Consider the following 1,153,433-nt stretch of genomic DNA (forward strand, 5'->3'; position numbering starts at 1 on the left):
CCACCCAGGCACCCTATAAACTGTGTGCAGAATTTAATTAAATTTTTGTACTATAACATGATAGACGATGAGATGTTAACCTTGGTAAGAATAATAGTTAATTTTATTAAATTATTTTTCAATAAGCCTATATGATTTTTATGACAATAAAGGACATTTTTATTTCAAAGGCATAATTTTTTTCTTATATCTGTTCTTTACCAACTAAAATAGACATTTTATCTTTATGAGAAAACTACTCTTTTTCTCTACCACTCTTATATTTTCTCTGGCTGCCTGTCACATCAATTGTTCAGTAATGCTGTGATCTGATGTTGTCACAATTTGTCTTCATCCTAAGACTTGTGACATCACAAAGTCGAAACTACTCTGAATTGAGGTCATAGTAACCCTAAGGGAGAAGTCCCTATATATCAAATATTTTCTTTTTGACCATTTATGAAAGGAAATAAAGGTGGAGGAAAGGAGGAGAGCAACTAAAAGGAGAAAAATATAAAGCTATCTGTGAAAACTGATGGTATGTTAATTTATTTCATCAGCCAAAATGGCCAGTAGTGTTTGTAGGTGAGATCAGTGTATGCATATGTCCCCATGTAATGTGTATTTGTATCTTAAAGAAAGCACATTTGAAAAACAAGTCCATTTACCTGAAATGGGAAGATCCTTTTGGTCATCAATTTGGGACTGACCTGTAGAAAATATTTGCTTTAGGGACACAGAATGCATTAACCCGTAACTATCAGCTCAAGTGATCCATTAAGACGGGTGAAAGAAAGGTGAAAATTTGTTCATATACTAAGCAAAGAAAGAGTATGTAGTGAAAACAAGGGACATGAGCTCATTCTAAATGCTTCATTGATGTGTTTTCAGCTTTTCTTTCCACATATACATTCTACCTTGAGTATTTGACTTCTCCCATTGCTTCAATTCTTAGCTAAGGCACAGGCTTACCTATTATTTCATTACAAAATGAACCCATTTCAAAACATGCAGTAAGAGGGCGCCTGGGTGGCTCAGTGGGTTAAGCCGCTGCCTTCGGCTCAGGTCATGATCTCAAGGTCCTGGGATCGAGTCCCGCATCGGGCTCTCTGCTCAGCAGGGAGCCTGCTTCCCTCTCTCTCTCTCTCTCTCTGCCTGCCTCTCCATCTACTTGTGATTTCTCTCTGTCAAATAAATAAATAAAATCTTTTAAAAAAAACAAAAACAAAAACAAAAAAAACATGCAGTAAGAATAAAGGAGTTCAAAGGAGAAAGAGATTATGTGTGATGGTAAAATCCAAGAAGGCGTAATGTTGCTGAGTGCTTGGAAATGGGAAGAATTTCCTAGACCTGGTCATAAATGGTGAAGGTATTACAAATGTGTAAGGGATAGATAACATGAAAAATTAAAAAGAAGAAAACACTGAACAAGTTAAAAGAAACCCAGTAAACCCATAGTTTTACTGATGTAAAAAATACATGTTCTGAAATAGAAGATAATACCAGAAAGATAAACTAGGGCTGGATTTATGGAAGTCTTGAATGTCAAGTTGGGAATCTGAGAAAATAAAAACATAAACCATGAATATATTGATATTTTTCTGCTTGCTTTTCTCCATGATTTAATAATGCAATTTGTTTCTGATATCATTCTTACATAAAATGGTGATTATTATATTTTCTGAAGAGTGAAAAAATAAAAACCCAACATTAATCCAATCAAAAAAGTGCTGTCACTTTTAATCTCCTTAATTACACAGGTTGAAAGACATTATGGAAAGATTTGGCAACATTTGGGAAAATGACCACTCATAGTTGAGAGAAATAAGTCCAAATGATACATGATTTTCAGGGAAATTTCCTAAATCTAAAGAATGGACATGGCCCATTCTTCATCCAGGCATGTTGACTATTAATGTCACAATCCATTTGCAATGGAAGTAAACGTTCAGGGATAGAACAGATTGCTAGTGAAAGCTTAATGACCAGAGATCTCAGAAAACTTGGCAACCAAATGCTAAGTATGCTTACTGAGTCTGGAGAAGAAACGCTTTGATTAGTGGTCATCAAAGCACAAAGCAAAGGGTCATCACACCTACTTAGCCATTGCCTCTTTGAAGTAAAATTTAGTGGGTTGCTGACTCCCCACACATCTCTGCAAACAGGTGCCCAACGCCACTTCCCATGCTGATTTGCTCTCCTTTTCCCTCTCTGTGTAAGCATAGTCTGCCAAAGGGAAGGAGACCTTCCAGGATACTGAGGTTAAATCTGGACACACACCTCAAAACCTACACAGCTTAAAGTACCCACTCCAAAAGTACACTGATCCCAAGCCAATCTGTGTTGAAATAGGCCAAAATTGTTCCTACCTTTTGTTTTTAAATCATTGCCATTTTGTTGAGATTCAAGGAATTTTATTTCACTCAATTTAACCTGTAGCCCAAGGAGATGTGGCTAGATAAGTTGTTCCAGATAGGCAACCCATCAGTGGGATAGAAGTAGGAGTAAAATTATCTGTAAGAGAAATGGATTGGTCACATAATATGCTAACAGGACTAGCTGATACTCCTTGTTCCAGATCATTTTCTCCATCAGCTTGAAATTTCATCATTAGAAATTAATTTGAGTCTTCAAGTTTTCCACTCTTTAAGATACACCTACTAAAAGGCACTAGCATCCCAGGTTTTATCAGCAGGCCCCTTCAGGGGAATGGGTTGCTGGATAACTGGTTTGGAGGAGGGAGATAACACTAGGAAAGACAGTTATTAAAGGCACTATTTTCCTCTGCACCATTTTGGGAGAGAATGGGAGGAAGGCACGACTGTTTCTAAATTAATCTTCCATACTTCAGTAGTTCAGACTTCCGACATTCCTTCTATTCTAATAACCTGGCTTCACCTTAGGAGAACCTTATTAAAAGCAACAAGAACACCATAATGGTGGGAAGAAAATCAGGGTATATTTGAAGTACATTTAGGTTGGAGTCATAATTGGAAATTTTTATGTAGTTTTCTTGGAGCAAAGTTAGGGCTGGGAGTACAGGAAGGCAAGAGATGTCATGTGTGATCACTACATGCTTTAGTTCTACTAGAAACATAGGTTTTAATTTTTCTGGGATAAATGCCCAGGAGTTCAATCACTCAGTCCTATGGTAAGTGTAGGTTTAGTTTTTTAAGAAATAGCCATAGGGGGCACCTGGGTGGCTCAGTGGGTTAAAGCCTCTGACTTCGGCTCAGGCTTGGGTCATGATCCCAGGGTCCTTATTTTGATGAAGCCCATTTGATATTTTTACAGATACATAATGCATTACATATTTATATCTAAAAATTCTTCACCAAGCTTTAGATCCCAAATATTTTCTCTATGGTATCTTCTAAAAGTTTTATAATTTTATATATAAAACTGGCAGGCAGAGAGAGAGGAGGAAGCAGGCTCCCCACTGAGCAGAGAGCCCCATGCGGGGCTCAATCCCAGGACCCTGGGCTCATGACCCAAGCCTGAAATTTAATCTTTTTTGAAATTAAAAAATAAATAAATTTAATCCTACCTGAGTGAAATTTTGTATGAGGGATGAGGTGTAGGTTGAGGTTCATTTCTAGTTTACAATCAGTATCCAATTACTCCAATGAAACCATCTGGGCTTCAAGATTTCTGTTCTGGGAGGTTTTAAATTATGAATTCAATTTCCTTAATAGTTACAGAATTATTCAAATAATCTCGTTCGTATTGAATTAACTATAGTTTTCAAGGAATTAATCTATTTCATTGAAGTTGTCAAATTTATGTGCATGGAGTTTTTCACAGTATTCCCTTACCATACTTTTGATGCCTGAAGGATCTGTAGTGATAGCTCTTATTTCATTCCATATTTGTCTTTTCTTTTCTTTTGTCAGTCTTGCTAGAAGTTGTCTCATTGATCTTTTCAAAGAACATTTTTATTTCTTTGATTTTCTCTTTTATTTACTTGTTTTCAACTTAATGTTTTCTGCTTTTTATTTATTATTTCCTTCTTTTGGATTTATTTTGTTCTCCCTTCCCTGCCCCCAAGCCGGTATCTTAATGTGGGAGCTTCGATTACTGATTTAAGACTTCCTCTTTTCTAATGTAAGCATTTAGTGATATAAACTTTTCTCTCAGCCTGGCTTTAGCTGTGTCCTACAAACTGTAATATGTTTTATTTTTATTTTAATTCACTTCAATATGTTTTTAAAATTTCCTTTGATACTTCCCCTTTGATCCATAAATTATTTTTTAATGTGCTATTTAGTTTACAAGTATTTTTAGATTTACCTGTTACTTTCTGTTATTGTTTCTTATTTTGATTCTATTGTGGTCAGAGAATATGCTCCATATGATTTAAATTATTTTAAATTTGTCAAAGTATTTTTATGTCCAGGCTATTGTCCAGTGGGTAGGTTGGGGTACATCCTTACCTCTTAGCAATGGCAGAAGTCTAGGCTCTTCACTTGACCTTTATTAGCAGGGATAGACTGGAGTTTTTTCTGGTTTTGGCTGAAATAAAGTGGGTATTGTCTAGGGACTGTCAATTTTTTGTCTTTCTAGGTCATCTTTTCTTTACTGGTTCTTTGGCTAAAGAGAACAAGTTTCTATTAGGAGTTTGCATTTTTATTGTTTTTTTGTCTGTCTTCATTGACATTTCTGAATTGCTGGCTTCTCTAGCATCTAGTATCTGGAGATATGAAGGAAAAAGAAAGCCCAGGAAACTCACCACCATGTTGTTGCCTGGTTCCTCGGGTGCTTAACTGGTCAGGCTTCTCTTGAACTTTTAGTCTTCATGTCTGTGTTTTATATATAATGGACAGAATTTTCAGTTGTATTTAGTGGGAGGAATAAGAAAAACTATGACTCTCCCTTCTTTATAAAAGTAGATGTCTAATTGTTCTTTGTTAATGTATGAATATATATTTTTAAAGTTTGTTTAAATTTCTAATATAGTAAACACCAATAAGGATAACCCAAATAAGTAAAAATTTTGAGGTCTTTAAAAAATTTTCAACTGGAAAAAGATCCTGACCCCCCAAAATTAGGGAACCATTATTATAAATAAATATGCTATATAAATATGCTATATAAATAAATTGCTACTGAAAAATGTACAGGGTTATAACTACACATAACTCATTGGGGTGAAGGGAGTAGTCTCCATGGAGATAGAGAAGAAAAAGCCAGATCTACTATTTCCCTTCCCAACACCCTGAGAACAATCTGTGATACATAGGGTGATTATATGTCTTGCTTTTCCTGGGAAAGTCTATGTTTACAGCTGTTTTCAAGGCATAATTATCAATATTAGTCCCTTGAATTCTCAAAAGTATCCTGCTTTGCATGATAAATTATATTGTTGCCAGGATTATACAGATTAAGATGTGCCAACATTCCTCTTTACATTCTGCCTTGGAAAAAAAAACTTCTCAAAGCTCAAATTTTCAAATACCTTAGGATACAAAGTATAAATATAATATTTGATTTTTAAACCACGTGTTGATGCTACCATTTCTGCCTGGCAAGCTGAGTCTTGCAATATCTGTTTGCCTTGTTACCACTGCCCAGACAGGACAGTAATCCCTCCTCCCCTCCCCCCACCAAGTCTCTCTCTAAGTGTTGACAGTGTGAAGATTATCTCTTCTACAATTTTAAGTTTGCCTTGAAGCTTGAGCTAAACATGTCCTCTTAGGTTTACATATAGGACAACCCCAGAAAGCACAATATCTAGAAGGACTTCTCAGACCCTGGCATCCGTTCAGCCATATTTTCTCACTGCTACTGCTAGCTCATCTTCTCCATTATGGGAATCAAGAAAAAAAATTTCATCTATGACAGAAATACTAGAAAAAGTTCCAGTGTTTGGATGGCCAACCCTAATGACAGAGCCAATTCATTCTTTATCCACTGATTTCAAAAACATTTATTGGGAACCTACTATGTGCTCTTTTCTTGAGTTATATAATCACAGAGAATGCCATATAAAACAAACTGAAAAGTACTCATCTCTTTCAAAATATTCTTTCAAAAACAGTTTTTAGAAGAAACCAAGCATGTACTTTTCCATCTCAACATATCCTAGAAAATCTTCTAGACACTAATATCCCTATGAACAAACTATATTATTAAAGAACAAAACAAAATTCTCATATACACAACATTAATAATTGGTGTGGCAACCACTTTGAGAAGTTATGTGAGAAGGAAATATTTTCCTATGAAAATATGAATTTGAAAATGGTCTCATTATTGCATCCTCTTATGAAACACTTAGACTTTGAGTTTATTGAATCAATTCCTAGACAGTCTCATAAATACAGGATTTCCCTCTCAGCAAGTTTGAACTCTATAGAGAAAACGGGAGTCTCATTATCTGAATTTAACAAAAGAACAAAGTCATGACGTTTATGTTTATCTGTTTTGAAAGCAAAATCTCTTGGAGACCTAAAACTAGCACAAGCCCTGAAAAACAAATGAATTTTGAATGGTGCTAAGTCTCCCACCTCATATTCCATGCACAGCAGGCCAGTGTTAGGCCTCACTCTGCTACAAGTCAGGGCCAAACAACATGGAGGAGGAGAAGGCCTTCTTACCAATAGAGAATATTGGCACAAGAGAAGAGCAGGGTCTGAGTGACTATACTGATCATACTATCAACAAATATCACCAATATTAGAAATTTATTTGCCAATTTGGGCAAAATAGTAAAAAAATAAAAGGAAGTTTTTCTCTGTCATGGGGTCAACTTAGTTTTCCTCTTCATGAACCAACTTTCTCTTCCTCTGGATGCCTGTGATTTGCTTTACTTCCAGGGAACTTGCTTACAGTTGTCACTCAACTAGAAGTTATTGAGAGTAATATGTGACAAAGAAGCCACCCTCCATCCCTTTAGAGCCCAAGTTTGATACCAGAGCATACTTCTCCACAGAGCCAAGACTTAGCCTCAGAATCCTCCAACAGCACAGTATTTGAGATACTCTCTCTCAGTTGCTCTGGGTTGACACAAGAACCCTATTCTACATCACTGTCCTAAAGTATGAGTTTATGTGTATGATTTAACCACATAAAAATATTCACACTTCTAGACTGTGTCTCATTAACTACTCATAGTCATATGCTCCGTTACTATCTCAATTCCTTTCCCTCATTCACGTCTTCTCTCTCTCTTTCTCTCTCATCCTCTTTCACTGCCTTCTTCCCTCATTCTCTCTTGTCTTACCTCAAGATAGTTCTCCTTTGTTAAAGTCTGTCAGTCTTTCCTCAGCAACTTCAAAACCTACCACCCCCATGGAGGCTTCCTAGCTATTCTGATCAAAGAAATGCAGGAGCCTGTATTTATTATCCACCAGAGCACAAGTTTGCAAATATTTGCCTTTTAATATTATACTCAAATAGGTATATTCTCATGAGCCAAATGGAGATGATAACATATGACCTGGTGGATAAGTACACATAAATGTATTCATAATACCAGTAAAACACATACTATTAACAACAAATGAAACATTCTGAACAAGTACAGTGATATCTCTGAATCATTTAACTGTTTACCAGTACAGTTCCAGAGCAGGAGAAATGGTAGATTATCAAAGTAACCATGAGAGACTATGGACCACAGGAAACAGAGGTTTTCAGAGGGAGGGGGTGGAAGGAGGAGATAACAAGGTGATGGGTATTGAGGACGGCCCGTGTTTTGATGAGCACTAGGGGTTATACATGACTAATTAACCACCAAACACTATATCAAAAATGGACTTCATGGAGCACTGGGTGTGGTGCAAAAATAATGAATACTGTTACGCTGAAAAAATAAAAAATTTAAAAAAAACTAATGTTCTATTACACAGTGGCTAACTGAACATAAATAAATAAATTAATTAATTAATTAATACTAAAAATATATATAAACAAAGTGACAAACACAAAAGTAATAAAAATGACAGAACCTAAAGAAAATGGAGCAATGATAGCACTTATAATATGAACCAAAATTTAAAATACTTACAAAAATATTAAGAAAATATGCAGGGATGGGGAACCTGGATGACTCAGTCAATTGAGCATCCAGCTCTTGATTTCAGCTCAGGTCATGATCTCAGGGGCTTGGTATTGAGCCTCGTGTCAACTTCCACACTGGGTGTGGAGCCTGCTTAAGATTCTCTCTCTCTCTGTCTCCCTCCCTCTCTGTAAAAAATAATAAAGAAAGAAAGAAAGAAAGAAAGAAAGAAAGAAAGAAAGAAAGAAAGAAAGAAAGAAAGAAAGAAAGAAAGAAAGAAAGAAAAGGAAAGGGATAAAGGAAGAAAGAGAGAGAAGGAAAGGAGGGAGGGAGGGAAAGAAAGAGGAAGAGAGAGAAAAAGAAAATAAAGAAAGTATGCAGAGCCTGTAATAAAGATATCTCTAAAATTTTAATGAGGCCATAAAAGAACAGAGAATTAGAAATATTTCTTGTTATTTTTTATTATGTTAAGACATTCCATATTCCTTGATAAGAAATCTGCAATAAAGATATCACATCCTCTAAAATTAGTTTGTGATCTTAACACAATTCTGAACAAACTACCAGAGAGGAATTTTGAGACTGGGTAAGTAATTTGGTGAAATAATTTTCAAGTTAATCTAGAAGAAGAAATTGATGTGATTATGAAAAAAACTGAAAAAGAAGAGTAATACAATGTTTAATATTAAAGATAGATTACTTCCGGAGCCCCTGGGTAGCTCAGTCTGTTAAGCTGGACTCTTGGTTTCAGCTCAAGGCATGATCTCAGAGTCCTAAGACGGAGACCTCCACCCCTCCACCCCCCCGGGCTCCAGGCTCAGTGCCAAGTCTGCTCGAGATTCTCTCTCTCTCTGTTTCCCCTTTTGTCTCTCTGTGTGCACTCTCTCTCTCAAATAAATATATAAATTTTTTAAAAATAGATTATTTTTATTAATGAAAACATTGAGATAATAGTAGTGGGTAATAAAATTAATAATAGTTATTGAGGGACTATTAAGTGACAGACTTTAAACACTTTACAACATTATTTAATTTCCACACAGTTCTCTGTTGAAGACAATGTTGTACCCATCTTACAAATGGCTAGTGACAAATTGAGTCCCAGGCCAGAATTCACATGTGGAGGTAGAAAAGAACAGACTGTTGGACAGGAGCTTAGGCTCTGGCACCAAAGAGGTCTGTATTCCAATGTCTAACGCATCCCTTGCTAGGTGTGGGACTTTGACCTTGTGATTTAACTCTCTGAAGCTTCAATTCCTAATCTGTATTTTTGAGGATAAAAAATAGCCATCCTATACAAGCAATATATGACCATAAATCTACTTCACAGAGTCCCTGTCACATAGTTGATGCTCAATTAATGCAAGCTTAAAAATTCAAAAAAAAAACTATGGTGGGACAGGTATTAAAATTCAGTAATAATAACACATAGTGAGCAATTACAATGTTCTGGGCAGTTTTTTTTTTTTTCCACATAAAAATTCAAACATAACCCCCATTTTAGAGATCATGAAACAGGGACAGAGAGAGATTAAATAATTTTTGCCTGGCAAACAGCCAAGCTGAGGCAGCCCTGTGATTAAGCACCAATGGTGCTTCTAGCCACCATAATCAACAGCACTTCCTCACATGAAATCCCACTGAGAGGGGTCATAGAGGAAGTAGGATGCAGTGGGAGAGCCAGAACACAGGCTCTGGTTAGGAGTTCATTCCATAGCCTAGGTTTGAGTCGAAAAGACATGGGCAAAAGCAGAAACTACAGAATTAAAAAGGTGAGAACTAGTGTGGCACCTTTATTTAGGGGGGAAAAAGTATCAGGATTGTAAAAAGCAACCAGTTATAGATGAGAGAAGCGTCCAATTTCCAAGTTTGAAAAATGGGAGAAAGATGTTGTTTTTGGTCAAGACAGTTGGGCACAGAAGAAAAAACAGCCTTAAAAGAACTTTGTCCAAATTGGCCAAACAGTATACACTACAAAAAAAAAAAAAAAAAATCAATAGCAATATTTTATTTAACATTTACTATGGGTCATGGGCAATTTAACAGCCATGAAATTCCCGCAGTTGATGTGTGTTAAATAAAGGCAAGTTTCACATGAAGACGATATAATCAGTATAGACAGTGAAGCAATGTATTTTGGAGATCTTTTGGTTTCATTTATCCAAGCCAAAGTCTTTTTTTTCCACTGCTTGCATGCAGACACGTTTTGCAAGTCTTTGGGAAAATTAGGGGAAAACCAAATATAATTGCTTAAAATTTTAAAGGGCCAGTTCTTAACAAATTACCACTCAGAGTTTTATCAAATTTAGGCTATTTAAGAAACTTTAAGTGCTCAAAGATCTAGGTTTTTTTTTTTAATTGATTAACATGCCATATAAAATGTCTAGAAATAATGTGGCATGACAGCTTTCCCAGGTATATTATATTAACTAGAAAGATTCCTATGTAAGTATCATTATGAAAGTCACTCTTAAAATCCCAAATGACCCTTTTCCCAATCCTTCTCACCTCTTCTTCTACTCCTATGTGAACATCTGAGAGTGAAAAAGATATCTCCTCCTTCTCACAGAATCTCATGCTCAAGGTAGAATGTTGTCACCAGCTTCCTGGCCTGAGAGAGTTCCAACTCTAACTTTGCCAAAGAGAAGAGGCCATGATTTATAAAGGCCTTCCACTGCCAGCTGGTGCTAAAAAAAAATTAAAATTAAAAATAAAAAAAATCATGTCACAGCAGAAGACAACATAAATTCTCATCAGGTTGTTTTCCATAAACATTACCATCATGAACAAGGCAGTGTTCTACCCAGCCTCAGACTACCCTGAGAGTTCTTGAATTCTGTTCCCCAACAAAGTTGTCTTTAAGAGACAACACCATGGGAAAATTTCATAGTATGGGAAAAAATGACCTATGGTACTCAGCTTCTGAGCCCTGGTTTATCTAATTCAGTTATTTAAACTCTCTGAGATTCAATTACCTCATCTATGAAGTAGAGAACTAGGTGAAGAGGCTCTAAAAACTAAACATAATGGGGGCTCAGTCCGTTAAGCATCTGACCCTTAGTTTTGGCTCAAGTCATTATCTCAGAGGCGTGGAATCAAGCCCTACGTCAGACTTTGTGCTCAGTGTGTGGAATCTTTCTCCTCCGCCTGCTCATGCACACACACTCTCTCTCTCTAAAATAAATGACTAAATAAAATAGTTTTTAAAATAAAATAAATAATAAAAACTAAGTACAATGGTAACATTTACTTAACTGCTCTTCCACCTCAATGTGGATTAAAACATTTTAGATGAGAGAAGGGCCCAGAAAGCAAGCCCTGCCTGTACTCTTTACGACAGACCCTGGACCTCATGACTCTCTCACTAAGAGTGACCCTACCCTGGTGAAGGTTATAATACACAATAGGTCACACTGTTGCTGCTGCTATTTTTCTGGAATACTTCAATATTCTGAACTCTTTCATCCTTTCTTCTGTTTCTTTCTATTTCTGTCTCTCCCCTTCTCTAAATGTGTCCTCAACAACCAACTTGAGCAATCACAATGTCAGCCACTAGGGACAGGGACTAAGGGCAGAACTAGCCCACATGGGACCTAGGATCTAAGGATCTAAGACCAGTTGGTTCCTCCAAGCACAGCATAAAGATCATCATACCATAACAGAGCTAATGTTCAAGGACGCAAATTTGAGAGGAATTCTCACCAAAATTCATAGACTCATAAGTGCACAGAGAGTAGAAAGGATTTTTAGACTTCAGTTATTTTAACCTGAAGTAAACATATTGGACTCCCTGATAGATGGTTCCCCAGTTTCTCTTTCAGCACTTTCAGTGACATGGCACTCACTCTTCATAGGACAAGCCATTCCACATCATCGACACCATATAATACATGACACATGATGTCCCTTTTCTCCAAGAAATACACGAAAACCCTTTTTAACCTGGCCAGCATACCCCTGGGAGGATATTTTGTAATGTTTCCCCAAGTGGTTATTTTGGGAGGTCATTTAATAATCTTGATAATTAAGAACACATAGTTTGAACTGATTAATATCTTGTATTGGCACAATAAATATTTCAAGCACAGCAAATATCTTGGGAAAAGACTTTCTTTGTAGTTATGTAACAGTTCAGGTTTAATGTTTGTTGTTTGAAGAAAGAGGAGACAGACAGGATTTAAATGCTTTGTTTTCATTGTACTGATTGGAAAAGAGTATGTTTAAATTCTGTATATATGGTGGGCTCCTTGGAAAAGATGGAAAGTTGGATATACTTATCTACTTTTGGTCTTTTCCAAAGCCTCATTTAAATGGCAATAAAAGATTTTTTAATGCATAAATCCACAAAGATGAGGAGAAATGGGAGAGGGAAAAAAATAAAATATTAGAAAATGCAAAGTAGATGGATTGGTATCAAATGACTTAGGCAATCCAAGAAAATTAAATCTTAGTATAGAACTGAGAAAAGCCATGTCCAACTTAATTTTCCCTGAGTTCCCTAAAGAGAGGAACTGCTCACAGTTTTGAAAGTGTAAATAAAAGGGGCAGCATAATAAGGAGAGTTGATAGTCAATTTGAGGAACAGATATCCAGATTTTGTCCCAAATTGCCCAGAGCTGGGGACAGGCCAAACGTCAGAAGTTTATTCTCGAGAAAGGATAAGGACTCTACATGAGAAACATCAGGTACATTTGTCATCAAAGGTATCATTTTTCAAAGAGAGGATTAAGTGAACCCCATCAAACAAGCCTTCGAGAGATCTAGAGATCCACCCAATAAACAAATGGGTTTCTCTAATCTTAGTCAACCCTGTGAGCCTGAAAATGGTTCAGAGACATATCCTGGAGTGGTGAATTTAGGGATAAAGAATCAGTCAAGATGAGTCATCCCCACGGATCCAAGGTGATCCCAACACAGGAAGGAGAAGAAGGGAATCCTCCCAGGGACAGTGCAAAAATTGGGCCGAGGGGCCAGCAGTCTAAAAAAGAGCACAAAGAATGTTCTGGAAAAAACTCCACCAAGAATAGAAATTGGTAGGACACCTTGTATTTAATTTCAGGTTGCATTGTGCTAAATACATAAAAAACTAAACAAATAAAAAACTTGAGAAGGAATAAAAAGTTCTCCAGCGGGGGGAAAAGAGGTTACCATAAAATATAATGTAGAAAATTGTGCCTTGCTCCCTCACCTCAGATGGTTCCTAAAATTATGCATATATTATGGAACACACAGAGGATATCAAACCCAAGTTCAGTGTGAATATTATATTCATGTCCTAAAAGGCAAGTACTGTTAAACTGACTAAAATAAAACAAAATTAGTTTAACAGGCAGGTGAATGGGAAGACAGAGGAAGTAAATGGATAAAAATTGCAGGGGAAGGAAATAAAACAAAATCCGCAACTTCAATGGTAAAAATCCAGGTGACAATTTCCTAAACTAAAACACTGAGAAGTAATAAAAGCAAATTATTTAGAGATACAAAGGTAAATGCAAAAAAAAAAAAAAAGTGAAAATATTTGAAAGATATTGCCTCTGAAGAGGATAAAATGGGATGAGAGCAAAATGGGGGTATTGATTTTCGTATCAATGGATACTCTAAGGACCAATGTGACGATTTATTTATTTATTTATTTATTTATTTATTTATTTGACAGAGAGAGAGAGACAGCAAGAGAGAGGGAACACAAGCAGGGGGAGTGGGAGAGGAAGAATCCTGCAGAGCAGGGAGCCCGATGCAGGGCTTGATCCCAGGACCCTGGGATCATGATCTGAGCTGAAGGCAGACACTTAACAACTAAGCCACCCAGGCGCCCCATGACTTTTTAAACTACACAAATGTATGAACTGTATAAATGAGATACTAAAACAAGAAAAATTAAAGGGCTCTCTACAAAACTCTAGGGCATCTGTTAACAGCTAGAAGAACCAAAAAGGAAAGTACTTTTCCCAGACCAAAACTCAGAATTGATTCAACAACACCTTGCATTTTGGTGTAGCTGGCAGAGCCCATACTCACCAGGCTCAAAAGAGACAACACAACATCTGTGATCCAAACACTGAACCCATGTTTTACCTCCTTCCTAACAGCTTGGTCAAATATCTAGAGGCTGTAAATGCACCGGGCTATGGATTGAACTTGATTTGCCTGTTCTTTTAGCACATGCAAGCAGAAACCATGATTTAATGCAAAGAAGAAGTGTAGTTCAATATTTTGCTTTGGAAATCCCTAAAATAGGACAAAGTCTAAAGTTATGTCAGATTCAGGTTAAATGGTTCTGACAGGGGGGATTAAATTAAGGCTACTTATATCCACCTAAATAAGTAGCCACAGAGTCTGACCAGCTGTCAATCTGTTTTCAAAATGTCATGGGCTTCCCTTTGTCTCTCTCAGTCTCTCCAACACAGACACAACACACACACACATACACACACACACAGAGCTGAGACTGACATTGACTACAGGTTTTTTTTTTTTCCTGAATATAACTTAGTTGGCTCTGTCTGATCCCACTGACGCTAATCAAAAGGAAATCCTACCTATGAAGGCAGAATGGACATTCCCCCCAAAAAATTAAGACTAGAACTACCGTATGACCCAGCAATCCCACTTGCGGACAATTATCCAAAGGAAACAAAAGCACTATCTGGAAGAGACACTTGCATCCATACTCACTGCACTGCAGCATTATTCACCATAGCCAAGATATGGAAGCAACCTAAGAAGTATAGCAAAGCTTGTTTCTAGGCCTTTTTAATGTTGTTTCCTGCTTCTCGAGTTCTACTTCGGGGCTCCCAATCAGATAACTTGAAGGAGGCTAATCTTTTCCTGGAGGCATTTTTACCTGACTGAGAACAGATATTAAATAGTCCCCAGGATTCCATTTCTTACTAAATTACCATAAGCCGAAGTCACTGATGGTGCAAATGCCCATGCAATCACCTCTGTATGCGAGATCATTTACTCACCTCTGTCAACACTGGCTCACTAAGGTTCAAGGTGAACGGAGAAGGAATCAAGACTCCAGACTTCTGCCAAATGTCCCATGTGTCCTTCAGCATTAGGTGTGATCATGAGAGTGTAGCTATGGTTCTAAGACCATCATATTTTTACCCTCTAGTGTCTCCCACAAGTATACAGAATTTGTTTATTCTGGTCTTTGAATGGGTTATTATTTTTAAATAAAGTCTGAAGATTTATTTTAATGTTTGCCTCTCTATTTTTAGTTTCTTTCCAGACTATAGGACTTTCAGCCATTAACGTGGGTTTAAAAGTCTCCCAACCAAGCATAGTCCACCATTGATCACTCCATTTAATACCATGTTTTTTAAAAGATTTTATTTATTTATTTGACACAGAGAGTGAGAGATCACCAGTAGGCAGAGCAGCAGGCAGAGAGAGAAATGGGGAAGCAGGCTCCCTGCTGAGCAGAGATTCCCAACACGGGGCTTGATCCCAGGACTCTGAGATCATGACCTGAGCCGAAGGCAGAGGCTTAACCCACTGAGCCACTCAGGCCCCCCCAATATCATTTTTAAATTTAGATTTGAAATATATTATAAAATAAGAATACACATACACAACTTAACAAGCTTAATGATTGGGAACTGCTCTCTTAAATCTGATAGAACTCATTTCATATCCTTGTCCTTCACCTTCTAGCTCTATGACCTAAGTTAAACTTTAGCTTTCTCATTTAGAATCAAGTTGAGATGAAATTAAAGACAGTATCTGAACAAGGTGCTTGGGTGCTTCAGTCGGTTAGGCATCCAACTTTCAGTTTCAGCTCAAGTCTTGATCTCAGAGTCGTGAGATTGAGCCCATCCTCAGGCTCTGTGCTAGGTGTGGGAGTCCGCTTGAGATTCTCTCTTTCCCTCTTCCTCTGCCCCTCCCCACTCATGTTCACACTCTCTCACTGTCCCTCTGAAAACTAAAAACAAAAAAGACAGTATCTGGAACAGCAAACACTCAAGAGATATTAGCTATTATAATTACATTATTAGTAGTAGTAGTATTTCCATGTAGTTCCACTCAGAGATAATTTATTTTTGAAATGATACCACATTTCTCAACAGGTTTCACATTGTTTATCCACCCTTCTGAATAATTTTATAAAGCTTATGAAAATCAGATTAATGTTTTTTGTTATACATTAGTATTGAGTACAGGCATTTTTTTTTCCCAGAGAGATCCTGATATATATTTTCTTAAATAAATAAATATCTCCTATCTCAATTTGTTTCTTTTTAGCAAGAAAAAATTAGCATGCCCAAATAGAGAAATAAAAAGTAAGTATTAGAAAGTTGGTAAATGTGGTAGCTTTTATTATTTTTCATTTATTCACGGCTTTCTCCATAAAAGGAGTTTGTGTTTCTGCCTCATGACCACCAGACTTAGTATTTTACTTACTTTGGCAAAAGAAATGTGAAAGGAATAAAAGCTACCATTAAGCAAAAACTTTAAGAGCTATCAGGTGACTTCGTCATCACTTTTTTCCCACCTCCTCAAAATTAGTCTGGAATTTCCCCCTTAATTCCATAAGTCTAAAGGAAATATTTGTGGAGCATAAGGGCAGTTAACCCATAAGTGATAACAGCAGAGATACAGACAATTCAAAGTACTCTGGATACATGTGAGAAATAAATCTTTGTTGCATCAGGCCACTGATGCTTAGGGATCGTTTGTTACAACAGCATAACCGAGAAGAAGCTGACCAATACAGAAAGTCTAGAGTAAGGTATGCCACAGTAGGAAAGCTAAAATAGAGGGCATTAATGTAAGGGATGAATGAAAAAAAAAAAAAAAACCTTACTAATTGTTGGGAAAATGAAGAAAAAATATGAGGCAGTGATAAACTGTTACCTGTAATAACTTGGAAGATAATAAATCTAATGTCATGTGGCTTTAAGGAAAGATATTGAGAAACAGAATGCTACCAGATTTACTAAATTGCTTTTAGTTGCTTTTGATAAGTTACTACTGAAAAAAATGAAATCAGAAACAACTGGAACTGTTGGCAAGCAGAGTTGCGATATGAAACTGTTTTCCTCTCCCACTAGCCTAAGACAATTTTGAGATATACTTGAAAAAACAAAGTCCAATGAAGACCCAACTTCATGGCAATGTCCAGTCCAATGGTGGGAAAACATCTCTATGTGTGGAACCTCTCAAATCATTAAGGTAGTGTTTATTAAGATACTTCAGGTGATGAAATGGCTCAGAAAGAAGAGATGAAAGCCATGAATCTCTCATGGAAACATAATAAGTTTGATTTACCTTGAAGCAGATCTAGGAAAGTATAAAGATAGGTTTCAAAAAGAATTTTGGGGGCGCCTGGGTGGCTCAGCGGGTTAAAGCCTCTGCCTTCGGCCCAGGTCATGATCCCAGGACCCTGGGATCGAGCCCCACATCGGGCTCTCTGCTCAGTGCAGAGCCTGCTTCTCTCTCTCTTTCTCTGCCTGCCTCTCTGCCTACTTGTGTGCTCTGTCAAATAAATAAATAAAATCTTTAAAAAAAAAAGAATTTTGTGTGCGGCTTCCTGGAGTCAAATAAATTAAAATAATTGAAATTCCAAAAGAGCCAACTATCTCGATGAAAAGAAATTGACCATTTGAGGCTTCAACTGAGCTTTGCCACTTCCACCTCCTGTAAACAAAAGTAGAAAAATAAATCTGTGAAGACCCCAAGTAAGGCATTTCCCCAATGCCTCACTCAGATTGTGCAACAGCATGTGGAAAAGAAAGACCAGAGAAAAGGAGGAACCGTCCAATAAGTGAAGCCAGAGTCAACAAGAACAATGGACTGAGGAGCTAATTCCAAGGCGCGGAATTTGGATCTAAAACAATGAGGTTTTTAAAATACTCTTTCACAGGAGGCCCTCTGATTGTCTACCTAGAGAGTATTATATTAAGTGAAATATGTCAGGCAGGGAAAGACAAATACCATATGGTTTCAGTTATACATGGAATCTAAAAAACAAATGATTGTCTACTCAGTAGGATTTCAGAATTGCTATGAATCAGTGACTCCTCTGTATCTCCCATGTGTTCCCTTTCCAAATGAAGAGCCCTGCCTGCCTTTAGATGTAGCCCACAAATGTGGGACCAGATAATTTTTTGTTTATGTGATACAGATTACCACAATATTCTAGACTGGGCCATTTGCTAGTATTGGATGCAAGTTTGGTGGGTATACCTTACAGACAAGATCAGTGCTTTGTAAGTAAGGCTGAGGAAAAAACTATTTGAGATAATGAAAGAGAATTGAAACAGTTCATTATTGTTGTCACTTATTTACTGTCCCTGCTAAAAGAGTATTTCACTCCCCTACCCAAATGGTATGAGGCTTAACAAATTCATTTGTTTAGACCAATGGAATTGTCACTGATGTATGTCATGTTCAAGCAGATGCTTTTAGAGTAATTATGTGGTTCTGTTGTTATTGCTATTATTTGGTTTACTCTCTCTCTCTCTCGTATGGAAACAGCATGTCTAAGATACTGACAGTCCCATAGCCTGGATCAAATAATGAAGAGAACATGTAGAATGCAGAACATGATTATAGCCATCACAAAGTGAACAGTAATAAAATTACAGTTAACCCCACAAAGACGATGTAACATGAGTAAGAAAGGAAACTTCATTGTTTTAAGACACTGAGATTTGGGGGTTATTTTTATCACAGCCTAACCTAACAAAAATTGATTAATAATATATAGCTGAAGTACTGCATTTAATAAGATATGCATAGATGCTTCCAAGACTGAAAAAGAACATTACCTAACAATGATCTATTCTAGTATATGTAGATATGTCTTGCTTATGAATTACTAATATACAATAATATTTCATTTGTGGATTGCTAATACATACTAATATAATAATACATAATAATATTATGTATTTTGAACAGCCTCCCTATATTTTGTCATTTTCCACATTATGAATCCTGCTCCTCTGGAGTAGAATTCAGGAAACATCCTTTCAATGCAAATGTAAACATATGACTTAATCCTTCCAATCTGATACAACCACATAAAACTTGAATTGGAATGAAGCAATGATCTATGGAAGCTTCACTCGGGGAAACTGACCTTTAGCAAATTTGGGACAGAAACATTTACTTATTTAGAAATGACACTCATTTGCCCTGAGTATAAGGAACTGGACAACAGTGACTGTGGAAAGATTCTGCCACGCTGCTATACATCATGCCTGGTTTCCTAGCTTGGGAGTTCATGTCTCTTTGTCTTCTAAATGGTCATTAATAAATTATTTCAAAATTTAAACTAGCAAAGGGCACCTGAGTGACTCAGTCGGTTAAGCATCTGACTCTTAATTTCAGTTCAGGTCATGATCTCCCGGTCCTGGGATCAAGCCCTGGGTCTGGCTCTGTGCTCAGCGGGAAGTCTGTTGAGAATTCTCTCTCCCTCTCCTTCTGCCTCTCCCCCTGTTTCTGTTCTCTCTCTCTCCGTCTCTCTTTCTCTCCAAAATAAATAAGTAAATCTTTTTTTTTTTTTAATTAAACTAGGAAGAGATAGTTCTGTGTGCAAGTAGGTTTCCAAACACATACATAAACAGAAATACTGCACTTTGATATACTTTGTACAAGTGGGAAACTGTTCATATTCCCAGTATAAACCAACTTCCCTGGAACACAACATCCTCCACTACATTCATAGGTGGAATTCAAGAGGAATTTCATTACAGACATGGGTAGTCTAAATTTCTTCTCATGCCTCCTGCGCCACAGCTACAGGAGACTTCTGGAAAGTATCCCATGTGTCATCTTATACCTGCACACCTTTGTCCAACTCATCAGAAATACCTTCCACCTGGCCAATGCTTCCCATGTTCCAATGTGCAGAAAACTGGAAAGAATAAAAAAGAAACTCTATCATTTTCCCAAGAAACTAAATACTGCATGTGTAGAGAGATTTTTCTGATGCCTGTGGGGAATGTATCCCCCTCAAAGCACTGTGTACCTTTCTTAGAGCATTTACTTTTATTTGCTTGTATCATTTAATTTCTTTGCAGGTCTCCACATACACATTACATTAGAAGCTCTTACAGGATCATGAGTGAGTCATTTCTGTAAATCCAAAGCAGTAGTACTATCTTTGTCTTCTATAAGTACTCCAAGAAGGGTACAGATAGAAGAAAACAAAACAATTCTGTAAGAGTAGAACAGATGATACAAAACAGGAGAGGCATTTCCTCAAAGTTTAAAGTTATCTTCCGAGGCCATAATAGCAGCAACAAGTTTTGTTCCAACATGGCAGTAGAGTCTATAGAAAGTGATGAGTTAAAAATGCTTTCAGGAAAGATCAGATCACTATGCTACCTTTAGAGGAGAGAAGACTCCATTCTGATGTGCATATTTAGACTCTAGATCACTGAATGGCCTGGAATGTTTGGAAACAGGAAAGGAACAAATTGAGCTTCTTCCTTAAATGTGATTCCATCAGTGCTTGTTTCAGATTGAACTACTGATATCATCTTAAATGCCTGAGCAAGAATACCCTCAGGCCAGCTTTTATTTCAACAGCAACAAAAAGCTGTTGGAATGGATTCTAGTTGCTCAGTGAATCTGGACCATGTGAGCACAGCCGTATGATTCCAGATGGCATAAAGTGGGTTACACTCTGATTCTGTACTCGACATCTTTGTAACAGAACTCCCCTGCCCCTCTCAAATAAAATCAATTTGTTTGAAACCAAAAATACAGGCATAAATTATTTGATTTTTTTTTAAGATTTTATTTATTTATTTGACAGAGAGAAATCACAAGTAGATGGAGAGGCAGGCAGAGAGAGAGAGGGAGGGAAGCAGGCTCCCTGCCAAGCAGAGAGTCCCACGCGGGACTCGATCCCAGGACCCCGAGACCACGACCCGAGCCGAAGGCAGCGGCCCAACCCACCAAGCCACCCAGGCGCCCCTATTTATTTGATTTAAAATTACTAATCCCAGTATTAGCAAAAGGTGTTTTGCTAATACAACAACTTTGATTAGCAAAAGGTGTAGAACATAATAGGTGCCCAATAAAAACTTACTGAGTTGTACTGAATTGCAAATGAGTTAATGCATTTCTCCTTCCTCCCACCCCAGCACAAAAGAAAAAAAAAACAAACTAACCTGCTGCTCTGGTTATTTTATAAATGTAATCATCTTGAACTGTTTCCTTATATCCCAAGTTAAACGCTATGTTTTTACGATGCCAAAATATTTATTTTGCCAATGGGTCCATCATCTGGTTTGACTCAAAGTATTAACTAAATTGACTATATTTTACTGACATAAAGGCAGGGTCCATGTTTCCTTTCTTGACTTTCTCTTTCTTTTTTTATTTCTTCAAATTTGGCTTCCTAGTCAGATGAGGATATATATCCTTAATGTATTTTGAACTATTCCTTTCCAAATCAATAAGCTTACAAGTTCTTGACTTCTTTAGTGCTGAAATAGAAGGATTAAACCCCCTTTAATTCAAACTGAAATCTGTCTAGAACCAAGAACAAACTGGAGAAGGCTTCCGAGTCTTATAATGCAAGCTATTATTCTTTGTACTATAATGAAATGCAGTGGAGAAGCAGCAATGAGTTCTTGGATACCCTCAAGGGGGGGGGGAAGGAGTATTAATTGGTGTTTCTCAATCTGAAATAAAGTAATGTTCTTTGGGGGACAATATTTTTTTTTTGTGAACTTCATTTGTAATTCATTAGCTTGACCAAATCAAAATGCAACATAAGGGAACACTCAAATAATAAGGTTATATGCTTTTGGAAAATAAAAGGAGATATTGAAAGAGCTGTGATTAATACAGTAAGTGATTGAGAAGGAAGCAATTTAATGAAATAGCTGTTCTGGGCTTTTTTTCCTTCCTTCTTTCTTTTTTTTTTTTTTTTTTTTGTTTTTGCCTATTCTGGATGTAAATATGAAAGTGTATATTCCTGCAAAAAAGAGTAATTTTGCTTTCCCTAAAGTAAAAAAAAACCTTTCTATGTTTACAGTTACACAAAAATAACAAGTAGCAATTCATGTGCTATTACTCAGTCTCAGATCATGAACAAGATTAATTGTCATGAAAATATTCATCCTTTTGTAGTATTATGGAAAACAGACCCAGATATAACGGAAATGGAAAAAAAGCTCCAATTGCTCTTCATAAATATTTATGAATATTAATTTTCCAGTCTGCATAAAATAGGATTCTACTTTAGCTGACCATCAACTGAGTAATATTGTGCCTATTTATCTGACAAAAAAAAAAAAAAGTCATTCATTGAACATAACAACCAGCAGGTTGAGAAAAATTGGGTTCATTATGCTGAAATCCTCATTTCTCTGCTAAAAACTTCATTGCATTTTTATTGATTTTTCTAAGCAACACTGCAATTAGAAAAGGTACCTATTACTATACCTACACTATATAGGTACACACCGAATTTTTTTTAAGATTATATTTATTTAGAAAGAGAAAGAAATCAGGGGAGGGTCACAGAGAAAGGGAGAGAGAGTTTCAAGCTGACTCTACACTGAGCAGAGAGCCCCGTTTGGGGTTCTATCCCATGACCCTGAGATCATGACCTGAGCAGGAATCAAGAGTCAGAGGCTTGAAGACTAAGCCATCCAGGCCCCCCTCACATTGAATACTTTTTTTTTAAAGATTTTATTTTATTTATTTGACAGAGAGAGAAAGATCGCAAGTAGGCAGAGCAGCAGGCAGAGAGAGGGGGGAAGCAGGCTCCCCACTGAGCAGAGAGCCTGATGCATGGCTCAATCCCAGGACCCTGAGATCATGACCTCAGCTGAAGGCAGAGGCTTAACCCACTGAGCCACCCAGGCATCCCCTGAATACTTTTTTTTAAATGAATCTGTTGGAAACTTATCACTAAACCATAAGTCAAAGGCCAATTTTGACTATTTTTTACAAAATAACTTCGGTCCCAAATCTCTTTTTGGTATATAAACGCCTTTTTTAATTAGTACATCAAATTATAAGATCTTCTATTATTCAAAGTAATGACAAATGGGAACAGCATTTCTAGATGCCTGCAAAAACTCTGATGTTTTATCATAAAAAGTAACTGATTTGTATTGGTAGGAAGGTCACAGGCACTACTTATCGTGATTTGTTGCCAGCATTTATACTGAGGAGTAAAGCAAAATTTCATTTATATCAGTGAAAATAAAGATGTAATATTTTCCTCCATCAGGTTCATAGATACTCCTGATTTCTATCCATCTTAAGAACCCCCGTGTGGGGGCACAATTCTAGACATACTCAGGACACCCCTGGAAAGATTTAAAGAAGCAAGAGCTCGCTCAGGAATGCCCTTTGCCCATGTTCAGGACTCACTGAGGAGATACCTGAAAACAAGTTGATCAGTGCAGGTTCTCATTTTCCTGACAGCAAGCAGCTTCTGGATCGTATCAGATTTCCAGCTAACTGAACACATGAAGGTGAATTCATTTCACCATCTTCCACGGCCACTCCCGGGCTTGGCCCAGAGCACACTGGAGAAGACGACATGCAGCTGGCTATCAATCAGGGTCACATCCTGGCCACCAAAATCATGGCGACAGGGTAGCCTGCTGAATGCAAAACTTGTGTAGCACTATTCAGAGGGACTAGGAGGAGCCGGGTCTGCGTATACTCATGAACGTCATGGAGCCGGTTACACCGGCAGCCCCACCGCACACTGCTGAGTTTGCAGACAGCCCTCTAATTGCTGGATGATCTCCTTGGCAGTGGACAGCTGGGTGATGTCCTCTTGGATCTGTAACACACCTGGTCACGGAACCATAGCCTGAAGGTCCGCAGCCTTCAGGAATTCCTCATCGAGTGGTAGCAGCATGAAGGCCCTGTGGACAGGCGAGCCATTCTCCTTGGCCAGGCAGGAAGTAGACAACCTGCTTGTCCGATGTCCATCACACCTCACAAGCTGTTTGCCCAGGGACATGGCAATGGTAAGCTTAGATGTTGGAGTGAGGAGAAGGGAGATGAAGGAGGCTGGTCCGTGAGCTGCCTGAGCCTCAGTGAGAGCCCAGACTGGCCAGCAGTCACCAGGCTTCAGTTTGTGGTCTTAGTCAATCCGAATGCCTGTCACACATGCCCGAGGACTCCCAAGCACAGGGAGCCCGTCATCATGGACCCGAAGGCTCAGGCACAGCGCAGACCCTGCCTGAACGTAAAACTGTGCTTTTTTGTTGAAACTGGAGAGGAGAGGAGTGAGAGGAAGGAAATTAACTTTTGTCAAATTCTTCGTGTTTGCTAGATATTGAACTTGGTGTTTCACGTATATTCCAAAATTATAAATAAGGAAACTGAGAAGAGGGTACCAATATATCAAATTCTTTAGAAGCAGCATAACGAAATAATATCATTAAAGTTTCAGTGGAGACACCAAGATAAGCAGATACAGCGTTCCAACATGCCAGACCAAAATAAAACTTTCAGTCTTCGTGTTATAGACTGTTTTTCAAACCAAACTGAGATACAGAAGGTTGAATGAGTGGAGAGAGAGAGAGAGAGAAGACTTAAACAGACTTCTGCCAGCTCTGAGTCATGTCACCTTTGGCCTGGCAAGAGAACCCTCACCAGGTCTCCTTGTAGAGCCTCAGATGAGTCTGGTAAGCATGGCGGGCAAGATCTGACTCTTGCCAGAAAGCTGAGGGGGAGGATAGTGGGTGAGCAAGCACATGGCCAACTAAGCTTTAGTCAGGTGCATCTGGAAAGAAACTGCACTTCCCTTTGCGAGGTGCTGCAGAAGTGTGCATGCTTCCCATAGACCAGTTTTGTGGTCGGGAGGGAGAGAAAACTAGCCTAGAGCCTGTTTTTAACTTATGCCCAAGAGTCTTCTAGAAGGAATATTGGGTTTCCAAAAGCGAAGTACGTATGCAGAGGTCCCCTGAAGACCCAAGGACCATGAGGAAGTAACCAAAGAATGGGCGCTGCCCTCAGAATGGAGGAGTTGCTGCTAGAAATCTTCAGGAGGAATGGCACGTTAGAGCCCACAAAAGCAGAGAGACAGGAAGTGAGCTCCACACACCTGCATGGCCAGAGAGGGGACAAATTTATTTTCTTGATTCACACAAATCAAGAATCCACTCTGTTTCGTTATCCCCCTCCTCCTTTCCTATATTCCTTATTTAGATGGGCAAGGGTAGTAGCTAGTTAGCTGAGTCAAGGTTGAAAAGAGCGTATGACCACACCCTTACTCCCAAAACGAGTTGCCAGACGCAAGAACGGTCCTCCTAGGAGAACAAAAAATTAAGATTAAATGAATTTCCATATTTTTATATTCTTCTGTGCTTAAGACCCCTATTTAGAAATTGAATTGAGTCTTTAATTTGAGGTAATATCAGGATATTCTAGATGATTTGCAAGATGTGAATTTTCTTTTCCCTCTCTAGATTCAGAAGCAGAGTTATGACTTCTTCCTTGTATCTCACATTGCTGGTGCTGTGTGGATTGCCTGATGTCACAGCAGTAAATACCAGGATGTTGCAGAGATACCCCCAAACCAGGGGCCACCTGAATAAGCTTTCATACAGCTTGGCTCCCCCCAACTGCCAATTATTTGGCATAATGTGGAAAGATGTGGAAAGGCTGAGAAACAAAACCAGCACCTAGGGGAAGAAGGGAGTTTATACAAGGTTAGATGGTAGGATAAAAAACGACACTGTTCCTTGAGAAACACGTCAAGGAAAGAAAAATGCATGTCTTCACCAGCCACAAAGTGCCCAGCACATAAATGACCCACACTGGAGTCAGACCTAGGATGCCGCTCAGCTGACAGGAAAGAAGAAACTGTGGGAAGTCCACCTGCGTGGAAAATGTTTTGGCAGCAAAATCACTCAGGTATTGACATACTTGGAAAAAGAAATACTGTGGTCCTATTCTGTTACTTTAGTAAAAACTATTACTGTGGTATTTCTCCCAACCAGCAGGCTAGAGGTACGCCAAGGGGTAACTTGAGAGAGTGTTATGTGCCTGATACATGGTAAATATTCCCTATTTTATTGAATGAATGAATAAATGAATGAATGGAAATCTAAATCTATGGATGATCATAATGATATTACTTTTCATTGCAATATAAATATAGCCTCTGCATTTCCATTTGACTGTTGGTTGTTGTTCTGTTGTTGCTTTATTGTTTCTGTTCTTGTGTTTCATGGCTTAAAGGACAAGAGAACATACTGGACATGGCCTTACAATTCTCAGACTTAAAACAAAAGAAGCCAGTCCAATGCCAGCTACAGCCTGGGAAATAAGGAAACAGCTGAACACGGGAAAAGTGAACTGCCAGAATCCTAATCCAACTCTCTTCACAAACAATAAATAGTGGGAGAACCAGACTAAAGTAAGGCATGGGAGTTAGGTGAATACCCCTCTCAGATTCCAGTTTGAGGGGAGCCAATGAGCGCAGCATCCCAGCAGCAAAGTTCTGGAAATGCATCAGAGGCCTCCTGCACGCTGCTCCCAGCCTCCTTTGACTGCAGGGCTCCCATAGAAGGCCCGTTACTGGGAGTCACAGGACTGTGGGCCAGTGACTTTCTAAGACTTCCCATTAGCCTTGCGGAATGTTCTTAGCATTGTTGTCTTAAGCTCTTCCTCCCAACCAAACTTGCTTCCTTCAAAGGGTCAGATCAGACAATCTCTCAGCTGATTGAGAAATCCGACACTCTGGCACCTTCTCACAGTTCTCTTCCCTCTGCCCCATGGGTTCTGGAAAGTCTGACCTGACCTAGCAACTACCGAGCGTTAGAGCACTAGGAGAGTGCTTATGCCCAGGCTACCGCCCAGCGGGGCAGCAAAAGCTTGTTCTCTGCAAGAATGAAACCGAGGGGTGCAAAGTATTTCTGGAGAAAACTCCACATGTTCTTCCTGTCAAAATCAGACTTTTTAAATATTAGTTCAAATTTCTCTTAAAAATCGCATGCAAGTCAAACAAGACATCCACCACTGAGATTTCGCCACAGCTGGCCAGCTCGTAGCTTCCACTCCATGGCATCGGCTCCCTCACCAGTGTAATTCTTGACTCTGCCTCTCCTAGGATTTGCTTTGTTTTGCTTTTTGCTATTCTAATTTCCCTGTCAAAGAGAGAGGATTCTAGCAGTTCAAACAAAGGTAGTTCTTACAAAACCTTGACCTGAGTACGTCTCAGGACTTGGAGAACACTTGAGACATGGAGATGCTTGGAGAGACCAGTTGTCTTTAAGGCAACGGAAACAAATAACCCCCCATTCCTTTCCCTGAATTCAAAGACAGCATAGAGACAGCCCTGCCTCTGTCAGGGGCTGCTTCTGACCTAGCATTTAAAGTGCCTTCGGATGGCCTTTGAAATTTGAGAAGGCTGTATAGTAGCCCTGTTATAAAGTCTGCTTAGCCCAGAAAGCATGTCTTTAATGGCAGTCTAATATCCTTTGGACAGCTACTGTAAGCCTTCTCAGTAAATCACTACTGCTTATGGGCTTAAATTCTATTACGGTCCAGTTAGTCTTCATCAGTATGAGAAAGTCTGATTTATTTGGTTTTCAAATTCAAAGTTTCTGTCTCGTTAGAAGACAAAAATCAGTATTTTATTTGCCCTCTGCAAATGTTAGTAATTGGAGGTCCCTAAATGCACATTCATTTTAGTTGTGCAAAGACAGCTACAGAATAGCATTAAAATGGATTTCTAGACCACATTTGTGGGAAGATTGCAATGACAGACCTGAGTTAGTAAAATTCCCTCTCACTGTCCAAGCTCTGAAGCATCCTCTGGCTTCCCTCGTCTATTATTCAGAGAGAATTCAGCCTTAGGGAATATTAACACAGGCCATGGCATTACAATCAGTAACAAATGAGTTTCACATTATCTGGTTCTTTCCTGCTTTATTCAGCAATGCTGCTGAAAGTTGTTTGCCTGTGCATTTCTAAAGTGCAGAGTGCCATGGACATGATTTGGCAGAACCCTAAAGCTATCTCTTCCTCATTTCTAGCCATTTTGACAAACGCTTTTTCCTCAAAGTAATTCACGCACAACTGCAGACATTTTTTTCTATCTATAGACTTTTAGTCTAGAGTTCAGTTCTACAATACTGTTTCCCTAGCTAAAATTTTAGGTGAAGATTCATATACAGGGAAAACTTAAATTATTCTATCCATAGATTAATCATGAGAGATTTAACTCACTGCCCAGGAGCCTGATTGTTATTATAATCCTACCCATAAGAGTTGAGCCCAAGAAGTAAGAAATTATCTCTATTTTTTCATGTATATAAATAAGTGCATTATACCAAATAATATCTAAGGCCAGGGACAAATCTATACAATTTAGGGGCCCTTGGTAAGAAAACCAAACTCAAAATTATGAAAGATAGAGATGAAGGGAAGTTATATATAAAATGAAACATTTATTTACAATAAGAAATAACAAATCATTAATTTTAGAAGGATGACCAATATCATACACATCACTAAATAGAGGAAAATGAAAAAATAGTTTTATTAATCTGGGTGATGGACTTTGGGGAGGGTGTGTGCTATGCGGAGTGCTGTGAACTGTGTAAGGCTGATGAATCACAGACCTGTATCCCTAAAATCAATAAAAAAATAAATAAATATTAAACAAAATAAAAAATAGTTTTATTAATCACCTACCTGGCACATATCTATAATACTTATTTCCCTACCTATTTTGGCAGCCTAGTCTTGACTGCCTCTTTCTTTGACAACAATTTTATAATACCATTGTTTATGGAGAAAAGAAGCGCAATTCAGTCTTTCTTCTATAAGGGCTAATCAAAATCTATATTGTTTATAGTAAATTGTTTAGAAAATTTTCTTTCAGTTTTAACATGTATTATTAGCAATCTCATGTAAACATTTAATATGTTAACAAGTTTGGGGAAACTTCTATCCAATATTCTTTGCATATGAGCTGTAAGATTCGGAAGGATCTTCCACAGAGCAGCTTCTGCTTCTCTATTTCTGAAAATTTGTATCTTCTACACTAACCACATACTCCCAAGCCAGACACCAAAGACAATTTAAAATGCAACATTATTTCTGGCACCTTTGAGACTTTACCCTGAGTGAGCCAGAAAAATGGTTGGTAGGAATATTCCTGAAAGCCATTTCTATAATCAGATGGCCAGCAATAATTTAACAATGCCTGGAAGAGACCACAAATTACATAAATATAGCCCATTAAACTCAAACTACAGTTAAATATGTCTTACTGTTTTCAAATTTTATAAAAAATATATCACCATGGGAAGGTATTGCTGGGATCCTCCCAGGGTATGGTATAAGTGAGCAGCCCTAAAGCTTATGCTTAAGAACCTTCATGGTAAATCTCTCTCTCTCTCTCTCTCTTTTTTAACTTTATTTTATTTTTTCAGAGTTCCAAGATTCATTGTTTATGCACCACACCCAGTGCTCCACGCAATACATGCCCTCCATAATACTCACGACCAGGCTCGCCCGTCCCCCCACCCCACCCCCCTCCAAAACCCTCAGTTTGTTTCTCAGAGTCCTCAGTCTCTCATGGTTTGTCTCCCCCTCCAACTTCCCTCAACTCCCTTCTCCTCTCCATCTCCCCATGTCCTCCATGTTATTTGTTATGCTCCACAAATAAGTGAAACCATATGATAATTAACTCTCTCTGCTTGACTTATTTCACTGAGCATAATCTCTTCCAGTCCCATCCATGTTGATATAAAAGTTTGGTATCCACCCTTTCTGATGGAGGCATAATACTCCATTTTACATATGGACATCTTCCTTATCCATTCATCTGTTGAAGGGCATCTTGGCTCTTTCCACACTTAGGTGATTGAGGCCATTGCTGCTATGAACATTGGGGTAAATATGGCCCCCATACCCCTTTGGGGTAAATACCCAGTAGTGCAATTGCAGGGTCATAGGGTAGCTCTATTTTTAATTTCTTAAGGAATCTCCACGCTGTTTTCCAAAGTGGTTACACCAACTTGCATTCTCACCAACAATGTAAGAGGGTTCCCCTTTCTCCACATCCTCTCCAACACTTGTTGCTTACTCTCTTGTTGATTTCGGCCATTCTGACTGTCAAAAAATGGGCAGAAGACATGAACAGACACTTCTCCAAGGAAGGCATACAAATGGCTAACAGACACATGAAAAAATGTTCATCATCATTAGCCATCAGGGAGATTAAAATCAAAACCACATTGAAATATCACCTTATATCACCTTTTTAAATGTGTTCAGTAAATCTAAACATAATGATAGATATTTGCCATCATATATTTAAAGATATAAACAAGATCTTTCTTGATAGTTAGGAATTTTATCTCATTTCTTTTTTCCTTGTACCTACTTCCCACTGCATTTCACAAGCACACACACACACACACACACGGTATCCTAGCTTAATATATTTTTATATTTAAAAGGTCACCTTATCAATCTTATCATCTTTGTCATGCTTATCTTATTCTACAACAAAAATACTTACATAAATTTAAAACAAAGATTTTAGGCTTGAAGTATGAAGAAATTTCATCTAGATTCTGTCATAATTATATGTAGTCCATAATTAAACAAAAGAACAAATATATTAAAATCCTGAAACTCAACAAACAAAAAAATTAAGTGTTTTTTAGAAGTCTCTTAAAGAGAGTGTTTCTTTGTAATTAGTTCATGTATCAATGGATGGCTATGACTTGTCACTAAAAGGAGACAGTTTTCAGGATAATGTCTTTTTTCTTACTTCCTTTTTCTTCTTATTTTTCATTTTTATATATACAAATTCTGGGGGAAAAAATTGTTCTTACCACAAGATGAATGGATGCAAGAACTTTTCTATTGCAATATCATCCATTTCTTTGAATCTCCTCCAAGTTATATGCCAAAACCCATGTAGTGATCTATCATCTAAAATTATTTTTAATAGTCTCTCAACTGAAAACTTAGTTATTTCCTCCTTCAATTTGGTTGAAAGCCGAGAATTGGAAAGTACCTGACCTATAAAATGATTTTTTATCCAATTATGGAAGTCATTCACTTTCTTAGTTTCTGGGAAATATACCAAAAAGGTTTTCCTAAGTCTTAATAATGAGTCTTGATTTTTCAAACAGTGGCACCTTGTTTGACCCAGTATCCTCAGAAAGGTTTGTGAATACAAAAATGTTGTTATTTTCATACATTTTGGCAATACACTAATTTTTTATAAAATAATTTTGTCTTATCCTCTGCCTTAAACATATTTTCTCCCAAACCTTGGCACTACAATTGAACCTGTACAGTTTATAGAAACTATCCACTCTATAACCTAAACGGTGGAGCCATCCACATTGTCTAAGCAATGTATTGATCCAAGAGTTATTGCCTATAAAAAAAAACATTTCACTTTAGCTATCAATTCAAACGAATTTATTAATTGTGTTCCTAGGATCATCAGCTAACTTTTAAATTATATTCCTAAAAAAAATACACAAACTATGACAACTTGCAATGGTTTTCCTTTCTAATGACTTTTTTTTTTTTTTGCTTTATGTTCACAAAACTCTCCCTCAAGAACAATCAATATCTGACAATAACCAGGTAGACTAACAAAACTTAGACTATTGACTAATGCCAAGGGACAATGGGGATATAAAAGTCCTTGAGCCTTGCTAATGTAATTTTAAGACTAGTGTAGCCATTCTGAATGTAAGTTAGCCCAGCTTAGTCAAATTACATAGACATTCAGCCCCCCACCCCCGCTGTGACTCAGAATCTCCACTCTTAGATGTATATCCCCAAAACATTGTCATCTAAGTGGGACTGCATATGAGGATGATCACTGTGGCACTGTGGTGGACACAGGAGCTAGGGACTATCAGACCATCCCTGGGAGAATAGGTAAGCATAATGTGGGAAAGGGTCACTGTCCAATAGATGGATCCTAATATCATTGTGCTGGTGAGAAGGAAGGAAAGAAGGAAGGAACGACCTTAGGAAGGTAGGAAGGAAAAGGGAAAGAGAGAGAGAAGAAAGGGAAGGGAAAGAAGAGAAAGAAAGGAAGAAAGGAAGAGAGAGGGGGAAAGAAGAAAAAAGCAGAACAGATATATTTTATAATATTTATGAAAATTTAAAATACTTATACATTAGACAATACATATTTACAGGAACACACAAGAGATGATAGGTGTTAAGTACATTAGAATTACTGTTGCATTACAATTTATTGAATGCTGACAGATTGATATTTGATGTATTTTATAAATATATAAGATATGGTCATCATTAACATTCTGCCTTCAGATACTGCTCCACCTGAAACAGGATCAGCATCCACACTTCAGAATACTCTTTTGTTCTGGGGCGCCTGGGTGGCTCAGTGGGTTAAAGCCTCTGCCTTTGGCTCAGGTCATGATCTCAGGGTCCTGGGATGGAGCCCCGCATCGGGCTCTCTGCTCAGCAGGGAGCCTGCTCCACCCCCCCTGCCTCCCCCCCACCCCGCCTGCCTCTCTGCCTACTTATGATCCCGGTCTGTCAAATAAATAAATAAAATCTTAAAAAAAAAAAAATAGAATACTTTTTTTGTTCTTTCTTGAATCTTTCTGGGTGGGATGGTTGAGGAAGAAATTTCCACGGTAAAATAAATTATGTAAGGGGAAAGAAAAATCAGCCCTTAAAGGAATGAATCTGGTCTTGGAAGAAAAGAGGGGGTTAAATAGAGGAAATCAAATCCTTGATGAATGAAAGGGTGAAGACTAAGGGAGGAGCCAGGGAAATCCCCTTCCTACTTCTCTCTCATCCCCTGATCACCCCAACACAGCTTCTTTTTCTTTCCTTTTATATATTCCCACCCCATGAGGACTTTACCTGGAACCTTTGAGGTAAATACAACCGACTGATAAAGAAAAGCTGTCAAACCTTGTTTTGAACTGAATGTTTACCCCCACCCCAACCCTGCCAATTCACATGTTGACACTCTAACCCCCAGTGTGCCTATATGTGGAGGTGGGAGCCTCTAAGGAAGTAATTAAGGTTAAATGAAGGCATAAGAATGGGGCCTGGATCATATAGGATTAGTGTCCTTAAAGTAGAGACACCAAAAACTACTTCTTCTGCCTCTGCATTTCTCCCCCTCAACCCTCCTCATCCTTGCATACAGACATACACCAAGCAAAGTCCATGTGATGACAGAAGACATTGCCGGAAGAGAGCCAATCATCTGCAGACTGGGAAGAGAGATCTTACTAAAAACTGTATCAGCTGGGACTTGGAGCTTGGACTTCTATAGCTTCCAGAACTGTGAAAAATATACCTCTATTGTTTAAGCCACCAAGTCTGCACTATTTTACTATGACAGCCTAAGCTGACTAATAAAAACCTCTGGTGTATTAATGGAATTGGAAATTAAAACAATAATTACACACTTTGAAAAGTTTTAAATAAGGGAGAGATATGAGTCAGAATGCATTTAAAAGCATAGTTAGATGACAGATAATTTGATTCAAATTTTTAATTCAATATACAACTCTCTAACTGCATCTTATACAAATGATTCAGCATACAGATATTTAAGTATAAAAATCATGGTGTAAGGACAACAAAAAGGTCAGTACTTAGTTGTTTTAAAATAGTCTGTTATGTCAGTAGACTGAAAACATATGGAGCCAGGATGGCAATACTATAAGCCCCAGTGATTTTAAAATAGGATATGTAACTTCTCCATCATGGTGATTTGAAACTGGGGGACAATCCAATCTCAAGCAGTTTATTAGTGCCAATGAAAGACTGAATTCTTCTATTCAAAGGGAAATGGGGTGCCTGGGTGGCTCAGCCAGTTAAGGGTCCAGCTCTTGATCTCATCTCGGGTCTTGACCTCAGGGTCTTGAGTTCAAGCTCCGTGTTGGGGTCCATGCCCAGCTTAAAAAGAAAAAAGGAGAGGGGCAAGTGGCAAAAGGTATGACCAGTTGTTTCACAAAGGGAGATATGTGCAGCAGCAGGCATAAGACAAAACTGCTCAATGCCGTTAGTCATCAGGGAAATCAAAATTAAAGGAAAAAGTAGATACCACAATATACCTACCAGAATGGCCAAGATGAAAGACTGACGACACTGATGTTGGCAAAAATGGGAAGCAACCTAAACCCTCCAACAACAAATGGTGCAGCCACTTTGAAAAAAATACCTGGTGGTTTCTTTAAAAATGGAACATTCACCTCTCCTGGGACTTCTCTTGCGTATTTATCCAAGAGAAGAGAAAGCCTGCATCTATGAAAATCCCAAGTGTCACTCCAAATGGCCAAGAACTGGATTAATAAGAAACTGGATCAATAAATTGCAGGGCAGTCATACAATGGAATGCTACTCAGCACCAGGAAGAAATGAATTACCGATAGAGGCACCAATACAGCTGAATGTCAGAAATGGTGCACTGAGTAAAGGAGCCTGAAACAAGAGTAAACGCTGTATACTTCCATTTATATGAAATTCTAGACTAACCGAATAAAAAAATCTATAATGAAGAAATTCAGAGCAGCAATTGCCTCTTTGGTGGATGAGAGTGAAGCTTGGCTATGAAAGGGTGCAAAGGCGTGTACTGGGTAAGAGGGTGCTGGGTATAGGTTCTTCATGTGTTGGACAAAATTCACTGGCTATTATGCAGATATTTGTGCATTTCACTAAATTTAAATCTTATGTCAGAAAAACAATTATAAACAAATATCTAAATTTAGTAAAGATTGTATGCTGAAGTTGTTAGTGATGACATACACCGATATCTTAAACTTATATTGAAATGCATTTTTTTCCAGCTCCTGTAGCATACATTTATTTGTAAAGTGCTCAGAAAGCAAAATACCCAGAAGCTGTGGGCGGTTGTACCATGGTAAGCAAAACTTAGTGCAGAATTATTTTCTTGGGCTCCATAGCATTTCACTTTTGTGTTATTTAATCTGAATGTAGATGCTCCAACCCTACACTTCTTTTTTTGCATTTTAAAAAATGGTGGAGTGGTAGATGTATAGACGGATGGAGGTGAATAGATAACCTGATAAAACAAAGAGAGCAATAGGTTAAGAAGCAAAAGGAAGGCTCTAGAGCAAATACGACACATTATCAAGCTTGAATGGTGGCACCAGATGGTGTCTCCTGTTATTTTTTCTTTGTTTATTTTTTCTATATGCTTGAATTATTTTATAATTACTAATATATTTGTACAAAACATGTGTTACTTGTGTAGTACACAGAAAATATTTATGCAGACGTGGCATCAGAGAACCTTTGAAACAACTCTGCAGGCTGCAGTTCCCATCCTTGAAAGTCCCAAGGTGATTTTGGAAATTACATTAATTCACTGGAGTCCTACTGTTAATTTTATCCAGGTGAGTTGATAAGGATACATGCTTGAACAAATTGTAAGACCAGAGGGACAAATGTATAAACATACCCATTCTTGGGTAGGCTGTATTTTTATTCCTAATTATTCACTCCCTCCTTTTATCAGGGAGTTACATCTCCCTGCCCCCCCCCCATTATCAAGTGACTTGCTCTGGCCAATGGCATTTGAGTAAATATAATCTAAGCTATGTCCAAGGGAAAACTATGAGAGTGTTATGGGCCAAACTGTATTCTCCAAAAATTCATATATTGAAGCTGTAATGCCCAGTTCCTTAGAATGTGACTGTATTTGAAGACATGGCCTTTAAAGAGGTGATTAAGTTAACATGAGACCCTGAGGGGAGGTTCCAATCCAAACTGACCAGTGTCCTTGTAAGAAAAAAAAGTGTAGACACACAGACAGCAGGAGCATATGCTTACAGGGAAGAGGCCATGTGAGAACATAGTGCGAAGGTGGTCATCTAATAAGCAAGAGAGGTCTCAGGAGAAATCAAACATAACACTTTGACAGTGGACCACAGTCTTCAGACAAAGAAGGATAAGAACCTACATGTCCCACCCCAGAACCTCCACTTCAACCAGGGTCCCAGAACTGCAGGCCAGGTAAAGCCACATCAGCTACCTTGGAGTTACCAACACACACCACGGAAGTAAGGGCTTACGGTTCCAAGACACACACACACATGCACACACACAGTACAGGTGTGTAATACACACTTTCTGGCTGAGTAACCAAAGGTCAAGACTTAAAAGCAGTACTGGACCACAGCCTAGCAATAGCTGAATCCTCATGGAAGGAACCTCTGGAAAACAGAAATAAATCTGAAATTTTATTTAAATTTATCATTGTCATTATTATTACTTATTAAAAATTGCAGTGATGGCCGCATTTGAGGACTTTGACTTTGTAGTGCAGGAACAATGATTTCTCAGCCCTGCCAGCTGCCTGGCTGCACTCATGGTTACTGAATTGCACGTCAACAATAGAAAATAGAAACTTAGTGTTTTAGTTGCCTTGGTAAGAGAGCAATTTGGCTGGTGCTATGGTGCAGAGAGCTGCTGATGGTAAGTTGCCACAAAGTTATTAAGCATTCTTTCCCCTCCATCATAACCAAAATAAAGCCTCTGTAGGCTCAAAACAGTACGGAATTTTCTTCTAAAAGCCTTCTTGTAAAGCCTGTTGTTTTGAAGTTTGAGTGAACAAAATGTGTTTTGGTGTGTGTTTCCTTGAACCCATTTCCTCTACCACTGGCAGATTTTATAATAAGGAATATAGATTTATATTTCAATGGACTGTTAGAATTTCAAGAAATAAAGGATATTTTTCTTCGTGCCCTTACATTTTTTTTTATTATGTTTAGATCAAAGATGTATATGCTAGATGTTTTAGGAATGAGTTTCAGGTCTTTCTGACTCTTAAAATTTTGAGATACCTAAGTTGATATTCATTTTTATTTGAGATGAATTCCCAAATATTCCTTTTCATTAAGAAATTCATACATAAAATGAAGTAAACAAAAATTCACTGAAGTTCTCAATAGATAATTATTTGACATTAAGAACACTAATCCACCTGATAATTGTATAAAGTTTAAGATATAATATAATCTATTATTTGGTTGTGTATTATTTATGTTTTACATATATTTTTATACAAAACTAATGTTTTTCCAAGTTGTGCAGCCAAAATACTCTCAATGTTCATATTAAATGCTAATATTTTATTTTTTAATTATTTTAAAGTTCTTCACTTTTTAAAAGATTGTATTTATTTATTTGACAGAGAGGAAAGCACAAGAAGGGGAAGTAGCAGGCAGAGAAAGAGGGAGAAGCAGGCTCCCAGCAAGTAAGGAGCCTAACATGGGGCTTGATCCCAGGACCCCAGGATCATGACCTGAGCTGAAGTCAGACGCTTAATCAACTGAGCTACCCAGGTGCCATAAAGTTCTTAATTTTTTAACACAAAGTTAACATACTTTAAAACCATCATGATTTATTGACAACATTTTAGTTTTGCAACAATGAATATACACCTATATTTCAGTGGACTTTAAAAATTTCAACAAGTAGAACACCAAAGAATACTTTTTATTACAAGTTTATATTTAGCTTGATAATTTATTATTTGATTGAAACATTATATATTTAGATATTAATGTTGGGAATATTTAGATATTGACAACAATTTCTAACACCATAAGCACTCATACTCCAAAGAAGGCCAACTAGAAGTTTTCCAAACAGGATCCCTGGAACTCTTCCCTTTAGGCTTTCTTTAATGTCTGGGGCCCACTCGGCATGTGCCCAAGTTAGGCCAGGAGTGCTGAGGTGTTAAGACACCCTTCCTACCCCTAAGATACCTTTATCAGCAACTTATGGGACTTGATGGATAAATTCCTCACTTTAACCTCTCAGCTGGAATAACTCTAAGGTAGGATCTACTCTATCCACCAAATTTCTGCAACAGAGTCGGGTCCTAGTTGTCCAGTAATAACAAGTTCAATAACATACCTTTCTTGGTTTCCTTCCTTTCCTGATATCACTTCCCACTCACTTACTAGAGCTTAATGGACTCACCTCTCAAATGAACAACTCACACTCACATCGTTTTCTCAGGGTTGGCTTCTGGGGGAACCAAATCTAAGAGGTACATAGTCATGAAACCACACACTCATCAGGAATACTGGAAAGGACATTGAAGTGGGAACCTTTATAAGCCACTAGCCTCAGGTTCACAAAGACAGACTCTCCCATTTTAGTCTGAAAAATTTCAAACCTGTATCAGTTGTCTATTGCTGTATAACAAATTGCCCCACACTCAGGGATTTGAAATGACAATGATTTATTATTTATCACTATTCTGTCCATTGGTTGTGCTCATTTTATCTGGCTCACTCATGCAGTTAACTTCAGGAGACTCAATGGGCTTGAAAGTCCAAGCTGGTCCCACTCATATACGACAACACTCCCAGTCAGCTGGAGCTACTTGATTTTCCTGTGCGTGGCCTCCCATCAGCCAGGAGACTAGAGTTAGCTTCTTTATGTGTAAGTCCCAAGATAGCATTTTAAAAAGACAAAGACAAAAGCTACAAGGTCTCTAGAAGACCATGCTATAGAGCTAGCAAGTCCCTCTTAGCTAGCAAGACTTCCTCTTATGGCAGAGATTGCACTTGTGTGCTAGAGAATTCACTCTCACAATTAAACTACAGCTATTCATTGGGAAGAGGTAGCAGCTAGGAACATATGCAGACGTCTGGGAGGTGGGGTCATGACTCGCTTAGGAAGACACTATCTTCAATGGTAGTGTTAAAAATTGTTCTTCTCAGGGTGCCTGGGTGTCTCAGTGTGTTAAGCCCCTGCCTTCACCTCAGGTCATGATCTCAGGGTCCTGGGATCAAGCCCCAAATCGGGCTCTCTGTTCAGCAGGGAGCCTGCTTCCCCCTCTGTCTGCCTGCCTCTCTGCCTACTTGTGATCTCTGTCAAATAAATAAATAAAATTTTTAAAAAATTACTTTTCTCCCTTTTTTCTTACCTTTTACATATTTTATTTATTTATTTATTTATTTGAGAAAGAGAGTGAGCAGGAGAAGAGGAAGAAGGAGAGGGAGAGAGAAAATCTCAAGCGGACTCTGCACTGAGCATAGAGCTCAATGTGAGGCTTGACCTCACACCCCTAAGATCATGACTTGAGCTGAAATCAAGAGTTGGACACTTAACTGACTGAGCCACCCAGGTGCCCCTCATCTCACCTTTTAGATACACTCCTCTCTACTGGAATGTTATTTGTATAATTTCACTCTGAAAGACCTTGCTACCTCTTTAAGATAGTAGTTTTTTCCTTTGGCTCATAGCTGAGGGGACTCCATCATATGATAAAGGATCAAATGTGTCACTGGGAAATGTTTATCCACTTTCTGAAGCAAAAATTCCTCCAAGTGTTTTAAAGATGTAAACCTGCCCCTTTTCATGTCTGGCAATGATGCTGATGATGAGAAAAACCTTCCCAGACCAGGATGATCTATCCAAGATCTATTTATTTTTCCATAATCCCTCTGTTTATGTGTTCTCAAATGACTAATGAGGCCAATCTGGAACTAGCAGATTTTGCCACAATTTAGACAGATGGTTTCAGTATATGTGCATAAAGAAAGTGATGTTAGAAATGTGAAAATAAAGATATATTTTGTACTACCCTGAGTTTTTCTAAGAGAACAAAGATAAAATGACCAGGGGGCATGGAAATATTTCAGTGTTATAAACCACACAATGTGATCTTCTTACCTTAGAAGTCTCTGGAATAACTACTGAGAATCACTGCGCTAACATATAGATGATTTTTTTTTTTTTTTTTTAGTCCAAACACTCGGGAAAGTCTAAACATATGCTCTAGTCATTGCTTTAGAAAGCTTGTATAAGCAATATTAAGTGAACTGTTACTGATAAAAATGTGACCTCACCAAACCTGAGCCCTTCCTAGAACTGAAGCAAAACCAAATATTTCTGGGTAATTTGAAATATAAACAGAGCTGACCATTTTTCAGGTCTTTACATAGATGACACATTTCTGAATCTTCTACTCTAATCCAGTTATCCAAATTGTAGTATGGTCCCGCTTACGTGAGAAGACCTAGAAGTCTTGGTACATTTCCAATTTATTGCATAGATCCTAGTAGTATGAAGACATATTCATTCATTCACATATCCTCAAGTAATATTCACTGAACACTTACTTTGGGTTCAGACAAGATCATTGATGCTGCAAAATTCTGACATGAGTGTACCCATAAGCCCAGTCTTCAGGAAACAAGATTTCATAGATGTGTGAACAAATTGTTGTAACACCATATGGTAAATTTATATAGCTCCTCAGAGAATACGTGCATTGTTTCTGCTAATAATGCCTGCAGTGATAACAACAAAGAAGTAGAATGGAGGAAGCAGAAGGAGGAAGAACCCAAGTATAAAAGGTTGTCCTGTGACATATTACCCAGAAACGTGTGCCACAGCAGCATCATTGATGGTAAGTTGCTAAGCAATTAAGCTTGTCTGTGGTGGTGGCAGAGACCAGCGTTGTGTGTGGATCTTAGATGCAGGAGTAGAATATCTACATATGTGACAAGGCCCTTCGATGCAGGACAGAAGTAAGAGTAGAAAGCAAATGAGGATGTGCAATGGGTCATGGGCTGGTTACCTATTCCCTGCTGCAGAAAAACTCCAAATGAATTTCAGGATGCTAAATTTTAACTTGGATATCCAGGCCATCAGGAAGATATTTTTGTAAAGGTAGGAGGATAGGAAAAGCATTATTCCCTATTTTGTTAGCTCCATCTGTAATTTTTAAATGGCATGAGGACTAAGAACCTTTAGTCCCACCTACATACTGTGTACGTTTGGGAGCTGAGTTATCAAAGAGCCACAGGCTTCTGCAGGCCATGCTTCTGGTTTCTTTGGTGGTGATACCCCTTCCTAAGCTTTACAGGCATTTGACCTATTTGTTTCCAGTTAGTTCTTAGAGGTAAGCACAGCCAAATTTTCCTTCCTGTCCCTCTTTCTCTTCATTTCATTGTACCTACCTTAAGATAATTTGAAACATTGGGTTTAAAGGGCTAGATAATGCTGTTTATTTGATCTTCGGCACTAGGTTGTCTCCTGATTTCTGAATAACATATAATAGAAGGAGGTGTTAATGGCCTATGTCCTCACTCTTATAAAAATGGTCCATCAGCACTGCCCCTCATAACTAGCCCGATAATCACCTCTTTTAGAATTTTTCTAAATGTAGCAAAAAGAAGCCAGAATACAGTAACAGTGTAACTTTTTTTTTTTTTTTCAAATAAGTTTGGCTAGACAGAGACCTCTGTTGACATAAGACTTGCCTTCCAAGGTGTTACAGAGGATTTTTAACCAATGTTTTCTTAAAGCACATAGGGAAAAAGCACCAGTTTTCCAGCCTACAACATATGTGCTCTACCCCTCCAGATCAAATGCTAAGCTGAAGGCATAGATAGGTTTTGCAAATCTGTAACAACAGCGGCCCAGTTCTAAGTATCAGTTTCTATATTAATTATAGAAAACAAACTCAATTGCATGAGACACAAAACACAGGGCATAAGCAACACTCAAGTTCATTTCTTTCTCTGGGGTTTGAAGGGCAGCTTTGGCATTTTCACCGTGTAACTTTCAATTCTAAGTCTAAAAGCGACTATTCCAAGTGACAGAAAGTAGGAAAGGGCAAAACAGCACAGATGTAGTCCTCTTAAGGATAAATCACAGAAACAGCACATACACTTTCTGTTTCCATCCAGTGGGGCAGGACTTATTTACACGGCCATATCAGGCTGCTACGACAGCTGGAAAATTCAGTCCCTATATGGGGAGCCGTGTAGACTGAGAAAATGGGGCATTCTATTACCCAAGAAGAGGGGATGTGTAGTGATGAATAATCAGCAGCGTCTACTACAACGACCCACAGTCCAGAATTGAAGCCAGAAGAGGAAGAGGGGATACAGCATTCGCAGAGAAAAGCAGTACAGATGATGAAGTAGGGACCTTATCGTGAGCTGGATTTAAGTCTGACGCCCTCAAGCTGTCCGTTCCACGGAAGAGTTCCCACTGTGACAACTTCTCCCTTTTGTTTGCTAAGAGGACGTTTCTCCACATTACACATACAGAAACCCATCTGCCCCTTGGAGGTTTCAATGATTAGTCTCGTTTTCCACGGTTTTGTTAGACACATTCACCACCAAGAAGGAGGCTTTCCTGTTAATGTATACTAGGACCTCAGAGGAGTGCAGAGAAGGGGGAATAATGAACATAATCTGGAAATGTTTCTTTCTTTTTTTTTTTTTTTTTCTGTAAAAAAAGGTAGGACTTCCGTGGCTGCAAAAGAAATAAAGAAAGGCAGATGAAGGGGGTCAGGCCTCTGTAAGGGCTGATCAGAGGAGTTGCCCCTGTTACTCAGACTTTGCAGGTCTGCAGAACCTCGGGGGATGACTGGGAACCAGGTGGCTTAGAAGGGCCAATGTACATAAATAAGATTCCCAGGTTGAACTTCAACCTACAACTAGCTCCTGAACCTCTCTGTTCCTCAGTTTTCTCATCTCTGAAATATAGACATTTACCACGTTTGGGTTATTTTGAAGATTTCAATGAGCAGGTTTAAAAAGTGTGAAAGCTCTGTGCTCTACAGTGAATGTTTAATAAATATTACCTAAAAACGTGTATCGTGGTGTTCTTATCTAAATCCTAATAGATGGAGGGGATCAAAGGTAGTTTACCCATAGTAGTATTTCTCCCTACCTCTAACACTATGCCTGGAACACAGCAATCATTCAAAAAGTGAATGAATGAGTAAATGAAAACATCTTGAAACCCATTCAAGTAACCACCCTACACAAGGTTTCCCTGGCATCTCGAGTTTCTTAGTGGTTCTTAAATAGTGGCTCAAAAATGAAGAAGTTATGTTAGAAATATAAGCCAGTGTACATAATTCTATCTGAACAAAGAAAGTCAAAACTGCTTATTAATTTACAGTGAAACCTTCACATCAGCCTGAGAAAACCAAATGTTCAGCAGCACTGAAATCTTCTAGAGCACACACACAAAAAGAATCCGTGAGTTTCTTTGGGAAAATGGAGCCATCTACAGGCCAAATCAATTTACTATCAAACAAACTCATTCCTTGACTTTGTAATCATAGAACAGGAAAGGTTTTCCTTTAATTTCTTATTACACTTCATTTTACTTCTTGTTACTCTCGCTCTTCTGCTTCTAAATATATAGCTGGAGTTTTGAAGCATATTCAGAATATGACTAGTCTTTACTAGCTCCAGTACAACCCTGGGCCACCCCACCATCACTTTTCCTAGATCAGTGCAATCATCTAATTAGTCCCCTGTTTCTACCTTTGACCCATTACAGTCCATGAACAACAGAGTCAGAGGAATCCTTTCAAAGTAAAGCCCCCAAGCATCTGTCCATTAAATTTAAAGTGAATGAAGGACCATCATAAATCACACGATTCTAAGTATCAAATGGTGATAAAGCGCTAATAAAGACATGGTGCCTTTTTGCAAAGAAAACAGAAAAGCTTCCAGAAAAATTATTAAATCCTCTATAAGAAACATAAGAGCAGAATGACTGACGAGGAATGAGACAACTAAATGATAGAGCATCAAAGCTGGTACTTGAAGGACCAGTAAACTGCTATCTTACTTCTGGTCTTTCCAATCAAATAAAAATAATTTAGGAATAATACAAGAGTTGCTACTTATTAAGGACTGACTCCTTACAAGACACATTGCTGAGTACTCAGATGCATGACCTCACGTCATCCTTGCAATCACCCAAATCATTAGGCATGTTACCCCATTTTGCCCAGTTTCAGGCAGAAACTGAGAGTTACAGAAGTTAAGTAATACTAATACGCTTAATGATACATCTAGTCAACAGTGGGTCTGAGAACTGAATCCAGCCTGTTAAGGGAGACTGTGATCTTAAGGACTAGGCAACACTCCCTCTGTGAAAGGCAGAGACAGAGATCCTGGTGACAAAGCTACAGCAAGGGCAAGAGGTTCTCAGTATCTGTTCCACAGGCCTTCCGCCGGCACGGTCCTGGAGCTTTAAGATGGCTGTGACTATTTAAGTAACGACCCTGCCAGTTCCTGCCTCAACTTAAATTTTTTTTTTTTATAAATATTTTATTTATTTATTTGACAGAGAGATCACAAGTCGGCGGAGAGTCAGGCAGAGAGAGAGAGAGAGAGAAGCAGGCTCCCGCTGAGCAAAGAGCCCGATGCGGGGCTCAATCCCAGGACACTGAGATCATGACCTGAGCCGAAGGCAGCGGCTTAATCCACTGAGCCACCCAGGCGCCCCTCAACTTAAATTTTTGACATTGCAAACACACATATGCACACAGAGATGTAACCACTGCACGAGACTATGACACCGAGAGCTCAGAACCACAGCAGGAGTCCCATATGGGCAGGCACTATGTCTTGTCACCATTCTGTCCCCAGTGTGCCCGTGGGAGGTGTACAGTGGATGCTGAATAAGCGAACAGATGAACTGAGACTCTAACTGCATCTTAAGTATCCAGTTAACAGTTGAAGGTAAAAGTACCATCAGAGGACAGATTGCACAACAGACGGTACCAGCTGCCTGAGAGTTGACTGATTTTATTGTAAAGGATTTGAGCCTTCAATAGGCAATTGAGTGAGGATTTGGAATTAGCTAAATTAGGTTATAGTTCAGGTGAGTCTTGTTCATTTTAAATCTGATTTTATAACTGTAGCTATCACCGACTTCGGTCAGGGACTTGCATGACACATATATGCTTTGCTGGTAATCATTTGAGTAAGGCTTTTTTTTTTTTTAACTGATAAAGCCAGTGGCCACCACACCAGGGGGCTGGCAGAGTGACAGCAGCAGTTCCAAAGGTTATGGTGAAGAGAACAAAGGTCCTGAAATGAGAGGAAATGGGGCGTCTCAGAGTTCATGAACACCAGCCCACAGGATTAGAGTCCCATCAGGATTCATTCCGTTTCAAGTAATAGCAATCCTGCTCGAACTGGCTGAAACAATGATTGCCTCCTGTAATTGATATGTTCAAGAGATGGGGCCAACTTGGGAACCACCAGGCCCAGTGCCTCAAAAAAATGTCATCAAGACATTGCTGGTCTGTCCAGCTCCTGCTTCAGCATTTCTCTGCACTTGGCTGCATTCTCAGATAGATTCCTAATCAAGCCAGCAAAAAGAGGTTTCCAGGAGCTTCAAACTTACATCGATTCACTTAGCAAGGCTGCTGAGTAAAGAGGCCTCTTTTCCAACCAGTTTAGCTGATAAGTCCTTGGATTCCCCCTGACTGGCCTCACTTGTGTCCCTTGCCCATCCTTGAATCAATCACTGTGGCCAAGACCATGATTCGTCAATATCTAAGGCTGGAGTCCAAGGATGGGGTCATCTCTGCCCAAATGATGTAGACCTAGAGTGGAAAAGAACTGATTCTCGAAGTCAAACCTGAGGTTTCTTTTATTAGAACAAGGGATGCTGGGGGGAGGGCAGAGGGGAAGCAATAGACACGAGGCTATGAATACCAGCTGCTGAACATAGGCAAAAGCGTGTTGAACATGACCCGACTAACTGACCCTGAATTGGCTTGGAATGGAGGATGGGAGATAAAAAGGGGACACTGCATCCTGTTAAACCACAAAGCAAATAGCAGGCATTGCATTAGGGAGGAAGTTTGAGTCAGTTGCAACTTAGTGACAATGCTTCAAAAGGCCATCATTCCTTCATTAATGTGCATGCAAGAAGGAATGAAAGAATAAACAAATGCAGAGCAACTCCTTAAGGTAGGCATTATTCATCCCATTTAACAATTAAAGAAAATGAGGTGCAGAGGTTGAATATCTTTGTTAAGTTCTCATAAGTCAGCAACCAAGAATTTTAGTGGGGGGCTCACCTCTAAGTCACCATTCCTATGTGCTCCAAAAATGGGGGGTATTAAAATAGAGACTTATTATTGTGGGGTTTTTTTTTTTCTTTTGGGGGGTGCTGGGGGAAAAGGGCAGAGGGAGAGGGAGAGAGAGAATCCAATACAGGGCTCAATCTCACAACACTGAGATCATGACCTAAGCCAAAATCAAGAGTCAGACACTTAAATGACTGAACCACCAGGTGCCCCAACTGTGACTAATTCTTAATCCTAAAATTCAAAACAGTGGCAGGGACTTTCATAATAAAAATATAACTTCAATCTGGACTCTTTTACCAGCCAAGCATTCTTAGACAAACTAGCTCATTTCTCTTAGCCTCTGTTTTCTCATCTGTAAAATAATGATAATAACCCTCTTTATTGTGGAGATTAAATGAGATAACCTATGTAAAAGCACCTAGATAATGTTGGTACAATTAAATAAATAAGTTATATAATACTGATTAAATCAATGTGATATTCTTTTTAAAAATAAAACAGAAACATGGTCCACCCATGCTTTAAAATAAAACAAAAGAACACCAAAAACAGCAAGAAACACCTTAGTTTGGCTTCCACTCCATCACCAGTCGAAATGATCCTCCATGTTGTTATTCAAGTTAATATAATTACATACAAGGCAAGGAAGAGGCTTTCCTTAAGCATATAATGCATAGAAATATGGCCCCAGCTAACTCATTGGATCCTGAAAGCAATTTGGATTGAGTTTTACACCATCTGCAACCTCTCAGACTTCAGAAGCTTTGAATCAGCACTGTGCCACCTTGCCACAGATTGGACACATATAAAAAAGAAAAAGAAAAATCAAGCCATAACCTTGGACTCCATCCAGGGTCTTGTCCTGAGGTAAAAGCTTTAGAAAATGTCTCTCTTCTGTGAAATAAAGGAGTAATCATATCCTTGCCCATGTCAGACCTTGACACTCTTTTCACTTTTTCCTGTTCTGGTGTCAACTCCCTGACCCCAAGTCACGAACTGTCTAGCCTCTGTGATGGCTTCACAGATAAGCCTCACTCCTTCAGTTCAGTGGCTCTCCTCACCTCCCTCCTCCTCCTATCCCCCTGAGCAGCCTGGCTGTCCCGCACGTGTCTACTGCCCAGGACACACAACAGGACAAATAGACACTACAAAGGGAAATACTGATAAATTGAATGTAGTAAAATTAACTATTTCTGTTCATCCGGGCACCTGGGTGGCTCAGTGGGTTAGAGCCTCTGCCTTCAGCTCAGGTCATGATCCCAGGGTCCTGGGATCAAGCCCCGCATCGGGCTCTCTGCTCAGCAGGGAGGTTTCCTCCTCTCTCTCTGTCTGTCTCTCTGCCCACTTGCGATCTCTGTCAATCAAATAAATAAATAAAATCTTAAAAAAAAGAGAGAACTATTTCTGTTCATCAAAAGATATCAGTAAGAGAGTGAAAATGCTGGAGAATATACCTGCAACATAGAAATCTGACAAAGAACTTATTTCGGAATTTTTAAAAATACCTTTGTTACGTTGATAAGAAAGGACAACCCAATTTTTAAAAAAAATAGGTAAAAGACTTCAGTAGGTATATCACACGAGAGGAAATCTAAAAGGCAATAAGCACATGGAAAGGTGTTCAACATTACAAGACATTAAAGAGTTGCTGATTCCAACCAAAGTGGAAACATTTTACATATCCATAAAACTGGTGAAAATTTAAAAATGACCACAGAACGGATCAGTGTGAGTGTGCCAAAAACTGGAACTTTCATCTCTTGCTGGTGGGAGTGAAAATTGGTACAACTACTTTAGAAACTATTTGACACTATTTACTAAACCTGGGTATATATCCTATGACCCAGTGATTCTTTCTCTCCAAGTATTTTCCCAAAAGAAATGCACAGTGTTCATCTATCAGAGGATAGATAGATAGATGATAGATAGATAGATAGATAATAGATAGATAGATAGATAGATAGATAGATAAAAGATAGATAGATATTCAAAGCAGGATTACTGTGATAGCCAAAAGCAAGAAACAACATAAAAGTCCATGAAGAGTAGAAAAGAAAATTGTGGTGGCATAGCCCTATAACAGAACATCAAACAGTAAAACAAAACCAACTCCTGTTCCACACGTGGCATGAATGAATGTCAAAAACATAATGTTGAGCAAAAATACATGATCTAAGATCTCTTTTACGTAAAATTCAAAAGGGGGAAAAAACTAATGTAGAGTAATAGAAGCTAGTACAATGGTTACTTTTGGTGGCGTAAGGGGCTGACTGGGAGAGGCAGGAGTGGGGATAGCATGATGTTCTCAATTTTCTCTATTTTCATCTGGAGGAACACTGGTGTTACACAAGTGTATTCACTTCATGAAAGTTTATTGAGTTGTACCTTGAGATCTGTTCACTTTACCAAATGGAGGCTGTACATCCATAAAAAGTATACTAAGAAATGTACATCCTCTTGTTGCCTCTGATTAAGGCTCATGAGTTCCTTTCAACCAATTCTGTGACTTTAAAATAAGCTTATAAATATGATTGGAATTTACACGTCTACACAGAACATTTCCATACTCACAAAACCACTTAAAAAATATGTCTATTTTATTGTGGGCAATTAAGCTTTTACTAAGCAATGGTTTGTGCGAACCATCACATACAGAAATGGGAAACAAGGGGCCAAGAGTCAACGTATGAGCGAACATGTACGGATTACTTACTACACAATAAGCAGTGTGTTAAGGACTTTGGGTGTAGTATTTTATTTCATCCTCACAATAAACGTTTGAAGTAAGTGCTGTTAGTATCCCTACTTTACAGGTTAAGGAAGCTGAGATGCAGAAAAGTTGAGCATCTTGTCTATGTCCACACAGCTAATGAGTGTCTAGAATGAGGATCTAAACCTCAACAGGTCAATTTACCTTGTCAGCTCTGTGGACACGAACTTCCTCTGACGTCCTCCTCCTCCCTGGGAGGCAACAAGACAGAGGAAGTGGGAGTTGCAATCTCTCTTCCCTCTCTCCCAAGGAAGAACTTCACAGTTAGGGGCTAGGTAGCAAACAGTATAGACAGTTCGTTTCCAGACCTCCATTTTGGCCAGAAGCACATATTCTGTGATGGGGAGGTAGCCCTGTGAGAGAGGCATCTCTCCATGTTGGAGTGGAAAATGAACACACAGGATTTGGTGCCTCACCGCTCTCCCTCTAGTATGCCCTCCAACAAATCTGTTTCTTTATCTATGAAATGAAGGTGAGCAATCTTCTTCATAAAGCTGTTGAGTGAAGGAAAATGTCAGATGCGTTAAACTATTGCAATTAGGGGAGGTTTTCTTTCTGTTCTTGTCTTGTCTTTTCTTTTCTTTCTTTCTTTCTGTCTGTCTTTGGTTGTTTTTTCACTGTTATTGGTTTGCTGCTTGTGTTGTTTGTTTTGCTGCAGTGGGGCACAACCTCTGTTGTCTCACACACTCTCCTTTCCTTTCAAACGCTCACAAGTCCTGGGATGCACTGTAGAGAAGTGATTCACCTAAGAGATCCCACAAATTTTTTTTTTTAAGATTTTATTTATGTATTTGACAGACAGAGATCACAAGTAGGCAGAGAGGCAGGCAAGGAGAGAGAGAGAGAGAGAGAGGAAGAAGCAGGCTCCCTGTTGAGCAGGGGCTCGACCCCAGGACCCCGAGATCATGTCCTGAGCCGAAGGCAGAGGCTTTAACCCACTGAGCCACCCAGGCGCCCTGAAGATCCCACAATTTTTAAGTTAACCTTCATATCCTATCCACTCTACAAACTGCCTTAAATTCCCTTCCTCATTCCTTTTTGTGTGACCTAGTTTGGACAGTTTGGAGGAACATTCAAACTTGATTTCTCTCCTTTTACACTTAGAACCTATGCTCAGGTGCTGCATTTCTGCTCCCTTTTCTTCTGGGTCTTATCCTGATCTTTTTTTGTAATGGAGGATCTCATAAATCTAGCGACCACTTGCACATCACCTTCTTTGTGACATGTCTGCGTCTTCAGTCATCTTTGCCCAAAACCTTGTTATTCTTTTCCTTTATTTTTTGCGCAGTTTGCTGCCATCATGCACCCAGTTCCCACATTTACACCCCAGAATCATCTGTGGTTTCTCACCTTCAACCCATAAAATCATTCTTACAAGATAGATGCTAAGTTCAGCCTACCATCTCAAAACTTTCTTGCTCCTGGCGGTTTTGGACATCTGGATCTTTTCATCCTTTCATTGTATATGACATTGTATATGACACTGTATATGTCACACTGTATATGAAATTGTATATGAGATCACATGTATATGACAGGCATATGACATGCATATGTCATTGTATATGACATCCTTTCATTGTATATGACATCTCACCTGGTCCCTCTGATTCTGCCTCTCCCCTCTCCTTGCTTAGAGATCTCTTGTCTACATCCTTATAAGCTCGAAACTCCTGAGGTGGCAAGGAAGGCCTGGCCGTCTCCATGCTCCCCTCTCCAAGTGCACCGAGCACTCTTGTCTTCTCACACCCTGTCTTCCTGCCATCCTGACATTACCACCATCCCTTTCATGACCTTTTGTGCAAGCAGCCTGGTGTCCTCCTCCCAACCCTACCCCTTCTGGGAATCTAGCAATCTCTTACACACACTTTAAAATGCTACCAAATATAATTTCCTCTGCAAAAGCTTTTCTTCCCCATTGCCAACAGCTCAGTTGGTTCATTTCTACTCTCAGTCCCCAAGATACTTAATATATTGAATTACAATATCAGTTTTTTAATTCCTGCCATTCCTTGGGAGCAAATATGGTGTCATATGTATCTTTATATCCCCAGTGTTTAGTACTGGGCTATATCGCTGTTGGGGCTAGAAAAGGTATCAGAGAGGAAAGCCTAAGCAGCATGAATGAATGAATGAAGTTTTTTACAAATTCAAGCTGAAACATCCAACTTGAGATCCTTAGAACATACAAATGTAAAAGCTGCACTGGAGAATGAGAAGCGGATTTGTAGAAAAAGCACTCAGTTAAGAATCCATATACCTGGGATATTAGTCCATCTATGCCATCTATGCCATTCACCAGCCACGGGGCTAGAAAGTTGTAATTATACCCTCACGACTCTTAGACTCGATGATGACTGACAACCTTTCCAACCTGAAGACACTAAAACTAACAATGACCAAAGTCTTTCTTTGCACTTGTCAGAGTTAATTCACATGCTACTGAAGGTCTGTCATACACAAATCTCTCTCCTGAGGCCAGGAGAACAGAGCCACAGCATTTCTAAGCAACAGCTTTAGGGACACATGAGAAAGGAACATTGACTCAGAAGCAAAATAGAAAGGACACCCTCTGGATGTGAGAAAAACCACAGGAAGTAAAAGGAAATGCTTCTTTTTACAGGAAGATTGGAGCCAACCCCCCAAAACAAAACAAAATACAAACAGGGCAGAGCAAACTGAAAGTCCATTCCAATGCAAAGCCAGATGGTGCAAAGATCTTGCTGAGTTAGATGCAGAAGCTCCACATGCAAAAGAGAAAGGAATTTTAAGTTTGCACACGTGGTTTTGTTAATGGCCAATTACCAATATTTGTAATTAGCCTTGGTTGTCCTTTCTGGCCCGAGTTAGAACATTTCTTGGTTTCAGGAATAGGAATTCTGTAATTATATTTTGGAATGGGGGGTGGCGTTGAAAGAATGCATAACGGAAGGCTGATGAGGATGGTTTCTGTGCGATCAGCATTAGGGAGAGCCGGGGACAGTGAAAGTCAAGGCTTACCGGAACTCTGGAACAACTACTATTATGGCCTCCCCAAGACCAGAATGTTAACCAGGAACACAAATTTCACCTAGAAACATCTCCAGGAGTCAGGTAAACTGCTTGTATCTTTGGCAGCCCAAGTTTGCTAACCCACACCCTACTGTCCACTGTTAGCATGATTCAATTATATCCTTTGCCTCTTAGGCTGTGTGACTTTCAACTTCTACAAACTCACATGTTGTCTCCTTAAGTCTCTTAATTAGGTATTTTCCAAAGGGAGGATCGGAACACGGCTCCAGTCTTGACATTCTCTCCTTGGAGCACTTACACAATACCACTGAGTAGGCTGCTAGCCAGCCTGTGGCCGGATCCTACTTGAGTCTCCACCCTGGTTCCAACAGCTTTGGCTAGAATAGAATGGTCAACTGAATCAACGTTGATATTTACAAAAGAAACCCCTTGTTTCTTTTTAGGTGAGATAGGCACTCTTGTGCCCAGGACACAACTGAGGCCCACTTGGAGAGCAGAGAACAGCTTTCCTTGTTTTAAACTGGAAGAAGCTACCAGCAACTCCAGACACCGCTGAGCATATATGTTCAGTGTCCAGCAAACTCTCAAATGACCCAGTGACGTATACCAACAGAAAGCCACTTTTCGATGTGTTTTCTGCATCAGTCAGCTACGCTGGTTAAACTTCCATATCAGCTGGCTAAGTCGTGCTATACTAACAATGTTCCCCGAAATCTTAGAGGCTTACAGAGGGTGATTTCTCTCTCACGTGTGTCCCTCGTGGAATGGCTCTGCTTCTGCCCCATGTTGTTTTCTCCTCGGGAACCAAACTGACAAAGCAGCCTCTATCTGGATTACACATTCCGTTTTATCCAACGTAGTCCTAGCCATGTTTGTTGTCCCTGAGAAATTATTAATAGCCTATCTTTTCACTCTCACCTGTATACCCTCTCACTTTCAAATATTCCTGGTTTGGACAATAAATTACATGTCATCTTTCTTATCAAGGTTATTGATGATTTCCTGGCAAAGGAAAAAGAGACGTGGCAAAAAACACAAACTGGCTCTTCAAAGTTTCTGGTCAAAAATGATTCAAGTCACTTCTGCCACATTCCATCGGCTAAAATCTACTCCTGAGTTCAGTGTGGTGAGAACATACAAGTGCCCCCAAGGAGAGGCAGCAAATATTTTGAACAAAACACAACCTACCAAAGTGAATGATGGGAAACATGAAGGCAAAATGAAATAAACAGTTTGCCCAACGCATGTGTGTGGAAGGGGCAAAAGGTAGAGTTAGAGTCACTGCACTTTAGGGCTTCTGCGATTTTATCAATTTTCTAGGCTTGTCCAATGACCTTATTTTATAAGATGAAAAAAAAAAAAAAACCTGAAACCCAGAAAGGGAAGTAACTTGCCCAAGTTCCCAGAATTCTGTAGACCAATCCATGGCCTGCTAATGTGAGAGTATAGGCATCTGATTGAAGGAAAAGTAGTTGGTAATAATACAAACCACATAGGTCTAAATCTAAAGCAATCCCAAGCCAGTGACTTACAGAGGTAAAATTGGCATGGTCCAAACACAGTAACTGAGAGTGCCCAACAACACAAGAACCTTTGTAAGAACTCAAAAATAATTCAAGCCTCTTTCATAAGGGAATTTCAGAGAATGTTCCCACCTTATATTGAAACATTTTTGAGTGTTACCTCCTTCTTGTCATTAGGTGACCTGACTCCCTTCCAGGGCCCAGCTTCATGGAGATCAGTAGTTCTCAACGTTGGCTGCAACCCCCATGCCCGGTCTCCACCTCTCCCCAAAGATTCTGATTCAGTTGTTGGGAGAAGAGGTGCTGATAAGTAGCACTATTTAGAAGCTCCCAGGTTATTCTGATTTATATCCAGGACTGAGAGTCACTAATATAGGAGAGGGGTTTTTTTGTTTGTTTGTTTGTTTTTCAATATTCCACGGACCAGAGTAATAGATTTTTAGTCTAATAAAACACTCCAGTAAGGAGATTCATATACTGTTTGATATGGACTGAATGTTTGTATCCTCCCCAAATCCATATGTTGAATGCCTAACTCCCAATGCGGTGGTCTTTATAGGCAGAGCCTTTGGGCAGTTTTTAGGGTTAGGTAAGGTCATGAAGGTGGAGTCTGCATGACAGAATTAGTGCCCTTTTAAGAGGAGACAACAGAGAGCTTTCTCTCTCTCTCTCTCTCTCTCTCTCTCTCTCTCCATATTCACACAAAGGAGGTCATGTGAGCAAAGAATAAGATGGTGACAGCCTGCACTCCAGAAGAAGCCTCAGCATGAAACTCCTCTTGCTGACACCTTGACCTTGGATTTCCAGCCTCCAGAACTGTGAGAAATAAATGTCTTTGGTTTAAGGCACCCTTTCTATGGTATTTTGCTAGGGCAGCCCAAACTGATCATTTTTCAAAACTCCCCCAGTTCTCTTTTTCACTGCTAGAACTTACACACACACACACACACACACACTCGTGTGTTTCATTTGTTTGCCTGAAATACATTTTTAAATGCAAGATAACATTGATCATCCAAACCACTATGTGAGAAGATATGCTATTTGTTCCAAAGAGTCACTGGTACTTTTAGTTTGAAGACTTAGTGTTTCTTTAAGGAATATAAGGCTAACAGTTAGAAAGCCTTTGGTCTACAGCTGGTTCCACCACATAACTGGCCATTGGATATTGGCTGGATCACCTCTCTACATATCGCTTTCCCATGATAAAATGAGAGAATCAAAACAAATGCTTTTTGTAATGTCCTTATTCTGGGGCAGGAGTCATACAACCATCCATAAGGCAGAAGTCCACACGCACTTTATACAATGTATCAAGCTTTTCCAAAAACGGCATGGCTCAGGACTCTCTTCTTCTCCCCAGCCCCAAATTGGTTAATTGGTCCAGGGCAGGTGAGGCCATTGTATAGATCTTTCTTAAATCTCTCCAGAAGATTCTAATGAGCAGCCAGGATTGAAAACTAAGAGCTACTTGCAAATGTTGACCATGAGAATATGGACTCAGGTGAAGTCATTGGCTCAAGGTCACTTAGCTTTCAAGTGGTGAAGCCAGAACACAAACTCTGGTTGTCTAGCTGAAAAACTCCTTCCACTGCAGGTGATACAGAGCTCCTGGCACATAATCAGCTGTTTGATACTATTTCTAAAACTTCGGTTGCTCCTATTTGGAAGTGAACTTAGCTGACACATCAGCCACACTCACCTCTCGGCTACTGTGGGGGTCAGGACAGAAACTGGTTTCACTGTGGAGCTGGGGTCAGGATATTTTTCCATCTGTGCCCAGGAGGATACACGGGTCTTCCATATCTGAGGTTAAAAGAATAAGATGCATAGAGAGTAACTGTGAATTATAAATAGGAATGTTTATAGATCTTTCTGGTTTGCGTTTCCACATAGAACTATTTTCTGGTGCACTACATTGGCATTCTGATTAATGTTACATTCTTGGCTTGTTCTTCAGTTGCAGCAACACACAGATTTCTGTCTACATGTACTATTAACTGTCATCTGAGCTTCCCACGCAATGCAGTTGATAATTACACATTCTGGAAGCCGAGTGTCACAACCAATTAACTTGACAGGCTCCACTGATTTGGATAGAAATAGAGGCTGTACAAATCTGTTTTGTGGTGTCTCAGTATAAATAGAGAAGTGATTAAGTGAAAGGATGACAATAAAATAATACTGGCACATAAGGGACGGGTAGAAAGATTTTGAATGTTGGAACCAAAGAGACCGAAGTTCAAACCTCCATCTTGCCATTTCCTAGTTGAATGGCCTCACACCAGCTACTTAGATCTGCTTTTATTTTTAATTACATATTTGCCCCAAAGGTGCGTTTAAAAATGTGTGTGTTTCTTAAGAAAAATAATAAATATCTTTATGTTCAACAACCCAGGTGAAGAAGTAGAAATGACCAGCCCTCAATGCCCCTGGAACTTTCCTTGTTCTCATACCCTCTTTCTGCCCAGTGGTAACTCTGAGACTCTCTTCATCATCCTCTTCCTTTCTTCTATAATTTCCTCACCTGTATATGTATCTCTAAATAATTTGTATTCTGCCAACCTATTCTGAATTTTAGAATCATATATGTCTCTTCTGTGGCTTCCTCTATTTATTGCACATTGTGTCTAGGACTTGTTCACACTAATGTATGTAGCTAGACATCATTTCATTCCACTATTACTCAGCATTCAACTAAGTGAATATAAAACAATGTATGCAACCACCCTACTGGCAATGGCCATTTCAGATCCTTGGTATTATAAGCAATCTTAAAAGAAGGATTTCTGTACAATTTCTCCCAATTACCATTGTCAATTTTTTAGAGCAGGAGTTGACAAACTACAGCCCAAGAGCCAAATCCAGCTTGTCATCAGTTTTTTGCAAATAAAGTTTTATTGGAAAGTAGCCACATCCACTCACTTGCTTTTGCTTATGGCTGCTTTCCCACTACTACACACAAAATTCCATTTGCTCTCCTGATTGGCTCCTTTCCCCAGTCCTCAACACAAAAATCCTATATCCCTCCACTCAGAAAGGTCTAATTTTCTCTTCTTTTTTTCTTTTTTAAAAAGTCATAGTCTTTATAGTCCCTTAAGGAATCAGTCTAAATTACTAGCAACTGCTTTTACAAAATAACTTCCATTTCTCGAAAGCAAGAACATTAAATTTCAAACACTCTGAATGGTAAAGGGAAATCATTGTGTTCATCCTGGGGATAGTAATTTAGGCATGACTAAGGGGACAAGGGTAAAGAATGCTGTTTGGAAATAAAAGTATTGTTGCTTTTATAGATTTCTACCTCCTACTTCCTATACTTCATGCTTGTTCTCACTAGGCCAATCATTCCTAGAAATAATACCATTCCCTCTCCCTGTAGCAATTTGGTCTAGAAACCACCAAAAGATGATTCCTTAGGAAACCAGATGTGTGGGCTAGTCTGGCCAAATGTGTGGCTAGTACAAGAAGAACGCCAAGAATCTCCCATCGTGTGAGCTTTGGGAAAGAAATTTGCTGCCTCCCATCTTTAAAAGAGATTCCAATCCCATGCCTCAGAGCATCACTGGGAAGTTCTGGAGGTAGCTTCATCTTGAAGCCTGTTATTTGCCTCTGGTAGAAATATGTTACTCCCCAGTAAGTAGTAAGTGTGGTTTGTGGAAAATCTTTAGAACTTAATGCTATAGAAACAAGACCTTGGGAAATCTTAGATTCCTTGATACCCAGACTTCTAAGAGAGGTTCAATGCCCAGTTCCTGCTTTGACACATTTTAATTAAGTCACTTTGTTACTCATTTCCATTATCTTTTTTAACAAGTACTTTAAAATAAGCAACAGCTAGGTGAAAGACACTTAGTACTGGTATAGGTAAAGATGAATCTGAAATAACCCTTGTCCTTAAGGATAGCATGACCTGCAATATTTGCAGAACTTGGTACAAAATTAAAATGCAGGGTTACTTGTTTGAAAATTCTTAAAATTTTCAAGACGGTGATAGGTGATGGCATAGCAGTCAACCAAGTATGAAGTCCTTCTAAAAGTGGGTTACTGTGTAGTTCATGTCCATGAAGCAGCCCTCATAATCTGATAGATGAGCTAGGTTCACAAAAGTAGATACATGATAAAGCAAGAAAGAATGGCAATAATGTTAAATATCTATACAAGTAATATGGTATAGTCATGTATTTCTAAAAGCGAATCAGAATAGGCAACCCACAGTATGAAATATTTAAAGTGGACCTTTAGAGGTAGAGAGTATGACTAAATGCATTCTTGACTGGGAAACATGAAAAGAAAATTCTTTTGATGTGATAATGTTCACTTTGACAGAATAGAAACCACAAGGGTTGGAATGGAGAGTGCTATAGGTGATGTGCTGGTGGGGAACATACAAAGGGCACTTAAGGTCACTTACTAGGGTGTACTGAGACCTTGAATTCTTTAAATTTGGACTTTATCTTGAATTGTATATACTGAAACTTCCAAGATTTTTAAGAAGGAGAATGACGTGATCAGTTCTAGATTCCAGAAAGAAAAAATAACTCTGATTGTATTGTAGCAAATGGATCACAGAAGATAGGGACTAGAGACGGAAAACTATTAGGAAATAGTTAATAACGCCCAGAGTGATCAAATGATACTCTGTGTTGTAGATGAAAAGGAGACAGATGGAAGACACACTGCAGTGCCCTTCCTCCTTTGAAAAAAGAAAAGGGGGGACCTCCAAGGAAGATGGCAGAGTAGGAGGATTCTAAGCTCACCCCATCCTATGGATATAATTAGATATACCCACATCAATGTATATAACCCAGAAAATGATCCAAAGCCTGGCAGAAGAGATTCTTCATGGCCAAATGTAGAGAAGAGGGTAGGAAGGGCAGAGACATGATGGGGAATGAAAAAGACCCACGGTCCTCAGGAGGGAGAGACGCCATAGGCATGGAGAGGACCAGGTACCCAGGCACCCAGGCATGGGGGACCCATGTGGGTAAGATGAATCCCCATTACATCTGGCTTTGAAAACCAGAGAGGCCTAACAACTAGTGGGGCTTAATACCTGGAACTTTAAAAAAGAATCAGCAGCTCTGCTCTGGGAGAAACAGGAGGACGGAGTCCCTCCCTTAAATAGCACAACAAACAGCCAAACAGCCCTGCTGAGATATAGCATAGAAGCAGCAGTTTAAAAAGTGCCTGGGGTATAAGGGAAGATTTATTTACTAATGTTAGAGCATATGCTGGAGAGGCAGAGATCTTTGGGAGACTTCTCTAAGAACAAAAGAGCTGGCAGACGCCATTTCCCTTCCCCATCCCCAGCCTAGATACACAGATATTTGTGTCTGTGGAAACAGCACAGTGCCAACACTCTCCATCTATTGCTAATAGTGTGCCCTGCCCCACCACCAAGCACTCTTCTGTGAATATGACTCCTCCATCCCAGCCTGGCCTGGCACGAGTTTTCTGAGTGGCTCCATGTCCACTCCCACAGCAAATCACTGTGGACCTTGCTGGCACCATGAGCCCTCCCCCCCCCATGCATTCTCTTGCAAACCTAACCCTTCCAACGTGCCCTTGGCTGGGGTCCATCCAGAGCAGTGTTACAAGCCTGGTCGCATGCAAGCAGCCCCAACAGGGACCAGCACCACTCGAAAGTGACTTCTGCCCTCAGAGGGGGAAAGATAACCACACACACCAGTCCAACTGTGGCCCAGCAGTGGGCTAGGGGCAGACATCAGGTCTGACTGCAGGCTCCAGCCACCAATGAAAGCTTGTCAAGGGACAACACAGGGTAAGTGCCCTGTAGTTTGGTGCTACTGCATCTCTGGCAAATCCCTCATCTGACTCAACTCAAGCCCAAAGTGGCTCCAGACTAGCCCACTAATAACACAGGAGCCAAACCCACAATGGGCAAAGAGACCCTCTACAGACAACTAGACTGAAGGCAAATGTGGTTCAGCCACAACAGTAGGGCTCACTCAACATACATAGGAGAAACCCCTGAAGCGCCAGGTTCTGGCAAACAGGGGACATCACACTGTAGGGCACTACAGGATGTCTTTTTCATAAGGCACTACTTCAAGAGCAGGAGATGCAGTTGACTTCTTTAACATAGAAACAACACAAATAAATGAGGAGACAGAGGAATATGTCTCAAATGAAAGAAAAGGACAAATCACAGCAAGAGAGCTAAATGAAACAGAGATAAGTAATATGCCTGTAGGAGAACTCAACACCCAACAAACAAATAATCCAATCAAGAAATGGGCAGAAGACATGAACAGACATTTCTCCAAAGACATAGAAACGGCCAACAAACACATGAAGAAATGCTCAACATCACTCCATATCAGGGAAATACAAATCAAAACCAGAGTGAGATACCACCTCACAGCAGTCAGATTGCTAAATTAACAAATCAGGAAATGACAGATGTTGGCAAGGAAGTGGAGAAAGGGGAACCCTCCTACAAGGAATGGAAGGTTGTGCAGACACTCTAGAAACAGTATGGAGGTTCCTCAAGAAGTTGAAAATAGAGCTACCTCAACTAGCAATTGCACTACTGGGTTTTTACTCCAAAGATACAAGTGTAGTGATCCAAAGGAGCACCTACACCCCAATGTTTATAGTAGCAATGTACACAATAGCCAAAAGAGCCCAGATGTCCTCCAAAGGATGAATGGATAAAGAAGATGTGGTTCATATACACAATGAAATACCACTAAACCATCAAAAAAAAAAAAAAAAAAAAGAAAAGAAATCTTGCCATTGCAATGACACGGTAGAAAGAGGGCATCATGCTAAGTGAAATAAGTCAATCAGAGAAAGACAATTATCATATGATCTCACAGATATGTGGAATTTACAAACAAAACAGAGGATCATAGGAGAAGATAGGGTAAAATAAAATAAGATGAAATCAGAGAAGGAGACAAACCATAAGAGACTCTTAATCTCAGGAAACAAACCGAGGGTTGCTGGAGGGAGGGGCATGAGGGTATACAATATATGGATAATGGATGTTAAGGAGGGCACATGACATAATGGCCACTGGGTATTATATAAGACTGATGAATCACTGACCTCCACCTCTGTAACCAGTAATACATTATATGTTAATTAATTAAATTCAAATTTTAAAAATCTTGCTTCCAAAAAAAATAATAAATAAAGTAATGGTCAAAAAGATATGCATTGGACTTGAGAAATTAATGAAGCACATCAATGGGACCCTCAACAAAGAGACAGAAAACATTAAAAAAAGAACCAATCAGAGATAAAGAAATCAATAGCTGAAATTAAAACTCCACTAGATGGAATAAACAGTAGACTAGAGGGAGCAGAAGAGCAACCTGGAGAATGGAGCAATGGAAGGCAATCATACTGAACAGAAGAGAGAAAAAAAAAAAAAAAACAATAAAAAATGAAAGTAGACTTAGGGAAATCAGCAACAACATCAAGCATAACAGCATTCACCTCTTAGGGATCCCAAGAAGAGAAAAGAGAGAAAGAGCGAAGGAAATTTATTTGAAGAAATCATAGCCCAAAACTTCTCAAATCTGGGAATGAAACAGAAATCCAGATGCAGGAGGCACAGAGTCACCAACAAAATCAAACCAAGGAGGTTCATCAAAAAACAGGAGAGTACATATTTCTTTAATGTATACATTGAACATTCTTTTTTTTTAAGATTTTATTTATTTATTTGACAGACAGAGATCACAAGTAGGCAGAGAGACAGACAGAGAGAGAAGGGGAAGCAGGCTCCCCACTGAGCAGAGAGCCCGATGTGGGGCTCGATCCCAGGACTCGGGATCATGACCTGAGCTGAAGGCAGAGGCTTTAACCCACTGAGCCACCCAGGTGCCCCAACACATTGAACATTCTTAAGAATAGATTTCATATTAGGCCATAAAACAAGTCTCAACAAATTCAAGAAGACTGGATTCATATCACGTGTCTTTTCTAACTACAATTCTATGAAACTAGAAATCAACTATAAGAAAAAATCTAGAAAGAATACATGAAGGTTAAATAACATGTTACTAAACAATGAATGGGTCGACAAAGAAATCAAAGAGGAAATTTTTTAAAAACTACATAGAGACAAAGGAAAATAAAAACACAACAGTCCCAAATCTTTGAAATGCAGCACAAACTATCAAAGGGGGCATTTATACAGGCCTACATCAAGAAGCAGAAAAAATCTCAAATAAACAACATAACCTTGTCTTACAGTAGCTAGAAAAAGAACAAACAAAACCCCAAACCAGCAAAAGGAAGGAAATAATAAAGACTAGACTAGAAATACATAAGACAGAAATTAAAAAGATAATAGAAGAGGTCAATGAAATTAGGGGCTGGTTCTTCAGTATGATCAAAAAATGGATAAATCTTCAGCTATACTCATTAAAAGAGAGAGAGAGAGAGAGGACTCAAAATCAGAAATGAAAGAGGGGAAATAATAACTAATGCCACAGAAATACAAAGGATTATAAGGGGAAATTATGAAAAATTATATGCCAACAAACTGGACAACATAGAAGAAATGGACAAAATCTTAGAAACACATATACTCCCAAACCCAAAAATTTCTTCTTCAATAAGAAATACAAAATTTAAACAGACTGATTACCAGCAATGAAATTGAATCAATAATCAAAAAACTCCCAACAAACCAATGTCTAGGACCAGATAGCTTCACAACTGAATTCTATCAAATATTTAAAGAAGAATTAATACCAATTCCTCTCAAACTAATATAAAAAAGTGAAGGAAAGGAATGCTTCCAAATTCATTCTACAAGGCCACCACTAACCTGATACCAAGATCAGATAAAGACACTACAAAAACGACAACTGCAGGTCAATATCTCCGATGATGCAAAATCCTTAATAAATATAAGCAAACCAAATCCAACAACACATTTAAAAAATCATTCACCGTAACCAAGTGGAATTTATTCCTAAGATGCAAAGGTGGTTCAATATTTGCAAATCAATGTAATACATCATATCAATAAGAGAAAAGATAAAAACCATATGATCATTTAAGTAGAAGCAGAAAAAGCATTTGACAAAGTACAACATCCATTCATGATAAAAACCCTCAACAAAGTAGGTTTAGAGGGAACACACTTCAAAATAACAAAGGCCATATATGAAAAAAAGAAGAAAAAACACAGCTAGCATTTGCATACTCAATACTCATACTCAATGGGGACAAACTGAGAGCCTTTCCCCTAAGATTTCCCCTAAGATTAGGAACAAGACAAAATGTCTACATCACTTTTATTTAACCATGAACTAGAAATCCTAGCCACAGCAATCAGACAAGAAAAAGAAATATAAAATGAACCCAAGGGGCGCCTGGGTGGCTCAGTGGGTTAAGCCTCTGCCTTCGGCTCAGGTCACGATCTCAGGTCCTGGGATCGAGCCCCGCATCGGGCTCTCTGCTCAGTGGGGAGCCTGCTTCCTCCTCTCTCTCTGCCTGCCTCTCTGCCTACCTGTGATCTCTGTCTGTCAAATAAATAAAATCTTTAAAAAATAAAAAAAAAATAAAATGAACCCAAATTGCTAAGAAAGAAGTAAAACTTCCACTATTTACAGATGACATGATACTATATATAGAAAACCCTAAAGACCAACAAAAAACTACTAGAACTGATAAATGCATTCAGTAAGGTCACAGGATACAAAATCAATATACAGAAATCCATTGTATTTCTATACACTAATAATGAAGTAACAGAAAGGGAAATTAAGAAAACAATTCCATTTATAATTGCACCAAAAATGAATAAAATACCTGGGAATAAACTTAGCCAAGGTGATGAAAGACCTGTACTCTGAAAACCATAAAATATTTATAAAAGAAATTGAAGTTAACACCAATGGAAAGACATTCCATGCTCACGGACTGGAAGAACAAGTATTGTTAAAATGTCCATACTACCTGAAGCATTCTACAGATTTAATGCAATCCCTATCAAAATACCAACAGCATTTTTCACAAAACTAGAATAAATAATATTAAAATCTGTATGGAACTACAAAAGACCCCAAATAGCCAAAGAAATCTTGAAAAAGAAGAACAAAACTGGAGGTATCACAATTCCAGATATCAAGATAAACTACAAAGCTATAGTAATCTAAACAGTATGGTACTGGCAAAAGAACAGACATATAGGTCAATGAAACAGAATGGAGAGCCCAGAAATAAACCTACAATCATATAGTCAATTAATTTTCAACAAAGGAGGAAAGAATATGCAATTGGAAAAAGACAGTCTCTTCAGTCTTTTCAACAAATGGTGTTGGAAAAATTGGACAACTGCATGAAAAAGAGTAAAACTGGACCACATTCTTTCACTCTACACAACATAAACTAAAAATGGATTAAGGACCTAAATGTAACACCTGAAACCATAAAAATCCTAGACAAGAGCACAGGCCATAGTGCTCATAGAGCAAGAGAAACAAAAGCAAAAGCAAAAAGAGGCAAGAGAAACAAAAGCAAAAATAAACTACTGGGTCTCCATCAAAATGAGAAACTTCTGCACAGCAAAGGAAACCATCAACAAAATTAAAAGCCAATGGGAGAATGGGAGAATATATCTTCCCAATGACATATCCAATAAAGGGCTAGTATCCAAAATATATAAAGAATTTACACAATCCAACATGCAAACACCCAATTAATCCAATTACAAAATGGACAGAAGACATGAACTGACATTTCTCCAAAGTCATGCAAGTTAGCCAAAGACACACATGAAAAGATGCTCAACATCACTAGTCATCAGGGAAATGCAAATCAAAACCTCAATAATATCACCTCACACCTTTCAGAATGGCTAAAATAAAAAATACAAGGAACAACTTATACACCGTTGGTGGGAATGCAAACTGGTGTGGTCACTGTAGAAAACAGCATGGAGGTTCCTCAAAAAGTTAAAAATTGAATTACCCCATGACCTAGTAACTACACTACTGGGTATTTACCCAAAGAATATGAAAATACTAATTCAAAAAGATATATGCACCCTTGGGTTTATCACAGTATTATTTAGAATAGCCAAATTAAAAAAGCAACCCAAGTGTCTATCATAAAATGATAAAGAAGATTATGTGTGTGTATATATATATATATACACACACACACATACATATATATATACACATATATGTGTGTATATATATACACACACACACATACAATGGATTATTACTCAGCTGCAAAGAATGAAATCTTGCTATTTGCAGTAAAGTGGGTAGATCTAGAGGTTATCATGCTAAGTGAAATAAGTCAGAGAAAGACAAATACCATATGATTTCATTCATAAGAAGAATTAAGAAACAAAACAAATGACCAAAGAATAAGAGAGACAAGCCAAAAAACAGACTGTTAACTATAGAGAACAAAGTTACCAGAGGGGAAGTGGGTTGGGGGATGGGTAAAATAGGCAAAGGGGAATAAGAGTATACTTACCATGATGAGCACTGAGTAATGGAAAGAATTGTTGAATTACTAAATTCTACACTTGAAACTAATAACACCGTATATTAACTATACTGAAATTAGAATAGAATAAAATAAGAGAACTGCTGGGAATTTATGGGATTTTTTCCCTTAAACTACTGAGGTATGATTGACGTGTAAGGAACTGTGCATATTTATGTATTTGAGTTGGTGAGTTTGGGGATAAATCTACAGCCATAAAACCAGCGCCATCATCAAGAACATACACATATACATCACATCCCAAAATTCCCTCCTGCCCCTCTTTAACATTATTAGTGTGTGTGTGTGTGTGTGTGTGTGTGTGTGTGTGTGTGGTAAGAATACTTAATAGAACATTTACCCTCTTAGGAAATTTTCAGTAGACAATACAGTATTGTTAGTTACCGGCACTATGCTCTATAGGAGGTCTCCAGGATTTACTTACCTTGCATAACTGAAATTTAATACCCTTTGACCATTATTTCCCCATTACCCCTCCCCCTCAGCCCCCGGCAACAACCATTCAACTCTGCTTCTATGAGGTTGACTATTTTAGACTCCACACCTAAGTGAGGGGTAGATGGGTTATAAATATTCATGCAGCACTCCTGGAGAACTCAATGCCAAGCTTAGGAAGATTGTTTTTGGCCTCGTCAAGCATGAACAAGTACAGACCCCCACTAACACATTCTAGGCAGGGGAGCTGTCAGCAAGGTAAAGTCATGGATGTCATGGCAGGAATGGAAGGACCTACCTCGAGCTGCCCATGTCACTGTATGTTTGTTCCAGTCGGACTGCTGGGCTATTGAGGTGTAGATGGGTCTGAAACACATAATCCTTGCCAAGAGCCAGGCAAGCTCAGGTAAGCTCAGCCAGAAAATCTTTATACATATTTTCCATAAAATACTCAGAAAAGCATCCATTTTTAATTGATAGATGGGTAGGAACCAGAAAAAACAATTTAAAAATGCTCAAGTAGTGGGTGATGGGCATGTAGGCGGGCACTTGACAGAATGAGCACTGAGTGTTATACGCAACTGATGAATCATTAAATTCCACCCCTGAAACTAAGAATACACTATATGTTAACTAAATTGAATTTAAGTAAAAAAAAAAAAAAAAAAGCCTGTGTAGGATCTGTTTAAATACCCAAAGCATGGGGTGCCTAGGTGGCTCAGTTGGTTAAGCATCTGCCTTCCACTCAATCATGATCCCAGGGTCCTGGGATGAAGCCCCGTCTCGGGCTCCTTGCGCAGTGGAGAGCCTGTTTTTCCTTCTGTCTCTGCTGTGCCCCCTGCTTGTTTCTCTCTCTCTCTCTCTCTCTCTCTCTCTGTCAAATAAATAAATAAAATATACTTTTAAAAATACCCAAAGCATCACTTTGTGAGAAATTTAACAAAGTGTAAGTTTTCTGATTCAAAAATAGATGACAAAATCGAAAATATTTGTTTCTGGCCATAATTCAAATCGAAAGAGCTGTAGTGTATTAGAGTAGAATGGTTGTACAGAAAAAGCTTTGTTCGATTCATGGTTTTTGCAGCTCACTATTGATCTGATCTGAGACAAGTAATTTAGCTTCTCTTGTTTCTCATCTTAAAAGTGAATATATTATTTGCTTTGCAAATTTCTCAAGATTATTGCATAGGGTAGGAGATCAGCAATCACTGAAGGCTTCCAAAGCACTCTAGAAATCTAAGATCTTATGAGCTGTCCTACAGACCTTAGTGGTCTGGAATTTTTGACTCCAAAGTTTTAATTTACTTCCTTTTAGCAAATATACCTCCAAGAAAAAGTGGACTAGAAACCACTTAAGACTCTGTGTGTGTTTTGCTGTTGCTGGTGTTTTTGGACAAACATGTAACAAGTATTAGCAGACATCATAAGAGACTGCATAATACAAGGAGTAAATAGGAAGGTCTGCCAGAGCCTTCAGTATGTAACTGAGAAAATACATTTCATGTATGTTGTCTTCTGAACATATGGGAAATGTTAAAATAAGTGAACCCAACAAATACTTGTAAATCACATTTGTTTCTCTCGCTTCCTCACCCCCCCCAACAAAAAACACTCATAAATCATCCATTTTATGTATAAGCACAGTTGTTACCTCCTACTTGGCTGCTTTTGACTGTATAAACTGGCCATGTTAAGTCCAACTGTTCCTGGCATAAAGAACTCAGCTGGCTCTTGCTCCAATATGTCTCAGGTTCACTAAGTTTATACGTCTCCATCTCTCACTAGAAAGAAAAGGCCTTGAGGGCAGGGTCTGACTTCTTGGTTGTATCCTTAGCTCCTAGTCCAGTGCCTGACATACAACCGGTGCTCAAACAACGGTGAAGGAATGGACAAGGAGTGAGGAGTTTCTGGAACAATATGCATAGCCAGGTTTTTTTCCATACGACTCCCAAATTTGCAGGGGTAGATTTTTCCTCTGCTCTAAGTAGTTCTCCAAAGATAATACTAAGGCTTCCTTTTGTGTTTTTTAATAACACAACTCCACCTAATGCACTATTTCAATCTTTGCGTGGTTGTAATGAGTATTAAGTGGGTTTACCACCTGTGAAAAGTTTAGTGTTTACATGATATGTCCTCAATAAGCTAAAAATTACATTATTTGTTTATGAGAGGAAGAACAGTAACTCGGAAGCTAGATTACCTAGAATCATATTCCAGCTCTGCTACTATTGTTATGTGATCCCAGGCATATAATTCACCTCTCAGTACCTCATTGCATCAGCTCTACGATGGGAAAATAATACTGCTCACTTTCATAACACTGCAGTGAGACTCACATGCGATCGTATGTTTGAAGGTAATGCACGAAGATGGAATCCATATATGGTGATGGGAACATAGTAAGTACTCAATAAATATGATGATGGGAACATAGTAAGTACTCAATAAATGCTAGAAAAAGAAAAAAAAAAAAAACAAGAAACATTTGGTAATCTCCTGCTACATACAAGAAAGTCATCTAGCTGCTACGGCAGAAGAAGAGCAAGACCCAATCCCAACTCTAATGGAGTTGAGATTCTAGGCAGAAAGGATCTCAGAATAATTGAAAACAGGGATAATTAGAATTCCCCTCTACTTTGGACCAGCATAGAATTGGGAGAAAAGAGATTTTTACAGGAACCACGTAAGTAGAATGTTAAATGCCTCCAAATACTTCACTTCTTGGATGTAAGTTAGATATAAATAATAGCAAGAATAATAACAACCACCACCTGATTATGCTGCAAATTATATATTTGATCGTGTTTAATCCTTATAATGAAATGGCAAAGTAAGAATGGTTACCCTCATTTTACAGATTGAAGTTCAGAGAAGACAAAAAATTGCCCAAGGTCACATATCAGGTGTATCCCATAGCCGCACAAACTGCGCCTCCGTCCTTCCCCTGGCCTTAAGCCAGAACTTGGCAGCTACATCAATAAGCTTGTGGGGGGCATATTCTCTCATTATGAACCCGTCCTGAACAGGCGGCTGGCCTGCTGGCTGGGGTTGTCGTAGCTGTGCTCTTGCTTTCCTTCACAGTCGAGGTCACACGGCTTGGGGCATTTCCTCCCCATCTCACTGTCAATCACAACATCCTCCTCTGAGGCTTTCCTCACTTTCCCAGGGACCCACTTTCCAGCTTCAGGCTTTGTCCCAAGTGCACAGACCTTAATCTGTGCCAGTGCACCCTCCTAGCTTTGCAAAACTGGTGCACTAAGTTCTCCCACTTACCGCCAGCCCTCCCACCTTGTCAGCCAGCTCTGAAGCCAGCAGAGTCATGGACACCTGCGCATCTTTCTCTAACCTCAGCTCTTCTTCCCACTTTCTAACTGGAGACAGCCTCGAGTCCCACATGGGCATCGGGCTGAACTGCCCACGGTGGAGGCCAGCCCACTATGCAGCCTGGTTTCCAGTTGCTGAGCCTGCTCTGCGAAGTTCCTCCAACAAGCACATCAGACCAGCCACGTTTACCCATTTGTAGTCTGGGACTCAGATCTGGTCCACAAGTGCCGAAAACATGGGTCACCTATCCTCACAGATTTCCTGCAGGTGCCTCTCCCCCAGGACCTATTTCTCTGTCTCCTGACTGGCTCCCCAGTCTTAGCAATTTCCCAGAGCAAATTTGAAGCCGCCCCCTCACCCTTACCCTGGAGGACAAGCGGAGACCCCAGATTGGTGAATGGCGGTTAATAAGCAAAGGAACTTACATCTGATGTTTGTCTTGGGGAGCCACAAGGCCACTCGATCTCCACACCCAGCTGCCAGAATCCTAAATATTTATATAGAGGCCTTAATGGGGTTCAGTCACATACACCGGCCAGAGAGTCTCAAGTACACCTCACTCTTTCCAGGCTGAATTCTTGAAAGGGCTCAGCCCAGGGGAATGGGGGGTGGATTATACGTTACAAGGATGAGAGGGGGTGAGAAGCCTCCAGGTACCCCAGGACCAGCTTGCAGGTTAAAAGGTTATGTCCTCTCCATAACCTCCCACACCACCAAATCTAACTGCTCTAACAGATAGACCCAAAACTGTGTAATGGCCCAGACACAGCAGAACCACTGCTTGCTTCTTGCGGGATGCCTGGGGGGCTCAGCGGGTTAAGCCTCAGACTCTTGAGTTCCGCTTAGATCATGATCTCAGTGATCTCAGAGGTTGTGAGATTGAGCCCCACGTCAGTTTCCACGCTCAGCAGGAGCCTGCTGGAAGATTCTTTGCATCTGCTCCTGCCCCCCTCACCAAATAAATAAATAAATCTTTAAAAAAAAAAAAAAGTTTATCTCTTGCTATGCAACAATATGGATTGGTAAATAGAAAGCAGAGACCCAAGTGGCCAGATGCTCCGTCAACATGGATATTTTAACAAAAGAGGGAGGAGGAGACCAACCATAAGAGACTCTTAATCTCAGGAAACAAACTGAGGGCTCCTGGATGGAGGGGGTGAGAGGGAAGTGGTGGCTGGGTGATGGACATCGGGGAGGGTATGCGCTACGGTGAGTGCTGTCAATTGTGGAAGACTGATGATTCACAGGCTTGTACTCCTGAAACAAATAATACTGTATAAATTAATAAAATTAAAAAATAAAAAATAAGTGTTAAAAAAAAAAAAAAAAACAGGGAGGAGAAAGAGAATGGAGGCCAGGACACAGGAAGATGCGTGGGCCAGGTGTGGGAGTGGTGTGTGCCCTGTCTGCTAAGTTTCCATAGTTCTAGAATTCAGTCACATGGCCTCCCTTAACTCCAGGGAGAAATGGCAAATGTAGATCTGGCTCGGCAGCCGCCTCCTAGCTATACAACGAGGAGCACATATGTATATCTTCAGCATTTTCGAGACTGAAAAGTACATACCAGATCCATGATTTCTACCCAGGTCTCCCTGCCTCCAAAGTCCAAGCTTTTAAACTGATAATTACAAGAGCCACCTAGGGGCTCCCTATTGCCCCTAAGTGCTGCACAAGTCCCAAACCATTTCATGCTCAAAACAACTCTATGGAGTGAGTTCTGTTATCTGATAGTTTTAAAAAAAAAAAAACCTGATCCAGAATTAAAGAGCTCCCTCCTGACAACTGGGGTGACAGAGTATGTGTTGGATGAGAGCCTGCAGCTTCTCAGTCTCTGGCCTGGACAATTTCCCGGTGCCCTTCCAGCTCCCCAGACAGCCCCTTAAAGCCAAGTTCTGAGATCACCTCTCAGAATGTCTTCCCCCCGTTACCCCAGGAGCAGAATTGAGCTGTCTTCCTCACGATGCCACCAAGAGTCCCAAGATGTCCTGCGGGCTGTGATTTTGGCCTGGGTGATGCCCTCATTGGATTATCCCACTTTCCAGATAATCCTTGCTGTGGGTTATCCGGAACTCCACAATAAAACACTCCACTACGAGAAAAAGGCTTTGGCTTTTGACACAAAGATTGAATGTACTTGTAAGCTCTTGGAACATAACATTTCTCCCAAAAACTTTACCATAAAATGGTGACATTTGTCAAGACTAAAAAGCTATAATTCTATTCATAGTCTACTTTGAAGTAGAACACTAAAATTGCATTTACTGGACATAGATTTAGAAACCTCTATTTTCAAAGTAACCACAGACCAATTTTTTATGTCAGAGTCTTATATCAGAGGAAAGTTCCCAATGGTTCTCCTTCTGAAGGGATTTCACAGCATTGTGCTTACGAGCTCAGGATTCGGAACCAGTTGCGTGTGTTTAAACCCCAGCTCTGTCACCTAGTCTAGCTGTGCAACTCAGTAGTTCCCAATCTATAAAATGGGGGCAAATCCAATGTCTATTTTATTATTATTTTTTTAACCGACAGTGTTTTCTTAATTTCCGGCATACAATCTAGTGATTCAACAATTCTATACATCGCCTAATACTCACCCCAGCCCTAGTGCTCACACGGACCTCACCACAGAACCTACTCTTCTGAATGAAGAGGGAAGGTCTGAGTGTGTCAGACGTGACTCAGTGTGACACCTGGCCCACGTGAGGGCTCACCACATTCTGGAAGGTGATAACGGCATTTTATTCTCTTCATTTTAGAACCCTCACCGTGACCAAGCCAAACTCTGCTCCTGACACCCAGGCCCGTCATTCAATACAGTAGTGAAGGTCAAAATGTGGCTGGAGTCTGCCTCTCGTCCAGTCTCAGAGGGCACGCCATAGGTCTGGAACGTGCATTCCCTCCGCGATGCTAATTTGCACCTCCACAACTAAAAGGATGAGATGAGGGGTCTGGGTGGTTCAGTTGGTTAATCATCTGACTTCAGCTCAGGTCATGGTCCCAGGGTCCTGGGATCGAGCCCCACATCGGGCTCTCTGCTCAGCAGAGAACCTGCTTCTCCCTCTGTGCGCTCACTTGCTCGCTCGCTCTCTCTCTCTCTTTCTCTCATACATAAATAAAATCTTAAAATAAAAGCGTGAGATGGGCTTTAAAAGTGCAGTTACCAAAAAGCTAGCTTCAGAGCCTGATAGACACATATTAAGGGTCTCATTCTGTGTGGGCTTGGGAAGGTAGGTCACTGAACTTCTCCAATCCTCAGCTTTCATATTTTTAAATGGCTTTGTAATAATCCATCTCTATAGGCTTACTATAAAGATTAAGTGCGATGTGACAGACACCGTGCAAACCACTTGATAAACATACTGGGACTTCAATGAATACAGAAATCCCTTAAGGCTTGCAATGGATTCTCACTTTTTCTTGAAATAAAAACACAGCAAACGTAAATGTAAAATGGCACAGTAACTATGGAAGTTTCTTAACAAATTAAATGTAGCATTACTATGTGATCCAGAAATTCTATTCCTAGATACACACTCCCCACAATGAAAACATACATCCATGCAAAACAGTGTATGCAAATGTTTATAGCAAGTGGAGTCGTAATATCCAAAATGTGAAAACAACCCAAACGTCCATCACCTGAAGAAGGGGTAAACAGTATCAACTACTATTCAGCAATAAAAAGAAATTAAGTACTAATACTGGTGTGGGGGTTTCTTTTTTGGGGTGATGAAAATATTCCGGGATGATGACTCCACAGCTATATGATGATGACGGCGTAACTATATAAAGACACTAAATACCACTGATTGACATACTTAAACCAGGTGAGGTGTATGGTATTTAAGTTATACCTCGATAAAGCTATTTACAAAGAATATATGTAATGGTAACTATATATATACTCTAGGTCCTTAGCTGGAATGCCCAACATCGCTTTGTGTGTTATAAACATTCCAAGTGTAGCTATCGAATGAAGAGCAAAATACAGAAGCCTGACCTTACCTCTGAAATGTTCTGCTATTGCTTGAGTCCTCACTTGCTACCCAACCAGAAATCAGGTTGAATCGAGGGCCAAAGCAAGCCTAAAGAAACTCAAAATGGAAAACTCTGTTCCTGCAATGAGGTATTGGTGTAGGAACTAGACCCCATGTTCGGTGGTTGTTTGGTCTAAAAGAGTGATATCTCACCTACAAATACATTCTCTTTCATACACAGTTTAGAGAACAGAACTATGTTTTAACAAGGCCACCAGGCTAAAAGATTTTACTTCCTCGGTCACACCCTTCTTTGAATGTATTTTCCCCCGACATTTACAAGTTTGTCAGGAAAGTGGCCTAATTTATTCATTCATTTAATTAGCATTTGGAGATCAGTAACTCTGTGCCAAGAACTAATCCAAGTTGCCATTAGATAATGCTCAAATGACTGATCTATTTGGGTATCATCAAACAGAAGCATTTCATTTCTTCAAGATGTCCCAGGTATTCTTATGGAAGTCAAATGGGAATATAGATTTAATGAAATGAAGGTTTGGTTAGCCATTCAGAAAAAGCAAAAAGGATACTTTAGACTCCTAAGATCTTTAAGCAAAGAATGGTGATGCATTACTGTCCACTAGAAAACCATTTCTTATTCCTCTGGTCCTTTGTCTTCTACACACACGAAAGTAGTATTGATCCAAACAGAACATTGAAAAGAATTATTTTCCAATGAATAACCCGATTCCAACTCGGATTCCAGCTACAGTTTCCAAGACAACAAAAAGGGAGAAGTGGCCCAGGAGACAGCATGATCCACTGAGGCACCAAGCCTGAGTCCGCCAGCCTCCTCTGTGCACGAAGCTTTACCTTGGCTGTTCCCTTCGGCTTTCAACTGGCTTCAATTACCTCTAGATTTAGCTTCAGCAAACAACAAAGTATTCAAAACTCAATTTTCCATTCTTCAAAGTGCATTACTAGAAAAAGTGAAATGCAAGGCAACAAAGAACATTTAATCATTAGGATCTTGCCCCTTGCTGCGGTGAAACCACACGGCTTGGCCCCCTTCCAAGGCTAGAATTAATGAATGAGCAAGATTCTCAGGGAAAGCCTTTAACTACAGCCTGCTTAGCCCACAGAGCCCGCCCCGTTATTGCTCTTGGCATGTCTGCCTGTGTTTCTAATGGACCACCTTCCCTCAGGACCGTGCAGAGAGAGAAAGGTACAGCCTTATGAATTCATGTTTCCATTTCTTGTCTTTAGGAACAGACTTAAGGAGATTTAATTATGCTCAAGCAGAAAAGTCTTGAGTCCTCGACAAAGCAATTGCGTTCCTCCTTTGTCATTTCTCAGCTGTGGTGAATCGGGCATCCGCTTGTGGGCTTGTGGGTCCTGGGCTCCAGTATCTTAACACCAAATCTTCCCTAAGGTTGGACCTCATGGGCCCTCGGGGCTTAGCTTCATAAATCTCTTGACTTACCATCCTCCTCCTTCAAGAGGGGGTGTTGTGGAGTCGGGGTCAAGGGCAATGCTGGCTACATCCTAGGGGCTGGGACTCTGGTAGTTTTGACTACTTCCCTCTGTCAGGGCTCCCCTAACACTGGACCGGGAAACAGGCCTGACACGGCTTTGTGACACTTGCTGTGTGTAGGACCCCCAATAGTCACGTCCCTGTTTTTATATGAATGTTACTCCAATTTCCTTTTTGGGAGTTCCCCCTGTACTGCCAGCGAATCACCCTACGCATCTCTAGCCAACGGGCAAGCACATGACAGAAGCTGGGGTCATAGACGTCCTCCCCCTACAACTCGAATCGTCAATGACAAAAAAATGACAAAATGATCAAATGTATCACATATATCACAATGATAAAAAACAAACCCAAACTGAGCACACTTACATTTTTTTCTCAGGGAAAGGAGTGTTTAGGGGAAACTACTGAATCAGTGCCTGCTCTTCCCCCGCCGCTGCCTCCGTAGCATGCAGACAGCTGTGCAGGCTTGCACTACAGCCTCCCTCCTGTTCCTTGAGCAACACCATGTCCTTCCAGTAAATTCCCTCTTTGCACAAGTTAACCAGAATCCGTTTCTGTTACTTGAAACTAAGCAGCTACATAATAGGTCGGATTTTTCTCAAGAATATAACTAAGAACCTGGTCTCTAAAGATGGTCTATGCTTCCAGTCCTTCAAGGAAATCTTTAAAAATGTACCTTGTGCTCATGTAGCACCTTACAGTCTTAAAGCACTTTCTCTCTGTTGGTCTCTCTATGTCTCTCTCTGTCTCTCCCTCTCTCTGTCTGTCCCTCTTCCTCCCTCTCTCTCTGTTTCCCTCACTCTCTTTCTCTTGACACACATATGGGTGTGCACATATATAAGTACATGTTCACACACACACACACACACACACACACACACACATATACACAGAGAGAGAGAGACAGGCAAACAGGGAAACAGAGAGAGAAACAGAGGCTCATTCTCAATTGAAACTAAAAAAACCTTTGTGACAAAAGTAGATACTGTTTATAGAAATTATAACTGAAACATACATGAAACATAAAGTGAGTTGCTAAGAAAACCAGTGGGGTGTAATGTCCTCAGATTATCAGGGTCCAACACAGAATGCTCTCAAGCAAATGATACACAAGGATACTACTAAGTGCCTTAGCGCTTACAAATGAGGCAGTATAGATGCCTTATCTCTGTTCATCCTTTCCATGGCCCTCCTAAGACACTGTTAGGATACGTTATGCGGGAGGTGCACGGGGGTGGGGGGTGGAGGGAGTTTGACCATAAAGTCTGTGTCCTTCACCCTACGTCATACGGATTCTCAGCAATGGAGCAATGGCGGGGCGGGGAGGGGGGAGGGGGGCAGAGGGGAAACCATTAATGGATTTAAATCAGAATAAATTTTCAGTAAATGTTACTTGGTAATTGGTTTAACTGTGAGGGGAGCAGACCCCTACTACTGAACGTAAATCAATATTAATTCAGTGTAGATGAAAGAGTTTAACGTTTAAAAATAACCAATAAACCAAACAGAATAAAATATAGGCAAGATTATTCTGCTCACGGAATGAGGAAAGCCCTTCTACGCCGAAAAAAACAAAGGAAGCACCTTAAAAGAAATTATTGATACGTTTGACTGGATACCAATTAAAAACATCTGGGGCACAGAAACTACTATAAATTGAACTCAAAGACAAAGAGGAAAAGTATCTCCAAAATACATTATGCAAGGTGAATAGTCTAGTATATGCATATTTCTCCTAAAACAAAATTAAACAAACACTTCAATTTTTTAAAATACGCAACAGTCACAGACAGGTCAGAGAAGAGGCAATATGTATAGACAGGAAACAAAAACATCTAATAAAAAAATCGAGGTTCTCTAATGATAAGTATAAACTGAGGGAATTATAAGCTTCTTTTTCTTACTCACTATATCGATAAACAAGTCTGAAGTAGTATCCATACTATTACAGCGGGGTAAGCAGTGAGGGCCCAGAGACAGTGTAGAGAACACTTTGGGACTTTGCACCAAATGTCTTAAGTGATGTCTATACAATGTATCTCAATGGGGAAGTATTTTAAAATACATTTGTATCATACAATATGATATAGTTATTGGGTGACAGTTATTATTATTAGTTATTGGGTTTTGTCTTCTTTTACAAAGTTTTTACAGTGAATATCTACAGGAAAATGTGTACACATATGTACATGCACATTGCTACATATATATATGTATTATATATATATATATATATATATACACACACACACACAAACACATATAAATAAAATTTTTAAAATTTATGCACATTTAAGTTTATATGTATTTACATACGTGTGTATATGTGTGTGTGTTCACTGAGAAGTTCAAACTCAGTGGGGCAAAATCCAAAACCATTCTTCCATTCTATTCTCCCACTACTCTGAAATCTGCCCCCCACCCCCCATTTTGACACCCTGAGCATATTCTACAATTTCTGGGCACTTTCGGTTATTTGAAAACTGGGTCTTTTCGTTTTATTTATTTTTGTTGAAGACTTTATTTTTTTATTTGTTTGTTTGAGAGAGAGAATGAGCATGGGGGGAGGGGCAGAGGGAGAGAAACCCAAGCGGGCTTGGTGCTGAGCACAAAGTCGGAAGCAGAGCTGGATCCCAGGATCCTGATGTCATGACCTAAGCCGAAATCAAGAGTCAGATGTTTAACCTACTGAACCACCCAGGTGCCTCGGTCCTTCTGTTTTAAAACAGAATTTCTTCTCTGATTCGGTGCTCTCCCTTGACCCAGCGCTAGGCAGCGTCCCAGCTCAGGGGGAGGGGGTCACGGTCTGCACCTTCTCTAAGTGGGAGTGAGGATGGAGCGTTTTGGCTGGGCTTCTGGGCCACTTACCTGATCTCCCTCTTCAGACCTAACTCTTTTTCTTTGAGGTGCAAGGATGATAGATAGATAGATAGACAGACAGACAGACAGACAGATAAGGGAGGGAGGGAAAGAACCAGGACTAGCAGGTCCAAGTCTCCCTTTGTTGGCTGCCCCTGCTTTTCTGGTAGAGCCCTGTGTGGAGTGCACGGCAGAACCCCCTTCCCCTGGCGCGCCCTAATTTGCAGGGTCTCGCTGGGCATCCACTTCTTCCACACCCCCTGCCTGCCCACTGCGATGGTTCTCCAAAGCCCTTTGCCGCTGGGGCTTCTACCAGAGCAACTAAGCGACTCTGGAAAGAAGCCTCCAGTGCTTACCCATCACGGGAGCTGAGCAAGGGAGTCAGAACAAGGAGAATGACACCAAAGGCCTCTTAACCCACCAGCTTCTCTTAATTCCTGTCCCATGAGCTTTCCACCCCCACTTCTCTGCATCTCGTTCCCTCCAGCCATTCTCTAGCCTGCAGCCAGAGGACTCCTTCTACAGCTTACATCCTAGTGCTTCAAAATTTGTCCAGGATTTCCCACACCCTTAGGACGAACTCCAAACCTCTTAAGAGAGGATATGAGGTTGGCATCTGGCCTGTCCTTACCATGGACCAACATCTCCCTCTCCTCTCTCCCATCCTGGCCTTGCTGAATGTTCACCCCGCTCCAGGGGGCCCCACTCCTTGTATCTGGTCTTCGCGGGCGCATCTCCTCGCTCTGGCACACTCTCCACGATCCCAGGGCTGCCACACTGGCCTCCATCCCTCACCTAATCAACACCTGCTCATTCTTTGTATTTCACTTTAAGCCTCACTCCCTCAGGGAGGCCACCAGTCCGAGACAAGAAAAGGTCCCCAGGTACTTTCATGGCCTGTCACATAACCCACTGCATAGCTTACAATCCCTAATTTTTTTTAAAAGATTTTATTTATTTATTTGACAGACAGAGATCACAAGTAGGCAGAGAGGCAGGCAGAGAAAGGAGGAAGCAGGCTCCCTACTGAGCAGAGACCCCGATGCGGGGCTCGATCCAGGACCCTGAGATCATGACCTGAGCAGAAGGCAGAGAGGTTTAATCCACTGAGCCACCCAGGCACCCCTACAATCCCTAATTTAATTTCTGTGCTTTCACTGAGAGCTGGAATTGTATCTGCCATGTTGACAGGAGTTTATACTCCCGGACCCTGCACCTAGTCCCGTGCCCCGTAATAAACACTTCAGTGTAAGTGAACTCACAAACTCAGACTCCGGGCTGCTTAAGGGCATCTGCCGGGTTCTCTGTAGGACCACAAGCTGAGTAATCAAAACCAGGTGAGTAAGAGGAGTATTTTCCAAACAGTGGGCCCAGCCGAAGGAAAGAGCAGGGCAGGAGCAGCATCTGAGGACAGGAACACAGTGGGGGGCACTTGCGACTAGGGCATAAAGGATGGGGGGGGGGGGGCTCAGTGGAGATCTACTCAGACGAAAGGCTATATGGAGAAGGAGGCCAGAGCAGAAGCTGCCACTGACAGGAGCCGCTGGCTCAGGAGGGAGGCAGGGAGGAAGCAGCCCCCAACTCTCCCTCATGCCCACCCATCCCCGCCAGTGTCGCCCACTGCAAGCCACGCAAAGCCACAGGGCGCGGCACAGCGGTGCTGCAGCCCATCTATGCCAGGCTTCCAGGGCACCGTGCAGGGTGGAAGAGAGCAGACCTGGAGGGGAGGCGGCCCCAGCAGGGGAAAGTCTCAGCTCGGCCCTGCATTTCTTTGCATCGCGCTCAGTGCCCAGAATACAGACCGTGGGCCCTGAACACCAATGCAAACGGAAAGAAAGGCAAGAAAGGGAAAGAAACAGTACTGAAATGAATGGCTTTGAAGGGAATGGACCAAACTACCAAGACCAAACTACCAAGTACTTTCCATGTCAAGGGTTGTCTCATCTGCAGGCTATAATCATGGATGTTGCATTCCGGAATTCCAACGTGCTCACTCTAAGCCTCCGGATTTGGCCAAGTTTGCAACGCGCCACATCCCAGGTTGTAAGCAATTCTGACGTATCCTGCAGCTCACTGTTGCATAACCTTTTATATGGCTGGATGTTTTATCTTTAATTACAGCCCCCCCGCCAAGTTTGGAAAGCATAATAATTTGAGCAAAGAAATATTGTTTCTATTTGGGGTTTCAAACCCTAAGAGGTAATAAAGCGTTAAAGGCTCATATACTGGTACTTTTTTTTTTAAGTGCCACTTTTACATGGGCTTTCTGACGTTTTGCAGCAGCATCTGCGCGGGCCACCAGGTGCTGGCATTGGCTTGCGCACAGCGGCGCCTCGTGAACACACAGCTGGCCGTGGGCGTGGGGCAGCTCCATAGGGCCCAGGGCCATCTGCATAGCAGCGGACCCTGAGGCAGGGGGCAGGCCCTCTAGCATCCATTAGAAGGGCAGTTAACAGAGTCCTGGAACTGCAAGAGTCACTCAGGCCAGGTCAGGCTGACTCTAAAACCACCTGGCCCCAAATCAGTCATTTTCGTGGAAAAAATTGCCAAACTTTTCATTTTAAGTAACAACCAGATGATTAGATTGTCCCCTGCTTACCCAGCCATGTTATTTTAGCTTAGGCCCAATCTTAAAAAATAAATTACCATTTAAACCCAGTAATGAAACTTAAACACAATGCAAACAGTTGGACTACGGGGTCCTTTATGCCTCGGTATTTCGAAAGGTACCTAAACTATCGGCTATCGGAGAACTACCTCTTGTCAGACTTATGGTGTAAAAATGAAAATCATAATAATGATCTCACCCAGTTCAAGTATTCTGTGTAATTAAATCATGTTATAATGGGATTATAGTGGCAATAAGGGGATTACAGTGGCTATATATAGGCTAAAAAAATCACCTACCTTGATGTCAAGTTTCTCTAAAGCTGTACCAATAGGACACAGAAAACCTCACCCCACCTCACAGAGAATTAATGTTTGATCAGACAAAAAATAGCAGAGTGATCTGATCAGCTATATAATAGAAAATTTAAAAAAAAAAAAAAAAGGTACATCATTCACTAAAACCTAGCTGGTCTTCTCTTTGCACAGAAGGGTAGAAAGAGAGATGAAAACAGAAAGCAAAAATCCCAAGAAACAGGCTAAAGCGGAGATAAGAACAATCAAAAAGACAAACCAAGAAAAAACACAGGATCTCAGAAATAAACTGGAGAACTGCAAGAATCTATCTTCTATGGGGTAGGATCGCCATCTTGTGGACAAAACAGATAGTGCAGCTAAGGGTTTCTGACGTCTTGTTCCTTTTCCTCAACCACTCAGTAATTGCAAACCCTAGCATCACTTTCTCGGTACATTTGCAAAGAACCAAGTGAAATTAAACAGAGGGAAAGGCCAATGTGTGGACTGATGTTCCCTAATTCTTCTTAGGAGAAACAATGGCTCAGGGAATACTCTAAACATTAAGTATTAAAAAGATGCATACTCACAAGAAATTTCAAAACCTAAAAATAATGAAGTTTGTAAACAAAGTTTTGTTAATATCAAGTTTTCCATAACTTATTTCTTTTTTGTTCACCTCAAGTAATTCATTTATTCGTTCAACAATGAATATTTATTGAGCCTATACTATGCGCCTCCTATATCACTTCGAGTGCAGGGAATACAGCAGTGAACAAAAGCGGTAATAGTATTTCCACTTTGCAGATGAGAAAGCTGAAGACCAAAAAAGTTAATTGCTCACTCACGCTCCCTCACAGAGCAAGCAGTGAGCCAGAATTCGGACCCACCGACTCTTACTGCAGACTCTGCTTTTAGCCAGACCTTGAAACCAGCCCTCAACAAGCAGCATCTATAAGGCAAGTGATCGAAGCCAAAATTTGAGCTCCAGCTTCTCATTTCTTTCTGCTCCTTGTAACTCGCATTCGGAATCACTGGATTTAATCACACTATAATTCAAATTTGACAGCTATGCCCAAACTGCTGCTCTCCTCTGACACCGGAATAATTGGTCAGTGAAAAATCAGATTTCAAATCATGGAGTCCAATTGTTTTTCACTTTAGGGAAAATAGCAACCCGTCCAGGAGCTGTGAAATCGATTTGGTCAATTACAACCAGATTCTTTTAAAAAATGGAATGAATCAGGGGTGCCCGGATGGCTCAGTGGGTTAAGACTCTGCCTTTGGCTCTGGTCATGATCTCAGGGTCCTTGATCTAGCCCTGCATTGGGCTCTCTGCTCAGCAGGGAGCCTGCTTCCTCCTCTCTCTCTGCCTGCCTCTCTGCCTACTTGTGATCTCTGTCAAATAAATAAATAAAATCTTTTTTTAAAAATGGAAGACATCACCTATAGATACAGATAGCAAGGACAGGTATTATTAAGTAAACCTTTGTTTCAGGTGTGTGTGTGCGAGAGCACACCCCCCTTCCCTGGGCCCCCACACGCAACAGTGCCCATACATATGGAAGACAGATGTAAGTACACAGCCCTCTCTATATTGTGATGTAAAATACACTTCTTACAGTGGGTCTCAGTCTAAATATCTCGAAAAACACTCATCTAGGTGATGCTCATTAATTCCCTCAAAAACATGATGGGTCGTACAATAATAGTCTTCGCTTTCCAGTCTACTCTGTTGAAATCAGATATGTACATTGGAACATACATCACAAAGATGGAGTTTTCATTCTTTATTCAGACATGTTGCTGTCACAGGCAGACCAATCAAGTCTTTACTGGTATGTTATCAGCAAACCTGCAACAAGAGTGAAATTTTTACTCTTCGGTGTAATTATCTCTCCAAAGACCTGTCAGATTTTTGTGTCTCTCATTGAGAAGACAAGTCATCTTAGCATCAAAAACATTCTGCCTCATTTTGCTAATTAAGCAATTTGTGTCACACACTGGGGAAAAAAAAAAAAACAAAAAACAAAAAACAAAAAACAAAAAACAAATTATAGGCCTTAAAGAGACAGGCTGGGTTTTCAACCAGTAGGTGAGTTTATAGACCATATGTTCAGCTGTCCTCAGGCAGTTTTCAAAGTTGGAAATGTCAGGCATTTATATGGTTTATTTGTAAAGCACTAACAATAATTGGAACATTATGGTCTGATTATTTGCTAAAGTAATTTATTCAAGCAATTCAAGTGGGTGAAATTTAAGGGTGCAAAAAATATCATGTGACACCAAATAAAATTTTATTACTGTTTTTGCACTTACATAATTTAGAAACACCTATTAAAAATAAAAAATAAATAGCTTCCTCCCTTACAACAAAATTTAATCTTAGCTCATGCTTTTAGAGACACAACACAGGGCAAAAGATGGTTTTGATAACCTTAGAATTTTCTGCCCGAATTATGATTTGGAGCCAAAAACATCAATACTCCAGAATAATCAAGAGTCGAAAACATCAATCAGTTCTGGTCATGTGGCAATCTGGGTCAAAAACCAAACACTAGCAAAGCTTAAATGTGTCTATTTCGGTTCCATGTTGGCCTTTGTTGGTATCCTCCTATCAGTGTCGGGAAATTTCTGGAACAAAAGAACAGAGAATTTCAGAGATCCTTCTCCACTCAGCCCTTCCATGTCACTGCTATCTTTAATCCACCATTACCATGTCTCCGATGTATAGAACCTTCTGTGGATAAAGCAGTGAGGACCCCAAGGCTCGTCACCAGCCCCATCAGTCTCTTGCTCTCTGTGTCTCTATAGTTCTATTCACAAACCCCAAGAAATTGACTGCCAAGAGAAGACTTACCCCTTTTATGGCTCTGATATCCCTGATAATTTCTCATCTCAATACTTTGCCCTCCTATCCTGAGAAAAAAGGCTGAGATTGTGCCAGACCCCCACCCCCATGCGGCTTCTGTGATGGGTATCTACCCAGCTTCCCTGCAGAGCCCAGACAGCCCTTCAGAATCCTCCTCAGCATGCAGCAGGAATCACCACTACCAGCTCAACAGAGTGCACATGAGAGTAAACATATTTGCCCCTCTGATCATTAAACATGAAAGTGTCTAAAATCAACATTTTGGGATAAACTTTATCTCGAACTGTCCCTCGCAGTTGAAAGAGGAACAAAAATCAATGTCAGACAAGGCATTTGGTTTTAAGATTTGGATGAGAGGGTCCTAACATATTGCATAAAAAAGGAACAGATAGTTTCTCTGGAATAAAGTGGACTTGATTAATAGGACCAAAAATGGGAAATCTAGTCAGTCCCCATTTCAAAGGTTTTGCCCCATTGATCAACTGAAAATTAAAACTTCTGTCAAATCGATAGATATGAATTTTTAGATCTGAACAAAATTGGCACTTAAGCTATGACAACATCTTCTTTTCCCCTGAGGGTATATATAGTCTAAGCCACATCTCAAAGGGGAACCAAAGGGCTTCAAAAGGATTTGACTTTAAAGAATTTTAGGGGCACCTGGATGGCTCAGTGGTTTAAGCCTCTGCCTTCAGCTCAGGTCATGATCCCAGGGTCCTGGGATTGAGCCCCACATTGGGCTCTCTGCTCAGCAGGGAGCCTGCTTCCCCCTCTCTCTCTGCCTGCCTCTCTGCCTACTTGTGATCTCTCTCTGTCTATCAAATAAATAAATAAAAATATTTAAAGAATTTTAGCTAGGAGGAAATAGGAACTTTTCAACTGTGACAAGATAATATATGTAAAAGACTAATTTACATTTTATATTTGGCTACACTATGGCCCTTACGCCTCTCTGTACTCAAAAAGGAGACAAGCTTTCATGTTTTATTGCATGTAAAGTAGTCAAGATGCCCACAAAAGGTATAGCATCCCATCTGAGGAAAATATCTTCTCTACCCCAACATCAGCTTTACACTGAGAGAAAACAGTACTTGAGTTTCTTTCAGAGGAGACAGGTTTAATTTAGATGTACATTGGGTGAATTGGGTTGGGGGGAGCAACTGGATCCCTCCTCCCAAATCCTAAATGCAGGAAACTGATAGGAGCCTCTAATAAAACCAACATGCCTGAGTTAACTAACAGCTCTCCACTCACATGCTGTGCGTTTGTAAGTCAATGCACTGAACCTGAGTTTTAGAGCCTCCATTTTAAAATGGAAAAAGTCATTTTGAGGATGAGAAATAATGAACATTGAGTCCCAGCACACAATAGGTGCTCATGTAATGACCACTTTGTCAAATAGTATTAGGTTTTTTTTTTTTCTGTTGCCGGAACAAAAAGTGTTTTGTTAGGTCTGTTGCACTGAACAACTCCTGGGGGCGCCACTGACATCCTGATCAAGGCGACTGGCATCCCATGGAGTCACTGAGCTTCACCTTCATTTCTGCACAGGATATTCTACTGTCTGGCACACAGAACTATCATTTTCTCAGAAAAGAAAAATAAGCTTCCAAACCAGACATCAAGAATTAAGAAGATGTGGGTGGTTTTCCCCAGGATAAAAGATGGAGAAAGCAGCTTGGGGATTGATTCTATAGGTGGCAGAACCCTCTCCTCTGACACTCCTAGTTCCAAAATGACAAGCCCTCTTCTAGAGCAACTCCAAGATGTTAGAGCATGGACCAGGAAAAAACTCAGCTGGCATTTATCAAAAAGTAATCACCCTCAGGAGACCTCATGAGCCTAGATAGGACTAACCTCAAAGTGTCCTTGCCAAGTCTTCTGCGCTGAGAAGAGCCTCTAGAATATTTTCCTAAGCTTGGAGTGGGAAAAAACCTCCCAAATCCTAATATTTTGTTTCCTGCTGGCCAGGCAGGGCCACAAAAGTGGGATTGCCTGAATTGATCATATTAGATTTGGATAAATAAACAAAAGTGGCATTTCTTAACCCTGAGTGTTGAGGGGTAAGAATTATACCATTATGTGAGGTCCAGAAATCAAATCTGAGTTCCTGAATTCTTCCCACATAGCCAAGGACTCTAGATTCTAGCGCAGTAGCTGGCATATTGAAGGTCCCAATAAACATTTGCTGACTGAATAAATGAATGAATCAGCAAGTCCCAATCTGGAGGGAACAGATTGTATTATGTCTGTCTCCTAAAGAATTCAAATCTATCCACAAGTTATTCTGAGCTCCTCTGTTTACCATTGCTCAAATTTGATATGTCAGAGACATGATAGTCTATAGTTCCATAACTTTGGATACGTGTTCTGCGTACTTTAGCAAAATGGCCTTTTGCTACTCTCTGCCAATGCCCTGGAATTGTCCTCTGTCTCCTATTGCAAAATGTACGGGTATTTGCAAACCCTACACTATGGACAAAAAATAACAACCTCCAGGTGTAATCCAGGAGCTTCTTTCCCTTTAAGGCCAACAAAAATACTACTCTCTGACTAGCTCCTTCTTGTAAAATGAAATACTTCCTTCCTACCCCCACTTTCCCACCACCCCAAAAGCCTAGATTTTCATGGCTCTGTTATTGGAATGTATTAGATCCTTTGCAGATGTACCACCAAGATGATTTTTATTTCTGAATCCAGCACCTGTACTGGCCTCATTTTATATTCTGTAATTACTTGCTCCAATTCTAACCATCACGGCCTTTCTGTTCTTAACTTTCTCTTAACTTTGTTTTCCTTAATCTTTTTTTATCACTTAACCTTTTTTGATGTTAACAACCTTATCTTAATGCAAAGTATCTGTGGTTCATTTGCTTCCGCCAATACTATTCTATGAAAAAGAGGCCCCTGTATTTCAATCTGGGTCTTAAAAAAGATCCTGAAAGAAACAAAGCACAAAACAAAAGCCTGTCATTGTCCAGCAGTAATTATGGTCTTTTAATAAAAAAGGCAAAACCACACTCCTTGGGGATATGACAGAGGAATTTCTGTGATGAGACTTAAGCTATTCATGTGGGTTTGTAAAGCTAGTTCTAAATAGTTAAAGCCAGGCCTCAATACATACACAGAAATTAAGTCAAGATCATCAGAAAATGTCAGGATAATGCCTCTATGCTTGTTATTTGTCATATTCTGCAGTAAGAGTTTATGGCCCTGGTAAGAAGTCTGCATAGTCAGTTCATCTGGTTACATTTACAGATATTGAGTGTTAATGACACATCTGACCCAAATTTATTCTCAGAAGAAAACAACGTGGCCTTAGCAACCTGGGTTATGTTTCAAAAACAAGCCATTTAGACCTAAATTAGATCAAGGTAATAGTGGTTCAATCCAGCATATGAGAATTCTCCTTTGGTTCAGGAGATTATCCCATCGGAAAATTCTGAAACGCTTCTCAGAAGAGTTTTAACAGATAACAGTGAACAGGAAATGGAGCCACACCAATGAGCAAAAATAAAATCCACAAAGAGCTGTGGGAACAAGTGATAGTCAGGGTTGAAATGACTCCTCCACCTCCTCCTAGGAATAGCATTAATTGGACACTAAATATGCACCCCCCAGATTCTGCATGTATTATTAATCCTATAAGCATTGTTATTACTCCCATTTTACAGTTGAAAAAAAGAGGCAAAGAATTACTCTCCCAGCAGGGACCCAGAAAGTGGCAGTCTCATAATACCCTCTAGTTCCATCCACGTCATCACAAATGGCAAGATTTCATTTCTTTTGATGGCTGCATAGTATTCCAGTGTGTGTGTGTGTGTGTGTGTATACCACATCTTCTTTATCCATTCATCTGTTGATGGACATCTAAATTCTTTCCATAGTTTGGCTATTGTGGACATTGCTGCTATAAACATTCAGGTGCACATGCCCCTTCAGATCACTATGTTTGTATCTTTAGGGTAAATACCCAGTAGTGCAATTGCTGGGTCATAGGGTAGCTCTATTTTCAACTTTTTGAGGAACCTCCATGCTGTTTTCCAGAGTGGTTGCATCAGCTTGCATTCCCACCAACAGTATAGGAGGGTTCCTCTTTCTCCGCATCCTTGCCAGCATCTGTCATTTCCTGATTTGTTAATTTTAGCCATTTTGACTGGTGTGAGGTGGTATCTCATTGTGGTTTTGATTTATATCTCCCTGATGCTGAGCGATGTGGAGAACTTTTTCATGTGTCTGTTGGCCATCTGGATGTCTTCTTTGCAGAAATGGTCTGTTCATGTCCTCTGCCCATTTCTTGATTGGATTATTTGTTCTTTGGGTGTTGAGTTTGCTAAGCTCTTTATAGATTTTGGATACTAGCCCTTTATCTGATATGTCATTTGCAAATATCTTCTCCCATTCTGTCAGTTGTCTTTTGGTTTTGTTTACTATTTCCTTTGCTGTGCAAAAGCTTTTGATCTTGATGAAATCCCAATAGTTCATTTTTGCCCTTGCTTCCCTTGCCTTTGGTGTTGTTCCTAGGAAGATGTTGCTGCAGCTGAGGTCGAAGAGGTTGCTGCCTGTGTTCTCCTCAAGGATTTGGATGGATTCCTTTTTCACATTGAGGTCCTTCATCCATTTTGAGTCTATTTTCGTGTGTGCTGTAAGGAAATGGTCCAGTTTCATTTTTTGCATGTGGCTGTCCAACTTTCCCAACACCATTTGTTGAAGAGACTGTCTTTATTCCATTGGACATTCTTTCCTGCTTTGTAAAAGATTAGTTGACCATAGAGTTGAGGGTCTATTTCTGGGCTCTCTACTCTGTTCCATTGATCTATGTATCTGTTTTTGTGCCAGTACCATACTGTCTTGATGATGACAGCTTTGTAATAAAGTTTGAAGTCTGGAATTGTGATGCCACCAACTTTGGCTTTCTTTTTCAATATTCCTCTGGCTATTCAAGGTCTTTTCTGGATCCATATAAATTTTAGAATTATTTGTTCCATTTCTGTGAAAAAAATGGATGGGATTTTGATAGGGATAGCATTAAATGTGTAGATTGCTTTAGGTAGCATAGACATTTTCACAATATTTGTTCTTCCAATCTATGAGCGTGGAACATTTTTCCCTTTCTTTGTGTCTTCCTCAATTTCTTTCATGAGTACTTTATAGTTTTCTGAGTATAGATTCTTAGCCTCTTTGGTTAGGTTTATTCCTAGGTAGCTTATGGTTTGGGGTGCAACTAAATGGGATTGACTCCTTAATTTCTCTTTCTTCTGTCTTGTTGTTGGTGTAAAGAAATGCAACTGATTTCTGTGCATTGATTTTATATCCTGACACTTTACTTTATTCCTGTACAAGTTCTAGCAGATATGGAGTACAGTTTTTTTGGGTTTTCCACATATAGTATCATATCATCTGCAAAAAGTGATAGTTTGACCTCTTCTTTGCCGACTTGGATGCCTTTAATTTTTTTTGTTGTTGTTGTCTGATTGCTGAGGCTGGGAGGCTGCCATTTTCATTCTCATGCTCCAAAGCTGTATGGAAAGCCTTCTGGAAACAAAACCCATGAAGAGCAAACCCGAACAGATTACTGAGCCTGCCCCCTGGCAAGGGCAGTGCAATTCCACCTGGGGCAAAGATGTTAGAGAATTACTGAAATAGGCCCGTCCCCCAGAAGATCAGCAAGAACATGCAGCCAAGAACAAGTTTACTGATCAATGAGATATACAAAACTCCAGCACTAGGGGAATACAGCACAAAGAATTCAAGGCTTTTTTCACATGGTTCTTTAGTTTTTCAAAGTTAATTTTTAAAATTTTATTTTTTCTTTTTCTATTTTTTAAAATTTTCTTCTTCTGCCTTTCAACCAACATTTATCAATTCCTTTTTTAAAATATTTTTAAATTTTCATTTTTATAGTCCTAGTCTATCCTTTCATTGTATTTAACCTTATTTTTTGTACGTATATATAAGTTTCTCTTTCTTTAAAATTTGGGATACAGTTTCTTCTAACAGACCAAAATATACCCTAAATCTAGTGTATGGCTTTGTTCTAGTTCCCTGCCGGATCACATTCTCTTGGGGGTTTATTTATTTATTTATTCTTTTTTTTTCCAATCAACTTCTTATCAATTCCTTTTTTTTTTTTAAGATTTTATTTATTTATCCAACAGGCAGAGATCACAAGTAGACAGAGAGGCAGGCAGAGAGAGAGACGAAGGGAAGCAGGCTCCCAGCCAAGCAGAGAGCCAGATGCGGGGCTCAATCCCAGGACCCTGAGATCATGACCTGAGCTTAAGGCAGCGGCTTAACCCACTGAGCCACCCAGGCGCCCCTTATCAATTCCTTTTTTAAAATCTTGCTTAATTTTCTTTATACTCATATTCCATCCCTTCCATATTTATCCTTATTTTTATACATTTCTCTTTCTTTAAAATTTTGGAAGGCAGTTTCTTCTAACAAACCAAAATATACCCAAAATCTAGTGTGTGGCTCTGTTTTATTCACCAACCTGATCATATTATTTTTTTGTTTTCCTTTCTTTCCCCAGTTTTGGGTCTCTTCTGATTTGTTTACTGTATATTTTTCCGGGTCATTGTTACCCTTTTAGCATTTTGTTCTCTCATGCATCTATTCTTCACCGGACAAAATGACAAAATGACAAATTCACCTCAAAAAAAGAACAATAGGCAATACTGACTCCCAGGCCCCTAATTAGTAAGACAGACATTAGTAAGATATCAGAACTAGAATTCAGAATGATGATTATAAAGATACTAGCTGGGCTTGAAAATGCATAGAAGATACTAGAGAATCCCTTTCTGGAGAAAATAAAAGAACTAAGATCTAACCAAGTCAAAATCAAAAAGCTTATTAATGAGGAGCAGTAAAAAATGGAGGCTCTAACTGCTAAGATAAATGAGGCAGAAGAGAGAATTAGTGATATAGAAGACAAAGTTATGGAGAATAAAGAAGCTGAGAAAAACAGAGATAAACAACGACTGGATCACGAAGGTAAAATTCAAGCGAAAAGTGATACTATAAGGTGAAACAATATTAGAATAATTGGGATCCCAGAAGAAAAAAGAGAGAGGGGGCAGAAGGCATATTGGAGTAAATTATAGCAGAGAACTTCCCTAATTTGGGCAAGGAAACAGGCACCAAAACCCAAGAGGCACAGAGAATCCCCCTCAAAATCAATAAAAATAGATCAACACCCCAACATCTTAAAACTTACGAGTCTCAGACACTTCTCCAATGAAGACATACAAATGGCTATCAGACACATGAAAAAAATGTTCATCATAACTAGCCATCAGGGAGATTCAAATTAAAACCACATTGAGAGGGGCACCTGGGTGGCTCAGTGGCTTTAACCTCTGCCTTCGGCTCAGGTCATGATCTCAGGGTCCTGGGATCGAGCCCTGCATCAGGCTCTCTGCTCAGCGGGGAGCCTGCTTCCTCCTCTCTCTCTCTCTCTCTCTGCCTGCCTCTCTGCCTACTTGTAATCTCTGTCAAATAAATAAATAAAATCTTTAAAAAAAAAACACACATTGAGATACTACCTTACACCACTTAGAATAGCCAAAATTAGCAAGACAGGAAACAACATGTGTTGGAGGGGATGTGGAGAAAGGGGAACCCTCTTATACTGTTGGTGGGAATGCAAGTTGGTACAGCCACTTTGGATAACAGTATGGAGATTCCTCAAAAAAATTGAAAATAGAGCTTCCCTATGACCCTGCCATTGCACTACTGGGTATTTACCCCAAAGATACAGATGTAGTGAAAAGAAGGGCCATCTGTACCCCAATGTTTATAGCAGCAATGGCCACAGTCGCCAAACTGTGGAAAGAACCAAGATGCCCTTCAACGGACGAATGGATAAGAAAGATGTGGCCCATATACACTATGGAGTATTATGCCTCCATCAGAAAGGATGAATACCCAACTTTTGTAGCAACATGGATGGGACTGGAAGAGATTATGCTGAGTGAAATAAGTCAAGCAGAGAGAGTCAATTATCAAATGGTTTCACTTATTTGTGGAGCATAACAAATAGCATGGAGGACAAGGGGAGTTAGAGAGGAGAAGGGAGTTGAGGGAAATTGGAAGGGGAGGTGAACCATGAGAGATTATGGACTCTGAAAAACAATCTGAGGGTTTTGAAGGGTCGGGGGGTGGGAGGTTGGAGGAACCAGGTGGTGGGTATTAGAGAGGGCACGGATTGCATGGTGCACTGGGTGTGGTGCAAAAACAATGAATACTGTTACACTGAATAGACTAAATAAATAAATAAATAAATAAAACAAAACTTACAAGTCTCAGAGACAAAGAGAAGATCCTGAAAGCAGCTCAGAACAAGAGGTCTATAACCCACAAAGGCAGAAACATTAGATTGGCAGCAGGTCTATCCACAGAGACCTGGCAGGCCAGAAAGGACTGGCATGATATATTCAGAGCACTAAATGAGAAAAATATGCAGCCAAGAATACTATATTCAGTTGGGCTGTCACTGAAAATAGAAGGATAAAAAGCTTCTAGGAAAAACAAAAACTAAAAGAATCTACAAACACTAAACAAGCCCTACAGGAAATATTGAAAGGGTTCCTCTAAGCAAAGAGAGTCTAAAAGTACCATGGGCAGCTGGTCGGTTAGCTCAGTTGGTTAGAGCGTGGTGCTAATAAAAGTACCATGGACCAGAAAGGAACAGAGACAATATACGGTAAAGTCACCTTACAGGGAGGACAATGGCACTAAATTCGTATCTTTCAAATAGTTACCCTGAATGTAAAGGGGCAAAATGACCCAATCAAAAGATACAGAGTATCAGAATGAATTTAAAAAAAAAAAAAAAAAAGACCTATCAATATGCTGTCTACAAGAGACTCATTTTGGACCCAAAGACATCTCCAGATTTAAAGTGAGGGGGTAGAAAACAATTTACCATGCTAATTGACATAAAAAGAGAGCTGGGGTGGCACTCCTTCTATCAGACAAATTAGATTTTAAGCCAAAGACTATAATAAGAGATAAGGAAAGATACTGTATCATACTTATCAAGGGTCTATTCAACAAGACAGTCTAACAATTTTAAATATCTATACACCTAACAAGGGAGCAACCAATTATATAAGCCAATTAAAAACAAAATCAAAGAAACACATTGACAATAATATCATTATAGTAGGGGACTTTAACACCCTCTCACTGAAATGGACAGATCATCAAAGCAAAAGATCAACAAGGAAATAAAGGCTTTCAGGGACACACTGAACCAGATAGACTTTACAGATATATTTAGAACATTCTATCCCTAAGCAACAGAATACACATTCTTCTCTAGTGCACATGGAACATTCTCCAGAATAGATCACATCCTGGGTCACAAATCAGGTCTCAACCAGTACCAAAAGATCAGAATCATTACCTGCATATTTTCAGACCACAATGCTCTGAAACTAGAACTCAATCACAAGAGGGAATGTGGAAAGAATTCAAATACATGGAGGCTAGAGAGCATCCTACTAAAGAATGAATGGGTCAACCAGGAAATTAAAGAAGAATTGAAGAAATTCATGGAAACAAAATGAAATGAAAATGAAAACACAACTGTTCAAAATCTTTTGGATGCAGCAAAGGCAGTCCTGAGGGGAAAGTATATAGCAATACAAGCCTTTCTCAAGAAACAAGAAAGGTCTCAAATACACAAACTAACCCTACACCTAAAGGAGCTAGAGAAAGAACAGCAAAGAAAGCCTAAACCCAGCAGGAGAAGAGAAATAATAAGGAGAAATAATAAAGATCAGAGAAGAAATCAATGAAATAGAAACCAAAAGAACAGTAAAACAGATGAATAAAACTAGGAGCTGGTTCTTTGAAAGAATTAATAAGGTTGATAAACCCCTGGCCAGACTTCCAGACTTACCAAAGAGAGAGAGAGAGAAATGACCCAAATAAATAAAATCATGAATGAAAGGGAGAGATCACACCAACATCAAAGAAATACAATTATAAGAACATATCATGAGCAACTATTTGCCAGCAAAGTATACAATCTGAAAGAAATGGATGCATTCCTAGAGATGTAAAAAATACCAAAACTGAACCAGAAAGAAAGAGAAAACCTGAGCAGACCTATAACCAGTCAGGAAATTGAAGCAGTAATCAGGATTCTCCCAACAAACAAGAGCCCAGGGCCAGATGGCTTCCCAGGGGAGTTTCTACCAAACATTTAAAGAATTAATAGCTATTCTCCTGAAACTGTTCCAAAAAATAGAATTCAAAAGAAAACTTCCAAACCCATTTTATGAGACCAGCATTACCTTGATCCCAAAACCAAAGACCCCACCAAAACGGTGAATTACAGACCAACATCCCTGATGAACACAGATGAAAAAATTCTCACTAAAATAGTAGCCAGTAGGATCCAACAGTACATTAAAAGGATTATTCACCACAACCAAGTGGGATTTATTCCTGGGCTGCAAGGTTGGTTCAATATCCACAAGGTTGGTTTAATCTCAGGAAATAAACTGAGGGTTGCTGGCATGGAGGGGGTGGGAGGGATGATGTGGCTGAGTGATGAACATTGAGTATGGTATGGGCTATGGTGAGTGCTGTGAATTGTGTAAGACTGATGAATCACAGACCTGTATCCCTGAAACAAATAATACCTTATATGTTAATAAAATAAATAAGGAGGCTATCCTAAGAAAGAAAGAAAAAAAGAGGGCAAAGAAAGGCTAAGTATCTTTGCCCAAGGTTACCTAAGATGGTTGTGAAAGAGACAAGAGACATGCTACACACATGCCATACAAATTTATTTCTGGGTTAGTTGCATAATAGAAAGTTGACTCACTCTTAGCTCTGGTCAGGGCAGAGAACTGGCCATTTCGGATGTTTATACTACAGGGAGAAAGAATCCCAACACCCATGAAGGAGCCTATATTCAGAATCAGACAGGGGGAGTACTAGTGGTACTAACACTGTCTCTGATTTGTCAGCTATGTAACCCGGGCATCACTTACCATCTTTTAGACTAAGTTCTCATTTGTACAATGGAGATAATCGCTTCCAGTTTTCAGTTCCACATGTAAGGATATTGAAAGTCACCACTCTAGGGACGCCTGGGTGGCTCAGTTGGTTAAGCAGCTGCCTTCAGCTCAGGTCATGATCCCAGGGTCCTGGGATCGAGTCCCACATTGGGCTCCTTGCTCGGCAGGGAGCCTGCTTCTCCCTCTGCCTCTGCCTGCCTCTCTGTCTGCCTGTGCTCGCTCACTCTCTCTCCCTCTGTCTCTGACAAAAAAATAAAATCTTAAAAAAAAAAAGAAAGAAAGAAAGAAAAAAAGTCACCACTCCAGCCTAACAAATAAAAAGTTTAAACAGGCTGAAAAATTAACAACTCTCCTTGGATCTGTAGGAGAGGGGAGGACACCAGGCAAACCGCTGCCCCCAGTTTGGAGAAACAGGTGAGTGCAGGCAGTTACAGCACTGATTCACAAGCAGAAACCACTGGGACCCAGTGCTGCTAGGAGACTTGAGAACTGTGGTTGATGAATTGCTGGAAACTCAGATGAGACAATTCTGAGAATTAAAAACTCCAGGAGGACCCAGACACAGGGAGCTCGCCTCCCCAAGGACTTTGTGAAATTTACCTCCTCAAGCTCAATCAGGTTCTCGTGGAAAATGTCAGAGAAAAACCCCCTCAGCTTCTGGCAGTGGGATGGGGAAAGGAACCATTTGAAATGCCCCAGAGTTCCCAGTCATTCTGAACAAAGCCTGCCCTCATGGGAAACTAGTTAAATGGAGCCCCAATACCAGGACATTTCAGAGCCTCACTGAACCAACCAAATGACATTTCCAACTCCTATGGCTCTAGCCATCTTCTCTTACCAAAGGGGTTGAGGGAGAAAAAGCTGAGAAATGCTTGAGACATAGGCTCACCAACGTAGAGGCAATAAAACCAGCCCATCGTGAGCACCCACTCACAGTGAAAGTTTGATGAATACAGAGTTGGATTACTTTTCTTCTTTTATTGTTCAGAGCACCAGATAGGACACAAAAGACGTGCTTAGCACATCCAAACATACAATTCACATGTTGATTATGGTTGCCACAGCAACATATCTTTTTTTTTTTTTTTTACTTTTAATTGGCTCAATTTGTACTTTTTCTTTTTGCCAAACGATTGCCCATTCCCAAAACAGCTTGAAATAAGTTTCTACTAAACACACGTATGTACAAAATTCACTACAACGTTTCTAATTGAGCACTATAAAACATCTAGGTAAAACAGATAATCATAACCAACTCTTCACAGATTCCCACATATTAAAACTTGCTAGAATCAGGCTTACTTGGTAGACTCTAGCAAATTAACTTTTGAATTTTGCTTTCCTGAATTGCTTGTCAGTATATCTCAAAAGATTTTATTTATTTATTAATTTACTTATTTATTTGAGAGAGGAGGGGTTGGGGCAGAGAGGGAGGAAGAGAATCTTTTTTTTTTTTTTCTTTATTTATTTGACAGAGAGAGACAATAGCAAGAGAGGGAACACAAACAGGGGGAGTGAGAGAGAGAGAAGCAGGCTTCCCATTGAGCAGGGAGCCTGACGTGGGGCTGGATCCCAGCACTGTTGAATCACGACCTGAGCCAAAGGCAGATGTTTAACCCACTGAGCCACCCAGGTCCCCCAAAAGAATCTTAAGCAGGCTCCACACCCAGCATGGAGACAGATGTGGGGCTTGATCTCAGACCCTGAGATCATGACCTGAACTAAAATCAAAAGTCAGACACTTAACTGACTGAGCCACCCAGGCCCCCTCAAGAGATTTTTTAAAAAATCTTCATGTTTATAAAATAGAATCTTTCAGTGGAGAATGCTTCCACCAGTAATAAATAAATAAATAAATTATAAATTATAAATCCAATTGAGGCAACACGGTACAATTTATGCATACATGTATACACTACATGTATAATATTTAATGTATTTAATATAGCTATATTATGTATTTTAGACATGTGCCTACAAATATATAATTTACACAGACACATATAATCACACATCCAGCACTTGCTCTTACAAAGATATTACTTAATAAAGCAAACCTTCAACTTCTACAGTGATACAGAAATCCTAATTCTTCAAGGTTTGGAGTAAACCATCAGCTTCAAATGCTAAACCAAAAAATTTCTACTACGCAAATTCTGTTAGCAAGATTTGGAGGAGGAGGATGTGGGAGAATGCTTTAACTACTCTAAGACAACAAATATTTTCAGATATATTAGGATCTATTTGAACATAAGATGTCTTCTTTTGCACATACAGAGTAGAAGTAGTGAGTAAGGTGTTCAGCAAAATCACATAAAAAAGTCATTAGTGGTTCTAATGCATTCATAAGTATGGGGCAAACACCACATATAAATAACAAAATACTTTGGAGAAAATGATGGTAAGATAGAATAGGTTGGTTTTTGTTTATATTTGCATGTACATCCCAGCACTTTTTTCCTTGCTAACCAGTGCATCTGGGCCAGTTACTCCTTTTTTTTCTCATAGGAGAATCAAGGGGCTGTAAACTCATTTTTATACAAGCCAAAGAAAATAATTAGGAATTGGAACTCTCCCCTGTCCAAATCATATAATACATTCCAAAAGCAATTATCAAAGATCCAGATATTGTCTGCTATTTTCAATTAAATGCCCCATTACTTTCTTCTGCTGTCAAGGATTACTGAAAGTAGTTTCACACTAATTTAGAACAGTTCACAATATTTAATACCTGAGGAATGTAATTCATTTACATTTTTGCAGATGGACCGACTTACATGATTAATGATGCTGCTGTTTGCAGTCTTGCTCAAGATCCCCCTAAAAGGGACAGATTACCAGCTGAAGAAGGTATCTCTGCTCTACACCAACATCAGTATTCGGCTCAGTGAGAACATTCTTTGAGTTTCTTTCAGAAGAAGGGATAGGTTTAATTTATTTATTTATTTTGTTTTTTTTTAAATTTAAAGAATATATGTTGTGGTTAGTTGTTGTTTTTGTTTTGGGGGAGGAAGGCAATCAGATTTCCACAACTAATGATGCTAAATACAGGAAACTGACATGATCCCCTGGCAGAATTAGCATACTTGAGTTAAACAACAGCTCTACAACGTCCATATTGTGTTGTGTGTTCCTGACCAATGTATTTAGACTGGTTTTAATGCCTTCGTACTAAAATGAAATAAAAGTTGTTTTGAGGATTAGAGATATGGTACACAAAGTCCCGAGCACATAGTGGGTGCTCATGAAATGGTTATTGGCTGATTCACATAGGCTCTTCGATTTGGGGGTGAAAATATGTAGGATAATAGAGAAGAAAGCTTTTGTCCTCCACCACACTCTTTAGAATTGCTCAGAACACCTTTGATACTTGGGATTCCCAGAGCTGAATAGTGCTGAATGGAAAAAGAATATATTACAAGGTCTTTTTCCAAACATTACCACAATCATATGTACACAAACTCATAGTCACAGAATTTGCTTCTTTAAATTCCAAGATGGCACACATACCCTGCCCTTTCCCCTAGTAAAGCACCATATAACCAAAATAATGTTCCGGCTCTCAGCCTTAAATGTAGTGAGGAAGTAGCTCAGTATAAGAGTAAAGGAACATGGATACATAATTATTTAAATATTTTTATCAATACCCATAACCATAGCTCTGTCTATTACCAACCAAGACTGCAATGTCGGTAGCTAATCCCAAACTTTTAATAATGCCAAAGTCCCACCAAAATCTGCTTAATTACTACCTCCTTGTTTGCAGATGTTTTTAGGGAGATGACTATGAGACTTTCCCTAACCAGTGAGTAGAAAAGGCAAAGATCATTTTAGGTGGTTATTCCTAATTCTACAGCTGACTTCCTCAAAGAAGTACATTTAGTGTCATGTCCCCTCATCAACAGAGCACCCACCACTGACCACTTTGCCACTGGCCAGAGTTTGGGTGTCAGCTCTGCATCAACTATGCAGTAACATCATTAGAGGACCTACCCAGAGGGCCCTGAGACCACTGATCAGCCACTGTGTCTTACCCGTTGTGGATAGTACCCCATGGGTAGCATCACAAGGACAGTTTTAAAATAAAAGTAATAACTCTCTCCACAATAGCACTGTTTCCAGCAAAGGCACATGGTGTGGACTGGAGGGAATGTTCACGCACCAAATCTAAGATCTAATTACTTAGCAGCTAGGTAAGAGCTAAGGAGATAGAGGCCACACTGTTGAAGAGACACCATCTATGGGTTCCCAAAGGAATACACCACACGTCAGTCAACAATTTCTTAGAGTAACCACAACTATATTCCCTTTTATACCTAAAAAATATCCAAAGTTCCTAGACTAGTTCCTAGAATAGTACCTCATACCATACTAATTATTTAATAAATACTAATAATTAATTAATTTTAATTAATAATAAATACTAATTATTTAATAAATATTTGCTATGATTATTAAAATGGAGGGCAGAAAAAACAAGTTTATTAAGTTTTATTATTAAGGTTGCTTCCAGATAGGAAAATTAAATTACATGTCTGAGTCAATTTATAGAATAATTCCACTATTTCAACATTAGACCTAAAATATTCTTCAAATAAAAAAATGCTATGTAGCTACTTAAAAATGAACCACAAGGAAAGTATGCAAAATTCGTAATTTATTTTTGGAGCACAGAATTGGTTATTCCTCATTAACCATGGTAATAAATAGTCTTTGATCTAATTACTGCTGCTCTGCTTATTTGCAACTCAGGCTTCTCAGAAGTCTCTCGCTCCTTCCAGGAAATCCTCATTCCTAGCTAATGGGCAAATTAATGAAATGAGGCGCATCAAAGAGCTCTGAAAATAAAAGTACTATTCGGAAGAAAGCTATCTATATTCTGCATCGCCCACATCCCCAAATGACCAGTCATTGCCACTCTACACATCACACTCTCACTTCATCTACAAGTGTGGGGCGGGTGGGGAAAGAAACTTTTCAAAGTTCAGAGTTCACAGAATAATGCAACAAACACCCACTGCTCACCACCTTGAATAGTATTATTGTCAGTATGTTCACATTTTTTTAAACAGAGAAAATATAATACTACAGATATTGCTGAAATCTCCCCTGTCCACCGTCACAAGTCCAACCCCTTTCCTTTCTCTCTGCCCCAGTACCTATTTTTCCCAACCATTTCTTTGTAATTTTACATGTATGCACAGATGCATATATAAGTTATATATGTTTTATATATATAAACTTTATATATATAAACTTTATATATATAAACTTTCTATTTTTCACAGATATATATATATATATACAGATATACAGATACAGATATATATATATATATACAGATACAGATCTGTGTGTATATATATATATACACACACACAGAGATATATAGATATATCTATATATCTATCCATATCTGTATCTATATATATATATCTATATATATATCTATATATATACAGATATATATATACATATACAGATATAGATACAGATACAGATCTGTGTGTGTGTATATATATATACACACAGAGATATATAGATATATCTATATATCTATCCATATCTGTATCTGTATATATATACAGATACAGATATAGATACAGATACAGATCTGTGTGTGTATATATATATATACACACAGAGATATATAGATATATCTATATATCTATCCATATCTGTATCTATCTATATATATATCTATATATATATCTATATATATCTATATATATATCTATCCATATCTGTATATATATATATATATACAGAGTATCTGTATTGGCTGGGTTCCAGGAAGAAAACAGAGGCATACCCAATTGGGTGATTTGAGGAGAATTTAGTGAAGGTATTACTTACAAGGTCATGGACAGGGTTTAACAGGCATCATGCAAAATCCCAGGGCCAGCAAAAGCCAGAAACGATTACCACCTACGGCCTGAGGATGTGAGTGCAGCTATGTGAAGGGGAAGCTTTGACTTGAGCAGAGGAATGCAACTAATCTGAGTAAAATGGTGAGAGGGAGCTGAGGGATGCAGTGCTCTAAAATCACCCTGCTCTTGACATTCTCCCTGTCCTGCTAATGTCCCCCGCTGTCCAGCAACCAGAAGATTGGGGGGGTGGGCCCATTCAGGACTCATCAAGGTCTCGGTGCATTCACAGCACAAGGTGGGGAAGGACAAGGAATGGGGTGAACTCAAGGTAGGAGTGGGGTGAGTTCTTTTTATTTATTTATTTTTTTTTTTTTTTAAATTTTGGGGGGGTGTGAGTTCTTTTCAGTAACTAAAGGAAGTTTCCTCTTTTAACTGGTTGGCTGGGAATTTTTTTTTTTCATGATGAATGAAGGTTGAATTTTGTCACTGAATCTTTTCAGATCATCACGTAGATTTAATCTGCCATTTGCTAAATTACAACAGGAGATTCATACAGCCCAAGCCATCCTTGAATTCCTCAAATAAATCCTGCTTTGTCACAATACATTTTTAAATACTATCACATCCAATTATTAATATTTTACTTAGGTATTTGGCATCTCTATAAATTCGATTGGCTTAAACCTTCCTTTTTCAATTGCCCTTGTCCCATATTTGCATCAAATTTACCAAAGCTTTATAAAAGGTGCTGAGTAAAATTTACTTAAGGTAAGAGTCCTCTGCAATTAAAATGATGTTGGAACGCACATCTAGTACCATGGGAGCTGATGACTTTGAGATTGTTCGCTGCAAATTTTACTTAACTGGATGTTTCAGACCTTTCATTAATTTTTAGCAATTTGCTTGTATCTTTTCAGAAAGATATCTCTTTTAATCTAAGCTTTAAAAGTCATTTTTATGACATTGTTTATAGTTGCAGATTTTTAAAATCTCTAGTGTAACATCCTTTTTCATTTCTCCTTTAACGTGCTGTCCAGAGGATTTGGTGTGTAATGACCTAAAGGTCATTATGTTTTAATGCTTTTAGTAATTTTCACTTTTATTTCAAATTTTTAACCATTTATTTAGAAACACATATTCTTAATATCCAAAATTAAAAGGCTTGGAGACTTCCTTTTGATTTTGGGGTTCTAATGTTTTAAATCTAGATGATACTAATTCTTTGGAATTTATGGAACCTGTTTTATAACTTGCTCTGTGACAAATTTTTGTGAATATTTCACATGTGCTGAAAAGTATTAGATTGAGTATATTAATAGTTTTGTTCAGCTCTATCTTTTTAATTATTGGTCTGCATTATCTATAAGCTTTTGAGAGAAATGTGTTAAAATCACCCACTATGACTGTGATTTATCAATTTGTCCTTGATATTATATTGAACTTTTAGCTTCATTATTTCAAGGCTACATTGTTAAATGCACAGATATTCTTGAGTAATGTATCATCTTCGTAAATTAGCTTTTATCTATATAAAATATTTTGTCTTTGTCTAGTTCACTGTTTGAAATATATTTTATCTGATATTAATAATGTTAGATCTTTTTCATTCTTTTTCATTCTTTTTCCTGATTTCTCAGGTACATCTTTCCTCATAACTTTTTTTTTTAACTAAACACAGTGAGTTTTTGTGATTTGGGTATATCTTTTCTAAAGAGCACCTTATTGGACATTTTTCCTCTAAGCCAACTATCTTTTAACAAGTCAGCTTAATTTTGCTTTATAACTTAGAGGATTGCAATTATGTTAGTGGTTATCTGTAATCTTTTAACATATATGCAAACTTACCTTTACATTTTAGTTATAATTTTTTAGCTTTACTCAGTATTTGTAGCTTTAATCAGTACCTTTATCCTTACCCAGAAATTGACCAGAATCTAAAAACTTAACTTTTCTCTGAAATCTCCCTCTCCATCATCTTTGTTACTCTGTAGAATTTGTAGTTCCACATTGTTTTTAAATATAAAAACTTAGTAATTACTGGGGCGTCTAGGTGGCTCAGTGGGTTGAGTGTCTGATTCTTGGTTTTGGCTCAGGTCATGATCTCACGGGTTGTGGGATCAAGCCCCTTGTCAGGCTCTGCACCCAGCAAGGAGTCTACTTGGGGATCCTCTCCCTCTAACCCTCTCATGCTCTCTCTTTCCCTCAGATAAATAAATAAAATCTAAAAAACAAAATAGTAATTTCTATTTTTTTACAGTAAAAAACAAATTGTTTATAATTACTTCACAAATTCCATTTTTTTCCTTCTAAATTATTTTGTTATTTTGCTAAGTTATTTTACAAGTCCCCCCATTTCAACTAGATGTGCTTGCTTTATTAAAACGCTGTTTATTTGTTCATTTCTTTATTCCACAAACCATAACTGAGTGACAGCCATGACCAAGTGTGGTGTTGGAAGCTGGATGTAGGAAGATGCAGAATTTAACCAGCGGTCAGAACTCATAGAAACAGAGGGTAGAATGATGGTTGTCAAAGCCTGGGGAGTAGGGAGGGATGAAGAGATGCTGGTCACAGGGTATAAACTCCCAGCCATACGATTAAAAAGTTGTAGGGATTTAATGCACAGCATGGTGACTATAGTTATCAATAATATATTATGTACTTGGAACTTATTAAGAGAGTGGATCTTGAATATCATCACCACAAAAAAAAAATTGTATGAGGGATGGAGGGGTTAACTAACTTTATTGTGATAATCATTGTGTAATAAATACAAGCATCAAATCATTACTTTGTATACCTTCAATTTATACATGCCAAGACTATCTCAATTAAGCTAAAACAAAAAGAGGGGCTTACTTCCTGACAAATGACTTTGGGCATGTATTCACTCACATCCATCACAATTATCTCAAAAGAGTATCAGTCATAATCACGGTAATAATTCTAAAGAACAATGTTAGTATAGGGGGTAAGACTTTTTCCCTCCAAACCTGAGCTCATGGCAGCCTCCGTGGCTGACCCTCAGATCCCATCCACACCCTCTAATTGTATCTAGGGTTTTTCTCCCTACATGTTTTCCTGCAAGGAACAAGACAGTGGTTATTATACACTTTTAATCTCCTATAAATCAGGTTGCTCCAACAAGTATCTTCAAGAATAGAAAGACCACTATGATAGAGAAGTCCTGATGGCCACAATAATAATCATAATTAAGTGCTCATCTCAAGAGTAAGAATGAATGATTGGTTGGTCTACTGGAAAAGTTCTGATGGTGGAATGGAAGGGGCAGAGAAGAAACAAAAGAATAATAGTGTAGGAGCTGATAACCAGAAAGGTGAGCCCAGATTACTTATGTGCAGAGTTTTAAGGAACTGGGGGGGAGTAGTCATCATTTAGAATGGACGAACAAAATTTGGTCAGGATGGGCTGGAAGAGTAAGCCCATAAGTAGGATATGTGAGAATCATCAAGGAGTAACTTTCCTCCTAGCTCTGCTTCAATAAGATGTATTTCTCTAATTCCTTTTTCTTAATAATTTTTTGCTTTTTTAATACTCCACCTTTCTTTTTTGGAAAATACCAGCTATCCCCCTTTCCTAGTCATCCAAGGCTATTATGTCAAGAAGTAAGATCTGTGATGAGCATAGCATAATGTATAGACTCGTCAAATCACTACGGTCTACATCCGAAACTATATGACATTGTGTGTCAACTATAATTTGGAAAAAAGAAAGGAAGGAAGGAAGGAAGGAAGGAAGGAAGGAAGGAAGGAAGGAAGGAAGGAAGGAGATCTGAAACTAATCCTAAAATATCAGGAAAGGTGCCAGGGACCTAACTCCCTGGGGGACATATACAAGATCTGTGGTCTCCAACTGACACTTTCTCCTAAAGTTTATCTATCAAAGTTCAGGGAAGTGCCAACCAATTTGGGTAAGTGGCAGTATTGCCTCTTAACAATAAAACCAATTGTCTCTGGAAGCCTCTTCAGGTAAAATATATTCTATTTAAACAAATCTGTTCAGTTACAGATTCAGTCTAGTATCTATGGTCATTAGCAAGTACTAAATGCCCCCCCACACACACACACACCCTAACTTAACATGTTGTATTGCTTTAGTCAGCTGACCAAGAGTTCTCAAAGAGGGCCAGAACTGATAAAGGAGAAAATTAAATGTTTGCAGCAAATAAGGGGGAAAGAAAAAAAAAAAGCATATGCTAGTCTCCCAGCATTCTCCGCAACAGCAAATCACCCCATCTTCACTTGTCCTGTGCTACCAGAAGACACCATTAGATGGCAGCAGTGGCAAATTAACTGAGCGGCCCAGGCGGGGGTGAGGGGGTGGGGGGGTGGTTTTTGTTTCTTTTTTCTTTCCTTTCCTTTCTTCTTTCCTCCTTCCTTCCTTCCTCCAGCCATCCCTCCGTCCCTTCCTTTCTCTCTCTTTTCCTTCCTTCTTTCTTTCCTCTCTCTTTCTCTTTCTTTTTAAGGAAGTAAAGCAGTTTGTTTGGTGGAAGGTGAATAAATACCCTAAAACAGTCCTTCAATAGGCTTAAGATTTTTCATTTGCCTCCATGTTTCCCCATCTGATAGCCAGCCTGGAAAAGAACACCTCTGGGTATTCAGTATGGGAGGATTCCAAAGAACAACAAAACAATATCCCCAGAAGAACAGAACGCTGCAGAACTGCCCACTGCCGTAGCACTGGCCTTCGACTACTCAAATGATATCGGAGGAATCAAATGAAAACATTTCACCGAAATAAAACTTTGACAGGACTAGCTTCACAAACAGGACTTAAGTTTGCTGCCCTTCCGTGGAGTCAAGGACGATGTCACAACGGGAGGAGGGAGGCATTTTCAAAAAGTAAAACTTGACCTGAATAAATCAAGGTCCCCTGGAGAAGAGAAACAGCTAGGGGAAGGGGAAAAAAAGAAAAAAGAAAAAAGATTTCTCTGCAAGAGTGTAATTGGTAACTGCTACTTCACTTCTGCTGAGCTGGGCTGAGTTCTCTTAGCCAACATCCTGCTCTAACTGACTGATCACAACTATCCCTCTGAGAAAAAAAGGAGCACGCACAGAAAGCCTTGTAGAAGCAATTGAGCAATCCAGCTAAGCAACCCACTGCATGACCCCAGCTCCCACCGTCTTTGAAGGAAGTAAGCGATCCTCAGGTTGTTTCTGGCCTTGGGGAAAGCTCTCCAAGCACTGCATGTGCTAAGCACTTGAATTACAGCATCTCATCTCTTATCTGCAAGGAGCAGGTTATCATCCTCATTCCACAGAAAAGAAACTGACACTCAGAGACATTAAATCGTACGTGCAGGGCTCCACCAATCCTAAGGAGTAAAGGACTGCAGGCTCCAAGACCAAGACTCCTCCTCCGGGGTGGCAGACCAGGTCAAGGAAGAAGAGGCTCGGGACCACAGGCTGAGGGCTCTGAATTCAGCCCAGACCCTGGCCCCTGACCTCTCATGGTGGTTCCCCAGATCTTTTAGCTGATAGAACAGATCAAAAAAGTGGGAGGTGGAGAAATGTGGGTCCAACTCAATGCCAAACTCAGACCACGAGTCTGCAACAGCACCCCACCTCCACCCACAGCGAATGGGCTGCTGCTGTGTGTGTTTTCAGTGGAGAAATCGGGTCCTACTACCTTGTCCCTTGTGGCAGTGAAACCGTCTGCTGCTGTTTTGTTTCGAGCATCACAGGGCTACTCCCACTGTGAAGTTTCTCACTAGTTTTCACTTAACGGTTTGGCACTGATGATGGCTACTGAGACTTGCATTTCATTAGAGTTAGCAGAAAGGACATTTCTTTCCCAGCTTTATGAGATATATTGACGTACAACATTGTGTACACTTAAGGTGTAAGACATGTTAATTTGATACATTTGTATATTGTGAAATGATTACCACCAAGAATGGAGTTTGTGGGATTTTTAGATTTTGTTGTTGTTTGTCTTGTTTTGTTTAGAGAGAGGGAGCACATATATATGTATGTGCATGAGTGGGTGGGGAGGGACAGAGGTAGAGGAAGACAGAAAATCTCAAGCAGATTCCACGTCCAATATAGGGCTCAATCCCATGACCCTGAGATTGTGACCTGAGCTGGAACCAAGAGTTGGAGCCTTAACTAACTGAGCCATCCAGGCATCCCAAAATGGAGATTTTTAAATCTTAATCATTCTTCTCGTTATTTATTGCTAGAATTCCTCACTAAAGAATTTTCCCTCAACAATTGTTTGATTACCCGAAACAAATAAACAAACAAAAAAGGCAGGATAAATGCTAAATTCTTTCCTTTCACCTATTTTCAAAATACCGATCTGGTGCCCACCCAACCTCCCTCCAAATGAACTTGTGGATTTTATATATTTCATGTATTTCACTATGTTGCTGTCATTATTTGCTTTTATATTCTTCCCAAACTTGGCCAGTGGGAGGTCCTTCAAGTTGGCTCATATAATCTTGTTTTGGGACATAACAATAGGTTTCAAGCTCATCTCAGACATTTCTTGCCCCAGATCAAGAATTGGCCTTTTCTCTAAGAAATGCTGGTTCCTTCACAATGGAAATGTTTCTTAGATATTATAATCTGGGTATCTGGAGTGATAATTAAAAGTGAGTCGGCCATGCTTATACACTTTTTCAGTGGACAGGACTAAGAAATTTGTAGTTTTTATTCTGTTTTTATTTTTTTAAGATTTTATTTATTTATTCGAGAGAGAGAAAGAGAGAGGTCACAGGTAGGCAGAGAGGCAGGCAGAGAGAAAGGAGGAAGCAGGCTCCCCACTGAGCAGAGAGCCCAAAGTGGGCTTCAATCCCAGGACCCTGGGATCATGACCTGAGCTGAAGGCAGAGGCTTAACCCACTGAGCCACCCAGGCACCCAAATTTGCAGTTTTTAGCAAAAGAAAAATGAATCCTAATTCAATTTCTAACTCAAAGCAAAGATTTCAGAATTTTTACTTCAATATTTTATTTTAAGTGTACCTTTTCTCACTCTGAAAATTTTGTCTCCTCAAGATATTAAATTAATGCCTTGGTTGCTTTACTGTATTCTTATACAGGATAGTATTCAAAATAGTAATGTAAATATCACCACTAATGACTAGCCAAAAGAATTCAGTCTAAGAAGTCTTTATACTTCTCTTTGTCCTTAAGATATATCCCTAGGGATGTACAATTTATTTATTTATTTATTTATTTTTAAAAATTTTATTTATTTATTTGACAGAGAGAAATCACAAGTAGATGGAGAGACAGGCAGAGAGAGAGAGAGAGAGGGAAGCAGGCTCCCTGCCGAGCAGAGAGCCCAATGCGGGACTCGATCCCAGGACCCTGAGATCATGACCTGAGCCGAAGGCAGCGGCTTAACCCACTGAGCCACCCAGGCGCCCCAATTTATTTATTTTTTTAAAGATTTTATTTATTTATTTGACAGAAATCACAAGTAGGCAGAGAGGCAGGCAGAGAAAGAGAGAGGAGAGAGAGCCCCATGCAGGACTCGATCCCAGGACCCTGAGATCATGACCCGAGCCGAAGGCAGCGGCTTAACCCACTGAGCCACCCAGGCGCCCCGGGATGTACAATTTAAATATATGTTTTAAAGTCATTTGAAATAATTCTCAAGATGGTTATACCACAGAATTGCTATAAATTAGGGTTTTTTTCAGTTTATTTAAGTTTTTTAGGATTTTTAATAAGTTGGTATGTTTTTTTGATTTAACTTTGTATTTTTATGTGAAACATTTACATCATCCCAAAGTCAAAAAATGCAATAAGGTCTATAAGGAAGCAATCCTCTTCACATCTCTGATTTCTCTGCACCTGCCACCCCATTTTTTATTAACGTTCAGTTCATCCTGCTTTCGAAATTCTAAATAAATATGAATTTATTCCTTCTCCTCCTTTCTTAACTGGAGCATAAAGTAAACACGATGCTGCATTTTGTTTTTGTGACTTAACAAAACCTTGCTGCTAGCTGTCCCTCATGTCTTCCTTACTACTCTCCACAGCCAGAGATTATGGCATCGTACGAATGCTCCAAAGGTTATTTAACTCGTCTCTCTTTTTTTCTCTTTTTTTTTTTTAATGTTTAATTGTAATATTTTTTTTTATTTTTTATTTTTTATAAACATATATTTTTATCCCCAGGGGTACAGGTCTGTGAATCGCCAGGTTTACACACTTCACAGAACTCGTCTCCTTTTGATAGACATTACGGTTGTTTCTGGCCTTTTGCTAATAAGTGCTCTACGTTCGTCTTATTCAGCCCTCCCCAAAGTCCAGTCAGTTCGCCTTACTCTTACTTTATAGGAGAGAATCGGCTGCATAAGCAGTTAAGGACTTGACCAAAGTTACAGAGCTAGGGAAGGCTCCAAGAGACAGGATTCTCCTACGGCCCATAATTTCTCTTCTTTGCACAAGTGTGTATGGTTCGTGCTACAGTGTAAATATCTGCTAACACCTTTATTTTAGAGTAGGGGGAGAGAGCGGGAAGCACATGCTTTGGGGTAGGTTGTAGAGGAAAATTTAGCCTGAAGTTCAAGGCTGGGATTTCAGGTCGCGGCCAGCCTGTGGGAAGAGTATCCGAGGAACAGCTGGCCTTTCTGGCATTGTCCCCAGTCAGAGGAATGCCAGACATCCACAAGCAGGTGGGTCTATTTTTGGCAAAAGGACCTTCTCAGGGCCTGCTAAAAATCACATCGTGTCCCCTTCTATCAGAGTGCACTTTGCTTCCAGGGTAAATCCACTTAAGACTCCCTTTGAAAGATACAGAACAATCCATTCTTGACCCTTCCCTCACCAGCGGCTCCCCACTTGTTCCAGACCAGTGAAAATTTACACATACGAAACCAAACAGAGCGAGCACAGTTCTAAGTGAAATTTATTTTATGGTCTTTAAAGGGAAAACATTAAGCTGAGATTTGAAGGAAACCTTAGGACTCCGGCCAGAATCTTTCCTTAATTTTCCCTTTTTCCATCAGTCTTTTTTTTTTTTTTTTTTTTTTTTTTAAGAGCAAGAATCAATTCTGAGGGATAATTAGTCCACACCATTAGATTATTTTAAAATGAGTTTCTCAAGGCAGGGCCTTGTCCCAGAATACTTTCAGCCCAAATTCCTCCCACATTCTCCTCCCCAAAATAATCGTGTTTAGGATAAAGACCAAAAACACTGTAAGAGAGGAGGATCATCCGCTTTTCAATTTCAAGACACAAATCATATTCACTGCGGAGTTCTTACCAAGGCAGAGCAGGCAGCCACTACATTTTATAGATATTTTCCAAAAGAGTTTAAACAAAGGAGCTTTCTTTTCTGCCTCACTAGTTGGAATATGCTGTGCCCTGAGTAGTCCTGTTAATAAAGGTTGTATTGTGCCACTGCTAAGCTTCTGAAACCAAACAGCTCAAGCAAATTAGCCACAATATTATCGCCCTATGGACCGAGCAGCAGTGGTTAACCATGTGGGTCTGATCTCATTGTGAAGCTGACCAGCTTCCCAGTTAGCCTGGCTTAGGACACTAGGAGCTCAGGTGTGTGGTCCCACTCAAATAGAACCAGCACTTCTTAACTCCCGTCTCCATCTTGTCAAGACAGCAATGTTGACACGTGAGTCAATGCCTGAAGGTTCACTTATTCAGCATATATGAATTTACTTTCTTCAGTGTGATAAGGATGGGAAGATGTTTGTGAGCAAGACACACACACTCCTCACTGTCTGAGAGCCACAGGGAGAAACATGAATACAGAAAAACAATTCTGCAAAAGTTAAGTGTTGTGTTATGACCTTGGGTATATTTTTGAGCTCTTTGTGCCTGTATGTATCCACTTGTAAAGGGGGATAACGAAAGGAACTAAGTCGTGAGGTTACTAGAAAAGGTGAAACACCTGGAATGTGCTCCATAAATATTAGATATAATTAATTATTGTCACTCCCCTGATTCTAAAGCTAGATTCTCTCCTTATCCTTCCCAAAGTGTATCTTCCAATGTTTCATTTAATTAACCCAACAAACCTGTAATACTGATATTACCCACTTTGAAAAAGTTGAGGCTACAGAGTTGAGTGGGCTGATCCAAGTCATACTTTTCACATAAAGGAGAGATGGGGTCCACGTCAATTCACATCAACTCAACCCCCAAATTCCTCATTTGCTTTACCTACACCTTAGGTCATTTCCTTGTTAAGAGTCAAAGCCATTGGGCCGTGAAAACACAGAGGAGGAAGCATTAATTCCATCGGGAGGCATGTGGAGAGGTTTCCTGCAGAAAGAAATTGGAGCACACACTCTCCTGCTAAACCTTCCATGAATCCCCATTGCTACAATAAAGCATGCTTACCAAAGCCAGAAATTCCTTTGCCTGTTGGCCGGCATATGTAAGTCTCCAGCAAGTCCTGCAAATTATAACTACGAATTTTATTCCTGCACCTGCATTTTTTCCTATATATCTACTGCGACCACACGAAATCAAGGTACCATCATCTTGTATATGATTTCTCCACTGATCTCCCTGCCCTTCTTCCTGCCAACCTATCATCATTCCCTGCACAGCAGCAACAGGAACCTTAAAATGCCAGCCAGACCATGGCACTCCCTTCCCTTAAAGCCCTTCGATAATGATCCATTGCATTTAGAATGAAATCTACATTCCTTACCAGAGCTCTAGGTACGCACGACCTGGTGCCTGCCTGTCTTTCGCACTCCACTTCATCAAGTCACTTCGTGCTACTCATTATTCTGCAGCGATCAATGCCACCTTAATTTTACCTGACTGAAAATACTTCTATCCGACCTCAAGTCTTTGTATTTGCTGTTTTCTCTGTCCAAAATGCCATTGTCTTTCCCTCCTGACTGGTTCCGTTTTAATGTCCAGATCTCAATATCACCTCCTCAGGGAGATTTCCCTAAACACTCCATCTAAAATAGGGCCCCATCACAGCCCTTCCTGTCTCTACAGTTATTCTCTATTACTGCACACGGGCTGATTCTGTTAAGAAACTAATCAACTCCGTAATTTTTAAATTATGTATTTATGGACTGACTGGATACCTATTGGACTACAAAGCTCCAAGAAGATTGGGAATCTTGTCTATACTGTTCTATATGATACCCTGGTCTTATAGTAGAAGTTCACAGCATATTTATTAAAAGGACAGAAGGGAGGAAGGAGAGGAAGAAAGATTCGCCATATTTTTTTTTTTCAGAAGCATAAGGCATGAGCAGGTAAATGTATAAGGAACATAGGGAGACAATTCATGGCAGAAGGAACAGCTTGAATCTATCTTAAGACAGAAGAGTTCAAGATTTGTTTTAAAAAGTATATTAAAAGAAATATAAATTTTTTTTAAAAAAGTATATTAATGGGGGTGCCTGGGTGGCTCAGGGGGTTGGGCCTCTGCCTTCGGCTTGGGTCCTATATCAGGGTCCTGGGATTGGGTCCCGCAGCAGGCTCTCTGCTCGGCAAGGAGCCTACTTCCCCCCATCTCTCTGTCTCCCCACCTCTCTGCCTACTTGTGATCTCTCTCTCTCTGTCAGGTAAGTAAATAAAGTCTTTTTTAAAAAAGTATATTAATGTGCTCAGAAAGAAGTTCTACAGGGAAATTAGGATCACCAGCCAGTTTACAAATACCTATAAAATATGTATGGCATCAAAAAATACTGTACTAGAAATTCCACTTATATATGGCCATATAATAGATTACCCAAAACAGTGGCTTACAGCAATCACAATCATTTATATTCTTCACAAATCTGAGCCTCTTGAGCATGGCTCAGCAGGAATAGCCCATCTCTAGTCTATGTGACACTGGTTTGGGAGACTCAACTAAGGACTGTACATTTCCAAGATGGTTCACTCACATATTACTCGTTAGCATTGGCTGTTGCCTACGAGCTCAGCTCCAGCTGTGATCTGGGGCTCTTCCTTCCAAATGCCTTCAGGTAGGCATTTCTACAGACTGCTGGGTTTTCCCTCCCTGCGCAGTGGCTGGACTCCCAAGAGCAAGGTCTGAAGAGAGAGCAGCAGAAGAGCATGGCATTTTTATGATTTATCTTTGGAAGTAACATAGGATCCCTTCAACTCTACTCTACCTTTTGAGTCACAAAGTTCCATCCAGGTTCAAAGGGAGGATACCTAGAAACTGGGTAAGTGGCAAGGTTTCTAGAAGAGAACTTGAAATAGGAGACACTGTGGCAGCCATCTTTGTGAAATACAATTTACCACACAGGGATATAGCAGTATTCTGTAGTTACTGGACCTGCCCTCTGCCATAATACTCTTATGACCTAGTCATGGAAGTTACACACCATCCCTTCTGTTCTATTCATTGAGCCCATACTCAAGGGGAGGGAATGAAGCTCCGCCTCTTAAAGAAAGATATAGTGAGGAATTTGTGAACATATTTTAAAACCACCATAAACCTTACCCATGATGCAACAGAAAGTGAGTCAGGAGGAAGTAATGACCTGGTCAGATGTAGTTTACGTGGATCACCTTGGTGGTGATAGAAAGACAAGACTGAAGGCAGACAGACAAATACAGAGAATCCTGAAATGGCCCAGGGAGGGATCAAACTAGTCTAAGTCGGGGTACTGAGCTGTGACAATAGAAGAAAAGATGGGTTTGAAAAATAGTAAGGAGGCAAATGGTGTTACAAGAAAAAGAAAAGAATTCAAAAATTAGAGGTGAGGTGCTACATGAGACTTGAATGTCTGGAGTGACGGCTGCCAATCAAGACAGAAAATCCATGAGATAAAGCAGATTGAGGAATTAGAGTAAGTACAACACTGGAGGGAAATTTTGAATTTGAACTTCCAAGTTTGGTGGATAGTTGATGTTTTGTTTTGCTTTAGCGCTGAGCATTTATTCTTGCCTTATTTTGATAACAATCTCTTTTTTTTGAGGGGGATTCTGTACTGGCCAACCCTGCGTAAACAGGGCCATACCCAGGGGTGCGCTGATAAACCAGCTCTCCAAAGTAAATAAACAAATAAAGCCCTGAATTGTGGTGTGAATACTCTCACCTCTTTGAATTTAATGCCGCCAACAGTGTAATAACCAGCTCAGATAATTACTAAAGTGTTGTAATCAACTGCCTCCAGCATCCCGGGGCTGATATCCTTGGCTTAGTACTGAATGGCGTGACCCAGACCTAAACCAGTCAGCACACTGAATTCCTTCCGGTCATGGTCTTTGGTTCAGTAATGAACATTTCGGTCAATCAGAGCCAATGAGTTGCAATGGGACTCTGGCATCCTGAGAAAAGTCTTTACTATTCCTAGATACATGCAATTAAAAGATATTGCTGAGGGTTGCTGGGGGGAGGGGGGTTGGGAGAGGAGGGGTGGGGTTATGGACATTGGGGAGGGTATGTGCTATGGTGAGTGCTGTGAAGTGTGTAAACCTGGCGATTCACAGACCTGTACCCCTGGGGATAAAATATATGTTTTATAAAAATTTTAAAAAAATTAAAAAAACAAGATATTGCAACAGCACTATTGCACCATGAGAAGTCATGCAGTCACACACTGGAGCCAACCCTGTACAAAGCAGAACTGAGAAATGGAAGGAAGGCAAATCTAGATGATATTATTTGAGCCATAAATCTAGTTGTAGCTATAATTACCTCCACTTAAAGACTTCAATTAAGTGAACCAATAAATTCTTTTACTTTTTCTTCTATTCTTTCATTTCTTTTTTCTTTTATTTAGTGTAAGTAAATTTTGTTTTGTCTTTCTTCTATGTTCAGTGAATCTCAACTGATAGACTGTGTGACACCCAGATACTTGGTTGTATAAATCTGAAGTTCAGTGGACAAGTTTGGAATTGATAGAATTCAGTGAACATTTACTCTACGAGAACGATAAAGCTCGCCAAGGGAGAAAACCATCCTGATAACCATAATTTTCTTAAAATTTTATAGAAGCAAGAGATATGTGAGCAACAGTATCAATAATATAATCCAACTCCTTCATTTCAAAATTATGAAAACAGCGACTCAGCAGGAAGTCTACTTCTCCCTCTGCCTGCTTTCCCCCCTTCTTGTGCACATTCTCTCTCTGGCAAATTAATAGATAAAATATTTTTTAAATTATGAAAATTGTGTTTCTAAATTTTCAATACTTTGTCCAAGGTTACTTCATAACAGCCAGAATTAAAACCCTGATTCCCTGACTCTTATCTATCCCTTTTCCAAATAATTGCAAATTCTGTGTTAGTGAGATCTACTTTAACTGAACAAATATATATTATTTTTATATTATAAATAAGGAAATGTATAACATTTGCAAGTTTAATGGATAGCACTTTACTATTTCAAAGCACCTTGTATAATTTAATCGTCTTTCCAACTCTGTAGAGTATGTAGGACAAATATTTTAGAGATTAAAAAAAGTCAGTTTGGGGGCGCCTGGGTGGCACAGTGGGTTAAGCCTCTGCCTTCATCTCAGGTCATGATCTCAGGGTCCTGGGATCAAGCCCCACATTGGGCTCTCTGCTCAGCAGGGAGCCTGCCTCCCCCTCTCTCTCTGCCTGCCTCTCTGTCTACTTGTGATCTCGCTCTCTTTGTCAAATAAATAAATAAAATACATTTTTAAAAAAAGTTGGAGTGTTGGAATGATTTCTTCAAGGTCAAATAGCCAGTGAAGGGTAAAACCAATACTAGACTATAGGACAGGTGATTCCTCCCTCCAGTGCTCTTACTTCTGCTTTTCTAACATAACATGTTTCATTGCAAATACCTAAAGTATAAATTAGTAAAATTGCCCAGGATTTGAGATGACTTCTCATAAACTTCAGAAAAATACATTCTACAATGTTTACTCTTTGCACTAATCTATAAGTCTTCAGGCACCAAACTGACCCAATTGGCTTAGTAGTCAAGCAGTTAGCATAGAAGTTTCCCTAGGAGCTGTATGAATTTCCAGGGCTATGATAACAAATACCACAGACCTGTTGCCTTGCAACAGTGGAAATTTATTCTCTCACAGTTCTGGAGGGCAGAAGTCTACAACAAGGGTCATATTCCCTACAAAGTCTCCAAGGGAAAATCTGTTCCATGCCTCTTCCATGGCTGCTGGTTGCTTCCTTGGCTTGCGGTCACATCACATTACCTTTGTCTCCACCTTCATACTCATCTTCTGTCCTCTGTTGGTCTCTCATAAGAACACTTTGCATTGGATTTGGGCCGACCCATAGATTCCAAGATGATCTCCTCATCGCAAATTCCTTAACTTAATCACATCTGTGAAGACACTTTTCCAAGTAAGGTAACATTCACAGGTTCTGGGGATTAGGGCATGGATATGTCTTTTGGGAGGGTCACCATTCATCCCAATAAGAGAAGCAAAGGAAAAGAACTGTTATTTATTATTTTTTTTAGAAGAGTAATTTATCCCAAGGTCAGAAGCTTTACAAGTGGAACAAATCAAAGATCTGCACCACCACTGATAACAGAGCATTCTTTTCCAAAGCTGGTCGTGAACTCATTTACCAATTTTGAAAAGATCCGAGTGGTCTACAGTACATTCTCTGAAAAGATGCCCTGCCGTCATCTTTATCAGTGAGCTGTAGGTGAGGGGCTTGAGGGTGAAAATGTATTCAACAACTAGCGACTTGCCTACATGCTTGGGCATGTGCTTTATTTATACGACACCCTCTGCCAGAGTCAGCCTCATGCCAAGAGGCAAACTTGAAAAGCCACTGTTGAAACAAGAGCTCCTGTTTATTTCTGACCAACATAGCAAGTTCTCCACATCGCTCACTCTTGTGGAGAATCTGCCACTAGACCAGCCGTGCCTCTCCTGTTGTCCTTCAAACAAAGATTGGTATGAGTTCATTACCAACTCCAGAGCAATGTCTGTGATGTGTCACAAACCACAGAACTCACTGGTATTGACTGTATAAGATAGTTTTCCAGAGACTAGTGGCACCTCTACAGTATGCTTATTCTCCCATGGGAAAGATACCCTCTTGTCCATGCTCTTGGAAGGAAAAAAGGAAAAGAAAAAGAACACTTAATGAGCATGATGGATATGTTCAGTAAGCCCCCAGATCTACTCCCCATCCTTCTCCACTCTGATCCACAGCTTACCTCCTGTGACCTTAGTGGACTCTCTTCCTAAATGGCTTCCAGTTGGGTTTGGCCAACAGAGGGCCCTGGAGAAAGTGGAGGGAGAAAAAAAGGGAGGGAGGGAAGCTGCACTATTCATTTCCCAAACCCCCACCCCCGACCATCATCATCACCACTACGGTGGTGGTTAAGAACAGGCCACATCTCTCTATAGGTCTCAGCACCTCTTCGATAGCTCGCTCACGGCCTTCAACTTCTCCAGGTCCCAGGAAACACTGTCAGCTCAGACCTTCAGGCTTGAAGGTGGTAGCCCCAGAGTATTGCACTATCTTTTTTGTGGTTTTCTTACACCTCATGTATACATTTTAAAATATATATATATTTCTATCACACTTCCCTCAAATTTTCCTAATTTGAATGGACCATCTGTCTCCTAAAGGGACTCAGACAAATGAAGACCAATCCTTTCAAGATCTTCACTAGATGCTCCTTTATTTCAGTGATCACAATAGTCCTCCAGGGTAGGTTGTCATAACCACATATGATTAGATGAGGAAACCAAAGCTTATAAAGGTGACAGGACTTGCCTGAGGAGGCATAGCTAGCAAGTGAGGAATAAAGGTTTTAAATTTTAATTGTCCAACTTTAAAGCCGTGGATTTTCATCATTTTTCTTATCAACACTAAAGAAATGTCTTAAAAGATGCTTGGATAAACAGGGAGATCTCAGGCACAAAGATGCTGGAATGGATTAAATGTTCTATTCAAAGTTAAACTACAGAGCCACTGGGGTGCTAGGGTGGCTCAGTGGGTTAAATCCTCTGCCTTTAGCTCAGGTCATAATCCCAGGGTCCTGGGATTGAGCCCCACATGAGGCTCTCTGCTCAGTGGGGAGCCTGCTTCCCTCTCTCTCTGCCTGCCTCTCTGCCTACTTGTGATCTCTGCCTGTCAAATAAATAAATAAAATCTTTTAAACTATAAAGCCATGTCGAGGCCCCAATTCTCCCTAGTATTGCAGGCAGGAAGAAAAAGAAAAAGAAAAATCTACCCAGCAGCCACAAATAATTGGAATGTAATTTACATCTTTACTATATTCTTCTAGAAGGCCAGGAGTAAATTACATTTATAATACAGAGCTAAATTTCCTAAAAGCCTGTTTTTCCTTCATCATTCTCTCTCTATCTCACGTATGGCAGCTACCCACAAAACCTTTTCCAACCCATCTCCCTCCGAACCCTCAAGATCTCTCTCAAAGGGTTCTCTGTCTTCTAGTTCCCTCATCCTTTCTGGATTTCTTTTTTCCCTCCCTGCCAATAACTCTCTGCCTTTTCCAGTGAAAATTCCTCTTATCTCTTTCAGGCTGTTCCAGACATTCTTTTGGCATTTTTTTTTCAATTAGCACAATTAAAGAACTAGACTCATAAGTACCAAAGAAATACACACATCTTCTGGGCAGATTGGGAGTTTTGTTAATATATTAAAATACTTTATTCTGCCACATAATATAGATTTATTCAGTTTTCAAGGAGTAAAGATTTTGGTACCTCACATGAAATCTATAACAAGGATGAAATATAAATTGTATATACCTCAATCAAGGGAAGGGTAGTGGGAGAGTGTGAAGAGAATATGTAATTCATATCATATCATTTTCATCTCTACAACTTCCTAATCAGCTACATGTAGTATGAATATTTGTTTCAATTCAATTGTTTGGAACTCAAGATTTTATTTGAGAAACATCATTATAGGCTATATCTTTTATCCATTATAAACTGTGTTTGCATATAAAATTATAATTATTAATTAAGAATGACAGGGATTAAAAAGTACGCTTATCATGGGTCATGATTTTGGCTTAGGTCATGATCTCAGGATCATGAGATCAAGCCCTATGTCAGGTTGGAGTCTGCTTAAGATTCTCTCTCTCTCTTTCTCCCCCTCTGCCCCTCCCTTCCATGTGCTCTTTCTCAAAAAACCAAGGACATTTATCATGATGAGCAATGAATAATGGATAGAATTGTTGAATCACTATAGTGAACACCTGAAATGAGTATCATACTGTAAGTTAACTATACTGGAATTAAAGTAAAACTCTTAACAAATAGTAAACCAAAAAAAGAGTGGTATTTATTTCCCTACCAATAAATTTGCCAGATCATCTGTATCCCAGTCTCTAAAAGGTAACCACACAGCCATTCAAACAGCACCCCCCAAATAAGCTCTACCTCCTGGAAGGTGATTATAAGGACCACTGCCCTTCACAGCTTTTTAAAAACACCTTAATTGGTGGAAACTCAGTAAAAGGTAGAATAAATCTGCAGTCAAGCAAGCTATTTGCCGTAGGCTTTGTAAAATAACATTTATGGGTTGAAAGTAGTTCATCTGGAAGTATTCTCTTTGGTAAGGCAAAGTGGAGAGGAAAACGGGGTTGATTAATTCCGGGATTTAAAAGACAGACCCTCACAGAAGCATTAGACAATAAGCCAACTCATCCTGGATCTACCTACAGTTCATAAGGATCACAAGGATCTTCATTTGTGTAGCCCGAAGAAAGGCACCAACCAAAGCTAAGAAGTAAACAGTTTATTCTTTTTCTAGGGCCCTGTAGGGTAGGAAGTAGAGAAAGCAAGAAAACTATCATTGGCTGAACCCCCTGCCCTGTATGAGGCCTACTGAGTAAGTTAATAACTTACCTGAAGTCACAAAAGCAGAAAATAGAAAGGCCAGGATTTGAAGAATGTTTGTATGTTTCTCTGGCCCCTTAGCCTCCACTGTCTTACTAAATTGTAATATCTGTGGGAGCAAATAGCTTGTCAGTCTGTTGTTGAATTCCCAGAGCCTCACCTAAAAGGAGCTCAATGAAAATATGCTGGATGAATGAGCAAATGAATGAGCTCTCTCTGACTTCAAAGCCCAGGGTAATTCTACTCTACTTTACTTGTGGATAGAAAAACAAAACTCAAACAGCAGTTGCCCTTGGGTTCTGAGATGTCTCCTTGGCAGGGTACTGGTGTCAGGATAGAATGTCTTCCTTTACAAAACCAAACCTCCCCCCCATATTAAGTTATCACTGAAGACGACGCGGTGCCATCACATTGGAAATGACGACCCAATTCCCATTAGCAGACAAACACATTACCCTTCACGATGATGTGACCACTTCACTTCGGCCCCCACAGTTAACTTGGGAGCAAACTGGAAACCATCAAGAAAGTTCAGCAGAAACAATTACATGATAATGAAAACTTCCCATGAACGCCTCATGCTGTTTTAGGTTTACTTTGGCTGTGCTTGTGGCCAAAACCCAGTCAATCAACCAATTGTTCACCTTACGCTACACCAAAAGACTGGTTTGTCTGACTTTCTTTCTTTTTTTCTTTCTTTCTTTCTTTCTTTCTTTCTTTCTTTCTTTCTTTCTTTCTTTCTTTCTTTCTTTCTTTCTTTCTTTTTTTTGTGTCACGGAATTGATGAATTGCTTTGGCATCAGGTAGCCAGCTTTTATCTGGGGAAATAATCATCTTCTACTGGGAGAGCTATTCAGTTGTGTGCTAGTGCTTTATCACCAGCCGTGCACAAGTGGTGCTGTTTGCAATTTGATAAATGTGCACAGGGGCTCAGAGGTCCCCAAACACAAGTCTGATATGTAAACACAATCAAATCATGCTATTAACCAAGGGAACAGGTTTTGATTGCTCATTCTTCTCTATCTTTTTCAACTCCTTGGCAAAATTTCCTCATACCTCATTCTGCACAAGCAAAGTGAGGGGCATTTTGCAGCCCTGGGTGGCACTAGAATAAGTGTCAAACGTCTTCCACCTGTTATAAACCGAATTTTTGATCCGAGAAAACCCCACTGAAACGAACAATTTTGTAAGAAACTAGAGCACTCTCGAAGGCTTTCAAGCTCGTTTCAAAATACTGGGGAGTACCTAAGAAATGCAAAGGAGTAACTCATTCTTTCAACTTTTCTCTACCAAAGCCATGGGAATCAGATCTTTGGGTTAGGAAGGACCAGAAATGCCACATGCACTCAAACACATGAGTCCCTTCTCTAGATAACTAAGGACTAAGGTTAATTATTTAAGTGAATTCCTGTCAAATGTTGGACAGTAGACATGATTCCCTCCATTTAAAGATTATTAACGTGAAGCAGAAAAATGAAGCAATTTGCTACATGCCCGAGGCCGGGTAAATGGCCAAAACTGGAACCCAGTTCCACCTCTGAGTCTTAAATACTATACTACCCTTCCTCATCTCTTTAATATTCCTGTCAATCTGGTCTTGTATTCCTTGTTTAATCATGAACTCAGCCCACTGAACCCTCAGATATCTCTATTTGAGTTGTCTGCTCTGTGTAGTGAATTAAATGTTGCCTTTCTACAATTCCTAGCTGCTGATCCTAGATCTGGCCTGGGGCCTTACTAATAAGTGTAATCCCTCTTCCCAGTGACAGGCTTTTGAATATTTAAAGCTGGCAGTCATGTCACCTGAAGCCTCCTTTCTTATGGGTAAATATTCCCAGATCCCTCAGCCATCTCTCATACAACACGGTTTGACTTTCTTGATTGCTTTCTATTGTATGTGTTCCTCTTAAAATGCGACCTGAAAGATTCAGCTGCCATCTGCCGTCACCTAGAAGACCAGAAATCTCACCAGCTTTAATCTATTAATGCAGCAAAGATTAAATTAAAATGTCTATACTCGGCACCAACCAACCCCATATTTTGAAACCTACACCTTGTGGGCACCCAGCCTTGCCTCAAGTGCCTCAACCTTCACATGCAGTGCCAAATCTCTAAACAATGCTCTCTTAAAAATGCTAAGCAAATCTTATGTGAAATTAATCAGAGCACCCAACGCGACTCTATATTATGAAACTTAATCTACTTAAATGTACTGCCTTGCTCCTCAAAGCCTCATGGCCCAAGGCTACCCTATCTCTAAGGAGTTCATAAATCCTTAAGTGCCTGCCACAAACCCAGTCACTCTTCCAGGAAAGTGGTCCCAAGTGGCTTTCCTTGCCAGACCTGTCATTACTGTTAATAAGGTACAGTCACCTATACCCTTGCCGCTGCTGACGAGATCATCCAGGGAGAGGTACTTGAGCTCAAGCAGCTATATGGTCTGGTTACCTCTGCAAATGACAGCAGAAAGGATGTGTTCCTTATCAAATGGTGCTGAAACAACCTTGTATATTTTCTTCAGAAAATCTGTAAGAATGTTAGCCTCCAAGTTCTTATGTGTAAGAAATATGTTGTTTTAATTTCTGAATTTTATTTCCATAGTTAGTTCCCATATTACTGGAGGCTTAATCATAAGCTTTTGATGGGTCCCTCTCCTTTGGAAGGGGTTACCTCTAATTTGGGGGGAGTTTATGGAGTACCAGGCATTGCTGGGGTGAGGGCAACAGGTCTGTGTTATTAACCACACAGACATCTGTGGAACTGTCTCCCTGTTTGGGTCTCCCCTGGTCTCAAGCACTGACTCATTCGCTTTTGGGGTATGTCATCTCCATTCTCCACCAGGCATTCTCCTGGCTAACTTCCTAAGGACTTGGGGTCATTCTGTGTACCTGTGCCACACACAGGAAACTTAACAGAGCTGTTCATATTTCTTTCCTTATTTGTGTGCTCCCCAAAGGATCCGGGATGGCCTGTTCCACACATGCCCAGATGCCCTAGGAATGCCGATAGTTGTGAAATATAAAAATCAAGGAAAGACTCTGATTCTCCTTCTGATGTGCCATCATTTTCTTGAGACAATAAGCTCAGCCCCTCCTTTCTGTTATCTAGATAGCAGAAAAAAATATTGGGGACAAAAAATTTAAATTTAAATTAATTTAAATTTTTTTTTACATTTAAATTCAATTTGCTATGGCAAAAAGCATTAGTCTTCTGCAAATATAAACTAAAGGCACACAAGAAGTTGGGAAGACCACTCAAACTCAATGGTTACCCCAAGTGAGAATACAGGAAGTCTTCTGATTAGTATTACGATCCTCATTTCATAGGTGATCAAACTGAGGCTAAAATTTGCATACTTACTAAATAGCAAAACCAGGATATGAGCTCAATAAATGTGATCCTAGAGCAATACTTTTAACCACTTCTGTGGCAGGAAAAGTCTTCAGGAAGAAAAACCATAATGAGGGGCCACAGTGAACTAATTGTTATAAGAAACAAAAAATGTGTAATGCCATAAAAGTGTATAATGACTGGAGAGGGGAAAATAGTAGGGCTCTGATTTAATCTAAAGCATAAGACTAGATCCTTCTGAAGAAGCGACATTTGAGCTGAGATCTGAAAGGCTGTATAAGAGCTAATTACTCATCAGGAAACAAGAACAGCACAGGCAAAGACCGTGAGGCAACACTGATCACAGCCTCAGGTGCAAGAAGACCAAAATGGCTGGAACAGAGAGAGTATAAGGGAGATCTGTGGATGAAGAGGCTAAAAATGGAAGCAGAAGCCACCTCCGGTAAGTCTTACAAACTACATTATTGATTCTTACTGGAAACAGCCATCCCACCAAGAGTCTCAAGTTCTGAGCACATATCGCCTCTTCAAGCATCATTCAACATAGATGAACTAACATAATTTCAAACTCACAAGGTATGGAAAATGTCTGGCTGAAGTTAGCCTGGGTATCCCTCATTATCCAATCAGTAGGAGGTATGAAGTCACATGGTGGCCAAGTCCACCAGTGTGAGGAAGAAGGTGAGGTCTACTACAAACAAAAGCATGTATCAGACTAGACTCCTGCCTTGACCAGCACCTCTGAAATAATAGTATTCCCAAGCAAATTAGGCTTAGTCAGTGGGTTTTATTGTAAACATAAAACGGGATTTTAAGAAAAACCGGGCATTCATTCAGAAAACATTAGCTCCAGCAAGCCACGCACACAGCAAAAGTTGTGTGATCAGTCTCTCAGCAGGCATCCAATTTGAATGTTCTGCCATTAAGGTTTCTCTAGGAGCTTCAGGCTCTGCTTCTTCTTCTATTATTATGACTTAACTCGCTTTGTGTCTTCTGTTCCAATTCCCCAAGAACAAGGACCTGATTGAGTTGAAGAGAAAACTTCCCACCACCATTGCATTTCCAGGGTTTACCTAAACAGGGCTGCTGTCATTCCAGTGCCATTTCTTCTCCAATTAGCTTAAGAAGCACAGTGCTCAGGTGAAGTACTAAACCTGTGTGTAAGGAGATGATTACAACAAAGAGGCTGGAACCAGTCACCCAGATTTTGGGTTGATTTGTCAAAACTGGCTACCAGCGATTTTTTAAAATTATTTTTATTTTTTATTTCCTTTTCTTTTTCTTTTACTAACTAACTATTTATTTATTTATTTATTTATTTATTTATTTATTTAGTGGGAGTTGGTGCAGAGGGACAAGGGGAGAGAAAATCCTAAGCAGGTTCCATGTCCAGCACAGAGCCTGATTCAGGGCTCAATTTCAGGACCCTGAGATCATGACCCAAGTCCAAGGCAGATGCTTAATCAACTGAGCGACCCAGGTGCTCCCCACTTTTTTAAAATTTATGTTCAACCAATGTTTTAAAATAAGATTTCATGCGAAAACACAGATTTCCAGTTCTCTTGAAAGAATTCTGGGGTATCAGAAAACACTAGCCACCATCAAAGGATACTGAGTAGTGACTGAGCCATGTAAAAGGCCCCTGTGCCCTCCTTTTGAGCGTAGCTGCAGGATCTCCCCACCATCAACTAGCTTCACTCATTCACTTACACACCTAACTCTTGTAGGCATTTGAGTTGGCAAACACGAAAGTGAGTGGTTGCAAGCAGTCTCTTCCCAAAAAGGAGTTTATGGTGAGGCAGGCATTTAAAGAGTCGCTGACTACAGAACTGTCACTATTTCAAGATCAGAAATTATGCCTGGTATAATTCCATTGCTTCTGGTGGCCACTGGAACAAACTTGGAGATAGTCTCTGAACACACTTAGCCAGTGTCCCTGTAAGCTATGGCCTTTCTGCAAGTGATCCTTTATCATGATAGCCTGGCTGGACTTGGCCTGAGCATCTCAAGGAAGGATAAGGATAAAGGAATGACTCCTAGGCATTGGACCAATCCCATTCCAGTTTTTAGGTCATCCTTCTCTGTCCTAATAATGCCTGTTACAAAACACAGTCATAATAGGCTCTCCTTGCCAACCTGCATGCTCCTTCTGGTTATCAGATAACCCAGAGGGGCGCATGCCTCATGCTGGTAAAATGGGCACTTGTATTCCTTAAACTAGCACGTGCATGCTTTGGTCTTGAGATGCTGTAACTTGTGGTAAAAACACATTTTACAGGCCAACTGGTGTTCACATTCCTGCCAACCCTATGACTGTGGGCAAGTCACTTCATCTTTCTCAGCTTCAATTTCTTCAACCACAAAATATAGGTGGTAATATGTGCCTCAGTAAATATCCTGAGGAGTAAATGCAATCTAGGTGTATACTCCTTCTTCACCAGTTGGGCTATAAGCTCAGACCAGCTATTTGAATATTTAAATTAGCCTAATTCCAGCCCTCACCTTGTCATTGCCTCTTCCCAGCTCCCCCTCCTCTGCAGGGCTCTCGCAGTCAAAATATTTAGCACTGGATTTGCAAAGACAAGAGCTGTTCAGTGTTACAGGTGGCTGGATAATTTCAACGCGGCTGCAGCTGTCACTGTTTCAGGGTGAATTCCATCTGGCTTCTTTGGCGAATTCACTACCAAATCCCACTGAGCTGCCACATGCCTCCAACCACCCGCCCCATGAGCCAGGGAGGGGCCCAGCTCAATGCAGCTGCTGTGGTCAGCAGGCATGTGCCATGGGTGCAGAAATAACCTTTGTGAAGACAGGAGGTCTCTCTCCCCTGGAGGTACCTGCTGCTAAGGAAACTTCATCTGTCTATCCCACTTTTTGCATCAGTTCCCACGTTAGTCTCTTAGGTTAGCACCTGCTTTTGCTGATACACACTGTCAGCCACTTTCCCAAAGCACACCTCCAATCTAGCATGGCCAAGTAGGAACTCAACAGCACATTGCGACAGAACCCATTCTCTCTCATGACTTCTTAAGTCCCCCAGGTCCCTGAACCTAGGGGCAAACCTCCCTCTCCTGGGCTCTAGTCCATCTTCTACAACTGGGTGAGTGAGTGCCATCCATGGGAAAACCACAAAAATGGGTAAAGACCCTGGCCTACCAAATGGCCCAGAGTGGATGTTCCTCTTTGCCTCCCCTCTGAGCATGGCCACTCTGGGCCCTGCTTAGTACTACATGTCTTCAACCACCAAATAACCTAGAGATGGGCTAAAACTAGGGCTCTTTGACTGCTCAAGTTCATGTTTCATGGCATTTATTCAGGGGAGGTGCTGCTAGTACTAGATGTCTTCAACCACCAAGTAACCTAGAGATGGGCTAAAACTAGGGCTCTTTGACTGCTCAAGTTCATGTTTCATGGCATTTATTCAGGGGAGGTGCTGCCATGGTGTCCTGCCCTAAGGAAATGATGACTTAGGTGAAGTCAGTACAGCACAGAGGGGGCGAAGGTATAGTGGTGAACAGCATGAGTGCCGGGACAGCTCAACTGAGGCTGAGCCCAATTGTGCCACTGCCTAGACCCTGTGACCTTAGTCCTTAATCTTGCTATGCTTTGGTTCCCTCATCTGTAAAGCGAGACTGTCATGAAAACTATATAAATGAATATACATAAAGCCCTTAGAACAGTACCTAACATCTAAAACGTGCTAAATAAGTTATTATTTTTTTTAATTTGGAGGTATCTTGTCATCCCATTCCTTCAAGCCCTAGCTCCCATACAGCATGGAAATTTCCACTGAGAAGTACTAACACGGCATCTTTGAAAGTTAGAAGGAGAAGCTTCAGATTCTGTATCCAGCTAGGAAGACGTGGCTCCCCAAAGTATATTTAGACACTACTCATTTTTACTTTCCACCAAAGACATAAGTAAGTTGTTTTTCATTTTGATAGCTGTGTATATTTTTAAATTCCTTTGTTGCCTGTTAATAAGAAGGGACTTTTTATGATTGTTGAAGTTGAAGGGGCCCCAAATAGCATCACCTTCTTTCTGATCTAAGGTGAGAATCCACTGAGAGACAATCAGAGAAAAATCAGGTAAATGAAGGAAAAATGGTAGATTTAATACTGATAAAGCTGATGCACAAATGTTAGGTATGCAGCCGCCCTGCATTTCCTCACTCTAAACCCCAGAATTGGATAGACCCTGTTGCAGGAAGCTCTGGTCTATCTCAGACCTCCTCCCTTCAGGACAGGGCTTTTGCTGCTAAGATTATATCATGGATAAAGCAGACAGGAAATTGTGATTTTTTTTTCTGGCAAGCAGTTCCCAAAGACAAGAAAGCTTTGCAATGCCCAGTTTCTCTTCCATAAACACCAATAAAATGTCACCTCTCCATCTCCAAATGGAGGATCTAACAATAGGAGGGGAAAAACAAAACAAAACAAAACACTGATGACCTACCATGTGGAAACATACATGGGAAATAATGTTCCTCCTAAGGATGATATTTATCTATGACTCCAATCATGGGAGTTCAGCCACACCACTGAGATATGCTGAATTTCATGACACTTTCAATGACACAAATACCTTCCAGTTTGCTGCTTGTTTCTGAGGCCATGTCCCCTCTGATTCAGAGGCTTCCCAGTTTCCACAAACCCTCATGAAGACCAGTGTTTCTCAAGGCCCTGTCCTTGGCCCTTTTCTGAAGGAAGGTAGACTTTTTGGTGGCCTTAAAACTGTGAGTGGTTCCAATTAAGCATTTTTACTTCTTGTCCCCAAATTTCTTTCTGCTAGGTGCCAGCCTCAAACAACCTATGTCTTAGTAAGTATCTCATCTTGCTTACCCTCTCTGCTTCTCACCGGGGGCTGTACCTTTATCTCTGAATCTCCAAGCCCTAAGACACTGACACCCAGAAGACATTCAAAAAAGAAAGAGTAGAGAGGGGTGATTGAGAGAAAGGGTGCATTAAGAAAGGAGGAGGGAGGACAAGATGCAGGGATGCAGAGAGGGAAAGAAGAAGGACACTGAAAAAGGAAGCAAAGAAATGTGAAGAACTTCATTGGCAATAGAAGGAGAAACCGTACATATGATACTTAAGCATGGTGCCAGCATGCAATAGCTTTTGCAAACTTGGGACCGTTCCTTGAGCTACCTGAACTTCTAATTTTCTTGTGTGCACAAATGGGATTATTTGGGGGTGCCTGGAGGGCTCAGTTGGTTAAAGCGTCTGTCTTCAGCTCAGGTCATGATCCCAGGGTCCTGGAATGGAGCCCTGCATTAGGCTCCTTGCTCAGCAGGGAGCCTGCTTCTCCCTCTCCCTCTACTTCTCCCCTTCTCATGCTCTCTGTCCCACTGTCTCTCTCAAATAAATAAAATATTTTTTAAAAAAAATAAATAAAATAAAAATGGGATTATTTGGTATATTATTCTGTCAATGTTTGAGAATGAATCAAGCTAACATCTATGTTTACTACCTCCAAGTGTCTATTACATGCAATAAACACTCAATAAATGTTAGTTAAGTGTAGGTGTAAGGTATGAATTAAATCATCAAGGTTTTGCCAACTGGTTAAGATTTTTACAGGCTCCATCAGACTTCACCTCAGTCTTGAAACCCTGAAATTAACTAGGCTACATGAATTAGGTCCACGACAGCTGCCATATTTTACTTAAGGGTTCCTACAAAACCGCATCAAATCTAGGAGCATGGGCTGACTCCGGTCTCTCCTTGAGTGCTGAGGTACCCATACACTCATTGTTAGAACCACAGGGTCAGTTGAAGAGTGGAGCAGTGCAATGCTTATCTGAAATCTTCATAATTATAAAAGGAGACATATATTCTTAAATAGCTTCTGAAAACACAGCAGCACAACAGAGGATGATTGAGTTTGCCTCAAAATAGCTGCCTGAATAGTTTCCCTTTCAGGGTTCAAAAAATAAAATTAACTTCCTGACCTGAATTCCTCATTAAAATTCTTTGCAATTCAATGAGTTCCAGAACCTCTTCCATTACTGTGAGTCTTGGATGCCAAGGCCTGGAATTCGACTTGGAGAGAGAGAAGGATAGAAAGAGGATGGAGCATCCAGGCTCCTGCATTGGCTTCTCCTGGTCTGGAAACTGGCTTGGTGGGGGAGCAAAAGGCCCTCAGTAATGTGTGTCACCTACAAAACAGCCGAGGGTCTGGGTCACCTAGGTGGCTCCATTGGTTAAGTGTCTGATTCCTGATCTCAGCTCAGGCCTTGATCTCTGAGTCTCAAGTTTAAGACCCATGTTGGGCTCCATGCTGGGCGTGGAGCCTCCTTAAAAAAACAAACAAATGAAAATACAGCCAAGGGGTGTAACTCCCAGCAGTCACTTTAAAGAGACTACTGGTTCTTTCAGGACAAGACTGTCTGCCTATTTTGGAATCCTCACTTAGTTCCAAATCCTCATTCCTGACACATCCCAGGTGAAAAGGGTTGTTGTCTGATTAAAGCATGAAAGAAGAATTAAATGAAGGAAAATGTGAGGAAACAAGTGAATGAGTTGCTTACTGAATAAATGAATGATGGGAGAATTGGAGAATTTGATACAATTCCTTTGAAAAGTGCCTAAAGACGTAGAGAAGTGCCTAGACCTTGAGTTTACAAATTCAGGAACTAGATTTATCTGCAGTGATGAGATGATGAGATGCTCAGGGTTTTTACCCACTTAATCTGATCCATAAATCATTGATTAATTAATCAGAGTGTCAAATTGCTAATTTATTATAAGAAATCTTAACTTCTAACTTACAAAAGTGCTTAGCCCAATTTCTGACTCACAGTAGGCACACGACATTATTTATTGACTGTGTATAATATTTAGTCAATTCAACAAATACTTAATGAACACCCACTGTGAGCCAGACGCTGGACTTAGCATGGGGGATACAGTGAGTCTGTATCCAGCCTAATCTATCATATGGTGCCATGAGGCAAGTTTCCCCAATGAGAAAGTCTGTGTGGGAAACTTCTAAAAATGGCAAAGATTGCTTGTTGCCTATGGAATCAGAGAAAATAGAATTTGATGATCTTAATGGATAACTTCACCGAACTCTGATGGGTTGATACTGACATTTTCCTACTCTTTTTGATCAGGTATGTCACTTTAAGAAGAGCTGGCTGGCATCAGGTACCTAGGTCATGAATATATTACTTCACCCTGGATTTCCTTTTTTCCTAGGGTCTTTCTAGCTGCAGACAAAGTGATATACATCATCTCCTTATTTTACTAATCTCTGTATCCCCCAAGGCAATTGCACAGTGCTTGGCATTTACTGGACACCCAGCAGTTTATGAAAAACTACAAAATAGTGGCCATACATCCAAACACAGAGATTCACACATTCATATGTATGGAAGGATTTATAAGGCTAACAGCATGGTTGAAATCTCAACTGTCATTAGACTGGAAGAAAAAAAAATCAGGCATAGATGGGGCGCTTGGGTGGTTCAGTTGGTTGAAAATCCAACTCTTAATTTCAGCTCAGGTCATGATCTTAGGTTCCTGGGATAGAGCCCTGTGTTGGGCTCCACGTTCAGCAGGGAGCTTGCTTGAGGATTTCTCTCCCTCTCAAATAAATCAATCTTAAAAAAAAAAAAAATCAGGCAGAGTTACTGAAGCCAACAGATGCAAAGAGGGACCAGAATGAGTTGTAATTCACAAAAAAATGAAAGAGTAAATAAGACAATATGCAGGTACCTATATGTATATCAATATCAACTTCTACATGTGTATTCCTTTGCTAGGGCTGCTCTAACAACATACTTCAAACTGTGTGACTTACACAACAAAAAGTTATTGTCTCACAGTTCCAGAGGCTAGAAATTGAAAATCAAGGTGTCACCAAGGCTGTTTCCTTCTGAGGGCTGTGTGGGTGGGCAGAACTGTTCCATGCCTCTCCCCAGCTTCTGTTGGCTTGAGGACAATCTTTGGTGCTTCTTGGTTTGCAAAAACATTGCCCAGATCTTTGCCTTCACCTTCACATGGTGTTCTCCCTGTGTATCTCTTTCTAGATTCCAATTTCTACTTTTTATAAGGATGCTAGTAATTTTGGATTAGGACCCCTCTAATGATTTAGTTTTAACTCTGATTAGTTCTGTAGAGACTTATTTTCCAAAATAAGGTCACATTCCAAGGCACTGAGGGTTGGGGACTTCAAGATACCATTTTTCTGGAGGACACAATTCAACCCATAACAATATGTCGATCATTCATGGAAGATCTCTGCATAAGTACTCAAAAAAATATTAACAGTCAGAACCTCCAAGGAACTGGACTATGGAATCAGGGGATTTTTAGTTTTTGCTTTCTACTTTTCAATATTATTTGAAAATTTAGCCATGACCATATAATCTTTTCCTGATTAAAAAAAGTACTACCATGAATGCCTAACTGAGGCTTTCTTTATTCTATGATGGAAACAGGCAACAGAGCATTTAGAAGGAAATATATAGCTGTCCCAGGCATTTTATGTTTGAAGTAAATACTTCAGGATTTGGGTAAGTGGAAGGAAATCTAGATTCTGTTTCCAATACACAGAGTGCTTTGCTAAGCCATATAATCGAGGTCGTGAGGTATGTGGACCTGGAGTAATTTAATCCCATTTTGGACACAATACCCAGTATGTTTTTGGCCTTCAGGCTGGGCAAAGGGCAGTGTCTGTGTGTGACCCATTTTTGAGTCACATTAGCTTATTGGCTACTACCAAACCACATCTCTTCTGTTCTTAAAAAGTGGATTAATGTGGAATTTGCTGTCTCTGCTATGATCCCTTAAAAGGGCTATGATTATAAAGCCAAGTAAGGCCATCTGAGGCAGAGGCTCATTCCTGCTGCATGTACACTTGGCGGTCTTCTCTGAGTGGTTCCCCTGTGCCATGCCTCCAAGGCCACAAGTGTGCATCCCATGGGGCCTGGCCAAGGAACTCCAGTGCTTGCCTTTCATCAGTAATTCAAGGCCAACACCACACAAAACTTATTTCAGCTGTCTCACAGCTCAGCTCTCGCTTCTGCAAAGAGACAAATTGGCTAATGGAAAACTTTGATTTCGGTGTCAGTACGAGACTGTGTTGAAAGAGGAGACTTTTTAATGTAAAAATAGAATCTACTTAATTCATCGGTCAATCATCAACTTTTATTTTCTTTGAGATTTTGCTGAGTAGCTGGCATTGGGGCAGCATTTTAAGTGCAGTGATTAGTAACATAGGCCTCAGAATCAGAGACTTGGTCTGAGTGCTGACTGTCAAATATTTAAGGTTGGGCCACATGATGTTTCCAGCATTCGATCACCTTAAAATATAACCCAAGGCAGTGTTCTCAGACTTGGTCTGAGTGCTGACTGTCAAATATTTAAGGTTGGGCCACATGATGTTTCCAGCATTCGATCACCTTAAAATATAACCCAAGGCAGTGTTCTCTTTAGCATAGCATAGCATACCAGATTATTAGTTTATAAGAAATGGATTCATTGGTATGTTAATAGGAAGAAAATGAATTTCTCATGCAGAATGATAACAGTTTTTCTAAAAGAAAGTTCTGCTTGCCCAGTACCTTTGAACATCCATTCTATAATGTTGACAAGGACCAGACTTTCTATTCTCTTATCCCATCCTCCATATCAAGTGATTTTCATCCCCATGGTGGCAGAAGGTCTGCTGCACATCCAGCCATCGCACTTACTTCCAAGGCAGAAGACTGTAGGAGGGCCAAATGCCTTCTACCTACTGGAAACCCTTCCTCTCAAACTTAAACTTAAGAATCATTTGTCAGAATAGTATTACATCACCACTGCTGGCTAGATTGCAGCTGGGAAAACTGAATACTGAGCCCTCTAGTCTACATCCTAGAGGAAAGCAAGGGAGAGGCATTTGAGAATCAGTGTTGAGTGAGCCAGTCCTTGACTAAGGCAGGGATAAGAGAAACCAACATTAGTTAATGAGCTCTTTAATTATAAGCTATTCTTATTTTCACAGGAAGATGAGCAACTAGGGTTCAGGGAAGTTATGACAAATGACCAAAATACAGAGGTAGAATTCAAGCCTGAATCATTCTGTCTTCAAACTTTTTGCTCTTGAGAAGAACTTTCTTGCTTTGGATAAGAATCTTGCTTTGGGGCGCCTGGGTGGCTCAGTGGGTTAAGCCGCTGCCTTTGGCTCGGGTCGTGATCCCAGGGTCCTGGGATCGAGCCCCGCGTCGGGCTCTCTGCTCAGCGGGGAGCCTGCTTCCTCCTCTCTCTCTCTCTCTGCCTGCCTCTCTGCCTACTTGTGATCTCTCTCTCTGCCAAATAAATAAATAAAATCTTAAAAAAAAAAAAAAGAATCTGGAGTTTTCCTTTAAGGCCTTTCTAATAAGATGTAAAAATAAAGTCATGTCTACAATTGGCACGATATCTCTTTTCCTGGTACTAGGACATAGTGGGATTGACTATTTTGTTGACAATTCGTTGATTATTCAAGGTGGAGGCTTGCAGATCCTATCAGGCCATTGTAGCTACTGCCCTCCCAATACAGTAGGCACAACTATGTCTATTCTGTGGCCAATGACAAGGTGTCCAACTTGATTTAAGTACCAGTAGTTATCTCCAAACTCTTATAATGGATTAAATTGACAAGTTAATATGCCTTTTATATTCATTTTACTTTAGGCTATAATCAGAAGGATGTTTAAACCATTATCTGAAAAAGTAAAAGGATATGTTTCTCAGAACTTCTACAGAAAGGTGATCAATAGGAACTTATAAACAGTGATTGATAAAGAGATTAGTAAGAAGTGGTGTTGGGATTTGAGTTGGCTTCCTGATATTATAAACTGTGAGTCAACTAGGGTATAAAAAATACAGGGAGCAGAATGTTAGATAAAAAGTAAACCACAAGTGCAAGTGTCTGCCTGTCATTCAGGAGACAAGGTCTTCTACTCACTCGAGTGCCTGGTGATTTAGATGGAAGCTTTATCTTCAAAGTATGCTGCCTGGTAGTTAGGACCAGACGTCATGGAATGTGGAGATGCATCAATACAAGATAATACCGACCTTCAGAAGTCTCTGTGTCACAATACAGGGTGAGCCATGGACAAAAGCATAGTACTTGTGTCCTTGAAAATGGAAACTAAACTATGTGGTGTGTAGAATAAGGTGTGCTGCTGCAGTCCTGGAAATGGAAGTAACAGAATCAGAGAACTGGCTTTAGAAATTGGCCCAAAGTAAATGATTCATTCATTTTACACACTTTTATTGATCATCTACTGCGCTAATCACTGTGACCCTACCTGGAATAACTTGATCACAGACAAAGGGAAACAGTGGACTCCTTTAGAATGAGGGTCCCTTTAAATCAGGCACTATCTCACTTGTTGAGGGCAAACCTGTCTTATCACTCTTCCCAGGAACAAGAAGAAAACGAGTCCATTATGACTAAGCATGAAAAACTAGTTCTTACTACAACTTCAAAAAGTTTTGATGTCTTAACAGGCAAGAACATTTTGTTAAATAATCAAACAATTAAGAGATATCTGAGAATTACCCAGGGCTTATCCCAAAATAAGCAAAAAGCTATTAGTTACCTACAGGGTTATCCAATTATTTATTCAACAGGGTCCATAAATTAACCTAATGTGTATGAAATGAACTTTTGGAGGTATCAGTGGCTATGGAGCTTGAGCTGGTGACCGATTTCCCTTAGCACTTTTCTGAACTGAGCATTTAGTTGAACCTCACACCAAATTCATGATTTCCTGTGCCCCAGGACTCATTTCCCTAGTAGCAGATTTTGTATTATATTTAAATAGTCTTCCATACTATATTACATGTTCTCTGAGGACTGAGAGTATTTCTTATTCATACGTGTATACTCAGAAGTTAATACCAAGTCTGGCATATAGTAGATTATCAAGTCTTTTTTTTTTTTAAGATTGTATTTATATATTTGAGGGACAGAGGTAGAGCACATGCATGAATGAGCAGGGGAGAGAGGCAGAAGGAGAGGGAGAAGCAGATTCTCCGCTGAGCAGGAAGCCCAGCATAGGGCTGGATCCCAGGACTCTGGATCATAACCTGAGCCAAAGGCAGATGCTTAACATACTGATAAATGCAGGTGCCCCCTCAATTCATTTGTGAATACATGAATATATGAGGTCATTTCTTTATCAAAGGTAAAATTCATAACTGTTTAGGAAAATGATGTCAGAAACACACAAGTAAGTATTCTTAAATTTAATAAAAAGAAAAAACAGGTGGGTGAATCATTTTATTTGAAACCTTCTGCTCTATTCTTCTTAGAAAAAACAGTGAGATCCCTTCATGTATTTACATGAGAAGGAAAAACAGTGTCTTAGGGTCAATCCATGATGCTATAAGAGAATGCCATACTGGTGACTTAAACCACAGACATTTATTTTTCACAATTCTAGAGGTTGGGAAGTTTAAGATTAAGGTACCAGCAGATCCAGTGTCTGGTGAAGGCACCCTTTTTGGTTTGCAGACAGATTATCTTCCCATGGTGTCCTCACATAGTCAAGAGCAGAGGAAGGGAATGCAAGCTCTCTCAGGTCTTCTTATCAGGACATTAATCCCATTCATGAGGGCTCCATTCTCATAATGTAATTATTTCCCCAAACCCCCACCTCCTAATGCCATCACATTCAAGGTTAGGATTTCAACATATAAATTGTGGGTGGACACAATCAGTCCATAGCAAGTTGTTTTCTAAGGTGAAATCTTGAATGGTATCTTTGTTCCTAAGTACCCTTGGCAGATCGACAACTTACACAATGTATGGGGCCAAGTCCACAAATTGTGTTCCATCCTTTTACTGCCGACTTGTTAGATTTATATGTTAAATTTACATGCATGTTTGATAGGCAGGCACTCTGAGTAGCTAGTAATTTGGTGTTATTTCAAATGAATGTTCAATACTTATGTAGCTGGGCAGGGAGAAACAAATTTTTCTCTAAAGAAAATTTACACTAAAATAGATTCACTTACTAATTCAGATTCACTTACCAAAGCACTGAAATAATTTGGCAAAACTATTTTCTTTTCCCTGCAGTTCTTGTTTCTCTTCCATTTTCTTGTGATACTTAATAAACAAGAAATCTTCTTGGGAGGCATATTTATGTGTGCAAATTTGAGATAATAAAACAAATTCCAGAACACAGCATTCTATCATGCATTATTCATTTTCAGAATTTTAACAGACTTTCAACTATGCCTGGACATGTGAGTCACAACATTCAACAGAGATAGGTGGGTGATAACGAGGAGGCCTTTTCTCTTTTCCACTTGAGGAAGCTCTCTGGTTAGGCAAGAAAATGACTAATTAAGCTTCTCAAGTCCTAAGAGGTAAAAACCCGAGACGCCATAATGGTGATTTATTCTAAGAATGCTTTACCTTCTCTGACCACTAACCCCTGACTGGACACTAAGATGCTGCTTTGGGGGAATACCCCTTTAAATTAAGACCTCAGAAAGATCTAAGGCACCCCCATTTAGTAAAATAATAGGGCTTCAAAGAAATTGAGTAATATTGACCCACAGTAGTCTCAAACAGGAACCTAAAGGAAAGATATCACAAAGCTACCCATAGATGTAGTTTTTGTTGAGCTGAACCCCAGTAAGATTCCCAGAAGATTCACAAAGTTTTAAAGAAAAATGGATTGGCAGAAACAGTACCAGGCTGGGGGAGGCTGGGTGGCTCAGTCATTGAGCACCTGCCTTCGGCTCCAGTCATAGTCCTAGGGTCCTCAGATGGAGCCCCACATTGGGCTCCCTGCTCTGTGGGAGGCATGCTTCTCCCTCTCCCACTCCCCCTGCTTGTTTTCCTTCTCTTGCTGTGTCTCTATCTGTCAAATAAATAAATAAAATCTTAAAAAAAAAAAAAAAGGAAAGCACTAGCACCAAATTAGATCAAAAGGAACAAACACAGACTAAAATGAAAAGATGTCTTTAGAAACCCTGAGAATGCTACAAACTTGTAAACATGAAACACATATTTAGTCCTACTCAAGGAACCACCAACTTGGGCCCTGCTAAACTGCAGAATTACTATGAATTTATGACTCCTATATGCCTCCCATTACTCCTTGTTTGGAACAGGAACATCTACAGCAGTTATCCTATGGGAGTACCATTATTGAATGCTGGGTATGTGGGAGAAGACAAGCTGTCTTTCTTGATAGGTTTTGGGGTTTTTTTAAAGATTTTATTTATTTATTTGGCAGAGAAAGAGAGAGAACACAAGCTGGCAAAGCAGCAGGCAGAGGGACAGGGAGAAGCAGACTCCCTGCTGAGAAAGGGATCCTGATGCAGGGCTCAATCCCAGGACCCTGGGAACCATCACCCAAGCCAAAGGCAGCTTCTCAACTGCCTGACTCTCCCCAGGCAACCCTCTTCACTGGTCTTCAGCTTGAGAGGAACTGTACTCAAAGAATATTTTCTTAAGGAACATCATAAAAGTCACATTAACACCTAGACCACTAGACCATCTAAATGAGAAGGAGACTCTATACTCTAAGTTGATGCTGTAATAAGATGAGACTTTATGAGGCCTCCAAAAAAGTTAAGTATATTTTGTATGAGTGAGGGTTATGAATCACTGGAAACCAGAGAGAAGACTGGTTGTCAGGCTTCAACAAATGATTCTTGTCTTCCTATATTTATGGATTTATAGAATCCTTTCCAAATTGAGTAAGGCTGGTTTATAACCAGCCAATAACCAGTTTTTTCTTAATTCACTCATTCTTTTCATTGCACATGGAGCACACACTGCGCAAAACAGACTGTATGTAAGGCAACAAAACAAGTAGCAATAAACTTTAAAAGATTGCAATAATATGAAGTATCTTTTCAATGACAGTGGAATAAAATTAGGAATGGATAACTGAAGGAAATCTGGAAAATTCACACATATGTGGAAATTCAACAACACATTATTAAGCAACCAAAGAGTCAAAGGAAAAATGAAAGGTAAGTAAGAAAATACTTGGAGATAAAATGAAAACACAACATTCCAAAACTTATGGGATGTGGTGAAAGTAGTGCTCAAAGGGAAATTCATAGCTATAAAGAACTACATGACAAAAGAATAAAGATCTGAAATCAATAACCTAGCCTTCTACCTTAAGAAACTAGGGGGAAAAAAGAGCAAAGTAAAGACAAAGCAAATAGATTTTATTTATTTATTTCACAGAGAGCGATCACAAGTAGGCAGAGAGGCAGGTAGAGAGAGAGAGAGGGAAGCAGGCTCCCCGCTGAGCAGAGAATCCGATGGGGGGCTCGCTTTCAGGACCCGGAGACCATGACCTGAGCTGAAGGCAGAGGCTTAACCCACCGAGCCACCCAGAAGCCCCAAGACAAAGCAAGTAGAAGGAAAGAAGTAATAAAGAGTAAAGTAGAGATAAACAGGGGCACCTCAGTTGGTTAAGCGTCTGCCTTCGGCTCAGGTCATGATCCTGGGGTCCTGGGATCAAGCCCCATGTTGGGCTCCATGCTCAGTGGGAAGTCTGCTTCTCCCTCTCCCCCTGCTCATGCTCTCTCTTGCTCTTTCTCACTCTCTCTCAAATAAACAAAACCTTTTAAAAGGGAGAGATAAAATAGAGAATAAATGAAACCAAAATTTAATTCTTTAAAAAAATCAACGAAATTGATTAACCTTAACCTAGTAATAGAAGAGAACTCCTACAACCTAATAAATGGCATCTGTGAAAAATTCACAGTTATCATACTTAATGTGAGATACTTTACACCTATAATCAGGAACAAAGTAAGGATGTCTACTCTCCCCATTTCTATTAAACATTTCACTGGAAGTTTGAGCCAGGACAAGTGGGGAGGAAAGAAGGAAGAGGAGGGAAGGGGAGGGGAGGGAAGGGAAGGAGAAAGCACCCAAGTTGTAAAGAAAAAAAAAAACTATCTCTAGATGACATGATCTCATAAATAGAAAACCCAGAGACTCCATATAGATGCTATTGGTACACGTAAACAAGTTCAAGAAAGTGGCAAGACACATCAACATACAAAATCAGTTTTGCTTCTACATGTTAGAAAATGAACAATCCAAAAATAGAATTAGGAAAATAATTCTAGCATCAGAATCAATAAAATACTTGGGCATAAATGTAACCATGCAAACTTATACCTTGGAAACAAAAAACATGTTGAAGGAAGTTTAAAAACACCTAAATAAATGGAAAGACATTTCTGTGTCCATGCATTGTAAGACTTCGTATTGTTAAAATATCAGTACTATCAAAAGTGATCTACAGAGTCAACCCATTGATTTCCAAAACCTATTTCCTACCAAAATCCCAACTATCTTTTTGTAGAAATAAACAAGCTGACCTAAAACATATGGTAGTGCAAGGGACCTTGAATAGGCAAAACAATCTTGAATAAAGGAGCAAAGCTGAAAGACTCACATTTCCCAATTTCAAAATTTGCTTCAAAGCTATAGTAGCCAAAATAGTGTGCTACTAGTTTAAGAATAGACATATAGCTCAAAGGAAAAAAATTAAGATTCCAGGGATAAGTCCATACATCTGTGACCAACTAATTTTTTGATAAGGATACCAATCCATTCAATGGGAAAAAGAACAGTCTTTTCAACAAATGATGCTCGGACAAGTGGATAGGCACATGACCCGAGAATGAAGTTGGACCTCTACCATACACCACATATAAAAATTAACCAAAATGGATCAAAGACCTAAGTTTAAGAGCTAAAACTCTTAGAAGCAAACATAAGGTTTAATATTTATGACCTTAGATTAAGCAATGTTTCTTAAATATGATACCAGAAGCATAAGAAACAGAAGGAAAACAGAGGTAAATTTGACTTTAGCACAATTAAAAACTTATGTACATTTAAAGGGCACTTTTAAGAGAGTGAAAAGACACCCACCCAGACAATGAGAGAAAATATTTACAAATGATATATCTAATATACTGATAATCATATATCTGATTAAGAATATTTAAAGAACTCTTACAACTCAACAACAAAAAGACAACCACCCAACTAAAAGTTGGGCAAAGAACCTGAATAGGCATTTCTCCAAATTAGATATACACCTAGCTGCTGAGCATATGAAAATATGCTCAAAATCATTATCATTAGGGAAATACAAAGCAAAATCACAATGAAATTCTACTTCACACCCACTGGAATGGCTAGGAGGAAAAAAAAAACAGAAAATAACAAGTGTTGTGAGAATGTAGTAATATTGCAGCTCTCATACATTGTTGACTGGTCTATAAAATGGTGCAGTTATACAGTTGTAGAAAATGTTTTGGCAGTTCCTCAAAAATAAAACATAGGATCATTGTAGGATACAGCAATTCCTCTCTTTGGGGATATTTGTGGGGATACACACACACACACACACATATATATGTGTATATACATAATACATATACATAATACATACATATACACATATATAATACATATATATATATACACACACATATCTCCAAAAGATACCATATATACCCAAAAGTATTGAAAAGATAAGTTCAAAGACATATGCATGACTATTCATAGCAGTCTTATTCATAATAGTCAAAAAGTGAATCAACCCAAATGTTCATCAACTGATACTGATGTACAGATTAACAAAAAGTGGAATATACAATCAATGGCATATTATTCAGCCATAAAAAATGAAGTATTGGGGCGCCTGGGTGGCTCAATGGGTTAAGCCTCTGCCTTCGGCTCAGGGTCCTGGGATCGAGCCCCGCATCGGGCTCTCTGCTCAGCGGGGAGCCTGCTTCCTCCTCTCTCTCTGCCTGCCTCTCTGCCTGCTTGTGATCTCTCTCTGTCAAATAAATAAATAAAATCTTTTTAAAAAAATGAAGTATTAATACATGCTGCAATAGGATAAACCTTGAAAATATTATGTTTAATGAAAGAAACCAGAAACTAAAGGGTATATATTATATGATTTCATGTATGTGAAATGCCCAGAGTAGGCAAATCCAGAGAGACACCCAGAAAGCACACTATTAGTGTTTGTCAGAAGCTGGGGGTAGGAGGGAATAGGGAGTGACTGTTTAGTGATGACAAGGTTTCCTTATGGGTAACAAAAATGTTCTATATAATTAGATAGTACTGATGGATATACTTAAAGCCACTGAATGGTAGAGGTAAACTTTATGTTATGTAAAATTTACCTTAATTAATTTTTTAAGTTGACAAATACTACAAATATAACAAAACCTCAAAAAAAAAACCATAATATACTATACCTCTATTACACTCTGCTCCCTATAATTTTTGTCTGGGTGTTCTTTGTATAATTATCTCTTCACATAACAATAATTTCATACTATCATTTTCTATGAAGAAGTAAAAGAAACTCAAATGCATTTTTAATGCCGCTACTGAGCTGCACAATTGTTTAATCAAATTACCCTACGCAATGTACAGTAAGTTATGGATGAATATATTTAGGTATGTTTCAAGAGGGATATTTAGACTACTTTGCTGTGATTTTAGCATTTTAAATGCCATTTTTTCTAGGATCGCCAGGCTTCATCAAGACAAGGTATGTCGCATGTGCTAAGACCAATTCAATACACTGGAAGCATAAAAATGCTACCTCCTAGTTTGTAATATTGCTTTATATCTGTGCTGGACAGGAATTATGGTGAGTTCTGTGTTGCCTTCTCATTTAACAAATATATTAGTGGAGGAAAAAAAACCGATGGGGAAGAAAGGAATTATTTAGACCAGTATTCTGCAGGAGCAAAAGCTGAAAAAGAACATCATTAACCTATTCAGTGCCTCTAAAAACAATAGGACTGAAAGATAACAGCAGAGAACACAAACTATCAAGATGTTCCCTAATAGGAAAATAAGTAAATAAAGGATTAATATGTTGGTGCTGCACCTGGGGACTCCAAGAAGTGCTACTGGACTAGAGTGTCTCCTTAGCCAGGGAAACGGTTTCGACTGTGATTAGAGGAGCCTTCACAGAGGAGCTGATACCACAACTTAATTTAGAGGGATTAGCTGGATTTCTCCGCACACAATAAAAGTTAAAGAACACAAGAAATAGAAGACTTTATATGGGCAACACATACAACAAAATGAAACAGATGTCAAAGTCTTGGGGCTGCCACAACTTCAGAAGGATTCACCGGCATCCAATAGAACCATAAGAGATTGAAGTGAAGAAAGAGGCAGAGGCCAGATAAAGCTCATGGCATTTTATTGTTCCAGGAATGTTAGATTCCCAAATTCTTCAGGAAGAGGCATAAATATATATTCACCCTTTATCTAATTATTCCATTTCTGACCACTTATTCCATAAAAATAATCCAAAGAACAGAAAAACATTGTATGCATAAAAATGTTTACTTCAGCTTTAAATGTAAATGCAAAAAAAAATAAATAAATAAAAGCCTTAGGAGAGGTGGAGTGACTTTAAAAGTACTCCAATGTAATTATATGCAACTGTTTAAAAAGTGAGAGATAGAGGACTGAAGAATGTAGGAAATACAGCACAATGCTAAATGGAATAAAGCAGATACAACATACATACTGTGATTGTAAATATGTAAAAATGCCTCTGTCCCAGATACGGTAGGTTTCGCAGAGGACAATGGCCAATTTCACAGGAGGCCAAGCAGTCTCATGAGAAAAGTGGTATCTGTGCCTACTTAATTATGTGTAATTAATAATGCAATTAATAATATGCATAATTACTCACAACACTACCCCTTCCATTCTCAAGAGAGTCCCAGAAAGCACATGAATTGTATGGTCATCCTCCTCATCCAATAAAACTTTACCCTGAGGAAAGAGGATCAGGGTCCATTAGCCTGGACAACAATTACAGCTCATCAGAGCAGGGAGATAGTAATTTTGAACAAAGAGAAGGTAGATTTCTCAAATTCTTTTGGTCCTGCCCCTCACTCCATCCCTCAAACTGGTGAGGCTTTTACACAAAATGAATAAAAAATTAAAGATTATTATGCAGCCATCAGAAAGGATGAATACCCAATTTTTGTATCAACATGGATGGGACTGGAGGAGATGATGCTGAGTGAAATAAGTCAAGCAGAGAGAGTCAATTATCCTATGGCTTCACTTACTTGTGGAGCATTAGGAATAACAAGGAGGACATTAGGAGGACAGGAAAAGTGAAGCGGGGTAAATCGATGGGGGAGACGAAGCATGAGAGACTGGACTCTGAGAAACAAACTGAGAATTTTGGAGGGGAGCGGGGTAGGGAATAGGCGAGCCTGGTGGTGGGTATTAAGGAGGGCACGTATTTCATGGAGCACTGGATGTGATGCATAAACAAGAAATCTTGGAAGACTGAAAAAATAAAATAAAAAATTAATTGGTTAATTAAAGAGCAAAAAGGTCTCTAATAAATTAAGATCACAAGGAAAGTTATGTCATAGCTATAACACAGCATAATACTGGAGCATGGAAGGATATTTCCCTGTTCCTGTGATGAATATTGAAGCCAGGAACAGAATATTGAAGCAAGTCCACCTCACCTATATAAAAAAACTAGCCAAGGGAACATCAGATACCAGGTTAAAACAGAGGTGAAGTCAGGGCAAAAAGAATTGAGATGCAGAGATGCACAAATTTTTGTTTGCACTTTACTTTTCATTCTAATGTATACCTATGGAAAAGGACAAGAAGGTGATTAGTCACCCTAAAAAAGCAGTATAATGAGCACTGTGTATTCTATAAGACATCCTATATGAATCACAGTTCTGTATTGCTGGAACAAATAATAATAGATTATATGTTAATTAATTGAATTTAAATTTTAAAAAAGCAGTTGTTCTAAGTTAAGGGGATTGTAGGTGTCTTTTTCCCTTCGTTTAAAAATCTTTATAGTTATTAATTTGTGACTCCCATAACAATGCTTCTATTAAAAATGTTACTGGTTGTATCAGGGCATAGTCAAAGAAGCAGAACCACTAGGGTACAACACCCCTTCCTCAATGATCTCATCGCCTTTGCTATCTCACTGGAATTCCTCACCCTCCACCATCCCCTAGGTGATGTCTGCACTCTGGCCTCTTTTCAGCAAGAATCCTGTTAGGTGGGTTAAACACAGAATCTGTTTTATCCCTAATGTTTCCTCTTAGTAATTTTTCATCTGCTGACCCCCAGCTAGATATAAATCCCCACATGTCCACGCTGTTTTTAGAATTAAGCCCAATCTTTCTCATGCACTGCGAAATTCATCACAGTGATCCCTAAAGTTATCACCATAACCCCCTTCCTTGAAGACTTTCTTACAGTGACTATTGAGTATTTTTTTTCTCTAACAGAAATTTATCACGAAAAGATGTTGAAACCATAGAAAACCCGGCTTGAATCTAGAAATCAAGAGAACAATGCCCATAATTATGGCACAGAACCAGTTTAGAGAGGAAATTATTATTGCTGCTTCTAAACTCTGCCCACTGTAATCTGCACTGCCAACATCACTGACCCTTGACACTGGGACCCTCCCAGTAGTTCCAATATTCCGCTATTCAGGGATAGTCTTGCTTCCACCAATGCTGCTGAAAAACAACTTCCTTGTGAGTCCTCTTTTTTCAAGTCACCAACTTTCATTGCAAGTGTGCAGAGTGTGCATATGGTCAGAGAAGACTTTAACGCCCACTCGCCTCTTAGCTGCAGAAGAGGCTGGAGAAATGATTATCTAATATCCTTCTGAGTCTCCCAAGTGGGAAATTCACACACACGGTGGATTTCTGAAGCTGGGCAGACTGAAAGAAGGACAATAGCCACTAGACATACCCAGCCAATTGGTCTGAGGATTGTCTCTGGCAGTGAATCTGAAGAGCTCAGAAGAACCTGGCTATCACTAGGGAGCATCTATAGCTTGCCTAGCAGCATGTTAAGTCCTTTGCTGGGTCAAAAGAAGTCGGGGGTCCCTATGTTCCAAGAAATCATATTCAACCCCCAAAATGGACAAAACTTGACCTTCCCATAAGGTCCATCCTTTTATCACTGCCCAGTGTCCAGGGAGAGCAAACTGTGCTTTGTGCTTCCAGAAGACCTCATTACTGTTATTGAAAAGAACATTCTGGTCAGAAATAAACAATGGAATGTTTCCACTTTCTTGTTTGGAAAGCTATTTAGAGAAGAAGGAAGAGAGTGAGCGAGGGTTGGTGGTGATGTGATGGATGACAAAAGCTTCTCTCCATGCTGCAATGGCCCAGAAAAGGCAAGAGTCACACACGTAATGCTCGTTACTGCTAATGGGAGCTGGGTCTGGCATCCAGAGAAGAACATGCCCTTGGAGCTGTACTTCCCTCTGTGGACAAATTGACATTGAGAGAACCTTTGTCATAAATAATCCCTGCCATTCAAAAGAACATTTAGCCCATTTCTGCAGAGGGAAGACAAAAGAGTCACTGAAGTTTCCCAGACTCTGGGAGCTCTCTTCAGGAAGACTAACAAAGGCACAATAGGATTCTGAACTGCAATGATAGATTAAAAAAAAAAAGGAGGTTCTGCATTGCTGAGACTTGTGATGGCTACAGAAGATACATAATGTCAAATATCTAGGTACAAAATTCGGTAACTGTTCCCCCAAACTGTAGTCTCCTGCTTTGTGTAGCATGTTCTTAAAATACATGTAAGTAAAACTAAAATAAATAAATAAAACACTGTTACAGTCCATTCAACCAAGGATCCTGTCCCTGGAAGGGTCTTTAAAAGTATTAGGTGAATGACGATTTGGGCCCACATTATGTAAATAGTAAATAAATGAAAGAAGGAAGATTGATTGATTGCCTGATTGATTAAAAGACTCAACAGCCAGCTTCACTGTCCCTCTGCCTGTCACCTGTCTCCAAGAATCTTTCAGGGAGTTCAGTTTAAATTCTAAAAGAGTTGAAGATCAGTGACCTACACTCTCCTCAAGCCTAAGGATTCCGTTTTGAGGGTATATTGCACGAGACTTCTAAGAGGATATGGAGTTCTTTCAGAAAACCTTATCTAAATGGAGTACAGTTTATCAGAAGCTTCAGCTTAACGATCTGTACCCATCCTTTCAACATTCCTGTGTCCCACGCTCCCCCCGGCTCATTATGCTTTGACCACATTGGGCTTTGCTCTACTCCCTAAATAGATGTAGCTCCTGTCTGCATCGGGGACTTTGAACATCCTTTTTTCCTCCGGCTGTGCTTCATCCCTACCATCGCTCAGCCTTTCAGCCCCTCGCTAACAAGAAGACTGACTCTAGGCTCATCAGAAGCATTACCACCGCTGACAAGGCTCTTGTGATCACTCCATTTGCAGTAGACCTTCTCCCTTAGCTCAGTCCTTTGTTTTCTTCATAGCACTTCTGATCACGTGTATTGATAGGGGTCAGAACATACCGCCCTGAAGCATGCAGTATACGGGTTGTTTGAGCTAAAGATAATCAGAAACAGAAAATACAGGGAAAGTTCTTTACCTCTCCCGTACCTGCCTAAAATGAAGTGTACATTTCCCCTTTTGTAAAGGAAATTTATATTTATAAAGGAAATTTTCATTAGTAAAGGTATTTGTACTCAGAAGAAACCTACTCCCAGAGATGCAATCCCCCCCCCCCCAGGAGACTCTTCTCTTCACAAGGCAATCATTTTTTACCATATATGTCCGTCCTTCCCCTCCCCTAATGTGACCTCCCCAGCCAAGCACCAAACCCCTATTCCTTTCTGTAGCTCAGGATAGTATACAAGTCTCAATCATCTGGCTGCCTTCTTGAGTTTGAGTTTTTGCAAAACTCCTGTGTGTACATGCATAATTAAAATTATTTTTTCCTCTCCTGTTAATCTGTCTTATGTCAATTTAATTCTTAGACCAGCCTTAGAAGCTAGAATGGTAGAAGGAATACTTTTTCTTTCCCATCAATATCTTTATTTTTTTGTATATGTTTTTGCTTTTTCTTTTCTTCACACTATTTAGTTCAAGCTCCATGAAGGTAGGTGCAGGGTCTACCTGGCTCCTTATTTTGTCCTCAGGGATAGTAACTATGACATGATATGAAATAAACAAATGCCGAATAAACAAATATATTCTCACCCCTCTTACTACTGTTGTAAGAAAATGAGAACACAAGAAAACAAGTTTATATTAATGGATACATTTTTCAGGGTATAACCTATAGGCAATAAATATTCATCCTAACTAATTATATCTTTTACATTTATAACCAAACACTAAAAAAAATAGGCCATTTAACAGGAAGGTCTTGAAAGGCAGTACAAGAACTAACATTGACTTATCTCACAGATAGTATAGGATCAATATCAGTTCTTATAATTCCTCCAATAATCCTGGGATAGATATAATTAGAAAAGTAAGTCTTACTATTTAACTGTCCTTCCTCATCTGCAGATGTGAGACAATTAAAAAACAAAAAGAAATAGCATATGTAGATGTACATCAGGAAAAACTGGAATCAGTTTGGTTGTGAATGGTTGGAAGTGGCTTCATAGGAAATGTGGGGTTTAAAAGGAATCTTAAAGAGTGAGGGGCTTTCAGAAGGTAGAAAGAGAAGGAAGGTCCACCCATGCAGATAGCAGAGCATAAAGAAAGTACAAATAATAAAGGAGTCAGCACAGAAAATTGGAAAAAAACAGCAGAGAGGCCACAATGGTGGCCCACATCAAGAGGAAGTTTGAAAGACTGATTCTAACCGCATTCTGGAATTCCTTAAATTCTAGGGTGAGGAGACCAGATTTTATTACGCTTCACATAAAAACAAACTATAAAAGGTTTGGTTATGAAAATGACATTTGTGGAAAATGAATTTCTTCATGAATAGGTGAACTGTCATAAACAGAAGACAGAAAAGGGGGTGATTCTCAACAAAGCTAATGTTCTTATCCAGATGGTTTGTAGTTGAAGTAGGAGTAGTGTAATTCAAATGTATCAATCAGGGTTCATTCAGAAAAACAGAAACCACTCTAAGTACTTTAAACAAAGGGATTTTAAAGCAGAGAACGGGCTACACAGATGATATAAAAGCTGAGAAGTAAAATGGAACGGTGAGACAAATCAGGAATGAACACAGAGCAGCTGTGACCATCCTCAAGATGGGTACAACAACGGGAAGAAGAGTATTACTAGAATCTAAGACCTAGAACTATTTCTCATAAGCTGGAAACAAAGAGAGCCTGCTGGGATGCAGAAACTGTTTATGGGATAACGGAGCCATGGAGCAGCTGTAACTGGTGCTGGAGACGCTGCCCAAAGAAAGAAAGCAAGAGGAAGAAAATGCCATGGCCTCTCCCCTCACCTGTCTCCCCCACTGGCTGACCCTAGACAGAAGACAACTAGCAAGGTATCCTGGAGAATAAAGTTCCCTGCAAGTCAAAGCAGAAAAGGAGGTTAGGGAATAAATCAGAGTTAAAAGGCAAAAGGTCAGCACATCAATTAAAGAAAAGCTGGGATTTTGTGACTAGTGGTTTATAAGGGGGTTAGGAAGAGAATATGCCCAATAATATGCTTCAGTCATGCCAATAAAAGAAAATAATGAAATCAGGAGAAAAGGTTTACAAGGAAGAATATCTATTTTAGTCACAGTCTCAGAGAAACAGAACCAATAGTGTGCTCGCATGCATGTGCTGTGTGCATGTGCACATGAATGTGCGCGTGTGTGTGTGTGTAGACAGAGAGAGAGAGATCATAAGGAATTGGCTCATGTGATTATGCAGACACAGTCCCAAGATCTGCTGGGTAAGGTGACAAGCTGAAGACCCAGGAGAGCCCAGGGGATAGCTCTAGTCCAAAGGCTGGCAGGCTCAAGACCCAGGAAGAGCAAAGTTTCAGTTTGAATTGAATTTGGAACTGATGTCCCAGTTTGAAGTCAATAAAGCAGGAGGAATTCCCTCTTATTCAGGGGGAGGTTCAGCCTTTTTGTTCTACTCAGGCTTTGAGCTGATTAGATGAGGCCCACCCATATTAGGAAGAGCAATCTGCTTTACTAAATCTACCAATTTAAATGTTAATCTCATCCAAAAACACCCTCACAGAAATACTCAGAATTATGTTTGACTAAATACACCCCTTGGTCACCCCAGGGTGACACCCCATGGCCCAGTCAAATTGACACATAAAATTAGCCATCACAGGGACGCCTGGGTGGCTCAGTTGGTTGGACGACTGCCTTCAGCTCAGGTCATGATCCCGGAGTCCAGGGATCGAGTCCCACATCAGGCTCCCAGCTCCATGAGGAATCTGCTTCTCTCCTCGCTCATGCTCTCTCTCACTGTCTCTCTCTCAAATAAATAAATAAAATCTTTAAAAAACAAAAATTAGCCATCACAGCATCTAAGCTGCAACTGAGTTAACAGCAGTTTATGTGAAAATTCCACAAAAAGGTATAGAGCTTAAAGAGCTGGTCAAGACTGGAAAAATAAATATAGGAGTTGTCCAATATACACAGAAAAAACTGACCCATGGACAGGAGCAAGAGAATATGACAGTGAGAATCATAATCTGGAGGCATTATAAGTGTCTCCATCTAGAAGCATTAAACAGTATTAGCTATTTTAATATTACTAAGACAGATGAGAATGTTTAACCAAAACATTATACTTATCAGAGCAGCAAAGCCCTAATGATAATGAAATCTTATTATATTGTTTTTATTTAAACTAAAGCATCTAACTCAATTCCCAACTTTGTATCCTGGATTCTGAGATTTAGTGAGCATGTCTGCACTCATCATGTGCACACCCTTATAGTTTTATAATCATTTATCTACATTGTTTAGAATATTTTTAACATTAACCACAAAATCTCAGTGACTTAAGATTTTAAAAAGTTTATTTCTTCCCATGTCATTCTCTGATACTGCTGGTGGTAATGGGCTCTGCTCCACACAGCCATTCAGGGACCTAGGCTCTTTCCATCTCTCCCGTGGCCTTTGGAATCCTTCACTGGATCCTCAGTATCCAACCAGTAGATGAAGGAAAAGAATAAACATGGTGGACTGTGTGGGAGGTTTTTGGGGAGGCACACAGATGATGTACATAATATGTTCTCACATCTCACTACCAAGTACTCATTCATAGGGCCACACTTTTGTGGGGGAAGCCAGGAGTATAATCTAGATAGGTGTCTGGAAGCTCAAGAAAAGTGGTTTGACAAGCAGCTATGCTCAACCATGCTGATCTAGTCCTTCTTAAACTACTTTTCAGTTTGAAGAATCCTGTACCTTTGAGCTTTTATTCCCATGACTGTATGACCACCCTCCCCTGTAAATACTCCAGCTCAATTACACTTCTCTGATCTGAAACATCAGAACTACACCGGAAGCTATCAGGGATAAAGAAGGAAGAAGTAAAAGGAGAACAGAGAACTTCTGAATTGAAATGACCTGAGGAGAAATGCATCTCACACACCTCATTGCACAAAGGAGGACACTGAATACCAGAGAGGAGAAGTGACTTGCCCAAGGCCACATATCTTAAAATGTAAAACTGGGACTTAACCCAGCTCTCTTAATTTTTCTGCTCAGGATTCATATCAATACACCACTATTTCAATATGTGTATACAAAAATTTGGTAGAAAGATATAGTAACATTTCCACGAGTTTTTAACACTCTGAAGCTATATAATACTGTTGGATGTTTTGCTGATACTTTTGATCCAGGAAGTATATATTTAGATAAGCATTCCTGGAATCCAAATTAAAAATCCAGAGCCCTTCATCGGAACGCTTATTGTTAAAATTATTTTTCACAAAGTACTTACTATGTAAATACTAAGTAGTCTTTGTAGCTTGTTTTTGTTTTTAATTTTCCTACTTGCTGTATTAGAATTCCTTCAATTCCTAACAATGGAAAACAACTCAAATTAGCTCAATTTTTTAAAAAGGAATCTACTGAATCATGTCGATATTGCAGGATTTAGAGACATCCAGTATCATCAAAGCACTGTCAGCCCACCACTCATGTCTACTAATTTTCAATTCTCTTTCTAGGTTGTCCTGATTTCCTTTTCTTGCAGACATTTCCACATGTCGAAAATGATGGCCATTGGCAACACCAGCCCTACAAGTTTTCATTTGACATGCAGAGAGAAGAGAGAGTCTTTCTTTACAGCATCAATAGAAAAGCCTGAGTGGATTCTAACTGGCCTACCCTCAGTCACCTGCCTTTCAGTGAATGGATACCGGTGGGGGTGCAGGGAGAGGGATCAGATATGATGATTGACATCCCACCAGACCTGGAAGGAGTGGTGAAGGATTTCCCCCAGAGACCAGAAAAGGGGCTACGAAACATGCTGAGCAGAGAAAAATATTAACTATCACAGTCCATTCTGCTTGTTGATTAGGAAAAGGATATTAAAGATAGAAAAATAGAATCCATTCCTAATACACAGTTAGACACATGATATATTAAGTAATACTTCTATCCTATCCAAGAGCCATCATGCAAATTCAGGACACTTTCCCTCCTCTCTTTTAAATTAAAAATTCAGAACAATAGATATCACAAGATATAGTCTCTCTGTCAAATACCTCTTTACAGGTACTCAATGACAAATTGAATTTACAGGTATTCAATGACAAATGCCAAATTTGTAGTTAATTTGGTTGCTTATGCAAACACTAATCATTCAGATAGCCTCCCATCTTAAAAAAAAAAAAAAAGTAGAGCTAAATATTCGGTTTAGGAAAGGGCTATGAAATACTTCAGTTCATCTTTTTCATTTTGCAGATTACGGAACTGAATACCAGAGAAGTGAAGTTAGCTGGCTCGGTTATGCAGCTTTTTACTGAATGAATCCTGGGTTAAAACCCAAGTTTCCTTCCAGGTAGTGCAGTACTTTTCCCATTGTACATCACTGTTCAAGTTTTGTATATGTTCCTCACGTTGTAAAAGATACAGAAGCAAACAGACAATTGTCAACTGAAAAGAGAATTTATTGGATCTGTCAATCATTCAAAAATTTTAAAATTTTTATGCAATAAGTTTTAACAGAAATTCTCCTCTACACAGTTCTGTCCTATCTGGAAAAAATGGTGGCTTCTACGAACCAAGGTTCAAACGTGTGCTAAATGCTTACAAAAATAATTACCACATGGCATTAGAGTGACATGCATCATGAGGAATGCTTTTGTTACTTGGTTTCAGTGTTTCGTGTTTTGTTTTGTTTTTTTCTAAAAAGTTTATCTCCTGCTGTGTCTTTACGCAATTATACACAGCATGATTAGATGAAAAAAAAAAAGATTCCCTAAATACCACAAACAGCCAAAATACAGTTCTAATCAATTGATGTTAAATTGTTTCAAAATATATTCTGGGTACTGACACAGGCATTCTTAGTTTCCCTTATTTTAATAGAAATTAGCTTCTGTTTTCCTTAACCAATAAACTTCTGCTCAAGATAAAATATTAAGATCCGGGGTGCCTGGGTGGCTCAGTGGGTTAAAGCCTCTGCCTTCAGCTCAGGTCATGATCCCAGGGTCCTGGGATTGAAACCCACCTCGGGCTGGCTGCTCTGCGGGGAGCCTGCTTCCCTTCCTCTCTCTCTGCCTGCCTCTCTGCCTACTTGTGATCTCTTGCTATTAAATAAATAAATAAATAAATAAAATCTTAAAAAAAAAATTAAGATCCTTAAAACCCTAATCAGAAAATGCAAATTAAAATGAGATACTAAACAAACTGAGGGTTGCTGGGGGGAGGGGGTTTGGGAGAAGGGGGTGGGATTATGGACATTGGGGAGGGTATGTGCTTTGGTGAGTGCTGTGAAGTGTATAAACCTGGTGATTCACAGACCTGTACCCCTGGGGATAAAAATATATGTTTATAAAAAATAAAAAATTAAAAAATAAATAAATAAATAATAAAATGAGATACTACCAGGGTGCCTGAGTAGCTCAGTGGGTTAAGCCTCTGCCTTCGGCTCAGGTCATGGTCTCAGGGTCTTGGGATGGAGCCCTGCATTGCATCAGGCTATCTGCTCAGCAGGGAGCCTGCTTCCCTCTCTCTCTCTTCCTGCCTCTTTGCTTACTTGTGAGCTCTCTCTCTCTGTGCCAAATAAATAAATAAAATCTTTTTTAAGAAATCAGACACTACCTTTTGCCTTCCAGGTTGTAAGGGCTAAGAATGAAAGTGTCTAGGTTAGCAAGAGTGGGAGGAAAGGTTAAGATTAATAACTACCCTTTAAGGTAAGTGTAGGAACTATACTCCTTCTGCAGGCTGAGTGGGCAATATATATTTAGGGCCATTAAGAAATAGCCATGTCTTTTAATCCAGTTATTCAACTTTCAGTAGTTTGCCTTAAGGAAATTATCAAATATATACAAAAATGTTCATCACCATATTGTATAACATGAAAAAAATCAACAAAAATCAAAAAAGAAGGTGTGACTAAATAAATCAGTGATAGCATATATGAGAGAATATTCTGACCTCAATGACTAAAACTAAAAGATTGGCAAATAAATTTTGTCTCTCAGTATGATAAAATACTAGGTTGCTATTTTTTAAGAGGTAGAAATATAATCGAATTCTTGTCAACCTTGTATGACCTATATATATGTGTAGCTGTACACACACACACACACATACACACACATAAGAATAGATAAATACAAATACTTTACAAGTATATGTACTAAAAATATTCATAGATGTTATCTCTGCCTGGAGATAATATCTACTTCAAATTATTGCTGCCAGGATTCAATATAATATATATCTATACAATATATTATGTAATATATATAACACATATATGTGTAATATATAATAATATATAATAAAGTATTATATACACATATGTAATTGACACATATAATTATATATTATTTAGTATTATATTTGATATATTTATTTATAATGTGTATATACATATATATGTATGTATACACATATAAAATCTCCCCATCAGAGGGCCTGGGAAATGGTAGCCCTTCAAAGAATGATAGTTACCTTCTTGCCTTTACAGTGTTTTCCTTATGTGACACCCACCCCACCCTATCCTATGTCTAACTATCCTTTGGTTCCAAGAACACAATAAGGGATAGAAAAGTACATCAGGGAAGGAAATAAATCAGGAAGAGAACTAATAAACCTCTGGAGCTCTTTGCAGTGTCTCTGCACATATCCTGTCAAGCCAAAGCTTTAAGCTGATGTCAGTTTTCAAATGATAACAGGATGACAGGGCTTCACACCCCAGTGTGTGATCTTACAGTCTACCTTACTGATGAATAGAGACTAAGGATAACCTTTTTTTCAGAAAGTGTTCTTACTACTTTTTAAAAGCATAAATCAGGCCCTGGAAAAGATTAGGTTCATTACTTTCAAATAACCACGTGAAGGAACCCATGGCCGCATATCCAAGCCTAATGGATTTTGCCCTCTGAAAGAGGCATAATTTTGGATTCTCCTTCCAGGTCCCTGTTGGGTTTCCATGGGAACAAATGTTTCAGGGTCAACTCTACTCATCTTGGGGTTGGGGAGCTATATGAACAAATAAGAAAGACAAAAATCTGTCTCCTTTGGGAGCTGACTCAGTCTAACTAGGGGCATATATTTGGCCATAATAGAGAAATGGAAGGGTCTGATGTGATAGGAGTTTTTAAGGCCAAAGCAGTGAAAGCTCACCAAAGTATGACATAATTTTTAGCCCTTCAAATTGCTACCTGTTCCCTGACCACCTTTAGTCTGCTTTCCCTTTTGTTCAGAGAAAGGGTAGATGGTATCTTTTCAGGCTATTCAACACAAAGGGAAAAAGGACTCTCATACCCCATCCTACAATCTGACTTCATGGAAATTAAAGTCAAACTGAATGGAACATCGAGGGGCTAGCTACTTCCCTGTGAAATAAATTAAACCCCAAAATACACAATGACCTAAACTACTGGTTAAATTCATTGTTGCAAATGTGTATTCCAGTGGGGACTTCCATTCACTCTTCAAGAAACTGCATTAGAATTCTAGGGCAGCCTCAGAGCATAATGAATGGAGAATGCAGATTCCCAAAGTAACTCTTTTGGCCAAAGTAGCAGATGTTACACACAACCACTGACTCCAGGGAAATATGTAAAACATGATTGGAAATGTTGAACATAGGGAGAGAGGAGGCCAAGTTCAAAACAGGCCAAGTTCCATTATTTCTGGTGAATGCGACTAAAAAGTTTGTCTGAATCAGTGCTAATCACAGGAAATACTTAGTGTTACCATATGCCTGTTCTTTTTATACTGATGCAATATTTATCACTTCTTATCACCATAACATACAACATCTCAGGAAAAAGGTATCTGAATGAGTACAGCTATAGATTTTCTCCTACAATATGAAAAGATCTTTGGGGTCTAAAATCAAGGGTCCTGATAACAGCTTCCCTCTCTAAAACCCCACATTTTGTTAGTGCATATGTCCATCAGTAGTAATAAATAAGATCTTCATAAACTTGAAGTCTCTAAAAATGAGGAAAGCAAACTTCAGTGGCTAGTTTCCATTTTAGGGAAAGGAAAAAAAAAAGAAAGGAAGGGTTTGCTATGTCAAGATGTACCCTGCCTTGTACTTGAACAGCTGGCATGTCTCCTCCCACTCAACAAGGTCCCCATTTCTTGAGGACTAGAACCATGGCACATCTTTACCTAGAGAATAAAGATCTAACTCTCATTCCTCCATGAAGTGGCAATGATCCATCTTCCCAGCACCATCCCCTTTCCTTCCCATGTTCCCTGTATGCCAAGCAACCCCGGTTATTTGACATTTCCAAATGAATTCTGTACTTCTCTGTTAAAATGTACTGACTCAGGCTAATTGTTCCACACAAATGCCCTTGCTCAAACTCTTTCCTTTTATAATATGCCCATTCTTTGGTGTCTTTCGTAGCCAGTATCTTGTCTATGAAATCTCTGGAGGGCCTCCAGAACCTGAATCACTCTTTTCTTCCTCTATGTTCCTACAGCACTGTTGTTTCAATGTTTACTTTTAGAACGTATCCTGTTATGCCTTTATTTAGAGCTAGTGGTGTCATCGCCTCTGTTTAATTAGAAGCTTATTATTTAATAATGTTGTACGTATCAGTGTATACTTCGTGTTGCACAGACACTTAATAAGCATTTTTGAGTAAAATCATCGATACTAGCCATCACAATGACTAATAAGGTCTCAGCAAGCCCAAACTAATTATCCAATAACAAAGTGTTGCTTAAATAATTATTACACAGACACAAAACAGAATACTCTGAAGTCATTTAAAATGAGTCATAAGAGATTTCCAAGTAATCACTTTTTTTCTTTTCTCCTTAGTAGCTTTTTCAAACTACTTACAACCATCCCAAACTCCCAAACTCACCACCTTTCTCTTCAACTCTTTTCAACTCCCATCTCTGACACACAACTCTCCCATAGACATCTCCACGAGGTTGTCCTATGAGCGCCATATCCCAACATTTTCCAGACTGAAGCTGTAAATGTCCTACCCCACTGTACCCAGCATGCTCCTCCTTTGCTTCCTTTCCCAATGGACAGCCTCACCACCATCCAAGTAAGAAATTCAGAAAGAATTCTCTTCTCACTTTCTATATTCATTCAATCATCATAGCATATAGAATCCACATCCTCAGTATTTCTTAAATCCATTAGCATCACTCCATCCCCATAGACAGTACCCTATTTCAGGCCACCACCATCTCTTGTCAGGGTTCCTGAAACTGTCTCGTAACCAGTTTTCCTGCCACAGTTATGCCATATCTGTTCCCTATATAACAAGCACAATAGCGTTTATAAAGTGTACGTCACACTCGTCCTGAAAAACCCTTTCAGTGCCATCCCAATGCCTTCAGAATAAGCTAAAAAACCCTTATTATGGTGTCTGGGTTCCATATTAGGGTGATACCTACTTACCTGTATGAGTTTCATCTTTCAAATATTCCCTTTCTTTCCTTTCCATGTTCCTGACATCCTGAAAATCTCTGAGTCTGTTAAGTGATCCATTCTGTCCCACACTGTGTGGCCGTTGGTTATGGAGTTCACTTTGCCTATAACATTCTCCTTTCTTCCGAGACCACCTACTATACCTGTTAACTGCACCTGGCTAACTCCTACTCACATTTCAAAACTAAGATTAGATATTGCTCCTTTCAGGTATCCTCAGGCCTACAAGTCCAGTTTGGGGGGGTTTCTTTTTTACTCCCAAAACATCTAGAAACTCTATCATAATACCCAACCCAAGGCATTCTGTTACATGTCTACATACTGCATTACAAAATTCTTGGGAACAGATATTGTGTCTGCGTCCACCATTCATCGAATCAACAAGTAGTATTGTAGTACTGGCTCTAGAATTACGATCAATAAAAAGCAAAACCAGGTTATGTGAGTTCCTTCGGGTCTCTAAGAGCCTATTGAGGGAAACAGATATTGATCAAGTGGTCATACACAAAACCGAACTCTGGTAAATACTACAAAGGAAAATTAGGTTTGATGAAGCCCTATCATGAAGAGATTGACCTAGTCAGGATGCCCCAGGCAAAGAAGACCTTCTTGCTTCTGGAGGATATAATGACTGAGGGGAGATCTGAGACTAAGAGGTAATTAATGGACAGGGAGGAAATGTTCCATTTTAGGGAACAGCATGTGTCAAGGCCCCAGGGTCAGATTCAAGGAACTGAAAAAGAGTCAGTGTGATTGGAGCACTAAGAGAAAAAATTCAGATTAGTTAAGGCTGGAAAGTAAAAGTCTAAATGTTCAGATTTGCATACTAGCCCTATAGTCATGGAAGGATTCCGCACAGAGATGATGTGATCAGACTTTTGATCTGAGAGATCAGTCTGACTGAAGAACAGAGGATGGACTGGATGGACCCAGGAATAGATGTCAGTATGCCTGTTAGGATTCTGACTATGATCATAACCTCAATGGCAGATAATGGAGGCAGGGATTACATTGGTGGTGTTGGACAAAGAAAGAAAGGGAATACTTGAGATATATTTGGGAGGTAAAATTAGTAGACTTGGTATGTATTAGATGTGGAAGTTAGGAAGAATAAATTCCCTAGAGTGGTATCTGGTACAGAGTAGCATTGTAGGAAGTATCTATCCAATAAATACTTTTAAAAATATACACATATGAACCTAAGTACAAATTCCAGTTCTTTCACTTACTGGATAACTTTATCAATTCAACTTTTATGTGACTAAATTTCTTCATCTATTAAATGGGGACAAAAATAGTAAAAAAAACTCTTAGGGTATTTTCACCAGATAAAAATGTGAAAATTCACATTAAGCACTTAGCCCAATCCTTGTTATTTAGCAAACACTCAATATATGTGAGTTTTTAAAATATGTATATAACTTCTTTATATTATTATTACATAAACATGGATAAAAATATATTAAGGATGTAGATCAGATTTTTTAAGAGGATTATTATTATTCATATTGTATATGAAGAAAGTAAAGAAGGAACCAAAAAGACAAAAACTATACCAGAAAAACAATAGATACAATATGAACATATTTATGAATTATAAAATTATGTGTCTTTTTAAATTTTTTTAAAGTTATGTGTCTTATGTATATATTTTAAACAAATGTTGAATGTTTTCAATAAAAAAAATGTCTTATTAATAAGACTATCTTCTTTACATATGCATATTTTAAAATCTTCTCTGTAACATACATGTTGCTTATAATAAGAAAAAAATAATTTGAAATTCCATTTTATATTTCACCTTCTGCAAGTATAAAGAGCCTTGAAGTATCCATTTTTTTATGCAGTGACTTTGAAATTTTATTCTCTTACAGCCTAATCTAGCCATTGGTATCATCTAGTACTCAGAGTTAATTTCCCTAGATTTGAGGACACTAAATTTTCCCCTAATCTTGCCTGTATTTCTGTTTTAAACATTGAAGAGCCGAAATGCAAAAGAACTTCAACTATGTGCGTATCTAACTATAGTGAAAGGAATATAATATTACTGAAGACAATGGCAGAGAAAATTAACCAAATAAAGCAGATCTTTGTATTTAAACAGTGTGAACTCACAGCCAATGACAGATAATGGCCCCCCAAAACTGATGTAATTAAATAAGAAAAAATAGTCTGTAATAATTACCCCTACTTGTTAATCAAAATTCCCCCCAAACACAGTGGAAGCTTGCTTTAATAATGCATTTTGCAATCAAATGGACAAGCAGAGGAAGGACAAAATTAGGAAACTTATAATATTGAATTTTCATGTTATTTCCCCAAGCAAAGAAATCCTAGGTTTATAAACACATATCTAAAGATTATGAGTGCAAGCAAGCAATCTGATTAAAGGAACTATTTGGAAGAAAGAAAGCTGAAGGATATAACCTAAACTAAATGAAGGTCAAGACAGAATAGAATAAAATCATCAGAGTTTTGAGTTCAAAGATTTTTTTAATAACAATCACATTCGAGGTACTGTACTAAGTACATTGCAAATGATATCTCACTCAATTTGTCCGATCAACCCACTGAATCACTTCATGAGGAATCCAGACACAGAGAAAGGATGACACGTGAATGAATCCAGGTCCTTGAACTTTCTCTTGTTCCCACAGTGGGAGGGTTGAAGAAGAGGAACAAAACTTCAGATTTCACTTGAGAAAATCTCTGAGTATAAAGGGAGAGTTCTAAAATAGCATTTGGAAGTATCCTCATCCCTTAAGACCAGATGATTTTTGTATGACTTTGTTAAAAGAAGAAATTTGGATGGTACTTCTAACATGATAAATCTTGAACTCTGACTTACATTTGAGTGTGTTGGTTTTATCAGTAAAAGAGCAGACAGGCTCAAAGAGTTTAACTGAAAAGATTTTACAGAAGAGTCTATTTCCATAGTTGAGGGAGAGTTAAAAGGAAACCAAGAAACTGTAGTAAGGAACCCAGGGCTAATAATACCTCAGTCTTGAGTGGTGTCCTAAAGAGCAGCCTGTCAAGAGCAGGTAATGGATCTATGGGAATGGAACATAGCAACATATTAGGGATACCTTCACTGCCAATGTTTAGAGGGCTGGAGACATCATCTGAAAGAGAGTGAAATGGAACACATTTCAAGAAGAATACAACATTTAAAGCAGAAATACCAAGGGTATCCTCCTGGGTTTTGGCAGATACTGGTATGGTAACAATGATTTTTATCATGGAAAGATAGTACCTATTATTAACTCCAAATAGAGTGAGATGCACATATCATCTATCTGTGTTTGAAATAATTGTGAAAAAAGATCCCAGAGACTGGGTCGTCTGAAGATATTAAAAGGAACAGAAGCAAAACCCAAGAGATATTAAATTGAGACCGTTCCTGAACTGAAATATCCACAATTTCTCATTTTAGGAATGAGTAAAAGCTTGAGAGAAGCAATGCAGAGGCAAAGCTAAGTACACATTTATAAGCAATGATTATTTAGGATGAAACATAAGAGGGCTGGCCACCAGTCCAATAACCTTCCCATTAAGCCATTCTGTCATTACTTCCTCATGTCAGTTTAATACGGGTTAGGTTTAACATAATATTATCTAGAATTGTTCTGATGGTTTCCACGCAGAAATATTATAATAAATAAGAACGTGGTCCATAAACCGCAGCCCTGTTCCCTTTACCCTTTTCTACCAGAAAAGGAGACTACTACGAAACATACAAAGCAAAAAGATATACCTAAAAAGTCAATGGTGGAAATATGATAAAATCATGTAAAATGATTTTAGGCAAGAAAAGAGGTAAAAAGCAACAGAGAATGGATGGGACAAAGTGAAAACAAATAGTAACACAGTAGATTTAAATCCAACTATCTCAATAATCACAAGAAATATAAATACTGTCCCTCTCAAAAAAAGATCATCAGATTGTATTTTTTAAAAAAGCATCATCCAACTTTATGTTGTATATAAGAAAACTTCTTTAAAAATAAACATAGGTAGAAAGAATAAAAGGATGTAGAAAGATATGTCACACAAACACTAATCAGCTGGACTATATTTATATTTCAAAGCAAGGAATAGTATCAGTATTATAAAGGAGCATTATCTAATGATAAATGAGCCAATCTATCAAGAGGGCACAACAATTTTAAATGTGTATGCCCCAGTAACAGTTTCAATGTACTTGAAAGACAAACTATTAGAAAGAATAAATAGACAAATCCACTATTTGGATCGCTAATTATAGCTAGAGATTTTATTACCTCTTTCAATGTTTGATAGAACAAGTATATAGAATATCAAAAGGAGGTAGAAGATTTAACAATATATTGTATATTAGTCTTAACTGTAATGTATTCAACACTCCAACCAACAAAAGCATACTAGTAAACATAGAAGTGTTTTTTTTTTTAAAGATTGTATTTATTAATTTGACAGAGAGAAATCACAAGTAGACGGAGAGGCAGTCAGAGAGAGAGAGGGGGGGGGGAAGCAGGCTCCCTGCCAAGCAGAGAGCCCGATGTGGGACTCGACCCACCCAGGCGCCCCAGAAGTGTTTACAGAAGTAAACACACAAGTAAACACAGAACATTGACCAATATGGGCCATATATGATGGACCTGAAAAAAAGATATGTAACTACTGAAGTCATAAAAATTACATACTCCAAGTACAACAAATTAAACTGAAAATCAATAATTGATAACTGGAAAATTCCCAAATATTTGGAAATCAAACATTACACTTCTAAACAACCAAGGAGTCAAGGAAGAAGTCAAAAGGAAAATTAGAAAGTATTTAGAACTGAATGAGAGGGGCTACTGGTGGCTTAGTGGGTTAAAGCCTCTGCCTTCGGCTCAGGTCATGCTCTTGGGGTCCTGAAATGGAGCCCTGCATCAGGCTCTCTGCTCAGTGGGGAGCCTGCTTCCCTCTCACTCTCTGCCTCCCTCTCTGCCTACTTATGATCTCTGTCTGTCAAATAAATAAATAAACTCTTTTAAAAAAAAAGAACTGAGTGAGAATAAAAATATAGCATATCAAAATATGTGCATGCTGTTAAGATAGTGCTGGTGGGGGTGGGGAATTTATACCTCAAATTCTGAAAGAGAAAGAAAGAAGGTGGCCTCAAATCAATGATCCAAGCTTCCACATTAATAAACAAGAAAAAAAAAAGAACAAATTAATCCTAAATTTAGCAGAACAGAAAATAATAAAGGAAATTTTAAAATCAATGAAACAGAAAATGTAAAAACAACAGAGACCATCAATGAACTCAAAACCAGATCAACGAAATTAATAATCCTCTAGCCAGATTGATCAAGAAAAAGGACACAATTTGCCAAAATCAATAATAAAAATAAGGATACCACTAAAGATCCTACAGGTACTAAGAATAGTAATAAGTGAATATTGTGAACATCTTTATGTTAATAAATAGCATAAAAACAAATAACAACTTAGAGGAAACAGAAATTACATAAAACACACATACTACTTAAAAGGAAATAGATAATCTAAACATCCTATATTTAAGAAATTGAATTTTTCATTAAAAACCTTCTCATACAAAATACCCAGCCCCAAATGGCTTCACTGGAAATTCCTACCACATATTTAAAGAGGAAATAATGCCAGTTCTACACAAATCCTTCCAAGAAAGGAAGGAAACATTTCCCAACTAGTTCTATGAGGCCAGAATCGCCATGAGGCTAAAATCAAAGACGTTACAAGAAAACCAAACCAATAGCCCTTAAGAATACTGATGCAAACATTCTTTAAAAAAATTTTAACAAATTGAACTCATCAATACATGAAAAAGATAATACATTCTGACCAAACATTTATTCCAGGAATGTAAAGATGATTTAACATTTGAAAATCAATGTAATCCATCAATAGAGGAAAGGAAAACATATCATCCTTATACATGCAAAAAAAATCATTTAACAAAATTTCAACGCTTATTCATGATTTAAAAAAAAATAAACTCTTAGAAACCTTAGAGGAAAAATTCTATACATAATAAAAAGTATTCATAAAAAAAATCTACAACTAACATCATCCTTCATGCTTTACCCTTAAGGATTGGAACAAGGCAAAAATACCTCCCCTCACGTCATCTATTTAACCTTGTACTGGTGGTGCTAGTTGATGCAGTAAAGCAAGAAAGAAAAACAAAATGCCAGCAGATTGGAAAGGAAGAAGTAAAATTTCCTTATTTGCAGGACACATAATTGTCTATACAAAATATCCCCCCCAAAAATATTAAGTGAGTTTTGGAGATGTGGATAACAAGATCAACACAGAAAATCAGTTGTATATCTTATATCTTATTATAATTGAAAATTTTATAATAGGCCATTTACAAAACCACAAAAATATGAAAAAATAGAAATCAATTTAAGAAAAACTATGCAAGACTTGTAAGCTAAAGTGACAAAATACTGCTGAGAGAAATTAAAGATCTAAATAAATGGAGAGAAACACCATAGGCTAATTAAGATGTCAGTTCTTTGGGCACCTGGGTGGCTCAGTGGGTTAAGCCTCTGCCTTCACCTCAGGTCATGATCCCAGGGTCCTGGGATGGAGCCCCGCATCGGGCTCTCTGCTCAGCAGGGAGCCTGCTTCCCTTCCTCTCTCTCCGCCTGCCTCTCTGCCTACTTGTGATCTCTGTCTGTCAAATAAATAAATAAAATCTTTAAGATGTCGGTTCTCCCCAATCTATAAATTCAATGCAATCGCATTCAAAATTCCAGTAGTCACTTCTGTGAAAACTAGAAAGCCTATTCTAAAATGCATATGAAATGACAAAGGAACTAGTATGGCCCAAAATATTGACAAAAAACAAAGTCAGAGGATTTACACAACCTGACTTTAAAGTTTACATCCAAGGTACAATAATCAAAGGAGTGGGGTATTGGTGTAAAGACAGATGTATAGATCAATAGCATAGAATAGAGGCCCCAGAAGTAAAACAATGCATCTGTCTGGTCAATCCATTTTAAGAAAGATACTAATGTAATTCAATGGGGGAAGATAATATAGTCAAGAAAGAATGTTTCAACAATTGAATATCCAAATGCAAAAAGAAAAAACAAGTATGAACCTCAACCCTTGCATCATACCACATGTAAAAATTAGTTCAAATGAATCATAGACTTAAATATAAGAGCTAAAAGTATCAAGTTTTAAGAAAAACAAAAATCTTAGCAATTCTAAGTTCAGCAAAAATTAAACAGATTTAATAAATAGGTCCCACAAAGCACGGGATACAAGAGAAAAAAATTGACAAATTTGACTTCATTGAAATTTAAGTTTTTGCTCTTTAAAAGACACTGGTAACAATAAAGAATACTTACAATAACGAGAAGACAAATATCACCAAAAATATCTATAGGGACAAAAGATTATAGTTTACCAAAATAAAGTATACAAATGGCAGACGAGCCTGTGAAAATATGCTTATCTTTCATCATCGCAGAAATACAAACTAAAACCGCAATGAGATATCCTTACACACTCCACAGAAGAGCTAGAATTAAAACGAGGGTCAATACCAATTACGGACAGGTACATGGTTGTCCTACACTGTTCCTGGGAATGCACACTGGGAAAGAGCAACCATTTCTTTAAAAGTTATGCGTATCCTTCCCACAACCTCAGACTGAAGAAATACCAGAACATTAGTTTACCTTTTACTCAAAAAGCGGATTTGTTCCTAACAAACCCCAATTGGAAAGAATCTAAGCTTTCATCCACATCTGAACAACCCCACAAACGGTGACTGTAGTATCCTCCACTTTTTAGAAATGTGCATCATCATGCTTTGCCCTTCTGAAACGCCTGCATTCTAACCTGATCTCGCGAATGGAGAGAAATCCGGGGCGGATGGTCACTTTTACGACAAAAGGCGAAAAGCAAAAATCACCGTCCGCATGGGTTTTGCGGCAGCCGTTATCAGAGGCCGCCGCACGCCCGTAGCCCCGGACGCTCACAGGTCTGGTGACCTTCGGTGCTTTATCTCGATGTATTTTGTGCCCGTGTTAGCAAGATGTGTCCGAACGGGTCACAGAAGTCTGAGAGGCGATTTCTTTGGGTCTGAGAATGCTTAAAATTTTGTCCATATCAATTAATCATAATTGCGTCTTTGCTTTTATGCCATTTTGGCTTTCGAAGTTCTCATGGAAATGCTGTACTTTTGGCGGTGTGGAAACCTGTGTACATGCGTAATAAAACACAACGCAGCAATAAGAAGGAATGAACTGATAAAAAGCCAATGATATGAATAAATCTTGAGAATATTTTGCTAAAAGCAACCAGGCCCCCAAAAAACAAAAAAATATACCACATACTGTATAATTTCATTCATGTAAAATTCTAGAAAATCCACAATTATAGTAAAAAAATAAATCTACAAAGAATCAGGAAGAAGAGACTGACTTCATTTTTTTTTTTTTATAGGTTTATCTATTTTAGAAAGAGCAGAAGAGCGTGAGCAGGAGGGGCAGAGGGAGAGGGGGCGAGAATCGCGAGCCGACTCCGTGCCGAGCACGCAGCCCCACGCCGGCCTCCATCTCACCACCCTGAGGTCACCACCTGAGACGAAACCAAGAGTTGGATGCTCAGCTGCCTGTGTCGCTCAGACGCCCCAGAGGAGGTTGACTTTAGAGGTATGTAACGGGACTTTTTAGTGGGATGAAAATATCCTGATTACCATAAAGGTTACACAACTGTATATAATTTCCAAAACTCAGAAAGTGTTACACCGAAATTAGTGAATTTTATTGGGTGTGACTTACACTTCAATCATGTTGACCTTTTAAAAGTGCAGAAAAAAGCCTGCAGCTGTAGCGATTTGTCCATGGAAATTTTTTGTTGAAATGTAATCGGCAGTGGATTGTCTTAACTTTGAAAAGGTAATCCTTTGCTGTTCAAAAAGTTACATGCAATGACACATGATACGATAATGAAACTGTACTTAAAATACAGATTATTCTAAGGAGTCAAGGGACGGACACCAGGTGTCATTGAGGATATAGGGCAACTCTAACTCTCATACACTGCCATGGGAATTGTACCCAACCGGCACAACAGCTTTGGAAAATTCTTTTAAGCTGTCTATTAGCCTTGAAGATAAACACATCTCATGACCCAATGGCTTTTCATGTATGTTTGTATGTAATAAAAATAAGCTCTTCAGGGCCACTGGGTGCCTCAGTCAGTGGAGCTTCTGACTCTTGATTTTGGCTCAGAATAGGAACTCAGGGTCCTGAGCTCAAGTCCTTCTTCGGGCTCCCTGCTCAGTGGGGAGTCTGCTTGAGGATGCTCTCTCTTTCCCTATCTCTCTGCTCCTCACACCATCTCTCTCTAAAATAAATAAATCAGGGCGCCTGGGTGGCTCAGTGGGTTAAGCCGCTGCCTTCGGCTCAGGTCATGATCTCAGGGTCCTGGGATCGAGTCCCACATCGGGCTCTCTGCTCAGCAGGGAGCCTGCTTCCCTCTCTCTCTCTCTGCCTGCCTCTCCATCTACTTGTGATTTCTCTCTGTCAAATAAATAAATAAAATCTTTAAAAAAAATAAATAAATAAAATAAATAAATCAATCTTAAAAAAAAAAAGCTCTTCCATCAAATAAAATATATAATAATTTCATAGATGCTTTATCCATAACACCCCCAAATAAGAAATCCATGAAATGTCTAAAACCAAAATATAGAGAAATAAATTCTACTATACTCACAAAAATGGAGTAAATTCAGCAATAAAATATGGGTGGAATATTCAGCAACAAAACAATGAATGACTGCTATCCACAACAATATAGATAAATATCATAAACAATGTTAAGTAAACAAACAAACAAAAGCGAGACCCCAGTTCCATTCAAAGTAAGTTAAGAATAGGCAAAATGAATCTAAGTTGGCAGAAGTCAGGATGGTGCTGACTTTGGTGGAAAATATTATCTAGAAGGGGGCATGAGGGAGACTTGGAGTGCTGAAAATATTCTTTCTTGATGTGGGTGCTGGTGATATGGCCATATACACATCTAAAAGTTCTTTGAAGTTGGTTTAAAATAGAGCTTCCCTATGACCCTGCAATTGCACTACTGGGTATTTACCCCAGAGATTCAGATGTCGTGAAAAGAAGGGCCATCTGTACCCCAATGTTCATAGCAGCAATGGCCACAGTCGCCAAACTGTGGAAAGAACCAAGATGCCCTTCAATGGACGAATGGATAAGGAAGATGTTGGTCCATATACACTATGGAGTATTATGCCTCCATTGGGAAGGATGAATACCCAATTTTTATATCAACATGGACGGGACTGGAAGAGATTATGCTGAGTGAAATAAGTCAAGCAGAGAGAGTCAATTATATGGTTTCACTTATTTGTGGAGCATAACAAATAACATGGAGGACATGGGGAGATGGAGAGGAGAAGGGAGTTGAGGGAAATTGGAAGGGGAGATGAACCATGAGAGACTATGGACTCTGAAAAACAATCTGAGGGTTTTGAAGGGGCGGGGGGTGGGAGGTTGGGGGAACCAGGTGGTGGGTATTATGGAGGGCACCGATTGCATGGAGCACTGGGTGTGGTGCATAAACAATAAATTCTATTACACTGAAAAGAAATTAAATTTTAAAAAATTTTTAAAAAAGAAAAAAAGTTCTTTGAAGTGCACACTTAAAATTGGGGCACTTTTTGTGTGAATTATAATTTAAAAGATTTTGAAATTTTAAATCATGTTTTAAAAATTTATGAGAAAGAGAAAAAAAATCATAGTCTTAGACCGATAAATACTACTCTTGTTCTGTGGTTAAGACCTGAAGGGAGAATGCTTTTGGAACATTCTTTTTGTAAGGATCCCTCTGGAGGGTATTAGGGAATTCCCAGCAGCAGATCAGGTGAGCCTGCAAGCCATAAGAGAAAAAAGCTCATATTTTATGAAATTAAAATGTCAAAACTTTGCTTCTTTCTCCATTGGTTATTTCTTTTTAGTTTCCTATAAGGGTTGACAGTGGACATCTGTCATCTTGTCCTGACTGGGAATCAGCAGATTATCTTTTAAGGCCCCTCTACTTCTGAGTAGTGGTGTATGTGGAGGGGTCAGTTACCCTCCCTGTGATTTCAAATTATCGATTGATAAGAATAATGTTACTGGCAATAATGAGAACAGCTCCTGTCTAATAGCTCCTGAAAACATGTGCTGGTCACAGCGCTGGCATCTTTGTACACAGTTCCTCCAAGGTAGATAGGCAATAGAAGAGTATATTCTCTGGAATCAGATTCCCTGAGGTAAAAACCTGGTTCTGCTTCTTTTCAAATGTATAAACTTGGACCCTGGCCTCTTCATCTGTAAAATGGGAATAAAAAAAAAATACCTTGCTCCCAAGATTGTTGCTAGGATTAAACAGATTCATATTAAAATATCGAGAATATACCCAGCACATACAAAGGGCTATAAATGTATTTGCTAAATAAAATGACAAAAATAACTTCAAAGATGCGAAAAGTGCAAGCTCACGGTGCTAACAACGTGCCCCAAGGGTGACGCAGTGAGAGTTACACCGTAGGGGCAGACAGTGAGATCCTGCACTGTATTTTGGGCTTTTTTTTTTCCTTTTAGAAGAGTAAAAGGGGCACCTGGGTTTCTCTGTTGGTTAAACCTCTGACTCTTGATTTTGCCTCAGGTGATGTCAGGGTTGGGAGATCCAGCCCCGTGTTGGCTGCATACTGAGCATGGAGTCTGTTTAAGATTCTCTTTCCCTCTCCTTCCGCCTCTCCCCTACCCCTGTATACACACACCTCCTCTCTCTCAAGATCTTTCTCTCTCTCTCAAAAATAAAATCAACAATGGAGTCAGACTTTTTATTACCATCATGCCCTGGTAATTCAAAATAATGTCAGAGATAAAATATTTTCTCGCTGTTCCTGAACCCCAGGAACTTTGGACATCCCAGCATTGAGGTTTAGAAAAAGCCTTGAGTGACACAACTACAGATTCACAAGCTGCAATTCAAACCCATATCCACCAAATTTCAAAGTCTGTACAACCTGAACCTGTTCTAAGGGCCATTTTTGTTCTTCAGATACATTTTTTGGGAACCCTACCTGCTGTGTATAATATTTTACATCATCTTCTTTGAGACATTTTTTACTCAGGAAATAAATAGTATCTCCCACGTTCTGGGTTCTGTTCTAGCCACTGGGCATATAGCAGTGAATAAGACAGTGTCCTCTGTCTCTTAGAACTGATATTCTAGTAGGGTGATAGAGAAAAGAAACAAAGGCATTGTTTTCAGATGACAATAAGTAAATGAGGAAATAAACCAGGCTGATAGACCCAAGATGTGCTGCCCAACACAGTAACCCTTAGTCACATGTGCCTATTGAGTATTTAAAATGTGATTAGCATAAATTGAATTGTGATCTGTGTGTAAAACACATATAGATTTCAAAGACTAGTACTAAAGAAAAAGGGTGAAATATCTAATTTATGTATTTATGCATGTTGATAAAACCAAGACTCTTTCATGTGTAAAACAACATATATCCTATGTCCAGTATTCTTTAATATTTTCTATACTGCAGATTTGCCTATGATGAATTTTCTCAGATTGTGTTCATCCGAAAAAGTCTTTATTTCTATTTAATTTTATTATTTTTAAAATATTTTATTTATTTATTTGTCAGAGAGAGAAAGAGCAAGGAAACACAAGCAGGGGGAACAGCAGGCAGAGGGAGAAGCAGACTCCCCGCCGAGCAGGGAGCCAGATGCGGAACTCGATCCCAGGACCCCGGGGATCAAGACCTGAGCCAAAGGCAGACATCAACTGACTGAGCCATCCAAACATCCCTTATTTTATTTTTTTAAGGATTTTATTTTTAAGTAGTTCTATACTCAAAGTGGGGCTCAAACTTAAAACCCTGAGATCAAGAGTAGCATGCCCTACCAACTAACCCACCCAAGCATCCCTCTTTTATTTTTTTAAAGTTATTTTCACTGAATAGAGAATTCAGATGGCTTTTGTTCATGGAGCCTTTTAGTCTTCTGGCCTACATTGTTTCTGATTAGAAATCCCCAGATTTGTATCTTATGTTCGGAATGGAATATGTATTTCTTTTCCCTGGCCGCTTGTAAGGTTTACTTTTTATCATGGGTTTTCAAAACTTTCATTATAATGTGAGACTTTTTCTTGCTGCACCTGCTTGGTGTTCCATTGAGCATCTTTAACGTGTGGATCGATACTTTTCTTCAAACTAGCCAATGTTTTTTCAAATAATTTTCTCTTTTTTTCCCTCCCCGTTTTTTTTTTGTTGTTGTTGTTGTTTTTTAATATTTTATTTGTTTGGCAGAGAGTTAGAGAGCACAAGTAAGCAGAGCGTCAGGGAGAGGGGGAGAGAGAGAAGCAGGCTCTCTGCTGAGCAGGGAGCTCGATGTGGGGCTTGATCTCAGGACCCTGGAATCATGACCCAAGCTGAAGGCAGCTGCTTAACCAACTGAGCCACCTTGGTGCCCCTCCCTCTCTCGTTTTAATGAAACTTTAAGTACACATATGTTGATAATTCATATTTTTTCCTGGCTACTAAGGCTCTGTTCATTTGGTCTTTTTTCCCTGATTTGGTCTTTTTTTCCCTGATCCCATAGTTTCCATAGTTGATCCCATAGTTTCCACTTTCAAATTCAGTGCTTTTTTCTTTTCTTCTTTTTGTCTAATCAGTTGTTAATCCTCCTGGTGAGATTTTCCATTTCAGGTATTGTTTCATTTCTAGAAATTTCATTTTTTAAAATCCTTCATTCCTCTCCTCATTAGGCTTATTAAAATCCGTGAAGGTATTTATATTAGCTATTTTAAGATCCGTGTCTACTAATGCCCTTACCTTTGTCATTGTTAATATTCTTCATAGTGAGTGACTGATGCTTCTCCTTGCATTCAGTTGTATTTTTTTCTACTTCTTCATACGTCCTGTATTTTTTTTTTAAAGATTCCAGTTACTTACTTGAGAGATAGTGAGATAGAGCACGAGAGGGGAGAGGGTCAGAGGGAGAAGCAGACTCCCCGCCGAGCAGGGAACCTGATGCAGTACTCGATCCTGGGACTCCAGGATCATGACCCGAGCTAAAGGCAGTCACTTAACCAACTGAGCCACCCAGGCACCCCTGTCCTGTATTTTTTTCTTTTATTAATTCCTGGGTGTTGTGTATTTTGACGATGTTGAGTGCTGGATTTTTTTTTTTAAATATACATTCCTTTAAAAGATATTGGACATTATTTGGGCAGGCACTTCTATTATTTGTTACTCAACCTGAGCTTTTAAAAGTTTTCTTAGAAGCTTTTTCTAAGGCAGGTTTTGAGGGGCCTTGACTGTAGAGCTAGTTTATTTTCTCTCGTAAGACATGACCCTCCCCTGTTGCCACTGAACTCCTCAGGGTTTCAACAAGGACTCTTTACTCTGGTTGACCCAGACTCAGACATGTCGCAGCCCTGCTGTGTTCCAGGAACTCCTCAGTTTACAGTCGGGTGGTTATTCTTTGCCCAGCCAGCCTCGTGGGCTCTCACCGGTTACATCTGCGGCTTAGTAGTCAACACCATCCTCAAGGGGACCTTTATGCAGATTTTGGAGCTCTTTCTCTAGGCGGTTCCCTCCTCCCTGGAACTCTGACCCTCAAATTCCAGACACCTAACTCTTCCAAAATTCCAACCTCTGTCTCCTGCCTTCACTTCCATCTGAAAAGTGCCTCCAGACAGAAAGCCCAGATGTTCAGAAAGTCCACGATGCTTCCCTTCTCTCCTGAATCACAGTCCTGCACTGCCTCTGGTCTAATGTGCAGGAACAGGTATCCCATCAGCTTCAAGTTTTCTCATCATTGGCTGTGAGAAGGTGTGCCCATCACGGTGACTCCATCACAGCCAGAGGCAGAAGTAAGCCTGCATAAAATCTGACAGTTTATAAAAATAAAAATGTTGTACTTCTAAATTTTTAATGAAAATTAAATTAATTAAAATTAAATTTTAAAATTTAAATTACATTTTTAATTTTTAAATAATTTTTAAAATTTAAATTTAATTTTTAAATTAAACAATTCTTAAATGTTTTATTTTCAAAAAAGTAAATTAATTCCAAGAGTGTCTCATCATAACACATACTTAACATAGTGTCTCATCAACCTAGCTTTCAAACTAGTTTGCAACTTGGAACGACCAGAGTTCCTGCTTTAAACAGTCTGGGATGTTACTGGATGATTCTACTCCGCAGTCAAGCTTGAGAACCACTGATTTAGTATACTGAAGTAGTCAGTGACTGACACCACACTGGAGGGGTGGATGTAGTGTATTTGGGGGTACAGGAGTGTTAGGGTGCATACAGGACTGAGTATACTTGTATAGATGGAGTTTGCCCTCTCCTGAGCTTTCTAGATCAGTAGCTCTCAAAGACAGTTGTTGGAGAAACCCTGATCAAGATAAATGCCTGCCAAAGGATATTTTTGCAGATCAGGATGTGCCTAGCCAGGCCTAAGAAAAGAGTAGAGAATGCTGTTCAGGTGGTAAGGGCCATGAGGAAGTAGCTTTTTATAAATGTGTAAGGGCCTACAGTTCATGGATCAACCTTTTGATCATCTGTTCAATAATGAGAATCAGAGTGGCTACACCAGAATCAGATCAGAGAAGACACATATCTGGAGTGCCAGGGCTCATGCCCCACTCCTCTGTTCTACAGTTGCTTAATTTTTTCAGACCAAAGCCACCACGTAAAGGAATATTGATGGTTAATCTATCTCTGTTGAATCAGAGATTGAACTGAAAAACTTCACACCCTAAACTGAATTTTCTTCTCTGAATATACCCAGAAAGAATGAACATATGGAGGAAATACACATCCATCAGTATCCAGTATCTCCTCTGTGTCAGCTAAATAACAGCCCCAGTCATCTTAGGGGATAGGATAGCCTCATTATAAAGAAGAAACCAAGGAAAGCTTTAGAACCTTCTCTCTCATAATTTTACTCAGTGAGCACAGAGGAAAAATACAACTGATTAAAGTCTGTCTGCCTAAGGCCAGCCTGGTGTCTCTTCGCTCCTCCTGGATGGAACTGCTAGGTCTCCACTGAGCACACAGCATCAGAACTACTTCCAGCTAAGGACCATTCCAGGTCTAATGTCCTATGGTTCTGTTGTTACAGCATCTTGCCCAGTTAGGCAGCCAATTAATGTTTATATAATATGACGTTTTCTTGGGTGCCTGAGTGGCTCAATCAGTTAAGCATCTGCCTTCAGCTCAGGTCATGATTCCAGGGTCCTGGGATCACATGCCACGTCTGGCTCCTTGCTCAGCGGGGAGCCTGCTTCTCCCTTGCATGCTGCTTCCCCTGCTTGTGCGCTCGAGCACGCTTTCTCTCTCTCTCTCTCTGACAAATAAATAAAAATCTTTTAAAAAAAGAATATGACTTATTTTTTCTTCATCTCACAGAGGAATCCCTCCCAGCTAAAGAAAGTCCCTTAATTTTACCCATGAAAACACATACAGGCTGGCATTATGCAAAGCATATAGGCATTGGACAGAGCTGGCTTCAGATCCCAGAGCCAACTATTTCTAGCTACGCGAGTGTGGGCATATTACATAAAAATCTCAAAAATTTATTTATCCCATTTATGAAAGGAGAATGAAAACATAGTGTCTGGGTCACTCAAGGTAACAGGACACTGATGACATCCCAAATTTGGTCATTGAATTTTGTAATTTAATACAAGGACTATTCACAGTGGTGTTGGCAGGGTTTAGGAGAACCCACAGTGTGGAGCAATTATGACACTGAGCCTGAAGTGGGGACAGAGTTACCAGACCTAGCTGTATGGAGAAGAGAGCTTAACCGAAGCTGAATGTTCTGGAAGAGGGATGCAGCCAACCCAGAATGAGACCCAGAGAAGTAAATACCTGACCTCAGTCTGCTCTCACCTAACCAAACCCAACAGGAAGCTAGAGGACAAAGGAGCAGGGTAGGGAAGAGTAGAGAGTAGAACTTGGAGTGGGGGCACATTATTAGTACAGTACCCACGTAACGTACCCTGAGGATTAAATAGCCAGACTGAAGTGGATTACTGTGTGGCAGCTCTTTTTTCTTTCCCCTGGTGCTTAGCTCCTTTCTCTTCGGTCAGGTCTCCTGTCACTCTTCTTCTCCTCTGAATCTCCTCCTCCCCCTTCCCTGCCCGGGTCTAATTCTTCCCAGAGGCCTGGCTCCAACCCTGACCACCCAGCCTTTACTACCTCCATCTGTTCTTGACATACTTGCCATTCTTGAAGAATTGTAGTGTCGTATTCTTCTACCTGGAGGGCTGTCTGTCCCTGGCCAAAACCCCTTTCCCCCTACCCTGAAAACATCCACAAGTGAAGGAAATGGGGAAAGGGATGAATTCAGGCCTCATAGGATAAATACCACCCTTATTAAAACTTGTATTCTAGGGGCGCCTAGACAAATACCACAATGTTGTCAAAAAACATTTAGGTCTTTATTCCTTGCCTGTTGTGAATGGCAATCAATCAATAAGAGGTCAGTAACAACTAAGAAAGAAAATGGGAGCGAGAGAGAGGGAGGGAGGGAGGGAAGGAAGAAAGGGGGAAAGAAAAAAAAGAAAGGAAGAAGCAAAATGAAAGAAAAAGGAGGGGTGAAGGAAAGTAGGTCTGGCACATGATGTTCACTCATAGGTGAATAGGTACTTGAGGTTTAAAGATAAATATGGGTCACTGTTAGCTAAAAGTCTTTGGAAAGCAATGAAAAAGTGTTTGGATTACCTCCTTTTTTTCACTCAGGTCCCCTCATCTCTCCTTTTAAGCAAGGCTAAGGGTGGATCCAAGACTCCTAGTCAGAGGAGTCTCTAGGAAGCTTGGCTATGTACCAGCGTAATCCAAGGGTTTGTCTTTCTGTTGCTAGGCCTGATTTATCCCACTAATATGTGTTGAGTCACGTCCTATCAGTGTAAGTTCTGTGATCATATTCGAACCTCATGAGATAATATTATGCCATAGGAGATAATATTATTCCCAGTTTTACTGATGAGAAAATTAAGGCTCAGAGAGGTTAAATAATTTTTTGAAAGTCACATAACTAGAAATAATGGAACCAAGATTCCAAAAATATCTACCTTTCAGATATTCTAATTTTGATATCGCAGCCATAACAGAATAAATTAACTAGCTTCCCAGAGAACCTCTAGTCTTGGGGCCCAGAAATTACCCTTAGGGTGTAAGCCAGGTATCCAAGACTTTTCAGTTTGTTTTGGCCCAGATGCCAAACAAGGTGACTCAGAGAGTTGTGACTGGGGCAGAATTTACAAAAATGTATTTACAACCGATCAGATCCCAAGGATGAGAGTCTGATGTAATGGAAAGGAGTTTAAACACCTGGTGTTTAGACCCAGCTGTATCAATGTTAGATGCTGGTACAGTTATCTACTTACCATATTTGTTAGGAAGCTCACATGACGTAAAGTAGAAAAAAATCCTAAGAACAATATAATTAATTCCTTTATTTAAAAAAAGAAGAAGAAAAGAAATGTGACAGAAATTTAAAGAAGGTGCTGTTTAACCTTTCCTAAAAACATTTGGTGGAAGCAGTATTTTAGACCATTGATTACAATGAGAGTTTTCGTCCATCCTTGGTTTTCATTTGTTCTGGCCTTTATTTTCTGTCACTCATTAACATGAATCATTAAGGTCTACTTCAAGGTCTTGCACAAACTTATATATTCAGTATGATCAGAACTATGTTAAAAAGATAAATGATTCATTTAAAAAAAGAAACACGAAGGGAATACACTCAAATGCTAGGATTATCGCTGAATGATGAGATTTTTTGTCTTTTCATGAGAGCATTCTTTTCATAATGAACACATATTATTTCCTGAGTGAAAAAAATAATACCCGCTCATTTTGAGTCCTGTTAGTTCTCACTCAAATATGTATTTTTAAACAAGCAACAATGAAGTAATCGAACAAATAAAGAGTGTCTCAAAAAGTTCTTATCCATAAATACAATCTACTTAGAAATACATCAGAAATGAAAGGAAAAAATTATTCTGCCAAATGTACTCATGTACAAATGTAATTTTTATGACTATGACTTTATTTCTGGGGTGGTACTGATCTTTGAATGAGAAGTCAGAGGCTTCTCCATAGGATACTTCAGTGTTGTAAAAGGTCTCAAATTATTATCTACCCAGCATTGTGGCCACAGAACAGAATAATCTATAATCAGCACACGCTATGAGCTACTCAGAAGAAACACCTGACTATCTACCGTAGCTGGGGTTTTCTTTCGGGTGGGTGTTCATTGAACTGGGCATGAAGTTAGAAGAGTGGATGTTGTAAAGTTCCATGTATATATTCTATTTCCTTGGAATACAGGAAAGTTTCCACAGTCCAGTCATGAGGACCAAGTTCAAGGTGTATCCCCCGCCCACACATACACACACACTGTTGCTTTAAATACTCAATATCAGCTGATGCCCAGTCTTACTGAAGGCTGGCTGAAGGCTGAGGTTCTTCCCCACTCCTTCATCAACTTCAAATATTTGTTCAGCTGCTACAGTTGAAGCCATTTTTCCAGGAGAAAAAAATAAGACAGAAATATTTGTGTTTAAACCTAATTGTCGGATGTTCTGGATGCTGCAATGGCCTACGTGAAATAAACCCAAAATATGAGTAGGCAGAGGTGACTGGGAACATGTTCTGGTGATGCCACCATGTTTGTAGACAGTTCACCACCCAACTGGAAATTTATTTATATGTCATCATTACCTTATGAGACATGAAAAGTTTTCATAATCACTTGTCATTTTTTGCTGTTTGACAATCAGTTTATTACTTTCCTTCTGACTCTGTTGTGTTTTTCCTGATAGACTATCTTTACTCAGCTACTGTTTTGAACAAAGCACTGTCATCTGTTGTGGTAAAAGGAAGTATTAAAGCAAATCTGTTGGCACTTTTATCTTTGCTTCAACCTCCTAAGGGAATGTGAAGCATGTGTGATTCCTCTTTTAGAACGTTTGCTTTACATGTCATTGCTATAGTGTACTTCTGTCATTTTTTAATCATGACAATGATATAAAATTTTTTAAATACTTCTCATAATTTTCTCATGTAATACCTATAAGATTATTGCTGGTTATGTTCTATGATGTAGATATATTATAGATACCCAAACCAGGTCTACATTTTTTATTCATTCTACAAACATGTCAAGTACTGGTGAGTTAAATCCCTAGAGGGTGAGTTTTGACAAATGAAAGACAGGAGACGGGAAAGAACCTTGTCAGTTCCAGTTCAAGATAGTGACACAGGAAGATCCTGAACTCATCTCTTCTTACAGACACACTGAATCTATGGCTATGTATAGGATAATTTCCTCTGAGAAGTAAAACAATTAAAACTCCTTTATATCAGGCAAATGAAAGAGAAACCACATTGAAGTGGGTAGATAGACACGAGGGAAAAAGGGAAAAGGAAAAGAAAAAGGAGAAACAACAACAAAAAGATGGCACTTGTTTCCTTTTTTTCCTTTTTTGGCAAGTGCCATCCTTGTACTCCCCAATTGCCCAGCTTCAGCCAGTGGGCACCATCTTTGCACTTTCCCTCCTCCATGCTCCAAAGCACCTCTATCTTCCAGAGGGGAACTTACACACACCAGGGTTGATGCCCTGGTATTTACACATGGTGACCTTGTTTTTGTAGCTACCACCCGGGAAACACCCCTTGATCACCTGGCTTAGGAGGCCAGGAGGGCTTGCACTCCTGGGTCCCATGGGGCTGTAACATTTGGAGACACAGTTCTGGGTAGACTACCACTCAGGGCACTGGGAATATAATGCCTATGAATAAATTTAACCAAGGAGGTGAAAGATCTATACACTATAAATTATAAGACATTGGTAAAAGAAATTGAAGAAGATATAAATAAGTAGAAAGATATTCTGTGCTCATGGATTGGAAGAATTAATATTGTTAAAATGTCCATAGTGCCCAAAAGAATTGAAGAATATTATATTTATATTTATAATGTATATTTATAACTTATAAATAATTATAAATTTATAATTTATGATTTATATTATAAGACATTGACAAAATAAATTGGAGATGTAAATAAGTAGAAAGATATTCTGTGCTCATGGATTGGAAGAATTAATATTATTAAAATGTCCATAGTGCCCAAAACGATCTACAGATTCAATGCAGTCCCTAGCAAAATTCCAGTGGCTTTTTTTTTTTTAACTAAACTAGAACAAACAATTCTAAAATTCGTATGGATTCACAAAAGACCCCAAATAGCCAAAGCAATCTTGAAAAAGAACAAAGCTGAAGGCATCACATGCCCTGATTTCAAACTATATTACAAGTCTATAGTAATAAGTCTATAGAAATCAAAACAGTATATATATTAACACAAAAACAGACACATAAATCAATGGAACAGATAGAGAGCCCCGAAGTAATCTCATGCATATATGGTCAATTAGTTTATGACAAAGAAGCCAAGAATATATGAGGGGAAATTGTAATCTCTTTAATGAATTGTTCTGGGAAAATTGGGCAGTAACGTGCAAAAGAATGAAACTAGAACATATCTTATCCCATACCCCCAAATTAACTCAAAATGGCTTAAAGACTTGAATGTAAGATGTGAAACCATTAAAAACTCCTAGAAGAAAATATAGTAAACTCCCTGATATTGATCCTAGCAAGAGTTTTTTTAGTTTGACACAAAAAGAACAAAGGCTATGAAAGCAAAAGCGAACAAGCAGGACTATATCAAACTGAAAAGCTTCTTCATATCAAAAGAAATCATCAACAAAATGAAAAGGACTAAATGAGAGAAGATACTTGCAAATCGTATTATCTGATAAGGGGTTAAAATCTAAAATATAAAGAAGCCATACAACTCAATAGCAATAAACAATCTGATTGAAAAATGGGCAGAAGGTCTGAATAGGCATGTTTCCAAAGAAATACAGAATACAGATCAACAGGTACATGGAAAAGTACTCAGCCTCACTAATTAATCACCAGAGAAATGTAAGTCAAAACCACAATGAAGTATCACCTCATATCTTTTAGAATGACTGTTATCCAAAAGACAAGAAATAACAGGCATCGGCAAGGTTGTGGAGAAAAGGGAGTCCTTGTGAACTATTGGTGGCAATGTAAATTTATGCTGCCACTGTGGAAAACATTATGAAGATTCCTCAAAAAAATTAAAAATAGAACTGCCGTATGATTCAGCATTTCTACTTTTGGGTTTTTATCTGAAGAAAAATGAAAACACTAACTTGAAAAGATATATGCATCCCATGTTCATTGCAGCATTATTTACAAGGAAAAAAACCTAAATGTCCATTGATGGATGAATGGATAAGGAAATTGTGTGTGTGGGCGCGCGCGCGCGCGTGTGTGTGTGTGTGTGTGTGTGTGTGTGTGAGAGAGGGAGAGAGAGAGAGAGAGAGAAACGGAATATTAAACCACAAAAACAGGATGAAATCTTGCCATTTGACAGCATGGGTGGACCTTGAAAGCATTATGCTAAGTGAAATAAATTAGAGTGAAAGAAATACCTTATAATCTCTCATATATGAATTCTGGAAAAAAAGGGGGGGAAAGCTCATAGATACAAAAATGGACTGGTATTTACTGAAAGCAGGGGAAGGCAGTTGGGCAAAATGGGCAAAGGGACTCAAAAGGTACAAACTTCCAGTTATAAAATAAATAAGTTATGGGGATGTAATGTACAGCCTGGAGACTATAGTTAATGCATTGAATTTTGAAAGTTGCTTAAGAGTATCTTAAATATTTTCATCATGGGAAAAAAAGTCTTTCACTATGTATGGTAATTAATATTAACTAGACTTATTGTGATCATTTCACAGTGTATAAAAATATTAAATCATTATGTTGTACACCTGAAACTAATGTATGAAATTAAGCCTCAATTTAAAAAAAGAAGGAAGTCATCTCCTCTATTTTTGTTTTGTTTTGTTTTGTTTTAAATTTTATTTATTTGACAGAGAGATCACAAGTAGAGAGGCAGGCAGAGAGAGAGAGAGAGAAGCAGGCTCCCTGCTGAGCAGAGAGCCCGATGCGGGGCTCGATCCCAGGACCCTGGGATCATGACCTGAGCCGAAGGCAGAGGCTTTAACCCACTGCCTCTAAATTCATTCCACAAACCCATCGTGAGCATCTAATATATTTTAGGTATTGTACCTGCTTAATGATATTATATGGGTTTTGCATGTAGGCCTGATATTCCTGTTTCTTTTTATGGTGAAAGTTTTTTTTTCTCCTTTATCCTGGAAGCTACTTAAAAACTGGAGTCAATGGGAATAAAATAAATGGGCTTGCATGCAAAATATCTTTCCAAAACAGCCATTTCTTTTAGTGATAGCAAGTCTTGGAAAGCTTGCTGAAAGCTATATGACTCTTTTAGAATACACAGGAGCTCATCTTCCCACAATGATAGTATCAGGTGAAGAAGAAATCTTAGAGATCAAGATGATTACGAGGGCCAGGACATTTTTAAAAACTAAGAACCAATGCAGAGATGACAAATTTCCAGTTTTTTGTTTCCAAGGAGAGCATTCAAAAGTAAACTCAAACTATTACTACACAATTTCATAGTATAAAGAATGTTTTAATACCATAGGAAGGAAATGATCTCATAATTCTAGAATTCTGTTATCAATTTAACATTATAAAAAACTCATTAAATATTATTTTCTCATTTAACTTTCACTCTGTTTGCCCTAATACTGGACCTTTCAGTAAGATCTAAATTGTGAGCTTTGGCATAGACTCTGTTTTCTAAGAAAATTCTGCTTATTCTGTGCTATTCTTTTATCCTCATTTTAGAGATTAAGACAAATGAGACTCAAGCAGGTTTGTCCAAGGTTACATAGCCAGTAAACTGCATCCCTGGGATTCAACTCCAGCTGGCCCAATATGTCTGATTATTCTGCAATTTTTCATTGTCCCAGTTTATTTGTTCTGACAATATAGAATCATTTAACTTAAAACAATGGCTTATAAATATTTCTTTGGTAATTGTGAATTTTGTGAGAGACATGTGCTTAACACAGTATCTTGTGTTAAAATAAAGTCAAATATGTTAAGATTAAAAATAAGAAAATTCATGCCAGGTACCTAACCTGTATTTAGTTTCTCCTTCTAACTTAGTAAAAGGTCAGGAAATATTTGGTTTGGAATACCTTCATATTTTTCTTCTTCCTTTTCAACTAAGGGTACCTATATGACACAGTCGCAACTGAGGAAATATTTAATTGGAAACACTAGGAAAGGATTCTGGGAAAGCTCTTTAATAGGAAAGTCACTCCGCTAAAATGCGTTCCTTGCCCTTCACCTTTTTCCTTCATTCTACGTAGACTGTTAAGTTTGATGTTGGAAAAAAGAGCATTTGTCTTTCCTTTTTATTTTCTTTTAAGATTTTATTTATTTATTTGACAGAGACAGAGGGCACAAGTAGGCAGAGGGAGAGAGAGAGGCAGGCTCCCCACCAAGCAGGGAGCCTGACACAGGACTCAATCCCAGGACCCCAGGACCATGACCCAAGCCGAAGGCAGCCGCTCAACCAACTGAGCCACCCTGTCGTCCCTCTTTTTTATTTCTTAAAGATTTTTATTTATTTGACAGAGCGCACGCAAGCGAGCTTGAGAAGGGGGGAGCAGCAGAGGGAGAGGGAGAAGCAGACTCTCCACTGATCAGGGAGCCCAATGTGGGGCTCAGTTGCAGGACCCTGGGATCATGACCTGAGCCAAAGAAGACACTTAACTGACTGAACCACCCAGGGGATTCAAGGAACATTCCATCTGGTGATGCCAAACAACATTTTGCAAATGAAGACCACATGCTGGGAAATCCCTAACTGATCGATGATATGGACATGCCTTTTAAAAAATAATAAAAGGATTGAAAATGTGGGTGCACATTAAGGAATTATGAGGGTATCAAGTAAAGAATCTGGATGAATAAATGTAGGCACTGGGAATTGTCAACAGATGTAAATAAGACACCTTATAAGGTGGAAAAACAGATCAAGGGAGAAAGAAAAGAAAATTGTGCATTTGAGTAAAGAAAATTGAGTAAAGAAAAGATCAAGAGATGGACCCAGTAGTAGGTGTTAAAAGCTGAAAACACACAACCTCAGCCATCGATGTCTAGACTGAATTAACATTGGGCTTCTGAGTCCACAGACTGAGGAGGCTCCCACCCAACCTAAAGCTAAGGAGACAGCATGACCTCAACTGATCATATCCTTCAATTGGATACAATACTCCCTCTGCTCACACAGTGATGTAAAGTTAAGTTTGAACCAAATCTGATTTAAGCTGACATGAAATGCAAAGACCGGGTCCGAAGTTACCAACGAAGGTACCAGAATGGGTGGGATCAAGACCTGGCAGGTCCTTCAGGCTTTCTTCAGTAACTCAAGCTTTAGTTGATTCTTCACTCATTTATTCAGCAAACGTACACTGGTGCCTGGTATGTTCCAGGCATTGCTGGCAAAAGATGGAGATCCCTAAATACTGTCAAAGCATGATTTTCAAAAAGCTAAAATATGACTCACATGATCAGGGTATTTAGCCAATTTAATATAGAAGATCAATTTCTTAATTTACATAGAATGATTAGATTATTTGACTAATTTAAGGGGAAATGAGCAAAAGCATGCACCATTATCAAAGAGCATATGAAGAGCTGAGAATTTGCAGAGATTAAAGAAAGAATATTCAAGCAAAATTGCTAGGTTAGATAAAAAATGAATAAACTGTCCTCTGCAGTTAAATTTTCTACTAGACAGAAATATGCATCGCTATTTGACAGAAATCTTCAAGTTAAAATGTAACATCACAGAGTCAGGGCCCTGATCCCTACAAAGAAATAGAATTATCAAACTACAGGCATTTTCTCCTTATTATCGAATAGTCCCTGGGTAGGTCCAGAATGACACTGAAAGGACAGCGAAAGGACATGCAGTCCTCTTTGCCTTGTTTCTAAGTATCTAATTTTGAAAACAAAAAGCAGATTCTTAGAGCTGGTCTTACAATGATACTTCCCAACTTCAGGAAAGGAAAAAAGTGGGACAAAAAAAGAATGAAGTTCTCAGTATAAATATACATCTGGAACTTGCATAGGAAATTTCATTTCACTCAGCTGAACAAAGTGATTATTATTAAGCAAACTTTAAAAATGAAAAAATGGAGACTGAAAGCATTGAGGTCACATAATAAGAGAAGCCACTAGTCTCAAATCCATACATGTCTGTTGAAACAGCCAAGTTCTGTCCAACAGGCCACAGGGCCACTCATGAAATTCACCAGTTTGTGGAGCCAGTCACTCATTGGTTAATCAGACAGAATTTATTGACCTTCTCCCACACGCTCAGCGATGAACTAAATAGATAGGTTCTATATTCGTTCAGTCTGTCTTACACAGCTTACATTCTAAGGGGCCCCCTATCTTCATTTTAGCCAACTGTCCCCTCAAGAATTAACCACTAACATGTTTATAAAAAACTAGGGGGACAGTAGTATAAAGTGCTTCCTTTTTCTTTTTAGAAGCATGTTCCTCTTTCTGGCCTCATAGCGCATAGACGCCTGCCCTTTTTATCCACCAGCCTCTGCCTCTTGCTTCCTCAACTTCCCCTTCCCAGGCCATTTCATTCTTGAGCTCAGAGCTGCAGAGCTGTCCTTCTAAGTCAGACACCTCACACACTCGATTCAAAGGTTTCAGATGCCTAAATGACTAGCAGCTGCCCTGGGGAAACTTGAGCCAGGAGCACTTTCAAGCAGCCGCTCCACCAATGTCCCTTTCCTCCGGTGACGGGTGCACGCTGGGCCAGGGCCGAGCAGAAAGTAGGCCCACACTAGAGCTTGGCTTTCCCTTAGGACACATGTCTCGGGAAGCTGTCACAAATGTCACAGCTACGTGTCCAATGTGAGCATAACTCAGGCGGCTCTCTGGTGGTCACCACCACCCCCCCCCCCCGGTACAACAGAGCCCAAAGGCCGGCTCCACAGTGGTCCAGGTATGAAAGGGATCCCCTTGGCGTTTAGCAAGGGTGCAAAACAGCATGAGTGTGTACCTTTATAGCTCATGCAGACTTTCCTTACTTCTTAGAAACTAGTAAAATGCATTTCCTGTCTCTGAGCTACAGTGATGTAATTTCTCAATGCTTAAGCAATAGGCCATGAAACTTTGGACCTGTAAGGATGATAGATAGATGAAGAAACAAAGAAAGAAAGAAAAAGAGGGAAAGAAGGAAGAATGGTAACTACAGAGGCGATGGGTGTATTAATTAGCTTGATTGTATTGATTATTTCATCATGTTGTACACCTTAAATATTTACAATTGTTGTTTGTCAGTTATACCTCCCACCTTCACCCTCAATCAGCCATTCCAAGGTTTAAGGACATCCACTGCAAAACTGCTTTTCTCCTGGGGCATAATTGAAATCTCTAAAACCACAGCTTCAGAGTTCCTCCATCCTCTTGTTCTGTGTTTGTGGAGATGGCATGAGACTGGTCAGTTCAGTGTCCACCGAAGTATAACTCACCGCAAACCTTTAAGCACAGACTTCTCTTCTGTAAATATCCTCAATCCCCAAGTGTCTAGAATTACATGGCTGTTCTAAGCAAGCCATGAAGTTGGACAAGAATCTGTCTCAGTGTGTTTGTTCCCTGTGGGTCTAAACAGGAAGCTCTATCTATGGGAAAAGGCCTGACAGGGCCAGGTCCACCATATATATATATACACACACACACACGTATATGTATATGTATAATATATACATATTACAAAATGTAGAAATATATATTTTATACAAAGTATGTATTTATATAAATATATGACATTTATGTATGTATATTTATATAAATATATATTTATATATTTTAAGCTTTTATTCATTTTTTGACAGAGAGAGAATGAGCACAAGCAGGGAAAGTGGCAGGCAGAGGGAAAGGGAGAAACAGGCTCACCTTGGAGCAGAGAACCCCAGTGTGGGACTCAACCCCAGGACCCTGGGATCATGACCTGAGCCAAAGGCAGACACTTAACTGACTGAGCCACCCAGGCGCCACTCAACATATTTTTTTTTTAATAAAAGTTTTTTTTTAAGATTTTATTTATTTATTTGAGATCACAAGTAGGTGGAGAGGCAGGCAGAGAGAGAGATGAGGAATCAGGCTCCCTACTGTGTAGAGAGCCCGATTCGGGGCTTCATCCCAGGACCCTGAGATCATGACCTGAGCTGAAGGCAGAGGCTTTAACCCACTGAGCCACACAGGCACCTCTCAACATGTTTTAAAGTACAAAACAAGCTAACTTTGCTCTTTCTTCTTTCTTTGAAAAGTATACCTTTGTAATGCCAAAATTGAAAAATATTTCTAATGCTCTCTATTTTAAAATGACTGGAAGTCAATATTACATCAGAAGTAAATGAATTTAATTCAGGTGGGGGTATTCTGTTGCTGAACTGCCAGTGTTAGAAGGAGTACTAAAGCAAAGCCATACTTTGTAAATTATTATTTTTTTCCTAAAAATATTTTCTTGCCTTATTTCAGCACATCACTAATTACATTGCTAAGGATTTTTCACATAATTTGGGTTCTACTGACAGCAAAGCCACGTTAGACATACTTTCTTGAGGAGCATTGTAGTTCTTAGATTTTTTTTTTTTCATTAACTTCAGTTTACAGAAATTTTTCTCTTCTGGGGCAATAGCAATTGGAATTGTTAACGAATTCTTTCAGCAATAGCTAGATTCAGAAATTATAATTTTATATACTATGTTAAGACATTTTAATGTGGTAACATATAATAAATTATCATTACAAAAATGTAAAATATCTTAATTTTATCACATAAGGTACAATTACGTTGTAATTTTATCATCTATTTATGCAATAGTCAAATTCATAAGATCTGTGCTTCATATAGCTATTCTAGTGAATCTCATGTATTATCTAAATTTAATTTAGTTGCTTTAACAGTGTTTAGTCATTATTCTCAGCAGCCCATGTCTGAAAGTAGTTATGACATTAGTCCTGATATGTGTTTCATCAAGATGTCTCATCTCTCCTTTGACTTGATTCAGAAAACATTGCATATAATTTTGGAATTGTTCCCAGTGTCATTACTATAAGCATTGTAGAGATCATTCTCCTAGTAATAAATTCCAATTATGTACCTTACAAGGCACAAAAAATGTTTCTGTGTTTTGGCCAACATTCTACTTTGCACACTTTTCCCCTTACCCACCAAGTTTGTGCCATTATCCTACACCTTTCCTTGGTGATCTTTTAATTACTTAAATTAGCCAAATATGGTTTTTCTTTGTTAAGTTGAATTAAATATTTTTAGAAAAATAAAACTCCAGTACCAATCTAATTGCCAATGTAAACAATCCATATCATGATCCATGTTTGCTAAATCTAGACCAGGGCTATCCACCAGAATTTTCTGCCATGTTGGAGATGTTCTTATTCAAGCTATTCAATATGAACGACCGTGCTGTACGTGTGGCTAAGGAGCGCTTGAAATATGATGAGCGCAACCAGCAACCTACACTTTTGATTGTGTTTAATTTCAGCTTATTTGAATGTAAATAGTCACATGAGACTACCAAATTGGATAGCATAGATCTTGCCTCTTTGTCCCTACTTTGTCCTTCTTTTATTATGCGAAATCTATTGACTTCTTGCTACTGGAGAGGAAGGCTTTATTAATTAATTTATCTTTCTCTTACTTAAGAGATCTGCCACTCAAATTATTCCCATGCTGTGATATAGTACCCATCTCTTCTATATTGCCCAACCCAGGACAGAAATGTGGAGTATTGTTTTGCTGGGGCCTGAACTGGTTTTCTACACATGAGACCTTCTAAAATGAAGGCCTTGGTCAAAGGCTCCTCTTCCCCAAATCTAGGGTTAGGGTTGATATAAAGGAGGATCCTGAGGGGAAAAGAAGATGAGGAGAAGATGAAGGACAGGTGGGCACAGAGACTGGCTTATCTTGTCCCCACCCCTTACTTTCTCAACTCTGGATTCCCAGTCGTGGAAATAAATAGTAGCTGGCAGCTTCCGGACCACAGCTTTCTTTCCATGAAAATGTTCTCTATTCTGAAGAAGGAGGCTAGGAGTTTGCATAAGCAATACTCAATAAGGAATAATTGATTAGATGAATGAACAAAGCCTACATCCATGCCACCACCCTCCACACTAGAGGGTTTTGCAATCAGCCACTCTTTGCAGTCCAACAACTGGACACATTTAGCTGTGGTCCTGAAACTCTTGGGATTCAAAGACCATGCTCCCTCTGGAAGCACTGAGGAAAGATCTCTTCCAGGCCTCTCTCCTGGCTTTTGGAAGTTCCTTGGCTTGTGGCAACATAGCTCCAGTCTTCATGTAGCATTCTCCCTATGTATGTGTATGTCTTTGTCCAAATTTCCCCTTTTTATGGGGATACCGGTCATGCTGAGTTATGGAGCCCACTCTACTCCACTATGAATTTATCTTAACTAATTACAACTGCAGTAACTCTATTTCCAAATAAAGTCGTGCTCTGAATGTGAATATGAATCTGGGAGGGACACAATTCAACCCACAACATACACTCCAGATTCATCTATTTTTAAACATATTGCTATGTTACATTCACCTAGTACCTTCTCCTTTTCCAAAAAATTCATATATTTTGCGGATAGATCATGTGTCATTTTCATTTTATAGATATGAGGTAAGAAGAGTATAAAATAGGAAAGTGACACTCCTAAATTCACACAGTTGTTTCCAACACTAGTTTCCAAGTGTCCTGATTTCCAGGCCAGTGATTTAATGCTAAGATTAGATTATATTGCCTCTTCTCCATACATAATTTATTTTTTTTAAGCCACCATTATTGCTATTGCTGTAGTTCCCAACCACACTGAATGTTCAAAACACTTTCAGCCTGGCCTGTCTTTTGTCCCCATAAAAATTTCAATGTCATCTTTTGTTTCCCTGTTTGGTCTGAAGAACAAGATAAAAATTTTCAGAGATTGACTCTAGGTCCTGAGTCTTCATGGAGGCAGATCAGGTGGTTTGTGACACTAAACCATAAGGCAAGCCTTGGTTTCTCAGAGTCACTGGAGTATCTCTGGGAATCTGGCTGATGGAATCTCTGCATTTCCCTAGGGGCAGATCACATAGAAGGTAGAAAAGTCCAAAATTTGAAGTGAGGCAGGACCTGGCTAAAGTTTACCATGACCATGTAGTAGCTGTAACTACTTACTCAGACTTATTATAATTTCAGTGATGTAATGGAACCCATCAAAATCCATGCAGGAGCATTTTATAAATCATAAAGCACTATACAAATGTTAGCTTTTCATGTAATAGTAAGTATATTCCACTCTTCTTCCACTGAGCATTTGAGCTAATTGTTCTGCCCTAACACCAACTCAACCATCTAGGCGCTCAGAACACTCCCCTGTGTTTCGGAGCATCCTGCCCCTGGAAAGTGTGTTGTCTACTTGGGGTGGGTCGGGGAAGGACTAAGTAAATCTGAGGCGCAGTTGGATACCATTTCTGCTGATGGCCAGCACATGATGAGGCTGTGGATGGGGACACCTGTTTAGAGTAGATGGTCTGGGAAAAGGATTGAACCACATGCTGCTTCCTGGCTCTAGTTCCAGATGTTCCATACTCGGGACTGGCTTTGGAACTCTGTCTTATCTGCAGAGTCCTTCCCTTCTCTCTTCCCTCCATACCAGGCAGTCTTCACCTAGTCTGAAGTAGGGAACGTTTCAGTATGAGCGGGGGAAGTTTGAGGGGATCAAATATCCTTCCAGTTCTTTTCGAAATTTTCAAAGCAGGAAATCAAGGGTTTGACTGCTAATTCTCTCTATTGACCTTCCTCATGCTAACAGATAATATATATTTAGATACCTGGTGATAGGAAGGGCTTCAGGCCTTAGAAGGAAAGAAAGACTATGTGAGGGCGCCTGGGTGGCTCAGTGGGTTAAAGCCGCTGCCTTCGGCTCAGGTCATGGTCTCAGAATCCTGGGATGGAGTCCCACATCGGGCTTTCTGCTCAGCAGGGAGCCTGCTTCCCTCTCTCTCTCTCTGCCTGCCTCTCCCTCTACTTGTGATCTCTGTCAAATAAATAAATAAAATCTTAAAAAAAAAAAGACTTTGTGAAACATATATATACATATCAACTCTAAACATATATTATTATTAAAAACTGGTCAATACATAATTCACAGTGGAGACTTCTCTGCCCCATTAGAAGGCAGACCAACTCACAGTGAGATTCACTCCATGAAGGTCATTTAATGTAAATCTAGTCAAAGAGGCTTTCACCGGAGACAGGAACCCAGATACCATCTTTCTTTGCTAATGTTAGCTATGAGATCTGGGGCTGGTCTCTGAATGCCTGCAGGTCAACTGATAATAGTTCCTAAAGACACTGGGTCCCAATCTTGTGAACCTATAGATGTTACCTTATACGGTAAAAGGATCATTGCAAGTGTGATCAAGCTAAAGATCCCAAGATGAAGAGGTTATCCTGGATTATCTGAGTGGGCCCTAAATTGGATCACAACTGTCTTTATAAGAGATATGCAGAGGAAGATTTCAGATACACTGAAGGGAGAAAGTGACAGAACAGAGATTTGAAGATGCTACACTGCTGGGCTTGGAGATGGAAGAAGGCCTCGTCATTAGCCCATGAATGGAAGGAGTGCCCACAGACACCAGAAACTGGAGAAAAGCAAGGAGAATAATTCTCCCCTAGAGCCTCCAGAGGGAGCACATTTCTGCCAGCACCTTGATTTTGACTCAGTGATACTGATTTCAGACTTCTGGCCTCCAGAACTCCAAGAGAATAAATTCCTACTGTTTTAAACCATGAAGTTTGTGGCATTTTGTTACAGCAGCCATAGGAAACTGATACAATAGATCTGAGTCCAAGTTTCTCCTGTGTTGAATGGGTTTGGCATGCAAAATAGGTCAGGGGTTCTCAACTCTGGCTAGATAGCAGATCAGCAGGAGAGCTTTTAAGTGATTCTAATGTGGCCTTAGCTCCAGAGATGCTGTTTAATGGTTTGGGGGGAGACCTTGGTATCAGTACTTCTAAAAGCCCTGGGTTGGGGACACCTGTGTGGCTCAGTTGGTTAAGCATTGGACTCTTGATTTTGGTTCAGGTCATGATCTCAGGGTTATGAGATCAAGCCCCAAATCAGGCTCTGCACTGAGCATGCTTAAGATTCTGTATCTCCCTTTCCCTTTGCCCTTCCCCACCCAACTCTCTCTCTCTTAAAAAAACAAAAACAAACAAAAAAACACAGTTGTTGTAAGGTACAAGGTATGGAAGGTATGGAGCCACTGTGCTAGATGGCTCTTCGCAAAATTAACATGCTTTGGTTCTGTCTTTGGACGTTAACACGGTGAACTACAGTATTTGCACGTGGAATAAGAAATCCCTAGGGAAGACCAGGGGAAAGAAAGCCTTCAGGAGAAACCAGGACAAGAACTGATTGGTATGAAAGAGTCAGAGGGGCATCACAGCAAATTCTAGCATGTCCCTTTAATGTTCAACAGCCTTGCTCTTTTGAGAAGGGTGAATGAAATCCCCACTAACAGTGAAGACACACTGGTGAAGTAGGTGACTTTCAGAAAAGCTACATCAAATGGGAAGCCAGTTTACTTTTGTGCTCCATCAGAATAAAAATCAAAGGACCAGCAGGAATTCAAAGGACTCCCTTTCTTAATGATTCATTCATCCGTTTATGAAATATTTATTGGAGTGCTTTCTTGTGTGCCATTCAACATTCAGTCATTCAACAAATACTACAGGGAGCATAGTGTGTATCAAGGACTGTTCTAGGAATTTGAAATCCAGATAAAATCCATAAAGATCCTATTCTTGATGAGGTACTGGGTGGGGCAGGAGGGGGAGCGGGGAGGGACATGCTGTGATGAAAAATAAATCAGGGATGAGGAACAGGAAATGGGGTGGGAAGTAGTCCTCATGGTTGAACAGAGAAAGGCTCACAGAAGATGTATATGAGGAAAGCCCTGAAGTGGGTGAACTTCCCCAGCAAAGGGAGTGACAAGAACTGACAACCATTGTTTTCAATAAATATAGAAAATTGTCTCTCCTCGGAGCTTGATTACTTGATTTAAAAATCAGTGTATTCTCTTCTGCTTTGCCGTATTTCACAATTATTTGGAAATGGAAAATATGAGACTATGTAACTCTAAGGAAAGCTCAAGGTTGGGGGTCCTACGTTGGTGAAGAATTGGTTCTGCCAGTAAGTCCCTTCTCTACCCTTCTTAGCAATAAAGAAGGCAAAGAGAAGCTTTTCAGGCAAATATCCCAAAAGCAAAAGTCGAGCCACTGTGGGTCTTCAGTCTCCAAAGGGCAAATTCTCTTGACAAGAAGCCCAAGGGAAGGAAGAACAGTAACCAGGGTGGCAGAAGCTTCTAAGCCCCATGCTGATTTTCGGCAGCGCTGTGATGTGATTTCCCTTTTATCATTTTTGGACCAGTCCCCCTTTCCAATTAGGGATCACAGCTGCTAAGAATAAAGTGGTGTCTGTTTAACTGGCAGAAGGCACAATGGCCCACTCAAGCCATCAATGAGAGTCATTGTTCAGGAAATATCACCACTGAGATTTTTTAAAATGCTAATGTAATTAATTTCTCTTTCAGTACTGATTGTCACCCGTTCTTTTCTTTTTTCTTTCTTTCTTTCTTTTTTTTTTTTTTTTTTTTTAAAGCAGGCAGGCTTGTGTCTTTTTTAATTGTAGTGGATCGAAAACATTTCTTCTGAAACTACAGATTCGGAATTTTTAAACTTCCAGGAATCTTTGCTATTAAGTGTTTAACCAACTTATTTATAGAGAACGCAGCACAGAAAGGCTGAGGAACGTGGTGAAAGCAACTTTGCTACTTAATAAGTCTTGGAACTAGGACTGAGGAAGCAGCCTCTTTACTATTTACCCCCCAAACTGCACAGACAGAAATAATTTTGTTGGAATGATCTCCAGTGCGCCATTAAATCTTCTTTGCCATAAATAAGTGCTGAGTATCTTCTCCCAGCAGTCTTTTCTTAGGGCTCAAACGTGCAGTCCAGTCAAATTTCACATGGTCTTCTTGTTGGATCGGTGCTACCTCTTCCACTGGGGAAAGAATGTCCTTGTGCACCAGACGGCCTCAGGGAATCGAAGGAATGTGTTGCTCTTTCAGATTCAGGCGTGTTTCCTAACAGCATGTTCTGTGGCTTATGTGGACTTTGGATATCAAGGGTTTGTTGCCTTTGAGAGATCGATTAGTGTTTCTTGTGGGTAAGTCATTCTTTCCAGATAGGGGAGGATGCTTCGGTCCTCCAAATGCTGAAGACTTTGCACTCAATGAGCCTCATTTTGAGAAGGGAATCCCTCAGCGGGTAAGTGGCCAACTCTTGACTTTGGCTCAGGTCATGATCTCATGGTCCCGGGATTGAGCTCTGCACTCTTCATGGAGTTTGCTTGAGGCTTCTCTCTCCTTCGCCCTCTGGCCCTTCCTGCTCTCTCTCTCTTTCTCTGGAATAAATAAATCAATCTTTAAAAAAGAGGAGAGGGGGGGGCGCCTGGGTGGCTCAGTGGGTTAAGCCGCTGCCTTCGGCTCAGGTCATGATCTCAGGGTCCTGGGATGGAGTCCCACATCGGGCTCTCTGCTCAGCAGGGAGCCTGCTTCCCTCTCTCTCTCTCTCTCTGCCTGCCTCTCCATCTGCTTGTGATTTCTCTCTGTAAAATAAATAAATAAAATCTTTAAAAAAAAAAAAAAGAGGAGAGGGGAATCTCTCTAATATTCTGGGAAATGCAAGTGTAATTCGCTTTACATTAACACTAAGAAAGCTTTATGTTATCTGCTTATCCATAATTCTGCTGTCTCTGGCAAAAAAAGGCCCCTGATTTAGACATGCAGGTGTAGAACAATAAAAATAGCAATGAACTTAGAGTTCAGAGAACGTTTGCTTCAGGTACTTCATTCCATCATTTGTTCAGCGAAAATGTTATTATTAAGACCTATGGAGAGCCAAGCTCTATACTGGCTATTAAAGAAAAAATATATTCATGACACTTGTTAAAGATGGAAGGCAGATTTCATTCAAACGGAGGCTGTGGAGACAGATCTGGGGACAACTGTAAGGAGATCTAGCAGTGGGAGAGAGAGACTGGACTCAATTCGGAATACAACCTAGGAAAGTGGGACTTTACAGCCAAGGAGAAGTGTAGGAAGTCAGTGGATAGAAAATTACTAAATGGGGGAGACGGGCACCTGGGTGGCTCAGTCAGTTAAATATCTGACTTCAGCTCAGGTCATGATCTCAGGGTCCTGGGGTGGAGTTCCTTGTTGGGCTCCCTGCTTGGTGGGGAGCCTGCTTCTCCCTCTCCCTCTGCCTGACACCTCCCTGTTTGTGTTCTCTCTTCCTCTCTCTCTCTGTCAGATAAGTAAATAGAATCTTTAAAATAAAAAAAAAGAAAGGAAGGAAGGAAGGAAAGGACTAAGAGGAGACATCAGGAGTTGGGGAAGAGGAAGGATTCTTGCTAAACCAACCTAACGTGAAGGCAGGGCAGGATGATCAGATATCATCTGAGGGAAGATGAGGAACCACATTACATACCGAGGGTGATCAGGTATTGAGGATGGGAGATTCTGACTAAACGCACCTGGCAGGATACTTGCTAAAATCAGACAGTACAGAAACAGACATGGAAATCCAGAAGTTGAGGCCTAGTTGGAAAAGAATTCAGGAGTACCTGAGTAGAGTTTGCTTAAGAAGAGAATCTTTGTTAGAGGCAATGAAGGATATTGTTGATCTTAGACAGGTTTCCTGCTCTACCATGATTTGCACTGTGACCTTTGAAAACTCCATGTTATGTCTCTCAGCCTGGGTTTTCTCATCTTTAAAACAGGACATTTTAATACTTGTCTTGAGATCTTCATGAACACAGAACATCAATAACATATAAACTGTGAATCGTGTTTCACATGCACTGAAGATTTTAAATAAAGCTCTTTGGGGGATGCTAGTTGATAATAGTAATATGCCAGGCACAGTATTTTTAGGGTAATTTAACCATTTCAACGTCCTGCCAGGTAGGTAACATTACTTCCTTAACAACCAGAGTAACTGAGACTCAGTGAGGTAAAGTGTTTGTCCAAGTTCCCAAGACCAGGGGAGAGAGCATCTGGGATTCAAACACTCTGATGTGGAAGGCTCTGCAGTGAAGGCCATGCATATGTGACTTGTACAAAACACACCTGCCTTCAACTGAGCAAGAAAAAAAAACATAAATGGCTGTAAAACCTGTAGAGTAAACTAACCAAACCGGTTTGTAAAATTTCATACACTTACGATGATGTATATCCCCTGTCCCCAGCAATAGAAATTGCCTCCTAGAGCCAAACATCTTATCTTTTGATACAAATTCCAGAACCATCAAAAACTGTAATTGAAATCATATCTCCAGGTCAATCAGTCTACAAATTTGACAGCTTAATCAAGAGATGTGTGGTCTCCACTGTCAAAAAAGTGCGTGTGTATGTGTGTGTTTGTGTGTAGCTCCAAGCAATTTCAATATGATAAACTCAGATGAATAAAGTTTACCTTGCCTCCTACAGAGATTTTCAGGAACTGGCTGGCCTTTGCAGGCTGGACACTTTTTTTTTTTTTTTTTTAAATCACAAGTGAAAAGTCAAAACCCAAACAGAACAAAAAAACCCAGAAAACTGGTAACAAAAATTTCTACCTCAATAGCTCTTCTTTAGACGGTTAAACACCCAAGAAGAATGATCAGGAAACAAAGCCGTCCATGAGTTTGCCCTCATCTTTCCTTAAGGTGTCACCAGTGGTGCTACTTGTAAAAGCAGACAAATAAACCTACAGGTAGCCTTGACTGAAGTCAGGGAGACATTTACTCCCATTGTTGTGGGGCAAATTTGCAGCCAGGAGAGTAAACCAAATCCTAGCCTGTGGCAGCCTTGAAGTGTTCGTTCCAGGATGTCTTAGGTAGAAGAGGTCATCAGAGAAATCATGTCATCAAATGTGATTATTGGGCAACTTCAGCTTCCTCGGGGAGCCTGAAATACATCCATCAGGGTGGGAACACACCAAATGCAAAGAAAAAACAGCCATAAAGACCAAAGTTGTGAGTCAAGGCCAAAGAGCAAATACCATCCAGAACCAATGTTAACATCACTATCTCTCAACTCTGAAGAGGACTTTTATTTAATTCATTAAAATAATTCAATTTTTTAAAAAATCCTATTTTTTAGCTGTTTTTCCCCTGTGCTTTGTGTAGTCCATCAGCCAGACCACAGAGAGTGTTCACTTTGGCACAAATCCTCACTTAGCCCGTTTACATGCCACATGTGTGTTCTATTTATCATGCCAAATAGTTGGAGAGAAATGTGTTCATTGCTGTGTTCTGAAATGTCTAAAGGCATCTGTATTGCTTTTCACTCATTGCAAACCCCATACATTTTCTCTCTTTCTGTTTAGCCTATAAAAATTTCTGTAAAGTAACTGAAAAGGCTACCATCACTCCCATTTTACAGATGAGAACACGACGACTCCAAGTGGCTAAGTGACATGCCTTGTAAGGACTAAGAGATTCAATGTCCTGCTGTAGGAAGAACATAGACTCTGGAGCTGAGAAGACCCATCACTGCCCTTACACCTGCTTTTCTTTCCTCTCTTCCTTTATCCATCCCTCCCTTCTCTCCTTTCTCCACCTAGCCCATAGCTATTGAACTCCCTAAAGAGAATTTGCTACAGGTGTTGATTGATTGCTGGGACTCTCACACGGCCGAGCACCACAACCTGCTCTCCCTGGGCCACAATAACATCGTGTGCTGCATCCTGCATTTGCCCACCAACCCCGGCTCCATGACGTGCAGCGACGACTTCCGAGCACCATTTTGGTACTGGAGATCCACCACGGACTAACCCGCCTCCAGGATCTAGGGTTCTTGTCTCGAGGACTGTGCCCCTTCTGCCCCCGCGCCCCATCAGCAGCTCCGGTCTTAAGTCACTGCACCACCTGGAAGGTGTGCCGCCATCTCTCCATTCTTCTTGGATTTGTACAAAAGAATCTTTTTTTACCTTGATGTAGAATCATGGTGGGGAATGTTGGAAACGCAGATCTGTGCAGTGGTTCTGCATTCACTGATTATTACAGTGTGATTTTCATCGGTTTTGTAAATACAGGACTTGCCATTTCTCTTGAGTCTCTTGATCATTTGAAGAAGGATAGAGTATTAAAGTGCTTTCTAGATCTCAAAAAAAAAAAAAATGAATGAAAAAAAAAATGAATCAGCAAAAGCAATAATGAATCCAAAAGCAATAATGCCAAACTTGATCTGTGCCAACCTTGAAGTTTTAGCTCCATCACATCTTCCAAAAGTTGACCTCACCTTACACATCTTAGCTGTTATAGCTATTTTAACTGGCTAATATGGATAAATGTGGACACTGTTCAATGCACATAATTTCACCACAACTATGTTGTGATTACAGAAGTATTCTTTTGTCTCCAAGTATCCTTGAGAACAGTGATTCAAGACTACAAAGTTTGAAGTAATAAACTGAGCAGACTTCCATGTTGGAGAACGACTCATTGGAGACTTAAGGAATGAAATGGAGGTTTCACTCTCATCTCCAGCAAACCCCCCCCTCCCCATTCTTTAAACACCCTCATGATGTAGCTATGTTTTGTGTTTAGCAGTAATGTAGTCATTACCATTGTTCTTTATCACATGACCTTGGGCAAGCTTCTGACCCCTCTGTCTTTCATTCCTGCAGGGAAGATACTTATCAATGACTTTATTGTATAGTCTGAATGAGCCTGTTGGGAGGCAATCAGCATTTTTTTGATTAATATCAATAGCAAGGAGATGGAGACAGAAAGAAGAGAAGAGAAATGAGAAACATTAGCATGGGAAACTACAAAATTCTACTTGTAAGTCCATTAATGGATTTCCACATTTAGTTCCTCCTTGGAGGGAGAAAAATTAGCCTTTCCCAGAGTATGTGTAAAGGCATGATACTGAGCAGGCTTTACCACAAAGAAAGGGGAGGAGGGGAAGAGGGTGGGAAGTCTTAGAGTCAATAACTGGGCTAAATAACAGTTGAAGTTTTCTATATTTATAAACTTTAATATGTAAATGAGAATTGTAAGACAAATTGAGTACAGAATATGTCAGAGTTACCAAACTGATATGATTGTGGAAACATTTTCTCACAGTCTATGTCACAGAATTTCTGTGAAACACACTTTGCTCAGTTATAACTGTAAGAAAAAAAGAACTAAAAAAAGAGAGATAAGAACTTCAGATAACATATAGTTGAATTACTCATATTTGCACAGTAATTTAGTTTATCAATACCTAACTGACATAATCTCAGTGTATGATATTTGATCTCACTGCCCTCTCCAATTTCTTCTAATGCTATATGACCCAATGAAATCAGCTCACGACCCCCATGAGCGATAGCAGAGTTCTTCCTCTGTCTCCCTCCAATTTCTCCCATTCTTTTTACCCCTATGTTCTCTCCTTTTTCTCCGAATACTGAGTACAGGGCCAAGGGGAAAGAGACCTCCTTCCTGGATCCCAAGTTTAGTACTTTCTTTTCTGTAAGATCCTAAAGAGAAGGGGAGTTCCAGGAGTCCAGCTAGTTAATAGCCCAACTCATATTAGTTGGTGATGTTGGAGAGGCACCATGCTCCAGACACCTGGAAATATGGGGGGGGGATAACCACAAAACATGACTGTCTATGCAGAAAGGTAAACTCAGATGAGATTCAAATTCCAGCTTCATTGCTGCTATTGGACAAGAAAAGGAGAGGAAGGAAGAGTTGTTCTCTGGCCCTTTACATTCTAGACATTGCTGGTCTTTGGACAGAGAAGGTAAAAATAATTATCTGGTAACCTCTGCATCATTTTTACTGGCATGGCATCTATCTATAAGAGACAGTTGGTATCTTTGTGTGTGTGTCTGCTTTTTAATCTCTTTCTTTTGGAGAATCGTGCCTTCTCCCTACTTGGGGCCCATACGGTGTAGAAAGGAGGATTCCTTCCCTCTGATCCAATAGAGAGAATGCCTGCCGAACAACTCCTTTCTGTGGTCAAAGGGATGGATTGAGGGATGGGCATATGATGTCAGCAGGTCAATTAGTGTTAACCCTCAGGACTTTTGCAGAAACTCTCAGGAAAGAGGAGTTCTTTGTTCTCTGGATCCCTAGCTATGAGGATGATGTAAGCCTAGAAATTCTGGTGACTTTGTTAACCACCACATTAGAGTAGTTTCATACGAATGACTCCAAAACTGAAGAAAGCAGGGTCAAAACACAGAAAGAACAAGGCAATTTACTGATGGCTTTATTTTAACCACTGGATCAGCCCTCCTGAAGCTAGAAACACTTGTGAAGTTGTGGTTTTATGAGCCAATAAATCCTTTTATCTAGAGAAGTTAGATATGAAATTGCAACTTAATGGATTTTGATTAACGCACTTTAGAATTCTAAACCTCTGTAAATTGAAGAATATATCATTTTAGCATTTTGCCAAAGATGACTGGAAGGAGAAAACAAAATGTTTGCCTTCTATAGTTTAATATATAGTGATATTTTAATGATTTTACTATATTTTATTTTATTTTAAAAATGTTAATGGGGGGCACCTGGGTGGCTCAGTGGATTAAGCCTCTGCCTTCGGCTCAGGTTATGATCTCAGGGTCCTGGGATTGAGCCCCGCATCAGACTCTCTGCTCAGCAGGGAGCCTGCTTCCCTCTCTCTGCCTTCTTCTCTGCCTGCTTGTGATATCTCTCTCTCTGTCAAATAAATAAATAAAATCTTTAAAAAAAAATGTTAATGAAATCACTAACATGGGAAAATAATTTCACTGTCATTATAGAAATTGTCCCCTTCCTCTAATTTTTAAGAAAGTATTGGCATAAAAATTTTCATTATAATTTCTTTTTAAAAACTCTGTCATGTATACTTATTCCCAATTCCCTTGATCCCAGTTATGCATATTTATGTATTTGTGTATTCTCTCTCTCTCTCTCTCTCTCTGTCTCTCGCTCTCTCTCTCTCTCTTTTAATCAGTTGGTTCCTAGGTTTGTCTTTGTTATTATTCTTTACACTGAGTCCATTTGGGGCTTATTGATCCTCTCTATTTTTTGTTTTGTTTTCTTTTCTACTTCATTTATTTCTTCTTTTAAATTTATTATTTCTTTCCCTCTACTTGTTTGTGTTTAAATTGCTGGAATTTTTTCCCCCTAATATTTCCTTGTAGTACTATTTTAGATTCTTGATATGTAAGAAGTTTATTAATTCATTTTAAATATTTTCTGAAATCCATACATATGACTGCTTTTTAATCAGTGGTAATGTGGAAATTTTTTTTTAATTTGTTTTGCTTTCCAATCACATCTGGTAATTTTTTAAATTTTTAAAAAATATTTTATTTACTTATTTGAGAAAGAGTAAGAAAGAAAGAGCAAGCACAGGAGCATGAGTTGGGGGAGGGACAGAGGGAGAAGGCGAATCAGGCTCCAGGCTGAGCCCAGAGCCCAGCTCAGACTCAATCTCAGGACTCTAGTTTCATAATCTGAGTGGAAGGCAGATGCTTAACGTACTGAGCCCCCCAAGCACTCCTAGTAATTTTTTAGTTTTGTTTTTGCTTTCTAATTATACTGTGGTTACAGGAAGGAATTAGTATATTACTAGTGAAACTCTGGTTTTTCACCTAGATGTGCTTTGGAGGTAAATACATGGCTGGTTTTGGCAGATAAATCAATATATTTTTGCAAAAAAATGTGTATTTGCTAATTGCTAAATACAGAGTTTGATATAAGTCCATTAGGTTAACCTTATTAGCTGTGTGTTTTTAATTATTCCGTATTTCTCCCCACTTTTATTTTGCCTTGATTTATTCATTCATGGATTCATTTACTCAACAAATGTTTATTTAATTTTACTGCTATCTTGGGTAATGCCACGCACTACATTAGAATCTTAAGATATAGTGAAAACATCAATAAAAAATCAAAGTTCCTGACATCATGAAGTTTCATTTCCAATGGGGGGAAGTAAGATATTTAACATCTTGATATTTTAGGGGGAAGGGAGGGTAAGAATGAAGTATATAGAATTTAGATATTGATAAGAATCATGGGAAAAAAATAAAGAACAAGGATAAGAATGGGTGGGATAAGGAAGGAGGCTGGATATTAAGTAGGATTGACAAGAAAGGGCTTACTGAAAGAAGCACACTTGAATAAAGACTTAGGAAAGTGAGGATGTGAGCTATGCAAATATCTGAAGTAAGAAAAATTAGCAAGTACAGAGGTCCTAAAATGGGAGATTCTTGGTATGATCAATGAGCACTCGGGAGCCAGTGAAGCTACAGTGGAATACGTAAGGGAGAAAATAAGGGATGATGAGTTCAGCAGGAAAGGCGCACTGGGTTGGACGTGGGAGGGAGATTATGTGATGACTTTGAATTATTTTCAGGTCTTTGGCTTTTATGCTAAGTGAGATAGAAAGTGAGATAGGAAGTATTTTGTTTTATTTTTGAGATGGAAAATTATTGGAGAGATGCAGAGTGATAAATATTAATATTATCATAACCTGGTCACTTGGATGCCTTTCTTATTTTTTGGAGATAAGGAGGGCGGGTATAGAGAGAGCAAAGAACAGAACCAGGGACAATAGCTGGAAGGTAATTGAAATGTACATGCAAAAACTTACTGTTGCCATGGTCAGGAAGGTAACAGTGGAGGTCGTAAGATGAAGTATTTTGAGTATGGCTTGAAGACATAGCTAGCAAGACTTGCTAACAGATTAGACTTGGAGTATGAAAGGAAGAAAAAATGATTCTTAGGGAAGTTAATCTTTTCCCTCCCTGCGTCACACCAAAGAGACTTTGAAAATTTTCACTTTGCCATGCCTTTTCTTTTTATATGTTTATTTTCCAAGATTTTACTTCTTTCTTGCTATATACCCTCCAAGTGAATCATTATCTTTATTGTTTTGTATATAGCCACTGCCATTTAGATTTGACTACAGTATTATCTGTTGGGTTTTTGGCTCATCTACTTCTTGTATTACACTCCTTCCTTCTGTCCTTCTATGCTACTTCCTTTTATCTGAAGTTTATTGTCAGCTATCAATTTATTGCTTATCAGATCCAACTTCCCCCCTCAATATTAGCTTTGTGATAATGGAAGAAACTTCTTTAAGCATTTCTTTAGAGTTGAATGTGATTTTAACCTTTTCTGTAGAAGGCAAGGAGGGATATTACAGTAGGAATGATTTCTACTGTTTCTGATGCACCATCAATCAGTGACATGACTATGAGGACATTTAGTGGTGTCCTCATAATTCTTTACCCAGAATATGTGGACCCTTGGCAATCTTGTAGCTGCAACCTGGTCTGTGATGACTTTTCATGGTCCTCTCAATAGGGACCCTGAATTCTGCCTACACTGGCATCCCAGCTCCCTCTGTATAACCTCCCCCACCCAGAGGTGTGTCCCTTATGACACTGTGGCCTCTGCACCAGGCTCCACTCATTCTGGCTTCCTGAAGCCCTCTGCTTTCTCCTGCTCTGGAAGGCTCTTCTCTTGAAATCTTCTCAATATTAACGGCCCTCTCTACAAGAATGCTTCAGACCTCTTGCCTACACCAGCATCACCGTCTGCCCTGCAAATCTGCATGCCTGGCCACCCCCTGGAGCATGCAGTGGTTTGTCTCTGCACTCTGGAGTGTTTAGAGGGTACTTGGTCATTTTCACTCTAGCTACTTCTAAGAGAATCTCTTTGTCTATGGTGTTCTGTAGTTTAACAGAGATGTCTCTAACACCTTTCCACCCTATCAGGTTCTTGAACTTCCAGAAACAAGAATCAATTAATCTAATCTAGAATATTTTCACCCATTTTCTCTTTAAACATTACTTCTTCCTAATTATCCCTACCTTTTTCTACTGTACTCTTATTAAACATATGTTAGGTCTCTTCATTCTAACTTGCATCTCTTTAACTTCTCTTTCCTAGTACCTATTTACTCCTCCATGTTGGTAATTTCCTTAGATATACTTTCTACTTTCCCTAATTCTCTCTTCCAATGTATCTAATCTGGAATTTAATCCACCCATTGAGTTCCTAAATACATAACTGTAGTTTACATTTCCAGAACTTCTATTTGATTCATTTTCAATTTTTCCTGTTCTTTTTTCATAGTTTCTTATTCTTTTATCTTTTATTAAAGTCCTTTCATAGTTCTGTGATCATTTTAAATGCACATATGTTGCAGTTTCTATACATCAATTCTATCACTTAAATTTCCCGCTATTTGTTGTGTCTGCTAATTCTCATGGTGAATTTTTTCCTCAATTGCTTTATAATTTTTCATTGTCTATTTTTCTTCAAGAAGGATTTCTCTGTAAAAATCCTGTGTCATAGTTGAGAGTACATTCTTCAGAAGAAAAATTTGACTTTCTGAAAAATGTCAGAATCATTTTTATGTTAATTTTTCAGCATGGAATTTTCAAGCCATGCAGACAGTAACAAGTACAATCTCTTATCCAAGTGAGAAAATGTCCATGGTTAAATTTATCCAAAGAAACTGTTCCCACTCAAATTCCAAGATGACCAACAAGGTTCCTTGTTATCTCATTGTGCCAATGGGTCATTTTTGTCTAGTCTACCCTTTCTCTAGAATGATAGCCCTCGAAGAGTTAGGCCTAATACAGCAGCCTCACTTACAATCCTTTGTCTCATGAGGGCTCACTTTCTTTTGTCCTAGTGTACACACCTAATACCCTAGGTTACTAAAACTGACAACCTCTCACTTAGGATGTCCACAGTCCAAAGTTATCAACCCACTTTCTAATAGTTCTCTTGGTATCCTGTGTCTTCTCTTACTTTAATCTAAGCCATTTATACCTTCAAAAGAATGTTGTCTGTATCTAAACTGGTATTTTGAGGTGTTTTTATTAGAAGAGTTTCAGGTTATCAATTCTACCATGCTTCCTGATATAAAGGTACAACTGTTATTTTAAAATATGTTTCCCATAGTAAAATGTAGGTTGTCCTCATTCTGACACAAGCAGTTGTAAAAAAAAAAAAAAAAAAAAAAAAGCTCTAATACAGCCAGAATTACAACTGGCAAAAGAGAAATGTAATTTTCCTATTGATCATTCTTTGTTTCCCAAAGTGCTAAAAGTTTAAGGATAGAGAACATGTTTTTGTTGGAGTCTTCTGAGTCATATTAATTAGTCAATGTTTTCAAAGTGCTTTTTGAGATGAAACCATTATTCATGAGCAAACCCAAGATTTTTGTTATCATAATGATGACTCCTTTTAAAGATGCTAATTGGCCCACCTGCCATGAAAGAACAATTTCACCTTTGCATTAATGACTGAACACAACATACCTAGGTATCCTACTTATGAATTCATAAGTGAAGACTTCATAGGCAAAATATGTATGATTATACTGTTACCAGAGCAATGAAAATTCACTGCAATGAAAATGAACATTTTGGCAATGCTGTACACCTCCTGAAAATAGAATGTTGCTTGTATGAGAGCCGCAAGAGAAAACCATTATTCTCATTGTTTCCATATCATTGTTTATATATATATATATATATATATATATATATATATATATATTTATTTCCATATTTGTAAGAAGACTATACCTTATTGAAGTAGTCCATTCTCAACACCTGTTTTATGAATATTGTTTAATGCTATTTCTATTCTATTTCAATAGAGGAGCTAGAACTATTAAATAGTATTTTCAGCATTTAAATAAAAATAACAGTAACGAATTACTAAATAGTAACATGAAGAAGCTTTCTCTCAAATTCTTTTCTAACATGCAAAGAGAGAATGTTATGCTCTATATAATGTTATCCAAATATTCTTTAGCATTTTTTTTCAAAATTATATTTTTAGCCACACTGTGTTTCATTGGCTATCAAATGTTTGATATGGCATTTGAACTGACTTAATTTTTTCCCAAGGGCTAAAATGATTTTTTTAAACCTTCTCTACAGAAACAAAACTATTTGGAAGGCAACATTAATAGCCCTCTCATCTGAGAAAAGTGAGAGGGCTATAAAAATCTAGCATACAGAGCCAAGTACACTGCAGCTCTTGTAAACCTTAAATCTAAAAATAAACTTTTTCATGACACTTGTTTGAAAAAAGAGTTGTTCTAAGAGAATATTCTAGAAATAAATTTAATCCAAATGTCTCATTTAAAAAAATTAGTTTTGAAGCCTTTGTTCCATAATAAAAAAAAAACAGCCTGGTATATGAGCAATTCACCAGTTGTCAAGTAGGCATTTGGGGATCGTAAGTTAACTCTTTCTTGGACCCAGGTGCCCTGGAATGGAATGATGTACTCATTTACTAAAATGGCACCCCATGTTCAGAAGAGTTAAGGGAACACCTAAATCACTGCCAACAACCAGATTCCATCTCGAGATAATCTATCTGGTTCATATATAAAGTAAATCCAACTGAAATTTTTGAAAATCTGATGATATATAATGTTGAGAATCTAGCTCTTAAACAGAAATCTTTTTTCTTAATTTCAAAAATTGATCAGACTGGCTTATGAGTTTCCATCCTACAGAAGCTACACTGGCTAAATAAGGAGTTTTAAATAGCTGGGCAAAGAAATTCTCAACCATCAAAGAAGTTAATTAGAGACATTTTGGGGAGCTGCAAATATGTCTGTAATTGAAGATTTGGATGTGTTTCGTGTTGGGTGTTGGGTACATAGGGGGTGAATATACATAGCTTCTGCAGTCAATAATTCCAAGCCAAGAGAGAAAGCAGATATCCACTTCTGCCCGTGATAAATAATGTAATAAATAGAATGACAAAACATGCTCCAAAGTGCCTTCATGGCAGAAAGGGGTGATCACTGCTACTTGGGAAGCTCAGAGAGGTCTTCCACAGGAGGCATTTGTACTAAGACTGAAAGCTAAGGAGGAATTTTGTAGGTAGGCAAGGGGGACAAGAGGCATCCCAGCAGAATTTTGAAATACGATGGTTGATTTGGAGAATTATTAATTTCAGTATGATTGGCACATTAAATAAACCCAGGAAAACAGTAGGAATTAAGGTTCCAAAGACACACACTTACGTATATTTATATTTTAGTATTTCAGCCATTTTTAAGAAAGTGCCCAAGGATCAGATTATGTTAAGGAGGATATACTGGCAATAAATTACTACAAATTTAGTGGCTAAAACAACACCCATTTATTATCTCACAGTTTGCCTGGGTCAGGAGTCTAGGCATGGCTTAGCGGGGTCTTCTGCTCAAGGTCTACAAGGATACAGTCAAGATGTCTATTAGCTATATTCTCACCTGGGGCTTATGTGAGGAAAAATTCACTTCCAAGCTCTTTCAGAGTGTTGGAAGAAATCATTTCCCTGTGGTTGTAAGAGAGCCTTCTCTTTGCTGGCATAGCTAGAAGTCACCCTCACATCCTAGAGACTGCCCACAGTATGCAGCTTTCTCCTTCAGTGGTGTATAATATGGTAGTGTGCTTTTTTTCAAGGTCAGTAAGAGAGTGTCTCTCTCCAGCCTGTTGAAACAAAGTCTTGCATAATGTAGTCTAATCAAGGGAGTGATAACCCATCACCACTCCCATGTTCTTGGTTGCATGGAACCCATTAGTTCTTCCTGCAATCAAGGGGAGGGGATGAATTCTAGAAGAGTGACTAATTGAGGGGTGTATCTGACTCAGGGGGCTTGAAAGAATCTTTCATTGGAATCGAATAGAAACTGGGTATGCAATTATTATTGATTATTATTTTCAATTCCTAATTTTGCAATGACTTATATTATAAAATTGGAGGTAAATTCCTTTGGGAAATTACTGGCCCTAAAATATAACATGACACATAGAAACATAGCAGATATTCTCAAATCAAAATAAAGATTTGATGAACTAACAGTGCTCAAAATAGTTCAGAAAAATTCACACACTAGAAATAGTATCAATTCTGTGTTTGACATAAGAAATGTCTAAAGGAAATATTTAAAGTAAAGCAAAAAGGGGATAATGTCACATTAGATTCTATTATCACAACCCCTCTCATGGTCCGCAGTAGAGAATCCAGCAGTTTGTAGAAATTATTTGGCTTCTGGAAGTGATCAGGAGTAGTTGAGGTATGAAATAAAGCAAGAGAGGTAGCAATTCCAAAAGCAACAAGTGATTATGTAGTGACTTTACTGAAACTAGAGAGAAGAAAAATGTAAAAATTCCATTTATTCACTCAGCAAATATTGACACTTCTAACATGCCAGGCACTGTGGAAGGCACTGAGGACATGATGCCAATCAGGGCAGACTTAGTCCATGTCTTCAAGGAGTTCATGACCTTGTAAAGTTACAAGTATAAAGTGAGCTCCTCTAGCCTTGCTCTGTCCTTATGGTAGCCACTGGCCACATGTGGTTATCGAGTACTTAAAATGTGGCTAGTCAGAATTGAGAGATAGTATAAGATATTCACTAGAATTCACAAATTTGCTACCAAAAATATATAGACTATTGTGTCAGTAATTTGTATGTTGAATAGATTAGAATAATATTTTTTTAAAGATTTTATTTATTCACCTGACACACAGAGAGAGATCACAAGTAGGCAGAGAGGCAAGCAGAGAGAGAGAGAGGGAGAATTAGGCTCCCTGCTGAGCAGAAAGCCCAATGGGGGACTCTATCCCAGGATTCTGAGATCACAACCTGAGCCAAAGGCAGAGGCTCAACCCACTGAGCCACCCAGGCACCCCTAGAATAATATTTTTTGATGCGTTGAGTTAAATAAATATATAGATATAGAATATATTCAAATTAATTTTATCTGTTTCTTTTCATGGGGCTCACATTTGTGACTTGCATTATATTTTTTATGTCTTTTTATTGGACAGTCCTCTAGACTATGTGCTTCTTATTTCTATACCCTTTTATTCATACCCCTCAGAAGGAAGCAGAAAGGAAACAGACCACCTGGAACTCTATAGGAACTCTATAATACAGTAAAGGATAGTTGTCAAACTATTTCTCTCTAAACGCTGGCGTTCTTAGAACTAGACAGTGGTAACCCACCAGATAAAATACAATAATGGCTTCTTCTCAGTTTTTGGGATTGGAGGAAGTCAAATGAAATAATTTTCTTTTTTGCTCATCCATTTTTCCAAAACCTTTGTTACTAGTTATTGCTTTTGTGCTGTAAAATAAATAAATAAGAAGTTAGTATGATCAATGGAAAAACTGGAAACAGCCCCCATCTACCAAATACTGAGAGCTTCCCTAGAAAACAGTTTTCCTGGTCCCTCTGTGACTTACTTCCAGACTTTTTTCCATTTCAGTCCAGTTTGTGCTTTGTTTCTGACGTTTAATCTCGTGTCTTGTTTTGGATCCTCTTCTGCCCTTCGGACAGAAGTCAATATTTGGTTTTGCTAGCTTTAATGTTTGATGCTATAGATGTTGGTTCTGTTTTCCTCTTCTGGCCTTGGGCAGGGGGAATCATATCCCAGTTTTGGCCTCTTAGCCTTCCCAGATAATTCTAAATTATACTCACAGAAACATAAGGTGTTGGAATAAGGAGACATTATTGCTTTTAGCTCTTTGCCTTAGGCAGTATGAATCATTCCTAAGCATCTAAGAAAAGAGCGTCTTCTCCCATAATTCACTTGATACCACAGATGACATTGTCATACTCCCTACAAGGAGAGAGAAAATTTTCTCCCCAGAAATCCTTGGTGGTTAAGAGCTTTGGGAAGTTACTGAGAATCTAACAAGTTACCTTTTCTTCAGATTACTTGTCAGGAGAGTGGGATGCTGAGAGATAACATTTACGTGATACAGAATGCATAAATTGAGACCTATAAGAAATAGAACTTCTCTTGTTTTCTTTAATTCAACTTAATTCTGATTCCCCTCCTCATCCTACCAGGCTGGCAGAATATCTCATCTCAGGCATTATTGGGGTCCCCTCTCTGTCCCAGGTTTGCACCAGAATATGGGATATATAAGTAATATCTAAAATACACACACACGTAGAGGGAGAGACAGAGACAGAGGGAGAAGTGGAGGGAGAGAGAGAGAGAGAGAAGAGGTATTTTAATCTCCACTCTATATGAGGACCACTGATATCTCAGAGTCCAACCAAGCCCATAGTAGCTCCCCGGCCTCTGATGGCTGTTGACTTCTGTGTCCCTAATGGGGTCTGAAAACTCATAAAGCTGAAAACTTTCCCAATATAGGTCCCACCCTCCTTAGGCATTCATCATAGTTTTAACTTCTAAATTCGTGTCTCCTTTTCAGGGGCAGTCACAGAGCAGTATACAGTATACAGATCCCTATTGGTCTGGGGACACAAAAACCCCTCCCCCTTTCCCCCTTCAGGAGAATCTCCATTTCCTTGACTTCAAAAGCCTTCACCCTCTCATCTCTTCCTCTGGGATATGATCTTTTTAAAATACCTACAGGATTTATATAAGAGACAGAGAGTTACTGACTTCAAATTGCTTTTACCAAGGCGCTCTGGCTCCTACCTGACATTGTGAAACCACAGTTTTAGACAATGGCTTCTTTGTTTTTTCATATGTCTCTAGTAACTGGTGTAGTACTTGGTTCAATAAGCATGGATTATATAAGCGAATTAATGAAAGAATGCATGAAGAGTATTCAGTAAGATTTTTTTTTGAAAGATTTCATTTATTTGTCAGAGAGAGAAAGAAAGCATAAGCAGGGGAAGCAGCAGGGAAAGGAAGAGGGAGAAGCAGGCTCCCCGATGAGCAAGGATCCCGATGTGGGACTTGATCCCAGGACGCTGGGATCATGACCTGAGCTGAAGGTAGCCACTTAACCAACTGAGCCACCCAGGTGTCCCTGTGGACCTATTTTCATTTCACTTCTTACAAGGAGCTTTGATGGCAAGATTGCCAAGTCCCCATATAGGAAGAGCCTACACATTACTTCTAGATCAACAGTCCTTGCAATGTCAGCTTTGACTTAAAGACCAATAAGTACAAGGATGGAACAAAGCATAGGGGAGCCTCTAGGACTCTATTATCTTCAGGTTCCCAGAGCTCTTTTTTTTTTTGCACTTCACCCACTAAAAGATGAACTTTATCCATTATCATCCTTTTCTCCTTTGATCTTCCTCAGTATGAGAAATGTTTCCTCTCTTTTTGAAAACAAGTGCCTCCAACTAGGCTTGGGATGGGTAGCATGTGACTGCCTAATTGGCACCATTGGTTTACACATGGCAAGGATGACAGAGTTCTAGAGCAATTGAAGACAGTGAGATAGCATAGAGCACCATCACATGTGAGACATCCATTTGGCTCTTACATCAGAGTAGCCACTTGAGAAGGGGCAACATTATTTATACTACACAGATAGGAAGCTGCACTAGAGTCATGCTCCTGGCTTCCTTCCCCACCCTCTTACTCCTCTCCATGTGAGAAGTGAGTTCTCTAACTGAGGAGTCTGGGGGAAGAGAGGAGACAACCCCATTCCATCACAGCTATTGGGACAGCTCTGCTTTTGTGAGGGGTAAGAGGGTGTCTTGCACCCACTGACCCTGTGAATGAGTAGGAGGTAGGTCTGCCTTATCTTTGCACTCAATGTTAGGAAGTAACATCCACCAACCCAACTGTGGGGCCCCACAAAACTCCCAACACTGCTATGTTCTGTTTACTGTGATAGCCATTATGAATATACCAATAAGTCATGGTCCCTTTACTCAAAAAACTCATGGATCATAGTGGGGAGAGGCACATACAAAGTGTCAGTTAGCTGAAAGTAAGGAAGCTTGTGCAGGTGCCTGTTGGAAACCATTATAGTCTGTCTGCCCTGCTCTGGCTCTGAGGTATTTGGCAGAACTTTGCTTCTTATTCTTTCAGCCCATTTTGGTTTTTCCTCACTATTCTCTGGTACATTCCTCTGAGTTGAGAAGTTCATTTCTTTTTTTTTTTTAATTTTATTTATTTATTGGATGGACAGAGATCACAAGTAGGCAGAGAGGCAGGCAGGAAGTAGGGGGAAGCAGGCTCCCTGCTGAGTGGAGAGTCCAATGCGGGGCTCAATCCCAGGACCCTGGGATCATGACCTGAGCTGAAGGCAGAGGCTTTAACCCACTGAGCCGCCCAGGCACCCCGAGAACTTCATTTCTTTATAAGTCCAGATGGGGAGGCAGATAATAAGCAGAGTGGCAACTTCAAAAAAATGACCTGTCAGTTTTTACTACAAGGAGATGTTGGGTGAGCCTGAGAACATCCCTTCTGTTTTCCAAAGATGGGGAATTAAAGGCTCTCATACACCACAATATGGAAGCCTTCTTGTAGGAAAGGTCCAAGTGATGTAAAATTGTCAAAGTTGAAGTCTGATTCTTAAAAATTAGGAAGGGATAGAACCTACTTTCTGAACACTTCCATCCTTTCTTAGAGTTGTTTTGCCCGCTCAGTATCTGCTTACCTACCTGCATTCTGAGGTGCCCAGGACCCTCAGAATGTCCCTTGGTCAGCTACTCAGATCAGTCATAAGTAGAATGGCTTTTAGTGTTTTGAAACTGTTGGATGAGAACTCTTCGAGACACTCAAGAATGGATCGTTTTGGCACAACTGCTACTTGCCTCCCTAATATCCATTGTCCTTTTCTTCCTTAGTAATGGAACCCCAGATCGTTACCCAGATACATGACTGTGAAGAAATAAAGATTAATTTTCATAGCTTCTTTATAGCCAGCTATGAGCAAATGGCTGTATTCTGAACAACAGTATTTACAGGAAATTGACCTTCAGCAGCTTTCATGAAGCACACATAGGTCTCTGGTATGAACCACTGCTGTCTCTTTTTTTAATCCCTTTGTCCTTGAAATAAGGATGCTATGGCTGAAGCTCCAATAGCCACTTTGAGCAGGGGCTTGAAGGCCACATATAAGGAAGGGTGGGTGAAGAGCTGAAAGAAGGATTCCTGGCCCCCAGTTTCCTACAGCCCCCAAAGCAGTTCTGGATGACCACTGGATTTTTGTATATGGGGGAAAAATAAATATATTTTATTTAAATAATCACTTTATTGGATTCCTATCATTCGTAGGAACTGTAACTCTTCTGATAACTGAGGAGTTTGGGGGAAGAGAGGAGACGACCCCATTCCATCACAGCTATTGACAGCTCTGCTTTTGTGAGGGGTAACTCTAACTCTAACTGATACAATAATCAAGCTAGCCAAACTCCTGTGGGTAGCAGTATTGTCTCTCTGGCTTTTTGAGGCAGTCCAACTCATATATCGACATGAACCAAGTGGCTGGGAAAGGTGATCGGGGGCACCTCCACCACTGTTATGGCAATTTCCTGGCTCCTAGTTGTCAGTTTCAGATCAGCCCTCAGCTCAGCTTTGAATTTGGATGTCTTCCATTTTACCTAGAGACACAGGGTAGGAGAGAGGCCAAGAGCAGAAACTCAAGACTTCTCTTGCCCATACCTGCCCAACCACTTATCCCCTGCTTGTCCTGGAGTAAGTTAACCTCTTTATGCCTCAGTTCCTCATCACTAAAATGGTGGCATGAGTAGAAACTACTTCATAGGATTATCATACTGCTGAAGTGAGATAGTGGATGTGATGTGCTGAAGACAGTGTCTGGCACGAAGGAGTGCTAAGTCTGCGTTTGTTTCTATTATTATTATCACTAGGGTGTTTGATGCTTTTTGGACTTTGAAGACACTTTGTCTTCCTGGTATAGAGTTATTGCTTTTCATTTTATTTATAACTTCATTTAAAAATGTGTCCAAATTTGCCCATCTCATCCCTTCTCCCATCTACTTAGAATAAGGGCATTTGGAGCCAAGACACTGAGGCCCAGATGCCAACTGAATGGCTGGTGTCAGAAATCAGAGGGAATTGAATTATACAGGTGTCCCTGTGTGAGGTGGCTCAGGCACAGAAAGCCAGAGTCCTTGAAGAAAAGGCAAGATTCAAATACTAAAAGAACATAAACAAAAGATATCCTATTTTTGTTTTTTTTTATTTTTATTTTTTTAAAGATTTTATTTTTATTTATTTGACAGACAGAGATCACAAGTAGGCAGAGAGGCAGGCAGAGAGAGAGGAGGAAGCAGGCTCCCCGCTGTGCAGAGAGCCCAATGCAGGGCTCCATCCTAGGACCCTGAGATTATGACCTGAGCCAAAGGCAGAGGCTTTAACCCACTGAGCCACCCAGGCACCCCAAGATATCCTATTTTTAAAAGAAAACAAATAAAACATATGATAAATTTCTAAAAAGCTTCTCAGCCTCACTTGCAATATAAATTAAGATAATAAAGAATTATTTCTCATCTGTCAGGTTGATAAAGATTTGATAATGCCCAATCTTAATGACGGTGTAGGAACATTGTGAATTCAGGTTCTGTCTCCCCATGTGATCTTTAAGCACACAGAGACATGCGTAGGGAGAAGGAGAGATGTATACAGATACACAGATCCTTTTGTTGTTTTATTTGAAAAATTAAAAAAAAAAGCTCATCCTGTGTCTCCTATTTTATTATTTGTTGTTTTTAAATATGATTAAGTTATGATATCATTGACATACATTTTATTAGTTTTAGGTGTATAGCATAATGACTTGATATTTGTATATATTGTGAAAGGGTCACCACACTAAGTTTAGTTAACATCTTTTACCTCACCCGGATGCAGTTTTTCTTCATGTGTTGAGAACTTTCAAGATCTACTCTCTCAGCAACTTTCAAATATCCAATGCAATATTAACTGTAATGTCCCTGTGGTGTACGTTACATCCCCAGGTCTTATTTATCTTATAGCTGGAAGTCTGTACCTTTTGATTAGATATTATTTTGACCTCTTTACAAATATTTGTCTAGCATTCCCAATTCACGGACACCTCAAATGTTTCCGGTTTTGTCCAATTGTAAAAAATGCTGCCCAGGGGCACCTGGGTGGCTCAGTAGTTTAAAGCCTCTGACTTTGGCTCAGGTCATGATCTCAGGGTCCTGGGATGGAGCCCCGCATCGGGCTCTCTGCTTGGCAGGGAGCCTGCTTCCCCCTTTCTTTCTCTCTGCCTGCCCCCCTGCCTACTTATGATCTCTGTCAAATAAATAAATAAAATCTTTAAAAGTGCTGCCGTGAACGTCCTTGCATGGTAACTTTGTGCACTGGTGTGAGGATAGATGTCAGAAAAATTCCCAGAAACAGAACTGTTGAGTCAAAGTGTACGTGCATCATAGTGCCGGGAAGCTCCCCAAAGTGTATTTTATTGCCATTTCTTCAAGGACTCTGGCTTTCTGTGCTTGAGCCACCTCACAAAGGGACCCCTGCTGTAATTCAGTCTTCTTCTGAGTTCTGACACCAGCCACTCAGTTGGCCTTCAGGCATGAGTGTACTGGCTTCAAATGCTCTTGTTCTAAGTGAATGAGGAGGGGGTCCCATGCGTAGATTGGGACACTCATCCAGGAGAGTTAGGCGACAGAATGAAAAACTGTAGCTCTACTTTTTCTAAGTCATGACTCCTCCATGAGGAAGAGGGAACGGGTTATATAAGTCCTAGGCATCTCCAACCTGGTGTGAGTCTCCACCCAGCTCCAAAGTCCCCAACAGTACAGTGTGGCCTCATGAGAAACCATTACTCTGTAGTGAGGACTATTCAGAAAGACGGACAAGTTCTCCCATCCTGCTATCATCCTATGCCAGAATTCCCAGAATTGAATCCCTACGGGAATGCTGAGAGGAACAGGGTTCTCCAGGCAGTAAGGATTCCCCAGCCTGGGGCCATTTAGAGCCCATGAAGTTAACCCTGGCCAATACATTTCCCAGAGCTCTTGGCATTCCCTCACAGCAGAAAAAATATTAGAGAAAGTAGAGTTCAGAAAACTGTGTTCCAACTTTTCAAATAATGCCTATCAAGTAAAATACATTTGTGGTACAAACTTTGAAGCCCTTTTTCAAGAACTTGTGCAGAGCCCTGTGTTGGGAAATAGGTGTATGTATGTAACAGCCTTCAGAGGCCTCTTAAACTCCTTCACCATCCCCTGAGAAAAGGCATGGTTCAATCCATCCTTTCTTACTTAGGGGAGCCTCTCTTCTCCCACGGATGTTGCAAAATCTTGCTTTTGATCCACTCCAGGGAGTACCTGAACTCAGGAAGCGAGGGCACTTGGCAAAAGCAGCAAATTCCCCTTCAGAACAAAGAGGCGCAGTGATAAACGCGGCTCTAAGAACACACTGTGCTAACCTACAGCTCTCTCGCCAGGTAAGCCACCTGAGCTCTGAGAGGGACTGCATCACACGGCTTAACCAGTCACCCAGCCATGATTCCTGCTTCTCCAATCAACCTGTGCCCTCCGCACCACCACCACCGGGTCTGCGCCCGCCCATGCCCACCTTGTCTTTTAAGTTCGAACTCAACGCTCACTTCTCTGGCCCTGCCCTTCTCTGAGGATGCCCACCTTCCACATTCTCCTGGGCACTGATGTGTTTAATCCCCACCACAGTGGGTTCCTGTGTGTCTTCAGAGAGTCAGAATGACACAGTGGAACTTTCCAGGACTTTGACATCTGGCAGACGTGTGCTTGAATTCCAGCTCTGGCAGTAGCCAGCTATGACCTTGGGCAAGTTGCTTAATAGTTTCCTTCACTGTCAGATGGATAATCACAGTTGCCTTGGAGAGTTGTTTCAAGGATTAAATCAGATAATACATGTAAAGTACTTAGCTCTGTTCTTGACTCACGCTGTCAGACCTATTATTCTTAGTGTTACCTCTACTCCCATTTCTAATGTCACATAATGACTTTTTAAAAATTCAGATTGTCCATCCCTTGAAACAGAAACCCAAGTCCTGTGCTTTTTAATCCAATAAAAGCATCTAACACAGGCTATTTATGGATTCGTCGATAATTGTTTCTGAAATTATTGGAGTATTTAGATAATTTTGAGGTCAAAGGTGAGAGGGGTATATGACTCAGGTTTAAAAGTTGATGGCCTCAAAAAAATAAATTAAAAATTTAAAAAGGGAGATGATGGCCTCCACAGAGTTATCACAGTATTGTATAGAGACTGAAGAAAAATGGTCAAGCTTAATTGAGAAAACCTGAGTTGTAGTAACCTTTGTCAGGTCTCACAACAGCGCTCAGCTTTTCTGTCCTTGGCAGAAACAATGCTTAACAGTAGGTGACCCATGGGGCACCTGGGTGGCTCAGTGGGTTAAGCCTCTCCCCTCTGCTCAGGTCATGATCTCAGTGTTCCAGAATCAAGGCTCTCTGCTTAGCAGGGGGTCTGCTCCCCCCTCCCTCTCTGCCTGCCTCTCTACCTACTTGTGATCTCTCTCTCTGTCAAATAAATAAGTAAAAATATTAAAAAGAAAAAATGCCTGTTCACCTCTCCAGGCATTTTGAGGATCTTTTGCCATGATGTTTATGAAAACATTGTCAAACAGTAATATAATATAAAAATGAAAGACCTGAGAATGGTTAAGTAAATTAGATTTATTACGATTACCTAGGAAAGGAAGAAAGAGGGAGACTGTTTCTCCTGGAAACTGCCAGACCGCTGAGCATTGTTACAGTCTGTAGCCTTGAAATGTGTGTCTCCCCGGATGACGAGAGGTCAGGCTGTGCTTCCCAAGGCTGCTGAGGACCGGATCAGCTTGCTCCTTCCTTAAACTCTGCCCCTGCACCTGCATTAAGCCTCTGACATGGCTAAAGCTAATTTCTAAAATATTAGGGGCATTTAATGGGATTAAAGTCCAGAAATGTTCTCTGGGTTAACTACATTTACCAAGAATAGAAAGTGCACGGAATTCTGGAACTTGTACAGGTTCAAATAAACCCAAACTTCACCTCTACACAAGTCCCATTTTAATACCCCATGGTTCATGTTGTTTGGGTTTCCCTTCATTTGCTTTGACTGCAAGTGTTTTCAAGTGTTTGCTTCTTGACAACTGAGAGTTTGAAAAGAGGTGAAAGATTACTATCAGACAGCTCTTCAGTGCCTTTTGTTGTTGTTGTTGTAAGAACCTAATATAAAATCAGCTGGTCTGGTATTGAACCACAGAGTAGAAAAAACATCTGCCACCTTATTTCTGCCAATAGTTTGGGCAAGGGTATAGGTCGAAGGAGCAGAACATGAAGCAGAAGGAATATAAGAATAATACCAACACTAAGAATAATAGGCAGCTTGCTCGCTGCTAAAAAACCTACCTTGGGAGCTTTACATATAGTGTATGAGTGGGGATTGGTAGACCTTGGAGTGCAGAGATTTGATTCTGTGAGAATGGGAGATTGTATCAGAGTACTGAGGATAGAATTGTCCTATGCAAACTTCCCAGAGACAGATAGAGGAGTCCAAACACTCATTTCAGTTCCTTTCATAGGGAGATACAAAGGCATGATCTAAAGATCAAACCTGGACTGTGTATGTCTTTGGTTTGCTTGTCTTTTTCTCATTTGTGGGGCCAAATTACATGCAACACAATTGTAGCCAAATTTTTTCCAGCTTAATGGAGATAAAATTGACATACAACATTGTGTACATTGTTGTACACAATGTAGAACATTGTGTTGTATATACACAATATACACAATATATATGTATACTGTGAAATGATTAAGTGACTTTAAGGTTACTTAACATACCCATCACTTACATAGTTACCTTTTTTTACTTTGTGGTGAGAAATTTTAAGACCTACTGCCTTAGCAACTTTCAGGTACATGGTAGCAGATTGGTAACTGTAGTCGCCATGCTGTACAGTACATCACCAGAACTCAGTCATCTTGTAACTGGAAGTTTGTACCCTTTCACAGGCTGTACCCTTTTACATTTTTTTTTTGACCACTTTCACCCATTTTCCTCACTGCCCCCCTACACCAGGGTACTCTCTGTTCCTATGAGTTCATTCTTTAGATCTCACATATAGGAGAGATCATATGGTACATGTCTCTCTCTGTCTGGCATATTTTACTTATCATAATGCTGTCAGGTTTCATCTGTGTTGTCACAAATGACATGACTTCCTTTTTTATGGCCGAATAATATTCTACTGCATTTACCTATACCCCCATATTCTTTATCCTTTCATCCCCTGGCATTTAGGTTGTTTACATTTGGCTATTGGAAATAATCCTACAATGAACATGGGAGCACAGTTTATCTTTTCAAGATAGTGATCTTATTTTCCTCCAGATACACACCCAGAGGCAGGATTGCTGGGTCCTATGTTATTCTATTGTTAATTTTTTGAAGAGCCTCCAGGCTGTATTCCATACTGGCTGTACCAACTTACATTCCCACCAACAGGGCACAGGGGGTTCCTTTTCTCCATATCCTCACCAGCCTTTGTTAGCTCCTGTCTTCTTAATAGTAGCCATTCTAATTGGTTGAGCCAAATTTTAAGAAACAATTAAAAGTAGATTTCTTGATTGTCTTGGGAACTCAGAAGACCTGGAGCCTCTGCTTTCCTGGATGGCAGCAATCCCCAGCTTTTGCTGAGTAGTGGTGCCCTTTCCAAGAAGTGGGGGCCCTCTAGGTTTGTCCATCTCTTATCCCTGATTATTACCCAACAGTGGGACCATTTATCACAGCACTTGCATGGTTTTTCTTGCAGTACAGAAATATCTCTTCTATACTTCTGTCTCTATCAAAATTTGGAAAATGGTATAGAAATTTAGAAGGCGGAGTATTTCAAAACAATTGAAAGGGGCCATACTTCCTTTTGCAGGTGAAGAAGAACATAAACAAGAATAAACAATAATGTAACATAGTTATGTAATATATATAATATGTGTAAAATAATGCATGTATTATTTATACTGTCACAAACCTCTCCATCCCTAACGTAAAATTGCAATGCCTGGTGGTGGGTATTAAGGAGGGCATGTATTGCATGGAGCACTGGGTGCGGTGCATAAACAGTGAGTGCTGGAGCAGTGAAAAAATAAATAAATAAAATCAAATAAAGTAAAAAGAAAAAAAATGCAATAACTTTGGCCTTGAAAGAATTTTAGATCTCATTGGTTACACTGGAGTTTTTGTGATAGAATCTAAGCTCACTCTAAGTAGATTCTATTGGGAAAAACAAGAGGACACCCTTGCTCTGATTGTAATTCAAAGCTGCTTTCACTTGGGGCAGTGATGTTGTTGACACCAAAAGGAACAACCAGTTTTTTAACCTTTCGGAAAGCCTGTGGGACAGAGTTGAAAATACAGCAATATTAAGGATGCCAAAGACACTCTCTGGAAGAGAGTTTGATCCTCTCGAGGGCTTCCCTTTAGAAAGATTTAAAGGCCTTCACTCAGAGGACCACAGGTATAAAATCAGAGCTTCAGTCAACAGAAGCCCAAAATGTGGCGAAGAGGGCACGGTAACCCAGCAGAAAGGGGACACGATGCGGAGTTTGTCGAACTTTAGTCTGAATTCCTATCCTTCCACCCCAAACCAATAGAACCTTGCGTGGGTTTCTACAGAGTTGATGTGAATAGTACATAAGAAAACATCAACTGCCTTTTGTAAGTGCTTTCAAATGCTGGTTCTGATTCTCTTCTGTGTCTCCTAGATATAGGATAATGGCAGCTCTCCCGGACTGTTTCCCAGACCAGTGTCCCTTCATCGGAGTTCCAGCTTTCCTTGCTGTTAACGTGGCTTCAGAACTTTTCTCAGCATTTTAATGCACTAGAGCAGGAGGCATTCCCTTTCTGTAAAGGGCCAGCTTAGACATATCTTTATATTTGTGACTATCTCTACTGTCAAAGGGCTCAAGGGTCAGAGGGCTCTACATTTTCTGTCACTATTACTCAACTCTGCCTGCCTCTGAGGGTGAAAGCAGCCAGAGACAGTATGTGCACAGACGGGCATGGCTGTGTTCCAGCGAAACTTAACTTACAAAAACAAGCAGCTGGACCAGACGCCATAGTTTGCCAACCCTTGTCCTTGACTGTGAATCTTTGCATCCCTACACAATTCTTGCTGTCCGAATGCATAGTTTGAAATTTTCAGTGTGTTTTAGGAATAAGGGAGGGAGGCAAAGTGGAAGGGACAGAAGAAATAGCAAGAGACCTCAAAGTGAATTTCTATATACCTAAAAAATGGGTTATCCATCTATATCTGTTGGGTTCTTGGGAAGACTGCAACAGTGGAAGTATGTGAAAGTGCCTGGGTCAGAATCAGGGAAAACCAGCTCCTTTTGCTTTACCTAGCATTCAAGATTATCCGTGATTACTAAATATTTATTGAGTACCCGCTATTTATTCAAGTTTGACTGCTCTAGAACCACCGAATCCTAGAAGGGAGATTTGGTTTTGGCTTTGCCTCCAAGGATGTGTGTGACCTTATGGAGTCTTTGGCTTTAGATTTCCACATCTGTAAAATGACATATATCTCCTCAGCCTTTCTAAGAATGCTACCATATTTGCATGAGAAATCCTTTGGAAAAAAATGTGTATTTCCAGACCCTACATAAGATATCAGAATCCTTTTGGATGAGGCTTAGGTTTCTGCATTGTTATCCCCAACTCTATTTTGGAAAGGAAAAAAAAAGGCAAAACAAAACAGTATTAAACCTACAAAAAAGTTGGAAGAATCATACAATGAACCCCCACTTACCTCTTACTAGATACTTATTGTTGTTTTTGCCATATTTGCTTCATAGCTCTTTCCTTTGCTCTTGTTCCCTTTTTCTGTCTCTGTATTTGGAAGTCAGTTGATAGTTTGCCACATTTTCTTGGTAATTCCTCTCTTTCCCCATTTGAAAGTGAGTTACAGACATCACTTGACACCTAAACACATCAATGCATATCTTCTAAGAATGAAAACTTTCTGTAATGATAAGGCATAATGCCCTTATCACATTCAAGGAATTTAATTAACATTGATGCAATTATATTATCAAATAGTCTATATTTAAATGTCTTTGATTGCCACCAAAAAAAAAAAAGTCTCTATATTTTTTCTTTGATGATATAGTCCAAGGTCCTTCATTTTATTTTGTTTTCATGTCTCTTTAGCTTCCTTTCATTTAGAAAATTCCCTCATGTTTTTGTTTTCCATAACTTGACATTTTAAGAAATCCAGGCCACTCATTTTGTACAATGCAGCCCCCACCCCCCTTTCTGGTTCTGCCTGTTTTCCCCTATCTAGATATTTACATGATAAATTGGATCAAGCCTCTATGTGGTACTTTGTATAACTTTAGCGGAATATATTCTAAACACAAAATGAATTGCAAAGAGATTTTGAACTTACTAGGTAGGTTTGTTGTTGGTATTGGAATAGTGATAGTAACTCTGAAAATTTCTTTCTGTATTGCAGGACACAGCAAGATGAATGAGTACATTGACAGTGCTGGAAACCAGATTCTCATGTATCAGAAGACAAAAATATGGAATAAGAATAAGTAAGGAAGTACCTTATGGTCTTGGATTCGAACTGAGGATAAGTACAAACTCAATCTACCTGCCACCATAGTAGAGATAGGCACCTCTAGTCTCCAGATCTTGGTTTTTAAATTATATTTCATACTGAAGGGAACCAGAGCTCCTTAAGGAATGGCTGATCCCAGGGCTAGGCAGATAAAATACAAGTTGATAGTTTGTTATGCCAGAAAACAAAAAGGAAAAAAAAATGTATGCCTAAAGACAATGGGACAATATCAAAAGTTCATAGGAGGCAGCTTGACGAGGCTTGTGCTAGCCAAATTTGGCATATCTCAGCAGAAAACAGAATAATAACAGTAATGGAATATAGCACATTAGATAAGAATCCATCAGAGTGAAATTAAAAAGCAATAGCAATAAAAAAGACTGTATATAGAAGAAAGATCCTCATTTCAGACCAATGTCTGCTAATAAATGCAGAAGGAATTATTGTATTCAATATCTGCTTTTTTAACATGCTCCCCAGGTGGTTCTTATTCCCTCTCAAGTTTGGGAACAACTGCTAGATGTTTCCTTGAAGCTCTTTAATTCTACAACAGCTTTAAAATTTTAAGCATAGCTCCTGCCTTGGAAAAACTAGTATTTAAGAGAAATGTAGGAAAAATAGAAATTCTAGTCAGCCTGTCGACAGTTTGTTTCCTGTAAAATACTCCTGAAAGTATTTTTCCCCACTCTTTTTTTTTTTTTTTTTTGGATTTTATTTATTTATTTGACAGACAGAGATCACAAGTAGGCAGAGAGGCAGGTAGGAGAGAGAGAGGAAGGGAAGCAGGCTCCCTGCTGAGCAGAGAGCCCCATGCAGGGCTCAATCCCAGGACCCTGAGACCATGACCTGAGCCGAAGGCAGAGGCTTAACCACTGAGCCACCCAGGCACCCCTTTCCCCACTCTTTAATATGCCAGTCGTCCAGGCTACTCCTGACTCCTGCCATTCTATTCTAACACGGTCCCCTGCAGTACAAAATACTGACCCCATGGAAACGGGAAAGGAGGCATCTGCCTGGGATTGTCTCCAGACTTTGCCTTTTGCTTGTTCTAGTTTTCTTTGTCCCTTCACCAGTGAGACAAGAGCTTGCAGGCATCAAGGCATCCTTGGACTTTAGTCCAATGGACCCTCAATGTAAATTCAGTATCTTGTGATGCCTCAGAGGGCTTTAATTTCCATTCCAGAAGTAGGGCACTAACCCTTTGATTTTGAATGTGTCTTCTGCATCTGGGCTTCCAAATTTTGTAATTAATTGGAGCTATTTATTTTATAGTTCTAGTATAATCAGGCAGAGAAGCAATTCAAAAGTGAGCATATAGTTATGAATTTCTCTGCCCATAATCAATCTTTTCCTTGGCTCCCCACATCCAAATCAATGGCCAGACCCTAGTAATGCTGCTTTCAACATTTTTTAAGCATCATCCTTTGACCTTCCTTTTCTTGCTTTCATTACCAAAGAGCCACTGTTGTTTTCTCCTTAAAGTTTCTCCTTTGATCACATTAGACTCTAGCCTAAGCAAATGCCACCAAAATACACTTATCCAGGCCTTTGACTTGAGCGCCTTTAGGACGCTACGTGTTGCTTGCTCTACCTTTCTCCCAAACTCAACACATCTGACAGGAATCCATACCACCTCTTGACCTGCTCTGCCACCCCCTTCCTGGCTACCTAAGCTAATACTTAGTATATTATAACAATTCAAGTGTGAGTTTGGAATCAGACAGAACAATTAGAACGAGGCTTAAATCCCAACTTGTAAGCAGGGTGACCTTTTTGAGCTCAACATTCTCATCTGTAATATGGGGATAACATGATATATGTCCAGCGGTTGGTGTCTACAATCAACGACATGTTTTGTGTGTACAGGGCCTGACATGGTGTAAAGATTTAACAAAAAGTAATTATTTCATTGGCTTCTCCTCCTCCTCCTCTTTCTAGTTCTCTATATGGTAATTAATCACAGTCTGTTCAGTATTTCTTTAAACTATCTCTTTCACTTCCACACAAATCCAGCTCGTTATCTCTGCTTAGGTTACTGAACAATCTTCCCAGGTTGTTCTCCTGTCTTCAGTAGCCACGGAGACTTGTGTTCCTTATGTGCACAAGGAATCTTGTTAAGGCACTTCAGTCTCTCCAACTAACCCATTCCTCACTCTGTCAACAGATTAATCTTCCCCAGGATCTATTTTTATTGCAACTCTCCCTTGATTAGGAAGAATCAGTGGCTTCCCAGGACCTTTGATAAATTCCACATGTGGGGTAAACAGGCTCCAACTTCTCTGTAGTAGAGAACTATAATTTGGTCTGGCCCAGTCCTCTTTCTTGCCTTATTCTAGTAAATATATGCCTTTATTTTGGTGAATTGCTTATCATCCCCATTCCAGCCATGGGGCTACCTTGGGAGCCATCAATCATGGTACCTATCTTCAGCTACCAGACTAGATATGTGATCCAAGATGAACCCATCTTTGTCCCTTTGGATACTTTTCTATTTGAGATGAGGGGAAGAGACCTTTCCTACTTGGAAGCTGAGCTGGGTACGCTAAACCTTGGCACTCCCATTGGCCATGGTTTGGCCTTGTGCAATCTGAAAGAATGAAGTACGTTGGTATCAGTTCCAGCTGTACTCAAGGCTAGCCTTTCTCTTGCCCTTAGCAAATTGGCTATGTGAGCTCATGCATTTCCCATTTGGTGTTTAGTGTCGGTTGAGATTCTATCACTTGGAGCCAAGCATTCTGACTAATAATACTATCTTTTCACCAGATCTCTGTTTTCCCTCTTTCTCAAACCCATTCTAAGCTGATCAGCCCACTGCTCAGTGAAGATAATCTTGTTCATGCTTTTCTTCCTGCCTTTCATCAAGCTGTTCCCCCCTGTTAGGAATACTTGTTTGCTCTTATCTCATTCTCCAAGGTCTATGCTTCTCTAAGATTCAACTCAAAACCTTTGCCTTTCCTGGAGCTCAGCTTGTCATTCTTGAGCGCTAGGGAGTGTTTCCTTAGCTTAACATCTAAGCTTCAGATTCCAAACCCTAGAAGTCATCTGGTATTTAGTTACCAATTGGGTCATTCATCCTTGTTATTTCCTACCTTTCAACCAAATTAGAATAAAAATTCCAACTTCAACTGAGGTCTAGAAGTGAAGGAACTTGTTCCAAATCACAAACCCTATTTAAGGCAGAATATATTGAGGTTTCCTTAAAAATACTCATGTCTGGGGGCACCTGGGTGGCTCAGTGGGTTAAGCCTCTGCCTTCTGCTCAGATCATGATCCCAGGGTCCTGGGATGGAGCCCACATCAGGCTCTCTCCTCCACAGGGAGCCTGCTTCCTCCTCTCTCTCTCTCTGCCTGCCTCTCTGCCTGCTTGTGATCTCTGTCAAATAAATAAGTAAAATCTTTAAAAAAAAAAAAGTACTCATGTCTGACTGATGATATTGGAGGAATGAATTCTAAAAGGAAAAACAGGAACCAGGAGCTTAAGTTATCAAAAAATGTCTAGATTGCTAGGGGATTGAGGGGAAAGACAACATAACATAAAGAAAGTGCTAGAGTTTATTAAAGGATGGGAAACGGAAGCCCGTAAACATTCTGTGATCTGGAGGTATTACTAGGTATCAAAAATGTCGGTGTAAAGTTTGCGAGCCTTCCAGAGCAGTCAGTGAAGGTGAGGGTCTTGATAGAGAAGACAGTGGGTGGGAGATACAGTATTGGGGAAGTAGCCCAAGTTTCAGTTACGGCTGCAGCTAGAACAGAAGGAATGGGTGAGAAATCAGTCCGGGATCAAGGAGGATCTGTGCATAGCCATGCTGACGACTCCGAGTTCAGAGCAATGAGTTAGGGAGACGATCGAGGAGAACACTGCTGTAGAAGCAGGGAATGAATTGGGTGATGAGCAAAAAAGGGCTGTCAGCTTGTGAGGTAGAGCATGAGAGAAGTTTCTCATGAGGTCAAGGGCAAATACAGAAGGATGACTCCATAAAGGGAGTGGAGACATCATGGGGAAAAGTGAGTTTCCCTCATTGATAGACTTCTGATTCCAACAGTTCTGAAAGTAATTTAATAACCAGCCTCTTTTGGAGTCTAAGGAGCAGTTTAGCAAGATCTGAAATAGTTATTTGAACTTTCCTGTCTATTTCATTTCCTACTATTTGAAAAATGTGTATGGAAGAAACTTTGATTTCTTATTCCTCTTGACCCTTGGAACAGGACATGATTTATGCCTACTTGGGCCAACTTGTGGCCTAATTAGGATGTGGAGGGTTCTCTTGCCTACCGGGATTTCAGAGAGCCATTTTGTTCAACGTGTCTTTAATATAAGATCTGACTTACTGCTCACAGTTTTAAAAAGGATCAAATGTATGACCCCTTAGGAAAAATAGCTTAAATTTATATCCTAGGTCTTGAAAGACGGGGGTAAGGTCTGTTTCCCCGGTGGGTTGTTTCGGAAGGGCAGTGAAGGGAGTGGAACTCAGGAGGAGAAGCTGGAAGATAAACATCGAAGTACTTTCAGCGCTGCCCGGGGCTAGCCCTGCTCCTCCTTGAAATGTCCCAGGTGCAGCACTGACCTCCGTGTGAGCAATCCCAGAACTCTCACCCGATCCCCGGCCAGCTGACATCCTGGGTGGCGGTCTATCTAGTTTACCGGGGACCCACCCAGAAAAGCCGGGCACACACAGTAGAGGGTATTCACCAACCTTCTTCAAGTTGATGATAGACCTGTTGGCCAACTGGGGCGTACCAGAGAAGAAGGAACCTGCTCGGTCTTCTTTCTGTTCGGTGCCATCCCCGAGCCTCGGTGCTTCACCTTGGAAGTGAGACTCTCTAAGCCAGCGTTTTGATACAGCTGCTTCCACTGATTTCACCCCCAGCTCTGCGGCCGGCTCCTTCTCCCCGTGTACTCCGTGTTCATGACTGTCTTCCTGTCTGAATTGTCTCTGCAACCCGAGTGGGCCTCTGGCTGCCTCCTTGTACTCCACAAGCCTTTCGCCAATAGTACTGGCATCTCTAGCATCCCTCTTGCAAACTCACCCCGTCTCATTTTTTCACTCTTTCTCTCTCACTCTAGTTCCCCTCTCTTATCTCCCCCCCTCCCCTGCCAGATATGAAGAAGCCCTCTGTCTCCTCTTCTTTACTGTTCACCTTGGGTGCACTGTCCATCCTGCATATTGGACAAATCTCCCTAAAGATGTGCTACCTGCTTTTTAGGAAACATGGCCAAAAACACAGTGATGACATTTTCCAAACCCAAATGTTGGGTCATGTGTTCAACCCCCCATAGAAGTTTACTCAGGAGGTAACAGTAAGCAACATTTGAAATCAAGACTGACACTGACAATCCAAAGTGTTTCGCGGCTAAAGCTCAAAGAGGACGAGGAGGAAGGTCGGTTTTGCAGTCCTCCAAGGCCCTACCTTGTGATCTGGTCCACCTCCCTCTCTGAACTTGCCCCTACCTCTCTCTTCCTCCCACAGACTGCCCCAGCCACCCTGAGCTCCTTCCTGTCCCATGAACCAGACAAGCTGGGTTCTATCTCAGGTGCATTGTACTGGCACAGCCTTCTTCCTGGGATCTTTCCCCCCGGATCTTTGCAAGACTGCCCTCTTCTTGCCATCCACGTCTCTCTCCAAAGTCACCCCCTCCCAAAGGCTTTCCATAACAGCGCCACTCCCAGTCTCCTCATGGTCTCTTGCCCTGATTACTCTTGACTCTTAACACACTGCTCTATTTTCTCTCCAGCGTTTACTTCTGCAAGAAAAATATCTTACAAGTTTGTAGTCTTTCTCTACATCCACTCTACCACCCACTACGATGTAAGCTCCATAGGGCGCACCTTTGCCAGTTTCTCTGCTCCCAGATGACAACATGTAGAGCACAGCCTGGGATTTGGTAGGTTCACAGCCAAACTCTGTGGGACGAATGGATGCACATACACTGTTCCTTGTCCCTAGGCCCTTGGTGCTGGGGGGCTGAGGATCCCGTGATGTGCTCTGCAAATCTACGTTCACACACACCCTGGAGCAAAATGCACATCCCACCGGGAAAGGGGCCCACAGAGGAGCCTCCCAGTTCTGGCTGGTGGGAAATGAAAATCAAAAGTTTAGGACAGAAGGCGGAAACAGAGCAGGAGACAGAGCTAAGCAAAAGAAATCTGGTTTAAGGAAAAGGGGGTCAGGGAGCTTTAGGTATAATTTTGGGAATATGGAGTTGGACTAGCAGTCACGAGAGCCCAGTGGCTGCCTTGCCCCAAACCCACTCTGTGGCCTTGATTCCGTCTTTGCTACACTCTGAGGTTCAGATGCCTTATAAAAGGAGGAAGGTGGAAACCTTTTCAGTACTTTCCAGTGATTGTTCTTAAAAAAAAAAAAAAAAAGGAGTTGTAGGAAGGTATCATCTGTCTCACAGCAAATATTAAGGAGATTTTCTGGGCCCTAGTCTCAAGTTCTGCGAAGAACTAAGAAATTGAGGAAAAGGTTTACCCTAGAGAATCCGAGTTGCCTATCAGAGGCCAGAGATGCAAAGGTATTTGAGGAATGAGATAGGACTTCTAGGCCTGTAAGACCACAACAGTTACCAGCTTCAATTTATGAACATGTCTATGGTAAAATTTTTTTTTTAAAGATTTTATTTATTTATTCGACAGAGAGAGATCACAGGTAGATAGAGAGGCAGGCAGAGAGAGAGAGGGAAGCAGGCTCCCTGCTGAGCAGAGAGCCCGATGCGGGACTCGATCCCAGGACCCTGAGATCATGAACTGAGCCGAAGGCAGCGGCTTAACCCACTGAGCCACCCAGGCGCCCCTATGGTAAAATTTTTAAGAAAGGATCAATGAGGGAAAGGCAGAGTGGTGGCTAACCTTGGAAAGAGGGAGAGGCTGGAGGCAGGGGCAGGTGCTACCTTTCTACAGTCAGGACAGCTAGGTGCTCCCTCCCAGAGAGGCAAGCCCAGCCTCCTTGCAGGATACACCCTGCAGCTAACACGCCTGGAGTTTTCAGGAGATGGTAGGACCATGGTTCAGGGGCCAGACTCTTCATATCTGGCTTCAGATCCTGATTGCCACTGACCAGCGATAGGCCCCGGCCAGTTATTAAACCTGTATCTCAACTTGTTCACCCATAAAATGGGAATGATGATAGGGATAAGGACCCCCAAGAATCCCTGGGAGGAATAAATTCGTATGTGCAAAGTGTGCAGAATAGGTGCTGTTTGGATAATTCCACTGACAAAGCCACTTCCAGGTACCATGTGCACCTCAGGCCTAATGATATTCAAGGTTTGTCTCTCCTTTTGATACCACTTTCAACAAGCTGCCTCCTCCTTCCCATGCAGGTTAGCTTACACAGGAAAAAATGTGTTGATCACAGAGATTCTGAGAAAGTACCATTCCAGAGCCTGTGGTATCTTACGGCAAATCAATAAGTCACTTCGAGTTGTGTCTGGGCTTCCCACATTGCTTGAGCAGAGGTAAGACCATGATGGAAATGGAGGGTATCAGTTTGGGTTTCTCAATCATCACAGTGGGGTTCTGGTGCCTAGCTCCTCCTTAATGTTTTGGGTTATTGCATAGACACTCAGGCTCTGATTTCCCTAAAGAGTGATAGGAGTGAATCCTCGGCCTCTAAAGCAGAGGGCAATCCCAACGGGTTTTCCCACCCCACAGTGGTATACCCTATAGGCTCCCTGTCTGATCCTATGGTTGCTGGCCCTGCAGCCATGGGTACTTTTACAGGAAAGAACACAGATCTTGTAGAAGACTGGTGGATTAAACTGTAGGAAAGGAGGGGGCTGCAAACAGAAGCATTAGTCCAACGGTCTCCACTCATCTGCCTTCAGTGACTTCTTAAGAGAAGTTCAAATGTTTTCATGTCATCTGGGGACCCTGCCTAGGACTCCAGCTACCTTTTAGGGATTCATCTGACTTTTAAAGAATTGTCAGTTACAAGTGTGGGTTGGGGGCGCCTGGGCGGCTCAGTGGGTTAAAGCCTCTGCTTTTGGCTCAGGTCATGATCCCAAGGTCCTGGGATCAAGCCCGGATCAGGCTCTCTGCTCAGCAGGGAGCCTGCTTCCTCCTCTCTCTCTGCCTGTCCCTCTGCCTTCTTATGATCTCTGTCTGTCAAATAAATAAATAAAATCTTAAAAAAAAATGTTTGGGTCATTCTGGAAGGGTTAGAGAATGCTGGGTAATGTCGGTGGTGATACATGTCAGTGGGAATGTGTTGGGGAAGATTTCTTTCCTCTGGACACCTTGCTGGGTGGGGTTTGCTTTAGAAATGAGCAGATTTGAGAGTTTTGTTTTGATTTTGGACAGAAGAGAGAAAGGTGTAAAGAAATGGGGGATTCAAGAGAGACTTAAAACTCTTGTTTTTAGGGAGTGGGCAAGGCCATGACACCTAACTATGGTGGGGGAGAACCTAAGACTTTGAAGAACCAGGAGGACTCTGGGAGGTTCGGCTGTGCCACGGGTTATGTTGGCATTTCCGGATTGGCTTAGTCAGGTAACCAACAATTATCATCTTGTTCTTCTGGAAAAAAATGCAGCCTGAGCTCCAAATAAGTAGCCAGTGAAGGAACTTTTCGGTTATAATCCATTGGCACTGAGTTCTTAAATGGTGAACTTCCTATATTGGATCTTGGGGAAAAAAAGAGAAAGTCCCAGGAAACGTTTGGTATGGCACTGGTGGGGGAAAAGATAGGACAGAACCACTGAGCATATTCGGTGTTAAAGCTGGGAAGGCAGTTCCTGGGGCCTGGGACAGTCAGTGACCTGCTGAAAAGCCCTACCAGCACGGACCTGTCCAGAGATGCGGCAGAAAGATGTCCTGCGTTTAAAGAGAGGAAGTTTCCGGTGGGCACTCGGGTTATGCTGACGTTAAACGCTGGGTTCTCAGGACAACCCGGGGCCTCGGTCTGAGTCTACCTGGCAGTCCTCCCGCGAAGGACAGACAGGTAAGAACTCAGCAGGAGAAGCCAAGCCTCGGGTGGGGGAAGTCAGCGTGAGGAGAGGGATACAGACAGAGCTGGGGGATTAGGTCTGAGGGACAATCCAGCGGGGTTGGGGGAGAGTGAAAGGGAAGGGGTAGGGGCGTCGAGGGAGGGGACCCAGGCAGGAGGAGCGGTCCCAGCAAGGGAGCGGTGTGGGCGCCGGCGGAGAAGGAAGGCTCGAGAGGAGAGGGCCGCGCTGGGGAGGGCAGCGGGCGCGAGGAAGCCGTCCCTGCCGCGCCGTGGGCTCCCGGGAGCGCGGCGGCGGGGGTCTGAGCCGGCGAGCGGCGAGGCAGCGGGAGCGCCGGGGCTGCGGCGGCTGGAACAGGTGAGCGGCCGCCGGGCCGCGGGCCCCGCCCCGCCCCGCCCCGCCCCGCGGGCGCGCCTCCTCCTCCCCGCCCTCCCCGCGCCGAGCTGCGGCGCGGCTCCCCTCGGTTTGGGCTTTTGCAACTGGCGCCGAGCTTGCCTTTTTTTTTTTTTTTTTTTTTTTTCCCCTCTCCCCTCCCCTGAGTCTGTCTGTCCTTCTTTTAGGTCGCTCCACCCCTCAGGCGAGGGGGAACGGGCCGGGCTGCGTCTGCCAACTCGCGCCGAGCGCGCGTGCGAACTCCCGGAGCTGCGTCCCGCGCCCGGCCTCCTCCCTGCGGGGCGCGCGCTCCCCGCTCCCCGGGCCCGCGGCCTCCCCCGCAGCCCTTCCCCACTTTTCCCCCCTTTGGCAATCACATGGCATTTTAAGAATGCCGGAAAGATGGCGGTAGCGGCGGCGGCGGCGGCGGCGGCGGGGCCGAGCGGCGGGGGAGGCGGCCGGGCGCAGCGGAGCGGGCTGCTGGAAGTTTTGGTGCGGGATCGCTGGCACAAAGTTCTGGTGAACTTGAGCGAGGACGCCCTGGTTCTGAGCTGCGAGGAGGGCGCCGCGGCGTACAACGGCATCGGCACCGCCACCAATGGCTCATTCTGCAGGGGCGCCGGCGGCGCGCAGCCCCCGGACTCGCCCGCCGGGGTCCGCACCGCCTTCACCGACCTGCCGGAGCAGGTGCCCGAGTCCATCTCCAACCAGAAGCGCGGCGTGAAGGTGCTGAAGCAGGAGCTGGGCGGGCTGGGCATCAGCATCAAGGGGGGCAAGGAGAACAAGATGCCCATCCTCATCAGCAAGATCTTCAAGGGGCTGGCGGCGGACCAGACCCAAGCCCTGTACGTGGGCGACGCCATCCTGTCCGTGAACGGGGCCGACCTGCGGGACGCCACCCACGACGAGGCGGTGCAGGCGCTCAAGCGCGCGGGCAAGGAGGTGCTGCTGGAAGGTAAGGGGTTAACGCCGCGCGGGCCGCGCACACACCCCCTCACCCTCCCACCGCACCCTCACGCTTACCCAGGTGCCGGCACCACCCCGGGGCCCTGCGTGGGGGGCGGTGGCGGGGAGTTGGGACAACTTTAACCCACCTGGGGGGCCACTTGTCCCTACCCTAGAGTCGCTGCGGGCTTGGACCCAGCACGGGTGTGTGCAGAGGCTCGGCGAGCTGGGCTTCTTGAGCTACGTGGCAGGCGCAGGGTCAGATGCTTAGGGCACCGTGCGTCATTTTTACCCGCGGATAATCCGAGGGTAGCGTACGGACCGGAACGTGGCACTGGTGAGGAAGGGCAGCCGTCCGCGCTGCGGTGAGGGCTCCCTGAAAAACCGCAACTCTCTTAGTTTTCCGCTTGGGCACCATGTTCTCAGAAGCCTGGGCAATCCATTTAAGAAGGTTCAGTCCTAAAGAAGTCAGAAGTGGCCCTGTTTGAACGCTAAAAGCCCATTATCCTTCTGGACTTGCCTCCTCTCGGATTGGAACCCGGGGTTATGCTGGCGAGTTGTGCCCTGAGCTGGGAAGTATTTTGCAGCTTTACGCAGAAGTTCCCTTTCGGTGCCAGGTGTTTGGCCGGTCAGTCTGGATTCCAGGCTGCTCTGGGTGGAGGGTTGCTGAGGCAGTTTTTCTGCCTGCCTTTTCCCGGGATTTTTCCCTAGTGGGGTGGAAACAGTTTCGCATTTGTAAACAGTTTACCCTGAGTGTGAGGCTTCTAAGAATGGACTTTGAGATCCTGTGTGCATACCCTCCTAATTTTTCAAGTGGAGAGAACAAGTAGCCCTGGTTTTGTATCCTTTTGCGGTTATGTGCAGAAAGGCAGTAGGGTATTAAGTGGATAATCACTCTCGTTTCCCACCTCATCTGTATTTCTTACTTGATATCTGCCTCCCTGGCCCATAACTTAATTTGTACAAACCTCAGTCAGTACAAATATCATGTTAATTATTTTTGTCTATTTATTCAGCTTCCCCTCACTGTAGGTGGAGATGTCTGGGGTCTTTTATTTAGTTACAGTTCATTTCCCCTGAGTTGATTTGCGTCCTGAGTGAACAAATCAATGAACCCATAGCCTTGGAAACAAGAGTGTTTCAACTCAGATCTTGTAAACTGGTAGTTGATTTAAATCCTAAATTAAGGACTTAGGTCAATTTCCTGCTTACCAGATGTGGTGCTGGTGTGTGAAACTGAGAAAGTTCAAAGTTGGGAAACCAGCTTTGTTACATGTGACAGCTGATGCAACACATGGTGTCTGCCTCCTGCTGGGAATACAGAGGGCACCCCCCCACCCCCCAACACACACACACCTTTATTTACCTAGAGGATTTGTGATGTCTTCATATTTAATTGCTACCCTGGATCCAGAAACTGGAAGGCTATTTGCTTTGGCTTGATGATTAACATAAGTAAACAGAAAAAAAGTTTTCATGACTTAAGTGTGTGTTGGTTTGTGTGACAGGGGCAGGTGGGATCTGGGGCAAGTGTAGTTTGGAGTGTAAACCGCTGGGCCACCTGCTTAGCTTGCAGTGTTTACTATAAACTATCAGGGGACCAGGAGACAAAAAACAGGTCCGTTCTGTTTCAAGGCACTGCCCTTCATTATGTCTTTTCTTTTCCTTGCTTTCAATTTAATGAATAATGACTTAGCAAAGAGATAAAAAATACCTCTCCAAAAGAGGAAGGTAAGGTGATGCCCTGCAGTTGAAAATAAAGAAAAAGAATCAGTTATGTGACTTTACAGATGCAGCAACTGAAGAGTGAGTGTTGTAAAAGCCTCTAATGTGACATTCTTGCAACAGGTCATGCTGTGTTGCAGACAGGACCTCTGGGGGAAGGCCTGTGAGTCTCCTAGACCTGAACCACCTGGGCTTGGGGCAGCAGTCTTATCCCTTACCCCAGCCTGTGTTTTCAGAGATCGACTGCAATCTAGAGAAGCAAACAGAGGCCCCCCTTGAAACAGTGTCTCTTGTTCTGAGTTCCAGTGTTGGTTCTAAATGCAGTAGGAGAGATCATAGACCATGAAAGCCAGTATCACACATCTCTTTTGTAGCTTAATACATGGATTCCCAACTGAAGGGGCATATCAGAACCACCTGAAGGGCTTTTTAAAATCACATACCTTCTTGCCTGTATTCTGAAGTGCAATCTCAATGGCTGAATTTCTACATAGGAGTGGCTTTGCAGATGTAATCAGCTGGGACAGGAGGCTTAGGGAGATGTTTTAAAGATATGTTTATATGGAAAAATGCAGTTTTTTAACTTAGACTGGTCTTGTTTTGTTTTTTGTTTTGTTGTTGTTGTTTTTGTTCTGGAGCGGATTTGGTGGGTTTTTTGGTTTTGGTTTTTATGGGGGGGGGGGCAGCGGGCAGCCAACACACCCCATTCCATGACATGCGCCCTCTAGTGGAGAATCAGCACCACTGCTCATGGAACACCGTGAAATGAAAAGCTGAGGAGCAAGTTTCAAAGCCTGCCTTCTAGTTCCAGTCTCTCACAGAGTTATCTGAACCGCGTTGAGCCTTAGTGTCTCCTGAAAAATGGCAGTAAGAAAACTCGGCTGGACATTCCTGCTTTTCAGGGCTGCTCTATGGAAGAGAATCTGAGAGTAAAAGAAAAAAAAAAAAACATGCATCAAATGGCTGCTATGATTAGTTATAATTACATGAAACGAAGCTGAAATTGTCCCTCCCAAGGGATAGTCCATTCCTCATACTGTGCTAGGGTTTATAGTTCTTATTTTTAGTATACTTTTTATTATTATTATTATTATTATTACGTAACTGTAATGTTAGGAGACCATTCCTCTGTGGGAAGGGAATCATGGCAACAACTAACATTTCTTGAGCATTTCTATGTGCCAGGCTTTACTTGCATTTGTTCCTTACACTTTTTGTAACTCTGTGAGGCCAGTACTGTTGTTCCTTTTACGGATGAGGAAACAAGATTATAGACAGTGGGTTATTTGCTTAAAGTAACACAGGGAGGAGGCTTCCAGGTCTATCAGACTTCAAAGCTCATCCTTGTAACTTCTGGGTGAAACTGATACTCGGAGCTTCTCCTTCAACTATGTACTTAACTCAGTTGAAGATTCTTCAGTTCTTGCGCTCAGGATGTTCTTCCCCATTTCTCAAATATGCTGAAATGCTCGAGACAGCCTTGAGCAGGAGAAGCAATTGTGTGGGCTGCGCAAAAGGGAGGAACAGGGAAGAGGATTGAGTCTAAAAACCTTAAGGCACCGAGTGCCTGGCTCCCTAAAAAAGGGAGCTGCTGCCACATTGGGGCTATTTTGCAAAGAGGCAGGGTCTCTGTCATTTGAACACCTGGCCTGCAAGGAGATTACATTGTAATTCAAGCTGAAAATAAAGTGTGAATATACTGTGCTAGTGAAGTCAGTGTTTCACCAGATAGTCATCAGAGTTAAGACCAGATGTCTTCACCTTATGAACTCACTTCCCGTTTGCGGGAGTAGGGGCAGGGATCCTGCATTCAGCCATGGAGATATGGAACCCCATACCATCAGGGGACACGGTGTACACAGACACGGAGTGAATGGCCCCCTGTGAAGTGGAGCCGGGCACAGCTGCAGAAATATCCTGGTAGTTCTGAGTCAGGGGTGGGATGAGGTTTTTTTTGCCCTTAGATTGATAGCGAAATAGTAATTTGGAATCTTTCAACATTTTTGTAACTGAAACTACAATAAGGTTAGTTTCTCCATAACTTTGTCCAGATTGAAAAGTGCAGAATGTTCTGGAAGACTCATAGTGGGATAGGGAAGGTGGGAGTGGGTGGTGAAAAGAATCTTATCTGGCTCCAGAAGGTATCCTAGGGAGCTGGACCAGAAGAAGTAGAAATTCAATGGAGAAGGTCAGAGACTCTTGTTGACAGGAACCCTGTCCATCAAAGCTCCTCCCCCAGCACTGCTCCCAGGAATGCCTGGCTGCTGAGATCATCTAAAATGTCACTTGCACAGTCAGTTCCTTAGTAGTAGAAGTAGGGACGGCAGGGCAGGGAGATGTGGCGCGCGGCAGAGGCAGTGGTTTGGTTGGCATGAAATCTCAGGACTGGACAAGAACTTGCATTTTAGAGAATCTTAGTTTACTTAAGATACAGGATCTTTTTTTAAAAGATTTACTTATTTTTTGAGAGAGAGAGCATGAGCTGGAGCCACCCTGGCGCCCCTGGGATGTACGGATTATTAAAGAATATCCAAGAACTGTGGAATTTAGAGTCTTGAAACTCGGGTGCTTACATTTTAACTAGCGGTTACTCTTTTCACAAGATGCTTTTTCTTGTTGGGCCTTGATTTTCTTCATTGGGAAGCTAGGAAGCTAAGTTAAGCCATTGCTAAACCTTATTTCACTTTATATCCTATAAATTCAGACCCAACACCCTTTTGTTTTTTCCCCCAAAGATTTTATTTATTTGACAGTGAGAAAGAGAGGGAGAGAGAGAGCACAAGCAGAGGGAGTGGCAGGCAGAGGGAGAAGGAGAAGCAGGCTCCCCACTCAGACGTGGGGCTTGATCCCAGGACTCTGGGATCATGACCTGAGCCAAAGGCAGAGGCTTTGACCCATGGAGGCACCCAGGCGCCCCGACCCTCCACTCTCCTGATGAGCCAGTATTCTATAAGAACGCTGATTCTGGGGGCACCTGGGTGGTGCGGTCAGTTAAGCCTTCACCTCTTGGTTTTCAGCTCAGTTGTGATCTCAGGGTCATGACCTTGAGCCCTGTGTCAGGCTTTGTGCTCCGCAAGGAGCCTGCTTCAGATTCTCTCTCCCTCTCCCTCTGCCCTACCCGCTCTTGCACGCATGCGTGCTCTCTTTCTCTCTCTCAAATAAATAAATAGATCTTTAAGAAAAGGAACGCTGATTTGGCTTTGCCCCTCTATATAGTAGTCCTCGTTATACGGGGTTTTGCTCTTCCGCGGTTTCAGTTTCCCGAGGTTCACCACAGCCTGGAAAGCAGACAATCCCCACTCGGAGAAATTCTCAGAAGGTCACCGCAGCCTAATGCTCTGTCACAGTGCCTGCGTCACTCCCCCGGCTTCACCTCCTCACCTAGGCCTCTTAGCATCTGCCCTCATCATGGGAAGGGCCAGTACAGGACAGTAAGATATTTTGAGAGACAGGCCACAGTCACAGAACTTTTATGACAATATATTGTTGTAATTGTGCTATTTTATTGGTTATTGTCGGTGCTAACTAACTTATTATTACTGCCTGTTTCATAAATTAAACCTTACCATAGTTATGTTTGCATAGGAAAAAACCATAGTATATATAGGGGTCAGTAGTACTGTCTGTGGTTTTAGGCAGGCATCCCCTGGGGATATCGGACCATATCCTCTGCAGGACCCTGTGGTGCCTACCGTTTTCCAGACTCTTTACATATGTAATAAAAGCTAACATTTATATATTCCTTGCATCACAGGAGATGCTTTTCTAAACGCTTTACGTGGACTAAATCATTGGATTCTCACAGTCACCAAAACTATTTCCAGATGAGAAGACTGAGGCACAGATCACCAAAGTCACTTGCCAAAAAAACACAGAGAATAAGTTCCAATGCTGAAATTCAAACACAGATTTATCGCTTTGAAGCCTCACGAACAGCCTTATGTGAGAAGCAGGTTAGGGACGCATATCCCTGGTTTGTTGATTAGAGTGAAGCTCCAAGAGGTCCCATGATTTGTCCAATTCAGGTCTTCTTGCTTTCTTGTCTACTGTATTTGTTTTCTATTGCTGCTCTAACAAATTACCCAAAACCTTAGTAAATTAAAACACAAATTTATTATTTTACAGTTTTTTAGAGTCAGAAGTGTGATGCAGATCTCACTGAGCTAACTTTGAGGTGTTTATAGTGCTGTATTCCTTTCTGGAGCCCCTAAGAGAGAATCTGTCACCTTGCTTTTTCCACAAGCTTCTAGAGACCACTCAGGTCCTTTGGCTCCTGACTTCCTTACATTTTTAGCCTGTGGTGGCAGCTTGAGTCTTTCCCACATCAAAATACTCTAGCCAGCATGCCTGGGTGGCTCAGTTGGTTAAACATCTGCCTTCAGCTCAGGTCACAATCTCCAGGTCCTGGGATTGAGTCCCATATTGGGGCTTCCTGCCCAGCAAGGAGTCTGCTTCTCTCTCTCTCTCTCCACCCCCTGCCCCTCCCCACCACTCGTTCTCTCTCTCTCTCAAATATATAAATAAAATCTTAAAAAAAGATACCACTTCAAACTTTATTCTGCCTCCTTGCATTGTTAAGGACTTGTTTGTGATGACTTCAGTCATACATAGATAGTCCAGGATAATTTCCCTTCTTAAAATCTATTTTAGGGTGTCTGGGTGGCTCAGTGGGTTAAGCCTCTGCCTTCAGTTCAGGTCATGATCTCAGGGTCCTGGGATCGAGCCCTGCATCGGGCTCTCTGCTCAACGGGGAGCCTGCTTCTTCCTCTCTCTCTGCCTGCCTCTCTGCCTACTTGTGATTGCTCTCTGTCAAATAAATAGATAAAATCTTAAAAAAATATATATATTTTAAACTATAACTTACCTGATTAGCAACCTGAATTCACTTTGCAACCCTCCTTCCTCTTTGCCAGGCAAGGTAACCTATGGTTGGGATCTGGAGACTAGGAGGTGTGCATGTTGGGGGTGGCGGAAGGGGGCATTTTTCTGCATATTGCATCTGGTTTGCTGAAATGGTAATGGTACAGAGTTCCCAGGTAGCTCTTCAGGAATGTCCTCCACCATGGTAAACCGTCCTGTCCTGTCACGTGGCAGAGGAGTTCCTCATTCATTCATTCATTCATTCATTTGCCTAACAGGTAACTTACTGAGTGTCCTCTGTGTGCCATATACCACTAGAGCTTGTGCATGACGGACAATATCACAGTGACCAATGCAGATAAGTCCCACACAGGCAGCTGCAGGATGCAGGGGAAAGTGCTACATCACAGGCGTTATGGGATGCAGTGGGAGCCTCGGAAGGGCATCCGGCCCATTCTTGGACAGGACTGTGGAAGGCAAAGGTCTCAAGGCAGCCCGACAGAGAGCTTGGCTCTCAGCTGTAGCTCCGTGTGGGTAGAGGTGGGGGGAGTGTGGCCTTCTGGCCTTGCTAAAGGGCGAGAATGGAAAAAAAAGACCGGAGAACTGAGCAGGAACTGTGGCTTCTAGGCCTTGTTACAGAGTTAGATTTCCTTCTCTGGGTGAAGTGTGCGAGGCAGGGAAATGTCATGCTGAGTTTCACATTTCAAGAAGTGCAAGGTAGGCGAGGATCTCTTGAGGTGACCCAGCCTCACGGGCCCACAGCAGCCCGGGGTTCAGACGCTCGACCCTGACTTGTGCTTAGGAAGGAGCCCCCTCCGCCACGGGGCTTAGGTTTGTAAAAGTGGCTTCCAGCACATTGTGATTTTGTCACCAGGTCAACCCTCTGTGGATGATTGGGCTGGGGGAATGAGCCCCCCTTTTTGTAGAGGAGGAAAATGGAAGTCAGAGATGAGGGGACTGGTCCAAGGTTACCTTGTGAATGGGGGAGCTGGACATCGGATTCTCTCACACCCGCCAGGCTCTAACTACTGCACGAGACATCTTGTCAAGACGTTGTACAGTGGACGAAAGGAAGTCTGACAGGTGTAAGGCATGGCCTCTTGATTTTGGGGAGTTGATGGTTACTGAGGAGCTGGGGCATTTGAGGCTGACGGTGAATTTCTTGAGATTCATCATAGAAAGGGTGTGATTTTTTTTTACCCCAGCCTGTGTGGCATAGTACGCGGCAATGTATTAGGCTGATGGGAAAATGTCTTGGGAAGGAAAAGAATAGAAGGACAGAAGGGAGGAAGAAGGGGAAGAGAGTCAGTGGGGGCGTAAGGGAGGGAAAAGAGGAAGGAATGACAGCAAGATCCTGTTCTTGGGCCGGCTCTTGGTGCTTTTCCTTGCAGTTTCTTTCTCACGGCAGTAAAATGCTGTGGTTTAGAGGATGGGCCTTGGATTTGCTCAAAGAGGGAAAGTACTTTGGGGACCTGCTGACCTTTTCTGATGACGCCCGTCCTCCAGCCCTCGAGCCGTTGGACTGTGGTAAGGATCCACTTTTAGCGTCGATAATGAAAACTCGATCCGGGGCTGTAGCGAAGAATACAGAAGCCACTTTATAGCCAGGGACGCGCTTACTTAACATAGACCGGTCTTGAAAGGCAAAAGAGGAGCCAGACATGATTTTTAAAAGTTATTGGAAAATGTAATTATCCTTTTAATGTTGTATTTATAACCACCTTTCCTCTGCCCCCCTGTGGCTCAGGGACCTACAAGTCTGAATATGTAAGAACACTTTCCACCTAGGGAGATGAAAACTGTCTGCTTAGATATTTTAATTCTTTTTTTTTTTAAAGCTGATGTATCAGCCTGAAAATTCAGACCATATTCTTTATGTGAAGTGGATCAGGACTGTCCTTCAGTTTCATGTTTCTGCCGTGGAGGGAAATGCTTTTCACGTTCCGTGGTGCGTTGTAGCACTCACCCCATGGAGTGTGTTTTAAAAATAACTCACTGCACACAGCTCCACATTTGTGAAAGACATCTAGCCGAAGCTACCGGTGGTCTGTTTGGTGAAGGGAAATTATTCTCCGGCAGCTAGTGGCCTACTAGGAATTCTATTGCAAATGATGCATTTCAAAGCAGTTCATGTTAAAGAAAGGCCAGAATTTCCCCTGCATTTATACCAAATGTTTTATATACCAGACCTCATTACCCACTTCACTGGCTTTGATCTATAATAATCGCTTGCCTTCAGCTCCGGCCTGCAGAGTGCGACTCCAGAGAAAATATGTAACACCACGAAGTAGTGTCCTAACAGACCCATGCAGATGAGGCCCGCTCCCAAAGTGGGACAGACAAGATGGGAAAGTTCACGCTCAGTAGAGATTATGACGGAAATTAAGATGATGACCCATCCCGTGGCTCAGTGCTTTTTAAAACTACTTCCCCTGCCTGTGATTGGAAGCGTCGTTTGTAGCTCATTGATAAATGTGGGAAGCTCCATCTCAGATTTGAGGACCAGTTGCTGAGTGTTACCATAGTTGGTAGATCCTGTTCTTGGGCCGGCTCTTGGTTCTTTTCCTTGCAGTTTCCTTCTCACGGCAGTATAATGCTGTGGTTTAGAGGATGGGCCTTGGATTTGCTCAAACTGGGCTTACATTCTTGTCCTGCTTCTTGCCTAGCTGTGTGAGCTTGAGCGAGTGACCTACTTACAAGCCTCAATTTCTTAATCAGTAGGTTCATTGTTAGGAGGAGAACAATTGTGGATGGAAAGTGGTTAGCTCATTGCCTGGAACATAGTAAGCACTAAATATTTACTAATTAAAATATGTCATGTCGCACGCTTAGCTAAGTACGGTTTGCAGATAGAGGATCCAAGCATAGACGGGAAATGAGGGGGTCAAGCATATGTGATAGAACGTCTTTTAGGGGACACAAAGGAGAGTTTGGGATTTGCCATGTTTGGGAACCAAAGGATGCAACTGATGGCCCCGGGAGAGTTAGTTTGCCTTGTAAAGGTGAATTAGGATCCCGCAAGGGTCTGTTTCATTGATGACATTTAGCAGCATCAGATGTTTTCCATCAGCCAAATCACAGTGTAGGCTGCTGTGGTTTCTGGTGGGCAAATGCAAACTTTGTCTTAAAATGCTGATCTGCAGGAACGTGCAGAAAAGTGTTTTGTAAAGGGAAAGTGGGCAAGTACGGATTTAACCTACACAGCAAAATTCAGAATTCTTTGAAAAATTGTCTAGGACTTATAGGAATGTGGAGATCTTATTAGCCCAAAAAAACCCCAATATTTCCTTTGTTAAAATGTGAAAAGTGAAATATTTTTTCACATTTTTTATATTTTGTTAAAATGTGAAATATTTACATAACTGTTACTAAGCCAGCATTATACTTTGGTTTTTTATTTTTATTTAATACTGTATTTCATGGAATCCAAGAGACAACCCAGTGGAAGACAGATCATTGTTCATGTGCCCTTGAAAAAGAAAAGATAATGTTTAAGATGGGCGTGTCTTAATAGGATATCTGCTTAGAATTAACGTGGTGTCGGGGCTATCCCTTCAGTACAGGGATAAGTGAAAAGTAAATCCATCCCACAGAAAGGGACAACAAAGGAACTCACACATCTCAGATTGGGTTTTGGTAGAAGGAAGGAAAAATATTGTCTACTGAGGTTTTGAATTGCAAGTTGGTTCTAATAAATATTGAGGTCTGAATGTACAGTGTCAGTGTAAGTTAAAAAAAAAGACGTAGGCAGATGATGTAAAGTGGTTTCAGATGCGGAGCGCCCCTAATGAATGATTGGAGTAGTTGTAAATTCTGTCTGCAGGAACTCAGGTTCCATCTGGGCCTCCAGCAGTGTTAAGGCACATTCCTCAAATCAGAAATGATAAAATCTGAAAAAAAGAAAGGACAGTTGGATTGATGACATATGGTGTATAATAATTACACAACTAGTTATTAAAATAATTTTTCTTGTAGTGTTTGAAAGGTGGCGCCTTGTCAGTAGATTGAAGTAAAAATCTGCAGGGGGATGAGATGAAATTCCTCTTCTGAAATCGAACGTTCCAGAGGGAGACAGGTGTGGAGTAATAAATCAACATTTATATAAATTACAACTATTTCTATAATTATAAGTTCTGTAAATACTGTAGCGGAATTTAGGGAGTATCAGAAGCTACTAAGGATACCTGGTGTGCAAAGGAATGGCTTACAGAAGAGGTGACTTGTACAGTGGGGTTACATAAGCAAAGTGAAGCTTAAAATATAGGTAATTACTTGGCTATTTGGGCCCCTGCATTTCAGATGCTTTCATCTGAAAGCTTTTTATCTGCAGTAAAAATCAAGCTTAATGATTTTTCTTTTTTGCTTGCAGTATCCACAAACTATCCTCTGTTCTTTACTTCATGTTTAGAATTTGTCTAAATCAAGATAATGTAATGCTATATAATATATAATATAAATATAATATAGCATTCCTTTGCCCACCCTTGCCCAATACCTTTTTTATTGTCCCCCAGAATGTTAGAATACATGTTTTACTTAATAATTTAGTAATTATTATTAGAATATATTAGCACGGTAGGCACATAATATTTGGAATATTTGAATATATTTCTAATTCTAATATACATATATAAAGTATATTCTAATATTCCAAATATAATATGCCTATGTTCTGCTTCTTCATTTCTCAGTGTCAGCCATTATTGACTAAATCATTCTGTTTTTATAAAATTGTCATCATGTCAACATTGTTTCATTTTCCAGCCACAGGATAGTTTTGATCAAGTTTCTTGCAGTTTCTAGCAGTTTCTTTTTTTTTCCCGTTTGCTTCATTTTCATATACCTAATTTTTTTTTCCCCAAAAGAAGTACTAGATTTATCAAATTTCTAAGAATAACTTCAGACTTTATCAAACTTTATCAAATTTCTAAGAATAACTTCAGACACTCTTACATGGCAAATCACACCCCCATTCTGTTGATTTTCCTGCTCTGTCAACGGACGACTTCGCCCTTGGTCTGGTGCGTGGCCATCTTCCTCAGGCTGTCCTGAGCTTTCTCCTCTGTTTCCATGGAGCCTCTGTCCCCTTCACTTGTGGTTTACTCCCTAGTTTTTGCTGGAGCACATTCACCAGTCGCTTCCTGAGAAAGAATGTGTGGGAGGTAAATAGGTGAAAATATCTTTAATCGGTTCTCTCACTGGACTTACACTCTGGGTGTGAAAAGTCTGAATGAACATTTTCCCTCAGCAGGTTTCAGAGTTTCTGTGAGAAGTCTTTCTGCAGTGAAATGTCTCATTCTCTTTCTTTTACGTGTGGCCTCCTTTTTCTTGCTGGAAATTTTAAATTCTTCTTATCACTGATATTCTGAGTTGCATCTAGTGATTGGCCTTGGTGTGGGGTTTTCATTCATCAATTTTCTAAGCCCTGGATGGACACAGATGAGCTAAAACTATGGCTCCCAAACCGTGTGCCAATATGGCATAGGGTGCCCCAGTGAACTCACCAGGGGGCCATGGAATATTTTGAAATTTGGGGGAAAACAGCAGCATCTTTTGGACACTGGGAAAATCATTAACTGGCGACTCAATAGGAGATTGCTACATTCCTTTTATGATGTCAGTATCTTTGCAAAACTGGTTTTTTGCAGTTGCCGTGATTTCAAAACAAACAAAAACAAGTGCCACACAAAATAAAAAGTAGTGTGGAATAGGAAATGAGGGTGGCAGCATCCGGTAGGATTCCAGCTTTTGGGGAGTTGTATAATGTCCAGCAGGTGCTACATTTTTAGGACACAAAGATGTAGTACATTGTTTGGATTTAACTACTTAAAAACACTGAGTTGGAAAGTATCTCCTCGGGCCCCAGGGTGTCATCAAAAAGGTAACTGTGACATTAAAGGTGCCATTTAATGAGTAGACTGGGACCTGTGGTCTGAATACTCTTGCACTTCATTTCTGGAACATTTTCTTGTTTTATTTCTTTGACGGTTCTCCTCCTCCCTCTTCTTTGCTCTCTGTGCATGGAAATTCTTTTGGTTGGTGTCGGACCCTCTGTATTGATACTGTGCTGAAAAATAAACTGATTTTTGTTGCTGTCTTCTTGCTGTTTCTCCAATTGTCCCTTTCTGTTTATTTTTGTTCTTTTTCGTGGAGAATCACTAGATTTTTATCTGCAACTCTTATATTGATCTTTTTTTTTTTTTTTTCAACATTTCATCTGTCATATCACTGAGTTCCAGGAACATTTTCTTATTCTCATTGCTCATTTTTTTAATAGCACCCTCTTGTTTTGTGGATGCCACGTCTTTGCTGATCTCTCTGAACGTATTAATCGTTTTTTGAAGATTTTTTTCCCACTAGTATTGACTCGGATGTCTCCAAGTTCCTTTCCCTCTGCTTTGCTTTTCAGTGTGTTACGTCTGCATAATCTAATAGTTTCATCTATTTCAAACTATTTTAATAGTTTCAATCTATTTTGAGATTTGCTCCATTTTTGTATTCCCCTAGAGGCAGGAGCTGACTTGAGGATCTCAGGGTAAGATGTTTACTTGGGATGTGATCCCAGGAAGTGCTGGTGGTAGAGTGGGGACAGGAGATAGTCAAGGGAATGAGCCCATCAAGGCCATCATGGCCCCACAGTGGACCACTTGGTCACTCTGGAGCTTAGCGTATTTCCCCCTGAGGTGGGACGAAACAGGTAAAACTTACCCACTCTCCACTCATCCTTTTGTTAAGGGCTATTGCTGGGGGCATACCTCTCCGGTGCTTCTGTTGGGCATCCCCCTGAGGTCACGAGTACTCCCCTGCCCAAAAGATGCCCCCAGGCCGAGAACTGCAGGCACTCCCTGCCAGCAGCCTCCCTGGTGTGGACCAGACTGCAGAGGAGATACGTGCCAGCGGGCTCCAGCGGGACCGTGTGGCCTAATTTAAAAGTGTTCAGAGGAAACCTGGCGGAAGATGGACTGCGCTCAGATCCGGACAGACTTCCATCCCAAATCTCTCATAAAGGCTGCTCTGGGCACGATCAAGATGCCATATACTGCCCTGGGAAACTTTGCGAAGCAGAGCTCTGGCTACCTGTGCCTATCTTTTAATTTCTTTTAATGTGAGGTCAATAGAGAGTTTTGCCTTCCCTGTTAGTTGATCGCAGTTCCTGTAAGTTGATGATGCACAAGTTAGATTAATTGAGTCGAAGGGGAGTGTAGTGCTTCTCAGCTTCGGTCCTGTTGACCTTTTTAGATAAGGACTGGCCGTGAGCAAAGTGGACCAACTAGCTGTGTGACCTTGGCAATAGCCTTACCTGCCTAGAACTCCATTTTCTCATGGAGGACAATAGTACTTTCTTTATAGGACTGATGTGGGAACACAGAACTCAGTACATAAAGAGTTCAAAGTGTGTTGACTGTCTTTAAAGTATGTTTGTTTGTCTTTCCCCACTAGACTGTGTTTCTAAGAGAAGGGATCAATCAGGTCTTTTCTGTCTTAGAACCTCGGAGAACCGAAGAGAATTGGCCCACTTATGGCAATTATGTTGGTCATTAGTGGTGGCCCTAACATGGCAGGATTTGGGGAAAAGCAAGAAACAGCTTTGGCTGGTGAAACTTGCTGACTATAAAATAACATACATGGTATTGGGTCCATAGCTGCTCAAGAGGGTCTTCAGGCCATAGGCCTTTATTATTTTAATTCTCAGTTGAAAGAGGGCCTAAGGTAACAAAGGTGATCCTTCCCCTTAAAACTTGGAAAATAGAATTTTGTAATGGATTTACTAATTTTCAAATATTTTAAAAACTTAAATTTTTTTTATTTTATATGGGCACATTTTATTTTGAGTTATAACTCATATCAGAATCATTATTTCTTATTTTGCCAGAAAATGTACTCTCCACCTCAGTAATAATGAAGTAACAGGAGACCTTGTGTTCCTGGTATGGTATGTGTATCAATCTATATCTATCAGGGAAAAATAATCAATATGATTTTATAACTGCTCCAAGAACTCACTTAAGTTGTGTATTCTTTGAAAAGACCTTGGGGTGCCTGGGTAGCTCAGTGGGTTAAAGCCTCTGCCTTTGGCTCTGGTCATGATCTCAGGGTCCTGGGATCGAGCCCCGCATCGGGCTCTCTGCTCAGTGGGGAGTCTGCTTCCCCCTCTCTCTGCCTGTCTCTCTGCCTACTTGTGATCTCTGCCTGTCAAATTAATAAATAAAATCTTTAAAAAAAAAAAAAAAAGAAAGAAAGAAAAAGCCCATAAAGCCTGGAAGAATGATCTGAAAAAAGAAACCTTTTTTTTTTTTTTTAAAGATGTTATTTATTTATGAAGGAGCAAGCAAGCATGAGCCTGGGAGCGGCAGGCAGAAGGGGAGGGAGAAGCAGACTTCTCCGCAGAGCAGGGAGCCTGACACTTGATCCCAGGACCTGGAGATCATGACCTGGACGAAGGCATATGCTTCACCCACTGAGCTACCAAGGCACCCCAAGAACAAACTATTTAAAGAAGGAATATCAGACACTGATTTGTAAAATTCCATTCTCAGCTAGTTTATTTTTTTAGATGTGTTCATATATGTCTATTTGTGTGTGCATCTAATGTCAAACATGCACGCAAAATACACTTTGGGACAATCAGAAGGTTCCCTGATACAGTTGTAGTGACGGAATGTCCAGCAGGAAACACCTAGAACAGTTTTGCCAGGGGTGTGTTACAGACAGTCAGTGTCACCGTAGAGTGAGGGAGGGGTCCTGAAAGTGGGGACCGTGGGGAATGATTGTGCAGAACCAGGCCAGGGCCTGAACTGGACCCGGAAGAAGTCATTCTTGTCTAGCACTGCCTGCTTGCAGGCTGTGTGGAGACAGGATCCTTGCCATGCCAGCAGCTTTCCTCTGTCCACTTACCAGCCCCTTCCCGCCGGCGTGTGACGGACAGACTCTTGTGGCAGGACTCGGGCTCTGGGAGCCTCCCACTTCCCACACCCTGCCTGTTCGTTTTCGTGTACAGATGTGTTTGGTTGGGTTTTGGCTTCCCTCTCCAGTCTTTCTGACACTTTTGCAGATTTAGCCCCTTCATAGGTTGCCTGTGTTCCTTCCAGATTCATACACTAAAGTGCATCCCCCTCGTACCTCAGAATGTGGCATCTGGAAATAGGGTCAGTGCAGATATGGTTGGTCAGGATGGAGTCACCCTGGAACAGGGTGAGCCCCCAGAAGACTCCTGTCCTTAGAAAGAGGGAAGCTTGGACACAGACCTCACACACAGATAATACCATAGGAACCTGAAGGCAGAGACTGAAGTCAGACATCTAAAGCCAAGAAACTCTAAAGATTGCCAGAAAACCATCAGAAGTTGGAGGCTGCCTGGAACAGACTCGCCACCACAGGAGGAACCAACCCTGCCAACACTTTGACTTCAGAGCTGGGAGAGATTGCTTCTGTGCTATAGGCCGCCCAGTTGGTGGCACTTCGTTAAAGGGGGAAAAAAATTACACCTCCCATAGGAGGCTTTGGAATACAGTTCATAAAAATTCGGCAGGGAGTTTAGGGAGTGAGCAAATAGTAATTGAGACCTAGCACAGTTTTTTCTCTTTGTCAAATGTCTAATGAGACCATCTGTCGTTTACTAAGTGTTCAGAGATTTCTCTGTGAGTCAGTGCTGAGAGGGCTAGGTACTGGCAAAGGTTGTTCGAGGTTGCTGCAAGACATACATATGGCACCACTGAATTTTGCTCTCATGCATGTTAGCTTTGCCATGTTACTGTTACTTTGGAGCAGTTTCTCTATTTTTTGTGTGAGCCAGAACTCGAGATCCATGCTTCTGAGATCATTAATCTAGCTCCCAAAGTCTTCATATGCAGGGTTCCTGGGTGAAACACAGTTATTGGATACAGAGCATTTTTCCAAATATAAATATGTCCCGAATATTGCATGGGACATACATAGGCTCAAAAACATTTGTTGCTTACCTGCAGGTCCCATTTAACCGGGCATCCTATGTTTCTACATGCTAGAACTGGCCTCCTTATTTACATGGCTTTCAAAATCGTGGACTTGCTGCCAACCAGTGACAAAACCGTGAGTCAGCAGAGAGAGACTGATCGGCGGGTGGATCATTGAAAATGGTTTTGTAAAGATGAAAGTAAACCAAGGAGCTGCTCAGAAGGTGTGGCTGTGGCCTTTCTCAGGCCCTTCTCAGAAGAAAAGAGCAGCAGAATGAGGGTGTGGTTCCTTCTCCAAAGACTGTGCCTCATCCCCAATTTTAGAAGGACCAGAGTTAGAAGCAGCCCCTAAGAAATGAGGCCAAAGGGCAAGCAATAAGATGGCCATAAATCCAGAATCAGCATGGACTGAATTACTCATAAAAACTAATATTATTACTAACATGATGTGAAGTAGAAGAATTCTGAGAATTGAAGAGTAGGTATCTTGATGTTGTAGCTACAAAACTAACTGTTAAAAAAAAACTGCTAATAAAAACTAATTCTTATTAACAACCACCCCTTTTATTTTTACCCCGCTTTCTTTCTGGCACCTCGAAGTACATGTTTATATACGTATCTATATGTGTGTGTGTGTATATGTATATATATATGCACACACATATGCTATACTCTATATTGTTTATTGGTTTCTTATTTGTCTCCCCTGTTCACAGCTATATTCCCAGTGCTCAGAGCATTGCATGGAACTCACTGCCACACTCAGTAAATACCAGTTGAATGGATGAACCAACCAATAGCTTTCTTTAACCCACGGCTTTGCCGAGGACCTCCAGTTGGTTTAAAAAAGGGGCTTTACCCTTTGAGCTTTGCCTGAGAAGTTTCTTCCGCTGTGAATTAACTTGGGCTGCGGGGGGGTCTGAGAGCCATGGGGAGAGTTTAGACAGAGCAAGATCCCCTTGTCCAAAATTTCCAGCATTCCATTGGAAGTCAGTGAGTTGTATCCGGCTTTGGGACATTGTATGGTCTAAGGGACTTCTGCAGTCTCTCCAGCTTCTTACTGATTGGTGGAGAAGTTGCCCTTCTCGCATACTAAATCCACCAGCTGTTTGCACTTTTCTTTCTTTCTTTTTTTTTTTTTTTTTTTTAATTTTATTTATTTATTTGACAGACAGAGACCACAAGTAGGCAGAGAGGCAGGCAGAGAGAGAGGAGGAAGCAGGCTCCCTGCTGAGCAGAGAGCCTGATGCGGGACTCGATCCCAGGACCCTGAGATCATGACCTGAGCCGAAGGCAGTGGCTTAACCCACTGAGCCACCCAGGCGCCCCTGTTTGCACTTTTCTTCTAGTTTGATCCACGAAGGGGAAAGGAGACACATGGGAAGAAGATTTCATTTCCTGGATCTTATTGTCACAACTCAACCCAGCTGCAGGATTTTTTTCTTTCTACATCTTAAAAAGTTGTTTGTTTTTTAATCGTGCTTGACCTGTATTAAAAATAAGTTGAGGGATGTATTTATCACCGAGAAAGACACTGTAAACTAGTCACAGTTACAAAGTTCTTTGAGGGGCGCCTTGGTGGTTCATTCGGTTAAGGGTCTGCCTTCAGGTCAGGTCTTCATCTCAGGGTCCTGGGATTGAGTCCCCCCTCCTTCCCTGCTCAGCGGGGAGCCTGCTTCTCCTTCACCTTCTGCCCCTCCCCCTGCTCCTGCTCTTTCCCTCTCTTTCTCTCAAATACATGAAATCTTTTTTAAAACAAAAAAGTTCTTTCATGTGCTTCCGATCCCATGTATGTATGAAGATGGCAAAACAACTCCAGTTTTTTTCGTTGTTCTTCTTTGGCAGTAGCATTACAATTCAGATTAAATCTTTGATTGTTAAGGTGTTCTAGAATCTTGTAAACAGGATTTTTTTAAATCACCTTAGAAAAATCGGTATTTTGGGGCGCCTGGGTGGTTCAGTGGTTTAAAGCCTCTGCCTTTGGCTCAGGTCATGATCCCAGGTTCCTGGGATCAAGCCCCATGTTGGGCTCTCTGCTCAGCGGGGAGCCTGCTTCCTCCTTTCTCTCTCTCTGCCTGACTCTCTGCCTACTTGTGATCTCTGTCTATCAAATAAATAAATAAAATCTTTAAAAAAAAAAAAAAAAGAAAAATCAGTATTTCGTTACCTAAACCAGTGTAGAGTTTGAAGTTAAATAGCTGGTTTGCACAAAAACTTGGACCCTGATTGCCCAAATCTTTGTAATTCTAGTTGTCAGAGACCTAGGACTGGTGGGGGGCAAAAATTTTTAAAAAGGAAGTTTGTGACTCGGATAGATTGTGTGCTGATAGATTACATTTGGGGACAGTGTTTCTTCACGGACAGCCTGTGTCCTCCCTTTTAGACCCCAGCCTGCCTTATCTTTTCAGCAGCATGATTAGAAGTGGTTGCTGCAATTGCTGTGGAAAAATCTACCAGGAGGTTATCATATTTAATGTTTCAGAAAACTTCCTTTGGAAGGCGATAACAGTATTTCTTAATCACGGTGCCGCTGGGCAAGCACAGGTGTGTTGCATACCATTAAATCACTCTGTCCTTAGGACATAGTGTTGTTCTTTGAAAGTATTTGGCTCTCCTTCCCCCTTTTTCCTCCAACCCCCTCTTTATGCCAAAGAAAGCGCATTTCCCAGACTTACTCTCCACACCCAGCAAGGTATTCGTTCAGAAACCCTGAGTGTTTTTTTTTTTTAACTCATTCCCCCCCCCCCCCCCCCCCCGTTGCATCTCCAAGCTCAAACGATGCATGTTTCTTACTGGGTTTGGTCCGCACATGTTGACTGAGGATCTCCAGTGTTCCAAGCATTAGAGCAGATTACAGAAATAGAAGCTTATTAACAAAGCACCCCCCTGCCCCCCCGGTGCTTCTGATCCCTGGGCCAGGAGCCCCCTAGAGAGGCCATGTTCTTCTCTCGGCTTCCATTGGAGTTTGCCTTGCACTGAATCGGGAGAACCACGGTATGAGAGATAGTTCAGACCTAGTAATGAAAAAGGTGGGTTGGAATTGTATTTCAGTCCATTTTGGTTCTGTTCAAGGTATGAGTCATAAAAGGCAAGTGATGGGAAAGCAGAGGGCTTCTCTTTACGAACCAGTTCAGAAACATTTTGTAATACCAGCTTCTATTTCATTGTAACTGCAACATAAAACCCAAGTCTTTGGTCTGCCATCTGAACCTACTACAGGTTTAGCCTCAACCTACTTTTCTAACTTTCCAGGTAAAGGCAATGCTTTAGCTAAATTCTTCTACCTCTTACCTCTTGAAAACCCTGTGCCACATAGGACCTTCGTACTTGGCTAGCCATAGGCAATTAGTAAGTGCTCGGAGGATGAATGAATGAATACGGATGTAGGTGTCTCCTGGGCCATGCTGTATTTTCACATCATTTCTCATTTTGAGCGGAGAGTATTGCAATTCCAAATTCCTGACAGAGAGGAACTCTGTTTGGTGTGACCTGGGTCAGGGAGCTCTCCTTTGCCCAGAGAGCCGTGTCCAGGAAAGGGCACGTGGCCAGGAGCTCACTTAGTGGGGGTTCTAAGCACATTCTCTGAAAAGGGTATCATGAGTATGACTGGCCACCCCTCCGAAGAGCTCACTGGGGCAGAGTTCATTGAGAGATCTTAGGGGTTCGAGTATAGAGAAGGGACATAGGGAACGAGGAGTTTGCTGGTTTTTCTTCTTTGCCTTTGAAGGTGGACAGAAGTCAAAGAAATGGTACAGAACTGGAAAGAGTTACAAAGGAAGTGGTATGGGGCACCTGGGTGGCTCAGTGGGTTAAGCCTCTGTCTTCGGCTCAGGTCGTGATCTCAGGGTCCTGGGATTGAGCCCCACATTGGGCTCTCTGCTCAGTGGGGAGCCTGCTTCCCCCCCCCCCCTCTGCCTGCCTCTCTGCCTACTTGTGACCTCTGTCTGTCAAATAAATAAATAAAAATCTAAAACAAAAATCAAAACAAAACAAAAAAAAACACAAGGAAGTGGTATTTTCAAGGGAACGCCAGGTTTCTGTCAGGGCAAGTAGAAGGAGGAGGAGGAAGTGTCTGAAAAAAGATTTAAGATAAGGAGAAAGAATTTTTTTTATTTTTTTAAGATTTTATTTAAGTATTTGACAGAGAGACAGGGAGGCAGAGAGGCAGGCAGAGAAAGAGTGGGAATCAGGCTCCCCACTGAGCACAGAGCCCAATGTGGGGCTCGATCCCAGGACCCTGAGATCATGACCTGAGCCAAAGGCAGAGGCTTAACCCACTGAGCCACCCAGGTGCCCAAGGAGAAAGAATTTTTTATGACAAAACATAATTCATTTTATTTTATGCTTTCATTACACGTATTGACATACTTTTTGCTCATTATCTCATTTTTGATTACATAGGTGTTTAGTGAGTATTCAGGACCAAGTCTAATATATAATATTGCTTTTCATTTAAACAGTGCCTTCTGATTTTAAACAGTAATATTACAAATTTGAGGAAAGTGACCCACTTTTGGTTAGGATTTGTCAATAATTGTTGAGTGACTCAGTGAAAAGTGAGTGAATGAATGAATGAGTTAGCAAAAACAAACGAAGAGTGAAGAGTAGGTGTATTTGGAAAATGATCGGTTTTATAATTTACTCTAATGAGAAATATTTCCTACTCTCTCTGAGTTTTCTGCCAGCATTTGTTTTCAAAATTAACCTGAAGAGTTCTCCCAAGTTAGATAGGTTTGCAAATGCTCTTTAAGCTAATAAACAGTTGCTTATTTTAGGAGAACTATTGATTAGACAGACTGAATAAAAGGAAAATTTTCCCCTTTTAAGTTTTCTGTGATGTGCCCTTGCTGCAAAGCCCTGTAGTTAGAAGATTTGACTAGGAATCAAAAGGAAACCTGTTGTCTTTGTTTTTCTTTCTGGGTGAAAAGCAAAAGGTAAATATCATGGTGAAATGAAAAAGTAAATTGGATTTTAAATTTTTATGTGTGTCTCCCCAGGTTAAGGCTCTCTGACTTCATTCCGCTCTGTGGTTATAATTGACAAGACCCCCTACAATGTGACATACCCACCTGAGGGTTGACAGAACTAATGTAGTGATAGGATGAATGCTTTTACATTGTTGGGCAGTGACTTCACTGGATAACAGCTGTTACATTTATAACATTCCATGTGTGTGGATAAACATATGCATATTTATTCATAATTTAAATTATTATTACTTCCTTTGATCCCAAAGCATCCTAGAGTATACAGTCACTTAGAGGCCATAATATTATGGTTAGCATTCTCTCTTTTATTTAGTGGAGGTTCAAACCTAGATAATGTAAAATGAATTTCTAACCAGTAAATTTTGTTATCCACTTGAGTTTAACTTTTAATGGGCTATATTCCTAGAAGAAAAAAATCTTTAGAAAACTCTGTAAATGTGTGGGGAAAAGCTTCAAGGATTTGGTTTTCTCCTAGTGTTATGGGTTGAGTTATGTCCCCTCCTCCCCACCAATCATATCTTGAAGTCCTAACCCTCCCCCTTCCCTGTGCTCAAAAGAGGAACTTATTTGAAAACTGAAATTGTTGCAGATGTAATTAGTTAAGAGGTCATACTGGAGTAGGGTGAGCCCATAATAATTACAAAATTCTTATAAGAAGGGAAATTTGGACAGGCAGCCAGCCACAGAAAGAAGACCCTGTGAAGGGTCACAGGGAGAAGTTGGGTGGCTCCCGGCCATTGGGAGAGCCTTAGAACACAGCCCTCAAAGGGAGCCACTTCCGACACCTTGATTTTGGACTTCTGGCCTCTAGGACTGGGAGACGATAAATTTCTGTTGCTTCAGCCACCCAGTTTGTGATACTTCAATAGAACAGCTGTAGCAGGGGCGCCTGGGTGGCTCAGTGGGTTAAGCTGCTGCCTTCGGCTCAGGTCATGATCTCGGGGTCCTGGGATCCGGCCCCACATCGGGCTCTCTGCTCAGTGGGGAGCCTGCTTCCCTCTCTCTCTCTCTCTGCCTGCCTCTCTGCCTACTTGTGATCTCTACCTGTCAAATAAATAAATAAATAAAATCTTTAAAAAAAAAAAAACAGCTGTAGCAGATTGGTAGACTTTGGCTGCTTAGAGGCGATCATACTGGGTGTCAGTGCTCCTCCTTCCCCCATATGCTGACTTCTTGGAAATCAATTCCATATCCCGGCCTCTGGTACTTTCCTTCTTCTCAATATTATTTTATTTATTTATTTAAGAGTTTATTTATTTATTTGAGCAAGAGAGAGCACGAGTAGGGGGAGAGAGATGGGAGAGGGAGAAGCAGACTCCCCACTGAGCAGAATGCAGGGCTCAATCCCAGGACATTGAGATCATGACCTGAGCCAAAGGCAGATGCTTAACCACCTGAGCCACCCAGGCGCCCCTTCTCTGTAACATTTATGATGTCTAATAAGGCTGAACTGTGATAGAATAATTGTCCAGGAGGACCTGTAGTGTAGCCTAAAAACTTCCCGAATAAGAATAAATCTATTTCCTGTTTCGGGAAATTCATCCAAAGGGGGCAGCTTGGAAGTCTGTGGATAAAATACAGACCTACTAGAGTGGCTGGATTCTTGCTTTGGCTGTACTGTTTGTGGCCTTAGGTAGTGTATTTAACTTACCTGGATCTCAGTCTTTCTATTAAAGACTGTTTATTAAAATAAAAGAAAATCTCTATCTTTCCGCTTTGTGGTTGCAAGTCCAAAAATCTATATCACGCAGGATGAAGTAAGCGTACATGCAGTAGTAACATTTCAGTGCTTTTTCTCGCTTTCGTACTATCCAAATAAAAATGTCACTGGTTAAAAAAATTGCAAAGTACAAAATGTCTTATAATGAAAAGCACAGCCTCCTGCCCCAACCTTCCCCACCCTCCCCACCAACCAGCCCACTTCCCAGAGGAAACCGCTTTTAACAGTTTCCATATTTAGCTCTTTTACTGGTTACCACCCTAACTTTAATGATATGCTTATGCTACATTTCCTTGATGATCAGCTCTAGACATTATCTCTTCACTCCCCCAGCACTTACTAGTTTTAAAAGTGAAGAATCACTGATTCAGCAGACATTCCGGATAGCCTGCAGGTCATCGGGCCTCTTTAGGGCTCTTATTCTCTATGGATCTAATTTGAGAAAAGAGCTTTAGCGTCAGTCAAAGGAAACCCAGGGATGAGATGAACTCCACAGGGCATAACACAAGATGACAAGAGTTTGGTTTAATTACTCAAGCTCAAACTGGGCCTGACTTGTTATGATTTTGCTCTTTTATATTTTTCTGTCTGCATATATTTATTTTAAATGAAATAAAATAAGGCACAAACTGAACTTGGAACATCCTATGTTACTTTTATAAAAGGAAAAATATCTATCGTAAAGCTTGGAACAATAGATGTTTAAGAGATAAGATGCTCTTTTTTCAGACTTAAGAGCTGACCAGACTGCTGTGAAATTGTCAGCTGATGTTTTAGGGGGCACTAGCCTGATTTGGTTTGTACCTTACCCCTTCCAGAAAACTGCAGTTGGCTATCCAAAGACAGGGAGCTGAAGAAACCATGACAGTTTCTTGGAAACACAGCATTTCTGTAGTTCAGATTTTTCTGGAAATGCTGTTAAGCAAATGACTTTGACTTATAATTTAGAAAATGCCTTGGTCATCCATGAGGACAAGTCAGATACACTTTAACAGGGTTTTCTCCTGTTCACCACTTGGGGTTCCTTTGAGCCCAGTCAGATTTCTAGCCCTTGATCACATTGGGTGTCTCACCAGCACTGGTGTTCATGGGGTCTTGGTCTCAACTATTACAATTACTGTAGCCACAGATCAGTATTCAGGCATAGCTGGAAAAGATGTTAAAGGATGTGTCTGAAAAAGGGACAAACAAATTTTGTGGGGACTTTTCGTGGGGACTATTTTTTCAGGACTGCCTCTGTCCTGAACTTCACGAAGGCCCACTGGACATTCTTGGGGTGGTGAAAGGAATAGAAAGGCTTGTGTTTCGGTGCTGATTGCTACTTACAGCCCTCTTTCTGGAATCTCTCTCTTGCCTCGTTAACTTCACACTAGCAGCCTTTCCCAGTTCTCCTGTTCTGCCGCTTATCTCTTTTCCCAAGGTCGTCATCCTCCGTAGGTCTCTAATGGGCTTTGGTAAGATTCTGTCTGTTTCTGCTTCTTTTCTACTCAGTGTTTCACCTGTCCTTCTCTGCACACAACATTCAAATCCCTTTTTCTAGCAACTGCCTCTGTCCTGAGCTTCACGAAGGCCCACTGGACATTCTTGCATGAGTGACCCAGAAGTTTCTCAAACATGGTATGCCCCCAGCTCGTCTTTCACTTTCCTGCTCAAACTTACCTCCTCCAAGGCCCGTCAAGTGAGTAACAGACTCACACTTTTCCCACTGATCCAAATCAGGAAACTGAGGCTCGGGCGCTCTCTACCTGCCCATCTCTCGGAGCTCTGTTCATTGCCCCCAGGCAGTGTGCAGATCCTTACCCTTGCCTCTGTGCCCACGGCTCTTGCCCTGGTCGGGTCCTACCATCCTGTTTCTCCACTGTGGCAGTCAGTGTCTTCATGTCTGGGCTATCACTCACCGGCCTTTCTAATCCTTTATTTTCATATTTTGGTTTTGGCCAGAACTATTTTACTCGACAGAAGTTGTGATCATGTCATTGGCAGCTCAGAAATCCTTGGCTGGATCCCTAGTGACATCAGGATATAAATGAAACTGTATAGCCTGACATCTGCCACGTTTTCATCTGTCCCCACTGGGCTTCATTCAGTATAACATGTCCAGGGCTCCATGTGGAGCCTGGCACACAGTAGAGGCCTAGGGAACGCATGAATAATGCATGAAGGCATGATTGGATGAATATATGAATGAATGACTCAGCAGGTGATAGGTATTGAGCTTGGCAAACGTGCGTGGCTCATGCTGCCAGGAAAGCTACTTCCCTCCTTTTCAGATGAGTGAGATTCTGTTCAGTGTGTCATTTTGTGAAGTTCTTCCTGACTGTCTAGTCTCAGCGTCCTCCCAGTGTGCAATTTGGGGACATTTTACTTACGCCACAGTCATAGCAGTTAAGAGATGTCATGGTGATTTATTATTTTTTAATTTATTTTTAAAATATTTTTTTATTTATTTATTTGTCAGGGAGAGAGAGAGCACGAGCAGGGGGAGCAGCAGGCAGAGGGAGAAGCAGGCTCCCTGCTGAGCAAGGCAGCGATGCGGGACTCGATCCCAGGACCCTGGGATCATAACTGAGGGCAAAGACAGACGCGTAACCAGCTGAGCCACCCTGGTGTCCCTGTCCTGGTGATGTATGTGTGTCCTGGCTGCTCATAGAGCCTGGACCCTTCTATGGCAACAAAGACTCAGCCCCTAGCACAAAACCCGACACACACCGGAAATTGTCCACCTTTGAATTCCCACCATGACCACTTTCTTTCAGAGTCTCACTGTATTTCTTCTGAGGTTCTGCAATAGCTTCTTGAGTGTTTTCCCCACCTCCATTCTCTCATCCTGAAATCTACTCTTCACGGCCCTGCTAGGTTCATTTTTTTTTGTCCAGAAAATGGAAAGGTTTGCAGAAATGCTAGAATCCTGATAATAATAGGAGTTGGGACTCTTGATTTGGAGGTTGTTGCCTTCCCAAAAGCACCTGGAATTTTCCCTTTTTGGGGTGACTCTGATCATTCTAGAGTTTCAGGCATGCTCCGTAGCAAGATAAATAGAGTATCATTTTGCAGGGTACAGAAGATCCTTCAGTAAATTTTAGCTGCTTAACCATTTCACAGGATTTGTGCTTGGAGAGTAAATAGAGTTAGTTAGGAGGCAATGTTCCAGGAAGGAGACATATTTAAGCCTAAAATGAACTTAATAACTCTGTATTTTCCCTGCTAATGGGAGTCTTGGAAACCACCTGAGTTATATCAAATAAGTACAGTTATTGCAGTCTGACTAGATTATGTCTGCGTGCGCATAAAGTCTGGATGTGGCCAAAGCAAACGAGTGCACCATGTTCACAGAGCTGTAGTTTGCACAACAGCTAAATAAGTTTCCGACTTGAGAAGGGACAGAGTTCAGGGAAACATCAGTCTCACCAAAGTGTTTCTGCTGCTGCTGCAAAATGCCACTGTTAATTGGAATTGCTTATTACTTCGGTTACTTTCAATAGTGCTTTGGGGAATACCGTTGCCTTCATATTGGGTAAATCTGTCCCTGCCACCAGTGACTGGGCAACCTATGGCATTTTTACAGGCGGCCTGTTACCCAAGACCAGACATCCAGTTTCCCGTATCTGAAGGACACATTTCTCTTGGGATTTTTACCTTCTGATCAAAGCCTGAACCATTTGGGGAGGAAAAAATGTGGTCCTAATAATATTTGCCAGTCACCTGTGGCTTGCGGAGTACTAAATGCTTATTAACTCATTAATCCTCTCCATGAACCCTGGGAGGAAGGTACGTGTCAAGTCATGTTTGCTTCCTTCCAAGGCCTATGAATTTGAAGCACAGATTTGCATGGGCAGTTTGGGCCACCCATGGGCAATCCCAAGAACTGACCCTCCCATTTTGAGGTGTCCGAAATCAACATTGGGCAGCTGATTCTCACCTTTTTTTTTTTTTTTTTTTTTTAAACCTATCTCTCCAAGATGGCTCTCCACTCCATAGCCACCAACTGGGAAAATCTAGCAGGAGACATTGGCTGAAAAATAAAACTTTGAGAGCAATTGCAGCTGTTTGTCTGGGTGGGGACTAGATACTTATAACATCAAAACAATAAGCATGGTCTTGGAGTTCTTAATCCAACATTTTTGTCGGTCTTTGGCTGTCCTATTTATCCATGGGGTAAAGTTTTGCTTCAACATAGGTTTCTTCCTAATCCCCTCAAAAACATTTATGAACAAAACTCTGGCATGTGCTTTCTTGGGGACCTAGTCTCTGGCTTCTGGAGAGTTCTGTCCTTCCTCATTGTAAATCTAAATGGTAGAAATATATCCCAGTTGAAGATTGGTATTGGAGGCTTACAGTGAAGACGGGGATATTGTTTCTACTTCATAGGTAAGAGTCTTAATATATGCCCCCTTAGATCTATAGATTAAAGGGGATTTCTGAGGATCTACCCAGTTACAGGGCCCGACTATAATCAGCATGCTTTTCAGAGAACCATATTGTCATCTTACCATTTTCCTAATGAAGTATGCAGACCCCTAGGACATGCAGACTATTGATTCATCCATGTGTGCATTTTTCATTTAGCAAGTACTTCCTTATTATCCACGTAATTTTAAGTACTTCTTTATGAACCACATGATAGCGATGTGCTCAGCTCCTGACCCGGTTTATGAAAGAAGAGCAGGTGGCCCATTTTGCCTCAGATTCATAAAAGGACTCAAATTGGGACTTCTGATACTGTTCCCAAATGAAGTTTTATTTTGGTTGTAAATAAGAGTCATTTGTGAAATACAAGCATTTGCGGATATGCGAGAATTTTGTTGGTCCCGTTTTGGCTTTTTTTTTTTTTTTAAGATTTTATTTATTTATCAGAGAGAGAGAGAGAGGAAGAGCGAACGAGCACAGGCAGACAGAGAGGCAGGCAGAGGCAGAGGGAGAAGCAGGCTCCCCGCCGAGCAAGGAGCCCAATGCGGGACTCGATCCCAGGACGCTGGGATCATGACCTGAGCCGAAGGCAGCTGCCTAACCAATTGAGCCACCCAGGCGTCCCCGTTTTGGCGTTTCTTAATTTCATAGCATATTGGGAGTTTCAGAAGTGGAAGTGAGCTGGGCCCCAACAGCCTCTGAGAGTTTTCCGAACCTGTGTCTCATTACCCCTAGGAGAGATCGGGCATCCTTCCCTGCCAGAGAGAAAGAAAGTGGCACGCCAGGAGAAAGAGCATTTCCTGGGAGCATCGTGAAACAGGGATGTGGGATGGCTGGAAAGGACTGGAAACAGTTTCTATAGCCTGCAAAGGTGCAGGGCGTCCTAACGCCCCACGGGCAGTTTATGGCAAAATGAGGCTAGAAGGAAGGTTTCCTGATCCAATGTGCTCTGCTCTTTCCGCCACAGAAGTGGATCTCAACAGAAGATACTTCTTGCTTCTGCATCACTCCCTGGGAATGACATTAGTTCCTTTATTTCTTCTCTTTCCTTCCTTCTATTTTTTCTTCCTTCCTTCCTTCTCATCTCCCTTTCTGTCTCTGTCTCTTTTATCGAGTACACTTTATTTTATACTTATAGCTAGGGTCCTCTTGCTACACTACTGCATTGTTCCTACCAACAATAGAGGCTAGCTTACATCAAAAGCAGAAAGTTTGGTTTTAATCAGCACAATATTTATGTTGTGAGCTTTGATCTTGGCTCTCCTGCCCGAGGCCAGAGCAGGACTTCACCACAACAGTGAACTTGGGGCCACGTGTTCTCTCCGGAGCTGGGATCATCAGGGTGCGGTTAGCCTGTTGGGGAATGAATATCCCTTGGACCAAAAGCCTGCAACTGGTTTTTCTCAGTAGATCCCAACTATATGAGGAAGAGCCGGAGGAAAGAACACACCCTCCCCAACCCCCCACCCCCCACCCCCCCCGCACACAAGCCACGCCATCCTCCCAGCAAAACACGCAGGAAACAAACCAGGCGCAAGGGACCATTTACCTGCCCCGTCCTGTTCGTATTAACTCCTTTTCTTTGGGTCTTAGACACATGCAGTATGACAAAAGTTTAACTCCATGACTTTTATCAAGTCTTCCCTGGAATTTTGTAATTATCTTTGGGCTACCTCATGGGAGCCCCACTTGATGTGCCAAAGGCTTTTCAAACTCAGCACGCCAGGACGGCGCGTACCACTTTCCCCCAGAAACCTCTGCCTCCCGAGTTTTTGTAATCTGCCACCAGGCTCTCGAGCTAGAAACTTCGGATTCATCCTACACTCCTTTCTCTCACGCACTGCGTTTTGTCCATTTAACCCCCAAATGTCTGCAAATCCAATTACTGCATTCTAGCCACTCTGAACCCCACATGGCTGCCAGGGAGATCTGTCTAAAATGCAAATCTGATTGTGCTTTCCGTCCTCTGTAAAAAGGTCTGAGAATCCCCCAGGCTCTGAGAATCACGTCCATCATCCATACCCTTGAACATGGGCTAACTGGGTGGTCCTCCACACCCGGGCTCAGCTACTAAGGCTACTGTGTTGTAAACCCCTCTGCAGCTACCCTGAATGTCTCCCTGTGCCCTCATCAGGTGTGCTTATGAGTCCTGTGTCTTTGCTCCCATCAGTCGCACCACCTGGAATATTCTTCTAAAACCAGTCGCATCGGGCACCTGGGTGGCTCAGTGGGTTAAGCCTCTGCCTTCCGCTCAGGTCATGATCTCAGGGTCCTGGGATCGAGTCCCACATTGGGCTGTCTGCTAGGCAGGGAGCCTGCTTCCTCCTCTCTCTCTCTCTGCCTGCCTCTCTGCCTACTTGTGATCTCTCTCTCTCTCTCTGTCAAATAAATAAATAAAATCTTAAAAAAAGAGACAAAATGCGGCCTCAAATTCAGAACATGTGGCTTTAACCCCTCCCCACTGATATCGGTGACCTTGAACAATTACATTTGCTTGAGCAAATAACTCACCTTTCAGTGCCTTCATCTGGATGGTCACAGTACCTGTGATGTAGGGTATTTGGAAATATTAAATGGGATCCGTGTAAAGTCACCATGTTTGGCAGGCAGCAATCATATAGTGGATGTTGGATGCAATCATTTTTTCCTGTGTTTGCCATACTGGATTGTGATTATTTCTTTACGTGGTTCTTTCCCTGTTAACTTGAGGATTCCGGAGGGGACCGGACCGTATCTTATTTATGCTTGTATCCTCAACTACTACCAGGAAGATTTTGGAATAAGCATTCAGAAGTTGTTTCTTCGAGTGGATAAAGCCAGGAGCATCTCATCTGAAGTTTTTCCCATCCCTTTCTGTTCTTCTCTGTCCATTCCCTCCAGGGACCCCTCCAGCCCTGAATGAATGCTAGAGCACATCCATTCTTGCTCTGGACCCCAGAATCCACCAGTGTAGGGCCTCTTCTCTCCTCTTTCCTTTCTGTGGCAGGTGCACAGCAATTTGGGTGTCCCCCAGCCTTCTCATTTCAGTTTAGTGGACTCTAGTGGTATTGGATGCAGGGAGATGTTTATCTGCCTCCTTGGTTATAATACATATTTTAAGAAAGTGTGTCCCTCACCTCATATCTACGCAGTCTAGAGAGTTCTTGACAGCACAAATAGAGGAAAGAGATAAAACGTGTAACATTGTTACCCAGCAGAATTCCTGAGAGTAGCATATTTTGGGAGACCTCTGTTAGTAGGGCAAAATTCTGATATAAAGATGCTTAGAGAACTTGATTACAGCTCTATTTGGTGTTAAGTGTCAAAGAAAAGGGCACAGTTTTGTTTTAAGCATGTTTTCCATTGTTTTCAAGTCAGACCCTTGAGCTGAAAATGAGTCTGGAGTGGGAAGAAGGCTGAAAACAATAAAAGTCTTCTCCTGTCCAAACCGATTGACTAAGAAAAAACATGTAAGCATTTACATAATCTTAGTTGTATTCACTTCTTACCCAAGAAATGTAATCACTTGTGATCTAAGGGAACAGAAATTACTTATACATTTTCCCCTAAATCCTTTTCTTTATAATTGTATGGCAACAAGTTTTCCACGTGCTTTTTCCTGAAAAACAATTGTTTCTCTCCTCTTCAGAAAACAGAAATAATAGAGGCTAGAAGAGAATACCTCCCAGGGTTTCTATAAATTTTAATTCCATAAATTCTGATCTTCTTTTCTCTCTGGATTCTGAGATTCTAATTTTTGACGGGGTCTCGACCTTTCTCTTTTCCCAAAACCTTGTTCACCTCCCCCTGGGACAGAGCAGTTTCCTTTCCTGGGGATATGGGGCTGCTGGCTCCATTCTCTTCCAGCCACAAATCCGGGGTCACTGTCGCTGTTAGATCTGCCCAGCCTCCCCCCAGGATAACTTCTTTCAGCCTTCCATTGAGGGAACAGTCTGGAGAGAGATAGTATACCATGCCTCTTCCTGCTAGAATTCCACCGTGCCTCCATACTTCTCTCTTTCCCATTCCCCAGCCCAGTGAAAACAGAGGCAAATATTGGTACCAGAAATAAACTGCTTGAGAAAATTAAGCATGGTCCATTTAGACTAAATGATTCCATTGTTCAGAGACTGTATTTTAAGAGGAACTTCATACACGCAAATTTTATATGTTCCTATTTAATATTGAAGGCTGAGTTGTTTTAAGGTCTAATGTTTTTCGGTAAGCACTTGACATCCGGCAAAGAATGCCCAGTTCTTAGGCATAGCTCATATCATGAAGGCAGAGATGGGTATAGGGAATGAGGTGAGGAAAGTTTAAGGAAAAGATCCACACAGACCTACCTTTTGGCAGAATGAACGGCCCTTGTTTTTCTGGTCTCTTTGTGTCTGTCCCTCTATGAGGATCAGTGTTTGCTGGGAAGAGACAACCACCTGGCCGTGTGGGACTAACAGGAGAGAGCCTCGCAAGAGTGGTTACTGTCGTGGCAGCAACTGCTCACGGATCAGCGAGAACAGCCACTTGGAGGAGAGAGCGAGCCTTGGGCCAGGGGTGCGTGACTGTTGATGTTCCAGGCCCTGCGCAACAGCAAACCCGCTTTGTGAGTTTGGGTAGGTCACACGATACTAAGAACATCACATGTTAGGACCACCCTGAACGTACGGTAGGTGTTTTTATGTGTGCTGGTGGTTTGTTGTTTTATTATTGGTTGAGCTCACAGTGTGGTGGGCTCAGGCAGACAGACTCCTGAGGCAGCTGCTGGGATCCCCTAGAGCGAGCGTTCCAAGGGACAGGAGGGGGTGGCTGCCAGTCTCTTCCGTCTGGACCCAGAAACTGGCACAGCGGGTCATTTCAGCCGTGCACCAAGTAAGTGAAAGCAGCCCCAGTGTCCATCCACGTGAAGGAGGAAGAGAAGTCAACCCCACCTCTCCACAGGAGAGTCCAAGAAGGCTGCGGGCTGCGTCAGCCGCTCTGGCTCTAGGGTACCGACACATGGCCAGGGGCCTCACGACTGGTGGGGTGTGAACGTGTGCCAGCCGGGTAGCCTCCATCCCAGGTGAGCCGTTGCTGGCTTTGCTGCTCTTTTCTTCGGTGGGTCTCATACACAGGAGCCGCTGGCTGCCTTCCCAGCAGAGGCCCCGGATCATCCGAATGATTGTGTGGCTCTTGGGAAGCTCAGCAAACCCGCTGAGTGCGGCTGCCGTGAAAGGATCCGGGCCCCAGCAAGGTCCCGCTGCTGGGCTGGGCTGGGACCCCCTTCGCTCTGAGGGATTGCAGCGGGACTCTTGCGGGCGGACAGAGGGTAGCGTTTCTCCTTCCGTTCCTCAAGTCCTCATTGCCAAGGTCCCAGGAGTGAGACAGGTGAGTGTCAGAAAGGACAGAAAGGTAAACTGCAGTTACGAGTGGTAAGAATCAGGCCACGGTGCTTAAGAAGCAACAGAGCTTGCTGAACGCCGGGGAACAGACAAGACTTTTAGGGAGGTGTCTTGGAAGGACTCTCTGTGTTTTATCCCACTGAAGGCCCAGAACGACCCTCTGAGGGGCTATGATCCCCATTTCAGGCTGAGGTACAGAGATGGCTAGTGAATTCCCCAAGGTCACACAGTAATAAGCATCAGAGCCTAGGTCTAAACCAAAATAGTCTAGCTCTAGGGCCTGTTAACAGCTCCACTGCTAGAACCTTCTAGTGCCTTTTTTGTTTGTGACTGTTAGCATTTGCAAGGTCTAAAGAGTATATAAGCAAGCCAGGTGCTCCACTGCAACAGGAAGCTGATTGTATTGTTGAGCTACGTAAGCCTGGGGTGCGTCTGAACACTTAATACACATCGCGGACAGCTATGAAGTACCTTGGGGCAGGAGGGGATTTTAGAAGCAGTTGATTCCAGCTTCCCACCCACTGCAGGGGTCCCCAGAGGATCCTTGTTCAGCTTTGTTTGAACTTTAAGGTCAGGCGAATAAAAATACTGATGGTCAGCATAAGAACTGATGCTAATAATTGCTGTAACTATGGAAACAAGCTAGATACAAAGGACGAAAAAGGTTTTTGAAAGCAAGTGAACAACATGTGTGCATGTGCATACACACACACGCACACACACACACACACACGAGTGCACACGCACAAGATAATGACTAGTTTTGGGAACCCAGATTAACTAATTACGGCTGGATAATGGAGGGGAGTGCATTTCTGGTATCCTGTAAAACACGGCCTAACACTTTCTTGTTACTTGTTTTGATTAGATAAATATGATTTTTTTGGTGTGTATTTGTGGAAAAAATCTCTGTGATAACCATTCTTATAACTGAAAATAGGATACTTGTCTTTAAGTGGATTTAGGATAAAAAAACATAGGTTATACAGGAAAAAAATAGCAGAAAAGAAAAAAGCCAGGAAACAAAAGAACACTAACAATAAACCCCAAAGTGTATACATTATGGTAAATACATAGGTTTACATTTTTCTCTTAAAACATAGAATATTGCAGAGTGGATTAAAAAGACAGTAATCTGCATTCATTGCCAATTGAATAAAATTTGTCTAGTCCGTTACTGCACTGTACAGTGTTCTATCAGTTAATACCGTCTTCAGTTACCTTGAAGATGGACTTTATTCACTTTGGTATTGCCAGTGGATAGCTGGTATATGGTTGGTACTCAAATATGTGTGAAATGATTTAATAATAAAATAGACGGTAAGTAGATAACAATGAGAAAAATAGCATTGAATCAAAAAGTACTCTGTACAATGATTTCACATTGATAAATGGCACAATCAATAGTAAAGATATAATAGATTCAAAACTTTATGTGCCAAGGAGCATTGCTGTAAAATATATGGAGCAAAAACCGTTAGGAACACAGAGATGAATGGGCGGGAAGAGGCTAGGCTTTGTAATCAGTCACATCTGGGTTTGAATCCCTGTTCCGCTGCCTATGCTTGAGTCAATGATCTCTCTTTTCTGAACCTCATTTTCATCAGTTACAAAAATAGAAGTAACCTCATTGTTGTGAAGATTAAGTAAGGGAAAGTGGATAAAATACTGGCCCAGAGTAGTCAGCCTTTCTTCCCATCAGGGCCTTTACTTTTTTTTTTTTACTTTTTTTTTTTATTTGACAGAGATCACAAGTAGGCAGAAAGGCAGGCAGAGAGAGAGAGAGAGAGAGAGAGAGAAACAGGCTCCCAGCTGAGCAGAGAGCCCGATGCGGGACTCGATCCCAGGACCCTGAGATTATGACCTGAGCCGAAGGCAGCGCCTTAACCCACTGAGCCACCCAGGTGCCCCAGGTCCTTTACTTTTTGAAAGAGGAAGGAAGGGAAGAAGGAGCAAGGGAGGGAGGGGGAGGGAGGGAGAGAAGGAGAAGGACCGTCATCGTGGATATCGTCACATCGTTGCACTTTGATATCAGCCCATTACAGTTACATTATCAAACTTTTTGATCTTTGCTGGTCTGATCAGTGAAAAAGGAACAGCATGGTAGGTGTGATCTGCATTTCACTTACTTTGAGTGAGGTTGAGTATCACGTTTTAGATTTAAGAGACTTAAATATCTTTTCCTGTTTATATTCTTTGCCCATTTTTTTTTTCCTTTTTGTTTTTGTTGTTAGGCTGATTAACTCTTGTAGGGGTTCTTTATCGTTTAAGGAAATCAGCCTCTCCTTATTTGCAAGTAAGTTTCCCATTTGTTTTGGGACTTTGTTTTTAGTGGGTTTTTTTCATTCAGTAATTAAAAAATTTTTATATAGTCAAGCCACTAATCTTTTTAAATGGCATTCTGGTTTTATGTCATATGTGCAAAGGGCTACCTCAGCTTAAGATAATTTTAGAAGGTCATTTTTCTCCTAGTATTTGTATGGTTCCTATATTTAAGTTTATATCTTGATCCGTCTGTGATTTATTTTGTTAGAGGTATGTTATTTTAAAATGCCCTATAAATTGTATGTGCTAAAAATAAGTTGTGCTCTTTATTAATATCATGCCATTTGGTATCTTAAAAAGGGTGGGACTTTGTAGAAAAATGTTGAGTAGAGACACCTGGGTGGCTCAGTCGATTAAGTGTCTGCCTTCCATTCAGGTCATGATCTCAGGGTCCTGGGATCCAGCCCTGTGTAAGGCTGCCTGCTCAGTGGGGCATCTGCTTATCCCTCTTCCTCTGCACGCCCCCTTTCTCTCTCCTCTGTCTGTCTCTCTAGCTCAAATAAATAAATAAAATCTTTAAAAAAATAATGAAATAAAATAAATGTAGGGAGACCAGGCAATAAGCTACAGATGGCCACCAGGTTGGTTGTGGAAAGGGGGTATGTCAGTTCCCTTAAGACAAAGGCCCTTGAGGGGCACCTGGGTGGCTCAGTGGGTTAAAGCCTCTGACTTTGGCTCAGGTCATGATCCCAGGGTCCTGGGATCGAGCCCCACGTCGTCGGGCTCTCTGCTCTGCAGGAAACCTGCTTTCTCCCCTCTCTCTCTCTCTGCCTGCCTCTCTGCCTACTTGTGATTTCTCTTTCTCTGTCAAATAAATAAAATCTTTAAAAAAAAAAAAAAAAGACAAAGGCCCTTGAAACTGTGAGCTAGCTACAGGGAAGCAGAGTTCAGCTCCTCCAGGAAGAAAGAATATTTTAACAATTACAGAGCCCAACAATAGAATCGGCTTCTTTCATCGATGGTGGAGTAAGTGAAACGGTTTTCTGAGTATTCCGGGAAGCCTGCATTTCTTACTACTATAGTCCTCTCTCTGATTTTTCATAAAGAGCTTTGCATTTTACAATGGGCGTCATTAGCAAGCAGTTCTTGGGAAATAAGTGTGTGTAGGAATGAGAGGTGTAGGGCTTCTCATGTCTAAATATCAAAAGTAATTTCATGGGAATCATGTACGTGTTGGAGGTAGAAGTTTCTAAAATCATTCAGTGTTGTGCTGACAGACCGGTCTTCACTCCCAGCTCTGTGCCTGGCTCTGTCCCTCCATTTCTCCGTAGGCCCATCTGAAAAATAGGGATGTTAATCCTACTTACTAGCAGGGATTGTAGTCAGGCACTCTTGGAAGGTTAAATGCTCAATACCTATTAGCTATTTTTATGTTTATCCTATTTAGGCAAAATTCCATTGCCTGGTTTTTCTGTTTTTGTTTTTCTTTTTCTTCCAGCAAGCATTTATTGAGTACCCACTGTGTACTAAACAATGTGGAGGGGGCACCTGGTTGGCTCAGTGGGTCAAGCAGCTGCCTTCAACTCAGGTCATGATCTCAGGGTCCTGGGATTGAGCCCCACGTTGGGGCTCCCTGCTCAGCAGGAGACTGCTTCTCCCTCTGCCCCTCCCCCCTACTCAGGCTCGCTCTCTATCTCAAATAAATAAATAAAATCTTTAAAAACAACAAATAAACCCAACACTGTATTGGATTCTGGGGCATGAACGAATAAGATTAAACAAGGAAACTGTCCCCAAAGACCACAGCCTTAGCTTGTACAGAGGTAGGGACAAAATGTTAATAAAATCCACTCTTAGATCAACAAGGCCAAAAGTGCTGTACAGTCCAATCTAAACCGAGAAGGAATGGTGCCTATGGTAGAGTCACTTACGTTGGCAGCGAGCCCAGGGCTGACTAGCAACTGGATTGGAAATTCACCCCACCCTCCAAACCCAAACAATCCCCCTTCTTTCATGCAGGTAACACGAGATGACAGCACAGGGATCAGACCCTAATGCACAGCCTTTCATGAACCCCGTCCCTCTTTTCATCCTGATCAGGGGATAAAGGAAGTGGGTTTCCTGGCTGGTCTCATCCTGGTCAGCATTTTGCCTGCTTTGCAGAACCACTATCCTAGTTAAGTGCAATCTGTTGGACCTGCATTGGGTTGAAAACAGCAGGGTCTTTGTCAGTGAAAATAGCTGTGGCGACAGGGAGGACATTTGTAAAAATGCTGGCCTGGCTCACGTTCCCTGCCAGCTGGTGCCACGCTCTTTGATGTGACTCTTGAAATTCCCGATACTCAGCCCTTAAGGTTTAGCCAGGACCTAATGAGTAATGAGATTCAGTTCTCTGGGATCCTGGTACCGGTGGCTTCTAAACATGGGTATTGTCCCACTGAAGCTGGCCAAGACTTCTGAGAAGTTGAGAAAAACAGGTTGTTCTTGAAGAGGTATCGAGATATTTTTGTAAAGAATTTTTTGGGTTCTTTTCCAGTGGTTTTATTTTTATTGGTTACCAGCGGTCCAGGAGTTGAAGGTCATGTGTCTTAGTCCATTCCAGCTACTGTAACAAAATACCACAGACTAGGTTTCTTATAAAGAACAAAAATTTATTTCTTTTTTTTTTTTTTTTTTTGGCCCTGATTCATTATTTAATGGCTGTGCAGGCCTTGGTCTCTTAGTTCTGCTGCTTGCGGGCCCACTGCTCTGGGGTCAGGGTTTTCTGCTCAAAGGCATGAATGTGCAGAAGCTCTTCTGCTAGGCACGTGTTCACCAGCCGGTGTCTCTGAAGCAGTGGCTTCCCCTCGAACTTGGCCGACACCACCGGGACTCGGAAGCTGGACGCGCAACGGTGGGGAGTGTGTCCTCGACTTCCACATGCTCCGCCTCCAGGTCCCGCTGCAGCTTCTCCCGGAGGTATTCGGCGCTGAGTTCCATCGCGGCGGCCCAGAAGGGGCGACAGCCTAGCCGGGAGGGAACCCCAGCTCCGACCCCCCAGAAATTTATTTCTTACAGCTCTGGAGGTTGGAACTCTTAAGATCAGGGTGCCAGCCGATCAGATGAGGGCCCTCTTCTGGGATGCAGACTTCTCATTGGATTCTTAACACAGTGGAGGGAAGGGTGAATGTTCCTTCTGGGGTCTCTTGTTAAGGCCCCCTCATGACCTTAGCACCTCCCAAAGGCCTCTCTCCTGGGGCCATCACCTGTGACATTAGGATCTCAATATGTGAAGTTTCGGGGGTGGGGGGTGGCCACAGTCAGACTATGGCAACATGGATAGCTGGAACCCAGCCTTCATGTGAGACCTGTGTCACAGTCCAGGTTATGCTTTTGATAAAAAGAAACCCTCCCACTAAAAGTGTCTGGTTGCTCCACAGAATGTCCTCTACCTATTCCAAATTACAAGTATAAAGATTGTACAGCAGTATGGAAAACGTCTGTGAAGTGATGCTTTGAAAAGCCTATTCCAGCTGCCTCTACCTTATGATCACTACTATCTGTATGGAGAAGGTCTAGGAGAGATCTCTTCAGTTAAAAATGTACGGTATGTCTAGGTAATGGAACGTGTTCAGAGATTTCTCTTTGCCTTTTAAAATTTTATGTGCTGTAAAAAATAAGGAAAAAATGACTTAAAACAGAAGGACTGTGTTTGGGTAAGTCTGTAGGCCCCTGTTCATTCTCCCTTATGAGCATGGACTAGGCCAGTGTTTGCATGTGGGCCTGAGCGTCCTATTTGCTTCTATAGAGAGTGGCAGGGAATGCCTGGCTTTCCCAGACCATTGCATAGGGGTGGGAGAACTGTGGCCAATTCTGGCCTACCACCTGGGTTTTTTGTTCACCTGCCTGGGAGCTGGGCCGGGTTTACTGATTGCCATAGGAGCTCTCCATGTCAGAAGCTAACATCCTCCGATGTCCTTGTTTTGATCTTCCCTGTTGTCTTGGGCTTCCCTAGAGACTCCTTCGTAAGTAGGATCTGAGCCTTGCATTTCTTTTCAGTTATCCCGTTATTACACAGGAGCCCTGTTGACGGTGGTAAGACATGGGGCGGGGGGAAGCACTCTGTTATCTCGTGATAACAGATAACTCTCAGTGAGTTTTTTGTCATTGCAGATTCAAGAGCCTTTTCATTTCTTTTCCTGTTTAGATGTTTTGCCCATTTTTTCCTGTTGTGTTGATTACCTTTTGTAGGCGTTCTTTATAGTTTCAGGAAATTAGCCTCCCTTAGTTGCAAATATGTTTGCCATTTGTCTTTTGGTTTTGTTTATGAACTTTTTATTTTCCATGCAGAGAGTTAAAAAAAATTAATAAATTTGACTGCATAAAATTCTTCACAAGTGCTTCTCACGAGTTTTTTTTCACACCATGGGTGAGACAGGAAGCCAAAAGGGGCTCAAGTTGGGTATTTCCTTTCTCTCACGTCAGTTAGGCTCTGATAAAACCCCTGTTAGTGGTTTAGGCTCTGGTAAAATAGTTTCCATTGAGGGCAGGTCTTGTTAAGGAGAACAGAACAGTCTGAGTGTATTTCAGAATGGCATCTTCCCCTTCCCTCTGCTTGAAGCCTGAGGAGAATTTCTACCAGTTACAGTGAGAAACTTTATGAGGTTCCTTGAGATAAAACCCAGGCAGTTGTGGGAGCCCCTCAAGGCTTGGCTTCAGAAGTTTTTAATCTCTCAGTATCCATTAATTAATAATTAAAGGATAGTCAGCCAGTTACCTATTAAATCTTCTTACCCAGTGCTGGTTCCAGCAAAGTCCTTGTTCAGGTAAGATGTGATTCTCTGTAACTACCCATCTCTCTAGGTTTGAGGGTATTGATTTGCTCTATGATCTCAGTTCTCTAAGGGACTTGAGAAGAGTTGTTGATTTCCAGTTTTTCAGCTTTGTTCTTGCCATGAGTATGGGAGTGATGACATCTGAGCTCTTCCCATGTCAAATCAGAAACTGAAATTCACCATCTTTTTTTTTTTTTTGTACAGCTGTACTGTGAATGGTTTCTATATCATTAAATGGCTTATAAAAGGAAAAAATATTTTATGACATGTAAAAATTATATCAAATTCGGTTTGGTAAATTTCAATTATATCAAATTCACATTTCGTATCCAGAGGTAAAATTCTACTGAGGCATAGGCACTCTCGTTCATCCGTGTATTGTCTGTGGTAGAATTGAGTAGTTGTGACTGAGACTCTACGGCCAGCAAAGCCCAAAGTATTTACTATCTGACCCTTTCCAGGAAAAGTTTGCTGAGCCCTAGGTTACCCCAGTCTGGTCACAAGTCCTGGGTAAGTTCAAATTCTTTGGTGCTGCGCTTGAGTTGAAAATGAACAGTTACTGAGCCCCTGTGAAGTGCTGGAGAGGATTGTTACATTCAGAGATGAATGAAGACTTAGGCCTGCCCCCAAGGAGCTTACAGGCTTGTGGGGTATACTGGAGGGCCAACCAAAGCAGCATTTAGTGGCCTGGTTCAGAACGAAAACCACTGGCGTTAGTCTCGGACAAGAGAGAGTCAGTAGAGCCCAGCCGATCTGATAAAATGGGAAGTACCAGAGGATGGGCTAAGGGCTGCCTCTTGTAGGAGAAGGTCTCTGTTGCCGTTTCTGACAAGCAGTGATTGTTAACAGTTATGCACACCCAGTGTTGGCTGTGGGCCCCTCAGTATTGTAAGGCCACTTCTGAATATGCACAACTATGTTCAGTGTGATTTTTAATTCTTAAAGTTAACCAGGAAGTAACTCCCATTTGGGAAGGAATTGGGCTCATTTCTGAAAAAAAAAGAGTTCAAAGTGGACCGCCAGTCGAATCTCAGATAATCGCCAACGATCAGGGAGAATCTCCTAAGAATTTATAAGGAGGTAGACATGCGTGAATATTTTTAGGTTGGTCTTGACTCTTGTCGGTAGTGTTTCCACTCGCTCTGTCCTCTGGAGGGGTCATGTAGGAGAGAAGCTCGGCCTCAAACTGTTGAGCACGGGTATGTCCTCTAACACAGGGTGGCTCTGTTGTGATCTCCATAGAGAACAGGAACCTCGTTCTCTAGAACCAAGCTCTAGCATCTGGAGATGCTAGAACTTTCTTGAACTCTTGGCCACAACCTGCTGTAAACTCCTTCTTGTAAACAGCCCTTATTGTTATGAGCAACAGCTGTAAGACATCAGAAACACTTCCTCCTCTTGAGTGGGTTGACGCTGACGAGGAGGGTCTGTGTGGGCCCAAAAGAGTAAGATGGATGTAGGCAGCAAGCAGATACACAATCTCAATGGCCTTATTCGCTAAAGACAACTTCCCTGAGGAGAGTAAGATGGCCACACTAGCGTCTTGAGCTCTCTTTGGAGACCATAGCATTAAGGTTCATGATCAGTTAGTAGCTTTAAGTCTTTCTGGCTATGTCCTGAGACTGAAACCCTGGCACCCTGGGCCCTGGTTTGGCAAGGAAACAAAGGTAAATTCTCTCTCTCTTTTTTTTTAATCAGAGTGATTGTGAAATCTCCCCAGGAGGTCTTATAAGGAGGCCATCGCCAGATGCTATCAGACATTAATGGGGCTGGAGATAATGAAGCCAGTGACCCATGCAGAAGGGACAGAGGCACAAATGAAGAGCATGTTCTTGACCATCTCGCAGCTCTCCTTGAATTTAGACTTAAGAGGACCTCCAAATTAGTATGCTAAGATCTCCTTAATGAGAGTCGTGTCTTACGCCTTCCTTAATTATGTCCAGAGGTGGGGAGCTCGTGCCCTTACCTCAACCCGCACTGGGGTTCACTAATGACTGGGCTAGGGTTCTTATGGTTGCAAGTGACAGAATCCAACTCAAACTGGTTTGAAAGAAAAAAAATCAGCATTTTTTTTTTTTTAAATCTCTTGACAAAACGTGGAAGGGTAGGTTTCAGGGGTGAGTAGAATCTGGGCTTGACTACTACGAATCAGTCAATTTCAATTTCTCCATCCTTCTCCCTGCCTCCCTAACACTCCTCCTTTCCTCTTTCAGTCTGGAATTTTCTCTGCTCATCTTCATTCTGTGAGATTGGTGTTCTCCACTTAGCAGAACACACAAGTAACTTCCCAAGCTCACATACACATCCAGCTCCCAATAAAGGCTTAGGTATTTGTTCTTTCTGTTTCCCTTGTTCCCTGGGCGGCGGGGGGGGGGGGGGGTAGATCTGGCTAACTTCACCTCCCTCTAGTGTCTATGTCTTTGCGGTCCCAGTGGCCAGGAAGGAAGGACACCCCCGTTATGGTTGGCATACAGGAAAGTTTTTCACAGACGAAGGGAAAGAGTGCTAGGCCAAGGAGACTAGAAATGGACATTAGAAACATCTTGGGTGATTGGGATTGCTTTCACGAATGCTGTACTCATTTTGCCTTCTCTTGAAACACAGAATGAATGAGTTCTTTATTCGGCGTGACCTTTCCATTGCTTGAACACGGCTGCCACATCTGGCCACTTGGCCTTTTATGGCAAGCTCCTGGCCCAGGTGTCCTGTGTCTGCATTCCTGTGCACTCTTCCTTTCTGCTCCAGCAGGACCCTCGTGGGCTCCTCCCTGCTTCCTCTCCTTCAGCCTCCTTGATCACCGTGCCCTTGCTCCTCACCCTGCTCCTGTCCCCAGAATTCCCCTTAATCATTGCTCACTCGCCTTTGACAGCTGAGGACCCATTACCCAGTATCATGTAGGAATGCAGTCCTTTCAGTAGAAAACAGGTTTGGGAACCTGATAGATCTGTCTGGATTCCATCTTCCCCACTGAGTAAAAGTGTGACCTTGAGAAATTGAAAGTTAGCATTTTGCAATGTTGTAATAGGATTGTGGACCAATTAAGATCTACCACCTTGTCCCCAGCCCAAAGCCGGACGTATGAGCAAGCACCAATAAACTGTGGCCCTGGTTACTGTCAATTCTGACATCTCCTAGGAAAGGGACATGTAGTTAGAGACCTTATATTCCAACCTGTGCCTTGGAGAAAAAGATGGGATTCCTCCTAGCCTGGGAAGGACAACTTTGAAGATGAGACCTGACTATATAGGCAGGCAAAAATTGGACCTTTGGACTTAAATTTCTTTCTCCTGGAGGCCTTAGACACCTGGTCCACAGGGAATGTAGCTGTTGATTGAGTTTCTCTTCTTTTCTATCTCGGATCCTGAGCTAATTGTCTTGATGAAAGTTAAAGCCCCATTAGCCCAAGCTAGGGAATTGGACAGAACATGATGCCATCTAGATCAGCTACTACGGACCCTAAAGGGTTCCTTCCCAGGCCTTGCTGGAAGGGCCCACTCAGCCTGTTCAATTCAACAGAAGAAAGATGGTTGTCATGTTCCTGCTTCTGCCAAGTATCTTGGCATTTGAGGCTCTCCATATGTTGTCTCTAGCCTACTTCTCCAACTTTAACTCCCTATACCCCCTTATACTCGCCTTCTACCCATTCAGATCATGTTCCCAGACCCTGCCTTTTGAATACAAGACCCCTCTGAAATTTTCCTACATCATTACCCAAGTGGGTTTCCTGCCACAAAATAAATTCTTGCACCTTATGCCCCCATCCCTCCATGAACAGCCATCCACTGAATGAACCCATGTTTGTTCTGTCGTATTACTCTTGTTCTGTTCCAGTATTAGAGATGTGGGTATGAATGACCTCGAGTTCCTGACCTCATGGCGTTTACATTCTAGTGAAAGAAACAGAACACACACACAAATAGATACTTTATGCCAGGTGTGTTAAGTATTGTGTTGAAAACGAAAGCAAAGTAAGAAAATAGAAGATGCCATTGGGGTTGGGGAGAGGGGAGGGAATGACAATTTCAGATAGTCTCATCATGGATTTTAGAGTCTTAAGGATTTGGAGGATTGGGAAGTGGAAGGGCATCTAGTCCAGAATACCTCCTAATTTCAGGATCTCTTTGACAGCATCTCTGAAATACTATGAACCATAGAGGTAATACACTGTTGCTATTAAGAGCACAGGTCTAGGAGTTAGATTAACGTGAGTCTGAATTCTAGCTCAATTGCTTGTTACAACTTCCATCTCAGAGATGCGACTTTTAAATAATATATGTATCATTTTATATATATATATATTATTTTATATATATCATTTTATATATATATCACTTATATAAACATATAGATAATATATAAATCAACATAAACATTAAAATTTAAAATACTTAAAATCGTTTAAAATGATGTATTTAAAATATGTAAAATTATATGCATATATGATATTAATTATATATTTAATATTTATTTAAACTTACTTATAATGCATGTATACATATGTGTTTGTTTGCTTATTGCTAACCCTAGTGTTTCTGGGAGGTTTAACTTAACCAGGTGGTCTGGCCTAAGATCAAATTGGATTTTTCATTACCTTTTTGGCTAATGAACCAAGTAAACCTGCCTTCTGCTAGGCTTGGTTTTTGTTAATTATCTCTTCAAACTTGATGTTCTTTTTTTTTTTTTTTTCTTTTCTTATTTTGCATGTTGTTTTTAATGAGACAGTGTTTTGGGGAGGTTTTATAGGCAAGAGAAAAAGGAGCCTGTCACCAACAACAGGTAGCGGGCTATAATGCTGACCTTCCCTAAAACATTTTAAGGGACATGGCGAGCCGTGTGCTGAGTTGCACCGTTTGTGGCTAACTGCTCTCAGCTAGAACAAGATGAATAAATGCGAATGAGTGGGCAAAGCTACGTGAACATGATGGCTGATGTTTCTTGGGCGCCCATAGTGGGCAGACACTGTACTCAACTAACTCTCATACTCTTAGTATCCACATGTTACAGAAAAAGGGATGGAACAGAAACAAGTTAGTAGCTCAGGATGATCTAACTAAGAGCTGAAAGAACTGCTGGGATGAGAACTTGTTTTTATTTGTAATAAAATATCCCATTGGCATACAAGGGAATAAAGCTGTAATCATGAGCCAAATGCATGAGGGAGAAGGAAAAATGGGGCCAGCTGTGAGACCAGACATTTTCTTCCAGGGCCAATAGTAATAGTGCCAGCTCTGCGGGTAGAGACACAGTCGTGGGGACAGACGTCTTGCATGCAAAACCTAGCTTTTTTTTCTTTTTTTTTTTTATAAATTTATTTATTTTCAGAAAAACAGTATTTTTTCACCACACCCAGTGCTCCATGCAATCCGTGCCCTTCATAATACCCACCACCCAGTACCCCAACCTCCCCACCCCCCCCCGCCACTTCAAACCCCTCAGATTGTTTTTCGGAATCCATAGTCTTTCATGGTTCACCTCCCCTTCCAATTTACCCCAACTCCCTTCTCCTCTCTATCTCCCCATGTCCTCCATGCTATTTGTTATGCTCCACAAATAAGTGAAACCATATGATAACTGACTCTCTCTGCTTGACTTATTTCACTCAGCATAATCTCTTCCAGTCCTGTCCATGTTGCTACAAAAGTTGGGTATTCGTCCTTTCTGATGGAGGCATAATACTCCATAGTGTCAGAAAGGACGAATACCCAAAACCTAGCTTTTAAGACAGACGTTGTATGGCTATCTGAAAAGGTTGAATGAAAAAGAAGCAGAAATAAACATGTATTTGGAGTCATTTGAGGGGCTTCATCCAACCCTCCTGTCCCAAATTACCTCCTCTGCCAGGGTGTCATGTCTGAAATGCTTTTGTTAGAGATAATATCCTCGCATAGTTTTTCCAGGTGTCCTGTTCCTGAGGGCCATACATTTCGTCTTTTCACATCGACTCCCCACTGTTCCCTACCCTGAGATAACTTCAGGTCCTTCCTTGACCTTTTGCTCACACGCTCTCACTCCTTTGTCCTCTCCAGGAGAACATCTCCATTCCTGTGACTCTCTGTCCCTCCCTCTTTTGTTCCGTGAAGCTGCAGTGGGCCCTTATGGGTTTGTCGTTAGATGGAACCCCTTAGCCATTGCTTATGATTCCTCTCCTTAGAAAATACCATTGTAATGTTGAGGGAGCTGGCTGATTCTGTGTGCTTGCAGTTTGAACTGTAGTTTACTGGGTTGGAGGGATGGATGAAGGGCTGCGGGCAGGGTTCTTATAAATTCACCAGACGCCTTTCCTAGTCTTCAATCCCGGCTCCCTCTGCTTATGCATCAAGCTGGTTCTGCTTGTAAAATAGAAACCAGCCCTTCGTTTTCCACCTGACACCTCATGACAGATGGCAATGTCCCTTCTGCTTCTCATCCTTATCTCTCAGCATCCTTCTTCTGTGAACAAATGAGCATCCGTGACCCTTCGTGAGTCCATTCCGTTGAAACAGAAGGCCAGATACACCCTGGTGTATTCAATTATTTTATAATCAATTCTCTCTTCTGCAGCATCTTTCTTCTGAGGGTCAGAGAGCGCTTTACAAACTGTATTGACAACAGAATGGGCTCAGAAGTCAGAGCCCAGTGACTGGCATCTGAGGACCATGATTTAGGAGAGAGGGAACATGAAAAGATGGATTTGACTTTGGTCAAGGAACGATAAGCCCTCTGTGCGTTACCTGCAGAAAGTGACACCGGGAGAAACCAGATCAGCAAATAAATCACGAACGAAAGCGTTTCTGGCAAGCCAGTTGGTGTTGGGGGCAGTTGAGAGCCCAGCAAGTGATCTCTTGCTGGGGACACTTAGCAGATCTCTATGGCTTGATTAACGTTTTGAATGCATTAATTCTCACTATTTGTTCAGTGCCTGCGATGAGCCAGACACAGGGTCTGTGCAGCCCTTGGCATAGGGAGGCTTAGGCTGCTGCTGGCGATAGAGTTGTGAACGGATATCCCACACTGCTTGCCTTCAGGAGGCTTATGAGAAGACCCAGGAAACGTGATAAAGAGGATTAGCAGAGATGCACAGAGGAAGCCGAGTGAAGACGGAATGTCAAGAGCAGAGGTTATAAACTGGTATATGCATAATGGCCCACGCGGTCTAAAAAGGAAATGTCCTTTTAAGTCAAAGTTGAAAAATAATGGAGTGATTGCACAACTGCACCCTGCCACGTGCGTGCCTACACGTGCTGCCACACACACTAACACATACATGCTGTCACACACACAAACACATACGTGCCCTCTGATCTCGAGCTGGTTTGGAAGAGCTCAGATCTGCTAACTTTAGCCCCGGTTCCCATGGTAAAGACTAGTTAAAGCAGAGTAACGTTTTAGACGGGGCTGTCCGTGAGGAGCCGCAGCTTCCCCACCCCCACCCAGTACATAATTTGAACACATTCATTGCTGCGCAGAGTGACCCTCTTTTGCAAATATGCCTCCTGGCCAGTCTAGCATTTAAGCCCGAAGTCGGCGGCCGGGAGGTGCAGGAGGGAATGAAGGAGGAAGGTGTCAGTCCTATTCTGAGAGGTGTCGGAGAGGAAGTGACTGTCGGATGTTGTTAAAAGCTGAAATGTTAATTAGGTGGAGAAGGTGGATGGACTTCCCCAAACGGGATTCGGAAAGGAAAGGCGAGCAAGTGCGTGGGAGCTGTGAGCTTTTGCCTGAAGCGTAGTGTTGGGGAAGGGATGCCAGAGAGAAAGAAAGGTCAGACCACTGGGGGGCTTTGCTGGACAAGCTAAGGAATTGGGACCCATTTGCAGCGTTTCTCTCTCTGCAACCCTCCCTCCCCAAAGACACTAATCCAGTGAACTAAAATTCTAAAAATGAGTTCAAGATAAAGCCACTTAGTTACTCAGGCCAGAATCGTGAGGCTTTACTTGATTCTTCTGTTCCTGCCCCTTCATGAATGTATTTCTCGAGCTCTGCCATTTCCACCTTCTGAATATCCCTCAGTGTCCGCCCCTCGCCATCTCATTCTGCCCGGTTGGCCGCGTTCCTGCCAAGGCTCTGTGCATTCCCAGATGTGCTACTTCTCACCTCAGGGCTGCCTGCTTGCTGTGTCCCTGCCTCCGTCTTAATTTTCCTTTGACAAGCTCTTGCTCACCCTTTCGCTTCCAGCTTAATTGTCACTAACTCAGGGTACCTTGCTCTGACCCGTCCCCATTCTCTACTTTTTTCTTCACAAGACGGGTCTCCCTCTATATGTTCTTAAAACATCCTTATGCTTCTCCACCCAGGAACATGTAACAATGGTACTGCTTGTGTAATTATCTGCTCAGTGGTTCTCACCATCTTTCAACTGTTAGCTCCGAGGGAACAAGGGTTAAGTTGTATCCGGCCTGCCCATTGCATCACCTGCCCCAACCCCAAGCAGGGGTCAGTGGCATTGTCCCTGGGAAGTTATAGTTACAAAATAATTATCAAAAACAATGCTGTGGTATAGTAATGCTTACTGCATTACGGAGGAGTAATGGCAGTGTGGCTATATGAGCAAAGGGACCCTCTTTCTTTCTCTCTCTCTTTTTTTTTTTATTTTAAGATTTTATTTATTTATTTGACAGAGATCACAGGTAGGCAGAGAGGCAGGCAGAGAGGGGGGAGGAAGCAGGCTCCCTGCTGAGCAGAGAGCCCAATGCGGGGCTCCATCCCAGGACCCTGGGATCACGACCTGAGCCGAAGGCAGAGGCTCTAACCCACTGAGCCACCCAGGCATCCCTCTTATTTATTTCTTCATTCAAACAGTATATAATGAGGCTCATTATGTGCCTGGATTTGTTTTAGGAGATAGGGATAGAGGACTCTGTGACTCTGTAGGGTGCATTTTGATGAATACGTGAATGAAAGAGGCAGAAAAGGATGGATGGTTGGATGGATGGAAGGGGGAACGGAGAAGGGGAGGGAGGGAAGGCGGGCGTATTCCCCTCAGTAATGGAATAATTTGTCTCTGGTAGAGAAGGTTGGCCTTGAAAATTCACATGAGATTTCTTAATACTTATTAATAATGAAAATCATCATGTATATGATGACTTATTTGAAAAACCAGAAGTAGAAATTTCTGTTCACATCCTGTGTTTGCTAGAGATTTATAAAGTAAAAACTTAAAAACTTGGAAAGGACCATTTAAGCGCTTCGATACAAAGACTTGGACAATCTGTTCATCCAAGGAGGAAACAGAACCTAGACAAATGAGGAGTTAGGTGAGTCACAAGTAAACACTCAGCAGACAGAGGGATCCAAAGGCCAGTGCAGACCTTGCCCTACTGTTTCAGTCTGACATGAGGGTTGCTGCTGCTGCTTTCAGTGGAAATAGAAAGACAGGAAGTTACTCGGTTCCTAACCTCCCCTAAGTCTGTTTCAGTTTTCTTCTTTGCAAACGTTTATCAACATATTTTCATAAGACTTTCAGAATAACCAAAACACTCTGCCATCAGCCCCAAGAGAGAGCCTCTTCACAGCACACAGACAACCACAAGATACCACCAGAGAAGGAGAATGAAATGTACTTGGCAGAAACATAGAGGGACTGTATAGTAGTTTTTGTAGAGTATATTGATCCAACTCTTGACATGGAAAGATCAATACATTTTAAGTAGTCTTAAAAAAAAAAAAGATTTGGCTTTTCAGTTAGTAGTCTGGTCAACTAATAGCGTACGACGAAAGGAATAATTTAAGACTTGGCCTCCGTTGCAACTAGACTCTGCAACCCTGCATAAAAGAAGGAGCATGCTTATCCTTTCTCTTTTACTTCCTCCCTCTATCGTGGGGAGGTTTGCCATAGCAGTTAATTTATAAAGTTGGGGAAAACAGGTCATTGAAAGAACGAGCTAGAAATAGGCTTTGACCGAGACCTTCTTGACTAATTCCTGGAAGGCTGTTCTCTGAATTTTTTTCAGGCATTTCCCTGATTCAGAGTTTAAAAAAACAGGCAAGCTAGAAGATGATATTATATAACCGGCGTTAGAAATAGCTGTATTTTTTGGGTGCCTGGGTGGCTCAGTTGGTTGGACGACTGCTTTCGGCTTGGGTCATGATCCTGGAGTCCCAGATCGAATCCCACATCAGGCTCCAAGCTCCATGGGGAGTCTGCTTCTCCCTCTGACCTCCTCCCCTCTCATGCTCTCTTTTACTCTCTCTGTCTCAAATAAGTAAATAAAATCTTTAAAACACACACACACACACACACACACACACACACACCATATTTTTATCACTTATATTTCTTTTATTAGTAAAGTAGCTAAACTTTACTGTTTTCCTTTTGGGTGTCAGATAGGATGCTGCCCACTACGTATATAATTACTGACAATTACAAAATCCATACAAGGGTGGGAGCAGTATATCTGTTATTTTCAGGAAAAGAAACTGAGGCCCAGAGAGATGGATGCCAATACCTCACTCAGCGTCCTGCAGCTGCAAAGTGACATGGCCGGGGACCTAAGTGCCCGAGACTGCGTGGCTCTCAACCTGGACTGTGGTCACCACAGCAGGCTCACTGAAACCAGAACACTTGCCCTACGCAGTGACACAAACATAGGTCATCAGCGCCATTCTAGTCTGTAGTTGGGCCCAGAAGTAGTAACCATGTGGCCCTTAGAAGAAATTCTTGTAGTTTAGTTTTCTTGGAATTCTCTGCCTCAAAGTGACACAGCAAATTCAGGAAACTTCCCATGTCTCCCCTTCTCTGGGCAGTTCCAGAGCAGTCCTGTAGCCTCCTGTTGCAGAAATTGGGCTTTTCCCAGACAGCAGATCATTTCACCAATCCCCCTCCCCCTCTCGTCTCCAAGCTCCCCGCATGTGCCAGATGCTTCAGAAAACAAATCCTTTGTGTTGGATTTCCAGACCACAATTCCCAGACCACGGAAGGATGAGGACCAAGTTTTTTTTTGTTGTTTTTTTGTTTTTTTTTTTATTCCGTCATCTTTATTTTTGTGCATATATTTTTAGAACAAGTTAAAAAAGGAGCGGGGAGAAAAACCCACTCCCAAACAAACAACTCCCTGCTGCAAATACAGAGAATTACAGGAGTCCTTACTTTCAGGAGAGTGGGGCAGGATGTCAGCTGTTGCTACAACAGAGCTTATTTGAGTGGACTCAGGGTAACCTACCTAAGAGAATGCCCAGTTGCCCAGGACAAAGGGGAATGCAAGGTTTGGGTGACTTAGAGAAGCCAACAGACATTCTTTCCCAAGAGTTGAATAGTTAAAACTGACAGACAAGTCACTTCAGCATCTCATTCAACAGAAAATGCCTAGTAATGTGTGAAATGTATTTCTTTTTTTTTTTTTTTAAGATTTTATTTATTTATTTGACAGAGAGAAATCACAAGTAGACGGAGAGGCAGGCAGAGAGAGAGGAAGGGAAGCAGGCTCCCTGCTGAGCAGAGAGCCCGACGCGGGACTCAATTCCAGGACCCCGAGATCATGACCTGAGCCGAAGGCAGCGGCTTAACCCACTGAGCCACCCAGGCGCCCGTGAAATGTATTTCTTGTGGGGAAAAAAAAATAGAAGAAAAAGGAAAAAATAATCACTTTTTATCTCTCCACCCAGTGGCAACTATGTTTTCAAAATTGGTGTGTTCTAGATCATTTTGTTTGTATAGGTACATAGGGAGCATGGATATGCTTATATATTTTTAAAACAAAAATAGGGCTGTACTATATATTCTGTATTTTCACCTGCTTTTTTTTAGTTTAAAATACACCATGGACATCTTTATTGGGTTAAAAAAAAGGGGGGAAGAAGAAGTCGGGGGTGGGGAGCAGGGCAGTGGAGAGGGAGAGAAGAGAAAAGAAAAAAGGAAAAAAGTACTTAATTATTCTTCATTGCTTTAGAGTATTACTGGAATGAATATTCAGTAGTTGTTGGCTATAGACATTGCTTTCTGCTTACCTATTACTAAGTATCCACATTGATATACTAAATCTTTATGCAGTACTTACTAATTTTCTTAGGGCAAATTAATAAGAATGGGCTAAAAGCTCTGCACATATTCAAGGTTAAACTGCCCTTAGTCCCTTGTTTTGGTTTCAGGAGACTGAAATATGTCCCAGATTAATCTATGTGTAGCATCCATTCAGAGTTTCTTTTTTCCAGGAAAAACTCTACCAACGTCTAAAAAATAAGTAGTAAGATATTGAAATAAAAGGAAAAAGTTATGCCTATTGAGTCCTCTGCAATTACAGTGATGCATTCTATTTGCTGGTAAACCATGGAATTAATGCCATATCAAACATACGAAGAGTTACTGGAAAGTTTTGTTTTGTATTTGAGTGAATGAGATGATCCTTCTCCAGACGAGTCAGCCTGAAGGCTGGGTAGAAGGATGAAGACAAGTGATAATTCATAATCATCATCTTGTGTAGCCCCAGGAACCCGTATGTCTTCCTAGTTCAGGGAATTGCATTAACATTGATCTTGGCTTAAATGGATCTGTCTGCTTTTAGAGGAAATGAGAAGTACTAGTTAATTCTTCGTGTGAGAGAAGTAAAATGCCCTTCTTCCAAGGCTGATTGAATCAGCTTCTCTTCCTAATAATACTAGAAATAAATGCAGGCAAAGACATGAATTTCCTAAGCACATTAGCTTTTTGTGGGAGGGATTTCCTGATCCAGAATAAAGAAAAAGCCCCATGTTTCTTTCATCGGACACTATGGTATAACAGTATAACAGTACTTTCAAGCCCGGGGCTCCGTGCTCTAGTATGAGACACACACGTTAAGGAGAAGATTTTAGCTATTTCTGTGCCACCTGCCAACATAGTAATGATGACACCCACGAAACCCAGGAAGTCCTGCCCCCCTCAGTGTGCCTCAGTCCCTAACTACTTGCTGTTCCTTTAATGTTGCATTCAGAGACTACAGGAGGATCTTGGTCTATCAGGAGATGGAGAATCACTCCTTCTACCCCTGCTGCAAATCAGGCTCTGTTAGATTTTGACTTCCTTCACTGATGCTCAGGCCTGTCACCATAGAACCGTGTATGACCCTTCACCCAGGATTTCGTTCCTGTGTTCTGGTTACTCTGCCTGCATTTACAGCCATCCGTTAACTAGAGTGATGCTGGCCAGGTAGCAGGAACATTGATCAAGAAGCCAAGGAAAGGGTGTCAAATGTGCTTCCGTAATTACCTCTGTGTTATTTGCAATCTCCAGACTCTGAGTGATAATGAAACACAGTCAGGGGCTCGGTGTCGTTTTAAGATCTGTGTCCTTTGAAGATGAAGCTTCATTGGGATTGCCCTCACATACTCTGTTCCTACAAATCAGAGGTTTCCTTATGCAACTGAATGGAAAGGTCCAGAAAGAAGAATTTCTGATTCCATAGTGCGAGTCACTGTCCCAGAACCCAAAGGTGCCAGGCAAAGCTGCCAACTCCACACCTTCCCTAACACTCATGAGAGAAAAGCAAGTCTGTGAATTGGCATTTTGGGTTATGCTAATGGAACGACCAGAAACCCAGCAGGCAAGTAAGATCACTTTAGACTGTACCTGTCTTCCCCGAACAGCTTGAGTTTTGATAGTTGTCTTAAAGGAAGAATCTTGGCTCTAGTGTCTGGACGCCTGCTTGTAGAACTTTTTGACCTTTTTTTAGGAGTTCTGTTGTTCTAAGGACTTGAGTGTGCACAAGAACGATGTTAGATTTGCACGCAGAGTGCCACGGAGAGAACACTGAGAAATTTCTCCTCCTTCAGGTCTTTGTCTTGAATTTGGGAACCAGATGCCAGCCACCACCATTGGCATGTGGTGAGCTTTCACTCTCATTCAACACAGAGATTCTGTCCTGGGTTATGCCTGCTCCTAAAGGTCCCCAGTATCCTAATCAGTAACTATGGATTGTTCCCTCGGTCTGTTCAGGCTGCTGTAATAAAAACCTATAAATGGGGTGGCTTGTAAACAATAAATATTTATTTACCACAGTACCTGGGGAACCTGAGATCGAAATGCTGGCTCATTCTAATGTCTGGTGAGAGCCCACATCCTGTTTCATACACAGCGGTGTTTTCACTGTGTCCTCACACGGAAAAAGGGACAAAGGAGGTTTTCTGGGCCTTTTAAAATTTTATTGTTTATTTTTTATTTTCTATTTTGTTAATCCTAAAACATTTTCATTCCAGTATAGTTAACACACAGTGTTATATTAATTTCAGGTGTACGATATAGTGATTTTAACAATCCTATATCTCGGGCCCCTTTTATTAGAGCACTGATGTCACTGATGAAGAAGGGACACCCCCCAGGGGCCCCGCCTCCTAACATCATCACCCCGCGGATGAAGAGTTCGACATAGGCATTGAGGGGGACACCAACAGTCCGTCCACAGCGACTGTAAAAGCAGATAGACAAAAGGCTTTTTAGTCCTTTGGTTTTAAACAACTTTAGTTATGGTATTTTTCCGATCATAACACAGAATAGGTATAATGTCGATGGGGGCAGAAAGAACAAAACAGGGCTCCTGGGTGGCTCAGTGGGTTAAGCCGCTGCCTTCCGCTCAGGTCATGATCTCAGGGTCCTGGGATCGAGTCCCGCATCGGGCTCTCTGCTCAGCAGGGAGCCTGCTTCCTCCTCTCTCTGCCTGCCTCTCTGCTTACTTGTAATCTCTCTCTCTGTCAAATAAATAAATAAATAAATCTTAAAAAAAAGAAAGAAAGAACAAAACAGACTATTTGTGATGCAGAATTTTTTGCCAACCGTAGAAGCTGTCTTTAGGATACAGTGTCCTTGCTTCCTCCAAACCACCTTTTCTGTAGGTGTCCTTTTTCCCTAAATGCACTGTTCTATTCACCTTCAGGGAAGGGGTAGCCTCTCCCAGTGACCCTCTGGGGCCCCAGAGAGCTTCCTGAAGATTACGTCACCTCACTTTATATTTCTCTGGAATGTCTTATTTTTGCACACTTGGAAATCTTTATACTTTCTCTCCTTCCAGTCATTATTAAAAATCTGAATTGAGGGGTGCCTGGGTGGCTCCGTCGGTGAAGCATCTGCCTTCGGCTCAGGTCATGATCCCAGGGTTCTAGGATCGAGCCCCACATTGGGCTCTCTGCTCAGTGTGGAGCCTGCTTCTCCCCCTCCTGCTCCTTCTGCTTGCACTCTCACTCTCTCTGTGTCAAATGAATAAATAAATAAGTTCTTTTAAAAAAGTCTTAATTGAGACTTGGCGTAGGTCTGATCTCTGGGGTCACTATTGGTTTTACTTGTCCCCATACCCCCTACCAGACTTGAGTTGACCTGTCTTCCTCCCTCTCTTTTGCAAGAGCCACAGGAGAGCCCTTGCTTCATTTTGAGACATTCGTGCTGTGTTTGGGGCCTTCTGTGATGTTTGCGTGGGGGTCCCCATCAAAAACAAAACCCAAAACCTATCAGTCTAATAATTTCCAGAAAGAGGAAGGAAAACCCATGATTCTAGTCTGTCTGTGATCATTTAAAGCTCATGAATGGAACAGCCTATTGAAATGCCACCCATATGGTTGAAAGAGTTAACAAATGTCCAAAAAGGGGAGAACATCTATCCTAACTATAGGCAGAAGCTCCTACAGCTGGAGCAGGTACTTAGGGGCTGTCTCACCAGTGAATCCCTCTGCCTTCCGTAGGAAAATAAATGGCCTCTGACGAATGTGATCCTTTCAGTTGAAAAACATCCTCTGGGACAGGTGAGCCTGTTACCTCTTTCAGTAATTCTTCTCTTACTCAATAATCCTGCATCGGTGCACTTTTCCTTATAGCCCATGAAAATCCTTTTTATTGCTTTTTTCTTTTTTTTAAGATTTTATTTATTTCTTGGCGAGAGAGACAGAAATAGCAAGAGACAGCATAAGCAGGGAGGAGAGGGGGAAGCAGGCTCCCCGCTGAGCAGGGAGCCCCAGTTGGGGCTCGATCCCAGGACCCTGAGATGATGACCTCCGCGGAAGGCAGCTCCTTAACTGACTGAGCCATCCAGGTGCCCCCTAGAAAATGTTTGTAAAGGCACAGTTTTCTATCTCAAAATGTTTTCCTGAAGCCATTGGCCATAAATTGTCAGGCAGTGTTTTGCTTGAGTGGCAAAGGGCTTGCTTTTCTTCTTTTTTCCTTTCGTTTTTAAAAATTTGAACTTAGATTTTGTCCTCTTGTTTGCACAGACTTGTCATTTCCTATTGTTGTTTTTTTTCCACTTTATTTTATTTCTTTTCAGTGTTCCAGCATACCTTGTTTATGCACCACACCCAGTAGTCTGTGCCTTCATAATAGCCACCACCAGGCTCACCCAACCTTCCACCGCCCTCCCCTCCAAAACCCTCAGTTTGTTTCTCAGAGCCCACAGTCTCTCATGGTTTGTCTCCCCCGATCCAGGCCATTCATTTGCATAATCTACCCTCCCAGCCCTTGTGGATATTTGGGTTTGTGACTCTTGATTTAAACTCCTACTTTCTCAACAACTTTTTTTTTTTTTTTTTTTTTAATTTTAAAGTAAAAGGCAGTCTTTGTATGTATCTCCTACACATACCCAACTTTAATCCTGACCCTGGGATGGTTTTGGAGAATGAGGAGTTACTATGATGTATTTTTCTCCCATATGGTTAGGTAAAATGTGCCAGTGTTTGCCGATTCCCATGCCGTAAATACTCCCACCGTGGCTGATGCCAGGTCCCAGGACAAAGGCATCGAGTGCTGACTTGGGCAGACGTGCATGTGATCCATTATGCTCCACTATCCCACTAAATACTGCCACATCAGACCTACCATCTCTCTTTGATTGATTTACTCAGATAGGGGCTCATCAGATAAAGAAGATATTTGATTATGGCAGTGGACAGAACAAAATGCCTAGGGACAAAGGGACATACCTTTCTCCAGCAAACTCTAGAAATTATATAAAAGATGAGATTGGCAGTTTTCTTCTATACAGGGCCAAAGAGTAAATATCACAGGCTTTGGAGGTCACATACGCTCTTTAATACACACTCTTCTTTCTTCCTCCTCCCTTTTTTTCTTCTTTTCACTCCTCCTTCTATTTTACAACTTCAAAAACATTAAAAACAAAACAAAAATACTTTTCTCATATTCTCAGCAAGCAGAGCCAAGAGCCAAACTGGCCCATGGGCTTTGGCTTGCAGCCCCCTTGATATAGAAAAGTAAAAATGGGCAAGATGCTCAGATTCATATTTTTAAAAACCAGGATAGGGTAAAATACCATATTATATGGTTACAGTTTTAACCATGTGTATCTAAGTATGAGTGTAGAGGACGTGAATCAAAGTTACCTAGAAATTTTTAATTCAAAGAAATAAAATCACTGAACGGTTGCTATTAAGACTTAGGAAACTTGGGAATAGCATCATGTAAAGATAATGTCTCATTTAAAAGGAAAAGAGCTATAAGAAGTGGACGTGGGTGCACAGAACACCAAGAAGATACGTCCTTGTGTGCAGACTTATGGCCTCACCTAAGGGTGGGGGCAGAAGGCTGAGAGACTATAACTGGGCCTAACGGATTGAGAGCTTGAGCTGTGGATCGAAGTCCTTGCTCTGCCGCTGACTAGCTATGCTGGAACCAGTCTTACAGATCACCTGGGCTTGGGTAGGGCTTCCTAATTCTGAAATTTTTGCCTTCCACACAGAGAGGGGAGTATTGCTATTCCTCCTCTACTTTATTGGCGAGGAAGTGAGGGAGAGGGTCATAAATGCCAAGCAACTTATTCAAAATGGCAAAGTTAATGGAAGAGCTGGCGTGAGTGAAAATGGCGCAGGGCCTCCATTTCCACATCTGTACAGTGGGAGTAATCATTGTAACCGTCTCGTCATGTTGTGGTGAAGATGGAGTCAACAGATTTAATGTGCTGAGAATGTGTCTAGCACATATAAATGCTCTTGTAACTCTTAGTTATTATTATCGTTTGACGGCAAAATCCAGTAAAGGAAATGGATGATACCTCCTTGAGGGGATCACTCTATAGAAGAAAGAGGTGCAGGTGATGGAGAACTTGGATGAACTTGGATGCTTTATTGTGCAAAATACAGAAGCTAGCACGTGTCCCATTCTCACATGACGGTTTCATGCTTGGCACATAGTGAGCATGATCACGGCCATGTTCGCTGTGGACTCCGCCTTGTCTTCGGCCATATCTGTAAGTGGTACATCACTCCCCTTCCCTTCCAGCTCTTCTCATGTCACTAAAATTAAAGAATTTTTTAAAATAGGTGGTGTGTGGGGGGGTGGTGGGGTAAGAATCCAGTATCTCGCCTGTGGCAAACACAGATCATAGAAATTTCTTTTCTTTATAGAAAGGAAGCAGGCAACTGCTTTCCTGTTGAATTTCTTTTAGGCCCATTAGCACATTTCTCCTGGGTCTGGATTGGTTCCTCTGGGAAGATGGGTTCATGCCTGACTGCATCATTTTCCCTCACACCAGCCCCAACTTCCATTAACTGCCATTTTGAATAAGTCACTTGGCATTTATGACCCCCTCCCCCCATTTCTTCACCAATAATAGAGGAGTAATAGCAACACTCCCCTCTCTGTGAGGAAGGCAAAAATTTGAAGAAGAATTGGTTAGCGCTATCCAAGCCCAAGTGATTTGTAAATATTTAATACCTAGTAGCTGAGGTAAATGTCAGGAGAGTGTGGAACTCAGCATTAATCTTTTTGTTCCAGAAGCCCTTGAGGTGTGTTTAATTCCCCAATCCAAACACTGGGGACCCCAAACTCCTCTGACCATTTCTTCTTTTCCTTTTTCCACGACGCCCAAATAATTTCCTATCCAACATCAAATTAACAGTTCATTCTAATTCCTCTGCAAAAGGTAATTTTAGTTCATTAGGAGCCCCGGTGTCCTGTTCTCTAAATGCTTGCACAGATACACTAAGGCTTCCTTGGGAAATTCCCTTTTCCGACAGGAGTTCCCCTTTGTGTTTGAACCCAGACTGAATGCCTTTGTCCCAGAACCACAGCCACTGTTGGAAGTCCTCTCTTCTTAGCTAGCTTACTTCCTTGGATCAGCTGGGACAGTTTCCCCTCCACTTCACAACCCTGCTGGGTCCTGATACCGAATGAGACCCTCCATCTGCTCCCGCCAGCAAGGTTCCCTGATTGAGGCTACAAAGGGTGTAGGTAAATTGGGGAGGGAGAGGGATCATTTTAACAATAATTTCAGTAATGCCTGGAGCTCTCTCCAGATTAACTCTGTTCTTTCTCTTGAAATTACAAGAGCTTTTCAGTAAACACGGCTCTGTTCACAGTTTCATGGGGAAGACTTGCCCCAGTCTGAGGATGGCTTTTGCTTCTGTTGTTCTCTGCTGTGCCCATATCACACCCACCTCGGCTGCCAGACAGAGGAACAATTCTTATGAACAATGATTTGCTTTGCAATTTTAGCTTATTCCTAAATTGCAGAAATGGTTGACGAGTGAAGTCTTCTGGTTACTTTTGACTGGAACAGAATGGAGCCCAGATGTAGGAATTCTTGGAGCTGCCCTGTTTGGTGAAGGAGAACAACCCCCAAGCAACACTAAAAACGTTGTCATTTTTGTTGAAAAAAAAAACAAAAATGAAAAACTGATGCTGAGGTATGCATTCTGTGAAGCTAGATAGCTTATGTTTGCATAGCATTTTGCAATTTACATAGGGCTTTTAGGTACCTGATGTGTTTTTGAGGCTTTTGGTTGATGATTCAGTGACAGCTTTTGAGGACAGAGCTAGGATGAATGGGGAATTGTAGGGGGGAAAGTTTCTGTTACATTTCAGAAGGAAGGAAGAGGTGTATTAAGGAAGGGCAGGAAGGATGAAATCACTTAGCCTCTCCAAGACTTGCTTTCCTTATTAGAAAAAAAATATATTTTTTTAAATCTTATTTATTTTTTTAATTTTTTTAATGAGATAGAGAGAGACAGCTTGAGTAGGCAGGGAGGGACAGAGGAAGAGGGAGAGAGAGAATCCCAAGCAGGCTCCATGCCCACTGCAGAGCCTGATGCAGGGCTTGGTCTCCAGACCCTGATCATGGCCTGAGCCAAAGTCAGGAGTCAGACGTTTAACCAACTGGGCCACCTAGGCACCCTGAAAATTATAATTTTTATCCTATTTTTTGCATAAGATTTTGGATCATCTGCCATAGACTCTGTATGAAAGTGCTACTTCATCCAAAACATCCTTTGCAAGTTTGGGTGAATGTTACAGCCTATATTGGGATGATTCATGACAAGTAGGCCTACCTAAAATTCTTCATTCACTGGCCTACCACGCGGTCAGGTTCCCACTTTGGGGGGTAACACAGTAACTGCTTAGCACTCATCAACACTTCAACCAGATTGGTTTAGCCACTTATGTGTTGTCTTCTAGGGGTAGCTACTAGAGATGAAAAATGGGATTATACTTATTACAGATGACAGAGGTTTGAGAAAATGTCTGAACTGGAGAATCACAAGGAACCAGTGAGGACTGCATTACAAGAGTAGGTGGAGAGCTTGCTGAAGCCACATTCATGAAGATAGACCTTGGCATGGTTGGCCCTGGATTTGCCCACAGCCATAAAAGTGTCAGCAACTCCCTGTTCTCCTAATCGACATCAGAACTCCAGTGTCCTCCAGTCTCTCCGGAGACTGTGCTAGCAGTTAGGTTTTTCTGAGCTTGTTTTCGTTTTGGCTTTCATTTCTTTATCAAAAACTGCTAGTTTAAAAAAAAAAAACTGCTAATTTATAGGAGATGATGTTAGGTTTGGATATAAATTGCTTTTCCTCCTCCCCTTAGAAAGCACCAGTAGGAACATCCATTATACAAATCATGAGATTTGTTTAAACTGAGAACAAATTGACAGCTAACTAACATTTCTTTAGTGCCCCGTAGTCGACAAAGTATTTTTCTCATGTTGTATAATTTATTTAGAGCATTAACTCTGTGCAATAGGTACCCTGAATATTTTTGGAAAAATGAAGGTCATAATACATACTTGTCTCATGAAATTGAGAAGATTAAATGAAACAACATTTGGAAAGAACTTTCCATAGCCCCGTGGTATATAGAAAACACTTACTACTAATGCTTCTATTTTATGGGTGAAGAAACAAATTCAGGGAGATTATGTGATATGTTCAAGGTCACAGGACAAGTTGAAGGTGGACCCATCCCATCACTTAGGTGGCCACTCTTCCATGCTAGTGTGTCAGTGGACAAGCAAACCATTTGACATTTAAGTTTGGATTCCATGTTACAAACTGTTGAGAGAGAGAGAGAGGAGAAAGCAGAAAGAGAGAGAGATGTGGACAGATCGATAGAAGAAGCAGAGAGAGGATGCTGTGGTCTGAATGTTTGTGTGCCCCCAGATTCTTATGTTGAAGTCCTGATGCCTGACAGGAGAGTTTTAGGAGGTGGGGCCTTCGGGAAGTGCTTAGCTCTTGAGGATGGATTCCTCACCGATGGGGTTAGCACTTACGACAGAGACGTCCCACGGCTCCCTAAGCCCCTTCCACCATCTGAGCTGCAGTGAAAACCCTGGGGCCCGGAAGGGAGGCCTCACGGGACCCTGCTGGGGCCCTCACCTCAGACTTCCGCTTCCAGAGCCGTGGGAAATGATTTCCTGTTGCTTACAAGCCACCCAGGTCTGTGGATTTTGTTATAGCAGCCCAAACAGACTAAGACAGAGAGAATTGAAAATGTTAACGCGTCACGACACAGGTGAGAGCTAATGAGTACTTCACCCAGGTGTGATTGAGGAGAAACGCCCAGGTGCACCTGCGCCTTCCGTATGGTAATGCAATCAGAGGGCTTATGGGAATGAAGTGGGTTTAATTTTCCTGCAGCTTCTGGCTTGCAAGGCTTCCATGCTTTCGCCCAGCCACGTCAGCCCTTGCAGGTTAATCGGTGGTTGGTTGGCATGGCAAGCCCTGGGGGGCGCAGGCTGAGGGAGAAGCGCCCTCTTCAAATCCAGCCTGGTTCACGTGAAGGTGTTCATGAGGCCTTTTGGCATATACTTGGCTTCTTGACCTCCCCACGCACATCATGGAAATGTAATTTCCCGCCACAGAAGTTTTGGTCTCAAATGAAAGTAGCCCTTGATAGACTTCTGAGGTAAGCAGATTCATGTTCCTTGGCTCTCAGCTTTCCTTTTCTTTTTTCTTTCCTCTTCTCTTCTCTCCTTTCCTCCCCTCCCTTCTGTCCTCTCCTTTTCTTTTCTTTTTAAGATTCACTTATTTACTTGAGAGAGAGCGCTCTCGAGCAGGAGGGCCAGAGGGAGAGGGGGAAGGAGAGAAGCAGGCTCCGTGCCGAGTGTGGGGCCCTACGTGGGTCTGGACCTCACAACCCCGAAACCATGATCTGAGCCAAAACTCGAGGCAGAAGCTTAACTGAATGAACCACTCAACGCGCCCCTCACAGTTTTTCTTTCTGTCTCCCCTGGAGACATGTCTCACCATGCTTTGAGCTGACGTCTGCCTGCTGCAAAGCCTTATACTTGCCAAAGGTCTCTTCAGAATATCCTGAGTCTTAGCTATTCTGTCTCTCACTCCCCACGATCCATTAGTCTAAGGGGTGCCTTCCAAAGGGCAAGGTTCACAACAACAATGCTTGGGAGAATCATTGAGAACTGACTTTGACTCTGCTTCTCCTTCCTCCTCCCGGCTCTTCTTCCTTCCTGCGAGAATCCCTGCCTGGCGCATGTCTCCCCCGTGTGTGGAGGCGCTAGGGGCTGCCCTAACAATTTGCCACAGACTGGTAAAGCCTCCCGGGAACCCGAGAGTTGCCATCTGCTCGTTTGGTAACTAAAGGAGTATTATGTCCCAAAGATCGCAACATCTTCATCTATAAAGTGGTCTTAACATTGCTGTCAAGCATAGATAGAGGAGGTAGCAGAGAGCCCGGCCCGTAGTAAGCCCTCAGTAAATATTAGCTTTCAGGACTGCTGTGCAAATAAAATTGAGCGCTGGTCTTGAACTTCTCAAGTTATAATCTGCCTGCTTCCTCTTTGTGTGTCTCTGTTATTTTTATTCAACAAAGTATTTATCGAGTATCTGATATGTTCTAAACACTGTGCTAAGGTCTTTACATTCATCGTTGGTACTTAATTCATGATGAGCCTCCAGGTTGATATTATTACTAACAGAACTTTATAATCCTGGGGTGATAGCCTTGAACTAGACAGATACTATACCCTCCTGCAGTACAGTGGGCAAGTCTGGCGTTAACTAGTTTAAACTAGCAATTGCAACAAAGTGATCATGGCAGCTACTCCTCCTTGAAGCATTGCCTACTTCTCCAGAGTGATTACTGGATCCTGAAGTTTAAATAGAGTTTGCCGGACTATTGCTAAGTGCTGGGAGTTGTGAAATTTATCACCAGTTGTGTCCCTTAGGGAGCTTATCAATGAAAGCGTAGAGATGGCAGGGGATCAAAAAGATGGGGTCGTTTGTACGTGGAGCTTAGAGGTAATTATTCCTCATTACCTAGTAAGCAAGAAACTCAGATCCACGCTCCATTCCTTCTGCCCACAGGACCCAAAGAGCTTGGAATTCTGAGCCAGCATCCCTAGGGAAGGCAGGTGACGACAGAGAAAGGTTACTTGGTTGGCTAAGTGGGAGTTTAAGACAGACTCAGTGTCACTGAGCCTGGGCCCTGCAACTCCACGAGCAACGTATTGACCATAGAACCGATTTTTTAAGAAAAAAATGAAACCAACACCTATGCCTGTACCACCAGTGGCCGGCCCTGGGTTTTCTTCCTACCCCTCAATTTAAAGCCACAACCAGATTTTTAACACGGATAGAGTCTGACTTATGCAGAGCAGTCCTTAGGTATGATGATTCATTTCAGGAAAAGGAAGGGAACAGGCCACCAAATGATTCTGGAATCAGTAATCATGTGTGTGTTTTTAACCACTTTGTAAGTACCTCTTAGAGATGATATTTGGCCAACTCATACTTTGCGTACATATAATTTTACTCCCAATCAGGGTCTATTAGGTAAAATTAGTTTTTTCTGTCACTTCCCTCTGATTGATGTCCGTCCCCTGGACCAGCATTCCTGATAATTGCTAACAGCTATGGTTTGAATTGCCCCTTGAAAGCAATGTGTTTTATCCCAATGTACAAACTCCCCAAGTGAAAGCAGATACAGTTGACTTAATGCCCATTATGGAAGCAGTCATGCCCTTTCAATCTGACGGCCTGCAGGTGTCTCAAAGCAGCGTTGTATGCCTTCCCTATTCATAGATTATTTCTTTGTTTCAAAAAGAAAATGATCAGCTCTGAACTGAAGTAAATGATTTGAAATGATTTGGTATAATGATTTGAAAGCAAAAGAAAAACTGGCACGTTCAAGACCCCAGAACCCCCATCCTCATAGTCTCTAGAAAAGTCTCCTTTAAATGTGAGCTCTGCTGGAGATGGCAAACATCATTTTGGATGTTTTTGCCTTTTTTTTTTTTAATCATAAACTGTAATGCTGTCTTTCCCTCAGTGGCTCAAGGTTGCAGAAATGAGTAAACACACAAATTGTCGGAAGCTATTTGATAACCAGAGGGGACTTCAAAAAGTAATCAATTTACCCACAAGTCATATGAGCCCTTGGAAGAAGAGAACACAGCCGCCATATCCTACTGAAAGTGTCAGTAGTAAAGCTCTTTACAGAGGTTTTTGAGCTTTCCAACTTTTAATTTTCATCCCCTCGTGGAGAGATAAGCATCTTGAAAAGAGCCAAATTGCTTCATGCGGCTGTGGGAGGAAATTCCAGTTTTGAATCACTGCTTGCTACTTCTACACCCCCCCCCCCCATTTTCATGAAATAAAATCATCGTACTAGTTGCCTTTGCAGAGATAATACGACATTTGGGAATGCTGAGTGTTTTCAGTTGAAGTTCGTTTCAGGGGGAAGTTAAAAATTTAACAAGTCATGATAATTTCGCAGAGTTAAACCCATGGTATCTTGTAACAGCTGAGGTGCGGAACGACAGAGGGAAAGGTTCTGCTGCAGGCATCTTGCAGTTTTGGCTTCTGTTTCTGGGTTTGGCACTTGCTCTCCGAGTCACTTAGGGCAAGTGTCCCCTCCGTGGGCCCCAGGTTCCTCCCTGGTGACCGGAGCCTGATGTCTGAGTGCTCACTCGGGTCCTTTTCTGCAGTGACACCCTGTGACTCCTGGAAAGGCCAAGTCGCCAGGCTTTTCTGATGCAACACTAAATAGTCAAGAAGTGTCAGAAGTCAGCTCTCGCAAACCTGGCCCATGGGGGTTTCCAAAACCAGCCAACCGAGTTGATGTTTGCTCTGTTGATCCATTCCCATTCTCCTGCCGTTGACCATCTTTCATTCTTTCTGGATCTGGAAGAAAGCAGCTGCTGCCTCATTTTATGGAACTGTGTGGTTCTTCTTCTTCTTTTTCTTCTTCTTCTTCTTCTTTTAAGATTTTATTTACGTTTTTGGCAGAGAAACACAGCAAGAGAGGGAACACGCGCAGGGGGAGTAGGAGAGAGAGAAGCAGGCTTCCTGCCAAGCAGGGAACCCGATGCAGGGCTTGATCCCAGGATCCTGGGATCATGACCTGAGCCGAAGGCAGACGCTTAACAACTGAGCCACCCAGCACCCCTGGAATTGTATGGTTCTTAATAATCATGGTCATGTATTTTCTTTACTCTAACTGGTAGGGAAAAAAAAAAAAAGTTGAGAGAATGAAGCATCCTTTCTCCCACTCTTAAGCAAACTAAAATATACAAGGTATAATTTGACTTAGATTTATAAAACTGCAATTTATTCATTTAAATGAAAGTACCTGTACTTTTTCTTCATAGCTAGATTTATTAAGCCACCCTGTGGCAGGCTAAGCTAAGCCAAGCTCTCTTCAGATATACACTATTTTTTTTTTTTAAAGATTTTATTTATTTATTTAACAGAGAGAAATCACAAGTAGGCAGAGAGGCAGGCAGAGAGAGAGAGAGAGGAGGAAGCAGGCTCCCTGCTGAGCAGAGAGCCCGATGCGGGACTCGATCCCAGGACCCTGAGATCATGACCTGAGCCGAAGGCAGCGGCTTAACCACTGAGCCACCCAGGCACCCCAGATATACACTATTTAAAATCTTTAAGTCGCCATGAAAGATAGATGCCACTATACCCACTTTATAGAAGACGAAACTGAAGGGGAAAGATATTAAGTAACTTGCTCCATTTGTAGTGGAACTGAGATTCCAACTCAACCCAGTGACCTTAACTGCAGGACACTGTACCCAATGATTATGCGTGTGTACATAAAACATACTGAAGAGGCGTGAGTGACGGTAACACTACTGTTCGCAAAACAGTTTGTGGCAGAATGAAACTCATTTTGAGGTTCAGTTTGAGGTGAAGGTCTAGAATTCATTAGAACAGCCCCTGGTGTCTATGGCAGGTTCTCAGCTCAATTGAGCAGATACTGGGATTTACAACAATGGAATTTGTGGTTGGGTCGTCACACTGGGGTTGGTGATAGACTTGCCAGTGCATCCTTGTATGTTGAGATGATCGTTTTTACAGTCTCTGTGTTTGCAACTTGACTTGATGCAACAGTCATTGGCACAGTGGCCATGGGACAGTAGCCATTGTATTCAGGGCTCTGGGACATTACTCCTCACTCTCTGCTTAAAAATATGTGGGTGGAGGGGCATCTGGGTGGCTCAGTGGTTAAGCATCTGCCTTCATCTTGGGTCATGATCTCAGGGTCCTGGGATTGAGCCCCGCATCGGGCTCCATGTTCAGTGAGGCATCTGTTCCTCCCTCTCCCTGCAGCCCTTCCTCCTGCACATGCTCTCTCTCTCTCTCTCTCTCAAATAAAAAAAAAAGTATGTGGGTAGAAATACTGGATCCAACAAATGGAATGTCACATCAGGCATGATTTCCAGTGGCACTGTCATTTTGTGAGGTTGATGCTAAGTTAGGTAGGGCTCCTGCCCTCCTTCAGCTGGCTCCAAAAGTGACAGGACTCTCATTGTGGGCATCTTTGATAAGCATAAGAACATATGGGTAGAATATGGAGTTATTAACAATAACCTAATAATAATTATAGCTCCATAGGGGAACATTTTAAAAATAATCTTAACAATGTAATACTAATTAATAATTAAATAATTAAATTAATAATAATAAATAATAATCCAATAATAATTATAGCTCCATAGGGAAACATTTAAAAAATAATTCTAAGTATTGAACGCATGCTCGAGTACATAATTCAACAAGAATCAAAAGTTTCACCTCCCATTCTCTCTCTCATTTACCCCTCCCAGAAGCAACCACAATTACCAGTCTCTTCCAGAATATTCCAGAACTATTTAAGACATATTCAGAACATTCTGTATGTATGTATTCTTTTTCCACAAAGTAAAACACATTTTACACAGTTCTGTACCTTGGTTGGGAAATAGGATTTTCTTTAAAAAAAAAAAAAAGAAAGAAAAGAAAAGAAAGAAAAAAGCTTCCAGCACATAGGGGTTCATTAATAAATATTTTGTTCAACTAATAATTCACAAAGGTTACAGGCAAGAGAGAGGGAATGGAGAAATGATATTTGCATGATAACACCATCCCACAGTAAGGCTCAAGAAAGATTTGCCCAGGAAGCTGGCTTCTAAGCTATGAGATATAAGGTAGGAGGTGTAGCTAGAAGACCAGAGGGCTTGGAATCACACTCACACAGAATTCGTTAGGTGTTATTCACTCAGTGATCTGAGAATTCTCATAGGAAACCACCCAGCCCAGTGTTAGGCACATGGTGGGTTTTACACAGGAATGATAGAAACTTCCGTTGTGTCATGAACCTTCTCTGCAGCATTTTGTCTGTACTTCAGCGTGAGTCTTGTCATAATATTCTACATATTGTGAGAAGAAAATCTGGCCTTAGATTTCCTTGTCTCTGAAAGCAGCGGCCATGAGTATTACTCACAGGTGGCATGGGAAGCACTTTGCCTCCTGATCGTGTTGAAGGCTCACAGCAACCCTACGAGGTCGTTACGGTTATTACCATTATTTTTCAGGCCGGAAAATGAGCAGAAAAATATTTTTCTCCCAGTGACCCCTCAAGTAAACAGCAGCTAAGGAACTCGGACCCTGATCTGCACGCTTCTAATGCCACTTGCCTGCCCCTTCTCTGGATTAGATGGTTACACTCCCTGTATACAGCCCTTGGACACCAAAGAGGAGAAGTGAACTTTCTACCTCAGCCTAGGTCCCAGCAGACATCCCTGAAGTTCCAGGAAGATTTCTGGAGCTTTTAAGTTATTGCAAATGCAAATAACAAGATGAGACTCACTTTGCCCCCATGTGTCAGAGATCCCGTACTGTTTCTTCCCCTGTTGGTCAGCAGGGGAGGGCATGTACTGAGATGCATTTTCTGATCTCTCCTACTCCCACCTTCCATCCCCCCTGTTCAGGAGAACCCCGGTGCCTCTTCATCTCTTGATCACAGCAGGATCCATACAATTCCTGAGGCTCAACACAAGAAGAGAGAGAGACAGTGTTGACTGAGAATCCTGGCAAACATTATTTAAGCTGAAGAGGGGCACTGCAGATGGACTGCTAGACTATTAGTGCTAGTAATGCCAGGCTGCTTTCTTGTCAGCGTTCCAGTTTCAGATGTTTATGACTGTTTAATTGCCTCCACCATTGCACATTGCCAGGATGTGCCTCTTGGAAACACCACTGGAAGTTCATTGTCAATTACAGCCCGCTACCCGCACTCTTTGCATTTTGGATTTGAATAGCTTTTTTCATTCCGAGGACTGTCACCAATAGTCCAGATAACGGCTCTAATTTTCCCTTTTAGAACTCTGATTTTTTTTTCCCCAATTTGTACCATGAGAAGGAAAAAAAAAAAATCTGGTGGAACTGTTTTCTTTCTGCTGAAGGTGGGATTTTTCCCTTTAATGATATTTAAATAGGAGTCTTTTTCAAAATGTCTACCCTCGTTCTTATATGCTATCTGAAATTTACTCGTAAATTTGTTTAGCCATTTGAATATTTCTGGGAATTGCATATTTGACATCAAGGTTGAAAGAAATTTAATCCACAGAGGGTGATTTTATCAAGAAAATAGCTTTGCTATGAAAATATATGGTTCTTTTCTTTTACAGAGCGACAAAATGAATTCGTATCCAATAAAATTTATAATTTTTATCAATGTCTCTGAGAACATCCAAGAAGCTGGAGAAGAGAGAGCCTAAGAGCTAAAATAATATTCAGGTTGTTAAGGGATACCTAATAATTTTTTTTAATGTAAGTGTTAAAAAATAGATTTTCGAAACTCAATGAGCACAGAGCTTTTAAATCATTTTGCTTATACAGCACCAGTGAGCAGGGAAAACTTTAGCTTTTGTCCAATACATGACAAAAGCAGATGCCCTTACTGAGGTGGGAAAGGAGGTTGTAATTCAGGATAATGAGCCCTGAACTCACACCCTGACCTTCCATGTGGCCATCAATCAGCTTGATTGGATTGGTTTATAACAAGCTACGAACAGTATCTTTTTTTAGGCTTTTGGTACTCGTGGTCTAATTCATTTCAGTGATAATGATAACCCTTAACTTCATAGAGTTTGTGAATGATGTTGAGGAATTTTCCCACAGCAACTTTTAAGAAAGGCTCTGCCGTCTAGCATGATGAAGTAGCTGCCTTAAGGTAAGAAGACAGACATAGGTAGTGTCTTCAGATCGCTTTCAGCCCAATGTCACCGTGATTAATACTGGGTGTTGTAGGACCTACGTGGACATAATATGTGCTCTTTCTCTCTCGTGGCTGCTGCCACCAACAGCTTCCTTCCTTCCATCCTCTTTTAGTTTGGGGTCCCCTGAAAGAGAGTCTGAGATGAGGACTGAGGGGCAGCTCGTTTCCGTGGGAGGCGACCTCCAGAAACTGGAGTAAGGGCAGAGAGATGGATTGGGGCAAGAATGGGAGGTCCTTGGCGAGTGCAATATTGAGATACTGAGCTGGTTACCGCTTTGGGCAGGGAGGGCTCAGTCTCACTGGCGACCCTGTGAGGAAGTGCTCCGAGTGCACCTAGAGTGGCTCCCCCCCACACCGCCCCCACCACCATGGGTTGGTGGGCTGGGACCTAGGCTGAGCGTGACCCACCAACTCCTCCCCCTACCCTTGTTCTGTCCCCCGCCTCCCGCTTCCCTGCCTCACGTTAAATCCTTCACACTTGGCTGAGTGGGTTCTGCAGCTTTGGAGAAAGTTCGGAAGCAGAGGGGATGGGAAGCTTCAAGATGGGAGGCTCTCAGGAAACTGATGGCAGCCAGAGGGGAGAGGGGTGGGGAGTGGGCAGAATGGGTGAAGGGGAGTGGTTTCCAGTTAATGAATAAGTCGCAGGAATGAAAGCCGTGGCATAAGGAATATAATATAGTCAATGATACTGTGATGACGTCCTGTGGTGACAGATGGTGGCTGCACCCCTGACGAGCATAGCGTAACGTGTAAACTTGTGTAGTCACTGTTATACACTCGAAACTAATGTAACGTCGTGTGTCAAGGATCCTTAATAAAAGGACGGGGTCGGGGTGGGGGGCAGGGGGATGTTCTCAGGGTCTGAGGGAATGGCCTGCCACAGCCCGACCTGAAACCAGATGTGAAACCCCAGCAGCAGCTGCCGTGATATGCTGAGTCCTGTCCCTCGCCGCCTGCTCCCCCCCCCCCACCGCCCCACCTGCTTCCCCCCTAGTCAGGCTCCACCTGGTACATTTCCTCCCACCACCCTCGGTGCTCCCAGCCCACCTCTCCCTGCTTCGCCCCGCTGTGCTTTTCTGCCACCCCTGCCTCTCTCCCTGTCTAGCTGATGTCATCCCTGTTTGGGGGCCCCTTTTCTCTTATCTGCTTTCTATTTCGTCAAAACAATGAAAGACCGCATCCCCCCCCAAAAAAGTGGTTTTCAAAGCTCCAATCTCACATTGGGTTAGAGATCCTACGAGATACCGTGAGCTAATTTGCAGCCCTGTGTTTAAAATCCAGTGCTTCCTTGCCATCAAATTATTCAAAACGCTCCTGTATTCCATGTTCCTTAGAAGGGACTCACTCCTGAAAATAGCTGTCAGAGTCAGAAAGCTGGAATAGGGTGTGGGTTGAGGAGTTCAGCTTGTTGGGGAGAGAACTTTATTCTGAGAGTTGCAGGAGACACACACCCCTGCGTGGCAGGTGACACACGACGATGGGACTCTGTGTTCCATAGCAGCAGCAAAGAACGTACGCCAACTAGAACTAGTGAAAGTAGGCAGGGCTGGGCCCGCAGCTGTCATTCCACGCCCACAGCTTGCCAGGGCGTCCAAGAGCTTTGACAGTCGTATTACCCAGGCACGTGTTGTTCACTGTCCCCTGAAACAGGGCACCTTTGCTGGGAACCTAAGCTGAAGGACTGACAGACAGCCAAGGGCCTTCTGCTCTTTGCTGTTTCTCCTGGCGTTCTAGCTTCGGGGGGCCTAAAAGATTTGGCAGAGCCAGAAGTAATCTCTTTCCTTCATGGTGAATGAGCGAGAAGTTCAGCTGCCTCTCCCATTGGACTGAAAGCACCTTGCAGCAGGAGACACATCCTAGGACCTTCACTATGAGCTAGGCATAGTACTCAGGCTATAAAGGTATCTCGTCTTTTTTTTTTTTTTTTTAATATACAGTGTCCTCCTAGGTAGGTATTCCTATCTTCATTTTGTAGTTGAGGAAATTTGAGTGTGAGAATGGTCAAGCGTGAATGGGAATATACAGCTTTTCAGGACAGAATTAGAACTTGGACCCAGTTGTCTCTACGTCTAAGCCAGCACACAGGCCACTGCTCTGTATGTCCCCACTGCGTCTGTCCATGTGTCTCTTCGCCAAGCATCCTACTGGGAGAGAATGAAGGAATAGAGAGAGTACTTAGCAAACCCCGGGCTGATCTCACACATCTATTTGCTTGCTGCATTTGGAAGTACGTGCCAATCACACCTATCTTTCTACATTGAGAAATGTCATGTTTCTTTGCTTTGCTTTATTCTAAAAATAATTCTAATTGGCTTTTTGTATAACATATAACATTGACATACACCCTTTAAGACTTAGTTCTGAGTATATATAATATGTAGCGTACATGCGTGTATCTATGTGCATATATTTATATATAAAATATGCTGTATAGGACTCATTGGAGCCCTCTTTGCTCATTTAACAACACCACATCACCATGAATATACTTCCATATTAAAATTTCATGTCTCTGTTACGGTTGGAACAAATGGTGAGATAACAAAATCAGACCAGAAAGGACTATTTGAAGTTATTACCCACCTTTATCTAAACCAATGGTCTCAAACTAATTTTTAACCATGACTTATTTCTTTTCCAAGTAAGTAGCAGGAATAAAAATTCCCCCAAAGACAGAGCCTTAATAAAAATGGCGGTAGGGTTGTGTTTCTATGAATTTATTTTGTAAGTACAGCTTATGAAGCCAATTAGAGTAATAAGGCTGTTCCAATTAGCCACTCTTTGTAATTGGAAGTTGGGGATGCCAGCTGCAGTTTTCTGTGTATCTCAGCACCTTATGTTGATTGTGTACTGATGGGAAGACCACAGCCACGCAGGTAAGTATTAGGAAGTGGTCCTCATTATGTAACAGAGTCCACAGCAATTAGCCAAAGATGTGCTGCAGAAGCAGCTCGATGTCAGAGCTTCTGCAGAAGTGACTTAGCCGCGTTAAGAGCAGTCTTGACCTTGTGTGCTCCGATGTGTCAGAGTTCCGGGTAAGAAACATTAGAATACACGAGCACTCCTTTTTACTACCGCTTTGCAAATAGTCAAAAGTAAATTCTTATTAAAAAGTGAAATCTTAACCAAATATCCTTGTAACCCCTTAAAGCACGTTTTATAGAAATGAGGGATTCCATGACACCTCAGAGGTTTCTGGAACTTAGCTAAGAAACCACTGATTTAGCTACCTCCAGAAGTCCCAACAAATGTATCAAAGCGGGGAAAACAGGGAGGCTACCCAAGAGCGCCCCAGGAACACACCCAAGTATTTAAATCCTGTCATTAGGGTCAGAAAATCGTTCCTCATGCCTGACTCGAGTCCTTTCACCTCCTGCCCAAGCTTACTGTATAGAAGCTCTTAGAAAATACTTGACGTCCAGTAGACTGAGGTGTCTTGGAGGAGTTTGGTCATGGATCACCCTCCTTCACATCAGGTAACTCTGAGATGTTCTCCTGCTTCCGCCGGGCACTGATTACCCGAGATTAGGCAGCATTATTTTCTGATCAGCCCAACATCCTGCCAGAGCAGTAACGACGTCCGTAAGTCACCTCTGTATGGACGACACTTGATTCACTCAGTGTCTTTTCAGAGGTTGGGTTTGTCAAAGATCCTGGCTGAAGCCCTCACAGCACTCATGTGTGTCCGACTCGCCTTGTCGTAACTCACGCTGGGCTAGCGGTCCTCACCGTGGGTCAGGTGGAGAGGGGAAAGCCAGTAATGTGATCCGGCCACTTGAGTCAGCTGGTTGCTTGGGAAGTTGGTTGCACTCAGCAGGCAGGGCAGGAGGTCCTAGGGAGATCTGATGAATAAAGAAAGACCCAGTTGTCATTACGGGGTCACAGGGTCAGAGAGTCCAAGGGACTTGACATCTGACTGTGTGTTGTCAGGAGGGTAGGGAATCTGTCCTTTCTGGCTCATGTTGGGCTTGTGTTCTGGAGCCTCAGATGGGGGCAAAGTGGGGAGCAGGGGGAGAGGAGACTTGAGAGCGTGGGTGGAGGCAAGGTCTAATATGGCTTAGCCTTGGGCATATGGAGGTTTCCCCCCGCAGCATATGGTACAGCTCGGGCTGTTGTGGACATGGCACGGAAGGAGGTGATCTAAATTATTTCATGAGCTCTTGCTTCTCTTGCTGCCAGTCCCTTTACCCTCGCCCGTGCGGTTACTGTAGGACCCATCACCAGAAGGTGTGGTGGTAGCCCAGACTTCAAAGAGAATTTGCAGCTGTGGTCTAGTCTTGGCAGCGAGTATACAATTTTTATTAAGATATGGATAATTCGAAATCGTTTTCCACACATGAGGATGAGAGCTTTTAGCTCTCTGAGCATTTGCCATGACTCACATAATTGGATTCCTGCATAAAAGAGGAGGGAAAAAAAGGTCAGGCACCTCCCAGCATAGCAAAGGTGAAAGCTAAGAGTAACCCCTGGCCTGCCATATTGCCTTGTCTCCCTTCCCTGTCTCTCTCTCTCCACATCCTCACTTGAGTTTCTTGATATCACCTCCTAAATACGCCACCTGCCCCCAAGTCCTTGTTTCAGGCTCTGCTTTTGGGGGCAGAACTCCAGACTCCAGTGAGTTTGGCACTGAGACCATCTTCTGACACCGGGACATTGCATAGAGCAAAGGCGAGGCAGTGACGTCAGCCCATGGGCCCTCTCAGCCCGAGCAAGCCAGAGAAGGACCTGGCCCACCAGTCATCTGTGTGTCCACAAAGTAGGGGTGTGCCTGGGGTGTGAATTTGTGCAGGGTGCTGTGAGCGAGAGGCACTTGGGGGATGGTCCCTTGGAACCAGCTATGGAAAACTCGGATTATTGTATGGGGGATGGTCACTTGGAACCAGCTGTGGAAAACTCGGATTATTGTATGTTGCTTTTCTGTTGACTCTCTCCAGTGTGACACAGGGCTTTTTGTCACCCTGCTGTTTGTGGAGGCAGAAGAGCATATTCTTCCTTATACAGAATCGACACCTTTCTGCCTGAACGCTCCTAACATCTGGAGTTAGAAATGCAGGGGGCGAAGGTGCTCTATTTTGATTTCTTCCTGGCAATTTTCATTTTCCTTAACTTCCCCGTGGGTTCGAGGCGCTCTGTAGTACCTCCCACCTGCCCTCTAACCCTCTCACGCCCCACCTTCCGAATAACGCTGACTCTTTCTTTCCCTCCCAGAAGTGGGCAGGTGGGGGGTGGGGCAGGACGAGCATTAGGACCAGACCCTAGTATCTTCAAAGCTCTGGGCGTGAGTACAAACGGAGGTTCACGTACTATTTCAGCACTATCAGTCAAACTCCTGAACATGAGAGGAAATCTGTCTGGCCACCTGCAGGGCTGGCTATCTTGAAACCTCAGATCCCTTGGAGTTCTACTCGTGGAAGTAGTGGAGGGGAAAGCTGGTGGGGGCCTAGGGGAGCAGTGGGCCCGGCCTGAAGCTTGCCACAGAGCTCTTGGGCCACATGTATGGACCCCCCCCCCCCAGTCCACACAGGCTCTGTCCACACCTTGCCCCTGCAAGCTAGTGTCCCTTTTGCCCCTCTTGAGCCTGGACAGTGGCATAGGATGGTTCAGTGGGCCTCAAGACAGACGGGGAGGAGAGATGCCTACATGCCCTCAGCCAGCTTGGAAGCATTTGGACAGGAAATTTCAGGGTCCTGAAGGAGGGACACAGGCTCCAAGTGTGTGCATCCCCTTGGCCTGGAGGACTCCGCAGCCCTTGGGGAGGAGTGTGGCCAGAGAAGGACCAGAGCAGAGCCCTCTGGGAGTAGAGCTCAGGGGCGTGGCCTCTCTTGCCTGGTTCAGAGGGCGGGACTGCACCAGGCTGGTGGATAGACACATCAGAACCTCTTGCCTTGTACCTGGAGCCTGTCCTCAGGCACCACGGATGTTCTTCTTTGAAGCACTTGAGGACAGAAGATTCTGTTTCCCATTTCATTTTTGTTTTCTCTAGAATGCACTGAGGAGCTCTCTCTAAAAGCATGGGGATTGAATAAGGAGTTTCTGACCTTGGCCCCGTTTCTGTTTTGAGCAAAACAGTGGACAGTCTGCCTTGACCCTCCTCAGCTTTCTTCCACCCTGCACGTCGTCCTTGGCCCTGGACCATCTGGGCCAGAGGAAGGACCCGTCTGAGGCTGAACCCAACCGTGGAGACCCCCATCCAGCCTCTGCAGCAAAGCTGGGAACTTCCTCGTGTTGGAGAAGGCAAACCTGAGTGCGCTGGAGGCTTAGCATTATCTGCTAGCCGAGAATCTCCGTTAGTAAAACCGAAATCAGAGAGAACTTGTGCTGGCAAAGCTGGAGCCAGAAAAAAAAAAAATGTAGCTGATGAGCAGGGAGTTTTAGTCACATACCCTAGGCCGTTGGAGTCGTCCAAGCAATTCTTTGACTTGGGCTGCCTTTCTGCGAGGGCCCAGTGTCTCAGCTCCCCACTCGCGTGGTTGGGAGAGCAGCCCTAATGGAGAGCGGGCCCGTTTGAGTGGGGTTCAGTGGGTGGCATCTCAGGCTCCAAGATACCAGGTGATATTTCCTATCGTCTAGGCAGAACTGAGAGGAACATTAAACTGCATTTCCATTATCAGTGAGGTCCTTAGTGGCCTGAGGACCAGAATCAGAACATTCTAATCAGTCTGCCTCCTGTTCTGCGCAGCCTCCTACTGGCCCGAGATTAGTTTGCAAGGAAGGCTGAACCCCCTTCCCCAGGGGAAACAGTGCTGGACAGGAAAGTGTAGAGTGTTGATCCAGGGAAAGATTCAATGACATCTTGGAGGTCCTTGTACTGTGAACCAAAGGGTCACTTCTGGGGCTACCAGAGGATTTCTGCAGGGAGGACTGGCTCCCTTGGCTAGAACAGTGAAGTTCATGAAGGTTCCCGAGAGGAGATCAGGAAGGATGTTGCTGTTCAGAGAAGCCCAGCCTGGAGTCCTCTTTGTCTTTCCCTTTATTCCGTCCCCGAAACTACTTCACAGTACTAGCAAAAACTTCGTTTGCAGTGCCAAATGGTGAAATGTTAGGATTTCGGGTTGAAGAGAAGGTCAAGGGCATCTCAACTGAAATGGGATCTTGGGTTCCTCTCCACAGCGCTGCCCGCCCACCTCAAGCCTCATCCAGAAACCTCCAGCGAGAGGGAGCTCTCTCTGCGTGTAGCTGTGGGCATTTCTCCTTGTTAAATTTCTTCTTATCACGTGTTAAGATCCTGAACATCACCTGTCCAGAACCGGGGATCTGTATCTTAACGTTTAGCATCCTCCGCAAGGGAGGAGGGACATCTGTAATTTGCAAAGCATTGACTCTCACAGGATAGGATAGTTTGCCTAGAATGTTGGCTAAGACATCATTTCTTTCTTGTATGAATGTGTGAAGAAAACAACAGTATTATTAGGTGAACAGCTTAAACAGGGATGCAAATTTAAAGTTACTAGTATCTGCAAACACTTTGAAGTGTATTTTGAGTGAAAATAATCAATAATAAGAGAATTCTGCACAGAGTGTATTCTCTATCCCCAGGCAGTCAGTCTATGGCAGACGTGCCTGGGGTGGAAAAATTCATTCCCCGTATTCTCTCGTTCATTTATTCACACATTCATCAAACATTTATTGGGCACCGACGATGAGGTCAGCCCTAAAACAACAGGGATGGAAAACCTGAGTTTTCTCCCCTGCAAAGGAGCCCAGAATCCAGCGGGAGGGATGATTTAAACCATCCCTTGTAACTCCCCAAGAAGAAGATTCCCGGGGTTCTAAGAGGACCAAGGGATTGTGTCTAGATTAAATCAGAAGGAATCTCCCAACATAAAATAGGACCAGCACAGGCTGTTATTAGCTGGTTCTCTTCATCACTTTCTCTAGAAAGCCTAGTTCCTTGATGAGTTTGAGACTAGGCTTTTTGATTAGTCCAGACTCTTGATTAGTTTCTCAAAATATTTCCTGCCACTGCTGTGCTAGCAGGACCCAGGGGTGCTTCCAAGATAGGAGATGGTTGAAGAGGAGAAGACAATGGAGAAGCAGTGCCCCCTCCCTTCCTTGTCATTTCAGCCTCCAGTTATGGGACACTTGGGTCCTGCCAAGTAACTGTCTCAGTGCTTGACATCACATGAAATCTTGCATAGAAATGTAATCAAGTTCCTACCCACATTCTTTGTTTTTCTATATGTTCTAGGCATCTTTTGTTTATTACTCTTTTAAAGGGGACATCCTTAAATCATAAAACCCAAGTCTGTTGTTTTTTTCTTTCTTTCTTAACCACTTTTCTCCCCCAGATCCACAACTCATATGATACAAACTCATTTGCTGATGTTTTCTGGCTCTGTTGAGTAACTGCCAGCCACACATTTTGATGAGAATTGAGACACTGGAGCAGTGGATAAAAATAAAATGTAAACCCCCACTTAACTATAAGCAATTTATCCTTCATTAACAGGATAATGAACCAAACTCTCTGTTTCTCCCAGAGGGACATTGTGAGCTTAATGGGAACCAAACACATGCTTCTACTTTTCCTGCATTTAATCTAAACCTGTTTTGGAGAAGTGAATGGGTTAAGTCATGACTGAATGACCTTGGAGGTAACTTATTAAGGACGGAGCTATGCGTGTATAGGAAAATGAAGAGAACATTCTAAGATAAAGGCTGGATGTCTTCTACAACTTCAGTAGAGTAGTGTATTGAAAGAATTCAGTGGTGATGAGGATTTATGTCTTTGGGGTACATGGAATTTCTCCATTTTGTGCTATTATGTAGCTCATCTTTTCACTGCTGACAGATCAAGAGGTTTAACATTTCAGTTGCTTTCAGCATTCAGCCAATGCAATAAATATCAGGGGTGGTTTGTGCTGAGTGTAAGAACAGATGTTCCTGCAAGAAGCAGGGTTGAAACTTACACCCACAGGCTTACACCTTCTCTCTTGCGGGAGATCTCTCCTACACCTTGCTCTAATTGTGACTTGATATTTTGATAAACTTTGTAGACTTTCATGTTTCCCTGCAGGGGGTCCTTCTTGCCTGAGTTACCCCTGAACAAGGGGTCATTTCCAAAACTTATCTGGCTTCTGAACTTTTTGCTTGAGAGTTTGCGATTGGACTTGGAATATTTCTAACTCACCTTCTGCTAAGGATAGTTTGGGGGAAAATTCCGTTTGGGAATGATACCTGCTTCTCCTTTACAGCATGCTTTTAGTGAAGAATGCCTCTGCCAGAAAGGACTTAAGATATGCATCTCAGTGATTCTGTTTCCTTCTAGAGCGTGGATTTATTTATTGTGGCCAAATCGCCTTCTGTGAAATGCAGTATTGGTTTCATGCTTGTGAGGGCAGGTTCCTGCTCCCTTGTGAACACTGAATGATATAGCTGGGCAGAAGTGACAGCATAAACTTCGCTTCCTGCTGCAGGCTAGTGTTAATGTGTGGCTTTGCTTATGCTGGTCTCTCAAATGTAATCTTCTGACGTAGGTGGACCTCCATCTCTGTGGTGGGCAGAATTGGGAAAGTATGTTATCAGAGTTGTCTCTGCTTGGCAGAAAATTAATTTCTGGTCTGGTAGGCTAAATTCAATCCGCTTTCACCCAAAACGTCAAATATAAGTGTTTCGGCCATCGGTGCCCTTAAATATATAAAGAGTGTGACATGAGAGCCACTAATAATGATAGCCTTTCTCCAAATGTGTTTCAGCCTATGACAGAGTTAGATATTCCTCCCCTTCTGTTCCTGGGTTTCCTCTTTTGAATAATAACTATTTTGGGGGGAAAGCCTTTAATTGGTAATAATATACATTATCTCTTATAATGCTTATATCCTGGTGTTATTATTGGGAATGGACAGTTAATAACACACTACAGCGTGGGTGAATGTCAAAGACATTATGCGCAGTGGAAGAAGCCAGAGAGCTGCAAACAATTACATACAGTACAATTCCGTTATAGAAAATTCTAGAGTAAGCAAATCAGGTTGCCTTTCTGTGGGATGGCTTGAGGGACAGTTGTCTGAAGATGAACATGAGGGAAATTTCTAGACTGACAGAAATGTTCTGTATCTTAATATGCTTTCATCTGAACTCACTGAATGATACACTTAAGACCTGAGCACTTTGCCATATATAAAGTATGCCTAAATTTTAAAAATTACCATTTCTATTGGTATATATAGACGAAGAGGCTGAGCTTAGGAAGATGGAATGTGTTGTCCATCGTCATGCAGTTGAAGGAGAGAGCTGTGCCTCCAGCCAGGGATCCTAACTCTCAAGTCCAAGGTTTTCCAGTCTAGCTCAGTGTCCAAGAGTAATGATACTTATATTACTCCAGTCTTCGGTCAGTGCATTTTCAGATGCTTTTCATCCCGGGAGTAGAGATGGGTTTCTGAAAGCACATGCTGGATGCTAGAAAGAGCCAAGAGAAGACTGGCATCTAAGGTGTGCAGCACGTGTAATGATTAATGGCTAGACCTACATTGATAAAGTGGGTTCAGATTCCCATTCTGCAGCTTACCTGTGTGTGTAATGATTCACCAGCAAGCCTGTCTGGGCGTCAGCTTCTCCCTGTGTGCCGTACGTTGTCGTGAAGGCATAAGTATGGTCATTCATAGATAGTTCATAAGTGTCTGTGAATTACCAATGAATGTTTCCTATTATTCAGTTTTGGTTAAAGGAGAAATAAATGATCCTGTGGCATTAATGGGTTTATCATTATTCTGTGTCTTAACAGTGTGAAACCTTTGTGCTGTACCTTTCCAAGTAGCCACATAATTAACTTTTCATCATATTAGAGAAATGCGTATATAGCTAAGATTTAGTCATTCCAGTGCTTCTCTCCCTACATCTTTGTTTTGGCAGTGGACATTACTGAATAATTTAGAATTGGATGTACTTCATTCACTGTATAAATAATACCATGTATTTCTAAGTTCTGGTAGAAAATTTATTCCAAGTATAATGCATTTATAAACCTACGATTCCATGAACTCTGGGTATGATTCACTGAAATATGTCTTAATGTTTGTAAATGATTGTTGAACTAGAAAGAACTATTTCTGGGAAGTAGTTAGTATAGTATATAGTTTAAGGTGGGTGGGCTTTCTTAAAGCAGAATATCCATTTAAGAAGTATTTGGGGGGGGGGGTGCCTGGGTGGCTCAGAGGGTTAAGCCTCTGCCTTTGGCTCAGGTCCTGATCTCAGGATCCTGGGATCAAGCCCCGCCCTGCTGAGCAGAGAGCCTGCTTCTCTCTCTCTCTCTGCCTACCTCCCTGCCTACTTGTGCTCTCTATCAAATAAATAAATAAATAAAATCTAAAAAAAAAAAAAGTATTTGAAGGCATTACTCAAGAATAGAAGACAAAGGAAGTCTTTTTTTGAACATATATATTTGACCAACAGAATACACTGCTGTAATAGCGTAAGTTCTGCATCTGTCATTTTAAGCATGTAGGACTAGAAGTATTTGATTATTTTATATCAGAACCCTCTTGGACCTTCTCTGGTCACAAATCCTGTATGACTTGTCAGCTTATCCTAAAAGGTAATATATTTTAGATAAGCATTATCTGTTGAACAGAAAAGAAGGAGTGAAAAGTTTAGAGCCTAATAGACAGTAAAGGGCTTATATTTTTCCAGCAGAAATACTTTGGACTCTCTGGTTCAGGCTCTTTGGATCTATCTGCAGCTCTCTCCACGGCAAGTTTGCATGGAGGGAAACCCGGATGGCCAGGTCAATGAACAGTGAGAGCGTTCAGTCTGTAATTCATAGCCAGGATTTCCCATTTCACAATACTAATCTCCTGGGGTTACTGTGTGTATTAAACCAGGTAATATATTTATAGCTTCTTACAAAAAAAAAAAAAAATTGTACCATAAATGGTATCTCCCTTTCTCGTTTCCAACCAAGGCAGACCTTCCAACAACAGACAGAGAGCAAGGACAAAGGGAACTGGCAGGTACCGAACACCCTAGGATCACTGTAGAGATGGCAGCCTTAGTGATATTTTCCTGTTTGAATTAATCTGTATCTCCACCATCTTTCCCTTCTCCCACCTTCTTTGCAGACAGCCAAGGGCCAAGCAAAGGGCAGAGTGAGGCTCAGAGCTCAAAAGGGAAGTAGCCGTTGAACTGGACAGATGACTTAAAGCCTTCCTCCTGTTCTAAAACACTGTCTCTGCTCTGAGATCTAATCTAGGAGCAGAAAAGATGAGGGAGGAGGTTGTGGGTGTTGTGAACAGAAAGGTCAAACTGAACAGGAAGCTTATTGGGTTATTCAAGAACCAGTATCGTTTAGCTACAGGATTACAGGCTTCCAATCAGACCAGTATGGCTCATGTTCTGATGCCTCCGCAAATGGCTACATGGAACATTTCCTGACCTCCCCAAGCCTCAGTATCTGCATCTGTTAAATGGGGCTAGTGACCCATAACTCATATATTTGCTATAAATATTCAACTGGATAGTATTTAGCACACATTCAGAAATGTTCCAAAAGGCAGCTTTACCTGAGTACCAATATGAAGCTCAAAATAATCACCAGAAAATGTTTTAAGGCATATCTGTCAGCCCTTAGAAAAGGATCTAAACCAGAAATCTTATTGTCTTGTGCAACAGACAAACCATCGTTTGTGGTAGAATACTGGAAACCATAGATATTCATTGATAGAGGTCAACACCAGAGTTTTAACAAGCCTGGGGCCGGCAACCTGAAAAATATCTCAGATCAATCTTTTTGATTCATGATTTGGCTTTTATAGACAAGTACTGATATGGTGGTAAGGTTTGCTTATTCTAGGTATTAAATTCAATGGTATATTATAGGCCGAAAGAGTACTTGAAATATATAAAAGTATATAACACCTTTAATACTGCATAATTTGAAAAAATAATGAAAAATGTATATTTACTTTAAATTTCATTTCACTAAGGCAAAGTGTCAAAAATGCCTCCGAGGCAAGGTCTCCCAGATCCCCCAGGCCAAAGCTGTGCTGTCTTCTGGATATATTGATGGATTTGGTTTGCTAATATTTTGTTTAGAATTTTGGACTTCTATTTATGAATGAAGTGAGTTCCTTTCTGGAAAGGAAAGCAAGTGTCCTTTCTGAAAATTTCTTTGTCTAGTTATTAACATTATACTAGCTTCACAGTTTGAAATAGTTTGAGTAAGATTTGAATGATTTGTGTTTGAAAATTTAGTAGAATTCTCTGATAACATCTTGTTCTGGTGTTTTATTTGTGGGAAAAATATTAACCAGGGTTTCCATTCCAAGTGTTACAGGACTAGCCACACTTCTTATTTCTACTTAGGTCAGTTTTAGTAAGTTTTCAAATTTATTATCATAAATCTGTCAAAAGTGTTATCTTGTTATTTTTTTATTTTAATTACTTTAATTTGTTTTAATTTTTCAGTGTTCCATTGTAATTACTTTTTTTTAAATTTATTTTTTATTTTCAGCATAACAGTATTCATTATTTTTTGCACCACACCCAGTGCTCCATGCAATCCGTGCCCTCCTTAATACCCACCACCTGGCTCCCCCAACTTCCCACCCCCCGCCCCTTCAAACCCCTCAGATTGTTTTCCAGAGTCCATAGTCTCTCATGGTTCACCTCCCCTTCCAATTTCCCCCAACTCCCTTCTCCTCTCTTGTTATCTTTTTAATCTCTTTTGTATCTGTTATTTTTCCCTTCTATTTAGAATACTGGTTTTTCTGGGGCATCTGGGGGGCTCATTCAGTTAAGCATCTGAATCTTGATTTTGACTCAGGTTATGAACTCAGGGATGTGAGATCACGTCCTGTGTAGGGCTCAATGTTGGGTGTGGGGCCTGCTTTATTTATTTATTTATTTTTAAGGATTTTATTTATTTATTTGACAGAGGGAGAGAGATCACAAGTAGGCAGAGAGGCAGGCAGAGAGAGAGGAGGAAGCAGGCTCCCTGCCAAGCAGAGAGCCCGATGTGGGGCTCGATCCCAGGACCCTGGGATCATGACCTGAGCTGAAGGCAGAGGCTTAGCCCACTGAGCCACCCAGGCGCCCCTGGGGCCTGCTTTAGATTCTCCTCCCTGTCTCTCTGCTCCTCCCCCCCAAAAAAGAATACTGGTTTTCTGTTACCTTTTTTATTTCATCAAATACTGCAGGGGGTTGTCTGTTTTTTTATTTGTTTGTTTTTCCTACACTACCTCTAGATTCTTCCCTAATTACAGATCTAGAATATTTTGATAATTTGAATTCTGATATGACCATTAGAGAATGTTTATTAGTTTAACCCCTGCCTATCCATAGACTTTGCCAGCTTTCCTAGCAACTCATTACTCCTTAGCTATAGTCATTTAGCCTGTATCTCCATGGCACTGGATCTCTTATATTGTTACAGCTGTGGTTATTAGATTTATTAGATGAAATACTAGATTTAGAACATGAGGGACCCAATTCCAGGGCTTCTGCTTCCCGGAAGTAAGATATTTAAACTCTCTGAAGCTCAGTTTCCCCCCACCTCTTCTATTGTTAAATTTTCCTAGGGGTCTAGTTATTATAAAAAGTCTTATTACCTCTTCTCTGGTGCTCACCAGCATCCCTTCCAGACTTCTTCAAAAACCCAAACAAACAAAAACAAGTCCTTCTATCTTGACTGGTCAGAGTCCATTGAAGTTTCTGGAAGTTCAGAGGAGAAACATGTAAGGTTTTACTCCCCTGGCTCTGACAGGCAGATCCAAGAAGCTTGCTCGTAGGTCTCTCCTCGGCCATCTTGACTGACTTCTTATAGTTCTTGGCAATTCCTCGTGCCAAAGAGTTACAAACAAGGCCAAGCTACATTTGGCCTTTAGGAGAAAATCTAGTACATCAGGTGGGTTCTGTAGGCATCGTTCTGTTGAGCAAGATGTGCATAATACACATAATACACATAATACACATGCTTGACCGAGTGTAGAATTTGGTGGGGAAGGTTGCTAGGCTCTTAGCTCCTGGGGTATAGAGGTCTCAAGCAGATACGTGCATAGGCAGCCTCTTGAAGGACTTTTTGTTCATGCGTGGCTCTGTGGAGGCCCGGCCCGTAAGCAGGCAGTGAGATTGTGCACAGGAAGTGTTTTAAACTGTAACACACTTACAGTGTGTTAGTGGGTGTTCGTTCATAACATCATCTAGTTGGGGAGACCCTGATGTTTCAAAATCCCTTCCTGCAGTCTCCCTTTCTTCCCTACGCCTGTATAATTGCTTTGGGTCCATAGCATAGCTTAGGGTAAAAAACAAACAAACAAACAAAAAAAAACAAGAACAAAAAATTCTCAGACCTGGCCTGAGTCTGCTCTTGGTAATGACATTTTATTTACTTAATGTGGTTTCCTTTGGAAAAGCTTTATGACTCTGGGCCTCTGCCACCGAAAAGTAGCTGCAAATTTACTGAGGCTGAGTTTGAGTTGCAGGATGTTTTCACCAAGCTACACCTGGAATAATAGAGGGTTATTTTCCAGAGATGCCTGTAAAGAGGGAGTAAGAGCAGCGCTTCCTGCCTTTTGACGTAAAGTCCTATTCACATAGGATCCTCTGTATAAGAAAGAGTAAAAACAATATTAGGGCTTGAGTATCAGACATCCTTTCTACCCGTTACTCACTTCCTGTCTTCAGATGTCAGGGGATAGCTGTTAAAATAGTTACTGTATTTTCCCAAGGAGGAGAAATTACGATTATTTGCAGCGGTGAAGAGCCTGCAGCAAACTGTTGAGAGGTCAAGTCTGCAGACATAAGAATCCATGTCTTCTCAGTGCTTGCCACTCTGACGAATACACGTGAGGCTGTTTGTGTGTCTGCTGACTTACATTCAATAGCAATCCCCAGGTTTTTGGTTGGTGTCTTCTCTGATTGGCACGATCATAAAATTCTCAGAAGCAGTAACTTGTAAGTCTAACCAGTTATCCATCTTGCTAAGTCTAGTCCCACTGAGCACAGAGTAGGGGCTTAATTTATCTGCAGCAAATAAATAATGAAATGATACTTTCAAGCATTGATGATTTTGATAGCTTTGATAGAAAAGATATCGGTGTTCCCGCTATGCATTTTCTCATTTAAATCTCAGAAGAGCAACAACGACACAATAGTAATAGTAGTTAAATGTGAGTGTCAGGTATATCTTAAGTATGTCAAGTATGCCAGGAGCTGTCCTAAGAGCTTTGCATACTTTTTTTTTTTTTTTTTTTTAGATTTATTTATTTATTTATTTATTTGAGAGAGAAAGTGAGAGTGTGAGTGGTGAGAGGGACAGAAGGAGTGGAAGAGGGGAAGCAGACTCCAGGCTGAGCAGGGAGCCAGATGCTGGGCTCTATCTCTTGACCAGGAGATGATGACCTGAGCTGAAACCAAGAGTCAGACGCCCAACCAGCTGAGCCACCCAGGCAGCCCTGTATACATTTAAAAAAAATTATTTAATCTTCATTAACAATTCTTTGAGATAGGTCCTGTTATTATCAGGTGAGGAAACTGAGAGACAAGGAGATTGCATACCCTGCTCAAAGAAGCCCAGCTTGGAAATAGAAGAGTTGGGGTTTAAACCGAAATCCTTTGACTCTGGAGCTCATTTATTGAAGTAATGCATTGTATGGCCTCCCTAAGGAAGGCACTGTGTTCTCTTTGTACAGGTGAGGATTCTAAGGCTATATGAACTGTCCTCATGTCAGATAACTAATATGTAGCTAATAAGCACGTAAGAGTAAAGAAATGGATGGCATGATTTTATTGGTATACAACCATGACCTGTCTCACTGTATTGGAGTCTTTTTGGAGTAGACATCTTAATCACCCACATTCCAGAAGGAACATAGAATGTGAGAACTTGAGGGGGGTTTAGAAACAATCTGTCCTTCCACGGAGGAGACATCCTTTCTGAAACATGAAACATATCACCCTCTGGTTTCTGTTTGAATGTCACAAGCAATAGGGAACTCCCTACATCATAGTCTTTCTTACATTGAGCCCAGATTTTACCCTGATAATCTGTATTCACAAACTGTGACTCTACCCTGCAGAGAAGCACAGAGTGAGCTTAGCCCAACCCACCACTTGTTAGGTCCCATCATCTCTTTCTGAGGCTAACTCCTGACAATGGTATCTGACTCTTATGGTGTTTACTATGTCAAGTACCCTGTACATTTTTTAGTTTGAATTAAGTCACTCCGTCCTCACAACAATCCTCTGAGATAGGTGAAAGAATTAACATATGGGGAAACTAAGTAATTTGCTCAAGGCCACAGAGCTCAGCGATAGGAGAGCCAGGAATGGGACCCCAGCAACCAGACTCCAGACCCTGGGAGTCTTATTTAATTTATGTTCTCTTTGCTTCTTGAACCTTTCCACAACCTGGTGATTCTTCTTACCCTCATGTAAACATTATTCATCCTGGGGCACCTAGGTGATGCAGTTGGTTGGGTATCCTACTCTTCGTTTCAGCTCAGGTCTGACCCTGAAGTTGGGAGATCGAGCCCCATGTCCGGCCCTGTGCTCAGTGTGGAGTCTGCTTAGGTTTCTCTCTCCCTCTCCCTCTGCCCCTCCCCACCGAGCCCTCCTTCCTCCCCACGGTGTGCACCCTCTCTCTCTCTCACAAATAAAAATAAATAAATCTTAAACATTGTCCAACCTATTAGGGTTTCAGGTATGGACAAATGAGGGTGATAAAGAGGGGAACCATCCTCTCCTTTTGTGATCACCATATTTCGATCACTGGAGCCTAATGTCCTATTTATTATGGGGGTCATCGTTATGGAAATCCCTGGAACTCTCCTTCACAGTAACTATAATGTAGGTTTTCCTATCCTGCATGCTACAGTGATGCTTATTTTGAATCCACAGTGACAGAATTTCCATCTTATCCCTATTTTGTATATATATAAAATAGGGATATATATATATATATATATATATATATATATATATATTGGCTGGGGGGGCACCTGTATGAAACTCTTAAAATCTTAGTTTTATCTTCTAAGGCTTTGGGTGCCTCTTCCAGCTTTATCTAGGAACCTGAAGTATAAAAGCAACATCTGGCTTATCTTTTTATTTATCAAGTAATCTGGCTTATCTTTTACTTTAAAGAAGGCCAAACACTTATGTATTAATAGTTTATACGACACTCAGGATGCTTTGTGTATTTCTGCAGAGTCGAGCCATGATCAGTGAACCCTCAGTATAGGAGTGAGATTTGGGTTCAATATGAGAAAAGGAATCTATGGAAGACATTTCAGACAAAATGGTGTTTGAAGAGCTTGATTCCTAAAATGTTCATGGTTGGACAAACAGGACTCAGGCAGCAGCATTTGGCTGCATGGGGAGGCAGTGTAGAGAGGGCAAGGGAAGAGCTCGTTCCCTTTCTAGTGATCAGGACTGGACGCTTTGGAGCTGGGATGCATCGGTCCGGGTCCTAGCTTGTCAGTCACTGCTCTGAGACCTTGGGCAAGTCTCTCTAGCCTCCACACCACTCGCCTTTCTTGTAAGGTAGGCATAATAATAAACCTACTTCATAGAATTTTGTTTTTTAAGGTTTTATTTATTTATTTGACAGACAGAGATCACAAGTAGGCAGAGAGAGAGGAGGAAGCAGGCTCCCTCCAGAGCAGAGAGCCTGATGCGGGGCTCGATCCCAGGACCCTGGGATCAGGACCTGAGCCGAAGGCAGAGGCTTTAACCCACTGAGCCACCCAGGTGCCCCCATAGAATTGTTTTTAAATAAGCTAATAGACCTCAGACATTTTAAGTGAGGCCCCATGCATAGTAAGTAGCCAATAATTGCTAGTTATTGCTACTTTTCTAAAGTTCCCAGGGTTGAATCAGGCCCACTGCCTGTTTTGGTAAAGAAAATGTCATTGCCAGGCTGATTTGTTTGCATATAGTCCGTGGCTCTTTGATGCTAGAATGGGATCGTTGTGAGAGACTCGAAGGTCCACAGGCTCCGCCAAATTTTCTTTCTTGATTTTTTCCAGAAAAAGCTTGCCAACCCCCATTCTACAGGATAGAGGATATAGACTTCTGACCTTCATCTGTTGCTTCTTTGTCTTAAAACTTTGGACATGTGACAAATATCCTCTGGCCTCTTCTGCTTAGTTATAAGACTCCTCCCTAAGAACAAATCTGTGAAAAAGATCCTATTAATATTGCCATTCATTTGCTCAACAATTCCACGTTTGACAGCCGGACATTGTGTTCATTGCTTGGATATAGATGTGAATGCCGCGTGTTCTTTTTCTCTAGTGAGCACTTACCATGTGCTCGACACAGTTCGGAGCCCTCTGTCATTTGATCCACCAGCAGCTCTCTGAGGCTGGCACCTCTGTTTATCCCCATTTTACAGATGGACAAATGGAGGAAGGAAATGCAACCTCACAGGTCATTGCCTGCCATAGGTTCAGAGGCACCTATGATTTGAAACTATGTACTGTGACTCCAGACTCTAGAGTTTTTTTTTTTTAAAGATTTATCTATTTATCTATTTGACAGAGAGAGATCACAAGCAGGCAGAGAGGCAGGAAGAGAGGCAGGCAGAGAGAGAGAGGAGGAAGCAGGCTCCCTGCCGAGCAGAGAGCCCGATGCGGGCCTCGATCCCAGGACCCCGAGACCATGACCTGAGCCGAAGGCAGCGGCCTAACCCACTGAGCCACCCAGGCGCCCCTCCAGACTCTAGAGTTTTAACTTCTCCTGTAGAGTAGTCACTCAGCTGGGAGGGCCTCCTGCTTGCACCAGAGAGACTTGTGTATAAATAAAGAACTGTGATGTGTAAGTGCTCAAGTGTGCGTAAGATCATGACCACGGTGCGTTGCGTGGCATAAGCCCTCCCATAACATTTCTGTCCCGACGCTGCTGCTACCAGGAGAGGTCACAGGAGCTTCAGGTCGGCGTATCTGGAGGTCTCGAGGAGGTTTTACCTGAACTGAGGCTTACAGAATGCAAGTTTTCCAGAAAGATGTTTCCCTGCAGAAGAAACCACATGTGCAAAGAGCAGAGGCAGGAGAGAGCCAGCGTGCCATGTTCAGAGAATGAAAGGTAATTTCTTCATGGCTGGTGTGTGAACTGTGGAGACCAAGAGGGAGTCAGTCAGCTGAGATGACAAGACGTGGGCAGGAGCCGGCTTGTGAGGGGCTCTGTGTGGACTGGGGTCTGTCCGGGGTGTGTGTCCTTCAGAGCAGTGCCCTATATTTATCCCCCACATGCATGGACACCTCACCATAGGCAGCTCAAGGGTGGGCACCCAGTCTGTCTTGCTGACTGGGATAATTCCAACACTCAGGTCCCTGTGCGTAGCAGGAGCTCATTAAATGTTGTATTAATGGATAACCAAACCAGTCAGTGTGTTTCTGAGCCGTGTGAGGACTTCTGGGATAGGATAACCCCCTGGGTCTCTGGAGGCATCTCTGGGGGCAATAATTTTGCTTCGTTGAAAAATTAGGGCAGAATACATCGAATCACTGTACTATCTAAAATAGGGTAATTTTGAGATAGATTTTTAATAGGAGGCCAACAATTACTAAGCAAATTCATAACCAGTTTATCTTACTCCTGATGCCACACAACAGTACCATGTTGTACATAAACAATGAATCTTGGAACACTGTGTCAAAAACTAATGATGTATTTTATAGTGACTAACATAACACAATAAAAATAAATAAAAAATAAAACTCGAGGGGCACCTGGGTGGCTCAGTGGGTTAAGCCTCTGCCTTCGGCTCAGGTCATGATCTCAGGGTCCTGGGATCGAGTCCCGCATTGGGCTCTCTGCTCAGCAGGGAGCCTGCTTCCTCCCCTCTCTCTGCCTGCCTGTCTGCCTACTTGTGATCTCTATCTGTCAAATAAATAAATAAAATCTTAAAAAAAATAAAATAAAATAAAACTCGATACCCTCACCCAGAATGTCCTTATGACTTCATCAGTGACTTGGGGTCATCCTTCAAATGTCCCTTAGAATCCTGCCTTGAAGGACCCCTTCCCCCAGTGGAAGGCAAGAGAAATAAATACTGGTAAGTGAGAATGAGAATAATGATCCTTCTAGACAACTCTGCAAACCAAAGGAAAAGTGACTTGAGTACATAATCTCCTCATAGACTTCCTGTCACATGTGTCAGATGGCCATAGAGTTTGGTTAAAAAGTCACAGGATACATCCACCTAAAATCCAAGAATGGGGCCTACATTTTAACAGAGCTATTTATTGGTGAAGACACAAAGAGCAAGGTGAGGTAAGAAAAAACTTAAAAAAAAAATATATTGTCAGAAGAGGCAGCTTCCCAAAGAATTATAGACCGTTGGAAGGGTAGGGACTTCATTTCCCTCTCTTGACGGGTACGGAAAATGCGATCCGGGAGGGCAGTGACTGGCCCAGGGCTGGAGGCTAGTTAGTGGCAGAGCTGAAGCTGTAACTCTGGTCCCCAACTCCCACGGCCAAATTCTCTTGCCAGCTCAAGACTGCCTCCCCTGAGGTTCGCAATCCTGAAGATTTATTCCTTCCTTCACCATTTCTTGGCCTTTTTGGAAATATTGATGATCTCCCTTCCACTCCTTTCTTCTCTGAGATGACCTAGGCTAATGCCTTGAAGGGAACATCTTAACATTTCTGTTAGCAGATCCCCTTGTCACCAACCTGTCCCCAACCTGCAACCTTCACCCACAGTCCCAGTGCCCAGATTTCTTGCCTCCGGCTGGTCCCCTCTCGGCTTCCTTCACATTAGAAAATGCCCATTTTGTGTTCACCTCCCCCAGAGTAATGAAATATTTCTTTCCCTTCCTATAATCTGGAAATCCATTTTTTTGTTTTTTGTTTTGTTTTGTTTTTTGGTTTTTGGGTTTTTTTGTCTGTTGTTGTTTCTGTTGTTATTTTTAAGAAGAAGATTTGCACGTGTCGGAGGGACTCGCTGGCTCTGGAGCAACCAGCCTGGTTGGCAAGCTGATTGGATTTGCCGCAAGCATTTCCTCATTAGTAGCCTGTGTGTTGCCTCTCCTTCCAAATGTCATCTGGCCGCTTCAACAAAGATTTAATTGTGGCAACTTGGGGCCTTCGCAAACGTGGGCTCTGCGGAAGGCTCTTTGGAAAGCCTCACCGCTGCTCGTCCTTGAGATGACAAACCAGAAACATATTGAAAGTGACTTGGTGCATTATTGGTTTGAAGACCACTCCTTCTGGGCTCCGGTCCCCCTCCCGCTTTATTTTTTTGCAAGTGAAGACTGGAATGTTAATTGCTCCACCACAGTTTTTTAATTCATGATGCCCAGAAAGGGCATGGTTTATTAATTAGTTCTGATTATGAGCACCCTGAACTGGGGCCTGGCTGCTTCTTGATCGGTTTCAACAACTCTTTGCCTGAAATTACGGTCTGTAAGCACATGGAGGTGTAATTATGCAAACACTAGCTGTTAAACCCTCTATTATGCATACGTATTACAATATCTTAAAAGGCATTTATTGAAATGCCATAGTTTAATAGTTTAGGCTTACAGAATCAAGCTCTCTTATGTGACAGGCAATAGCCACTTAATTGGATGTTTTCTCCCAGTGCATAAAAATGTTGGCTTAAATACACACACATACACACACATTCAATTAATTAAAAAAAAAAAAAAGTGTGAGAAACAGTAGTACCTCGTCGTTAAAAGCATGAACTGTGGAGCCAGGCCGACTGGCTTTGACTCGTGCTTCTGCCTTTTCTCGCCCTGTAATCTGGGGATATGACTTAACCCTTTCCTGACACTGCATCCTTGGTAAAATGAGGACTCCCATCACGGAATTGTTGTGAAGTTCTAATGAGTTAGTACACAAAAAACACTTAGTAGAGTTTCTGAAATCTAGTCATTGTGCCTTTTAATGGATCTCTCCAATGCATTTATTTGTACGGATGCGGTATAATGTCTAGTTGTGATGGGCTAACAGAATTAGGGGCATCTTTGTGTGGTAGAAACTGTGAGTCCTCCCCCTAATATCTGTTCTCTTCTTCTTCTGCAACAATAGCCTCCCTTCCCCACCAGCGCTTAGCTGGTTTGGCACCAGAGTTAAGAGTAAAATTTCTTTTCCTTCTAGACATGGCCGTGTGGCTAAATTCTGGTCAGTGGTTTGTAAGCAGATAGAGTGTGTCAGCTTCTTAAGGGAGGAAGCGTCGTGTGTCCTACACTTCTTCCTCCTTCCTGCTGATGGGAATTTGGTCAAAATTCCCATTTTGGCTGGAACTCAAGCAGCCATCTTGGGTTATCAGATGGCAGGCTAGAGATGCAGAGCAGGAAGGGGGCAGAGGGCTGAGCTCCTGACAGCTTTAGGGAGCAAAGCTATCCTGGCAGCCCTTTTCTTTTGCTCTAGACTTTTAGTAAAAGAAAAACCTCTCTATCATTTAATACACTGTAATTTGGGATACCTGTTGCAGTCAAATCTACTCTTTGGGTAACATTTTACCCTCCCTGAATTAGACTGTCCTCTCCTTACTTTAATTGCAATGTGAGGAATTATCTCAAGAGTCTGAAGCACAAAGAAAAGAAAAGGTTTCACACATGCTTTGTTTTCTGTTAGAGGCACCGCTTTACCACACCCAGGAGTGATGGAGGGGAGAAGGGACTTAGCCTCAGGCCTCCCTTGGTGATTAGAGAGGGACAGCTCAACAGTAGAATTTTCCTCATAACTGATGACCAAGCTTGTAGCAAGAAGGGATATTCTGACAATTTTATCATCAAAAACCCACCAGAAGCTGTGGGCCCTTGGAGAAATCCAGTGGCAATGTTCTGTTGCTTTCTTTGTTGTACACAAAACCAAGTTCTCTTTTCTATACATGTCAACAAGAAGCAAGATTCCTGAACAAAGGGGCTTTATGCAGGGATGAGTTGATGTTACCTGTTCTTCCTCAAGACTGATGTGAAAATATTTTGGTGATTTCAGCCTATCTTGTTCAGGAATGGTAATGATAATCTCTTTGTTTCCTTGTTGGTTTCCCCCTCCTCTTGAAATTGCAAACTTGTTTTCTGGTGGTACCAGAGACCTCTGGACTCATTTAGGGATTTGGCTGAATCTTCCTCACAAAACTTGTGAGAGGGAGAGGTGATCAATAAAGTTCTCTGAAGAAGCATGGATTCTAAGGAGAGGATTAGCCTACTTGAGGTTGAAAGCAGGATGACCCCTTACTTCTCTTTGTCTTGACTGGGAAGAACACGGGTATTGTTTATCAAAGTTCAGTCAGGTTTCTTGAAGTCCCTCAGGAAAATCTTTAGCCTCTGGCATATTCTCTTAACTTCTGGGGCTCCAGTTAGACATATCGTAGACCTTCTCACTTAATCCTCTACATTTCTATTCAGTGTTATCCATGTTTTTATATTTTCATGCTACCTTCTATAAAATGTCTTCTGATCTACAATTCACTAATTTTTTCATTGATATGTCTACTATTGAAGTTTTAATTCTGGTTTATTTATTATAATTATATAGCAATACTTCTTATTTTGGCTACTACTACTAGATATTCTGTTTGGTTATTTTACCAATCTGTTAGGTCACTTTTTAAAAAATAGTCTCTGAAAGGGACACCTGGGTGGCTCAGTCGGTTGAGCATCTGACTCTTGATTTGGGCTCAGGCCATGATCTTGGGGTCTTGAAATCAAGCCCCATGTCCAGCTCCATGCTCAGCAGGGAGTCTGCTTGAGATTCTTACTTTCCTTCTCCCTTTCTCCCTCCCCCCTACTCTCTCTCTCTCTCTCTCTCACAGATAAATAAATTAGATCTTGTAAAAAAATAGTCTCCAGAAGTTTCTCTCAAACTTTCCTTACACGGTAAACTGATTTGTTGCTTTGTAGTTTCTGTTGGGACTGTCACTGCTCTCCGTTATTTTTACTAATTCTTACTCATACTACCTCGTTTCTATGAGAACAACATTTTCTTAGAATTTATGCTGCTTATTGCCCTTGAAAGTGATTCACAGGGATTCTTTGAAGCCTAGGATGAAACTGTCTTCCTCTAGAAGGGATTTGCATTTGATTTTGCCAGTGTCCTAGACTTGTCTAGCTTGGGACCTCCTTAAACCAGGTATAAGATTAACTTAAGATCTCATGTCACCTACTCACTTCCCTTACCCCTTTTCTAGGCTTATATATATATTTTTTTAAACAGGGACATATATTTTTGATCATCACACATGGGCAGTGTAGTCCTCAGCATATGATGAATGACTGGTGGATTTTAGATGAATGCATAAACCTTTAAATTATCATCCCTACTTTGTTAATGTATTCTGTCCTTATTTTCAGTTGGTCAGTTAAAAGGATTACTATTTTGAATATCCAAAATTACTATTTTGAATTTCCAGTCCTTTCTTCAAGGTGTTGCTGCATCTTCTCTCTCTCCTTCATAAATTCCCCAAGTTCTATGCCATATAGGAAGTGGTTACCTGGTCAGTATTTGCTTCTAGGCTAGGACTTGCCTTACTTCCCATGCTTCTGCCCATAGATGGGTCAAACCATATATTTCTGGGATTCATCATGCTTTCCATGGCTATTTTGAGTATAGCTCCAGGTACCTCTGACAGTAACTCCCCATGGCTCTGTAATTAATGGGTCTACTTCTGCTGTCTTTTCTCTTTAGTACACCTGATCTTACTTTGCCAGAGTTCTCTCTATAGCGAACCTCTGATTCTGTCATCGCCTCACTCATGGACCAAGACCACTATGGATATCACCACTGCCTATGGAATAAAGTCCACACCTGTTAGCTTGTCATTTTTGCCTCCGTTATCGAGGTGTGGTAGCCAGATTTCATTAAAGAATGTGACCTCTGGGGGGCACCTGGGTGGCTCAGTGGATTAAGGCCTCTGCTTTCGGCTCAGGTCATTGATTCCGGGGTCCTGGGATCGAGCCCCGCATCGGGCTCTCTGCTCAGTGGGGAGCCTGCTTCCTCCTCTCTCTCTCTGCCTGCCGCTGCCTACTTGTGATCTCTGTCTTTCAAATAAATAATTAAAAAAAAAAAAAAAAAAGAATGTGACCTCTGGGAAGTCAGACCAGCTCCACCACTTACCAGCCACATAAGTTAAACTTCTGTGCATGATTGTGCTATGTGTAAAATAATGCTAGCCTTGGAAAGGATAATATATGTAAAGTTCCTGGTGTCCATCAGAATAAGAATAGCCTTCCACGACATTTCTTTTTAGCAGAGTCTGAAAGGAATAGCAACTTACTCTTTCATTGCTTGCGGGTATGTGGTTATTCAGAAAGTGAAAGATCCCTTACCCATTTTTTCTCTGGATCTTTGTTGTCTTATAAATACGGTGGTGCTTTGAATAGTCATTTTGAAGCTTAAATGTGGAAAGACATGTTAAGTCCCTGGTTCCATACCTTGTTAGGTATATAAGAAATGTTGGTTCTTTATTCCCCTTCAAACCGAGGCCCAACTTTCCTTTCCTTTTTTTTTTTTTTTTTAAAGATTTCATTTATTTATTTGACAGGCAGAGATCACAAGTAGTCAGAGAGGCAGGCAGAGAGAGAGAGGAGGAAGCAGGCTCCCCACTGAGCAGGGAGCTCGACATGGGGCTTGATCCCAGAACCCTGGGATCATGACCGGAGCTGAAGGCAGTGGCTTTAATCCACTGAGCCACCCAGGCGCCCCCAACTTTCCTTTCTTATGGGATGCAATATGACCTGTAAATCAGAGTACATTATATAAAAGAGGGACTGTTATTCCTATCTCTACTTTTTAAAGTCTTTTCTACCCTTTAAGGCCAAGTTCAAATGACACCTGCTTCATGAAGCATCTCTGCGTTCCCACTTAACCACACTCACGCCTCTTCCATCCGGAAGAATAATAATACAACCAAAGGAGAGCCTTCAAACTGTCTCAGCCGATACTTGAATTTCCTGTATGTAATAAGTATCAGTCTATAATGTACAAAGCTAAGCAGTGTTCTAGCTTCTACTAAAATGTTTTTAGAGAGAAAAAAAATTCAGTGTCTTCAAAACAGGTCTCCAGCTTTGGACAGCTTACATCTGTCCCCCTAAATTTTCTGCATTTGTTCTTAGATATGTTTGTGTTCCTCTTTAAGCATATTGCCCAGGAATAAGCAATATTCTTTAAAAATACACCTGTCCTTTCGGCACCTGGGTGGGTTAAGCCGCTGCCTTCGGCTCAGGTCATGATCTCAGGGTCCTGGGATCGAGTCCCACATTGGGCTCTCTGCTCAGCAGGGAGCCTGCTTCCCTTCCTCTCTCTCTGCCTGCCTCTCCGTCTACTTGTGATTTCTCTCTGTCAAATAAATAAATAAAATCTTTAAAAAAAAATAAATAAAAAAAAATAAAAATAAAATAAAAATACACCTGTCCTTTCTTCTTCTCTAACAGCACCTTGTGCTAACAGGTTTGTGGTAACCTTGGAGCTGTTTTCTCCTAATTGCACTTATATTCACTTATATTAAGTGAATTATATTCACTTATATTAAGACCCTGAAATCTTCTTTTCTTTCTTTTTTTAAAGATTTTTTTTTATTTATTTATCAGAGAGAGAGGGAGAAAGCGAGCACAGGCAGACAGAATGGCAGGCAGAGGCAGAGGGAGAAGCAGGCTCCCTGGCTGAGCAAGGAGCCGGATGTGGGACTCGATCCCAGGACGCTGGGATCATGACCTGAGCCGAAGGCAGCTGCTTAACCAACTGAGCCACCCAGGCATCCCTGAAATCTTCTTTTCAAATGTTTTGGTACTAAATGACATCTCTGTCTTGAATTAGTATGGCTATTTTTGATACCTGTGGTCGAGTTCCCTAATACTTGTCTATATAGTTTGCATCTTGGTGTGTTTGGCTTTATTAAATCACTGTGAACCTAACTGGTCACTCATATGCCTGGATTCAGTTTCTTGTGAGTTCTTCCGGCATACTTTATTCCTGTTATAACACTCAGCTCATTCTGCTTTGGGCTGTCGTTTATGGATTTGTATGAAGTCCCTGTCTTAGGTGGGGTTCCTGAGAAGCAGAACCTCTGTCTGGGGGATCAAGCAGTGACTCTGTAGCTTCCCAAACTTGATGGCTTCTGTTGGGTCAACACCTGTTTTCTGGAACAGGTGGGCAGCTAAGAGTTGTTCTCAGCCAACACAGAGCATCTAAGAAAAACGTGCTCAGGCTGGTGGAAGGGATCAGAGGGGACCCAGCAGCATCCACTAGAGTCACCCATGATTTTGGATTCTTGAGGATGGAAACTACCTATTGCTTATTTTGGTAGGCTCGATAAGCCTGGCCCCATGTCTTGCCCCATAAAGGTGTTAGTTTGTGGACTTGAATCATCAAAGATCTGGAGTAAATATCCTCCAGTGTGTACCCATTCCAGTCCACTGCCATTTGTACTAACAGATAGCAGTAAGGAACTTAGCCACACTCCCCTCTGCAGAGCAGCACAGAACCGAACTGTGTGAGCGACAGGGAGAAGGATATGGAAGTTCATGTTGCACATTCTAAGAATCTAGTTGGCCTCTCAGTACAAAAGCTATCTAAGGACCAAAGGCTTAAATTCAGAAGAGGCAAATAACTTCTTAAGCCCGAGGAAACATATCAAAGAGCAGACTTTCCGTCTGCTCCACTCAGCTCTGAAATTTTTTTTTTTTAATTTTATTGAAGTAATAGGCGCATATTGGCCAAACATAAAAACGGTATAAATGGGTTAATAAGTGAATAGTAAAGTCTATCTTTCCATCAGCTTGGCTTTTATTTCCACTCCCAAGAGCTAACTGCTGTTAACATATTCTTATGTTCCTATCCGGAAATGGTTGTATATATGCTAGCCTATGAATTTATGATTTAGGTACAAAAGATTACAGTATGTGCACTTCTCTCTACCATTTTTAAACTAATAATAGATCTTGTAGGTCTTTCTTCATCAACACATCTAAATCTATCTCATTTGTAAAAATGACTATAGATGTGTTACAATTTATTATTTTTATGATGGACATGTAGGTTGGCCCTAGTTTTCAGCTCTTACAGAAGGTATTTTTGCTCTTTCAAATTCTTTCCATGCAAAATAAGTATCCTTTTATGTGAGGGGTTTTTTGGTTGTTGTTCATTTGTTTGTTTCTTTGCATATATGTTTTCTCAGCACCCTTAACTTGAAAAGCCTGTTCTTAATTCTGAATAGGGGCGTGGTTAGAGAACATGGTGACCAGAACCCCTGCTTCTTTATGGAACAATTACGTGTCTTTAAGCCCTATGCTTTCTCCTCCACTTGTCTTTCAGCCTCTTCACCAGAATGTATCTTAAAGTCAGAAAAGATAAAAGTTGCCATCATTGAAAAAAGCTGAAATTAATTCTCAAGTTCAGGTCATTGTAATAGCAAGTTCTAAATACCACTTTGCGGGGAGCTGGGTGGCTCAGTGGGTTAAGCCTCAGCCTTCGGCTCAGGTCATGATCTCAGGGTCCAGGAATCGAGTCTCGCGTCGGGCTCTCTGCTCGGCGGGGGAGTCTGCTTCCCCCACCTCTCTCTCTCTCTCTCTCTCTCTCTGCCTACTTGTGATCCCTCTCTGTTAAATAAATGAATAAAATCTTTAAAAAATAAATAAATAAATACCACTTTGGTATAGAATTTAAATAACAGAGACATTGTTCTGAGAGGGAAAGAACTTGTGAGTCTTGTTCAGAAATTAAGAGGTTGGGGATCAGGAGCTCGTCTAATGCAGGTTTCAGAAACACAATCAGACTTTCCAGAAATTTCCCCTGACGCGCTTTAAAAGCACCGTTGTTGTCCGTTTCCTTGCAGTGAAATACATGCGAGAAGCCACCCCCTATGTGAAGAAGGGCTCCCCGGTGTCGGAGATCGGCTGGGAAACGCCTCCGCCCGAATCCCCTCGCCTCGGGGCCGGGGCCTCCGACGCCCTGTCGGCCGCCCCGCCCTGCTCCTTCCACAGAGATCGGAAGAACATCCCCCTCAAGATGTGCTTTGTCACCCGGAGTCTGGCCTCTGCTGACCCCGAGAACAGGTAAAGAAGGCCAGGGGTCTCTGGGTCTCAGCCACGGGGCGGCCGCTGAGGGGGTGAGGGCCGTGCTCGTGTTCGCCAAACACTCAGCAGGTCCCAGAGAAAAGCCTGGAAGGGCCCCGCCGAGCTGCCGTGTGTGTTGAAGCGGCGGCCGGCCTCGCTCTCTTCCTGCGTCCTCCGTCCTTCCTGTGATCCTCAGGACTCACCTTGTGCTGAGCTTTGCTTCTGGGAAGAGTTAAGACTTGGAGTCAGGATCCGAAGTTGGTCTTCCCTGGTTGCTAGTGTAGGTGACTTTGGGCCAGTTCGGCAAACCAGTAACCCTGTTTTGTCATCTGTAAAATGGGAATCGTTGAAATAGATACCTCACTGAGCCAGGAATCCACGTGAAGTGCTTAGTGCGGGAAAACCTTCACGAATATAAGGTAATAATATTTATTATATTTATTATTAATATCGGGTAGTAGTAAGCACGTCAGCCCCCCCCAGACCTCGGTGCCCTCAGCTGCGTGCTCAGAAGTTTCCATGAGAGGATCCTTAATGCCGTTTTCCGCTCTAAACCTCTCTTTTGCTCAAGAGAGAAAAAGGAGTGGCTTTGATCCAACCCTGGAGTGATGTTTCTCGAAGTCCGCACATGATTTCTCACACCAGGGGAGAGATGCATCACCTAGTTTGTGGTGATTATAAAAAGTTTAGCGAGACAAGCAAATATTTGGGGTCCCTGTTCCCCTAGATATCTTACTTTAGCTCCTTGGAACAAGAAAACATCTATCTGAGAGGAAAAATAAGAGCTGTGTGGAGGAGAGGGAGCTGCATTGAGCCAGCGAATGGGGAATCTTGGAGCTCTTGGCCTCCGCATTCAAGTGCTAAAAATAGGGACAGCTCCACTGGCCCTTATTTGTAACATGTGTGGGACAGCTGCAACCCACCCGAGCAGGATGTAGTTGGCTCTGTTCTGAGTCGCTGATGGGGAAAAGCCAAAGGGAATAGGGAGAGGAAGTTACCTCCTTGGCTCAGAGCTCAGAGCTTTTTTTTTTGCTCTCTTCCTAATAAGCTCGCTCTAAGGAAGCCGCTAGCCTTTCTGACTCCAGCGGCTGCAGGATCTAGCCTGCTCCTCTCCCATACCAGTTAGGTCTGCCCGGGGATCAGAGCTGCGGTTGCAGGAGAGAGAGGGGAGTGTCAGCCCAAGAGGAGTCAGAGCAGGCAGACTGGAAAGGATTCAGCTGAATTCTGCCATAAGCTCTCTCCAACCTGCTCTCTGTTTTGTCCTGCCCGGTTTCTGCTGATGTCCTGGGCCTGCAGCTGGATGTTCTGTTCAGTCGGGGCCTGATCTTTCCTGGTCTCCAGGCTACCCAATCAGACAAGTCCTTTCTTCCAAGAGTCTGATGTCTAAGGTGTCTAAGATCTGGTGCATTCATAATTTACCGAGTACCTATCTCGTGCTGGGCATTACGCTAATTACTTCAGCCTAGAGGCTGCCAAGTGGCCGCTGACAGGTGTACCCAGCCCACAGATATGGCCTGTCCAGTGTTTTAAAGAAATTGGAATTACTTACCACATCGAATCATTGGGAAATTCCACATGAGAAAGCCAGATTTCTGCTATTCTAGAACCATGGAAAGATCTGGTGAGATTATTTGGCCCATTTTGCTGCAGGCGGGAGCCCAGTAGAGGTTTCTCCTTGTATAGGGGGGCGGACTCTCCTGGTCGCTCCTATTGCTGTACCCTTGGTTGGGGGGCGGGGGCGAATTCTGTTAGCTACCTGCCTGCTTCTTCACATCTCCTGTCTAGTCCTTAAATCTGTGACCCCCTTGGCCCTCTTAATGGCCCTCTGAGTTTCGCTTTGTCCCTATTCTGTAGATAAAAAAACAGAGGCTCAGCTCTTATATAAGTTCCAAACATCCTAGACCTAATATGTGGTTTTCCTGGGTTTCAAATGCAGGCCTGTGTGGGTGAGAGCGTCAGCTTGCCAATACCAGAAAAATGCAGAGACTAGAAAGTGTGGAATATTGTAGAAAAGATTCATGCCTGGGGAGAGAGTTTAAGTCAATGATTTCTAGGCTGTGGACTGTATGCTATAACTAAGGCATTGAATTGTGTTTGAGAGAATATTCTATTTGAAAGAATATTCTGGGAGACATCAGGTCTTGGCTCAAACATTGGAGACTTCCATCTTTAAGCCAGAAGAAGGAATGTATTTTTAAAGTGGTATATCCGTGGTCTTCAAGGCCACCATTGATGGGAGGTATGGAAGGCCCTCTCCTGCCAGGGTGTGAGAACCACAGGGCAGGACTGAAAACGGGAATCCAGCTAAACCAGAGCGTCTGAAGGGGACTTGCGTCCGGACAGACTCAGAACTGTAGATAATGAGACTGACCTCTGACAGTGTACATGTGTATCAAATCACCATGCTGTCCGCTTTAAAGATCTTAACATTTTGTTAATTATACCTCAGTTAAGCCGGGGGCCGGGTGAGAAAAGAGTATGGTTTTAGGTGAGTCTTGACCCTGGTTGAGGAAGAGAAGAAAGGAAAAAGGAAACAAATATTTTATGGAACTCTGGTTACATGCTGAGCCAAGTACAATGTACCAGTCAGGAAGGCAGACTCTGCAAACCCTGACTCGGGGCTGAGCCCAGGACAAACCTAGCACAAAGTGGTTTTAAAAGGCAAAAACCAAAGAGATGGGCAAAGCGTACAAGGTAAATGCAAACTAACAGCGCTGACCAATGGTACCGGTTTTGATCTGGAAACATGATAAGGTAAAATGCAGACTGAAAGCATGAAACAGGACAAAGGATAGGTTGCTGCTAAAGGCCAGGGTGCATGAGGAACATTGACCACTTGTGAATGCGCACCAAATAACCCAGCAGTGGCCTTTGCAGCGGAAACTGTAGAAGACGCGAGATGAAACAGAAATGTACTAATAGCAGGTAATTCAACACATTCTCCGTCCAAGTGGACAGAAGGTCAGTGAAGATACAAAAGACCCAAACAACATAATTAATAAGGGAGATAGGGATACATCACAAACTTTGTGCACTGATAACAAAGAATACATTTTCCTTTCAAATCCCAGATAGACCATTGATGAAATTAACTATAGATTAACTCACCAAAAAATGCAATAAATCTCCTGAGTTGGAATACCGTACACAGCATTCTCTGAGGATAGTGGAATCAAAGGAGAAAATTATTTGCAAAACCAAGGCACAGAAAGCCTTTCTTCTTGGACTTTTAAAAGCTCTTTGTGAAATATCTCTTGGGTCAAAGGAGAGATAGAAACTGAAATTGTAACATTTCTTAAAAGCTGAAAATAATGCATATGTTAACCATGAGAGAAAGAAGGAGAAAGGGAGAGTTGACTCTGCATCAGCTAGATCCACGAAGGAATCGGGGTTCTACCACTTATGTGTGAATTTAAGCAACTATCTCATTCAGTCTAAGTAATGATCCTGGGTTGTAGGTACTCTAATCTCTATTTTATAGACAGCGAAATTTAGTTCAGAAATGAGATCTGAAACAGACGGTAGGTCTAGGGTTCCAACAGGAAGCCTGGGTTCTTAGTCATGATACCTTAGTTCCCTGTGACTTCAGCACGTGGCAGAACGGCTCTCCTGAACCATAGGGACAATGGCCAGAGCTTTATGGGCTCCTGGATGCTAAAACTTGAGCGCTGATGACAAATGCCACAGCATTTTAGCCACAGCTAATTCCCTTGGCTTGTGACACGCAGCTACTTTTGCATTAAAAAACTCCAATGTTCAATTTCCCAAATAGAAACAGCCATAGAACAGCAGGCAGGATTGCTGCTCTTTCTATGGAAAAGGTTACCCAGCAGGCACCGAATCCACAAAAATATGCCACTGCTAGTGGTTGTCAATGATTACAATACTTTTTAAAAAATTCTGCTTCATAAATACCACGTTGTTCATATTCAGCTCTTTGCTCCCCTAGTCCAGGGCTATATCCCCCATTCTGTAGACTCTTTGGACCTATTCCCTACAAGGCGCTTCCTTTCTAACTTGCCTCTTCCCCATCCTTTACCATGTCTCCTTCACTAATCTCAAAACTCCACAGTATTACATAAAAACCTTATAAGGATCTAGATCTTCCCTAAGTGTCCAGTTCCACCCATGTCATCATTTATAGCCCAGTCACCCTTAAATAATTCACTTCCCTGACATTTCCTAGTCACCTTTTAAAATTCAGCACAGGTAAGGCACTGGTCCCACTCTACCTTGTGTGTAGATCTATTGTGGCACCCTTTATAATGACTAGAGATTTTTTTCTTATGTGCCTACCTAGATCTTAAAGTCATTAAGACCCTTGAGGTCTGGAACACCTTTGTTACCATTTTAAAAATCTCAGCTTTCTAGAGCATTGCTTGATACAAAGCAGGCATTCAAAAATACTTGTTAATGATAAATGGCAGATTCACCTGTCCATTTTCAGTATTCTTATCTTCTCAAACTTTAAAAGAAAAAAAAAAAAACTTCCATTAAATAACCTTGAGAATAAAAGAACAAATAAAAATGCATTTCTATTCTGCCAGGCTCAGCAAACTTAAATAAACCAGAAAAACCCATTAGTGAATTCTGTTCAAGTAATAAAACCAGTCTGGACTTTCAAGGCAGCCTAAGCAATGCATTCTCTCCATTCAAGAAATTAAATTGTCACCAAGGTTATCAATACAAGAGATGCTAACAGACCTTAAGAAGTGTATTTTAGGGGACCTGGGTGGCTCAGTTGATTAAGCGACTGCCTTCAGCTCAGGTCATGATCCTGGAGTCCCAGGATCGAGTCCCGCATCCGCTTCCTTGCTCAGTAGGGAGTCTGCTTCTCCCCCTGGCCCTCTCCCCTCTCATGCTCTCTCTCACTCACTCTCTCAAGTAAATAAAGAAAATCTTAAAAAAAAAAAAAAAAAAGCGTATTTTAGACAAGGAAGCTGGAAGCCACTCCTTCTGGGATAAGGAGAGCCTTGCCAAGGTGGCCATTATGGAAAATACTATATTAACGAGACCCCCCCCCAATCTCCTTTGGGCTGTTCCTAAGGGCACGGGACTCCCCAGGTAGATGCCCCCCACCCTTGTGTTCACCCGGTTTGATCCCTAATGGGGATCAGAATTTTGGATTTCATTTTTGCTCATCAAATTAAATCGCTTTTTACTCTTGACTCCCCAGCATTGCTCCCATATCACTTTGTTCTGAGTCTTAGATAATCCTGAGTGCTTTAGTTTCACATTTGTAAAGACATGGTCTTTTGGTGACCACCAGAAAAGAGTAATCATTTTACCATTTTAGCCTTATTTCCTCCTTTTCCCAGTGTTTGGGAGTGCACTATTGTCTCCCTCACCCAACGCTTATGTCGAGTTTTCAACCGTACTCTTTAAACTTGGAATACTATTGAAAAGGCCCCTCTGTTAGTCCATCTGGGAATGAGGAAGATTCACACAGTTCTCCTCTCCATCTCCTCTCCACAGTAAATCCTTGCTTGTGAAAAGGGCTTCTCTTAAGAGGCTCATGCAGTGTGTACTTTCTTCGTTCTTTTTTCTCGGATGGACAGACCATGGAGGACTCATAATGGAAAGTATTGCCAGTGTACCATGATGGCATTGCATTTTGCATTTTTGCAAAGGGAAAATATAAAATCGATTTACAGTGGCGTTATGGTCAGTGGACACAGTTTTAGTGTCTGAAACAGAGGCCCAAATTAACCACCTGCTAATATCAGTGAATAAAGTTCTGGAGTTGAGGTTAGAAGAGAGGAGTTTGAATCCCAGCTCTGTCACTTGGTCCTTTCACTTTAGATAAATTACCAAATCTCTCTGGTTTCTGGCTTCCTTATGTATACAGTATGCTTGCTAAGCTGACCACGTTTAACTGTTGTGACGATTTGGTGCCAGTGTAGACATCCCCCTAATTCCAGGCAGCATAACTGTGCCATGAATGCAACTTTCTTTTTTCTTTCTTTCTTTCTTTCTTTCTTTCTATTTTTTTTTAAGATTTTATTCATTTAACAGAGAGAGATCACAAGTAAGCAGAGAGGCAGGCAGAGAGAGAAAGAGAGAGGAGGAAGCAGGCTCCCCACCTCGCAGAGAGCCCCATGCAGGACTCGATCCCAGGACCCCGAGATCATGACCTGAGCTGAAGGCAGAGGCTTAACCCACTGAGCCACCCAGGCGCCCCATGAATGCAACTTTAAATCAGAATACCTCCGTCCTGGATACAAGGGGAGGAAGAAGGTTTTGTTTTGTTTTCCCCCAGAAGAAAGGAGTTTCCAGGTCACCTCCCCAAACTGTTGAGCAGAGATTATTTTGTAAGACATTCTTTCACAGAGATTTTTATCCTTTTGGGATTTCTGGCTCTGTGCAGGAAACTCGTTCCAGTTGCCCAAGTCATGGGCTCACAGACCCTTAACTGTCATGTATGTATTGAATTCCAAGTCCTCAGCGCCTCCCACTACTGACCCACTACCTGCCATGACCCCACTCCACTCTACTTTCTAAGAATGCCTTACGATCAACTTGAATAATACCCACCACTGTTGTTTTGAGTGCCTTCCCATCCACCTACCCACCTACCCCTTTTTGATTGACATCTGAGGGTTTCCTTTTCTTTTTTTGCAAGCTCGGTAGTACATTAAAACCCAAACAAGCAAACTTTTCTTATTACATCTTACCTAGTATATCCAGGTGTTCACAGCAAAAGGATTTCTGAATTTGTGTGGGCCACCATGGACCTGGAAGCTTCCTCACATGTCTAGGTTAAACTTTTACAATCATGTATAAAACTAAAATCAAACAAACAAAAAAAAACCCATGAATATTATCTTTTGAATGATCTACCACTTTTATTAGAAAGTGCTGACTTCTCTCCACCACCAAGAGCACAGTTTTGGTCATGCTTATTCATCTGTCTGTCTCTGTCTCTTACCTCTGTCCCTCTCTCTGTCTGACTGTCTGTCACCTCTATCTACTACAGCCTTTATTACATATCTATCATCTATCTCTTCTTGCTTCTTACCTAGACAACCACTGAAATAAAATGAAATCTTTTTATTCCTCTAGAAGGGTACACTTAAAAAGAGAGATGACCTTTGTGTTTGATGCAACCGTGCTCACATTCTGCTTTTGAGAAATTCAGGAAGTGAAATACATAGTAATAAGTTCAACAGTTTGCTTAAAGGTGGTTGGGAAGGGGAAGTTCAGAGAGGTAGGGCTGAATTAGTAAAACATCTGAAAAAGGAAATGTCCTAAATAGTTGTGTTCTCTTTTAAGTATCCATAGTTAGGCAAAGTAAGGGGACATGGCTTTAGCATTCACAATAGTCCTAAGAAAATAGAAAAGATACTCCTTTTCAAAAGTTACTTTATTTTATTTTTAAAGATTTTATTTGTTTATTTGTCAGAGAGAGAGAGAGAAAGCACAAGTATGGGGAGCAGCAGGCAGAGGGAGAAGCAGGGTCCCCAATGAGCAAGGAGCCCGATGCAGGACTGGATCCCAAGACCCTGAGATCATGCCCTGAGACAAAGGCAGACACTTAACTGACTGAGTCACCCAGGCGCCCTCAAAAGTTATTTTAAATCACAGTTGAAATGTTATTAAAACAATAAATACAGTTTAAAAAATCAAATAGGTCTAAAAGATTTATTATTAAAAAATAACGGGTGTTTATCATTCTTTTTGAAACCTGTTTGTAAACTAATCACGAGACACATATCTGAGGTCTCAGAGATTTTTTCATATTATGTATTTGGCAATGTCCTGCTCAGTTTTCTTTTTCCCTGCGTCCCCTGTTGCAAAGATGACCTCCTGGATTGATTTTCTAAGTCTGTTTCTTTCTCTCTTACCTCTGTCACTTTTTTTTTTTTTTTTAAACTATATTTTTGGGACCTTTCTCATGAACACAGTGTGTTTAAATTTCAGCTATTATGTTTTAGCTTATTATTCTCTGGGTGTTCCTTTTTAAAGGAATTTTGTTCTTAGGGATACTGTGTTTTCCTCTTACGTGTTGAAGACGGTTCGTTAGCTTTGTTTTCTTTGTGCTCGTTGTCTCTCCTGTTGTTAGTATTTTTTTTTTTTTTTTTTTTTTTTTTTTTGTCTCTGTTTGGATCTTCATCGGACCTGCTGGAGTTTTCCTCAGGTGTTTGGTGATCCTTTGCTATCTGCTCTTTTTTACACTGAGGGATGAAGAAACCTATTGGAACCTCTGTGGAGCGGCGGGGGAGGAATCATCTGTTGGTGGAAATTCTTATACAGTTACTGTTTGGGAAGTCAGCTTTACCAAGAGACCTCTTCCAATTCTGCAGATGTTGGTGTTTGGAACTTTGGTCTGGGTCCATTGAATTACTTTCGAGAATTATCCAGTCTTTGGGTGGGTCCAACCAGGAGAACACCTGGTTGAAAGCTTTCTGAGAGCCCCATCACTCAGCTTGCAGACCTCACATGGGACCTCGTTTCTAGACCTGCATCACCCTTACCTCTCTCTTTCTCTCAGAAGGTTCCAAGCCTCTGCAGGTGTCCAGAGCCAGGAGCTCACACTTCTCTAGAATTCTACAGAGAATACAAGCCCTTTAGATTGTAATGTTCTTGGCTCCTTTTTCACTCTGCAGTTGATCACTGGGCTGTCTGTCCTCAGACACTGTCTGATCCATTGCTATCTGCCCTCTAGACACGTGGTGAGCACTCATTCTCTTGGGCTTAGATATATTTTACTGGGGTCTTTAAAGGGAGTGGCGATGAACACGAATGGCCAAGTCACTGTGTTTCCCTCCCAAAAGAACCCTTGCATGATTTGCATCTTTGTATACAACAGAGTGCACAAAAGGTTCATTTTAATGAGCTTGAAAAACATTTTCCTAGCCTTGTTATTTTTAAGAAAATCTGTTCCCTCCATAGATAAACTTGAGTATTCATCCTAATTATCATATATTTTTAATCAGTGGGAGATAAATTAGTAAGGTTTCCCTGGCAATGGTAAGCTAGTAAAAGGGGGCATTTAACTATTTTTGGGTAGCCTTGAGAAAAGGAGTTGAGGAGAATGCTTACCAACCATGGTTCCGTGATTTCATCGATACCCAATAAGATGAGTTCATTTTAGTTCTTTCCCGTGCCTCAAAGCACCATTCCAGGAAAATCTCAGTTTCCCCTCTTCTAAGAGCATTTCAGGAGGTTGAAGTTGACCATCTGGGAGCTGAGAGACTTTTGCTAATGTTGACTCTCAATATTTAGGTCTTGATCCTTTGCTCTGGATACATTAATTGAACTCCATTTGGTTTACAAAAAGCTGCCCCAGGATTTTCCAGCTGAGATAATGAAGCCTCTGAAAATAGCCCAGTGCTCTAATGCAGGCATCTTCCATTCATCAGGTATCACCTACCGTGGGATGGGTACAAGAGGGTGAGAGGGGGATCCACAGAGCAAGCCCTCCCCTTCTTCCTCAGCTCGCACATGTAATTTTACTTGCCTCAGCGTGGATGGTTTGGGACACAGAGAAGCATAGATACAATTAGACAATATCTACTTAGGCATACATTTCCTGTGTCTGTTGACAGGTGCCTTCTTTGCTCCTAAACAATACTAGGATAGGAATTTTCACATTGCTGCGACATCCAGCCTGGTTGAGATTTCTTTCATTTTCTTAAATTTCAACATTTTGATGGACAGTCTTGACCCTTTGGGGTTTTGGCGAGGTCCTGAGCTGCCGCAGTGGCAGAGTGCTTGCCCTGACTCACCTTACTGTTGGGGGAGGGGGTGGAATGTGTGCAGACAAGCAGGCAGTTACAGAACAGACCCTGAAAGGCGAGGCAGAAGGAAGGAGGTTCTGGAAGCTCCTTCACGGGCACACTACCTAATCCAAAGTTCTGTTTCTGGAGGGGGGTGGCGGGTGCGATTGTCAGAGGAAGTGATGTCTGGTGCCGAGAGTAAATAATAAAATTGGGTATGGCAGACAGAGAGGGTATTCTTGGCAACAGAGATAGTAATAAGTCTAGGCACTGAGGCAAGAAAACGCATAGCGCTGTTTAAGAACTGGAAGTTCCATCTCTTTGGAGCACTCCATGGGAAGAATGTGTCTAGTGTCTGTGGACATGGTCATGATCAGAGCTAAGCCATTCTATGTTAGACGGGAGACTGAGGCTGGGGGAGCAGTCAGAGGGCTACTGCAGAAATGGAGGTGAGACATCATCCCGCCCGGTACTAGAGCAGAGCAGGAGCACTACAGAGAAGTTGGATGAATTAGAGAGATTTTAAGGACCAAAATCTGCAGGAGTTCCTGATAAAATGGAATGCAAGTTGGTACAGCCTCTTTGGAGAACAGTGTGGAGATTCCTCAAGAAATTAAAAATAGAACTTCCCTATGACCCTGCCATTGCATTACTGGGTATTTACCCCAAAGATACAGATGTAGTGAAAAGAAGGGCCATCTGTACCCCAGTGTTTATGGCAGCAATGGCCATGGTCACCAAACTGTGGAAAGAACCAAGATGCCCTTCAACGGACGAATGGATAAGGAAGATGTGGTCCATATACACTATGGAGTATTATGCCTCCATCAGAAAGGACGAATACCCAACTTTTGTAGCAATATGGACGGGACTGGAAGAGATTATGCTGAGTGAAATAAGTCAAGCAGAGAGAGTCAGTTATCCTATGGTTTCACTTATTTGTGGAGCATAACAAATAGCATGGAGGACATGGGGAGATAGAGAGGAGAAGGGAGTTGGGAGAAATTGGAAGGGGAGGTGAACCATGAGAGACTATGGACTCTGAAAAACAATCTGAGGGTTTTGAAGAGGCGGGGGTGAGAGGTCAGGGTACCAGGTGGTGGGTATTAGAGAGGGCACGGATTGCATGGAGCACTGGGTGTGGTGCAAAAATAATGAATACTGTTACGCTGAAAATAAAAAATAAATTTAAAAAAAAATGGGCTTCAAGGCATGAGGCAAAAGAAGTCCAGAAGTAGTTTTGCTCTGTCACCTGTAGACATAGAGCTATGGTCAGTCATCCCTGAGTCCTACTGGTAGGTGCTTACACTGGCGTTCAGTGGAGGGACCAAGGACAGGTGTGTTGTGGTGGAGGGTGGGAGTCGCTAGAAGCACAGGACAAGTTTCAGCCTTTGGAGATACTGCCTTGTTTCAGAGTCAGAGTCTGACTGTCTTTTGATGGTCTTATGTCCCTGCCTGAATTCTCCAGCACGGTGAGAGGAGCAGCGTGCCCTGCATTTCTTCTGTACTTGCCCCCGTTCTTAGAACAGTATGGAGGAGTCCCTCAGTAAATACAGAATGGCAATTGCAGTGATGCTAGGCAGGGTGGCTGCTGTCACTCCTGAAAGGTTAACTGAAGAGTGTTTGGTGAAGGGACCATTTCCAGAAGGGCAGGTTGTATTAGCGGAACCAAGGACACATGGAGACACACCCAGGGCTCAGCCATCATGGGACTCTGCTTCTGCCCTGGGGCCAGAGCAGAGAGAGAAATTCCTGCCACCTGGTGAGGCCTGGAACCCTGAGAGGTGCACCGAGGCCCAGGGAGGGTTCGGTGCATGGCCGTATCCCTAATCTAACCCCCTCCTGCCCTAGCATCTCCTCTTGGTGCTTCTGATTGGCTACGTACAACTGGACACCAGAGTAGACATGTGTAGACATGTGTCTGCCCAGACACATGCTGGGTGGAGCTGTACTTACTGCACTGAGCAAGGCAAAGAAGAGCAGAGAACAAATCTGGAGGAGGCAAAAAACAGAAAAACTAAAATCTCAAGAAGCATATTTACGCGGAGAATGGGTCTAATGTATATGCAACAAATGATAACTAGTTCTGAGAAAAAGGTAGTTTAATCAAACACTTCACTTCCTGACCTTGTTGGATAAAAACATCTCGGACAGCCCCAAATCCATATTTGCAAGGTGCTGCTACCTAAAAGGTGCTATGCTTCTTCTAAGTTTTGGTTAAGATTTTCTTTTTTAAGATTTTATTTATTTGAGAGAGAGAGAGAAAGAGCAAGAGCAAGAGCACAGCAGCAAAGGGGGCAGTGGGAGAGGGAGAAGCAGGCTCTCTGCTGAGCAGGGAGCCCAACCAGGAGATTCCATCCCTGGATCTTAGGATCATGACCTGAGCCAAAGGCAGACGCTTAACCGACTGAGCCACCCACCGCCCGGATCGAGATTTCTTTTAGGCCAGTGATGCTCAGGAAAAAAGCCTGTTGACTTCATTCCAGGCGGGAGCTGAGGATGGGCCCGGCGGCAAGACGTGGTCAGGGCGCCTTAGCCGAGAAATGAATGGCTTTCCCGATGGATGGTCGTCCTCTCCTCGGAAAGCAGACGTGCAGCGGGAGTGTCCCCTTCCTTTAGGACAAAGCTGGGGAATGGGGGTAGGAGTGCTGCAGTCCCTGCACCAAGCCGGCTTTAACAGTGACACTGCCATAGACACACGGAGATGTGAGGAACTGTTGTTTGTGCCGTAACTGTTGATCAGTGGCGTGAAGACTGCAAAATCCCTTTCATGTTAATTTTCTCTCATCTAAAATGCCAGATCATTTACCCTGAAGAGACACACTTGCGGTTGGAATGTGGTGCCTTTCTTCCCCTTAGAATAAAACCCTCTCCTCCACCTCTGTTATGAAACACACAGGAAAGGCCAAATAGTGCAGTTTGTTTTTGTTTCCTGTACTGATAAATATTCAGGCAATCAGAAGATGTTTCCTCATGTTACCTGGAAACAAAACACTAGATCCGGCCGTTAGAATTCTGAGAGCTGGTTTTCTCTGGCAATATTTTTTGTGGGATGTGTTATGCAATCTGGAGATGATTGACTTTCAGGCCAGGCCAGTCTGAGTTTCCTTGCTAGCTCTTCTATAAATTATCTGCATGACTTTGGTCAATTTACGTACCTTCTTTGAATTTTTTAAATATATAAAATTAGGGAGATAGTGTTTCTACGTATGTACCGTTTTAAGGATTAAATAAGGTACGTACCTAATGTCTTAGTCTGAAGTAGGCACTTAGCAAATGGCAGCCTCTTTCCGTTTACCTCTTTTATTCTAGAAATCTCCATTTCTCAAAAGATCACCAAAGGATTCTTTCAGTGGCAGGAAGATGCGTTAAGCATTTTTTTTTTTAGATAGTTTTATTAAGTGCCGGGAAAACCCTGGGTAGAATACTGAGTTGAAAAGTATACGACAGCTGTTGGGACAGATGAACACCACACTGTGACTTTATACGTTTCTCTGTCTGATGCCGCAGCCGTAGGAGCTGGCAGCTTGAAGAAGTGGGTCAGTTTGCAAATAGTATCTTTAATTTCTCCAGGAAAGACGGAGACAGGGTTTGAATCACTAAGCAGGGGTGGAATTTTACCACGGCCACACAGTTTTTTAGAAATATTCCAGTAAGCCTTGATGGCAGAATTCACCAGCCTGCAGCCAGATACACAGAGAAGGAGAGGGACAGATAGAACAGCGTGCGTGTGCACGAGCCAGCGAAGGAATTGGAAGCAACATTTCTCTTGATGCCGTAGTCCTCTCAGAATCCTGTTGACTTCAGTTGCTACGAGGCTTCCAGGCTCCACGAGTCTATTACCATGAGGTATAGTGCCCAGAGTTAGAATAATACTGTCCGTGGGTGACCAGCAATGGAGAACATGGGTTTCAGTCATTTTTTTGTTCCAGTTCTACGATCTTTTCTGCTGTGTTCCATCCATGTTTTCTTTTTAATCCTTCTTAAAATGGGAAGTACACCATTTTGAGACAGATGCTTATAGCTTTTGAGGTCTTGGAAAAGAGAGAAGAGCTAACTAGTAATACCAGTCCTGAGCTAAGTGAACTAACCAAACCATTTATAAACCAGTGTTTGGAGTGGCTGAAAACTAATGAACTGTAGCTCTCTTAGAAGTCTGCGTGTTGCAGTGGAAAGAGCTCATGGCTTTGAAAACTGAAAGACACTAGGTTTAAATCCTGGCTGTTTGTGATCTTGGACACCTAATTTTAACCCTATAAGCCCCAGTGAATCCATCTGTAAATAATAAAATAATGAAAGCATAGTAAGGGCCACTTTTCAGGATTTTTACACAGATTAGATGTGCTCAAGATGAGGGGTGTAGGGGTGCCTGAGTGGCTCAGTCATTAAGTGGCTGCCTTCAGCTCAGGTCATGATCCCAGGGTCCTGGGATCGAGCCCCACATCTGGCTCCCTGCTCAGCAGGAAGCCTGCTTTTCCCTCTCCCATTCCCTTAGCTTGTGTTCCTTCTCTCACTGTCTCTGTCAAATAAATAAATACAATGTATATTTTAAAAAGATGAAGGGTGTATACCATCTTGGATAAGGTTGGTTAAATCAGGGAATATATAAAGCCACTGAATGGAAAGGTGTACTTCCGGGAACGTGAATTACCCTGTGAATTTTGGGAGAACAGAATTTATTACAGAGTTCATTCCCATATATTGTAAAGCTATAATGTGAGATTTAAAACAAATTTATGCCTGCAGTTCTCTGCGCTCAAACCTAGATTCCCTAAAAGTACAGGTTTACTCGTTTCAACATTTAAGAGTTCTCAGAAAGTTGCTGGAGGAGCTCGCAATTTTTATTATATATATAATAATGTGTGGTAAATGGGGTCGCCTGGGTGGCTAAGTGAGTTAGGCCTCTGCCTTTGGCTCAGGTCATGATCTCAGGGTCCTGGGATTGAGCCCCATATCAGGCTCTCTGCTCACCAGGGAGCCTGCTCCCCACCCCCGCCTGCCTCTCTGCCTACTTGTGATCTCTCTCTCTGTGTCAAGTAAATAAATAAAATCTTTAAAAAAAAAAAAAAGTGGTAAATGTCATCCGTCAGGTCGCCGTGAAAGAAACAAGAGACCGTTGTCGGCGACTTACACAGAAATGTATTTAAGGAATTAGTTGCTTGCAAAAAATGGGAAGGCCTTAGACTAGGTCTCCATGAATGACCCCCAAGAGTCTCTAAAACTGATACAATCAGGAAAGTAGAGAACTAGGAGGTTGCCATTGGAACCCTCAAAATGATGCAGGACCAGGGGAGTGATCCAGGAATCAGGGAACTGGGATGAGGGAATTGGCATTTTGGGATTATCTCGTGACACCCAGGATGCTGAGTGAATGGATGCTGGCAGTTCCGGCTAGCTGCCCTTGCTCCTTGCCTTTGACCCTGACATCCTTGCTCACCACCAGTGGCAGTCTGAACTTCCACCTTCCCAGTCTCCTGGGAGTACATAAAAGATATATTGGGCAGAACCTATTATATTTACAAAACCTTCCCTATAAGGGAATCTGGGAACATGGGTTATTTATTTATTTGTTTACTTACTTTAAAATTCTACATTCTAAAGAGGGTGCAATGAGGTTGAGTTAGCCAACTCACAGTACCCGTTACACAGCCTTGGTTACATGGTAGGAGCTCAAGAAAGGCTAATTCTCTTCCTTCCCCCGCCAAGACTCAAAATAAGAGCTTAAAGGAGACTTGGCACCTTGATATGGTTGGAGGAATTGTGGCAAAGATAGTTCCTCTCCTACTGCATCGGTTTTGTTGAGTTTGGGAAATAGGTTGCTGTGGCAGAGAATAGTCCTTTTGTTCCCACAGAGTTTCCCAGTCTTCTTGTAGCTGTGTTGGGCCTTGTGACGAATTCTGGCTAATGAAACATGAGCAGAAATGATGTGTGTGCTTTTGAGGTGAGGCCCTGATGGGCACATGTGCTCTTGGAGCTGCAGCTTTGAAATGGCGGCGTTTCTTTACGCCGGGCTTCCTGAGTGACCTACTGGAGCAGATCCCCACCCCGCTCACGTCAGGGGATGAACATGTTATTTTCATAAACGTTGGTTATGTTAGATGACTGAGATTTCAGCCAGTCTGACACCACAGTGTAAACCTCTTGTGACCAATATGGTCATCATGGAAATGTCCAGACAACTCAGTCAAACTGATATTTACTGGGAGGTAACAGTAATTCTCATGCAGCTGGGTGTCCTTAGTAAATGAAAAATTTCCCCCTCTCTTTCTCACTTTGTATAGTTTTTCCCCCACATTAAATAGTTTTTAATGTAGAGTCTGAAAGCAATCCATATGGCTTCTTTGTTAGTTGACATTATCCAGGTGAGTGAGCATGACCTAGAGGTACCTGATAAAGGACGACTCGGCCTTTTCACACTAAGAACATGTGAAAAGCATGCTGTGTTACTGCGGTTAGAGGTGTTGCTTTGGGAACTGTTATTATCTGTGGATAATGCTCTTTCCCTGTGAGTTTAGAGAATACCTTTGTCCAAAAGGAAGTCTCGCCTCTGTTGGTTTCAGCAAAAGTAGATGCCACTAGAGTATAACCAGATTCTGTCCCAGCTGAAATGCTAGGATTTGTGTGTTTGTTTCTGGCCTTTCTTCTGCCTTTCTAGATTATAACGGCTTACATTTGAAGTATTGGCCAAGACCACCGATTTTTGATAAATGAAGAAAAGACTTGAAAATGCTCTATTCTCTTATTTACCCTCACCTCTACCAGTCTCTTATTTTCAGGCAGATGAGCTTCCCCTGCAATAATTCTCAACCTTTTTTATTTTTTTAAACTCTTTTTTTTTTTTTTAAAGATTTTATTTATTTGAGAGAGAGAGAAAGAGAGCACAAGTTGGGGGAGGGCAGGCTGAAGGAGAAGGAAGCCACTGAGCAGGGAGCTCGATGCAGGACTGGATCCCAGAACCCTGGCATCCTGACCTGAGCCGAAGGCAGACGCTTAACCGACTGAGCCACCCAGGCACCCGCAACCTTCTTTTTAAATTCTTGTCATTGCAGCATGGGTATGAAAATAAAATGGTATATGTTGAATTATTTCATAAGGTATGAAGCTGAAGAATGTAAGAGAAAAATCTGCCTCACTAAAGAAGGCTGCACTTCATCACCCCTTCACTGGGGCCCAGGAGAAACCCAGGGCTTCCTCAACTTGTCACCCTTTATACCTCTTGCCATGTGGTGGTTTTGACATTTATTTGTATCTTGATTTGACTGACCTCTTACTGTCACTAACTCCATGAGTACAATGATCTGGTTTGCCCCTGCTTGACATGCTTTCCCAGCCCAGTCAGTGACTGGCTCAGGACAGGCACTGAATGCATAGTCCCTGGACAAAGGTGTGTGCCAAGGAACGGACCGATGAGCGGGTGAGGGAAGGAGAACTCAAGGAAGACCCAGGAGATAGGGCAGAGCTTCTCAGCTTCCCCACTCTGCATTCCTACGGTCTGCCTGTTACCACTGATGGGGCCAAACAGATGTTTAGAATTTCTGCCGCTGTGATCTCTGTGGAGCCTTGGAAGTTCCCCAAGATACTCTTGGTCCCCAGATGGAAAAATCCTTTACCATGATTGCCTCAGTCACTATATTGGGTTGCAAAAGCCCTAGCGCACCATTTCTGAGAGGAAAACGACCCTACGTAGAGTGGCATGGACCTTGACCTCTGTGAGCTTATTTGTAAGAGTTGCGTGGCGTTCCTACTGTGATGAGCTCCAGAGAGCTTCCCGACTTCTATGTGACCAGTGTTCTGATTGCAGGGGCAGACCTGAAGCCTAGATATGCTTGTGGAGGGGTGCCTGGGTGGCTCAGTTGGTAAAGCGACTGCCTTTGGCTCAGTTCATGGTCCCAGAGTCTAGGGATCGAGCCCGACATCGGGCTTCCTGCTCAGCTGGGAGCTTGCTTCTCCCTCTCCCTCTGTCTGCTGCTCCCCCTGCTTGTGCTCTCTCTCTCTCTCTCTCTCTCTCTCTCTGTCAAATAAATAAATAAAATCTTAAAGAAAGAAAGAAAGGAAAGAAAACAAAGAAAGGGAAATGCTTGTGAACTCAAGCCCAGAGGGGCTGGTGGGGAGGAGGGGGTGGCCTTGGGGGCGGCTTGGGGAAGGTCAGCGTCTGTCCCCTGGGTTTCAGGTGCAGGCCCTGGAGCCAAGCACTCTTAGTGGGTCTAGAGGGCCCCAGCTGCAGGCACTTCTGGGACTCTGGCAGATCTGTGCTGTTCCAGACTGTCCAGCTGTCCCCGCGTTGACCTGTGTAGCCCAAGCAGAGAGGATGGCTCACAGCCATAGGAAATCCACATCCAGCCGGCAGAAGCATTTCCGTCAGCGTCCAACCAGGAAAACAGAGTACTCTGGGCATTTTATTTTATTTTTATTTTTATTTGGCTTTTTTGGGGGGGAGGGGGTGCATTTTCAACAGCAAATGGAATGCAGTGAATTGGTTTTAATGGTCAAAGATGAGCTGAGAAGCCAGCTTGAGTTTTCCCTCCCTCTTGCCCTCTGGTCTCCCCCTTTGTCTGCTGCAGGCAGAAGCCATGTGTCACACAAGCCTCAAGTACGGATCCCCTCGTGATACTAAGCAAAGTCAGGGAAAGTGCAAGGAATGTATTTGAGGGCCGACAGGCCCAGGACAGGCCCAGGAAGGCACCTGATGCATCTCGATATTTCTGGTGGTTAGCACACAGGAAGTGCCCAAGAAATATTACACTGACCAGAATGAATGATCTCGTGGCTCTCATACTCATGAGGTTACATGTGTGTTACCTGACTTAGGTCAGTTTATCTCTTGGAGTGTGTTCTTGAACATAAAGGAGTGGCAGTTGGGTCCCCCATTTTCATCCTAACAAATACACGATTCTGATCTTCCGTGTCTTGCCAGAATTCTGTATCACCTCCAAGAGCTTCTGTTCTTGTTGTACAAGCATTGTCACCCTGACCCCCAAGACAGACTCTGGAAGTTACTCTTGAATGAGCCCTTCATGTCAAATGGCTTTAAAAGGATTTCTTTCTTTGATGGAGAGCCACTTCATGGCTCTGGTCCCAAGTGTGTTGCTTGAGGGCATCACTTTAAAATTGTTAATAATTTATTTATTTGTTCTTTTATTTTTTCAATAGTTAATACATACATCCAGTTTACTATGCACAAAAGGACATTCAGAGAAAAATAACCTTTAATTCCTCTGTCCGTGCCTCCCAAGAAGCAACCACTGTTGCCAGAGTTTCATGTCAGAATGTTAATTTAATACAATTACCCCGAGGCAAATATATTTGTTTCCTAGGCCTGTAATAAGAAATTACTAAAAACTGAAAGTCTTAAAACAACAGAAGTTTACTGTCTCAGAGTTCTGGAGAGATTTAATCTGCTCTTCCCAAAGGATCTAGGGGCTGGTGGGGAGGAGGGGGTGGCCTTGGGGGCGGCTTGCTTCTCACATTTCTAGTGGCTCCCAGCAATCCTTGGCATTCCTCCACTTATAGCTGGTCACAACACTCCAAACTCTGTATGTCTTTTCTAACCTTGCCTTTGTGTGTGTGTATCTCTGTATCGTCTTTTTTTTTTTTTTTCTTTTATTTTTAGAGAAAGAGAGAGAGAGAGAGAGAACATGCAGGCATGAATGGGGAGGGAGGGGCAGAGGGGGAGAGATAATCTTAAGCAGGCTTCGCACCCAGCGTGGAGCCTGACAAGGGGCTCGATCTCATAACCCCTGAGATCATGACATGAGCCAAAATCAATAGTCAGATGCTTAACTGACTGAGCCATCCAGGCACCCTGTATCCTTTTCATAGAAGAATACTAGTCACTGGGTTTAGGGCTACCCTAATCCTTGATGACCTCATTTTAACTAATTACATCTGTAAGGACCCAATTTCAAGTAAGGGGTCACCTTGAGGTTCTAGTAGATAAGAATTTGGGGGGGGCATTTTTAACCCACTACACCAGGTAATGATGCTTTTCAAATTTCCCCAAATTTATATAGTGGCAAGGTTGAGGGTGGGGGCAGTCAGTGATTAAAAATACAGATTCCGGGGCACCTGGGTAGCTCAGTGGGTTAAAGCCTCTGCCTTCAGCTCAGGTTGTGGTCCCAGGGCCCTGGGATCGAGCCCTGCATAGGGCTCTCTGCTTGGCAGGGAACCTGCTTCCTCCTCTCTCTCTGCCTGCCTCTCTGCCTACTTGTGATCTTTGTCTGTCAAATAAATAAATAAAATATTTTAAAAAAATCTTCTAAAAAAAATACAGATTCCTCCTGGGGCTAATAATACATGATATGTTAATTAAAAAATTTTAAAAATTTAAAAAAATATAGATTCCTGGCCCCATCTCAGACCCACAGAATGGGAACCTCCATAGAAAGAGCTTTGAAATCTATAGTTTTAACAGATTTTCTCATTGTGTCTAATCATTAGGTAGCGTATAGAAAATCCTCTTTTTTTTAAAAAGATTTTATTTATTTTACAGAGAGAGATCACAAATAGGCAAAGAGGCAGGCAGAGAGAGAGAGGAGGAAGCAGGCTCCCTGCTGAGCAGAGAGCCCGATGCGGGACTCGATCCCAGGACCCTGATATCATGACCTGAGCCGAAGGCAGCAGCTTAACCCACTCACTGAGCCACCCAGGCGCCCCTAGAAAATCCTCTTTTAAAATAATCAAACAAAAGCAAAAAATCCCAAAGCATAAAACTTGATCCAATAGACGTGATTAACTAGTAAATACTGGTTCAGCCGGTATTTACTAGTTAATAACCTTGGGCATTTTATCTAATCCTTTTGGGGCTCAGTCTTCCTATCTGTAGAATGGCCATAATAATAATGGTAGGTGCATTGTAAGGTTGATAGAAACGGAAAGGTCACAGGTACATGAACTGAAGATGTCGCAGAACTAACTGCTAGGAGGCACTTCTGAGTCTGTGTTCATTGTGCGCTTAGCACTAAAACCTGTCTTGCTTTTGACTTCATAGAGGAATTGTACATAGGACTCCTTTAAAGACCTAGTTTCTCTCGAGGAATCTTAAATTAGATTCTATTCACAAGGCCATAATATATGCACACATACCAGAAAGCACTTATCGACTAGAGCACTGTGTAATTTGATATCATGGTGACCCTTCTTCCTAGAACCATCTACTTACCTCCCTGCCTGCTAACCCCTAACAGATTATTTCTCAAGCTACCAGTCGTTCTCAAATCATCAAGAGGTATTACCTGCTCTGGGCAGTCTTTTCTGGCTCCCTCCCCCCAGACAGATCACTGCTATTGTTAATCTGAGAAACCCCAGCCTTTTGGGGTGGAGGGGGGCCTTGCTGTCTATACTGAGACCAAGCAGTAAAGTGACAGGACTGGGATTTGAGCCCAGCCCTTTCTGACTCCTGAGCTCATGCAGCATAGTATTATGACTGTACCCGCCCCCCCCACCCCTCTCAGTGTTACCCTAACCATTCCGTATGCGGTGAGGGAAGGAAAGCCCTGTTTCCTCCACTGAACTGTGACCCCTCCCAATCATACATTCCAAAGCAAAAAACCTGTTCCATTCGTTGGTGTGTGTTGAAGTCCAGAACAGTGTTTCCCATAGTGCGATGCCAGACCGGAGGCGCTGGCATCAACTGGAAATTTGTTAGAAATACAAATTCTCAGAGGTCTGTGGGTGGGACCCAGTGATCTGTAGTTCGACAAGCCTCGCAGGTGATTCTGATGCACACTGAAGTCTGAGATCCGCTGTAGGATGGACATCCCCTGCTACCTGCTTTCCAGAACACAGCGAGATTCCCAGACGTCTGTGTCCTCTTACAGCCATTGCTGAAACAACTTGAGAGCATGTGTGGCATCACATTCTCATTGCTTGCTTCTCTCTCTGAACTGATTTCTTAGTGCAGGGGTTTGATCTAGTGCATACGTGACTAGCCAGGGCCTGACACACAGTAGGTGCTCAAGGCACATCTGCCAATAGCATGCGAGCCTTCACATGTACCGGGAAGCTAGACCTGTACATTCAGGAACACGATACATTCTTAGGATCTGGAAGGAACCTTCGAGAACAGTTTTTATCAGAGTAAACTGAAGCTCAGTGGAGAGGGTTCCCAGGTTATGACAGTGACTTAGTGGAAAAATGAAACACGAACGAGGTCTCAGTATCTTCCAGCTCCTTGTGACTCAAGCATGCGACAGAGACAACCAGCAGCAAAGCATCACATAAGGACTTGTGAGAAACACTGACTCTCGGGCCCCACTCCAGGCCTGTTGAACCACGATCTGCATTTTAATAATAATCCATCTCATTACCGTTGGAGAGGCACTTTCATTTTGACTTGATCACTGGGCTCTCCCAAAACTAATCTCTCCTCCTTTGGTCAAATGTCCTTTTTTCTGGTTTGTTTTCCAGAGCTGAAATTTAATTTCCTAGTGAATCCACAGGTGTGAGGAATTTATTAAGGAGGGGACGGTGATGGGAAAATTAAATGCACTCAGTGCCTTGAAAATAAAGCTTTAACAAATGATCAGGAAAAGTTCCTTCAGTGCAGATGGGATAACTGATTTTTGGTTTAGAATAGCACCCACCCTGGCTGAGATCCAGGCAAAATGTCAGTTGCTCCAACTCCTGAAAGGTCAACATATTGCTTCGAATGACTTTTATGAAATGCTCATCTCAAAATTGGAAGCACCGTGGAGATGGCTCTATGTAATCCAGCTCCTCGATGTCCTCAACCTTGTACCTTACCCCAGCCTGTTTTGTTCCCTCAGATCCTCGGGGGTGGGGAGGGAGCATTTACTGCTTTATCTCCTCCTGTCTGAAGTAGGGCCAGCTTTCTGTCCTGGTTACGGGAGCAGAACAGTAGCTTGAACTAGAGAAGTCGACAGCTTATCAGCATAAAGCCTTTCCCTCTAGAGTTTCAACTGCTGCCCCTAAGTTTAAGCCTAAGGGCTGCTTAAAATTAGCAAAATCCTGTGACTCGAGTTTCTTATTCCCTCCAGCTGTCTTTTATGCATAATTAGCGATGGTGTTGGCAGGTGCCATTCAGAAAGAGGGAATGCTAAAAGCATGGATAATATACAAGCCCTATAATTGGTTCCTTCCAAAGTTGTCTGCTGTATCTAGAAACTGGGGCCAGGAAGGCAGAGCCCGTTTTGGGTGGGTTCCTCTTTATAAACACAGTAACTACCTAATAAATGCCTTTGAACTGACATGAAGTGAGGACAGTCTAATATGTTCCTTTATACATCAGTGATGGTGAATGCCATGATGCCTTCATTATGAAGACTATCATGCTGAAAAGACTTTATCGTAAAGGCTTATATTGTTGGGCAAGGTACAAGACTTCCACTCTGAGCAAGACAGAGTAACAGAAAGTTGATTTATCCTCCCTCCTACCTGAAACATCCAAACACAGCCGAAATGTGCGCTCGAGACCTTGGATTTCAGGCAGCGGTTCCTGTGAGATGGGAAACAAGACAGTCCCTGAGATTGCCCTAGCTTTCTGCCTTGAGAGTTTTCAGGCAATGGCACAGCGGCAGAGCACCCCAGTGGAGCTTAAAATGCCCCCTAAGTTGGGAAGACAAGGAGGAGAGAGTCCAGAAAGATCAGCACAGCGAGCCCCCACAAGACAGGTGGTGGAGAGGAGAGAGCTGCACAGAGAGGAATCTGGAGATTTAAAGGAATCTGGAGATTTTAAAGAGATTTAAAGAGGATCCCCTCAAGGTGAGCAGAGTACTGATCAGCAGGCATGTGAGCAAACTTCGAGAGACCAAGGGGAAAACTACCCCCAAAGGATTAGAGGTAACATTGCTCAGCACTCACGTAAGGCCAGGAATAATGCCTTTCCTGAGGCAGGACTGGAAGATGTCGGGATTCACAGGAGTAGAGAGTCCAGAATGCACAGAGGGACGGAATTCATTCTAGGTGGAACACCACCCCAGCTCTGCCTAACAAGTCTTGCAAACAACACCTGAAAAGATCAAATGGCTTCCAAGTAACTTAACTGTGTCCTGGAAAAAACAAAAAACAAACAAACAAACAAAAAAACCCACAAAACTCTCAAGAATAATTTTAGGAGTATAAACATAACCAGTGCTCAACAAGGTAAGATTCATAATGTCTGGCATCTACAAAAACATGAACAGGCATGCAATGAAGTAGGAAAAATATGTTTCCTGATGAAGACGAGAACCAGTCCATTGAAATTGACCAAGAAGCGACCCGGATATTAGGATTAGCCAACAAGGACATTAAAACAGTTCACGTAACTGTACTCCATGCCTTCAAAAAGCTAACCAAAGACTTGAAAGATACAAAAAAGATCCAAATCAAACTCCTGGAGATGAAAACTACATTGTATGAAATGAAAAACACATTGGATGACATTAATAACAGAAGAGACCCAGTAACAGAAACTGTCCATAGTGAAACAAAGAAGATAATTTTTTAAAGACATGCACAGAGGGACATCTGGATAGCTTATTCCTTAAGCATCTGCCTACAGCTCAGGTCATGATCTCAGGGTCCCAGGATCAAGTCCCATGTCAAGTTCCCTGCTCAACAAGAAACGTGCTTCTCCCTCTCCCACTCCCCCTGATTGTGTTCCTGCTCTCTGTCTCTCTCTCTGTCAAATAAATAAATAATCTTACAAAAAAATACATAAAGACGTGAACAGAGAATCAGTGAGCTATGGTACAAATTCAAGCAGCCTAATATACCTATGGTTGGCTCCTCAAAGTGGGCAGAGGAAGAAAAACTTTCAAAGAAAAGCTGATAACTGGCTGGTAATTGTCCCAGTTTGATAAAAACTACAAACCCACAAATCCATCGAAGCTCGATAAACTCAATACACAAGAAACATGGAGAAAGTGACACCATGGCACGTTATTATTAAATTGCTCAACACCAGTGATGAAAAGCTTAAAAGCTGCCAAAAAAAAAAAAAAAAAAAAAAAGTCACAGTACATAAAAAGCAGCAAAGAAAGGGCAACTTCTCCAGATGAATGTTTGGGTCCCCGTCCCTAATTCCCTATTGGAACCTAATCCTCAGTGTGATGGTGTTAGGTGGTGGGAACTCAGGGAGGTGTTCAGGTGTGAGGTTGGAGCCCTCATGATGGGGTTACTGCCCTTTTAAAGAGATCCTAGAAACTCCTGCTCCCTTCCACTATGTCTTCTCACCAGACATGGAATCTGCAGGATCCTTGACCTTGGACCTCCCAGTATGCAGAACTGTGAGCAGTAAATTCGTGTTTATAAGCCACCCAGTCCATGGTACCCTGTGATAGCAGCATGAGTCAACCAGGACAGCAGCTTATTTCTCTTTAGAAGCAATGCAAATGAGAAAGTCAAGCAAGATCTTCCCATGTACTGAAAGAAAAAAAAAACTGTCAAGTTAGAATTCTATATCTAGTGAAAATACCTTTCCGAAATTAAGGTGAAATAAAGATTTCTCCTGACATACAAAAAAAAAAAAAAAAAGGAAAAGAACTGGTTACCTGCAGGTGTATGCAACAGTAGCTAAAGAAAGTCTTTCTTTCAGGCAGAAAGAAAATGATGGCAAATAGAAATATGGGCCTACAGAAAAGAACGACTGTCTCTTTAAGAAGACAGCTCTCCCCTCATTGATCTGTGGGGGCATCGCCACAGTCATCAAAACCGCTATGAGCTTTTCGACAGAAATTGGAAAATCGATTAAAAAATTCATATGGAAATGCAAATAGAACATGCATACAGAAATAGCCAAAGAGCTTTGAAGAAAACAAAGTTGGGTGATTCGCACCATATCATTCAAGAGTTTTTATAAAGTTTATAGTCATCAAAAAAGTGGGATAGATAATTGGTTGATGAAATGTAATACAAAGTCTGGGAAAAGACTGCATAGGTGCACAACTGATTTTTCAAGAGAACTACAGAGGCAATTCAGTAGAGGAAGAGTAGTCTTCTTTGTGAGTGGTGTAGCAAAAATGGCGTATTCAGATGCCCCCCCCCCCAAAAAATGAACTTCCAATCCCCGCCTTATACCCTATACAAAAACAAGTTTAAATGTGTCATCAATTTAAATGTAAAGCTTAAAACTATAAAACTTCTGGAAGAAGATGTAAGAGAAAACTTTTGTGGATTTAGATAAGTCAGAGTTCTATATGTCACCTAAATCACAATCCGTAAAGAAATGTTGATAAATTAGATTGTATGAAAATTAAAACGTTCTTTTTTTTTTTTTTAAAGATTTTATTTATTATTTATTTGACAGAGAGAGATCACAAGTAGGCAGAGAGGCAGGCAGAGAGAGAGAGGAGGAAACAGGCTCGCTGCTGAGCAGAGAGCCCAATGCGGGACTCGATCCCAGGACCCTGAGATCATGACCTGAGCCGAAGGCAGCAGCTTAACCCACTGAGCCACCCAGGCACCCTTAAAACTTATTCTTAAGAGAATGAAAACACAAGCCACAACCTGGGAGAAAATATTGTTCACCACATAAGATAGCTGAATAGGAAATAAGCACAAGAAAAGATACACATCATCAGTCATTACAGACATGTAAGGTAAAACCGTAGTGTGATACCGCGACACAGTTTAATTTAGCTAGAATTAAAACCCTGATCATATCAAGTGTTGACAAGGATGTGGAAGAATTAGAACCTCCATCCACTAAATGGGAATGAAAAATTGTACAACCACTTTAAAATAAAAAAGGATTTTACTAGTCATTTGAGAGAGAAAAAGTAAAAGCATGAGGGGGGGTGGTGCAGAGGAAGAGGGAAAGAATGACTCTCAAGCAGACTCTAGCTGAGCCTGGAGCCCACCATGAAGCTGGATCCCACGACCCCAAGACCATGACCTTGGCTGAAATCAAGGGCCGGCCACCTAACTGACTGAGCCTTCCAGACATTTTGCTATAACCACTTTGATACACAGTTGTGTAATTCCTTAAAATGTTAAACACAAACCTACCTACAGTATGAATCAGTGATTCTACTCCTAGCTGTTTACCCAAGAGAAATGAAAGCATGTGTCCATAAAAAAACGCATATGTTCCCAGCACCATTATTTGTAATAACCTAAAACTAGGAGGAACCCACACGTCTATCCAGAAGTGCACAGAGAAATCAACAGGGGTGTATCGTACATTGGTTACTACTTGGTCACAAAAGGGAATGAACTCCTGATACATGCTACAACATTTATGAATCTCAAAATAATTATACTGTGTATGAAAAAGGAATATACACAAAATGATTCTGTTTATTGAAATTCTAGATCATGCAAACTGAGCTGTAAGAGAAACGGAGGGAAGCAGAGTCATCACGGTGGGTGTGCATATGTCTAAACCTATTGCTACTGAAAGTACATTTCATTGTATGTCAGTTAGATCTCAGCAACACTGTTAAAAAAATACAGTGCAGTTATAGAAATAGTTTTCCAGAAAAACTGGTCTATTTGCTATTCTTAAATACCCTTAGCATCTCGTCGCTAGTCATGGGTGGTCCCCACAAACCGGAATGCCCCCGCTTCCTTCCCCATCTGTCAAAATCCTCTTATACGAGAGCCCCATCTCAAATGCCTTTCTCTTCCTGAGCTATTTCCTGATCCTTACTCTCCAACATGCTTCCCTTGGATACTGTGCGTTTCTTTAATGGCACACCTGTTGTGCCCTGTATTATAATTATTTTGGTACCATCCCCCTCACTAGGCTATAAATGGCTTGGGTTCCATCCAACTTATCTTTGTATCCCACGGCCTCCTCCCATGCCTCACAGACTCCTGCATCCATGCCTGGGTATTTTTGAATTCAATATTTGGAGGAAACGTTTTCCCAAAGATACAAAGATAAGATTCAGTATTAATTAATTCAATCTTTGTATTAAGTATATCAAAGTATTCATAAATCAGATGATCATAATAGAATAGAATAGAATAGAATGCTCTTCTTACTCTGCTATAGTTTAACTTTTAATATCTAAAGTGGTCTTTCCTTTGCATTTCTACTGCTGCCACCCCTTTCCCTTCAAAGATGTCCAAGCAAGTCTCCACGCCTCCAGTCTCTGTCCCTTCCAATCCAATCTTCCCAGCGTGATCTCACTAAAATACAGCTTGATCACGTCCCTTGCTTAAATGAAATTCTGTTGGTGTGTCCTCTCTGGACTCACCCATTTCTGTTCCCACTTCCTTGCCTACCTCTCCCCTAAATTTTGTCTGAGCCTTTCAAGTACTGTACACACTTTCCATAATGTACAATGCAGTTTTCCCCTTCTGCCCTTTGCTCAGGCTGCCCCTCTCCCTGGGATACTCCCCTTGGCTACTCCTCCTTTTTGATTTAGCCAACTTATCAACTTTTCAAGGAAGGAAAAATAGAACAAGATAAAAACAGAGAAGGAGGCAAATCATAAGAAACTCCTAACTCTAGAAGACAAACTGAAATTTGTTGGAGGGGTGGTGGGTGGGGGATGGAGTAGCTGGGTGGTGGGCGTTAAGGCGGGTATTTGATGTAACGAGCACTGGGTGTTGTACGCAACTGATGAATCACTCATTTCTGCCCCAAAACTAATAATACACTATATGATATCTAGATTGAATTTAAATAAAAAATGTTCAAACTAATTAAGCTGTAGGATTGTCACTGTTCTAGGGGTTGTATTTGTTTAGAACTCAGCCAACTCCTGTTTGTAGATGAAGAAACTAGGATGCAGAGAGGTTGAGGTCTTCACTCAAGGATGCTCAGCTCATAGGCAGTGCACAGACCAAGGCCAACTAACTCCATTAATGACGTTCTGACCACTGTCCCATGTGGCCGCTCCTGAAGGGTGATCACTGGGTTCTTGTCTGCTAGCACATCCCTTCCACCCCATGGACAATAAGCTCCTTGCAGGCCATGGCTATGTTGTTGGACTCAGTGTCCTTGGCACCTAGCAGACTGCCCGGCCGAGAGTAAGTGTTCAATAAATATTTTTGAATGAGTGATTCAGATGTGATTAAGGTTACCGGAACTTGCCCCACATAAGTATCTGGTTTGTTTTAGGTTTTGGTTTTTTTTTTTTTTTTTTTTGGAGGGGATATATTGAAATCTTGAAATAAATAAATACATAATTAGATCAGTCCAGGCTAATTGATAAGCAGCCCTCGTGCAGATTACCCAGGGGTACAAAGCCAAAAATAGAAAGTTCAATCAGTTGACTTGCACATCTGGAGGGAACACATACTTGGAATGCTATAGGCAGAGGCAGGCATCTGAGCAGCCCAGGAGCTCATCTGTTCCAGGTAGCAACTGCAGAATCAGGGCACTCTCCTCTCCCCTCCATGGCGTGCCCCCCCCTTTCTTCCTCCCCATGCACCTCCATGTCAAGAAGTAGAAGCTTTAAGTAAATTTCCTTCATGGGTAACAACTTCTCTGTTCTACTGTCTTAACACATATTTTCTTTAAGGGGAAAAAAAACTAATAAAATAAAAAAAAATTAAACAAACCTAACCCATAGCTTTGCTCCTTCACAGAGAGATTGACTCTCTTCCCAACTTGTTTGGCACCGTGGCATTTACTGTAAGAATGAAGAAGATTGAATTTCATGTAGCGTGACCTTTTGAAACTTGGGATGATCATTAGCAATATTCTGATTTTCACCCTCTCTTGCAACCAGTACAGAATTGCATGACAATTTAAAACTTGTCTAGATAGTTCAGATACAGATTTTTTTTTAACATAGCAATTTTGTGGGTAGCTGATTTGTTTGTGCTTGTTTAAATCCTTCAAGTAATGAAATGATTATTGCTATCTACAGAAGAGGTGAACATGTCTTTGAGCAAAGACCTCACAGAGAAAATAATTATAAAGCTGTCATTTCTATAAATACTTTGACAGTGAAATATCTACAAAGTATTACAGTGACTGTTTCAAATGCAGAAAGAGGTATTGGCCCCCTATTCAGGACCACCCCTCTGGAAGACTGTAAAGAAATGTAAGGTGGTCTCCAGCGTGTGAGCTCTCTGTGCCCATCCTCTGACCTTAAATAAACATCGTTGTTAGGAATTCTGGATTCCAGGTTCAGTAATTCTACTACCTGCAGGTGTAACCACAGATAAATAAATTACTTCTCCTCCTGGAAATTTTTCACCTTTGAAATTAGTGGTTGGGTTAAATGACCTTTGAATTCTTTCTGGATTGCTAATTCGGTTTTTGATCATTCGTTCGTTCATCCATTTAACTGGCTCATTTTGGTTTCTGCTTCTCTTCCTCTAGTGCTGCCTTGCTAACTAAAATTGCCCGTGGTCCTTTCCACTTTTCTGAACCCCAGTTCCGTGGCTATTCTAGTTCCTTTGGGTGGCGTAGATCCTTTTCAGATCCTTCTCATCTCATCCAGCTTTTCCCTCGTCTTTTCCCTTCTCCTGGGGCCCTCTTCTCTGCTGAGTGGTGGCTACCAAGAATCCTTGTGGAAAGACAGTAACAGCTTCATGGCCTTCCACCAGTGACCTCTTTCTCTGTATAGGGGCACTGGAGAGACAGTGCTTTTGTCCTTCTCCCCTTTTCTTCTCCTCCCCCCTTAAATAGAAAGACTTAGTAGAAATTAAAACAGAACGGATGAGTGATATTTTGGCTTTGGTGAAGTACTATTACTATGTCTAAGCAGCTGTGGACATCACGGTGGTGAATTACTGCTTAGTTTATTAAGAACTGAATGAAAGATTATTCCTAAAACAGATACAAATTATTCTCTCATGGTAGGAATTTTGCATGTTATTTGAAAACTTAAAGTGTGTGCTTGTCCAAGATTGCTAGCCTAGAATCTCAGGAACCACAGAAACCATATCTGTGTTCACTTCCCTTCCCCTCGTGTGCCTCGTTCCACGGCTAGGTGCCAGGCACTCAAAATAATTGATTAACGAATGACAAGCCGTCTTGTAATTTTGTCCAAACATCCCACAGAAATGACTTAAAGGGCATCCACTCCTGTTCTTACCTCTGAGATAGAAGTATTCCTTGTTGCGTTAATTTTGTGTCATCTTTTGACCCTGATTTACACAGTTGCAAGTCTGTCTGCTTTTACATCCAACATGGCAAGGCTGGCAAGATCACAAATCGATTATTTTAGCCCAAGAAAATTACGTATGACAAATTGTCTGATAAACAAGGTAATGTGAAATTAACCAAATGCTTCAGAATTGACTGTTGCACATCATCTGTGGAAACTACCCTCCTGGGACATTAAAACATGTTTGACTTTACTTACTTAACTATAGCAAATAAATCTTGTGATTTAAAACTGAAGCACTTTGTACCATAGAATTAAATTTCATTATTCAAGAGCGAAAGAGTTCACATGTAGTAAGGCGAAAACACAATATAAAGGGAGGTGGTTGTAGAACCTTAACAAGGAGTTAGAAGGGGGGTGGGGGATGCCTGGGTGGCTCAGTGGGTTAAAGCCTCTGCCTTCAGCTCAGGTCTTGATCTCAGAGTCCCGGGATCCACATCGGACTCTCTGCTCAGTGGGGAGCCTGTTTCCCTTTCTCTCTGCCTGCTGCTCTGCCTACTTGTGATCTCCGTCTGTCAAATAAATAAACAAATAAATGAATAAATGAATAAATAAATCTTTAAAAAAGAAGAAGAAGAAGAAGAAGTTAGAAAGGGAGCCACCATCGAGTCTGGCAAACTTTTAGTAATAGAGCCGTCCATTCACTTAGCCCAGGAGAAACTTATGGGTTAAAAAATAAATAAATAAAAATAGAGAAAGAAAGAAAGAAACTTATGGATTACGCCCCTCGTGTGTGTCAGACAACAGGAGGAGATTAACAGAATTCATATCACACCTTCAGAGAATTTATGGTTTGGAGGGAGAGATACAATCTAAAAGGATAAGCCTTGAAAGAGAAACTGTTGGATGATGGAAAGCCACGACTCTCTCCAAGCTTGGGGTAGTGGGGAACTACATGTGAGAGCTACATTTCAAAACACTTTCTGGAAATATCAACTAGACAGCATGAGTGCTGCCAGTCCCCACTCCCATGTCCATGGCAGATGTCAGTATATGATGATGCTCCTTTTTCTTGTTGAGTCTAGAATGAGTCCTCAGGCTCTCTGATATCATCTCAGGGAACTGAAAGCTGGCCTACAAAGTAAACCTTACATCCCATCCTAGACAAGCGCTTACCCTAGTTTCACTGCGAAAACTTGCTAATTTACAGTGTAGCCATCTCTTTTGAAAGGGAGATACCACCAGTATAATTATTGATAAAACTTGGAGACGGGATGGATCCTGGGAGAATCTTGATGACTGGAGACATCAAGAATGATTGGGTCATCTAACCTGGGTTATTGGGAAGATGTTGATTCCGTGGAAATAAAATAAACATAGAAGAGACAGACCCTTGGGGGATAGGTGGTCTATGTTTACATTACAAGTTTGAGGTTATTACAAGATACCTAAGTGAAGATGGAGAAATTTACCCAAACTCGTGTTTTTTGCCCAATCTGGACCATTTTCAGTTTTTAATCTTAGTAACAGACAGACACTGCCCTTCATTCAGCTCAGCTGGAAAACTCCGTGACCAACCTCCCTCTTCCTTATCCCTCAGAGCTGATCCATCATGAAGATTATCAGTTTTATTTTCTATGCACTTTCTAATCCCTGTTCTTTATACCACGTCTACCATGACATATGGCACAAGACGTACCTAACCCTAAAAACCTTTCGTTATTTACTTGCAATTCAAATTTAACTGAGCATTGTATATTTTTATTTACTAACTCCGGCCCCAAATAATCTAATGCGAAGGAAGCAAACATAGATGTTCAGACTGCAAATGCTTTGCTCTGGACCAGGCTCTGGGATGGACTGTTTATGCTGTCAGTGTAGGATATTAAGAATCTAGAGACATATATAAATTTATTTGACCTGCATAGCACATTGTATATTTAAATGGCTTTAAAAAAAAAACCAGTTGAGCAAGGTCAAATCACAGAATATTCTGTGAGGTACAGATGAAGTCAGTAGTGGAAAAACAAAATGTTTCTGTAGTTTGACATTAGCTGACTCGTCTCCTAAAACTTTGATAATGATATCATTCCCCTAGGAAAGTCGAAGTGCTGAAATTCTTCACATATTTTGTAAATTTATGTGTTACCGAAAAACTGAAAGCTACCCAACATGAAAGATACCGTCAGGTTCCCTCCGAGCCTAGCAGAATACTACATCATGCATGACCTGTTTTTGAAATGGAATTTTGTGAAAAATAGCAAAACACCTTTTCTGGCTCCTTTTCTCTTTACTGCTCACACTTGACATATTCCTTAGGTGATCTCAGTAGCCCCCATCATGGCAATGAGATTCTGAAATCTGCATTCTTAGCAGGGGATTGTAGTGTCAGGCAATAGAATCAACTCTGGCTGAGGATATGAGAGTGGTCACCTATTTCTCAAAGAGTTCAGAGAGGCAGGCTAAGCTCAATGCCCATTTGCATTGTGAATTCCGTTCTAGAAGAAATCCCACTGCTGTTGCCATCTAACAACCATGCCACAGTTGGGCAACTGCCTCAGCTTGCACCAGTAACAGCTCGCGACTGGCCAAGATCTGCCGCCGCTGCCAGTTAGAGCTGGATGCCGGCGCCGCCATACTTGCCAAAGATGTCTTCCCTCCACAACCACTTTCTCACGGTGCCTCCTTGCCGTTTTGGGTGAGGGGCTCTGCGCCCCACCGGTAGGAAAGATGGGGAACCCGAATTCTGGCTTCTAGCATGGGGAAGCACAACTCATAATTTTGAAAACTTTCCAAATACACAGGAAGGGTGTCTGAAAGATACTGAGTAGCAACCAAGAGGAGAAATGTTCTCTACTCTTGTAAGCAACAAACCACATTTTGCAAACACCCTGCTCAATGGAGCTGATGATTAAGACTCAGGTTGTGTAGTCACGTGCTAGGGATTCAGTTCCAGCTTTTCCTCTTACTTACAGGAAGATTGAACAAGTTAGCCCTGCTGTGGGGCCATCTTCTCATCTGTAAAGTAGACACACTAATACCATTCATCTCACAGGCTGGTGGAAGGGACAAAATGAGGAAAGTAAATATCCTTTCACTTGGCGGTGATGGAGTTTTCATCCCCACAGGACAGCTTCTCCTCCTCATTATGAATATTGTAAATATAGATCTCTTATCTCTTTCTTTTGAAGTCTTTTTAGTTAACAACCAATTTGAGGATTTAAGAAAAGATTCTAAATTTTTTCTAACTTTTTCTGTAGTGTTTTCTTATTCACCTAAAGATACTTTTCCTAGTGAAAAAGGGATGCCAACATTCCTTTTCTTAAACTTTTTTCCTCTTATCTGTCTGATTATATTGCAAAAAATTTAGAAATGCAGGAAAAGCAGAAAGATGGAGATAAAAAATAGCTCAAAATTCAACTATCTAGAGATAGCCAGTATTCATGGCGTGCCATATATTTGTCTGTGAGGAACTCTTTTGTATCAGCCTTGGGAATCACAGATTCATGGAGCTGGGAGCAACCATAATGACCAGGAACCACGTGGTTTGAATTCCCCTCCATTCCCAACGGTGGCAGCAAGCCCTCAGGCCTTCTCTTCAGAACTACCTTCATCTGTGTTTTCTCCAGCCTCCCATTGGAGGGGAAAGGTCACGTGAAGCCTTTGTTGCCAGGCTGCAGGTTCTACTCATCAATTTTGTGTTGGGAGGCTTCAAATTTTATGTGGCAGCCTCATGTTTCTGAACAGGGGAGCAGAGAATTCTGGGAAATGTTATTTGTCTCAGCGGGAGCCTTTAAAAGAGTAAGAGGGTAAGAAAATTACTCTTTTATTGCGAGGTTTGCCAAATGATCTCTGAGAAGCTGTGATATCATTCACAGGCTGTGCCAAGCTGGATCGAAACTGCTCATCTTGGCAGACATCTCGAGTGAGCGTGTAATTCCTCGGGGTTGGTATGGGCCTTTATCAGAAATAGTTCCATAGGCAGTATTTACATAACTGTGGTGGAGTGTGAGAATAAACACAGCTGTGGCATTGCCCTAAATATTTCTATTCAGCGGAGAATTAAAAGAACTTTATCGCTGAACTACAGATAAATACAATTCATCAAGCATTGGTCAGTTCAACTGGGGAACAAAACAGGAGTCGTAAAAGACTGTCCTGCTGAAAATAGCTCCAATCAACTGTCCTAACTTTATTGCTCCTTGAGGTGCTTCCTCCCTCCTCTTTCCCAGCTCCAGAAATGTAGGACTCATCAGCTTGCAAGGAGGTTGTCTAGATTTTTTTTTCTTTTTTCTTTTTTTTTTTTTAATGCCAGGAGGGGAGTAGAAGACACCCTCATTTACTGAGCAGGGGTTACTATGTCCCTCATTTCAGGAGGGTTTTCTTTGTCATTCTGGTTGTAGAATTGAATGTTGGTGGGGGTAAGAATATTTTTTGGTGTTTTTTGTTTGTTTGTTTTGTTTTGTTTTTGCCAAGGAAAAAACTGTGTAACTCCCACATGCCATTGAAATGGAAGCATGATTGCCGTAGTCCTAAGTGATCTGCATCTTACGAGTTACTTTCAACACCTCCATATTTCACACATTAACGCAGTTCCCATTCAACTATGCGCAAAAAGATGGTTATACCGTGTATGAGTTTTCTAAGACCACCACGACAAAGTGGGCACTGACCGGGAAGCTTAAAGCAACAGAAATGTACTCTCTCTCCGTTTTGGAGGCCGGACATGTGAAATCAAGGAGTTGGCGGGGCTGTTCCCTCCAGAAGCTTTGAGGGAGAAACCACCCCATGCCTCTGTCCTAGCTTCCGGTACTTGCCGATCTTTGGCAGTTGTTGACTGTGGACGCATCACTCCAGGCTCTATGGCCATCTTCACATTGCCTTTCTTCTCTGTGTCTCCATGTCTTTTCTGTCTCTTACAATGACAGGTCCTTGGATTTAGGACCCACTCTAATTCAGTGGGTAGCTGAGTGAGATAAGAATCTCCTCACCATCCTTGCTCTAATTACTTCGCCAAGACTCTGTTTCCGAACCAGTCACATTCTGAGGTTCTGGGCAGTCATGAATTTGGAATGATGCTATTCATCCTGCTATATACATGGTGAGCTTCGTGGGGATAGGGACGCCCAACACATGCTATAAACACCGCGAGTTCTCTTGAAAACTCACGTATAGACACAGCATATCTTTGTGTACATGTATTAAGAAATCACCGCATGTTTCCAGCTCCATTTTGTAACTCAAGAGATTTACTTGGATTTTGTTTCAATGTGCATGCCTTGTGTCTTTATTAATGGTGTAGCTAGGAAAGGACTAACTTGCTCATATGGGCCGACAGTTCGAAAGCATTGTCTTCACTAATATAGTGCCTTTTCCCAGCTACTGAGCCTACAGAAGAGTCTTAAAATGCTGAAAGCATACATGGCACCTGCTAATGTCAGGATTTACAAGTCGCAAAGCGCTTTCACAATTATTATCTCATTTGATGCTCTAGTAACCCCGTGAAGGTTTTATTATTATCACTTCCGTTATTATCGTCATTATCACTTCATCATCATTATCATCATCACCATCCCGCCCCTGTTGTCCAGGGGATAAAGAAACTCAAGCCTCATAGAAATTATGTGACCTATTTGTGGTCAGTGAGTCAGCACTCGTAGTTGTATTTGACAATCCAATTCAAATAGGTTTGTGCAAAAAGGGGACCATAGGAGAAAAGTACAAGGATATGCTGTGTGTCAGGTATGGCTGGATCCAGGCCTCTCAGCTTTGTTTTCCTTTGTGTTGGCTTCATTGTAGGCAGACCCTCTCCTTTTGATGGCAAGATGGCCTTCAGTAGATCCATGATTTTCTCTGACCCCACAGTAGATGTGATAAGGAAAAAACATCTCCTGGGCAGTTACTCCTACAGAAATCCTGGGCCAGATCTCCACAAAGCTAATTAGATCACACCTACAACACTCAAACCATTGAGCCCCCAAACCACTGAGGCTGAGAATGGGGGTAAAGCCTTTTGCCAGAAAGGGGAATGGAAACTGGGTAGACAGAATCACAGATGTGATTGTGTCACTCACAAGTGACAGAGCTTGGATTTGAGACAAGGTTGTTGGAACCTACAGCCCGGTCCTCCTGCTCTTCCTCCTCCTCCTCCTTCTCCTCCTCCTCCATCACCATCCCAATACAGTGAATACACAATGGATACCTGGGACAAAATTCAGAAGACAGAATATGAGAGAGCAAAGTCTCCTTTCTAATCTTGTCTTCTTTTCACCCAATTTCCCTCCTCGTCGAACCCTCCTGGATACATTTCCCAGCCTAGTGTCCACATTTACAAGCATTTATAAATATCAGCTTGACATCAGTGATAGGACACTACTCTCACTGTTCTGTCCCGTGCTTTTTCTTTTTATAAAAGATTTTATTTTATTTATTATTTTTTTTAAGAGAGGTGGGCTGGAGGGAAGAGGGTAGAGAACATCTTAAGCAAACTCCGCCCTCAACACACAGCCCCGTGTGGAGCTCTTGAACTCACAATTCAGAGATCGTGGCTTGAGCTAAAACCAAGAGTTGGTCTGCCTGTCTCACTGAGCCCCCCAGATACCCCTGCCCTGTGTTTTCTTTGCTTCCATTGTCTCATGCATTTGGGGTCCCCCGACTTTAATGACTTCAGCTCCCCAGCCACAGTAGCGTTTCCACCCCTAGGCCTTTTCTAATTTCCCTTTGTTTCCCGTCCGCACGCCTTACCTCCTCTATTTCTACTTCATTTCTTCATCTCTATCTCCTTCCGTACATTTACAGATGGACGAAGTACTTACTGGAGTTGAAATTGCTTTTGAAAAATGGGCTATGTGAAATATATGAAAATGGTTCTTTTATATATGTTATCAGCAAAATATTTCCAGAAGGTAAAACAATTCCCCATCTCCTTTCACCCTCACCGTTGCCAGTTAGTTCAGCCATTGAGAAAACAAAGGGGCCTTGGCAGATGCTTGTAGCTCCAGTGTTGGCCCAAATTCCTATCAGCATCCTGAACGTGGGTCTCATGGGGCTCTTTTAGGTAGAACAGAGGTAAAGGGGATAACAGGGGTTGGATTCTCAAGTTTACCCCAAATCATCCAAGCTCTTGCAGAAGACACTCATGCCTCTCCCCAAAGTTACCCTTCCTTTTCCATCCCAGGATGTTAGGAATAGTCCTTGTTTACTTTTTTTGTTTTTCCTGCATCTGGATTTTCCTTCAAGTCCACACTGGACTTGGGGAAAGAGTTGAACCAAAGCCAATCCTGGAGAACTCTCCCCGCCATGGGGGTGGGGGTTGCTCTCCTTGTGTTGCACGCCTTTGGGAAGACTATCCATTGCAAACCAGAATCGATCAAGACCGGTTGGCATTGTGAAAGCTCGTGTACACGTTATCTCATTTGGTCTCTCCAAAAATCTTAAGAGGCAAGGCTACTGAGCCATTTTACAGATAAGGAAATTGAGGCTTCGGGAGGTTAGTGACTTGTGTGATGCCTCACAAGCCAACAAACTTTAGAGCCAGCCTGACCCCAAACCCCACGTGTTTCACAGCTTCCATCTGGCATGTGTGCTTTAAATTGGTGATAAAGTAGGCTGGTGAAGAAGGAAGGATGACACTGCCTGCCTGGGAATGGAATCTTGGACTTTCTTTCTCTAGCTCTTCATACTCTAAAACGTACACTGACAGGATCACATTTTGGTAAAGGGAGCTTCAGTGACAAATTAGGCCAAAGTGTGTGTATTTGAGACCAGGTCATAAAAAGAAGAGCAACTCCTTCTTGCTTTCCGGGGGAAACCAGCTACTATGCCATGAAGAAATTCAGTGACCTCTGGAAGAGCTCACATTGCGGGGAACTGAGGCCTCCCCACCAACAGCCAAATGAGTGCACCATCTAAGAAGTGGAGCCCCAAGTAAGCCTTCAGATGCCTGAAGCTGCAGCTGACACCCTGCCCGAAAACTCACAAGAGTCCTTGAACCAGAACCACCCAACTGAGCCACTCTCCAATTCACATGCCACAGAAACTGTGAAATAATAAATGTTTTGCAGCCATTGGCCACTAAATTCAGGGGGAGGCTGTTACTCAGCAGTGGATAGCTGATACATTGCCTGCCCAGAAGCCTTCTGGTAACAGTCAGCTATAGGCACAGCTTTAGGGCGCCTGGGTGGCTCAGTGGGTTAAGCCGCTGCCTTCGGCTCAGGTCATGATCTCAGGGTCCTGGGATCGAGGCCCGCATCGGGCTCTCTGCTCAGCAGGGAGCCTGCTTCCTCCTCTCTCTCTGCCTGATTGTGATCTCTCTCTGTCAAATAAATAAATAAAATCTTTAAAAAAAATAAATAAAATAAAATAAAATAAAAATATATAGGCATAGCTTTACAGGGGACTTGAACTTGGGCTCAGAGAGGCCTGCCATGGTCCTTAATCAATATAATTTATGGAACATTTATTTTTTTTATTTTAAAGATTTTATTTATTTATTTGAGAGAGAGAGAGAAAGAACAAACAGAGGGTATGGGCAGAGGGAAAGGGAGAAGCAGACTCCCTGCTGAGCAGGGAGCCCCATCCAGAAGCTCGATCCCAGAGGCCTACGATCATGACCTGAACCGAAAACAGACGCTTAATCAACTGAGCCACCCAGGTGCCCCTAATTTATGGAACACTTAAAGTGAATACTGGAAATACTGGAAATTCCTACTCAGTAGATCTGGAATGGGGTCCAAAGCATCTGTGTTTAGTCAAGTGATTCAAAACAAAAGCAAAAACCTATTCAGGGGTTTCTGAAGAACACTTTTGATTGAGAACTTCTGTCATCTTTTTTCATTTTCCTTTTTTAACTATAAAAAGCCACAGGTCGCTCTATTGTGTCCTCTGAGTTCTTTCTTTGGGGTTGCAAAGATTGGAGGAGCTCAGTGCACCTTTCGGCTACTGGGAACCCTGGCAACCAACCAAGCTCAGGGCTTCTTATGAACTCCTAGAGCAACCTCCCTCAAACTTGAGTTGCATCAAACTTACCTGGAGGGTGATTCCTGGGTCCCACTCCCAGAATTCCTAATTCCGTGCCTTCAGAGTTAGATCCGAGGATTTGCTTTTCTAGTTAAGTTCCCTAGTTGGTGCTGCTGCCGGTGGGCATCACTTTGAGAACCACCACTAAAAGCACAGGACCTGTTTGCCCCGGAAATAGTCCAAGATCCTCCCTGTATTTCAGGCAACAGCAGCCAGGGAAGACTAAAACAAACAGATTTTGGCTGAGATAAAAGTAATCTCTGGTAATAGAAATCCAAATAGGGGCGATTTGGTTGGGGGTGGGGAGGTAATAACTGGGAAGGGGGCATGAAGGGGACTTCTGGGACCCCGCATGTCATGTCCCGTTCCTTGATCTGAGTGGCGGTTCTACAAATGTATTCCCTTTGCAAAAGTACATTTGTGCACTGCGATTTGTACACTTTTCTGTCTGCAGGTTATACTTGAAAAGTTTACTTAAAAATTAGTGATGATAAATGCTGTGAGGGCCTGGGAGAAACAGGTCTCTGTATCATTAGCCTGTACCTTTGTTTGCAAGTCAGCTTTCCTCTGGGGACAGGCTGGCAACCCAACAAAGATGTTCTTTGTTTCCTTTCTTCCTTGCTGGAATATCATTTGTGTCTGTGTATGTGATATCTGGGGAGTGGCGGCTTCCCAAACCATCATTTGTTTAAAAACAAATCCGGATCTTCAAAAGAAAATAGCGTAAATGAAATAGTTGCAGGATTTCAATTTCTAGAATAGCGGATCATGTTAGAATAAATTGAAAAACACACTGAGGGGCACCTGGCTGGTTCAGTCAGTGGAGTCCTGCAACTCTCAATCTTGGAGGTTGTGGGTCTGAGCCCCATGTGGGGGTAGGGAGGACTTACAAATAAAATACTGGGGTGCCTGGGTCAGTGAGGTGTCCAACTCTTGATGTCAGCTCAAGTCTTGATCTCAGTGTCATGAGTTCGAGCCCCACGTTGGGCTCTATGCTGGCCAGGGTGCCTACTTGAAAAAAAAATCATTAAAATAAGGAAAAAAGAGAAAAAGAAAAGCACATGAATGCTTTTTGAGAACCCTGGTTGGTATTTGACTATGTAACTTTACTGAAGAGTGAGATCTGCAAGCAAGAATTACCTCTTGTTTCTTTGAAAAGTGCCCAAAAGGCACGAGATTTTTTTTTCTTCTGAGGACAGATGTCACCTGAAGAAGTCCCCGTTTTATCACACACACACACACACACACACACACGCCAAAAGCCTTAGGAGTCTTTGTGAGGAGCCTCGTTTTGCAAATTTTTGACCAAAAAAAGCGCTAATTTTTGCTAAAACTCCCCCAGAGACATTCTACTTTCTAATTCATTCCTTTTCTACAATTTTAGTTTGTGAGTAAAAAGGTTTACTTGCTCTACAAGTTTGGTTTCGAATGTTAACGAGGCCAGGTTGTGTTGGGACTTCCGATTTTCAGGGGATCTGCAAATTGTTATTTTGAAACTCAGGACACTACTGAGCATGAGACTGAGACTTCAGACAGCTGTGCAAGAAAACGAGTGCCCCCCTATGGGATGTCGTCCCTTTTAAAGGAGAGACACTGTAATACAGTAGCTAAATTCCTGGGATTTGGAGCCTAACCAACCTAGATTTGAATCCTAACATCACTGTGTGGCCTTGGGTAACTTCTCTCTCCCTCCAAACTGTAGTTTTTTCCTTCTATTAAATTGGACTCATAGTAATCAGTCCTAGAGAAATGAGGAGGTCCATAAGTAAATAGTAAACATTCAACGCTTGGTAGCATAATAATTAAGGGACGAAGTAACAAATGGATCATTTTTCTTCAGTTTTGAACTTTCCCAATTCCTCTCTTTCTGGTGCAAACGTCAATGTAAAAATATTTACTTGGATGTATACATGAATGAATAAATGTGGGTTTTTTTCTCTCCCTGCAATACAAATGAGCTGTGTAAAAAGTACAGGCGCGAAGGACAGGTTAATGGTTGCTGGGGATTTGGGGGTGACAGTGGCGAGGCGAGCATTGTAACTGTCAGGAGTGGCTGGAGGGAGGGTTTGTGGGATTGGAATAGTCGTGTGTTCCGAGTGTTGTGATTCACAGGAGACAAAGTGGCACAAAAACACCACACCTACGTTGTACCAATGTCAGTTTCCATATTGTATTCCATAACCTGAGGGAAAAACTGGGAGAAGGTTATAATGGACAGAGGGTTCCATTATACAGTCCATATATACTGTTTTTGCAATATCTTGTTAATCTAGGAGTACTTAAAAAAAATCTATCTAGAACTTCCTTTTACCATAATCACAGTATGCAAATCTCATTTATATCTCAGGTGGTCCCTGTGGACCTCCAGGGTAGGCTTGGTGTTTGACTTTTGCCTGCTTGCTTGCTTTCTTTCTTTCTTTCTTTCTTTCTAAAGATTTTCTTTATTTATTTGACAGAGAGAGAGATCACAAGCAGGCAGAGAGGCAGACAGAGAGAGAGAGAGAAGGAAGCAGGCTCGCTGTTGAGCAGAGAGCCCGATGTGGGACTCGATCCCGGGACCCCGAGATCATGACCTGAGCCGGCTTAACCCACTGAGCCACCCAGGCGCCCTCTTTCTTTCTTCTTCTGCCTTAAAGAGAGCCCTTAGTGTACCTCTCTCCTCCACTATTACCCCTTCCTAGGCCGATTCATTTCTTCATTACACATGCCCAAGGATTAAATGGTAGGAAGTGTGCCACAGACAGGATTCCGAAGGAATGCAAAGTGTGGTCATCTTTCGTTCTTAAATATTGACAGTTACCTCTGAACAGTAGGATGAAGCATGTACTAGCTATTTCCAGTCGCCTTCCTGTGTTAGCAGCAAGCATGTAAGTATATTCTTAAAATCTTGAGGATTGAGAGGCAAAGCAAATTAGTATCAGCTCAAAGTTTGGAAGTCCTGAAATGATACTGTGGATAAGCCAGTCAGCTGAATAACAGGAAAACCAGACATCCTTAATTCAGGTGATCTGGGGGTTGAATAACTGTGTCCCCAGTATCTAGACCAATGCCTTAGCTCTCGGTGGATGTTTGTGGATAAACAAATAAGTGAAGGAATGAATGAATGAATGAGGGGAGCATTAAGATAAACCGGGCAAAGCTGGCAAAGTCCGAAAGCAAGAGGTGAATTTAATTCACCTTTGTGTCCCAGGACTTGGCAAAGCATGACCTACTAGGGAGCATTCTAACCCTTCTCTCTCTGTGTCTCTAGGCAGCTTGAAATCCACTCTCCAGATGCAAAGCACACGGTGATCCTAAGGAGCAAGGACTCCGCCACTGCCCAGGCCTGGTTCAGTGCCATCCATTCCAACGTTAGTGACCTGCTGACCCAAGTGATCGCGGAGGTCAGAGAGCAGCTGGGGAAAACGGGCATTGCTGGGAGCCGAGAGATCAGGCATCTCGGCTGGCTTGCAGATAAGGTAAGGAAAAGGCTCCCTCGGGAGTAGATATTCCTGCCCCCTTGCCCCTACCCCTGGGTACGCCCAGCACTTGTGGCAACCATGCTTTCAGTTGCCTTGTTCCATAGGCTGGATCTCTCATTTGCGTACTGTTTGGACTTTCTGTCCAGCTCCAGCAGGCTTGTGTCGTACATGGCAGTGGGTGGGGCGCTGTGTCCTAATCAGCTTTGATTCCCCCACGTAGAGTCCAGTATGTTGCAGATTGCAGGTGTTAGCAGATTGGTGAATGGGTGAGTGAGGGAGTAGATGCGTAGCTTGACTGTCACACACGTGAAGGTGAGGGAAAATAACTCAAACGTGCAATGGACCTTTTGCCTTGTGAGGTGAGGAAGTGGAAAGGTTGCTTAAAAAGGGGGTTCCTGTGAGTTTTCATGAACCTGCTTATTAATAATGTAGATATGAGAGGGTGCCTGGGTGGCTCAGTGGGTTAAAGCCTCTGCCTTCCGCTCAGGTCATGATCTCAGGGTCCTGGGATTGAGCCCCGCATCGGGCTCTCTGCTCAGCGGGGAGCCTGCTTCCCCCTCTCTGTCTCTGCCTGCCTCTCTGTCTGCTTGTGATCTCTGTCTGTCATATAAATAAATAAAATCTTTTTAAAAAATAATGTAGATATGTTCATTTAAAGTAATAGCAATAATAACAAAGAGCCTTAGCAACTACCAGGTGTGGACTCTTTTGATATGTTATCTTATATTTTATCTGTATTCTAAAGCCAGCAGGCCCTGAAGGTCGTCATCTGTGAGCTCCTGTTTTGTGCAGGGCCAGGTACTAGGCAGGAGTAAAGTATTTAAGGATGAATGAAGATTTAATCTTTCTTCTCACGGAGGACAGTGACTATGGAAAAGGACCTGGGGACATGTTAACACTGTCCCTCTGATTTCTTTTCCCAAGCTACATGATACCTTAAAGACAGTAAAACTCACTTTGCAGCCGTCTGCTGGGAGTTAACCCTTCTCTTCATGTCAAAGCATTCAGCCTTTGCCATTATCTATACCTGACTGCTGTCCCTTGAACTTGACCTGGAGTGCTCAGGAACACTGGGCTTTTGGACCAGTCTGACCTCCCAGTGACTCACATTGTAATAGGCAGTAAATGGGAATGATGATTGTCGGCAATAAACAGCTTTCCTGCGGGGGAACCATGTCATCTGAGAAGGCCCAGTCAAACAGCACTTGAAAATAATACTTTAACACAGCATTAGGCTGTTTTTCCACCATTGTTCTTTGTTTGTACCAGTTCATGCCTGGGTCTCAGCCACAAAGTTCAACACAGAGTGGGTTGTTTGATTTGGTGTTGTCCCATCTCAAACAGAGTTCAAAGGATGAAAGGAACAGTGCAGGTGGTGGTAGCACTGAAAGTGTAATAAACAACGCAGGTAGCCTCTCATGACCTGTGTGCTGGGGTTCTCGATGAAAACAATACAGCAGTTGGGGATGGCATCATTTTATAAGTCAACAGTCTCCAATACTCTCTGCTTTTTACTTCCTCCAATTATGTGGGGGGGGGTCTTTCCATTGAAAATGACAGAAAGCTCAACTCAGCTTGAGCAAAAAAGGGATGTATCGCTTTTGAGAACACATATAGAACAGTACCCAAGGATCAGCTTCAGGCATGGTGGGATCCAGTGATCCAAATAATGTTATTAGGCCTGCTTCTCCATCTTTTTGCACCCTGCCCACTTCATTGGTGTACATGTAGGCAAGCCCTCATCCTTGGCCCGACAGTTCCAGGCCTATGTTTTCCATTACGGCTACTTGTCTACTCGAATAAAAGCCTCTTTGCCCTCATGGTTCCAACAGAAGTCCTGAGATTAAGCCTAATGGAACTGACTTAGATCAGATGTTCACCCTGGGTTGTGCTGAGATCAGTCTCATCCAAACCTTGTGCCCTGAGAAATGAGGAGAGGTGGTTCTCCAGTGGAAAGTTTGGCTGTTGTACAAGGAACAGACTGAATGGATTCTGGGGAAGCCAAAGCAACACAGACATTATCTGCTAGAGGAGGAGAAAAGGATTGGGATGAAAAGGTGAACTCGACTGCTTGGGGCCTGAGTAGATGGGCAGATGTTCTGGCGATCTCAGGGTCCTGGCAGGAAGTGGATGGCAAACTCAAAAGTGATTGGAATGGATTTAATGAAGGAATAACTTGTAAACTGTGGCCAAGGTAAGGAAAACCAGGAAGAGATAGAGAAGCACTCCAGCGCTAACAACAGCAAGAGGCCACAGCCACCCCTTAATCTGAAATGGCAAGAAAAGGAGCCGTTACCTGCAACTAGCTAGACTTGTAGCTATAGAAAAGGGCCACCACTGAGAGCTATGGTCTTTGGGAGGGAAGTACAACCCCTGTGACCCCGCCCACTGATCTCCTGCTGGTGTCTCCCATTGGCTGAGGCTGACCACAGGCCAGAGGCAAGGGAGCCCCTCTGATGCATCTGGATAAGCTGTCTCCAAAGGCATAAGCAGGGGGAAAATGGGTAGAGACTAGACCTGGGGGGGCAAAGGGCGCTGTCGAGCCCACACATCTCTCTACTTCAAAGAGACTGAGATGCTCTCAACTGCTGGAGGTTCTTTTTTTTTTTTTTTTTTTTTTTTTTCCTTTTTTCCCTCCATCTCTTTTTACACAAACTTCATTACTATTTGTGTAGCTGGAAAATAAAATTGTGTCATTAATAATGTTGAAATTTTCCCCAAAGTTTCCATTTTCTCGCTTATAAGTTGTCTGCTTATACCATATTATCAGTAGAGTCATTATTAGGCATTCCCATGGAGCAGGAATAAAGGCTCATAAAAACTCTTTCTGGTTTTAGAATAGTATTGTTCTTCCAATTTCAGGTAATCATTACAGATGTTTCTTCAAATTGTATTATGTGTTGTATTCCTAAGAGCGGTAATGACTTACCATGGACAATTACCAGAAGCAAGAATGTCTTTTATTGCCTTCAGAGCTTCAGAACTTCTGAAAAGATTACCACAGATCAAGTTCTAGGAAAAAATCCAAGCTGGAATCTTTTTTGATTAAATATTTAATACTTAATCCTAGTGTGGAGGCATACAAATGGTTTTCAGCAAAATGTTACAACGAAAGGCAAATCCCTAATACTGTGGCCTTCTTATATTATCACAAATATCAGAGAATTTGCTTGGTATTTGTAAAGCTATAAAGTGTGATCCTATATATATTCAGCTGTAATTTACCTTAAATTGATGTCCTTTGTCTTTTCTTATGCTGTTAATCTTTGATTTTTGTGATTAATAGCAGCAGCTCTGAGCCATGATTTATACATATTAAATTTAATTTCAGATTTTTAGAACTGGCATTTACATGAGCTAAAATAATACAAAACAACAACAACAACTTCCCTTTTAAAATCCTGTCTGTGGGGCACCTGGGTGGCTCAGATGGTTAAGCATCTGCCTTTGGCTCAGGTCATGATCTCAGGGTCCTGGGATTGAGCTCCACATTGGGGTTCCAGGCCAACAGGGAGTGTGTTTCTCCTTACCCCTCTGCCTCTCCCCCTGTTTGTGTGCTCTGTCTCTGTCTCTCTCTCTCTCTTGAATGAATAAATAAAATCTTAAAAATAAATAAATAAGATCCTGCCTATGCCAATCCTAAAATTTCCTCTATAGTACACAGAAGGAAAACTTTGTATTAATGTTATTCTTTCCTCTGAGATGGTCTGAGGACTGGAAGAATGGCTCCCACAAAATGGCTAGTCCTTGAGGCAATGGAGAGAGTTCAGTGGTCTCCAAGAGAGGAGAATGAACATGGAAAAAAGTAGAGGCAATGGATTAATATAGCTTGTAGTGAAGGCATGCTAGAGATTGATCTTAAGGCAGGTGAAGGTTCATCAGACACATGTGATACCTTGGGTGGCATCCAATTATGGAAGATTTTAAAAGCTGGATAGATGATTTGAATTTGATTTGGTGGACAAGAGGGAACCTTCATCTACAGTATCAGAGAGAAGGGACTCAGAGGTAATTGCTAGGGACTGAACATTCCTGTCCTCCCCAAATCCATATATTGAAGCAGTCATCCTCAATGTGATGGTATTTGAAGGTCAGACCTTTGAGAGGTCATGAGGCTTGGATGAGGTCATGAGTGTAGAGTCCCCACGAAGGGACTGGTGCCTTTCTTGGGGATGAAGAGACCAGACCACTCTCTCTCCACCATGTGGGATAGAGCAAGATGGTAGCCTTCCAAAGGCCAGGGAGAGGACCCTCACCAGCACCCTGTTCTTATACTTCCCGCCTCCAGAACTATGAGAAACAAGTGCTTGTTGTTTGAGTCACCCAGTCTATGGTAGTCTGTGATAGCAGCCTGAACTGCGACAGTGACCTGAACTGACCTCTTCTTTGTACAGATGAGAAATCTGGGACCCAGAGAATGGAAAGTGTTTGATCTGAAGTCACACTCTAAATCAAGATACAGGAATAATTAAAGAGTGGAAAATGTGATGATATCATTATTTCTCTAATTTTTAAAAGAATCCACTGCAGCTTATCCATTGCAGTTGATTTTAGTCTTTCCTTGAACTCTCGTAGCCATTCTCTGGACTTCCTACAGTGTCAAGGTCAGCACTGGGCCAACTGCCCTTGGGCTGGGGCCATTTTTTTTTTCTTTCTCCTTCACTTCCTGGCCTTCTGAACTGTGACAGTAACAGTCCAGGCCCTGTGCTGCTTTCCCTGTGTGCACACTCAGCTGTAGATGGGTCAAGTGTACCAGTGTGGTTGCTCCCTTGTTTTTCTTGGTCTTAAACCTCTTACCTCCTTCCAAGCCCTATATCCAAAGGGCCTATCTATACCCAAAGGGCGTATCAATGCTGATCTCTAACTGGAATTGTAAAATATAATACGCCCCAAACACAGTCTTTCAGTCATTGTTCTTTCATGTTTTTGCAGTCATTATTACTGAGGTGTTTCAATGGTCCAGTTTCAAACAAGAGAGAAAGAAGTTAGGCTCTGATTCTTGCTACTTAGATAAACGCTAACCAACAGGGAGATGGCGGAATTGTTGGATTTCCTTTTGTGCTCACTCAGTTCTTCAGGTGTTGCCTTTGCTTTACTTTGTTTTCTTAGTTTGCAAACTATTTCTTATCGGATTAAAAACACAGAAACAGCACAGGGAAACAACAACAAAAAATCCAGTTGGGAGCTCTGAGATGCAAATTCAGTTCTCAGCTTTCCTCATTTCCACTTCAGATTTTTTAAAATGGGAACATTTATATAGCTGTGCCTCCCCAGGGTGTTATTGGAGGAAGGGAAGTTGGTAATTAGTATTTATTGTGTGCCTAGTCTGTCGCCTGCAATGTGTTTAAATAATTCCTATCCTATGAGGCTAGCCTGCAGTAAATTCACTCCTCCAGCAAGTGGCAGGGACAATGTGAACCCTTCTTTCCACTCAAGTCCAGAATTTTCCACTAAGCTGAGCTCCTACAGGGACCCAGGGAACATGTGTCCGTCTACATGAAACCACCGGAATCCAAAGTTAGAGCATCATCACATACCAAAAGCATTGCTTCCTCATAAAGAGACATATCAAAAGAACTCAAATATTTTATGTGTGTTTATGAAAATAAAGGGGGTCTTCATCCATTCAGGCTGCTGAAACAGAGTACGGTAGATCAGGTAGCTTATACACAGAAGTTTGTTTCCCGCAGTTCCAGAGTCTGGAGTCTGGGATCAGGACACCCACAGAACTGAATACTGGTAGAGCCCTCTTTCTGATTTATAGACAGCCCTCTCACTGTTGCCTCACTGGGCAGAGAGAAAGGAATGGTAGCTCTCTTCTTCTTTTAAGGACGCTAATCCTATCATGGATTCCACCCTTCTAATCACCTCCCTTGAAGGCCCCACTGCAAATACCATCACATTAGGGCTTCAACCTGTGAATTTGGAAGGGAAGCTATTCAGTCCATAGCAGGGGACATGCTCATATGAGCACAGTGCAACCCTGACTAAAATCTTTTTTTGCTCCTATCCACTTTCATCCGAATCTTGAACTACTTTCATTCCTTTCACGGTCCTAAAAAAGGAAATCCGAGAGAAAGAGATTATTCTCTGTTCTTCCTGTCACACCTCGCTGGCAGGTCTCAGTCTTTATTGTCCCCACAGTGATCCTCTGCCTTTCTCCACTTTCTTCCTGTTTTGTGCTATAGAAGTCCAATGAACAGGACCGACAAAGACTGCAATGGTCTTTGTTAGGACAGGTTAGGGGAAGACTAAAACACACACACACACACACACACACACACACACACACACAGTTGGCCTTGCTTTCAGTGTTTCCAATATCCATGAATTCAGTTATGTTCCAATTTCAGTATATGTGCTGCTGAAGCAAGCACTATGAATTTGGTTATCATGATTCAAATCAATGCCCACAGTCTCTCAACAACACAGTTCATATTTCAGGTACTGTGGTCTCATAACTGCGAGTAATTTTATAAAGTACAGACCTTGCTGCCAGCTCCTCATTCAGAAAATCATTGCGTGAACAGCCGATGTGTGTTGCCTGGTGACCAATCCCGTGATTCTCTCGCGGTCGGTCAGCGACCGGCCACAAATGTGTGTTCATTCACACAGACTGCAAAGCGGGTCTTGGTGTTTCCTCCTTGTTTCCTGGTGATAAATCTATGACGTTTGCTAAGCATGGATAATAGAAAGGGGGAGCTGTCCAAAAAAGATGAAAGTACGGTCAAGTAGAAAGTGATCCTTGTGGAAGTGAGCTTCTGATCAAATGGGAATAGAATTATGGAAGAACGGGTTGACCCTGGGAGGTTGGGGGCCAGTGCTGTTCCAGAGAATCTTGCTTTGCGTGCAGAAGGCAGTGAAGAAAGGATGAAGATGCCCCAGAAGAAGTGAGAAGCTTCCCAGTGTGGGAGCGCTCCGAGACATTTCGCCTCGCTGAAAGTAGAAAGGATAAAATGTTGCCGGCTGATCCAGACTTAGAAAGGAGTAGGATGGCTTGTCAAGGCCGGGAAAAGACGCTCACTGAGAACCTCACTTGCGTGATGAGGAGAAGGCAACAAGCCCTGTTCACACTGCACTCAAGTTTTCGACAAAGGAATAAAATACATGAATTCTCAATCTTCCTAATGTCTTAAGGGATAGGTTACTAAGTAAATAGGTTTGACTACTTTTTTCATTTCCCTGTATATCTACAGTTGACAGAAAGACCATTTTTAATGTTTCAATAAAAAATTTTAAGTGTCCAGAGAACAATACTAATTTTTCCACGCGACGGAGAGCACTCGGTATGGTTTCAGCTCGCACATTTTTATTGGCCAGCACTGCTGTGCCAAGGCAGAACTGTCTCTCTCTCTCTCTCCACCTATCCATCTGGCCCTATACCTGTTCATCCATCCGTGTCCTCCTCCGTCTCTCTCTCATCCCTCTCTCCATCCCTCCGGCTCTCTGTCTCTCCCTATCCATCCGCCTCTATCTACCCGTCTCCCATCTGTCAACATATGTTCCCTATAGCTCACATCATTCCCTAGACCATCATTAATCTTCAGCTCCAACAATAACAATTTATTCATCCACCCAAATGCCGCATGAATATCACCAGTTTCATCCTGTGACTGCAGGGCCCAGCTCCCTTAGAGGAATCTCAAATGCAAATGTGCCATAGCCTTGGTCAGAGTGAAACAAGCTGCCGGTAATCAAGATCTTGACAGTGTAATTAAGGGAACGATATTTCTGGAGCCTCTAAATATATCAGCTTCACCATCTGCCTAAAAATCACCTACGTAGGAATTTCCCACCACTTCCCAGAGTGAAAATAGTCTCTGACCTGAGGGAACTCCCATCAGATAAGTAGAAATAGAACTATGGTCCAGGCTACCCCTGATTTGCCTCATCCCTAAATCAAGTCTGTTTGTTATGCTAGGAAACAGACTGTTAATGCAATTAAGTGCTAATGGGCCTGTTGTGCTGCTTTTAAAAGGCAAGTCATCCAGTTCCGGAGTGATTCACCTCTGAGATGGATCAAGACTGGGGAAAACCAGCAACAGCCTGGTTATCTTCCTGTTAGTCTTCAAAGCCACCGCACACATGTGAATGCAGATTGCGCCCATCTGCCATTCTCTGAGAAATGGGGGCTCTAAAATGGGGGTGGCTAGGTGGGCGGAGAGGCAGCTCTAATGGAAAGATGGAAATATGCCCACTTTGCTGCGTGACTTCACAGCACAATTTGGTAATGGGAGGCCTTGTGGGGCTGATTCCCACCAATTCATATGAGCCCTTCTTGATCTCTTGGGAGACATGTGTAGACCTCAAGATGGAAAGCTCTGTGCCTGGCTGTATGGCCAGCACACTCTGCTCAACTCTATCTTATTGGTCATCACCGATCACCGTGCCTTTATGAAATAGATCTCTTCCAGAAAACCTTCCTCTCTTCAGTAAAGAAAAAAAGATTTTCCTCTTGATTTCCATTACTTGATTATTCTGATCACCTTCTATTCACCCCCTTGGTGAGGGAGAGAGCCTCACCTTGAACAGCAGGAGACGGCAGATCCCATGACCGCAAACACAGGACAGAGGAGCCTGGCGGCAGCTCATTACTGACAATTACTGAGAGCCTGGGGACAATGCTGCAAGCCTCGCAGGTAGGGCGAGATGCTCTCTGGATCCACTGGGAGTGTGGAATTGGCTTGTTTGAATCATTTTGCGGGCTGTCAGAGAAGTAAAACCCATTAGGGTTAGGACTAGGGTGAGTGCAGGGAATGGAGGTTGGGAGGCATATCCAATGAGAGCAGGAGCCCTGGGAGGCTCCAAGAGATCAAGACAGCACGTACGGCATGTTCAGTGTCTTAGGATTCTTTAGAAGCCAAGTTGGAGCTGGAGGTTCTAGAGGAGGGACTGACAGAGAGGGCACTCAGGAGAAAGCTGTAAGGCAATGGTTAAATCGAGAGAGGTTGAAGAGGAAGCTAAGAAAATGTGCTATCAGCTAGAGTCTAGCGTCATCCCAGTCCCACAGGGGGCTCTGGAACAGGATGGGCAGCCCAGACTACCCACCCCCACCTTACACAGAAGAGTTGGGATTTTATGTCCCCATATGAGTCAGCCACTGGCTGTAGGCTACTTTGCAGGTAAAGAGAGGCCACTCCTGTGGGCCAAGGGCAGGTAGGAAGAGAAGGCTTCTACTGTGGGCAGTCATTATTCACATACCATGAAGTCTGAGGGCTCTAACCTAGAGAAGGGAATTTTGGCAGAGGACCAAGCGATACCTGCTGTAATCCCTGGTGTGTTCACGCAGGGAAAAAACATTCCAGCCCACATACACAAGATCTTCAGGGGGCAAAGAGATACTGATAGCCAGTTCTGGGACACGCAGGGGGCTCTAGCCACCACCTAGAAGTTTCCTTTTCTTTACAACTATAGTCAAATCCTAGTAACTCACCCTGGCGTTTACTCATGACTTTATCCCCCACACCCTGGAAGAATTACTTTCTAATGCTTTGAAATTCCCAGTGTCATTTTCAGAGTCCCTCCACAGCCTTACATTTTTGGCGTGGGCTTTTTATTAGTTCTGATAGGACTAGGTCGCAATATTACAAATGCAATGCAAATAACCACGTTTCATTTTTCAGCCTGAAACTCTATCAAGTTGGTATTTTCAGGTTTTGTAAGCTGAATCAGAGTGATTAAATTTGAAGTCCTTTATTGATTTTAGGTAGAATTAGGAACAGGCATGCAGATGTATCTAGAGTTGTAGAATCTGATTTAAGAACACCCATATTATCATAGGGCCTGAGTCAAAATGAAAATGAGGGTCTTTACGGAGCTTCAGAGGGCAAGAGGGATTCTCAGAATTACTCTTACCCATTGCCCTTTCATAAGGATTCAGGGAAAGACCCTAAACTACTTCTTGATCTGTCTTGGTCATGCAAGTACAATCTGGCAGAGAGAAGAGGCAATTTCTTATTGAGGCTTGTTGCTCCAGAGCCTAGACAGTGTCTGTAGCGTCAGATGCGTGACGTGAGTCAGTGGACTAGTGGCAGTAGCCAGAAACGTATTCTCCGTTGCCAGCCGACCCTGCAATAGAGTCCTCTGAGAAGAAATACAGTCTCACTTTGCCTGTTCAACACGGCTTTGTTGGCAGAGGAGAGGAGCAACCCCAGGCACCTGACCCTCATTTTTGTGTTTTAAAAAATCATCTTTCCACATGAGGATTCTTGGACCATAAACTCGGTATGACTTAGGGCTTCCTTTATTTGAAAATGTCAAGCTTCTCAATTTTGAGTGAGATGCAGGAGTGATGAGTGGTGGTCTTTGAGTGCCTTTAATGTTTTATGAATTTATCATCCTTCCTAATGAGAGCACTAGATTTAAAATCAGAAAAGGGGGCGTCTGGGTGGCTCCGTCATTCAGTGTCTGCCTTCGGCTCAGGTCGTGATCCCTGGGGTCCTGGGATCAAGCCCTGCATCAGGCTCCCTGCTCAGTGGGGAGTCTGTTTCTGCCTCTCCCACTTGCCCTGCTTGTGTTCTGTCTCTCTATCAAATAGAAAAATAAAATATTTTTAAAAAATAAAAATAAAAACGGAAAGGAGGTCTCTGGACTCAGGCGGCTCTGGGCTCTCTTGCCCCCAGTATAGTAGCACAATTCAGGTACATGATTTACTTATTCCATGGGTTCTAAGAATCAGAACTTTAGAGCTATAGGAGGGACAGGAAAAAAAAAAAAAAAACAGAATATGAATTGGCAGTGTCATGTCACTTGACCGTAATCATGTAGCCAGTTTACTCGAAATGTGAGACTAAAATTCGTGTATCTCCGACTCTTAGCCCAGGGCGTGATTGGCTCTACCCAGGACACCCCACCATCCACGTGAAGTGTCCTAGGAACGGTTCAGCATTATGCAAATACAAAATCCTTTGATTGCTGTTTTGCCTTTGGGGATCTAGAGGGCCTGCTGGTCTGGAACTTTGGTGAGAGGAGAGGTCGGGATAGAGATTGGGAGTACCTTGTAGAGAAGATCAAAGGGTTGAAGAGATCTCTGGGGAAATAGAGAAGGAAAGAGTAAAACGTTGGGGAGTATCAGGAAGAGGAGATAGGGGAGTGTAGGTTTCTGGTCATGATGGCCCCTGGGCCAAGGCCTCTCTCTCCCTAATTAGTATGGACACCTTCCTCTTGTCCTGAAAGACTTCTAGAGTAGCACCAGCAATGCCTCTTACTGCACTTGTCTAGGAGACTTTGTTTTGGCTTACGAAACATGTCTGTGTAGCTCATCTACCTCTCCAGTCTCCCTCTCCTACCCCCAGCCTCCCCACTCGTCACTTCTTCTTTGCTCCATGTACAGAGGGACTAAGTCTTGTGGGAACCCTACCCTGGTTTCCTCTCAGATGCAGCATCCCTAGACTCCCCTTTCCCTGGTTAGCCGTCTACCTTAGGGCTGCTTTCTGCTCCTTAGAAGTAATGGGTTTGAAAGGGAGAAATGCAAATGAACCCGATCTTTATCAGAGGCAATGGGGAAAAAAATGTGTCCGGGGACTCTATCCGTGAAGACGGAGCATGAAGGCCTGTCTGTGTTTCACAAAAACTTCAGATGAACATTCTGTTTTGTGCACGCAGATCTCCCAACACAGACACACAGCACAAAGACAGCCCGAAGTCAGTAGTGTCAGCGCTCAGAACACATAAAGTGTCCTTGGTGTGTGTGTGTGTGTGTGTGTGTGAGAGAGAGAGAGAGAGAGAGAGAGAGCACAGTGGGCACTGTAATTGTCTCTGGCTTAGCAGTTGAATTCAGGAACCAAGCATCTTGGCTAAGGTGAATTTAGGGCCTTGAAATGAGGTTGGAGTCAAATGAATCGAGTAAGAGCTGACTGAGTGAATGTGTAGGAGGGGTTGTGATGAAGCAGGATCTCAAAGAGGAGCACAGGGCTTTGGACCGGGACCTCCCTGCATTTTAATCCCTGCTTTGTTACTTACTGGTTGAATGACTTCAGACAAGTTTTGTTTGTTTTGTTTTTTTAAGTCTCTGATCCTTTGTGTCTATAAAAAAGACATTAATACTGGCGCACCTGGGTGGCTCAGTGGGTTAAGCCTCTGCCTTCCGCTCAGGTCATGATCCCAGGGTCCTGGGATCGCTCTCTGCTCCATGGGGAGCCTGCTTCCTCCTCTCTCTCTGCCTGCCTCTCTGCCTACTTGTGATCTCTGTCTGTCAAATGAATAAATAAGATCTTTAAAAAAAAAAAGACATTAATACTTACCTCAAAAGAGAATTTATAGGGTTTAAATGAAATATTTTATGTCGCTGTCTGGCACACAGCAGGCCGTAGATCGAAAGCAGTCTAAGAAAGCAGTCTACGAAGGCTGACCCGCGTATTTTACTGGAAAGGTAGCTCTCTTTCCAAAGCAGCTGTTTTGAAATGGGATGTCTATAGAGGCCTTTAGAAATCCCCAAATCTGTGAATGCTAATAAAATATATGTATATATATTTTCTTTTATTAAATGTGGTAAAAAGGATTTGCTCTGGTTCTTTCACAAAGTACTGACTTCACGGTGAACTCAGAACTACCAAATCAGTGTTCTAGTGTTTCGTTTGTCTTTAACTTCTGTTTTCTGGCAGGAAACCATCACTTTGATAATCAGTACTATCATTTGCCTTTTTAGGCTGTTTTCCAAAAAGAACAGAGTAGAGTGTACACCCATGGTGTGTGTGTGCATATTTTTGTGTGTGTGAGGTTTTTGTTTTGTTTTGTTTTAAGATTTTATTTATTTGGGGCACCTGGGTGGCTCAGTGGGTTAAAGCCTCTGCCTTCAGCTCAGGTCATGATCCCAGGGTCCTGGGATGGAGCCCCGCATTGGGCTCTCTGCTCAGTGGGGAGCCTGCCTCCTCCTCTCTCTCTGCCTGCCTCTCTGTCTACTTCTGAGCTCTGTCAAATAAATAAATATTTTTTTTTAAAGATTTTATTTATTTATTTGAGAGAGAGTCAGTGAGAGAGAGCATGAGAAGAGAGAAGGTTAGAGGGAGAAGTAGACTCTCTGTGGACTGGGATCCTGATGCAGGACTCAATCCCAGGATTTGGGGATCATGACCTGAGCGGAAGGCACTTGCTTCACCAACTGAGCTACCCAGGCACCCAGTGTGTGTGTGTATGTGTGTCTTTAATGACGTCACGTATGAAGAGAACAGCAGAGCCAGACAGGTGTGTGGCGGGAAGTCAGCCTGCACCTTTAGAACTGGTCCCTAGCAAAATTACAAATGACTGCAAGCCAGCAGCATTTGGGGTCACGCATGGTAACAACTGTATTAAATCCGTGAAGGCCAAAGATCTGCTGTCTGTGGTGGACTGAAACCTGAATAAAAATATATACCCAACATTAATGCTGCCAAAATTAGGAAAGGAGAAAGAACAGTATAAATTGTGTTTTCTAGGAGAATCTTGGTGGCAAAAACCAGACTTGAGTTGGTCCTCAAAAAGTGAAAAGATTTGTACTTAGCCTCCTTTTTAATTTCACAGAGAAAGTCCGTAAATAAAGGAGATTATTACATGATGCCTGGGAAAGAGGTCATAAGTCATAAGTACAATTGATTGATTGTGAATCTGTCTCAATTTCCCTGTAAACATAATATGAATTTCATATATATGTGTAATTTTAACTAAGACCCTATTTATTAAGCTTATAGAGGTAATTACATATTTAACCAACTATAAATTATAAAAACACCTTTCTAAAGTTTATATAAACTCAATAAAATAAAGCAATAAATAATAAGTATTATAAAGTTTAAATAACTAAATGTGTAAAAATGAATTTCACGCAAAAGCATACAAAAAGGTATTCATAATCCCTGTTTTTTCTTTTCCCTAGAAGAGATCAGAAGTTGAACAAGTATTTGTTCAAAGTTTAGGTTCTAATACATAAAGTTGTATTTTGTTGTTTTCTCCATTTTATATTTAAGCTTTCTTTTTGAGAGAGAGAGAGAGTGCGTGTGGTGAGGGGGTGGGGAAAGGGCAGAGGGAGAGGGAGAGAATCTTAAGCTCAGAGCCTGACGTGGGGCTCCATCTGCCGACCCTGAAATCACAACCGGAGCTAAAATCAAGAGTCAGACGCTTAACCGACTGAGCCACCCAGATGCCCCTGTATTTAAACTTTCTTGGCAGCAAAAGAGAGCCTTAAAAATAATTGCTAGTTATTCAGGTTTCTAAGAACCTCACCCCGTACCCTTATATTATTTTGAGAAAGCAGACCTTAGAATTATAGAAGCCCAACTTTTTATTTTTTTTTTAAAGGTTTTACTTACTTGAGAGAGGGTGTACAAGCGGAGGTGGGGTGGTGGGATTGGAGGAGGGTGTAGGAGCAGAGGGAGGAGAAGCAGAAGTTGTGGGAATAGAACAGAGAACAAGTGGGCCAAGTTCTCACTGCAGTGGAGCGTGCATTTCGGCAGACGAGATAGAGGACACACAAAAAACAATCCAGATACAAGTGCTAGGAGGGGAATGAGGAATGTGAAGTTAAGGGTCTAGGTGAGTTATTCTAGATAACTGTTTAGAAAGGGCAAGATACCAAGATGTTCTCTGACTCACAGACAAATGAGAACAATAGATGTGGAAACTAAGAATTTTAAATATACCTGCTCTAAATTTCTGTGTTGTAATGGTGCCTAGGAGTGTAAGAACGGTATTAAGTGGAATCTTAACGATGGGGAAAAGAAAGACTTTCTTGGTAGCAGGAATTGCGTGTGCAAAAGGCGCATAATGCATGGCCTCATTTCAGAATGGCCATTAATCTTGGGTGGCTGGAACGCGGAATATATATATTCAGGTGATGCTGCCTTTCTTAGCAACACCCTTAGGCAGTTGTACCTTCACTCCCATGCTGCTGTATTGCATTTTTAGAATTCTTCTTTGGAATTGCCTTTCAAGACCATTTCTTAGTAATGTAAGAAAATCTACTCTACGGTCACGTGGGCATCCCTCCTGGTCACTTTCACCCTGCTTGGCTCAGCTCAGCACCCTCCATTCCTGTAGACAATGGTTCCCGCCTCTCAGACCCAGGTGCCTGAAAATTAGTCTTGCCAAGAGCCTTGGAATATAGTTGGGCAATGGTGTGGTGCCAACTGAGGCCGACCACGAGGGACATCACACCCAAAATGCATGATGAAACCGAATGGCATAAATTCTTAAGGAAAATAATTCAACAACATTTATGAGTGCCTACCACTGGGCCGGGTACTCTGTTCTGCTTTGCTCCTAGTTCTAGTGAGCTTTACTTACTAATTTCATCTTCACCCCATAACACAAATCTGCAAGCTCATGACTCTCCTTCTTTTAAAAAGTTAGAAAGCTGTAGAATATTGCTTCTTATGAGATACAGCCTAGGGCCTTGTGTATTGGTCCCAAATCCATTTAGAAGTGAGCACTTCAGTGTCTCTCCCACACCAGTGTTCTTCCTTGGTAACTCAGAACTGCAGAAGTTATAATAAACAATTGTGTTGATCTGTTTGGGCTGCTCTCTATAATAAAATACCATACCATAGACTCGGAAGCTTATAAATAACAGAAATGTATGTCTCACAGTTCTGGAGGCTGGAAGCCCAAGTTCAGGGTGGCAGCAGGGGCAGATAAGGGCTGTCTTCTAGACTGTCGACTTTTTGTTGTGTCCTAACAGGGGGAGGAGCCCCTGGGTAAAGGACCTCTGTGGAGTCTCTTGAGCACTAATTTCATTCACGTGGGTTCCACCTTCGTGACTTTATCACCTCCCAGAGCCCACCCCTGCCTCCTAATACTGTCACCTTGGGCATTAGCTTTTCAACATATGAATTTGGGGGAGACATAAACATTGAGACCATAGCAACAATGAGATATTTGCCTTAGGGCTTTATGAAGTGATTTCATGTCTATTTCCCTTAGCGCTCCTGAGAACGCCCTGATTCTATGACCCATGACTCCCAGAGAACGCGTGAGCCCATGCCTGTATGCAGGTGTACCCAGGTTAGAGACGTGAACCTCATTCCTCCTGTGCTCTCGTGCAGAAGTCACATTCCCTTTCAGGAGGGACACAGACACCATCCGAGATGTTATGCCTGCCTCGCGGTTGTCATGGTGCAAAGTGCTTATTGGGATTCTGCCAAGATAGGTGTGATCATGGAGAACAGAAGCTCCTCTTTGAATCGTGCTGACAAGAAGGCTGATTCTCGGTGTTGGAGTGATTAGTTTGACCTTTCATTTTTAAGTGGTTTTATGAAAATGTGAGCCCTGCGTGCTCTGTAATTTTAAACATGGAGGGTTTTTTTTTCGTTTGTTTGTTTCTTCTTTTTCAAACCAGGCCTACGAAACTCAAGCTAATCTTAAACACCCATGTGGGTCGGGTAATCATCTCCCCAAATCACCAGCTTCTGGTGGTGTCTACTCGTTTTGCCAGCCTTAACAAAGAGGGAAACTGTTAGTAAAAGCATGAGAGTCCTACCCAAAATGACCTAGCAAATCATTGCTTAGAAACATGACAGGCGTGGAGATCTGAGGAAGCCCTTCTTTCCTAATAGCATTTTCCTGCTCCTACTAAAATTTTTTGTCCTCCAGAAGGGGTGATAAGAAGCGTTGAGAGCAGCAGGATTTATGTGCCAAATGAGGCATGGCAGGGGGTGATTTGGGAGGCCTCACTCTGGGGAGAACAGTTAGTTTTTCCTTTAAGATTTATTTGTTTAAGAGAGAGAGAGTGCATGTGTTCACGTGTGCAAGTTAGCTGGGGGAGGGTCATAGGGAGAGAGAGAATCCTGAAGCAGACTTCCTACTGAGCAGGGATTGGGGAGCTGGATGCAGGGCTCAATTCCAGGACCCCAAGATCATGACCTGAGCCAAAAGTAAGAGTCCACTGCTTTACTGAGCCACCCAGGTGCCCAAGAATGGTTAGTTTTTTATTTGACAGAGATCACAAGTAGGCAGAGAGGCAGGCAGAGAGAAAGGAGGAAGCAGGCTCTCTGCTCATGCGGGGCTCAATCCCAGGACCCTGAGATCATGACCTGAGCCAAAGACAGAGGCTTTAACCCACTGAGCCACCCAGGCACCCCAAGTTTTTTAAAGAGCTATTTATTACTGTCTCCTTAGTAAGAGCTTAAGGAAGAAATTGGTAGGAAGCAAAAAAGAACAGACAAAAGAAAAGAAAGGAACTGGGAAATAAACAGGAAAAACACATGCCATTATCATTTTACCTCCATTGGATTTAAACCAGTTTACATCAGTTAAAGGATAGAAATAACATTTGGATGTAAGAGACGTGCTATAAATCTTTTCACCCTGACCTTGAGGCTGCTTACTTGGATCCCTGATGAATGGTGTTTGATTCCTGGAAATATGATAATGCCACTTGTTTTCTTATTTTGGGTGATAAACCCAGCACATTCCTCATGTGAGCAGAAAGGCACATCGATAACCACGAAGGCCCATGAGTCCTGCGGAGGGATTTTCCCTCCCCTCAGTATGTAATGCCCCACACTTGCCTTTTCCCCCATGGCTGCTCTGAGCCCAGAATACTCAGAGTGTGCTCTAGAACCAGTGCCAACTTGCTGACTTCTGCGTCTGATGAGGCCTCAGTTGAGGCCTGACCCAAGTTCCAACATATTGTTGGAGCGGTCGGGTTGATTCTTGACTCCGATGCTAACGGGCAGCTCCTGAGTTGCACGGCGTCCAGAGGAACCCGGGCTCTGGCAACGCTTACACCAGACGCGCGATGAGATGCGCTTGGGAGGAGGGCAGCGAGACGCCCCGTGCAGGGACATCGTAAGAGACGTGAGCAGTGAGAACAGCGACATTGCCCAATCACCATTTCGTAGCTTAGGGGAGGCCATAAGCAATCAGGAGGTGGAAAAAAACATGCTGTCTTCTAGCTCCTCTTAAATTAAAAAAAAAAAAAAAAAAAAATCCCCCCAACATCAGAGAGGTGCTTTATGAGCTGTGAAATGGGAAGGAAAGTTGAAATGTTTAAAGAGTCAGGTAATAGCTTTTATCATCAAAGGGAAGCTGACTTCCAGCCCTGCTGGTGAGTCATGGTAGATTTCAAAGCCTCGGGCATGGCCATGTGGCACTGACCACAAGGACACCGGTGATATTTCATTGCAATGCTCTGCTGTCCCCGCTGTCCAGCCCCCCTCCCCCCGGAGGTGGCAGGCCAGAGTCAGGGCACAAGAGGGCATGGTACTCTGGCCTGGGAAGCAATTTTTCAAAAGGCAGCTGCACACAAACATTTCTACCGGCACATTCCGTGAGACCTAATCCTGTGTCAGAAAGGAGCTGTGCCTCTCTCATTGCCGGCAGAGTTCCTGGCACGCTGACTGCCTCCGAGTTCAAGACAGATCTCTTGGACTCACTAAGGAGCTATGAAAACGGACTGTAAGAGCCTTGCTACTAAAGATAGCTATTTGACTTCGGGTGAGGTACTACTGCTCTTAAGTTTGTTCCAGATGACTCATTTCACAGATGAGAAAACTGAGGCAAGGAAAAGGTAAAGAGCTTTGCACTTTTACTGCTCAGCTTCCCTTAGGCGCTAAGGTTATATGGGAAGGAAGCATGTCTGCATGTACCCCGGGGAAGCAGTGGACCCCGAGCCCAGGGGCCCAGGTCTGATGCTTGCACTGCATTTGTGAGCTCTTTCTTCTAAGATGAACTCTTGCTAGTCTCTCTGAGCTTCTGCTTCCACCCCTAGAAATGGCGATGGTAGTAATCCATGCGAAGGCACTTTGTAAACTGCAGAGCCCCACGTAAATATAAGTGATGATTGATTTTCCAAGGCACCGTTCCCCAAACTCTGTCATTACAGTTGTTTTTCTTTTTGCTTTTGTTTTGGTCTTTGTTTGAAGGGGTCACGTAAGAGTAACGGAAGGAGTGGAATCCATGACCAAATGACTGTAAAGTGAGGGTGCTTGGGTGGCTCAGTCAGTGGAGCTTCTGACCCTTGGTTTCGGCTCCGGTCATGACGTTGCGGTTGCAGATTCTCTCTCCCTTCCCCTCTGCTCCCCCCAACCCATGCACATTCTCTCTCTCTCTCTCAAATAAATAAATAAATAAATAAATAAATAAATCTTTTTAAAAATTACCTTGAAGCAAATGCTGCGTTTTGCCATTAACATTTTGCCTATATTAAAGGCTCTGAGAAGTCCTGATATAATGAAACCCATTTGAATGTGTTTTTATTTTGTTTTAAGGATTTAGCTATTTATATATTTGAGAGAGAGAGAGAGGGAGCCCGTGAGCCAGGCCGTGGGGCGGGGAGGGTGGGTAGGACGCAGGGCAGGGGGAGGGACAGAGAGACTTTAGCAGACTCTGTGCTGAGCATGGAACCTGACATGGGGCTCGATCTCATGACCTGAGATCATGACCTGAGCTGAAACCAAGAGTCGGCCACTTGACCAGCTGAGCCACCTGGGTGCGTCCATTTGAATATGTTGAATACCATGACTTAAATCAATCTCAACCATTATATAAAGTTTTCCATCTTTACCCACGGAGAGACAGATGTGAAGAATGTCACATACCTATTTTGTGTGACTGTTGATAACTGTTAAATTCATTCATTCACCATCGCTGATTGAGTGTCTGGTGGGCAAGCAGCAGACTGTAGTGTTTCTCTGTGGGCACTGCCCAGAGAGGGAGTTGTGCTAGTTAAATTGCATCTGGGTCCTGCCCCAGACCTCCTGAATCAGAATAACTCCAGGGTCTGAGCCTGGGAATATGCATTTTCCACCAGTCCCTGGCGACCCTGACCTGCGCTGAGGTTTGATAACCACTCCTGTGTGCTGTGCTAAAGAAGAACTTGGTTTCTTGGGGTTTATGAGTGACTAGCTGTGTGACCCCGGGCAAGCTACTTCCATGTTTCTGAACTCCTTTGTAAGAAAAGTGAAAAGGGGTATCACCACTTCATGAAGCTTTTGTGAAGATTCAATGCTATAATGTATGCAAAGTGCTAATCACATCTGTATTCGTCGTTCTGGGCAGCTGTTACCCAAATTAACACAGATCGGGTGGCTTATAAACCACTGAAATGCATTTCTTACAGTTCTGGAGGCTGGCGTCCAAGACCCCGGTGCCAGGTGGGTAGGGCGAAGGCCCTCTTCTGGGCTCTGGACGTCTCCTTGGATCCCCACATGGGGGAAGGGGCTCTCTGGGATCTCTTTCATAAGAGGGCTAATTCCATTCATGAGGCCTCTGCCCTCATGACCTAATCACCTCCCAAAGGCCCCATCTCCAGTACCATCTCTTTGGGGATTAGGACTTCAGCATATGAATTTTGGAGGGACAAAACATTCAGACCATAGCAACATCTGCTGTAGTGAGATCTCATTAATGGTGATAACAGCTGTTGTTGTTGTTGTTGTTGTTAATGTTATTCCTGGGACCACTATACAGGTGGAGACATAAAATAAACATGATCACTGTCCTCCAGTGTTCTGTCCAGCCCTGGAGTGAAATTTTAGCAGTCAACCACAGACACCATGATCTATGTGCTATAGGAGTGAAATCTAATGGAAAGCCAGACATTCACTGTGTAGAGGGGCTCATGGAAGGCTGTACACAGAAGATATTTGAGCTAACCTAGAAGAAGGGGTCATTAGTTAAGAACCAGTCAACCCTGCTAATACATAGAAGAAAAAACCATGAAAAGTCCTTCGAGCCAGGACTCTTGCTAGAAGAGACATCAGAAGGAATGTCACCATGAACTTGGCCTTGCCTTTTTGGTAACTCTGGCAATTGCCTTCCCACTCATCACTTTGTGTCTCAGAGGTCTTCTTTCTCTGATTTAATTTTCTTCACAGATTGTCATAGGGAATACTTTTTCCTTTAAAAAAAAAAAAACAACTCTGCAAATATTCAGAAATAATTTAAAATAATAATTCTAGTTTCTTTGTTGACTCTTCCCCCGACCCTGAGCTTCTGGTGGTGATTTGATAACTTTTGATTCTGTGGCTTCTCTCTTTTTTGCATCTTGGTTCTCTTGCCAATAGGTGGCTAAAAATGACCATGAAGAAAGATCTAATTAATTCCAGGCTGAGTGGTGGATAGGACTAATAACAACTGGCATTAATTTCCTAAGTGTTCTATTTAGCATTAATAAGAAAATTCAGCCAATTTTAGTTGATTGCCTGCTATAGGATCAGTCTTGCTCAAGGGTGTTAGTAGGCTCTAAATGCATAGTCCCTGTCCTTAGGTAGCTGATTAAAGAAGGAAGTGACAAAGTGAGAAGTTTCAGAGTCAAGTAGTGATCCACAGAGAAACTGCAAGGCAAAACATAATCCTATTCAATTCAATAACTGTCAGAGTCTTTCCATGATTAATTATGAAATCAGGTGGGCTAAGTACATTGGTCCAGTGCTATGCAGTATTCCAAAAGAAAAGATTTGTGTGGAAAATACAAATTTAGTAAATTTCCCTTCTGCCCCTCTGAGGGATGCGTATTTTCTCGTGGGGCAGCTGGTCTGTGCCATGTTTCCAGAGCAGATGGAGCCAATTTTTCAAGTATTTTATGCAAAGATTGGAAAACATCAGGCAGAGCAGTGACCCAGCGTTGCTGCAATGTCCATGCACACAGACAGGTAATAGGAGATAAATTGAGACACATCTCTCTTCCCTCCCCCCAAGCAGAAAAGGAGGAAGAATAAATGAGAGGATTGATTTGGTTTGGCTTTAAGCCATTTTGGTGATTTTTTTTAAACTGATTTTTAAAAATTAATGTGTGCCCATTGTGAACACTATTTTCCATTCATTTTTCAGTGTGATTTGGATATTGCAAGAGTGGCTCCCTTGGGGATGGGAGGTAGGATGGGTTAGAACTGCTCACCTTGCAGAACCAGAGTCTTCTGATGGCTCAGGGAATCCTGCCTGGTGGCGGGACTCTGGCTGGTGGTCACTTGATCCCCGTGTAGGTCTTTGGTGAGAGAAATACCCTAGCACAGAGTGGTCTACCCCGTCATTTCCCTCAGTTTAAGGAACACGGAACATGAACCACAGAGGAAGGAAGCAGGCAGTTTGACACTGAGTTCTTCCTATGTTACGATCTTTGCTTTTCCTGTTGTTTTCTTTCTTTTCTTGCCCATGTCTTATTTTTATTTTGTTCTTCCTCTTATTTTTCCTTTCTGCTCATTTTGGTAATCGTATAGTCTTCACCTGTTGTTTTAATAGTTACCCTTTAATTTTTGGTATGTGTATATGATTTAAAATCGAAACAAAATTATTATCTCTAACCCCTTCTCCTCAAATACAAGGATCTTAGGAAGCTTTCACGCCACTCCTGTCTTCCACGTTATTTTGTTCAGGATCTTACTCACCACCTCCTTTTACATTCCCCAGACTGGTCGTCACTCTTGTTACCCAGCAGTGATATTGGCTTGGATTTTATCATAAGTTGACTGGTTTCTTTGTTCCCTGTTGTTCTCCACTCCCACTCCTTCTGTGGGATTCAGTTTCTTTTTCTCCTGAAGCACTTCTTTAGTGCTTGTTTGGCTTTTCAGCAAGAGTACTTGTCTTATTTTATGAGTATGGCTTCTAATGCTTTAAACAGACTTCTGCTACGTGTCTGTCCTTTCTTGTGTTATAGTGCATCGTATTTGTTTCCCTGGGGCCGCCATAACAGAGTAGGACAGCCCGAGTGGCTTAAACAATGGAAACATACTTTCTCACACTTTCGGAGGTTTGAAGTTTGACAATAAGTGTCCGCTGTGTTAGTTTCTTCTGAGACCTCTCTTTGGCTTGTGGGTGGTCATCTTCTCCCTCTGTCCTCACGTGTTCCTCTACCCATGTGTGTCTACCTCCTAACCGAATAGTAGAGTAAGCCCCACTCTAATGACCTCATTTTACCATAACTGCCTCTTTAAAGAACTCTTGTCTCCAAATACAATCACATTCTTAGATACTAGGGGTTAGAACTTCAACATATGGATGTAGGGGCCAACAGAGACACAGTTTAGCCCATACCATAAGGTTGTAGTGGTCTAAGAACCCTCATGTGATGTGTCTGTTGACTCATTCTCATGGAGGATTTTCATCCCATGTGCTTTGAAATTTTGGACTGTGAGCTCATCTCTGCTGGGTGTTTAACCGTGGGAATGTCATATGTGTGGGTGAAAGGTGTGTCCCTATGGAGCAGCTGTATCCAGAAAGATCTAACAGGTGCTGCCAGAGTTTCAGTGGCGCAGGCCAATGTTTATGATAATTACCCTGCTTGGGGTTTCCCCGATCATGTAGGCTATAGAAGTATCAACCCCAGACCCTCATGAATCCTCTAAGCCTGTGGTTCTAAAGCATCAGAGGAGAACTTTTATCCTATTCAAATTATAAGATGCTATGAAGACAGGTTTTTTCCCTTTACACTTTCACTAGCTGTGAAGCCCTTAAAAGGTTCAGATTTATGCAGAGACGTTAATTACAGCCTCTCACCTTGTAAGCATGGCCACCCACAGAGTTGCCCAGTAAATAATCATACGTGATGCTGAAACCTGTTTGGGGTCATAGAGACTACTTACCTCTCTTTCGTTCTATCCCTGCTTGGTCATAGCATCAACTCATTGCTTCACATCACTTCCCTCTTTTTCTCTTGCACCCGAGGCTTTCACATACTCATTCAAATCCGGTTTTATCTAGCATGTTCAGGTGTTTGGAACATAAGGATTTTCAAGACATCTGGTCTTCCATTACCAGAGCGAAAAGTTAGGTGGTGGGGTTTATTGAGATTGGTTTAAACGTATAGATTAATTTAAGGAGGGGGTGACATCTCTATGATAATGAGTAGTCCCTTCCAAGAAGTGGAGATTTGTTTAGATTTTCTTGGTGTCCCTCCACTAGGTTTTTAAAATTTTCTTTGTGTAATTTTGTACTTCTGTTTCTTAGTTATCTTTAGCTATTACACATAGGATCTTCTTTCATTTTGATTCTTACTGACTTTGCATATGTGAGGCTATGATCTCCATATGTTAATCTTATTCCTAGCTAACTTGTTGAATTCTTCTATTGTTTCTCTCAGTTTGCTAATTGCCTCTCTTGGGTTTTTCAGGTATGCAATTATCTCAGCCCTAAAATATGACACTCTTACCACTTGTCCTCCCCATTTTTTATGCCTCTATTTTATTTCTTTTGCTATATTGATAGTACTTTTGTAACAATGTTATGTAATAGTAAGACTAGAGAGCATTTTTTTTTTTAAGATTTTATTTATTTTAGAGAGAGGTGCATGCAAGGGAGGGAGAGAGGGAGAGAGAGAATCTTAAGCAGACTTCCCACAGAGCAGGGAGCCTGACTCGGGCCTCAATCTCACTCTACCCTGAGATCCTGACCTGAGCCAAAACCAAGAGTTGGATGCCACCCTAGTGCCCCAAGAGTAGAAAGCATTCTTATATTTTTCCTAATTTAAACAGGAATGCTGCTATTGGTGTCTTGTTAAGCTTGGCTTTGGCTAACTCACAAATTAAAGTGACTGCCATTTATGTAAGTCTCCAGAATTTAAAAGCACTTTCGTGCACATTGTCATGTTGAATTCTTGCCCCCACCTGGTTTTATAGGACACGGAAAATACTCAGTTTGATCAATTTTTTTTAAAGACGGCTTATTGAAAATTTTCCCTGAGTGGCCAGTGATCTTCAGTTGTCCCAGCAGGTGGGTTTTATCCACTTTTGGTTACCAGGTAGAGTGATAAGACCTACGTACTCACAAACATCCTATTTTATGTTTTCATATTGAAAACCAAAATCTGGTTTTCTTTTCTTCAACTAAAAAGCACCTAGGAAAAATTTCAAAAAAGCAGTGTAATGTTTTGGACTGAAATATATATGTCTCAATATAAACTCTTAGAGTAGTCTCTCTTGCTTTAAAGGGTATTAAAACCCCGGTCTGGTCTGTTTGTCTTTATGCAGTTGGCATTCACGGAGCTGCTTTGTAAGCCTCCTTGAGCTCCTCGGAGGTGCCCAGCAGTGGGGGCTAGTTGGGGAAAAATCCAGAAAAATCCACTGACATTCTACTTGCTAAGCTTCCTGTTGTAGATGGTGGCGGGAGCCTGACCCCCAGGAGAAGAAAGGACTCTGTTTTTCAACATAAAGGCTCATTGGTCTGCCCTGCAGGGCTGCGTCCAGAAGAGGGTGCCTTTCCCAATTCTCTTAGAGAGTTCATAAGGCTGATAATTACAACCCATGGGTTGAACTGACGCCCCCGAAAGCCTAATTCCGTGCAGTCTCTCCTTAGAGCTGTAGCAGGTTTTTTTCTCATCCCAACTTTAAGAAATATGGGAGAATCTTCATAGAAGTTTTTGTAACTCTTTTATAACCCTCTCTGCTTTGCAACACAATGCCGTCTCCCTCGCCATCAACTTAGCATCTGTGAAGCAAGGATCCCTAATGAGCACAGGGTAGGAAAGGAGCTGACCGCACAGCTTCGCATGGCTACGCAACAAGCACTAGCCAAGGCTGTATGTCATGGGTGGTCTTGTGAATGTACATTACTCCTGGCCAAAGTGAAATTTCTGAAGAAGCACCACCAGACGCAGTAAGGGGCCCTGGGAATTACATAGTCCATTAGCTGTGTAGCTGTTTCCTGGGAGTTTGGCAAGCCTTGTGGAAGAATGAGTAAGTAAACTCTCCTTCCAGAGCCAGTCATGAAGAATGAGGAGCACACTGACTCCTGATAGAGGTCCTGTGCCTCTGTCCATTGCGGAGGACTCAGCCCATCTCTTGCTGTTCCTCCACAGTTTGGAGAAAGGGGGCTGCAGAGTCAGCACTGATGAGTCTGATAAATAGAGAGGTGGAAGGAATCATATACATCGTCTGTGCTGTACTCCTCAGATATGAGGAATGTGGGTTCGGGAATGTTCTGTACCATCCCAGGAGCATAAGCTTGTCAGTGGGAAAGTAGAGACAAAAATGCAGTGTGGGTGTGCCTGGGTGGCTCAGTGGGTTAAGCATCTGACTATTGATTTCAGCTCAGGTCATGATGTCAGGGTCATAAGATCGAGCCCCGCATCTGGCTCCACACCGGGCATGGAGCCTGCTTAGGATTCTCTCTCTCTGCCCCTCTCCCCCCACACCCTCTCTCTTCTCTGAAAAAAAAAAAAAAAATTGCAGTATGGACCTCATCTTTGAGATTTCAAGATGTCACTCCTTGTGAGGTTTCAAGCACTTTCACTCCTTCAGTAGAAACTTATGACATACATACTGTGTGCATTCATTGTCTCTGGAATCGCAATAGCTTGAATAAAGAAGCACGTCTTACGAGACGCAAGTGCCTGGTTCTGAATCCTGATTTCTAACTTTCTTACCCAGAAATCATTACTGTTGTTCAGTCTTTAGATCTGATGCTTCTATTTGTGGAATCGTTGGATGTATGAATATACGACACAAAAGTTGTAGGCCTTCATAGGCTAATCAGTGGCCTATGACAAGACCACATGAGAAAAGAAGAGTTGATATTTGGGGAGACAGAAGAATGGGACACTTAGCAGTGGAAGCCTAATGGACAGGTGATGGAGACTCAGGTAGGAGAGCTCCTCCATGAACCCTGAGAAAGCTGTGTCCTACGCCATATGCACAGACCGGCGAAGGGAGAGATGGAGAAGTACTCTGCTGGCTTGCCCCTTTTCAGAAGGCCTGGCTCAGCTTCCCCCATGGTCTTTGGGTTCCATGAAGCCTCTGCATCCTCACCTCCTACTCTCTTTATTGGCCCATATGAGTAATTTTTCCTCTTTCACACAGCGTCTCTACCAAAGCAACCTGCCCCTTGCACACTTGGACATGGACCCTCCAGGGGGGAGCAGGATTCCCTTCCCCAAAGCCCCAGCCTGACCACGCTCTTAGTCCCTCTGGAGAAGGGCAGCAGCCCCTCTTTTTCGTCATTCACACTCAAAACCCACCAGTGGGGAGGTAGGAACTTCACACAAACACGTTCTAATCCTGTTAGAATGAGCTGTTCCTGCAAGTGATTAGTGAATTTTAGGTCTGAACCTGTTGAGGTGATTTCTGCATGAAACTTGAATCCCACAGAACCTCTGGGCACTGGGGCACTCAGCGGATGCCCCTTCTCATCCTTGAGCAGAGAACACTCGAGCACATGGGCAAGGGCCCCCCTCCTTTCAGGTCATGTTCCACAGGGCAGGGCTTCTCAGACTTTCCCTTGCAACAGAATCACCTGGAAAGTTGCTTGAATCACCACCTACATGGCTGGGCCCTACCCCAGCAGTTTCTGGTTCAGGAGGTCTGGGTTGAGGGTCCAAGAATTTACATTTTTAACAAGCTCACAGCCAATGCTAATGATGCCAGTTCTGAATCACACTTTGAGAAACACCGCTTTAGACAGTGCTTTTCAGAAGGCAAGTGATAACTGGAGAATGACCAAGAAAGCATCCAGGGGCTCCTCTGAGGATAACAGAAATATTCTAAAATCAGAATACAGTGGTGGCCATACAATGCTATAATACAGTGAGACTCATTGATCTTTACATTTTAAAACATCGAATGCTAGGGGCACCTGGGTGGCTCAGTGGGTTAAAGCCTCTGCCTTCAGCTCAGGTCATGATCCCAAGTCCTGGGATCGAGCCCCGCATTGGGCTCTCTGCTCAGCGGGGAGCCTACTTCCCCCTCTCTCTCTCTACTTGTCTTTCGGCCCACTTGTGATCTCTGTCAAATAAATAAACAAAATCTTTAAAAAAACAAAAAAAGGGGTAAGTCTGTGGTACATCAATCATGATAATAAAGCTGGTTTTTGAAAGTCATTACTTCGTAGAGTGAATGGCAAACAACATTTTTCTTTCAATTAATTAGAATGAAAGAGAAAATACCCTGTGTTTTACATAATGTATGAGGAACAGAACTGATAGGATACTCACACACACACACACACACACACACACACACACAGAATGAGAGAGACCCAAATCCGCAGGGCAGGCTGGCCGTTCTGGCTTGAGTTATATCTGCATTCTTGAGCCCAAAGGCAGCCGAGACCAAATCTTTCCTCTTCGGGGGATCTCAGAGCCCTTCCCACCTATGGAGGGTAATCTGCTGTACTCAGAATGCACTGATTTAAACAATCACATCTAAAAAAAATGCTTTCACAGCAACACCTAGACTGTTGGATCAAACAGCTGTGCACCAGAGCCTCGCCGGCCTGACGTGGAATATTCACCATCAGACACAATAAAAATACTGTTGGGCAAAATGGTCATTTCCATTTTCACACACACACACACACACACATACACAGAGGCACACATCTGGGTGAACTGGCCAGTGGTATAAAATGTCTTCATCACCGTGAGTCGCTGCTGAAAAAATACCGAAGCCTCTGCTTTAGAACACTTCTTCAGAAAATAGACAAGATGAGCCGGGAACCAAAAGATCGGCTTTTATACTCTTGGTAGAAGCACACTAAATGGAACTCAATGGAATCTTTTTACGCCTTGAGCTTAAAGACTCGGTTGAAAGAAAGTAGTCCCCAGACTCCAGGAGCCCTATCTGGCTATCACCTTTATTACTCTAGACAACCATATGCTTGTGACTGTCTGAGGGCTCGTAGTGCCAAGTCTGGGTTGATTGAACCGAGTGGAAAATGCGTGTAGGCTGGCAGGCACATCTTGTAGACAGATCCAGATGATTAAGCAGAGCTTCCCTGTGCCATTAACATGTGACCAAAGCAGTTCCTTTGGAGGAGGCTGTTGTGCTATGCATTCTTAACCAGTTCTGTGCTGGTGATCCTGAGTTCCCACTGCATCCCCACACAGGGCTTGCTATACGAGTGGTGGATGGGTTGAGACACAGGAAGTGGATGGTGGATGATGTGAGGAACAGGAAGTGGACAATGGGTGGGGTGAGACGCAGGAAGTGGACGACATGGTTCATGATATACATTACTTTTATTTTTTGTTTTGGAGAGGGCTTCACAATGAGGGTCTTTGCTTTTTAGCCTGAGGGAAATGATGAGGTTAGAGATGGGGTCAGGCTCAGCATGACAGAAGGATGTCTGTGAGATATTTTGGGGAACACCCTTCCAATTTACATTTTTTATGGTAATTTCAGATCGTCTCATCCAAGTAAGATGTCTTCAGATATCAGATATTTTCATCCTCATGTGACTTGAGAAATCTAAATCTAACATCCAAGTTCCCCACGCACCCCGCATGCTGCCTCCCCCTTCCCCCCTTGAGACCACCCTAATGATAAGTAGCAGGAGCTGGCCCCATTCTTCGCTGAGATTCAGGATTATTCCCCAGAGTGGGGTGGAAGGACTGGGAGACAGCACCCAGCCTAAATGCTATGACCCTCGTCCTTTGTCTGAGACTCTTGGGCACCAAGCTCTCTCACCTGCTTGAGTGTGGAGAAGTGTTAGCATGCTTTCCCACCCACCTGAACTGTGTGCTTTTTCTTCCAGTTTCAGTCTAACCAAGTCCCTTTTCTCAGTCTGAACCGGACTGGGCCTAGTTATGCTGGGTTCTCATTCTGTCTTCCTCTCTAGTCAGATTTTCCAAGATGGCCCTGCTCTGCGGTGTCTGTTTCTGCCTCCTTCACTCCACAGGCTTGCAGCTGTGGTCCATCCCACTTCCCGAGGACCAACCCCAGTTTTCCCTCCTCTCCTGGCCAGCCCACAACCATAGTGACACAACACTGTGCTGACCAAGACAGTTTGTAGGTGAATTCAATGATGAATTTGTAGATAGAAGAGACAAGTGGAGAATTTCAGCTATCTATTCCTCAGTAATATCTCTACCTATTGATTGCAGTTTGCAGTGGCTTAAAACAATCATTTATTACCTCTCACAGTTCTGTGAGCTGACTGGACTTAGCTGAAAAGTACTTCTCCATTTACTATCAGCTTGGGCAGCAGTGTGTGGAGGCTTGACTGAGTCATCCCATCCAAGATGGCGCTCACACATGTCAGGCAGTTGTCAGCTGGGACCTCGGCTGGGATTGTCGACTGGATCACATGGGTTCTCCATGTACCTTCTCCATATGATCTGGACTCCTTGCAGCATGGCAGCTGGATCCCATGGGGGAAGCAGTCCAAGTGTACAAAAGCAGAAGTTTCCCCCCTCTAGAACCCAGCCTCCAAAGTTAACATAGCATCAAGTCTGCTGCACCCTGATAGGCAAAACTAGTCCCAGAACTAGCCTGCAGAAGGGAACTAGATCCCACTTCTAGATGGGTTTGTCTTTAATCTGTCACGTTTTTAATCTATCATCACATCAATACACGTAGATAGATAAAGAATAGCTGAATTGAAACATTCCAACTACAGTTTTCAGGAAATAATGGTGGTGGTTATGTACTTCTTGTTGTTGTACTGCATTTTCTGATTGTTCTAGCAATAAATGAATTGCGGCTTTTTAACTTTGATAAGTATCATACATACATAAATGTGCATATGTTATCAGTATGGTGAGGCGAATGTTAACAAATTGTGCACGCCCTTGTAACTTGCATCTAGATCAGTAGAGAGAACATTATCTGCATTCCAGAGATCTTCTTCAATAGCTGTTACTTTTTGCTAAGACAAGAAGCATTTAATATTTAAAGAGAAGCGTCTATTATAAGAAAAACAACAGTCCTTACCAATCTTCTATTCTTTACAAGTAAAACACATCTTTGACATTTGCAAAATAACCACAAGCCCTTAATGATTCTTTAAATTATAGATTTCAAGGCTCAATTGGCTAATATCCAATAATTTGCAACAAATGAATAGAAGTGGATTTTCCCAACAGTTGAATGGCTAGTCTGAACATTTAGTGAATTGACCGATGGCCTATATCCTTATCAAAGCTTTTATCGTTGTCAACGGTTATTTAATTCTTCAAACTTGTTTTGAAGTGAGGCATAAATAAAGACAAAATCAGGGTTTTTAGCAAAAGCCTCTAACCAGCAATTAGCTTCAGGAACATAGAAAAAACAAATCCTCATATGCACTCGTGTCATTTCTGTCCATCTTACCATTTCAAGAGGCAGTAAGCTTGATTTTCATGAGATAGAAATGACACATTTCTACAGCTCACCATTATGCAGATGATTTGCATAGAATTTTGATTAACTTTTAATGCACATTTATATTTCGAGATGGGCCCTGATGAAGAATCAAGGTCCAAGATTTGTTCTCATTCTTTAATTCTTGACCTCAATGTCCCTCATGGCATTCACCTTCCCTGGCCATGTCATTCAGAGGCAGTGTCCCTTCTTCCCATCCTGATGGTGTTCCGCAGAGCCCGTGTGATCATCTCAGTAACGGCCTCCAGGTGTATTCAGGTCCTAATCCCTGAAACCTGTGAATGTTATCGTCTATGGAAAAAGGGTCTTTGAATATGTAATTAAGTTAAGGATATTGTGATGAGTAATCCTGGATTATTTTGGTGGGCCCATGTGCAATCACAATCCCTCTTGTCTTTCTGAGAGGTGGGCAGGTCTGTAGGCACCTTGACTTTAGCTCAATGTCAGTACTTTCAGACTTGAACTTGAACTTCAGACCAGAACTGTAAGAGAATGGATTTTTTTAAAAGGATTTTATTTATTTATTTGAAAGGAAGTGACAGAGAGAGCATGAGCCTGGGGTGGGGGATAGACAGAGGGAGAGAGAGAAGCAGGCTCCCCACTGAGGAGGGAGCCTGATGTGGGGCTCCATCCCAGGACCCCAGGATCATGACCTGAGTCAAAGGCAGACGCTTAACTGACTGAGCCACCCAAGTGTCCCCGGATCTCTGTTGTTTTAAGACACCAAGGTGTGGTAACCATAGGAAACCTATACAGTACCTGTCACAATTTGAATTATTTATTGACTTACCGTTTTTAATTTTTATCTCCCTTGCTGGACACTAAGCTCCTAGAGGTAAAGACCTGGTTTGTCTTCCCTGCTGTAGCCCCAGTACCGAGTTAGGAGCTTGGCATAGAGTAAGTGTATGCCAAGTGCTTTTGCAGCTAAGGACAAGTTGGAGAGGGTGCATGGACATTAAGGGATGGGGATGGTAAGAAGGGGGGGAGAGCATTCCAGATGGTTCTGTTGTGAACAAACATGAAAATGTGAGGATGGAGAATTAATGTGGGGTTTGAGGAATCCCAGGAGAAAAAAAGACCAGATAAGCCTGGAAAATCAGAGAGACCCCCGGAAGGAAAACAGGAGGTCAGATTAAGGACTTCGAGGACCATGAGGAGCCGGGAGTAGCAGCAAAGGATGTGGTAAAAGCCGATGGTTTTGGTCCATGTGCAGCTGGCTTATCCGGTGGTCATTTCTAAGCACCAGCAAAGTGGTGCTCTCCAAAAAAGAGAGAGGTTGAGCCCTGGGGAATGAATGAGGAATTTTACAGCTGGAAGGAATCTACCAGGAGACTCTTCCTCCTTCAGCATACAATATATGTTCTATTTTGAAGTGAAGTCTTGATGTTAGTTTGAACTATGTGTAAGTAAGCAGAACCACAACACAACCTTTCTTAGGATTTCAGGCCTCTGCAGATCTCAGGCCTTCAAGACCCCAGAATGGGATCGTCCCTGGTAGGAGGCCGGGTCCCGTTGCTGTGCGTGTGGCACGGGGTACCGCACGGTTCCCAGTCAGCCCAGTCAGCAGAGATCAGCAAATGAGCTCGCTCTGCTTCCTTCTTGGAGGTGCTCCTGCACCCTCACTTTGCATAACTAGCTGCTGACTTAGTCCTCATTAAGGGCTTACCAGTGAAAGTGGTGATCAGTTAGCGAACTCATTCATTAGGATCTTTCTTTGTGGCTCTGTTGTGAAGGATACTCTTTTTTCTTTTCTTTTCTTTTCTTTTTTAAACTGGTACTCCTGAAAACTGCCATTCTGTTAAAAAAAAGCCAATGTAGCAAGAGCACTGACTATTCAGCAGATGTGTGCAAATCACACACACTTAGAAAAATCCTTCACACTACTTGTGGGAGGCAAATCAATGCCCCATCCCACATGGGGTACTACTTTCTGATGGCTGCTGTAACAAATTACCGCAAACGTTAAGGTTTGAAATTCTACACAAATATCACAATCATTTGAGGTTCCTACATCAAGACATGAGCTCTTTAGAAGAGACCCCCCTCCCACACACACACATGTACTTTGTGAGTGACAGAAATCATAAAGACTCATTAAAAACTCAAACAATACAAAATTGGGTAAAATAAACAGTGAAAGGCCCTCCTCCCTTCCTGCGTGATCCTAAGAAGAAACGCCTTGAACAGTTCCATATTTATCCCCTTCTAGACAAGGACTTTTTTTTGTATCTGTGAATTCGGGCAAGCTTTAAAAATAGGCTCCCCAGATGGTTTCCTAGATGAGGTGATTTATGGGATTAGGAAAAACCCCTGTCTGATGTGCCGTCTGTCTCTCCAAATAACTTTCTCATTATGCCATTTTATGGCTGAAATCCCATCATTAACGATTCATTTCTTTGGCTTAGTGGTTTGTCCCTTCTGAAGATGCAAATACTTCGTACAAGACTAACCCTGTAAGCCCTAACAATCCTTGTAAGAAGGAGCGTGTTTAAATGGAGCCGTTCCCTCTCTCTGCCCCCTCATCTTGTCTTTGGTCACGATCGCAGTTCGCAACTTTGGGGGTCCCCTTGCCTTTTTCTTCTTCGTCTTCTTCTTATTATTATTATTTTTTTTAAGATTTTATTTATTTATTTGACAGACGGAGATCACAAGCAGGTAGAGAGGCAGGCAGAGAGAGAGGAGGAAGCAGGCACCCTGCTGAGCAGATCCTGATGTGGGGCTCGATCCCAGGACCCTGGGATCATGACCTGAGCTGAAGGCAGGGGCTTTAACCTACTGAGCCACCCAGGCGCCCCATTGCCTTTTCCTTCTGTCACCACCACTGACTCGAGTCCCGTGAGGACAGGGAGTCCTTGTGCCTTCTTCCCAACCACTTACCGGGCGACAGTGACATAGGCTGTGATCTGTCAGCATTTGATTGGATGAAAAACCTTGGACTACAGGACTCAGGCATGGGTGCTGGAACTCAATGGAAGGCCAGAAAGTGCCATGTGAGCTGGTGAGGCTGCCTCCCAGGTGGCCCCGAGGCCGGTGCCTCCCGCTTGGGACCCAGGGTTTGCTTCCATGCTCCCCGCCCCTCTTCAATTGGTGGCTGTGCTCTTGTTAAATAGTTAGACTGTCACTCCTGGTGTCAGAGCGAAATGTTACTGACCTCACAGTGCTTGCCATTCTCCACCCTACAAATCAAAACCCTCTGGAACTGATTGTTTAAAGTCTGAGAAGGTGGAAAAATCAAAGCAGGAGAGGAGTATCTATTTTGGTTGGATATTGTGTGTTGTTTTATTGAGTGAGTCCCAAAAGCTGATTCTTCCCCCCTTTTTCTTTTTAACAGCTGTATAAACATTCACCCAAAAAAAAAAAAAAAAGAAAGAAAGAAAGAAAAAGAAAACGCCATGGGAACAGGGTGTGGGTGAAGGATCTGTTATTTGCAAAAATACATCTAGAAAGCTGGCAACACCCGTGTCCCCTTTATTCCAAGTGGCATATCAGATTCACTGACCTGGCTAACACTTGCCATTAATGGCAATCAATGCAGGGGGAACGGCAGAATGAAGAATAGCAAAGCTTTGTACATGAGAAACGAGCATAACCTGGCATCAACTGTTCTTCAATAAAAATTAAAACAAAATAGGGGCGCCTGGGTGGCTCAGCCAGTTAAGCTTCTGCCTTCGGCTCAAGTCATGGTCTCAAGGTCCTGGGACCCAGCCCCGCATCGAGCTCTCTGCTCAGCAGGGAGCCTGCTTCCTCCTCTCTCTCTGCCTGTCTCTCTGCCTACTTGTGATCCCTCTCTGTCAAATAAATGAATAAAATCTTAAAAAAAAAAAATAGAACAAAGCAAGAGAATAGCAAAGCATCCAGAGTAGGAGAAAGTGGGCTTGACTCAGTTGCACTCCTACTGTGTAAGCCTCGTAAGTGGCAGCAGTTAGTACCGCGTGTAATTGTATATTTATTGTTTGTTTGATGCTTTATGGAGCATCTGTCCCCCCTTCCAGCCTAGAAGCTCCATCTGGGGAGCTCTGTCTGGTTCTGCTCATCACGACTTGCCCAGTTGCTCGCACAGCACTTGGCATACAGCGTGTGCTCGGGAATCTCTGTCCCGTGACTGAATACGTATCACCTCATTTAGCTGGGATGGCCTGTTCCACTGTGAATGGATTTGTAAAAATTGCTCCACATCTTAGTTTGACATAGGACTCTTCATATTTTTTTTGTCTAGGTAGCTTTTTAGCAAGGCTTTCAGCCTTTTTTTTTCCCACACTTAAAAAAAAAAATCTATGTTTATAGATAACTTCGTTGTTCTCATGCATGGGGTCAACTGTAGATAATTAGTGACTGTTATAATAGAAGTAGTAAGAAGAGATTGTTCCCTAATATCCTCTTAATGAGAAAGTAGTGAAGCTAAACTCAAGTGGTCTGTTGTTTGTGGGTTGTTTTTTTTCTTGTATCGTGTCGTTGTCAACTGGATGATCCCTTCTTCAATTTAATTTAATGAGAATGGATCTTTGCAGCCACTGAAACCAAAATGCTTGCTGATCAAGTAAAGCACTTCTTTAACCTAAGTTACACCTCTTTGCACAAAATGCAAATGACAGAGAACTGAGCTCTTATGGGGGCGGGAGAGAAAGAGCAGATAGAACTGTGCGGGACACTCAGGAGGACAGGGAGGAAAGGACTCCAGAATTCGTTGGAGGTGAGGCTTGTCTCAGGCCAAAGAGGTCCAAAGGAGTGTATTGACAGACTCATAAAACTGAGAGCGGTAGGTAAGCAGCTGCCGTACATCAGGGAGCCATGATGCTGTCATTTGGTTAATGTGTTTTCCACCCAAAACCTACTCCCCACGTTGCGAGTCTAAAGCCAGAGTTGTTCTGAGATACTCCTTCCTGGGAGAGAGTGAGGAGGTCCCAGAGTTGCTGTGCATCTCTGGCCAATCTATCAAGAATGGCATGAATGCCTTTTGAGCCTTTTGATCCTCAGGTCTTAAGATGGCTCGAGGGAAAAAGTGAGTATAATGGAAAAGGTCACCAATTCTCTAAGGCAGAGATGAAGTAGACTAAATCCAACAGTGTGGTAAATGAGAAGCACATCAGACGCTGTAGGAAGAAATAAACGGTTGGAAGCGAAAGATGAAAGGACGGAAAGTGTGTTCTTGAGTTTGAAATGGCTAATTTTCAGGACTTACTGATGATCCAAGAACCCAGGACAGAAGTATGTTTGCGACTCCATGATGCTGAGTGCCAGGCGGCTTAGGGTCTAGGTTTTGTGCGTTACCCTTCCGTACAGAGGCTTCCTTCAGGGAAGTAGGATGCCTTGCAGACAACCCATTCCAGGCAATCAGAAGGCCTGTCGTTAAAACACGTGATTAGCACTGGGTAGCGGGGATCAGACTTGGTTAGGGGTGTGCCGATAGGACAGTGATGTCATTTCCTATCTGATGAGTCCTGCAAGGCCGGCAGAGGAACCATAGTTGATAACGTTTGACCTCATGTACTCCTCCTGTTAACACTCCGTGTAATACTTAATCATGCTTGCTCCTTTTCGTATGATACTTCATTTGATTTTCAGTTATCCTGTGAAGTAGATACTGTTACCTACTTAACTTAGGCCAGTGTGAGGCACAGGTAGAAATTGGAGGGCAGGAGCATGGAGGAGCTGAGGTATTTCTTCCCTCTCTCTGCTTGGAGGACCATCTCCTAGAGCAGCTATGCCTCGTCTCATTCTAGCTTCTTCCTGACAGTCCCTTCTTCCATGGGCCAGCTCCCTGTCATCCCACCATGGTTCTGTTTCCTTTTCTGGTCCTCAAAAGCTCCCCCTCCTGAGCTATTCTCTTGTTACTACCCTTTCTCCGTCCTGTTCGCTGTACCATGGGAAGAGCTTCAAGCCTTGGCTGGCCTAGGGTTGATCCTTCATTCCAGGATCTTGACTTTGACTTTTTGACTTTTCAGCTGTTCCAAAGACTTTGTAACCAGCTCCATAGAATCTGTCCTCTGGACTACCAGACAGTGCTCTGTTTTCTTGACTGGACCCTGAGTAATACATCGTAGACTGATTTTTATTACATTCAAGGTAAATACTACTTTCCAGATGACTTTTGAGTGTCAGGGAGCACAGGTGTTTACCTACGTTTCTGAAGCCAGAGAAAGAGACAGAAAGAGAGATTGATTCAGTTCAAGGAATTGGCTTGTGTGATTGTGGGCGTTGGCGGATCTGAAATCAATAGGGTAGACTGTTGAGAAGGACAGGCTGGACACTGAGAGACTTAGAGGACTTATGGGTGGACCCGAAGCTGTCTTCCACAGGTGAACCTCTTTTTCCTCAAAGAAATTTCAGTTTTGCTGATAAGACTTTCGGACTGATTAGATGGGGTCCTCAGATTATCTAGGATAATCTCCTTTAAAAAAAAAAAAATCTATCATGGGAAATGCTCATGGCCCAGGGCATAGTCCAAGTGGGTGTAGTGTAGGATTTCCCAGGAAGGGAAGCAGGACATGCTGGAGCCCCCGGGTGTGATTCTAGGTGGTTCTGGGTGTGTTGGGGAGAATAAGTTTGGGTCCAGATGGAGGGGCAGGCAGAGTATGCCCCGCGATGTTCTGAGCATCAGAGGGACTTCAGAGGACCGACCATGGAGTATAATATAAACAACTGATTATAGATATAAGTCACATCTACACATACGTTCCCAGCAATACCTTGATTAGTGTTTAATCGAGTAAGTGGATAGCATAACCCAGCCACATTGACACATGAAACTAACCATCTCACTGGAGGAGAGCAAGAAATGGAACAGAGAGCAAACAGACAAACGAGTGATTCACTGTCTGGTTGAAGACATACACACTATTACAAAAACACAATAGAGCACAGGTATGCTTACAGCAGTGATGGCAGTCTCAACCATTTGGTAGAGTCCTAACCCTGTCTGTGAAGTCTACAAGTATCTACCTCCTTAGGTCACTCCCTTTGAGACCAGTGCCCCCTTGTCTAGTAGTCTTGGTAATAGCCAAGGGCTCTTTTGTGGTTTCCTGAACATTCTAGACTCTCCTGCCTTCAATCTAATTTGAGCTTCTTGCCAAAAATTTAGAGTCTCTTGAGTAAGTCATTGGCTTCTTCTTCAAGTTAATCTTTCATTAAGCCAACAATACACACACACACACAAATATACATTGTAGCTCCTCCCATCATCCATGGGATGTGATCCCCCTCCCCTCACTAGATGTCTGAAACTACAGATAGTACCAAACGCTATATAAACTTTGTTTTTTCCTATAAATATCTATATGGTAACATTTAATTTAAAAATTAGGCACGGTAAGAGATTAATAACAACTAAGAACAAAGTAGAACAATTACAACACTGTACTATAACAAAAGTTCCGTGAATGTGGTTTCTTTCTCTCAAAATATCTTATTGCCCCGTACCCCTATCATATGATACTATATCCCTCTTCTTCTGATGCGAGATGATAAAACACCCGTGTGATGAGGTGAAGTGGGCGGAGTGATGGGGACATCACGAAACAGAGTTAGGCTATTGTATGACCTCGTGATGATACTTCAGAAGGAGGACCATCTGCTTCTGGACTGCAGTTGACTCAGGCAACTGGAACCACAAATAAGGAAGAACTACTGTATGAACAAACACACGCAGATCACCTGCTCTACACCCAACATGTCCCGGGTGTCGGGGATATAACAGTAAACAAAATAGTGTCTGTGTTTATGGAGCTTACAGAGTCGTTAGGACTGGCTACATGATTTCTGAGACCTACTGCAAAGTAAAAATGTGGGGCCCCTTGTTCAAAAAAATTAAGAATCTCGGGGCCCCTGGGTGGCTCAGTGGGTTAAGCCTCTGCCTTCATTCAGCTCAGGTCATGATCTCAGGGTCCTGGGATCGAGCCCTGTATTGGGCTCTCTGCTCAGCGGAGAGCCTGCTTCCTCCTCTCTCTCTCTCTCTCTGCATGCCTCTCTGCCTACTTGTGATCTCTGTCTATCAAATAAATAAATAAAATCTTTAAAAAAAGGTATTAAGAATCCCAGGACAGCAATAAAAGGCATTAAACCAAGTGTGAGACCCTTCTAAACACAGGGCGTTTGCCTCTGAAGCTAGCGTAGATTCCAGTGATCTGGCCTTGACCAATTACCCAACAGAAGTAGGTATTTCTGGTCCTCTTCTTCCAGTGGGAGTAAAACGTAGAGGAAAGCTATTCTGTAACTGTGGTCCTCTTCCTCAGGGAGGGATTTTCCTGTTACCACTTGGCCTTCTATAGACCATAGCGAGCGTCTCTTATATGCTAGGCACTGTTAAGTGTTGGGGTCAGGCATCCTTTGTGTGTCCATCAATAATAAACCACAGAATATTGTGTCACAATAAACAATAAAGTAGAGTTGTATAAACTGGGTATGGGATTCGAGATCTCTGAGCAACAGCTTGCCTAATTTTATAACGAGGATGGTAATTGTATACCTCACAGGATTGTTCTAAGGTTAAATGAGATATGCTTATAAAGTAATGCCTGGTGTTTGGTAAATACTAAAAAAAGTATTATTATTATTATTATTATTATTATTATTATTATTATAGCAACTTAACTAGACTAATGTGGTAAGAAACTGTAGAGTCTGTTGCCTAAATACATACTCAGGAACCACCGTGGAGATAGTTTACTGTATGTTTAAATTAAAACTCAAATAAATTCTCACAAAGGAAACTCCTTCTGCCGCAGTGTTGGAATGCTCATTCAGTAAAACAGGGGTGGTACCACAGAAGGAAGTTGGGGCTGAAGGAGAAGAGCTAAATGAAAACATGTAGCTCATTCTAGTAGGAATAAGGCTGAGTCAGGCAGTAGGGCTTCATTTGAGGGGTAGCGCTAGGTCCAGTCTATAAAAATTATTTACGATACCAAGAAAAGCGAAATGGAATGAGCTACGCAGTTGGGGTACATGCAGAAGTCCAGGGTGTTGCCTGAGTGGGAAGCACTGGCTAAGCTCTGCAAGTGTCCCCTGAAAGGAGCTCAAGAGATAGAGAGCCAGCTCCCTGACTCTGCCTCGGCAAGATGTCCTAAGGGATTCCTGCTTCCAGTTGAGCAAGGCATACAGAGGGAGTGAGGGGTGCAGGAGGAGAGGGGAGAGGAGTCAAAATGATGTAGATTAGATCTTGCTACAGGGCTGGCCTCTCAGCCAGCATCACCAATCAGGTGGCTAGCCAGATGCCTTCCCCGCCTTTCTTCTGCCCATCTTCTGCTTCCGCCACCCCACGTGGCCAAAAAAACCAAGGGCTCAGATAGTTTCATGGCGCCCAACCCTGTATGAGGCACGAATTCATGGCTGTGTTATGAGAAAGGTTTAGGGTGGTTCCTAGTCACGTGTCCGGTATAACCAGGGCACAGAATCTCAACTTGTTGAGGTAATGGAGCTGCCAAAAGGGTTCTGATGAGGGGGTTCCACACTGCAGGGGAGCAGGCGTTATTGATGGTGCCTGGTTCCACCATTGGTGCGGTCTTTGTGCTCCAGGTTCAAGAGAGACAACTCTCACCAAAACTATCCCAAGGACCTACTCACTCACCGCAACACTGCCTGGCTTAAAAGGCGAGACCCTGCACCAAGAGTATGTTGAAAGCACAGAACATGTGGGTTTGGGGAAGTTAAGTCATGTTTTGTAAAAAAAACCTTAGTGGTTTTGTAACCCCTCAGATTGCTGCTGTCTTTCCTGTGTCATCTCTTCTCCTCTTCAACAAACATGCCTGCCCCGTAGAACTGGCGACCATTCTCTGGATACATTATTTCTCTTCCGAAGCTTTCCCTACACCACTAACTGTACTCTTGGACCTTCCTCCTCCTCTTCTGTGTCTAGAAGAGTCCCAGCTGTCGCTTCAGAATAGATGACTTCTCTTCCATTCTAACCCTCATCTTATGAGGCAGGACCAGTGTCTTCCTACTTGGAACACACTGAACGTTTCTTCTTCCAGCCCTTCGGGTCTCCTCCTGCTTGTGTTCCTGAGATGATGATCCCCTTAGATGTAAGGGTGAAGTCGTACTCATTGTTTAGTCCCTGAAGCCTGGCCCAGGGCTTGGCTTGTAGTAGAAATTTGGTAAGGACTCCTTACGTAATTGAATGAATGGATGGATAACCATCTATTATTATAAGAGTTACCATAATATTTTGTAGATTTCATATCTTAAAAATACTTGGTCGACTTCAGACTTGCTGTGTAAATACCCTCAAAGACTATAGATTATTAAATCAAAGTAAAGATAGTCCTTTTAAAAGTGTTTATCCCTATTTTGGAAACATGAAAGAAATCTTTAGTACTTTTGCAAGTGACACTAATGGATGATTAATATCACGGAAGCCAAAATTTAGATTTAGAGAAATTCTCCACAGAGCTAGAGCATTGAACTGTCAGAGGACAGCAACTGAACTGTTCCTAAGAGAAAATTTCTGTTACACTTTATAGCGTATTCAAATCATATTAGCCTGTTTGTTTCTTTGTAACACTTGCCTCAGTTACTTTTTTATATTTCTGCTTATTTGCTCTTTCCTGGCTTGTCTGCCTTATACCTCCTTTCGGTGGCAGCGAGGCACTGAGCAGAGGACCCAGCACACCTATATGCTATAGAAATGTTCACTGAGGGACATCTGGGTTGAGCATCTGCCTTCGGTTCAGGTCATGATCCCAGGGTCCTGGAATAGAGTCCCACATCGGGTTCCTTGCTCAGTGGGGAGCCTGCTTCTCCTTCTGCCTGCTGCTCCCCCTGCTTGCTCTGTCTCTCAATAAACAAAGTCTTTTTAAAAAAATGTTTATTGAATCAATGAATGTGTTTGGAAAGCCGGACAGGAAAAAAAAATGACAAAGTGTTCTTTATTCAGAAAACCACGTTTTCTAGTTTAGTTTAGTTTTTTTTTATTTATTTGTTTATTTTATTTATTTGTTTGACAGAGAGAGACACAGAGAGAGAGAGGGAAAACAAGTAGGGGGAGTGGGAGACGGAGAAGCAGGCTTCCCACTGAGCAGGGAGCCCCATGCGGGTCTTGATCTCAGGACTCTGGGATCATGACCTGAGCCAAAGGCAGGTGCTTAATGATTGAGCCACCCAGCCACCCCATTTTTTAGGTTCTTAATAGTGTACTGCATTTACAGTTTGAGCAGGGAGTCTGATGCAGGGCTGATCCCAGGATTATGACCTGAGCTGAAGGCAGATACTTAACGATTGAGCCATCCAGCACCCTGTTTTTTAGATTCTTAACAGTGTACTTCATTTACAGTTTTATAAATCTGAAGTTGGATCTACTATTTAAATAGTATAAAGGTAATTTTGTATGAAACTTGTAATTATAAGTCTTTGGAGAGGTCCAAGATCATCCAGAAAAATGTTTATGCCTTGAACGATCTCCATACTGACATGGTACTACATTCACTGCCTTCTTATGTCTCGTTTGCTGCTGTTGGGCTTCCATAGAATGTTCGAATGCCCTTGGAATTTTCCTTGTGGTTCTTTTACTCCAGAAGGGGACATGTCGGCCACAAATAGGTTGTGTGTTGCAGAAAGGCAATCTGAGGAAGAGAATGCAAGGCTGGAAAGAGGAGGGAGAACACGTCACTCTGTTTTCACAGTTACTTTACTGCTCAGAAATAACATTTATATCATCTCTCGTTGGACGGCTACAAAGAGCATGCCAATGGACTTGAAAGAGGCGTGAGGGATGTGTCTGTGCATATGGTCCAACCCAATGAGTGTCAGGTTGGATATAGAAACAAGCCTACTGGGTGAAGACAGAAGACGTCAGTGTTGGGATTGTTGGATAGGGGGACAGGAAGTATAATTGGGATCTGGGAAATAGAATTTTGTAACTGGACATATTGTCACTTCTAATAATCTTGGAGTCCTTTTACTTAAAAGAAGAAGAAAATAGATACTGGGTAAGCGGCTAGTGGTGAATCCCATTAATGGTATAAGTGAAGTCAACAAAAATCATGAAAATGGTACCTAAATGACTAGGGTTTGGAAAAACTATGCAGGAATCATATGTTCATGGATGTCACATTAGGAAGAAATAGGGAGGGGTTCCTCTTCTAAGAGCCCATGGTCGCTCAGAGGTATACTCGGGCAGATACACCTCTATTCAGATCAGCTGATTTTTTAAAAAAGATTTTATTGACTTATTTGAGAGAGAGAGAGAGCACACGAGAGGAGAGAAGTCAGCTGGAGAAGCAGACTCCCCGCTGAGCAGGGAGTCTGACGTAGGACTCGATCCTGGGACTCCAGTATCATGACCTGAGCCAAAGGCAGTTGCTTAACCAACTGAGCCCCCCAGGCGCCCCACAGGTCAGCTGATTTTAACAACAGGCATTTTCATAGCATCATGGACACTGGCTAAATGGTTAAAAAAATGAAGGACTAAGAGCCGGTATCACAATGAGTTATATGAGCCAGGGAATCCCAAAGCAGGCTGTGTATCACAGTCTCCAGAGAAGTCGCAGAAACAGAGATGTGTAGTTTCAATCCTAGATACCAGCATTCAGCGGATTTGGGGTTCAAGAATTGGTCTTTCCACCAAGTGCCTCAGTGATATAGAGGCAGGGAATCCGAGGGGACTGGTCTTTGGAAAATGAGTTCTATATACATTATAATCATGGTGACCGTAATTAACATTCATTGTAGGTGTTCTCGAAGAGTCGCACACACCAGACTTATCCAGGGCCTTTGCTGTAAGTGCAAGTTCCTGATACTACCTCTAGCACTTCCCCCCGCCCCTTCTGCCTTTTCTTTTTTCAAACCCTAGCACTTTTGAATAATTGGGTCTTGGAAGGTGCAGACATCAGAATGTGTAACTCGCAGCCTCGCTGATTCCATGCAAGTTATCTGTAGACCAGATTTCGAGAAACACTCGTTTTTGAAAACTTGATCTTTGCTGGGCACTGTACTATAAGCCATTTATACACATTATGTGATTCCATCTTCCTAATGGTCTTACGGGAGAGGGACTTTTATTACCCCCATTTTACAGATGAGGAAATTGAAGCGTGGAGGAGATAAGTAACTCATTCAAGATCACACTGCAGATAGCTGAGCTGACTTGCAGACCAGAACTGTCTGACAGCAAGATTTATGGTCTTAATACTACATTGCATCTTTGCTTCCAGGAGGTCAGAGGGGGTGCGGGGGAAAAGAATCTTCCTAGTTGGGGCAGGTTTTATGAAGGCATTTAAACTAAAAGTAGGATAAGTGGACTTTGGAAGTTGTCACTGGGATCTTGGTCATGCGAATGTTGAGCTATCTCTAAGAAATGAATTATTTTTTGCTTCTGTTTGTTTAGTTTTAAAAATCTGCCAACTGGAAGCGAACATGTTGGTATTTCTTTCATACGGTAAATAGTGTTATGGTGGCTGACATTACTGGAGAGCCGTAAGACCACGGCATGACTTCAGAAAATGCTGACATGGTGTTGAGAAGCTAGATACTCCCTACATTTTAATAGTTTTCCTCCTTCAAAGCACCCTTCCTTTCTCCTTTGAAGGAGAAATAAAATTCTCCACAGACACACCCAGTGAGAACAAAACAAGATACTGAAGGAGAGACTTTTTTTTTTTAAGAACTCGCTCCTTTCGGATTTAATGATAATGTCAACTGCCTTTCAAAAGATAACTTTTTACCAAATTACGAATTTCTGCTGCACATCAGCATCCCTGTAAAGGGCATGTTTCCTGGGTGTTAGAGAAGGAAAGGCTGTTAGTCAAAGATAACTTGTTTACCAAACAGGGTCTGTAATTGAAAAGGCCCTTTGGAGTTAATGAAAATATAAAATAGCTTTCCCCAGACTGAGAAGAGTCTAATTTAATTATCTGTGAGGGTCACAGATTAGAAGCAGCTTTTCATCCATTTCTGGAAGCTGAGTCTGGACAGCTCACTCCTTGTGAAAGAAACAGGGAATTGGAGCCCTGGCTGGTTGAAGAAAGCCCATGAGAGACACAGAGGTCACGGACGCCTGGGCTCTTTAAACAGGACTGGATGGTGACGGTTTCCCATTATCTGGGTATGACTTCCGTCCGTCAGAGTTCAGCTGGAGTCTGTTGAACACCCCCTAGATCCCAGGCATTAGGCACGTACCATGGACACCTCGCAAAAATACAGAACCAAGAGCCCATAGGGACAGTCATCCCACCCAAGATGAGAATTTCCGGAGGCAGTGTTTTTAAAAGTTAGAAGGAATGAGTAAGGGGCAGAAATCGGTAGCATGTTAGGGCCAGAGGATTATTTTGGAGAATCCCCAGATCTTGAGGCCGCTGTATAGGAATTTCTCCAATAAACTTCAGTTTTGCAAGATCGCTAACTTACATCTTTCCCGGACCCTTCCCTTGATCCCCTGCACTAGATGGCGACTTTTTTTGGTATCCATTTTCATGTAGAGACAGAGGAGGTACTTCTTCAAGGGAGCCACGAGCTCGGCCACGATGAATAAACACACGCGTGCGCACGCGTACACACACACACACACAGATTTTGAGGATGGAGGCTGCTCTTAGCCAATCTGTCTCAACAGCTTATACACCTGTTATACCTCAGCCTTCAGATAATTCAGATCACACTTGTACTTCAGTGGACTGTTGGGGGCCCTTGAGGAACGCAAGGCACTCGGGGGAACCCTGCCTGTGAGTTCTGCAAATCTGTTTGCCAGGATTGTGCACCTGTGCATTGTGTATTTCTCAAGTAGGTGTCTTTACTTAACAGCAGGTTGGCAGTCCGTGGGCCATGCCTGGCTGCCTTGCAGGGGTATTTTCTCAGTCCCCATATTATTTAGTTATTTTAATTTTTATTAAAGGAACTTTTTTTCATTTAAAAAGAAAAAAACCAATAATGAACCTCCAGGTGCACATTACCCAATTTTTTAAATTTTATTTTTATTTATTTATTTGACAGAGATCACAAGTAGGCAGAGAGGCAGGCGGGGAGTGGGGGGAAGCTGGCTCCCCACTGAGCAGGGAGCCCGATGCGGGGCTCGATCCCAGGACCCTGAGATCATGACCTGAGCCGAAGGCAGAGGCTTAATCCTCTGAGCCACTCAGGTGCCTCACACATAACCCAATTTTTACGGCTGCCTAGAGTCTGTTTATCTTGTTTTCTCCATTTACCCATTTTGGCGGTGGGATGGAGGGAAGAGGACATGCTGGAGATTTTTAAAGAAGTGCCGGGCTTCCTACGACTTCACTTCATATTACTGTTCTTCTAATTTGAATTAGTTGCCAACTGATAAGCAGAATAATGCTTCCCCAGAGATGTTGGCATCCTAATCCTCAAAACCTATAGATACATTGTCTTACATAGGAAGAAGGACTTTGCAGATGTAATTAAGGATCTCAAGATGGTGAAATTATTTCGGGTTGTCCCAGAGGGAGGGGCAGTTTGGTCACATGGGTCCTTCAATGAGGAAGGAGGGAAGGTCAGAGTCAAGGGTAGGTGATGGAAGCAAAGGATGAAAAGGCAGATTGATGTGGAGTCATGCACCAAAGGAATTAGGGAAGCTTCTAGAGGTTGGAAATGACAAGGAAATGGATTATCCCTTAGAGCCTCCAGAAGTAGCAGACCTGCCAACACCTTGATTTTAGGACTTAAAATTTCCACAACTATAAGAGAATAAATACCACTGTTTTTATGGTGATTTCTTAGAGCAGCAATAGGAAACTCATATATGAACTTCTAAAACTAGGGAGAATTCACATTAAAAAATACAAACTCTCTTGAAATGCTTCTTTTGGCAATACTGTGTCTACTGCCTTCCCTGGTAATGAATGATTGGCCAATGCTAAAAAGAATCTCCACCATAAATGGGGTGTGGGTTGTCTTTTTTCTTTCCTTTTATTTTCTTTTCTTTTTTTTTTTTTACATCTGGTTCTCTGTAGTCTCTAAATTTGTGACTCCTTGTCTAGAAGATTCTATGGTTAATACAGCCACTATAACATTGCTGAAAGCATGTACTTTGAATCTGGAATTTTCTCAGCCAGGAGCTAGAAGGGCCAGGAACTGCTTAACTTCCTAGTGATTTAAATATCTAGGAATGTATGGTAGCTACAGATATCCAAATTTCATAGCCTACTGTGCTCTGTTCTGTGTTGCTGAACATAGGATACTTGGTTGATTGAGAACTGCACAGCTCATTAATTTGGACTTAAAACTGGCAGACGTTTGTACCAGAGTGAACACCACCAGCAAAGAATAAGGTGTGCTAAAATAACAAAAACATGCAAATTAAATTTATAGTATAATAGAATATTTCACTGCCTTTAGAAAACAGACATGGTTCATTGACTAGCCATTCAATTGTGCAATGAAGAATAAACATGGGAGACTAATTTTGTCCCAGCTACTCATTATAAATAGAAATATCCCTCAGTGGAAAGACGTATTAAGGGTTATGAGTCATTTACAACTTAGTCTTGAATTACTTTAATCAGATGTGAGACTTGGGGAATAAAGAGCTTTGATTACTCAGAGGAACTTGTGCTGAGCCGACGTCTGGCCGGAGTGGAGCCCCGTGTGCCAGGAGGGGGGAAAGAAGGAAGGAGGAGTGTGTTGCCGAGTTGCACAGAGCTGGACCCCGTGCACCCCAGTCCATGGGAGACACTCCAGCCGAGTTCCCAGCTGGTCTTCTTCCCTCCTGCCTTTTCCTCCCGTCCCCACATCACCCCCCTTTTCCTTTCTTCTGAGAGGCAGCTTTGTGATCTGAAAATATCACAGTTTTGAAGTCAGGAAGACACGTAAGTGGCTTTGTAACTATCATTGCGTAACTTCGGCTAGTGTGGGACCTTGGGACCTCTCTGAGCCACAGTTTCTCCTTCTGTAAAACACAGATAATAATGCACGCCTCCAGGTGTCGAAGGGACTGAGGGAGGGGAAGCTGAGCGCGGCTTGTATTGTTTCCTAAGGCCACCATAAGGAGCTTCAGCAATCAGACGACACCAATGGATTGTCTCGAGGTTCCGGATGCCAGCAACTCACCAGTCGGGCACTGGCAGGCTTCCTTGCTCCTGAGGGCTGTGAGGGAGTATCCGCTCCATGCCTGTCTCCTCCCTGCTGGCCAGCTTTGGCATCCTGGGGCTTGATCACTACTGTCTTCATGTTCACATGACGTTCTCCCCAAGTCCACATTTCCCCTCTTATCAGCACATCAGCCATATTGGTTTAGGGTCTGTTGTCTTCCAGTATGACTTCGTCTTAATGAACTACATCTGCAATGACCATCTTTCCCAAAATGGTCACATTCGGTGGTTTTGGGGGTTCGGGCTTCGACATCTGAATTTGGAGGCGAGAGGGACACCATGTAACCCACAGCACACGGCCGGTTCTTAATACACGTTTACCCCTTTAGTCTAGCCACCCTTAATAAAAGAATTATCTTCCTGCGATGTAGATTTTGAAACCATCAGATTGAAAGGCTCAGAATCCAACATGTCACGTTCTCTCTAAACCTTTCTCTCCTAAGTGCCCCTTCTAACTTACTTCTACTCTTGAGGTGCGAAGATAGAGCAAATCTCAAACAATTCCGACACTGCTCAATTACAGTATTGTATAATTCAGGCAGGGCACAGCGTTGAAATTTACTTTTGGACTTCCCTCAGAAAAGGTTGAGCTGAGCACACAAGTAAACAAGACGAAAGGGAATGTTTACAAGTTTCAAAGAACAAACCCATACGAAGCCGTGTAAGGAATTCATTTTCGTAGCAGCAGCGGTCTCCACTTCGAACAGCTGGTGTTTGGACGTGTCCAAAGGAAGTTGCCAGGTCCTGGGGGGAAACTCGGGTTGTTCCCAGTTGAGCCAAGACACCGAGTGGAGAGGCAAATATATTCTGACTCTAAATGGAATGGTTGGTGAGATAGGCTCCCAGGAGTTGGGGCTCCCTAAGGAGAGAAGGAATTGACAGGTCGGGCAAGTCAAGATTCAAGAAGCTGGGTGAGGGAGGTGAAAACAGCTAATGGCCACGAAGCCAGAGTATCTCTGGAAGGAAGGAGAGAATCAACTGTCTAGTGATAAAAACTAATGTGGGCAGGGGAGAAAAAAAAAAAAAAGGCAGAATTATTCAAAATGGGCATGACAAGGGAACACACAGCAGAATCCAGTTTGGAGCATCCAAGTTCATGGCCAGATTTTCTTCCAGAATGCGGAGTGTTAGGTGGTTCAGAGTAGAATTTAGGTAGTGTGACCACACACCCGTTCTCCTTTCTGGGATTCCCAGCTGAGAGTGAGAGGGAATGATGTACTAATGAGAAACAAGAAAAGAAAACCCCATATTTATTAGTAGCTAAGCAAGTGCCCAATAAACCCTAATTAATACCAAGCTCAGGTAAACGCTGCATCCTGTAGAACATGGCTGAAGTGATGTGTCTTTCCTCCTGTGGCCTCTTTTGAATCTAGGATGCTTGGGTATTGAAGTGAGTGAACGGTGTGGACCAAAAAGAACAATCTGTCCTAGGACCAGTCCAGCATGTGTTCCCGTCATGCAAATATGATGATGTGCAGTGAGTGGGTAGTGACCACAGTCACTCACTTGTGATGAAGATGACAATGCCCGCTGTTAAAAAAAAAAAAAGACCCCATGACAGGTCTAGATCCAAACAATTAGAGTCACAGCCCCTCTTTCCTTAGAGGGGAAGTTAATTAGACTAAGAGAGACAATGGGCAAAAGGAGGGTGGCAGAGAGCTCCTCTCCCCCTTCCTGTGGTTGGATTCTCCGGTAAGGTTGTCTTTCTGCTTTTCAAAAGGCAGAGAAGAGTGTAGGGTAGGAAATCAGACCCAACTTAACAAGACAGCGGCTTGGGTGGCTGGTCTGGTTCTTCCAACTTGTTAGTCCGAAATGATTGTGCGTAGCCTGAGCTGGGAGTGACAGAGATACAGAGTCACCTGAGTAGAGTCCAGCAGTCTTTAGGAAGCAAGAAGAGACCTCGGAATCACTTCCTGGAACATATCTTAGAATACATCCGTCTCATTAGCAGTAAGCAAAATGAGACAGAACAGTGGAAAGGCCAGATTCACGTGGTTGATGTGCTCTGTGCCTCTGTCTCCTCTTTCCATGATGCTGTATGACGAAAGAAGATATAAAACCCAGGCTCTGCACTCATCTCCTTGGATATGTGCCATCTGCCCTTAGGTTGGCTTCATTGTGAAATCCCGGGGACCAAAGCATTACTTTTAACAGAGCCATCAAAGGCTCCTGTTAGCGTACATTAGCATCTGACCTTCTGCGTATTCAGTAGACAAGATAACTTTCAAAAAACATACTCCATGTTGCCAGATGTTCCAAGAGAGAACTGGAAAACTAACTGAAAATGTTGTGGGTTCTTGCTGTTGTCTTAGGATTAATGTCTTGGCTTTACCCGCCCCTTCCCAATTCTTGTCCACTCGGGACCTCAGCATGTGACCTGACTTGGAAATAGGGTCTTTGCTGATCTAATTAGTTGAGTTCATGCTGGAATTGGGGGGGAGGAGGTTCTGAATCCAGTGGCAGGTGTCTTGATGAGAAGCTCACGAGAAGACACAGAAGGTCTATGTGACAATGGAAACAGAGATGGGACTGACACAGCTTCGAGGAACACCAGTGGCGACCAGAAGCTGGGAGAGGCAGGGGAGAATTCTTCCTTCTAGAGCCTTGAGAGGGAGCGTGGTCCTGTCCCCGCCCCCCGGGAGTGACTTATCTACGATCCTGCTGTGCTCATTCGTACATTGACTCTAGTGCAAGTCCTACTTACGAACCCTGAATCTGGGGCTTTACTGCAGACAGCTTACAGAATTGCAGAGCCAGTTTCAGAATTTGGCAGGAGGAAGCATGTTGGAAATCGGGGAGTGCTGCTGTTGGGAACGCTGACATGCAAAAATGATACCCTCCTGAAACGTCCCACAGCCAAACCGTGTTTTCTTTTCCTTATTTGCATTCTGCTTGCTCTAACATTTTTCAGCATTGTCTTGACATCTAGTGAACTGGACGCATTCATCCCATGTGCCCCCCCAATGTCATCCGTCTGTGGATTCAGCCTGTGGTCCAGGTGCCAACAGTTTGGGAGCTGGGCGAGAAGAGAGAAGCAAACCCAGTAGTGAGGCCAGCGGAGCTGAGGCGCCCACAGAGCCCCGTTTCCGAGCCTGCTGGCTGCTCCCGCTCCTGCTCCTGTTCTCTGCCCTCTCTTCCTTCCCACTCGGCTCCGCATCCCGGTGTGGAGGTCCCCCCTGGCTCCCAACCGCTGGGTCCCAGGGATGTTGGGGACCAGCTAGAAGAGGGCTGCAGACCGCGGCCTGTTCGCGTGTTGCCCTGTGTTCCCGTGGCCACTCTGAGACGTGTTCCTCTCCCTTCGGTAAAGGGGAGGGGGTCTCCATCGGCCTCTCGGAGAGCTGGTGCAAGATTAATTATCTCCTGTTTGTAAAGCATTTGGAAGTTGATAACCGCTCATTATTATTACCCTGCTATCTCATCCTTTGTGCTACATTCCTCGCCATCGGAGGTGAAAAGATTTAAATTAAAAAGTTGCCGAGATAGCCGTGAGCTCCCAAACCCAAGCTGCGATTGACCTTCTTTCTCCGTGAACTTTTTTTGATTCTGCCATTAGCTACTCGCCTCGCATCCAGACCTTCCTCCCGGAGCCGGGGAGCTGGAAGCAAGCGTGCACGGGAGCCGTGTGATGGGGATAGTTGAGCACCTCCAGTGTCTGCCATATGGGAGACTTTGTATACACGGTCTCATTTAATCCTCATAATACATGCACAGGAGGCCGTTTCAGGTGTGTTACCCATCGGTGAACAAGTGCTTACAGCAGTTAAGAAATCTCTTCAGATCCTTTAGCTGAGCAGTGACAAAGCCAGATTTCCAAGACGTTGTGGTTTGGCTCCAAAGGCTCGGAGCTGTACCTCCGCCCTGTGCTCAAGTAGAAGGCAGAAAATCGCAGTGTTAGGAAGAGTGGGTTGGCCTGGGTGGGGGGAAAAGAATGCATACATTGGGGTTTTTGCCCTGTAAACAGAGTCCACAGAACAAAGAAGAGATAATAAAGCAAGAGTCTTATAAAGCAGTCCAATCCTGGGAGCGGGGCGTTTTAAACTGAAAAAGACGGTCTGACTTTCAAGTTGGAAGGCTGTCCGCAATAACTTTGTCTTACCCTTTTTTTTTTTTTAAGATTTATTTATTTATTTTGGTGGGGGGGGGTGGGAGGCACATAGAGAGAGGTAGAGAGAGTCTTAAACAGACTCCGCGCTGAGCTTGGTCTGACTCGGGGCTCGATCTCAGGACCCTGAAATCACTTCCTGAGCCAAAACCCAGAGTTGGACACTTAACTGACAGCCCCCTCCCCCAGGCGCCCCTGTCTTACCCCATTCTTTGGCCAAGGAGGACATTAGACCCAGAAAGGCAAGGATTCATGCCCACGTTTATTCAGATCCTTTGTTTGATCACTTACTCCTACTTTGATGTGGTAGTAGAATATCTAGCATTTTCTTCTAAATTAATGTATAGTCGACAACATACAATTCTGTATTAGTTACAGATATGTAGCATAGTGATTGGACAGTTACATATATTACAAAATTATCACCACAGTAAGTGCCATTACTGTCAGTCATCATAGAAAGTTACTACATTATTGACTATTTTCCTAGTGCTGTGCTTTTCATCCCTATGACTTATTTATAACCAAAGTTTTTATCTTTTACTCCCCTTTACCTATTTCCTCATCCTCCCATCCCCCCTCACCTGACAACCACAGGTTTATTGTCTATATTTAAGTCTGCTTCTGTATTTTTTAACATTGTTTTGTATTTTAGATTCCACATATAAGTGAAATCTTACATTATTTGTCTTTCTCCGTCTGACTTATTTCATTTTACATAATACTCTTTAGGTCCAACCAAGTTGTCACAAATGACAAGATCTCATTCTTCTATATGGCTGAGTAATATTCTTCTTGACCCATTCATCTGGCAATGGACGCTTCGATTGCTTCCATATCTTGGCTTTTGTAAATAATGCTGCTATAAATATAGGGGTGTCTATCTTTTAGAATTTGGAATAACTACTATTTTAAAAGGTTTGCTTGCTTACTGTATGCGAGACACTTTTCTAAGCTTTCCATATGTATTATTGATTGTATCATTACAACTTTGTCTAGGCAACTGCAGTAGTATTCTTTTTTTGGAAATAACCACAGAAAAGGTAGGGAGAGGTTTTGGCTCAACAGTCTCTTTAAAAGTGATCTGCAGATTCTAGATATTTTAGGGAAAAGAGGTCAGAAATTTTCCAGCTGTATCCCAGTGGTTGCTAGGAAGCTCGCTCAGAGGTGTGGCTGGCGTGTGGCTGGCGGTAGGACAAAGAAAGACATGAAGTCTCAGATCTCCGCCAGGCTGTAACCTCATATAGAGCCTCTTTCAATTGTTTTATATTTTGCTGTTTGACCAGTGATTTAATCTGATCAGAGCGATCAAAGACTTTTAAATGTTTGAAAGCTGCTGATGTAGATGATGTATGAGACCTGTCTCAAATAGAGGATTTAATGATTCTACCTCCCTTCATTTTTTTAAAATTGAAATAGAATTGACATGTAACATTTTGTAAGTTTGAGAGATAAAATGTGCTGATTTCCTACCTTTATTTCTACTTTCCTCAGTTGTTACCAGTGACTTCTTCCCACTCTCTCAAATTATTCTTATCACTTTTTTTTAAGATTTTATTCATTTATTTGACAGAGAAAGATCACAAGCAGGCAGAGATGGGGGGGACGCAGGCTCCTCGCTGAGCAGAGAGCCCGATGCGGTGCTCGATCCCAGGACCATGAGATCATGACCGGAGCTGAAGACAGAGGCTTTAACCCACTGAGCCACCCAGGCACCCCACCTTCTTCTTGTCATTTTGTAAACAGGCTCTGCCAAAGGGACTGAGGGGACAGCATTCAGCTCACCCCAGTTGTGCTTCAGGGTCATTTCAGAACAGTGTGTTTCCGTGTCTTCTCCTTTGCCTTCTTCATGAGAAGCACGATCGATTCTTAAGATACTGCCGCGGCAGGTGGGTGAGATCGAGATGGAAGTTGTCACCTCTGTTTCAGGAGTCACGTTTTAATAAAATGTAGACACATCCCAGAATGGTTGCATTCATGCTAGAGAATCTTTGGGTGCCTGGAAATTGGGATTTGTCATGGAAGTTGTCACCGAACAATAGCACAAATGCTCCAGCCTGAAAAAGAAAGTGTTCTTGGAAGGCTTTGCAGTGTAAGCTCACAGAGCACAAAAAAATGGTATTAAAACCCCATTTTCAGCATAACATTTTTCTCCTTGCAAAGTCGGTTGTCCTCATGGGCAGATTTCTAGCTTCGAGCATTCACCTAGTATTAAAATGAAAGCTCTCCACACAGAAGCTGTGGAAAATGCTGACTGAGTATTCTCACAGCACAGGTAACAAATCCACGAAGCTCTCTTTAACGACAAAAAATGTTACAGGGCTTTAGAATTACTCATACCTATATATACTATTTGACATGTGGTTGAGCTGGTGATTTCACCATTAGAAAGGTCTGCATTTTACTCTTGGCATTCACTGTTAGGGTTTGTTTTGCAAACTTAAAATTGTTTCTGAAGAATGATACTTAGTTGTGTTCACATTTAAATGATCCCAAAGTTAATGGATCAGATCTGACTAGGTAAGAAAGGCACTTTGGGAGGATCATTTGTATCTTTTTCAGTCCAATTTAATGAACTGGAAAAGAAATTTACTAAGTGTAACAAAGAGACTGGAAAAATTTTATTCCAACCCCCCCCCACCCAGATATTATGCCTTGAGAACATAGCTTGGTTACCTTGTGAGGTCTAGTTACCTGCTGTAACAATTCATTTTGATCTCTTTAAAGATGCTGTGTAACAATTCATTTTTATCTCTTTAAAGATGCTGTTGTTCTGTTGGAAAAAGCACTAGGCTAAAACTAGATTTTTAAAATTATGTATCAAATGCTTAATGGGAAAAATGAATCAGGTTAGTCATTCGCATTCTAGTATAAATAACTTTACAGTGGTTTCTTCTTTCTAGAAAGGGAGGCTTTTTTTTTTTTTAAGATTTTATTTATTTGAGAGAGGGAATGAAAGAAAGCATAAGCAGGGGAGAGGAGCAAAGAGAGAGAGAGAGAGGGGGGCAGACTTGCCACTGAACAGGGAGCCCAACGTGGGGCTTGATCCCAGGACCCCGGGATCATGACCTGAGCTAAAGGCAGGCACTTAACTGACTAAACCACTCAGGTGCCCCTGAAGGGGAGTTTTTATTGAAATTGTTGGAAGGGATGCATGGTCATTGTGTTATGGATTCTTCCTGGAAGAACTTTGGGATGGATGGGAAAAGCATGAGTAGAAATTATATAGCACCAAAGATATTCTTGGTTTTCCTTATATGTTTTTTTCCAAGGAAAGTCTGTACTTTGACATATTGTTGCCATATCCAAAGAATTCCTTTTGATGAGTTTAGAAACCAGTGAGTCAGTTTCCCACCCTCTGGTTCACTGAGGGCCTTACCATCTGCCAGATATTATGCTAAGCATACTATAGACTTACTTTTTTTTTTTTCTTTCTTTCTCTCTCTCTCTTTCTTTCTTTCTTTCTTTCTTTCTTTCTAATTAGGCTTCTCACCCAACTGGGGGCTTGCATTTGCCACCTTGAGATTGAGTCACATGCTCTACTGACTGAGCTAGCCCGGCACCCCCGTGTACCGTCTCATTTAATCTCCCCTCTAGCATTATGAGGTAGACGCTACTAAGAGGTATGCATATTCTGCATGTGAGAAGCATTTTAGACATTTTAACTCAGCCTTCGCCACAATCTTCTCATATGCATACTGTTATTTCCCCGTTTTACAGGTATAGAAACTGAGGTACAAAGAGATGAGCTGACTTGGCCGAGATCCCCCGCTAGTAAATTGGAAAGAGCTATGATTTATGTTCAGGCATTCCGGCTCCAGAAGCAACATTCTAAACCACTGTTGTGTATGATACTATCGTTATCGGTGAAGAAATAGAAGGACAGAGAATAATAAGTCTCCCAGAGTTACCCGGGCAATAAATAATGGAGCAGGGACCCAGATTCAGGCAGCCCATAAAAACCACGGATCCTTCCACAACCCCCCTCTGCCATCCTGCCCATCTTCTCGGCTTTGATCGTTCTGTCTTAAAGCCACTTCAATACAGATGTCACTGTGGCACTTAAGAAAAGTAACGATAAGAATACAAAGAGAAGAAATTAGCTTTATCACTTAGGCAACTTGCTGCCTAGCTTAATTTTGAATAGATTTTGGACTGTGGTTTGTCATGAAAGGGTGGAAGGGTGGAATCTTCACTGAATCGCCAGCGTCAAAGACGACCTTGACCTCATCTGGAGCAGTGATTCTTAATCTTTAATGAGCCACCCCGAGGTCTTGCTAAAATGCAGATTTGATTCAATATGTCTGCAATGGGCCTGAGACTCTGCATTTCTAGCAGGCTCCCATGTGAGTCTCATGCTTCTGCCATAGGATCTGAGCTTCGAGTCACAAGGTTAACACACTGAGTGTGTTCAGACTGATCATAAAGACTTATCACAGGGCTCAGAGTTCACATTGGAAAGAGGGAATTTTCATAGATGAAAAACATGTACAGAGTTTGGGATGATCAATACCGGGGTGGGGTGGGGGTTGACTCATAAGACCGAGCTACCTGACTCCCAGAATGGGAAGGGGCCTTAAAGGTCACCTGCTCCAAACACCCAACTAGACGTTTGAATCCTCTCCTATCCCCACCAGCTCATTTCACCCCCAGAGTTAAGGAGTTTTCTGTGCCAAGTGGAACTAAAAGAATTTTAAGATGCTGCCTGAGTTGCAGAAACAGTGTCAATGAAAGGCTGTGATGTCTCCTACCTCTCCAGACAGACAGACATTTGCCTCCATAATACATTTTCGGAGCCTTTGGATAGTTCTTCAAAAGCTTTCAAACCTCACCGTTTCCTAATAAAAACAATGCACTCTACCAGAGAACCATCTGGGCGTACTTATTCCCCCAAGCATCTGCATCCCACTCTGAAATAATGATTTCAGTGCTGACTGGCAGGTGAGAAACAGTGACAGATGTTCGGCAGCTGGGCTCCTTCTTGCTGTACTGAGGATCCATGCCAGGGCCCTGGAGAAGACATCTTTTCCGGAATCAAGCATGGTTTCTTTTTTTATTTCATGACCTGAACACAAGGCTCCTGTGGTCGGGTCTTCTGACTGGTGTTGGGGGAGTGGGGGCAGGCAGCTTCTCCTCTCCAGTGCCCCCTCCTTTCAGGCTGTGACTTGACAGCGCCCTGCTTTCTGTTCCAGGTGCCCGGGGAGAGCGAGAAGCAGTGGAAGCCAGCCCTGGTGGTGCTGACCGAGAAGGACCTTCTAATCTATGACAGCATGCCGCGGAGGAAGGAAGCCTGGTTCAGCCCAGTTCACACGTACCCTCTTCTTGCCACCAGGTAGCCTTGGCCTTGTGTGTGAGTCTGATGTCTTTTCCGTTTGAAACCCTTCTAGTCAATTACAAGTATATCAGCATGTTACCTTCCCGCTTTCTGTTGCGTTGGGAACGGAGAACTCGTCCAGAATATAACCGCACATTTCTACCCAGATAGGTGAATTACCCTTTATGGCCCAGCGTGGGGTCACACGGGGCCACAGAACAAAATGCTTGTCCATAGTGAAGGAGCGGTGACATCTGGGAGATGGCCTGCGCCTTGTCACCTTCCCCGGTTCCTTTGAGATGAACTATGCCCCTTTGTTCACCGTCTTGAGATTCAGGTAGCATGGTCAAGCAAGGGTCTTCAAACGTGGGGCACAGAGGTTGTCACGCGGGAATGTGCCGGGACTGGGCTTTCTACGGTTTACTCGGCACAAGATCCCACAGCTTCTGGTTGGTGGTGCTGCTGCGTCTGTCTGTTTCATAAGACCTTCAGTGCCTATTTATTGTTCATGAGACATACTGTCTTAATGCACCATGGGCTCACCCTCTTTTTGAAGGTCTATATTCTGAGCACAAAGCACTTCAGATCTGAGTCTTGGTCCAAGCAGTTGACCGCTCCTGGCTCCTGTTGCCGGCTCTTTCCGTATGTGCTTTAGGATAATGGGCATAGCTTTCATTACCCCTCTATCTCTCCTTCTTGACCTAGAAGGCAGGCATGCTAACATGACGCTTATGGCCTCCCCGGTATTGGGCTTGGCGATATAGGGCCCTAAAATGTCTGTGGAATGAATTACTGTGTGGGACAGATTCTAGAAGGAGTTTGGTCCGACAGACAGAGAACATAGCAGATGGAGGTTTGGGGGCATCAGTCCCAAGCAAGAGAGAGAGATAGAAGCAAGGTGGGTTCTCCAGTTCTGAAGGGACTGAGTTGTGCCACACGGGATATAGCCATGGCTTGGGCACAGGGAGCAGAATGAGACCCAGGGGCAGAACATGAGGGGACAGGAGAGTAAAATGGCACTTACTTCCACTTACGGTGATTATGGAGAACAGCTAGGGTGACCCGAAGAAGGCGATTATTGGCCCCAGAGGTGAGTAGAGGAGGAGGCCTTCAAGGAGGCAAGGGTCGGGGACCACACCTAGATCATTCAGATATTAATGAAATGAAATGAAATGAAGCGAAACAGTAATTAAATTTTGAGTATCCTAAGCCTGAAAATCTTTGTCAGGATAGCTACGAAAACACTCTGGATGCTTACAATAAAATCACAACAGTCAGAGTCCAGACATCGTAAAATGTTCCTCTGGAGCTTTGGGCTGTGTCTTGGGGTCCGTTCAAATTCAGCCCAACCACCAGCACTTTCCATAGCCCTCACCTACGGGCACTGATGTGCAGATTCTGAGACATTCTCCCAACTGGAACCAAAGAAAGATCAGACCTTAGTCACTGTCTTCCAGATACTAAGAAGAGAAACTGGCCTCATGCCTTCTAGACTGATTTTCAGGAACAGAAGTCTGAGAAAGGTAAAGTTTCTCTGTAACTCTCAGGCAACTTGAAGATAAAACTTACCCTCAGGCATAGCTTTCTCCTCGAAGTTTCTAGGCATTCTGACACGGAGGCTGCCTTTTTTATTCATGCAGGTTTGCATTCGGGATTTTAAAAATCCAGTGCCTCAGTCCACACTAGCCACATTCCAGGCACTCAGTCGTTGTGGCTGGTGGCTACTCTGTTGGACAACACTGATCTTAGAACATATCCATCCCCACAGAAAGTTCTGATGGACAGCACCACCCTGCAGCCTCAGTTGACTACCTCTGAATTTGTCCTGATTCAGGCGAGTGACTGGACTGACTCACTCCAGCGACCGTATGTCTAGAGCTCAGGCTGCCTGATGGGAGGTCGTCTTGCAGGGTCTTCTGGCCATCCACAGAGCAGACCATCAGTGTCTCCGGGGAGGGGTGCACAGGTGCAGCCAATGGCATCTGAGGAGGTCCGGCTGGGGGCACCGAAAGTAGCTATGACAGGCTCAGGAGCCACGAGCATGCCAGGTCTGTCTGGGCTGTGAGCAAAGCACAGGAGTAGCCTGAAACCCGGAGCCTGCATCCACCGTGGAGATAAAAATGGAAACCCTTTCAGTGCCACCTGGGCTTGTCTAGAACAAAAGGCATCATAAGAAATCGGCGCCTACCGTCTAAATGCAAAGGAGATGCAGCGACGGTAACTGACCTCTCAGTGTACTGTCTCTTTCCCTCATCACCCTGCCTCGCCGCTGAACTGCAGAATAAGACTGTGTTGTTGGCACGTATGAGCCCTGTGGGCAATGGGGAGCTTAGGCTTATCGACATGCCCCTGACCTCCAGCCGTAGCCTGGGAGGCAGAGGACATCCAAGTTGCTATGGCGGCCCTGGTGGTTCCCTCTTATTTCGTCCCTTCGGTTAGTGGCGGACTTGCAGCCTGCAGAAGCTGGAGTCTCCAGCTTTCTTTTCCTCCGGCCCGGAGAGTGCTTCCCCCTGGGCTGCTGGAGATGGGAGGCTGGGCTGAAGCTGTTCGCTTCCGGCAGAGAACTCACTGCCAGAGGAGGTCGAAGTCAAAGGGAAATTCTGGATCCTTCCATTACCACGTTACCCCAGTACTTCCCCTGGCTGCTTCCCAAAACCACATATTTAAGTCCATCGAGTGACTCATTTACTTGCCGTGTTCCATGCGGTCGCACGGGGCAGTGTGTCCTGCACAGATGAGCATTCAGACACGTCACCTGTCTAGTAGCGTGATTTGTCTTTGCGTGCATTTTTCTTCTTTTTTTAAAGGTTTTATTTATTCATTTGACAGAGATTGGCAGAGGGAGAAGCAGGCTCCCTGCTGAGCAAGGAGCCTGATGTGGGCTCAGTCCCAGGACCCCTGGGGTCATGATCCGAGCCGAACAGATGCTTAACTGATTGAGCCACCCAGGCACCCCGAGTGCATTTTTCAAATGACTTTTTAAAATTTCCTTTTAAAACCTTTTGTTAATGTATGATTTATAGGGACAACTGGGTGGCTCAGAGGGTTAAGTATCCAACTTTAGTTCCTGCTCAGGTCATGATCTCAGGGTCGTGGGAACAAGCCCTGCGTCCCGCCCCACATGGAGCCCCCATTGAGTCCCTTATCAGGCTCCCAGCTCAGTGCAGCATCTGCTGGAGATGATCTCCCTCTCCTTCTCCCTACAGGTGAACTCTCTTTCTCTAAAATAAAATCTTTTTTAAAAAAATATGATTTGTAGGGGCGCCTGAGTGGTTCAGTGTTAAGTGTCTGCCTTTGCTCAGGTTCTGATCCCAGGGTCCCGGGTTCGAGCCCCACATCGGGCTTCCTGCTCAGCGGGGAGCCTGCTTCTCCCTCTCCCACTCCCTCTGCTTGGGTTCCTGCTCTCCCTGTGTCTCTGTCTAGTAAAATCTTTTAAAAGGAAATATGATTTGTAAATAGTAATGTACACAAATCTAAAATGTACACTTCAAGTAATTTTTATTTATGGATATAGAGCTATGTTTTCTAAAATTTTATAACAGAGTATCTACTAATTAATCATGCTGAGTGACATTATCAAGAAGGCCGTGGTGAGACTACTTGCAAACAGGCCCAGGTGCTAATCAGCCAGTGGCTGACCTTCATAGAAGGAGGCTACGTACAGGCGTGGTGCTTTACATGGATTCGATTCAATTTTGCAAAACATGACCAATTTAAGAATCACCTGGCTGTTTACTAAAGAGGTCAGTCCTGGGGACCCTGCCCTGGAGATGTGGCTCAGTAGGCGAGGTTCAGGAGCAAGTGTTCTCCGAAAGCATCAGGCAAATGGCCGCGTTTAACCGACCCTCCACCCCTTGCCCTCTCAGGTGTAGGTTTTATTCCTGTTTCACAGATAAGTAAACTGACGAGCTAAGAGGCTAAGTCATAAGCTAGTAAGAGATAGACGTAAGATTCGGAACGCACCTTTTTTTTTTTTTTAAAGATGTTATTTATTGGACACAGAGAAAGCGAGTGAGAGAAAGAGAGCAGGAGGGACAGAGGGAGAAGCACGTTCCCCGCCGAGCGCGGTCACGGTCCCCTAGGGCCCTGGGATCAGGAGCTGAGGGCAGATGCTTAACCCACTGAGCCACCGAGGCGCCCCAAACTGAGCAAACTTTTTTTAACCACTGTTCCCTGCAGCCTCCCCAAAGAGCGCGTTCTTATTCCCTGGAGTTTTAGTGGCTCTTTGAAGTAGCTGAGGAGAGCTATGTAGATCTTTCCTCCACCCTCCTGACAACTGTGTCATGCACAAGGTAGCCACCCAGATCACACGACAGAGTGAGGACAGGGCTGTAGATGCCATCGGAGACCTGGGCTGTGACCAGTTCTCAGCATGGGCACGAGCACCACCTGGGAGCTCGTTAGGGGTGCAGATGTCCCCCCACCCCGGCCGGGGCTCTAGACCAGTGGATTCAGGCACTGGAGGCGGGGCCCAGCCTCACTGCGAGTCGAGGCCCCCCCAGGTGTTTCCGGCCCAGGCTCCATTTCGAGAGCCTCCGGTCGGAAGACCCTGAGCAGGGACGTGGATCTTCCTTCCCTGCGGTCCTGCAGAAGCACCGTCTCGCCCCTCGTAGTGACGACCGCCGATGCACGCGTTCAGAGCCTGTCCTGCATCCAGTGCTCGCCGAGTCATCGGAAGCTCCTCAAATGTGCCGTTTGCTCGCCCTGCTTTTTCACTTGACATAATCCTGTAGGAATTTTCCACTGATATTTTGTACTCTGCCGTAGCTTTCTTTGACACCCTGCCTCGCGTTCCATTGCACGGATGCTTCCGGGTACAGATTCTGGAAACTTCGAGCATGGCTTCAAATCCCAGCTACATACCAGCTGCGGAAACTTGGGCAAATTTTGTAATCTCTTACTGCCCCATGTCCCTCATCTGTGACGGGCATAATATCTGTACCTACCTTGGTAGGGTGTTAGAAGATTACATTAGATAACGTAAAGGCATAAGGTAATGCTTGTTGCGTGCTAAGTGCTAAATAAATTTAGTTATTATTACTCTTGCTTTTAAACCCTTTCTCTATTTTGGGGGGTTAACAGTACAATGGCCACATTTAAAAAACAACTTCATCACACTAAAAACTTGGGAGCAACTGAAATGCACAGATTATCATTGGAGCACTTTGGAAGAAACCTTTTAAAGCCCATCCTAGCAATCAATCAGTCAGTCAGTCAGCAAGCAAGCAAACAGAACGCCTGAAAAAACAGCTCCTTAAAAAGTAAAAACGGCAACTTAACTTGCTGGTGGAGAGGAGAGATCACAGTATTGGGTTTGACAGCCCCGGCTTCACGTTCCAGGCTCGCCCGGTCAAGCCCCAGAGTTTACAGGCTGTGTGACCGTGAGCAAATCCTGTCGCCCCTCGGATCCTGCTTTCTCCCCTGAAAACTAGGATCAGAATCCCTACTGCAGTGATCAGGAAAATGACGGAATTGATGACTGGGTCCGTCAGCTCGGGAGAGCTGAAGCAACTGGTAATTCTTTTCTCACAGTCCCAGAGGCGAAGGAGGCTAAGACCACAGCACCGGCATGGTTGGTTTCCGGAGCGAGCCCTCTTCTCCGGGACGTAGGTGGCTGCCCCCTTGCTGTGTGCTGCTGTGACTTCTTTGCCCTGGAGCTGGGCCACACCCTTACGACCTCATTTAACCTTCATGATCACCTTGTTGGCCCTGTCTTGAAACATAGACGCACCGAGGGTTAGGGCCTCAACCTACGAGCAGACGGGGTGACAGCGGGAAAGGATTCAGTCCACAGCCATGACAGGAGAACCGCCTTATTTAGCATCACGGGGCCCAGCAGTGATGGGCAACCTCCAGTCCCCTTCCCCCCCCCTTAGCAGGGCTGGGCAGCCTCGTTCAGAAGGTCAGACATGGTCTTTCCTCTTGTACAAGAACCGGCAGGGCCAGAGCCAGAAGGAAACAGGGTTCTTCGAAAATCGAGTTATTCCCTCAGACAGTTCATAGTTGATTTGTTTAGTTTGTTTGGGTTTTTTTTTTTGTTTGTTTTGTGTTTTTTTTTTTTTTTTGGTAGTCCCAGGCACATCTAATTTATATTTTTCTGGAAGAGAGAAAATTTGATTGTGTTTCATAAGAGGGGCACTAGCCTTGCTCGTGACGTGTTCTTGGTGTCAACACCTATGTGGAGAAGTTTCCAAGCCGTCACCTCTCCTGCCGGAAAACAGGGATGGCACCTGTGTGCCTCAGTAGCTCAATTATTGGTAACAATGCGCTTGGGAAGTCTTCAAACACTAATTTTAGCTGTTCTCATCCCTCAGTTTTTATGAGTCCTCGGGAAAACATTTTTTTGCTTAGCCAAAGCTGCTTTGATGTTGCTGAACATTTAAAAAAAAAAAAAGGTACTCTTGCCCATATGGAGGAAGCTTCTTGTTTTTGTCACCGTCGTCAGAATTGGCGAGTGAGCTAGGCCTACAGAGAATAAGGATTAAGGTCGCAGTGCTTCTGAAATGCTAGAGGAGATGCAACCAGAAATTCTGCCACACCCGGTCCCGGTGGCCCACGGAGAACTTGCGGGGGTGGGGGGCGGGGGTGGGGATGCTGCTCTGTGCCTGGTTCTCCCACCTGGGGGCCCCGGAGAAGGCTGGGGTCGCTGGGGACCGGAGTGGATGAATGTGCCCTTCTCTGCTCTGACTCCACGGGGAGCCAAAGAGGCTGGCCTTTCCTTTCGCTTAACCACGCTGGGTTATCTTCTTCGGTGCCTCAGGAACTAACCCGTTTCTGAGTGCTAAAAGTAGTTTCTGCCTCAGGCCAGCCTAGAAATTTCAGGAATGCTTTCTTTACACCAGGGGAAGTTGGGCCAGTTGTGTGGGTCAGACATTAAATTACAATCAGCTTGTGGTTTTCACGCTAAACCTGGGAGGCCTCTTCTGTTAGGGAGGGAAGGTGGACAAGTGTACACCATGGGCACTCCCTAGGGTAGCATGCGTGGCCCGTGGGTCCACACTCTGTCACACTGAGAAGTGCAGCGGCCGCCTTCACATCTGCCCATCCCGTTGGCCCCGGGATCCTGGGGTTCACACTAGCTGCCGGCCTCCTGTCTTGCCTCCTATTAATCCAGCAGCTTCTTCGAGTTGGGTGAGTGAGGAGTGGGGGAGACAAGTACAGAGGTGAGTAGGGAGACTGGAACTCCTCACCCCCGCGGCTCTGGAAAGCCAGCTCTGAATGATGCTTGTAACAACACGGCAGGCCTGTTGATGGCTTCTTCCTTGGAGCAGGGATGGCCGGTTCAATTTAAGAAATGTTTAAGAGTCTCCTGTGAGGGGCCAGCATTGTACCAAGTGCCGATGGTAAGGGGATTTAAAAGAGTGCTGAATATGAGAGCTAAAAGCCAAGAGTTATAAAAGTTCATTGTTCAGGTTATCCGCTCGTGGTTTCATTTTCCCAGTAAAAGAGAACAGATTTTAATTGTCATTCTCTTCCATGGAGTTCTTGAAGGTCTTTTTATAATACATATTCAGTATTCATGGCGATGTACGTTGAGGTAATTAAAACATGGATGGGATAAGGGAATATGGAAGAGATAACCAGAAAACTCAAAGAATATATTTAAAAATTAAAGTTCTAAGATCGCAGGATACCTCGGTGGCTCCGTGGGTTAAGCATCTGCTTTTCAGCTCAGGTCATGGTCCCAGGGTCCTGGGATCAAGTCCCGCATCAGGCTCCTTGCTCAGCAGGAAGTCTGCTTCTCCTGCTGCCTCTGTCTGCTGCTCCCCCTGCTTCTTCCTCTCCTTCCACCTGCTGCTCCCCCCCCCAAAAAAAGTTCTAAGATTGCTAAATGATTAAAAAAAAAAGCTATTAACTTAAAATGATAAAAAGACCATGGACGGTCATGATGTGAGATGACCCATCAGATGGTAACCCTTGTTCATTTCTAGACATAGCACGTGTGTGGGTGTGGAGGTGAATTAAATCTGTGGGTGACCTGAAGAGCTCATTATTGTCTCTCACTGTAATTTCCTTTCTGCATATAGTTGACAAGCTGGAGTGTGGCCCCTCTTCCTGGTATCGTGGGCTTTTTAGTGACTCTCCCCTCACCTGCCTAGACACCCTCTTGATTGCTGGGTCCCACTGGGGTGGCCAACGGATAGAAGTATTCAAGAGCACCTGAACCATTTACGAGATCGGACCAGTTGTTTTCCTTTCTTTCTTTCTTTCTTTTTGTGTGTGTGTGTGTGTGTGTGTGTGTGTGTGTGGCTTGCATTGTGACATCTGCCGGGAGATGCTAATTACAGCAATTAAGTAAAATGAGAATGTAATATTGCTTAGCAACCCAGTTACCTAATATGTAATTTCACTAATTTGGCGGAATCTGTGTGCTGCAACTGTTTTTGTTTTAATTAAGGATATTAATAATAATGTTTTTGTATGGAACATTTTATGCAACACTCTCTAACACCCATCCAGAATTAGATTAGTGCATGAGCATCCTTTGTGAGACAGGTTTTTTTTGTTTCTGTTTTTCTCAAAACCAGTCAGGCAGAGGGATATATCTGAAGAGGCAGAAACCGTGTGCAGTCTAGTACCTCAGTTATTGGTAGAGATGCATTTTGCCTGGCCTTCTGTGGGAATGAGAGGATTTCCTACTGCCAAGTTCCCACAAGTCTCAGACAAAGAATTTGACCAGTGAATGGGTTTATCCCACAGCCACACTGAGCCATGTAGAATCCTCCTTGTGAGCCACTTTGGGCCATTGCAGTAATTTAGAAACATTTCACCCTTTTTTTTTTTTTTTAATGTGGGTGAAGGACCCATTTATATTTAAATGTAGGTGGCTTGGATCCAGCTAACCATGAATGTGAAATCTTAAGGACTTGTTTGTTTTTGTTTTTGTTTTTGACAAAATGGTCACCTTCTACTCGAAGACCAAAAAAGAAGAAAAGAAGATAACTCTGACTCCCTAAACAACCAAGTCACTGCTGAAAACACTAGTTGCTAAAGGTAGATTGGAAGGAAGGAATAGGAAATGAATGTTAGGCTAATCCCATAAAACATCACATCCCAGTTACCTTTCTAGATCCCTTTCGCCAGGATTGAATTAATCTGGAAACGAGCATATCGTGGATCAAAATCCAAGTCTTTGGATCCAGCATCAGCTACTGTTTCACGTGGATAGAAGACCCAGGGTGGGAGAGAAGTCAGGGTATCTCATGGCAGCCCTTAATCACAGACTTCGTGGAAAAGAGTCCACCTTGTATTCTGGCTACTCATTTCGCAAATATTTACTGAGTGCTTGCCACGGACCTGGAATTGTTTTGGGTTGTACACGTACAGCACGGAACAATCCAATAAAAATCGCTTCCCTGATCAAGCTAATGGTAACAGTTGCTTCACCTGTGTATTCTGTTCCAGGTGCTGTTCCATGCAGTGTTCACATAACTCATTTCATCCTTAGCAACAACACAATGAGGTAGGCATACAGCTATCCCCAGTTTGCATTCGAGGAATCCAAGGCATGGAGGGTGTAGGTAACTTGCCAAGGTCCCCCCGGTTGGCAGAGAGCCGGGTTGGGCTCTCTGACTCTGCTCTGTCCCCTCACATCCAAGTCTTCATTCTCCTGCCCCACTCATGTTATATGGGCCTTTCAGTGGTTCAGTAACTCATATACCCAGATAATAGGAAATGTAGAGTCTTGCTGGAGTCTGTGGCTTTGGTTTCAACCATGGGAACGTGTGTTTGAATTCTATAACCAGGGAACAAAGCATGTCCTTGGGCTTCTCACGCAGGTTCCGATAAAACTTAGAAACTGGGTGTGAATTGCAACTTGAAAGCCTGTCCCGGGCTGCCTGCCCGTGTCTTCTTCCAACTGAGTAAGAAAGTTATCTTCTCTGGGGAGAGAGCATTTTCTTGGTTGCTGTTGCTTCGTCCCTGCCACAGATAAGAGACAGATGGTCGTATTTTTAAACTACACAAATAGCTTAAAATGTAAAATAATTGAAACATAAATAATAGCTATTTCAGAGTCTCCCTTGAGACTGCAGATCAGAAAAAATCTTTGGGAAGAATCTTGAGAGGAACGTCAAAAGGCTGTTCCCGGCAGAATGGAACAAATTCTGGCAGACACGTTCTTTCCCGATGCCCTGCCTTTCTAAATGGGCACCTGATGACTTTAAAAAATCTTAATGTCCGCCTGACCTTCACCTGCTATCTAGTGTCCAGAATCCAGCTACAGTGATGTGTTCCCCAGTATGGCCTGCAAACGAAGTCCCCATGAAGGGGGCATTTTCGCTGCCCCGTGTTTCATAGCATTTCAGAATAGGTCAGGGTATGTGTGTGTGTGTTTTCCTTTCCAAAATTGAACTCACATTTTTATTTTGTATTTTTAAGATTTTATTTATTTGAGAGAGAACACCCGTGAGCAGAGGCAGAGGCAGACTTCCCTCCCCACTGAGCAGGGAGCCCGGGGCGGGCCTCGAGTCCAGGACCCTGGGATCATGACCTGGGCTGAAGGCAGAGGCTTAACGGGCTGAGCCACCCAGGCGCCCCTGAACTCATTACATATTTAGAACGTTTTTGAAAACTTGTATTCATGGAGTTACTACTCAGCCAACAGAATCAGGGAGAGATGCCGTAAGTCTACTTACTAAAGGCTACTTTAGAGGAATCCATTACTGAATTTGGCCTGGGAATGAGGTCTCAGAATCTACTTTATTCCATGCTCTGAAAATCAGGATATCGTTTTCACTTTTCCAGTCTTGGAACCTCTGACTTGTTCTCCCTGAGTTCCTAAAGATCACTGCCCTGCCCCGGCCCGAGTTTCCCTTCTGCAGCATGTGAGCCCTTACAATTAGTTCCTTGGTGTATATAAGCCTCCCCGCAAGGACTCGAGTTCATCGGAAGCAGCAGGCAGCTCTTTTCCAAGTGCCACTCCATTCTCCGCTTCTGTGTCACTTCACTCAGGCTCCCATCTCAAAAGCATTCTTTTCATTAAAGCAGCAAAGCAAGGATTTTCAAGTCCTATCTTCCCTCAGGCATCTGTCAATATCACTGTTAGCCTGGAGAGGCCAGCTGCGTCTTCCTTATCGTCGCACACCACCGACATCTAAACAGAGCGACTTGAGTCATCCTTACCATCGTCAGGAAACCTTCCCTTGCGTGGAGCCTCCATCTCCCCTCTGCATGACTGTTTCTTTTAAATAGCGGTTTGACTCCCAGTGAAAACAACCTGTCCTTCGCAGTGGACGTGGTGCTTGTGGGTCCTGGTGTTTCTTCATTTGGAACCCAGGTATTGGGTTCTTAAGATCTCAAGGAACTTGGGCAATGTGGCTTCAGCCTCTGTTGATTGGCGGTGCCTGCGAGCCCTGAGTGGTGATGCTCAGGGAACAGTTGGACAATACAGTATCCACTGTTATACAGCTGATTATTATTTAATTGGTTGGATTCGGATGCCAATACAAATTCATCTAGCGAAAGATTTCACGGAACATTTACAAATGTCATCAGGCCACTGTTTTCCTCTATATCTTCCTTGTAGCTGCCACTTCTACTCCCGTGGCAGCCCACATGACTAAAAAGAGGGAAGAGAAAGGATCTTGGTCTTACCTTGTCAGGTGGCCTTGTCTCGTTTCTGCACTGCCATGATTTATAAAACCTCTCTGTTTGGACTTCTCAAGATAGCGTAGCAGTACACGTCCACATCTCTGTGGCTTGTCTCCGGCTTACTACTCTTGACAGAAGCAATTAGTTGGGAGTGATATAAAGAGCAAAGAAATCTATACTTCCAACATCTTGATAGGAATGAAACGACAAATATGTTGACAAATGTAGGGTTCTTTTCTGTCCTTGTGCCAGAATCCACTGCTCTCCGTTGTTGGGATGGGACGGCTTTTACTCCAGGTTCAGCTTCACCTTCTGGAGAAAGACCTCCATAGTAATCAGGTTGCCCCACTGAAGAGGAATAATTCTCCACCCGGCCACCTGACCCTGGTTCGTTTCTTCCACTTGACATCTGCCAGAGGCTGTTTCCGACTTTCTTCCATGTTCTAGGAGTGAGACTCCCAAGAACGGGGACAGAACCTGGAGTGACAAGTCTATGAGAATCAGGGGGAAGAGGGCACTTCTCTTCTTGAACTCCGACTCATCTTTTCTACTCACACCATGGCTAGCCTTGGGTTTGCATAGAGTAGGTGCTTTTACTGTTGGCTAGGACGCCGTAACAAAATACTACAAAGCAGGTGGCACACACAACAGAAATTTATTTTCTCACAATTCTGGAGACTAGAAGTCCAAGATCAAGGTGCTATCAGGGTTGGTTTCTGGTGAGCGTTTCCTTCCTGTCTTATAGACAGCTGCCTTCTTGCTCTGTCCTCACCTGCCCTTTCCACTGTGTGTGTATGGAGGGAGAAAGATCTCTGGCATCTCTTTCTTTTCTCATAAAAAGCCTCCCTCCTACTGGCTGAGGCCCTGCCCCATCCCTGTGCCTTCACTTAACCTTTATTAGCTCATTATAGGCCCTATTTCCAAATATAGTCAACACTCGGGGTCAGGGCTTCAACCTAGGGGGACACAGTTCAGTCCATAGCAGTGCCCCATAAATGCGGGTAGGATATATCAGTGGGCGAATGGCAAAATCTTTATTGATTGAATGAATGAATGACTTTGGGACTTTTTTAGTGGTCATTTGAACAGAAAAGACTTAAACAGAGCAGGAAGCTCTTCTAAGGCCCCTCGGAGCACCCCCAAATCCAAAAGTGCCCTGTAACTTCAACTGGCAGGTCTCAGCATCTCTTCTGTCTCATTTGCTGGAGGCCCGTTGGTACGTGTAAGGGATTAATGAGGTGTAGGTTTCATCCCACGTGGCTCAGTTAGCTTCACGTTGAGATAGGCATTTCCACTGCATGTGTTAAGTCTGAAGAGCTAGACGGGGATCATTTAGATCCACCCTGACATAAGCACGTGCAGGAGAACATAGAAGAGCCCATCTGGTATTCCAAACCCGACTTGACACCAGTGTTAAACAAATGACAGACAAAACACGTATGATGCTCGGTGTTGGAACGTATGTATTTTTCAGCGGAGTGGAAATTTTCAGTGGAATGGAAAGCTTTATAGAAGAAATGAAATCACCTAGTAAATCGCTCAACGTTTTCATGGATTTATTTCCAAGGTTTTTTTTGTACATATTTGAATTGCATACCCAGAGATTTTCCATCGATCTATATACATTTCCCCACACTGGTCATATGTGTTTATAAAATAATTTTCAAGGTCTGTGTAATACTCCACACAGAGGAGTATACCCATACGCATTGTGTGAATATTGGGTGTAGTTCACCTGATATTTTTTAGAGATTTAGTTATTTATTTGAGGGGGGAATAGGGAGGAGCAGAGGGAGAAGGAGAGAGAAGCCCAGGCTGACTCCGTGCTGAGTGTAGAGCCCGACGTAAGGCTTGATCCCAGGACCTTGAGATCCGGACCTGAGTTGAAATCGAGAGTCTGATGCTTATCCAAGTGCGCCACCCAGGTGTGCCTGTAGATCACTCGATTTTAATCTAGAAAAGTATCTTTTTGTTACCAATATGCACATTAGGTAGCGGAAAAGGAAATTTGCTTTCTCCGATTGTTTACAGACAGCGCTGCACGCTTCATTAACTGGTGCTGGTGTATTCAAAGGAACGCGTTATTCAGCATGTCTGTTCTTCAGATACCAAATCAACTTGTCCTTTGACCGAGAGACTAGATAATCCATGCTTGATTAGTGGAAAAATCCATTTCTCCTCTTCTCTTTCATTTTCACTGAATGAAATTTGGTGATGAGACGAATACTACGGCAGCAGTCTTCCTTCCGACGGCTCTTTCCTCATCATTGCTGCCTGTAACACCCCGAGTTTCCCTGTCAAGGACTCCCTGTGCCCTGTACCCAACAGCTGGATACAGGCCTTTCTCATACCTTGTTTCACTGGGTTAATAATTTCATTCCCTATACCCAGATCTGCCAACAGCAAGTTTTCCAATAAATCGCATTTTTCCAGTTATTGGCTTCAATTTTATAGTCTGCCTGGAGGAAAATTAATATTGGTAGGAAATTCACAAACAAGTGACATTCTCCACGAGGACAGTGTATCTTCTTCTCCCTTCACTTGTGCCTCTGTGTTACATTTCTGCTGGCCCTGGGTTGTGGCAGAGCTGACGTCCCCTCGGTGGAAATTTAGGGGTGGAAAGCGAGAACATGCCAGGCTAGAGAAGGCATAAGGGAACTATTGTTTACGGAATGCTTCTTATGATCACTAAACACTGGATGAAGGGCTTAATGTATTTTATGTTATTGAATCCCAAGCGTGGGGGCAGGAATTGCATTTTTAAAAATAAGGATTCTGAAGGTGGAGGCACGAAGGGTAGGGAAGGGGTTATGGGAGTGATACTTAGTACAAACCGTATGCTAGGTCTGTGCCAAACGTGGACAGTTTACAGTATTATTAATACTGTTACTTCATAGAGTTCGCAAATTATTTCAGTTATTTAAGTAATCTGTACACCCCACGTGGGGCTCGATCTCACCACCCTGAGGTCAAGAGCTGCGTGTTCTTCTGACTGAGCCAGCCAGGCGCCCCCAACTGATACAGATTTTAAGATTTTAAAAAAGGAAGAACTAGGTGTATTTCCTGAAGCAACTAAAACGTAAACACCATTGAGTATAAAAGCACTTCTGAGCAACTCAGAAAACACTGTAAACTCTCGGTTTTTTATACCTGTTCTTAATGATTTTTTACCCGGCCCTTAGTCCCTTTAAAACCTATGGCAGGTTTTTGAGAAATGCTTTACTTCTCCTTTAGTCTCTCCTAGATTTTGGAAACCGTGTCAGCACACCGTCCCAGATTTTTCTCTCCATGAGATTCGTGGACCTTCTCTTTTATTATTATTTTGTGTTGAGGTGTAATCGATAAAATTTAAAATACATAAAATAATCATGTCATATACATATATAGTGAAATGATTACTGCAGTCAAGTTAATTAATACACCTAGCACCTTACCTAGTTACTTTTGGGGCATGTATGTGTGGGGAGAGGCTTAAGATCTACTCTCTTAGCAAATTTCAAGTATGTAATACAGTATTATCATTAAGTAGGGTCATCATGCTGTACATTAGATCCTCGGGACTTACTCCTCTTATAACTAAAAGTTTATACCCTTTGACCAACATCTCCCTCATTTCTCCTACCTTCCAGCGGCTGGCAGCCACCATTCTTCTCTGTTTCTGTGAGCCGGACCTTTTTCAGATTCCACGTTTGAATGGTCACCCCCAACATTGTCTTTCTCTGTCTGCCTTATTTTGCTTAGCCATAATGCCCTCAAGGCTCATCCATCCTGTTGCAAATGGCAGGATTTCCTTCCTTTTTAAGGCTGACTACTACATGTCATGTGTGCGCGGGTGAGCATGCTTGGGCACATGTGCCCCTTTTACCCATTTACCCATCAGTGGTCATGTAGGTTGTTTCCGTAACTTTTCTGTATCTTGGATCTTGTGAATAGTGCTGCGGAGAACGTGGTGTTGTAGATATGTCTTTCAGATACTGATTTTGCCTCCTTCAGACATAGTCCCAGAGGTGGCATTGGGGGATCTGGTAGTGCTAATTCTAATTTTGTTTTTGCAGAACCTCCATACTGTTTTCCAATCTGGTTGCACCGATTTCCATGCCCACCGGCAGTGTGCAGGGGGTCCCTTTTCTCCCTATTCTTGCCCACATTCGTTGTCTCTTGGATACTTCTCTATCCTCAATGAATTTTGCAACCAAAAAGCTTTTCAGCGAACCTTTTTCTTCAGGTCAGCATTGCCAAACAACCCTCCCACCATTTTGTGGACAAAAGAAAGCTCCTCGGAGTTATACCACAAGCTTGTTGCTAGAAACTCAACAGCACGCCATGTTTTATTTCACCAGTACATTTGCTTTACAATATTTAAGCTTACGAGAGAAAATAAGCTTTTGGGTTTCCTTTGTGCAGTTCTTAATCTGGAGAGAATAAGCCCTTTGCCTAAGAAAGTACCTCTCCCGTGCACCAAGTGAATAGACGCCTGGAATTCCTCTAACAAATCGTCGTGTTTCTTTCTGTATTAAAAGATAAGGCTGGAAATGCAAATAACCTGGGGAGAGGTAACATTTACTAAATTATACTCGTGCCAGCCTGCAAATTATTGATAGCGGCATTTCTCTCCAAAGGAGGTTGAGATACCAAGGAGCAGGAGAGAGCAGGAGAGACCCAGGGGCCTCAAGGGGACACGTGAGAAGTAGGAGCCGGTGGCTGCTCAGAAGGGTGGCACTTGGAATCTGAGAGTCCTCTTTTCTTCCATCTGGCCTCTCGGAAAATATCTACTGCGCGAGTCACATTTTATGCTGGGCGTGTGTTTTAAAGCCAGCGTGAACATCACGCGGTAAAGATCACCCTCGGAATCCCCTGAAATCTCCCATAAAGCACAGTTCTCTTGCTTCTCTTTCTTTCTTTTTTTTTTTTTTAATAAAGGTTTACTTATTTATTTGACAGACAGAGATTACAAGTAGGCAGAGAGGCAGAGAGAGAGGGGGAAGCAGGCTCCCTGCCGAGCAGAGAGCCCGATGCGGGGCTCGATCCCAGGACCCTGGGATCATGACCTGAGCTGAAGGCAGAGGCTTTAACCCACTGAGCCACCCAGGCGCCCCACTTCTCTCCTTTTCTCAGGAAGCCCAGTATCACTAGCTCTTCTTGGACACAGGATCGCTTCACACAAGGGCACAGATCGCTGCTTCCTCCGGTGAGGCTCCTGCTGGTTTGCTTGTACTTGGACGCTGTGCGCCCATTGGACATGTCCCCAGAAGGACATTGGGCGCAGCCAGATGCTGCGAACCACAAGGAACACAGGGGAAGGCCGTCTGATGCAGGAAACAGTGTCACGCTCGCCCTGGGACATACACATGCCCAGGAATGGAACAGAGGAAGGAACTGACACATTCTTCCAATTGTTCTCTTTTGCGCTTTCTTAATTCTCTTTTTGACAGAGCAAGCATAGTTGAATTTGTCTCGTTAAAAGCATGTCATTCAACAACTCTGCATGTGTCACCAGAAGCAGGCCCCCTGGGCACCTTTAAGTCCCATTCTAGTCCTGGGGACAAGCTGGCTCCGCAGAAGGCAGAAAAACCACGAGGAACACTAGCACGAGACCAGACCCTCTGGGTTTAGGGCGGAAAACCGAGAGCCAATCACCAATCTGGGAGCTTTTTACCAGGTGACAAGTCAGGGGAACACAGTGGTTTTCGGTTTGATGATTTTCTCTCTCTCTCTCTCTTCATCTGTTTCTGTCTCAACAGGCTGGTCCATTCAGGTCCGGGCAAAGGCTCGCCCCAGGCTGGTGTGGATCTGTCCTTCGCGACGCGAACGGGCACCAGGCAGGGGATTGAAACGCACCTGTTCAGGGCCGAGACCAGCAGGGACCTCTCTCACTGGACGAGGACCATCGTGCAGGGCTGCCACAACTCGGCGGAACTGGTCACCGAAGTCACCACAGGTGAGTCCCACCGGCTCTCAGGGCACCAGCGCGCCCCGTTCTCCACCCCTCCTCAGTGTAGTTCCAGGCTTGGCCTTCTGGGCTGTTTGGAATTCTAGAAGTGACCTTAAATGCTTTCAGATTAGGCCACAGTCTTTTCCCATCTCCATTCAAAAAAGAGTTGGTCACCTAGAGAGTCAGAGGTCATTTTCCTACCTATGACCCCCCGGGGGGCTTCCTGCAGGCACCAGCTTTGAGGCACTCAGACCGACTAGCAGGGTTCTTGTTGTTAACAGCGGAGACTGACTCTGAGTCATTTATCACAGAGTAAAATTCTTGGAAATAATAATTCTGCTAGCTCACGGAGTTGATGGGGGAAACTGGGCACCAGTTTCTGAAAAAGAGCAGAAAGCAGAGGCGTGGGTCGGGGTGGGGGTTGGGTTTCAACAGCAAAGAGCAGAGCCTTGAGAAGAGACACCGGTGCCCCTGGTCTGAGTGTTGACGCCGGGGCGGGACAGAAGGAGCGCACAGCGGCCCCGTGCATGCCGAGCTCTGAGAAAGGACTATTTACATGGATTACATGTTTGTAGAAGGAAGACATATATATACGCATATATATGTATACACACACACACATTTTTTTTTTAAAGATTTTGGTTTTTTATTTGACAGCGACATAGTGAGAAAGGCAACACAAGCAGAGGGAGTGGGAGAGGGAGAAGCAGCTTCCCGCTGAGCAGGGAGCCTGATGTGGGGCTCTCTCTGTCCCACAACGTTGGGATCATGACCCAAGCCAAAGGCAGGCTCTTCAGGACTGAGCCACGCAGGCGCCCCAGGAAGACTCCTTCTATACCGTCCTATTTATTGAGTGTTCTCAGGACATGCCAGGCATTTCATATAATGTCTCTTGGTGTTTTCCACACTATGAGAAACAATCCTATTATGGGTCCAGAACTCAATGAGTCGAGGCAAGACCAACATTTAAAAAATTAAATTAAATGGAATGCACATATCAGTGTAAATACTGCTTAGATTTGTGGAACTTTGGATTCAGGAGTGTGTGTGTCCCGCGTCACAAATCATTGCCTTCTCTCATCGAATCCTCCCAATTCCCTTGTCAGTCTGACTTTACCAAATCTGGAAGCAAATCCTTAAGAAAGGTCAAGTAACTTGTCCAGGATCTCACAACTAATAAATGTCAGGACCAACTTGAACACTACATTGTGTCCTTCTAAAGCCCATTCCTCATTGACTCCAGGGCCTACCGAGGCCTGGACGCACTGCTGTAGCGCTGGTCAAAACCCAGCAGTTCTGTTCAGGCAGCTGTGATGAATGATTTTCATGCCACTCTCCAAATCAGATGATTGATAGGTGATTGATAGGTGACAGGCAGATAGATAGAAATGCATCTGTATATAAATATATAGATAATTTAATTTTTTACTGGCCAAAGATAAAATTAGAGACTAGAAACTAATATGAATTTCAGCTAAAGTGAATAAGCTAAGTATATACTGTAAAATCTTGGACATCAGGACACCCGGGTGGCTCAGTCCATTAAGCATCCAACTCTTGGTTTTGGCTCAGGTCATGATCTTGGGGTCATGAAATTGAGCCCCACATTGGGATCCACACTCAGCACAGGGTCTGCTTAAGATTCTCTCTCCCTCTCTCTCGGGTCCTCCCCACCTCTCTAAAATAAATAAATAAATCTTTTTTTTTTTTTTTTTTTTTTTTAAATGGTGTATATTTGCTAAGGTGGAGTCCACATGAACCCGGTGATTTTCAGCAGCCCCCACCATGTACAGTTAACAGTGTCGTTGATGCTGTTGCTCCTGGTCCTGAGATCTAGGATTGTTTCTGGTTCTGAGATTGAAGGCCAACCTCTCTTCCACGTCTCCTGCCGTCACTCATAACAAGGGCGTATGCGACAGAGTAGCTGCTCTCCTCAGCAGCAGTCTTCCAGAAAATCCACCTTTCAGTCTCACCAGCTGCTTCTTACAATACTGTCCCCTTTCCCTCTTCTGTCGTGTTTTCTCCTGTGCTTTCGCTTCTCTTTGTCTCTGGGGAATCAGTACAAGGAAACAGCCATGGTGTGGGATGTAAGCCAGAAAGCCCTGGATTCAAATTCCAGTCCTATCTCTCTCTCTTTCTTTCTTTCTTTCTTTCTTTCTTTCTTTCTTTCTTTCTTTTCTTTCTTTCTTCCTTCCTTCCTTCCTTCCTTCCTTTCTTCCTTCCTTCCTTCCTTCCTTTCTTTCTTTCTTTTTTTTTTTAAGATTTTATTTACTTATTCATGACAAACAGAGAGAGAAAGGCAGAGGGAGAAGTAGGCTCCCCACTGACCGGGGATCCCAATGTGGGGCTTGATCCCAGGACCCTGGGATCATAACCTGAGCCAAAGGCAGACACATACAACCCGAGCCACCCAGGGATGCCTCCTATTTCTTTCTTAATCTCTTACTTACTCTTACTCGAATATCTTGTTTTCTTCATCTGTAAAAAGAAGGAAATAATAGTACCCACCTCACAGAGTTGTTGTCGAGAATGAAGAGAAATAACCCACATGAATCTCCTGGCCCAGTGCTTGACACATAAGCTCTCTCTACGTATTATTATTAACAGTTAGTTGTTACCCTGTCATTATGTCCCCAAACCTGTGCTGTCCAGTATGCTAGCTTTTGGTCCTGTGTGTCTATTTCAATGTAATTAATTAAAACTAAATGAATTCCTTAATCACTTGAGCCCCATTTCCAGGGCTCAGTCACCCCCTGTGCCTACCTAACGGCTCCCATGAAAGGTGGTGCCGATCTAGAACATTTCCGTCATGGCCCAGAGTGCTACTGTACTGCTGTGCTCTAGAGGAACAGATTTCCCGTAAGACATCTTAGGTGCAGCATTTCCAAACAGAAGTAAAGTTCTTTTTGGTTTACACCTAAAACCTCAGATTGCTGTGATTCAGCCATTTGGGGTTGGGGCCTGAGAATTTGTACCTGGTAACATCCCAGGAGGTACGGCTGCTCCTGGGCCGAGGGGCCCTTTGGGAGCAGCACCACCTCAGGGAGCAGTCTCCCCCAGGAGCAACTCCCACTCAGGAGTAGTCGAAAAGACGGGACACGCGTCAGTGTGTGGCGGGGTTTCTCCACATTCCCTCTACGCATGCAAACATGAAAAACCAGATGTTTTGTAGACTGTCTGCTGCAGAAATTCCAACAAAATGGCTGTCTTTTTGTAATTACCCTGAAACTGATTGGTGCCCCCCGCCATTTCCCGTCATTGCTGGAAACCTTTTGAGAGTGTCCCCAAAGCTCTTACTCTTATGCTGCATCTGTACAGCAAGAAAAATTAGAGCTTTGGACCTGAGAGTTGGAAACCCAGAAAACTAGACCTAATGAACTGATATGTGAAAATGCTGGAGAAGTTCCATGCCCCTTGCCACAAATTCAGGAGTGTTCTAGGAAAGAATGGAAAAGGCCAAGTGGATTTGGTTTGGTTTCCATTCCACAGATTTTGCAAAATCTTTCTTTCTCAGTATGCTGAACTCTACTTAGACAGGAAAGCCACGGAGCGGTTGGTGGACCAGCCAAAGGAAACAACAAAGCACTGTGTGCACTGAGCTAGCCCGGTTGTGGGAGAGAAGAAATTCTCCGCCGTGACCGCAGGTGCATCCCTGTTACAGATAGAAAGATGCCTTGTGGGAGTTGAGGAATGGGCCTTGTGTTTTAATCAGAGCTTCAATTAACTTGCTAATGTGTTCGATTCGTCCTGTGTGGATTGAGAACATCTTCAGATAATCAGTTCCATTACAGGAATGCCGTGAACACCAGCTGAGGTCAACTAGAATTGAAAGTAACCACAATCAGTTGATTCTGAATGTCTGAGGGCATAGCTTTAAAGTTCAAATACAGAGGCAGAAAAAAGAAAAACCTGTTGAAAGCTCATTCGCGCACTTATTCTATGGGTAGTAGAAGTAAAGAGGGTCGGAAATAAGGATTCAAGATGGGAAACCATACCTAGACCCATGCCACTGTCTCTGGCCATCCCAGGACGGCAGGGATGGCAGAGGTCTGGGGACTTCTGAGATGAGATTTGTGGAGGGGCTCTGCTCAGAAGGACTCAGAACTCTAGTAGAGAATGTAGTGGATCTTTGGGAAATAGTAACCCTTAGTTACAAATTGAAAGATGCCTGTGGGAAGTCGGAGGAGGGGGTACACTTTTAACCAGAGCTCCGATTAAAGGCCACCTTATTCTGTGAGCAGATAGAGTCCCCTGTCCCTTTCCCCCAAACCTGGAAGGTCCTCCAGCCGTTACAGTTGTCCCCAAAGGTCAACTGTCAAGGTCCCTCTCCACCCCGACTGCCAGAGTCTGAGAAAGATACATGACACAGAGTGGAAAGAACTTGAATTTCGAATTCTAAGCCACCTCAATTGGGCCACATTTCACCTATAATATATTAGCTAAGGTCCTGCTTTAGAAGTTTGTGGTAAGGTGGTAAGGTGAGGTTTATAAAGCTGAGTTGAGCTAAGGATGGGACAGAGCAGTCTTAATGCTCCATTACTCCTCCCATCCTCCCCCAGCCCACCCCCACCCCCCACCCCATCCCTGACTCGGTTCCCCTCCCAGAAAAACGTCTGGTTTCCCTAAAGAGCTTTCAGATGTATATGAAGGTCTCAGCCAATTTACTTGCCTGCTGGGGTCTGTTAAATGCGTTGTTCTGTGAGCGGAGAAATCCAACCTGATACTTAATAACCTTTTCCAGAACTCTTTGATCAAAGGTTTAAACCTTTGCAAGTCTTCCCAAATAGGAACTAGGATTCTGGGGCAGTCCCCCGTCAGCTCAGACACTTCGAGCACTGATATCTTTTCCTAAACGCAATGAGGACCACACATAAAAGCGGACGGCTGTTCTGATCAAGAGGTGTTAGTTTTGTTCCTCGGGATCAGAGGGTCCCCTGTGACCACCCCCTGAGCAGAGACGGGAAGCAGCCTCCTCCGTGGAAGGGGCCCCGTCTGAGAATCGCTCTGCAGTCCAGCTTCCCCAGGACCCACGATCCTCAGATCGCCAGGGGACCTTCTGAAACACTCATTTCTATTTATAAGATGAGATTTGTTGGACTTTTTTATAAAAAATAAGAATGGGATGATTTTTAAGCTGCTCACTCCCGACTTCTTCGGTGGGTCACATTAGTAACAGGATGGAGGAATGTGCACTCCTTTCACCAGGTGGGGGCGTGGCAATGGGAGGCACGTGCCTGCGTGCCTGCGTGCGTGTGTGTGTGTGTGTGTGTGTGTGTGTGTGTGTGATGACGCTGACGACTCAGAGCTGGCTCACCCTCTATCAGATGTCAGGTCTTCCCTGACAAGGCCAGCAGAAGCTAAGTACCCTCGTACGGTCAGAGAAAGGCAAGAGCCCAGATAAAATTCAGTAAATCCCAGCAAAAGGCATTCTTTCAGCTTATTTCCCTTGGTTTCATGGCTCAAGTTAAATGACAGTATGCAAATCAGTCCAAGGAGAATATTTTCGTGAGCAACGATTAATTTTCAACTTGGGGAGAAAAGTGTGGCCGGTCCCGGGACCAAGGAGACGGGCCGGGGTAAGTGCGTAGGAAATTGGATGGACCTGGCTGTGGCTACTGCACTCTCTCCTCTCTCCCCCGCAGCTTGCACCTACAAAAACCAGGAGTGCCGCCTGACCGTACATTATGAGAACGGATTTTCCATTACCACTGAGCCACAGGAGGGTTCCTTTCCCAAGACAATCATCCAGTCTCCCTATGAAAAGCTGAAAATGTCTTCAGACGATGGAATCAGGATGCTGTATCTAGATTTTGGAGGCAAAGATGGAGAGATTGTAAGTGTGTTTCTACAGACAGCCTGAGTTCCTATGTTACTCATTGGGCAGCACATCCGTGAGGGCTTGTGAATGCACCATGGCCTTATTATTTATGTGGCCATTGACTGTTTACGAAGTACTTGCAAGTTCATGTCTTCTTTGATCCTTGAAAAACTATGATGAGATCCAATTATTCCAAAGTTCCTTACTGCGGTCTTGTTTTCCACTAGCATACCACCTAAATATTTGAACCAAGGAATCTTTTAGAAAGTTAGAATTAAATTCTGATCAGATGGGGTCCCACCGGCTTCAAAATGCACCATTCTTTTTTTTTTTTTTTTTTAAAGATTGATTTTTTTTTTTTTTTTTTTGAGAGAGCACACAGAAGGCAGAGGGAGAAGCAGACTCCCCACCGAGCAGGGGCCCCGACGTGGGGCTCGATGACTCCCGGATCATGACCTGAGCTGAAGCCAGATGCTTAACTGACTGAGCCACCCAGGCGCCCCTGCACCATTCACTTTTAAAAAGTATCAAGTCTCTAATCTAGCTGTGGCGTTGTGCTCGTGTCGGGAATATAAGGATGGAAGCTGAGCAGGGCCAGCCCCGGGGCAGGTCTCCGAGGAGCACAGCACATGGAGAACAGAGGTGGACGGTTGGAAACAGGGGCGGAGCAGAAGGAGCAGCGGGGAACAAAGAGAAACTTGGTCAGAGATACCCGCGTGCCGAGAAGGCCAGACGAGGGCCCAGAAGTTTCGGGCTAATGGCAAATAATGCCTAACAAAATTAGCAAATTTGTCAGTTAAAGTAGCTTTTAGAGTTCTATCAATAATATGCAAATAGCCAGGATATTTAAATTCATGATTTCCTGCGATCGATCGTCACTGCCTATTACAATAAAAAAAGTGTATTTCTTCAGTTCCGTGAAGGGTGAGAATTACCTGTTCTTTCCAGCCAGCGCAGCTGTTGACATTCTCAGGAAGACCTAGCATCTCATTTAAGCTGTCAAATGCTGGACTTTTAAGAGGACCTTGATTCTGTAATAACTAGGTTCTCTCTAAGTCCTTCCTAAGTCACTAGGTTAGTCAACAAATATTCATTGACTCCTGTTGATTACAGGGATGGGGAATATATAAAATGCAGGTAAACCTCAATTTCAAAGTAATTTCAGTGAACCTTGTGGCCTTCCACAATCCCTACCTCCGCCTCCAGCCCCTTCAGTGGTTTCTCCAGTGGGACTGGACTGGGACTTCTCTGGAAAGAATTCAGGGGCTGATGGAAGCGTGGAACCGAGACCACACTCGAGAGCATGAGGCCTTCATTTCAAAGTCTGAGCAGGGCTGTTGTGGAAGGGGCGCCTCACAGCAACCCCCCCATCAGAACTTGCTTTCGGAAAACACTTCCCAGCCCATCATCTTCCTTTTAAAATGGATCTGTGGGGGACCTGGGTGGCTCAGTGAGTTAAACCTCTGCCTTCAGGTCAGGTCATGATCTCAGTGAGGGCCCTGGGATGGAGCCTCGCATCGGGCTCTCTGTGCATCAGGGAGGCAGCTTCCTCCTCTCTCTGCCTGCCTCTCTGCCTTTATCTGTCAAATAAATAAAAAAAAAATATTTTAAAAAATAGATCTGCAGGGCTTTACAGGATTTTTGCCTTATTGTTTGTATTTCAGTAAGTTCAGCCTGAAGCAGCAGTTTGGAAAAACACAAGTGATCTAAAAGTCCATTTTACTCGAAATACTTGTAATTCAGTTGCTGCTCTATCCATTGTTCGACCCAGTGCTCTTTCCTGAAGGTGAGGGCTCCCTAGCAAAACAAAAACAAGAACAAAACAACCAAAAAACAAAAGGCTCTTGGCCTTAGCCTTGGCTTGAAAAACCAAGGTTCTTTTTGCCAGTGAAGAAAATCACTTATGTCTAAATTTCTGCCTTTCTGAAGCCTGTAATTACAACCTGACTTGGAAGCTGTAGGCAGGACTGCGCGTTTGCCACCAGTCCATCCCGCTGAGAAGGGCAAGTTCACACACAGCTTCCCCAGGCCTGGTTCTCCAGCCCCAGGAGGCAGGCCCCGCCAGGCCTTCCCTCTCCCTTTCTGGAGAAGGGAGCAGACATGGGCTGCAGGAAATGGAATAAATTGTTCTCTTTCTGTCTCTGTAACTAACTCACCAAATGTCTTGGGCACGTCCTTTTATGTCTTTGGAGCTGGGTCTCAGTCCATAAAATTAGATTCCTTCCAAAAGTTGCGTTCCGTGTTAGTGAATCAGAACACTGTGGTTCTCCCCAACTTTGGCATCACAGAAAGTCTTAGAACTTCTTCAGATCTCAGTTTCCCCTATAAAACGTGCAGATAATGGCCATTAGCTCATAATGGTTTTGTGAGAATTAAATAAGATGATGTAGAGGAAATAGCCTGATTCATGATTAGTACAACCCTAACTTTGCTAGGTGTTATTACACACACAGGTGGCTGTCCCCCAACAGTGTCGTCAGCAGAAGAAGACTGGGGACAACTCCTCTCTCTCATTCTCTCTGATCACAGGTTGGGCCACATGTAGGAACTGCTAAGAAAGGAAAGACTTTAGTGGGGTTTTAATGGACAGACGACACACATGTTACAACAGTCCAAGGGCACAGGACACTGGGGACACAGCCGCTGAGCGGTGTGGCTTCCCCATTCTGAGGGTTCACACGCTATCTCATTGAATACTCTAATTACGCTGTGAATTAGGTAGGACTAGGAAAAATTTTAAGTGACTTGTTCAAGATTACATATCTCAAAAGCTGGTTTTTTTTTTTCCCTAAAATGTTAAAACCGGAACTCAAACTGAATCCTCTGATGTGACATTGAGTCCTGCTTCAAGCTTACCTCTCACTATTGGGATACCAAAAACAAACAGTTTCGATAGTCAAGAAAGGCAACATCAACATTTATGCTATTGGTATATGTAAATTTCACAGAACCTATTTCGGGAACAAAGATGGATATAAAAAACAAGTTCACAGAGTTATTTTTTTAAACCTCACTGGGGGGCGAGGCAAGGATTTAAAAACCATAATTCTGCATCAAGCGTTGATTTAGAATCGCTCACATGCTCTCTTCTTTTGGGATTTCAGCAACTGGACCTTCATTCCTGCCCCAAGCCAATTGTTTTCATCATTCACTCCTTCCTGTCGGCGAAGATCACAAGACTGGGCTTGGTGGCCTGAACCAAGGGGGGATTTGCCTTCGAGAAAAGGAGGGCGGCTGCGCCCCCGGCGGGTGCCATCAGACACCATGAACGGCGCACCAGGTGTGGCATGCCATGGTCGGCTTTGGATCTCCGAGTCCTCTCCACTGCCCCAGACTTCTCTGTCCGCTTCGCCAACAACAGGGGTGGGGGAGGGGAGGGCGAGAAAACACCACAAGGAATATCAGAAGAAAAGTGGCTTTCTAGAACAGTAGAAGGGTAACAAGGTGAGGGCGAATGGGAATAAATACACAACCTGGTTTTGAACTAATGACAGTCAAGGCTATCATGACCACGAGAACTCATCTACCAGTCCTAGGCAACTGGTTCACCCAGCTAAGCAAGAACTCCGTGGATGAAGAATGGACATTTCACCTCTCTGTCCCCAGTGACAGTGATCTTTTGTTTTATTGTGATTTACTGCCTCCTTCCAATTGAGTTGACTTTCGCTTGTAATGAAAGAGCAGTGCTTCAAAGGGAAACCCACCTTTTCAATTTTAAGTATGAAGCGGCTGTAATTTTCTTCCTAATGACTTACCTTTCAGTGACGTGGAATGACCCTGCGGTATTCTCATTAGCGTACGCTGAGTGGGAATTAAATAAAGCCTCAGCTACTGATCTGAGCTGGAAGCTGGTGGAATCTGAGCCGAAGTAGACTGTTTATGTCGCAAAGCTTTGCGGTGCAGAAAGGTGGTGTGCCTGAGAAGTGGTTCAGCGGGGGACTGCACTCAGACCAACACGTGCCGTCTCCGAGCCAAGACGGATAGCTTTACTTAGAGAAAGGAAATTATGGATATTTTTTTAAAAGATTGTCACTTGAGATATATGTGGCATATATATCTCATATATATAACATATTATATATATACATATATATATATAAACAATTCACATGAGGTTAACTAATTATCTCCATTTTGTGGTTTTCAGCAGAAGTACTGAGCAGTTGATTGACCCTTGTTTCTGCCTGTGCTCGCGTGCATGTGTTTTCAGACCAGTCCTAGAGTAGCCTCATAGAATTCTGACAGCTTCCACAGCTCTTAGGAATTGCAGGGAAATAATATAATGACCTGGTATTTTTCTACAAAAATATTTTCAGACAACATAGAGTGTATTGCTGATTTAATGCTTTTATTTTTACCTTTCAATTCAAATTCACTCAAAAGACACCTGTATTATTTGATTTTGGAGTCGCCTTCCTCGAACTTAAAAATTAGCTCTAGAGTTTCTGTAAGCATTTGTAACTCTCCTTTTCCCTTGTACTTTACGTAAACAAATGCTCTGGATTCGATCTGTGTGTTTTTTCAGAATTGTCTTTCAGCAAATACCTATGCAAAGAGCTTTTAAAGTCAAAACTGTTTTAAAGGAATGTAATTTTGCCCACGGAGACACATACGTTTATTGAGTTACAAAGCAGCATCCAAAGTGTGTATCAAGTAATACTAGTTCCAAAGGGCATTGACTGAGTGGTGTTTTGTTGTGTTTTGTTGGGGAAGGGGGGCAGTGAGAATAAGAGGTTTGATGATCAAAAATGTGTTGAATAATAGAGGTAAGAAAGTGAAACAGATATCATGACTGTGGGCCTCCTCATAAACGTCAGTGTATACATTGTGATTCTTCAAGGGGGGACCCCCTGTACCATTCCTACACTTTAAAGCTTACAGAGCTCCTTTCTGACAGCATTTTGGGAAGCAAGTGTTTTAAAACAAACAAACAAACGAACCAGGGGTGCCTGGCTGGCTCAGTCAGTAGAACATATGACTCTTGATCTCGGGGTCTTCCGTTCAAGCCCCATGTTGGGTGTAGAGATTACTTAAATAAAATAAAATACAAAAAACACTTTGGGAAACACAGCTTTAGGTCACTGATTTTTTTTTTTCCGTTTCCCATTTTAAAATGCTCAAGAGTGAAGTCCCACCTGAATATTATAGGGAAGCTTTGATTCGTTTGTGAATTATACTTCACTCTTAAATTACGTATTTTCGAAGTCACTGGAATGTTGTCATACGAGAATTATGCATTGTAAATAACATTAAAATACATATATTAAGGCCAATAGTTCAACAATATGTAATCTGAGGTGCTCAGTACTATAGGAAGTATGAGTTAATTGCTCATAATTAAATTGCAAAGATCCTATTCTATATTTATAGATGAATTAAAATGATCATAATTACAAATATTTCTTCATCACTTGAGTTTTAGACTGATTAATATCTGGGTGGGGGTCAACAAATTACATTCTCTGCATTTATAAAAACTTAATTTAAATATTTATATTTTAGAAAAAAATACATTTGAATAAATAAATGCATTTTCTGAATTAAAATGTACTAGCAAGAAGTAGACGATTTTACTAAGAGAATTATGTATATGAATCCTTGTTTTTTCCTTCAAAGTTAAGTGTGTCATATCAGAGTGGCTATTGTGAATCGATTTCAAATACTCATTTTTCCTTATTTCTGAATTGAAGAAAGTACATAATGATTTTACACTGTAGATTTTAGTCTTGTCTTGATGTGTGTTTGAATGTTGTGAATGACACACAATCAGACGTCTGGATCATGCCTAGGTAGAGTTGGAGAATTTGTTTTTGTCCAATCTGCTCTGTGTTTAATCCGTTTCTTATTGGCATCAATGAATTATTAAATTCACATTTGTCCCTTTAAGGGCCAACCAATAGTAATGACTGATGTTTCAGCTGTACTTGTGGGAAGCCACCCATTTGCTCTTGGTGAGGTTCAGGGAGCTCTGAGCATCCCAGGGATTTAAAGAAGGCCAATAGAAATATAGTTACCAATCTCCTTCCTGACTTGAACTAAGTAGAAGAAAAAAACCATAAACCTCTTAAAAACACCCAGGTAGGGCGTTTAATTAATTCTTTCAATTGATATAATTAAAATGCTAAAAAATGCATTCGCCTGAAATTAATGAGAAGCCTTTCTGGCCTGCCTTTTACAAATACGAGGTATTCCATCTTGAGGGGATTGGAGTGGACAGGGGTGAGGGAGTAATTTTTGAATGTACATTGAGTTAAAAAAAATGTGCCTATGTTTATAGCACCATGGATGTCATGTAAAATTTATATATGAATTAAATAAATATTCACCTCTGAATATGGTGGACCGGCTGGCTGGTGGTTTCATCAAAGCCATAGAGGGAGTGTGAAGACACAACCTGCTCTTCTCTTCCTCCAGGTCTGGCTCCAGAAGGTGCTAATGGGTAAAGAAGGATGCCACTGGAAAATCTGGTTTTTTGGGGGAGGAGGGTTGTGTATAATTTCAGGATGCGTCTGCATCTGGGACTTGGGGATCTTGGCTCTCATTTTAACTAAAAAGTTTCATGGAATTTAAGCTGTACGCCAAGCTCCAAATACTTAAGTTCCCTGTCCTACTACAACTTGGTTTGTGTTTCAGTTGCTTATTATTAATCTTAGTCTATGGCTGAGAAGTCTTTCTACTATTTGAAAATCGAGTAGTAGTGAGATTACATTTAGAACTGTAGAATCTCACTTTTGAAGAGACTTCAGAGGTCATCAAGCTCATTAGTGCCCAAAGTTTATTTATAATTTTAGCAATACTACCCTAGGATCTTAGGGTATATGATTTGCTAGTAACAGTGCAACATAATATATACATATAAAAATGAATGTGCACCAATTAAATTTTTTTAAGAAGTCTGTATCACCCAGAGTCAACCCACATACACTCCTGGTCTAAGCAGTACATTTGGGGGAATGCCGACCTTGTATATGTATCCTTTACGGTTCATTCTGCCTGACATGGGAAGTTCCCAGCTATGGGATGAGAGCTCCTTCTTTCCCAAGGCAGGTCCTTCCACTGCTGGATAGTGAGAGTTGTTGCAAACTTCTTATTAGAGCCAAAATTTAGGTCTGCCTTTCAGTCATGACCCTGTTCTACCCTAGAAAACACTTTAAGTCTGATCTCTTTTCCACATGAATGTCTTATAGGATAAAAAGACATATCAGGGCTGGGGGAAACCAGGGAATAGAAAATGATCTGAAAATGGCTTTAAGTAGGACACCTCAAATTCCTTCTTTTTATCTTTAAAGAACCGATTGGCCAAGATTAAAACTCTCCATACTACTTAGTGGTGGAGAGTAATAGGAAAGCAGGCATTTATAAGGCCGTTAGTAGGTCTACATTTGGCAACTATCTGCAAGGTTATCTGGCAATATCTAGAAAAATTCTAATATACATGTACCTTTTCACTGTAAGAATTTATTCTAGAGGGGTGCCAGGGTGGCTCAGTGGGTTAAGGCCTCTACCTTCGGCTCAGGTCATGATCCCAGGGTCCTGGGACCGAGCCCCGCATCAGGCTCTCTGCTCAGCAGGGAGTCTGCTTCCTCCTCTCTCTCTCTCTCTCTCCTGCCTCTCTGCCTACTTGTGATCTCTGTCTGTCAAATAAATAAACAAAATCTTTAAAAAAAAAAATTTATTCTAGAGATAAAGTGCACAAAGACTAACATGGAAGAATCATCCTGGTGGCATTCGTTGTAAAATAAAGCTAAAAAGGTCAGGAAGATCATTAAAAGCCAAACAAATCCCAGCACTTAGATGCACTAGATTCTGCAGCGTGACAAGGACCCATCTCTTAAGTGCTACTGTGACAAAGTTCCTAAGGGCAACTTCTGCAAAATACAGATAAAAACACAGACGTATGGATACGGATATGGAGTCCATGTGTTGTTTAAAAGGTGATTCTCCGGAAGAACGGCACCTGCCGGGACGTTTTGGGAATCTGTGCTCGTGCTGTCTTCACGATGATGGGGGGCGGGGGAGACACTTGGCCTTCACTGAACAGGAGCCACTGCCAGTAGATGTCCTGCAACAGGAGGACAGTCCCCGCATCCTGGGGGACCGTTTCCCACAAACTGTTTTGTCCTGTGAGTTGTTCGGGTAGGTAAAACCCATGATTTATCTGAGCCTAGACCCTGACTACACCTTACACAGGAAAACGTGTTTTGACCGACACAATACATTCTGAATTTTCTAGGTATGGACCTAGCACGTATATGGAAGGAAGACTGTGGTTTTGGTTCGTTCAGGGCGTTTTATCAAACATTTTATCAGAACGAGTCACCTAGAGCCAGTGTGTACGCGGTGCTCGAGTCATCGACACGGAACACCGGACTCCGTGTACACGCATCTCAGGGACACGGGGTCTGAGTTATTTTACCTTTCAGTGTGGTTGTGCCCCAGCATCTCCATATTGAAGTGCATCGTATTTTATGATTATGACTTTCCTTTCCTAAACTTCTTTACCTTACAGTTAGGGAATATCAATTTTAAACAATCCCGAGCGCACGGAGGCTTACTGCTGGGCACAGCAGATTCCCTCCAGGCCACTGTCTGGCGTCCGAGACGCTCCGCTGCTGGCCCAGCCTGAGGCCCCACCACAGCCGGCTTTGCTTGCCCCGAGGGCTTGTGCCGCTGAGACCCGACCGGCCGCTTGCTCGGAAACGCTGCCCCTCCGAGCCCCGGGTCCGCTGGCTACCGCCACCAGGCAGCCAGCGGAGGAGATGCATCCTCGCATCTCTGGGTTTTGCCATCAATTCCAGACTTGGGTGAAAAGCCACACGCCCTAGGCCCTAAGAACTGTGTCCTGGGCGGCCACGAATGACCTGAGCAGTCTGGCACTGTACAGGATTTCAAGCTTTGGGGGGCCCAACAGGAGCTCATAACAGGAAGGAGCCAAGTGGGAAAAGAATGTTCTTTGTCCTTCTGTGTACTTCCCATGTACTTCACATGGTTTCTGCATACACTGTGTGCCCTTAGACACTCCCTGTGACTGAGAACACGCCCGCCAGGGGACGCCGTGATGGCCACACGACTTTGTGAGTGTACCAAACCCACCAAGTTATCCACTCTACAGGGTGAGTTTCATGATGGCTGTGGGCTTTTTTTTTTTTTTTTTTAAAGATTTTATTTACTTGACAGAGATCACAAGTTGGCAGGGAGGCAGGCAGAGAGAGAGGAGGAAGCAGGCTCCCTGCTAGGCACAGAGCCCGATGTGGGGCTCAATCCCAGGACCCTGAGATCATGACCTGAGCCGAAGGTAGAGGCTTAACCCACGGAGCCACCCAGGTGACCCCCACCGAGATTCTTAAAAGCCCTTCTGCTTTTAAGAAGGGTCTGCTTTGAAATTACTAGCTATAAATATTTCTAAGGTCTTAATCAAGGATTATATAAGCACACCTTAAATTCGATCTTTTTCCTTTGAGAGACTTTCGCTATCAAAGATGCTGGACGTGGAAAACCATTTTATTTTCGGATCCGTAATGCCCTCATCCCTCAGGATTTCCTCTAAATGCTGGAAAGCTGCACAGTTCCTTCTCCGGCTCATCTCTCTTTTCCTGCATCATACCACATTCAGCTGAATGAACAAAGGGTCCACTGACACTTTTTTTTTTTTAACATTCTGTCTAGAAATAACCAGAAGAATCCAGGAGTTCATTAGATGCAACATATTTTCCAGCTCCAGCAGGCAACAGTGTTGCCAAACGTCCCATCTCTGCACAATGCAGCTCAGCCGGAGGGGCCCAGTGGCTCCTCCTTTCCCTCCTTCCGAACTTCTCATCTTAAGGAGTGAGAGCTTTCAGCATCGTTCCCAGCCCCAGGAAATAATGCCCCAGCACAGCTGCTGTCGAAGCCCCGTCTCTGCCCTCTTTTGCGTTTCCCTTGGAAGGTCCCTGTGATGCTCGCCCTGTGTAAAGGCAGAGCAACTGCCTGGCAGGCGGGGCTCCTCATGGGAAGCAGAGCCCCCAAGTTCGCGCAGCTGCCCTCCAGGCCAGCCTGCTCTGCTGGGAGCTCAGCTTGCACGAAGTGCGATCTGCCCGAAGCTCCCCGGCTAAAAAATCTTGCACGGTCAAAAGCTGACCTACGACTCTGGACCTGTTAGGTCTCTCCTTTGTGCTTATCTTCACGTTTATTTGAAGTCTCTTGAACCACTTTTTACTTGGGAATTCAGGCCCTGAGGTAGGCAATGTGGAGATCATGCCGGGAAGGCAACTCAAAGTTTAGGAACCGATTTCTCCGATCAGTTGACAAGACCAACAGAGTTTTCCAAGTCAAAACAACCAGTTCGCTTTGGGGATGTAACTTGAGCTCAACAAAATCTCCAAAACACGGATGGAGTTACTGTGTTTTCTTGGCGAGGATATATCTGGTCTCCCTTGTCTCTCTCCACAGCCTTCACCTCCCGCCCTTCACCACCCAGTCATCTCCTCAGGCTCACAGGCCTCACACAGCCAACAGAGCTGTACCGAGTGCGCGCAGTGCTTTGGAAACTGCATTTGATGACTCTTTCGAGGGCAAAATTGGTTGGGGATCAGCAGTTTCATACAGTTCAACCTGACAGAGAATACGCAAGTTTCATCAAGTAGATTGGATCTACTACTAATCATCTGGGACTATGACTTTGATAGGACAATGGTATTTTAAAAGGAAATAAGGCAGGGTGATTTTACTAAGTATCAGAGAACGCTCTAGTAGCCGTGTTACACAGCATGTACCAATTGCAAGTATGCGGTTTGGTGAGTTTTGATAAATGCATATGTAGTCAAATTAAAAAAGAATTAAAAAATGCAGCACAATAATAAAAGTACTCAATATTTAAAAAAGAAAAATCGTGTGTAGGCAGTGTAGCCACCATCCCACACATGTTATAGAACATCTACACCACCACCAAGTTTCCTGGTGCCAGTTTCCAGTCACCCCAACCTCTGGCCCCAGGAAACTATTTGGACCCTGTATTTCTCTTTTCTAGAATTTCACATATCTGTCATTTTCTTCTCAGTGTATTGTGAGTCATCCATGTGGCTGATGATTTTAGTTTGTCTTATTGTACTGGTAAGTGGTACTTCATTATATACACATTTTATGATTTGTTTATCCGTTCCCTTATTGACATGCCTTTGGGCTGTTTGGCCAACCCATGCCCGGTTTGCCCAAGTGATGATGTACTGTGTGTTGGCTAACTGAACTTAATAAGAATTAAAAAGAAACAATGAATTAAGCCAGGGAGGAGAAGCCAACATGGTGGGGGAGGAGAAAAGCTCAAGTCCGTCTGGGGCCTCCGATATAGCCGGGTAGTTCTCGAATCATCCGGAACACGTGCGGAATCAATGGGAGATCTGAGAAAAGAAATGCTGCGATGCTCCCAGGAGAAAAGGAACTACCTTTTGGAGGGTAGGAGGTGTGGGGACTGGAATCTGATGTGACAGAGCCGAGGATACGGTGGAGGGGAGGCAACCTGCTCAAGGAGGCCACGGGAAGTATTACAAGCAGCGGAGCACAAAGTCGGACCTTCTGGAAGCCTGCTGCAGGGGGATGTCCCGGGCTTAAAGGTGCTTGGATGACGAAGCGGGACGGAAGCCCAGGTGGGCGGCGTTGTCTGAGGACGAGAAGAGTGGGGGTGCCTGAGTGTGGCCGTTTCCACGCACAGGAGCAGGGAGGCCGGCTGAGAAGAGTGAATCGAGGCGCCGGCATTCTGCTCTGTGCAGAATGAGGGGCTCCACAGTCCGGCGCCCGCTGTCCGGGCAGGCGCCCAGCAGGAGGCAGAAGCGCAGCGGGACCGTCACCCCCATCCTCAGAGGAGGAACAGCACAGGTGCGCGCCAGAGGAGTCCACAAACTCTGCGGTTTTGAAACTCAGTGGCAAAACTGTTACAGGCTGGGTGGACACAGAGTCCTGACAGAAACTGGGGAGACAAGAGTGATTGCTTTTCTGTCAGGGCTCACTGAAGAGTGGGGAGTATGAACTTTCAGTCCTGGGGTTAAATGAGTGGGGTGGGGGTGCCATATTCATCCCGCCCATCAGTGCGGAAAGGCTTCGGGGAACAAAACCGCGCCACCTAGTGGAAACGGGAGCCTATTACACTGATCCCCGCTTCCCTACACACCGGCCTTGGGTGCATTTGCAATTGGGCAAGTCCACCAACAGCCCCTCCTTCAGAAAACCAGCCAGGACAGCTGGCTCTCAGCAAGTTTACTGATCATAGAGGGCTGCAAAGCTTCGGCTCCTGGGGAAAACACTAGATAGCATTCTTTGTGCTTTTATTCTTTAGTCTTTCAGTATTGTTTTTTTCAGTACTTTTTTTCAATTCATTTTTATTACTTTTTAAGTTTAAATTTTATGTTGTATACAGATATTTTTATTTTTGTCCCCCTTCATTGTATTACTTTTATGTTATTTTTATTTTATTATATATAAATTATTGTTATTATAGAACTATATACTATAGTATTAATACTTTTTATTAATTTATTAAATATATACTATACATATGTTTCTCTTCCTTTATTAATTTAAGATCTAATTTCTTTTCACAAGCAGATAAAAATACACCCAGGGTGTAGTTTTTGTTTTGTTTCTTCTGTTTTATTTCATTTTTTTCTGCTGTCATTGTTGTTATTTGTGCCTTTTCTCTTTCTTTTTTTTTCTTTTCTGGATGTGATGACAAGACACAGAAACTCACCCCAAAAGAAAGAACAGAAGGTAGGACTCACTGCCAGGGATTTAATCAACATGGATATAAGTTAGATGTCAGAACTAGAATTTAAAACAATGATTATGAAGATACTAGCTGGGCTTAAAAAAGCAGAGGAGACACTAGACAACCCTTTATTATAGAAATAAAAGAACTAAAATCTAGTCAGACCTGAATTAAAAATGCTATTATTGACATGCAATCCCAAGTAAAGGTTATAATAAAATGAGGATGAATGAAGCAGAAGAGCAAAGCAGTGATACAGAAGATAAAATGATGGAAAATAAGGAACTTAAAGAGAGAAAGAAAACTATTAGATCATTAAGGGAGACTGAAAGAACACAGCAATTCCAGAAAGTGATATAATATCCATATAGTAGGGGTCCCAAAAGACAAGGAGCAAGAGAAAGGGGCAGAAGGTTTACTTGAACAAATTATAACTCAGAACTTCCCTAATTTGAGGAAGGAAACAGGTATTCAAGTCGGGAGGCACAGAGAACCCCTCCTTAAAATCAATCAAGATAGGTAAACATCTTGACATATAATAGAGAATCTTTCAAATATAAAAACAAAATCCTGAAAACAGCTTGGGAAAAGAGGTCCTTAACCTACAAGGGTAGGCACATAAGGCTGGCAGCAGACCTGTCCACAGAGACCTGGCAGGCTGGAAAGGACTGGCACGATATATTCAGTGTGCTCAGGGTAAACCAAGAATACTTTATCCAGGAAGGCTGTCATTCAGAACAGAAGGAGAGTGAAGAGTTCATAGGACAAAGAAAAACTAAAGGATTTTGTGAACACTAAACCAGCCCTGCAAGAAATATTAAAATCCTTTGAGTGGAGAGTGAGCCCCAAAGTAACAAAGATAAGAAAGGAACAAGGACATTCTAAAGGAACAGTGACTTTATAGGTAATTCAATGGCACTAAATTTGTACCTATCAATACTTACTCTGAGTGTAAATGGACTAAATGCTGCAAACAAAAGGCACAGTGTATCAGACTGGATAAAATAACAAAACCCATCAATATGCTGCTGGACTAATTTTAGACTTACATCTACAGATTAAAAGTGAGGGGGTGGAGAACAAGTTACCATGCTAATGGACATCAAAAGAAAGCTGGAATAGCCATCCTTATATGTGACAAACTAGATTTTAAACCAAAGACTATAATAAGAGATAAAAGACAAAAATGCAATCTACACATTCAATGCAATACCTATCAAAATAACACCAACATTTTTCACAGAGCTGGAACAAACAATTATAAAATTTGTACGGAACCAGAAGAGAATAGGCAAAGTACAGTTGAAAAAGAAAACTAAAGTTGGAAGCATCGCAGTTCTGAACTTGGAGCTCTATTACAAAGCTGTAATCATCAAGACAGTATGGTACTGGCACAAAAACAGAAACACAGATCGGTGGAACAGACAAGAAAACCCAGAAACTGATCTCAACTCTATGGTCAACTAATCTTCAACAAAGCAGGAAAGAATATCCAATGGAAAAAAGACAATGTCTTCCACAAATGGTGTTGGAAAAATTGGACAGCCACATTCAGAAGAATGAAACTGGATGATTTTCTTACATCATACAGAAAAGTAAACTCAAAATGGATCAAAGTCCTAAATGTTAGACAGGAATCCATCAAAATCCTAGAGAAGAATGCAGGCAGCAACGTGTTTAACCCCAGCTGCAACAACTTCTTGCTAGACACATCTCCAAAGGCAAGCAGAACAAAAACAAAAATGACTATCGGGACTTCATCAGGATAAAAAGCTTTTGCACAGCAAAGGAAACAGTTGACAATACTAAAAGGCAATCTATAGAATGAGAGAAGATATTTGCAAATGACTTATCAGATAGAGGGCTAGTGTCCAAAATCTGTAAAGAACTTACCAAACTCAGCACCCAAAAAACAAACAATCCAATCCAGAAATGGGCAAAAAACATGAACAGACATTTCTCCAAAGAAAACATACAAATGGCCAATAGAAACATGAAAACATGCTCAACATCACTTGACATCAGGGAAATACAAATCAAAACCACAGTGAGATACCACCTCACACTGGTCAGAATGGCTTAAATTAAGATGTCAGAAAACAACAAGTCTTGGCGAGGATGCAGAGAAAGTGGAATCTTCTTACACTGTTGGTGGGAATGCAAACTGGTGCAGCCACTGTGGAAAACAATATGGAGGTCCCTCAAAAAGCTAAAAATAGAGCTACCCTATGATCCAGCAGTTGCACTAAATATATATCCAAAGGATACAGACATAGTGATTTAAAGTGGTACACGCACCCCAAAGTTTATAGCAGTAATGTCCACAATAGCCAAAATATGGGAAGAGCCTAGATGTCCATTGACAGATGAATGGATAAAAAAGATGTATTACCTCTACAATGGAGTATTAATCAGCCATCAAAAAGAATGAAATCTTGCCATTTGCAAGGACTTGGATAGAACTAGAGGGTACTATGCTAAGAGAAATAAGTCAGAGGGAAAAAAAATGGCATCATTTCATTCATATGTGGAAGAAACAAAACAGATGAACAAAGCGAAAGGGAAGGAAAAATAAAATGAGATAAAAATCGAAGGGAGGCAAACCATAAGAGACTCTTAACTATAAGTGTTTGTTTTACTGAGGGTTGCTAGAGGGGAGGAGAGGAGGGATGGGGTAACTGGGTGATGGGCATTAAGGAGGACACTTGATGTAATGAGCACTGGTGTTAGTTATATGCAACTAATGAATTACTAAATTCTACCCCTGAAACTAATAATACAGGGTATTTTTTTTTTTTTTTTTAGATCTTATTTATTTATTTGACAGAGAGAGATTGCAAGTAGGCAGAGAGGCAGGCCAGGGGCGGGGGAGGAAGCAGGCTCCCTGGTGAGCAGAGAGCCCGATGTGGGGCTCAATCCCAGGACCTTGGGATCATGACCTGAGCCGAAGGCAGAGGCCACCCAGGTGCCCCAATACAGGGTATGTTAACTAAATTGAATTTAAATAACAAATTTAAAAATTAAATAACAAAATTTTAAAAAAATCAAGCTGGTGTATTTAGTAATGATTTGCCTTGGGTAAATAGGGGATGGCTGAGTGTTAAGTTGAATTTTATAAGAAAGTCAAATATTTTCAAAACGATTATAGCATTTTCCTTTCCCACCAGCAATACATTAGATTTCCAAATGCTCCACATAGTCACCAAGACATGGTATCATCAGTTTTAAAATTGGATCCATTCTAGTGGGTGTTTAGTGACATCTCATTATGGTTTTAATTTGCCTTCCCCTGATGGCTGATGATACTGCACATCATTTCATGTGTTTATTGCCATTCCTATATCTTCTTTTGTGAAATGTTTTTTCTACTCCTTGCCTATTTAAAAAAAACAAAAACAAAAACTTAGATAATGTAAAACAGTAAAGGTTTTTTATATATTTTAAATAAAATGCTCATCATCACTATTTTCCGTCCTCAAAAAAAGGAAACAGGGACTCTGCTGGTCGGTGTCCAAACTAATTTCTCAGACAGGCAATTTGGAAATATTACCATCAATCTTAAGAGCCACAGATTCCACTCCTAAAAAGTTATACTAAGGAATAATTGGTGATATATTAGAAGATTCATTAGAGTTTTATTTTTAATACGGAAAAAGTGAGCCTGTATGTCCAATAAAGGGGACTGGTTAAACAAATTGTGGTTCCCTGGTATTATGCAATAATTAAAATGATACATGATATAAAATTCATGGTTCATTTTTAAGTGAAAAGCAAGCTATAAATTAATACACATATGTGTATGAGCACACATACACACATATGGTTGACCCCCATAAAAAATAATTATATATATATATATATTTTTAAAATAGCAACAGTGGTGGGGTGCCTGGGTGGCTCAGGTCATGATCTCAGGGTCCTGGGGTCCAGCCCGAGTTGGCTCCCTGCTTAGCAGGGGGTCAGCTTCTCCCTCTGACCCTCCCCCCCCAGCTCATGCTTGCTCTCTCTCTCTCTCAAATAAAGGAATAAAATCTTTAAAAAATATATTAACAGTGGTTACATAAGACAGTGAGGCAATGTTGGAGTTTGTTTTTTACTCTGTTTTATATTTTCTGCATTTCCCTGATTTTGTACCATGGGAAAAGGTCTTATTTTCTGGTAATCTCTACTTAGTCATTCTCACTATATCTTATTTTCACAATTTCTTCCCTTTCTTTGTTTTTAATCCCAAATAAACATTGATAGCTCCAAGAGCAGTGGCTCTGGGGCGGGGGTAAGGGAAGATGGCTACTTGTGTGAATTTTTTTACCAATATTTTCTAAACCAGGAATCGTCCAATTAAGTATGCTGTTGGGTCACATAAGAAAAGCCACTGGCAATATCTCATTTGAAATTCAGTAATTTCAATAAGCCTAAAAACAAAGACATTTACCAAGAAGAAAAGAAATACCATTTTCAATTTATTGGAAATTATTAAATAACAAAGAGTAAAATTTTAAATACATATATAAAAATATTAACTTTAAAAATTAAAATATGGTGAAACTATAAAAGAAGTATACAATTAAAGAACGCATTAACTGAGCATCCTCAAAACTATATAAATATTGGATATTTATGAAATTCTTTAGAGATGCAATATCTATTCTTAAATAAAGTTTAAAATATTTTTATAATTTTCAAACTAACGAAGTAGCAATAGCTCTGTCCAATTTATAAGTGTCCAAAGTGAAAGATTCTGTGTTATTTCTGGCTTGTCTTTTCCAATACCCACTCAATCACCTAGAAGGAGAAAAAATAAGATAATTGTTTACTTTTACTGAAAACACAAGGGACAGAAAAAGATACAGTTAAAACTTTTAAAGTGTGGTAGAAAATTTTAAACAAAGTCACATGTCAAAATCCCAAAACACAATTTATCTTAAAAAACACATTTTATTTTCTAACTGAAGAAAATAAAACTGAAGCTGGATTCCTACTGTAGAGTACCATAACCGCCCTCACCCGACACAATGAAGATTCTGCGCTGTTTTCTCACCTTTTTTTCCGGTTGTTTCCCAAGGGTCACCAGAAAGAAATTAAACCAAACTTTGAAAACAACTATGGATATTGGATTAATTTTTCCAGCACTTTGGATTATTTAACAGTTTTTCTTTCTTAACATCACCTTTAGAAACCCTTTTGTTGGGGCGCCTGGGTGGCTCAGTGGGTTAAAGCCTCTGCCTTTGGCTCAGGTCATGATTTCAGGGTCCTGGGATCAAGCCCCGCATCAGGCTCTCTGCTCAGCGGGGAGCCTGCTTCCCCCTCTCTCTCTGCCTGACTCTCTGCCTACTTGTGATTTCTGTCTGTCAAAATCTTAAAAAAAAAAAGAAACCCTTTTGTTAACTGAGCTGTCTGTTAAGAACTCCTAAATGCTCTGTTTGCATTAGCCTATTATTAAGTATGTAAAAGAGAGTTCTCACACAGCATATGTGACGGCATCGTAGCTGTCCTGAAATAAAACAGCAATTTAATTGAATGGAGTTTCTTAGGGATCAGTTATTTACCTGCACAGCATTGTTGTTTGCTGCTTTCTTCATTTCTTCAAATAGACCCCTTGAAGTCTTAAGATCCTAAAAATAACAAAATAAAGTATTTCACAAGTTGTACGTTAAATTACAGGGAATAAGTCATTATTAAATAAACTTGAGATTATCCTAAATCATTCTACAAGTATCAGTGTGACTCAGGAAATACTACAAAAAAATTGAAGTATTATTATAATTTAGCTTTATCCCCAAATATCAAGATTCTCTAACAACAAAACACACATACATAAATTTCTGTCATTCCTTTTTTTAAAAAATTAATTTATTTATTTGAGAGAGAGAGCACAAGTTGGGGTGGGCAGCGCATGGGTGGCAGAGGCAGAGGGAGAGGAGATCTCAGGACCCCAGGATCTCCATCACCTGAAACAAAGGCAGATGCTGAGCCAACTGAGCCACCCAGGTGCCCCCACATTTCTGTGATTCTAACCTCCTATTCCCAGAAGCACTAACCAAATCGAAGCCCCATCCTCGATTATAAATGTCCACAAATGCTTTGGTACTCAGGAAATGAATATACAGCATTTATACCTACTTTTCAGATAAAATATCTTTTCTCTCTTCTTTTTGGTTATTTTACTCCACAACAAAGAGGGAGTCACATAGGAAAGGAAACTGAAACCTCTGACTTTTAGAAAATATGATTGTATCAAATTAGATTACAAAGTAAATTAAAAAAATCTAATTGTATTTAAAAAAAGCAGTCCTCTGGCTCTCCCTCTAAGTTAGGCTTCCCAGAGGGGAGAAAGCTGCTTTCAGTTTTTTCAGCTGCTTCCCTTATGTACACCTGCATGTTTCTAAATAATACGCTTATGCTGCTGCTTTTGGATTTCGCAATTTTAGATGATGATCGTGGTTAGCCGTTACAAAGGTAATGGATTCCGGTCTCTGAATCCGGCCACCTCGCTCTCCTTCTCAGTAACTGTTACACCAGTTTCGATCACTAAATAGTCCATGTCTGCATGATTAAACCTACGTACATACAGCTCAGTCCTGAGCTAAGTGATGGTATTCTAATTAGCTTATGTTTAATCTAATGATCTAATGATTCGATTAATTCTAATGATCTAATGTTTGTTTAATCTCTATTTAAATAATATTTGCTTCGTTTGACATGTATGTAATTCTGGGTCCCCCTGCCAAATGCTACAATCGCCTGATTAAATGTACAAATAGCAAAGTTGTTTCAAATACTCAAATACACTGGCTAACCTCTTGGTTCAGTTTTTCAAAAAATCTGATTTTTCATTATTATTCTGATTTTTCCCTCTGGTGATCCTTCTCCCACAGCCTGCTCTGATCTGGTCTGACCGCTCCCTGGGTTAGTTCTTTCTGGACTCCATCCCTGTTCGGCAGAACTTCGTTCTCTTGCCCACGCTTCTGAGGGTGTACGAATGACTGCTTTTTTTAGACCTTCCCCATCTGAACTATCTCAGAATCCTCATACCTGATTGAATTTGTGACCAGGTATAACAAAGTAGGTCACCTCATTTCCCTCAGACTGGAAGGAACTTTTCTCCTGTCTTCTAGCATACGACATTACTCAATGTGGAGAAATCCATGGCCATTGTGAGTCTCAGTTCTTCATATGCAAAATTCCCTTCTGCGAAGCTTTTAAGAAGTGTTCTCTCTATTGCAAGAGGTATGGAATCCCACAATGAGGCGGCTTGTTGTAGAACGGCCATTCACTGGGCTGGACAAGCTGTGTGCCACCATGGCTCCTGTGTTCTTTGGTTCTGGAAAACTTGGTTAGATTTTTGATAGTTGGCTCTCCTTTATTCTCTATTTTTAAAACTTCTATTAGTAGCATAGTGGATCTTCTGGATTAGTCCCGCCATTTTCTGATCCTATGTTTCATGTTTTTGTCATATGATTCTAATTTCTGGTAACTTTCTTAATCTCAACTATTCAGCCTCTCTGTGGGATTGATTTTATTGTATTTTTAATTTCAAAGAGCCTCCATCTTCTACAGAGATTCTGGAAACAGCATCCTGTTCTAGCTTTATGGATCCAATTACATTATATTTTCTCTTTCTGAGAAAATTATAGTTTTTTAAAGTCTTTTATAGCATTCTGCCCCTTAAGAGTTCCCTTCATTCCTTTATGTTCTGGTATCTCTTTTTTTGAAAAACTCTCAAAAGTCTGCTAATCCTTGGCAGTCCAATCATACACAAAAATGAGACCTGAATCTTAGTGGAAGCTCTGTCTGGTGGCTTCACGAGGCAGGGTGCTAAGGCGGCCGTCGGCTTTTCCCTTGGGACCTTTACTTCCTTCTTCTCCAGAGGCTCTTTCCGGCAGCGTCACAGAGGTGGGGGAAGAAACGAACGTGCAGTGTACCTCGTAGTGACCTCCGTGGGAGGGCTTGTGGAGGAAGCTGAGGGCTCACTTTGTAGTTTATTCAATTCCCCTATCATCCACCTGACACACCCCTGCTTTCCAGGATACCCGGTATCTTCAAATCCTAAGCACCTCAGAGACTGTCCCTTGAAGAGGTTCGAGTCTCACTGGCGCTCCACGGCACAGGCACTTAGGTTCTAACTTCCTTAACTCTGAGATACCACACTTGTGTGTGCTTTGTCTTGTCCAATCCACAAGGGGCTAAACATTTTTTTTTCTCTTCTTTTCTTTGTTTTTGCACTTTAATACCATCTTTCTTGAGAAATTTTAAAAAGAAGGTGAATTGAATGCATGTGGTCAATCTGCAGTTTTAAGAACCCACACAAAACTGAGATTTGAGTCAAAAACTCTTCACTGGACATAACCTAACATCATCTAAGTTGTACAGAAGCGTCATCTGAGTCGCTGATCTGTCCAGTGTGTTACAACTAGGCGATAATGGACTCAAAATTAGAAATGAGGTATTCTGATACCCATTCCAGTTGCCTTTTTACTATATATTAAAACTACTAATTAAACATGTTTTGAGGGGCACCTGGATGGCTCAGATGGCTGGACATCTGCCTTTGGCTCAGGTCATGATCTCAGGGTCCTGGAACAGACCCTCACATAGGGCTCCAAGCTCAGTGGGGAGCCTGCTTCTGCCTCTGCCCCTGTTTGTGCTCACACTCTCTCTCAAATGAATAAATTTTAAAAATCTTAAAAAAAGAAAAAAAACATGTTTTAAACCTTATTATCAACTTACGTCAAAGACTTGTTAGGGAAATACTGAGGATACATTTTAAATATAGTTTTCTTCATATGAAGACAAAAATGAAACAAGTCTGATATACTTTGGCTCCAATTTTTCTATCTCCACTTAAAAAAATATCTGGGAAAGATTATTAGCTATCAGTATAAAAATAACTCACTAAAAATGACTTTATGTCAACGAGGAACATCAGAACATGACTTCAATTTTACTGTTAGTAGAGAAGACACCATACCTTCAGATAGAACTTGGAGATCTCAAAGAGACGTTGGCTGCATGCCGAGAAACATCCATGGGCCTCAGTAATGCTGTGTTTCTTCAGGGTTTCTGTAACCACCTCTTTCAGTATCTTGGATAGAACATAACATATGACTAATATTTCTTGGAAAAGGTACAAACCTATTATTTCATCTTTAGAGTTCAGTTGTGTGAATTACATCATCATGTAACTATGTGAAAGACAAGTTCACTAGGACAAAACAACTAGGAAAAAAAAAAAGAAATCTGGAACATTTACATGGTCATACATGTCACCAGATATCTATTAGAAAGAAATGATGGCAGTATCTTAAGAGGAATTCAAATCATGAGTTCTGAATCAAAATCTGGGTATAAAAGCTACATGTATTAGGGATAAATATGGGGGTGTATTTATTTTTTATTATGGAAAATTTCAAACATTGAGAAGTAGAGAGAACATTTTATAACAAATCTCTATCTTGGTAGATCAACCAGTTTCAATGAGGATCAATTTGTGGCTAATTTGGTTTCATTTATACCTCTGCCCACTCATCCATTGTCCTTCTTATTCAGGGTTGTTTTAAAGTACATTACACATACCATTTCATTTCACTCATAAAATTTTAGACATATATTTTAAGTGAACCAAATAAAGGAATTTCTTCCCATGTAGAACTAAGAAACAGGAAATAAATCTTTACCCGTGTGTGCTTCTGTGATCTCGATTCCTTCATTTGTCTTGATGTTTTTGGTCCATGCACACTTTTTTGACCTGACCTGGCCTTTGTAGTGACTTTTGGAGTTTCACAGCTTAGAACTGGAACTGATGGACAAGTCACAGGTAATGATGGCTCTGCTCGGGGTTTTCTGGATGTCACCACACGATGATGATGATGAGTACTGCCACTTGTTTGAGAAAGAAGAGAATCTGAACTTTCAGACTTCACAAGTCTATTGTGGAGAAATACATCAAAAACACAGATTAAGTGAATCAACAATGAGGTCCATTTTTCTGTCCTAAACATGACAAGTATATTCACTGAAACATAAACCCAAGAAAAGCAAGCAAAATTTCTTGCTACTACTGCTTTAAAGAAGTAATGTGACATCATACTATAAAGTTGCTCTGTTCTTCAAATGAGTGACTAAAACATACAAAGCAAAGAATAACTAGAATTTCAGCCAATAGGAAAAGCAACAAGCAGTGTCACCGTTGCCTTATAACTTCTCACATAAATCAGCTCTGGCATTCTAGGTGGTGAAATGTGAAAATTTAATAATCATCTGTTAAGTACTAATACTTTTCTATGTAGATAATTTTGACAAAAACACCTTAGCCTATACTTATTGTACCTATGCAATTACGTGGACAAAATAAGTAAGTATTAAATACAAATAAAACTATAAAATTGGCTCTTTCTAAAATGTTTAAATTTCCTTTCACAAGATAGGGTCCGATATCCTTCAATTCTGCTAAACCACAGGCCACAGTGTACTTTCTTTTCTAGAACACATGTCTTTTTATTAGTCACAAGTCACAAATAAGGAAGTTATTGTTATAAAATACAGTATTGGAAATGTTAATGGATTTGCTTTTTAGCTTTATCACATTTAAAAAGTACCATGAATTTGTGAAGTCCCCATAAAAATAATTTAGTTATTCCATATTAGAGAAATAGTTCTATTATTGTAAGAGAATATAGTAGAATTATTATAATAGAATAAAATAGAATATTAAAAAATACTGTCATATTTTCAAATGGTAAAAAAAGATTTAAAAGTCTCATTCTAATAATATCTTATACTTTTTGAAGGATTTACATACAGTAAAAATTTAAAATGCTTTAGATGCTAAAGACCTAACTTTGACCAAGGTTCTAAAGATATATAAATTCAATGGGAATGAGAGTGTTTATGAAAACTTCTGTTCCAGTATATGGACATTTTACTTATTAGGTAGCAAAAAAAGGACCAGGAAAAGTTTCATATAATATTATGCAGTGTTTAAAGCTCTATTTTACAAAAACAATGTTTCAGGGGCCTGGGCAGGCAGAAAGCAGTGCAAGAAGCCAGGAAGAGAAGAGCTAGCAAGAAAGACCCTCTTCAGGGGCGCCTGGGTGGCTCAGTGGGTTAAGCTGCTGCCTTTGGCTCAGGTCATGATCTCAGGATCCTGGGATCGAGTCCTGCATCGGGCTCTCCGCTCAGCGGGGAGCCTGTTTCTCTCTCTCTCTGCCTGCCTCTCTGTCTACTTGTGATCTCTCTGTGTCAAATAAATAAAATATTAAAAAAAAAAAAAAAAAAAGAAAGACCCTCTTCAGTAGGGCAGCTCTGCTACTGAATCTATTGGACCAGATCTCTAGTGTTCCAGGGCTTAACAACCTGACGATCCATCATGCAAATGGATTATATATTAGAACAGAAAGCAAGAAATTGTGTTTTTTTCCCAAATTATTTCTTTTTTAGAACTTACAAGCATAATGATAAGTGCGCAAAAAAAAAAAAACCCAAAATTCCTGATATGAAGGAATTGATCTAAGTTCTATGCAGAAAGCTACTTAAAAACAGGAAAGACTAATTTGAAAAAAAGGGTGGACACTAACATACTTTCTGTCATGAGACCTTTTTTTTTAAGTAGACAGAGAGGCAGGCAGAAAGAAAGGGGGAAGCAGGCTCTCTGCTGAGCAGAAAGCCCGACGCAGGGCTCGATCCCAGGACCCTGGGATCATGACCCGAGCCGAAGGCAGAGGCTTTAACCCACTGAGCCACCCAGGTGCTCCCGTCATGAGACTATTTTTAATGCATTTAATAGTTCACCTTTTTTGTGGATAAAAGCAATTCTGATCTTTTGATCTCCTTTTCAATCGAGAAACTTCAGCTCGGCGCTCGCTTTGTAACGCTTCTCCATCAGGGACACTTCCAGGCTCTGACAAGACGGCAGGGGATGGAAGAGGGCTCAACACAGTGGATACCGGAAAACTCTCTCTGGTGCAGGTGGTTTGGGTTTCATAACGGATAAGACGAGACTGAAGTTCAGAAAATCCCCCATCTCTTTCTAAAGCTTTTCGGTCATCCAAGCAGTATCTAAACAAGAGAAAGACCATTAAAATCACAGGCTCCATGACAGCAATAGCCTTTTCCCTGCCAATGAGGAAACAGCAAAACACCTACTTGAAAACCTCTTAACTTCCTAGTAATTGTTGGAGGGCTGAATGAGTGGCCGACTTTCCTCACAAGTTCAGTTTTTTCCTAGCCTGCTAGATGATATGGCAAAAGATTTAAAAATCTGAAGTATAATCTGATTCCTCTTTGACTATTTCTGGGCAACAGATTAAGTTAATGCTCTGGCTTATTTTCAGAATAATAGAGTTGCTGTTTTAATACTCTTTAAATCTCTGCCAACCTCTGATTCCTCAGCACAGCTAATATGTAACAACGTGAAATGCTGACTTCTGTTAGAAAGGGCAAGTTTATTTTCAACAAAAAGATGAAAAGGGTATAAAGGTATTCTAACTGGCTCAAAAAAGACAGCTCAGAACATCTGGAATTTTTCTTTGAAACTCCCTTCCCCTCTTACTGCTTGATTGACAGATTTTTCTTCAAACACTTTGGCTGTCCCTGTGCATCTGGTTTCTAGCAAAATCCGATCCAAGGAATCAAGGAGATGTTAGCTCAGTAAATGCTTTTGGACTTAAAGAAATCCCGTGTTGTTAAGTACAACACAGAGGCACAGCAGGAACATCACCTATGCGATACGTGACCTTGGACAACTCTTCACTTTCTTCTCTGCTACAGCTGCATCAGGGAAACACAAACAGCTTCACGGATGTCATGGGAGGCGATCAAAATTAAACCCTTCCTCGTTAGCCATCCTCTTGCCTTGTAAAGTTCTAAGATGCTCCCTAAAACCAGAACTTTGGGTCCATAAGCTTTTAGTTCAGTTCCTAATGAGTGTATCATTACCCTAATATCTGATGCCTGCCTGGTCAAAGTGTAGGGACTTTTTCTTTCCCTTGCCACTTTCATATTGATTTCTAAGAGCTGAAATCCCTGGATTTAAATTTGGCTCCACTACTGATGAGCTGTTTACACTTGGCCAAATTACTTAACTTTATCTATGCTTCTGCTGGCCTCTTCTGCAATCTGAGATTTATAGCAGTCATTTCCACGAGCTACCATGAGGATTCCTTGCATGTGCCCTGGGCACCTGTAGGCACTCAGAAGCAGTGCCTAGAACATGGAAGCAAAACAGTCAGAAAATGCATGCTACTGTTGCTAGTGTTACTATTATTAGTGGCAGGTTTATTTGCCACCACACCAAATTTTATAGTATGCACATTATTTAAAAAGCTGTCTAGGTGATTCTAAAGCATAGCTAGGCCTGAAAAATCTCCAATCTAACCCAACAATTTGATTTAACAGGGGAGAACACTGAGATACTAAGTCAGAACGTGCAGCCATGACATAACTCTAACTAGAACCGAGGTCTCTCAGTTCTGTGACATTCTTGCTCTAGTCTGTTTTTTAATAAAACACATGTCATTGAAAACCAGCAGTAATTCTAAGGATTACAGATGAGTTCCATTCCTCTCCTGGGCAACTGATGGAATCGAAAATAAAATCAAGAACCATGAATGTTAGGAAAGGTTCTAGGCAAGAGGCAACGTAATGCCTGATGAGCCTATAGAAAGTTTTTGAGAAAAAAAGATACAGTCTGACTTCAAATGAGTATTTTTTTCTACTCGGATTTTGAATCTAACATGCAGGTATTTTCCTTCCAGTTTTAATATCTCTTGATCACAGCTGTTCATAATGTCACTCCTTCAAATGAATTATGTGTACTGCGCCGGTTGACTTTGCCATTTAAAATGTCTTCAAATGATTACACTATGACCTGGCACTGAAACAAAAAGTACTTGTAAATAATAAAGCAACGGAAACAGAGAGGAACGGTGGATATTTGATATTAGTGAAGTAATAAATGACTACACTTCTGTATTTTCTTGCAAAACAATAACCAAATGCTTTGTGCATCCAAAGAAAGAAAAATATCTTCAAGAAGATGAAGCTATTTTGTTTGCTAACTACATAAGAGGCATGATACTGCCCAGCACACACCAATGTCAATGCAGGCAGGAGAAATTGCCAAATGTCTTGGAACAGATGAAATAAATTTGAAACCAAAAGGATGCTGGTGTGGCCACCCATCATAGTTTCACAGCAGAATTTAATTTCTTGTGAAAGAAAACTGTGCATCTTACAATCAATGGTATCTAATGCTCCAGGATAAAATGAGTGAAAAAACAAAACAAGCTACATGGGATATGTTTTATTTTGCCTTAAGAAAATACTGATTTGTGCTTGAGCAGTTATATATACCTATTTTCCAAATATTCTTTACGTTTGGTATAGGAAGAGCTCAAAGATTCCAATGGCTTACAGCAGCATGAGGAAGACAGAACTCTCCTTCACCTTCATAATTACTTTGACATCACACTCGAATTTTGTTACAAGTGGAGTCATTATCTATGTTGAAAACAAATAGGCCCCCCTCCCTGCCCCCCACATGCCCAAGTCTTCTTGAAAAAAAGCACGTTCCTGGATTCACTGTGCTCGCCTCCTACAACCTCCCTAGTTCGATCTCAATACCCCCAGATTAAGGAACACAAATTCAGAGTAAAGAAAACGGAGTCACTGAAAGACTTATTCGTTTAAAGGGGTAGGTAGTTCCTCTTAGTCATTTTAAAGTCCTCAGATTCTGACTTCAACTATTTCCACATGCAGACAGAAGGGTAATGTTATTGTATGTACCGATGTACATGTATGTTACTGTATGTTCCTTGTTACTGCTGACAGTCCTGCTCTGTATTCATACACCAGCTGGTCTATCCACTCTGTTGACATCCACCTAGGCTGTCTGCAGTTGGGGCTGTTACAGATAAAACTGCTCCTTGGTCCAGTCTTCTGTGGAGTTGTGTTTTCACTTCTCTTGGGAAAATACCTAGTGTTGGAACTGCTGAACCACAGGATCTGAGTATGTTTAGTTTTATAAGAACTTTCCAGATCCTTTTCTGGAGTAGAGATATCATTTCATAGTCCCGCAAGCAATGTACTACAGTTCTAGCTGTTGCGCGTACTTGTCACTATCAGTCTTCAATTTCAGCCATTTTGGTGACTGTACGGAATTTTATGGATGTACTATAATGTATTTAACCAAACCCCTACGGTTAGACATTTCCAATGTTTCTTATTTTAAATAACATTATGGAAAATACCCTTGCATAATACCTTTCAGTGTACACACTTTTTTCCCCATTAAGCTACTTTAATCAATCTGATGTTATGAACATTTGCGTGGGTTTTGGTAAATTACTGGGCAGCCCTCCAGGCAGGTTGTAGCAATTTATACTTCTATGAGCTGGCTTACTCATTCATGTCTCTTCACCACTAACATGACTTCGTAAGTGAAAAGTGTCCTCGCTGTTGTTTCAATTCACATTAAGAACGTGAATTAAAAAGCAGATTTTAAAAAGCAGATAAAAACGTGTCGTGTATATCAGTGATCTGTACTTCCTCTTGGGTAAACAAATGGTTCAAGATTTTGCCAGCTTTTCCATAGGAGCATTTATTTTATTTTTTTTATTGATTTGTAAGCAATCTCTCTTTAAAAATTTTTTTATGTTATTTATTTATTTGTTTGAGAGAGAAAAAGCAAGGGCACGTAGGCAGGGGGAGGAGCAGAGGGCGATCTCGAGTGGACTCCAGTGCTGCGGAGTGGACTCAAGTGGACTATGGAGCTGATGCTGGGCTCAAGTTCATGAACCTGAGACCACGACCTGAGCCGAAATCAAGAGTCAGATGCTTAACTGACTGAGCCCCACAGGTGCCCCAGCATTCTTTAATTACAAAAGAAAATACCTCCGAATTTATGCTTAAAAATACTCTCCTCAGCTCAATCCTTAGTTTAGGGATTTCTTTGGTTTCTATCAATTATTGACATTGTTGTTTCAAAATCAGGACAAATCTATCATTCTTTTCTTGTTTGGTTTCTTCCTGACAATGTATTAAAAAAGTCTTCCCCACCCTTAGAACAGATTTTCCCCTAAATTTCATGATAGTCCTTTCCTTCCACAGCTTTTCACTTTTAATTCTGAATACTCTGCGATTTATTTTGATATTTGGTGTGAACCAAGAATCATTTTAAATTAATTTATTTTTATTTGCATATTTAATCATATTCTCACTGCTATCTACTGAATATTTCATCTTTTGCCCTATGATTTGAAATTTTTCTTCTAGTAGATCAAATTCCTATGTATATTTGCTTTTTTCCTTGGATTTCCTATTTAGTTCTAGTTCTACACTGTAATTATAATAGCTTTAAAATACAATTTTCTGGCTATATGATAAAATTAATCTTATTCTTTAAATAAAAGGAAGGAGGTTTCTTACCAGATAAATTATAGAACTATTTCAGCCAAAGTTTCAAAGTTGTTAAAAATTATATTAAATATTTACATTTATTCCACAAGAACTAATGCCTCTAGAATATGATATGTGCATAGGGAAACAAGGCATGTTTCCCTGAAGTAATCAACGCTGCATTTATGCCCCTGATATAGGTTATTTGCAATTTTTTCCATTCTACATTTCTTGCAAAACTACTTCTAATATTTATGGTTTTATTGCTATTTTCAATAAGATCTTTTCTCGTAGTGTTTAAAATTGGACATGGTAAACTAGGCATGTATTTTATCATTGGTCACTTTTCAAATTTACTACTTCTAACCATCTTTCAGGTCTCAAACAAACAAAAAATAAAAACAAAAAAATACTTCTACGATCTCCTTTTCGATATATATACTCTTTTGAGTTTATAACTCTTCAAAGCTCTCTACCTAGATTTACTTATTTTAACTGACTAGCCAAAACAGTGATTAAAACAGAAACATTCAGCACAATGGGTAAAAAGGAAAAAAGCAGTGATCATAGGTATCTTTTAAACTCTTGCACCTGACTTTAATGGGGAATTTAAATCTGATGCTTGAAAATAAAATAACCAAATATTTTGCCTCTAGTGTCAAACTTACGTACAAACTCTTTAAATGAAATAAATCTTATTTAAACATAGCAAGGAAAGTAAACATTTCTAGAATGACTTGCTGGCTGGCCCTCCACACCTTCCATATTTTCTCAATTGTACCACCGTCTTTCCAATCTGCCCAAGCTGGAAACCCTCAATTCTTGTCATCTCCTTTTTCTCATCTCTAACATCTAACTGGTCTAAGGTTCTTTAGACAGCTATAAGTTTGTATCCTCTTTCCTATTTCCACGGCCTTGATAGCCAAGCATATAATTACATGCTTTAAAAATAAAGGCTTTTTTACTCCTCAAAAAAAAAAAAAAAAAAGATCGATCTCCCTCCCATGTCACTAGTGACCTTTGTGACTTCATGATTTCATCTTATTATAGTACAATACATTTATCACTCCTGTTCAGAAATACAAATCTAGTGACTCGGTGGCCCAGTCGGTTAAGCAGTATCTTTGGTTCAGGTCCCGATCCCAGGGTCTGGGACTGAGCCCAGAGGCAGGCTCCCTGTTTTTCCCTCTGCCCCTCCCCGCTGCTCAATCAAGCTCTCTCTCTCAAATAAAGAAATAAAATCTTTAAAAAATAAAAAATGTAATTTATCTTCCTAGAATCTGTAACTCTGTACTTTGTTTCTCTCCTAGACATTGCCTTTTCTGCCAGGTTTACTCCAATTCATTCTTTGAAACCTAGTTCAGATTTCCTCTTGGAAACACTCTCAGGTAGTTCTTGGCATTTAATTCTTCCAACCACTGGGCAGATATCTGTATTTTAACATATTTATAGTCTACTAAAATTATGTGTTTTCTTTCTCCCCTGTAGAGTATATGCTTCGAACTGGCAGAAATAATTGTCCTTTGTATCTTTAGCTTCTGAGTGAAAGACGGTCAGTATTTTTAAAGTTTACATGAAATGAAGATTAAGTTTATAAGCCAATCAAAATAGGATGTTTCAGGCAAATTATTTTACAAAATGAATCACCAAGGTCTTAAAAATTCATCATAAAATATTTTATCACCATTATTGAATTTCTTGTCCTTGTGAAAATGGTAGATGTGCATGTACATAGCCTCAGAAACTGCTAATTCCTTTATATAAGAGAATTCTCTGAACTTTTATTCAACTGGTCAATAAAAATTCTAGAAAAATTTACAGATAATTAACATAGTGCAAATGGGAACACATTTCATCTAATAGTTTCTGAGTAATTACAATGTAATTAGTGACCAAGGATTATTAATGTAACCAGTAGTATAAATATATATTTATAACATAGGGATGAAAATATTTTTGATTAAAATGTCTGGTAATTAATAATATAATATTTAAATGCTACAAAACTGATCAATCATCAGATACCTTTTTTTTTTAACAACAGAAGATAAACTCTTACTTGTGTACACACTGCTTTGTTCTCTGAGTGATACACTTTTCTTTAGCTTTTTATCTTTATATTTTATTAGAGATACTCTTCACAATAAAAAAAGAAAAGCTTCACCAGCAACATGCAGAAGAATAAAGTGTAAATAAAAACTTACTCAATCCCATGATAATGACACACTGAGGCTTTTTCAAAAGGTAAACCCTGAAGTTTCCGAGGACTAAGTTCCGGTGTCAGAACAAAAGTCTTTTCCCTAAAACAAAAAAGTTTTCATTTGTATTTAGTTTATTTAGTGAAAAATAGAGTTCAAGAAAGCATCTAGAAAACAAAATCTGACTTCCTTCTCTATAAGTGAATCTTACATGGGATAAAAATTATGTAACATCAAGAAAGCATAAGAAAAATCAAACAAGGTTAAGCCTAAGTAGGTTCTGTCTCTTACATTTCCCGTGCACGTCAACTTTCTGAAGTTATGATGTTATTTATTTCACAAGACTATTCGGAGAAATGGCTAAATCAAGAATGAAAAATGATTTGTAGTGGAAATTCAAGAAGCAGCACTATTCCAGAAGAATTTTTTGTTGTTGTTGTTGTTGGTATAGTGAACTAATGTTGTTGCATTTAGTTAGGTTCTTCTTAGGAGGGGGATAATTAAAGTCAATTCAAATCTTTTGGTAACAAAAGTATTTACTTTCTACTGTAACACATGAAGTATCCAGATTTTTCTTCCCCTGGGAATATAGTCCTGTTGACACCTACTTTAAGAGTTAGCAACCTGTTAGATATCAAAGGATATGGAGACTGCTGACTTCGGTTATGCTTTTGAAGTAGGTTCCAATCAGCAGGTATGGGAGAAGTAATCATATGGTGAGCTTACAATATTCATGCTCAACCCCTTCCATACTCAGACCCGCAGGGGTATATCAAAATCTCAGGAAGAAGGTCACTGCAATTAGGTTAAACTCTCCTGCTTATTCTAAGAGGTGCCCACTCCCCGCAACCCTCACCTTTCTCTTCCTGAGTTGAGAGGCACTGTTCCAATTCATCGGATCATGTTTCTGAAGCTCAGAACAGGTTAGATGGAAATGGGAGAAGAATGCAACAGCGCCTCTATGACTATGCAACATAGTCAAGAGAATGCAATACCAGGCGCCTGAATTCAGAAGACTTGGAGACGGTATACGGAAATGCAAGCAGATAGTATAGTTCCATGAGTAAGTACGTCCTCACATTTTTTGCCTTATGGTTTAATAATGAAAACTACCCACTTGCCAATGAAAATTATTGAGGGTACATTTGAAATTATTACATTAAAGTATAAGGCATATACCAAGTATGAACCTTAGAAAATAGAATTTATAATCTAATCCACCCATTTAAAGTGTTCCACAAAAAATAACACTAATTAATTGCAATGACCCCAGTATTTTGATGACTCACTATTCAAGTGAATAATTTCCTAATGTAAAACGATTTAGGTACCTAGCATTTCACTTCCTTCCCTAATCACGGTGTCTTCCATTTCTTATTTCAATACTCTCAGCAACTTTATGTATTTTTCTTTAGATTTACTCATAACCTATTCTTTCTAAAGGAAATGTTTTAGCAAATATGTATTTTGTCGACATTTAGTATTTCTTCGGTATACACACAGGAGTCATGCCTGTGGTTTGTTCAACATTTCAATAGCTCCTTACACAGGTAGACATTTTAATAAGAGCCCACAGGTTCCTGATTCATTGTTAGGAAAGCTCATTCTTCAATTTCAATGTTAATAGAAGATTATTGGGTAATGTTGTCATTCTTTATTAACATGAAGAAACTGTATCAAATTTCTCTAAATAAAATACCTATAAATTACAGAAAAAATAGTATCTCCTCTATAAGTATATCCCCTAATGTTGCATCTAGAAAAATGCTCTCTTCAAAGAGTACAACATATAAAATTCAGTTTTGGCAAATCTGTTCAACTTTGTCAATTCACACTTAATGATCCGGAAGGACAATATCCAATAGCTAACGAGATGAAAAATGTGGATATACTTCTTCACTCTCTTGATTCCCATTAAAAAGAGTATCAATATCTCAAAGCTATGAGGAAAGAAAAATTATACAACTTTTATGTCATTAAGATCATTAAGTCATTAAAACCCATAATTACTAAGATTCTCAAGTTTTCAAAGTTGCTTCTTTTCTCTCTCTCTCGAGTGAACATTCACATGAAGGCAATAAGCTCCAGGATGATTTATGAGATAGAACTAATGTCAAATAAATCGCTTCCCAAGTATACCTTTAAAATCAATATTTGCCAAAACAAGTTTTGTAGAAGTGATTAAAATGATCTATAATTTTTAAGGTTCTCTGGGAGGTCTTCAAAATAATGGATTAACGATTAAGATGGGAGAGTGATCAAAAGATTCAAATCTAACTGGTAATTGACATCACAATTTTACCTGTAATTAAGTCAGCTGTAGTAACATCTGGTATTTATTAACTAGTAACTTAGTTGTCTTGGAATTCAAATTAGCAGTAAACTCTTCACATAGACACTGAGTCCTCAGTAATATTATAGTTTCAAAAGCATTTTTATTATACTTTTCTGTTCTCTTCAGCTGAAGGCTGTGCTTTTTACTAATATTAGGCATGACATGACAATGTCATAACAGGTAATGGCAAAACTCAGAACTAGAGAATAATGTAGAAAAAAGAGTTTAAAAAATTTGCAAGTCAAATTACAATTTTTTCTTCTTTGTATACAAAATAGAAGCTACTGACTTCTATAGGGAATAAACTGAGGTTGCTTTTGCTTTTACTATCCTTGTTTTCCTTATATTCAATAACACCAAATAACAAAACATTGGCTAAGGTAAAATGTGAGGATTAAGTCCAACCGATAATCCCTGGAGCCCAAGGAGCATAGGCATCGATTAACTAAGGAAATGAGATGCAATGTGTTTTAAATGATTTTTAAAAAACTAATTGGTGGGCACCTGGGTGGCTCAGTAGTTTAAGCCTCTGCCTTTGGCTCAGGTCATGATCTCAGGGTCCTGGGATCGAGCCCCGCATGGGGTTCTCTGCTCAGCAGGGAGCCTGCTTCCCCCTCCCCACCGCTTGCTCTGCCTACTTCTGATTTCTCGCTCTGTCAAATAAATAAATAAAATCTTTTTTTTTTTTTAAAGATTTTATTTATTTATTTGACAGAGAGAAATTACAAGTACACTGAGAGGCAGGCAGAGAGAGAGAAGGAAGCAGGCTCCCTGCTGAGCAGGGAGCCCGATGCGGGGCTCGATCCCAGGACCCTGAGATCATGACCCGAGCCGAAGGCAGCAGCCCAAACCACTGAGTCACCCAGGCGCCCCATAAATAAATAAAATCTTTAAAAAAAATTTAATTGGCATGGGGTGCCTGGGTGTCTCAGTGGATTGAGGCCTCTGCCTTCAGCTCAGGTCATGATCTCAGGGTCCTAGGATGGAGCCCCATATCCGTCTCTCTGCTCAGCAGGGAGCCTGCTTCCTTCTTTCTCTGCCTGCCTCTCTGCCAACTTGTGATCCCTATCTGTTAAATAAATAATAAAATCTTTAAAAAAAATTAATTGGCAATTATGTTTTTCACTTACCCCTTTTGGATCTGCAAAGGCTGAAGATCTCCAATTGGTAATCCATCTGAGGTAAAGAATTTTAGTAATTCTTTTGCATCCAATAATGTGATCGAGTCCCGTGGACTCTCTTTGTGACCCAGTAACTGTTCAGATGAACGAGGTAATGAACCAGTTCTGAAAAAATAACGTTATATAGATTGTTAAAAGTAGATCAGAATTCACCATAGTCAGGAAAAGGTGATATGAGCAGAAACCAGAACAAAGAAAACTACAGAACTATATACTGAGGAAGAAAATAAAGTAAAATCTTTGTGAATTATTTAGTATAAAAGTATATTTTTAAAAATCTGTAAGTTAAAGTGAAACTTATAGTTAACCATGTCAATAATGCTACTACTTGACTAAAATAAGCATAATTATTCTTTAAAAAAAATTTTTTTTTAAAGATTTTATTCATTTATTTGACAGAGATCACAAGCAGGCAGAGAGGCAGGCAGAGAGAGAGGGGAAGCAGGCTCCCTGCCGAGCAGAGAGCCCGATGAGGGGCTCGATCCCAAGACCCTGAGATCATGACCTGAGCCGAAGACAGAGGCTTAACACACTGAGCCACCCAGGCGCCCCGCATAATTACATTCTTTATAAATGATGGCATAAGGAGCACCTGGGCGGCTCAGTCCTTAAGCATCTGACTCTTGATTTAGGCTAAGGTCATGATTTCAGAGTCATGGGATCAAAGCCCTGCACTGGGCTTTGGGTTGAGCAGGTAGTCTGCTTGAGATTCTCTCTCTCCCTCTGCCCTTCACCCCTGCTCTCTCTCTAAAATAAACAAATTAGGAGAAGTGAGTTGGGGGAAATCAGAGGAGGAGATAAACCATGAGAAACTGTGGACTCTGAGAAACAAACTGAGAGCGGGGAGTGGGGGGTTGGGTGGGCCTTGTGGTGGGTATTAAGGAGGGCACGTATTCCATGGAGTACTGGATGTGGTGCATAAACAATAAACTTAGGAACACTGAAAAAAAATAAATTAAAAAAAATTTTTAAAAGATAAATAAATGATGGCATGATTATTTAGTAGTGTGAAGTTATCCATTCTATAAAATTTCAATCTAAATGTTTTTGTATGTTCTGAAACCCCATAATCTCAAAAATTTTGATGGTAAAAGTGAACTTGAAAGATTTTCTATGAACTTGAAAGATTACTTGAAGCACAACCATGAAATGAGACAGTAATCAGAAATCTCTCCCAAGGTCTCTCCTAGCCATGATTATAACATCACAAATAAGCACTGAATCATTATTATACCTGAAATATAGACAAGAGTTTATACTTCTCAAACTATTTGTTCTTAATCCTTACAAATTTCCTTGACAAAGATAGAACAGTTCTTATCTCAAAATGAACACCTGAAAACTAGTACTTTCTAAAGTGAAAGTCACCAGATCTAGAAAAGAATCATTATTACTAATTTTCAGAAAAAGATACTACCACACATTAGTTTATATTACAAGCCCAGGACAACAGAGCCATTTAAAATGACAGTCAGAACCAGACTGACTCTGAATTAGGTACTATTTCTACCTACACTCTCACTCTGTAAACCCAAAAAGCTCATGGAAGTTTAAAAACCAGAAAAAGGAAAATACTTGCAGAGAGCGGTAGTGGTTTTATCAAGCACTGAGTCACAGATCATGCTATCGATCTGCCACAAAGCAGAAATAAAATCTTTCAATACCTGCACAAAAAATTAAATTCATGACTTTCTATTACTACAACTACTTCCTGATTACTTAATCACTCCAATTGAGCATATTATTGGTGATTATATAATTAAAATGTTGACATTATGGTTTTAGACTTCTATTTCTGTAAAGATCAATAATGTACCAACAGTGTGTCCTTTTCCCCCTCCTATCCTTTATTTTTATTTATTTATCTAAATTTTATTTATTTTTATTAACATATAATGTATTATTTGCTTCAAGGGTACAGGTCTGTGAATCATTAGTCTTACACAATTCACGGCACTCACCATAGCACATACCCTCCCCAGTGTCCATACCCCAGCCACCCTATCCTTCCTCCCACCCCCACAACCCTCAATTTGTTTCCTGAGATTAAGAGTCTTTTTTTTTTTTTTTGAGATTTTGTTTATTTATTTGACAGACAGAGATCACAGGTAGGCAGAGAGGCAGGCAGAGAGAGAGGGGAAAACAGGCTCCCCACTAAGCAGAGAGCCCGATGTGGGGCTCGATCCCAGGACCCTGAGATCATGACCTGAGCGGAAGGCAGAGGCTTTAACCCACTGAGCCACCCAGGCGCCCCTGAGACTAAGAGTCTCTTATGGTTTGTCTCCCTCCCTGGTCCTATCTTGTTTCATTTTTCCCACCCTAGCCCCACGACCTCCCGCCCTGTCTCTCAAGTTCCTCATATCAGAGAGAGCATATAATTGTCTAGTTCCATTCACATTGTTGCAAATGGCAAGATTTCGTTTCCTTTGATGGGTGCATAGTATTCCATTGTATATATATTTGTGTGTGTGTATACACATACACACACACACACCACATCTTCTTTATCCATTCATCTGTTGATGGACATCTAAATTCTTTCCATAGTTTGGCTATTGGGGACATTGCTGCTTTAAACATTCAGGTGCACGTGCCCCTTAGAATCACTGCATTTGTATCTTTAGGGTAAATACCTAGTAGTGCGATTGCTGGGTCATAGGGTAAATTTATTTTCAACTTTCTGAGGAACCTCCATGCTGTTTTCCAGACTGGCTGCACCAGCTTGCATTCCCACCAACAGTGTAGGAGGGTTCACCTTTCTCCGCATCCTCGCCAGCATCTGTCATTTCCTGACTTGTTAATTTTAGCCATTCTGTCTGGTGTGAGGTGGTATCTCACTGTGGTTTTGATTTGCATTTCCTGTTGCTGAGTGATGTTGAGCACTTTTACATGCGTCTGTTGGCCATCTGGATGTCTTCTCTGCAGAAATATCTGTTTATGTCTTCTGCCCATTTTTTATTGGATTATTTGTTCTTTGGGTAATGAGTTTGATAAATTTTTAGATTTTGGATACTAGCCTTTTATCTGATATGTCATTTGCAAATATCTTCTCCCATTCTGTCAGCTGTCTTTTGGTTTTGTTGACTGTTTCCTTTGGTGTGCAAAAGCTTTTGATCTTGATGAAGTCCCAATAGTTCATTTTTGCCCTTGCTTCCCTTGCCTTTGGAGATGTTATAGGAGGAAGATGCTGAGGCTGAGGAGGAAGAGATTGCTGACTATGTTCTCCTCAAGGATTCTGGTGAATTCCTGACTCACATTGAGGTCTTTCATCCATTTTGAGTCTACTTTTGTGTGTGGTGTAAGGAAATGGTCCAGTTTCATTTTTCTACATGTGGCTGTCCAATTTCCCCACTACCACTTGCTGAAGAGGCTGTCTTTTTTCTATTGGACATTCTTTCCTGCTTTGTTGAAGATTAGTTTACCATAGAGTTGAGGATCCATTTCTGCGCTCTCTATTCTGTTCCACTGATCTGTATGTCTGTTTTTGTACTATACTGTTTAGATGATTACAGCTTTGGAATACAGCTTGACTTTTAAATTGAAAATATAAATCTAATAAAAACAGTCAAACAAGAAAATACACAAATGTTTTCTCTGAACTTCTTACCCTAAGAGGGTAGGAACTACATTATAAGTTTAATTTAATTTCTACACAGCTATTCTCTAATTGTGATTCACAAAGGTTTCTTTCTTTTTTTTTTTTTAAAAGATTTTATTTATTTATTTGACAGAGAGAAATTACAAGTACACTGAGAGGCAGGCAGAGAGAGAGAAGGAAGCAGGCTCCCTGCTGAGCAGAGAGCCCGATGTGGGACTCGATCCCAGGACCCTGAGATCATGACCTGAGCCGAAGGCAGCGGCTTAACCCACTGAGCCACCCAGGCGCCCCTTCACAAAGGTTTCTTAATGAATATTACTCCCAGTCAAATTTTATAGGCCAGATGCATTGGGGGCATGTGTAATTTGCATTTACATAGGACCCTGGACACAAAGATATCAAAGCAATTTCAAAGCACAGTTTGTGACAAATTACACCATCAAGATATGTCTTAGTTTAAAATCAATCAATCAATAAAATAATAGCATGTTATTTTGTCCAGTGTTTGCAAAGTTACAAAGTATTTTTTTCATAAATCATCTCTTTAAGCATTGACAACTTTGAATTAGAACTGGGATTGTTATCCCCATCTTAAGGATGAGGTAACAAAGTCACAGAATAGGTGAGTGTGTCCAAAATCAAATTCTTGCCTTCTGAATTTCACTATGTAAAGATTCCTTAATTCACCAGTGAAGTCTATTTTAACACAATACAAATTCTGAAAATATGCAAAGTAATTTTTGTTCTCAACCAAGAATTCAATGATATCTGCCCATATTGTGACACACTGAGATGTAGTTGAGCATTGACTCTGTAAATATCACTGGAAGACACTAAAAAGAGTTCATTGATGATAATGTATAGACTCATAAACACTGCGTGTAATTTAGTAATATAGGTATGACTTGAGTAGGAGAAAGGAGGTAAGGAGAGTAAAAGGAGATAGATATACCAATGTAGAATGAGGTAAAAAAAGGTGCAATAAAATAAGCTTCATGACAGAGGTAATGATCTAGTCCTTGGGTGCTTAATGAAGGAAGAGAACACTGAGTTTCAACATTTATAAAAGGCTTAAGAGAAACGTGATATTTGGTCTAGACCTTGAATGACAAACAATCTAGTTCAAAATGATGGTGCATTAAACATACACATTAACCTCTCCACTCGAACAAATGGAAATCACAATGAGGAAGTACCAAACACTAAATTCATAGAAAGGTTGAGAAATGTTAGATGAAAAAATGGTGGAAAAAAAAAAAGTGATAAACTAGAGCAAGCATGTAAATTAGAGCTAGAGAAAGAAACAGAACAATGTGGCCTCTGTCGTCTTCTCATCCCACAATGCCACAGGTTAAGACTCAACAGAGAGGCAGAGTGGCAGTGGGCAGAAATCCAGCAATGCATTTTAAGAGCCCTACTAGAACAAATGTTCAAGTACCATGCTACCACACCTCCCCTTATCCCTGCAATTTTACCTCAAGTGAAAAACAGAGAAATTGCTCTCTGAAGATCCAAAACTAGGTGCCTGTACCAGTCTCAGTGCTGATGCCCCCAGCATAAAGTGAATTCAGTATTCATTCAGTACTGAGTGAAGGACCAAGGCTGCCTACCTTCTGATACCCCCAGAGGTGTCCCAACGTGAAGTCTTCTAGGTACGCCCCACCCTGCATCTCCCTCCCCATGACATTCAGATGAGAACAGGCAGGAAACAGGACGACACATATAGAGAGAAAATTAACACCAACTACCTATACAAAGCAGCTTCGTACTAAATTCCAACCTAGTAACAATCAAGGACCATCAGACATGGGAGGAAAGCTACACATAAGAAAAAAAAACACCAGAGGAAAAAACAGAACAGGTCCAGGAATAATGAGATCATCTAAGGAACAGAGAAAACAAGTTAAAAGAAGTTTCCAATTAACATGCTTTTAGTATCTTCGGAATTCTCATCATTAATAAAAGAAGAGATTGCTAATGAAAAAACAGAGTTGAGAACCAAAAAAAACCTTTTAGGAATTTAAAATATAACCTTTAAAAAACTAAAAGATGAAAGCATAGGTCAAGAAAATATGCCAGATGTGGGAGTGCTGACGATACTGACTCCATCTTTGGCCCTCCATCCCATTCATGCAATGACCTCTCTTGGGACTACGTGTTTCGGGTCCCCTGGAGGTTGATGAACGCCCTGACCAGGATTTGGAAAGGCTTGTTCCGACCATCCCTGAAACTGTTTAGGTATCTAGCAGAGACAGCCTAGTTTCTTCCCCTTTCTCCTTTCTGGCACACAGATGGCCCCACCAGATATGCTAAACATTTTGACCTCACTACGATGACCTCTGCTCACCCCCTCACTCTACAAAGTCTGCAGATTATGGTCCAGACTTTGTGGAGAACAGCTGCCCAGGGCTGGACTGTCATCTGCTTGAAACCCCGTCAGTAAGTTACTCTGAATAAAACTGTGTAGAAGGTATGAAAGGGTTTGCTTCGTTTTTACATTTCCGAGTGCCTTCTCAGTTTGGAGGATACCTTACTGTCCCTCTTCCACCTTCTAATACCCAGAACATACAGCAGTAAAGATAGTCTGGAAAGGGATCCACTAAAACGTTAAGAGTGAATATGTACACACAGAAAGTACAAGTAGAGGCTGAGAAGGGGCAGCACGGTCTCAACATCCTACTCTGTAATGCTCTATCTACTTAAAGTATGCATACATTCCTTTAATAAGGGAAATATTATTTCCTACGAAAACTAGAAAGTATGTACATTTCATAAACACAATGTAAGGATTAAGAAAAAAATGCTCATTTAAAAATACTGAGTTATTTAAATGTTACCTCATTTTCTGTTTAGCTTTTTCAAAATTTTCCAAATTTTGAAGAACATGCCTTTCTGGCCATTCTAGAGGGTTGTTTTCCATTAGATTTGAAGAAGTAGGTTCCACTGAACTGGTATCTAAAGGGAAATAAATCTAAGTAAGTACTGGAAATTGTTAACATACTGAATTTTGCTATATGAAAATATATACATATAGATCTATCCATCCATGTGTACATGCACACACGTGTATATAAAGCTGTGTTAGGGAGCGCCTGGGTGGTGGCTTGGTGGGTTAAGTCTCTGTCTTCAGCTCAGGTCATGATCTCAAGGTCCTGGGATGGAGCCTCTGCTCAATGGGGAGCCTGCTTCCCCCCTTCTCTCTCTCTGCCTACTTGTGATCTCCGTCAAATGAATAAATAAAAATCTTAAAAAAAAAAAAAAAAAAAAGGCAAGAACAAAATACTTGATTATAAGAAAAAAAAAAAAAGCTGTGTTGGATAAGCTATGCAATACTTACCCACTGAGCCACCAGGTGCCCCGAAAAGTTCATGTTTTTAAAAGAGATTATTTCATTCTCAAAAGTATAATAATATAATAGATAACATAAGATGTTCTCAGATAAAAGTTACCTTAGGAAGAATTTTCACTTATCCATTTATGTATACTATACATATATTATACATTATATACATACACATCTTCAAGTAAATGACTAACATTAAATGTTATTTCACTAACAGTGTGTTTACTCTTCTAGCTAGTATGCTGCAATGAACTGAGATTGCTAATAACACTACAGTCTGTATCAAAAACAAAGGGACATGGGTGCCTGGGTGGCTCAGTGGGTTAAAGCCTCTGCCTTCCGCTCAGGTCATGGTCCCGGGGTCCTGGGATGGAGCCCTGCATTGTGCTCTCTGCTCAGTGGGGAGTCTGCTTCCTCCTTTCTGCCTGCCTCTCTAACTACTTGTGATCTCTGCCAAATTAATAAATAAAATCTTTAAAAAAAATTTACAAAAAAAAAAGGGACAGTTTCCATTTGCATTATAAATTATGAGTACATCCAAACTATTTCAGCACTGTCAAAATTACTAACTGTACTACTTTGGGGATTCTCAAACCATCTGGTTTTTAATATTGTTTTGAACTACTACATACTATTCTAATAAATTAGCTGAAAATTACTGGACATTAGTGGTCTGACTAACCAACAGTTCTGACAAAAATATCCATTTTATACTTTGAGGTCTTACAAAATGATAATTTGGTAAATGCATTTTTATACAAAAAAAGAAAAAACATAAAACCAAAGCCAACTGCATGTTATTTTCCCTTTATTTTCATTAAACTACTCAACCTTGAACATTTTAAAAATACCTTTAATGACTACGTTGGATTGCCCCCTCCAAACACCATCTAAATATACTACTTCCCATCTCATAATAAGGGCAGTGAAATGCTATTTTATATGGCAATAAAATTTAAGATGAAATAATCTACTTTTTAATGTTGACATGGCTTTCCACTAGAAGTGCAAAGCAAATATCATTAGCAGATCTGAACAGATACATGCTGAGAACTCAAAAGAACACAAGTCAGGTTAAATAAAAGTAGACATTAATTGTTCTAAATATGACAATATAATTAATTATTAATTATTGTTGACTACACAATTTACATAAATATAAATGACATAGACTAAATAGTAAGGAGTACATGGACAAACATTCATATGTACTTTTGGGGTATAATTTAATATAATTCTTACAGTAAAGCAAGACACAATATTTTATTTATGTGGCAGTCAGGACACTAGGACATGTTGATAACCAAAAAGCACAAAAAGGGCCTCTGAGAAACCAAGAATGCTGCTTTTTTTTTTCTTTTTTTAAGTGTTTTACTTTATGGGAGAAACAAAGAAATGAAAGCAATGCAGTAGGGAAATAGGGACTCAAAACCCGACCTACACAAATCAAGGCCAACAAAAAAGAAGTAATACTACAGATGATAATACGTGCACAGCCATCCCAGCCTTACACATATAAATACGAATAAATCACAAAGAAAAGGTTATATTGTAGTCGGCATATTCTGTTTAATAAAGTAAGAATTATAAACATATACTAGAAGATTCTTACTAAAATATCTAAAATAATAAAACCGTGATCTTATAAAATTACCTAGAAAACTCATTTATGCAGTGTGTTTATGTGCCCCCATGGCCTGAGGTAAAGGAGACAGTTGCTGTATTTTGAGTCCAGATATGACACTTGGCATTGTGAAAGTTTTTAGCAACTTTGTGGCAATGAGTATAGAAAATGGTTCAATCAGGACATTTTCTCCCTGCTGATTTTCATGTTACACATGCTAGAGTGCTAAGTTTTTATTTAAAAAAAAGGACAACAATAATCCTGATGATTGCCAATAATTCGTAATGAGCATGATTATTAAATAATGGGATCAGAATATGAAACATGATTGACCTTATTGCTTCTTTTCCTGTATAATTTACATCTAGATGTATTTACTCAAATAAAAGCTACCAAGGATGTTAAAAATCACAGCTTCATTATTAGGAGTCATATTCAAACATATAACCTGTCAAATTTCAGTTCAGGCTCTAAAAAAAACCTTCAGGGTTTCTTTAATTTGTTTAATGTTATTTTGGGAGGAATCAACTCCTCTATGCTAGGTACAGTCTTGGGCTCCAGGGCACTGGAGAAAGCAAGCCGACACACTCTACTCTCAGAGAACATATGGTTCACAGTGAAGACAAACTGTTATTAATAAATAATTACATCTACAGTATATAATTTAAAATAGGAAAAATAATAAAAAGAAAGATACAGAAGATGAGGACCACTGGAAACAATTTAAAATGAGGAAAGTCTGGAAAAGCTTCTTTGAGGAAGTAACATTTAAGTCAAGATCTGAAGAATGACTGTCAGTTAATCAAGTAAAGATTGGGAGAAAAATATTCCAGAAAGAGGACACCACATGTGTAAAGGTCCTGAGGTGGAAAGGAAGGTGACATGCTCAAGGAACGGAAAGACTGTGGCACCAAGGAAGCAGAAATGTGACACTGGAGGAATCCAGAATGAGTATGAGGGTGGACATCATTTAGGAATTTTGTAAGCCGTATTAAGGATGACACATTCTATGTACAATGGAAAGCAATGACAAAGCTCTGAGCAAAGGAGTGATATAATCTGATTTACATTTTAAGATGAGCACCCCAGTAAGCTCAGGGTGTTAATAGTGTTCTAGGACTTGATCTTGTATGAGTAACTGTAAGACACGTGTCCATACTTACAGAAAACCCATGCAATGACTGCAGCCCTTCCTGCCTTGTAACCATTATCTCCTGCACAAATTCTCTGAGTAAGCCAGCTTCTGTCTGGATCTCAGTCTGCCCTTTCTTACCTCCATACTCCACGGGCATGCAGCTTCTACCCCCAAGAAAATCCTATCTTCGCCACTCTACCCCCAAGAAAATCCTATCTTCGCCACTCTACCTAGACCCTGTGCATTGCTCAAGACCTACATCCAAGTCCCTTTGCTCCTGACGAAGTGTTCTGTGACTCTCCTACCCTAGTTCTATTCCTCTCCTCTAAATTCACATTCATTTATTTAAAAACAAATATACAGCATTTCACACCAGGCAACTTTCTCAGCAACTTATAAATAACTCCTTTAATCCTCCTAACAACCTATGTCATCTCTAATTTAAAGATGAAAAAAACCTGAGGCTCGGAGACATTAGAAAACTTGCCCAAAGTCACACAGCAAGTAAGCCGCAGAGCCGCATCCAGCCTTGTTCATCTGGCTTCGGAGCACATGCTGCAACCAAGAAGCTGTGTCTCTCATTTACGGAACACACCCCCCCATTCACAAGGACTCTTACACTGCCTCCAACACCCGTCCGATTACTCCGCACTGTTATGGAACATTCTTACTGGTATGGTATGATGATGATCATGATAATACAAACAGCTAACAGTTCTTTGGCATTTATTATGTTCTTACATACATCAACTCATCCAATCCTCACAATTAGTGAGTGGGAGACATTATTAGCTCATTTTAAACACGAAGAGGCAGAGGCAGGAAGTGGTGGAATAAGTGCCCAATGATGTCCAGCGAACAAGTAACAAAACTCAGACTTGAGCCCTGGCACCTGAGCTCCAGAGCCTGGGCTCTTCAAACGGCAGTGCGTGCTGTATCTGTAATTAGCTTCCGACATACATCATAACCTGCTGAAAGTCAAGGATCCACATTTTTATTTCTTTGTGTACCTCTATGGTGTCAAACAGAGAAAGGCATCTGACAAACATTACTGTTAACTTGACTCTGGTCATTTTCTTATTAACCAATGGAATAAAAATGATTCTCATGGAATAAAAAAAAAAAAATTACCCTGTACATTTAAAATGCAGGGCAATCATCAAATGCTTTCTTGTTAGATCTTGTAAAGCTTCACTGTATTCAAACATATCACAAGAATAGGAACCAGGAAGACAGAGCTGTAAGTTAATAGAGAAATGATTTCCTGTTCCTTCGATGAAGTTTGGGGACTATTCCTGCTACAATGAACAGCAAATAGGGAGCATCTTAATGCAGGTAGTTTTAACTATGGTAAACTTACTGTGTATGTTCTACTGTTCTCATCTTAGGAAAATATAGCTTAGTAGAAATCCAGCTGAGTACAATTACTAAGAGGACTCACCTTCAAATGCTTCTCCCTCTGCTCAAAACAATTATATTAAACATGCTTAATGAAAGAAGTGCCAGAAAGCTTTTAATGTCTAAATGATGAGAAATACGTACGAAAAGAACTAATAATTAAACTAACAAAAAACTTACCATTTAACATATTGGCGGTTTTAATTTTGTCCGTCTTTATTGGAATTGTTTTAGGAATAAAAGCATCAAAATGATCTAAAAAGCGTTCCCTTATGAGTATTAATAGAGTTTTGAGTTCATCAATAGAAACTACTTCAGGCAGGTTGGCCAACTTTCTCCTTTCTGTAAGACAAAGAAAAACCATGCAACTATTACTTTAAAAAACTCTCAAGAAGTGCATCTACTACTCTTACAATAAATATTTTCAAAAGTAAAACAGTTGAATTTCTCCAGCAAATCAACATTCCTATGTAGGCCTGTTTTCATTTTCAGCCCATCTGTAGGTAAAGATAGAATTCCCAGCTACACGAGATAAACAAAAATAGAGTAATCTGTTCACACCATGAAGTGATGAATGGTAAAGGCAAGTTTGCAAGTTTTCAGAATATACCGCAGAGCATTAAGAACATTGGTGTTTATGTGAAAAGTAAAACCTGTAAGACTTTGAGTTAAATGTGGTAGGTTGGCCACTTCCATCTTTTTCTTCTTCTTCCCCAAACCTAAACTCACAGCAAAGGAATTTAAAAAAGGACAACCAAAGCGGAAATAATAAATAATGACAGTTTTGGACATTTTGGAAGGTAAGATGATGGTGGAGGGGTAGCCGAGTTGGTACAGCAGAGGAAAGTCAACTGGGTCCCCGCAGAGGCACTGCTGTGAGGTGTTAGGAAGATGATTGGCGGGACAGGCTGAAACAGGACAGCATGCATGGATGTTTAGGGAAGGGGCAGGGTAAAGACCTTAGAACTAAACGTCTTTATACCACCCTACATCCCTCACAGCTTGGAAACTCTGTTCTCTCTCTCTCTCTCTCTTTTTTTTTTTTTTTTTGGTAGAAGCTGAAAAAGAGTCCCAGCCCATGGAGCATCAGGCACACCGAAAGGCAGCCCTGAAATGGGGGTTAAAACTGGGGGACAAAATGGAAGTGTACATACTGAAAGGTCTGACTCCAAGCCCTGGAGCTGGGAAGCTAGCAGCTATAATATAAATGCTCCACTAGAAAGAGCAAAGGGGTTCCCCTTTTGAAAAACTGAATGCCCCTTGAGAAAAGAGCACGATCCTGATATTGAAGTGGAGGTAGGGACAGGAGCTCACAACCAAGGATGTCTTGTCACTCCACCTGCTGTATGCCACAGATTGCCAGACAGTATATTAGAGCAAGGTATGTAAGGCTTCCCGTCTAAAACAGAACAGACAGAAAGGAATCACCGGACATTTAGGAAACAGTGATTTGGAAAGTCTAGGTGCCTCAGTTGGTTAAGTTTTCTACCTTCAGCTCAGGTCACCATCCCAGGGTATTGGGATCGAGTCCCTTGTCAGCCTCCCTGCTCAGCGGGGACCCTGCTTCTTCTCCCTCTGCCCGTTGCTGCCCCTGCTTGTGCTCTCTCTTTCTCTCTCTCTGTGACAAATAAAATCTTTTTTTTAAAAAAAGGAACATAGTGATTCAAAGGAGCACATGCATCCCAATATTTATGGCAGCAATGTCCGCAATAGCCAAATAATGGGAATGTCCCTCGACAGATGAGTACAGAAAGAAGATATGGGGTGTGTGTGTGTGTATGCGCACGCTCACGTGTCCATCGAAAAGAATGAGATCTCGCCATTTGCAATGATGTGGATAGAACTAGAGGGTATAATGCTAAGTGAAATAAGTCAGTCAGAGAAAGAATAATATCATAGGATTTCACTCATATGTGGAATTTAAGAAACAAAACAGATGAACACAGGGGAAGGGAAGGAAAAATAAGATGAAAATAGAGAGGGAGGCAAACCATAAGAGACGCTGAACTCCAGGAAACAAACTGGAAATTGCTGCAGGGGCGTGGGTGGGGGGAAGGGGTCACCGGGTGATGGGCATGAAGGAGAGCACCTGGTGGAATGGGCACTGGGTGTTGTATGCAACTGATGAATTATCAAATTCTACCCCCGAAATGAATAATACAGTATATGTTAGCTATGCTGAATTTAAATAAAGAATTAAAAACAAAAAAGAAAACGTGCTGAGGAAAGAGGGGACTCTGCGTTTCCACGGTCTTATGTTTACACTAGAAGGACGGACTTGGATCCAGTATATACTTCCAGCTCCCATGGCCCTCCCTCCCTCACCGAGCCAGCCTGGAGAAGAAATAAGGCACGCTCTGATCCTTCTCTCCAACTGTCCTCTGAGCTAGCAAGTCCTCAGGACGCATGCTCTCTATGTGGTAAGAGGCCCTGCTCTCCCAAGGTTGATCTTCATTTGCTTAGTTCTTCATTCAAGGGGAGGAAATTCAATTCTGGGTGTATCAGAAAACTCACCTGGGCATAGATCTAGAAAGTCCTATCCTTCAATACGGCTTTTACCTGTTGCTTATCTACATCAGTGTGTTGCTCAGTTTTATTTCTCAATCGGTTCAACTTTGGGAGAGTAAAGGGGTTTATTTTTGGGGACCCTCAAAAGAGCAAAAGTCCAAGATGAAAAAGAGAGACTAAAGCCAGCAAAAAGGAAAAAGAAGCCCAGCAGAAACAAAAACACTGCAGGGAACAAAAGAAAGCTTGCTCTGATTAATATTCTCATAGAACTAAGACAATCTACTACACCCCATGAAACAAGTACAGGGTTCTTTAATAAAGGAACAGATGATGAACAAGAAAAGACTTCTAAAAATTAAGCACATGAGAGCTCAAATTTTAAACATTCCATAAAGGGGCTTAAAATAAAGCAGAAGATATTGCCTAGAAACTAGAACAAAAAGAAAACAATATGGAAATAGGAAAAAAAATTAAGTATTCTGTCCAGAAAATTAGGTATTCTGTCCAGGTATTTTTTTCTATATAACTAATAAAAGTTCTAGAAAGAAAGAAAAAAATTGAAAAAGAAAGAAAAATTACTAAAGATAAAGGTTTTCAGATTTAAGAATGTGAATCTTCTATTGAAATGGCTCATCATTTATATAGCTTAATAAACTGAGGACAGAGGGAGAGCATGGAGAATACATACACACCATGAATCAGAGTAAAGCTCCCAGGGACAAGGCTTCTGGAGATAAACATTTGAGAAAGGAGTAAAAACAAATATACCAAAAATAAAATACTACAAAGGATAAGAATAGTATTAGGTTTCTCAATAGGAATAGTCACACAGAAGATAATAAAGCAATGTCTTCAAAATTCTGAAGGTAGATGATTTTCAACCTAGGATTCTTTATGACCTATCAGTCAAGTAAAGATATTTTCAGATATGCAAGAGGTTAAAAAAACTTACATTTCACAAAGTTTTAGTCAAAGTGGTTGCTGAAAGATACGCTCCAAGCAAACAAGGGAGTAAACCAAGAAGGACAGGTGGTCTAGAAAAAAGGAGAATCTAAAAGAAGGGAAGAAGAAAGAGAAGTCTCTAAGATGTTCTGTTATCATAACGAAATATTAAACACTCTGGAAAGAAATAGAGAAGTAAAAAGGAACTGCTGTGTTTGAACATACAATGAATTTAATGTTAAGTGTGTAAAAAATGCTGGAGCCTCTAGAAAAACATTTGCCTGTACAGAGGAGTGGGCAAATTGAAAATGATCACCAACCATAAGAAAAACAAAGATAATACAAGAGGTGATCATCGTCATATATTACATGACTCAGTGGTAAGCTTATGTATACGGTGGTAATAATGTTAAAACTAGCCACTGATATAACCAAAATTTATGACTTCACTGTAAAGGGTGGAAAGAGAATGTGAAGATGATAGGAGAAAGCTAAGTGTTTATCTTTCAGAGCTAGGTGCTAAGATAATGTCTGAAACTGGCAAATTAAGAAACAGCAGCATCCACCTACTATTAACAAAACTGGAGGAAATGTTAGGAAAACCAGCTGGAACAGCTGCGGGTCGCTGCCTACCGAGACTAAAAGATGGACAGGAGACAGTAGGCTACTGCTGGTTTCCACATGAAGTTTTTCAGTAGCATTTGCATCTTAAACATAGATCCCTGTATTACTTTTATAAAAATATTACACTTCTAAACACTTCTGGACTAATAACATTTTCTTCTATAATAAAACAGTAAATTGTAAATTCATACAGAAGTCAATTCAACATTATGTGCTGTCTATAAAGCACTATGCTGTGCCCTTGGACAGAGAGGATTAGAACCCATTATTACATGAGGTTGACACATAAATAATGCAAGAGAGTAGGCTGAGAAGGAAGCAGCTGGCCTAGAGGCTCTACTTTGGAACATGGGCTCTCCGAGGACACCTCTGAAAAATCCCACTATAGTAATGTGGATATTGGTAGGGTCGTTCCAGTTGTGATCCAAGATAAGGAACACAAGATTCTTGCACTCAAGAACATTAGTAATGGTAAAGTAAGATTGTAAAATATGCTGCTGTTATTACATCTTCTTAGTGAGAAAATAAAAAGTAATGAAGCTTTTTATTTTCTGTACAATCTGCTGGGAGCCATTCTAAACGAAAAGTTATCAATGGTTTGTTTTCATGTGAAATATACACAATAGGTAATGTGCTTTGGAACTCAGCTCTATATTTTTATTAATGTTAAAAAAAACCTTAAATCATGAACCAGACCCATGCTTATTAAAATAGTCCATTATATTACAACATCGGGCTATCTGGAAAGCGGGGTAAGACTTCCTCCTGGCCTTAATGACCGAAAAAGAAGAGGAAACAGATGAAGTTTAACAGGGTTATGAGCAGAATAATTTACCTAAGCAAAAATTATTCTCCACACTAATGAATGTACACATAAGTGGCAAAGGTTTGAGAGAAAAACATTGGACTAAAGTCTTAAAAATGGATCAGCAAAAGAATGTTATTCCTAAAAAAGCTAGCAATTACTTAGGATTTAGTAAAGAAAAAGACAGTGGAATATCCAAAAGTACCGGAGGCTGATGGTCAATCAGGTTTGTACTAGGTTCTATGAATTTATTTTATTTTTTAAAGTTTTTTTTTTTTAATTTTATTTATTTTTTGAGAGATCACAAGTAGGCAGAGAGGCAGGCAGAGAGAGAGGAAGCAGGCTCCCTGCTGAGCAGAGAGCCTGATGCAGGGCTCGATCCCAGGACCCTGGGATCATGACCTGAGCCGAAGGCAAAGGCTTAACCCACTGAGCCATCCAGGCACCCCAGGTTCTATGTATTTAAAAAAGATGTGGGGAATTCAGAGGTGTGACCGGAATACTGGAGCAAAATGACAACACTGTTGTTGCTTTGGTATTTGTCTGGCATCATGCTGAATGGTCTTTAATTTAAAAACTGTCTAGCATTCTTAAACTTTTTCTTTAAAAATCAGTGAAACAAGACAGTTGATATTTCCAAATATAAAAAAATTGTAAACTACCAAAAAATCAAGTAGAAAAACTTATAAAATTATAAATATCATTCTAATATGATGTTATTAAATATAATCTTAAGAAATAAAATAAAACTACTGGAAGTAATTATTCTAAAAAATTAAATCAGAACAGAAACTTTGATGTTTGTGTTATTTTAAGCAACAAAGTGTCTCAGTAATGTATGTACATTTTCATGCAAACTTTTCCAGTTGCTCTTTCTGATTCAATACTGGTCAGAGAAATAGTGGAGAGATAGTAAGTCTACTCCTTAACTTGTTGATAATTTTGGGGGAAAAAAAATCTTCTTGAACAACTTCTTATTTTATACCAAAGGCCATCATCTTTGTATTGATTCTGAATTGTTTATTTTTTTCCAAAGAAAGCTGTTCCTAGTAGAGTAGTTTTCACCATGTGTAAGTTAATTAACTATACCATTTTCAGCACTTTTATATTTACATTTCACTTCTCTGAAGATCACTGAAATACAGTCAGACATGCTTACATAAGAAACTTTGTTTTGCTGTCATTTTCTTGTCTTTTAAGATACAGGAATTCTTAACAGATGCAACCTTACCCCACATTTTTAATCCAGTATTAACTCTCTGGATAGAGCAGAGCTTGGTTCAGCAAGTACTTCCATCATAAACTGATTAGCTGGGTTACTAATTTTCATCAAGATTACATGCCTTGGATTGCAAACTGGTCATTTCGTGAATAGGCCCAGAGCTGGTTTCTCCAGCAGCGACTAGCTGCAAGCCTTCCCTCAACTTCAGACCCCCACCTGCCTCTGCACCAGGCTCCCGGTGCGGAGCTGTGGCACCCTTAACAGCCGCAATACCTACGGCACAGCTGCTCCGGCTCCTACACGTGGAGCCTTTACTTAGTGCTTGGGTAGAGCTGTCAGTCAGGCCTGCCACAGGAAGGTTAACCCTTCCTACCCAAAGGAGAAACGAGTCAGCTTCCAGAGCAGCCTATTCTTCCACTCTGGCAGGTTTTCTGGTTGGGAGGCTAAGGGAGAGAGGTGACGAGGAAGGACAGAGGAGACGGTGAGGGAACGGAGTTACAAAGCTGCAGCAGGCTTAAGGCAATGGAGCAGGGCCTGCTGACTCTGGCAGGGACAGAGCGAAGTCAAGAGATGAGTAACACTGCAGGCTGATATTTGAAATTAGGGTTTTCCAGCCACAAAATACTATTTCAGTATGTTTCCTTTTTCTTGGTTTTAACATGTACTATTTTTTACTGAAACTGATTTGCCTTTCCAACTATATTTTCCTTGAGCTAGTATCACTAAAACAAAAAAAATCAATGGTTGGAGGAGTTCAAGACTACACAATTACACTGATTTGTGCAACTGAAAAAGTAGGTTAATATAAAGAACAATTGAGACCAAGTATTCTAAAATTATTTTCCACTGAATAAAATAGGCTACTGAATTCCAGATATTTTTAAAATGCTTTTACAAAAACGATAATAGCTTTTATTTTATAATGTATCTACTTAATTCTAATATCACGCTTTTCTATACGCTACTAAAGAGGCCTCACAATTTGACTCAATTTCTTAAAAATTCCCTATCAGTTATCTTAAAATAAGTTCATATTAGGTACTAATGAATGATTATTTATTGAAGATTGTTAAGACTGATACGAACTAAACATTTAATAATAGCTGTAAAACTTAAACTATGACCCTTGGAAAAAGTGTTAATTTCCTGAATAAGGAAAAACCCATAATGTTAACTTCACTCTGCACATATGTGATATTTGTTATTATTAATAGTCATGGTTAAAGTCTAAGAATCAATGCTTAAGTTAGCACATTAATTTCTCTATAGTTGTATTTCCTTGTATTTTTAGTCTTTATCCTCCTGATAACAAAAATATAAAATGAGAAATTTTACAAAAATTCTATATTAATCAGAATTTTAAAACCATAGCTACCTTTTCCAGTACACAGTTAAAAAGCTGGAATACAAAATTTTCCTAAAGAAATATTTTTATGGGGTGCTTAGGTGGTGCAGTCAGTTGAGGGTCTGACACTTGATTTCAGCTCACATTGTGATCTCAGGGTCATGAGCTCGAGCTCGGCGCCAGGCTCCGTACCCAGTAAGGAGTCCGCCTGAGACTTTCTCTCTCTCTCTCTCCTTCTGTCCCTCCCCTTGTTCTTTCTCTCTCCCTAAATAAATAAGTCTTTAAGAAATATACTCTTATAAATGTTATTAGCAATGTATGAATAAATAGGAAGATTCTGAATCTGGTGAAAAAATGTTGCAGACCTTTTCTACTCTGCATCACCTCTATCAAGAATAGTTCTAAAAATGAGGATTATACCTAAAAGACAAAGTAAGAAAAGAATGACAGTAACAATGCATTATGTCTGAACAGGTCAACATTCTTACAGTAAAATGAAATGTACAAATCATTACTTACTCAGACATTCTTTCAAAGCCAAAGCTTGAACATTAGCTAACTGTTTCTCTCTCTGTATAAGTTGTTCACCAGAAAAATGTGGAAGTGACAAGAAGTCAAAAGGAAAGCCTGAGAAATAGAGAAAAGTGTTAAGGATGTTCTATGACAATAATATTCAGTTCCCAGAAAATGTGTTATTACATAATTTTAAAAAATAAAAGTCAGTTACTCATCTCTCTTGCTCATCTCAAAATAATAATTAAGATCAAGAAATTAAGCATACTAAATTATTTTGCATTTTAAACTCTGATGTTCTCCCTCTTCAACTGAAGGAATTTAGGTAACAGAGTAGAATTTCCTCCATCACATTTTCTTTTATGGCTTCAGCTACTGAAACTCCTATACAAAGCAGGGAGTATGGACACTCCCTAATGAACCACACTTACTAGTCACCCATTGTGTCCTTCCACAACGAACCCAGGCTAGCTCTATGAAAGCAATAAGGTACTCCAGTAAAGGTGACAGTGAATGAGTTCAGACTAGGTCAAAAAACCTGGAGGCTTCTTAGAACAATGCTCTAAGAGAAGATAGCAACCAGGTAAGAAATCAGACTATCCCAAGACTATAGTGTTGTAAGGAAGCCCAAGCTGTCTGTGAGAAAATAGACCAGGAGCCAAACAGGTAGGTGAAGAAGCATTCTTACACAACCTCCATTAAGTCTGAAGGAGAATAGAGCCCTAGCTTTTTAAGTGGCTGCACATGTATGGGGACTTCAAAATAGAACCATCCAGCTGAGCCCAGTCAACCCAAAGGACTATGAAAAATAATAATAAATAGTCATTTTTTAAGCTAACTTTGGAGTGGTTTGGCATACACTGATAGATAAGAAAAACTTGGAACTTGGAGAGAAAAAAAAAGGGCAATAAAATGGAACAAGATACTTGAGAGGAAGTAAGTAAAATGAGAGCTAAATTATAGAAAAATATTATATGTTTAAAGTGGAAAATACAGGGATGCCTGGGTGGTCCAGTCAGTTACGCGGCTGCCTTCAGCTCAGGCCATGATCCCAGCGTCCTGGCATCGAGTCCCACATCGGGCTCCTTGCTCGGTGGGGAGCCTGCTTCTCCCTCTGCCTCTGCTGCCACTCTACTTGACTGTGCTATCTCTCCTCTGACAAATAAATAAATAAAATCTTAAAAAAATAAAGTGGAAATACAAACAGGGTGCCTGGGTGGCTCAGTTAAGTATCTGCCTTCAGCTCAGGTCATGATCCCAGAGTCCTCGGATTCAGCTCTTTGTCAGGCTCCCTGCTCGGTGGAGAGTCTGCTTCTCCCTCTGCCCCACCCCCTCAGGCTTCCACACGTGAGCTCTCTCTCTGAAGTAAAAAAAATAAAATCTTTAAAAATAAATAAGTGCAAAATACTAAACATTTCCTTTTTGGAATCAAAAGCTGACCTACTAAATTATACTAAGTATAATGAAAAATGGATGAATTATCTGTACTCTAAACTGTTTGTACATGCTGTAATATGTTCGAAATAAAAGGTAAATTGAAAGTGAAATGGAGTTTGGGAAAAATAAAAGCATTAAAAACCACAGAAGTTAACTGCATATACTAACAAATATAGAAATATTTTCCACCTAAAATTAACACTTACTCAGTTTGGCTTCTACTGTCCTTGCTTTCATCTTTCCATGAATTAAACTCAGTGCAAACGAGCCATTGATCTGATTGGCTGAGTGAATCAATGTGGCTTTACATTTTCTGTTGTCATTACCTTGTAGCAGGAGATAATAGCTAGAACACTCTCCCTTCACTTCAACATCTGGAACTAAGCAAAAACAATGATCTTGTTAAGTATGTGAAAATTCAGCATGCAACAGGGCAGAATCAGTCATTTGACCCATAAGGCATAATGACTTTCTGTTATTTAAAAACAAGCTGTTAAGCAACCATTTTAAGTAGCACTTGTTCATTTAACTCAGAAAACAGAAAGCAGACAATCTTAACAAAATGATATAAAGTGTACACATTTTACCTTAAAATGATGTGTCCTTGTTCATTAACTTTTGATGTTGCCCACTAGAGTTCCATGATATCTTTCTTACATGACCACACTCATAACGTATCAACTACTCTTTTCAACTTCTATCTCTTTAAAAGAGAATAAACTGACCCTGTGAGCACACACACAATTCCACTGATGGAGAAGAAGTATACAGACGCACTCCAGGGTAGCTCTTTGGTCCCTGCAGCGGCCATCCATAATGTATTTTACAGAGGGAATGGAGAGCATTCATTAATCTGGTGTGCCAGTTACATGAAGGTCACTTAAGACAGCTTCTTGTGTATTTTAAAAACAAATCAAGTGAGGGTTATAGCGAAGGTCAAAGAAAAACTGTGAAGCCTTTGAGATTAAAAATAGAAGTAGAGTCCCTTTTTTGTTGAAGATGGTAAATTGGACATAAGCATTCATTTTCACTATCTCTTGAAATTCCACAAAATGAGAATAAAGAGATTTTAAAAATAGCATAAATCTACAAGGACTAATATCTGACAGAAGAGACAACAGAAACTAATTTTGAAAGCAGGAAAGCAAATGAGTAATTGGTACAGACTGCTAAGGAAGCTGAGAAAAACAGTGGAGAAGGCTTAGAAGAAGCAACATAATTTATATTACAACCCCTGACAAGACTCTGGGTTGATGGTCCCAGAAGGCACTGGAAGCAACATGAAGGTGAAACAGGAAAACAGGTTGAAGTGTCTGAGCAGCTTGGCCTCCTGGACAGTCCTTATTCTATTGAGGTACATGATTGTCCTTTTCCTAGTCCAGAAAACAAGTGGTTTATTCACTGCTGAAAGTAAAACAAGCTGTCTCTGGCCTGAGAGATAGTGAACAGAGAGCAGGGTTAGAGTTAATTCTCAGTGGATTAAGCATGTACTTGTATATTGAGTATTGAGACCCTGTACTCTTCTTCACCCATATAACTTCTAGAATTATGCAAGCTAGATAACAGAATTGAGCTTTCTTGGAAATGTGGTCAGTCCTAGAAGAACGACTGAAGAATCCCAACATTGGAGTCAGCTAAGGTGAGTTCACCCTAAAACAAAGATCAGAGTCAACAAGCTACACTCATGCACCCAAATCTTCCCATTAGCTTTCTGGTACTATCCCTTAAATGTGAGCAGGCAGACAAATGTTACAAGATCTCAAGGAAGGTTGCTAGTATGAGAACTAGATGTCAACATGGAAAAAAAAGTGACTTGCAAGGAAATAAAGGATACACAGTAAAAAGAAATCACACACACAAAACCAACCAACCAATCGGATCACTACACTCCTCAGAGAAGATTCTGCATACATTAAAAAAGAACAGGAGACTATAAGAACATTAATAAGAAAGAGCTCATGGAAATTAAAATTAAGAAAACGGGTAGAAGAAAAAGCTAAGTGAATGTACAAAATGTAAAGTAAAAATACGAAGAAATGGAAAATAAAAGAGAAGATAAAGAAAGACACACAAATCAAGAGGAACAGCTACAGAGCACTAACAGAAGTGAGAACATAAACAGAAGGAAGGAAATTTCCAACAAAACAGCTATAAGAACACTTTCCTCCATAAAAAGGCAAGCTTCCAGGCATGCTGAGAGCCCAATACAAGAATAAAAATAGACCCACCAAGGTGCATCATCATGAAAATTCAGAAGACTAAGAATAAGGAGAAGATTCTACAAAATTCCAGAGAAAATATGGGTTTTCTTTAGAGAAAATAAGAATGAGAAGAGCACTAGAATTCTAAACAGTGCTAAAAGCTAGAAGACAACGGGGCAATACCTTCAAAATTTCAGGAAGATTTTAACAAATCTGCTCCACCAAAATAAGGACAATTAGATTAAAGGCACCAACAAAGAAAGGGCAAAAGAAACTTCCATGACGATGAAAAAATAGTCTTTTAAATCCAAAGCTATAGAACAAAGCTAGAGAAACCATTCTGGATTAGACAGGTCACAAAGAGCTGGAAGAGATTTCTTACATATCCATGATTGATAGAATACCTAATGTGCCTGAAGGTACTGAAAGGAGTTTCGCCACTGGGGGAAGGCTTTGTGGCTAGATATAAAAAAAGATTCACTGAATCTAGCTGAAACGGAATACTGTACAGGAAAGGAAAATAAGATACATTACATGGCTCAACTGTGAAGAGTGATTATATAATCATAATAATTGAAAAATTAATATTAATTTAAAATAAAAAATTACTGTGAGAGGGAAATGTCAAGAATTTGAGTGTCTGTAGAGCAAAGGAGCTTAGAGGATTCATACTTCCCTGTTTGAAAACTTCCTATAAAGCTACTGTAACCAAGGCACTGAGGCGCTGGTGTTAACAACAGAACTGAGAATCCAAAAGTAAACAGTCATGATTTTCAACAAAGACACCAAGAAAATATGATGGGAGAAGGAATAGTCTTTTCAACACATGGTCTTGGAACAACCGAACGACCAATATGCAAAAGAATGAAGTTGAACCCTTACCCACCTATCTCACATATTAATTCAAAATGGATCAAAGACATAAATTTAGGAGTTACACTGTAAAGACCTTACAATAAAACAAGGGCATAAATCTTCCTGACCTTGGAAGCAGGCAATGGTTTGTTAAAGAAGAGATCCAAAGCACAGTGAAGGAAAGAAAAAAGAGAGAGAAAACTGAATTTCACCAAAATTAAATCTTTTGGGCTTAAAAGTACACCATCAAGAGAACAAAAAGTCAACCTGCTATGGACTTGGGGTAATAATGATATGTCAGTGAAAGCTTATCAGGTTTAACAAGTGTACCATTAGGGTTGAATGTCGGTAATAGGGGAGGCTGCCTGTGTGTGAGGACGTCGGCTATACGGAAACACTCTGTACTTTCTACTCAGTTTTGTGGAGTATCTAAAACTGTCCTAAATAAATAAAGATTATTAATTTTAAAAAGTATCTATGTGACATGGATAAACATGAGAATTAAATACAAGATGCTGTAGGGAAAAGTCCTTAGATCAATGCCTGACATATGCTAATTATTGAGTAAGCACTACCAATTATTAGCTAAAAAGACCATGTAAATCAAAACCACAAAGAAGTACCATTTCACCTCCCTTGGATGAATGTAACAAAGAACACAGACAATAACAGGTACTGATAAAGATGCAGAAAAAGTGGAACTCTTCATACTGTTGGGAATATAAAAATGATATAGCTACTGTTTGACCGTTCCTCAAAAAAGTTAAACATATAATCAATATATGACTCAAAATTGCCACTCCCAGGTTTTTATCCAAAATTATTTTAAGCATATGTTCACATAAAAACATGTACACAGGGCGTCTGGGTGGCTCAGTGGGTTAAGCCTCTGCCTTTGGCTCATGTCATGATCCCAGGGTCCTGGGATGGAGCCCCACATGGGGCTCTCTGCTCAGCAGGGAGCCTGCTTCCCCCCCCTTCCCTCTGCCTGCCTCTCTGCCTATCTGTGCTCTCTCTCTCTGTCAAATAAATAAATAAAATCTTTAAACAAACAAAAAAACATGTACACAAATATTCACAGCAGCATTATTTACCCGAAAGGGTCAACAGTTAAAGTGTCCTTGAACTGATGTATGAATAAATAATAAGTGATACGTCCAAATGAGGAGTTGTATTCAGCAATAGAAAGAATGAAGTATTGGTGTTGTCATACAACATTATGCTGTGTGAGAGAAGTCGAACATTAAAGATGACTTGTTTATTGTATGATTACATTTAAATAAAATATCCAGAATAGGCAAATCTATACAGAAGGAAGTAGATGGGTGATTGCCTAAAGGTTGGGGGGAGGAACAGGCAATGGGTATAGGGAGGAACTGCTCAAGGGTTTGGAGTCGCCTTCTGGAGACGAGATAATGTCCTAAAATTGACTGTGGTGATGGTTAAACAATCCATCCTATGATTAGGCTAAAAACCATGAAATTGTATAATTTAAATGATTGAACTGTACAGTGTGTGAACTGTATTTTAACATAGCTTTTTGTTTTAATTTATAATAATCTTAGGAATGTAAGGTCTGCTCACAAAAGAAGTTCTTAGCATTTTGGAATTTATATGGGTGTGTGTGTCTGTATGTGTATATAAGTATACATATGTACGCTTCTATGTACATATCTGTATGTACATAGTGTATGTGTATGTACACTATGAAAACTGTACACTAAGAAAACTGTAATTTTATTAGAAAACAATTTATTGCACAGATGAACATACTGTGATTAAAGCTTATTCCCCCAAACAACCATGAAGTAGAAAAATAAATTTATGCAATAGATATTAATACTGTTCATAAACATCAATCATAAAAAAGGAATTTAAATAGAGGTTTTAGGAAGGAAAAACACTGTTGTTACCAGTTGCATTTGAAACTAAGGTTTGCTAAGACTTATAGTGACTTTTTAATTCGTTTACCAACTTGGCACTTAGCCAATTCAAGTTACCAGTGTCCCTTCAATCCATGCCATTCTTTCCACGTTTATTTTAAATCCCAACCCCTCTATTAGCATTTTAATCATGGAAGCCTGTAATTACAGCAATCTTATTTTCCTCAAAAGAAAAATATTTATTTTAAAGAACTCCCCTAACCATAATGACTATGAAGTCATTTAAAAAATGTTCCAGGTTTGGCAGGTGTTAATTGAAGACTTATTAAGTAATTTCTATGTAAATATCACGGAGAGTAATAGATTTACAATTAGCATTGTCACTCAAATTTCATAGTTCTCCCTAATGAAATAACAGTAAGTGATTACAACAGAAAATTTGTTCTCTTTTTCTTTTTTTTTTTTTTTAAAGATTTATTTATTTATTTTAGAAAGAGAGAGAAAGAGCACACACCAGGACGAGGGGCACAGGGAGAGACAGAACCTCAAGCAGACACCCTCCCCCGCTGAGAGTGTGGGGCTCCATCTCATGACCCTGAGATCATGACCAGAGCAGAAATCAAGTCTGAGACACTTAATGAACTTAAGGCACCCAGGGGTCCCTATATATTTTCCTGTTAATTTTTATAACATCAACTTGTAAGAGATTGGCTTGCATGCCCTCTCTTCACCAAAACAAACACCTATTTTGGATCTACTATACAGGTAAAATGAGAGAGGCAGAATACAAGTGCCATTTAATTGTATCAAATTTTACAAATAACATATAAACTATAATGAAGAGATAGATCATTATTAGTTTCATTAGCAATCAAAATTCTAGCAAAATAAAAATAAAGTCATATTTTATACCAGTAAGTTTCTCAGTGGTCCTTAAAATTCTGTAATATCCCCTCTTTTTAAAAGTTTAACAATATAAAATATAAGATAGTATTTATGTAAAGAAGAAATAATATCGATATATTGAAAAATATCTCAGGATGATGAGGGTAGTAAAGTATTCTAGTTAAGTAAATCTTCTGACTTACTGAGAAATATTTTATATATACGTACATCTCAAGAAACAACAAAATAATAAACGTAATTATTTTGATAATCAAGTTAAACATTAAATGGTAAAATAAAATCTAGCCTTCAACGTAAGCATTTTAGGAGGCTACACACTATCAATGATATCATTGTTCAAACAATTCTAGACTCAACTTTTTGAAATGGTCCTTAGGGTCAGCTGGGGAATCAGAAGGGGAAAAAAACCGACAACAATGAGGTAATTATGTTCACGAAGCATTTTCAAAAAATGTATTGCCTTCCTTGATTTCCACTTTATTCATCAGACCAGGCTCTGAGCGATTAGGCATAAGACTTAGCTTCAATGAGACTAGCCAAGAAAATGCCCTGGCTCAACTCTAAAGATAATTTGAAATGGTTTAAGAAATGATAGTATTGTTGAATGGTTGTATGACACCTCCTACTGTGAAGATTCCAAAACTGCAGAAAAATTTATAAATTGCACCATGACTATTTTAAACAAGAAACGTTTGGATCAAAAACAGTATATATTTCCCTTTAGTTACAACACAGTAAAATAGACAATTTGAAAGCTACAATGAATAGAGAAACTTCAGAAGACATTTGAAGATCTTATTATCATGAAGAACAATGATCTCTATTGTTCCACAGATGAATCCTTAAGGTTGGACAGAATAACAAAAAGCTACCGCAGAGTTTACAAAGTGTCTACCATCACTAACTGTGACTGAAACAAGTTTGTGGGATACACTGAGCAAGTATTACTATCCTGATTTTCTAGCCAAGGAATGAAAAGCCTAAAATAGCGATTCTTTTTTTTCTTTTTGGCCTCAGAGCATCTGAAGGTCTTTCTCTTCAGTAACAGTGGCTCTCTAGCCTAGGGTTGAAAAGAGCACATCTAGGGCAGAAGTTCTTAATACTGGATGCACTTGAAACACTTGGGTACTTTTATAAACTACTGAGGGTCTGGTTTCCTCCCCAGAGATGTGTATTTAACTGATCTCCGGTAGAGCCCTGTTTGATGTTCTTCCTTTTTGATTTTCTTTCCTTCCTGCCTTGCCTCCCTGCCTCTCTCCTTCCTCCCTTCTCCCTCAAACATATGCATATGCATATGTCAGAGTATAAATGTGATTAATTTAAGTAAATTGTGTAATTAGACATCCATCACTATAATCCAGTTTTGGAGAATGTCCATTATCTCTCTGCAGTCAATCTCCCCTCCTATTCCTGGCCTCAAGCAACCACTGATCTGCTTTCTGGTCCTTAAGCTTTTTATAGAAATTCCATATAAACTTAACACATATAGGTACACCCAAAACTTTTCATGCAATATGTCGAGCAATATTCTACTGTCTGGACAAAACGAACTATGTTTATCTCTTCACCAGCTGATGGATGTTTGCATAGTTTCCAATTCTTAGCTACTATAAATATGCCTTTTATTAACAGTTTCTTGCAAGTGTTTATCTGAACATATGTTCTCATTTCTCCTGGATAAATACCTAGGATTGGAAATACTGGGTTGCAGAGTGAAGTATAAGTTTAGCTGCCACACTGTTTTCAAGAGTATCGAAGCCATTTTACACCATCCCCAGCAATGTGGGAGATTGCAGTTTCTTCACATCCTCAAGATTTGATAGTCACTATTTTTAATAAAGCCATTCTAGTAAGTGTATTATAGAATCACATTGTGGTTTTAATTTGCACTTCCCGAAAGGCAAATAATGTTGAGCATCTTTCATATGCTTTATTAGTTATTGACATATTTTTAATGAAATACCTATTCAAGTCTCTTACCTACTTATTAATTGGCTTGTCTCCTTATTATTGAGTTGTAAGAATTTTTTTTTTTTTTAATGTATCTGGCTACTGTTGGACATGACTGGAAATGTTTTCTCTAAGTAACCTTTAAAAATTGTTTTTGGAGTTCCTGGCTGCCTCAGTAGGTTAAGCGTTCACTCTTGATTTTAGTTCACATCATGGTCTCAGGGTCCTGGGATGGAGCTCCACATCAGGTCCCACGCTCAGCAGGGAGTCTGCTTGTCCCCTTCTCTCTGCCCCTAACCCTGCTCAAGCATACATGAGCTCTCCCTAAAATAAATAAATTAAAAAAAAAAAAGTAAAATTGAAAAATAAATAAAATTTTTTTCTTAGTGTTTTTCAAAAAGTAGACATTTTTAGTTTTGGTGAATTTATAGATTTTTTTCTTTTTATAGATCCTTTTGGTAGCTGTATTTTTTTACAGAAATTTTCTAGTTCTAGTGTTTACATTTAGTTATATAATCCATTTTCAGTTAATTTTTATACAAAAATCTTATATATATATGTTTTACATACGGATATCGAGTTAGTCTAGCACTGTGTTAAAGAGACTCTCTTTTTCCCACTGGCACCTTTACTTCTATTTTTTCCACTAATACATGCATATTCTTTTTTTTCTTTTTTTTAAGATTTTATTTATTTATTGACAGAGAGAAATCACAAGTAGATGGAGAGGCAGGCAGAGAGAGAGAGAGAGAGGGAAGCAGGCTCCCTGCTGAGCAGAGAGCCCGATGCGGGACTCGATCCCAGGACCCTGAGATCATGACCTGAGCCAAAGGCAGCGGCTTAACCCACTGAGCCACCCAGGCGCCCTACATGCATATTCTTAATTCAATACCATACTGTCTTGAATACTGTGGCTTTATATTTGGGATGTAAATCAAGTACTATAAGTTCCCCAAAGTTGTTCTTCCTTTTCAAAATTGGCCATTCCAGGTCCTTTACAATTCCATATAAATTTAGCAGCAGTTTGTCAATTTCCATGTAAAGTCCTCTTGGGATTTTGCTAAAAATTGAATTAAATCTCCGGGTAAATTTGGAGGGAAGTACCATCTTAATAATACTGAGTTTTCCAAATCACAAACATGGTGTTTCCCCACTTACTTATATGTTCTTTAATTGCTCTCAGTAAGTTTTAGTTTTCAGTGTATAGATATTGCACTTCTTTTGTTAGATGTAGCCCTCATTAACTTCTAGTCTAATTCCTTCCTTCTACTTAAACTTGGAATTAGTCTTCTAGCTTCTTGAGGTTGATGTTTGGATAACTGATTTTAGATCGTATCTTCCATAAGCATTTACAATCCTCTTAGTACTGCCTTAGATGCTCTCCATAATTTGACAAGTTTTGGTTTTCTTTTCTTTTTTTTTTTTTAAAGACTTTATTTATTTATTTGATAGAGATCACAAGTAGGCAGAGAGGCAGGTGGGTGTGGGGTGGGGTGAGGGGAAGCAGGCTCCCTCCTGAGCAGAAGGCCAGATACAGGGCTAGATCTCAGGACCCTGAGATCATGACCTGAGCCGAAGAAAGGCTTAACCCACTTACACATCCATGTGCCCTGATTTTATTTTCAATTAAAAACATTTTCTAATTTCCCCTTTGGTTTCTCTTCTTTGACCTATGGGTTATTTAGGAGTGTGTTATTTAATTTAATTTAATTTCCAATAGTTAAAGTATTCCTCACATTTGTGTTGCTGATTTCTTTTTTTTAAATTTTTAATTTTTTTAAATAAACATATAATATATTTTTATCCCCAGGGGTACAGGTCTGTGAATCGCCAGGTTTACACACTTCACAGCACTCACCATAGCACATATCCTACCCAATGTCCATAACCCCACCCTCCTTTTCCCAACCCCCTTCCCCCCAGCAACCCTCAGTTTGTTTTGTGAGATTAAGAGTCACTTATGGTTTTTCTCCCTCCCAATCCCATCTTGTTTCATTGATTCTTCTCCTACCCCCTTAACCCCCCATGTTGCATCTCCACTTCCTCATATCAGGGAGATCATATGATAGTTGTCTTTTCTAATTTAATTCAACTGTAACTGAAGAACACACTTTTAAATTTATTAGCCTCATTTAATGGCCTACGATATATACAGTCTATTCTCAAGAACGTTTCATATGTGCTTGAAGAGAACGAGGACGCTGCTGAATGGTGTGTTCAATAAAAGTTAGTACAGTAAAGTTGGTTGATAGTGTTCATTACTGAATTCCTACCACCTAGAAGAATGCCCTGAACCCAGCAGGCAAACTATAAATATTTGCTGATTAAAAGATTACTTTGTCTTGGCCACTGAAGTCTCTTTCAAAATCTTTACCTGAGTCCTTTACCTTTTCTCAAGGTGGAATTTATAGATCAGTTACACAGTGTCATTTTAACCTTACTAGTTTCAGCTCAGTATTTTGAAACATTGTTATCACGCTGATTTGAGAATAAAGGTACATGCCTCATCAATTCAAAACATTTCATTAGTCCTTACTAATCTAGTCTCTTTAAAAATATTTTTATTAGGAGAGTTGTCAGTCAACAAAACAGTAACTTTTTTCAAGAGTGCCTTTCAAATATTTCCTTTCATAGGCACCTGGGTGGCTCAGTGAGGAGCCTGCTTCCCCCTCTCTCTCTGCCTGCCTCTCTGCCCACTTGTAATCTCTCTCTGTCGAATAAATAAATAAAACCCTTTAAAAATATATTTCCTTTCTGGGATGCCTGGGTAGCTCAGTTGGTTGGACGAATGCCTTCGGCTCAGGTCATGATCCTGGAGTCTCGGGATCGAGTCCCGCATCGGACTCCCAGCTCCATGGGGAGTCTGCTTCTCTCTCTGACCTCCTCATTCATGCTCTCTCTCTCAAGTAAATAAATAAAATCTTTAAAAAAAAATAAATAAAAATATATTTCCTTTCAAAAGAATTCCAATTTAAACAAAATGAGGCAACAACAGGACTCAAGATTGTAACCATCATGGATGGTTTGCAGATGCATTGAGACTTGGGTGAAAATACTGACTTCACCCTGTGATATTAGAGAAGTTTGTTGATTTCTCTATACTTTAGCTTATTCATTTGTAATGCACAGTTAGGCAAAGAGCAACATCTAAATTTTTGACAATTCTGTAAAACTTCTCTGTGAACATATGGTAAGCCAGGCACTTTTCATTATACAACTGGCTGTTCAGTACACGTTTTAAATATAGAAGTCTTTCTTCAGAGTAATTGGGTTTAGCTCAGTTGCCTTTGTTCACATAGTTCTTTTGCATTTTTCCTAGTATCATAATACTTTCCGAGTATCTCACTGAAAATCACTGTTAAAAATCATGAGAGTCAATTATCATATGGTTTCACTTATTTGTGGAGCATAACAAATAGCATGGAGGACATGGGGAGATAGAGAGGAGAAGGGAGTTGGGGGAAATTGGAAGGGGAGGTGAACCATGAAAGACTATGGACTCTGAAAAACAATCTGAGGGGTTTGAAGAGGCGGGGGTGGGGTGGGAGGTCGGGGTACCAGGTGGTGGGTATTAGAGAGGGCACGGATTGCATGGAGCACTGGGTGTGGTACAAAAACAATGAACACTGTTATGCTGAAAATAAAAAAAGATTTTAAAAAAATCATTCTTTGGCTATGCTTAATTTAGGCATAATTCAAATGGCACATTATTTTTCATTTTAGGTCAAGTCATCTGAAATTGCTGATACTTGACAATTTTTGATATACAAATAAGCAATACCATATGTTTCAAACTATGTACGTATTTTATTTCATCAGAGATGATTTGTTAAACCTAAGGAACTGATAAAAATTGGGGCACAAATTTTGATTCACAATGCATGGATGGAATCCATTCAAAATCTTTTTACTTTTTCAGACAACAGTTATTACTACCTGGAAATATATATTTCATGTTTTACTTAACAACTATTTTGGAGTACCTACTAAGTATCTGGTACTGTTCCAGGCACTGAAAAGAAAGAAATGAATAAAAATTTAAAAATTCCATCTTGTCTCTTCTCACTTTGAGTGAGAGAAAAAGACACTTAGTATATTAGATAGTGATAAGTACTAAAGAGAAAAAATAAAGCTGGGGAAATGGATATAATGTAAAGAGAAGAGTCTATTTGCAATTTTAGATGGGATGGCAAATTAGGTCCTGAATGAGAAAATGTCCGGAGTAAAGGCCTATCAAAACTGAAAGACATAAACATATGGGTTTCTGAAAAAATCTAAAATCTAAACCCAATACCTCCACTGTCATGTAAGCTTCCTAAGCGCATGGACTGTGTCCCATTTACTGCTCATCCAACATGTGTAACGGTGCCTGCTGTACTGCAGACACCTGATAAAAATATCTGTTGAAAAACTGAATAATTAATGCAAAATAGTATTTCTATAAATAAATACGAATGAGTGCTTACACACCCCCTCAAATTGTTTTTACCACAAATGTTAGCATAATAGCCTTTCCACATCTCACTTTTTTCAAGATACTATCTCTTGTGGATTTATAGTTGGTTGCTACTGAATACAATGTTATAATTCAGACTTTTAATGACTTCTTAATATCTATTTTCTATTACAGTTCACATTCCAGGAAAGGATGAGCCATGTCTATCTTGCTCATTATTAATCTCCATATTATTGTATCATGCCTGATACACAGTATCTACTCAATCTCAAAAGAAAAAAATGAAGGAAAGGTATGACTGACTGGAGGAATGAATGAATGAGTAACAAGGTCATGAAGGACTAAAATGAGACAAGAGCTGAAGGAAACATTTTAAAGTTTAGGTTGGAGGACAGGGGACATGCAGGGCCAACAGGACAGCACAGCTGGACACAATGCAGTAAGTTACAGGAAACAATGTTGATTTAAGAGTCTGATCTGAAAGTTGATTATCTTATTTGGAATAGTGAGAGGCTACTGGTAGCGGCACTATGAATGTGATACGAGGTTTTCCTAAGTGAGAGCTATTAAAACTTTATCCTCACTAAAACTTGGCTCCTCTTTAACAAAAGGAGTTCTGTCAATGAGATAAATAAAGAATTTCCCCTACAGAAAGGGCTATGGGTAGAAAAGAACTTAATAATCAACTGTACAATTTGATTGTTTCTACTTCTAAGATTTAAAAAAAAATACTGTAAAGTGTCAGCTTAATCAGCACTTAATGATAAAGCCTAATCAGTAATCAACAACTTGCCTTTGAAGATTATCATGTGATACATGTCTTATTATTCAGAAGTTACCAATATTAAACTCCAAATTTCAAGAGGCGATAATTTAAAGAAATCAAATCAAGCCACACACTAAGGTAGTTTCTTAAAGTTGCAATAAAAATCATGAAAAAAAAAAACAACCCACTTAAGAATAAATTTTAGATCAATAAATTATGTTAGAAAAAGTTACAAAGGCAAAATAAATAATGGGCTCTCCAGAATATACTGGACAGTATATTTAGTTTAGTTAGGAGATCTTAATATTCCTATTAGTTTAGGACATATTAATATTTAGTTTAGTTAGGAGATACTAATATTCAATTCAAGCCTTAAACATGTGTAATATTGAGAAATGGATAAATATTATCCTATGATTTCATGTAAAATAAGTGAAATTGGCTCTGCTGCCACCTAGCAAATCTATTTCTAATTTTGTTTTAGCATCTGCCAAAATCATCACATATACATCTATTCCCTGGGAGGAGTTGAGAACGGTCAAAGCTGCATCTCTTTATGTACTAGCACAATGCAACAAACTATATTAACAATATCTGTTCCTCCAGGAAGCTGTTCTGAATTCCTGAGACTATGTTAGGTCATACATTCTGGAAACACCCTCCACTTCACCTTCACAGTGTCCACTAAACAGATTCATAATGATTTATCAAAGTGCTTTCATCACTTGACTATAAATTTCACAAACAAAAGGGCTGTGCAACTACTTCCTCAAGTGTAAGGACCCAGTTTGACTCCCCTTTATTTCCCACACTGTATCATGCAATAAATGGTATTTGGATGTTGATGTTAATGACTATAGCTATCTAGGGTCTTCAAACCACTATTTATTAAATCATTTCCTAACCTTTCTTCCACTTTTACCTTAAATTCAGGTATTTCTGAAGATCCTAGCCATGGTTCTCTTTTCTAGCCATGCTGTCTGTATGGTTTTGTCCAACCACTCCTAAGGCTTCAACTATTACCTAACGACAGTCATGGCAGGCTTTTACATTGGTGGCTTCTTAGTATTCACACCCTTGTCTAGTCACCTTCCCTTTGAATCTGGGCCATTCTTGTGAGTAGCTCTAAATAAGAAAATACAGCAGAAGTGACACTGGGCCAGTTCTGAGACTAAGCATTAAAAGTTCTGGCAGCTTGATTTTTGTATGTTTTGGAGTCTTAAGACACCATGTAAAAATTCCAGCTAACCTGCTAGAGATCACATGAAGAAACCATGGGGCAAGGGAAAAGGCTCTGAGACTTTCTGGAGAAAGACAGTTGTCTCTGCATGCCAGCTAAACCCAGCTCTTCTGAACAATCCACAAGTTCAGTGCAGCCACATCAGCGACCACTGGTGAGAATGGAAGAACCGCCCAGCTGAACCTGGGTCAAATTGCAAAACTGTGAGCAAATAAAAACATTTGTTCTTTGAAGCCACTTAGTCTTACAAGGCTTTGTTATAAAACAGATAAAATAGCTGGTAAACTCAAAATCTAAATCTCTAGCCCTGACCACCCTCTGGGGATACTGGACCTAATTTCAAACTCTGAATTTAAATTTCCACATAGATATTATCTCCATTTCAAATTCAACATTTGCTAAAATGGATTTCAGTATCTTACCTATATAATACTGTGTAAGCTGCTGATTTTAAATGTGTATTCCTCAGAATTCTATGGCTCTGGACTATTTCTAGAGATTTCTTCTAGAACAACGCAGGTGGACATGTTTTAATTTTAGTTCTTAGTCCTTAGTCCCGTCATATCATGGGTGATGAAAACTAACTCATGGGTGATGAAAACTAACTACAAGCTCAATAATAATTCAAACAAATTATTGTCCAATAAAAACAACACTTACATATAAGCAAAGTATGAAGCAACACTCTTTAGTTATATGACTTTGGGCAAGTAATAATATTTTGAGCTGTAATTACCTCATAAAATACTAAAGTTTGGATATAAATGATCTGATTTTACAACAGAAATTAAGATTTCAGTTGTGTGATGACATTTTGAATGTAATAAATTACTAGAGGCAATACAGTGCTGTACTTAAGAGCATAGGGCCTGGGTTCAAATCCTTGGAAAAGTTAGAGAGTTATTAACTGTTAGAGCCAGGATTTTAACCAAGATTCTGCCAATTAACAGCTCTGTAACTTCTTCAAGCTCCAATTTCCTAGTCTGTTAAATGGATATAAAAATAAGTTTATAGGACTAATAAGAATTAAATGAGCCAATATTTCTAACGTACATAGAACACTGCATAACATGTAATTGTTAAATAATTTCTAATTTCTCTAGAAAACTGTAATCACAAGTATGCTTTTTTATGTACTGACCATATAATAAAACAACCACTTTTTCTTTTTTTAGAAAAAGATTTTGTTTATTTGAGAGAGAAAAAGAGAGAAAGAGAAAGGTTGATCATGGGTGGGGGGAGGGGCAAAGGGAGAAGCAGACTCCCTGCAGAGCAGGAGTCTGACTTAGGACTCTATCCGAGGACCCTGGGATCATGACCTAAGCCAAAGGCAGATACTTAACTTACTGAGCGACCCAGGCACCCCTCACCACTTTATTTTCATCAATTTCATTCTTGAAAGGTCTCTAAGAAACCCATGTTCAATACAATTAGCTATCTACTTAATCAAAACTTCTGCCTTTAGATTACTGATATTTTTTTGACTAAATAAGGTAGCATACACTTTTGATACTAACAGTAGGTTACTGAGATAAAAAAAAATCTTAAAATGATGTGGGTTCTTTTTAATCAGTAGTAATAAATATAATTTTCTCATCAAGAATGTCATCTCCACTTCATAAACAACTTAAAAGTATTTACTACTTACCACTGATTGTCTTGGGCTTTTTAGCTATATATTCTCTCCATTTTCTTGAACTGAGCTGGCTGGGAGGTGGAATAAGTACGTTACTAATAGTACATGGCAATACAAAAAGAGCACCAACCTGGATAAAACAGAATATGTTAAAAAATATATACATATATAAATATATATATTATATATATATATAAATATATATATTATATATATATATAAATATATATCACTAAGTGACTACACACTGAGATTAATTCTTAAATAGTGTCACCTGACAATTTTTCACTTGAATTTCACCTAACATGTACTTTGTAATGCTCTCTCACAAGGCCCCTGGAAAAACAAAAACAATACCTAAACTGTCAAAAAAAAGTAAAAAACTAGACAAAGGTAGACAAACATAGGCTCCCTTTTCCATTAAGTTATAGATCTCTGAAAACCTTGTTATTCACCAATTTTTTTTAAAGATTTTATTTATTTATTTGACAGACGGAGATCACAAGCAGGCAGAGAGAGCGGAGGAAGCAGGCTCCCTGCTGAGCAGAGAGCCCTTTGCAGGGCTAGATCGCAGGACCCTGGGATCATGACCTGAGCTGAAAGCAGAGGCGTAACCCACTGAGCCACCCAGGCACCTCATTATTCACAATTTTGCTTCAAGTTCAGGTTATGGTACATTTCTTTGTATATCTGCAAACCAGTGAGAGCCTGGGAAAGCCATAATCAAAAGATTTTGTCATACTTAGCTATAATTTTATAACCTTTTGTCTGGATAAATTATTGTTCTGGTTTCAAAATTACAATACATCTGTAGGTAATTTCAATGTCTATTCCCAGAAAGCAGAGATTTAATCCTAACAAGGTATAAAATGCAAAGAAACCATGAAAATCATATGCCAGAAAACCTACAGCAGCTTCTGACTGATTTATGAGAAAACTCAGGTTATTCATCTTTGCCTTGCCAGGAATGGGCATACAGATGTTTATTAAATATTTGTTTTCCCAAAGCCAGCATATTATATTTAGGCAAAATCTCAATTTGATTAAGGACTGAATAAAATGAACTACACTCTGAAAGCTACATTTGTCTGTTATTTTAGAACTATAAGCTACAACAATCAGCAAATCCCAATAAATATTTTTTTAAACTCCAGGGAAATTTAAGTAAGATATCTTATAGATCTCAAATCTAATGAAAAATCACTTTTAATCAGCACTTGTAGAAGAATGAGTCTCATGACATATATATGATACTAAGTCAATACTTTAATGTATTAATTTTACTGCTATTTGTTATCTTATGTGTCCTTAGATATACAAATAAGTATATTAGGAGCAAAAAAAAAAGGGAAAATTAAATGTTTATTATATATATATTTAATATTAGTGTTCCTTATCTTCAATAACGAGCTTTGCGCAGTGGCAGTATCGTAGCCAATGAGGTTTATCCGAGGCGCGATTATTGCTAATTGAAAACTTTTCCCTTATCTTCAATAACGAGATGCATTATGGATTATTTTATACCTGTATTAAACAAATTACAGGTTTTTTTTTTTAAAGATTTTATTTATTTATTTGACAGAGAGAGAGATCACAAATAGGCAGAGAGACAGACAGAGAGAGAGATGAGGAGAAGCAGGCTCCCTGCTGAGCAGAGAGCCCTATGCGGGACTCGATCCCAGGCCCCTGGGATCATGACCTGAGCCAAAGGCAGAGGCTTAACCCACTGAGCCATCCAGGCGCCCCAAATTACAGGTTGTTGTCTGATTTTTTTTTTTAAGAGTTTATTCATTTATTTGACAGACAAAGATCACAAGTAGGCAGAGAGGCAGGCAGAGAGATAGAGGGAGGAAGCAGGCTCCCTGCTGAGCAGAGAGCCCGAAGTGGGGCTCCATCCCAGGACCCTGAGATCATGACCTGAGCCAAAGGCAGAGACTTTAACCCACTGAGCCACCCAGGTGCTCCAAGTGTCTGATTTTAACTTGAAAAATTACCTATAAAAGTAATTCCTAAATATTGTATTTTATCTTCAAAATATCTAGAAAATACTTGGAACTTTATACCTTTTAGGAAAATATTTCACATATGCCTGCCTATTATTTGGGCTAGATAAACTTCAAAGACACTAAAATCAGTTATCAACCATCATTTATAACATACTTGACAGTTTATAAAACATACTCCAATTTGGTTTTCACTGTAACTTTCGCAACAGGTAAAACAGGGATTATTACTTATAATTCACAATTTAAAAAGCTATAAGCCAGTGAATGGTAGAACTAGGATTTAAATCTGTTTTCTAAAGTACATTCATTCTTACTTGAGACTTTCTATTCTACCATACTCTTCTCCTTCCCTATTTGAAAACATAGGTGAAATGATTAATGATCAATGATATTCTCATTTCCTAGAATGGAGAGCCCCCCCATTAGGTGAACTAGATGAGGTTACACGGAGAACTATTTAGTTAATTGGGTTAAAATAGGAACAGATTTTTATTAAAATTCTTTGTGGTTTTTCTTTTTCTTTTTCTTTTTAACTATACAACTCTGCAAGATTTCTATGTGCATATTTTTATAGAGATATATGATCTTATTAATCTGCTTAAAGTAAGTCCACCTGATCACTCTACTGCATGCAGTCTGCTTGTTTTCTTCATAGTTCCTTTGTTGCAGGGTGGGGAGTGTGAGGGGTGGGGGAGAGGGAGAGAGAATCGTAAGCAGGCTCCACACGCGGTGCAGACCCCCACAGTGGGCTGGATCTCACGACGCTGAGATCATGACCTGAGCTAAAGCCAAGAGTCACCTGCCTAACTGACTGAGCTACCCAGGCTCCCCTCTTCATAGTTCTTATGATTTTCTCTCCCCCCCCAACATGTAAGTTCTGTGAGGATAGTCTTCATTTGTGCAATCCATCACTGGATCCCTTGTATCTAGTAGCACAGTGTCTAGCACATAATAGGATACATGTTGGAAGAATAAGAAAATATAAATTTTTAAAAATTCACATTCTTTAGAGGATGAAAATACAGGCTAATATTATACTTCATCAAATAAACACTTAGGCACACTATTCAAAAACTTAATTTTATGGAAAAAGAGGCTAAAAGTAAAAACTTTAAGATTTATTTATTTGAGACAGAGAGAGAGAACATGCAAGGGTGGAGAGGGAAACAGAGAGGGGGAAGAAAATATTAAGCAGGCTCCACACCCAGCATGGAACCCATCATGTGGCTTGATCACATGACCCTGAGATCATGACCTGAGCCAAAATCAAGACTCAGACACTTAACCAAGAAAGTCAAAATTTTAAATTATCTATAGTCAAGCATCTTAAGGCCCAAATTGTATTTCTTTTACTGTATCAATTTTCTAAGGGAATTATAACCCAGTATTTGACTATAATGCCATGGGGAAACTGTTAATAATCATTTTCCTCCCTACAGAATTGTTCAAAATAGTTTATTTGTTGTTCAAGCAGTAAGATAATGTTAAGTAAATACTGCCCATGAATATTCTGTACATTAAAAATTGTTTTCATAGAAACACAGTAAACTGGGGTGCTTGGATGACTCAGTGGGTTAAAGCCTCTGCCTTTGACTCAGGTTATGATCCTGGGTCCTGAGATCAAGCCCCGCCTCGGGCACTCTGCTCTGCAGGAGCCTGTTTCCTCCTCTCTCTCTGCCTGCCTCTCTGCCTACTTGTGATCTCTCTCTGTCAAATAAATAAATAAAATCTTAAAACAAACAAACAAACAGTGGGGCGCCTGGGTGGCTCAGTGGGTTAAAGCTTCTGCCTTCGGCTCAGGTCATGATCTCAGGGTCCTGGGATCGAGCCCCACATCGGGCTCTCTGCTCAGCAGGGAGCCTGCTTCCTCCTCTCTCTCTCTGCCTGCCTCTCTGGCTACTTGTGAACTCTGTCAAATGAATAAATAAAATCTTAAAAAAAAACCCACAGTAAACAACCAGAAAGAAAAGCAAACTTTTAGTTTTTTCCATTAAAAACTATACTTGACTTTACAGAGATTACATATATATAATTAAAATTATAGGGGCGCCTGGGTGGCTCAGTGGGTTAAGCTGCTGACATCAGCTCAGTTCATGATCCCAGGGTCCTGGGATTGAGCCCTACATCGGGCTCTCTGCTCAGCAGGGAGCCTGCTTCCCTTCCTCTCTCTCTCTCTGCCTGCCTTTCTGCCTACTTGTGATCTCTGTCAAATAAATAAAAATAAAATCTTTAAAATTATATAATTAAAAATAAAAATTAAATATTATTATATATAATTTTAATTATATATTTAACATATTAAATATATAAATATATTTATATATTTACATATATATTTTATATATTTAATACATTAAATATATAAAATATATAAATATAAATATATAATTTTAATTATATATATGTAATCTAGTAAAGTCAAGTACAGTAGTATATTCAGTCAAGTATATTTATATATATATATAAAATTACTGAAATAGCCACAAATCTCATAAACACCACCAGAATGAAGAAAGAAAAATGGAGTGATGCCTGGGTGGCTCAGTCAGTTAAGCGCCTGCCTTGGGCTTAGGTCGTGTTCCCAGGGTCTGGGATCCAGCCCTGCACGGGGCTCCTTGCTCAGTGGGAAGCCTGCTTCTCCCTCAGCCTGCCGCTCCCCGTGCTCGCGCTCTCTCTCTCTTTCTCTCTGACAAATAAATAAATAAGTTCTTAAAAAAAAAACAAACCTGAAAACTTACAAATGATAATACAGTGAGGCTTTAGAAGTTTTTCTCACTTCCACCCACCTGTCCTACCATAAAAAAGATAATGCAAGCATGAGAATATCTTCTCACATAACTGAAAAAAGATGTTGAAGGAGTAGGTTAACAATAATCTAACATGTCTTCAAATTTTAAAACTAACAAAATTACCAGTCATGAAGCTTATTTTTGAAAATCTCTTCTAAAAACTTAACATCATTTCATGTCTGCAGAGGACTTTGGTGTTATTATGGGAAGTTCAAAGTTACCTTAATATCTATTAGGACCAAAATCCTTTGTTCAATTAAAGAAGCAAAATTATTATGCAAAAACAGATTAACAAACTATAGTCCCTTTTCTCACCCACCCTTAAATGTTAAGTTAAAAACAAAGTGAAAAACCTATACCTTCCCACGCAGAGAAGAAATCTGCTCGAGAAACAACATGGAATTCTGTCTGGTATTGTTTTTTGTCAACCCTCTGAACTAAGGAGTTAAAGAAATTGATAGAATGGTGACCGTGAAACAATACTACTCCCTAAAACCAGTCTGGTAGTCTAATTCACAAGGTGCTTAGATTAATTTACTAAAAATTTTAACTGTAGAAATTCACAATTGCTCCTTTTCTTAAGGAAAAGTATTTTTCTAATGCTGAAAATACACCAAGAAGAAAGTACTTCTATGAAGAGCATCCCTAGAAACTATCAGAAAAAGAGATTTGTAAAAACCATAATTTCTACACAAATTTTAAGAACACTATGCCAGTGTTCCATTTCCAGGCAACAATTTCTTTTTATATAAAATGTTCTGTTCTTAGGTGTATTAAGAAAAATCATTTTTCTTAAAAGAGAGTCTAAAATATGTTGAATATTTGCAGATATATGAGATGGCATTTGTATTTACCGAAGTATATAAGAAGATACAGTGGACTGCTGCTTATCTATGCATCCTGCCAATGGCAAGAGAAACATGTGTACATTTCCGGAGTCTGTAAATTACTCTGTTTTTCTCCACATATTCCTCACATTTCTCTATCCTCCCTACCCTATTAGCAATAAGTAGCAATATCATGCCTATTCTAGAAGCATATAGTACTTGAAGGAGAATTTTTTCCTTTTGAAAGTTGTACAACTTCTCTTAAAGCCATGGCAACAAAAAACATACTGAATGTTATTAAAGTCAGATTTCAAACCCAAGGGAAAAAAAAACCCAGCATGGTCAAATATCTAGATGTGGAGCAAACATTCCAACACTCCACCTGACAAAGAAAATGTAATCTAAAATGAACATGTAAATAAAAGGATACAACTCAAATTCAATATCCGACATATAGCAGGAGGGTAGATCTGATAATTTTATCATCTGCACAAATTCTAAAGCAGGGCCATAATAATGGAAAACCTAGGAAAGAAATAAGATTATGTAAACTTTAAATTCTATAAATAAAATAAAGGCAAACAAATTAGTGATTAGAGTTTAAAACTTTAAAATGGATCTTCAAAAGCAGGTGTTTACAAGTTATGCAAGCCAAAAATTAAATCCTTTATAGCAGGCAAGAATTTTTTCTATTTTAATTCTATCTTTCAGAGTAGAGACATAGACATTTCTCAGTAACTGAAAAGAGTTTTGACAGACGGAAAAATGAGTCCAGAAAGAGACAAGCAAAGGAAGACAAGAGTTCTCAACTTTTTGTGATTATTTTCAGCAAGACAGACAGGTGGCCCAAAGAGGCTAGGATACCGAAGAAACCAGACTTAGAGGATTTACAAGACTGAGAGAAAGAAGATTCTCCAGGATGAACTTAGATTGAGTGGTATGATGAGATTAAAAAAAAATCCTTGAAATAAATGCTGAAGAAGTTAACAGCGCTAGTGAAGCCAAGTGTCCTAATTAACAAAGACAGCTCCACTCAGAGAAATAAAATTGCAGTATTTCTTTGGGCAGAGTCTAAAACTAAGCTCCTAGTGAGCTAGCGAAGGAGGACAAATATTTCAGAAGTGGAGGCTACAATACTTCCCAAGAAGGGCAAAGAATAACAAAACCATCTTGAGGAGACTACCCAAAGTTTTAAACTTGAAGAAAGCGGAGTAATTTCACCATATATAATTATGTGTATATTATGTGTACATAAATACACACACACATATATATATACAGTATATGTATACACACACAGAGAGACAGAGAGAGAGAGAGATGGTACCCTAAGATTCCTGTCAATAGCAGCAACATTTAAATACATTATTCATACTTAAATTGCGTACTACGAAAGAAGAGACATTGAGGTCATCGATCTTACAATCTTTAGAAAAGAATCTAATATTCCTGTGAAAGATGGCCATGGTAGGTTACTTAAAGTAAGCAATTCCAAACAACTATCGGGAAATATGTTCCCATCAGAAATATGCCCTTTTTTGTATTACACTTTCATCAGAAAATATTACCCATCAATCTGACATCCTTGTAACTTCAAGGACTATTGTTTTGCATATTCTTGAATTGAGTCTTTTTTTTTTTTTTTTTTTGTCTTTTTAAAATTTTTTCTAACTGGGTCTTTTAAAGTGAATTTCTAAAGGCTTCTATATAAACATCTCTACTTATGTTATTTTTTCCAATGTAAAAAAAAAAGTCAACTAACTAAACCCTTTTAAATTGTTGTATTTCATATTTATTTACATTTTAAGAATGAATCTATGGAGATATGGGATACAACCTAATACTTATTAAACTGTGAATGAAGGTACTGTGATCCCTTTCCTCAATTAACCTTCATAATAACTTTGTAAGGTACGTATGTTACTGTCTTCATTTCACAAATGAGTTAGTCAATCTCTGCAGGTTACAACGCCTTAGAGGTGACGGAGTCAGATTTCAAACCCAGGTCTACCTAACATCAAAGCCTGTTCTCTTTCCAGAGTATCATATTCCCTCCACACTGAGTCTCAGAAAGTTCCCATAGCAAAGGCCTCATCAAAGGAAGTTTCAGGCCTATAATGATCTAAAGTTAGGATCATTCCATTTTAAAAATAAAATAATAATAGTTTTGCCAACATTCAATGATGATAACATAGTATAATTTAAGTGCTTAATTATAATTATAATAAAAATTACACCAGTGAGCCCATTTAAGCACATATATTAGAAACGGTAATTTCAAGAGTCAAACATATCTTTTAAGAACAAAAATGTGCATGAATGAATGACTGCAAAATGAATTAAATATAGATTACCTTTGGTAAAATATTCTTATCCTTTGATGGTATTACCTTTTTGGCAAGAATGCAAGGATTTAAATTAGATGTACAAAAATTCTTAGGTGTGACTCCCTTTAAACAAAATTCAGGAAAACTAATTTCAAATCCAAACTGAAAAGAAACCAAAAGAACACAGTTATAAATACCATGAATAAACTTGCAAAGACCAATACATCTTATTGCAATGTAAAAATTGAGAAGAAAACCACGAGAAAAAACATTTTTTTAAAATATTTTATTTATTTGACAGAGATCACAAGTAGGCAGAGAGGCTTGCAGAGAGAGAAAGAGGAGGAAGCAGGCCCCCCGCTGAGCAGAGAGCCTGATGAGGGGCTCTATCCCAGGACTCTGAGATCATGACCTGAGCCAAAGGCAGAGGCTTTACCCCACTGAACTACCCAGGTGCCCCAAGAAATAACATTTTCGATTCCTCAACTCAAAATGTGGTTCTTCCATTTATGTACACATCCTTCCTGTTTTAACTTACATATAGATCTTATCATGAAGAGGTCTCCTCGGCTCTATACCAGCCCACAAGAGTATACTAAGCCCATTCTGTGCAACCACAGAGCCAGACAATCTCCTTTACATATACTTGTTCAATATCTGGCTTCCTATCACTTCCTATCACTTCCTATTAACAGCGCTTGTCTGTCTTATTTAAACAAATTCTTAGGAGAGGGCCTAACACATAGTTTGCTTTCAAAATAAGTTGTTGATGAAAAGATCAATTCCTGCAGAAGCAGTATTAGTAGGGGTACTCATAGTAATGGTAACAATGATACTAACATTTAATGAGTGGTTACTTTGTGCTTTACATAATTTAACATTCATAAAAATCTATAAGATAGGAGCTATTATGATACTTATCTTACACATGAAAGCAACTGTGGCACCAAAAGGCTAACTATTACCCAAAGTGTCACACAAAACTAGCAAGAAATAGAGTAGGTATTTGAATGCAGACAATGTAACTCCAGAATCTATGTCTTTAATCATTATAATGCCTCTACCCTAAAAGCTATTCTCCACCAAAACAAGTGATTTCAAGTTCTACATACATCCTGTGGCGATATAAACATTTAATTTCCTATTCATAAGAGTAAAAGAATCACATGAAGAGAACTCTGCCATTATTTTGTATATGCAAACATGTAGTTTCAAAAAATGTATACAAAAACAATTCTAGCTAATTCTATCCTATACACTTCCAGATGGCTATGTGGTTTGTTTACATTAAAACCACTTGTACAGAAGGATTACCTGCAGACTGGTATTTCCTAAGGTAAGGATGAGACAGCATGTAAATCAGCAAGAAGGACCCAATCACATTAAGTCCTATTGTCTTATTAGAAGTTTTATTAAGCCATAGTCAAGGGTGAATTGAAAAGGAAAAAAAATCTAGTAATTAGTGCAATAAATCTTTATAGAAACACAAGACTCAAGTCATATTCCCAAGTCACCCTGAACAAACACTGAGAAACTTTACGATTTTTGGTATTTTTTTTTTTAAAGATTTTACTTGTTTATTTGTCAGAGAGAGACGGAGAGCACAAGCTGGGGAAGCAGCAGGCAAAGGGAGAAGCAGGCTCCTCACTGAATAAGGAGCCCAGTGTGGGACTCGATCCCAGGACTCCAGGATCATGACCTGAGCCAAAGGCATGTGCTTAACCAACTGAGACACCCAGGTGTCCCAAGAAATTTTATTTAGTTTTGCCTATATTCAAAAATATGTAAAATACTAGATGCATGCTTTAACAAGCACACAACTTATAAAAGCCACTAAACATATTCATTCATCATAAAAGATGCCAAAATAGAATTGGAACCTCATAGAAATTTAAGATTAGCGAAGTTAAACTAATCTAATATTTTCATCTTGTTGTTGAGAAATCTAGGATCTTGTGAGGTCAAAAAAAAGTTATTCAAAATCAGAGAGCCGATTAGTAGAAAGTAATGATCACTTAAAGTAGTACTACAACAGGGCATCTGGGTGGTTCACTCAGTTAAGCGTCTGACTCTTGATTTTGGCCCAGGTCATGATCTCAGAGTGGTAAGACTGAGCCTAGTACTGGGCTCTGCACTCAGTGAGGAGTCTGCTTGAGATTTTTCTTTCCCTCTCCCGATGCCTGGGCTGCTGCTCCCTCCCACTCTCTCCCTAATAATAAATAATTAAATCTAAAAAAAAAAAAAAAAAAAAAAGTGGTATTACAGTTAAGAGATGTTCTAAGCAGGTTTCTAGTAGTCTATACATATAATGAAATAAGGCATCTTGGATCAATGACATGAACTCAACTAATGTCAAATTCTGTATTTTTAAAAGAATCTTATATTCTAGAGTTGCAGTGTCCAAAAGATAACCATGGTGACTATATAATTAAAATAAAGTTAAAAATTCTATTTGTTGGTTGAAATAATCACTAATGTAATCACACATAAAGTGCTCAGTAGCACTATAAAGCCAATGACTACTGTATTATTAGCACAGGCAGAACATTCCTATTATCACACAAAATTCTTAGAGCTTTCTAGAACATCTATATGAGGTACATTGTCATTCAAATTCATTTCAAGTATCTGTGCTGTAAATAAAGCTAAAGGGCCTGCTTTACAAACAGTGATAACTGAGAAATCCACTTACCTTTCTTTCCCATATCTGAATCTTTCCCCTCCATAATTCCTTTGAGTCAATAGCATTTTTGAGATCTTCTAAAGATACAACGTTAGCAGAGAGGTATTCTGCAATTTTCTGACAATTTCTACAAATAAAAGATTATGATGGTTAAATACAGGGTTTTATATCTTCCTTTGATTTAACGGTTATAGTTAACTATAATCCTAGCAGGCAAAAATGCAAAGTTTCTATCATGGCTTTTATCTACTAATATTATAAAACATTCCTTAAGTCAGTCTCTGAGGGAGTCACTATTACATGTCTGTTTAATCTCATTATCCTGTTAAGAGGAATTACTCTTGACACTACAGATGAAGGAACAGATTCTCCTATTACTATTTATTAGCTGAAGTGTGCCTGATATATACACATGTACGCAGATACACAGACTTAGTTATCAGCCCTTTATCTTCAAAGGGAGAACGGTGCTCCTACAATTTTTCTCCTACAGCTCTGTATGGAATTGCACAGAAGCACTTACCACAGATGATGATGGCTATTCGCATTCCTAGTTCTCCCTGTATTTCAGTGAACTAGATCAAATCTCGCTTTCTTAACTCATCAGCATCTATTGCTGTGCTTGGCATAAAGTCAGTGCTCAATAAACACTTGTTAAATGAATAAAATCATGAAATTAAGTCCAATTGAATACTTTAAGGATACAATTAGTCCTTACTAAAATAAAAAACATAACAGTACATACTTGTTTCTACATTTCACATAAAACAAACAAGTAACAAATCTTGTGTATCCCTGTATCCAGGGTATTCATCCTGGTGCTCAATGGACAATATGTACCTATTAAAAGGCACACAGTGTGTTTAGATAATTAATGCTCAATAATAGTTATAAAACAGCACTGATGATATTTACTAAAAACTTAAATGTCTCAGGACTATAAAGTACGAAACGAGAAAAATCTAGATTCTTCTCAATAGATAAACCTCTAAGAACAGTATGACATAAAACTATCTTGAAATCTAAGTCTGTTAAAAACAGGATACCATGCTAACTGTAAAAACAGAAACACTGTGAGCAAATACGAACAAAGCAGCTTACGTTTCAGAGTGATTTCCTGCTATGGTAACCTTTGCTGAATACCATTCCTTCAGATGTTTTAGTGCTCCTACAGCAGGCAGACAGTCTTTCAATCTAGGAGGATCTTTTTCAGAAGGCAACAGTACTATATCTGTCATTGCTCGACCTAGAAAGAGAATAAGGCATTTTCATAATTTTTTTAAAAATCATATATGTCTCAAAATAATACTCTAAACACTGAATTTTATGTTTATTTGGAAGACAAAGAAGGATTTTAACTTTAACTTCTGAAATTCTTTAAAACAAAACATATCTTTAGAAGTTCAAAAGTTCTAAATGTTAATCATTTGATTTAAAGGCATGTTATCTTTAATAGCTAGCATATACCAGGAAACAATGGAGTCTATCATAATTACTTGCCAATTATGTGCCAGTGCTTAATTATATATGTTGCTCTTGAGATCACCAATGCTATTGTTGTACTGAACAGAGAAAAAAACCTGGGCAATTTCAGTATATTTTTCTACACTTAATTTACACAAAAGAGAATGAATTAATATAAAATTATAAGGTTCAAATACATTATTTCTTTTTATAGGAAAATAAAACACTCAGAAAACTCAGTTACACTGACAACATCATTAGCTCTTAAGGAAAAAAAGTATAATTGCATGAAACTTCACATTTTATAAAATTATAAATTTGCCAAAGGACCAAGATAATATAAATGAAACAGAAACCAAATAGGAATTTGATAATGGGGGCGCCTGGGTGGCTCAGTGGGTTAAGCCTCTGCCTTCGGCTCAGGTCATGATCTCAGGGTCCTGGAATCGAGTCCCACATCGGGCTCTCTGCTCAGCAGGGAGCCTGCTTCCTCCTCTCTCTCTCCCTGCCTCTCTGCCTACTTGTGATCTCTCTCTGTCAAATAAATAAATAAAATCTTAAAAAAAAAAAAAGAAATTTGATAATGAAAGCATTCTAATTTGCCAAAACAGCAACTATATATTTCAACGCATATTTTTAATTTTACACATTTCATTTAAAAAACTGATGTTTATTTATCTATGTATTCAGTTATCTTCCATACGGGACCTTTACACTAAAATAGGATCTTGAATATAAGAATTAGATGGTGAGCTATCAAGTCCTTCATGGTATCACATATGCTTTACTCATCATCACATACTCTGCTCCTAGTACAATACATTACATATAATAGACACAACAACTATTTGCCTAATAAATGACCTTCAATGACGACAATATTCAAGAAATCTCTTCAAAATTATTTACAGATGCCAAACTGTACTGAGCTTTAGCTGCCAGCTGCGTGACTGACACAAAGAAAGATAAATTTAAAACAGAATACAGTTTTAAGAAAAGTATGGTGCAGTATTTCAAAAAATATGCTTTCCATTATAGTAGAAAAAAAAGACGGGGAGCTCTGTAAAAAAAGATGTTGAGTAGGGACACCTGGGTGGCTCAATCAGTTAAGTGCTGCCTTCGGTTCAGGTCATGATTCCAGGGTCCTGGAATCGAGCCCTGCATCAGGCTCCCTGCTCAACTGGCAGCCTGCTTCTCCCTCTCCACCACTTGTGCCCTCTCTTGCTCTCTCTCTTTCAAACAAATAAACAAAATCATTTTAAAAGATAACTGACTAAAGGGCTTCTTTTATCGTATAACATTCTACTCGATAATGTATATAGTGACCTCACATCTTATAAGAATGTTATCCAAACGATCTAGGTTAAAGAACTTCTTTCTCCTAGAGGTGTTCATAGGACTAGTATTCTATAGAACATACTGTGGAAAACAAGGGTATGTAGAGGAAACATTCCTCAGTAATAACTACATAAGGAAACGATGGGTATTTAATTCTCTAAGTTCTAATTTTTGTTTAAATAAAAACAATTATGAGAACTATAATGTCTCAGTAATATACTTTATTAAAGTAGTGGATTGTGTTTTGTATCAACTTCAATTAAAAAATTATTTTTCAGAGCACGTGGGTGGCTCAGTAGGTTGAGCATCCATGGCTCTTGATTTCAGCTCAGGTCATGATCTCAGGGTCCCAGATGGAGCCCCACATTGGGCTCCACACTGGGTGTGGTGCCTGCTTAAGAGTCTCTCTCTCTCACTCCCTCTAAAAAAATTTTTTTTTTCATTTTGAATTTTGAAATTAGAAGTGAGAACACTAGCATAAAGACTGAATTTATCACTCATTCACAGAAAGTATAAGATAAGATATGAATTATTGAAAACAGTCAGAAAATATTACCAGGAGCAGGAAGTTTATCGGACAGCTGATGCAAATTTTCTGCAGATTCTTCATATAGGCTAAAATAAAAGGGTAAGTTAGAAAAACACATCCTCACATTACATATAATAATAATAGGTAATATTAAATGGACCATGTGCCAGATACTATTAAGTATGTTAAATGCATTATCTTATGTGATCTTCATGACAATCCATGAGACACTACTACTATTATTATCCTTAAACAAATTTGCTTCAGTCGCATAACTAGTAGGTGTAGAAGCTAAGATTTACACACTGAGTCCAAGTTTTTAGCCACACCATCAAAAACAAACAACACTAACAAAACGGGGGTGGGGGAACCTCTAAATTATACCTAGTATATGAAACATAAATCCTAAGTAATAGACCAAACATTTTTCTGAACCCTAAAAGTAAGTATTGCTAAGGGTTTAATAAAGAAGGATACTACTTTTCTCTGAATGGCATAAAATAGCCCCAGTTGGAAAATATGATGATGTCTTCCAATTCCTCAAAATCTTTTCATTTTATCCAAATGATGATTTTTTTTCCTCAAAAATTCATAAACATAAACATAAACATAACATAAAGTTACTTAAATCCTTTGTCTAGAAAACTTAAGGTATCTTCTGATAAAGTATAGTTTTCAAGCTCCCTCTTGTGGAAATAATTATTAGGTCACTTACTAGAAATAATTACTCACCATCTTTTAATAATGGTGGGAAAACCTGGGATGATAAAAACTCTAAGAGGGGAAGGCACCTTAGAAATCACCTGAAAGGATCTCAACACTTCATGAACGAGAAAATAAAGGACCAGAGAAATGGAGTGACCGGCCCACCATCATGTACCTAGAAACCACCTCTAATGACCCCTGGTTCAATACCTTTTGCTCAGTTCTACAAAATCTCCTTTCATTAATCGTACAAACAAATATAATTTGAAAAGAGGAAAACAGAATTTTTAAAGTGTCCAGTAATTTAAAGAAATATTATAATACATGAATCCTGCAAGAAACAGAAGTGGGATTTATAATGAAATATTATAGAAGACTAAAATGAGAGGTACTAATGATGAGTTCAAGATGGGACATTTCATGAAGAAAAAAATAATTACAACTTTTGTCACCTGGACCAACTTGTATATTGTACCACAATTCAAAAGACCTGAAAGTGAACCCAATCATCTATACAATCCTCAGGAACTACGCCTTTTAAAGTGTCTAAATGTTCAAGATATATATAAATTGAAGAAATCATATATTTCAACCTCAAATAGCAAAATGAAAATCACATTTTTAGAGTGAGTTTGAATGCCAGTTTTTAATCTTAAATAAAGTTTCTATTTGAGCTCTTAAAATTTATAATCCCAGGCAGAATTTATCTTTAGGAAAATAACATATTAATGAGAGTATCACTTTTTATGATTCCTGCAATTTTGTAAGCTTAAGAAACTAAACATTTTCAGATGCCCAGTTTTCCAATTTAAATAGTTTTATTCAAATAAAAGACCCAAATTTCCTATCTTCCAAGATAAAGAACTGACAATTTCAATTAACTAAAATTGCCTTCTGATAGCTGCTAAAACATTTAACCTTCACTCTTGTGGCTAAAGTACTGTCTAATGTTAAGCATTTTAAAGATTCTATAGAAAGAAAAAAAAAAGACATTATAGAAAGTAAGATATTGTAAGCATACTCAGCCAAGGATAATGATTCTCTGCTATTACTATCTTCTTCCTCAAAACACTCAGCACTCAGACATTCTTCAATATTTGTTTGAAGCACATTTTCAATTTCATCATTTTCTGTATCAAAATGTATCTCTTCCCAGTCAGAACTGCAAAACTAACACATGAAAAGATTGCATTAAATGATGGGTTCTTGAAATTATTTATATTAACAAGGACATTTGCTAATGGCTATTTTTGCATTTCTGTTACCTGATAAAATCCACATATTGCCTGCACTGCAAAGAACCACCTCTTGGAACCGGGTATGCCACCTACAGAACATGCTTGAAAACAAAACAATGCTTATCAGAAGAAAGGCATACCACAAACAAGCAGATGTTATAGCATATATACTTAGAGAATTATGTAATTTTTGATACATACTATATAGTTAAGATAGGTGTGTGCATAAATGCATTTACAAATACATAACATGGGTCTTTTTAAAATCCCCCAAAATTCAAACAGAACAATCTGCCTGATGAGCAAAAGCATTCATTCACAATGAATACTTTTATTTTGTCAAAATCAAAACCCATACTATTTTATTCATCATTTTAAACACTAAAATTTACCCCCCAAAATACACCCACTCACTTACTATTGAGTCACACAAAAGTGTGTAAGTCGTTTTAGGAAAAACGATTCCCTCTTCAAAGACCATGAAGGTCTGATTCATCCCGGCTAGGGGGAGAGGAGATAAAACTACAACCTAAACGTTGGGAAGATTCTCTTCTTGGAGACCGGAATGTTACATAAGGATATGAAGTTAAGGGTCATCTCCGGGATGCTTGTCCATTTAGAGCCACAAAGAATGTAGAACTATGTAAAGAAACTGGATTCCCAGGAGGGAGGAGAAATGTGGTAACTGAAGCTTAACTCATGGGAGCCAGGTAAGTGCTTATTACCACTTTCTGCTAACAGCCTCAGCAAAAGATTTTACCTCCTACTTCATTAAGAAAATAAAAACCATATTAGGTAATTACTCCCAAACATGCCATCAGCAAACACAGGATACTATTCGCATTCCCACTAGTCTTCTCTCATTTCTTCCTGGGACTACATGAGGAGCACTGCCCTTTCAATTCAAAGTTATCCGTCAGTCTTCCACAGAGATCCCAAACTCTGATTAGATTATCTTTCTTGCACCTTCCACCTCTCCTTTTCTGTAGTTCCTTCCCACTAGCATTTAAGTTTGTACAGATATTCCTCAAGTTATTGAGGAATATCCATTTCTTTACTTCAAGGATAAACTGAAAGTTTTGCCAACACTTGACAGTCCCTATGTCCTCATCACATTTTCTACTGCCCTCTAAATCCATTTCAGTCGGTTTTTGTTTTTGTTTTTTGTCTCCAACATGCCACTGTAACTACACCCCCAAAGGCATGTTACTAAATGTGACAGTTTTTACTGCTGTTGTTACTTGACCTCTCAACTTAAGAGTAAGAAAGGAATCAAGGATGACAAAGTTGTCATCTTTCTCCTTAAAACACTTGGAACCTATCTTTCCAGTTGCTCCTCGTGCCTTTAAAAATCAGTGCTCAGTTCCTTTAAATACTGGGATTCAGTTCAAGATTTTCTGCTCTTTTCACTGTCCTTAAGCAATCCCATTCTTTCTCATGGCTTGAACTGATATCTATACACTGATGATTCCATACTCTTTTTAAATCTCCAGCCTTCTGAATTCTGAACACATGTATCCAACTTTTAAAAAACATTTTTACTTTGACATTTTAAAGTGTTTCCATGTTCTAAACTGGACAGGTCACTAAATGCCACCATCTACAGTATAGCCAAGCCTGGAACCTATTATCACTCTTTTTTTTTAAGATTTTATTTATTTATTTGACAGAGAGAGATGGCAAGTAGGCAGAGAGGCAGGCAGAGAGAGAGGAGGAAACAGGCTCCCTGCTAAGCAGAGAGCCCGATGCGGAGCTCCATCCCAGGACCCTGAGATCATGACCCGAGCCGAAGGCAGCAGCCCAACCCACTGAGCCACCCAGGCACCCCCTACTATCACTCTTGATTGCTTTCTCCCTCTCCCCTTCTCCTAAACCACACCAGTGTAACACTCAGTCAGGTGGATTCTACCTCTTTAATTTCCTTCAGATCTATCCATATTCCTCTACCCTGACTGCCTCTCTCATTTCTCAGCTGGTCTTCTGCAGCAGCCCCCTCATAACTACACTCTTCTCAAATCTGTCTACTCTGCTGTAGCCAGACTATTTCACTAACACAAATGCCACCACGTCTCCTCCTTCCTTAAAGCCTTTAATGTCTAATTATTGTTATGAAAAAGTCCAAACACCCTGACATGATTTACAAAGTCCTCCACCTAGCTATGCTTACCTCTCCAGCCCTAGCTCAATTACAATCATACTGCACTTTCAGTTTCTCAGACTTGCCATATTACTGAAAGCAGTAATGCTCCCAGGGTAAGAAATTCAATGCCAGCAGTTCTTTGCATGGTTCCAATATGCAGATTTCAGTTACCATGGTTTCAATAACTCCTGGTCTCCCAAAACATGGTTCAAACTCCAGTTACCAAGGCTTATTAATTAACCATAATCACATAAAGTAAAACTTCACTGCTAGCTTCTCGGATCGCAAATCACTACATAAATCAAAGATGTGTATCACGATCAGCGACCAATCGCATTGCTACTGTCCAAGTTTGCTGACTGGTCACTGCACATCTGTTATTCATTCAGTTCATATGAATAGAGGACAAATGTGTAATTGTGTTTCCTTGTTTTCTCCCAGTGATAAATCTACGATATTTTACAAAAATTGGTAACAGGAAGAGGAAATGGGCAAAAGGAAAACAAAAAACAAATAAAATCGCAGCAAAAAACCCACAAAAAGTGGTAACGCCAAAAGTGATTTTCAAATCTAATGTAAATAGATTCTAGAAATAGCTGCTGTAATAAAAACATTGTGACACAAAACAAACTGAGGGTTGCTGCGGGGGTAGGGAGAGGGTGGTGGGGTTATGGACATTGGGGAGGGTATGTGCTATGGTGAGTGCTGTGCAATGTGTAAACCTGGCGATTCACAGACCTGTACCCCTGGGGATAAAAACACATTATATGTTTATAAAAAATAAAAAATTAAAACAACAATAACAACAACAACAAAAACCACATTGTGACAAAAAGAACGAAAACGTTTCAGAGAAAATGACGCTGACAAATACCTTTGAATTAAAGGAATGCCACAACATTGAAAGTGCAAAGGATAAAACATCAGAAGCCAATACAAACTCAGGAGTACGGCAATTCACCAAAACATAGAAGAGATGCTCACTCTGTATCCTAAGTTATACGATGACAAGAAAGTGACAAGCACTGTTCAAACTACTCTGGATCAAGTCTTTACAAAAAGAAAAAGAAAAAAGTTTAATTCTCAATGCTTTTAATGCTTCAATTACAGCCTATGAAATAACTATAAGTTTTACCATGGGTTTTTTTCCCTCCATTTCCTTTATATGTATAACCAACAGTGAGAGAGTTTTTAAAGTTTTGACAAAAAAAATGTCATGGAACAATTGTGATTTTTGTCCCGTTGATTTTATATTAGGATTGCTTTGCATGGCTTCAGCGTGCAGTCACTGACATAGGCTCAGATTACTGGGCAAACAAGGACTGCATGGATAAGAAATGTCTATCCACCCAAACAGGAAGTGAAAGTTACCATGAGAATTCCTAGAATGCTCCCAAAGCTCTTTAACATATACTTTCAAGGCACACGTGAAAAATCTTTCTTGCAGTAATAGTACTACTGACGTAAATCATACCAACGAGTATTACGCAATTGGGCAAATGGACTTGGGAAATACAAAAACATTAGAAATAACTTCCCAAGGGTGACAGTTTAAACCCGACAAACTAGAGGTTCTCTAATGAAAGAAGACAGAAAGGAACAGGCAGTCTAGTCACAAGAATTACAACATTATCAAAATGAGCACCCTATCCTAGCATCTCCAGAAGCTTCCTTTAGCTTTTAGGCCTTGGCCTGTTTTGCTTATCTCTTTCTCTGAGTCTTTGCATGACACTCTCAGAGGCCAAGAAGAGGGAGTAAAAGAGAAGATATTGATTAAAAAAAAAAATAAGCTGATGGATTTGTATAATGTCAATAGAAACCACAGGAGAAAAAGTTTTTTTTTTTTTTTTTTTTTTGAGAAAAAGATTTTTACAAAACAAATGGTGGTCAAAAAAGACAAATACTTAGAAAAATTTAAAACAGATAAGAATGGAGATAAGATCATTGTGCTTTTAAGAGAATCAGTAAGAGGTAAGGGTGGAAAAAATGGTAAGAAATGGATGTAAAACATTAATAATGTATGTGTACTTGGGAAAAAATTGCAAATCCTTCTTATAATGCCATTTAACCCTATTTTATATGGATCTAAAGATGGGCAAGAAAATTCTATAAAGGGAACAAAAGTTACGCTGAGAACCTAAAATAAATTTCATACAACTTAATTACATTCAAGCAGCAACGAGAGGGATTTTTTTCAGTTTTCAGTTCAGTTTTTTCAGCCACTATCCCAGTGGCTTATGCACAGTCAACAAATATCTCTTGTACCTTTAAGTGATCAAATTCATTACATTTACTTCCAGTACAAATGCAGAGTCAGAGAAATAAGAGGTTTCTGTTACACTTACCGGGAAAAGTACTATCTTCTGGATTCATTGAAGCTCTAATGCTTCTTTTCAGGAGATGATAAACATTTGCTGCTGTTAAAGCTGAAAAAGCAAAGACATACTAACTCATTAGGCTCGAGAGTTATGCAATCTAGGCATATTCCAATTTCACCATCAGAGACTCTCAAGAATATGTTGTACACATAAAAATTTATGTTGTACATAAAAGAACTACAAACTATCTTAGTTTCAATATAATAAATTAAATGCAAACAGAGAAAACAGGAAAGGTGCCCAGTTTGTACATGCTAGTCAGTTAACAGCAATCCAACCATCTCCCCGAAGAATTTAAAGTGGAGAATAGAAACTGTCACAATACTCTGGACACAACCACAATCATTTTCTCCTCAAAACGCTTGCCCAGTCAAAACAAATAAAATGCAATACGGATTACAGACAGAAACACCAAAAGGGAGTGCAATCTCAAACGGTTACAATTGTTTTTAAATTTACCATTTTTTATTTTTTATTTTTTTTTTTAGCTTAGTTTATGTGTGGGATGTCTCCTCCCATTAGGACGTAAAATCTAGGCGAGTAAGACCCTTTTCCGTCTTGTTCCTTTTTGTATTGCCCGCCTTTGGAACACACAGGAGGCGGAAACGCTACTGAATGCATATATTTCCAACAAGCACACATTCCACTGCTAAGGCGCAGAGAATTGTTCAGTTAAATCTTTCCTGTGCTAAGAACTTCTGAGCGCTGGAAATCTGCATCCACACATCTGTCCCTGTTTTTCCATGAAGATAACGACCTTTGCCAGCCCTTACTGGGCCGATCGCGGAGAGAAACAAATGCCCGGGAGAAGTCGAGATAGGTCCCTCCCCTGCAGAACTGGATCGCCAACTTCAATTTCTTCCCTCCCCGCAAGCCGTTCCCGCTCCTTCTCAGCCCCGCGCTTACCCGGCAGCTTCTCGGTACCCTCCACGGACGCCCCTCCAGGCCCATGCTCCGCCTCCCCACCTGCTGCGGACGGGACTTTTCCTTCCCCCCAGATCACAAGGAGCAGGTACCGATCCATCTCCTCAGAGCTGAACTAGACTGTGTCAAGTCCCGCTTTCCACATCCAAATCGTCGCGCGCTACTGATGTACTTCCGGTTCCCTTCCACTTTAGGTCCGCTGGAAATTGTGCACCTTCCGTCTGTTTGCTGCAGCTTTTCCGGCCGGTGGGTTCTTTCGGGGAGTTATTCTTTCTGTAACCGTATTATTTGCTTCTTTCGTAATGAAACTGCTACCATGGGAAGATTTGAGGAGACCCAGGTAGAGCGGAGAAGCCGACGAAGCCTGGCTGACGTAGGAACTGTCATGCTTGGCTTTATACGTTTCCCGCCGGGCCAGTGACGCTGAGGTCTGGCCTTGATCCCGAGGACAGGACGGTGCTGTTCCTGGGGGAACATGTCCAGTTTTTCTAAGGCTCCACAGGTGAGCTCGAAATCTTGTAGCTTGAAGGAATTCATTACACCGGCAGAAGGAAGACAGTGGCTTAGGTGGACTTAGTGATGCTGTGTCGGTAGGAAAGCTGAGTCTCTGGGCCAGGATGCCTCGGGAGGGCACCGGCGAGGGTCGTGATTGTGGCTGCTGCTCGTCGTGCTCTGGGCGCTGCTTCTCTTTTCAGCCAGGACTTTTCATGTCTCCCCGCTCCCCGTCCCCGGATAGGGTATTCGGAGAGAAGGTCAGAGTCATAGGGTGGATCAGACAGGGGCATTGTGGATCATGGGAGGATTTTTTTGTTCCTGGGTAAAACGAGGATCCGCTGAAAAGAATTGGAGTCAGGGAGTAACGTGATGTCACTTAGGTGTGAAAAGGGGCGCTCTGGCCGCTGAGCTTAGACTGTTCAGAAACGGGGATTGGTGGAAGAATCCGTCTGGAGACCAACTGCAGTAATTGAGGCTAAACGTGATGGTGGCGCAAACCAAACTAGGAACAGTGTAGTGTTGAGAAGCGGTCAGGTTCTGTTTGAAGGTGGAGGCAAAAGGATTTCCTGAAGGATTGAATGTGAGCTGACAGCAAAGGAAGAAACGGGGGTTACCCCAAGGTTTTCTGTTTCGGTGAGGGGAAGGGTGTGCCCTCAGCTGAGATAGGGAATGCATAATATTTGGGGGTACCTGGGTGGCTCAGTCGGTTAAGCATCTGCCTTCAGCTCAAGTCATGATTCTGGGATCCTGGGATCGAACCATGCATTGGGCTCCTTGCTCAGCAGGGAGCCTCCTCCCTCTCTCTCCCTTCTGCTGATAACATAATAACATGATTATCTATGTAAAAAATCAGATGGAATCTAAGAAAAGCTATTAGGTCTGATAAATAAGTTTAGCAGGCTGCTGGTTATAAGACCAACATGCGAAAAATGAAGTGCATGTCTATAGCAACAGTCAATCATATTTAAAAATACAATGCTGTTTACAGTGGCATCAAAATATACGAAACACTTAAGAGATAAACCTGACAAAAGATGTGTGAACAAGATAGAAACTAGAAAAGTGAGAGAGGAGAAAAACAGAAATGGTGAGCAGTTTAGAAGCGGATTTGAAGTTTGTAATAAAACTTAAAGTAAAACCAGTTAGTCTTGTTGTATTTTTTCCAGCATTTTTCAGCAACTTATTATATGCATAGAGAAAACATCTGGTTGAGATCTTTCTGGGTTGGAATTTTCTTAGAATTTGAAGTTACTGGTGAGTACCGCAAAGACAATGGTGTGTGCCTGAGGCAGCTTAAAAATGTCTAAGTAGCTATTTAAAGTTTAAGTTTATTTAGCACCATCCATCTATACTTGTCTACCTATATTCTGTTACTGTATTCTCCCATAGAATTGAACTTCTGAATAGTCTTCAGTTCCCACTTGGTCACTCATCTTTCAATTTAATATATTTCAGTCTCAAAACAGTTTTGAAGACCTTTATAAGCAGTTTCTACTTTCATAAGAGTTTCTCATTACCATTCCAGAAAATGCCGTAGTATAAAGGAAAATATATCTTTGAAATGTTTTAAATAAAGCATCATTGGGAGCACCTGGGTGGCTCAGTCATGAAGTGTCTGCCTTCAACTCTGGTCATGATCCTAGAGTCCTGGGATCAAGCCCCACGTCGGGCTCCCTGATCAGCGGGGAGTTTGTGTCTCCCTCTCGCACTCCCCCTGCTTGTGTTCCCTCTCTTGCTGTCTCTCTGTCAAATAAATAAAATCTTTTAAAAACTTAAATAAATAAATAAATAAAGCATCCACATTGCAGATAGAAAAGCAGTCAGGAAAAATTACTGTGTTTAAACTTCGTAGAACGAAAAAAGAACCTCCTTTTCCAGAAATAGAGATGAAAACAAAACCAAAAAAAAAAAATTTATTAAGCAAAGGATCTTTTTGATCTATTACTGATGTTAACTGTAGAATATTATGTGATAGTATATAATAATAAATTTGATTATTTCCATTTTAATTAGAATTTTCTTTGTTTTCTCTCTGTCTCCCCCCCCCCCCCAGCAATGGGCCACTTTTGCTCGGGTTTGGTATCTTTTAGATGGAAAAATGCAGCCCCCTGGCAAACTAGCTGCTGTGGCATCAATTAAACTTCAAGGATTGCATAAACCTATATACCATCAACTGAGTGAGTATCATTTTAGATCTGTCACTAGTAACCATAATTTTCATCCCAGAATAGAATTTTGAAGAAATCTGCCAGAACTACTTCTGAGGACCTCTTTTTTTGCTACGATCCCTTATTCCATTCTTGCAAAAAAACCTACTGGGGCACTAAAATGAGTTTGGTTTATTCATAAAAAAACCATACAGACCACTTTGCCTGAGACAACCCCATTTCATGCCATTACAATAGCAAATTATCAGTAGCCCTCCTTTCATTCTCAGATATCCTGATTGGGACTATAAATCAGATGTTCACTCTTACATGTTTCTTCATATGGTTATGTGCATTTGAGTAGAGTTTCTGAAAATGAAGAAATAAATTTGCCCTCTCTTCTAAAAACATTTTCCTCTAGAAAGATGGATAGAGCTAACTCGACATGAAAAGTTTACTCTTTTTAATTGATAAATTTGATTTTCTGTAACCTTTTTCCAAAACAAAAGAAAAAAGTTGTGTTGATACTAAAAGACTTTTGCTTATTACATGTAGTTTTGATTGATTTCACTTAACCTGGCAGTTCAGGGACCATCCAGCAAGATCTAGGTGTCAGCTCTTACTGTTCCATCTTTTTTGACCTGTCAACAACATTTTTTGCAGTTAATCATAGTTTTAACTTTTTGAATCATGAAGTTGTAAATAAATCCCTATTTAAATATAGGTAACATTTTTAAAGAAAATCAACAGTTACAATGACGAAGTCAACACGCACATTCTCAACATTTGGGTTATTTCCAATTTTTTTTCCCATTACAAACCATATTACTGTCAGCATTCTTGTACCTTTTCCCCAGTGCATGTGTGGAAGAATTTCTCTGAGGTGTGTCTGCAGGACAGTAGTTATTAGGTTCAAAAGTGTTTGCGGAACTAGTTAGTCTTTATTCTGATGTCCTAGAGAATTTGTATTATCCCTCCTCTTCAGTAACACTTGATGTTTTCATTCTTTTTAAGTTTGACTCCTCTGGTAGATGGGAAATACACTCTTGATGGCTTTGCATTGGTGCTGTGTATCCTTTTCTCTTTATTGGCTTTTTATCATTTCTTCTGTGAAATGTCCGTGTCTTTTGACCATATTTCCACTGAGTTATTGGCCCTTTACATTTTTGTAACTTTTATTGTGGAAGTTTTCACATTTTCAGAAAAGCTCAAAGAATAGTACAGTGATTTTATACCCTCCAGCCAGATTACAGTTATAATTTACCATCTAATGTATATGTTATATTTAATACATAATTTGACATGTAATTTTTTACACAATCATTGGAAAATAAGTTGCAGATGTCATAGTAAATCCCCCTGAATGCTTCAGCTTATGTCTTCTAAGAATAAGAATAGTTCCCTATATAACCAAAAAGCCATTATCACACATAACAAAATAAACATGATTTAATTGTGTATTTAATATCTGGTGCATTTTCAAATTTCTTTAGTAGTTCCAAGAATGCTCTTTATAGCTGTTAATTTTTTTTAGATCAGGATCCAGCCAAGGTTTATGTATTGCCTTCAGTCGTTATGTTCCCGTAGTCTATTTATTTGTTTATTTATTTATTAAGATTTTTATTTATTTATTTGACAGAGAGAGAGAGAGACAGCAAGAGAGGGAACACAAGCAGTGGGAGAGGGAGAAGCAGGGTTCCTGCCAAGCAGGGAGCCCGATGTGGGAGCTTGATCCCAGGATCCTGGAATCATGACTGGTGCGAAAGGCAGGTGCTTAATGACTGAGCCACTAAGGCGCCCCTAGTCTTTTTTATATAGAATAATCTTGTCTGGAGTGCCCAGGTGGCTCAGTGGGTTGAAGCCTCTGCCTTCGGCTCAGGTCATGCATGATCCTGGAGTCTTGGGATGAAGCCCTGCATCATCGAGCTGTCCGCTCAGCGGGGAACCTGCTTCCCTTCCTCTCTCTCTGCCTGTCTCTCTGCCAAATAAATAAATAATCTTTCCAATTTTAGTATATGTGCTGCCGAAGCAAGCACAATAATCTTAAAAAAAAAAAAAAAAAAGAAGAACCCCTGTCTTATTTTCTTCTTGGAGTTAACCTTTTGGGGAGTCCATCCAGTCTAGTTTTCGTGTAAAGAACTTTCTTATTAAACACATTCTTCATTTGTTCTTGGATGCATTCTCTTGCTAGTTCCTCCTTCCCAGTTCCTTTATTCTTTTCAACTTTCTAATTGCCCAGTCTTCTCTCATTAACAATTAGGAGTGTTCTGGAACCTGGTCCTTGGATACCGTCACATTCATTGAGCAATCACATTCAGTTTCGCATCTCTATCTTTAATATCTTTTATTATGCTTATAGCTCCCAATTTATATCTTCATTTTTGACCTTTTTCCTGTATTCGAGACTCATATAACCATATTGCTACTCAGCCAATCTTCTTAGGTGTGTGGTAGACATCTCTAGCATGTTTTGTGTATTTAACTTGGAGATAACTTACTTCCTGGATTTCCCCCACCCATACCAACCTGTTACTTCTAGTTTCCCCATCTTAATTAACAGCTTCTCTAGTCTTTTTCTTACTCTAGTCAAAAGTCTTATCTTCATTTTTGACTGCTCTTTGTTCAACTCCCTGTAAAGTGTTTCTATGTATATATATGTGTGTGTATATATATATGAAAAAATATATGTACCTGAAAGAAATATATATATATCTGAAATTCAGTCACTTCTCGTTAACTCTCTCTTCTACTGTAATTTTAAACCACTGTACTCTCTATTCTGGATTATTCCAAAAGCCTCCTCACTGATCTCCCTGCTTCTGTTCTTGCCCCAGTAGGGTCTTTTCTCCCCAGATCAATTACAATTATCTTTTCCAAATGAGAGTCAGAGCAAAAGCCAAAGTTCTATCAGTGCCTTACGAGGAACTACATGGTGTGGCTCCTGTTATCTCCCTGAGTTTATTTCCTACCTCCCTTGAGTAATCCACTTAAGGCTTACTACTGTTTCATTAATATACCTGCCAACACATTTTTGCCTTAGGGCCTTTTTACATTTTGTTTTCTCTGCTTGCATGGGATGTTCCAGATTTATGGCTTTTCCAGATTTATGCATTGCTCCTTCACATCTTTCAGACTTCTCCTACTTACATCCTGAGAGAGGCCTTACCCAATTCCTCCGTCAGCTCCCCCTTTCACTTACTATACTTTATGTTGCCTTTTAAAAAACATTAGCATTCACGGATCACACATATTACAAAAATGTGCATCATCCACCTCCCTCTACTAGACGAAGTTCTAAAAGGACAGGAACTTTGCCTGAATTTTTCACAGCTAGAAATGCCTAGAATGGTGTTTGACATATAGTTGGACAGCATAAATGTTTTCTGAGTGGATATATGCATTCATGAATACCAGTTTTGAGAATGAAGAAATTACTTTTAATCAGGGCTGTAGCATTTCAGCTAAGTTAGATTTGGGATCTGTGGACCGAGGAGGAAAAGACGTGTAGATGGTTTGATTTGGGTAAGAGCAAGAACATAGGAGCTCCTCCATTTCTCTTACTTGCTGCTCTCATCTTTCTCTTCCCTTAATGAAAATTTCACAGAAAGCCCACAGCCGTGCAGTCTTTAAGTACGGAATTTGAACGTAAGAATTCTGTCTTGGTGATCTTTGCTCTGCAAGCACATAGTACAGTGTCTGGTCCTTCAGAGATGCTTGTCAGAAACATTCTGTGGAATGACACTTTCAAGAAAATGTTTTATGAGCACAGTCAGTTCTCATTATTCACTATAGTTCTGGTCTTTAAAGTCACCATGAGGGGCGCCTGGGTGGCTCAGTGGTTTAAAGCCTCTGCCTTCGGCTCAGGTCATGATCTCAGGGTCCTGGGATTGAGCCTTGCATCGCGCTCTCTGCTCAGCAGGAGCCTGCTTCCTCCTCTCTCTCTCTGCCTGCTTCTCTGCCTACTTGTGATCTCTGTCAAATAAATAAACAAAATCTTTAAAGTCACCATGAATGCTGAATGAGAGTGGACACCGAACCATTGCTTCTAGGGGAGACACAGAGTTAGGTTCCTCTGAGCCTCTGGTTACAACATTTTTTTGTCAGCCAGTCAATACATAGTCTTGTTTGTTTTATGTGTGTTTCTGTTTAAAGACACCTTATTTAATATACATTTTGTTGACCTCACGGCCAACCGCAGAGTAACTCATGACTGAATAATGCTTATCGAACACACATTTTCTTTGTAAGACATACTGGAACCGTCTTGCACTTAGGAACACTACATAGCACTTGAGCATCAGACTTGAGGGATATTTAAAAAGTAAAGGCACTTTAGAAAGCACAAAAATGCCAAAAAGCTAGGATTAAATGGACCATAAAGAGACACTTGTTTATGGTAAAAGAGTCGAAACAAAAGACAGCCAGTGCATTATTTGACCTCAGTTGAAAAGAGTGCATCAAGCCACTCACATTTTTCACTGATGTGCATGTGTCTGCAAATGACTGAGAAAACACTGTAGGCATTAAGATTACAAAGAAATTTGAAGAGAATAGGCAAATTCGTAATGTAGAATCTGTGAATAATGAGGAGCACTTGGACTTCCAAAGTAAAATAGTGACCAGCAGACTTACACATGACTGATTAGAAATTTCTTTACTTTAAAAATCTTTTTTGGCAGACAAGGAAAATGCTATAGTCCTCAAATTACCAAGTCATAGAAATTAATTCCTTAGGCCTTCAGATACTTTGTTTTCCTGCCTCATTTATATGAGAAAACTAAAATCAGAAGAATAAAGTGACTTTCTCACCGCACTAGCTGCTAGATTATAATAGAACTGGGACCAGAACCCAAGTACTTTGTTTCCTCAGGTAGTAATATTACCCATTCCACTTTAGTGTGCTGGTTCTTAGCTGCTTAAACTGTGTTTTCCTGCTGATTTGTTTTTTTTTTTTTTTCTTCTTAACCTTAGCAGTGTTATTAACAAGGTGATATAGGAGATCTCTTAGGTTGTCTTTGTGGAAATACAAACAGTACATAATTTGAGAAAAGTAGAAATAGTAGTAAGTATAGCACTTACCGGTTCACTGAATTAAAGTTCTGCTTTCCAGTAAGCAGGTCATTATTGGAAATGTATTCCTTAGGTACCTAATGAGAACATTCTGCTAGAAAACAGATGAGCTTTTGTGGCTGCCTGTCTGGTTCATCCTTTTCTAGTAAGGGAGAATAGCATTTCTGTGAAATTAAAAATTTACATTTTAAAGACAAAGAGTTATTTTTGTTTCATTATACATTTTAATGCATAACATAATCAGCAAAACTTTATATCCACAAGATGTCACTAAAGTCAAGACTTAAATTGCAAACAATTTTTTTTTTAAGATTTATTTATTTATTTGACACAGAGAGATCACAAGTAGGGAGAGCGGCAGGCAGAGAGAGAGAGAGGAGGAAGCAGGCTCCCTGCTGAGCAGAGAGCCCCATGCGGGGCTTGATCCCAGGACCCTGGGATCGTGACCTGAGCTGAAGGCAGAGGCTTTAACTCACTGAGCCACCCAGGCGACCCCCAAAGAACTTTTAAATAAGGATTTGGTGTTGTAAATGGGGATGAAAAGATAAGCTACAGACTGAAGGAAAATATTTGCCAACCATACAGCCCACAAGAAATAAACATATAATTAGAGAATGAGCAAAGGACATGACCAATTATGTTGGTCATGTTGGCAAATAAACACGAAAAAAATTCAACATTATTAGTTAGGGAAATGCAGATTAAAACCACAATGAGATATCACTGCTCATCTATCAGAACAGCTGAAATGAAAAATAATGACAACAACAGATGCTATTGATGATGCAAAGAAGCTGGATTACTTACACATTGCTGGCAGGAATGTAAAATGGTAGAGCCAGTCTGGAAAAGAACATGACCATTTCTTAGAAAACTAAACACAAGTTTACCATATATCAGTTGCACTTCTGGACCTTTGTCCCAGGGAAGTTAAAACACAAAATCCTGTGCCAATTAATAATACTTCTGTATTACTCTTTATCCCCCTATATTTATCAGCTCCTGGCATACTGTGTATTCTACTTACTTGTTTATTGTCTAGCTCATCCCACTGGAATGTAAGATTTATTATGAACAGGGATTTCGGTTGCATTCATTGCTATATTCCCAACATCAAGAGCGGTACCTGGCATTAGTAAGTGGTAAGTGGATTAATTAATCAGTCAATGGAAAAGGAATATAAAGCAGATTTGGGAGGAGAATCCTACCAAGCTTACATACGTCTCCATCTGAGTCTACCCATGTATGGAATCTGAGTAGCTCAGACAATTTTGAATGGTCCTATTTCAAAGATAAGAACCAGGAGTGTCTCCCATGTAATCTAGGAAAGGAATTTGAATGGGAGCCAAGCATCACAGAACAAGCCCTATTTACATTAAAGTGAACGCCAGGAATTTTTTTTGACACTTATTGTGACTGGTAACTACCATTATATAAGAGTCTACATTAAGAATCCTCAGAAGGAAACTTGTGATGTAGGTGGAGAATAAAATGTGCAAATGATAGGACAAAATAGAGTTAAATCAGTATCGTAAGAGAAATTCAGGCATCTTTGTGGACTCAAAGGACGTTGGCTTTGATGTTAGGAAAGGCTTTATGGAAGGACTGGTATTTATTTTGGAACTTGATATTTATGTGGAGCTTAAATTTTATGGATAAAATTTAGCAAGTGGAAATAAGTCAGGAGAGTATTTCTAGTAGAAGGAGCAAAGAAAAGATAAGACTGTATATACATGTGTGTGTGTGTGTGTGTGTGTTTTGAATAGAAGTAATGGAATAATGCTTCAGGGAATAGCAAGTATAGCAAGTAGTATGGCTTACCTTGTACAAACTTTGGTGTACGAAAGAATTGGTAAGTAAGACTAGAAATTTTGAGGCTATGCTCTAGGTCTCTTTGAATACCTTATCTGAAGAATTGGTACGTGGTGAAGTACAAACGTGATAATGAAGTCTTAGAATATAAGTGAGATTCGGTGGGGTGTGGTCCAGAGCAGATGACCAAGAAAGAATTTTTGAGACCTCTTTTGTACGAAATGGTGGTTTATTAAAGCACGGGAACAGGACCCATGGCAGAAAGAGCTGCTGCCCCAGGGTTGTGAGGGGTGGCAGGTTATGTAGGGTGGGGTAGGGGGAGGTAAGGAAAAGGGAGGTTTCAGTAGTACTTTCATATGCTCACAAGGACCTATAAGAGACTGGATGCCTTGAGGCCTTGTCATCATCAAGGTTTTTTCCTCTAGCTTGGTATTAACATTAAGATAGTTGGGAGATTTCTAAAGAATATCACATATGTCTGGGGCGGGGGAAGGTTGCAGGGTGTCAGCTTTTGCTTTGTCCTCAGCCAGCCTTCTGTTCCCCCATCAGTGACACATAACTTGAAGCTAGGAGGAGTCCAATGAGAAGGATTTCGGAGCTGTCCTCAGAACTTAGTGGAAAGGTGTGCGTGATCAGTTAGTGACTGAGATCACTGCCTCCAAATGCTGTTCCCCCTGCCACCCCTTTGCCATCCTGGTGTAGTAAAGAGGAGAAAATTTGTCTTTGAAGTCACTAGAATTGTATTTGAATCTTAACTTCACCACTTAATTAACCATGCGATAGTAGTGGAGTTGTTCAACCTCTGACTCCATTTGCTTATTAAAAAATAAGCTGCTGGGAGGGAGGAGGTGGATAAAGCCCACTTCGATGATTGTGAGACTTACAGTGCCAGAAAGTGAACATGAGAGGCCTCCACAGGCCCTCGCACGTGGAGGATGTAAAGTTTTTTCCGGCGAGATAAACACAACACCAGGCAAAGTGGGTGCAAGGCAAGATTTATTAAAAACGCTCTCAGGCGAAGTTTCAGGGCTCAGGAGAAGGGGAGCCAGGAAAGTTGCGCTGGGAGGAGGTGGGCACCCTCGGGTGAGGTTCTGCCACTCTGGAAAGCAGAGTGGCGGAAGTCGCGCCCAAGGCAGGGAGGAGGGGGCTTTTAAAGGGTCTTGGGGAAAGCTCAGGGGTCTTTTGGCAAGTTTCCCTTATTTGGATATCCCGCCGCTCATCGGGATCCCATTGGTCCACAGGAGCCCGGGGCAGGGGTCTCAGATTCCTGCTTGGGCCTTTGTTCTCCTGTCCAAGCTCAGGTCTTGTGGCGGGAACTTTCGCCATCTTTGGTAGCCCTTCCTGCCAGCCCAACAGAGGATATAGACTGAATGTTACTTCCTTTCTCCCAGGCAATTTGGAGGAAAAAATGTGAGTTCTGGCTTTGGGGAGAAAACGAGCCAAAATACTGAAGCTATAGGACTGAGAAACACCCCTGATCTGTAACTCCTCATGAGACCTTCAGTTCCCTGACAGGAAGCTTTTGAGTTTCCACTTGGATTGACTTGGTCTGAATTTATTTGGCACCTGATTTTTTAAAGTAATTAATTAATTTTATCTATTTAATTTACCACTGAATATTATAAAAAAGAGTCAAATAACATTACACATCTAAGGCGAGAATTTTTACAACTAAAATCACAATTCCTATTCTAAAAATTACTTACTGAACTCTTTTTAATCTGGAAGAAATTTCTCTTGGAACATATCTTCATCAGGCAACAGGGTTCCAATTGATGAGGGAGCAGGAGGCTGGCTGAGGACAAAGCAAGAGCTGGCGCCCTGCACCCCCCCCTTCATCCGCTCCCCTCCATATGTGTAGCATTTCTCAGGCACCCCTGACTGCCATAAAATGATAAATAGTTAACTTGCTGAGATCGCAATCCTGCAAAACAGGAGTCTCCCTTGGTTTGCAAATGTCCTTGAGATTACAACAAAGAAGTTACCTTATCAATAGCCCAATTTCCAAAGACACAGAACTCAGTTCCTCAAGCCTAATGTCACCCTCCCCTCCATAAAAACCGAAGGAGGCGGAGGTAGAAGGAAAAGTAAATAAAGTTAAATTTCTTCTAAACCTAAATCTCATTAACAAGGATGCTTGATAGCAGGAATGTAACATTCCACCAGACTTCCAATTGTCTTTACTTGATAACAACTAAGCCTTCAATATCCTGATAGTATTCTTTGCCCCAATAGCCCTTCTGAACACCCCTTTGTCCTCACCTACCCAACTCCTGTGTATATAACCAACCACTCCTAACAACCCGGGCCGCAGCCGCATCTCTGCCTGCCCTGTCCCCGTGCTCTAATAAATCACCATTTTGCACCAAAGATGTCTTAAGAATTCTTTCTTTAGTCGTCAGCTCCGAACCTCACCCCACCGAACCTGACTTAGGTTCTAGGACTTCATCACAATTTATATTCATTTGGTGCATTTTATAAAGCATAATTTTTTAGTTAAAACTTTAAAATGAAATCTGTCCATTTAACTGAAATTTAAACAGAAATGATTATGCTGTTCAGGATTTTAGCCTTTAAAGATATTGGCTTTTGTTTTAATATGTAATGCAGTAAAAAACCCAAATATTTAATTGCTGGTTAGTTTTATTTAGAGTCAGAGAAGTGCTTCTAAGAATATATTTAATAGAGATCTGGCATAAGTTATTGAGGGAGATTAACTTTTCCCAGAGTAGATGTTCATACCTTAGAGATGAAAAAACGTGATTTTCATCTGCTCTGTGGTATTCTTTCTAATGTCCTTTGAAAGATCCTTTTTGATCTCTACAAATAAGAGTAGCTTTGTTTGGAGTAGCTTAAGGTGCTTTTTGCATTCTCAAAGCTTAAGTAACATTTTATAAGTAAGTTCAGCTTTTGTTTGTGTAAAAATTTCATTTTTCCTCCACATAAGTGTCACTGAAAGAGCCAGAACAGGTGTTAAATAACACGGTGCATGAGCTTTGGCAGATCACTTAGCTAAGCAGGCCTTAGCTTCTTCAGCTGTAAATGTCTGCTCTAAAACTAAGGTAACTTCAGCATTCTCTGAAAAGGTGTAGATCTCTTCTCACCATCTTTGTTTTTCTCATTCATTCGCCCAGTTGCCTTAGTAGCCCACTTTTAGGAACTTCAAGCAATTCACCAAACACAAAGCTATCTTTTTAGTCCACTCACAGTAAGGTTCCTGTGTCTTTCCTTTAGATTTCTAGATTCCCTTTCACTGTGGTAAAGAAAACCTACTGCTTTATCCTCTTTCCTTTACCTTTGGTCCACATAGACTATGTACTTCTCTCTGAAATTGCAATCAATCAAATTCAGAGCTTTGCATAGATCTGATCATGTAATCCTTAGTTTCCATATATGATATTTATTTATACTTATTTTTTCATTTTTTTTAAATAAATAAGCTTTTAGAATCTTTTTAAAAATTTCCCTGTTAGTGATGAGGGAGCACGAGGCTGGCTGAGGACAAAGCAAAAGCTGGCACCTTGTACACCCCCCCTCCATCCACTTCCCCTCAGTCCTCTGTGTAGCATCCCTCTGGCAGCCCTGACTGCCATAAACAAGCAGGAGTCTCCCTTGGCTTGCAAATGTCCTAAATCTCACTAACAAAGACGATTGAGAGCAGGATTGTGACACCCCACCTAAAAGTCTCCCAACTATCTTAATGCTAATGGCTGGTCTGAAGACAACATTGATCTAGCTGCAAGGGCAAGGCCTCCAGTAGGCCTCTGATATCCCACCGAACCTCACCTAGGTTCTAGAACTTCATCACAAGCAGGGTAGTGGGAGAGGGAGAAGCAGGCTGCCTGCTGAGCAGGGAGCCTGATGACATGGGGCTCAGTCCCAGGACCCTGGATCATGACCTGAGCCGAAGGCAGATGGTTAATGATTGAGCCACCCAGGCACCCCTAAAATAGACATTTTTAAAAAGTTTCTGATTATTTGATCTTATGATATATAGTGACTTCTGTGAAAACCGCATGTTGACTTTTTATTTTATTACTTTTTTAGATGAACAGGCAAATTTAGGGGTATTTTCACTGGAAAATTAATCTAATCCATATATTTTCATTTTCAGGTCATCTGTCTTATCAGATATGCATGTTGTCGTAATTGAGAGTGGCAGTTTAAATGTAGCTAGTTAAAATATAGGTGGAAAAAGCCGTGGGTTAGTAGTTAAGCATAAGATCATAGTACTCTATTGTTCTCTGAATTTGGGAAGAATACTCAATTGTGATGTTTTACATTTGTTTTCAATTTGCCTATTGGTAAAACATACCTTTTTACTTCTATATGCGTATTGTTTTCATTTTGTCGTCTATTTTTAAGGGAAAGTTTGTATTAGATATTTAAAGGTATGTTAATATAAACATTTTAGCAAAGTGTGATTATTAATGGGAAAAGACAATAGGAATAACAATAGTTTGCCTCTCAAAGATGTGTTGTTATTATTGGCATCTTTATTATATTCTCTTTTACCTTCCAGTGTTGAGATTTTCCAAATGTCTGGCCAATTCTTTCTATACTTAGATGTTATGTTAAAGAGGAACAGAACAGCAAAATCCTGTGCAAGGATTTTGGTGTTGCACTGTGACTTGCTTTATATTTTTTAATGTATTGTTTAGATTTTGAAAAGCTTTATAAATAACCAAGATCACTTTTTCTTAAAGTCATGACTTTCATTATAAAATCTTTTTTTCTTTGTTCTTTTTAAATCTAGGTGACTGTGGGGATCATGTGGTCATAATGAACACAAGGCACATTGCATTTTCTGGAAATAAATGGGAACAAAAAGTTTACTCCTCACATACTGGGTAAGATAAAGCCATTGTCTAACAAACATATGAAAAGATGCTCAGCATCACTAACCATCAGGGAAAGGCAAACCAAAACCATAAAGAGATACTACCTTAACACCTGTCAGCATGGCCAAAATCAAAAAGACAAAAAATAATACATGTTGGTGAGGATGTGAAGGAAAAGGAACCTTCGTGAACTATTAGGATTGCAAACTGGTACAGCCACTGTAGAAGACAGTATGGAGATTCCTCAAAAAATTAAAAATAGAACTCTCATATGACCCAGTAGTTCCTTTACTAGGTATTTACCCAAAGAAAATGAAAACACTAATTTGTAAAGACATACGTGTCCCATGTTTATTGCAGCATTATTTATAATAGGCAAGATAGAAAAGCACTCCAAGTGTCCACTGATAGATGAATGGGTAATGATGTACACATGTGCACATGCACTGGAATATTAACTCAGCCACAAAAAAGGATGTGGTCTTGCCATTTGCAACAACATGAGTGTATAATGTTAAGTGAAGAGTCAGACAGAGAAAGACAAATATAATATGATTTCACTTATATGTGGAATCTGAAAAACAAATGAATAAACAAAAAGAATGAGAGCTATAAGTACAAAGAACAGATTAGTGATGGCCAGAGAGGATGAGAATGGAGGGGATGGGCAAAGTGGGTGAAGGGGAATGGGAGATACAGGCTTCCATTTACGGAATGACTATGTCCTGGGGATAAATGGTACAGAACGGGAATGTAGTCCGTGGTATTGTAATAGCATCATATGGTAACAGAGAGTAGCTACACTGGTGGTGAGCCCAGCGTGACATACAGAGCTGTTGAATCACTAAGTTGTACAGCAGAAATTAATGTAATCTTTTTTGTCAACTATACCAAAAAAAAGATAATGCCATTGTCAAGGAAGATAAGCAGCTGAAATATATTACTGTAAAAATACTATTGGTCTTACCAGGGGGTACCTGGCTGGCTCAGTTCAAAGAGCGTATCACTCTTCCCCTCAGGTTATGAGTGTGAGCTCCATATTCAAAGTAGAGATAATTTTTAAAAAATGTTTTTTTAAATAAATAAACCCATCCCTTAAAAATGTAATATAGATCTAATTTAAAGAGTTATTTTCAAAAATTGGCATTTAAGAAAATACTAATTTTGCATATGCTACATTTACTCAAGCAAAAAAACCCACAGAACTGTATCAGAACTAGTTATTTGTTTTTCCTAGAAACTTTGGATGTAACCTCTCTGGTTTAAATTATTCTAATTTTTTAGTCAGTCTTCTTTTTGTTTCCTATAAATCATTCATGTTACTGCTATTTCCTGAACCATCTTCAATATCTGAAAACACTTGAGATGTTTAAGGAGTGATGAACAAAATCCCAAATTTGGAAGATACCTAGAATCCCCACAACGTACCTTTCAAGATCTGGGTCTCCCTGCCAATGTTTGAATAACAGCCATTTCGTGGCTTGTAAGGCAGCCCATTCATTCCACCTTTGAAATGGTTTAAATTTTATTTTATTTATATTTTTAAAGATTTTATTTATTTGTCAGAGAGACAGACACAGAAAGAGAGCAAGCACATAAACAGGGGAGCAGCAGGCAGAAGGAGAAGCAGCACACCACCTCCCCACCACGGATGAGCTGGGCGCCCAGTGTGGGACTTAATCCAGGACCCCCGGATCATGACCTGAGCTGAAGGCGGAGGTTTAACTGACTGAGCCACCCAAGACCCCAAAAATGGTTTAAATTTTAGAAAGATCTTTATGCTATTGAATCACAATCTGTTTTTCTCTAGCTTTCCTACTGGTCTTAGTTCTCCTCTTCGGACAGTATAATATCTATCTCTTCCACAGGGCATTCTTCACATAATTTTGAGGCTAGGATCAGTAAGAGCCCATTGATTTGTCTTTTCCCTTTGGCTAAACATCTGTAGCTCCTTCAGAGTTCTTCATATGGCCTCATTTCAACTATCACCTTTATATCCTGGTCACTCTAGAAAGACTTATTTCTTGTCGGTGTCTTTCTTAACTAAATATACTCACCTGGCTATGTTCTGATGGTTTTCTAGTATAGTGGGATAGTCTGGTATAATACAGTATAATGGATAGTACAATGCAGCCCTTTATTGCAATAGAACTTTTCTTCAAGGCCATATCATTGAGTAATATACTGAGTTCATGATTAGCTGAAATTCCCGAGTCTGTTTTAAACATGCTGCTGTTCAGCCATGTATATTCCATCCTGTGTGGTTTAGTTACATTTTAACACAAATGCAGTACCTTAAGTTAAATTTTATCTCCAGCCTTTTCAAATGTTTTGAGATCTTGAGTGTGTCATGTAATGTGGTAGTTAACTCTCCTGCTTCAGGTCGCATACACGTTGAATTAAGCATTCCTTCCATACTATCACGCAAGATATCCTGGAAAGGGGTGCCTGGGTGGCTCAGTAGGTTAAGTAGCTGACTGTTGATTTCAGCTCAGGTCATGATCTCAGGGTCCTGGGATCCAGCCCGGCATTGGGCTGCATGCTCAGTGTTAAGTCTGTTTGAGATTCTTTCTCTCCTTCTATACCGCTCCCCCACTCATACTGTTTCTCTTTCTCTCGAGATAAATAAATCTTTTAAAAAAAGAAAGAAAGAAATGTTGGCCTTTATTCCTGGTTAAAATTACTTTATTTCCAATTGCACGCTCTTCTTAGACAAGCAGACTTTCATGTCCCCATCTGTTTCCTCTCATCTCTTGCCTCAGTAGGTCTTAAATGCTGGCAATAACTTTTCTGCTTCCATTAGCCATCGTATGCTTTATTATGAAATTGTTATTTAACATAACCAAAATAATTCACATTGAGCTTTAGTAATTTCTACTATTGGGAAATCTCTATAAAATTCTATAAAATTAAAAGATAATGGGGGGAAGGAAATATGAAAAGTCAGAATAACATAATGTGATAAGAGCAGAAAGGGATGTATTGACCAAAATGCTGTAGTAATTACTGTAGCAATAATTTCTGTAGTAATAACTGCAAATGAAAGAAAGTAATAGCACCGCCAAGTAGCAAACAGCTAGTGTCATGCCCTCTGCTGGCAGTGTCCTCTTCAGTCAAGTTCTTTTTTCTAAGGATGAAAACCTAAACTATTGTAAATTATTGGTACCCAGTTACCCCTGCTGCTTCAGAATCCTTCATTTTAGCCAACATATTGCTATTTCTTGCCTCTCTGCCTTTGCATGTGTTATTCTCCTTCATAGGAATGTTTCTCAAGACCTCTCATATTTCTCCTATTAAAACCTGACTCACGTGTCCCCTTTTCTGGAAGGCCTTCCCTATTTCCTCATCCCCCATAGGGTTAGTCACTTTTTGTTTCTGTTTTTCTTTTTTTTAAAGATTTTATTTATTTATTTGGCAGAGAGAGATCACAAGCAGGCAGAGAGGCAGGCAGAGAGAGAGAGGGGAGGAAGCAGGCTTCCTGCTGAGCAGAGAGCCTGACGCGGGGCTCGACCCCAGGACCCTGGGATCATGACCCGAGCCGAAGGCAGCGGCTTAACCCACTGAGCCACCCAGGCGCCCCTGTTTCTGTTTTTCTTGACTCTTCACTTTGTTCCTTCACTTCACTAGAGGTACCACTCTTAATATGCTCATAACACGGTTACATCATGTATTGGAAAGTTAACTCTCTAGTTGTAAAAATGTTAATATATGGTAATTTTAGAAAATGCAGAAAAATGTAAAAGAAGGAACTAAAAATCATTTTCATCCTGTGGACTAAACATTTTAATTCACATACAAGTTTACACCCTTTTTCATTTTATATAAAATTCCCAGAAAGCTTTTTGATAAATATTATTATTAGTCACTATGTAGTAGTACACAGTACAATTTGCATAGAAAATATTGTTCTGTTTTTTTAATTAAAATTTTTAGTTTCATAAAGAGCTGAAAAACATCTTTATCCATTAGGCTTTTTCAATATATAGCGTATTCTAAATAAAAAGAAGAATGTAATGAATTTCAAGATTTAAGGGATGATAATAGATCTTTTAAAAGAATACCTATTTAAAAATACCTTTTAAAAGGTATTTCCAAACATTACTGTAATAGTGCACTAGGAGCGCAAAAGTGTCTGTGGTAAAGAACAGCTGACACAGTACTGTCATTAAAAACTATTTAATAATAAGATTCTGCTACTTTGATGGGCATCTGATTCTTTACGTTGCATTATAATAAGGTGTCAATACTTTCCTTAGCACTTTCTGTGCATATTTAATCTATTAAGAATACTATTCCACCATTAGATAGCATGTAGTTTTTATGAATTTTCTTTATGATGTGCTTTGTTGTATGTTGTGCTTTGTTATTTAACTTTTATATAATTAAATTTCTTTTCCTTTATAGTTTCTTCTGTGTTTTCCAGTCTCAGAAAATCTTTTCTCGTCTAAACATTTCATAAACATTCATTTCTCGTGGTTTTAGAGGTCAGGCAAGATGTGTTATGTGTGCACCTTGAACTTTGACATCTAACTGCTCAGTCATCTAAAATGTATTGGTATGAGTTAGAAATAGAGCCTACTGTTAGATGCCTCAGAAGGCATCTAACTCAGTCATTTTTCCTGTGGACAGGATACTGTTATATTTATTGTATATCCCCAGCACTCCGCACAATAGGCATTTGGTATTTACTGAATTAATTTGAATTGAAAAAAATCTGACTAACATTTAAAACAAAGTTTCTTCTCTTCCTTCAGGCTATCCCTGGAGGAGGAAGTGTAATTACTTTTTCACAGTTAAAAACCAACAGAGTATTTATTATACTCTTCAAGTCATTCATCTGCTCGGAATTTTATGCTCTTCTCCTGAAATAAAATGTAGATGGTATTATGCTTTAGAATTTGGCATCCCAGTGTTCAAAACAGAAAGGTGATCTTTAACATAGAAGGTATAAGTATTTTTTTCCGTGGAGAGAATGAATACAGTAATTGAAGTCTAGACAGATATTTCTTTTTCTGAAACTGAAATTCCTTGAAACAAATGCAAGAGTATCACTTTGAAAATTATCCATCTTTCTCAGCAGACTTCTAAATCTGCTTCTTAAATTTTATTCCTGAAATGTGGTTTTTTCAAATGTTTTCAAGTCTTGTCGAAAGAAACTTATGAAAGGAATTACATTTAGGTAATCTTTAACTTCTTTTGTAGAGTGCACTGAGTTTATGTTTTCCTTTCCCCTTCCTCAGAAATTGTTTAGGCTGTATTTATCCATTCAGCTTAAGGAAACCTTACATCTATATATTGTTTTTGTTTTAAATTCCTTAAGCACTTTCACATTTTCTCATTGGCTCTTGTAAAAATCTTGAGAGGTAGATGGAGCAGATAGTATCATTTTCTTTCTTTTTTTTTTTTTTTAAGATTTTGTTTATTTATTTGGCAGAGAGAGAGAGATCACAAATAGGCAGAGAGACAGGCAGAGAGAGGGGAAGGGAAGCAGGCCCCCAGCCTAGCAGAGAGCCTGATGTGGGGCTCGATCCCAGGACCCTGGGATGATGACATGAGCCGAAGGCAGAGGCCTTAACCTACTGAGCCACCCAGGCACCCCTCATTTTCTTATGTGAATAAACTCTTATATGAAAAGGTAAAATGAGTTAAATAATATACTGGTAGCCACTGGCAAATCTAGATTCTAGACTGGGGTATGGGGCATCCAAGTTACCAAGCTACCACCAGTACTATCCCAAGTGTGTATGTATGTGTGTGAGTGTGTGTGTGTGTGTGTATCCCATATACATATGTGTGTATATGTATATATGCACATATATATATATATATACATACATAGTTATTAACCTCTAATTTATCCATTTTATATATATTTTTATATGAATGCAATGCAATATTTTATTACTTAGGACCAGCATATTACTCTTAGTGATCTTTTACCACCTTTGAATCGGAAACAGGATCATTCCCTGCTCAGAGTATGAATTCCACTTTATTTACTTATTTATTTATTTATTTATTTATAAGATTTTATTTATTTGTTTGAGAGAGAGATGGTGAGAGAGAGCATGAGAGGGGAGAATGTCAGAGGGAGAAGCAGACTTCCCTGGAGCTGTGGCCTGATGTGGGCCTCCATCCCTGGACTCCAGGATCATGACCTGAAGTGAAGGCAGTTGCTTAACCAACTCAGCCACCCAGGCGCCCTGAACTCCACTTTAGAACCAAAGTGGTCTACCACTATTTTCCCCAAACTTGACCCCTAGGTTATATAGACATTCTGACTTGGTAGGAAATGTGAAGCATATTGGTTTACTGCTTTTTCTTTCTTAATTCAAGCATGATAAACTGCCCCATAATGAATGAATGAGTGAGTGAATGAATGAATGAAAACTTTAATTCCCTAGAAAGATAATTATGTCAAGAATTTCCCAAGATATGGAACTTTTCTGAAATAATGATATTTGACCACTTAAAAAGAATAGCACTTCAAATAGCATCGGGTTACTACTTAATTTTTTTTTTTAAGATTTTTATTTATTTATTTATTTGACAGAGATCACAAGTAGGCAGAGAGGCAGGCAGAGAGAGTGGAGGAAGCAGGCTCCCTGCTGAGCAGAGAGCCCAATGCGGGGCTCAGTCTTAGCACCCTGAGACCATGACCTGAGCCGAAGGCAGAGGCTTAACCCACCGAGCCACCCAGGCGCCCCACTACTTAATTTTTTTAAGACACTAATGAACAGCATGTTTTCCTAAAACAAGAATAATTTCATAATAAAAATAGTTTTCATATTATAAAACAGTATTCATTTCAAGAATACTATGTCATAGCCTACTCTCAGTTTTAATGTCTTTGCTTCTTTTCACAGCTATCCAGGTGGATTTAAACAAGTAACAGCTGCTCAGCTACACCAGAAGGATCCAGTAGCAGTAAGTTTATTGTATTTTTTATTGTTTATCATCTGTGGAAAAACTGGTTCAGAAACTATTTTTCCAGTCTTGATTCTCTTCTAATGTAGCTGGCATGCAAGGCTATAAATTCTGCACTTTAACTGTGTCTCACAAGTTTTGCTAAGTATTAACTCATCATTATTACTATTATTCAATTCTATATATTTTTCAAATTCTAATTATTCAATTCTATATATTAAATTATTATTGAATTATTCAATTCTGTTTTCAATTATTCAATTATATATATTATTATTCAATTCTGTATATTTTTTAAGCACTATTTACTATGTTTTACATGTAGCCAAACAGCTTTGTTGCTTTTCTTTTTAATTACTTGATACCAGCCTGATTACCTGGAATATGATATGTTCACTGAAAACATCTTGCAGAGCATTGTTTGTATCTATGTATGCTTATATATTCATTATATCAAATATGCAAAATATGTTCCAGTCAAAAGTCTTAACCTTTTTTGGGACACCTGGGTGGCTCAGTTGGTTAAGCGGCTGCCTTCAGCTCAGGTTGTGATCCCAGCGTCTTGGGATCGAGTCCCACCTCGGGCTTCTTGCTCGGCTGGGAGCCTGCTTCTCCCTCTGCCTCTGCCTGCCACTCTGACTGCCTGTGCACGCGCTCTCTCTCTCTCTCTGACAAATAAATAAATAAAATCTTAAAAACAAAACAAAAAGTCTTCCCTTTTTTTGTTCATTTGATGTATTGGTTACATGAAAGAGTTATGTTACAATCTCAATTGTGGATTTACTTTTCCCCTGTAGTTCTGTCAATTTTTGCTTTATATGTTTTGAAGATTTAGTGTTAGACGAATTTAAGTTTGGAATTATCCTGTTCCTAAGAATTAATTAGCATATATACTGGCCCTTTTTATCTCCAGTAATGCTTTTTAACTCCAGGTATATATATTTTTTATATTAATAAGCTGTATCAGCCTTCTTTTGGTAGTGTTTGCCTGAAATGTCATTTTACTTTACATTTAAATTGAATGAGATTTTGTTTTATTTTTTCCCTCTCTTTCTTTCTTGCCTCCTTTTGGATTAAGTTTATTTATTCTAAGTCTAAGATTAATCAGTATCTTTACTTTCCTCCAGATCAAATCAAGATCCTCAGAAGATTTTCAGCACCTATTCTCCCTCACAGTTATGATTCTTTCTCTATTCAGAAATTCTTAAAACCCTTCCAGTTCAACATTCTTGTTACTGTTTTACACAGTTAACTGATGTTTTATGATTCTCTTTGCTTATAAATCCTTTCACATAACAGCCTTCCTTTGGGATTAATTTCCTTCTTGAAATATTTCTTTTGGCATTCCTATCATAACATTCTCTTAATAGTAAACTCATTTTTGTCTCAAACTATCTTATTTTTGCCTTCTTTCTTGAAAGTTAGTTTTGCTTATTCAATATATGAGATTCTAGCATAACTTTTTTGGTCTCACCTCTTTGAAGCTATTGTTCAAACAGATTTTAGCGTCTGTTACTGCTGTTGACAAGTAACATGTCAATGTAACTATTTCTTTGTATATATTTTGTCTTGTTTCTTTTGGTGTTGGTTTTTCTGTTTCTATTCAAGTCTTGTTATTTATTTTGCTTGAGGACTGGTATCTTCAGTTCTGAAAATTTGTCAGCACTTAGGTCTTTTAAATATTGGTGCCTTTATTCTTTATCTGTTCCTTCCTTTTGGAAATATGATAATATTTACAGTAGTTGTATTATTTCATTGTACATGATTCATTAGTTCTCTTTCATATTTTGTGTCTCCCTGTCTTTGCTGCATTGTCAATAATTTTTTTTTAAGATTTATTTGTCTGTCATAGAGAGATATCACAAGTAGGCAGAGAGGCAGGCAGAGACACGGGGTTGGGGGGGATGGCGAGCAGGCTTCCTGCTGAGCTGAGAGTCCGATGCGGGGCTTGATCCCAAGACCCTGAGATCATGACCTGAGCCGAAGGCAGAGGCTTAACCCACTTAACCCACTTAACCCACCCAATAATTTCTTTATTTCTGTGTTCTAGTTCTCTATCTTTTTGCTTATGTCTCATCTGAGACATACTTTTACTTATGTCTCATCCTTTTATTAAGTCCTAATTTGAATTTTTATTTTTTTCCTTGAAGATTTACTGTTTGTCTTTTTTTCAAGTTTGCTGGTCAGTTTTGATAGTTTTTCTGTTTCTTTGTCATACTTTGGTTCCTTCTTATTTTTTTAAGCAGAGTAAACATAATTCTTAGTGTTTATATCTGATTCTGATATTTGTGGTCTTTGTGGGTCTGTAATACATTGTTTCTGCTCAGGATACTTGATAAGCTCATGTACCTTAAAAGTTCATCCCTGAGAATTCTTTAGGACCTATATCTCCAGAGTAGATTTTGTCATAAATTTACTTGGCAGGGGCTTAGTTAGTTAAGTGCCCAACTCTTTGCTTCTATATCGTGTCATGATCCCGGGGTTGTGAGGTTGAGCCACAGGTTGGGCTTTGCTTCAACCGGAGTGTGCTTGAGAGTCTCCCTCTCACTCTGCCGCTTCCCCTAACCCTTGCACATGTGCACACACTCTCTTTCTCTAAACTAAATAAATAAATCTTTAAAAAAAAAAAAGATTGTCTTAGCTCCTGACAGGTACATGGGGCTTTAATATTTATTAACCTCGTTTTATTCTGTCTTTCTCACTTTCTGAATTCCTTAGAACTTAACACCAACCTAAGGCCTCTTTAAGCTATACTTTATAGACTTCTTGGGTTTTGATCCCCATTTTTTTTTTTTAAGATTATTATTATTATTTTTTTTTTGTCAGAGAGAGAGCGAGCGAGAGCCAGCACAGACAGGCAGACAGAGTGGAAGGCAGAGTCAGAGGGAGAAGCAGGCTCCCTGCGGAGCAAGGAGCCCGATGTGGGACGATCTCAGGACGCTGGGATCATGACCTGAGCCGAAGGCAGCTGCTTAACCAACTGAGCCACCCAGGCGTCCCGTTGATCCCCATTTTTAAAAAAAGGTGAATTTGGGGCCTTGAGGCCTTGTGCAGTCAGGCTCATAGTTCTAATGTTTCCTATCAGTAAAGATTTGATTTTTTAATTTCCCTACTCTGTACCGTGGGTATTGACTTCTGTTGAAAATCTAGGTTTATGAGGAAGTCTTTGATCCTACTTCTGACCAAAAAAGGGGTAGTCCTTTGAAATGCAAGCCCTGCACTAAGCTGATGCCTCTGGGCAAATGCCAGCCTTAGGACTCTTTTGTACTACTTTCTCCTACTTCTGGCCTCCAGTTGCTTCCATGGTTTAGAAAAGATTTTTTAAAACAGTATTATTAATTTCATTAATATTTATTTGTCATTTGAGTTATGTACTAGAAGTTTCTAATCTAAATATTAGCTGTTGATATTACTAAAAACAAAGTCTCCCATTGCCATTTCACAATTTTATTTTTCCTTCCTTAATTCTTCATAACTCAGTCTTTGAACTGTACTCATAGAATAAATAACAGTTTTCCCCATTAGGAACTATTTTAGCTTTATACCTAAATATATTCATAAATGAAAAAGTGTTATGCTGTGAAGACATTATTTTTTATTTCCCTACGATGGTGAATAAAAATAGCTATCTACTGTCAGGATACAGTCATTTGTTTGGTGTAATACTGCCTAAAACTTTCTTGAAGATGAGGGAGAAGGACGTATTTTGTTATAGTAAGTCCTCAGGTAACATTTGGAAGTTCCATATTTTACTGTTTATTTTTATTTCTTATCATTTATAGGTGTTTTACAAAAATATGCTCAGAAGTTGCTCAAGAAATATTTGATGTTCTGTTTCAAAACATGTTTTTAGACTATTACAGGAAATAAAATATCCTGTTATTATGGATTGCATCTAATGGTATTAAAAAGTTATAAGGGCTTCTGTACCGTATGTGCTACATGTGGTGCCATATGTACCATGCTTATATACCGTAAGTGCCACAACATATTGTAGTTTTAATATTTAATAAATATTTTTAAAATTTAAATTTCTGTGTTATTTAGGCATACTCACTATACACTAGGCGGCAGTATAGTTCCAACTTTTTTATAAGGATTTGGCAATAGATAACATTTATAGAAATTGTTTCAAGTTATGTTTTATAAACAAAGATTAAAATGTATTACAAAATGTTTATGAAGGCCTTGAAAATAGTTTAAAGTTAAATCCGCTTGAATTATTACCTCACTTAAACAATGTTAATTTTTTTTTTTTGTATCTTAACTTTGACTTTGTATTTTGAAAAAGAATGGCTTGTTAAGGAAGAGGTCAGTTATTTTACTTCCAAATCAAATATTTAAGTGTTTGTCTGGAGCAGTAGGTCTTCCGCCAGCAGACATAATTTGCTAATCAGTACTTGGTGTATGGGCTTGTAAGAGAATTTGTTTCATAATGCGTGCTTCTCATTTCAGTACGGTCCTAGAATATTGTTTGTAAAATACATTAATTAATACATTTAAATAGTTATTAGTAGGTTATTAAATATTTCAAAGTATTTTTATAAATATACAGGTCCTTATTTGTAAACTAAAATAAATATGTTGATTCAGCATTTCCTTATCCCTCTATCATATATTTTAGTTTCATTAATAGTTTCTTTGTGCTTACATTTTTTTCTTTTTTTTTAAGTTTTTATTTATTTAAATAATCTCTACACCCAATGTAGGGCTTCAATTGACAATTGAGTTACATGTACTTCTGACTTAGCCAACCAGATGCTCCACATCTTTGTCCTTATATTTTTTCCTAACATGGTTCCTTTCTTATCTTCCCCGCACCCCCATAGTTAATGAAGTTATTTTGTGTGAAACAAATGGTACATGCCCTGGTCTACAGATGTGGACGTTCTTTAATATTTATTAACCTCGTTTTATTCTGTCTTTCTCACTTTCTGAATTCCTTAGAACTTAACACTTAAGCCTGTACAGCTATAATTACTTGATTGCATGCACATGTTGTATTCTATTATTTGGAGTGAATATTGTTTGTATGTCTTCCTTTTTTCTCTCCCTGTTGACTTAAAACCTTTCTACACTTTCTAGCTTTCTCTAATTTGACTGTTACATTTGCATTTTTTAATAGGGCAAGTTTAAAAAAAAAACTTATTAATTCGAGTGACTACAACTACAGTTTTTTTTTAAGAACATGAACCCTAAATGCCACATAACCCTGCCATAACAATAAAATTGCTGTTGGGATATTCTGAGGACATAATGACTAGTTTAGCCAGAGAAGATGCTCAGTAGTCTTAACACTGTCAGTTTCTGCTTAAGATTTTTAAAAATTAAAATTTTAAAGATGAAAAGCTAGACCACTGCTGTCCAATAGAAATTTCTGTCATGATGTTCTATGTCACTGTCAAACATGAAAGCCACTAGACACAAATTTCCAATAGAAATTTCTGTCATGATGTTCACTGTCAAACATGAAAGCCACTAGACACATGTGGCAGTTGGCCACTTGAAATGTGGCTTGTGTGACTAACTGAATTTTTTTTTAAAGATTTTATTTATTTATTTGACAGAGAGAGATCACAAGTAGGCAGAGAGAGAGAGGAGGAAACAGGCTCCCTGCTGAGCAGAGAGCCCGATGCTGGACTCGATCCCAGGACCCTGAGATCAGGACCCGAGCCGAAGGCAGTGTCCTAACCCACGAGCCACCCAGGCGCCCCGAATTTTTCATTGCTTTTAATTTTAACAATAGAAATCTCTATTAAGATCTCCAGTGCATAAAGTATTAACAGCACTAAAATGGGAAATATATATGGGATTGCATTTGCTTTTGTATGTAGTTGAAGATTTAAAATTAAAGAAATAAGAAATCTTCTTACAGTGCAACACTGTTCTAACATGTATAGTTTTAATGGGGTTAATGTATGTCAAGTTACATTCTTGGATTATGTGTACAGATGGTAAAAATTGATGCAGCGCTCCAATGTCCCTATCAGTGACTTACTGAAGACCTCGCAGTGTATTTGTATATACTGTATACCAGCAGGCCCCCAGGAGATTATGGGACATAGTGTGACTCTGTGTGACCTTCTCTTGACAACGTTTATATCAAATCACATTCAGACCAGCAAAGACAATAATCTTAAAAAGAGAAAAGTAAATTGCGTAAGATTAGTTTGCCATCTTGGGAATGGGTATGGTAGAGAGAAAGGGACTTTTTGTCTTCTTGAGAAGTTAGAGAGACAAACACATGATGGCCGTGATTGCGTGTACTGTGTCTATTCTGGGAGTAAGACCACCGCCTGGTTTGAATTCCAGCACTGCCAGTTGTTAGGTGAAATTGGGAGGCTCTTTGACCTCACTGAATCTGTTTTCTTGTGTGTGCAATGAGACTCAGCGTCACAAACAAGACAATAAATAGGGTGCAGCTGGCCACTGTGTACACAGTAAGTTTTCAGTGAATGTTAACTGTTACCATTGTTGTAGATTTGCAGCTTAGGGAGTCCGTTTCAGAACTGTCTGGCCATGCTTACTTTATGAATGTGAAACCTCCTGACCTGCCTGGAGGAAACAGGACTTAAGGCCTCCCTGGGTTCTGCTCTCTTCAGTATATGACAGATGGGAGCCATAGGTTCTCGTACAAGCCTAGAGAATTGCTTCTTCTAGCAAACATCACATATATAGATTATTTTTAACATCTTCCTATTGTCCTTATCCTTTAAACATAAATTAAACCAGATAGAGCCTAAAGAAAATAGGAATGCACAAAACAATGACAGTTCCTTTGTTGCTGCCACATATCTACTTAGGTCCTAATTTCTTTCATTTCTTTTGAGTCTTTTTTTTTTTTTTTTTAAGATTTTATTTATTTATTTATTTATTTGTCAGAGAGAGAGCAAGCGAGAGCGAGCATAGGCAGACAGAGTGGAAGGCAGAGTCAGAGGAAGAAGCAGGCTCCCTGCGGAGCAAGGAGCCCGATGTGGGACTCGATCCCAGGATGCTGGGATCATGACCTGAGCCGAAGGCAGCTGCTTAACCAACTGAGCCACCCAGGCGTCCCATCATTTCTTTTGAGTCTTAACCCACTTTGTTTTTGTCACGATCTCTAAATGTGGTTGCCTTCTTATCCCAAGTCAAATTTTTCTTATTGAGTCTTGCATATATCTGTTTTTCAGATCGTGAAACTAGCTATTTATGGCATGCTGCCAAAAAACCTTCACAGAAGAACTCTGATGCAGAGATTGCATCTTTTCCCAGATGAGGTGAGTCAGTGGTTGTTGGTAACGATGCTGCTGCAGGAACATGGCCAGAGCCTTTTTAATTGAGGGTACTAAATGCTAATTTTATCAGCTATTAAAAGCATGAATTTCATTTATATTTTTTGTAACTTGTAGCAAATCTTGTGTGATCATGGATTAATAACTTAGTTTTGGTTGCTAATTATTTTCCTTGATTTAATTTTAGAATACTTGTTCCTAACTCAAAATTTATTCAGCTAAAAACGTACTTGGAAAAAAAATAGTTCTATTTATTACTATTAAACTATTTTAAGTCCTTATGCTTTCTCTTTAGTATAATGTAATGAAACAGAAGAAGTTCTGTAATAAAATAAAATAATTGTCCAGACTCTGGAATCAGACTGTCTGGAGTAGAATTCATGCTCCACCATTTATTGACTTTATGGCCATGGGTGGTTACTTACTATCCCTGTTTTCTCATCTGTAAAATGGAAATAAGGGTACTGACTGGATTACGAGATTGTGGTAAGGGTTAAATGAGATAACATTTGTGGAATGCTTAGAACAGGCCTGACACGGGAAGTGCCCGTTGTTATCATTACCACGGTTGTGATTGTTGTCCTTATAGTTCCTGCTAGAGGAATAACATGGAAACTAATTCCAGGATACCAAGTTGTATCAACTATTTAAGCCACTGAGTGCTCTATTTAGTTAGCTTACTGCATGAGTAAATTATTCATGCTTTTATCAAAATGGTTAATATATTACCTTTGCTTTGCATGAATGAGTAGAATTTTCCAGTATTCACTTTACCTTGTAGATGACAAGTATGGGAGCTATGTCATCATCTAAGAATAACTGTCTTTCATGAAATCACAATTATTAAAACTTGTTTCTGATTGTACTGTCCCATGTTTTAGAGTCCGTAATTTCTGAAAGACACACACACACAAAATGTGTATATATAAGTAGATAATCTTAGTAGTAAGGTAGTCAGGTTTGAATGTAGATGTTTTAAGTATTCATGGTAGTTCAGTTGAACATCAAATTACTTAAATAATTTCAGATGATAAAATTAATGGGCCTTTCCCCCAAAACAGACTGTCAAACATTCAGAAGCTTTATAGCACATTTTGTTGTCCAGGCCATAGGGAAGTAGACACTCATAGATTGCTGGTAGAAGTCCAAAACAGTGCAACCCATAAGGAATCTGAGAATGAGGTAACATTGCATATAATACCAGACATACATAAGGAGAGCCACACTTGATCCAGCAATCTGTTTACTCTGAAGATACACAAGATTAATGTTTCTACATTATTTATAGTAATAAAATAATAGAAATGAGTTTATTCATAGGTAATTGTATAAACAATATTATATCCATTCAGTTGAGTACTATGTAATTATAAAAAAAGAATGCCATATATTCTTGTGAATTGATGTATTCCAAGATACATTAGTAAGTGAAAAAAAGCAAGGTGAGAAAATGCAGATAGCATACTACCTTCTGTATGTGTTATACATATATATGTTTACACATATACACATATATACTATATCTGCTGCTTTTTGCATAAAGAAACTCAGGAAGAAAAAATGAGAAAATGAAATTGGCTACTTACTGAAGCATGGGGACAAAGAGATGGAATGAACTAGAGAAGAGAGAATTAAGATGTTTTGGAGAATGCCTTATAGATTATTTATTTTTTACTTTAACTTTCTTTTCATGGTAAGATTTTTATTCAGGGGGCACCTGGGTGACTTACTTGAGCATCTGACTCTTGATTTCAGCTCAGGTCATGATATTAAAATTATTTTTAACACTTAATAATTTCCCTTTCCTTTCTAGAGAAGGAAAATCTTCTCCTTAGAGAATATCATCTAAAAATGTTGTGAGATCGAGCCCCACCTGCGGTTGCATTCTCAGCTTGGAATCTGCTTGGGATTCTCCTCCTTTCCTCTGCCCTCCCCTGCTCACGCATGCTCTTGTGCTCTCTCTTTCTCTCTCTCTAAAAATAAATTCATAAAATCTTTTTTAAAATAAATAAATAAATATTATATGACAGGACTAGTAGAATTAAACACAACTAGTACCCAGATTTTGTTTTCTAAGTGCTAGTCCTTTTTTTTTTTTTTTTAAGATTTTATTTATTTGACAGAGAGAAATCACAAGTAGGCAGAGAGGCAGGCAGGGGTAGAGCGAGAAAGCAGGCTCCCTGCAGAGCAGAGAGCCCGACGTGGGGCTTGATCCCAGGACCCCGGGACCATGACTCAAGCCGAAGGCTGAGGCCTTAACCCACTGAGCCACCCGGGCGCCCCAAAGTGCTATTCCTTTTTAAAAGGAACCAGGTTCTCATTGGAGGAATGGTTGATTCTAGGTCTGGAGCAGAGAAAGAACAAAGTATGGAGTATACACATGCACTTAATTTATTTCTATATTGTTTATACTGGTAAATAATAAGTAATAGAAAGTAAGGCAGTGCTCAAAAATATCAAGAGAACATGGAAGGAATTTTGAATTGGTGACCACTGACCACATATGGGACAGCGTGAGCCTCAAAATGAATGGTAATAATAATGGATTATGTTGAGTAGAAGGTGAAAATTTGTGAGCCCACGATTATAGTCCAAAAATTATTATTATTGTTTTTTTTTAAGATTTTATTTGTTTATTTAACAGATATCACAAGTAGGCCAGGAGGGAGGCAGAGAGAGAGGAGGAAGCAGGCTCCCCATGGAACAGAGGAGCCTGATGTGGCGCTCAATCCCAGGACCCTGGGATCATGACCTGAGCCAAAGGCAGAGGCTTTAACCCACTGAACCACCAGGTGTCCCCCAAAATTATATTTAACACTTAGTAATTTCCCTTTCCTTTCTAGAGAAGGAAAAGCTTCTCCTTAGAGAATATCATCTAAAAAATGTAGAAATAACACTGAATTAGAAAAGCCACCATTTTATCAGCATATTCTGTAGTCACTGGGTGAAAGATTATTGTAGAACAAGATATTCACACAATTTCAAAACATCGTGTCATAGACACTTTATTTGAAGGGAGAGAAGATACTTTTTTATTTTAAAGATACCTGGTGGACACCAACATAACCAAGAGATCAAACATATCATTGTATGGGACAGACTGACATCACGTGCCTCCCACTATGAATAAAGTACTGAAGACCCAACATTATATATAGCGTTCTGTCAAAAATGTTTAACCTGACTTTAATGGGGAAACAATCCTACAAATCCAAAGAAAAGGGCATTCCACCACATAATTGGCCTGGACTCTTCAAAAGTGTTAATTTCAGGGAATGACAAAGAGCAGGGAAAGGCTTTGTGTTAAGACTGAAGAACTTTGTATGTATGTGAAACAACATAGTAACAGCATCATAACTGCATGTAGCCTGTGATCCTTGACTGGATCTTAGACTGAAAAAAGATACATAAGACAATATTTTACCAGTTTGGAAAACTTGAATATGTACTTATATATCAGATAGAAAGTATTTCATCACTGTTTTCTGAAGCATGAACTTGTAATGTGGTGACAGGAGACAAGCCTTATATTTAGGAGATACACACTGAAATACTTAGGGATGAACTATATACAAATAACTCTCCAGTGGTTCAGCCAAAATGAAAGTTTGTGTGTGTAGGTTTGTATATAGGTGAAAAGGAAAGCAAACATGTCCTATTCTGACGGTGAATTAGGTGAGTTTAGGTGTCTTCACTAAATTCTCACAATTTTTCTGTAGGTTTGAAATTTCTCTAGAAATTGAAAAAATTAATCACCTTGCTCCCTCTTTATTTCACTCATTCTTCTCCTTATTCCCCCCGTTTAGGTTAATCAGTCCCTCCATGCAGCAGGAACGGTGAAATCTCTCACATCTCCATGCGCACATTCAGTTAGCATGTGTGGGTTACTTTCTTGGTGCGCAGATTAAAAGAGACGCTTCCCCTCTTCCTGGTTTAATGTGTAATGCCCAATCAACAACTTTCATTCCTCATTTTGCAGTGTTTTAATCCATTCTTTCAGTAAATTGCTCTACTGGTAGAGAAAATTTGTAAGCTCATTTCAGTCAGAATTCCTTCAGTTCGGCAAACATCTACTAACCCACTACGTTCCACACCCTCTGCTGTGTAAGCAGTTGGCAACTTTTAAAATTGTGAATGATAGAGGGATTTTTTTTAATGGCTCCCCAAAGGAGTGTGAAATATTCATAAACTTTTGTAAATATCAAACTGGCAAATAGACTTCTCCAGGAAGTAAAAAATTAGAGCAACTTAATATTTATATGTCCAGACATCCTCTCCGTGTTCCAGTTCTGTGCAGTTAAACTTAAAGATTTGAATACATCAGGGGAGGGAAGTTAAGTATTTTTAAAATGCTTCTCAGTGAAGAATCACATTGTCAGTAGTATTTATTGTATTTTTTATGTACTGGTAGTGACTCACCCTGTACAAACCATAATTTTAAAAAGCCCACCTAACTTTTTAAAAATATTATTAAAATTTTGCCATATTAGATTTTAGAATACATTTATAATGCCTTAGAGCTCTGATTCTTTAAAGTTAATTGTAAAATTATATTTTGACTTGTAAGACATTGAATAGAAAACAGTGACTGTTTTGGTCCCTTGTCCTTGCCCAGATGTTTGATTCCCAATTATGTATGCTCTTTGCAGAGAATTGTAATTTACTATGTAATCTTTTTTTTTTTAATGTTTAGGAACATACAGTTATGAAAAGAGGGAAATATATCTATTATCCCTGTGGAAATACTCATCAGATGCTTTCCTCTTAACATCCAACCATTATTTCAGTAGAGTTTCCAAAAGTAACTTAACCATCCAGACTCCCAGGACAATTTCCTTTCCCTATTTCTGTATCATGAGCACAATATAAATGTAAATTCTTTTGGTTACTCATGCTCTTCATTTTATCCTTTCCTTTGCTTTAACATCTATTCTTCTTTTGAAATAACTCTCAACTATATGCTTTACTCTTTAGTTGGCTTTTCACTACCCAAATTCAGACTTTTTTGCATTTTACCTTTCCTTTCATTTTTCTGAATATTTGAATATATTAACCAGGGGAAAGTCATTGTGGGCAGAGGGAATGCTGTCAGTAAAGGCACCAGGGTTTCCGAGTGGAACAGAACGTGAGAGGCAAGGAGGCTGATGACTCAGACGCCGTGGACGGCTGTGTGGGAAGAGGTGAAGTCACAGGGGTGGCCTAGGAGTGAGGACACTGGTTTGAGAAGTGACATTTTTAAAATTATAGCCCTGTAGAGGCCATTGTCTTTTCATTTCCTTTTATATTCTGAGCACCTAGCATAGTTTCTGGTTCGTAGAAGGAGTTCTGTTAATGTTTGTTGGCTCAATGACTCAAGGATCCAGCAGGTTTTCATTTTCCAAAGTTTTTTCTGGCAACAACATGGAGTCTGAATTGAAAGGTTGTGTCCCTGGAAGCCACAAACCCAGTACATCCACTCAATCAGATGAAAAATCGTAAGAATCAGCCAAGGCAGTGCCTTCTGCGGTTGAAAGGAAGGGAATAAATTAAACAGTTGAGGAAAAAAAAGATAGAATTTAGTGACTCAGTGGTCCTCAGAATTGAAGATGTTTAATTTATCACGAGAAATAGGTTTGTCAAAATTAAAATATAAGGTACAGTATTATAATAAATTACTTGTATCATTAATATACTTTTCAGGGGTTTTCATGGATTTGTAAAGATTATATTGTTTTCCTCATTCTGTAAATATTCTTTTGTTATTTTTTAATATTTATTAAATATTACTAATGTATTACTAAGGGATATATTTTAAGAAAATTAAACGTAAATTTTATTTAACCTAGGACATACCAGAAGATATTCGTAAGAATTTAGTAGAAGAGCTGCCTCAACCACGACAAGTACCCAGACGTCTAGATGAGTACACACAGGAAGAAATAGAGGCTTTCCCGAGACTGTGGTCTCCGTAAGTCTTTTCTCTTTCCTTTCTCTTTTCTTTTTTTTTTTTTCTTAAAGATTTTATTTATTTATTTGACAGAGAGAAATCATAAGTAGATGGAGAGGCAAGCAGAGAGAGAGAGAGAGAGGGAAGCAGGCTCCCTGCCGAGCAGAGAGCCCGATGCGGGACTCGATCCCAGGACCCTGAGATCATGACCTGAGCCGAAGGCAGCGGTTTAACCCACTGAGCCACCCAGGCGCCCCTATTTTTTCTTTTTTTTAAGCTCAGTTTAGTATCCCGTCTGTTTCCTTAACCAGATGAAAAGATCTTGAAGATGGGAAGAGTGAACTTTTTTTTTTACTCCCTTGGATACTCTTTCCATCTTCTACCTGTGAATAAATTCTAGATTTTGATATTAGAACCAAAAAGTCTCTAAGTCTTAAAACCTTGCTATGTACATGCAAGGGTGTTCATAAGTGCCTATAAATTGTCAGATATTTTGTTTGGGATGACAATACTTGGATTGATTATGGTCTCTTAGAATCATAAATCATATAATTACCTAAAACAGAGTGATTCTCCATTTTCCAGATTGCTTCACTAAACTTGAGAATATCATCTAATGAAAAGTCATCAATTCTGGATAATGAATAGTCTTGATTCAAATAGAAAAACAAAATAACAGACACTTCTTGGTATCCTCTACACAGTTTCCTCTGTCTGAGTTCCGAGAAGCTGCTTCGTGTTGACGTACTACCTCCCATCTAATTGCTTCTAGGTTTCCTTATCTGGCCTACCGGGGTCTTCGTGACCTGGCTCCTCTCTGTCCCTGAAGCTTAAGTTCTTTCCACTTGACTAGTCTAACAATAGCAGCCTTTGAAGATTGTCGACCTTTTTCACACAATTTAATCTTCCTTGTCTTCGTTTTGCATTATTTCGCCTAAAACAACATGTCCCTCCCCCATGCTCTGAAATAACTCTCACTCATTCTTTAGACCTTAGTTCAGATCCCACCACCTTTAAGAAGCCTTGTGTAAACATCAAGACCAGACTAAAGCGCCTAGCCATCTTCTGCCACAGCACCTGCTGTGTAACTCTGTCATTACCATGGTCAGCTCGTGAGGGGCAGGGGCTGCGTCTAGTTCATCACTGCGTCCTCAGTGCGTAGAACAGTACTTCATCTGATGGGTCTCGGGAACATTTACAGAATTTATACAGATCAAAAAGGGAACCACATATCCTTGTTGGATCTACAATAGGCATCTTGTCTTCTAAACGCTACCCTCTGTGCTATAAAGTATACTTACTGTACACTTCCTTTTCATTTACTGCATTTATTCTAATGTAATTAAGTACCTGTGTAATTTTTTTTTTTTAATGTCTTTTTCTAATTAGATTCTATGAGGGAACTCAAGGTTGTCTTATTTACCTGAGCATAACATCTGGCACATTCAGTAGGCATTCAGCAAATAATTATTGAATAAATAAATGAAGAAAGCAGGTTTTCTAGTATCAACTTTTATAAATGACATTAGGAAAGAACCTCTAGAAGATACGAAGTGACAGTGGTAAATACTCCAATTTAATACTAGTCCTTTATGCTAGAATCATTGAAATTGATTGGCTTTATTTATTTATTTATTTATTTATTTATTTATTTTAAAGGTTTTATTTATTTATTTGACAGAGAGAAATCACAAGTAGATGGAGAGGCAGGTAGAGAGAGAGAGAGGGAAACAGGCTCCCTGCTGAGCAGAGAGTCCGATACGGGACTTGATCCCAGGACCCTGAGATCATGACCTGAGCCGAAGGCAGCGGCTTAACCCACTGAGCCACCCAGGCGCCCCGAAATTGATTGGCTTTAAAAACACTTTATTACTTTTGTTTCTGTTCACTGTATCATCTGAATTATCAATTTTCAGTTGACAGTAAATGAGTGATTAACAGACTCTTTATGAAAAATTGAAAAAACCAATTTTATAATATCTGATGATATGCATACCAGCTAGTTATCAGGATATATCCTCATGATAAATACTTTTCTCTAAAATAAAGAAGTACATTTTCTATCGCTTCATAGGTTCTGGTTTTCATTGCTTGACAATGACCAGAACTATACATTTTATGACATGACTTGAGTCTAACAACTAAGTTTAATTAGGGTGATTTTCTCCTTCTTTTGACCTTTATAGATACCTACTTAATAATTTGCCTTCTTTTCAAAACCCAAGAGTCTATTTTAATTCTTTTTATTTAAATTCATTTTTTAATCCAGATTATGTAGTGACTTATTTATTTATTTATATTTATTTATTTTTTAAAGATTTTATCTATTTATTTGATAGAGGTCACAAGTAGGCAGAGAGACGGGGCAGGGGGTGGGAAGCAGGCTCCCCGCTGAGCAGAGAGCCTGATGCGGGGCTCGATCCCTAGACTCTGGGATCATGACCTGAGCCAAAGGCAGAGGCTTAACCCACTGAGCCATCCAGGCGCCCCTATAGTGACTTATTTAGATAAATCAGTAGTTTCTGAAAATAAAAGGTTTTACCGTTTGTTTTCCATGCTATGATCTTTACAGTTCTTCCCACTTTGGCATCTGAGACATGAGACTTCTGTACTTGGATAAATTCTGTACTTTTAGAAAAATAATTTTGATTTAACTTGTTGTTACAGATTTACATAGTCATTTATTGCAGATATATTCAATGTGCCTTTTCCTACTTAAACTACATAGAACTTTTATTTACATTTACAACTGAACCTACGTATATGAACATTTTTCTAGGAAGACAAGCCTTTATAACTTCTTTTAAAGAGATGTACAAATAGAAATTAATCTCTAATTTATGAAAAACATTTACTAGCTTAAATTTACCACCCTGGAATCTTTAATTTACTAAGAATTCACATAATATAGACTTTAAACTCAAGCATTCAATTAAAAATTCACTTGCACTTTGGGGAAGTTAAAAGGTATTAAATGGGGGCTCCTGGGTGGCTCAGGCAGTTTGGTGTGTGCCGTTGGCTCAGGCCATGATCTCAGGGACCTGGGATCAACCTCATATCCAGCTCCCTGCTCAGAGGGGAGTCTGCTTCTGCCTCTCTCTTTATCCCTTACCCTGGTTATGCTATCTTTCTCTCTCTCAAATAAATAAATTTTTTTAAAAAATACATAAAAAGAAAGTATTAAATGTTTGGGGCACTTGGATGGCTCAGTCAATTAACTGTCCAACTCTTGATTTACGCTTAGGTCATGATCTCAGATCATGAGATTTAGTCCCCACAACGGGCTCTGCCCTCAGCAGGGCCTCAGCTTGAGCTTTTCTCTCTCCCTTTGCCCCTCCCCTTGCTATCCATTGAAAAAAATAAATCTTTTTTTTTTTTTAAGTGTTAAATGTTCATTGTAGAAACTATGCATAAGATACAAAATTAAGGGAGTAAATAATCTCACTTTAGTTAACTAATTTTGGTGTGTTAGCTTCCACTCTTTCTTTGTGTTTGTGTATCTATGTCTTCCCCCCCTCCCCATTAAAAAGGAAATGTAGGCACAGAAAGAAAAATAACTTGACTAAGATTGCATGATTGTTAAGTGGTGGGTTAGGGATTCAAGCCTAAGGTCATGATCCTGGGTCATGGTCCTAACCACTCTGCCTGAGTACCTCTTGTAGCATCTTGGTTAAGTATACTTAAGTCATATGTAGTTCTTAGATAGTTTGCTTTATAAAGTTACATCCTAAAAAGTATTTTACGTAGTCTTTGGGTTTTGGTGGTTTACCAGGCTGTATGAAATTCTGGAAGTCCTAAGAATGTCATTCCTGATTTTTTTATAGAAACACCATCATAAATGAATTTATATTCCTAACCAAAGGGGATATGTGGTACCTTTATTTTTTTTTAATCTAGAAATACTAAAGGTGTTATTAATCAGATATGTGACCAAATAGATTATGCATTCGGAGTTGTGTATCTTGAATAAAGAGCACTGATGAAACTGCTCATTTCACGAAGTGATTCCTGGCTCATTTAAAACAAATCAGAAGATAACTAAGTGCCTTTATTATATTAATGGAATTAGGAAGGGCTTTTCTGTAATTATTTTTAAGGAGACTTTTAGAGAAACTTAGAGTAACCTGATGAATTTTTTTAGTAACTACTGTGGAGATGTATTTTCCTGCCCTTTCTTTTCATCCCAGATTTCTCTCTGACAGGAATATGCATTAAGGCACCAGGCTTTCCTTTGGGCTTTATTACAATATGATCTTTCCTTACAGGTAGCCATATAACTTCCCCAGATGATAATGTGGTATATACTTACGTATTACAATTTAGATGGTCAGGGCTGTCTAATAGAATTTCCCTCGTGATGAAAAAACTCTGTATCTGAGCTATCAATACAGTAGCTCCTGGCCACACATGTACTCAAGTACTCAACACTTACACTGTGGCTGGTGTGACTGATAAACTGAAGCAAAAAAATAAATAAATAAATAAATAAAATACTTATATTTTATGTAATTTTAATTAAGTTTCATTAGCCCCATGTGGCTACTGACCCCTTTAGTGAATGTTGCCATTTTAGTTGTTTACCATTTCATAAAGTTCTAGTATTAAATATTACAGACATTAGAGTAAAAATGAAAATACCTAACACACTATACAGGGCTATCCATTGAAAATGGGATTTCTCATTACTGGTAGATTTGCTTTCATGAGAAAAATGTTTGTTTGTTTTTTTTCTCCTTTTGGAGAAGGAGGCTACTTAAAATACACTCTCATTCCACCCAAAATAGCTTGGCCAACAATGTAATCTTCCTTTGGAATGTAGTCTTTGGAATTTAGTCAAGATAGATCTGATGGTGAAATCTGCAGAGACTTGACTGAAACAGATGTACCTGGATTGTACCTAAGTCAGCAGACACAAAACTAGCTTGCTTTGGTTTTTGTTCCCCTAGTAATAAAATTTTAAATGGGTTTATGGTATAGAAATGTACATTTTTAAATTGGAACTATTATTAGCTTTTCGTCAAATGTAAGTTTATTAGCTTTTCTAGTAGAAACTAAAGCTTTTGAGCAATGATCAAAGAGTGATGATAGTCAAAACTAAGCCTTGAACCCTTTAGGTGATTGACAAAGTTTTTTTTAATCTTAATTGAAAGCTCCATTTTTGGGATTTCATTTAAATCATTTACAAAAGTCTCTGAGGCCTAATTTTCGTTTATGCAGATTTTCTTATGCTAGTTGTGTAGCCATTTTTAAAACAATGTTAAACAAGAAGGAAAGAAACTGATATTTATGAGAAAACAACTTTTTTTAATAACTGAAAGTCATTTTCTTCTATGAGAAGTATTGCCCATAAACCTCACTTCTTAAATTAGTTGATATACTTGGTGTATTAGTATTTTTTATAGCTCGTACGTACATATATAGATTGTGTTAGAATAGGTTATGAAGTTATCCGTTGTTTCTTAAAGGTACAAAATAAACGTGTGGTTGCCATGTGCAAGTGATAGTTGGAGGGTGTGCACTTAGAATTTGTTTGTCAAAGAAAAAGCAACAGCACTGTTTTTTCTTCACAATTCATTTCCCTGGGTTGTAGCTTTCAAATGGTCAACTTACTTTAAAGCTGTCAATAATTATTTCCATATTCATTGTAGTTTTGCCAACACATTACAAAACCACAGTAATCATAGAAATTATAATGCTGTCACTGTAATGGAAACTTTTCATTATGTAGGGTAAAAATAAAACTTGGATCATTTTAAACTTTTTTATTTTCATTTTTACAAAATTCTGTAGGAGAGCTTTTCTTAGGACAAATAAGGTATGTGGAAAATTTCATCTTGAGTTGCTTCACATAGTCCACAGAGTGAGTGGTGAAACAATACCAAAAAGAAATACATTTTTGTGTTCCTCACTCATTAAGTCTGTAATGCTTTCTTTTAAGCAAAACCCTCACCTTTGTATAGAAACTAAGTATGGAAAGTTCAGCATCACTAAATCTTGAAAAGAGATGTTTATAAGAAAACCACGTCCCCAGGTTTAACGTCCTCTACAGAGTGTGCTGTTGGAAGTGCGCCTACAAAGAAGAGGGTGGCAGGGCTGGAGGTGGAGAGATAGGAAGACAGTCGTGATTGGCCCTGAATTGTCTCTGCTGAAAGCAGGATTCGGTTTAGCGTGTTTCCTGGGTGATGCCTCCAGCACTATGGAAGGAGCACAGGTGCGGGGGACATTAGCCTTGGAAAAGGACTGTGGTGAGCATCGTGTATAATTTAGTCTGTAGCTCTAGAAGAGAGCAGTGATTTAAATTTATACGTGCCCTCCCATAGGAAACGTATGAATTCGAAAAATCTCCACAGATTTTCAGTTGTATTTAAATTAATACCCAGAAAACAATATTTTTACCTATGCCTCTTTTATAAAAGTGCTTCACATCAGAGGCTATATTTAAAGACCATAAAGAAGGATTTTTACCTTTTCAAAACCCATAAGGAATTGGGATCTGGACATCTTCAAGATTTTCCATAATTTTATGCTAGTCTGGTCATATGGCATTTTCCTACAAGATTTAACTTAATTTGCTGCTCTTCGCAGACAGAAGTTATTTGCCGGACTTGAGGAGCAGGGTTACATTCCAATTTTCCCATTATTTCAACCAGCTCAGCACTGGCAAAAACTGTATACCTCAGTATTTCCAGTGCTGAATTTTGCTCAAATTAGACATTCTAAACTTTACTGTTCTTTTGGATATGAACAGATTAGGACTAAAAAGAATCTCTACTTGAGCAACCAAACCGTTTTTCCAAGCCAATAGAGCTTATGACTTAAAAATGATAATTGAATGTAACAGCAATTCCTCTTTATTTTAGCTGAAAAAAGCAGTAAGTAGATTAAAAAAATTTAACAGTCCTATTAATTTTGGGTTTTGATTGTTTTTTAAAGCACAGTTGGGCTTTTTTCTAATCAGGACGTGGTGCATGGTACAGTGCCTGGAGAAATGAGGATTAAGGCGCCATTATTCTGCCTCACAATTTCCCGTACGGCTGACATCTTCAGTTCAAAGAATTTTAGTTCAAGGAATATGCAATGTCACCAGATTTCCTCTCATTGTTTACTCTAAATAGTTTTACCAGTCCAATGGAAATGACTTAAAACTCAATCAAACTGACCTTTTATTGTTCTTAAGATTACTCTACTGTCTAAATATTCTTGCTTAAATATTTTGTTCGAATATTATTTATGAGTGAAAAGACATAAGACCCAAGGGAGAATAAGATATTTTTGAGATTTATTACACTTAAGTTACACAAAATTTCATGGATTCACAACTGGAATTCAAATTTTTTTTCTTCTGAAAAATAAATTATCTTAATGGGACAAATAATATTAAGTATTTAACTGAAACATCACATAAACTATGTGTTTTATAGCTTTATATTTCATTTTGTTCACAAACCTAATGGATTTCTCTCATCATTTTACAATGAAAACTGAAGTCTCCCTAAAGATTTTTCCTGAAGTCAGAAGATAAATTCTCTTACGGGAATGTCCCCATTTTCAGGATAATTAAAATGTGTTGGCCTCTGTCATTTTTTTGTCAAGAATTTGAATCTCTGAATTCCTGAGAGGTACTTGTTTCATTTTAATGAGTGGCTGTATTTTACCTGTTTCATTTAGTGAGTGGCTGACAACATTTTGAATAGAGATGTCAATGGTAAAGGATTTTCTATAGAAAAGAGAGAATTTTGTGAGAGGTGGTATGATTTTAACATTCAAGTTTCTGAGCAATCACAAGTACCATAGAATACTTGCTCGGACACCCCATATTTAAGTTCTGTTTCCTCATTCAAAAAAGCGATTTTATTTTTCAAGCTATAGTGTTTGAAGGCAGTTTTCTGCTAGTGGCAAGAATTAAGTACAAAATGAATTACTGCTGGAGAACATTTAGTAGCTATCTAATTTTAGCACAGTTTAGAAAATGAATTAAGGAAAGGGCTAATTCTTTGAAGATTGATTAATCTCCCAAATTACACTAAATGTATATATGCAAGCTTGACACTTTTAGCTTTCATCTCAGAAGTCAAAGTGTACATATGTGTGTGTATAACTGTGTGTGACTGTATGTGCATCTCCCTCTATGAGAAGCTGCATGATCTAAAGACAGGACTTTGTCTTGCTCGATGTTGTGTTCCCAGTGCCCACAGCTAGACGTGACACTCCGTAATCTTTGTTGAATGAATAAAGGAGTGGAATCTGATCTTCCTGAAAGAGGAATTGACTTAATTCATTAAGTATGGTAAATTCTTATTTTGGGCTTTGCTTCTTTCTTAAAGCTAGCTTAACAGTTACAGCTAAAATAGACATTTTCCTTAAAATCTGTGCTTTAGTGTAACTCTGATATATTTAATTTTGGATACTTTGTATTACATATATAAAGAAAAGGTTATGGTAATTTTGTTAAAATATAACATTTCTGTCAAGAGAAACATTTCTATAAAAATCAATAGAGATTACCTTTCTATAACAGCATTTGAAATGTCCCTTCAAAGATTTCCTGAGATTATTTTAGAATACTGTTATTTACAAAAACATTAACCTTACATAGGACTATCTTTTATTTTAAAACTTCATGATTTTTTATTTGCACTGAAACAGCAACAAATAATTAAGGCAAAGAAATACAGAATATAAATTTGCTCATCATCCTTCTAGCAAAGGATTAAGCCATTTAACTTCATTAAAGTTTCAAACAACATTTAAGCATCCGTACTATAAAAAGCAATATACTAGATGTTAAGTGTCTTCCTTTTAATAATTATTTAATCTAGTAACTACATTGACTACAATTTAATCTTTGTTTGATGATAGATACCAAAAGGATATCCAGCCTCAGTACCTGTTACCATAATTTAAAATTACTTAACTATTGCATCAGAAAAGCATAAAACTGTCTATTAATAAAGTCCTCTCCTGGGTAAAGAACTACAAAGGATACTGTATAGCAGATGAAATCAGCTCTAGCTAAGGAAGAAGTGTGTTACCTTTTCTTAGGCACAGCATGGTTTTAGAAATTTATTTATTTGCTCCTTCAGCATCTTCAAATAGTCATCCCCTCTGTCTTATGAGTAGCTCTGTGTGCGTGGCCTACGTTCACCTTATAGACTTGCTAAGTCACACTGTGGTCCATGGACCAGCATTGCAGTACGTGGGAGCTTGTTGGAAATGTAGAATCGTGAGCCCCTCTACAGATTAACTGAGCATTTTTACAAGAGCCCAGGTGATGTGTGTGCCCACTGAAGTTGGAGGGGCACTCAGGTAAACAGACCTCCCCTCCCTTTCTTATCTTGGATTTCTTTTAGTGGAAGAAGGTACGCGGTATAAATGCATTGTATGCGTGCCTGGCCTTGCGTGTATGTATGTGTGTGTGCGCGCGTGCATGCGGAAAAATAAAACCGTATTTAGTGTAAAAACCTCACTTTCCCCACAACGGTACCTCCTGAACACCATGTAATATCATTAATTGCCTCCAGTAGGAGTTGATATTTCTGGCTATGCCAACATCTGAATTCCCCTGGCCATGATACTGTCTTCCCTTCCTGGAAGCAGATCAGCCATCCATAAAAGATCCTGATTAGTTTCCATTAAAAAAAGGAAAGGATGAGTTTGTAAAACAAAGCGGCATTGTCAAGGCAGTGACTGTACTGTAATGACAGGTATCTTACCGGTGTCTGCTTTTTGGTGGGCCCAGTGCTAATTGCTGGAAGCTTAAGCTCAGTTACATGGGGACCTGCCTTCAGACGAACCAGCAGCCCACCAGAAGTCAGAATGAAATGGTACATGCAAGTCCTGCAGTCAGAAGGTCTGCACTAGATCCTTTCATCCACTTCCTAGCTGTGTGTCACACTAGTTATCCAGCTTCTCTGGCCTCAGTATTATGAACTATAAAATGGGATTGATAAAAGTATTGATAAAAATATCTTTTTCACAACAGAATAAAATGAGATAATGTATGTGAAGTGGTTAGTACACTTCATGGCTTATTAACCTTCAGCACATCTTCCGTAAGTAACATTTATTTACATAAATAAAGGCAAGTATAATTTGAGAAACACTGTAACAGAAGTATGCATGACATCCTCTGGCAATTTTACAAAGAGGAGCCCGAAGTCAGAAAGGGAGGTCGTGGAGGGCTACCCAGCTGATGTGATTTTTGAGGTGGATTTTGAAGGATTAGTCAAGTCTACCAGGCAGAAAAACGCTCAAGTCCCCATGTCGAGAGGTGTGAAAGTTTTAATCTGGGCGGTAGCAAGTCGTGTAATGGGAACAGGGCGTAAAGGAAAGGGATGTAGCAGGAATAACTCAGAAATGTTAGTTGAGGCCGTGCATGGAGGGTTAGATGCTGGCTTCCAGGGTTTGACTCGTGACAAAGCAGCGGAGGACTCCTGAAGATTTTTTAGGCAGAGCCACTTGATCTGCAGAAGTGGGCCGAAAGCGAAGGAATCTGTGGTAGAGACTCTGACATGTCATTCTCCTAAACCCCACCTCCTAACTGCTGGTGCTTGTCGTGTCCAAATCTTACCCTATTCAAAACCAAGGTCCTTCCCTTCTGGTCTGTCCCTCTGCCTGTATTCCCGATCCTGAAAAAATCAGCACCGTTGCCATTCACAGAGGTCTTCAAGCTGAAGGGAAGAATCCAGATCCATCCCTGAATCCTCATTTTCTAGCAGTTTCTTCCTCCTCCCTCCCCCTGGCCCCTTCGCTCTCCCCGTCCTTTCCCACCCTCCCCACCGACGTGGTACTTTATGCCTCTTCAGTCCTGAGCCAGCCCTTTCTTCCCGCTCAGCGCCGCGACAGCCCCAGCACAGCCCTCTTCTTTATCCTCCTCACTTGCCACCAGAAAATCTTCTGGAAACAGACTGCGGCCTTGTTAGCCCCCTGTAGCTTTCAGGTCACTGCCTACTACATACTCTTTATATCACAGATGACACCCTTCACACACATTTCCAGTTTTATTTGTAAATCCCACTAAAAGGGGTTTTTGTCATCTCATTGTTACTTACTAAATTAACCTTTGGTGTGGAAACAACTAGACTGTGACTAAGCACGTGGAGGGTTCTTGAGTGGAGTCGCGGCGACTTCTTGTCGGGACCTCAGCTTCGAAGATTCCTTTCTGGTGGCCTCATCACCACCCGCTCGTCATAATCACATGAACCAGCTCGACAGCAGAAGTGGTTTCTTGAAATGTGCTGGCGTCTTTGACTGGGAGCTGCTCCCACCGAACTGAGCGACAAGCCAAAGATGAGAAGGATGCATTTCGGAGCCACATTCGCCCTCGGACCACACTGTCGTTTCCCAGACTTTGGATGCAGTTTTTACATTTGGAAAGAGACTTCAGAAACGGTGACAAAATTCTGCAGTTTCTCCTCTAGTCGTTACAGAATGGCTGCTACGGTGAAGCGTATTTGGCTGGTTTCCCAGATCAGAGCTTTGTTCCTCAGAGTTCAATACTAACTTGAAATTGTAATGTCGTTTATTTACTCAGCCACTAGACTGTTGGTCTTCATAGCTGAGCTGTCTGGTATCTTGTGCGTATTCTGTTGAAGAAAACATGCTGTGAGTGGAGAAAGGGACTAGATAAGCTATTTCAGGGCAAACAGTTTATCTACTTTTTAAAGGAATTCAAACTATCATATTTTTACAGCTGTTTCAAAAACATCTAGTTTACTGATTACAAACTTCCTTCTGAAAGTCCCATGTGAGCTCAACACCTACAAACACACCTATGGAAAAGATAAAAGGACACTTTAACATTTTTCACATCTTGTAATTTCCCGTTTTTAAATCATAACAACGGAGAAAAAGTGTTTTTTGTTGTAATTTACTGCTGGAAGTAACTTTCGAGTATGGTTAATCCTATAAATGCATGAATGAGGAAAAGACCAGTTATGTGTATGTAATTAAAATATCAGAGGCCTTGTGTTTATACATTTGTGTATGTATCATAATGAAAACTAAATTTTGCCTGATAAAATAATATAAATAGGGATATTACTCATTCAGAAATTGCCTTGATTGGGTAAATCCATATGCTGATACGGATTTTTAATGATCATAGCAGTCCTTTCCATCAAAAGGTCTTTAAAAAAGTATGTATTTTAAAAAGGAACAGAAATTGAATTCAAGTTTTTAAATACTGCCTTCATGCACAGGCACAAGGCAGCTTATATTTATACTCTCAAAAGAGCTTGGGAATTGTTGCTTCATGATGATTTGACTCTAGTGGTTTTCACCAAAAATCTACTATTTGTAGAGAATGTCTCAACGAACCGTTTACTTTCATTTTAAATTGAAAACTAATCTTCATCAGGCAGGAGAAAATGATTTCACAAAGAAAGACTTGTTGATTTTGTCTTTCAGACCTGAAGATTATCGACTCTAGAAGAGTGACGGTGGCAGGAAAGAGCCATGCGGTGGCGGCAGCTTCTTCCTGAGGAGTCTCTCCGGAGCTCCAGGCGGAGGGAGACAGCCGCTGCGTTTTGACAAGGAACTTGACATGGGAGCTGAAAGCTTATGGAGAAGGCTCGGGAGGGGATACTCCTTAATAGGAAATTGCAACAAAATACATTATTTTATAGAATTATTTTATTAAATAGTCCAATTTGAATTGCTGTAAGGGATGCTAAGAATAAAACTGCTTACTTGTGTAACTGTTCAGTTTTTCATTTAACGAAAACACACGTCCTGGGTAGCAGTGCAGGTAGAGTTGCCGACAAGTGCCCGTCCGTGCGGATTCGCTCAGGTTCCGCCATCGCTGTCTGCCCCGCACCCGGGGGACGCAGCCCCACCTCTGCTCTTCCTTTCAGCGATGACTGTGTCTAACCTCCCACGGTACATTCATCCAGCTCAGAAGCGTAAGGTTTGCGCTGAGGTATTTACAAAGTGCAGTCATCTTTTTTCCATATAGCTTCTTGGTCTCCAGGACGCCAAATAAACTATGGCCTGTCTGCTCCCTGGAAATCTCACTGCCCTGCCTGTGGTGCCTGCAGACTCCTGCACGATGCCCCCGTATCTTCTCCTCTTGGCTCCGGCTCACTTTTGTGCTGGACACTTCGATTGGGCTGCTGAGATAAATAGCCCTCACAGACTCTCTTCTTTAGGAATTAAGATGCCAAACCATTGTATTTGGTCATTTTTGTGGGAGTTTGTTTTTGTTTTTGTTTTTTCTTCCCTTATCGTAGCCAATCAAAAGAGTGAGTTTCACACCACTTTTCCCATTCATTCAGCAAACACATATTTGCCAGGCACAGTGCTAGGTGTTGGGAAAACAGAAATCACGTGTTTCTTCCCCCAGCACCTCTTGCCCCACCACAGAGCATACAGTCTCCTGCAGAGTGGAAAAGGAGCTTTAGAGCGACTTGTCAATAAGTGCACTTGGGCGTCAGAGACGCAGAGGTAAACACGTACAAGCTGAGATGTAAGTATGTGTCGGGGAAAATTCAGTAACTTTTAGAAGAGGAAGTATTGCTAGTAAGCACCTGCAGACGTCCAAACACAGCAGCTTTATGTAAATTCATGTAATCCATACGGCAACCCTATAATGTACACAACGCAGTCCTCCCCGTTTAAAACCAGAGATGCCGAAGTAGCGACAAGTTATGCGACTTGGCCTAGGTCACAAACGTGAACTGCTCAGTGGTCATCAGGATTTGAGCCCAGGCAGTCTGGTTCACGAGCCCATGGACTTAGCCGCTGCCAGCTGAGATCATGAGTGTTTGTTTCGGTCTCACAAAGTCTGTGGTAAAGCCTAACCTGGTACAGGTCGACAGCTCCCATTCGCAGGGAAGTGGCAGTTCTATTTTAAACTTTTGGACCAAAAAAGAAGCCTCCTCCCTTCGTGATGGGGTAAGGGTAGGTGTGAGTCAGTATGAAACAAGCCTCCAGCTCCTGATACAGTAGCTTTAATAGAGAGGAGCTGGTATCACCTGAACACCTGAAACAATGTCTCGTGCATGTTCCTTGGCTGAGAAAGGCTCACTGAGGAAAGCCCTGGTTTCTGACAAAGCCGCAGAGTTTGAAGAGGTGAGAGCAGAGCCATGTGCTCTACAATGACATTGAGCCCAGTCCTCATCACATTCAGTAAGAAGATGGACACTGACCGCCATAAACCTCACTCTCACTTACTATGGGAGAGCCTGTTTGGTGGGGGAGGGGCCACCTGACCCTACGGAACCATCTAGAACTAAACCAAGGCTATGTTGGACTGAGTGGCTCCTCCTTACCATTAGGTGCTAACTCCATTTTGCATGCGGAGAGAATTAGAGCGGGAGGCTTTTGCACTTGGTAAATGGCCTTCCGAAGCCGACTCTAGTAGGCCTTCCACTGCCTGCCCTTTTGCCATTGCCCGAGAGTTTATAAAAGCCTGACCTGTGCATGTACTAAGAGAGCACAGCCACAGCAGCCAAACAAATCACAGCTCGCTGTAGGGGACCCAGTAACCTCAGCCAGGAAGACAAGCCGGCCCACTGGAAACCCATTGGCTCCCACTGAAGTTATGACTGAAATGAATAGAAGAAACAAAAGAGAGCATTAAAAAATAAGAGTTCTTGCAGAAAAAGAAGGAAGCCGTAATTATTTCAAGAGTCCTATGGGAAGGAAAAGAAAGCTGATAGACAAAAATAGATTAGATAGGGCACCTGGGTGGCTCAGTGGGTTAAACCTTGGCCTTTGGCTCTGGTCATGAACTCAGGTTCCTGGGATCGAGCTCCACATTGGGCTCTCTGCTTAGCGGGGAGCCTGCTTCCCTCCCCCCACCTCTCTCTGCCTCTCTGCCTACTTGTGATCTCTCTCTCTCTGTCAAATAACTAAATCTTTAAAATATATATATAGATATAATGGCTATGTGTAATGTGCAAATCGGTGAAGATAAGGAATCAAATGACTAAAACCAAAATTATATTGGTTCATATGCAGTTTTGGACTACTAGCCAACACCAGGTAAACGTGAAAAACACCGCCCAGCTGCGCGTAATGACCTGAGGGAGAATAATACGAAACACCTCCCTCAGTTTGGCCCAAGTGCATTGCCTGCTGTATTTTCTCAGTATAACACAAGGAGGCGTCCTGACCATGAGCAGCAGAGGAAAAGCCTAATGGATTGCAAAGGATTGCAAAGCTCCGAAATCAGACTGTGCCATTGCAGTAGGCAGTCAGCCTTAAGCCAGCACAGCGACAAACATAGGAGACAACACCGAAAACAAAAGAAGAGCGTAATCTAAACTTCCCAAGAGTCACCTGTTTTCCAGGCAACTGAAAACTGAAAAGCGCTCGTTTGCTGTGGGTTGAAGATGACCCCAAATCTGAGGCAGCACGAGAGCACTTTGTGTCATCTCCTCTCATGTGGGGCCACACAAACAGCTTCTTTATGGGAGGCAGAAACTAACAAAATGATAAAAATTGGATTTCTGTTTGAAGCTTATGCAGAGGAACAAAAGCAGGGCCAACAAGCCACAGCCATGTACCTCCGCTATCCCATTCCTTCAAAGAACCTGAATCTTCCTTTTACTTATTTTCCATAGTTCAAAAGTCACAACCCCTCACTATCAACACGTCCACTGAGCAAACTTCATGTCTTGTCAAAACAACATTCTATATTTACTACAATGGTTATTAGAAACTATGTTTAAAATTATGGTAGTTTTCTTGAGACAGTACAAGTTCTGAACTTTCTGCCCCAAACCCTTTTTCCCATAAGCCCTGTTATTTTTGGAGTGCAAAATTCCACCATTCAGGGATTATTTTTTTAGGAACGCATACACCACATTATAGGGCGGACGGCTGTACTTACTGTAATCTCTGGTTTGGCACCTCCTTCTGCCAGGCCGACTTTCGCAGGGTCCTAAGAGGTCACACTCTCCAAGCCCAACAGAAGTGGCCACATGGGAGATACCGTGCTCAAGTCCGGTGCCATCCCCTTGTCAAGTCTGAGCCTGAGTCGGGAGCACCTCCCGTGAGGTGCCTCTCTTATAGGCAGAATGGTGCTCTTACCACAGCCTGCCCTCCCCTCCAGGCGGGGGCCATCTCCGGGATTCGATCAGCCCCTTGCAGGTGGGCTAACATAACACCTTTTAAAGGCATCGGTTCTACAGCAGGCCTTTTAAAAGCACCAGAACGCAATCCTTTTCTTCCCTGTCCTAATTGCTACTCCAAATTTACAAAGTGAATACTTGTTTTACTTGTAAGATTTAATTTAAAGAACTGGGACCCGTGGGACTCATCATGTCCCTTGGTGTAGACAGGTGGGGCCATGTGCTGAGCCAGAGGCGAAGGTTGTGGTCAAAAAGAAATGCTGCCATCTTTAAAAATAATTGCAGGGGCACCTGGGTGCCTCAGTGGGTTAAGCCTCTGCCTTCGGCTCAGGTCATGATCTCAGGGTTCTGGGATCGAGTCCTGCCTCGGGCTCTCTGTTCAGCAGGGAGTCTGCTTCCTCCTCTCTCTCTGCCTGCCTCTCTGCTTACTTGTGATCTCTGTCTGTCAAATAAATAAATAAAATCTTTAAAAAAGAAATGATTTCAAAGCAGCATTTTGTTTTACTTGTAAGGTTTAATTTAAATGAAGGAAGATTTAAAAATGCATACAAACTGCCGTGATCAGATTCCCAGCATAGTTCCTTCCTCTTCCGTCGTGATTTCCCTGCTAGCTGCATTCAGACACCATCCCTATGCTTGTGCCCCATCTTTTTTTTCCTCTCTGCTGCATTTGTTTTCTGACCTCCTGGAGAAGGGGCTTAGTACCACGTGTAGCCAAGAGCAACATTAACTGTCCACGTCCCTCCTGGCTGAAAACTTCCTGGCGGAACAGGTAGCAAGGTCTGAATTTGCAAAGCCTTCGAGTCCCAGGAGGGGTTGTGCTGCCAAGCTCCACAATGCTGAGTTTGAATTGGACAGAACCCTCCTTAAGAAGGTAGGCTCTTTCCAAGACAGACATGAAGGCTACATTTCAACTTAAACAGGCCCTTACAGAGAAATGGTATTTTTCTCTTGGTCCAAAAATCTGAAATAAGAGAGTTGAATAGTTTTGCAGCATCGTGACTGGTTGGGGCTTCACCTTAGAAGAATGGAAATCTGAGACCAGCTACTGGTAAAACAGACGGGGGCCCCACCCGCGCTCCAACATCTAGTGGGCTGGCAGCCAAGAAGTTTTCGGATACATTTTCCACACGAAGACAGCACAAACAGGACCTCAGAAGGAGACATGCATTTGTATCCACGCCATTTGGTCCATGAGAAACCCTTTGATTTCAAACAGATCTTTATTTCAAGGCTTAACTTTGCTTTTACTGCCCTCACTTTCAAGTCCAAAGTTAATACTCGCTGAAGCCTTGCAAACAGAGGTCGCTAGAAGACCCTACTGTTTCAAGTGCGACCCCCGTGCTTTCCGGGCTGCAGCTTCGGGGCTCCGGCCCGTCAGCTTACATTAAACTGCTCAGAATCACACTCTGGAATGAGGGTGCCATCCGACACCTTCCTTCGCAATCACAAAACTAAAAGGGGTCTTGGTATTTGGAGAAAATTGTGAGCATAATGTAAGCAACTGTCTGACTTTTTGGCAAATTCACAAAATCCAAATAAAATATTTTTACAACTTGTGAAGAAAATATGGCCCGTTATTTCATTATTATGCACCGTTTCCAGCACCATGTATATGTAGGGGCAGTAAATCATGGAGAAACGTGCATGTGTGTATCCTCCAGAAAATTGGACCCCGAAGTCTAAACTTTGGAAAGGCCATTCATCAACCTGCTCTCGGGTCTAGATTAACAAAGGATCAGCTGCTGTATTTCATTCAGTCATTCAAACAGTATTTATGTTCCGGAAACTATTCTAGGTGTTTGAAATAGATATGGGAATAAGTTTCCTGCTCTCATGGTGTGCTATTGTGATTTATAACAAGAAATGTATATATTTGGTCTGTTTCTGGCACAGAGCTAAAACTCTTGGAATTTCCTGACTGAGCAGAGTAGTAAAGATGTGTTTTGTTATATTAATAAGATGACTTTGGGCTCCCACCTAAGGATGGGCACTGGTTACCAAGAAAACCAGACACATAAGTAGAAGATTGGACCCGCCAGTCCCACCCTGACCTCCAGGGAAGAGAGAGGGACTGGAGGTTGAGTAAATCACCAATGGCCAGTGAGTTCATTAGGGGTGCCTCTGTAAAAAAGTCTCCGTAAACCCTAAAAGGCCAGGGCTCTGAGAGCTTCCAGATTGGTGAATCAGAATACAGCCACAGGTCGACATGCCGGACCCCAAACCCCATGGGGACAGAAGATCTTCTGTTGGGGACCTGACCCGATGTGTCACTTTATCCAACTGTTGATTAGTATCCTTTTAATACGCTCTCTAATAAGCTGGTGATCTCAAGAGTCAACTAGCTGCCTGAGTTCTGTGAGCCACTTAACAAAGCAATCAAACCCAAGGAGGGAGGTGTGGGAGCCTGCCTGATTTATAGCCAGGCAGGAGGCACAGGTGACAATGCAGATTTGTCATTGGTATGGAGTGGGGGACTGAGTCCTTAGCCTATAGGATCTGTCACCAGGTCAACGGCATCAGAACAGAGTTGAATCTGTAGGACGCGATCAGTGTCCACAGAGAAGTGAGTTCATTACTTGAGGTGTTCAAGAAAAAGCACACGTTGGAATCATTGTCAGTTTCACACTGGCCTCTTGTACCCTAGTGAAGGGATGCGGAGAGCAGACAGGATACATGACCTAGAGAGAGGTTATAGACAAGTCATATTCGTAGGTGGTAAGTATGAGATCTCTCGGCTATCGACAGAGCCCTTTTGCAGAATACCACTCCAAAGCGATCATCAGCTTTTTCTCCTCTCACACATGTGCAAGTCGGCTGGAGTGCAGCCACGGTTTGAGTCCAGGTCTGTTGCACACGTCTCTGGGCATCCTTGAGCCAGTGGCTCCCCGAGGCATGAGGCACGTTCTCATGGTGAAAGGCAGAAACACAAAAAAGCAAGCCTACCATGCAAGCAAATGTCAGACCCCTGCTGGTGCGATGTGCGGGGACATCCAGTGTGTGTCATGCTTGTGTCTCATGCTGGCCGATGTCTTCCAAGGCGAAGTCGAGGGACTGGGAGGTATTTTGTTACGTTGGAGATAGAGGAACTGGGTGGGGAAGTGGATATTTTATATATTTATATTTTATATACAATTTACCCAAAGTGTAAAGGGAAGAAAATGTCGGATTCTGTGGTTTTTAAGACAAAGCCAGCAGGATTTTTGACAGATTGAAAGAGTCGGAAGGAAAGAGGTGATCCACTCTGCCCCTTTAACCAAACCTCTGAGCACTCGCCTGCGGCTTCCCTCACCCCAGAATGCCAAGACGGTGAAATAAGGAGGAAAAGGAAACAAACTTGAGTCTTCTTTTTTTATTTTAAGGTTTTATTTATTTATTTGACAGACAGAGATCACAAGTAGGCAGAGAGGCAGGCAGAGAGAGAGGAGGAAGCAGGTTCCCTGCTGAGCAGAGAGCCCGATGCGGGGCTCGATCCCAGGATCCTGGAATCATGACCTGAAGTGGAGGCAGAGGCCTTAACCCACTGAGCCACTCAGGTGCCCCCAAACTTGAGTCTTCTTAAGGGAGTGGAAAAAAATATATATATGTGGTTTTCTTGACCCTGCTGTTGTACCACACCCTCTCCCATTTCTTTGCTCCTTTTTGCAGCAAGACTCATTCAAAGAGTGGGATATACTTGCTATCCCCGTTTCTTTTAGTCCCTCTTTTTCTCTTCAATTTTCTCAAACTTTTGCCTTTGACGTTCTACCAAAATTCCTTCTTGAAGGTTTCAAATGATCTCCACACTTCCTATTTATCTCAGAATTAAAGCCAACATGTATACCTTGGCCCATAGGCCAAGGTATAAATGTAATCCGGCCCCCAGTGGCCACTCTCATCTTAACTCCTGCAATTCTTCTGCTCCTTCTGCTTGGCCACGCTCACTTCCTCAGTGCTTCTGCAATACTTCAGGCATCTTATTACCGAGAGCCCCTATGCGCTCACCATTCCCACTGCCAGGAAGTCTCTTCCTCCAGATCTACCCCCCGGGCTTACTCCTCTCCGTTCTTCAGGTCTCTGCTCAAATGTCAGTACTCATGAAGTCTACTCTGACCACCTTATTTGACTATAACCCTCTCCCTTCTCACCCTTAGCTCCTTCCATCCTCTTACCTTTACTTTTCCATAACCCATTCTTCCTATGTGTGTGTCATTTACTTCCTTATGAGGTTTATTATTTATTTTCTGTCATTTTCACTAGAATACAAGCTCAAATAAGAGAGCGATTTTTTGTGTGTCACTCTTGCATGCACATTCCATTGTGCGTGAAATATGCCAGGGAGATATCGTTGTTGTGCCATAAACACATTCCTATAATTCAAATGTACATAGTAACTTGGGCAAATCGCACTGGTTCCTGACTTGTCTCCCGGACTCACATTTCTACCCTCACACTACATACCCCTTCTGCTCACCCGTGGCTTAGCCAGACTTGGGGTTCTGCGAGTTCAGACTCAGCCCTGCTGGCAGCATCCTATCTCATGAGTATGCTAGAAACGTCTTTCTGTCTCATAGTACTGTCATGCAAAGACAGTCCCCGACGTTAGGAGTTAATACCCCCCAAACCAAGGCTCAACCCGTGGGACACAGGGAGTCAGAAGAGGAAAGCTTCAGCCTCCTGCCCTCTGGAGACAGTTCTAAAAAGTGGTCTTCCACTCCTCAAAGGACATGAAGGAACAGAATCCCTACAGCCTACTATGGTGACCCTGGCTATATATGTTTATATTGGCTTTCCCTGTTTCCTGTCTCATTTGCCCTGCTCTTCATTGCCTGCTCCTGAGATCATCTCCCAAATAATGTACCTGCCCGAAAACCTTGTTTCATCCCAAAGAACCCGCGCCAACACATACCAATATCCATCCTCACATTGAAGCCAAATAGATACTTCTAACATAGAGGTCCCAAACCAAACTAATTTGGCGAGTCCCTACCACCTGGCCTAAAATCCACACACCTTATAATGCCTATAAGACTCTGTCAGATTTTTGTAAGCCCATCTCTCCATGCTCATCTCCATCTACGTCTGTTGTAGGACTTTGCATTTCAGTCCTTCTTAACCATCGGTAATTGCCAAACAAGCATGTCCTCGCGTCTCTATGCCATGGAATAAACTCTCTTCAACTCTCCTCTACCAATCCTATTTCCACCAATGCTCATACCTCTGTTCTTTCCAGGCATTCTTAAGTATTTCTTCTCCCTTGCTCTTTCTGCCCCATGTAATATATCCACCATAACCATTGTCTTATTGTGCTGTAACTGTTTCGTGCTCCATTGGTGAGTTGAGCTTACGGAAGCAGAGAGTGTCTTTTCTCTTGTGTATCCCAGCATCTAACACAGTGTGTGGCTCATGGAATCCCCCAAAAGAGTGTCTGGCACATAATAAACCCATGGCCTATAATAAATATTTGTGGCATGAGTAACGGCAGCTATATTAGCCACGGTAAGGCTAGCTAATGTAATACACACACACACATTTCTGGGCTGTTGTTACTCTATAAAAGTTTATTTCTTGGTCATGTAACAATGTAATGCAGATGTTCCTAATCAGTCGCTGGCCTTCCGCAAAGTCATTCTGGAACCCAAACACCTTCCATCTTATGACTCCTGCCTCCTAAAGGGCCTTGGAGTCCTCTGCATTCAGGTATCAAATGGAAAAAAAGCAAGTAGACAACATACACACACATCTTAACTCCCTTGACTCAGAAGTCACATATACATTTCATTGGTTGAGAACATGTTATATAGCCACACTGAGGGGGTCTGGGCAATAAAAAATCTACTTTGGGGACGCCTGGGTGGCTCAGTTGGTTAAGCAGCTGCCTTCGGCTCAGGTCATGATCACAGCGTCCTGGGATCGAGTCCCACATTGGGCTCCTTGCTCAGCAGGGAGCCTGCTTCTCCCTCTGCCTCTGCCTGCCATTCTGTCTGCCTGTGCTTGCTCTCCCCCCCCCCCTCTCTGATAAATAAATAAAATCTTTAAAAAAAAAATCTACTTCGTACTCAAGAAGAAGAGAATCAAGTTTTGGCAGAAGCTAGCCAGTGTCTAACACAGAAGCCAATAGGAAATAATTGGTACACTCAATATAACTGTCTCTTTGGTGATACTAGAGTCAGGAAGGTAAGAAATCTTGACTTTAATCAGTTAAGGAAAGAATGTGTGGACAAGAAGTCCAAGATGATATAATCCTTAACAAGTAACAAAGCAGGTGACTGCTTCCAGATACACTTGCCTTTGCTGTAGTTAGGCCTTGCTTTGATAGGAACAAAAATCCAAAAACCAAGTAAATGTCAAGATTCAAAAATGGTGTCCAAGCCATGGTCTTCCTGGTAAGCATAAACGCCATTATTCTGCAAATATGATGATAGAAGCCATCAGCCTATTTCCACACTGCCAGGCTGCTGGGTTCATGGTCCCTTAGATCACTCCCCATCCTTGAACGCTACCTTTACAATTCCTTTGGAAAACACCCAGCTACAGAATGGTAGATATTTCAGGAAAAGAAAAGTAAACCTCCCCAAACCTGTAGAATGTGGACAGAAGGTTCCTGCTCCCTACACAACCCGTTTTTGAGTTGCATCTGTTTTCTTTCCAGCTTTTCTGTTGCTCTCGCAGTCACAAGAGCTGAGGCTCTGTCCTGGTTTGATAAGACACGCTCACACTTGACAATGGAATAGAACCCGTTGGCTGTGCTCCAAGGATATGAGCAGGCAGCCAGTGGACAACGGAGATTTAGTTAGCAAGCCCTCTACCAGGGGTGTCCAAATAGGACAGCTGCAACGTGCGAAAAAAGAACTCGGTTTGTGAAGTCTAACCCTGTCGGCTCCAGACTTGCCAGTTCACAGGTATTGTATGAGCAGGACATGAGAAAGGACAGGTAGAGTAAAAACACGGGCATTTTCTAAGAACTGATTTCTCTTCAATACATCTCGTCGTTAACACATCCAAATAAAAATGATTCCTCACAGTGAAAGCTGAGCTGGTTAATGATTTTGTGACATGGTTTTTAGTGCATAACAGGGATACAATTTCATCAGGATTCACTGATTTGGGCCAGATGACAGGAGAATGAAAAATGGAGATAAATGTCTTCAGTAATTAGACTTTGCTGTTGGGCTCACTTAGTTTTGCTCTGTTACCAACAACATTCATTTTAGATCTGGGAAAAAAAAAAAAAAGGAACGTTTACTTCCCTGGATTTCATTATAAAACTTATTTTAGCTTAAGTTAATGAAGCTGAATTTCACCACATGGATCATAGATCTTTTCTAATCAGTGAGATAAAACGCAATTAAATGAAGAAACAAACAACTAACAAAATATGGAAAGTCATGGCAGCATATGTTTTTTATTACTTAGCAAGATACAGAGAAAAAAATAAATCATACCAACGTTTATGCATTTACAAATGCTACCAAAACAAGAAAATCATCCCACTACTCCTGGTAATGTGTTTAGCCTCCTGCCCCTTTAATTCTGCTTTTAAAATTATCGTTGCTTATGATCTTTCTAAATAGTCTAAAATGACTCATTTTTCATCTATTCCAAGTCATTAGTTATGATGAGGATATTAAGAAGTTTTTATAAAGCAGAATTTTATTTTAAAATCTTTTGTGATTTCCCTGTAAAGTATTAAGCTTCCGAGAGCACATGTTTGTTGCATCCACAGTATTGTCAAAAATCAGCATTTCCGTGAAATTAATACTTTACTTAAAAAACAAAGCTCCCCGGGGCGCCTGGGTGGATCAGTGGGTTAAAGCCTCTCTGCCTTTGGCTCAGGTCATGATCCCAGAGGCCTGGGATCAAGCCCCACATCGGGCTCTCTACTCGGCAGGGAGCCTGCTTCCTCCTCTCTCTGACTGCCTCTCAGCCTACTTGTGATCTCTGTCTGTCAAATACATAAATAAAATCTTAAAAAAAAAAAAAAGCTCCCCCAAATCCTGTACACAGGACATTACTATGGCTAAGTGTCTGGAGTTTATTCACCCCAATCTTTCATTATGGATGGATGAGCAGAATAATCAATAAATAGCATACATACTGTTCAGGAATTTGCTTTTTTCATTTAACAATTCAGTTGAATATCTTGTGTCGGCCACATGTTTGATCAAATTACTCAAATGTAAAATTATTGCAAGTTCATTCCTGTAGTTAATTTTTCTTAGTGACAGAGTAATTCTAAAGAGTCAAGAAGAACCCAGACTTTGTAGCAAAGGAATTCTCTGAACTCGGAGCTTGTCCAGCACAAATGAACCTTTTACGTCAGTGTTTCCAAGGCCACATCAAATCAGAATATGACATTATGATTTTTTTTTTTGAACTAAATATTTTGGTTCACACCTTGGAAACCTCCACTCGGCATCTGAACAGCCCTTCTGTTGGGGACAGCCCAAGGAGATTAAGTCCTGCCCGGCTGCTGTAGTTTAAATTAGTCATCCCAAATCATCCTGCCCTGTTTTGTCCTTCTTAAATCCCTGTTGTCTGCTCATATTGTACTTACTCTGGAAAATGCAAAAAACCCTCAAAAGCCAATGTGCCATGCTGAAGTTATTTTTTTTCCTCAAGTTTCTATCTCATTGAGTGATATCACCCTTCGCACCATCTCCCAAACTTCAGATCTGGAAGCCCTTCTCACCTTCTGCCCGTCACCGTCCCCCCTCATCCCATCAGTCATGGAGTTCTGCTCCTCAGACTTCCTCATCAGTTCTCAGAGCTGGCCCCTCCTCCTATTCCCATTTGCAGGGCTGTGGGGGGCAGGCCCTCTCCATCCCATCGACCGCAACAGGCAGCATGAGATGCACAGGCAAGGGGCCATGCGCTATGGTGGCAACCAGGTAAGAATCCCTTCTTTGCCTTTTTTATGTATGCGTGTAACATTGGACGTGTTACTTACCTTACACGATCCTTTGTAAAAAGGGAATACTTGGAGTAAGTTGTGCAAATCAACTGAATATTGGGTACCTAGAACAGAAGCTAGCAAACGTTAAGTCTTCATTAAATGTCTTTTTCCTTCCTTGTTCTTCCCTGACACCAGTCTGTCACACACACACTCTATCAAAATTTGGCCTCCAAAAAATAAGCACAACCAGATGGTTCGTTTGCTTAGGTGCCCAGTGGTTTCCTACTGCTGTCAGCCAGAGATCCGAACATGTTAGCCTGGGATAGATCTTCCACAATCTGATACAAATGAGCTTACTTGCTTCCAGTTCCAGCAGGAGGCGAGGAAGCTCCTATGACTCCGTATTCATCTTTTCTTCCCCATCACCCCAATCCATGGCTGAACCCATGGCAGATACTAATTCCAAATCGGATGGATGGGTGGATGCACGCTTGTGTGCACAGAGAGAGGGAGGAGTACATGAACCCATGGATGACTAGATTTACAGGAAGACATGGCTTATTTACCTCCTCTTCAGATTCTGAAATACTCACTAGATCTCAATTTGCAAGTCCCTATAGAAGCTGATCATTTGTTCCTAGACATTATTCCTGTCTCCCAGAGAAAACTCTTCTTACTGCAGGCAGGTTATAAATGAAACTGTGCCAGGATGAAATGATCCTACAGACATTTACTGAGCAGCTAGCTGTCAAGTGCTAAGCACACTGTGGGCAGTTGAACTCCTAGAGAATGCACACAAATAGTATGGGGGCACAGAGGTTAAAGAACTAACTAGAAAAGGGGACTTTGATGTCATGGTTGTCAAGGTCGTCCCGATGGTCATGGTGGGTTTCAGGGAAGGCTTCATATTGGAAGAGGAACGTGGGTGAGTTTTGGAGGTGGAGTATAAATATAAATACGTCATTTAAACTGAAGTGGGGCAGGAAAGGGCTTTCCAAGTGGGGGAAAAATAGGCAAGGAGTCAAAGAGAAACAAGAGAGAACATGCACCAGGAGTTTTGCAACTAGTTCATTGTGGCTGTAGTTTGGAGACTACTTGGCTGAAAAATATATTTCAAAAGAGAATAGGAAAAAACCAGGTTGAAGAGTCTGTATAAACAAAAATGAAAGAGGGGGAGAAGGATGGGGAAAAATCTCCAGGAGATCTCGTTCATTCCTGTGGCCTTTAAATGCTACCTACATGTACATGACCCTGAAGTATATGTCTCTGACCCAGATGACTCTCTGAAGCTCCAAATCACCTATTTAGCACTTAACTCTCAGTTTCTCTGCTAAACTGAACTCTTCCATTTCCCTGCCCCAAATCTGTGATTCTCAGGGGGCTGGATGTCTCCATTTCCCAGTCACCTATGCCAGACACCTGGGTTATCCTAGTCACATCTCTCCCCCCCCCCATCTCCATTTCTAACAAGTCCTGTCAATTCCACCACCTTGGTTCAGTCCTCCACAAGCTTTCCTCTGACCACGACAATGGTGTGACTCATGTTGCCTCATCTACTGTGATCTCCTCCAACCAACCCATTGTCCACTGTGCAACCAGAATGATGTCAAAATAGTGTTTCTCAAACTGTAGTTCACTGAGGTGCTTGGTTAAAAAAAAAAAAAATGCAGAGTTTCTAACCCAGACTACTGAAGCACAGTTTTTGGTGATTCCTCAGGGCCCAGGAATCTGAACTTGAATAAGCCCTATCTCCATCCCTTTTTACCATTAAAGTGTAAGAATTACCAATATGTGGAGGCAGAGTAGCCCAGGGATAGAGGGGATACTTTGAGTCAGAGTGTCTACATTTGATTTTCTAGCTGTGTGTTCTCAGGTAGGTAACTTAACTTTTCTGTGCTGCTGTCTCTTCACCAGGACAATCAAGACCACAGTGAACTAGCTCTTTGGTTGCAGTGATGACCAAATGATTAAGACCTAAGGAGTAGCTTTTATTGCTTCTCACCAATATTTTTGGTTCGTGTCTGCTTCCTGGCATGTGGGAAAATTATACTTCACCCCGATGAAGTTCACTGAGTTCATGTGATTTACATAGACCAATAAAATGTGAGTGGAAGTCACGTGTGTCACTTCAGGAGGAAGTTGGGGGAGATGATTCTCCATGGTTTCTCTTCTCTTCTTTCGGCAATCATGGAGGTACATGTTGATATGGAAGTAGCAAAGAAATTGTTGTTACCGTAGCAGTGTAGAACCCAACCTCACTGGTTCGACTTTAAAGCCCTTGGAGTAGGCCCGGCCTAGAGTAACTGCTCAATGGCAGCTTCAGAAGAGAAGTTCAGCAACATGGCTCTTCCTGGTTCTAATGTCTCAAGAGCTTAACACAATATGCATCTATTTCTCGGTTACCAAAGAGAGCAGGGAAACCGTCCTCCAGGTCCTGGCTCATCCTTGTTCCTCACTGTTTCTGTCTGAGACAAGATAAGGCTGGAGACCAAAGTCTCCAAGCCTTAGGCCAAGGTAGGCAGTGTGCCAGTTAGTGATTGAGATTTGAAGTTCCATGAGAAACATGGGTTCAGCAGACGACTGACGTAATCAGGTATATATATATATATATATATTTTTTTTTTTTAAAGATTTTATTTATTTATTTGACAGAGAGAAATCACAAGTAGATGGAGAGGCAGGCAGAGAGAGAGAGAGAGAGAGAGAGAGAGAGAAGCAGGCTCCCTGTTGAGCAGAGTGCCCAACGTGGGACTCGATCCCTGGACCCTGAGATCATGACCTGAGCCAAAGGCAGCGGCTTAACCCACTGAGCCACCCAGGTGCCCCTCAGGTGTATGTTTTAAGTTAGTTAAGGCCTCAAATCTAAATCACTAACTGGCCCGTTGCCCTCATTACTCTGGTGTCAGCCTTATCTTGTTCACTCTCCTGCCACATTACCCTTTTAGCTCATTGAACTTGAAAGCACCTTTCTGATAAAGGGCCTTTGTATGTGAGGAGATCTTGGCTTGGACTCTCCTCCCAAGCCTTTTCTTAGCTTCATGTCTCTGCTTAAACATCAGCCCCTCACAGAGGCCGTCTCTGTCCCCCCAGATGGAAGCAGATGTGCCCTTATCTCCTCTTCATATTCCGCTTCAGCACTTTTCCTGAGTCTTTCCTCCTATCCGACGCAATTTGAGATTCATTTTGCTTCTTGATTCACTCATTTCCCATCTTTCTCTAGCACTAGAAAGGAAGGTCCATGAGGACAAGCCCACATTTCTCTTATTAATGTTTTTATCCTGAGAACAAAAACAGCTCCTAGTACACAGCAAGATTAGTTAGGAGAGGGTGGAGGGGGCAGCGGAGGTAGGAAAGAAAGGGGGAGAGTTGTCCTGCAATTCAGTTGAGGTTTTCCTGAATACAAGATACTACCCTAAAAGGACTATTTCTCAAGTCATTGAGAGCTTCTAATCGAAGTGATGAGAATTCTGAAAAGTAATGTTTTTCTTTATATGAGATAATGTTTTCTTACTTTCAGAAAGAGGATAAACTATAAGTTAAGATAGAAGCATATTCCTGCCAAAATAGGTAAGGCAATAAAAATGCAATTCAAAGTCAGTTTTTCACAAGGCAATTTATTGTAACCACCAAAGTCCTGAATCTGAGTTACACCTTTTATTTTGAACATTTCACTCAAGAGAAATCTGAAATACTGGGTCCAAGGGATGGCACATTCCAAATGAATGGAACCTTCCTCTAGCTAAAATAAACAGATTTAGACCATCCAATAAAATCAAAGCCAAGTGTATCTGCACAACTCAAGAATGATACGAATGGATTAGAACCTCTGCTGGTTTATACTTCACCATTTATTACAGACTTTGAGAGTCCTCTCCGTGGCACGATATTAGACTAGGCGTTTCCAAGAGCCAAGCACACAGAGTATTCTCTCTACTCACCTGTTAAAAGACTAAGAAATCTAACACAAAGGTATGAAATGACTAATGACATAACCTAGTCTTTTACAGAGGAGTTCTCTTAAGTGATTCTGGCTCTAGTCATCCTGATCAACCTTGCGCAAGCTTTCCATCTCATCAGTCCTTCTTCCTACATGTGGAATGATTTGCCATAACTAAAATGGAACAGCTGTTGGTTATCTGCTCATAGTCTTCTTTCATTTCCTGCAAAGGCACCAAAAAAATTCTTTGCCTGAATCCCCAAAGGCACATAAGTAGAACTGACTGTTTGAATCCTTTGGCTGGGAAGGTTTTAAATCAGATCTGTTTAGTGAAGGAAACCAAAGGTCAGAAGACCTTACTGATCCAGGAAGAATCCAACTTTTGGTTATAAGTGACCCCATTTCTACTCTTTAAAATTATCTGTTCCTCGGGAGATGCTCCAGGAAAAGGAGCTACACTAAGTTTACGGCTCTCTTCCATCTTATTTTCAACAGGCAAATAATAGAACTGAAATTTTTCTCAAGTGTCTAGATTTTTCCTCCCTTGTGAGCAAAGGATATATTATAGTTCAGGTGTTAGAGTGTGTTGGGTTCAATCTCATTTCCTTTCTTCCTTTCTAGAGTTTTTCAGACTCTTCTTAATACTAGAAAAAAGATGGCTCTTCAGTCAACTGTTAGTAAGTTATTGGAGAACATTTATTTAGCACCAGTCTTGCATTTTCTTGTGGGTTATAGAGGAGTCATAAAATTCTACCAGTCTGGGGTGCCTGGGTGGCTCAGTCGGTAAAGATACTGCCTTCGGCTGCAGTCATGATCCTGGGGTCCTGAGATTGAGTCCCACTTTGGGCTCCCTGTTCAGTGGGGAGTCTACTTCTCCCTCTCCCTTTGCCCCTCCCCTCTTTCTCTCTCTCTCTTTCTCTCTCTCAAATAAATAAAATAAAATTTTTAAAAAATCTACCACTTTCTTTGGTCCAAATCAACCGCTTCTTCGGTTACGCTTCTTACTACACTCAGAATGAATGAGTGAATGAATGAATGAATGAAAATTTGAATACCCGTCTGAAGGAAACCAACTGTTGTTTTTCTGGTTAAAGCTCAGCTAAGACTGGGGTGCTTGGATGGCTCACATGGTTAAGTGTCTGCCTCTGACTCAGGTGATGATCTCCAGGTCATGTCGCGCCTCCAGCTCAGCGGGGGGGTCTCTTCTCCCTCTCCCTCTCTCTCTGCCTTTCCCTGTGTTTGTGCTCTCTCGGTCTCTGTCTCTCAAGTGAATAAATAAAAAAAATCTTTTAAAAAATAAAATGAAACTCGGCTAAGACTATAGAAGTTTAGGGTGACATTAATGTAGTAAAAAGAACCCACAATGTTGTTTTAAATTTTTATTTGCTTATAAAAGAGAATGGAAATGGGTTTGCAAAAAAAAAAAAGTATCTGCATGTACAAAGTAATCCATGTAGATAAAGAGGGCAAGTCTTGGAATACCGCTGGATGAGTCGTTCATCAAGATTGGATCTCTTCGCATTAGAACTGGTGGAAAGTCACTATTTTACATGTAAAGCCACTGAAAATACTAAATCTATTTTTAAAATCACCAAACTCAGAAAGGCTGTATTCTGATACATATTCTTAGACACCAGTGAAACGAGGTACCGAGTGATCTCAGAGCTGGATAGATCAGTTAATCAAGAGGTAGTTTCTCCAATAATATCCATTTTTCTTTTCAGAAAGGCCACAGGAGATAGGGATAAATGGCATAATCTTTGGATCTCTTTAAATTCTTATTCTGCTAGGGCCCCATTTCCTTTGAATACAATCATAGCTGTCTTGATGCATTTTAGGACTTGAGATCATCTAACACAGAAAAGATTCCAGAGTTCAACTTTTTTTTTTTTTTTTTTTTTGCCAATTTTCCTTTGAGCACTCTTCTCTGGAAAAACAAATAATCTGGCATGCCATTAAAATAACAAGGAGAAATAAATCCTGTGGTGTCATAGATGAAGGGGATTTTTTAAAATATAATTTTTTTTTGCTAATAATACCAATATTAACAACGTCCAAGGAAATTTAGGCTGGTGAGACAAGCCCCCCAAAGGTAGCATACAAACCACATAACAACATTCTTCTTGAATAAGTTTCTCTAAGAGTTCTTGACGTTGGTCTCCAAATTTGTCCTAGGGCGATCAGATGCCTGAGCCCCACAGTTCCATGGCTTCTAGCTCGTCTTGGACAGGAGTGAATTCCGGTTGATCAGGATGGGGAGCTAGAGAGGAAAAGTGGGGTGGGGACTTGATGGGACCCAGGAACCATAAATTGATAGTCTCCCCTCACATGGGTCCATAAGAGACACAGATTTGGTCAATAAATGAGAGAGAAAGCCTGCTTAGGTGGAAAGCACTAGCTCCCATGACCCACCATGCCCCTTGTGCCTTCCCCCGTGAGGTTTCAGATGGTTAGCAAAGGAAGGGGCAGACCCGTTACAGCAATGGTTAGAAAACTAGAATCACGGCCAACTGCTTAAATATAGTATGTGTTTTATTTACAAAAGGAACCCTGAATCTCAGCAGAATTATAACAGAAAAATAAATTTTAAAACGGATCTCGTGTTAGAAACCCATCACCAAGGGGACAGTTGGGAAGGGAGGACATTAGAGGGGGAGGGAGAGGAGGGTGGTGGGGGAGGAACGTGCCCGTCAATCTTGTGTGGGGACAGGAAAGAGGAGAAGGCACATTTAAACAGTTATTACACACAGAAAAGTTGGGGATAAATTCTTGGTACACAGTCATAGACCGACATCCAGAAAGATCCAGAAGGATACAGAGCTGTCAGTTCCTGTCACGACGGACACTTGTGATCTGGTTAAGTTCCAGTATTATCAGTGTATGTGTCGGGAACAGGGAGGGCAAGAGACGTGACAGGGAGCAGGGAGGGAAGCAGGTGAGGCAGGGAAGCAGAGTGCCCATGGTTAGGGGCAGGGGCTGGGGGGGTGGTGGTGGTCAACAGGACAGTTCTGGATCCGTAGCCAATTGCCCAGGCCCAATGGAGTCAGAGTGGAAGAGCTCCACCTCAGTGCTGGTAATCATTGTAAGGGATCAGATCTTAATAAGGGACAGGGAGATTTGAGAGAACAGGGAGGGAAGAGATGAACAGAGAAAAATACATCAGCAAAACTCTTGACCAGTTCCTCTGGAAAATAAGGTTAAATTTCTCCTAACGCAGAATACTTAAATTCTTTGACTAAGAAGTTTATTGCCCCAAAGCGGTCTCTGAACATCTCTCTTGATGCTTCCAAGAGTGACTATGTCAGAAAATGTCCTATTGCACAACTCGCCGACATGCAGGCTGCAGATGTTTTTAGGAAGCATTATCTTTCACAATCTCAGGCCAGGAGTTAGTAATGCGGCAGGGACAGGCATGGTCACTCTTGTTTTTTCTTAACATTACCTTTGGTCACCGAAAATGGTGGGTATGTGGTGGGCAGAATGTCACCCAAAAGAATCTGAGGGGCCCTCCACATTAGGGAGAAGTCCTGGGTTTGAGGCTTTTCCAAAGCATGAGTGAAATAGGACCACACCACAGCAGTAACCCAGAAAGTTCTAATATGTCCCCCAATGATCAAATATGAGGTCGGAGGCCAAGGTAGTGTGGATAGCCATTTGTAAACAAGGAAGATTTAATTGTGGTGTTATTTTCATTTTCCTCTTAAGGTTTTTGCAGGGATAGCCTCGATAGTAACGTGCACTTTATAGAAGAGGTCTCTGGATAATTTAAGGTAGTGAAGCATTCAAGTTTGGCTTCCCTCCCATAACTGGTCTACTGTTCATTGAACTCTCATCATTATAGTTCTAATCAAAGCGAAACATTGCTCAAAGCCCATGAGGGGCTGGCACTTACCTCCTACACCGTAGGCAGAACACGAAGAAGGGTCGCAGTATCCAGGCTGGCCAGAAGGACCCTGTGGTCCTGGCACCCCCAAGTGACCAGGTGGACCCCTGGGTCCAGGAGAGCCAGGGGGCCCAGGGCTTCCTGGCCGACTCTCTCCTGAAGGTCCTAAGAAGCACCCACAAAGGAAAACAGTTGGTCTTTGACCATCATAGATAGTTTTGAGACTACCAAGAAGGAAACGAACCCTTAAGAGAAGCCACCTTACATATCCTGACATTTAGGATAAGATGGCTCTCTCTGCGCATTGAGTTTTTACTTCTCAATTGGATTTGTTGGACAAGCACACCCACGTGTGTATGAACACTCCAATGCACACACAAACACACTCAGTCTCAGCCTCATAATCTGTCCTGCTTTCTGGCCTCAGGTAATTGAATTACATTAGCCTGAGTGGGAAAGAAATTATCCCGCAGGAGAAAAAGGAAAAGTCTGAAATCAGACCTAAAATACTGAACCAAAATTTCTTTAGGCTACCTTATACCGACGGAGCACTTAGATTGAGTGAAAAGAGGAGATTGAAATTTTTGTGATTTTAGGAAGTCTATCAGGCTGGGTGTTTTAAGGCCTTACTTTTAGGCCTAGATTACAATAGTGTTTGAAAAGGCATTCTTCAATAAAAAATGAGATTCTTCAACTTTAGTGGAGATGAACTCTTCAACTCTAGTTCTACTGAAAATGAGGAACGAGTGTCGCCTTATATTTGAAAAGCACTGCAGCTCTACGTAGGTTCAGTCCCATTCAGTCTACGCTCACCAACCATCCTTTCAGCCCCTCACACCAGCTCTAATGATAGGAGCACTTATGCTCAAAGTGACTCTTTTCCATTAGGAATCCCTCCTAGGAAAAATACTTTCCAAAATCATTATTAGGATGGAAAAAAAAAAATTGATAAAATATTCGATTTGATGTGGCTAAAACCAGATTAAAAATGTCCAACAGGACTGGAAACTTACCATTCTAATAACGAGGATGATAACCCAGAGATCACTGTAAAAGCACACAGTAATATACACAAAACTCAAAACTGACATGAAACTCATCCAGTAAGACGGCCATAGTGGCAGAAACTCTGAGTGTTTCTCAAACATCCACATGTTCCTCTGTATTTGAAGCCTCCCATGTGGTTCAACGGAGACAGAGTGGCTGGTCCCAGCCAGTGAAATAGGCCTCACTGTGATGTAGGTCATTGTCCATTGAGGAAGGTGAAGGCCAATGTGTCTCTTTTATCTTTTTCCTGGAAGCTTTTTGCTCTAACATGGGGAAAAGCCACCTTACCCAAATCAAACTTCGGGGGACTATAAAATAAACCCTTATCGTGTCAATCTACTAAGTGTTTGGGATTGATTTGTTACTACAGCATAACCTAGCATGGCCTAACTCATGAAGCCAATAGGGTCCCAGAATATGCTAGAAGCCTTTGAGGCTTCTGTACTGGGAGGATTGTCACTTAACAATTGGCCTTCCAATAAAATGAATAAGAAAAACAGCCATTTCCATCAGATACGAGATGTAACAAGGCCATTTTTCTCATCGGTGATGCATGTGAATATAAAACGTTAGGATTTTCATCTTGCAGTTTCCTGTTAGGTAGGAAGATTTACCTGCTGGTCCCGGGGGACCTCTTGGACCTTGGGATCCTATGCCTGGATTTCCTTTTTCTCCCTTGATGCCAGTTAGACCTGTTAAAAAAAAAAAAAAAAAAAAAAAACGAAAGAAAGAAAGAAAAAAAAGAAAGTCTTTAAAAGAAAATCTAGGCAAAATCTTTCAAAAAAAGACCTCTCTGGTAACGATAATGATAGGAGTTGGTTTGGGGTTACAGTTCTCAGGGGACTTTTAAATTAAATTCTGACACTGTGAATTATGTACAACCACATAAGGAAGACTAGATCTGTAGCCGAACACGCTGTTTGTATTTGAGATACTGTAAGTCTATCCACCTTCCTACTGAAGGGGTCTGGCCCGCCAGGATCTGGCCCGTGTCTTTACACGCACCAGGCCATTGGACATATGCAGTTGGCGCTCCATGGTCACACAATAGAAATCACAAGTGAATGTGGCTAACATTTTCCTTTTGGTCCACCCTGTAATGTATCTGCAAAAGGCATGAATTATAATTAGGCAGCAAAGTTCTGAAGAGCGTGAGTTTCCATTAAAAACTTGGAAGCTTCGGGAAAGCCTGTGTTTGATTTGGCTGATTCAGCCCCATAAAAATCTAAACCTATTCGTGCTTCTTTTCCACTGAGCAGACTCCTTCTTCCAAATCATTTACAGTGCTATTAACAAACTATACGTTTTCATGGGCAAAAAAAGACCCACAAAATAACAAGGAAACATACACTCTGACACCTCATCATCCAAACAGCTATCACAAGACTGCGGGACAGGTGAGAACACGCTCTACTGTGGCCCACCCATCCCAGAGAGAGTTGCATCAGCCAAGGTGGGGGTGGGGGGGTTACCCAGGCTCACAACACAGAAGGTCTCTAGTGTCTGTTTTTCATGTACAACAATGCTTTGAAGTAGCAGAATGGCATTGCATCTGCATGTGATTAGACTCACAAAGGAATTATGTGTGAATTGGCAAAGCCTGGAAGGAAACATAAATAAATGACAATAACCAATTTGAGAAGGCACCCCCTCCACCAGGGATTTAAAATGTTTAAAATTACAAGTAACTTCTCTCTCTTCCTAAAGGCGGTGTGTATTCACGCCAGACAAACCAAGAGACACAACAAACAAGGACACTTTTCACGTCTTGGTTTATAACTTCCAGAAAGCTAGGCGTTCATGTAATATGGGCTTGGGGAATAGTTGGAAAAATAAAATTAAAAAAGACTGGTGAGCAACTGGTCCTTTTTGCTACATGGCACATAGAATGACTATCTGTTGATATGAACGCTGGGGTCCGCTGTGTTCCTTGGGTCCACCTTCTGGGGTCAAGGTCTATGTGGCCCCTTTCAAAAAGTCCTCCTGGGGCACCTGGGTGGCTCAGCGGGTTGAGCCTCTGCCTTTGGCTCGGGTCGTGATCTCAGGGTCCTGGGATAGAGCCCCACATCGGGCTCTCTGCTCAGTGGGGAGCCTACTTCCTCCTCTTTCTCTGCCTGTCTCTCTGCCTGTTTGTGACCTCTCTCTCTGTGTCAAATAAATAAATAAAATCTTAAAAAAAATTAAAAAGTCCTCCTTTTTTGTTAGCGGTCCTCAGTGCTTTTCCACTCCCTGCTAGACCTCCCACACACATGCCTATTGTGTGGCCTCGGTGGTATTTTCTGAGCTCACAAGAGACCTGTATTTTAGGGAGAGAGCCGGGGCACCGAGCACTTGGCCTCCTCTTGTTTTGGGTCTGACTCTTGTCTTAGGAACCCAGAAGGAAGACAGTAATTTCTCAAGAATAAAAATACAATTTCATCTGAGTTTAAAAAGCACCCAACATACTCAGACCAATCAACGTGTAATACTCAACTATTCACCAAGCTGTTCAGACAGAAAAGCACTCTGGGTACACCTACTGGCTATTACCTAATTAGCTACCAGTTTAGCTCTTAGTTTAGTGTCTTAGTAGGTTTAGCTCTTAGTAGGTGTCCTCTCAGTTGCCAATGTACTTCACCATACTTAGCCTCTTCTTCTGTTTGAATGAGAATCACTTTCCCCACAGGGAACCACTAATTTTTAAAGAGTTAGAACACAATGAAATACACAGATGACTAATGGCAGCCTGCTCGTGATTAAGCATGTGGTGACTCAGAGGCCTCCCATGACCTTACGGTACTCAAGGATCAACATTCACAACATGGCTTCAGGATGATTCTCCAAAGTAGGAGCTGCTGTCCATGAGGCTAAAGAGGACATGCAGGAAAGTGTTCTTAGGAATAGCTCTCTGGTGAGAGTTTCTTGATTTAGGGCGCCTGGGTGACTCAGTGGGTTAAGCCTCTGCCTTCGGCTCAGGTCATGATCTCAGGGTCCTGGGATCGAGCCCCACATTGGGCTCCCCACTCAGTGGAGAGCCTGCTTTCCCCCTCTCTCTGCCTGCCTCTCTGCCTACTTGTGATCCTTCTCTCTGTCAAATAAATAAATATTAAAAAAAAAAAAGAGTTTCTTGACTTATCCATTGTTTCTTCATTGAGAAAGCAAAAGATGGGGGAGATTGGGCAGTGGGGATTCTGGTTGCTTCAATTTTCTAGTTATGTGGAGAAAAATGAGTGGCATTTGATATTACCTGTACTACAAATCAAGGTAAGAGAGTAAGAGTCTCACAAAAATATTCCAGCCCCTCAAAATGTCTCGAGAAAATTCTAAGGATATAATTATACTAATAGGGAATTAAAAAAAATAAACATATAGTGAATTTTATCCCCAGGGGTAGAGGTCTGTGAATCACCAGGTTTACACACTTCACAGCACTCACCATAGTACATACCCTCCCCAATGTCCATAACCCCACCCCTCTCTCACAACCTCCCTCCCCCCAGCAACCCTCAGTTTGTTTTGTGAGATTGAGTCACTTATGGTTTGTCTCCCTCCCAATCCCATCTTGTTTCATTTATTCTTTTCCTACCCCCAAACCCCCCATGTTGCATCTCCACTTCTTCATATCAGGAGATCATATGATATTTGTCTTTCTCCGATTGACTTATTTTGCTAAGCATGATACTCTCTAGTTCCATCCACATCATCGCAAATGGCAAGATTTCATTTCTTTTGATGGCTGCATAGTATTCCACTGAGTATTTATACCACATCTTCTTTATCCATTCATCTGTTGATGGACATCTAGGTTCTTTCCATAGTTTGGCTATTGTAGACATAGCTGCTATAAACATTTGGGTGCACGTGCCCCTTTGAATCACTACATTTGTATCTTTAGGGCAAATACCCAGAAGTGCAATTGCTGGGTCATAGGGTAGTTCTATTTTCAATATTTTGAGGAACTTCCATGCTATTTTCCAGAGTGGTTGCACCAGCTTGCATTCCCACCAACAGTGTAGGAGGGTTCCCCTTTCTCCGCATCCTCGCCAGCATCTGTCATTTCCTGACTTGTTAATTTTAGCCACTAATGAGGAATTTTAGATTTCAGTATCCTTGAAATGAAGATCCGTTCCAACTACTGGTAGGCTAATAGATTAATATCTGTCCATGTATTCACTTAGGTTCCGAGCCAAAGGAAACTTCGTGTCCATGACACCTGAGTTTGGTTGTAAATCTTTTTCTTAGAATGAAAAATCATGTTAAAAATCAATAATTAAGGACCTAAGATGAGGGCTGAGATGAAAGGCCAGGCTTAAAGACCTCACCTCTCTAAAACTAGATCTGCATATATTTTTGAGAAGCCTGTAAGCCATGGTTAAAAGGAAAGAAATCAGATGTCCCAAAATGTCCACCCATCTGTGAGATGTTGGCAGGTGATGAATAGATCTGGGCATAGTCCTTCACAGAAAATATGCCATCATCACCCATAATAAGGGCTTCTCTCATCAATCTCTTCGTGAGGGCTGAAGGTGGAGCCCTTTGGTGTTTAGCTGAAGTCCCCAGAGCCAAGTGCCAACGTTCTCTCCACAAAGGCACTGGGACTCCTGAGTGCACAGGATGCCCCTCCTTCTGGAACACCCATTTCACATTGGATGTCTCCATAAATACCTCTCAGTCTTCAAGACCCAGCCCAGTGCTTCTTGCAACCATAATGAGCAGAAGCATACAGGATTCAAGAGGACTGGGATTATTGATCTGCTTCATGGCTGTATCGCTGACACGCCGAGAGTGTCTTCCACATACTATGAAGCCTACAGATACTTACTTATTTACTCACTGAAGGAATGAATGAGTTCTCTGATTCCATATTGTCCGTGCCTCCTCTGGAACCTACCCATTGCCTTGCTTGTCCTCATGTTCGCCTAGCCTAAGACCACGAGCCTCCTGATGGCAAGGATCATGTCTTCTTTACTGTTAGTGTCGGATCCAAGCCAAACCTCACACATGGTAGGTGGCCCAGCAAGTTCTAGAAACCTAACCGAATGACTGCATGTTTACACCAACATGCAGCTGACTGTTAAAAGCAAGCCTGACCTTTGAAGGATTAACAAACAAAATTCTTTACCCCGGAGCTTTGCTTTTTACTTTCACATGCCTGCCTTGTGGGAACACTGCTTTTTCTAACAAGTTCCTTGTGTGGCAGTTTCAGTGCTAGCGTTTCTTAGCGATGAATATAACCGATCACAATTAAATTTCTGCCATTTCTAAAAACTAAGCATAGCTGATATAAATGAAGCTGTAACTTTTCAAAAATATGATTTTAGATAAGATTAAAATACTTTCAGTTTTTTTTTGAGTTATCAAAAATATTTAGGATAATCAGAGAGATTATTATTATCCATCCATTCATCTGTTCTTTCTTTTAAAAACATTTCAATAAATCTATTTTTTTTGCAAGGTTCTCAGAAATATTGAGTGGAAAGTACAAAGATTTCCCATGTACCTTCTGCCCCTACACCTGCTTCGTCAACATCCCCCAACAGAGAGGTACCTCTGTCATATTCATTCTTTTTTTAAGAGTCTCGTTAGAAACCATTTCAGGGCTCCCTGGTTCTCCCTTACCACAAACCTAACACTGACCCTCCAATATTTCCTTTTACTGGTATACAAAGGCAGAGACCTGTTCACTCTAGCTCTTCGTTACATTCCCAGTTCCAGGCATATACTAAGGCACTCAAGAAATACGCGTCAAGCCGATGAATGAATGAATGAAATCCCAAGTTCTATTGCAGACTTTGACAAACCAAGAATGTGGCCAGGGAGTTTATCAGCTAAGTCTAAAAATGACCGCTGTCGATTCCAAAAGCTAGAGGCTTGGGATGCAGGAGCTCATTTTGGCTTCTTAAGAACAAAGGGGGCGGGCACTACTATAAGCCCCGAAGGAGGCTGTGATCCCTGCCCTCACCTAGGAAGGAGCAGGAGCCACGATTTGATCCCAGACAGCTTGGTGCCGAAGCCCAGACGCTGAATCACTGCACTCCCTGCCTTTTCAGTCCAAGTGGGCAGGAGACTTGTCTTGTTCTTTGCAGTCGAAGCTTCCTGAGCTGCGCGCTGGGTCAGTCTGCACATCTGCTCTGGCCCCAGGCTCAGCAATCAGTCCCGTGGTTATCACATTTTCTCAGCTTACTTCCCTCAGTTGGCATTCTTGCCTTCTACTCCAAGCAAGATTCAGGGTTGACGCTAAGCGGCCCTCTCCGGCTCCTGCTGACTACATGCCCAGGATCTGGCTCTCGGTTGTCCATTTTCTCTTTCCTTTGGCTTGCTGGTCTCTGAATAGAGACATTTTACTCATTTCTCTGCCCTCTGACCACACCAAGCCTTCCACACTGAGGTCTCGTGCTGCTCCATTGAGCTCAGTTAGTCTCTCAGCCCAGACATTTCGAGCAACTCCCAGGATTTATGCCCAGGCAGATATGCAAAGGCTGGGCAATGCTTTCATTGTCACTGCACCAAAAAGTCCCAGAAACAGTGAGACAGGGCTTCGGCTATGTTGTTATATCGTCTGTTACCTAGGAAATGTGGACAATGAATGGCAAGCACAGTCTGCTTCCCATTCAGAATATGTCTGAACGCCTACTGGAAGCAATGTACTAGATACGTACCTAGGCACAAGGTGGCCGATTCATTGGACATAATTCACTAAATATTTCATGCAATTTCCAGAATCTGCTATTTTCTACATTTTCGGCCTGTAGCATTAGTACCAGCACATGGGACTCCATGTTTTGGCTAAGGTCTCGGCTAAGGGGACAAAGATTGGAAAATACATGATTTTTTTCACACTTGACCTTGGCCAAAAGGCCAAGAAGCGATTATACGTGATTGTTTTTATTTTTAAAGATTTTATTTATTTATTTGACAGACAGAGATCACAAGTAGGCAGAGAGGCAGGCAGAGAGAGAGAGAGGGAAGCAGGCTCCCTGCTGAGCAGAGAGCCCGATGTGGGACCCGATCCCAGGACCCTGAGATCATAACCTGAGCCGAAGGCAGCGGCCTAACCCACTGAGCCACCCAGGCGCCCCTACGTGATTGTTTTTAATGTAAACAAATTTTGCAAACCATGGCCAAGAGATTTTCTTCTTGTTGCCTTTTTGATAAAATAATGGTCCATCCACTTTGACAGGGTAATTCAGGCCTCAGGAAAAGATAAAGCATTCTACACAGTTCAGGCAAAGAGAAGTTAATCCAGGGACTTGCTTACATGGTTTGTTTACATGGGTGATGGAGGACTGAGAAGCCAATTAAAAATGATGAGGAAACTTATAAAACAGCAAGAGCAAGAAGTCATTCTCATCTTTAAGAGTATGGGGGCAATGGGAAGAAATGGTGGGACTGGAACCCAGAGCCTAGAAACTTCTGGTAGGATCTAGAATCAGAGGGAGAGATTTCTGGTTGAAGCAGGAGCCGTGTAAGAGTTGTCACCACAACCAGAATTGCAGGGGAGCCAGGTGTAGGATGAGAGGAGAAATATCTTGACTTCTACCCTGTTTGAATCCTGTAATCCTCCTTTTTTTTTTTTTTTAAGATTTTATTTATTTATTTGACAGAGAGAGGCAGTGACAGAGGGAACACAAGCAGGACGAGTGGGAGAGGGAGAAGCAGGCTTCCCGCTGAGCAAGGAACACGACGACCATGGGGCTCGATATGAAGACCCTGGGTTCGTGACCTGACCTGAAGGCAGGTGCTTAAGAATTGAGCCACTGAGGTGTCCCTGGAACCCTCTACTCCTTTAAAAAGGCTCCTATTGGCTGAATTTTTCCAGGAGCAGTGGGGGAAGGGAGCCTGGAGAGGCACTGATGCACAGCTAAAGGAGGGAGAAGGGCAAACTGAAAGCAAACTGCCTGGTCCAATCCCAGTATCAGGCTCTGAGCATCAGAGCCAGAAGGACCCCTCCTGCCTGTAGTGAGTCACCTTGTGGCAGGGAAAGGGACAAATGGAGAGTCATCACGCAGTGTGAGAAGAGCTATAACACATAAAAGCACAGAATTGAGGTGTCCGTGGGGAGTCACAGGGGGCTTTCGGATACAGCTGACCCTTGAAGCCAAGTCTTGGAGAGCAGGCATCAGCCACGCGAAGAAGGGCAGATGCAAGTGCACATACAGAGGCCGGCAGATGAAAGAGAACTGAGCGTGCCTGGGGGACTCCAAGCAGTTTGGCGGACTCTGGCCGCAGCAGGTGGGGGAGTAAAATAAGAAGCCAGTCTAGATCCAGTCGGGGCACACGAAGGGGTCTGGATACGGCCCTTCCCCCTCGTGTGCGCAGGACCCCTCCAATACCATCCCCCTAATTTTTTGTTTGTAACTTCACCCTCTTTTTCTCAAAGAGGAACTCCAAAGTGCTGAAGCCTCACACCCCTTAAAACATGGAACTGGCCCTGATGGGTGCTACAAAACAATTCAATTAGTAAAGTGGACTGAGAAATCTGGCAGAGCTCAACTCCACCAATGAACGCTGAGCTAGTCTCCCAGCAAAGCCGAAGGAAAACATGTTGAAGCATTAAATAGGGCTGTCCAGTAGTCAAAGGAACCACTACCAGATCAAGATCAAGACAACAGGATATTTTGGACTTCAGGTTCTTCTATCAGTTAGAGACATGGTAATATTGGCCGGAGGCCCTCTGGTCTTTCGACCACACACATCTAAATTAGATACACTGATATCCGGGCAGTGAGAGCAAGGAAGAAAGTGCAGCAGGGAGAAGGGAGGTGAAAGGGGCATCATGGGGGCTACAGAGGAAGAAGGGAGAAAAGTGAATGAAGGGGGCACCAACCCCATGTAGCCGTCCACAGGTTGGTCCCACCAGCGAGTGCGTTGCAAAAATGAACAGGGATTACAATGGACACCAGGAATCCTGGATTTTTGTCACAGTTTTGCACACTGATGCTATGATCTTACGGGCATAAGAGTAGCAGACCAAATGCTCATCGACCAGTTTCAGCTCCCAAGTTCTGACTGATCCTCCTTCAATATTATTATATTATTTCCAGCATGGGCTGTTAGGAAAATTATTAACAACTGAAAGTTAATAGCAAAATGAGCCAATTTCTGTGGCTTCAAAAATGAACACATCAGGTTTGGCATGAATATTCAACCAGCTAATGATATATAAATGAGAGCTAGGGCTTGTTTTCATTCCTTGCGGAAATGAAAAGTGATATGATGCTCTTGAGTCTTGGAAAAGAAGAGAGCTGTGTCAGGGCCTTGGGATGAGGTCAGTGTCTGCAGAGTTTAAAACAAAAGGCATTAGGACCAGCAGTCCTTCCTAATGAGCAGGAAGAAAGCACTATTAAGATAAATGCATCTTGTATCTAGTTAAACCTACAACCAATGAAAATTTTAAGAGTTAATGAATATATCTTTTCTATGTATGTTTTTCCCTCAGCTATACAAATGCATTTTGGTATACTTGTTTATTGTACTTATTGCCTTAAATCCTTGTTAAAAAAAATTCACTGAAAATGGTTTACTATAGCCAATATAAACAGCTTTAGTTTTATCATCTAAATTAGTATATGTTATATTTCCATTTTACTTGTTTATGTTCAAGGCCAGAAATTTAGAAAATGGCTGAGTACATTCCTATATTTAAAACAAAGTGTCTGTCTCTGTCTGCCTCTATCAATATTTACATATAGATATTGTAAACACACACACACACGCCTCTATCAATATTTACATATAGAAATTGTAAATACACACACACACACACACACACACAGGCATTATAAGCAGGATGTCCCTTGATCTTTTGACCAGACATCTAAATTAGACACACTAAAATGTGAGCACTGAATTGTCCAACGTATTTGCTATTTTATATATATTTCCTACCCAGTCGAAAAATCTTTCCTATTTAAAAATCTCACCCTGTTTTCCTGGCTGAATTTACACAATAATGACTTGAAGAAACGTTGACTTGTCAAGTTGGCAGTAACTGGCTATTAACAGGATGTCTTCGCGTTGATGTCCTATAGCCACATGGACTTCTGTTTTTTTTTTTTTTTTCATGGCTCTAGAGTGAAGGACAAATGGCAGCCAAAAAACTAGCCAAGGAGTAATCAACACCATAAATCACTCATGATTCACGAAATGACTATTGCTCTTCAGGTATTATGAAAAATAAAGGGAAAACCCACATTACGTTTGGTCTCCGGGGAACGTGCAGCCTCACTGCGGAGACAGGATTCACAGAGTGAAATCATCATTAAAAGGCAAGTCAAGAAGGCGAAAGACCCCTCTCCCCTTGCTAAAGGCTTGTTTAAGTAACCTGATGTCCCCACAGCACCCCCTCTCCCCTTGCTGAAGGCTTGATTGTCCCTATAGCCAGATGGCAACACATACCAGGATGTCTATTGTCTATGATCACCCGGTCTGTCAAAAAAAGACAAATGAGAAGTAGAGTGTAACTGGGACTTTCCAGACTGCTGGCCTAAGGAACCATCAGAACGCCCTGACCCCAATGCCCAATCATGCTTGATTCAAAATAATCAATCAGACTCCTGTAACCATGCATCTGCTTCTGTAAGCTCGCTTCCCGCCACCCCAACCCTGCCCTATATAATCTGCTCCCCAACTTAGCCCGGCATGCTCAGCCCACAAAGGCTGATGCGTCCACAGGCGCCTGTGTAACCAATAAACCTCTTGCAATTTGCATCCAGTGGAGGCGTGCTGTTTGATTCTTGGGTGCGGCTCCAGGGTCTTTCAAAGGCACCTTCTACCTGGGCGCACACCGGTCGGACCCCGCTCTTGTTCAGGCTTCTTGGTGGGGCAGGGGTTGGGGGGAAGCAGAGATGAAAGGCCCAGCCCCATTCACGGAACTCACAGTGGGGGCGGGGAGACAAACCAGGACACCAGCAATGACAGCATAATGAGAAACTGCTGCGGTCGACGCCTGCGCCCGGGGAGGGTTTACTCCGTCTGGCTCAGCCGGAGGGGAGCAGGGCAGCAACCACCAACACACGGGGCCGACAAACCGCGGGCGGAACGAGCGGTCTGGCAGCGGCGACTCCGGAGATGCGCTCCGAAGGACGAATGAGCCAGAGCACGAAAGAGGATTCTAGGGCGTGGGAAGGGCAGGTGGAAACCCATGCACTGGGACAAGAGCTGGACACAGTGGGAATCCGCACGTGGGGGGGAGCAGCAAAGGAAAAGCCACGCGTGAAGAACGCGCAGTCGCCCTGCCTCATCGCTCTGCGCCAGACTTGACGCCTGCTCCTGCTTTGCGCCGCGTGTACTTCCTTATTGCGTGGAGTTGGGCGTGGCCAGGGCCACGTGACCTGCTGTGGCCAATGAGATTTTAGAGGCAACAACAGGCACAGAGGCTTGAAATCGGCACCTTGGGTCGCCCTAATTTGTTTCTGCCACCGCCGCGAGGATTACATACTCTAGGAAACTATTAGCCCTTCTAGCCAGGGCCCCCGCAGAGCAGAACTGCCCCTGTTTTCCATAGATCTGTGGTGGAAAAAAAAATATTTATCGTTGTATCCTACTGAGATGTTTGTGGTTTGTTATGCAGCGAAAGCTGACTAATACTGAGAGCACAGAGCGGTTCAATTTGGGTAGAGCAAAAAGTACATACTTGAAGTCAGGCGGAAAATATGAAACGGGACCCTACGAAGATAACTTGCTGAGATAGCATTAACCTTGAGTGGTTATTTCTAGCACGATGGCCCTTTACCCCAGACAGGGACTGAAATCCAGTGCAAGAATCTGATCAGATCTACTACACAGGCCCCCCAATTAAGGGTTTCAAAGTAATTTAAGTTATAGATTAGTATATTAGCTTTCATGGCAAGAAAAGAAGACAAAACGGACTATAGCCCTTGCTGACATCTTGAAACAACCTCGTGGAAGACCCTGAGTCAGAAGCACCCAGCTAGACCACTCCTGAATCCCTGACCCAGAAAACCACGATCGTATAGGTTTTGTTGTTTTAAGTTGCTAAGTTGTAGGGTAACTTGTTATAGAGTAATGAGTCATTAACACATAGAGCTTCTCTTTGCAGCCATGTTGAATGCAAAGACTCAGTTTGTAACAGAGGGGGAAAAAAACCTTACAAAATGGAAGATGATACAACAAAGAAAAAGGAAAAGCATTCCTTTTCAATGCGTTTGGGTTACTATACATTAGGAAAACACAATACATCAAACCTTCAGAGAAAATCTTGTTTCCAATGCACATTCAAATTGGATTTTACCACCTAACTACTGGGTGAGAAAAGAGAAAGCTACTTTTACTTCGGACTCCGGAGTTCATCTCTCAGGAGATGAGATGCAGGGAATGAGGAAAGAAACAAACAAGTCAGCAGATTTTTAACAGCAATGAAAAGACTATGTCTCGTGCAAGCCAATGTCAAAGATAATAGAACATCACAGGGAAGACTTGCAAATATTTAAGTTTCAACCAGCCAATTATTACAAGAGCCCTGCCAACCCTCTATCTTTAATTAAGTTGATCTGTCCCATAAAGATAATTTTTCCAGGAATAAACCAGGATAAAAGAGACATTGAGAAGTGCCACAGACACTTAGCATCTAGGCATTCCTGTCTGGCAACTGCTTTGCTTTTATTCTGCATTCGTGACCAAAGTTTTCAGCCAAATGTATCTTCAGTGCCAACAGCTCTTTTCAACCACAGAAATACCAAATGCAAGAACCCAACTTCTCTCTCCCAGCTTCAAATTGACTTGAGACCCAGCCTTCTCAGCCTTGTTGATTCCCAGGTAAGGGGAATGAACCTTAGGGACTCAAGAGTTAGCTTTTGGGTATATGCAACTTCTTGACTCTGAATGCCCTTTCTGTGTCTCCAAAGGGGGTTATCGCTGACTCCCAGCAGCCGGAGCATGGCTGATTACTTTTCTACCTGTGTTTGCTCTGGTGGGGTGGGAAGGGGGACTTGGTTGTGTTGCATCTCGTCTTCCTTCTCACACCCCCCTTTTCTCATTTCCTGGAACAAAGTCCATCTTCTTCAAATTAATCACAGGACTTAGGACTGATGCAAGAATTGATCCTTAAATCTTGTCTTTCTTTACATTCACTCCTTAGAAATTTGGTCTTCTGTGTCAGGGGAAACTCAAGGGGAATAATTTTCCAACTTCATAAAGTCATTCAAGGATTATATCCTCAGAGAACAATAAAAAATTAATCCAGGCAACAAATAGAGTGGGGCAGCTGTACTTGCATCAAGCTCTTAATCAAAAACATGAAATATTCTTGTGATTAAAGATGACATTCCAATGCTGTTATTATTTTTTTTAAGCCTCAATGCTAATACTGCATCCCAAATATTTGATTCCACAGAGTAGGTATAAAGTGCTAATGAATGTATAGCAAACAATGCATTCCATTGGGAAAATCCTTGGAATTATACCTCCCAGTCGTTTTCACTCAACTTTCTCTAGGCACTAGCATGCATAAAGACATTACTACTGTCTGTGGGTTGGGGGGAGATAGTCAGTAGTATAAGGCTTCTCTGGAGCGAGCCCCAGTAGGGAAAAGAAATATAGTGAAAAACCAAGCGATCTGGTAATCAAGGAGCAGATGTCTGAAAAAGTAGAAGATAATTGTAGTTATTTGCATAATGCTGGTGATGTATTTGCTCTTATGATTTTTACTGTGAACACAACAGACACGAATGCAGAAAGACCCACTGTTGATAAAGCTCAGCTACATCAGCCTGAACTTGTAATGGTTGCACTCTCAGTAATTATTTAATATAAACACATTTTGACTTCTTCATTATGTTTCTAGTATAGTCATGCTGAGAATTTGCATATTGGAATAAACAGTCGAAGTAGAAATTACTTTAGCTTTACTTCTTTACATTACACTAGATGGCAGTCTAGTTGTTTTGTTTTTTAAAATTTTGTGTGAAGGCAGGTTATATGTATTATCTGTGAATTTCATTTCAGAACAGTAAAAGAGATGTAACTTATCTGTGGGAAAGGAGACAATATGTTGACTACTTTTGAGAATCATGGCTTTAGAGTTTCAAGCCCTCTCGCACCTCAGGATCTTTGCATACGTTATTGCTATCTCTGCCTGAAATGTTCTCCTCTGACTCTCTTATTGATCTGCCAAACTCCTAAACTTTCAGGTCTCAGCTAAAATATCACTGACTTGCCAGTGTAAGTCAGAACCCCTTCTTCTACACTTGCATGGCAACATGGTTTTTTTCATGGCACTTACAACTAATGTCACACTAAAGGAAACGATTCATTTAGTTTTTGTTAGTGCATTTAATATCTGGGTCCATACCAGGTACAGGAAACATAGGAAATGTATGTCCTGTTTACCACTATGTCATTAACACCCAGTACGATGCCTGATGTGTAGTAGATGCTCAGTAAGTGCTGGTTAGGGGAATGAATGAAGATACAGAAAGATTAAGTTTTACGATTAAGCAGTCAAGATTACACAGCTAGTAAGTGGCCAAGTTCAGATCCTGACTTCTATAAGATTGATGCCCCAAATGACATCCCAGCCTGCCTCTCAAGTAAGCAGCACTGCAAACAGTGAAGTTAAATCAGTTTCTCTTCTGAAATATCACAAGGAAAACAAGATTGAATTGCCCTATTCCATGTTTCTCCTCTATTTCCCCAATTGTTAGATGTTTTAATATAAGTAGAATTCTGTGGGTGCACCCCAAGCTGCTAGGTCCATGGCCAGCTTCCCTCCAGGTAGTTCCCTTACTTGGGACTCTTCTACAGCCTGGGCACATGCTAAAATTCTAGAAAAACCGTCAAGTGCCAAAATGTATAATCATGGAAAATATTTTTACCACCTTCATATTTATCCAACAAATCACCTCAAAGTTGGTCATTGGCCAGGTCAAGGATGTCCCAAGCCTCTCCCAAACCAGAACACAGCGTGCAGGGAGCTTGCCAATAGTACAACCACATTCCACTGTGATATTCTAGTCAGTTCAGCAGTTGACTTGTTTGTGTGAACTGAGCCGTGAATTGTGGTTAGTAGGAGCCATAAGGAAATGGGGTTCACCAGACCCTGCACAGTTCTGGCCTTTCCTATGGCAGTTCCCCAGTACACTATGAATTCCAAGGTGGCAACAGACAGAGGGGACAAGCACAGCTATTCTGGAATCACGCAGATGTGGACTTGAATTTTGGTCCCTTATGGTCCAGTGGGGTGAACTGAAAAACTAACTGAGCCTCAGTTTCCTCACTTAAAAATAGAGATAGAGTCCCCTGGGTGGCTCTGTCATTTGAGCATCTGACTCTTGGTTTCTGCTCAGGTCATGATCTTGCGGTCCTGGGATCGAGTCCCACATAGGGCTCTGCTCTCAGTGGGGAGTCTGCTTGAGATTCTCTCTCCCTCTGCCTCTGTCCCTCCTCCTATGCTCACCCATGCTCTCTCTCTTTCTCTCAAATAAATAAATAAATAAAAACTTAAAAAGCAAAATGAAGCTAGGGATTCCTGGGTGGCTCAGTGGGTTAAGCATCTGCCTTCAGCTCAGATCATGATCCCAGGGTCCTGGGATAGAACCCTGTGTATCAGGCTCCCTGCTCAGTGGGGGGCCTGCTTTTCCCTCCCCTACTCCCCTACTTGTACTCTGTCTCTCTCTCTCTGACAAATAAATAAAATCTTTTTAAAAATTAGAAAAAATAATAAAAAATGGAGCTAATACTGACCTCTGACAGCATTTACTTTCCACACAGCTCACTTCGCGTTCACTCTCCCAATGTGTACATTTAGTAATGTTCCACATTCCTTCCTTATCCAAACCACGTCTTCTATTTTATCCAAAGGAGAGAGTGTGTATATAGGACTGGACACAATATTGGCAGATACATTTAGTGCCTAATAAGTGAAAGCCATAAATAAATAGTACTATCTCACATCCTGTCAACCCAAGAGACTTACGTGAACCTTGCATTCAGTAAATATTTACTGATTTATTGTACAAAATAAATCATATATAAATTCCAGTAAATTATGGATGTATAATCTGATCATGAAAATCTTCAGTTGGATGGCTCCTGTGATCCAATATTTTTTGGAGAATGATGGAAACTGAAGGAGTTGCAGAAACACTGAAATCAGGAAACTGTCCCAGTTCTTTTCAAGTAAATAAAGAAATTCAGTTTGGCCATCTATAGAACAACCAACTGATTTTTTTTTTTTTTAAGATTTTGTTCATTTATTTGACAGAGAGAGAGATCACAAGTAGGCAGAGAAGCAGGCAGAGAAAGAGAGGAGGAAGCAGACTCCCTGCTGAGCAGAGAGCCTGATGTAGGGCTTGATCCGAGGATCCTGGGATCATGACTTGAGCCGAAGGCAGAGGCTTTAACCCACTGAGTCACCCAGGCACCCCAACCAACTGATTTTTGACTGGGTTAATAATATATGGTTCAAGACACCAATGTGAAATATGAACATTTCAATAAATGGAATAAGAAAATAGGAGAGTCATCATCCAGGAATAATTATACAAAGATCAGAATTAGAAACAGAGTTGTCTTCTGGGGTCTAGCTAGAATCACACAAGGCTGTGATTGCAGAGTGAGTTCCGGTCGGAAACGTCAGGACTCAGTTGTTCCAGTCAGGTCCGGGTACCAAAGAGGAATGCTATAGCTTTTGTGAACTTTGGAAGCCAGGATATAGAGCCATTACCTGAAGGCAATGCCACATTTTGTGGGGACAGACAACTCTAGCCCATGGAAGAAGAGCTTGTCTTTGCTGTGCATGAGCCACGTGGTATATATAAGTGGCAAGAAAAAGCAGGTGAGAAATTGGGCTGCATAACCTCTTGCTTATACTTGTGCAGATGGAACCTCTTTACTTCTGGGTGGTAATAATCAGACAAGTCCAAGTTGGAGTTCAAGCCTTAGATGAACAACGTGAACCGCAGGAGTCCTTCAGTTCCTTACATTCTAAGGATTCTGTAATATCGCGATCTATGTGAGAACATGGCGAAACAGCTATTCCCCACAAACTTATGAAAGATACTTGAAGAGGCACCTGGGTGGCTCAGTGGGTTAAGCCTCTGCCTTCGGCTCAGGTCATGATCCCAGGGTCCTGGGATTGAGTTTTGCATGGGGCTCTCTGCTCCAAGGGGAGTCTGCTTCCTCCTCTCTCTCTCTCTGCCTGCCTCTCTGCCTACTTGTGATCTCTGTCTGTCAAGTAAATGAATAAAATCTAAAAAAAAAACAACTTTAAGTTAAAGGAGACAAAGGTTAATGAGAAGGAGGTAGCTAGTCAGATGTAGGCAGAATGCAGTCTTCTGCTGGGTGAGAATGAAAGTCGAGAACAGTCTTTATGTCACGTTGCTGATGGGGGAAGTATTTGGAATTCCTTTTCTGTTCCCCCAAAATGCATATTCTTTGGCTAGTTCAATGATAATGATTGAGTTAATCAATAGTGTGTTTGAACCAAGGTCATAAAATAAAAGGTTGCCCCTCAGCCTTTTGAACAGAGGCAAACCGGAAACCTTAGTAAGGATGAGTAGAATTGCTTTTTGCCTCAGTTTGACAAGTTTGCATGCATAAGACGGCATCACGGTGCAAAATATATTTCTTACTGTACATCCTGTATATGTATTTTTCAAAAAACTTCTGAAAAATTAGGGGTGTCTGGCTGGCTCAGTCACTGAAGCATGCAACCCTTGATCTCAGGGTTGTGAGTTCAAGCCCCATGGGGGCAGAGAGCTTATTTAAAAATTTTTGAAAAATTCTAATAGGAAAATCAGATAGAGCCCTTCTAATGAAAAATTAGCAAGCCAATGGAGTGGTGCATTTCTTATAGGAAGACTTACGTGGGACACATAGGAAGAAGAAAGTGAGGTTCACTTACACGCTGGGCCAGAGTACTCAACACTATATTTCTTTTTGCCTTGCTTTTGTAGTTTAGCATTTGTCTAAATACACTGCTGAGCAATAATACTTATTTTTACTTATTTATTTTCTATATATTTATAAAATAAATAAATAAATAAATAATGTAAAATAAATGCTTATTTATTTTCTATTTTAAATATAAAATAAGATATATTTTATATTTATATAATATAGTGTCCTTTCAAAATTATATTACATAGAGCAGTGTGATAATCCTATTTTATATAACAACAACAACAACCCCACAATCTCTGGTTTTCATTTCTAGTCCTGATGTTGGCTGATTTCAAGACTCTCTGGACCTCGGTATCTTCATATGCTCCCTTTTACACAAAATGACAAAATGAGGGCTAGGAGAAAAGAAGTCTGAATGTCTTTAGTTTTAAAATTCTATTGTTTTGATTTAGTGAAAAAGTAGATATTTCTGTCTCTCAATACTTTCTGGATATTTGGACCATGAGATCAAACAAACAAACAAAAAAATCATCGTCTTCCTTGCAGCAAAAATCCCAAGTGCAACAGGATTGAAATTCTTTTCTAGGAACGGAAAGTCCCTTGAGCCTTGACCTAGAAACCCCGACCTTAAACACAAACCCATTACCATCCATTGGTGATCATCTAAAAATCACTTTCTCTCATGCCCAAAGGGCTTGTCTCACTTTCTGTCTCACTGTCATCCTCCACGAATTTGCAGGACATGATTCTGCTTTGTCTCCTGCACTCTTTACAAATACATGTATATATAGATCTATGTAGTCAGAGAATTATATAATGGAAATTCCTATTTCAATGGCTGCCTGGGCCACTGTTTGAGAATTCCTGAAAAATTTTCCTCTGGCCTAAGCCTTCAAGTCCTCTTGCAGAGCAGGAAAGACTCAGTCTGGCAAGAACCAGTAGAGGACTTCCAAAAAGAACAAACGCACCTTGTGACTCACGAGAATGACTCAGGCACGGGCTCTGTGCCCCCTGTGTCACAGGTGATCCATCACCGACACCGTCAAAGGATGCCCGGCGGGCGGCCAGGTCTTTTGTGCACTGGGAGGGAACCATGCCCTTCTCTACATCTGCTGATTTCATGTCCTGGCACGGGAGGCACCTTCAGAAAGGGAAACCAGGACTGGACTGCCGTGAGAGTAGCAAGTACTGAGGGAGGACCTACCTACCGTGAGCAATGTGGCTCAGAGCTGCCCCTGCACGTGGCCATGGAGCTGTTCACCTGTCCCAGAGGAGTGCTCAAATAGGTGGGACAGACAATCAGTGCTCAGGGGTCCTGGGGGGTGGAGCTACTGTGTGGTCCGGGGCAATCAACAAAAATGCCACTCCTGAAACAGAAGTGCAGCTGAGCCTTGCACGGAGAGTAAGAACCCCGGAGACAGGGAAAGCAAAAGACGTTTCCAGAGTGGGGAAGGAGGCCCATGAAAGCGCAGAGGCAGGAATGCGTGCGGCCTGTTAGCACCGATCAGGAACGAACTGTGAAATACTAACTTTGGAATCCGCATGTCACATCTCCAAGTGTGACAAAAGAAACATTTCCTACCCAGGTCTCAAAAGTAACAGGATTCATATGGCAAATAGGTAAGAGTTAGCTTTTCCGCAGATCTGCACATTAGAAAATGGTGTCTTAGGGGCGCCTGGGTGGCTCAGTGGATTAAGCCGCTGCCTTCCGCTCAGGTCATGATCTCAGGGTCCTGGGATCGAGCCCCACATCGGGCTCTCTGCTCAGCGGGAGCCTGCTTCTCTCTCTTTCTCTCTCTCAATCTGCCTGCCTCTCTGCCTACTTGTGATCTCTCTGTCAAATAAATAAATAAAAATCTTAAAAAAAAAGAAAAAGAAAATGGTGTCTTAGAAAATACTTGTCGTCCATTGTCTTATTGCCCATCACTTTCTTTGTGGTTCATATGTAATCCCAATTTCCCATATCTCTTTAATCTGTTTCTGGAGTTTCTGGAGTCAATTATAGAACTGGGTGAAGTTCAATCAAAGTCTTATTATTATACTATGCAACACTACTAAGACCTATAGGGGAAAACAAAAAAGGCTAAGTAGGATTTCTATTTTTAAGAAACTTTGGTACGAAAGACAAAACATTGGCCTGTAAGACTATTAAATGAAATATTTGCTTCATATTACATATAAAATATAATATAGGAAGATGAACCATGAACAGTATTTTCATTTGAAGTTTATAGCTGGCATGGTCTACTTAGGTATATGTAAATCGTATGTTTTTTTTTTTTAAAGATTTTATTTATTTATTTGACAGAGATCACAGTAGACAGGCAGGCAGAGAGAGAGAGAGAGGGAAGCAGGCTCCCAGAGAGCCTGATGCGGGACTCGATCCCAGGACCCTGAGATCATGACCTGAGCCAAAGGCAGTGGCTTAATCCACTGAGCCACCCAGGCTCCCCTGTAAATTGTATGTTAATATGACCTATGACTCACCTGAGGACTGCCATCAACTGTTGCCCACTATGGGTACTGCGTTAAAAAAAGCATTAGACCTCAGAAGCGAGGTCTTGGCTTACCATGACATATGCGCAATGCCGTATCTGTCCAGAGGAGGGCATCCTTTTCTAATTCTTCCACCTGGAAGGGGCACCTGTTCTTAATTCCTCCATCTAGAGGGGACACCTTTCATTTGCTCAAAAGTCTCTGAAAGGTGAGTTGGAGGTCCTGATCCTCCTTTTTCATAGGAGTAGATATGGCTCTTGATGAAATACTTTGTAATTTACTCAACTGACTCAGTCTTGGGGATAAATAAATAAGCTGGAGAACGGATGGGGGAGTTGATGAACATTCATTCTTTTGGACGTCATCATTGTATAAGCACCACTGTTCACACCGTGCTTCACCGCACACACCTCAGTGGCGTTCCAATGAGAGAGGTGACTCAGCTTACCTCGTTCTCCTGGGGTCCCTGGCACGCCTGCATTTCCAGGGAAGCCTGGCGTCCCTGGGGGTCCTTGTTCACCAGGGGTTCCGGGTGTCCCTGGTCTACCGGGTTCTCCAGGAGGCCCTTGGATGGTCCGGACTGATGAGGACTGGCTGGGAATCTGGTTGAGGATGGCCGTGTACCTGGCCATATGACCTGAGACACACAGGGCAGAGACATCCTTCAGTGAACTGTGTCACACACAGAAGGGAAAACCGACGGTATTATCTGTCAAGGCGCCGAACCATTCTGTTAGACAACCGCAAGAGGAAAAGCACACCCCTCTGAAATATGTTGATTTCCAACTTAAAAATGATGACATTTTACTTTGGATGATATGAACAGCTGGACTGTTTTCAAGGCGCATCTCAAGCGTCTGGAATGCCACAGCTCACATCAGCATCTCAGTAAACAGCATGGGCAGAAGTCATAAATTTGATCTTCGCCCCCAACATTTATCTGACCCCTAAACCCTCACCCAGCTGCCCCTTTTCTCTAGCAACAGCACCCCCCCCAACTTATTTGTCTTTTTTCCAACTCACAAAGCCTGCTACACCCTCTTGCTCACAAACCCCCAGACAAGTGTTTTGTTTCAATTTGACTCTCCGTTGCCAAGACTTTTTGCAGGAACCTTTCCTTGGGTCCCAGCTGCAGATACTCCCACCAGCTTTACTTTTTAAAAAAATCTGGCTCTCCCTCCTATAATCCCTTAACTCAGTTATGCCTGGATGAACGTATTTTAATAAACAGAAGTACACATTGGTAAAGTGCTTGATACCATAACGCCTCAGTTTTCCGGCAACATCAGGAGCTAAGATTTTCCCACATGAGTGTGTTTTCTAGATGATAACCTATCCCTTTTCAAACCTGCAAATCTAAATAAAGAAGAGTAACCATTTTTAGAAGGATTATTTCTAAAATATATTCAATGCCTTCTTTTTTTTTTTAAGATTTTATTTTATTTATTTAACAGAGAGAAAAATCACAAATAGGCAGAGAGGCAGGCAGAGAGAGAGGGGGAAACAGACTCCCTGCTGAGCAGAGAGCCCGATGCAGGGCTCAATCCCAGGATCCTGAGATCATGACCTGAGCTGAAAGCAGAGGCTTAACCCACTGAGCCACCCAGGCACCCCATTCAATGCCTTCTTAAGCATAGGACCACCACTGAAACTGATTGACTCGGGGGCATCTGTAGGCATGTCCACTATTGTCCGGGTGCAGTTGACATTTCCATATCTGCTTTTCTAGGTTCTTCCCCTGACAAGAGGCCCCCCTTTATCACCTTTCTAGCTCTCATCACTATGGTCTAACACAGCTTCCCACTTCACCTTTCCTAGGGTAATTCTTCTGATCAGCTCTGGACTAAAAACAAGATTAACGGAGCATTGAGGAATTAAATGCTAAACAGTGAATCAAGTTCTGAAGAGAATCCTAAGCAATGGAATAAGGAACCCAAAGGAACCTGAAGCAGCACATGGGAAGGGGGCTAAGGTGCCAGGCATAGTCCCCGGGAAGGTTGGGTCTTGCTCATTATGTTGTGTGCAAACTTTTCTATCTCTTCTCTCCCAGCTGCATCTACAAACAGGGCCTCCCTATTCTACAGGCTCCTGTCAGCTTCCTTGCATCACTCCCTTCTGGCTTCCATTTCCTCGAAGTCATTCACAAGAATCCGAGAACTCCCGAGCAGGGGGAAATGCAATTTTGAACTCTCAATTTTTAGGGCATGTCTTAAATGATCATATAAGATTTTTATTCTACAGTGGAATATGATAGCAACTATTGTGAGATCTCCCACATACTGTGGCCCATCAGTCCCATCTGGATTTAACCCCTGGGCTTCCTTAAAATGATTTCCTGCTCGTTTACACTGTATACTTGAAATGAGAAACCTACAAAATAATCCAAGGTACAGGATAGCTTTGGATGTTTTCAACGTTCAATTTAGCTTTCATGATGTTCAAGTTAGCTTTTATAATTTATAGTGTTTTTAAAGATCTTGTTTTGGCATGAAACTCGAATAGTTTTATTTAAAACTGGTCAATTCCCTGAGATGCACACTTTTAATTTGGGCAATGTAATATAAATGAAATAAAATTGAAACACAGGGAGCATCACTGTTATGTCGGAAGATGACAGCTTTGTACATGGTTTGCACAGCTTATGCCTTGATGAGAGCTCTCCCAAGCCCACATGCACCTTCACTCAGTGTCTTTCCAGAGATGAGATCAGGGTTTATCTACTATGCATGGGGTTTAGGAACCAGCCATTATGCCTTCTTCGACTCTTACGGGACTCCCAGACATTCCTGGGTTAAAAAAACGTAACCGTCCAAAGCTAAGACAGTCACTCGGGTAATGAAGGTGGAGTGGCATGCTTCCAGAGTCTAAGGCTCAACCCAGAGCTAGATGAGGGATGGCAGGGGTTGACTATTTCATCTCTACCTCGCCTTAGATCTTTCTGGAATTGAACAAATTATTGGCAAAGGCCCACACTAGTAACCCTCTGGTTAGATTCCTGAGACAAAATGTCCGTGGGCCTGGGGGAAACCCAAAACGGGTGGGTATGCAAGTGAATGAACACAAACCAGTACTTGAAATACTGTGCTGCTGGCAAGTTCAAGTTGAAAGCGAAGATATGGGGTACTACATCTGAGACAAATGATGCATTATGTATTGCTAACTGAATTTAAATAAATTTAAAAAAAAAGAATGAAGCAAAGGATCTTGGGCTAACCAAAAGAAAAGGATTTTAAAAAGCAGGTATTGGGGGCGCCTGGGTGGCTCAGTGGGTTAAGCCGCTGCCTTCGGCTCAGGTCATGATCTCAGGGTCCTGGGATCGAGCCCCACATCAGGCTCTCTGCTCAGCAGGGAGCCTGCTTCCTCCTCTCTCTCTGCCTGCCTCTCTGCCTGCTTGTGATCTCTCTCTGTCAAATAAATAAATAAAATCTTTAAAAAAAAAAAAAGCAGGTTGACAGAAAACACCATGAATCATCTTTTTGAAAGCAGCTTCTCATTCCTCAGTCTGGTAACTTTCATGCGCTGAGTACTTGAGGAAAAAAAACACTATCCACTTCATGACAAGGAAAAATAAGAGATCTAATCTGGGCTGCTAAGTTAAAACTACATGGGTCAAAGGAAAGCTCTTGGACAGGTGCCGCAGAGGATGTGGGTGTCTGTGACAAGGATGCAGGACTCCAGGGTGATCTGTGCTGATCTCTTACCTGGGTTAGTTACAACCACGTGTAAAGCTTACCTATCTGCACTGAGACCGAGTGTTTGCGGTGTTTTCCAGAGTCACTACCTTCTGGGCAAGGCAGATCCCGGTTTGGACAAGGGAGAGAGAACGACATTGGACACTGTGATGTACTTACTCTGGATGAGCTGTTCGCACACCTGACGCGCCACTGCTCGTACCATAGCTTGAGACTGCAGGTCCCCCTGCGTGAGAAGAAAGCATCCTCTGAGAACTGGCCGCAAGCCCAGCCCCATAGCCGTACTTCTGGCATGCCGCTCTGACTCGACCCCTTGTTCCCCACTCATTGGCTCCCCCAGCATAGGACTGGCCCCCATGGTGCAGGCGAGGAGGAAGCGATTTGACACTCATGGTGCAAGGCTCCTGGGAACCTGCATTAAATGCCAAATCAAGTCTTTCTGGTCCTAGATTCTAAAAAAATTTCATAGTTTTGACACAAATCCATATATGTTCAATACCCCACTAATAGCTCTTCAGAGCTTATAAAATCTAATACTTTCTCAGGCAGTGGCTTAGTTCATATTAGCAACAACTCCAAGGAAAGACGTTAAACCCATCTTATAGATGAACAGTTAAACATGTTGCCCAAGGGTTCACAGAGGTGACTGGATGAGCCCAAAGTCACGGTTGCTTCTACCACAGGCGACAGCACAATTCTATGAACCACTGCACAATTTCTCAAAAGAGAGAGAAGCTCCCGAAAATAAACTGATTTAAGTTCTCCAACCGGTTGCCTTCACTCTGCATCCGCCATCGGCTGCCAATGTCGGCCCATCAGGGAGAACACAAGCCCCATTCTACTACTTGGCATCTGTAGAGAGTTTTTCATGTTCTCAAGCCTTTTTACATCCATGATATAATTTTGTCATCAAATCCACTTCGGAGCTACTGGAGTTTGATTCTCTCCATTTTAACCTTAAGAAAGGGCCCGAGGTCATCTAGCTGAATGGTAGCAGAGAGGCAACTAGAAACCAGCTCTCCTGACTTCTAGCCCATGGGGTGTCTTTCCACCTGACAGTGTGCCCGCAGTCCAGCGGGTTGAGGGGAGAGGGGAGAGAGGAAATGGAATCAGAGCGATGAACAGTCACGATGGTAAGTCATGACAGTAAAGAGCCATCCTGTCACAGGCTTATGCAACGAAAGGTGTGCAGCTGGCGATACCTGGTAAACAGAGCTGGAGGATACTCACTCTTTCTCCTCGCTCTCCCTTGGCTCCAGGGATACCCTGAAAAAAATTAAAATTGTCAAGTTATTTGTAACACTGCCTTCAGCTGGCCGTAATGAGAGTGGATCTTTTCTTATTTTATTAAGATGTTTTTCCTGGCTCTCACGGTTCTGCAGCAAAAATCGATACACAACAGAAATAAGCAAACAGCAAACAGAAGGAGCTCTTTTAAACTTTTTACTCCCCCAGCCTTTGAATTCGTAGACACAGGAATTTTTCATGCAAAACTGAGATCAGGCAGCAATACTGCTTTGTGACGCCATTTCACCGAACAGGTCACTCACACCTTTCCGCCCTAAGCACCACTCCATGAATTGTACTCTACTGATGCTTCATGATTTATTTTACAAGCCTCTTTTGAATAGCTACATTGTTTCCATTTTTAAAAGATTATTTTTTGAAGAAAGTAAATGATCTTCCATCCTAAGGGTTCAGATAAGAGATGAGATTTGTGGAATCCTATACTTCCGCTTTCTGTCCATGTCACAGGACACGGTTCTTCTCCCTGATTCTCCCTGATAACGGGAACTTGTATTAATGCAAACTCTCAGCTGAATTATTATTTTGTTTTGTGGCTTAGCTACTCTTTGACCCGTAAAAAACCATATTATTACCGTAAAATTTTTTACTGAAGAAATAATGGAGATTTCAAGTGTTTCTGTAATGAAATTACACTAATAAGCAAAACATGTGTCTTCAGAGCATTTCATCTTTTTGTTTCAACTCTGAAGCAACATAACAGATTCCCCTGAATAACATTTTTAGAGCCTCTACTAAAAGGGTAGCAAATAGCCTTTACAGATGGAATTTACCCACATTGTCAGACGGTTCCCCGTTGTTACAATAAACTCAACAGCTCCCAACCAACTATCTTCTCCAGAATCTCTACTCAATTAACAGTCACCCAAATTCAAAATTCTGGTTTCACACCATTGGCGTGCAGGTAAATTTGCTTTCTGGAAAAATAAGATGCCCTGACTTGCAGAGTTTGCTGCTATTGGAGGTGTAAATCTATCTTCCGTGGTTGATTTCAAGCTACCCATGTGCTGTCAGTGAAGACAGAGTTGAGAAAGGAAGAGAAGCAGGTGCAAGCAGCTTGAGCCCACCACTGGTTCTGTCTTTCCTCTTCCTTGCATTGTGTGTGTCTATTCCACACACACACACACACACACACACACACACACACACACACACTCTTGGATTGCAATCTCTCATAGCCATTCCTTCTGTTCCATGACCCGATTCCCCACATAACCACGAGTCCTTCCTCAGAGACCACCAGCACTCAACCTAGAAAGCGCAGTGACTACAGAGTGACCACAGCTCTTCCTCTATTTGAATCACCTGATGATTCTTAGACATCCAAGTGACAAAGTTGGTTCTTCAACTCAAAATCTTTTGTTATTTAGCTCCAACCTCCCTATCTTCTACTCCTCAAAATGATACTTTCACACTCCCATAGACCTGATGATCGACTCATAGACCTGATCTACTCAGTGTGTCAAAACATTTGAAATGTGAGAAAAATATTAAAGTATTTATAAACATAAATGTTATAAATTAAGTAGCAACAGTAGGAATATTCTAATCCAGCACTTAGTTCAACTACCAGTGATATGACACTGCATTTTTTAATTCTCCAATGTACTTAGTTACAAGTCAATGGATTTCTCTTCTATGTAGATGGTAAGATCTCTAAAACTGGAAGACATAACTTATATTACTTTGTATTTCTAGAACTACCTAGCCTGTTTCCTGCATAAAAGATTTACTCAAACATTCAACTAAGTCCAATATTAAATTGAAGTAGTCTTTATAAATCTAGGACTGCTGTCTACTTCCTCTGACCTTGAGCTTCCTTTTGTTCTGTTAATAAAGTGAGAAGAAAAATATTAACTGACTTCAACTTGAAGAATAAATCCACCCTTTAGTGTACTATAAGATAATTTTTCAAGATTACAAATGAGATCAATAATCAACAAAGCCGAAGAGAACATTATTGAAAAATACATACACAACATATAATAGTGGAATCTCAATGCTGGGTATATAGGCATTCACTCTAAATCCTTTGAATTTTGTTTGAAATTTTTCACGCTAATATTTTGGGGAAAAAATAAATGAGATAGGATCTCTAAGCCACTTAAACTCTCGGAGCTTCTTTATAAAATCAGGCCATTAAGTTAAATGGTCTCTGGGGTTCCTTACAAGGATAATGTGTTAGCATTTCATAATATTATCATTTTTTGGAATGAGGTAGCACGTGGAACAGACCCTATGAAAAATACAAAGCTGGACTTGCCAGGGGAGAATCTCAAACTCTACAAAGAAAACATATGCTCTCTATAACTATTCTAAGCATGTAAATTCCATAGGCAGTCTATGTCTAGCTCACAAACTCCTATCTCCCCAATTCCTAGGACTGTGTTTGGGCATGTGCTCAAAGATATGTTAACCGAATGAATGAATGAATGGCTGAATTTTACTGCAAGTCTGGATGGCAGCTTCATTTTAACTGCCTTGACTGAAAAAACATTCTCAGGCATTCTAGACCATCAGAAAAGAGTTGATTCTGTTAAAAAGTATCCAAGAGTTGATTCTGCTAGAAAGTACCCAATTTCCCTTATAAAAACTGTTTGCAAAAGTAAGATGTACAAGGCATCCTTCATCACAATTCTTTAGAGATAAAGATGTACTGCTGTTGTCTTCTTCATGTCTTGGCTCTACAAGTGGCCAAATCCCCAAAGATGCAATAATGTCTAACTGGAGAAAAGAGCTACTTATGCTACTATGAAATAAATCTTTAGTGGAAGCAGATTTTCAAGCATTAGATGCAAAACAAAATCCAAATCAGCAACAAAAATAAGTAAATCTTCCACATTTTTAATATATTCAGAAACTATTGGTAAATACTAGCAGTTTAATACTGAAGCTGCTTTTTATCATGTTCCAAGCACTGTTCTCAGTGTATCAACCCATTTAATTCTATCACAGCCTTATCAGATTAATTTATTTATTTAATCCTTATAAGAATACCTATAAAGCAATCTAATTCATTCTTTCTAACAACCCTAGGAGATGTTATTTCCACTTTACACATAAGAAAAATGATTCCCCAAGAGGTGAAATAACTCGTCCATGATCCCACAGTGAGGAAAAGGAAACTCTGGGACCAGAACCCAATCAGCTGGGCTCCAGAGCCCGTGATCTCCCCAGCAAAGTGTGCTTTTAGCAGAGTGAATGGGAACGCCATTCAACAATCCTGCCATCCAAGATCTTCAACTCCATTTCCTAGCTAAACAATAATAAAAAGGCAACCAGGAGTCCCTCCCCACTAACCCTAGCTGCTCAGAACTCAGTGTTAACCTGAGTCATTTCTTAAAAACAACTGATATCAAGTATTTTTTTCCTGAACCAATACACTATTTGACATCTCTATTCCTAGCTATCATTTATTAAATATGCTTCCTTGGAATGTTTAAAACTTAGAAAAAGAAGTTAGAGGGTGAACCCAAGTGATAAGAAAAAGCACACCGTAGCAGCCCCTTCTGGTACATAGAGATGGATGTATTTAATCCGACCTGAAATTCCTCAAACTCAGCCTCATGATGCTGGATTGTTGGTAACTACAGGACACAGCTAGGAAGTCTCAGTGAAAGACCCATTTAGTAGAATATCTGTACAACAAGAAGTTATTTTTTATTCCAATGTCCCTAACATCTTTCCTTTGATTTTTGCAAAGTAAAACAAAAACAAAATAAAAATTCCTGAGCAAGGGCAGGTCCATAACTCCACCAAAGTACACTTTGAGGGAAAACACATATTCCCTGTAGATGTGGGAAAGAAAAATGGCACATTTTCCTACAATTTTAGGAACCCTTGAAATGTAAAGAAATGAAACTACAGTAGCTACATTCATAAAGTCACAGAATTTTAATGCTGAGGGAAGAGGAATGATCTCATCATGGTCCAAGTCCTACATATTAAAGATGTCTGTTAACACAAATCAAAACATCCTAGCTCGGCTCTAAAGGTCTCCCACGTTAGACCATGGAGAGATAATCTTCTAATACTCCCTAGGACATCAGCCTAACTAGAATGCAAACATGCCTTCATTCTTTCTTTCTTTTAACAATGACCTATTAAGAGCCCTCTATGAAATGAAGCTGGAAACTAGGAACAAAAACATGTGAGTACATGAGTATGATGACATTTCTGCCTTTGAGGAAGAGATCATTTCAGTGGAGGGCTGGACGTGGTCTCAGCCTGAGGAGGTGAGTGGCGCCTCACACAGGAAGTACCCAGCTTTAAAGAAAGACTAGCCAGAAACTCAGCACGGTGAGAAAGGAGGAGAAACCAGCTCAGATGAATGGAAGTATGTTCTGAAGCCTAAACAAGTGTGAAATGGTATAGTATGTGTTGGGTCAGCTCTACATAATTTTAGGTGACTCAACTCCAAACAAAGAGATGGTGGGAGGCCAGTCGGAAGGTCAAGATAGGGACCATGATGAAGGGCCATGTCTACCTTGCTTAATATTTGGGACCCATCCTCTGGCTACCGGGATCCAGTGAGGAGACTCAAGGCAGAGAATGACACATCAAAGATGTACTAGAAGGATCACTCAGCACCTGGGGAATGGACGGACCAGGGTGAAAGCAGAGGCAAGGGGAATGGACGGACCAGGGTGAAAGCAGAGGCAAGGGGGCCAGTTAGGGCTGGCCGTGATAAACTCTGTGAGAAAAGAAGAGAGGTCAGAATAAAATTGTGGCAGTGGCCATGATGTAAGAGAAAGAGTTGAAAAATTCTAAAATGTATAAAAGATGGGGTGGTTTGTGTTTACTTTATGTCTTAACCACAACCCCCATCAATGCCCTCTTCCTGTCTTTGTGGGCAGAAATCACACCCACATCTCAAGATCCAAGCCAAATGCTGCCTCATTCGGGCACGATTCTCCCTAGCCCATCAGCTCAGGGTGTAGCTCCCTCTCTGTCTCTCTCTGTCTCTCAGCGGGGCTTTCATAGCAACTTCGTTGTCTTTCCCTCAAGACATTTCTTACATTCTGCCTTTTATTATACCTATTTATCGAAAAAACATTCTCTCTAGATTTTCCATGGATGTGGAAAAACATCTTGGTCATCTTTCATATCCCTAGGAACTCCTCGCCCCCATGTATCTGGGTCCATATCATGGCTACCCAGCACATATTTTTAAATGAATGAATGGGGAAGCCGATGTCCTGAGAGCCTAGATAAATTGCTTAAGGGATGTGGCAGGCACAACTGGGTAAGATCATAGCAGGGCCACCTCCAGAACCCAGGCATCCTGATTTCCAGTGCAGTGCTCTTTAAATACGGGAGGGGACCCCTCTACTTGTGTCGATTTCAAGCTGAACCTATGGCCACTTCTTATACGAGCTTCATCACCATCCCCCGCGCTGGAAGGGAGACCCTGCATTTCAGCCCAGTCTGCAACCTCAGGTAAGAATTATGAGTGCTACAGCCACAGATGCACGTTCCAGCCCGGGCAGCCGGTGGCTGATGGCAGATCGCAGGAAAGCACACGGTCCTGGCACTGCCCTAGGAAACACGTTGCTATTTTCAGTGGGGCCGTCTGTCTCTCTTGGTCTCTTTCCCTCCTGCCTTCCTAGACAGACATCCATGGGAAATCAATCAGGGCCCTACCACCAGGACACTGAGCCTGCTTTACTGGTCACGCCAGACTGGCGGCCAGCAGGCGTCCCGGCTGCTCACGTCCCAGAGTGATCAGGAAAGTCTGGGCTGGACAGTTTGGAGAACAACTGGCTTTGGAGAGGAGACCCAGAGCTCACGACTGGGGCAACACCCCCCCCCCCGCCCTGCCACCCCAGTGCCTTTACACTACATGGCTTCTGTCTCTGATAAAACTGCTAGTGGCACGGGGATCCTCACGCACCAGCAAGCACCCTTTTTCATTGATTTACAATAATTGAAGATATGTTATAAACAAGTACTTTATTTCTGGGACAAAGTTTATGGGCATTTTGGCGTGCCCCATATTTACAGTCTATTTGAGAGCTCCATCCACCAGGTGGTAGGGCAGGGTGGAGTTCTACTTACCTAATGTGTTCACCCTTCGTGCACCCCATTTTCTTCCCCTGAGGACCTCCGACAGCCAACTCTTCTTTCCCATTCCACTGTTCATGGATTTAGGATCAACCCAGCTTGGGGTAAGGGACACAAGTTCTAGGAGGGGTCCGCAAGAGGGCCGGGGATGAAAAGAGTGGCTGATGTACCCGTATGTTAGTTCATTGCCTCGTCCAATGAAAGCAGCTTTCGTTTTCTCTCATTCCACTTTGGGCAGCCTCCAATCTTCTGAAGTCCTAAAATCTCTTATGGCTTTCTGAGAGACAGGTTTTATATGCACAGGTCTCTGACACTGCTTTAAGCCCTGTTGAAATATTCCAGAGCTCTTGTTCCCAGGAGCACATTTTGGGAAGTGGACTGAAGCCTGGTAGCAGAGATGAGGTTTTCAAATCTCCTTTCCAGTAAGAAACAGCCTCAAGCCAAATGCATAGAGAAGTTTGCAGTAAAAGAGTGGTAGAGATAGGGCTGAGAGTGTGTGTACATGTATGCACGCACGTGTGCTTGTGTGTGATTACATGTGTGAGTGTACAGTATGTTTCCATGTGCATGACCATTCTCAGTAACATCACTGTGGGTTTAAAAAAAGAGGTGCGGGGGTGCCTGGATGGCTCAGTCATTAAGCATCTGCCTTCAGCTCAAGTCGTGATCCCAGGGTCCTGGGATCGAGCCCAGTGTTAGGTTCTCTGCTCCACGGGAAGCCTGCTTCTCCCTCTCCCACTCCCCCTGCTTGTGTTCTCTCTCTCGCTCTCTCTTTCTCTGTGTCAAGAAAGAAAGAAAGGAAGGAAATAAATAAATAAAAGAGGTGTGAAGACAAAGCAATAAAATCTTTTCCTGTGACCCATTACCAGCTGGATTTAAAAAGAGGAGCTATGAAAGTGTTTTGAACAAGGACATTGTACTTGGAATGAGTATACCGTTTCGTAAAGTGGCTGCTGAGGAAAACATTCATTTGGGTGTGCAAGTAAGGACGTGCTGGCTCAAATCTGGAGGCATTTTCTATGTTCCTATCTTGAGAAAGGACCCTGAGGATGAGATCTTATTGCTGTGAGTTTTGAAAATAAAAAGTAATATGGCTTTCTGGGTGGTGAGAGGGAGACAGGTGTCCTTCCAAAGGAGAACCAATGTTTCTGTTCTGTTTTGTTCACTGTGGTAGGGAGAAAAAGCATACCCTCCATCCCTCAAGAGTATCTATGCCCTCATCCCCAGAACCTATGAATATATCACCTTATGTGGCAAAGGGACTTTGCAAGTGTGACGTAGGCAAGCGTCTTGAGGTTCTCTAGGGCACTATCGAGGATTACGTGGTGGCCCACATACAATCATATAGGTCCTTAAAGCAAAGAATCTTTCTGGACTGTGTCCAGAAGGAAATGTGATGATGGAAGAATGGCCAGAGAGATGAAACCCCGCTGGCTTTGAAGATGGAAGTTGGCCATGAGCCAAAGAATGTGGGAAGTCTTTGGATGCTGGAGAAGACAAGGAAATAGTTTCTCTCCTAGAAGCTCCAGGAAGGAAGTGCCAACATCTTGATTTTAACCCAGTGAGACTGTGTCAGACTTCTGATCTGCACAACTGTAAGTTAATACATTTTTGTAGTTTTGAGCCTCCAGGATTGCAGTAATGCGCTATATGCAGCCACAGAAATTTCACTCATGGGTGCCTGGGTGACTCAGTTGGTTAAGCAACTGCCTTTGGCTCAGGCCATGATCCTGGAGTCCTGGGATCGAGTCCTGCCTCGGGATCCCAGCTCCACTGGGAGTCTGCTTCGCCCTCTGACCTTCTCCTCTCTCATGCTCTTTCTTATTGTCTCTCTCTCAAATAAATAAAATCTTTTTTTTTTAAGATTTTATTTTTATTTATTTATTTGACAGAGAGAGATCACAAATAGACAGAGAGGCAGGCAGAGAAAGAGGGAAGCAGGCTCCCCGCTGAGCAGAGAGCCCGATGCGGGACTCGATCCCAGGACCCTGAGATCATGACCTGAGCTGAAGGCAGCGGCTTAACCCACTGAGCCACCCAGGTGCCCCAATAAATAAAATCTTAAAAAAAATTTCAGTCATTAACTTCTCCTACTTCATGCTTCAAATTTCACTCTTTTACGAATTTTTTACATGACTGTGGTCATACATACATTTACATGTCTCCAGTTACTTTAAGGTATGGATCCAGGATCAGTATATCACAGATAATGTCAGAATGCTGACTAATACCTACACCTAGAAGAAACAGCTTGAAAGTCGCTGAAGACAACAGATGCTTTGGAGGCCACTTAATGCAGCCTCCTCAACTTACAGATGAGGAAACTGACACAGATGTGCTCATTTCTTTCTCCCCCATCCTCTCTCTACTGCTCCCACTGGTCACACTTGAACACACGGAGAGATGAGAAGCACAAAAATGGGAGGTCTTTAGTTCTATTCACTGCCTTTCTTTCACTTACATTTATTTGTTTATGTGTGAGTTCGTGTTTGATGGGAAATCCTGTCTTTCTTGTAGAACTTAGAAAGAAAAATCTGTTCCCATTCTTACCCATCCTTGAATTTCTCAACTTTGTATTTTTTTTTTTTTTTTAACCAGGAGACAGGCCCAGTTAACACATAGCTGTTGTACCCAATCCTTGTAAAGATGACATTGAATTTACTTAGAAAAATACAGAATAGCAAACAATGAAAAAATATATAAACAGAAGCATAGCTGACTATTCCCTTTTGGGGCCATCTGTCTCTAGCCACAATATATGCATAGCCTGATCTCAATCCTTCCCCTGGGAGCTTCTCTGGTTTCCTTTATGGATGCCACAGAGTCTAGTAAGGAATAAACATGCTGGTAAATTTAAATAAGTTTAAATAAATAACATAAATAATCCAAAGCCAACTGGCTACTGTTGCAATACTCACAGGTGGCCCCAGGGCACCTTGAGGTCCCATGCTTCCTGTGATCCCTGGGACTCCAGGGGCTCCGGGAATGCCCTACGTAGACAGACAGGAAAACGGAGCAAAGGTGAGTACTCACACATTCTCATCGAAGACAGTCAGCTCTCAAGAAGGATTAGCAAATACACACAGTGATGACTTCCCTCCCTCTCAACACCAAGACTTCAGGATCCATGGCTCATTCCTATTCCCAACTATCAAAAAGGCAGGGGAGACAAGTCAAGTGCAGTTCTTTCAAACTCAAGCCTTACCTAAGTTCAATATAAAAGCTAGATCATGCAGGGAATTGTAGGGACCGAGTGGCTTTGATAGAGTGATCAAGCCACATGGAAACCATAGGGAGAGCTCTGCACCAAAGAGGGAGCTGTTACCCTAGAGCAAAGATGGCTGCCCAGGTGAAAAGCTGAGCAAAAGAAAATTTCTCAAAAGAAATGAAATGCTTTAAATCCTAGTAGTTTGTGGAAATACTCACAATTGGCCCTGCTGGTCCTGGAGGGCCAGAGGACCCGTCCTTTCCAGGAAATCCCTGGAGAAAAGAAACACAATGTGTCAACTATGCAGTTGCTTTATTTATGTGGTTTTCAGAGTAAATGTGCCTAATACTATTTAATATTGGCGGGGGAGGGACAAGTCCTGTTGCTTGCTCTGGACTTCCAAGGATTCACTGCTTTTAAACTTCATGAGAATTGTTCCTGGCAACACTTTTGGGTCTGTTGGCTCTGTGAAATTGTCCAGTGTAAGAATTTTAGGTCCAAGACATGCCACTTACAGACTAAACAGGAACTTGTTTCCAGAAAGTGTTTTTTTTTTTTTTTTTTTAATTAAACCAAGCATAACAAAGGAAAAGAAGATGAAGTCTTGGTAATTAATCAGACAAAAAAAGGAAAAGATGAGCTAGTGTCTTTCATGGCCTAGAGTCAGCGAGAGTTTGGGGGCAAGGACTACCTATCAAAGAAACCTACATTACAAATTACTACAAGTTCTGAAACAGCAACTCTTCAGCAAGTGCCTGCAGGAGACTGTTGGGGGGATTTCCTGTTGCAATGACAGAGTTTTGACTGCTGGGTCAGCTTATTCAATGTGTGTCACCGCCAGCTTACAAATGAGTAGACGTTGGCTTCCCATTCCATGCCGCAAGAGTTTAAGGCAGAAAGCAAATTATATTCTTTCTAAAAATATCTTCCTAAATGATTGAATGTGGTGTTTTGTGAAAATATATAAGGAAGGGCTAGAATGGGTTACTCTTAAATGGTTATAGTTCTTAATTGTGGATGCTGGTCTTTGCAAGTAGTTAAAAATATGAAAGAGGTTCTTCAGTCTGAATTTTATAATAGGTTAATAAAATATGGACCAGAACATCATCTTCTACTCCACCGAGAAGTGAACGTTTTATCCTGAGATTTGTCTCTTTTAGGAATAATCTATTTCCATCCCAAACCTATGCATCCAAGTCAAACCAACCCCTTTTTGCTCACTTGGGGAAATTTGAAATTTCTGCCACTCTTCCAGTGACCCCTGTTTTTTCCTCTGTCTTATCCATGAAATTATCTCCTTACAGCTCCTCATCCACATTCACATTATCCCTCCTTACCTCAAGGTGTCAGATAAGAGAGTAAACATGAGGTTGGAAGAAAAGAAATGGTATGTGAATGGGGAGAAAGGAATAAAAAGGGGCATGAAGAGAGGTTGGGCTAAGTGTGTAGGAACAGCACTGGGCAGCAAAGCCCTCTCCAGCATGCTCTCAAACTCCAGTATACTGGCAAGTCTGAAAACCAGAAAAGGCTGATGATTCCAGATCTCACCAATGTTCATGATTTTCCTTTTCTGCCCAGGCACAGTGTGAGGCAAAGTTCCCAGCCTCCTGTTCCAGCAATCATGTTGGAACCACAGGACTGAATTCTGGCCAATGGAAAGGGGCCAGTTCTAGTTCTGGCTTTTGAAAATTTCCTGTGGGTAATCCTTCACTTTCTTCTCCCCTTTTGTAGCAACTTCAGAGCCCATGTGTTGAAGATTAAAGTCTCCCAAGATGGAGAGACCCCATGTTCCCCAATGACCATATAGAGCAGAGACTAGACCTCCCTACGCCTCTCTCTATCCCGTTGACAGTATTCGGTTGTGAACCAACAATAGACTTTATTTTATTTTGCTGCATTAAACCACTGAGGTTTTAGAATTGCTTGTTACAGCAGTTATCCTACATTAATATACAAGCTAGTTGGTTTTTTGGGGGTTGTTGTTTGTTTGTATTTTTTACTACCACTTCTGTTTTTTTCATTTCAGACATTCAGTCAAAAATATTAAGTCAGAGGTTGCCTAGCTGGCTCAGTCAGGAGATTATGTGACTCTTGATCTTGGGGTCATGAGTTCAAGGCCCGTTTTGGGCTTAGAGCTTACTTTAAAAAAAAAAAAAAAAAAAAAAAGCAAAACTAAGTCAGAAGGCTGCAGTAATAGAGGCTGATACAGATTAAGTTACACACACACACACACACACCTTTTTTGGGGATTTACTAACTAAACAGCAAAAATTGATGCTGCAAGAAATTATTTTGCATTTTGTTTAAATACAGTATCTTCGAGAAGAGGCCATAAAAAATCAGAACACGTGAGAGAGGAAGAGGGCTTGAGAACTGCAGTTCAATCTCTTCATGTTATAAGGGAGTAAAGCTGGGGCCCAACGGGGTTAGGGGAACTTACCATTTAAAAGGGTGGGGAGAATTAAACACATTTCTTAAAAAAGGAATTTAAAAATCTGTGATTTCCTCAATAAAGTTCACGTAAGAAAAAAAATGGATTCTGGGCACATAGCCCATAATTTAAGATGTTTTAGAAAGAACATATTTTGGCTTCCTGCCCTAAAACTCTTCCAGCAGGGATGGGAAACCCCCACGCACTCATGCACGACCCCCACACGACACCCAGCCAACACGACACTCAGCCACCAGCACCGCAGCAGGAGGCCCGCCCCAGGACACGGGCGATTGGTTTCACGGAAGGAACACACCGACGCCCCGCCCCCGAGTTGCGCGGAAGGAGATGGTAAAGCGGTGATGCGCCGGAAGTCTCGGCCAGTAAAGCGGTGATGCGCCGGAAGTCTCCGGCAGGCGCTAAAGGACAAGCCTGAGAACCGTTCTGCATTGACCTGATTCCTGCTAAATTGGGCGGAGGGGCCAGTGCTTTAGTGTGCTCCAAAGAGGGTCCTAGACAAGACGTTTGTTCACTTCGTGTTCTTCTACCTACCAGAAGCTATACTTGATTCCTTGTTCCATTCCTACCATTTCCCTAGCACACTGCTGGCACAAAATAGGTCCTAACACAATGTTTAATTTGAAAAGCACTGGGGCTCCTGCAAGAAGGGCTCTGATTATCCTGTTGACTCAATAAGCGTCGGTCTCGGATAGTACTAGTCTGGAAATAAAGCGGGCGGGGAGGAAGTGCCGTGTCATCTGTCCTTGTGCCGGAGCCCTCCATGAGCACAGAGGAAAGGGGTCAGGCGTCCTGCACCCTCGGAAGCTGGCATTTCATTTCGGTGAATAGCCTCAGGGTAGTGTCCTAGAAGCGGACCCGGATGCCATGCCTTTGATTTACAGATGGACTCTTCTTGGGAGAAACCAGCCAGCTAGTGAAGGAGGCAGGGGAGGGCAGGGGAGGAGGCATGAGATTTGGCTTTCCCTGAAGTTGGCCACCAGCTCATCCCATGGGGGGAGCTGCAGTGTGAGTTACAACCCGCAGTGACCCGTCGTCAGGTTTTGTTCACCCATATCAGTTAGTCATGGACTGGAGCCAAGGTGCCATTTCCAAGAGCAGTTCTCTGCGGAAGGGCCAATTCTGAATCCTTAGTATCAGCATCTGTAGCTGCTTAGGGGTGGAATACACTTGTCAGGAAAGGGAGATCTGATGGGGGCGCCAACAGTGTCCACAACAGTGCATTTTACTCTAGCACTTTATTTCATGGATTGTCGTGAACAATCGAGAATTTTTAGACACAACAGTTCAAGAATAAAGGCATTAAGTTGCTAGAGGGGAGGCAGGTAGGGGGGTGGGGCATCAGGGTGACGGGCATTAAGGAGGGCACATGATGGGATGAGCACTGGGTGTTGTATGCGACTGACAAATGATTGAACACTAATGACATTGAAACTAATGACATACGATGTGTTGGCTAATTGAATTTAAATTTAAAAAAAAAGAAGAAAGGCATGCTTAAGATTACCATGAGTTACCCGTTTCCCTGATTGTAAATTAAAATGTTCTTATTCCACATTGTTATAACTAAAAGGATGTTACTCTGAATACCATTTTAGAGACATCATCAAACACAGTTTTTCCGAAGTTTTTTCCTAACCCTAGAAAATAAAAACTTCACATTTTTCATCGTGTAAATAGTTTTACATTTTAATTTTTTGATCACACGAGTAAATTTACCTTTGAAAGATTATTAGTTGTAAACCACACATTTGTCACATTAGAAAAGTATTTGCAAAGCTACTCTGTGCTGTGCATTCTGGTGGGATCTGGATAGCTGATGATGAACGAGACTGTATTTCCAAGGAGCTTACGGTTTTGAGTAAAGCCTATAGCCAACGACTGGTAGAAAATGACAGTGTTATGATGATGGACGAGAGAGTTCCATGGGAACATGTAGGAAGAAGAGCTCATCCTGGCATAGGAAGGGAGAGAGGGCTTCACCAGGGAAATGTTTAAGTCTGGGAGGGCTGGGCTACTGCATGAATCTCCCTGCTCAAGCGTCGCTGTGGTGCCATGTTTTAGCCCATCTTTGCAAGCCAGGCAATGCTTAGCCAGGGCTCGGGTCCCCCTTCTCACCTCTTCATCTCAGGGTGAGGAGCAAGGGCAGCAGTTTTGTTTTGTTTTGTTTTAATATATAAAAGCAATAAACTTGGTGAAAAGAAAAACTCTGTAAAATGTCTGCATGTTACAAGGCAAAATGAATGACAGATTCTAGCTTGATCCAGCTTAATCTTGATCAAAGCTCACTGGAGGAACGGTCTTCAACCCATTTCAGCTCAAAGTGTGTTTGCATTTCCCAGAACATTTCTGTACCTATAAATTTTCCATTTCATATATGCTAGCCAATCTGGAAAGATGTGTGCTTGTGGGTTAAGCACCCTCATAAAAAGTGGAAACCCCAAGCACACAATGAAGAATGAATATCAGGGAATAGAAGTAAGAGATAAGCATAATGTAGACATTCACTTAAGCCGACAAACATATTTTTCAAGAGCCTGAAGTCCGTCACCCACAAAAAGGCATGTTTTAGAACATGAATAACTCCAGACATTTTTCTTTTTCTGAGATTCTCACCTCAACATCTTAATATGCACCCACAACCCACATTAAAAATGAGTTTTGCTCTAAAAACTTGAAGGGATTTTTATAATTTGTTTTTGAAAAGAGGTGGCTATGAGCAAGTTACTAAATTATGGTTGGCTGTGATTTATCATCAAAGGGAAATTAGCCCTAACATTTGCTTTCAAAAATCACTGATATTTGAATGAATACCAAATTTACCTATGGACGAAACTGGCAAAGTATACTGTTTTACAGACATTTAGTTAACCATTCATTAATGTCCATTTTGCTGTTTCCCTTGCCCTGCTTTGGAAAATATATAATATATATACAAATTTCCTGTAGGGTCTTAAAAACTTTACAGTTTCTAAGTTCTGTGCCTCTGGCACTTAGCAGCGGAAACTGACGTGCCCACAAAGAGTGTTGTAATTAAAATTAAAGTCAGAAGCAGAATATTTACGTTTATGTAGCTATCACATGGCACTCAGAACTCGTGACTCAATCATGATACACACCACGCATGCCTTTTCTGAAGCCTGGAATGGTGAGTCACAGATATTAAGCCCAGATACTGGAACATGCCGATTGTTCATGTCCTCTGACCTCCACCGTGCTCTAAGGTAGAGTGGGCTGTCCACACAGCTGGCGTCCGATGAGTTTGCTTAGAGGAAGCAAACCCAAGCAGTGAGGGTCAGAAAAACACTTGAAGAAACTCCTGCTGGATGATCTCCACCCTGTGGCATGGGTCTGGACTGCTGGGAGCACCAGCAGACATCCCAGCAAGGCAGTCAGCCATGAGAAATAAGGCTGCTACTTGCAGCAAAGGATTACGCCCAACCACCAGAGTAAGAGGCCAAGTACCAACAAGCCACAGACTCTGTAAACACTGGCCCAGCCTCGATACCCAAGATCAGTCCTTATGTGTGGCACCATGTTGAGCCACCCTGGGGAATTTTCAGACACACACACAGTATCTGTGTGTGCCTATAAATAGATATACAAACGTGCACATATTTACATATATATGCACAATACACTTAATATGTCCATACATGTATATATTACATATGTAATTTAATGTATATATATAGAGAGAAATACAAACATATTTTTAGTAACCCGAAGTGATGACTTGGGTGAATTAAAGCAGCAGCAAAATGCTGTGCAAGGAATTACTTAGCCATACAATAGGCCTAACCCGCTATACTATCCAGTGATTCTAACTCCCAGCTGATTATGAGAAGCATTAAGCTTTTTATTTTTTTTTAAAGATTTTATTTGAGAAACAGAGGTCACAAGTAGGCAGAAAGGCAGGCAGAGAGAGAAAAGGGGGGGAAGGAGGCACCCTGCTGAGCAGAGAGCCCGATGCAGGACCCAGGACCCTGAGATCATGACCTGAGTCAAAGGCAGAGGCTTAACCCACTGAGCCACCCAGGCACCTGAGAAGCATTAAGCTTTTTAAAACTACAAATTCCAAAGTCACACCTAATACCTTGCATATCTGATTCTCTGAGGTCGAAGCCCAGGAATTGGTGTGCCCCAAAACAAAGCAAAACTTGGAGCGCCTCGATCCCTTACGTTGGGGAACCACTGGCTTGCAAATATTAAGCATCTGGCCTGACCCTGAAGGATGGCCCGAGACCAGAGAACAAGGCAGATTTCATCCATGCCCTAGGCTCCAACAGGAGTGTCTATAAACTGGTTAAAACACATTACAAATTCCCCAAGTAACTGCTCTCAACTGTGCCCAGATGTGTCACCATCCAAATAAGTGTGAAAAGTAATCAAAAGCTATTCCTCTGTGGGAACTATCAACTTCTGCTTCACCAAGTAGTCCAAACTGGTTTCTTCCAGCCCCCAAATTCAAGGCAAGATATCTTCCATCCTGTTTATTAAATATTTCTAATTGAAGACTTTCCTACATGAACAAAATCTCCCAGTGACCTTTATGAAACCAAATTTTGTGGAAAGAAAGAGCTCAGGGTTGGAACCAGAGAAATGGACCATAATCCTGGCTCCAACCCTTGCTAGCTGAATGGCATTGTGCTGCCCCGCCCCCCTTTTTTTAAAGCTCCAGATTCTTCATCTATACAGTGGAGTAACAGGGTTTGGCTTTCGTGGTCCTTCTGAAGATTACAGAACATGCATTGTAAAGCACCTGCACTTAGTCAATAATTAGTAATAATGATTCCTGCCATTTTTATTCAGATAAGCTGTGAAATTCCAATGGTGTATAGTGTCTATCGCTGTGGATGATTTATAAAAACCCATCTAGGCTCACAAGAAGGAAAATCAAATCATCCTCCCCACTAGTTTTGTGATGGCTAAACACTTCCTCTTCTGAATGAGGAAGATACTCAAGGGGGATATTATCTTGAATCTTCGCATTTAACACAATATTTCCTAGATCAGTCTCTCATCGCTGCTCAACATTGGTGACAGGAATTAAATCCAGATAACTGACTGGAGTTTCACTTCTCAAGGATATTTTAAGTCCAACTCACTTTGATAAAACAGGACATTTATTACAAAAACGGCTTTGTATGCATTGAACTCAAACCCACATCTAAAGGAAGCATGTTCCAAGTGTCCTTTCAACGTGGAATCCAAGAAAGTTAAACAAAAGCAACAAACCCTTTGCTTTTTCTTCAGGCTCTTTTTTATAGTTCTTTAAAATCTTCTAAGCTATCTTAATATGTCAAGCACAGGCATTATAAAATAGTATACTGTCCTGACTTATGAGGTTCACATTGAAAACAGTGAATAATTAGATAAGCTAAAATTAAATTTTTATATAGAAATTCTTTCTATGAATTTATTCCCTCAGTAACTCTACGGAGTCAAATATTTTTTCTGCTTCACAGATGAGTAAAGTGAGGCTTGGACATAGTAAGCAACCGGTCCAATGTCATTATGGTAAGGGTTCAAACTCAGGCCTGGTTAACAGCCCAAATCTATCATATTCACCACCGGCCCATCCTGCTTTTCACAACCTCGCAAGTTCAGCAGAATTCATATGCAGAAGAATTTTTTTTTTTTACTATTTCATTTTTTGCAGCTGAGAAAGGAAGGCTGTGGTTATGGCATGGAAATGCAGGGAACAGGAACCTGGGGTAAAGAAAGCTTTCCAAATTCAGTTCATTTGGAATTTAAAAATGAAAACCCTCTGTATTCGGACAATGGAGGAATTACTATCTTCCAGGTGCCATAAAAGCTCTACCTCCTTGTCATTTTTATTTCTTGTCTCTCTGCCGTTTTTATATAACCTTATTAAGCATTGGAAAATAAAAATAATTTTTACAGTTTCTATGTGGAGCGTTTGACAGAAAGCTCATGGTCTTGGATGTCAGCGAACTTCAGAACTGGGAAAGAGGTTGTGTTTTCTATGTTTTCCTCCCTTTTCTGTTCATACCCTCATTTCTTCTGTTTATCATCCCTGCCTTGCCTGTTCTTCCTAGTTTTGCTAAGGACCACCGGATGTCTAGGGTGGAGGCTGAGACCCACCCTTCATCAGAGGAGCTCAAAGATCACAGGAAAGCCCTAGGGTCACAGACACCAAGGAAAGAAGAGGGGGGAAGAAGGGGGAGATGGCAAGACACATAGTGAAAAAGAAAGAGGTGCCCTGAATGTTGTTGGCCAGAATGGTTGGGAATGAAGGTGTCTACACCCAACTGTTGAGTCTTGACTTGAGCTGTTATACACAGTTACCTTCTTAAATTTTTTATTTTTTGAATATACAATTTCTTCTCAGCTTTACTGAGAGACCATTGACATATGGTACCAATGTGCTGATTGGATACATTTATATATTGCAAAATGATCGCCACCATAACCTCCATCACATCACATGGTGACCATTTCTTGTTTGTGGCATGAACATTTGAGACCTCCTCTCTTAGCCATTGTTGCCTTTTAAAATATGGCCCTGCACCATGTTTTGTCACTTGCCAAGGCTTGTTCAGTGAAGAAGTCCAACTTTTGCTGGACGAGCTTATGGCCCCAGGCCCAGCGCCGAGTATGAGTTGTCTCTAAGAGTCAAAGATTCCCCTTGGGAAAAGCCAGAATAAGCCAGGAACATTAGAAAACATGTTCCCTGTTTAAAGAGGAGATGTTTAATCTTTTCCCTTTTATTTTTGCTAAGCTCTCCCTCCTTCCAGGCCAAATTAAGGGGGTAACATTGACGCTAGCTCTAGAAAAGATGTGCTAATCTTTCCCTAAGCTGGGAGTGGAGGAGAGGGTGCTACCTCTGGGCTGGGAGTTCTTACCTGTCAACAAGAGAAGACAGAGATGAAAAAGAATGATGGGTGAGCAGGAAGGAGTAACCCACTGCTCTTCAGCCTGCCTCCCGCTCTCACCTCCGAGATAGTCCAAGGACCGAGAGGTACGTGTTGGAAACCATCAACCAGATTTATTCCAACTGCTCCCTTCTCTGTCTACAGTGGGCTTTCCTCACTCAGGATCAGGGGCCATGAAGGTGAGGCAACAGGAAGTGATTTCAGCTGGTAGTGGGACGAAAGGACAACATAGATCTGCCTTCCTGATTCCCTGGGCGGTCAAGCCTAACTGGACGGTTTTCTGGAAGTGGCTTTTCAGGCATTTCAGTGGGAAGTCTCAGTATCCAGTGCCTGTTCCATACTGCAGTTGTTATTATTTCTTTTATTTTCTTCTTTGCCTTTTAAAATGGCCAAGGCAGAGGAGGAATAATCATGAAGTTTTGTCCCTAGGACTCTAAGCGACACCTGTCTCCCACTGCCAAGACATGGAGACCTGCTGTCCCAGAAGGACCTGGGCTTCCATCAAGGTGCTCTGTGTCCTGGATCTGCTGGGACCCCCATAAATCTTGGCTCGGGACCTCCTACTTTACAATACAGCTCAGTAATTCATTATTTTAGATCTTTCACTTTCCTTAAGCCCCATAGATCAGAGCCACCTAAACAACTCTGTTTTCACCCACTTTTCCTTCTTTCTCTGCTGTGTCTGAAGAAGACCCATTTGTTTTCCCAGGTTAAGAGTCAAGTTCCTGACACCACCATATCCTTCCATGTCCTATAAATAGATGGTCTAGGAATTGCCTCCTTGAGCTATTGAAAGTCTTTCTTCTTCTGGATCCTTCTGCTCTGGAGCATTGGAGAACTCTCTCCAGGCTGAGCGGAGCACACGGCATGTAGTATGTGCTCAATTAAGATAAGTGCTCAACTAATATCTTATTAAATAAGATCTATGCAGCTTCTCCCTCAAGCAGGGCTGCCATGTTGTACAGCTCTAGGGGGCGCCATTATATTTTATTCTGTGTGAATGGCACCCCTTAAAGTTCCACACTGAAATACTATTTTCCTTTTCTAAAACAACTGTCACAGAATTGGCACAATATTTTTTAAACATGAGTCTGCAAAGAACGAGTATCTCCTGAAAGCCAGTAAGTCAATCTGCAACCAAGAATTTTTCAAAATGGGAACTAAACACATTCTGAAAGGTTTTTTTGTCTCCAAACTGGGGGAGAAAGGACAAAAAAATCCGCATACAGATATCTCATCACTTTATTAAAGCTCTAAGACTGTTCGTTCCCTAAAAACATGTTTGAAGAAATAGCAAAATAATTATAAAAAGTCTGTGTTAGTATATAGGTTTTAAAAGGAAAAAAAGAATTTTTCAAAGAGAGAATTCTAAAACCAAATGATTCAAACACCAATCCAATATGTTTGATTTGGGAGTTCTCTGCCAAGACTCATCTCCACGCATAGATAAATCAAGTAAATTCACTGAACCAAATCTTTAGAATTGCCATTTCCAGAGCTTCAGGCATCATGAAAGATTCTAGGTGTGTAACCGAACAGGATCTTAGCCTAAGCCTTTTGCCAAAACATATAAATATTTCTAAATACTCCTTCCACATACACAAGAAACCTACATAAATCTAACTTTACAGTTACATGTACATGATTTACAGACTGAGTAGTTCCATTTAATGGGCAAAGACTAAACTGAGATTTTTAAGCAAATGAAAGTTTGGTAAAAAAAAAAAAAAAAAAAAGAACATGGAAGGAATTTAAGGTCCCATACCTACATTTCTATAGAAAAAACAATCTTCTTATTTTGAGCCATATAGCCACTCTGAGCTAAAGGCAGGTCTTGTTTGAATAGACAAACGAGTCTTCCAGCCACTTGCTATCCCAGTGGGTAAGTTGTAACAAAAATAAGCAGTGCACGCCAAATGTGCTGGCCTTCATTGGATTGGACCTAACTGGTTGCCGCTCCATATAATTTTGTCTTGAGGGAAACTGTAGAGCCTCCCATATCCTGAATCAGTGACAGTTAAAAAAACAAAAACAAAAAAAGATTAACTTGAATTTGTGTTTACCTGTCCAGTTTCACTCCTTGACAGTCTTCCCAAATTTAAATGTGTGCATGTGTGTGTACACAGATATGCACACACACATTCACACACTGCACTTTACTCCCTAGCCACACTGAACTCTGTGCAATATGGGAAATGGCCCACTTTCTCTTCATTTTCATGCCTTTGTAGATTCTGTTCTCTGCTTGCAATAGCTTTCCTATCCTCATTGCTGTCCATATGGATAGGCTAAAAGACATATTAATTGACATATATCAAATAAATGAAGAACACTGTGGATAGTCATAATGCTTAAATTTTAACTCCTGTGATCCTTTATTTCCTTTGGGTTTGTGCCTAGAAAATTGAAAAAAAAAAAAAAACCTGGAAAATCTGCTAAACCAATGCACATAATTCAGTGCAAGTTGCATTCTGGTTATGGGAATGTTCAGAAAAAGGTGTCATTAATTTGGGAAGGTTTGATAAAAGTTCTCAGGTTTTGATGATATTAATGAAGATGAAACTAATGGAAGAGGTCAATGAGGGGAAAGAGACAGAGGATAGGCAGAATGTAGATAGAAGGAATAATAAGGAAAAAAACATCTAGTTTCACTTCCTTATTAGAAAACTACCAGAAATAAGGAATGTCTTGGTAAGAAATCTAATGCGCTAACAACCTTGGGCAGGGCCTTACCCTCTGGCCTGGAGACCCATCGCGTCCTGGTGAACCAATGCCTCCTGGGACACCCTAGGTAGAGCAAGGACCAAAAAAGTTAGAGTCACAGAAATTGGAAATCAATTGCCTTTCTACCCACCTTCCCTGAAATAGATCAAGGGCTCCAAACAATTTAACAGCATAAAGGTGAATTCAGAATCCAGAAATGATTTGTATGAAAGAAATGTCCCCCACCGAGACTTGTCCTCGGGAAATTCTATATGACTCTCAGAGGCAACTAAGGTGAATGAATACAGGCTAACAGTCTTTAATACAGAAAACACTTACTGCTAAAATCACAGCTGACTTTAGAAGCTACAGCTTTCTCCCCAAAACCCCCCACCTTGGTAAGGCTCTAAAGCTAAGAGCATTTGGTGGGGGACAGAGAGAGAAGGAGACGGACAATCTTAAGCAGGCTCCATATGAAGCCTGATGTGGGGCTTGATCCCACAACCCTGAGATCATGACCTGAGCGGAAATCAAGACTTGGACGCTTAACTGACTGAACCACTCAGGTGCCCCAAGCTAAGGTGTTTTTTTGTTTGTTTGTTTTAAAGCAGACTAAAAAGTAAAACTCATACCTGTGGGCCAGGAAGGCCAGTCTCTCCTTTTTCTCCTTTAGCACCCGGCATTCCCTGAATAGCCAAAAGCATTCGGGGTTACATTCAGGTAGGGTAAATTCTTCGTCTCTTCTTTCTCTCCACTGACTGTTATAACATTGTCAACATTAACTTGCTTTCATGCTAACACCCAAACACAGCATGTTTCACTTCCCACATATGCTACCCCCCATATGTAAGCATGCCTACGGAGCTGAACATTTATACAGTGGAACATTTTAAACACAGAACACAGTCCGATATGGGTGAGCCCATACTGTACATCTGTGGAGGAGACACTGATAGCTCAGATTTTTGAGGTTCACATCTATTTACAATTCTGCTTTTGTTTTGGCTAGAAAGATATAGGAACAGAAAAGCAAACACAGAACCTGGCAGGTAGCAAGACCTTACCAAAGACTTAGTAGTAGTAGTACCAATTGAGTCACTGGAATGCTAATGCTTTCTAAACCATAAAAATAACCCAGAACAGGAAATTTCTCAGTGAGGGAGACAGAGTTATATGCCCAGAAAGATGACTAAAAATGTGATTAAAAGACTTGTTTGCTTCTAATATTAATTTTGGTTTATAGAAATTGGTTTTATTCTTGAAATCTTGATCCCTAGAGGAAGATTAATGAAAATCAGTAAGTGGTATTAAATTTGTTTTCCATGATACAAACAGCTTTTACAAATAGAGTTGGCTATATAAAATACACTTTCTATAATCCCAAACTCCAGCTAAATGCCCTGTCCTTTGATGCTCATTGAGATAAAAATCATAAATAAATGGCTTCCATCAATCTATATCCCTGATTACTACATATCCATAGCAAACAACTTGAATTTGTTATTTTCTAGATTTTATTACATCTGCTAAGGACTTGATCCAACAAGAAAAAGGAAAATAATTGTCATAGCCCCATTTCTTTCCTTAGGCAAATTGCTTATAGATATACCTATTCTGTGTGGATGTAACTATTTGTAAAAACCATCAACGCTTGGCTAATGAATGAACTCATGATCTCTCAGTTAATACTTCCATTTCTCAATTCTTTATTTTAGGGGTTGAAAGGGACTGAGGCTCATTATATAAAGGGCACAAAAGACAAAAGTTCACTCTTTAGAACTCATGAAAAAGGGATCCCAATAAAATCCACACAAATGTTTACACACTACTCACAGGCATTCCTTGAATGGACAGACCACTTGGTCCTTGGGGTCCAGGGGGGCCCTGGGGTCCCGGAGGGCCTGTGTCACCTCGAGGGCCCTCTGGTCCCTGGAACACAAGAGAAGAAAATCATTCCAGAGGCAAGTTAGATTCTTGGTACTCAAACGGTATTTCTGCTTAGAGCACTTGTAATTTATTTCCTTACAGAAACGTTCCTGAGACACAAAACGCTGATAGGATAGCAAGACAACATGCCTCAGATGGTACACCTCCCAGACAAGATGTCATCAGTAAACCAAAAGGGTAAACACATAGGGGTTGTTGCAACTTTAATTTTTTTCTTCCATAAATAAGAGGGTTATGCCAACTATGTGAGTAACGAGACCCCCCACACTCCATAACATCCAAAAGATAGAAAGTACTTCAAGACCACCCTCCTGGTCTGTGGCATGGAGGTTCATCCCATCTGGCTGAACTACATTCTCTCCACCTCCATGCCTGTCAGCCACCCATCTCGGGGGCACTCCTGCGTTACTGAAGACTTTGCACCCAGTCCCTGTTTGCTTCCTCCTCTTGATCCCACCATCCCTTCATGCCTCTACCTTGTCTGCCTCATGACCTGCCCTCGGGGCACTATTACTTGATTTTTCTTCTCAGAATCAGGCACTCCTGTTCTATTAGGAACTCTTATTTCCACAGTTTGGACCTTGTGATTTGGCTAAAGCTCTATCACCTCTGTAATCCTAGTTCCAGAAAAACTACCTCCTCAAACTCTTCTCCTTGTCCTTCTCTCATTCTGGGACTCCAGTGAGAACTAGTAAAAGTTAAGATTTCCAACACCTGGATATCATGTTAAATGTGAAGCTGATGAATCCATTACTTGGGACAAGCAATGCAGAAGAAAAAGTGGGGGCAGATAATGAGCATAGTCGGTTACATTTCAAGTTCATGGAGATAACCGTGTGGACACGTCCAACAGTCTGGGGATTGAGAGATGTCTGAGCTGGGATGGATTTTGGAATCGGGGGAGACGTGTGTGTGGGTGAGGTTCTTACGGAGACTGCTGAGACAGTAACAGAAGAAACTGGAAAGATGAGATGAAAACAGGTAGAAAGGGGAGAAAGAGAAGCCTGAGCAGTGTAGGAAAGGCCAAAGGTATGGGGGTGAGAATTTCTAATAGGAAGGTGCCCAACTGTATCAAATGCTGTAGGGACCTCATATAAGATAGGAATGAAACTGTAGCCTGTGGATTTGATAACAAGGAGGTAATCGGTGACCTTAATAAGAGCAATTTTACAGGATTCTTACAGGAAGGGAAGTCATATGCAGGTTAAGTACGATTCCAGTTATATGTAAATAGAATTATATACTGTGAACTTCATTGGTTCATGTTTCTTTCATGGCTCAGAATGGTGTTGAGTTTCATACATTTATTTCATGTCTTCACCGTATGTTCCTTTCAACTCCATTGCATGGCTATGCAGAAAATTGTTCATTCACCTATTAATGACCACTTGAATCATTTCTAATTTTTTGCTATTGTGAATAAAGATGCTACAAACATTTATGTACCAAAACAAAACAAAACTTGGAAGTGAGGATGCAGAAAACAAATGAAAACTATTCTTATAAGAGACATAGTGTAAGAGGAGGAGAGACAGAGGTAGTTAGATTTAAAAAATATGATGGAAGAGACAAACCAGTAATTGATAAATATTAGTTAATAATTATAATCATTTAATCATAAATTAATTAAATATTATTAAGGAACTAAGAGTGGAGCATAAAGGCAGAAGGTATGTGATCTCATTTTATTCTATACAATATGAGCCAAAATGACTTGGAGAGCCCAGCAGCAGGGCAGCTTTAAGATGATTAAGATAATTAATTAAGAAAATTAAGATAATTTAAGATAATTCTTATTATCTGTTTGCTACAGTTAAAATATGGACCCACAAAATGGAAAATAACACAGCATGGGCTTTCCATATGGAAGGTATACTTCATCTGTTCCTACACTATCGCGTTGGTAGACATGTGAGGATCCTTTGTCTAACAAGATATTTTCCCAAAATAAGTTATTAAAAAATATAAAAATATATAATATATAAAATATAATAATAAATATAAATAATATAAATATAAATAAAATAATGAATACATAATAATAAATAAATAATATAAATATAATAATAAATATAAAAAATAAAAATATAAAAAAATAAGTTATTTTCCTAAAATAACTTCATACTTTTGATTCATCAAAATCATTGTGGAGAAGCAACCACCTCAGTAGTGGTCCTGGAAATGGATTATCAGAGGTAAGAGGTCAATGTTGGGATCATCAAACATCTTTGAACTTCTGACAAAGTCTTCATGATCAGAATCATCACTCAGTGAGAATGCTGGAAAAACAATGGGATCCTGCAGGGACCCCAATGGGCGGAGGAAGCCAGAATCTACAGGAGCTCCTGGGCACTGCCCCAAATTGGGACTGAGGAGGACCTCCTATACTGCTGTCTGAGAAGAGGCTTTTAAATCACTGGCCTTCCTTGTAGGACCAGAAGAGAGAGAGCCAGGTAAGAAACATCAAGTCTATGCCTAAGATATGTGTAACAATCTCAGAAAATTAAACCAACAAAAAAGGAGATATCTCATGATTGGAGTTTTGGGTTGGCTAGGGCCTCCTTATCTTCAGTCTTCTTTCATTTACTTCTTTCCCCTCCCCCCATGTTAGCTTCTACCTTGCTTCATTTGTTTCCAGTTTTATAGTAAAAATTTTTTGTTCTCTTCCCCAAGAAAAAATACCATGCAAATTGAGTGAGTGACTATACTGAAGCAGTAAGTCAAGACTACAGGTGGGTGGAGAGGAGATCACGTGGGGCCACAGGTACAAATAAAACGGGGGTCACATCACAGAGGGCCTTGAATGTGAATGCCGCACCTCGGAAGGTGAATTGTATACTCTCTAGACAATAGCAGCTATAGTCATAACTATAGTTTTTAAAAGTATGATATGACACAGCATAACTTTAAAGAAATAAATCTGGGGGCAGATGTAAAGAATCAATCAGAAATTCAAAATCACTGGAGCCAGGAGACCAGTTAGAAGATCTGCCAAAAGCCAGATAGAAGATGGTGAGGCCTGAAATCAATTAGTGGCTGGGCTTCTGCCCATCCCTTAGGGCGCCTTTGTGCAAAATAGGAAAACGTGTGCGTGGACATGGCTTGGCAAGGCTTGGTCATCTCAGCTGGTGCCTTTGTGCAGCACATGGCCCACACCAGCACCCGTGGTGGCCCTGGGCAGTGAGAAAGGAAAACAGAGCTGTGTGTTTGATTATACCTAGTGGAGAGGGAGTAGGACTCTAAAACTTGAGAAATTACCCGGGAGGGAGTGCTGCCTAGTTGTGATTAGATTTTTCTCCTTTACTTTGTTGTAGGTAGAGAAAGAACACTACCTGGGAAACTAAAATACTCAGAACACTGACATTCTATTTTTGACCTGGAAACCAACATTTCTTTTACAAAGTTCTTAAATACTTTTATGAAAAAACAGAAGTCTTTAAGAATAAGGGAAAAGACTTAGACACAACTTTTTGCAAAAACACAAGGGGTTCTAGACTGCAAAGGGTAAACAGTACTGAACTCCAAAATTACATTATTGCTATTTTTGAGAAAGAGATACAGAGAGAACATTACCTTTGGACCCTGTTCACCTCGTTGGCCCTTTGGTCCTCGGAGTCCTGGACCACCCTGGCAAACAGATGTTAAATATTAGCACAAAGACAAGTCTTAAATAGCATGTTTCATCCATTTTCTTCAATAATATGGATTATGTAATTCTTATTTTGAATAAAGGCCAACTCATTGTGTAATGGTATATGTTCATTATGATCCTTTACTGGAAATCTGCCACCTAGACTCACCTCTTCCTGCAGATGATTTCATAGTTTGAGAAAGCTTTCTATGCCAAATCCTTTCAAATTAAAAAAAGCTATGGTCTTTTGAAATTTAGTGTGTAAGACTACCACTATTAATAGATGCAAATAAAATACACTGTTAATCTAAAATTGTGTGTCTTATACCACAACTTTGTGATTACTCTTTTAAATTATAAAAAGAATATAAAAATAGTAACAATTTAATTTTATTTACACCATAAAAGAGGCTAATCAGAGTTACTGGAACTTCAGTTTTTTGCATTCTCTGTAATATTTTTGCTTTATTAATGCACCACCTGCGCAATTACTTAATATCATTTTCTTTATTTAGAAAAAATGTACATACATAATACATATCTATGTATGTGTATATGTATTCTTGGGAACATATTCTTTGTATATATGTGCATAAAAATATATGTGTATACACTGAATATTTTCCAACTGACTATTTAAATCTAATCTTAAAAGCAAATATTTTGGCACTATAGTTAATTGAAAAATGTATTACTTATTAAGAATAGAAGGTAAACTTAAAAGTCACATATTGCATGGAATACTGGGTATTGTACATAAACAATGAATTCTGGTACACTGAAAAGAAATTTAAAAAAATAAAATAAAAAAATACTATAATGTTATAATGTTTCAATTCAGCTAGATTTTGTTTCTATTGAAGTCTGTGAGCCATGGGCTTGTTCTTTGTTAAAAAGATTAAGCAACACCCAAAGAACAAATAATCCAATCAAGAAATGGGCAGAGGACATGAACAGACATTTCTGCAAAGAAGACATCCAGATGGCCAACAGACACATGAAAAAATGATCCACCTTACTCGGCATCAGGGAAATACAAATCAAAACCACAATGAGATACCACCTCACACCAGTCAGAATGGCTACAATTAACAAGTCAGGAAATGACAGATGCTGGCGAGGATGCGGAGAAAGGGGAACCCTCCTACACTGTTGGTGGGAATGCAAGCTCGTGCAACCACTCTGGAAAACAGCATGGAATTTCCTCAAAAAATTGAATATAGAGCTACCCTATGACCCAGCAATTGCACTACTGGGTGTTTACCCTAAAGATACAAACGTAGTGATCTGAAGGGGCATGTGCACCCGAATGTTTATAGCAGCAATGTCCACAATAGCCAAACTATGGAAAGAACCTAGATGTCCATCAACAGATGAATGGATAAAGAAGATGTGGTATATATACACAATGGAATACTATGCAGCAATCAAAAGAAATGAAATCTTGCCATTTGCAATGACGTGGATGGAGCTAGAGGGTATTATGCTTAGCGAAATAAGTCAATCAGAGAAAGACAACTATCATATGATCTCCCTGATATGAGGAAGTGGTGATGCAACATGGGGGGCTTGGGGAGTAGGAAAAGAATAAATGAAACAAGATGGGATTGGGAGGGAGACAAACCATAAGAGACTCTTAATCTCACAAAACAAACTGAGGGTTGCTGGGGGGAGGGGGTTTGGGAGAGGGTGGTGGGGTTATGGACATTGAAGAGGGTATGTGCTATAGTGAGTGCTGCGAAGTGTGTAAACCTGGTGATTCACAGACCTGTACCTCTGGGGCTAAAAATACATTATATGTTTATTAAAAAAAGAAATAAATAACCAAATCCAAAAAAAAAAAAAAAAAGATGAGTAACTATTTGCACCAGACTGAGAATATCTCTTTTACCTGAGCAGAAGGATTAAAAGCTCATTGAAAATGTAATAGGTTGGGGTGCCTGGGTGGCTCATCTGTTAAGCATCTGTCTCTGGCTCAGGTCATGATCCCAGGGTTCTGCGATCGAGCCCCGTATTGGGCTCCCTGCTCAGCAGGAAGCCTGCTTCTCCCTCTTCCAACCCCCCTGCTTGTGGTCCCTCTCTTGCTGCCTCTCTCTCTCTCTGTCAAATAAATAAATAAAATCTTAAAAAAAAAAAGAAAATGGAATAGCTTTCTCAGTGTGTGTTTCCAATTTATTTCCTGCTACATACAGGACCCTGAAAAGCATTTTGTGTACCATCAGCAAAACACTCGCATGAGTGGGAAAAGACTGGATCCGGTGATCTCGAAGTTTTCTTCCAGCTTGTTTTAGACACTTAAATTCATTCCCCTGCCCAATACCTTGTTGCTTATCTTCCAGGCTTTCATTTATTTTTTTTAAGATTTTATTTATTTGAGAGAGAGCACAAACAGGGGAAGGGCAGAGAGAGAGGGAGAAGAAGGCTTCCGGCTAAGTAGGGAGCCCAATGTGGGGCTCGATCCCAGAACCCTGAGATCATGACGTCAGCTGAAGGCAGATGCTTAACCACTGAGCCATCTGGGTGCCCCTCCTCTAGACTTTTAAAATACAATTATAAAACTGCATTTTCTGCATATATGTACCTATAGAAAATATTACCTGTAGTATTATTGTGCTATTATATGATGTATTATAAATTACATATGTGACATCACACTTTTTACATAGTTCTAAGTTTTTTTTAACTTAATATATTTTAGAGATTCTTTTCTATGACATATTATGATTTAACTTATAACAGTATAACAAGAACATTGTTAACTTAATAACAAAGTATTAGATTATACAGTTGTTTGTTTAACCATTATTCATGACTGGAAACAGGGTTTGCTTGCACATTTTTTTTTTTGTTTATTTTTTTAAAAGATTTTTATTTATTTGAGAGAGAGAGAGCGTGCACAAGCAGGAGGAGGAGCAGAGGGAGAAGGAAAGGCAGACAACCCCTGAGCAGGGAGCCCGATGTGGGGCTTGATCCCAGAACCCTTGGATCGTGACCCGAGCCAAACACAGAAGCTTAACCGATTGAGCCACCCAGATGCACTTTTTTTTTCCTTTTACTGTTTAAACACTTCTGTAGTTAACATCCTTACACAGACCTCAAGCACAAACTTCAATATTTAAGTACAAATGTTAATATTTAGGATATCAACAAGTAGAATTATAAATGAAATTTGATGCGTAGGCCAATATATTGTCAAACTCCAAAAAAGCTGTGCCAGTTTACTCATCTACCAAGAGTTTAAGAAGGTTCCTACTTCTCTAAACCTTAGTCACCACTTGATCTTGAAAGGGAGCACAATTTGTCACCTCACAGTGTGCCCCTTTGGCAGAAGAATTATTTCAGCCTGATTATTTAAGAAACTGCAGACACAGGAGAAGCCCTGAAAAGGAAAAACCGAGTAAAAGTTTTATAGGAGACATTTACATTTATGAGGCATGTCCCCGTTTGTAAAGATGTCTCCCTCTCTGTACCAAAGAAAGGGAGAAACTAGAGAAATCTCTAGAAACCTACTTAAGAAAAAGGCAGAGACTGGGAACTGCATAACAGCCTCTTCCTCCTCAAACTGACTCCCTACCCTTGCAATTTTTTTTTTTTTTTTTTGGGTCTTTAGCTTAAGATGATATTTAAAGTGATGGCTTCAGCCACTTTGGGGAGTTACTCAGTTCTCCTGGGTATCTCCAATGTATACAGGAAGTACACGTGTTATTAAACGCCTGATTGTTTCTCTTCTGTTAATCTTTTTATTAAAAGGGTATCTTAGTCAAGAACCCAGAAGGGTAGAGGGAAAATTATTTTTCCTTCCCCACCATGTTGTCAAACTTTACATTTTTACCAAACTAACTGGTGAAAACAGTATTTTACTCTTATTTTAATTTTCATTTCTCTTAACACTATGCTAATGGGCATCACTTATAACTTTTGCCCATTGGCATTTCATCTTGATGCAACTACTAATTTCTATACCTTACTCAGTTTTCTAATGGGTTGCATTTTTTCTTCTCTTTAATGTGTAGAAATTCCTTAAATATTTGGATACCATACCTTTTGCTGCTATGTAGCATGCAAATATTTTTCCTCAGAGTGGCAGACACTCTTGGTTAGCTACCAAACAGTCTTTTCGGACTCCCTTCTCTATTTCATTTTTCCTACTACAAAGGCTGAAAAAGACGGATTTGCTTGCCCCACCTTCTTTGCAACCAGGAATGGGCACATTAACCACTTTGGGCCAATGTCATCAAGAAGCCACAAGCCTTTAGAAAGGAAAGTGGGAGGCTGGGACAAGCCTGGGGGACCATCCACCTCTAAATCTTTTGTGAGCAAACAATAAATACTTAAATGTCCCAATGGTTTACCCTACTGTGCCAGTCAAACTTTCTGTTCCTTGCAGCAAGCTCAGGTCTTCCTAATTAATACACCATTCTGGCACAAACTCTTTACCTTTCCCTGTGCATCTTTAATGGTTGGTGTTTAACTGCAGGTTTTGTTCAAATGTGACAATTTGGCTCGCAACTACGCATGCCACAGGCATCTTGTCTAAAAGCCTGGAACCTTTTATATTTGTAACTTGTTTTGCACCTTATCCTTAATCTTCAACACTGAGCACATGACAAGAATTCAATACAGTTTTGTGGATGTTAACTTCCATCCTTTTTTTTTTTTTTAAATATTTTATTTATTTATTTATCTGACACAGAGAGATCACAAGTAGGCAGAGAGGCAGGCAGAGAGAGAGAGAGAGGAGGAAGCAGGCTACTGGCAGAGCAGAGAGCCCAACGCAGGACTCGATCTCAGGACCTCGAGACCATGACCTGAGCGGAACCAGAGGCCCATCCCACTGAGACACCCAGGTGCCCCAAGTTCCATCCTTTTAATAAGAAAGGGTTAGTTTAGGCAAAGGGAATATGGTTCATTCACCCATGACTTCCTACAGTTCTTTTGTAGCTTTATTGGCACAAAACACCCACGTATAAATTCTTGAATGAGAAAATAATCACAACCATGTTAAATCATTAGTCAGGGTTTACTTCATATTGTTTGGGATACTATTTCTTGAAGAGTTTATTATACTTTAAATATTTGAAAATTTCAATAGCTTTTCCCCTATTTTATATCTTTCTCTCCAAGCCAGAGCTCAACCCTTCTCTTTCACTTCTCTGCTGCTTTTTTCTCATTACAAAATCTGACTCTTAGGCCATATGTAAATATTTTACAACCTGTTCCAGCAGTATTGCAGATGAAAACACTTGAAAACCCCTCCAGCTAATAAAGCTTATTAATGCTGCTTAAAATAAAATAAACATTATTATAATTAAGAACTGAATGCATAAGTACCAGAAATGAAGAAACAAAAGCCAGAGAAGCAAGCATGTGGACAGAGACTGCCTTGGGGGAAGATGGAGAAAATCGTTCAGGATTGCTGCAAAGTCTGTATGTTAGAGTCTATGCAAAGCAAGGAAATGTGAACTCGGTGGGAGCAGAGCGGAAAATGAAATGTTCTTTAAAGCTGAGGAACTTGAAAAGTTTCACTGTGAATTGGGGGAGGGGGGACAATAAAAAATAGCAGGTGGATGACCAAGATGTTGCTTCCAATGCAGCTTTGGGAGGAGTAGGAAATGTCTTTGTTAAGTAACATTACCCAGAAGCTGATTATCCCACAATCCAGGGATCATTGCTCGTCAGAAGCAAACAACGTCTAGGTGGATTTCAGTTGGCTCTCTACCCAGGAGCTTAGCAGAAGTGGCACAGATATTCTTTGAAGGAATATAGCCCCAAACTGGCTCACAATATCCCCCGAGATAAAATTTCACATAATACAAGCTCAAATATATACCCTCCCAAATCACACAATACATATGGAAACAAGATAATGTAATACCAGCAGAAAAGAAAAATGGCAGACTCAGAATCACATACAATGCAGATATTGAGATGATCAGATAAAAAAAAGAAACTTTGTTTAAAATATTGAAAAAAAAAGTTTTGAAGTATTACAAAAGAAGAAAGGGTATAGAAATGCCCAGAAGTTCTGAAAAGGAACCAAATTTAACTTCTAGCTTTGCTCTACATAATCATAAAAATCAGAAATACAATGGATAGGTTAATAGCTTATTAAACATAGCTAAAGGTAGAATACACTAGAAATTAATTTGGAAGAAATCACACGGAAGAAAGCTGGAGAGAAAAGCAGAAATAAAAAAGGTTAAGAAACATTGAAAGTAAAAAAGTATATCAGTTGAATTTTAGAAAAACATAATGGTGATGATAGGAAAGAGGCAATATTTGAGGAGACAGTGACTAAGAAAACTCCAAATTTAACGAGAAACATTGCCATTCAAACTCATGAAGTCGTAAGTTTTCCAAAATGGCAGATCATCTACATTAAAACCATGCCCCAGAGCACACTGTGGCCAAACTTCAGATCACTAAAGACAAAGGCATCTTGAAAATAAGATCTTCCCGCTTATTAGTTTGGAAAGTTGTCTCACTGCTTTAATTAAGGCCAATATTAACCTTATTGTTCTCTTATATTAAAATCCGAACTGATAACTGGTTTGGTGTTATAGAGTATCTTTACCACATACGACAATGTGGAAACTCAATTGCTTCCATTTTATTACTCTGCTGTGTGCTAGGACCCTGCTTATCAAAGTGAACCATTACCACATGTTCCTAGAGTAATATGTTGAGCGAGGCGAGAAGAGATAAGGAAGTAATTTCGTTTTCACTTAAGAACAACATCTAGGTTGGTTGCATATTGCTTTTCTCTCACTGGCCAGATCTTGGTCAGAAGGTGATACCTACTTACAGATGCTAAGAAGTCAAGTCGCCAGCTGAAGGCCATGTGTTTAGCGAAAACTCAGGGGCAACTAATGCCAGGGGTACAATCAACAATCTCTATAACAACCATCAAAACTATCTTTTGATAATACGAAATGAAAATATGATAATATTTTGTGATGAACAAAAATTGAAAATTTTCTATCAATAGTCTCCTTAAAAGAACATCCTCGGGCACCTGGGTGGCACAGTTGGTTAAGTGTCTGAGTCTTGGTTTTGGCTTCAAGGTCACGATCTCAGAGTTGTGAGACAGAGCCCCAAGGAGGGTTCTGCACTCAATGGGGAGTCTGCTTCAGATTCTTTCTCCCCCTCTCTCTGCCCCTCCCTCTGCTTGCTTGCACTCTCTCTCTAGAAAAGAAGGAAGGAAGGAAGCAAGGAAGGAAGGAAGGAAGGAAGGAAAGAAGAAAATAAAGAAAGAAAGGAAGGAAGGAAGGAAGGAAGGAAGGAAGGAAGGAAGGAAGGAAGGAACATTAAAAGGGTGTATTCCAGGAGAAATAAAAATGATACCAGAAGATTTTGTGAGCAAAGGAATAGCAAGTATGGAGGCAAGTCTTAACACATAGTAATTTATACCAAGTACTAATAAAATGTCTAGTTTATGATGTTAAAAAACATACTAAAATACTAGATAGCCAACAGTGCATAAATTATAAAAAGGATGACCGAAGAGAAAAATATTCCAAGAATATCCTATCTATTGAAATATGGGTGAAAATCTTAATTCTTTTTAGACTTTGTCAAGCTAAATATGTTTGTTAAAATCTCTTGGTTGACCATTAAAAGAACAGGTATAGATTTCCAAATTAGTGGAGGGGAGAAGAACAGAATAAAAAACCAAAAAGCCAGAGAGTGTAAATGAGTAGATAAAGCCTCGACCAACCAAGAAAGGCACATATATATCATGTGAGACAAATAGAATGCAAAAATTAAGGTGATAGATATAAGAATATTAGCCCAAAGAGGTTAATTGTCACAAACAATAGAATGAATGGACTAAACTCTAAAAAAAAAAAAATTGCAAAACCAGATTGAAAACAACATCTAGCCATATACTATTTAAACAGAACACATCTCAAACATAAAGACAACAGAAAGGCTGAAAACTAAAAGGATGAAGAAGAGGAGGGGCATTAAGGAGGGCACGTGATGCGATGAGCGCTGGGTGCTACGTGCAACTGATGAATTACTGAGCTCTACCTCTGAAACTAATGATGTACTCTCTGTTGGCTAACTGAATTCAAATAAAAATATATATACGTGTATCAAGAAAATAATCCAAAGACAATGTTGATATGGCAAGTCACTAGCAAGATGAAGGTTTTCGATTTTTTGAACCCTGGAACACCATCTCCAGATATACAACGCAGAATTACAAACCAAATTGGACAGATTGAAATTGAAGTAGAAGATTTTTAATATCTGTCTCAGCAATTGAAAAATAAAGAATTAATGCAGATAAAGAAAATTCTAACAACACAATTTACAGTTTGATTTACTGGATATTTATGTTTAGAATTCTAAACTCCACAATTAGAAAACACATACTCTTCTAAAGCATACATGGAACAGCTGTAAAACTTGGCAAAAGGTCACAAAGCAAATGCCAAAGAATCAATAAATGTCCAAAAATTGGTACCTTGCAGACTATCTTCCATAAAAAAAGTACAATAAAATTAATACAAGAAAAAAAATTAAGATTGCACATACTATCGGAAACTTAAAAAGACACTTCTAAGTGAACCATGGCTAAAAAGAAGGAAAACATAAAAAATGATAGCTCACAGAAATATTAAATTTAACTACACCAGCATTAAAATTTCTAGACAATAAAAACTCCTATAAACAACAACAAGCAAGCCACAGGCCAGGAAATGACATTTGTAAACCATATCATTAAAAAAGGATTTGTGTCCAGAATATATAAAACCACTTAGAAAGTAAAATCAAAAAATCTCTGTACCACAAAATCCTAGAAAAGTTTATAAACAAGTATTTATATAGAAAGGAATCCAAATGACTCAGAGGCAAATGAAAAATTGCTCCATCCTACTAGCACAAAGGGAAATTCTTATTTAAAATAACAATCACAGGGGCGCCTGGGTCGCTCAGTCAGTTGACTCTTGATTTCAGCTGGGGTCATGATTTCTGGGTCTTGAGATCAAGCCCCAAGTTTGGTCCTGTGCTGGGCATGGAGTCTGCTTAAGATTCTCTCTCTCTCCCTCTGCCCCTCCCCCCAACTTATTCTCTCTCTTTTTCTCTCAAGAAAAATAAATGAATGAATAAAATGAAACAACCACCACAGGGTTTTATACCCATCAGATAAGTAAAAGCTCTTAAATCTGGCAAGACCACTATGCTGGTGAGATGCAGGGAAACCAGACCCTTTTCTAGAGTCTGTGGAGAGGATACTTGGACAACTATATAGAAAGGCAATTAGTGGTTTCTTCGTGAGGCTGAAGATACACCCTCCTTATCTTTTAACAAATCTGATCCTCAGTGTAACCATAAGAGCACTCATGTTTGCAGAGACATAAAAGGATGTCCACTATAATAATAGTGTAATCAGGAAGTTCTCCACAGTCATGGGTCAATAATCTCTAGTTTATGTAACGGAATAATGCGCATTACCTCTGATAAAGTTCAAAGACATACCGTTATTTTTTTTTTAATGTTATATTTATTTATTTGAGAGAGAAAGCACATGAACACAGAAGAGACCACAAAGGGCTCAATCTCATAACTCTGAGGTCGTGAGATGAGCTGAAACCAAGAGTCAGGTGCTTAATTGACTGTGCCACCCAGGTGCCCCTCAAAGACATACTTTTGGGTTGAAAAAAAAATCAAGCTATACACAATTGAAAGCAAATCTGTGTTTCCAATTCCAAGATTAAACTAAAGGCAAATCCTTAGATTTGACTGATATTTCATAATGCACAGAACACTTATATGTATATTATCTTATGTATTCCTCAGAAAGACAGAGAGGTGTAAGTTCGTTTACATATGTGGAGAAATGGAGGTTTGCAGCAGTTCAGAGACTTGTCTAGTCTTAAGAGCTAAATTTAATGCTTTTACCATGATTCCACTTTGGCTTCTTTGGGATAGTCTTCTGTTCAAAAAAAAAAAAAGGAGTTGGGTTCTACATCTACACTTGAAAGAATGTTCTACATGCCAAAGGCAAAGGAGAGGCTGCTGGGATACATTTCAGACACATCAGCAAGCAGGTTCTCTTCCTTTATGTCAGTTCAGGAAATGAGGTACAATTCTGAGTGGGGGGGCCAACTTGGAGTGAACCTTCATGCTGCCTGTGTGGTCTACTGCACGCAGTGGGCGGGCCCACCTGCCTTGCGCAGCCAGTGTCCAAGGACTGGTAGGACATCAGAATATTCCTCCTGCAAGGTCTGGATTTCTTTATTTGCTTGTACTTCTTCTCCCTGTTTTCTCTGTCTTTCTGCCTTGGTCCATTTGCCCTTTCCTAACCATAGACCCATAGACCCACTATATCACCTTAAGGAAACACCCATACCCCCAGGTTAGCAGGTCAGATCGAAAATGTCACTTAAACACATTAAATGGAAAGATCCATTGTGGTAAATTCAAAGAGCCAGGTAGTGCAATTATATACATTTTATATTTTACAAATATTTTCTTTCTCTCTCTCCCTCCCTCCTTCCTTGCTGCTCCTTCTCTCTGCCCCCACAGAGCCAATCTCCCTCTCTTCCCATTTTGCAGGAAGTTTCCATCAGTAGTGGAGAACTTCATGATCAGATAGGGTATTTTTCCTGGTGAAATCCTTCCTTCATGTATCAATTTTAACACGTAATAGGCAAAGGGAGGGTACGTAAATCTTACAGGTGCAAGTAGAGAGCCAACGTTTGAAACATTCACACTGAACATAGACCACAGGAGTTTAAAGGGAACATTTTGAAATATGTGACAATTTGAAAGACAGTATAATATACAGGTCAAAGAACATCATATATAGGGGTCATAGAGATCTGGATTTAAAAAGAAGTCGTGTTCTTTAAGCAAGTTTCTTTCTTTCTTTCTTTTTTTTAAGAATTTATTTATTTATTTGACAGAGAGATGGAGACAGCCAGAGAGCAAAAGTGTGTGTGTGGGGGGGGGGGGCACAGATGGAGAGGAAGCAGACTCCCTGCTGAGCAAGGGGCCTGATATGGGGCTTGGATCCCAGGACCTTGGGAACATCACCTGAGCCAAAGGCAGACACTTAACCACTGAGCCACACAGGCGCCCCACTTTAGGCAAGTTTCTTAACATCTCTCTGCTTTGGTTTGCTCATAAGACTAAGTACGTGTTTAGCACAGGGGCAAGCACATATTAGACACACAACAAGTGATAGCTATGAATATTTTTAAATTACATTTAAGTCTGAACGAAGCAAGACTTACTGGTGGGCCTGCTGGCCCCAGAGTCCCCGTATTGACTTCAGAACAGGAGCAGGAATGCGGTAGCTCTGGGCAGGTCTCCTCATCCCTCTGAAGAGAGAAAAGAAAAATAGCACAACTGTTACTTATTTATTTGACAGAGACATGGAGACAGCCAGAGAGCAAAAGTGTGTGTGTGTGTCAGCGGGGAGCAAATGGCTATACAAATGGCTTTATGGGCTCAAAGAAAACACTTCGATTTAGAACACTAAGAAAAAACAAAACAAAACCAAAAACAAAACAAAACAAAAAGCCCCTCAAGTGAACATTGGTGTGGAAAGGCAAAGAATATTCTTGCCCACAAAATATTTTCCTTAAAGAAAAATGAATGAGTGTCTGGTGAATCATTGATAATCATCATCACCAAAGGATGTTGATAAAATTAGTTCAGGGATGGAGGTGAAGAAAGGAAGGCAGAAGCGGGTGTAAAAGAGATTCTGATGACAATTTTATTCAGTTTGAGAAGGCGTACTCTGTGAACTAAAGGTCTTGAAAACCATCTTACTTCTATTTCAAAGGATTAAAAAAAAAAACAAGTTGGAATAGTCAACTGCATCTGAAACACATAAAACAAAATAAAAACAGTGGTTCAACCCATCGTCAAGTCCCTGCAGCAACTTCCCTTACGACTCACGTTCTGTGGTTGAACGTAAGGAAACACCACCGTAGCCACCTAACGCTGTGGGATAAGAGCTCATTTTCCTTCTCTTGCCCAATTTTGTGGCCACATGACATTACAAGACAGATAATGAACATCGGGCTGGACATCTCTGGGTATGTTACTGGGATACAAAGACAGAGCGCCAGCCAAGAGCCATCACAGTTTGTGACCAGCCCATTCGAAGCTCTGGCCAAAAAGGAGTCTGTACCAGGACAAGAAACTGCAGAAGATCATAGGGTCCACTGGTCCTGTTGGGCAGGGGAAAATAAGCTTCTTAAGACTCTGGAGGAAAAGTAAAGCTGAACTGAATAGAGGACGGTTGATAATTAAAGGATCAAGTGGAAAATAATCTCCATCTCTGAAATGTTCACAACAGGAACCAGAAAATGTTGGGCAGGAGGCCCACGTATCCCGTATATACTTTTCTCTGATGTTGGACAATAGTCAAGGCTTTCTTTCAGCTCATTATAGGAAACCCCCCTGCTAACACATCTGGCCTGTTATCTGGATAGCTGGAGTGGAAAAAGTATCCTCAAAGAGCCTCTGAATAAGGCTGACACCAGGTCTCCTGTGACCAGAGGCTCCATAATGGTTTTGTCATGGCTGCCCACTCTCCCTCCATCCATGTCTTCCTACCGTGGAACGGGCACACCTTCAGTGATAGAAATAACAGGAAAAGCCCTCATCAGGCCTGGGTCCTACCCAGGAAAAGTGGGGATCGCATTTTGCTCAACACAGCCTGGGCTTCTGAATGTTTCTGCTTCCAAATTCCAATCCATCTGTGCTTAAGCATAATATCCCAGAGTCTCTCTGATTTAATGCTTCATCAGAGTTTACTTGGAAAGTAATTTTGATGAAGAAAGAGTAAGTTACAGTTCACTCTTCAATAACCTGGTTTTGAACTGCACTGGTCCACTTACACGTGGGCTTTTTTTTTCCCCCAATAAATGCAGTACAGTACTACGAATGTATTTTCTCTTCCATATGATTTTCTTAATAAATCATCTTTCTTTAGCCTTCTTTAGTGTAAGAATATAGTATATAATGCATATGATATGCAAAATAGGTGTTAATCAACTATTATGTTATCAGTAAGGCTTCCTTCCAGTCAATGGTAGATAAGTTTTGGGGAGGCAAAAGTCACACACAGATTTTTGCCTGAGTGGGAGGGGGGCCGGTGCCCGTAACTCCGACGTTGCTCGAGGGTGAACTGTATTTTCTTCTCAAAAAGAGTGACCATGAATTGAATGCCTACAATCGATGGTGTGATCTGGTGTAAGGTTCACAAGGCCAGTCTCTTGGACTTTATTGGACTGCTCCATGCCCATTCTTCAAGTTTACTTATCGAGACATGACTACTCTCCAACCATAACAGCATCATCCATTCAGCCACTGTCCCTAAGAATGCTAAGATATGAATCTGTTTTTATATATATAGGTAAGCCCCCAAAATTATACTTGGTATTAATAATGATAAAAAGTTTGGTTTTCTAGTTACAGCAAATAGATTATACAGATTATGACTACGATTTCAGAACTGTGTGCCAAGATGCCCTAGGGCACCTCAGCAAACTTACAGGGGCACCATGAACATTTTAAAACCTCAAGAGAAAGAGCAATATTTATTGGGCACCCACTGGACTTCACGTCAGCAAGTAGCTCAAGGTCGCTCATAATCTTAACATTAGATACTGAAATATTTTCTTGATGGTGTCATATACTTACAAATCTGGGGTTCTGGCAGTTTCTATGATGGAAAGCAAGTACCATGGAAAAAAGTCAATGTGGGAAAAAAAAGAGAGGTGGCGATGTCCAATCAGATTCCAAGATATGAAAAATTGGGTACTCCAGGTAGAACCATCCTCATCCCATTAGTGAGTAGTTGTGGTTATATAAGAATAAAATAACAATACTGCTTTCTTCTTTCAATTCATGTGTCTTATTTTTTCACAAGGCTACTGAGTTATTAGAGTATAAACACTTAAGATTTTTGGACCTAATGGATTCATATATGGAATTGTTCAGCATTTCTTTTGGCTTGGCGGTACCATGGAAAAAATTATTGCAACACCACACGTTTCCTGAACCAGGAAGTTTGAGAACCTCTGGACCCTCTGTAGACGGCACCCCCTGGAGGTGTGCAGCTCCCTCTACACATGTCAGTGTGCCCTGCTGACGTCAGATATGCCTCTTTCTTAACCTCTTCTGATTTTCATCATCATCACAGTGAGTTAGCTCGTTATGGGTTTTATGAAATAGCATTCAATTTTCAGAGAAAATTACATAAAACTTTAAAACATCTCAATAAAGAACAGACCTACTAATAAAAAGAGAATTCTTACCAGGCCTGGAAGTTCACAGCATTTGTCTCTATCGGCCCATGATGGGGAACAGATAATATCAAACATCTGTAACTGGAACTGTAATTTAAAACAAAATTGTCATTCAATAAAAAATAGATACACTCCATCTATAATTATGATTTCATATCCTGTATCACATAATACAACACTCATACATGTGTAACATAACTTTACAGTACATAAAGGCATTCCAGCAATATCAAATTATTTTTGTTCCTCCTTTGTTCCTCCGACACACAGCGATTCAACATTTTGTCTGTAGTTACTCTGTAGCTAGTCCATCCAGCCTCCAACTTCCCCTTTCACCCCTGCCTAAAGGAGCTTAGCTCCTCTGTTGAAACTTGCCCTGTTCTGCTCTCATGGTCATGACCAGTGTCTCTGCGACCCTACAACACTCCATGTATCTCTTCTCTGGCACGTCTCCCACCATACAGTGTGATTATTTATATTAGCTCCTCCTTAGACTGGGAGCTTTTCAAGGGACAGAGAACTACTTCTTCATCTTTGTATCCCTGTCATATGTGGGCGGTAGTAGGGATTCACGAAGTCTTGTCAAGTTCATTCTGACTCCAATCGCTTATGCACACACTCAACAGATTTTTCTTTACTATATAGTGCAAGCCAGATACTACATCCACCTTTTAGAACATGACAATGAACAAAACCAAAATCCTGCCCTCAAGATCTTACTGGGAACTAGAGCTACCTCATGAGTGCTGTTTACGACATTGTAAGTGTTGTGATAAATTCACAAATAGTACTATCGGACTCTGTGCTGAGTGTATATATTTTTTAAAGATTTTATTTATTTATTTGACAAGACAGAGATCACAAGTAGGCAGAGAGGCAGGCAGAGAGAGAGGAGGAAGTAGGCTCCCCATGGAGCAGAGAGCCCAATGCGGGGCTTGATCCCAGGACCCTGGGATCATGACCTGAGCTGAAGGCAGAGGCTTTAACCCGTTGAGCCACCCAGGCGCCCCTGTATTTTTAGTTAAGCCATTGATCATGCCATCAATATTAGTCTTGTTCTACTCATGTATGTTGGCAAAACTCAACGTACATTTTAAAATACACAGAAACATCACTGTAATATGATTAAGGGCTAACATTAGCTTCATGACCCAGCCATTTCTGACAATATATTTATTCCAATATGATTTTCAAGTATTATGCATGTCACCAATTATTACAAAGCTGGGAGAAGGATGACATTTTTTCATTTTGAATCTAGCACCTTTCTTCAGTGGGTAGTGTTTTCAGCAAGTGCTAGAAACTCTCCAGGTACCTTATTTTCCCCGAAGAAATACAACTCATCCCTGGCAGAGGTCCCGTGGATGAAAATGAAAATGTCCAAGTAGAAAGTACTGCAAAATACTCACAATGCAGGCAGTATCACAGAATAGCCTGCTCTAAATGACAGTAAGGGGAATAAAACCAGGCTTTCTCTTGCAATACATAAGAACTGTGCTTTGTTGCAAATCTCCTTTCCCAAGTGAGTTTTGCAAGATTGATAAAGTAAAGCTTAAGTTTTGAAAGCAGATCTATGAATCAAGGCATTGCAGTTTTTTTGATGGGCTTTTTTTAAAGACAACTATTGGTGTTTGAAGAAATATGTGCATGGCTCGCTGCTCTTTTTTCTCCAGATTAAAGAAAAACTCCCAAAGGGTAGGATCCAAAGGTATGTTGCTCTCTGGAGAGCAACAGTAAAACAAAAATCATGATCATTAAAAAAATCCAGTTTTGCTGAGTGAAATAAGTCAAGCAGAGAGAGTCAATTATCCTATGGTTTCACTTATTTGTGGAGCATAACAAAGAGCATAAAGGACAAGGGGAGATAGAGAGGAGAAGGGAGTTGGGGGAATTGGAAAGGGAGGTGAACCATGAGAGACTATGGACTCTGAAAAACAATCTGAGGGTTTTGAAGGGGCGGGGGTGAGAGGTCGGGGTACCAGGTGGTGGGTATTAGAGAGGGCACGGATTGCATGGAGCAATGGGTGTGGTGCAAAAATAATTAATACTGTTATGTTGAAAATAAAAAATAAATTTTAAAAATCCATTTTTTAAGGTTTTTGGACCAAGAAAAAAATAGGTTTTTCAAATTAAAACAGTTTAAAGGAACACTGATGTTTATGATCAATAGCAACAAAAGTATTTCAAGGACCATGGGGTTAGGAGGCTATGGAGCTAGACCGCCTTGTTAAGCCTCAGATCCTCCACTCACAAGCTAAGTCATTTTGAACAAATTATGTAATGAGCTCAGATCCTAGTTTTCTGTATCTGTAAAATTAGTATAATAATAGCAGCTAGCTCTTTAATAATAGCTATTTATGAGTGTAATAATAGGAGCTATAACAATAAAATGAGTCAATGTACGAAGATATGTATAACAATGCTTAGAATATAGTTATTATAAATAATAGGCATTATTATTTATTTATTTATTTATTAGGTATTATTATTTAAAGATTTTATTTATTTATTTGAGAGAGAGAGAGCAGGCGGAGGAGCAAAGGGAGAGGGACAAGCAGACTCTCTGCTGATGAAGCCCGACACAGGGCTCAATCTCACAATCCGAGATCACAATCTGAACCACATCTAAAGTTGGATGCTTAACCAACTGAGCCCCCCCAGGTACCCCTAAATATTATCTGAATGGAGCAGGTACAGCTCTTCCATTACAGAATTCCTTAAGGTACAGAAGAATATAATACAAAGGCCAGAAGAGTCTAATCTAAATCAAAGCCATGTGTGCTGAGGGCAGAAATAGAACAGTAGTTTGTTTCCACAATGATCCTATCTGTTTAATACTTTGAGAAAAATCTAAGCAAATAAAGACAACAATTGCAGTGGGCATTTGCTGGAAAACTACTATGTGCCAGGCATTGTCTTAAGGCCTTCACCTGTATCATGTCATCTTTAGATCACCACTATGGGGTATTATAACTAATGCCAACCCCATTCCGCAGATCAGGACCTGGAAAGGAATTGCCTAAGAAAAGTAAGCCCACGTTGAAAGTGGAGTTCTGGTTGGAATTTGAACAACACGTTTCATTTTCCGTCTTCCTTCCTTCCTTTCTTTCTTTCTTTCTTTCTTTCTTTCTTTCTTTCTTTCTTTCTTTCTCTCCACATTTCATTTTCTTGTGGTCCATTTTGAAGTGAAAGGATCTTTGGTCTAATGTTCAAAATGCGGATACCCCAGCCTAACAAACTTTACAATGCCATTTGTCTCAGAGCATTTATTAAATGGGGCCCATTATGACTGTATTGGATAAATTCAGTTCAATCTAAGTCATTCATCCATTAAGAAATTCCCCATTTCTGAATAGAGCCCTCAGTGTAAAAGTACTTTATTGAATGGAAAGATGTACGTAAAGGAAAGAACTTCCATTAGCCCCAGTAAGGATCAGGCATTCTTGAATAAACATTCGAATAAACATTCACTACCTAATCACCTATAACCCTATGATGTCTACATACACACCTTTGGCTAAACTTCTGCCCCATTGAACAGAATTTTGGGATCTTTAGGAGTTCATTTTACTTATTCAAGGGGGTAGAATAGCCCACTAAGTGCTGAATGAAGCCAATACTACTGTTTGAGGAATGCTTGTGGGCTGTCTGCTGTCTTTTCTTTTTTTCAAGTTTGATGAAGTCAGCAGTCTTTTGTGTCTGTGTGTGTGAGTACAACAAATTTATTCATAATTGTTTTGCATTCATAATAGCTTAGATTCCTCAGCCTTTATTTCAGGACTTCTTTCCAAGGCTCATTTCTGAGGATTGATTAAAAAAAAAAAAAAACCCTGACTTTTATTCCAAAAGCAACGACATACAAATTTGTAGGGCTATTATGAAAGAAATGGTACAGACATTTCAAAAGATTTTATATTTGAGTGCCTGAAAATGCAAGATGATGTGTTTCAAAATAAACAAGAGTCAGCCCCTTTTACTTCTTGTAATTTCTTTTCTTCTAACTTTTTAAAAACAGAGTCACGCAGCAGAAGCGTGCTGGTCCCATAACTTTATAAAAAAATAGATGTGTGAAAAAGATGGCGAGAGAAAAGGATGAGAGAAAAAGATGAGACAAAAGGAGAGAAAAGATATGTAAGCCCTCACTTTCACCTTATCTGATGCCTTCCAAGGGAATGCTTAGCCAATTACAAAGGCTCGTTTTTCATTATTGGACATTTTGGTCTGGGTGTAACACAAGAGGCAAGTCATGTGAGGTCAAATGTCAGCACAAAAATAAGATTAAAATATTTCTCATCAGTTGAGTTACTGTGATCTGTGAATGGGCATAAAAATGTAGCCTGATTCAACTTTCCCCTCATTACCACATTTTACCCTCTAATTTTTCTCCAGCATAGCATAACTAACTTGTAGTTTGAGGTCAAGCTATACCAAAAATTATACAAATATTTAGAGAGATTTACATGGTGCAGGAACACTGGAGAGAGGATGCTGACCACCTTCTGCTTTATTTTGCTGTTTAATTTTTACTAACTAAATCTCAAAGCTAAGGTTTATCAAGCACTACCCCTTCCCAGCTAGTGAACATGGTGTTTTTATTTGATCTCAATCAATTTATTGAATTTAAGGGAAACCATAATGGCACTAATTCAATGAGGAGATGGAAATTAATAGCTGTTGTATCCATCGGTACAACAATGGTACCCAATGGTATCCACTGGTAGTCATTAAAATGTTTCTGTGGAGCCATACTTTGTGGGGACCGTTTTGATTGCTTTTACTTTCAGGGTCAAAACTGAAATTATGGTGAACCTCTGAACATGTCAGTGAACAGACAGGGCCTAGGCACAGACCAAACTCCCTTCTCTGCTTTACGTTCCTTAATGATCAGCCTGACCAGCGGACGAGAGCTTAGCATAGTAGGCAGGTTTCCCTGTGCAAGTAAGATACAGTCTCTTGTTTTCCTCACTTTTTGAAAGGGGATCGCTCTCCAGCTTCTTCAAGTCTCAGTTTCTGAATCTATAAAGTGGGGGATAATACAAGTATCTCTTCCTGTGGTTATTGGAGGATTGAACAAGATAAATAAATAAATGTTGCTACTATTAAAATTTTAAGGATTAAAATATAGAATTCAGGGACGCCTGAGTGGCTCAGTTGGTTGAGCAGCTGCCTTCGGCTCAGGTCATGATCCCAGCGTCCTGGGATTGAGCCCCACATCGGGCTCCTTGCTCGGCAGGGAGCCTGCTTCTCCCTCTGCCTCTGCCTGCCATTCTGTCTGCCTGTGCTCGCTCTCTCCCCCCCCTCTCTCTGATAAATAAATAAATAAATAAAAATCTTTAAAAAAATATAAAAAAAATATAGAATTCATAGGAAAACATGATCATTTTCTTGTAGTTTAAAAACACTGGTTTCTACAGCATCATTGATTAGTCTACTCTCGATTCCTACATAAAAGCTTAAACCCAATAAGTTATGTTATTAAAAACTCTATAACATAACTTGTAATTGTGTTTCTTTCTGTAACAGAGGACCAGACAAAAGTCAATTGGATAATCATAAAATGATTAGATTTGAAAAGGGGGAAGAAAGATGCTTAGAACATGATCAAACACCAGAAGCTCAAAATATTTCTAGGATTGTCTCTGGCCCCATTATAATTTCATCAGGTATCAGAAAAGGTAGAAGAAACTTCTTAGGAGAAAGAAGAACAGAAAGGAGAAGCACATTCATTAAGTTTCTGCCCTTGTATGTTTTGACGGCTCAATTAAGCCAACTTACTAGTTGAGTCCCACTAAGGACTCTTCACTGTCTATCAAAATCTCACATTACTGAACACAAGTTGTTTTTATTACAAATGTGAGCAATTTGGATATTATAGGTACTGTATCCCCAAATCCATTAATCTCTCCTCCACTCAACTTTGGTTTAAAAAGAATCTATTTTCTTTAAGGATTGTATATTTAGAGTTTTCCCATCATCTGGCATTTTTTTAACCATTGCTGAATTTTCCAAAGAATGTTGACCTGTAAACTCCTCTTATATGGTAATTACTCCTCCTGAAATAATCCAAAACTTGCACAATACATGCTCCCTTTTGCTCAGTATTGGGGTACAGATATAAATCAACATTATGTTACCAGTTAGTAACTTCTAAATTGAAAACTGAAGACCGAAGTGTCTCTCTTGTTTTGCACTCAAACAGTTAATAACCCAAGAGAGCAAGTGAGTTTCCAATCACATTCTTGAGATCTAATCTAATATTATCCATTTCAACGTAATCAAATTCTTCAATAAGTGGGCAGACTAAAAATCCGTTTAGCAATCCTTTGTAGACTTCTAGAGTCTAACAAAAGCCACAACTTTTTTCTTAGTAGGCTTACAAAGAACTCTTTAATTATGGACTTCTATAAATTCCCCTTTGTCTACTACTGGCTGGAAGTTATGACAGAGAATGCTCTGTTTAATTGCTTTTCCTTCATGTCCCAAAGTAAAGATTTATTACCGGTAGACTTAAAGCCTACAGGCACTTTTGCTTTCAGAAGTAAATTCTACAATATTTCATTGGTCATATATTTGGAGTACCATTATTACAAAAAGTATACTTTGAAACATAATTAATATAATTATAAAACTAATTTTAAAATACAAACTATACTTAGGGAAGGTAGCATGTATATAACTAGTCTATTATCAATGCCCTGTACGGAATACAATATCTACAAAACAACATTTTAAGAAAAGACAAGATAAAATTTAAACAGATGACATTCTATTTAATTTCCATCAAGTGTTTCTTGAGAACTTGGCCTGTTCCTCTGAATGTATTAGATACTGTGATGTGGGATAGAAGGAGGCAGTAGTAAATGGAGACCATGACCTGACTTCTAATTTAAGGGATTTATACTCTGGCTAGAGAGGTAAAATGTACTTATGCAGAAGAGTGAGAAAATAATAGATGGCCACAAATAATCAAGTGTTAAGCATTAGAGGTTTAGAACAGGTTAGATGGAGAAGGTAGTACTGACAACCTTTAGTAACACCTGCTCTTCATCAAATGTTACAAAGTGTCCCGGATTTTATGTGCCTTATCTCTAAAATAAATAAATAATAATAATACTAAGTGATTTGTCCCCAGAATCTCAAACACCTAGAATCGTTTCTTTCTGACATTGGAGCCTATTCATTCATCCATCGAAGCCACCATCTATATACATCCATTTATCCCTACAAGATAATATCCCTAGTTTGCTAATTACGGAGCCTTATAAATTCTGGAGTATGCTATCATAAAAGTATCTTCTGTGGAGGAGAAGATGGTGTGTTTCTCACTCAGCATGAAATACAAAACATTAAGAGCTGGCAACTCCTCAATATCATGTAAACATTCTTTTGTGTGTGTGTAGTGAAAAATTTATATTTAAATTTAGCCGCTGGGGTCAGTTTGGTGATCCCAATTTTGTCGGCAACATTCAAAGCATTATAGTCAGGAACCAGTGAAACGTATGCATTCTTCTCTCCACTGGCCTTGATCAAGGTGCTGACCTTGGCCACAACAATGTCATAGAGCTTCTTCACAGCCACTGGTTGGCTTTGACACCTACAATGAAGACAACTGTGTTGTCTTCTATTTTCTTTATGGCTGACTTGGTGGTCAGAGGAAACCTGATAATGGCATAATGGTCATCAATGGTCAAACTTATTTCTTCTAGCAGCGCTCTTTCCAGGATACTTGGGCTGTTTGCTGAAAGGCAGCGCCTTGGGTCCTCAGAAGGTAGGTACATGTGGATCTTTTGTGTGTGTGCTGTGTGTGTGTGTGTGTGTGTGTGGACACCTTTCAATGCCACTTTCTTGGCCTTCAAATCTTTGGCTTTGGCAGGAAAAGGGGCTTCTTTTTTCGTTTTTGGCACCATCCTCTTGAAAGTGTTATAATGTAAACATCCTTAAAAATCCCTTACCATAACTGAAAACAAGACAGCCTTCCATAGCTTTCATACCCTCTCTTTCCAAACATCTAATTCATGGTTCTCCAAAGGTAAGTAGAAATAAAAGCTACATCAGAGCTAAGTGTTAAATTAATTAGCACCTATCTATCAAGGTCTGAAAGCATGAGTGATCCCCTGTGTATAAGTATTTCCTTGTATTTTTACCAAAACCAAAAATGCCACTAAATAATGAAATGTCTCAAAGTACTTCCCTTTCCCACTCTGGGACTGTTTGCCGGTATACAAAGTGAATGGGTCATGCTAGATTAGCGGAATTAGAACTGTGCTCCTTGAAGCTCCCTTAGGGACCTTTGGAGGGTGGGGTAACCTACAACTCCATGTCCTCTCTCCCATTCCATTAGCATGAGTCTGTTTTAATATTTATATTTAGTATTTATTTATTTGACATACTAGAATATTTCATTTGTACAAAGTGATCTCCAGCTTAAAAAGACTCAGAACCATCAAGGTATTCTCTAGTTCCACATAGCTTGTTACTGCTACAGATCTAGAAAGCACAAGACAGTAATAGTGACTCATAATTAACCTGATGATTCTATTACATAGAAATGTTCATTAAAATAGTTGGAATTGCTTACAAGAATAAAATGCCCCCTGGGCTAATTGGTTCTAATTATGGAATGACTCAAATTAGAGAACATTGCTAATTAGCTGTGAACACATGGTGTTAAAACAAAAGCTTGTGTACACTATTCTTTTTTTGTGGGTAATGAGAGAAAAGAATGTGATTCCTTTGCCACTTGGAAGTCTCCTTGTCTTAAATTCTATGTTATATAATGAAAAATGTATTATCTTAGAATGATTTGTTACTTAAATAACTTATGATTAAAGGGTCCACTTCACATTAGCAATAACAAAAATCTAGTTTAAAAATACCCAAACCTAACTCAAATGAGAAACTTACATACTTCCTGGGTATACTATGTATAATGGTCACATATTTTGCATGAATTTATATTTGCTTAGAGTTCGGATTTATTGTTTTGACTCTGTTAGCAGACCTTTTATGCCATAAACAGTTTGATAAGTATTTTACTATTTGCATTTTTAAATGCCTTTAGAAAACAAACTAGTCTAATTCTCAGAGTGTTCTCACTGTAATATATTAGAAGTATACAGCCAAGAACTTTGAATGTATATTTTATTTCACTTAAGGAGGCTGTTATTTATCCAGCCAGCCACCCAGCCATCCATCCAGCCAACCATCCAGCCAGCCAGTGATCTATCCATCCATCCATCCATCCATCCATCCATCCATCCATCCAACCAGCCATCATCCAATCATCCACCCATCTATCTATGCATCCATTCTCTTACCAAATTTGTCCCTTGGAAAACTCTTTTTTTTCTATAATGACAACACAGCTCCACTTATTTATCTACTTACTGGTGCAGAGTTTCCATTTGGTCCCCTTGATCTGACCATTCTCCCCAGGACTTCAACACCATCCGACGTGATATTAGCTGAGGCATTTATTGCCTTCTCAGCCACATGCTTGCAGTCAATGACCACTTGGACCAAAGTCTTGCTGACAACGATGTGTATCTGGGTAAAAGTAAAGATGCTTTAGGAGATAGGAGGTAGAAGGAAATATCAATCACCCTTATGTGATTGCATGACCCGTCATGAAAAAGCAGACAAGAGAAGGAGATCTGTCACTATGCATTTTGCTACAAGAGAGGTTCTACATTTACCGCCACCATGATTGTCCCACAGTCGGGTAGTACACCTATTTTTATTTACTTCAAAATTTCTTTACAATTACTCTGAAAGGACCCACAATCTAGCCTTCATCTAAAGCAGCAACACCCAGAAAGGAGAGGATTGGCACAACTGCTTATGCCTCTTCTGAATGCACATTAAGATGGACACAAACAAATTAAAATAAAAAAAACACTAATGGATTTACCGGCAAAAGTTAGCTGCCAGGTGTTGGCAAGCCGCATTTTGATAATATTTACTTAATTTAAAATGAAAAGAGGAGATCTAGAATCTGAAAGGGAAGGAGGAATGCCTTCTGGTGACTCCAGGACCAAAAGAACTAAAGCTCTTTGGCTTAACATGTGGCGCAGTGTTCTCCATGTGAAATTTCCAGAATCTGCGTGTCTAAGTTAATATATTCAGGAGTCTACATAGTCTCTGTGAGGATTTGTAAAAATGTGCATTATCCCAGAGTTAAGAGTTGAAGGTAAGTATATTCTTAATGAACCACATTATAAGCAAGTTATGTCACGAAATTTCAGTGCTTACATATATGTCTCAATTTATGATGGTGTTTGCCTCATGAACATTTCTTTTATGGAAGCCCTTTTTTAGTGAGCTTAAAAGAGTGGAATTAATAGGCAAATAATGATTTCACAATAAGAGAAAGCAACAAAAAAAAAGTTACAAATACCTACATAGTGAAAGTATGCTAGTTCAAAGAAAAAAAAAGTACTAGCCAGCAGTTAGGGGAGTTACAGCAGCTAGTACTGCACTTGTATTTGTGAGCAGAGGTCAAATATCAGTGAAATGTCATCTTTCATATTAAAATACTGTTATTTTTAACTTAATTTTTTAAAAGATTTATTTTAGAGAGAGAGTGCATGAGCAGGAGGAGTGGCAGAGGAGGAGGGTGTGGTGTAGCAGACTCCCCACCGAGCGGGGAGCCTGACGTGGGGCTGGATCTCAGGACCCTGAGATCATGACCTGAGCTGAAACCAAGAGTCAGACCCTTAACCAACTGAGCCACCCAGGTGTCCCATTAACTTTATGGGTTTTATTCAATCTTTATTTTTGTTTCATAGTTGCATAGGAACTGAAAGCATAAGGATGTATATCAATTTTTACTTAAAGTTTCATTTATGTTAAATCATGATAAAAATAATTTAAGTCAACAGTAGAAGTTCCTAAGAATTCTTTTTTCTGTGAAGAGGACTTAAATCATTATTCAAGTGGAAAAAGGCTGCTGGAGAAAATCTCCCACATTATTTCCTTCCTACTAACATCTCTCTTACAATCATTCAGAGGGATCTAATTTGACTCTTGTATGCTTCTGAAACTTGGAATACTTTTCATGATGACAAAGTACAGGAATTTTCATACTGGGTGTTAGACAACCTCGTATATAAACTTCATGCTTTAAGAACAATTAACCTGTGCGGAGATCATTCAGGTTTTTTTTTTTTTTCTTGTAAATATCTTTTGCTTTACAACAGGAGACATTGAAACCTTTTCAAAAATATTTTGCTTCTTCAATTGCATTTAAGGATATGTTTATATCATTATCAACTTTTTGAAAGGTCTTGGGGCCACACTTCATATCCAAAGTGTAGAAATTAAAGCCAATTGAAAAACGGTAAATCAAATCTGATCTCTATACATTGAATTTGCATCAATATTAGTAGAGCTATTAATGGAGTAGTTTACTACATGATAAACCTTTTCTTTTCGGCTTGTTTGGCTATTTGGTTTTGTCAACAATACTGAAAAGAGTAGAGGAAGGCTTTTTTAAAATCACTTTAAAACACTAGAAGGTTTTTATAAATTTAACACCAGGTTTTTAATGACTCTTACTTTTCAGATCTTTAAGCTTAACATTCACCTAAGACTCATAAATGATTCTTCAGAATGAGAATCACAAGTTTATGTTATGATGGCAATGTGTTTTTTACACTTATGGACTCTCACTTCTCCCTTATAATTTTTCTTGACTACTCTGCAATAGACTCTGCTTAGCCAAGAAAGAATTGTTTCAAGACAAGAGGAAGTTGGTGAGTGAATGACAATATTGCCACAAAGAGATGCTAATGGGACTATTTTGAACCATGAACTAATAAATCTCTGAGTGTATCTAGTGGTTTTAAGACGTTATACTTCTGGTTGTCCAGTCCTATTAAACAACAACAACAAAATTTTTGTATGTAACTTTTCTTGTGCCCCAAAGATTGGGAATCTTGGTGTACAGTTGTTCTTATGCAGGTAGGGTATTCACCCCAGAGTAGCAACCCTATGTGAATTAGATGGACTTGACCATGTTCTATGTCAGGAGACAGAAGCCCAGTTGAAGATTGCTCTGCAACATCCCTTCCTTCACTCGACATGCAGAAGGGAAGGTCAAGAGCAAGGTTTGTGCAGCATGGCCTGCGAATGCTCTATTCTACCTGCAGCCTTGGAGCTTGCTTTACTTAACAGCCCAGAGATCAGTGGGATCATTTGCTTATCACAAAGGAAAGTCTATGTTGGAATGAACCATGACTACTCTAGTGAGGACCAATACTAAGTGTTTCAGAGATATGAAGTCACAAGGAACAGAGTTCTATCACAAATACCAGGTAGAAATAAAAACTACAGTGAGGTTTCACAAAATTCCTCCTTCGAGTTACTTTTAAAATGGTAGTGATGGGTTGTCTGTATATATATATATACACACACATATATGTATATGTATAAATATGTATAAATATATGTATGTGTATTTATACAAATATATAAATTTATACATATAAATATGTATAAATAAATATACATATAAATGTGTATAAATATATCAGCACAAACTGTCTTCTACAAACTTGGTTTATTGTGCTTTCATCTGCACTGGTGACAGGGTAGACCAGCAATCCATTCCGCATCACACATAAGGTAGCAAATTAACAACTGTCCTCCTTGTAATGCAGTATCCTCTACTACACTTTTCCTTAAAGTGTAAACCTGGACCACTTCCATCAACATCTCTTGGGGAACCTGGTAAAAATGCACACTTTGTGGTCACATCTTAGAACTACCAATTTGGAAGAAGCCCACAGAGAATTCTTACTCCCACTGAAATATGAAACCCAAAGCTCTTTGGGATTTATTTAACACTTCTCTGTTGCTTGGCCCACAGCAAATAGAATAAAGAATGAACACCTCTGTTACTTTGCACATAGCAAACAAAATAAGGAATATACATATATAAGAGATTACTCACCTTGTGAAAGCTACCGTGGAAAATTTTCCTAATTTCAGGTCCTTCAAAAGTAACCGTTTGAAAATCCCCACTGTAGTCATAGTTGAAATATGTTAAGGTTTTACCACCATCTAATCAAAGGAAAATAAAAACAGTTTAGAAAGTGTTATAATGGGTAAACAATTTTTATAAACTTCAAGACAGAATAATGCATCCTTTGATGTAAGGCTGTGTTTAGAGCAAAGTGATGATTCAGTAAGGAAATGATCTCTAGTCCTTGGGTTGCTCCAGGCTTTTGGTTGGCCAACTAACTGACTCAACCATGTGGTGATGCTAGTGAAGTAAGGACCCTACGCCTATTCTTCCCCTGTTTCCTTGCTTATACTCCCATCCCCAACACCCTCCCAGGACATCGTTGTCTAAAGCTGGGAGTAGAAGCAGAACAAAAAAGGAGAATAAAGCTAATCATATCTTAAGATCTAGAAACCAAACTCTTTGCTTTATTTACCCCTGGAGCAGCCAACTTTCCAAGACATGCAACTTACACCACCCCCAAAATGATATCCTAATATGACTTTTTTTTAATTAATTTTTTATTTTTTATAAACATATATGTTTATCCCCAGGGGTACAGGTCTGTGAATCACCAGGTTTACACACTTCACAGCACTCACCCAACCACATACCCTCCCCAATGTCCATAATCCCACCCCCTTCTCCCAAACCCCCTCCCCCCAGCAACCCTCAGTTTGTTTTGTGAGATTAAGAGTCACTTATGGTTTTACGAACAAACTAAATCCACAAGCAGACTGAATCTTCCTAATCTTTAGGACAAGAAATTACAAAAAAGAAAAAAAGGAATATTTTTTCACTAATTAAGTCCCAAGTTACAATTTAATTATTCACTGTGATTTCAAAGGGAATAGGCTAGTCCTTTTTTTTTTTTTTTTAAGATTTTATTTATTCATTTTAGAGAGAGAGCATGCACAGGAGAGTGTGAGAGTGTGAGTGGGGCGGGCAGAGGGAGAGACAGAAGCAGACTCCCTGCTGAGCATGGAGCCTGGTGTGGGGCCCCACCCCCTGAGATCCTGACCTAAGCCAAAACCAAGAGTTGGACGCTTAACCCACTGAGCCACTCAGGTGCCCTGGGAATAAACTAGTCTTCCTCATCTTGAGAGATTTCTTTGTTTTCAAGTCCCATGTGAATATGGAGTTAATTATTTATACCCTTTTAATCTACAGCTTTCCCTTAGTTTCAGGATGGATGCAAAATGTTTTCACAATATCATATTTAGTTGTTGATTCATTTCCATGTACTGAAAAGTCCTTTTACAAATACTGGTCGGAGGTAAGCTTAAATACATTCCTTATCCAAATATGTGAGTGAGCATCTAACAATAACCACTGCATTTTGGTTCCTAGCTTGATTGAAATCTTAAACAAAAAAGGTGATAAGAGGTTTAGAATAAGGAATATACGTATATTATATATATATATATATTATATCAAATATAATGGGTAAATATATATATGTTGTGATATTATAATTTATGAGAAATATATATTTGGCTATTCAAATACATATGAAAAACACATATTTGGTGTTGGTCCCTCACAGCTCCTAAAACACTTGATATTTTCTGTGATAAGAGCTATAAAGATGTTTTTTGTTATGTTGATAAGGTAACTTTTAGAAATCCCTTAGGCAAGCTAAGTGCGGAGGACTGGTTGCCAAGGGAACCAACCCTGTGATTAGAGGGCTGGAACTTTCAGTCCCCAGTTCTTTCCCCTACTTCTAGGGAGTGGAGAGTAGCTAGAGATTCAGTTCAGTTGCCAATGACCAATAACTGAATGACTCATGCTTATTTAATAAAGCCTCAATAAAAAAACCAAAAATGGGGTTCAGAGAGCTTTTGGGGTACTGAATACATGGAGATTAGGAAGGGTGGTTTGCCTGGAGAGAGATGGCCCTCTGTGCCTCTTCACATAAGATGCATAAGATGCCTTATGCATCTTTTCTAGGTGGCTCTCCTGAATTACTTCCTTTTATAATAAAGCAGTAATTTAGCAAATGAAATGTTTCCTAAATTTTGTGAGCCATTCTAGCAAATTAATGGAGCCCAAGGAACAGCTTGTAGGAACCTCTGACTGACTGATTTTTTTTTTTGAACCTCAAATTTATAACCAGTCAGTCAGAAACATGGGTAACAGTCAGGCTTGCAACTGGAGTCTAAAGGGTGGTGGGAGGGGGGCACACAGCCTTATGGTACTGAACCCTTAATCTACGGTATCTGATGCTATCTCTGGGTAGACAGTATTAGAATTGAATTGAATTCTCAGTATCCCACTGGTATCTGAGAACTGCCTGGTATTATGTGTAAAATTTTCTGCCCTCCTTACACCCCCCAACATACACACTGGAACTGGGTCAAGGACCCCAAAAGAAAAATATTACATTTATCATATCCATGTGCAAAAAATGATTCTAGTTCCTCCCCTCCCAGTGACCCTCCTGACTCCTCCCACCATCAACTTTGTTCTTCTTGCCATCTTTACTATGTCAGTAATTGTCTCCTTCTGCCTTGCCCAGTGCTGAGTCTCGGAGCCTAGTAGTGGCATGTAGTAGAAACTCAACCAACATGGTCTAAAAGAACGAGTGAATGGATGAATGAAACAACTATTACATAATTTATTGCTAGTATATACTCATGGCTCAAAATAAATGAGCTATTCTACCCTTGAACAATGTGGGGGTTAAGGGCACCAACACCCCAAATACTGAAAATCTACATATAACTTCTAATGCCCCAAATCCTAACTACTAATAACCACATTTATCAACAACAACAACAATCCTTGTAGAAGCGGACTCATGCATGTCACACCCATGTTGTTCAACGGTCTAGTGTACACAAAACAGGCAAGATGCCATGCCCTACATATTACTCATACATATGTGTGGAAACATATAAATGAATATACTTACTATCTAAAATGACTCCAACCAATGGGTCAGAATTTTTATTTAAAATCTCCCAAAGAGCAAATGGCTCCTCTGGAGTGTCAGGAAGAATCCGGAACAGAAAACTCACTGTGTAGTCAGAGGGCAATCCTTCTGGATGCAAATATCTGAAAAATGTAAAGAAAGTAACACTTCATTGCATCCCTTTCAAAAAAGTTTTTGATCTGATTATAAAAGCAAATACACTTTAATTATAAAGATTTGAAAAATGGAAAAAAATAACAGAAGACTATTAAATTTATCCAGAGATGACCACTGTTTTGATGCACTACATTTCCCTCCAGTTTTTAAAGAATGTCTGTAAGTATTTCTCCCATTTATATAATGTTTCCCCTTTTCTTTTCTTAGCACCATTTCCTTAAGTATTTTTAAAAGTATGATATTTAATGTTTGCTCAATCTTTTCTTGTTTGGCTATTGCATAATTTGTCTAACCAGTCACTTCTCAAACATTCAAGTTATTTCAAAAGTTTTGGTATTACAAATAGTGTTTATCTGAAGTCTTTCTATAAAACTTGACATTGTCATTTTCTACTATAGGTTGTAGTTAGTTGCATTTCTGTCTGTGCTTTGTGCTGGGATGGGCCATCTAGATCTATCTTTAAGAGTTAAGAATATATTACTCCTGCTGCTGGGAGTGATGTCTGTAGACAGCTCTCAAATACCAACTCCCATCGGACACTGCTCTGCAGAAGGAAGGGCTCTCCCTAGGTCATGTCAACTTATTTTATGGCACCTGTTTTCAAGGACTGGTCTTTAAGGGTATATGAAGACCAGAGCCTCTCATTCCAATGGAGGCAGCTTCATTTTCAGAGCTCCTGTATGTGGACCACCTAGACTTTCAGTGAGATTGTTTCATGGCTTGACTTTTCTCCTTCGTCTCATCTCGCCTCCTTCTGTTCCAGGAGAGCACACCCACAGCAGCTTCCTCCAACACTCATCTCCACCTCTGAATCTGCCTTGGAGGAACTGAGCCTGTTATACCATCTTATCTCTGTTTAACAATTAAGCGGATCACTTACAAACTTCTAAATTTTCCCCCAAAGCAACAAATATAGCCCTTTTCATACATAGGAGCTCCATAATTGTTAGTAAGTGGATAAATTTGGGACTATGGGAATTCAGCATAAATTTGAAAATGAAATTTTGATTTGCATAGATTAAAAATATTTCATTCATTTTGTTTATTTATGCATTAGTTCATCTACTCATTCAACAAATATTTATTATGTGCCTACTACGTGCCAGACATTGTAATAAATACATCTGCGAATAAAACCAACAATGCTCCTATTCTTGTAGAAGCACTTAAATTCTAGCAGGATGAATTATACAGTGTATCAGAGGGTAAACATGCCATTAAAAAAAGAAAGCAAGAAAAATAGAGCAGTTCAATGGGGACTGGGAATGTTAGAATGTACTATTTTGCAGTGTTAATTGAAGTCATCATCACTGGCTTCAATTAGAAGCTCATTGAGAGGGTTCCACCTGCGCAAAGGTTTATTGGGAAGGTTACATTTGAAGGAAACCTCAGAAAAGACAAAGACATCCAGCTAGTACAAAGACACCAAAGACATACTCCTAGTATGTCTGGAGAATGGACTGAAGGAGATAAGAGGTGAAGTCAAAGAGATGATAGGTGCCAATAATGTAGAGCCTATGGTCCATTCAAGAGTTTTGACTTTTAATGCAAGGGGAATGGGGAATCATTGTCGGATTTTGGAGTGACATCATTAACATGTTCAACGAATCACTCTGACTTCTACTTGGAGAATAGACTCTGGAAAGGCAAAGGTCTGAGCAGGAAGACCCATTAGAAGCCTGGGGCAATGAGCTTGGGAAGAGATGACAGTGCCCCATGGTGGGTGAAAGCCGGGGGGACGGTGAGAAGGCTTAGACAACAGTATTCCTTGGGAAAGTAGATGTGGAACATGACAGCAATAGTCAAATTTTTTTGCCTGAGAAACTAGTTGGATGTAGTTGTCAGTAAGATGGAAAAGGTTGTACATGAAGCTGGTTGGGAAGCAAAGGTCAGCATACTCTTGAACATGCACAGTTTGGAATGCCTCTTTAGATATCCAAGCAAGATGTCTAACACACAATGAGATATGCTAGTCTAGCTATGGGGAAATGGGTCTGGATTAGAAATACAAATTTAGGAGTCATTGGCATGTTTGTAGAAGCGCTTAAATTCTAGCATAGACAATGCTGAACACTACTCAAAAGATCACCAGGGAGTAGGTATAGACAAGGAAACAAGAATGTTAAGGATCCAGGCCTAATCCCTCCAGCATGAAGAAGTGGAGGCAAGAAGAGGAGGCATTTTATTTTCAATGCTGCATTAAGCCAGTAATGTAGGCAGAAGCGTAAAAAGAGTGTGTGCCCCAGAAGCCCAGGGAGGAGAGTGAATCCAGGAGGAGGAAGTGAGCAACTGTGTCAAATGCTGGGGATGGGTGGATTAAGATGAGGGCTGGGAGCCAGTGAATGGGTTTTGCAAGGTGGATGGCGTTGTGCACTGGACCAGCCATTCATTTCGGGGGGGCGGGGGTAAGAGAGGATTTTCCCTTTGGCAATTCTCATTTTTGGCTAGGACTCCATAGAAGGTTTTTCAAATATCCATTTTAATATTCATCCCTAAACTGTGGAAAAAGAAAACCTGCTAAAAGTTCACAGCAGGTGTTGGCTTTATCTAAAAGCACATATATTCTACAGGTCAAAGGCATTTTCAACAATTTTCTAGAAAATGAAGCTTCACCTATAACAGCAAATATTTTACATTATTAATAGAGGTCTACTTATTTCAAATGTTTTCCTCCCAAATGAAGCACAATACAATAATTTGGATAGTACTGTAAGAGGCTAGAATTTAATAACTAATATTTTCAAAGAAGCTAGCAAAGCAACTTGCATAAACATTTTTGGATAGGTGAATTTAATACTCGAATATGATCTCTCCCATTGGTCCGTGCACAGGTGCACACTACATCAACATCTGGACACTGAAAATGTTTCACGTTGGAATGCAAAATAGCAGAGAACATCTTGAGAGATGATCCCTTGAACCAGGGATTTGCTGTAAATGGGTCCAGGAATCCTATGTGTGCTACAAGCTCTATAGCAATTAGATAATGTGGTTTGTACACACATCTGATACTACTCTTCTGCTACAATGGAGTTGCTGTTGTGACTTCTCAAAAACGAAAAATAAGCCGAATTAAAGGCACTAGCATGACAAGATTCAGGGTGTGGGCTCTGGGGCCTGATTGCCAGATGTCAATCCCAGCATTTTCACTAAACAAACCATGTGATCTCACTCAAGTCATTTAACTTTGTGCTTCGGTTTCATTATTTCTAGAACTGAGAGAATAAGTAAATTTAAGGCACAGAGCTGTTTGGAGCTTTGAGTGAATTAAGGTGCATAAGGGCTTAGAACAATGCCTGGTATATGGTAGTGCTGGTAAAGATCAATTATCTTTTTTTTTTTTTTTTTAAAGATTTATTTATTTGACAGAGAGAAATCACAATAGACAGAGAGGCAGCCAGAGAGAGAGAGAGAGGGAAGCAAGCTCCCTGCTGAGCAGAGAGCTCGACGCGGGACCCGATCCCAGGACCCTGAGATCATGACCCGAGCCGAAGGCAGCGGCTCAATCCACTGAGCCACCCAGGCGCCCAGATCAATTATCTTTATATATTTTCTTAGACTACAGTTCAGCCGGCATCATGGGTGAATCTGATGTTTTTAAACAAAGACATCTAATCATTCGCTCTTATCATCATGGAAAATCCTCCCGGGAACTATAACAGTGTATTTCAAGTTGACATCATTTTCGCTTTGAGATACAATAACCAAGGATTGGCTTTACTGTCTTGCAAGGGAAACATACTTGGTTGGCTGGGAAACCAGAGCATCTTTATGAACTCGGTAACACGGATACACATTGAAGGTACCAGGCTCCATGGAAACCCCTTCCACAGATGAAAAATCCTTTTCAACCAAACCAAACATTTCCATCATCTTAAATCCTAAAGTGAGGGAGAGAGAGAGAGAGAGAAACAGACATTTTAGGATTTTAAATTTCAATATTAGTTTTTTAAAGGTAAAAAAAAAAAAAAATCTGGCCCTGTTTTGTAGTTCCCAAACGTATTTGGTTAAAAAAAGTGATAATTGCATACCTGCTATATCAACGCCATCTTTGTACACCAGCGGGCAGGCTAGGAAACAAAACACACAATATAAAACCCTAATTTAGATATTTTCCAAACATATTCTTTCCCCATCCAAAGAACAGGAAGCTAACATAATCTTTGAGGAAGTCAGCTGCGAAGGGAATCCAAACCATATGTGGCTATGGTTTTCTGTTTGGACAGATTCCTAAAGATTGAAATGCTCTCCCTCGGCCTGCTTCCACTGAAAGGGCACAGCTCCCTTCTCCTCTCTTGGGTCTATTAAAATCTACAGCGGTCTCTTAAGAGCATGCATTGGGAGAAGTCGAATTCTAAAAGATTTTATTTATTTATTTGATAGAGATCACAAGTAGGCAGAAAGAGAAGGGGAAGCAGGTTCCCTGCTGAAAAGAGAGCCTGATGTGGAACTCGATCCCAGGACCTTGAGATCATGACCTGAGCCAAACGTAGAGGCTTAACCCACTGAGCCACCCAGGCGCCCCGAGAAGTCACATTCTAATGGATGACCCCAATGAGCAGTGTTGCTACATTTTGAAAACCATTGGCTACAGCTGTTTAGGCAGAGTTGCTTTTAGACCTAGACTCTCCTCTCTTGAGGGAAAGTTTGATCCACCGAAAACCCTAAACGGGGGAGAGTGGAGGCTTATTTCCAAATGTTCAAAACCACAAAACTTAATGTCTGTGTAATAAACAGTCTGCGAGTCCATATTCTTTTCTCAGATCAAGATGGGACTCATTATTTAACTGGTATGAACTATTTCAGCCATTGAGCAACTCGAGTTAAGTACAAATTCCAAAGAACTAACTTGCTGATGCGGTTTCGCAGACAAAAGTAATCAACTCGTCTTCAATTTTCTTAAAGGCGTCAAAGTCATCCACAAAGAAGACGTGCCGTGAGCTGGGCTTGCTGCCGATGCTCACCAGCTCTGAGTAATCTGCATCGGCCACTCCGACCGCGAAGATGCTGTAGCCTGCCGCAGGAGGGGAAGACGGGGCTGATTATTTTAAACCGCACAAAATACAAAATCATGCAATGTGAGCCGCCTCCCGGTGTTTAAAATGTGTTTATGAAGGAGACCTGGTGGGGGGTGGAGAATTCATTTTTCACAGTCCATCAGAACTCTGCACGGGCACATGCCCCATGTAATAATTATTCCATCCTCCCCTAAGCAATTTTCCATTTTAAACAAAACCCAAGGTGGCCAATGTCCCCAATGACTGTTTAAGATGAAATAGTTGTTATCGGAGGAACATCTTTATGCTATATATCTATATATGCTAATAATCATTTAAGGTTTAGGGGATAAAGTGTAATTGAGACAGAGAAACTTTATCTCAGGTCTCAGGGTTTTTTTTTTTTTTTTTTTGACATGTAAAACCTGAAATATTAATAGACTAGCAGGCTGAGGTGGGTCATGGTGCCACGCTTGGCAAATAAATGTTCAATTACTGTTTACCAGGCATGTCTTAAAAAAATATAGTCTTTGTGATAATTCTATGAGAATCTCCATGCTACGGATGAGGAGGCTGAGGAGTTTCTGTGATTGGTTCCCTCCCTGGACCTCCAGGATTGTCCTTTTCACAGTATTGGTCTTAATTATTATAATTTCCTATATAGGGCCTTCTGTATGTAACAAAAATATTGGAGAAAATACCGCCTGGTGGTGGGTAATATGGAGGGCACGTATTGCATGGAGCACTGGGTGTGGTGCATAAATAATGAATTCTGTTACACTGAAAATAAATTTAAAAACTAAAAATTTTTTTTAATTTTTTTTATAAACATATAATATATTTTTATCTCCAGGGGTACAGGTCTGTGAATCACCAGGTTTACACACTTCACAGCACTCACCATAGCACATACCCTCCCCAATGTCCATAACCCCACCCCCCTTCTCCCAACCCCCCTCCCCCAGCAACCCTCAGTTTGGTAAAAAACTAAAAAATTTAATAAAAAAAAGAAAACACAGCCAAATATTAGATTTGTAACTCAGAAATTTTTTTAAAAATCACATTTTCTAGTTAATATTAAGAAAGATTTTGATTAACTATTAAGAAAGACTTAGAAACATTTAAGTCATTCTGATGTGGCCGATACATTTGTATTCAGAAAGCAATGGTAACGTTACTATCCGTGGCTCACCATTTGATGGCATGGGTGTGAAACTTACCATTTGATTGCATCTCCCCAGAGATTTTGTTCACGTCATCTTGTGACCTTCCATCAGTTATAACCACGATGACCTTGGGGATGCCTCTTCTGGTTCCTGATTCTGCAGTGAACAAACTATCTCGGACATGCTTGATTGCTTTTCCTGAAACAGAGGAAGGCAACTGTTCAATTTCATTCCTACTTTGGTTTCACTGGGGAAAGGCAGGCAGAAGTTCTGGGATCAGTGAAACATCTTTTCAAAAAATCTATATTCTTATGCCTCCAAAAAGTCATTTCAGTAATTACTAATGAGGACTTACTTTGAGTCTTTGCTTTTGTTGTTTTTGTTGTTCTCACCTGTTTTTGTATTTCCTCCTTTGTATGAAATACGTTTAATTGCATCAAGAAGGGTCTCTTTGGTATTGTAGGCATTGAGTTTAAATTCTGTTCTGGGGTCGTCAGTGAACTGAACCATCGCAACCTGGGGAGAGACAATGTGTTAGTGTTCACATATGTACAGACTTCCTCCAGCGAGCCCACACAATGGCATGATTAGACCTACAATTTTAATTTCTTTTTTAATCCAAACCACACTTTCCTTGGTTTAAAATTTCACAGAGGTTGCAGAGCAAATCTGACCACACATTAAATAGATCTTTTGTTCTCTAAGTATTTTTCAGGAAGCAGGTTATTTTTAAATAATTTCTCTCAGTCTCATAACAATCTCTTTCCAAAGTATGTAGGCCTTTTGCTACCTTGTTTGACAGGTGGGGGGCAAAAAAAAAAAAGCAGTCCTGTAATTTGACAAAGAGAACGGGAGGGGGATTCTTTTTAAGGACGTCCTCATGAAACAAACCTGTGAACTAATTACTACTGTTTCACTGTTTTACATAGGAGAAGACAGAGGCACTCAAAGTCACGTGCCTTGCACAAAATCCCAAGAGTGACCTTTGGCGGAACCCACAGTTGAAGCCAAGTAAATGCTACTTCAAAATCCGTGTTCTTTTTTTTTTAAGATTTTATCTATCTATTTATTTATTTATTTAGAGAGTGAGTGGAGGGGCAGAGGGAGGGTGAGTGTCTTAAGGAGACTCCCCGCTGAGCACAGAGCCGGTGCAGGGCTCCACCTCAAGACCCTGAGATCATGACTTCAGCCAAAATCAAGAGTCGGACACCTAACTGACTGAGCCACCCAGGCACCTCCAAAATCTATGTTTCAACTACTACACTACAAGCCTTCTTGGCTTCATTTCCTATAGTTTGCTTTTCTTCCAGTGGAATTTGGGGGCCATCTTTGACTTACTGGATTTTTTTGTTTGTTTGTTTGTTTGGTTTTCATGGGCGGGAATAAATACAGCATCTTCAAAGTACTTTCTTTGACTGTGTGAGCCTTCAGCTGCTACCAGCTTTCAAGGGCCATGGCTGCCGATGTCACCATCTCTAGGGAACCACATCTGACCCCTCTATACAAAAAAATTCCTCCTTCCCTGAAATGCCTCAGCACCTACTCTATTTTTTTCTTACGGTTTCCTTCATAACCAAATTTTCTCAGCCATTCCTCCATGATACATTCTGAATCTGTTCCTACCCATGCATCTTTTTGCTACCACCCATGTCCAGGCCTCCAGCTCATCTTGCATTGGACTATGGTCTCTCTGTGTCCACTCTTACCCGGGTTACTCTTCATGCTCCACAAAGCAGTCAGAATGACCTTTTTAAGAAAGCAAATCAGATCTTCTCTCCTTAAAACTTTCCAGTGGCAGGGGCGCCTGGGTGGCTCAGTTGGTCGAGCATCCGACTCTTGGTTTTGACTCAGGTCGTGATCTCAGGGTTGTGGGATGGAGCCCCGCATGCACTCTGTGCTCTGCCAGGAGTCTTCCCCGCCCCCCACTCCTGGCATGCATCCTCTCTCTCTCAAGTAAATACATAAATCTTAAAAAAACACCAAAACTTTCCAGTGGCTTCCCACTGCATTTACGGTAACATCAGCTCCTTCAGTGGTTCATGAAGGTCAAGATGAGCTGGTTTTCTCTTTTCCTTCCAGCTGTTTCCTACTCTCCTCCCTTGCCATGCTCATCCACTGTGTTCTAGCCACAAGTTTTAGCATCTAAAGCCTCAAAACTCATTTTCATCTTGGGTCCTTTGCACTTACCATCTTCCTTTTCTGGAAATTCTACTCTAAGCATTCTCTACATCATTCACATCTCAGTTCAAAGACCACCTTCTCAAAGAGGTCTTTGTTGACCACACAACTTAAAATACCCCCCCCCATTTAAAATAACCTTCAGTGAATTTAAAATCACATAACTGTTTTCATAGCTTGCATCCCTACCTTGTGAATTTATTTGTTGTCTATTTTTCCATCTGTTTCTCATCCTCATCCTCTCCCTGACTTTCAGATTCTGAGCACTCTGAAACTGCAGACATTGTCATAAGCATTATGACAGTATTCTACCTGACCAGGTAGAGTACTTACTGAGAATAAATCCTCAATAAATTTTATTTGACTGAGGATAAATTAGGTTTATATTTTATGTGTTTCTTGATCTATAGGAATTTATGGCTATAACCTTTCTCTTTTAAGATTTTATTGTCCTTGAGGACAGAGAAAATATTGGATTTATTCTTAAACAAGCTACTCTAAAAGAAACATCTACTGGGGTGCCTTGGTGGCTCAGTGGGTTAAAGCCTCTGCCTTCAGCCCAGGTCATGATTTCAGGGTCCTGGGATCAAGCCCCACATCGGACTCTCTGCTCAGCGGGGAGCTTGCTTCCCCCTTCTCTCTCTGCCTGCTGCTCTGCCTGCTTGTGATCTCTCTCCCTCTGTCAAATTAAAAAAAAGAAAAAAAAAAGAAACATCTACTGATGTGGCCATTCTAACCTTTCTTAGTTTGCTAAACACAATAGCTTTTTTTTGGTTTGTTTGTTTGTTTTTTTATTTGTCAGAGAGAGAGAGGGAGAGAGAGCAAGCACAGGCAAACAGAATGGCAGGCAGAGGGAGAAGCAGGCTCCCTGCTGAGCAAGGAGCCCAATATGGGACTCGATCCCAGGACCCTGGGATCATGACCTGAGGCAAAGGCAGCTGCTTAACCAATTGAGCTACCCAGGCGTCCCTGAACTCAATAGCTTTTTAAGGAACAGCATCTTCTCAAACTCTATCAGGCATCAGTAAGCTGCTTCCAAACCCAGACTGGTCTATCCTCCCATTTAGGGTCAGAACTGATCACTGATATATTACCCGTATCAACTGACAAGCAGCCATAACAATAGCTTCAGATAACTTTTTAATGCACAGAATGAATTAGAGATTGTTCAGTTAGCCTTACTTGAGTTCCATCTGCACCGATCTTGTTCAGGGCTCCAACAGTGCTGTACAGAAAGTTAATGATCTTATTGAAATTCTCATCTCCAATACTCCAGGATCCATCCACCATAAATACCAGATCTGCCTTGGCAGCTCTGCATACTGAAGAACAGGAATGACATTTGAATTAGAGATAAGAGGAAAGCATAGTAGTTATTACAACCAACAAAGCATATGATGGTTTCCTTCTGGTAACTACAGTTCTTTCCCAAAGGCAAGGTATATATCACATTCTAAGTTTTTGCTCATTATACTTCCTAACAATCATTTCTTTCCTGTAGCCAAGGGGGAGCTACACTTCATGACTGAGAAGTTTTTACCAAACATATGGAATTAGGGAGGGAAAAAATCCACCAATCTCAGCCCCTCAAAATAGAAAATGAAAAATAGAAAAATGAGGAACCAAAGTGATATAGAATAGAAATAGAAATAGAAAATGAAAAATAGAAAAATGAGGAACCAAAGTGATTTAGAGACATAAGTAGCAAAACACACTCTCTCATACCCACTTATTAGAAGAAAGTCCAAGCTACTACTCTAGGTAGTAGGTACTCTGCTTATTGAGACAGTGATTTCAGAGAAATTCAAATTCAGAAGGAAGGCACAGGACATAAAGGAAGCAGATTAATCTCCTGGCTTCATTCCAGCCTTGCTCTAAAATCTGTCTATGCTTTTCTGCCGCCCATTGGTACTTGTCAAAAAATGTATGCTAATGCTAGCTCGGGGAGACTATTATCAATAGTTATTACTGATACCAAAATAGCAAGCAAAAAATACACCAACAAAAGGCTACTCCACCGAAAGCACTTTTCAGTAGTCCTTTGTTGGTACCCTGTGCTATTTCAGATCATCTATGCCTATCTTCTCCTTTGTAGTGTGGATCTTTGTGGTTGACTGTTTTATGATGAAATACACAATTTACTCTTCAATAATCTGAATCTTTCAATCTTAGGCCAGTTGCACATAAATATTCTATGAGATAATGTGCCTTTTTCTTTTCTCTAGGAAAAAAAAATTTCACTTGGTTTTTGTTTTATTAAGTGCAACTTCATCCCCTTAAAGCTATTTATAATATAGACTAAACCATCTCCAGGTGAGGTAATACTCCAGGGACAATAAAGATCTGGTAAGGTTGTTCTTCTAAGTTCTGAGATTTATAAAATTTTACAAATTTATGGTTTGAATTTGGAGCTGAAAGGGATCACAAGATCTGCTAACTCTAAGCTTATTAGAGAAAATGTGGTCCTCTGTTACTGAAGAAAAATGAAATCAAGATTAGATTTCAACTTTGAAATGAGAGCAAAGTCTATGTGAAAATATACTCAAAAGAAAAGTTTCTGTAATAAATCAAAGAAAAAAATACATCAAAAGGCATGAAGGGATTACTCTGAGATAGAAATTGTGTTCCTAATTTTCTTCCTAATACCCTTTTCTACTTCTTAATGTTTGTTTAATAAACAAAAGCAACAGAAAACCTGAACCTAAAAATCAGAGCATTATCGTATTATCCTTTTACCTTCTTTTGCTGGTGGAATGGTTGGAGGAAAAGTAGGTGGCTGAGTAGGAGGTGACTCTGTAGAGGGAAAAGGAACATGGATTAGCCATCATGTCTGTGGTGAAGAGAGGGAGGTCATGGAGTAATAATTCTTCAGGAAAGTCAATGAGTTTGACCATTGTCTTCTTGGAGAATTTAGGGAAGTTAGTGACTACTATACATTAGCCACGGCCTGTGAAAACTGGCTCCATCTTTCCCCTAAAACTCAGACGGAAAGCTTGAAATGCCCTTTTGCCACAATTCAGTTTACCCAGCAGGAGTCAATGTAATCAAACTGTCAACTACAAAGTGGTTCTGATAGTGATTTAAGGCATGACTTGCCAACCCATTTCAGATTAGTCTCTGGCTGCTTTCACACATACAATAAACTTTGTTTCTATTCTGCCTAAGGACTGACCATCAATCCTTGTTCAATAGCACTTTCCCCCTTCTCACCCTAAATCCCCAGGATGTGGTCCCCAGGGGAATCTGATTTGCCCTCTCTTCTGCTCAGACTCTATTTGGAAAACTTCCAGTTTTAAGGACCAAATAGCAAGACATTGGGAGGCTACCGTGTGTCCAGATCAGTTCAACCTAGTTGATAAGGGTTGAGAAGTTCATGTAATACGCAAAGAGTGATTGGCTAAAGGAACAGGGGGTAGGTACATGAGAGCTGTGACTTTTACAGCAGTTCATGTGGCACAGAGCAAGGAAATTATGGCATCACTAGGTAAGCATCCTAAATGGTACTATATTCTTTTCTTGTTCTTATTTGGCTCTAAAAAGGTAAGAAAAACTGAGAAAACTCTTTTTATTTCCCAGATTAACATGAGGGAAAACTCTCAACCAAGTATAGCCGTTCACTCTGAGACAGGTGAACACCAATTGGCTGGAAAGATCTGAGTTCAGGCAGACTGATTGCTTGGTCAGGAATGTAATAAAGGGGATTCCTTCACTGGCAGAAAGGTTGAGAGATATGAATTTTAATTTTAAGCCTTCTTCCAATTCTCAGAGGCAATAAAATACAATTCTTTGAGTAAAATAATTTGACATTTTAAAAAATCAGGTAACTATATATTACCGATATGGAAAAATGTTTGAGATTAATTAGTATGTGAAATGAAGCAAGTCACAGAACACCATACTATGATCCTATTTGTGAAATGTCGAGAAATCTATCAGATATACATGTATCTGATATATATCAACATATCTCTATATCTCTATATAGATACAGATTAAATAGATAGATAGATTAGGGAGAATTCTGGAAGGAGACAAAGCTGTTACAAATGGGTACTTGTGGAAAGGAATACCAGGGAAAGAGGGAAGTCAACTAAATACTTTTCCCCTTCTGTTCCATTATTATGGATATCTATCACTTTTATTTTTTAAAGGCAATTTTTGAAGATTAAAAAGTATAATAAAAAGTGAGAAATCTTAATACCAAAACTAGAACTGTAAAACTTTCTTGAAAGCACCATAAAATGCTTCTAAAGCCAGATGTATTTATCTTAAAATCTGTGGAAGTAGTGGGTCATCTTTATAATGGGTCCATCTTCTTTATTGTGGGAAACTGAAGCATATCCTAAGTTCTAAGTCCTAGGAACCAAATCAGTGAGAAGCAATGGCAGACAGATCAATGTGTTTGGGCAGAACTTCTGACCAAAGACTCTTTTGGGTAGGAAGAACCACAGTGAACTGGTGACATATGCTTATATCCTCTGTGTGGCATATAGATGGTTCCTGTCGTCAGTGTGCGAGGGGCTGTCCCACAGGAGAGGGAGCAATCTTGATCTGCATTGATTCAGAAGGTTGAACTAGAGCCAGTGGGTTGAAGCTACCAGAAGACAGATATTCCCAACATAAGGGAAGCACATCAAACGGAGCTAACCCAATTAACCCGGGATGGGTAGTTAAGACTTGTGGAGCTAAGGTTAAGGGATGCTGAAGTAGGCTAGAGATCATAAACTCATATATTTTTAAAGGTCAGGCAAGTAACAAAAATGAGCAAAGAACCTGCATAAACATTAAGGAGAAGCAAACTTGAGAGCACATATAATGTGTAAAAGAGACAGCAGTTGCTCTCAGCAGATTGGCACCACAATGTGTGTGTCCTGGGTTGTCAACTCTTTCCGACTTTCAACAGATTCTTTAAAGCCTGGGTAGGGGGAATGTATGGCTCAGAGAAAACCTTTTTCACGGTGATATCGAACCCATGGCCATCAGTTTGTGACTTCTAGGGAGAGAGCCACGGTGATATCAAATACTTGCTCAGTAAGATACAGGTAGAAAAGTTCCTCAACAGGTTGTCCTGGATCTTTACCACCACCACACAGGATAAGAGAGCAAGTAGTTAATTTCTATTGCTGAGCAAAAAGCAGCTCAGAGATGTGGAACTGCTCGAGGCCACGATATTAGAAAGGGTCCCAATCAAGTTGTTTGACTTGAAATCTTGTGCATTACCAGGCCCCTAGTAACTTCAAATGATGTGATCCTCTATCTACAAAACAGAATTCTAATCAGCCATAAAAAGAAACATACAACGGACACATCCCACAACATGATTAACCTCAAAAACACATGCTAAGTGAAAGAGGGCAGATGTATCTTTGGAATGTCCAGAGAAGGTAAATGGATAAGAAAAGAAAGCAAATAGCCTGGGACCGAGGAGTGTAAATGAGTATGAATGAACTCTTTGGGTTGTGATAATGACTATACAACTCTTTAAATGTACTAAAAATCATTGAGTTGTACATTTAAAATAGGTAAATTTTACGATATATAGATTATCCCTCAAAACTACATGCAATATAAAATGTGAAATATTTTAGTGTTAGGAAATAAATCTTCATTTCAGAAAAAAATTGCATGATGCCATTTATTATGCTTTCACTGTCTGTTTTTGAAGGTCACACATTGCTGATGATTTCCTGCTGCCTGTGCCAGACCAACTGAAAGACCTTTACATAGACAGAACTTTCCAAATGTCAGATATATGACAGAGGGGTCACCAGGAAAACCCATCACCCACCACCTATTCAGATACAAATCCTCAGGGACTTCTAAGTTCCAGATACTGAGTCAAGCACACAAGTTTCCCCAGAATTCACTACAATCAAAACCATTTTCCTGTTAGTGGCCTTTACGTCAGGAATCTCTGATTAAAATCCATTCCAAGAAGTTCACACTCTCCTTGGTCTTTCGAACATGTAAAAAGTGCTTTGTTTTAATTTTATACTTTGCCTTTCCCTTCAGTACATCAGATCTGCAGCCAACTTGGAAAAAGTGCAAGAGCCTCTTAAGTAGGGAATAACTCGAGGGTCAGCCATTTGGAACATCTTGGCTCCATTCCCGCCTCATAGCTGTGGTAATATGCCATTGTTTGAATGTCAGGACCCGGTCCTTAAACTTCATTTCACACTCTGCATACCACAAACGTTCCTTATGGATATAGATCACAAAAAAGGTCATTGTTTCAAGCCCTTTGCTATCATATGGCCTTACAGTCCTTTGTGAAACATATGGAGGGTGGAAAAAAACCCATCCAGATGACATCAGTGGGCCATATGCAGTGAATTATGGGACCGGAGAAGAGGAAGAAAACTTGTATTACAGATATCCCTGGGCGGCAAAAGCTAACATTTTTCTAAATGGAATAAAGGTTTTGAACCAAAACAGGAGGCCTAAAATACTATTTGTCTATGGAGACAGGGAGCAGGAGAGGACACACTTGACTTACGTGTTTTTTCCATTATGCTGACACTGGGTCCCTCGATCTCCTGAAGCTTTGTGTAAACACTGATTTTATATTCTGAATCAGGCTGAAGTCCATAGAAGCAATGCCTGGTTGTTCCTCCACCCACAGTGGCTTCTTGCTTTTTTGTGTCTACCATAAAACAAAAGATACAGATGTGAAATTTTTAAAAACAGCTATCGTAGACGATTTGCTTCGAAAATGCTTAATAGGCATGGCCTTCAGGGCAAATTATACTTTTTTAGGTCTGTACCTTTTTCTAAAGAGTTAATACATCCACTGATTTTTTTTTAAATAATGGAAAATCACATTTTCATATGTTCAAAAATGAGAATAAAAGTCTCTTGAGATCAACCCTTTAATGGAAAAGTATTAGTGCATGTAATTGTGTGTGTATGTCATAATTGATCTTTTAGACAGGTGTGGAGGGGAGCATATTTACTTTTTAAAAACTAGAATATTCTTTTATCAACATGATTCTCCAGAACAGCTAGCCAATTACAAACTGACAAAAAGACATGTGCTTTTGGTCCCATACAACTTACTACCACGCAATAAGAAGCCCTTCCTGGCAGTGGCCTAAGAATATAGGTATGGTGCTGGGGCTGGCTAGCTTAGTCAGGAGAACATGAGACTCTTAATCCTAGGGTGGTGAGTTCAAGCCCCACACTGGGTGTGGAGCCTACTTAAAAAAAATAAAAATATAGGTATGGATTTAGGGATTATAAAATTCTAGGTAGTTCTGCCTGTGGATGAAGAGGTATGTTTCCAGGAGCCCAGAAGCTTCATCCAGGGTTCCAGACTATTTTCGGAGCTGCCACAAATGCAGGCAAGAGTTTGAAGTGGCACTGAGATAGCCAGGAAGTCCCCAGAATGCCCAATTTCCGGCATTCATTTCTAAATGTTACTCATGATTTCTTTTAATGGCAATGATGAGTCCTGGGGAGCTCAGAGAAGGCTGGATCCACTCTGAAAATCATTTTCTTTTCTTCTTCTCTCTCTCTCTCTTTTTAAGATTTTATTTATTTATTTGACAGAGAGAGAGTATAAGTGGGGGAGTGGCAGGCAGAGGGAGAAGCAGACTTCCTGCTGAGCAGAGAGCCGGGCGCAGGACTCGATCCCAGGACCCTAGGATCATGACCTCAGCTGAAGGCAGCCGCTTAACCCACTGAGCCACCCAGGCGCCCCTGAAAATCATTTTCTGTTCTTTCACAATCATAACTGAGTAAGTACATTCTGTAGAACTGTTTCCCAACTCCCAGTTCCAAAGTTCTTTTTGTTCTATCCAGAAGGCAATCATATCCAGCATCTCCACAAAGGACCTTCTCTTTCTTGTCTCCATGGCAGAAGCACAAAGAACCGAGTAGACCCAGTTTAACTGCTGGCTACTTTATAGCAAGATGGCTTTGCCTTCCTGGAGAAATTGATGCTGGCTCTTGGGTCTGGAGTCTAGGGTAGCTGGATTCAGGATATTTATCATTTTCTGAGGGCTTACTGTGTGCCAGGTCCTGTGCTGTGCATTTCATGAAACAGCAAAAAGAACGATAATGATAGCCAATATTTAATGAGCATTTATCACGTGCCAGGGACTCGTCTAAAGATTTTATACGTATCGACTCATTTGATCCTTATAATGTATAATTGTCCCCAATCTAAAGACAAGAAACTGAAGGCCAGAAAAGTTAGTCACCTAATCAAGTCCATATGCTAAGTAGCAGAACTGAAACTGAATTCAGAACTCTAAATCACAGTCTCAAAAGACGCGGCTATAATTTCCACTAATACATCATAAAATAGTGGAAGTCACATGTACAGTTTTTTTTAAATAAAGCAGTTTGAGAACTGCGGAGTACATAGGAAATTAAGCAAATGTGATAGCTGGCAGAGATCACAGAAGGGTTCCTGATGATTCAGTGCTTTATCTCGCCACCGGATAAAGCTGCCTTGTTGGGTAGCTTTGATTACGGAGGGATTTCAAAGGATTTTCTTCATTGACATAGAGTGTTTCTTTCTTTCTTTTCCTTTCTTTTCTTTTTTTTAACCACGCGGATAGTTGGTTAAAAGGAAGAATCACTACTACCATGAAAAGAACAATTATTTAAAAAGCTCTAGGGCATCTGGGTGGCTCAGTGGGTTAAGTGATTGCCTTGGGCTCAGGTCATGATCCCAGAGTCGTGATCAAGTCCCACATCGGGCTCCTTGCTCACGGGGAGCCTGCTTCTCCCTCTTCCTCTGCCTGCCTCTCTGCCCACTTGTGATCTCTGTCAAATAAATGAATAAAATCTTTTAAAAAATATATGAATACGTGTACATATCAATAGAAGCATGGAAAGCAACTGAAAAAAATTCACTACCCATTCATGACTTAAAAGAAACTCAGTCGGGTGCCTGGGTGGCTCAGCAGGGAGTCTGCTTCTCCCTTTGACCTCTCCCTTTCATGCTCTTTCTCACACACTCTCTTTCAAATGAATAAATAAAATCTTAAAATTAAAAAAAAGCTCTAGATTGAGATTTATTTCACCCATAGTCTGCATCTGTCTACTTAATGCCTTATAGAGCTTTATTTCTAGGAATTAAAAAGCCTGTGTTAAAAACCACATTGATTGAATACATTAAATATATTATCTGATGGTTAAAAAGAATTCCTTCCAAATGTTTATTGCAGTTTATTAAATATAAACAAAATATAGAAAGCTTAAAAATAGAATAGTACAAAACATAAAAAATGTCAAGTAGTAATTTTTCTGTTTCAAATGTATAACATCTATTAAATTTCAATCTATATTTTAATCATATGTTGGAACAAAACATACATCTATTACAACACACATATATCAGAACAAATAGGACATATGTCATTTAAAATTTGTCTACGGACAAAATCCTCTTTTAAAAATATAAATAAGATTTTTTTAAATGTAAATAAATTAAAGGTACTTGTTAAATGAAATTTAAAATTTATTTTTTTATTTTTATGATTGAGACTACAAAGGAGTTTCAAAAGTTAACTTTGTAATGTAATCTTTAGTAATATATTTGTTTAGAATGCATTAAGGTCTACTTTAGAAATTTTTCTATCATATATACTACCAAATGATGAAATAGTTAAAAAAATGGTTCAGGTGTTTGTGATATTACATCTTACTGTGACAGGAATTGGATAAGTGAAAAATGTTTTTAATCCCTGCACTCTGCCTTGCTCATGTCCAAGTTCAATCTGTGGTTCCTAGGCTCAAGACCCCACACGAATTCCTTCTTTCCAACTTTACCCACAACTTTGGAGCCTCTTGCAAGCTTTTGTGAGTCACCTGTAAAACAAACATTCTATGGCATGGATATTAATGCATCTCCATAAAAACTTCCAGGAACTCTCCAGGAATCAATTCTAGAAAGTGCTTTTCTGTCATCTCTATTTGTCATGGATACTCACGTACTTTATAGACCCTCAACAATAGAATATAAATGAATTTTACTGCTTAACAAACAAACAAAAAATTCAAAACATTGGAGAGCTGGAATAAGCACGTAAAATTATTGGGAGAGAGTATTGCTTTAATTCCCAATAAAAACAAAGAGGGGTTGCATGAATGGGGATGTATCCATGTTGCTTTTGGCATGTGTGACTTAAGTCTAATGGCTTTGCCTTAAAGGAAAACATTTAGACTGATCAAATGATGACTAATTTCCTCAACCTCTTGTGCCCAAGGCAGGGAGTCAATTTATTTTTTTGGAAAGGGGGAAGAAATTCTGTCTTTGTGCCTTCTTTTTTATGAAGCAAGGCTAAATACATTGTCTGGGTTGTTATTCTGCTAGTAATGATGCTACCAGCTTGACTCACCGAATGCCCTATGAGTAGCTACTGAGATCCATAAGCAAAGAATAGCCAGGATCTAGAATACTCTGTTGGAATTTTGTGATATAAATGTTTTCAGTCCCCAGGTCTCTCAAATACCCTGACCCACAATCATAATTTCACTGCTTCAAAAGCTTAATCTTGAGAATATGTTTTGTTTCATATTGTCTTTTGCTTTGGATCTGTTTTCTGATAAGGTAGGTCCTCCAATATTCTGTCATTCTTGTCAGTGATACCACAAAACTGGCATTTCAACCCCCAAAGACAGAAGACAAGTTGAGCATCCTTTGAAACCTTCCTTAAACAGTCTAGAAAGAAATTCACCAAGTTATGGAGATTAGGAAGGGAATAAGGTATTTGGGACCATGTAGAATCTGAATATGTGAAGTGAAAGGGAAATGCTATATCCAACATTGGGTGCCAAGTCAACTCAAAAATAGCTGGAGAAAGAGACAGAATGCCAGAGAACCAATGGAGAACCAATGGAGAACAGAACCAATGGAGGGTCTCACGGGGTTCTAAGCCACCCAAGACCAGCCAAAAGTCTCTGACTTTGGTCTGTCCTACCATTAACCCAAAGCTCACAATTTAATTTGGCAAGTGGATGAATGACTCAAACACAGATTTATTTCAGTCTCTCCTGAAAGGACCTCATCCTTCTGGTAATCTTTCTTTCTTCCTTTTTTTTTTCTTGGCTATAAAAAAAGTCATAATATTTATATGAGTAGAGAACATCTGTTGTTTTTGCCTGTTTTGCATCTATTTCCTCCTTCTTTGAATCTCTTCTTCCCCACTCTTGGTCTTTATGAGTTGAGAAGAACTCAATAACAACCTTCTTCTCCTCCAGATACAGAGATGGGAGACAACTAAGTCTGACCAGTCAGCTTATTTCATGCCCTTGAACTTAGTGACAGATTTAGGGGCGTGTGACCAAAGCCAAGCCAATATGACTCAATTCCTGGACTTTTGTTGGAATAATTGAGAAAGAGAAGCTCTCTTTTCACTCAAGAGACTGGTTAAGCTGTAAGCGGGGAGGGTGTCATTCTGAATCTGATTGGGGCCAACTCGAGAATCTGGCTGAGCACAAGCACAGAGCAGAAGAGAGCAAGACTCAGTCTTGATGGCATTGTTTGAACACTTAGATCCAGATGGGCTTGCTGTTCCAAATTTCCCAGTGTATTAGTGAGTTAATTGACCCTTTGCCTAACTCCCTTTTATCTGCATTGCTACCATTTACAAACAAACCTGAACGATACAGCCTGACTACTTCATTCACAAAAACCTTGGAAATTTGTAGGTATTATCTCAGATAAATGCCCTCAAAAAAGTAATTTTAGAGAAACTCAAGCCCAGAGAAGTTGACCAGCAATTATGGTTAAAACAGGGGTCTCTCCAACTGACTTCATCTCAGAATACAAATGCACATGACTAGACCATGGGGACTATGTTTAAGAGAGAGAGAGAAATAAATGGAGAAATGTACCTGTCAAACAGTAGGAATTTGTAAGAAGCATTCAAAAATAGGTCACTCTGGAACAAAGCTTTTCTCTATCACTTGTAAGAATTGGATTCCATGATTCCATTTCTAGGTCTCCTCTGGAGTGAAAGGACTAACATTTCTGCCCAGGCAGCATATGGAGCCGGGGGGTGGGGGAGGGGTGGGGGGGTGGGGGTGGGGGAGGGGGGGTTGGTTTACAAAGTTAAAACGAAGGGGATTCGGAAACTCCTCTCTCTGAGGAAGTATCTGCATCTGACCAGAAGTCCTCCAAAGCACCAGTCAGGATAAAGCTTGCATTTCTTTGTTAAATAAAGGAACTCAACCTAAAATCAAGCTCAAGAACAGATTCCTGGCTGCCAGAGGCAGGAGTTGGGGGTGGGGAGTATTGTAGGAGAAATTGGTGAAGGAGATCAAAATGTTAAAAAAGAGGAAAAGAAATGCAACCAGTACTTCTCTACTCGAGAGTAGGAAGACTATTCCTTGATCTAAACTATATGTTAAAATATTTAAACCTTCTCCCTACTGCTCTCCCTACCCCCAACACCCCTCTTTGAGGCTGTGAATTCGAAACTGTTGCTGTCCGTTAATTAATATTACTCAGTTAGACAACTGGCTGGATGAGATGTAAGCTAATTGGGCTCATAAATCTCCCAGCTGTAAATGTTGACGAAAAATCAATTGAGCAGCACTTTGTTCATTCTTGTTTAATTGAGGCTATCAAAGCTCAGTTGAAGAGGTTTTTGGCAGCCTGGAAATAACACTGATAGAGTACAAGTTATCTTCACTTGAAGATAAGAAGGAAATGTGGACTCATTTTTTTTCTTTTTCTAACAAAGCTCTTGGCTTCAGAAAGAGCTTTTCGAGGTTTTAGACTACCAGATCAATGTTATCAGATCCATCCGTCATATCCTCTGATAAAAATCCCAGCGCTAGTTTGCAAAATGCTAAAGACATTTAATTTAAAAAAGACTTAGAGAGCTCGCGGATTCCATTGATAGAGGCAGTTTTGATATATCTTTTTGTCAGTCTATGTAAATTTTATGAAAGACAATGAACATCCGTAGGAGCCTAGGTCCCTTCATCTCAACTTCTTAAATGATATAAAAGGTTAAAAAAATTATGGGATAGTTTGGGAGTGTGATTTTTATCCTTAGTATTTTTTTTTAAAGATTTTATTTATTTTATTTGACAGACAGATTACAACTAGGCAGAGAGGCAGGCGGAGAGAGAGAGAGGAGGAAGCAGGCTCCCTGCTGAGCAGAGACCCCCCCCCCCAGATGCGGGGCTTGATCCCAGGACCCCAGGATCATGACCTGAGCCAAAGGCAGAGGCTTCAACCCACTGAGCCACCCAGGCGCCCCTTTAGTATTTTTTTTTAAAGTCTAACAAATACCACGAAATGTCAATCCTTCTATATGAAAATGTGAATTAACTGGTTTTATAAAGATATATGAAACATAGCTCAAGATTTTATAATTGTTTCTCAAACAATTGCATGGTTTTCATGTGCTTTTGCTTAAACATCCCATAAATCATATTAAATACAACCACAAAATCCCCATGACTTGTTCTGACTTTGCCTTACTCACTGTTTATTCCAGAATAAAGCCACTCCTGAATGTTTAGTCATGCCATGCTAAAGGAATCTTTATAGGATCACACACAGGGAATCAAGGAATTAGTGGCTTAGCACATCTCTTGAGACACTGTCTTGGCGGGGGCTGGCAGGAGTCTCTCCTTGTGTTGCTTATGTTCTAGTCTCACATTCTCCCCATATTTCCAAATGCCCTCACCGCTCTTCTAATCTGTGCTTTCCACTCTCTGGATTGGATCCAAAGGGAGATTTCTATACTTTGGATGTAGTCCTACTCAAGACATGGGCTACTGAGCCCAGTCCCCTTCAGACCCCAAAATTAGCTCCTCCCGATTTTTTAAATGAGGAAACCATGATCGTTTGTCTATAAAGAAAGTTTTTTTTTTACCAATTTCATTACTCAATTTGAACGATTAGACGAATCACTTGGGATTCTACAGTGTCTCTAGCTTCCCCCCTAAATAACAAGACACATCTTTTCTACTGATAATACAAATCGGATCAAAGTAATTTTCTTTATTTGATCTCATCTTCTGAACATTATCCAAGCTGATAATGTGGAAACAGGATTAACCGCCCCTAAAAACTCACTTTTTGGGGATCAGGCTCTTGTTGTTGCTCTTGAAACTTATAATTGAAATAAACAGACATTTTTAGTGTTTCAACTTTGAAACTAAGTCCCAAATTACAGATGTACCTGAGAAAGGTAATGCTGGAAAACCTGCCCATGAGGGCATAAATATATCAAACCATCTCCTGAATGAGTTAGTTGTTCACCAACTATCCCCCAAAATAAAGAGTCAGTAAGAAAACGTTAAAAGTAAACTGAGATCCCCATGGAGTAAATACCAAAACAATAGCACCACATAATTCTACTGAGTGTTAGTCCTGGCGGTGTGTCTCTTACTACCAATAGCACCTAACATATTTTTTTTTTAAAGATTTTTATTTATTTATTTATTTGATAGAGAGAGAGAGAGAGACAGGGAACACAAGCAGGGAGAGTGGGAGAGGGAGAAGAAAGCTTCCCACTAAGTGGGGAGTCTTACGCGGGGCTCGATCCCAGGATCCTTGGGATCATGACCTGAGCTGAAGGCAGACACTCAACGCACTGAACCACCCAGGCGCCCAGCAACTAACATTTTTCTGGAGCTTAATATGTGCAAAGCACCGTTGCAAGTGTCTCACGTGGATTAATCTCAGCTTGAGCCTTATAGAATGCCACAAGATCGGTGTGGATATACCCATTAAACATATGAGAAAATGATCACTTAGAGAGGTCAAAGAGTTGGCTTAACTAATCATTCTGGCTCCCTATCCTGCGTCCATAATATAATCTTGTCTCCTCAAGAAGAGGGCCCTGGTCTAATGTTACGTACCTGTTGTCCACAGAGATTTGCACAGAACCGGGTACATGAGGGCCTGACAAAATCAGGCTTGCACTTACCCTGGAGTGACTCTATCACCACCCTATAGGCAGTGGCATGGCGTTGCACCTGCCACCGGGCACACAAGCTGGTCATCTGAATCTGGTCCGCTTGAAGATTGGTCACACCCAAGAACACTGGAATGAAACAAAAGCATGCCTATATCACACTACAGACCATGCCAGAAATGTCCCCAAGTCTGAAGTGAATGTTAATATAATGAAATTCTAATTCAAAGAATCCAAATTCCCATAGCCAGTGGTGGGAAATCCATCAACTCAGTAGATTAGGGCACAAAAGATAACTGGAAAGAGCAGTTGCAAAACATTATGAATAATAAGGTCTGTTTGATATTTGTAAACAAAAAAGGAAATATCTGTTCACGTGGAACAGACCAGATGTGATGGATGGTGAGATTCAGAGTGATTTTTAATCTTCCCTCTTTATTTATTTGTGTTTTAAAATATGCCACAATTAATATATACTTTAAAAAAAACATATAATGTATTATTTGTTTCAGGGGTATAGTCTGTGATTCATCAGTCTTACACAATTCACAGCACTCACCATAGCACATACCCTCCCCCATGTCCATCACCCAGCCACCCCATCCCTCCCACGCTCTCCCCTCCAGTTTGTTTCCTGAGATTAAGAGTCTCTTATAGTTTGTCTCCCTCCCTGGTCCCATCTTGTTTAATTTTTCCCTCCCTTCCCCCATGGCCCCCTGCCCTGCCTCTCTAATTCCTCATATCACTGAGACCATATGATAATTGTCTTTCTCTGATGGACTTATTTTTGCTTAGAGTCTACATGTCCATCAACAGATGAATGGTTAAAGAAGATGTGGTCTCTAGATATATAATGGAACACTATGCAGTCATCAAAAATGAAATCTTGCCATTTGCAATGACATAGATGGAACTAGTTGGTATTATAATACTTTTATAATAAAAAAAATTAAATATCATGTGCACTTATCAACCACTGAAGGAGATGGCTTTAACTTAAATAAAAGGGACAAGAAAATTGACAAAAAGGAAGTCTTACTCAAACAGGAGCAGTTTCATAAGGACTGGCCTTCAAAACATGGTTGAAGGAGATGAACATGTTTTTGAAAATGTAAAAATGAATGATTAGCACATTAAAATTATTAAAAAAATACACAGATTCCTATTCATCACAGAATATTGTGATATATAAAAATGACCCACAGAAAAGTTATCTGGGGGAAGCAATAAAAATAGTGTTTCTCTAATACAAGAAAGCAGCAAATATCTAGTGTTTATCATTTAGACCCAAGCAGAAAAGTAGAAAATGAGTATTTCCTTTCTCTAATGACCTCTGACTTTTGTCCACATCATTATCTCTTATTTTTTCACTCTCTGTTCACTACCTCCTATCATAAAAATAGTTTAAAATTATTTTTCAAGATGGTAAAAATAATCTTGTCTAATCAAAATTACATCTTTACATTGTTCCTTTCTGTTAGATCAGAGAGAGAAAAGCTCTTTTCCCAAGGCCAAATAAATAAGCCCTCCTATTCCATTTTTAAAAAAAAGGAAATCACTGATGATTTATGTCATCACGCTGAATTTCACAAACACCTCAAATTAATTCATTTGCATTGTATGGGCTTTTACTTTGCTTGGGAGAAAGAGAGAAAAGAAGTGAGAAGCCCATCTAATTTTTACTTTAAGGACAGAATATAAAATAATTCAATACTCTCTTTGAAGAAATATTTGGAATACCCAATGTATTTATTGAAGAAGAGAAGAGAGATGAAACAGAAGAAGGAGAGAAGCAGAGAGAAGAGACAGAAAGAGACAAGGCAGAGCAGGGAGAAGAGAGGCCAGTAAAAAATCACAGAGAAAGAAAAGGTGACCCAGAGAGAAAGAGTGATCTAGAAAGGAAAATGAAGATAAGCCAGTGAAGGAAAGAAAGGGGGTGGGAAGATACGCAGGGGATTCTAGCGGCTCCGAGGGTTCCTAATAGAACAACAGGAAAATCCCTTGGAGGTCACACCCCAGTGCCCAGAACGGCATCACCTCACCAGCCAAGGACAAGATCAGAACCATAGGCCAAAGCCAAAATGGATCTGTTGAAGACAGACTATTATTTCTTTTGAGATTTAAATGGATTCTATAATCCAGCCTTGAAGGTCTTACAATAATCCATAAAAAAAGATTCAGGAAGCCTCCTCGCATGTAAAGCCTGGCTCTATCTGACATGTCGGTGGCCGGGGGTCTGCTTCAGTATATGTCCCATTCTTGCATCATTCCATTCATCAGATGAATTACTTGGCGAGGGTTGAGAGTGACTTATGGGCCAAGGGTATAAAGCACAATCATTACAATAATAATAATAATAATAATGGTTATTCATGAGTGTTTGCCGTAGGGCCGACATGTTACCCTTTATTTCTGCAACCCTGCCAATCAGTCTATTATCTTCATTTTAGAGTTGAGAGAACTTGACCTCAGAGAAGTTAAGTCATTTGCCCAAGGCGACAGCTAAAATGTGGCAAACTGAAGGAAGACTTCTCCTTTTGACTCTCCTTCTCAGGTGTGGGGCACATGCATAGCTGAGAGCACTCAGCATGATTTTAACGAGCACACGGCCTCACCGGGGTTATTTCCATTATTTGTGTATTATCTTTAAATGTGTATTAAAAATACCGGTCTTCTGTTTAGGATAATTATGTGAGTTTTGAAAAGTATTTAAGTTAAGAAAAAATGTAAGTCGATTTAGAGAAATATATTAAACAGATGGTGTGGAAGGAAAACAAACATGAGGAATATGGAACATACGTGCCGGAGTTTGGAAAACATTGCCTTATACCATGGGTGTCTGGATGTGGTCTATGCCAGTGAGAAGTCCCAGATGGTGTGCAGACAGCATGAAAACCCTTAAAAGGTACAGAAGAAAGTCCTTTTTGTATCTTTTATGGGTGGCAAGAGTGTGTCTGTGTGTGTAGTGGGTGTAGATACACATATGTGTGTGTGTGTGTGTGTGTGTGTGTGTGTGTTCACTAAGGGGGGAGGGGCAAAGACTGCCCTTTGAAAAGGCAAACCTCCCCCACCCTCCCCTGCCTCTGGCCCAACTTTGACTGGCGTTGGCCATGTCAGGCTAAAGACTGGTTGGAAAATTTCACCTAATATGAAAAATGCCAAGGAGACTTTCCAGAAGGAAATCCTATCTGTCACCATCGAATATATTTAAATGGCAGGTTCTGACATTGGGCTTGCCAACCAGGACGCCGAACTACAGCCCTGAGTGAGGCGCACACCTTTCTTTCCACGAAACACCATCCAGAAAGGGTAATGCTGAGGAAAATAAAAACCAACCGCCAAGTTGAAGCGGGGGTTGAGTTACAGTGAAAGCAAAGCAGCAAAACCACATGCAGGGGCTGAGGCAACAGGACACCAGACTTACGAGTTTTCACCACGCCTGTTAGGGCATCACTGAAGCCTGAGGCCTGGGAAGCAAATATTTTCACATTGTAGTCCATTCCGCTGAGGAGGTTTGTGATAAGAATGGTATTAATGCCAGCTCCCACGAAAGTTTCCAGGGTTGGGCCAGCAACTAAGGGAGAAAGAGTGATTTCAGTTGCACTGGAATATAGAAAAATGGAAATACTCTTGATAGGACTTGTACTGGTTCAGCTGTGTTTCAGTTGCTCAGGATTACACAGAAGACAAGCAGAAGAGCTGGGATTTGAACCTAGCCCCGCCTGGCTCTGAGACTGACACACCATGCTAGGGCTCTTTTTAGGGATCTAGTCCTTTTTCTCAAATGCAATTCTTTCCCTAGAGCTTACTGAGAGGAGCTGGTCCACCTCTCATTCTACCGTGCGCCATTTTGTAAGGCCTTCACAGTGGAGCGATAACATTGCCACAGGCTTCCAGACACTCGGTATACTGAAGAAGTCATTCTCAATTATTCCTTTTCAGACACCCAGCCTTGTCCCCAGCAGGCATGCAAGACACAGTAGCAGCAAATTCTATGGATACTATGCTGTACTTTGCCGCATGGGGGTCCTGCGTAATTGCTACCACTATCAGTCCTACCCCCTCCTCTTAGCATTTTTCAGAACCAACAGATGACACTATTATTCCAAGGCCCTTGACCAGCTGGCTTCTTTGGGTCCTTACATTTTCACCACTTTTTCAGCCCAGTGGAGTCTTTGCTTTAGCACTAAAAACATTCCTTGCTAAGTTCCATACAAACTAATTTACTTCCCGCCTTTCCCCATCTGTGCTCATTCTTTAATAGTCTTGAGTTACTAACAAGTTCCTAAAATACTCCTTACTCTACTTCAGAAGCCCCTTCCAACAATGTATTTCTATATTTCTGTATGTATATGCTATCTCAGTAGTGATTTTCTCATGCACCAAAATCTTAACTCAGCTGACCACATACAAGTCTTCCATATGACTTAGAGCAAGATTTCTCAACCTCAGTGCTATGTACATTTTGGGCTGGATATTCTTAATTCTGGGGTGGTAGGGGCAGGTACTGTGACTCTTAAGATGCTTAATGTTACCTTCCAGATGCCCAGAGCAGCCCTCTACCCTCCCAAGTTGTAGCCACCAAAAATCTCTCTGTTGGGCAGCAAAACTGCATCAGTCAACAACCACTGGCCTAAAACAAAGCAATTTTCCCCAGAGAATCTGATAAATATTTACAAAATGGTCCAAAGCACGGATCTAGCAAGGCTGTTTTATGAATTAAGACATACTTCAGGCCTAGAGAAAAGCAACCAAAAAATTGGTGATGGGTTGCAAAGAATCAGTCTTGAGTTGGCCAACGCGTCCATGATATATTCTTGCTAATTTATTTTCAGTTCATAGAGATGTTTGTCTGGAGAAACTGGAGGAGGGGTATTTTACTTGTATGGGCCTGGATAATAGGACACAATAGAAAAAGCTGAACATATAAGATGACATACTGAGCCTTGTGTGCTCTTTGTGGGCAGAAAGAGTTTTTTCATGGTCCAAAGAATAGTCTTTAAATTTTCTTGCCAAATCAGTAAACATCATTAGAGAAACTCTTTCTTATGAATAATCAGAGTCAAAGGCCCAAGTCCAAAAAATGGACAAGACCCCCCTCATATCTATTTTTAGTTTTCTGTTGAAACTTCACAGAAGTGCTGAAAGTCAGGAGTTAATAGTGTAACAAGTGCCTCGTCTCTCCAGACATATGGACCAAGGCCATGATTGCCTTGGTTTGTGCCATTCTCCTGCTTTCAGGATGGAAAGAAGCGGCAGGTAAGGAGAGAGAGATCCCCTCACCAAGACAACTAAGAGGCTGATGGAAGAGCCTTTTATAGCCACAACCTGAGGGGTCTGCGGCATTTTATAGTTTCCAAATTTTATACATTTTCCAATCAAGTTTCCAAAATAAAGAGACTAAGAAGTTGGTAAGCCAACTTTTCCCTACTAATCCAAGAAGTCAGTCAACTTTCTTTCCTACTAATCCAAGAAGAGGTAGAAGAGGAGTTAGAAATTAGAGATTCTGAATGTTTAGGGTTTACATATCCAATGATCCATAGAAGCTTCCTACTCCCACCTAGTCAAGGTGTCCTTTGACTGGTTCCTTGTATGGGAGGCGCCTAGGTTAGGTACATAACAAGGATGAATTCTGCTCATAAATGAGCCCAGTTATTTTTTAGGTGCAGTCATGACTTCATTGTTCTGATAATATCTACCCTAACACTGACCATACGAGGAAAAAAAATTTTTTTTCAAACAAAGTAAGGCCCTTCCCACTTCTCGAAACTAAAGATAAAAGCAAAGATAGACAGGAAATTAAAACAAAAATGATTTATCTTGAAAACCATTTCAGATGCCTAATCATGGTAACAATATGTATATATTTTTTTACGAAGCATTACTTACCACTAACAGGTTTGTAGACAATCCTATAGCCCTTTACGGGGGAAGATGGGGGATCCCATGTAATACGCAGCCTGTTATACCATTCTTCTGAGACCCGTAAGTTTTGGGGACCAGAGGGCGGCACTGAACAGAGAAAAGGAAAAACTGGTTTCGTGTGGTTTCCATCTTACCAAAAGACACTGGTAATAAAATCCAAGCTAGCGTCCCATCACGTTAAAAATATTTACACCTAAAAATGTATTAACACACAGTGCGATTTTGAGAGTCTGGGGTTGTTCAAAAAATTAAATATATAGAAAGTAAATTCTTGGGGTGAAACACTTCCATGTGAAGATCAGTAGTTCACTGAAGGTCATTCTCATTCCTTTTCTTCAGTTTATTTTGAGTGAAACTGAATTGAATCGTGTTTATTAAACAGTTCTGTCTATATACCACTGTGTTCCACTATCAAAGTATGTTTGTACAGCAGTATCAAGGGTGCACGCCCAGTGGTAATGATGGTAACTCGAGGAAGGAAGATTCTGGTGATTTTTTTTTTTGCTTTCATCTTCATGCTGCCTACATTGTTTGAAACTGTATATTGTTGTTCACCAATTTTTTATCAAACCATTAAGCCATCGATGTGGAGAGCCTTTGTAAACCATCGCGCACGCGGACAGATACCATCGTCATCATTTCTGTTACTGTTGATGGAGTGGAGCTGTGTGGACTATGGCTTAAAATGGGAAGACCATCCACTAACACCTGGAAATAATTTTACTACGTAGATATTGTTACAGGACGTGATATTTCTGCAATGGGATTTAAGTCATAGTTCTATAGTGAAAGTCTTTACAGGGTTTTTATTTGTGTGAGTGAATATATTTGCTCATCATGGAAGTTTTACATCTTATGTTAATTTTTTAAAAGATTTTATTTATTTATTTGACACACGCACAGAGATCACAAGTAGGCAGAGAGGCAGGCAGAGAGAGAGAGGGAAACAGGCTTCCTGCTGAGCAGAGAGCCCGACGCGGGGCTCGATCCCAGAACCCTGAGACCATGACCTGAGTCGAAGGCAGAGTCTTAACCCACTGAACCACCCCTGCGCCCCCATATTATGTTAATTTTTAACATAAGATAGTTAAAAGTAGGCCTTTGAGCCCAGGTGAGCAGTAATTAGACGGAGCCCTTTTGCCTTTTGCCTAGTGCCCCCCTTCTCCCCTTTTCCCCTCCCCTCTCCATGGTGGCAGGGTTTATGGTAACTTTATGGAACATTAGAGTGTTAAAAATAATCCAAAACCGACTCAAAACCAGAGAATTCACTACACTTATTTGAAACCAGCAACTACAGAATTTTAATGACTTGTACACTTCTTTGAAAAACCCCCACTTCAGTGCCCAAGCACAGAATTCAGGCCTTGCCACCATTTTGCACCTAGTCACGTGTAACTGTTCAGTGACTGTGGTAGATTAAAGCTGGGTGCTGGATTTTTAAAGCCCCTTCCTTCAAATCTGGGTGGGTTCTGTGAACACCTCACCCAACAGACTCCAGCAGAAGTGACCCTGGGCCAGGGCCAAACAGAGCCCTTAACTGTCCTGACAGTTTCCACTTTCTACCTCTCAGAACTCTTGCTCTCAGAGTCCTGAGTCATCACGTACGACCTAGGACTCTCCTGCTGGAACCAGCACATGGCAAGGCTTGGAGACCACATGGAGAGAGAGGCCTTCCAAGGGTCCCGACCAACATGCCAGACATGTGGGTAAAGTCGTGTTGGATCCTTTAGACCAACCCAGTCACCAGGTGACCTTAATCCATACCAGATGGAGCAGAATTTCCAGCAAGCCTGAGCTAATTCCCTGACCTACAAAATCATGCACTAGAATAAAATGGTTCCTATTTGAAGCCACTGGGTTCTGGCATAGTTCACGCAAGTACAGACGACCGCACAGCAATGAAGACAGCTAAGACTCTGTAGTGCCTTTAACCAACGGGTTAAAGCGTGCTCCTGGGGTGCACACTCCTCGCTCGACTGTCACGGCCAATTCCCCCAAAACAAACACTGAGTGGAGCTCCCTCTGTGTCACCCAGCACTGCAGGAGCTTTGCATGTCAAGGCCAACAGTACGGATGAGGTCCTGGCCTCCCGTGATGTTGCTCTCCAAGGAAGGGAGACAAATACATGAGTCAATTAGAAAATATCAGGTAATCATTGGCGCCTTATCATGATAAAACAACAACAACAACAACAAAACAGCAACTAAAGAACAGGTTGAGGGCTTGGAGAGTGGGAGTTACTTTGCAGGGACTGGTCAGAAAAGTCCATCAGAAAAGTCTGGGGGGTGATTTTGAGCTGGAGCCAAAATGATGAGAAAAAGTCCCAAAGGCAAACATCTGGGGAAGGATATTCTGTGTGGGAGGAAGAGCTAGTACGTCAGCCCTAAGGCAGGAACAAGCTTAAGATGTCCAGGGAAGAGCAGGAAAGTGGGTACTTTAGAGCTGGGGCACTTGTTAAGGGGTGAGAGGGAGGGAACTGGCGGGGTCCAGGTCTTAGAGCACCTTGCAGGGCCACGGGAAGGCTGCTGGGTTTTATCCCGAGTACCATGGGAGGCCAATGGGAGGCCATCGGGAGGCTTGACACAGAGGTCTGCTATGAGTTAATTTATAATTTGAGAAGCCTCTCGGGCTGCCGGGAGGAGAATGAAGGATCCAAGAGTAGAAGTGCTCATTTTAGCGACAGGAAGTGAGGTGCGGATCAGGGCGGAGTGTCAGAGGAAGATGAGGACCGGCCCGCAGGACACATTTTGGAGAATCAGCAGGACTTGTAAGGAATTAGATGCTGGAGGAGGAACGCATAGTTTTTTAAAGTCTTTGCTTTTACATATGAGAAACTGCAGCCCAGGGCAGCTAGGCTCGCCTCACCCAAATTCATACAGCTTGCCTGGGGGGACAGAGGATTCAAACAGATTTTTTAAGCCTCCCAAGCTCTTTCGGTCTTTCCCCTGCACCACACGGTGGTTTTCAGGGCACATTGTCGGGGCTGGGCATTTTTAATGAGCTAGTCAGCTAGCAGGCACGGGGAGAAGGCTTCACTCACAGGTTTTTCCCGGCGCGGAGACGCTGACACCGTCTCCATCATCGTAGATGGGCGTCACCGTGACTTTGTACTCGGTATTGGGAAGCAGAGATTTGAGAAGGAGATTGTTCTGGCTTCCAGGCACCATAACCTGAAGAGAAAAGCAAAGGACCCCGGTCTTAGTTAAGACGTCTGTTCCTGTTGGTCTACGAATGGAGTAGGACTCTGGGGGCCTGGAAATAATCAGAAGCAAGACAACGTGCTTGAACAGCAATGAGAAAAATAGGCATCCGTGCAAAAGCATTTGTCTGGAATCGCCCTCACAGCAGCCCTCAGCGTATAACCTCGAGAGCAGGTTTAAATTAGAAGCAATTAGGCTCTGAGGAATAGTCTCGCAGCATCTTTTCAGCATTTGTAAAGTATCCAGAAGTGAGAATCATCATGTCTTTGGAAAGCAGGTGTTTGTAGCTTAGGAGGACTCATTCTCTAGCCCAGCCTGCTTATCATTTTTTATTCTACTTCAGTATCCTCTAGAAAATTGAGCCTTCCCTTCTTCACTCTCTCAGACATAATCGAATCCCAGCACTTTAGAAAAGAATGGAAGCTGGCCGAGAACAACAGAACCAGGCATTAAATCCGTGTTTTCCAGAGCAAAACATAGTTCCCAGTAAGACTACAAACTGAGACAGCTTTTTTTTTTTTTTTTTTTTTTTCTGAAAGGAGATGTCTTCCTCAATCTGAAATCACATCACTCTACCTCTCACGGCTACAAAAACTGAAAGGCAGGGGTGGGGTCCACACCGCACAAGCATCGGTGTAACGTGCCACGTGGCTCCTTGGGGCACGTTCTGGTAACCCCCAGCGAGCACACGAACCAGAAAAGCCACATGTTCGCAATGTTAAAACCACAAGACTTTCTGCGTCTGCTTCAGCAGTCAGACGCTGGCACACCTCAGGGCCATTTGGGGGAACTTAATCATGGCTGGAAAAGTGCTAAGTAAGATCTAAGAACGGACCCAAACGTGTTTAAAGGAGTCACAAGACTGGGACAGCCGGAGATGCTTTTTTGATTCCAGGCCTGGGTAAAATGCCAGCAGGAAAAGGGCTGTGCTGTCTACTTCTGGCTGAGGGAAGAGACCTATAAATCATGGACTAAGCCCTAGGAAGCCTCGAGTTGAACCCAGAAGGAGCTGTTGCTAAGATACTCTTAAGCTCTAAAAGCAATTTTCTAAGATATGCTGTTAGAAAGGAAGTCAGAATTAGGTGACTTTATAATGAATTAGCACGATTTTACTCCTTGGATGAAAGGGACATTGAAATATCCTACAGGGGTGTGTTGATGTGGACCCGGAAGGGAGTTTTTTTTTTTTTTCTTTTTTTTTTTTTCTTTTTTTAAAGAGCTCTGCTTTATTCTCGACTGAGTTAGATAAGCCTGGCATTAAGGACAGGTAAAGGAAGAACAGGGGTTGCCCTGACTTGCATTATCCTATCAGTGTAGCTTCCTTTAGGGCACTTCTTTTATTTTTATTTATTTATTTATTTAAAGATCTTTATTTATTTATTCGACAGAGAGATCATAAGTAGGCAGAGAGATAGGCAGAGAGAGAGGGAGGAGGAAGCAGACCCCCCGCTGAGCAGAGAGCCTGATGCGGGGCTCGATCCCAGGACCCTGGGATCATGACCTGAGTTGAAAGCAGAAGCTTAACCCACTGAGCCACCAGGCGCCCCAGGGCACTTCTTTTAAATAACTCCTCTGAAGCACAGAGCTTGGGCATTCGGTCCAAGCTGCCCGTTTAGCAAACCACCCATGCTGCTATTCCTGAAATAAGGTCATCTCTCAAACTGAGAAATGTATGAGCTTGGAACCAATCCCATTTAGACCGTGGAATTCTGAAAAGCAGTAGAGCTGTTTTGGAGAAATCACTGAGTTAGCTAGGAAGTAGCTGATGTGATTTAAAATATTCGGCCTTTACCCAGCAATTATTATGCACCAGGTGCTACCCCAAGAATTTTAATATAGCAATTCACTTACTCTTCACCACAACCCTTTGAGGTAAGAAGTAACCTTACATTAATTTTACAAATGGAGGGAAACTGAGGCCCACACAGCTTTTGAGTAACAAAGCCATCCTGGAATCCTGAATATCTAGCCTGAGCCTTGCTTTAACAAGTACACCCTGCTGCACGTGGCTACACTGTCTGAACATTTTTACCCTAATGATATTCATTTCCAAGAATAAAATGTAAATCTCCTCTTGGAGAATGCAACGTTCCTTCTGCTTGGCCTCTGCTTGTTTGCACAGAGCAGGGGAAAGATGGGCTCTTACTAAAAACAGATGCTGTAGATCACAGCAGATGGTGGTTTTGTTTATAAAACAATTCTATAAAAGTTGCTTTATGGTTAAATGAGATGCAAATCTAACCAGTGAACTTTCACGTTTTAAATTTTCTTTTAGAAATGGAACTTCATGTCTGGCTCCATTATTGCCCAAAGCTGTTCAGAGCAGCCTGGATCCCATCAGGAGAAACAGGGTTCCCTGCGTCTCATTGTGTTCCCAGCTTATAAAACTATGTCTAGACGGTGAGTCAAACACTATCTGTGATAGGGGACTGGGTAACGTTGGCGCTGCTGTTTTAATTCCAATCAACTGAAGACTAATATTTTTATAAAATACAATAACACAACATTTCTGAAAACAAAAAAGATCATGTCCTTGGATGTTGCAGCAATGTCAAATCACTATAAATATTTCTAAAAACTTCATCTTAATATCCAAACTTATCTTGTAGGAGACAGAGCCACACACTGAGTCTACGTGTTCTGGAATATTTCTTGCAAATCAGAATTCAGGTCGTGGTTATGGATGTTGACATCTAGGCTCTAGAAAAGTCTGAAATCCTGATCAGCCTTTTACAAATAAAGACGTGTGTGACCTCCATACACTGAGAACAAGTTCAGGGCAAAGTCATTGCTGATCAAGTAGCTTTACTTTCTCCAAGGTCAAAAGCTTTTTATTGCAAATATTTGGCAGATTCGATTAGGTTTAGAAAATATATGGATACTTCACTTACTCCATTGGAACAGGAAACTGAGTTCTCCTTGTTTTCTATACACTGAAATTTTACTTTGGTTTACGAATGTTACAGACATAACACCATTCTCTCACTTGATCATTTCCTCAAGCAAATCTAATCAGCTTTTACAGTTAAGGAAAATGTGGTAAGATGGTAAGAGGCATTTCTCTTATCTGGACACAAGACCTTTCTCACTTTTATAATGTGCTTTAGCTCTCTGGCTTTGTCTGTCATGCATTATTACTTAAAGATACTCCTTTGGTGTTGGGAGTTCAAGGCCTTTAGACTTTGTTACAGATCTGCAATGGCCTGCACTATTTTTGTTTTATAATCTAAATCTAGATGCATCTACTTTCTGTCTCTAATACAATAATACACTTATGTAGAAGTAACCTTTCCTAAACACTGAGATAGAAATTCTCAATTAATCCTCAGTTGGGTCCCTGAAAAGATGCCTGTAAATTAAATGTGCACAAATCCAATTCAAGTGGGATTTGGTAGAAGAGCTTGATATTAAAGAATTCTACAGTACTTTCTTCAGTTTATCAAAAACACTTCTGCACAGCAAATAATCACCACCAAATTTATCAATATTTTTCATTTTTATGAAGGGTTTGCTTAACTGGGGCACATGTGTATTTCAGACCTTTGATCTTTTTTCCCTTCATGTAGGTGTCCAAGGGTTTCAAAATAAACAGTGTGAAATGAAAGGAACTAGCAAAGGGAATATTATCTAGAGACAACCCAAAGTAAATATTATTATTATTTTACCTTGCATAGCTTACAAGTGCACGCATGAGATTAAATTGTGTGTTTCCAAATTAGCAAGAATAATTTAGCAAGAAGCTTAATATGTTTCTTGGAAAGAGTAGAAACAAGAAACAAAAACCAAAACTCTTACTCTGGGAAGTTTTTATGGGTCTCATTTTTAGGAACTAAATTAAAATACGGGACAATAACAGGGAAAATTAAACATCCAAATTATGTCCCTAGTTACCATTGCTAAGTACAATTTTATTTTGAATTTTTCAATCATGAGTCATTTAAATGTATGATCCGGGTGATTTTTTTTTTTTTTTAAAGATTTTTTTTTTTTAACTAACACTTTTTATTTTATTTTATTTTTTTTGCATGTTTAATTTTTTATTTTTTATAAACATATATTTTTATCCCCAGGGGTACAGGTCTGTGAATCACCAGGTTTACACACTTCACAGCACTCACCAAAGCACATACCCTCCCCAATGTCCATAGTCCCGCCCCCTTCTCCCAAACCCCCTCCCCCCGGGTGAATTTACAACTCAACTTATTTAAGTGTCTTTTAACTTTCTAAAAGTACCCACAGACCAATTTCATGGACTCTCTGATTATTCTCTGTGGATGTGACTATTCCCGAGAATATCACGCTCTGTAACAAGTCCTCCATCAGCCTGAAATTAAGTACTTTCCTGAGACAGATCTGGGCTCAAATGATTGTTTATGGAAGCACATAAATAAAAATAAATTTCCATCAAAGGCTTTATACTTAAGGAAGAGAAACAAAGGATAATAGTGTTATTCTTGAGCAATAATGAATTTGGAGATGTTTTTCCTAGACTGTCTCAAAATAATGCAGCAGGGGCAAGAAATGCAAGTAATGAGGTTAAATAAGGCATAGTCCATGACTAAAAAGAAAAATTTCCTTTAGATACAAACTGGTCTGGTCTGATGGGAAACTCATTTCCTGAACGTTCAGGTTCTTGAATAAAAGGAATGATACAGTGTAAATTAAGAAAACACGGGAAGGCCATGTCTCAACGTATACTCAGGTTTCTAATACAGAAAAACAAATTAAATGAAACAAAGAAAACTCAGCATATAACAATCCCAACCCCCTTAGGGAAACAGTCATATTTAAGGATAAGTTAGAAATGACTATAGAACTGCTGAAAATGAGTTGATGTCAGTGAAAACATAACTATGCATGAATGGGTGCTATCCCATTAGAAACACTTCAACTATATAAAGAAAACCTTTCATGCATGCTTTGCAAAGAAACTTTTAATTCTACTCCCAAGGGCAAAGAAGTTTAGTATATGTGTATATATTAAAAGTTTCTATGTTAGAAGTTTATATATGGGTGTGGTTGATCCTTGAACGACACAGATGTTAGGGTTGGTGAGCCCCTGCACAGCCCAAAATCCATGTATAACTTTTGACTCTCCTAAAACTTAACTACCAATAGCCTTCTGTTGACCAGAAGCCTTACTGATTTGTGTAAATAGTTGATCAACACATATTTTTGTATGTTGTATGTATTACACAGTGTATCCTTACTATAAAGTCAGCTGGAAAAAAATGTTATCAAGAAAATCACAAGAGAAAACACATATACAAGACTGTATTGTATTTACCCAAAAAAAAGCCACATATAAGCGGACCTGTGCAATTCAAACCCATGTTGTTCAAGGGTCAACAGTATATACAGACAGAGACAGGGCACAGTACACTACATATGACCCAACTTTGGTGCTCCATCGAATTGGCAAGGCAGTGGAAGTAGCATGGGAGACAAGGTTCAGAAGCTTTCTCAATTTGAAGCAAGTTGTATGCAGAGCAAGTTTTGGAGCTAGAGGGGTCATTAAGAAACCAGGGGTTAAGTTTGGATGAAGAGAAAACATTAGTTTCGGGAGATGGTAGAGTCACCAAGAAATGAGTTGTCAAGCTTGCACGGGTCTCCGGGGACAGCCTCGTTAGGTCTGTTAGTCAGAGAACTGCGTGGTGTCTAGGCAGATGTGTGTATACAGACCGTTCCTATCACTTCTTCCGCATGGTCCCCTTGAGCAGTCAGGTAGGTCACCCTTAACTGCTGCACGCTGCTGTCTGAAATGTCCCATTTTACCCGCAGGCTAGAAGTGGTTTCGTCATCTACAACCAGGTTTCTGATTCCTGTCCGGAAAACTGGAATAAGCACAACCAAGGATTAAAGAACTCTTAACCCATCATATTCCAAAATGAGCTCTAGAGACCGTGTGTGGACATGGCAACAACTACCACTGATGTATCTCTCTAATGCAGAGCCATAAGAAGAACAACTCAGCTTTAGTGGTTAATGGCGGGGGGAGGGGGAGGTTGGGCATCATGTCTACCGGGAGCAGATAGAAATGAATTTAAGAGATGCTTCCAAGGTGGATCATGGACCCCTCAAAACTATCAGCCCCGTAGGTATGTATGTATATGTAGGTATATATGTATGTATGTATGTATACATAGACATATATTAGTAAGAGAACCTGGGGAGAAGCCCTTGGACAAGGGGAGCCTCCAAGGGAGCATGCCCACGAACACCTCCCACCAGTGCTCTGCTGGAGAAGCAAAAATGAGGGCCCAGATGTGGTCCACCTCAGGGTATGATCCAGTATCCAACATATATCCTATCTACCTGTTCCCTCATTTCTATTTCAGCACTTGTCACTCAAAGCACACATCTCTCATCATGGCTGCCTCTATCCATTCAGCCCATATGGATTTTGTCCTTTCTCTGATATCTGTCCAAACGCCTTCATCCATGCTTTCTGGCATGTGTCAGAGATGCTGACCTCTACTGAGATCTACTGAGTAGAGTAGATCTCCTCTACTGAGATGCTGGCTCCCTCATTTATGCCATCTGACTTCCTTTCGCTCTGTCCATCTTTAGAAGGCTCTTCCTTCTCTGCATTCAACCATTCATTCAGCAAACATTCAGTGAGTGTTCCCTTCATGCCGGATTGTGTTAGGCCTTTGAGATATACGGGATGAACACTTGACAAAAATAGTAAAAGTCACAGAGGAGACAAATGCGTGACATTTAGCAGACAAAATTGGGGGAGGGTACTGGGTATTGGGAATGGGAGTCAATGGCTCACCTTCAGGGCTAGCCAGGAGTTCTAGATGTTAGGAGGAAATGGGAGAGCTTGAAAAACGTGGTGGAATCCAAGGAGAAAAGCAGAAGGATCTTGGATGTTATGATAAAGAGATTTGGGACACTGTGCTAAAGAAGGGCTCGATACAGATTAACTAGAAAATGAATGAATCAGTGAATGGATATGTGATGGAGAGCCACTGAAGGGTTTTAGGGAGGAAGAAAAAAAAGTATAATCAAATTTCTGTTTCATCTAGTTGACTGTGACCACCAGTTGGAAGGTGTCCCATAAAGGGGAGAGGTGGACAAAGTTAAGCTGAAAGAGAAAGTAGCTGAGGTGGGAAGCCCATTAGACCAGTCAGGTCTCAGTTACCCACTGAAATACAAGGACACCATGATGTGAGTAATTCTCAACAGACAGCAGTAGAAGTCACTGCGATCTAGAGAAGGGTAGACTCCTGGGCTGTGCTTTGTGAACATCTTTTGAAAGACTAAATAGGAACCCTAAACAAAGATGGAACAGGTAGAGATGTCACAGTGAGGTCCCAAGACATTTAGGGCTGAGAAGAGGTTGGGAGGTTCTAAAAGGAGTAAAATTTGAATGGGAAGGCACCATTCCTAAATAATAATATGAAATAAATAAAACTGGGATAACATAACTTCTGTTTAAATCAAATATCTTATGGGGAAATGGGGACAAACCATTTGGCCTTACCTGACGTCACAGGTCTGGTGGGGGCTATGGTTGTAGATGGTTCGGTCCAAACACTGTCAACTAAAAAAATATTCATGACTTTAAAATTCTGTAATGATTGTAACTGCAAGTTTGCGTAGAGCCTATTATAGTTTTCAGAGCAAATTTCCTCTATATTGTCTCACTTGCTTCTCCCAACCATCTTGACTCTGATTGCAAGAAAGAAGAAACAAGCTGTCAGTAAGGCAGACGTGCTACCTCTTGGGCTGGTAACGAAACTGAAACCCACAGAAGCGAATGTTTCTAATCACAGATACCAGCCTTCATATGAACATTTGACTTACACATATATCTTTGTGAAACCTCCCGGTTACTGTGAAATGGGGCATAACCATGGTAATTGAAGGAAAATAAACAGTGCTGTAGATCATGCTGGGAAAGGGCTGCCAAACAAGACCACCAAGGAAGAGCATATGCATATCTTCCGTGTCATGTATACGCCGTGGGCAATCGGCACATTGGAGCAATTGTGTGGTTCTCCTCCCAGAGCCCCTCTTCAGGGTCGCTCACTCATCACCAGCTTCTGGAATACTGGCTGCCAGTGGCTCAGAGCTCTGGGAACAGCCTCCGGCTGAGGTCACAGACTCCATCAGGGGATGGCCCGCCTCCAATGACTGGAGATGTAGGGATACAAAGGCTCACCCCCACTGACACAGTTGGGGACAACTGCGGAGGGTCATCCCAGGTCCAGAACACCTCATGGAATTAAACAAAGCCTCAGTTTTCGCTTCTCCCTATGCCTCATCCCACCATCCTTTCTTCCTTACAGATGTATCTCCCAACTACAGTCTTCAATTAACCTTCTGGCTGCAATTTTCTGTCTCAGAGTCTGATTCCAGGGAACCTCATCAAAGAAAATTTAATATGTGGTTAATACCTCATATTTTAAAAATGAAGGGATGAATGAATCAGCAAGTGAATTTTATACAAGATTCTTGGAACCGAGATTGACTTGGGAAATTCCAAAAGCTCTTGGACATGCTTGCCCTTGGCTTATTTGTTCACTCATTTATTCACTTTTAAATTTTTTACCCATCCATCGGCCATTCAACAAGCATTTATTGCACAGTTAAAATACAACAAGCACTATGCTAGGTGCTGGGGGTATAACCGTGAACAAGACAGATATGGCCTCTGCCTTTAGGGTGATAGCTTAGGATTCTCATATGCTTCACGCAGCGGTGTCATTAAAGGTGAGGGCACATGAAGAACTCTGGGGGACATAGAGAAATTAAAGCCTTGTAGGCAGGAATAAGGTGGATGGGCAGGCAACCAAGTAGGCAGGAGGGTATCAGAACGGATGGCGGCCGCTGGTGAAGTCCCCCTCGGCCAGACCGACACTTACGTGTGGTCCCCACAGCTGTCACCACCTCACTCTCGCTCCCATCATCCAATATGGCCAAGAGCGAAACCTCATATTCAGTGCCGGGCTCCAGGCCTCCAATAACATGGGAGTCTTGGTCTTCTTTTAGGAGAACCTGGAAAGCATTCGGTGCTTAGTAACAGGGTTTACTTGAATAGCGGTGAAAGTTAAGAAAAAACTAATAAAAAGGAAAAACAGTTATCCTGATCATAAACAAGAAACAACTAAGCTTAACGAACTCCAGGGCCACCGAATTCCATTTTCAAGTCAAAGTCCTTTCAATTCCCTCAAGAAATAGCTATTCATATTGCAAAAGTACCAGTTGAAATTTTTGAATTCAGTGTCATGTATGAAAGTCAAAGGACCTGAAAATATATTAAATATATAATGGAGGTCCTAGCAAAAAACAAATGCCATTTTAATCTTAGAAAAATCATAGGATTTGACATTTATAAAACTGCATGCCAGGACAAAATAAACGACTTCTGGGATTCTCGATCTCTTTTAAAGTGAAGACCCATGCAAATGTGCAGGGCTATTCTTTTCCAGAAAAAAACGCTCCAGATGACTTTTCAGTGTGTTTCAGACCACTCACTTCTTCGGTCTTGCCGCCGTAGACTGGAATCCACATCAACTTGTGCTGCCCTTCGTCCGCCGAAAGGGGATGCCAGGTCACTCTGAAACTATCTGTCGTCACCTCATCGATTTCCAAGTATTGCTGGGCTGGAACCTCCTCTGTGAGTCAAGGAAGGAGACTTTGTCAGGGAACGGAGAAGGCAAGGAGGCCAAACCCAAGAAGCTGCCAGGGCCGCCAGGAAGAAGGCCCTCTGGGGGATCTCTGGCTTTCAGAAAGCACGTGGAAGCTGAGAAAGCCGTGCCCGTCAGCCCAGTGGGACCTTGAGTTTCTGCTGTCAGCGTTGGTCCGCGGTACAAATCAGGAAGACCAGGTATAAGGTATGTTTTTTAAAGTCTTCCAGTAATTTCCAGAACTCTTAGATTCTCTATTTGGCTCTTTTCATGAGCTATAAAAAGTAAGAGTGTCATATTTATTAGTTTACAAAGATATTATTTGCTCATCATGTGGAGGAAATTAACAAATTGGTGCCTTTGAGGTCTAGGGAATGTCCCTCTTAGTTTTATTTGCTTTTGTGACTAAGTCACCCCCTCCTAATAAGTTAAAGAAGAACTGGACATCTTTTTCATCTTGTACATATGGGTGCCATCGGAAGTGAAAGACGATTCATCAGACTTTCCACGGTTTCCTACTTCAGGGATGTACAACAGAGCCCCAAATCCAACTTAGTGACAGTCTTTGCCAGTCATTGATTCTTATTGCTTGAAATTAGAGATTTTTTTAAAAAAAGAGTTTATTTATTTATTTGACAGACAGAGATCACAAGTAGACAGAGAGGCAGGCAGAGAGAGAGGAGAAAGCAGACCCCCCCGCTGCAGGGAGCCTGATGCGGGGCTCCATCTCAGGACCCTGAGATCATGACCTGAACTGAAGACAGATGCCTAACCGACTGAGCTACACAGGTGCCCTGAAATTAGAGATTCGGACACCGGGAGAATCCCAACAGGAGTTAGCCTGCAGGGTGTTTTGTGGAATTACTGAACTTTTTTCTGTGAACATTGTTTTTCAAAGGAGCCTATTTTGCATCTCTCCAGAATCGCTCCTCCTGTCCTCACTACAGCACTCCATTGCTTTCCCAAGCGCAAGCAACGTTAAGCTCAGAGAGCAAACAATAGAATTGTTGCCATCAAGAGGAAAAAATTTTTGTTTTTATTGACTACAGGGTATATATAGAAAAGGAAAATCACGCAGTCACATCTTGTGTTTTTTATTTGGGCATTTAAAAGACTCCATATTGTTGTATTAATATTTCAGGCCTCATGAATACATTATTGGCTACAGATTGAATGTCTGAGGTGACACAGTATGCAATTGTCATTCTTGCAGGTCAAAAAAAAAAATCTCTGGGTGTCAACAATTCTGGAAGGTCAACTTAATATATGTGCATACGAAAACAGAAGAAAGCTTTGAAATTTTTAGACCCATAGAACAAAAGAAATGGTATAAGAGTAGGGACAGAACAGGATACACATTTACATAGCTGGGACCTTTTGAATTTGGATGAGCTCTCCTCTCTTTCCCTTGCTTTGATAGAAAATAATCAGGCAGTCTCATTCTGGTCACCTAATTGTTCAGTGCTTAATAGAATGTAGGGGGTGCCCCGGTGGCTCAGTCAGTTAAGCATCCAACTCTTGGTTTTGGCTCAGGTCATGAACTCGGGGTCACAAGACAGAACCCTGCTTGGGCTCTGTGCTCACTGGGAAGTCTGCTTAAGATTCTCTCTCTCTCCCTCTTCCCCTGCCCCTCCCTCCCACACGTGCACAGTCTCTGTCTCTCAAATAAATAACTCAATAAAAATAATGATAATACAACATAAAAATCAAAAATCTCCTCAAAATCACAGTTGAGGAAGCTGCTTCAGCTTCTGGTCTCTATGGAGTTACTTGTGGAATCTTCCATACCATAAGAAGGCTTACCTGTGGTAAAAATTCCAGTCAGAGGCTCCGACTGCCCCTCATCATAGATGGAGATAATGGCCACAGTGTACTCTGTGAGCGGCGTCAAGCCCTTCAGAGGGAAGGTAGTAATAGGATCTACTTCAACCTGCAAAACAGAGACATCATACCAGCTACATTCAACACTCTCCAGACACGGGAAACAGAAGGCATTTTATTATTGTCTGTCGTTTACTTGGCCTCGCAGCAGAGCTATAAAGATGTCAAATATATTACTGAATTATAAAACCAGTCAGCTTCTGTATCACACATTTCTAATCTTCACCTTTAAATAGATTACCTTTCCATTAATTCTTGGGACATCTTTGCAACCAATATTATTTCCACATGATTGTGTGGAAAGGAAAGAAACTGCACATGATTGACAATGTTACTAGAAATAAATATAATGTTTCCAGTCTGATCTGCCAGGACAGTCAGTTTTGGGCTTTACTGCCCAGGCCCCCTGACCCATGACTAAGTATCACATGGTAAGTCCTACAAGGGCTGCACAGATGAGCAACAAATTAGGGTAAGAATCGGGGGATAGTCATACCAAAGATCACAGTAAAGATTTGAAATATTCCTTTATCTTCCACAGAGAGATTTACTTGGGAAAAACAGGTTCCAATCTCTTTGGAGTACTAAAGGATGGAGGACTAAGGATAAGGACCCAGGGTATAGGACAGAGTAGAAAAGGAACAGCAAAGAAAGAAGAAAGAAACCATAAAGTAAGAAGAAATGGAAGCAGGATCTAGAACACAGAGCCCTGAGCAAAGCCATCCTTGACAAAGAGAAAAAACAGACATGGCTTTATCATGGAAAGGTTGGGTATTGGGCCCCTGAGCTACATAGCACCGGGGGCATATTCTAGACCAAGTAAATGGTGCTCCATTTAAGCATTGTCTGTACATTGTCTCAATTAACCCTTCCAAACCCCTGATAGGGGAAGCACTTAATAATAAGACACTCTAGCTATAAAGATACCCTGCAAAATTGAAGAAATGAACCTATTTACCTGATAATGGTTCTGCCAAAAAAGATACCACTGAAAATGTTTTCAAGAGATATTTAGAGCACTATCGATAGGATGTGCTATTTAGAATACTATCAATGACTATATTTGATAGCACCTGAAGTTAAGGGGAAGGTGACTAAGCTTACATATGGATTAGCTCACAGCAGTCAACATGAACTTTACCAAAATATAAAATGTGTCACAGCCCTACTTAAAACCTTCCTTGGCTATCTCTACTGCCTTGCAAATCAAAACCAAGCATCCTGCAATGACTTCTTGGTCTTGCACAATCTGGTGCAGTGCTCCTTTTTCCTGCCATACTTTGAATCACCCAGGGGCTCCAGCCACACGGACCTGTCAGGTCTGTGTCTTTCGCACCCCAGGGCCTTTGCATATGCAGTTCATGCTGTTTGGGATTCTTGCTCTTTTCAAAACTAGACCTTTGCCATCTGTCAGGACTGTGCTGAACTTTTACTTCCTGATAGGAGGTTTCTGTTGTCACCTCTCTCAGCAGGGTTACCCCTAACACTGTCCTTGTTTGTTTCGTCCTAGCATCAAACGTAACCTGCGATTATTTTACGTATTTATTTTCTCCCGCATAGAGTGTAAGACCCACCAGGGCAGGACTTTGTTTAAGTTCTTCCACGTGTTGAATCATATTTGGTTTTGAGTGAATACAGGAGGCACCAAAGGTCATTTTTAGGAGCGATAATAAAGGGCTCATCTGAACTCAGAGCCAATCCAGAAACCATACACATCACTAAGAAATCAACTGCAGGTCAAAAGAGAGTGTGAGTCCTGGAGGGAGGAGCTTCTGTCTTCACCCTTGTGGAACCCTGAGCCATGCGGCTAAAGAGGGCCGAGAAACCTCAGCCCTTTCAGCCACCCCGGCTGAGATACAGGACCCAGGAGTGAAGTCATCTAGGAAGTTCGGGCTCCGTCAAGCTCCCACAGGAAGGCAGGAGTCACCTCAGCTGACTCCACAGGGAGCACCAGAGCCAAGTGTCCTTGCTGAGCTCTGCCCACGCTGTGTAACCACGGGTTATTATTTTAAGCCAAGGTGTGGTTTACACAGCAGGATTGAACCGAAAATATCGATTATCTTCTGAATCTGGGCCTGATAATATTATAGGTCATTCTTAGCATTTAACGTTTATTTTGGTTGGGTATTTTCTGCATGCTTTCTGTGTATTAGTTCCGTTAATCAGCCCTCCACAATTAGAGTAGCTAATTATTGTCCTTAATTTGAAGATGGTGAAACTGAGACTCTGAAAATTTAAGGAACTTGCCCAATGGAAAACCAGCTGGTACCCAGTGCATCAACACAAGGATTTTGGACCCAAAATCTTATGCACAGTATGGCTTCATTAAACTCGCAGACAAGACAAATCCATATTTAAAATAGGAGTTTAAGACATGTTCTTCTAAATGATATTTACATATTGCTTCTGCAGTTTAAACTCAATAACAGTTGAGTTTATTGAGCACTTTTGACGTGTCAAGGACTTCACCACATTCATTGTTGTGTTTAGCTCGCTTTCCCTCCCACCAAACCCTCGGTATTTATAATAGCTATCTTACAAACAAGGAATGGGAGGCCCAAAGACCAGACCTAACTTCCTGGACATAAAACTATCAGCTGGAATGAATAGTTATGCCTTGACCTCTGTCTCAAATCTGTGACAATGGAATTTCGTGAGGATATCAAACATACACAAAGCAGATTAAATTCAAACTTTCTTAGGTACACCAAGAGACAAGAAGGGGAAAAGTGTGTATATACACACACATATATATGTATATAAGCATGTATCTTTTCAGCATACATATGTTGAAATATATATAAATATATATGTTGAAAAGATCTATTTTATTAAAGCATTAGTTGACTTTGAACAGACCATATTTTATGCATTACCTACTGATTATTTTATTCCATTGAGTGTAAAGTTCAAGATGTCATCTATTTTCATTAGTTATATTATGTTTTAGACTGAGTTCTGGAACTGATTTTGTTGGTAGTACTTTTAAGATGTAGGAGAAGAACTTGAGAAAATGATAACAAATGGCCATGATCTCATGGTTATATAACTCTTTTTGAAAAATTTTCAAACAGTCTGGCCTAAAAGCTTAATTTCAACCTAATTCTGGGAGGGATAAAGAAAGAGTCCTTGATGAGGAACAAGGGACTGGGCTCCGCTCTGGGCTCTCTCGTTGAGTCATAGCTGTCGGGAACTGGACTTGCGTCTGAGTCTAAAAATGGTCCTTTCATTTATAAAACTCAAAGAGGAGAACTTCAGTTTTCCATCCTGCTTGCACATTTCCCCAAACCCTCTCTCAGCACATGCTCTCTGAGATGGCCCTGTCCTTAGCAGACAAGTCATGTTTTCAGCATGTTTTCTCGAAGGAGGGCGTAAGGGGCTCTCTGTAAACCCTGGTTGAAGGGAAGCACTCAACACATGTTGTCGCCATCATCATCATCACCATCATTATTTGGTTGTCTTTCATTTTTCCTCCTTGGTCTCCAAGCAGTTGGGAGAGAGAGATAATACAGAAAAGACAAAAAGGATAAAGAGGACACGAAGGAGGGAATTGGGAGGAACAGGAAGGAAAGTAGAGAAAAACAAATTGAGTCCAAAACAAAAGCTTATGGTCAATTGCATGTTACATACTAAGTAAATTTTGGTTGGGACATTTTCAAGTTCATTCCAGAATGTTTTGGAAGTTTCCTAAAAACCTAACTGTAGCATGACCTATAAGTAAAAGCTTGATTAATACAAGTTAAAGCAAAATATAGTAGGAATACTCACCCTTAAAATCATACATTCCAAAATTAGGCAAATTAATACCACACTTAAACAAAAGACATTTGTCTAGCAACATTTAGTCTCAATTGCATGGTTAAAAATTAAGAAGAACACACACACACACCCCAGTCAAATTGGAAATGCTACAAAACCACATATTGTTTATGCATTTTACTAAAATAAAATTTTCTCAGATTTTCATTTATAGACCATTTTCTCATGTTTTAAATTCAGTTTTACCAAATACAGTTTTCTAATTTCCCAGCATAATACAAATGAGAAAGAGCAAGTACCAAAGTCATCTCCAAAACTGAAAAACACTACAAAAACCCACATGTGCTTCTTAACAAATAGATTAGTTTGGGATCATTCTTATAACGGCAAATAACCTAAAATACCATAAGAGACCACAACAGTATAACAGTTATCTGAGAAAATTTGGCAAAACTGAATTTAAAACACAAGAAAATAGTATGTTCTTTCTCCTTTTTGTCTTATATGTAAACAATGAATCTTGGAACACTACATCAAAAACTAATGATGTATTGTATGGTGACTAACATAGCACAATAAAAATTTTTAAAAAAGAGAGAGAGAACACAACAGTTATAATTTTTTAAATAGAATGTTAAGTACATTTCTTGTGCTGATCATTTTACAATATATACAAATATCAAATATTAGCAAATGTGCAGTATTGTGCATTCATTATCTAATGTCCCTTGTGAGGCAGTTCTCTGCAAAATACTGCTTGGATTTAATTGTAGGAAACAGTTTGTCTCTGCAAATGAAAATAGTTTCTTCATCTGGTCAGAAAATAGAAGTGATGTAATCCAACATATTTCCCTCTTGGTCTTAACTTCTTGGATCAAGTTGAGGAAAAATAATACTAACTTTGCTATCTATCCTGCTAAAATATATTCCCAAGGAAGGACTTTGTGAAGAAATGACTATTTGTGAAGAATTTATTACTGACTGAGTATAAGATAGTGTATCTTCCTAAGTTCTATTAAGTTCTGTTATTTGGAAATACTTGCCTACACAAAACTTGAATTATTCAGTTTTTTATTTAACTCACCTAAGTCATTTAACTATCTGAAAGATGGGAGATGACTCAAAAGCAGAGGGATGAGGAGGATTACACAGACATTATTTCTAGTTTACAACATCTAGGAAGAGAACTACTTCCCCACCTCCTTGCCCTGGGGCAGACTATCTATTCCAAAGATGGCCGCGTCAACATATATCTCCCATCTCTCCTGCCTCCCACCATAAGTGGGACCTGTGTCCCTCATGTCGAATCCAAGTGGGGACTTGTGCGTGTGGCAGAGGTGGTATTCTGTGACTTTTCTTAGTAACGAAAAGTGACACAGCTCTCTCTTTTAGCTCTCTCTTTCTCTCTGTCTCTTTGGACACATGTCTGGGGACTCCTGAGCCAGCACATAGAAAGTCTAGCTCCCTTAAACCTGCCATGCCTGAGGGATCTTGTGAAGACTTTAGTCAGAGACACAGAGAGCTGCTCTGGCTCCCAGCCTATCCAGTCTTCGCAGACCAGGCACGAGACATCTGAATGAATGTTCAGATGTTGTTGTGATGACATCAGCATCAACCACGATCTGACTATGATTTCATAAGGTACCCCAAGCCAGGAGTATAGATCCAAGTAGTTGACACAGTTTCTGACAGAGACTGTGAGGGAAAATAAGAAATTTGTATTCTTTTAAGCCACTATGGTTTTGGGTTGATAGGTTATGCAGGCATAAAAAGTTAATACACACCCAGCCCCCCAATAAACAAACAAACAAACAAACAAACATTATGATCCTCAGCCTACCTCATTAATTTCAGTGCCATCTGCATTGTTATACATAATTCGATAACCACTGATCTTTCTTGACGTTGGGTCCCAGGCTAACCGAGCACTGTTAGAGCCAACATTGGAGATTCTCAGGTTTCTTGGTGGACTTAAAGGCACTTTGCAGTAAGTGGAAGAGAAAATAATTAAAATGTTAAATCACATACACCTTTAAAAGCCCCCCCCCCGAAAAACACCCCAGCATCTTTGATTCTTAAATAACTTACATATGAAAAATTTTACCCCGATAATAACTTACAACAAAGAAAATTAACAAATTAACAAGGAAAAAAAAAAAACTTTCCACGTATGGAATGAATAGTATTAATAAGGTATACATGCTTAGAAAGAAGTAAGATTTAGGTACATTTTCTGTGTCTTTCTTCTCCAATCAATGCTATTATTGTAGCTTGCTATAAGGGCGAAAGATTTATACGATCTGAAGAGAAACCAGAGTATTATAGCTTGCTATAGATAAGAAAACTAACGGATCAAAAACCAGGGCACCTGAAATTAAATCTTAGCTACTTCATTCAACTGTCGTTTGATGCTGGCAAAGTTACTCTACTGCTCCTCTCCACAGTTTCCCATGTGTAAAGGTGAGTTTGATGGCCTCTGTCCTCTCTGCTTGGGTATCTACTAAGCCTTTCCGACTTGACCTGTCCAGAACTGAACTACTGACTCTGCCTGCCACTTCTTCCAATCTTCTCTCTCAATCTCCCCTTCTGAATAAATTGGAAACTCCATTCTTCCTATTGCTCAGGCCAAAAACTCTTGAGCCATCCAACATTCAGGTTTCTGAACTTATGTCACTTTCCCACTGAACCTGTCCAGGATCACCATCTGGTGATCTAGAATCTTCCACCCAATGCTCCCGAACTGCCGTCTCTGGTTTATTTCTTATATTGTGCTTTTATCGATCTACTGTCTCTCTCCCTCCATATATTGTAATTTCAGAGGATAAGGGGTTAATTCTGTTCCTGGCTTTATTCCCAATATAGCAAGTTCTCAATACATATTTGTTGACTCAATGAGCAGGAGTCCTGCCCTGTGTAAATCTCGCTGGCTTTGTGGGTCTAAGTAAAAATGAACATTTTGCTGTCGCTTAAAAAATGTGTAAAGAGACACTGATATTTCTGCAGATTCTTGACTATCAGTTCCATAGCTCTCTGTACTTCCTCAAGGGCCCTCTCCTGAATTAATAGATTAAAATTCATCAATAATTTTTGAGAGTTTCACGAGCTTTTAGAGGTTTATAGTAAAACCAACTGTTCAGGTTTATCACATGCTCTATGAATCTGAGATGTTCTGGAACTGATTATTATAACTCGGGTATCTCGTTAAACCCTTACATAGACTGTAAGGAGAGCATAATATCCCCGTTATATAGGTCATAAACTGAGGTAACTTGGTCAAGGTCACAGTTAGTAGGAATAGAAGAGCAGTTAGAGTTTAACCCAGGCAATCAGCCAGTTGATTCACAGCCTGTGATTAGTGCTGAGAGAGCCAGCAAAGCAAAAACCTAGAAGACAAACCGTGACAGTCGTCAGCATCGCCACAAACTATGATGCTTCCTCGCCCAATTAGTGAAAAGCAAAAATTAGTGAAAAGACTAATTCTTTTCACTCATTCAATATATATTGACTATTTGGCAATAAAGAGCCTATAGACTTTAGTGACTCTCTTACTATTTGAGGAGCTAGAGAGAACATACAGGAGAGAAAAAGGCCATATAATTGAGTGTGGTGTACAGTTTGCTCCAAATTTGTTGAAGCAGCACGGTACAAGGTCTAGCTTCCTTACAGCATAAAATTCCAGTCCCAGCAACAGGTACCCAGAGACATCATTTTTTTTTAGGACCACTCCCTCCTTTTTTTAATCAACTAGTACAATTCCTGCCACTGAATAAAATACACATTTTCTTAAGTTACAATGAGCTCTTAAGAGGTTTCAACCTAAGCCAGCATTTCCAATTTAGAATCCTAACATTTATTTGGGCTTTTTTTTTTTTCTCTAGCATTTCCTCTGAATGACTGAGCTGCTCACGTGTGGTTTCTTGGCCTGAAACAGGATCGCTGGCCTCTTCTCCAAACATGGCATAAACTGTAACTGTGTACTCCGTATTGGGCAACAACCCACTCAATTCAATATCAGTGTGGGTGTCTCCAATCTTCATCTGAAAAGAACACACGTTATCAGATCATTAGCCAATGGGCACCATGCATGGTACAACTGAGTTTGCTCAGAGTACAACTGAGCAAAGGGGAGACTTCATGGACTAAGACTTTGTCTCCTCACAACCCCTTTATTCAAACGCTTCTGCCCTGATTTTTCATTGTCTGCTGTCATCTGATATTAGGAACAGATGCCACGGAACCACACAAAACTGATTGCACCCATGCGTGCTGTTTCTACGTCTGGACGAGAAGTGATCTCTGCCAGAGTAACAGTGCCACAAATTTAGTCCTCAGGAAAGTGTGGGTGTAACTGAGCCAGAAATGTTGTCTAGAAAGAGTATAAGCTCTAGGCCAGTGAGCTCGGGACAGAGCCAAGTGGGCATCGCTCATCACTGGCTAATTCTAACCAGTGCCTTGGCTGGGTGCCCAGTTTTCACTTCGAGCCTGATTGGGCTGGACCAGTTTTGTTGCCCCATTCAACAAAAGGGCCCATGCCCTTGGACTGCAAGCTCTTTCCAGGAGACAGAAGAGATCAATCCACGTTGACAACCAATATGGCAATTTACTTTTTGATTCCGGGATGACTTTTCTGACCCTTGGAGTCAAAGAAACTAGCCAACATTCTCGCTGTGTGCTGAACACATGACAGCATGGCTTTGTTTTTGTTTGGGAAGGAAGCAAACTATCTCCAGAGCCAGTCTCCAGTCACACAACGGCCAATGCCATTGTCAAATTAGAAATTTTAATTTTGAAGTATTTTCATCTATATAAAATAAATGTAGAGAAAAGAATGTGATTCACCCTGACACATCCATCACTCAAACTTAATAAATATGAAAATGTTGTCATGTTGACTTCCAATCTTATTTTTAAAGGAGCTAATATATTCAAATCAACAGAAGTTCTTTCTCATTCTTTCTGTTCACTATCTCTACACAAATGATGCAGTCTATCTTCCTGATCCAATGTTTTACTTCTCCTACTTCTATCTGTAAATAATATACAGTTCTGTATGTTTAACGTACATGAATGGAATCCTATGACATAATTTTTTGCAACTTTTTTTCTATCAATATTATGTTTCGAGTTTTATCCATGTTGATGTGCAGGGATAAAGATGACATTATTAATTCCTTTTGTATTTTTTGGTATTCTTTTGTATAAATATTTGCTATTTTCCATCCCTCTCCTGATGAACATGTCAATCGTTTGCAATACTGTGTTTTGAATAAATGCTTGCATCCCAAAAAGATATGCAGGAGGTTTCCTTAAAAAATTATATATATCTTCAACTTGATGATATATTTCAAATTATTCCCTAAGGTAGCTGTATCAATCTACATGCCAATTTACATACCAATTTACATGAATGATTCTGTTTCCCATATGCTCACTAATAATGCAGTTATTACTAAACTTTAAAAACTGTTTGCTAATCTACTGGGTGTGAACGAGTATTCCTTTCTTTCTTATTTTTCTCCTTCTTGGTGAAGCTGGTCATTATTTTTAGCATCATTTTTTAAGCCTCCTTTCTGCCAAAATAATTCAGATCAACATTAAATCCCAAATGAACTAAAGCTGTCTAAACCTTAGAAATAAAACACACACACATGTCACAAAAGCTCTGTTCCTGGCCCTCAGATTCACCATAGTTTTGGCCCTAAACAGTTCTGTCACCAGAAGCAATGTTAAAGACAATGTTTAGATAATAGTAAAGATTTGAGTTCTGAACTCCCTCTTGACTACTCTATCTGCCTATTCAAACACTTCTAGGTGTTACAGACATTTCCTTGTCGTTTCTTGAATATCTATGTTGTAGTAATCTCTCCCTATAAATTAAAAACAAAGACTAAAATAAATCATTTGAAAGTTGAAGAATCATCATTTAAAATGGAATAAATGCAAAAAAATTCATACTAACACATTTTTCTACCTTTAAAATTAGTAAAAAAAAAAAAAACTTTCTAAGTCAGTGTAGCTATGGGGAAACAGCCATTCATGAATTGCATACAGCAATATAAATTATAACACATTTCTCTAGAATCATTTGCTAATACTTAGTATAAGCCTTAATAATTTGTATGCCCTCTGAGGAAAAGAAACCCCATTTCTAGGAATTTATCCTAAGAAAATAATCTGACAACCTTGCCAAGTTATATGTTAAGATTGATCACCAAAGCATATTTTACAACACATTATCTAAATGCCCCAAAACAAGAGATTAATTAAACATGACCTGGTACAAAACAACAGCATAATACTATAGCACCTTTTAAACAACCATATAAAATATTATTTAATGGTATGAAAGATCCTTACCATAAACAAAATGAAACAGAAGATGACAAAACCATTCCCATTTGTTGCATTTAAAAAATGCATTAAAAAAGACTTCAATAATATTAACAATAGCTATTTCCAGGTGGGGGGGATGATAAGTGATTTCCCCTTTTACCTAAAGTGAATTTTCTAAGTTTTATACCTTAAAATTTTAGAATAAAAAAAAATCCATTTTCAGGAAGTCCAAGATTCTAGAACTCTAGTGGGCAGCAGGTAGTTACCTCTTTTTCATCCCCAGCCAGACCCTCCGTGAGAGGAGCGTAGAGGATCAGGTATCCCGACGCTCCAGGCACCGCTTGCCATCTTGCCCTCAGACTGTTCTCAGTTACATCGTACAGTTCAAGGTCAGAAACCATAGGTAAGGCAACTGCAAGAGATTTTTTTTTTTTTTTAATTCTCAGCCATTTATCAGTACATCTGTATGTTTCAAAGTATCTAAGTGTTATTATCTACAAAGTACACATAGTTTACTTTTCAGATAATATTCATCCTTAAATATGTTCACACAGTCTTGACAAACCCTTCTAGGAGGGCAAACATAGTGAATGTTTAAAAACAGGATCAACGTCTTCTAGTTTCTTATACCCCGTTGCAGTGATGGGCACATTTCTCTGGAAGCCAGTTAAAACCAAGGAGACTATTCTGACCACTGTTTTATGCCCCTCCCTGAGCATTGTGTCTGCCATAAAGGAGCTGTTTAAAACAGTCACTGTGTCACTTAGTAAATGACAGAATGGATGGCTGGGTGAACAAATGAATATATACCCATCCAGCCAGTCAGAGACAGTGAAAAGACATGAATGAGTCCGTAGTTAAATTAGTTCATAATACACATTCACTAAATAATTGTTTATTAAGCAAATACATGTATTTTGCACCTTTCACCACCAAGGTTGCTCTCTCCTTATCAAAGCAGAGGTCTATAACAACCTTCTCCATATGTAGCACCTGTACACAGGACATATATACAGCATGGACCAGCATAGAGCATCACACACATGGCCTAGGACTCTGAGTCAGGATGCCCTCAGTACCACCTGAACAGAAATCCAGCTTAAGAAAGGTCACCTAAGCATTGTCGTACAAGGTCAGACGTGGGGTAGACTTCAATACATACGTGTGGTTTCGGTTCCCCGTAGGCCTTCACTAGCCGTGTGAGCATATATTGCGAAGACGGCTATCTGATATTCAGTTAAAGACATCAAGCCTTTCAACACCGTGGAAGACACACTTCCATCCACCACCACCTGATTAAAGAACAGTTCGAGGAATGAGACTAGGGAACACCTGATATGTAGAACTGAAACCAAAGAGCAAAATATCTCTAGCAAGAACATGCCATTTGATATTTTATTTGTGCCACATTGTCTTTTCCGCGGTGGCAATCAATTCTCCTTGAATTCCTCTGGGAAGCGATGCACCTTTTACGGAGTATATCCAAAAGTCCCTTATTAAGTCATATCTAATGGAGAGAGTATTTCCCAGGCTAATTGTTATTCCAAGCACCTCCACTTAGAATAGTTGACATGCGATATTTTTCCATGGAGCTTTGGGAAGCATTTAACAGACTTATTAGTCATGAAAAAGATAGAAGAATTGGAAGTACTCTGCCTTCTTTTTTAGTCCAGATGACTTAAATCTTCCTGCTCTACTCCTTGAACACTTAAAAAAAATGAAAAATCTTGCCATAATAAAGAAGAATATTGTGAAACATGTTGAGGTCAACCAAAGGTTAGAACATCAAAATGTTTGTACTTCCAAAAAAAGGGGGGGGGGAGATTTCATCACATATTAACATATTCCCTGTGATTGTCAGTGTCAAAGGTAGGAAAAGGGAACGATCCAATCAATCATCTGACAACAGGCATTCTCTCCTGTGATGGCCAAACCATGAAAAAGGCCAGCCATGGATTCTTTATTATGACTCCTTAACTGCACTAATCTCCACAAATGGCCAGGAAATCCCAAACCTTGGAGGACTATATGACCACATCATTTGGAACACATAGACTTCCTTAAGACAGAAAATACAGACCACTCCCAAAGTTGAAAGAATACATGAATAGCAAAAAAGGGTTCTGGCCACATATTGAACTACTGATTCCTTCTGTTTTAGAACTTATTAATTTTAAAAAGGAAAAACATCGAAATAAGTTGTGTAAGAAATGAACACATGACCCGTTCTGAGGGTTATTGGATTGAGATGGGAGGAGAAAGTATGAATGCCATAACCAGAGAGACGAGAGAACAAAGTAGACACTTGGCCAATGAATTTTCAGTCCAACGAATTTTCAATGTTTATGTGAGAATAATCTCCTTATACATACAATTCTGTCTTGTCCTCACTACTGTGGAAGACTTGAAAGAAGGAAAATAATGGTTTGAAAATACCATCTCATTACCTCCTCTGGTTTTTTGCCCCTGGCAGGATAGTACACGACTCTGTATTTTTCCACATTTCCTGGGGCATGGGTCCAGTTAACCATAAAGCTTCTGGCAGTGACTTCAGAAGTAATCAGCTCTGTAGGCGGCCCAACAGTGGCGAGAGCTGAAGCTAAAGTATAGAAATACGTAAAGTGAACCTCTTTCCCAAAATTACTTCTCATAAAGCCTCAGATACTCCATTGGTCAGAAATGATGATTGGTTTTGTGCTACTTCTAAGATTTCACCTCTAGATAAATTGATTCAATTATTCATTCCTACATTTTTTCATTGAAACATTTAAGTGCCTATTATGTAGCGATCACTATGCCAGGTCCTGAGGATACACACTTAAATAAGGCAGTCCTTGATGCTAAGAAACTTTCTTAAAGACATTGCTATAGAAGAATTAAACAAACAAACAAACAAACAAACGAAACGAAACCAGAAACACAACACTGATTGAGCATGTGCACATCTACAGGTACTGTCCTGAGCTCTTGAGAAATATTATTTTAATTCTCAGTAGTTACTGTTGTTGTCCCATTTTGTAGGTGAGAAAACTAAGGCACAATGAAGTTAAATAACTTGACCAAGTCTTACACTTAGTAAATAGTCTTACACTTAGTAAATATTAGCATTGATATTGATACTTGAGTTTTTAATGTAAGAGCCTATGTTTTTAAGCATCAGGAGATGCAGTCTCTTTATGGAAGACTTCAATTCAAAGAATGGCCAGTATCGAAAAGTCAAAAGAAAAGAAAAGGCAACTAACATATACTGAATGTTCACTATAAGCTAGACACTATGTAAGCACTTTATGTATGTTATTCGCATGAAATTGTAAAAATGTATGTAAAAGATTTAGGAAATGTGAAGTTCAAAGTCCTTGAACTTTAGGATTTCTTATCATCTAGGGACTTATCCAAAGTAGCTTTAATAACCTTATTAATGAGGAAAAAACATAGTTACTGAACACTTAACTATGGCCAGGAACTATATTATATGCTCTATCAACAACCACAGGGAGAGATTTTTTTTTTTTTTTTTTTTGTGGGAAAAATTGGTCTCTAAAGTAGTCTCATTAAGAAGCTCAGAGAGGGGCGCCTGGGTGGCTCAGTGGGTTAAAGCCTCTGCCTTCGGCTCAGGTCATGATCCCAGGGTCCTGGGATCAAGCCCCACATCCGGCTCTCTGCTCAGCAGGGAGCCCGGTTCCTCCTCTCTCTCTGCCTGCCTCTCTGCCTACTTGTGATCTCTGTCAAATAAATAAATAAAATCTTAAAAAAAAAAAAAAAGAAGCTCAGAGAAATGTATTCAAGAAACTACTGCTTGGCTGTCCAACTTAGTCGCAAGAGATCTGGTCCAGAGAAAGAGGAATGATGGCAGAGATGGAGCCAAATAGAATCATTCCACACCCTGGATACAATAACGGCAGGAAATAAAACCAAATTCTCCAGGGAGGATCTGGATATTACTCTCTTCTCAGATCATATCCCTGTAGACCAGATATAACCTGCTGACTAATGATATCATGAGAGACAAAGGTTAAAAAATACATGATGATTGTGCTTCCAGGAAGACAGAATTGATGTGACTTTCCCCTATTATTTCTGCAAATTCTGAAAATTATGTAATAAAACAAGCATAAGAAGACACTGAAAGAAAGAACAAAGTGTATGGGTAAGGAATTGCAGGACTTAAAGAATGATACAGTGATAAGTCCCCTGTTTTCCTTCCACTTCAAATGTCCTAGACATGGAGCTAAAGAATCCAGAATTTATTGACAAGATGACTGGACAGAAAAATTGGCAAGGATGTAGAACTCAACAAAGCCATCAACCAAAGGGATCTAGCCAAATTTACAGAATATTTCATAAGACAATAGCAGAACACACACCCTTTTCAAGCACCCATAGGGCATATAGCAAGATAACCACATCCTGGGCCAGAAAGCAAACCTCAGAAAATCTGAAACAATAAAAGTCACACATAGTGTATTCTCTAATGACAGTGAAATCAAACTTAGAAACCAATCACAGAAAGGTAAGAGAAAAACACCCAAACACTTTGAAATGATAAACAACGACTTCTAAATAATGAAAGGGTCAAAGAAAATAAAAAATATTTTGAAATGAAATGAAAATACAACATATCAAAATTTATAGAGCAAAAAAAAATTTTGTAGAGCATAGCTAAAGCCATGTGGAGAAAGAAAATTATAGCATTTAACTAATTACATTAGAAAAAGAGGAAACATCACAGTTCAGTAATCACAGTTCAGTAATGATCAAGATAATCTCAAAACCAGTAAAGGAAAGAAAATAAGAAAAATAAGGGAAGAAATCAATGAAATTAAAAACAGAGGAGAAACGAAAAAATCAATGTAATCAAGAGCCAGTTCTTTGAAAAAGTTTTGTTTGTTTTGTTTTGTTTTAAAAACAAATCTCTAACAAGACTGAGAAAGAAAAAAAGAGAGAGAAGACAACACTTACCAATATCAGGGGGAAAAAAAACCACAGACTATCACTACAGACCCTACAGACATCAAATGAATAACAAGGGAATCCTATGAATAACTTTCCACACATATATTCTACAAATTCTATGGAGTGAACCAATTCCTTGAAAAGCAGAAAGTCTCCCCCTCAGATGGGGAATAAGGCAAGGATGTCCATTCTCACTACTCTTATTCAACACAGTACAGGAAATTTCAGCCAATGAAAGAAGGCAAGAAAATAAAAAGCACAGAAATCAAAAGCAAAGAAATAAAAGTATTCCTATTTGCAAAGGATATGATTTATTGCCTACATAGTAAAATCCCTGAAGATCTAGAGAAAAAATCCTAGAATTAGCAAATTCAAATAATGTCATAGGACACAAAAGAAATATACAAAAATATAATTGTGTTCATATGTGAACACCAAAATTAAAAAAAAAAAAAAACAAAATTCCTCAAAATAAAATTAAATACAGAGATGTAAACAGAACAAAACCTGTATGGAATTTGTATCCTAAAAGGTACAAAATGCTGATGAAGATTAAAGGATATGTAAACAAATGGAGGAATTTATCATGTACCAGGACTGGAAGAATCCACGCAGTGAGGATGTCAGTTCTTCTATGTTAATATTTGATAATTGAGAATTGAATCAATGCTATTCCTAACAAAATCCCAACAAGATTTTTATGTAAAATAAATATTTCTCTAATATTTATTTGGAAAGGTAAAGAAAGTGAAATAATGGAAGCAGTTTTCAAATAGAAAAAGCAAATGGGAGAATTCAGTCCATCCAATCTCAAGACTTCTTTAGCTACTAGAAATCAAGATTGTAGGATATTGGAAGAGAGTTAGACTCATGGAACCAACAGAACAGAATAGAGAATCCAGACATAAACCCACACAAATCTGCCCAACTGATACCTGACAAAGATACAAAGCCATCCAATGGCAAAAACAGAGCATTTTCAGGAAGTGGTGCTGGAGTAATTGTACGTTGATAGGCGAAAAAACCCAAAAACCTTGATCTAAACTTAAAATCTTTTACAAAAATTTAACCAAGAACATGGACTTAAATGTAAAACATACAATTTTTAGAATAAAAATACAGAAGAAAATTTGTAGCATTTATGGCCAAAGAGACTTAATACCTAAATAACCACAAAATGCAAAATTAATAAATTGGACCTAATCAAAATTTAAAACTTTTGCTCTGCAAAAGACCTTGTTAAGAGGATGAACAGGCACGCTACAGGTTTGGGGAAAATTGTAAAAAAAAAAAAAAAAAAAAACCCACATATCAAAAAGAATTAGTATCTAGCATATAAATGAAGAATTGGCAAAACTTAACAGTTAAAAACTAAACAAACACACACAAACACACATATTCATCTAATTAGAAAATGGGCAAAAGATATGAACAGCCCAAAACCAAATACAGATGTGAAATAAGCATGCAAAAAAGATGTCCAATTTCATTAGCCATCAAGGAAATGCACATTCAAACCACAGTGAGATACCACTACATATCTATCAGAATGCCTAAAATAAAATGTAGTAACAACGGTAAATACTGGTGACAATGCACAGAAACAGAATCACACACATATGTTGCTGGTGGGAAGGCAGACTGCTGCAGCCTCCCTGGAAAACAGTGTGGCAGTTTTGTAACAGTAAGTGAAGCATGCTGCTACAATGTGATACAGTAATCTTGTGTTTGGGGTAATTATCCCAGGGTCATTATCACAGTGACATGAAAACTTACTTTCTTGCAAGAACCTATACATGAACATTCATAACAGATTTTTTTGTAACAGCCAAAAATGAAAACTCAGATGTCTTCCTTTCTTTTTTTAATAATTTTATTTTATTTTAATTCCATTAATTCACATATACTGTATTATTAGTTTCAGAGGAAGAATTTAGGGATTCGTCAGTTGCATGTAATGCCCACTGCTCATTCCATCATGTGCTCTCCTTCATACCCATCACCCAGTTACCCCGTTTCCCTACCTACCTCCCCTCCAGCAGTCCTCGTTGTGTTCCTACAGTTAAGAGTCTCTCATGCTTTGTCTCTGTCTCTGATTTCATTTTATTTTTGTTTTTCCCTCCATTCCCCTAGGTTCATCTGTTTTGTTTCTTAAATTCCACTAATGAGTGAAATCATATGATACAGTGTTTCCCTGTATCCTTCCAATGTGTTCATGGCTAAGTGGACTGTGGTTTGTCCATAGCATGGAATATGGTACAGCAGTAAAAAGGAAAAAAGCTACTAATACATGTAACAAGTAGGATGAATTGCCAGGAAATCATCCTGAATTAAAAAGTCAGTCCTCAAAGATGATATACCACATAATTCCATCCACATCATATTTTCAAAATAGAAACTATGTAGAGAGGGAGCACTGATGAGTGGTTGTCTGGGGTGAGGGAGAGGCTGTGGGGAGAAATAAGTGAATGCGGCCATAAGAGGACAAAAGGCACGATTTCCATGATGGAATTCTGTACTTCGGCTCTCAGTTCCCGCATCTGCCTGGGATATCGTACTGGAGCTTTGCAATATGTCACCATTAAGGGGAACTGGTAAAGCAGACATGATCTTTCTCTACCTTATTCCTTACAACTTTACATGAATGTATAATTACCTCAAACCCCAAAGTGCAGTTAAAAACAAACACCCGTGATGGTCTAAATCTGACACCACGGAGACAACGATCTGGTGGTTCCACTATTCCTTCCTCGGTGGGGCTGCTAGTATATTCCCTTTCTAAGCTGATGATTCACATCTTAGGGGGCCAAAGGGCTCTGTTTAGAAAGTCATCACGAAAAAGGATCAGAATTTTCATGATCCACGACAGACTCTTGGGCAGAGTAATTCCCACATCCCAGAACGACCGCGTTCATTTCCTCGCTTTACCTTTGATCTCTCTGTCCTGTTCTTCCACCCGGGAGCAGACGGTCCTCGTCAGGCTCTCCACGACTGTGTGCATCAGGTCAAACTCGGCCACATTGTACACGTGAGTGCTGTCCGGCTCAGAGGCGATCTCCCGCAGCTCGTTCTCGTCCGCGTTTTTCACCCCTTGCATTGAGGACAACAGGGAGGGTGGTGACACTCGTGCCCCCTTTGAGAAACCAACCTCCGTGAGCCTGCCCTGAGCCCATTATCACCCCCCAGCAATTGAAGCATCTTCTACTTCACATTGTTAGTTGTTTTCTTAAAAACCACCTTCAGCCATCACTTTTAAGTGATTGCATCCTAATTCCGTTCAGTGAATCTTAACAGGAAGATGCATTAATGAAACTAACTTCTGTCTTGCGTGAAGAGGGCAGAAGCAATAGTAATTAATCCAGCATTCTAAACTATCAACCCCTTGGGTTTCAATTGCTAGAAAATAACTTACTTAAATTAAGAGCTACTTTTAGAATAAAAATTATAAATATAAAAGTATTGTTATTACTATATATGGTATTATTTTATAGCATTAAGAGGAAGCTTGGGAAAGATTCTTTAATATATTCAGGTACAAGGGGCTGACTCGTAACACACAATTTGGCTAAATGAAAATAGGGAAGCTCTGTTTCTTCCACAATCTCTGTGGAATTCCATTGCTGTAAGTGGAGCACAATGCTGGGTGTTTGGAAGGCAGCAGGGAACCGAGTGAGACAGAAAGTTCTCAGCTCCCATGCAACTTTCCCAGTCTATCTTAGCCATGGATGCTAACGCTCAGAGTGAACCCACTACACCCCAGGAACTATGGTATATGTGTATGTATGTATATATGTATATGGAGACATTTAATCCCCACAACCAACCCTACGAGTCTGGCACTGCCATCTCCCCCACTGTATCATCAGTAAGGTGCTGAACAGAGAGGTAGATTAACTTGCTCAAGGAAACCCACAGGAAGTGTACAGCTGGGATTCCCACCAGGTAGTCGAGATCCAAAGTCATAGGCTCTTAACTAGTACATGTCACCTCTCAGAAGATTGCAAATTAAAATGAGTAAGTGAAATTATAAACAGAAAAGGAAGGCACAAGGTTGGGTTTTATGGGTGTGGAGGTAGATTTCTCTTCCCCAGGCTTCAGAAACAAGGAGCCTTTCTTTATAAATCCGTCATCGCAATCATCTAAGGGTATTTTTTTTTTTAAAGGTACTGTGGAGGCAGGGAAGGGAGATTACTCAGGGCAACATGAATGACTTCTCAGATGCCTGCCTGTACCATTTGATTTATCTTCCAACCCCAACATATTAAGTGACAAAGTCTGAGTTGTTTCTGAACCATGTGCTTTAGGGGGTTATAAGAATAATAAATACTAATGATTTCCAGGTAATTTCCAGAGAAAAAGTCCAAATTACATCTGTGGGTTCACTTCAAATTTTGTTTAAAAACTCATCCATTTATTATCAACAGGACCACAGAATGGAAACAAAACACATAAATTAATCCCATTAGTCATCTAAAAAGATTTCCTCCGTTGGACAAAAGGATAGTAAAATAAAAAATAAAAATTAGATCAATTTCTCTGATGTTTCTTGCCTGAAGGACTTCAACAAAAGCTTCTAACATGTACAGCTGGATCCGTGTCCACAGGTACAAAAAGCACCAAGTACAAGAAGAGACAATGAACTTAACATCAATAATGCCTTTGATGGCTTTTAGGTAAAACCAATGATTTTGTATTCATATAAGAATATTCTAAGAAAAAATGCCCCCTAACAACAACGACAACAACAAAAACTATATTCTAGGGAAGGTAGCCCGAAATGTCTATTATCTCTTTCTCATCTTTCCAAACTAAATAGTGTGTTGTAAACAGCTTGGAAAAGAGAAGAAAAGGTCATCATGACTGGGAAGGAATTTGTTCTCTAAGGATTTTGCCTTCCTCATCTCCGTGTCCCAGCACCCACCACAACACAGGGCGTAGACCATAGAAGCACAAACTTCTTGAATGGAACCCTCTATAAACCACATTTCCAGGAGAAAATCTAGGAACAGATCAGACGAATTGTTTCCAGTTGGGGGTTTCTGTTTGGTTTTGTTCTGTTTTGTTTCAGTTGGTCTCTACAGTAAAAGATCTTACTGCCAAAGAAACTGTAAACATTTTCATCGAGAGCCAAGTTGCATCATCTAAATTTTTTTGCTGTTGGTTATGCTGAATATGTGCCCCATGTATCCTTTCCACAAGAAGAATACCTTATAAAGAGTTCATCTCAAAGAAATAATACTGCTTATCTAGAACTTTATGCTTTCTAAGTAGCTCCAGGACCTGAATTCCTTGAAAACGATAAACTGGTTTCTCCCTATACTACCAGAGAAGGGACTGCTAAAAGCAATATTAAAGAGGAAGTCCTGGGGCATCTGGGTGGCTCAGTGGGTTAGGCACCCTATCTGGGACTCTTGGTTTCAGCTCAGGTCATGATCTCGGGGTCACGATCTCAGGATTGTGAGGTCAGCCTGGAGTCGGGCTCTGTGCTCAGCAAGGAGTCTGCTTGAGATTCTCTCCCTCTCCCTCTGCTCCTCCTCCCCCCCAAATAAATAAATAAATCTTTACCCAAAAAAGAGAAGAAGTCCTCACTAATTGAAAGATAACAAACATGTACCTAACCTTTGCATGCTACTTTCTGCTTTTCACAACAATTTATGAATGGGGTAATGGGGTCTCACCCAGAGATCCTCATGCTATAGGGCACGTATAACATAGAGGTAGGTGTAAGGTACATGAAAGTTACCATCGCTTCTATCTTACATGTAATGAAGCTGGGCTCAGATCACAGGACTGGTTACGACTAGAATCAGGACTAGAAACTGTCCAGGTCCCCTGAATTTCAATGAAGTGCACTCGGCATTACATATTGTTTTAACTGGTTGGGTGTCTGTGCCCGTAACTGAAGTAGGACCATGAATAGCACATACCTATGGCAAAGAGTTCGACACCAGATTCACGGAGGTTTCTAGATGGTGGGATAATATCATCTTGGGACTTTCCATCTGTGATCAAAATGCCGATTTTGGACACTCCGGTCCTTGATCCTGCTTCTGGTTTAAAGCTATTTTCAAAAATGTAGCTCAAAGCAAGACCTGGGAGAAAATAAGAAAAAAATGAACACAAACTAATCACCTCTAATAAAAAGCCTTCCAGTTCTAAAAAATGTAATCACAACACGAGTGACTTATTGAGCTAAAAGTTTATTAGTTATGAATTTTCATCTTCAGTTTTTGAAATGGCCTTTTTCTTGACAGATCTGATGAAAGCTCAAAAATCCATCAGAATAGAGATAATATGAAAAACTGAACAGTCCATCATTTCAGAAACGAGCATTTATAAAGAACATTAAGTTCCTGGCCAAACGATGTTGACAGATCTGTGTACAAGAAAATGTAAACCTTAATAATTTAGGATGAAGCAGGAATACCTACACAGAAGCAACAACCCCAAATATTACCAAAAATTTGTTTACAATGGCCTAAAGAACCAAAAATTCTCTCTCTTTTTTAGGGATAGTGGAAGCAGATTCAAAATGATCACCAAATTCCTTCCTTTTGATCATGGCACTTTTCATCCAGGAAAAAAAAAAAAAAAAGGCTGCAATATTGTTCTAAGATTTGCGTTTAATGAAGTTTCTTTTTTTGTTGTATTAACAAAAAGATTATGCCTCAAACTGGCAAAGCAATTATCAAGATTCCCATGGTTTTGTTAAAAATCAATGATAGTGTTGTTACTGTTTAAAATGAGCAGCTGCCTTGTACACCTACAGAAAAAAAGATCAGGTACTAAGGTTAAATCCTATGACAACCCATTGTGGCTGGAAAAATTATAATCTAAATATTCTTACAGTCTTTGTTTACCAAAAATACAGTGATCCAAGGATCCATAAATATTTTTATGGTAACTACTGATTGCAGAATAAGGGCAAAGAACATACCTTCCTTGAAAATAAAGAAGTAGAAATTTGTTTTCATTTAAATGGTGGGGTGGCTAGGGGCACCTGGGTGGTTCATTGGTTCACTGTCCAACTCTTAATTTTGGCTCAGGTCATGATCTCAGGGTCCCAGGATCAAGCCCCACATCAGGCTCAATGCTAAGTAAAAAGCTTGCTTAAGATCCCTTCTCTTGGGGCCCCTGGGTGGCTCAGTGGCTTAAAGCCTCTGTCTTTGGCTCAGGTCATGATCCCAAGGTCCTGGGATCGAGCCCCGCATTGGGCTCTCTGCTCAGCAGGGTGCCTGCTTCCCTCTCTCTCTCTGCCTGCCTCTCTGCCCACTTGTGATCTCCCTGTCAAATAAATAAATAAAATCTTAAAAAAAAAAAAATCCCTCCTCTCCCTCTCTCTCTGCCCCTTCCTCCCCTCGAGCTTGCGTGCATGCTCTCTCTCTCTCTCCCTAAAGTAAATAAATAAAATCTTTTTAAAAAATTAAATAATTAGTTTAAAAAATAAGTGAGGGGGTGGCTAGAGGAGAAAACAGGTAAAAAGAGGAGAATGAACTGGCAGAAGCTAAGACCGCCACAGCTAAGACAGTCCCCAAACACTGTCAGCCTCAGCTTCGCTCCATCTCCTCCTGGCCCAGCCAAGCCCTTCTGGGGGACATTCATGTAGCAAAAGGAATGGCGTGTCTGGGTCTTAATTCTTAAGGCTGAGTTTCAGAAAAGAGCCATCTAGGAATTCCAGATTGTAGTTGAGTTTAAAAATACTATGCCAAGTCTTACAAAGTGGCAGAATGAAGAAATGAAATGAATCTTTGGGGAAGATAAGTTGCTAAAAACACGAACTGAATGAAACATACCTGTTAGTGTATTTCCTCCTTTATAGGGTAGATTTCGGACCGCTTCGATGACCTCATCTTTTGTGCTAAAGGCATTCAAGTGCCATTCTATTCTGGGGTCGCCGCTATACTGTGCAAGACCTGGTAAAAAAGATGAGACAGCCCACCCAGAAATGAGGGATGACTCAAAGATCTAGTGAATTATTTGTGAAACCAGAATAATAAAGGGCCTGATCTTTATAACAATTCTTTCTCTGCTTCACTATATATTTTCAAAAAGAATTCTTGGCATCAATTTCAGGAATTAGTTTGGACATATCTTGGGGCAGGAGGAATGTACATATTTTCTAGCCATTTAGAAGTGAGCACCTAATTAGGTACTTAGTACTTAAAAAACAAATCTGATTATATTTGTAGATAAAAGATCTAGATTTACTGGTTCATTTTTATCCTCAAAGGAATGGTTTTGCTTAATGGCTATATAAATGTGAAACTATGAGACTCTATATGATAAAGCCATGGATTTATAACTTCTTTTGATCTTGGCTAGCACTAACTTGGCAAAGATTATTTGTACTATAAAGCTACTTCCAATTTCCAATTTTCTTAGTTCAAAATTCCACTGGATTCCACTGTTTCTTTTAAATAAAAAGAAAACTTCTACCCGAAGAAATTCTTAAACCAGTTGCAACTTTAAAAAAGTTATTATTATTATGAGGCAGAGAAGATTTTGACATTTTTGAAAATTAAAATGTGTTCAATAATTAGCCGAATGACAGCATTATTCAGCGTAAATTAGCAGGAACAGATATTTATTGATCCAAACTTGTGCTCTTAGGAATATCACCATAGCTCCAACCCTGTAATTCTAGAAGCTGCTCTCTAAAGTTTTTTGAAATCTCTTATGAAGCTTATCTACATTGACAGCTGACTTGGGCTAGTAACAGAACATGTACCAATTCGTGTCTTCTCTGAGCCCACGTTGAAGGCTGTCACCAGGTTTTCCAGGAAAAGTCGAACCAGTCTGAAGTTGAATCTGCCAATACTCCACGAACCATCAACCAGGATCACAATATCAGCAATTGCTGGAGTTTCACAGAAAAACTTCACTTCTGCAAAACACAACCCAGAAAAATACCTGTATCACTGCTGGCACTTAAAAAAAAAAAAAAGTGATTCTATTTTATATCTTTCTGATAACTTCGTGCTAATAATACAAGAAAGTCCCTATTCAAGCAACGGTGTTTTTACAATGTTTCCCTTAAATTCATTCTTCCTAGGGAAAAAAAAATGTGGTAACAGCTGGCAGCAGACGGAGTGTTCTGGAAATAGTTAGCAAAACACTGGCAGGTTCACACCGTTCTGGCAACTCAAGCCTTCTGTGTGTTTTAGAGAGTAGTGTCTGCGAAAAATCATCCAGCTCTGGGCTTTGGCCTGTAGATTCTTTCCAGGAAAGGTCTTAGCAACCAGTGTGAGAGAGTCAGCAGAGATGGGACGATGGCCAGAAGGCAGAGAGGCAGCTCTCCTGTTCTGATAAGTTACCCTGGTGGAAGCGATAGAACAGAAATAGGGGCTTCCTGAATCTAAGGCAAAGTCACAGCCATGCATTTAATCTAGGAAAGGTACCCAACGTGATGGGATGAACACTGGGTGTTACATGCAACTGATGAACTACTGAACTCTACCTCCGAATTAATGATGTACCCTAGGGTGGCTAATTGAAAGTGAGTAAAAATTAAAGAAAAGAAAGGTACACAGACCTTGGCTAAAGTAGGAAGGGTTTGTGGAAGAAGAAAATTAGGAAAGGGTTTCCCCATATTCAAATTCTTTTGCATACTGTATCCCTATGACAATAAGACTTTGTCCCTAAAAATCATTTAGTAATTGATTCTTGAAATGGCCCAATTAGGCTGTAGAATAAGGTGCTAGAAAAAGAGGCCCAGAAGCCAGCGTGGTACTACCCTAAGCTTTACCCTTAGAGAAAGTCTTAGCTGGAGTGATCTTGGCAACAAAAGAAGAAGCTGTCTGATGAAGGGTAGGTCTGGGCTTGACTCGGTGTCACCCAGAGCCAAGATACTAAAATATTCTTAATGTATTTCAGAACCTTTAGAATTCTGCAGCATTGTTAGTACCTTTGGTGACAGTGTTTATACTCTAGTTTGTGCTTCCAAACGGGCTACTGAACTCTGCTCAGTGTTCATATTCGGACTACTGATCATGAAGACTGTGTGTGTTTCTTTGGGTCCATGTCCACTTCTTGAAACTGACCAGCTAATTCCTATCTCATTTGTTTCTTAACATTAAAATGATAGTAAAACAATATTTGAAATGCAATGTTGTTATTATAATGGGACCAAAACATGGAAGTGTTTATGAATAAATTGAATCAATTTTTCCCCCAGGGGAAAAATAATCAACCTACTATGTTTGGAGTAGAAAATTCAATAGATGCCCCTGAACCTACCAGGCCACATTACTCTAAAAAAATCTTGTGTTTTTTTTTTTTTTCCTCCCTCAGACATAAATATGCATGGAATACCTAGATCCTTTTACCAGAAGGAAAAAAAATGTACTTGCCAATGAAATAATCAGATACTCATTATGGGAGCTAAAGAGTACTGTTCAATGAATCCAAAGTTTACATATTACATTTTTGGGCACCAAATCTCCCTTCTTTAATAATAAAATACAAAGCCACTACACTGACATATTCTAAAACAGAATGATTGCAAGAAGTCATGGGATAAAAATTAATTTGGTTTTTGGAAATAATCAGGGAAAATTGAAGTCTTTTGAAACTTTAAGAATCTATTTCTCTCAGTGTTTATGGGGGAAAACTTACTGCAAATGGAGAGTCCTTTTCTTTCTTTTCCAAAACTATTGGGGAGATAGTGTTTCACTTTTTAATAAATTGTTTGAGTGCATCGTAGATAAGGTCTTAGAAAAGGAACCATTTCTCCATGCTTATTTTGAAGAGGACTATGAAAACTGATATTTTATGTGAGAGCAAAAATAAATGAGTTCCACCAAAATGCAGCAATTGGGATGACTCTTGGCAACACACCACTCTTTGGTAGGTAGCGATATTTGGTGGGGGGAAATAGGAATCCCAGAAAATTATTAGTAGTACGATATCTTTTTATAAAAGTAAAATAATTAATATAAAAGTACTCCCTTTTTTAGAAATATATATGGGCATTATAGATCTAGAAGGGGGAGTTGGGTGATGAAGATAGAGTCCAAGACCATGGTTGTCTTGGGTGAGAAGAACCAAGGAATTGGCGTGGCAGTAAAACCCTCTGGTGATATGTGGGTTGTGGGCAAAGTCTTAGCTTTTCTGGGAAACAGAGGGGTTTGAGTGATCATTATGCTATTAAAAATGACCGGGGGGGGGGGTGGGAGGTTGGGGTACCAGGTGATGGGTATTATAGAGGGCACGGATTGCATGGAGCACTGGGTGTGGTGAAAAAAATAATGAATACTCTTATGCTGAAAATAAATAACAAATAAATTTTTAAAAAATTTAAAAAATAACAAATTAGATAACTAATCAAAAATAATCCTACTTGGAATGCAGAAAATATTGACTAGAAAAATAATTTCAGTGCTTACATCATACAACTTTAACAACAAACCTTAAAACACGGTACCATTCCCCACATACTTCATTTGAAATTAAGGCCTCTGTGTGCCCTGTCTTCTAACTAAAGCCCAGTATCTGTTATATCAGCAGAAAGATGCAGTTTTTAAGATATTGTTGGATTTCGGAAGTCAAAATATATCATTGGTTTTGCATTTCAAAGCTTGATTTCTCTTCAAGATTAGTGCACACACACTTGGGAACTGTGGAAACAGCATTTTTTCTTTTCTTTTTTTTTTTTTAAAGATTTTATTTATTTATTTGTGAGAGAGAGAGAGTGAGAGCGAGCACAGGCAGACAGAGTGGCAGGCAGAGTCAGAGGGAGAAGCAGGCTCCCTGCGGAGCAAGGAGCCCGATGTGGGACTCGATCCCAGGACGCTGGGATCATGACCTGAGCCGAAGGCAGCTGCTTAACCAACTGAGCCACCCAGGCATCCCGCATTTTTTCTTTTTTAAATGCCCTAAACTCTGATCATTAGCTCTAAGGTCTATACAAACTCAGGGATGCTCAAGGCTATTTCCCACTGTAGCAGGCGCAAATGCAGCATGTCCAGCCCCACGCAGATCTAGCTTAGGCGGAACAAACTGTGTGTATGGTTTGTGCTGGGTATATCCTGCCAAGTGTGTTTGTGCCCAAGGCAGACCAATGTTCAAACACCTGGGACAAGAGGTAGTTTTAAAGTTGCCATGTTCAAATTCAATAATCACACATCTCAAACATGACTCCAGCTGCTCTAGTGAATCTTTTAAAATATATATTCAATTTTCATCAATTTTGAGTGTCTTCTGGGTATCTGGGTAGCTCAATCAGTTAAGAGTCTGCCTTTGGCACAGGTCATGATCTCAGGGTCCTGAGATCGAGTCCCACATTGGACTCTTTGCTCAGTGGGGAGCCTGATTCTCCCTATCCTCCCCGGCTCCTGTCCTCTGTTGCTATCTCTGTCTCTCTCTCAAATAAATAAAAAATATCTTCTAAAAAATAATAATTTTGGAGTATATTCAAATCTTATTGAAAGTGAGAGCCCAGATACAGCACTGATGACAAGTGATACCTCCTTCTACTAGAAAATAGTTACCCTGTGTCTGCAGAGAGGGACCACTCAGAAAAACAACAACAACAACAAAAAAACAAAAAAGCAAAGAAACCTAATGTTTAATCTTAAAATGTGTTAAAGAATCAAGTGGTAGAAAACCAGATACATCTGGGAGCCCAGATAAATGTCATGTAAAATTCTGTAGCCAAATATATTTTTAAATGCATTTTTTTTTTTAGATTTTATTTATTTATTTGACAGACAGAGATCACAAGCAGGCAGAGAGGCAGGCCGAGAGACAGGAGGAAGCAGGCTCCCTGCTGAGCAGAGAGCCCGATGCAGGACTCGATCCCAGGACCCTCAGACCATGACCCGAGCCGAAGGCAGCGGCTTAACCCACTGAGCCACCCAGGTGCCCTTTAAATGCATTTAAAAGGGATAAGTACATGTCCACATTAACCAAGCTATGGGAAGAGCCCAGATGTCCAACCACAGATGAATGGACAAAGAAGACGTGGTCTATGTATACAATGGAATACTACTCAGCCATAAAAAAAAAGAAATCTTGCCATTTGAGATGGTGTGGATGGAACTGGGGAGTATTATGATAAGCAAAAACAAGTTAGGTGGAGAAAAACAAACATCATATAATTTCAATCATACGTGGAATTTAAGAAACAGAACAGATGAACACAGAGGAAGGAAAGGAAAAATTAAACAAGATGAAAACAGAGAAGGAGATAAACCATAAGAGACTGTTAACTACAGGGAACAAGCTGAGGGTTGCTGGAGGGGAGGTGGGGGAGGGATGGGGGTAACTGGGTGATGGCCATGAAGGTGGGTACTTGATGGAATGAGCACTGGGTGTTATACGTCACTGATGAATCACTAAATTCTACCTCTGAAACTAATAATACAGTATATGTTAATCAAATTGAATTTAAATAAAAGACCCCCCACAAAAAAACATGAAATTCCACAGTTTTGCTAGTTATCAAGCTGCAAATCAGCCTAGCGGTCAAATATGACTGTGAGTTCTTAAAATCAAATGATAAACAGTTTATTGATAAAATAAAAACAAATAAATAAATAGATAAATAAATGGGATGTACATATCCTTTCATTGTTAAAACAGTATTCTGTAATTAATTACGGTAAGAAAATAAATCTTTCTGGCCCTCCGTATTGTATTTAACGTTAAAGCCAAGGAGCAGAGAAAATGATTTCTTGAATGGTATTTTAATTCAGCTCTTTGCTTACCTATGGACTTATCTAAAATGCAATTCTGAAAATGCAGGGAGTGTAAGGAAAAAAAAAAAAAAAAAGGAAAAGCTCAGCAGCTGATGGCAAGCAAAGGAAAGCACCCAGCCTGTGGGTTAGGTCACTAGCCTAACACTGAGGTCACAGATGGCATCAGAAGGAGCAGCTCCCGGAAACCAATGACGCCCTATCTGAAAGTTACATCCATCATGGCATTCAGTGTTAAACCCTCCATGCTCATGTATGCTTCAGACCCCACAAGAGCTCTAGGACACAGGTACTATTTTTATTGGTCCCACTTCCAGCCAAAAAGTATGCTGTACATAGATTGAGTGATTTGCCTAAGAGGTCATACACTGAAGAAATGTCAAGGCTGGGGTTTGAGCCCCAGCATCGTATCTTTAAAATCTAAGCTTTTAGGGGTGCCTAGGTAGCTCAGCCATTAAAAGACAGACTCTTGATTTCAGCTCTGGTCATGATCTCATGGTCTCTGGAGATGAAGCCCCACATTGGGCTCTGTGCTCAGCGGGGAGTCTGCTTGAGATACTCCCTCCCTTTGGGCACCTGGGTGGCTCAGTCAGTTAAGCATCTGCCTTTGGCTCAGGTCATGATCTCAGGGTCCTGGGATTGAGCCCAACCTCAGGTTCCCTGGCTGGCAGGGAGTCTGCTTCTCCTTCTCTCTCTCTGACCATCCCCCGGCTCATTCTCACTCCCCCCACCCCAAAATAAATAAATAAAATATTTTTAAAAAATCTCTCTCTCTCTCTCCTTCTGCCCTTCCACTCCATGTTCTCTCTCTCTCAAAAATAAAAAAATAAAAATCTTAAAAAAAATAAAATCTAAGCTTTCAGCCAAAAGGCTGTATAGACTTCTTAAAAAGAGAGAGAGAGAGAGAGAGATTGATTTCATTTATTTATGTTGAAGAGAGACAGCACATGTTGGGGAAGAGGCAGAGGGAGGGGGATTTGAAGCCGACCCCCTGCTGAGCGCGGAGCTCAGGACCCTGAGATCACATCCCTGAGATCACATCCCAAGCTGAGATCTCAGGACCCTGAGATCACATCCCAAGCTGAGATCAAGAATCAGAGGCTTAACTGACCGAGTCACCCACAAGGCCAGTGGGCTCCACAGACGTCTGTAAGGCCCTCTACATCATACGAATTTAGAAAGCAGAGGAAAAAGTCTCCAGTGTGAAGGGGCATCCCCACAGAACTGGCCCCTGCTGTGACCACCACAGCTAGTATGTTTTATTTGCAAGCATTTAATTGTCTGTCTAAAACGTTCCCCCTTCCCAATATAATACACTTAGTACTTAAATAGTCAATGCAAAAAAGAATCTCTTTAACAGCAATTTTATACCAATTTTACTGTGCTATTGACATCCTGAGAGAATTTTGTGTTGAAAACACAAGTTAATTCAAGTACCCCTACCTGTCCACAGAGGCTTTGCTCCAGGCCAGTTCCTCCAGAACCAAGCAGCAGAACTGAACCCTTCCTAACCACCCCTGCCCCAGGGTTCTTAATAAAAGCTTTTCAGTGGGTCACCAAAAAAAAAACAAAAACAAAAACAAACCTCCTCAATCAGTATAAATCAGTCTACTCTAAACTTATTTATTAATTTGATATTATGAGACTAATTTTCTGAATAACATTTACTTATTTATAAATTTATATTTAATATTTTCTGTATACCAAGCACTGTTCTGGGCACTCAGGAACACAGCAAAGTTCTTGCCTCCCTGCTGCTTAAATTCTTAGTAAGAGGAAACACAGTCTAGCAAAACCACGTAAGTTCAGATTTTTTAAAGTGCTTTATAAAAATAAACATAATGATATAAAGAGTAATTGTGTATGGGTGGAGGGAGTGATACTTTGGTGAGAATGACATGAAATTACCAAATCAAAAGTCTTCCTTTTAAACCATATTATTCCTTTTATTCTAATAGCATTCAAATTAACAACCTAATTTGGTTTCTATAGGAATATTCACACCATGTTCATGGGTAAAAGTGTTTGCCAACATAGTTAATGGAAAAAGAAAAGAGAGAATTAACAAAAGCAGACTTTTCCTGTTAGGCAAACTCCTACGCATCCTTCAAAACCCAGGTCAGACTTCACGACTGCATACAGCTTTTCCAATAGTCCTCAGATAGGACTCATTATCCACCATGTGACCAGAGGCAGTAGTTAGGGACTAACTACTGCCTCTGGACATGGTTTGCTGTATTCATAACACTAGACTATTATGATTGTTTTTTCCCATTTTTATCTCCCTGATTTGACTGAAATCAGTAAGAGAAGAGAAATTTGCATCTTTTTTATTTCCTTTGTCTGGCCCAATTTTTGCCACGAAGCACATCAATGAAGTACATTGAACTGTGTTGTTAAAAAGGAATTCCTCTTTTCACATAATTTATCCTCCAGCAAAGCATTAGAAAAATAAACCATGACGGTGCAGTTAAATATAGTCTCTCCCCCCACCGTGGCTCACTACTACACAGGGAAAGTGGATTACAGATATTTAAGGATTGGAGACATTGTATCAGACTTGCCTGTCTTCCTTGCTATTTTTCAAATGCATGAGGCAAAGCTGGAAGAAAGGAAAGCATGTACTATATTTACTCACATTATCTCAGTATGCCCTCAGAAAATCTCACGACGATTTTCACCACAACTGGTTGGATTCATTTAGTGGCTTCAAATCATTTTTTCTATGCCACTAGCAAAATACCTAGCTAGGCCATTAATTACACAAGACATCTGAAGGAAAACTGTGGTCACAGAACAATTTTTCACTTAAGCCTCTCATGAGGTTAAGTGCAGATTTCCAAACCAAAAGAAAAGCTCACTTCCAAGACTGGCTTCGGCTACATCCCTGACTATTTTTTTTAGAGTTGACACTATTTTATCAATGGTTCTAAATAGGGTTTTTCAATACATTGGTACATTCTCATTCTTTCAATGTTCGGGGTGTCGTTATTGCCTCATTTCTTAAAAAAAGAAATTGAGGTTCAGAGAGACAAGAGAATGAATGAATCAGTGTTTACACCATAGTCAGGACTGGATGCTGGGTCTTCGAAAGGTTTGGTCCAACGTGACTTTTTCTTTTTTCTTTTTCTTTAAGATTTTATTTATTTATTTGACAGAGAGAGACAGACAAGAAGGAACACAAGCAGGAAAAGTGGGAGAGGGAGAAGCAGGCTCCCTGCTGAGCAGAGAGCCCGACTCGGGGCTCGATCCAATGACCCTGAGATCATGACCTGAGTTGAAGGCAGACGCTTAACCACTGGGCCACCCAGGCGCCCCCAACGTGACTTTTTCATCAGACCATGCACCACCATCACAGAAAATGTCCTCACATAATGCGACCCCCCTCCCCATTCTGTATGTATGTATGTATGTATGTATGTATGTATTTATTTATTTATTTTGCAGGACTTCTAACTTTGTAGTAGAATGGTTAATTTTATGTATCAACTTGATTGGTCCACAGGGGGCCTGGACTTTTGGTTGAACATCATTCTCGGTGTGTTGGTGGGGGCTGTTTCAGAATGACATTAGCATTTGCATCTACAGACTAAATCCTTTCCTCATCCAATTGACTGAAAACCCGAGCAGAGCAAAAGACTGAGGAAAAGGGACCTGCACCTGCCTAACTGCCTTGAGCTGCAACAGCGGCCCCATCTGAAACATTGCCTGTTCTTGGGCCTCGAGCCCGCCAGTTTTCAGACTAAAACCTCCACCATCAGCTCTCCTGTGCCTCCAGATTGCTGACTGCAGACCTGGGGACTTTTTAGCCTCCAAAATCATGTGAGCCTATTCCTTATAATAATTCTCTTTATATCTGTATCTACATACACATAGACACAGAGAGAGGTAGGTATAGATATGGATAGATACTGATATAGATATTTAATTATCATAGTTACATAGTTACATATACATGTAGTTATTTATTTATTGACTGCAGCAAATAGTTGTCATTGCTTCTTTTTTTTACAGTAATAAAAAGACCTGCCACGTAGTGACTGCTTTCACCAGAAGCTTTGCATGTATCTTTTCCATTCCAGCCCCATATTCATCCTACAAGGTAGGTGTTTTTCTCACTCCACTGAAAAAGAGAGGTTAGAAACTTAGAAAGGTTAAGTAACTTGCCCATCATCACACACTAAGCAGTTGGAAAAGCTGAAGTTCAAATCCAAGACTGACGTCAAAGCCTGAACCACTTTGCTATTGTCCTAAGCAGCTCCCTTCACAGAAGTATTTGCAAGGAAGGAAGAGAGGACTAAGGAAGGAATGAGGAAGGGAGGGGGTTGGAAGAAAGGAACGGGGGAAGGAGGGAGAGAAGGAGCCATTAAAAAGAGGATGAGGTTGCCTGGGCGGCTCAATCAGTTGGGCATCTGCCTTCAGCTCAGGTCATGATCCCAGGACCTGGGATCGAGCCCTCCGTTGGGTTCCCTGCTCAGCAGTGAACCTGCTTCTCCCTCTCCCTCTGCCTGTTGCTTCCCCTGCTTATCCTCCCTCTGTTGAATAAAATCTTTAAAAATAAATAAATAAAATAAAAAGAGCATGAAATCAAAATCATATTCTCTTGCCTTCTAACCAAAAGAACATCTCAGCAGTCACTCGGAGCCCTGCACAGGGCTCCCTCAGAGCCCAGCAGTAACTGACAGTCCCATAAACATCACTTTCATTACATTTTTTCTCTGCTCAAAGGCTATAAAGGACCAAGAGAAGACAATAAGCTGTCTTCAAATGTTTAAAGGACTGTCATACAGAAGATGGGTTAGCAGTGTTCTGTATGTCCACAAGGAAACAAATTTCACCTCAATTCGAGAAAGAATGAATAGTCAAGATTTCCCTAGATCACAGGGAAACAGTGAGATCTTTGTCAATGAGCAGATGGAGGTTAACCATCATGGGCATGACAGAGGCTTCTCAACCACCCTCGCAACTGGCGGAACTCTGTGGCTCTCCAAGCACCTGGCAATTCTACATTTTAAGATAACTTAACCTAAGCTATACATGGTGCTTCTCAAAGCTTTCCATAATATAAGTCCACTCGATCTGTCCCTACTGAGTTCACACTTCATGCCAATAAAACTGCACTCCTTTCTCCCCCAAATGGTCCCATCTCTCAGACTTCTGACTCAATCTTTATCTCCCCTTCTGTCTCCACCATTTCTATCCTTTCTAACCTTTCCTTACCCCTATGCAAAACACCTAAAATAGATTTTACTTCCTTGGAAAAGATATGGTCCTTTAAAAATACTTTTATATAGAGTTTGCTTTAACATTTATTTGTACAATTATCTGGTTAGTTCCTGATTTTTCTAAGTTAATACAGACTCAAGAGAGGCTGTTTCGCCCGAACATCTTTATTTAAGAACAAAACTTGCTCAACGTCACAAGCCCGGGTACTACATGCACATTTATTTTCACGTCTGCATATAGTACTACATGACTTGGGCGTGTGTTCATGTTGGTTCTTAGGGGATTTTCTGAAAAATGCAACCACTCAATCATCTCTGTAATTCCAATTCATCCATAACAAACAGATTCTGACATTTTGCGATTTCTAAGGCTGAGATCCCTATTCAATCTGACAGCAACACTCGGGCCTGCAGGTGTAGACACAAGAGGTTTAATACAAAATTCTTAGATAAGAAGGAAGGTATCAGTCAGACAAACCCAAGCATTCCTACAGCGGACAGACCCTACCAAAGTCTACAGCAGGACTCATAGCTCTAAGATATCTGATTTAAAGAAGAAAAACCCATACATTACAAGTTCTTTTAAAAATGAGGGACTTGAGGGGCACCTGGGTGGCTCAGTCAGTTAAGCGTCTGGCTTCGGCTCGGGTCATGATCTCAGGGTCCTGGGATGGAGCCCCACATTGGACTCCCTGCTCAGCGGGGAACCTGCTTCTCCCTCTGCCTCTGCCCCCTGCCCCCTGCTGTGCGCACCCTCTCTCGCTCATCTCATTCACCACTCTCTATCTCAAACAAATAAATAAAATCTTTTAAAAAAATGAGGACATTTGAAAACTTATTTAAGGAAGAACTATGTTCTCTTCCTACCAGAGAAGTCACAGGCAAGAATGATAAAATCTGCTGGAGGCCCTCAGACAAGGTCTGAAAATCCTTTTAAAATGTCTTAGCAAGCGTGGGGGACAGGCGGACTAAAGGAGCTAGAAGTCTATTGCGAGGAGAATCTCATCTCCTCGCCCTCAGGAAATCTTGTCATTTTACATACACAGGTTATAACGTACTCTGCAGGTGTCAATGATTATTTTCTGACTCACTGATCCTGCCTCTTGTCGCTCTGAATTCCTGAACATATCAACTGTAATGCTTCACATCAAGGAAAAAGCCCCCAGAAATCAGCTTCCTGCTTTTTTATGATAAAAACATTCTTTCCGTTTACACAGTCTTCCTGAATCTTCTCCACAGGATTGTGACCCTCTCTCCTTGGGTCTAAAACAAGCTGCACCCCAATATTCAACAAAGAGCAGTTGATAATGTGAGACACCCTGTTGCATTCTGTATGTTATTTTCTCTTCAAAATGAAGACATTAAGGAAACAGGAAATGGAAAATGGGTTGGAGACTGACAGTCCTTGGGTGCCTGAGATGTCCCAGGGCCTGTCATCCCTGTGCCAGAGGCTCATCCTCACATCCCTGACTTTAGTTACTCTGCTTTTGCTCTGAGAGGTCGGTAGTCCTCCCTTACCCATGGTCCTCCCTTATCCTGCGGTCATCATGGTCTAGAAGCAGATGATTCTCCCTCTGAGGTATCATCAGAAGGTCAAACGGAGCCTAACCCTTCAACACAGTGCCTAGGTCATTCCCCTCACGCCATCATTTTATCTTTCACACCATCACAAGGAGAGAAAGGCGGGTATAAGACTGTAAGGTAATTTTGAGAGGGAAAGAGAGACCACATTGACAGAACTTTTATCACAGAGTAATGTTCGAATGACTCTTTTATTAGTAGTTCTTGTTGTTAATCTCTCACTGTGCCTAATTTACAAATTAAGCTTTATCATAAGTCTGCACAAATAGGGAAAAGGATTGTATCTAGAGCGTTCAGTACCGTACGTGGTTTCAAACACCCACTGGGGGTCTTGGAACGCATCCCCGCAGATAAAGGGGGGACCCCCGTATGCCTAAGGTTGGATGGCTAGGTAGCAAGTGAGGGAAGATTTCACTCCAAGAGATGTTTCACCTCAAAGCCTGGGTGTTGTATTCTAAGCCACAGTGATCTCACAAAGTAATGAGGAAAATAGGGGTGAAAAGAGAAATTCAATATGGGAAGGAAAAAGTATTCTGAGAAAAATGTTTTTATTTATTCTCTTAAACCTTAGGCCGGAAAGCAATTCATATCATCTTCTGAAGTCTTCTTTGAGCATGTTTGCACAGACTCAGGGACCTATGATGTGTCTCAGACCTTATACCTGATAGAGCATTCTTTGCTCGCTCTGTGCTTCTGTGAAATGTTCTGGAATGCTTGGAGGGAAGAAGTGAGGGGCAGAGGGCCGTAATTATATCACAGCTTCTCCGTGAACACAGTTGTAACAGATGACGATTTCTCAACCTTTTTTTTAAAATTAATAAATTTGTTTCTTCGTAAGACACATCAGCAGTTTATTAAGCAAGCTGAACTTGCTGAACTTCTCAACCTTTTCCTAAATTAATAAATAAAATTACTTAACATCATTTTTTTAAAACAGTAGGGTTTTTTTCATGGAAGAGGGGCAGAGAAGGAGAGAGAATCGTAAGCAGGCTCCACACCCAGTGCAGAGCCCGACAGGGGACTTGATCCGACAACCCTGAGATCATGACCTGAACTGAAATCAAGAGTCAGACGCTTCACTGATGGAGCCACCCAGGTGCCCCTAAAAACAGGGTTTTGTTTAATATACCAAAAAGCCGAGGAACACACAAGAGCACACAGCTAGATCTCTGTCATTGAGAAATGGTGTCAATCAGTCCTTCTATTCCTCCTCGTTCTGATTTTGTCTTTTGAAGTCTTATCTTTGAATCTGGCGTTCTATATTTTCTTCAACAAGGGCTCAGGGTGTAACTATCTACTTATGTTCTTCCAACCTCTGTTCTATTAGATCCCTTCTCAAATGTACATATTTTCTTTTTCATAGTCTGTCATAGTCTGTCAATCCCTTCTCTCGCTTTGAATATTTCTACGACTTTAATAATATTGTTTATTTAATCGTCTTTATGTCACCATTCCATAATTGAAATCCATGGGATCCTGAGACCACCCTTTTTGTGTCTTCTGATTCTTACTCATGGTACATGGTTTACTTCTGTGTTTCAAAAGTTTGGATTCCAACCTCTTTCTTGGCATTGCTTTCTCCATGGCCATCTTTAGTAATTGAGTTATAGGTCGTGCCTCAAATTTTGTGTTTGCATCTGCCAGGCACCTTCCTTTTGCCAACTCTGAGCAATTTTTATAGTAGTCTGTTGAATGGGAGGATCCCAGAGCATTTGACAAGTGTGAATTTGAATGCTTGATGTGAACATAGTATAGGCCCATGGTTATCAATTCCCAAGATGTTATCCCTCACTCAGGGCACAGGCATAGACAGAAAGGCTTCCACAAAATCTCCCTGTGCATATTTTAGTCCATCCTGGTGCTGTTGCTGGTACACTGTATCAGCTGTCTAGATAACAGTAATTATAACAATAAAGAGAAAAAGAAAAAGGAGCAAGGGGACAGAGAAGCAGAAGAAGAAGGAAAAGGAGGAGGAGGAGCCTCTATCGAGCATGTCTAAGGGTGAGGCACCCACCTAAACACTTTATTGCATGAATTCTAGCTCGCAACCTAACTCCAACGTCCAGTTTATGAATGAACCCAATCCCTCCCCTCTCTCCTCTAAGAGTCAAGATCTAACCAGCATTAATCTCCAAGCCCCACCCATTCTCCTTTGTTGTCACTGATCTTCTGACTTCTGCCTTCCCAAAATTCAGATCCCCAGCAGTCCCATTCTTGTCGAATTGAACTCCTAGCCCTGAGCTTGGGAGATCTAAGACCCAGAATAACTGGTGGAAAAGGTAGTAAAAATTTCTAAATTATCTCTTAACACTGAGCCAAGAAACCATAAAATTAACAGAAAATAAGCAAATCTATTAAATAATAATAATAATAATAATAATAACACCTACAGAATAATCATGTTTCCTGGCTGCGCTCAGCCACAATGATGATATATAATGAAGACCTGACTCTTCTCCAAAAATAACACCACAGGCACCAAGTCCCTGCCATACTATGTTAGTGGAGTGAGGGTAGGATCCTACGTACTGGGAGCATCAGGGATTCCCAGTGCCCAACGCAGCGCTCAGCACCAAGGGGGTAACCGCCAAACCTCTTCTATGCATTTATTGTTAAATCAATAACGTGAAAGATTGATCTATGGTTATAGTGATTCATGTGAACTCTACACTGCGATATCAGTAGCCAATATGTATGTAGCACTTACTAAGTTCTAGGTCCTTGACACATGTTAACTGATTTAAACCTCATAACCAAATTTTGGGAGCGGTCATGTCTCAGATTTGAAAAGAAGTCAAATGGGCTAGATAGTATGAGGAGCTACATCCACTGAAGGTTTATGTCGGGGAGCACATCTATGCCATCCTTATTGGAAATATCAACACATACCAGCTATTCTCAGAAAAGCAATTAAATCACTTGGTTCATCAAACGATTCTGTTCCATAACACTCAAAAGCAAGGAACAGCAACCTTTTTCTGAAAAGGGCAGGATAGGAAATGTTTTAGTCTTTGCAGGTCACAGGATACCTGTTGCACCGCTCAGCGTGGGTTTTGTGGGAAAGCGACTGCAGACAATGCGTAAACGATCGAACTCAGCAGTGTTCCAATAAAAGTTTATATAAGAAAACAGGACTGTATGTGAGCCATAGTTTACCACTCCTCAAAAGAATAACTTGCACTCATTTCATTTTTTTTTCCCCATGGGAAAAAGACCCTCCCCTGATCTTCTCGTTGTAGAAAACTTTAAAAAAAATCATTATAAAAAAGCAAAGCGGGGGCGCCTTGGTGGCTCAGTGGGTTAAAGCCTCTGCCTTTGGCTCAGGTCACGATCCCAAGGTCCTGGGTTCGAGCCCCGCATTGGGCTCTCTGCTCAGCAGGGAACCTGCTTCCCCCTCTCTCTCTGCCTGCCTCTCTGCCTACTTGTGGTCTCTGTCTGTCAAATAAATAAATAAAATCTTAAAAAAAAAAAAAAGAAAGAAAGAAAGCAAAGTGGGTCAAAGGTCTTAATTGAAAAACCACAAAAAGTGGGGAAAACCTTCTATATGACTTTTCCTATCTGTCTCATAATCTCTTTCAATCAGGTTCTGCATTCTTGTGCAAAACACCACGAATAACTGAAGAAAGATGTTTGGACAACAAAGGAAAAATAGCCGTAAAGGCAGACACGCCAGTATTATGCTCAAAGGCAAATACCACTTATGTTTGTGAGTTTGTCTTGGATTATTGAAGAAACATGTACGGTCAATTGAAAGCAAGTAACTCTTTCACTGCACAGCAATTTCTGTGAAGGATCTTAGCTCTTCCCATGTAAACGAGAACTCCAAACTATGTGAAATATGTCTGATTGTATCGCAACCACTATCAATGTGGACTCTTGGACCAACAACTGTAGACTGTAAACACAATAAGGAGCACCAGAGTTCAGTGTGAAACATGGGACTGACACACTTGTAAGAGGGGATGTGGCGAGTGGTACGTTATGACTGAGGTGGGGAAGGCCTTCTTGTTGCCTGCGGGCCCTGGGGACGTTCTTCTCCAATCGTCCGGGAGCCCGAACTCTTGCCTGGACTGTCACCACTGTTGAGAACTTATTTTTTTTTTAATTTTTTAAAAAAGATTTTATTTATTTATTTGACAGAGAGAGATCACAAGTAGATGGAGAGGTAGGCAGAGAGAGAGAGAGAAGGAAGCAGGCTCCCTGCGGAGCAGAGAGCCTGACCCGGGACTCGATCCCAGGACCCTGAGATCATGACCTGAGCCAAAGGCAGTGGTTTAACCCACTGAGCCACCCAGGTGCCCTGACAACTTACTTTTTAAGACAATCCTCCCCAGTGCCCTCAACATCCTCCCCAGCCCCGCACACACCTCACAGTAGCCCCTGCCAAAAACAGGAAGCCACTTCCTCTTCCACAAAACCCCTGACTGTCTTTGCCCTACCCAGGTCCTGATCACTGCAAGAAACACTTTGAAATAGCCCTTCTATGGAGGGGAAGTCCCCTCCATAATCATGTTTATTTTTTTTTAAAGATGTTATTTATTTGACAGAGAGAGAGCATAAGTAGGGGGAGCGGCAGAGGGAGAGGGAGAAGCAGGTTCCTTGTTGGGCTCCTTGTTGAGCAGGGAGCCCGATGCAGGGCTTCATCCCAGGACCCTGGGATCATGACCTGAGCTGAAGACAGAGGCTTAATGACTGAGCCACCCAGGTGCCCCATAATTGTGTTTAGTGAGTAAAGCAAATGCACCGTTGGTGGAATAAATGGTCCTTCATGTGTTTGTTCACAGTTATCGAAACATGTGTCTAAGAGATTCTTACTTTTTCATTGTCCATTTTCCTGTATTTAATTCACTTCACTGATCTTTTTAAAGTGCAGGAGGAAGGTGAATCAGGGAAAAAAAAGAATTAGGATATTTAGGAATATCAAGCTATAGCTAAATTCTGGGGCCAACTCTAATCCATGAATAGAAGATAGATTTCACCTGGAGTGCCATTCTTTAAGCATTGCATGGTGAAGAATGCTAAGCCAAAACTTGCTGAGAACTGACATGCAAAATGCTCCAGAAAAATATGTACAAATCTGTTTTTTTTTTTTTTTTGAAAGAAACAGTAAAGATAAATTAGAAACTAATGAGTTTGGTCATTTAGAAGGAGTGAGTAAAGCTAGGTAGATGAAACAAGAACAGTGATACTTCTTTTGAGTGTTACCCTTTTGTATAATTGTTTTGCTCTCAGAACCACATTCATGTTTACACATTCATAAGTTAACCCAGCTGTATTGAAAATGAATGACAAAACCACAATGAAGAGGGAAGAAAAGAATTAACCCAAGATCCTTTTGGACACAGACATTTCATTATAGATGCATGCTAAAGGCAAACAATTGAACTCTAATAGATTTATTCTTTTTACCATGTATATAGATTAGAAATTCTAAAGATACTTTTATGATTGAACAATGGAAGCAGATATATTTAAGATATTGGGGGCCACGTTTCCCAACTGTGTTGCAAAAGGGTGATAAATATGGACAGGGGAGGCTAGCATTAATTCTGTGAGATAGGTCTAAGGTAGAGGTAAGAAAAAAATGATGAGACAGATGATAGACAAATAGGGGTGTGTGGGGGGGTACATGTGTACCCTCAGCTAAGAGGACCTAGAAGTAACAAAAATCTAGAGGCAGTGGGCACATCCAGTGGCCACATCTTGGTTTCTAAATACCATACTCCATGAGAAGAACCCAGGACTTCTTGAAGGACTGATGGATTTCAGAGCAGGACAGAAAAAGGCTCCGGAATGTAAGATTTATGCCAGAAAGTAGGAAAAGGTTAAAGAATGATAGGCATAGGGGACAGCTGGACATAGCTCCCACTGAACAAATCTGGATGTATTTGAGCATTGAAATAAATAATGATAGTACTGGATTATAATCCATCCCATAAAATAAGGATCCATGAGTCCATATTGATACAAATAGACAAACAAATGTGGGAGAAGAGAAATATCTCCCTTACAGTAGAAAGCCAGCTAACACATGCAGAGTAAACAATGGAGTCCGGAAAATCACCATTTTCTAAACAGTATAGTAGTAACTGATTGAGACAAGAGTCATCAATGAATATTAAAACAAGTGGGTGAAATTTTAACAGGAAAAACAATATTTTCATAGTCTCAAAATGTCTTCTCACAGTTTATTTATTGCAAGGAGAAATAGACTTCATATTAACCGGGAGTTTACAAGTCAGGAAGTTCAGCTCTAATGGTCATTGAGGACCAAGAAACAAGACATGGAATGACTTCACTGTGGGAGGTTGGAACTGATACTTCTCAGGTAAAGGCAGCACCCTCAAAAGGTTATATGTTCAGTGAAATGATGGAATAGAAAAATATCTGCTTTCCAGCAAAGACTCTGTATTGACCTAAGGTCTGTGTGGAAGAAAACGATCTCTCCTATGAATTTGTAATTATAGAAAAATTCTGAGTGTCCCAAGAGAATTAATAAATATAAATCATTACCACAAAAGGGCACCTCTCTGGAGAGGCCCACTCCTAAACCAAGTTGTGCAGAAGTCCCACAACTGAGCTCACAAACCAATGTGATACATCAAACAAGGAAACAAGCACCATGAATGAAAATCAGTACGACAAAAGAAAAAAAGAAGTTAGTCCCCAAATACTGTAGATAATATAATTATTGGGTTCAAAATATAAAATAAATACAATGGATATATTGTAATAATTAAAAAAAAAAACACTACAATGGAACAAAATACCATAAAAATTACTAGCAAATTTATTAAAGAACTAAATGTAATTTCTAGAAATAAAAGATTTACTCACTGAAAAGGACGTAAAAGCCTCATTGAAAAGGCTAAAAAGCTGATTTGATAAAGGAAAAGAGACAATTAATGTACGAATAGAAAGGTAAAGGAAATTATCCAAAATGTCATTGATAAAATCAGAGAGGTAAAAATATGAAAATGAAGAGACATTGATCACTGGAGAAGAGTTTTTATGAGAAATCTAATTTAAATACAGAGAAAAAGAGGAGAGAAAAAGGAATAGATAACTGAGGGGAAAAAAAATATTTGAAGAGCTAAACATTAAGATTTTTCCAGAACGGGTGAAAGAACTCTTAATTCTGGGAACACAAAGAAATCTGTAAGTAGGCTGTTGTAGTGAAACAACAGAATGCCAAAGAAAAAGGAAAGAAAATTTGAAAGGCATCTGGAGAGAAAAGAGAAATTACCAAAAAATGAACATTTAAACCAACAACAGGCTCATCAAAAATGGGAGCCAGAAGATAGTGACACATCTTCCAAATGGCTGGAGACAAGAGCTCTCAACCGGGTACCCGGCTAATCTTTCAATATCAGGGGGGAGGGAAAGACATTTTTGGTATGAATAAAATTGAATTTATTAACACAGATCCTCCCTAAAAGAAATTGAACATGTAGAGAAAGTCTGACATACAAGACAGAATCCTGAGTAAATAAATTCATAAACATGGGAAAATCTAGACAAACCCAGGCTGTTAAAATAATAATTATTATAAATATATCTTCATGAGGAAAAAAAAAAACAAGCTAAACTTAATGAATCTGCCATGAATTATGTGAAATACAGGAGATGGATAACTGAAGTTAAAGTATTACAAAACATTATGTTGGTTAGGAAATGGTAAACATACGGATTAGCTTTAGACTTTGATTTTATATGCATGTTAAAATAGTAATTATAACCATACAAAAAATACATAAGGAACCTTTTAGTTCGGTAGGGAGAGAAATGCATTTAAAAAAATTGACCAACACTATATAAATAAGACATACAGGAGGGAAAACATAGGGGGAAATGTACAGTAATAGCACAAAATAAGTCACAAATCCAAGCTTTTCAGTAACTTCAAGATCTAAGTAGACTAAAGTCACTAATCAAAAAACAGAGATTGTAAGAGATAATATTACAAATCTAACTGAACACTCTTCACAAGATTACTCACCTTAAACCTTAGGACTCAAGTAGGGAAAAAGTTAAAGGATAGAGAATCAATGTGTTATGTCACTACTAAAGAAAATTAAGCCAGGATTGCTATATTAATATTAAACAAAACTGTCTTTCAGTCAAATATTGAATTACTAAAAATAAAGAGAACCATTGCCAAAAAAAAAGTCCCTGGGAAAATACAACTTTTATTTTACCTGTACCTAGCCCATTATTTAAAGGAAAATTACTAGGGTTATAAAGAGAAATGGACAAAACAGACATTAAAGAAAGAGATTCAAATTTTTCTCACTGCCCACAATTTAAAGATTTTATTTTTTTTATTATTTATTTGACAGACAGAGATCACAAGTAGGCAGAGAAGCAGGCAGAGAGAGAGGAGGAAGCAGGCTCCCTGCTAAGCAGAGAGCCCGATGTGGGGCTCGATCCCAGGACGCTGGGATCATGACCTGAGTGGAAGGCAGAGGCTTTAATCCACTGAGCCACCAAGGCACTCCCTCATTGCCCACAATTTAAACAATAAAATAAGTTTTCACAAATGTTTAAAAACTATTCTAACCACAATGCAATTTGCACAACACCAAAAACACATCAGTATCTTTTTAAAACTCTCCATAAGTTTAGAAATTAAATAACACAATCCTGGGGCACATGGGTGGCTCAGCCACTTGGGCATCCAATTCTTGATTTCAGTTCAGATCATGATCTCAGTGTCGTGGGATTGACCCCACGTCAGGCTCTGCATTCAGTGTGGACTCTGCTTGAGATTCTCTCTCCCTCTCTTTCTACCTCTCTCCCTGCTCATGCACTCTCTAAATAAATAAATAAACATATAAATACTAAAAACATTTAAAACAGAAAATTAAATAATACATTTCTAAGTAACGTATGGATCAAAATAAAAAGTCTGCTAGAAATTAGAAAATAGTATGTCCTACATAATAATAATAATAATAATAAATCTCAAAATATCATGATATAGCTACAGCACTTGGCTAGTTTAGTCTTAAAAGTGGATATAACAAAAAGGAGAATTATTAATAACTAATAAGATAAAAATCCAATTCAGGATTTATAATATAATGTAATATTAAAATGACACTACAGACAAAGGGCTGACATCCAAGATCTATAAAGAATTCCTCAAACTCAACACACACAAAACAGTTAATAATGTCAAAAAATGGGCAGAAGACATGAACAGACATACAAATGGCTAACAGACACATGGAAAACTGTCCATCCTCATTAGCCATCAGGGAGATTCAAATCAAAACCACATTGAGATACTACCTTATACCAGTTAAAATGGCCAAAATTAATAAGACAGTAAACAACATGTATTGGAGATGATGTGGAGAAAGGGAAACCCTCTTACACTGTTGGCAGGAATGCAAGTTTGTGCCATCACTTTGGAAAACAGTGTGGAGATTCCTTAAGAAATTAAAAATTGACCCTGCAATTGCCATACTGGGTATTTACCCCAAAGATAGAGAGGTAGTGAAAAGAAGGGCCCCAATGTTCATAGAAACAATGGCCACAGTCGCCAAACTGTGGAAAGAGGCAAGATGACCTTCAACAGATGAATGGATAAAGAAGATATGGTTATCTACACAATGGAGTATTATGCCTCCATCAGAAAGGATGAACACCCAACTTTTGTATCAACATGGATGGGCCTGGAGGAGATTATGCTGAGTGAAATAAGTCAAGCAGAGAGAGAGTCAATTAGCATATGGTTTCACTTACTTGTGGAGCATAAGGAATAACATGGAGGCCATGGAGAGACGGAGAGGAGAAGTGAGTTGGGGGAAATCGGAGGGGGAGATGAACCATAAGAGATTGTGGACTCTGAGAAACAAATGGAGTGTTTTGAAGGTGTGCGGAATGGATGTTGGATGAGTCTAGTGGTGGGTATTGTGGAGGGCACGTATTGCATGGAGCACTGGGTGAGGTAGGTAAACAACGAATTTTGGAACCCTGAAAAAATTTTAAATTTAATTTTAAAAAATTAAATTTAATTTAAAAAATAAAATACATTATATATAAATATAATAAGGAAAGAATAATAGATACAAAAACACATAAATAAAGACACCTTAGGATCAATGAAATTGAAAATATGCACATACTACAACTGCATAATTCAATTTCTAGTTATATACTCTGGAGAAGTTCTACTGCATGTGCAGAAGGAGACATTAGCAGAAATATTTACAGCAAATTTGTAATAGCAAAATATCAGTAACAGTAAAAGTAGATGGGTTAAATACACTGGAGTACATTTATCCGGTGGGATTCTAGTCTACACAACAAAGAAGATGAGTAAATTGCCTCCATATAATTCAACATTAATAACTCAAAAATACCCCCTAATATTGTGTTATTAAAAAAAAGGCAAGTTGCAAAAAGATACCCATGGTATAATAAAATGTATATAAAATTTAAGATACAAATGCATAATTAAAATGTGGTTTCAGGATTCACATATATGTAATAAAATGATAAAGATACATGTAGGAATGATAAACACTGAATTTGGAATAATAGTAACCTCTAAAGAAGAGGGGAAGGGAATATATAAGGGTATATAAAGAGTTCCAACTAATTTTAATATGTTTATTTTTTAACTGGACAAAGTCATATATTACATTGTTTTTTAAAGATATTATTTATTTATTTGAGAGAGAGAGTGTGAAAGAGAGACAGCATGAGTGGGGGAAGGGTCAGAGGGAAAACAGACTCCCTGCCGAGCAGGGAGCCTAAGGCAGGACTCGATCCTGGGACTCCAGGATCATGACCTGAGCCGAAGGCAGTTGCCTAACCAACTGAGCTACCCAGCCGTCCCTTATCACATTATTTTTATACTTTTTGTATATCTGATACATATTTAACAATAAATTACAACAATATAGTTATATATAAGATCATAAATTATTTGACAATATTTCATGTTTCATAATCTAAGAAAATCACAAAGCCAAGACATCCATAAAAGTTAAGACTAGTGCAACTGTCATGAATTTTTAAAAATTATATTAAAAATTCTCAAAAATCATGAATAAAGTTGCAAGGCAAATAATACACCAAGAGAAGATATATGTAACAATATGACAATATAAGAGGAACAGTTTTAAACCCCAACTGTGTAGAAAACTTCCATGTAATCATAGAAAAAAACAAAAAACACAAACCAAAAGTGGACCAAAAATAGGTAAAAATACCAATGACCGCTGAAGATATGAAAAACAAAAAGACTCAAACTACGGAAAGAACCTAGATGTCCATCAACAGATGAATGGATAAAGAAGATGTGGTGCATAAAAAAAAAAAAAATATATATATATATATATATATATATATATAATATAATATAATATATATAAATAAAAAATAAAAATAAATAAACAAACAAAACGTCTCAACTTTACTAGTAATCAAAGAAATAGGAATTAAAGCTATGAAACATTATTGGGAAAAATTTTTAAGCATTGAGAATTTCAGATGTTGGAAAGAATTTATGTCTTAAAAAGAATACTATGCAGCCATCAAAAGAAATGAAATCTTGCCATTTGCGACAACATGGATGGAACTAGAGCGTATCATGCTTAGCGAAATAAGTCAAGCAGAGAAAGACAACTATCATATGATCTCCCTGATATGAGGAAGTGGTGATGCAACATGGGGGCTTAAGTGGGTAGAAGAAGAATCAATGAAACAAGATGGAATTGGGAGGGAGACAAACCATAAGTGACTCTTAATCTCACAAAACAAACTGAGGGTTGCTGGGGGGAGGGGGTTTGGGAGAAGGGGATGGGATTATGGACATTGGGAGGGTATGTGCTTTGGTGAGTGCTGTGAAGTGTGTAAACCTGGCGATTCACAGACCTGTACCCCTGGGGATAAAAATATATATAGTTTATAAAAAATTAAAAATTAAAAATTAAAAAAAACAAACAAAAACAAAAACAGAAAAAACAAACTACTGAAAAAGGTATCAATTTGATAGACCTGATCAAAAATTTAAAATTTGCACATCCCTTACCCCTGAAATTCCACTTTTATTTTTTAATTTTTTAAAAGATATTATTTATTTGTTTTAGAATGAGACAGAGCAAGCATGAGCAGAAAAAGGAACAGAGGGAAAGGGAGAGCGAATCCCAAGCAGACTCCATACTGAGCACAGAGCCCTGTGCAGGCCTTGATCTCACTACTCTGAGATCACAACCAACCAAAACCAAGAATCAGACCCTCAACTGACTTAGGCACCCAGGCACCCCCCCCACCCCCACTTTCAGAAATGTAGTGAAAACTCTACAGTATCTAAATGCTCATAAGTATGGACAATAGTTAACACATTATCTGGGCCTTAAAAGGAATGAGATAGACCAATAATGACAGCTCACATTATTCACCGGTAGGTAATATTCTAGGTATTTGACATGTGTTGACACAGTTAATCCCTAAGACATGTTTGAAATAAATTCTACAGATGAGGAAACAGAGACATAGAAATTAGTATAACCAATATAAATCACCCAAGTATAAGGCAAAGGCAGGCTTTGAATTCAGGCAGGTAAAACTGCACTGATGCAATCAAACACTAGGCTGTCCTGCCTCCTGTTTGCAGTAACATGGAAAGTTCTCAAAGCAAGAGAAGCAATGCATGGAACAACAAATACATTACAGCAGGCTATGCACACACGCCTGTACATTCACAGAAAAGTGACCAAAGAGTCACATGCCAGAGCATGAAAATAAACACTGGAGCAGGTTGTTGAGTGACAATATTTGTAGCTATTTGCATTTTACATTTTTAATGGCCCATTTAGTTATCTTTGCATTCACTGAATATTTACTTAGACACCTGTTATGTATCAGATATTATTAGCTACTAAGGAGTCAGTAATGACCTGAAACAGACAACAGTCCTGTTCTCTTGGATCATACAGTCAAGGGGAAAGGCAAATATTCCAATTATAAGGAAATATAAAATTATAACTCTGGCAAATGCTGTGAAGGAAAATCAGTTGTTGTATGAGGGCCTGTAAAGGAGGAGATAAGTTAGGGAAGGTTTCCAAGAAAGTGATGATTAAAATGAGCTTTGCAGGAAAAAGAGGAGGTATTTATGCAAAGTGGGTGATGGGGGAGAGTGTCTCCTGCAGACACTGCAGCAGAGAAAGACTAGATCTTTAAAGGCTCTGAAAGAGCCCGCAGGGCTAGAAAGCAGGGAGTTGTTTAATGAAGAAGGAGAGGCAGGGACAGGTAAGTTCCAAGGGTAGGCGGGGCTTGGAGGTCCAAGAGCAGTGGGAAGCTACTGAAGGGGTTCTAAGGTGTGTGTGGGAAGAGCCTAAGGTCAGATTTATTTTGAAAAGATTCCTCCAACTTCTCAGTAGAAAACAAATTGAGATTTTGCTAAATAATCCTTTACGTCGGGCAAAGAAGGGGCAGTTTCTCTGAGTACTGGCAATAGATGAGGAAAGAAATGAACAGATTCAGTCTAGTATCTCAACAGAAAATAAATCCATGAGAACTTGATGAGATACTAAAGATGGAGAGGAAAGGAGAGAAAAGTACTGATAGTTAGTAGATATGAAGAGTGGAGGAGTAGTGGGGGGGCTGAGGGAGATTTCCATATCAGATCTGCACTCTTCTGATGGGGCCAATGGCCAGGTACGCGCATATTGCTTATGGTATTAAAACAACTCAAGCCCCCGAATGAGCAAATCCAAAAAAAAAAAAAAAAAATCTGACCTTCTACTGGTGGAGTTGGTTTGTTCCCATTTCCTTTATCCACAACCTTGACTCTGGGTTTTGGTTCCTTTCTTTTTTCCAAATCTATAACTGGAAGGAAAGGAGAAACGCAACAACATGTCATGTTACCGTGTAAAGAAAATAGTCAATGGATTTTACTAAAACCCTTGAAAGTATTGGGAGTACTAAGTAGAAATGATCTTCATGGCAGAATTCCATTCCCAAAGATTGGAAATGCTATTTTATTTCAGCTTGTTGTGGGAAGGTGTGGAAAACCCTTAAGGAATTGCTTTGGTCCAGTACTCACTATGGGCAGATGTATCAAATAAATTCAACCTTTCATAACTGCTATAAAATCAGCATGATTATCCCCATTTCGTACATGAGGGAAGCAAAGACCAGGAGGCTAAGTAACTAAAACATATTTCATAAAACCAGAATGTACTGGCCCAGGATTCAAGCCATATCTTGTAGTCTCTGAACAAGGACTATGAGTTGGCCCCTGTTCTAGTTGGCCATGAATATTTGGAGTTGGTCTGTCAGCAACAGAACATGGAGAATCCAAAACAATTTCCTTTCAAACTTTAAAAAAAAAAAAAAAGCTTCCCTATTAATATATAATAGTATTTCTTTGTCAGTATCAGTATGAAATATTCAGGGGCCCAGAATTAATGTATCTATACAATCTACTCCCTCATACCTTCACTTTCCACTGCTTAAACTCTACAGCAATTTCCTGCTATTGCTTGGCACCTTAACTTGTTTGCATCAGCTCAGACCACCGCCAATGGCAATGGTTTCTGCACAAATAAAACACCCATGAAAAGGCAGAAGGGATCCTCTGGTGAGATATTTCATTTAATTGTTGCATTCACTTCACAGAAATCAGCAGACTTACTGCAGGGTGGGCTTTGGAGGCGAAGGAATGATTTCCTCTGAACCACCCTTCCTGCCTTCTCTAGGGTGTTAGTCCATTAACCCTGTCTCTATCACCCCTCCTCCTCCTCTTCTTTCTACTTCTTTCCATCCCTTTGCTGAAAGGGTTTGAGACTTGCCAGTTGCCAAGGTCATGTTGCTCTAATTCTATTACTTGTTTCCATAGAAACCATCCTTGGCTTTCTGGAGCCTAGAGGTTAAAGTCCAAGATTAAAAAATAATAATAAGATGGCTTGATCCTGCTATTCCCACTGACCCTCTAACTTTCTACATACATTTTTTTTCCAGATCTCACTCTCTTGACTTCTTTAGAAGCCTTGACCACTTTGGAACACCCCCTTCTCTAAATTCTTCTCTTCATCTGTTTTTACAAAGGCATTATTCTGGATTTTCTTGTATTCCTCCGACCCCTCATTTATATTCTCATTTTTTGGATCCTTTCTCTGTTTCCATTCCTGAATCGTGATCATATACTAAATTTGCCCTGCATCTCGGCACACCCCGCCTATCATTTTGTCACTCCACAATTTTAACGCTCCCACTTCTGTGGGTGATTTCCAAATCTATATCTCCAACCCCACCCACCCATAGGCCATGGCCTCGAATTGCTTACACCCTGTAAAAGAAATCTGCAATTTTAACTCCAGAACAATTGTGCTGCGTGGTCATGGAAGCAGAGATAGATCTGGCAAAGAATAATTCCAGAGGTGGAGACCCAGGGACGCTTCACAGGAAAGGTAACATTTGAGCCAGACTTTGGAAAGACAAGCACGATTTTATAGGCAGAGGTTAGCAAAAGGTCATTCTAATGAGGAAAATGGCAGCCAAAGAGAAAATCTGGGCCATAGACCATTTTGATATATATATAACAGTCACTTTCCATTGTGCCCCAAGATTACATGTATGATGCAACACATGTTACACCAAGCTGTCATCTTCCTCCTGCAGGAGGCAAACTATATTGGAAAACAGAAACACAATAGCATTAATCAGGACAAGAGCAACCATGCCCTACTGTGTGCTGAAGTGAATCAATCCACAGTGTTACAGGCATATATCATTACCCCGACTTGCAGATGAGAAAACTTGAGGCCAGGCTTGATTTGCTCGGCCAAATACACACACCAGATCAGAAATGTCTTTCCCTCTTCAAAATCCAAAAGCACGATTTCTCATGCTTCCCCATGTATCAGAAGATGGACTTATGAGGACTTCAAATCTCTACACTAACTGTAAACCTACATGCACAGCATTTGTCTGGATCATTTTCCTGGATCCAACAATGGAAGTTTCCTGGGGAAGGGGAGCCAGGCTTTAGTTCCATCTCACGTGGAACAAAATGAAAAAGAAAACCAAAGTTATTTTAATATTATTGTTGCAAACTTTTATTTGGGAAGAACAAATCTCTGACAATAATAATTTTATATTGTTTTTAATATTTGATTTATATTTATACTTCTACATTAATCATTTATATAGGATTACCTTTAAGTTATCCAACTTACCAGTTAGACAGTCTCAATAAGATTATTCCAGCAGAACTAAGCAAACTGAAAACAACTGAACTTCTTTTGAAGTGTTCTGAGTAGACAGCTACTGGCAGAACTTTTTCAGGTTACCTGTTTCTCAGGCTGCTCAGTCAACGGACTATCTGGGATAATCCATTGCAACACCTTCCATCTAAAGGAAAATGTCTCCATGTCCTTTCACTGCTTCTCAAAAACTTGAAGAAGAGCTATTTTGCTTACTCATGTCAAAATGTCAGAGGCCAGAAATGGAAGTGCAGTGCCAATAAAGGCAGACAAAGGCTGATTTATATTGGAAATAACATCAAAAGTTTTTCTGGAACTTCCAGATAATATGAATCTCAAAAAAATGTCATGTTTAAAATATCTGCATGTCCTACTGACAGGTGGAATCACCCAATGTCTTTGTTCAGAAGTTTCAAGAGGTAGCAGGTTAACAAAGTTGGTTTCTTTTTTCATTAAAAAAAAAAAATCACAAAATACATGCCATAAAACATTACTTAGAAGAGGAAGGGGAAAAAGGAGAGAGGGCAGAAAATCCAGCTAGAACATTGCTGCACGCACAGTTCTGGATTCGTAGGTAAATGCCACAGCCTTCCAGATCTGTGGAGTAATCTAAGGACAGGATGTGAAAAGCTATTGTTAATCGAAATGATGTCCAGAATTTGCTTCAAAATTAGGGCAGAGTGGTGGGGGGAAGATAATAGATGAAACAAGACTGGCCATGAATGGTTACTTGTTGAAGTGACTGGTGGATACGTAGGGGTTTATTCAATACCCTGCTAATTTTTTTAAATATGTTTAAAACTATCCTTTAATAAATTGGAATTTTTAAAGAGTATATATTAACAATGAAGTAACACCAGGACAGTTAAATTATTAAATTATTAATGAAAGTTAACCAGGACAGTCCTCTTCTGTTTGCTTTCACAATACGCAAATCTTTGTGGTCCACATATGAATGGCCACTCCCAGGAAGAGAGGGTTGCTGGGGTCTCTGCTCACGAGAATATAGGGTCCATGGGTGGGGGGCAATGATTTGTCATGTTCTCAGTACCTAAAATAAGGCCTGACACTTAGTAGCCGTGCAATATATATTGGTTAAGTGGGGAAAAAAAGAATAAATGAATGAATGAATATCTATCTCCCAAAAGACAAAAGAATCACAACCTGTAAGAACAACTTTTAAACTCCGTATAAGGAAAGGCTTTCTAATGACATAGATTGGGCTGGCTCAAAGCTTTCTCCCCTGCTTAGAATATCTTTGTATGTCCTGCTTTTCATTGTCTGCCCAGTTTACTCTTTGAGAACTGGCTCAGATTTGAAGCTATCCGCCATCCATTCTTATTCCTGCCTATCACTGAGACAGAGAGAGCTTCTGCCTTCACAGAGAGCCCTGAATCTCCATCCCTGACCCTTACGGCATTCACAGAGCTTTTTGTCATGAGACCTGGCATATAATAGGTTGATGATAAAAACCAACTAATTTATCAAGATAAAGGGTCAAATGTCTTGTTATAAAGGTTGTTTACATAGAGGCTAGACTGCCACTTGCTAGGAATACTACAGAGCAGGTGTAGGCATCAGTCATTTGGTATGTATTCACTTAGCACCTATGAGTACTGGGTAGACGAGATGTCTGGGTAAGGTTCAGAGGACATCTCGTCTACCCAGTATCTAATAGAGCATGAAAAAAGTAAAATTTAAAGGATTTAAGTGGGCATGCATTAAAACAGGTTAAGGGAGGGGCAGAGGGGTAGTAGTGATAGAAGGAACTCATGGAAGATTTCACCAAATATCTTTCAAGATCTCCTCATCTAAACAATCCAATTTTAACCTATCATAGTATTTACTCCAGACTTTAACTCAGAGCTGGAACAGAGTCCGATGGTAGCACTTTAAGAACTGTACATACGTACTTCTGAATTGACCTTGGGCTGGCTTGCTTTCTTTGTCTTTATTGTATGCAATAATTTGAACTGTGTAATTCTGGTCTGGCATAAGACCTTGAATAATTGCCTTAGTTGCCGTGTTCTGGAGATTCAATTGATTGGTTTTGCCACCTATAACAAAACAGAAAGATAAATCAGGACTAAGAAACAGGTTCACTGGATACATTAAGAAAATTTATTAATCAGCAATCAAGATTTTAAAGGGTGAAAACATTTTAAAAAATACACAATGGTGCATATGCATATACTACTTAATTTTAATATATTGTTCCTTCTCATTCTTAGTTGTGCTCTTTGCATTAGATCATTTCAACAGTTGCCTAAATTAGACAAAACACATTCACAAAAATCTTTCATCATAATGCATTACTGCTTATACACCAGGGAAAGCCACAGTATAGGATTAGGAGAAAATAAGCCCTCAGCATAGATACAGTCTTCAAGGAAAGGGAAAGATAAAGGCAGACTGAACAACATTATCTATGCTGAAATTTTTGCTATGGTCTCTCTAAACTGAATCAAAGCATCCCTAAAGCATTAGCAATTTAATTATCTTAAATCTGAGCATAACTGGCTCAGGATGTTGACAGAACCAATCATTGCCCAGCTACTTAAATGTTAGCGCGGTTCATGAAAAGATTTCAAATCTCCAGTATCTCTCCATCAAATCATAATGACATCTAAGGCTATTGTGGAAATACTGTTGATTAAATACTCAACTTTTATGCCAAATTCCAAATATGCTTTTTCTTTTCTAATTTCTGGCAACAGTTACTAAGTATAAGAGGAAGGAAATTGAAAACTCCCTCGCCGCTAGCAATGACAGCAAAAAGGACCTGAAATCTGCTGAATGAATTAAACATAACACAGATTACAATGTATTTTAATCATATTCCCATAAATTAATGCTGTTGTGTCTGAAATTTGATGCTGCTATCACCTATGCTGCCTGCTACTAGAAGGCAGAACGGAGCCCTTTTCTTGCCAAAACACATTTCTTTAAATGCATTTATGTCCAAGATGTTAAACCTGGTTTCACAAACGTCTATTATTTAAAACCCATCTTCTACAAAGCACACCAAATAAATCTTTCTTAATGCGTGTTTCACTAAAAAAAAAAAAAAAAAGTTTCTTAGAATACTGTGTATTAGACTCCCTCTCTGAGGGGCTTAGGTGTATTATTTTACTAACAGCTTTGAGAATTCTGCAAGTTAAAAAATCTTTAAACTCTTTAGAATAGGACTTCTTCAGTTTCTTTGACTATTAAACCATTTGGTTGTATCATAGTTATTAGCATCTTACAGATTACCATGGAACACACTTTGGGAAAGACTGGTATAAACTGTATTAGGAACATGTCTTGAAGGGCTAAAATGTCTACCTTTTGTGTCTGGATGCATTTATTACTCTTTTTATTTACTCTATTTATTTTATGTTTGACCAAGTAGGTAACAGAGTGTCAACACTGTCTTATTAGCTTGGGTCACTGCAGTAAGGGCACCGAGGCACTGTAAAAATGGAACCTGTATTCATGAAGGAATAATTTGCTTTCACTCTCAATTTTTATTATGTCTCTGGAAGTGTTTAAGTAAGAGCTGGAGGTTTGCCTTGTGAGTGTGGTATAGCAGAGGTGATTGAAGGATCTGGCTGAGATTTGGTTCAGAGGCTACACAAGTCACTCCTAAGACTCCCTGATTCCTTAATGCCAACTATATGTGTACTGAACAGTTTAGTATTATCAGTAACTAATACTAAAGGGAAAGTTAAGACACCAATTACCTGGAAGAAAAAGAATAAACTTTCAAGATCAGACATGGGGAATTCTCAGAGGTACCACAAATTAGAAACTTGTATTTTGACCTTTAAGTCATAATAATGTTCAAGAATCTTTTTTTTTCCTTTTTCAAGATTTTATTTAAATTCAAGTTCGTTAACACTAAGGGTAATGTTGGTTACAGGAGTAGAATTTAGTGATTCATTGCTTACATATAACACCCAGTGTTCATCACAACAAGTGCCTCCTTGATGCCTATCGCCCATTTAACCCATTCCCCCCCACTTCCCCTCTAGCAACCCTTAATTTGTTCTCTGCAGTTAAGGGTCTCTTATGGCTGGCTTCCCTCTGTTTTTATCTTACTTTTCTCTTCCCTTCCCCTATGTTCATCTATTTTTTTTTAATTCCATATACGTGTGAAATCATATGGTATTTGTCTTCTCTGATTGACTTATTTTGCTTAGCATAATACACTCTAGTTCCATCCACATTGCTGCAAATGCCAATATTTCACTCCTTTTGATAGCTAATTTTCCATATTACATATGTATATGTATATATGTACATATGTGTGTGCGTATGTGTAAATATGCCACATATTCTTTATCCATTCATCAGTTGATGGACATTTGGGCTTCCTTTCTATAATTTTGCTATTGTTGATGGTACTACTATAAACATTTGGGTGCATGTGCCCCTTTGAATCAGTATTTTTGTATCCTTTGGATAAACACCTCGTAGTGCAATTGATGGGTCACAGGGTATTTCTGTTTTTAACTTTTTGAGGAACCTCCATATTGTTTTCTGAGTGTCTGCACCAGTCTGCATTCTCACCAACAGTATAAAAAGGTTTCCCTTTCTCTGCATCTTTGCCAACATATGCTATTTCCTGACTTGTTAATTTCAGCCATTCTGATGGGTGTGAGGCGTTATCTCATTGTGGTTTTGATTTGTATTTCCCTGATGTGGAGCAATGTTGAGCATTTTTTCACATATTTGTTGGTCATTTGTATATCTTCTATGGAGAAGTGTCTGTTCATGTATTCTGCCCATTTTTTGACTTGATTATTTGTTTTTTGTGTGTTGAGTTTGAGAAGTTCTTTATAGATCTTGAATACCGGCCCTTTATCTGTAGTGTCATTTGCAGATATCTTCTCCCATTCCATGGGTTGCCTCTTTGTTTTGTTGACTTTTTCTTTTGCCGTGCAGAAGGTTTTTACCTTGATGCAATCCCAAAAGTTCATTTTTGCTTTTGTTTTCCTTGCTTTTGGAGATGTGTCTTCAAAGAAGTTGCTGTGGCTGATGTCGAAGAAGTTACTGCCTATGTTCTCCTCTAGGATTTTGATAAATTCCTGCCTTACATTGAGAGTTTATCTTTGTGTATGGTGTAAGACAATGGTCGGGTTTCATTCTTCTGTTTATGGGTGTCCAATTTTCCCAGCACCATTTATTGAAGAGACTGTCTTTTTTTCCATTGGATATTTTTTCCTGCTTTGTTGAAGATTAGTTGACCATAGAGTTGAGGGTCCACATCTGGGCTCTCTATTCTGTTCCACTGGTCTATGTGTCTGTTTTGTGCCAATGCCATGGTGTCTCAGTGATGACATTTTTGTAATATAGCTGGATATCAAGCAAGGTGATATCGCTAGCTTTGTTTTTCTTTTTCAACATTTCTTTAGTGATTCAGGGTCTTTTCCAGTTTCATATAAATTTATGATTGTTTGTTCCAGCTCTTTGAAAAATGCCACTGGTATTTTGATCAGGATAGTGTTGGGAGATTTTAAATTACTGATTCATTTTCTTTGCTGGTTATGGGTCTATTGAAATTTTCCATTTCTTCCTGTTTCAGTTTTGGTGGTTTATATGTTTCTAGGAATTTATCTATTTTTTCCAGATTGTCCAATTTGTTGGCATACAGTTGCTCATAATATTCTCCAATTGTTTGTATTTCTGTGGTGTTGGTTGTAATCTTGCCTCTTTCATTCATGATTTTATTTATTTGGGTCCCTTCTCTTCTTTTTAATAAGTCTGGCTCAGTGTTTATCATTATTGTTAATTTTTCTAAAGATCTAGCTACTTGTGTTGATCTATTATACTGGGTTTTGTAAATTTCTATATCATTGATTTCTGCTCTAATCTTTATTATTTCTCTTCTTCTTCTGGTTTTAAGATTTATTTGCTGTTCTTTTTCCAGCTCCTTTAGATATAAAGTTAGGTTGTATATTTGAGACTTTTCTTGAGGAAGGCCTGTATTGCTATATACTGCCCTCTTACAACTGCCTTTGCTGCATCCCAAAGGTTTTGGACTGTAGTGTTTTCATTTTCATTTGCTACCATGATCTTTTTTTAAAATTTCATCTTTAATTTCCTGGTTAACCCACTCATTCTGTAGTAGGATGTTCCTTAACCTCCATTTGTGATCTTTTCAAATTTTTTCTTATGGTTGACTTCAAGTTTAATAGCATTGTGGTATGAAAATAGGCTCGGTATGATCTCCATCTTTTTGTACTTGCTGAGGTCCAATTTGTGAGCCCATATCTGATTTGTTCTGGAGTATGTTCCATGTGTACTTAAAAAGAATGAATATCTGTCACTTTAGGATGAAATGCTCTGAATATACCTGCTAAGTCCATCTGCTCCAGAGTTTCATTCAATGCTATTATTTACTTGTTGATCTTCTGCTTAGATGATCTGTCCATTGCTATGAGTGGGGTATTAAAGTGGCCTACTATTATTGCATTATTATCAATGAGTTTCTTTAAGTTTGTTTTAATTGACTTACATATTTGGCTGCTCCCAAGTTGGGGGCATAAATATTTGCAATTGTTAGATCTTCTTATAGGATTGACCTCTTTATTATAATACAGCAACCTTCTTCATCTCTTATTACAGTCTTCAAATTAAAATCCAGTTTGCCTAATATAAAGATGCCTACTCCAGCTTTCTTTTGATGTCCATTAGCATGATAAATTGTTCTCCACCTCCTCACTTTCAATCTGGAGGCATCTTTGGGTCTATGAGTCTCTTATAAGCAGGATATCAATGGGTTTTGTTTTTTTTAATCCATTCTCACCGTATGTCTCTTAATTGGGACAATTAGTCCATTTACATTTAGAGTAATTATTTATAGATATGAATTTAGTGCCATTGGATTACCTGTGAAGTTGTCATTCCTGTAGTTTGTCTCTTTTCATTCTAGTCTTTGTTGCCTTTGGTTTATCTTTCTCAGTCCGAGTCCCCTTTAATATCTCTTGCAGAGCTAGTTTGGTGTTCACAATCTCCTTTAGTTTTTGCTTGTTTCAGAAGCTCTTTATTTCTCCTTCTATTTTGAATGATTGCCTTGCTGGATATAGTATTCTTGGCTTCATTTTTTTCCCATTCAGCACATTGACTATATCATGTCACTCTCTTCTGGCCTGCTAAGTTTCTGTGGACAGGTCTGCTGCTAACATTATATCTATCCTTGTGGGTTAAGGACATTTTGTCTCCCACTGTTTTCAGAATTCTAGTTTTCTGTATTTCTTGGTGTTGACCTTTTTGGCTTGTTATAAGCAACTTCAGCCTCCACTCTCTCTCCCTCTCTCTCTGTCTTCTCTCTGTGAAGAGGGTTTCCTTTCCTCCATGGCACCACAGCTTTTCTCTCCCCCAATTCATATCTCCAAACCTCACATCTGCCATGTTCTCTCCCTCTAAAATTGTTCAGATTGTTTTCTTAATCTTCAGGTCAATTTCCTAGTTACTCAAAATGATTTGTTTTTTGATCTAGCTATGTTCAAGGGATGAGGTAAGTTCAGGATCTCCCTACTACTCTGCTGTCTTAAGTCTCTCCCCAGGAATCTCTTGAACTTGAATTTCCCATGGTGGTTTATTTCAGAACACAAACTGCATTTTCAAAAGTCAAAGTTATTTCAAAATTGGGCCATACTTCAAAATGAAAATTCTGAACCAGGCTTGAGAATGAAATATTGCTTTCTGCAAGTGTGTCACTTCTGTGAGTCAACATGGGTAAAGTTGGCATCTGTTTCACTGAACCATGAATCATTCTAAAGAGTCTGGGTAATATTTGTTAATAACCTTCTAGAAGGTTCCTTTTTCATGGCCAAGCAAGAAGCCAGGTGTTTCAGCTGCTTGTTTTGGTTGAGATTTTAAATCTACCCACTGGGTAAAATGTCCACAATTATCAACAACAGAGCATTTGTCAGTCTTATTAAAAGAGCTGGGAAAAGGACTCCAACAGCAAGAAGCCCAGGTCCATAACCATCTTTATCAATATCAAACAAATATCAAACAAAAAATCAATTATCAAACAAAAAACCCTATCTTTATCCACCAATGAAGAGGAAAAATTATTATCTATACATAAATACATATGTATTATACAAATATGCTATTATTAAATATCTCTTACAGAATATGGGAAACTGGTTCCTAGGAAAGGAAATGAGACCTGAGGGACATACTCAAATCATCTGTATATCAATCACAGGCAATATGATTGCACTCTATCTGGCAGTCACTGTTGTGAGTGCTTTACTTTTATAAATTAATTAAGTCCTCACAACAAATGCTTCCCAAATGTAACATGCATAGGAGTCATCGGGGGATCTTTGTCAAGGTCAGATGCTGATTCAGCAGGTGGGAGGTAGGGACCAATCTTCTGCATTGGCTCTCAGCTGATGCCTGTGCTGATTCTCAGATTACATTTTGAGTTTCATGCCTTACAACTCCATGAGGTGGGACTCGTGCTGTTTGTGGGTTTTATGTAAGATGACACCAGAGAACAGAGAGGTTTTACAACTTGCCCAAATGACATTTCTTATACACCACAGACCCAGGTGTGGAGCTCAAGCTATTCATGTTGTTGACCCCCTCTTTGTCTCCATGACTGTGTGTAATAGCAGCAGCTCCTTTCCATACTCTTTATTGTCTTACTAATCATATTTGTATAATAAAAACATAAAATAGAAGAAAGGAAAAAATTCAACCAAAATTTAATTTTAAAAATTTGGCATTACTACTTTAGCTTCATGATCAATAAATCTAACTTTTACTTTTCCTCCTTTCCTGCTTTAATTTACCACTTATTTTCACAGCGTCTACTTAGCTCTTTTCATTTTAATGTATAATTGCTGAATAATACACTATCAAGTTAATTAATCATAATTTACTCAGCTGGTCACAAGTGTTAGCCTTCCAGATGTATTGTATTTTTTTTTAAGGGTCAACAGGCCAAAAGTATTCATTCTATGTTGAAACAGAGAAGTGAAGATTTTAATAGTCTGGAAATTTCCCCTGAGGAGAATTACGATGAGCCCAATAGCAACTCTTTAGACTTTGGGAATATTATTTCTTTGATTAGAAGGTAAGATTTCAAGTGCATATATTGAATTGAAAAAAATCTTTCAAATGATTTTCAAGAAACACTTAATACTTCACATTTTTAGTTAACTATGTGTAAAAAGTTGTTAATACTCTAGAAATCACAATCAACTTTTTTGTTTGTTTGTTTGTTTTTAAGATTTTATTTATTTATTTGACAGAGTGAGAGAGATCACAAGTAAGTGGAGAGACTGGCAGAGACAGAGGGAGAAGCAGGCTCCCCACTGAGCAAAGAGCCCAATCCCAGTACCATGGGATCATGACCTGAGCCTAAGGCAGAGGCTTTAACCCACTGAGCCACCCAGGTGCCCACAATCAACAGTTTTTACCTGAAGCTGGAGTCACAAGAAGTTTGTAGCCACCAAATTTCCCCCTTGGAGCCTTCCAGGAAATCTGTATACTGTCATGAGATAATACATTATATCTTAACCGTGTTGGTGGAGCCACTGCAAAAGGAGAAACAAAAATCATTTAAATGTTGAAACATTTAAGCTGCCATTAGTTAAACCGAAGAGTCAACATAATGAAATCAAAACACATGACTTCATCAGCCTCAAAATATGCTCTTTCTATAGCCCCATTAATGAATTGATGAGTTTTCACAATGATACAAACCCAAGAGCATCTGTTTCTTACTCAAGAGATAAGCATTTATCAAATAGTAGTGACCTTACGACAAAGACCTATGACTTAAGGGTTAAAATGTAATACTCTAGTCTAGTTTAAATTGAAGCCAATCTTATAAGATGCATTCATTATATTATAAGGATGATTTTTCCCCTCAACTTGGAACACATAAGCTTTTATAATCTACTCTACTGGGACCTGTTTTATACCTTTAGATTTTTCACTTTAGTAATCCAGTATTTTTAACAATAAGGTCATTTAAGAAGGCAACAATGGACGTATTATAGTATTAAGATCTTCATTTAAAAAACATTTGAAAAAGAGATTATAAAGGACCAAAAGGAAAAGGATCAAATCAAAGATAATTGGGTTTTATAAAGTTTGATCCATTCTTAAAGTGTAGCTGATTTCTGTCTTTCAGAAAGATACACAGCATAGGCTCTTGAGTCATACCAGGACACTTAATCTTTTCTGATAGTTCACAAAATGGATAGGTCTATATTACTTCTTGTGTATGTCATTCAAACTTTAAACCTACATCAGTGCTCCAGAATTTCACACAAAATAGTTTAAGAAGATTTTAATTACATAATATTGAAATAGTTTATCAAAAAAGAAAAGCTTACATGTAACAGAAAAGCTTAGCTCTTACTGTCCACGCTTACACCCTGTCTTTCTTTCTCACTTTAGGAAACAGAAAGAGGGGGAAGAAACAGACATTCTCCTTAACAGGTATGTAGCACAATATGGGGTTTGGGCATTAATTTGATTCCAGTTCTGTCACTTATTAGATAAAGAAACTTGAGTGATTCCTCCTTCTAAAACTTTATTTTTAGGAAAAGTGATCTGTAAATATTTGATCCTCCGGCTTTGACTTCAACTAAGGGGTGATCTCAAAAGCTCATTTGATTCTCACAAAAAGATACAGTACCATCCCAATTTTACATATAAAGAAGCCAAAGAGAAACTGAAGACTTGCCCAAGTTCACGTACCGGTGAATGACAATCCCTGACCCCCAACTGAGACGCTGTTTCTTTGGCAGAAAAGCCACATTAAGAAGGCGCCCTTCGTGGAGATAGAGGAACAAGTAACTGACTCCTCACAAGTCAGCTCAACTTTTACTACCTCTTAGCAGAGAATGTTAGCAATTCAAAACAAAACAAAAAAAAAAAAATTAGCTTCCCATTCTCAATGTGACCTGAATGGAAGAAAGAGTTGACAGACATTTCTCTTGTTTATGGAAAAATATGGATTTATCATAAGAATAACTATTTTGAAATTCAAGAAGAGGAACCTAACATTTGGATGAACAGGAAAACTATTACAATTTTGCTTAGTCTGGAAACTGGTGAGAATAACCTGTTTATAAGTAGGCTCTTAAAAAAAGAGATTTTATTCATTTATTTGACAGAGAGAGAGAGCACAAACAGGGGGAGCAGTAGGCAGAGAGGGAGGGAGAAGCAGGCTCCCCAATAAGCAGGGAGCCCGATGTGGGGCTCAATCCTAGGACCTTGGGATCAAGACCTGAGGCGAAGGCAGATGCTTAACCAACTAAGCCCCCCAGGCGCCCCTATAGGTAGGCTTTCATTACTTATGGAAAAAATTTAAAACAAGAATTAAGCAATTTTAAACAATATATCTAGTTTCTCAGCCAAATCTCACCAGTGGGCTGGTAGACGTCATTGGCCAAGCTTACTACAAAGTTCTGCATGAATGTCCCGGTGAAAGATGGTGGACGTGCCTGGGACCCATCAAGTGGAGAAGTACAGCCAACAAGCAGGATGGAGGCCTCAGTCTAGACCGCGGCAAGAGGACTGACCAATTCGGTCAGTTCCCCAGGTGTGCCGACTTCTCAAGGAGGGCAAATAAGTCCACAACATTGAGAATTCCCAAGTTCAAGATTAGAAATCTTTACAACATTTTCTATCCAGGCTACTATTCTTTAAAGATTTTATTTATTTATTTGAGAGAGAGGGGGAGAGAGAGAGAGAAGGAGCAGGGGTGATGGTTAGAGGGAGGGAGAGAAACAGACTTCCTGCTGAGCAGGGAGCCCAACACAAGACTCGATCCCAGGACCCCTGGATCATGACCTGGACTGAAGGCAGACACTGAATCGAATGAGCCACTCAGGCGCACCACCAGGCTACCGTTCTTTAGATGTGATCTGAGATGATAGCCCTGCCACATTTTTTAAGTCAATAACCATAGCCTTCTGAACCCCCAGGAGAAAGTGATGGGAATAACAATGAACACGCTCTGATCCCATGGATCACGTCCAGACAATACGACGGGGCTCCAGATCCAGAGCGGCACTGGCTTCCGTTGAACTACTCATGGAAACACAGCGTGAAGCAAAAGCAGCCATAAATCCATCAGTGTCCAACTTTTAAAATCATTTACAAATAATGCATGTGACTACAGTCCCATTATGGCTGCTAGCAAAAAGGAACACCACGCTTCTCTTTCATCAACAGACCACAACTCCGGCCTATATTATATAAGCAAAAATACTCTCACAATCGGTAAAAGAAAATCTTGGTTAGACACAAAATTTACATTTCCTTTAGGTTTTTGCCTTTAGGGGGAAAAGAGTGAACATAAAAAAATGCTAGTTAAGGGGTTCCTGGGTGGCTCGGTGGGTTGAGCCTCTGCCTTCGGCTCCGGTCATGATATCAGGGTCCTGGGATTGAGCCCCACATTGGGCTCTCGGGGAGCCTTCTTCCCTCTCTCTCTCTGTCTACCTCTGCCTACTTGTGATCTCGGTCTGTCAAATAAATAAATAAAATCTTAAAAAAAAATGCTAGTTAAGAAAGAAGTAGGCATGAGGTCATAGTTTCGAACTTCAAAGTTAACTCCTTTTTCTCCATATGGAAGAAAGACACTGGGACTTGCGTCAGAGCAAGGGTAGCCAAGATTGATAGAAACACTGTAAATGCAGTTCAGAAATCACTGCTCTTATTGCATGAAATAAAAAGTTGGGTATATTTGATGTTAGACACATGATTTTTCTTTTTGCTAGCACAAAGAGGTGATTCTGTACATTCATATAACTCCCAGTAATAACTACAAATGCCGATGTGAATTTGACTCAGAATTTACTTCATGTTAGTTAAAATCCTAAGTTTTTTAAGAAGACAAAACAAAACGAAACAAAACAAAAAAACTAAGTGTAAAATTTGATTTCTAGCCCACACTAAGAACCCAGGGAAACTCATCCCTTGCATGGTGAAGCCAGGCTTCCTGTGGGATTGAGCCAAACACAATATTTGTGAATATATGTATTTCATCCCAAAGGGGAATTGAGGAGGAAGAATGGGGACAGACCATTTTTTATTTTCCTCTCTCCTGCAGGGTTAGGCTTGTTACTGAAAGTATAGGGCTGTGTTTGTTTTGTTGTGTTATGAGGGTTTTGTTTGTTTGTTTGTTGTGAGAGGGAAGTTTTTAAAACTCCCAACGTTCACTACAATTATTCTCCTAGAAAACAAATCTTGTAGGCAGAAAATGAATGTTCACGTGATTTATTAAAGCCTCCCTGTTATCCATAGGCCTTTGGGAAATTTTATTTCATAATGTGACTATCCAAGGGTCAATTTTCCATCCTTCCCCCCTCCCTTCTGTCTTCCTTCCCTCTCTCCTTCTCTTTCTTTTCTCCTTTCTTCCTTTCCTTTTTTCTTTCTGTCACTCCATTTCAACAATAGAAATCTTTCTGTTTCTTTTTTTACAGAGAGAGCATGTGCATGTGTGTTGTGGGGGAGGGCCAAGTAGGGCAGAGGGAGAGGAAGAGAGACTCTTAAGCAGGCTCCACGGCCGGACAATGCAGAGCACAACTTGGGGCCTGATGTCACCACCCCGAGATCATGACCTGAGCTGAAATCAAGAGATGGATGCTCAATCGACTGAGCCAGCAGGCATCCCCAAAGATTTATTTCAATTAAAATATTTCCATTAATTTCCTGAAACACTACTTTTTTACAGGAACACTGAAATGAAGATCCGGTTTTCACGACCCATGATCACCACTTGTCTGTCTGCCTTCTCTGTACGGTGCCGGTTTCTTCCCCAGAACAATACACCCTCTGTATTGCAGGGGGCCTCGGCTGTGCTGTCAATCAGCCATACTCCCCTGGCTAAGAACCTGAAACTTGTGTCCAGCCATGGAAGGAAGGAAAATAGCCCGTCAATTTCATTGCAATAACATGCCCTAAAAAAATGGTCAGTTTCCTAGAATTTTATCCCGTATCCAGGGTGTTCTTAGAGTCCCATCCTTTTCAAAGCTTAATTTAACTTTTTAATGATGTGAGCTACTTTGTTACCTACCAGTAAATACTTTTTTTTTCTTTTTTTGCTTCAATGGGCCAGAAAATGTTTCTTTTTTTTGCATCCAAAAACCTCTGACTGATCAAGATGGAGTAGCATGGGCAGTGAAAATGTGTTCTCTTTCAAAACATAGTTTTGGGTGCAGTATCAATAGAACAACCTCTTATATTTATTAAGTAAATGACCTTTAAACAGCAGAGAAATATTTGGTTTATTTTTCCAAGGGATCTAAAAACAGCCAAACAAACAACAAAAACCTTAGCTTTTTATCTGAGTTATTTTTCAATTAAATGCACTGCCTGGGGCGCCTGCGTGGCTCAGTTGGTTAAGGGTCGACTCCTGATTTTGGCTCGGGTCATGATCTAAGGGTCCTGGGACCAAACCCTGGATTGGGCTTTGCTCAGTGGAGAGTCTGCTTGAGAATTTCTCTCCCTCTGCCCCTCCCCTCTCTCATTCTCTCTCAAATAAATAAATGAATCTTAAAAAAAATAATAAATGCATTGCCCAATGTTCTATAAATAGAAGAAGTTAAAATATGAAAGAAAGTCACTGTGGGATATGCTGAGGTGGGGAGGTTCTTTTTGTCTTACTTGGAACTTACTATGTTTCATTTAATGACCCATTATAAAGATGCTGAAGAGAGCAGTAAAGAAAATATTCTCCACTGTCCAAACATGTTTGATGACTACTAACAACAAAACATATGTGTAAATTTCTTAATATAGAGATCTTTATAAAGTTAAATTTAACTTTGATGCAAAGTCTCTAATTTTATATGCTTTGAGGTGTTTAAATGACAGTTACTTTACCTTCAGTGGTTTCTTTTTATAACCATCCAAAACAAATTTTGCTGGAACCCAGGGCAAACTTACTATGAAATACTAAGAAAGTCTTAGACCCACCATTCTGTCATGTAATACACTTTTTCCCCCTTACAGCCAACACAACAATATGTTTTCTGTGTTCCAGTTCATTTAGCAACTTGTCTTGAAAAGAAGATGCTGGAATAACCTAGGTATAAACAACTATTTTTGAGCCAATGTGGGTTCACATTCTCTGGAGAGGGAAAGTTCTCCAGAAAGAATTACTTAGAGACTAAGTGGTAAAATACATTCTGTTGATTAAGCTATTTAGGAGGCGAAAGTTAATTTCCTACATGCCTTTTAATACAGACTGTATTAGCCACTTACAATAAAATAAATGTATTATCTTACAGTTCTGGGGGTCAAAAGCCTGAAATGGGTCTCGCTGGGCTAAAACCAAAGTGTAGATAGGGTTGCCTCCCCTTTTGGAGGCTCTCAGAGACGATCCATTTTCCTGTCTTTTCCAGGTTCTAGAGGATTCCAGCATTCCTTGACTTGAGTCCCCTTTCCATTTTCAAAGTCATCAATAGCCTTGGCTAAGTCTTTCTTACATGACTTTCACTTTGACTTTCATTCCTCTGTCTCCCTCTTCTTAAACATTTAAGACCCCCATGATTGGGTCCAAATGGGACCCACCTAGGTAATCCAGGATAGTCTCCCTATCTTAAAGTCAGCTGACTGAAAGCTTCCATCCCATCAGCAATCTTAATTTCCCCTTTGCCATATAATTTGGCATATTTACAGGTTCTGGAAATTAGGATGTGTGTATTGTTGCGAGCACATTATTCTGCCTACCACACTGACCTTTCTTTTCATTTTGTGAATAAATGTGACTCCAAAATGTCTCTAAGAACATAAAGTTTGAGAGTAATTAGTGTCCGCTAGCAAGTCAATGCACCTGCCATTAGCAAAATACTGTATTGAATGTCAAACACATTCACGTGTGACTTTGCAAATTAGTGTCGAAATTGGCCAACCCACAGGAACTCACACTCCTATGTCTGCTTTAAAAGTAGAAAATCAAGGGCACCTGACTGGCTCAGTCAGCAGTGACTCTTGATCTTGGGATCATGAGTTTGAGCCCCACGTTGGGTGTAGAGAGTACTTAAAAATAAATAAACTTGAAAAAAATTAATAGTAGAAAATCAATCACAGGCTCCTGGCTGGCTAAGTCTGTAGAGCGTGCAACTCTTGACCTTGGGGTTATATTTGAGCTCCACGTTGGGTATAGAGACTACTTAAAATTTTTAAAATTCTTAAAAAAAAAAAAAGGCAGAAAATCAATCAAACAAAGCAATTCACATGCTTTATTCTCTGCTGACACCATGAACGTTGTCCTGGGAGATAGAAATAAGATTCAGTTTCTTAAATGTCTTACATACTTTCCTAAAAGCCAAAGAAGTCAATGGCATCTGAAGCCTTTTCTTACTAGGGTTTCCTCCCGCAGGTGCCTGCCCGCCATCTTCCTTCTTCAGTTTCTCCAGCCTCACTTCTAGGCCACGACACTCCCCTGACCCTCTTTACAATTGCTTTTTTGACAATTTCAATCATCATTTTTCTTCCTTTAACTTCTTCGCTGTTGATGACTGCCGTATTTCATCCTCATTTCTCTACATCGGGCCATGCCTTTTTGGCTCACCTCTGAGACCTCAAAGGTCCCTATCAGCTAACCTCCAAGCACAAAACAATTTAGATACATTTCCTACTCTCCACTCTTTTCATCTAAGCTCCACACCACCCACTGCCCACCAGACACCTTGTCCTAAATGTTCCACAAGCACCTGAGGCTCCATATGTGTCTAAGACTGACCTCATCTCCTTCTTAAATTTGCTTCATTTCTTATTCTTTTATGTCTTTAAACATTTATTTATTTGTGGGGGGGAGTGCATGCACCACAGGGGATGGGGCAGAGGAAGAGAATCTCAAGCAGACTCCCCACTAACCATGGAGCCCGAAGCAGGGCTTGATCTCATGACTCAGATCATAACCTGAGCTGAAATCAAGAGTCAGATGCTTATTCTTTTATTAATCTCCTCAACAAATGTATACTACGACTGAGGCATTGTTTCGTATCAGAGATACAGACACTAAGGAGAGAACTACTGTTTTAACAAGCGTAGGTAAACAAACAACTATGACACAAAGATACACAAGCAACAATAACGTAGCGGTCAAAATTAAAGGCTCCCTCTCCTCACTTCTCCAACAAAAAGACTTAGAGTCATCTCTGCCATTTCCCTTTCACAACTCTCTCCACGTCTGTTCAGAAAACAAATTCAATCGCTTCCACCTCTGAAATGTTTCTTGGACTCATTCTCTTCTCCCTTTCTATCTGGTTCAGGCCCCCAACGGTTACTTCTCAGACAAGTCAATATAATCTTCAGATGGTCTCTCTTACTTTACTTATTCCCCAAACGCCTACAGGTTGCAGATACGAGTATCATCAACATTGCTGTCAGAGTTTCTTTAAACAATGGAGCTGTTCAAAATTCCCCACAGTCTGGCTCCAGTAGACCTTTCCATCTTTGTCTCTTGCTACACCCACCATCCCCCACCCCACAAAAGCTTGCATGGTGATTTATCTGCGTATCCCCTGTCTCCTCAGTAGCAGTAAGCTGCTGGAGGACAAAGAGTGAAGTCTTACCTTGTATCCTGAACCTAACACACAGAAGGTGCCCCATAAATATTCATTTAAAATGGAATTTGGCCAACAGTGTGTATCTGGTCGATGGCACCCCCGAAAGTATTCCAGAAAGGCTCTCTGTATAATCAGCTGCTCCACAAAAGACCATTTCTGAACTAAGTTAGACTAAGATGACCGCTCTGAAGGGCTTTGTGATTTGCCTGCCCTGTGTTCCAAAGGTCTTATGTCTGGAATACCACAGTTTAGATGGAAACTTATCTGGGATTTCTAGTTATCACTTCCAAAAGCATTCTTGTATTAATGTAAATAGAGCAAGCAGAATTGATCTGTCCAACTGTTTCCTATGTGTTGCTTGAAGAGTTGGAAATACGGCTTTAACACTATTTGAACACGCAAAGGGTCAAATTCCATGCTTTTCCAAACAAGCATGTTTCACTTTGAGGAAGCAGGGTGTGGTGGGTCTTAACATTTGACTGCTCTATAACTGTAAATTCCAAGCCTTAGACATTAACACTCCTAAAATAACTTTCTTTATCACATGTAGATTTCCTTGCTAAGTCGATGAATGACAATTTCAGCACCAACATTTCTGTTTCTGCAAGATTATCTTGTTTACCTAGTAATGGAGTTTTCCTTACTTATACATGTTGTGCACTGACTTCGGAAGTCAGCATGCTTTTTTTTGCAAAAGTCTAGATAGTAAATATTTCAGGCTTTGTGGCCTACACAGTCTCTGCCACAATCACTCGACTCCCCGCAGGGTGAACGCAGCCACAGACATATGTAAACGCACGTCTGTGTTCCAATAAAACTTTAAAGACAAAAACAAGCAGTGGGTCAGATTTGGCCCATGAGTTGGTAGTGCAGAAACTCCTAACACACTTTATAAAAACGAGTGGAAATTTAGAATAAAAGTGCAGACCCCAGTAATACAGAAAGTAGATTTCAAAAACTAAGTTCAATGAAAACAAAACCAGAAATCATTGGAAATGCTTAAAATGGCACATTAGCCGCTTATATCAGGCTTTTAGTAAGCTTTACACCATGTGCTAGTTTTTAAAGAAAGAAACAAAATGATAAAGACCAGGTAGGAAGTGGCAGACATATTTTGTAGGCCCTCTATTTAAGAGACAAGGCATGACTGGGGTACCGACATAACACCCATTATAGCTCTTCACTAATGGAACTGATTTTGCAGCATGCAAATTTGTCTTTTCCCAATGAAATCTGCACAGCCTCTTCAGAAGCATGTGAAGAATGAGCTGTTTAACAAACCACCACAAAGTTACTATGCTCAGTCATTGGTGAGGTCTTAACCCTCATCAAAGTTGTGGCACATTTCTACAAAGTAAACAGCTGGGGAAACTGAGTAACATATGACCTTGTCTAGAAACACAGTAGCACACTATTAGGGTAGGTGTTAGGTGAAACACTATTAGGGTAAATAAAGTAAAAAATAATAATCAGAACCAATATAGCTAGAGTTCCAGGCCCTAATGATTATCTTAAAGTTTTGCATTACCTTGACCCTGGACAATGGTGGAAAAATAAGCAACAGCCAGCAGAGCTGGAAACAGCCAGTGATGCATGTTGCACTGAAGAATCTTCATTTTATCCTCTGCTTTTCACATGGGACGCAGCAGCCGTCCTGGAAATAGAGAGCACAGGAAGATCTTGAGATGCCTGAAAATGAAGCAAAGGGAGTCATCCAGGACAGGCAAACAAGCCAACTTGGATTAGAAATGTCAGGAAGTCATTCATTCCCTAGGGCACCATATATGTCACTCTGAAATATAAACTGGTAAAAGAAAAATTTGTGAGAAGATGCTGCAAATGGAGAGAATGATCTGAAATATTTAGGGAAGAAGTTGACAGTCCTCTGTGAGTCTTTGTAAGACACACACTACGTGGTGAATTGTCCAAATGGATCAATTCCAAGAGTTTACCTGAAATGACCATTGTCATCAGACAATCACAACTTCCTTGACAGTAAGGTGCTCCTCCAGGATTTTTCACATAAACTTCAAAGTCCTACTGTTGCCTTCTATTGCCTACAAAGTAAAGGTGATAGATGGGACCTTCCCTCTGGTAATCAAAAAGAATTTGAAAAACCACTCTGTGCTAGTATAAAATCACTATTCTGATGGGCTGAAAAAGCCCTAATCCTCTCCTCTTTTCTTATAACTTTTTTCCTTTCATGTGTGAATCTAAAAACAAGTCCAAGGTTTTCTTTTTCACAAGGAGATCAATGAGAGGAAAACTGTAAGCAAAAGAGAAAAGGGAGAAAAGGGAGGGAGGAAAAGAAGCACGGAGAGAGAAGCAAGGGTGACTGGCTGGTATTAATTCCAAGGCCAAGGTCTCCAAACTGGTGACCACAACTCTATTATGAGCCATTACCGAGGAGAAATTCTGAGTCCTTTCACAGAAAGTAAAAAAGACATCTCAAAAGTTTTCTTCTCCCAGGACATTTTTTTCATTTGTATATTCATTCATTCATCCTCCAATATTGTTTCACAAAGGATCTGAGGCAAATTTCAGATAAATAGCATAATGTTTTTAGTAGGCCCCCTGTGATATTTGGGACATATTTAAGTACAAAATTTATTAACAGAGTTGTGTCCTCTCTCAACTTAAAACGTATCTTTTTTGGTTATAGCCCCATTATCAGTATTAAAATACTATGTTTCTAGAGAATCTATATATTTGTCCAGTCTGCAGTTTTGTTGAGAACAAGTTTTTTTTTTTTTTCCCCTGGTTAATATTATGGGTTTTAATTATCTATTTTTGCACTTCTCATCAGGAATCACTTCTTTTTGTAATCCCTGCTAATTTCAGCTTTTATTGTTTTATTTGCTTTTCATTGTTCTTTGTAATCTTTTTTTGTTAAATCTTTAACTAATGTAATACTATTCTTTATTTGAGGCCATTAATTTTCCTCTGAATATGCTTTGGCCACATCATGTAAGTTTTAATTTTTTTTTTTTAACTGAAGAGTTATCTCAGCGAATGCAGCAAAGTGTGTCTGTAAACTCTCAAACCAATATGACTGATGCACTTAAACCTCTGAAATCCTGGTGTTATTCCAGAATAATACGGTGTCTCCAGAGAAATAAATAACTGTCTTTCCTTCAAGCAATCATTCAAAAAAATTTTTTTGGCAAGTACTCATTTTCATAACACCTAATTACAGTCTTGCGTGCAACTCTTCTGCCTTCCCAGTAAAAGGGAGATCTGTAAGCTCTGATAATCATATAAATAATCGAGTTAAGGTTCTATCATAAAAATTAAAGAAGGTACTCAGTTGTATCTAGAGATTCAAAAAATATCTTCCCCTATCAGCCTACCATAGTTCCCAAATGCTAGTTATAAAAGAATATTTCCCTGGATTAAGACATTCACATAATGGCCGCTGCTTAAAATTCCTAATGGAAGAGGCAATACATTGAGTGTCTCTCCTAAGAGAATAAACAACACATTAAGGGATTACCATATGTATTTATTTTATATGTATTGAGCATTTTAGCTTGGGTTGATTCACTGCAGATTAGTAAACCAACCATTTGTCACAGCACAGAAGAAATTGGACAAACAGTGAATACATTTTGACAAATTAAAGAGGAGAGACCCTGCGGCACATAGAGAACCCTCCCTCTACAGAGGCAAAAAGAACAAGATTAGGTGAATTACCCAAAGGGATGGGAGTAGCACTTATGTAGACAGAAAGCATGAATACAGAGGATTTGGAAAGATATGGGAGTAGGCTTCATTCCTATTGTAACTAGGAAATCAACAAATCAGCCAGTCACCCAGAAAGCTGGCCACTACACCCTCCAAAACCATACCAGCAGAATCACTCTCTCAATCAAATAAAATAATTTAAGATTTTATACCCCTACACTATAGGTTTCTACCAGAACAAGACAACGAAAAGGAGAAGTAAGGAAACAGGCCACATTTGTGTTTCTGGCATTCACTTTAGGATCGGGGGACTTTTATCAGACACCACATGATAGTATTTTAACAAAGAAGGAAAAAAAATCCTTTTACAAGCCATAATCCAAAAGACTTTCTCTGTTCTCTTCAAAATACTACAATTCTTGTGTCCAGGTGTTTTGAAGCAATAACTAACAAGACACATTGGAAGTTAATCTGCATCTCACGAATTTTAATTTTAATTACTTAGCTAATTAACTAATTCTACCGTATCCTGGGTAATTAAAAAAAAACAGTATTATTTATATGGAAAAAATTGTAGCCATAGCTTATCTTTAAATCTTCCTTTTTATTGTTTACTTTAAATTGGGATGAGTAATACCACATTGAGAGAAGTGGAATTTTAGTTTTCCCAAGGTTTTCTGCCAAGTCTCCAAATTTTTGGACAGTAAAATAGGGGCAAGAAAAATCGCAATTCCTTCTAAAGTGCCATGAGATACTTCAACATTTACCAAAATGTCAAAGCCTAATTTGTTGAAACTTTGCCCAAAATCCTGCCCAAGATAAATAATTCTGCCTTAACTTTTTTGCTGTTGTTTAAAAACATGTTAAAACTTAGTTCTAAGTTCAGAAGGTATAAACCCAATTTTGGGAAAGTTGATAACGTTCAGTACAAGTTTTCTCAAAACACTGCCACAATTTCATATTTAGTAATTTTAAAACTATTCCCGTTAGGACTAATTTACCCCTCTTCTACTTCATGTGTTTGTTTTATTTAATGTCACTTGTACAGTTGAGTTTAATAAGGAGCAAAGGCCCCGGGTACAGCCAGTTTTATCAAAATTCCTTAAAACAGTTATTCTAAAGTTTTTGTAAACCATTCATACACATATAAACACTTGCACACACTTACACACATACATACATTCAAATCTTGAATAATGTTCTACTCGAAGAGTGCTGACTTTAAAAAAAAATGAACTTAAACAAAACTGTTGGTAGCATCTGGCATATGGCCTTGAAAGAGTGTGTTATCTGTAGTATTAGAAACCAAAGCTCTCTACTTGGTACTAAGGAAAATACAAAACTTCCTACTACATAATCCCCGATCTCCATGATCTTACTAGTTTACTGAAAGGAAAGATCACAAGCAAATACATTGCAAAGCTACATAAACTAAGTATGAAACAGAAAAAAGAGTTAGCACAAAGTGATGGTACAAATAGAAAAATGGGAGGTAGGAAGACAATCTGCCAATCATTTGTTAGGGGTCCTTGGCTAACTGGTTTAACCACTCAGACTTGGTTTCTTTATACAAAGTGTGCAAATTAACATCTACCTTATCCAATGATTGAGGTAATGCAGACAATGTACTTAGAACACAGGGAGCTCTCAAAAAGTTCGAATTCATTCCATGTTAGCAACGGGCTGGAGAAACACGAAGGACAAGGGAATGATAACAATCAACAAATCTGATACTTGAGTAGATACTAAAGGAGGAAGGAAATGCAAGAAGTCTTTATCTACCCGATCATATTAAGGTGTTGGGACTGACTTGGCAAAAGTTTTAGGCAAAAACAGAAGACCCAGATAATGATAGAGATGCAATTATTTGCAGGGATGAACTGCTTTAAACTTTTCAAAATACATTCCTACCGATATTTTATCATTTTCCAGAGGACAGCTCTATATAGATTCAAAATAATCAACCATATGAGGATGTGGAAGATTTGACTTAAGAGCCACTCATAGACTTAAAAAAAAAAAAAAAGAAAGAAAAAAGAAAAAGGGGCAGTTCTAGTTGACAAGTTCATGCAAAGATTTAAAAGAAATGGGGATGTTTAAGCATGTTTTCAGCCTAGGAAAAATAAGAATCAGAGGCACGTGATGAATGTCTTCAAATATTTGAAGAGCTTTCATGTGGAAAATAAAACAAAATATTTTGTGCAGCTTCTGCAAATCAAACTTGAATCACTGGACTGGCCCACAGAGATGTGAATTTGGATGTAAAAATTCTCAAAACTTAGAATCGGTTCTTCTCTCTTACTAGAAGCTCAGAGGCAGTAGCCGGTTAAGTTTTGTCCATACCAGATGCTGTAGAAGGGAAGGGGAATGGGACAATATGACCTCCGAGATGCTTTCCCCAACCCTCCTTTGTTTATTCTTTAAGGTTCACTGTATAAAAGAGACTTTTATAGTCAATCAATGATTTAGGTCATTCAGATCTGTAGATTAAAAAGCAAAGACTAAAAACAGGTCTAACGTATTACCCAGCAGGTTGACATTGTTTACCATTTCTTATTTCTTCTCTCCAATGAAAATACCTCCCTCCTCACATCCAGAATAATCAAAGAAGTTTCCAGGACTGGTTAAGGAGGTCCACTTAAAAACAAGCCCCAGAGGAAGTTAGTGGTCATAACTCTTTTTTATTGTTGTTTTTCATTGTGTTCTGTTAGTCATCCTACAGTATATCATTAGTTTTTGATGTAGTGCTCCGTGATTCATTGTTTGCATATAAATCCAGTGCTTCATGCAGTATGTGCCCTCCTTAATACCCATCACCAGATTTACCCATCCCCCCACCCCCGTCCTCTCTAAAACCCTCAGTTTGTTTCTCGGAGTCCACAGTCTCTCATGGTTCGTCTCCCCCCTCCAATTTCTGCCCCCCCCCTTTACTTTTCCTTTCCTTCTCCTAATGTCCTCCATGTTATTCCTTATGATCCACAAGTAAGTGAAACCGTATGATACTTGACTTTCTCTGCTTCACTTATTTCACTCACCATAATCTCTAGTCCCATCCATGTTGATGCAAAAGTTGACAAGGCAAGAAACAACAAATGTTGGAGAGGATATGGAGAAAGGGGAATCCTCTTACACTGTTGGTGGGAATGCAAGTTGGTGCAGCCATTTTGGAAAACAGTGTGGAGTTTCCTCAAAAAATTAAAGATACAGCTACCCTATGACCTGGCAATTGCACTACTGAGCATTTGCCCCAAAGACACAGATGTAGTGAAAAGAAGGGCCCTATGTACTCCAATGTTCATAACAGCAAAGTCTACAATAGCCAAACTGTGGAAAGAGCCAAGATGCCCTTCAAGAGACAAATGGATCAAGAAGATATGGTCCATATAGACAGTGGACTATTACTCAGCCATCTGAAAGTGGTCATTACTCTTATCCGTTAGCATTATGACATAGTAGAAAACACTTCTAGGTTAGGAATAAAGAAAACCTAGTTGGGGTACTATTAGCTTGGTGATTAGACTTTTTCTTCCTGAGTGAACACCCCACTGGGCATGGCTGTATGATTAGAGGTCAGGTGGAAAGCCAGTCTTAGTAGCATAAAGTATCAAAGAGCAGACATGTTCAGGAACTCCAGGGACTGGACACTGAGAAGGGACATGTCAGAAAAGAGTGAGCCACAATAAAGAGAAATAAAATCAGGATAGAAATTCTCCTCAAACCCTGGATACTTCAGAATGATAGAGTCAAGAATCCAAAAAAACGTATCCATCTTAAATGTATGTGCATTTAACAACAGAGCTTCAGAATCCATGAGGCAAAAACTGATATGGAATGGAATGGAAGAATGGAATAATAAGCAAAGCTAGAGACATTAACACTCCTCTTAGAAATGGACTCAAAAACTAAACAAAGTATCAGTAAGAACACAACAGTTGTTGGTAACTCTATCAACAAATTAATATTTATTGAACATTACACCCACCAACTGTAGAATGCACTGTTTTTAAGTGTGCATAGAAAGTTTTATAAAGTCAGCCATATTCTGGGCCATAAAATGGGACTTAAAATTTTTCAAAAGTTTGATAATTTACAGAGTATGCTTTCTGACAGTAACAGAATTAAATTAGAAATCAACCATATTAAAATATCTGTACAAATTCAAAAACTGGAGATTAAACAACATGTTTCTAATTAATCCATAGGTCAAAGAAGAAATCACAATGGAAATTAAGAAAAATATTTGGAAGGGAACAAAAATACAAAGACAACACATGAACATCTGTGGAATGCAGCTGAGGGATTGGAGAAAAATTTCTAGGTTAATATATTTACATAAAAAGAAGAAAGATTTAAAACCAATGATCTCATGTTCCACCTAAAGAAGCCAGAAAAAGAAGAGCAAATTAAATCCAAATTAAGTTGAAGAAAGGGATTAATAAGGATAACAGTAAAAAATCAAAGAACTATAAAACTAATATTATTGAAAATTAGCAAAACTAAAATTTGTTTCTCTGGAATATTAATAAAATAGAAAAGTTTTAAGAAAGATTGATCAAGAAACAAGATAGGAAACACAACTAACAATACAAGAAGAAAGGAAATTATATCACTACATATTTCACATGCTAACAAATGAAAAAAGGAAAAATATTAACAACTTTTTGCCAGTAAGTCCAACAATTTAGCTTAATTGGAAAACACTCTTGACACACTCCACTTGCTAAAACAGACACATGAAAATACAGAAAGTCCAAGCAGCCTTCTATCTATTATAGAGACTGAAGTTGTTATTAAAAATATTCACAAACTAATGGTTGCCAGAGGAGAGACGAATGGGTGTTGAACAAAAGGGATAAAGGAGAGTGGGAGATACATGCTTCCAGTTATGGAGTGAAAAAGTCAAGGAAATAAAAGGCACAGCATAAGAATATGTCAATGACATTGTAATAGCAATGTATCAGGACAGATGGTAGTTACACATGTGGTGAACATAACATAATGTATAAACTTATACATAACTTATACATAAACTTTAATCACTCACTGTCTTGTACACCTGAAACTTATGTACTATTGTGTGTCAATTATACTCAAATAAATATTTAACATATATATTCCTGAAAAGAAAATTGTAACCCAAATGCTTTCACTAATGAATTCTATCAAATATTTAAGGGAGGTAAAATATCAATCCCATGCAAACCATTTCAGAAAACAGAGGTGAGCTAGCACAATCCTTTTATTAAAACCAGATCTCATTACAATATTACAGAATATTCCTCATGGACATAGAAATAAAAATCCATTTACCTACATATAAAAATAATAAAAATCATTATTAAGTGGGGTATATTCTACAAATGTTATGACTAGTTTAATCATTCAGGATGTTAGACCAATATATGAATAAATGGGGGCGCCTTGTGGCTCAGTGGGTTAAGCCTCTGCCTTCAGCTCAGGTCATGGTCTCGGGGTCCTGGGATGGAGCCCCGCATGGGGCTCTCTGCTCAGCAGGGAGCCTGCTTCCCTCCCCCCACCGCCTGCCTCTCTGCCTACTTGTGATCTCTCTCTCTGTCAAATAAGTAAATATCAAATAAATAAAAATCTTAAAAAAAATAAAAGAAACTCAGCAAAGTAAAAATAGAGGGGAACTTTATCCATCTGATAAAGGGCATCTATTAAAAAATCATATTTAATGGAGAAGTACTGAATGCTTCTCTCTTAAGATCAAAAATAGGACATGGATGTCTACACTGTAACAGTTTTACCATTTCATTCAGCATTGTACTAGAGGTCCTGGTCAGTGCAATAAGGAAGGAAGGAAATAAAGAGGAAAAGAAAAGAAAGAGAGGAATGAAGGAAGAAAGGGAGGGAGGGAAGGAAGAAGCAAAACCGTATCTAAAATCAACAAGATTTTTTGCACAGATCCTAAAGAACATATAAAAGAAAACAAAACCTACTTAAAATAGTAAGTAAATTTAGGAAGTCTGCAGGACACAGATCAATGGGCAAAAATTAATCATATTCGTATACCAGAAAGCAAATGGGAAAGAAAATAGTTTTTAAAATTCTATATACAAAACACAAAATACTTAGAAGTCAGTTAGACATGGTATATTCTACAGTCTTTGGCATAAAAACCAGAAAAATACAAAACTGAATTCCTAAGAGAAACTTAAAAATGCCTAAATATACAGAGCAGTATACCATGTTCATGGATTGAAAAATTCAATTGTTAGGATGTCTTCAAATTAATCTACAGATTCAAAGCAATTTATCAAAATCTCAAGCCATTTTCTATAGAAATTAACGAACTGATTATAAGAACTTGCAGGGAAATGCACAGGACTTAGAAAAACCAAAACAATCTTTTTAAAAAGAGCAAAGTCAGGGACACCTGGGTGGCTCAGTCAATGAAGCATCTGTCTTTGACTCAGGTCATGATCCCAGTGTCCTGGGATCAAGCACAGCACTGGGCTCCTTGATCAGCAAGGAGCCACTCCCTCTGCTGTGTGCTCTTTCTCTCTCTGTGACAAATAACAAAATAAAATATTAAAAAAAAAAGAACAAACTCAGAGGACTCATAATTCCTGATAACAAGCCTAACTGTAAAAACAATTGCAATGACAATAGAGAGGCATATTATTCTTTGATGTGTTACTGGGTTCTATTTGCTAATACAAATTAGTTCATATTAACAAGTTCACTAATATTAATAAGTGAGAGGAGTCTGTAGCTTTCTTTTTATGCTGTGTCAAATGTGTATATCAGTATACATACATTTCACAAAAATATGAAGTTTCTGTTCTTTCTGTAAATGGTCCTTTAGAATAGTTATAATATTACTGCTCTTACTGATTTTTTTGTACATTTTTGTTAGCATCTAATTGCAAAACCATGGAATTTTGGCATTTGGGGAGGCTACTTTCTAACTACTTTTCAAAAATTTTATGCCTATTGTCTTATTTATAATTTCTGTAAACCTAAGGTATTTTAGAATTTTCTATTTTGTTAAAAATAATTCATTTCATCCTCATTTTCTAATGTATTAGCATACAATAATTGTAATTACTATTCTAGTCTTGTAAATTCCTCTAATTTTGTGATTGTTTTCTATTTTCCTTTCTTAACTTATGTATTTGGGCTCCCTCATTTTGCTTTTTTAAAATTAAAAAAAAAACTGAATCAAATTTACAACATTTAAATGGAAGGGAAAATAGAAAGCTGGAAATAAGGAAACGGAAGAGAGAAAAAATTATAAAGATTAATTTATGTATTTATTTATTTGATAGAGAGAGAGAGACAGTGAGAAAGGGAACACAAGCAGGGGGAATGGGAGAGGGAGAAGCAGGCTTCCCACTGAGCAGATGGCCGGATGCAGGGCTCAATCCCAGGACTCTGGGATCATGACCTGAGGCACCTAGGTGCCCAGAAAAAGAAAAATTATAAAGATGAATATAAGGCAGTTAGAAAGAAAGAAAGAAAGAAAGAAAGAAAGAAAGAAAGAAAGAAAGAAAGAAAGAAAGAAAGATAAATGAAGGGAAAGAGGAAGACAGTAAATAGTATAAAAACAGAAAGGATCTAAGATCACCCTTCTGGCCAGATAATGGGCCAATGTTACCTAGATTGGTGTTCCTCAAAATCATCGGTCTATGAACTGTTTGTTATTGGCCCACAATGAGATAAGGAAATTATACCAAAATGTAAATCAATGCATTGTCTTGCTTCCTTCTCCAGGAAAGCTTTGCTGTGAAAAAAAATTTCAGGTGAATTAACAGCATACTTAGTGACCTATTTGATCTACATATTTGATCCCAGGACAGTTTAATCGCAGCAGACAGAAGTAACAATGTGTAGAAGGGCCCAAATCAGCAGACCATAATTTGTGTAGCACCATCCTACACCTCTCCCTGCACACCTCCTGTGGATTGCCTCGCCCCTAATCCCATTGCAATTCTCCAGCTAACAGCAGGGCCTTCATAACTATTTTTACCTTCTGGATTTGGGGTACTGAAGATATCTATACAGCGGCTTAGCCCATAATCCAAAAGGTTCAAAGTGTATATTAGGTCATGGACAAACGTTGATTGATTGAATAATTGATGACTGAATAATCAGGGCTGACGCGTACGGTTTACAGTTACCGCACTGCACCATTTGCACTTGGCCGAGTGAGTGATGCATGAAATGGGCAGACGCTCTCCTCTCTGAGTTGTATGCAAAGCTGGGTCATTCAGAGGAAAAGGCACTATTCTCTTCTTCCAATGGCATGGCTATGCTCAGAGAGACCACCTCTCTCTAATCCATATAAAGACCCTATGTAGATTAACAGCAAGGGACTTGACTGCAAATTGACCTCAGAAAGGCAGCCGCTCAGTCTTAACCTAGGTGCTGTAAATTCTACAGGCTAGCAGGCACAGCCATCCCCATAGCATGGCAAATTAGAGTGACAACTCCCTGATTCAGGAATGATCCATTACCTGGCTTTTCTTTGTTCTCTTTCTTTCTTTAAGGACCGACATAGCTCCTTGGTCAAAGAAATGGGGCATTGCTTTTAACTAAACTCTGTATTATAATCCGTAGAAAGGGTAGCTGCCCATCTCAGCATAGATATTCCAGCCCTTTAGGAAGCCTTCTCTGATCTTCTAAGTCTGGCCCGATGCTCCCACTGTGGTTCCTATGGTAGTCATCTTTATATTCCATTCTATAGCACGTAACACTGCACTGCGATCGGCTATTTGCATTTCTGCCTGCCCACGTGTATTGTTCGCCACTGTCTTTTGAGTGCTTAGCACAGTTTTGGGACATGGCAGGAGAAAAGAGGTAGAGGAAAAACAGAAGTGAAAACCTGCAGTGGAATAGCATTTTTAGGTATCGGTTCATTTCAGTGTAGATATTAATCTATGTATAAAACCAGATGGAAAGCCATTCAGGAATAGATATTTATCCTATGAGACATCCCTTGAGTGCTCCTAGTCCAAGACACCTCCCAAGACACTCCACAGACTCAGCAAAGCCCAGTTTCCCTCTCAATCAATTATCTTTTCTTTTCTTTTTAAAGATTTTATTTATTTATTTGACAGACAGAGATCACAAGTAGGCAGAGAGGCAGTCAGAGAGGGGGTAGCAGGCTCCCCGCTGAGCAGAGAGCCAGATGCGGGGCTCGATTCCAGGACTCCGAGATCATCACCTGAGCCGAAGGCAGAGGAGGCTTAACCCATTGAGTCGCCCAGGCACCCCTCGATCAATTTTCATGAACAATCCAGGTAATTTCTGCGAGGAAAGATACCAAGCACTGCTCCCTTAAATTAAAAGTTTGACACACCTGCCAGGGGAGCTCCAGGGGAGGCCCATTGCAGGAAGAGTTTTTCAAGAGCATTGATTTAAAATTCTCCTTGGGTGGGTGGTGCGGGGGCGGGGGTGGGGATGCTGGGTGGCTCAGTGGCTCAGCTGGTTAAGCAACTGCCTTCTCCTTAGGTCATGATTCCAAATCCTGAGTTCGAGACCAGCATCAGGCTCTTTGCTCAGCAGGGAGTCTGCCCCTCCCCCCACTTGTGCGTGCTCTCTCTCTCTCTCTCTCTCTCTCATTCTCTCTCTCTCTCTCAAATAAGTAAATAAAATCTTTTCTAAAAAAATCACTTTAAAAAATGGGAAGTCTAGCCTCTAAACACTGACATAGACACTTGGCTCTCAAATTCTCATACCCCTTCTAGTCACCATCCTCTCAAGAAATGGAGCCGAGAAGGAGAGTCGGGGAAAGTGGAAAGAAGGAAGCAGCAGCTGCAGAGGAGAGGAGCCGTTTTTGTCTTCCAGACTCTGTACTAGATCATCTTAGATCTTAATCCTCTAGAGTGGCCACTGTTAGCCATGTTTTCTAGGTGAGCAAACTGGAGCTCGGGGGGGGGGGGGGGTTAAGAAACAAAGACAGGGGCACAAAAGGAGCAAGTCTAGATTTCACCCATATCTTCCCGCCTTCTACCCCCTGTTTCAGCTACAAGATTATGGGGCCTCAGTTGACAGCATCCAAGTCGGTCCCACGCCTCCCCCCACCCCCCATCAAAGAAGCTGAAGGAGAATGGATCCGTGGGATTCAAATCTTAGACAGACTTTTCTTTTTTTTTTCCTTTTTTTAAAATTTTTTATTTTTTATAAACATATATTTTTATCCCCAGGGGTACAGGTCTGTGAATCGCCAGGTTTACACACTTCACAGCACTCACCAAAGCACATACCCTCCCCAATGTAGACAGACTTTTCTTAATCATTATCTGTCATGGGCTGGTTTTGTGACCCCAGGCAAGGTAGTTTATATCCCAGAAGCCAGAAGCTCAGGGCTCTGATCTCTAAAGGAAGAAAAATATTTGCTTCTGCAAGTATTTGAATTTAATATTTAAATTTTGTTAAATGTTCAATGTTAAATTTTTTAAATATTTAAATGTTTCTGAAAGAGAATAAGGCAGGTATTCAATAGGCACTCAAAAAAAAAAAAAAAGCCAGTACTTCTAACTCTCTCTCTCTCTCTCTCTCTCTCTCACACACACACACACACACACACACACACACTCTCACCACCCCTACCATGACAGGACGGGGTTGGTCTTCGCTCAAGGCTTACCGTACGTGTGAGAGTAACTGGACCCCTACCACTTTGTGTTTAGTTCTAGAAGCAAGAGGACAGCATTTTCCTGACATTCAGCCTTATGAAGGGCAAAGCTGCCAGGGAGGAAGTTTGGTTTTGGCATTTTGTTTTAAGCTTTCTGCTTCCTCCCTCCACCACCCCTGCCATCTCTCTGTTCCCCCCCGGGGACCACCTAGTGTCTATTTCACCAATGACCTTGTTCTATACAAACTGTCCTAATCCCAGATAATGCGTTAGCCCAGGGAGATTCAAATAAGACCACCTTGGCCTGCAGTGATTCAGGAAGACCCCTGTCCTTGAAAGGAATCCTGGGTTACACCTGACCCTCCAGGAAAACGGCAGTCATTTGGCGGAGTTTGGGTAAAAATGACAGCAAATGTGGCTCTAGAGTCATATAACTGCTAAACTGCCAGCTTAAAACAGGCACAGATTTCTTGTGTTTTACTAGGTGACATTAGGAAGTATTGAAGAGCCAAAGGGCACACACCCCAAGGAGCCTTTTTGTGGCCTGCGGCTTGACTCAGTGTCCCTTAAGTCACACCTCTTTGCTTAGCGCATTCTTTTATTTTTTTTTTTAAAGTTTTTATTTATTTATTAGAAAGAGAGAGGATGAGTGGTTGGGGGAGGGGCAGAGGGTGAGGGAGAAGCAGACTCGCCACTGAGCAGGAAGCCAGACACGAGCTGGATCCCAGGACCCTGAGATCATGACCTGAGCCAAAGGCAGTCGCTTAACCGACTAAGCCACCCAGGCGTCCCTGTTCAGAGAGCCTTGGCTGATTCAGGGAAGGCCCCAAGAGTCCTCTGAAATCCTTAGCTGGACCGTTAGCAGCAGGAAAAGGGCCAAAGGGCTCCTCCCATCAATCCTGAAGCCTGGGACCTGCCCAAAATTGTTCCAGGAATTCTGATGGGTTCCAAGAATCCTTCCCAGGAAATGACTGAGAGGCCTCACCAGTGTGGCTCCTGTCCTCTCAAAGGGACCCCCAGGAGGCCAGGGCTGCCGTGGAGATTCGGGTCTGTCCTGGCCTGAGGCTCTCCAGGCAGAAGGACGAGATGCCTAGTGTTGAGTGAGTGAGTATATTGTACATCAGGGATAAACCCTGAAAACAGTTTGCTAGGTGAAAGAAGCCGTTTGCAAGGGACCACACACATATTGTATGCCTCCATTTAAATCAATGTCAACAAAAAGTAGATAAGTGGTTGCCAGGAGATGAGGTGGGGGGGAGGTGGGGGGGGTTAGAGAATGGGCAGTCTCTGCTAAAAAGTATGGAATTTCTTTTTGGAATGATAAAAAAAAAGGGGAATGTTCTAAAATCCCTTGCAAGCACTGTTGCTCTGTGAGTATACTCTGTGAATACAAAAACCATTGTTTTCTCGTATACAATAGTATACAATGTAATAGCTATTGTATACTTGTATGGTATAGGACTTAGATCTCAAAGCTGTTAAAAAAAATCCTGAAATCTGCTTACAGTAACCAAGCCATGGGGGCCAGAGTCAGAGGAAAACCCATCCAAGTTGCTCATTTAGAACAAGCAAAAACCCAAAGGCTATCCTCTTATTCCCTCTTACTCATTTAGTCCTTCCAGATTTCCCTGCGAGTTCTCTGCGTGCAGAACTGGACCACCTGCTCAGAAACAGAACACCAATTTTCCAAACTGCAGCCAGCTTAAGCCTGTTTGCTGAAGGATTTGAACACAGACCTCTTTACCCCATGCTGCAATTAGGAAGTGCCCTCCTAGGCCTTTTGTGGGTGAGGAGCCCTTCCACCCCCAACCCCAGATCTTTAAGGGGATATTTCAGGAAAATTTGTTTGTATTTCTGCTCCCCACAGAACCATCAAAGTCCTGCCCCTTATTTCTTTGTTCCTCCCCCTCCCATCGTCTTCAGTTGCTGCCCAGTGGATTCTCCAAAACTTCCAAAAGGGAGTCCAACCCGTCCAGAGGGCATGGGGCTTGGGTGGCAGTTCCAGAAGCAATTTTTTTTTTAAAGATTTTTTATTTATTTATTTGACAGAGATCACAAGTAGGCAGAGAGGCAGGCAGAGAGAGAGAGAGGAGGAAGCAGGCTCCCTGCTGAGCAGAGAGCCCGATGCGGGACTCGATCCCAGGACCCTGAGCCCTGAGATCATGACCTGAGCCGAAGGCAGCGGTTTAACCCACTGAGCCACCCAGGTGCCCTCCAGAAGCAATTTTTGAGGGGGGAAATCCTGGCCCCTGTGAGAGCTGCACACAAGCTCCATCTGGGCATTTCCCCGAAAGACAAGTCCTAAGCCTGTGCCTAAGTAGAAGGGGTGACCTCCAGTCAACCCTGAGCTCGTGCGCCCCACAGGGCAGGCTTCGTGCAGAGGACCCAAGAACCTAGTGCCAAAATCGGAGTGTCCGTGGGCCAGGACTCGCAGGCGGCGTCCAGGCGCTCGCCTAGGGCAGAGGCCACTCCTGTGGCTGCACGCCCGCTCCTCCTGGCCTTTCCCTAACCCTGTCTAGCCACTGGCGGCCGCTCTGCCCAGGGGCTGCGTGCAGAACAGGAGGCTTGAAGCAGGAAGAGGAGCAAAGGGATAAAGCTGGAGAAGCTTAGGGGTGGAACAGCCAGGGCGGAGAGGACCCTCCAACACACCACAGCCCGCTGGTGACCCTCAAAGCCGCAGCCTCCAGCGTCCGGACCCCAAAACGAAACGCGGGAAGCATCTGGGGTTCCTGGAGCAGAGACACGTAAGAGAAGCGACTGCCAGCGTCCTCCAGCAGCTCGCTCTGTCTGGTTGCTCCTCTTTGCGCCCAGCGCCTGACCTCAGCGCTGATCCGTGGCGGTACCAAGAGGTGGCTGGGTGAATTTTGTCTTCCATGACCTCCATCGACTGCCCTTCCAAGCAGTCCCAAATACAATCTCAATGACAATAGCGTGCTATTCAGATACAGCCCTCCAAGACAAATTCCCGAGCCCCTTTCTCACCAGATTGTCGCCTTTACTAAGCCCCTTCTACTTGGAAAGGCTGGAATGACCACAGTCTGGAAGCCAAACCCGGTTCTTCCCGCTGCGCGCTCACAGCACCCGAGGACCGGGCCAAGTTCCCGGGAGCAACACAAGACACTGTCGCTGCCTTTGCATTCGCATCACGTAGCACCTCCAAACTCCCTGCCCAGCGACCCCCGCGAGGAGGCATCAGGATGCACCGTCCCATCCCACTCCAGAAGTCCCCGGACCATTCAGAGCGCGCGCGTACAGAATGTCCATGGAATTGCACTGCGTCTGCAGGTGGCTCGCCCTCTCCACTTTTCCTTCCTCACTGATAGATTTTTCAAAGCCGACCCGAAGTAGGGCCGAGAAAGACTGGAACTGACCTGTGCAGGGGAAAGTTCTAGTCCAAGATGGGTACCTCTCGATGCCTAGGTAGGATCCAAGTTCGCCGCGAGTTGGTTCTTGGCGGCGCACGGCTCCTGCAAGCTGCCCGCGTTGTGCCCCTTTTAATTAGCCTCTCCTCTCCCTCTCCCCCTTCCTCTCCTTCTCCCTCTCCCACTCCAGCTCCCACTCTGCGCAGCCCGCAGCTGCGCCCTCCCCAGCGCTTCCCTCCTGCCAGGCGCCCAGGATCAGATAAGAGGAAAGGAAGGCCAACCGGCGGCCAATTATAGAGCGGAAGGTGGCCGCGGAGGCGGAGGTTGGGGAGGTGGGAGGCAGGCCTAAGTCTCAAACGCCCCCACCTTATCTCCTCCTCCTCTCCCCACCCCCGCCGCACTAGAGGTCCTTGGTGGAGTCCGCCCCGGAGCCGCCGCCCGCGCCTCCCCAGACCTGGCGGCCACCCAGGTGCGCACCGTAGCCAGGGGTCGTGAGCCCAGAAAGAGTAGCCTTTGCTCCTCCACTCCGCCCGCGGCTCGTGTGGGACTGCTGAGTCAGGCTCTGCGGTCGCTTTGCAAGATCTGGCGCCCTCCGGGAATCAGGTACTGGGTGCACACTTCCCCGTTCCCAAGACGCAACCTGCCTTCGCGCGTCAAGGACCTCGCGCCTGGGAGCGCGCACGCACTGCGAAGGGGTACCCTTCCTCCCCTCTTCTTGCTTCCTTGTCGGAACGAGGGCTGCAAAACGCCAAAGCAGCGATACTCAAATTTCAATGTGCAGGACACTCATTTGAGGGTGTTGAAATGGATATTTTTGCGGGCTTAAAACAACGAATGTTGGCAGTGGCCAGGGCTCGCACTTTTTGAACTGCAGATCCCCACTTGCAAAGACCTTGTTTCAATATTTATCCGCATTTAATAAATGCATTTTTCTGCATTTAGCAAACACCCTAGTGGTTCGGATCCACGCCGCCCACCTTAGGAGAGTCTTTACCCTGAGACGTGAAGCACCAGAGGTGCGCCAGACCTCGCGCCAGGCCGCGGGGAACGAGGGCTAAACTGTTACCCTCTGGGCCCCCTTAGAAAGTCTACATCGTTTTTGAACCGTGTGCGCCAATCCTCGGCGGCGTTCTTCACAATCCAGCTTTTGGTGCGCACAAATGTTGGGGAGGGGTTACAGAAGCGGCAGAAATTTAGCAACAACTCATTTTTGCAAGAAAATGCTTTCTCACGTCGGAAAACCGCTAAAGGCTGGTGATGGAGACCAGAGAAAGGGCAAGGGGTCCTCTTAACCTGCTTCGCACCTGCCCAGCTGAGAATACAGCAAGAAAGGCTTTTGAAACCCTTAAAGGAGGTCCATTGGACGTTCTAACAGTCCCACCCACTCTGAGCCTCCAGCTCTGCTTTCCCCGATGTTGCGTGCACAATCGTCTGCTTGGAAACGCTCCGATCTTAACGCGGTCCCTGCGGTTGGAGTGCGAAGGGCCGGCTCCAGCCCGCACAGATGCTCTGCCTCCTTTGGTCCCTTTACAGATTGGCCTCAGCTCTGCCACAGGGAGGAGGGCTCAAGCCCTGAGCCCTGGTGCAGTTGCGCTTTACAGAACAAAATTTTCTGGGGTCGGGCAGCCAGAGCGACTTTTTTTTTTTTTTTTTTTTTCCTTTTCAGCGTAACAGTATTCATTGTTTTTGCACCACACCCAGTGCTCCATGCAATACGTGCCCTCCCCAATACCCACCACCTGGCTCCCCCAACCTCCCACCTCCCGCCCCTTCAAAACCCTCAGGTTGTTTTTCAGGGTCCGTAGTCTTTCATGCTTCACCTCCCCTTCCAATTGCCAGAGCGACTTTTAAGGAGACAGGCTTAGCCCGAACGCTCCGGGGAGATTATTGCAAGTGTGCGAGCGCCCCCTGGTGTCCTCGCCTGGAGATTTGGGAAAGGGCGGGAACTGTAAAGTGACTCATCCACCTGGATTGAAGGGGCAGAGACCAGAATTCCTGAAATGCAGTGTTCCCCCCCCCCCCCCACCCCGGAGGCAACCACCACTGGTGGCTGTTCCTCTGCCCCAGCTCCCCATGCAAGTGCCTACTTCCATCATACTCTGTTCCCCCTTTTCACTAATAAAACCTCTTTTTAAACATTTAAGTAGAGCTGACACACCGTGATACATTCGTTTCAGGTATACAACGGAGTGATTTGACAACTTTAGGTGTATGCTGTGCTCCCCGCGAGTCTAGCTACCATCTGCCACCATGCAGCACTATTACAATACCACTGACCATCTTTCCTATGCTGGACCTTTTGTCCCTGGGACTTACTCATTCTGTGACTGGAAGCAGGTAGTTCCTACTCTCCTTCACCCATTTTGCCCATTCCTCTATTCCCTCCCTTGTGGCAGCCACCAATGTGTTCTCTGTATTTGTGGGTCTGTTTCTGCCTTTCTAAAAAACAAAATCCACATCTACGTGAAGTCCTATGGCTTTTGTCTTTTTCTGCCTTACTTCATTTAGCATAATATCATCTAGGTCCAGCCATATTGTCACAATAGCAAGATCTCCTTCTGTCATGGCTGAGTAATATCCGTGTGTGTGTGTGTGTGTGTGTGTGTGTGTGTATGTGTGTGTGTGTTCTACACCTCCCTTATCCATTCATCTATTGATGGACACTTAGTTTGCTTCTTTATCTTAGCTGTTGTAAATAATGCTCCAATAAACATAGGGGCACGCATATCTTTTTGATTTAGTGTTTTTCTTTTCCTTGGTAAATACCCAGTGGTGGTATTACTGGATTGCATGGTATTTTCATTTTTATATAAAAAAATATCGGGGTGCCTGGGTGGCTCAGTGGGGTAGGGTCTCTGCCTTCAGCTCGGGTCGTGGTCCCAGGGTCCTGGGATGGAGCCCGGCGTCGGGCTCTCTGCTCTGCTGGGAGCCTGCTTCCTCCTCTCTCTCTGCCTGCCTCTCCACCTACTTGTGATCTCTGTCTGTCAAATAAATAAATAAAATTTTTTAAAAAAAAATCTACTCATGTCTTTCATTTTTTACCAAGACGTAGATGACTAATGTAAGCTCAGCTCTTTCTGTAATTCCTCTGGGGAAGGTAGTGGCATTTATCTTAATGTTTTAGGGGTGTGTGTGGGGGGGTATTTATGAAGAAACTATAGAAAATTAGAAATAAAGAAATCCCAGATGATTTTTAAGTATGAAATATGTGCACAGAAATCCATGTGCAGCAAATAGAGAAGCATACTGTTTTGTAAAAACCCTATATAATAATGCATATTGATTTTCTAACCACACAAAATGTTATTTCTCAAAATGTTCACTCATTCTTCCGTCATCTTTTTAACTTTTGACTTCTGGTATTCCACTTCAGTGTAAATAAACTCCAGTCAATGTTGAATTAGAATGGCTGGTTTTAATCAGTTGTCCGTGATGTTGCCCGTTGTGTGTAAATTCCCAGTTCCTTCAAGGGAGTGTTTATTCAACATTTATCTTAAGGTCAGCCCTTAGAGTCTGGTAGAGTGCTGAGAACTGAATCATAGAAATGACTGGAAGCCTCCATTAATGGTCCCTTCACCTCAATCTAGAAAAAATTGTATGTGAACGAACATGCAAGCATCTGGAACCTTCTCAAAGATATCCAGAAATGTCCGCATCCCATTGATTTCAGGACTGAACAACTCTTCTTAGACTCTCATCCTGAGTTTAACAGGACTGTGATCGTGTTTCTTTTGAAGGATTCCCCCCACAGCCACCCCACGCACACCCTGTCTCCCTTCTCCAGTCAATCCCCTGGAACCTTACAAGAAGACTATGGACACAGACTTGAATTGAAGGCACCCTGTCTCTTGCTTGTCACTTTGGTGAAGTTATTTTGCTTCTCTGAGCCTAACTCCTTGTGTATGAGAGGGGAGTTATTAATTGTATCTTGGGGGATGGTTTTGTGGATTAAATGACAGATGTGTTTACGGGCCTCATCCATGGTGACGATAAGTGGTAGCTCTGTCACCCAAACTAGGACTGTCCCTCTTCTGTCCATTGCATATGGTTATACAGTCTTTAGTAGCCCCTTCCAGAAAATTCTCCTTGCCATGTTTCTCAACAGATGTGCTTATTGGCATTTTGGGTAGGACAGCGTGACTGCCCCAGACATTAAAGGACATTTATTATTTCTGACTCCATCACCAATTTCCAGGAGACTCTCCCCTTCTCCTGGTCACTGTGAAAACCAAAAATATCACAGTCCATTTTCTCATATACTCTGTAGGAAACCACAGCTTCCAGCTTCTCCAAACTCCCTTCCCCCTGTAACAGCCAACTATGATTTTTCTCAGCCCAGCAGCCATTCCCCTTTCTTTTGTTAACACAGTGTTCATTCTCAGCCAGTAGGCAGACCCCAGTGCCATCCCTGTGAGCCATAACCATGGCCCAAGCCCCTGCTCCCTTATCCCCCCCCGCCCCCCTTCCATGCTGACATCCCATCCCTGCTTCTGGGACTCCCAGTGTTAGTCATAATCTTGTAGCAGCACATCTGGTAACAGAGGGGAGGGTTAACCCCCAGCACAGCAGGGAAACCTCAGAACCCTGCCCCACCGTCAAGGGCTGATGAGCTGATGATCCTTCTAGCTGATGGATGTTTCTGCCATACCAGCTGTTAAATACTTTGTATCTCCCTCTAGAGTAACAGAGCTCCGAGTTCTTGGGAAATTGCTTCTACTCCATTGGATTAGCTGTGCTGAGCTGTCACTCAGAGTTCTCTCTTCTCCCCTCGCCAAGTATGGGCTTAAACTCTAAATCAAGCCAACCCGATACTCTAGCCCTCAAATGTGAGTCTAAAGTGGTGGGACACAAAGGCAGAAAAAAGTGTTTAGGAGCACCTGGGTGGCTCAGTCTTTAAGCATCTGACTTCGGATCAGGTCCTGGGATCGAGTCCCCCTGCGTCAGGGGGTCCCTGCTCAGCAGGAAGCCTGCTTCTCCCTCTGCTTCTCCCCCGCTTATATTCCCTCTCTTGCTATCTCTCTCTGGCAAATAAATAAATAAAATCTAAAAAAGAAAAAAAGTGTTTACTAAATTTTTATCTCAAATCATCCCGGCAATGAGGCCTGAGGTAACAATGAATAGACCTAGACACAGTTCTAACATCCAGCAGAAACCAATAGGGCCGAACCTGTTGTTGAAATACTGAAATATTGCCACAGCAAGTGGTCAGTAACAGCCTGCCCATACCCCTGAATGTCCTTCTCACCCTCCCCTTCCTAGGACCACCATCCCAGAACTCCCTTTGATCAACAACCATGAAATCAACCCTCGTGCTAGTGTCTGAATGTTTACCTCGCCCCAAAATTTGTATGTTGAAATCCCACCCCCCCCCAAAGTGGTCGTATTAGAAGATGGGGCCTTTAAAATTCGCTTAAATTACGAGGCTAGAATCCTCATGAAGGGGACTAGTGCTCTTATAAAAGATGCTCTAGAGAACTCCCTAGGCTTTTCCACCAGGTGAGAATATAACGAGAAATCTGAGATCCAGAAAAGTGTCCTCGCCTGGCCATGCTGGTGTCCTGAGCTCAGACTGCCGGCCTCCAGAACCGTGAGAAATACACTTCTGTTGTTGAGAAGAGCCCAGTCTATGACATTTTGTTACAGCAGCCCAGAAGGGATGGAACACGACAGCCTACCTCAACTGAGGGCTTCTAGGTCCCTGCTCCAGTGTGGCTAAGGGCAGCGCTTCAGATCAGGCGGTCCCTCCGCCATATTGTTGTTTCATTTTTTGAATATCAGCATTGAACTCCAGAACATCTCTGGCTTCTGCACTTCCTGAAGCTTCTGTCTCAGTTTCTAAACCTGCTTTCCTTTTTTGCTAACCAAAGTACTTCAAATGGGTGCGTCTTCATTTTACCAACCCCGAAGCTGAGACAAAGGACAGGAGAGAGCTTATCCCACCTTCCCTAGAGGATTAATGGCAAAGTGGTCAGCACTAGAATTCAAACGTCCTAACTCCTAGACCAGAGCTTTTTCCCACTAGAGTGCACTGATCCTTTTCCAAATAATACTGTGCTCATACAGGGTTTTAGCTTTACAGTGTATGCGCGGGTACATCATCCTATTTTAATACTTTGGCTCTCCAAGGCAAGGATCATTCCAGAGGTTAGAATTGCTGCCTTATTCTGTTCTTTGGGGGCTGGGAGTCCCCTCATCTCCTCACAATCTCCTTTCATGTTCCTGAACCAGCGATTAAGACATTCCTCATCTTCTCGGGCCCATGGCCCAGATCAAAGTCAGGACTTTGAAAGCAGCCAAGTTTTTCATGGGTGAGAGCACCCTGTCCATGTACACGTGTTGCATAAAGGGTTCTATTCATGGCATAAGAGGGTTGATGCAGGCCTAAGGGATTAGACATGTGTGCTAACCCCTCCTCCTTCCAAATGAAGAAACTGAGGTCCGGGGAATCAAGCCTCCTGTCCAAATCCCCAGAAAGAGTCAGTGGCAGATATTACTAGATTCAGTATCAGAAGACAATGAGCCAAGACTCTTTCCAACAATAATAATACCCTAAGAATAAGAAAAGCCTTTACTGAGAGTCTTTTGTATATCAAACATCCGAGAAAACTCAAATGGACAATTTTAATTTTTTAAATTTTATCTTCTTAAAATAACTCATACGTGCATCTTAGAAATGCAAGTGATACAAATAGCTTACTTTAAACGATTGTTTTGCTTACCAGGAATAGACACTATTGACTCCTTCAGTTTTTTTCTGACATTTTCCAATCTTCATGTTTCTAAATGAAATGCATGTACTGCTATCTGCTTATTAATTAATTTTAAAATCCCTTATATGTTTCCTATTATGGCAGAGGAGGATGTGTCCTTTAGGCTTCTATCCCCTCTTCTATTCTATCTTCGCAAAATGACTAGATTACAGTTTTTTCTTCGGTTTCCATGCGTAGGCTTTGTAGGTATTATTCCTATAAAAGCATCTTAATGCATTATGATTATTTTCCCTTTTTACTTCTAGTTTTTCCTGGAGTTACTCATTACCTTGTTTATTCATCTGCTTCGTTTTCTTTTTGCTGATCTTTCCAACTACTTCCAATAATATCTTAATCCAGTGTTCCATAAAACCTCATATTTGGTTAAAAAAATTTTTTTTAAACATTTCTCCTTCTCCAGGCAGATTTCTGTTTAGACTTGCTGCTCAGTGTCATCCTGGCCTTTGCTTTGGTACTTGGAATTCCCTCTGGCTTTCTCCAAGATTGGCTTCCCTATTTCCTGGAAATCATGTCTTCCTCTTCCTTAGTATACTCTTTTTGTTTGGATGGAGTACGTCCTCCGGGAGTTTTCTCAAGTTGAAAAGATGGTCCAGCTGCAGCAGGCAGGGTGATGAACCTTCTCTCTTGGGTCATGCCTCTTCTCTCTGAATGGCTGCCCTCTCTGCCAGAAGCACAATAATTATTCTGGGGGTTCTCATTCTTTCTCTGCCTGGATGTCCCGTCTTCAATTTTGCACATCTTCCTTGATCTAACTTTACTCCATTGCTTTAAGGAAGGACATCCTCTAGTGGTATCATAACATAGGTGCCTGGGGAGGGGAGATACATTTTTGAGATTTTGCACATATTTACTTTCAAATTTCACTACTTGTTTGGCTATGCACAGACTTTTCGCTTAGGAGGAATTTTCCCTCAAAATTTTGAAGACATTGCTCCCTTATTTCTTGCTTCTAGCACTGCTGTTGTAATGAAGAAGCCATTTCTGACTTCTTAAGTCAACTCCATTCCACGCAGAACTCACCTTTCCCGCCTTTGAGCTGGTACAGTAATTATTGTCCCTTTTTGCCCTCCCCCCAAAATCTTATATTACTCTGAGAGAGCTCTTCTATTGCTGGCCACTCTGGTTGGGATGTACCGGATTTCTTTCCTACTGGCTCAGGTAGAATGTACGTTTCCTGGGAGACAAAAAAAATAGAGCAGTATCAAAGAGCATGCATTGGGGGGTGCCTGGGTGGCTCAGTGGGTTAAAGCCTCTGCCTTCGGCTCAGGTCATGATCCCAGGGTCCTGGGATGGAGCCCTGCATCGGGTTCTCTGCTCAGCAGGGAGCCTGCTTCCTCCTCTCTCTCTGCCTGCCTCTCTGACTGCTTATAATCTCTGTCTATCAGATAAATAAATAAAAAGTCTTAAAAAAAAAAAAAAAGGAGCATGGATTGTGTCAGAGTTCCGGCACCACGAATAAGCTTGCAGAAGTCACTGAACCCCTTAGATCCCATTTCCTTATATGTAACATGGAAACAGCAAGTGTACTTAACTCATGGATACATTGTGACTGGTAAGGGAATTAATCCATCCAACCTAATTAAACCATTAAAGCCCTAAGAAGAGCGTCAGGCTCCCAGTCAGTTCCTCGCTGTTAGCCGATGTTAACTGCACCGGATACCGCTTCCTTTCTTCCACTTTTTATTCCGTCCTTTTGTACAATGACGTCTTAACCTATATGTGTGCACTTCAAATTTACTATTAGGGAATTATATAGATAAAATATGCCAGGAATAACTTATATAAGTATTTGCCTTAAAATTAGTCCTAAATATCCAGACATTCATGAGAAAAATGTCTATTTTTTACTAATTTGTAATATGTACTTTCTGTCATTTGTCATATGTATTTTTGTTTGGGTCAAAAATACTCATCAATGACAGTGTGGGACCAGGACTCTAATAGCTTTAATGTTTGCACTGCCGGAAGCTCTCCTCACGATACAACTCTGTAAAACTCTAGAATCTTTTCCCTGTGTATTAGGTTTGCCATTATTTGAACCTTAGAGATTGACGCCATTGTGAAACACACCCATGGGATAATCGACAGCCTAGTGCCTTGCTTGTAGTAGGGATTCCACAAAGGCTTGTCAGTGTAAGTTTATTTCAGTAGGAATCAGAAGCAGGGTCCCAACTGGTTGAGGAAGTCTTTCTGCTTTGGTTCTTCCTGTACAAAAACTATTAATTACAAGGCTCCTACAGAGAAGCAGATGTGCTAAGATCAACTCCAACATAGGGCCTTACTCATAATTGGGACTTGATAAGTGTTTGCTACATTGAATTGAATGAAATTAATCAATTATGCCTCCCCAATTCTTCCCATATGGCTGTCACCAGTTTTAAAGCCACCTAAATCCATATGTACAGCACATGGTGGCTGTCTTAAGAGGGCAGGTGACAGAAGCCTCAGGACCCATCCACTTATTTATGTATCCATTCAATCAGTAAATACTTATTTATCCCCTGTGACCTTCCAGGCAATATTCTAGGTACTGGGGATACACAGTAAAGAAATGAAGTTCTAGGTTCTTCGAACTTATTCATGGTGGGGACAGACAGAAAACACATAAACCAATAAATGTGTAACATAATGTCATTGGTAAGTGCTAGAAAGAAGAATAAGATGGGGATGGAAGTGAGAAAATCTGCTCTTTGAGATGGAGAGGTCAGGGATGAGCCCTAGAAGAGGGCATCTGAGCAGGGAGCCAGCGGTGGAACTGGCTGGAGGAAGGGCAGACAGAACCTGAATGGCAAAGCCTTGGAGGACGGAGGGATGACCAGGAGGGCTCTGAGGCCGAAGAGGAGTAAGCAAGATGGGCGTGGCTGAGAGAGGAGGTCAGAGAGGTCATCGGGTCCACAGGCAGACTTTGGGTTTCTACTCTGCGTGAGAAGGGCAATTCTAAACAGAAGAGGGACATGGTTGGATGTAACGACCAAGAAGATCATTCAAGCACACAGATCTGTCTTTCTCATGTTCTTCCCTCATCTGACAATCTCGGTTTTGAGAATCATAAGAAGAATTTTATGGGATAGCCATTTTGCTTTCAAAACTTCTCGAAATAGACAATTATGAAATAGACAATTAGATCCTCACCACAAAGCTGTTGTTCTAGAAAGAGCACATGGTCTCACCCATTTGGAAAAATAATGGAGGCATAAAAAAATGAAATAAGAGAAAGAGGTTTATTGTAGGCCCGTGCAGATTCCCAGGGAGAACTACCTCTCCAAGAACACTACATAATTAATTGGCTTGAATTCTCAAACACCACAAAACACTTCCATTTAGAAACCCAGAGAAGGATCCAAGACCATAAAGGGTTACGTATATTCCTTGCCTAGGGGACGTATCTGGCACAGAGACCTGGCCTTAAACTGGGGGAGAAAGGCTCACAAACCTTCAGCTCATTCTAAACCTCCTGGCAAGGGAACTTGCCAAGTCTGATCTGTCAACGCTTGTGATAATGGAGTAATTTTTGACTGCCTGTGATGATAGAACTGAACAAGATTTCAAAATATGTCCTTACTACACAGGACAAAAATGCATTCTCATCTAAGAGGTTTCAAATCAATGATCACAATAAATGTATCCATCCGACCTTTGAAATCAGTAGATGCTGCATGGTTGATATGCTTCGGGGGTACAATTTATATTCATTTGTAACACTGTGAGAGCTTTAGTCATTAAGCCCAACCACATCTAGAGGAAGCAAAAATTCTGTAAGTGAAGGTGTGAAATTCCAGTAAAACTGAGGCACCCCTCAAAAAAGGAGTTCCCTTTAAAAATTATGAATATACTTTCTATGTTTGAACTTCACAATTAAAGGGAGTGTTGGTCATCACCAAGTGGGGCTAAACTGAAAGACAAGAATTGACTTGGACGACCTTACACAGTCTTTCTCTTTTTTTCCAATTATATGATGCATGCAAGTGGAATTTTCTGGAGTCTCAAGTGTATTCTTTTTGTTTTTCCCAAACTTTTGCATTGTATTACGGCAGCTGCTTTTATGCACAGTTGATCTTGTGAGGGGGGCATTTTCTTGCATGTTTGCCTGAAAAAGGGTCTGTTACAGTGTCCTTGGAGCTCATGACCCTACTGGTTTCCATAATACATTTCTGTCCATATACTTTCGAATCAATTCTAGAAAGACCCATTAACAATATAGACCTTAAAAGAGTTGAAAAATGTAGGATTCTTCATCTGGAATTTGTTAAATGAGGTAGTGGGGCAAAAAAATGAGAAATCATTTCAGCCAGGGAACACTCATACAAAATAAAAGAATCATCCGCTGGAAAGCACTTGGGGGATTATCTCCTCTGTTTTCTGCTTTCAGGGAAGATATCATCTAAGTCATTTCAACTCCTCCAACTACCCTCAAACTTTTGCAAGACTCCAGCGAAGATGAACCCACCTTATCTTCTCCCTTTGTACTGACATTCTCATTTTGGGAAAAGTCTTTTGTTCTAGATACCAAATAGCTCTCCAGAAAACAGAAATCTACACAAAAAGGATTTTGCTCAGAGGGGTGAAAACCAACGAAAACACATATCTAACTAGAACTATATCTACACCCATATTCAGAGGGAGAGAGAGAGACAGTTTAAGTCAGAGTTGATAAATTGTAAGAAACCCAAATGGCAATGGAAAAAACTTAACACCATTCTTGCTTAGTATCAGAATGTTTCAGTTAAGATTTGTGTAAATTTTAAATAGTATTTTTTTAAGCCAAATAATTCATGTTCCTTATGGAAAACTATAGAAGAAGAAATAAAAGAGAAAAGAATCTCCTAAAATTCAACCTGCTTGAAATAGCTATGGTTAAGAGCCACTACTTAAAACTCTTTCCTTCGGGGGTAGCTCAGTCAGTTAAGTGTCTGTCTTTGGCTCAGGTCATTATCTTAGGGGCCTGGGATTGAGCCTTGCTTTGGGCTCCCTGCTCAGCAAGGAGTCTGGTTCTACCTCTCCCTCTGCCTCTCCTCCTGCTTGTGCTCTCTGCCAAATAAGTAAATAAGTTCTTAAAAAAAAAAAAAGAAAGAAAGAAAGAAACCAAAAAACCCTATTTCCTCTGTACTTAAGGACCTCTGAGAATATTTTACGATTAGGTCATACTTTTTACAATTTATAACTCTTTCTTTTCACTAATTGCAATATTACCATCTTTCTATGTTTAAAAATAGGTATCTATATCTTAGTTACTTTAGAATGTATTTAATGTTTTAAAAAATCACCCTAGACCTCTAAGACTGGCGGAGGTAGTATATCCTGAGTATACTTAACAACTTTTCCATCGGGGAATAAAACCAAAAAGCTATAGGAACATATTTTAATAAGGTCTATTAAAACACATTGTTAAGCTAGCAAGAAAGTTAAAAAAAAAATCTTAGAAGCCAAAAATTAAAAGGCAAGAATCCAGAGGTGAGCAAGCACTTAAGTGTTCATCTACAAACCCCTGGAGACTAATCTATTTTTATAGCCTCTCAAGCTCAAGGCCAGTGTCCCCCAAGAGGGATTCTTCTAGGTGACTCCCACATACAGCTGGGAATCTAAATGGCTGGACCATCAATGAAAGGGAGATCCAGAAATAAACCCACTCTCAGAAGCACATAGTAAAGTGGTTTTTGTGTTGGATTTTTTTTTTTTTTTTAAATCTTGGAACTGAGTGAATGGGTGGGGAAAGAGATTCTCTGAGAAACTACAGCCCAAAGATAGTCAACCAGGTTTGTGGCCTGAATTCACTCTATCCATGGAATTAAAAAGCTCAAGGCTAAGAATTATTTTGAATGGGTCACTTGTTGGTATTGTCCCTTAACATCTAGCAGAAGCGAACTTGGGCCTCTCTGGAGGAACTCACTTTAACCACAGGCTTCAAATAATTCCATAGATAAAGTTCCAAAGAATATGAATGCATAATAAAAAAAAAAAAAACCTCACATTACGTAAGGAAATAAGAGACCATGAGGAACAGGCAGTAGAAAAGAAACACAATTGAGCCGGATCTGCAAAGGCTTTTTATAGTGAAATTAATAAGAACACAGTAAGTTATGTTTAAGAAAACAAAAAGATGAGAGGGGCTGCGGGGGGTTAGGGGGGGATCAGTTGGTTAAGGGTCTGACTCTTGATTTTGGCTCAGGTCATGATCTCAGGGTGGTGAGATCGAGTCCCGTGGGGTGCCAGGCTGTGTGCTCAGCAGGAGTCCACTTGTTCATCACCCTCTGCTCCTCCCCCCTTTCTCACGCACGTGCTCTCTCGCAATTAAATACATAAAATCTTTGAAGAAAATAAAAAGAATAAAGGCTTCCTTTTCTTTTCAACTGTGCTTATCCACTTTAATAATCTTTCTTACTCCTATTCTCAATGTCATCATTCCTTTCCCTTTTTATTTTATTATTTTTTTTAAGATTTATTTATTTATTTGACAGAGAGAAATCACAAGTAGTCGGAGAGGCAGGCAGAGAGAGAGAGAGAGAGAGGAGGAAGCAGGCTGCCTGCTGAGCAGAGAGCCCGATGCGGGACTCGATCCCAGGACCCTGAGATCATGACCTGAGCCGAAGGCAGCGGCTTAACCCACTGAGCCACCCAGGCGCCCCTCCTTTCCCTTTTTAAAAAAGATTTTATTTATTTATTTGAGAGAATGAGCAAGAGAAAGAGAGAAAGAAGGAGCAGGGGGAGAGGCAGAGGGAGAGGGAGAAGCAGACTCCCCACTGCACAGGGACCCCGACTTGGGGCTTAGCTGGGGGACTCCAGGATCATGACCTGAGCTGAAGGCAGACACTTAATGGACTGAGCCATCCAGGTGCCCCAAAAAGGGAGCTTTTAGAAAAGAAAAATTCTAATTCTTAAAATATTAAAAACTCAATGCATCTAGAGAACAATATGAAAACACATACAATGTTAAAAATCTGAAAGATAGCAAGATATAAAATTAACATATAAATCAATGTCCTTCGTATACACAAAATAATAGAAGAGTGAATTCTAATTATAATAGTAATAAAAAAAGATAAAACACTTAGAAATAAACTTGTATGAAATGCACAAAATCTACATGAGAAAAAAGTCAAAATACTTATAAAAGATTTATGAACTTCATCCAATGGACAGACACTCCTTGTTCTTGAATAAAATGACTCAGTGTTATGAAGATGTCAGTTTTCCATAAGTTAATCGTAAAACCTCCATAAAAATACCAAAAAGCTTTTATCTTAAAATGAGATAAGCTCATATGAAAAGTCACATGAGAAAATAAGGAATGAGGGTGGCAGAAATCTGCCAGATAGTCAAATACATAAGAAAGCTCTCACAAGAGTGTTGCACTAGTTCATGAATAGACACACCAATCAATGAAATATACTAGGAAGGACAAATCTATATGAAAATGTAATGTATGAAAAAGTTAGCATCTCCAGTCCCTGGGGCCAAGATCCTGTTGGGACACCTGGAAATCTACTTAAAAAGAGAGAGATAGAATTGTGTTCCCTAATTCCTACTAGCACAGAGAGAATACAGAAAAGAACAAATGAATAAGAAACCTAATTATAAAAAAAAGAAACTAATTATAAAAAAGACGCCATGCAAGTACTAAAAGGAAACTAAAAGTAGATAGATTTTTTTTTGAAACCTGTAAGGAAATGCTTTCTGAATATGTCTAAAAATTCAGATACAGTAAAAGGAAAGAATATAAACTCAACAAGATAAAAATGAAAGAGAAATGAAAGAAAGTTGCATGGTAGAAAGCTCTGTAAGCAAAGTCAAAAGCCAAATTACAAAGTAGAAGACAATATTTGCAGCATATACTGCAGATAAAGAACTAATATCGCTAACAGGTACAGAACTCTTAGACATGAAATGAAAAAGGACCAAAACCCACATGCAGAAAACAGCCCTCTAGAAAGATACAAAGTATTCCTTGCACTATAGAAAGAACTTCAATCTTGTCAAAATTAAATTCAAATGAAAAGGAGAAGCACCATTTGCTACTTCTCAGAGTGGTGCAAGTTAATTAGAACAATGCTATATTCTGCTGGCAAAGCTGGAGAGACACTAGTACTCTCACACGTTGCTCACGAGTGTGCAAAATGACATACTCTGTCTAGCCAGAGTATTACAAAGACTGTTTAATTAACTCTTATGGGCGTGTTTACTCTTCACCCTTTCGGTGTCTCTGCGCCCTGACCCTACACACGCTCCAGGGAGGAAGTGGAATTCACCTCCAAGGATTAGGAGTTGTGTTTGTGGTATAAAATTTGAGAAGTGCTCATGTGCAAATCATTGGCATCTCCTATCTTGTAACTACTTTTTCTTCTTCTTCTTCTCTCTTTCTCTCTCTCTCTCTTTTTTTCCCTGCTGCTATACTGCTTTTAGGGATACCTCTTAGAAGACAAACTCCTGGGCTGGATGGCTCAGTCACTTGAGTGTCTGCCTTCAGCTCTGGTAATGATCCCCGGGTCATGGGATCGACTCCCACGGGTTCCCTGCTCAGTGGGGATCATGCTTCTCCCTCTGCCTGCAGCTCCCCCTACTTGTGCTCTCTCTCTCTCTCTCTTTCTGAGAAGTAAGTAAAATAAAATAAAATAAAATAAAATAAAACCCGACTCCCTGTCTCTTGTCCACTATTGGTCACATCACAAGAGGTAAAAATCTAACTCCTCTGCGCTTCCTGGTTATACCAATACTTCTAAGCACTTGTACCCATGAACTTCAATTCACAGTATTTATATCTAAGATTTATCAAAGTTGTCCCTTGAATGCATTTTAATCATGCAATAGATGGATAAAAATATTTGTGTTTGAAGGTCTAGGGAAGGACAAAATTCTTTTTCATCTACCTCTCTTAGGGAACTCAATCAGTTAGTTAGGCTAATGAAAGACCGATTAAGAAGAGAAACACAAACAGAAGTTTATTAACATATGCCTTGTGCATTCACATGGGAGTCCCCAGTGATGAGGAACTCAACGGTGTGATTTGAACTTGGCTTCCATAGCACATAGTAGCAAAAGAACAATAAATTTTTAGAGCTGGCAAGCCGAAGAAAAAGGACTTCAAGCTTCTAGGGCCAGCAAATCACGGGAAGGCAACTATATGGGAAAAGTAATGGTAGATGAGAGCTAGTTTTAGCAAGATTTGTGATGTAGATTCCTCTGGTGGCATCTCTAGGCTGCTAGGGGTTTAGAATTGTCTCTGGTGATTAATGTGTCCATCCTGAAAGGTAGGGTGGGGGGAGGGGAGGGAATTTTATCAAGTTCTGTCCTGTTTTAGCAAATTGGGGGAGGGCGGAGAGTCAGTCTTTTATCTACTTCTCATAGCTTTTAGTTCAAAATAAGCCTCATACCAAAGTGCAAACATGGGGGGTGGGCGGCTGGCATATTCTGATATCCTTCACAGGAATAACCAGACACTTTATTTTATCAAATAATTCCGCAGCCAAAGGGGATATTATGGACTACAGCCGAACAGCAACACTGCTCTGAGGGTCGACGTATGTCCAGGTTGCGCTGGGAGATGAGACGGCAGGGCGGGATTGGAAATGTGTATGGAAACTGGTTCTGAAACAGAGGAACTTCAAACTATGTGTACCATTTGACTCAGGAAAGGCAGTCATTACAGTTGTAGGAATTACCTGAGGGAATGGTTGTGACTCTGTGTGAAGTTTAAGTGACAAGGATAATCAGAAAGCAACTGTGTCCTCTAGGAATAAAGAAGATCCGGAAGAATATATATACCAAGGTACAGACCAAGGTTTTCCATGAGTCATGGGATATTTTTGGTTGCTCTCTATTGCTAACGTTCTTGATAATTATTATGCCTTGCTTTTATGGTTTTTACAGAGATTATCTTGATTTTTTTAAGAAATTGTGTGTATGTTTTCTGACTTTGAGAACATGTAATGATGGTCTCTACTCCAGGAGTTAAATTCCAGGGAAGAGGAATCTAGTTGCAAAGGGGAGGGGCTGGGGAAACATCCAGAAGGTGAGTCCCCTCCCCTCTTTCAGACTATGTGTTCTGATACCGAGCCAGGTGTTCCCCAGCCCACACTTCTGCCGTGAAATGACTCCTACTGCATCGTGTAGACACCTGCAAGGGGCCGAGGGAAACTATGTTTGGGCAGGGAGCCTGGAAAAATGGAGGGTACTTGCCAAAAGGGAGTTCAGATTCCTTTGGAGTGTAATCATTTTCTGTTTCTCCATAACTAGATGACCTCCTGGTCTTCTCCTTCCCAAGGATCCCCCTAAAGCTTGGGCATTTAGACAGGTCTCAGGTATAAACCATCTGGTAAGAAATTATTCTAATAATAAATCTTTTCTATACCAAAGGTATCTCAGACTCTTTGAGTCAAGTGTTAGCCCTGGCTCCTTAACAACCTTCGGATTCTCCCAGGTGTGGAGAGAGCGAGAAAGACACCATGACAGATGATACGTGAGAAGTATGTGCAAAGTCTGTGGGGTCCAGTCCATCATGTTCAGAAGCATGTTTGGAGCAGAGCCCTCCAGAAATGCATTTCACAATATTTTGTAAGCAGTAAGAGAGATGAGCTTCCTGATGAAAATACAGGAGACTCTCTAAACCTTTCCCACAAGGTCCTCCCATTGGAGAGCAGCAAGGGAGCAAGCAGCCTAGATTTGGGTTCTCATGAAAATCATAGTTGGGCGACTATTTGAACCTCGATGTCTCTAGCGCCAAAAACACGTTTTCCTTTTTTTGTTTTACAAACCATGCAATACTGTCACCAAGTATCTTAGTATTTTTAAAACTTTTCTCCCTACAATGAGAAAACTATATCATGATCCCTTACACACATACACACTCTACCACACACACACTTACAAACAAATCTTCATGAAACAATTTACACTTTTACTATGTTAAATGGCTCATTTATAGTCTCTCCTATTGCTTCCTTTTTTGATGCTGGTTTCAACCCATTCCAAATATTTCACAAGCCAATAAGGAATCAAAACCAACCTATATCACTGACATAAGCTGTTTGGAGCATTTTTTTTTTTATCCTGAAACTAACTTTTAAATCCTCATGGGTCTATTTTCCATAAAAAATTATCTTTTGCTGATACTCTCCAATAGAGCACCATCACTGCAAAAAGGTGAGAGAATTTATTCAGTGGTTTTCCACATTTTCAGTAAGCTCCTCATTCAGATGGAATCTTCTTGGCCTTTTGCAATTCAGTACTCTGTTTCAGCTGCTTGCTGAAGCACAGGCGTAGGTAGTCAACCTCTGCTTTCCTTGTGACTCGCACAGACGACACTTCTCCTCTAATACCACCCCCCGCCCCCACCCCAGCACCTACCTTTGGGCTTCTCTGAGGCTAGATGCTGTCCTGGAACATGGGAGCAAGTGACTCAGCCATCCGCTGACTTCATCTGAATTCCTGTTCTACTACGTAACTGTGTGACCTTAGGGAAATAACATGATCTTTTGAGATCCAGTTCCAGGGTCTGTTCAATAGGCAAAATGGTAGTCTTGAACTCACAGCATTGTTAGGAGAACGAACTAAGATAAATTGGCTGATGCATATAGTAAATCTTCCTAGGAAGATCAGTTATCTCTTTCTTATTCCTATGTATATCCCATCGTATACTGTTATACTATAATTCTGTATCCATTGTAACCTGTTATACTGCAATTCTGTATCCCATCGTATCATGTTATACTATAATTCTCTATCATATGTATCATGTTATCTACAATTCTATATCCCATCGTATCCTGTTATACTATAATTCTCTATCACATTGTACCCTGTTAGACTAGAATTCTCTATAACAATGTATTGTGTTATAACTCTATATCCCATCGTATCCTGTTATACTATAATTCTATATCCCATTGTATCATGTTATACTATAATTCTCATGGCAGCCCAGAAGTGCTAATATTTAATGGGAAATCTGTCCGTACATGTCTTTAATCCCAATGTCGACACTTAAGCAAATTATGTAGTCGCCTTCAGATTTTTCATTACTAAACAGATAGCCAAACGTCTAACTGGATGGAGTCAATGGGAAGGTTAAATGAGATGAGGCCTATCAAGTGTCCAGCACATAGCAGGGGTTCACCATATTGTCTTTTTCTGTCCAAGCTGCTGCTTTTCCTACTTTACCCTTTTCCCTGCTCTACATTCACCGTTCTCTCTCTCTCTCTCTCTCTCTCTCTCACACACACACACACACACACACACACACCTGTACATCTTCTCACCATCCTATTTACCTGGCCATACACAACCAGAGGGTTTCTAGCTCCAAGAATGATGTCCAAGGCCACCATACCCAGCTACGTGCCAGTGATATTAGTACAGGGAATCAGTGGTGCAGCAACAGTCTACCAGGACCACCAGTGCGCCAGCATGCAAGGGACAGTAAAGACATCTCTTGGGGGGGCACCTGGGTGGCTCAGTCTTTAGGTATGTGCTTTCGGCTTGGGTCGTGATCCCAGGGTCCTGGCATCAAGCCCCACGCAGGGCTCTCTGCTCAGCGGAGAGCCTGCTTCTTCCTCTTCCACATCCCCTGTTTGTGTTCCCTCTCTCTCTGTCAAATAAATAAATAAAATCTTTAAAAAAAAAAAGAAAAAGACATCTCTTGGATGTCTAAGCTCTCAAGACAGAGACAGTGCTACTTTCTGCATTCCAGGAGGTGAACAGAGGGGTCTGATCCGATGGACACTCCTTGAGAAAAACAATGACACCTGGGGACAGGGCCACATTTTCTTAGTGACAGTTATTTTACTGGGACCAACCAACCAACCAACCAACCAACAAACAAAAAACACACAACAAAACTTGGAGATCTAGTGAAATCTAGAGTCCCGTCTCCAGAGAAACTGTTATGCATCACGAAATGCCAGGTGTGACTGGATTTCTGGGTCTCTTTCAATTCCAACTGGAAAGTTCTGCTTCCAGTTGGAACTGAAACAGACTGGAGCAGATGAAAGAGGAATAACACATAAACGGGGTTCTGGGTGACACCCTGGAATAGAAAAAGGACAATAGTTGAAAACCGATGAAAACTGGAAAAACATCTGCATTTTAGTTAGTAGCAATAGTACCAATTTTAGTTTCCTGGTTTTGATCATTGTGCTATGGTTATGTAAGGTGTTGACTTCAAAGGAAGGTTATTCGGGGCCAGATCTACCCCTGAGAAGAGCTAGAAAAGCTAGGATAGATTACTGAGTATAATCTGCATGGAGCAAAACGTACAAATCTTAAATATGGAGCTCAGTGTATTTTTCTGTGTGGAATAAATAAAATGTGACACCCCCCTCCACACCCAGCCCAGATCAAGATACAGAATGCTTGCCCCTTGCCCTCACCTCACAAGTCTGTATCAGCAGTCAAGAGAATGGTTAGCTCTAGGGAGAAAGAACTGAGTAGTGATTAGGAAGGGGACCTGGGGAAGACTTTTGTGGCCCCGGTATTATCCCTTCTCCTCCCTCAGCTGTGTTGATTATAGAATTGGGATCACTTTTGATAACTGACTGAGCTATGCACTTTGGTTTGTGACTTTTTCTTAATGTATGTTATACTTCTGTTAAAATAGTCATTAAAAAAAATAGGATTCCCATGGCGCCTCACTGAGAAAAACTGCAATCATTTAAAATTCCTGAAGTGATCCTAGGCACTGGAATTTGTGTTTGGACCGGTTCATTCCAAATCAAAGAATGACCACCTAAGGGCGCCTGGGTGGCTCAGTCGGTTGGACACATCTGACTCGGTTAAGGCTCAGGTCATGGTCTCAGGGTCGGGAGATGGAGTCCTGCCTCCTACCCCACCCCCACCCCTCCGTTCCCCCCCCCCCCCGCCCCGTGGGGCTCCATGCTCAGTAGAGAGTCTGCTTGGGATTCTCTCTTTCCCTTTACCCCTCCCCTGCTTGCACACTCTCTTTCACCAAAATAAATAAGTAAATCTTTTTTAAAATGAAAGAAAGAAAGAGAAATAAGGAAAGGAAGGAAGGAAGGAAGGAAGGGAGGGAAAGAGAAAGAAAGAAAGAAAGAAAGAAAGAAAGGAAGAAAGAAAGAAAGAAAGGAAGAAAGAAAGAAAGAAAGAAAGAAAGGAAGGAAGAAAGAAAGAAAGAAAGAAAGAAAGAAAGAAAGAAAGAAAGAAAGAAAGAAAGAAAGAAAGAAAGACCACCTTAATGGACAGGGGTTGGCATTTAGAAAAGGACTTTTATTTTTTCTTTTAACCAAGTATCAGTAATATTTGGCACAATGGGAGCTGAACGTAACGGGCCAATTTTCAAATTAAAAATTTTTAAGCTGTTTTCATCCATTTAAAATTAAGAATTTATTGTTTAAAATTGAAACTAATGAGCCCTGAAAAACACAAGAGGGCAGCATTTCACAACATTTTATGAAAATGCTGCGGGGAGGGTGGCGCACAGGACTGCTGCTGGAATATTTTTAGTAAAGACACAGGTTTGGAGAATGGAGCTTGGTGAGAGCATTTTATCGGATGAGGAAACTAATGTCTGAAGGGTGAGTCACCTTAAGTTTCTTTAAATCACAGAGGTCAAGAATCACAAAGCAAGGACCACAGTTTATGTCTCCCAGGGGCCGACTGTTTTCCCAGACCCTGTACTGTTCTTTCTGGCTTCAGGATCACTTGCTGCATGCCGAAAATAGTTGGTTTTTCCCAAAAGACCCATGGAGAAGGTCTCTGTGGCTTGTGGACGCAGATTAGGGCCTAGCTGCCCGGCACCTGTTCTGAAAATGAGTAACGAGTAGCTCAGCTGGAATGAAGCAGGAATCCACTTCCGGAGCAGAAACAGGCTCCCAATTTAATTATGTGTGCACCTTCAACGGAGAGAGATCTTGAGGGAATGGTTAGGCTGTGGTTGTTTTAAAATCACAGCTTGCGAATGTTAAAGATGTGCATTTCAGTTACACCTTTGAATCTTGTTTTATTGCATTCTTGGGCTTCTTGCAAGAAGCTATTATTAAGAGTGGTAGATATAATGTGCTTGCCCTCTTTGTAAAAACAGTAAAATCTTTATGGGGAGAGAAAAGGAGAGTTTGCTGCAGCTTTTAGTGGTCGAGTTCATTACTGTATCAAGGTATCAAGGTATCAAGGTATCAAGCCCTGTATCAAGCACTGTATCAAGCCCGGTGCACTAATTCCTAGACTTCTACATCGTATAGAAAATCATCCTTTCGCAGTGCCTGGGTGGCTCCGTGGGTTAAGCCTCTGCCTTCGTCTTGGTTCATGATCTCAGGGTCTTGGGATCGAGCCCTGCCTTGGGCTTCCTGCTCAATAGGGAGTCTGCTTCTCCCTCTACTCCACCTTCCTGCTCATGATCTCTCTCTTGCTCTCATTCTCCCGCTCTCTCTCAAATAAAATCATAAAGAAAAAAAAAAAAAGCTATCTTTTCGGCTCATGAAACCCAGGATATGAGGCTTGCTGTTCCAGGTTTAAAGGTGACTACAATGTCAGGAAAAATAAGACTAAAGTTCACTTCTTCTAACCGACGGAGAAGGGGACCAGAAAGAGAGAAGGGCGATGAAGTGATCAGAGGGCACGTCCAGCTATCCTTTCCTTGGGATAAAGCTTAAAACCTGGAGAAGAAAGCCAATAGGAAGAGAGATTTCTACGTCCTCCTCAGTCAAGACTCTGGAAAGGGACCACCACTTCCCAGGGTGCCCGACTTGGCAATAGCCACGTCAGAGTAAGTCTGGTGTCCACCTTTGTGCTTGGTGGAGGGAAGCCTTGACTTCGAGTTTCTCTAGGCGGTTCCCTGTCCAAGGGTCCGGGAGATCGTGAAGCTCCAGGAAAGCCTGGAAGGCAGCAGAGTGGGGAACCTGAAGACCTACCGCTGGTCCACACTGAGAAAAGATGAGACAGCTCTGAGGCAGAGGCTAGGGGTGGGTGGGCAGAGCCAGAGGGCCAGGCGGAAGACATGGCCCAAACTCAAGTGAGTTAAGGGCCAGAAATAGCGAACGTAAGACTAAGACAGGTAAGGAGGAACCCCGAGCCCCAGCCGGACAGAGAGAAAGCAGATGATAAATTACTACAGCTACAGCCTGTTAAAGGCAGAAGATATGAAAATGTCCTCCCACTTGGGCCAAACACCTTTATTAAGTCACAAGCAAGGCAGCTTTGCTCCCTCCACTTCGTTGGGGTGTCTGTTAGCCTGGCTCTCCTTTGCCTTTTGATTCATGAAAAATCCCTTCATCTCCCTATTTCTCTAGGGAACTTACACCAAGTCTCTGGTATTGAAGCCGAGAGCAACTTGAATGGCATTGAACTTAAAAACTTCTGTTAATCCCCAGCAAGTGTCCCAACTTTCTGAACCCCAAAACACTTTTACTCCTCGGGGAGCCTGCATGCCTTCTGTATCTGGCACGGTGCCTGGGAGGTCAAAAGGAAACCACTAGTTTCCACAGTTTGGGGAGTCTTAGCCCTAGGGACCAGACACCAGTTGTAACTCATGCATCAAGCTTTCATGCTACTAGGACTCTTGACCGTTGGTCCATGCCTAACTTGGACATTCTTTTTCGCGCTCCTGTTGGCCACAAAAATGCAGCTAAACTCTGAAGCCCTCACCAGTCTGAGGAATCTCAACAAAGATTATGACGTTTCAATCAGAAACAGAACTCAAGAGTCTGCAACGAGCACCCATAATGTATCTATCTGTCTTTCTGCAAGGCAATGCAACCAGGGACGGCTGCAGGTCTAAGGCTCTGGGATGACTCCTGCCACTGGTCTGGCCAAAATTCAAACAAGAGTTGGTAGAGTGCGCGGAGGGCAAGAGATTTCATGCTGGTGACTTACTTAGATTCATGGGTGCTGACTGGACCACGCCCCCCCCCCCCTTCCCCTGCCGGCTTCAATTCCCATCTCCGCCACTTCTGGTGCGGCTTCAGGAAAGTCGCTTCGCCTCTCGGTAACTCTGCATTCTCACCTGAAAAATGAGGGTCATAACAACACCCACCTTGGAGAGTTATTGCAAACGTTTAGTGATTCAGAATGAGATGATCCACCTAAGTCTGTGGAGTCTGACTCATAGGAAGGACAATAAGTCTTTTCTGCTATTTATTACGGGTTTAATGGCTTTGCTAGCTAGGAGAGACAAAGTTTAAATACTCTAGAAATCAACACATTTTTATACCCAGATTGTACTGATCAATACAAAATCTTCCTTAATTTATACTGATTCTAAACCCTAGCCTACTAAACAGCCACACGGGGATAAAATGAATATGATTCTCTCTACCTTTGTTTTCAAGAAGAATTATCGGTTCTTGGGCGAATTGCCCGAGGCAGACTGTACTTAGAGCAGAACTCAAGTGGCCCATGAAAGGAAAGTGAAGGGGCAGAATCGTGACCTTCAGAAAACATGGAGACGAAGCTCTTGCCAGCTTCTGACCCTTTCAACTGGGGACTATGAACATGTGGGTTGAGCGGAGCCCGGGGCCTGCAGAAGTGTTTCGTTTTGCTGGGGAAGTGGATTTGTTCTATTTTGTCTGAAAACAAACAGCGCCAGGAGTTGTTTTTAGAGTGCACGTTCTGCATCACCCACAACCCCACAGCTTACTCTTGTCTTGGTCCCCATCGCCCCTCACGTGGCCACTATCCACCTGTCATTTAGGTATTTGAACTCTCTCCTCACTATCATGCGTCTCCTCTCAAAAATGCAGAATCCACACACAGCAGCAATCCCCAGAGTCAACACCCCTGCGAGGCTGCCTGTCCCCCTCTCCTTCTACACAGTTCTTTCCCCGCCAGCGGCACGTAGGTTGCATTGGACGGAACAGGGGAGGCTCCTTTAATCTTCCCAATGTTTCTCGCCTTTCTACCGGGCAAGACAAATTACTTGCTTCTTTTCACAGTTTCGCCCTTTTTTTTTTTTTTAAGATTTTATTTATTTGTGTGAGAGAGAGAGAGCATAAGCAGGGGAAGCGGCAGGCAGAGGGAGAAGCAGGCTCCCCGCTGAGCAAGGAGCCCGATGTGGGACTTGATCCCAGGACCCTGGACCATCACCTACGCCAAAGGCAGACACCCAACTGAGCCACCAAGGAATCCCTCTTTTCACAGTTTTTAAACAGTGTGACTCTTGGCTCTGAAGTCTTCTTGGTAAACAACAAGGCAACAGGCAGACCCAAGGCTGTAGGGATCTTCTGACTCACTGCAGAAGCTGTAAGTGCAAAACTCCAAGCTTCAGGCTGGGTGGGAGAAGCTTCCAGACTTTGGGACTCCTTTTCTTGCCTCCATGTTTCTTCATATCCAGCAGGAGCTCTTGATGACACCGTTTTTATTTCCTGTGCTCAGGTACATTGTAAGTTAGGTTAAGTTTCCGGAAACTGCATTCACTGAAAATGCATACATTTCTACCTTTATCTACTGCTAGCTTCAGAATTCCAATTCTTATATTATTTCGAAGATGGTCATTTGTTTGTTTCTTCTTTTGTTCTTTAGTCAGGAATGAAATATTTTAGAGGAGCAGACAGAAGACTGGTGGCATAACTACATAATGGCTCTGTTTCTTTTCGTCTGTGGCCCTTTGGTCATGCGTGCCCCACCCCCATCACAATTTCCCCAAGCCTCATTTCCTTGCATATGAAGATAGAATCAAGCAATATTTTGGGGTCCATTACCTTGTGCTAAGAGCTTGGCTTACCTGGTAAAGCCAAAGAGAAAATGCCCATGCGAGGCACAGTCTGTTTGGGAGACCGCTTACCTGGTTAATGCCACCATGTTGCACAACTCCAGGGGGCACCATCCCCACAGATTTGTGTCATTGTGTCTCCCACTGTTGTGCAGTATGAGGCCAACCTGGCCTGCGCATGCACTGACCCCATAAAACATGGTTTGACCTCTTTTGTACCTGAATGCCTCTACTCTAAATCAAGTCTGTCCATTCCATGTATCTATTTGTAATAATTCCTACTGGGTCTAACTCAAGACTTTATAAAATGACAATAGAATTCTTTGGGACAGACTTACACAAGCTAATGATTTTCAGCAGTTCCTTGGTGAGGATTAATTGGTGTTCTCTGGTAGGACACCAGCGTTCAGTAACTGGATCTTAAGCTGCGTAATTATAGATGTTAACTGTATAGTAAGTATAAGTAATTTCATTCTAGAGTGTGGGTTCAGTCTGCCCCCGCAGATTTTATTATTGTTCCATAAATTCTGAGGTACTGGGGATTTCCTAACAATTCAACCCATAGCATCCATTTTCCTAAAGATGGCATTTCTATGTGCTGTTTTTTTTTTAAAGGTTTTTTAAAAAAGATTTTATTTATTTGTTTGAGAGAAAGAGAGAGAATGAGAGAGAGAGAGAGAGCATGAGAGGGGAGAGGTCAGAGGGAGAAGCAGACTCCCTGCTGAGCAGGGAGCCGGATGTGAGACTCAGTCTGGGGACTCTAGGATCATGACCTGAGCCAAAGGCAGTTACTTAACCAACTGAGCCACCCAGGCGCCTGGCATTTCTACGCTTGGTACATATTGCAGTCTGACTCTGGACATGTTCCGGGTTCAGTCACTTGGGGTTTGCCGATGTTCTTCCAGATCAACAGTCTGCTCCTCCTGTATCAAAGAACGTGATTGGAGTCTGCTCCCTTTGATGAGAAGAGAGGGTGTGATTGTTCGAAAATAAAGCACTGCTCTGTTTTGCTTTCTTTCCCCTTTGAGCAGAAACATACACACTACAACATTTCTTGTGTAAAACCAGTACAAGAATCTCTGATTGGCTAAAACTTGGGCCTGCTCCCAACTTTTTCACTGCCGATTGGGTATAAGCCAGTCCTTTTTAAGATTATGATTGTGATCAAGTTTGAAATAGATTTATTGGATTGTCACTAACATTTTTAGAAAAATGAAATAGAACAGGGCTGGATAGAATAGAACTCAATTAAATTGAAAAAGAGAACTACAGGGGCCACCTGTGGCTCAGTAGGTTAAGCATCTGCCTTCGGCTCAGGTCATGTTCCCGGAATCCTGGGACGGAGCCCCATGTCTGGGTGTCTGTTTCCCTGCTTAGTGAGAAACCTGCTTCTCCCTCTTCCTCTACCGTCCTCCCTGCCCATGCTCTCTGTCTCCCTCTCTGCCTAATAAGTAAATAAAATCTTAAAAAAAAAAAAAAAAAAAAGAAAGAAAGAAAGAAAAAGAGAACAACAGAATGCATCCTACATAGTATGGGTATATATTGGTCATGAGTCCCCAGAGTAACAGAACTAGGATGTATATATAATATAGTATGATATGATATAATATAGGTAGTAGATAGAATATAGAGTTATTTTTTTAAAGATTTTATTTATTTAACAGAAAGAGAGAGAGAGAGAGATCACAAGTAGGCAGAGAGGCAGGCAGAGAGAGAGGAGGACGCAGGCTCCCTGCTGAGCCCAATGAAGGGTTCGATCCAGGACCCTGGGATCATGACCTGAGCTGAAGGCAGAGGCTTAACCCACTGAACCACTCAGGCACCCCACGTATAGAGTTATTTTAAAAATATATAAGATACACATTTGTATCAGAATATATAGTATATATGCAAGAATTCATATATTAATATATTATGTATAGTATATATGATATACAGAGAATATATATCAAACATATTATATATATGTATATATATATTATATATATGTATAAAGAGAATTATTTTAAGGAATCAGTCTATCTGGAGGTTAGCAAGTCCAAAATCTGAAGAATGAATCAGCAGACTAGAGACCCAGGAAGAGCCAATGTTGAATTTCAGGTCCAAAGGCTATCTCCTGGCAGAACTCCCTCTTGTTCAAGGGATGGTCAGTATTTGGTTCTACTCAAACCTCCAACTGATTGGATAAGGTCCATCCATGTCACGTTATGGGTGACAACCTACCTTACTTAAGGTCCACTAATTTAAATGTAAATCTCCTCTAAAAACACCCTCGCAGAAACGTCCAGAGTAGTGTTTGACCCAATATCCAAGACCCACGGCCCCAGCCAAGTTGACGCATAAGGTTGACCATCACAGTTCACATCTGTGGTGGTCATTCATGCTGTTGAGCAGATACTTTGGGTACTTTTCCCAGGCATATGTCAAATCACTTTTCCCCACCCTCTGGGTATCGCCAGGTGACTTGGTCCAAGAAATGTGAGCAGAAGTGAGACGTGCCACTCCAGGTGGAAGTTTTGAGTGCTGGTGTGGGACCTGCCATGTTCTCTTTCCGTCCTCGACTGAGGGTGATAACCTTTGGGAAGGAGGCTGCTCTGTCAGCCTGAGTCCCGGGGTGAGGACAAAGTGAAGCAGGATCCCAGCTGCCTCATGACGCACATGACACAAGCCAGGACAAAATCTCTGTTGTTTTATCATTTGGAGATTTCTCATTTCTGTGGTATAATCTATGGGATCTGACCATTTCAGTATGCTCCATAAAATTTACATTTCAGTTATGTGTATGTACTTGTGTGTGTGTGTGTGTGTGTGTGTGTGTGCACATGTGTGTGTGTGTGTGTGCACTGAGCCATTATACAAAATGAATCTCTTGCTCTAGGTTATGAATAAGATGCTTGATAGCCGATGACACCGATGACCATTTTACCTTATATCATTAATTAGCAAAAAAAAAAAAAAAAAAAAAAAAGACTAGAAGTGGAAGGGCATGAAGAAATGAATTAGTTCACTGCACTCTTTTTAGAGATGAGGCTACGGAAGCCGAAAAGGGTCAAGTAATTTATCTGAGGTCACAGAGTGACTAGGATTCAAACAAGATTAAAACTTCAATCCAGCCCTGTACCCTTGGGGCTAATAATACATTATATGTTAATTAAAAATTATTTAAAAAAAGGACTTCAGGGCGCCTGGGTGGCTCAGTGGGTTGGGCCGCTGCCTTCGGCTCAGGTCATGATCTCGCGTCCTGGGATCGAGTCCCACATGGGGCTCTCTGCTCAGCAGGGAGCCTGCTTCCTCCTCTCTCTCTCTCTGCCTGCCTCTCCAACTACTTGTGATTTCTCTCTGTCAAATAAATAAATAAAATCTTAAAAAAAAAATAAATAAATAAAAAATAAAAAAAGGACTTCAAGCCAGCATTTTACTATAAAGCCCTACTTTAGCAATAATTTTGTACAAGTGCCTTGAAAACTACAAAACATCAACAAACTGCAAAGTAATGATGTTATCACAAGAGACGGGTACAGTGTGATGGTTAAGGGCTTAGCCTTTGTAAACCTGGTTTCAGATGCCGGCTCTGCCGCTTATAACCTGCGTGACTTTGAGAACACTATTAACCTCTTTGAATCTCTGCTTTCTTATTTATAAAATGAGAATAATCTTATCTCATATTTTCCAGATGAATAAATGAGATAGTGTAAAGTTCTTCACGATGTGTTTAGTTAGGAGCACAATGTTTGGCTCATGATAAATGCTAATAATTTATTTGTAATAAGTATAATATCAAAGAATTTGGCTTAAAAAAAAAAAGTAGAGGAAAACCACTCCTAGGCTTCAAAAGAACCAGAATTTGGAGCAGAACAAGCACTGTTTCTCAGCTGCGGCACTAGGGAAATTTGGAGCCAGGTAAATTCTTTGTTATGGGGGCTGCCTGTGCACGGTAGGAGGTTTAGGAAAGATATTGAAGTAGTAGACAGATGGTATGAGTCAGTTTCTAACCTTTGGCATTCTTGACATTTGGGGCTGGATAGTTCCTTGTTGTAGGGGGCTGTCCTGGGTAACATAGGGTTTTAAGAAACATCCCTGGTCTTCATCCACTGGTTGCTAGTAGCTCCCAGTCAGAATAACCAAATATATTCTCAGACGTTGCTAACTATCCCTCTGGGGCAAAATCAGTCCCTGTTGAAAATGCCTATTGCACAGTTTTTCAATTACTTCTTCCTAGGAGCGAACTAGAACATAAAAGAAGGCTTATCTCTCTGAGAGAAAGGTATCCAGACTTCCTAGTCTTATACTTTATCGGCACTATCTGCTTAATGTCTATCTGACCGACTGGAACAAATTCCCCACGAAAGTCCTGCATCTGTCTTGTTTTCTGCTCTGTCTCCAGAGTGTATATAGCAAGCACATAGCAGATGTGCAAACAAACAAACAAACAAACAAAATGCAATTGAAATAAAGAGATGAAAGAATTTTTTTCGGCATTCCCTATCTATAACAATACAAACAAGGTTCCGACAGGATCAACAGGGCAGACTTGTTCTGTGGAAAGTTATCTCCTTTCTCCAGCTTTGCCCCATCTCTAAAATAAAGATTCCCTCAAGAGAGTCTATTCTTACAAAACACTTAAGATCTTCAGACAGGGGTCTAAAAAGAGCAAAACAGGGTCTCAGCTTTTACAGGCAGCCATGGGGGCTCAAGAGCCAGCACAATAAACCCCTTCCTTACACGTCAAACTAATAGAAAGGCAGGAGGTGGAGTTGCCTCAAAATAGCCTTTAGTGAAGGAAAGGACAGGTCTAGTGCTGGATCTGGGGCCTTGGGGGTGGTGGTTGGTTCTGGAGACACACAGGAAGGCATGGCAAAGTCACAGTAGATCTGACTCGAGTCCCCCCCCCCCCCCCCCCCCGCTAGCCGAGGTTGCAGGCTGCTCCCTGGAAACAGAGTTACCTAGGTCATGATATTTTCTTGTGTTCTAGATCACTCTGCCCTTGTTCTTTCTCCCGTGTGGTTGTGCATGAACCTGAAAAAGGTGTGCCTCCTCTCTTCTGCTCTAAAACCATGTGAGCCACTTGCTGGTCTTGAGACTCTGCCCGGATACACAAGACTGACAATAACCATTCTGTTTCATTCTAACCTCTTTCTGGAAACAACGCCTCTTCTAACTGTTCTGGCAATCATGCATCATATTTCTCATCTATCAATTGAGTGGATTCTTGTGGTTCTTGGTGGCATCCATTCAAGACACCGCTTTGGCTTTCCTGCATCCAACAGCTGGACCCCATCTGTGCCCATGGCTTCCTTGACTACCTCCCTCAGTTTACTTTTCTCCGTGAGTCTATGACTTTGTTGCTATGTATGGATCTCATTCCCAGCAGCATTGCTGCCCATGTTTATCATCTCTTACATGCTTCCCTGCATGCTTTCTTCATCTATCTCTTACTTTGTCCTTGGACAAAACACCAATCCCCTTTGCTTCTCTACCAAAGATGGTCTCTGTAAGGGTCTTCCAGCAATCAGCAGTAAAGGGAGTGTTGTTTTTGTGACCCAACAGAAAATGGGCAAAGACTTGAACAGACATTCTTTTTTTTTTTAAGACTTTATTTATTTATTTGACAGAGATCAAGTAGGCAGAGAGGCAGGCAGAGAGAAAGAGGAGGAGGCAGGCTCCTGCTGAGCAGAGAGCCTGATGCGGGGCTCGATCCCAGGACCCTGAGATCATGACCTGAGCCGAAGGCAGAGGCTTTAACCCACTGAGCCACTGAGCCACCCAGGAACCCCTTGAAGAGACATTCTTAAATGAGAATATCTGAATGGCCAATAAACATAGGAAAATGTGCCTTACTGGCCTCCAGGGAAATACAAATCAAAACCACCATACACTGCCACCACATGCTCACCACAGTGAGTGAGGATGGAAAACACCCAGTGTTGGTCTTCAAGCTAGTGCATTTCGAGTGGTGCTATAACTTGGTACAACCACTTTGGAATACTGTCCACTAAAACTAAATATATGTAATCCCCTACAACAATGATTGCTTATGCCCCTCCAAAGACATATTCTAGAATGTTCATTTGGGTACCATTTTTAGTTGCCTCAAACTGGAACTATCTCAATGCCCAGAAACCAAAGAGTAGAAAAATAAACTACGTTATAATCTCACAATGGAAGAAGCACTGGGAATGAACTATGTACAATCTCATGCGGCGGCACGAACAAATCACACAAAATGTTGAGCAACAGACACCAGACACGAAAGGAGGATGTACTCTATACTACCATTCAGGTAAAGTACTAGAACAGATTAAACAAATGCATGCTCTTAGAAGTGATAATAGTTACCTTTAGTGATAGGGGAGCACGTGGGATGTCTCTTGATTTGGGTGCTGGTTAGATGGGTGTGTTCATTTTGTAAGTATTCATGAAGCTGTGCAATTACGATCAATGCGTATTTCTGGGTTTATGTTATACATTATCAGGAGTCAGATTATCTGGAAGCAGACTCCAAGATGGAGATTGATATACAGTAAGATGTTGGGGTGGGTGCTTTCACGAACAACATCTTAGAGTCCAGGCATGATGGAGCAGAGGGAGAAATGACAGGGAAACAGTGTAAGCAAAGGCCTTCACCAGTCCAAGAGGAGAGAGCTCGGGAATTAAATGACCCTTCAGAGTCACCCCAAAGGGGTCAAGCCTTTTATGCCTAAACTCCGCACCCATTCTCTTTTGAGAGGTGTTCTTTTTAGTGTTTGTGTGCTTTCTGTTTAGCAAGTTCATTCTTTCTTCAAAGCCATGGACTGCCCCCAGGGAAGGGGGCATGATCTAGGATGAGGCAGCTCTCTCTCTCTCTCTCTTTTTTTAACCTCCCCCCACCATCTCATGGTGAGAATACTTAAGTTTCTACTCTTGTAGAAGTTTCTACTCTTGATAATTTCAATTATACAATACTGGGGTCCCCGTGCTGTACATTAGATACTCAGACCACAGCCATCTTAGAGCTGAAAGTTTGTACCCTTGACCAATCTCTCCCTATTTTCCCCAACCCTAGTTCCTGATAACCATCTTTCCACTCTCTGTTTCTAGGAGTTCAACTTTCTTTTTTAGATTCCATGTGTAAGTGATACCATGCACTACTTGTCTTTCTTGGTCTGGCTTATTTTCCTTAGCAGAACACCCTCCAGCTTCACCCACATTGTCACAAATGATGGGCTGAAGCAAATTCCATTGTACATTTAGACTGTATTTTCTTGATCCAGTCATCCAATGGAAGACATTTAGGTTGTTTTCGTACCTTGGCTATTGTGAGCACTGCAGCATGGCTCATGTTAGCAGAGGGCTTGGACTGGAGGTGGCCAGCCAAGCACTACCGCCTACCAGCCCTTCCAGCAGCCAGACTGAGGAACAGGCCCCAGTCTACAACAGGACCACAGCAACTACTACATATTTGAATAAAAAGATAAAAAAAAAATACTCTGTCTTGGGTCATGAGACAAGAGAGAAGAAACATTTGAAAGAAGAAATGAACAAAATGGAACAGGGAACATGTGCACTGACCAAAGCCTAGCGCTAAAATGATCATTTCAACTTCCAGTAATTCGTTTCATGTTCCGGAATGCTGAGCCAAGGTGAACTATGGCATGTTTCATTAACTACTTATCCTGGACCAGATGCTAGTGCATGTTTGTTTATTCACATACTGCTGAGTTCTAAGAAGAATTTCCTGTGAGTTGTTCAGATACTCACAATCCAGCAAGAGAAAATTTACCTATTAATAGCCTGTTGAGGAATCTCCCATTATTATATGGGGTTCCAAAGAATGGTTTCAGCTTCAACTTTGTTGCCTGTTTCCGAAGGGCAGGACTTACAGGGGACATTCCTGCTGATCAGCACTGTGGTAAGGACAGTCCTACCCACTCCAGCAGGGCTTGGCTTAAACTGGTTGGTTATTCATTAGAGTAAAAGCTGCAGTTTTCTGAAAGGCACGACTTTGAGGTTGAAGAGCTCTCTCCACGAAGCACTGTGCCCTCTGTAGTGGCAAGGGGCCCATTGTGAAATCAAATTCCACTGGATCAGCCCTCTACCCTGTCCTTTGGCTGAATTACTCCTTTGGATGGGAGCCCACATCCAAAGCCCACAGTCACCCAGTCAGCCTTCCGCACATTTGTCCACTTTTTTCTCTCTGGGAAGGGTTGGGCTGGGACAAGCAGATTGCTAGTGAGAGTTAGCCACCAAGAAATCCTCTTCAAGGTGGGTAGAAGGTGATGTCTCTGTGTTCCAAGTTTCCTCGTAAATGGTTATGCTTTCCAACAGTGGAGGCGAAGCAGGGGCCAGCAGCAGCAGAACTGGGAGCTTGGACGAGCTGGGACGGGAAGGGATGTCCACCTCTAACGTCTCCTTCTCAACCCTTTTCTATCGAATCCTCATTTTCCTTTCTGTTCCCCAAATCTCCAAATCTCCATTTGAAACTTGAGGGGCTCAGTGCCTTGAGCCTCTGCCAATGGCTTTTTGGAGTAAGCTCCCTTCACTTGAGAGGTGCTAGAGGCTCGTAGTAATACTGCGTCCTGGGACCGTACATGTCACTAACAGGCCATTATATACTAGGTTATAAAGGCATAGAACAATCCAGCAGTTTCCCGGATTGCAGCGTTCATGATTCACACTCTTTCCAGGTAGCTGCTGCATCTGCCAGCTGTGTTTTATATAGGGTGTATTTTATCTAACAGCTGTGTTTCGTGTTTCCACACTGCCAGTGGATTTGGCAGGAGGCACTCTATAAAAGGCCATCATAGTGGGTGTGTACGGTTTTATCTCCAAGGAAAGGTCTTCTCTTTGGAAAAATGCTCTTCAAACTAGTGCTCCTATGTCTTCGACACTGGAAGGGCATAGGAACCAAGGTGAACCAATCATAGGAATCCGTCCTTTTGCTCACAAAGATTGGTCCAGGGTTGGTCATGCGACACAGGCCAGATGACTTGAAGCTGTGGGGCACGACATTTCACAGTGAAGCCGATGGAAAAGCGTCCTTTCCTCACGGACCGGTCAGCTGTAAGAATTCAAATCTGGCAGCTGTGCCCACTGCGACATAGGCTTGTGTGAATAAAGGCCATACACGAGAAGGAGAAAGTAGAGAAAAGTAACAGCTACACAGAGAGTGAGATCCTTGGCAGCCTTTTAGGTTTTACTCACCCTGATTTCCTAACACTCACTCAGTTTTGCCAATTCCCGGTTTGCTTAAGCAGGCCCAGTTTACACCTGTTGCCTCAGCTTAATCATTGATAGCTCCATCTTACGTTCTCAGAAATGTTCCAGGGGAATGATGAAGTGTATAATCATTGTTCTACTGCAATGCGGCTAAATAAAGCAATAAAGTCTCCCCGTGCCCTAAGTTAGTTTAAGCTGGTTTTATGTCACTTGCTGCCCAAAAAATCATGATTGATCTAGGGGTATCTGAGTGGCTCAGTGGATTAAGCCTCTGCCTTTGGCTTAGGTCATGATCTCAGGATCCTGGGATCGGGCCTGCGTTGGGCTCTCTGCTCAGCAGGGAGACTGCTCCCCCCTCCCCACCCCACTCTCTCTGCCTACTTGTGATCTCTGTCTGTCAAATAAATAAATAAATATTTTTAAAAATTTTTTTAAAAATCATGATGGAGCTATCACTCTTTTCTAAATTAATCAGGAAATCTTTTCCTAGTACAACTCCAAACTTTGATCGTCTCCACTTGCTTGAATTCACTGGCAGACACCCGATTATCTATCTGTTTCTTGGTCTCCATTTATTCTATAGCATTGACCCCCCCCCCCTGTGCTGTTCCAAGCATACCCTGCCCTGATCATGGGCCCTTTACTCCACACTTCACCACCCCAAACCAGCATCACCCTACGTGACAATGGAGCTAGTCTTTATATATTGTGTTTCTCCCCAGAGCATAGTCATGACCCAGTTTGGGCTCGTATTTATAGGCGATCCGGGGGAGGTTTCCTGCTGCACTCCTTCCCTTGCCTCAAGTCCATCCTGCTGGATCCTGTCCATCAGGCTCTTCCCTTTGCCAACATCACATCAAAGCCAGTTTCCAACACCCTCCAGCTTGATTCCGTCTCCAGGTGGAGTCTTTCTTCCTGATTGTATCACTCCACACTTCTGCCCTGTTCCCCATTTTTGGCTTCTGGTTTTGTAACACATTTTCCTGCTCATGGCTCTTCTCACCATTCTAAACTTTCAGGACTATTTCCTTAGCTTTGCATTTTGGTTCTTTCTTTTCCCTCCATCCTTTCTACTACTTATCAAAGGCTTTGGCTGATACATCATTCATTCTAGTTCGGTTCAATCTACCACAGAGATCTGGTACCTTTTCATTAACTTGCAGGAGGCACATCTGCTGGTTCATCCCAAACTGATGAAGGATGTAGTTTAAAGATTATTTATTTATTTATTTATTTGAAAGACGGAGATCACAAGTAGGCAGAGAGGCAGGCAGAGAGAGAGAGAGAGGGAAGCAGGCTTCCTGCGGAGCAGGGAGCCCGATGCGGGGCTCGATCCCAGGACCCTGAGATCATGACCCGAGCCAAAGGCAGCAGCCCAAACCACTGAGCCACCCAGGCGCCCCATGAAGGATGTAGTTTAAAAAAAAAAAAAAATACTGGTCCTGGAGTCAGACACACGTGATTCACATCCCAGCTCTGCCATTATCGTCAGTGTGAAACCCAGGACTTACCCCCAGCAGAATGACATGTTAGAGCTTTCCAAAAACCTCACACAGTTTTGCAGACTTGTTTCATGTGCACATCTTTTTTCCTGCTTTATTTGGTATTAGTTATTAGATACATTTGTTCTCCTTTTCTCCAATACCATTGTATTAGAGTAAGGTCATTTATGCTACAATAACAAATTCCCCCAAATCTCAGTGGCCTCAATAATACGAATTGTTTTCCTGCTCATATCATAGCCGGACCTGAGTCCGGACGTTTTCTTTAGCAGACAATTCAGGGATCCTGGCTCTTTCCATTGTGTGGCTGCTCTATCCCAGAATCCTTCTCTTCTGGACCCATGTTAGAGTGAGAGTGGGAGTGTAAGATTTCACAGGATATTTTTATAGCCAGCCCGAGAAGTGGTATATATAACGTCTATCCACATACCAGTGGCCAGAACCAAATCACATTGTTGTACCCAAATTCAAGGCTGTAGACTTCCCAGGAAGAGGAAGCAGGATTGGCAAGTAAGCGTCTAGTCCGTCTAGGACAGTCACATTTCCTAGTTGGTGTGTGCGGAAAATAAAACCAATGATGGTATTATTTATTTTAATCAGCATAATCATATTAAGCACTTACACGCCGAGCAGATTATTGGCTCTTTTCATGGATTATCTCATGTCATTTAATGCTCACAGCAACTTTATGAGGTTCCAAATGGCTCGTGTAGAAATAGCTGGCGGAAATGTGGTGGTAGAAATACCGGTATCAGCAATCATTCATTTAATTTCTGTGTGTCTTTTACATTCCCCAGGGCAACTGCCCAAGTTAGGATGTTAAAAATAGTGTCCTAGTGCTGTCTTTAATGCATATGTTTAAAGACAAACCATTTTGTAGTAGAGTCACATGCTAGAGGTCATGAAGCACTCTGACATGAGCAGACTAAGGTCTTCAGTATTAAGACAAGATAACTAGAAATATGGTTAATATGACATGGACAATTATAAGGGAATTAAGAGAAATCTACTTGAATTCTCTGATTCCACTGAACTGACGTTGGTTCACAAAGACATCACCTGGCTGATAGAGACTGGAAGAAAGTTGTGGAAGATGTAGCTCGTGACAAAAGATCTAGAGCTCTCTTTCTGGCTTTAGTTTTCCCTCCTTAATGCTTCTTTGCCTTGTCTACATGATGATGACTTTTGGTTCTATCCCCTATTTCAGATCCTACAACCGCAATAGATCTTTCTGTTGCCTAGATGCTGATGCTTGACTCTACTCCTGTGTGTCATCCTACATAGACCCACCAACAGACAGAGCCCCTCCCTGTGGATTCTCCAGTGCTTCTTCCATCCAGTGAACTTTGTACCCACTCTCCTGTTTATGGTTGCCCCATCCCCGCCAGCCTCCTACAGATCGAGCTCAACATTCATTAAGGGCTAGAAGAGGCTGCTAGAAACTGATAAGGAGAATTAATAGGTTTTAAGTCAAAATGGGGAGGAAAGGAGTTTAGAGGGAGGGAAAGTCAGTTGGTGGTTAAGGGAACTAAAGGTCAGGAGCATCTAAAGGAAATGCCTTGCACTCTTAACTCATGGTCAGGAGAAATTTTTAAAAAGGGAAGCTTTACTTGAATTTAGAGTCTAGACACTAACTGCAAAGGAAGTTGTCACCAAGAAAGGAGACTACTAAGTGAGAAGCTGTACATGCACTATTTTTATTTTTTACAGTAGAATTCCCTTTAAGAAACCAGGGGAAGACTCCAACTGTCAAATGAGAGACAGTCTCTGTTCATGCAAGGGGTGGTCTCAGCCCTCGTAGAACTCTCCAATTGTATGACCCCCACCAGACTTGCCAAAGAACCAATGCATGCTTTGTTTCTGGACTCGCTCTTTTTCATATTAAGATGTTGACATCATCCAAAGGCATCCACAGTGTGGTTGATGTGAACAGAAGGCATTTCCAAGGAGTAAGAAAGAGGTACTTCATCCCCTGGTTGAACATAGCTGAAGGGAGATGTGTGCATTCTGGGAGCTGGAGTCAGGAAGCCCCCTCATAGTTACAAGTGCTGTGTTAAGCAACTGTAAAAACGCATATCCATTGAGATTCTCTTGCTCTGGGCACTAATGATCTTGGACTGTTAACAGCCACTTTCTATCCTGATAAAACTCTGCCATACTCAGTAATTTAGCTTGGATATGGAAGTAACCTTCAAAAGTAGGTTTACATGTTCCTATTTGTAAGAGCAAACTCTAACACACTTTTCTTGACCTCTAATTCACATGAGAAAAGCACAACACATCTAAGAATGAAGAATTTCTTGGGAATTAAAAGACAACAACAATTCTCAGAGACTGCATTCGGATGAAAACTTCTTGTCCTTCAAGTGTGTGTGTGTGTGTGTGTGTGTGTGTGCAGAGTACAAGTCCAGCCCTGGACTTATAACCTAGTTTTCTATGTGGTGGGGGTTGTAGAGGGAAGGTAGAAGATCAAAGGTTAAATGGAGTTGAGGAATCATTGTGAGATGTATCATACGTAGAGTTGTTACTTGGGACAATGGGCATAAAGTCAATCCAGCAGTTAAGAACGGCCATCAAACCCTGAACATGTACATGACATATAATAGACATTCGATTTCTCAGTCATTGAGAAACTTTCTAGAAGTCTGGAATCACAGGGACTTTGCCTGGATTCCTTTAATTGTGGGTCTACGACCATTAATGTCTCTCCTTCTAAAAGAAAAAGGTCTCTTTGTCTCTCCTTGGTCCTTGCTGTGAGCCCACTTTCTCTCCCTAAGCTCTAAAAAAGATGCCAGATTGAAGGTCTCCTGTGGTCCAGCAGATGTCAGTGTGGCCTCACTGGAAGACCAAGGGAAACCGGGCTGTACCAGACTGCCTGAAGGAATGGATGAAAAGGAGGGTCCGTGTGTTTCACAGGTCATCTCAGAAAGGAGGCATCAAGGAGGAAGCATCAAGAAGACCTAAGATGGCTAGGTCAATTTCCATTTGGGGGTACACTATCAATTTGAAGTGATTTTTACAGACTGTGGGTAGGGAATATTACTAGGTCTGAGAGATACAAGATTCAGTGTAGCTCCTTCCTATCCTCTGGAACTCCCAAGTTACTTGTTGGCTGTCCACCTGTAGTGATTAGCACTTGACCTAATAGCATAGGGGGCATATATTATTATGTATTGAATGAATGAAGTGAAATGAGTGAAAACAAAAATGTCTAGGTGTTTGTGTCCCAAGAACCATCCAACAAGGAAGCTGGAAAAAAGGACCACTACATTGCCAGTTTGGGAGCAAAGGAAACCCTAGGAATGATCTAAATGATAGGTAGTGATGTTGAGAAGAAAAAGGGGAGGAGGGGGAATCCCTCGTGTGTGCAAGAGGAACACGAGCCAGAAGGGCAGTCACTAGGCAAGAAGGATGAGTCCTGGATCATCGCTGCTCAGGAGGGGCCCAGCTGTGGTCCCCCACAGCAACAGCTAGAGCGTGGCGTGCTCCCAGGGTGCAAAGTCTGGCTCTAGACGGTTCTCTTGCCACCGCATGCATGTGCCATCTCGTGCCCTTGGACAAACCAGGTTGTCACGGGAGGCAGATACCGTCAGCAGTCAGAATGACTGGCTTCCAATCTTCGCCTCACCATTTGGCCCGTATGTGACCTTGTGCCACTGACTTCACCTCCCTAGAGAGCTGGAATCCTTGTCTACAAAGCAAGGATTTTACTAGGACCCATGTCATGGAGTCGTGTGAGGATCAAGTGAGATCATCCATAAAACCACAATTATCAGAGTAGCTGGCATGTATTTCATGGGAAATAAATATTAGTTATTATTATTATTGGTTTTTCTAACATCCATAAAATGAGAATAAACCAGCCAAATTTACAAGGCCTCTTACGGATTAAAAAAAAAAAAAAAGGATCCTGATTTCTGGTTTCATATTTCTATTTCTATTTCTGCACCAAGATGGAAGTGTGTGGAGTCCATACAGGTGAGCCAGTTTTCTTAAGCAAGAAGGAGGAAGATCAGGACGGTGGATGGCTAAGCCGAGATGTGAGTGGCTTACTGTGTGTTTGCGGTAAGAAACACCATGCACTTCACAGCTAAGTCGGTATATGACCTCCTCCCCCTCCATTTCAAGCAAAAACAACATTATTTTCTTTTATTTGAGGGACAGAGAGAGCAAGTGCACAGGTGTGTGGCGGAGGCAGGGGGAGAGGCAGAGGGAGAGGGAGAGAATCTGAAGCAGGTTCCCTGCCCAGCACAGAGCCCAACCCGGGGCTCGATCTCATGACCCCGAGATCACGCCCTGAGCTGAAACCAAAGAGTCAAACACTTAACTACTTAACTGACGGAGCCACCCTGGAGCCCCTCTCACATCTTAAGTAGCTCGGACAAGCTGAAAGAAAATCTGAAAACAAAACGAAACAAAATAGGGGTTCTTTGTCTAACAGACTCGCTGCCCTGACCTTCCAGTCTTCCTTAGAGCTCACAGGACTTGCTTCCTCCCTTTCGCTGTTCAGCTCCACACCTGGGAGTCTTCCGGCTTCATAATTAACGAACCTTCCTGTTCCCATGTCACATGCTCCATGGTCACCCCAGGTTCAAGAGTAAGGGCTCTCCTCTTCTTCAGCTTTCATAGCCTCAGGAACATCCGGATCTTCTGAACTCCGGGCTCCTCTCACGGTTTGGTGCACACACAGACACCTCTTCTAAGTTGAGGTAACAGATCAGATGTCCTTCTTCTTTCTTCTTTTCTCCTCCTCCTCCCTGTCCTACCCAGCCCAAGTCTCATCCCTAGCTCCTTTCCTCAAGTTTATATCATCAATCAGCCTTTGTGGACCCAGGCATTTCAGATTTTAGGGAGAAGCGAGTTTAATATTTAGTCCCAAGGGAGCAAGGGGAATTTAGAGTAAGATATGGAGTCCCAGGAGGCAATGAAAGAAGGTCACAATGGCCCAATGACAGGCGAAGGAAAAGGGAGCTGTCAAATCCGGGATGTAAGCGCCCGAGACGCTTTGCCAAGGGTTTTACAGAGCGCTCCTTTCTTCTGCTCCAGGACGTGCGTCAGATGTCCAAGGCAAGCAGCAGCCTGTGCCTCCACTCTCCGCCTGCCCGTAGCTTGTGCTAACAGAAGCACTAGCGGGTGGTTTCGCTTGCATAATTCCTGCATGAATCTCCTAAGCCTCTAGTGCCCACAAAAGACAAACGGAAAGATGTCTCAATTACGGTTTGCTCAGGAAACCTTTATAACTTCTTGATAATCAAGACGGAGTTGCTGGTGTATCTGAGAAAGAGCGTTTGCCCTGGGACGTAAGGCACACCCGTTGATTACTTTCACTGTTTTCTTAACAGGCTATCAAACTGCCAGGAACCTGATCAGGTGGTAAACGGTTAATAGGCAGTGTTGTGAAATTACTCTGTATGGGATCTGGAGTTTCAAAGATTATGTTTGGTAAGTTATTTATTTATAATTTTTGGTTTCAAAGTGAGGGAGCTGAGTAACTATCCAAAGCAGAAGGATTTTTACTCTGTCCCAACATACAGCCACAAACCCAGAGCTGTGTTTTCTAATCAACCTGGGCAAATCCTTGCTCTGCAGCACACGAGGAGTATAACCAAGGTGACAGAGTGAGTGATTTCTTTTAATGTACTCAACTGAGTATAGCGAAGATCATATATATTTTTCTAACCCATCTATTATCCAGTCTATGGTAAAAACTAAAATGTACATGGTTGGTGATGAAGATATATATGTATAGACAATCTTATGAATTAGTGTGTGTCACCATGGCTGAAATTAGCATGATATAGTAATATTACTAATAATCAGGGTGCCTGGGTGGCTCAGTGGTTAAGCCTCTGCCTTCGGCTTGGGTCATGATCTCAGAGTCCTGGGATTGAGCCCCAAATCGGGCTCTCTGCTCAGCGGGGAGCCTGCTTCCCCCCTCTCTCTCTGCCTGCCTCTGCCTACTTGTTACTCTCTCTGTCAAATAAATAATAAAAAAATCTTTAAAAAAAAGATAAAGTCTATGAGACCTAATTTTTTAAAAAAGTAATAATAATAATAGCTATCAGTCATTATTTTTAAAGTACTATGTGTCAAGCACCGTACTAAGACCCTTCAATGTATTAACTAATTAATCTTCATAATAGCCTCCTGAGATGATTATATCATTTAAAAATGAGAAAACCAAGACACAGAAAGATGCACTGAGAAGAGCATTGACTAAACATTCTGGGACCCAGGCTCCAGTCCCACATATACATTAGTTGGCATGGATTTGAGACAAGTCATAACTTCCCCAGAGTTCATTTTCCTTTCTGTTTAGAAGGCAGAAAAACAAGACAAGCATCCACTTACTGGTTATTTATTATGGATCAGGCATAAGGATGAGCCTTTTACTCGTGTTACCTCATTTACTCCTCACAGTAGGATAGACAAACGGGGTCAGTGCTATAATCCCCATTTTACAGATCAGGAAACTGATACCTAGAGACATCAAGTAACTGAATGTGCTCTTGAGCATGAGAACTGGAATCTGAATCTAGGTCTCTAGGTCTCCAGATCCCGTGCTCTTAACCCCTATGACCTTTCCAGCCTTAGTACATTTGGACTTGCTGCTTCCTCTGCCTGCAATACTCTTCTTGATTTCTTTAAGCCTTCTTTAGGTATTAAGGCCAACAACCAGGTTTGCAGAGGCTTTGGCTCAGAGCTGTTGCACTGCATAACTCCAGGGGGCGCTGTTCACATGGACCGTAATGAGAACGGTGCCTCACTGGAACTGAGGAGCACCGTTTTACTGACCACCCTGCTGAAATCCTGGTCGTTCTCCATCACCCCATCTGGTTTCAGTTACTTCTTAGCACTTACTCCTATCTAAAATGAACTGTTTTATTTATATAATTTATTTATTATCTGTGGCTCCCAAGAATATGTAAATTTCATGTAGACAGGGACCTGTATTATTTGCTGTTGTTTGCCGAAGACTTAGTGACAGACCCATAGCACATGCTTAATAGTTATTTGTTGGATGTCCATAAATATGTCATACTGACTTCCAATAATTCTTGCCTCATTGGGATCACAGGGTTGTTACAGGATAAAAAGTTTCAAGACATAGAGGCATCATAAAGACACTGATATAGTAAGTTAGGATTATAAATTGCCAATTACATTTTCTGTGCTTTAAATTTATGAGCTAATTAGGATTCTCAGTATCATTAACCAAATAGACATTTATTTGACAAAAATTAAGAAGTCTCAGAATACCAAGTGTTGGAGAAGATATTGACAACATGTATCACTTTCATATTTTGGAAAGGAGTGTACAGTGACTCACCATTTTGGAAACTAGTTGTGTCCTTGTAAAGTCAGCACTCACGTTTCCCATGACTCAGCACTTCTTCTCCCAAGTAAATGCCTAAGGTAAATTCCTACTCTTAGTCCCAGGAGTTGGTATAAGAATTTTCCTAACAGGGGCGCCTGGGTGGCTCAGTGGGTTAAAGCCTCTGCTTTCGGCTCAGGTCATGATCTCAGGGTCCTGGGATAGAGCCCCGCATTGGGCTCTCTGCTCAGCAGGGAGCCTGCTTCCCCCCTCCTCTCTTTCTACCTGCCTCTGCCTACTTGTGATCTCTATCTGTCAAATAAATAAATAAAATCTTAAAAAAAAAAAAAATGTTCCTAACAACCCCACCAATGATGATGACAACAGTGGAAACAACCCAAATGCCCAATGACAAAAAAATAACTGGGGCTCTAGAAATTTGTGAAGCTGTGAAAAATGAATAAACGATGACTACACAGAAAAATCTAGAAGAATCTGTAATATAATTCTGAACAAAAATATGCAAATCTCAGATTATATAAAACTTGATACCCTTTTAATACAGTTCATTAAAAAAAACTAAACAATAATGAAAACAAGAGAATGGTAAAGTCAACACTGACTGCTGTGGTTATGTTGGGTAAGGGAAAGTGGGCACACGGGTTGTGAAGTTGTTGACTTTATCATTCTCTGGGTAAGTTGCTGTCAGTGTTCTGGTTCTTGGGTGAGATGGTAGTTTCTTGCAGTAAACCACCTGCTTCAACACCATGGTTTCTTACCGGCCCCCCCCACCCCTCCCATGGAGAGAGCACTTCTAGGAGGCAGGCCCAAAAGTAACTCATGGATACAGGGTCATGTCTCCTCAGTTTTGTATTCCCAGGGCCTATATACAGTATCTAGCAAGACAGTCTCAGCGAGGTTTCTGGAAGGAAGGCAGGAAGGAAGGGAGGGAGGAAATGAGAGAAAAATGTAAAGTGTCTTTGGTTTATATTGAGTGTAATCCAATCATCCCATGCATTACCTGCTCCCACACATACTGAATTATGTAATCAATTTCCTAATTAGTTGAAAATAAAAAGAACATTCTCCCAGAGTAGTAAGCAACTCCATAACATTTTTTCCATATAGGTTATTCCACAATACTCATCAATACGGGGCTTTGTAGGGAGAAAATGATTCCAAATCAAATACAGTACAGAAAAAGCTTTTTAATGCACTTTTTTTTTTTCAGGCAAAAGAGCGTCAGGAAACATCCATCATTAAGTAGTGTTACAAATGGCACTTTTGGCTACATTAGAGAATTAGATATGAATCCCATATGTTTTCTCTGATCGCTTAGTAGTAGAGCAACTTTATAATGCAACCCTTTCTTAGAATAAAAAAACGGCTAATTTGTCCTAAAAGACAGGAAAAGCTGTAAACCTAAAGTCACCACTTTAAAAATTTAACATTTATTTCATACTATACAATCTATTTTCATATTATAATTTTCAGTATTATGCTACAATTCTTAAGAAGGGAAAACATAAATTTCAACCTAATTTAAAAATAAACATATAAATTAAGTACATATATTAATGCATTTGATAATATCATATGCTAACTTTGACGATGAACTTCATTTTGGTATGCTGCAGATTTGCCCTTTTGGTGTTGAACTGAGGAAAAGCATATTATACCTGAAATTCTGCCTTCGATGAGTAAAACAATGCTCAGTGATATCAACGGATTCTTACCAGTTGGTAAAACTGAAATGTTCCCAAGTTCTTCTGACGAAAATGAAACAGGATTAATACTCAACAGGAAAGAATAGCTAGTGTCAGTTTAAAATAGGTCTTGAGGGGCACCTGGGTGGCTCAACCAGTTAAGCGTCTACCTTCGGCTCAGGTTATGATCCCAGGGTCCTGGGATGGAGCCCCACATGGGGCTCCCTGCTCAGTGGGGAGCCTGCTTCTCCCTCTCCCTTTGCTGCTCCCTCTGCTTGTGCTCTCTCCTCTCTGTCAAATAAATAAAATCATAAAAAAAAAAAGAAAATAAGTCTTAAAAGTTGACTCTTGTCACAAATATTTGAAGAGTATTTGGAAATGTGATACTCTATTTTGAACGGAAAGCAATGATTCTTAAATTGTTAATTGTTAATTGCTACCACCCCAATGCAGTCACTTTTATAAGATGGCATGAAGCTGACTGCATTTCATCTACTCAAATATGGGTATCTTCTTCCGGTTGCCCGCCATTTCTCAACTAGTCCCCTTAGCAACTTGTGCAACTATTCATCAGACATTAAGAGTCAAACATCACACACTAGGACAGACCCAAAAGGCAACTGCATTTGTCTCTCTACAGCAGAGATAACAAACGTGGCTTTCAAACTTGCACTGATAGCATATACCACACTAATGAAGAAACCAAAGATTTCCACCTCCATCACACTAACACGAACACATGACACAAACTCCTGAAAAATCCAAAGTGTTTTCTCGGGGAACAACGAAAGCCAGTACACACACACACACACACACACACAAATGCGCATGCGAAAGAAAAGCTCTTAGGAGTATTGCTCACTCTTCATTTAGGATAATTCTTGAGGTTTCATTTAGAAGTGGAGTTCCTAAATTTTAAAGCAATTTGCCTGTTAAAATATCACACAAGATACTTATTTTTTAAGGATATGATTTCACAATCCATGGCCTGAGATAATTAAAATGTAATCTCTCACCTTCACAGGTAGACAGCACCCCTTGTGTTTTATGAACACCCCAGAGCCAAAGGCCTATTTTCACCACATTTCTGTTTGCTACAGAAAGCTATCTTGTAAAGGACATGTCATTAGAAAGCAGAAGACTAGCATCTGACCCGGGCTCTGTCCCTAGCAAGCCTCATGAGCTCGGGTGTGCCACCGGAACGTTCCACACTGAGCTGTGCTCATCAGTAAAATGAGGACAGGACACTGTGCTCTCCATGGCCCCATGTGGCACCATTAGTTTAGGATTTTCCAACTTTGAAGTTTTCATTAGGCACTGGGCTCTATTCACAACCTAGTAAGGAACTTCTACCCAGTGTTTGGTCAATGACTTGCATCTGGGAAGCAGAGCCTTTCAGAAACTAGGTAGCTCCTTGGTCCTTTATTCCATGAATGGTGAGTACCTACTCTTGGTGCATTAAAAGTAGCCATAAATTCTTTGCAGCTCCTTCTGTCAAAGGGAGAGACCATTCCCTGCCTCTTGATTCTCAGCTAGTTTAGTGACTTGCTTTGACCAGCAACACGCTACGTAAGTAACTCTGGGTCACTCCCCAGGCAAGTCCATGAAAGCTCCTTGCAGTTTCCATTCTCACCTTCTTTGATCTCATGAGGTGTGATGAGGAATCCTCGGAGCTCTGGGGAAAGGCCACATGGGGTGGAAGGAGACACCTTAGCCAACAGCACCAGCCATCTGGGACACCCATGCACAGAGCCTTCCTAGACCACAAATGTTCATGGGAACCCACCCGGCACCACCTGGACCAGTGGCTGGCCATCCCAGCAGAGCTCTGCGCCATTTGCCAATGTACAGGATCCTAAGCACAGAGAGTGTTATGAGGCATGTTGTGGGGTGGCACACCAGCAGCCAGGGACAGCTGTTACACTACCGTGTCACCACCTGCTGATGCTCAGAGTGTAGTGAGGGAGACAGATACGTGATGGACAACCTCCAAGTAAATATCATCAGTGCTGTAAACACAGGGCATTGATGCATAAGGGCCCATGGGAATTTAGACAAGGGGAGTCAAGCCCAGAAGTGGGGAGCTGGCAAAGATTTCTCAGAGAAGATAGAATCTAAGGGGAGTTACTTAGATTTCTCCAGGCAAAGACAGAGAGGTCATATTGCAGAGAGGAGAAGCTGAGGTGGAAAGGCTGGAGGGAGCTCAGTAGTGTCCCGATGGGAATGGGAGCACTCACTTTCATTACCACATAAGGATGTCAGGGTGGGGGGTTGCCGAGGAGTAGCTAAGGCAAAGCTCTCTTGACCTTAAATAGAATTCTCTGGCATTTGGCCTTTCATCTGAGGGTGATGGGAGCTAAAGGAAGAAATAGTTCCTCCCTCCTTTCTTTCCTCCTCTTCTTCCCTTCCTATTCATTTGACCGAAGACATCAATAAACTCTGAATCAAAGAAATTCCACTGGCAGGAAGCTGAATGGAGTAAAGAAAGACAGATGCTTCTCTGGGGCTTAGGTTGGTTAAAGGGAAGTGATATTATGCCAGGGCCCAAGACCATCGGCATTAGGACATGAGTTCAAAGTACGGATAGCAGGCAAGAAGAAGATGCCATCGACAAAGGTGGTCCTCCTTCTTTTGAACTTAATGAACACCTGAACAGAGGCAGCATTTAAGACTTGTCTTTTAAAGACATCCTAAGAACTTTCTGAGCTGAATCCTAAGGTCTCCCACTCACTAGTTGTGTGGTCTTAGTCACATGACTAATCTCTGTATGAATCAGCTTCCTCAGCTGTAAAACAAGAGATAATGGCGATACTGAATCTCATGGGTCAGGAGGAATAAGTGATGTATAGTTTTAGCACAGCGCTGGGTATAAAGTAACCCCAGAACAGTAGGTCCCTAAATGGGGAAAGGCTGGGGGAGGGGCGGTAACATGGGCTCTAGCATTAAACAAACCCGTGGTTGAATCTAAGCAGATCTTGCAGCAGTGAGAACACGGATATTGAAGTTTGCTTACATTAGTTTCCATATCTGAGAAATGAGGGTGATAATACCCTTCTTGGAGGGTTTTTTTTTAAGATTTTATTTATTTATTGTCAGAGAGACAGAGAGCACGTGTGCATAAGCCGGTAGGGCGGCAGGTAGAGGGAGAAGCAGGTACCCCGCCAAGAAAGGAGCGCAATGCGGGGTTTGATCCCAGGACCCCAGGATCATAACCTGAGCCAAAGGCAGACGCTTCACCCACTGAGCCACTCAGGTGTCCTTTGGAGGATTTTGATGGAGATTCAAAGAGATCACATATGTCAAGTGCCGTAGCACAAAGCCTGGCATACAGTATAATCGCACATACACAAAAAATTGCTACTAGTTCCCAAATGGAGATTGACGGTACTAACGTTAGACGTTCTATATTACTTCAAAATCCTATTCTCTGACTAAAGCTAAGATCAGAAAAGCTGGATTACCAGAAACATATATATGTAACATCTGTAGCACGATATGTTCATTTTACTAGTACCAACACATTATGATAACCTATCACAAAAAGAATGACTGAGGTACAACATTCATATTTCATTGTTAATACGTGATAAGAAAGTAACCTGGTTGTTCAGAATGCATCACATGAAATCAAGAATTTGGCATTCCCTGACTACCTAATTTGGCACTTTGAGGAATTTCCTCGATACAACAAGCCCCCAAATGCATTCTTTTCTAAACCAAAAAAAGAAACATGCATATATACAGTGAGCTGAAAAATGACAACACAAGATGATGTTTTGGTGAAAAATAATCCCGCCAAAGAAGCAGGACATGTCATTCCTTAGAATATGTTACACTAGAAAGCTAGTAAAAATTCAGGCCAACAAGGCAATTTAATTTCAAGTTTTTATCACATATGGGCCAAGCTCTAGAATACTTCATTTAAAAAGGGACAACTTCAACGTGAAATCTTGCCAGAGGCTTGATATGTATATATACAAATTCCTCTGTTTTGACATTCAACATATTCTGGATTAATTCTAGAATGCTTCTGTAGCTGATTGATAAGACAAAATTATTTAGGCTCAGAAAGAGAAATCAGAGCAAATAATCAGAAGTAGTATCCCCCTATGTATCCCATCTATATTCATCACAAGGTTTTTGTTTTCTAATGAACGCCATAAATGAAAACATAGGTTAGAAGTTGATACTAAAGGCAGGAATTAAGAAAAAGTCATTTTTTTCCAATGGCTTTTAAGCACTTGAATGCTTTAGAACCTCTTCAAAATGCTAGTTAACAGGTAATATTCCTTTGGATGTTGCTTTAATTTGAAGCTTGGTGAAATCCAGATCTTTCCATAAAGAGTTCCAGGTTCATTTTGGTAAGAGAACAATTTAAAATCTGTAACAACTACTCCATTGAATCCTATGAGGCGATTTTAGCATGTTGCTGTTTGCAAACCAAAATAAAAAACAATGGCTGAGAACTACAAATGGAACCTGAGTAAGGCAATTCTACTACGTAAGGAAATTTCATTTCTGAACTTTTTTATACACTGACATAATTTTTTTTTTTAAAGATGATCTACCCGGTTCTTCCACATTCAAACAGTGTATGAAATGCAAATCAAGATGTGTATGTATGGAGACATTTTGTGCGTCCAAAACCATCCATGTGCGTGGAAGTCTTGTCATTGCATTGCTTTGTGTTATCCTGGCTTCGATCATTCTCAGGCCACTGAAGGGCCAGGATGTCTACCTGCTCAGCACTCTAACTCCTCCATGACTTCCATGACGATCGTCCGAGGGCCCGTCAGAATCAGATTGCTCACCGTCCGGTAGTCGACATGCAGCACATTGAGCCCATTTACAGAGACGACAAACTGACAGACCTAAAGGACAGACAAAGAGAAAGTATCTATTACAGCTCCTGCTTTTCCATAGACTTCTAATGAAGTCATTGTGTATCTCTAATGTCTAACATCTCTTAAAATACCCAACTGCCCCCAGCTGAAGACAACAATTTCCAAGAATCTACACTTTTTCTGGAAGGCGATATAAGAGAAAAAGTATTTGGCTTAGTGTTTTACAAAATTAGGATTAAATCCTAATTTAGCAACTTACTAGTTGGAGCTAGGTATTTAAATTTCTGAGCTTCATTTCCCTCAACTCTAAACTAGAGATGATTAATAATAATAATACCCACCTTATGTTGTAAGAATTAAAGGAAGTGAAGTACATCCAGCTTCTGCAGTGCTGTATGCCAATGGAGAACTCAATACATTTTCACAGTGTTTAGGGCTGTTATTCATTTGGAGTCAATATTTAGGGAGCCCCTATGGCCCACTATTCCCAAGACAGCCCTCTTTTCTACCTACAGTTTCTGAAGGATTATTAATAGTACTTCCTTTCACTTGCCAAGGTGTCCCTATTGAGATGATAAATTCCACACCTTTCCCTATTTCCATCCCTTATGAAAGTGGGTGAGGCCAATAAAGGTCAGCTTTTACACTAAGTATTAGTTAACCCGTGATAGGAGAGAGAATTACAATAGAAAAAAAAGAAGTACCATTCAATAATGAGAGACCATAGTCAGTTTGAGAATGATCTACAGCTACTGCCTCAAAGGGAGGTACTTCACTTGAGGTTAGTGGTGACATCAGATGCTGGGTACTTTCTTATTTAGCTGACACAAAATAACAGCTGGTATATCTGTTGTGTGCCTAAAGAGGCAGACATGGGACATTCGAATGATTTATGTCCCTCAAATAGAAAAATGGAGAGACACACAGATCTCCAGCTGTCAGTGATAAGTATATCTAATTAGCAAAACAGAATCCCACAGAATATAAGTTCGTATAGTGCCTGGCACATAGTAGATACAATATCCCCAATCCCTGGAACCTCTGAATATTTAGTTTACAGGGCAATGGGGAGTTCGGGTTCCAGATGGAATAGGTTGCTCATCAGCTGTTTTTAACATTAGGAGATTATCCTGAGTCATCTAGGTGGGCCCAATGTAACTGCAAGGGTCCTTATGAGAGGGAGACTTGCAAGCCAAAGGCAGAAGTAGAAGTCAGAACAGAAGCAAGAAAGTGGAGAGAAAAGAGAAAGGGGCCAGGAACCAAGAAATGTAAGTGGTGTCTATCAGCTGGAGAAGGCAAGGCAGTGGATTCTCCCCTCCGAAAGCCCAGAAGGAATGCAAACCCGCTGACACCTTTAGATTTTTGACTCCAGAGTTAGAGCAATACATTTTCTTTGTTTCAAGCTGCCAAGTTTATGTCAATTTGTTACAGCAGCAATAGAAAAACCAATGCAGTAATCCAATAAATATTCATTGTTGAATGAATTGAATGTATAAATGCATTAAGCAAAAAAAGCACAATTTTGATTGACTCTGAAGGGTTTCTTGCTTCTTATAAATTATCCCCTCACTGAATAAGAAAATAAAAAAGAGGAAAGGAAAGAAGACAAAAAGGAAGAAGGGAGAGAAGATTGAGATAGGGGAAGGAAAGGAGATTCTCTGGTTGAGACTGATTGATTGAATGTCTCCCATATCTGTTGTTATCATCATATTTCTTTATAATCCCCCAGTAATTAATATGCATATCTGATTAATTAATTTAGTGTTAATGACTCAAAGAATAGGAAAATATAAAAATAGTTTGAAAATCATTATTTCCTTTTCTTATTTTCTGAGTGGATAATAACTATCAACTCACACACTGTATTGATACAATATAAATAATACAAATTATAAATGTTCAAAACACAAAATATATTTTAAATATAAAAATAAAATTAAATCTATAAATTAAATATAATAAAACACTATATTATTAAGTGTAAAAATACCTATCCTATTCCTCAAACCAATATTGGAAAGTACTAGAAGGGCAGCTATAGATGGAAAAGATATGGGATTTGGAATTTAATCCTAAGCATTTAAGTCTTTGGCTCCCTTTGTTTGATGACCTTAATCAAGTCATGTCTTCTCTACCATGTCTCAATTTATAAAACAGGGTTAGGTAAAAATGCTTATCTGCAGGGGCTCAAATTAGATAATGAATTTAAAGTCTCTTTGTACATGTCAAGCACTACACCATTGGTTTCATGAATTTCTTTCCCTTTAAAAATACCCACTTTCTCTGTGGTCACATGCAAAACAAAATGGAAAGTGCGCCGTGGTAAGCAAAGTGGTTATTTACATAATGAACACCTTCTGTTGTCATGAACCTCAATATTTTCCACTCCCAACCTATACTGCCATGGCATCCTCATATGTAAGGAGACCATACCATCACTGTTTCTCTTTTCCCATTTCCATAAATCTGTCCTCATGGATTCAGGGCACATGTTGTATAGAATCAGCAGTTCTCAACCATGATAGAAGTCATGTCATAATGAAAGTCATACTAGCAGGTTATAATCCCTCCTGAAGAAGGCCATGGGTAATTTGCAAGGTAACTGAGCACTAATTTAAAGTAAACATTCATGGTGCTTTGTTTTTTCTGTTCCAGCATAGTCATGAGCCAAAGGATAAGAGAAAGTCCACTCCCTCCTGATCCAGAGTGCTGACTTTAGACCTGGGTCTTTCTTTCCTCCAAAGAGATTAATAGTCCTTTTGTGATGCCAAATGAGAAGGCAATAGTTGCCAGGTGAGCTCACATTCCAGCAAACCTTCATGGGCTCCAGAAGGAGAGATGTGTCTCTGCATCACCAGGGATTACCTTTAGCATTTAGTCTCAACCAGAATTATATTCTGTCTCTCTCACACACTGGTTGTTTTCACTGACCAACACTTGAAAAGTAGGAAATTTCCACATAAACATCTAGGATCTAGCTTCTCTGGAACAATCTAAAGCTCTAATAACATCAGGTCACGATGGCCACTTGCCAATGGCTAAGTAGGGTTACCCCAGTAGATGTTCTCTTACTTGCCATGGTTCACATGTGCTTCTCTGCCACCTAGAAAACAGACATTGGAGTCTATGCCCCTGATCTGGGGTCACCAGAGGCAAAGAGCTAAAGAGAGGGAGACTTGGTATACCAAGAACCAAAGAATGCCAAATGTACATCGATGGATGAAAAGAGAAATAAAATTTGGTATATCCATATCATGGAATATCATTCAGCAATAAAATGGAATCAACCTTGTGCTACAACATGGATGAACCTTGAAAACATGATGCTAAGTGAGAGAAGTCAGTTGCAACAGACCATATATCATATAAGTCCATTTATATAGAAAGTCCAGAACGGACAAATGCACAGAGACAGAAAGTAGATTAGTGGTTGCCTAAGGCTGGGGGATGGGGAGGTATGAAAGAGTGTCTAGTCCATTCAAACTGTAACCAACTTGCAATCCTCAAAAATAATTGTTTCATTAAAAAAAAAAAGTGTAGGGCTTCTTTCAGAGGTGGTGCAATGTTCTAATATTGACTCTGTGACTATGCCCAAAATAAGTGAAATAGACACTTTACACAGTAAATGAATTATAACTCAACAAAGATGTTATTAAAAAGAAGAATTGGAGGGAAGGGCGAGCTGATGTCAGCAATTCATAGATCTCTGTATCCTGGAGAGGGCAGATGCAGGATTGGTTGAAAGAAGGGGTCTTATGCACCTCCTGATTGCAGGGGCTCTTGGAGGCTCAGAACTGGAATGGTAAGGGCTGTGTGATTGGGAAGATGAGCCTTCCGTGGTCGCTGCTCAGGACCTATGTCCTGAGCCAGGGCCAGTTGGACAAGGACCATGGGCAGCACAGTGGTCCAAGTCCTTCTTATTGGGGTGCCTAAACCCCAGGATGGGTGCTGGGGGAAACAACATAATTCCAAAGGGAAAATCATGGGCAATGGGACACCAAAACAATATTATATTGGACTTGTCATCAATCTTGGTGAGTGGTGACTTGATATGCACTTGATGTTAGAGAAAGGTCATTTTCTTTCTTTTTTTTTTTTTTTATTTGACAGAGAGAAATCACAAGTAGATGGAGAGGCAGGCAGAGAGAGAGAGAGAGAGAGGGAAGCAGGCTCCCTGCTGAGCAGAGAGCCTGATGTGGGACTCGATCCCAGGACCCTGAGATCATGACCTGAGCCGAAGGCACCGGCTTAACCCACTGAGCCACCCAGGTGCCCGAGAAAGGTCATTTTAGGGGCACCTGGGTAGCTCAGTTAAGTGTCCAATTCCTGATTTCAGCTCAGATCATGATCTCGGGATCGTGAGATCGAGCCCCACATTGGGCTCTGCGCTCAGCGGGGAGTCTGCTTGGGATTCTCTCTCTCCTTCGCTCTCTGCCCCTACCACTCATACTCTCTCTATAGAATAAGTACATCTTTAGAAAAGAGAGAGAGAGAGAGAGAGAATCTTGAGCAGACTCCACACTGAGCCTGGAACCCAACATGGGGCTCCATACCAGGACCCTGAGATCATGATCTGAGCTAAAACCCAGACTTGGATCTTAACTGACTCTGTCCCCCAGGTGCTCCACTAAATCATTCTTTTAAAAATTTTTCTTTTGGGGCACCTGGGTGGCTCAGTGGGTTAAAGCCTCTGACCTCGGCTCAGGTTATGATCCCAGAGTCCTGGGATCGAGCCCCACATTGTCAGGCTTTCTGCTCAGTGGGAAGCCTGCTTCCCCCTCTCTCTCTGCCTGCCTATCTGCTTACTTGTGATCTCTGTCTGCCAAATAAATAAATAAAATCTTAAAAAAAATTAAAAATGTTCTTTTATGGTAGCTGGTTTCTATCACTGGCCACCCATGATCAGCAGTATAATGCTTATGAACAAACTGAGTCTGAGAGGTTAAGTTTTTTGCTCAAGGTTAAACAACTAAGTGCGACTTCTGGAATTTGAACTCCATATGACTCCACAGCCTCACATAAATACAAATTTATAAAGTACAAGTTATATATGCAAGTTTGAGGAATGCAGAGAATAGTAGAAGACACATGTTTCTTCTCTTTGCTTTAACTATTAATTAAGCAGTGTAGGTCTGCTCAAATATCTTGTGATGTCGACAAGTGATATTTTGGGTCTTCTAACTGCGTAAAAAGGTTTTTACTCAGTTAATCTTGGATTGCTTTTGTGCCACTTAAAGTCCTGAGCGATATATGAACTTACATATTTATTTTGATTTTTTTTTTTTCTTGAATGACGAGGGGAAAAAAGCCTTCCAAACATTCATCATGCTTGTATTCAAGGTGGTATTTTTGGAGTCAGTCTGTTAGTAAAAACGTCATCTCTCCCTAAGTGGTTCTCACAACTGTTGTGGCTCCTGCAGTTCCAATGTCCTGTTACTAAAAATGTGCAAAATGATCTGGAAATGCAGGTAGAATTGCATAACATATTCAGTTATGACGGACTTTGAATTAGCATCTATGGTACACTCTGTTCTGCAAATAAAGACATATTACAAGTAACCACAGAAAGTACATAGCCTGGGGAAAATGTTTTTTCTCTTCTGTATTAAAAAGCTCACACATACAAATACACAGAACATGTGACTAGATCTACATTAGGTACCGTATTACCTCCTACCTAGGTTCAGGGAACGTAGACGCCACCCATAGGTAGAAATGAGAATTTAAGTGAGGGTGTGATGCTTTCCTTCTGCTTATAATTACCTTTATCAGATCTATTTTCAAAGATTTTATTGCAATTCTCTCATGTCCCGGTTCACAGAAAAGAGATCAAGCATGAGGTCATGTAGCTGCTCTAAACTCATTTCCTCCAAGACAGTGGTACGTTGACTTTATACAGAAGGGATATGGAGGACGTCATCCTTAATGAGAAGGAAGAACAGCACCTTTGTAAGTCATAGGTAAGTGATTTCTGAGCAAGAAGGCAGTGGAGAAAAGTCCTAGAAACCATGGTAGGTCTGGTAATAGTTAATGGGAAGACAGGGGTAGGACTCAGCACATTTCAGGGTGTGATCAGGTTGGGATGAATATCTAGGCTGAACTCCAGCTTCTCTCCTGATAAGGAGCCAAAACAACTAAATAATCTTGCCTCTAATTCCTCTCCTGTGCCAGTCCTCCCGAGAGACGCCAGACAACCCTACAGATGGATTGAACCCTGCATTGCGCAATTGCACATTCGTCCTTGTATGGCTAGCGTTCCTTCACAATCATTCAATTGTTATCCAAAGTGGGAGTGAGGTTGGAAAGAAACACTACACCTATGATTACATAAGTGACTTCTTCCTGCCACGGAAATCTGTATTCACTGAGACACTCGCATCCCTGAAATGACTGCACTCACGTGAGAGCTACCCTGGCTTTTCCCTTCCTTTTCCTTGTGTTCTTGAAGGAGAAAGGATTGGAGGGTAAGCCTGTTTGAGGCTTTCCCTCAAAATAATAAAACAGTTGGCAAGACAGAGACCAAGAGGGGTCCCTGGGTGGCTCAGTGGGTTAAAGCCTCTGCCTTCGGCTTAGGTCATGATCCCAGGGTCCTGGAATCAAGCCCCACATCAGGATCTCTGCTCAGCAGGGAGCCTGACTCACTTCCTCTCTCTCTCTGCCTGCCGCTCTGCCTACTTGTAACCTCTACCAAATAAATAAATAAAATCTTAAAAAAAAAAAGAGACCAAGAGACAAAGTTTTAATACTATGATTATAATATTATTAATCATTAATACTATGATTATAATATTATTAATTATTAATACTATGATTATAATATTATTAATTATTAATACCATGATTATAATATTATTAATTAATACAAATTTCAAAACTAACCTTATCTTAGCATTCCTGGGTAGTAGTTTCACTAGCAGCTCATTTTATAACAAACTGAGATGTGCCTAAATATTATGTACATTTTCTATATAGTGCAATAAAATTGTTTTAACTCCAACCTTTATAATTTACGAGTAATGGGACTTTGGGCAAGTTATAAATACCCTGAGTTATGCTTTACTCATCTGTAAAATGGGGATCAAGTTTATTATGAGGATCAAATCTGATTAACTACTAAGCCATGTGTTTAATAATAGTGAAACACTAAATAAATATTGGCTTTTCTCTTCTGTCCCTCTTCACATACAACCTCTCCCTGCAAACAGCCTCGTGAATGCAGACTGTCGAAAGGAAAAGACAGACCAACCATCGCATGGTGATTACCCAGGAAAGCCACCTTGGGTTCTGGTTTTGGGAGATGGAAATAAATACTGAGTTGGTATTATTTACTGAGATAAAATACAAAAAATAAAAATAAAAATCAAGCCAGGGTGATAAGAGAGATTTCTCCCTAAGCTAAGAGTGTCCCCCAAGGTTAGAGAATCCAGAAACCACTGCAAACAGTCAGCATAATTTTAAAGTAAATCGAGTATAGAATTCCTTAAGGAATCATTGGTTTTGTCTGTAGGATATTCACTTTAACAAAGACGGTGCAGAACTAAAGTAAGCTGAGTCAGAATGTGCTCGTTACCTCTACAGAATGAATTCCTTACATCTATAGAATGTTTTATGTTTGCAAAACATTCACATTCAGCAAGGATACCAGGAGTTTTAGACACTGCTGTAGTAAATAAGTTGTGTGTCTATATTTAGTGCATAATAGCCTTGACAGTGGAACATTGTTCTTGGGGAGGGGAAAAAAAAAGAGAAAGGGTTTGCAGCTGTATGTGTAGTCCCATAAATCTGTTCACCAAATATGCAACTGGCTAGAGAGAGAATGGTGTGGGAGGCGGCAGAGATCCAGTTCTTAGACAAACACAGGATCCTCTCTCCAGAGAATTCGTTTTCCTCTAAGCTTTATGCATGTTCAGCACACTATAGGGCCCTGTGATGTCCCCAAAGAACAGACCGTGCCATCAGCCTCGAAGGAAAGTCAAGGATATGTTACGAGTGACTTTCCCAATAAAACAAAAACAAAAAGCAACACTGAAGAATTTTTGTTTCTGACTGAGGAATGCCAAGTGCCTGCTGGTTTCTAACAGAATCTCTCCCTTTCCAGCCCAAATCGACCAAAGGTCTGCTTCAGACCCAGGCTCACCCTTAGTCCACTTCGCTCCATTGTGGGGGGAGGGGCCGGTCATGGGGGACTGTGGCGTACTTCAAGGAGGGGGAGACATGGGGTCCACTGAACTTAGATTTCCAGATTTAGGATGAAAATTTGCCTTCCGGGGGTTCCCTCTGGAAATGGGGTTGAGGCTAGATGGAGGATTTGTGGCCTGTCCTGGTGCTTCATACCCTTTCCCACATGCTGCTCTGGATTCACTGGGACCACTTCCAAGATCTGCTTGTGCTAAGGCCAGACAGCACACTCTTGACCTGGTGGTTCCCAGAGGTTATAAGCAGTGTCCAGGCACTGAAGAGAAGCAATGTACATACATTATAACCACAAGATTCCTTGGAATTCCTTTACTACTGAAGGAAAAAAAATCTGCCATCTGGGAGCCTTTGAATACCACAGAGGATATGCAAATTATCACTCTTACCTTGCCCCCCCCTTACAAAGTTGGCTTGCACTCTGGATACAGAAAGTTCCTTCGAATTCCAAGAATGGCGAACTGGGGCTTCCAGCAGCAGGAGACACACACTCCCAACGCCATGTGTTAACTCCCACAGGAGCTCATGGCTAAAAGGAAAGAGGTTCCAGAAGGTCCAACTTCCTCCCTAACCCCTAATTCTTTCCTCCACAGAAATCTTTTACCCAATTAGCTATTTGCCCTTAGAATGCTTTTTATTATTAGGCACTTAACACCCAGAAATGATTATGCTTTTTTTTTGGACTATGCTAAAAAGCAAAATGAATATAGTAAAAGTTTTAAAAGAGACTAAACAGGCAATACACAGTAAGGTTATTCATCAGGTAGACAATCACGTTTTTCATATACTATTTTACTCATAAGAGGTGATCTATAGTATGTTGGTAATATTATCTAACCTTTTTCTTTTTAAGAATTTATTTATTTATTTGACAGAGAAAGTGAGAGAACACAAGAAGGCAGAGCAGCAGTGGGAGAGGGAGAAGCAGGCTCCCCACTGAGTAAGGAGGCTGACGCAAGGCTCAATCCCAGGACCCCGACGCAGGGCTCGATCCCAGGACCCCAAGACCATGACCCAAGAAAGGCAGACGCCCAACCAAATGAGCCACCCAGATGCCTTGATAGTATCTAACCTTTAAGAGTGAACCAAAGTCTCATTCTTTTTATTCTACCCCCAAGGTGGTGCCGCTGTGATTGAAGCTAAGAACAAAATGGTGTGTATGTGTGTGTACTTCGCAGAGATAGCACAGGTCACAAGTAGGTGGTAGTACTCTGGGTGGGGGGGAAGTAAACGGGTTGAAAATAGGTCTAAGATGGAGTGTGGTCTTTGTAAGCATGTTATCTGGACTAAGTAACCTCAGAAATTCTTTGTCATGGTCGCTGGGAGCTGAGTACCCCTGGCAGAGGAAACTATGCCTCTGATTTCTTCTCTAGAAACTCTTATTTTACCAGTACATGGGGCTATATTTGGTACCAAGCAATCTGTGGGCCATGGACAGGGCTGCCAATCAGGCTCCTCAGAACCATCTCAGTTTAGGGGCTTTTACTGAAGGACCTAGGGAGGTTCCACGCTGACTTGGCTAAAGATTGGGAGTAGACCCCACCCCACTCCCACCTCCCGGGGTCTAGCAATAAGCAGTAGGTATGACCTTTGTGTTATGTTATGGATCATAACATCTTTAGGAATCTTGCACACTGTATGGATTTGAAGACTGGGGTTCTGTCCAATATCTCCATTCCTAGAGGAACACCTAATCCCTGACAGAGTTGGTAACAGACTTTGCCAAGATTAGCCCATGTGGAAAAATTGAGGACCAGAAAATTAAATAATCCCAACACATTTGGAGGGTACCATGATACAATGGAAAGACCAAGGGTTCTGGAAACAGACAGACCTGGGCTAGTCTGGCTTTTGGCTCTTCCATTTACTCATACAACCAGAGGCTATGACTCAAATTCTGTCAGTCTCAACTATAAAATAGAGCTAATATCCAGGTTATAGGGTTGGGACAAAGATGAGACAGATGATACACATTAAGTAACCGTCACTGTGCTCACCGTGACGCCCAAATAAAATGGGTTCCTTCTTCCTGTTATCCATGAAGAACATACCAGACATTACATTCCATTAAGTGGTCTGCGCTCCTGGGCCAGCTCCCACACCCACGCATGTTTACTCGAATGCCAAACCACTGGATTCTGAGCCAGGACTGAAGAGCTTCGCTAAGTCTTAATGCAAGAAAGTGATTAATTTATAGGTTAACCCTGGAAAATGGGCTTCCATTCTGGGCATTCTAAAATGATCCAGGAAAACTTACCAGATGGCCATAGTTAGTTTGGTCCTATGGCTTCCATCTTTCATAAAGTACTTGAGATAAGTCATGTTATGGACAGAACCAGAGTTTGTTAGAATGAGGTGTTTGTTTGTTTGTTTTTTAAGTTTGGAGAGAAAAGACCAAACAGGGGACTCCTATTTTAATTACTTCCTCTGTCTTGGGTCCCCACCCCAAGGAGCCAGAGGGAACAAAGAGACAGTTTTTGTTTATAGAGACAATGGTAGAAGCAACTCTAGAGGTATATAATCTAATTTCACATGCGGTAGCAAGTGCTGGGTACAATTCCTTGAGGTCATCCTCTTCATCCTCTCTCCTCCTTGACCGGAGGGATCTCATATTCAGTGTCGCCACCCCTTCCAAGTATTTGTACTGGGGATATTCTGTGGGCCTGATTTTAGGAAGAGCATGAATATAATAAGAGGCGGGGCTCCGTATGGTCCCCTTAGCCAAGCCAGAACTACATTTCCCAGATTCCCTTTCTAGTGTACTTCCAGGTCGAAGTGGCCACAAGGATAAATCTGCATACTATGTAGGAAGCACAAGTAAGACAGCGAACATCACTCATGGCTGCCGTGCTTAAATGCAGTGAGAGGCTGACACAGAGGTGCCGTGGAGGGGTTCTGGTCTGTCGTTCTGTGCTGCTCCATATCCGGTTCTTCTCCCCGACTGATAGCCCTCTGATCAATCGTGTTGTCAAGCCTCCCAATGCCAAGGAGGCTACCAGCTTCTAGATTTCTTCCCAAGTTTCCCTTACAGTCTTATTCCAGAACGTTTGGAAATGAATGTTAGTGTCGCCCAACCGACACAAAGGTTTGGGAACCATAAACAAACGAGGTGTCTGCTAAGGAAATACATATGGAGAATGTAGTTTTTTCCAGCTATTTCTCTGTATACATCCTATTTCCACAAGATCAGAAGCTCCTGACGAAAATGGCCTCAGACTCTCCACAGAGTCTGAGAGCCCTAAGTTGTGTTCCACACAGAGGCCCGCAGCCCCGAATTCCAGTGCACACAGACACAGGGGCCCCTTGGCCCTCTGCCTCCTCTGACCTAGCTAAGGCAGGAGACAGTCATGCCACCAGTGGGCCTACAAAGATACAGTGTGTGCCTGGTCCCGATTACTCTGGCTCTGTGAATTTGACCTTGTCAACTCCAGTTGTGGGTACGTGCAGGTGGCTACCCTGCCTGGAACACAGCTCCGTTAGGGTCCCACTGTCCCACTGTAGTAACACAGCTGGTCACACATAGCCACAAAGGCAGCTTTTTCCTTTGAGGTGCCGAAGGGCACTGCGGGCCCTCTCTAAGCAAGAGAGCCCCCTTTAACACCTTCCTTTGTGAACTTTTCATCAGTTAGCACAAACTTCTGCCAAATCTGGGTGACTAGACAGATCTAGGTATGAGGAGACGTTCCTCGGCAAAGAATCATCACCTCTTCAAACTAAAGACCCCACTTATATTTGAATTAAAAAGCAGCTGACCTCCACCAGCCTTCAACTTTCCTTGGCACGGTAGGCGGTCTATTTCCTTTTTCTTCTAAAAAGCCTCTGCAGCTCTAAAAGAACCTGACACAGTGCAATTTTCCCAGGGCACAAGGCCACAGTTGTTAAGTGGCCACCTCACCATCAAATGCGGCTGAAACCCCATCCCGAAATTCCATCCCGAGGTACGGGACATGCAACGAGAGCTGTGTTTTACGCCGGCGGCTGGGGGAAGCTGGGTTTCTTGACCCACACATGGCACCACATAGTTCACAGCAGCCAGAAGTCAGCCTGAGGAATAACTGTGCGCAATCAGTGTTACTGAGGTTTACGGGCTGCTTCTTGGCTTGTTCTGCTTTGGGCCAATTCTGATATCAAGCAGAGCTAATGCATTTCCAAATGCGCTTGTCACTGAGACACTGCAAGTTAATCCCTCCAGACCCAAAGTACACTGTCCGAATGTCTTCGCAGCACATTTCAAAAACCAACTATATGGAATGCTGTCTTCCCTTTGAATTCCAGGCATGAAAGTCAGGGCAGCCCCTTATCCAACCACAGGACAAGATCAGGCAGCATTGTATCCATCTTTTGTGAAGTCGGGATGATAATTCTCACTTTTGGCCGCTACACATTTAAGTCGTCTAGGAGTTTCCACAAAGCGCCCCATATTTGGGCCTCAGCCCAAATCAATTGTGTCCGTATCTTTGGATATGTCGGAGGAGTTTCCCAAGTGATTCTGATGTACAGGGAGGCCGGAGAAACACTGGTCTGGGCATTAATTCAAGGAGCTTTGTGCTCTTGCTTTTGCTTGTTCTAAACAAGAAGATTCCATGCAAGCCTGGCTCCCCGAAATGGGAATTCAGGGCACACCAAGATCTGCCATTCCCTTCTCACCTGGCTCTGAACAGCTTCCCTTGGGTCTTGATTTTCCTGCGTGTAAAATGGAGTTTATAATACACACTCACTTCTATTTCAGGGAGTTGTGAGAATACAATGAGGAATGCTGAGTCTCCAACACAGGTGTCACAAAAGCAAGGCACTATTAGTATAATAATTATTATTAAAAATAGTTGACCATAATATAAACTCAAATAGCCCAAATCATATTAGTTACTAAAATGACTATGATGGTAGGGGTGGGGCATAGGAGGGATAGAAACAGTCTAAATTGAGTGTCCATGGGCCAAGCATTGAGTTGATCCATCACATACAGTAATCAGCATGATCAGGTCCTAGTTCTGGTTTTCTCACTTAACCCTGGGTGAGTCAGTTCATTTAGGTGGGATTCACTTTCCTTACTGATAACATGGGAAGGTTAGACTAGGAGATTCTTATCCCGGGATCCACGAATAAATTTTGGATAATCCGTGAACAACATTAAACTGTGTGCAAATGTATCTCTCTCTCTCTCTCTCTCTCTCTCTCTCTCACACACACACACACATACACACACACACACAACTTTGTTTTGTTTTGTTTTGTTTTTCTGGCAAGAGGGTTCATAGCTGTTACTGAACTCTCAAAGAGGCATATGACCCCAAGATAATATTAAGAATCAGCAGAATCTTCTAGCTCTAAGTTTCTGATTATTGATAGAGAAAATAATACCTTCCTTTGTTGTTGGTAATTCAACAGACATTTATACGATGTTGCATTTCAAACACATTTCATCTATAAAGATATTCAATGAAAACCCTGGACAAGAGTCAAGAATAAAATGAGAACCGACAAGCATTAATCACATAACCACAATGGCTTTTGTCCCCTCCCAGAAATCAAACTAGGCTGAAGATGGTATCAGGTCACAAAAGACCCAGAAGTCTTGCACTGGCCTAGAGAGGTCCTGGGGCCAGTCTATCCCCAGGGGTCTGCCAGCCCGGAGGTTCTGCACATCCTGCCCTCTGATTGCACCGTGGGACTGGTGGAAGGAATATGGATTTGCGTGGGGGCTGGAGGACAGATGGGGCAGAAAGTAAAGTCTTAGCTCAGAGAGAGACGTCTCTACAGTATGGGACTCAGCCAGAACAAGCATTTGTCAGTGTCAGACAAAACACAGAAGAAGGAAAAAACAGATATTAAAGCCCAGGGTGGAACAAGGTGTCTGGTGACGTTCGGTCCAGAATTTGTTTAAGGCTCTCTACAAGCACGTCATCGGGACCCATACTTGCTATCAGGAGACACCAGGATGCATGCTTTTGAGCTTCCGGCCAGCAGAACACATTCATCCAGAAGCCCAGTTCGATTGGGGATCATACTAACATCTTAAAGATCCACAGATTTGGGCTGCTCGGATCTTTGGGACACAGAAAGTTGAGAGAAGGATGTGTTTTTTCTAGGTCCCCAAACTCCGCCCTTTCACTTTTAAACAGCTCAGTGATTTGGATTTCTCATTTTGCAAGAATGTCATCCATCAGTGTCATGGAACCGGAGGACACAGCTGTAGAATAAGAACCAACGCAGAGGGGCCCCAAATGCAATATTACGCTTCTGGCCCAGGATCCTCTAAAGCCCTGTGTTATTAAGAGTATTTCTGGCTTCTGTCTTCTCTTGATATAAACCGTTCCACACATAAACAATAATGATTCCAAAGCATATGATCTAGACCCAGGCATGTCTGAATTCCCATGTAAGTCTTATGCTTTGGCAAAATACTTAAACCTCCAAACCTCATTATTTTCCCCAGCTGTAGAAAGGGAGACAATACTCTGTCCCAGGACAGAGGTGATTGTAAATGAAAGCCCAGAGATAATGCACCTAGCATAGTGCCTAGCATGTAATGTTACTCAACAAATACTGTTTTAAATTATCGTAGGGCTGCTTTCACTTGTTCTCCACGAAATCTACTGAAAGGGTGGGGCATGTGCTCCCAGATGGAAAATCTATCTTCTTTTGCAAATATGTTCAGTGCTGTCTGCCTCTGTATCTGACTGAAATGATGTATTGTCTAGACATCACCTGACATGCTCAAATTCTTTTAAAAAATAAAAATGAGGATTGATTCTGTACTGGCAAGGTGCTGGGGATTTTCAGATGAATTATCTTGTTCTTGCATATTATATTATACATTGTATATTATATTATACATTGTATATATATACACTATATATACATATTATATTATATAGTACATATTATATTTGTCCATCTACCTAAGACTATAATGATTGGGCCTTGGGAATCAACTTCTAAGGATTTGTTTAATACCTTAGAAATAGTAAGACTTGTATAAATGGAAACCAATTGACTGGGATTTCTAAAAAAAATTCTGAGCACCTGTTAAGGGTCACATGGTGTGGCAAGGGCTAGAATGAAATCCCACTGGCTACCTGCCATATTAACAATCTTTCTATTCTAGGAAAGCAGACACAGTGTCCGGATCCCAGTTTCCACCATCCCTGGCCACAGAAATCAACTTGTTGACTCAATAAACATTTATTGGAAAGGTAGTAGAAGAATTAGATGTTGTCCCTGCGTTTGTAGAGCATGTATCCTAGAGGAGGGTTAGAAAAAGACAAATAGGGGGGCCTGGGTGATTCAGTGGGTTAAAGCCTCTGCCTTCAGCTCAGGTCATGATCTCAGGGTCCTGGGATCGAGCCCTGCATCGGGCTCTCTGCTCCGCAGAGACTCTGCTTCCCTTCCTCTCTCTCTGCCTGCCTCTCTGCCTACTTGCAATCTCTGTCTGTCAAATAAATGAATAAAATCTTTTTTTAAAAAATGGGAGAACTCCCTAAGTTCTCCTTTAAGAAAAAGACAAATACGTATCTGTGAAGGAAATAAGCAGGGAAGGAAGAAAGAGAAAAACGAGGGGCTCGGCAGATACCGCAGAATTCAGCCACCCTACTTCGGCCCAACCTCTCTTTCTCTTGCCCTCTAAAAGGTGGAGAATGAAATACTGAAATCCTCAGCACCCCCAGAAATGACCACGCAGCACAATTCCAGCCAATGAGATGCGGGTGTGAAAATGCTACGAAGACGTTCCATCCCCACTGAAGAGGAGGAGACCTGTAAGGGGAGGTGTAAAAAATAAGGAGGGATCCCATGACAAGCTGCAAGAAGAGCATCCTAAGAGGAAGGAGTGGCAAGTGCAAAAGGCCCGGGGAGAGAAAGCAATCACTGGTTTGAGGATCTACAAGGTGATGATGGAGGGGAGCAAGGACGAGCGTGGCCAGGAGGTAAGATTTCAAAGATAGGTGGGGGTCGGTTCACGTGGGACTATGTAGGCCATGGTAAGGTTTTTAGATTTCATGCTAAAAGCAACATGGACACAATGAAGGATCTCAAGCAAGAGAGTGGCAGAACTAGATTTCCTTTCATTGCAACATGGGGGACAGATGATAAGGCGACAAGATCACATGTAAGGAGACCAGTTAGGGTCACTGTAGTCCTGGTGACAGATGACAGGGGTTTGGAGGTGGGGGGGAATGAAGACAAACAGATGCATTCGAGATACATTTTGGAAGTGTCTTGCATTGGAGGAAGAAGAGAAGAACAAGCAGGACTTCTAGGTTTCTGGGCCAAGCAGTTGGGTGGAGGGTCATGATATGGCCTGGGATGGAAGAGGCTGGAGGGGGCGGGGGGGAATGAGCAAAACAAAGCGTTCAATCAACTCAACATCCATAATTCCTGCTTCAGTGACCCGACCTTCTGCCAAACGGATGTTTTCCCATCTTGTTCTCCATCATTTTACTTTCTCTCACAGGCTCTCCCTTGAGAACCACAAGCTGTAACTATAAGACCAACAACATTTCATTTCATCTGGCGGAAGAAGAGCAGTGGGTTGAATTAAGAGATTCTAATGCTGAAGGCAACGGGCAGACTCAGCCCCTGACTTCAGAATGCTCCTCCTGGGATTTTGAAAATGAATGAAATGTACAAACCTATAGAAATTTGTATCTGAGGCTCCAAGTCTTGCATGTGGTAATATGCCTACTAAACATAAACATCACTGTGCATAATTAAATATTGGTGTGAATAATTACTATCTCCCTTGTCGCTAGACCAGAAGCTCCATGAGGGCAGGGACCTCGCTGGCTTTACTTACCACTGGATCCCCACAGGGCACCGTAGGCAGTAGGTACTCAGTCAATATTTCTTGAAGGATGTTTGTACAGCTTTTTATGGTCAGTGACAGAAACTACAAGTTGTCCTCGAGTATCCATTGTCTTTTCTCTCTTTATTAATAGAACCTCTGTTTTTTTCCTAGACACATGGCAACTGTGTTAGGGCTGCCATAACAAATACCAAGAACAGGGTGGCTTAAAACAACAGAAATTCATTGTCTCATGGTTCTGTAGTCTAGAAGTATGAGATTAAGGTATCATCAGCAAAGCCACGCTCTCTCTGATGGCTCCAGGAGAAATCCTTGCTTGCATCTTCTAGCTTCTGCTTGTTGCTGGCAATCACTGGCACTCACTGGCTTATAGATGTACCATCCAGTTCCACGGACATCTCCTCCATGGGTGTCTTCTGACTGTCTTTCTAATGTGCATATCTGTCTGTATTTCTAATTTTTTCCTTTTTATAAGGACACCAATCATGGACTAGGGCCCAACCTAATGACTTCGTCATAACTTGATTACTTCTGTCAAAACTCTAATTCCCAAAGGTCACCTTCTTGGGTACTGGAGATTAGAACTTCTCCATGTCTTTTTCTTGGGGGGAGGTATACAATTCAACCCATAATAGTCACTCAGAATAAACAACATTTCCCAGATTTCCTTGTATCTAAGTGTGGCCATGTGTGGTCATATTCTGACCAATGGGATGTAAACAGAAGCAGTGTTTCTAAGAAGAATCTTTAAAGGAATAATAGTGCCCTTCTCCTTCCCTTCATCTTTTATGGATGGCTGGAATGCAAACCTCATGGTTCCAGCAGCCATCCTAGACCTTCAAGTGGCCTTGGCAATGGAAACTGAGCAAAGTGAATATACAAAATAGGAATCAGAGACCACAGAGACACATCTCAGCCATGGGCTGACTTCTTCCCAGCTTGTACATGTCAAAGAAATACTAGTCTTAACTAGGACTTTATGTCACTCATAAAATAGTGACACCTAATAGTCGCTGATCTACAGCCCCAAACTGTGAAATCTTCTGTAAGTCACACATCAGTGGAGACCGTAAACAGTATTATATTTATCTTCACTCTTCCAGATACTTGGATTGGTCATGGGTAAATTCAGGAGCATGGCTGCAGAAGGAGATGTCCAGCCTTGGTTGGGGTCGTTTTTTATTTCTTCCAGGTATAGGTGAGTCTTAGGGGGCAGGGGTCACTGACTTTACACCTGGAGGCAGTCTTAGGTTTATCTGCCCTTGAGGAATCCTTCAGAAGGTTGACAGGATTTGGCCTCACATAACTATTCAGGTGTGACGCAGAAAAATAGGGTGACCACCTAATCTACTGAGGTCTAAGGGGTGTCAAGGTTTTTACTTCTCAGTACTTGCCCTTCCTCCTGTCCTCAGGGATCCAACACAAAGAAAACTAGCATTAGAGCCCACAGTAGATCGGTGTAAGAATGGCTCAGGATTATACCAAGACATTTCTAAAACTGGACATGTCCTTGTTTTTGTAAAAGATGACTTTTGCAACAGTGAGGATCGTCTCCTATGTCTCATCAATATAAGATGCATTGATCGTAAGATGGAACCCGATTTCTGAGCTGTGCATCGTAGAATCAGCAGTTACTGGCTTTACGTCAAGTCCCAGCCCCACCGATTTCTATACGTCTAGCAGTGAGTTTGTTTTGCTTGCTGCAAACCTTGTTTAACATTGAGTTGAAAACAAATGCCCAGCACTGAGCACAGTACCTGGAGACTTGAGCCGTTGGGAACATGGGATGGGCCACAAGATAAGGAATGAAAGGAAGGAGCATGACCAGCCAAGATAAGTCAGATATGGCTCTGGGAGATTCTGAAAGTGGGGGAACTAGAGGTGCTTGTAATAGGCCCACTGGATGAAGCCAGTGAGAAAGGACCTGTGTCCTCCTCAGCATAGCAGCAGCTTTCTAGAAGAGCACAGGAGGAGAAACATTTGGGAAATGAGAGAAGCAGGAAGGATTTGTGGGTCACAAGGCAATGGGAAATACAGACTGTTAAGGCCAGAGCTCAGAGAACTAGAAGGATCACCAGGCCTGAAGTAATAATCATCAGGCTTATGCTCTAAGCCTGATCCCATCAGACGCCTCTTAGAGATGCCCGCGTATTCACACTGTGGGGAAGGGGGCAGGACAGCATGCCTCCCTCACCAACCCTGTGAGGAAGACTCCACACCTTTCCTCATTTACAAGATGAGAAAAAGGCCCAGAGAAATGAAAAAATTTGCTAAACATCACAGAGACATGAGGCGTGCAGCCAGGAATCTATCTGACTCTAAAAACCTGAACTAATTTCTGGTGACAGAAATCATAACAGTGAGGCATGAGGGAACTTTCTGGAATGCTGGAAATGGTCTTTGTTCTGAAGGTTGTTATGCAAGTGCGTACATTTGACAAGGTTTATCAAACTATACACTTAAAAGCTGCATATTTGGTTATATGACCATTGCAATTCAATTTAACACAATTTTATAAAGCACCTGAGCTTCCTTCCCTAACTCATGCATTCTCATTAGGTGTGACTTAGCCCCCAAAGGTGAAAAACTGCCCCAAAAGGGAGTGTGAAAAAATCTTCTTCCTCTTTTTATGTACAAATCATATACACGTGTACACACACACGTACATACACACGCATGTGTACATAAACAGGAATACAGTGTATCTGTGTTATCCAAACTTCATGGGAGGGATGACTAGGGGGAAAAATGTCTTAAAAAGTCTCCTTCGGGAAAGATAATAATAAGTAAGTTGAGAAACACTCTACCCTATCTCGTTGCTACCTCTCCTTCCAGAATTCTCTTCACACTATAGTCTAGCCATGGCTTCCATTCTTGTCTTCTGAGGAACCATGATCCTTTTCTGGGTTTCTTCTATATGGAATAAAACCTTTGTGTGTATGTTTGTGTGCATGCATGTGTGTATATAACACACATGTGCACAGAATGCACACACGCACACACACACACACACACACACACACACAAAACGTGCACAGACACACTCAGGCTTAGTTGACTTCTCTCCGCTCTGTAGACCTCAGCTCAAGCATTTTTCCTGAGGGAAGTGTTCCTGTCATTCTTCCCACCACCCTACCAAGATGAGAAACTCCAGTCCTTTTCTTCATAGTTCTCATCTGCTTATAATTATATATTGAAGAGTAGAATTACTTGATTAATGTCTCTCTTCTCTAGACTGAAAATCCCATGAAGACCTGACATAGCGTCTAGTGCGTGGTAGGTGACTAATACCGACTTAACAAAGAACTGTGCCGAGTTGCCCTGTCTTCTGGAAGGCTGTCAGAGGTGGACGTGAAGACCACCTTCTGTTAAGGAAGGGCACAGAGCAGCTAAGGGTTCTGAGCTGAGGCCCTGAGAAGTGGCCTCTTGTGCAGGCAGGGAACCCCCCCGCCGCCCCGCAAAGTGGTCTTTTCTTCCCCAACGCTAGTTCACGCCTAATGATGAGCAAAGGGACACTAACCCTACTGCTTTCCATCAACTAAGGGACAAGATGGCTAGACTCATAGCATGCTGCATAAGACATCACCTTTTATTCCCACGCATGAATTTCCTGAACTCAACTGGAAAAGAACTACCTTTAACACAGTTAACAGAAAGCATTTTTTTTTTTCATCTGTGTTGACCATGATCCCACAATTTGCTACTTGAATGCTCAAACTGTCTTGGCTAAATTAATTAGGAACTTCGGATGGTTTGCCCAACCTGGCCTCTCTTGGTTCAGAAGGAAAAGTCCATGAGAGATCTAGGTTTGTTGCTATGAGGAAGAAATTCCAAAAAGCAGGATTTTTACTTTTTTTCCTTCCATATAATAGGAATTTCTGAAAGCGTAAAAAAAGAACACAATGACCATGCTTGCCTTACTCTGAGTCAGATAGCTCTGTTTCTATATAAACATGCAAAGAAACAAACAAAGAGAAAAGAGGCCCCATAAGTCCACATCCATCAATTCATCACAGCAGGAAACACGAGAAGAAGCCAGGAGTCTTGAAATCCCTCCCGACTGTTGGCACGGGTTGCATAAAAACTTGAATACTGTTTCTCACAGGATTTAATTATCCCCACCAGAAAAAAAGAAACTTTCCAGAAAAGAGCAAGGATAGCTTTTGTGCCTTATTTGTAAATACGGCTCAAATTTCTTCACAGTGTGAAGGCTGAATGGTTTACCCTGAAAGAAGGTGATTAAACTAACACGGACAAATATTCTGCCTCTTTCACTTGGGTGACCCAGTAAGATCTAGAGCTGACCCAAGTGAGAGGTTGGTGCCAAGAATAAAAATTATTTATGTGATCTTTAAGCCAGCACAGGTGAACATGGGACTGTCCTCATAATTCATTTGAATTAAATACAAATTCTTCCCACAGGAGATATCAAAGGTCATGCATCCCCGAGTAATTTGCAAGAGTTCAAGGTTTTATTGGGATGTATCATTTATTTAACTCTGCCTCGTGGGTTTTCTTTTTATGAAATAATGCAGTAGGAAACATTAGTAGGGCTTGGGGCAGTGAGACCAGGCTTGAATCTAGTTCTGACGTTCACAGACAGGGTGCCTTGGGGAAAGAGATTCACTGGGTCTCAGTTTCCCCATTCATGACGTCGGAAGAACGCTTCCCTTCCACTTTCAAAAGTTGGAAGAACAATAAAAGAGAGAATGCATATGACATGTGTGGGGACGTAATATAGGTGTTCAATGGGTGAACTTTTCAGCCTTTCTATGGAAGCACAGATTCATTGGATCATTCAAAAATTGTTTCCAGCACTTACTAAATGCTAGGAATTGTGTTAAGTACTGGGAACATAGTAGTTAAGACAGACAAGGTCCCTACATTTATGGAGCTACTAGAGACAGATAATAAACATGTAAGTACTATTACCAGATTCTGATAAATACTATGCCTTAAAAACCTAAGACACAGTAATAATGGTAAAGAGTGACTGGAGGGAGACAGGGAGACTATCCCAGGGTTTTTAACGGAAGCTCCTCTGAAAGACTGACCTTTAATCTGAGACTTTGATGACAATAGCAGAGCCTGTCATCCAGCCTTAGGCAGGAAAACTTGGTACTTGGGAGGGACACCAGCATGGCTAATGGAGTCTTATATAAGCAAAACAGGGTAGGAAGGTAATGTTATTCTCAGCAGGGTCCAGATCATGGACACTGCAGTCCACGGGAAGACATCTTGACCTTATTCTCATTGTATTGGGGAGCCATTAGAGGATTTTAAGTGCCAGAGCCACTTGATTAGATTTATTTGTGGGCAGATGAAGACACAAGCATGATGTATTTGTGAAATGTAAAAATTCTCCCCTGTCTACAGTGGAGAACAGCCACTAGAGAATCATGCAAAATAAAGTTATGATAGACAATGTGGTCCAGAAATGGGTTTTGACTTGATGTGATTTAAAAAAAAAAAAAAAAAAAGGATGTCATTCAAGGTTATGATGTGAATCCATGTTTAAGTGATGGCCATTCGACTGTGGCCTGCAGTCTTATGGAAGACACTTTAATTCCTTTCAAAGTAGAAGAAAATAAGGAAGAAATAGAATTATTCCTCCTGGAACCATTTCTTTCTCTAGGATTTTAGTATTCAGATGTTGGTATTAAATGGCCTTAGGTACAGAAAGGGCCTAGTATGGTGCAGGGTCAGGCACACAGAATACACTCCCCCTTTTGCCTTGAAAGAAACCACAGTCTACTGTTCTGGAATTCCTAAAAGGTGAATGAAGAGTTGTCAAAAAGAAAATGTAGCAAACAACCTCTTCTAATTGAAAATGTACTCAATGCTGGGGGAGCCTGGATGGCTTAGCTGGTTAAGCGTCTGCCTTCTGCTCAGGTCATGATCGGGAGTTCTGGGATCAAGCCCCACATCAGGCTCCCTGCACAGTGGGGAGTCTGCTTCTCCCTCTCCATCTGTCCTTCTGCCTTCTCGTGCACTCTCTGGGTCAAATAAATAAATACAATCTTTTTAAAAAATGTACTGAATGCTGAACGGTTGACTAAGCTTTTGATGATTCCCATATTTCATGCTACACTGTGGAGTTGTAATGCCCAGTGACTTTACAGTTTTCATTTTTTAAGCAAAAGAACCATCAGAAGGAAAACAACTCCAAATGCAAAGATGCTAGATCAAGTGCAAATTTTAATGACTCCTATGGCTGTTTTTTAAGGCACGGGAATGAGGAGAGGAGTCGTATGAGACAGAACATCTTAGAAAAGATGCAACTAATTGTTCTCTCTTTTTTTTTTTTTTTTTTTTTAAGAGCATCTTGATTCAGACAAAACTAAAAATAAGGTTATAGTCTGGGGCCTCTTGTAACATCATTTCCTTTTAGGTCTCTGGGAACAAACATTTTCCTACAGCATGGAGAGCAAGTCATCAGTCAAGTCGAATAATTGACTGAAACATCTAAAATTCCATTGCATTTACAGCGGAGATCAGGCTGCAACTTTCCCTGCTCTACTCGTTTGTAGGCTCCCGGCCCTGTCTCTCGTTCATTCTCAACTGGGATGCCCCACTTTGCAGTCCAGTTGTCTGACCCAGCCCTGTCTGCCTCAGTCAGCGGTGTAGACGGGGAGGCCTGAGAGCTATGGGGCCCCGGGGCTAGGTAGCCCAGACACAAAGATCTCAGATGTCTCTACTCCAATCTAGAATTTCAGCAGACCTTATCATTCTCCTGAAGGATACCTGTTCTCTGAAGTTCTTCTAGACATTCTAGAGAATGTCTATTCTAGATTCTAGAACTCTAGAAGAACTCTATTCTAGAGAAGTAAATTTTAATACAAACATGAAGGTCTCCTCGCAGGATGGATTAAGGATGCCATTTAAACCGGGCAAGGAGCTCTCCTTTGGGTCTGGGAAGGTCTAGAAGCGTTAACAGGGGCAAATGGCCCTCAGTTTCTTCAGTCTGGGGTCTGTCCTGTCCATATGCTGGTGGCCCACATCTTAAAACCTTCCAATCCCCACAGAAAGTTGACTAAGAGAGAGAAATGGTACCCATGAGAAACTTAGCTACAAAATGATCTCTGTTTTGGCAAGTCAAGTAGTGAAATTCAGTAGCCGTGGTCACAAAGGCTCCGGCGCAAGGCTCTGTCCACGTCAGAAAGCTGGAGAAAACCAGGACCGTGACTTGAGGGGTGAGGCTGGCGTTCCACGGAGACAGTGACCTGAACACAGAGCGAGGCTCTTTATACTATCCTGGGTCAGCTTCTGCCAGTCAGAGGTGCTAAACGAGGCTTCTGGCCAGAGCTTTGGATCATTCCTACTGCCCAGACCAAGCAGGTCAATCATTACGCAGGTCAGTGGGTAAGCTCCCGTGGGCTGCTGTCCCAACCGCCTACCCTCCCAGGGCTCAGCACCACCAGACACACCACCCTGCAGTTTTCCTGAATAAGGGTAAAGGGCAGCAGCAATGTGACAGGTCAGTGGACACGAGCCTCTGGGACTGGATTATAGGAACGGATTTTTATATGAGTGAAGTTATTCGAGGGCAAGTAAATATGGTAAAATAGGAAATAGTTCAATGTTTTCTTCGAGAAAAATAATGTGCTAAGTAATTAAAATGAATATACACAGTTAAATTCTATCGATGTGGAAGGGCATGGTAGTCTCTGTCTTTTTCATTCAACCAGCAATACAATTAAAAAATATATCTCTATATATTCATCTCAATACACAGTTTGACCAAAAGCAGTTTCATTGAACATTTTTTTTTTTTTGGTTTTGTTCTTATTTTTGTTTTTAAGAGAGACAGCGAGAGCAGGGGGAGGAGGCAGAGGGAGAGTGAGAGACAGAATCTTAAGCAAGCTCCATGCTCAGCGCAGAGCCCGACGTGGGGCTCAGTCTCAGGACCTGAGCTGAAATTAAGAGTCAGATGCGAAACTGATTGAGCCACCCAGGTGCCCCTCTTTGAACAGTTTTAATGCCATAGTGTTTCTATTAAATGATAAAACACTGTGTTAGACAATTTAAAAACAAGTTTTTTTGCCTGCTGGACTTACCAGAATCTTTAATATGCCAACGTGCTTTGTGAATTTCTGAAAGGGCATTAAAGTGCACAACAGTTTGAAATAATTTTAATTACAGGGTTCCCTGGGCAGCTCAGTCAGGTAAGTGTCCAACTCGATTTCAGCTCAGGTCATGATGTCGGGGTTGAGAGATGGAACCTTTGCACTGGGCATCGAGTCTGCTTAAGATTCTCTCTCTCCCCCTCTGCCTCCCCACTCCCCACAGCTTGTGGGCATGTATGCACACCCTCTCTCTCTTTTAATTAATTAATTAATTAATTAACTAATTAATTTTGATCACAGAACCTCAGGTCAGTATATTTTGCTGGACCAGAGAGCTGTATAATACAACTTTGGAAATGCTGCTCTAATAAATCCTGCATTGTTCTAGAAACATATGAAAACCATTGTACACCCCTGAAGAAACTGAGACTATAAACCATATGAAATAGTAGCTTATGATGTTGGAAAAAAACCTATCAGGTTACCCACTTATCAGGGTATATACACTAAGGACTTAATGAATGGACCAATCGACAATGCCTAGAACAGTAATTCATGTTAATCAATAAAGACAGACTACAATCAATTACATGGCCAAGCACAACAAGGTCTTTGACTGCAGCGTACGTCCATCACTTTCCCCAAAGCAAACATGCTTTAGGTCAAAGCCCTAAAGCACATGCTTAGCACTGAAGCATTCTGCCAAAAATAATTTCTACTAGGTGCTTTACTATGGAAATAAAATATAAAACTCTTCCCCTGGCCAAGAGTCCCATTAGAAAATGACAAATTCAGCCTCGGCACAGATACAAATGCTCGCCCTTTCTGCTCCCGGCCAACTTCCCTGCTCTGAGTTTCTTTGGTGCTGTGCCCGCTGCGGATGGAGGAGGGAGGAAGGGCCTGTCACACAGACGGACTTGGCCAACAAGGCTTCTGCAACTCAGCCAGAGCACAGCACCTGGTGAGCCCAGGCTTCCCTGCGTGAATGACGGTGTTCCGATCAGGGCATAGAGTCAACCCCTAATCCTACAGCACTGATTACCCAGACCAGCAGTAATCGGTGGTCTGTGTACCCTTGAGCTGGTCTCTGCTGCCCCGATTTCTTTTCCAGTGGGCACATCGGTGGAGGGTAAGCGTTGGACATCAGAGCTGTGAAGACCCAAGCCATGCCTATCACTTGACTGGTTTACTGGTCCAGGAAAAGGACTGACCATGGGAGACGATGAGAGTGCTGAAGAAATGAGCAGAGATCTGTAGCTTTCAAGCCTTCTGCATCCTCCCACAGGCCCAGATAATCAAGACATAAATATCCTCTGAGAAATATTTTACAGATGACAGAAGAAAACTGCGATAGGCAAAGGTGTTTTCTGTTTTTTTTTTTTTTTTTTTTTAAAGATTTTATTTATTTGAGAGAGAGTGAGAAGGAGGATGAGGGACAGGGAGAGAGAATCTGAAGCTGATACCGCACTGACCATAGATCCTGACGCGGGGTTTGATCCCACAACCACAAGATCATGACCTGAGCTGAAACCAAGGGTCAGGTGCTTAACTGACCTAGCCATCCAGGCAGCCCAGGTAAAGGTGTTTTGAAATAGAAAACCAATGCTCTCAGCAACTTCTTGTATGATATTTCTGTGTAAATAAAAACAATGTGCCAGATGGTGACTACCCTTACCCAGGTGAGCCCCGAGTCATCTATAGAATTGTCAAATCAGGATGCTGTCCAGCTGGAACTAATGTAACATTGTACTTAATTATACTCCAATTTAAAAAGCTTAAAGAAACCAACACACACACACACACACACACACACACACACACACACACACATATCCTTACATATAGATGTATGTGTATGTATATACATAATATAAGAAGTTGGAAGATAGAAATTAAAACGTGAACAGGACTATGCTTTATTGTATGTCAATCACACCCCAATAAAGCTGTTTAAAGTTAATGTAGGGGGGCCTGGGTGGCTCAGTAGGTTAAAGCCTCTGGCTTCAGCTCGGGCCATGATCCCAGGATCCCAGGATCCTGCATTGGGCTCTCTGCTCAGCAGGGAGCCTACTTCCCCCGCCTGCCTCTCTGACTACTTGTGATCTCTGTCTGTCAAATAAATAAATAAAATCTTAAAAAAAATGTTAATGTAAATAGTGGTTACATCTGAGTTATGAAAGATTACAAGCAATTATCATTTTCTTCTGCTGGTATTCTCTACATTTTCTTTTGTTGTATTTTCTAGACTTTCTTGACTTTATATGTATTATTTTAGTACCATAAAATATCGAAAGTTATTTTCAAAAATCTTCCACAATTCATTCAATTTGTTTGATGTTTGTGTCATTCTCTGCACCTTATAAAGAGTTTCCACATATTTAACAGCAGAAGGAAATATATTATTTGAGAAAGGATAAAACGGGTTCTGAGGTAGTTATAGGACTTGTTCAATGTCAAAGATCTAGAAATTAGCAGAACCAAAATGGGAATCCCAGATCTCCTCTTCCAAATCCCATGACTTCTATTTTCTTCTTCTCACTGCTTGCTGCCTCCCATGGTCCAAGCATGTTCCACTGATTGCATAAATGCCCCCAAAGTTCTATACGAAGTATAGAACCAAAGCAGTAGAGTTATCATATAAGACTTGAGCAAAAAGTGGGGCATCTGGGTGGCTCAGTCAGTTAAGCATCTGCCTTCGGCTCAGGTCATGATCCCAGAGTCCTGGGATCGAGCCCTGCACTGGGCGGCTTGCTCAGTGGGGGGCCTGCTTCTCCCTCTCCCTCTCCCTACCTCTCCCCCTGCTTATACTCTCCCTCTCTGGGTCAAATAAATAAATAAAAGTCTTAAAAAAAAAAAAAAAAGGACTTGATCAAAAAAGCTACTATTTTTTGTTCAAACTCAGTACTGGTGGAGGGGAGAGATGAGACCAACCAAGCAAAGGCCGGAAACCAATGAGGCCCCATCAGAGTGACAGGAAACCTTTTCCTCCTGGTGGCCACATCATACACTCTTGGCTTCACTTCAACCCTCTTCAGAAAGGGTAAAGGAAACTTGACCAAAATGGGACCAAACCACCCAGGGAGAGAACGTACAGATGGAAACAAACAACGAAACGAGGCTAGAGGTGTTCAGACATTGCCCACTTGGAGGTACCTTCATTCCCGCTGCCGCTGCTGGGCCACTGGGGTCCACGGCCTGGATGTGGCATGGCTTACTTCCTCGTACCACAAAGCCCCAACCCACGGCGTCACCGACAATCTGGAGAGGAAAACCACAATGAGTAATCATCGGCAGATGGTCTCTAGCAATTTTCCTGTCCTTCCAAGAGAAAGAAAACCAGCCCAGGATTAAGGTGCACGTCCTGACATCTCTCTCCTCTGTTCTATCTGAACCTTGTGGGAGAACACGACAGTTTGCTTCTATCCCAAACACAGGCGTATCAATGTAGAAAGGGGTGGGAGGGTCAAGAAAATACCTTTTTGGCAGAAAGAAGCGTCCGCTGTGAGTTGTACTCATCAGTACGTAACCAGCAGATCGCCTCTTTCTTGGGCTGCTATGCAATTTAATATCAGACTCCCATGGAAAATTTAGAAGATCGTGAAAACATGGTTGAAATTTCTCTCTAGACCCAAGTTCTGTTCCAAATTTATTCTTTTTCCCCTGGATCCAATGATACTTTCCTGGTGATCTTGTTATATCCGTGAAGTCCAAAGGAACAGTTTAAATTACCAACGGTGCAGAATATGAGGAGTTTCAGCTTTTTTGAAACACAACTTTGTCTACCAAGAAAAGTAAGTGAATAAGTACTTAAAGTTTACAATTTACAAGGAGGGGCTGTTCCAAAAGTGTTCGAAACTAGAGGGTGCCTTTTCCTATAGAATCATTACACTTGACAGTTACATTCCCTGGACAGCTCCCAGACATGTCTCTAATACATACCCCAACTAAAATGCAGAAGACACACGTTCACAATTACTAGCAATGAGGGCATTTACATTTAAAACCAAAGAGAAATACTTACAAATATAATCAACTGTTTCTCGGATGCTTGAGAATGATGCAAGGCAGGAAAGCAAGTGCAATTTTGGTGAACATTCTCAAAAAAAAGTTTAGACCTTCCATTGGCTTTAGGTTTTGCTGGTTACTAGTTCCTTATACCTAATTCACTTCCAAAATATAGTTTATCTTTTACAGACATATTTCCAATGCATTTTTTTCATATTGATGGGTTAGGACTGACCCCATCTTTATTTCAACTCCTCGGTGCCCAGAATGTGAGGCAGGCCTTGACAAATATTTGAGAAAGAGAGAGAGAGTGCAAGCAGAAGCATGAGCAGGGGGAGAGGCAGAGGGAGAGAGAAAGGGAGAAGCAGACTCTCTGCTGAGCAGGGAGCCTGATGCGGGGCTCGATTCCAGGCGCGTGGGATCATGAGCTGAGCTGAAGGCAGACTCTTAACCAACTGAGCCATCCAGGTGCCCCCCAAAGTTAGAACACTGAAGGAAGAGTAGAAGTGCCTTCAAGGGCACATCCATGTGGTTTTGTGCAGAGACTGAGAGAAAGAGGCAGGGAATGGAGAGTGCGTGAGGTTCTGTCAAGCAAAACACTTCGATTCTGTTTAAACAAACCCAGTGGGGCTGGTAGTTCTAGAAGGAAGCCTGGAGGACCTCCAAGAAGGGGCCGGTGGCCAGGAGGGGCTCACAGGTACGCAGTGCTCCAAAATCCAGGGCTTGTATAACTCAAGACATGCTCAGCATTGTCAAAAGCACCATTACTTGTGGTAGAACAGATTATCCCATAGTTTTCTTTTCTCCCCTAAAGACTCCTGTAATGTCTTAAATGAATTTGGGGATTAAATGTAACACAGAAGGAATTATTGGCATTATTTGCAATGCCATTTGCCTTAAAGTCTGTAATTATATCAGACTAAGTATATAGTGGAAACCTTTTCTTAAGGGCACATCAAAAAGAGTTTAAAATGCTGTATTAATCATAATTCATGTCAAGTGCTAATGCATTTTAGTGCCCAAGGGTCAAGAAAATCTATTCTCATAATAATGCCAAAACAAAAGGGAACTTAGAAGGTTTTCAATTCTGTCCCTAAGCTACACACTGATTCACTGACACGTTGACAGGGCACAGAGAGAAAGCATGAGAAAAACCCAAATGAGAAGCCTACCGTGAATGTCTTCCTTGCGTACGGAGCCCCAGGAGTCAGGAGTTCCTCCGAAGTTACGGGTCTCTTCAACACTGTAAGACAGACACAAGGTCAAGGTGAAAACCCTTCTGCTCGTTTGTTCATTCATGTAGCGGATATTTACTGAATGCCTCGTATGTGACCGTCCACAAACAAGCATGGCAAAGATCCCCACCTCACAGTATACCTTTCTAGCCAAACAGAGACAGAAAACATGAGCAGGACAATTAACCCTAAGCCCAACTTAGAGACTTCTGGAAAGAAGAAATGGCACAGGCGTGCGTTGATATTTTTCTATCAAGAAAAAGTTTCCTAGTGCTCACGCTTCTTTCTTTTGAATCCTGACAGGTATTCAACAGGACAAGGTTAAGAGAGAGACTTGACTCCAGCAGTCCCATAGCCATGTTTCAAGAGCTATCCCCCACAACATACGGCACACATCTCATCTCGCTCATGGAAGCTTTACTTATTTCCTGATCAATACCCTGGACTACATGGACACGCTCACTGCCTCTTGCCCTGAGGAATGATGCTAGAGGAATGTTAAGCATATTCAGCGTGTGCTAGGCTCTATGCTGAGTGCTCCAAATATATTATCTCATTTAGTCATCACAAAAGCTATCTAGCTAGGTTCCACACTATCCCTATTTTATTAGTGAGACACCAGAGGTTTAGAAAAGTTAAATAGCTTTGTCCAGGATCTCAGCCCTCAGGGGTAGCAGAATCAAGATTCAAACTCGGGCACTGGATACCAAGGCCCGGCAGCCACCGCGACATAGGTCCTCCCATGCTCTCCTTCTCCATGAGCAGAAGGATGGGCTCAGAAACTCCAGAAGGCAGTGGTGAGTTGTCCTCCTAAGACGTCTGTTCTTATCAGCTCGCCGCTGTTGCCCAGGAAGATGGCAAAGCCAGCAGCCAATCCCTGACTTGCAGGCGGCCAGAAATTCGGCCAATACCCTAGTCCCTCCTTATCTGTGGGGGACACATTCCAAGACCCCCAGTGGGTGCTGGAAGGCACGGATAGGACTGAGCCCTAGAGATACTACATTTTTTCCTCTGTGTACGTATTCAGGATCAAGTTTATTGTAGAAATGAGTCACAGTAAGAGATTAACACCAACCCTAACAATAAAAGAAAACAATTAGAACAATACGCTGTAATGAATGCCTCCATCCATCCTGGGCTCACTAACAACTTGAGAGGGGGCTGCTCTGGACATCCCGAGAAGCCAGCAAATGGGGACCCAGGGAGCCTCCTTACCTAGTTAGACAGAGATCATGACCTTGGGTATCCCAAAGACAAATGAGGGGCCAAGGCCAAGCCCCTAACCTGGCCAAGTGCCAGCCTTCAGTTCCCTTGGCTGGCAGCATTCAGAGGTCAGGGGCCAGTCCTGGAACAAGGGTACAGCAGAAAAAGATAAGGCAGCACAGGGCAAGGCCTCAATGAACCACCAGGAAGCATGGCCCTAACAGACCCTCTCTCTGTCAAAGGCCATGAAGTGCTTCTCGTTGAGAGGACAGGTGGCTGAGATGACTGGTTGCTTTTATAAAGCTCATAAAAGAGAACATGAATTTACATTCTCCCCCAAAGAGGAAGCAGGTCGAGTATCAAAGAAAAGAACCTCTCAGATGAACAGGAGATAAGAGAAGAGGTCCACGGTTGAGAACTCAGACTTTTAAATTTCCTATCAGACAAGTCCCCCCGCCGCCTCCCCAAAACCACTTCTGGGTGTATGAATTTGGATACAGAAAGCACACTGTACTGTAATATTTATTATTACTGTAATAGTACCATGATGTTACTATATTATTACTGTAATATTACTGTCCACTTCTTTACTATACATAATCTTTCTTTTTACTGAGCTATAATTGACATCTAAAACTATATTAGTCTCAGGTTACAGCATAATGGTTCAATATATGTATATATTTTTGGCAAACCATCACCACAATAAGTCCAGTTAACACCTATGAACTCACATAGTTACAACCTTTTGTTTTCTTGTGATAACCTTTAAGATTTATTTTCTTAGCAACTCTGAAATGGACAATACAGTAGTACGAACTATAGGGGTCATGCTGTATATCACACCCCGGGACATACTTATTTTCTAATGGGAAATTTGTACTGTTTGCGCATCTTCACCCGCTCCTCTGGCAATGACCAATCTGTTCCCTGGATCTGTGAGTTTGGGTGGTTTTTGTTTTTTTCCCATTTTCATTCCCTATATAAGTGAGACCACATATTTGTCATGTCGCATAAGGCTCTCAAAATCTACCCAGGTGGTTGCAAATGGAAGGATTTCCTTTTTTATTGTTTTTAATGACTGAACAATATGCGGTTGTGTCATATCCCTCGTCTTCTTCATCCATTCGTCTAGCCATCGACCCTTGGGTCGTTTCTGTGTCTTGGCTTTTTGTAAATAAGGCTGTGATGAACGTGGACATGTGGATAACCTTTCAAGCTTCCGTTTCCTACCTTTGGATAAATACCCAGCAGCAGACTTACTGGATTATATGATGGTTCTGCTAGTTTCCTGAGGACCCCTTGTACTACTTCCCACGGTGGCTGCACCCATTGGCCTTCCCACCAACAGCGCACGAGGGTGCCCTTTCCTCCACATCCTTGCCAACACTTGTTATTTCTTGTCTTTTTGACAACAGCCATTCTAACAGGTGTGAGATCACAGCTCGTCGTGGTTTTAAATCACACTATACTGTGATATTTGACCACCATACTAATAAAATAAAATAAATTATAAATTAAAATATTTTAATACACTTGCCCTTTCTTCTGTTGAAAACTATAGAAATCTTGAAGCCCGTGGAATTATCCTTTAGCTTTCTCTTTTTGTGTCCTTTGGAAGTTATTTGCTCATTACAAGAACACCAATCATGGGATTATCTGGTAGCGCTTTTTTTTTTTTTTTTGGTTGGCTTAGGGTATTTATACACAGTACTAAAAAAAAAATACATCCAGATGTAAATATAATGATTAATTTTAAATGTCTGACTGTGAAGCCCTGCTTATCTGCTTGAGAAAAAAAAAAAAAATCACACATGAGCTCACTGCACCCTGGGAACCCTCCCAAGAGTGAGGGAGAAGCTTGTCAGAATATGGGTAAGACGTAGGATTTATGAAGCACAGTTAAGACAATTGAGACAACCACAATGGAGACCCAAAAAAGGCAACCTGACCTTTCTTTATTGCCTCCTTATCAGCATACCTTCCCTTTGAGCCAAGGGGGGAAGAGAAAGGAAACAGGGCAAACCCACCCAGGAAAGGTGGATGTGTAGTTCATTTAAGTAATTAACACTTCGCTCTGACTCTACCATTGTATGCAAATGCAAGCAAGAAAAAAAAATGGCTTTAGCCTCGCTAACCCTTTTCTGAAATTGAAGTCTACTGCTTCTAACTCTAGGTTACACCTGTCAGATTTTTATCTAGGCTTCAAAAAGCCTATTTCTAAGAATACGGTTCTCCTTTTCTCTTTCTACCTTATCAGCAGTGCTCGTTCATTGGAAAACACATGGGGGCTCAATGATTTTCTAGCCAGAGTCAGTGTGGAAGCCAGTTTCTTCATTCATTATGATTTTACTCTTCCAGCTAACCCTCCAGAAGGTAGCAAAAAAATGTTAGATTAAGTAAAATACCCATTTGCCTAGATAACATCCTTACATAACAGTTTCTCCTAAAGCCCTTTGATCAATATCTATTTGTCCTTATTAACATGTATATTCTCTCCCCCCCTCCAACCAGAGAGATGATGGGTTCACTGAGGGAAGGAGTCATGATCTTTCGTCTTTATATCTCCAAATGTGGTGATGAGAGAACATGAGCCAAAGGAACAAAGGTCCTTCCCTAAAGGTGATATACTGGACAGGGCGTGAAAAAAAAAGGGAGTTGAGGGTGTTTTCAAGGCAGTGATTATTGGCACGATGGACCACGCAATCTAACCCTGGCAGAGCGGTGGGTAAGGGGCAGTGAGAAGCCTCCTGTATCTGGGAGTTACAGGAATCTGTGGGCTGAAGAACCAATAGGGTCTGGGTCGCCTGGGTGGCTCAGTGGGTTAAAGCCTCTGCCTTCAGCCCAGGTCATGATCTCAGGGTCCTGGGATCGAGCCTCGCATCTCCGTCAAATAAATAAATAAAATCTTTAAAAAAAAAAAAAAAAAAAAGAACTGACGAGGTCAAGGAAGAAATGTTTTTAAGCACGAGCTCATCACCCATCTTTGTGCCTACCTAGACTTTTCTTTCTGGAATGTAAAGGCCATGGAGTTCGATGAATAGGATCAGAAATGCAAGGCACCAGGAGTCATTTTCAGAGAGCACAGGATTTGCACAGATCTGTGCCTCTTCTTTGGGGGCTGCTGGGACCCAAAAGATCTTTGCATCTGCTCAAACCCTCTTAGGAGCGTGGGGCTTCTCCCAGATGCCGGACTGCGGATATCTTCCACTGTCTTCCCAACCGCCTCTGGAAAGAGCTGCCTTGCCCAAATTCCTGCCCTCCTCCCCAAGGGCAGCTGACATCGAATGAATGCTCAAAAATGAGGGTTGACAGGCCTGGCCATGTCACCCCAAGCTGGGACGACTCTGAAGGGCCACCCAGACTCCAGAGCTCCCCCTGCAGTCAGTGGGGCAGCCTGACCCTCCCTCTGCCCAAACCTCCACGTTTCCCTTCCGTTCGAGGGGATGCTGGCACCAGATTCCCACTCAGGAGTCTCCCCCAACCCCAGCTGAGAATCTGCTGCCCCAGAGGGACCCCGCCTGCACACCCGCCCCCGTGCCCCAGTCACCGCCAGAAACGGGGCTGCCTTTCGGCCACTCACCGGACTTGGGGTTGCAGAGCACCGGGGGGCTGCCGCTCAGGGTGGGGCTGCTGCTGAAGTAGCCGCTGCTGCCGCAGCTGCTCATGCTACTCCTCCGCACGGCAGACACGATCTTGATCTCCTTGCTGGGGCTGACTGTGCGGGCGGGAAACACGGCGGGTCACGGGGGAGCTCGCCTCCCCTCCCCCGCGCTTGGCCAGGCCAGCCGGTCAGGAAAGGGCACCCTGGCCTTGGAGTCAGAAAAGCAAGAATTTGGACACCTGGGGGGGGGGCTCCGTCGGTTAAGCGGGGGCCTTCGGCTCGGGTTCTGATCCTGAGTGCTGGGATCGTGTCCCGCCTTGGGCTCCCTGCTCAGCTGGGAGCCTGCTTCTCCCTCTGTCCCTGCCCCCTGCTTGTGAGCTCGCTCTCTCTCAAATAAATAAATAATCTAAAAAAGGAAACAAAGAAAGAGAGAGAGAGAGAGAAAGGAAGGAAGAAAGAAAGAAAGAAAGACAGACGGGCAAGAATTTCAACTGCAGCCTGCCACTTGTTTCAGTTCTTGGAGCCTCTACTTGCCCAGCTGTGAAGTGGGAATAATGCGTTCCCACCGGATCGGTAGGAAGGGTGGATTACCTGACGAATGGGAATGTACTCAGGCGCATAAAATGTTATTTCAAGAATGACGGAGCCTGTGCTGAGCAGTCCTGGAAGGATGTAAATTACCTCCCAGCTTGACACTTCTCGGAGTAACAGTAATAATAAAGCCTCCTGATTTAATATGAAGTCACTAATCACCCAGAGCCATGGAAGAGGGAGATTAAAACACAAGACCATGTATTCAGCTCTGAAAGTGTATGTGGGGCAGCAGTCGGGTCTGGTCCTCTTTGCCACAGAGTGTGTGGCTCTCAGCAAGGGAGAGGAGAGAGGAGGGTGTACGGTCAAGTGACAGAAGCCGCGGAGAGTCCCCGCTTAGTGCCTGGAACGTGGGAAACAAACAAATGCTGGCTTTTGTGGTGACCACGTCCCCTCTGTCCTCCTTTTCATCACTGTCACTTTCAGGTTCTATCGGGACCACAAAACACAGGCAGAGCTTAGTGCTAGAAGAGAATGGCAAGAGTCACTGTGCATTGGCAGAAGGCTGCAGCCCGAAGGGGACACACGGCTGGGGTGTGTCTGTGCACAGACGGGGCCCCGGAGCGGCTGCTAGTCCTCACTTTCCCTGCGGGGCTCTTGCTTCCTTCTTCCTGCCGCCCTAGTTCTGTCTGCAGGATGAGGGGGGTTGGGGCAGAAGCACTGGCGTTAAGACAGAACTGGTGTGAGATCCAGCTCTGTCCACCCTTTTCTAGTTCTGTAACCTTGGGTAAACCCCTCCACTGCTCCATGCCTCAGTTTCTCCACCCACAAAATGGGAATAAGAAAAGTCCTTCCTCTGAGGGTATAGAGAGAATTAAAGAGGAAAACTATGCAAGCAAGCTTAGCTCAGTGCCAGGAGGCACAGGAAGGTGTCAATATGGCTGCAAGAGTTCTCACTGCCTCCTGCCGTAAGTAACCAAGACACACATTTTCACTGTGCCCTGAGTTTCAGGCAAAGCCCAGATCGTGCAAACCTTAGACCAACCAGTTTTTCGGGTTAATCCATACCAAATTTTCAGAGGGGTTGAAGATAGCCATTTAAGCATTCCTGCTTCTTCCGAAGAAGGGCACCTCAAGTTAACCTTTTCCAGGTGAGCGGGGTTATCTTTGCGGACCCCTGTCAGTGTCATTTCTGGCAGGGGTCACTGTAAATATGGGACTGTGTGACCTTCCATGTGATGTCCTCGGCTTTATGAGCTCCTCTGCTTGCTTTTCACAATTTGTCTTTGTTCTGGGTCCCCCCTTCATGCCAGGTTGACAATCAGTAGTCTTTTAGTTGAATATGCCCTCACAAGTCCTATTCACCATTAAAACATAGAGCTTGTCAGTGCTCTGATTTAGAAAACTGGATCATTAATGATATGCAAGAATTGTTTACAAATGAAAAGTAAATAAGGTAGCGTGAGAGCTTAAGAGAATCTCTATCACGAAAAAACATAATTTGATATAACTATGTTTTCATGACATCTAAATGGACTGCCCAGGAACAATATGGTCATGCTGGGTTCCCCCCCCCCCCGCCCCATACTTTTTGGTTATGAATAAATAAAAAGGTGCCGGAGAACAGCCTTTCACAAAGGTGAGGCATCACTAGTTCTCAAAAGACAAACGCACGTGATCACATACACAATGAAACTGACATACCGGACATAAAACTGGTAGATTTCCGATTGTCATGGCTCTGCTTCCTCAGGCAGAAGGGGCTGTCATGAGTTTCCTGAGACGAGGGCGATTTTTCATTGAGCAGCTCCATCAGTCTGCGTCTCCGCCGGAAGTTCATTCTGAACTGGTAGAGAAGGTTGCTGTCCACGAATGGGTGCTTGTTGGACACTGGGAAGGAGACACAACAGACAGGCATGTCTCGTGTCCTGGCCACAGAGCACCGCAGCTAGGAGACTCTCTCCAGCAGGGGCAAAAGTCTTTGGAAAGAGTGTAGTTCTCCAGATGCCACATGAGCTTGTGGTCCACACACCATCCCAGGAGCTTTCCACGTGCCGTGCACTTTAAAAATTTGCTAACCAGGGGCACCGGGGTGGCTCAGTGGGTTAAAGCCCCTGCCTTCGGCTCAGGTCATGATCCCAGGGTCCTGGGATCGAGCCCCACATCAGGCTCTCTGTTCAACAGGGAGCCCGCTTCCCCTTCTCTCTCTGCCTACCTCTCTGCCTACTTGTGATCTCTCTCTCTCTCTCTTTCTCTCTCTGTCAAATAAATAAATAAATAATCATTAAAAAAAATTGTTAACCCATTCCTTGGGGGAAGTTGCCTGACTTCACTCCCGATCTAAAGTCATACTCTTCCTGGTGTTGTCTGAGCCTCTTTGCAACCTCCCACTGAGCACCTACCACATGGAGCCTGCATTGTCTGTTCACTTCTCTGCCTTGTCCACTCAGCTCTAGGCTCTCTGGGGCAGTGATCATGGCTTTATGTGGTCATGTGTCCCAGTGCCCAGCAAAATCCTAGTCTCATAGCCATATATCCGTGTATTTTTAAACTTTTGATTTTGAAATGATTATAGACTCAAAGAAAGTTGCAAAAATAATACAGAGACTACATATAATTTGTTTGTTTGTTTTGGTCGGGGATGGGGGAGAAGTCCATCTCTTTCTTCCAACTAAGTCCCTCTGCTTAAGGACCCAGACTGTGTCTTGATCATTCTGGCAACCTGAAATCCTAGACTACCCCATGTTTGGCTCAGAGTAGGTGCTCAGTAAAAGACTGGTAGTGAACAGTCTGCAATGGGTAGTAGTCGGGTAAGCAGTATGTCCAGAACACAGCTAACTTTAGACTATTTATGGCGAATCTATGCAACAGAGCTCACCTTAAACCAAGGTGTGGGTTCGTGGTAGGTAGGTCATGAAGAAGTTACTGGGGCACAGGAAATTGGAACATTAAAGACAATGCATCTCTAGTCTTTCCTAAACTAAGTATAGTCCCTTTGACTCTTTTCCTTTATTCTGAAATGATATCATCACAGCTTTTTTGTTGTCCATTCACCCATCCAATTATTCAACTCACATTTATTGACTTAGGTTGACTACCTTTTGTGTACATTTTTTGTCCTGCAATTATGAAATGATGGTAAAAAGAGATAAAAGGGGGGCGTCTGGGTGGCTCAGTGGGTTAAAGCCTCTGCCTTTGGCTCAGTCATGATCCCAGGGTCCTGGGATTGAGCCCCGCATCAGTTTCTCTGCTCAGCAGGGAGCCTGCTTCCTCCTCTCTCTCTCTCTGCCTGCTTCTCTGCCTACTTGTGACCTCTGTCTGTCAAATAAATAAAATCTTTTTAAAAAAAAAAGAGAGAGATAAAAGGTGTTTTTTTTTTAAGGTACTTATTTTGGCATTTTTTTTTAAATGCGAAATTTAAAATTCTGTAAATCACTAAGAAAATAATCTAACACAAACACTGAGAATCATATTAACTCATTTATCAATAATAGTAACCAGCACAGCAGCCTCTTTAGGTGTTTTACAAACAGCATCACATCCCTTCTGGCTCAACACCAGGAAGTGAAATCTAGGATTATCGTTGTGTTTAGCACACACATTTGCTATGAGTAATTCTGGTTACATGAATATCCAAGCCTCAGAAAGGTGGGTCTCTTTTAAGAGAGTCCCCTGCTAACTTTTAACTTAGTGATTCTTATGGTTGTTTCACTATCTTTAAATGGTGACTAGTCACTTTGGCTAAACGCATGATTTGGGCCACCAAGACAAATACACTTAATTCAGTGGTAGTTCTGCAATGTTCTTAATAAATGACGCCATTCTTCTTAATAAATGATGTCATTCTTGGATTCCGGAGATGCTGAATGCATCCTGGACCAAGAGATTAGCCAATTACACTTGGATATGATATCTACAAATAGTGGTTCTTTTGTGGATAGTCAAATTCTTTTTTAATTTTTATTTATTTTTTAAATTTCTTTTCAGTGTTCCATAATTCATTGTTTATGCACTACACCCAGTGCTCCATGCAATACGTGCCCTCCATAATACCCACCACCGGGCTCACACAACCTTCCGCTCCCCACCCCTCCAAAACCCTCAGATTGTTTTTCAGAGTCCACAGTCTCGCATGGTTCATCTCCCCCTCCAAATTCCCCCAACTCCCTTCTCCTCTCCATCTCCCCATGTCAAATTTTAATGATAAGTTTACTTTATCCCTACATTCAACAATGCTGTTTTAATAAAATTTTGTAGAGAAGTTATTTCTGGCAAACTTTTCTGAGTGTATTGAGATCTTTTAAGTCCTCAGGTTGACTTAGGCAACAGTACCTTAAATTACAACCTGAAAATACACACTTCTGTATACATTTATTAATGCCTATTGTTTTCTCTTTGGAGTGTGACATATACAAAACACTGGCTCTGGTATAAATAAATACAGAAAAACACTCTAAATCCAACCAAATTCCAGAATGGCCAAAAGTACTTTAAAAAGTATTTTGGGGGCGCCTAGGTGGCTCAGTGGGTTAAAGCCACTGCCTTCGGCTCGGGTCATGATCCCAGGGTCCTGGGATTGAGCCCCACATCGAGCCCTCTGCTCAGCGGAAAGCCTGCTTCTCCCTCCCCCTCTGCCTGCCTCTCTGCGTGCTTGTGCTCTCTGTCAAATAAATAAATAAAATCTTAAAAAAAAAAAGTATTTTTAATTGAAGTCAAAATTTGGCTGCCAATTTCGTCTCCTCAGGTTTTAAATACCGAGACCTAGAGTTGAAGTCATACCTGTGCTCCATTCTACACCTCCCCAGCTCCCCACTACCTACAGCTCAGAGGGTAAATCTGGCATCTGAGATGAATGGGTTAAATTCAAATAGTCTTTATTCATCCTATTCCCTCTCCAATCCTGCAAATGACCTTAAATGTGACCGACCAAATCAGGGAAAACAAAAGTTGGACGAGACAGTAGACCACACTTGATAAGCATAATGCCAAGTGGACTGTAAGAACTCAAAAAATTAGACCTCTATTATTTTACAAGCACTGTTGTTATTTTTACAATTACCCTCCTGTACTGATGATGATGCCATTTGGCTTATGGGAATTCAGTTTTATGACACACGATATTTAATGCCCCACTTCCATTTTCAAGGGCTCATTTGGATTTTCACGCCCGAGGAGCAGCCACACTCTGTGAAAACGAAGGACTCCGTGTGTTCATCCTCCAGCTGTGTGGCTGGAACAGATGGAGTCCAATTCTCCTCTCAGAATAGAAAAGTGACAATTGCATGTGTCACCTGCATTGTTTTCAATAAATTACTTGGCTTTTAAAAGGGTTTTTTTTTTTTTTTTCCCCTCTCTCTCTCTCATTAAAAGTTGGATGACATAAACACTGAATTTCAAGCATTTGCTTTGTTTGTGAGCATAGCCTTAGGTATACCGGAGATAAATGTAGTCACAAAATGTTGATGAGCACAGGTAGACAGCCATATTATAGCAACGATCAGTTGACACATGGCTTCCATTCATTTATGCAGCAATGTGAGCACCTACTAAATTTCGCACACCATGCAGTTCTCTCTCTTAGCACGGTGGCTGGAATATGACAAATTATCTGCTCCTCCTTTCAAAAACCAAAAACTGCTAAGAGACATTGCTTCATATAAGAATGAAACAATCAACATTCTTAACATATAAGAATGAAACAATAAACGATTACACACTCTCTTCGGCTGAGTAACTTTTAGAAACTAATATTACCCAATAAAAAGTGAAGGTTCTAGAGTTCAATGACCTCAGTTTTGATCTCAGTTCTGCCAACCTGACTAGCAGAGTGCTTTAGGCAACTTACTAAACTTTCAACTTTTCATGGCTTTGCTGTGAAGGAAAAAATGGGATAATGGATGTGAGAGATTTGGAATATTGTCTGAAATCTAGTGATTTAAGTCTTCTTGTTCTTAGACTCCTAAAGATTGACTTTAGCCTTCGGTCATAAATTACACATGTAAAGTCTCAAGAAAGAAACAATGGCTAAATGACAGGACAGTTTATATTCCAGAGAGAGAAAAGCACTGGTTCCTCCTACACTTTAACATGACATTCACTATATTAAATCCAAAAGCCACTTGCTACATAGGCGACTTACTCTTTGGTAAACACAGAAGAGATAATCTAAACTCAGGAGGAAAAACATTAAAGAGAAGGAAAGGAAAACCATTTAGGGGAAGGTAACTGGTGGCTCTAAAACTTGAGGTTGTTCCAATTCTTTACTTCTCAGGTCCCAACACTGTACAGAACTTTTATTTAAAGTAAATATTGGGATACGAACAATTTGACAAATTTTGTTCTTTGCTCCTTGAGACTATGAACCTCTAACCAGGAATAAGTAAGACAGAATATTCAAAGCTGATATTCAGTATCTGGTTTTTCTAGTTGTGTTCTTTCAATTATAGTTATAATTGAAAAGTGATAATTATTTATCCATTCAATTTATAATTTCTGGGACTTATGAAGGCTTTCCTCTCATATGGGTAGCATTCCCAAGGGGCTTGACTTGGCTTCGTATTAAATCAGACATAAAAATAAGAGTAAAAGCAGGCACAGCCAGAAAGCTGTAAATTCAAGAGGACCTAATTGCTTAGGAAAGTGGGGGTTCTAGAAGCTCTAAGCTCACAATGTTGTCAATACTTGGTAAAAGAAAAGAGATCCTGATTTGCTGTGTGGTTTTCCTTTTCAGAAAGCATGGGAGAAATGTTATAATAGTGTGACATACATAGATTCTTTTTGTAGACAATGTGGCTACATTTTTCTCTTATAAGTTTTTGGACGACTTCGGCAAACACAAAGAGACCTTGAAAGTGATTATCTACAAGAGGGGAAATCGGCTTCTCCACCACTGACACATAGAATCTAAACATGAATATAAAAATCTATCATCTTGAAACCTGTAAATTCAGCTGAATATAAAAGACATTTTAAGCTACTTATCTAGTCGGACTGAAGAAGGTCACATACTTTCATTCATCCTTGAAACGTTTGCTGGCAAATGACATAACACAATAGGCATCATGAAACAAGCCCACTGAACCCAGCAGTGTGATGGGGAGGGGGTTGGGGGGAGGGGGAGAGAATGTGCAGTCACCAACTGCTCTCTGGATGGCATTTCATCAAACCTTTAAACTTTTATATATTCTTTAATTTTTTTTTTAAGATTTTTTTCTTTTTTTGAGAGAGTGTGAGTTGGGGGGAAGGGCGAGTCAGAGGGAGAGAGAGAATCTCAAACACACTCCCCACTGAGTGCAGAGCCACCCAACTTGGTGGGGGGCACTTGATCCCAGGACTCCGAGATCATGACCTGAGCCCATATCAGGAGTCCGACACTCAACTGACTGAGCCACTCAGGCACCCAGGCACCTCCATCAAACCTTCTTAAAGGTGATCTTGGATCTGGGATTACATAAGTAACTCGGCAGAGTTAAAAGAGGGCTTAACGGGGGGGGGGGGGATGGAAAGATAATGCTAATGCTATTGCCATGAGGAGAATGATCAGCAAGGATGAGGTGGGGGCACCATACTGGTGCTGAAGCTAAAAGGTCCTCCAGGTCACCCTGAAGACAGGAGACCCTCAGCAGCTACCCTGATAAGCATCCCTCAATGGGCCTCCACAAAGCAGAGGTTGGTGTAGTTCACTCCTTCCCCCAGGGCACCCTGGTGGGTGAAGGATCGTTCGGGGACCGTCCAGGCTGTCACTCTATCCTACTCCTCACTCCATTTCCTCTCGTTTGCTTTCTCATCTCCCTTTACTGCGTCCTAAAAGGACCATTTCCCCCCTGCAAATACTGTATTGATATTGACAAGACATTGACAAGCGTACTGACCAAACCTCAAGACTAAACAGGTCACGATCTAGTCCTCAGATTTAGGGTTTCTAACAGGCAAATAAAATGTGCATATGCAAGTGCTACACCTCCCCTGCCAACAAGCCCAAAGCCTTCCGTTGTCTCAGTGTCCAGGGAAGGCTTTGCGGCCTTTGACCTCCCTGTTTCTGCTAATTCACCACCCTTCAGAGTCCAAGCAACCCATGTCGCTTGGTAGGCTGCAGATTTAAAAAACTGGCAAGACTAAAAAATACTGATATCATGCTTTTTAATCATGTGTTTGGTGGAAAACACACACTGAGAACTAACTACAACAGATTAAAGCTTTTTTTTTTTTTTTTTAACCTGAGCTATACTTAAGGTCGTAATTACCCATCTCAAACCCATCCTAAAGGAATGCAGGAGTTGAAAGAGCCCTGTTTCCCCAAGCAGCAGAAGTCCTTGATTCAAGAACATTAAGCAATTGTTTTTAAGTGCCTGTGGCACATAAGGACAGAGCGAGGTGCTTGGGATCCTCAACTCTTCAAACGGCAGTAACAACAGTGAGTCAGAGAACTAAAATAATTACTTCCTGAGCACCGACAACATTAAGTAGAGGATATGAAAACAGGAAATTGGTTTTAGGGTATAAAGTCCTATTAACTGGTACTACTAAAACAAAACACTTCACATTCACAAAGTTAGAACCCAATTACACTAACTTAATTGATTGAAAGGAGGAGAGGATGGGAAAGAGACAAGGAAGAAGGATAAAAGTCACCCTAGAAAAGAGCGGAAAAGAAGAAAATCAAAACATGACATCGCGATGGCATAGGTTTCTGCATCTTCTGTGTCTCAGTGTCAGAAACACAAAGGTAATAAACAGACAGTAGGTCAAATAATGTTTTCTTCTTCTCTATGCATCATTAAATAATAGCTGGGTACATTCCAAAGACCAGAACCTTCACTGTTAGTGATAGAACTCAAGACAAAGGGTATGTTTTTCAGAGACTAAACCATACCATAAGGGCAAAGGTCTAAAAACAAATTTATTTTGTCCAGGAAATGGAATACTGCACCTATAAAAGTCAATGAAAACCATTTTGTGACTCTGTTCTAGATCTTTTGGAATTGTTGGCATAAATCCAAAGGCCTCATGAGAGCACCTCCATGTTGATGGATTTAACATGTGTGCATTCGGCACAGAGTATGGATAAGATACTGCGTAAGACCAGCAAGGGTGAGCCCATACGTGATATCGATGCCTCCCCACCAAGGCGTCTGATGTTGTGGATGTTGATGAAAACAATAAATGAAAATAACAATTGATGAACATTTATTGAGGGACACTCTGTGCCAGGCCCTCTGCTAAGCACTTGCATGATTTGTATCATTCTGTTCTCACAGCAACACTATGAGAGAGCTGTTAAAATTATTTCCATTTTACAGATGAGAAAACAGGATCACACAAAGTAAATTTGCCCAAGGTTCCAATGTTACTAACTGGAAGATTCAAGTCAGAAATACTCTGGGGCACCCTGGGTGGCTCAGTCAGTTAAAGACTCTGCCTTTGGCTCAGGTCATGATCCCAGGGTCCTGGGATGGAGCCCTGCGTCAGGCTCTCTGCTCAGCAGGGAGCCTGCTCCCTCCTCTCTCTCTCTGCCTGCCTCTCTGCCTACTTGGATCTATGTCTGTCAAATAAATAAATAAAATCTTAAAAAAAAAAAAAAGAAAGAAATATGGACAGATGAACTCTGGAACCCCACCCCTGAACCTCCTCTCTTGACTATCTCCCATCCAGAGATGTCACGCCAATGAAGAGCTAAATGAAATTACCAACACCAAAAACCCAGCTTGCCCCTCATTGATTCCTATCTCTAGTTTACAGAAGGCAGTTTGGACAGGCACCTTTTCCACAAAACTCTTCACCAGGACAGAACATTTATTACCTTGGAATTGCTCATCGAAAGGACAGAATGATGACATAGAAAACACTGGTCGGGTCTCAGAGGACCCTTGGCTGAACAGAAGCTTCACTCTACTTTTTTTTTTTTTTCTAAACGATGAACTACATTATATTTCTCCAAATAATACAGACAATTTTTTTCCACTATCCATTACACTCAGCCTGAGAAGATACAGCCAGAATCTTCAAAGATGATTCATCTTTGATACTCATGTTTTATCCAGGACTGGATACTCAGTCTTTACTAAGTTACTTAACTGCCCTGAGCTCCAGGTGCATTCATCTGGAAAACAAGTTGAAGAAATAACAGAACGACATGGGTAAAAGGCCTGTTATAGTTTCTGGGCCAGGGTCGCTCCAGTAACATTGGCCATGTGTGGGTTTTCTGGAAGGCCCAGGGCTGTTGGGGCCTTAAGCTTTTTAATGATTTAAGCCTCTGCAGACTCTGCCTACGGAGCCGAAGCATCTGGAAACAATTCTAGGTGCTCTGGAAGAAAAGGAGGCCCCCAACTTAAACCAGATCAATTCAGCAAGGTCACCAACACGGAGAAAAGCATCCAGCGGGAGGTTGGAGGGACCAGAATAAAATGCTACCCAAGAAATATGAAGTGTGAACGCCCACCACAGCCTCGTTCCCAGATGGCATTTTCTAACTCTTTCCAGAAAGGTTACCACAGAACCTGATGGTGCTTCACCATCAAGTAATTTGTCAGGTGTTTTTATGACACTGAAGAGTGCAGTATCTTTGAAGTAAGAAGAAGCAGATGTTCAGAAAAGGAAGGAATCGGTGGTGAGATTTAGAGGTTTTTTTTTTTTTAATGGTCTTCATCTATTTTCTATATCGTTTATATCTGTACTCTCCTTTTCTTAAACAAAAAAAAGTATAGGAAAAAACGTTGCATGCTTTTTTTTTTTAAATAAGTTTTGTATTTTGAAATCTTCTTACATTTATAGGAAAGCAGTAAAGGTAGTATAGATAGTCCCCATCTACCCCGACACACCCTCATGTTAAGATAACCATGTGCAGTGGTCAAAACGGAGACAATGACATTGGTACCCCCAGCGATTTCAAATCTCACTTAGAGCTACAAGGAACTCCGTGAATGGACTCAAGAAGGAAACTATCCCTTGGAAGCCCAGTTTCCCAGGGAAGCATATTTCACTGTGAAATGATAAAAGACGTTTGTCCTTGTGGATGACAACGCTAGCTGCTTATCCAAAACCACTCTCTCTTTCTTCCTCCTTTATGACTTGCCCATGGCAGCAGTGTCCCTGGGTAAAAAGCATTCGATCACTGATCGCCTTCTGTCAAGGGTGACCAGGTGACCCAGTTCTGACCCTCATGATGTAGGTGTAAGTGTCGAGAAGAGGCAACTTTCCTAAACAAAAAGCCAAGTCTTACTAGGTGACCTCTCTCTGCCTTTCCATCTTTTCCCTGCCCACAGCACAGACAGGAAGTCTGGCGAACTCTAGGAATAGCCAAGCAGAAATGGATGGGGCCTTATCAACCTCTTATCAGCCCAGGACACCCCCTTCCCCACCTCTCCCTGGAGCAGCTTCCTGCCTGAGGCAGAAGGACCTCTCTGTTCAACCTGTCATTATTATATTTTCTGTTATTTGTACCAAAACACAATCCTGATGCTGTTCCAAATGTAGGTCTGGAGACATGAAATCAAAAGCTTAAAAAAACAAACGCTTCCCATTTATTCGCAGCCCACACCTTACAACAAACTACTTGACTCGAAGCCAAGAGGGATTAGACATAAAGTCATGCAGGCAGAAGATACGCCTTCCAGCCACTCGGCTCTGATTCCCCTGGGACGGAACTGCTTATGGACATTCCTTGGGCCTCAATTTTCACATCGGCAGAAAAGAAATGACAATAACCTCATCTTTTATCCATCGTAAGTGAAATTCATAAACATATGGGGACACACAGATCTCTGAAAGGCAGGTCACAATAATGTCAATGCACCATTAATAACTCTACTGCTGCCAGCAAAAATCCAAGAGCCCACAAGGAAGAGCAGGAGTTTAAGCAAGTGCTCCTGAGCTTTGCGTTACTTACTGGATAAGCCCTTTCTGAGCAAAGAGGGAGCCTCCAAGATCAAAACCAGCCTAAGTGATGGCAGGCAACAGTTTCTGACTTGTGGAAATATTTAAAAATCAAAGAGAATATTTAAAAAACAGAAGAGAAAGAAAACATGATTGTGAAATCAGTGTGCTGGGGAAGAGAGAATTATTGTCGCCATTCCAGAAACTTCCACGGCCGGCAACCAGCTCTGTGGGGGTGTCCAAACTCGCATGGCAGAACAGAAATAACCAGGTGCTTCTTTGACGCAAATGTTCGGGTATTTAGCCACAGACAAAGATGTCTGAGATGGGGGCTGAAAAATGACAAACACATTCGCCAGGATACTGTCCTACCCTGTGATGGATTCAGAAAGGTCCAGAGGTTGGCTCTCTAGAATGACAGCCAAAGGACACATAGGCTTGCCAAGGACTTAAAATGTCGCAGAGTCCAAATTGAGATGAGCTCTGGATTTTATTATTATTATTATTATTATTATTTTATTAGTATTAGTATTGGGGCTTGAATGGGGCTTGAACTCACAACCCTGAGATCAAGACATGAGCTGAGATTAAGAGTCAGATGCCTAACTGGCTGGGCCACCCAGACGCCCCTGCACTGAATTTTAAAAGATTGAGTAAGGAAAATAAGAACATTAAAGAGCTGATCGGTATCTGTCATGTTAACCATATTTTGAAATGATATTTTAGAGACGGTGACTTCACATAAGATTATTGTGATTAAGTTCACCTGCTTCTACTGTTTTTACTGTGGCTCTTAGAAATTTTAAAAGTACATCTATGGATTGCATGTATGGCTTATATCATGCTCCTGTGGGAAAGAGGATTCAGTCTAGAGTAGAGGCTGATACGCCATAGGAACAGACCAGCTAGCCACAAAACAAGTTCATGCCCTTACGTGTAGCACTTTGAGAGCTATCTGTCGTTACCCCGAGCTTCTGACAGCTGAGTGATCGAGGGTTCTCGTTACTGCTGTCCCTTTTCCTGCCCCCCACACTATGTCCCCCATCCAGTTCCTTCATTTTGATGTGGAAGCACTTGATGTTCCCACTTGGCAGGAATCCTTCTTTGTGATTATGCTCTCGGCAACTGTCAAAGATGATTTTAGAAAGACAGGAGCCAGCCAGTGGGCCAAACCAACACCTACCCCTTCTCCCCAGGCATGGTGGCTTTGGCAATTTCCAACGGGACTGAAACTGCAATCTCTCCAATAAGATGGAGAGAATATAGATCCCGATATGCAGGCCTTGCTTGGATAGAAGGGGGGGGGGCTCCTCCTTAGGTGCCATGTCACCACTGGGACAGAGAAGAAAGTGAAAGGAAGCTTTTTAGAGAAAATGTGAGAGCCTTTAAAATTTTATGTCAGTTTTAAAATAATTTACATAAATAATTTTACAAAAACATTACTCTCCAAATTTGACTAAATTTGGTTATGAACATTAATAAACACATGTTTTCCATTGTAATCTGGATGTGTGTGCCTATGTGTGTGTAATTCCTTCATAAATTTTAACTTAATACCGTTGCATAGTCACACCGATCAGAGTTGACATATGGTCAGTTTTACACCCAGCAATCACTCCCCAGTACAAATACGCTTTATTTGTATGCCCAGTACAAATAAGTTTACTTAGCCATTCCTAGCAGAATAGGGGAGGAGGCAGCTGGAGAAGGAACTGGGGGCCCAAACACAAAATGACAATCCAGACACACCGTCTGGGAGGGAAGGGTCAGCAAGGAGAAACTGAGTTAACGTGAGCCTGAGTGGGTAAGGATCCTGAGCCAGGCGTGGCTAGTTGGGGACTTTCTAGAGGCATGACCAGACCACGAGAGACTGCAGGACAGCCGCAAGGATGAAATGCTGTGAGAAAAATCCTTATTAGTATCCAAGGAGAACCTGGGTCCCAGACATGAACCCTTCCTCCAATGCCTCAGTCTCCCCGTTGCAAGGGACTGCCACAAAAAACTCACTCAAGACTGACGCTGACTCAAGAGCTAGAAAAATGATCTGCGATGGAAAAGAGAATGGAGGCATTTCATTCCTTAAAGGAAGGCCTCTTAATGTTTTGTCCTACCCCCCTCCATTTTGGCTTGAGGACGATGGTCAAGCTCATGTCCATCAGTAGTCCAGACTTAACATCGTGGTGCTTCCTGAGCAGTAGAAGAGAGGAGGGGCGTATCATGATCAGCAACCTGAACTGTCAGGTCCACCCTGATACGCCTTTCTAATAAACCCGAGACCTCTACATGTCCCACTAGAGATGGCCACGGAAACCCAGCGAAGTCCTTAAATTACCACCAAACACCTAGCTGAGTAGTACTTAATACAAGATCGCATACCTTCCACATACTTCACCTACACAGCGATGGTGTTGTTGAACTTCAAGACTTCCTCGTGCTGTTATAAGAATGCTGCACCTGGGTAAACTGAGGACTACGTATGGGCAGGACACTGGACGGCGAGCTGTCAGGAGCGAGGCAGGAATTGGAATTGGTAGGACCACAGGTTTCAAGGCCAAACACTGTCTGTGGCTAGATCAGTGTCTGTGGACCTGACAAGTTATACTAACGACAACTGAAGATGGAAATGTTTGCAGTTTTGGCACTGTTCACAAAAGCCCTCTGTTCCTTATGCATCATACACTTTTGGAAAATTACATGAGATAAGGCTATCTTTCATTCCCTTCATACTTTCTAATAGTTAAGTCTCAGTGTGGCTACAGACCTGTTTTCCTTTAACCAGAATCAACACTGTAATGTGTGCCAGTGCATTAGCCCTTGACTTTACCAAGCAACCTTGCTCCCTTCTGTTTACATTGCAGCAAAATTCTGGCTGTGTACATTTTCCATCTTGCTTTGGATTCAGCTATAATAAAAAGTAAAATAGAGTAAAAGCACATCAGAAGGCACAGTGGGATAATTCCCCAAAATTCCAAATTGAGAAAATGAAATGGTTTTATTAGATTGTGGCTGTTCATAAAGATTATGCTTGAAAGAACTATTAAAAGTAGATTGAGGAAAATATTCTCCCCAAGCTTTTTTTTCCCCCCCTATTCAGAGTTTATCATTTAGAAGTGAAGAACGGTCATACTAGTTGCAAATCCTACAACACGGTCATCTAAAGCAGCAGGGACAACAATACCAAATGCACTGATTTGAGGGGGAAGGATTAAAGGAACTAACAGTGGTTAAGAACAGCCTGTCTTGTGTGGATCACTGGGAGTTACAGGCAAACAATGAATCAGGGAACCAAGGAAGTACTGTATGGGGTCTATCAAAGCCCAATTAAAACAAATAAACAAAAGAAAAAAAAAAAGCCTGTCTAACACTTTTGCCTGCCTTAGCGCTCATTTCCCAGTGCTGACAGAACTTTCAACTTTTTTTTTTTTTTTTTTTTTTTTTTTTGGTGACCAACAGCCCTCTCCTCCTGGTGAGTCTGTCAGTCAGTCAAAGGGTTCCGCTCCTTTTGGATGAAGCCCTGGGCATGTGACCTAGTTCAGCCAATCAGAATCTCTCTGGAGTTGAGCTTGGAGCTGGTTCCCAGGCGGTGGGTGGCTGGAAGACATGGCCCTTTAGTCACAGGTTCCTGGCACCTGGATCCCCAAGTGGTGCTCTAGTTCTTCAGGCATCTGGTTTTTCAATGTTTCCTTTCACTGTCGGATAGCTCTGCCATATGTTTAAAGCCAATGCTGACTGGGGCTGCTCACACTCAAAGAACAGGGCATAAATACTCAGCCCTGTGCCCCGCAAATGGCAAGGCCTCAATTTGGGGTCATTACTGTCATCCGTTCATTGAACACTTTTTTACTGAACAGTTACTACACAAATGCCAAGCCGTTGGGGATACAAAGAGAGAAAACAAATGGTCTGCCCTTAAAGCACTTACATTCTAGTTAAGGGTAAAGAAAGATGAAGATATTAACTGGGTACCATTTGTAATAGAAAAGTCTTCATTTTCTGGAGGCAAGAAGTGACCAAAAGCAAAAAGCAAGAAAATGTGAGTAGGAGAGTCTTGACAAGGACAGGAAGGGAGGGTAGGCCGGCAAGGGTAGGTTGCCATTGACAAAGACTTTCTCTGTGTTCTGACTTTGTAGCCAGGTTCCCCTGCACTTGATCTTAGCCAAAAGGCTGAGAAGGGATAGCCAGGTTCCCCTGAACCTTCTTTTTGATTAGGCCTTGACCTTGGCCCGCCATCCTGTCTTTGGCTTGCTTAGCCAGCCCAGTCTTGCGAAGAATCCTGCTAAGTCACTTTAGTGAGAACCTTCACCCACCACAATGCCCAATCACTCTTGATATTTGACAAGTTTCTCATCCTCCATCTTTGACGTATAAGTCCTTGGCCTACCTTTCCGAAGAATTCTCTTAAATTGGTTTAGCAGGAATCCCCCTACCCTGGATGCCCCCTATTAATACATTTTCATCCCCTGATCCCCTCACCTTATCCAGTGGCTACAAATCCCCACTAGTCCTTGTGACATTCAGAGTTGAGCTCCACCTCCCTCCCGCACTGCAATAGTCTTAGGGCAAGTCTTCCTTACTGTTCTAATAACGGCAGAAGACTTTCTTTTCCGCAGGATCCCTCAGTCTTGGGCAAGTTGCAATCTTGCTTTTGGCCTCAATCTTCAAGGCCATTTTTCTTCCTTTCTTCCTCCCTCCTCCCCATCTCTCTCTCTCTCTCTCTCTCTCATTCTTTCCTTGGCCAGGCTATTCTAGGCTTAGGCTGAACTCTATCAGTGATCTTAATTACTGGAAAGATTGGGTTCATTGTTGTCTCGATCTGGCACTTAGCTTCCTGTGCGGCAGATTCCAAGCTCCCTCTTCACGGCTGTCCGAGTGAATGTCTCAGCTACCGTCTTCCACTGGAGAAGGGGATAATCCCAACTCTCCCCCAGCAACTGGGAGGACTGAAAAGATAATATACATAAACCTGCTTTGGGAACTGCAAAATGTTATATAAATATATGCTCAAAACAAAAAGAAAAAGAGAGAGGGCTTGATGAAGTGTTGAAATTGCTGAAGTGCTCTGACTAAATCTCTAAAAGAGGAAATTATACGCCTGGACAGAGCAGCAGGAGCCTGATTATTCCAGGTCAGCCGCTGCAGCTGTGAGCAGCTGACCCATGTGATTATCTGGTTTCTAGCTCCCTCCATGTAAGGCAAAGTTAGCTGGAGAGCAGCTAGAGCATAGGCAGATACTTTACGTGAGCAGAGAAACGTGTTCATCACATTTGTGAAGGCTGCACAAGAATCCCAAGGTGTCCCAGCATTGTTTGGAGAAAGGGAATCATCTATGTTATGAGTTAACCATTTTTATGGCTAAAACATCTGCCAGGCACTATGTGCCAAAGCAATAAAAGTGGGGGAATTACAGAGCTTCCAATGGGTCCGGTCCTATTTAGTAGTAAGAGCCAGATTGCCTGGATTTCAATCTTGAATCTGCTGTTTACCAGCTCTTGTCTTCCGCAAATTACTTAACCTCATCTTTTTTTTTTTTTTTAAGATTTTATTTATTTATTTGACAGAGAGAGATCACAAGTAGGCAGAGAGGCAGGCAGAGAGAGAGGAAGGAAAGCAGGCTCCCTGCCAAGCAGAGAGCCCGATGTGGGGCTCGATCCCAGGACCCTGGGATCATGACCTGAGCCAAGGCAGAGGCTTCAACCCACTGAGCCACCCAGGCGCCCCTTAAGCTCATCTTTAAGAGGGGAAGAATTATGATACCTAACAGAATCAGGGAGAGAAATGAGTCCATGAGCAGAGTGACTAGAAACAGTGGCTGGCACATGGTAGGGCTCTATAAATTTAAACTGTTATTTCCCATCGATCAGATCGCATACAATAGCTGGCGTCTGGGGCCCCTAAGAAGTAGGCATTGTTCGGAAAGCTTTGCCAACCACTCTTCATGGAAACCTCACGGCAGCTCTGTGCTGGGGTTCCCACGGCAGCCCCGATCCAGGAGGGCTTGCTGGTGGGCCCGGTCTGAGGCTCGAATCTGGGAACTTGGCTTCTAGAAAGTTCCCCAAGTTACTGACTAATAAGGCAACTTTACCCACTTGGTACACCGCACACCGCTATACCAGCCTGCCTAGATTGTTTGTACAAACACTGTGATTTACGGAGAACACGTGCCTTCCTTCTGCGACTCTGCAGTGCGGGTAGTCGCGCCGGGTCACACGGGCAGAGTGTCCCTCCATGAGCGGCCCCCAGCGAAAACCTTGTCCTTGAGTCTCGAGTGGGCTCCGGCGGGACAGAGGCATTGCCCGTGTGTTAGGGCAAGTCCCTGCTGGACGAAGGAGCCAGATCTGCATGGTTCTAGGAGGGCGGACAGAGAAACCCTGCGCCGGGCTTCTCCAGTCAGCACCTGAGGTGTCTTTCCCCACAGCGATCCTTCTCTGTGTCCTTTCACCGTAATCAGTCTTAGCCGTGAGGCGGACTTTATGCTGAATCCTTCCAGTTCATGTGTGAGATCATATGATCTTCCCCACAGAGCGAGTCAGTAACTCTCAAAAGTGGATAATGTGACTCTAATTTCATAAATCTAAAAGCCTCAGGAATGAAAGACTTGAGAGGTTGACAGGGTCACTCCGTAGGTGGAAAAGCGGGGACCTGATCCTGTCTCCCGAGACAAGGTTCATGCCACTGTATCAGGCGGCCACACCCAGGTGCATACATCCTGGGCCAAGGAAAATGTCTAAGGCACAACACCTAGTAGTTACTGGTTAGCTATGCGCCCTTGGGGAAAGAGCTTAAAGGCTTTGCACTTCTGAATTCTTCACTGTAAAACTGGAATAATAAGAACGATGCAATGTCACAGAGTTGCTGTGAAAATGAAATAAGATTATATATATATATATATATATATATATATATATATATATATATCTTGTATATGTGACGCATACACACATTAAATATACAGTATAGTGGTGCCTGGGTGGCTCAGTGGGTTAAGCTTCTGCTTTCGGCTCAGGTCATGATCCCGGGGTCCTGGGATCGAGTCCCGCATGGGGCTCTCTGCTCAGCAGGGAGCCTGCTTCCCCCTCTCTCTCGGCCTGCCTTTCTGCCTACTTATGATCTCTACCTGTCAAATAAATAAATAAAATCTTGATTACAGAACACATCATCCACCATTCATAAATGAAGCTAGTTAGAATTTCATGGGGGGCCTGATTTTTTTGTCTGTTGGTTTCAGTCTAAGGAATCACATTTATCCAGAAACCTTCTGCTCAAAGCCTAACATCGGTCTGTCTTTAATGGTTCGCCTGTGAAGTTAATTATTAGCTAGAGAACGCAGTGCTTTACATAAGATACTAACTGGCACAAGACACTAACTGTCATTAGCTCTAAAAGGCACATACAAGGTGGTCATATTTTCGTAACTCAAATATGGAACCTGTTATCTAGCAATGGACTCCTGGACCGGGAAACCGGGCTCCCTTGGAAACTCTGACGTCTCCAGATAGAGAATATTCAGTCCTCCTGAAACTCCGGAAAGCAAACATCTGGGGGTTCATATTTGCTCTCGGTAATGCCTTCTTTTATCCTTTACATTGCAACTTCATGCTGATAGCATTACAAAACTACAATGTAGTTGATGTATAATTACTAGCTCTTGGGAAATCATTTGGAAACAATTCCTGGCACCTTCTCTCTTCTCTCTGAAGATGTTACAGTATCAGTCACTAAACTGTAGTATAAGAGGCTAGTTTTCTCTGGTACTTGGTATCACCAAGTTTTCCATCTATAGCAAAGACAACAGCACTAACTCTAACCCAAATACACCGTTTTTCACTGTGGATAGCCCCATACTCCAACCAACTCTGAGTTCACACTTATTAGCAAATATCCTTTTAGATGTTACTACCCGAGTGGCCTCAGATGAAATCTTTAGCCTGCTGGGGCCTTGGTTTCCTTTTCTGTAAAACAATGATAATAACACCTGCCTTATCGTCAACAATCCTATATTGGACACTTAGAAGTTTGTTAAGAAGAATGACCTCACGGTTGCTGTTCTTACCACAGAAAAATAAATTTAACCATAACAACAAAAAACATATCTGTCTCGGGGCACCTGGGTGGCTCAGTCCGTTAGGTGTCTGCCTTTAGCTCAGGTCATGTTCCCAGCATTATGGGATCAAGCCCCGCATCGGGTTCCTTGCTCATCGGGGAAACCTGCATCTCTCTCTCTCTCTGCCTGCTACTCCCCCTGCTTATGCTCTCTCTCTCTGTCAAATAAATAAATAAAATCCTAAAAAAACAAAGACAAAAACAAAAACAAAACATATATGCCTCAAAGAGTTTAAGAGGTTTAAATAAGCCAGTATTGGTGAAATCATTAGAACGGTGCTTGCCACAGGGTATAAAAGAAATAAATGAAATTTCCAGTACTTCCTCTGTTTGCTAATTGCTTCTATAGCCATATTCAAGTCCCAACAAGACTCTAAGATGTCTAAAGCTGGAAACCACACTGGCACCCTACTTTCTACCCAACTCCCCACCCCCAATGAGCTTAGCACAGCCGATGACATAGGAGGCCATCAGTAAATGGTTGTAGTCCTGGCGGGGTTACTGAGGAGAAACCTCCTGGAATATAATGAGTGGCTTGAGGGCCTCTTTGGCCACAGCCTCTGTGCCAATGGGTTTCAAAACACTTGACCCCAACACACAGTAATGATGTGTATGTGGTAAATCAATATGCACTTGACTATGTCCAATGTTTGTATCATTATCTCACTGAAATCAAAGTTTTACAAAACAATACTTAATGATATTACATAGACTATGCTTCTGATGTTCTTTTTGATTCATAAAAATGTACTTTTTATTTCATTAAAGAATAAACAACCTGTCTAATATCACTCCCCCTTCATGCAAACAGCTCTTGTGTGTCCTAGTTAAATCCAGTCCAGTGCACCTCAAGGTTTGATGTGCATTCAAACCACATGGGGGTCATGCTAAAATGTAGATTAGACTCAGCAGGAATTGGTAGGCTCAGAGATTCTGTGTTTCTTTCATGCTCCCATGGTGACACTGTACAGTCCCTGGCCCATACTTTGGGGAGTAGTCATGCTGGGAATGGCTCTCTAAATTGATTTCACAGCCCACTAAAAGGTTACAATCTGCAGCTGTGAAACACTGCTCCAAATAATTCTGAGTCTTTCACCTCTATAATTCCATTATTATCTTTCTAACCTTGGGATAGAAATCCCAGGCCTGTGTGGAAGTAGGGAAGTAGGGAATTCACAGCCAGAATGACTCAAGTAGGGGCGCCGGGGTGGCTCAGTCAGTTAAGCTTCTGCCTTCAGCTCAGGTCTTGACCCCAGCATCCCAGGATCGAGTCCCACACCGAGCTCCCTACTCAGCAAGGGGCCTGCTTCTCCCTCTGCCTGCCACTTCTCCTGCTTGTGTGTGTGCTCTCTTCTCTGACAAATAAATAAGTACATAAATAAATAAATAAATAAATAAATAAATAAATAAAATAAAAGAATGACTCAAGTCTGACCTTTCCTATTAACTTTTAGGCTGATGGTTCCCAGCCCCTTCCTCTCTGTTCAGAGCCTACACTTTGCTGCTGTGTTAATACACTGAGCACTTATTAAGATCAGGGCATTGAACTGAGTGGTTCACATCAGCCACATTTATTCTTACAACCTCCTGTGTAGATATTCCCATTTTAGAGATGAGAGAAGGCAAGTAGCTATAACTGGTGGAGTTGGGATTCCAGAGCCTTTGTTCTTGCAACAGCCAGCCTCCGGGATGGCTCAGGTGGTCTTTGCCTCCTGGTACTCCCACCCTTGCATAGTCCTCTCTCACCGAATCGGGCTGACCTGGTCACCAGTGGAGTCCTGAGGACATGACAGTGTGTGATTTCCAGGGCTCACTTAGAAGATATGGCAGTTTCGGTCTTGTATCCTCTTAGGTTTTCCCTCCTCAAGAATGGCCAGGTCTCCATGTCCTAAAAACTCTCTAGCAGCCTTATGAAGAAGTCCAGACAGCACTGGATGGAACCTTTCTGCCAACGTCAGCACCAACTTGTGAGGCACACACGGGGCCACCTGTGGAGGCCAATCCTGTAGCCGGCCAGGCCTTCAATGATGGTAGCCCTCGACTGACATCTTTGCAATCTCACAAGAGACGCCACCCCAGAACCACCCAGCTAAGCCTCTCCTAACCTGATGACCCACAGAAACTGCGGGAGGTAATAAACATTTATTATTGCTTTATAGCTTTTATGTCTGGGGTAATTTCTGATGCAGCAATAGATAACTAATGTCGTTCTTAACCGATAGGTTATGCCATCATCATTATGAGTCAGCCCTAAAAGGAAAGTCACACTCTTTCAAGGCCTTTTGGATGAATCCTTCACTGTGGTGGTTTGCACCGTGGTTCAGCAAATGGTACCCTCCCCTTGCTCCCAACTTGGTGAGAAACATCTACTTCCCATCTGGACTGGACCCAGTGACTTGCTGTAACCAATCGGACACATGTGCTGGGGATGTTACATCGCATCTGATCAGGTTTTTGGAGATGCTGTAAGGATCCACCTGTCCTCTTTAAGCTTCCGGCCTCATCTATAAGAACAATATATCCCAGGGAGTAAATGTTCCTTTAGCCTGGGTCCCAGCACGAGAACGCACGGCCAGCGCAGCTGAACCTGAGCCCAGTTTGGAGACAGGCTAAGCGGAGCCCAGGCCCGTGCAGAGGAACAACAAACCCATGAGTTAGAATCACACACGGGCCATTGTAAGCCACATGATTTTAGGGTCGTCCGTGACCTCAGCGGAAGCCACCCCGCACACTCACCATGTTGTATGATGCCGTGTTCCATGAGCCGGTGGCAGAGCTGCTCGGCCTCCTTCCTTGTGGTGGCCTCGCCTTCCTGGACCAGCCAATCCAGGAACTCAGACGCCATGAAGGTGCGCTCATACTTGACCCCTTCCTCTTCCCTGGGCTGCAGCAGCGTGTTTTCAGGGCTCATCAGCCTGGGAGGAAGGAAGGGAAGAAAAATAAGCCTACAGGGAGGAAAAATTGCTCCTTTGAAATCCCACATCCTATGTGTCTGCAATCTCACAGCCAAGTTGTTAGACAGATGTGGCCATCATGTGGTGTCACACATGTCATTTCTAACAGCAGGACCTGCTTCAGGAGTGAACAAGATGCATTTTCTCCTGGTAACTGAAAGAAAAGGAAAACAAAACAAAACAAAACAAAAACTGGTGGGGTGCCTGGCTGCCTCTTTCGATAGGGCACACAACTATTGATTGTTGTAAGTTCAAGCCTCACATTGGATATAGGAATTTCTTAAAAAAAGAAAAGAAGAGAAGAGAAAAGAAGAGACAAGAATAGGAAAGAAGAAAAAAAATAAAATAAAAACAAAGCCCTGGAAATGTAATCCGAAACCCGCAGTAGCAGACTGCATTCCATTTAGGTACCTTGAAAAGGGCAATTTATGGACCCAGCCTTTCTAAAAAGGTTAGTATTTCTTTCCTCAAGGAGTTATTCAGTTTCCCAAACCACTGGGCTTACAAGACAACTATCCCAGGTTGAATACTTGTGTCCCCTCAAAATTCATATACTGAAATGTTGATGTCCAGTGTGATAGTATTGGGAACAGGGATCTTTGGGGGGGTTATTTCATAGGATAAAGCCCCCCACGATAGGATTACTGCCCTTGCAAGAAGAGACAGAGATCTTGGCTCTGCCTTCTTTCTTGACGAGGACATGAGAAGACTGTCTGCAAACCCAGGAGAGGGCTCTCACTAGACCCAGGTCTATGCGGCGCCTTGATCTTGGACTTCCCGGCTTCCCAGCTGTGAGAAATAAGAGTTTATTGTTTAAGCCACCCAGTCTGTGACATTTGTTCCAGCAGCCTGCGCTGACGTAAGCCACTCCTTCACAACACCCCCGTTCCCACAGAACTTGTTTCTCACGCCTCCTTCTCCGGCGTTCTCCAACTGCCCTCGCTTCTGTCCTCACCACACCTCCCGAAAAACTCCAACAGGGGCATTTTGAAGATCCCCATTTGAGCTGGTGTTAAGAGCATTAGATGCTACTGAACATTTCCCTCACGCGGAGGAGCATCACCGTGTCCTGCTTTCCCTCTTGTCCCTCTCTTCCGACCTCCTTCTCGGTTGGTTATCTTTGTATTGGCTCCTGCTAATCTCCCTGGACTTTAAAGGCTGGAATCTCTTGAGATTCGGTTCCCCAAATACCTCTTTTCTTCTTGCTTAGTCTCTCAGGGAAGTTCATTCAACCTCCTGGCTTCAATTGCCATCCATGTCCCAAGGATCTCCAACATGATGTTTCTGGATCAGGCCTATATTCCCAACTCTGGACCTTTGGATCCATACAGACATCTCAAAGACCTCAACATCAACAAACCCAAACCTGAACCCAGGTTCTTCCTCCAAACCTGGTCCTGTGCCAGTGAGTGCTTCCATCATCCTGCCAGAAAACAAGGCAGTATCTTCAATGCCTCCATGTTCCTCATTACCCCCCATCCAGGCAGTCATATGAATTGTGATTATTATATCCCAAATCATACTCACAGATCTAGGCCTTCCCCTCTCCAATGCTGTCACTACTTTAGTCCATAACACGGACACTTTTAACCCAATTACAATGGTTTCTTCATTAGACTTCACTATGTACCCCCTCCTGTTTGCAACCCAACCTCAAGCATCTAAGTTCAGACACAGCAATTAAATTTATCTTTTTCAAATTCAAACTTGATAATGTTTCAATGTTCCTACTCCTGCTGAAAACTACAATTTGGTTGCTTTGAGGCTAAACATTGAAATCCTTTATATGGCCTCTAATGCATGCATGATCTTTCCCTCTATCCCTTTAGGACCATTTTCACCTCTGACCTCATGTGCTTCAGAGATGGTCTTCTTATAGCTCTTCAATATATCATACATTATCTGCCACAGGGCCTTTGAATATGTTATTCTTGCAGCTGGAATGGTCTCCCCCACCTTTCCACTCTTCTACTCCTTAAGACTATTTGACTCCTTATCCTTTGTTATCTCTGCTATCCTTGGGTCTCCATTAGGCCATCTCATTGCTCTCTGTACAATCTGTCATTATCAGATTAAAGACTACTGTCTCTCTACTCAATTATAAGGTCCACTAGGTTATGGACCACGTTTCCCCACAAAACTTTGTTCAATGGAAAACTGAATCCCACAAAATACCAAAACCATTGTGTCATCTTCCTCTTTTAGAACGATTCCTGATTAAGTTCCTGTCTTCTGCATGAACATTTCTTTCTTTTAAGAACCCTCATTTTCTTTTCAAACTAACAATAATATGCAACACAAGTTGTACCGTTTCACTCTAGAGCAGGACAAAACCTTAGAGATCACAGTAATCCAACCCCCTCTTCATCCACACGAGAAAAATGTTACTCTCTAATACAACATTATATGTCAATCATATCTGAATTTCCAAAATCTAATTCTCATCCATATGAGAAAAAACTGAATGACGGCACTCAATGTTGCGGGTAGGAAACTTGCTCAGGGCCATGCTAAGAAGCAAGTTATACATATTTATAAATCATTTCATTTGGAGTAATTGAACCTCCACACCTGAAGGTCCATTCACAGTATATGCTTTTTCAGTGCTTTCAGCCCAATTCTGCTGTGGAAAGGATGCTGGGCTAGGAATTTGAAGACTTAAATTTAGTCGGAATAGAGCACTTGGGTGTGAGATTTAAAACAAGCCACTTTTCTCTGTTTCAGCCTCCTTTTTCTCGGGAGTAGAATGCCATTTTCACCCATGATTGGGGAAATCATCCCTGAGTGTGAATGAAACAACTCTACAGTTCAAAAGACAAGGTAGATACTATAAGTTACACTACTTAATCAATCATGGTGTCTATCCCAGGGCAGGATGGATTTGTGCCCAACAGCTATGAAGTGACAAGAGAAACTCCTTGGAACTCCCTCCAGGCTTCCCAGCAGAATCTTCAGAGTCCTGTTATATGGAAGTCATAGCCAGGCGCAGGATTGGGAATCTAGAATTCCTTCCCTGTTGACAGTCTCCATTTAAGACATACATGGACCCGCCTGGCTTTTATCTCTCTTTATAATACACTGTCCCTTCTAGCTCAGCGATTTTCCTTTTGGGTGTGCGGAGGACAAGTGGAAAGGGTTTACTAACCAGAAACATGACCTGCCAGACCTCTAGAGCTCCTGCTAAGTCGCTGGCGGCCTCTGGACAAGTGGCTGGCTAGCCCCCATTGCCAATGTGAGCTTTAGGAAAGAGACCAGCTAGCAGGCCTGCCTGCACTGACGCAGCTTGCCGTGTAAAACATGCCCCCACCAGCCTTAGTTCTTCCTCATTTCATTTCTTTTTAAAATCAAATAATGTCCCTATACACGTTCCCCTCTAAGAAGAATACTTTCACAGGACTTGACTTTGGTACTAATATGTGGTCATAGAGTTAAGGCAAGACTGACTACTTGTTACTGTGTTTTGCCATGTAGCAAGCTATCCTCAAAGCTGGTAGCTTTTAAACAACCATCATTTCATTGTATCTAAGTATTCTGTGGGTTGCCTGGGGCTCAGCTGGCAGTTCCTCTGTCACTCTTGCTAGGGGTCACTCATGAACTTGTAGGCAGACGGTGGCTAGGACTCGGTGTCTGGTGCTGCCACGCTCCTCAGTCAACAGAGCATCTCCGTCCAGTGAGGCAGCCTGGATGTTGAGATGCAGAGCCCAAGAGGGAGGGGGCAGACACTACCAGAACTAGTCTGTGGTTTTTATTGAAACCTAATCTACTTACCATACAATGAATCCGCTTAACATGTATAATTCAACAGGATTTAGACAACCATCACTACAATCCATGTTAGAACATTTCCATCACCCCAAAAGGAAACCCCATCACAATGACTTCCTCACTTCCCCACTGCCCCATCCCTAGGCAAACACTAATCTGCGTTCTGCATCTACAAATTTGCCTGCTCTACACAGTTCATAGAAATCATATGATACATGGCCCTTTGTGACTGGTTCCTTTCATTTAGCATAATGTGTTTGAAGTTCATCCATTCTGGAGTATATATTAATATTCTATTTCCTCCACAGTATGACCAAATAATATTCTGTCCTATGGATATACTACATTTTTGCTCATCCATGCATCAGTTAATGGACATTTGGGTTGTTTCCATTTTGGGGTTCTTGGAATAATGCTGCTATGAATATTCATATAGGATTTTTGTGTAGACATATGTCTTTGTGTACTTCTAAGAGTAGAATTGTTGGATCACTCTGGTTACTGTTTAACCTTCTAGGAAACTGTCGGATTGTTTCCATACTGGTTGCGCCATGTTCAGTCCCACCAGTGAAGTGTGAGGGTTCTAATTTCTCCCCATCCTCGCCAGCAGTTGATACCACCTATACATTTTTCTGAGTGCCGTCCTAGCAGGTGTGAAGTGGTATCTCACTGTGGTTTTGATTTCCATTTTCCCTGATGATTAATAATATTAAGCATATTTTCATGTACTTATTTCTTCATGTGTACATATTTGGAAAAATGTCTATTCAGATCCTTAGTTCATTTTTAAAATTAGGTTACTTGTCTTTTTACTTTTGAATTTTCAATGTCTCTTATATAGGCAGGATGCAAGTTCGTTATCAGACATATGATTTGCCAATATTTTCTCCCACTCTGTGGGTTGTCTTTTCATTTTCTTCACCGTATTGCTTGTAACCCCAAAGTTTTAAATTTTGAAGTGGTCCGAATTCTCCATTTTTCTCTTTTTGTCCCTTATGTGTTTGGTATCACAGCTAAGAAACCACTGCCTGGGTCCAAGCCCAGGAAAATGTATTTGCTCCCATGTCTTCTTCTAAGAGTTTTACAGTTTCAGTCCTTATATCTCGTTCCATAATCCATCTTGAGCTCTTTTTTCTATAAGGCATGGGACTGGGGCCCGCCTTCATTCTTTCACATGTGGCTATCCTGCTGTTCTGTCACTATTTGTAGAAAGATTATTCATCCCCCGCTGAATTATCTTGGCACTTATCAAAAACCAATCAACCCAGCCAGGCTTTCTAAATTGTTAGGCTCTGAAGTCACAGAATGTCAATCGCCCAGAATTGCATTTATTGAAGCCATCAGACTCAGGCCAGACTCAACGGGAGGTGATACATGCACCAGCTCTTTGTGGAAAGAGCAACATGCGCATATAGAAAGAGGCGGGAATATCTGGAACCATCTGGAAAAGGAGATACCATGCTGATTTATTTTCATTAACCAATGAAAGGCAATTTCAATAGTTAGCTCATTTACAGCTGTGTGTTTTCTCTTCCTCATTTATTTAGTATTTTTTACTTAAAGTATAGGGTAGTTTCAAAAGTGTGAGATTCAAGACAAATCCAGCTTTAAATCCCAACTCTATATACATGTTAACCGTAGGGTCCTGCTTCCCTAAGTGTACACTGGGGAGTGTAAGGGTGACTATTTGGGGAGGTCTGCAGCAAGTGGGATAATGCACGAAATGCTTCAATCACAGTGCCAGCTGCCCCTGCAGCACCGAATACATTTTAGCCACGATGACGATGATGAGGATGAAGATGACAATGTTGATGATGATGATAAAAGTTTTCTAGATGGAGCCATTCTTTGATCAAATCAAAACCTTCTGTGGCAAAATGGATTGAAATTCTGTGTGTGTTTCTCCAGACAAGAAATAACAACTCTATTTTAATTAGTAATCGGAAGTATATACGAGGCTCAGAACTCTTATATTTTATAGAACAAATTCATTTTTCATCAAAATTTTCCTGCTCTCGCCTATAATCATGGCAAAAGGCCACATGTCAACTACAGTGCTAGGCATTAGCAATCCCCGCCTCCCATAAGCATGTATGAAACAGATTTTGATTGTGCATGTGAGTTGATGTCAACCTTTCCTGGATATATATCTGAGTCACATTTCCCAGACCCACTTTAACCAGGGGAAGGCAGCATTACAATAGAAGGAACTGCTACATTGAGGGGCCAGTACAGAAATAGAAATAAGATGATAGCGATCTCCTTGTGCCCTGAAAAAAAAAATCAGAATAGTTGAGAAGGCCCTATATAACATGAGAACATAGGTAAATGGTACTCAAGGGCATAAGCTAGGGAGAGTCACAATGACCCATGGGCTATGTGGCCAAAAAGGTGGTTTAGGATTCAGAAAGTTAGCTTTTTAAAAAATCCTGTGTTAACATAACGATAAATTATTTTGAAAGGCAAAATATGGAACTTAATATATATGAGAACCATTAAAAATTAAATATTCATTTACCCAAATATTAAAAGAGTTTCTTACCCCTGGGGGTAGTTTGTGAATGATTTTTGTTTCCTTCTTAATGGAATACTCTATTACTCAAATTATTCCCCAGAGAGAAGGTACTGTTTTTGTAACCTGGGAAAAATATTATCAATAAAGAAGTTATATTAAGTTTTGTTTTGTTGGGGTTTTTGTTGTTGTTGTTTTGTGTTTATAGGGAGAGCATGCACACACAAAAGAAGGGGGCAAGGGATGGGCAGAGGGAGAGGGGGAGATAGAATCTTCAGCAGGCTCCAAGTTCAGCGCAGAGCCCCATGCAGGGCTCGATCATACGACCCTGAAATCATGTCCTGAGCCAGGATGAAGAGTGAGATGGCTCAACCCAACTGACTGAGCCATCAAGTCTCCCTGAGGTTAAATTTATGCTTAACTGCATCACTTGTTCCTGACAAAACATTTATATTAATACCCAATACAATAAAGAAGCTCCCAATATATAATTATATATTTACCCGTATATTCCCAAAATATAGCTTGAATGTAAAACACTGACTTCTGTGATTAGAAAGAAGGTATTAATTAGGTAGAAATGCTTATATGAGTATGGGTATTTTAAAGTATTATGTTATTATCTATGGAACAGATGCTATACTGATAAACTGACATAATTTTCATATTAGACTTGGAATCAGTAAACAGAAAACTATTCAGTTAATACGAGTAAAGATGGTATACACTGGAAAGGGTGAAGGAAAAAAAAGAAAAAACAGCATTTTACATCTTTTGCCAATGAATATCTTTTACCTACTTTCACCCTGCTTTCGTCTTCCTATTACACACTGAATTGAACATCCTCATTTTCGACTTTATTCCTTACTCGTGCTGTTCCCTCACATCTCCTCTCCTTTCTCTCTTGAAGAAATCCAAACCATTCTTTAAAAGGGGGTGGGGGGCGCCTGGGTGGCTCAGTGGTTAAAGCCTCTGCCTTCAGCTCAGGTCATGATCCCAGGGTCCTGGGATCGAGCCTCACATTGGGCTCTCTGCTCAGCAGGGAGCCGGCCTCCTCCTCTCTCTCTCTCTCTCTCTGCCTGCCTCTCTGCCTACTTGTGATCTGTCTGTCAAATAAATTTAAAAAAAAAAATCATAAAAGGGGGTGGGAGGTCACTGTACAATGATACAGGTTGTTCACTGTACAAGGAAACCTGGCTTCAGGTAAAAAGGAGGGCTGAAGTCTAGCCCTAATTCCTCATGAGCAGTCCTGCGTGGAAAAGAATGCACTAGCCAGAAGGAAAGGGTAAAAATTACCTGGTTCTCATTTGCACTAGGTGCGAAATGATGCAGTTGGCCTCTTTTAAAGGGCTGGATTGAGTACTAACTCCTCTTTGAGGCTATCCCAACTAAAGTACAATCCAGACAGCTCTCTCTCTCTGTTTTGAACTTAAAATCAGTGCCATGGTTTACATATCCATTCAATTTTTAATGCATTTGAGCTAAGCTGGAAGCTTCTGAAAGATAGACACCATGCCTTAAATGTTTTTATTTCTTAAAAAACAAACATACAAAACAAACAGAAACTGAGCCTAGGAAAGGCGTCTACATGAAGTGCTCAAATAAATACTTGTTAATCAACCGAGGGAAAACAGAATATCACAAGCAACAGGAATCGAGAGGGTGATTTGTCTTTGAAAGGTGAAATTCCTTCCTCCTTGCTTGTTATTTTAAATCTTCTGGAAGAAAAACTAGAACTTTTTAGTATTGGCTTTATGCTCTGAAGAGATTGATATTTTGGAACCTGAGCTGTAATTTTCACATTGCCCGTGGTTTTCAGTGTTGTTGTAGTAAACATTTTCAGAACTTGAGTCAGCTTTAGACAGAAGCCAAGTGCTACTGCAAGGCCACAGCTGCCCTAAAAGGCCACATTCAGCTATGGTTTCATGACTGTAAAATTACATATGAAGAGGAGAAGCCGAGCATTTCTACAACATCTTCAAAACAATTCCAACCTCTGTTGGCCTCTTCCAACAACTGTCCAGGGAAGCTGGGTTCTCAAACGTATTATAAAGGCTTCTCCTAAGGGAATCGTTATTACTTATGTTGAATGCTTCCAAAATTATTAGGAAATAGAAGCATTTGAGGCCAAAAACAAAGAAAGAAATGGGCAAAGAAAGAAGCTTAGGAGAGGCAAGATGAAGCCATGAAGACAAATTGAGGGCAATACCCACTAGGGAAAATAAGTATTTTTAAAGAGGTAAGAAAGTGATGAAAAAACTGAACACAAATGACAAGTAGGTGCTACTTTTGTACAGGTTCATGGGCTAGGTGACAGGAGGACCACTTTGTACTGTACTTTTGTGGAAGTGGCGTGAAAGAGGAAGGGAAACAGGCTCTGGTCTCTTTTTTCAACCAAGATCTTATGTTGTACGATCATAAGACTCCACTCCTCTTAAAACAGATTTAAAATCACTGTGTTGATACATCTGTGGTCAACTGATTTTTAACAAGGGTTCCAAGGCCACACAATGGGAAACAATTTTTTCCCCCCAACAAATTGTGCTGAGATGATTAGAGAGCCACATGCAAAAATAATAATAATAATAATAATAATAATAATAATAATAAATTTTTAAAGTTAAAAAATGAAGTTAGACCCTTACCTCACACCTTATACAAAAAAAAATATATATATATATATATATGTATATATATATATATATATATATATTAAAGACCTAAGTGTAAGAGTTAAAACCATAAAATTTTTATAGGAAAACATACGGGTAAATTTTCAAGACCTTGGATTGGGCAAAGGATTCTTCGTTAGGACACCAAAAGCACCAGTGACAAAATAAAAAATAGATAAATGGGACTACATCAACATTTACAACTCTCATACTTCAAAGGCATCAGTAAGAATGCGAAAAGACAGCTCACAGAATAGGAGAAAATATTTGCAAAGCATATATCTGACAGTGCATTTGCATCCAGAATACATAAAGAACACTTAAAGCTCAATAATAAAGAAAAATAACCCAATTTCCAAGTGGACTAATGATCTCAATAAGCCAGAGAAGACACACAAATGGCCAATAAGCACATAGAAAGAGGCTAGCATCATTGGTCATCAAGAACTGCTAACCAAAACCACAATAAGCTATCATTTCACACCCCTTAGTTGGCTAGAATCAAAGAATCAGATTATAACAAGTTGTTTGCAAGGATGTGGGGAAATTGGATGCTTCATAAACTATTGGTGGAAATGTAAAATGGTGCAGCCACTGCAGAAAACAATCTCTCAGTTCCTCAAACCACTACATGATTCAGTCATTCTACTCCTTGCTGTATAACCAGGAGAAATGAAAACATACGTCCACAGAAAAACTTGTGAACACCAATGTTCATAGCAGCACTATTCATCATTGCCAAAAATTAGAACCAACCAAGCGCCCATCCACTGATGAAACTGAAAATGTTATCTATCCGTACAACGGAATAGTCTTAGGCTACAAAAAGGAATGAAGTAGTGATATAAACTACAAAGGGTTGAACCTTGAAAAACATAATAAATGAAAGAAGCCAGTCACCAAAGATCATGTATTGTATCATTCCATTCACATGAGATGATCAGAAAAGAAAAAGCTAGAGGGACAGAAAGTAAATTAGTTGCTTAGGGACAGATGAAAGAATAGGGAAGTGACAGGTAAGAGTTAAGAGAGTTTCTTTCTGAGGTGATGAAAATGTTCTACAATTGCAATTGGTAATGACTGCACATATCTATGAATATACTAACAAGCATTAAAAAGTATAGTTTATTGGGTCAATTACATAACATGGGAATTGATCTTAGTAAAGTTGTTAAAAATAATACTCATTCATCAATTCAATAAATATTTATTGAGCATCTTCTATGTCCCAGGAGATGCAGAAATGAAAAGACATGGTCCTTGACCTTAAATTGCTCACACTCCAGCAGAAAAGCAAACATTAAAAACCCATAGGCAAGACAGATAAATGTCATAACAGAGTCAGAAGTACACAGATAACAAAAGGAAAGCAAGGAATCTAGGAGTGATGTGGTTGATTCCCTTCTCCTCTGCTCTTCCCTATCAGCACAAATGGCTCCAGAGAGAGGCAATGAGAAGCAGTCCTGGGTTTGAATCTCTATGATTTCTAAGCTGTGGTTGGGCTCTATGATCCTGGATTTCCTCTTGCATATAATGAAGATAATAATGCTTACTTCAATGGGGTTGTAAAAATTATAGCTAATCTATAAGAGAGTCAGGCATATCACCTGGCACAAAGTAGCAGTGAGCAAATGAAATACACAGGCACATACACACACCCCAGAGAGTCAAACCTCATCAACCCTGTCAGTCCTTGTCAGGTTGTCCAACAGTTCAAACTAACCAGAAGAAACAATTAATTCCAGGCATTTGGGGAGAGGAAGTGGCATTCAGGTAACAGATGAAACATATAAAAGCCAAAGAAGTTTAATTACTTAAAAATATATTTTCTATTCTAATGAATGTTAACACTGGTGCTAACGTCAATTTTGTTTAGAATATTAAATTATGGTAGACTACAGGGGCACCTGGGTGGCTCAGTGGGTTGGGCTGCTGCCTTTGGCTCGGGTCATGATCTCAGGTTCCTGGGATAGTGTCCCGCATCGGGCTCTCTGCTCAGCAGGGAGCCTGCTTCCTTCTCTCTCTCTCTGCCTGCCTCTCAGTGTACTTGTAATTTCTCTCTGTCAAATAAATAAATAGGATCTTTAAAAAAAAAAATTATGGTAGACTACAGAGACAAGTTTTTAAAAAATACTATTTGGGGAAAGGTGGTTTCATAGGTGGATTAAATTTGTGAAAATTTATTAAGCTGTACACTTAGGATATGTGTACTTTACATATATTACAGTTCAATAAATTGAAATTTGTAGTTCAACTTTAAACTTGAACTACAAATTTAAATTTGATAAAGTTAAAAATCCAGCTTGCCTTTCATTCTGGTCTGAAAGACTCTTCTGTTAGAGGTTCTGAAATTAATAAATGTTTTCTGTCACTTTGGTGCTTTTTTTCATTTGATCGAACAATGTCTTTGCTTATACTCCCCAGCTCTGTGTGAGGACACAGTAATTAAGTAGGGATGTTTTCATTTAGCAAATAAAGCAAGATAAACAGCATAGGAACTATACTTCTTGGATTCATTTTGATATTTAAAGCCAAAGCCACCAACCTCAGGGAACTTCCATACAAAGGCTCTAATGTAAGAACACTCTCCTTCCTTAAAAACTCCCAACCACATCTTCCCCTGGTGCCACTCCTAAAACATCCACTTCTGCTTCGCTCCAAAATGTGCCTCTTCTCTCAGAAGGTCCTGCCCGCTCTTCTACTCTGTGTGCGTTCTCCTGTCCCTATGTGGCAGAATGTCTGGCATAGCCTCTTCGTGCCCATCCCTTCCCTTGATCCATTCATTTTAGAACTTTAACATTTAAAAACAAATCAGCGATTTCCTCTAGAAAGGACTCTCAGTTCTTGATCGCTTCCAGATGTAAGCAGGGGTCATGGTACTCAAAGCATATTAGGGAGGATATTTCATTTCTACAGGTTCACTCAAATTACAATTTTAGTTTTTAATGCCAATTGTGGGGAAAAGAAGAGTGTGCATTATGAGCAACTTTGACGGGATCACTCTTTAGGAACTGGAGGTTTAAAGCGTGTTTCTTGGTCCGTCTCAAATTCACTTGCCTTACCTGTAAATTCATGGTGAAAATCTCTCCCTCTTACTTAGAGGTGTAGGAAGAATTAAGTGAAGTAATATGTGAAAAATATTTAGGATGGTGCCTAGAGCAGGGAGTGCTCAATAAACGATGGCTATGTTTACTATTCTTATTCTTTGAACATCTATACTAAGACCCACTAAGTCCCTACAATAAGTAAATACAAATACAGAGATCTTAGATGATCAAATACTTCTCCCTGGTTTTACTCAAATTTAAACATGCCACAGGTTAGGAAAAAGAGAAAGGGGCTAACCATTGGTTTCTTTCCTAAATAAGAATGACCTAGATCCATGACCTCAATGGGCTTCTGGTCCAACTGGAGAGAATGAGACCCAATCACATCGGGGAGATGGCTGCTGTAGTTCTGGGCTAGAACCCAGGGTGAAACAGGAGCAGAAAGGGAGCCAAAATAATCTGCTTCAATCCAACCACACTCCATACTTGCACAACAGTAGTGACTGAGAGAATCTGGTGCCAGTTCCAACATCCCGTCATGCTTTTTTTTTTTTTTTTACAGATGGAGTATGGTCACTTCTGTATCCCTGTCCACTCAAGGAGGTACAAGATAACTCCTATCAGTGCCCAGATGGGTCTCACTGGCTTATCAACCAAGGTCCCCACAGGAAACGACATGGATGGGCAAATGAGCTACTAAAATTTGGTCCATAATGAAAGAGCTACTGATGCTATGGCCAGGGTTAAAGGCAATGGCCAAGTAAAGCTCCCAGACTAGTGGACTGTAGTGATCATTAACAACTCCAGGCCTGACGATTCTGGAGGGAGAAAAGGTTCCAAAGCATAAAAGAGATGTGGGGAAGAAGAGGGCTGGCTGACAGGAGCTGAGGCCTTCAATAGTGGGAAGGGAACAGAGAATTATCACCCTGACCTCACTGTCCTCCCTCCCACTTACTTCCTGTTCATGCCCCCCCCATGGACGGAGGCTATGGCCATGGAGATGGTGATGACCTCTGCCCATTTGGTTAGCCCCTGGGGCACACAGAGGGCTGCGACCTGGAGAGAATGGAACTGGAGGATGAACAAAAATGTCCCACATCCAGGCTGGGAATCTCACCACACTAAATATGACTCTAGTGTAGAAAGGGACATGGTTTTTTTTTTTTTTTTAATAGTCTAGGTAACATAAGGATACTTTTGCCTATATGCATTTTCCCTTATGGATTAGAAATACACCTCCTGCATTAGATGAGGCTCTGCTGAGCTTTACCTCAGTCCTCACAACAAATCTGTGAATTACACATCTTTCTTTCAATTTTGTAGATGAAAAAAAACCAGGGTCAGAAAGGTTGAATGTTTCAATAAGAGGCAGGCCAAGAACTCCGACACAGGCTTCTCCAATTCCAAAAATCATAAATGGCTTTTTCCTTTTACCAAGTTGACAAGGAGCAACAGAAAGAGACTGATTGGCAAACTAAATGTTACAGAGACTTGGCCCACAGCTCTGCAATCACACGAGATCAGGGAAACATGGCAGAAATAACCAGCACAGTCCACCTCCACTGCCACCGAACCCAGTCTACTGGTGAAGCAGCAATGCGTTTACTTTCAAATAATTTCTAAATAACACCTAGAGCTAGAAATCTACAGATGACAAGCTAGGGCTGATGGCTTCTCATGGGCACAGCTGGCCTGGTGCCTGTTCTGTGGGTTAACAAAGCTGGACTATTACAGCCATATGTTACAGGGGGATGGCATTACCAAGGGACAGCAAGAATATGATTTCCCAAACTAGACTCAAAGACTGTTTTCACAACCATTTAAAAATCTCCTAAGCTGCCTGTGGCTCACTATCATCTAGTTGTCTTCATTTCTGCTACCACTCCAGCTTGAAGCTACAGAAACTTTTTGAAGCAGAATGTGCAGACTGAAAAGTGGTTCAGAACATGGGCTCTGATGCTGGAAACCAGGTTTGGAAAGGGGCCTCGCATTTTCTGGCTGTGAAGGTAAGCAACTCAGTTCACCTCTCTAGCTTGGATCTCCTTATTTGCCAAAGGGAGGACAACAGTATTTAGCTCATTAGTTTAGAGTGAGGCAATTCCTTCAGTCAGTACCTAGTCCTAACAGTACGGGGACCATCACCTTGCTGTCTTTCTCAAGCTTGCTGGTACTCTAAGCTGACTGACTGCTTTCTGTCCACCTCTCACCAGCTTTGTTTTTTAAGTGATTTAAAATTTTTTAATTTATTTTATCTATTTAATTGTGACAATAAACATAAATTCTTCCCATTTAGCTATTTTTAGGTTATAGTTCAGTAGCATTAAGTAGCTTCACGTGAATCTACAATCATCACCACCATCCATCTCGAGAACTTTTTCATCTCCCCAAACTGAAACTCTATACCCACTAAATAATAACTCCCCATTACCCACCCCACAATGCCAGGCTCTGACAACCTACTCTTTGTCATTATGAAATTGAGTACTCTAGGGACCTCGCAAAAGTGGAATCATATGACCTTTGTCCATTTGTGACACAGCATAATGTCACCCATGATGTAGCAAGTGTCATAATTTTCTTCCTTTTTAAAGCTAAATAACAAAAATAAATAAATAAATAAATAAATAAATAATAGATAAAGCTAAATAATATCCCATTGTATGTAAATATCACATTTTGTTCATCCATTCATCCATCAATAGACCAATATTGGCTCCTTTGACCTTTTATTTATTGTAAATAATACTGCTGTGAATATGGGTGTACAGATATCTGTTTAAATCCCTGATTTCAGTTCCTCTGGGTACATACCCCCAGAAGTGGAATTGCTAAGTCATCTGATATATATATGTTTAATTTTTTGAGGACTCCCTCCCCCACACCATTTTCCCAGTAGCTACACCATTCCCACCAGCAATGCAAAAGGGTTCCAGTTTCTCCACATCCTCACCAACACTGTGATTTATCATTTGTTTGTTTGTTTGTTTGTTTTGGTGACCACCACCCTGATGAGTGTGAAGCAGCTGTAAAACCACTTTTTGTGTTTCTAACGACTCTGTGTTCCCAGATGCATTTCACCACCCCTACTGCCCAGTCTCTGGGCATCACTAAATGTGCAGACACTGGCTAGTTCTATTCCTGGAGAACTGGCCCAAGCTCAGATACCTGGACCAAACTAGCCAGGAGGTTGGCTCCTACTTCACCCTTCCTTGGCAGGCTGAAGTTGCAGCTGTTAAAAATAGGAAAATCAACAAAATTAGGTGAACCAGGGCTGGTTCATTTCAACATGCTGCACATTGTCTTCCATACTCTCAACTACACTTAGAATGTATAAGGCAGTGTTTAGAGAAATTATTTGAAAATAACTGCAGTATAAAACTCGTGTTGGGGTGCCTGGGTGGCTCAGTTGGTTGGGTATCTACCTTTGGCTCAGGTCATGATCCCAGTCCTGGGATCGAGCCTCACATCGGGCTCCTTGCTCAGTGGAGAGCCTGCTTCTTCCTCTGCCTGCTGCTCCCCCTGCTTTTTGTTTTCTCTCTCTCAATCTGACAAATAAATAAATAAAATATTTTTAAAAATAAAAAATAAATAATAAATAATATTTGTGTTGATATTGAAAATGATAAAACAGTGAGTTTGTTTTATATGGTCTCCCCCGACAAATTATTAAACATTTTAATAACTCATCAGGTGAAACACAATTTTGCATAAAGAAAGCTTTTTTTTTTTTTTCTGAAGAAAAGAAACAAAGAAGAGGTGGTTAGGAGCATCCAGCAAGGATGTGGTTCTAGGTCAAAAGTTTCTCGTGACTCTACTTAGAGCTGCACACATAATGAAACTACGTACTTTTTTTTTTTTTACGTTTTTGTCTTAAAATGATTGTTAAACACCCTGTGAGAGGGGATGATGGCCCTTTAAAATTGGCCCTGTTTTAAAACTTTTTAAACAACAAATCTCCTTTCTCAAATAAAATTTTATAGAAAAATCCCATTTTTAAAAATCTCATGCTTATAACACAACATTTACTTATAAAAGTTAAGCAATGAAACCTATAAGGGAGTTTTGATTAACATACAAAATACAGAAGTCAGGACACTGGTGAGGATATTCATTGCTCCCTCAATAATCAGCACAAAATCCAATTAATATGTGCATTTTTGTTTTAGTTGCTCGGAGATAATTCTCCATGGATCTTACACGTCTCTTTATATCTTGCAAGCAGAAGCAGGGACAGCATATGTTCTAAACTATCTTTTCAAGAATACTTGTATAGTGAGCAGACTTGGAAGGCAGGTAGTGACAGTCTCTGAAGCAAAAGGGCAGATTGGCTTACTATCCTGTATAAGAAAGATAATGTCTTGCTCTGTGCTAAAGAGCAGTTTGCGTAATGACTATTACAAAAAACTCAGGTTCCTCAAGCTTGGGATCCTCTTCTGTAACCCAGCCCTGGCAGGCGTCAGGTGGCCTCCATTGTGCTATTCTATGGGAAGTGAGGCTTGGGGAACTGGTTCCAGAAAATGTAATACTCTGGTTATTACTACTGCTGAGAGCAACAAACTGTCCCTTGTCTCTGACCCAGGGGTCTCCTGTCTTCTGCCAGCACCCTGGAAATGGTGGCAGGCAAATTTGTTAGCTTGCAAATAGGGTAAAATCTCAAGATTCTTAACAGTTCTTGACATCGAAATCATCCCTTGTGACTCAGACAAGCCATTGCAAAAGGGAATAACTTTTAACCCACTTACGATGCAATCCTAGGACACTCTCCAAATAAACCAAGAAGACAGGAAAGTTTATTCCAAGATTCTATGAATCATTGTTAAACTGGGCAGCACAAGTAAACTGTGACAGTGCTGTACATAGCCTATTAGAAAGTATTTTTATTAGGGTATGCAAAATAATTAAAACACATTTTGAACACAAAATTTGAATCAATCCATAGAACTCTGTATCCTCATTTGGAAAGCACTTCTCTCCCAGAAATGGAACAAGATAGGGTCAAAAGTGTGAAGACTTTATTTATTTTTTTTAAAGATTTTATTTTATTTATTTGACAGAGAGAGAGAGAGATCACAAGTAGGCAGAGAGAAAGGGGGAAGCAGGCTCCCTGCTCAGCAGAGAGCCCAATGCGGGGCTCGATCCCAGGACACTGAGACCATGACCTGAGCCGAAGGCAGAGGATTAACCCACTGAGCCACCCAGGTGCCCCACTGAAGACTTTATTTCTATGTATTTACTTATTTTTGCTGCAGCTCCATGCTTTAGAGCTACATCAGTCATTAAGCCTCTCTCCAGTTCATGTTCCCCACCTCTGCAGTGGGATGAACTGTGTCTCCCAGGTTTGACTCCCAGAGTTGCACAGGGGATCACACACATTAATACATAAGATGCCTTATAAACCCTAAGGAGGCAAGAGAAGGTAAATCTCTGATTACTGTTGTTTGCCATTAAAAGCAAGTTCTCTGTAGCTCTTTCAGGGACCAGGCTCGGCAGCTCAAGGCAATCACAGCGTGTAGAGTCCTTTGTTCATTCAACAAATATTTATTGTGCCAGGCACTGGGAGGGAACAGGAAAAAGATCCCAGGGGCACATGGTAGAGAAACCTCTGATAAGATAAAACACACAAAAGGACTTTTCCCCTTTGGATATAGTTTCCCCCTTATATTTCCCTTCGAGGAGAGAATATAAAGGAAGCAGTGGGAACTCTAATGGTGTGCGGTGGTTTAAAGCAATTCTTCAATCAGGCTTACACTCCTAAGAAAACTAATCAGACTATCAGTGGCTGGAGAGAGGAAACTCTTGCTGCTGAGAAAAACCAAAGGCTCTTTAGGTGAAAAACGAAACTAATGTCTGTATGAACCAGACCTAGAAGAGAGCTACCTCCCTGTGAAGACTGAGGTTAAACTAGAATAGAGAAGTCTCCTCCAGGTCTCACGACAAAATCAAGGTTAGTTTCAGATGTCCATTTCAACGACTAGTTTTAGTAAGGGAAGTCCAAATGTGTACGTTCAACTCATTTTCTCTTTTATAGCTACCTCTCTTTATCAGTTTATAGAACGGATCATCCTGAGTTCAACTCATTTTAAAGTGATCTCTTTTGCTGACTGCCGAATGATAATCAAATTTTATAGCTTGGAACATGCGCTCGAAGTATCTTCTACCACAGGACATTGCTCTTCTAAGTTACGGATAATTATCCTGTTCATGCAGGTCTCATTTGAAAAGTACAAATTGGGGCACCCGGGTGGCTCAGTCCGTTAAGCATCTGCCTTCAGCTCTGGTCATGACCCCGGGGTCCTGGGATCGAGTCCCACATCGGGCTCCCTGCTCGGCGGAGAGCCTGCTTCTCCCTTTGCCTCTCTATCACTCTCTGTTCTCTCTCTCTCATGAATAAATAAGTAAAATTTAAAAAGAAAAAAGAAAAGTACAAATTGTACCGTTCCGGAGAATGTGAGTTACAGTCATGCGCTGTGTGTCTGGGGTATGTGGACCCATGCAAAATTAAGTGGGACACGGAAAGCCTCCCCCTGGAGAGACGGCAGGCCTTCTTCTAGGCACCTTCAGGTGCAGTGAAGGTCTGATGAAAGCTTCTTGATGAAAGTGCATTGTGCCTTGAATGTGCTCAGATGAATTACGCAAAATGACAAAGTCTGGGCATCGATCCAGGGGCACACATCCTCTTTCTCACACTCGCTTCCACCTGGCAGCAGGAGAGGAGCGACGGGATATGCTCCTAGTCTGAGGCAGGCCCTGTCCTGTGTGCCTTATACACTGTGTAGTTCATTTAAGCCCCACAAGGAGTCTGAAAGGTGGAGACTGGCCATATATCCATCGACTAGGAGGGCGATTACAGGCACAGTTTGGTGAAGGCCCTTGATAATTAGGCACGGAGCCAGGATTCACACCCAGGTAGCCTGGTTTCTGGACTCTTAACTTCTGGTCCGGGCTAAATAATAATGGGTATCATTTGTTTTCATTACGACTTACTACTCTAGTAGCAGCAGCTAACTTTCCTTGGGTGCTTACCCCATGCCAAGCGCTGTGCTTAGCAACGTACAGGCTGTAAATACCTCCCCGCAGCCTTTCCAGGGGAGACCCCGTCTTACTTCCGTTTATGACTACAGATCAGTGAGGTTCCGCTGTCAGCTCAAGGTCATGGAGCAAGCCAGGTGCGAGGCTGGGATTGGATTCGCACAGACTAATGTGTGAGCCCCCACACGGAGGGCTGTGCGACTCTGAAAACCACATCCACTGTCACTCACTCTGCAGAGGACTCGTGTCACCAGCTCTCCCATAACCTTTCTATTGGTGGGACACCCTGAAAGGGCCAGTTTTCACCCCTTAACCAGAATTTGTTTGAGTACCTGTGAGTTATATTCACAGGAGCCACGTGGATCCTAAGAGGTAGCAGAGTCACTGAATTTAAGTTGGAAGGACAGCTTTGCCCTACAAACCAGCAGACTGAGAAACACCTCTACAGGTTAGAAAGCCAAGTGCACCCAAGTCAGCCAGGTTCAGCAAAACCCCAGACAGAAACCACCTGGTTTCACAAAGTTCTATTAATAACACAGAACAAACAAGCAAGAGGAGAGCAAAAAGGAAATATTGACAATTCCGTCAGCCCCCCAGAGCTGCGGGGAGGTGTGGGGAGCAGCAGCCCACACACCTGTTACCCTCTCATGCTGTATCTCCAACACACAGAAATGACCTGATTGCCTCGGGTCCCAGATGCTCCTTCTCAGAAACAGGTTAGTAATGTGATGTCCCATGTATTTTATACCGTTAATTACTACGCTATTATTTCTATTATTATTTGCCATTCTATCATTAGTCTATTGAGAGAATTCAGATAAAATAATCTAGTGGAACTTAATTTATAAATAAAAGATACTGTTTTCATCACATTTTATAAAATACCATATAGATTTATCTCTTTTTTTTGTTGTTGTTAAGGTACCAATAATTATATTCCTTATGTTCTTGAGTCCCTAAATCTATAGGTAGACTCATCATGAAGAAAAATCACTTTATTCACCTCCAATGTCTACTTGGAATATTTTCATATTTTCAAATTTCCATCAGTTTTACAGAAAATTCCGTATCTGGATATTTACAATCCCCATGTTACATTTTAAGATAAACTACGTTTTGAAGAAAACATTAATTTCATAAGTTTAATCTCTATAAATAATAAAAAATGATAAATCTGTCCTAATAATAAACATTCTAAGATTTATCAACAGCCTAGTAGCAATAAGTTTGGGTTTTGGAAGTCTGGGTTCAAATCCCAGATGTTTTTATTAGTGAACTGACCTTGGGTAAGAGATCAAATCTCTCCCTGCCACATTTTCCTCATCCATAAAATGGGTACAGTTGATCTAAATCAGGGTTTGTTGTGATGATCAAACAAATGAACTAGTCAGGCAGGATGCCTGATACATAGTAATTATCTTAAAAGGAAAAAAATAAAAGGAACATATACGTTGCAAGGACTTCTTTCACAAATGTTAGAGATATCCTAAGCAAATTTCCTGGCAAAAAGAGGAAAAAAAGCTTCAATACTAAAGTAAATAAATTTCTTAAAAAGAGCTGTGAACAAAACTATTTTCTTCTTCATATAATTTTGAAAGTATACAAAGCTTATAAAATAATAGTACATGCTGGAATTCATAGAAAAGATATCCAGGGAAATATAATAAAAATGATATATAAAAATATATTAAAATTATATTAAATTTCATATTAATAAATTTTATAGTTTATATTAATATATAAGAATAAATTAATATATTTATACCAACAAATTAATATATTTTATTATTGTATAATTATATTATATATAATATATAATAAAAATTATATATTTTCAAGTAGATAAACTGAGCCATCATTCCAAAGGCCCCAATGTTTGTTCCAAGTGCATTCCAGCAACCAAGTGTAGGGCCAAGACTGCGAGGAGGCAGCTAGTTCATGCAAGGTTAAGTACCTATTAAATTACTTTTCCTAGTACTAATTTCACAAGCAGTTTGGAGGAATAAGTTTACTTGGAAATTGAGATACTGAACACTAATGACAGGAAGGCCAACTGCACACAGAAAAAAGACAGCAATATTGATCCAGGGAAATGACATGTATATTTTTGACAACATAGAATCTTATAGTTTGAAAGGACTGTCTTGGTGACCTAAACATCTAACACCTACTAGAATTTTCCAGAAGGAGCTAAGAAAGAAAAAGAAAACACCAACAATGGAAGACTCGTCATCACAGGAAACCAACTGAGGATTGCTTGAGGGGAGACGGCGGGGGGGGGGGGGGGAGATGGGGTAATTGGGGGATGGGCCTTAAGGAGGGCACGTGATGGAATGAGCACTGGGTGTTATATAAGACTAATGAACCACTGACCTCTACTTCTGAAACTAGTAAGATATTATATGTTAATCAATTGAATTTAAATAAGAATTAATAAACATAAAAAGAAAGAAAACAGCAACAGAACAAGCACTGCACTCAGATATAGAAATGGAGGTGCTGATGGACACCTTCCTTCAAATTCATGTGAGTCTGGGAGAGGAGGGATTTTCTACACTTCAGTTTTAGAAAGCAAGCGATGGGAGAAGGAACACGTAGGGGGCATGAAGCGGCATTAAGTGGTTGGACAATACCAGACTAATACCTGAAATGGCTATCATCTCTGGCGTCTGACAGCATACCACAGTCACTGAGCTAAATATTCAAGTACCTGACACATTCATTCTTTTAACTCCCACAACATCACTGAACACCTAGGAGGTGGTCCCATCACCCCTTCTCAGTCATAAAAGAGGACACTGAGGTTGACAGAGGTGAGGTGACAGGGCTAGAATCAAACTTATCTGGCTCTTCACCATCACGTTACTTAATCTGACTCCCCGGACCCGCCTCCCCATGCACCAACCCACCCATCACACAGTAGGCTCTTTTGTATGATAAAGACCTATTTTCAACCTATTTGAAAGGCACCCAGTGTTCAGGAGGGAGCGTCCCCCCCCTACTCCTTTCTCTAGTGGCTGCCTTGGCAAAAAACAAGAGGTCGGATGGGAAAGAGGCCACAGGAACAGGAGATCCGCTCAGAGACAGACCAGTGGGGAGATCTGAGACCCAGCAATGGGTCTCAGTGATGATTCCTCTTAGACCATTCTGCTATCTGAAGTTCTCTCACTACTCATCTCTTGACCTGAACCTGAACTTCCCCTGTATTTGACACTGCTTCTCCAGCCACTCATAAGACTAAACCTCTGAGTTATACAACAGCCCTCGAAAAGAGAAAATAGGCAACTGCCTTACTTACTGCGGGCAAACATCGAGCTCCAACCTTTTTTTATTTGTGGACTTTTGCTAAATCAACTCAAAGATAAAAAATAAATATTTAAGTATTTTCTATTTAAATAAAGCATTTTCTATTTAAATAAATTCTTTATTAAGAATCTTACGAAATTGACTTGATTTCTGGCAAAGAGAAAAGAAAATTAGTGATCAAGTTTTCCGGTATTAAGAGGAACAGTTATGTAACTGTCCCACAGGGAAGAGCCAGGCTGAAGGCAGAATGATAAAAAGACGGAAATAGCCCTGTCTCTCTCCACAAGTTAAGATCACAGTGGGGGATTTCATGTGCGACATACTTCTCATACAGCCTCTGTCCCCTCATGAAGGCCTTCACTTCGTTGTCCAGCGGGAAGGTGCCATCATCCTTTCTAAAGCGGTAGAAGAGTTTGACGTCCTTGAATTCCTTGTGCTCGTCACACACTGAAACACAATGTACATAGAGAGGCAAATAAGAAAACAAAAATCTTATTCAATTCCTCAGATGATGTGAAAGGTTAATTAAGACTTGTTTTACCATAAGAGATTCTTAATCTCACAAAACAGACTGAGGGTTGCTGGGAGAAGGGGGGTAGGAGAGGGTGGTTGGGTTATGGACATTGGGGAGGGTGTGTGCTATGGTGAGTGCTGTGAAGTGTGTAAACCTGGCGATTCACAGACCTGTACCCCTGGGGCTAATAATATATTATATGTTAATAAAAAATAAAAAATTTAAAAAAATAAAATAAGAAATAAAAATGAAAAAAAAAGACTCATTTTACTACCTAAGTTCTGAAGCGTACCATTCTATGATTTTGTGCGCATGTTTAGCATAGTAATATTAGCTATCATCATCATCCTCATCACCACCATCATTATCTAGTAGAATCGTCACACCATCCTATGCATCAGTCATGCCACAAATTCTTCTTGAAATACTGGGACAGGCATCAGCCTCAAAGAACGTGACGTCTACTGAGATAATGAGAAATGTCAACCTGGAATTAACATAGGGTGCGAGGGGGCAACAAGAGAAGGGGGTATAGCATCGGGAGACTAGTAAGCCCAGTAACCTAGCTGCAGGGAATGGACACTACTCTGAAGAGCTGCATGTAGGCAGAGACCTGAAGGATGTCGAGAAACTAGACTAAAGCAAAGAGAGAGGGCATTTCAGCCAAAACAACAGTACGTGGGAGGTCTTGGTCAGGGTTAGAGAATTCCAGGAGAAGTGTTCCTGGAACCACTGAGAGTAACAGAAAAACTCAGAAACCTCTTAAATGGCCCTCAGCAGGAGAATGGGTAAGCGTACTCATTATATATGGCATAGCTACGATCATGGGAAATGTAATTATAAATGGCGTACACAACAGCAGAAATGAGCAAACGAGAGTTACAGTTACAGTTACAGAGCTGATCAAGTTGTGAAAGAACAAACATGCATTTATGTAATGATTTAAAGCACCGAAAGCAATACGATAACCTTGCTAAGAGATGCCTATACAGAAAGGGAAATGTATTTAGAAGCAAATGGAAATAAACCCCAATGCCTCTTGGAGGAAGGAGGGGAATGTCACTGGAGACAGATGCACAGGAGACCCAGCGTTTTATTTGTTCAATGGGAGGGTTCATATCAGGAATGGAAGACGTGGTCCTTGGTTTCCTCCCACGTTACCGTGACTGTCGGTGGGCACCTCACTCACCATGATGAATGATGCCCCGGTCAGCTAACTTCTGCATGAGCTTGATTGCGGTCTCTCTGTCGGAAGCCTCTTTGTGCTCAATCAGCCAGTCGATCAGTTCTTTTGCGACAAAGCAGTTTGGGTAGGTTTTGAGATGATGTCGCCTATCTTTAATCACCTTTTCTTCATGCAGCCTGAGCCTGGAAAGAAAATTTGGCAATTACTGCCAGGAATTTTAATGGCAACGCAAATCATTCAGCCAATCCCAGAGCTCAGAACAAAGTAGAGGCTCTAAATATATCAAAGGGCCATCCACATACCTGCAGGTCGGGAGGGGGTTGCCACACTGTCCCAGCCCAGAGGTCCCAGGAAATGATTCTACCCCCAGATCTAGAGATAATACAGGTCAATGGTGGGGGGGGGTGTGAAACCACCCTGGACAAGCTAGAGCTAGAGCTCTCGTGCCACTTGGTAGGCTCCCTTCTTCCGTCCACCAGTGGGCTTATGGCTTCAACCAAAGAACAAACGAAAGTCCTCAACACTTGCTGAAACCAGGCACTTCCACTTCGTCACAGAGGTCCACTGCATGGGCATTTGTGCGTCTATGCAACAGAAATGAATGAATGTCCACCACCTGCCCATTGCGTATTTCCAGGATTAGAGACCTACGTTTGAAAGTAGCACAAAGATCCCGGCCTCTGCCTGTCCCGCTCTCTATAGGGGCAACAGCTAATCCTTCCGTGAGGCTTACGAGGGTCCAGGTGCTGAGCGAAGCACATTCCATACATGTTTGCAACAACCTCACTGAGAGTTGTTATTACCGTCTACACTTTTTTTTTTTTAACAGCAGAGAGAACCTCAAAGAGATTAAGTGACTTGCCACACAGCTAATAAGCGAAGAAAATTAAATTTGCACCTGATGGTCTCACTTCAGAGTCTGACTTCCCAACGGCCACTTTGTGCTGCCTCTAGCCAGGGAGGGATAAACAGAATATCTGGGAGAGATGGATGAAAGCCGTGGGGCAAATGTGATTTATTTACAGGCTGATGGATTAGCATGGAGAAAAGCGGTTGACCCAGAGCCTTCCCTTATACCCTTCAGAACTCTATGACTTTTTTTTTTTCCAAAAGAGCCTTCAACCAGCCTTTAATTTTTTTTTTTTTTCCATTTGGTTTCCCTTCTTTTATCAGCCTGCATTCACTTTTTAATTCTCAAGGGTTTGAATTGGGTGAAACACAGGTCGGCTTTCTTCCTGCTTTGCTCACATGGTCCTATTCTAACCTCATATTCTCAGCATCATTGCGAGAGGGGAGTGCCACCTGAGTAAATCTCACTGTATCTGTGTGAGCGAGGCCAGAGGCTTACTTTTTCCTCTGTAGAATGAACGCAGTTCTGCTCACCCCAACCTTGGCTGTGTTGAGATTGGGCAACAGAATGTCAATTCAGCATCGGCACCCAGCACAGGCCCCAACCTCCTCTTGTCTACTCCTTAAGGAAGGAACTAGACTGTCTGCTTGCCTGCTTTTTGAACAGAGTTGACTGGATGAAATTTAATGGGTTTTGCTATCCCAGGGACCGTGAGTCTAAGTCTGGAGCACACTGGGTTGGGGCTTGGAAGCTCAGCTCTCTTCCTGGCTAGACCACTCCTATGGGCTGTTGTGTGTTCCCCTCAGATTCATTATGCTAAAGGCCTAAACCCTGGTACTTCAGAATGTGACTGTATTTGTAGAGAGGGTTTCTTAAAATGAGGTCTTGAGGGTGGCCCTAATCCAAGATGACTAGTGTCCTTATGACGAGCAGAGATTAGGACATACTTCTGTACCGAGAGAAGAGCGTGAAGACACACGGAGAAGGGGGTCACCTATGAGCTAGGCCTGCCAACCCTGCCCCACCCTGATCTCAGATTTCTAGCCCCCAGAACTGTGAGAAGGTAAATTTCTGTTGTTCAAGGCACTCCATCCGTGATACTCCGTAAAGGTGGGCTGAGCTGACAAGGACCACTAGGAAGGGCTAAAGCCTGGAGATGCACGAGTGGTCTGCAGATGGAATGCTTACCTGGGACATCAGCAGGGACAAGGGAGAGGAGGATAGAAATGAGAATCCGGGGGCATCTGGGTGGCTCAGTGTGTTAAAGCCTCTGCCTTCGGCTCTGGTCATGATCCCAGGGTCCTGGGATCAAGCCCCGCATCGGGCTCTCAGTTCAGTGGGGAGCCTGCTTCCTTCTCTTTCTCTGCCTGTCTCTATGCCTACTCTCTCTTGTCAAATAAATAAAATTAAAAAAGAAAAGAAAAGAAAAGAAATGAGAATCCTAACGCCTGTAAACGGCATAGAAAGAAAAAACCCATGTTGACTGCATTCCTACTCGATGCCTAGTACTCGACACGGCACTTACATCTGTGCTCGCTTCACATCTACGGCCTGCATGTTATCCTCCTAAGTTCATATATCAAAATACTAAACCCTAAAAGGTCTGTTATGAGAGCTATCAGGAGCACAAGACTAGGAATAGGAACTTCTTGTTCTCATCCTGACACTGCCTGTAATTCCAAACAATCCAACTTCTGAGCACCAGAATCCTCCCTGATAAAATGGGGATAATTACACCCATGGTGATTACTTCATCACACAGTCATGAAGTTCATTAATAAGGACAACGCAAGCATTCAAGACCTTACTAGGCACTAGGCACTGTTTTCACTACTTTATGGACAGCCATCCTCACGGTGGCTCCCGGATGCAGGTAATGTTAAAGCCACAAAACCAATGTGGAGTTGTAATTATTAATAAAAAATAAACAAAGGCTGATAAAAAAACATGTTCACCTAGGCGTGCTAAAGTCTCACTTCCCTCTAATGAATTCAGTGACAATGACACTGAGTAATTTGTTTAACATGCTCAAAGTGGCAGAATGTGAAACATTAATTCTTAGACGTGATGTCTGTCAGGAATCCAAGAATAATGAGGACCAATTTATTTAGAAATCGAAACATGGAACAAGCTACCATATAATTTGGTGGAGGAGGAATATGTTATGAGCCAAAAGAGGAATGTTAGCTCCTATAAACTTTCCATCCTAAAAAAAATTATTAGGTAATGTTTATCTTCAAATACTACAGAACAGAAACTTTCAGTGCCTATCCTTTCATGAACCCGAGCATGGGGCTAATTCGTGAGCATTCTTGATTCCCACCAATTCCCACCCTGCACCGAGGGCAGAAGCCCTTTCTCCCGGCAGTCCCACCAGGACCTGGCATATTTCCATGTTTAGAAAACGGAGCAGTCATCTGATAGAGGGGGAAGAACTCTGGATCCAGGAGCTACTGATGGTTTTCAACTCACTACTGTAGTTAAAAACTTTTAATAATGGTGCTAGCATCTTTTTTTTTTCTTTTTCTAAATTTCATAGTCGGAAATACAGAATTCTAAAAATGATTATGCATTCTTGGAGGTGCCTGAGTGGCTCAGTGGGTTGGGGGTCTGCCTTCAGCTCAGGTCATGATCTCAAAGTCCGGGGATCAAGTCCCACATTGGGCTTCCTGCTCAGCAGGGAGTCCGCTTCTCTCTCTCTCTCTCCTTCTGCCCCTCTCCACCACTCATTATCTCTCTCTTAAGTAAATAAATAAAAGAAATCTTTAAAAAAAATTTTTTTAATTGTACTTTCCTAAAAAACTATCCCAATAAAAAGATAAGAATGGTCACTCTGCAGACATATAGCCAAGTGTTTCTGCCTAGCACTTCTGGCCCTTATTATTTGCTGAAAAAATGAATGTCCAAGGACACTAAGAAATTGTTGAAATTTTCAAAACTTTCAAAAAGGTAAGGAGGCTTCTAACTATTAGGAGTCCCCACCCCACAGCTTGGTAACCATAAATCTTTTTATAAAACTATTTATGCTTTCCATTCCAGGGTGATCAATCTCCAAAATTCTAATCCATGTTGCGTGTGTATGGGTGTTTTTCAAAAACTTATTTCCTTTTACTTGAACTTAACTTATCCGTTACAGGTTTTCATATGCTAATGTGCATGGAGGTCTCCAAAAAGGGAATAGAGTAAGGAATATTTCAAAGTCTTATGGAAAAATAGACATTTTGAGTAGCCATGCCTCTCCTGGAATAGAAAGACTCCACAAAATGCTGACCAAAGGGCTAAAAACCATACATTTTAAAGAAGACATGTTGCCTACACACGTTAGTCACATCATCCGCCATGTCCAACACCCCCTTTGATTTAAAACGGCCTTCCACACCTTATCTACCCCAGCGGGGTCCACCACCCTGAGTCTGTTTTCTTTCCATGTGGGGAGGTACCTGACTGATCTTGCCCATGACCTCTGGTGGCCCCTGCACATACGTGCCCATGGGCTTGTTCAGTGAGACCAGAGGCATGAGATCTTACCCAACCCAAGTGACACAATCAGTGAAAGCCAAGCAGAATGGTTCCCTCCGAGATTTAAACTAGAGCTGGAGTTTTCAAACTCTACTTGTGCCATGGAACACTTTGTTCAAATGGAACTCAGCGGATGTGAATGTGTAAAACAGCAATGTGGGCCGTTCGAGCTGAAAGGCTGCCAAGTCCCGAGTACTTCCTGGTTTTCCCACCCGGTTGTCCCACATACACCCTCCGTATTTCCGAGACCATCTCCATGGGATTCCCAGAGCAAAGGTGAACACTCCCCACCAAGATGCTGAGGAAACTGGCCGACCAGGAATGTGAGGGGAGTGGGGAGGCCGGCACAGCGTAGCTAGGAGGTGAGGAGAAAGAGGTTGCAAAATGATAGACAGCGACAGATGCCTGTCCCTGGAGTACCTTGGTTTCTTAGGCTTTCTAGTTCTTCTTCCGCACTACACGTGCCCTACTAATAACCAGAACCAATCCCTTCAGGTGGCTGAGGAAGCCTCAGTTGTCTGAATCCCAAAGAACCACATCTACTCAGGCTCTAAGGAGGCTTTCCAAACTTCCTCACCTTCCTCACCTCCCAAACACAAACACACCCGCCTCAAAGCCTGGGCACACTCCGCGCAGCCACCACCTCCCATGCCTCTGCTCAAGATGGAGACCCTCCTTCCACCTTCAGCAATTCAGAAAATTGTCTTGGCTCTTCAGCTGATGAGGCGCCTCCTTTGTGAACATCCCCCCAAGCCTTCGAAAGCTACAGCACCTTCCTTCCTCCCTTCTCCCACGCTATTTTAGTGCCACGAGGAGAACATTCATCCCACTGTATTACAGTTAGACGAGGAGCAGGATACTAAGGGGGAGTTTATTTATTTGTGTCTCCCTAGTGCCTAGCGCAGAGAAGGGGATCAATTCGCACTGATGTGAAAAATTAATTCGCTCATGCAACGCACTCGTGCTAACAAGGCATGGGGCCGAATGGTCTTCTGACTTAACAGTCCAGATCGATCCACGCTGAACCACTGGGGAAAATAACCATTTCTATTTTAGCTGCGTTTTTCAATACCACCGACTAAGGAATGTAAATATGAAAACCACCTTCCTGTCCTTCCTCTCAGACAGCTGGTGCACAGGTTTTAGATTCAAGGTGATTTTGTAATATTCTATTCCTGGCCAGCTAACCAGCTGCTGGGCTTGCATCAGACAATTTCCTCTTCTAGCCCTAGGAGAACACACACTACAGAGCGCAGAGTGTTAATAATCCCTGTAAAATTACCCTCCGTCTGATAAGAAATGCAGAGATTGTTTTGCGAAAAATAGCTTGCAGAGAACTGCACAGGTTGTCGGGCCCAGGGAACAAAGAGGGGACAGAAAGCACATATTCTCATTTAAAAACAGCGTCATAAATCTCAGCCAAAGTAAACAGTTTAATTAAAAAACACAGCAAGCCAAACAGTAGGGCTGACAGTGCGAGCCTTGTGATTAAGGCAATAGCGCTGACATAGATGTGCTGTCAACCAGAGCTGCTGCCTTTCCCAGATGTTCAGTCAGTTTCTGTCCCTGGGGACCACAGAAGTCGGAGAGAATCATTCTTGATCACCTACCTCTGAGAGGACCGGAGTCTAAAAGGGTGAGAAAAAAAAAAAAGACAGGAACAAATGAAACCTAACCTCCTGCATTTTCTTTTAAAGTTTGAATTGACTTTACAATGAAAATTTCAAAATTTCCAAATACATGCTCATGGTAGATAAAAAGAAACTCAAATAGGTCTAACATGAAGCTGGGTAACGATGAGGAATTGGTAATTGTCAAAGCCAGGGGACAGGGGCATGGGGGTCTACTCCTTTATTGACTTTGGGGTGTGTTCAAAATTTTCCTTAACCCCCCACTTTTCAAACGTAGCTGATATTAATAGTTGCTTATGTTGAAGCACCTGGGTGACTCAGTGGGTTAAAGCCTCTGCCTTCAGCTCGGTCATGATCCCAGAGTCCTGGGATCGAGCCCCGCATCGGGCTCTCTGCTCAGAGGGGAGCCTGCTTCCCCCTCTCTCTCTCTTTGCCTGCCTCTCTGCCAACTTGTGATCTCTGTCTGTCTAATAAATAAATAACATCTTAAAAATATCGTTGCTTATGTATTCTTGCCAAAATCTCCTATGTACACATGTACAGCTAGTTTATGTATATCTTTATGTGAGATAGGATCATTATACACATTTCGGGTAGTTTTGCTTCAAGAAGATGCTTGGTTTCTCCCAGCCAGATCAGAACAACAGAAAAACACACACAGCGAAAGGGAGGAAAGGGCATAAAAAACAGGTTAACATAAATACAGTCAATGTGATTCGGGAGACCAGCAGGAACTGGTCTGAGATCACACACACACAATGCAGTGACCACCTTCAATGACAGCAGCGTCAAATGTTCCACCAGCAAGACCCCTTTGCAGGAGGGTTATAAGCAACGGCTCTGTGAATCAGGAACAAAGGCAGAGCCATGGGCTCTACCCAGAGCCTTCCCAGGCCCCATGTCAGATCAGTGCAAGCACAAATCCTTTATGCTGTGTCTTGTCACCACACTAATTGAGATGGTAAGCACACCCATGAGGGAAGCATGTTTGATTCCAAGTCCTACATACCATGCACTATATTTGAGATCTTGATGATGCCGTATTAGCAGAAATAATAACAGTTATTTCACATTTGAACAGAGCTGAGGCTAATGACATCCCTGTGACCAGGAAGACACTATCATAGTCATTTGACAGATAAGGAAGCAAGTTCAGAAAACTTAAAGGGACCTGCTCAAGTCACATTTTTGATTAGGAGTAATCAGGACTTGAACTCAGATCTTCTGATTTCTGTGTTTACAAAGCGTTTAGTGACGTCACACTTTAAATGCCAGAAGCCTCTGTGTTCTGCTTATTTTATGCTCATGTAGACTACAGAAGAGAAAACATGGAAAGGTGAAAATTTATACAATTTATACGTCCTATAGATACTGCCACCAACATAAATACAAAAGAAGTCATTGCACTGTCTCCATGTCTACTTTGAGCCAATGTTGTATAATTAGGATGCCACTCCTGGGGGGGTGGCATGGAAATGAGCTGGTGAGTTGAGTTACACCATCCCAGAGAGCAAGCATCAGTTCATGAGGGACATACAACAAACCCTTCTAATGACATGTGCAAAATAGCTCATGAGGCCCTTTTAAATCTTTCTTTTCATCCAGGAGATAAGAGGTAAATACAGGGTCAAGACGGGAAGGTCTCTATGTCAGCCTTCCTTACCTCATTAGACCTGAGATTTTCACGGAGTTCTTCCTCCTGGGGGCTTTTTCCTATGAGGTCTCCTGTTCTGAAGGAACAAGGAGCACTGGCATCAACCTCCCTAGCTCTGATCTCTTTCTCTGGTAAGGCAGAAGTTCTTCCTGCCCGCAAAGAGCCTTTCCAAGAAGCTCCAAGATTTTTTTTCCAAATAGGTCATTATTTGTTTACACCACACCCAGGCGTATCAGGCCTCTGCCATTTTACAAGTGAAGAAACCAGCCCAGAATGGTTTCTAGAACTCAGTGAGGACACAGAGTGACCCGTAGGACCAGTACTGGTTACTGAGTCAGCTGAGGAGGTAGCAGCAAGTGGGGGATAAGAAAGTATAGCTCTCGGGCAGGAACAGGGACTCTGGGGCATCTGTCAGCAGATTAACTTCCTGCTCTCCTCATTCACGATTTATCCTTCCTTTATAGCAGAGCTAGGGAGCCAGACGGACTGGGGTTCAAATACAAGCTCCGTCCGTTACTCGTTGTGTAACTTGGGACAAAACATTTGACTCCTCAGTACCTCAACTCTCTCATTTATAAAATGGGTATAACAATGTATGTCTCATAATGTGAGGATTAAATGAGAAAATTCTATGTAAAGTGCTTAGCATATAATAAGCTCTCCATAAACGTCAACCCTTACTGCTATTATTATGTAATATATTTCATTGTCATATTTCATCAAAAGCAGCCTCAAGAAGCCACTAAATATGTACTTTTTAGAACAAATGCTCAAGTTGCTGGCCCTTGTTTTCCGGTGTGGGTGCAGGATTTTGCATTAAATTTGCTTAATATCTCTGGGAGTGAATCAGGGAACAAGGGGGGTGAATTAGCAACTCTATCTAAGTCTACCTAAGTCTAGCTTACCTGTTCTTTGTTCAAGGATGAGAAAGAGCCCCCGTGTGGGGTGGCAGGTAACGCAGAGAAAAGCATTCAGTCACTTCCTAAAAACACATGGAGGCCTCACTTCCTGGGAGGTCTACAAGAACTAATCTCACCCCTTCTGCCCCCTCAACCAAACCGATAACTAAAATCACTGAGTTGTTTTAACAGGAAAACACCTTCAGCCTATCCAGGCCAAGCCCTCCCTGACATCACTATTGGACAGATAGGAAAGCCAACATTTAGAAGCGAAGTGACTCGCCCATGTTTGACCCACTGGAACGTCAACTTTGGCCTCCTGACTCGATCCAGACTCTCTGCCTGAACTCCACGACAGCCTGGAAATGGTGACTGGTGGCACTCTAGCCCTTTACTGAGGACTGGCCCACTGATGGGCAAGGTGGCCTAGACTCTGTGACAGCCTCTCAAGTCCTCTGTTGTCACGCCCAGTCTGTACCTGCCCTCCTTGAGAGAGACATGCACTGCAACAGCACCTTTAGTGTCGGAAACTGAAAACTTCTTAGAGCAGAAACTGTCTCAGGGCCCGTTTTAGACAAAGAGGAAAAATAGAGAGAAAAATGAAGTACAAAGATCATGAAATAATAACTAAATATTGTTCACCGGACCCCAAAGTGGAATCTGAAAAAACACCAGCCAGAAGCTCTGTGCTCTAGTGGGGGTAGTGGGGGGGGACACACAGAGATTCAGGTTAGAGAAGGGGAGGGCAGTGATGCTTGAAGTCCTTCACTAAGATCACCAGGAGGGCTTGTTAACCACAGAGCGCTGGGCCCTCCCAGCTAGTTTCCAGTTCAGTAGATCTGGAGGTGGGCCCAAGAATCTGCATTTCTTTTGTTTTTAAAGGTTTATTTATTCATTAAAGAGAGTGAGAATGAGAGCAAGAGCAGGGGGGAGGGTCAGAGGGAGAAGCAGGGAACCCAATGAGGGGCTGGATCCCAGGATCCTGAGATCATGACCCTAGCCGAAGGCAGAGGCTTAATGGACTGAGCCACCAGGGGCCCCGAGAATCTGCATTTCTAACAAAGGTCCAGGTAAGGCTAATGCTGTTCTTCAGGGAGCACACTTGGCAAACCATCTGGGGTGCACCAACATTGTGTTGCAGAATAAAAAGAAGATAAAGAGTAAGGGGAGGAGGCTGGGGGAGAGTGACCAGGAGCTGAGCTAAGCACTGAGCCAGCTGACCTTCCAGGGCTGGGGACAGGGGCTGAGGATGGCAGGGGGGTGGGGGGAGTATCCAGGTGGGACATACTCTCAGGGAGTCTGTTTCCAGGCACTGGAGCGCCCTTCCGAGGAAATCAGAAGCCTGGGGGTCTATACCCCACATCTTGCCAAAAAAAGTAAAAGGCTGACAGGTGAACCCCAGGGTTCAACCTATGGTGTGATTCTTAGGGCTCCTTCTTCCTTTAAATGTATCTCCCCATCTGCTCACGGATGCTTGTTCCCCCTTAAGGAGGAGCACGGCTGTCCATCTGATAAGAAGGTATAAAAGCCTTTTTCTTTTTTTAATAGAGGTCTTCAGCTAATGAACAGGTGACAAGCTGAACTCATATTAAATGGCATCAGTTAATGTCCTCCATGCCATTCCTTATGCTCCACAAGTAAGTGAAACTGCATGATAATAGACTTTCTCTGCTTGATTTATTTCACTCAGCATAATCCAGGAAAAATGAAATCAGAGGGGGAGAAGAACCATGTCAGACTGTGGACGTTGAGAAACAAACAAGGATTTTAGAGGGGAGGGGGGGTGGGGATGGGTTGGCCCAGTGATGGGTATTAAGGAGGGCATGGATTGCCCAGAGCACTGGGTCTTATACGCAAACAATGAATCATGGAACACTGCATCAAAAACTAATGATGAGGGAAATTGGAAGGGGAGGTGAACCATGAGAGACTATGGACTCTGAAAAACAATTTGAGGGTTTTGAAGGGGCAGGGGGGTGGGAGGTTGGGGGAGCCAGGTGGTGGGTATTAGAGAGGGCACGGATTGCATGGAGCACTGGGTGTGGTGAAAAAATAATGAATACTGTTATGCTGAAAAATAAATAAATTTTTTAAAAAACGATGTACTGTGTGGGGACTGACATAACATAATAAAAATAAAAAATAAATGGAATCAGTTAAGTGGCACATATTAATGGTGGCATGGTACCTCTTCCCATTTTGACTGAGAGGAAGTTTAAAGTAGGGAGGTGTGTGACTTTGAAGGAAGAAGAGCAAAAGAATTGGTCTGACTGGTGGGAAGGAAGCTCAAAGCAGAAGCCGGGCTCAGAAAGCGGACTTCAGGGTCCTCAAAGTCTGGGGGGGAGCCACAGACACTGGGAACTGCGCTGTCCCTGAGAGGAGTCAGGCCACCTAAGTGAAGTGTGTGCCGGTTCCATCCAGGTAACATGGCTCCGGCGGGGAGGGCTCTTAACTGAATTAGGACCCGAGCTTCCTATTGGGAACATGAGGAAACTGACTAGATGATTTCTAAAAAATCTCTTTCAACTCTAACTCCTCTGTTTTTTATGGATATGCTGAAGAGTCCCCAGGGTAAATCCTCGCTCATGAGATCAAAATGGAACAGGCCATTTGGGGGCACATTCTGTACTAAAAAGAGTTACCGCAAACCACAAGGCCCGGGAGCACAACACAGCAATTTTGTTTCTTCTGGGCTTCCAAACAAGGATGAACATATCAAAGTGAATCTGGCACTGAGGGAGCTCTACAAACACTGTTTACGGTTACAATCATCTAGATTCAGCCCACGGGACAGACGCCGAAGCTGTCATAGGCTTTGGGTACGCAGGACATGAGAATAAAAGTTTCTTTGAGTTTAAAAGTACTTGAAGGACCCTCAAAAGTGTTAACAGGGGTGCCTTGGTGGCTTCATTGGTTAAGCATCTGACTCTTGATTTTGGCTCAGGTCATGATCTCAAGGTGGTGAGATCGAGCCCCGAGTGGGGCTCCACGCTGAGCGGGGAGTCTGCTTGAGAAGCTCTCTCTCAACCTCTGCTCCTCCACCCACTCACACTTGATCACTCGCTCTTTCTCTCACAAACAGATAAATACATTTTTTTTAAAGTGTTATCAGGGATCTCTGCAGCTATTGGGAAGACTGCTTTCAGCTAAGGGGCTCCTACAAGTTTTCTCAAACAATATACATTTATTGAGCTCCAACTGCATACCAGGCATGGCTGGAACAATGGCTCATGGTAAGCTAGCTTCTGTAGTGCAAGGACCATGTAACGGAAACCAGTGTTGTCTCTTCAAAATGAAAATGTTTTATCTATGTGTGTAGGGTATGCCCACCCCCACCCCCCCGCTGCCAACCGAAGTCTCCATATTATGTTAAGGCTGAATCTATACAATTATTTTCCTCTTCTCTTACTGCCTCTGTTTTAGCCAAATGTGCCACCTTCATTTCTGCCTCTGTCCCTATTTGTAGCCTACCCTTTTTGCAGGATATGCTCCATTGCTTTTCCTCTCCATCCAGGAAAGTCTAGCTCAACTCCACCTTCTTCCATGATGACTTCTCTCACTAACCAGATAAGATCTCGTTTCCCGACTCTTCTGTGATCTATTTTCTCCACTGCTCATGTTTACCCATATATTATTTGTTATTTTCTTCTTTTTTGCATCAGTGGTCCTCAACTACCCTGCAAATTCTACGCTTATAGAACTATTTCATTCCTCTCACGTATTTCTCAGAGCATGTGGGACAGGGCTAATGGTAACTGACACTCAGTAGAAGGGTCTGGATTTTCATCTTTGTTTTCAGCTAGACAGAAAGGAACATGAGCACAGCCCAGAATGCAAAACTTGCATCTCTCCTCTCCGGCCCTTTGGTGGCTCTGTACCCATCCAGGTTGCAAACACTCAGCAGCACTTCAAAGGATTTCTTCTATTTCCTTTCTATTAATATGAAGGAATATTTGGATCACATGTGTGTGTCTGGTTTCCCCAGATAAGTAGTGTTCAATGATAATTCCTTCAGAAAGAGCCCCCACCCGGGCGCCTGGATGGCTCAGTTGGTTAAGTGTCTGTCTCTTGGTCTCAGCTAGGGTCTTAATGTCAGGGTCATGAGAGGCTGGGTGTGGAAGCCGTTTAAAAAAAAAAAAAGAAGAAAGAAAGAAAAAAAGAGCCCACAATCTTCTTCACAGAATGTGTATACAGCAGGTGTCCAAGCTTTAGCTCAAGCTCTCAAAATCCAGACAGGTCTGGACCGATGTGGCTCAGGATGGTGGACAGGGTGCCCCCACCCAGAAGGCCACTGACAGCTCAGGAAAGGAGCCAGACCACCAAAGAAGAGGGAAATTGGGAGAAGGCTGAGCTACCTGGTCAGCCCCCAAAGACAAAGAGCCAAATCTGAAGGTGCTGTGTTCACTAAAGTTTTGTGAAGTGACGGGCCAGAGGAAGCCTCACTGTAGCGAAAAAGAAAAAAAAAAAAGAGAATATGAGAGTCTCCGGAGCAGTGATACAAACACACATACACACACAAACACCGGGACACAAGAAAGTCACAAGAAGGGCTGTTGAGAGACATCCAGACTATTCCAACATAAGCCCTTTTGGGGGTTAGTGGTCCCTTTTAGGTACTCAACACACTTAGCGACCAGATGGGTTTAGGCCACCTTTCATACCCGGGTAGAGTGTGGACACCAACTCCACTGGTATCGTGATTTGGTTTGTCTTATGACTAAGAGAATGCAAGTAAAATGAAACTCTGGGAGAACGAAGAGGTCATGGGAATAAAGGGCACAGCGTAGGGAACAGACCCAATGACATTCTACTAGTGCTGCCTGGTGCCCGATGGCAGCTGCCCTTGTGGCGAGCAGAGCATCGTGTGTAAACCTGTGGAATCACCACGTTGTATATCTGAATCCAACGTCACGTTGCAGGTCAGCTAGACTCACAAAAGGAAAAAAAAAAGTGAAATCCTGGGGGAAACTCAACCTAAAATTCTACATTTCACTCACTACTACGTAGAAAACAAAAACATTTCTGAGGATCACATACTAAAATGGTATTTCACGCACCTAATATCCGCCTTGGGAAAATCTTTGCAGACCTGTGAGAGACCCAGCGAGGGAGAAGAAACTACCAGCAATCTAGTCATCGGCTTATCCCAGGTTCACATTTTCCCTTTCTTAACGTCGTTCCTGTGACCCTTACAGGAACTCAGCACACTGTCAGCGAAATTTCCAGAATACGTATGTACCCATGGGGTCTCTGAAGATACTTAGTGTTCTCCTTGTTCCCATTTCAGGAGGCTCTGGTGCATGTCACCTCCTAGAAGGAGACCCACACGTGTCTGGATTCCAGGTCACTCAGACTGAGGAGCAGAGAGACGCAGAGGGCTGAAGCAGATGCAAAAAAAAGCACCAGAAACAGCTTTGGGTACGCAGGACATGAGAAGGGATTCCGTCAAGTGTGAAAGACTCAAGACGGTCCCTCTGGAGCATCCAGATTTCTGTAAATCTGAGTCCCACTAGGTTCCACATAGTAGTAATGTCACAGTTCATGGGCTCAGCCCATCGTGGCTTCTAAACCACCGCCATTCATTTCATCCCATTTGATGTTTGCAAACAACCCTGTGAGGTACTTGGCGGGACAGGATTAAGCCCCGCCCACCGGGGACAAGAGGGAGCTGTACCACGGGATGACTGGGATTGCCACTCATAGTTCACAAGGGGCAGAGCTGCATGTAACAGCTAGAACTTGATTGCTCACTTATCAGGAATCCACAGTTGAAAGAGTATATCCAACCTCATTAATAGGCATATCCCTCTGTGGTTAAAACTGGTGATACCAATGGTTGTATCCGTAGCATTATTTGCATATTTATGTTTTTCGTGGGTTTTCTATTATTTTGATGAGCACCCCCAAGCCGTCCATTTTCTCGATAACTCCCTGTGTTGTTATGGTGGGTGGGTAGGCATTTAAACCATGCTGATGTTTTTATAAAGCATCTGAAAACGTAACCAGTCTCTATTTAAAGTCCCAGACGCCCAGCGTGGTTTCCAAACACCTGCGGCTGCTTATGAATTATAGCACTCTTTAAAGCCAAGACTGTATTTTCTAAAGATAGCCAGATAACTAGAGATCTGGTCCGCTCTCAGCCACATTCCCTTGACAGTTGTCACTTGAATGGTGGTGGCACTTGGCAACAGCTAAAAAGTCACACTCTCTTAGGCTACCCGAGGCAGGGGAGAGAAGGTGAAAGTGGACTCTTTGGAAATCCTTTAAAATTCCAGACAGCCTTTGGAAGACTTCTCTCTATTTAATGTCACCGTGCTCCTGCACCTGTCTCCAATATCTTTCCCAGCATTTGTTGTCTTGTGTGTAAGACACTAGGAAGCAAAGCACACATGACAAACCTTCACTCTAGGTACCAAAAAGTAAAGGATACTGGTGTTCTGTGAATTGGTGGGTTCTCTCTCCTGGTTTTTAAACGAGGCCTGGGCATCTGTTTAAACCCGAGGTCTGTTCCGAGGGGACGCTGATGTACACCACAATTTCATCTGCCCCGGGCTAGCTGACGAGCTGTCTGGTTAGTTTCTTGAGAATGCTTAAAATGCCCTGCAAATCAGTCTCCATTTATCAGACTTGTAACCTTCCCACTCATTACACAATGAAGAAACAGTGATTTGATTTGATTTGGTTTGATTGCTATTTGCTTCAAAAGCAACACAAGTTCTCAACTTCTTTGTTTTAAGGGAGGAGGTGCAGACAGAAAGTGGAAGCAGCCCAGAATAAGGTGTTCAGATGAAATCTGCATTTTAAAAATTAAATTAAATTTTTTATTATGTTATGTCACCATACAGTGCATCATTAGTTTTTGATGTAGTGTTCCATGATTGATTGTTTGAAACCTGTATTTTAAAATAAAGGGACATAAACCAAAGAATAGGGGACTGTGTTCACTTGATAACAGAAAACCAATGGCCTGAATATAATCAACATCATTAGTGGGTGAACATGAGCTATTATTGAATAGATAAAATTAGACATGTCTATGTTCAGAGAATCGCAATATTTTATAGTCCTTCCTAGATCATTAGAGCTATTTCTAAAACTCTTTTCCATAAAAAAGAATGATCTTTCTTCCTCCCGTTTCTGGTCTTTTAAAATTTATTTTTAATTAATTTCCTTTCATTTGCAGCAATAATGTGCTGTAATTAAGTTCCTTAAATCTTCTCTGAGCATTTAACCTGAAGGATTGTGAACTTCTTACCCAAACCACTCAACCAATGAGTCATATACCAATAACTAAGTCCAGATGCCATGTTGGAGGTACAATTAATTCTATTAAATGTGTTTATGGTATGACTATCTATCATGCCCTGAGAATAGCTCCCGTTTGTTTTTGCAATACATCACTCTATGTGGGTTCTATATTACAGCAGATCTGTCAAACTCTTCCTTAAATGTTTATTCCGCATTTCTTGACTGCATGAGCTAAAGAGCCGGAGGTAACCACTAGAATTAAAAGAAAGGTAAAAGTCTTAAATTAAGAAATCAGTGGTGAAAAATTCAAACCCAGATATTAAAGCTTTATTTGCATTTGAGGATATATATGTTTTCTGTTTCATACTCTTTAATATTATTTTATACTCCATGGTACTTCTTTTGAGGGTCATATCATTGATTCCATAGCAAACAGCCATGCTTCTAATTCTTCTCTTGACCCAGGAAGCAACATAAGGACGGGCATTTCCATCCATGGCACTCATTGTTGTATTGCCAGACCCCTAGCTCTGCCCTACAAACTCAACATACAAAAAACATGGTAGAGACAAATCCACCATCATTTCAGTGGTTCCCCACCATATCTCCACCCATAAACACACACATTCTCTTAACCATCCTTCCCTAGTAAGCTTGTTCCTCTTCCCAAACATCTGATTTCTAGGCACGTGTCCTCCAAAAAGTCCAGCCACCCAGGCACTATTCCTAGCTACCTTGGACTAAGAATTCTTTCAAGTGCAGAAATTAAGACTTCATCCTTTTTTTAAATTTTTTTGGTATTTCCAGCACTCAGAGTGCTGTTGATAGGAGCTCCATCATTGTTTCTTATACTCCGATTTCTTTCATCCCCCGTGTTTAACCTGTCACCATGTTCTACTGTTGACACCCTGGAAATATCCCTTAATGTGCCTTAGGCCACGGCTACTTTTCTAGTCCCGAGTCTTCTCGTTTAGTCTCTGGAATGCCGCTCATTCACCACACACCTGCTGCCTGCCTCAAGGCTATACAAGGACATTCAGAGGCTCCCTTTTCCTTTCGATATGCTACAGGTCCTGAGTCCTCTGTGTAGCAACAAAAAATTTCTGTGAGCCTTCCTCACTCTGCCTCTCCCCTTTACAACCGTGCGGACCCCCGTTCTCAACCACAGGCTCCTGCCCTGGTCAAGCAGGCCCACACCCTACATCCATCCCATTTGTGTGTCTTCGCCCATGGTATTCCTACCTCTAGGATTAGGATTTCTGCCCTTCCCTACAACTGGTACGAAACCAACTCATCTTTCCTCATGTCCCACTCACCAGGAGGCCAGCTCCTTTTGTGGGGCATAAGGATTTCTCCTTTCTAAAACAGTAGCTTTAATTCTGCAGGGTACTTTGTAGCATTTTGTTCATCTGCCCTTCAATTATTTGTGAATTCTTATTCTGTTTCTCTACCTAAAAAGTCATCTTCCTGAGAGCAGGAATCACACTGTTTATCTCTTATCTTATGATACAAACAAAAACGGGTCTCAGAGCCTCCCAATAAATATCTGTAGGTTGAATAAGTAGAGATAAAATACTGTCGGCAGGCATCCATATAAGGAAATGATTTTGGAAAGAAAAGATGAAAAAGGCTATGTCCAGGTTTCTCCAAAATCCGCTGAAGCAATCTGTGCTCTTTGTGTACCTCAAAGTATATAATCTTAACTAATAAAATGTTAAACTGCTCTCAGAATCCCAAATTTCATTTAGTCCTACTTATGGGAAAAATATAACCGGCCCTTCTATAAATGGAACTTTTGGTGAAGTATATATAATAAATACATCTACTGCAAAAAAAAAAAAAATGCCTTAAATCATGTTCAAACCTATCCATGAATTACAAGGCACTGGAACAGACTTTATTTTCTGTTTGTTGTCAGGTGGAAAAGAGTTCTGATACTCCAGCATCACAGACTCCTGGATTCAAAAGTCACACAGAGGAATATGCTTTTGACATTATTATCATTAGCAATAAGAGCAGGAGGAAGAATGGTCCTCATTCTGTCCGCCTGTTTACACAAGGGCCACTTACCCTTTTGATAAGCTTTTCCTCAGTGCCACGTGCTTCACAAAATCACTCTTATTAGTCACTCGCCACAAGTGGCGTGTGATGTGTGGGAATATTAATGCCCTTGTTGAATGGTGTGAATGCCCTCATGAGACAGGAAAGTTACGTGAAGGCCTTACCAGCCCTAAGATAAACAGTGAGGGTCAGAGATTGAACTCAAAGCTCTGGGATCCTGCTTGGAGCCCTGGGAAAATCTAGCAAGGTCTCCCTTCAGCAAAGCCGAGAAGCATCTGTCACCAACTCACGACTCCAGGCTAATTCTGGCCCATACTAAAACTCAGCTCAATCCAACAAATATTTATTGGTGCCTAGTAATGCTTGAAACTGTGCCAGACACTGGGCTACAGCAGTGAATCTGACATGCTTGTAGACTTTCTTAAGAAGGAGGGGTCTTATACCATCCTTCGGGTGCGACTGAAAAAAATATGAGAATGTCTTCATGTATTTTATCTCACCTGTAAAAGAATTTCAATTGCTATTTTCATATATGTTTCTGATACATGTAATGCATTGGAACAGCAGTACATGTGGATAGCTGTTAAATTAATATGCTCATGTGGGGGAATCTATGATCAAAACATTTTTCTTTTAATTTGTTTATAAGATTTATTTATTTTTTGACAGAGAGAGCGCATGAGCCGAGAGGGAGGGGTAGAGGAAGAGGAAAGAGAAAATCTCAAGCAGACTCCCTGCTGAGCGTGGCACCCGACTTGGCGTTCAATTCCACAACCATGACATTGTGACCCGAGCCGAAATCAAGAGCTCGACAGACAGAGCCACCCAGGTGTCCCTATGACCAAAACATTTGTGCAGATCAGGATAGGCAAGCAGAAACATTTGAAAACTGATGGACTCCCTGACTCTTTAGACTTTCCTAAATATGCCATGACATTTCTCATCTTTAGGTCTTTCCAACTTCGTATTTTCTCTGCCTCCAATGAACCTCCTCTCCCTCACCGTATCCTGAGTAAACTTCAAAACCCAGCTCAGCTGGTACCTGCTCAAGGAAATCATTACCCCCCACCACCAGGCAAAGCTGGTCCCGTCCACCCGCTGCCCCCGGTGCGGCTTGTATGCGCTTCCGTTGTGGACGTCCTCCTACACCACCCTGGAGTCAGCATTTCCATCTCTGGAACTAGCTGGCAGGAGTCACTGCTTGTGCGTTCCTTGAGGACAGGGTTGGGATGTTTTCCTTAAGAGCTAGCACAATGTCTGACACGTAAAAGACATAGTTTGTAGGAGAAATGTACTCACTTAGGTAAAGAATCTCTTCACAACGTTTTTTCTAACTGCAATTGACTTGGAGAAGACAGAAATTTATGGGGGGGGGCAGTCAGAGTGCATTGTATTTCCTCCTTCCTCTCCTTGTAATGGGACAGAGGAGCTCTGAGGGTGGGGAAAGGTGGTCATGCTCAAGACATCAGATGACTGCTACTACTAGAAAATGTAGAGCTAAGATGTGAGAAAGTTATACATTTTAAATTCCCCAGTGAGGGCTGGTCAATTTCAGTCTTCAGTTAAAAATGGGGTACAAAGACTTCTGAGCAAAACAAACCAGAAATGCAGAGACATGCTGTGTTCCAGTAGAACGGTCCCATGAAGATGCTTGTGGGACAGAGGAAAGGTGCCCAGCAATGGGGGAGAACCTCATGTCCCGGGTCAGCTCGACATACACTAACCACTTCAGGGACTCTCAGTCTCCAGAGAAGAAGGTCATCTTGACTCCCCATGCAGACTTTCTGGGTTGGCACGAGGAAGTAGAGAATGGGGAGGAAGCAAGACTGTCAGTTCAGTTCTTGCTCTCGCACAAAGTCAAATGGCAGAGCAAGAGTCATTTACAAAGGCTGGACTAGATTCTCACCAAGGTCCTTCCAGCCTGAAGTTCAACAAGCTGGCTATGCTGATGACCTAAAAAGATGCAGTGTTGACCAACTGTGATATGATCACATTTTAGGAAAACCTTGACCAAGATGTGACTTGGAGCAACTACTCTAGTTTTCTAGATGTCCTCCGGTCAACAAATATGGATCGAAAACCTAGTGTGCATCAGGCACTGTGGTAGGCACTAAACATATGGTAAACAAGCCGGCATGGACCCTGGCCTCAGAAAGTTCAGTTCAGTACACTTCACTTCCCTTGTTGTCAACATATAAAAGTTCTTCCATGTCTAAAAACCCTGAAATGTGATGATTCAGTTTGAACTCCAAAATGACATGGCCCTCAAGATTTCCTCTGCAATTTCGTATTTTAAAAAATTCCCTTTGAACATAGCAGAACCACAGAACCAATTTTAGCTGTAAAATAATCCCTTATTCAATTTAAGATGTCTGCATTTTAATATTTCAAGTATATTTCTTTATCTTAGCTCTTATCACTGAAAACTACTTCAGTGGCTCTTGTTGGGGTATTAGCATTACAAAACTGAGACTGGGATTTGGAATAAATCTGAGCTGCCTCCATCACGTAGTAACTGTGTGTCCTGTGACCAAGTCACTTAATCTCTCTGAGCTGCATTATTTTGCCACTAAGCAAATTTTTACTTAGGTCAACCAGGTACCCACTCCAGTGCCCAACATTATAGATATGGCAATGGACAAGAAAGTTGGATGAACTTCATTTAAACCTTCTCACCTATAAATTAGAATTATAATAATCATTCAGATTCCTCTTAGCTCACAGGCTAAGGATCAATACAATGTTCAGTATCAATAATACCTCTTTCTAGGGGCTCCTGGGTGGCTCAGTGGGTTAAGCCTCTGCCTTTGGCTCAGGTCATGATCTCAGGGTCCTGCGATCAAGCCCTGCATCAGGCTCCCTGCTCAGCAGGGACCTGCTTCCTCCTCTCTCTCTGCCTGCCTCCCTGCCTACTTGTGATCTCTGTCTTGTCAAATAAGTAAATAAAATCTTTAAAAAATATATATCCAAATTAAAAACAAGAACAACAACAAAACAAAACAAACAAACAAACAAAAAAACCTCTTTCTATAGGCACCTGCATGCACTGTTGGCAGAAATGTAATTGGTGAAGCCACTCTGGGAAACAGTATAGAGGTTCCTCAAAACACTAAAAATAGAAGTACCATATGATTCAATAGTTCCACTTCTGGTTTTTCACCTGAAGCAAACAAAAACACTAATTCAAAAAGATCTAGGCAACCCTATGTTTATTGCAATATTATTTATAGCGGCCAAGATATGGAATTCCATATTTACAATGGAATATTACTCAGCAATAAAAAAGAATGCCACCTGCCTTTAGCAACAACATGATAGACCTAGAGAATACTACACTAAGTGAAATAAGTCAGACAGAAAATGACAAGAACCATAGTACTTCACTTATATGTGGAATCCAAAACACAAAGGAATAAACAACAATACCAAAAAGGGAAACAAACTCATAAATATTGAGAACTAGTGGTTTCCTGAGGAGATGGGGATGCAGTGATGGACAAAATAGGTGAAGGGAATCAAGAGGTACAGAGTTCCAATTATAAAATGGACAAGTTACAGGGATGAAAAATACAGCATAGGGAATATAATCAATAATGCAGTAATAACTCTGTACAGCAAAAGACGGTAACTATCCTTATGGGAGCATATCATAACATTTATAATTGTTGAATCACTGGGTTTTACACCTAAAATTAATATAATATTATATGTCAACTATACTTTAATTAGAAATTTTAGGGGTGCCTGGGTGACTCAGTCAGCTGAGCACCTGACTCTTGATTTTGGCTCAGGTTGTGATCTCAGGGTCATGAGATTGAGCTGCATATTAAACTTCATGCTCCGCTCGCAGTATGCCTGAGATCCTTCCTCTCTCTCTCTCTCTGCCCCTCTGCCTGCTCATACTCTCTCTAAATAAATTTTTAAAATCTTTTTAAAAAATTTAGATAAAAAAATAATACTTCTTCCTAAACATAAGATTTAATTATATCTGTTTAAATGTTAATGGTGTTCATAGTTACTATTATGAAAGCTTTTCAGAAAAGAGAAAGGAAAATCATTTTAGAAATAATAAATTTCTTTTTTAAGGTTTTACTATTATTCCATTTATAATGCAGTGTAATATTAGTTTCATTTGTACAATATAGTGATTCAACACTTCCATACAACACCTAGTGCTCATCAGGATAAGTGCACTCCTTCATCCCCATCACCTATTTAACCCATCCTGCCACCCACCTCCCCTCTGGTAACCATCTGTTTGCTCTCTATACTGAACAGTCTGTTTTATGGTTTGCCTTTCAAGTTGTTATTTAAATTCTAGTTAGTTAACATGTAGTGTAATGTTGGTTTCAAGAATAGAAATTAGTGATTCATCACTTACATAGAACACCCAGTGCTGATCACAAGTGCCCTCCTTAATATCCATCACTCGTTCAGCCCACTGCCTGCCCACCTCTCTTCTATTAATCCTCAGTTTGTTCTCTATAGTTAAGAGTCTTTAATGGTTTGCCTCCCTCTCTCTTTCTTTCCCCCTTCCATATGTTCATCTGTTTTGGTTCTTAAATTCCACATATGAGTGAAATCATGTGGTATTTGTCTTTCTTCAATTGACTTATTTTGCTTAGTGAAATACACTCTAGTTCTGGCCACGTCATTGCAAATGGTAAGATTTCATTCTTTTGGATGGCCGAGTAATATTCCATTGTACATATATAGACCACCTCTTTTTTATCCATTCATCATTCAATGGATACTTGGGCTCTTTCCATAATTTGGATATTGTTGATGATGCTGTTATAAGCATCAGGGTGCAGATGCCCCTTCAAATCAGTATTTTTGTATCTTTTGGGTAAATACCCGATAGTGCAATTGCTGGGTTATAAGGTGGAAGCTCTATTTTTAACTCTTTGGGGCACCTCCATACTGTTTTCCAGAGGGGCTGCACCAGCTTGCATTCCCACCAACCATGTAAGAGGGTTCACCTTTCTCTGCATCCTCGCCAACATCTGTTGTTTCCTGACTTATTAATTTTAGCCATTCTGGCAGGTGTGAAGTCCTATCTCATCGTGGTTTTGATTTGTATTTCCCTGATGATGAGTGATGTTGAGCATCTTTTCATGTGTCTGTTGGCCATCTGGATATTTTCTTTGGAAAAATGCTTATTCATGTCTTCTATCCATTTCTTAACTGGATTATTTGGGGTTTTTTGGGTGTTAAGTTTGATACCTTCTTGATAGACTCTGGATATTAACCATTTATCAGACATGTCATTTGTAGATATCTTCTCTCATTCTTAGGTTGCCTTTTAGTTTTGTTGACTGTTTTCTCTGCTGTGCAGAAGCATTTTATCTTGATAGAGCCCCAAAAGTTCATTTTTGCTTTTGTTTCCCTTGCTCCCCAGGACGAGTCTAATGAGAAGCTGCTACTGCAGATGTCGCAGGCATTGCTGCCCGTGTTCTGCTCTATGATTTTGATGGTTTCCTGTCTCACATTTAGATCTTTCATCCATTTCTTCATATATTTGTCTCACCCAGCAAGTGTTCTCTGTGATTCTACAGACTGAGGGCTCACAGCGTGACCTACTCCCATTTTTTCTGACAGCATCTGACCATCAATAACTGCTACAAATTCGAGACCGAGATGATCGCATCTTTCTAACAGCATCTGAGAAAGCTAAAAATATTAATATGTTTGTGTGTCATCTTACCTTCAGTGCATAATCAGCTGACTCTAAAACGGAGTTCCATGTTTGTACCTAAACAGTTAGCAATTTTAACAGTGCAATGAAATGACAGACTAAATATAAAAAGACCAAAAAAATGTGAACTGGTTCACAAATAGATTGCGTAAGTGTCCTTGTCCATAAAAACATCTAAAATTGAAAACAACCAAATGAAATCCATTAAATAAAATACTCTCTGCTTCTTACTCCCAGTATAAACTCCAAAACATAGAGAAGTCCAGTACCTAAAACCTCAGGGTTTTCCAGGGCACCTGGGTGGCTCAATCAGTTAAGCATTTGGGCTCTGGTCATAATCACAGGGTCTTGAGATCAAACCCCATGCTGGGCTCCATGCTCAGCACAGAGCCTGCTTTAAGATTTCCTCTCTCCCTTTGCCCCCAACCCGAGTTTGTGCTCTCTCTCTCTCCCTCTAAAATAAATAAAAACCCTAAGAGTTTTCCTATTTTTAAAGTAAAAAATGGGGAGAATGAAATTACTTGGAAACTAAAAGCATTTCACTCTCTAGAGGGGATCAATCAATAAGTCTTTATTTTATTTCCTACTCCATTCCTAGAACAGTGGAGATACCATAAGAGCTATCAACACAGAGAAACAAGCAGCCATCTATATAACAATGTCATTAGAAATCCAACATACTTTTATGTATTAAAACCCATTCCAATGTAAGCAAACAATAAGATGATTGTTTTGACCACAGGAGCATTTTCTATACCAAGTATTATAAGCCTTTGTTTATATTCTGCAACAAGCAATCGTTTTATATTAATATCCCAACTCTGTGCATTTAGGGGGAAAAAGAGTGTGATACCTATAATTTTTGTCACATAGTATTTATAGACCTCATTCCTGGTGTTAATTTCTGTGTCAATAATGGCTGTTAAGAGACAGACACTTGGGGCACCTGGGTGGCTCAGTGGGTTAAGCCTCTGCCGTTGGCTCAGGTCATGATCTCAGGGTCCTGGGATGGAGCCCCACGTCAGGCTCTCTGCTCAGCAGGGAGCCTGCTTCCTCTTCTCTCTCTACCTGCCTCTCTGACTACTTGTGATCTCTCTCTCTGTCAAATAAATAAAATCTTAAAAAAAAGAGAGAGAGAGACAGATACTAATTCTGGCTAATTTAGGACAAACTGGATTTCACTGAAAGGATATAGAGGGTCTTACAAATTCAAGAGAAGTTTGAAGATGGAAGCTTAGAAGACACAGGAAGTGTACTTCTGGGAACCTGCTCCAGAGTCCAGGGATCAGGAGACCGCCAGCAGCATTTAAAATTAAACAGGTGGGAGATTCCCAGAGACTTTCAAGAGCTTGTGGATGATGAAGACCACAAGTTCTTGAAGTAGGCTAGAGAGCTTCTCAGAGCCATATAGTGATTCAGTGAGTACAAATTTTAGTTGTTTTGTAATAGATTTGTATTCTTAAAAAAGGAGAAGGGGGGGGGCTGACAAAGTAAAAGCATTCCAATGGCCAGTGACCAAATATGCACTGAACTGAGAATTTCAACTAAAAGTTTAAACACATACAGATTCACACACAGATTTAAAGCCTTAACTGCCAGGAGACTAGGTGAAGTGTCTGAATGGGTCACGTGGTGTTCTTCGTCCACCTGATAAACAACTTCCCTCATCCAGAAGACATGGAAATGAAGGAAAAGAGTAGGTTACTCCTTCTGGCTTCGCTCAGTTCCTAGATTCGGTCCCGAGACCAAGAATAAGAACGAACAGATGTGGGAAGAGACTTCCAGGTAAGTGATTAAAGTGCCAATCAGCGGAGTAGTAACAGATTTCTAGAGACACGAAGAAGCTTGAATACACAAGCACAGACGAGGAGCTACTTAATGTGTGATAAAAGGAAGAAAGCCTTATATCACAGGATAAGGAGGAATTAAAGAATAATAGGACTTTATATCTATAACACTATTTGGAAATTCATAGTAGCTGACAGAGGGTGGGATAAAGATTTAAAAAAAGGAGGGGAGGGAAATAAAGCCAGCATTTCACCTTTGGTTAAAACAGCAATACATAGTCTTGATATGGGTTTTACCAAAATATGGGCTTTTGGCAAAACTGCACAGAGAACAACCATTAGTCTACAGCTGCATATATGTTCTTAATGTCATATTCTGTATCAGTGGAACAAATAATAGGCATCAATGAGGGGACAAAATAATTAGAAAACAAATAGTTTAGGGCTCTTTGTCGTGAATCAAGTCTTTATCCCTGATCAAAAAATCAGAATGTTTCTAAACTTAGCTTCCTACTATAAAATACAAGTCTTTCAAAAAAGGTACATAAAAGTAATGAACACCCAAGTTTCTCAAAATCAATTTATAAATTTGCAAAATACTCATCTCTCATTTGGAAGAATGTCATCAGTTTCTGAAGGTAGGTGTCCCTAAATACAACTATGCATAAACCACACACACACAACTCTCTCTCTCTTAAGGGTTGGCAAACTTTTTCTATAAAAGACCAGATAACAAAGACTTTTGGTTTGGGAAACCATACAGGCTCATTTGTAATTACTTAACTCTGTTGTTATAGCACAAAAGCAGCCACAGACAATACACAAATGAAAGGACATGGCTAGGGGCGCCTGGGTGGCTCAGTGGGTTAAGGCCTCTGCCTTCAGCTCAGGTCATGATCTCAGGGTCCTGGGATCGAGCCCTGCATCGGGCACTCTGCTCCTCAGGGAGCCTGTTTCCTACTCTCTCTCTGCCTGCCTTTCTGCCTACTTGCAATCTCTGGCTGTCAAATAAATAAATAAAATCTTAAAAAAAAAAAATGAAAGAAAGGACATGGCTATGTTCCAATAAAACTTTATTTCCAGCAGTGGGCCAGATATGCCCCACAAGCCATAGTTTTGCTTATTCCCAATACACATGTTTGATTTTTAATATATCACTTAATAATTCATGTTTTCAACATCATGAATAAATATGTACACTCTCATTTCATAATAGTAGAAAACGTGCTTTCAGAATGTTAACTTTGAGCCATGTTGATGTGATTACTATTACTGATAGTAATAACAACAACTAACAATGAATGTTCCTTACACACTAGGCCTTAATCTAAGAACTCTACAGGCATGTTACTTCAAGGACCCAATTTTTCTTACCATTTTTTAGAAATGGAAACAGAACTTTAAATTGATTTAGTCAATAAAAGCAACTACTTAGAGCCCAGGATCTCCTGAGATAGTTGATTTATTCAAGAAACCAGGCCAAGACTGCATAACCTCCTATAAATATTCCTTATCCCCTCCTCTGCTAAAGCAAGTCTTGTCTTAGGATACTTGAAAATTCTAGCATTATGCCTGCATATCCCCTTTTACCAGAGAAAATCTTTATACTCATTCTGTCTTGAATCCAAGATTCCCCAAACCGTTCTATTTTCTTCTAATCCGAAAATCAATACCTAAACTCTGGAACCCATTTTCCACCAAATCTCAAGGTCTAGTGTGAAAAAATAAGTTACAGTCATAAAATTATTGTCTAATCCATTCCTACAAATGAAGCAAGGGAGCCTGGACTAAATGTTCAGGATTTTTTTTTTCCTATTTCAACTTCCACTCTGAAAAACAGTGAATCAAAGGCTCTATATTAGGGTCTAAGGTAAGGACCTATAGTTGACTAAGTAAAAGTTAATTTTAGCTCTAAACAGAAATTGAGCAATACCTTGAAAAAGTCTCAATCTACAATGTCCCAAATAATATTTGGAACATTTAAAAATGTTTCTTGCATGAGATTCTGCTGCCTAATCTATTCCTTATGTGTAAAACATAAGCTTAGAGATGTGCATTTTCTAGAATTTCAAAACATAGAAAAGCAGCAATAAATAAGTTTCCTTCTACAGACTAAAAGATGACCAGCTATATTCACCTTCCAGAACTTCCTTTTCTGGTTAATAAACAATCCACAAGCGAGGTGTATTTATTCTTATCTTATGACAAAACACACAGAAGTCAATCTGACATATTTCATCAATATGTTTCCTGATAATTAGGCACACAGTGTAGTGGAAAGTAGTTAATTATTCACACAACTGAGCCAGGCTTTTTGTATCTTTAAGTATTTCTTCATTACTTTTCAAAGGGATTAACATTGCTATTCATCATTTTCATGTATGTAGTTGCTATAATTCTTTTTTTAATTTGATTTTATTTTTTCAGTGTTCCAAGATTCATTGTTTATGCACCACACCCAGTGCTCCATGCAATCCGTGCCCTCCTTAATACCCACCACCAGGCTCACCGAACCCCCCACCTCTCTCCCCTCCAAACCCTCAGTTTGTTTCTCAGAGTCCACAGTCTCTCATGGTTTGTCTCCCCCTCCGATTTCCCCCAACTCCCTTCTCCTCTCCATCTCCCCATGTCCTCCGTGTTATTCCTTATGCTCCACAAGTAAGTGAAACCATATGATAATTGACCTCTCTGCTTGACTTATTTCTCTCAGCATAATCTCTTCCAGTCTGGTCCATGTGGATACAAAAGTTGGGTATTCATCCTTTCTGATGGAGGCATAATACTCCATTGTGTACATGGACCATATCTTCTTTATCCATTCATTTGTTGAAGGGCATCTTGGCTCTTTCCACAGTTTGGCAACTGCAGCCACTGCTGCTGTGAACATTGGGGTACAGGTGGTCCTTCTTTTCACTACATCTGTATCATTGGGGTAAATACCCAGTAGTGCAATTGCAGGGTCATAGGGTAGCTCGATTTTTAACTTCTTAAGGAATCTCCACACTGTTTCCCAAAGTGGCTGCACCAACTTGCTATAATTCTTATAGCATATGAAAATTTCATTTTTACTCAACACAGACACAAACATTCTGAGACAAGTCAAATTTCCAAGGTCCAGGCAGTACACCTACAACAGCTGGGGCATTCTCTGAATCTGAACTCCAGGCTCCAATGACTTGGGATTGAGTCTAGCTGCTTCCTCCACCTGCAAACTCTAAGAGCATGGCTTTTGATGGAGCTCTGTGGTGTTGCAAAGCCCAGCTCTTCTGTTTGGCTGATAACTTTTGACCCTGGACAAGTTTCTTACTTTGTAAATCTTGCGACCCTGGACAAGTTTCTTACTTTGTAAGCCTGTGTGCCCCCATCTCGAGCATGGCACTAATGATACCTACTCAGGATTAAATGATACAATTCATATACAGTGCTTACCACACTATTTGGCACACAGTTGGGTTCAATAAAGACTGGTTATTATTGTAATGACTGTTATTATTTATTGAGAAGGCTAAAAGAAAATCAAACCAACACCAAACCAACGAATATCACAGTAAATAGTGCAGTAATAAAGCTTACACTCTGCTGCTGAAGGATGATTTGTCCATCTACCTTGGCAGAAGGAAAACGGATGGAAGCTCAGTGGTGAGCAATTAAAGAGAGTCAGAGGTTAGAAGGTGTAACCTAGCTTCACCTGTGAACCGAGCACCCTCAACCTTTACCTTATAAGATAAAGTAACATTCAAAGTCCTGGTTTCCAAACTTCAGAGTAAGTCAAAATGCACCTGCAGCATTAAAATACACTGTGCCTCTTCCTGGAGTTTATGCATTAAGTTCTGGACCTAAGATTGAACAAGGCAGCAGACCTCACCTCAAAGAGTACAGCTCTGTTACCTGTGGAGGGATACACAAGTCTGGCCGTGACCTCAGAGGCCCAGCTTGCTTTGCCAGGCAGTGAGCTGCCTGGGACTGGGAGCCTGACCTTTCCCCAGCAGGAGTGGCTGCACCCAAACCCAGCTTCCTCTAGGACTGGTGGCCTCCCTTCCTGGCCGCAACTTCAAACAAACCCCCAAGGTCTCCAGCTGCTGGGCACCTGCTGTTCCCCAAGTTGGACTTCTTGGTGCCTGAGTTCACAATATGAGAAGGTCATGCAGCAAAGGGATAGGGTCCATCCTATGGAATAGAAACAGACTGCACGCCAGGCAGCTTCAGCTCATGGCCAACTTTTGGTAGGACAATAAGGAATGGAGGACCGTATCCCTCCTTGCTGACCCTTTTCCATGTACGGGTCCCTAGGAAAAGTGTCCTTAATCCACGCCATGAAACATGGTGTTCACCTTCACCCCACACTGCCCCCCCCCCACACACAAGAGGGACAAAACCAGAAAGTGCTGTGGAGGCCTTGATGGAAGTCTGTAAACTACGATGGAAAGACTCAAACCAAGAGGGGCAGCCATCCTCTGTGTCACTGGAAGAAGTTTGGCAATGAGAGTTGGACTTTCCCTTTAGAAGGTGTCATCTTTTGCTGACACCTCCCATTCCTTTTTTTTTTTTTAAGATTTTATTTATTTGATAGACAGAGATCACAAGTAGGCAGAGAGGCAGGCAGTGAGAGAGGAAGGGAAGCAGGCTCCTGCTGAGCAGAGAGCCTGATGTGGGGCTCGAGACACCTCCCATTCCTAAAGGTCTGAAGGAGAAAGGAAGATAGGTCTGCAGTCAATCACCTTGACCCCTTCTCCAGGAGAATTATCAAACTTGGACATAGGGACTCTTGGAAACGAAAACACCTGCCCCTATGAGAAACACACACTTTGCATTAACAATCCTTCTGCCACGCGAGGCATGCGAGGTCGTACAGATGAGATGTGATTGTCAAGGACTCAGGGCCTGATACTATAAAAAGTCTGCATTCTTGGTTTTAAGTGACTGACTGAATTTCTTTTCTTTCTTTCTTTTTTTTTTTAAGATTTAATTTAAACCTAAAATAAATCTTAAAATCCGGGGAGAAGCAGACCCCCCACCGAGCAGGGAGTCCAGTGTGGGGCTCAATCCCAGGACCCTAAGATCATGACCTGAGCCAAAATCCAGAGTTGGCTGCTTACCAACTCAGCCACCCAGGTGCCCCTCACTCAATTTTCAAATGTAACCTTTGAACAAGTATCTGAACAGACTACAGTATAATTTTAAATAAGTGTCTCTTTGCTACAGGTTGTACTAGAATCCCCATGAAGGCCCAGCTCTCAGAACTCCTCAGACAATGCAATTAAAGAACTGTTGCTATGCCCCACCACGAATAGCATTGTTTACTACAAAGTCAAACCAATTCTCACGTTAGAGGGGGATGTTCCTTTAAGGACCACTAGGCTAAATTTTATAATGAAATTTCGTTTCACATAAGCTACCAACAAAGACTGCAATGATCTCCCCAGATGTATCTGAGATTCCATAAGCACGAGTGCTGTGCTGATGGAGGCTTCCTCCCACCCACCCTGCCCCAGCCACACGTTTAGAAGCTCATGAAGAACACATTGCATCTTGGCTACTGGAAGTTTCCTCTGGCAGAAGCAAGAGGGTCAACGGAGGAGCACTGATGAAGCAGAGGAACGCCAGATTGTGGAAGATGTTCTCAATCACAAGAATTGAGGGAAAGGAGACCCTGAAGAAGTCACTACCACTCTCCCAAGGACCCTCTGGAGGCCTGGCTTCAGCCAGGAAGTCTTAGCATATAGATGGTGGCGGTCCAAAAAAGTATCAGACACGTCCAAGATAAGCCCCCAAATTCTCACAGTTTTCAGACTCCTCCCTGGGTAAACATTCTTCCAGAACTGCTGACAAATAGCCAAACCAACTTCCTCTCTTCAGGGTTCCCCTTCTGGAAAGGAGATTATCTCGCAACAAAATCTCCACCCAAAATGGAGCTAACAGGAAGACAGCTGAAGAGATTCCCTCTGGTTAATTAACCACGTAAATACTGAAATCATTCTGTCCCGGAATAAATGGAACGGCTCAACAAATCCTGCTGCCTTGGAATAGTGGTTGGTAAGGAATTCCCGCCCCTGACTGCTACACCTTTTGCTTGACAGATGTAATTGCAAGTTACAGTGATGTCCCTGGTAATCAGACTCTTCCCTCCTTGGCTTAATGCCCTCATTGATGCAAAGTCAGCAAATGGCAAACGTGTAGACAAATGTGTTGGCTCCAAGCCCAGGTTCTTAGATTTCATGGATGTTTCTTGATGGGTTTAACTGGAGCCGCTCTCTTTGGTAGTGAATGTGGGTGTAAGAAAAACCACGTTTTTGATATCACAGTTTTCTTTTTTTTTTTTTTATCAGCACTTGAGTACAGAAGCTTTGCTACATTTGTGCATATGCCAACCGTTCTGAAGAATAAAAGGCTAAATTCATATTTTATTGTCTGAGAATCATACCACTTTTATTTGGATTTATTCCTATTAATTATCTTTATGGTAAGATGTAGTAAGGAAATCAATGCCAAAGTCACTATTGTAAGGTCAACACAACGTACACTGAAATATAAGCTCAAACCACATTAATAGTGGAGAAAAACCTGCCTGATTGATAATCAAAGCTAACTCCCCTTTCCAATTTATGGAGAACAGAGGGGGAAATTGGCAAAATATACTGAACATGGGACATAAAAGACCTTTCTTAGTTAAGATAGGTAAGTAAAAAAAAATGTTTCGCACCTTTAAAAAAAAAAATCTACATCTTCATGATCACCACAACAATTTTGCTTAAACAAAGCAAGGACTTTTAGATGGCCTTGGCTTTCTCTGGATGGAGGGGTGCCTTGGAAAATCATCAAAATCCAAAGGATACAGAAATAATTCTTTGTGATTTGACCTTGAACCAGTTGCATTCCAGCCAGATGTTGAGAATTCGATTTTACTTCTATTACCAAGAAGTATTAGAGGCATATATTCCAATCAGAGGTGGTGAGGGGTAGGAGGTGAGGGAGAAAGCATCCGGCAGCTGAAGAGGTGACCATCATGCTGGGGTGGTTTACAGGGGAAATTATGTTGAAAGCCATAGAGTTCAAGATGTACCAATGTCTCCTAACCTTTCTTATGCTGTGTCTTTCTTGTGGCTTTCCTGTGGACACTTTCTTCTTTTCTGCATAAGCTCTCCGCTATGGACTCTGAGTTATTTCTCTCAAAGTCTTGGTTTAATGTGCTCTGCTCAAAAATTTTTCACTGATCTCTCAAATTACCTTTTGTTGAGGACATTGTGCTGATCTCCCCAACATTCAATGAACCCTTCTGCAAAGTACAACAGCTGTAATCCCTCCTCTTCCCCAAGGGGACCTATAGCAGGCAGGATAAAGGCATCTTCCTTAACACAGTATTACAGATGGTTAAGCCCAAAACTACCTGTGAAGAGCTTTGCTTTGCTGTAATATCTTGTGAATCTATGAGTTAAGATGGTCCCAAAACATCAAAGCTCAAGACTTCTGCTGATCATTGATGGCAACCAACTCTGTCTCTATCTCTTCAGTCTTCATTTGTTCAGAAAACAAATAGTGAATATTAGTAAATTGCATGTTGAAGGTTATAGGGGAAATAGATTATAGTCTGCAACTCACTCCCAAGTAGACAAGAATAATAAGTTGGATGGAAGGAGGGATCGAAAAACAGTTATGTAATAAAGCAAACATGATAAAATGTTAATTGTGGAATCTAAGTGGTAGGTGTAAGGTATTCGCTGTAAAATTCTTTGAACTTTTCTGTATGTTTGTAATGCTTCATGATAAACCGTTGGAGGAAAAAGCTCTTGTTCTTTACACGTGGATGTTCTTAAAATGCTTTGGGATATCTCTCAGCTCTTGTAAGTACAGTAAAGTGTTCTTTATCATGGAAGCCAAGGTCTGATCATGCCCTCCCATGATGGCTTAGGTTCTACCCGCCATTCTGCTTGACAATCAGAGTCTGTGACCTAGTTGCTCACAAAATAAATCATAACAAATGTGAAGGAAAAGGAAGCGTGGTTATGCATTAGATCATACTGCCTTAAAACCTCATCTCTAAAACTGCTTTTCATTGTCAGTCCTTAAGAAGGAAAAGAGTACCATAAGTGGGAGCTTTGGTAAAGCCCTGTTTTAATCTACCTTATCACAGCTTAACTGAACACAAAATAAGGGGCATTCTGTGGTTCAGTGTAAGACATACTCATACCACCACAGGGACTAACTTCTTGCTTTTTGCCATGAATATATTCTGTGAAAGTCATTTTCATTCATGGAAAAGTATAAAAAGGTAAGTAGAACTTTGAGAACTACTCAGTGAAAAGAAGATCCAAGTTGATTCCATTCTCCTATCCTCCCAAGGAAGAGGAAAGGAAGCAGGAATGGCTTATAACCCAAGTAATTCACACGTTGCTGCATTCACTGGATGTGCCTAGAAATAGCGAGCATATCTTTTAAGAGGATCGATCACACGGCAGATAGCAAATTGACCCAGGATACCCAAAAGAAATATGTGCTAACCTCTTCTTTAATGTGAAAAAAATACAATCCTTTCTTAACATACTTGCCCAGTAAATTTGCACTTTCATATATTCTTCTAGGAAGGGTAAGAGAATGGTTGCTCTTAGACCCGCACATAATTATGTATCTCTCTACTACCCCCTTCCAATCCTCCCTGCTCTTTCTGTCAAGACAACACTCGCGGCATATTCTTCCCAAAATCTCACAGCTTGTTAGAAAATGGCCAAGCTTCACACATAATAAAATGCAGTGGTGCACCTAACCCTGATGAAAAAAGGATAGCATGAAATGAGACCTTCTCTTTTCTTGAAAGAATGTTTATCAGAATGCTCGATTGTTTCTTATACCTGATGTCAAGATCAGAGGAGCTGCTATGCTGGGACTTGTCCTCTGACTGTTGCCTGATCTGCCCACAATGTCCCCTGCTCAGCTCTCCAGAGCAGAAATCATTCCACCACCCCCAAGCCGATCCTGTCCGAGCTGGATGATCTACATGAGGCCGAGATCTAGGTGGGTGCTAGGCCACAGCTCGCCTCCATAAAAGGAATCTCTGGACAAATATCAGAATCAGAAACGGGTAGGAACAAGTATTCAGGGAGACCGTATTGTCAGCATTAAAACTCATAAGCAAACCATCCCCACCACCACCAGAAGCACCAGGAGCAGCTGAGGGATAAGGGTGGGCAGATCTGAGCCTCTCTGATGACACTCACGGCTGACTACCTCCTGCTACCTTCAGTGCAGCTGCCATCGGCTCCCCTGAGCGGGCGGCCCTGGCATTTGTCCTCTCTTGCCACACCCTAGCCACAGCTGTTCGTCTGTAAACTGCAGACACAAAAGAGGATCTTGTCCCACCCTCCCGGATGTGTTTTCTCTCACTTCATCTCGTCTCTCCTATCCAACCTTAGAAGTATTGTAAAAGCTACAAAAAAAGTGATTCTTTATGCACAGCCACATAAGTCAGGGTTCTCTCTTGGAGCCATCCCAGCCAGACCCGATGAACATGGATCCCACAGCCCCTGATGGCCACCAGGGACAGCTGCTTGCAAGCATGCTGTCTGGCCCGCGAAGCCCTCTGCCCCCATGCTGTCTCCACTGTTGTCCCCCCCAAGTACATAATAATCCACGAAAACCAGTCACTGACACGAGCTTTCTTCCAAGTATGGGTCAGGCTGATAAATATTGGAAGAAGGATCTTGATCTTCGCTCTAGAGTCCGCCACTCCTAGGAACAAGGAGAGGAGCATAAAGAAGATTGATGACCTTCTGTGTAGAAAGAAGGTTGACCATTGTTTCGTCTGTCTTTTCCTAGTTACTGACCTCATAGAAACCAACACTTAAGAGCCGCCCCTTAATAAAGGCCTCTTTAGGGAACCCTCCTACACTGTTGGTGGGAATGCAAGCTGGTGCAGCCACCCTGGAAAAGAGCATGGAGGTTCCTCAAAAGTTGAGAACAGAGCTACCCTATGACCCAGCAATCGCACCACATATTTACCTTAAAGATACAAATGTAGTGATCCGAAGGGGCACGTGCACCCAAATATTTATAGCAGCAATGTCCACAATAGCCAAACTATGGAAAGAACCTAGATGTCCATCAACAGACGAATGGATAAAGAAGATGTGGTTTATATATACAATGGAATACTATGCAGCCATCAAAAGCAAGGAAATCTTGCCATTTGCAATGACATGGATGGAACTAGAGGGTATTATGCTGAGTGAAATAAGTCAATCAGAGAAAGACAATTATATGATCTCTCTGATATGCTGAATTTGAGAGGCAGGGTGGGGGGATATGGGGGGTGGGGAAGGGAAAAATGAAAGAAGATGGGACCGGGGAGGGAGACAAACCATGAGACTCTTTTTTTTTTTTTTTAATTTATTTATTTGACAGGCAGAGATCACAAGTAGGCAGAGAAGCAGGCAGAGAGAGAGGAGGAAGCAGCTCCCTGCTGAGCAGAGAGCCCGGCGTGGGGCTCGATCCCAGGACCCTGGGATCATGACCCGAGCCGAAGGCAGAGGCCCTAACCCACTGAGCCACCCAAGGCGCCCCCCATAAGAGACTCTTAATCTCACAAAACAAACTGAGAGTTGCTGAGTGGTGGTAGGGATAGGGATAGAATGGCTGGGTCATGGACATTAGGGAGGGTATGTGCTATGGTGAGTGCTGTGAAATGTGTAAGCCTGATGATTCACAGACCTGTACCCCTGGGGCAAATAATACATTATATGTTAATAAAAATAGTTTTTTAAAAAAAGGAAAAAAAGAATAAAGGCCCCTTAGTAAACGCCCCTTAATATATACCTAGTGAGTTCCCGATAAAAAGAATACTGGAAACAACAGGAGAGGAGAACAATCTTCCTCCTGCTTACATTCTCTTCTTTTGAGAGGTATTTAACTTATTTGCAGGTTTATTAATTCTGAGAGATGGGAGCCGTGACTTCACTATCAGCATCGGCCTTTGAGAAAACACAAATATATTACTCGTTCACAACGAACACCCTAGTCATTTCAGAAAAGGATTTACATGAGAATACCTCCAAACGGGTCTAAAATATTTCCACAATCATTTAGGGAGGGCTTACTAAATGTCATCTATTTGCATGATGCTTTTTGCACAATGTGACAAAGTATTTCCAGTGCTCTCTGCTGGTAAGAAATGAGTCCTTACCAAGGGTCTGCTTTGTACCAGGGTTCTGCTTCCTATGCTCACACCCTAATTGTGAGGCAGAAAAGATGTTCACAGGAAGAGAGTCTGTATGTTGGAAGAGCCCCTGATTCAAAGGCATTTAACGCTCTACACTAAGCTTTTCTGCACTGACTACAAATACCGTGATTCTATTTCCTCTAGCACCTCCCCGCTTTTCTTGAACCAAATAGGCAGTGATTTCCTGACTCCAGGATATCTCTGCTCTTGAGAAGAATAAAAGCGTTCTCCTTGTATTATTTTATCTATTTTATTTTGTTAATTTATTTTCTTTTTAAAATATAACTAAACATTTTTTCATTATGTATTATTTATTATATATTTTATTTATTTATATTTATTATATATTTTATTTATTTGTATTTATAGATTACATTTATATAAATATACAATGTATGTTACATATAAATATCTATTTATCTATATTTATTATATATTTTATTATTTATTTATATTTTATTTCATTTATTTTATTATTAACTGAAATCTAGTAGTAGCTTCTAGGTGGTGGTTTCCTGTTATTTCCTTAGTTACAGTGTCTAGTAGAGTAAGTAAAGCTTCCAAATTAATGGCTTCCAAGAGGGGCTACCCCCTAAGACAATCTCCATGTCAAATGTAAAATTCCTTAAGTTCAAAATGCAAGGAAATAAACTATTTCTCCTTTTTCTCTTCTGCATGCTCTAAATTTCTTATCTCCTATTTACTTTATTTGTAGCTTGGTTTTTGGTTCAATGAGCTGATTCTTACCTTTTACCTGCATACTGCATTAGCATTTGCAAATTTTGGAAATCAACTCAATATTTGTTGAACGTGTTTTTATGAAAAAAGCAACAGCAAGTCTGTAAGAGTCTGGAAAGGCAGTCCGTTATAGCAAAAAGGCAAATACATCAAACAATTTGAAAGAACTACAGTTTCCTACAATGCAGCTAAAACTCATCGCCTAATAAATTGCTTGTGAGGAACCCACTTTAGTGATCGTATGAGATTGTTGTAATTCGCATATTTAGTCTCGGTAGATGAGCATAACTGGAATACTTGAAATGTTTTCTCTCTTAATTAAGCATCCCTCATTACCTTCTTAATTCTTCTCCCCACTCCACTTCCATCCCCACAGCTGGCAAAATTGTGAACTGCAATTTATCTTCCCATTAAATGATTATAAATTCAGAACGAGTGGAGTCCAAATTAAGTTTTCAAAACCACATGGCAAGCAATTTAATAGTTAGTGGAGGAAGTGACCATTCTATCTTGTCAAAACATAAACACTTCCAGAAATAAATTGGATTTTTCCCAACAGAATGGAAAAAATCCTTTGTCTACTTTTTTGTTTGCAAAAAGATGTCACACTAGAATGTGATAAATCTTATACAGGAATCCATTTCTTGTTTGTCTTATCATTACGTTTTGTAACCCTCTAAATTGCTTAGCTGATGACACATTAAACTGTAGTCTAGCATCCTGCCTAAGTGCAGGGACTTCGGCTCTACCACTTTATGGCTGGATAACCTATGGCCAGTAGTTTAAATGTTCTGTTCCTCAGTTTCTTCATCTATAAAATGGGGTGATAAGCACATCTTCTACAAGGAGTCGTTATATGGATTAAAGATAGACATACATATATATAAAAATATAAATATAAGCCTATATTTATAAATATATGTATACATAATTATAAATACATATATATAAAAATATAAATATAGGCTTATATTTATATTTTTATATATTAAAAATAAAAATATAGGGGCACCTGGGTGGCTCAGTGGGTTAAAACCTCTGCCTTCAGCTCAAGTTATGATCCCAGGACCCTGGGATCGAGCCCCGCATGGAGCTCTCTGCTCAGCAGGGAGCCTGCTTCCTCCTCTCTCTCTGCCTGCCTCTCTGCCTACTTGTAATCTCTGTCAAATAAATAAATAAAACATTTAAAATATATATCTATGTATATGTTATATAAATATATATTAAAGTCATATATATGTATACATGTATACATACACTCATGCATATATCTCTTTGGCAGGTAATAAATGTCATATAAGTGACTCTTATTGTTATTATTACCACGCCTACAATCAACACAAAGAGAACAGTGAAACCCAACACAAACTTATTGTTACAACACTCTATCAAAAACCACTTTTAGGGGTGCCTGGGTGGCTCAGTGGGTTAAGCCGCTGCCTTCGGCTCTCTGCTCAGCGGGGAGCCTGCTTCCTCCTCTCTCTCTGCCTGCCTCTCCGCCTGCTTGTGATCTCTCTCTGTCAAATAAATAAAATAAAATCTTTAAAAAAAAAAAAAACACTTTTCTGGGCGCCTGGGTGGCTTAGTTAGTTAAGCGACTGCCTTCAGCTCAGGTCATGATCCCAGAGTCCAGAGACTGGGTCCTGCATCGGGCTCCCAGCTCCATGGGGAGTCTGTTTCTCCCTCTGGTCTTCTCCCCCTCATGCTCTCTCTCTCTCTCTCAAATAAATAAATAAAATCTTTAAAACAAACAAACAAACAAACAAAAAAGAACCCCACTTTCGTGGAAAGTATCTTTGGGATTATCTTAGAGGAGAAACATGACATGCATTTGGGGTGTCTTAATTAGAGTGTCATAGTTACAAGTGCACAGCAAATTTCAAGATCAAAGACATACATAGAGCACATAAAAATAACCAATGACTTGAAAATTCATAATATGAAATTCCCTTCATGAATTATTTATATATGGTTAATTATGTTAAAATGAGGAATGTTCTGAGATTTTCTCAACTACTCATGGCACCTTTTCTGTTCTGTATCAAGAATGATACTATAGGGGCGCCTGAGTGGCTCGGTGGGTTACGCCTCTGCCTTCTGCCCAGGTCATGATCTCAGGGTCCTGGGATCGAGCCCCACATCGGGCTCTCTGGTCGGCAGGGAGCCTGCTTCCCCCTCTCTCTCTGCCTGCTGCCCTGCCTACTTGTGATCTCTCTCCCTCTGTCAAATAAATAAATAAATAAATAATCTTTTTAAAAAAGAATAATACTACAAAAATATATATGTAAATTATAGGTTCCATTTGGTGTGGTAATAATGTGTTACTGAGTTAGTGATAAATATCATTGCATTCTTTGGCCAATCAAAAAAGCAAAAGTTTATATTAAAACTTCTAATATTTTGTCTTTATCACTCTGTAATAAAATGTGTCATCCAAATCCATCCATTTTTGTAATGCTTTTGTTGAGATGTAAGTTACATACCACATAATTCGTCCATTTAATGATTATAATGTGATGATTTTAAGTACATCCCCAGAGTTATGAAATCATAACCACAAACAAGTTTATAACATTTTCATAATCCCCAAAAGAAACTCTATACCCATTAGTACTCACTCTCCGTTCTCTCTCCCCACGGCTGCTGCCAACCACTCTCTGTCTCTATAGATCTGTCTCTTAGGGACATTTCATAAAAGTGGAGTCATATGATATCTGGCCTCTTGTTTCTGCTTCCACTCACAGCATATTTTCTTTTTTTAAATTTATTTTTTAAGATTTTATTTATGTACTAGGGAGAGAGACACGGGGAGAGGGAGAGAGAGAGAGAGCGAGAGAGCGTGAGCAGGTGGGGAGAAGTGACTCCCTGATGTAGGACTTGATCCCAGGACTTGGAGATCATGACCTGAGTTGAAGGCAGACGCTGAACCATCTGAGCCGCCCGGGCACCCCTGCTCTCAGGATGTTTTCAAGGTTCATTCATGTTGTAGCATGACTCCCTACTGTATTTCTTTTTATGCCAAATAATAATCCATTGCATGGATATTTATCCATCCACCTGCATATGGACACCTGAGCTGTTGTTTCTAGCTATTATGAATAATGCTGCTGTGAACACTTCTGATAAATTTTTGTGTGGACATATGTTATCATTTCTTTTGACTGTGTACCTAGAAGTAAAACTGCTGGTCCATATGTTAACTCTATGTTTTATCGCTGAGTAAATGCCAGACTGTTTTCCAAAGTGACTGCATCGTTTTACCGTCCACCAGCTGTGTATAAAGGCTCCAACTTCTCCACAACTTTGTGAACATTGGTTATGATCTATCTCTTTCACTGCAGACATCATGTCTGTATAGAGTGGTATCCAAATGCTTTTTTAAGATGCAAAACCATAAAGATACACTGGGCAAGGAAGTAAAATCTTTTATGAAAAGGGAAAGAATGATGAGATTAGGAAAAGGAATCCACAGTCAGGCTGGAAAAGGAAGCAGGAGAGGTTTCTAAGTTTGCTACTTAATTTCATGTCCTTATGCAACCAACTGCCCTTCAGAGTGTCAGGACTGTGGAGCCAGGCCTCAATTTCACACCTGGAGCTTACAAAAACCATAACAATAACTAAATCTTGGTTTATTTTACAGAGTTCCCTCCCATATTCTAGCCCATTTGATCCAACATCACAAATCTTATGTGGAAGGATATTATCAATTCCCATTCTGCTGGTAAGAGCATGAGGCCCAGAGAGGCTGACTTGACCAAGGAAGAATGGTTAAAAGTACATATATACATACGTACACATGTGTGTTTCATTAGTAAATACTATTGTGTTTAATATATAGCATTAAAAAATGCATTTATTTATATAAATATGTTATTTATTATATAATTATATATAGCATATATTATATGCAATATTATGTATATATTGTATACACGATATACATGTTTTATTTTTATATATTTATTTATATTTATATATATTTATATTTATATATATTTATATTATATATATATACATATATATATATATGGCATTAAATAAATAAAATGCTCAGAGTTGAACCTGAAAGCCAAATTTTTTATTTCAAATCTCAATCCTTGGTGTCCTGGTTCCTTACCACGTTCATTTGCCTTATCTCTGATCACCAAGAAAGCAGTGGGAAACCAAGAGAGGACAAAGGGAGTTGTGTGTGAAGCAGTTAGAGGCAGGTGACCTTACATCACAAAGTCCTCCCAGTCAGACTATGGGAAAGCAGCTAAGGATGCAAGGACACGTTGTGACAGGGACAGCGCGGACAGATGCCTTCCCACCTGTTCATGAGAGGCTCTTCCAGTAACCAAGAAGCCAGGGCACACTTAAATTCCTAAATTCTGAATATTTCATCTGTATATTTAATCACATGTGCTCGTCAAATATTCATTGAATAATAACTATGCGCTAGACACAATGCTAACAGGATTAGGATCTTAAAAAGCAATGATTTCAATTTTGCAAAGTAAAATTAAGGTGTGAACATTTTCTCAGGCCTTCACATGGAACATCTCATTTAATCCTCACAACATTCTTGCAAGAGATGTGGAAACGGGCCCAGAGAGTGAATCAGTAAATTGACCCCAAAGTGATAGAACTATGAAATGTGGAGGCAGAATAAGAAACCAGGCAGCCTGATTCTATACCCTGTGTTCCTAACCACCACCCAGTCTTCCTGCCAGATCTCACTTGGCTGGAAGTCCCATATGGTGACGCACAGAGACCAGTAATACTGATTAATTCCAGCAACCATTGTTCAATGCTCATTAATACAGAAGCTCAAGGGCACATTCCCACAACAACCCTATGAAGTACTTATCTGCATTTTCATTTTATGGATGAAGAAACAAAGGCTCAGAGAAGTGAGTTAACTTGTCCAACATCAGAGAACTATGCTAGCTAACGCGGACATGGTGCTTCCTTCTATACCTGGCACTCTTCCTCTAAGCACTAACTCATCTAATCCTCATAACAACACTGAGTTAAGTTCCACTGTTGCCCAGCAATCTTAGTTAAGTAACTTGTTCAAGGTCCCACACTAGTAAGTAGTAAACCCAAGTTTACTCTAAAAGTCAGTGTTGAAAACAACCAAATGGTGACTTGGCTACAAAGTGGCTGAGCAGAAATTCAAACCCAGGTCTGCCTCCAGGGAAGGAGCCTTCTCTCTTAACCACAAGCTAAGCATGGCCCCTCAATCCTACCTTAGTATAGAGGGCTGCTGGGGAAAAGAAGAGTAACCCCTGCTCTGGAGATCTCCACAGAAAGGGCATTTAAGCTGCCTCCTGAAGGAGAAAGTGCTTCCTGGCCAAAGAGAGGCACCATCCAATTTTGTTATTTTAGAAGAAATGAGGGGCACCTGGGTGGCACAGTCGGTTAATTGTCAGACTCTTGGCTCAGGTCCTGCTCTCTGGGTGGTGAGATCCAAGCCCTCCTCGATTGGGTCTCAGCAAGGAGTCTGTTTAAGTTTCTCTCCCTCTCTTCCTTCCCCCTACCCCTTTTAAGATAAAAAAATAAATCTTACAAAAAAGAAAAAAAGAAAAGTACCCGATGAGGACTTCGAAAAAGATGATACAGTAAGGAGGAGCAAATACATTATTAAGAAGTGACTGTTTCAGACTGAATCAGGAAAGCTTTTGATTTTTATTCAATTAGGAAATACTCTTGATGAAGGAAAAACGAGCTTTCATTCCCTTTAATTTTGACTCTACACTTAAAAGTCATGGAGGGATTGAAGTGTGCAATTTGCCTTTTGTAACGTTAAACTCAACGAACTCTGACTTCCAATATTTACTTCCTCAATCTAACCGCTGCAAACTGGGTGGTTACTAAACCTTCATGGATCTTTGCAAAGATTCTCTCTCCTAAAGGTCCTGAAACACAGCATTTAGAAACCAAAAGGAGCCTGGAGATTCAGGCCAAGCATTAGAAGGAACAGGCGAGCGCCTCATGCCAGCTGGGCCAGGGACGGGCACTCGAGTTGTGGCTCAAACGCTTCAGAGCCAGGTTTTTGTTTTTGTTTTTGTTTTTTTTTCCCTCCTTCTTCTCCTGGCAAACTGATTTATGACCCCTACGACCGGCAGCTGCAGAACCGGTCAGACCGTGGAAGCACATTACTCAAACATGATTCCAAGAAGGACCAGGATGGGATGCCAATGGTAAGGGGGTATGGGGGCGGGATCTGGGGTTCACTGCCTGTCCCGGGTGCGGCGAGACCGTCAATTCCTAATTCTCGCCGCAGCCGGGAGCCCATGGACTCTGCTCTCCCAATGTGCGCGCTCGGGAAGCTGGCACAGCAGCGGGGCATCCGGACAAGGTGCCTCCACGCCCCCTCGCGGACGCGACCGATGACCGACCCGGCCGTGCCAATTTCGCGGTAGGCAGCTTTTCAGAACCTGGGGTTTAGCCCCCCACAACACGCTGTCAAGGCAGTCCCGGCGATCGGCCTCATTTCACACACAGATGAGAACGCCGAGGGTCAGAGGAGTGAAGCAGGACTTGCCGACGGAAAGGAAAACCTCAAGTCAATCGTTGGGTTGGCCCTTCCATCTAGGAGTCCAGGGGCTGGGGCTGGAGGCGGCATGGGGCGGCGCACCCACCCTCTCACTCTCTGGACGCACTCGGGGTCGCCTGGCAGCCAGGAGGCCTGGCAGCGCCAGGTGCCCGGGAAGAGGGAGCGCGCGTCTGCGGCGCGCGGGGCTGCAGCGGCGCGGCCGGGGCGCAGCGCGCAGCACCGGCTCCCGCGCGTCCCCGTCGGAACCCCGCGCCGGTGCCGAGTCGCAGGGCGCCCGGCTTGCAGCCGCTAGGCAGGGGAGCCACGCCGACCGTCCCCGCGCCCGCAGCGGTCCCGGAACCCGGCGCGAGTCGCAGGGCACGAGCCACGAGCATGTGCGCGCGGGGCTGCTGCGGGCACAGGCTGGCAGTGCCACAGCGCGCCCACCCGCACTGCCCCACGCCTTACCGAAGCTGCTCCCCGGTGACCAGGACCTCAGCCATGCGCTCTAGCTCCCTTTGCTGCGCCCCACCACTCCCGCTGGTGCTGCTGTCGCTGCCGCCGCTGCCGCCGCTGCCGCCGCTGCCGCCCTCCTCCATGGCCGGGCTGCTCCGCTACCACTGTCTTCCCTAGCCGCCCTGGGTCTGGGTGTTAAATCAGCCTGCCCCCACGGAGGCCTCTCCCGCCATCTTTGTTAGGGGCAGTCCCGTTGCTCAGACGCGATTGGCTGGAGAGGGAATCCCTGTGGGTAGGCTGAGGCGCTTGGCAAGTCCGCTCCAGGAACTCCGGCTCCGGGCGGCGGCTGGAGCCCCTCGTGGTCGGGGGCGGGGCCAAAGGAGGAAAATATAAACATCTGGGCGGGGCTCCGGCTCCGCGGAGTGTGTGCTGGTGGAGGTTAGGTGGGTGACCTCTCCAGGCGTTACCCGCAGAGCCCATGCTGTGGGACCCTGGGGACAGGCCAGGAGGATCTACACCAGTGTGAAGGTATTTTTATTATACTGACTCTGCTCCAAATGGCCAGAGTAAAAACAAGAACAAAATAGCTGAATAATGAACAATGAAGGATATAGGGATATACACGTCACTGCAGGGATTGGTGAAATTAGGCGTTGTTCTTGTCCCAGCCCTCTTCACCAAAGACAGTTTACTTACCTTATAGCGTAGTCAATAAAGAACGCTGGCCTGGGAATCAGACCTGGGATCCAGCTCCCACCTATAATTTCTTACCAAAACGTGCTTAATCCTCAGTTTCTTCCTTTACAAAATAAAAATAACTGTGGATACCACTGGTTGACATCTACCCTGCATGAAAGATGCGCGTGGCTCGTGCCTTGCGACTCGCAAGGTGATAAATGCAAGAAGAATCAAGCCCACACATTCCGGCTGCAGAGTTGGGTTCTTAAAAGACTGCTTCTTAAAATGGGGGATATTATGGGGTTTTTTCCTTCCTTATGGGGAAGATGAAAGGAACTTTGACTAATACCAAATGAATGTTCTGTTATTCTGTCTCATTCAGGGTGAGAGCTTAGTATACAGGAAAACAGAGTAATGCGAATGGCAGAGGTCATTATAGTAAAGGGATATCTGTCTGTCGACATTTTATGCAGCTTTTTATGATTTTTGCATATATAGAAATCTCTGCACCCTCACAAGTAAATGTAAATTTTTTTTTTTTAGTGAATACTATATGGAAAGACATGAAAATGAGAGGGCTGGTGAAAAGCAAATTATCTTCAAATAATCTTCTTTGTGTATTCTATACCCATTATACTATTCTAAAGTATTTATACTCACTATCCTTCTGGTTTATTGCATTTTGTTATTCTGTTTTCTTGTCATTTATTTTTAAAAAGTTCACTGTAGCCTTTTCCAGTATTCTACAAGATCATTACCTAACTTAAAATTTACAATTCATCAAGCATTTATTCTGTGCTTCACATGGTGCTAAGCACTTTGTTTATTTTATTTACTTTGCCCTCACCAAAACCCTGATATTTGTGTATTCTTATTGTCAGCTTACAGTGGACAAGCTTAAGCATAGAAAGGTGATGAGATTTGCCTAAATTTCACACCTGGAAAGTCAGTTAGGCAGCCCTTGACCCCTGGGTCTGCAGACTCTCTAGGTTATGCTCAACCGCACTCCAGAAAAAGAACAATTGTACAACTCCCTTGTGAATTCAACAATAGCTATTAGGCAATGCCTTCTCCAAAAGAAATAATCGAACTTCCTTAACTCTTTAAATAAACCTCTGGCAAAAATGTGGAGCAAGTGAGATATAGTTCCAAATGAATGTGATTCTAAGAACTTCCTTCTGCATGAACTATAAAAATCATTTAACAGAAATGGAGGTCCCAGAATTAATGAGTTTAACAGCTGGCTGTCCTTCATGGTTCAGAATATCAAGAGTTTGCAACTTTATGCTGGTTACTTACCTACTTACCTTCTCTGGGCCTCAATCTCCTGACAGGAATAATAATTCCTACCTTACAGGGATGTTGTGTGGTTTAATAACAGTATGTAAGGTTATCATGCATATGATGTGTTCAAAAGCTGTTCTCTTTAATATCTTTATTGGTTGTAATAAGAAGAAGAGGAAGAGGACGAAGGAGGAAGAGGGAGAAAGAGAGGAAAGAGAAGAAATTCTTGTCGGATTATTTTCCAGGAGTTTTGGTGCAAGGCCAAACACCTTTTCTCAAAGTTATCTCTAATTATTTTTTAAATTATTATTATTTAAATTATTGACTCAATTATTATTTTTGAAATTATTATAATTATTGAAAATGAAGAAAGGAGAAGTACAGGCCTGGCCCCCCTAAATCCCTTTTATTTAATGATATTAAGCTTTCTGGAAGTGCAGAATGAAAAAAAAAAAATTATCATTAAAATCATAAATAAAATTATAAAATTAAAAATAAACTATAACACATTTCTGATTATCCATTGTTCAACAGTGTTTTATCCAAAAAGCTCTGGCTACATATTGTAAATCATCACTGTTGTCAATTGCCTTTTGCTTCTTCCATTCACTCTAGTTGTGTTTTCATTTAAATTTAGGCAACTTCATCTGAAAAATAAAAATTCCAAGAAATATTTTTTTGCGGAATACTTTCTTGTTGAATAGTTTATGATTAAAAAAAAACTATGGTTAAAAAAAAGCTTTTATCATGAAAATTTACAATTTTAAAAAACACCTTGACGTAAGGAAAAAAAAAAATTCAAGTCAGGAAAACACCTTGTACTGCTCCAGTAAGAAAGAGCAGAATTTGCTTCTCTTGCTTGACGAGAAGGGTTTTCCGTGTCTGTAGACGTGAATGAGAAGAGCGAACTGGTTTGCTGTCATTGTTTCAACCTTTCTTTGGCACATGAGACTGGGGTAGAGGACAGATCCTTTTTCCTAACATAGGGTAAGTTTGGTCTGACTCCCAGGAACGTGCAATCACCCGTGCTGAGTCCATCAGCCCTGGAGCCACTCTTCCACAACAGACTGGGATCTGCAGGTGTTGCTGGAAGAGGGATGGGCACTGACATGGTGATTAAACCAAGCGTGAAGATCTTAGAAAGGCTGAAAATTCCAACAGACCTCGGTTTGATTCCTGGCTCCACTGAGGGTAGGCTCATGATCATCTCTAATTTTTGCTCTCTTGGGTAAAGTCAAGATCATACTACTAATCCTATTGGGCTTGGGGGAGGATTCAGTAACACTTAAGGAGCACATTTCTTGCAGGTGGGATCTATTAAATGTAAGCCTTTTCTTGCGGCTTGCCCTACTCACCTGCATCCTGCCTTCTGGCTGTTCCCGTGCTTGGAGCCAGTGCTTCTCAAACTTTTGGGAGATGAGAACCAGGTATGTTTGTGCGTGTGTGTATGTGCTTTCAGTCCACTCAAGCTTGATACTGGGTAAAATACTACAGAAATGAATTTTGCGGGGGGGGGGGAGGGATTTTTAAATGCACAAAACACAGCCCAGTTTGTCATTGTTGTGGTCAACAGATAGCAGATTGGCAAATTGTTATAAACATTTCTCCTGATGTCTGTATGTCTCAATGTCTCTCAATACAGATAAAGGTCACCTTGGCAGACTGCCCTTTTAGGAGCACTGGTTAAGGGTAAGCTGCAATGTGAGAAGACGAACTTGAATAGAAGGAATGAGAGAGTATGGTCCGCTCTGAAGCTTAATAACAGGTAGCTCTGGGTGGTGGTGTTGCCTCTTCGTGGACACCAGTATTGCTCCCACATGATCTTAAAAACGAACTCAACTCCCACCTTCTCTGAGCTGTCTTCCTGTGCTCCCTCAAACGCTGTGTTGTTCTTCCCTGTGCCTCGCATGGTGTCAGAAGGTCGACCTTGCTACTCCCATGCGTGGTCTATTCCCATGAATGGGAGTCTCTCTTCCTCAGCTGCCATGATTTTTATTCTCTTTCTGTGGATAGAAGCAAATGGATGGGTGAGTATGAGCCTGTCTAGAGATTTCTGTTGATAGATCCTTTAAGAAGGAAAAAAATAGAAGTGGATGGAACTAGAGGGTATTATGCTCAATAATAAAAATAAGTCAATCAGAGAAAGACAATCATCATCTGATCTCCGTGATACGAGGAAGTGGAGATGCAACGTGGGGAGTTTGGGAGGGGTAGGAAAGGAATAAATGAAACAAGATGGGATCAGGAGGGAGACAAACCACAAGAGACTCTTAATCTCACAAAATAAATCGAGGATTGGGGGGGCGCGTAGGGAGAGGGAGGTGGGGTTATAAACACTGGGGAAGGTATGTGCTATGGTGAGTGCTGTGAAATGTGTAAACCTGGCGATTCACAGACCTGTACCCCTGGGGCTAATAATACATTGTATGTTAATTTTTAAAAAATTGTAAATTAAAAAAAAGGAAAAAATAAATGTAAATAAAATAAAATGTTCGTGTGTCATCATTCACATCCCTTTTTAATATATTAGTCGCGTTTGATCCATCTTTACAAACATTACAAAATAAATGAAGTCCTTTTGTGCTCTAATCCCAGTCGCGCTAACCCCCCAAGAAGTTCTTAAAGCTGTAAGGGCATCGAAATGCTCAATAGGTTGGTCTCTACTGCCACTTAGTGGATGATTTTGCAATGACAGCAAATGACGGTGGGTCTTGGACCAGAGGACTACCCACCCGCAAGAAAACATTTTTGGAAAATTTGGGAGGGGATTGTGGTTTGTCACGGTATTAGGAGTGCTACTGGCTTTTAGTGAGCAGAAACTAAGGATGCTAGATATCCTCATTTTCCAGGGACTGCGACCTCATAAAGAATTAAATCCTGAATGTCTTTCCTAGGTCCTGTGGGATATTCCTGCAGATGAAAAACCTGTTCCTGAACTTAGAACCTAAATTGGTTTTACATAGAAACACAAGATTTTTTTTTTTGCACAATTTTAATATAATTCTGACTTGTCCAGGAATACAATTATTATGTACATTGAGAAAAAAAATTGTACTTTCCTCAGAACTTTGCCAAGAAAGATTTGTTAGAAAAAATTGTTTCATTTGTTATTTGTGTGGTAAACACGCTGTGAGTACAAAACACCCTTTTCAGGCTGCACTTGTTAGCGATTGCCTGTATGGTGACTCTATGTGTGTTTGTATAGGAAGATATTATTTAGCCAAATTTTAGAATGCCAAATATAAAAAAGAAGTGATAGCAGTGTTCAGTAAACTATTGTCTTCTGTTATTCTAAAATTATTCATTATAGGGGCGTCTGGGAGGCTCATGATCCCAGGGCTCAAATCAAGCCCTGCATTGGGCTCCCTGCTCAGCAGGGAGTCTGCTTCTCCCTCTTGCCCCTGCTTGTGCTTTTGGTCTCTTTCTCTCAAATAAATAAAAAAGTCTTCTAAAAATTTTTTTAATTGAAAAATTATTCATTATGAAAAGTTGTAAACATCTTACCATCTCGCTACACTTTCTATATTCACTTAAATATTAAAATAGATTTTATTTTGCTATAAAGGATTTTCTTTTTCTTTCTTATACTCTAGTGTAAGAACATCATACTGATTTTTTTTTTATATGCACACTGAATTGTGCGTATGTATATTGAGAACATTGGCGGATTTTGAACAAAGGAATGCCATCATCTGACTTACATTACTACAAAGACCGTTTGAGATAGAACAGGCTACTTGGTTCTGTGCTTGATGAGGTAACTATATCTAAGGTAGTGAGTGAGTGAACAGGGCAAAAACTGGGCCACTCTGTGAAACATGACACAATACCACCATCTAGTGGCCAAAGTCCTGATTGTTTTCTAAGCAAAGTTTCAAAAGTTTACTTAACAAAGAAGGTGCAGTTAAAATTTAAACTGCTGTATTTCCTGTAGAATTAAATATGTCTTGGTGTAAATCAGAAATTCCTTATCTGAAATGATTTTAAGTAAAAACAAAGTAATACAGTTTCCAAGACACTACTTGATTCCATTTCTCCTATCTCATGAAATTATTTCTATACGGAAGTCTTCCTTCCTTCCTTTCTTTCCTTCTTTCTTTTTTAAAGTAGGCTCCATGCCCAACACGGGCTCAAACTCAGAAGCCCGAGATTCCCATGCCTCTACTGACTGAGCCAGCCAGCCACCCCAGGAGGTATTTCCTTCAAGGCTTACGCTTCAAATATTGGTGAGGCTTCACTTTTTAGCTGAGTTTTGAAAATCACTGATTGGGTTCAGGGCAGGCTGACTCCAAAACATGCCTCTTTGGCATACTGCTTATTTTGAATTAAAGTTAACTTAAGAAGCAGCTGTTACAAGAAGGCCTCTCTGATCCTCCTTGGTCTCCTTAAAAGCAGGAAATAAATCTCCCTTGTGAAAGGCACCTGTACCAAGAGGTAGAGAGATCCCCTTATCACCAGAAAAGGAGTTTAAGGCCCAGATGTTGCATAAATAAACCCTATCACTTCTTCACTGATTCACTACCCCAAGCTCGAACTTGATCATGTCAATCGTTTTGTCTAAAAGGAAAAAAAATCGCTGCTGGCTTTAGTCGCTTCTTTGAGTCTTGTATTTCTATGATCTCCCATATGTATGAATTACATTTGTTTTTCTCCTATTAATCTATCTTATGCCAATTTAATTATAAGAAAAGCCAAAGAACCTAGAAATTTTTCCTCCCTACATCACACTCTCCATGGGCCATCTCATTTATAGGCAGTCTTGTAATCACCATATATGTTTATTTAAAAGCTTTATCTTTTAGCTTCTAGCCAGACCTTTCTTCAAACTCCCAAGTTCTAAATCCAACTTCGAAGTGTGTTCTCCCTTGTGTCTTCTCATAGCACATCAATTGCCACACAATAGAACCAGGACTCATGATATCTCATCCCAAATCTGTTCCTACCCTTCCTATAGTATGTTGTAAGAGAAATGCAGTTGCTCACACCAGAACTGAGAATATTTGATCCTGTTCCCTCTTCTTATTCCTTATGCCTAATCAAGTAGTCAATATTGTCCCTTGTAGCTCAAAAATTACTTTTTAAAAAAAAAATTTATTTGTTTATTTATTTGACAGAAAGAGATCACAAGTAGACAGGCAGGCGGAGAGGGAGGGAGAGGAGAAAGCAAGCTCCCCAGCAAGCAGAGAGCCCAATGTGGGGCTCGATCCCAGGACCGAGGTCATGACCTGAGCCGAAGGCAGAACCACCCAGGCACCCCTCAAAGATTACTTCTTAAACCCAGCCACTTCCATCACTCATGTGGGCTCTTAGAGTCAAAAAAAAAAAAAAGGTAAGTAATTAGAGAACTAAATGTAAAATTGCAATTTACTTAAAATCTAAAAATCTCCTGCTCTGTAGGAGTCTGCTTCTCCTTCTGCCCCTCCCCCTGCTTGTGCGCGCGCTCTCTCTCAAATGTATAAAATGTTAAAAAAAAAAAGAAAAGAAACAACAAAAGACTCAGAGAGAAAAAAAGATACTAACTTAATTTCTTTTTATTTTGAAGTTTCACAACTTCTATTTTGCCTTTTCTACTGGTAATTCTGACACCGTGAGTTGAAGGAGCTAATATGAGAGTCCTCAACTAAATATATCATTAAAAATGGGAATGACATTTGGGAGACGGAAATGACTTTTGACTGCTGGTTGACCATTGTCTATGAATTCTCTCTCACCTCTCTGAAAATCTTAATTAAATCTATCACAAAGTCTTGGGACTTTTGCTCCATTACCTCTGTTTCCTTTGGTCTGAACTCTTTTATCTGATGACTTTCTAGATCTCTTTCTTATGTCCTTGGTCATCCATGAATGGTGACTTCTTTTACTTTATTTATTTTTATAAATGGTGATTCTCGGGTGTCTCTCTTCAGCTTTGAGAATCTGTGTTCACCCTTTCTTCACCCTCTGTTCTGCACGACCTACCACCAGAGATTTGGGGGAAAGAGTAAGATCATATCTGAGCCTGAGGAGTAGGGAGTTCGGTTGGTGGTTTGCCTTCGGGGGGGGTTTGCTCCCCACTCATGGCATTCATTACCCGCCACGCATTTCTCTGCCTTCCCACAACCGTTTCACGCACCGATTTGGCCGGTGGATGGAGCTGCTGCTACCTCAGTACGGGTGGACACGAGGAAGCGACCATCTTCCCTCATCAGTCATCCCAGTACATACCCCGGAGCCACCTCTCACTTCTTTATCTGGACTTGATATTCCCCTAAGCCTTTGTATACTTTACTCAGACTCATTGATGGTTAACATTTTGCCCCACTTCCATCATTTTCTTTGTCAATGTATCTAATCGATATTCTGTTTTTCAAGTTCTTGAGAATAAGAAGAAGACATCATGCTCATTTGCTCCTAAATATTTCCATGTGTATTTCCTAAGAAAAAAAGACATTCTGTTATATAATCACAGCCCAGTTATCAAAAGCAGGAAATGTCACATTAAAAAACAAACCAAACCAAACCACCAACCCAAAAACCTCTGACCTAGCCTGCAGTCCATATGCAGATTTCATTACTGATCTCAACAGTGTATTTTATAGCAGTAATTTTTCCTAGTCCGAGATCTAACCTAGGACTTTATCTTTTGGCTCCTACCTGAATTAATTTTATTTAATTATCATGTCTCTTCACTTTCATATAATATCAGAGAGTTTCTCAGTATTTCTTGTGCTTCATGACCCTACTATTTTGAAGAAGGATATAGGCCAGGTTTTGGGGGTTGTTTTGTTTGTTTGTTTTGGTTTGGTTTGGTTTTTCTTTGGTTTTTTGAATAGAATGTCCCTCTACTTGAGTTGCCTGAGGTTTTCCTTACATTTAGATTCAGGTTATGTATTTTGGCAGGAATAACTCTGTATATCCTATCAGAAGGCACGTGATGTTTAGCCCAGCATTGGTGATGTTCGCCTTGATCAGCTCATCGAGGTGATGTTCTGTTGGTTTGCACACTGGCCCCCAGCCACGGAGGGCAAGGTGGGACCAAGGAAAGAGTCAGACCACTCTAGGGTGATAGGTGACAGTTTTGTTTTTTTTTTTAAGATTTTATTTATTTATTTGTCAGAGAGAACACAAGTGGGGTGAGCAGTGGGCAGAGGGAGAGGCAAGCGGAGGGAAAAGCAGGCTCCCCGCTGACCAAAGAGCCCAATGCAGGACTTGATCCCAGGACCCAGATCATGACCTGAGCATGATGCTTAAGGGACTGAGCCACCCAGGCAGCCCAGTAGGTGGCAGTTTTTAATAAGGAAGGGAACCTTCTTACAAGGTTTGTCTTAGACAGCAGTGAGAGACAAAGAAACATCAGCACCTGCACACCAGAATCTTAAAAGTTTATTATACAGAGGCTTTGACTGGGTTCAGTTACATATACCATCCAGATGGTTTCAACGCCTTACCGTCTCAAGGCTCTGTCCTTGGAATGGCTCCTGCTGTGGGATCGGTGGGCCAAACTTACATTCCAAGTTCAAGGGAGGGGGGAGGAGGCTGTAATCCAGCTGGAGGGGTCAAATGATGATCTTGTCTTCTCAGTGACCTCCTCCAACATGCTCCAAGTTTACCGTTGTGAAGTGGCTATTTTGTCTTTTGTAATTAGTAAGTATGTTTTAGGAAGATACCATGTAATTAATTAGTGTTTTGCAGGAAGATACCATGTAATTCAGGAAGATGCCATGTAAATATCCTATAAATATCCTGTTTCTCTTCAAATTGTCACCTGTTAGAGTAAATAATCTTTCAAAATCTAATAATAATCTAAATAATCTTTGAAAAATCTAAATCTGATCAAGTTACTCCTCTGCTTCAAATAACCCAATGATGTCCTATGCACTTTCCCTTCTTTTAGGGAACTACCACCTTCCCCATTGCCCAGGTCCTACTTCCAAGAGTCTTTTTCAACTCTTCTCCCTTTCTCATTGCCTTCAGCATCCACAAGACCCACCCACCCTACTTTCTGAATATTTGTTTTTTCTCCTTCTGCTTTTTCTGATACCACAGGATCAGTTCAGGTTTTTACCAAGCTTTGCGCTTGTCTATTTAAATTTTCTGTCTCCTCTTGCCAGTTTAAGCCTTGGTTCCTAATCTACTCTCTGAACTGCTACCTGAAAGATCCTTCTTTCTTTCTATTTCTTTTCTTTTTTTTTTTTTTTAAGATTTATTTATTTATTTGACAGACAGAGATCACAGTAGGCAAAGAGGCAGGCAGAGAGAGAGAGGAGGAAGCAGGCTCCCCGCTGAACAGAGAGCCCAATGCAGGGCTCGATCCCAGAACCCTGAGATCATGACCTGATCTCATGAGCTGAAGGCAGAGGCTTAACCCACTGAGCCACCCAGGTGCCCTGTAAAAGATCTTTCTAAAGCCAAATATCTATTGTTGATCTTTTCATATGTATATAAGAAAGTCCAACTAATAGATCTCAGAAATATAGAAGACGTGGGGGCATGGGGGGGGGGATGTTCTCAAGAAAATCATGTAAGAACATTTCCCAGAAATGAAGAATATGAATTTTCAGACTGAGAGGGCCTAGCATAGGCCTGGAGAGATCTCTGTAGAGTCCATGAGCTCCAGCTCACTGTTATTTTGCAAGAATATGAGTTCCATGTACCAGATATCTTGATTTTTTAAAAGAAGAAAAATCACATTAGTGGAAACTCTAATTTTTCAATTATGATTGAAATTAAAAAAAAAAAAATACATGCACAACACCCACAAACATGAAACCAGAGGAGGACAGGGGCATCTGTGGATTATAGTGGACGTGAAAAGCACTTGGGGGTGAAGAGTCTGGAAAAGCAGGACAGACCCAGTGTGAAAAGTCCTGGAAGCTGGCAGGAATATGAGCTTTTTTTCCAAGGGTGTGCCACCGCGGGTCGGGAGCTGGTCCCACTTGCCAAATGGGAAGAACCGGGACCACCTTAAAGGGTAGCGGGGAAGGATTTCTCGAAGGATACCTGCAGGGTGCTTAGCATAAGGCCCGCCCCTGGTGGGGGTGGGGGAGGATGAGACCATTTTGACGGCGAGGAAATGGGGGCGCCGGCGGGAAAGCGGAAGGGGAGGGCGAGGGCTCCGCGCGGCGCCCGGCGAGGTGGCAGCACAGCTCTCACGGGATCCCGCCGAGATGGCCCGGCGGAAGCGTGGATTTCCTCCCGCAGCCCCGGTCGTGCGTGGGGTGACGGGCCGCCGCGGACCGCACCCCCCCCCCCGAGCAGCGGGGACCTTTGGAGCCTTCCGCGGACGCTCCGCCCCGGAAACACGCCCCCTCCGCTTTGGCGCGCTTTTGGAAGGCTGTCCCTTGCTCGCGCAGCTCCGTTCTCTTTCATTAGCCTTGCGGCAACCCTCCTGCCCCCACCCCCGGCGCGGCGGGTCCCCCGGGCGCAGCCATGAAGCGGACCCGCGAGGAGGTGGACGCGACGCTCCAGATCGCCAAGCTGAACGCGGCCGAGCTGCAGCCCGCGGCGCACTGCCTGGCCTTCGGGCCCGGGGCCTGCGCGGCTGCCGGCGACTTCTGCCTGCTGGAGCTGGAGCCGGCCCTGTGCCAGCAGCTGGAGGCCGGGCACAGGTGACTGCCCCGCGGGGAGACGCGGGACGGGGAAACCGGGCGGGAAACGCAGAGGGCTCGCAGCTGCCCGGAGGCCTCCTCTCCAGCGCGCTGCCTTTCTAACGAGGGGTCCACGCCACTGCGGGTCCGTCCACGTAGCTGGACTGCGGTGATCCAGGGGACTGGCCCAGCTCATCTGGGGGGAACACCTGGGGAAATAGAACCTCAGTGAAGTTTTGGAGCCCTGAACACTGATGTCAGGATCTGCGCTGAACAATTGGCCATTCTAGCTTAAAATCCGGTGCTGCTATCTAATATTTATATAGAGTTCTCCTTGCTTTCCGCTTATATTCCACTATAGGTCGGACTAGGGAATGAGTTGAAAGCCGTTCTTCACGGTTGGTCATTGTGGGAGGCCTCCAAAAGCCGACTCGCGTGGGGCCGTTTAATGGAAATCTGAAGCTGTTTCTCATTTTGGGTCAGCTACGCATGGGCTGCAAAGCCATGGATTAAGAAATACAGAGGAGACGTCTAGAGAGTCGTTCAACTTTGTGCACGCCCAGCTTCTGGAAAAGGAGTTAGGGGCTCTGGTTTGCTTCTCTTCTGCAGCACCCCACCTCCAACACCTGTATCTTATGAGGCTGTTCTCTTGTAGATCTCTTTAACTTGAACTCTTCAGGCTTTCAGTTTTCACATTTACTCGTCTGACGCTGTTATAATTAACGGGCCATCTGCAGATGCTAGCCTCGAAGGATCTTTAAGGAAGCCTAAGCGGAGCCTCATCCGTGGGTTTTCATTCCAGCTGAGTTGGGGAGAGGGCGGAGTTTAAGAAAGGACTTCAGGTGTGTGCGGACTTGCTCTTATACAGTGACTGTTCATCCTCCTGGCAATCCAGAAGGACCAAGAAATGCGTCCAAGAAATGTTTAAAAACCTTTTTGCCAGGGGACGGGTAGTTGCTTTAAACAAAATATTGAAGCATGGATAGTGCAAGGTGGAAATAAATGTTGAAGAGTGGGTACTTGGAACCTAAGAGTTTTTAGCACTAGGAAACTCAAAAAAGAAAACCTACTTATTTTCACTTAAATTAAGTCTTAACTTTATTTTATTTTGTTTTCTTAATATTTTATTTATTTATTTGGCAGACAGAGATCACAAGAAGACAGAGAGGCAGGCAGAGAGAGAGAGAGGAGGAAGCAGGCACTTAGCAGGCTCTTTGCTGAGTGGAGAACCCAATGCGGGACTCCATCCCAGGATCCCGAGATTATGACCTGAAGACATAGGCTTTAACCCACTGAGCCAACCAGGCGCCCCAAGTCTTAATTTTAAAAAGCCTCTACATATTCTTCTGTTTCAGGGTTTATTCTTATTTCTTTAAAAGAGGTAACTAGTGTACAAACAAAACTGCTAGAGCCTCTGCCCTGTCAATGCCATCATCTTTGTCCTTAGCCTTTCTTCTTCTTCCTCACTTCTGTCCTTCCCGTCCTCTCTGGCTCTTTTCCCCCCGTGAGCCTTTGCCAGAACTTTTTTACTGCAGTTTGTAAAAACATGTTTTTCCTCTTTTTTTCATTCAGCGTTGCAGTTCTCTTTATAAAGTCCCAATTTCTTTGCAGCAGAGCTGATGGGTAGGTTAGGGTGTGCTGCTTTGATTGTGAGGGGGATATTCAGAACAAAACAAGAAGAACCACTCTTAGGTGGGTACCAGGACCAAGAGTATAATGATTGTCTGGGAGCCTATTAGAATTCTGGCTTCCAGCCCAGCCTGGCAGATTGGGATCTAGTTTTTTAACAAGATTCTTGGGGTGGTGGGGGTGGGGGGACAGACAGAGCCTCAAGACTTAATTTTACATTCTACAAGCCTAGAGGATTTTGGAACCGTTTATGATGAAGATGTCTGTTGGTGTCTCAGTAAACCCTGTATTTTCTCTTCCCATTTTCCTGCAGCCTTGTGATTCGGGGTGACAAAGATGAGCGGGCTGTCCTGTGCAGTAAAGACAAAACGTATGACTTGAAAATAGCGGACACTTCCAATATGTTGCTTTTTATTCCTGACTGTAAAACTCCGGACCAGCTGAAGAAGGAGGAAACTCACTGTAACATTATTCACGCTGAGGTACTGTTCTCTGCCTTCTAATTTATGTGAGAATCACAACACCTGTGCTAATACTGCTTTTAATTAAAATCTAGGTATGGGGGCACCTGGGTAGCTCAGTCGGTTAAGTGTCTGACTCTTGATTTTGGCTCAGGTCATGATCTCAAGGTCTAGGGCTTGAGCTCAGTGGGGAGTCTGCTTGAGATTCTCTCCTCTCCCTCTGTCTTTAAAATAATAAATAAATAAATAAATCTTTAAAAAAATCTTTAGTATAATCACAGGGAATCTGAAAAGTTCTCTAATGCAATTTAAAATGTCTCGGCATTGTTTGGAGTCTTGTGAAGTTGGCTTATTTTCCCTATTGGATTTTTAAGTCATAGGGAAGATGACCATTTTCTGCAACATGGAAAGTTTGTGATGAGGTGACATATTCTAAAAGTTTTACCTATTTTTAGTGAGTCTTGCTGGAGATATGTTTGAAAGGAGGCTCCCTCAAGCCACAACTAATGCTTTAAGTAATGTTTACGAGGTGAAGAAACGAAGAAATTTGAATTTTTGAGGCAGGTGTGTTTTTCACCTTTGAAGTTGGTTTAGCTCATTATGGCCTCTAGCCATGCATAATAAATTCTTAATTATCATGGAGACTACTGATGACTGATACCAAATAGAAGTTTCCATCCTGTCTAGATTCTTACACATGTCATGATCCAAACACAGCCCTTAATTCTCTTGGAATGACTTTAGGCCAATGACTGCCTAAGAATTGGAATAGAAATAAGGGAAAATACTGGGAAATGTCAGTGATCCATCATGTTGCTAGAACAGAATAACTTCTTGTAAATTTTCTTTTTTTGGTGGGGGGGGGGTGATTCTGTATTTCAATTGTAATTAACTAGAAATATGGGCAGTTCAGTCTTTTGTAAAAGATGTTATTTTTTCATCATGTACCTGTTTCGTAGGTGTTTTTGCAGGTGTATAACGAAGAAGGAGGTCCTCTGAGCTCTTGTTAAGGGAATTCTGTGCATTGAGACTGAGGAAAGTGTCACAAAGATCTACCAACTGAAGTTTTTTTGTTTTAAAGATTTTATTTTAAAGATTTACTTATTTGAGAAAGCGTGTGCTTTCTCTCTCACGGGGACAGAGGGAAGGGCTTGTATGAAATTTTCTTTTAGAAAGGCTCCTGAACGGTTCTGTATTTATATTTTCTAGATCTTTGGTTTTTCTAATAATTATTGGGAATTAAGAAGATGCAGACCTAAATTAAAGAAGCTAAAGAAACTTTTGATGGAAAATACTTATGAAGGACCCGACAGTCAAAAAGAAAAGGATTCAAATCATTCAAAAGTAAGACTTATTTTCATTTTTTTCTTTGAAATTTGAAATTTCTAAAAAATAGAAATAAAATTAGAGCCACTTAATGGCGACATTCTTACTTTTACTGTTTATATTATGAAAATTTCGAACATACCCCAAAGCAGAAAGACCCTCCCCCATATATTCATCACTCAGTTGAATATTTAGCAATATTTTGTCAATCTTGTGGCTTCTGTCTCTGCTATGTCCGACCTTATTTTTTTTTTTCCCTCCTTTTTCTGGAATACTTTAAAGCAAATGCGAGATATAATGGTGTCATTTACATAGCTGAAAGCTTCACGTGTCCCTAACTATGGAATACATTTTTTAGAAGTTTATTTTTTATTTAATTAAAAATATAATTAGGGGCTCTTCAGGAAAGACATTATGGAAGTGGAAAGTATTCTTATTCTCCTGTGAGAACTGATCGATTCATGGAAAAATATTTACAAGCTAAGTCAAAAAAAATTCTCAAGTTTTTAATATAATTCAAAATTATAGAACTGTATGGGCGTTCTGAAGACCGTATTGATGTTAGTTCTCGTTTTCTTCATCGACTGATTTTTTTTTCCTTTTTCTTTTTTTCCTATAGACCAGATAGTTCACTCATTTTATTTATTTATTTAAAGATTTTATTTATTCATTTGACAGAGATTATAAGTAGGCAGAGAAGCAGGCAGAGGAGGTGGGGGAAGCAGGCTCCCCACTGAGCAGAGCCCGATGCGGGGCTCGGTCCCAGGTCCCTGAGATCATGGCCTGAGCCGAAGGCAGAGGCTTATTAACCCACTGAGCCACCCAGGTGCCCCAGTTCACTCATTTTAAAGTGCCTTTAATTCAGTGGCTTTAGGAAATACAGAGTTGTGTGGTCAGTCACCACAATGACAATCAGAGCACTTTAATCACCCCAAGGAAACCCCGTACTTCCTACTTTTAACTGTTACCTTCTAATCTTACTTTTTCCTACTTCTCTCTCCCACTCAGCCCTACTTAACTTTTCTTTTCTCTTTGGCATCCTATCTACAAAACTGTGGCTATAGTCGACCTCACAAAGATTGACCCTATATTTTCTTCTTAGATTTCATGTAATAATCATTACACGTTATTAGAAGAAATTGAGCTATGTATAAATACTGTCTTAATCTGTTCTATGTATCTATTCTCCCAAATTCAGTGAGTCTAAAAATATATTCTTCAAAGGCCTTAAAGTGTTTTTTTTTTGTTTTTTTTTTCCCCTGGTTTCAGTATACAACGGAAGATTTGCTTGATCAAATTCAGGCAAGCGAGGAAGAAATAATGGCCCAATTACAAGTTCTAAATGCCTGTGAGATTGAAGGTAGGGTTACTTACCATAATTATTCAATGGAATTAATCATGTAAGGAAGAAATTTATGGACATTTTCATCCCACTGCATATTATCTATTTATCTAGTTATCTTTTGGTCTTAAAGCTTAGGTTAGGGTTAGGGTTAAGGTTAAAAAAGATATACTTATCTTTTTGGATGGGAGGTAGAGGCTACATGTCATGTTTACATGAAGAGGTCCAACCGACTGGTGAGTCCAGCCACTCCTAACGGGGCTTTTTCTTGAGGCACAGTTGATCCTAAGCCTTGGAAATAAAGTTTTAAATTATGGATGCCTGCCGTTAATTGCTACGGTATAGGAGTACCATGAATATTGAGGTTAGAAACCAATGGATTTTAATGCCACCCTCTTCATTTTTCACTTCTTGCATGGGGATGGATAAAATTTTGGTATGTGTCGAGGGGCGCATAGCTTATTCCTGGCGTTTTCTCAGATCGACATCACACACCGTCTTTTCTAAGGTCGCCTTTATTTTTTCAGACTAGCAATAGTAACATTCTCCCTTGGAAATGGTGGATTTGTACTTGATTTGTTTCTCCAGGGAGGATGGTGTTGCATTCGGGGATCAGTTGGCATTTTGTGATTTCTCAAGACAGGGAAAGGTATCTTGATGCCCAACCTTTATCTTGCCATTGATTCATATTGTACCTCTGAGTCTGTTGACTCTTGAGTGACCTAGGCCCCTTTATGAGCACGAGAACACCTCTGCAAGACATCTAGAGGAGAGTTACAGCCATGCCAGTGCCCCAGAGTGGAAATCACTCTGTGGGATATTCAACCTACAACCTTTGCCTCTTTTGTACAGTGTTCTAATGAAATCACTGAACCAGCTACAGGTTTCCGCATTTCCATTTAGATTGACAAGATTGCTCTGAACTAATTATTAAAGCACTTGAAAAAATCAGTGTGAGTCATAGGTAAGGTACTTTTTAAAAACCACTTGGGTTTCCCTCCAGACACAATTTGTAATGATGAGGAGAAAAGCATAAAAAGAAGTGTTTCCTCTAAAGAAAACTAAGATTCTAGTATCTTTTTTGTATTGGGCAAGAGCACACTGCTTCTTCATCAACCTATTAGCCAATTAATTTGCTTACAATGTCCTTTGTAACTATTACTTTGGGAATTGGTAGGTTATTGGAGGCTTCTTGAATTTGATTATGAGATGAAACTTCTGAATCATGTAACTCAGCTTGTGGATTCTGAATCTTGGTCTTTTGATAAAGTTCCTTTGAATATTTGTCTTCAGGAGCTTGGACCCTTGGAGCCAGAGTGAGTATTTTAATCACTGTCCCTCCAACTTGCTTAAAGGAAAGAAAATTATTTCCCGGAGTGGAACTAAAATAGAGCGTAGACTATTAATATTTTGATGTCTTACAGAAATTTAAAAAATAATATAACCAGGAAGGACTTAGAAGTTTTAGTCACTGGGCTGAGTAAATATCCATCATCTCTGTTTTGTTTGTTTGTTTTACTACCTTAAAAAAGACAGAGGCACCTGGGTGGCCCAGTGGGATCTGCCTTTGGCTCAGATCATGATCTCAGGGCCCCGGGATGGAGCCCAGCATCAGGCTCTCCGCTCAGCTGGGAGTCTGCTTCCTGTCCCCCCCTCCCCTCGGCTCGCCTCTCTGCCTGCTTGTGATCTCTGTCAAATAAATAAATAAAATCTTAAAAAAAATACAGTGTCCTTGCTACAATTCATAATGATGCTTTAGCTATCTTATGATAATAAATGTATGCTCACATAATTCATGAAAAAAAAAATGTTTAGTATGGGCCTGTCATGTATTAGCTTTCCAGTATATTGTACTTAGTTCCTGCTGTAAAAATTTTAATTGGCAACCAAAATCACTTAGTATGTAAAATCTCAAATTTGTATCTTAAGTTTTTAGTTAGCAATGGTGTTTAAGATACAATGCCTAAAAATGTATTGACAACTTTTCAAAGGAGTGTTTTAAATTTTTCAGGGCAATGATTGAACACTGTCTTAAATGTTACGGGAAGAAATACGTAGAGGAAGGTAAGATTTGGAAAGTATTTTAACTTGTCTGTGTTCAAACTGGTACACCTTTCTGAAATGTGCGCCTGGGTTTGCGGGAGGTGAGTTGGGTGTAATTTTTCCTGAGAAATTTCACTGGGGAAAAAGAAACCGGAGTAGTACATTGAATGGTCAGAAGACCATAGGAAACAACCTTTTCCTTAGGTGAAGTTTATTTTGCATTGAGTGCTGATAGAATTTGCAGAGCAACAGCACAGATGCTCCTTCAAAATGCAGTGAAATTTAACCTGGCTGAGTTTCAAGAGGTGTGGCAACAGAGCGTTCCAGAAGGAATGACAACGCGGCTCGATCAGCTTAAGGTGAGGTTAGTGGTGGGGATTGCTGCCATAACGCAATGGGTTTTCATTCGTTACTGGGTGACATGAAATCTTTATTGACACTGTGAGTTGGGAGCCACTTTATTTTCCAAAGCACCGTTTCCATTAGGAGCCGACGATGCATTCAGTCCGTCACTGCTTTGAGAATGTTTCTGTCACCTTGGTGAGGTCCTTCAGGCTGGTGTACAGTTAATCCTTCTTCCTGCCCCTGGTGTATTTCATCTTGCTGCATTTGTCTTCCCACCAGCACTGTCGGAACCCGAAGTGCCATATTTACATGGCTGTAAAGAGCAATGGTGTCCCTCCGATCCATTCTCTGCAGTGCTGCTAGAATGACTTGGAAAATGTCAGTGGATGAGATGAACGTCATGCTTAATGATGTAATGGTTGCCCGTAGCATTTAAGATAGACAATCCAGGAGGGCGCCTGGTGGGCCCAGTCGGTGAAGCATCTGCCTTCGGCTCAGGTCATGGTCCGAGGGTCCTGGGATCGAGTCCCACATCAGGCTCCCTGCTCAGTGGGGAGTCTGCTTCTCCCTCTCCCTCCTCCTCTACCACCTGCTTGTGTGTGCGTGCGTGCATGCCCCCTCTCTCAAATAAGTAAAATCTTTAAAAAAGAAAAAACAAAATCCAGGACCCATATCTTGGCCTGCAAAGTGCTTCATCATCCCCCTAGAGCTCCATCTCCTCCTGCTCACTGTGTTCCAGTCTTTCAGGTTTTCAAGATCCTCAAGCTCTCTCCCACCTGAGGACCTTCACACAAGGCTTTTTGTTCTAGAACAACCTTTTTTGTAGTTTTACCTTGCCACCTCCTATTCCTCTTTGAGTCACTGCTTCAAGGAGGCTTTTCTTTTCTCTAAAAAAAAATGTCTCCTGTTGACTTTACCGGAGCACCCAATATTTTTCCTTCATGGCGCTCACTGCTTAGCTCTGGGAAAATATTTAATTATGTGAGTTTCCCACTCTCCATGGTGATAGAATTTTCTTCACTGTTGCTTGTTAATAGTGTCGTGTATGCTCAGTAAGTGTTTGTTACAGTGAGGAAGGATTTGCTCAATACTGAGAGTTCCTACTACATCCAGGCATCATGCTGGACGCTGAGAAGAAGATGTCAAATGCCATCAGGGTCCTCAGCCTGGGCTCTGGCAATGGGGGTGCCTCTGACATGCATAAATCCTTTCTTATAATGTAGCATGATCTGTGTCACAGGAAGGGTGTGTACAAGGTGTTATGGGAGCAAAGGAAGGGGACTTCTGCATCTCACTGACTGGTTGATCGGGGATGAATTCCTGAAGGCATGGCTGTTTGAGCTGCCGAGTTTGAAAGGACGAACTATGAACTCTCTAGATGGAAGGGCAGGGATGAGGACCCCGGAGAGCCTGTTCCAAGGCATGGAGAGAGAGAAATTGGGCACTATTGGTAGAGATGTGTGACTAGAATAAAATGTGCTGGTGAGTCAGTGAGGGACACTAGGGTCTGTGCAAAGGGATAGAAAGCTCTTGGGGGCCTTTGAGTGACATCAGAAGAGAAGACCACCTGATGAATTTTGCCTTTTGGAAAGAACACTGTGACCTTGAGGATGTTTGGATGGAAGGTAGGCTAGATTATGAAAGAGGAGAAATCTCCAGGCTTTCTACAGTTATAGTTACTTGTAACAGAGAAAGTGCTGGCCAAAGAAATTAGGTGATGAGGAATGGTTAAGGGAAATGTTGAGGCCTTAAAATCTATAGGATTCAGTGATCACATAGGTATGGGGTTTGAATAATGGAATCTAGGATAATGCCCAGAGTGTTCATGGTTTCCTAGGATAATGGGACTAGAGCAGGAAACTAGAGCAGTTTCCTAGGATAATGGGACTAGTATCAAATGAGTTCTTAGATAGGTTTAGATAGGGTATAGAGTTCTTGCCCTCAGAGGAGTAATTTGAGTTGAAGGTACATGTGTTGCTGTCATTAGCGAGTAGTGTTTGCAGTCTGAGGGTAAGTCGGGTGAGTTGAGACACCCAGGACAATGACCTTGAACCAAGTTGCGGTATCAGGGTAGGAGCCAAGGGAAATGCAACGCTGAGTTAGGAGGAAAATAATAAGACGGTGATGTCAGTGATGGAAATTCAAATAGGGAGGAGACAACATCAATAAAGAAGACGGCTAGCAAATCCAAGGAAGGGTGCCCCAAGATTTGGCAATGACAGGTCATTGGTGACCTTGAACTAGAGCTATCCTGATAAACTGAGCAACGGAAGTCAGATTGTTGAAGGGAAAACGAGAATTCACCGTCTAAGGGAGCTCTTTTTATGAAAAACGCTATTGAGGGTCTCTCCTAGAGGAGGTGGAAGTTTGTGGAAGTTTCACGTAGCTGACGTCTTGAGTAGCTTGGGCTCAGCCAAACCTAAAGGTAAAAAAGAATGAGTTATATTTAGACACTAAACCATTATTCTAACTGCCCGTTTTCATTTCATTTTTTTAAAATAGGGTTTAGCCTTGGTGGATCGACACTCGAGACCAGAAATCATATTTTTGCTAAAAGTAGATGATTTGCCTGAGGATAATCAAGAACGTTTTAACAGTCTCTTCTCTCTAAGGGAAAAGTGGACAGAAGAAGACATTGCTCCGTATATTCAGTAAGTAATTTACCAAAGTGGATTTTGAGGATTTTCGTTTCTTTCTCTTTTCTTTTTTAAAGGTTTTATTTATTTATTTGATAGACAGGTATCACACGTAGGCAGAGAAGCAGGCAGAGAGAGGAGGAATCAGGCTCCCTGCTGAGCAGAAAGCCCAGTGTGAGGCTTGATTCCAGGACCCTGAGATCATGACCTGAGCCAAAGGCAGAGGCTTAACCCACTGAGCCACCCAGGTGGATGCGACGGTTCTTTTTATAAAGAGATTTTATAAAGAGATTTTTATAAAGAGACTTATTATTAGGAATTTTTTTTTTTTTTTGAGTATTCCCTGAGGACATGGCTTCCTTTGAAACTTTTTCAAGTGGTGGCTGTCTTTTCTGTCATTATTCACCTCTGGTCCCAGAGGTGGGAATGTGTTATCTTTCTTCCTCATGCTGCCTCTAAAACCACTTCTCTGCCCTTCTTCCTGCCAAACTGTAGCTCTTCCAGGCCAAGTCACACTACATGCCCCACTATGGCTCTAAAGCAGGCCCTCTCGCTGATGGACAGCCCCCCCCCCCTTTCCTGCTGCCTCGCTTTAACATTTCCCATAGATGCCAGATTGCAGGAAAACGACCTAGCTCGTTGGTCACTGTTTACAGGACTCAAATCTCAACTGTACTAATGCTGCCACCTCTTCACTGTGTCTCATCTCTCCTGTCCTCTCTTTACCCAGGCTGGACGTAGAAACAGGTAAGAAGAGACAAGAACAACGTCTTTCCTACCATTAAATCTGCCAGCCTCCTTGGATTATGTCTGCACAAACGTCCTTTGCAGTCCTTCCTCTATAATGCATGAACCATCCCTGCTTCTGCTCCTAAGGCCAGTCCTTCTACACTAGATCAATACCCTTTTTTTTTTTTTTTTTAGATTTTATTTATTTTTTTGACAGATGGAGATCACAAGCAGGCAGAGAGAGAAAGAGAGAGAGGAGGAAGCAGGCTCCCCGCTGAGCAAGCAGAGAGCCCGATGTGGGGCTCGATCCAGGACCCTGGGATCATGACCCGAGTGGAAGGCAGAGGCTTTAACCCACTGAGCCATGCAGGCGCTCCATCCCTCTGGCCTTATTAAACACGTACCTCCTCTAGTTATCTCTGTCCCCCCTTTTGTTATTGATGTCTCCCTACCTGCTGTATTATTCCCATCAACATATGGGATTCTGTACTAGTGCTCATTTTAAAAAACAACAACCTACTGGACCCCATACCTTCTGCTCTGTTTCACAAGAAATTCCTTTTGAAAGTTTGGGCACTCATTTCTGCTTCTTTGTCTCCCATTCTTTCCTTAACCTGTTGGCATCTGTCTTTCTTACATTTCAGCGGTCAACCATCTATCCTTATTTACTTGGCCTCTTAGAACTGTTGGGACACTGTGCACCATTTTCTACTTGAAGCACACCGTTTTTGTCCCCTCTCTCCCAAGGCAGCTCCTTCTGTCTCTTGCTCAGATGTTCCGGTTCTTTACAACCTGTAAATGCTTCTGAGCTCTGGGACTGTTCTTGACTGTCTGCTTTTCCATTTGTATTTTTTTCCTTGGTGCCCTCATCTAGACCTGGATTTAAACTTAATGACTTCCTAATTTTATCTTCATATTTGAAGATATTTCCCTGAGTTCCAGTTTCTCTTACCTGGCTCTCTATTGAACACGTCCACTGGGATATCTAAGAGGAGTTTCAAACCGGACATGCTCACAACAGAACTGTGGTTCCGCCTTGTCCTAATCCTATCTTCCACCTCTCAGTGACATCACTACCATTAGTCCAATTACTCAAGCAAAACATCTGGGAATCATACTCGTCTTTTTTCTTTTTTCTTCTCTCACTCTCTGGTTCAAACTATGAGCAAATCCTAATGGGTCTTCTAGGACCTGCCTCTGAATTGGTGTCCCTACTTATATTTTTCCCTCTTCTGTCCTGTGCTTCAGACTTTTTATTTTGGAAAATTTCAAATGTTCAGAAGTGACAATATAACATAATGAATGCACCAGGTACTCACCACTTAGCTTTCATAATCATCAACTCCATTATTTAAAATTTAGATCATGTTCTGCTTTTATGTTAATGAAAACCCACCTAGTGACTTCCCTTTATACTTAGAATTAAATCCCAACTGCTCCTTTCCATGTTCTTTAAAGCCTGTATGACCATGCTGTTGCTCTCTTCTCCAGCTCCTGTCCCTTCATTCTTTCTTTACCCATACTTCCAGTGATAGTCCTTCTCCTCTTTGGGGTACAGAAGATGAAGCTAAAGTTCAGGGAGGGTGGGTAACATAGATAAGCACCCACAGGTAGCCTGGGACCCAGGGTCTCTGTCTAGACCCTCCTATATTGCATGGCTTGTATTTCTGATTTAGAGACTGTGTGATACAATGGTGAAAAAAAATTGGACTTAGAAGTCATGCAGACCTGGCAGCGAAGTTTGGTTCCATTCTTGACTACCTGAGTTCCATATCTAATGTGGGGTTAAGTGATATATTACTGTTACTCTTTCTGTGGTTAAACAAGGTAATATGTGTATAGTACCTATTTCAATTAAGGCTTAGTAACCACTCCATACCCTATCTCTCCCACAAACACACATCCTTATGCTTGTTGGAAAGATGGATATAGTTAAGAGATACAAGTAATTAACACTATGAGTATAGTATATATATAGTGTATATGTATATGAATATAATGAGTATAATATATATATAAATAGCTCTATGAATATTCATGCTATTCATTTGGTTTTTTTTCCCCACAGAGACTTGTGTGGAGAGAAGCAAACCATAGGTGCATTGCTCACTAAATATTCTCGCTCGTCAATACAGAATGGTGTTAAAGTTTACAATTCAAGAAGACCCATTTCTTAAAAGAAGAACAGTCTGTTCTTTGGGACTGAAGTTGCTTCATAAAGTTGATGGTTATAAGAAAAAGATTCTTGCATATATTTGCATATACAGATTTTAAAAACATACTTTGAAACGTTTTTCTCCTAATCCTAAGTGTTTTGAAACTACGGCTCTTTTTCCCTTAAATGAAATAGGACATTTATCTTTCAAGTTATTTTTTTATTATGCATACAGACTAAATTAAATAACGACAAAAGTGTTGTTTTCTATATTTAGTATATCTTGAGTCTATATGGTTTTATTTATAGAAAAGTGTTGGCCTTTTTTATATTTAAAATTGCATTCCTTTAGGATTTGACGTCCTAATAATTAACAAATTTAAAGGCTTTTTTCAGAGAACTAAATAGTAATACTTTCCTAGAAAAACTATTTGTTCACTAAAATGTCATTTCTCAAGTGATTTCCCCTCTATTTTCAACATTCCACCAAGACAGAGAGTCACTAGATCCTCTGTTATCTAAATTAGTCATTTACATTGATGAAGTTGGCCTGGTAATAGCTGCTATGTTGCCTGGCTGATGTCCATGTGAAATGGGTGTGATCCTCAATCTTACATGAAGAATACTCCTAGAGCAATTTATAATCCTGTAATGGAGAAAAGGGACACGGCTAATACTGGAAATCTACAAGTAATGTCTAATGGGTTTTGGAATGCTTGATAAAATGCCTTTATAGCTCTATTTTCCTGATTTGTATTCATTTGACCAAAGTTCAAATTAATTTTAACTTTGCTAATAAGCTTGTCACCAGGACAGTTTGAGGGGTTAGGCGAAAGATAAATCTGATCCAAGGTTAAAAAAAAAATGTTAATGGGTAATCCACAATTACCTAACCAAGATTCGACTGTTCCTGAAATTTGCAACTGTTTTATTCTCTTGTACATAAATTGCATATGTCGATGGTTTCAAAATATTTGTCGTTTCAATAAACGTTTTGTATCTATGTGCGATTATTTAAAAAAAAACAAAAATACCGAGGCAGCAGTACCTAGTGAGGCCTCTAAGTTAGGACTACCTGGGTCTAATTACAGGTCTCACAGCTACAGTCACTGGGGCTCAATAAGTTCATGCTGTCCCTTCACTCAGCAAACCGGCGGGACCCTCTTCTCTGGTTTCATGTGCTCCTGGTTCTAAGACCCCACCCCCATTCCCCGCTCCGCTCTTCTCCAACCATTATGTATTTTCTAATTTTTAACAGTAGGCATCCAAGTGCCGGAAAAAGCAAAAGCAAAACCCCCAATGCGGTCGCGCAAGCCCCACCCACCGGCACAGAACTTCCGGCTCCCGCCCTCGGCGCCGTCCCAGTTCCGCTGACGCCAGAGGTCAGAGGTGACAGGCAAGATGTCGGCCGTCTGTGGCTTGGAGCGGTTGGTGAAAGGAGCATTTTCGTGACAAGCTCGCCGGAGACGGCGAAAAGGAACCGAATCGCGGGAGCAAGTTTGAGGCGGCGGCGGATCGGACGCGGCGGGGTGTGGGCGCCGAGGGAGCCCTGGCCGCGGGGCATGACTGTCGGGAACGTGGGGGAGCGGGGAGTGGGAGGTGCCGGAGGCTGGTAATACCTCGCAGTCCCCCGGGAACCGGGAAGCCAAGCTCGGTGGGAGCGCTTCATGCCGCCGACTGGTTTAGAGCCTGCCAGGATGAACAGGAAGAAAGGAGACAAGGGCTTTGAAAGCCCAAGGCCATATAAATTATAAGTATTTTTTCGTATTCCTTTCCTTTTGTAGCTTTAGTTCTTATTAGTTAAATTTTGTGATTGCTTGACGCTGCCTTGGTGACCCTGGGAAATCTAGTGGGAAACGAGAGCCCACTCACGGTGGTGGAAATGCCGTTTGTAGGACCCTATGTGGGCAGTATGTATGGTTTTGAATGGCAGTGTGCAACATATTTAATGTCCCTTGCAGGTCAATAAGTGTTTTTCTTAAAATACCTAGCTTCCTATTTTTATACGAAGAAATCTATTTTCGTGGCTGTTGCTAAATTTTAAACGTGCAGTTACCTTAATTAGTAGGATTGTGAGCTGCTTAGAACTTCCTGATTATTCTTCCGCAGAATTATGTTTTTATTTAATAATAGTAATATTTTCTTTTTCTTTTTAATATACAACCCATCAGGTTGTCTGCATCAACAATATAAACTTCCAGAGAAAATCTGTTGTAGTAAGTATATTCTCAACAATTATAAGCAGTAACAAATTACAATATTTAGAAATGTTCCCTTCCAGATGACTATGCTTCAAGACTAGGTAATATTCAGAATTCAGATCTGTGTGACTCCAAGGTGCATAGTCTTGCTGCTGTTCCAACTGCCTCAAATCTCCCTTCTTTCTCTCTCTTTTTGTTTCTGTATTAACATTTTATTCTGTTTAATCTGTTGTGGAATGTGAAAGTCTCTATTACCAAGCATTTTAGAATTTTGCATGACACAAGAATAAGCCCATAGTGAAATTTCTTCTGTGAGAAAAATTAAGATTAGCGCTCTCACAGACTTAACTTGGCTGCTAAGAGGCCGGTTTTGTTTTCTGATACTTGGCTGACCTGGTTTAGGAGCATTGCTTTTTAAAGGGTTAGGTATGGTGTGAGGGTGTTTGAAATCTCTCAGACCTTGCCCCTTTCCTTTGATATTTATAGATTGCATATATAATCCAGTCTGGGACAGTTTTTGGCTACCCAAGTGCTTAGTTTGGGGGGACCTATATTAAAGAGACAAAATTTTAGTGAGCTTTGTTTTTTTGTTTTTTTGTTGTCATTTGTTTTGTTTTGGTTTTTGCAGGGGGTGGGTGATGGCATGAACTTCCTTTTGGAACTGTTACCGCTGTATGCATAAGTTTACTCAAGATGAGCTGTATAGTTAAATTAAAAAGTAACCTATTATAGGAATCTTAGAATCCTTAAAGGTTCACTAAGTTCCATCTCCTTATTTAGGGAATTTCTCTGTCAATATTCCTTGCAACTGACCCTTGAATAATGTAGGGGCTAGGGGTTCCGACTTCCTGCACCATCAAAAATATGGGTATAACTTTGACTTCCCAAAATCTTACTGGTAATAGCCTACTATTGACCAGAAGTATTATCAGTAACATGAACAGTTGATTAACGTGTATTTTGTATGTTTATTATATACTGTGTTATTGTAATAAAGTAAGGTAGGGAAATAATGTGTTATTAAGAAAATCATAAGGAAGAGAAAATACATTTACAGTACCGCCCTGTATTAGGAAAAAAATCCACATATACGTGGGCCTGTGCGTTCAAATCTGTGTTGTTCAGGGATCAGCTAGATTTACCTTGTACTTCGTGGAAGGATATTTAGGTGTGTTGTGTTGTGTTGTGTTAGTTGGGCAGGGAAGATAGGAGAATTAGGAAGTTTAATTAAGATGTTACTGTAATAATCTTGGGGAGAAATGATGCAGCCCTGAATGAAATAACAATAATGAAAGTGGTGTAGAAATAGAATTGACATGATTGACTGAATTGCAGTGAATGTTCATTGAGTACATTCTATGTATGAGACTTTACTAAGGTTTTATGTGAGTGATCTCAATCACAACCCCATGAAGTAGACACTATTTTAATCATAATTTTAAAAATTAAAGTGGCTGAAAGGCTGGAGACTAAGTAACTTTCTTCAGGGCATAAAGTTAACAAGTGATGGAGCCATTTTTAAATCCAAGATGACTAAAGAGTCTTCTGCAGCTCCTTACTGTCTGTTCCCTCTTTCCACCTCCTCTGCCTCTGCATATATAATCCAGTCTGGGACAGTCTTTGACTGCCCAAGTGCTTAATTTGGGGGGACCTGTATTAAAGAGACAAAATCTTAGTGAGCTTTGTTTTTTTGCCAAAATAACAGATGGGAAGGAACTGCAGATGATTTGTACTAAAAATGTTAGGAAGGAGCTGTGAAAGAACTGGGGTTTCCCACTAGAAAAATTGGATGGGTGGTGAATGGATTAGAGTCCTATAAGGAAATAAGCAGCATATTCATGCAGGTTAATTGAGGGAAGGTTGTAAAAGGACTAGTTAGAACAAACAGGGTTAAGAGAAACCGAGAGATGGTGGGGCACGCTGGGTTAGCAACAAGGAACAGTTAACACTTCTAAACCTGAAAAAGCAAAGGAAGAGGGTACTACGGTATAACAGACTGTAGTAGCTGTGGGAAAGAGTCCCCTTATAGGATGTGTGGCCTTTGGTGGCAAAAGCTACTGCCTCCTTCAGCTGGGTAGCAGGGAACCCGAAGTTTAGCTGAAACGAGCTCACTTCTCTTCTCCAGTTTTCTCCTCATGCTTCCCATTGGACCACCCCAACTAGAAGCTAAAGAGCTAGTGGCCAGTTAATGTAAATCCCGGGGTATAGAATGGAGAGTGGATTCGGAGGGGCAAAAGGAGAATATGTAGAATAGTCTACCCATTTGCCCCCAAAAACATTCTTTCTTGTTTTTTTGTTTTTGATTTTGTTTTTGTCTTTTTGAGATGAAAAGCTAGCATTCCCAACACAGGGAACTTAATGAAGTCTCACCCATTATTGTAGAGGTTGGCAATGGCTGACTACCTATTTTTGTAACAAGTTTTGTTGCAGTGCAGTCACATCCACTTATTTATATATTGTCCCCAGTGCTTTGGAGCTGCGCTGGCAGAGCTGAATACCTATGACAGAGGCTCTGTCGCCCACAAAGCCCATTTACTACCTGACCCTTGAGGGGGTTTGCCAGTCTCTCATCTCATGAATTCATGTGAGGATATGGCAGTTCAGCTCTACTCTCACTGAAGTATTAGCTCCCACCAGTATCTTTCATCCAAAACAGTTGAAAGAAAAGTAGTTAAGAGAATGGGAAACTTAATTGCCACAGCCCCTGCTTTCTTTAGCTGGTGTCAAGGCCAAATTTGATAAGCACAGCTTTCTCATTCTCCTGCCCGTTCCGTTTTCCCTTTTTCTTCTGCTGATATTTCTGTTGGTCTGACTAGACCTTCATTCCTGTAGGATCTGCAGCCTTGCCTGTCCTGTCTTTATTGAGTTGTTGCACTTTTCCGTTGATGAGGACTGTTGGCCAGGTGAGCCATAAGAGGCGTTCCATGAATCTTCCTGGACTGCAGACAGAATTGTTGTCCTTACAGTGTTGCAGAACCTATTCTTTGTTTGATAATTGGGATTAGTTATTCTAGTCAGTATAGTGGCCTCTTTCTCTGCCTGATGGTTTAGTGGCATGAGGAACCCAAAGTGGTCAAGGGACAGTCTCAGCTTCCCGTGTAATGGAACCAGGACTATGTGCCCTGGTGGATGCATGTTTCTCCTGACCAAATACGCCAAACCCAGGGTTACAAAGACAGCAAAGATTCCTTCAGTGTTTTTTTGTTTTTTAATATAACAGTGAGAAGAGTCACTCCAGCTTTTACCCTTGGTTTGCAGATCTAGTTTGGCCATGGAAAACTGACCTTGTATATTGTCCACTAGTTCAAACAGCATCCTGTTGGAGGTCTCTCAATTGATGCAGTACCTGAGCCTTCAGTAGCTGATCACGCCGGCATTTCTGGATTATAGGGCACACGATGAAACGAGTAAATTTTGTGTGTAAGAGCCCATCACCACACTTCCCTGTATACTTAGAGGCATGTGTGAGATATTATAATGATATGTATGGTCTTATACAAGTATGTTGTGGTTGGGAGGAAAATCTAGAATATTTCTGCTCTTATAAAGACAGATATGTTTTTGATGTGCGCTGTCTTATAGTCATTCTCCTACCAAGTGACTGACTGGTCCTTCCAGTACCATACTGGATGCTTAGTATGAGCCTGTGCTAGTGGCAGTGGGCCCTCAGCAGTGGTGGTAGTCAGCACATCCCTGATGGAGGGAAGACCATGCCATAGGGCTCATGTAGAGCGTCTGTTCTGCCACTATGACCTCCTTGTGCATTGGGTAGGGTGACTAGGGAAAGAGTCTGCTGTATCTACCTCATCTTGCCCATTGGTTTTGGGGAGGTCCTTTCTGCTGTGGGTGCCCTCTGATGGTCATTTATGTGATAACAACATGGATATATTCACATTGTACCTGTTCTGAGAAATCCATCCATAAACTTCTCCTGCCCTCTTCCTGTTTTCAGTCTTTTAATTTTGTTCTTACCAAAGTCCTAACCAGCCTGTTAACAATTGTCCATAGATCTGTGTAGTTGTATACTTCAGGACATCTCTGCTTCTACAGTGTGGGTATGGCGAGATAAATTTCCCAAGGTTCTGCTGGCTGTAGAACTTCTTCCACTGTCTTTTAGGGCCACACTTCAGTGGCATTCTAATGGCAGTTCCCTTCACTTCCAGCTGGTGGTAGCATTCTGCGTGCTTACTCCTAATTCGGGCTTGTGCTTTGTGTTGTTAGCTGAGCATAGGGAGCTCTCAGTGACACGATGGGTGTAGATTGAGGGAGAGGTAGAGGAGCAGTGGGAGAACGTCTTACCGGATTCTGAGCACCTGCTCATGTGTTGCCTCTCCTTTATGAACCTGCTTGGCCCTGGCTCAGATCTCTTGTCTCTATTTAAAAGTGAAAACTGCTGCACTTGCCCAGTTTTATTTTTCAGCACTTTATTTTACTCTCCTATCATTATGATCATTTCAGGTAACAGTCTTTGGAAGTCCTATGGTCAAGTGTTGAGTTTCTATTGAAGGGTCTAGTAGCAAACCAGTAGTTGGTTTGAGTATGGTTAGCGACAGAAGACTTTGTGGCCTTCCTCTCAAAGCTCAGGAATTTGCACTGTCATTCTATTGGGAAAAACCAGTGTCTGTAGAGCACCTCTGTCTGTCATGGACATTCCTAGTGCCATCGAATCTACTGACTTGTAAGGCCCAAGTGTCAAGGTGACTTGAACCACGCCTGGACCTGCTGCAGAACCTTTTCTTGGTCTAGACCCCTCTCAAAGCTGGTAACTTAATAGGTTGCCTAGTAAGCAGTTCGCCCAGATCTAGATATTGCCTCTGGAATTCAAAGAAGCTTACCGAGTTTTGTGTCCTTTCCTCTTCCCCCTCCCCACCTTGGTGAGCAGTATGAAATGAAGCAACTTAGCTTTTCTTTGAAAGGAATACTTTCATATGCCTCAATACTGGAACCTTAGAAGCTTTATTAATGTGATAGGCCCCTGAACTTTGATGCTTTTTAACCTGCATCCTCTGCCATCCATGTATTTTTTTCTTAAAGCATTTGGAGAACTTGCTTTTTTCGTTCCATCATGTCTAGTTAGCATAATTCTGTCATTATAATATTCTAGTGTAATTCTTTATAGCCTATCTTGGAATCAAGTGACTTTTGGACTATATTTTGATTGAGCAGGAGAATTGATAATAGCTTTTAGTTTTTAGATGACAGTGAAGGGGTTCTGCTGTTTTGAAGAAAACCTGTGTCTGATTTTTTTTTTTCCTGGTAAGAATTGGTGGGGTGGGGGAAGCGTTTGCTTGATAATTAGTTTCGATACTAGTTACCAAGAGCTATGATGATTTGCTGCAGTAAAAATACTATATCTGGGGGCACCTGGGTGGCTCAGTGGGTTAAAGCCTCTGCCTTCAGCTCAGGGCATGATCCCAGGGCCTTGGGATTGAGCCCCACATCGGGCTCTCTGCTAGGCAGGGAGCCTGCTTCCCTTTCTTTCTCTCTGCCTCTGTCTCTGCCTCCTTGTGATCTCTCTCTCTCTCTCTCTCTGTCAAATAAATAAATAAAATCTTAAAAAAAAAATAACTGTATCTGAAACTGTGGTTGTAATTGGCAGGTTTGTGATAATTCATTGTCATTCTCCAAAACCTACTCAACTTTTGTATTGGCCGAATAATAGAGTTAAGTGAAGATGTAGTAGGCATCTTTCAAGTATCTGATGGCATGAATCTCTGCAGTTCCCCAAGGGATGTTTATTTGCTTTGACTTACTGTCTAGCCCTTCTATAGTAGTGCTCACTGTGCTGGTTAGAGAACAAATATGGGGATTTGTCAGTTAGTAAAATATATACTGTGTGTTCTGAGACTGGGGAAATAAGCATGAGTCCTACTCTGAAATAGCCTTGGGCTGTTATCCCCATTAGTACTTGACCTCCAAAGACTTCCAGTATGACTAGTAGACTGGTAAGGTTTTGGGACTCCAGGAATTGTTTCAGAATCAAGATACAATACCTCCAAGAAGAGAGCAAAAATTAGTTCATTTGAGTGGGATAGATCTCAAGATTTTAAGGAATGATATGTGAGACTTGTACATGTTTATAGGCACAGAAAAAATTCTACAGGGAGGAGGCATGGTAATTATAGGAGAGGGTAATTAATAGAGTGGAATTTTAAAGGCTGCTGTAGGGTATGGCCTCCAGTGACCAGTGGAAGGATCACTCTTGAACAGTAAAGATGGCTACATGCAGCAGGAAGGCAAGAGAATTGGTAGATGGCAGAAGAATGGTTGAAATAAAGGATCTTGAATAAATGGAGAAGAAGGATTGTGTAAGAAACTGGAGGAGGTTAAGGAATTGGAGGACTTCATGTGGTTGACCAGGAAGACTGGGGCGGGAAATAACAGGAGGGATAGAAGAATAAGCATGGCGGGCACTCAAGTTTGAAGTGTCGGCGTGGGAGTAATTACCAGCAGTAATGATATGTCTTTTGGAGTGTGGTCTCGATGCTGAAGTGAAGATTGTAGGAATTAAGGTCAAGGAACTTTGAAGCTGTGACTGCACGGATCAAATATATCTACATTCATATCACTTAGAGTGATGGCAGAGGTTAAGAAGGGGGAGTGTGAGCCTTTGATAAATGTTGAAGAATTTGGGAGATTTGAATAAAGAGGAATAAAGGGTAGTGGACCTATACGGCATGAATGTATGGGAAAAGAAGTAGAAAAGAATGATAAAGACATGTCTTAAGCATTTATTGGATGTCCACTATTTTATGATTTTAACCAACTGAGCCACCCAGGTGTCCCCCCACTATGATTTTAAAGGCTTTCCATGTATTAAATTGCTGAGTTGTCAGATCACCTATTTCACAGATGAGGAAAAGACAGAGCTAGACTAATCCAAGATCATACACTCATTAAGTGGTAGAGCTTGGATTTGAATGCAGTCAGTTTACCTCCAGAAAGCATAACATTTAAACATGACATTATCTTGCCCTTGCTCTTATAGCATATGCTATATAAAATCCTATGAGCGGTCTAGAGTAGCATTTGAAACTAGGAGGTCTCCTCTTTTCCCCTCCCATAATTTATAGTGAATGAAAGAATAAGTAACTTCTTGTCAGAGGGATTTCAAGAGACATTTTATCTAAAACCAGAAGGTATAGAACAAGTATTTGAAAAAGTTGAATAGCAAAAGAGAGATTTAGAACAGGATAGGAGTATGATCAACTGTGAAGTGTTTGGGAGGGAACAAGGAGCAGGAAGGAGATGAGACTAAGTGAGAGCTTAGGTGACTGGGGGCTTGCAGTAATGCCATTGCTCAGAGATGACAGGGAGTGGAGGCATGTAGAAATTAAAGGAACTGAATGTTGTAAGCAAATATAGGTTAGGGCTCTAGGTGGTGTCAGAGACCTGATGATACATGGAAACTGGGCTTTCCCTATCTTCATGAAATACACTCCATTCACTGTTCTGTCACTGCTAACCTTAGTCTAGAAAGCCAAATCCTGTTCTTAGTCCCAGCCATGTAGCTAGCTACTGACTTAAAGCACTTTCCATAATCTTTTCTAGTATAGCTCACTTTTGCTGTTGTCTTGATTCTGCTCGCTCTCTTTGAGCTGATCCAAGTTTGTTCATATAGATTGGTCATTGGATTGCTGATAGGCTAATTAAGCTAGTAGTTTATACCTTTATTTTATAATTATTATTTTTTTAAGATTTTACTTATTTATTCAACTGGGAGAGAGACAGCAGGAGAGAGACCACAAGCAGGGGGAGTGGGAGAGGGAGAAGCAGGCTTCCCACTGAGCAGGGAGCCCAGTGCGGGGCTCAATCCCAGGACCCTGGGATCAGGACCTGAGCCTAAGGCAGATGCTTAATGATCGAGCCACCCAGGCACCCCAGTAGTTTACACCTTTGAACACAGCTTTCATCAGCAGTATTTTGGCTTCTTTCTGTTCTCATTTGCTACCACATAGGTCTGCATAGATAGTATAATTTAAGAATGTATGGCTCTCTTCATATTTGGGAATTAGAGGGATTGGGGCTGCAGAATCTCTAAGTATATGAGCAGTTATGCTGAATGTTATAAAAAAAATTTTCTTGTGTATTATTTAAAACCTTGTACGAGAAACCTAGCATTGTAGGAATCCTTTGGAATCATTTAGATCTGGTTTGAATGTGAATCCTCCACTTACTACTTATATGACTTTCTTAACTTTGTTAACTTATCTGTGGAAAGTATAAAGCAGTACTTTTTTCGGTTGTTAGGTTGTTAGTGGGATTGGAGAGAACATATGCGTGTAATGTCTGGCATATAGTAGCGCTCACTAAATAGCAGCCATCTTACTTGCTATGCTTTAGTCCTTTATGTTGCTGCCTCATTTCATCTTAGCTTTTCCCATTGTAGCTTCTCCAGTTTCCCTATTCACCCTGAAGCCCCTTAAAGGCTACTGTTTCATGCCTCCCATAATTGGCATTTGAGTACATCAGTTTTTTAACTTGAGATAGTAAAGTCAGTGCACTAGATGCCATGTTCCAATGGCCCATCTTTCCCATTTGATTCCCATTTTGGAGGGCCATGTTCTTTTACTCACCAATCTGGTTTTGATTCTCTTTCTGCTCTTTTTTTATTTTTTTTTCTTTCTTCCCTGTTTGAGTTCCAGTCTGTATGGAAATTCTTGAATTTGACAGTAGTGAGTCGTTTTACTTTTCTATTAGCAGAATGTCTAATTTTCACTGATAGTGAATCACAAAGAAGATAAAGTATTTATAATTCACACCTGTTCATTCATTAGGACAGTAATGTTTGAAATGAAGATACTTGGAGAGTTTTTGTTTGTATGTAGCTATTTGAGATTCTGTCTCTGAAGTGTAGTATACATAGTAGAAATAAAAGTATAAGTAAGTGTAAGTAGTAGAGATTAAAAAATATGTTCTAAAACCTACCATTCTTAATTATAATGAAGTTATTATACTTTATCTTTGCAGGGATTTGTGGAACTGACTATATTTCCCACAGTTGCGAACTTGAACAGAATCAAATTGAACAGCAAACAGTGTAGAATATACCGAGTAAGGATAAATGATTTAGAAGCTGCTTTTATTTATAATGATCCAACCTTGGAAGTCTGTCACAATGAATCAAAACAGTAAGTTGTATACATTAAAAGTTAATATTTCTAACAGCTTTATTTTCCCAATATTATTGGATTAATTTTTTTGATAGATTTTTCTTAGCTGATTATTAGACTTCAAATCGCAATATTTTTCCGAATTATAATTTTTCTTTTACTGCTCTGCTGAAATTTTACTAGCTCTGCCCAAAATAGTAAGTTCCTAAATTTCCTTTCTTCAGACTGGTTTTAAAGAAGTATTATCTGAGAATTTGAAATAAATTTTAACCATTTTCCTACTTTTAATGGTTTTTAAAAATTACTTCATAAATATTAAATGTGATCTTAGTAGATTAGGTGTTTATTATAATCCCTGGAGCAGAGACCACTTTACTTAGACAGTTTCAGACTATCATATAAAAATATTGTTTTAAATGCCTCTTTGCTTCACTTTACATAAATACTAGATCTGTAGAGGTTACTTCTGTTTTTTATCAGTAAATGTGTTGTGATGAGTTTTGTGTCCTACTTTTTACAATTAAGTGCTTTGTCTCCACTTTTCCCAAATATGATACGCTTTACTTTCTGTCATTTTTATGGTCAGGTTAATATTCCATTTACTCAGTATTCTATAGTTCGCATGTTTTCCAGCTGTTCAGCTTTTGTATCCTAAGTAAAAGTATTACTTTTGAGATCTTAAGTAATGTTGAGTGAATATTTTGTCCCAGATCAGTTTATTTTCCTTTGAATTATTTCCTTAGGCAAATAGCATTATTTATTATTTTTAAGGCACTTAGTATTTTACTTCATGGTGCCCCGTAACATTTGTGTTAAGTACTGTCAACTACATTTGAGGGCACATGTTTTTTCAAAGTTTAGATAGCATTGGATTGTATCATGAGTCTCTGTTTTGGGGTCAGGTGCCAAAACTTCATTATAATTTTTTTTAAGTCAGGATGGTATTTTAATTCCTCTAGATGTACAACATTGCCTTAAAGCAGCAGTTCTCTAAATATGATTTCCAGACAAGCAGCATCAGCATCACCTGGAAACTTGTTAGGAAAAAAATATGATAATAACAGAAAGGAAGGCAAACCATCAAAGACTCTTAACAATAGGGAACAAACAGGGTTCCTGAAGGGGAGGTGGTAAGGGGATGGATCCAGTACATGGGTGATGGGTGATCAGGAGGGCACTTACTGTGATGAGCACTGGGTGTTGCATGCAAGTGATGAATCACTAAATTATAATCCTAAAACTAATACTACGCTATATGTTAGCTGACTAGAACTTAAATAAAATCTTGAAAGAAAAAAAAAAAAAGAAATGCAGATTCCCATGCATTGGCTTAAATCTACTGAATCAGAAACTGGGGATATACTACAATTTATGTTTTTAACTAGTGTGCCAGGTGATTAGAAGGTTTGAGAAAAGAGGCTTTAGATGTATTTTTGGTTCCAATTATCATTGGTTCAGAAGCTTTACAACTCAGGGAAGAGAAAAGGAAATGCTGTTGGAAAAATTCAGGGAATCTCTGAATTGCTTCTTTAACTTCCCATTTCACAGAGATGAGTAGTTGTTGAAATTACATTACTTTTCAGCCACACTTGTAGAACTCATAAAAACACTTGCTGGGCGCCTGGGTGGCTCAGTGGGTTAAGCCGCTGCCTTCGGCTCCGGTCATGATCTCAGGGTCCTGGGATCGAGTCCTGCATCCGGCTCTGCTCAGCGGGGAGCCTGCTTCCTCCTCTCTCTCTCTGCCTGCCTCTCTGCCTGTTTGTGATCTCTCTCTATCAAATAAATAAATAAGATCTTTAAAAAAACAAAAACAAAAAAAAACACTTGCTCATTTGCATCCTCTTTCCCCCTGGGGGCGCGGGGCGGGGGTGGGGAGGGTGGGGGGAGAAGTAGAAATGACTTGCCTTTGGGATAGTAAATATACACCACTATTGAAAAGAAAAGGCACCTGCAAAAAAGCAGGTAGGGAAGCCATTGCCTTCCTAGAGCCTAGAATAACTACCCATTTGGTACTAGAACTCTGCATTTCATGACAGGGTAAGAAGCCTCTCCATCTGCCAGTCACAGAACAGGGCTTGCACATCTGCTTTACCTGTTGCTCAGGTCTCAGAGAATATAATCAGTGCCAGTCCAATGACAGGAACAGTGGACTCCACAGCTGTTGAGGAAGCAAGCTGTACTTTTGCCATGTTTGTTTTGAGGTGATCATATCCCCTAAAATTTTTCTCTAGTGGTAGGGAAGATGCTTTATCACTTACAGCATTATAAGGAAAGGAAAGGAGGTTATAAAGGGAAATCTTTTCAAAAATGCACTTTAATTTTTTCAGCTAGAACCATAGCTCAGTTAGGCATGGTCACTTAGCAAATACTTGCTCCCTACCCCTGCTTTTCTTCCAAGCGCTAGAATTTCATTTATTTTTTAAGAGAGAGGATGTTAGTTACTTTTTCCTGGTTTTTATTCTCTGACTCATTTTAAAAAGGGTTTGAAATTGGTTGTAGAATTTTCTTAGACACCAGTTTTAAAAAGAAGCTAATGAAAGTATGAACAGTGAAAAGCAATCAGGTAGTGGGCACACGCTAACAAAAGCTACTGCACAGTTACTGTGGGAGAACTAGACTTGGGTTTGGTACTTCTGGCTGCCATACCGAAGAGGGAAATTCTGTTGTTTATGTGATTGATAAGCCACAAGATAGAAGCGTGCCAGATATTCAGAGGAAATTCTGCTTTCCTTAGAAGTTAGATGTGGAAAATCTCTCTTCTGGATTATATTACTTTTAGAGAACTTTGGGAAAGGCCGAGAGTTGAGGTCCTTACTGTGCTCCCTGGATACTTCCGTCACCTTTGTTTCTAAAGTAACTTTCAGAAACCAATAAAATTCACACTGAAGCTGAAACAGAAATTAAGTATAGCAGTTTTGAAATTGAAAATTAGATTCTGTGATAACATTTGATCTTTACTACCAGAATGTGTTTAAATGTATTTCAAACAAGAATGCCCTAACAGTCAAAGTAATATACTACTTCATCACATTTCTTCGTATTTGTTTTAAAGTTAAGGCGCCAGGCCCTTTTATTTTTAATGGAAAGTGTGTGCTGACCTTGGTTGAGATTCAGTATCTTTTTACTACAGGGAGAATGTAAGGAAGGGAAACATTTAGATAACAGACTAAAAGACATTTCTGTGTCTATACTTTTGCCTGTTTTACCCAACTAAGTGTTAGCTGAGTTGTTAAATGACCAGATGCAGTTAAAAACCCTGTTTGTTATGTTACATGGATAGGGCCCTTGCTCACTCAGTCTCTCTCTCACTCTTTTTTGGGGCGGGGAGGGGGGAGGCTTATTGTCTGCCAGTAAAATAATTGCAGCAATTTTTTCGAAGTATATTTTATACTTGAATCTTATATATTGTTGATAAATTACAGTTGGTCCTGTAGGAGTTATGGCTTTTTGGTTCTCTTTTTTTTTCCTTGCTATATTCTTTTTTCTTAGAATGAAATAAATGTAGATTTTGCAAGAGAAGCTGTTTCTGTGGATAGCCTACAGTGGCTGACATCTTTTTACTTTGGTTCTTTTCCTTCCCTAGGTAGGCTTTGTGACTTTGAGAAGATCTTTTTTATTTTGCTTGAAAAGCTTCAGTCTTCCAGAGTTCCAAGCATCAGTTTAATTCCTGTCTCCTATGTTCATTTTCACTCAGGAATGATAGTAGAAATGACCAATCTTGAGATATAAATGAAGTAGCTGTTGAGTGATTAGAATGATTATTTTTAGAGTAATTGGAGTTGATTTTTTTTAATTGCTATTTAATTTTATTTTTTTGCTACTTTTAAAAAAAAGATTTTGTGGGTCCTTTATTTAATACAGGCTTCTACTACCTAAAGGTTTTAAATGTTATTTTACTAATACATAGTAGAAATAGGTGATTCCCTTATTGATTATGGTTTAGTAAGTTTTATATTAAGATAGTTTTATATTTTAACTCAGCTAGGATGCCTCACTGCCAGTTGTTTTACTAGTATTAATTGGGATTAAGTTATGGTGGTTGGAGTAACATTAAAGTTGACTTAGTCAAAACATCAACAGGAATTTTTCCTGTACTGTTTCACCTTCTGCTTGAACGCTTCTAGCTCTGGAGAGCTCACTATATTTTAAAGCACCCCTTTCATTATTTCTGAATGCTAGAAAATTCCTTATTATATCAAACTACAGTTTGTTTTGCTCTGATATTCACAAAATTATCCATTTAAATATTGTTTTATCCTAATTAAATATTGTTTTCCCCTTTCTAGTCTACATGATCTAAATACTTTCAACCCTTCCTCATCTAAAACTCTTGCCAAATTTATTACCATTCTCACCCTTTGAATATACTCTGATTTGTCATTGTTTTTTCTTAAATGTGGTAGCCCTGAAACTAGATATAGTTCTTCCTATTTGAATTAAATGATAGATGCATAGCTGTAGAGTCATTTTGACCTTATCTGTGTTCATTATTCTATAGTTTGAAATACATTAGCCTTTCACAAATGGCTACTTTGGTTTTGTTCTGTTCTTGCTCTGTATTCTGGCTACTTTCGTTCTGTGAAAATTTATTTAGCTGTATATTTAGAGTGTATGTACTTTTCTGATATTATTGCACTTCCATGAGTTTTTTTTTTTAATAGAGAAGTTTACAAATAACTGAATCTTAAGTTTTATAAAATCTGCACTTATAGTTTAAAGAAGTATATTGTTATATTGTTATTGACAAAGAATTACCAGATTATTTTAATATAAATGTTTATGATAGGTTCTTGGAGAAAATTATTTTGATTAATCTAGTTTACTAGTTTTTCAGTATCTCCTACAACAGTGCTTGTTTCTTTAAGCTTTGTCTCCTTGAGGGGATGAGGATTGGGAGCTGGAGTTTGGGGATGATCGTGGTTACAGGGCAAGGACATATTAATATTTTGCAGTCACTATTATTCTGAAAATTGAAAACACTTATTATAATCCTGCCTTGTGATTTTTGGCTTTAGTGAGGTTATTATGAAAAGAAACATATTTGATTCATATTATGAAAGGAAACACTGAAATCCAAACCATGAGAAGATTGTTCCTCATAACTAACTTTCCAATAGATTCCACTTAAAATGACTCACCATTTTATTTGGACCACTTTACCTTTTCTCAGGAAATGAGGAGATTAAGTGAGAATAATCTCCCATAAAAAAAACTGAGTGGTCAAATATGTAATGTTTAAATATGGCTTTTTATGTAATGATTGCTTTTTATTTTTGAATTTTACAGATAACTGGGGGGAAATTACAGGTCTCTTCCACTGTCTTTCATATTTCATGTTTCTGAAATTCTATTGAAAAGAAATTGCAATCTCTGATATACAAAGTAGCCTTTAAAATTAGATGGTATGTTAACTAAGTGCTGGCAAGAATATGAAGCAACTTCCACTTTTATATATTGATGGTGGGAATATGGAATGGTATAGCCATTCTGGAAAACAGTTTGGCATATTCTTACAAAGCTAAACATATTTTACCATCTGACTCAGCAGGCCCGCTCTTGTGTATTTGTACTACAAAAATGAAAATTAAAATCACGTGAAAAACAATATACAGTTGTTCATAGCAGTTCTGTTTGTGATAGCCAAAAGCTAGAAACAACCCACATGTACTTCAGTGGCTGAATGAATGAACAGTAATCAGTGGTCCAGTCTATACTGTGAAATACTGTTCAGTATAGGAAGAAAAAAACTTATTGATACATGTAATGCTTGAGGTGAATTTCAAAGACCTACTGATTGAGACAGGCCAGCCTCACAAGGTTGCTTTCTGTATGACTCCATTGATCTGACATTGATCCAAGGCATAGCGCAAGGTACTCTTTGGGATGCTGGACCTCTTCTATATCCTGATTGTGGTAGTGGTTACACATGTGTAAGAACTTACAGAATTACATACCAAAGGAAAAAGAGTTGCTTTTGCTGTATGATATTTTAACAAAACAGATGGTATGTGAGAACACAGATTTATTCATTTTATTGTGATCCTGTAGTTTCTACACATTTTACATTTTACATTTATTTTACACATTTCACACATTACACATTTATCTGACAGGAAGAAATAGTTAAAATTATTACTTTTTTTTTGAAGATCGAGCAAGGGCACAAGTGAGAGAGCCGCAGGGAGAAGAAGAAGCAGGCTCCCCACTGAGCAAGGATCCTGATGTAGGACTCGATCCCAGGATCCTGGGATCATGACCTGAGCAAAAGGCAGACGATTAACCAACTGAGCCATGCAGGTGTCCCGGAATAGTTAAAATTATTGAGAAGTCTGATTAAGTGCTTCCAAAATGTTATGTAGTGTAGTTGTTAAAAGCTTTAGTTAGTACATCCTTCCTAGATAATAGAGGATGAAAACGGGAGAGGAATGACTTCTGACAGTTTCGGAGTTTATAACTTTAATTTTTTTTTAATGGCTTTTCCCATTTAATTTTTCCTATAATCACTCTGTATAGTCTATAAATCTTGCCTTTTAACTAGTTAAAATTTTATTAAGCTAGTGAAATGTAACTAACTTTACTTTCTGGACTCGTCTAGTGGCCAAAGGATAAGTCTAAAGGTGCACAACAAGAATATGGCTCATGGGGTTGTCTTTCATCTCATTTTCTTGTTACATCATTCCTTGTCTTTTTTCTTTTATCCATTTTGTCTGTATTCCTTTAACCGATTTCAGTGAGAAAATGTAATAGGTGTATAGATGGTCCCCAGCTTAGGACGGTTTGACTTAAAGATTTTTCAGCTTTATGATAGTGCAGAGGTGGTGATACGCAATTAGTAGAAACCATACGTTGAATTTTGATTACTTTCCTAGGTTAGCAGTATGTGGTACCTGTGTGTTGCTGTGCGGTGAGCCATAGCTCCCAGCCAGCCATGTGATCACAAGGCTAAGCAATCTATATACTTAGAACCATTCTTCATCCATACAGCCGCTCTGTTTGTCACTTTGAATATAGTACTCAATAAATTACCTGAGATGTTCAACACTTCATTAAAAGATAGGCTTTGTGTTAGATGATTTGGCCCAGTGGTATGTTAATGAAAGTGTACTGAACATGTTTGTGGTAAGCTAGGTGAAGCTTTGATATTTTGGTAGGTTAGGTGTATTCAATGTATTTCAACTTAGAATCTTTTCAATTTATGATGGGTTTATTAGGACATAAACCCATTGTAAATGGAAGGAGATCTCTATGGGTGTGTATTTATGTGTGTGTGCTGTGTGTGTGTGTATTTAGTGAATTACACACATACATATATTGTTTTTAGTGAAATAAAATTGGAAAATTGGATGGGAACAGTGTTTTAATATTTCCATAAGACTTCTCTATGTTGTTTTCATTTAATGAGAAATAAAGCCAAGTAACTATTGAACAAATATTGATAGAGTAGCCCCCTGGCATATAGGAGATAAAACAGTGAAGCAGCCAAAGTTTCCCTCCTTCCTTAAGCTTATATTGTCAGGCACTGGTGAGTGATGGTAAGTATTATATCTTGAGGACTTGATACTCATCCTAACCTGTTTAAAACATCTTAATTTCTTAATTTCTGTTAGATCGTAGAGCTTGTGAATCCATTGAAATTTTTGCCAGCATGATCAAGAATATTTATTTATTCATTAATTATTAATTAATAATAATTCTACATATATCCTTTTCACTTCTTTCAGGAAGGTATAATGGCTTTGGCCTTCCAAAATTAATGAAGGATGTGATAATCATAATAATACCATAGCATTGGCAAGTAGATTAAATATGACATATTTATTATTTAATAGGTTTTATCATGATGGGTTGAGTAATAGTTACTTGGCTAAAAAATATTCTCATAGGTTACATAAAATGATACAATACTTAACAAATGCTATCAAATATTTAAGAAAATAGTTGGTGAGATGTTTGGCTTATTAGTAAAACAGGCTCTTTTTTTGTCTCTTCCAGGAGAAATCTAAATTATTTTTCCAATGCTTATGCAGCCGCAGTTAGTGCTGTGGATCCCGATGCAGGAAATGGAGAACTTTGCATTAAGGTTCCATCAGAGTTATGGAAACACGTTGATGGTAAAATACCAAAAATATATTGACTGGACAGTAGAATCATGTTAGGCTCAGTGACTGAAAATGTCTATGAAAATTAATGATGTCATAGTTGTAGATTAATAAGTTGAAATATACAGAAGTTGGAAGCTCTTTTTTTTTTCTTAAGGATCACTGGAGGAAAGTAGCAATTAAGGGCTGTGACAAAACAACCCATTCACTGTTGTTTTTAAAGTGGAAATTATTTTAAAAAATTGGATGGTTAGGACAGTTTGCCAAGAGTTGAGAACCCATGCAGTGTCAAAGTGGTTTAGAGTTACAACATGTCATAGCAGGAAGAATCCTAAAAAATCACCTGGTTCAGTTCCTTCCTTTTACAGAAGAGTAATCTGAAGTCCAGACAGTAAGTGACCTATTGAAGGTCACTAATTAGTAGTCGAATCAGTGCTAGAACATAGGGTTCTGTGTTCTGCACTTTTGAGCACACTCTGTCTTATTATTTCTAAACCTTCATATTCTCTTGTATAAAATCACAGCCATTACATTTACTATATATAACTCACCTACCTTTATTTAACCTATAACCAAGATAAGGAAGTAAAAAAACTTTTTGTTTTGGTTTTGCTTTTTTTTTTTTTTTTTTTTTAAATAGTTGGTGTGTTTGTTGGGGGGGGCATTTTTCTTAAGGGGAGTTGCCCAATTTAGGGGACAGTCATAGAAGGCTATAATTTCATGTTCGGGGATTGGAGATAGTCCATATGAGTATAGGGTTTTAAAGGAAATTTTAAGAAACCCCTTTTAATCTTATGAAAGCAACATGTATTTGTTATGTAGAAATCAAAGGTAACATAATAAATAATGCATTATGTAAATCCTCAGGTAGCTTTTCCCACTCATCCTTTACTTCTATTCCCCGAAGTCAACTAAAGTCTGGGAGGCTTTTTAAGTTTTTATTTTTCAAGTTTTGCACTGAATCTAGTTTTGAACTGTTTTCTTGAGGCAGTATAACATTGTCAGAAATGTTGGGAGGGGGTTCTGGCATGACCTGAGCCATATTTTGGGAGAATACAGCTAGCCGTGAGTGGAATTGAGTGGAAGGAAGGACATCAATGGAGGCAGGCCGTTGAGTTCGTGTAGGTGGAGAGAAGGTGAGAGCCTAAATGAGGGTAAGTAGTGTAGCTTTTTCATTTAAAATTGAGCTTTGATTCCCACTTTATGTTTAGTGTCTTTGCCCTTATATAGACCACTGTTACTTAATTATGTATTTATGTATCAATGTATATATATATATATATATATATTTATTTGTTGCAGAATTAAAGGTCCTAAAGATACACATCAATTTTTCTTTGGATCAGCCAAAAGGAGGTCTCCATTTTGTGGTACCCAGTGTTGAGGGAAGTATGGCAGAGAGAGGTGCTCATGTTTTCTCTTGTGGGTATCAAAATTCCACAAGGTAGATTATTTTTATATATTTCAGTTAATTTCATTTTCCAGTTGCATTTTTTTCTGTGTATGTGCAATACATGTGTTTCGTGTAAAATGAGAAGTGTGAGCTTGATCCTCAAATTTACGTCTTCTGAGTCTTGTTCGACTAGTCATTCATTTTTAGTCCTGTCTTACGTTTTCTCTTTGCCTCTCAAAAACGAGGCTTCTAAAATCACTTCAACTTTTTATTTTTTAACTTTATACTGACGTAAAATATCATACAGAAAATTATACAAATTATAAGTAAAAAGAAGTTCAGTGAATTTCACAAGTGAACAAACCTATGTAATCTCACATCAAGAAAAAGAACATGACTAGCATTGTAGAATTGTCCCTCCTACCTATTTCCATTTATTACTTGCTCACCTGATGTCCTCCTGCCCAAGGTTAACCGTTGTTTTTATTTCTAAAATACCACAGCTTAATTATCTGTTTTTGAACTTTATATAGATGGCAGTTATGCATTATGCTCTTATATCTGGGTTTTTTCAACACAATGGTAGTGAGATTTACCTTCATTGTTATGTATACTTATAGTTCCTTCCCAGAGTTCAATAGCTCACTGTATGTTATTGAAATATTATAGTATGCATAGTCTCTTCAGATTTTTAGTAATCCTCAGATTATTAACTCCTTCAAGCCAAGGATGATGTCTTATACTTTTTTGTGTTGCAATATTAGGTACAGACCCTGACAGTAAAACCTGACCTTGATAGAAGGTGGTATAGAAATTTAATGGCTGGCTTTACTAACACCATTTGAATTACTACAGTGCATCATGTTCTGCAAAAACAATTTTCTAACTTATTCAGATTCTGAATATTGTCTTTTTTTAGACTTTATTATAAGCTTTTTTAGTTTCCGGAAATGAATACTACATAAAAACTATTGTGAATATGCAAGTGAAAATAATTTTTTAATTTAAAAATTCAAAGCTAAGAACTCCTTATCTCTTTTTGAAGCGTTTGAACTGGCAGTATCATATGATATATTTTCTTGATATTGCCAAATAATATTTGGCGAAATTTTTCTGTCTTTAATCAGATTCTTTCAAGTTACACAGTAAAAAGCAGTAGGCAAATAGCTGAAGACCATTTTGTACCTATTCTATAAATGTTAGAATAGCTTATAAGGGGGGGGGGAATATACTTGCACTATTTTTTTATGCTGTTGATATTTTTTCTAGATTTTGGTTCCCATGTGTTGATTCATACTCTGAATTATGTACATGGAAATTAGAATTTACAGTAGATGCCGCAATGGTGGCTGTTTCTAATGGAGATTTGGTGGAGACAGTGTATACCCATGATATGAGGAAGAAGACCTTCCATTACATGCTTACCATTCCAACAGCTGCATCAAATATCTCTTTGGCCATTGGACCTTTTGAAATACTTGTAGATCCGTATATGCATGAGGTAAGTCATAGCTTCTTGTTCCTTTCTCCTCCCAGCCTTTCACCCTGATAAAGGGAAGGATATAAAGAAATACTGAGTTTTTTCCCAACTCTTCTTTCTAATTATCCAGAATATTACTAGAGAGAAAAGGGATTCCTTATCTGATATATTAAGTGATGTGAATGCTTGAATGAATTCCTTTTAAAATGTTGGTGTATTAAAGTTTTAGATTTTTTTTTTCAACAGAGAGCTTAGAGTTCCAAATGAGTTTCAAGTGTACCTTGATTAGAATAGGAGTTGATTTATGTAACTAGTTTGTATTAGTGTCACCTTTTTGTTTGGCTTATGTTTATGAATGTTATGGTCCCATCTCTGGAATCTGAAATCCTGCAATTTTAAAATTAAAGAAGAAGATTTATTCTCACTTAAGCAGCTACAGAGGAAGAAAGAGCAGGCTGAAGCTGAGTTTAGAATTCTATTCAGCACACTCATGAAGGCTTCTTGCAGTTTTCTTCCATCCCATATCTTGCTATAAAAGGTATATTAATTGGCAGACCAGTTAGCCCTTTTAGGCCTCCCTAAGGGTGAGACTTCTGGTGTTCAGGAAGTGATGTATTGGTTATTGACCCTCTCTACTTCTGTACCTGTTTAAAGTAACATTTGAATGAATCTCTTTTTATTTACTCTCGGTCCATAACATTTTCAATTTTAGATTTTTATTTCTTAGTATAAAGCTAAGATACACAATGACTATATGTCTCAATAGTATTTCTTTCTGTTATGCTAGCAAGATGGAGGGAGTTAGGTTTAGACTGTCAGTAAGCTCCTCAGTATGTTCTTATATTTGCTTTCCTGAAATTCACAAGATTTATAAAGTCACTTGTGGAAAATATTCAGGATATTTTATGAATGGTTTTGCTTTTACTGGCTTGACAATGACTCTTAAAAGTATATTCGCTGATAAGATTGGCAGAGAATTTTATTATCTTTGGTAAATGGTTAGCTGTAAAATCAATATTTGGTTAGTACCTACTTTGTGTTTCAGAAGAATTTTTTTCCCACTCCCAGGCCATTGGATGGGAGAAAGGTAAATGATCGTTAAGAAGTATTTTTCTTGAATACTTAGAGCCCACTTAGTCTTTCTCTGTCTCAAATAAATAGTTTTTAATGCATTATCAGATTTGCTGTCACGTAGGTCTTTCTAAAAGAGAATCTTTTTTTGATGAATAGTATTTTGGGTTTTGTTTGTATACCAAGAAGAGTGCTAATTATAATGCACCTTGGGCCCTTGACCATTAATCGTACATAGATCCTCATCACTCATGTATGTTAGTGTCTAATCTGTTCTAACACTGTTAGAAGAATAATTTTTATCATACATTAAAAACTTTCTTTATCTCCACAATCCTGCAACAATCAGAATTCTTTAGTATGGCTTTCAGGATCTTGTAGAATTTGTCCCTAATTTTCCTTTCTAGCTTTTTTCTCCATTACTTTACTGTTTTTTTTTTTAAATTTTTATTTATTTATTTGATAGACAGAGAGAGATCACAAGTAGACAGAAGGCAGGCAGAGAGAGAGGGGGAAGCAGGCTCCCCGCTGAGCAGAGAGCCTGATGTGGGGCTCGATCCCAGGACCCTGAGATCATGACCTGAGCTGAAGGCAGAGGCTTAAACCACTGAGCCACCCAGGCGCCCTCCTGTTTCTTTATTATATTTGATATAGGTACTTAGATTTTCCTAGCCATACCATATTTTTTTCTATCTTTGACTTTGTTTGAGAGTGTCGTCTTTACCTCTTCATTCCTATCAAACTTTTTCCAGTTCAAAAAGATTAGCTCAGATTTAATCTCTACATGACACCTTAGTAGGTCATTCTAAACAGAGTGATCTCTGTCATTGTTGATGCCATTTATTTGGCACAGAATCATGATATGGGGTGAGATGATATGTTATACTTGAGTGACTGTTTCCAAGGTGGACCTAGTCACTAGGTGAGATATTTATGAATCGAAGGTGGATTTGTAATAAGCCTTAGAAATTTAAATCTTTCTTCTTTTGTATGCTTATTATGCAAAGAGCATTTTAATTTTGAACCAAAGTTGTATTTTCAGTGTATCTAAGCATTTCACAGACTTAAAATTCATCATGAATTTCTGAGTACAGTGAATATTTTATAAACATAATCAGTAAAAGTAATCACTGATTGCACACTAGCATTTTCCCTCATTGCCATGAGTTTGTTAAAAGGATTTATATGAATGAAGTTTTCCTTAAAATTGAGACATTTAGGGAATTTAAAATACTAAAGGTAACATTGTCTTTAAATGAACTTTCCTGCTTTTTATTTTCAGGTTACTCATTTTTGTTTACCTCAACTTCTTCCATTGCTTAAACATACTACATCATATCTTCATGAAGTTTTTGAATTTTATGAAGAAATTCTTACATGTCGATACCCATACTCCTGTTTTAAGACTGTATTCATTGATGAGGCTTATGTTGAAGTGGCTGCTTATGCTTCCATGAGCATTTTTAGGTTGGTATTTAAGATTTGCAATGCCCAAATGAGGGCAATGTTATGAAGACAGGTTATTTTGTGATCAGTTTTAAGATATGTTTCAAACATTTTCCCTTTCATTTAAATAGGATTCATTTTGTAGAAAATCTAATGCTTTTAAAATTCAAAATGTAGAAAAGCATAAAAAAGAAAATTTCCACGTGACCCAAAACACTTCTGTTACTTTTATCCAGATGTAACTGATAGTGATATTTTACAGATTTTTTTTTAGTCTCTTCTTATGCATTTTAAAAAATCATATAAGTTATATAGCTTATATAAATGTCTAATGGGCTTTTTTTCCTAGCATCATTTAAAAATTTACTGATGTCGAAAATTTCTTTGCAAATTATAAAAGAGAGAAAACTTCATTTGTTTTCTTTCTTTTTCTTTCTTCTTTTTTTTTTTTTTTAAGATTTTATTTATTTATTTGACAGAGAGAGAACACAAGCAGGGGAAGTGGGTGAGGAAAAAGTAGACCTCCCAGTAAGCAGGGAGCCCGATGTAGACCTGAATCCCAGCATCCTGGGATCATGACCTGAGCCGAAGGCAGACACTTAACAACTGAGCCACCAAGGCGCCCTTCATTTATTTTCTTTCTGCTCCTGCCTTACTTACTTTCTTTCCTTGGAAAGTTGCAGATTTATAAATTTTATGCCTTAGGTTCAATCATTTTCTCTTATCTGGGCCTAAACTTTCTCATCTGTAGAAGCGGAATAATATTATTGCCCCTGTATTTTCTGGAGTATGTTAGAAAGATCTTAATGGTCAGTGTATTTGAAAGTAAACAATGAAGCACAAAAAATTAATAGGGGTGCCTGCCTGGCTCACTTGGTAGAGCATATGACTCTTGATCTTCAGGTTGTGAGTTCAAGCCTTGCACTGGGTGTAGACCTTACTTTAAAAAAAATGGGGGTAGGCGGGGGGGCTCCTGGATGGCTCAGTAGGTGAAATGTCTGCCTTTGGCTCAGATCGTGATCCCAGGGTTTTGGGATTGAGCCCCAAATCAGGCCCCCTGCTCATTAGGGGAGTCTCCATTTCCTTCTTTCTCTGCCCCTGCTTGTGTCTCTCACTCACTCTGTCTCTCAAACAAATAAATAAAATCTTTAAAAAAATTAATAGTTATTATTGGGAAAATGTTTTTGAAATTAGAAGAGTGCTTTATAGGAGGATCAGTTTCTGATGAACATACCTGTTTCAGGCTAATGATAATTTCCCCTTCCCCCAGAAAAAGATACTTAGATTTTTTGCAGAAATCAATGGGAAACATTACAGTCCTTGTTTTAGGCAAAAGTGAATTAAGATTATGGATTCACCTAAATTTTGAAAAGATGTGAAAGTTTTGGAAGAATGTTCTGTTTTTTCTCTTTCATGTTGAACTTGAATTCTGTTATTTTAAAAGTGTGATTATTTTATTTTGACTGAATAATTATTTATTTCTTGGTTATAATTAGCTGTCTCTTTTAAATTCCAGCACAAATCTGTTACATAGTGCCATGATTATAGATGAGACGCCTCTGACTAGAAGGTGTTTAGCCCAGTCCTTAGCACAGCAGTTTTTTGGGTGTTTCATATCCAGAATGTCTTGGTGAGTAATTTCATAGTTTACAACTACTGAGATGAAGAATTGGGAAAGTTTGATTTTGTTTTCTTTTCCTGTATTTTCTTTTCTCTCTGTATATTTAGAGAAAAATAATGAGTATAAATTTCACTCCAAATTTTTGACTATCAATGCACGGTAGTTCTGTAATTTTTAAAAGAATTTTGATAGCAACAATTTATTAGAAAACTAAATGAATACTATAGACATAAGTCCTTGAATGTGCAGAAAACTGTGGTTAGAATTCTAATGTCAGTGTTCAATGTAACTGGTAATGGCTAAGATCATGTATAAGGCAAAATAACAATCTTCTACAGTAGTGATAATGATGTAGGTATTTTCCTGTTAGTGTTTACCTTTGTACTAATATACTTGAAAGAAGTAAGAGATAAGAACATAGGTTTTTGTTTTTTTTTTTTAACTTGAGATGAATTTGAAGAAATACATGAAACTCCCTTAGGATTATAATTTATTTTTCTGACCATTCTGTGCTATATGTGGTAAACGAATATTGGTTGGTTTCTTTTTCTTTTTTGTTGGCAGAGGTTAAGTTCTCTTGATTTGTAATTTTTTCCAGAATAACATAGTTTCAGTGAAGAATAGTGCCTGGAACATGGTAGGCAAAATGTTTGAAAAAATGAATGAATGAATGGATAAGTGTATGAATGAACAGATGAATGAATTGTGTTAATTCCCTTTCCTCTTGGAAAACCAAAAATAAGTAATTGAACTTTCGATCTCAGAATCCCATGATAATTTTGCATGGGATTGGCAAATGTGAACTTTACAAATTGAGCAGTATAATCCTGGCTTTGGGCAAGTATTTCCTTAGAGGCAGATGGTATGGACAGGGTTGGCCAGGAGGGAAGCAGTGCAAATGTAGGGACATTACTTGAAATAAGACTGGAAAGCAGATGTGAGGAAGGTGTAATGGATGGGTAAGTAGAACTTACTGGTAGGAAGTGGTTAAACCAAATATTTTATTAATACATTTTTTAAATTATTTTTCACTTTTTTAAAGAATGCATTAAAGTACACGCTCTGTATTCTCTTATCCTCTTTGGCCTTACCTGAAAATTTTTATGATCAAGAGTTTTTATGATTAAAAGAATATATTTCAACTTTTTGTATAGGTCTGATGAATGGGTACTGAAGGGAATTTCTGGCTATATTTATGGACTTTGGATGAAAAAAACTTTCGGTGTTAATGAATACCGCCATTGGATTAAAGAGGTAAAAACAGCCAGATCCATTCCCATTTAGAAGTCAACAAGTCACTTGTCCTTTACTTTCCATAATTGTAAAGCACTGTCATTTGAAAGTGCCTAATTTTTCCCAGCAAAATGAAAATCACTTTACAGAGTAAGACTAATGGTCTCTTTTAGCTAATTCCATTGTCAGTGTTGACTTCCAAAGACTCTTTTGCTGATAAGCAAGGAAATATTTAGGTTCCTTCAACGTCAAATTAGTCATTAGATATATCTAAGCTCCTTGTAGTTATTGGTAACATAACTCTGTGCTGCTTAGATTTGTTTAGATTTAGAGCCTAGCTTCTGGAGTCAGATTACTTTTCAGTCTGCCTCATAGCATTTACAAACTTTGTGACTTTGGTTAATCTTTTTCAGTGTCATCTTTATAAGGAGAGTAGATGGGGACTATGAGACATCATACATGAAGTGTGCGTGATGCCTTGTACATCACAAGTTCTTATGTGCCAGCTAGCCCTTCAGTGCATGTATGCTCTCTGTCATTGTCACGTCCTTTTCCTATTCTTTAAAGGTTTGGCCAAAAAGAAAAAAATCAAGTGTATTTTGCCTAGCCCTTTCTGTTCACGTGCATATACATTTTACTCATCTTGTGCTTAACTCCTTCCTTCTCAAGTGGGAAAATTTCAACCTTTAATATCTTTATGAAATAAACCCCTCCATGTTCCCCTTTTCTCATTTTATGTATCTTCGTCATCCCAACCTAAACTCAAGTAAGCCAGAAGATAATTGTAAAGGATTTCAAACACATCTAAATCAGAAAAGAATTTATACATCTAAACTGGAAGAGTCCATTCTTCATTTCAAAAACTATTAATGAAGAGCAAAAATAGCATATAGCACTTACAGTGTTTTGGGAACTCCTATAAACATTTTACAAATATTAACTATTAATTTTCCCTAAGTAGCTTGTTAGTACTCCCATTTGACAGATGAGGAAACTGAAATGAAGAGAGGTTAAATTACTCGGTCAAAGTTACACAGCTAGTAAGTAGTAGAGCCAGAATTCAAACCTGGTTTTTAACTACTTCACTATGATTTTTTACCACTTCTGTATATAGCTTACATATTATTTAAACTAATCATGAGTTTGTAACACAGTTCTGTTGTCTTTTTTTTTCCACTTAAACTTTCTTTTTTGCTTTGATCTGTATCCTATTAGAGAAGACTGAAGAAGTTTTAAAATGGTAGATTCCTGACATAATTTTATTTTCATTTCTTTTTACTTGCCTAAATCCTCCACCAGAAACAAAATACAAAGAAGGAATAAATGAACTTGGAACACAGGTCAGAGAAGGTTGGGAAGAGCCATTAAGAAAAATTGGCAGGCTGCTGGCCAGCCCTGAAGTCACAAAGGAGAGAAGGCTTTTGGCTTTATTATTGAGCTGGCTGTATAGTCTGCTTTGTTTATAAGAACATAAACTACTTTGTAAATACATTTAATGTATTTTAAGAAATTTACATTTTGATTCCAGGAAATGAGAAATCACAGTTCAGTTCTAAAATTTGATACGTAAAGAAATTTGCACTGACTCCTATTTTTATTTTTTTTAGGAGCTAGACAAAATAGTGGCATATGAACTAAAAACTGGTGGAGTTTTACTACATCCCATATTTGGTGGAGGAAAAGAGAAGGATAAGTATGTTTGTTTTTCAGAGGTGGTATTATAAACCTGGTATTAGGGGTTCAGTCTTTGAGGATTACTTGGGATGTGTGTTGAGGCCCACACAGACCAAAATAATAGTATGTAATATTGAAACCACAAATAGTGGTAATACTCTCATTACTTCTTTCCTTACTTTACTGTTTTTACTGCATGTGATGGCTACAAATGGATTTAAACATTAAAGACTCTCAAAAAATATAAGGCTTTACTCTTTTCCATGTTGATTTCCAGATGCTAGTATATTATACTGTTCTTAGAAAGGTTTAAAAATAATGGGAACAAGTATTTCGCTTACGGACCACCAATTATTTTTAAGTTCCGGACATCCTACCTATACCTGTTGGTCTGAATGGTCACCTGCCCAAACACTTACTTACTCTTTGCTTTTTCCCTTCTTTCCTTTTACTTCCCTCCCTCTCTACCTACCTTCTTTCTTTCCCTTTCTCTCCTTATGTTGTGTAGCAAATCCCTGTAAAGAAGACAGCCACTGACAGCAAAATAATGGTACTGGCAGGCAGTCTTGTTTGTTCTAGTGTCCATGGAGTCCCTAAAGGAATGTGGATTGAAATGGGTGGGGAAGTTTTTCTGTATTTTCACTCATTGTTAGCTGACATTTTATATTTTCCTTAACTATAAATGTAGGCAATGTACAGTGTATCTGTGACTTTGTCAACAGTAGAAATCATAGATCTTTTCCTGTCATGTTATAATTGTTAGCAGATATTTTGAAATACCCTGCACTTATCACCACCTCAACATTACTATAATAGACCACTGCCAGATCTCATTATTTAATGTATTAATAAACTAGCACATATATTGGCATATCATAATTTTTAAATATTTTTTATAACTGCATTTCATTATAATTGGTTTTCTATGTAATTCTGTATATTTTATTTTGTGCATATGAAAGCAGTTTCTCAAAAGAGGACGTATAAGATTAACTAGGCTGCCCCAGTGTCTAAAAAAAATCACCACAGAGGTTAAGAAATTTAAAGTTGTATAATCAGTAGCCTTTTCTTTGTTGTAGCATGGTCACCAAGACAAGAATAAGTTCAGAGGAAAGCATAGAAATTTAAAGTTAGGGAAACTTGGATTTTTGTCAGTATTTTAGTGATCATAGAAAATCACATAACCTTTTGTGTTTTAATATGTAAAATGATGGTAATAGTCCTTAACCAGGTTGGTTGTGAGGATTACTTGAAATCAAGTTTCATAAATACTAGTTCCTTTCACTTTCTTCTCCTGACTGCCTGCTATGTGGCAGTCCCAGCATATGATTAGAGCATTGCCATGGTGTGTAAATACTATTTACACTGAAGGCTTTTACTTTGGTTCTGCCCATTTATTTAGCTCTTGTATGTTTAATTTTTAAAGGCAAAAAAACTCTGGAAGCAATATACCTCCCTCCCACCAGTTCCTCTTAGAAAATAGCCATAACCACTTTTTCTCTGTGTGTGTGTGTGCCTTTATTTATGTATGGCATTACCAAATGTAGTTCAGTCATACATACATTACTGTGGAACTGCCAAATTGACAAATACTTTTAAGTTTTGATATGCCATGTTATTAAGCAAGTGTAATGACTACCCTTACACATTAATTGTGAGAGTGTAATTTGGTACAGTAATTTTGGGTAATTTGTTGGTACCAATTAAATAGCCATTTAAAGTAGGTGATTTTGAGATTCAGTAGTTGTATTTCTAACTCTGTTGTAATAGAAATTCTACTTCTAGACATTTGCCATACAGAAATACTTGCACATGTGTAAAAAGACATTCACTACAGCATTATTTAAAATAATGAAAAATTTTAAACATCTTAAGTGTTCATGTGAAAACAAGGTCTTGCTTACAGAAAGCACACCCTGGGTTCCAACTTCATTTAGACAAGAAACATATACATGTGAAAACAAGAACATCTTAAGTGTTCATATATGTTATAATTTTTTTTTACTAGACTGTACTTTTCTTTTAATGATTTTCTTTTAATGGTAATGATGATGATCATTTCAGAATTTAGAATTTTTACCTAGTCAGTCTGGTCTTTGTCCCCTGGATTTTATTTAGTTAGTTTTTTTTTTTTTTTAAGAAAGATTTTTCCCACCCTAAAATAGGACAAGAAATTTTTTCCTTCTTCTAGTACTTTTATAATTGTTTTTGTTATGCAGTGCACCTGGAATTTTTTGTGTGTATATGGTTTAACCTTGGAATATTGGTTAGAATTGTATTAATTATAATGATGAATTTGGAGAGCACTAAAATATGGACATTGTTCTTATCTAGGAGCTTGGATTTGTTTTTACTAAAATTTTCCTTTATGTTTTTTCATGAAACTTCATAATTTTCTTGCAGTTAAATTTATTTTTAGAAATTTCCTACTTGTCTTGCTCTTATGCTAAGACATTACTGAGTTATATTATCATGATGTGGCCATGAAACTTGTTTATTTAACACAAATTTGTCTTATTAAGTACAGTTGTTTATATTTTTAGTCCGGCATCTCATCTACACTTTTCAATAAAGCATCCACATACACTTTCCTGGGAATACTACACTATGTTTCAGTGTAAAGCTCACCTCGTGATGAGATTGATTGAAAATAGGATCAGTATGGAATTCATGCTACAGGTAAGTAGTATTGAAGTTAAGGACTTAACAGTTACAAAGAAAGATACATTCTATTTATATAAACTGAATGCTATTCTGTAGAATAGGAGTCAGGCCTCTGGGATTGTAGGAGGAATTCTGTTTCTAATTAGCTGTTTGCTCACAAAGTAATCTGTGCTTTTCGTTTGTTTCCTCAGATGTAGAATGAGTATCAACACTTACCCATTTAATGCCGGATTGTCATGGTTATAAAATTAGAATGTGGGAATGAAAGTAAAACCTATTTGTATATATGATTTTGTATTTAGCATTATTTAAAATATTAAGGGTGAACTGCCACTTACGAGTGTTTTCAATAAAAAAACCCAAACCTGTCTAAAAGATGTTTATTTATGCTACTATTAAATTCTGTCATACATTTTAAGCAACTTTTGGTGTAAATAGTTGAGATCTAGTGGTTGAGGTAGTAGAAGTAAGATGTATTGTAAATGGTCAGCTATTTTTTTTTTCCACTGATAGCATTCTTACAGGTGAGTGAAAAAATTTTTTTTAGTAATTTTTAAAGCATTTTATGTTTGCCTTAAAATTAAGTTTCTTTAATCTTTCTGTCCTTCACCATACCTTTAAAGTGGAGCAATATTAAATGAGAGATGGTCCATAAAGAAACTTGTAGAGCTGTGTAAGTCTTAATGAGTGTTCTCAATTTGCAAAATGTTTAGTTTCTTTGAAAGTTCATGATACAATAAATTATAGGTGTTATATATTATTGTTATTATAATCCTTAAAAACAATGTTCATTGTTTGCCTAGGACATCATTAAAATTGATTTATATTTTGAGGAAGAACAGATTTATAGTCTGGCTGTTTAAATCTTTGCATACTTTTATTGCTAATAGTCTTTAACTAGATCTGCCTATATAGTAAGATATGAAATGTATTAATTATGTAATTTACTACAGTTAAGTCATAATGCAAAGTGGGTATAGTACAGAATTAAAAACAATGTATATTGTGTTACACAAACTTACTAAATGACCCTTTTCATCCGTACAGGTCTTCAATAAACTGCTAAGTTTGGCTAGTACTGCTTCATCACAGAAGTTCCAGTCACATATGTGGAGTCAGATGTTGGTTTCCACATCTGGATTTTTGAAATCCATCTCAAATGTCTCTGGCAAAGACATCCAGCCTTTAATAAAGCAGTGGGTGTATCCTTTTCAGTAGCAGCTCACCAAGGAGGGGAAGGGAATAAAGTTATATGTGTCAGGGGAAGGAGGCAAAAGAAAGATTTGGGAGACCAAAGGAGAACTATTTAAGTTGCTAAACAGTAGTAGAAATAACTAGGAACTGTAAATCATTTCTGCTGAGGTACCTATTAATCATTGAGATATACACACATATATGTTTATGCTTGTAAAATTTGGCATATTTTGAATTGCTTTTTAGTATGTGAGTATTGCAGTAGGCTTGATGGTGGGGGAGGTGAGTAATCCACCAGAAAGGCCTGGAGGACGGCTCGTTAGATGTAGCGGTCTGGTGGCTTTTAGATGTGGTTAGGGGTTGGCACAACTTAAGTGCTATCTGGGAACTTTTCAATTTTTACATTTTTTTTTATATCAAAGAACTATTATATTAATAACCCAGTACAGTGGTTTTACTTCTTTCAAAACACAAATTTGTTAATATTTCAGAAATTTTGTTTAAATCTGGGGAAACAGTTTTCACAAAAATTTTGAATACTTTGCCACCTGGTTTACCCTGAAGTGTGTTCTCAGGCCTTGAACTGGTGAGAATGTGTCTGAAAGTTATCACCTACTATAATGAGTCAGTTATTTTGTTTAGTACATATTCATCTCAGAATTCAAAAGTTCCTTTACAGTTCTGTAGAGACCAGAGTGGAGTGGTAAAATTTTATGGAAGTTTTGCATTTAACAGAAAACGAAATGTTTTGGAATTAGAAATAAAGCAAGATTATACATCCCCTGGAACTCAGAAATATGTGGTAAGATTTTTTTCCAAGTGGCCTTTTTTACTGCTTTCTTCCCTGTTTCAATATAGGAAGAGCTTATGGGTGGAGAACTGATTAGAAGATATATGAGATTTTGTTTGCAAAGGTGGAAATTGAGAAAACACAAACTATCAATGATGGAGGTTATGATGGAGATTTCAGGGGACACAGGTTACCCCAGTTCTCCCCTCCTTTGGTGCCAACTACCTTTCTGTGTCTCCTGATACAAATCTTCCATAGTACTGTTTTATATCTTGAAATACATACCTGTACATGTAAGAATACATACATAGTATTTTTCTAACATTATCTTTAAACACTGTTTCTTTTTAAAGGGACCACTTAAAGTGACAGTGCAGGAGTTAGATGGATCTTTCAATCATACGTTGCAAATCGAAGAAAACAGCCTTAAACATGATATTCCCTGTCATTCCAAAAGCAGAAGGTAGGCATTGAATCATAACTTTAAACTGCAGTTGATAATTAAACTGAAAGTCTCACAGATTAAAATGCCAAAATAAAAATCCCAATATATACCCAAGTTTCAAGTAAAGAACATATTATCTGGTATCTTTTTTTCTTCCTTCTATTTCAAGTTGGTATTACCAAATATTCTTTATTTGCTTTCTGTTCTTGACATTTTTTTCTTTGAATTAGTTAATTTAAAAACTTAGATTTAAGAATCTTTATTTTATAGGGTCACTGGGAGGTGGAATAGAAGTTTGCTTTTTTTTGGAGTCAGGAAAAATTCAAGGCAAATTGCTTGGTTTATTAGTCCCATTGGATTAATATCTATAGTAAACATTGGGGAAATAATCATTAAATATAAAGGAAGGCGCTGAATACCTATGTCATAAAAATCCGCTGCATTTTCTTTGCTTTATGTTTCTCCTTTTTTCTGTATGCCTTTACAGAACATTCTTTTTTTTTTTTTTTTTTAAATTTATTTATTTTAAGTAATCTCTATACCCAGTATGGAGCTTGAACTTGCAACCCTGAGATCAAGAGTCACATGCTCCTCCACCTGAGCCAGCCAGGTGCTCCTTCATTTATTTATTTTAAGCAATCCTATACCCAACATGGAAATTGAACTCATGACCCCAAGATCAGGAGTTGCTGAGCCAACCAGGTGCCCCTTAAAAAACCTTCTTGTTGGGGCACCTGGGTGGCTCAGTGGGTTAAAGCCTCTGCCTTCTGCTCAGGTCATGGTCTCAGGGTCCTGGGATCGAGCCCCGCATCAGGCTCCCTGCTCAGCAGGGAGCCTGCTTCCCCCTCTCTCTCTGCCTGCCTCTTTGCCTACTTGTGATCTCTCTGTCAAATAAATAAATAAAATCTTTAAAAAAAAACACAAAAAAAACCCTTTTTGTTGTTTTTCAAAAAGGCACATTGTCATTTTCCTTTAAAAGTACCTGTATCCCTGGGGCTATTAGTACATTATATGTTAATAAAAAATAATAAAGTATTCAACCGTTCATCTTCAATGTAGTATATTTTTTCTTTACCACTGTTATTAGCTATTAGCATGTATTCTGAATAAAAAGCACATTTTTGTGCTTTGCTGGAGGATTGTGTAGTAATATCAGAACTTCAGAAACAGAAGTTTTACAGTCACGACTACATTGAGGTCATGTCAGACAGATGAGGATGTCAGTTGATTGTGACGGCCTTCAGAAACTTGACTGTGAAATTTCCCTGAAACCATTTTTTCTCTGCAAAAATTCTTTCTTAGTTCAGGCTGAAATTTCTCTTCCTTTTGTTCTGTTTCTGCCTTGGAAATTGGGAACATCCTATTGCTACCCTTTTCATAACATTGCCTCAGGGTTTTTTCTCTATAGTAACAGTATGTCCTTTGGGTATTCTTTGGTGTGAGGAACACAGGAAGACTGTTCTCTGTTCCTGTTTTAATTTGTAGTCTCCCAAGTTTTTAGTAGATTTTATCATTCAAGAGTAATTTTCATGGAAGTAGTTGCTTTTTGGAGGACTTATCCTAAATCTTTTTCATATTGATCAGTTGTACATGTTTATTAATATTGTTAAGATGTTTTATAGTTAACCACATACTTCATTTCGTATGGGATAGCTCCTTGCTCCTTGTCTCGGTTCAGGCCTGGTTATTTTTTCAATTTTTTTTATAAAGGATTTCTTTGTTGATAGATCGATCTTTTCTGTATATAATTGCAGATTACCAGTTTTTAGAAGTATATCCATGTTTTAACCAGGCATTTAGCTATATATTTTTGCTTTTTGTTAAGCTTTCATCAGGAAGAGTTTTGAGTATCATTGACTTCATTCCCTTCAGCTTCAAAATAGATTTTTTTTGGTGTTTAAATTCCATTACATTCACTATCCCTTCTTCCTTAAGCTGTCTTATAACATTGCCTGAAGTTTTTATTTTGAGCTTCAGCTGTTCTTATCTCCTTTCTGAATTGAAAATGTCACAGTTTGTAAACTTAACTTTTCCCTGAATGTAGGAATAAGAAGAAAAAAATTCCACTCATGAATGGAGAAGAAGTTGACATGGATCTTTCTGCGATGGAGTAAGTTACTTGAGTTTAAGGATGTAATATTGTATGCCTTGTTTTTTGTCTCGTTACTACACACACCTAAAAGTATGTAAATGTGTTGAAATTGGTGCTTTTAAAACTTTGAAAGTCCATAGAAGTGCAGTGTTTCTCAAACTGTAATGTACGTGTCAGTCACGTGCGGATTTTCTTAATATACAGTTTCTGATCTAGTACTTCTCTAGAGGGTCCTGATAGTCTGTATTTCTAGGGAGCTCTCAGATGATCCAGGTTCTTTTTGTCTTTGGTCAAGGCTTCAGGGCATTTTGAGGCTCCCCGTGCTTTCAAAATACAATTTAAATATCACTGTTCTAAATTTTATGTGGTAGTATTTACTGATTGGCAGTGTTTAATTTTTAAAAATACTATAACTCAGACTTCATTTTGCTCATCCATATTGTGCCTCTGTGTTTTTTTTTTTTTTTAAATATCTGTAATTATTTACTGGCTTCGTTGCCAAATGTTACTGCTGTTTATATATATATATATATATACACACATACATATACATATACATATACTTTTTCCATATCAAGTGCCTTTTCTGTAGTAAGCACCCATTAGTATTTGGTGAATTAAAGTAGTATTTTAGGTAGTGTCCTTTTGATGATGGTGTTGACATAGACTAGATTTTTTTAAACTGGGAGTTACTTTGACAAGAATGGGAGAATAAATTCATGATATGCCTCTGAACTATGATTTCAGAACTTGCTATTTGAAAAAGATGATCATGAATCTAACATTTTTTTAAAAAAAATATTAAAAATCAGTTAATTTAGTAAAATAAATTCATTTCTTAGTCACAGATTGATTCCAAGAAATGATGGCGTTTATAGCCATAGTCAGTTAGGCTGTAGGCCATGGAATGAAGAAATTTGATCTCATTCTTTTTTTTCACATTATATAATCACAAATCAAAATCCCCAAATTAATATTTTGAGATGGAATTTCTTTGTGACCACTGTCGTCTTATCCTTGAGGGATCTTTTAAGTAACATTAGTAAAGATTAGCTATTGTGAGAAAGTTTGAAGTACATTAAATCCAATGAGAATGTTGTCAGTGTGATTAAAAAAATACAGTAAAAGTTCAGGCAGTCTTGAGTATTGCATAGAGAAGAGAATCTGTTTAATAAATGCTTAGTTTTTATTTTAAAAATATATAAAATTGAATCAAAAGAAAATTTTATTTTCTTTCAGTGCTGATTCCCCTTTGCTGTGGATAAGGATAGACCCAGATATGTCAGTGCTGAGGAAAGTAGAATTTGAGCAAGCTGATTTCATGTGGCAGTATCAGCTCCGCTATGAGAGGGATGTCGTCGCACAGCAGGAGTCCATTCTGGCCCTGGAGAAGTTCCCTACGCCAGCATCTCGCCTTGCACTCACTGACATATTAGAACAAGAGCAGTGTTTCTACCGAGTAAGAATGTCTGCTTGCTTCTGCCTCGCAAAGGTGAGGTGATGCATAGTAGAAAGAAAACATGATTACTGCATTAAAAAAAACAAAAACAAAAACCCAAAAAACTCTGGTAATGAATTAGCATTTACTGAAGTCTTTAATTTTACTTGGTAGCTGGTCCCTCAAAAGCTTTTTTCCAAATATGTTTAATAAGACTGATTCAAAAGGAAAATATTTTGATCTGAAAATAGATAATGCATTAAAAGTTTGTAATTGTCGGGGCGCCTGGGTGGCTCAATGAGTTAAACCTCTGCCTTCAGCTCAGGTCATGATCTCAGGGTCCTGGGATTGAGCCCCACATCCATCCAGTTCTCTGCCCAGCAGGGAGCCTGCCTTCCCCTCCCCCTCTGCCTGCCTCTCTGCCTACAGAATGAACTTATACCAGAAGTTCAGACCAAGGTTTAAAAAAAAAATTTTTTTTATTGTCAAACCGAAAGTCAGATTTTAAAATTCTTTTTTTTTTTTTTTTTAAGATTTTATTTATTTATTTGACAGACAGAGATCACAAGTAGGCAGAGAGTCAGGCAGAAAGAGAGGAGGAAGCAGGCTCCTGGCTGAGCAGGGAGCCCGATGCCGGACTTGATCCCAGCACCTGGGATCATGACCTGAACCGAAGGCAGAGGCTTAACCTACTGAGCCACCCAGGCGCCCCCGAAAGTCAGATTTTAAATTCAAAGAGGATTGCTCACCATTTTATTGAATTGCCAAACCCATCCTGTTAAAGCACAGAATGCATTTGGCAAGAAATTCCTTAGTTTGAGTGGTGCTTTACGTTAAAATTAGAGGAAATCAGTTCCTCTTAACTAGTCTGTGTGGTGATTATTTCATGTTGGTTTGGGTTTAGTAACCAGTATCAGTGATACATAACTTAAAAGATAGGTTCTATAATTTCACGTGCTAGAAAAGTTAATTTATTAAGAAAACTAAATATTTTTCTTTAGATGCAAAAAAACTGAAGGTAGAACAAATGAAAACCAGAAAAACGCAGACAAAAATTTGGCCAGAAATACTGGGTACCAGGTATTTTTAAAAAAGTATTGATATAGGTTCATTTGCATTTAGTGACTGCCCTGCCTTCCTCACTGCTAAAATCCATTTGCCCAGCATTTCTGAAGATTATAATGGTTAGATTCGTTTTGTCTTTAATGGTCACTATTGAGTATTACATTGCTACATCCTGCTCAGATATGTGAGGGACAGCATGGTATTCTTTGATAGATCATCTGCTAAGGATATGATTTCATTGCTTCTATAAAGATCTTTGTGATTCTTGCATGCTAAATTCTTAGCAGGTCCATGAAATTATAGACTGTTATTTAAAATTATAAATTATTCTTTTCAGACATAATTTCTATATACTCTAAAAGTTTCAGTAGCAATATATGGTTTTTCTGTAGAGCATTCTTGCAGACTTAAACATTAGCACTGTACTTGGCTTATTTTTCAGTTAGGGTAGACTTTAAAACCTTATTTAAAATTTATGGTGATGATTCTGTTTGGTAATTTGAAGTGTTAGAATTATATTTTCCTAAATGAAAAGGACAAACTTATTCAGAATAGAAGCCTTTTGCAAATATTTTTTTTTTAAACATAACAGAATGCTCCAACTTAGAAATTACAGAAAATATAAGTGTACATAAGAATGGGGGGGGGGTGAGTTAATTTTTTTTTTGGAAATGGTAATAAAAGGCTAAAATTATTAAATTTCTGAGAATTAAAATTGTTGAAAACAAATCCAATTGTATTAATAGATTTTAAGAAGCTATTTTATTTATTTAAAAATATGTTTTCAGTGGTAATGGAAATTACTTCATTCTAATTATTTGCAGATTGCAAATTCAATGGTGAGCACATGGACAGGACCACCAGCCATGAAATCACTTTTTACTCGAATGTTTTGTTGCAAAACTTGTCCAAACATTGTGAAAACAAACAACTTTATGAGCTTTCAAAGCTATTTTCTACAAAAGGTACAGTTTACTTTCTACTTTGTTATAATTGTTTTTTGCTGTTATCTGTGTATCTCAGTTGAACTTGGGGACTATTTAAATAACAGGTATGTTTACTTTTTTATAAAATGTTTGCCTTTGTTCTATTTTTGGTTCTTCAAAATGTTCCCCAGAGGCACCTGGTGGTTCAGTTGGTCAAGTGTTTGCCTTTGGCTCAGGCCCCGATTCAGGCTCCCTGCTCAGTGGGGAGTCTGCTTCTCACTCTGCCCCTCACCTGCTCATGCTCTCTCTCTCTTTCTCTCTCAAAATCAAAATCTTAAAAAAAAAATGTTCCCCAAATTTTAATTGATAATTCATTGAGATTATGAGCTGTGTGTAAGTCGCTGTCAACATTTATACTAAAGTAAACAGAAATGGATAATTTGACCTTTTGGTTGGTCATCTAGGGGATGGAGGTATGGGTGAGTCCTTCTGATGGCAGTCCTTCCAGAATGTGGACAGCCCTTCCGAAACAGACAAGTACAGTACCCATCTCTGGTTTCAGTCTTAGCTCTGTTCTCACTAGCAGTTTGCACGTGGATAAGTTTCTTAACCCTGTAAGCTTCAGTTTACTCAATTGTAAAATTTGTCTTTTTAAAAATCAAATAGACCAAGTATATAAAGTGTTTTTACACTATATCAGATAGAAAATTTTATATATATATATATATATATATATATATATATATAGAAAGTCACAGTGGTGTGATGGTGTCACTGTTTTAGGAAGGGATATGGAAATGGCAGGATTTTCAACATCTGGGCAATTTGCAAACCACTTGTAAAATGTTTTGATTGGTTTAATGATGATGATGATGATGAAGATGAAGGAAGGGGTGCCTGGGTGGCTCACTCAATTAAGCGTCCACCTCTTGATTTTGGTTGGCTCAGTTTGTGATCTCAGGGTCGTGAAATTGAGCCCTGCATCAGACTCTGTGCTAGGTGTGGAGCCTCCTTAAGATTCTCTTTCTCCTCTCCCTCTGTTCCTTCTCCTCTTCCTCTCTCTCTCTCTCTCTCTCTCTCTCTGTGTGTGTGTGTGTGTGTGTGTGTGCTCTATAAAAAAAAAAAGAATATATAATAAGGGCAGAGTTCAGATTAAGTAAATCAAACTGGAAAGAGGAATGAAGTTGAAGTAGAAAAAACTAACAAAGCCTATTTAATAATTTTGGTGTTGAGGAGTGGGAGAAAGACATGTCGTGGATAAAGCAGTGGGTTATTTTGTATTAAGGAAGAAGAAACTTGAGGCATGTTTGGCACAGAGAAAGGAATCTGTGGAAAGGGTGAGATGAAATATTCAAGTGGGAGCAAGTAAATATAAAAAAGAGAAGGCAAAGTCAATTCTAAAGATACAGGAGTGGGTGGGACGCAGTTGGGAGGTTTATTTTAGAAAAGATAACATTCCTTTTTCTGAGGCAGGTGGAAAGCAAATTGGAAGTGGGTGAAATGATAGATGTTGAGGGGATTATTAGGTAAGGTGAGGTTTATATTTGGCAGTGGGAGAGGGAAAAGATTACCCAGCCACATGGAGATACCTACTGAAAGCAGAAGTCATGATATAATTAGAATGAATTTCATCAGCAGAACAGATTCAGGATGAACCAGGTTTTGGGAAAGCCAATATTGGTGTGATCAAAGAAGTCTAGGTGACGTGTCATTTTAAAGGACTGAACATTCTCTAGTACTTAACTTGTTGCTCAGCTCTCTCTTGCCATTTCACTAATTCATGGTGTGGAGACAAGTTAATTTCTGTGTCTAACCAGAATGTTCCCTTCATTGTGCCATTGTGTCCATATACCTTATATTGTGTTTCATATTGGGAGGTGTGTCCCATTAGTGAGAGGGATGAGATCAGTTTGTAAGTTTTGGTTTGTTTGTTTGTTTGTTTGTTTTGTTTTTAAATAAAATAGTAGGCAGTATCAGAAGGCAACATATCTTATAAGGGTATAAAGTGTTTGTGGTTTTAATTAGTATACATGACATTTGTGTGTGTGTAGATTGGGATGTAAATGTATTTCTTATTGTGGGTTGCAGTCAAAAAAGTTGGAAAAGTAATGCTTGTAGACCAGTTTCTTTCACATAATACTTTGGTGCCAGAAAAGACAGAAAAGATTACTGTAAGTCAAACCTGAGTTTCTTAAGGGCAGAACAGGCATTAGGCAGGTATTTCTGTGGAAAAGAACCTTTCCTTCCGTTCATAGGGCACGGACACTGTCTTCTGTTACATTGTGGTAACACTGACGGTCTTAGCGCTTCTACTCCTTCATGCAAGCAAAGGAGTTTACCCTCCTTTTTGTCCTGCAGTTTGGAAGATGCTGTTAGTTTGAATCAGATGAGAGCATAGTCCAAATCTCCCTGGGTACTGAGGACTGTGATGACTTCATCTGTGGTTCTTTCTTGAGTTTAAATAGCTTGGTTTTACTGGTAAAGGTTACCACTGTGTGAGTCAGGTTTCCACTTCTTTTCCTCAGGAAAATTCCCTGTGAAAATCTGGAAAGGGAAAAGTTAGGCTGGATTTTGGGTAATATACCATTTTCTTTAGGTTGAGAGTGGGGGGGTACTGCAGAATCAGTGTCTCTCAGACTCGTAATCTCTTTCCTGTCTGTCGCATGCTTCCAGCCACTGTATCATCTGATCCTAAACATGGTTGTGAGGAAGCAAGGCTCTTAACTAGGCAGCTGGCTAAAATAATCGTTTTGGTAGTAGAGTAGGACTTGAAGAATAGTCTGTCTAGTGTTAAAACCCATTCCTTTTCCACTGTAAGACACAGAACTGCATTTACATAATTAATAATGACATATACTTTACTTCATCAAATGAAGACATAGGCACACAGGCTACAGACTACTCTGCCCTTGGTTTGTTACTCTGCTCTCAGTTGCAATGTGTCCCATGTTCCCAGTGAGAAGGGGTGAGAATTAGAGGGTTAAGCGTTAGTATATTCTGCATATACTAAAATGAATTGTCGTAACAGAAGAGGTTATTATATGCTTAAAAAGTTTTTTTCTTCCTTTTTTTTTTGTAGACTATGCCAGTTGCAATGGCTTTATTGAGAGATGTTCACAACCTTTGTCCCAAAGAAGTCTTAACATTCATTTTAGACTTAATCAAGTACAATGACAACAGAAAAAATAAGGTAAGATACTTTAACGAATATTATGAAACTACCTAGTGACATTTTGTTCTTAAAGAAATATTTAGACTGTGAAATCATTGTTGAGTCCATGGTAGTTGAAATTTCTTGAGACTATCTACAGTATATATTTGTTATATAATACACAAATGTGATTTATTATAATAACCAGTAGAAGACAACCCAAGATTAGTTGTTTGTTTGAATTAGTTGTTTTTTTGCATGTTCCTCATACCTGTTGCAATGTGGAAATAGTAGTGTATCAGATTTCAGGAATCCAACTAAAACTTGAATTGGGGAAGTCTGACAGCCCAGTTATTTTTTTTCTTTTTTCTATTGCCATGTGATACAGAGAAAACAGTTCCCTCCGGGGATAATTTATTCATTAATAAATTTAACTTTTTACTATAATGTACGTTTATTAATTTATTTAGCAAATAGCTGTTGAGTGCTATGCTTCAAAAATCATTTCTTCTTGTAATTCTAACAGTCAGCAAATGTTTTTGAAAATACATGCTATGCTAGGCAATATACTGTGTTAAACAGAAAGAAGAGTTGGTAGATGGCATCCAGAATTTTGTTTACTCATTAAACATCTCTTGAACAACTGCTGTTATTTCACAGTTTGACTCTGGACCCTCACAGATTCAACCTAATGGGGAAATCAGACAAGTAAACAGTTAATAGTCATCCATAGTAGAAATATGTTTAGACTTTTCTAGAGCAATTCAAAGAAAGTAGTGCCTTCCAAAGGGTATAGAGAGACAAACTCAGGGAAGTTTTGTATACAAGTGGTGACTTTCAAACTGAGTCCTAAAGATGAATAGGATTTTCCCGGTGTTATTCCAGGAAGAAGGAACAGGACATGTAAAGACACATGTATCTGATATGGCAGGTAATTAGAAATCAGGAACAGTTAATGAAACATCACAACAGTAAAGAAAAAGTGACAAATATGTTTATTAAAAAATGGTGATTGGTAATGAAAATCAGGAAGACCAATTTTTCCTCAGGTCCGTAGAATAATATTCAAATGATTTAAGCTAAAAAGAGTCCTTAAAAAATTAGTACTTTAAAAGTACATTATAGTTGATAGACTTTTTCTTTCCATTTTTGAATACTGTTGAAACATTTTTAGGGCCGCCTGGGTGGCTCAGTGGGTTTTGGCTCAGGTCATGATCCAGGGGTCCTGGGATCGAGCCCCGAATCAGGCTCTCTGCTCAGCAGGGAGCCTTCCTCCCCCTCTCTGCCTGCCTCTCTGCCTGCTTGTGATCTCTCTCTCTGTGTCAAATAAATAAATAAAATCTTTAAAAAAATTTTTTATAAGATTCTTTTCTAGTCTTCTGGTTTGTTTTGACTTTGATTTATAGTATTCCTTTCTTCCTCTACACATGAATTTCTTTTATTTGAAGATATTAGGTTATTTCAGATGATATCGAATCAAAATTACATTCAGATGGAAGGGGAAAATACTTTGTAAAATTGTTTATGTCAGTTCTTGTTTCAGGGGGTTTCTTATGTAATTAAAATCATGGTAGCCCCAGTATAGTACTTTTACTTTGTAAAGTGATTTCATCTACCTTAATTTCTTTAAACCTTACTTTTTTTGGAGTTGACAAATGAAAGAACACAGAGGTTGAGAGTTGAAAATTAACAGTAAGTGTAATCTGGGAATTGTGCTGTGAGCTGTCGCCACCCATCTATGTGATCATCTTTTTAGTGCACCATGCTACTTTATATGACGCTATATTTGTAAGGTGCATACTGACAGTATGAAATTTTACATTTCCATTGTTTTTTTTTGCAGAACAACATAAGACTCAATTTCTTGTAACTTTGAGAAGAAGGCTAATCAGGTGTTATAGTTAGTGGCTGTAAGATTAGCATACAAATCTTGGAAGATATTAAGGATAGAATAAATACAATAATGATAACAATAGTAATAATAAAATAAACTTTTTTGTGTGCTCCATGGCCAGTACCAAAATATGTATCATCTAATATGATTCTCATCAGATATCTGAAATAGAGACTATTATCTCAATTTTCCTTTGAGGAGATTAGAAGCTAATAAAGATTTACCTGAGGGTAATAAGCCAGATGTGTAGAAATGCCAAAAAGAAGTTGAGAATCAGTGGAAAATATTTAAAAATTTTTTAACATCGGGGCGCCTGGGTGGCTCAGTGGGTTAAAGCCTCTGCCTTCAGCTCAGGTCATGATCTCAGGGTCCTGGGATCAAGCCCCCCATTGGGCTCTCTGCTCAGCGGGGGGCCTGCTTCCTCCTCTTTCTCTCTCTCTCTCTGCCTGCCTCTGCCTAGTTGTGATCTCTCTCTCTCTCTCTGTCAAATAAATAAATAAAATCTTTTAAAAAAAAATTTTTTTTTAACATCTCATTAACTGGGTAGAAACTGGGTAGAGCATAAAATTCAATACTCTGGGTAAGTTTTCAAGAAGTCTGAAATTAACCCCCCTTAAAGCCTAGTGAATAGCCATTTTCTATGATAATCTTTTATACATATATGTGAATTTCTAATAAATAATATATGTTTATGGAATTTCTGTTTTGTTAATTACAGTACACAGAACATGGGTTGAACTATTCCTGACTCTCAAAGATCATTGTTAAAAACATCAGTCAGTCTTTGCTATAGTACACTGATACTGATGCCTTCAGGGTATTTTTTTGTTTTGTTTTTTGTAGGAATTTTCGCTATACCGAATACCTCCGACCTTCCATGTGTTCTGCAAATTATTTCTTCCTCTTTGTCTCTTATAACCGTAAGGTTATGGGATAATCTAGCTTGTTCAATTAGGATTATATAGTAGCTGTGGAAATTGGACGTGGTCAGAGGGATAAATATTAAATCTTTTTGGTTTTCCTAGTTCACCTACTCCCCCATCTCATTTTTAAAGATTTTTAAAGATTATTTATTTATTTATTTGACAGAGACAGATCACAAGTAGACAGAGAGGCAGGTAGAGAGAGAGAGAGAGAGAGAGGGAAGCAGACTCCCTGTTGGGTAGAGAGCCCGATGCGGAACTCGATCCCAGGACCCTGAGATCATGACCTGAGCCGAAGGCAGAGGCTTTAACCCACTGAGCCAGCCAGGCGCCCCTCCTCCATCTCATTTTTAATTTCCAAGTTCATTCTGTGATTTGAATACTTAAGTCAGAAATAGCGTAAATGGACTATAGTAAATTTACTATAGTAAATGGACTCTTGCTTTGTTGGCAAAGTAGTTACCAGAAAGTAATAAGAAGCAGATCAGAATATTTGAAGAAAACTGGTAATTTGAATAATCTCTGAATGGAAAGGGTCTTTCTAAATTGGAAACAAGACTTAGAACCTGGAAAAGAAAAGGTTGATAAATGCCACAATGTTAAAACAAAATTAGTCTGATAAATATCCATGATTTTTTTCCCTGGCTCCGGAGGGAAAGATTAGGACTTTGAGAGATTAAAGTTTTAATGATTAATTTTGCAATCATGAAAATGATTTGAAAACAAAACTTGGTCCATAGTGAACATGTGCAGAGTATTTTTTCTTTGATTTTTGTTTTTTTGTTTGTGTCTTATTTTTTTCTGCCCAGTATCTAAACATAGGCACGTGTTGGGATTCTGTCGTTAAAACTGTCAATGTGAACTTCTGCCTCCACTGTGGAAGTCACAGGGGCCAGGTGCTCCCCCTCAGTCCCCTGACAGTTTGTGTTACTGAACCATATTCCCAATGATATAAAACTGTACCGTATTCCCACTGATGATAAAATTAATTGCTCCATATTCAAATTCCCAGGCTAAATCAAGCCACCCTAGATTGCCTTTCAATAAATTGTTTCTCTGGGAATTGACTGGGATATGGATTTAGAAATCGTTTTGGATGGTTGTCTCCTCTCCTATCTCTGCTTCTCTTGCTAGATCTCCTGTTTGTACCTTATGTCTTCTACACCAGGCCTCTTTTCCTTTTCTTTTTACTTTGTATCTTCCTTTTTGCTTAGAATTTAAGGAACTTTTTTCAATTTTATATTCCAATTTAACTTTGATTCTGAATCTCTGCATTTTTTTTCCTCATCTCTGCATATTTTTTCTTTTTAAAATGTGTTATGCAGTTGGAAGGCATACCTTTGGTTATTTCTCAGACAGTGTTCATGATAGATTTTGGATTTTCTTCCCCCTTACCAGTGTTCTTTTCCTTGTGAACTCTTTCCAGCAGGTTGCTTTTCTTCCTTTTGTTTGTTCTGGTCTTCCTTTTTTATGTTGATGCTTTCCTTAAATATCTGGTGATTCGTGATTATAAATTTATATGTGAGAATAGAGCTAAACAGCTGATTTCAAGCTGTGTGTTACCAGTAGGCTTTGTGGCTTGTGGTCTTCCTTTGAGAGGAATCTAACTAGGTTACTCTTATATGCAGTAAATACTAGTTGAGTAAACTAATGTATTCCTAATTAGTGAGTTACTCTTTTTCCTAATGTATAACTACACAAAAGACATAGTTAAATAATTACCAGAGAACTTGCATATGTTTTCTGATAAATTATGTTTTGAAGTTATAAATATTTTATTAATTTTTGAACAGAAGTGTGAATTTTGCTTCTTGCGATTATTTTTGGCTTAGTTTTCAGATAACTATTATCGTGCTGAAATGATCGATGCCCTTGCCAACTCTGTTACGCCTGCAGTCAGTGTGAATAATGAAGTTCGAACTTTGGACAACTTAAATCCAGATGTGCGACTCATTCTTGAAGAAATCACTAGGTTTTTGAATATGGAAAAACTTCTTCCAAGTTATAGACACACCATTACTGTCAGGTATAATAAAAGTTACTTGCTTTTATAGTAGAAATTATTCTAATTATAGGAAATATAGTAAAGTAAAAGGAGAAAATTAAAATCCTTTATCATTATACCATCACAGATGTATTTTTAGTGTTTTGGAGAATGGCCTTCCAAATTTTTTCATCTTTCAACTAAGTACATTTTTAATTTTGTAATACATATTGTATATATAAATTTTTATATTCTGCTTTTATCACAATACTTTCTCATGTCATCGGAAGTTCTTCATAAGCATTATTTTTGATGTCTGGAAAATGTTTTTATCCCATTGGATATAGTATAAACATCTCTGTATTATTAAGCTTCTTATTTAGATGACTTTAGTTCTGTCAGCTTGTTTGTATATGGCTAGTAAAAGCTTGTTTCTTTAGAAGTTTGCTAAAAAAAATTGATCCAGTAGTTCAGATATCATCAGTTCTCACTTTTATGATGTTATTGACTAAATTATTGCAAAAAATTAATGTTACAAAATTAAAAGATTCAGATCACATCAGTATTTCAGTTTGCTGTTACAGATTGATTCCTAATGTCTGGGAAACAAGTTTGATTTGATATATTTTTATGGAAATACTTAACTGCAAGTACTCTTTTTCCTAGTTGTTTGAGAGCCATACGAGTGCTTCAGAAGAATGGGCATGTTCCAAGTGATCCAGCTCTTTTTAAATCTTATGCGGAGTATGGCCACTTTGTGGACATCAGGATAGCAGCTTTGGAAGCAGTCGTTGATTATACTAAAGGTAATGCTTTAGAAGCATATGTGCATATCATTTTTTTTTTAAAGATTTTATTTATTTATTTGACAGAGACATCACAAGTAGGCAGAGGCAGGCAGAGAGAGAGGGAGAAGCAGGCTCCCTGCTGAGCAGAGAGCCCAATGTAGGGCTCGATCCCACGACCCTAAGATCATGACCTGAGCTGAAGGCAGAGGCTTAACCCATTGAGCCACCCAGGCGCCCTGTGCATTATCATTTTAAAAGGAGATGTTCATTAAATATTTAAAGCCATCTTAGTTACTGGGATTTCCTATTACGTAATAGGTTTTTAAATGTTAAATTCTTTAGAAAGTATTTTTGATAAATGTAGAACTTGCATAAGAATAAGTGAGGGAAAAGAATAAAATTAGAGATTGGTATATTTGGTTTTTCTAAGGAATCAGTGGTATTACTCCATAGCTCTAATTACATGTTATTAAAACTAGAAGATTTTTGGGAAGTTTCTAACTGAGGACTCAAGAAAACATCTTGTACCTTAGAACAGGCTTCATGAAATTGAAAAAAATATAAGAGCAGAAAGTGACTGAGAGAATATTGTATATTCAAAACATTTAAAGATATACAGGGCAGAAAAATAAAGAGATGAAAATATTAAGAATTCAGTCAAGAAGAATAGAACAGGTAGAAGAAAAACAATAATCCAAAATAGGATACTTGGAAAGAGTAAAATGAAACTTCTTAAGCTAAAATCTGAATAATTTAAAATTTTAAGGTTAAAGAAAAAGTGTATAAGTTCCTAGGAATATCAGAACCTCGTTATTGTACAGGATAAAAAAATAATGATTTACCTGTGGCCTGTGGCTTCTTCAGAATATGATTAGTTTGAAAGATAGTGAACAAAGGGTTAATGTAATGTTTAGGGAAAAGTGCAATCCTACCTTCTCTTTTTGCCAGGTTGTCACTCATATAGTCTTAAAGATTTAGAAGTACATCTCCTTTGTAACACTCTTTAAAACAAAATTCTCAAAGAATTTTCAGCTGAGCTGGAAGTGAATCTAATAATAACTCAAGATTGAAGAAAGCGTGAAATGAAAGACCCAGTGATGAATGACTATGCCTATTAAAAACAAAAAACAAAAAACTAGAACTAAGCTTAAATATTTGTTAATGGCATGGTTAGAAAATTTAATGCAAACTCCAAACATAATTTGTCTTTTATAAAAGATTGATTTATTTTGGTGGGATGCGGGGAGCAGAGGAAGAGAGCATCTTAAGCAGACTCCACACTGCGCAGGAGCCGCACCAAAGGCTTGTTCGCATGACACTGAGACCATGACCTGAGCCAAAACCAAGAGTCAGAGGCTTAACTGACTGTGCCACCCGGGCACCCCTCCAAAATAATTCTTTATAATATGCAGGGGCACCTGGGTGGCTCAGTCGGTTGAGGGTATGACTTCGGCTCAGGTCATGATCTCCAGGTCCTGGGATTGAGAACTAGTTTGGGCTCCTCGCTCAGCCGGGAGTCTGCTTCCACTCTCCTCTCACCTTTGTCCCTCTCTTGCTCATGCTCTCTCTCTCAAATAAATAAAATCTTTTAAAAAATTAAAAAATAATATGCAAATATAAGAACTCTGTAATTTAATTTACATATAGAATTCCAGATTTATGCTAAAATTTGGGAAGAGTAAAGAAGTTAGAGTATGTTATACTTCTCTTCTGACTTTGAAGAGAGGAAGGAGTGAGCGAAGTTCTTTAATAGATACTGGTTAATTTTTACATATTAGAGGAAATCTACTCAAATCTTTTATCATTTTTTTGTAAATTTCAATAGAAGTATGTGTGTGTATAGTCAGAAATTATAAAGGTATAGAACAAAATAGTGTATTATATATGTTGGGCTAAGTTCAGAAAGGATGGACATTTGTTCTTTTTATTGAGGGTAACAAATCTTTTTCTTAAGAAATGGCAGTGAAAATAGTGTTTTTTTTTAATGGATATTTTGTCAAGTAAAAATAATGTAATCTATCAGTCTCCTATTTTGTTTGGACATTTTACCAGTTTGTGAAATCTCGACATCCTGAGATCTACCAAATACGCCAGTATTCCCAACTTTCTTTCCCAAAATACATGAATGATGTTTACTGCCACATGAATATGAAGATTTCATGAATTAGTATTACCTGAAATGAAATAGAATGCTAATATTACGATTTCCAAAAGAATGCTAAGTTAATAAATATAATTGAGAGGTGCTTTAGTATTATCCATATATCTGGATCATTAGAAAGTGAAAAAATAAAAGAGATCAGAAATAAAAATCTGATAGTAAAGGTTTTCAAATCATGAAAGCATAACTTGTTGAAAAGGTGAACAGAAATTGCTAATGAGTGTTTTTATCCAGGTCATTTATATTTATAGCACTATGTTATGTTATCTTATTAAGTTAAGACTGCTCTTTAGTCTTAAGTGAAAGAAACCACTTGGGTAAAAACAGTATTTCATATGGTATACTGTAATTATAGTTGAGATACTATTGGGTATCAAATTTTCCTGTTAATTTTATTTAAGTATATTTTGTCCATTTAGAGTTACTCATCTGATTTAGGGATCTTAAATTTTAATTTGCCTTATGTTGTATTTGTCATTGATTTGAGCATTAGCAAAAAATAGGCACTTGTCCTGTTTTATGTTTTGGCTATATGTAGCACAATACCAGTGAAGTTTACAAAGTGGCCTGCTCATAAAAAATGTAAGAAGTTGCCTACAGCCTTCAACTCTGATTTGAAATACAGCCAATGCATTGCTAAGTTTAAATCTCTCCTGTCACTCATTATTTCATTTGTTATAGTTAAAAACACACATTTCTTTATTTTTATTTTCAGTGGACAGGAGTTATGAAGAACTGCAGTGGCTACTTAATATGATTCAGAGTGACCCTGTACCCTATGTAAGGTTAGTTTTTGTGCTGTATTTTGATTTTGCAAGTCCTAAAGTGAAATGAGTAATTTTGGAAGATTATACATGGAACAAGTTTTTATTTTTTTAAAAATAGAGAAGTATGTTATACATTTATTAATGTCCTTTTTAAGGTGTTTTTTAAAAAATTGAGTGTGCTGGAGTTCCTGAGTGGCTCAGTTGTTAAAGTGTCTGCCTTGGGCTCCGGTCATGATCTCAGGGTTCCTGGGATCGAGCCCTGCTCAACAGGGAGTCTATTTCTCCCTGTCCTTCTGCTGATCTCCCCCAGCTCATGCATGCTCTCGCTCTCTCTCTAATAAATAAATAAAACCTTTTAAAAAATGTATTTTTTTAAAGGTTTTAAAAAATGTATTTTTTTAAAGGTTTTATTTATTTATTAGAGAGAGATCACAAGCAGGGAGAGAGGCAGGCAGAGAGAGGGGAAGCAGGCTCCCTGCTGAGCAGAGAGCCCGATGCAGGGCTTGATGGGGGGCTCAGTGTGGGGCTCAGTGTGGAACTCTATCCCAGGACCCTGAGACCTGAATCCAAGGCAGAGGCTTAACCCACTGAGCCACTCAGGGGTCCCTAAAAAATACATTGTTAATAAGCAAAGTTTATTTCCTGCAACTTTATATACAACTTCCATTGTAATTTAAAGAAAAGCTTATATAACAGTTTGTAGTATACCTGGAACATCCCTTATATATCCAAATTTATAATATCTGTACTAATTGATTCAGTCTATTTACAAGTCATTGAGAGAAGTGTCTTGGTGTATCCCATTTGTTTCTATCGCCTATAAAATCTCCATTTTTAAAACACAGACCTGGGATTTAAAAAGTATAAGAGGAAAGTAGAAGAAAATCCCAGTCCTGACTTAGTAAGACTTCATTTTTGTGTTTCTTCTAGTCTTCATTTCTTTCACTTCTCTTGCTTTCTTTTTGCAAAGTAGGATCTTCATAGTGTATTTTTTATTAACATATAATTTTTAGTTATTTGAATAGGATTAAATTTTTTACCTTTTCTGTCTTCCTTTCTTTGTATATAAAAGACGCTTAAATTTTTGTCATTTCTTTTAAGATAATGACTTCATAAAATAAAATTTGACCTGTGGTAAGTAACTTATAGTCATGCCCACTAGAAACAAGACCATAAACCTAGAGATGTTGTCTTACTCAGCTTTACACATAAGATGGCAGATAGTTGTTTTCTTCCAAAAAGGCGTACAGGCAAACTGCTCTCTCCCCTTACTGAAATGCATCAGGGCATGAGGAGTCTATGTAAGAGATTATAGTTCCCTGATAACGACATTGTCTTTGACCAGTGTTAGTTTTTGAGATGGATTGTAGCAGTGAGCTCTTGGTTAAGGGACCTTATTATCTCAGTGTTTTCTTTCTGTCTGTCTGTCTTTTTTTCAACTCTAACCATTTCAGTGTTTTTTTTTTTTAACTTTATTTATTTTTTTAAAGATTTTATGTATTTGAGAGAGAACAGAGCAAGAGAGAGTGAGCATGAGCAATGTGAGGGGCAGAGGGAAAGGGACAAGCAGAGACGCCACGGAGCAGGAAGCCCGATGTGGGGCTCCATTGCAGGACCCCGAGTTCATGACCTGAACCGAAGGTAGACGCTTAACCAACTGAGCCACTCAGGCGCCCCCATTTCAGTGTTTTAAATGTTGCCTGTTATACGTGTACCTTCATGCAAAGTTTTGCTGTTAATATTTCATAGTTGATGATTTGTGATCCAAATTGTATTTTTTTATCAATATTTTCTATAGATTTATTTTATCATCCCCATATTTATTTTTACAGTTTTCTGGGTTTGCAAAGTCATTTATTCAACTACAGAGTGAAAATTACTATCTCCAACAGGACCAGGTTCCTTGGGTAAAGATTCAAAACTAAGATACAGCTACAGTTCTGGGTAAATAGCCTGACTTTGGGGATGAGAATGTAGGAGCAGATTAGTGCTGCTTTTTCCAAACCAATGCTGCTTACCACATTAATTGGGGGACCATAAAAAGTTAGTTTTTATCTGCCATATAGTTTTTTTTTTTTTTTTTTTTTTAATATTCAAACTCTGTTTATTATGCTGCCTAAACCAGGCCATAATTATCATCCCTGGTGAGGTAACTTCCTCTGTTCTTGTACAACATCAAGCATCAGTGTCTCAGTTTTTTGCTGTTATTTTCTTTTTCTTTTTTTTTTAAATATAATTTTTTATTTTTTATAAACATATATTTTTATCCCCAGGGGTACAGGTCTGTGAATCACCAGGTTTACACACTTCACAGCACTCACCAAAGCACATACCCTCCCCAATGTCCATAATCCCACCCCCTTCTCCCAAACCCCCTCCCCCCAGGAACCCTCAGTCTAAATTGTATTTTAAATAATTTTTCTTTCTGCTTGATATGTACTAAAGGTATGGTTGACATGGATAAAATGATCATCTGTTCTCAGGTATATATTCAGATAAAAGAGGAGAAGCAGGAAACCAGCTTCATCTCTTACCTGACAGGAGTTCATGCACTTGGAAGTTTATAAGATCCTACTGACAGCAAGTAGGAACAGAAATTAAAAATAGAGTATAAACAAAGTATATCGTGTATATTTGTGTTTTCAGTTCACAACATCAAAACTAACATTAAAGCGTGTATTTCTGAGATCATGGAACTGTGTTTTGAAGATCATTTTAGCAGATTGTAGTACTGTATAATATTTGAAGTCTCTGTATTTCTAAATTATATATTATTCAACCTGAATGATTGTTTTTGAAGTTCTGTTGTGGAACTATTAATAGCATTCAAATTTCGAGAGTACTGTTATTTACAGTCTGAACTGAAAACCTTATTTAAAGATACACTTCATGATTATATTTGACACTTTTCTTCTTAGTTGATCTGATTCATTTATATCATCAGTAGTAGGGAAGCTCTAATTCTGTACTTAATATCATCTAGCCCATAGTTCTATTCGTAGTTTAAAAATTCAGCATGTCTTTAAAAATCTTTACTGTTAATTGCCAGAGGATAGAAGTATTACCACGTAACAGTTAATGTATGTGTGTATTTAGTATCTGGGCACATCTGTCCATATTTTTGTGTTTCTTTGTTTTTAATAGTTTGAATAGGAACTCGGTCCTTTTCTCTTTGTTCCCATCATTACTCTTTCTCCCTTTTTCTTTTCTTTCTTTTAGGTATAATTGACATATAACATTATGTTAGTTTTAGGTGTATAACACAGTGATTCAATATTAGTATATATTGGGAAATTGTCACCTCAGTAAGTTCAGTGAACATCCATCACCATACGTAATCACAGACTTTTTTTCTTGTGATGAGAACTTTTAACATCTACTCTTTTAATAACTTTCAACTATACAACATAGTATTAATAACTATTGACACCATGTTGTATATCATATCCCTGTGACTTATAATTGTAGTTTTGTACTTTTTGACCTGATTCACCCATTTTGCCCCCCTTTCCCCTGGAACCACCAATCTATTACTTTTTCTTAAACTCGTTAAGTAACTACAGTACAGATCCACCATACTCTGCTTTATTGATGGGATAGAATTCTTAGTCTTAAAGATGGGTGAGTATTGGTGTCTGTCTTATAGTCACTGGCATTATTCTCGCCTACCCCAAACACAGCATTTTATTTTTATGGCCCTGGTTGATTTTTAAGCTAATGATGAAATGGTCTTCAATAAAAACTAAAATTTTTTAAAAGATTTATGTATTTATTTGAGAGACAGAGAGAGGGAGAGAGAGAGTGGGGGAGGGACAAAGGGAGATAACCACCAAGCAGACTCCCCTCTGAGTGCAGAGACTGACACAGGACTCAATCTCACCACCCACCTGAGCTGAAACCAAGAGTTGGATGCCTAACCGACTGAGCCACCCAGGCATCCCAGTAGGACTTAAATTTTAAAAATATATGTTGATTTTTCTCTTTCTGTGTTTATTATTATAAATGTCAGAATTACTGATTTTGGTGGAGTTAGATAAAGCTCTGAAGAATTTTAGGGTGAAACCTTAAAGTCTGGAGGAAAAAAAACCCAACTACCTATAATTACTCCTTGCTGCTTTAGAGCAAAACTTGAAATTTCTTTCTGCAAGGATGCTTCCTTGATTCCTTGTACTAGATCATGTCCCTGAAATCATAATCACCCATAAAAATCCTACTGTTCTTCCTATACTAAAGAAATACTTCCTGTATATATAAATATTAATTTTATAGCTAGAACTATTTGATTATTTTTGTTTCCCCCATAGGAATATAAGTTCCAAAGAGACAGGGACCGCGTTTCCTTTTGTCACTGTGTGTATGGAACGTAACATTGTCCTTACAAATAGTTGGTTCAGTACATGTGAAATGAGTGATTGGATGCAATTTTTTCCTTTTTCCTCTAAACATCTGTATGGCTTTTCCCCTAATCATATGTATGTTTAACTTCCTTCATATGTTAAAGAGAAGTGATTTTATCTCTATGTTGACAACTGTATATAGAAAAAAGTTTTGGGACGCCTGGGTGGCTCAGTTGGTTAAGCGGCTGCCTTCGGCTCAGGTCATGATCACAGCGTCCTGGGATCGAGTCCCACATCGGGCTCCTTGCTCGGCAGGGAGCCTGCTTCTCCCTCTGCCTCTAGCCTGCCACTCTGTCTGCCTGTGCTTGCGCTCTGTATCTCTCTCTCTCTCTCTCTCTAACAAATAAATAAAAATCTTTAAAAAACAAAAAAAAAACAAAAAAAAAGTTTTAAGGTGTTTATCTTGAAATGCTGGGCAAGTTTTTAGTCTTTCATGTTGGCTTGATGTTTTAAATATAATAATAGGATTGTCCACTTTATTTGTATCATTTTCTTGCAATAGAAGATTTTCAGATTATAGCTTAGTTCTTCATTAAGGTATCTTGAGAATTGAAACTAAATAAATGCACTTTAGGTAACCTATATAATCACCTGACCATTTACTAATGCTTTTTTTCCATAAAGTTTGCTGTGTATTTCACATGTCTGATTAGGCAGAGAAATAATCCAAAAAGGGAAAAGAAAAAAAAATCTAGATGCAGTATATAAATAATTAAATCTAGGTGTTATAGGGCGCCTGGGTGGCTGAGTGGGGTAAGCCGCTGCCTTCGGCTCAGGTCATGATCTCAGGGTCCTGGGATTGAGTCCCGCATCGGGCTCTCTGCTCAGCAGGGAGCCTGCTTCCCTCTCTTTCTCTCTGCCTGCCTCTCTCCATCTACTTGTGATTTCTCTCTGTCAAATAAATAAATAAAATCTTTAAAAAAAAAATAAATCTAGGTGTTATATTTTTGAACTGAAATGAAATTTACATTTTTAAAAATTTTAGTTTCCTTTCAATAGGCATAGCTTTTTTCTTTTTCTTTTTTTCAAGATTTGATTTAAATTCAAGTTAGTTAACATATAGTGTAGTATTGGTTTCAGGGGCAGAACTTAGTGATTCATCACTGGCCATGACTTTTTTATTCCTATAAATTTGGAAAAATGCAGAATCACATTAAGAAGAAAACTTTAAATAGCCTATAATTATTTTAACCAGAAGCACTTAACATTTTGGATTATTCCTTTCCAGTCATTTCTATCCATGAATATACTTTTTATATGGGTAGGAAGAACTATTAATTATATTCTTTAAAATGGATAAGAGTGTTTTAAAGATGACATGGAATTATGTTCTGGTTTTGGAATGAAGCATCTGTATGATTACAGGATATCAGTCCCTCAAGAGATACACATACATCTTGTGCTTTTTCTCATGAGAGATTTTGAGCATGTTTTTAGTTTTGATTTGAGTTTCTTATTGATAGTGATTTACAGTAGATTGGACTGGCCCACCAAGAAGATTCTCAACTGTTTAGGAAAATAATAGTATAAACCTATGACTTTCTCAGGATTTGCTTTAGGTCTGTTCCAGTTGTCTGAAGCATATAAGCGTATTCTGAATTTTTATATTTAATCTCTGTAAAATTAAGCATGAGATTCTCATTGTCTTCCCTTAAACTTCATCTCCTGAGTATTGCTTTGGGTATTTAGTCATTTATAAGTATTTCTTTGTAAAATCCTTTCTTCTATCATCTAAACTTTAGAGAAACACAAAGCTTTTGAAGAAATGTTTAATTTGATGATAGTAATACATGTGCTGATCATTATAGCTCTTTTAGTGACCGTTTCAAAGATACCCTCTGTTTCATCTTTACAGTTCATTGGCACAGCTCTAAAGAGTTTGTGATGATCTGAGTAAATGCCACAAAGTGTTATTAGTTGGGTGCTACCACTTTGGTCTTTGAGGATAACTGAGAAAGCAGCGGAATAGAAACTTAAGTTTTCTTCTTAATGCAGACTTAAAGTATAACAACATGAACATGCTGTAAACAACAAACCCATCCATATTTTTAAAGATTGTTTACTTGTATTATTGATCTCTTCTCACATAGAGATTCTGAGGTCCTTAAGGATAGAAATTGTGTTTATTTTTAAAGGTTTGAAAATATGAATATGAAATATCCATGAAGATGTGTGTCCCCTTTCATATTCCCTACCTGTGAATTGCATCTATAACTCCATTTCGCTTTTTGTTCTCAAAGCTTTTCAGTATTTTTATTTTATGCAGTCTTAAAATATCAAAGCACAAGAGGATGTTAAAGTGGGAGTCCACATCTTCCAGTTTTACAGACATAAAATTGAAGCCGAAAGGGGTTAAGTATCTTAATCTGCAGCCTATTTGCTCCACTTTCCTCCCTTCTCTTTTTCAAGTACAAATCCAGTTCGATGCCTTACCACCAGCAATTAAATATAAAAACTGCCTGAGTTCACCTTTAAGGTTTTGCTAATCTCATTTGTAATTACAACCCAAGTTTCTTCTCCAGTTATATCCAAGTATTCCATTACTCTGTGGTCTTGAATCTCTTAGGCCTGGGCCTGGCTCTTATCCCTGCACTAAATTTAGTTAGACTACTGCCATAGCTTCCTTGCCTTTCGTTTTCTTTCTCTATCCTCTTTCTTTAGTGTCTCCTACACATAGCTTTGGACATTTTCTTTTTCAGAGATTGTTTCGGTCACACAACCCTATTTTTAGAAGACTCCAGAAGTGTTCAGATGGCCTCTCACAGGAGATAACTCCCAGTAGCAGAGTTTAACTGTTACTAGCATGAGGATGCTTTTACTAATTAACTCCTCTAAACTTCAGCTCATTTTGAGGAAACCTTTTTTTTGGTCTCCATATTTTGAGTGCTTCTGCATATTTCCATGCTTTAAAAGGTACTATAATAATGAAGTGTATATTCATTTTATTACCTCAGTGTAGGCTTCTTGGTTTCTCGGTCCGTATGTAATTTTTTTTTTTTTTTTTGCCCCATTTTAAGATTTTTGTATTTACTGACCAGTCTTTTCTTTAAAAATTTTTTTAAGGAGAATAAAAGGTTCATTTTAGAAATGAAATGGGAAAGGTTGGTTAGGAATACATAAAGTCATGTTTTAAAAGACCTCCTTGTACACTAAGGTAATTTTAGAAAGAACGAAGCCCCCAGAAACTTTCCAGTGAAAAAACGATAGTAAATATTATGTGTGAAATAATGTCTTTTGAAGTTAAATTAAACTTAAACACAAAGATAAATCTAAGAAGAGATGATAAAATAGGAAGGAGATACTACAGATAATTTTCAAATGCTTTTAGTTCATGGTCAGCAAAAGTTTGATTTTTCTTTATCTTTCAGACATAAGATTCTAAACATGTTGACAAAGAACCCACCATTTACTAAGAACATGGAGTCTCCATTATGCAATGAAGCCTTGGTAGATCAACTTTGGAAACTTATGAATTCTGGTAAGAATTTTTTTTTTTTAAGATTTTATTTATTATTTATTTGACAGACAGAGATCACAAGTAGGAGAGAGGGGGGAAGCAGGCTCCCTGCTGAGCAGAGAGCCCAATGTGGGGCTCGATCCCACGACCCTGGGATCATGACCTGAGCCGAAAGCAGAGGCTTTACCCCACTGAGCCACCCAGGTGCCCCTCTGGTAAGAATTTTTTTAAAAATTTAATATCGGAGTATTTTCATTTTACAACAAGTTTTCAGTACTTAAAGAACTATGGTTAATTTTTTTTTTTTTAAGACGGATATTTACCAAATCTGCCTTCACAGTGGTGAGCATGGTGACATTTACAAAGGATTTGTTCACTTCCTTTGCATCACAAAGTGGTTGAGGAAACAAAAATATTAATTTATATGGATGTATCCCACATGTCTAAAGAGCTATAAATATGGACCTGCAAAGTGTTACTGTTGTTATTTTTATTTCAGAAGGTTACAAAACGTTGAGAAATAGGTCTTCTCATCTGGTTTCCCTGGCCACCTAGTTTCCTTTCCCAAGGGGAACCAGTTTCCTGTGTGTCCTTTCACGAGCAGTGTATGTTGTTACCGTTCTGCACAGTGGATACCATCACACTTTGAAGTCACTTTATTTGGGAGAGGTATTGCTCCTACGTATCAGCTCCAGAACCAGCGGGATGAGGGTCAGGTCCCAGCTGAATGATTTATGAGGTGTGACTTGTCTAAGCCTTTGTATCTCCATATGAAATGGGGGTGGTGCTGATTTCTGCCTCTGCAAACTGAAAATTCAGTGAGTTACTATCTGTAAAGCACAGTATCTAGTTCATATTAAGTGCCAACAGTGGTGTTAAGCTAACAGAGTAATGATATCATTATGCGTCTCATATAATTGAGCTGTTTGTAGTTCCTTTTTTGTAGGTCATTCATACTCTTTGCCATTTCTATTAAATAATTTTTGATCTTTTCCAGTTGACTTGTAAATGTTGTATATACTTCAAGAAAATTTGCCGTATGGCTCTGATGTGTTGAAATTGTAGTACTAGTTTTGGTTTAAAATTCAATTAAAAGGTTAATTTATTTTACTTAAACTGTTCCAGGTAGATGGTGAGAGAGCAGTTGCTGTTCGTTCCAATATGTATGTTACTTTATCTGCTCTCTAGAGTATTAGAAAATAACTTTCCTCCTTATTATATTGGCGGCCACTTCTCTAAATCATGACTAAATACCGAGTTCTGATCTTTTAAACAATTATTTTATTTACTAGCATTGTGATGTTAAGTAATTGTATAACTCTGTCCCCCAGTTTCATAATCATAGTGCAGCACCCCAGATAAAAGCACTGTAGAAGGTATTAAATTGAAACACAGTAGTATGGCTCTTGTCCTCGAAGTATTCAGAAAATAACACATAAACCATTTCCTACTGATAAACCTAAATTATTTTTTCTGATGGTTTCCCTAATCCCTAGAAGAATGATTGCTGCTGTTTACATAATTTTTATATTTTGCTACTTGTTGTACCTTGAAGGGTGTTATGATTACTGTCATTTAGATCCGGGGGATGGATACACAAGTTTAGGAACTTGAAAAGGGTCGTTTAACAGTTAATATGTGGCACAAACTGTACTGTGTTGAATATATTCTTAACAAGATGCATGATTCCATGACTGGGTTGGGTTACAACCTTGAGGAAAGCGTAGTAATGAAATAAAGAATCTCTTATCACCTTCTAGAGAAGATTTCTTGAACAAAATAAATATGTGTTTAAGATTAATGGGACAATTTCTCTAAGACATTTGAAACCCATTGGAAAACTGTGGTTATATACATTCAAGCTCAGATTGATGTTTTAGTATTTAATTTTGGTAGTGTTCAGTATAAAGTACAGTTGTTGGTTGGACTTGGAATTCTCAATGGCAGGTCTCTAAACAGAACAGATCTGTAGTTGTAAATAATTTATTGCTCAGCTCTTCAGAGTTATAAATAAATGGGAGTACTATGAACAGTGGGAGTGGCATGAATAGTTGGGAATAGTTTTTTTTGTTTGTTTTTTAATGTTTTCAGAGGGACGTTGGATATTAGAGAAGATTGGATAGAGGATTGCTCATTTCCCTTCCACTCCTGAACCTTTGGGATACATGAATGAATCTGATCTAAGAAATCCCTTTTTTTTGTTGTTGTTTGATTTTTTTTTTTTTTTTTTAGGTTTTATTTTTAAGCAATCTCTACACCCAGTGTAAGTCTCGAACTTACAACCCCAAGATCAAGAGTTGTACAATCCCCCAACTGAGCCAGCCAGGCTCCCCATAATTTTTAAAGTGTCTTTTTAAAAAAATGGTAACATTAATATAATCATATTACAGAGTTTTATCTGAACCAAAACAAAATATTATGTAATTTTATTACATCCCCACTATTAACACTTAAGTATATTTAGCCTTTAGGGAAGAAAATTGTATATACATAGTTGTAGTTGAAATAAATGTATTAAAACAGCATTTTATCATGATAACTTCTTACATTACTATATATCTTCTTACTTGTGATTGTTTTTAAGAAACGGTAGTGAGAATCTGCTTGTAACAAATGGAGCCAGAACATCATCTGAGGCCCTAAATCCTACCGAAATCTGTCTGCCCCTCACTCCCTATTGGGGCTCCTTGGTCATCTGGTCATTTGCAATAAATATACGGAGAACAAAAAACTGTGAACAATGGGGATTTAATTATATTCATTTATTTCTGTCCTGTTCCGAAGTGGATTTGAGATATGTTGACTTTGCATAGTTAAAAAATTTGTTGAACCCATTTGAAATAGTATAGAGAGACAGTATCATAGCAGTTAAGAAAATCTCATCTTAGAAGGTGGTCATCAGGTGTTTCTGAAGAATCAAAGTTTGCTTAACTGGTTTCAGAAAATTCTCAATAAGAGAGTACTTGTGGTAGGATACATAGCATTAGGGTTCCAGAAATTGAAATTACTTTGAGAGTAAGACAAGTGAACTAATTATATGATATTATATTCATGCTCTTTTTTATATCATATGTCATTAATATTAATAATACTCTTTTTAGAAATAAACTACAGGTATTTAGAGCTGAGAGATAAAGAAAGTAGGGGCTCCTGGAACCTGAGTCATTCTAGCGGCCACATACCAGAAGGAAGGTTCCCAGACTTCTGCCTTGAGATCTACGGCTGCCTGGTCTCTGCTGTCTGTCTGGCGTGTGGTAGCTCCACTCAGTCTTAAGTTCTGGGTTGCTACTCTGTTTTTGTTTTGAAAACACTTGCACATATATACACCTGGACAAGTATATACACATACATACAGATATTAGATATCTTACCCCATTCCTCTAATTTTCCCACATACTTTTTTCCTCCCCCACATTATGTTCTTAAGACTTTCAAAGCTTTGAAAAAATTTAAGAACAATACAGTGAATGACCATGTATTTTCATCTTGGTTTTTACTAAGATGACTTTTTACCATACGTACTTTCTTTTCCCTCTCTTTCTTTGTTTATACGTACCTCTTTTTTTCCCTGAATTGTTTGAAAGCAAGTTGAATCATGATACTCTTCCCAAAATACTTTAGTATATGTTCCTAAGAATAAGGACATTCTCTAACCTACCCACTGTATCGGTAACCTGCCCTACTCCAGTGTAGATCTCGTATTCACATTTCCTCAGTTTTATGGCAAAATGTCGTTCTTGTTCTCATATACTTTTTAAAGAATAATGCTTCTCAGAAAGAATAAACATTTTTTTAAAATATTTTATTTATTTATTTGACAAACCGAGATCACAAGTAGGTGGAGAGGCAGACGGAGAGAGAGAGGAGGAAGTAGGCTTCCTGCTGCCTGATATGGGGCTTGATCCCGAGACTCTGGGATCATGACCTGAGCTGAAGGCAGAGGCTTTAACCCACTGAGCTACCCAGGCACCCCAAGAATAAACATTTTTAAAGAGAAACCTCTTTCACATTGTATCGTTTTTGTCTCTAATTGTTTAAGAATCTTAAAGAAATAGGTTTATTTTCAATTAAAAGTATAACATTGTTCATAGGCAGTTCTTTTTAAAGCTTCAAGTATTCATTTATTCACCATTTATTTCCTGAGCACTTCCAGTAGCTACTGTACTATGTTTTGTATGTACAAGAATTTAATACAAAGAGATAGTTGCTGAAATAAGGAAAAGAGCAAAGAACTCCAGAAAACTGCAAATAGAACCACGAACCCTGCCCGGAATGGTAGAATGTTTGTTGGGTGGTGACTTTTGAGCTAGCTCTTAAGGAATGGAAGAGTTTGCCACAGGAGAAAGACGTTTTATGTAAGAGAATTCTATTTTTTTAAAAAAAGCCTGAAGTTCTGAAAGGGTATTTGGCAAACAGGGTTATCTGGAAAAATAGATTAGGGTGCAAAAGTGAAGAGCCCTCAGGAGTTTGCATTTTATCCCATACATAGTGAGGAACAGGTGGAGTTGTGACCTGGCTCTCTTCTATTAGCTGTATATATATATTTCTCCCACAGTGAAAGAAATGATTTTCCTTTCCCAAAGAAAAATGTAAAATTCAGAACATAGGAGAATCCTACCTCTTACAGTTCTATGTAAGATATTGGATTGTACACCAACATGACAGTGATTTTCTTTTATGACAATTTTTTTAAAAGATTTTATTTATTTATTTGACACACAGAGATCACAAGTAGGCAGAGAGGCAGGCAGAGAGAGAGGAAGGGAAGCAGGCTCCCTGCTGAGCAGAGAGCCCGATGCGGGGCTTGATCCCAGGACCCCGAGACCATGACCTGAGCTGAAGGCAGCGGCTTTAAGCCCACCGCACCACCCAGGCACCCCAAGACAATTTTTTAAATTCCTTTCTTTTTTTTAAATTTTATTTATTTATTTGACAGAGATCCCAAGTAGGCAGAGAGGCAGGCAGAGAGAGAGAGGGAAGCAGATTCTGCTCAGCAGAGAGCCTGATGTGGGTCTCGATCCCAGGATCTTGGGTTAAAGCAGAGGCTTTAAGCCACTGAGCCACCCAGGCCCCCTAAAAATACATTTAAAAATTAAGAACTTAGGACTTGGAGTTTTTCATTGGTGCTGTGCATTTTATTTAAAATGTAAGTACTCTCTCAAGTCTTTCCTGATTAACTGTTTTTTCATTTCTCAAGATAGAGGCCTCCATTAGATTGTATGTCATTATGAAAGAAATCTTAGCCATTATTCCCCAAGTTGCTTTTCAGTGTTTGGCACAATACTGTGACAGTGACGTGAGAGCATTTATGAAATTGCTTGGGACATTGATGGCTGTTTACATCATACTTTTTAGTGTTTGGAAGTGTACAACTATACTCTAGGGGGTAGAATGAAAGCTTCTAATTCAAATTGTTCGGTTGAGTTTGCCACATTTCAGAGTAAGAAAATAGACAGTTTGTTATTAACGTCAGAAGATTTCAAAGTTCTGGCCTTCTGGTGTTCTCCCTGTAAACACTCTTTTTTAAGAAGAACAATGGTCAGGAAAATGAAAGCACACTAATATATATTTTGTAGGAAATTTCATCCATGTACACACACATGGCTGTGAGTGAAATTTTTATACTTTAGTGTAATAGGCATGGGGAGATCAAGATAGACTTGCCCTAGGGCAGTTGTTATTTGCCTGACTCAGCTCTGCTCAGATTTCCAGGGTTCTTTCATCAATAAGAAATGCTGGGTTTCTTGAAAAATGTCCTGGAAACAGTGGCTTGCTTTCCTTCTCTTCTTAGCAGTGTTTTGGCTTGATCAGCTTTAGTAGCAATCACTTCAAAAATGAAAGGATGCTCTTATAGTGTCAGATTGGCCCTTTTGGGAGTTTGTCTTTAGAAACTTCGTGATTGGAGTAGAGAATATCAGTACTGGGTGTCCTCCGTTCTTCATGAGTGTTGTTCTTCTGTTTCAGGTAAGCAGGGTGGGTCCCAGAGTGTAACCGCTAGTGGGGACAGGATGGGACAGCATTTGACCCGAGAGGAGCAGATAACTGTATTGTTCATATATTATTGAGCATTCCTTGCTGCTTCCGTGATTGGAGCCATGTAAGCTAGAAGAGCGTCTTCAAAATGCTGGAACTGAGGGTAGAAGTCAGGAACTGTTTCAGGGCTTCTCACTAATGGAATTGATTGATTTGAAATCATAGAATTTTAACCTGAGGGGACCTTACGCATTACCTCAGATCTGTGTTCTCCTTTGAGGGCCCAGGCACCAGACGTGCCCAAGATCCCAGAGCCAGCAGGTCATTTAGCAGAAATGTTTTCCCCAGTATGCCTTTCAACTTAGTTTCACTGTATATATATATGTACATATAAGTACATATATATATGGTACAGTGTAGTACAGCCATTTTCAGATTCTGTTCTATGATTTTGAAGTGGATTAGAGCTTTGGTTTTTTTTCTCTTTTGTAATTGCTTTTCATTTTTTAGCTCCCCCTTACCAGCCCTACATTTTAATACATACACATCAGTTCTTTGAGGGAGGAAACACTATCAGTAATTTCCCTCAGGAACAAGACAGTATTCATTCCTCCATCCAAATGAGGATCTACCGAAATCTTTAAAAAACGAAACAGAGTGGCGGGGCACCTGGGTGGTTCAGTCGGTTAAGTGTCTGCCTTTGGTTCAGGTCATGATCTCAAGGTCCTGGGATCGAGCTGGGCATTGGGCTCCCTGCTGGGCAGGTGATCTCCCTTTCCCTCTGCCCCCCTCTCATTCTCGTGCCCATGCACATGCTCTCCCTCCCTCCCACTCTCCGAAATAGATAAAATCTTAAAACAAAACCAGAAAGCTCCAAAATAAAAAGCATCAAAGTTCTTACTCTAGGGGCTCAGTGCATTTAGCAGCCTTCACTGTGCTGCCTAATCATCTTCAAGCTGACTTTGAAAAAAAAACAAAACACCCTAGTTCATTTGCTAATAATTTTTTTTTTAAACTTAGGAGCTCACACTGAATTGCCTGGCTGGTTTTGATGTCATCCACAACGTAGTTCAGCAGATGTAATTAGGTGATGCCAATCTTCAAGGCTAAGTTTTCTTCCAGTATAAATGTACCCTAAACCGTTCCAGTTTTCTTTGCTGATAAAATGCCTGAGGTTCACTCCTTTACTTGTGACGCCCATGAGTAGATAGTGCTCACTGCTCTGGCAAGATTCCTTTCTTCCCCTCAGAGGTTTGAGCCTATCCAGGCTTCGTAATAAAAGCCTCGGGAATCCAATACCTGCCCTTTGTGGAACCTATGTGTGGAAAATGCTTTGAGGAGGAGAATAGTGGATGCCTACAAAAACTTAAGCAGTGGTAGGCCATTAAAAGGCCCAGATCTCCATATTCCACAGAAAGAAATGGATTTCCAGCATAAAATCCTAACTCTTCAGTCCCTACTGTTCTTGCCATGTCTAGTTTCTCTGTAGTTTTTATGGCAAAAACCTCATCCTCCTTAGGAGCTCTTGCCTTTCTTTCACTTTTAACAATGCTATTTGTCTGTTACCTTCTCACATAGTAGCAAAGTTAAGATGTCTCAAACAGGATTGATGTTAGCTCCTTCATGTACATCATGTCGGCATGTACATCAGATTTAGGCATGTAAGGTGCCTAGCCCAGTGTCGTATATAGTATGAGCTCTCCGAAATAATATTCCTCCCGTATGAATTTCCTTGGCATAAAATTTATGTCATGTTTATTACCTATTTGAGTATGTCTCATCAGAACCACTACATGACTGATGGCAATTTATTTACTCATTCTAATATTTGTTGAAAACCACAAAACCTAGTATTTATGCTGTCTGAAATTTGCTGTAGCAACCTCTTTTCCTACATTATGGTCCTCCTTTGAAATCACAGTTCTTGATCAAAATTAAGTATTTGTAGGATTTTTCTTATCCAGAAGAATTTGCATAGCACTTTTCATTTATTTTAAATTCTGTACTTCACTTTAAATTCTGCCTAGAAGCCATAGCAATTCTTCAATCGTAGGTGACAGATTTTGTCCTTTCAGTCAGTTCCATTTGATTACAGTATCTTCCTGGAGGGCTCTTTTGGGGAAAAAAAGGAAAGTGAGAAAGAACTCTGGTATTGATTTGCTCTCTGATCTGCTATTATATGGGATAAGGTGTAATTTAAGATCAAAACCCTTATTTTGGAGATAAAAAAGACCGAGATTCATCAGAGAAATTGAAAGAACTTGTCTCTAGTCTCTCAATGACTTTAAACCGAATTTCTTCACAGTCAGTCTTCTGGTCAGTATGTGTTTTACCAGCTGTTGCTATCCATGGGATTTGCTTTTTTCTTTAATTTTTATTTTTTAAATAAATACCTAGTAGAGCAGCACAAATATAAAGGCATTTAGCAAAACATTTTCCTCCTCCTCAATGAAGTTTTGAATCATGTTATTTTAAGTAGTTGTAGGATTTCTTACCATATTTTAAACCTAAAAGTAATAACTTTGACAGGAGAATTTGTTTCAAGTGGTAGGGTTCATAAAGTCTCATGGTATGCTATCTTCCTAATGGGCTGTTCAAGAAGAAAATCCAGCAAGATGAACAGAGAATTAATGAACGTGGAGTAGTTACTGAGGAGGAAGAATTAAAAGGAAGATTTAAAGCCAGAAAAAAATACTGTTTGGGGAATATTAAATTTTTAGTGACTGTCTAATATGCCTTTGCTAAGAAGAACGGTATAATGGGGATACCTGGGTGGCTCAGTTGGTTCAGCATCTTACTCTTGCTTTCAGCTCAGGTCATGATCTCAGGGTCCTGAGATGGAGCCCCTGGTCAGGCTCCACACTCAGCAGTTAGTCTGCTTCTCTCCCTCTGTCCCTCCCGCTACTCACTTGCACTCTTTCTCTAAAATAAATCTTTAAAAAAAAAAAAATGGTATAATGATAACATTTTTTCTAGTTATAAAACTCATTAGCTTCATTCACTGACATTTACTGCTTCCAGGGGCACCTGGGTGGCTCAGTTGGTTAAGTCTCCCGACTCTTGATTTCAGGTCAGGTCATGATCTCAGGCTCATAAGATCAAGCCCCACGTGGGCTCCCCAGTCAGCTTGCGATGCTCTCTCCCTCTCCCCCGCACCCCTGTACACGTTTGTGTATGCGCTATCTCTCTCAAATGATTTTTTTTTTTTTAAGAAAAAAAGCATTTACTGCTTCCATAACGATTTCTGAATATCTATGTTAAGTTGCATCTTGAGAGTAGAGGGTTTGCTAGTGGAGCCCAGGTCATTAGATGGCCCCTTGACATCATAATCTTTTCCCCTTTGTAGGTTGTGGAACAGTTAAAAATTTGTGGATAAATGTACATACTGACTTATTTCTTTATTATTTACTTCTTAGGAACGTCACATGACTGGAGGTTACGGTGTGGTGCTGTGGACTTGTACTTCACACTCTTTGGCCTCAGTAGACCTTCCTGCTTGCCCTTACCAGAGCTTGGGTTGGTTCTTAATCTAAAAGAGAAAAAAGCTGTCTTGAATCCGACCATAATTCCAGAGGCCATAGCAGGCAACCAAGAAGCTACGATTAATCCAAGTAGTCACGCACAGCTAGTTGGATTTCCGAACCCTGTAAGAATCCCATGCATTATGGAAGGTGTAGTTTTATCATAGAGGGCTCTCTAGAGAGGAGAATGGCTTTTTTTGACTGGCAGACTTTAAAGCCATGAAGAGTTTCATGTGCCACTTGAAAATAACAGCCAGCCGACAGTAGTTGAGAGCACTCTGGAAAGTGCTCCCGACAAGCTGCACGGCTGCACGTGGCAGATGAGGTCCTGCCAGTCCCTTTTCCCCTTTTGTCACGACCTGGTGTTTTTGTACTTGACTGTTGAATTTCTTCCTCGAGTAGTAGAAAAATAAAATGAATAGTTAATCTGATCTGTATATGCTATTGGCAAACTATTTGAACACAAGGGCCCTGACTTTGTGTTTTTGTTTTGTTTTGTTTTGGTTTTTTTTGCTACTGTGTGTCATACCTAGCACAATTTTAAGCATATGAGAAGTGCCTGGCAAATGCTTTTCAAATTACATAACAGTGAATGGTCAGGTAAATGAGTAAGCTGCTGATTTGGGAGGATTTGATATGTTACATTTTTATTTATGTATGTGTGTCTGTGTTTGCCTTTTAAAAAAGCTTTTATTTCTAGCTATGCATTAGAAAATTACCAGACTTTTTGCAGAAAGACCTTGAGGAATCATTTTACTGTAATTCAAAGAAAGTTTTCCAGAAATGATTTTCATTTTAATAACAAAATGTCCTTAATAACTCATGCTTCATTTTTCGCCAATATTTAGACCAGATTACTTGCCTGGCAATTCCCTGCTGGTGTTTTGACACTTGAAAACTGAGATTCTCTTCATGCTACTTAGTGATAATTATTTTAAATTTGTTTATTCACCTAGAATTTTCTGGAATAGAGTTGTACGTATTTGTTGTAAATTTGAGATGTATCCTAGAGTTTGGGTTATGAAGAAGTAAGATGAACTTTCCATAGGGAAAAAAAAAGAGTCTCATTAATGTGCTCTTTCAAATCTGAATATTTACAAAGTTGTAGACATAAGTATGTTTCTAATTCTTGCCCATTTATGTTAACTTATTCACATTCATTCTTGGAGTCTTCAGAAGAGGAGGAAATGATACCAAAAGATACATTCTTTTGGGAAAGCTCTAGAAGTTTGCTTATATACCTCCCATCTCCCCCTAAAAAGACCAGCAGACAAGAAAAGGTGAAGATTATTTTAAGCCCATTGCTGATAATTTTTAGGCACTGGGCATGTTCTAATCTGCATGGTTGCTGTAGCTATTAGTGTTCAGCTATAATATGAGCTACTTGTCTTCAGAAATCTAATTTTGATCTTGAATATTGCCGCAGGAAGATGATCACCTTGCCAAGGAAGCAACATGTAATATGTCAGCTCATCAGCAGGGAGTGAAGAGGAAGGCTGATACACCACTGGGGTCCCCACTAGAACCTGGTCAAATACTGGAGAAGAATGAGGATAGCAGTAAAGTCAAACTCAAAATCAGAGTAAGAAATACAGGTTCAACCTGTATTAATAGTGTAGGATATTCACCTTCTTATAAATCTTTTTGAATACTTCCAATGGTTTTTCCTTAGCAGGAACAGATGGGGCAGACTGACTCATAAAAGAACCCAAATGTCCATTTAAGATCTTCCATCTGATTATTTAACTTCTATTATCACATACTTCTTCTCTCTTTTGGGGGAGGAACTATGTGTGTGTTGTCTACCATGGCTCACTCCCTCTCCCTACAACATAGGAGTAGATTTTAGTTGCTGTTTCATTTCCAGTAATATCCATTCAGCTTCTTTTAAAGGCTGGCCCACTTAATTTTTTCTTACTCGTAGTACTTTTTGAGAAAAAGACTACTTTTCCTTTTAAGATGTGGGGGTATGTTCTGTGGCCTCTCTGCTACCTTTCCTAAGAGCTAAGATCCAAACATAAAGCGATGTAATAGCTCTTTTTCTCCTTTGTTTTGCGTGTGTGTTTTAGTTTTCAAATTCTCAAGATGAGGAGGAAATTGACATGGACACAGTTCATGATAGCCAGGCGTTCATTTCCCATCATTTGAACATGCTTGAAAGGCCATCGACTCCAGGTAAGACTGGTGTACAGTAATCAGGATGTGATGAAGAGAGTTCTCCTGGTACTGCCGTTCTAAGACCTCTTGCTTTATTTACAAGTGAACAGCTATAAAGTTGAAAAGTAGGTAGTATCAAATACTAGATTGTATCAGATTATAATGCATATTAGCAAAGGAATAAGGATTTTTAAAGGATTTTTAAAAATTATGTTTCATTTTGGTCCTTTTTAAGTATTTGGCATACTTCTGGATTTATTTTTTATAATTAAATTTTGTTTATTTTTTTATAAACATATAATGTATTTTTGTCCCCAGGGGTACAGGTCTGTGAATCGCCAGGTTTACACACTTCATAGTACTCTCCCATAGCACATAGCCTCCCCAATGTCCATAACCCCACCCCCCTCTCCCAGGTCCCCTCCCCCCAGCAACCCTCAGTTTGTTTTGTGAAATTAAGAGTTACTTATGGTTTGTCTCCCTCCCAGTCCCATCTTGTTTCATTTATTCTTTTCCTACCCCCACAAGTTCCCCACGTTGCATCTCCACTTCCTCATATCAGGGAGATCATATGATAGTTGTCTTTCTCCGATTGACTTATTTCGCTAAGTGTAATACCCTCTAGTTCCATCTGTGTCATCGCAAATGGCAAGATTTCATTTCCTTTGATGGCTGCATAGTATTCCATTGTGTGTGTGTGTGTGCGTGTGTGTGTGTGTATATATATATATATACACACACATATATACCACATCTTCTTTATCCATACACCTATTGATGGACATCTAGGTTCTTTCCATAATTTGGCTATTGTGAACATTGCTGCTATAAACATTCGGGTGCACGTGCCCCTACGGATCACTACATTTGTATCTTTAGGGTAAATACCCAGTAGTGCAATTGCTAGGTTACAGGGTAGCTCTATTTTCAACTTTTTGAGGAACCTCCATGCTGTTTTCCAGAGTGGTGGCACCAGCTTGCATTCCCACCAACAGTGGAGAAGGGTTCCTCTTTCTCTGCATCCTTGCCAGCATCTGTCATTTCCTGACTTGTTAATTTTAGCCGTTCTGACTGGTGTGAGGTGGTATCTCACTGTGGTTTTGATTTGTATTTCTCTGATGCCGAGTGATGTGGAGCACTTTTTCAGGTGTCTGTTGGCCATCTGGATGTCTTCTTTGCAGAAATGTCTGTTCATGTCCTCTGCCCATTTCTTGATTGGATTATTTGTTCTTTGGGTATTGAGTTTGCTAAGCTCTTTATAGATTTTGGATACTAGCCCTTTATCTGATATGTCGTTTGCAAATATCTTCTCCCAGTCTGTCAGTTGTCTTTTGGTTTTGTTAACTGTTTCCTTTGCTGTGCAAAAGCTTTTGATCTTGATGAAATCCCAATAGTTCATTTTTGGCCTTGCTTCCCTTGCTTTTGATGATGTTCCCAGGAAGAAGTTGCTGTGGCTGAAGTCAAAGAGGTTGCTGCCTGTGTTCTCCTCAAGGATTTTGATGGATTCCTTTCTCACATTGAGGTCCTTCATCCATTTTGAGTCTATTTTCGTGTGTGGTGTAAGGAAATGGTCCAATTTCATTTTTCTACATATGGCTGTCCAATTTTCCGAACACCATTTGTTGAAGAGGCTATTTTTTTTTTCCATTGGACATTCTTTCCTGCTTTGTTGAAGATTAGTTGACCATAGAGTTGAGGGTCTATTTCTGGGCTCTCTGTTCTGTTCCACTGATCTATGTCTGTTTTTGTGCCAGTGCTATACTGTCTTGATGATGACAGCTTTGTAATAGAGCTTGAAGTCTGGAATTGTGATGCCGCCAACTTTGGCTTTCTTTTTCAATATTCCTTTGGCTATTTGAAGTCTTTTCTGGTTCCATATAAATTTTAGGATTATTTGTTTCATTTCTTTGAAAAAAATTGATGGGATTTTGATAGGGATTGCATGAAATGTGTAGATTGCTTTAGGTAGCATAGACATTTTCACAATATTTATTCTTCAGTCCAGGAGCATGGAACATTTTTCCATTTCTTTGTGTCTTCCTCAACTTCTTTCATGAGTACTTTATAGTTTTCTGACTATGGATTCTTTGCCTCTTTTGTTAGGTTTATTCCTAGGTATCTTATGGTTTTGGGTGCAACAATAAATGGGATTGACTCCTTAATTTCTCTTTCTTCTGTCTTGTTGTTGGTGTAGAGAAATGCAACTGATTTCTGTGTATTGATTTTATATCCTGACACTTGACTGAATTCCTGTACAAGTTCTAGCAGCAGTTTTGGAGTGGAGCCTTTTGGTTTTCCACATATAGTATCATATCATCTGCAAAAAGTGATAGTTTGACTTCTTTGCCAATTTGGATGCCTTTCATTTCTTTTTGTTGTCTGATTGCCGAGACTAGGACTACTAGTACTATGTTGAAGAGCAGTGGTGATAATGGACATCCCTGCTGTGTTCCTGACCTTAGTGGAAAAGCTTTCAGTTTTTCTCCATTGAGAATGATATTTGCGGTGGGTTTTTCATAGATGGCTTTGATAATATTGAGGTATGTGCCCTCTATCCCTACACTTTGAAGAGTTTTGTTCAGGAAGGGATGCTGTACTTTGTCAAATGCTTTTTCAGCATCTACTGAGAGTATCATATGGTTCTTGTTCTTTCTTTTGTTAATGTGTTGTATCACATTGATTGATTTGTAGTTGTTGAACCAACCTTGCAGCCCTGGAATAAATCCCACTTGGTCATGGTGAATAATCTTTTTAATGTACTGTTGGATCCTATTGGCTAGTATTTGATGAGAATTTTCGCATCTGTGTTCATCAAGGATATTGGTCTGTAATTCTCTTTTTTGATGGGATCCTTGTCTGGTTTGGGGATCAAGGTGATGCTGGCCTCATAAAATGAGTTTGGAAGTTTTCCTTCCATTTCTATTTTTTGGAACAGTTTCAGGAGAATAGGTATTAATTCATATTTAAATGTTTGGTAGAATTCCCCTGGGAAGCCGTCTGGCCCTTGGCTTTTGTTTGTTTGGGGATTTTTGATGACTGTTTCAATCTCCTTACTGGTTATAGGTCTGTTCAGGTTTTCTGTTTCTTCCTGGTTCAGTTGTGGTAGTTTATATGTCTCCAGGAATGCATCCATTTCTTCCAGATTGTCAAATTTGTTGCCATAGAGTTGTTTATAATATGTTCTTATAATTGTTTGTATTTCTTTGGTGTTGGTTGTGATCTCTCCTCTTTCATTCATGATTTTATTTTTTTGGGTTCTTTCTCTTTTCTTTTTGATAAGTCTTGCTAGGGCTTTATCAGTGTTATTAATTCTTCAAAGAACCAGCTCCTAGTTTGATTGATTTGTTCTGTTGTTTTTTTTGGTTTCCATTTCATTGATTTCTGCTCTGATCTTTATGATTTTTCTTCTCCTACTTGGTTTAGGGTTTCTTTCTTGTTCTTTCTCTAGCTCCTTTAGGTATAGGGTTAGGTTGTGTATTTGAGACCTTTCTTGTTTCTTGAGAAAGTCTTGTACCGTGATATATTTTCCTCTCAGGACTGCCTTTGCTGTGTCCCACAGATTTTGAACTGTTGTATTTTCATTATCATTTGTTTCCATGAATTTTTTCAATTCTTCCTTAATTTCTTTGTTGACCCATTCATTCTTTAGAAGGATGCTGTTTAGTCTCCATGTATTTGGGTTCTTTTCAAATTTCCTCTTGTGATTGAGTTCTAGCTTCAGAGCATTGTGAAATGAAAATATGCAGGGAATGATCCCAATCTTTTGATACCGGTTGAGACCTGATTTGTGAGCCAGGATGTGATCTATTCTGGAAAATGTTCCATGTGCACTAGAAAAGAATGTGTATTCTGTTGCCTTGGGATGAAATGTTCTGAATAGATCTGTGATGTCCATCTGGTCCAGTGTGTCATTTAAGGCCTTTATTTCCTTGTTCAACTTTTGCTTGGATGATCTGTCCATTTCAGTGAGGGGAGTGTTAAAGTCCCCTACTATTATTGTATTATTGTCTATGTGTTTCTTTGATTTTGTTATTAATTGGTTTATATAGTTGGCTGCTCCCATGTTAGGGACACAGATATTTAAAATCGTTAGATCTTGTTGTACAGACCCTTTGAGTATGATATAGTGTCCTTCCTCATCTCTTGTTATATATAGTCTTTGGCTTAAAATCTAATTGATCTGATAGAAGGATTGCCACCCCAGCCTTCTTTTGATGTCCATTAGCATGGTTAATTGTTTTCCACCCCCTCACTTTAAATCTGGAGATGTCTTTGGGTATAAAATGAGTTTCTTGTAGGCAGCATATTGATGGTTTTGTTTTTTTACCCATTCTGATACCTTGTGTGTTTTGATTGGGGCTTTTAGCCCATTAACATTCAGGGTAACTATTGAGAGATATGAATTTAGTGCCATTGTATTGCCTGTAAGGTGACTGTTACTATATATTGTCTCTGTTCCTTTCTGATCTACTACTTTTAGGCTCTCTCTTTGCTTAGAGGACCCCTTTCAGTATTTTCTGTAGAGCTGATTTGGTGTTTGCAAATTCTTTCAGTTTTTGTTTGTCCTGGAAACTTTTTATCTCTCCTTCTATTTTCAGTGATAGCCTAGCTGGATATAGTATTCTTGACTGCAGGTTTTTCTCATTTTGTGCTCTGAATATATCATGCCAGTTCTTTCTGGCCTGCCAGGTCTCTGTGGATAAGTTGGCTGCCAATCTAATGCTTTTACCTTTGTATGTTAGATACTTCTTTTCCTGGGCTGCTTTTAGGATTTTCTCTCTGTTGCTTAAGACTTTTAAATTTTACTATTAGGTGACAGGGTGTGGACCTATTCTTACGGATTTTGAGGGGGGTTCTCTGCACCTCCTGGATTTTGATGCTTGTTCCCTTTGCTGTATTAGGGAAATTCTCTACAATAATTCTCTCTAATATACCTTCTGCTCCCCTCTCTCTTTCTTCTTCTTTTGGAATCCCAATTATTCTAATGTTGTTTCATCTTATGGTGTCACTTATCTCTCGAATTTTCCCCTTGTGGTACGGTATTTGTTTGTCTTTTTTGCTCAGCTTCTTTATTCTCTGTCATTTGGTCTTCTATATCACTAATTCTTTCTTCTGCCTCATTTATCCTAGCAGTAAGAGCCTCCATTTTTTATTACACCTCATTAATAGCTTTTTTGATTTCAACTTGGTTAGATTTTAGTTCTTTTATTTCTCCAGAAAGGGTTTTTATCTCTCCAGAGAGCATTTCTCTAATATCTTCCAAGCCTTTTTCAAGCCCAGCTAGAACCTTGAGAATCGTCATTCTGAACTCTAGATCTGCCTTATTACCAATGTCTGTATTGATTAGGTCCCTAGCCTTTGGTATTGCCTCTTGTTCTTTGTGTGTGTGTGTGTGGTGAGTTTTTCCGCCTTGTCATTTTGTCCAGATAAGAATATATGAAGGAGCAAATAAAATACTAAAAGGGTGGCAAAGACCCCAGGAAAATGTGCTTTAGCCAAATCAGAAGAGACCCCAAATCATGGTCGGGGATAAAGGGAATAAAAAGAAGTTCAGAAAAAAAAGAAAAAGAAAAGAAAGAAAGCAAGCAAATTTTAAAAATATATAAAAAAGAAAAATATATATATATTAGACTGGTGACTAGAACAGGGTCACCCACTTAATTTTGGGATTATTTTGGTCTCTTAGAAGAAACTACCTCCCAAAATGTTAAAGAATGAAAAACATATGTAAGGGTAAACACAATGAAGGGATGGAATATGCCTATAAAGGTGAAAAAAATTTTTTTTTATTTTTTAATTTCTAAAAAGGGAGTTGATTAAGTTGGTTCGGAGACTAAAGAAAAAGAAAGTGGAGAGATTTTGCTCAGGCTGGAGACTAGATCAAGCCTTGTGCTAGATTTAGGGCATAATTTGATCTATTAGAAGAAGTTCTACCCCAAATTTTTTAGAAGAAAAAACTCTATATATATACAAAAATAAAAAGTTAGATACAATGAAGGATAAAATATGACTATAATAATGAAGTTTCAAACGATTATTATTTTTTTTAAATGAAAGGTATTGTTAAGATAAACTAATTTAAAAACATTAAAAGAGGAAAGGGTAAAAGTTAAAAAAAATTTAGAAGAAGAAAAAAAATTTAATTAACTGCAAGACTAAGGAATCATGGGGAGAAAGCCATGAATTCCATGCTTTGCTTTCTCCTCCTCTGTAATTCTGCTGTTCTCCTTGGTACGTGAACTTGGTCTTGACTGGATTTCTTGTTGATCTTCTGGGGAAGGGGCCTGGTGTAGTGATTCTCAAGTGTCTTTGCCCCAGGCGGAATTGCACTGCCCTTACCCAGGCTAAGTAATCTGCTCGGGTTCACTTTTGGGAGCTTTTGTCCCCTGAGCACTTTCCATAGAGTTCCGGAGGGCGGGGATGAAAATGGCGGCCTCCCGGTCTCCAGCCCAGAGGAGCTGAGGGCTCAGGGCCCCACTCCTCTGTGCACCCTCAGAGACAAGCGCTCAATCACTCCCGTGTCCCTGGCCTCTGGCTGTGCTCTGAACTCACCGAGCCTGCGACCGGTTCAAGGTAACCCTGAGCTGAGAGCTCACTCCTTGGCTCTGTCTCTGTAGCCGGCTTCCCCGTTCTAATACCTGCAAGCTCTGTGACACTCAGACACCCCTGATCCTTCTGTGACCCCGCCAGTCCTGGGGCCATGCTGACCCCGCGTGGGCTTCACCCCAGTTTAGCTTCTGGAGTGAGGTCCCTCAGCGGAACAGACTTTTAAAAGTCCTGATGTTGTGCTCCGTTGCTCCGCTGCTTGCCGGGAGCTGGCCGTCCCACTGCAGTCTATCTTCCCATGGCTTTGGATTCACTTCTCCACCATTCCTACCTTTCAGAAAGTGGTCGATTTTCTGTTTCTAGAATTGTTGCTGTTCTTCTCTTCGGTCTCCTGTTGGATTTGTAGGTGTTTGCCATGGATTGATAAGCTCCCTAGCTGATCTCCTGCTACCTGATGTAGTCTCAGCCTGCTACTTCTCTGCCATCTTGACTCCTCCTCCTGGATTTGTTTTTTTTTTTTTTTTTTAATTCATTCAACAATTCTACCAGTAGCTTTAAGGGTTCCCCCCCAAGCTTTTTTTTTTTTTTTTTTTTTTTTTTTTTTTTTTGGTAGTTGACTTAACTTCAAAATAAAATACCAGATCTATTTTCTTTTTAATAATGTAATCATAATTTTAAACTTTGAAGCAATGCCTTCCATAACACTGCTTTCTCTTTTTGCCTGCCTAGAGATATTTGCATGCATTTCTCAAACATCATAATCTTTCCTTTTGAAAATAGTACCGGAGGGTGCCTGGGTGGCTCAGTGGGTTAAGCCATTGCCTTCGGCTCAGGTCATGATCTCAGGGTCCTGGGATCGAGTCCCCACATCGGGCTCTCTGCTCAGCAGGGAGCCTGCTTCCTCCTCTCTCTCTCTCTCTGTCTGCCTCTCTGCCTAGTTGTGATCTCTCTCTGTCAAATAAATAAATAAAATCTTAAAAAAAAAAAAAAAAGAAAAGAAAATAGTACCGGAGATAGTATTGGGTTGATAGACTATAATGTACCTTATTTTTCTGTGTTGGTAGGTGTTTAGGCCTAGTTTCAAGTATTTTTTTTATTATAGGTAATTCTGCACTGAATATCTTCATACAGAAGCTTTTGTTTCTTTATATTCTTTGGGTAAATTTCCCAAAATATGTTATTGGTGAAAAGATTAGTTTTAACTGTAATGTGAGATAGTTACCTTTAGAAGATTTTCACAGTTGTTGATATATTGGGCCGAATATTTATGAAGAGTAAATACCTAGTTTATATTATCATTTTATAACTTTTAGGGATAAAACGTTGTTGTAACTTGCATGTAAGGTATGAAATACAGTAATAAAACAAATACCGGTGAACGTACTCTCCATTCTAACCTGTGTCTTGGGCTCCATGCCAGGGTCATTCCCTCTGTGCCTCTTTCTGGTTCTGTTCACCTGCTTTTGCACTAGAAGTAAAAACTATCTTCAGTTTCCTTTTTTGCTTTTTCTTAATCATTCTGTTGCTTTTCTTTATAGTATGCCACATAAATACAGGATTTCCTTGCACTTGTTTTTTTAATTTTATGAAAATGGTATGATACCAGTGTGGCTTAACTTTTCTCAGTGAACATTATGCTTCTAAAGTCATCCATGTTGATATGTAAGATGGAATTTATTAATTTTCATTTATTTATCCTTTATCATTTTTGTATGCATAGTACTGTTTTGTTACCACTGTAATAACTTAAAAGGTACTTGTTAATTAATTGTAAATGATAAATCAAGTTTAGTTTACTTTTTTTTTTTTTTAAATAATCTCTAGGCCCAATATGGGCTTGAACTCAGTGATACCAAGATCAAGAGTCATATTATGCTTTATTGACTAAGCCAGCCAGACACCCTCAAGTTTACTTTATAATTCATTTTTTATTGGAAATATGAGTATTTTTCTTTTTTATTTTTTTTCTGGGTACTGTTCCTGTTTTCTTTTTATTAAAAAAAAGGGAGTGTTTATTTATACTCCATACTGATTATCTTTTTATGACCTTTATGTTTGAATGATATTTTTTTCTTTTTTCTTCTTGTTTTTCTTTCTTGCTATATTTGTGCAAAGGCCTCCTTACCTACCTTGGTCTGCTTTTTATTAAATTTTAGTTTTGAGACAAAAATTATTTTTCACTATTTAGGGATCTGAGATAAGCTAGTAGAATTTGAGAACTGACTTCAGGTAGAAGAATATGAGCCTGAGATACATTTGAAAACTGAAAGGTCATGAATTCTTAATCTTTTCTGATTTAAGAGATCTTAACAACTATTTATCTGTTCAATCCATTTTATAGATAAGTAAACTTAAGAGAGAAGTATAAGGTCACTTGCCCTAAATGATGTACTCAGGTATCAGCTGAGGTCTAGACTCATAGCCAGCTCAGATCTAGACTGACCTTAGAACTTTTCCAAGTGACAAATAAAGGACTTGAGACACGATGACATAATGTCTTACCTGGATTATCTAATTTGTTGATAATTTGGAATCAGAGCCAAGGTCTCCTGATAGCTCCTCCAGTGCTGTCCACATCATGCCATTAAAACATTTCCTCTTTGAAATGTCTTCTGTAACCCCTAGATTACTTTTACCTTTTTCTTGAGTAAATATTACAATAGAATTTATCAGCAAATTTTCAGGGGAGCAAAGAAACTTGACTATATGCAAAATTCCACACACATAATATAAAATACGATTTCCACCTCAAATATAGAATCCACTTTATGTACTTAGCAGGCCAGTCACACTTCACTGTCTTTCCTGAGTATGTGTTGTTCTTAGACTTAAGCATATAGGAATCATGACAAAGGATTAAAATCAAATGGGATCTTTAGTAGTTAGGAGTATTCTTTTTATTATTAGAATTCTACTATTGAACTGCTTCTGGTTTTAAGGTTAACCGATAAAAGCAGGTCAAGCTTTTTTCTTCTTTTAGTAAACCAAGAAATAAATACCTCTTTTCCCTCTTCCTTGGCATTCTAGGGCTCTCTAAATACCGGCCAGCCAGCTCCCGATCTGCTTTAATACCCCAACACTCACCAGGCTGCGACGGCACACCCACCACAAAACCCCAGTGGAGTATGGAACTTGCACGGAAGGGAACAGGTGAAATTATTATTACTATTATTATTTTGCTCAAGAACAAAGCTACAAACTTTACAGAGTTTATCAACTTAAAAAAATACATGAAAAATACAGATCTAGGGACTTGCTTTTCTTGCAACACATTGACTTTGTTTTATCTAACATAAAGAATATTTGATTTATTTAGTTTTAAGTAGGCTCTGGATCCAGCTTGGAGCCCAGCATGGAACTTGAACTCACGACTCTGAGATCAAGACCTAAGCTGAGTTGGACATTTAACCAACTAAGCTACCCAGGTGCCCCTAAGAATATTTTAGACTAGACTTTTTACTATTTGAAAATAGTGCATTCCTATTATATAAAACTTGGAAGTGAGAAAAGAATTGAAAGGAGAAAAAAAAAATCATCCCTCATTATACCATTTAAAAATACCCATTGCTCTTTTTTTGCAATGATTTTTCTTAGAGTATTATAACATTAAAAATGCCAGCGTCAGTAGACACCATCAGATCTGCACCTTTCACATTCTTTTGAAAAATGGGAAAGTCACCCACTTATTTCTCCTTTCCTCTCCCCCTGAAAATTTTATAATTGTTCATCCGTAGTCAGTCCTGAAAACTAGATGCCATACTATGAAACTAGGATGTTCTATCTTTTCAGTTATTAAATACTAATTGGGTTTAAGTTTATGAAAAATATTCCAGTTCAGAGGTGTTTTTTACCTGTTCTGTTTTACATTGTCTTCCACTACTATGTTTTTAGTTGCTTACTAAAAAAAAAAAAAAAAGATTGTAATCTAAATAACGAGTAAGCATTCAGTGCTGTTGAGCAAAGATTCAGTCCTCAAGTTTTGGAGGAACAGGGAGTGAAAAACAGGATACATAAGCAAAATTATTTTTAAAGAATAGTTTTTCCAAAAGTCATCAGTCAGATTTTAAGATGCTAACAGATGGATTTTGCTTACATAAACCATATTTTTATGATACAAACAAAAGAGTAACTGTTTATTGATTTGAGGAACTGAAGGTCAACTTTGATTAAATCAAACCAAAGCAACATCTCAGAATATTCTGGTATTGAGAGCCCAGACTGTTGCTTTCTTATATCTCTCTGTGTGCTGCTCTATACATTTACTCATATTGATTCATACAGAATTTATTTCAGAAGGAAATCAGCTGGAGACCTTATCACTTCGTTTGATAAGTGAATTTTGACATTTCTTGGCCTTGGCAATTTTGTATTCTCTTGGTTTTATTTTTGATTTTGGTTAATTTTGCTTTATTACCATTATACTTATTAAAATTTTACTAAACATGAAAACTTTCCCACATTTTTAATTACATTAGCACTCAGGGTGTTTCAGACCTCTTGCTATAGTTTGAGAGTAATGTTTCTGCCTGTTGCATGAATTCCTATTCCAGAGAAGAATCTGAGTATGCTTGGTTTTTCTTTGTGATGTGGCACTCTCACTAACACCTTTTTGTGCCAACTGATGTGCCGTTGTATCATGGTGTCATATCGCTTTAAAAAACCCATTTTTACTATTTTGTGGAATCTTACTTTACTAGGTCTTGTAGTTCTCATGACATTGTGTGGGAAGATTAGGAAGAGGATACGTAGGGCTAATGCTGGGAAATAGGAATGTTAATTTTGGTTGCTAGGACCCTTTTATGACATGAGGCAACCTATATACCAGTATATTATTTAGACTGATCTATAAAACCTTAATTGTGAATATATTTTTAAAGTGCTTTTGTAATTTTCTTTAAATATGTTTAGGCTATTTGGTACCCTGTGGCTAGTGAGCAAGTCTTAAAGTTCAATAGTGATATTATGAGAATTTAGAAAACCTTCATTTTACAAATGGTTCCTGAAGATTATCTGTACATGTATTTATTTTGGAATTTTAAGTGTGGTTTTCCCATAGACACATTGTTACATTTGATAGGTAACTCCCAAACTAGCCTACAAAGTTAAAATCTCTTTTAAGGTACACCATACATGAAGAATAAAAGTCAGACTTAGCCACTGTGTGTAACAATGTTTTTGATAGAAGGGGCACTTAGAGCTCCATCTTTTGGGATGTTAGAAGCACAACTTCAGCCCAGCTCAAAATTGGCAGTAAAACAGGAACTTCCTCTCTTCCTGCCTCCCAGAAGGAGCCAGGGTCCCTTGCGGTGATAGCTAGTCTGGCCTGGGGTTGTGAGTGGAGGGCTGAGAAGAGGAGGTGTAGAACCAGTTTAAATAAGGGAAGCAGTGACCTCTCTTCGTTCTCTAAGGGATTCTAGATTAGAGTTCACAAATGACCCTTATTTGGAACCTTCCTCAGCATATCCAACTGAGGGACCTTTTGTTTTTTTTAAATTAAGATTTTATTTGTTTATTTGACAGGGAAAGAGAGAACGTAAGCAGGAGGAGTGGGAGAGGGAGAAGCAGGCCTCCCTCAGAGCAGGGAGCCTGACTCGGGCCTGATCCCAGAACCCCGGGACCATGACCCGACCTGAAGGCAGACGCCTAATGACTGAGCCACCCAGATGCCCCCAACTGAGGCATCTTTTACTTGGTCTATAGAAGTCTTGGAAAAATTTTTGAAGTAGTTTACTAAAAAGAGATTACACATAAAAATGTCGATTTCTAGCTTCTATCAGAAAAGGGTTAACTGAGAGGTCCTCTTAAGCTGGCATGTGCCTTCCATTTTGTGTTGTGCTTGGAATAGTGCTTACTCATTTATGCTGTCTCCTTCGGTCCAAGGCTTTTGAGACTGGGCGCCCTGCTTCTCTGGGATGAATTCTGAGATGGCTCCCTTAGAGCCAACAAACCGGTGATAATTGAGAACTGGCATGTGTTGCAGATGTCATCTGGGGCGTGGGGGATAGCGAACAAATGGGGCTGTAGGTAAAATAAAGAAGAGGTGGAAACTTTTAAGTGGTGGAGAGGTCATATTTTCTGGTTTGTTCTTTTTTCCCTCCAGTTTTCTCATTCCTTGCTTATGATAGAAGAATATTTTAGGGATGATATGTGTGACAGGTTAAACCATTTGGGTTTAAGAAAAGAGAAGTGGCAGGGATATTTTCCTTCCTTTACTGTCACCTCCCCCCAACCCTGGCCAGCCACTCCCGGAGGCAAGTAACCGAGGCCTTAGAGCCTCCCAAGATTTTTCCCCCACTGCAGCTGCGATGCCCGTCTATCTTCCAAGTTGCTGGGAGGCTTGTGATGAAGCACAGAGGAGGGACAGGCACAGGGGCAGAGGGAAATCCCTCGTGCTTTCTGTGGGGCAGAAAGAAAGGAGAGTTCCTGTAGTTTTGCCGAGCTGGGACTCCTGTGTTGTGTAGCACCTAGCATAAGTCAGAAAAGCACTGTGCTAGTGCACGACCTCTTTCCCACAAAAAGATACATATATATCTTGAGAGTACTGGTTCTTTCTTTTGAAACTCTAATATGAAAAACAGACTTGGTTTTTTAAATTAAATTTTAAAATTTACTCACTTTATTTTTTACAGTGATCTAAAGAATCCAAAGACTAGACTTCATACTTTTCCTAATAAAAACTGCAGGTTTTGTGTTAAGTTTAAACATATACCTAATGTGAACGAATTTAAGAGAATTAGCAGGTTACTGACTGTTAATAACACTTTAATCAGATGGGCTGAGAAGCTTCCTCATTAGCCCTCTATTAAGTACTGTTTGGTTTATTTTGCATTTGTTAAATTGACTGCAGCTAAAATCCTTATCCATAGTGCATTTTACTAGATCTCTAGGAAAGATTTAATGTTGGGTAAACAACAAAACAGAGCATTAGTGGGCACCTAGGTGACTTAGTCGTTAAGTGTCTGCCTTTGGCTCAGGTCATAATGCCAGGGTCCTGGGACAGAGCCCCACATTGGGCTCCCCACTCTGCAGGAAGCCTGCTTCTCTCTCCTCCACTCCCCCTGCTTGTGTTCCCTCTCTCGCTATCTCTCTCTGTCAAATAAGTTAAAAAAAAAAAAAAGTTAATTAAAGTGAGATTGTTATAAAAAAAGAAAAGACTGTGTGTTTTTTCTTTTCATATAACATGAAATAGGAAAATATATTCTGAATTATATATAACCTTTTTTTGATATATGTGCTATCTATCATAGAGACATATCTTTCAGGTCACTGAAAGGACTTTCTTAAGCTTAAAATGAGTGCTGCCTCACCTTGGGTGGGCCTCAAGTTCCCAGGAATCTGATAAACCCCTGAAATGATAGTGTAAAATTATGTTTGTAAATGTGTCTTAGGGATGGTAATATATGCATTTTTCTCAGTAGAGATTCTAAACATGACCTCATGCTAATGTGAAAGTCAACTCCTATGTGTCCCAAATCCAACTGTTAATACAGTTCCACATGGGAAGGAATTTGTACTTTCTTATCACCTTGGCTTTGACCTGGTAAAATTATCCAGGAAAGAGAGATTGGGCAAACAAACATAAAAATATATTTTGTTGGGGGTCCTGGGTGGCTCAGTCGGTGGGTCTGACTCTTGATTTCACCTCAGGTCATGATCTCAGGATTACGAGGTTGAGCCCTGCCTTGTTGTCAGGCTCAGCGGGGAGTCAACCTTGAACTTCTCTCTCTCCGTCCCTCTGCGCCACCTCCTCCCACCCCGCACACGTACATGTTTTCTCTCTCAAATAATCTCAGTATATAGAAATATATATTGTCTATAATAAGTGAAAACTTTAAGAGCTAAGGGGTGGTGGTGGTGATGGAGTAGCATTAGGTTTTATCAGATGTTCTGCTGTTATAGGCACTATTCCAGCGAATATTTTTGTATATGTGTCTTTGAACATATGCATGAGCGCATTTGTTGTGGGATAGATTTCTATTTATTTGACACAGAGAGATCACAAGTAGGCAGAGAGGCAGGCAGAGAGAGAGGGAAGCAGACTCCCCGCCGAGCAGAGAGCCCGACACGGGGCTCTGTCCCAGGATCCTGGGATCATGACCTGAGCCTAAGGCAGAGGCTTTAACCCACTGAGCCACCCAGGTGCCCCTGTGGGATAGATTTCTAGAACTGAATGTTCTAAATCACAAAGTATGGGCGTTTAGCATTTTCATGGATAGTATTCAACTGCCTTAACTTCTCCTTTTTAAAAAACACTTTATTATGGGGCGCCTGGGTGGCTCGGTGGGTTAAGCCTCTGCCTTCGGCTGAGGTCATGATCCCAGGGTCCTGGGATCGAGCCCCGAGTCGGGCTCTCTGCTCAGGGGGAAGTCTGCTTCTCCACCCCTCTCTCTGCCTGCCTGTCTGCCTACTTGTGATCCCTGACTGTCAAATAAATAAATAAAATTAAATAAAAATAAAACAAAAAACACTTTATTATGGAAAGCTGTGAAGGCGTCAGACTAGTGTAATGAACCCCATCCATCCGTTACTCAGCTTCTGCAGTGATCAGCTCATGTCAGTCTTGTGTGGTCTATATCCTTATCCATTTCCACTCTCATGAACTATTTTGAAACAGATCCCACATATCATCACTTTATTCATGAACAGCTTAATATAGATCTCTAAAAGTTGAGGACTTTAATAGAGTCTTAACCACAGTAACAATCTTATACTTTAAAAAAATTAATTTTTTTCATACTTTTAAATATCCAGTCATTGTATAAGTTTCAGTTATTCTGATATTTATTTTTAACACTTTATTTTTTGAATCATTATCCACGTCTTCACATTGCAGTTGGTTATATCCTTTACATCGTTTTAATGTTCAAGTTTTACCTTTTTCTCTCTTTTCTTCCCTTCTATAATTGTAATTGTTAAAGAAATGAGGGTTTTAATTGTAGTTTTCAAGTCTGTGTTTTGGTAATTCTATACCATGGTATAATTAACGTGTTAGAGTCCTCTTTATTTCCTGTAAATTTGTAGTTGGGTATAGAAGCTTAATTGTATTCAGGTTTATAGATGGCGTCGTGCTCTTCCATCTGGTAACGTATGATGTCTGGTTGACTTTATTTTTTTTTTTAAATAGTGGAAGTTAGATTTTATTTATTTTTACATATTTTAAATTCTTTAACTTAAATTCAATTAATTAACATATAATGTATTATTAGTTTCAGATGTGGAGTTCAGTGATTCATCAGTCTTCTCTAACACCCAGTGCTCATTCCATCACGTGCCCTCCTTAATGCCCATCCCCCAGTGACCCTATCCCTCCACCCCTCTCCCCTCCAGCAACCCTCAGTTGGTTTCCTGTGATTAAGAATTGAGGTTAGCTGCTAAGGTGATTAAGGTCTAGATCCATTATTTCACTACGGGTTGCAAGATGCTGATATGCCTTTTTTTTTTTTTTTAAGACTTTATTAATTTATTTAGAGAGAGCGTGTGCATGTGCGAGCAGGGAGAGGGACGAAGGGAGAGAAAGAATCTAGAGCACACTCCCTGCTGATCATGGAACCTGATGCAGGGCTCAGTCTCACGACTCTGAGATCATGACCTGAGCCAAAATCAAGAGGGTCAGACACTCAATGGACTGATCCACCCAGGCGCCTTACAAGATGGTGCTATTCTCATTCATCTTTCCACTTTTATAAACTGGTTTATTTTTGTAAAGCTGAAGTCCCCCTCATCTATTATTACTCAGTGGTATAGATTATACAGAGGGAGAAAGGTAATGGCTTCTCTTTTTATTTAATAATTTCCTGAATAGTAAGTTGGCTAACTAGCATCCTCCAGTGGGGAGCTAATTAATTCTAGTCCCTTAGTTATTGTTCTGATCACTATTCAAATTTTTCTCATCTTTGGACAGTTAAAACTCTTAGAAGTTGACTCTTGGGTCTTTTGAAAAGAATGTAACTTCCTTGCCATTATACCAGATATTTCAAGTTCATTTTGTAAATATTCTGCCCAGTCAAAAATCAGTCATTTGTCCTGGGAACCCTGGTTCCTAACACTTTTATCTTTGGATCAAGTTAATCCATTGTCTTATTAATAGGCTAAATACAAATCAAGAGACATGCAAGATTTACAATCAGTGTATTTTTTTTTTTAAGATTTTATTTAATTATTTGACAGAGAGACACAGCGAGAGAGGGAGCACAAGCAGGGGGAGAGGGAGAGGGAGAAGCGAGCTTCCCACCAAGCAGGAGCCCGATGTGGGGCTCGATCCCAGGATGCTGGGATCCTGACCTGAGCCAAAGGCAGACGGTTAATGACTGAGCCACCCAGGCACCCCTCAGTATATCTTTGATACTGAGTATAAGGCCATTAGACAAGAGATTGGACTTTGAAGTGATTATAAGTATTCCTTGGAAAAGAATATACCCAAGTACGCTCAGTTGTCTCTGGCAGTTGCCTCTGCTAGGAAGTACAGTTTCCAATGTAATTATTGGTTTTTCTGCAATCCAAGTAGCTTGGCAGGTGTTTAGGATGATGAAACTTCTCTCAGCGCAGAAGAGGACCTAGACTCTTAGTGCAGACAGCCAGTTGGAACCCTCATAATCTGTTGTTTTAGACTGACTAAATTATGAGGTAGGATCTGAAGGGATTTGTTCATGAGATTTTAAAGTCTCTTACCACTTCTTCTTATCACCTTGCTCTGTATCCTGTTAGGTATGGACTTATTTTCTCATATTTTGGAAACCTACTTGTGTAATTTATTTAAAATCTAAATTAAAATCTTACTTATGGTGGTATATTTGGCTGATATCTCTCAAAATTTTTCTGAATACTCTCTTGGTTACCAGTTAATTGCAAAAGATACAGATCCCTAAACTTGCTGTGTATGTAAATAATCTCTGTTATTAGCTCATGCATCATTATTAGTAATGTCTTTACCAAAGTATCATGAATATAAAACTATAATTTTGTAGTAGTAAAATATGAATCTGTGAGATCAAGAATCTTGATTTATTCATTTGTCCTGAAATGTTGGCACAGTGCCCAACACAAAAGAAGTATAGTAGCCGGTCAGTACCAGGTGAATGAATGGTCTTTAATAGTTTCTGTGCTTTATCCCTCTCGTTGCAAAATTAGTGACCTTCACATTTCATTTTGTTGGATTAAGTTCACCGGACATACTCTCTAAAAGAAACACAGCTACTAGATATTTCTGTTGTATGAATTCATTTGTTTAGCAAGCTTTGGCAGGGGTGGGGAGGTGAAATGGAGGGGTGCTAGACGCCGGGTGACACACTGGGATACAAAGATGAAAGACCTGCCTGTTCTCAAGATGCTGGAAGTGGAATGAAAGAGACCCACCAAGGGAAAAGCTGGGCAGCCAGCCGCCTGCACAGCAGTGCCAGAGGAGGGTGGGGGTGTGGGGGAGGGGGCGGGGGTAGGGAGGGAAGCATGCAGGCTGGAGGCAGGTTTAGAGCTGCCTGTGCTGCCTTGGGCAAGTCACTTGAGTTCTCTGTGCTAGAATTTCCTTTCTGTATTATGTTGTGGGAACATGAAAGAACAAATTCTTTTTGGGCAGTTTGGGGAACACTTCTTAAAGAAATGACATTTGAGCTATTTTAAATCATTAAAGAGCATGAAATTCTTTTTAATCCCTTTGTCTGCTTTAGGTTACCATTTAAACATTACTTCCTTGCAGAAGTTTGCCTCTGATCCCCACACAACTCATTTAAGTTTCCTGTTGTGCTACTGGTTCACTCTCTTTTGTCTTTTTATTCCTTGGTTATACCTACCCAATTTCTTGTCAGCTCATTCGTAAATGGCAGGAGGACTGAGATCTGTTCAGTTTATCATTATTTTCCCCAGTTCCCCCTATAGTTCCTGTTATTTGTTAAGGGAATCTGTGGGTCATACAAATAAGGGAAGGGCGTTTCGAGCATAGGAAGTAGCATTTACAAATTCACAGTTAACGAAGGGCTACCCTCAAGTGCATGGAAAGTGACAGGGGAACATAAGGCTGGAATTGTGGGTTCAGGACAGATTGTAAGTCGTCAGTAAAATCTGATTTTTAAGAAACTTATGTGGTGATGTCTGTTGTGGTAAGATCCATGGTTTGGGGCTAGTTTGGATCAAAATTAGTGCTGAGAATTTACTTTAAAAGTCCATTTCAGTGAGAAGCTTGGTTTTTTAGCTAGTTTGGGTAAAAACCTATATTTTCAGAAACTGTTGTGTTTAAATCCAAGGAGTTTGACTTTTATTCTGTTAGTAGAACCAACTGAGTGGTTCTTTTTGTTGTTGTTGTTTTTAAAACCAACTGAGTTTTTGAGCAGGTAATTATGGATAGCTTTGTGTTTAGGAAGGTCATTACGCAGCAGGGTCTTCCAGCTTAAACAGTATTAACATTTTGGGCCTGAGAATTTGTTGTTGTAGGAGCTGTCCTGTGCGTGATGTGATGTCCTGTGCATCCCAAGGCTCTACCCACTGGAAGCCCATATCACTTCCACCCCCAGTCCTGCCTCAGTTGTGACCACAGTGTTTTCAGATACTGCCGACTAACACCTGTGGGGTGAAATCAGCTTCGGTGCAGCTGTGCAAAATACGGGTTTGAGTGTAATACACTTTAGGCAGAGGAATCAGTTCACAGGGGACTGGGGCAGCCATCCAGATGAGGCAAAGTGGTTTGAATTCATATGGTTACAGACAGGGTAGGGGCAGGCGAATGGCGTATTTGTATGTGAAAGCCAACGAGATTTGGTGACCACCCGGATTGAGAAAGGCGGGTGTCCAAGATGAACCTTGGGCTTGCCTTAGCTGGCTGCCTGTATAGCAGTGCCTTCAGTCTAGAGTCGTACGGAGAGAAGTCTTCCTCGGGATTGCAGCAGTGCAGGAAGCGAGAAATTGTTGTACACTAGAGTCTACGAACTCCTACTGTAGATTCCTGGACTGATAGAATACTAAATGAAAAGAACTTTCCAAAACATTTGATTATTTTTTTTAGGTGAAGTAAAAAGAAGGAAGATGCAGGCTGAAGGTTAATAGCTGGATCTGTTCAAGAGCCTAGGTCTCCCTGTCTCTCACCTTTCTCTCTTCATTTCTTGTGTGTGTGTGTGTGTGACACTACTCTTATCTTTTTAAGTAGAGATGTTCCTTGTATACACTAACTGCCTTTTCTAGTTTTCTTAAGTGCACTAAACCTACTTAAAAGTTCACTTTTGCCTATCTGTTCCCAAGAACTTACCTTCAGGAACTTAGCCAAATGTAATTTTTGCTGCACTGTCATTATCCGTAACCAGCGCAACAGGTTTCCGTGGGTATGTCAGTGGGTCTTCGGTGCAGAAGTAAAGTACTGCCATTTCCCGCCCAGTACCTTAGGCTCGAGCTGTAGTTAAACGGGCTACAGTGGAAGGATGAATGTGGGTCTTAACTTATAACACACTCATGTAATCATTCTTATCATTATAGTACTTTAAAACATAAGTGCTAACTTGTAAAAGATGGTTTGGTAACACACTGGTATATATCGTAATTGGTATAAACTGTAAGGAATTGAAATATTCTGTGTCCTGGCCACATGCTGAACACTTCTGTGTGTGTGACTGACCGGCTGGATATCTTCTTCAGCTACTTCTCTCATTCCTAATAATTCTCACGGACGTGGTAAGCACTTGGGGGACCCTCTTTTCTGTGCTGCCCATCAGCTCTCTCTTACTTTCATTTCACTTCCCTTGTTATCAGTGGGATTCATCTGGGTGTCTTTAATCTTGAAGGGAAGGAACAGTCCCCTCTGGAGATGGCTATGCACCCAGTGGCAGCGGCTCCGCTCTCAGTGTTTACTAAGGAGACTGCGTCCTCCAAACATAGCGACCACCACCACCACCATCACCATGAGCACAAGAAGAAGAAGAAGAAGCACAAGCATAAGCATAAGCACAAGCACAAGCACGAGAGTAAAGAGAAGGACAAAGAGCCTTTCACCTTCTCCAGCCCGGCCAGCGGCAGGTCTGTCCGTTCTCCTTCTCTTTCAGACTGAGAGGGGGACAGAGGGCACTTGGCCTCCGTGTCCTGAAGAATATATGTAACTAAAGCTTTGTTCTCTGTAAAGAAGGATAAAAGGAAACCGACAAAAAAATAGTTGCCTTTCTCATAGAAATTCAGAATCTATGTAAGTTCTAAACATTTGACTTGTGTTATTTATGCAGTTGAGAACTAATTAGAAGAATGTTTTATAGTTCCGAATCAACCGTTTCCTCCCCATTTCCTCCTTAGACCACACACACGTGCACACACACGCACACACACTCAGCCAAACTTCGTAAAGGCCCTCATAGCCACTGGCAGTTCCCATTCACATCATGGTCTTCAATCATGCCAAAATCAATTATGTTTTAAAGTCTTTGATGGATGTTATGGGGCAAAGTGATGTTTTAAAACAAGCTACTGCCAGATCTGTGGTGAAACCACTATTTCCAGTGAAATCTTGTATGACACTATTGGGAACTACTGAGAAAGACTGAGGCTTTTCCATAGGAATCTTCTGTATTACATGGTATTTTTTGTGTTAACCATAGAGGCTAAACATCAGAATTTGTGAACAAGATGGCATGATATTTTCTTTTGCCCTAAAACACTGAAATTTTTAGAAGCAGCTCTTTAAAAAAAAAATTTTTTTTTTTGAATAGCACTTTTGATAGTGCTTTTGGGGATTATGATGTTGGAATTTAATAGAACTCTCAAAGCCACAGTTCTTAAATCAAGATGTTTAAATTTTAAGTTCTTTTTTCATTAAGTATAAGTGAATATGTTCATATATAGAATATGTTTGTTAAATGTGGACAGTTTACACACCCGACATATAATCTAAAATTATTTCTATATAACGCAAAGTCCAATACCTTAAAAAGGTGTTTATATGGTGTTTACTAACTCAAAGATAGACAAGTCAGCCCTCATGTAAGTATACCAGAAACATTTAAAAATATATGAAACATTTTGGTTTCATACTTAAATAGTTAGTGTGTTTTTATTTCTGAATTTACCATGTGCTTTATTGTTTGTTTATTTAAAATGTTTTTCATACCTGTTCTATTTTTATCATTTCTCGTACCATTAGCTTGACAAAGTATTTCTTCCAGAATAGATGTCTCAAAGGGATCCAGTAATATTGGACTTTTAAGTAAATATACTTTTAGTTGTGTTTAACTTGTTTAATAAATAACTTTTTAAATTGACCATTCTGCCTTTGTGTCTTTTTATATCTTTGTTACCCTTCTCTTTGTGTATGTATATCACGTACCTGTCCACAAAGCTGCAGGCTTTGTTTACGGCGGGATCTGAGCTGGTCTTGCTAGGGAGAATGATTTCAGTAGAGATGGGGAAAGTTCTCTCAGTAAAAGAAATAGTGTTTTTTCCAAAAGTATGGAGGAAAGTAAGGGGATGCTCAAGAGTTGAAAAGAAGTGCAGTTGAGGGCACCTGGGTGGCTCAGTGGGTTAAGCCGCTGCCTTCGGCTCGGGTCATGATCTCAGGGTCCTGGGATCGAGTCCCGCATCGGGCTCTCTGCTCAGCAGGGAGCCTGCTTTCCTCTCTCTCTCTCTCTGCCTGCCTCTCCATCTACTTGTGATTTCTCTCTGTCAAATAAAATAAATAAATAAAATCTTAAAAAAAAAAAGAAGTGCAGTTGACTTGGAGGCTGTGTGCGAAAGGGAACGTGATGAGATGGTGAAGGGCCTGCATGGCAGTTATTTCAAGATTCCAATTAATTTAGTGTTGGCCCACTGAAATTATTTTTGGAAAGTGGAACATTTTGTCACGGTGTGCAGTGTGATACCATTTACAGAATTCCCAACTTTGAAAATAGTAAGGATGTATTTCAAAATAATTATTAGTGTTGTTGGAAGATGGTGACAAATAATAGCAAAGCTGTATAACTTAATGACGTGTTGTGTATCCAGCATTGTACTGGGAACTGTATGTTACCTGGGGTTTCTAAATTGGATATTTATACTGGGTGTTTCTTGTGAGGCACGTTTTTTTAATGCAAGCTTTCAGTTATTTAAACTGATGGTTAGGAGCAGACAACACAAGAATTATTCATATTTTTTTGAAATATGTAATTACATGCAAACAACACAGAGTTCTAGTGTAAGTCTCTCCAGTCTCCTTCCCCAGGAGGAGTCTCTGTGGGCAGTATTACGTGTGTCTTTGCAGAGCTAGTCTGTACATACATCTATGCAGTATGGACATTTTTTTTTTTAACAAACGATAGTTGTAGAAATTTTTTAAATTTTGGTATAGCTTATCTTTTATAACTACACATTTCGTGTCATACTAACAAATGTCTTTCTTATTCTGTGATTATAAAAGAATTCTCCCATTTTTTTCTATTGGTTTTAAAGTTTTATGTTTCAAGTTTCTATCCAACTAGAATCCATCTGGATTTTATTTTGATAGAAAATAGGAGGTGGAGAGATCCAGCCTTTTTTTTTTTTTTCCCCCAGAATGTTACCCAATACTATGTATTTAAAACTTTTTGGGGTCCCTGGCTAAAGTGCATGACCCTTGATCTTCGTGCTGGGAGTTCAAGTCCCACATAGGATGTAGAGTTTACTTAAAAAAAAAAAAAAAAAAAATAGGGGCACCTGCGTGGCTCAGTGGGTTGAGCCTCTGCCTTCGGCTCAGGTCATGATCCCAGAGTCCTAGGATCGGACCCTGCATCGGGCTCTCTGCTCAGTGGGGAGCCTGCTTCCCCCTCTCTCTCTGCCTGCCTCTCTGCCTGCTTGTGATCTCTCTCTCTCTCTCTCTCTCTCTGTTAAATAAATAAAATCTTTAAAAAAAAATTTTTTTTAATTAATTAAAAAATAAAACTCGCATCTTTTCTCTCTAGATTTCAAGTCTTGCACACTAAATCTCCTTATAGCTTGGGCCCATTTCTGGACTTTGTAGCTGGTATCATGGATGGGTCTGCTCATCTGCCAGTACCACGCTGATGAGATCATGGTAGCACCGGGCCATGTTCCAATACAGTAGGCCTAGTCTCCCTTCATTACTTTTCATGATCTTCTTGCTGTCCCTGTGTGTTTTCTTTTTCCAGTTGGTTTATTAATTTACATACAGTAAAACTCCCTTCTTTTGTATATTTCTATGGTTTCAACAAATGCTTGGACTTGTATCTCCAACCATCAGTTCCATCGCTGCAAAAATTCACTCTGTAGTCAGCAGCTCCACCATCCAACCCCTGCCTTCCACTGACAGATTTTTCATTCCTGTAATTTTGCCTTTTTGTGGATTTATTTTTCTACATAAATACTAGAATTAGGCTTTTTAGTCTCTCCCATGAAATTGCTTTTTAGTGAGTATTGGTCGTGTGTTAAATCAAGAGTGAACTTAAAATTGGTATCTTGAGGTTGATGATTTGTCTTAGTGATGTCCGTATTCCTATCTATTAGGACGGTATTCCTTTTTAACTTCACCATATGGTCGTTTGTTTTTGTTTGGTTATCTAGAAATGAAGTCTTTTCATTATAAGATTATTTTATGCTGATTTTGTGCTTAGCTACTGCATTAATCAGGGTTCTCGAGAAATACGTAGATGTTTGTTATAAGGTATTGACAATTTTGGAGGTTGGGAAGTTCTACAATCTGCTGTCTGCATGCTAGAGACCCAGCAAACCTAGAGGTATAGTCCCAAAGCCTGAGAGCAAGAGAGCCTACAGCACAGATTCTAGTCTGGGTCTGAAGTCCTGAGAACCAAGACTGTAAAGGGCAGAAGGTCTCTGTCCCCACTCGTCAGAGAGAGGATTCAACCTTCCTACACCTGTTCTGTGGAAGCCCTCAGCAGTTCTGGTGAGGCCAATGCACGGTGGGAAGGGCTGGCGCCTTCACTCATTCCACCAATTCCGATATGCAAATCTCTTCATGAACCAGCCTTACGAACACACCCCAGAATAATGTTTAACCAGGTAGGGGGGCATCCATTGGCCCAGACCAGTTGACACCTAAAATTAGCCAGCATAACTATATGACTAAATTCTCACTATTTGCGACATTACATGTATTTCTTGGGCTTTACTTAAAAGCATCCATATCTGTAAATGATGATAATTTTATTACCTCTTGTCTAATGTTGATAAATTTAGTTTTCTTTTTAAGATTTTATTAATTTATTTGACAGAGATCACAAGGAGGCAGAGAGGCAGGCGGGGCGGGGGGTGGGGAGCAGGCTCCCCGCTGAGCAGAGAGCCCAACGTGGGACGCGATCCTAGGACCCTGAGATCATGACCTGAGCCGAAGGCAGAAGCTTAACCCACTGGGCCAACCAGGCACCCCGATAAATTTAGTTTTCTAATTTATTTTTTTGTCTGACTTCTTTCTCTTGCTGAAGTGGCCTGAGAGTTGCCAGGATGGCATAGTCTCTGATCATCTCGCGTTCCGCTTCGCGTTCTCTGCTTCATGGGTTGTGGATTGTGTTTCACACTTCTTCACCTTGTTTGAAGTTGAAGTTTACGATATTTGTTTCCTTTGGGTGATTATCAAGGAGAGAATGGAGACACTACCTTACTACTGAAGTCTTAGAAAATCTTGAACAAGACATTTTGATCGAAGCGGCATGGCTCCTTTGAAATCCTTGTCCGGTGAAGAGTTGGGGAGCTCCTTCGTTTCCACATCCGCCTCTCCTAACTTATCTCTCCTGTTTGCAACCTTTTACTCTATAAAGACATGAAATTTCAACATATCTCATGGGCTCCAGCCCAGGTGGAACTGTCCTTTTAAAACTCTCAACTTCTGGCAACCCTGCCTTTGAGTGTAAGCAGGACTGAGTGACTCACTTCCAAAGGATAGACTATGGAAGGGGAAAATAGTCACTTTCCAGTTAAAGCTGACAGACGCATCATTAGCCAAGTGACCATGTAAATAGCAGTAGTGGTGAGTCGTGTTAATATGTCCTCATTAGCATGATGTGGTGAGAAGGACACCTCTGTGGATATAAAACCCTACGATGCCAGTCTATCTGGTCTAATCATGAGAAAAACATCAGACAAACAACAGAGGGACACTACAAAATTCCTGACCGTTATTCCTCAAAGCCCTTAAATTTGGGGTTGGGAGAAGGGGGGTGGGGTCATGGACACTGGGGAGGGGATGTGCTATGGTGAATGCTGTGAAGTGTGTTAACCTGGTGATTCACAGACCTGTACCCCTGGGGATAAAAATACATGGTTATAAAAAATAAAAAATTTAAAAAAAAAAAAAACAAAAACAAATGACAGAGAGACTGTCCCACCAGAGGCGATGAGGGAGACATGACAACAAGGCAGGGAGTGTTTTTGGATCGGATCCTACAACAGAAGAAGAACATTAGTGAAAAACTAGTGAAATCCAAGTACATTCTGGAGTTTCGTTAATGCACCGGTGTTCATTCCTTAGTTTGGACAAATGAACTACGGTGATTTTTAACCTTAATGGGAAACTGGGTGAAGGGTATTTGGGAATACTTGTGAAGAAGGAATTGTAATCTTGGAATTTTATTCCTTCTAGGGTATGAGTGTGTATTTTGATCATTTTTATAACCTAAATTATTTACTTTTTGAAGAGCTAAAATTTCATTTTCCTCACCTCAGCATTTTACAAGAGAGGAATATTTGGAGAGAGGTCACAGAGAGCAAGGATAAAGACCCAAAGGGTGACAGCTGGAAAGCTTAAGAGCAGAAATATAAAAGTTCTTACGAGAAGAGAAGAACAGGCCGAGGGGCTAACCATAAAAAGGAAAAAAATTTTTTTCCCTAATTAGATACTGTAAAAAAAAAAAAAAAAAAAGTGAGACTTTTGTGATTGGAGATAATTGAGAAAATGCATATTCCCTCTTACAGTTTCACTTAACAGTCAGAGGCCTCTCACAAGTTCCAAGAAGTTCTGTAGTAAAGAACCCTGTTTAACACAGTATTTTCCCAAACTTACCTGAATGTGGAACTTTCTTCTGTCACATCTGTGAAAATCTAAGGAACGTCTACTATAATCTTGGAAAAAGCTGTTCTGTAAGTCTGATTTTTTTAATGTTTCCCTGGAATTTATACTATTTGGACTATATTATCACTGAAATAGAGGTTTCTCAACCAATTATTCTAGAGCATTTATTGTCCCTTAATGGTCAGACCTTACTTAAGAATATCCTTACTGTTTAATAAAACAAAGTGTAATTATTGAGAGCCTTCTCTGTTGATCACAGACTTAAAGTTCTTGGCAATGATCCTTTAAAAAAATTTTTTTTATCTCTATCTACATGACTTAAACATAGTAATTGAATGGTAATAGAACCAGCACTGTTTTTTGTTTTGTTTTGCTTTGCTAAAATAAACATTTCTCTTGGTTTAGCCCAGTAATCTCTAAACAGTTTTGTTTGTTTACTCCATTAGTTAAAAAAAAAAAAGTACATGTATCTAATGTGTATATATTTATAAGTATATATTAGTGCATAACATAGTTTGGTTTTGGATGGTGGTTTTTAAAATCTGTGCTGACGATCTTTGTCTTTTCATTGGTGTATTTAATGTCATTCACATTTAAAGTTACTACATAGTTTATATAGTTGGATTAATAGCTACAATATTCATCATCAAATTATACAAGGGGGCACCTGAGTGGTTCAGTGGGTTAAGCCTCTGCCTTTGGCTCGGGTCGTGATCTCAGGGTCCTGAAATGGAGCCCTGCACCAGGCTCTCTTCTCGGCAGGGGGCCTGCTTCCCCCTCTCTCTCTGCCTGACTCATGATCTCTGTCAGGTAAGTAAATAAAATCTGTAAGAAAATTATACAAGAAAGGATAAAGGTGAGACAAATTATTAGTAAATGTCCTGAAGTTTGTGATATCTTCATAGTATTTAATAACTTATAGCCCACTATAAACTTTGTTCAAGGTTCATTAGTACTAAGCATTTGTCAATTTGTATTTCAAGTGAATTTCTTTTTTTCTTCTCCAGTCTGATTAAGGGCCAATAAAAATGCCCCATATATGATGCAATATTCTAAGTACTATGCATTAACTAACTTAATCTTAACAACAACTCCAGGACATAGGCAGTATGATTATGATGAAGAAATTGAAGCATGGACAAGTTAAGGTAAAGGTCACACAGCTTGTGAGTGGCAGCATTTGCATTCAAACCTAAGAACTTGGCCCTATTTATTACCTCTTAGACTTGCACTGTCCAGGATAGTAGCCACTAGAGATTTAAATAGCCATTTAAATAGTAGCTATTTAAGTTTGAAAAATAAAAATTTTTAGTTTTTCAGTGTCATGAGGTGTATTTGAAAAGTTTAATAACTTTTTTTTTAAGTTTAATAACTTTATCTGGTGGTGGCTACCATGTTGGACAGCACCACTCTAGAACATTTTGTCATCAGTCCTTTTAGGCAGCACGGACACGGGCAGCCGGTCATCACGTTTCTGTCTAGTGGTGTTGCTTTGGTAGAACTCATGCTATGAAGCAAGCATTGGTTTAGCTCTTTCTCATTTGTTTGCATGTGCTCGCCTGATTGGTATGGTCTTCAATCTGGTGTGATTTACAGAAATCTTTGAAAGACCATTGTCTAACGTTGCGGTGTTTGGTTTAGTTAAAACAGGTAACATAACCCATAAGTCCATTTAACTGAACACAATAAACTGTAATATGTCAAAATAGAGGAATGGGTGAGGCGCCCCTGTCCCCAGTCCCTTGATGCTGTGAAATACCTCACAATGTTGTCTGACACAGGGTTCAGGAGATGATCTCTCTGTCCATTTATATAGAGAGAGATACATATAAGTAGAGCTCGAATACAGTCTTCTATCTCTTGTATGCTCTTTGGAATACACAAACCCTCTACTTGGAAGGTCCCTATTCTAGATCTCCGACCTCACATTTTCGAGCTGTTTCTCCCTCTTCCGTGCCTTGCTCTTGTATCATCGCTCCTCAGGCTTCCTCTTTTCAAAAGAATAAGCAAAACTTAGGCTTGAAACTGGCAAGACTGTTGCTCAGCAGGGGAACTAAAATCTTAACGGGACACAGATGTTCTCTCTATGGAATACAGGGCCAAAAGGAGGGAAGTAAGAGTTCTTCAAAGTGGTTTTCTTTGACTCTTATGAAAAGTCTCAGTTGCTTCTTTGACAAGATGAAAATCCTTAATGTCTTTTGCAAACACGTTTTCTGCTTTCAGTGCCGTGTTCTTTGACTGACTATTTCACGAGAACTTTTTTCCTTGGTGCAATCATAAAAAATGATTATGACATTTTAACTGAATTTATCGTATACTGTGATAGAACCTGATACATCTTTGTGTACATGTGAGACAACAAAATAGGGATAAGTGTAATTTCACTTGCAAATACTTTTCATAAAGTTATATACATTGTGTTTTATTTTTTTAAAGATTTTATTTATTTATTTATTTGACAGTGAGAGAGGGAACACAAGAGGGGAAGTAGGAGAGGGAGAAGCAGGCACCCTGCTGAGCAGGGAGCTCAACACGGGGCTCAATCCCAGGACTCTGGGATCATGACCTGAGCCAAAGGCAGACCCTTAATGACTGAGCCTCCCAGGCACTCCTACATTGGGTTTTAAAACGAAAGGTGGCAGGAAATGAGTAACCGCATTGCCTCTCAAGATTACACTGTGCTTCTCAGTAAGAGCACGATGGGGGCCGTCGGGGTATTTTGTGCAGGACTATCCCACCTGTTACTGGATGTCTGACACTCTGGTCCCAGCATGCTAACCAGGCCCAGTCTCTGGAACAATCAATCTCCTGGCCTATCTCCAGTGCTCCCCCGGAAGTGGGTAGTACCCAGTTTGAGAATTCTCGGGCTAACTGTTCACTGCAGACTCTCATTACTGTCTCTCGGTTTATAAGAGAGAATATTATTATAAATCTCTAATTAAAATTAGATGAAAATCCCCATTCAAGAAAGTACAAAGCCTTATTGTCTCTAATCACAGCTGCTCATTAAGCTTTTCCCATGAGCCTGGCACCGTGCTACCTACCACGTGTGCATTTGCCCATTCCAGACTCATTACACACTGTGAAATGAGTGGCAGTATCCTTTTTTTACAGGTAGAGAAACTCTAAAGTGTCTACTATGATTAAAATCTATCATCCACGATTTTGTAGGTACATTCTGCATCTCGGCACTGAGATAAATTCATGAAGGAGAGGGACACCGTTTTTCCCCTCGCTGAGCTTGCATTTTAGTTTATGCAGCTATGTAAGCAGAAGCAACAAAATTATAATCCCGATCCGTCATTTCTAGAACCACCTCTCTTTTCTACCACCACCTCTACCCAAATTATCTCCTGAAAGAAGAATTTAGTCAACCAAGCTAATCTTAGTCAATGAGCTGCATATATATATATAAGGACAGACGTCCAGCGGGATGCAATACATTTTATGGCCTTTCTCCTCCTAGAGGCTGCTGGAATTTTTCATACAGTTTTGGAGGTTCTGTTGTCTCCTTCAGGGCTTTTACTGTGATGGTATTCATTTGGAACATGAATGTGCATTCACTTGAGTGACAGTCTTATTTTGATTGGTATTACAGTTTTAAGTCTGCATGCCAGAGGATAGATCAATGTGCAGAGTTTTGTACAAAGGAGAATTGCATAAAGGATATTATTTTGTGCCTACTTTCCAACACTGAAAAGTAAACACTAGAGGACTTTCTTTTCAACAGGGCTATCTGGTTGCCTCTACCAGATAGTCTGTGTAACATGCACATGTTAGATATTAGGAATATAGTAGGAAAGAGGAAAGGAGTCAGCAAACTGGGTGGGTTGAAAAATTCAACAATTTTATTATTTCTCAAGATAAACTTTTACCCCAAAAACATGTTACTTGGGTGTGTGAAGTCCTTCCCGTTTAATTATGACTCACTGCGGGTGGAGGTCATGTCATTATCCTGTTTATGATGCTTATTGTCCCTTAACTATCTACTGCCACTGCGAGTCACTCTTGGCACTCACCGTGGGCTGTTTTGATTGAATTGAATATGAAAGCAGAAGGTGTTTTTATCAGCCAGAGAGTCGGTAATACTGTAGAAAGATCATGGTTCTGGAAAACAGGAAACCAGAGTTTTATATCCCAGCTTCTTCACGAGTGTCTCTTGTGATGGCCTCAGATAAATCAACCAACCTCACTGGGGTCCGTTTCCTTGAAAAATGAGAAGACTGGTTAAGACGGTCTCCCAAGTTTCCTGCCTGCACCAATCTCCTGTGATTATTCTGTTACCATTACACAATAAATACCTGGAGAAGGTCACACATGTCTAAGAAAATGTGGCTTATAAGCTTATAAAGTTCTTATTTCAGCTTTTTAATGTGGATAGCCTGGAACAATTTTATTTGAATTTTCTAGAGAGAACTTCTTTGTCAGCCTCAGACCATCTGCGTATGCTTGGTCTGTGCATGAGACAACTTGGAGCTGGGTGTGTGAACTGAAAGTTTTCCAGGGACAGTAAACAGTTTTCTCTTTTCTCAGCTCTTTGGACAGACCTGTCTTTACCCCAGATCCGCTTACAGGGACATTCATCAGCTGCTATGATCAGCTTTTAGGATTTCTGCAGAATGCACAGTCATCAAGCTCACACCATGTCAGTAAGTAGATATCATTGCATGTATATAAGTCCGCTGCCTCAAAAGGTCTAGGTTCTAGGCATAGAATTAAAATGAATATATGAGGAACTTGAACCCAGAGTCTAAAGAAAGTATGGCGCTACTTTAAGGCAGACCCTGAGGCGCTTGGGGAATCCTTGCCAAATTCTCTGCTCCGTTATGGATAAACACTGTCAAAATTTCCTAATACAGAATTTTAATTGCTTGCATCCTGAAACTCCTGGGTCCTGCCTATAATCCTGCCCCAGAGATTGTCCTTGAAACCCAGTGTCCCGATAGTCCATCCGAGAAAACAATGCCAGGACGGACTCTGTGACCTAAATGTTGATGTGTGGCCTATCAAGCAAGAAAAATTTGGAGGAGGCAGTAAGACTTCAGTAAAACTCATTCCATGTGAAGTACTGCCTTCTGCTTGGCACATAAGTATGTCCATCCTGGTAGCATGGTCTTCAAAATGTCCTTTTATGAAATGGTGATGGCGGTAGTCAGTGGTTTGTTGTGTGGGTGGTTGATTGTTGCTATGATTGTCAGTTTCATGTTCCTACTTGGCAAGGTCAAAGTTGATGGTCCTTGAACTTCTCAAGAATAATAAGCGTTGCCATTGGTGCCCTGTGGACATAGATTGTGTCTTCGGGAAATTTATCTTCTGCTCTTTCTCCCTATGGGAAGAAGTCGAGTCAGCAAGACTCTGCTCATTTTATGGTTAAGCAAACAGACTTGGAACCATGTGTTCTACATTTTCTATTAATGCAATGCAGGCTTTTCCTGGCATTGATTAAAAATCTGCTCTCCAGACACCTCTGTACACAGTAATTATATGTGTGGGGTTATGATGTATGAGGTCACCAACCTCACGTTCTCCTTACACCTTACAAAGACGGAACCAAGTCTTTCATGCGGTAGGGGAGGCATCGACTTCAATATTGTGGTTTTAATTAGTAATGGTAAGTTTCTGTAACTGAAAAATAGAGATGTCTGTTTTCCTGGCTAAAGCTTCTAACATCTTTCGAATATCTTGCTTTGAGGGGACACTTTACACATCAGGTTTTGATTCTCATGTAGTTGTTTTCCATTCGGAGAGAAGCCAACGCTTATCCTAAAAGGTCAGTGTTTGGCTTCCATGCTTAATCAAACAATTGAGCTTCATGGCAATTTTTCTATTAAATACGAGAGTTTTTTGTTAAATGCAGATGTCTTTCTGCTTCATCTTAGGTAGTCTGGTGATTCAAAGACTTAGGACAAGAGCTACATTGCTTCTTTTTCCACGAAGGACTGCAGGGGCTCTGGCTGAGCTATACCTTAGCCCCTCTATGGAGGAAAAAACCATGACTGTTAAGTAAAGCACAAAAAGGAGTTCGGGAGGGAAATAACTCTTTCTTTTTTATTAATTTTTTATTATGTTTGGTTAGCCACTATATGGTGCCTGATTTGTGTTTGATGTAGTGATCAGCGAGTCATTAAGCATAACAACCAGTGCTTATCACAGCACCTGCTCTCCTCAATACCCATCACCCTGTAAATGCCTCTACACAGTTGCCCCAATGACTTTTATTTTTTTTAATTGAAGTATCATTACTGTACAATGCTTTGCTAGTTTCAGGCATATGACATAATGATTCAACAATTCTATACATTTCCCACTGCTCATCACGATAAGGGCACTGTAGATACCCTTTACCTACTTGTTACTGCATAGGCTTTGGCATCCACAAGGCTGCCTTTAAATCTTGTCTCTGTTGTAGAGAAACTGTGCCTTGAATTCAGTAAGCTGTTCAACCTCTTAATTTGCAAATAAATAGCTAACCTCTATTGGCCCTGGATGAGGACCTCAGATTGTCTTAAGTTTGCCCATGAATTCTCTCAATCCTCCGTGAAATCGTGTGGTGGACGCTTGTTTGGGCGCTCCTCCCATAGTACTCATTCTCCCCTCCCTTGCTTCTAGAACCCCGATGTTGTGGGGGTGATAATGTGTCTCTTAGGTATTTGCTTTTCAGGCTTCACTGTGGCTCGAGTAACCATATAGGACAGGGTTCTGGCCATGCAGATGTAGCATAAATCTGCTGGTTCTGCCTTAGTTTTATGGATCAAAGAGAACCGTCATGGCTGGTCCCCTCTTCTGTTCTCATTCTGCCCTAAATACTGACATGATGTCTGGAACTGAAACAGCTAGCCTGTGCTCCCAAGAAAAGGCTGAAAAACATTGCAGATGCCAGCCCTGATGTTGTGGAAATGCTACGCCAACACCTATAGTCTCTGTTTCTCGGGCTTTCTGTTATGTGGAGTAGACCCTTACTTGTTTAGGCCACTATTATCAGATATTTCTTTACTTGCCGCTGAAATACAGCCCTACCTGCTACAAAGTATTATTATCTTCAGTCTCTAGAAAAGGTAACAGGCCCAGAGGTGTTAAATAATGTATCTGATTTGCACAGCTAGTCTCTGATGGAATTGGAATTCAGACCCCCCCCCAAGGCTGACTTACAGTCTGAACTCTTAACTACTTGTGATTTTTGTAGGAAGGACATGAAATTACTTACATAAAGCATTTTAGCTTAACATGGTGCCTGGCTTGTAGTACATGCTCATTAAAATCTTAAGACCTTTTTCACAATCCCAGCTTTTGCTTCACAGTGTGACTCCTGGTTTTTGATTCTCATGAAGTTATTTTCCATTCTGAGGAGTCAACTTTTCTCCCAAAAGGTTGGTATTTAGTTTCCGTGCTTAATTGAACAATCTGGGTTCGTAGCTGTAATAGGTGCTCAGAAAAGTTTATTGAATAAGTGAGTATCTATTGATAATTTCTCTCTTAGAGAATTTTCCTAAGCACCACTTTTAAGAGATTACTATATCCCTCTTTGGTAATGAAGCATTTTTTTTTAAGTATTAGTATAGTCCAAAGCTTCAGTAAAATTCTAGAAACTAGTCTGTCTTGCTTCAGATCTAGCCTCATCACTAACTGATAAACTGTGTGATATTAAGCAAGTAACTTAACCTCTCTGTGCCTTAGTTGCTTCATCTATGAGATGGGAACAGTAATAATCCAAATTCCCTCATAGTAATGTTATCAGAATTGACTGGAATAATAAATTTAAAACAGTTTTTAAGGGGTTTGGCATATGCACTCAACAAATGTTTGCTCTTACAACAGTAACATTTTTATTAATTCACATGTACCCTACTCAAAGTAGTTCCAGTTAGTGAAACCATGTTGAAAACAAGATCATCATGGAGTCGATGCAGCAATTCATATGTGGGTTCATAGTGATTTGCTCACATTAAAATGGAGTAGGGTCAGAATAAAAACGGGGGTCTCCACTTGGTAGGCAGTACCCACATGCTTGATTTCCTTCATAAACTGTAAGTTCATTTTAGTCTTGGTGTTTGCTTTTTAAAACTGGGGGGGGGGGTGGGAAACACTGTATACTTTTAATAACAGATTATAAAATGTTGTTCCCACTTGCTTCCCTTCCCCCCCCCCGCCCCACTTCTGTTTCAGATTTGCATGTAAGTGAAAGGAATCAAGTCCACTTGATCAGGAAAAAATAGCATCTCTCTCTCTTACTAGCCGTTATTATTATAACTTGAAATCAAAGTCAGCAAAGAGAACCAAAACTAGCCATTATAATGTTAGCTTATGGAATTCTGTGTTTTAAAAGGGGCTAAGACTTTTGGAAGGTGTTAAGAGATTGACAGACGTATTCTCCAGGGCTACAAAATAACTAGTGAAAGTGATTTTTAAAAAAAAACACCAAACCACAACTCTTTAGAGTTTCTGGAAATTGTCCTGAGAACGTACAGCAAAGGGAGAAATATTTGTTCAGCAAAATCTACTAAATATGTAAGATCAGTGAGAATCGGTGGTCCTTGAATCATCACCCTCTTCCTCCCTGTCTCTCCTTACTAGCTGAGCTTGGTAGGAGCTCTGCTCCAGGCAGGTGTGGCCAGAAAGAGCTGCCATTCCGCTCCGTTCCCAATGAAAGGGCACAGTATTTTACCAGGAGCAACAGGCCAACATTTCTAATCCTGTACAACTTCACGTTATAGACACTAAGTTCTTGGTGGGTGCTTCCAGGAGGCTGGGCTCTCCTCTCCTCCATCCAGCCCCTACTCATAGGTTGGAGGCTTTACTCCAAGCATGGTAGTCTGAGAATAATGGGTCCCTGATTATCCTCACCGTAGCTGACACAGGGTGAAGATCCCATGCTAGCAGAGGCAAACTGAGAAGGATAGAAGCTACTACCTCTCCCCAGGTTTCTGCTTATAAAGCGGAGGTGTCTCTCTAAGAGAAGCAGGCCCCTATCACTGTCTAACACCTGGTTCAGTGGCTCAGAGATTTTGCCCAGGGGGTGGGATGCAGCCAGTAAAAACATAGAGCTCTGAAGCTCCCCCCCCCCACCAAAGGAACTGACTTTATTTGAAACAGAAGAAGGGGAAGTTCAAACCTAAGGGCATTGTCTAAAGCAATGAAGGTCTGGAAGAAAGAAATTAAGAGGGGCTGGTAGTTCTGTGCATCAAACTAAATCTAGGCCAGCTAGTTTACAAGAAAGAATCAGGAAAACACGTAGCTTCTATGAGCCCCCTGATGTGAGAAAAAAGTTTCAAAGATTGGACCCCAATTACCCCAGCCTGCATTTAATTAGATCAACCCAAGGAGCAATCTATGATGAAGAGAGGAAGAAGAGAAAAATCACAAGCAGTCAGTGGAGTCCAATAGCTGAGTGGGATATAAAAGAGGCAGACAACTAAACAGAGAAGTCAGGGAACGAGAAGATTAAAAAAAAAACCCTGCTAAAATCACTGCCTTTCCAGGATGACTGGGTATATGCTGGGGCTTCATACTGTCAGATGCAGGAGGAGGAAATTACATTTTATTAAAATAATAAATGCAAATGACTAAACAAATATATGCTATATGCTCACACAAAAGCCCAGAAAGGGAGGAGAGAAATCATTACCCAGAATTGCTGCTATACATTACCTAAAATGTCCCATTGGAAGGAAAAAAAAAAAAGACAGAAACAGGAAAGTCTGACTCATACATAGAAGAAAAACAGGCTACAGAAACTATGAGGGGGGTTAGTTGTCAAATTAGTGGGCAAAGACTTCAAAGCAGCTGTTTTAAGTATGTTCAAAGAAGTGAAGAAACCATGCTTAAGGAAATAAAGGAAATTATGGTGACACTATCTCACCAAAGAAAGAATATCGATTAAGAGAAATTACTTTAAAAATAACCAAATGGAAACTCTGGAGTTGAAAAGTCAAACTGAAATGAAAAATTCACTAGAGGAACCAACAAATTTAAAAGAATCAGTGAAGTGGAAGATAGATGGATAGAGACTACGCAAACCAAAGGACAGAAAACAAAAAGAATGATGAAAAATGAACAGAACCTCAGAGAAATGAGGAACATCATTACCCATACCAATAGATGTGTCATGAGAGTGCCAGAAGAGATAAAGAGAGGCAGAAAGAAGCAGAAAGGAAAGGGCCCCTGCCACAAAGAAGCTGAAAACATTACAAATTTGATGAAAATCAATCAATGAATCTCAAAAATTCAGTGAATTGCAAGGAGGATAAACACAAAGAGATCTACTAAGAGACACATCACAGTAGAAATATTGATATACAAAGGCAAAGAGAAAATTTTGAAAGCATCAGAAGAAATGGGGCCTACACACACGTGTGTGTGTGTGTGTGTGTGTGTGTGTGTGTGTGTATGAATCCTGCTAAGAGTGATAGCTGACTTCTCAGAAACAATGGAGGAAAGAAGGCAGTGGAATGACATATTTGGAGTGTTGAAGGAAAAAACCCGCCAACCAAGAATCTTGTGTCTTGCAAAGCTATCCTTCACAAATGAAGGCCAAATACAGACATTTCCAGATAAAACCTGAGAGAATTTATTCCTAGCAGACCCACTTTACTAAAAATAATAAAGAAGATTCTTTAGGATAAAGGCACATGACTGCAGATGGTAATATGAACCCTTGAGAAAAAACAGTGAGCACTGGGAATGGTAATTACATTATCATAAAAGGCAATATAAATGTATATTTATTTTCCTTTCTGTTTCCTGATTTAAAAATCAATGGTATCAAACAATAGCTATACAATTATACTTATACTTATAAACATATAGAAGTGTGATATATCTTACATGACAGCACCATGGGAGTTGGTGGGAACAAAGTTGTATTGAAGTAAGGAAATGACATTGGGTAGTAAAAAGAGAGGTGAGGAGTGGGAGGGGGCATAATGGATATTAAGATTTGAGAAAATTCAAAAGAGTCCCCTACAGGACCTACAAATGCTTGCAGTCACTATGCTTTAAGTTGCATGTTTTCCTCTTTTGTAAACTGGAAAAATCCATAGTTGATTCAATATCTACTTGTGTCCCAAAAGGCACACTTATTTTTTGACACTGAAATGCAGCCAGTTGGAATAATTGGTTGCTTAGGCTCCATGATTGCATCAGACCTTGCTTTTCAACTCAAGGAGAGAAACTACTGGAAATTTACTGACCTCAAACCATTTTATTTTTTCTTTTGCAAAAATGAATCAGAATATTTTAAAAATCCTTTAATGCATTAGGAATTTCACAATTATAAATCAAGCTTTACCTGTCAAAATATATTCCTATGATTTGATCCTTGTTGAGATTTATTTAACATTACAGGCATTGGTTGGCTATTTTGGGGTGGTTTTGCTTAGAAACCTTTCAGCAATTCCATTTTCGAGAATCTTATTCTCACTGAGTCAGCTGAACAGTGATTGTGATATAATTTATTACTTGAGTTTCGTAGTTTCCACTTTCAAGGTGACCTGATTTATTTAACTGATACCTTCTAAAGGAAATGGAAGAGTAATTTAGACCCTCTACCACAAGGTCGTGATAGTAAGTTGTGGGTACATATTTGCAGCATCAGGTTTAATGTAAGCATAACTATATGCCCAGTAGTGAGGTAAGTTCTGGAAAAATGAAGATATGAAGGTGAATAAGATAGGATAGTTCCTTGTCATCAAGGAAATGGTCATCTCAAGGGACAGTTTGTGCTGGAAACAAGGAATTTCAGTGCAGTGTGGTATTGTGTTAAATGGAATCCCAGGTGCTCTGTGACAAAGTAGAGAGCATCAAGCCGGCAGGGGTGGGCAGAGAGAGTGGAAAGGAAAGCTCAGTCAGGGGGAGTTTTCAAAGGAGGCAACCCAGACTTCAAAAATGTGTGTTTGAGGTACAAACATATACACTCTCCTTTTCAGAAATTAATCATTATTAGATAGTAAATAACATTTTAGAATAATTTTAAAGAAATCATGTCAATGATAGACATTTCAGTCAGGAATTTCAAATGAAAGGGACAGATACCCAACAAAAACCAACTTAAGCCGAAGAGGGAATAAGACATTAGGCTTCAGGCACACTTGGATCAAAGAATTCAAATGATGCCATCTCTCTACCCTGTGGATCTGCTGCCTTTTGTATGGTGGCTTCATTTCCTCCTATTGCTGATAAGAACTTATATGTAGCTGAGGTGAAATGGAGGTCACTACTGACCCAGATTCTCTAATTCCCAGGTTAGGAGTCCCAGGGCAAAAGAGCTTTTCCAGTATTGTATATACATCTTAAAGAACGTTCTATCTGGCCACATTTTGCCCATCGCAGACCTTGCATGGGTCATGTGCTCATCTCTTGACCAATCAATGAGGTGAGGATAGACGGTCATGGCTCATCCAACCTGAGTCACATTCCCACATCTGGTAGAGAAAGTACTGGATAGACCATATTTCCAGGGCCACAAGAAATGGTATAGGCTGAGGCAGTTTCTTAATAAAAAAGGAGCTCCTTTCCTAGGCAGGCTCCAACAGTAGCTACTTTAATAGAGCCTGCTAATGGTCCCTCCATATCTATTCCTCTCTTTCTCTTTAAGTGGCAACCCCCAGTGTTATCCAGGTAGTATCCACCTAGAATATTTCACAGGCATATTTCTTAGACTCACCTGCAACCAGGTGTGGCCATTTGACGAAATCTGGCAAATGAATGTATGTAGAGTTGCTGTGTAACATCTTCTGGAAATCCTTCTTTAAAAATAGCTATGCACCCTTTGCTTCACTTTTCTTGTTAGTCTTTTCCCTCCTCTCTTTTGGAATTAAGATGGGATGGCTAGCGCTCGACCTGCCAAATTGGGCCAAGAAGAAAGGTCTATGAGTTAGAGTCTCTGGGGGCTTTGTCAAGCAGATCTGCCACACTTCACTGAACTGCCTAGTTCCAAACTTTGAGGTGAAAGAGAAATAATTATCTCCCTTGCTTAAAGCACCATGTTTGATACAAACACATCGCAATCCACTTCAGGGCAAGTCAGTACTTCCTCCCTGATAATGCTTTTTCAAACCTTAATTATGATCTTTTTTTAAAAAAATATATTTATTATTTATTTGTCAGAGAGAGAGAGAGCGCGCAAGCACAAGCAGCGGGGTGGGCAGCAGGCAGAGGGACAAGTAGGCTCCTACCGAGCAGGGAGGCTGATGTGGGAGTCAATCCCAGGACCCTGAGATCATGACCTGTGCCAAAGGCAGGCACTAAACTAACTGAGTCACCCAGGCATCCCAACCTTAATTATGATCTTAATTCTATCCAGATAGTGTGATGTAGTTATTCATCTAGTCAACAAATATTTACTGAGACCTACTATGTGCCAGTTCTAGGCAGTGGGGCTGCAACAGGGAACCAAAATGTTCAACAGACTAAGAAGCTTACATTGTAGTTGGACAAGGAGAAATAAAAGAATAGGAATATCATTTATAAATGTAAGACATGCTAAGAAAACATGAAGAAGAAGCATGGTTAAAGAGATAGAAGGGATATTGGAGTGCTAATACTATTTTACATAGGGTGGCATAGAGGAACCTCTTTCTGATAAAATAATGTTTGAATAGTGATCCAAATCAATGGAAAGTGTGATGGCTCATTTTATATGTCAACTGGATTGGGCCAGATGTCTGCGTGTATTTGTGGGGGTGTTTCTGGTTAGGATTAACATTTGAATCAGTAGATGGAGTAGAACAGATTGTCTTCCCTGATGTGGGTGGGCCTCACCCAATCTATTGAAGACCTGAATAAAATAAAAGGCTGACTAAGAAAGAACTCTTTTTGCCTGCCTGTCTTCTAGCTGGGACATCAGTTTTCTCTTGCCTTTAGTCTCAGACTGGAACATACTCCATCATCTCTCCTGGGTCTCCAGGTTGTTGACTGCAGATCTTGAACTTGGAATTCATGTGAACCAATTCCTTAGAGCAAATCTCTTTTTGGCACAGGAAGGAACAGTGGGAGATCCAGTGAGTTTAGAGCAGTGGTTCTCAAACTTTTTGGTCTCAGGACCCTACAGCATTCCTAAAAATTATTGAGGATCCTTGAGAGTTTTGGTTACATGGATTCTATCTATATTCGACATATTAGAAGTTGAAACAGAAAATCTGAAAATATGTATTGATTCATTTAAAATTACAATAATAAACCTATCATATGCTGATATAAAAATTTTATGAAAAATAACTATTTTCCAAAACAAAAACTGATGAGAAGGGTAACATTGTTTTGCATTTTTGATAATCTCTTCAATGTCTGGCTTGCTAGAGGACAGCTAGAGTCTCATAGCTGCTTCTGCATCCAATCTGTTGTAGTATATTGTTTTGATTTTAGTGTATGAAGAAAATCTGGCCGCACACAGATACATGGTTGGAAAATGGAAGTATTTTAATAACCTTTTATATATTTGCAGTTGTTCTTCTTTGCTATTATAGCTGACCCTTGAATAACATGGGTTCAAACTTCGTGGGTCCACTTACACATGGATTTTTTTCCCAATAAATACAGTCCAGTGCAGTAAATGCATTTTCTCCTCCTTATGATTTTCTTTTCTTTACATTTTCATTTTTTACTTTTTTAATTTAGTTTTGTAAACTCTAAATGCAACATGGGGCTTAAACCCATGACCCTGAGATCAAGAATCACATGCTCTTCCGACTGAGCCAGCCAGGCACTCTCCTGCCTCCCTTTTTTTAAGTGCATTTATTTATTTGGTTTAGTAACTCCTTATAATCTCCTCAACAACATTTTCTTTTCTCTAGCTTAGTTTATTGTAAGAATACAGTATATTAATATAACATAGAAAATATGTCTTGGGGCAGCTGGGTGGCTTAGTCCATTAAGTAGCTGCCTTCAGGCCAGGTCATGATCCCAGGGTCCTGCGATCAAGCCCTATATCAGGCTCTCTGCTCAGCAGGATCCTGCTTCTCCCTCTCCCTCTGCCTGGTGCTCTCCCTACTTGTGCTCCTTCTCTCTTTCTCTCTCTGTCAATAAATAAATAAAATCTTTAAAAAAAAAAAAAGGAAAATGTGTATTAATTGACTATTGGTAAGACTTCTGGTCAACAGTAGGCTATCAGTAGTTAAGTTGTTGCGGAGTCAACGTTATACACAGGGGCCAGGGCCCCTAAACCATGCATTGCTGTAAACTGTACATCAAAACTCAACACCTGGTAGTCTTTAGAGGGTAGTTGCAATGTGGAATCTGAAACTATATCAAGAAAGCATTTGTTCCATGTACCCCTGTGACAAAATAGGCATGAAAACAACATCTTAGTATTAGAATAAAAATAACTGTGACCTCCAGACCCCTGGGAAGGTGTCAGGAACTGCACTTTGAGAACCGTTGCTCTAAGAGAAGAGTAAGTGAGGAAAAATGGGTGACGAGGCCATCAGGGAGCACATGTGGGAGCTTGTAGCTCGTGGTGAGCACTTGGAAATTTGTTCTCAGTCAAAGGTGAAGTCCCTGCAAAGGGCTGAATGGTGAAGTGTGTTGGTCTGACTTTTAGAAGACCTATTCTCTGTCTATATGGAGACAGACTGCGGGGGCCTAGCATGAGCAAAGAGGCCAAGGAGGACGCAGGCCCAGTAGGTCCAAGCGAGATAATGACCGCTGGAACGCGCGGGTGGTGGGGCTCACCATGTAGACATCTGTGGAATGGCTGAAATGGAAACCTGTCTTTGCCTGAGGTCATTTCACCACTCTGTAAAGAATGATTCAATGGATTTCATTCAGCTAAAGCCTCCATTTTTCTTTGTGGATGCTTCCAATGATCTGTAAGAGCTCTCGGTGTCTCAGGGAATCACAGTCAGCACATAAAAGAACCCTGGAGAACAATCTCGTCAATAATTTTTAAATTATTCTCGAAGGAGCCACAGGATATCTGAAAGTAAGATGCCAGTGATTATAGGAATTCAAGGAAGCCAGTAGCATGTGCTTCAGGCTTCTCAACTCTCCTTGGGTCTGAGCAAGTCCACTTTTATCTGTCGTATTAATGGAGTCTTTAAAAGCTTTTGTTCCAAGAAAGGGTTCAGTGGTTAAATAACAAGTTATGAATAAATCCTGGCACTCTTTGCTGAGTAGGGGGAAGCCTGAGTCCTCAACACAGTATTCCACTCATGTTCTAATAACAGGTCAGTACGGGCCCTTCCCATGAACACTACCTGCCATTCCTCCTGTAAGGCCCAGCTCCGCAGCTCATCACATAGCCATCAGTTACTTTCAGAGCCTCTCCAACTTCACTGGTTTCCACATCGCACCTACCCTGCCTCCATAGCTGCAGACGGTCAGCCATGTAGAGATTATGCAATGGTCAAGCCAAGGAAATTTTTAGAGATTCTTCAGGGACTCAAAATTCCAATGCTTTCAGAAGACAGGCATGTAGGAGGCTAAGGGCATGGCCAAAAGTGGGAAGACAGAATGTGGATGTTCTGACTACAGCATTCCGATTCAAAATTTAGAAACACTTCTGGCAAACAATGACAAAGCACAGGCAAAGTAAAGAAACAAATTGCCTCCTACAATGCCTTACCTATTCCGGTTTGTCCCTTTAAAATCTCGAATTGGTTTGATTTGCCCATTTTTCACACGAGGCTCTCTTGTGGAGGGGCTGTGACTTGGGAGGTTGTAGAGGTTGGGGATGGAGAGCTTGGGTTTTGAGTCCAATTCACTGAGCTTGTACCACGGGACCACCACTGGTGAGATGTGTGATCTTGGAAATCACTTCTGTAAGTCTTCCTTCCCTCAACTACATCCCTCCAGGAAGCTCTTGGCCCAGGCGGCCTGGCATTAAGTGCTCAAAAACCATAGCTGTTCATGTTGTTCTCGGATAGGGTCCCGTGCAGCAAACTGGGTACAAAACTAGAAGGTTCTGCATCATCTGGAGATTTGCTGTTGAAGAAATCTGACACCAGCACTTCTGGTCCCTTTGGTGCACCTGCAGACACTGCCTCCAAGCCCTCAAAAAGAAGAGGACTGGAGAAAGAGGGAGCCTTGGACAAGATGAGGAATTGAGGCAGAGCTTATGGTAGGACACGAGCTCCCCACGAGCCAGACAGTGATTCTCAGGAGCAGCTGTTTTGCCTTAAGCATGGGGTCCCCTTGGGGGACGTTGTTAATGGAAGATGATCTTTCCCTCAGGTTTCCCTAGCTCTGCCCTGGGCTTTGGCAAAGGCCAGTGGCAGTCAGCTTGTGTGCAGGCCACTCTGCCCCTGCCCCCTGGAGCCCCAGTTTCCCGAGAGTCCGGTGGGACTGCCGAGTGGCTGCCAGTGAGGAACCCCTTTTGGTCAGGTCAGATCGCGAACAGTATTTGAATTGATGCCCTGGGATTAAAGAGCCAGCCCGTCTCTGGCTGAAGAGAGACTGAAGTTTGCAAATGCAATTTTAAGCTTGTTGCTTGGATGGGTTTTATGTTGTCACATACCCTTCTCTGGAGTGTTAAACACTTTACGAATGTCTGTTGGGTGTTTGGGCACATTATGGTTTTTTTTTTAAAGATTTTATTTATTTATTTCACAGACAGAGATCGTAAGTAGGCAGAGAGGCAGGCAGAGGGAGAGAGGAGGAAGCAGGCTCCCTGCTGAGCAGAGAGCCCTATGCGGGGCTCGATCCTAGGACCCTGGGATCATGACCTGAGCCGAAGGCAGCGGCTTAACCACTGAGCCACCCAGGCGCCCCCACATTATGGTTTTGATTAAATTATATTCACAATTCTGGGGAACCGTTGTGCCTAATACACCCGCAGAGTTTGGGTTTGAGGGACTTAAAGGGACATGCTTTTACAGAGCGCCCACTCCCCTGATTCAGGACATTGGTTACTTGCAAAGGAATCACTTTTACTCAAGAATTCTCAGGGTCACCTGGGTGGCTCAGTGGGTTAAGCCTCTACCTTCAGCTCAGGTCATGATCTCAGGGTCCTGGGATCGAGTCCCGAGCCGGGCTTTCTGCTCAGCGGGGAGCCTGCTTCCCCCCCTCTCTCTGCCTACTTGTGATATCTCTCTCTCTCTCTCTCTCTCTCTCTCTCTCTCTCTCTGTCAAATAAATAAAATCTTAAAAAAAAAAGAATTCTCAGTGTGCTTAAGGATGCGAAGTCTGAAGAACAAGTTCCAGCTGTCTGCTTTCCAGGCCTCATCAAAGCCACTTGAATCTCTCTGAACTCCTCTTTCTTCATCTGTTAAATGGGCATAATATCTCCCACTCAGAACAAGGTAGCCAGGAAATTCAGACTGCATCATGGGTGTTGCATACTTAGCCCAGTGTCTGGGGATTCATTAGTGGATGCGCTGGCACCAGAATTGCCATGCCTTACTCTCTTAATGGCCTTGGTCAGCAAAAATAATTAATCAGATTTGAACCTCCTGCATCAGCGATGCATGCATTACGTGTCTTGGGTTTGGGAAGAGCAATCTTCATTTGCTTATACCACGTGGCAGGTGCTTGGAGGCAAATGCCACAGAGAACTGAGGTTATCATCTTCTGCACTTTCTGGGGCTTTCCAGAGATCAGTGACATTCCGCCTTGGTAGAGTGCCAGATAAAACACAATGGTGAAAGAAATTGGTTACTGGTGATCCCCAACAAAGCAGGTGTGACTCACGACTCTGGCGGATAGAAAGTGGGATAAGAGTCTGTTGTACTGTGAGCTTAGGTCTCCGAGAAGCTCTGAGAATGAGGAAAGAGAGATTTCAGATTTCAGGACACATAGGTAGAAATGCCAGGCACAGTGTCTCCCTCGGGGTTACGGTGGATGAGACCGCCGGATAGGATCACCAGCCCTGGGCTCACCCAACAGAGCCAGACATGGGCTTTCTGGGTTCATCTGTTCTGCTAGACAGGGCTGCACCTGTGGTGACTTATGAGCAGGTGTCCCTCTAATTAATCCGCTCAAATCTAAACTGTCCCCTCTTTCACCTGCGAAGAAATGCTCCTCATTACCTTGGGTGTCCACCTTTCCTTTATGTGAAGGTGGTTTTTTTGGTTGTTGTTGTTTTTAAACCAACCAACCAACCAACCAACCAACCAATCAACCTCTCTCTCTCTCTCTTAAAATAGATAACATTTCTGGGAGAGGACTTTTCCAGCTATTACGTCCTTAGCTGTGTCAGACTACTGATTTCCAATGAGACAATAGGTTGAGAGTGGGAGGAAGGACTTGGGGCTCATGAATTTTGAAAGAGGAGGACGTGGTGCCCGACACACCCTCCTGGGAAGTCTTTCAGTAAGTACGCTCTGAGCACCTATATCATCAGTCTACCTCGGCCACTTCCAGAGAATTCAGATTTTTTTTTCTACAGATTTTATTTATTTATCTGAGAGAGAGAGAGAGAGAGAGCATGAGTTGGCGGGGGCGGGGGGGATTGGGTGGAGGGAAGAGGCAGAGGGAGAGGGAGAAGCAGGCTCCCCGCTGAGCAGGGAGCCCGATATGGAGCTCAATCCCAGGACCCGGGAATCATGACCTGAGCCAAAGGCAGATGCTTAACCAACTGAGCCACACAGGTGCCCCAAGAATTCAGATTTCTTTGCTCCACCAAATCAGTCTCCAGGGGCAAGATCTGGACATCTTTGTGTTTAACAAACCCTTAGGGTAATTTTATCACAGTTTTGTTTCAGTCCCAGCCCTGGTTGGAGAGTCCATGGGGTGAACCACGTGTCGTTTTAAGCTGCCAAATATATGATAGATCTGCTTATGTGATTGCACCTGAAGACGAAATTCATCTACTGTGCCCCAACCATGTTGCCGGAGTACACCCTGCTGTAGGTCTCTAGTGCTTGGGGGTTGAGTGCACTGACTGGCGGAGATGGAGAGGTGGGAAGAGAGGGGAGGATGCCCTTTCTTGTTCCCTCTACTCCGACTCCTTATTCTACATCACCTCCCAGGTAGGAAGACGCATGTCCTTTGATCTCCATTGTGTTCCTAGGATACCACTGTGAGCATATCTGGATTGTTTTATTTGGACTTTCAAGGAGGAGAGAAAAAGCATTTAGCAGCTTCTTACAAGATCCTCGGTACATGGCAAAAAGGTATCCAGTGAGCTTTAATACAATCTGCTCTAACTCAGAAACTCGCTCAATGCCTTTCCTGGTATGTGTACTCCTCAAGTTCTGCGGCAAATCTTTGCTTTGCTGTTTTGTTTTGTTTTGTTTTGTTTTGTTTTGTTTTGGCAGAGCCGAAGGGAAACTGTAATGGGGGTTATTTTCCATACTTTTACCATAAATTTTTATTTACCCATCAGGAAAGAAAAAGAGCAATAAATTGAATGTTCTACTCTTTAAGAAGGACACATGCCAGGGAGGAAGGAAACTCACAAGGCTCTTAATGACATCATTTACAAAAGAAAGTCCTTAGAAACCTCTAGTGCTGCCAGGCCGACTTGCCTGGTTGATGTCCGAAGGAAATTAATTGATTCCTGTTTTTGTATCGAGTGGAAAGGGCATTAGATACGACGAATAATGGCTTTCACCTTAAATGCCTGCGCTCCAATCCTGCAAACACAAACGCCCTCCCTGAGGAATTTTCTGAGAGCACTAGTTTAACTAAGTGACAGGACCTCTCTAGTGGTGTGGTTTCTGGTGGGAAAGGCAGGATTTTTGTATCTTTAAAAGAATTAGTTTTTAGAACAGTAGTCCTATATGAATGCTGAGGTTTGAATTGTATAACTGCACAAGAAAGGTTTACATGATCATTGTGAGCTTTCTTATCATTTTTTATCTCTACTTGTCATGTTCATCAAGTGAAGATTGTATCAAAGGTGATTTCGTAACATTTGTAAACGTAAGGAGCGTTTACTCTGTCCTGAGCAGTGCCAGTGCTTTGGAATTCTGATCTTGTTAAGAGATCAAAAGGGGTAGGTACCGTCATTTTTATTTTATAGAGAGAAAACTGAGACTTGGAGATGTCCGAAGTTAACAAGAACGACAAAAAGTGGCTGAAAATATGTGATAGGAACCAAGACCATCTGATTTCAAAGTCTGTAGAGTTAACACAACCCTAGGCTTGTAGACATAGCATTTTGCTATGTGCCCACACAGATGGATGATTATTAGGGACAAAATATTGCTTTATTTCATTTTATAGGGTTCAGGTTCAAGAGAGAGAGGATAGTAGAGGAAAGAAACAGCCCCCCCCCACCGCCCCTCAGTATGTTGGCCCTTGTAAAAAGTAGGTCAGGACTCTCACTCAGCCTCCTAATAGCTGTTTCAAATCATTTTGGCTTTGCATTTTAGTTTTGTTCTCTCACTAACTCTGTATGTTCATACGGGCATGTGTCAGTGTCCTTAACTCTGGGTTCTCTACCCCGGGAAAGATGGAGTTGGATCAAATGACCATGAAGTTCATTGAGTTTAGTTCTAACATTCTACAAGTATACATGGTGCCTGCTTCAGGAAGCTCGTGATCTCCCAGCAGGTGTGAAAAACACAAGCAATGCATGGTGCAAAGTAGAAGTTCAAGTGAATAAGTGAAGTATCTCTCTAGGTGGTCTGGGAGTCAGTGCTAAATCAATGAGAAAGACTGTAAGGAAGGCAGAGAGATAACATAATCCTGGTTCCATTTAGGAGTTCCCCAAGGGGATAAAAAAAGCTGGGCTTTTTAAAAGTTCAGACAACTGGACTTATAAACATTTATAAGATGAATCCATGCTCTCTGTCATGAGGCAAATACCAGGGGAGTATTCAAGCTGAAGGACAGCTAGGAGAGGTAGGGAGCAAGAGGGGAGCCCTTGCCCTTGTATCGTCTGGTTTTTCGTTTTGCTGCGTTCCCTTTAGCACTGCACACACATTACAGGTCTCTTCGTGACACATCAGGGCCTTTCACTTAATCGCATTTTCATAGGGTCTGGAGTTCCTCGATGACACCTGTAGATCTCCATATCTGGCACAGTGCCAGCACTGATGATGCACTTAATAGATGATGGGTTGGATGAATGGTTGACATATTTTGGAGATGTTCATTCATTTAAACAACCACCACCACAACAACTCTATCAGTCCCTTTGGGGGCCAGGCACTCCTTGCAAAGATGAAAATGATCCTGACGCAGCTTTCACACAACTCCAAAATCCCGTAGAGGTGTAATCATAAATTGCAGAAATGCAAAGTGGAAAGGGAAGAATGCCTCAAGAGAAATGTAACTGAGGCCCTCCCAATTTGGGTAGACCAGAAGGGAGAGCGCAAGTAAATTCTCAACTTGATAAAACCGAAAGAGAAGACGTAGAATGGGCAAATATGGCCCCAGAGAGCCAGACGATTTTTTTGGTTTTCCCCCTATCAGCCCCTCCACTCTCAAAGTGGATCAGTTTCCTTAGGCCTTGGATGCTGGTTCTTGGATTTCCTTCACCCCTCTGGCATCTTATCCATTCGAGAGGCTCAGATCACATCCTGACTTTTGGGTAGCCATGTGTCTAGCCATAAGAACCCCAAACATGAATAAAAACAATATAGAAAGTATTGGTTCTCATCACAGACAGAGCAAGAACTCAAGGGCAAGAGCTGGCCAGAGATTGAGGGGAAGGGCGAGGAGGATGAAAGCAGAAACAGCGGGTCTTTTCATTGCCATGTGTCTTCCTTCCAAAGAAGGAAGCATGGAAGGTCTAGGTGAGTGGGGGGTTCTGCTTTGAAACGAGCTAGTTACTTCGTTCGACAAGCAAGTGGAGCGTCTGTGATGACTCAGGCAGTGTGCTGAGCTCTGAGAGACCCTAGCATCTCCCTGTTTGTGTAATTAAATCTGAGATAGAGAATGCAAAGTGTATTAGTTTGTTGGGGCCGCCATTACAAAGTACCACAGAGTGGGTGGCTTAAACCACAGAAATTTATTTTCTCACAGTTCTAAAGGCTAGTAGTCCAAGATCAAGGTGTCAGCCGTGTTTTTTTGTTTGTTTTTATTTATTGTTGTTTTTGTTTTGTTGTTTGTTTGTTTTCCCTGAAACCTCTCTCTTTGGCTTGCAAATGGCCCCCTTCTCGTGGCTTCACAGCTCCCTGTGTGTTGCCTGTGTCCTGATCTCTTCTTATAAGAACACCAGTCAGACTGGACTAGGGCTCCCCCTCATGACCTCATTTTGCTTAATTATGGCCTTAAAAGTCCTGTTTCCACAGTTACCTTCTAAGGCACTAAGGGTTAAGACTTGAACCTGTGAATTTTGAGAAGACACAGTTCAGCCCATTACATGAACTTCAAACTCACAGCCTCAGTACAGGAAGGGGAGAAGCGTGGAGGTGTTTATTTTATGAAAGTTTACCTTTAATAGGTAAGTAAATCCATGTTCCTCAACAAAATGAAAACCAGCTTGAAAAAGCCAAAGCGTTAAAGTTTTCCATTTACTCAGGATTTTATTGTTTGATGAAGATAGTAATTTTTCAGTTTTTTTGGCACTAAGCTATGTTAACCAGCCCTGTTTTGTTTACTAAGTCCTTAGTTACAGCCTAGAGCTGACGTAGAATGTCTTGCTCTGGCAATGTGTACACAATGTACAAGCTCTGAAAGAGGAAAAAACATACTTTGCTGGCCTTAGGCTGAAATTTACTATAAAGGAGGATTTCAAGGGTGTTAAGAGAAGGGATAAGTGATGCTGCATGATTTTCTTCCAGTGGATGGAGACGCATTTTTTTGGACTTGGATAAGAGGAAACATTTTGACTTGGGATCAAGGGGGAACAACATGACATTAAGATTGTTCGTTATGCTTATCAACAGGAACCTCTATGCTTGTTAAAGTCACTTCTGTTCCCATAGAGGACATTTTCATTTCTGACCTTAGTCATGACCTTTAAGTGCCTGTGTGAAATGATGAAAGATACTGCAAAATTCCATCCCTGAGCCAATTTTGTTATTATCATAGTGTGGCAACTTAAAAAAAAAAATCCTTATTCTGTGCATGGAGTAGAGTTTGGGGTTATTTTAAATAGTGCCACCTACTGATTTTAAATCTAATAATATTACCAATTTGGTTTTTTTTTTTTTCCATGAAGAAAACAACTTTGTATAAAGTATTCCTAGAGTAGTTGAATTCTAGGAGATATTATAAAATGCCTATCTTGTTCGTCTTCCTTATCTTATAGGGAAGAACCTGAGGTTAGCAGATGTTGCCTCTCTTTCTTTCTCAGTGAAAGAATCACAATTCAACCCAACTGAATCCAAGGTTCCCCATCTCCCTACTTAGGGCTTGTACTAGCCTTAGAGTCACAGAGCATGTGCCAAATGGGACCTTGGAGACCATGGAGTCAACCCCTCTTGTTACTATTAATTCATTGATTATTATTAATTAAGGGCGCGGTGGCCCAGAAAGGCGAGACAATCTGTTGAGGTCACAGGGAATTGAAGGGAGGAAGTGGAACCTACATTTTTATTCTCCAAGTTCTGAGAACACCCTTCCAGGATTTCTCCTAGCACCTCCTGTGTGTCTCCTATGCACAAAGGTACTGACAAGGGCCCCGAGTCCTTATCTTACAGTAAGGATAGGAAGCACAGGGTTTGGGACTCCTCTTCTTGTACTATTTATCTTCCTTTTGTAAGAAGAAGGAAGATAGGACAGGGTTAGAGATTCCAACAAGGACACAGACAGAGTTCCAACTTTATCTAAGTGTGGTGGATCCTTTGAAGAATGTGTTTCTCAAGTATAGACTACCTGCTAGGAAGCAAGGATCAAAAACAAAACAAAACAGAAAAATGATTTTGTGCTCTCTTCTTTCTCAGTGTGGGGAAACTAGATTAAAAACATTTCAAAGCATACCTAAAAATACACGGTGCATAAAACGAACTCACATACCAGGTATTTCTTTTATTGTAGTGTCGTGGACCTGTCTCCTCTCTCCATCCACAAATTGAAACCTTCTGGAAGCAAGACTGTATCTCAATCACTTTTATCTATAATACTTCGCATGACCAATACCAGTTTAACTTAATGAACTCACATTCAACAACAATAAAAGATGTCCTGGAACAAGATATCATAAGATTCCTACATTGGTTAGAATTAGACCCCACGGGGGAGGAACAGGAAAGGCAGTACTTAAACGAGTAGAAATGTTTCCTACCCCACATTCAAGATGTTCATAGGCGGTAGCCAACACTTCATGGTGCAAGTGATCAAGAGACAGTTCTTTCTTATAAACTGTGGAGTATGGCTTCCGCTCCAAAATGGCTGTGAGAACTCTAGTGATTACATGTAAATTCTAGCAAATAGGAAGGGGGGAAGTGATGAAGAATGATGTGCCCTCTCCATTTAAGAATACTTCCAAGAAACTACATACACAACTTCTGCGTATAGCACAATAGCCAAAATTCAGTCGTGGCCATAGCTAGCTGCAAAGGAGGGGAGGAAATGTAGTCTTTTTCTCCTGAGGGAGTCACAGGCCAACCTTTAGAGGGATTCCATTAGGGAAGGAGGGGGAGGGTCTGGAAGAAAACTGACAGGATCTGTCACAACTCCAAGCTCTTGAAAGGAAAGTTTCACAGTGGTATTTCAGGTTTTTGTTTCTTTGGTTGGTTTTTGGTTTTGGTTTGTTTTTCATGGGGGCCAGTAGTCTTTGGTCTTGTGATAAAGATTGTAGGTTTAGTAAGAAACAGATTGAACCCTGGCTCTGCCGATTACTACATGTGTGTGACTTTGGTTAAGGACCTTAACTTGTAGGATTATTGGATGAATGAAACCACACTCCTGGCACATTGGCCATAGGCAATAAATGGTGGTGTTTATTGTCATTTTTTCTTATTAATTTTCCCTTTAAGAACATGTATACCCCAAAACACATCTATAAAAGATGTGAGGATTTCGTCATTCTCCCATCAGATAGAGGGAGAATTATAAACTCACTCACCAAAGTGCCAAAAGCAAGGAATCATTCTTTCCTTCTGATGAGCTGGCATGGGGAATTGTTTCTGCGAATATTCTGTATATATGGGTCCTGACCTGTGGCCCCATGGGAAATGTCATTACATGTGGGATTCTGTGTATTTGGGAGCTAGGTGCTCTGGATAGAAATGGCATAGAGGAATTCCAGAACCCTTAAATATGTTCCCCTTATTAAGTATGTCCATTAAACATCTTTTTCCCATAAGGAGAAAAACTATAAAGTTGCTGGTACCCCTTCCAGCCAATTTTGTTGGTTGGTTGATTGTGGATTAGTGGAGCAATGAACTTGAGCACCAATGATGTGCCCCAGCCTTGATGTTTTTATACTTTTTAAAAAGACAGGCAAATGGGTTAGAGAACCACCTGCAGTGACCTCAGCCTGGACAAAAAAAAAAAAAAAAAAAAAAAAAAAAAAGAACAAACACACAACCCTCAGGAGAACAAATATTCATTGAACCCTGCTATGTGTCAGGCTCTGTATTAAGCCCCAAAGAGCACTGATGTCTTGTAGGAGAGACAGAATCCAAGACAGATGATACCCTGAGAAAGAGGAATTACAACATAAGCTCACAGGTCAAGAAAGGTTACATACTCATCATTCTATGACATAGCTGGAAATTATACAGAACTCAGGATGGAGAAATTTCTACTAAAGAATGGGCAGGGAAAACATAGAGATATTTGCCTTGTTGCCTTTCTTTGGACACTAATTTTGTGACCTCTACTAGTCTGTTAGCATTTTCTGGGCTCTCACCATTGCCAGGATGGAAGCCAAGGCAGTCTGCCTGTTCTGCAGGGAGCCTGGTGTGCTAGCCTCGTACCGACACAGTGCTGAGCGCCGTGATTGTGTTTTGCATGACAGCCAGAGTCCAGCAATAATTTTCTAATAGAAGTCACTAGGAAACGATGCTCTGAAACATATTACATGTTTTTAGGCTGCAGGCATTCATTGATTTACCATAATCTGACTTGAAAGATAACATAGTGGAGACAGGATTGTGCTTTGACTGCAGGATTTGGGTGTAAATCCAGCTGCCTCCTTGGCTTCCTTGGGATGATGCAAGACTTACTTACTGTTTGTTAGCTTCTGTTTCCTCTTCTGGGGGATTTTTGTGGAAATTAACTGGAATGACATGTGCAAATCAGTGGATTGTCTGGGAGGTATTAGGTACTTAATACTAGTTAACATCTTCTCCTCCACTTGCCTTCCTGGTCCCCCGGATTGCTCTCACCAATGACCAAATTCTGTGGGCGACTTTTAGTGCTTGCCTCCTAAGCCTTCTCAACATTAGACACGGCTGACCATACATCCTTTCTGGGCACCCTCTCCCATCGTTTTGCACAAGACCACCATCTCTTATTTTCTTCTTACCTACCATTCTATCCGTGGCTGAAGCAGCTTTCTGCACAGCCCCTGAAAGACTGGTATTCTCCAGTGTCTATTGTCACCCTCTTACTTCATCCTGTCTTTCTTGGCAAGTTAATCTATTTCATGGCTCCAGCCACCAGAGCTTTCAGTCTGCTGGAGACATAAATCCATACCCACTGCCTTCTTTCCCAAACCTTGGGTTCCAGCAGCCTGCTTTGTATCTTCCTCTGAAAGTCCCAGCAACTTCGGCATACGAAAGCACGAACTCTTCTTCCCTCTGCTAGATTTCCTCTCTCAACGAGTGCATGGCCATCTACCAACTTACC

The 1,153,433-nt window shown here is 40.7% G+C and overlaps 9 protein-coding genes, 3 long non-coding RNA genes and 1 pseudogene across 22 annotated transcripts; 9 read left to right on the forward strand and 4 right to left on the reverse strand.

Annotated features, from left to right (window-relative positions):
• Window positions 1–163,481: 163,481 nt before the first annotated feature.
• On the forward strand, window positions 163,482–228,332 carry LOC309858148 (uncharacterized protein). Its single transcript, XM_082718951.1, has 5 exons — window positions 163,482–163,575; window positions 163,941–164,149; window positions 218,938–219,022; window positions 226,373–226,507; window positions 226,773–228,332. The coding sequence occupies exons 2-5, from the start codon at window positions 164,098–164,100 to the stop codon at window positions 226,807–226,809; spliced, it is 309 nt and encodes a 102-aa protein (XP_082575077.1). The 5' UTR covers window positions 163,482–163,575; window positions 163,941–164,097; the 3' UTR covers window positions 226,810–228,332.
• Window positions 228,333–228,435: 103 nt separating this feature from the next.
• SNTB1 (syntrophin beta 1) lies at window positions 228,436–456,894 on the forward strand. Its single transcript, XM_082721779.1, has 7 exons — window positions 228,436–229,320; window positions 328,759–328,978; window positions 371,920–372,127; window positions 429,432–429,571; window positions 446,887–447,083; window positions 452,720–452,910; window positions 456,000–456,894. Exons 1-7 carry the CDS (start codon window positions 228,768–228,770, stop codon window positions 456,090–456,092), a joined length of 1,602 nt encoding a protein of 533 aa, XP_082577905.1. The 5' UTR covers window positions 228,436–228,767; the 3' UTR covers window positions 456,093–456,894.
• LOC309860167 (bolA-like protein 2 pseudogene) lies at window positions 267,212–267,618 on the reverse strand (annotated as a pseudogene). Its single transcript has one exon. The product of its transcript is annotated as a bolA-like protein 2 pseudogene (transcript).
• Window positions 456,895–470,075: 13,181 nt separating the features above from the next.
• Window positions 470,076–545,634, reverse strand: MTBP (MDM2 binding protein). Of its 4 annotated transcripts, none has more exons than XM_082721775.1 (22): window positions 545,452–545,634; window positions 544,513–544,593; window positions 540,055–540,128; window positions 539,811–539,959; window positions 538,112–538,170; window positions 535,855–535,999; window positions 534,763–534,880; window positions 532,098–532,232; window positions 530,174–530,268; window positions 529,276–529,348; window positions 524,134–524,251; window positions 508,435–508,608; window positions 506,798–506,905; window positions 499,013–499,174; window positions 494,170–494,287; window positions 487,684–487,839; window positions 484,225–484,320; window positions 477,416–477,682; window positions 475,303–475,552; window positions 474,597–474,710; window positions 471,175–471,240; window positions 470,076–470,410 (listed from the first exon to the last, which is right to left on the reverse strand). In XM_082721775.1, the coding sequence occupies exons 1-22, from the start codon at window positions 545,567–545,569 to the stop codon at window positions 470,372–470,374; spliced, it is 2,715 nt and encodes a 904-aa protein (XP_082577901.1). In that variant the 5' UTR covers window positions 545,570–545,634; the 3' UTR covers window positions 470,076–470,371. The 4 variants fall into 4 exon arrangements, with proteins under 4 accessions (XP_082577901.1, XP_082577902.1, XP_082577903.1 ...); XM_082721776.1 differs by having other exon boundaries at window positions 532,134–532,232; window positions 545,452–545,621; XM_082721777.1 differs by lacking the exon at window positions 506,798–506,905 and having other exon boundaries at window positions 545,452–545,621.
• Window positions 545,635–545,648: 14 nt separating this feature from the next.
• Window positions 545,649–592,656, forward strand: MRPL13 (mitochondrial ribosomal protein L13). The gene is made up of 7 exons (XM_082721780.1): window positions 545,649–545,971; window positions 548,018–548,141; window positions 559,750–559,843; window positions 566,701–566,761; window positions 573,931–574,017; window positions 579,858–579,979; window positions 592,367–592,656. The coding sequence occupies exons 1-7, from the start codon at window positions 545,945–545,947 to the stop codon at window positions 592,386–592,388; spliced, it is 537 nt and encodes a 178-aa protein (XP_082577906.1). The 5' UTR covers window positions 545,649–545,944; the 3' UTR covers window positions 592,389–592,656.
• A 17,554-nt stretch (window positions 592,657–610,210) lies between these two features.
• On the reverse strand, window positions 610,211–827,489 carry COL14A1 (collagen type XIV alpha 1 chain). 2 transcript variants are annotated; one of them, XM_082721773.1, is made up of 48 exons: window positions 827,232–827,489; window positions 811,102–811,227; window positions 801,456–801,572; window positions 793,941–794,084; window positions 789,560–789,649; window positions 764,033–764,188; window positions 763,098–763,217; window positions 761,232–761,396; window positions 758,233–758,394; window positions 752,799–752,950; window positions 751,514–751,643; window positions 750,618–750,763; window positions 747,926–748,055; window positions 745,859–745,998; window positions 740,182–740,308; window positions 738,227–738,366; window positions 737,614–737,746; window positions 736,230–736,289; window positions 734,423–734,574; window positions 728,581–728,710; window positions 725,505–725,627; window positions 723,040–723,189; window positions 719,628–719,744; window positions 711,221–711,367; window positions 707,461–707,517; window positions 705,907–706,046; window positions 702,939–703,062; window positions 702,601–702,744; window positions 701,233–701,397; window positions 700,415–700,453; window positions 700,126–700,264; window positions 696,207–696,349; window positions 693,242–693,351; window positions 689,677–689,835; window positions 680,299–680,376; window positions 677,260–677,346; window positions 665,953–666,006; window positions 662,266–662,361; window positions 661,065–661,118; window positions 660,463–660,516; window positions 648,600–648,653; window positions 648,092–648,163; window positions 639,036–639,071; window positions 637,965–638,031; window positions 634,562–634,750; window positions 614,391–614,468; window positions 612,739–612,894; window positions 610,211–611,106 (listed from the first exon to the last, which is right to left on the reverse strand). In XM_082721773.1, exons 2-48 carry the CDS (start codon window positions 811,187–811,189, stop codon window positions 611,027–611,029), a joined length of 5,394 nt encoding a protein of 1,797 aa, XP_082577899.1. In that variant the 5' UTR covers window positions 811,190–811,227; window positions 827,232–827,489; the 3' UTR covers window positions 610,211–611,026. The 2 variants fall into 2 exon arrangements, with proteins under 2 accessions (XP_082577899.1, XP_082577900.1); XM_082721774.1 differs by lacking the exon at window positions 610,211–611,106 and adding an exon at window positions 611,361–611,942.
• Window positions 827,490–848,425: 20,936 nt separating this feature from the next.
• Window positions 848,426–894,169, forward strand: LOC309860170. 4 transcript variants are annotated; one of them, XR_014309204.1, is made up of 5 exons: window positions 848,467–848,511; window positions 879,856–879,993; window positions 883,022–883,160; window positions 893,024–893,318; window positions 893,846–894,169. It is a non-coding gene; the product is annotated as an uncharacterized lncRNA (long non-coding RNA). The 4 variants fall into 4 exon arrangements; XR_014309203.1 differs by lacking the exon at window positions 879,856–879,993 and having other exon boundaries at window positions 848,426–848,511; XR_014309205.1 differs by lacking the exon at window positions 848,467–848,511 and having other exon boundaries at window positions 879,473–879,993.
• LOC309860171 lies at window positions 867,481–871,941 on the forward strand. Its single transcript, XR_014309207.1, has 2 exons — window positions 867,481–868,044; window positions 868,678–871,941. It is a non-coding gene; the product is annotated as an uncharacterized lncRNA (long non-coding RNA).
• DEPTOR (DEP domain containing MTOR interacting protein) lies at window positions 871,839–1,005,190 on the reverse strand. 2 transcript variants are annotated; one of them, XM_082721782.1, is made up of 10 exons: window positions 1,004,076–1,005,190; window positions 959,800–959,978; window positions 958,420–958,543; window positions 935,548–935,726; window positions 914,545–914,730; window positions 912,289–912,423; window positions 907,440–907,510; window positions 905,416–905,520; window positions 877,095–877,227; window positions 871,839–872,647 (listed from the first exon to the last, which is right to left on the reverse strand). In XM_082721782.1, the coding sequence occupies exons 1-9, from the start codon at window positions 1,004,204–1,004,206 to the stop codon at window positions 877,099–877,101; spliced, it is 1,239 nt and encodes a 412-aa protein (XP_082577908.1). In that variant the 5' UTR covers window positions 1,004,207–1,005,190; the 3' UTR covers window positions 871,839–872,647; window positions 877,095–877,098. The 2 variants fall into 2 exon arrangements, with proteins under 2 accessions (XP_082577908.1, XP_082577907.1); XM_082721781.1 differs by having other exon boundaries at window positions 871,839–877,227; window positions 1,004,076–1,005,186.
• Window positions 1,002,742–1,008,514, forward strand: LOC309860169 (uncharacterized protein). Its single transcript, XM_082721783.1, has 4 exons — window positions 1,002,742–1,003,272; window positions 1,003,356–1,003,490; window positions 1,007,333–1,007,452; window positions 1,007,668–1,008,514. The coding sequence occupies exons 1-4, from the start codon at window positions 1,003,264–1,003,266 to the stop codon at window positions 1,007,710–1,007,712; spliced, it is 309 nt and encodes a 102-aa protein (XP_082577909.1). The 5' UTR covers window positions 1,002,742–1,003,263; the 3' UTR covers window positions 1,007,713–1,008,514.
• Window positions 1,008,515–1,015,307: 6,793 nt separating this feature from the next.
• On the forward strand, window positions 1,015,308–1,029,260 carry DSCC1 (DNA replication and sister chromatid cohesion 1). The gene is made up of 9 exons (XM_082719101.1): window positions 1,015,308–1,015,612; window positions 1,017,534–1,017,702; window positions 1,018,891–1,019,025; window positions 1,020,277–1,020,367; window positions 1,021,527–1,021,665; window positions 1,022,361–1,022,413; window positions 1,022,597–1,022,751; window positions 1,025,240–1,025,388; window positions 1,028,171–1,029,260. Exons 1-9 carry the CDS (start codon window positions 1,015,434–1,015,436, stop codon window positions 1,028,277–1,028,279), a joined length of 1,179 nt encoding a protein of 392 aa, XP_082575227.1. The 5' UTR covers window positions 1,015,308–1,015,433; the 3' UTR covers window positions 1,028,280–1,029,260.
• Window positions 1,029,261–1,029,648: 388 nt separating this feature from the next.
• On the forward strand, window positions 1,029,649–1,121,139 carry TAF2 (TATA-box binding protein associated factor 2). 2 transcript variants are annotated; one of them, XM_082713751.1, is made up of 27 exons: window positions 1,029,649–1,030,007; window positions 1,030,419–1,030,473; window positions 1,039,429–1,039,589; window positions 1,047,564–1,047,682; window positions 1,048,973–1,049,114; window positions 1,050,333–1,050,564; window positions 1,052,897–1,053,081; window positions 1,054,577–1,054,690; window positions 1,055,836–1,055,935; window positions 1,057,522–1,057,607; window positions 1,060,132–1,060,267; window positions 1,061,300–1,061,454; window positions 1,062,134–1,062,248; window positions 1,062,590–1,062,699; window positions 1,064,726–1,064,791; window positions 1,066,013–1,066,265; window positions 1,068,101–1,068,241; window positions 1,071,282–1,071,392; window positions 1,076,003–1,076,196; window positions 1,076,821–1,076,960; window positions 1,079,819–1,079,888; window positions 1,087,636–1,087,745; window positions 1,097,114–1,097,343; window positions 1,098,645–1,098,800; window positions 1,099,288–1,099,393; window positions 1,108,949–1,109,071; window positions 1,119,679–1,121,139. In XM_082713751.1, the coding sequence occupies exons 1-27, from the start codon at window positions 1,029,925–1,029,927 to the stop codon at window positions 1,119,939–1,119,941; spliced, it is 3,756 nt and encodes a 1,251-aa protein (XP_082569877.1). In that variant the 5' UTR covers window positions 1,029,649–1,029,924; the 3' UTR covers window positions 1,119,942–1,121,139. The 2 variants fall into 2 exon arrangements, with proteins under 2 accessions (XP_082569877.1, XP_082569878.1); XM_082713752.1 differs by lacking the exon at window positions 1,098,645–1,098,800.
• Window positions 1,121,140–1,144,956: 23,817 nt separating this feature from the next.
• LOC309860412 lies at window positions 1,144,957–1,150,831 on the forward strand. The gene is made up of 5 exons (XR_014309351.1): window positions 1,144,957–1,145,111; window positions 1,145,493–1,145,647; window positions 1,145,812–1,145,906; window positions 1,148,984–1,149,135; window positions 1,150,674–1,150,831. It is a non-coding gene; the product is annotated as an uncharacterized lncRNA (long non-coding RNA).
• Window positions 1,150,832–1,153,433: the final 2,602 nt, after the last annotated feature.

The sequence above is a fragment of the Mustela nivalis genome (assembly GCF_964662115.1).
Source record: "Mustela nivalis genome assembly, chromosome: 2".
Taxonomy (NCBI): domain Eukaryota; kingdom Metazoa; phylum Chordata; class Mammalia; order Carnivora; family Mustelidae; genus Mustela; species Mustela nivalis.

Bases quoted from the DNA above. Each gene is read 5' to 3' on its own strand.
- LOC309858148 (XM_082718951.1), top strand. From the start codon at position 164,098: ATGCTCAGCTGCCTGTGTCGCTCAGACGCCCCAGAGGAGGTTGACTTT. The intron at 164,150-218,937 runs GTATGTAACGGG...TCTGTATTGCAG, and splicing joins AGAGGAGGTTGACTTTAGAG to GACACAGCAAGATGAATGAG. The intron at 219,023-226,372 runs GTAAGGAAGTAC...CTTCCCATGCAG, and splicing joins AAAATATGGAATAAGAATAA to GTTAGCTTACACAGGAAAAA.
- SNTB1 (XM_082721779.1), top strand. From the start codon at position 228,768: ATGGCGGTAGCGGCGGCGGCGGCGGCGGCGGCGGGGCCGAGCGGCGGG. The intron at 328,979-371,919 runs GTAAAGAAGGCC...CTGTGTCTCTAG, and splicing joins TCTGCTGACCCCGAGAACAG to GCAGCTTGAAATCCACTCTC. The intron at 452,911-455,999 runs GTAAGTGTGTTT...TTGGGATTTCAG, and splicing joins GAGGCAAAGATGGAGAGATT to CAACTGGACCTTCATTCCTG.
- MTBP (XM_082721775.1), bottom strand. From the start codon at position 545,569: ATGGATCGGTACCTGCTCCTTGTGATCTGGGGGGAAGGAAAAGTCCCG. The intron at 538,171-539,810 runs GTATGCTTACAA...CTTTTATTTTAG, and splicing joins GAATCATTATCCTTGGCTGA to CCTATATGAAGAATCTGCAG. The intron at 529,349-530,173 runs GTATCCTTTTAT...TCCTTAGTTCAG, and splicing joins TCGGATATTGAATTTGAGTT to AGGGTTGACAAAAAACAATA.
- MRPL13 (XM_082721780.1), top strand. From the start codon at position 545,945: ATGTCCAGTTTTTCTAAGGCTCCACAG. The intron at 559,844-566,700 runs GTAAGATAAAGC...TTCTTTTCACAG, and splicing joins GTTTACTCCTCACATACTGG to CTATCCAGGTGGATTTAAAC. The intron at 579,980-592,366 runs GTAAGTCTTTTC...TTTGTCTTTCAG, and splicing joins TTCCCGAGACTGTGGTCTCC to ACCTGAAGATTATCGACTCT.
- COL14A1 (XM_082721773.1), bottom strand. From the start codon at position 811,189: ATGAAGATTCTTCAGTGCAACATGCATCACTGGCTGTTTCCAGCTCTG. The intron at 740,309-745,858 runs GTAGGCTGAGGA...TCTGTTTTGCAG, and splicing joins ATGGCACTGAAATTAATGAG to GTTGAAGTAGATCCTATTAC. The intron at 706,047-707,460 runs GTAAAAGGATAA...CCTGTTCTTCAG, and splicing joins CATTCCACCAGCAAAAGAAG to TATGCAGAGCTGCCAAGGCA.
- LOC309860169 (XM_082721783.1), top strand. The intron at 1,003,491-1,007,332 runs GTAGGCAGCTTT...CATTTCTTGCAG, and splicing joins CCGGCCGTGCCAATTTCGCG to GTGGGATCTATTAAATGTAA. The intron at 1,007,453-1,007,667 runs GTATGTTTGTGC...CTCTCAATACAG, and splicing joins TTTTGGGAGATGAGAACCAG to ATAAAGGTCACCTTGGCAGA.
- DEPTOR (XM_082721782.1), bottom strand. From the start codon at position 1,004,206: ATGGAGGAGGGCGGCAGCGGCGGCAGCGGCGGCAGCGGCGGCAGCGAC. The intron at 905,521-907,439 runs GTAGGCTTCTCA...TTTCCTCTCCAG, and splicing joins ACGCAAGGAAGACATTCACG to ATTGTCGGTGACGCCGTGGG. The intron at 877,228-905,415 runs GTACCTCCAAGT...TCTGTCCTTTAG, and splicing joins CAGCGGCAGCGGGAATGAAG to GTCTGTCAGTTTGTCGTCTC.
- DSCC1 (XM_082719101.1), top strand. From the start codon at position 1,015,434: ATGAAGCGGACCCGCGAGGAGGTGGACGCGACGCTCCAGATCGCCAAG. The intron at 1,022,752-1,025,239 runs GTGAGGTTAGTG...TTTTTAAAATAG, and splicing joins CGCGGCTCGATCAGCTTAAG to GGTTTAGCCTTGGTGGATCG. The intron at 1,025,389-1,028,170 runs GTAAGTAATTTA...TTTTCCCCACAG, and splicing joins GACATTGCTCCGTATATTCA to AGACTTGTGTGGAGAGAAGC.
- TAF2 (XM_082713751.1), top strand. From the start codon at position 1,029,925: ATGCCGCCGACTGGTTTAGAGCCTGCCAGGATGAACAGGAAGAAAGGA. The intron at 1,054,691-1,055,835 runs GTGAGTAATTTC...CTTTTTGTATAG, and splicing joins TTCATATCCAGAATGTCTTG to GTCTGATGAATGGGTACTGA. The intron at 1,062,249-1,062,589 runs GTAAGATTTTTT...TTCTTTTTAAAG, and splicing joins CTGGAACTCAGAAATATGTG to GGACCACTTAAAGTGACAGT.